Raw genomic sequence first — 961,828 nt, forward strand, 5'->3', positions numbered from 1 at the left:
CATTTCCTCGATCTGCCAGGGCCCCTTTGGATGGCAGAACAACTCTCTGGTGCATCACATACTCCTTCCATTTTTGTATCATTTGGGAGAACTTGTTGAGAGCTCACTCTGTTGCATTGTCAAGGAAGTTAATGAAGAAATCAGGAAGTATCAACCCCTAGGGTAAACCAGGAATAACTGGTCTTGATGTGGAGTTTGTGCTGCTATTCAAGACCCTACATATAACTTATAGCAACTGTTTCAATAATTGATCAGCACTTGAGTTTTGTATTTAAAGTCTTGTGTTTTGGGATGTGATCCCTGTAACATAGAAAATGTTGAATTTGCCTTTCTGTTTTTTTCCAAAAGGAAAAAATTCTGTAGTGTAAACTCAGCTAATTTTAGTAGGAATGACATTTCATAGTTCAGAAAAAGCCTACATATTAGATGCTGTGTATGTATACACAGATATATATATAGCTACATTTTATTTAGAGATAACAGTTAGGATTCAGTGTTGGATTAAAGTATCTTAATCTCCATGTCCACATACAGATATTTATATCCATGCTGTATAACTATTACATACGTGCTCTATGTGTCTAAGCTTTCACTGCAGGCAACGAAAAGACAAGGTAACATTCAACTGCTGAAATAACAGCAACAAGTGCCAGTTAAGATGCTGCAAAAAAAAATACACCCAGGTGTCCAGCTACTGCTCTGAAGGGCTTCAGGGCAGAAGCCCTTTGTCAACACAGTTGACAAATGACAATGAAGCCCAGTAGATTATTCAGCTCATAGACACCTAAGAAAGCAACTCATTTGCCTGAAACAGTCTGGTGCACCTGAGATTTCTTGGAGTATCCAAGACATCCTGATGAGACTGATACGTATGATGCAGGATGTATTGGAAATTCCAGAGGCTTCCTTAAATGGGAGCTATCCAGAGCCACAGCTGTGGGCTAAGTGGGATATCCTTGTGTATCTCAAAAAGATGAAGACATGCAAATGTGGGTCCATGAAGCATAACGCCAAGTGTCCATCAATAATATAGGGAGCTTAGATACCTAGTTGAAGCAGTGAGACACATGAATGCAAATCTGAATCACAACATGAATCGTAGCTGAAGTTGCTATGCTTATAAGATCAGGCAAGCTAGTGTTCCATACTACTAATAATACATTATATATAACTGTTACAATATTTGATTATCCTGCCATGACTAATTCCTATGTCATCTTAACCAAAAAGTATTTAAGAATATCTTGTAGATATTTCTCCTTTAGAGTCCTTTAAAAGAGAAAAAAAATGTTAAGTATTAAATGCCACATTCTGTACCTAGAAGTCTTCCTAGATTGTAAAAAAAAAGTTCATTTTATATGAGACATATAAAGAAACATGTAAATATTTTTATTTCCAAATGCATGCATTAGTCAGCAGTGCATGCAGTACAACATACAGGTAAATAGATATAAAATTTAGAAAACAAGTGAACATCCCTAAGAGCAATTCCATGCCTAGATAAATATCATTAATAGGCATGTGCCCCAGTGTGTACATTTTACTCGACCTCCTTATTCTTTTGTGGGTTTTGTAAACCAATCTTTCAAATTCACTTGTCTCAGCATACACCAAAATGATGACAACTGTAAATTCAGGGAAAAAAAAATCTGATTTCACTCTTTTCCTTTTTCATGCCAGCTGAAACCAATAGTTGATCTAGTCTGGCAACATTATTTTTTAACAATGATCACTATCAGCCACTTCAAGGAAAATGGAATAAAACTTTGAATAAGAGATTCAGAAATGAAGAAAAAAAATCTAACGATACTTATTACATAGAATTTTATTTATATCTTGAAGCACTGGTTTTCCATTCCTCCCATTTGTGTGTCACTCAAGACCTTATTAATAGCAGCAAGTAGACAAAGAGGTAATAGTTTATTCTATAGTGCTTTGGAAACACAAGTCCCATTTTCAAATAATGAAAGTAATTAGGTCCTAAGGCCTTTTCAGGTGTATGGTAAGTACTAGTCTGTTATCTCACAGTTCTATCCTGGCCTGTTCCCCTTATCTCTACATTGCACAGGTGGTGGAATCAATTGCCCAACTGAATCATATCTACACCAAAGGATGTAGTATGGGCAAGAAATAGGAGGAGCTAGAAGCCACTGCACAGCAGGAAAACTATGCCATCAGGGAAACATGATAGGATGACTAACACAACTGGAATGCTGCAATGGATAGCTGAAAGGTCTTCAGAAGGGATAGGCAAGGAAGGAGAGGTAGTGGGGTAGCCCTGTATATTAGGAAAAGGTTTTGATTGTCTAAAACTTAATAATGGTGATGATAGGGTTGAGTTTTTATGAGTAAGAATCTGTGGGAAGTCCAACAGGATAGATATAGAATCATAGAAAGGTTTAGGTTGGAAGGAACCATCTAGTTCCAACCCCCTGCCACGGGTAGGGACAGTTTTCACTATATCAGGTTTCACAGAGCTCTATCCAACCTGTCCTTAAACATTTCTAGGGATGGGGCATCCACAACTTCCCCGGGCAACCTGTCCAGCGTCTCAGTACCCTCACAGTAAAGGACTTCTTCCTAATATCTAGTCTAAATCTACCCTTTTACAGTTTTAAACCTTTCACCCTCATCCTATCCCTACATGCCATTGTAAAAAATCCCTCTGCAGGTTTCTTGTAGGTCGCCTTTGGCTACTGGAAGGCTGCTAGAAAGTCTTCCTCGAACCTTGTCTTTTCCAGGCTGAACAACTCCATCTATCTCAGCCTGTCTTCACAAGAGAGCTGCTCCAGCCCTCTGAGCTTCTTTGTGGCCCTCTTCTGGACTCCTTCTACATGGGCCTCAGAGCTGAACACAGTACTGCAAGTGGAGTCTGAGAGCAGAGCAGTGAGAGTCTTGGTGGGAATCTGTTATAGACCACCCAGCCAGAATGAAGAAGCAGACAATAAGTAGCTGGGAAAAGTCTTGAGATCATAAGCCTTGTTCTCATGGGGGACTTCAACTTACCAAATGTTTGCTGGAAAATACTATACAGCAGAGAAAAAACAGTGTACAAGGCTCCTGGAGCATGTGGAAGGCAACTTCCTAACACAGCTGCTGAGTCAGCCAACTAGAGAAGGGTCCTACTGGACCTGCTGTGTGCAAATGAAATAGATATGGCAGTTAGGGACATGGCTTAGTGGTGGACTTGTCAGTTAACAGTTGGACTTCATGATCTAAAAGATCTTTTCTAACCTAAATTATTTTATGATTCTTTAGTGTTCATTTTTATTTTCTTTAAATGTGCCTGTACAATTAAATGTACCTCCCAAGGAAAAAGTACTGAAGTACTTTTTCTCATAACTAATGTCCTAGGATTTTAAATAAATATTTCAAGGTGCCAGCTTTCCTAAGTGTAGCTGGTGAAAGAGAACAAAAAGCAATTATTTTCTTCAGAAGTAAATATAATTGTTCCTTTCATGACTAATGAAAGATGAAGCATAGCTACGGTACTGTAAAGTGCTTTTTTTCTTTGGATAGACAGACAGACACACACACATTTATTTCTCTATGCCTGCATTTTATACATTTACTAAGATAATATTCTTGTTCATATTATAGCATGTTTTGGTTTAGATTAACCTATCGGAGATTCTTTTAGTTTGAGATTCTTTAAGTTTAACCTTAATATTTCCATAGCATGTTCTCAGGAGCCTGAATTATAAGAAGTGGTTGAAACTCTGCTTAGGGCTTTTTTTGTTAACTTCAGTTCTTATTATACTTGATATACTTGTGTAAACTTTAATCTTATTCAGCAAACTATGCATTTTTCTATGTGCTCAGAGTCACCACTGATTATAATAGGAATTAAAAAATAGTGTTCCTAACTGCATTATACTAAAACCCAGATTTTCCTCCTGCAAATCTCAGCAAGTTATTATTAAAGTTCTAACTGCTGTTGAATGCATGAACAAAATATATGGCTTCACAGATTTTGACAGACAAAATTTGCATGCTTGGCAGCTGGAAACATTATCTTTTTATTTTGGAACCTGTAAATGTGAAATGCTAGACACTATACCTGCTATCCTGTGAACTCTTATCAGGTCACACTGAAGAGGAATAACATGCTAAGCTTCTGTGACTGGAAAGACTCAGTAGATGCATCTCATCACCTGCTGTGCATGACTAATTTAGGTGTCACAACTAAGTCTCTCCAGGTTTCTGAGGAAGTCTAAATTGTTAGTCTCTTGAATTTAAGTCACATGGAGGTTTTTCTCAGTGGCAGTTTCTGATTTTCCTGCTTCTCTGTTTCACTCTTTCTCCCGTTTGTGCTGGTATGAGAATTTACAGGACCATGCTACAAAACTGGCTGAGTTATTTCTGACACAAAGGATCTCCTTGATCCAGTTCACCTTGCATCTCCACAAGTAACAGCACTGATACAACAGACAGGATGGTCATAGTGCCCATGGCAGTTTAGTTACACATTTACAGCAAATGGACACAATGTTATGTACAACAAAACATCTTAATAGCATAAACACATAGTGTCAAAAATTATTTTCAGAGGTGCATGTTGTTCAAGGATTCATAGTTCAGCACCTAAAGCAAGATAAGGGCATTAAAAAAAATAATCATAGTAAAGTCTGATTTTATTCATACACACGCCACACATGAAAGATCTCTTGCCAATGGGCAATAACCTACTGTACATCCGTATATCTTACCCTGAGCCATTTCCCTTTCTTTGTCCCTTACAGCTGTGTCTGTAAGGGACTGGTATTGTATAGTAGGAGAATGTGCTTTCCTGTTTACTCTGGTTTACTTTATTCCAATATATATAGCTAACATCTTTGTGCTGGCTGTTAAAAGTATTTTTCATGTCTGTTCACATCCCTGCTTTTGGCAGACAGAGGTGTTCGTGAAATTCTTGTCTTTTACCTTTGCATTTTTTAAAGATCAGAGGTTTATCAAATAAAACAAAATATAGGACACCAGGCCTTTGGAAAGGTTAAAAGCAATATGATCCTGAAGAATAATTGTTGCTTGTCATGTGTATGTTTACTAAACTATAAAAAATCCTGTATCTGTAGTTCCAGAGCATTGGTAAGACTGGTAACTAATGCATGAGCCATGTTCTTCTTTTAGACATTTTGATACTACTGAATTCTATGGATATAACTGCAAGCATAGCTTGATTTTGTATTCTCTACAAGGAAAACTGAAGTGGTACATTTAATACAGTAAGATTGTTCTCAGAGAAGCACCACAACATTACAGGTAATAGCAACTTGTATTTCTCTGCTCTATACCTGTTACATGCATAACGTGACAAATAAAAAAATAATATATCAAATAAAAAAAATATATTGTGAAGCCTTACCTGTATGATTCCAAGGAAAAAAATCATATATTTTCCTATGAAATATATAACTTGATGATAAAAGTTTCAGCATTTTAGTAACCTAAACAGCAAGGGTAAGAGGAAACTACTTGTGTTCAAATATGTAAGTAGACTTGCACACTAATACCTTATTAAAACAAGTGTTTTGAAATACTGTCTTAATTTCTTTGATTTTAATCTTTTGCCCTGAAAATTCTGTTTCTCTCTAACACTTCAGAAAACCACTAAGACCAAGGACAACAGCTGACAATGGAATTTCCATAAGAAATGTGAAGGTATACTCTTGATACATTTCTAAATTATATCATGTTAGTTATGGTGTTCTATGAATAAAAACCACAAAAGATCAGCTTTATAGAAGACTGTAAGTATCCATACAATTTCAAATCCTAGGAAACACCACAAATGCACTGAACAAATAAACAATATAAAGCAAAACAGCCTTATACCTATTTGTTTCTTCAGGCAGAAGGGAAAAGTAGTCTCAACTTATCCATCTAGAATTTAAACCCTCAGTGACTGCCCTTTTTCTGCAGTCAGGACTAGTCTAGTTGCTGAAACACAGGGGCTAGTTTTACACTTAGAGCCTTTTTTGACAATATCTTAATGAGAGCATGAGAGTAGTAATACAAATAAATTGTAATACATAAGCCACATAGTTGCTATTGCTTTTTCATAGCTTGATGCTCAGCCTTCCCCTGGCTTTAAACTGGTAGCTCCAGAATGCAGAAGAGCAATTATATTAGGTCATCATCATTGGAGGTTCTTCAAAAGGAGGAATATGTTGCTGATGGTTTATTCTTCCTCACCTCAGGTTTCACTTTATGCCATTTTTATGTTTGATAACACTCTTATAACTTTGCTCTTCCTTCATTCATGTGTTGCTTCAGATTACATGTGAATTTACTATATATGGTCCTATTTACATATGATAGCTACTACCTCTTGGTTCTCTTTGTTGCCGTTGAAGCCAGTTTTTTCCCACTCCTGGTCTGAATTTCTTCAATTTACCATGGGTCAGTAGTTTATAGCCATAGAGTCCACAGGCCAGCTTCATGCCTTGTCTTCTAATGTGTACTAGTATACTATGAAGAACAGTAACTTTGTCTTTCAAAGATTTCTGACATTTGCCAAACCTCAGATTATTCATGCTTTCTTGACCATGACCTCCCTAAAGTCCTGCTTAAGTAAAATCTTTTATGTGACTTATTGCTATCTATCAGAGAAATGTTCACTGGGCGACTAGACAGTACAATGAGTTTTCTGTACTCCTGGGTGGGTTTTCAGCCATACTTTAACAAAGAGAGCTATAAACTGAATCTAGACCTGTTTGCTTTGAATCAGTTTCTGTGAGGATTAATAATGCTATAAACAACGTGAGTGCTAAAATAATTTCCCCCTATTTCACTACTAAATTTCATCCCCATCCCAGTCTCCTAAACATCTGTCATGGTTTAAGCCCATCTGGTAACTCAGAACCACACAGCTACTAGCTGCCTCCCCTTCTTCCTCCCCCCAGCTCCCAGAGGGATGGGAAAGAGAATAGAAAGTATGTAAATCTCACTGATTGTCCAGTAAGTAAGGTATAACACAAAATTACTACTGCTACCTCCAGGAATAATAATGATAAGGGAAATAATAAGGGAAGAGAATACAATTGATCACCACCTGCCAACCAATACCCAGCCCGACCTGAGCAGCGATCTAGCCCTTCCAGGTAAATGATCCCAGTTTTTATACTGAGCACAACGTGCTGTGGTATGGAGTACCCCTTTGGCTAGTTCAGATCACATATACTGTCTCTGGTACCTTCTGGCTTCCCATGTTCCTCCTCATTGGCAGAGCATGATACTGAAAAAGTCCTTGATCGGAATAAACATTACTATGCAACAACTAAAACCAACGGTGTTATCAATGTCATTCTCAGACTGAAATCGAAAACACAGCTCTGCACGAGCTACTAAGGAGAAAAATGACTGCTACAGCTGAACCCAGGACAGTAACTTTGACTACTTTTGCATTTCTTTTTCACATCTTTTGCTCATTATACATCATATATGACAGCTTTTGGTGTAAAAATCTTTTGGTGTTCAATAGTCCCATAAATGTTTTCTGATAAGTTTTTCCTAGATGTCTTTTCCTCCTTCCAACGATAGCCACCACACATACAGAGATAAAACACACCTAATTCCAGGGATTTACTGCATTAAGAATGAAGCTTTTTTCAGACCTCGCATGCATGACAGCATGAGGTCAAATGCTAACAACCCTATCAAAAAAGAGCAAGAAAAAGAATTGCAGAGTATTTTGTTCTCTTTCACTACAAATTTTAAAATTATGATGAAAATTTTAAAAGTTTTGAAAATAAACATACTTTTTACTGAGAAAAAATGTGTTCTAGCTCTACAAAATATTTATTTTTTTTGGCAAAATTGAGGGTGAAAACAAGGGTCCTACAATAACAAAGCCATAGAAGGTATTTCTGACAAAGATGTAAATCACACAGAAGTAATCTGCTTCTACATTCTATACTTCTAGAGAATTACTGCAATTTGAGAGTTTAGAATCTCATAAACATACTTGCTAATTTGATTTAGATAGTGTAATAATAAAAAAAACAGACCATGTAAAATTCTGTGGCTTACTAAGGAAATGGAGATGAAATTTGCTTGTATCTGCTGAGATTTTCTTCAAAGTTTTCTGTTAATTTAATACAAAAGCTTGATGCCAAATTCACTGATTGTCACTCAATAAAGTCAAAGCCAAAAAAAAAAAAAAAGAAAAAAAAAGAAATAAAGAAAAAAAGACAATTACATTAGTCCAATAGTTAGAAATCTGTGATGGAAGTCCTGAGAATTTTCATTCTTGCTCCCTAAGTGGTTTATACATTTTAAATGTAATTGTTATCAGACAAAATACTGACACAGTCCAGAGACGATAAGATTTCTGACTGTCTGTGAGTGAATCTCACTGTCTGTGCCCTCTGATGTTGGAACAGCTTTTTGTGATGTTCCTATAAAAGATGTAATTGTCCACCTAGAAGATACCATGTCTGTTCCTGCATTACCACAGCTTACAGCCTAGTAATTTGCAGAAACACATTAGGGTCTAAATTGCTGTGGCACAAGCACATCAATGCTGAAAAGGCAGATATCTCCAGGAGAGAAGAGCCAAAAGCAATAATAGTTTCACTGGTCTTGGTGGAAAATCTTTACTGATGGGAATCAGAATTCCTGAGTGCTGAAACTCTAGCCAGGTACCACTTTGGGCAGAAATTAGAAAAGGAAAATTGTATTCTAACTTTACATTAATATATATAAACACTCATTTACACATTAGGTATCAGGTAAGGATCACCAGCACAATATTTATTTTTCTTTAAGCAGATGTGGTTTCTTTTCCTTTAAGTCATAAGATGCATCTTTCTGTATTAAAAGAAAAAGGCAACACACAATTGACTGAACACCCAAGGAAGAAAGACAACATAAACACTTACTTTCACATTTTCATCTGTAAAGGATAAGCATACTTCTTAGCTATCTATCAGTTGTCCATGTACCAGTCTTCAATGAGAAACTGGTTATTTTTGCACCAAAGCAGCTGTTTTCAAAGGTGATAATTTGACTCTGTGAAGGAACCAAGGTCATCAGCATCCATTGTTCTTATTTTTCCCAGTTAAACTTAAACCACACTTGGCCAAAGTAGAAATTAACATGCAAAACAACGTTACCCTTAAATGTTTTCTAAATCCCTGCATAACTATAAACTCTGCCTAGTTCTCTGGCAATACAGATAAAAGCACAGATGTATGACCACTGACTAGCATGGATATAACTCATCCCCACAAGTGCATAATCACTTGTTGTCTCTCTTACATTATACTCTACTGCTCCTTTTGCATGCTAATTTTATGTAGTATTCTGTGTATTTGTCACTTTTAGTACTGCTTTTCTAATCTGACTGTTGATTTTCAGAGCAGATCTGTTTCTCTGTAGGTTTGTTCATTGCCTACTGAAGGGGAATCCCAATGTTATTCATGTCTGTAGAGTTTACTTACAAAAATTTATGCATAAAATTTATTAATATAAGGAAAAGCAAATCAAGACATCAGATACAGGATATTATTGCTGCTGTGCAAAATTCAGCCTTTGCTTCCAGATACTTCTTTTTCATTTGGCATGTATTGGTAATTTTATCAGACTTTAGACCAGAAATTATAATTATCCTCTAAATTCACTAAACTCTAATTTTCTTCATCAGATTTCCTGATGAGTCAAGTGGGAAAAACAGCAAAACCCTAACCCCAATTTTTGTGCTTTTCAGATAGGCCTAGATATGTCTAGGGAAGTAATTATGTGATTTGTATTGATAGTGGGTAACTGCATTTCATGAATCAACAGGTCTTTCCCAGTCCTGTGTTCACACCTACTTTTTACTCTATAATGCAGCATACAATGACTGTCACAGGATAAGTGCTAAAAAAAAAACCCATCATTTAATAGGTATCAGACTCTCAAGGGCAGATAAAATAAGGTGAGGAATTCCAATAACTTCAGACACTTTTTAGTCTCAGAAGGAAAATAATATTTATGCATCCACTGCTAAGTGCCTAGCTAGGTTACATTCTCCATGTATCCTTCATACATATCTTTGTAGGCAGTAATGTTTGGCATTTCTGTTTATATATGCTATCTTCTTCATCAGTCATCTTTTCCACTTTCACTCTACTTTCATGTTTTAGGGTGATAAGACATATCTTATCAGAGACCCTACATCCAGGACAAATTAAATACTATCGTATGCCAGCCTTTTCCAGGGAATGTAGCCCAGTAATCACAGGAGCTGAATGAGCAAGGGAACTGATGAGGTATTTGTGAGATGTTTCAGTTTTAGACTGGTTCTACAATTTTAGGCAAATAAGCAGCATCACCTCTTGTTTTGATTCTTATCTTTCTCCTGGATTATATCAAACACTACAATTTTAGACGTGTTGCTATTAGTGCATTTGATTGGTGGTTTCAGCAAAGAGGAAGAGGTTTGAACAAGCAGAAGCTGAACTGCACCAACCTCTGTCACAAATTCTTCCAAAATGGAGCTGAAGATGATGCTTTGACAGGGCAATGTCAGAAAGCCTACAGTGCTGCTGCAGGTGTTGTTTGTTCAGCATCTAGATAAAAGATTTTTGCACTGTCACTCTGACGTTTCAGAAACACAAAAATGGCTTGTAAAGAAGACCCATAAAGCTATCAAATGTTAAGACAAATTTAAACCTACATTTAATGAAGGCTTTTAATTACCATTTCTCAAACATTGATAGCTTGCTTAGGTAGAATGTTCTTGAGGGTTTGTGATCTACAGCACATTGAATTGAAATAGCTTTACATCAAACTCTGACACTGACTTTTCACCACAATGTATCTTTGCTATATGATGCATGTGTAGGGAGACTCAAATTGCAAGCTTAAAAACAAAAATCTTGCTTGCAGACCTTGCTTTGCCCTTTATGTCTATATCCTTCAAGCTATATCTTGTTTATTCAAAAACCTTCAAAACAGCGAGTTTTGGAATTAAATTGAATTAAATTGACACATTCAAATATCCAATCTAAATGTTGCCTTGCCCTTTATGACACAGTAAGTACATTGTGAGAGCTTGTATTCTCTTCTTTACAAGAACTGAACAACTCAAAATAGAAAATCCATAGTGTACTGTAAACAATGGCCAGTTTCTTGTGCAGAGAACCTCTAGTAGATTAAAATTCCTAAAAGGCACCATCTTATACCCTCTAAGAGAAGAAACTATCAGGGATTCACTCCTTGATGCTTTACAGACACATACCCAGGTTTAGATGCTGAAAAGACTTATTTAGAGGAAATCACTCCAATCAAGCATCCAGGAGGCTACACAGAATGCTATAGCAGACTTTTATTCCCTGGAAATGGTTGTACCAGCAACTTGCAACTCCTTATATAAGAACCTATTAATTTCAGGAAGTGTGAGGTTACTAAAACGTTGGGATCTGGGATATTGCTTCTATGATTCTTTAGACAGAAGTATGTAATACATGGTGATTCCTCTTGTGGAAAGTTTAAAAATGTATTATTTGTGCCTTTGCAGTAGAGATCATACTTATTCCTTAACGTTGTGTGCATGTAACATGACTAGTACTCAGGGTATTCACCATACCTCCGTATCTGGTTTATGTTTCATGTTTTAATTAAAATTATGAAAGTATGCTAAGGCTTCTTTTTACCATTACACATGAATTTACATTTATGTTAGGACTTTGTGAATGAATACTCATTTTAGAATATCAGAATATTCCCCTACTCCCAGCTACAACTTGAAGTTTTTTAAAAAACAAAAATAATTTTAAAAAACTTTATTCACTGTTTCCTTTAAAAATAACTTGATAAATAACTTACAGGAACAGGATCAATGCAAAAAGTTTCTGACTTCCGGGCATCTTTGCACTAGATAATACCACTCTAAGTCTTCTCAGATATATTATTAAATCCAGACTTTCTTCAATGCATGAGGTAAAGCCAAGCTCACTCTGAACCTTCTGTCTGTTCTATCAGCAGTGTATACAAAATGTCAAAGGCATATAAGTTTCCACTGGCACACCTGAAAAATGAATGAGTGTAAAGATCCATAGTCACAAATAAGAAATGTCAGATTAAATTATAGCTTTTTTCTGTCATCTCTTTCTCAAAGAGTAAGTAATACCTTAGCTAACAGTGAGGGCTGTTAATTTTGAGTTACCTGGAGGGATATCTCATCCTCTAGCATTGAAGAAATGCCTCATTCTATGATAATAAACTAAAAATGTTGGGACAGGGGTAATTAGGTAAGAGGTTTTAATTCTTCTGGCTTTTAGATAGCAAATAACAAGATTCATCCCCACCTCAGGTGTCCAGTAGGAGTGAGAGAAGTAATAATGTCTTAACCAACTCTTTCCTTCAACTAAAGCAATTCTAAATACAGTTACAATTCTGAAAATCTTTATTGGAAGGTTGATTATCTATTATGTAAGAAAATTAAATTGATGCTAAATACACAGATTAAAAAATTTAATGCATTTCCAAGGTCTAGAGACTAAATAAAAAGCATAGGTTTAACTGCACCTGTCGATAAATTTTTTCCAGTATGTTGATTTCAACCAACCAGCACTGCAGTTTTATCAACCCCATAGGACGAATGAACAGATAATAGAACTTTGGACTGGATACATTCATAAAGCTATGATTAGACGAGACAAAGAAAATATTTTTTAGAGAATCTGACCTTTCAGCTAACAATTAGCATTGCTACAAACTCAATTTAACAGGAGCACATATAAATCCAGCTTTCTGCTTCTAGCTGTAAACTTCAAAAACAACAAAGTCATTTCCAAGGGATATTAATGGAGATAGTCTGGACCTAAAATGAAAGTTTGTTGCATTTTATATCTTTGCTAATGAAATTAATGAACAAAGTCATAATGTCTAATGGATTAAATATTACATTAGCATCCATTTCCAAAGGATTGATGAGTCCTTTGCTTGTTTCAGATGGTATTTAAAACTGAAAAGTAAGACTGGCTAGCAGTCTGAAGATCTGAACATCTCCAAAATGCAATATAAAAAACACCAAATCCACCACAACCACCACCACCAAAATAGCAGTAAGAAAAGGTTTTCAAGTTTTGCTTGAAGGCAAGACTAGACTAATGTTCCCTCAGGATATGACTCAGTATCACAGATGCCTCATACAAAGGCTAATGAGCCTCTTGCCAGTACTGAAAACACTATTTGCCAGTGGCAAAATTAACAGTAAGTCTATATTACAACTAATTTGCTGGCTATTTTTCTTCATTCACTTGCTCATAAATTCCAGCAGTGTTGCTTCCAGGGAACTATCAATTGCTATGAAAAAGGCATGTAAATATGTCATAACTCTAAGTGCTTTTGTGACAGGATTATTAATATTTGTAATTCCCATGTATCACTAAAGATATGAAAGTTACACTTTTCTGAAATATCGAGTCAAGGAAATCTGTTTGTATGGATTTAAAAATGAAGAATAAAGAGAACTAAATGGCAATAAAAAAAAATCCAAAGCTGTTGTAATATCTTCAGGTGATTTCTAGTTTACTTGCCTGAGAGGAAGAAAAGCTAATAATTTGCCAACTTTTAAACACAACAGTTTTCCTGAAAATACTGCTATACACATGTCATCTAATAATGCTTAAAAGGTAAATAAAATATTTATTTCTGTGGAACTTATTTTTGTCACTTGTTACTATCTTTATTGATGGAGAAGCCTTCTTAAAAAAGAATATAAAAGTTAATGGCAGAAAGTTTTGACTATATTGAGCAATTGTTGTTTTACTACTACACAGCAGAAGTGAGCAAAGACCTGTATTTGCATTAGCTTGTGTTTTATCTCCAAAAATGTTTGTCTGCAAACAATCAAGATAAGCTTGGATTACAAACATGATGTGACTCAAGGAAGGAAGGAAAGAAGGATATTTGACTTCTATTGAAAAATAAAATCACATACTGTTAATTTTGCATATTGTATTGATAGCATTTATTTTTTAAATCCCAAATAAATAAAGGCTTACTTGTAACAACAAAGATATTGAGCTATAGTTTTTTCACATAAGACGGACATTATGTGACTGCCTAGAGGACAGGTATTTTTTATGGAACAAGTGCACACACTGCATCTGAATATATGACAAATTTAAAGTCTCATAAAAAAAATATTCTTCCAGATGTTGTATGAAAGGGCAGCTATCCTGGAAATCCTGAGTATGGTACCTGTTCAGTTTTTGATGGAAGACTTGGTGTATATACTAACAAACTTTTCTCTTTTTAATTTGCCACTTGCTTTAATCCTCTGGCTTCATATATAAACTTCTGGATTTCATTCAGTAAGAATGCAAACGCTCCTTCTGATTGACACTTGAAAGAGAAAAAAGGAAGAAAAGCAAGCAAACACTACCTACCTTCAATGCTTGCCAATACCACATTTTGTTTTACTTTTTTTTTTCAGGATGTCATAAAGACAGATATGTATCAGCAGAAAAAAAAAATCAGTTCATAACACTGATTATGATGCAGACAATAGAGATTCAGAATATCTTTGCAAAAGGTACACTGACCTCATTGTCAGAACCAGATGTCTGCAAAACCAGAAACTGTATTGTAAAACAAACAAACAAACCAACAACTTAAAGGAGAAGTCTCCTTAGCTGGCTTTATTAACAAGATCTTCAATATACCATATGGTGGCTTAGCTCTTCCAAGAAGCACAAATCTGTGGATGAATGTACTGAAGTACATTCATCCAGCACTGGTGGAAAAATTGATGCCACCCAGGAGAAAGAAGTGCTTTCAGCAATATTTTTCACTAGCATCACTTGTGATGCACGTCCAGGTAGTTCATTTTGCCTCAGTATGCTTTTAATCAAACCAGTGATCCCCATTTAGCCTGCTGTTTAGAGAAATCTCTGGACATCTTGGTTACAAGAAACGAAGAGCATTTATAAGATTCATCATTTATGTAACACAGCTCACTTGTATCAGACTATTTTGTGTGGGAAATCCAAACAAAGGATTTACAAAGGTTTTTAAGTGATTATTCAAGTAAATGGAAAATAACCAAAGCACACATTGTTTAAAGTTCTGGCCAACTCGAGATAAATTTTTATTTTACTTGAAAATAAATGAATATACTTATTTTTGCTCATCATCCAGGGATAAGTGCTTTTATTGCAGCATTTTGTGTTTCCTTTTCATAAGGAACTATAGCAAATTATAGTTACTCTTTAGAGGAGTTTGGAATATGAAATGTAATACACATGCTAAATTCACCCTCAAAAATATTAAGTATAGTTTTAATTTCCCTCTAAAACTGCTAGGCCTTATTCTGTATTATTTAAGTGCCTTTTTATTACATTTTGCTCTCAGCATCATGTTACTTGTCATCTTGCAACATTAGCCAGTCACTGAAGATACAAAATGGAAATACTTAAAAGATACCAGCAGATACTCATTAAAAGCCATATCCTACCTGTGAAGGCATCAGAAAAAAAAACCAAAATGGAGGTTTAACTCCCTTCTATGGCAGAGTGAAAAATGTAAAGTTACTGTTGCCTGAAAAATGTCATTAGCTTTAAATTCAAGGAAATAATTATTTTAATCAAATGCGTTATCAAACAATGGATTTTATTAATAGCACCAAGACAAAATCTTAGCAAAATCTAGAGAGTAGGACATAGATAAGAACAACAATATCCAGAGTTCTGAAAGAGATAGTCAAGAGAAGCATATTTCCTTCCTTCCTTCCTTCCTTCATTCCTTCTTTCCTTCCTTCCTTCCTTCCTTCCTTCCTTCCTTCCTTCCTTCCTTCCTTCCTTCCTTCCTTCCTTCCTTCCTTCCTTCCTTCCTTCCTTCCTTCCTTCCTTCCTTCCTTCCTTCCTTCCTTCCTTCCTTCCTTCCTTCCTTCCTTCCTTCCTTCCTTTTTTTTCCTTTTTATTTACCTATCAGAATACAAGATATATTTCTGTAGATACTTCTCAATTTCTGATACACAAACACAAAAACCTCTTGATATATTTTTGTTCCTCTTTCTCTGTAAGACTTCCTTACTGAAAGATTTCAAGCAGTGTTACAGAGCATTTTTTGTGCTTAACTCTGCAGCCGTACCAGTTGTTAATGGTAACTATCTACCCATCCCACATGTGCTCCCTCATGTAGTTCTGTTATTCTTCAATAAGACATAGCACAAAATATTTTTGTTAAATGTGTTTTTCAAAACATACCTTCTGGCATTTGGGTTGATTGTGGGGTTTTTGTTTCTTTCTGGTTTACTATTTACCTCCTTTGTTCTTTTCCTTTCCCTACTTGTTCAACATGATAAAACATAAAATCATAGAACAGTTTTTTTACTGACTGGCAGTGAGGCTTACCAAGTGCCTTAAGCCTGTGTGGAACAGTGCTATGTCTAGAGTGCCAACCTCCCCACCATGTCTGTAACTGCACACTTCCACTGCCTCCTGCATTTCAGCTAACCATGCAGTGAGACGGGTCAGTCTGTTAATCCCCCTGGAAATTTATACAGCAAAAAATCAACATTGTTTTTTCAGTCTCAGTACAATTTGCCATAGCTGCAACTGCTTGCAGGATCACCACTTCAACAAATGCACAGTATCCCTATTTTAGAAGTGCTTGTAGCTTGAAAATTAGTGTGATGACGATACATTCCAAGACTTTGAAAGATGTGAGATTGAAACTTCTTGGCCTGCAGAGGTAGAGATCCTTCACTGATCAATCATTCTAGCTAGTTCACTGTCATGTAAGAGTGAACAGGTCTGCCATCATCACAAGCTGTTTGTCCAGGTGGTGCCCAATATGCACCTATCATCTGTGGCTCATGAACAAGCAAAAGAGCACACAAACCCATACACCTAGAGCCCTATAGGACACTAGAATTTATGACTTATCTCTACCCTCATCATTCCTGCCAGGCAGTTCCCTGAACATGTGGGATCTGACGTCTTCATGTATATTACATGGGGAAATTAGCTACTGAACAAAATCTGCAGTCATAAATGTCAGGCCTTATGGAGAACTTTTAAATCCTTAATTGAGTATTTTACTCCCAGACTTAATAACTTGGTGCTATCATTGACTTGTTTTTTTATTATTCTTCATGAGTCCCTTACTAGAATGTGATACAATTTTCTTTTGGAATTCCCTCAAAAGCTGAGGGAGGAAAACACATAGCAACTAAAGCTCTCTATGCTGTAGCTATTTTCTGTCTTAAGAATTACATTCTTTTCATCAGCATCTGTTTTTGAGAGCTGGCATACTGTCACTAAAATTATCTTCTTTTTTATCATTCAGAACTTGTTTTCTACCTTTCTTCAGTCTGGCCAATGATTCTCTAATTTACTTTTGCATTTACCCTCTTTAAAGCACTTTATACGTCCACCTTCTCTGCTATCTCTCATTTTGTTTCCAGCAGCAAAGATTCCTGTTCCTGACACAATCTGCCATGCACTTTCTATTAAATAACCCTTTGTGTTGCAAAAGAAGCTGATAATCATGTGCTGTATGACCTTCTTCTCTGTCAAATTGCTCCCTCAACCCCACTTACACTGTGAGAATTGTTCTCTCTGCTAAGGACATTGTTATGGATTTTCCATTGTCCATTACGTGCATTCATTGCAATGAATGTACCTTAATATTCTATACAGCAGTACTATAACGAGCACAGTTTTTGCATTTCTTGGCTTTCTCTATGGTCACTGCAATCAGTACTTTTAAAAAATCTTTTTCTCCAGGGATTTCAGTGCTTCAATGGGATTTGAATTAGGATCCTACACTGAGTTTTCATGAACAGCAACTTTGTCTTATGGATATGACATTTGCACTCAATGTGGTTTTGAGCACTGGGCATATCCCCAGTGTTGTTGGGATAGGTCATCTCAATAGAAGGAAAGGGAATGATTCTCTCCACATTTTGAATGAAACCCTGTTAAGGAAATGGCTGAACTTGCATGAGGTTTATAAAAGTCTTAGAATTTGAAAAAGTGCTGTATGTTAATTTGAATGATTGATGATAAAATTGAATATTGGAGCTACTTTAATAACAGCAGCCACTTTAGAAGAGAACAGTTTTGTTATAAGCATCTTCTTGATATACCAGCCTGGGGTTACACCACTGGGGTACCTGGGGTATACCACCACTGGGTCTTTTCAACTGCTTATTGAAGTGATGTTATTTTAAGTGTAAGTATTGATAATATTACTATAAGTGCTACTGTTTGCAACATTACACCATGAAAAAGAAGTATTCACAAGGGGAAGACTGAAAGGAGCAAAAACAGTATGGGAAAAGAGTAGTTATTTAGTGAAAGTGTTAATAAATGTTCAATAAATAAACAATTACTTAAATAAGTAATCATAATCGTGATTTTAGCAATAATAATTTCTGCTTACCTCACCTAGAATTGTCTGCAAAACACAGAATTGTGCCTGGTATCTATTCCTGGCATGTGCCCATCAATTTTTAATATTTATTAATGCTTTTAAGTGCATTTTTGGGAATGGTATATTTTATATTATGGTTTTGCTTGTTTTCATACACACATTTTGACAAGGCTTGGGCTTGCACCTGGTAAACCTTCCTTCCTTGAAACCTTTCATACTAGAATTAGTGATTTTATTTGATGTTTTGTCAAAATACAAGTTAAAGTAAGCCCCAAAGTAAATAGTATTTACCTTCAGAATAATCTAAAATCAGGTTTAAGCATCAGGTAAATACTGCAAGACAGTTTCTTCCTCATTTACAACAGCAATCTTTTATTTAAAATGAGTGTAAGGTAAGATTTCTTATGCCATGTCTGCCTAGAAGAAATTTCTATTGAATACAATTGTTTATCCTAATCATCGTGTCATCCTTGCCCATTTTATTTTCCATTCTGTTGGAACAGTACAGTGTAATAATTTTCCTAGAGAGAGATCTAGTTAAGATTTTGTGAGACAGGCAACTTTCAGAACTCTTTCTGAGCTTTGCAAAATTGAACATGTGAAAATTAAGTTGTCAGCTGTAAGAGCAGTGGAGCACTTTGATAGTCTGGTTTAGAGGATGAAATCACATGGTGCTGTCCTGGGAAAACTGATTTTAGTCACTGTGAAGTGCATCATTATTAGCCAGTCTGATAGATCAAAGAAAGTATTCACTTAATTTAGGTCAAGTAAATCTACAACCAATATTCTGTACAGTTGGGTTCATGCCACCTATCTAATCTAAACCAGTCTAGTACACTTTTCCATTTTGTTACAAAAAGTAGACTTGTTCCAGCAACTGAGAAGTAGCAAGTGGATGGTAAATAACTCAATGACTGTCAGGCTATATGACCACAAGAGAATGGAATAATACAAAGAAAGACAAAATCTTGCACATTACATGAAAGGAAGGACACATTTCATTTGTTTTTGTTTGAAATAGTGTTGGTGTCAGATAAATTAGATGCAACTACTGCCAACCTGTTCAATCAGCTTTGGAAACAGGTGGAATATTTTCACATTGTCAGACTGACTAGGTGAGAAATAGTTCACTTGGTATGTTTGTAAAGAACTCTCCATTATTTTATTAGACAACTCTCAAGAGACTTAACATGGCATGTGATTTGGTTTTGGATGTGAAGAGGAAATGTCTGAGTTCCTGGAACAGTGAACAGAGAGACAATTGAACTTACAAATGTATTTTTCCAAGATTTTATTCCATATATTCTTTAGATTCATTGGCCAGAAATATATACATATTCTGAGATCTAGAATGCTCCTTTTTTCATGCTTCACAATAAAGTCTAACTTTCATTTGTATTTTCTAAAACAAGGTTAAAATCTGATGACACCAGTGAGAAAACTTCACCTGTGTGACACCTAAAGAAATATTTTCTGAACTCTGTTTAAAACTCTAGTTTAAAACTCAAAGGGCAAAATGTGAATAAAACATTATCACTTGTGATATATTAATTCTGCCTTTAGCTATGTGTAAAAGAGAACACCATTCATGTTAAGGAGTTTGTAATCAATGAGCTAAACCAGATTATGACCAGAGCCAGTTTCTGATGAAAGAGAACACCTCTATGGACCAGTGTGAGATTTGATCCCAGACTTTCACCTATCCATGGCAAGAACGGTATTTTAACCATTTTAATGGATTATGCAACTTTTGCTTTTTAATATCAATAACTGGTACTGCTATACAGTAATAGCAAGCAGGAACACAACAACCCCTTTCAGGTTCATCATGGATATTCCACCTAAATAGACAATGCTGACCCTCAGTCAGTGTTTTTTTTATTTTTGTATTTTGAAACAAAGATTATAACATCCCAACTGACTGACTAATAATGAAACAACCACTGAAATAAATTCTACCAGAAAGTATGTATCCTGTTTCCAAAAGTTAAGGGGCGAACACTGAAAACCAGTGAGAATAAAATAAATTACCAAATGATCACCAGATTTCTGTGGAAGGTTTGTTTCTGTTGGAGTTATTCTGATTATAACACCTGAAAAGAAGTGCCAAGCATGGTAAAATCTTTGTAGGTGCTTATCCACAGTTCTGGCATAAGCACCATTATAAAAATGAGCTTCCTAGCCTAACGCATTAATTTTTATCTGAAAATATGACCAATGAAGAAGGATTGTGGGATAACAATGAACTTTATGCAATTGGAGAAGTCATTAAAAAAGTCTGAGATTACACTTTCTCCCAAACTTCAGTTTTATTCTGTATCATTTGCCATGTCTACCACTGAAGCCTAGCCATGGTGGAGTTAGGAGCTCAGCGTTTCTGATTACAGGATAAAATCCAGATCCAGAAAGCTACTGATTCTCACTGGGTACCTTCATCGTGCCCCCAGGATTGATGGTCACTGAATACAACATAGTTATACCTCAGAAGCAAACATCAGAACTCTATTTGCCATGTATGTTCAAGCCCATAAGCACATTTCTCCAAATAACTTCAAGATCTACTACAGGAATGCAAGGATTTTGAGGATTTTAGTGGGATTTGGGATTGGAATTTAGGCATTAAATTAAATTTCTAAATCTGTGGTGTTTTTCTTGAATATGGAAGACACTATGATCCAGCAGTTAAAGTATATACCTCAATGTAAAGGACCAAATTATGACCCCCAGGGAACTTTAATTCTAACTATTTGTATCTTAACTTCTTGGTTTTCTAACTTCAACATTCTTTTAACACAAACATGTAAAATATTTAAAGTATGTATTTTTGAGTTGTGAATAAAATGACTAGAATAAAGAGAAAAAAGAAAAAAAAAGCAACTCATTGCAAGAACTAAATCCAAGAGGGATTTATTTGATAAACCCATTTTATAAATAAAGGATGGATCTCTCCTATCTGTTCACTACTACCCATTTTCTCGTTAAACAGGAATACATGACAGGGATATTCCAGTTCCTGCTATTGCAGGCTATTTGCTGGTATGGTGGTTCAAAAGAAAACTTCCTAAATAGATTACTTCTTCACAAAGATTAAGGGAAGTGTACTCAATGAAGGCTAGAGGATAGTGAAAAGAAGGAAACTATTTAGGTCTTATAAGAAAGCTTTAAATGAAAATGCCTTGGATATTTCTGATGTTGACTGTACTTACGGGTGAAATTAGTAACATAAATTCACCTATAAGGTTGGGGTGAGTGAACAAATGGTTCCGTGATATTTAGCTGCCTGCCAAGTTAAACCATGACATTGTTATCTTCTTCCAACATTGACCGCTGGTTGTGATCCATACACATTATTAATTTGTTTCATCTAAGGATGTTCTTTAGTATATTTCATCCCCTATAATTTATCTTAAATCAAAACAAAAACAAAACCCAAAGCCAACACAACTCATCTTAATCAAAAACGAAACCAAAACCCAAAGCCATCACAAAAGCATGTGTATAGAACCTATGTAAAGATACCCCAGTAGTTCTGCAAAAGACAACCAAAGAATGACACAACTCATACTATATATTAATGATCTACAGTCTTTCCACATTTAGCATTTCATTTAATCAAGATGAGTACATAATGACTTCTTGGATTATTCTTGGTCTTCTGGCATGACATGACTGTTGTTAGTTATAGAACTTCTAATAAAGGACTTTTTCATCAGTTTTATCATTCTCAACTTGCTGCTGCAACTGCTAACACTACCAGTGAACAGTGAAATTGAGAATGATACAGCTGATAGGTTTTACCCTTTATCAGCCTCATGCTAATTTAATGCAACACAGAATATTATTTGCATTACTTCAAAAGTAAAAAGATACTTCCTGTGGGATTACATCACTATTAGACATTTCTTACTCTATTATGTGTGAGTCAACACAGCACTCAAAGCAGGGATTGTACAAACTTCATTTGTGATAATAAATTCACTGAGCGGCAGTGAGAAATGTCTAAAAAACTGAATTATGATGACATAATATTTGCCAAATAGAGATTTTTATTTTTCTGTGTATTGTTTCATTAAAAACACACTTGCTCTTTTGGCATGCAATTGAAAATGAAAATAAGAATGTGCATTTTAGACATCTGCTATGCTGGGCAATCACTGGAAGGGAAACAATCTCCAAAACAGATGTAAGATGTAAAATTAGACCATTCAAACTTGTTCCCTATAAAATAAGCTGTTTATACTGTTTGTTATGTTTCCTGTTGCTGAATCAGTAAAATTTCCTTGTTTCAGTGTGTATCATTGACAGGGAAAGGGAGGATAAATCAATGTACAAGACCTCTTTCATAGAATCATAGAATAGTTTGGGTTGGAAGGGACCTGCAAAAGTCATTTTGAACCCCCCCCTGCAGGGGGGATTAAGAGGAGCAGGGAATTAAGAGACATAATTTTCATTGCTTGGTTTAGTATTGGCGGGGGGGGCTGAAAAGGAATATATCACCTTTTGCACTAAGGTTATCTGAGACTTCTGTAGGGGTCTGAAGGTTACGACAACAGTGTACAGGAGACTTTTACCCTTCCTAAAGGTCATTTGAGAGCAGATAGATATTCCAGAGAACTATGAAAAGCTGAACTAAATAATAAATGTAAAATTATGCAGATGCAAGGAGGGGGAGATGAGAAGACAACCTATATTAATTCTTCTATAGACTACAAGACTTTCTATAATCTCTATAGAAAACTGCAATGAATGTCAGGAACGTGAGAAAAAATAGGATAGGTATGGACCGTATTTCAGATTTCATGCTGAAACTATTTAAAATTGAAAAATTAAAAATATTTTTGCTTCTATTTTTCATAAATTAAAAAATTTAAAAATCTTTTAATGTATGGTTTTCTTTTTTTTTCCTTACTATGTCTGACAGTCTTTTTTTTCTGTAATTTCAGTTTCTGTTTTGATATTTATCACTACCTTCTCACTGTCTTCATTCTCATATTCCCATTTGTGTCAGTCTCTCTATTCATGTAAGCAGATCATAACTTATTTACTCTGAAGGAAACAGTCAGCATGGTGGGCCTTGAGCATGTCAATAATTCATATTGCACAGCAAAAAAGGACTTGAGAAACATTTGTGATCCCTGTAAATCACCTTGAGAACTGATCGTATCTAGGATGATGGAGATCAAAATGACCTGTGAAACACTGCATTTGGGGACAGAAAGGTGAGAAGACAGTTTTCATAGTATGAAGGACAAATACACATTAATTTATTTATTTTATAGGAGCATAACTTCAATTGGTATAGCCTTTTTTAATCACTCCCCATGACTAATATTCTATTATTTCTAAAATAAAGTACTCTTGTTTGTTTGTTTGGGGTTTTTTTAATGATAAGTAAAAAAAGAAAACAGGCTGAGAAAGCTGGGACTGTTCAGGTTGGAGAACAGAAGGATGCATGGAGACTTTCAGCATAGCAGCCTTCCAGTATCTGAAGGGGGCCTATAAGGTGCTGGGGAGAGACTCTTCATTAGGGATTGTAGTGATAGGACAAGGGGTAACAAGTTCAAATTTAAACAGGGGAAGTTTAGATTGGATATAAGGAAAAGGTTCTTTACTGTAAGGGTGGTGAGGCACTGGAATGGGTTGCCCAAGGAAGCTGTGAAAGCTCTATCCCTGGCGGTGTTCAAGGCCAGGTAGGACAGAGCCTTGGGTGACATGGTTTAGTGTGAGCTGTCCCTGCCCATGGTGAGGGGGTTGGAAGTAGATGATCTTAAGGTCCTTTCAAAACCCTAACTATTCTATGATTCTATGATAATATGAAGAACAATATCAGACTACATTGTTCACCTGGGATTTTGTTGTTAGATAGGTGTATCTTCATTTTTTTCTATTTATGCTAGCTTTGCTCCACAGAACTTTGACAAGACCATATATGAAGAATCAGTGTCTTTTGTTTGATGCCCTATGTTTCTGAAAACTATGTTTACATAATTTGTTAAGTCTTTAAGGCAATTTGCTTTAAAAAAAAAAGATCAATGTATTGTAGAAAGTGCTGAAGATGAAGAATCCTTGAATGGGATACACACAAGGCAGTCTTACTGAAACATCAGAAGACTGTAGTAACAATCACAATTGCAAATTCTGTATGCACAAGCAATGCAAAATAAAGAATGCCTTCAGTTCCGCCCATGCTCAGGCAGGTGTTCAGCCATCGCCAGGACTCCATCACATGCAACAGTTACTTTAGAAGACAAATGCCATCGCTTTGAATGTTCCCCCCTTCTTTCTTTGCCCTGCTTTATATGCTGAGAACAACATCATATTGTGTAGTAGTCCCATACCTGCCATTACAAATTAAAATGAATCTAGCAAAAATCTATCAGCCAACACCAGTAGACCATTGTAGAGTAGTTAATGACAAGCTTTCACACTTTGGTGAGGACCGTTACAAAGCTGCATTAGCAGAATACAATTTTTTGCAACCTACATCATGCTTAGGGACTGTTGCTATAGTCTACAGGAGCTAAGTATTTCAGACTATATATAACTTGATAACTTTTTGATCCATCTTCAAAACTGGTTAGGGAAAATGTTTGCAAGACTATGTTTTGCTGCTCTGCTGCCGTTCACAGAGCTGTTTTGAAAGAGCTATTTTGTGTTTTGATGCTGCATTGTATAGGTGGAAGAAGAAAACAAAAAAAAATAATTATGAATCACTTCAAATTCAGCCTGATCTTTGAAAATGACACGTGAAAGGCTGTGAAGATACAGAAAGTTTAAATCATGTTTGCAAAACAACAAAACAAATAGGTAATTAAAAAAATTCAAAAGGGGAAGTGACAATTTTAACTATTTTAAAACTATTTAAACTATTTGAAAAGATTATGTCAATAACTCCTGACAAAGTGTTTGAAAGAATCTCACTAAAATCATACAAGAAACATCAACAGAAATTTTTCTAATAATCATAATATCAGGCTTGTCTTAAGGAGTGTCTCCCCAGCAAACATATGGCCTTATTTTATCCTAAGTATAAACATCCTTTTCACTGCTGTACAAATGATAATCTAAAGGGTTTTTTTATGTCATTAACATATGTAGAAGTATTTAGATAATCCTGAGATGAATTTTGCAGCCAGAATTAATAAAGCTGACTTTTTCACTCTTAGCTTTTGTTGAAATATTAATAAAAATATATATCCAGCAAGCTTAATACCTTGATTTATTGGCTTTTCCTTTCCAGCACTTCAACCCAGTTTTTGGTTCACATAAGTATATGTAAACTGAGCTACATTGCCTCAGTATAATGCAGTTCTGGGAAGTCATCCAAATCTGGGAATGCTGGTTTATGGTCAGCAGATCAAAACCGGATAGAAAACTCACCTAATAGTCAGCTAAGAAAAGTATACAACCAAGGAGTTTGAAGCTAAGATTTTGTATTTTATGAAGATTATGTAAGACGCTTTTGTGTTTCCTTGTTAAGGGTGACAGAGTTTGTACTCCTTGAAAGATCACTTCCAATTTCAGTTGTTTTATTTACAGGTAATGTAGTTCCAATAGTCTTTTGTACAGCCAAGATTTCTTCTGTGTAAATATTAAAGATTTGTAGACAGAATCACAACATAGACTGGTGCTGTCTATTGTTTAAAATCTGCAAAGCTGCAATTAAACAATAATTCATTACTTGCAAAATCTTTGCAGTCTAACAGTCTAACAGTGTTTCTGCTTCAGTAGTTTACTGGTTTCCTTACCCTGAAATAAGAAGGTTATTTAAAAATAAACAGACAAACAATATGCTTTTTCAGGAGGAGTGGGTTAGGGAAAAAGTTTAGAAAGAATGAGCTCTGGAAGTAGCAGAGCTGAGTGTCTAGAACAATGGTAGAAATTGCTTTCCAGTGCTGTTTGTGTTCTCTAGCTTCAAGAACATGCAGTGTGGGATGTCAGCTAATAAACTCAACAACTACAAGAGGGAGTCATGAAATAACAGCAAAACACCTGGTAAGTACAACAGTATCCAGAAATCCCAGAACTTAAAAATCACAGATCCGTAGCAGCAGAAGAAGGTAGCAGAGTATTAAGTATGCAGCCATGCTTTCTCAGGTCTGTAGCAGGTTACTTGCCATGGGAAATAACCTGCAAGGCAGGTTTTCTTGTTGGGCTTTCAGCCTTTGTGATTTTGGGGCTTGTAGGATGCCCAGAACACAGTATCACATTTTAAGTTACACTACCATTTACAGAGCCTTTACCAATTAATCACCTTAAATGATATACTTAGGTTTAGGTACAATGTACACTAATTGTCAATAGTTCTCTTAAAATCTTTTGTTTAACCTTTATTTGTTGCAACTGAAGGGGACATTTCAAGAGCAAAGAACATTATATCAGGTGGAAGAAAATGCTCATTTCATCTTCAGGTACAATTTATGCTTTGCACATCACCCCAAATACTGTTGAAAGCTGAAATGTACCACACAATTATTACTATTTTTGCTAGACAGAGTATAAAGTCCTCCAAAACTTTAAAGGAGCAAAAGTGACAAGTTATCTATACCAAATGTTTTAGAACAATAGGTTGAGCATAATCAGCACAGGCACAAATAATCAAAAAAAAAAACCACAATAACCTAAAAAGACAAAATCTGAAGCCTTTCTTTGAGAAATTTAATAGAATGGAAAAGATCAAGCCAGTTGGATGAACATGACTCAAAGCATCCTTCACTCCTTGTCATGGAGTTTAAATTAAATTCAAGTCCATTTTTGATTTCATCTGCCCATCATATTCTGTGTAGACATTTCTAACCTGAGGGTAAAACTGACAAAACCAATAATTTGTAGAACAACCATCTTTTTAAGAAGGTTTGTGCATATCAAAACCATAAAAAGCAATAGGTCTAGGAGAGGCAGAGAGGAGAAAAGAAGCAGCAGAGCAAAAAACTCTGGAAAAGGAAAGGAAAAAGAAAAAGGAAAAGGAAAAGGAAAAGGAAAAAGGAAAGGAAAAGAAAAAAGGAAAGGGAAGGGAAGGGAAAGGGGAGCAAAGGGGAAAGAAAGGGGAGCAAAGGGGAAAGAAAGGGGAAGAAAGGGAAAAGAAAGGAAAGGGGAGGAAACAGAAGGAAAGGGGAGGAAACGGAAGGAAAGGGAAGGAAACGGAAGGAAAGAGAAGGGAAAGGAAGGGAATGAGTCTTTTCTAAGTGAAAACATCTATTGCTTTTTATTTTATTTTGGTTGAATTCTGCATATTGCAAGGTACATCTAATAAGGTAATTTCATGTACTGTTTGGGACTACACAAGATACTGACCTCATTAGAGAGGAAAAATCATTAATTAGACATTTGTATGATGAATTGCAAGATTGAAGAAAACTGTGGCAGATTCTATACAGCATAACGGATAGAATATCATTTTAGCAATATCATTAATATTGCACATATAATAGTCAAAACGAAAGATAAGTATGCCAGTTACAATTTGAAAGGGACAGAAAGAAGCTGAACCTGAAAATGCTATTTGCACATTAATTTCAAAGTAGCTATCTATACATAGCAGGGGTATGCATGAATACAGGATTCTGAATCCTGCATTATGAATCATTCCGTGTTCTGATAAGCAAAGTAGAGATGGTGACTAATTATTATTCATATAAATATGTCTTTTTTTTAGTAATGACAGAAACTCAGGAGATCAGGAGAACTTTAAGTAATGAGAAAGTTGGGGCTGTTAAGCCTGGAGAAGAGAAGGCTGTGTGGAGATCTCAAAGCAGCCTTCCAGTATGTGAAGGGGGCATATAAGGATGCTGAAGAGGGACTCTTCAATAGAGACTGTAGTGATAGGACAAGGGGTAACAGGTTAAAACTTAAACAGGAGAAGTTTAGATTGGATATAAGGAAAAAGTTCTTTACTGTAAGGGTGGTGAGGCACTGAAATGGGTTGCCCAAGGAAGCTGTGAATGCTCTGTCACTGGAGGTGTTCAAGGCTGGGTTGGATAGAGCCTTGGGTGACATAGTTTAGTGTGAGGTGTCCCTGCCCATGTCAGGGGGGTTGGAACTAGATGATCTTAAGGTCCTTTCAAAACCCTAACTATTCTATGATTCTATGATTCTAATAATATTAATATATTAGTGAAAACTATAGGTTGTCATGTGGAAGATACATACATTACTAAAAATAAATTATGGAAGCTACAATACAGAAAGAAGATATGACAAGATATGTGTATCTCAGAAATACACTACAAAATGAAATAAACAAGACAGCAAGTCAACTGAATATGTTAAAGAATATAAGTGATTTCCCAGCCGCTCTTTTACGTAAAAAAATCCCTCTTCATTCCCTATCTCTTCCAAACTTCTCTTTATTTGAACACCCATATGTACAGCTTCAAGATGCTAGGATTTTCAAACTTTTCTTCCAGAAAAAAACCTCAGGATGAAGTTATAGTAGTCCAGTCTAATAATGTATGTAAATTAGTCAATGTTCCTGAAAGACAAAGCAATTTTGTTGTGTACTGTGTACTTTGCTGCTCTTCAAAAATGTTGAGTTTATATTAAATTTTGTCTTCCAGAAAAAAATATAATTCAGAATATTAAAATCATGGACAGGTAAGAAAATCTTCCACTTCAATGGGCAAAAGAGATAAAGCCTTTTTCAGCCTTATTTTGGTTTATGATACCTGAGAATCTGAACCAATACAGGATTTTTTTTTCTTTGCTTCTTTTTGTCTGCATTTACTTTGCTATGAAGTAGAAAGTATGACAAACATATGGAAAAAAATTTACAAGTCATTCAGACTGCTGTTTTCTCCAGATGTTGCTCAGGAATGCAGAAGAAATAGAAAAAGGAACAGTTTGTTAGCAGTGAGGAAATAATTTGCAAACAAAAGAGCCAAAAATACCACTCTCGTGTAACCCTGCTGCAGAATTTTGGCCTGGATACAAACTTCTGGGTAATCTGAGATTGAACAGTAACTTCAGGAATACAGAAATAAACACCAAACTATACATGAAGCCACAGTGTTAATCATGCTACCAATCTCTTTTATATTTGTCTGTTGAAAACCCTTAATGGGACTGAAGTTATGTTTTAAGAGACATGTTTTAGAGAGTAGATTCAAAAGCAGCTGAGATTGCTCAAAATCACTACAAAAATATTTTTTTCTTTTTTCTGAAAGAAGTTGTATTCAATTGGCATAACGTTCTCATGTCTTGCAAAGCATTGTAATGACTGGTGCTAGCAGACAGAACAAAATGTGGCTACAGGCAGAAAGGCATCTAAATTACTACTCAGTAGGAGTACTGTGCTAGTTCAGCTTAAGTCAGTTGTAAAAACAAACCCTACGACATTGAAGAAGAACTATCATCTCAAAGTGCTTAAATCAGTCTCTCAACTATGGAACGTATGTTAAATGATCTAATTTGGGTTTTGCACAAAATTACATGAGCTAAATTTGGGTTCCAACCTCAAAATCAAGGCTTAAAAATGTATTTTGCAACTGAATAGCATTTTCCCCTTTTCTGTCTAGTTTGTTTTGTCCTCCACCCCATGTTAGTGATCTACTCAGATAACAGTTCAGAGAGCCCTTATAGCCCTGAAAAGAGAAGGATCTCAGACATATTCATCTTATCAGTATTTCCTATTAATTAGTTTGCATTAGACATTAAGCACTTTGTCTGCTGTAGATTTCAGTGCAGGTCATTGATAAAAATACTCATTTAAAAGCTGTTTCTTTCTGCTTGTAAAAACGGGACACAGTTATGAAAACTTAGTGCAGCTCATTTTATGTTCCTGAGTCGGGTACTGCCTGATTTGAAAAGGAGGTGTTAGTGTGAGCCACGATGATTCTGACAATCTAGTTCTGCTGCCTAAGTCAAGAGGAGGAAAAAATAACTTTGATTGTTAACTGTTTTGTAAGCTTAAGCACCTAGATAAGATTGCTCAAATGGAATTACTCAGGAATCATTGAAATTATTAAAATCACAAATTGAAATAATACATTTTGGTAAAAATGTTTTGCTCACTTTATGATTGGAAAAGATATTTTTTTCATATTACCTAGTAGTTAAAGTATCAGTGAAGGATGTGCTATTCCTTCATCAAGGACTGCATCTTTCTCTTTTCCTGATGCTTCAAGTTTTATATTTTGGGATGTACAGTTACGCTGCTTCAGTGCGTGGCACATAGGGGATACGCTATTGGTTCTGTTGCTCTACAGACTGCTAGTCATTTCACTACCTGAGAAAACGTCCACTGCAGCTGACTTAAACAGTTCTTAAAATGCCCACATCAACAAGAGAATTTTAAGGCAGACTGGGCTATGAAAAAGACAGTCTGTGCTGTTACCTAGCTCTGAACCTTCTATATTTGACCTCAGTGCAGTCAGAATTAATTTGTCTGGATCTCCCCTGCTGGAATTGATCCATTTGATGCTGAAGCAACTGACAATTCAAAATTCTACTAACTGGGAGTTGATCTAAACTTTTTTCAAGATCTCTACTAATTTTACAGGGAATCTGATTTACATTATTTATCTTTTGGGAAACTAGAAGGATGAGCATAAGAGTAGTCAACGTTTCATTTTGGCTTGATACATCTTCAATTCATTGTTTTCCTTACTTAGTGCAACAGGAAAGGAAATGTCTCTGAAGGATTGCCCTTGCACTAAAGATAGAATCACAGACCCATAAAGGTCAGAAAACACCTCCAAAGGTCATCTAGTCCAACATCCTACTCAGAGCACATCCAGCAAGCTTCTGAAGGCCTCTCTTGGGTGGCCTGTTACAGTGCTTGACCACTATATGGCTTCTTTTATTTTCTTATACAGAAGGATTTTATTTAATTTCCTGATGTGTTCCAGCTTGTGTCTGTTACCTCTTGATTTCCAGTCTGCACTTCTAAGAAGCTTGGCTTTGTTTTCTCTACTTTCTCCTATGGGCTGCTTTTAAATAGCAGTAAGATTCCCCCTTGGCCTCTCTTCTACAGGTTAACAAGTCCCATTCTTTCAACATTTCCTCATGGGTAGGACATGCAAATCAGTTCCCTCAATGCTCTTTGAGGAGCTCTTTGCTCCCCCTGCTTATTTCACTCCAAAATGTGTTTCCTTATGCCACTTCTCTGAACAGAACCTGGTATATACCATTGGTCCAACCTATGTATAGAGTTCCCTTTTCTTTATTCAAGTAGAAAAAATATTGTCTTTTCATTTGCATCCTGGATTGTTTACCAGAAAAATATCTGCTCACTACTCCCTCTAAATAGAACAGAGGTCACACACGCTTGACTATTACACAAACAACAAATGTCACAGAACACTCTTGGAAGAATCACCTCACAAAATATTTTGAACAAATTGTGATGAATTAGTAACTTCTCTTAATATTGTATAATTTTAATCCTCCAGTTGCTAGGAATATAGAGCAGAATATATTACTCCCTACATGCATACATATATGGACAAATTTATTTTGCATTTTCTTTTATTTCCAGTGCAAGTAAGCTAGAATAGCTCAGACTCCTTGGAGCCAGAGTTTAATGAAGGGCTGTAGCTTAGTCTACTTTGTTCATTAATTCTAAATTTAGCCTTCTTATTAAACTAAACATTGGAGCAATGGATTTTTTTTACAACATCATATCTTAACTCTTACAAAATAATTTGTATCAGTCTATTCGGAACAGAAAACAACAAAAAAGGATAGTTTTTACAAGTCAGAATTTATTTTAATGACCACATTTCGTTAAATTAAGACTCTTATTTTGTAAGTTTTCTGTTTTCTTAATGCTTTGCATATTGAATGAGTAGAATCATTGGGTTTGAAGAGACCTTACAGATCATCTGGTTCTAACCCCCTTACCATGGGCAGGAACACCTTCCACTTGACCAGATCACACAAAGCCCCATCCAACCTGGCCTAATGTTTCCAGAGACGGGGCGTCCACAGCTTCTCTGGGCAACCTCTTCCAGTGCCTCACCATCCTTACAGAAAAGGATTGATAAATGGTGGAAAGTGGCTTGGTGAGCACTTCTTCCAGCTCCCTCAGAGCTCTGAAGTGTATTCCGTCTAGCCCCACAGACCTGTGTATGTCTAAGTGGTGCAGCAGGTAACTGAATATTTCACCTTGGATTATGGAGACTTCATTCTACTTCCCATCCCTGTTTTCCAGCTCAGAGGGCTGGGTACCCAGAAAAAAACTGGTCTTACAATTGAAGACTGAGGAAATAAATGCATTAAGTAGTTTTCCTCACCCTTTGGCACTATGTTTCCCCACATCCAATGAAGGATGGAAAATCTCCTTAGCCCTGTTTTTGTTGTTAATGTATTTGTAGAAACATTCTTTTGTTGTCTTTAATGGCAGTACCCAGATTAAGTTCTAGTTGGGCTTTGGCTTTTCTCATTTTCTGCCTGCATAAACTCATGACACCCTTGTAGTTCTCCTCAGTCGCCTGCCCCTTCTTCTAAAGGCCATGAACTCTCAATTTTTACCCTGAGTTCCAGTCAAAGTTCTCTGTTCATCCATACCAATCTTCCCCACTGGCTCATCTTTCAGCACATGAAGATGACCTGCTCCTGCACCTGTAAGATTACCTTCTAGAAGCATGCCCAGCCTTCCCAGATTCCTTTGCCCTTTAACACTGCCTCCCAAGGGACTCTGTCCATCAGGCTCTGAAACAGGCTTAAATGTGCCTTCCAGAAAGCCAAGGCAACAGTTATGTTGGCACCCCCTCCTCAGTTGTTTAAGAATTGAAAACTCTACTACTTTGTGAATGATATGCCCAAGGCATCCTCCACAATAGTCACATTACCCGTAAGTCTTATTCTATAATGGGAGGGACATCATTCTGCCAGTTCCTACCTTGAGGTTCAGGGACTTGAGAGATTTGGAAAGAGTGATTAACAGTGAAAACTGAGTTTAAAAAACACAAACAAAAAACTTTGTTGAGATCCTCAGCCTTTTCTATGCTGTTTGTCATAGTTCTGTATTTTTTATGGGGAGGCTGGCTTCATCAAGGGCCCAGCTGAAATGCTTCTGTGCAAATACACGTAATATAGGAAATTGAACAAGAGAAATTAGAGACTTGTGCACAAGATATGTGCAGAGGAACTTTTTAAAAGGGCATGCAGGGATAGGATAAGGGGGAATAGCTTTTAACAGAAAAAGGGTAGATTTAAACTGGATATTAGGAAGAAGTCCTTTGTTATAATGATGGTGAGGCACTGGAAAAGGTTGCCCAGAGAAGCTATGGATACCCCACCTCTAGAAGTGTTGAAGGCCAGGTTGGATAGGGCTTTGAGCAACCTAGTCTAGTGGAAGGTGTCCCTGTCCATGACAGGTGGGGTGAAACTAGGCAATCTTTAAGGTTCCTTCCAATTCAAACTATTCATAACCATTGTTCATCATAGACCATCATAGATCTATTGTTCTCATGACATTTAAAGTGATCCATATACTTACACACACATCCCAAAACTATCAGTCTTGTCATATAGTCCTCCTATAGAATTTGTATAGCTTTCCCGTGAACTGTATCACCATTATCCATTACTCCAGTAAAATGCAGCAGGAAGTTGAGGTTTTTATAAAATATATTTATTGTTTTGTTTTGTTTTTTTTAAACATAGCTAGACTGTGGATCCTCACATTCATAATACTTTATTTACTTCTACTGTACAATTTCTGTTGAACCTTTTATCCACTCTTCATTGTGATCAACGTGTTGCCATCTCTTAAGTGATGTTTTAAATTTGTTCTGAATTTGTAAATCTGTTTATGTCTTGCAAGTCACTCTACATCTGTAATTGTTATCTGTATGAAAGTTAAAAAAAAAAACAACCATTTTTTAAAATCTCTTAGCTTCCTTTCAATATATTAGACAAGGCAAAGAAATATTTTCATAACCACATAAGACTTTTCATTGATGTTCTGTATCCCAGACAATACTCCAGTTTGATTTCCAGTTACAATTTAAACCTCTACTTATTGACTATGAACTAAATATTGTATTGATAATACCAAGTGCACCATCTATCATAACAGAAGATCTTCAAACAGTTCAGACAACCATAGAAAGTCCAAAAGTTTGATTTAGATCTTAATATTAGCCGAGGGTAGGTATGAAGTTTTACTCCACAAAAATAAGGAACTCAAATAATTCATTAGCAAAATGAAATGTTAAAAAAAGTTAACAATGATGAAATGCTGGGAACTTTGTTTACAGACTACAAAAACCATTGTATCTTCCTACTTGATCAAGATTTGAATAATCTGTAATGGCAGCTCTCTTTTTCATATGTTATATTCTTCACTGGACAGAAACTTCAAGCACTGCCAAGTGATACCTTGATCATTTTGTGCAAATGAAATATCTATCCAGTAATTCCAGATGGTTAGGTTGGGATACATCCCATCTAATTTTGGGCAGATTATCAAGGTGCTCTCTCTCTTTAGCTGATGATTCTTTTCATGATTACACATCAAGGAAACACAAATCTGATGATAACAGAAAATGTTAACTACCTTTGGTTCTACCAGTAGTCTGGACAGAAAGGTGGAGCCCAGAACAATGAACCCACAACAGTTTGATCCGTAGAAAAGGCATGCCAGAAAGTGTTCAAGAGAGTTCAATTTCTAGAAAATCAATTTAGAAAAACAATATGAAAACCAAATTAAATGTAGTAGAAGATTAGGAACATAGCATGAGAACTTGATGGTCTTGCATATCAAAGGACATCTTAACTCTTCTTTAAAAAATTCTTTCATGTGTATCGTTCATATAATAAAAACACGCACCTTTAAATGTTCAATCTCCTCTTAATGTCTAAGGGAAAAATCTCTAATTCAGAGGCAAGCCCACTATTTCATGAAACCAAGAAATGAAAGAAGGCATAATAATAAATAATGGAATCATTTGAACACACAGCAGTACCAAAGCAGTAATTCTCAGATGTGAGTCAGAAATCCCTTTGAGAGAAGCAAACTTTTCATTCTTTTTGACACCTTTTCTTCATCTCAGGTTCAGAAAGGACAGATCATTTAAATACAGAAGGAAGACATTGTATTACAGATATTCCATAGAGATTATATTGAAGTTACTCCCACTGGAAAATTATCTAAAGCTAGTTGCACAGCATTAAAACTCAGTATTTAATCTTTGAAGACCTTAGTTAATTGCAGTCAGTGAAGAAGCTGCATGCTTTATGTAGCTAAATATTAGGTTACTGAGTAATGATTGAGACTATATATTTAATCAAATAAATATTGTGCATTATATATTATACCTATTAAAACTATGATAAATGTTGCTATGAAGTTGCTTAAATAATTAATATTCATACTAAAATTGTCCTTTATGTATCTAATGACTGCTAAAGGATGGCCAAAAATAATATAAATTAATAAGACTATTTTGTTAATTAACAAATGTTAATTAAATGTTCCATTTTTTCTGTAACTATGTTTCAGGAATTCCATGGAATTTCAATGTTTTTTGTTTTATTGACAGATGTATTTTGAGGTATAAAAATATAAAATAAACATTTAAGATTACTGGTATTTTACAGAATATTAATTTGAAACTAATGTAATTATGTAAATTTTATTTAATAAAATATGAGATTACTGCCCTGGGTTCAGCAGTAGCAGTCATTTTTTCTCCTTCTTAGTAGCTGGTGCAGTGCTGTGGTTTTGACTTTTAGCCTGGGAACAGCACCAATAACACTGATGCTTTTAGTTGCTGCTCAGTAATGTTTACTCTGACCAAGGACTTTCTGAGGCTCATGCTCTGCCAGGGAGGAGGGGAAGCCAGGAGGAAGCAGAGACAGGATACATAACCCAAACTAGCCAAAGAGGTATTCCATACCACAGCACATCATGTCCAGTTTATAAACTGGGGGCAGTTACCTGGAAGGACTACATCACTACTCAGTCAAGCTGGATATCAGTCAGCAGGTAGTGAGCGGTTGTATTATCTTCCCTTGTTATTTTCCTTATCATTATTACTTTGGGGGTAGCATCAGTGATTTGTGTTATACCTTAGTTACTGGACTGTTCTTATCTCAACCCATGGGAGATACATTCTTTTGATTCTCCTTCCCATCCCTCCAGGAGCGGGGGGGGGGAAGGAAGGAGGGGAGTGAGAGAGAGACTGTGTGGCTGACTGAATTTAAACCACGACAATTACTTTTTTTTATTCAGCAGAAATTTTCATTTTATAATTTTAAGGGAAAGCATAAGAGAGATTACCACTAAAAAGGAAACTTGTGAAAAGAATCTATTTTCTGTCTAATCAAGACAAATGGAGTAGCTGTTTGGATTTTTTTTTTATTTCTATTTCTGTTTCTAGAAATATCTATGCTTTTTAGAGCATTCTATCTCATTATACTACCTGCCTTTCAGTGAAGTAACCACATAGGACTGAAATCCTGTGTATAGATGGTTTATCATCTGACTTATTGCAGATCACAAGTTCCATTGGTTAAAATCAGTTTTTTGGGAGGAACAAGAAGGCATCTTCCTGAAATATCATATAAACACAACATCTTCCCATTTTCAGGATCTGTGAGAGGCTCCCTAAGCAAATAAGTGTTTCATACTGGAATACTGAAAATTTGCAAAATAAATCTTTCTATACTTTATCACAGTGTCAATTGGAAGTTTATGATTTCAGATGAAATTAATTCAAATTACTTTCAAGCTAATTAATGTGAATAGGTATTATTCTGTAGATATTCTTTGAACATGCCTTTTTAAGAATTTGGGCCTTGCTGATTACATTGTGACATAAAAGAGTCATTAAAATAATTTCCTCACCCTCAAATGAACATAAATAATTCATATGCTACTGCTTCCTTTCATCCATTGGAATACCCATACTAATCTGAGTTTTATGATTACATACAACTGCTTGTTGATATTAGGCCCATTGATTGCAACTTGTTCTATTTACATGTGACTTAAGAACAAGTGAATGCATACAGGAGCAATTTTTTTTAATATATAAATTCAGTTACAAGTTAAAAGTTTTTTTCTATAAAATCTTCCTACCTACAGCTGTTTCTAGGAAACATATGTGAAGATGACTGATAGGTAGCTGATAAGGAGACAAGAAATTTTATTAAATGATTAAAAATATAATTCATAAACTCTGTGTTTCTCATGTGGTTTCCCACATGTAAGCATCCAAGAAAACTCATCATTCAACCCAATAATTTAAAACATTATTGTTATAGTTACATTTCTTCTTGCATATTTCTGTCTTCAATTATTGCAGCGTCTGTTTAAATGAGTGATCCGAACTTCTAATCATAACTCAGATTTTTTTTTGGCAAGATATTTGTATTACATTTTTAGTAAGAGATTTACAGTTTTATGCAAGAGCTGTCTAAGACGCATGTATTTTTTAAAAGAGAAAAGCTTTAAAGAACTACGGTATTCAACAGCAGGCAAGCTGTGTTTTTTTAAACAGGTTGCCACACATTTTTATGTTATTAATATTTCTGTATAGGATCAACCAGGTAAAGAGGAGAGGAAATGAGTCAAAGTATGCCAAATAACTCTTATAATTGGCTGAAGTAGTAAGGAAATTTTTATAAAAAAACTCCTTAATACAGTAACTCACAGCAGCTTTAAAATTAAGATATATTTTAGATTGTCCCCTCATTTGCAATTCCTTTTTCTAAAGAAGACATATTTACAACTATACAGTTCCCCAGCTAAAAAGTAAATTTAATATTCATTGCAGAAGCCTTCAGTTAGGAAGCAAAATTGGTACTAACATCTGGGTTAAAAAATACCGGGCTTGAAAAAATTACAAAGTATATTAGCAGATGTCAACAAAACTTACTAAATATCTTTATACAGAATGCTTTATTTACATTTAAGGATTTTTTATTCTCTATTAATCTAATTCATATAATGATAAATATAACTATGTAGAGTATTATATATATAAGTTAAGCATTTTTATATATAAACTTTTAAAACCACCAGTTTTTTAGTTTGTGATTTGATTAATTTTCTTTACTTAGCTCTAAGGTAATGAAATCTGTTTTCCCTTAAGAGACTTTTTTACCTACACAATTTCAGAGGATGCCAGGATGCTGAAGATCCTTTTCCTGATTTTCAATTAGACAAAAAAAAAGCTAGTGCTTCAGCACCATAGGCAGGACAAAAGGTACTGGACTATGATTGGTCCAGGGTCCTGCAGCACCCGGCTATTGACTGTCACCATGGTTGCTGACTGTCCATCCTTCATAAGGCTCCCACACATAGCCATGAGCTGTGGTTCAAAGTTTAGTGTTTTAACCAGTCCTGGCCCTGCCAAACAGAGGTGCATACATGGTTTGCTCTTGGTAAAGCCAGATGGGCTGTTCCTGGTACTTCTTTTCCATGTGCCTGAGAAAGGTTTCCCAGATAATTTAGCCCATAACCTTTCCAGGGATCTCCAGTATTAAAAGGGAGTGTGAGTGATGCCTGCCTTTTTGCAGTCACCAGAGACCTCCCCTAGTTACCAATCACCCTTGAAGAATGGAAAGCCTCCTTGCGATGACAGCCAGGTCCCTCAGCACCCTCAGTTCCATCCCCTCCAGTCAACTGGTTTGCTGTAATATTCCCTAACTGGATCATCTTCAACTGTGGGCAGACATGCTTTACAAAATCTAGTAACACTGTAGCTATAACAAAACCTTGTTTTGTGTGATTTATTCTGTCTTCGCTCTGTGTTAATAAGTATTAAAAGATATGAGCTATCAGATACTCAGAAAGTTTAGGGTTTGCAATTCTACCTAAAGTTTCTGTGACTGGCAGGTAGGAGACCTGTGAATATAAAAGGCAGAATAATGACAACAGATACTTCTGACTGAGCAGACAATCTAGTCATTCAAGCAGCTTATATTGAAAAAAAAAAAAAAACTTAAAACAAGAAGCTTGATCTTTAAGCTTGTATTACTGGTTTAGAAGACCCAGTAATGACAGAGTCGCATTTGAGCTATCTGGGAATGTGTATTGGAAGCCACCAATGCCTTGTATTGATCACTGACCTAATGTAATAAAGTTCTCCTTTATTAAAACCTCCCAAAACTTCAGAAGTCATTTCATATTTTTCAGAAATAAAGTCTTATCAAAAACCGTTTCCAAGCTAAGAAAAAAATAATAAAATAAAAAAGTTTGATTTCTCTCTCTGGATAGTAAAGGTAAAAGGGAAGTCTCTCTTTTGTCTGCCTGATATTACAAAGTCTGTTACAATGTGCTAGTCTTGATTAAAACCCTTTATGCAGAAACATTTAGTGTAAAAGTGTAAAAGAAAACTGTTTTCCTTATCTTTCGAGGTTAAACTTGGGTTTGAACTAGAATTTAAAATTGAGATCATTCTCAGCAATGGACATGATTAAATTTTTTATTTCAGCATTAGACTGAAACTGTGGTTTATAGGTTTCAATCGAACAGGAATACCTGGCACATTTTGTCTGATTTTCAGAGCTACAGCAAAAGCAAATCCAGTATTTCGCAAAGGTCCACTTTGCTCTGTGAGTGAGTCCTTTTTGGTGATTTAGGAACACATGGACAGAACACAACATAATTCCATTCTATCCAAGTATACTGTGGTTAATAAAGAAAAAAAAAAAGGGAAAAAAGTAATAATGTACAAAACCAAAGGAAATATTGATAGGGAAATATATTCTTGTTCTACAAGTCATTTTTCTAATAGAGTTTTCGAATAAAAGCATTAGTAACAATTTGGACACATGAAGATGCATCAGTGTGTGATGATCAGTGTGGGAGATCATCTCACATCATTTCATTGACCTCCTCATCTCCAGAATGATGCTATCTAGGAGAATCTCTATTCTACATTTTTACTTTATTAAGGAACCACACTAAAATGTATGTACTTATGTAATATTTTATTATACTTTATATAGAAGCTGCATAATGTATTAAAGGAAAATGAATGATTTCAAATCACATATAACTCAACAATGCGCTCCTTTACAGACATAATTTTTGAGAATGTGGTATTACATACATGCTCTCTCTTTTAACTACATACTTGATTTTTACAGCATTTATTCATCTAACTGCCAAGAATATTTAGCTTGTTTGTACATCTCAGTGTATTTCAGATATCCAAAAAGTTACCTCTCATAGTAACTTTGCTGGTAGGTTTTTCACTCTGTACATTTGTTAGGTTGGAAAATAAAGTTGATTTACTTCAGACAGCCATAACATCTTGAAGTGGACTTTGAGGGCAAATTCATATATAAAAGTTTCATGGGTCAAATAGCTTTCCACAGGATGTTTCCTGCCTTCAGATTCTTCTTTGTACACAGTCCTCTACATCTGACACACCCTTCTCTGACAGTTCTTAGCATAGTTGCACAACAGCAGCATACTTTTAAGAGAACTATAAGCATTCTCATCAACTTCAGACATAAGCCTACATTTATTCACCCATCTGTCATAGTGGGGTGTTACATCCAGTCATTCTTCCAAAAGGCTTGATTGAGTAAACTCTTGAATAACATGCATGACTGAGAATATTCATCATTTCCAATTGTAGAGCTTGGGTTTTTTTTTTTTTGTTTTCCCAATTATTGTTATTATCTTGAAATGAACTTAAAAAAAATAAATAAAGTGCCACAATCAGTACATCTGGAGTATTTTTGCTAAGCAGAAGTAACCTATATTTACAGATGCCCACTTGCAATAAAACAGTAAAATAAAAGTTGCCTGAAGAGGAGATAATCTAGAACATAGTGTTATTTTTTTTTTTGCTACAGATCAAACCTATATTGCCCAGTCACTATTTTCTTTACTTTATTTCTCCCATTTCATTTATGAGCTATGGTTGCAGTGGAAGAAAATATGGGTAATGAAGACAGGTAGATAAGAAGACAAGTAACAGGGAAGAGAAGCAAAGAAGGAAACAAAAAGGAGTCGACCTTTGTCGTAGTTTAAACCAAATCTGCACAGTTCGCTCACTCACTCCTGCAGTACCACACACTCCTTTGTTTCTCCCCCCCCCCACCTTCCCACTCCCGGAGGGATGGGGAGGAGAGCCGGAGGAATACAACTCCCATGGATTGAGGTAAAATCAGTCCAGCAATTAAGGTATAACACAAATCACTACTGCTACCACTAACAAATCAATGTTAGAGGAAATAAACAAGGAGAGAGAATACGATACCACCCGCTGAAATGAGCCCAGCCCAGAAGAGTATTAACCCCTTCCCTTCCGACCAGCCTCCAGTCCCCTTCCCGAGCAGGACGTGCTGTGGTATGGAATACCTCCCCGACTAGCCCAGACCAGGCACCCTATCTCTCCCTCCTCCTTGGCAGAGCATGAGCTACTGCTGAACCCATGACAACCTTTTGAGTCTTTTCTTTTTCTTAAAGATACTGAGTACAGATGAAAACTGAAAGAAGAGAAAAAAGAAATATAATCATGATGCGAGAAGAAATGGAAAAATCCAAACCAATATTCACTGTTGATCTTATTGACTACTAATGTGAGCAGTTGCATGAGCGTTAACTAGACTTTCTGCAGTAAGCATTTTTCTCAGTGTCTAAGATTAAATCTAGAAAGTTCAATTCCAAAATTTATTTGCAACTTCACCTGATTGACCTGGTCTGAAGCCATGGAAGTGGCATTATGATCTAATTGCCATACTCTGTATGTGCATAACACAATAGCAGGTGAATTGAAAATGCAGTAGAGAGACACAGTGTCAGTCCCAGATTAGACTCTAAAGGAATTGTTATTAATAAAGAATGGGGATTATTTTTACTGCCTGACACAGTAAGGCAGTAACTTCATGAAAATTTTCTGTAAGATTTCTAATTATCTCATTCACAAGGGGTTTGAATTTTGAAAAATATAGAGCATAGATACTTAGTACAACCATAAATTATTTCTGCATTGTTTCACTTTTCCATGTTTTTTTTCTATGACACATCTAATGTTATGATGATTTTTTTTTCAAAGATTTTTTTTATTTCAAAAATTGTGTTTTTTTTAACACAAAAAATTACAAAGTCAGAGAAATTAAAAAAAAAAAGTGAGGGAGCCACTTTCTAGTTCAGAGGTTTATCAACTTTTTGAGATTTTGACATTCTATCTCTCATGTCAGTGAGAGGTGTGGTAACAGCCAGACTGGATCAGAGAAGAAGCCTGAGTTCAGATAGAGGATTTGACATTGAAAATATGATTTATTCACCCAAACACAAATATCTAATTGATTCTAGCAGGTCTTGTATGTTCATACATCCTTATATGGGGTACTTCTGCAAGTAGCATACACATTCAGACTATAAAAACTAAAGAAGAATGTGGTATGAAATAGATCTCTTACTATCTTGGTCATCTTGTGGAAGAATATTATTCACTGAAGAATCTGAAACTAAAGTTACTGCAAGTGAGGGGATTCCTCAGTCATCTGCAGGAGTGCAGTAGGGTAGCTACTACAGTGAATGGTTCCAACTCAACTGTTGAGGCTTGCTGAATTTGGCAGCTGATATACTTGTCTGCAACAGCTATACAGGATGTAAAGCTGAGGAAAGAAGAAGGAAGGGATGGACAGTCAGAGTTATGGCATTTGTCTTCCCAACTAACTGTTAGAGGCTGTCCCAGCTGGTGAAATTGTCTAGAAGTGCCATTTACTTCCACTTGCCCCATTCCTCTCTCTGTAAAATGGGAACAATAATATTACCCTATTTTAAAGCCTGGAACAGGCCATAATATCTGACATATACTCAGAAATCATGCCACTACTGTAACAAATAGAGTAAGCATTTCTAATGGTAAATACTGTTTCCTTATTCAGGGAGTAAAGGTTACTTAGGTCTTGCACAAAAAAATCATTAGAAGTCCCCTGTCTCCTTCTCCACCTGTATATTTGGTTTTCCATCTGAAGAACAGCATGAGGCAGTGCAATTTCTCCATTGTTATTTCAGTATACAGTTGATATATATGACTACAGACAATGTCAAAGGTTTTGGAACTGAGAAGTGCTCCCTACACAAACAACTTGCCATGTGCTCTTCAGGAACTTAAAACTCTCTTGTACATGTAGTAAGTAATCATGGCTTAGGTTTGAGATATTTTTTTGAGAAAGTGACAGCTGTAGTATGGTACAGTTGGACTCCACTATTTACTTTTTTTTCCCCAGCTAGTGGAAGAGAAAGGAAAGAGAAAATCTAGGAGTCAAGGTAATATTTCTCTAAACCACAGATTTGAGACACCAAGGTTTTCAAAGGAGTGATGACAATTCTGATGTGTACTGTGAATACATAGACTTCTCTAAATGACTCACTTTCTGGCATGCTGAAAAAATTATTTCCTGCCAAGGAAGATCAAACAACTTGCTACAGAGAACTACAAAGACATGTATAACAAATTGCCTTGCAAAGTAGCATATCAGGGAGTTCCTATGCCCACAGCAGCAAGAACACCACAGCAGGAAGCCCAGAAGGAAGCACCTGCTTTTAAGACAAACCCAATTTTCTTTGGGTAATTAAATTAATAATAATTATGCTGTTTGAAAAATATTACATTATCGGTGTATATTTCACACGTGCTACACTGAGATTTATGAGAAGCAGTTGATGTCCAAGTTAATACTGCATATGCCAACTCAATGACACAGAAATTCCTTCTTTTAATCTCAGAAAAGTACTATATACTGTGACGTCTGAAAGAAATATCATAAATTGAAATAATCACAAATTTCATGTGGAGTTTTTCAATTGTAGAAGTCATGATTTATTGAAGAAATCTCTTAGTAAAATAGTTTCACTGAATTTCTTACGTAAAAATAAATTTATAACTGTCAAAGCTTTTATAAGCTTTTAAAAATCTATTTTCTGCTCTTCAGAAGAAAAAGGCTTTTAATATTAAAATATAAATACATTTATAAAGTGAAAAATAAAAGCCCAAACTGAGATGAAATGTTTTAGAAATTACTGCAGCAGAATGTTTTGATTAAACTTTACAGGCGTTTTTCTCTCTTGCATTTTCATGGAGATATACTTCTCATATATTCAGTTTTTTTTTTCCAAATTGGAAAGAAGCAATTTACTTGCTTAAAAATGGGTGACTAATGTCATTATAGACACTCTATTGTTTTTTCAGATATTTGCATAGACCTAGCATGGCTCACCAAAGGTCATGACAGATGAGTGGCAGCAGATGGGTACCTCAAACTGCCCTAAGTGTCTGTGTTTAGACAACTGAATCCTGCATTTTGTCACCCTGCAAGCCAAAATTATTTGGTAAACATAGGTAAGCACATCTTCACATTCAACTGTACTGGTTCGTTTTCTTTGTGTGATTCTTGCCAGAAACCAAATGAAAAAAACTTCACTCTCCTTAAGTCTAATGAAAAATAAAAAAGGGAATTTGCAAAATTATTACCTACTTCTACTCCAATCAAGTAAGTTACAAGAATATTTCAGCTTTTTGTTTGCCTTTAATAAGTTTCTTTTGTTGATCCCACATGTTTTGATGGGTTGAACTTGAAAATGGAAACTTTGGCATCTCACAGCGCTGTTCTAAGTGAAGTAAGAATGTAAACAGAAATTAAGGAGAAAAAAAGAAGCTAAACTCTTCTGAAGAGTGTTGCTCTGATTTTACTTTTCATATCTATCTATAATTTTATATTATTAAATACAACATTTGAATTCACAAGGAAATCAGCTATTTGACTTTTCTTTAATTTTTATGTTACTTTTTTTGAAAAAAAAAAAAACAGTGGAAATATTTGCACTAAATTGAGTAAAAAACCCAAAATAGCAGACATTTCTGTGTTTAGTTGTTAGTATTCTGATCCTTGGTTCATAAACCATATTTCCCTTATGAGTATCTGAAACCAAAATTGTACACTTTATGCTTATATTTATGCTTGTTACAAATCAAGATTGCCCGAGACCAATACTCATATTTCAGTCATACAACATGACACAAATACAACACAAACTGTAGAAATTTGCTTTCACCTTATCCTTAAAGCTTCTTTGTTTCTAGTATCATGTTTTTAAGGTTTTATCTGAACCTAATTCTAAACATATTCTTTTCTTCTTCTTGGATATATATGTATTTCAAAATATGAAAACCATGAAGGAAAAGTGAAGAATTTGTTAATTTTTTTTATTCCCAGTACTTAGGAATTATTATGTACTAAAAAAATTATTTCCTCCAGATTTGTTTCATTCAAATTAATGGTTGCTCTCAACCAAAATCCCAAGTCTTAATATACATTTATTATCACTTTACACAGATTTTCAGCTTGACAACATAGTTTCTCATGTCCATCATGGTCCAACCCGCAGTTTTATATCTCAGCTTTTATCAGCTTTGAACAAAGACACAGCACAGCTTTGTAGGTCCAACTCCCTTTGCAATTTTTACAAGAATGATATATTCAAAGATATTCATTGGTTTTGAGCAAACAACAAATAGTGTATTTAAGGGAAAAAAAGAAAAAAAAACAAAAGCAGCAAACAAACAAAAAAAGCCCACCCAGACAACCTGTGCTTTCTTTTCCGTAAATATAGCCCTTTTTCTAGTCAGAAGAAATTAGTTTCAACCTTACTAGCATTTGTGAAAAGCTTCACATATTAATGAAAATAATGCAAAACCTGTGAACTTTGGCTGCAAACAATAAGCAGGGCAAATGCTTGAAAATATGCAGTTAGGTCCATAATGATCAACAAACGGTCCTAAAAATGTGCTGTCACTAAGCTAACTTGTTGAAGGTCGGTTTGAGACAAGGGGCTTGGTAAATAGAAGAAGTCACATCACTCACGGAGCTGCCCTGTCATACAAAGTATTTGCTTCCAGAACTGACTCAATGACACTTCTTTTCCAACACAGTGCATTCTTGATTTGTCAGGAATGAGACACACACACTGTTAAAAGAGGATATTGCTGAATGTCTTCACATGGCAAGTTCTGCTGAGCAGCCTACAGAAGTGTCACATTTTGTTAGAGCTGCGACTCTGTCCTCATGTCTCATTATGCATATAGAACTATACTTGAGGGTATCAGTTAATGATATTAATGTTGAAAATGAAATAAACCCAGGATGACTGCATAACAATGCCATAACACATCTGCCCACTTTAGAATGCTGCAAAATAAAGGTACCACTCTCATTATTTCAACTGGGTCTCTATATTATAATTGGTTTTTATGTACTTGCAAATCACCTTAAATAGCTGTGGGAGGAACATATTACTTCAGCTGTTTAATTTATGCAAACATGTCTGAATTTACTCTTCTCTTTTCCCTCTCACATACATTACTGTTTTTTTTAACCTCCCATTATGGCTTGTTAAACAAAGATTTTTGTCATTGTTTGCCTTCCTTAACTTTTCTATGCTGGCTTAAATAACCTAAGTCTAAGACGCATTGGAACTCACAGGCACTATTCACAATGTGCATAATAGATAACAACAAATAACAACTGAGAAAATAATGCAAAAAACTGTCCATCATACAGTTTGAGTGACACTAATGTTGTTTTACCTGAATATTCTACATGGATGTTCTGGTGTTTTTCATTCTTGAAAGAGGAATCTGTCACTGAGGCATCTGCTATATCATAGTAAGTAATGCCAGAGTGTTACTACAGTTCTTGAACGAAGTGGCATTCATCAGTTCATCAAGAATAGCTACTCTTTGGAGCATTTGTTGCACAGTATGGATTGGTTTATATGGTCTTCCTAAACGGTAATTCCTACTGCTCTTGGAATAAAACACTGTACCAGATTCGTTTGATTTGGGGCAGGATAGGCATTTCTTGTGTTTTTGTGATGAGGCCAAACCCAAATCCCCCCAGATAAATTCCTCTTTTGCCTACCCTGCCTTCCATTTGAAAGGTTATATGGGAAGAGAAAGATAAGCATATAGAAGAGTTTCCTATTGAAAACTCAGCACTCAGCTAGTAGAAGAGATTTACAAGACAAGAGGGATCAGTAATTCTATTTGTGCATAAAATTCTGCTCACCAAATGATGTATAGTTGCTGCAGCAGAAGAGAAATAGAAAGCAGGGCTTTCTTTGTTGTCTCAAATCCACTTTGAAAAGAATCCCCACCTGGAAGAATGGGGTTCCACAATAAATAGGAAGAGAGAGCAGTGGTAGCTCGGGTACTGGAAGAATCTTGCACACTAGCATTGAGTTTTTCATGGGCCAGTGTAGTCATCAAAGAAATAGGGTGAAATAAGCCATGTGTGGACTCTCTGCTTCCAAAGCTAAACTCCCTTTAGTACCTGAGCAAATTACTTAAAGCTAACTTAGGGTCTATGCTGCTGTGCAGCAAGGGTGTGGTTAGTAGGTCAAGAGAGGTTCTCCTCCCCCTCTACTCTGCCTTGGTGAGGTCGCATCTGGAATATTGCATCCAGTTCTGGGCCCCTCAGTTCAAGAAGGACAGGGAATTGCTTGAAAGAGTCCAGCGCAGAGCCACAAAGATGATTAAGGGAATGGAACACCTCCCTTATGAGGAGAGGCTGAGGGAGCTGAGTCTCTTTAGCTTGGAGAAGAGGAGACTGAGGGGTGACCTCATCAGTGTTTACAAATATGTAAAGGGTGGGTGTCAGGATGATGAAGCTAGGCTTTTTTCAGTGATATCCAGTGATAGGACAAGGGGCAATGGGTGTAAACTGGAGCATAGGAGGTTCCATGTTAACATCAGGAAGAACTTCTTTACTGTGAGAGTGACAGAGCACTGGAACAGGTTGTCCAGGGAGGTTGTGGAGTCTCCTACGTTGGAGATATTCAAGACCTGCCTGGACAAGTTCCTGTGTGATGTACTCTAGGTTACCCTGCTCTTGCAGGGGGGTTGGACTAGATGATCTTTCGAGGTCCCTTTCAACCCTTGGGATTCTGTGATGCTGTGATTCTGTGATCTGGACTTCAGAGTCTAATGGTTAAAGCAATTTGTTGGACTGTGGACTTCTCAATTACGCTCCCTGTTATTTGTTTTGCATTGAAGAGTCATTAATTTTAAAACACCTGTATTAGTATGAAGGACTGATTTCCAACCGGGTTTCCTAGCTGCTAGAGATAGTTATCAATGCTTTTAAGCCTTTAGCACTGAAGAGAGACAAATAAATAGTCTGGGACTGTTGTTAAACAACAACATAGATTTTTTAAGTTTTAAACTTGGATCCTATATGGGTCAGTCCTACAGAGATAATAATTAATGATAGTCCTAATCTTTGTTATCATCATGCAATTTTTATTTTCCTCTTAGCTCAGCACTCGTAGTTATAACTTTTATAAAACAATTTCAGTCAATATTCTTCAGGATCTTGATTCACAAGGGCATAAGGGAAATGGGAAGGAGACTGTAACGCATCATATAAAAAAATTAGATATATTTTTCTTGGTATTGTTTAGCTCACTTTCTACTCAGTCAAGATGTGTATTCTGCTGGACTTTTTTTTTTCTCTCTTTGGGTCAGGTAAATGGAAGGAAAGTTATTTCAGAATGTGCAACATTTCCACCTATTGTTTCTCAGGTAATGAATAACGTTGTGCACATTTGACACTTATTTAACTTGCTCATGTGTTAGATAGTGCTTTCTTGAATAATTCATTATGCTGCTTAGATTCACGTAAACAGGATACATTAGGGAATCTGGGAGAGAGACATGAAACTGTCAAGAAATTGCTAGCATCTGACATGAGGTTATAAAACAAATCTGAACCTCTAGTAAACTAGATATGTAAAAATGGTGCAGAAATGCAAGATCTTTCTTATAGAAGTTGTACACTGAGGAGTTCACAGTATAAAACTTTCAGGATGTAATTCTGTTAGCAGAAACATAGTAATAGATTAAGAGATGTCAATATAGAAACGCTACACTATAACTGTTAGACCAGTGCCTGAAAATCACAGCCTTTTAAATCAGAAAGTAATCTACTCTTCTAAAAATACAAAGGTTATATTGTACACTGTTGGAGAATGGTTTTCATCTACATGCTATTAAAAAGAATAAACTAAGCACAGAATGCTCAGTTGTTGTTTTTGTATTTTCCCATTTTAATTGCTTCCTTGCCTGTATGTGTACAGGTGTCATTACATGAACCACTTGTTCAGATCCTACAGATGACTGGTAATCCAGAGATCATGACTTGAGAGACAACATCAGATTTGGCTGCTCCAAGAAATGTTTGATTAGTACTTCTACTCAGATGAAGTGCCATGAGTAACACTGGTTGCTATAAATCTTTAGGAGTTATTCTATTTTTCATAGAAGCTGTTTGATAAACCAAGGAACCAAGATCAATGTTCTGTTACATTATCAATGTATACTGTCCATCTTCATATAAACACATGAATACACAAGGACACATTTTACAACATTTTCTTTTGAGGTGATGGAAGTTGGGTAGTTAAAAAGGTGTTCTCTCTGAAGACATTAATGGTCTCTGAAAAGAGAAAATTTAAAAGTTGCAAAATTTATTTATATCATATGATATCTGATTCTGTGTTTAGAATTGCATTTCAGCAGCCATGAAATATGTGATTTTTCCTGCTGACTTCATTGGAAGCTGAACTGTACCTTTATATCAAAGTAATCAGGTTTAGCAGAAAGACAGACATTCATGTGAATTCATAGATGACTAGAAACTAGTAACTATTTCATTCTGTACTCAATATATTATGAGATGGGGTTTTGTACTGTTTCCTTTCATACTGTACTTAGTATGAAAGCAACAGCAGGAGATGAGGGAAATATTCACTGTTAAAATCCCCATGGAATTCATTATAAGGATAACTCATCATAATACTGAAAAAAGAATGAAAAATTAGATGGAAAACAAAAGTGAATAATGTGGGGTTTGGCCTTATGTTTTAGGGCTTTTTTTAGTATGCTTTTGTTTTGTTGCATTTTTACACTTTTGTTACTTCTTCATCATTGAAAATTTATTTGTGGTGCCAGAGAGGATTTGGAAAACTGCAAAAAGGATGAGAGAAGTGAAACAGAACTCAGAGTTGAACTGATATCTTGAGAGAAAATGGATTTTCTTGTTTCTCTTCAGCAAACCTTTCACTTGTTAATTCTACAAAATTTGATCTTTTTGCAGCCACAATGTCAAAAAAGAGGAAAAGAAAATTAGAAAAAGAAAATAAAGGTCCTACAGAATTTTGTAAGCACAAAATTGTCAGGTGTTAGGGGTGAAGTATTAATAAGCTTTTTTACTGTTCATAACTTTGGTTACAAATTCTTGGGCAACTGGCTCTAGGTGACCCTGGTTGAGCAGAGGGGTTGGACCAGATGACCTCTAGAGGTCCCTTCCAACTTCTGCTATTCTGTGATTCTTTGATTCTGTGGTTAAAAACTTTACTATTGTGTTTCACAAATGTCAATGAACTATAGAATTTTTTATTTTTTTTCTTAATTTCTCTTTAACTGTAAGGATATTTCAGAGGGAAAGCATATTTGTTTCACTGACTTTGTTTCTTCAGAAAGGAGTATATAGGCAGTGTAGCTGAACCTATTTTGGAGATGCCTGTCAAATCCATGCGATGAAGTTTGGATGTTGGGTACGAACATCACATTTTCGCTCCAGTGGAGTAGTGAAGCAAATTGAAATGGTTAATGAGTACCAGAATCATCCTACCTCATTCTTTTGCCTCAATCCCTTATAAAGACTTTAGCTAAAGAGATTCCTGAACTGTAACAGTACAGGAGAGATGAAAACCAATCTTAAAATACATCTATAGGATCTTTGGAAGGCAAACAGAACACTCATCACACAACAATCCCTCTAAACTGGTGTCAGCTTTTGTATGTTCAGCCAGTCTACACATAGTGTTGCTGTTGCTAATGATTTCCCAAGCTAGAGCAATAGTGTTTATGTTATATATATACATGTACATATATATAAGCATTTAACCAACATGTGAAAGAAAGCAAAATACAGCTTTAGTCAAATGCTGTTTTTTTTCTTATGTAGATTACTTTTTCAAATCAGCTATGGGAATATTCTGCTTAGTTTTAAATGATTTATTCATTGCATATAAAATTGTATTTAATTCATTGCATTACAGTTATGAATGACAATTTTAATATGCTTATCCATACCTAAGTAAACTTTTTCCTTGTCATTTCCCATTGACATTAATTCTCTATAATCACTAAGGCAGCCAATGATAAATTAGATCAGCTCATACTAGCATACTAGAATGTATTTTGTTTAATGTAGTAGGGTATTGATTCTTCTTCTAAATTCAGGTATTGCAAGATATTATGTAAGTGTGAAATGCAAACTCTAAGGGTTTTGATCTAGTTGACCGAATATGGAGCTCAAGTGCCATTTGAACTGCTTTGGGGTATACCTCCTGGTCTATAGATTTTTTAGAGGAACATGGGCTATCCATATGTCTCATATCAACTAGTCCTATGTAGATAACTGAAAAGTCCAAGACTTTCCAAAATGGCACTTGGTGCCTGTGTATAGGACCTAAAACCTTACTCCAAAGTCAGTATTCACCTAAGTGCCTACCTTCCCATTACAGTGGAATGAAAGCTGGTATCTTTTCATCAGCTGGATCTTTCTGTACTCTCTATTGGCTAGAAAGCAGTAAGATGATAATGTCTTAATGATAAAACATTAGTGACTGGTGCCATTTGAAATACTATGTGTCCTGGGTTCAGCAGTAGTAGTCATTTTTTCTCCTTAGTAGCTGGTGCAGTGCTGTGGTTTTGACCTTTGGCCTGGGAACAGCACTGATAACACCAATGTTTTTAGTTACTGCTCAGATGTTTAGTCTGACCAAGGACTTTCTGAGCCTCATGCTCTGCCAGGTAGGAGGGGAAGCTGGGAGGAAGCAGAGACAGGACACCTGACCCAAACTAGCCAAAGACGTATTCCATACCACAACACGTCATGCCCAGGATGTAACTGAGTTACCTGAAAGGGCTGGTTGTCTGAAGGATTGGACTAGGTATCGGTCAGTGCTCCATCAGGCTGGGTATTATCAGTCAGCAGGTGGTGAGGTATTGTGTTCTCTTCCTTTATTATTTCCTTTATAATTATTGTTATTGGTGGTAGCTGTAGTGATTTGTGTTACTAAACTGTTTTTATCTCAACCTGTGGGAGTTGCATTCTTTTGATTCTCCTTCCCACCCCTCTGGGAGTGGGGGGAAGAAAAGGTGGATGAGTGAGAGAGTGACTGCATGGCTGATTTATGGCTGACTGGGTTTAAACCACAACGCTATGAATTATTGTATTGGGCCCATACTCTTCCAGAAGGACATGGGGCAACAGTAGATTGAGTGTAAGATTGACAATGTGTGATATCTCAAAAGACAGCAAAATCTCCAAAAGCCTTTAAGCGATGCCTGAATTGAGTCTAAAATATTCTACAAATACAATGGCATATTGGATACTAGGTTATAAGTAGACACCTAAATGTAGGTGTTGAAATTTGCTTTGCAACTTCTCTACATTGGCAATAGTCTTGCATTCACTATAAGGGAAGTCACACCCAGCAGCTGTTCTAAAATTGATAATATAACATTTTATTTCAATACAGGGCACAGTGTTTTGCTACTTTTGTGCAGTCATTGGCCAGCAAGACCCCATGAGCTGAAAACAGAATTTCAACTGATATTGCATGAAATTATCTAAAGGACAAAAATAGTATAGTAATATAAAAGAATATAACCAAAACTGTTAATAAAAGTGGGGGGTTTTATGCGGAAGAAATCTTCCTTCTAATGAAATCTAAATTGAGATGCTGTTGATTACAGATCTAAGATTACAAGAAGCATTAAACATAGATACCTTCTCAATTACTTTGCATTAAACTTCTCAATTACTTTGCCTTCAAGTCCCTATTTGTAGCTCATGGCATTTGTGCTTAAAAATGCCTTGTATCTGTTGGATAAAAAGCAAGAAAAATTGTTTCCTTTTTTAATTTAAAATAATTAAAATATTAAATTAATCAATTAGCTTTCAAAATTTCTTGTGTAATTAAAAGCAGGTGAGAATCTGAATTATTTTATTCATTATGCTAGACAGTCACCACTTTATATGCACCACAAAAGCTTAAGTATAGTGAGTACTTGCAGCTGTTTTGTACCAGATGGCTATAGTCAGAAAACTGATTTTTTTTTTCCTGCTGTCGAGTACACGGCACTTAATTCAACAGCCCAATTAAAAAAACTGAAAACAAAACCAAACACCACTCCCCCCAAAACAAAAAGATACAAAACCACAAAATAAAAAAAACCCAAACAAAACAAAAACAAAACCAAAAAACAAACAAACAAAAAAATTTAGAAGATATAATTTGTCTTTTTTCTGCTTTTGCTTTATAATTACCGTATACCTTTGTCATCCTGTTTCCTCTGCTTGGTTAATATTATTTTGGTTTTGCTATTTTTCAAGACACCTGCTTGATAGGTTTTTGAATTAACATTGTATGTACCACCTGCAGACATCCTCTTCTCTGAAGGAAACTTATGCTGATAGTCTTAAAACTTAATTTAACAGCTTTAAAAAACTTACAATCATTTCAGTCTTGTTTGGAGAAGGGCTGGGAATCAGGAAGGTAATAATCAGGTGAAATTTTACCAAGCAGACTATAAGCCTAAAAATTATCCACTTGGTCTGTAATGACAGAAAACAAGACAAATTATTCCAAGCTACCTTAGTCAACTTCTAGCCCATTCCTCTTGGAAGGGAGGAGGGACCCAAAGATTATGAGGGATAGCTTCTTAAACTATAGCCTGTAGTCCACTGCCAATCAGTAAATGAAATGTAAAACATTGTAAACAATATTGTCCTTGTAGTTGCTTTTTTGCCCCCAGTAAATTTAGATTCACAACTGTCTGTAAAAGTTTATATATGCACACACACATATATAAGTCCTTAAGAATCTATAACTGGACAATAAATAACCCTCCCATTAGACTGCATGTATTAATTTCTAGCTTCATAATGGCTTTGATTTTTTATGCTAGCGCCATAGAGAAATATCTTTTTGCTGAAGTTCCTCTACTGTTTTTTACATAGTTGTAGTAGGCCCTTCATGGAGAAAACTGCTCAGGTCTGGCACTTTGAATTTCTATCAACTTTGCTGAAGGTCATTAAGTTCTACACTGTGTTCAAGAAGGAACTGTTGGAGGCTTTGAGTTCAGGAATGGTATCAAGTACAAGAAGACAGCTTCCCCTAAAATGTTATGCCTTTGTATATTTTAAGACCTTCATAAAAGCAAAGTCACTATATCCAAGGGGACATATGGCTGTCCCCTATATCATACAGTTTCTGTTAATCAGAATTTAGTTAATCAGATGTCCACTTGATTCTAGAGTAATCCATTCTAGGATAAATTGAGCATTATTTAAGAAATGTCTTAGAACTATCTTAAAACCCATTCATAATTTGCAGCATGATTGGCTGATACATTAGGCAGCCATAGGCTTGCTGTTGCCAGCCCTGCAAAAAGTATTTTGCTTTTCTTTACAACTTATTCCAATGCAGTCTAAGCTACTGTAAGCATTATGAGAAAAGACAATAAAGGGAGCAACTCCAAATGAAAAATCTGCAGCTGTTTTATTCTAGCATACAGAAGTAGAGAGGATGATAAGCACAGAATTAAAAGTGGAAGAAAATCATTAAAGAGAGGAAGTCATAAGATCTATAAACCATACTAAATAAAATACCAGGTGAAGTGCTTGCTTTAGTACCAGTTCTCCCATGCAGACTATTAAATAGAATAATATCTTGATAGTTGGAACCCAAGGTATTTTAATTCTATCCCTCTAATTTCAACAGCATCTTTTATAGCAATTTTAAAGTTGCTTGGAGAATTTAGTTTTTCTTCTCCCCATCCAGGCAGCAGATGAACTAACCTAATGTAAGGAGAAATCAAGATCAGGACTCCATTATGAAAGCTGCTGTAACATAACGTGGAAAGAGATACCTTAAAAGACTGTTGCCATACTATCACTTGGGAAAACTTGGACCTGCTTTGAATGGAGTTTTGCAGAAGATGACCCCCAGAGGTCCTTTCCAAGTAAACAATGTGATTCTAAGCCCTGGCTTTTTTCTTTTTCAAGGAGTTTGTAGCTTAATTAAAGGCATATCATAATGGCCTATTTTGGATAAATAGGATTATTAAAGAAAGCAAGGACTGGAGCAAAACAGTACAAAATACCTTACTACTGTATCATGCGGTGATCATCACATGTAAATCAGCACGAATGATTACAAGGAGAGTGAGCTAATATATCCAACTGGAAAATTCTGTCAGTCACTGTCCCCTACTTAACTCAGGGCTTATGCACAGTTGAAAGAAGGGCAGACTTCAGTGCAACATGTTGTGACAGGACTACTGAAAGCTGATTACTTCACTGATAAATCCACCTGAACACAAGACTACTGCTACTAAATATGTAAGCACCTATCACTGTACTGGCTGTCCTTGGTACAGGTTTTAAGTACTTTCTTTACTGTTGTGTGGGTTAGAAACTGAACATGGTAAAGGTAGATTTTCCCTTTTTGTCATACTTTTCTTTTGCCTTATTTAATCAAAGATAGATATTTCAAAAATCCTTCAGATCCAGAAAGGCTTAACCTTAAGTTTGAATTTGCCCTTGGAATTTTAAAACATAACGAATGCAATAGAAATATTTTTTCTCCTTTGAAGTACTTATCATAGTTATGCCATTCTAATGTAAAGGACATAGTTTGCTATCTTGAGCAGCAGCAGTAAACCACATTGATCTGCTTGCATTGTATCGCTCCATCACTGTCTTGTTAAGAGTACACCGAATAATTTCATTCTGTAGGAACAGACTGTTACTTGAACGTGCTTCTCTGAAATTGTTATGGGTGCTTGAGTGATAACTGATTGGATGACCTGCCTACACTCTAATAATGAACAGAATATAGAAAGTAATACAGCGTGTTAAATTGAGAACATAAATCTCTCTCTATTACTACTGTCTTCCACAATGCTAATGGAAACTTCAGCTTTTTATGGCAGCTTAAATAAGAACTGGAGAATGATGAACCAGGCAGGATTAATTGAATGTCCAGAAGACATCGCTGTTGGTCTGCCTTCTCTCTACTAGTCTCCTGCTTTCACCCTACACCTACACATTCAACTACAAATGCACCGCAATTTAAATTTCGTATCTGTTGCAGATTGAGTTTAAGATTTTCTTGCTTTATTTGATGGGATTAATTTTCTGCAAACTACAGGGCCTGTTCTCTTGTTGATGTCACATGTTTGTGCATAACACTAAAAATTTCCGGTTAGGATAACTGCCCTCTCTGTAACTACTGCAGTTCAGTGGAGTCAGACCCAAAGCCTTGTTACTAAAAAGGAAAAGGTTGTGCTAGTTCTGTGTCCAGTACAAAAGTGTGTCTTGATCATTTCCCTGAACCTCAGATGCTTAAACTCTGCTTGAAACTTAATGTTCTTGTTTTTATCTGCATAATATGCCACCTGATGTGCATATAAATTAACTCTGTGAAGATAAACTCAATTTAGGAACTTTAAAAGAAACAACTGTATCTGACATTGACAGTTTACTATTTCATAGAAGTCTTGCAGACCTGGGTTGTCTGTTGGGTTTTGATTTCTTTCTCAGAGCGAATTTGGCTTTGGTAATAAAAAGAGGGTTTTTTTGTTGGCTTATTAAACTCTTTTGCTGAAGTGTATTGACTTTGAGTTCAACACCAACAGCCAAGATAGTAGTTAATTACTATTCAGTACCTTTAATTGCAAGCTACAGTTCAAATACTTCAGGTTAAAAAGTAAAGCAAATAACACTTGTCACCAGTAATTACAGCCAGTTTTCACCACCCTGCCTCGAAGGCATTGAGCTCTCTTAAGAGGTCACAAAAGACACATGAGTGAAAAGATCACACTTCCAAAATAACACTTCACTTAGAGAATTCTTTTTTTATCCTCAAACATTGCTTGTGTTCACCTTTAATATTGTTTAGACCCAGAAAAAAATGCAGTTAATTTCAGTTCTATTGTTGTTAGGCATTCCAGGAAGCCTCTGTATGATTTACTTTTGCTTATGTGTAATACTAACAAGGTCTGAGGTTAGGAATGAACTGGTGGCTGTGCTGCTTTTTTTTAACAAAATCCCAGAAAGACCTGATAGACAAACACCCTTGTAAGTAAAACGTACAAGAGAAAAATGAATAGAAAGCTCTATAAAAATGAAATGGTCAAAGGGAGAATATGATTGTTTCTAAAATTCATGCATACTTCTTTTTCTCTATGCAGCATATATGGAAAACATAAATGAGTAAATGGAGGAAGAAAATTTACATCAAACTGTTTCTTAATTGAGCTCTAATGGATTCCCTTTGAGACCCATCATAACTGAGAAATTCATACATAAACTGATTTATATCTGTGCATTGAGCTGACTCACAGGTGTTTACCTTTGCTATCTAGCAATAACAGCCAGTTTTTAAGACTAGCATGTGATCTAAATCCTCATCTCTTCTAAGCAACACAGCCCAGAGCTTCAAAAATAAGTGTGCTGATATGCTGGTTCTGGCTGGGGTAGAGTTAATTTTCTGCATAGTAGCTGGTATGAGACTGTTTTGGATTTGTGCTGCAGTGCTGATAATTCAGGGATATTTTAGTTACTGCTGAGCAGTGCTTGAGCAGTATTAAAACCTTTTCTACCTCTTACCCAACCATTAAGCAGGCTGGGAGTACACAAGAAGCTGGGAGGGGATGCAGCCGGAAGAGCTGACCCAAGCAGACCAAATGAATATTCTGAACCATATGGTGTCATGCTCAACATATAAAGCTGGGAGAAGGAAGGGACACTTGAAGTGATGGTGTTTGTTTTCCCGGGTAACCATCACATGTCATGAATCCCTGCTCTCCTGGAGATATCTTAACACCTGCCTGCTGATGGGAAGTAGTGAATGAATTCCTTGTTTTGCTTTGGATTGATCTGAAAAATGTTCAATGTTCAGTCTGTTAAGAGATGAAACAATGCAAAGAGATAAGTAGAGCTTTCATTGCTATTGAAGCTACTTTATGCCTAAAGAAAAGACTTTTATCCTATGTCTTTTCTATTTTCCTGACTTTTTGTGTGGAGACAATCATGCATAAATTGTCAAGATCTGGACATATATTGGAATAAAAGAACAAATAAACCTTTGAGAAATAAAGCGATTTAAGATGGCAAAGCTAGTCCAGGGCTATGCCTTACTTCTCTTGTATCAGTTTTTGCACCCTGTAATTTTCTGTGCACCACCTTAGCTGTGTGAAACCCCTCAGTACCCACAGCAGGGTAAAAACTTGAGGTGGTAGTGGCAGTGCATCAAGTATGAGCAGACAACAGACATGAACAAACCTGAGCTGAACCTGTCTTCATCACAAGTTTGGTTACACTAAGTGCTTTGTCAGCAGAGTCACTAGCATATATGCAGAGCATGGCAGCAGAAAATGCTTTTCTGCCATCATAGATTCACTAATCCTCTGAATGACATAAACAAAGTATGACAAAACCTCTCCTCGATCAGCAGAAATGTCTCTGCATACGGTATTTTTCTGACATAACAATGTCAGTAAGGGATGACATTTTTTTTACACCCTCAGCTATGAAAGCCCTATTGATAAAAATTTTGAGTGCAATTTAGATTAAGACTGCAAGACTAAGAAATCAACATTAAAATCCCTAAGAACCCTCCTTCCTTTGCATCTGCAAGAAAAGCTGAGATGGCAGGAGAAGGATTTGTGAGCCACAGAAGGATAACATCAGGATGAGTTTGATGTGGGGCTGTAAAATTAAGTGTTCATGTTACCTTCATTCAAAGATGATGTCAAGGATTTGGGGATAACTAAGTAGTGTTTGGGGACCATAGTGATTTTAATCTGCAATGAGGTTATCAAGATACCACTTTCTGCATAGTGATACACTGGAAAGTTGTTTCTAGGAAATAGTCTACATAATGGAAGCTGTTTTCTTTTGTTTTCAATAGGATGCTGCTGGGCCTGTTGCCATTGCTCTCAGTTCAATGCAAGTGACAGTGCTCTGTAATACAAAATTAAGTTATTTTGAATAATGTCAGAAATTATATTTTATACCTTCTCTTCTCAGGGAACAACCAGAAATGTGCTAGTCTAATGAACACATAAAAATATAGGTAAATAATGTGTGTTATATACCATGCATACAGACACATACATATCTATATATAGTATAAACCACTGTAGTATATAAAGTATATGTAAACATATACATATTAATATCCATACTGTATCTAACTCATGCCTTGAGATGCTAAGTTTTAATTGATTGTTTAGCTTATTTTGTGAAGCATAAAATGCAATTTTACTGGAAGAGCCCTGATATTTCACTCCTTCCTGTAACAGATTCTGATGCCATTTTAGATACTCTAAGGTCTGATCCACAAAATTTGTGCATTTCAGTCAGTTAAGTGTTTGTTTATCATTACTACTTGTCATGGTTTAACCAGTAACATGGTTAGCCAGTAACTAAGTCCCACACAGCCACTAACTCACCATCTCCCTTACCCTCTCAGTTGGGATGGGGAGAAGAATCCAGGTCTTTTGTCATTGCTGCTCATCCCTCTGGCTCAGTATCTCTTGTATCAGTGGGTACGAAGGCAAACACATGTTTTCAAGAGTGGAAAAGGAAATTTCTTTCTCAAAAATATTCTAAAACTAAGGATACAGCCTTAGGAGGTGAAAGAAGAGACAGAGATTCCTCTAGGTAAAGCTGTTATTCAAAAGGTGAGAACTTACAATCTTTGTAGGACACTTACTCTCATGGCTTGATTATCTAGAGCATGAATGGTACTTAACTGACATCTCTGCCTTGGTATACTGAATCTGGGACAAGCCTGCGCTTCATCAGTCCTGTCTCTTTGGTGTGGGAGGTCCTTCCTCAGCTGAAGAGTTCCAGCATTCTCAGAGGGTGGCTCCCTGGTCTCTCCCTGCTCTTAGATGCGAGCCAGAATACTGAAACTCTGAGGTCTGAATCATCAGCTAGTGGGAGGTTCCCTATGCCTGTGTCTGGTTGGATAAATGAATCTCACCTTTAGCTGATAGAACATACTATATAGTATCATATAATGAGACTTAACTGTAGTATTCTTCTAGTTAAATTAATAAATTGTCAAGATATGATTGCTTTTCAGGAAAAAATGTATAGTATTGAATATAAACCTTACAATTCATGGACAATTTTTTTTATTTTATTGTAGCAACTCTTCAATCTGTAACTTTCTTGACACTTTTTTGTGCATCACATTAAGATGAATCTTCAAAATCAAAGGCCATCAGTGCAAGTATGGTTTCCAGACTGTGCAACAAGGATTTGAAAAGCAAATCTCAGCTAATAGCTTCCCTGTGAACTAGAACAGACCTATTTTTAAATCTATTTCAGTAATTTCTTAAGAACATGCAGATTATCTTGTCTTTTTCATGTGCCTGTCATTCTGAGATGTCAATTCGATCAACATCTTTTCTATTTCTTTAATTTCATAGCTTTATTAGACTTGGTTATCTATGTATTCTGGCAAGTTACAATCTCAGTATCGTAAAAGTATTTTGATTTGTTTCTTCTAACTACAGACTTATGGATGGTATCCTTGTTACCATCTCTGCATATGAGACAGTGTGTGTTGTCTTTAACTGAAACAACAAGATTTCATGTAGTTCATTTTCAATGCTCTCTCCAAGGCATAATTTCTTATAACAATTACTTGAACAAATGTAAGATTCAGTTATCTGTTATTCACCATGATGGACTATTGTTATTTTTCCATTCCTATTGGAAAGATACTTCATATCTTTTAGCTCCAGCAGTGGGAAATTTTACACAGAATTTGATGCTGATGATCATGTAATAAATTTTTGCATGTATAATTTCAAACAATAAATACCTTAGCAGCTACTAAAACCTTTATAAAAAATCCCAATTGTTTCTTAGAATGCAATTCAGTACCATTCTTAAAGTAATGTTTTTCAGGAAGTTGAACCTCTTTCAATATGTCTAAACATTGACAACTACTAACATTTGAGTCTAGGTGAAACATTTGCACAGAGCTGGCAGACAGGAAGATTGAAAGGCAGAGGATGTATGGCAGTGCCTGTGCCTTTCTGAAGTGGCAACAGGCTGGACAGCAATCTCCAGGATTATAAACATGGCTCCAGACATCTATCTTAAGCACCTGAAATAGCCCTTAGTTGAAGTTTTGTCATGCATATAATATATCTGAATAACTGTACTTTCAAAACAAGATTTGAAAGTTTAAATCTCTCAGAATCTCATACATTCAAAAGCATTACCATAAAATAAATGTTATGGGCATTTTTTCTGCATTTAACACCTATTTTTACTACAGATTTTATTCAAATATGCAGGGTGAGGTGTAGTAGGGTCTTTTTTAAGTATGTGTTAGACACTTTGTGGAAAAGCATGCACAGACTATTGCTGCAGAAAAAAAAAATCCACATCCAAGAGGACACAGAACAGAGGCCCCATTGAAAATTAGAGATAAAAGTAGTGTATCAAAATTAGTAAGTATTTAGGTTTATGCAATTGCACCTGCACAGGGACAACTGAGAACAAAGTCTTTCCTGCTAATATTATTTGGAAGGTGATGAGATTGCATTATGGATTTAGCAATTACAATAAAATTTTTCCACCAATTAAAAAGAAGCCTCCAGAACAACAACAACAAAAGAAAAGCTGATTTTTTTTTTTCTGGCATAAATATGCAGCTCTTAGCTCCAACAAGAAGAAATTCTTTGTCATGATAACTCCAGTATTAGATCTTGCTGTCCCAGTGCTGCACTGAATTAAACTTATGGTCAGAGTGCTTCTGAAATGAACACTATTTATACCTGCAACAACAGCCTGTAATTAAACTATTTCATGATCTCTATTATGAGTCCTACAGAAAGGTTCAGAAGAGTAATTAATACTCTTCAGTGCAGCAAAAAAGAGTTATCAAGGCTAAAATAAACACATGAAAACAATTGTAAAGTAATGGGTTTGTAAATACATGGGTTTGTAAATACAGAGCTTTGCAGTGTGAAGATCTGTAAAGTTTAGCAGCCATTTGAGAACTTACTGTAAAAACACTGCAGTATTTTTATGTTCCTAACAGCAAAGGTGAACTGTCAATCTTGTCTTAGCTAGATAGATCAACACTTGTGACTTAAATGTTGCAACACGGAGATGAACATCGTTTTGAATTTGCCATCTGATGTGATTGATAACATTATCTCGGCTGTTTTATTTGCTAACAAAGGGGATATTTCTGAAGGCTTCTTACACCTCTCAGTAGTCACATGAGATTTACAATAATTTTGCACCAACCTGTAGGTACAGGTACCTGCAGGTACAAAAAAAGTATCAGACATTTCAACCTCTTACTTGAAATGTCTCATTTCTATTATGTACCTGAGCTATGCTGAGCTATACCTGATCATGCCTGACCTGATCCCAACCTGCTGACTTGACCTCTTGGCTTCACTTCAGACTTGACTGGCCACTACAAAGTTGCCCAGTGATTGCAGGACTCTTGGCTGACTGTGGTGACCATCAGTGGTCCTGCTCTGCATACTTGCATAATGTGGAGCAGTGCCCTTCCCAGGAAGAGCCTGCTGACCTGTCCACCTTGCTGTCACCTTTGGCACCATGTGGAGGGACTGGAGACACTGATGTTCAGAGGAAGCCATTGCTGATGCTAAGCTTCCTCTGGCAGGGCAGCACAGGCCGGATCAGGACTCCTCTCCTGGAGCAAAGGGGCTCCTCAGCTGAAGGCTGGGTACAGGCACAACTGCTACATTGCGCAGGTGAAAACCAAGAGCAAGGGCTTTGATGAAGCTCCTGAGCAAAGAAACGGAAAGTCCCTGACGTGCTACCTAGCAGGTAGCTTATCCCCTGTCCAAAACTGAAGTGCACCTTCTCTCAACCAAATGATTACCACTTTTTTGTTTAACCTTTTATTGAAGATCTGTGCTTTTTTATCAGCTCAGGATGAAAGAGTCAGTTGTTATGGTTGACATGGATTGACATCCACTAGCACTCAAAAATCATTCTGAAACATAAGGGAAGTTTAAACCAACTCTAGTTCTCCTGCCTGCAGTCTTCTCGATTTATGTATTCAAGATTTCCTATTTTATAATTTTGCATTTCTTTGCCTCTTAATTAAAAGCTCACATTCTCAGGTAATGATACAGGGGTTAAGACATGTGAAAAGAAAATATTTGATTCAGTGAAATCTAGTGACTCTGGGAAATTGGATTCATGCACATCATCTAAACCAAGGTCGTTGGTATAGTGAGTTCAGAAAAATCCTTTACCAGCAGTTACACAACACTTCCTCATCTCTATGTCATATTGTTAACATTATGAATGAAAAGCTGAGAAACCTTCCAAATTTGGCTCTCCTATACACTGGCATTCAGCTGACACAGTGCTTGTATTGCAAATGATTCCTTAAGTTTCTGCAACTCAATTTGAAGCCAAATCAGCTGAGTAGACCATATTCATGTAGATCAGCTGATGATATTGGTATAGGGGAACTTATTTTTGCTTTCAGTATCACCCTATCCATAAGGTAGCTGCAGCTCTGCTAGCCAATACAAATGTCTTGGAAATGAGTGTAAAATAGGCAGTTTTTACAACAAAAGTTGCTTTAAAAATGTCCTTCTGTAAGCAAGAAAAGATACAAAAGAAATTAGGTGTTAAATAGCTTTCATTACATTTCTTTGAGCATATAGTATATCAATTTTATCTCCCTGAAGCAGTATGGGAAAAAAACAACAAACAAACCAAAAAAGGCACCAAATATAAAATGGTTTTAAAACTCAAACACTGTAGATATAATTATTGGACTCTGTGAACACTATTACTATTCATTATGAACATGTCATCCTGAAAAAAGCATCCAGCCCTCTTTTTTGTTTGTTACAATAAAGGCACACATACAACACATAGGTTCATGTTTTCCTAATTGTGATTTTATGAGCAAACATAGTTGAACTTTTATTTGAACACGGAGAACCAGGAAAATTAATAGGGAAAACAGCATGTCCCCCACAACATCTAGCACTTTCTCCCTTATCCTAAAATTGTCTGGCAAAAGCAGCAGCAACCTTGCTCACCCATTTTTTATTTTTACTGGTAGCAGTAATCCAGCATCACGGCCTGCTTTGAGAGAGATGAGTTCCAATGTTCAAAGCACACAGAACTTAGTCCACACTGAATATCAAGTCCACACAGAAGGGATTGGATTGAGAGGAGAACAGAGCAGCTTCCCATTATGATCGACCAGTGAAACTATTTTCTGCAGTGCCATTACCACCTGTGGCTGCAGGAACATTCTTCCATTTTCTCACCCATGCATTTAGCTCAAGAATATATATGCTTAGGTACTACTACATACTGAAATCAATGCCATATAGCAAGTCCCATGAACAAGAGTCATTGTGATTAACTGCTCAAAGGACATGAATGAATTCAGAAAGCAAACAAAAAATGTCAAAAACTGGAATCCCAAAAAGTAAAGCTTTATATATTCATTTGCTCGTCTTATGAGGATGAAAACAATGTGCTATGATTTAAAATGTTTAGATTGACATGTATTTCTTAACATGATTTTTTATCATTGTAATCTATCCTAGGCAATACCAAATTTTCACACACTGTTCCAGATTGCTGTATTTCCTGACTGGGGTATTTTGTGTTTGTTTGTTTCTTTTAAATGGGAAATAAGTCTCCTAAATGGCTGCCTATGTACCTTTTCCTTAGGTGCAAAAGGTATTCCAGCAAAAGCTTCCATTTTATTTATTTTTTGTATCATTACTGAGTTATTTGATTAGGGGTTGGGGTTGGTTTTGTTTCTTTTTTGGGGGGGGAGGTTGTTGTTTGGTTGGGTTTTTTTATGTTTTGAATTACCTGAAATAGCAGAATATCAGGCTTACTTGTGAAATGCTGTATTTTGTTTTTTTTTTTTTACAGGAGATTTTTCCATTTTCTACTGGACTGTTTTATGCTTTACTTTAAACTTAATTTATTTTGCTGTAGAAATTGCCTAAAAAATATGATATTAATGTAGAAGTGCAACTGAGAAAGGATTGGACTATTTATTTCATACAATTAATGCTTGAGCTCTTTTTTCCTTAATGTAAGTAAAGCCAGTGTTCAGACTCCTAATGAATGTAAATATGATTTAAACATGAAGCAGAATGTTTCTGACCCTGTGACTTTTATGAAGATAATATGTATGACCATTATGCCCAGTTTTCTTTGATCTCTTAAATTTATTACCAGAAAGATTGCTCTGATACAATAAAAAGTTTACAGATAAATTAATCTCTTACTTTACCTGGAAATCTTTAACAACTTACTTCCTCACAAAGCAGTTGATGACAGTAGATACAAAATAAAATCATTAATCTCTGTATAAGGCATGCTGAGTTTGGACTGTATCCAGGAATTATGTTACCTAAGCATACCCCTCAAGACAAAAATGTTTGAAAATTATTTTGACTGCTGTTTGGATACACTAAAATAAAAAGCATCTGTCCCTTTCTACAAGTTAATGGTTTGTATCTTTCCAAAATCTTCAGGTTGAAATTCAGGTATAAGCTTTATATAATGACAATGTCTTTCTTCTTTGCCTAAAAAAATCTCACTTTTATATAAAAAGGATGTGTAAACAGTTAAAATGAGTAGCAACATGGATCAAAATTTGTACAGCAGGTGCAATAATGCTCACTGTTGTTGTCCTGGGTTCAGCAGTAGCAGTCATTTTTTCTCCTTCTTGGTAGCTGGTGCAGTGCTGTGTTTTAACTTTTGGCCTGAGAGCGGTGCTGATAGCACCTATGTTTGTATTTACTGCTCAAATGATTACTCTGGCCAAGGACTTTCTGAGCCTCATGCTCTAACAGGGAGGAGGGGAGGCCAAAAGGAAGGAGAGACAGGACACCTGACCCAGGCTAGCCAAAGAGGTATTCCATACCATAGCATATCATGCCCAGGATGTAAACCAAAGTTACCTTGAAGGGCTAGGGCTCTGGGGGGTTGGTAGAGGTATCGGTCGGTGCTCAGTCAGGCAGGGTGGGGTGAGTTATGGTTCAGCGGCTGGTGAGGTGTTTTGTTCTCTTCACTTGTTATTTCCTTTATCATTATTATTATTATTGGTAGTAGCAGTAGTGATTTGTGTTATACCTTAGTTATTAAACTGTTCTTATCTCAACCCATGGGAGCTACATTCTTTGGATTCTCCTCCCCAGCTCTCTGGGAGTTGGGGAAGAAAGGCAGGGAGTGAGTGAACGAGCTGTGTAGCTGGGTTTAAACCACAACAGTTGTAAATCAGTTTTTAAATATTTGTCTCCTTTTTTTTTTTCTTTCCAGAACTTCTCTCCGAGCTCTATAGTTCTATGTAAGATAGCTGTTTCCTGATCTGGGATTTCCAGGGTCATGTGACAGAAACAATTAAGTTTCTGACTTTAGACTTTGTATCTGAGTTTTACTTTCCCTTTTCATATGGACATGCTCACATTTCATTGTGCTATGCCCCACATGTTTTATACCATCTTCTTGAAAGCAAATGGAGGAGAACATTATATCAGCTTTGTCAGAGTGCAGTGCTAATGCAGTTGGACTGTTTCTGGTATATGAGGTAGCTCTTTCAAGCTGTATTTTTTCGTGATTCACATGTATTTATAAAGCTAAAGTGGCTTTGGATTTTTGTTCTTATTTCACTTGCATCAGTCTAACTCAGGCTTACTTCAGGAAATTTATACCTGCATTTACATCTTTTATTTCCCAACCAGTATTTTCCTTCTTATTCCCTTGAAATTTGCTCCTGATAATGTTACACTTGATTTTTCACACAGGAAAAGCCACGATGGCTTTCCACGAGGTTTTACCAGGATACTCATAATTCTTTTGAATATGAAGTAGTCCTGGAATTTCTATGAATCAATAGTCATATAAATCAATGCTTAGCTCCTCTGTGCAATATCACCAATTCACTAAATTCATTGAAATCTGGTCACTTCAAGCTAAGAACATGAGTTACAGAGCTCATTTTTTTATATATAATGGATTTAAATTGAATTATTTAAGGTTATTTTCTATTGAATCCTTATAAGGATATCCATGTCAGTATAGACTGAACACCACTTCTTGTTGGTTCATAATGACTTAGCAAAAAAATCTGCCAGCTCTAACAAATCTAAATAGCCAAGGCTATTTAGCATCAATATCATTATTAGTTGTATTGGTTCTCCACTACTGTGTTTAAGAAATTAAATACCTTTGTAATGATATGTTTATAATGATACTATTCCCAATTTACCATCTGTTAATTTTGACTGGTCTTTATACAACAATTACAGAAAAATTAATATTGAAGTCTTCTATGGTGATTCTTGAGACATAAACCACACAGCTGCACAAATGTGTCTTCAGAAAGATAAGAGTGAGAAAAGAGCCTAAAACCTTTACAAATTAAAGAGTACAGCAGAAAATGTGAATTGGGAACTGTTGGTTAAAAAAAAAAAAAAAGAAAGAAAGAAAAACTAAAAGACCCAGTATAAAACAAAACAAATCAAACAAACAACAACAACAACAAAAACCCACCAAACAACAAAAAACCAAGAAAGTGGGTGTGATTGTCCAAAAGCACAGTCGTTAGGAATCAAATTCTTACAACAGCAAGTTGAAAACTTTAGCTTACATATGCTAGAAAGCAAAAGAAAGAAAAGTTTCCTTAACTAACTAGGTGACACTAAGGCATTTCAGGAAGTACTTTGAGGATGATCTGCATTTGTGTTTTCTTTACCTAAGGTTTGTTTCGTAATGATTTCCTTAAAATAATATCTTTTAGTTTAAAATCCCTGTCAAGCATACAGCAAATTTGGAGAGATCTGGTGACAATAACTGTGTAAATGAAGTGGGGGCTGCGTCAGCAATGAACCCATTCTACAGTAGAAAAGTGGCACATTGCTCAAGGGACTTTTCCTAATCCATTTTTTGCATGCTTGTAGGTTTACATGAGAAAGGGCAGCTTCTAGAGACCTGGCATATCTGCACCTACCTGCAAAGGTTCATTTTGGGGTGGGACCTCTCAAATGTCTAAGCTGTGGAGCATTTTTACTGCTGTTGCAACAGACAAAGTGTATAAAAATTACTATGGTATGCATTATTGTCATGCTGGTCATCCTATTCTGATCTGGTTCAAGGGACAAGATAAGACTCCCAGAGCAAACCAGGAAAATCTCCTTCATTATTTTTTTCTCTGTTTTGTCCCCAGAAGATTTTGACATACTGTCAGTGTGCTGGTGTTTCTATGGCAAGAAAGATTCTTACAGATGAGTTTCTTATAAAAAGGAAAGAAATAATTAACAGAAGTATCAGTTGGAATGGGTGATAAAGAAACATCCATATTTTCCAGAGCTGGTGATAAAGAAACATCCATATTTTCCAGAGCTAAATCTTTCAAGATCAAAATTCCTGAAACAAACTAATTTATCTTCAAAAGATGCATAAAACATAAGCCTGTACTATTTTCAGGACTCAACCACTGTGTCAGACATAGATCTCCTAACCTGCTGTGATAAAGCAATTACCTCAGGCTTTGAAGTCAGCTATAAAAGATTCCATAGTTTGGTGGAGTCATCAGGCTAGAAAATAGGAATTAGTGCAAATTTATTGCACTAAGCTAAGATACATTCTGGCCAACAGCCTCAGCAGGGCACTTGACGCTTTCTAAGGTTGAAAACGTATTACAGAAAACAGAACGTCTATAAACACAGTGGATCTTAAGGCCCTAAAATAAACTATCCACTGCTTTTGAATTGTCTAAACTGCCTTATCTTAAGCAACAAAGTCACAGAGATTAACTGTTTAGTAAAGCGTAAATACTATTTTTTCATTCTATCTTTTCTACTTGTTGCATTGGGTCTGGTAGAGGTGGAGTTAATTTTCCATATAGCAGCTCTCTTAGTGCTGTGCTTATTGGTAGCTAGAGAGGTGTTGATAGCACACCAGTGTTTTGGTTACTGCTGACCAATGCCCACAAAACATCAAAGCTGTCTCTCCAACATTCCCTCACCAGCAGGCTGGGTGTGGGCTGGGAGCAGACATAACCAGGACAGCTGATTCAAACTGACCAAAGGGGTATTCCATGCCACCATATGACATCTGCTCTGTAATAAAAGCTAAGGGAATGTAGGAGTGGAGGCTTTTATTATTATAAATTTTGTCTTCTGGAACAATCAGTAAGCATACTGAAGCCCACTTTCCCAAGAAGCTAGTGGACATTGGGAAATAAAGAATGGGAAATAGAGAATAATTTTTTTGTTTTCCTTTGTTTCCACACACATGAACTTTGGTTTTGCTTTATTCAACTGCCTTTGTCTTGAACCATGAGTATTTTTGCATCTTACATTCTCCCCCTTTGTCTAACTGACAACGGGAGTGATAAAGACAGGGGAGGGGTAGTGCCCATCCAGGGTCAACCCACCACAGTCTTTTCTGGCACCCAAAAGACATGAGAAATTTGAGATTAGGCAGAGGTGAGGAGTGGAATGTATTTTGTGGTCAGGGATGGTTGCTACTAGAAGCTATTAGAAGCTTCCCCTGTGTTCAATAGAGCCAATGCCAGCCAGCTCCAGGATGGACCCACTGCTGGCCATGGCTGAGCCCATCAGTGACACTGATAGCACCTCTGGGATAACACAGTTAATAAGGTGAAAAAGAAAAATGTGTGTTTTTCAGATGGAGAGAGGAGTGAAAATACATGAGAAGCAACTCTGCAGACACCAAGGTCAATGAAGAAGGAGGGGGAGGAGATGCTCCAAGTGGTGGAGCCCATGGTGAAGACAATGTAAGTCAGGCTGGCCCCCTGCAGAGGATCCTGCAATGAAGTAGATGGAGGTCCACAATGAAGTAGATATTCACCTGCAACCAGTGGAGGACTCCACGCTGGAGCAGGGGAATGTGCTGGAAGGAGGCTGTAACACTGCAAACAGCCCACACTGTAGTAGGCTCTTGGCAGGACCCTTGGCACTATGGAGAGAGGAGCCCACAATGGAGTAGGTTTGCTGGCAGGACTCTTGACCCCACTGGGGACCCACACTGAAACAGTCTGCTCCTAAAGGGCTGCACCCCATGGAAGAGACCCAAACTGGATCAGTTTGTGAAGAACTGCAGGCCATGGGAAGGACTCATGTTGGAGAAGTTCATGGAGAACTGTTTCAAACAGGAGGGACCCCACGCTGGAGCAGGGGGAGAGCATTAGGAGTACTCTTCGAGGAAGAAGGAGCAGCAGAGGCAAAGCGATGAACTGACCTCAATCCTCACTCCCCAACCCCCTGTGCCACTGTTGGGGAGGAAGAAAAATTGGGAGTGGTTAAGCCCAGGAAGAAGGGAGAGGCTGGGGAGGGGTCTTGTAAGATTTGGTTTTATTTCTCATTACCCTGCTCTGACTTGGTTAATAATAAATTAAACTAATTTCCTCAAGTGAAGTCTGTTTTGCCCATGATCAATTGGTGATTGATCTCTTCCTGTCCTTACCTTAGTTCAGGAGGCTTTTCTTAATATATTCTCTCCCCTGTCCAGTTGAGGAGCAGGGGGTAAGGAAGTGTCTAGCCAGAGTCAAATCACCACACCTTCATATTTAGTTAAAGTGAACAAATTGTATTGATAACAAGGCTGAAAATCCTCATGAAGTTTTCAATGATTTTCAGATTCCATAGGTGGGATACATCATTCTGGATGACCTCTCTTTACAACATTTGTGAAGGTAAGACTTCACGCATAGCTTAAAACAAATTCATGATTTTCAGGGGGTTAAAACTGAATGAGATGGATTGTACCTTTACTGATTGATTTAATATTTCCAATTTTGCCAGCTTTCCTTCTACATTTCCATTAGCAATTTTCAAGAGGCTTAAAACAATATATCTTGATTTCTTTCTTTCAAATAAAATTAGGTCAAATTATGCCATTTAGAACAGGTAATATTACAATTTAACCTGTAAATCTCTTACTTAAAATAATAAATTTCAAATTTTAAAATCTGTAAAATTCAGGGGCACAAGTAAACACAAGTAAACCAAAAATAAAAAGGCCCAAATTATTTTCCTAATTTGCAAATACAGTCAAAGGTTTTCCTGTCTTCATGAACAGAAACATGAACGGTTTTATCTGAGCAAATCCATGGGAAAATTGAGCTTAGTAGGTGCAACCTGCTGTATTTCCCTTTACCTTCAGGTTTTAAATCTTCTTCAATATGTAGCATAATCCTATAGCTATGTCCTTTTAGCTTTCATTTGCCATGTTTTATGTTTTTAACTTGATCCAATTTTTTACTATCATGAATGAATCATTAATTAAATGTTACTACTTTTTGCATTAAATTAGCCAACTTGTTTCCCTTCTAAAGCTTTTACTGACACTCAGTGATTGTAACAGAACTGTACTAGAACCTTAAAAGAGATTGTTTCCTTTGGGTGGTTACCTCTTCAGACGTAGAATACCAAAATCTTTACTTCCTAATTTAGTGATTAATGTTAGGGGTTTAAATAGCTGTTTTCTTAAAAGGTTAATTCAAAGTCCTAGAGTTTGTTCTATTTCCAATGCACAATAAATGATTTAATCACACAGTTCTGACAGCTTTGTTGGAAATTATTTTTTCTTATTTTTATAAGGTATAAAAAAACTATTAATTTAATTAAACATAATAATATTCATAGGATACTTGTTTAAAAACTGTATGTGGTGTAATATGCCTGTTAGGTGATATTGGTATAAGTGTGCTTCTTTCTTTTTGATAATAAATTATTCAATGGACTTTTCCAATGGAACTTTAAATTATCTATTTTTCCTTTGAGCTCCATTTACAGTCTTTGCTGACACAGAAAGCAGATGATGCACAATTAGCTGTTCACTTCAAGCATGGCTGAACTAATCACCTTGCTAAATGAACAAGACTTAAACAATAGAATAATAAAAAAACTGTCAGCTTTTTCATGCTGTTCATAACACTGGTGGAAACAAGAGATGTGCACAGACCAACAACTGTGAAAGAATTCCTCTTTTCAGAAGTAACTGTTTATGTTGTCATTGAATCACGATTTGATGATTTCTAAAAGCCTTATGGACATTTAAAATAAATGTTACTAACTTCTGAATATCTATGCCTAATTATGGAGAGTGTAATGTGCTTCCTTGAAATTAAAACTTTCAGCTCCCCATTCTTTAAATTTTTAACTGTGTATGTGTACTGTGACCTCTGTTACTCCAAGTGACCCAAATGCTACTGCCAGGCTGAAAAAAATACAAATAATCTCATATAATTTGACCTTTTCAAAACCACATTTATTTTTAGATTAAGAAGAGTTAAGTATTTTCATCATTTGTAGAGGCAGCCTGTCATATACTTCTGACCTTTGGTAACAAAATTGTATTCTCCTGTTTACTAGGAAGACCAGAAATAAATAACAATGGCAAGGCACTTTAGAGGCTAGCAAATTGACATTTGCTTTAAACTAAAACTGTAGATATTGACTTGCCAGTAATTTCTAATCAGAAACTGTATCTAAACACCCTGTACTGACACTGTTAACATTTATATTTTCACTTAGTCTGGCATCTGTGTACCTGCTTTGACCGTATGTTGTATATTTGCATTTCCATAAAGCATGGAAACAGCAAAAAGATAAAAATCTTCCCTCAGTTAACTTTTAGATACAACAAAACCTGAAAGCAGATAAAGAAGATGGACAAGGAGATGTAACTAAGACAGTTTAGCAATATAAGCTTGCTCACATAATTAGTTAATCTATTTGCCAACACAAGAGAGAGGGCTGTGAGGGCTAGGATGGTTGACTGAATTTTCCCAGTTTACACTGATGCTTTTTCTTATCTTAGAAATTTTTTTTCTCCTTGATTTTCACAACTTTAAATTATATTCTCCACTGAAAAGTATGTGCCTTTTTCTACTGAAAGGATGAATATGTACAGAGATGATACATGCAACTGTTACTGTCTACATGGAGGTAATATCTCACTGAATAAGAGGTGAAAAGAGAAAAGCTTGAAGTATACATAAATATTGCAATCAGGGGAATGTTTTAGACAAGCTTATTCTGTACTTCAATGTGTGTTCACTTGTGCTAAAAGATAAGTCTTCAGGGAGTATCTCAATAGTGTTAACAAAGTCCAGTCGCAGTATAATTGATTGAGAAAAAGGCAGGATCCTGCTTTGAATCATCCTCTGGAAGAACCTAACTAAATTAACAATTGAACTGAGAAGCCTTTGTCTCTCTCCATTGACTATGAAAGAAGAAATGAAGATCAGTCTCTTTAAGCACAAATTAATCCTTAAGAAGACCTTTCAGTTAATTGAATCATGCCTCTAGATGTTGTCACAGCACAGGATGGTTCTTCAGTGGTTCCTAATGCAGGCAGCCCTGCATGGTAGCTGGCTCTAGGGACAGAACTGCAAAGCCAGGGGGTAAAGGGGCTAGTTAGCAAGTTATATCATGGACAGAAAGCAAAGAACAGGGTATTTCAGAGTGAGAACAGAGTTCTTTGGAACACAGGACTCATATAGAAACAGGAATTTTCTTGCTCCAGATAGTCAAGCCTTTCTGCAATTTTATTCCAGCTGTGTAGAGAGAAGCATGACTGTGAACATACTCTTTTCTAATTAAACTGTTGTATAGGGCTATCACAAATATTTACAAGATAGTTGATAATTTTAAATTTGTGTTCAATAAGATTTTATGAACTTGGAGTTGTGTGGAGGTAGGTTTTGTTCTTCTACATGTTTGGAAAGTTTAAAAAGCCTTGGTTTCGAGGTTGTTTTCTTCTGAAACAGCTGTTGTCAGATGCATTCCTAGTCAGGGATACAGATATTTGGAAATTAACTGAACATGAACATCATTGCATGGAGAGTTGAAACCTGCTTTCAGATGGAAGAAATTTTTCTCCAGTGGCACTTGGTTCTGCATTCATATGAAATACAGGGGTAAATTCTTGATTTCCATAACCAGTCTCCTTAATCATCTGTGTCTCTGAGGCAGATACTAAAATTTTTAACACATATTCTTCTCTGTTAGTATATCCTGTCAAGACACTCACTGCTGACATACTTTCAGAAAATAAGCATATTACTAATCACAATCAATTTTGAAAGTTTCACTTGCTAAACAGATACCCAAACCAGACAGGTTTCTATCTTAAGAAGATTTAAATGACAGAATAATAAGAAACTGTAGTCAGGTCTCTGATCACATCAAGCTATGGCTTCTAGTTAAAGTGAGCCCAGAAGTGAGCTCAGAAGTGAGCCCTTCTAGCCCAGAAGTGAGCTTCTCTTTCTATCTGGGAATGTAGTTGCATTCTGGCATCCTGAAGCTCTCCTATTGCTCTTTTCTGCTCAGCTCTGTTAGCAAGGTAATTTTGTGCCAAGAGAATAAACTCTTGCAATCTAAGTTGCAATCGCAGATATTTAGAACACATTTAAACCTATTTAAACTCTTAATTGTACAGGAGATATATCCACTACAAAATGATGATTTATATAATTTTGATATTAATTCTTTAACAAAAAAACACGTAAATCACTCTTCAGTCTTAAAATATGGAAGTAATTTTTAGACTTTATGTAAGAAAAACAGTGGGCTAAATTCCCATTTCCCTGATACAGAAGGCACTTATTGAAATTTGAGTATGTTTATATAATTATATAAAGGAAAAAAAAGAGACAATAAAATTAGAAATAATGTATTTAGAAAGGAGGAATATAATGTTATATTCAATTCTTGCATATTTTATCAGATACATCTCTAAGCCAAAACAAGAGCTGTTAAAATGATCATATTATAAATATCAGTCCATTCAATTTGTAAATTCCTATGGTAACTTTTGTATTACAATCCCTTTATTTATAAATATCAAATGTTTTACAGTGAACCTTTAAAGAACTTTTAAAAGACTATATATCAAAGCTCTTTCTGGACTATCTTCTCTTTTCACAGCAGCCACAAGCCACTTTTTAAGAATTTATGAGCATGAAAAAAATACAGATAGCAAAACCTAAGCATATCTCAGTGGAGCTGAATAAAAGTTGAGCTAATGCAACAAACATATTGAACTAAGTACAAACTCAAGTTGCTGCGTGCTGGAAACTTAGAAATACATACGAGAAGTACTTCAGTCATATTTCAGTCTCTATTGAACTACCCTTGATAATGGCAAAAACTAAGGGAATACCCTTTGGTATTACTGTAGGGCACCAATTCTCATACAATTAGAGTCAAAGTAATATTGCTGATGTGAAGATAAACCATTTGTAAGCAACCATTCACAGTCACATCAAGCAACTGTGTTTTTTCTTACGAGGGAAGACAACCATAGAATCATAGAATGGTTTAACTTAGAAGGGACTTTAAAGCTCGTATAATTTCAACCCCCCTGCCATGAGCAGGGAAACCTTCTGATAAACCAGGTTGCTGAAAGCCCCATCCAACCTGGCCTTCAGCATTTCTAGCCATGGGCCACCCACAGCTTCTCTGGACAGCCTGTTCCAATGTCTCACCACCCACATAGTGAAGAATTTCTTCCCAATACCTAACCTAAATATCCCCTCTTTCAGTATAAAGCCATTACCCCTTGTCCTCTCACTGCATGCCCTTGTAAGTGGCATGAATCTCTCTGTTCACATCTCTAAGCTATGGTTCAACTCATGCTAATACAAATGTCAAAACCATGTGAATTGAACTCATTCTGAAAGCATCCAGCTTGGATTTAGACATCCAAAATTAGGAGAAATATTTCTCCTACTACGTGATTTTGAAACAAGCTCTGTTTAGGCAGTTCCCCAACAAGGAAGTTTTTTCAGTAGTGAAATGCTTGTTTCCTCATGGGTAGGATACACCCCACTCAATTCTGGACAACTAAAATCGAACTAGTTTACAATGCTCCCCTTAGAGTTAATAGAGATAAATAGGCATCTTGAAATCAGACTCATTGTCTATAAAGACAGTCGGGACAACTAATCAAATGTAGACATCCTAATTCACTTATTTGAATCCTAAAATGCAATGCTAATTGTAGATAAAATGTTTTCAGTGACAGTCAGAGATATCTCTCTTTTTCCTTTTTATTTCCCCTTACAATTCTTACTCCTCATTATATTATGGAGATACTTTGCAGTCCTATTAAGAGTGATTAAAAACTAGTTTAAGTAGATAATCAATGTCTGCTAAGACATATCACCTTATTAAAGAGAAATTTAATTTTAGCTATCTCCAAAAACTGGGACATTGTATAGAACAAAAGTCAAGGCAGTTCATCAAGGTCAGTTTCAGAGAGAAATGTATTCTATCAAGCAAGTGCAGAAATAAGTACATACAAATAGTCCAAGTAAAAGTAAAAATCACAGATGTAGGGGTAATTTGTGTCTCAACATGGGCAGTGTAAGACTATGTTTTATGAATCTCTTGCTTAACCTTAAATGACCTTCTGACTCTGCACTTAAATTATCCATAAAGAAAGAACATTTACTTCATTATTTGAGGAATTTTGGAGTTTTTGGCTAGTTAATGATAAGGCTTGCACTGATAAAAAATCCGTTACTTCAGCTTTCTGTTTAAATTCCATATATTTTCTTCCTTTCTGGTTAAAGGAGGCTCAACTTTTCTTCCTTTTTTATGACTTCATATATCATCTGATCCACTTCTTTAATGATGCCAAATTGAACGAATGTTTTGCCACCTCTGATATACCAATGGCTCCAGAAGAAGACTTTTTAATGACCGCTAATCTGTATTTTAAAAGTACACACTCTCTCGTCAGGATCTTTGAAAATTCAGGCTCTTACAATGAACATATATGGAAAAGACATGCAGTGTGGACTGCTCCAGACACAAAGGAGCAACCATGGATCATGGACCTCTGCTACAGAGCAACCAATTGAGAGCTTATTGTTCAGGATCAGAGAAGAGCCTGAATTGGGTCTGGCTAGGAAGGAGTCAACTTTCCTCATGGTAGCCCTTTTTGGTGCTGTGCTTTGTAATTGTAGCCAGAATAGTGTTGATGACACAGCCAGCAAAGATTTGGCTACTACTGAGCAGTACTGTGCAGCATTGAGCTGTCTGTCCAACAGATCCACACCAAAGGCCAGTAGACTGTGGGTGTCCAAGAGCTTGGGAGGGGACGTAGCCAGGACAGCTGACCCAAATGAGATAGTCCATAATATATGAAATCATGCTCAGTAATTAAAGCTATGAGAAAGTTGGGGGAGGAGGGCAGGGGTCGTTCATTAGGGCATTTGTCTTCTGTAGCAACCACTGTGTGTATGGAGGCCCTGCTTCTCAGGAAGTGGCTGGACAATGCCTGCTGAGGGGAAGTAGAGAATAAATCTTTTTCCTTTCTTTGCTTTACTGCATGGCTTTTACTTTTCCTTATTAAACTGTCTTTTTGTCAACTCGTGACTTTTCCATCTTATTTTCTCTCCCTGTTTCACTACAGTGGGGCAGTGATAAAGTGGCTTGATGGGCACCTGTCGGTCAACCAAGGTTAAATACCACAGAGCCAAAAGGCAAGACATGGTGGTGGGCAACTCATATAGCCTAAGCAAATCAAGATGAAAAGGTAGATAATGTCTTCTTAAACTAGCAGAAAGAAATGGCCCATCACATGCCCCGGTTCTTACAAATGAAGCAGTAATGAAACCAAGTATCTGACTGAAAAACTGGACTTCTGGTGAGCTGAGTGACTTCTTCAGCAGCTGGTAGATAATGGTGGGAATTGGAGGGTATCGTGGTGAAGGACAAAGGAATCCCAGAGAGTTGGTTTGCCTTCAAGGACAGCTTCCCCAAGGCACAGGAGTGGTTCACCCACGTTTGCATCAGAAAGGAAGGCAGAACATAAAGCCAGCTGGCCTGATTGGTGAGTTTCCTGCAGAGCCCAAATCATAGAATCCTAGAGAAGGGATGGGCTTCACAGACAGAGGGTAAAAGCATCATCTCTGCCATTTCCTGGGATTAATGATGACATTTACTCAGAATTCAGTGTGTAAGTGAAGGTAGAGTTAAAAATGCAGTACTTTCCATTTGTTCTTCTTAGTTGCATCTATCTTGTTGAGGTGCATCTACCTTAGTGTTTTAGCTCACAGTAAGTCCCTTTTGATGAAAACACCTTTGTGTCTTTCTTGCTGCATGACCAGAGCACTTGCATGCACCCAAATGTGCAGATGCCATTTCCTTTGTGTATCATACAGTCAGAATGTGTGCATTTCAGTGCCACGTAGCTGAAAGTATTAATGACAGGGACACAAGGTACAGAATTATGGTATGGATGATACCAGTGCTGAGGTCCACCAGCACTGACTGATGGCACATGATTTTGCTGCTCTTACACAGGAATTGAGGTTTCAAAAGGCCAGAAAGGAGATTAGGCTTTTGCCATTTCTTTAGCATTTTGTGTGAGACGAAGTATTATATACATCCATCACAAGCACTTTCTCTGGTTTTATTTTGGAATTCATCATTGCTCTGCATTCAGTACTGCCAGCTTTCATTTCCCAAATTCTCATCTCCTGTGTACCTCAAAGTCCTCCAACTTCTACATCTGCAATTAGACATGGCAGCAAACGAGAAGCAAAAATGGGGAGAGGTATCTCTGTGGTGCCACCCAAACAGCATTTGAGATAGCCAAGCCTGTAAACCTTTCCAAAAAGTGAGTGTTCAGGGGTAGCAAGAGGACAGAACACAGCTCACAAGGCTGGATGCCAAAATGCTAAACTGACAACCATAGACTACCCGGAGACAGATAATGCACAAAATTTAGAAATAAGAAGACTGTTTTTCTGGAGGTATGGGATGGCATACATGACAAAAAATTTTAGTCCACAGTTTTCCCTCATATTTTGGTATAGATGGCCATAGCTTCTGACAGTTTTAAACGAACAAAGGCAAAGTTACAAAGAAGCCACCTTTTTATGTCTGATTTTTGTATAATCAGAAGATTAGTAGAAACTTTAAATGGTGAGAGATGGAAGAGAAATGTTTTTGTGTACCTGGCTGCTGTTCCTATAACTGTTTTCTACAGGGAGATGAGCTACCTCTGTTTCTGCTTGCAGAACACAGATTTCCATGGTAGAGAGATTTGTTAATTGGTGGAATATTTCCTTTCAATGTCACGTATCGCTGGGACAGAAACTTTTATAAGTTTAATGCTTCAAATAAAAATGTCTTATTTGAATCATACCAGAGTCAGAGAATAATGTGGCCACATATACACGAAAATACTGGCAGCTTCTTGGTCTTCCCCATTCTGTCCCCCAAAATCTCCCTAATTTGCAGTTTCATTTCTGTATAATTTAGTTTTGTTGTTAGCAAGAAGCAGACTGTGTCTGCTTTCAGTAGGCAGAGGATGGGAGTGGTGGAAATGACTCAATTTCTACAGCTATCAGGCACAGAGAATGATTTTTCATAAAGTTACCAAAAGGAAATATTGGAACACATTTTAGTATCATTTATGAATTAAAGCATGCTGAGCAATAGACAACTAGTCTGTTGTCCAATAAGTGAATAAAATGTACCGCAGATGGCGGTACATTAGTTCTGACGTGTTTATTCCAAGGCTCCCAGTGCCAGCTGCATTCACTAGAACTTCACAATATTAACTTCATTGCCACATGCCACCTAGTGACTTAACACTGAATCACAGCTTAAAAGCTACTAAAACTGACCAGGAATTGTAGCATATCACGAGGACAACCTTGTTTCTGAATGCTTAGAGACGTAAAACTGGCCATGGAAATAGCTAAACGCACAACACGAAGCATAGCTTTACTTCTGACGGCAATTTCTCTTACAGACCTCCAAGGACAAAGAAGCAAAATTAAAAGATCAGATGTATCTGAATGATTCAAATTTTGTCTTTCATTATTTGTGCCAATGAAACTGAAATACTAAAACAGACATCAGGTCATTCAGACGTGAAAATTAAAAATAAATTTTAAGACAGCATGTTTAAAAGAAAAAAGCAATAAGAAAAAGAAAAACCAATTGCTTTTGAAAGAAAAAGCAGTATATTCAGTAATGTATAAAAATCACCAAACATTTCCTTCTGACTTAGACTTCTTAAACATTTTACCTAATACTCTTATGTATCTCATTATATTTTCAGCTTTTTAAAAGTTATGTTTTTGTTCATATGAATTCTGTGGTTTTGTATTTCTATTTTCTAAGATAATACAGAAAGTGAAAGTCTCTCTGACAATGATGTAATGCCATATTACGGAGATATTTCAATTTTCAAACACAACATCACATTTCTTACACAGAGCAGTGACAGTATGGTCTTTGCCTTAGAAATTAGAGATCTGTAAGACATTATTTTAACTGCTTTACCAGTAGCAGCAGCCCCAGAAACTCACAAATTGATGTAATTATAATAACTTTAAATAAGAACCTTTCTCCTTGAGTGGGCATTTCTAAGAAGAAGAGATGTGGTGATCTCTGAATTATTCCTGCTTAGGAAACAAAACCAAAACAAACAAAATAATACTATGGGGTACTCATGATGCTTATCAAAATATTGTGTCTGCTTTCTCTCAAGTGTATTTTGATTGAACACTGTCTGAGAGGTTCATCATTACACAGGGAGTCCAGACATTAGAGATGCAGCATGACTTTATGTAATGCAGATCAGAAAGCATTTGATAGCAACTTTATATTTGAACTGCAATGAATAATTTACTATGTAGATCCAGAACATCATTCTCTAACTTGCTGTGTTAAGAAAATTAAACTGCAAAGAAGAATCATCTCAAAACAAAACAGTATATCATACCAAATCAAAATGACATTTAGCATACAAGACTGTTAAAAGATCTTTTAAATGAATACTGCAATATATTCTCCTTTGAGGGAGGGTTACTGCGTGACTGGTAACATAATAATTATGCCATGTATAGTATTTATTTTCATCTGGTATCTCTTGACTTGTTCCCCCAGAAGAAACTTTCCCTAGTCTGCATCAAGGAAGCTGAAGTCAAAAGAAATAAAGAATCATAAAATCACAGAATCATTGGTTAAGGGACCTTAAAGACCATCTAGTTCCAACCCCCCTGCCATAGGCAGGGACACCTTCTACTAGACCAGGTTGCTCAAAGCCCCATCCAAACTGGCCTTGAACACTTCCAGGAATGTGGAAATATCTACTCTGGGCAACCTGTTCCAGTGTCTCACCACTGGAATCTGTTAATGGCTTGTGTTATTCAGCTGCAAATGTATACTATTCAACATAGGCTGGTTTTCAACAAGATTTATTAATTCAAATCTGAAATACATTTCCTTCTCTCTGGAGTTTTTTTAAAGGGTCATACATAGCGTGACTCCATAGTTTTAATGGTACAAGCTATTCCCCTGTCCAGCAATTGAATGTTTACAGAGATTTCAGGCTGCATTCAATAAGCTGCAGTGTCAATAACCCTATCCTGTGTCATGATTAGTATAACTGCATTTGAGAATTTGATCACTTGGTCTGTTTTCACTGGATTTGACCAACTAAAATTTCTTTCATTACTGTATTTAAACTCGAGTCTTCCTTACTTATGAAGTCTCAGATTTACAGACATAATTCAGACACAAAATTCTGTGATTTACTGAAAAGATCTGAAATGTATGAATAGAAAGCATGCCTGCAATGCTAATATTACATAAAAACAAACTTGGACTGGTACTTCACCAGTATTTGACAAAAAAACACAACAAGAGAAAAGTGTTTTTGAGCAGGCATTGATAGCAAACATTCAAAATACTCTTTCAATTCAGGGGCTAAATATTCTATGACTGTTGGTTCTCCTTCAGTCTGTTATGGATATCAGCCTTGATAAATAGGAGGATGGGAGTGATTCATCCTTGCTAATGCTGTGCACTACAGCTGACCTCAGGTTCTCCTGAGAGTTCCCAGAGTCTGCTGGATTTATTGGTATCACCTATGGCTCATAACTAAAATTCTGAAATAATTTTTTACTTCAATTAAATATATGTATCTTGGTAAAGTTATACCAGAGAGGGTAGTGAAGACAACATACACAGTGCTGCAAAGAATATCTGCATTTTAAAGGCTCTGTGTTCATTTGGTGTTTAAAAAACATCTGGTTTACAGGTGAAGAAGAGAGTGCAGTGTAATACACCACAGGCTGTCAGTGCTGTATTTACTAGATAAAGACAATGCCACTCAAATTTTAATGATAATCTATTCTGATTGAAACAGTACAGAACAGTTTTCTCCAGCTTCTTTGCAAGTATAACAGTTTAGAGAAAATCTCTCATGGTTTGTCAAAGTAATTCAGTTGTTAATATTGTCATCCAGAAACCTCACAGAGGCAAAGAGAGAGAGAGAGAGAAAAAAAAAAAGGAGAAGAAAAAGGAAAAGATAGGTTTTGTGGTTTAATGACCAGCTCTGACATGACAGTAGGATCCTGACCTCCTTGAAGGATATTTAGCTAAACATTGGAGAGTTTTCAAAATGATAAACAACAGCAACTGTTTTTTGGGATAAGTTTTTTCTTTTTTTCATAGCAGTAGCAATTTGCTGCACTGAATCTGCTGAGCATTCCCTGTCTCACAATTTCATGGGAATGAATGTTAATCATCTCTGTAGTAGTTTGAAAGTGTATTTTAAAGCTATAAATGGATCACCATGTTGGCCTCAAAGTGTTATAGAGCTTTTCACAAGTGGGTAGTAGATTAATAGTATGATTTAGGCCACCTATATTCTTCTGAGTCCTAAAGAACTTCATGTTGTCTACATTGCAAAGCAAAAGAGGCTAAGGAGCAAACGCAAGCATTGGCCTCTGATTATCACACCACAGAATTGTAACTCCTCCACTAGCTCACTATTCAACCATCCTAGCTAGCTTTTTTCAAGACTCAACCTGGAATCATGATTTAGTCAATTCTCAAAAGCATAAGGGCAAGACTATACCAGGATTGCTTTCTTCCACCCTCCTCATCCTCCAACATGATACAAGAACATCTTGCAGTCTCAAATGTACCTGAAAACCCTTATCCCTTCCCCAGAGCATGCAACTAACACCACTGGTTTCACACTAAGACACCATTCTGGTGAGCTTCATCACAGCCCTACATTATTTCAGACTTATTATCTTAATGGAAACAGAAGTGGTGGCAGCGAAGGTTGTAACTGTAGACTGTATGTATAGCGTGTAGGACTGTATCTTATAGAACAGTCCAGTTTTCCCTTTCATAACATTATGCATGTGCAGAGCAACTAAAACGAACATGCCATCATGCTGCACTTTAGGAAAATGGGCTTGCTTGAGCTATGCTGCAGCTCAGAGGTAGAAGTGAAGAAGCCTGAACTGCTCTTCAGTCTCTGGTAGGGTAAAGCTGGCAGGCTCAAAACCTGTTCTCATGATATTTAACAGCCAGGCAGCACAAGAGGAGTAAGTGACTCTATCAGTCACTGAATAAACAGGGTCAGAGCAGTAAGAGGAAGGTACATCCTAAATATCTAAATTTTGATCAGGCAACAAGCCTGGAGGTAAGGAATAGTTCACTCTACTGCTAGTGACCTGCTACATACAGCTTTTACATGGAACATTACCAGGCTCTGCGTTAAAGAAAGAATAAATTGAAAATGTGGGCTGAGTATTAAATTAACTTGTTTTAACCTGACTCATTATAACTGATGTTATATCAGTACAGTGTATCATTCTACACACACATTAGTAATATAATACTAACAAAATAATATAAATCAGTTAAGGACTTCAACTGAAATCAACATAACTCAATAATGAGTGTGTTTCTTTTAAAATGCATACTTTCATGCCAGTCAGCCAGAGGAAATTGGTAAAAGGTAAGCAGAGAACTAGTCTATTAACTATGCATTTACAACCTATGATGCTTACTATACCAAAATACAGCAGATTTCAAAGCACCTTCAAGAGCTTGTACAAATGAACAAGCCATTGCGGTGCAACATCTTCACACACCTCAGCTGATTTGTGGCAGCTGTCTGTATACAAGGTGTTAGCTTGTGGTAAAGTAATCTTAGCTAGCTTAGCCTCCTTTCATTAACTTCTTACCCTGTGGGAACTTTTTCATGTATTTAAACTTGCTGACACCTAACTTTCAGACTAATGCACAACACTGAAATATCACAGCCAGACTGGTACAAAAACCTATCCAGAATTGAAATTGTGCACATCATTTTAACCTACACTGATGTAAAGAAGACTTCAGGGGCTCATATGGTTTTCTTTGTATCTGAGGAACATAATCAAGCCTTATAACAAAGTAAAACTTCCAAAAGAAAGTGAAAAAGATCATGATGCATGTGCTACACATATTTTACCAAACCATGGGCTAGCTTAGTAAAAGCAGAATTCTCTAACAGTTTTCCTTTACCTTATGAAGTTGCCGTCAAGGACATATCAGCTTTTAACAATTTTCTTGCTGACTGATCTATTGAGAACCCTTTCCTTCTGATCCTTTTGTCAAAAATGACTGAAAACAACAGTAATAATAAAAAAGAGAACAAAATAATTACATTAAAATATTAACCTTGGGGATAGAAGTCTATTTTTTTAAAAATACATTTCTTTTTATTAATATTAAATGTGTTGTAGATTTTTTTTTAATATTCCCTCAAAATAAAGTTATTTCCTGCTCAGCTTATCCCATTTTCTCAGATGACTTATCTGGTTTTTAAGTTCTACTCCTTTTATCTGGTTCATGGAAGAACTAGAAGCTGTCTCTCCTTAGTCTCATTAAAGCTCTTCATCCACAGTTCTTCTCTGTGCTTTGTGTTGAAACCAATTTTGGAAGGGTTGAAAGCACACATGTACTAGGTAAGGGGAAAATATCACACTTTGAAGAATGAGAAGGGTGTTCATACAAGCCTTTATGAATGTAGGTAGGAAACTTGGAGGGAGGGATACTATTCTCATCTGAGTACAGACATCCAAAATGTTATTTAAGTCTGCCATCATCAGTTTTTACCAATGGCAGAAAGAAAAAAATATCCAAAATAAAATTTAGTTCACCTTAACATAGATACCTAAGACAGGCCAGACTGACCTACAGGTACTTGTTTCTTTCCATCATCACCAAAAATAATTTGGATGATGTCTTTTGACTTAGAAACCTAACTTTCAGACATATAACTTGTGAAAGAGAGAAATGTTGCCTTTAGAATTATTCAGCCATAGTGAACTGATTTATTTCATGCTGCTGAGAATAATATGCAACCAAGAAGAACCACCTTTTGTAAGCATTCTATAATGTACTCCCAGTACTCTAACAAGCCCATTGTTTTCATAATTTATTTAGGCAAGTCACCCAGTTACCTTTTAGACTGATTTCCATAGCTTCCCTGTCTTGCCCCATAAAATCAGTCACTTTTTTTCTACTGGAGTATTACATCTGAAATAGTTTTTGATCTGTAGCACCTTCCTTTTAGCATCCCTCAATTAATCATAGAAACCTAGAATAGTTAGGGTTGGAAAGGACCTTAAGATCATTTGGTTCCAACCCCCCTGCCATAGGCAGGGACACCTCACACTAAACCATGGAACCCAAGACTCTTTCCAACCTGGCCTTGAACACCACCAGGGATGGAGCATTCACGATTTCCCTGGGCAACCCATTCCAGTACCTCACCACCCTACAGTAAAGAACTTCTTCCTTATATCCAATCTAAACTTTGCCTGTTTAAGTTTTAACTCATTACCCCTTGTCCTGTCACTACAGTCCCTAATGAAAAATCCCTCCCCAGCACTTCTCTGTCCAACCTGTAGCTGTGCCTGGGATTGCTCCTACCCAGGTGTAGGACCTTGCACTTCGCCTGGTTAAACTTCATAAGGTTGGCATCAGCCCACCTCACAAGTGTGTCAAACTTGAAGGATGGTATTCTTTCCCTCCAGCATATCAACCAAAATGAATTAAAATTCAGCCTGTCTTCATATCCCATTTAAAAAAGTCATTCTCTTTACAATAATACTAAACTGGCATCTATCAGCTACCCACAGAAATTTGGAATTTCCTCATCATAGCTTAACTATTAAAAGATGTCAATTAGCACTATATTTTTAATATATATTATTTTAACTACTTCCTGTTATGATATCAAGAACCATTTTTGAAAGAGAACAGTGCCTTAGTGTTACATCTGCAAAATATTTCTGTAGCTATTCCTTTAAGTAAAATGGACATTGACCAAATGAAAATGTTTATGTGTAAGCAGGACCTCACAAAAATACATTATATGTGACTAGGAAAGGAAAAATGAGCAGGGCTCAGAAGAATAACAGCAGCAAGAGATATCACTATCAGAAATAAAATTAAATGTGGGCAGGAACATCAAATAAAAATGCTGTATTATAAATAACTCTGCCCCTAACTGAAAACATAAATCAGACTTACCTTTAATTTCTCTTTTGAACATTGTAGATGTAGTAGCTTCAGCTGCCTAACTGCAGCCCTGACTGGCATTTGATCCCTGGGACAGTCCCGTCAGACTTGAAGCAATACATTCCACCTCACATTAATCCACGTCCTGGACCAGATTTAGGCTTCATAGCTGCTCTAAGTCATATCTCTTCCCAGGCTGTTTTTAAATTACTTCCCTGCATCACCTCAAGGAATATTTTGAGAATATGCATTTAGCACTACTCCTCAGCAATTGTGATGCAGCCAGTGTAATGTGCCCTGGCACAGGCCCATCAAGGCTCCCGTAGTTCCTTCAAGGTCCATCCCTGCCTGCGTATCATCTTCAGGTCCCACTTCAGCCCAAATGCCTCTGCGAGTTCCATGAGCCTCGAAGGTCATCTAGTCAATAAGAAGATCAAAAGTCAATATTTTAAGACACATTTTGTACATTTAAGCCTAAATGTACAAAAAGGCAGTGAAAGAAAGCAATATAATTGTAATACTGGAAATAACTGACACAACTTTTGCAAGAGAAGTGGATATAATGTCAGTTACAGCTAATAAATATATGTCTGCCCTTGTGACTTCCAGATTTCTTACGCATAAGATTTCTAAGTCAAAGCCTTTCCTATCCACCCACAATAGATACCAAGTGAAGAACTTGATTTCATTTCTTTCATCTCTCACTTTGATTAATGATCGCTTTTTTTTTTCCTTGAAAATTGCAGTTTTGGCCAAAAATATCCATTCAAAGTGCTCTTGCAAATAACATTCTCCTTATGCTCTTCTTGATCATGTTGCTTCCTTCTCTGCATCCTATATCTGGCTACCCATTCTTAGCTCAACTATAAGCTATTTGTTTTTAAAGGGTTATATAAGTATACTCAGCTGCATTTTGTGCTTTTTGAATACCTGCACATCAATACATTCAGGCAACCCAAACTAATTTTTTTAACGGATTTCTGTTTGTTTCTTAACATGGTTCGCCCTTCAAACTGCTTACAAGGGTTGATTATTGTTGAAATCAGTTTAAAAATGAGTAACAAAAATAAAGCGAAATTGGGGTGAGAAGAATACAACAGAGTTGAGGAAAAGTCAAATCCAAAGATTTTACCTCTAGTGGTGCACTACTTATTGTAAAAACAAAAAACATTGACATGTTTTTTTACATGAAAAAAAAGGAATGTGCACATCTTTTGGGTATAAAATTATTTGTACTAACAGCACTGTAATTTTCATAGTAACCTACCTATAAAAAAGGCATTGAAATTAGAACAAAATTAATTAAATATGAAAAAACAGTCCTGTTTTAGAATAGTGTACTGCTATAATATCATAGAACAGAAATAGTGATCAAGTTAATAAATAAGAATGAGGTATGTTGGAATTGTAAAAAGACAAGATGAATAAAGGATTAGATATATTACACCTATGCTCATTATTTTTCCATTTAAATTAATAAACATAATGATAAATATATATTTAAACCAGTAATTTTCCCCAGCAAAGGTAAAAATAGTCAGAAAAATCTGGGTGTAAAAAGAATGAACATCTATCCTTTTTCAATGACTCCTCTCCACTGTCCCAGGTAATCTGCAACATTGTTGTGATGAATAAGTCAACAGTAGGCAATATAAAGTCAGAGTATTAGTTTCTGAGGAGTGCTGTAAGCAGAAGTCATACAAAGAGTGTGACATGTTGATGGAAGAATTTGAGAACAGAGTGAAGAAGAGTGTCAGTACTCAGAATCTTCAAAGCTTACAATGTTGAGGGTCAAAGAAAACAGTATGTACAACACCACTTAAAACCTCCTAGTTTTGTCAAGCTGAGTGCTAATGAGAAAAATGCAGACCATGATAGATGTGTACTTCAGCCTCATGTATCAAGAAAGAAATTTGACAGCAGGATCACCCTGTGGTTTAGCATGCGCTGTGACCTTCAGGGATTCCATTTCATTTCATTCCAAAGTCAAGCTAGCCGTTTGCTTTTCTAAATAAAATTGTATCTGTGTTGTGCGCATCTTCCACGCATCAGAAAACAAAGATGCACTTTCCAGGTGTGTTTGATTATTACTAATAACAAACGTTTATTCAGTGATCAGTTTTCTGCAATTGTTATTAAAGCAACGTAGTGAGAGAGACTGTCAGCAATTAACATACTCCTTCATTAGTTGGTTTGACATAAGTAAGTAAACACAAGAATAAGGCTTCCACAACCATAGCTGTTGATTCAGCTGAATGCTCAGGGTTGGATACCATCTGAAAGTAAGTCAGAATAATTAGTTCAGGAAACTAACTGTCCATTAATGAAATTTTGCCAGCATGTATATAGACACTTGCTAGCTATGCAATTAAAATGAATCTTCATTTATTGCACATTCCATGGAGCAGATGACTTTGAGCTGAAAGAGTAAAGATTATGTCAGTCAAAATAAAATGACTGGTCATCTGCAGCTATATTCCTATCTTTTGCTTAAAACACAAGTAGAAAAATACCATCTTTTTCTATTTTTTTTTAAATTTTGCTGTATTAGTGCAAAGACTTGCATTGTTATTTGAAATAACAGACTTAAGAACCCTTGAGCCAAACAAATTGCCATGACAGAGAACTGCAAAAGAATTTAATCCCTTCAAGGAAAAGTGTATGAAAAATTAAAAGAAGATTTACACCAAGTTATTTGAAGAGTGAACAGCAGTTAATTCTTGAACTTGTAACTTGAGCATTGTAGTTGCTGTCTGGGCTTTAACATCCATGACTGCTGAGTGCTCATTCAGTTCATCTCAGAAAATTCAGGACAAAAGAGTAATTCAGTTCTCTTACAAACACTTTTGACAGTAGAACAGGTTTTCTTCTAACATAGGCATTAAAATCTACTTGGAAAATTGAAAAAAAAGAATACTTTTGACTGTCGTACAGACAGTTGTTCTCTGATAGCTCCAGTTCTAATTTGAAAATGTCCTTAGTGCAGACATTCAGTTTCTCTTCCATTTTATTTTGAAGATTAATTACCGAACACATAACAAATGCATTAATCAATATAATAAATCATAAGTTTATTGTAAATATTATAGAACAAAAGGGTAAGAGCATACTTAAATGTCAAAAATTATTCTCAGAGTGTCTCGAGGCAGTTGTAAATGCCTGCATTTTGGTAATGCAATTAATGTGCTACCTTTGAGAAGATATTCACAGAAGAGAAGTGTTGCAATAAATCTAGTTACAAATAATTAGAAGCATTTCAGATTTTGTTCTTGATTTTCATTAAAACAAATGGTAGTTTCTATAAATTTTACCTATAATTCCTGACTAACCATGTCCTTTGAAATTTCCAGAATGCAGATTTTTTTAGTTGTCTGAGAAAACTGGGGCTATTAAAGCTGGAGAAGGCTGCGTGGAGACTTCATAGCAGCTTTCCAGTATCTGAAGGGAACTTACAAGGATGCCAGAGAGTGATCCTTCATCAAAGGCTGTAGCAAAAAGACAAGGGGTAATTAAACAGGGGAAGTTCAGGTTGGATATAAGGAAGAAGTTCTTTATTGTGAGGGTGGTGAGGCACTGGAATGGGTTGCCCAAGGAAGATGTGAATGCTCTATCCCTGGCAGTGTTCAATGCCAGGCTGGACAGAGACTTGAGCGACATGGTCTAGTGTGAGGTATCCCTGCCCATGGCAGGGGGGTTGGAACTAAATGATCTTAAGGTCCTTTTCAACCCTAACCATTCTGTGATTCTATGATTAATATTGTATTATAATCCACAAAATAAATCTTCCCTTTCTGAAATTAAACCCCACATTGTCTGTGTACAAGAATAGAGAATGCTTTTCTTCACATCCAGCATTCACAATTGTACCTTACCATGTTTTTTATGCATTGCTGAAGTGTTTCATTACAGGAACATTACAACTGCAGCCTTCTGGACTCCCTTTTCCTGCTGTTGATCTACCCTTCTTTGCAGGTGAAAGCATTTCAGACAATTCCACACAAGAAGGAACTCTACCAAGCAAAAAAGGGTAGACCCTTTTTTTGGACACTGTGGGACAGTGGTCCTATGTACATATCCTAATAACAATTATAGGTTTTGTTTTTGTTTTTTTTTTTTTTAATTTTATGACATTAATCACTATTGATTAGCTTTTTTTGCATATCGCTACCAAGCCTATCATTCTGCCTTTGTGGAGTCATGCAGAACTTTGCAATGGATTTGGAGAATTGCATCCTATTCGGGTTGAGGATCTTTTTCCAGAGTATTTATCCATTGTATCAGGACAATTTTGAATTTTCATCTTGTCTGATAGTGTGCTTGGAGTACCTAGTAGGTGATATAGATATATACAATCATCAAGTGTTTCAAGGCATTCAAATCTAAACACTTGGGATTGAGAATTTATTTTTCCATGACAGAATGCTCATAGATGATTCTTAGTAACAGAGGTAGAAATAAGCTTAAAAGTATTTTGCTGAACTAATGAATCATTGTGTTGATGTATGACCATTTTCAGTGCTCAATGGAATTTTTCCAAAAAATACTTAATCCAAAAACAAGTGGCATTTTTGAGTAATCAAAATAATTTGCAAATTTAGTGAAGAGTTAAAATAAAAATACATAAAATTTTTATTTTAGGAACCATTTGCTCTGTCTTCAAAATGAAAAATAATTTCTCTGATGTTTTAAAACTTTTTAATTTATTGTTTGGTTTGAATATTTATCTCCATTAAAACCAGAAGGGCTCAATGACTTGAAAATTAAATCAATACTTTCATATGACAAAAAGAGGGTGTTCAATTTACCAGGGGGATTGTGAGGCACAGAGAAATTGGTAAAGGCTTCATCCTTCGCAGTGTTCAAAGGCAGGTAGCACAGAGATGTGGGTGACATGGATTAGTGTGAGGGGTCCCTGTCCATGGCAGGGGATTTAGAACTAGATGACCTTAAAGTCTTTTCCAACCCTATGGTTCTATGATATTAGTTGGATTGGCAGAGGTTTCAAAAAGAAAAGAGACGAGTTGTGATAGTTTGACCCACAATATTGTATTTCTTACAGCTGTTTGGTGAAAATACTTAATATTAAACAAATCTTTTTCCTAACTTATTTATGTTAGATATTCTACTTTCGTTGTCATATTGTAGTTTTGAAATCAAAATATTTTCTTTCACATTATAAAAATACCAATAAGATTAAGCTAAACATAACTAAAATTCATAGAATCATAGAATAGTTAGGGTTGAAAAGGACCTTAAGATCATTTAGTTCCACTCTCCTCTGCTATGGGCAGGGACAGCTCCCACAAAACCATGTCACCCAAGGCTCTGAAAAATAATCCTCAGCTCTCCCAGTAAATATTCTGCTACTGCTACTCAAGGATGAACTTTCCTGTTAATCAAATAAATGTATAAGCAATTATATCAGAATAAATTGAAAAAATATAATTAAATCAGTCCAGTGTGCAAATCCTGCTGCACCTTTTCTGGCAAATCTTATTTCATTATGGACTTGATTCAACTCTGGGCCATGATAAACAACAACCAATTCACCACAACAGTAGTTAATTCCTCCTAATGTGTTTTTTTCATTCCATTTCCTCTGATCTAAGAACTTAACTGCCTGAAAACCCAAGCAGCTACTTCTTCCACTTTTACTGCTAGGACAGTGAGGGTTCTTTCTTTCAGTTGACAAATGACAACTCTGCTTCTCCCTCACCTAAGTAAAGTCATACCAGTGACCCAGCCATGTAGGTTACAATCCTGTCCTAAGAGGAGTCCAGCATCTTCCAGTTGTATGCCTAGGCAAAAGCTGGGCATGTTCATAGTCCCTAGTCCCTGTGGTTGTCAGTGGAGGATCACCTTTTGCAAACACAGGTGCAAAAAAAGAGACTTCATTGTGCTATAGCAGTTCTTTTAGGGAGAGGCCAGGACTGCAAAATGAACTGGGGAGCTACACTATCAAACAGTTCACTAGCAATCACAGGCTTTGGAGTTGGGTCAATTCATTCACTTAGGTATTTTAGTTTTACAATTTCAAGACAGCATTTGAAATTCCAGCCTTTTGTCTACATGTTTGTCTACATGTAATTGTTTCAGATGTTTGCAAGGTGAGTGGAATATTTCTTTCTGGTTGCAGTGTAAGAGAAGGCTGTAGGAGCACCAGCCAATATTATCATTTAGATTTACCACAGTTTGTTTACAAGAGCAGATGCTTACCAAGATTTTAGGGGGACAAGTCCTCACATGTAAGCTTGAGTAAAGGCTTTCACCCAAACAACACAGGCTAAAACTTGACCTGAGACTGCACAGCTACTGTATGATATAGAGTAATATACAGTTATTCCCAAGAGAAGCCATCAGGGAACTTGGAGACACACTGTACCACTGTATGACAATAACTTATTCAGCTGTTGTCTGAGTTGTCCTGTTCTTTTCTGAGTACTGCTGATACTGATTGTTTTGGGTCGTTGTCTGGAAAAAGACAAAAGATCATTTATAGTTAACTACTTATGGAAATGAACATTGTGAAACCATTAGATTAATTGCTGAAGCCATACAATCACTTCCCAGATTTCAACAGCACTCTCTTTTGAAGCTACCATGAGCTATGTAAGAATTTGTAGCTATCATCAACAGATCTTATTCCTACATAAAAAGCAGAACTATTTCCCGTTATGATTTCCTCCTGGAAATACTCCCTGCAGGAAGATAAACATATGGTGTATGTGAAAAAGTTAATTGGCTATATATTGGCTGTAAAAGTTAATTAGCTGCATAGCGTTTCATATATTGGTATTTTAACAATTTACCTTCAGATGTCAAAACTGGTCCTTTCATTTTCCTAGGTCTGTTACCTCAAAATGAGCTTTAAAAAAATTTGGTGCAATAAACATTTTTCTGTCATCTGTCCAGATCTGTCCAGATACCATGGGCACCTTACAGAAGAGTGTTACACTCTTTTGTTAGTCATCACCATGAAAAGAAGTGCAGCCTTGGGATTCTTGCCATATGAATTTGTGAATGGCAAGTCAAAAGCTAACCTGTTGACAAAAAAAAAAAGTTTTAAGTCAAATCAGCTACCTGAATCACTTCATTGTCTGGACACAGAAGCACAAAGTCTCAAGAAAAGGTAGGAAGATAGTGTTAGCCATGATTTGTGTGGCCTTAACCTGCCAAGAAATTATTGTCTAATCCTCCTCAGACTTTGTTGCTGCGACTAGTCTACTTTTTAGCTTCCTGCGCTCAAGCTTGAGTTTGTCTCATACTGAGGCTTTGAGCAAGCTTCAAAACATGGTATGTGTAGGAAAGAGGGGAGTTTGAGCTCCAAAAACAGCTTAGGGCAGCACGTCAAGGACCTAACCAAGATGTACAGACACCTGGTAATGGCTATAGCCACATTGTATTTCTACATTCCTCACACTGCCTGCAGATGTAGCATGTGGCTAATGTCAGGAAGAAAACCAGCCACGCTTCTTCATTAGAGGCACAGTTGTCATGAAACTGAGAAAAATAAAATACTGTCAGTAAATGCCTAACAATGACTAACTGTGTCTTCTCACCACTGCCCTAGTCTGACTTAACTGGCTAGAAATTCCACAATGAATTTTTTTTTTCAGATTTTAATTCCTTCTTTCTATGCAGATTATTCCCAAAGAAACAACAGAATTTTCTAAAGCATTTTAAATCTGTTTATTTCTGCATATTAGAAACAATTCTCCTTGGATTTTATATGCAGTTCCAGTAAGCTTTTAGTTCAGAATCTACATAGCCCAAAAAATCTCCCTTTTTCCTGCTCCATTGGCAAAACTGGAGTAGCGTAAAATGATCTTGTGATGGTCAAACAAAGCATTGACCTCTTTGTTCAACGTGCGTTTGACAAGAATCTGAGGTGTTAAACTAGAAACAGTTCAGCAAAAAGACAAATCTGGACCAATTTAAAGAAAAAACTCATGTGTCTTAAGTCAGTGTAAAGCAAATTTTAAATACCCAGGTGCAAAACTAACAGATGGCCATCTCTACAAACACTTACAGCTGGGTACTTCTTTGTCTACGTCAGACCATTTCACCATCAAATTGCTTTGCAGTGGCAGCATTTTAGATCCCTGCAAGTCTTATAGAGTAGGTGTGCTTTAAACACCTTGGGCCTTACTAAAGGCAAATTATTTTCTTTTGAAAATGCTGAAGATGAATATGCCCACTATCTTATCAAATAGATGTGGGTGATCTCTAGATTCCTGTCCCTTCTCAGACTAAGGAACCATAAATCCACACCTAAAAGCTACTGTTAGAGCAAGAAACTAGTTTTCTTTCTATGCAATGAAGCTGTGGCAGCGTGTTGAAGAATATAAAGTTCCAGAGGCCAGAAAACAAGTTAATCAATGTGTCCACAGGGAGATGGTGCTCCAATTTCATTCTATGTGAGAAGAGAATAGGATCCAGGCTTTTCATTTTGTTGTTGAATGCTTATTAATTTTGTAAACAAGTCCTGAAAAGTGGAAAGCGTGTCATTCTGTTCTCTTGACTTTACATCTGCGCACTTTAGTCTTTCAGTGTATAGTCACATATGTGGCTTCCTGGAGCTGGATCCTAAGTAGTGAAAGTGTCTGTGTTGGGTTTATTTATTTTAATTTTCATTTCCTAAGAAACTAGCAACTCCAAAAGAATCAGGATTTCAGGTGCTGGGTAGCCATTGGGCCTGCCACTGCATTAAATACTGAATTTTAGATTTTTTTCCTCTAATGAGCAGACTTTCTCCTTTGTCTATATTGGGATTCTGCTTCTGATTTTCTCTTTGGCAGAGGGGAGAACTGGCCTTCCTGGGGTTTGGACTCCATCTCCTCTGGGAATGATTAATTCAACACATATTCAGTAGTAATGCAGTACCTGAAGGCATGACTAATAGTCTTTCTGAATAAAAGGGAACTTCCCTTTAGCCTGTCTGCACTGCATTCAGGTGAGTCCCCTGGTCTGGACAAAAGGATCAAAACTGTAACATGCTCATGGAGGGCATCTGCTTCACCTTCCTGACACCGGGTCTGCCAACAAAGAGCCTAGTTAGAACCTTCGCAAAACACCGATTTAAAAAGCAACAGCCCAAAAGCAAGCCCTTATACTCCTAGCATGTATAGAACACTGTATGTAAACACAAAATCCCTTACTTTGAGTATAGGGTAAGTACCCTACATATGGGTTGAGACAACCTGTATGTCAGTGTGAATCACTCCTCACAAATATACCTGGAGGAGTCTCCAGCATGCTAAAAGCTGCCCGCAGGGTTTAGGTGTCCTATATTTGTATGTCTTAGTGTTCTCCTGAAGAACCTGGGGCTGCTTCTATCCTTCCAGTGACTGATATGAAAAGTCTTGCAGGTTTGCAAAGTCAATTTGATCATCTTCAACACAAAGGACCACCCCCCTTCTTCAGCCTGGATGAAGTCCTTGGACATGGTTGTATAGATCTGTGACTTATGCCAGGGACCGGAAAGAATCTTTTTAACACTTCATACATGTTGTTAGATTTTCTCATTCTCTCTGCAGCTGGTATTCATTTACAGAGGGCAGCTGAGCCTCATTACCAAATCAGGCAGGCAAAACAGGTAGCCTCAAGTCTATCTAACAAGACCAGTATCAAAAATGATAAAGGATACTTGGCTGGGCAGTAAGAAAAGAGGATGCAGATTATAAATGTTGCCTGAAAAGACCGGAAACTGTGCTATGAAGGAGTTATCAGTGGATATTTGTATGCTGTTAGTTTTCCTAGAACATCGCTGCAGTTGGACTGGTGCTTGGAGACTTTGATACTGTGAATTTCAGAAAGCTGACAGTGGGCTCTGGGTCTGCTATTTCTTTTCTTGCCAATAAGTCTGAATATAGCGTAACTACTGATCCTTGCTGGTTTTGATTATTATGGATAAATATGATTGCATTATAACTGCAGTATATTTGGCTTTGCTGTCTTTCCAAACTGGAAGCTGATCTTTGCTGTTTAATATTCTTTTGCTGTTAATGCTTCTGTATGCTATGTGGGTTGGATAATACAACCACACAGTACTTCAGTTACGGAAAAGCAGTCAAATAGACTCTTCCCAAGTCATTCAGATGTAAATCATAAAATGACTTATACTGGGAAGCACTTGCATATTATTAAATCTGAAAACTTTAGTTCCTGATGTATCATTACATTCTGCATTGTCTTTTTAACTCCTGTTTTGTTGTTCTATTGGTAGACACTAGTGAAATGGTCAGCAGCATTGAACAGAAGTTCCTAACATAAACCATATCACTCAAAGAAACGTATTTAGATTGAGTTCTCTTCTTAGTTGTCCTTTTGCTTATCATGTCCTTCAAAGCAGCCACATTTTCCAAAGACATGTAAATGTAATGGCAGTCATATTGATTCTCTGTTCCAAATGGTTAAATACCATAATCATTCTAAGAAACATGTTTAACAGGAACAGATCTCTTCCACTCCCTGATTTTGATTTGTAGACAGGTAATCTGGGATTTTTTTTTTCAGTTCAAGATGAAAAAAATAAAAATCTGAAATATTGACAATTCATGGATGTCTAAATAAAACTCTTGTTCTAAAAAAAGAATGTGTATACGCAGACTGCCCAAAAATGCAACAAAAATCATGATTACAATTCTTGTTAGCTTGACAAACCAAAAATAAGTCACTCAAGCTAAAAGTTTTTTATGTATTAGTTAGGAGTAAAAAACAGTGCAGAATTGTAAGTAGCAAAACCTCAGAACTAAGTTCTTTTCCAGAGTTAAAGAAAAAGGAAAACTGAAATAAGAGTAGCTTATCATAGACACACACTTGCATTGATTTTTATTTTTATTTTTTTAGTTTGATTTTTGTGGGGGGTTTTTTGGTTTTGGTTTTTTCTTTTTCTTTTTTTTTTTTACTGTGATACACAAGGTTTCTACTCCATTTTAAACCTGCCAACCTCCAAAGCTCACTGAATTATTACAGCAGACTACCTGTTTTAGGTACATTTTCTGAAGTATTTTTTTGGACAAGGAAGTGGTATCCACTGAAACTAGGGCTGGTTTTGGAAACATAAGACTGTCAGACATAGGAACAACTTCACTGTTGGCAGAGTGGCTTATCCTTCCTTCTATACATAGGTAAAAAAAAACTCTATTTGTTCATCGAAAAATAAAAACAAAATTTCTAGGCCACATACATGAGATTGTACGTCTGAGATGAAGAGAATCAAGCTCCATCTTGTTCTTTTCTTCTTTAGGGTTTTGGCAGTTCTGAGAGTCAAGAAAAACAATTTTTACAAAAATGAAGAACTGATACTGGAACTCAGAGTGAATTTTGCAAGTAGTTTAGGCACATTGCTGATGCAAGTTTGGGTGGCACATTGCTGATGCAAGTTTGGGTAGCACATTGATTGCTCATCTTTTTTCTTACACATCTTTTTTTTTTTTTGTGCTGATTCCTTTTGCAGCTCTTTCAAATTATGATGTGATGTATTTACTCCTATATATTTTTTTTTTCTTTCTTGTAAATAGGGAGTTTATAAAGCTTTTTTGAATGTCAGTCTTGTGGTCATTTCATATTTCAATTATGCATCTTTATTTGAGGTTTTGATCCAAATTTTCAAAGGAATCACAATTTCACACTTTCTGACAGGCAGTCTGCTTTTGGAAAATTTAAGATGCAGCAACCAAAATCTTCACTCAAATATTAATTTTTATGCATGCTAAATTTTGTAAAGATTAAAGTATTATCTCCTAGTTTTTCTTCACTTCCAACTTGCCAAAGGCAATGCATGCATGAGTAAACAAGCCTGACAAACTTCTGCGAATATTTCCTGGTAATACATTTGTTCTGTTAAGCCAGGGAATTAATTCAATATAGCTATTTTTTCATTATTTCCTTCAGGTAGGAAGATATTGCTGCAACCTGAACTCAGAATTCTGATGAGTCTTTACAGTCTGCTCTAAATATTGGGTTTATTTTACCTAAAAAATTAACTTTCTCAGCCCTTCGGAAGAAGGATTTCATTAAAGAACGTGCATTGATTGAATATCAAGTCTAGCTGTGAGGAAATTAGGATTTAAGGTTATATTAATTTTAATTTTCTGTGTATACTTTTCCAGAATATTACAGAAGAAAAATACATTTTTTCCTCTTTTTTTAATATAAAGTCAATGTTTTTAATGATGTTTTCTGCTTTTGCAAGATAGAATTAGGCTAATCATTTGGCTGAAGATTAATTTATAATCTGGTTATGTCCATTTTGCATATTTGGATACTATTTGCATAAACAATGCAGCTACTATTATCAGCTTTTCCCAAAAGATTACAAAAATACTAATTAATCTAATTTACATGACAATAAAGATAGTTACCTGAGCTCATTTTCTGTTATTTTTTCCCCATTTCATGCTCAATAAAATGTCTTTCTTTTAAATATTCAAGCTGCACTCTTATAGAATGGTGTTCCTATAAATATTTTTTTGAAATTTTCAAAGATAGAGCTCAGTTTCCTCAAAATGGATTTCTTTGTGATTACTTTCCGTGGATATTAACTGATATCATGCATGCATTCAGCTGAAAATGAAATCTTGGAGTCCTGAGCACTCTTAGGGGTATAAATAACATCCTCTTTACTCTTACATTCTCACATTCATGATCATAAATGAGGAATTTCTGGAACAGGTTAACCCCATTGCTGTGCTTGCCTTTGAGCCCCAAATTCTTTTTTTTTTTAACTTTGTAATTTCTGGATATCTCTATATGCATGTTTTCTTCTCCAAAAAGGAGATATACAGCTATATTAAAATTTGTGAGTGCAAAAATATTTGCTTAATTGAGTGGCTAGCAAAGTTCAACAGCTTTAGGCTCCTAGATAACTGACATGTACATCCTTCGCATTCAACATCAGTGTAGTCAGTGACTTAAGGGTTTCAGAGAGAGTGAAAACAAAAAGATCATACCCCAAAAGACTGCTTCTTCCACCACCAGCAATAATAACCCTGAGTTTTACCCTTAGGTGACACACATAGGGGAAAAAAAAATAAAAAAAGAGTACATAAATGTTTTACAACTATTAAACATTAAAACAGAAAAATGTGGGGATTTTTTTCAGAGAGTATAGCATGTCAATAAAAAGAGAATAGCAGCGTACTTTCTGTACTGTCCTATTGGCATCCAAACTGAAGGGAGGATTGCGAGGACAGAATTTCCAAAGACTGTCCATGAGTAGTTACTTTAGTAATAAATGTGGGCATAAATTTATATAACTCAATTCTTCTGCTGTCTGTGGTATGACTTTTTTCCATGTGGTACACAAGTCACATTATCTTGTGGGCTTAAGGGATGTCTCACTAGAAGTGGAACAGTTGCACAGCAGCTAGCTGCATTCAGTACAATTTGTCGTGGCATCAGCTACTCATCCCTTGGTGTCAGGTTTTAAGTCTTTGCTTCCCAGGATGAAGTATCACAGTTCCCTTACTTTTGAGTCAGACCTTGTGTACTGTCTCTTGTACTCACAGTTACTGTGATGGCTTGGGTTTGGTACCTGGGAGTCTGCAGGAAGGGTGCTGGAGCAGACTGATGAGGCAATTTTCCTAATGCTAGTAGAAAAAAGGTTTCCTAAAGATGTGAAAAGAAGGAAAAAGCTTACAATATCAAATTGCATGGCTATCTTTCATTAGAAGTTATTTCTTCAGGCACTACTCCTGCTTATCCAGACTAGTTCATGTGGTTTTCTGGGCAATTAAGGGTAAATCTCCTTACATTTGCAGTACAATGACATTTCAGTCCCAGTCCCTCAGATATGCGGCACTCTTCTACATGTTCCCTCTCCCCCAAGCACCAAATCTTGCCAGACCCTTCCCTTTTGCTGGCATTTTTTTGAAAGAAGGTGAGGAAATTGGTTTTCAGCAGGAGCAGGTCCCTGAATAAATAGTCATGCTGCATTATTTTTGATGCACTAATGCACAAAGTGATTGGAGGTGATGGAAGAATGATTAGCTTTTGGCAATTATGTCGCAAATGAACTGAATTTCTAGTTAATAATTTTTCTTGTCTTCTTACTATCAATTTTTTTCATTTAGTTTAATGTTGAATGAAAACAGCTAAAATTACTTTGGTTTAGAATAAATATAGATTGTTGTATTAGAATAAAAGCACACCAAGGATTTGACATGTTTTAATATTCATTTTATTTTTAAGCAATGCTTTTTCATGTAACAGATGTATTTTAACATTCCTGTGCTGTACAAAGACTTATCTCTGAAATGTTATCTCTGCTTGCTTATTGGTCTGCCAATTTTGATTCTTGTTTTAAGTGTCTCTGTGAAGTTTCAGCCTGCACTACATTAAAAAAGTCACAGGATACGAAGCCAAAACTTTCATAAAATATGAAGATGAATAATATATTGTCAAATACCAACAGGGCAGAATAAGATACAGCATCAATAAGATTCATTTTTCCCTGTTCTTTATAGCCATCATTTTAGTCATGCTTTAATTGATAAGAAGTTTTAATTTTTGTGGTTTTTAGTTTATAGCATTATATGCTAACATGAAAGAGCCAAGAGAACAAAACCTACATTTATCACAATTTTAAAATGGTATGATTTAAAAAACAAACAGAAAACCACCATGACGGAGGAACTACAAATGTAGTCAGAGTTCTGGGGCTTTTTTAATGCTAAGTAACAATGCTTCCAGAGATTTGTCTTATTCTAAGACTTAATGTTGCTGCAGGATAGCACAGAGCAGCACAATAACCAAGGTAGGGCAGACCTTCAGTCTGCTCTCTAAAACTCTCCCTGACAATCCTGATGTTGTCAGATATTCCTGGGAACTTGTCATTATCCATGTCAGCTGGGCAGCAAATGCTCTGAAGGATGGATATACATTATGCTAGCAAATAATGCTCTGCTTTTGAATCTGGACGGTACAGTCATGACTGTCCCTGAACAGCAGCTGAAAAGAGTGATTTGAAGGCTTTGAGATGATGAAATTCCCAGGCATGAAACAGGAAAGAAAGCCAGACAAAATGCTTATGGCTCTTGAATGAGAAATATGGTAAAAACTAGTAAAGCAAAACCGACAATGTTAATTTTACATTTTAAACTGCCTTATTTTTCATTTATTTAAAAGCAGAAAAAAGAACAAGTGAGAAAAGCTTGAAAAAATCAGATTCAAATGAATTGCATAAAACTTGAAGGTTGTTTAGACCATGAGAAATAAGCAATGTGTAAGCATTTAAAAAATATGTTAGGTACTCTTTTAAGAGAAAAAGGGAACAGAAACACTGATCACTTTATGAACAGTCTTCTAGACTTAAAAATGAGGAACCCATTAGTGCCTCATTTACTGATTTCAGTACGAATAATTTCATGCATGCAGTGTGTGACTTGAACACATATATTTGCTTGGAAATTAGGCAGAAAAGATGCTGTCAACTGTTGTTGAGAAGTTATTTCATCCAACTTGGTATACGCTGAGGTGGCTGCAAATTCAGCAGCCGGAGTGAACTTTATAGCAAAAGCATTCAGGTGTTTGATTTACAAAGTTTGAGAGGCATTACTTGGCACAATTCAATAATTTAATATTGATTTAATAATGTATGTTTGCAGTTGTAAGCATGAAAAACATGTCTCTCTGTTCCTAGATTTCCTACCTGTTCCAGTGAAAAATCAAGTCCTTGGGTTTAATCGTTACAGACCCTGTGTATTTTTACAGAGTATGTATTGTGCAAATAGGTCACTGATAACCTCAAACTTTGTGGTATTTGAATGTTGTTCTATGAACACCAAATGGAATTTCATTTGAAGGTATGCAATTTGCTAAAGGGGTTTAGAAAAAATTATGAAATTATACTAAACTATTGTGCTGTACTTCATCCTTTCTTATACTCCCTCTCTATTAGTGAAATAAAAGTAAATGGTCAGCATGGCAATTATTTGAATTAGCTATATTAGATTATTTGAATCAGCTAGTATTAAATTTCTGTTAAACTAATTTATAACTTCACCTACTAATTTTTATTAAGGTCAGCTCATATTTTTCAGTGTTGCTTAATAATATTCTATCTCCCCATTTACTAAACCAACTTTGAACTGTTAGGAAAAGGAAGTATTTCAGAGTATTCTGCTTATATCTTTTAAATCCCCCTAGTCTGTTTAACTGAATCCACAATGTATTTTATGTCAATAACTGACAAACTTTACAACCTCACAATACAGTCAAGGAAAACAAGTTGCAAGGATATAAAGTAAATTGATTTGAAATATTGTTCTGTTATGGCAAGAATGAGTTATTGGTGTTTCTGTCAAGGGTCTGCTTGTATATGTTGTCATAGAATCATAGAATGGTTAGGGTTGGAAAGGACCTTAGGTTCATCTAGTTCCAACCCCCCTGCCATGGGCAGGGACACCTCACACTAAACCATGTCACCCAAGACTGTCCAGTCTGGCCTTAAACACTGCCAGGGATGAAGCATTCATGAGTTCTCTGGGCCTCATTCCAGTGCCTCATCACCCTCACTGTAATGAACATCTTGTTATATCTCACCTGAACTTCCCCTGTTTAAGTTTGAACCCCTTGTCCTATCACTACAGTCCCTAATGAAGAGTCCCTTCCCAGCAACCTTATAGATCCCCTTCAGATACTGGAAGGCTGCTATGAGGTCTCCACACAGCCTTCTCTAGACTGAACAGTCCCAGCTTTCTTACCTTGTCTTATGCTACGGGTATATTTTTACACCACAGCCTGTCCAGTGAGTTGTTTTCTGATATTTTTATTATTGACTAAAACATAGCAAGGGCTGAATTAAAATTTTATCATGTCAGTCTGCATCCCGTGAGTCTTTGTTGTTTTTGCTGTACTGACCACATATTTGAACCCAGAATGGTAAGAATAGGATAAAGGAATTCCAGTCTCCAAATGTACCGAATATAGTCTGAGGAAAAGTGTGGACTCAAGAAGCAGAGAACCAGGCTGACTGAATGGTCTGAATCTGTATCTTTTCTGCAGACAAAAGGGAAGTGGTACTGTTAAGGATAATGAGGAGCAGGTATGGAAAAATGTATATAAAGTTTTCTGATTTGGGATTATAGGTCACTCTTAAAGAAACCTTTCCATTTTTAATGTGATTGCACTGTATTAACATTGTGATTATAATACAGTGATTATACTTCTGTTCAGCTACTGAATCTCTTTGTATTATATTTCAGGAACTCTGCGTTATATTCCAGGAACGGATTAATCTGATAAAATCAGAAGACCTCACTTCCAGGTGGTAGATACATCAGGTGAAGAGAATGGGTTCACATTCAATCTGATAAATCACATGTATACCATGAGTTATGTTTTCTGAAGTGCAAATACAACTACTAGGTTCACCAATAGTTTCTTTCCAGCTCTGTTACATGCAAACAAATGCTTAAAAATAGGAGACACATTTTAATATCAAAACCCTGACCCTGTCTTAACCTCATAACTGAATAATATCCTACCTACTAATCCAGTTCATAACTTCCAGCAGGTTTTTAAACATATGCAACTGATTTAAAAATTTACAAGTGAATTGCAAGGAATTGACCACCTCCCACAGTACACTGTGTAAAAGAAAAACCTGTTCCCTCAGCTTTAGATTTGCCCAACTTCATTTCCCTAGCATTGCTTCTTTTAATAACTTTGAGCAATTGATCTGAAATCTTTACCTATATGGCTATAGGTACACTGTAATCCAACACTCTCTTAACTTCTTTTAGGTAAACTGAAAAATCTGAGCATCTCAAATCTCTTATTATGAGAAGTTCTTTTCACATCCCCTCCCAATCCTTTAATGATTCCATAGGTATCCTGATGGGTGAATACCACGACTGCAGATGGTGTTCCAGCCAGAGTAATTTATTTCTGATAACAGCTTCATGGCACAAGTTATGTTTGTAAATGGCTGGATCAAGCATTGTAATAAATTACCCTGCATAGTTAGAAAACACAAAAGTTGTTACCAATGTTTGAAAACTGCAGTCTTGCAGTTCTACTAAAGTCTGTTTTGTGAAAAGGGTCCTTTAAACTTGTGTTATCATACATCGTATATATTTCCATTTCCTTTTTACATAAGGTCTTAGAGTTTGGGTTTTTCTCAATCCAATAAAAGTAAGTAGATACAGGAGAGCAGGCATAGTGTAGCAAGTATGTTCTTTTTCTGTTTAAATGAAAGATAGGAATGATTTTCCTGAAAATAGGAATGTTAATTTATGCTTTTAGAATCATCTTCTTTTCCTGTTCTCTGGGTTTTTTTAGGGATGACTTAGATCTTTGAATAATGGTGAAGCAGGAAGAGTGATGCCACTGTAAAATTTACATACTGTATCTCCTGTATCACAGAGGTGGGGTGTAATTTTTGAGGCTTGTTCCTGCATTGGAATTCTAAATGCTTTGTAAGCTGAAATTCAGAATGTTAAACCGTCTCTGATAAGTAATAAAATGAGATGATTAAATACTATGTATTTTTGTTGGCATCTTTAAATAGGTAAATATTTGTCAGTAAAACTATGTCCTTTCCCAGCATCTGGAAAATTATGCTGTGACTCAAATGGCATTCTACCACCCACAAAATGTTTTTGCTCAGAGTTCACAGAGATTGAGATGATAAAAACATATTCTAGCAATGAATGTGTTAGAGGAACATTTCTATTGCAAGGATGCTAAAAGTTGAATCAAAAGAGCATCTACTTTAAGCACTTTTTTCAAAGAAGATTATATCCGTCCTTGTTTTCTATAAAATTCTAGTAAAGAAAAAGATTTACTCATCCTGTACAGTATTATTGTTGTGGAATAAATATTCTTTTTCCCATTTTCCTCCTGTTATCCAAGGTTTTGATCGCTTGCTGTGAATATCCTTTCTGTATATTTTCAATTGTATTATTAAAATGGATATTGTTATTACTTTGTCAACATTTCACCAGCATTCTCCTTTGTGAGAAATAGCATCTTCAGGAACTTAAACCAGTTAGTCTCACAAGGGTTTTCTTCTTCCTAAAAAGAGCAGCTAGCTTGGTTTTCTTTACGTTGGTAAGGATGAAGTTTGTACTTTATGGTTTGTGGCATTTACATAATATCATATATAGCAAAATCAGAAAAGCAAGAGCACTAATATAATGAGAGGTAGCCCTCAGAAGGAATATTAATTCTGTATATATTACACTCAGTTCTTTCCTTTCCAAAGTAGCAGATGGAATAGCCAATACTGGGGGCTTCAAACTTTGCAGCAGTTTTCAGGTTTATATTTTGTGAGATCTTTTGGCTGACAATGTCTGGCTTCACTCATCAACTACAATCACTAACATTTTGGTTTTGACCTTTTACAGTCTGAAATGTATTTAGTGGCTAAATAGATAAGGAAAAGCGGAAATATATGGGGTCACTGAATAGGTCACTAATGTTTTGTTAACAATCATTTAAGCTGAGGTCACTGTCTCTCTATTTAGAGACTTTGTAAGCATCATCCTCCCCTATTGAGCTTAAATATTCCAGTTTCTCTGGAAAGAATCTTGTAAAATTCTCTGGTGCTTATACTTTGGCCAAGATTCCTTAAGTGCTAAACTAATGCCTCCGTAAATATGTCCCTGGTGCAAGTATGATGGTTAGTTTTCCCTGAGAATATTTTTACAGTGATCACTCTGGGAGAGATAGGGTCTGATTAACACTGGTAACCTTTGCTAGCTGTATCTTTAATCACAAGCTCTGCAATAAACAGAGAAATTAAATCAATAAAATCATTGATACAATGGAGAAATGCAGATGGGACTAAAAGTCTGTTGATAAAATCTGGTGATTATTTGTCATCAAGAATTTAGGCTGTTATCTTCTTTAACTGTAACACAACCTGGCAGAACTGGGTGGCCAATTGTTAATAAACGTTGGCAAGTGAAAAAAAACACTGAAGAAGTTCATGTCAGGTTTTTTTCTTAAAATCTACCTTGATTTTATTGATAATTTTTTGTTGTTGTTGTTCTTTATTATGTGGTTATTTGGTAGAAAAATAAATTATGCATTCTAATTTGAAGGGTGCTTCATTCCTGATTACAATTTTATTGTAACTTAACTTTCCAGGTAACCACATAACTTAAAGCGTTTCTAGAAAGTTTTTCATATTTCTTCATAAGTTTTTCATATTTTTATTTTTAAAAATGGTCACAATTTTGTTTCACCTTCCAATTAATAAAGTTGTTATTACTCTGAATGCTACAGTACCTAACCTTTTTTATAAAACCACAATCTAATTCCCTGATGCTGAATAAAGTTCTTAAGCCTAAATTTTCCTTTTATTTTTTTTTCTTCTATTTTCTAGGAGGAAAAAACCACAAGCCCTAAACAACAGCAAAAAAAATCAAACAAAGCTCCCAAATATTGAATGGGGTAAATGCGATTTTGAGTTACAACTCTCTTGGGTTTTTATGTAGAAGTTGAATGCAACTGTCAAGGATTTTCAGGGAAAGAAAAAGGAAATTTATCTTAAGCTTGACATCTTTATTAGCCATAAATTTAGTAATAAATCTTTCTATGTAACAAATGCTTAAACTCAGGTTATAATACAAAGTATATGTGCATCATATATAGAATACATGTTTGAAGACTCTAAACTTCAAGCATCATTTTAAACAAGTAAGTTTATTGCTTAAATCTCCTTTGAAAGCAAAGAAATAGCACCATTGCTCTTGGTGGTCAAGGAACAGCTCCAATATTTTCTTGATCTTTTCTTTTTTTCTTTCCAAATAAGATAAATGTATGATAAATATGTCTACTATCCCATAAATTTGTGAAAAACTGCCATTCTTTCCCAGAAATATTCATCATTGATAAATTAAGGCTAGCAGCTTGAGCATAAACTTCTTGGGGATGAGCACACCTTCTCTAAAGACACTTAAAGGCCTATTTGCAGTATTCAATACCTTGTCATTATTTATCTTTAAAACAATATCCTATTTTAATGTTGAAAAAAATTACACAATGACTGCAAGTGCAAAGCAGATTTCTTTCTTATGTTATCAGTGCTTACTTTCACTCATGCTTAGAAAAACATGAAATAAGTTGTGGTTTTCAAATTCAGATGATCTGCCACTTTTATAACAGCACATAAACATGTTTCTAGAAGCTTTGGAAAGGTATTTCAGAGCTGAATTACAGATGACAATGGAGTTAGTGAGTTAAATCTTTCTTACCCACCACAGCAGAAAATGTACACTGAACAGTATTCATCCTACTCTCTTTCACTCCAGTAATCACACTGTATTTCAAAATGCCAGTATAACTTTATTACAAACTGACAAAAATGAGAAGATCATGTGGTGCACAGATTGCATATGGGGTATGGAAATGTGCTCTTCAGCTAAATATTTGCATGTGCCTTACACGTCCCCTGAGTTAAGATTTAAATTGTTGAGTCTCCGGTTTAATCCTTGCATCTCTGCAAGATGCGTGTGGTTTAGCATTCAAGTGATGTTCAGACTTGTAGATTACAGATATGATTCTGCAAAGCTCTGCCCCAAACTTCCCTGACAAGATTGTATGAAGTTTTTGGCTTGCATGCAGATTAAGTCCTTGGGTAGAAGCACGGAAAAGAATCACTAGGACACAAACACAACTTCAGGGGCTTCCTGAAGCTCCTGGGCTGTAGCACTGAGTACTTGGAGCATGACTATTCTTCCCTGCCAGAAACAAAGGCTGCCTTTTGGACTTATTTACAAGACTCACCTTTAATAATCAGAAAAACTGCATAGACTTACTACTAAGTGGAATGTGCAAATTCTAACAGAAAGGAACCTTTTGGCATTTTCCTTCACTTCACATATTTTATTCTACGGTCTATTTAGATATCTAAAGTGCATTAGACCATTCTGCATCTGTCAGTTCTAGTTGTTACTATCTATTGTTTGGCAGTAATTTTTGCATGTTATCAGTTACCTGAGTTGATTTTTCTGGCTATTGATCTGGAATTTTTCAGCATCTAGAGTCATGAGACTCCAGTACATCTAACCCGAAGTCCAGACAAAAGGACTCTAGACATGTCTTATTAGACTACATTGTCTAAATGCTGCAATTGTCTAGACTATTCAACATTTAGCATATCCATTTAAACATACACAAGCTACATACATCTAGTAAGTAAGATACAAGAAGAGACAGTATGTGTGAAGAAATCAATTGCTATAGTTCTGCAGAGATCAGAGTAATTTAATACCTTTAAAAAAGAAAACCATGGGTTTTGGAAGAACTTTGCTTAATTTTTGAGTTTTCCATTTAATAGTAAGTGCATGATATAGGAAAAGCATCAAGAGACTGTTTTGTAGCTTTCCCCTGGAAAAAAGGGAAATGAGATTCACAAGATGATCTGCATGGTGTGTGTGCCAAGATACTAGGCTCTCTTAAGCTGACATTAAGATACCTATAGGTCTCTGAAGGCACTCTAAGAATAGAGAGTTTTGTCAGATGTGTATTTTATAAATATTTATTGCCATAGGATTTATACGTGTTTTACCTTGAAAGCAAACAGCAGGAAGCCATTTTAGCTAGATAGAAGAACATGCTTATTAAAGCAACATAGAAAGGTTATGAGCTAATGTTTATTCTTGATAAGTCCAGTTGCTACATGTGCACTGAAAGACAACAGAAGCCAATTAAAACATCCTGGAAGAGTACAGAAGCCTGCATTCAAGGCATAGACATCTCAGAGCTGTTGCCCTTCTCAACCTCAGAGAACATCCCAGTTTCAGTCCTCCCAAGCCAGATTCATTATTCCATTTTGACAAGTAGCAAGAAAGGAGTCATTGCTGTCAATAGTCATGCTTATGACTGCTATAGCTGGGATCTGTCCTATGGAAGAGCAAAGAAAGATGGAGCTTGATGCCAAGTAATTTTCACAAGCTTTTTGTGGGTTTTTTTCTCAGCATATTACATAGAAGTCACAGAGTCATAGAATAATTTGTTAGAAGGGACCTCAGAAAGTCATCTGGTCCCATTGCTACTGAAAATAGCAATACTAAAGTGCAAGTGCAAGGGTTTGGTTTTTTTTCTAGAAATCTTGGATAACAGTACAAATAGGCTTATAAATGACCTTCATATTCAGCAGTATTTATATACAAAACTCCTACTGGAATTGTAGATAACACAGAAAAATGCCTGTCTTCCATTTATTCTAAAGGAATTGATACCTGACTTGATATTTTAACTCTGCAGAGAAACTTATCTTCAAAGATTTGAGGCTGAAAGTGACTCCCCAGCCACTGATTTCCAAGCCCTCTCTTGCCTCAGCACCTTTTCTCTTCTAGGGAAGGCAAAGCAGGAGCCTGCTGTCTTCACAAAGACACCACCCTAAGACTTTGTCAGATAACAGAAATGTTTTAGTGAATTATCTGTGGCTTGTCAGGTTAGCCAAAAGGTCTTTCACAGGCTGCCTGGAGGCAGCTGGCCACCTGCCATGCTGCCTTACATGCCCACGGGATCACACATTCATTAGGAATCACTGGGGAACAAGCCATTTCTGAGGAGTGGGTAGACTGATGGATCCTCTGCGTATACACACACCGTTATCTGCTGGGTTCCCACAGTCTCTCTACTGTGTTTTATCTGCTTTGGAACTGATTTATTTTTAAAGGTCGGGATTTTGAAGTTGCTGCAGTGGAAACTGCAAAGAAGTACTTCCAGTGGGAAAAGAAAGTGTCCTGCTTTTTTATTTTTTTCCTTTTTGCAAATAAACTCCTGCCTTTCCCACTCCTAACACTTTATTGAAATCCTAATATTAAGACTCTGAGCTTTGAAGAAAAAAAAAGAAAAAGAAAGATGGCAATGTGATTATACTAATGATAATTTTGCTGACAAAGGTAAAAAGTATCAAAGGAAGACACACTGAAGCATCTTGATAAAGGGTTCATGTGGGGGTAATGAAAATAATCTCCAAAGAAAGAGGCATTCTCCTGAAACCTGTGAGCCTGGAAATAAAAATAAAGCATCTGAGCTACTTAACAAATACACATTTTATAATTAAAACCAGCCACTGTCTAAAGATTGGAGAGAGGCTGAATATGACCCCTAACTTTCACAGGAGAGTTAAAGGTGATGCTGGGAAGTACAAAGCAGTACTGAAGAAGTGCAGGAAGAGCTAGCTGCCACAGAATTAACTAAGAAAGAACTGAATAAGGACAGATCATTACCCATATCTGATTTTCCTGTATCAAAATTGTAAATCAACAGAACTCTCTGAACATGAGTATTGTTAAAAGAATACAGTCCTTTCTTTTGCAATGTCTGCAAAAAGTGTCCTGAAGGAAGTGGGGTAAACTTCTCATGAAACAAAACCACCTTTTTTTTCTGTAAGCTTGGATTTGTGCCTTGCTGAGAGTGGACATAAGGCTGAAGCAGCGAGGTATTTATCTGAACACAGGTGGGTAAATATAGCAGAGGGGTTCTGTGAGCATTCCGCTCCCTGGAAGGAGCAATCCTTTTATTCAATTATATGTGTGGAATTTAGTATCCTAAGGATAAAAAAAAAAAAACAAACAACCAAAACCCTAAGACTTTTACATTGATATTAATAAAATCTTATCAGTTTTGCCATTTAAAGGTCAGAAGGACATGAGCTGCATTGAATCAAAATATAAACTACTGCTGGGACTGGAAAAAAATTCCCTCCCATGGAATACCACTCAGTAGCAAGTCAGGAGGACTTGTTGGAAGAGAGGGGTGTGAGGGAGGGACTGTGCTTTCCTGTAAAGCAGAACATATTTTAGAAAGAAGATACTGTATTTGTCCAGCCAGTGATCCTGCAGAATGTGGTAATTCCTGCAAACTGCCCTGACTGTGGGAAGTGGAAAAAAAAAACAGGTTTTGACAATCTGTAACACTTGCAGAGGGCAGATGGTAAACTGGAGGTTTATGAGGGATTTACAAGGCATGCAAGTTTATAGGAGGTGAGTGCACTGCTTCCTGCTGGAGGCCTGAATTCATGGAATGCATTTTCTAAAGTAATTTTTTTTTTCCAGACCCAAGGAGATAACCATTTACTTTATATTTTTACCTTCTGTTCTAGGTACATAAGATCAAAACAAGATTAGTAACATAAAATACAAATGGCCATACTGTCTTTGACCAAAGAGTAGACCTAGCAGGCTGTTTCTTCTCCAGCAGTGTCCCAGCGCAAATGCCGATGGGAAGCACAGAAAAGGACAAATTTAGAGAGATAATCTGTCATTTTGAGCAACTGGTTGCTCATGCTGTTTCTGAGCCAGAACGTACTCTTTGTGTACTTAGCAATTCTCAACTAATTTCTTTCCCATTAGCTTACCTAGTCTCTCCATGAACCCATGTAAATCTGCATAAAACATCCATGGGAAAGAGGCCAAATTATCCATTCTTTTACATTCCATAAAATATTCTATTGTGTTTATTAGGCATGTCATGTCCACCCCATGACATCATTCTATTAAAAGAATCAAGAAAAATTAAATCATACAAATGATGATACCTGAATTGTATTTTTCCTTTTATCCTCACAGTAGGTTTCTTGTCTATCGTTACCTAACAACATGGCCTGTCTTTTTTCTTAGCTTTCCAGTACACAGGAATGAATGAACCATTGCAACCTTCTCCCACACCTTGCTCCTTTTGTTTTAGGAAATGGAAACACCCAAGAAAGCTGCCAAGGCAAGCATGCCAAGAAATGAAAAGAAAATTTACTTCCCGATAAAACCTCACCTATTATCATTATGAACATTCCAAGTCAAGTCTAAAATGTCCTGTATTTTTGCTGAATGTATAAGTTTATGTGACTCGTTAGGCATTGTGAAAATAGACCAGTAAATTACAGCTTTTGCAAATGGAATCATTATAGCTGCAATTTACAAAATACATTGAGCCCTTTGATCTTTGTCAGAGAACATATAATATACTTTTAAACACATTGCTCGGAAATTGTAATTTAAAATCTATAAACCTCACATTCACAGCTTTAATGCATATATTACACTGTACCGCAAATTGATAAGATAGGGACGAACATTGTCACCAATGGACACCTGTTGGCTTTTGCATTACTCAAGGCTATGATCTAAATAAAGCCAGATTTTCTAGTGATTTTTCTACTGCATATTGAATATTTTTGACTCTGAAATGTTGCTACAATATACTATGTGGTTTGATGTCATATATGCAAGTTTAAAAGCAAGTAATATTTCTCAAACATACTAATCTACAGTCTAAATGCTGCTGTCTTTGTGTATCAGGTGCTTTTTTGTTTTAATTCTGTCTAAGGATAGTACGATGGTGCAGGAAAACAAAGATAAAAAGATGCTTAGCCATTTTTAGGAATCTTTCAGGTAATCTTCTTGTACAGCTAAGAATCAGAACAGATGTTGCATCTTATCCATGGATTAACTAGAGCAGCAGATTCATAAAAGTATATCTTTGAAAAATCATCCCAGACTTGCATATATTCCTTATGAAAAATATTTTCTTATGAAAAATGGCAATTGCTCTTGAAACATCTAGTAAAATGCCAAAATCCTGCCTGGGCTGGAGACCAGTCACTTTGAAGCACAGCATCATAGTGGTACAAAAGAAGTAGTATGTAATATTTAAAATGTTATTCCTTGATCAGTGTAAGATCCACACAAATATATAAACAGTCATATTTGGGAACTTTGCCAACATTTATTCAAGGTTTAAAAATGCTTGAATAATTCTTAAAGAAATTGAGCATAAGAACAGAATTCGTGTATATAGGTGCACATATATAGGTGCACTCCAGTCTGATGGTTTCACTGTTTATTGTAATGAAAAGCCATGGTCTTAAAAAGAATTTCATTTTTTCACCCTTTTTTTTGGAACTGGGATTATTTAAAGAAATACAAGCTGTATTAATTTTATTTAGTATATTTATTTAGTAGTGAGAATGCTACTGTGGTCCATTGTTCTTATTAAAAAAGGTCAGATTAAACAACACTACCATAAAATATTAGATAGAAAAATATAATTTTAAAAAATATTATTATGAACAACAGCCCTGTATTGTTTGCTGTAATTCTCACCTAAATGAAGCAATGGTTCTGCCCAGCCTTTGCATACTGTTGCTGCAGAGCCCAGGCATTTCAATCTACCCATTCAGTTGCTATGCATAAACTCCTAGCATTTGTTCACAAAAGGTTTCATAAAATGAACATCTAAAATAAAGAGCTGCTATTTGCCCAAAATAGCATAGCCTACAGATTTCAAGAGCAACCACTACTGCTTATAATTAATATGATATCACTGATTACCACTTATAAACCTTTTTTATGGGAGCCTAAGCCTCCAATATTATGCATAACTGAGCATATGGAATCTTAGATAATTTTTTACCTTCTGCCTTTCACAGGAATGAAAGCTAGTTGTATTTAATTATTTTGTGCATTTAGCAGGTCTGTCTTCTTGGCCATGAGTCTGAAAATCTTTTCTAAGAGCACCTATCTAGCAGCTGTGTTGATAATTCTACTTTTGAGTGCAACTTCAAGAGCGAGATGAGTTCACACCTGTGCCTCTAGAGCTCACCTTTTGGAAAGAACTGGACTTTGCATTAATTTTGCAGCAAATACCATACAGCACAAGAAAAAAATAAATTTTCCCTTCTAGCTTAAAGGGATAAGGAAGAGCAGTTTTTCTATGAAGGCTCTGGACATAACATGGAAAAAAGAGTTTGAAGGGACCTTTGATGCTTCAGTGTATGCCTTCATTGGACCGGTCTTTGGAAAGCTCTACTGGGGCAAAATCACAGCTCAGTTTCAGGGTGCTACCTCATCACTATACAATTAAACATTTCTGGACTTCTAAAGAGCCATGTCCAGCTGGAGCAGACAATAAAGACCTTGAATAAAAATGTTTTCTTCATGCAATTTTTTGTACTTATCCACACAGTTTTACAGAAAAAGAGCATGTTCAGATTTCCATTTTGGGGTGTACATCCTGGAGTGTGGGTGACTTGTTCCTTAATATCAAGGATGTGTTCTATACTCAAAAAATGCATTGGAAAACTGTGTGAGGATGGATCTGCCCCCCAGATAAAGGCAGGATCCAAACAGCTCTCCCTCTCCCAGAGCTACAGCTTCTACAGTGCTTGAGGGCCTGGAGGTGCAGACAGGGGTGAATTGCACAGAAGCAGTCCTCCACCTCCAGAAATCACCAACACATCACAGCCACTTCACCAACAATAATTCTATTGGACATCTGAGAATCTCACTGATTATTGCCTCAACCTGTGAAACCTTCTTGCTAGAAATCCATTACATGAAAGCTGCAAATCTACGGAACACATAGATTTAGCGGTGAATCCAGAAGTCAGCTTCTTTTTTTTTTTTCATTAAGTTGAGTTATAGAACATTTTGACATTTGCTAAGGCTTTATTGTCAAGTCAGGTGAAAGATACTTTTGTGTATGCAGTCCTCTTAATACCCATGACATCAATGAGAGTTTTTTGGTAATACCAACAATAAATCACTGTATCTTTCACTGTAACATCATTTATCCTGTTTCTAATGGGAAATAGTTAAAAAAAATTAAAAAAATGAGCAAAACTTCACTGTACAATCTCAGTCTCACGCTTATGTGCTACATGTTATAATGTTTAAAATCCATAATCATATATTTTCCACCATGTTCTTAAATTGCTCAGAGCTCAAGATGATGGCTGCTTGGCAAAGGATGCAGCAATTCAATATTTATTTTTGTCCTTATTGTTTAGAGATTCCATAGCTCCTTTACTGCATAAAACTCTCTCAGCCATGTGGGGCAGAGTGTTTCAGCGGTTGGAGGAAGTAATGCTGCCTGCTGATCCATTTTGTATTGACGTCTTTATTATGATGGGGTGTGAATGATTACTTTTAACCCAATTTTTAATTGAATTATTTGGAAACAAAGGTTAAATATAATTTGTCTTCCACATTTTTGGCAGAACTTTAGGAGAAAGTTTTCAGAACAATCAGTAAAACTGGGTACGAATGAACATCTTCAATTTGGAATAACGGAAAAAAAAAGTCTGCTTGTTGGCTAGTAGGTGCATCGCAAAATCTTCACTCTAAGAAATCATCTATGTTACTACACTGAATCTGGTTGGTGGAAGGGGCTCTCAAAGAGGGTAAATTATTGATTTTCAGTCCAACTGCCAAGCAGCCAAAAATAGTTTTTTCTTTTATCTTTTTTTTGTTATTATTTCTTTCCACAGAAATGCAAAAGAAGCAAAAAATTGGTGATAAAATGCTCCATTTAACTAAAATAAAATGTTTCATTTTGGTGCTTACGCAAATTAACTGAATGTGGGTTTTTTTTTTTCCTCAAATTAATGTAAAAAAAGCCAGCCTTTTACCCAACAGCTTAGAGGTCTAAGCACTCACTAATACACAGCAGCTCAGAACCAAGTCCATCTCTACCAGAGAACACTTTAACCTGGAAGACACTAATCTCCATGTCAAGGAGGAGGAAGGAGGACTTTTATTCACCATCTTATTATAAACATTAAATTATTTCTAATTCAGCAACCAGGGGTCGCTTGTGCCTCCTTCTGAGAGAACAAATTAAAGAGGTATTTTTATGTGCTGTGAAACACACAGTTACATGTTTTTGTATAAAATGCACTTGAAAGGATGAGTATGATGTGACCACCTCAAATAGCTTAAGAGTGTGGGTTCTGAAACAAGTGAGCTTTTAGTTGTTGCCTATGATATGCCTGGCAGAAGGTGTTATGTTTCTAAGGGATTGCTAAAGCCACTGGCTTTGAGTGTGTTCCGACCTGGGCTTTCTTTGGAGCTCTTCCACTTTGTACGAAATTAATTACACATGTACTGAGAACACACAATGATTCTCCCATGTGATGAGCAGGAGGTTTGTTGAAGCGGTTTAAATACCTGTGTTTAAATATGAGCCCTTGGGAGAGTAAGGTGTCCTTTGACACACAGGACTACAAACAGCTGTCTGGGCCATTTTCACCTGAGGCAGAATTCAAGGAAGAATATCAGCCTGATGTTCCCATTGCAGGTTTACCAACTTATGTGAAGGTTATACCACGTTGTCATTGCCTTCTGTAAAAGTGCTGTCATACTGGTATTTGCAAAAAATGCAGGAGTGAGTAAGCTCCATTTTTCTAAGAAAGCTCACAAAAAAATAAAAAAAAAATTCCTTAGGTGCACTCCTGAGTTAATTACAGAATCTCTTCAGCTATTTTATGATGATTTCTGCACTTCAAAACAGTTTGTTGATTTTCTCATTTGCATCTTTGAATTTGTGTCAAATTACTTTCCTGTGGGTTGAAGAAATGTTGAAGATGGTTGGATTGTGGGGCAGTCTGTCATGCATGATAATGCTCTGCTTTGACCACAATGCAGAGGAAAGTTGGTGCAATCCAGAAGAAATGAGATATATGTAACATTTGTAACACCCTGTCTTGGCGTGAAATGTGTGTATCTTACATGCACTGAGATATTACCTACAGACCTGTCAAAACTTTTCCACACACTAAATATAGAGACCTTGACTAACTTTTCATCAATATGGGGTCACTAACACATACTATCAGCTTATTATTTGTAGTGGGCTGGTAAGACATGTTCTCTGTGGGTTGCTAAAGCAGTGACTTCACAGAATGATTGAGGTTGGAAGGGACCACTGGAGGTCATTCAGTACAACCTCTCTACTCAAGGAGGGTAGCCTAGAGCACATTGATCAGGGCTGTGTCCAGCCTTCTAAGCTGTCCTCTGAGAGATGAAGCTGAATGATAGCACTTGACACTATTACAATACCTACTCATCAGCCTCCCAGTTCCCCAAAACTAGTGCTACTGAGCATTGTGGTACATAATTAGGCCCATGAAGCTTGTGGACTAGGAGAAAAGAAGGAAAGATCTCTTCCGCTAAACTCCCTCCCAAAACTTTGTCTCCAACCTGACCTCACTGGGCTCTGGCATCTGTCCCGTCAGACATCTTACCTTAGGAGGAGGTTGGAGGGACAGGTGGTTAACCCCACCTTTCTGACTGGATTGCAAGATTCTAATAAAATCCTCTACTCACCATTCCTTCCTGACCTCCAGCCCTGCACATCAAGGAGCTTTGCTAGGAAGAGGGACAAGAGCTGTACACACTCTGCTGTTTCTCTTTTGTGCACACAAGTAGTGTCAGAGCATCATCACTTGGCTGATCAGGAAAAGGGGTGGGAAGAAGAAGGAATGACAATATGGAAGAGGGAAAACAGTACAGGAGGCAAAGGGAACACACAATATCTAGTGGGACCAGCCTACGTACACTGGTCAGACCCCAAAATAACACTGCAGTTAATGTTACATCACAGCACTACTGACACCTAATAATTTCATTCTAATTTAAATGCATCTTCATGCATTCAAATTATATTGTCCTATGGCTTCTCACTGATAAGAGAGTCTCCAAGTTGATGATGGTCTTTTATGTCTTCTGCTGGCCTTCTCCACTTCATCCTGGGCCTGACATCTCTCTGTATTTTTTTGACAAAATACCACAGCTCTCTATAGGCCTCATAAAAAGCACTGCAATCAAGCCTTTGAAGCTGTAACTTTGCATTTTACTATCAAATACTGAAGAACAGAGTGTTTTTCTCTCTCTCTAAGTGGAGACTGAATTCACCTTGCAGGAATTTTCTCCGGTTCCCCCATTGTTTTTTCGCAGATGCTCATTTGTGCTAGGGAATGTATGGTTTTGTCCCTTGCTCTTCTCTCCTAAGGAGGCACAAGTTAGCTGGGTCAAAGACTTCCCTTCTTGTTTCCTCCTCATTCTTCTCTGTGTGATGCACAGAAACATCCTTCCTTTTCTCTCTTTTAGGCAATGGACTCATCCTCATTCCAGCTTTTCAGTTCGGGTATTTAGGTGTGCAACATAATAACTAATGGGGGGAGAGGGAGGGAAGTGTCTACAAGTGCCACTCCAATCCTGGCATCACAGAGCAATACCGAGGAAGAGTGCCTTTTTTTTTTGACTTCTCGCTAGCAGGCGATCTGTAATTTTTGGGCTAGAAACGGCTGGATTCCTGATGCGGAGGAAGTTTTCGGGGCTGTGGGTGCTTTTCCTTCCTTCATCCAGCAAACAGCGATCCACGCCAGGTTTTGCTTTCTGCTCCCGTATTTCGGCGATGCAATGTGTAGCACGTTTCTGTGTGTGTGTGTGCGTGTATGTGTGTGTCCGTGTGCGGCTCGCGGTGGCTGTCTCCAGGATTTCTTCCTGCCTGGCTCAGGAGGCTGCTCCAGGGCTGCGCGGAGCAGAGGTTTCCCCGGATCCCGTAAATACAGGCACACGCACCCAGTGCAGCACACGCACACGCACACACTCACAGAGGCACGCACAGAGCCGCTGTCCAGTCCATCCCCACGCCGGCTGCTTTCCCCACCACCTCCAGCCTCGCAGAGGCAGCCGGCACAGCTCCGCGGCGGATCGAGGGACTCCGCTCGCAGCAACGCGCCCGCGGGTTCAATCCTCAGCCTACGGCCAGATTTTCACCCCCCTTTTTCTTCTTTTTCCTATTTTTGCGTTTGGAGAAGGACCCGGGGGGGGAACGACACGACGAGGCTGCCGCTCTCCTTCCCCCGCCTTGCGCGCCTGTGTGTGGGTGCGCGCCCATCTGCCCCCCGCCTCTCAAAAGTTTGCCTCGGCTGCCAGGGGACTCCCGGGCCGCCTTCTCCGCAGCCAGGGGGCGCGGCGGTGGCGCGGGACTTGCGCGCTGCGCGGGACTTGCGCGCCGCGCCATGCCGGCGGCGCAGGGGGTTGCGCGGCGCTGCGCCCTGGCGGGGCTGCTGCTGTCGCTGCTGCTGCTGCCGCCGCTGCCGGCCGCGGGCGCGGGTGCCGAGAGCAAGGCGCGGAGCTGCGGCGAGGTGCGGCAGGCGTACAGCGCTAAGGGCTTCAGCCTGGCCAGCGTGCCCTACCAGGAGATCGCAGGTAAGGGTCCGGGCGGAGCGGGGCTGGGGGGAAGCACCCCCTGCGGAAGCGGGGCCGTGAATTGCTGCTTTGTTTGCGCGGCGCGGAGCGGCTTGCCCTAGTGGCACTCGGGGGCTTCCCGGTAGGACGTGTGTCTGTGCAAGTAAATGAGTAACTAAAGTCTAACGGGGGTGAAAAAATGAGATAAACTAAAGGGGGGTCGGCGGCGAGCCGCGGTTCTTTTCGCCGGCAGAAACTTCTTCAGAGTTGCAGCCGGGCTGCGAGAGGCAGCGAGCGGTTCCGCAGCGGCTGCTGCCGCCGTGTGAGGGGAATAACTTTGCCCTCTGCTAGCAGGGACAGGGCGTGAGGGAGGCGGCAGCGGCGGCGGCGGCGGCGGGGTTGGTGGGTGAAGGCAGCGCAGCTTCTCGGACTCACCTCGGCCCGGGGGAGCGGCGTGCCCCTCCGAGGGCCAGCCCGGCCGCGCACCCCCGGGCTCGGCAGCTCGTCCCTTGGGGGCGCAGGCGGGCGCCTCCGCGGCGGCCCGACCGAGCGGAGGCATCGGCTGCTGGGGAAAGGCACCCACGCACACATACACCCCCCCCGCCTTCGCCCGAGACCCCAGGCAGCCTTTTACTTAGCTCTTCCTTCTGCTGAAACATGCCTACAACAGGTTATATCTCAATCTGCCTACGAAGCTGAGGGGGTTGTGGGTTTTTTTTGTTGTAATTTTATTTTCCTGCTTTTCCTCACAACTCTCGCATCTCTGGGACTGAATGACTAAAAAGATGTCCGGGGTAGATAACCCTATAGCAGTCGGAGAGCACGGCAAAAAGAGAGAAATTATATGGGAAGGCATGAGCTTGGGCTGCTTGAATCAGACTGCTTGAGCCCTTGAGAAAGATTTCCGCTTTGCTGCTGGCACTTGCTGTTAGGTTTTGCTGTTTATAAGAGTGAATTAGATGGCCCTTGGTTTGCTTGCTTCCTTTTTAAGGCTGGAAGCAGTAAATTTATCTTCCTTGAGGTGAAATAAAGCCACAGTTACTCACTGTGCAGTGTTTAGCACTTTACATGAGGAGTGATAAATGTGGAAAATCTCTGGACAGCGAGGATGTATTTCACAAAACCATGGGAAAGCTTGTTCCTCGTTGCCAATGCAGAACAGATTAGATCTCTGCGTAGCCACCTTAGGCCCCTCAAACACATGGGTCTGACCTACTGATGAGGTTTAGGGCAAGGCAGGAGAGTAAAGGGCCTATGTGTGTAAGTAACTATTCCACAGACACCTTTGTGCCTATAGCTGACCGATTTTACTGTGGTCTTTTTAAAGATTTCTTTCCAGGTTTCCTGTCAGTTCCATTAAATCATGAAATCTCTCCTGTCAGCCACAGAGCCTTTGAATATGCAATAATGCTTTCCCTTCTCTCACTGTTACTCCGTCGGCTTTGAAATAGGATGGTAGTATATGCTCTGTCCCATTTATATAAAAAAATAAATTATAATTTCCAGTGGATTCCAGACTTCCAGTAACTTCGGGTAAACACTTGTTGCTTTCAGCTTATGGAGAAGTTTTACTGTCTTATTTATTTCTGAATGTACAGTACAAAGTCACCATGAAGTTTTTAAGTAAACACAGCATATGTGAGTTTCTGTTAATGTGTATCAGTACAGGAAGACTTAGGGTACTTAAATATTTAGTAGTAAGTAGTTCAATCCCAAATTACTCCTCAGTTTCCTGCTAAACTTTGTAAGTCATAAATACTTTTATGGTTAAATACGTGATTTATGCAGGTATGAGTTATTTTTTCAGAGCTTCCTATTACAAGTTGTTTTCCTTGTGGTTTATCTGCCTCGTTGCTAGTTGGGGTTATCAACTTCTGAGCTGTTCTGTGTGTTTTGTAGTGCGCTGTTCGTGTACGGTGCTGAGAGCTTGTGCAATAACTGTGCAGCATCTGCTCTTGTTAATGTGAAAGCTCTGTGTTTGAAAGCTGGTGCAATGTTGGAAGTTTAATTAAAGCAATCAGTGTACAGGTTTCAGAATCTGTATATATTTTTTTTTCATTCGTCTTTTTCCTCCATACTGACTTGGTTAAGGAAGCAATTTGTTACTGTTGTGAAAGAAGTGTATTCTGTCAAATACCTCATGTTTTAAGGACTTCAAAGAACTTTAACTACAGTCATATTTCTGAACAAACCCTGTGTTTTCAAAACATTTTGCATCAATGGCTTGATAATATGATGGAGAACAGTAATATGCAGTATGTTTTATGTGTTTTACTTTAACGGTAGTTGTATGTTTTCATTTATTATTTGTTTAAAAGCTGCTTTATAGCTAGGACTGCTGAAAGTTGGTGAACTGCAGAGGTAGTGTGTATATGCTGATGGAAAGTGTTGAAGAATCTGTTTAAAATGGAGAGGCTGTGGACACAGAGATAGCCCTCTGTTGAATGGAGCTGCAAAGGCAGGCTTGTTAGGTAGATAACTTTAGTAGAATTATTTATACTGGCACTCACGTTTGAATGGAGAAGGTAGAAATTACAAAGTCAAAAAGCTGACAGTTTTTGCTCTGTAAGGCAAGGTTTTCCTGCAATATTCTGTTGCGCATGAAATGTGTTGAAGTTGGTAATAATGCGATTGGTTATCTGCTATGCTTTTACAACAGTGCTAAATTGCTCCATGCAATTTGCACAGTACTTATTTGTAATCGACCTGCTGCATCTGATGTCTTGTCTGATCACTAAATTCTGGTGCTGTGAGAGCGTTTCAAGTTGGTTGCCAAAGTAAGTCCTCAATAGAGAAACTTCGGCTGGGAGTAGGGGAGGAAGAAAATTTGAAGTGTACTTAATATGCTGCCATAGGCTTGTTTCTGTGCGTCACCCAGGTGCAGGGTGGGTAGCATCAGCTTGTGGTATGTGCTGCACTATCCTTGTCAAACCTGCCCTCTCATACAGCTGCTGTGGAGGATATGGCATGTGAAGAAGAGTTGAACTGTCAGACTCACGCTGCTGTGACCCAACATTCACGAGCACTGAGTGGAGCTCCTGAGGACTCGCAGGAAATGTTTTCCTGTAGGAAAATCTGTCTCTTGAAAGTCAGTACAAAAGAGGAAAATCACAGCACATACCTATTAGCAATAGGTAAAAGGTTTAATTGCAGCCACAGTTTCAGTAACTTGCAGCATCTTAGGGGAAACCATGAAGGTGAAACATGAAAGTTAAAGGTGGAATGTGTCTTTGCCTCAAAGTTTTGTGAATGAAGGTGAATGTATGATGGTTTAAAAGTAATAGATGTGCCTGATTGGTGCCTTTCCACTTCCAGTTGATCTAGAGATTTTGAAAGGAGAAGTATATTTTGTTCTGTTTCTTTTTGGGGGGCGTATATATATATATATATGTATATATATATATATATATATTTACTAAATGCTGAAAAGTAATGTGTATAAAGAAGGACTAAAAGTGTGCTGGTAAAGCGTCCAGCTGTAAAGATGTTGAATTCCAAATGCTGCTTAAGAAGTTGGTGAGCTTTGTTCTTCTGTGCAGGTGATGAACAAGGTGAGATTCTGGCAACACAGGGACATTGTAGTGAAAGTAGCTGAAATGAAAGCAGAAGCAAACTCTTCATTTTGAAGGTCAAGCAGTCACTTGAAATAGTACTTTGATGAATGGGCTTCATACTGGCATAATACAGAGGTGCTGACTGAAGAAAGCTAGCATGCATAACACAGTTGCTTGTAGCTCTAAAGTGGTAATAATAATAATCAAAATAAACTCAGCAGTCACTTACACAGTTGAGCTATTAGTCCGTGTCAGATGTTCCCAAGATACTCTTTCTGAATGTTTTGCTTTCCTATAAGTAGCTCTAAAATGTAGTGATAGATTGACAGGAGAGCAGCGGAAAAGCCTCCTGACCGAGTTTGTGTGAAAGCGTGTGTTAATTAATGCCTTTTTTTACTGTTTCTCTACTGCTGCCACTGAGAGTTGTGCAAAGAAAGTGCCTGTAGACCAGGAGGCAACTGGGGATTCACAGGCACGTTGTGTGGTTGTCTCATGAGTGTAAAAAAAAACAATAATAGCCTTACTGAAATCAATAATACAATCAACGCAAATTTGTGAAATCTGAATCAGCCCATTAGAGATGAATTCGCTCCTGATGTCAGTGACGACAATGAAGATGGGCATGGAATTTCACATAAACTTTGTACTTGTTTTGTTTTAGCATTATACAGTATATAGCCACATTATGTATGGCTGCTCCCAACTTCTATTTGAGATTTCAGTAACTGCAGCATCAAGAGACTCTCTGGTCACCTCCCCATATGGTGTCCCTTATTTTCCCATTGTGAGTGTGTGGTGTATGATAATAAAACAGTGCGTGCATTTAGCTAGGAGGAAGTACAGCTTTTCGAACACCCCGCTGTGCTATCGCTTTTGTACATATTTATTGGTTTGTTTGTGACTGATGCCATTAAAGGGAATACAACTTACGTATGCACTTCTAAACCTAAAGGTGCTGTTCGTAAGATCAGGGCCTTTGAGAAGAAATAACATGTTTTTAATGCTCATAAATAATTCACCTTTGATTGTGGATTTTAAATCTGAGCGTCTGGAGTTTCCCGATGTGACATTATGGTAGAGTATCTTGGAAAGAGGGACTTTAAGAAAGAAAAGGGGATGCTTTAATAATTAGTGTAGTGATGAATTTTGGTGTATTGTACTCTAATAATCTTTTTTCTTTCTGTCATCAGTGTGATTTATAATCAAAAAGCATACCTAAAGCTATAATATTTTCTGTACTTAAAAGTGCGAATGTGTTAACTGTTCTAATACTGTATTAGTGCTTATTTCATCATATGCTATTGTGAAATACTCCTGAGATTAGGCGGTGTTCAGACACCAGAGAGGTCAAGCACTATGTTAAAAGCTCAGGCCATTCTTTTTATATTACTGCAATAAAGAATATATTAAATTCATTTATATTACCACTTGGCTCTCATAAAAGGTCAGTTTCAGCTGAATGTACAGTTACTTGCAAATGGCAAATCTTATAACAAGTGATCAACAATAAAAGCTTTTCTGGGTAATTTGTCTTTAAAATTACCACCTGCCATTTCTTTTGACTGACTTGAGCATCTTGCTATATCACTCAGAGATCTGTCTTATTCCCCACGATACATGTAAGAAAACTATGCATACTAATCTTCCTTTCTGCTTAGTAAAGTAAAAATGCATAATTACATTAAAGTTTCTAGTTGAAATAACAAGCGTGGTGCTTAAAACTCCATTATGGTATCAAAGTATCAGCACTCCCATTACTAGCAAAATGAAATTACATTTTCAATGAACTATGACTGTATGTGCCCCTTCGTACCTGCTTAATGGGTGCTATCTCCCTGGGAAGGGAACCTTCATTCTGTGGTTTTGACTGTTCGTACTACCAGGCATAATTATTTCAGCAGCTTAAATATGTGTAAAAGAATTAACACTTCTCCACAAATTCCTAAGAACAGCATATAAAGGTGGTGTTTAAAGGCAGAATAGTTATTATGCTAAACAGAGAGAATACATTACAAGATGCAAAAGGAATTTAAAATGTGTTGCAGATGGCAGGAAAACATATGCCTGGTAAAATTCATAGCACTTTATTCCTCTGTATGTAAAACCAGCCTAAACCCCACTGAAACTAAGGTTTACTTTCCTCACTACTTACTGCTCCATAGATCCTTCACACATCCAAAAAACCAAGCTTCCCAAATAAGATTTTTTTTTTCTAGTTCTTGTTAGGGGAGGCTGTCACAGCGACCACCAGCTCTCTCTGATGAGCTGCTTTCGGCTATCGTGACCTTTTCCTTCCAGCCAAGTGAAACAAAGGTACTTTATTCTATTGAGCAGCTACAAACCACAGAAGACACGCAGCACTTGAAGGCAGGCACTCCTGCAGATTGCAAGGGTGACAGCAATTTGGACTCTACTGCTTATGCCCGCTGGAGCAAGTCTCCAGTGTGCAAAGCCAGGAGTTATTAATAGCTCTGGGAGGGTTTGTGTCCCACCAGTCTGCTGTAGAAATCAGGGTGCCCAGGCGGAGGCTCCATTGGGCAGAATCAGCCCAGGGATGGAGGTCCTCCAGCTGCCTGGCCTTGATTTTCAGGACGTGGGACAGGAGCCACTTTTGGTCCATCAAAAAGAAGTAGCAAGGGCTGATACTCCTAATGCAAACAGCAAATTGCTCTCTGGCTCGCCTCGCCTGCGAGGTCTGTCACCCTGCACTTCTAATGGCCTTTTAACTGCATCTCCAGCTGAGCAGCAGATGTAAAGGGTACCGAGCATCCCGAGCTGTGCTTTTTTTTCCTCCTGAAAGAAGCATTTCTGCAGACACTCGACTAACAATGGAGCCTTGGACCTGCTCACTGACCTGTTGAGTTTAAAATAGGGCAAATCTCCCAGAATAAGTGGAAGTCCTGACTGCTTTTAACAGGTGCCTTGTAGGACTGTTAAATTAAATTAGGTACACTTGCAGAATAACATGGTCATATCTGTGCATATGCATGTGTGTGTGTGCAGGGGTAAAATGATGGCTTTCACCTGGAGTGGCCTCAGAGTCACATTTAAGCACTGAAAGAGCCTGAGAAGCTGCATGTTATCAGGATAGGTATTTGCAAGCCAGGTTGAAACTTTTGTTTAATGGGTCCCTTCTGAAAAACACACATAAATGCAAACATACATACAGTAAAAAAAAAACCTGTGCAGGGCTCAGTTCATATATATCAGAAAGATCAAGGGCTAAGTCAGTTATGCTAATCCTACTGTTTGGGGAGTCCTGTTAGTTCAAGCCTGATGCTTGACTAAAGAGTAGGAAATACAACCTAGGTCCTCTGTTGCCAGAAACAAATTCTTTGTCGGTCTCTGTAGCTGTAACTCTTGGATATCTATGATAGAGATGAGTGTGTTGAGTTTCTAACATACTAGAGGCTATGGGGACACCCATCTGGCTTTTTTTGTGAGTTTGGCTTGGAGGGAAGTCAATGCATGGGATGAGTTTTTTGAACTTCTGGGTGTGAGGATATAAGTGGACATTGCTGTCGTTGTGAAACCTGTGGAAGAAAGATGCAGCAAAATGTAGTCTGTGAATGCCTTACTATAGTTCTCATGTCATATGTTTGCACTTTGCTTTAGAGTTACAGTATCCCTTATGACCTTGGAGTTTAACTTTGGGAGTCTATAAGCAAGAAACTAAAAAGGTTTTCTTAAATGGTATTATTTTTTTAGGAAGTGAAGCATAATATTAGGGAAAAGATCTTTATGCCCAGTTATCCTACCAAAAGTCTGATGGTGCCGATTCATGGTCATGGCCAGGGAGGCTCCTGTCAGGTTCTGTGTATTTTTCCTGTAGGCTCTTTTCAGTTCAGGATTCAGTTTCCTGTCTTCAGGAAATGTTTGTGTTTGAGCTGTTCTTGTCTAAATTTCATTTTCCTAGTGATATCAATCAAGTAGTGTAGGTAAATATTTTGGATAAAGTGTTGGTATGTATGGTTTCAGCATTTGAATCTGGAACCATCATTTCTCTTGCTCAGTAGATGCCACACTGATCTCTGTTCTGGTTTTGGGCAGTCTTGTGAAGGTATCAAAATGTGACTTTGGAGTCCGAATACACAGCTCTAAATAGAGGTAGTGAGCCTAGCAAAAGTGTGACTTGGAGAACCAGGGAGAGAATATAGGGCAGGATGAATTGTCGAAGAAGGGACTGTTACTGGAGGGTGCATGAAGCATGAATGGGAGCACTTCTTTATCTCATTGCTTGAGTCACTTTGCATTTATTGTGTTAATTGTTCTCCCAGAGCAGAATTAAAGATCTGGGAGAAGGGAAAAGAAACCAAAGGGGAATTGCATTCATGCTTTCATGCAAGGATTTGTATGAGTAGGATGGAAAGAAGGAGGAAGGGAGCAGAAGTGCTCTGTTTTTTTTCCTAGATGTCTTATAATTATCATGAAACTGCAAGAGGACTGTCTATCTTCTCTCATGTGGCAGTAGTAAAGTACTCTTATGGTATAATAGAGAAGATACTACCAGCAGCTGAACATTCTTGGCTATTACTCCCACTTTTGTATTTGACTTTCTAACTGCATCACCACAATTTGACAAACCATACTAGCAAAAGTCATCTGTCTTCCAGAACTGGAGGAGCTGAACATCTGCCTGAGATGTGGGATCACACTGAGGATGCTTCACTACCTTAGGAAAATTCTCTGCTTGTTACTATGTCAATGTATTGTAGTTAATGTGGTCATATTAGTAAGTGTCTGCTGATTTTATGGCACCTTGAAATTTGGGGGCTTATGAGGCAAATTGATCAGATTATCAGACTGCAGGTTTTTATATTGCTATTTATTGTTTTCATGTTTTAAATCTACACCTGAGGGTCCCCATTCCCAACTATATGTACCTTTGACATATAAAATAAAACTGTGCGTATAATAGTGCTGAAATACAAACTGTTAAAAGCAGTGTCAGGATGCTGCTATTCCTGTCATAAGTATCCAGTCATCAGTCAGCAGAGTCCAGAAGCTGTTGCATGATTTTTAAATGTATGTTAATTTTTGAGTACCCTAATTTTTAAATGTGTGCTAGTCCCTAAGAAACTTAAACAGTTCAGTGTCAGATCAAAGGCAAGGGATGGTGAACACTCAGTGTCCAGTGACTAAACTTGATGTGTTTTGCATCTTTTATACTGATGTAATGTTTCACAGAGGAAGGAGCTGTACGTACAAACAGTGTCTGTGTCTTATTTGTGCAGAACTGATTTACAGCCTAAGCACATAATGCAAATACTATTTATTTGAAACTAGCTTTTGGCTTTACAACTTTTAACATACAAGATAATGGTATGTGTAAACAATTTAGATTCCTTTTATAAAAATAGCTATAATATCATATTGTGTGTCAGCATTATCTGAGAACTATGGAAAATACCTATTGAACAGTTTCTGACTCAGACACGTGCTCTTTAACCAGTTAGAATCATTGCAATTTACGGTATTGATTCTTGTCCAGTCCAAACTTTATGTATCATGCATGTTTCAAAAATGTAAGATGCCAAAGCTGACCCACAGTAAAACCTTCCTTAACAAAATCATCTCTTATATTTTTTGAGGTAGACTATGCTGTGTTAGCAGTCCAGCTGCAAAAGAGAAAAAAAAAAAGCAGGGAAGACAGATCATGCTAATCAAAATGGCAAAATGGGTTTTGTTGGCTCAATGGAGATTTAGGTGTTTCTGAGCAGAAAATAAAAATCTAATTAAAAAACAAAAGGTATTTAAAAGAATGGTGCAGGGGAGGTTTATTATTGAATTTGGTGTAAAGCCAGGAGCAATATTCCTTGACCGCTGCTGTTCCAAGATGGTCTGTCGTGCTGACTATGGGCTAGCAATGAGCAGTGTTAATTGAATACCTGGAACATAACTAAAATGCATTGATTAAATGCAAACACCTGTCTTTGCAATGTAGCATGGCCGATGAAGTGAAAGGACTCACAGAAATGGCTTCCTGAAATTGAACACTGAAACAGTGATTAGCTTGTTCTTAAAGCTGATCTTCAGAAGTCCTGTACCTTTATTTGAATAAGAACTTCAAAGCTGCTTTCTTCTTTAATTACTAAGACAGCATACTAAAAGCCGTCTATGAATTGACTGTAATCAGATTGGTTGTGGGGTAAATGAACATTTCTACTACTAGTCTTCTGAGCTAAAGACCCCCAAACCTGATTTCTGTGTATCTATCTCCATTGGATGCAGCTGATGGCAGAATTTGATTGAGAATTAATTGTGGGTATTCTTACACAAGTAATCAAAGCAGTAAATGATTCAAGTAAATTTAGTAAATTCAAAATTGCAATGTAATTGTGTAAAGCATTGAAGCAGTGCAAAGAAGGGACAGTCCTGTCTGCACAGAGCTTACATTTTATATTTATGCCTGTATTTCTGTTATAGTTATGCACATACCATTTAAATCTCTTTCTATTACATAAACAACAAATGTAGTAGAAATAGATATGTGGCCTAATTTTTAAAATTTTCCATTTAAAAGACACCAGCTTTATATCCTACTGAGATTGCCACAGTAATTGATGAATACTTTGTGGAAGTATCTTTGTACCTTGTTAATTTGTATTTTAAAGTCTTGAGTTTTCTTTTTAAGCAGCTCCAGCTGGACACTGTAAATCATTGTCTAGAGCACAGTCTATACTCCATATAGAAACTGGCCAAACCACAAATTCTTTGCACCTTGTATACCAAAATCTGGTTATTGTCAAAACTTAAACACGTAACTAGAGACCATTGCTCAAGTGATGAATATCTGATGGATAAATTTAAATTGCTCTTCTCTCAAGGTCTGCCCAAGTAACAATGCTTTCTCTTAAACTGTGAAGAATGCACTGAAGTATTGTGTCCACTGTGTAGACATATGTACCCAACAGCTCTTTTTATTCAAAAAGTCTGCTGAAATCATATTATACATCTGACAGTTGGTTTTTTTTTCATTAAAAAAAAACAAAACAACACTGTGGAAAACTTTTGCATTATAAGTGAGGTCCAATTTTCTTTTTAATATTTGCATTGTTTTCCGTTCATTTTTAGTTTTTACTTCTTTGAATATTCTAGAATAATTTCAGTTTTTCTGGTGACAAGATGGTCATTGCTATTACTTCGTGCCTGCTGGATCTCACAAAGTAAACCTGCTTTTGACATAAGAGGAAACTACAGAATTTCTCTGTCATTTTTGCCTGAAAAACCAGCAAAAGTCAAATTAAAGATGAAGAAAATTCTGCAGTTAAGAGGAGATTCATCCAGATATTAGTCTTTAATGTTGAACAAATCTGATGCAACTCCATAAATTTCTTTTGGGCTGAAGAATCACACGTGTAACTTTGCTACTGATTTATGTAGTTTTAGGTTATTTTTTATGGTCTTTTCAACATCATTATTACAGTTATTGTACATCACAGACAATAAACCTTTCTAGAAAGACTAATGGAGTTGGCAAATTAGGATCATCATCATTTTAATGGCTGACACACAAATGCTTATCTTTTTGTTCCATTCTGTGGTTTGCCTGATACTGGGAGCTGATTAAACTGTGGCATGCAGTGACTGTTCAGACGAGTCAGAAGCACTGAAGTATCAGAATAAAGCTTCTCCAAATGGTACCTGGAGCTTCTGTAAGCTTGTATCAAATCAATATAGATATACAGAAGTACAAACTCAATTAGTTTGAGTTGGCAAATATGAGACTAGTTATTTATAATTTTCCACAGTAAGCATTTTGGGAAAATTATAGTAATAGCTAGCAGACATATTTTCTGATCAACAGCTATTTGTATTTTTGACATTCTCATATGAAAGGCAAATTTGTAAATGTTACTGATATTTATTTCACAAATACTTGTCTCATTTTTATTTCACCCTGCTGTGATCTGCAAGTGCTAATCATGTGGACCCCTTTGGAGCAAAAGTACTTACTAACTTGTGTTAGCTATAGCAGGAACTCAATATACAAACAAATTTTTGTTGAAAACATATTTTGATTGTTCTGATTTTACAAGAGAGCTGCATGCTTGCCTTTCAGCAGTGAGGTGCTAATTTACAAAGACAAGTTAAGGAATACATTCTGAATGTCTTCTCAGTTGCTTATGGGGAGGTCCTCTTCTTCTTTTTCATTCTAAATCATTCTTTTCTGTTCTGCCCCAAATATTTCTTGTTTATGCTACATAGACACATACATACCTCTGCATTTCAAAAGAAGAAGAAATAACAGATAATTTTTTAACGTTGCTTGTGTTTGCTGGAATATTTATTGCTTCCATAAAGAGTTAGGGCATCACTGTATTTACTGATACAGCCCCTTATTTTTAGGCAGCTTCCTACCTTGTAGGATAAAGTTTTCATAAAGGTGTTTAAATAAGACTACAGGATATGATGATGCACAAGGAGAGTTAGTCAGAACTGAGTGATCAGCCAGTGAGTCTAACATAGGAGGAAAATCCTGTGAGTGATGCTGATGAGTGAGATAGTTGAGTCCCCACTCCTCACCTTTTGGGAGAGCATCTTCAAGGCCCTTTTTGAAGAGAATCATGCAATCTTTCCTTCTGAAGTGATCTCACCGTGTATAAATAATACCACATTCACTAAGCCAGGGAAGGTGCTTGGTTTCCTGCCTGTTTGTCAGCACATTGGGGGACACTGTTCTGAAAGACCTGCAATATTCTCTCCGGCTGGAGTCCAACAAATGCATATATGTGTAAGGCTGAAAGCAGCATCCCAGATATGCAATTCTTCTGTAAGGTGAGGGCAGGCTCTACTCTGCTAGATAGCTTCTTCATTCTGTTTCTGGCCAAGAAATAATTATTGCACACAAAGCAAAAAATATTGTAATAGAGAAGATTGAGAGCAAGCTGTCAAAATTATTTTTTTTTGCCCTACCTATAGTAAATCTATTTAAACATAAAGTACCTTTGAAGTAGACCGGTATTGCTATTTGATCTTGAAGCTTTTCTTAATAAAAAACTTAATCAATTTGAAAATTGGGCTGCAAAGAAGTTGTTTTTCCCTTATTTTTCTCTCTTGAGGAATATTTGAATAATTTTTTTTCTGTACTGATAACGTTATTTAAATTATTAATAATCAAATACTAGATTGCAAGCAGTCAGCAATAATCGAAAAGATGTTTGGCAAATGCTTTGGTTTATGGCATAATCTGCTAAGGCATTTGATGAGAAACTTACTACCTGAGCCATTGTATCCTGAATTAGACAAAGTGCCATGAATTGCGGTTCCTTTCACCTTGTTACGATTTCTCAGTAATGATAGAAGACCTTTTTTCTTTAAGTACTCTAGGGGGACAAACCACAGTGAAAACCAGCATCTGCACCTTGAAATATGAGGTTCTGTAGGTGTCAGTTGGCTTGTGGATTCCCACAAAAGGCAACCCAACCACTTTTGAGATACCAGTTTTGCTCCCAACCTCAGAAGGTGTGTATTGCCTGCTCCCACTGGCCAGGATCCTCAAAAAGGAATGCCGAGTTGTCATAAGTAATATTTTCTGCACAGAAATATTTCCTGTTTTCTGAAAGAGTGACCCTTTTTTTTTCCTTAAATGTATGCACAAAACGGCATTCTTGGAAGTTGCTTTTATTTTCCTGTTATTGGGAGGGGATGGTGGTGCAGAGCGATTCCTCACAGACCCCTGCTAAAGGGTTAAACACTTTGCATCCTATAAATATGTTTTTTTTTTTTAAAAGAATAATGCTGTAAACAAACAAAAAATACTCCATGGAGACTCAGCAGCAGAAATCTTTGTGTTCTCTGCTGAAGATGAAGCTATTCACCTTCTAAGGTGTTCCACTAAGGTTAAGGTGGAAGAGAGAGGTCTTGAACATCCCATGGGTTCTATCTGTTTTCACTGAAAGTTTTATTTGCTTTCTGAGTCTAGAAACAAACACAGCAGTGGGAATAACAGCAGCTTTCAAATTTTCTCCTGGGGAAATTGCTTGACTTCAGAAACACCTTAGAAGGTTGGAAAGGTATTACTGGCCAACAGGCACAAAGTAATTTGATATAAAACTGAGCTCTAAGTTGCTGTTGGAAACCACCAGGATAATGAGTCACTTTCAGAAAAAAAAAGGTTCATTATTTTTTAATTGGGCTATTTTTCAAGAAATGGTGAGGCTGCTCGTCAAAATGCAGAAGGTTTCCAAAAGCATAAAGTTTAATGAAATTAAGTTCTGATTAATTCTGTATACCTGATATGATGAATCTATTGATTGTATACTGCTGACCTTCACTACTAAGTTTTCCTATCTTCATGTATCTTCTCTTGAGAAAAACAAGCAGTACATAAATATGAAGTACTTACAATGAAACTTTAACAAGACCAAAAACATTTTGCCAAGATTATTTCAGGGAACAGTTAAATAAATGAGAACAGCTTTCCTTTGTGATTAACACCATTATAGTCTCATTCATTCAAGACTTTATATTCAGTCAGGACATTATATTCATTCAGGACATTATGTTCATTCAGAATTTACACAGCAGTTTTCAGAGGAGCTTTGAGACTGGGGTATGTCTACATTCAGCTTGCTGCAGAATTGTGATGCAGGCATATATAAGAACTACAGAAGCATTTCTTGTACAGTTACATAGATACAAACATGACTGAGGAGGTGAATATTTGGTGGAATGCTGATGGGTTGACTTACAGGGTTTTCTGAGATCGGGGTTTTTTCAGCTTTCACTGTAAGTATGAATTCTTTCCTTAGTGCCATCAATCCCCAAAATAAAACTGGGATCAAACCTCCCATACAAGGAATTTTGTAGTCATTTGGTAGGAGCTTAGTTAATGCTCAGCTCGAAAGATGGATATGAGATTTTAATCATGTATCTTTGACTGTGCTCCGGATTGACTAACAACTGCATAAGTCCTGTGTGATGTCTTTCTGAAAGTCCCTCCCCTTAGTTTCTTCCCTTTCTTTTCCTTTGGTCCTTCTCTAAACATCCCGTAAGTTTTCAACCTCTTCACAGCCCCCTTGGCATATATAAAAAAATTTGATATAGTCTCAAAATGCATTTTCTTCTGCACCTAGTCAATAAGGAATCCTTAACCTCTGTAGACAGTTACCCTGGTTCATAAGCACAGCATTCTGGGAAGAGAGTTTCTTTCTTTGACTTATTTTTGGTTTCATATTAGATACAACAGTCTCATCAAGAAATTGTTCTTCTTGGGTAGTCAGGGTAGCTGGCTCAGTGTCATTGGTTTTCAGTGACTAGGTTATTAGAGTTCCTCCACCAGTATTGTTTCCTTGGTCCTTGTCTGAAGTTTAGTATTTAATTTGTGTTTCCTTTATTATAAAGATAGCATGACAGTAAATATCCAGTTGATTCACTCCATGTCACTTTTTCTCCAGTTGCTCCATCTTTTACTAATGGTTTTTGTGTTGTGTCACACACACATACACACACGTGCACACACACACACACCCTTTCAAATTGTCTTAATATTTTGCTTCTGCAACTCCAGACTGTTTTATCTGTCAGTTACTCCAAAAGAGGTATCATTGAGTGTAATCTGCTTACATTCATGATGTAGCCTCTTTTCAGTGCATTTTCTGTCAGCCTTTTTTTGGGAGTAGTTTCTTACCTTGTCAGGCACAAGGTTGGTTTTATCTATATTTCTGAAATCATATGAGGAGGGGGTCTGTCACTGCAGCTGTTCCTGACTGGTGGATACACTACTGATTTTTACCAAAGCCTGTCAAAACGCTGTTGGATTTTAGTAGGGTCAGGATTTATTTCTTTGTGTAGAATTTCCTTTCCTGAACTATTTATTTCAGGAGATTTAAATTTTTTGCTCGACAGTTAAACCAGTATGTAAGAAACTCTTTGTCCTTAGGGATATAGAGAAGAGTCCCATCAGTCTTTGTGAAGGAATGAAGTGTGGAGGAGCCAAAAGCATGAAGCACTCAAGTTTGGTTCTGCAGAGCTATTTGAAAGTAGACAGACACAGTCCAAGTCCAGCAATATGTACTTGGACAGAAGAAGCAATAGCTAAAATAATCTGTCATAATTTTAGTGAGTGTGTTACTATAGCAATTTTGCTTTGATTTTGATAGAATCTTGTTTACAAACTCAGATTTTTATGATCCATCTATAATTAGTCTCTGCATTTTATTCTTAGACTGTGACACTTAAAAGCCAGTGGGTTTCCATCAGTTCTTCAAAAAGGATATGAAAACCCCTAGCCATCCCTCCACATTCCTGGCACAGCTCTGGGAGTTAACCTGTTTAAATCCTGGTATACCCACAACAGCTGCAGAGGCAGCCTTCATAGACCAGCAGAAAGGGCAGCTGTGTGAGGGCTGTGGGTAGGAGATGCCAATGGCTTTCCAGTGGTCCCTTCGCTCTGCTGTGAGGGGAGTGCCAGCTGTAATGAGCTTCTCTGGCACCTCCATCTGCCATGCAGCCCAATTGCAAGTGATGTGGTGTGGCCCAAGCTGGGGTCCCCAAAATTGGAAGGATGTGGAACTGTTAGAGTGAGTGCAGAGGAGGGACACAGAGATGACTGGGGGCTGAAGCGCATCTCCTATGAAGACAGACTGAGAGAGTGGGCCATGTTCAGCCTGGAGAAGTGAGGGCTCCAGGGACACTTTCTATCAGCCTTCCAGTATCCAAAAGTGGCCTAAAAGAATGCTGAAGAGGAACTTTTTACAAGGGCATGTGGGGATAGGACAAGGGAGAATAGCTTTAAACTTAAAGAGAGGAGATTTAGATTAGACATTAGGAAGAAGTTGTGCAGGTGGTGAGGGATTGGAAGAGGTTGCCCTGTCCCTGTGGATTGCTATGGATAGCTCATCTTCGGAAGCATTCAAGGCCAGGTTGGATGGGGCTTTGGGCATGCCGGTCAAGTGGAAGGTGTCCCTGCCCATGGCAGGGGGCTTGGAGCTGGATGAACTTTAAAGTGTCTTCTAGCCCAAACCATGCTATGATTGTATGACGATTCTACATCCCATCTGACTAAGATAAGCCACAGGCTGGCCAGTGTGTAATACGTACATATGTAAGTGTGTTTCTGAACTTCACAGAATGTCAGGAATTTAACCTTAAAAATGCCCTTAGCAGCTCCTGTGCAGAATATATTTACTTACGTGGAGTAACAGCACTTCTCACCTTATGGAGTTATTTGATAGTGTGTGAAGAGTGCTGTGCAGAGTTAGAAGAAGGTGCTAGGATCAGTCTGAATTTGGATAGGACATGACATCAAATGAAGATATTAGGAATGAGAGGTTTATTACACTTGTTACCTTCACATTTGAAGGAGGGAGAAGTATTAATAGCAAACAGCAGTATGGATATATTGTTACTTCTCAGTCATTGACATTTTGCAAAGAATACAAAGGGCAAAACAAGGAAAAAGCACAAGTGGCAAGACAGAAGTGTGTTGAAAAGGCAATGTCTTTGCCATTCTGCTGTAGTCAGAAAAGTCAAAATCCTCTTCAGAATACAGGAATAAAAAAATGACAGTCTGCCAGACTGAAGCCTGACAAAATTGCCATGAAAATAAGCTAGCTCCAAGCAAAACACTGCTCATCTACTGTTTACCATTATGTTGATTTTTAAGATGAAAAGTCTGATTCTCTATTTGGGGAGAGGAAAATTATTCATTAGCATGGCAATTTTTAATGCCATTATTTCATAATTACTCCATGAAGTTTGGAGCAGAGATGTCTAGCATTGCCAATAGCTTTTTCATCCGGTTGAATAACACTGAAATATAATCAGCATAATCAAATCCAAATGTAAAATTAACGTGAAATTGCCAAAGCTGACATGTGGACTTTGAAAAAAGCTTCATTAAAAAATGGAAAAAAAAGTATAAAAAGAAAAAAAGTATAAATTATCTCTTTTTATTAACAAAAGTAGAAAGTGGAGGTTTTGACCCAAAGGAGGCTGTTTTAGAATAATGCATGCAATAAGCTGTTTCTACCTTCAAGTATGGAACGCTGAAGACAGATGCAACTTCTGTTTAAATCAAGGCTGTGCAAGGACATATAGTGTGTGCACCACAGGTTGAACTCATGCACTTAGTGCTCCTTTAATCTCCCCTCCTTGCCTGGACATGTTCAGCAGGTGTGAACTTTTTTGACATTTTTTATGTTAACTGTGATTTTAGTAACAGTGAATAAATCAAAATTTTACGAGGGAAGGAGAGAAAAACCAAACAATTTTTTAACTGTGTAAAAATAAGTACAATTTAATGTGCTAGCATATTGTGATTATATCCTAGAGCCGTATGATGTGAAAAGTACTGCATGAGCAAAATTATTCTTACATTGTATTCTGGGGTTAACATTAAGTAGTGGTGGTGTTCCATCCCACTTGTTTACCTGTGACTAATTTGCCTTTTTAATTGCTATATAAAAACTACATGGTCAAGGTACAGCTATTTTACTAACTTATGTAGTCAGAACAGCCTAAAGTTCTGTCTTCTGGTATCATACCATGTGTCTGTAGAGCAAGGAATGTTTATTTAAAACTGAAAAATCCACTTTCTGATTCCTTGCAAAAAATTGGTACTTGCCACTGATTCACATTCTGGGCACAAACAATGCAGATACACATGCCAAACCAGGTACTGTGATCAGCTGCTTAAAACTGTTTCTTACACTGCAGTTCATGAGCAGATACTGGTAGAAAAAGCTTTACTCTGAACAGAAACTGGGGAAAAAACAGAACTGTGGAAATAAATAAGAGAAGTCTTTGAACTGAGTGAGATGTTGGTTGAATTCGTATTTCTGTGTGGTGCTAGTTGCAAATAACTAAGATCCGAAGACAAGTATACTTGGAAACCTATTTGCAATAGGATCAAAAGGAAAGCAAGTGGTAAATAAAAAGGATGGGGAAAGAAAAGAGGTGCTCTAGCACTTGTGGGGGAGTGGAGGTGAAGGAGGTTGCATGTGGTACTTTCCCTTTGGATGTGAGGCTTTAATTTGTTTTACATGTTTTGCACATTAATTCTGTAGAATTGTATTTGCTTTCAAAATCTCATCAGTTCTTGTTGGAGTATTTCTGACAGTATTGCTAGTCTCTAAACTTCATAGTTGTGATTAGTTCCTTCAACAAATCTTCCATGCAGTTGCTTTGGTTCTCATAATTAATCACTCTCACTCAATCAAGTACATTTTTCAGAGACTGAAATTGTTAAATATAAACATGTTAGGCATCGTTGTTCATGATCCCATACAAAAAAAGGCAATTCTAAAGGTTTTGATTTGTCATACATGTTCCTGCAATGAAGAGAACCTGACAATGGCAGGGGTGTTGGAACTAGATGATCTTGAGGTCCTTTCCAATCCTAACTATTCTATGATTCTATGATTCTATGACTACCTGAAAAAGAACCATGTTCTAAGATACTCCATTTAAGGATGGAATGGGGGACTTTTATAAAAGATATTCTTGATGTATTAAGATGCCGGTCAGTTTTCTAATACTTTAAAAATCTTAGAACTGATTTATTAAATGTTGAATTCTGCCTCATGTTTGTGAGGTGCAAATGTATATATGTCTAGGTCTGTATACGTGGTTAAAGCAAAGCTGTTCATTTGCTGACATTTGTGAAACAATTTTTTTTTTTTTTACTATATGTGTGAGATTAGAGAGACTCAGCATATGAAATGATGTGTGGTACTAGCAAACAGAAAAGCAAGCAAAATGAAATTCAACCTGGAAATGAAGGCTGGATTGGAGGCTGTATTTTATGTGTTTTATTGCGTGCAAATTTATAATCCACTTATTCAGGACCTATGCATATGCAGACCTACTAAACTGGAACTTATAAGGACTGTACACTATATTTGAATACGAACATCTTAGCAGTTCAGGCAGCTACTTCTCAAGAACCATGACCTCTATGAAAACATAAAAAAAGCCCCAAATAATTGCATTGTCTGTTTTGGGGCAGAAAATCCAACTTGCTAGCCATTAGGTTAATGAGATAGAGGAGTGCTATTCTCCTGTGTATGTTTATCAGCCAAAAAGTAGTGTTTGGCACTTGGAATCCCAACTGAATTTAGACATCTCCTTAATCAGGTTTGTGAGCCTTCCATGCATGGTTTTCTGATGTATGGATGCCCTGCAACTTCTCGTGGAAATATATAGATTTCCATGGTCTATATGTTTTCTTCTTATAGTATGTAAAAGGAAAATACAAAATATATATGGGTTTTCCCCCATTTGTAGTTACTTGTAGTCACTGGAGAAGTAAAGACTTCTAATTAAGATATTCTGCATCATTCCCTGGTCGCATTCAGAGAACGTACCTGCATTAGCTATTTTGTATGAATTAGGAATGTGTTTTTGAAGTAAAGCTCCTCACTGTCTCTACATGCTGTGCTTGGATTCGTATCACAGAGTGGTCTTGGAGAACGCAAGATGGACTCTTTTTTTTTTCTGATTAACAAGAAGATGTACTCCAACAATTACCAGATATTCAAATCCAGAGGCCAGAGCAGAATAGGTCCAGAGCCTTTTGTATGCATAGTGCAGATGTCAGCTTCTCATCACCCATATTTTACCCTAAGGATTTGCTCATATTGCATTGCACTGCTTGCTGTTAGAGATACAACTGAAATTTCTTCAAAGCTTTGTCTCTTTTAGCTACAGGGTGAGTCTGGGTCCTTCAGCACAGGCAGTCTGAATCACTCTGCTGCAGTGAGGTGCCTAAATCCGAGGCACTGAAATGTTCACATTAGCTATCTGAAAGCAGGTGATATAAATACAGTTCATAGCATTCATATCGTAACATAGAGCAAAGCAGTGCAGGGAGCAGCTGTGTATTGCTTCTTACTTCAGTCCTGTTCAGTGAGTTATTCTCCCTGGGGGAAAATGCAGTGGGGATTGCACCCTATCTGTGCTAATCCAGCTCTTGACTGCTTGCTGTTTGAGAGAGACATGATGATACTTAAAAAAAAAAAAGGAAAAAAGAACCATTAGAAAATAGGGATCCCCCCATTCCTGCTGCTTTTTTTTTTTTGAGACACACCCTTCTCAGTACTTGGATTCAGCTGTTTGTAATCACTTGGCTGGCACAAAACAGTTTGATTCTTGTACTAGGACTATTAAGTAAACCATCTAAATTGTTACTAGCATTAACTTCTGTTTCCTAGCTTGTTCTGTTGAAAGCTATTTGGCAAATCTTGTTTCACTGTCAATTTCGATATTGTTCCTCCCTCCCAGAAAACACAGACCTCTCAATTCATTCAAGGAATAGTTTAACAGTACACATTTCTCCTGTCAGGGCCATAATAAATCAAGTACAGAATGGTGCAGGCTTTAGTGAGGTACTTTTCTGTAACTTACCGATTCTCATAGCCTTTGTAGCATATATTTCTACTTAAAACACTTAAAAATACTACATTAGCTCATATGCAAGACCAAAAAAAGAGTATTATGCTAGCATATTATTAGAAATTCAGCATTTTGGCATCCAGCATTAAAAATATAGATAATTAAGATTGGTGCAAGAACTTCCATTTAGTTCCCTTGTATATAAGAGTAAAGATAGTTGTAGAAGTATAATAATGCACAAATCCTCATATATGATCAACTGCACTTATATGATTATTTTCCTTGTTTTATACTAGATTTTTCTTCAAATTTTGTTCTGAAGACTATAAATATTCTCATACCCTTTTCTTTTACAACTGCCATATCTGGAAACTGGACTAATTCCCTTTATTCTCACAATACTTTCTGAGATGTTAATTTTTCTGTTATGGGTGAGAAAGAAGCTTATTTGTAAAGTTTCAGATTCTCAGCTTGTGTCCTATGAGTACTTAGTACTTCATATTTTCAGACCTTTACTAACACTGGTTTCAACTTCAGTCTCTCAGGTATATCTTCTGCATGTCAGGCTCCATTGTGTCTGGTTTTGAACATCAGAAAGTGGTTAATGTAAATGGAGAACCATTTGTGAAAATTTGTCTGAGACACAGGAGACTGTAGCAAGAAGAATGGTACAATGCAGTTCTCTCTGGAAATGCTCTTGAGTATGATAATCTCATACTCATGAGATTATCCTTTCCTTAGCTGAAACTCCCATCGCCATTCACTAAACACTTTCCAAGTTCGTCAAAAAAGACTTGCAGACTGAATAATACTCAATCTCAATCATTTTAAAACAAGTTCAGTCCTATGCCATTCACCATTGTGATGTATATGCATGCAGGACAGAAGGTACGATTTTATCGTATGAATGCTTCCTTTTCTAACCTTCATTATGATCTTTCAACAAGACTATTTAGTTGTGTATAAAAGTTACAGTGAAGGTGTCTGAATTTAGACTTTCTTATTACCATGTAATCTTTCTGTACAAAATTCACACCATATCTGTCTTCCTGTGGTCTTTGTTCTGGCCAAATCACATCTTGGTTCATTAAAAGTGCCTTATGGCTCCTTTGTATTGTGATAAATTTCCCTGATATTCATACAGCAGTAGCTTAGTGAGAATTGTATTTAAATAGACAGGGAATATGATGGCAGAAATTGAAAGATGTGAGTTCAGCTGCACACTTAAGTATTCTGTGACTTTGACCAGTCGGTAAGATTGTGAGATCTGCTTCAAATGATACCCAAAACAATACCACATTGTGGCGCTCTTGCTTTGCAAGGTTAGGAGGAACCTTAGAAGGACGTTTAAGGGTGAAAAAAAATGAACTGATGATATACAATTTGATTCTTCTGAGCATCTGAGTGGCATTCAGGTCCATACATGGATGAAGAGGGTGGTCTGAGATTTGACTTACAGGTCCTCTTCATTGTGATGCTTGTTCCTACTACAGGATTGACTGTCGCTGGGGGACCAAGAGACAATTAATGAGAAAACAGATTTTGCAAGTGGAGCAGACTTGTCAGCAGCAAAGTGGGGGGAAGGCACAGTTGAAGAACAAGTGTTTGGTTTATGCCTGAGCTTTTCCAGAAAGGGGAAAAATGCAGTATGTTCAGGTCAAGTGTCAGCTGCTAAAGTACTCCTTTAAGCATGTTGAAGTGCCAGGTTCATATGGGACTTAGACTTACTTTAAACACTCCACAAAAATGAGAACAATTCTTCAAAGCTGAAAGCTAAAGCATTCATTTATTTCAAATGTTTCTCTTAGAATGATTTACTTTTAGGCGACTAGACTCTTCATTTACTATTGAATAGTTTATTATTGTTTCTGTTTCCCTTTGAGAGTTACTTCGGATATTATACTGCAAATTTCAGAACCTCCCTGAAAAGAGAAGCCTGGCTTATCTCCTCCTTTCCTCTGGTTAGTGAGGTTACAGCTATGATTGAATTGCAGGATACGAGCAAGTGGCAAGGTTTAGGAGACATACCATATTGTGGTTCCTGTCATCTAATGCATTTCACTTGGTACAAGCCTCTTTACCACTTTTCCTGTTTCACATATTTGCCTTGAGAAGTTTTTCTCCTGTTATTATTTTAGCCTTGTAAGGGTTTTGTTTTCATAGGTCTCACAAACATTTTTCATTATGCTGAGGTTTGCAGTACGTAATGCAGCTTCTACCTGCAGCTCCATGACCTTGTACCAGCCAGCGGTATGGTGTCAGTAAGACATGTCACTCATTGTCAATGAATGCTCCTCCTTCTCTATTGTTTTACCTGTCTCCACAGCAACTGACAGCTCAGATGGATTTCCCAGAAGCTGATCTTCCCTGCTGAAGGTGTAATTTCAAGGCTTAATTTTAAATTCTAATTCTAAAATGTGTGCCCTGCCCACATCTCATTCCATTTGTGCCTTCTCTGCATGCTGAAAAATTCCATCTTCTCCCTCTCCTGTCTTCTGAAATAATTGTAGCAGCTGGTGCCCCAGTAGATTTCAAGGAGCATAATAGAGGCAACCTCAAAACCAAAGAAACAAGACAGAATGAACCCCCCACCTTAATATGCTTTCCTCCTACTTTCATGCTCGATCTCCACAGTTGCATATAACCGAGTATAGATGGAGTCTGCATCATCATCCTGAAGAGAAACGTCTAAATCAGAACTTGATGGTCTACTCAAAGACACGCATATAACAGACAGTATTAATAAAATAAAATCCAAATCTGTTTTGGTTTTTGTTTTGCTTTGTTTCAGTGTTTAGGATTTTTGTTGTTCTTGTTGTTGTGTGTCGGTGCTTTGTTGCTAGGGGGTTTTTTTGTTTGTTGGAGTTTTTTTTTGTTTGGTTGGTTTTTTTTTTGTTTGTTTTGTTTCTCCTCAAGTCAAAATTTCTTAGTCTGTTTAATCTTTTCAGATATTAAGTACAGAGGCTTTTCCTTATGTTGATTCATTGTGGGCTTCCTTCTCTATACCTTTGCTAAGTATACCATCCTGTTGAAATAGTTGTGCAGATGTTGTGCATTGGAAGGTTATTGAGTAAGTAATTTTATGTTTGGTCTTGTTTCCTGTTAATTAATAATTCGTAAAATTGCATTTTGTTTTTAACTGCTACTGGGCATGAAGAACAACAATCAAAGGATTTAATTTGGCTATTCATACGAATGAAATTTATAGGAGTCCATGAGTGTTGTCTGTAGTTAGGGCTGTCCCTTCTTGCTTTGCATATGCAGTGCTTGCAGATAGCTACTTTGAATTTCATCTGCCTTTTTTTTTTGCCAAGTAATTCAGTATTGTGAGATTCCTCTACAGCTCTTCAAAGGTTAGCATGATACAAAACAGTAAGTGGGATTGCTAACTTATGTTATCAACATACTCAAAGAAAAGCCTCTTTCCTACTAAATTCTTAGGTTTACTTCTTTTATTTCAGACAAGAAAAGTGAAGACCTTGGAACACTATTCTTACAGACCCATGAAGATCAAAAATACTACTGTAAGGAGGTCTGTTTGACTAGAGAAATACAACCAAAATCTTCAGGCAAACATCTTTTCTGAAGCTAAAAGCACTTACAATAAGATATGGAATCACATTATTAATTCAGATGAGTGCTTCTTATAACTCACATTACATTCATTTTCAAAATAAATCCAAATAGCGTCCTTCCTTTCAGGTAAGCATCAGAGCTTTTATAGTGGCACTATCAATCTGAGGCAGAGAAGTCATGACTTGTATTTTGGGATCTATGGGAGTGGATGCATGGCTATCAGTACATAAATATATCATTTATGCTATTGGTCATACAGAGTAGAGTAAGATAGAAATTGCATGTGATATATAAAGTTTGCTTTGAATTTCCTTATTTAGAGTTTGATCTTACTTTCCAAGCAAGACTTATTTTTCCAAGCTCGTAACAGTGAAAAATTGCACATTAGTTGATTTATGGACAAAAAGTGTAATGATGCTTATCTGGAGGTTGCTTTCTTCAGTGACAGAAGTCCTCAGATCAGAATATTCTAGAAATGCTGTGTAGAAATATGGAGATTTATGTCATTACGGTAGATTCTTATGTTCTGCAGAACCAGAAATCTTGCTCCTTTTCTCCTTTTCTCTCTTCCCCCCCCTTAAAGTAATAGAACCAGTCTATTACTTAGGAATGTAACAGTGAACTAACTTGGCTGTGAAAGTTTCCTGATACAGGTTGAAATTTCAGGGAGTGAGATCTGGTATCACTTGTTTGATTTTGCCCTCTTGTTGCAGGGATAAATATGTTCCAGTCTTAACAGACTTGTGATCTTTGTAGGAAAGGGAAATCTCAACAGTTAGCTGTGACTGAAGATCACAAGGGTGGGGATATCTGTTCTTTAACTCGTTTATTGAAAAAAACCCATCAAGTATATGTGAGGTCCATTAAATAGCTCTAGAATATTCTCTTGGGTTTTTTTTAAGTGGCTGAATTGTTGGCATTAGAAGATTAAACTTTAGGTGTATGAAATTTTTAGATCTGCTTTCTCTGTTCCCATTTCTCCTAACCCCATGCCTGCAACTTGTCTGAGTCATTTTATTACAATATCCAATTATGGTATGTTTGCATTGTTGAAGTTTTTATTATATGGCTTGCATATATGTTATTTTTTCCCTGGACTTTCATCTTCCATCCTTATCCCATAACCTGTGTTAAACTATGGGTTTTGTTAGCCAACATTAATGGTAGCCTGCTTTCAGTGTGCTCTTTGTGACCACATTTGAAGTGCCAATAAAAAGTTACGAGTCCCAGAAGCTGAGGACATAAAAGATACAAAATTCAATCCTCTACCTCCCAGTCTTTTAACCACAATATTATTTGAATCAAGGACACTATTATTAGGTGCCATAAAGCCCAGTATTTTTAAAGAGTGTTTCCCAAAGTAGTTTTGACAAATGGGACAGGCAAAATCTTTTCACCTGTTCATCACTTACCAGAGGTTTTAAAATATCTATGTATGTTGTAAGAAAATAGTAAAAAAGGGACTTAACCACTGTGGGTACTAGAACAACTAACATGGTGATCTAGGCTCAAGATGAGCCTTCCTCAGGAGTACTTAAGCACAAATCAGTTGAAAAACTACCCTGCTTACCAGACATTACTGAAAAATGACAGCCATGCCTTGCCTATATCTTCGTAGAACCGTCAGGATGGGTCTTAGGCTACCCAGAAACATTTATTTTGAAGGAGTCTGGTTAAGGCAGTTTAAAATTGTCTTGGAGCAAGATGCTAATGAAGTAGTGTAGAACTGGAGCTTGAGCTCATTACATAGCCCTTTTTTCCTTTTTTTTATTTTATTCTTTTTTTTTGGGGGGGGGTGTTTGGTTTTGTTGTGGGTTTGGTTTTTTTTTTTTGTAACATAAATGTTAAATCCCAGATATTTAGAGAACACTACCAGGTGATTTAGTGGCTGTCATGTCCTGTCCCAAAGTACCAGCCCTGAAAAATGCCCTCCTTGCTCAGCATGGTTATAATGCTTCCCCTGTCCCCCTGTAACAGCTAGATGAGCACTGGTTCCCTGGAGAAGGAGATCAGTCTCCCTGTTTTTTTCACTGTATCAGTATTAACTCTTCCCTTGCTGTCTCTTCTTTCTCAGGCTTCTGTTCTGCTTTCCAGAAAATATAACCTTGATACAGCCAACTTATTTTTCTTACCTTAGACTTCAGAAACTTCTTTAACATCAGTTTATGACAACAGGTTATTGTGCTTTGTTTGTAGTCTAAAATCAGTTGAAAGTCACTATCCAGGCAATATGGAAGAGTTATCCTCATTTCCCCCATATTGTGTGGGTAAAAGGGGTCTTGGGGTGGGGCTAAATGTCCCTAATGGGTGGAAACTTCACATGTATACCCAACTTGTAGAGTTTTGGGACAAAACACTAGAAAGCCCTTCTGTAAACACTTCTCCTGAACCAGAAAATGGCCTAGCCCTTTTCCTAGCCAGAAGGACCACATTACTGTACAGATAAGATGCTCCCAACCAGTCTCTGAGACTTAGACATAGGTATATATGTGTTTGAGTAAGAACAGGTAACTATATAGAGATATATTGTGCTTTCTTGTTGTTTTTCTCTAATTGTGTAGCTATGTACACCTATATATCTGAGAATGTGCATATAGTATGTAGGTGTATATATATGTAGGTATCTATACTTGTATACAGTATATGTCTAGGTATATATCCTTGTCAAAGGATAATGTTTGCAGCTGGGATGCCTGGCCACAGATCAAACAAATTAGGGAGGTTCCCTTCTTCAATGGATGCATGTGCATCGCTGTACTCACCATTACTGAAAGCAAGTTAACTGTAGAGACTGGGTGTTCCTCAGTAATGAAATTACCAGTTTTCAAGTAAATAAAATTCTCTGAGAAAAGAGGTTTTATACTGCAGTGGTTTTGTGAACAGCATGATACGTACATGTGATAGTGACTGTGCGGGCATAAAGAGTATAGCTGATGTGTTGTGCTCTCACTGTAACAGCATTTCATGCAGTGGAGCAGCATGGATGCTACAGCTGGTGACTTCAAAAAAGCGTGAGATTTAAAATGGAGTGACATGTTGAGGTCAAGTAATGGGACTGAGGTCAGATAGGCTAAGTCTAGTTAGATCAGACATTATTATGTTGCTTGCTAGAAGTCTGGACAGGATTTAAAATTCTTGGATGAAAAAAAGCTGTTCACATCTCAGAATTTTATTAGTTTGTTTTGCCTTAATCCTTCTGTCATACACTAGTTTTCCTCTCTGCTGCTGTGGGATGTGCTAGAGAGTTTTTCCTTGCTATTGCCAGGAAACCATTGGAAAATGCTTCTTCCTTTCCTGTTGATTGTTGTGCTGATTCTTAAAATATCCCATTCTGAAGAAATTTATTTGTTAATCCCTGGATGCTCTAGAAATTGTCTGTTGTGGGGCTGGGCACTTTTAAGGGTTTCACTACCTGTATTTGAAGATTTGCCATGTACTTTTTATCAGGAATGTCTGCTGGTTTGTTGGGTCATCCAGACAGTGTTCCCTATTTAGGAACTAAATAGCATGTGTTTAAAATATAAATTTGCAGTAATGGGATCTAAATATGGAATGATACAACAACAGAATTAAGACTGTGCTTAGTAACAGCAATCTTCCGTGGCTGCTCTAGCCTCTCTGAAACGTTTCATCTCTCTTACTTTTCTATCAAGACAGACTCTTCCTCTTTTAATTGAAGGTTATCTGCAGACCCTTTTTAGTTTGCTTACACTGAAGAAAAATGTCTCCAAGTAAAAGCTTGTGCTTTCCTCCTCTGCCATCCCTGGTCTAGAATGCTTCCATCTCTTTACTTGTCATGTAAAATGATAGGCTCTTTTCTTCTTTTTCTTGAGCACTCCTGGTGATAACTGCCCCTAGCACTGAGGAAGGTATTACTTTGCTTCTTCCCCAAGGTTCTCAGGGTCATGCTTCAGTGGCTGCTGACTTCAAAGTGGTGAACAGAGCAGTGCCTGATGGAGGTGTGTGTCCTTAATTCATATGAGAACCACTCCTAAGAAGACTTACTGAGATTTGTCTGGGATCAACGGACTGTATAATATGCCTTTTCATTCACAAAACAAGTGAATTCTGTGCCTTTTTTTTTTCTTTTTGCATAGAAAATATAATGACTCAGGTGTTTTAAGCTTTGGACATAAGTGGTGATCTTTTATTAGGACACTCAGAATATATAGCTTTAGCTTTTATTGCATCTTAAACAACAAAATGTTAAAGCAAGTACAAAATCTCAGACTAGGAAAAGAAAACAAAGTAACAGCATAAAAAAAAGTCAGAAGCACAAAAGGTGTAAATATTTCAGCAATATACATAAATGCAGAAACAATTTTTAATCCCAGTAAGCTATCGGTGATGCAGGTGTTGTAACTGCTGTTTTCCCTATCGTATTTCTGAATATTGATAAATAATTTTAACAACTGGGAGCTCTCACCTTCAGCCACTTTGTTCCTGGATATTGCCTGGGGGAGATTCACTAAATGAGGTTGTACAAATTCATCCATTTTTGTCTGGCAACTCTTCAGAAACAGGAAGTCCACAGTCACAAGAACATGTTAGGGAGTCTCTGATCGTTGCTCTTACGTTAATTAATGTCAGAATAAGCCATTTAGGAAACCCACCTTGCATCCTCTGTGTATTTATTTAGGTTAGGCAGGTACTGATACAGTTCAGCTTATCACTCTAGATTCAGAAGAATTGCATGACTGCTGTAAAGGTTTTAATTTCAGCCAGCCTGTCTCTAAATGAGAATGTCACCAGACAAGCAATACTAAAACAAACTTCGTTCTCCACCAACAAATGTCTAGAAACATAGATTTCTTACAAAATGGGAATGATGATGTAATGGTAATTTTTACAAGACACGGGATAAAGCATACTCTAGAGGTACATTTAGATCCTTTTCAAAAAAACCACTAGAGAATATATGTAATTTCAGTAGTATTTTCTGCTATTGCTTGCTGTAAGTATACTGCACTCTCTCTTCTAAATAGGAACAAACTCTGTCCCTTCAGGTACATGCGTAATTCCCTGAGAAAGTGATAGATCTATATGAAAGTGGTTTCTTGAAAGGCTTTTCAGCTGCTGAGAGGCTTAGAAAGGGATGGTTGATGTAATGTTACAGGTGACCTAACAGCTGTAGTTTCAGAATGGAGTTTTCAAAAGCTTTTCTTGAGGACCTCCATAAAACTCATGGGAACAACCAAAGACACTTCTGTGCTGTTTTGAAAATCTGCCCTGAACAGCTCTCCAGATGCTACATAAGCATGTGAATTGGGCTATAGTGTCCCCAAGAAAACCCCCTGTGACCACTCCTGCTACGCCCTTACTCTGTCATGGGGGCATTTCTGCATTCTGCAGGCAGTGCAGAAATGGAAGTTGCCATAGCATCCAAGGACTGACATAAAATTAAAACCTAGCAATTGAATTTATGTGAAATCAGCTTCATTTTCCTTTATTTAGTTTGGTTGTCTGGTTCTGTCTAACAATAAACCATGTTATTGCTTCATGAGAAAGTATTTCCCCATCTAATTCCTTTAATTAAATGGTGCCAGATAGGTACCAATATAGGATAAAGATGCTGCCAAATCAGGGGCACACAGACATTCGCAAGAACCCTGGGCAAAAGTTGGAATTGTGGTATTTTCTAAATCGGGATTTATTATTGGTGTCATCACACATGTCTCGCTGTGCCTACTTAAAAAATTGCAGACTGTGTTTCCTTCTTCCTCAGCCTCATCTGGGCAGCCCTGGGCTGTATTTATGAGACACTTCTCTTTTATTTTTTTTTCTTCTCTTTTTCTCTGTTTTAAACTTCTCAGTATCCTTTTTCAAACTTGAAGTGTGGTCATTGCTATAGATTCAGTCGAGTATGTAGTAGAATGGTCACTTGTGGTTGGATTTAATAACTGGGAAGGCAATGTGAGGTCCGTTTATAAATTATAACAGCTTGGAATGCATTGTATATAATGGCTTGGGAAATACAGCAGATACATTGCCCAAGTTCAAGAGCAATTGATTAAAATACTGTCAAGAGAGACATACAAGAGTGCAGTAACTGAGTCAGTGCTTAAGTTCTGTTTTCCTGACTGCTGGATCCAGCCGTTGTCTCGTATTTTCTATACACATCATAAAAGCTACATGAATGTGTTGCTGTTTCTCCAGCCTGATGAAGCCTTGTGCCCTAATCAGTGACACTAGGTTTTATCAAGATACAGGCAATAAATGTATTGCACAGTGAAAGGAGCAATTGGTAACTGTTACGTAGATGTTTTTCATGGAGGTGGCATCACATCTCATTTCTAGACTATGTTTCCTGCTCATCTTTTAATTCCTTCTCACACTACCTGATGTCTTTTATCTCCTGCATAATAGATTGGTTTTAAAATACTGTATTAATAAGTATTTAAATGTTTTATAAAAATACGAGCTTTGTAGTTAATATTGTTTCTGCTGTTTCTGCTAGTTGATGTATATTGCTCATTCTTTCTAGATCTGAGGACAGTCTTAACTCTTAGGATTAGACATGTGGGCTCCTGTGCCCAGATGGGGTCCACAAAATGCAGATTTCCCAGAGCTTAGTAAACATGTTGCTTGATCATGGGGAAAGTGTACTGACAGTGGACTCTCCATCAGCACCCATTTCTCACCTATCCTTTTCCAAGTAAGGTAAAATCAGGTGTGTAGTGACTTGAGTAAGGAATCTTAACACCTCAGGGTCTGTGGATTCTTCTTTCAGATGCCATTGTCAATGTACTACTTTTATATCCTTACCACCCCTGCAAGTACATATTTCATTGCAAACCTTCAGTACTTTTCGTGACTGCTAACTTAGTCTCTTTTACAATGTTGTATGTCATCTGTTTCTTTGGATGGCCTTTTTATGGAGTTTAGAAATAAACAATTAAAAAACCCTAATAAAAATAAGATTTTAGTTACTGAATGCTCTGAATAGCCACTGACTAATCTTTAAATGCCAATATTGGAAGTTGCAGTAGGCATGACAGCTTTTTATCTCTTTCATGACAATTGTATAGGCTGAAAGGTTGATAACTTGGTGCAAGAGAGCATAGCTGCTGTGGGGCAAAAAGGGAGTCGAGGGTTTGAAACCTGCCTCAGGAGTGGTCCACAGAAGGACCTGGAACACATGGCTGGTCTGTCCCTGAAGTTACAGAATCATGCTCTTTCTTTTTAATTCTTCTCTTAACTAAGGAAAAGGCTGGAGAGGGTGCTTTGCCAGACAGAATAACATACAACCCACTTGTGAAAACACTTTCCAGGGAAGTTGGATGCTAGGGATAAAGGTTCAGCTCTGCCTGCTCAAAGAAATACCGAATACATTAGGAAAGTATATATAGGGGAAGTGGAAACATCAAATGGATTTTCACCTGTGTGACCTCAAGGAAAAGAGTGATCCCAAGTACATTTTTGAAAGACGGTTTCTTCTTCTTAGGAAAGATTTTTGCCTTGTGTATCTCTGCACTTAAGGTATATATGGGTCTGCTAAGGTATGTATGGGTCTGGTTTGCTAGTTACTGGCTACTTCCAAGCTGGTTTCAGCACTGTTCTCTGAGGTTAATTGGATCCTCCTTCAGCCTGGATTGAGTATCTATGTCTGTACAGTGTAAAGAGCTGTGCAACTGAGTATCTGTGTCTATGCAGTGCAAAGAACTGTACAGAAAAGATAAAGATATGTTAAAGATAAACGGTACAGTGCAAGGACCTGTGCCACCAATACCTCATTCCTTACTCAGATCACAGAGCTTGATGTTTTGCATAACCTCCAGGGTACTGGGAGACAGGGGCTTGAAATGAAGTAGACAAAGAAAGGGACTGATCTGTCATCTCTAGAAAACTTCCTGAGTATATGGTTGACCCAAAGAATCAAGAATTTGAAATCTCTGTTCTGAATTCTATTCTGGCTGTGAGATACGTATCTGTAGCAAATGTGTGTTGTTGATAGGTGTCCTACTGGCAGCACGCACCTGATTCCCAGCATGAGCAGAGGGAATCCAAGGGAAAAGATATCTGACACTATGGACAAAAAAGAAAAAAAAAATAAAGAAAAAGATAAGAGAGCTGTTGACACAAAAATGAGTGAAAGCAAAGCTCATTTCTTTATTTTTTTTCCTTGAGAATTAATAGGTAGGGAGAGATTAAATATCAGTTATATTTCAGGAACTGCTAGCTGAGAAATATTTTCTAGATTTTGACATTTTTTGGCTGAGAGCTTGGAATTTGCATCTTCTGTCTTGAGAAATCTTGGAACAGAACAGTCTTATTTATAGTAAATACTGGCAGAATATTGGACATGTAATGAAGAATTATGCTACTTTGTGTAGCAAATAACTTTTCATACCACTTCCCCATGTCAGTGCATGCATTTCAACAATGAATCAGTGAGTATTTGGTGGTATTTTGGGGAGTATTTTTGGACCAGGCAAGGAGAAATTGTGGCACAGATAATTACGGTAGAGCATCTCAAACTAATCACCAAAGAGCTGTAAAAATGGATTTGGTGGAGGAATCCCTGTTCTTTAAACACTGTGTTGCTGCTTGGATATAGAATATAGGCAACGAAGAAAGAAATCTTTTCTTTGTCACATATGTGTATGAAAAAGTAGGGTCATTTAATATATTTGGTTAGATGCAGCTAAAAAGTGAAGCTCACAGTCTTCTGTATGCATGTTTCTCTGTGTGTCTGTGTTTGTGTGTAAGAGTTCTGAACCTGGTAAAATCGGAAAAGGATTTAAATGTACCACAGCACATAACTTTGAAACTTGTCCATCCTTGTGTAGCTGATAAACTCCTTATTCCACCTCTTCTGCTACAATATGGATTTTGTATTACTTTGTTTTCATTTAAACTGTTCCTCCTTATTATTTTTTCCCGCGTCAACCTTGTATCTTGGCTGTCTAGTTAAAGGAGAGAAGTGCTGAAAGAACCAGAACTAAAGAAGACCAGCTTCTTATGAATTTATGTCTCTTGGTTAATAATTTAATTATAGAGGTCTTCTTTTATCTCTGAATATACATCTATTCTGGTAATGATATGCAGGCTGCCACACTTGACAGGAGAAATGGGCTGATAAGATTGTTAGCACCCTGCATGTTAATGATAGGATCCTGGTCTCTTTTCTCTGCAGCAGCTGCCACTTTCAAAATGTATAAAGAGCATAACTATCTTTGAGATTTCTATCTGCTCTGTCACATTTGGTTGAAATTGGGCTACTTAGTTCAAAAATTCCAGGGAGAGGACACATAGACTGTATTATACTGTTACACAGCCTTGTTTCCATAGGAAACCAGGCTAAAAACAGCCTGATAGAAGTCAGCTTTATCTTCTGCCAGAAAATATCTCCTTGCAATCTGTGTGCCTATAGACCTGTAACTTAGTTGAGGATACTCTGAAGCAATTACTTTTAAGGAAGATTGTATGCCTAAGCACACGTGTCAATGCCAAATACTCAGCTTCTGTTAGAAAGCAGCTTTCCACCTGAGCAGGTATAGAAAGGAGTCAATCAACTATGGAGAGCCTCCTCTGCCCAAACCTTCTCACATTGTTTCCAGTGGATGAGGGTTGACATCTCGTTTTGTGTGTCTGTGAGGAGAAGTAGATGAAGGAAGAGAGGACTATGTAAAGATAAAACATTTCTTCCATACCTGATGTTGAAGATCCAGATAAGTCTTTTCTTCTGCCTGCACTTTGCCTCTCTGTTCAAATCTCTATTTCTCTACAGGTGTGCAGGGTACATTATGAAACTAATTGAAAGTACATTGTGAAAGAAAGTGAAGGTATAACTTTCGAGTTGTATACTGCAGCAGTTGCTTGTAGAATGTAACTGGTGCATGACAAAGCAAAGGAAAGAATATTTGGCTAAATCACAAAAGGGCTATCAAACCCCAGCATCCTGTAGAGATATATGATTCAGTAGCAGGAATTTTTAAGAATAGTTTCACATGAAAAGAATATTATATACAAAACACTATTGAAATTTTTAATAACATGACTTCATACATCTCAGAAAATATTAAATTATCAGGAAAAAAGCCCCACCACTATTTCAATGGTAAGAATGAAACTGTATTAAAAACCAGTCAGAGTCTATTCACCAAGTGCAACTAAATCAGTAAGAATAGCTTAACTTGAAAAGTGCAAAATTTGAAGCATTTTGGCTTGGCAGACGTGTCAGAAATTTGACAAGTGTTTGTGAATTTGTTCTATATGCTAAAATATTTAATACATGTGACAAGGGAAAATATGGTAGCTCTGGATTATCCATTAATTATTGAGCCTTTGAGGGAAGTACTGATCACTCAAGTCTATCAAAAATAACATACATTTTATATCCAGTACATGTAACAAGCAAGGTGTACAAATACCAGCTTACTACCTTCACAGATATGTACCAACTAAAGGCCTGGTCAGTAGAAAGCATCCATATATTTTTAGGAAGCCAAATAATGATTGCTTATATAGTAATATATTCGGAAGTGTAAAATTGTGGAAATTATCAAGTACATGTAACTGAAAACTTGCTTAAATTGCATACAGCCATAGATAACCCATCTCATTTGTATTAGATGCTCAGAATGCAGTAAGTTATTAAAGGGTTAAGCATCAAGCCTTAAGTTCATTACCTCAAATCCTGCTGTGGTCAGTGGAGAGAAAGGGGCATCTCCAGAGTATGGTTCATCCCATCCTAAGTGTATGACTGCCATAAAAGTAGACAAAAAAAAGAAGAAAAGAAATATTCTCATTCTGAAGATAAGGAGTGTTTTAAAAAAAATCGTCACTGATCTCAAAGCATGTCTTTCACCTTCAGAGCAGCACTTCAGACACATGCTGATTTTTGTCAAGACATCTGGAGCATGTGACATACAAGCATATTAAGATGTATTAAGGGTGGCATAGGAGCTCTGCAAGGTGAGGATTTTGTTTTTTTTTTTCCTGCAGCATTTTATAAATGGACTGAGGTTATGACAAGATGCAGATAGAATATCTTTCACTCCAGAGTGCTCAGAGATACTTTGATTGGCTTATTGAGTTCTAAAAATCTCCTATTTTGTCTATTATTATTTAATCAAGCTTAATGCGAGCAACTATATTCAATAGCAGTTTTACCATCTGAGGAGCAGACTCTGATTGCAGATTCCCAGAGTAATGTATCCAAGATATGATGTTACGACAACCACCATTTTTATTTCATTGATTGAGGACGGTAATGAGGTCAAAATCATACATCTATAACTGGTTCATTTAAATCTCTAATGAGCTGTGTGATATGAAAGCTTTTTCATGTCTTATATTATAGACACATACTGTGCAGTTAGAAAAATACAGAAAAGGCAAAACATTTGAAAGAAAAACATAATTTCTAAAGGGTACAGAAATAGCAAGATCATAGTAATGTGGTTTTGGATTTGTTAGTCATTCTAATAACATAAAATAAATTCATGGTTAATTAAGGAGTTGCAGTGTAGTAACTTTAGGCTGCAATGCCATGTTGGCTTGCAACCAGAAATTGTTTGCCATTGTCACTGGAGGAAAGATTATGCACTGAAATACGTGTTTCTGGAGTTGTTGCTGCCCACAGGTTGTGTATGGTCAAGGGTCCACTGTGTGGAGACTTGTGGACGTGCACAGTAGGAAAGCAGTGCTGATTATAGCATAATTTAAGATGCAGTTGAAAGGTTAGGAAATATTCCTGAAAGGACAAGTGAGAGCAGGAGACTTCCAGTACAAGGGGAACAAAGCCATGGAAACTAGCTCTGTTCAAGTCTCATGTGCATGGTTTTATTAATTTATTTACCAGCACTCTTATGCCATTTCTAACTATTTTTCAAAGTTTACTGTAAAATCATAGGCTCTTACTGTTTGTATCCATTAAGAGGCAAGTGTGTTCAAATGCCAAATCTGTGTATATGTGACTTTTCACTTAGATCACTCATATTTTGCAAGACTGTATTCCTTTGGTTTGCAGTGTCTAATGGCCTGCATACTGGAATGCATACACTTCAGACTGCAGTAGTTTGCAGTAGAATCACATGTGTATGTTACTGTCTTAAGAACGTATCTTAAAACAATCCTTCTCATGGTACCATGCTTCAAACCACTGAAACTTATTTTTGCATTTAACAAAATTTCCATTAAGTCAACACCACACTGACTAGACTTAAATCTTCAAAGACCTCTCCTGAAAGACTGTCTACCAGTGTAGACCCAGGCTGTCACTTCTGTTTCTGTTATACTTAACCTCCTGCTGATTTTCATGGGACCACAAATAATAAAGCACTGTAAGATTTCTGTCTTGAGGGAGAATAACAGCCATTATTACAGGATCGTTCTGTTTATTTCAGCCTCTTCCAGTGTTTCCTTCTCTGAGTCGAAGTTATCAGCCTGACTTGGCACAGAGGCCAGGAGATGCTAGATACAGGGCAAGGAAAAAGGAAGCAGCCATTACCATTGCAACAGAAAGCTAAAGCCTTGCCATTTTGGTGTTGGCTCTCTTTTCCCATTGCCCTTTTATAATTTTTGAAAATCTGTCAATATTTTAAATTCATTCTCATCTCCATCCTTAGCTCTCCATGCCTGGAAAAGGAGAGAGAAAGTCAAACCTGTTTTGAGCCAGTTTACCCTCCAGGAGTGAGAAGTTATGATGATGATGGATGTGCTGGGTATGGATGCAGAAGGATGTACTGAAGAAGGGTGAACAGAAGGGCATCAGTTACCTGTTTTCTTCTCCTTATTTACCTGATGCAAGATTCTCCATCACTGCCTAATATGTTTAGTGTTTCTCCTCATTTTCCACTTCTGTTACGCTTCCCTCTCTTTTCCACCTTTTTCGTATCTGTGCTTTCCATTAATGAGCTGTGTTGGCCTCACACACCTTTCTTCCTTCCTGCACCTCTGTCCAGTTTACTAGGACCTACTACCATGACTAGGTCCATGTCAGCTTTCCTGTAGACTTTGTACCCCAATACATATTTTATTCCAAGCAGAGAAAAAGCTGGGATACTTCTTTTTTTTCTTAGTGTCAGGAATTGCTCATGTTTCTGAGAGGCTAAGTGGCAAAAAAGGTGTAACCCAGGGGATCATGGAATCATAGAATGGTTTGGGTTGGAAGGGACCGTTAGAGATCATCTAGTCCAACTCCCCCTGTAATGAGAAGGGACATCTTCAATTAGACCAGGTTGCTCAGGGCACTGTCCAACCTGACTATGATGTTCCCAGGGACAGGGGATCTACCATCTCTCTGGGAAACCTGTTTCAATGTTTCACCACCCTCATCATAACAAATGTCTTCCTTTTATCTAGGCTGATTATACCCTCTTCTAATTTAAAACCATTCCCCTTTGCCCTGTCACTACAAGCTCTACTAATGCCTTGCTTCACCACAGTAGCCTTGAACCAGGGCTTATTCAGGCACTGAAGGATTTCTTGGTGCGTCTATTTGCCAGATTTATTTCCACAGTGTATGTCAGGAGAGCAGTCTTCCAGAAGAGTTTGTGTTTTGTTCAGTCAGTACTTTTCCTCTAGGAACTACAAAAAAGCAGCTTTGTTTACACATTTCAGTTTGCTGCTCCAGAGTGTGAAGTGACAAGTTATCTGATGAGACTGGGGAAAGAATCTGTAAAGCTTTGGCAAAGTAAATCTTTTCCTGCCTTTCCCTGTCTAATTTAAGCCTGGAATTAAATATCTGAACAATTTTTGCATACTTAAACTATGAACCTCAACCAGATAACAGGTGAAAGAGTTTTTGGCAAAATTGGAAATTCCTGGTGGTAGGGAATGTCACAGAAAATCTTGAGCAATACAGGTGCTGAAATTTCCCATCTCCTGTAAATAGCTTCAATGTTTTGCTTTTAGCAGGGTCTCTAGAAATAATGAGAAATAGCGTGGAAGATTAGTGACAGAGCCATTATCATAATACTGATTATAATTGGATACACATTACAATAGCTTCATACTGTGATTAGCTGTTCAGATTGGGATTATTTTAGATTTAGAGTTTTTGAATTTTACAAAGGTTTGCCATGGTAGTTGTCTGCTTTCTGTAACAGAATTTTTTTTTTTTTTTTGTAGTTTTCCCAACTGTCATGGGTTGAGCAGTAGCAGTCATTTTTTCTCCTTCTTGTGGCTGGTGCAGTGCTGTGTTTTGACTTCTGGGCTGGGAACAGTTGCTTGATAGCGAGCATGTTTTGAGGGTGTTTTTGTTCAAGGCCTTTTCTGAGCATGTGCTCTGCCGGGGAGGAGGGGAGACCGGGAGGAAGGAGAGACAGGACACCTGACCCAGGCTAGCCAATGAGGTATTCCATACCATAGCACGTGATGCCCAGGATGCAACTGGGAGAGAGAGCTGGAGGGGGTGGAGCTCTGGAGGGAAATGGAGGAGGGAGCAGGCAGTGCTCGGCCGGGCAGGGTGGAGTGAGTTATGGGTTGGTGGCTGGTGGGGTGTTGTATTCTTTTCGCTTGTTATTGGTTTTATCACTATTATTTGTAGTAGTAATGGCAGTAGTTATTTGTGTTATGCCTTAGCTATTAAACCGTTCTTATCTCAACCCATGGGGGCTACATTCTTTGGATTCTCCTTCCTAACTCTCCGGGAGTTGGGGGAGCAAGGGGGGGGGAGTGAGTGAGAGTACTGTGAGGATTTGGTTTAAACCACGACACCAACATCTAACGGGGAGAAGTGAAACAAAAATTGTTCTCCCTTTATGCAGATTGCTGTTACTTGATATTCTGTTTATATGCTTATAATAGTATCAGGGTAGCAAACCGAGAAAAAAATATTTTCCATCTTACATTTTAAAGACATTTGTAAAATTACTGTATGCCAAATCCTTCTTAATAACACTATGTACAAGGCATAACAAGATTATTACAAGGCTACTGTTAATGAATAGTCCACCTTCCAGCTCCTTTGAACTTGCTTTTAAAGTGTGGATATGCATATAAATTAGTATTAGAAGAATCTTCCCTGTTTTCTAAGAGTTACTGTAGAGAGAGAGAGGGAATGAGAGAGACAGACAAACAGGTGGACAGACAGGTGGCTCTAATATTGCACAGTTTGTGTTTGATAGTCACATACCCTCCAGCATTGATCTGGGGTATAATATTTTAGTGTATTCAGCGTAATACAGAGTAGATGCTGTTTAATACACATAGAAATGCTTTTTATGTCCTTTCCTCAGATGTTTTCATGTGGAATTTTAATTTAGTTATTCATAGCCCCCTGAGTTCTTCAGAAGCCAGTATATATTCAGTTACCATTAATCTCTACCAGTCTGTCTTCAGATTCCTGTGTTTTTCAAGGGAAGTCCAAAAGCACAGCATCAAGTTTATAAGCCTCATTGAAAAACTAGTGCTGTGCCATACAATTAAGTTTTACATAGAGATATCTCCACCAAAGTGATACTTCATATGAAAAAGTATAATAAACTGGTAATTCATTGGTGAGAAGACACCATGTTTCTCATGCAAAAGCTCTTTTAAATGAAAATGCAGTCCTCAGGGTTTTTGTTGTTAACAGTTTGTGGTAGTTTAGAGGATTATAGGGAATGCATATAGGAAGCAAAGAGAATTCTAATAATTTGATAAAAGTACTGTATTACTAGATCATGCCTCCTGAATAATCATGCCGTGTATGTACCACAGTCAGATCATCTTGCAGCCTCCTTTGTGAGTATACATATTTTAAAAATAATGAGCATGTTTTGCTCACTTATGTTTTTTATCCTTCTTACTTACCCCGTTCACCCATGCACTGCTGCATTCTCACTTCATTTTGCATGAGTATGGGGCAGAAGTATTCCAGACAGGGTGCATTGCAAAATAGCACAGGCTCTGTTCTTTTTCTTTTCTAGATTTCCTCTCCATATACTCGTAGGATAGCATTGTACTATATTTTTTTTCTTTTTTGGTTAGGTTTGGTTTCATCATCTTGTTGGTAGTTTTTAATCTTCTGGGCTGGATTTCATAATGACCATGAGGATGATCAGGGGACTGGAGCACCTCCCGTATGAAGACAGGCTGAGAAAGTTGGCGCTGTTCAACCTGGAGAAGAGAAGGCTTTGTGGAGACCTCACAGCAACCTTCCAGTATCTGAAGGGGGCTATAAGGATGCTGGGGAGGGTCTCTTCATTAGGGACTGTAGTGATAGGACAAGGGGTAACAGGTTCAAACTTGAACAGGGGAAGTTCATATGGGATATAAGGAGAAAGTTCTTTATTGTAAGGGTGGTGAGGCACTGGAATGGATTGCCCAGGGAAGTTGTGAATGCTCCATCTGTGGTGGTGTTCAAGGCCAGGTTGGACAGAGCCTTGGGTGACATGGTTTAGTGTGAGGTGTCCTTGCCCTTAGCAGGGGGGTTGGAACTAGATGATCTTAAGGTCCTTTCCAACCCTAACTATTCTATGATTCTATGATTCTATAATGTGTACTCTGAGTCACCTGAAAGGGGAGCATCCAGCCTAAATTAGTTGCTGAAGTGGAGAGAAAAAGACATGGATCATACACACTAGATGCTTACTGAAGATATCAGGTTTAATTTAGTACAAATTCTTGAGCTAAAGATACTCTTCACTAACTGCGGAGAAATCCTCAATGACTGCCTTAGACTAGACATCTTTTAGATGTCTGAACCAGGTAAGTTGAATGTGACTGATAGTCTGTGATCACTGTACACAAAGACTTTTTCTTGTTTGTCATGGTTACAGAGAGTTCCCTTGTGCAAAAAGGGAATAGATATACTTGTGTATACTGACAAGGAAAAGCTATGCAAGAGCCAGAGGATCATTGCCTTTATTCTTGCATCACTCTTCACAAGCCCATGTGACACCAGGTATGCTGGAATTAAGTGTCAGTCCACTGAAAACACAATTACTGTCAGATTTTGAAGTAGCACAGTACTGCTCTAAGTATTCATTCTAAGACAGAAGTATGAATTCTTCTGTCTATATAGTTACCCTCCAAAATTAGTCGTGGGATAAGTGGTGGATTTAACCTAAAATGACAGGCTGGGAGGATCAAATCCTAGTTCCTCATCTGAATTGAGATAGCAGAATTCTTACTATGGCATCTATGAAGAAATGTCAGAAAGAAGTGTATTAATAAAGTTGAAGGCAAAGTTATGCACATATTGGTGTGCATATCTTGAATTACTGAACTTATTATGAAGAATCAACATTCCTGACTCTCCAATGGTTTTTACATTTTTGAAATTTCTCAGTGATACCTCATGTTGCCAAAACATTGATGAAATAAAAGCTTCATTTTCCCTAATGCTTTGTATAGTATTACAGACCTCAAATACAGTCTTTCAAACTTAAGTAAATGTTAGTGTTTAAAATAAAATTTTTAATGTCAAGTAAGTTACTGACTTTTTTTTAATTTTTTTTTTTTACTCTTGGAGAGCTCATTCTTGTCTTCACGAGCTTGGCAGCTTGCTTAAACATTGCCAGATGATTAACTAACTACCCAATTGAAATCAGCATTTGATTGTTCAATGCTGATGCTGCTTTGCTAACCAGTTATAATGTGAAATGACCTTACATTTTTTATATGTAAAACACTTTTGGTGGGTTGTATTAGTATGGATAAAAACTGTAAGTAATGCAAGATATGAATACAGAATATAATTATTTTGAGTGATATGATGTTCAGTTACACATGCAAACAGCTACATCTATCAGCCTTAGAGAAGCTTGTGATAAGGTAACTTTAGAACTCAGTAGAATTGTAATTTTAGCTGGTTTTCTTGTCATTGTATTTGTTACCAGTTTTGCCACTTGCAAGGGTCCTTTATTTCTCTCACAGCAACCAAAAAAAGTCCTATTTCTCTTGTAGCTGCAAGAGATAATTATGTGTTGGTATTTCCCTTTAATCTGGAAAATGCTGTCATTCACTGATTAAAATGGTCTCTTATCTATACTACTTTCAATTTCCACAGGTTTGCAAATACCTAAGACAAGTACACAGTTTAAAGAAACCATCACTGTGTTTCTTGAATCTTTTTTGCTCAGACAACAGCAGGAGATCAAGACACCAAATCTTCATTACTATTGTCTGTCAAAGGAGCTATATGAACTGGTGATGACTCTTTAACCATAGCCATTTGCACTTGTAAAATGCATGAGCTTAAAGCATAACACTCAGCCTTCCTAACTGGGTGGACAATGCTTATTATAGAGCCCTAGTGATTTCTGTCAAGAAGCACCCATTAGATGAATAACATTAATAGAGACTGGGACAAAAGAAGCCTGAAGTGCTGGAGATGTCCTGATGGCCTTAAAAGTGGTAATTTGTCTGATGAGACAAGTGTTTGCTTAAGTCCCCTTGGAGTAGGTGATATCAGTTTTAGCTTTTAAGTTTGATACCTGAATAAATTAATTCCTTCTGATGATACAGAAGTCAGCTGCTGCCAGGATTTTTTACATGGTGTCTTCTGCTGTTCACTAAAATAAACAGTGAAAGGAGTCATGCAAACCTTAGTCTTGCTAGCATAGGTAAAATGTGATGGCATGAGTCTCAGCCTGTGCTGTATGAAGCTGGTGGGATCTCCACCTGCCTGGCTTTCCAGCCACTTTTGATCTCATGGTTGCCATTTCTTCACTGCTACTGCTACAGGGTCACCTGGATTAAAGCTACTGTGAGCACTTCTGTCCCAGCTGTATGAACAGCTGTGCACACTGTGTACAAATGCTGTGTTCCTGGTCATGGGTCATCATCTTATCTTTCATAGTACTGTGATGGGGACAATTATATTAGTATACAGATAGTTGCTATTCATAGGTTATGATCATAAACTGTTCTCCAGTTTGTGCATCAGAAATCATTTATTTAAACTCTATGGAAGTTTAGAATTTTTTTGTTGTAACTGACCTTTGCCATATGCAGTTAAAAAGCTGGTCCTGTATCTGGGGTTGGGTTTTTTAAATTTTTCTTTCAAAGTCCTAATTCCTTTTATGTTTAGAAGAAAGAACCGTTACATTGTATGCATTTTATGTGCTAGTGATCTTTTTTGTTGTTGTTACTTTCATTTTAGACCATATCCTTAACATTTTTTATTCAGTGTTGCTGTTTCATGGGAAGGTGCGCAGACTCGTACTTTGAATGAGCTACTCAGTCATTGCTCGTGTTGCACACAGTAAAAGAACTTGGTTCATTGGCCCTGTTCTTTTTTTTTTTTTCCCTTAATCTGCTTGAGCCCTTAGGTGAAGCCAGAACCTCCATAAAGATATGTTGCATGATTTTCTAGGAAGATTAATATTTAAGTTCTACTTGGACTTTTCTTTTTACAGAGAAAATGTAAATACAACTGTTCAAATAGAACCACAAATTTGTTTACTTAAAAGGCCAAAGGGTTGAGTGCTTTGTGTCATCTTAATTGTCTGCCCAGGTGATGGAGATTATTCAGAGAATACCTGTTTTAGACAGCTTAAAAACTAACAGAGATGAAGATGAATAATTTACCAATACAGAAGCAGACCTACAAAGGACAAATTCTGGATACTGATGTTGGTGAAGTGAACGTAGTACTTGTTTGTACATTGCTGACTGGATGAGCAGGCAGATTACGGGTAAGAGTGATATGAAACTGAAGGACACATGGAGAAATACAAAACGAGGAGATCATTCAGCATGGCTTTTGTGGAAAGGAGTTGTGTTGCTGTCTGCTGAAAGTTTTCTGAAAGGAGTAAAGTAGCATATGGACCAAGGCCTATCTAGTTAGTATAGTCTGCTTAATCTTTCAGCAAAATTCCCTACCAAGTCTTCAATAAGAAGTTAAGCTTCTGTGGAGTAAGAGGAAAGTACCCTGTTTAAAGATAGGAAGGAAAGAATAATAATGATATTAAAAATAATTTCTATAAATATTTATAAAACATTTATATTGCAAACATAAAAAATATTTGCAATAGTAGGGTAGCGGAATTCTACAGCTATACATCCCAATGTAGGGAAGTGATAAAGTTTTCTAGTGATACGGAGCTATGCAGGGGATGGTTTTAAGATTCTGAGTAAATAGATGATAAAACAGATAAAAATCCATAATGATAAATCCAAAGACAGGCATGCTGAGGAAAACCAGTCTTGCCTAGTCATGTAAGGGCTTGTCTCTGAACTGTCTGCAAAAACTGTGAAAATGCATTTTCAAGCTCTGTAGTTTGATAAAATATTGGAGAGGGATGACAGCTTGATCATAGGTATGGATTGGTGTCTGAGCAAGGAGCTCTAACTAGGCTTCAGTAAGAAAAAAAGTAGTGACTAAAGATGAATAGAGTAAATGTGTACGAAATCATGCAGGGGTTGAGTAGATAAATGATTATGCACTTTTTCTCATAAATATCATGTATCATTAAATCAAATTACCAGGTAGCATGTCTAAAACTAGGAAAAGCAAATATTTTTTCATATAGTGCATAATGAATTAGTGGATTTAATTTCCATAGAAGGTTCTGCAGTTCAAAATCACACAGGATCAGAGAATGACTATCTATCTATCTATCTATCTGTCTATCGTGGTATTAATTTTACATTTTCCCTCATAGTGCTGAGCTTTGCACTGGTAGCCAGAAAGGTCTTGATAGCACACCAGTGGTTTGGCTCTTTCTGAGCAGTGCTCGCCCAGCACCAAGACTGTCTCTCCAGCGTTCTCTCCTTACCAGCAGGCTAGGGCTGGGCAAAATCTTGGTAGGGAATATAGCCAGGACAGCTGACCCAAACTGACCGCAGGAATGTTACACACCATATCATATCCACTCAGCAATAAAAGCTTAGGGAAGAAAGCAGGAAGAGGGGGGACATTCATTATTACATTATTACTTGTTTGTCTTCTGGAGGAATCACTATGTGTACTGAAGCCCTGCTTCCCAGGAAGTGACTGGATGTTGCCTGCTGATAGGAAGTAGAGATTAAATCTTTTGTTTCCCTTTGCTTCTGTATAATGCCTTTGCTTCAGCTTTATTCAACTTCCATTATCTTGACCTATGAAGTCTTTCCCATTTTATTTTCTCCCCTGCCCCATCCTGCTGGGGAGTGGTGTGATAAAGAGGCTTGGTAGGCACCTGGCTTCCAGTCAGGGTCAACCCACCACACTAAACTCCTCTCAAACATAATTTTGCTTATCTTTGCCGTTTTTGTCTTTGCTGTGCATTCCCTAGTTGTTGTGTACCTGCAGAGGAACTTCAGACAGATCTTATGATGGGTTAATATTAACCAAGTTTTGCAACACTACTGATGAAGAAAGAGAAGTCTCACCATGTGTCTTGTATCACTTGCAGGCAGGCTCATGGACTTCACTAGGAGCTCTTCCAAAGCAAAGTAACTATGTGGTGTAAATTTAGCAGTGTCAAAATGAAGAAATGTCCTTCACTACTCCGGGTAGACATAAACTGATACATATACAGGACTGTCATACTGAGCTTTGCAACCACAGTAATAGAGAGGAATGCAGAAGTAGTATACAAACAGCTTAACTGTCTTTATGAAAACAAACATTTGGAAATACTTCTTGTTTTAATTTTTTGCAGTTAGTTCTTGTAGTTACGTTTTGCAGTCTAAAATGCATGTACAGATTTGTTGAGATAAGGGTGTGAGGAGTTCTCTTCTGTCTTCATTTGGCAGCTTACTGGTCAGCCATGGTTTCAGATTTAATGAGGTACAAGTATAGTTGTTTGGGTTTTTTTTTTTTTCATCCCATGGACAAAAAGGCAATGCCTTCCAGTGCCGCTGCAGAAGACTTGATGAGGAGGTCTAAGGGCAGAGGTCTTCTACCTTTCTTGTACCTGCGTATGGGTGTCATGGGGAAGGCTAGCCTTCTTCGGTCCATGGCAGAGAAGCTTGTGCCTGTTGAAGTAAATCCTAGAAGACCTAAGACCATAAATTTATTGTTTCTTAATCTTAATGTTATATCCTATGTTAGGTGTTTAAATCATACTTGAGCTGGGATTAATTTAGCCAACCCAAAGGATAATGATGTTCTTATGTTTGAACTACTCATCTGTATTGTTAGCTGTACAAAAAAAGTACATGCAAAAGTAGTATTATTTCCTCATGTTTTTGTGCCTTCAGAACACTATCAGAAAAAAAAAATCTTTTTTACACTGTGCAGCATGCTTTGCATTTCAGATTATCTTCAAATTCATTACAGGATCTGTAAAATCCTTCATTGCAGCATTAATCCTCTCATGCATTTTTTCTGATTTGTTCTTCTTTACAATTTTGTATTTTCTTAGTTTGTATATAGTATATACATAATATATATAGTCAAATACATATAGTCAAAATATATATTTATATATAATAATATATAATAATATATAGGCAAATATTATAAATCAGAATCCTTTAATTATGAAATTATACTAAAACAAACTTTAATGATTGTAATAGGTCTTTTTATACATGATTCTTAAATTTTTTTTTTTTCCTTATTATAAGGGTGGTTCTTTTTTCAGATAAAAGCTGAGTCATGAATAATGATGTTCAAATGGATATCTAAGGAAAATGTTAAATAATCTAAGACTTCTGGTAACACTGTATAAACTTAAACCACTGATGATATTTCATTATCTGTTTAAAAAGATATTTGACATTTGCACTCTCTAATTTTCTGTATTTATGTAAGAGAATAAAAATAATTTATAGCAGTGGAAGGTGAAGGTTTGAAGGTAAAATTGTTCTCTTAATTTTAAGATTTTTTTAATTTAGATATTCATAAAAATTCAGATAAGGTACAGCTGTTCAGTTACCTGAACAGTGAAAAAAGGGCAAGACTTGACTTTGTCTCGTTAGACCATTGGCTCCAGCGTAGGTTTCCTGACTGACCTAAAGTGCTGCTTGGGTATTTTGGCCCTCAAATGCTGAAATGCTTTATCTTTTCATTTTAATTATTTGATGAGGAATGACATTTGTGGTCCATAAAGAATAGGGGAAAACGGTAGCCTTTTTTTTTTTTGTTAAGGAATGGGTTAAAGTTCTGTTGGCATCTAAGGCTAGTTTTCTTAAAGGCTCCTTTGTTTTATATGTGTACTTTTACAGTAATAAATAAATTAATTTTTGATATTATAAAGGGACGAAGCCAAGGTAAGATAGAGTCATAGAACAGTTAGGGTTGGAAAGGACCTTAAGATCATCTAGTTCCAACCCCCCTGCCATGGGCAAGGACACCTCACACTAAACCATGTCACCCAAGGCTCTGGCCAACCTGGCCTTGAACACCATCACAGATGGAGCATTCACAACTTCCTTGGGCAACCCATTCCAGTGCCTCACCACCCTTACAATAAAGAACTTCTTCCTTATATCCAATCTAAACCTCTGCTGTTTAAGTTTCATCCTGTTACTCCTTGTCCTATCACTACAGTCCCTAATGAAGAGTCCATCCCCACCCAGCATCCTTATAGCTGCCTTCAGATACTGGAAGGCTGCTGTGAGGTCTCCACAAAGCCTTCTCTTCTCCAGGTTGAACTGCGCCAACTTTCTCAGCCTGTCTTCATACGGGAGGTGCTCCAGTCCCTTGAAAAGATTTGAAATTATAAATTGGTTAATTTTGTAGAATACCATCATTAATTTAGTTTCATCAAATTACTGCTAGCATTTTTAGATAGGCATAACATACTTGCTAAAAATGTACTTTAATTATATGCTAGTCTAAATGTTAGGGGTTTTTTTTCATAAATAATGCTACTTATAGAAATTATATTACTGTATTACTGGAAAATTTTTTTTTACATTTGCTTTACTGGATTTACTCAAACTGACTAGGTACTTTAAAAATGAAATTAAACATTATTTTTCAGTGTGTGCAATTTAAGCAGAAAGCAGGAGTGATTCCCAATCCTCTTGGATAAATGTGTACAAATACTTTTTAAAGCATAAATTGCAAGTCTGGAAAAATATTTTTTACGAAGTATTCCAAACCTGATATAGGTGATACTGCTTTAAATAATATTATCTGTGAAAGGTGGACAAGTAAAATGCAGGAAATCTAGTGTCAAGACTGATGTCCTATATACATTTTTTTGTGATACTTTCTATTAAATTAGATGAAAGTGAACTTTTCTTGGAGATGGTACTGATTTTCCCGGAATTTAGGCTGCATTCTTTAAGAACCAATTACTCTGAAAGTCTGGTCCATCCCTTTTTGACCCTTCTACTTATATTTTTACCTCAGACTCAATTTAACCTGAACAACACAGAACAGATCTTATAACATGATTAAGAGGAAGTTACATTGGGGCAGTACTATAATACCTGGAGTGGTAGCAAGGTGAAGAAGTACAATTCTGATTTTTTTTTCTCCTATTAATGTTCAGCACTTCATGATCTTTGTTTTAAGGTAAAAAAAAAAAAGTCACAAAACCCCCTTAACAAGAGCAACAACAACAAAAAAAAGCCTATAACTGCTAATTCAATTATTTTCACTGTGTACTACAATAACAGTAGTTATTAGTTATGATTAATGCTCTTATGCAGTAGACTGTGATCTGCCAACATCTCTGTTGCTTTGATGTAAGGCTGAGAACATAACTGTTACTTCAGGTGAATGGAGAGAAATTAAAAAGTTTCTTTTCATAATTTCAATCACTGTGAACTGTATGAAAGGAATTTAAGACCTAAAAAACCCTTGTTTGGATTGGTTTTATATGTATAAATTAAACACTGGTTTTCTTGAATTGCTTTAACTTGTTGCAGCTTTTCCTTTTTCCAGGTGGCAAGGAAAAACACTTGTTGAAATGGACAGTGGGCTTTGTGCACAGGATTTCTAGCCATCACACTTAGCAACATGGTGCATCAAAGTGCAGGGCCAAGATAATGTCTTGATGGGTGGTCTGATAAGGTTGTGATGGCTTTGGCATACAGAAGACATTGTAAGGACACTAGATGGCTCACAAAGTGTTTGAGGACTGGGTTGTCCTATACTGCCTATTCTTTCCTACAGTGGTTCTGGAAATCACTTAGTAGCAACTATGATATAAGTGTAGAAAGTGTAAGTAGAGAGGTCTCACATTATTTTAAGGATTACTGTTGTCTACAAATTCCCAATACCTTACTGTATGTACCAAGACTCTCCAGTACCACCGTACAAATGGTGCCCCCTAAGAGCCAGATTCTGCGTATGCTGGTGCATATGTGAATTTTTATTTGCTGGGGCAGTTCAGTTTCCTACTCTGCACAGGATTAAAAGTTTAGCAAAATCAACACTGAATGCGAGTAGATGTACTTTAGATATTAGGAAAAAATTCTTCACTATAAGGGTGATCAGACATAGGAACATGTTGCCAAGAGAAGTTGAGGATACCCTATCCCTGGCAATACTCTAGACCAGGTTGGCTGGAGCTCTGAATCTCTTCCTGCCCAACCTGTAGCTGTGTCCATGATTGCCGCAGCCTAGCTGTAGGACCTTGCACTTGGCTTGGTTCATGAGGCTGGCATTGACCTACCTCTCAAGCATGTCAAGATCCCTCTGAATGACATCCCTTCATTCGACCATACCAACTGAACAGCATAACTGTGTTGTCAGCAAACTTCCTAGAGTGCAGTCAATCCCACTGTCCATGTAGCTGACAAAGATGTTGAACAGGATCGGTCCCAACACTGACCCCTGAGGGACACTGCTGCAGAATGGACTTAATCAGAAATCAATATGATCAGACAAAAAGCCATTTATTGCAAAGCATTAGCTCCGTATATACTATTGCTTACACACACCTACAGCAATTTGGCATATCATGATTGGATACTTGTCTTGAAGACCCTTAGTGACTGATATAATTGGTTAAGCACAGGGGTGAGAACTTGACCTCGAAAGCTTGCCAACAGTCCACAGTTCTCATCACTCAGTGAATTCCAGCTTCTTCTTATCTTGCTTGCTTAAGCTTCTTCAGGCCTCTCATGGCCTTGCTGTATCCCTTGGAGTTATTCAGAGCTCATGTACCAAATATTCATTCTCCTGTGAGAACACTGTCTCCACAGGACACCACTCATAACTGGTCTCCAATGGGACATTGAGCTGTTGACTACAACTCTTTGCGTGCGGCTATCCATCCAGTTCTTTATCCACCAAGCGGTCCACCTATCAAATTGGTGTCTCTTTAATTTAGAGACAAGGATGTCATGTGGGACAGTGTCAAACTCTTTGCAGAAGTCCACGTAGATGACGTCAGCTGCTCTGCCCACTTCCATCACTTTTGTAGCCTCATCATAGAAGGCCACCAAATTGGTCAGGCAGGATTTCCCCCTAGTAAAGCCACGCTGGCTGTCACCAAGCACCTTGTTGTTTTTCATGTGCCTTAGCATGCCTTCCAGGAGAATCTGCTCCAAGATTGTGCCAGGCACAGAGCTGCTGAGTTCAGTAGCTCCAGAGAGGATGCTTTCAACACCGGATCATGAGCAAAAACGGTGTCCAGGAGCCTCAGTTCTGAGCAGCAAGGGCCACCGAGAGAGCCTAAGAGGAACTCTCAGTGATGTTCCCCTTTCCCCTCCAAGAGACCCCTCAAGAAATAAGCCTATAAGCAGTCATTCTGCATTTTAAGGATTTGAATAAATGTGCTGGGGGGATTTGTTGCCAGTTGCTAAATCTCTGCCAATCTCTATAAAATACCCTTACGTGATACTTAGGTGAGGTTTTTAAAGCTGTTCTAAGCAACTGAGTCAGTTACTTGTTTTTTTTTTCTGAGTATTGTAGGGAAAAGCTACTTGGTCCACATGGTTTAAACTGAATTGGAATCAAAATGCTTTATTGAAGTATCAAGAACATGGAATTAGGTAGAAGTCAGTGCTGTGTTGCATTCAAGTAGTAATACAAGAGGTAAGCCCCCAGACTAGACACATGAATGTTCATGAACACAGGCAAATATCTAAACACCCTGTGTCACAGATGCAGAAGAGATTTCTGAAGTTCTTCTTTCCAAGAAGACCTCACCATAAGCAGTGTAGCAGCAAATGCCTCTTGGTAAGGAGTGGTGAGGAAATCCTGTATGTTCTCTGTTTCTGCAAAATTCATGCAGAGGAGACCAGAACCCCTTTCTTTCACCTCTGGGATCACCACAGTCAAATGACTGCATGTGGTATAAATGCCTTTATTGATGCAGTCTGAACACACAAATTAATTTTCAGGGACAGCCAGCAGCAGTGCCCACTGTGTGGCTGCCATGGGCAGGGACACCCTGGGGGCCTCTTGAGCACAGGCACTGCCTCAGGGCCAGCACCCCAAAAGCCTTTCTCCAAGGGATGCTGGGCGAAGGGGCAGCAGCAGCAGGGCTGCAGTGGGCGGGGCTGCGGAGGCCCCGTCACCCCGTGTCACAGGGCCACCACCCACCAACGCAGCATCACAATGCCCTGGGGCAGTATAAGGCAGCCTCCTCCCCTGTTCCACTGCCAGAGAGCCCGGCGCTGGCACCAGGACAGAGCTGGAGCCTGAAGGCACCCAAAGGGAATTCCTTGAGGCACCCCTGGAATTACTTGGAGGGGCAGAGGAAGGAAGACTGCCCGAAGCTGCTGGAGGTTCTCTGTTGCAATTCCAGCCCCTGGAGGGGTCACACTCACAGTTCATTGGATGGATGGAAATCCTGCTTCAGTCTTTAGGGAGATCGCCGTCCTCATCTTCTGGGGAGATAGTGGCAGAAGACAGAAGAAGCAGGGTCCACAGACGGCCCAGTACCCTCCTGCAGTGCTTTGGAGCTCCCACTGCCGGGCACAGGAAGCATTTTTGCTGCCAGGGTTGATGAGGCCAGGGTCACTTTGCTGTTCTTGGAAGCCCCTGAGATGGCTCCAGGTGGAGGCAGAAAAGGCAGGGCCAGTTTCCCCCAAGAGCCATAACCAGCCCCTGGACCAGGAGCAGGTCTTGCTCAGGTGCTCAGGGAGTAGCCGATCGCCAGCACTGGGGTCAGGAAGGAATTTTCCCCCGGGGCACATTGGCACCGGTCCCCGGGGGTTTTTTGCCTTCCTCTGAGCACTGAGCAGGACCACTTGTCAGGGCTCCTCGGTGCATTCCGGCTTGGTTATCGCCCGGTGCTCATGCTCCACGAAGGTGGCCCTCGTGTCCTGCAGCTGGGAGGGGAAGAGCTTTTTTCCCCCCAGGTGGCCTAGCAAGTGTCCCTGGGGTTTTTTGCCTTCCCCTGCAGCCGAGCACAGCCCCTTCATGGGGCTCCTTTGGGTTAGTGTGGCCCAAGGGCAGCGGCTCGTGCTCCACGCAGCTGGCCCTCGTGCCCCGCATCCGGGGGAGGCAGAGTTCTGGACTCCCAGGGTGGCCCCAGCGTGGCCCCGGGATTGTTGCCTGTCCTCTGTAGCATTGAGCACCACCCCTTGTCAGGTCTTCCCCGGCCCATTCTGGCTGGGTTCTTGCACTGCTCTCACACCACCACAGCACCGCTAGGAAAGATTTAGGGAAAGAAAATATAACCTAAACTAGGCTGGGCTAAAATCAACTAAACTAAGATAAAAATAGGATAAATAACTTTACTTTTATATAAATAAAATACTCATTTCACCTGCAACCTGTCTGATTTGTGTCTTTGAATGGTATTTTTTTGGTGCTGAAAACCACTTGGCATTTCAGGTAAATAATTGTCTCATCATGGAACTCATTCTGAGTGCAGGGAATGGAACGGAACATAGCAGAACAGGACAGAATCGTTCAGAACAGCTATGATGTGTCATGCACACAGTCCTGCATGATAAGCTCTGGCATAGGTCTGAGGGGCTGCCTGTAGTGTGGGATTCCAGAGGAGGCTGGTCTCAGGCCTTGAGGCCTACGAACACCCTCTGGACCCTGACAGAAGCAGACCTGCGCTCCTCATCGACTCTCCTTTAGACATGTACGGGGTGCCACAGCAGAGAGAGTACTGGGCCAGACGGACTCCTGATGGAGCGTTGTTGTTCTCAGGCTCTTGTATTTTGTTCTGTTTCTCCCAAAGAAACAACTCCGGCATTTTTACAAACCAGTATTTGGGGGAGGGGTGGGTTTGGGAGAGGGTGGAAATCACAAGGAAATGAGCAGGTCTTGCCCGCATGAACAAGATTTGCAACCACTCAGTTCAGGAGCACATCCTGCTTCAGGCTGAGGGCTTGATCTTTGAGCCTCACTGACATCAGAGATGTGGTCCTTTGCTATCCCGTGGAAACCCAAATGAACCGGATGAACACAGAAGAGTTTCACAAACCAGTTCACTCGTGTTTTTCACAAATCTGTTCAGACGCTCAAATGATTCAGAGGCCATTGACATCTCTCACCCCTACCAGAAGTCACAGGCCTCCTTCCCACAGAGGGACAGAGCCAATGCCTGCGATAGGATGTGATACTCATGCAATCCCTTCCACTAGTGCTGTCCTGGGAAGTAATAGCATCCAGTATTTCCTCAGTGTGTAGTGTTAGGGAAAGAAGGAAATAGGGAGAAAAAAATTGTAAGAGACCTATAATGATCATCAAGTCCAACTGCTTGACCACTTTCAGGGCTGGCCAAAAGGTAAAGCATGTTATTAGGGTGTTGTCCAAATACCTCTGAAACACTGATGGGTACAGGGCATTGATCTCTTCTCTAGGAAGCCTGTTCAGGTTTTTGTACACTTTCTAGGTAAAGAAATGCTTTCTAATATCCGCTGTAAACCACCCCTGGTGCAGCTCTGAACCATTCCCACAAGTCCTATCAGTGGATCCCAGCAAGATCAGTACCTCCTTCTTCATTTCCCCTCCTTGGGAAGCACTGTAGAGAGCAATGAGGTCACCTTTTAACCTCCTTTTCTCCAAACTAGACAAACCCAGTGTCCTCAGCTGCTTCGCTTGAGGAAGAAAATGATTTCCAGACCCTGAAAAAAGCATTTGGAGGCTCATAGCTCAAGCAAAAGTGAAGGAAGGGTAATCCCCTGTCCTTCATTGTGCAGCTGGTCAGATTAGAGGATCACAGTAATTTTTAAGGCTTTATAATTTTTGATTAATGTATTAATTTTTAATGCTGTGCTTTGGTCCTGTTGTTTCCAACAATGCTCCTATAAGCATGCCTGTGGAGCAGGTGGGGCCAAAGTAAGGGGTTAAAATGAGGCTGATGTTGAAATGCTTTACAGACTGGAGCTCAAGTCCTGATTTCTTGTGTTGTCTTTGTCAGAGTACTTGCAGTTGTGGTCTTCATGCTTTCTACTTAAAAAAGAAAAAAAAAGAATGTTATGGTTATAGTGTTTTTTTTTCCCTAAAGAAATATTTTCATCAATTAAGGAATGCATTAAAATAGGTTTTATTTAGATGGAATAATATAAGCCCCCAGGCCCTTTTCCACAAAGCTGCTTACCAGCCAGGTAGATCCTTGACTGTCCTGTACTCATGGATTGTATTTATCCGGGTGCAAGATCTTGTTGAATGTCATAAGGTTCTTGTTAGCTCCCTCTTCCTGCTTATCCAGGTAATCCTGCAGGGTGGCTTCTCCTTCCAAAGTGTCCAGCTCTCCACTCAGTTTGGTGTCATTGGCAAACTTCATCAAGGTACACTTGATCCCATCTTCTAGGTCACTTATGAACACATTAAACAGCAGTGTGCCCAGTTTTGATCCCTGGGACACCCCATTATTAACAGGTTACCAATTTGAAAAGGAGCTGTTCACCACTACCCTCAGGGTGCAGCAGAGTCAGCCAGTTCCCCACCCACTGCACAGATCACTTGTCAAGACCATAGCATGACAGTTTCTCTAGGAGGAGGTTGTGGGAAACAATGTTAACTTGGAGAAATTCAAGTGGACAGTTTCCACTGCTTGCCCTTTGGTACTGTAGTTTACATCTCTGAATGTTTCTACTATGAGTAACGTTGCAAACGTAATTCGTAGCAATGATACATTTAACATTTTTTTTTTTCCATTTGCAAAGTTTGTAGTGTCAATACAATTGGTATCATTACCCATGTTGCACTGGAAAATTATGATTAATGATCTCTTTTGAAAGAGCTTTAGAGTTTTGAACTTAAAATCTTGAACTTCAGTCTTTTGAATTAAAAAACCCACAACAAAACAAATTTTGAGCTACTTTAAAAAAATGTGATCAAAATTAATGTAACATTTCAGTGATTCTAAGTATTCCACATTACCAAGGAATCTTAAGTTTTCTTTATAATTTACTCATTTCTTCATTGCTTTATGTCTGCAACAACTTTGGATTATCTACAAATTTTTTTGTATTGATTTTTTTTTCTTAACTAGCAAGAATTTGTTCTTACCCAGGAAGTACTGGGATGATTTCAGATATTGCACTGTCATAATTACCTAGGAAAAAAACACAAGTCGAGGAAAACAAAAATATTATAGTGAAGTAGAAATATTTTTTTTCTTTCCCCAAATAAATAGATTTTGTTTACAGTGTGTCATTTAGGTGTGTTTCTTTAAAACTATTCCTATATTAATGCAGTTTGGCAGTAGAAATTATTTATGTAGAAATAAGAGAAAAATAAAACTCATGAGACAAATTTGGATTTTTTTTTATCAGGTGCTCAAAATTTGAAATTTCAGGTACTTGAACATGTGTGCAACACTCAGTAGAATAGTTGCATAGTTAATCATCTTTACCACATTATGTTATCTGAGAGCAACAGTATTTTTATCTGCATGTGGGGTAAGGGATAAAAAACTTAAATTTGAATCTAGAGAAAAAAAACCCAAATATGCTATTACAGCTATTGCATTTCTGATGGTTGTGCCTCAAAATACATATTTTTTATTAAATCTTTCATTAGAGTATTTCAGCATCAATAAGTTAATAATTTATACCAGCTGAGAATATGGTGAGAGGTGATAGCTGATATTTCTTCCATAGAGATAATACAGGGAGCTTCAGTCATTTACTTTTCACACAAGCAGGATTTTCCCATCATAGCTTTACAAGGTTATCTGTTTATAAACCTTCCTCACTTCTTGAACATAATTTTGCTCTTAATGCTAATGTTGAATCATCTTGTAAGTATTGTCTTCATCTTTTGTTACAGGGGGTTTAAGTAGGGTAATAAAATCTAGTGATGTGGTCATTGTTGTATCCTAAAAGCCTATAGTCAGACAACTTCTGCCAGAAGTGAGATTGGAAGCATTATCAATGATGATGTTTTGTAAGATAAGATGGGTTTAATTATGTTTTATAAGCACCGATGAGTAAGCAGTGTACTTGTTAACTACCATTTCATCCCATTTATTCACTGCACTTCCTCCAGTGTACTATATATGTTTCACAAGAAGCATTCCAAAGACAATATTTTGAAATTAATTATTGTTATGGCTTAGTCTTTTTGTTTTTAAAACAAATAGCACTGCAGAAAATCCCTGGACTTCCAAAGGGCACCGTACAGGGAAGTCTTTTGATGCAAGGAGTGCTGCAGGACAATAGGAATGCAGCTTGCACTTTTCCCTGTTTAGAAACACTATGAGAAAAAGAGGATTGGTGAAACTAAGCTTAATCTGCATGTTGGTGCATCTGAATTGTGTCTCATGAAGGAGATTCCTATGCTTCCTTGTCAATGAAAAAGAACTAGTTTGTTGAATTTTGTTTTTGTGAATTGGGGATGCACTTCATAAAAAAAAGGTAAAAAACTTTTTGCCTCTGAAAATGCTGGAACACTAACTGCTGCTTGGTAAATACCTTTGTTATGCTCTTTATGTTCTATGTTGTAAAGCTGGCAAGAAAAGGTCTAAAATCCTCAGATAATATAAAGTTTTTTTTAGCAGGGATGAAAATCCAGTGGGGATTAACAGGAAGTCAAAGCCTTGATTTTTCTTCTTTTACCTTGATAAGTGGGTTGCATTTTAAATTCTGTCTTCACAAAAATATTCCCAATGTGTTAGTTTATATAGTGCTCTTCAGAAGTCCACTGCCTTTGCCAGAAGCTCACTTTGTGTTGGGTAAGGGTTAATGGTGACAGAGTAACAGGGACACGAGAAAGAGCTTTTCTTACCTGACTTTAGGTGTCTGCATCGTAGATGAGCAGGGCAGTAACTGTACATGACGTTTAATAGAAAGAAATAAACACTTTTCAAAAACTGTTAGTCTGGTCAGCATTAAGATGAGATGCCTTCTACTCTCCTGTGACTAGAAAAAGTGCCTAGGATGAGTTCCTTAGAGGTAGATATGTATGGTATAAACACTGGGAAAAACAGATACCCATTCAGAACATGTCATTTTATAGTGATGAAAACACAACACTTCATTAATGCTAACTGATCATTTGCATAAATAGAGGCAAATATACATATATAACCTATATTTTTGGTATCATTTAAGGTTTTTTTTCCCAACTAAAAATTCTATTTAAAGATGTGTACTTCTGAAAAGCAGTTTTCAGCTTGTTTATGGGAAGGTTGATTTGAGTTGAGCAGGTTCTGCATTTAATGACAGAATAATGTAAAGTTGTAATATTTTAATTCAAATGTAAGCCTACTTGGTAAAATGCGTAAGGAAGATATTATTAAATGAAATGGAAATGTTTTAGTGACAGAGAAGCACTAGATACTAAGTGGCTAAGTATATTTAGGGAACTAAATGAAGATTCAGTCTGGTTTTCAGGATGTGTAAAACATTACAGGCTTCTCATTTTCAAACATTTATGTATTGAGGTAAATGCAGTGTAAGTGTAAACAAATCAGCAAGGTTTATATGACTTACATCTTATGAGAACTTAAGGCCATGTGTCAAGTATATGCCAAGAAAATGACATATTTAACTTTGAAAAGACATGTCAGAAGACTGTGATTTTTAAAAGTGACTTTTCTTGTCCAGTAATTTCTTTGGGATAAAGAGGTGTGGGTTTTTTTTTCTGATTTTAAATCAGAATGTTTGAACCAAGTACAACAGTTAAATTCCATTATACTCTGTTACTTTCATAGGGAAGTAATAATAATCTTCAGACATGGCCTATGAACTGAAACATTTTTTAGGAAAGCTATTGTTCCAGCAATTTTCAAAATGTCTTCTGCATAAGTATGAAGTTATGGTAAAGCATCTCATGTATCAATGATCAAATGATCCGTATAGAATATTTATAATCAGTCAAGAATAATCAGAATCTCCATTGCAGGAAAAAAAATGTGTAACTTCTCACATGCCTTCCTGGCTGTCTAGGATAAACAGGGTATGAACCAAAAGCCAATGAGGTTATGAGGATTTCCCTATTGCTCAGCACCTTGAATTTGGATTGCTGCCCCTTGACTCATCAGAGTAATGGCATATGTTAAGATTTGTTCGATGGTGAGAGGCCTTTCTGTCTGATGGAGAAAGTAGCATCATTGCTTCAATAGCAGGGCCTACTTTGCTATCCAAATCATATGATCTATTCATATTTCAAGAGCTATATTCCAAGCCAAGCAAAATGGTTGTAGTGCTGATGAACACGTTGGCTTGTCAGTCTGTGACATGTCTGGTTTTGAATATAAGGGTGTAATAGATGAATGTAGGTTCTTTCTTTTCTGCTTTCTTTGAACCTTCCTTGGTCTTCTGTTTAGCAGCTGACTAGGCTGGTTTGGGGAGGGGTACAGGTATCTAGATCAAACCTGAATGCAGGTATCTAGATCAAACCTGAAATTAATGGTTAATGTTAGATTTTGTCTTTTAGGAATCACAGAATCATAAAACAGCCCAGGTTGGAAGGGACCTCAAAATGCCATCAATTCCAAAAGTAGAATCCCAGATTGCCCTACTTGATCCCTGCAGATGTGCAATACTGATCCTTATAAGAAATACTGCTACTGACCGATATTTCCTTACCACTTGTTGAAAAGACTGAGACTGCATTCTAAGGCAGCTTCAAGGGTCTTTTCAGAGTCACAGAATCTCAGAATGGTGATTTACCACACTGGAATGTAAAAGCACAGCCCTCTGATGTCTGTGGTACCCAAGCTGACCCAACGTGTGCTGGCAGCATCATACAAGATTGTCTAGCAGCACATGGGCATACTACCTTAAATCTAAAGCCCTCATTTGAGTCACTTTTGTGCCCCATCAGGTTAAGTGTTAATTCTTTGTTGTGGGTCTCACACTGTTACAGTTGCAGTGGTGTACAAATAAAACCAAGCTACTTCTGGGTCTTGACCTTGTGCAACTACTGTGGCAGTTGGCTTGCACTGGCCATTGCATTTTCCTTGATGGTGGTGGATTGAGCTCATGTACATCTATAACTCCTAGAGATCGCCTGATCTGAAGTATCCTCAAGCATTCATTCATTCATTCATTCATTCATCTATTTATTTATTTATTTTGCATGTTGCCTTTATTGCTAGTGGCTGTATCATCTTCAAAGCCACAATTGTTTTCATTAACAATTTTATGCTGTAAACTAGTAGCAATTATATAAATTGTAACAAAATAATAAGTTGTGAAATGTGTCCACACATGTTTTAACTTAGTTTAAACAGCCCTAGGGGATAGAAATATTGTCTGATTTTAAATACAGTGAGCGCAAGTATAATTAATGAGAATTAAATGCTTTGTTCAAAGTGGGACAATGCTGCAGGTCTATATCTAGGATCCAGTCAGCCTAGGAAACAGTTATAATGCATCCCAGATAAGTTTTCTGCTCAACTGAAAGACCAGAATAAAACTAACAGAGTTGAAATCCCAAACAATACATATATTTGAAAGTAGATATAAAACCAAATTGCAGCTAACTGTTCCTTTACAACACACAGACTTTGAAATAGCTAGTAATGTAATCACAATCAGAAAGCTGTACAAGAAAAAACTGATTATTAAGCTGAAGTTTACAGTGAAAGTGCAGAATTATGATGCAGCAAGAGAAAGTCTATCAGGTAAATAATAGTCTCTCGTAGTGTGGTTTTATATGATTGATGTGACATTCTGTTGGCTGTAATAACTATATTATGCTCTGTACATTGTTTGGGGGAACATTTGCATAGAATACATAAAATGCAAAACAGTATTGTATGAAAGTAGCTCTCAGAGACTATTCAGGTCCTCTTGCATTCTGTATTTATTTTTGTGTGCTTTTATATATTGAATAAGAATAAATTTACTCACATTTAAGAGTATGGTATATTATTATACTATCCAAATATTTTTGTAAGATGTATTACAGAATAATAACTAAAAACATAAAAACTTTTTTTTTGTGGCTAAACTAGAAAAGATGCACTTACTGCATTGATTAACTTGTAAATAGAATAATTATTTTAGATTATGAAAAATGCGAGGTTTTATCAGTATTGTTTACATAGAAGTAATTGTGAAACACTTATACCTGCCAAACAGAAAGGTCTGTAAATCCTTACTACAAATAAACATATTAAGCCACAAACCTGTATGGGAACTGAAATTAAAAGGCTGGTGCTCTTTGATGGAGGAGAAACTTTAGAATATTAAATATATGTTTAGTTTTAATTTTCTTTGTTAATATGTCATTAATGAAGAGAATACAAATAACATTTTCTTTATGCAGTTTGAGGTAGTGAGTGAAAAATGTACCAACTTAGGGATCATTCCACCCCCTATCCCAAAATCAGTAAAAGACTGAACACTTTTTTATAGAGTTACTGTGGTTTTTCAAACGTGCTTCTTCCTAATAATTGTTTGCACATAGCTATGCATTTTCACACTTGGTTTGAAGGTTCCTAGCATGGAACTTGTTCATACATGGCCTGACAATAAATTGGTTTAAGGAAGGAAAGGGGCATCTTATCTTATTGGTTAAAGCTTGTTGGTTTTGTTAACAGATGAATACTTCAGCTGCTTTGGATGAATGCTGCCTTAATTCTCGGGCCATTTTACTGAAACGAATAGGCTTTCCTCCTGAAAGAATATGACAAATATGTTAGGAGGCAGACCTTAATCGTGCCTGATAAGATGAAAATATGAAAATTTATCATTTGTTTTATACTTATTACTCTAGTTCCCCAAATGTTTTGTGAAATAGCAATAAACCATATATCTTTTAACAGATTTTACTGATGCATATATATGCTTTGCATGTCTATTTGTGCAATTAGCTGCTGGAAGTGGGCAGTAAAATGGCTATTACATACTCTCCTTTCCATATGGGAGTGAATTTCAGAATTAAATGTAGCTTATTGCAGAGGAAATGTGCTCATCCACTGGCAGAAGAGTGTCATTTGTACCAATCTCTGCTCCTTGGGAGAGGCAGGGTAGTGGTAATGCTGGCGCGGGGTATAGCAGCAACACCTAGAAGCACAGAAACACTGGTGGAAGGAAAAGAGTGATCCAGGCAACACAGAAAACAGTGTTTACTCGCTTCAAATGGAGGACAGGGTGCTTGGCATTGGTAGGTTTATTTTTAATTATTATTATTTCTTTTCTGAGATCACATCTGAAGAGTTAAAACATTCTTGACACCAGGGAGAAAGGAGAAGAGAGTCCATTTAGTTGACACCGATCTACAAAGAGCTAGGAAATTGACTTTAAGGACAGGGAGCAGATGTCAGCATGTCTGCATCCAGCCTCTGGTATTATACAGGTCTCTAGTTCAGTGGCACTTATGATAACCCATTCACTTACCTTAATATTGAGCTAGTCTATACTGTGCATTGGCCTTCAAAAGGTTTTATGCCTTTTTCCGAAGCTATTTCACTTTGGTTTGTCAAAAATGGAATACCCCTAATTTATGCCCGTAACTCCTAAAAAAGTTTTCTCCATTAGGAATCCTTAAGCCACTAAGATCAGCCATGGCTCCCACTAAATTCAAGGAGTTGCATTGTTGTAAATCTGCCATCTTTTCTTGTTATTATTATATTTATCTTAAAAGAGTGCATTTGGAATAGGAAAATTTGTGGGTTTGATACTGTTTTAATGTTTAAGCTACTTCCAAAGAAATTCTGTACTAAAACCCCTACGTACCACAGTAATGAACAGATGAGATAAAACACATCAGAAATAATGGGAAGTTCCAATGGTGGGGTAACCATAATTTATTAGCCTTGTGTAATAAACTGTGTAGGGATGTTATTTTTTTAAATTATGAATTGAGCACTTGTGATGACAGTGCTGACAATACATCTAGCCAGACCCAAGGCCTGAATGTTTTACAGAATTAGAAATGGGATAAAGAATGATAAGCTTTGCATTCCTAAATCAGGAATGTCACATTTTTAGTACCTGTTAATTTGTATCATAGAATTTGGTGTTCTCGCTAAGTTGCAGAAGTTGGTTTTTATAAGCAAGTATTCTTATCACAGCTCCTAAGTTTCTCAGACAGCTGAGATCATTAAATCATGGAAATGTAAAGCTTGAATTGACTTGAAGAGATCATCTAAGTCATTACCTATACTGAAATCAGGATCAGGTACATCCATATGTGACAGATGCTGGTGTATATTCTGTTCTTAAAGTGAGAAAGCTTTTCCTGAGATCAGACATAAATCTTCTTTGCTGCAAATTAATGTAATCTCTTCTTATCCTGCATGGCTACAAAGAATTCATCATGTTTTCTATGCCAGCTTCTGCCTACTCTCCTCTTGCCCCTTTCCACTGCTGCTTTCTCTTGGCTGCACCTCATGAACTCCTTTCAGTTTTCCTGCACTGAAATTACATGTTTTGGTAGTTTAGTTTTGTTTGGGCTCTCTAATTTGCCTGGGCTTACTTGCCCCAGAACACTGACAGTTCTCTGGAAAAGGTCCACTAGCACTAAGCAGAAGAAAGTAAATACTTCCAGTGTCTCATATGTTAACAAAGTCAAGCTGGTCCAGGTTTCTTATGCCTAATAAGATCCATTAATAAAAGTTTTAAAAAGACATAACATTATTCCATTAAATTTTAGAAACACAATTAAAAATAAAAACAATTTGGTGTAGCAATTAGAAATACACCTTTTTGTTTGTTTGTTTTTTTTTCCCTCCTCATTTGTAAAGGGAAATCATTGTATCCAAAACATGATGGTATCCTACCTTGAATATTCTTTGACTGCAATGCCAGTATGTGCAGAGATGTCATACATAAGTAAAATAATGGAATCATTGGTATTATATAAATTTCTATTTTTCCAGTTTTAATTTTTCTTCACCTTTACAAAAGATCAAGTGCTTTCAGAAGAGATCCTGTCAAACTACACATAAGTCCTGTGTAAAGACAATCAGCAAAGTTGTTAAGGATAATTTTAGAAATGAAGTTGAGTGGCTCAGTTTTTGCTATGAGAGATGTGTAACTTCAATAAATGAGAACATTTATATGTAGCTTGCAGGAAGATCATTTGGTTTAGTTGAAGCAGTTATTGCTGATCTTGTAGTTTCATTTTTTAACATAAATTTAAACATATCCAGTAATAATATATATGTTGATATTAAATCTTTCACTGAAGACAGTAATCATATTGATATAAATACATTGTACACAGATAGTAATACTTGGAAGTAGCGTATTTTATGTTAATCCAAAATGGATAGCTAGAAATAAGTTGAAAACTCTTCTTTGGTATCATTTTTCAACATTATTTGAAATAACTGGGATTGTTTGAACCTTTTTTATCAGTATGGCTCCAGAATATATGCATTCATTTTAGTTCCCTTTGAAGATGATTGCCACAGGAAATTAGTCTTTATTATTGCATTGGCCTTATGCAGCAGAATAAAGCCTGAAAAAACAAAGTTTGAAAAAGAAGAAAAGTACTTTGCTTGCTATGTTTTGATTTTTTTTTCTCCATTTTTTTTTCAATGGAAATCACTAATTAACTTGTAGTTAAATTGCTTCTTACTTAACAGAGTTTCTAAATTATATTTGGGATTATATGTACTAGCTGTAGATTGAGTAGATACTGCTGAGATCAGAAGTTGGGTTTGGATTCTTTTAGACATTTACACAAACATTTACTTGTTCAAATGGAACTTCTAGCTGCCTGTCAGGCTGTAGTCCTGATCTGAACTCTGTGAGGTGCAGTGGAAAAGTGTGATTTATGACTGATGAAAATGGAGTAATGTTGCTATACCCAGAAATATTTAGCTACTTTTATCTATGGAGATACTGGATTGCATAGTCAGATAGTTGGCTGTTGGTGGGTGAGTAGAGAGCATCTGGGATGTGCTTTGTTATGACAGAGAGTTAATCAGTCTCACAGGCTGTCTTCCAGTTGCTGGGTTGTTATCTGTCTGTCCTCCATCTGTGTCTGAACACCCGCTCCCCCCCCCCCCCCCCCCCCCCATTTACTCTGGCTTGTGTTATTTATTAATTTGTTTCCAGTGTTTGGCAAAATACTTGCAAAATATCTAAGCTGTATATGGGTGAGGAAAATTATAAATTCACATGTTGCTTCCTAAAAAAAATCCACTATTATCATGGCCTTATAGACCCTTTATTCTGGTTCTAGAGCTGAAGTGAATATTCAGGTTTACAAAGAAAGTCAAGCACCTTTTTATAGAAAATGTGATTATGCATTTTAGGTATGGCTACCTCAGCTATACATCTTTCATGTGAGATTATGCCACAGAGATTATGTTTTAACAAAGATGTTTCAGTAGTAAAGTCTTCTATCTAGTGTTTTACTCTTGGTTTAGGTTTCAGATGAAAGTCTGTAAATTAAGTTTCTCTTTGTCATAACAGGAACATTTTTTGTGACGAATCTTTAACATAGTAGTTTCGGGCAGGTAATAGAGATGCCTCAAGGAAATTTTAAAAGCTTTTAAAGTGCAATGTTGCAAGTACATGGCTTGCAATACTCCAGTTTCCCTTTGAAGACTGACTCCAAACCGTGCAATAATCAGTCATTATGCATAAGAATATATGCTACTTTACTTCTAAGGCAAATGAGATTATATAGAATGAGTTAAGCAAAAAAATCAGACAGACAACTAGAAACTTCATGGAAGTGCTTGGACCAGAGAAAAAACTAGAAGAGTAAAGAAAGAGTGATCTCATAATAGAGGCAAACTTGTGTTGTCATCAGTTTTGTCCAGTGAGTTGCAAATAATAGTAACAAAAACTTTCTTAGGTTTACAACTTCAGTACAATTATTATGTGTACATTGGAAATTGGAAATTGATGAATGATTGAATTATCCAAAGTGTATATTTTCAGCTAGTGGCAAACTCCAGCCACCAGCTAGGAGAGGACAACAACAAGATGTGTGGGGGCTTGCAGAAAAACAAGTCAGGCAATATGGAGATGCAGGGCAGGGAAGAGACATGGCAGAATATTCAGTTCATTCCTTGTGCTGGTTTTGCACTGGCAAGGCTTATGTCAGGTCTGTCAGGTAGAGGAGCAAAGTTTTGGAGACAGATACTATCCATCAGAGACTGGGATAAAATTAAGGACTTTCCAGGTGAGCTGGACAGGCACAAATCCTTCATGGGCAGCTAAGGTTGTTGTACTTTTGAAAGGTTGTAGCAACTTGAGGGATGATACAAGGGAGTTACACACCAATCAGTTTCACCTCAGTCCCTGGGGAATCATAGAATCATAGAATGAGTTGGGTTTGAGAGGACCTTACAGATCATTTAGTTACAACTCCCCTGCCAGAGGCAGGGACACCTTCCACTAGACCAGGTTGCTCAAAGCCCCATCCAACCTGGCCTTGAACACTGCCAGGGATGGAGCAACCACACCTTCTCTGGGAAACTTGTTCCCATGTCTCACCACCCACAAAACCCCCAGAAAATATGGAGCAAGCTGTTGTGGAAACCCCTTAGAGCTACATGAAGACAAGAAGATGATTGAGAGAAGCCAGAATAGATTCACCAAGCAAAATTTCCTCCTGTCTGTGTCTGAGGGGTGTTTCTCAGGGCTGAGACTGGAACAGATGTTATTTAATGTCCTCCTCTGCAGCTGTGTGGTGGGATAATGTCTGTGGCTGACACCAAAGAGGAGGGAAGGCATCTGACAGGCTAGAGGACACAGCTGCCATTTGGAGAGGCTGCATCAGGCCATCGGAATGGGCCCACAGGGATCTCATGCCGTTAAACACGGAGTCCTCCAGCTGGATCAGTGTAACCCCATGCAGTGTATGCACAGGACAAACCACCATATTGCAGCTCTACAGAACAAGGACCTGGGGTCCAGAAGGATAACAATCTGCATGTTAATCTGTGTTGAACCTTTGCAATATTGCAAGTTAAGTGCCTACTGGGTTGCAGTAGGAAGTGCAGAGTCTGCTGATGACAGGGACTGATCGATCTCTCTGACACCAGTCAAACTGCATCTGGGAAACTATGTCCAATTTTGGACCCTACAGTAAGGAATTCTGGCAAACTGGACAGTGACCACTGGAAGGCCATCAAGACTGTTGGGAAGCCAGAGGCTGGTGTACAAGTATAAGCACAGAGAAATCATTTTTCCAGCCTGGATAAAAAAATGCTGAGGGCGACCTAACTGCACTTTGCCACTACCTGTAGGACATTATAGAAAAAATCAAGTTAGAGTCTTTCAGAAGTGCATAATGGAAGAACAAGCAACTGTCACAAACTGCAATATGAACTATTTCACTTGAGTATAAGGAATAACAATAATCTAGAGCAAATATGATTTATCATAAGAAAAAGCTGCCCAGAGGGAACCTCAGCCTCTTCCTTGGAGATTTTCAAATGTTCTCTGACTTGAAGCCGAGAGCAATCTGATTAAGGTTTGCAGGCAGCGTTGTGTTGCGCAGAAGCTTGGACTAATCGCCTCCAGAGGTCCTTCCCAACCTCAGTTGCTCTGTGGTTCTTTGAAGGTAGACAGCAGGAAGCCCCTAGAAAAAATGTAGGTGAAAATACAAAAGGGTTTTGCTCTCACTTTCTTTAACCTGCTTAGTGGGGACATAAAATGATTTATTACGTCAAAGAACAGAAAGTACAGATCATAATAAAACCAATAAATTATAAAAGAAACAACTGGTAGGGCTGATGGGTCAGATCTCATTACAAATAAATCTAAGGGAAAAACATTTACGAGCACTGGCAGTTCCCCCTAGAAATTACATTTAAGGGAGACGCACAAACCATCTCAATACTTGTGAAGCATAGAAGTAGCTCCCTTACATTTTTACTTCAGTGGCCTAAGGCCCAGGAAAAAAAAATCCCTCAGAAAGTGAAGACTACATCAGATTACCATATTAGTACCACCAAATGTGATAGGTGACAAAACTGGAAAGATCAAGACAAAGGATTATGCATGCTATAAAAGGAAACTGCAGTCATAAAATCATTGAATACCAGGTTGGAGGGGACCTGAAGGATCATCTGGTCCGTCATTTTATGAACACATTAATAATAACAGCAAGAAAAAAAGGAAGCTGATATGCTATCAAACAGGAAAGAAAAGAAATTGAAAAATAATGTTAAACCTGCAAAAAAGTTCAGTATCTTTTTCAGTTTTCCCTATCTGGAGCTACTGTGCTCAGTTAACACAACTGATAGGTCTAAGAAAGGGCTAAGATGTCAAACTGGAGTGATGAAGGAGCTTCTGAAATAGTACATAGAGAAATCAGATATTTTTAAATGAGCTGGGTTTAATGAAGTTTATTGTATAGTATTTACGTAACTAGATGAAGCATTCTCAAGATCCGTTAGCAGTTCTCTGTTTCAGAGACTGGAGGAAAACTCAAAAAGAGCTGACTCAGTGCCTGCCTTTACAAAGGAGAGGAAGGAAGTGCTGTTTAGATCATGCATCAGCATAATCTAAATTTTCTAAAAAAAATAAAAAAGCACTGGAACAAATAATCATATCAATTGAACTGTAAGCCTGTACGCACCTGCAGAGTAGTGGAAAGATGACTAATAGCCAAAATGAATTTATCAAAGAGAAATTGTGTAATACCAGTCTAATATCCTTTTGTGACAGAATAACAGGTCTTGAGAAGAAGATGAACCAGGAGATGTAATTTGTCTTGACAAATAAATCTTCTGGCATTATCTCACATCACATTTTCATAAGAAAGCATTAAAAGAAAAAAAATAAGGAAATTGCGCTGCCATTATGTGAGTGCGTAATTACTAAGGAAGGTATGCAAAGTGTATTGCTCCCTGTCAAGCAATGATGTGTGTTCTATGGATATCCATCTTCAATCTTGTACTTTTGTACATTTATAGTAATGACATGGACAGTGGAATAAGGACTATTCTAATTAAATTTCCACCAAAATGGGTGAGAGGATCAGCTGAATCAGCAAGCAGGATGAGACCTTAAAAATTGCTAAATCAGAGAAATCTACCAAACAACACAATTCTGTGCTGAGAAAGGCAAGTTCTCATTTTAGGTGGAAAAAAATCCTGATTCACATACAAGGAGAAGCATGTTTTGAATTTAACCTTAAATGACCTGGCTCTGTCCTTTACAGTCAGTTATGTTATTTCCATGATTTTAATAATAATTCTTGTTCTCATTTTTTAAGGAAAGTTTAAAATAATTTCAATGGGATACTTTTACATTTATTTCATTATGAAGGTAAACATGGGCAAATATCATACAGATCTTTCAACATCCTTAATTTTGATTTCTTTACAAAGCTGTTGCTAGTAATAAAGATAGAGCTTACACCTTTGAATTGAAGGAAAAACCCCAAATTTAGAATCCAGGACATTTTGATTGAATCTTTGTAACTTACTGATTTCTAGATTATTTCCCTCTCCCCCCCCCCACATGCTCCTCTGCAACAATTATGTCAGGTTTATAGCCCATGGTCCTGAGTTTAGACTACAGTGTCATAATAATATTTTTGCTAACTAATCAAAAAAAGCATGCATCTTTTATCATGTTTTCAGCCAAGAGTTTTCTAGAATATATTTAAGGTTTTTTTATAAAATCCTCATAGATACTCTAGAAACTCTCTCCAGTAGATGGATGCAAGCACTAATTTTAGGGCATGGGTTTTCACCATTAGTAAAAAACTGGCTTTATTCGAACACTGTTGGTTGATTTGGAGCTCAGCATGAGCCAGCAGTGTGTGCTCGCAGCCCAGAAATCCAACTGTATGTTGTGCTGCATCAGAAGGAGCATAGCTAGAAGGTCAAGGGAGGTGATGCTGCCCCTCTACCCTGCTCTTGTGAGACGCCATGGGCAGTACTGTGTTCAGTTGTAGAACTCCCACACAAGAGGGGTATGGACCTGTTGGAGAGAGTCTATAGAAGGGCCACAAGGATTGTCAGAGGGCTGGAGAACCTCTCATACAAACACAGACTGAGGGAATTGGGCTTGTTCAGCCTGGAGAAGAGAAGGCTCTGGGAGACCTTATAAATGTCTTCCATTACTGAATTAAACTAAAAGAGGGGAGATTTATATTAGATATTAGGTGAAAGTTCTTTACTGTGAGGGTGGTGAGACACTGGGACAGGTTGCCCAGTGAGAAGCTATGGCTGCCCCATCCATGGCAGTGTTCAAGGTCAGGTTAGATGGGGCTTTGAGCAACCTGATCTGGTGTGTGGTGTCCCTGCCCATGGCAGGGTGTTGGAGCTGGATGATCGTAAGGTCCTTTCCAACCCAAACCATTTTGTGATTCTATGATTGTATGAATTACAAACCCATTGGAAAGGAATCAGTATTTAATGTTGTTAAAATGATATTTTTATAGGTGTGGTTATTGTAGACTCTTTACTCTTTACTGTTTCGTTACCATTGCCTCAACTTTTCAATTTTACACAGATAGTTTTTTTTTTTTTTGGGGGGGGGGCAGTTTGCATTTATTTTCATACCATAGCAATCTTCATCATAAGTTAATAAAGAGCATTTCCAGGAGATGTCTTGTGTAGAATACAAAAGGGTGAATAAAAAGTAAATGGTTATGTTCGTCTAGACTGAAAAAATGGTTCATTAAATAAAATTATATCATTTAATGTTGCTCTTAAATTTTACTAATGGTGAGCTAACCTTACTTTCAGTAAACTAAGAAAACGTTAAAGCTAAGATTTCTGTGATCTCTGCTCAAAATATGAAGGACATAATGGTAGATTTAGAAAAGAAGCATTACCTCTGGTTCATATTTGCTAGTTATATACCACTGTGTTTTTTGAGAGGAGAACAATGGCGGTGAATTTCCAAATGCTTTATTTCAGAGAAATCATTTGACTCTAAATGCTCCCGATTCAAATCTGGGGGTGGGGTGAAGCAAGCTGAATCAAAACATTTGACTCTTACCTATTCCAGAACATACGTATGTGTAGGTAGTTTTAACATTTTAAAGCTTTGAGTAGGGTATGCAGAGAACCAGGAAGGGAAACAGTAAGTTCACCACTGTTGTGAAGAAGAACTTTGCAAGATTAGTAACATTCAGGTTAAACTTAGAGGCCTGGCTTTATCTTGCCCAATTTAAGACATCTAGGTATCATACCTCATTCAAGTCAGGCTGGGTCACTGTCACTGAAAATACCTAAAGCATTTAGGCCTGGTGATGGTTTTGCATTCTTATTGCACAAACTGAAAACTGCATGTAGCATCTTTTGTGAAGCATCTTTCGAAGTTGCTGAATCAAGTAGTGTAGACCTGTTAAAGTCAGTGAGTATCTATGCATGAAAAGATGGTAATTTTACTTGGCAGAAATGAAGCATTTGCATCCAAATTAGCTACGTTTTTGGGTAAATTATCAAGCACTGGCTTCTGAGTGTTGCTCTGTTTTAATAACTTTATCTTGAAACTAAGCTACCTAACTTCAGCATAAATTTTTGAACCGTTAAAATTGTGCTTTTGATTTTTTGTACCTTCTTTTGTACTGAGCACCTGTCATTGGGCAGTAGATTCAAGTCATGTGAAAACAAAAGGAGCTGAAGTGGTCATAGCTGCAAGTGGTTATCTTTATGGCTGAAGGCTGTTTTTCTATCTACCTCCTTGGTTTTACTACCATAGGATCACAGAATCATTTAGGTTGGAAAAGACCTGTAAATACCATCAAGTCCAAGTTGAATATTATCCCATTCTTAACATCTTCCTGAAAACACAGTCTTTTGGGTTTGCCCTATTTTAGGTCTTCCTGAAAATACGTTTTCAGTTTCTCTTTTGGAAAAATCTTCAGTGAAGTTTGAGGTCTTCTTGTCAAGTGACACCTTTGAGTCCAAGGGTGTCATTCTGTCTTTTACAATCTGTACTGAATTGGGAAATTTATGCTTTTGTCCAAGTTCAATCTATTTTTAAAACAATAGCTAAAGGTAGATCTACACTATACAGAACAAAGGTTGATAACCTTAGTCTGACTAGCATCTAGCATGTGTCATTGTGCAGTACTGTACAGAGACACTAGCTGGTGTCCCAAAATTCATATTAAGCAAAACAGTTAAAATAGCTATGTTTTCCAACAGAGGCATTGGGAGAGAAATGAGTTTTCCAGAAACGATGATAAAAAGGATAAAAAAAAAAAAAAGAAAAGATTAAAGGTTTCATCCCCAGAATTCATGCCTGGTATAATGAAGGGGATTGCTGGAGGGTGCTAGAGAAGCAAACAGAAGAGGTGATTAACCGTGTTGCCCAGAAGCCAGAATGGTTATGTGTCACCTCTCTCCAGTGTCTAACAGGAGGTCTATAGTTTGTGAGTGAGAACATGGTGTTCTACATTTTGGGGCTGAAGCAACAGAAGATTGCTTTTGTAAGTGAAAAAGCCAGACAACAGACTAAAACCATAATGTGTTATCATTGTTTTGTTTTAAAATCTCTTGGGTTTAATAATATCCTTTGTGATTGACAACTGAGAAGAAACTTGAACAAAATTCAGCACTTTCAATGTTGTAATTAAAAACAAAATTGGAAGCTGAAAATTACACTTGCTCAAGTTTTTCTCTGTTGTCAAAATCCACAGGCAGAGCAGACTGAGTTTTTCATCTTGTCAGCAGAGAGAACAATAAATACAAATCTAGTCCAGAGTGAGTAACTCAAGTTTTGAAATTGGAGACAATTCAGGTAAGATATGGTATTAAAGAAGAAATTTTTTTATGTTATTTCACTAGACTGTGAAATATTATTTAGGAAAGCAGAGAGCATTACTTACAGTTCTGCACACTCCCTAGTTCACTCATTTTGCTAAACTTCTCTACTGTAACATAGGACAGTAAATGTTTCTGGGTAGACTTTATGAAGAAATGAAGCGGTAAATTGCATTATGTTTTGTATTATCTCTGCTGCTAAACAATGCAGCATCAAATTGAGCTCACATGTACAACAGCTTTTACTAGAACAAGCATCTCAGTTCTGATAAACTCATTCTATAAATAGCAAGTTTTCTTCCTCGTGCATCTTAAGTTGTTTTCCTCTGCTCTCTTTGAGTGTGTTGCACAAGATTGTGAGCCCAAATTCATCAGGTTTTGAGGTCTGCAAAGATATTTCATTTAGTCCATTAAACCAGTCACATCAAGCTCCTGGGAGGTGTCTGAGATGGGATGGTAGATGCTGTGGTCCAGCTGAATCGTGCTGGCTGTGGCACAACACTGAATGCCCTTTTGCAAGCAAATTTCTTCAGAACCCACCTGTACTGTGTGCTGTGGGTGGCACAAGCTTACTATAGGCATCAGTGCTAACAGCTCCAGTACTGCAGCCTTGGCCATGTGTCAGGAAAGGGGCTATAAACCATGATCCTTAGCTGCTGCTAAGGAGATATATGTCTCTGAAAGTCAAACCAGCTGAACTTAGAGTAAGAATTTGAAATGTATTAGTTGGGGGATGCTAAGTCACTACATGGATATTTTGGTATTTAAATGGTCTTCACAAGAAACTAGTCTACATCTCTGTGGCCACATCCACACATTTACTTAATGTGTTTTAAAATGACACCCTTGGTCAATTGGTTTCATGCCCCATCTGAAAAAAAAATAAAATATTCATAGTACAAAAGAAATAGTACAGAGTAACAGACTGCTCAGTGATTTCTCTAAGCCCCTGCAAAGGTCAGAGCAGTCATAAAGCAATTCTTTGGAGTTAGTCCTTTATCTGCCTCTGAGCAAGTCAAGTTAAACTGCAGTGGTTATACTGATGGCAGTAAATCCTGAAGAAGATCAGGACATATTCTAGGTAAAGAAATAAATAAAGAGAGTTGGAATTAAATACCTGATAGTGATATACAGTTTAATATACACTCTGTTCATGGCAAGTCACAAATTTGAGCTGACCAATTCTGGTCATCGAAGTTCATTATTCTTCATTTCCACCCATATGAAGATCATTACAGTGCAAGCAAAAAGCACTTTTGAAAACAAAGTGGGAGGAATGAAACTGAAAATTATAAGCACGCAGAGGTTTTTATGTTTTGCTGCTGGTGTCACTTTTTAGTGGCCCTTGTACCACTTTTTGTTCCATTAAACATCACTTCTAAGACTTTGATCTGCCTTTCACCGCTAAAAATGAAGTTGCAGTGCACTGTATCTCTTAGCTTACACATAAGTACCTTGAAAACTTTTTCTTGACAAAATCCTTTCAACCTGTGCGAGAGTATGAGTTGAAAATATTCAATGTCATTGGTCTTTGAAGAATTTGAAGGAAGCCAAACTTTAAGGCTATCTTTTTGCTATGCACTTCATTTCTACAACTTCCTCATGTAGGTTTTAGAAACTCCTCTGCTTTAACTATAAGAATTTTTAAATGGATTTATTTTTTTTAATTATTTGCAGATAGTTCAAAAATTCTGACTAAAGCAGTGTATCAGAGCAAAGAGATTGGCCAGTCATTGTATGGATATTATTAAAAATTACATACAGGATTTTAGAAATAAAAGCCTTCTAGCAAAATCCTGCTCTCGAAGCTGCAGTGCTTGTACGGCAGAACTCTACTGGTATGAAAGAGTTTAACTATGAAACAGCTGTGTGCTCTGATGGCTGAAGAAATTCCCATTTTAGTGTAATGGCTCATATTGTTAAAAAACTCCACTAAAGATGATGAATAAAAAAAGTGCATTAAATATTTTTTGTTATAAAATATGATTAACTTTTCACATGGTTGGGCCATATGAAAGAGATGAAAGAGGAAAAGGTAATTTAAAAAATAATTAAAATTGATATTTGCAAAAGGTTTATTACCTTGATTTTTAATAAGGTTTTCTGCTAGCTGCTCTACTCCCTGCTGCTCCAGATTTTTCTGCTAGAAATCAGTCATAGATTCTAACAGTAATTTGCCTGTCACCAGGAATTTTAATTGTCAGTGTGATCATTTATTAAAACCAGAGGTTGATCTGCCCTCTGCTTTGCAGCAGATTCAAATTAAAGCAATTGTGCAAGCTTGTGTTATACAATAGAAATAACACTGCAGGCAGAAAAGCTGCTGTGTGTAGGCAATTCTCTACTGCTAATAATGCTGAAGGTGTAGATACCACTGAGAGGTTTAATACTATGGGCCACAGTATATGCTAACTTGGAGGAACTTCTTTTATATCACTAGGGATATTTAAAGACTTTTCACCAGAGGTTACTATTTATCGAGACAGAGGGGCTTTAAAAGAAACTGCCCTTCATGTCAGCTCTGCTCCAGGCACCAATGGAGCAGCAGCTGGGTGGGGTCAGCTGCTGCTCTCCTGCAGTAATAGATGCTTGTATTTGGAAACTGAAACCTGTGGCCTGTCTAAGAGGCCACATGGTTAAATACAATGATCCTCACTGATAAAGGCTGGACCTAAGTTATCTTTGCAGCAAGGAAAAAAAAGAAGACCGATAATGAGTAATAAATTGAGGTCTTTCAGGTATTATGGCTTCTAGTCTTGTTCTTTAACCATGGGAAAATAGTGCTTCACCTTTTTGTATATGAATTAATATTTAAAATATAATTTTTGTGCCAAACCTACATGCATAAAGAAACATGAGCTCTTAATTGATGGCAACACAGGCCATTCTCATTCTTTATGTTAGTCACTTGCTTGAGGCACTGGAGCTGGAAGAGTAGCTGGCTACTAGCCCTCTACCATTAGAGGAGAGTGTTAAAAGACTTGATTGCTCTGAGGAAGAGTGCATATATCCTCTTTCATTGGCTCTAGAAGCAACTTCAGGTCATTAAGTTTCAAACTTAGATACATCAGATTTCATAAATGTAGGGGCACTGGCCTCTGTGGCCCTGTGTTGAAACTTAATTTTTTTTTTTACATTCTTCACCTCTTTTCTTTATGTTTTGTTATATGATGACAGGTAAGATTCAAGGAACTAGGAATAAAGAATACAAGAATATACAGGGGAAATCTATATGTATTTAATAACACAGTTATGACTCAATGAAAACTATGCAAGTAGTCATGAATGCAAACTGCGACCTTGCTCCCATATTAATGAAGAATCCAGCATGTATATCCAGCCATATAAAGTCTATGGAATTTGTTAGTGAATGGAGATTTCTTGGTTCCCTTTTGTATTCTCTATAAAACAGACTTAAACTGGTGTGATTCTGTTAAATCAAATTGAATGCACAGCACAACTATGATCCATTACAGTCCTTCAGAATCATGCAAAAGTACTTATTAAAACATATAGCTTTGTATTAAACGTGCAAATAAACAGACATCATTACTTAATTACCAAGAATGGCTTGTTTTTTAGTGTAATTCTCTGCACCTGTAAATGTTGTAGCATTCTCTATAAAGCGCTTCTTTTTCTTGTGGACTTGGTGGAGTCCTTCCTGTGAGTCACAAATCTGGACTGTGATAGAAGGATGTTGTATGTAAAGGGAGACAAGTTTTCAAAAAGTTGTATGCAAGTAGGAAATTATGGGGACAATACAGTGTTAAGTCAGAGATCTCTTTCAGATCTTCTAAGTATGGGAGAGGTCAAAGCTGCAGCCAACCCATCAGCTGGGACAGCTAGCATTTGAGGGCTTTCAACAGTCTGATTATGAAGGAGATCCATCAGGAACTTCTTTCAGAGGTTTTCTTTCAGCAGGAATCTCCCGCCTCTTGCAGAGCGGATTATCTAGGCACTAAAATATACCTGCCATGTGAAATAGAATAAAACTCATTCCCATGTCCTGCATTTACCAGGTTTTGGCTAGTAGGATGTTTAAACTGGGGAGATTAAAGCAACCATCCAACTGAGATTTATGTTACACTGACAACATTGATACCCAAATAAAAAAATACTCCTGTGCAGCATGATGTCTGGAGTCCACAGAATGCAGACTGAGTTCAAAGAGCCGAGGCTGTAATTTTCTCTTCTCCTCTGGACACTAACCAGGTTTACATTTCCCTCTCTGTTGGTAGACACTCTTTGCTGTTGTTCTTTTTTATTCTTTTATGCCTCAATAAGGTTTTCTTGCAATATTTACTGAGGCCAGGTTCCCACATGCTTGGGTGACTGCCAAGAACTCAGAATTTCACTTAGCAACAAAAATTGATCTATTTCTGATCAGGGAAAACACTTTATTCATGGAAGTGATAGTCGGGTAAATTCTAAAAGGTAGCATTTATTAAACCTTCTCCTTTTCAAAGGCTGGATTAAATTGAAGACAAAGGATTTTGTAATCTGTTTTCTTATTGGTATGGAACATCACTTCAGTTAAAATTAAAAGGAAATGCTATTAAGCTAAGCAGCAGTCTCAGTCATTTTATATGACTCCTAGTTCTTAATAAAAACAGTTGTTCATGTAACTCAGTATAATGCTAGTTTGCAATAAAATGTCTTCCTCATTACTGTCAATACCTATGAATAGTAAAGACCTGCAGTGTGCCATGGCCTTTCTCCATAGGCAGCCTCACTTGGTGGTAGGGAAAATTGCTATCGTCTTATATGAAACTATTTTAGCATCACCCTGAGCTTAATAGAGCAGTCTTTCATTGCCTGTTAACAAGCTGAGTTATTGCCAAGAAGTGTTTAAACTGACAAATGTTGTCAATGCTCTTTCCTTGCAAAGATTTTTTCTTTTTCATTTTGGTGCATTTAGTGTGTTAATATTAATTTGAATTCTGTCAAAACATATGTTGATTATTTTATTTAGCAAAGCAATCAGTCCATTAGTTCAGGGTACAGAAAGTCTCTAAATAACAATAACCAGATATCAGCCTACTGGTGGTAAGTCGGAGCCTGTATGCTTGTAGTTAATTTCATCATCATTTCAGGTGCGTTAAAATGTGGATCTGATACAAACATTAAGGGCTGTGTTGTGTAGCCCAGCCTTTTGCTCAGTAGTCAGTGGCCGTTCATATGCAATATACAATACATTGCTGTTATAGTGACAACCCACATTTATCAATGTGGTGGATTGACAGACGTCACGCAAAGGCCAGATGTGCTGACATTCTATAGGCATTTATAGTCGTATATGTACTTAGAGCTGCATATGATGCATACTGACAATAGCATGCATAAAATAGAGCAAAGAAAGGTACACAGTGTTTATAGAGGTTTTGTTTAAGGTGAATGGTTACATAAATCAATTCAAAATTATAATTTCATTCCTCTTTGTTCTCAGAAAGAAAAGATGAAGCCTAAACCTTTTCAAATTTATTAGCAAAAGAAAATGAAAACATGAAGGCTTTTTGGGAACATACATCAATTTTATGATTTCAGCAGTTTGGGTTATAATTGCATTATTTGTGCTGTACCAACTTTAAATTACACAAATGGTCAAGCTGGCTTTGACCATCTGCCCTCCATTTTTGTGAAGCTCTCAAGACAGTTAGAGAGAGGAAGAAGCAAGAGGACACACTGAAAAAGTAGATAGTTGTGCACTCCTCTAGACAGCTTCCTTCCTGCTTTATTGCATTGCAACCTCAGTTCCATAATTTATCACAAGGTAACACCCTTCATGCCTCATGACACAAAGCTGTGCTGTTGTGTTGTACTTACTGGCTGCCTACATTGCTGAGTGCACTTCATGTAGACCTGGTAGATGAGATGTATTATTCTTTGAGTGTCATAGAACTAGTAGTGGTTTTGCTTATAAGCCTTACAGTTAGGATGTTACTTTTCAGTAAGCCTGATAAAAGAAAGTAATAGTTTTTATATTTTACAGGAAATATACTCATTCTATTTTCTGCACCTCCGAAGGAGCCTGTAGCTTCACCGGATTTCCTGGACAGTGGAGTTGGATGTGAAGGGGGAGAAGATCCTATTGCTAGTCTGGGTCCTCTAATTTCAATTGGTTTTCAGGAAATAATTATCAAAATTGATATGGCTCTTTATTTGAGCTTGAACAGTTATTAGGCTCTTTAAATAGAATCTGATATTTTCATGCAGTCCAGAAGTAACACCCCCCCCCATGATAAATTAAAGATCTTTCACTAAGAATTACTTTTTCATTCCCCTTACTAATACAAACTAAGTTGTAGCCTTTCTGTGACATGTGGTTAATGTGTAGGGAAAAGTAACTTTTCAAAGATAATTGTTTTACTTTGTGTTCTAAGGAATGACCAGAATACTGTAGTGATTAAAACTGAGGAAAAGAACTGATTTAATACCTTTCAATTGCCAACTGTGGCTTCAAATCTGTATTTCTTACCACTTTTTTCAAGATTCACAGATCTAGAAATAAGGCTTCAGAGCAAGAAAAAGCTGAAACATAAAGAGATATAGAATCTCACAAAGGGGGTAATTGTCTTCCTTTCATACTTGAAAAATCACATGGAGTGAAAAGGAGGACAGAGCAGTGCTATAGTCCCCTGAGAAACAGTCTTCCTCTATATCCTGGGGAAGGAGGATTGTGCATCAAAATGAGGCTTACGCTACAGCAAGCCTCAATACTAGCACTGTATTAGCTGAGACATGGGGAAAATGAGAGGAGGGAGCAATCAAAACGGAAAGATACAGGAAACTCCCACTTCATTTAAAACACTTCCAAATTGCTGAGTTCCTGAAATATGTTTCAGACAACTCTGAAATTTCATGCATTATAATTACATACAGCAAAGTAAGATGCAGGGTTTTTTTCAAGAAGCTGATCTCCATTTTTCCTTTGCATGTCTGTGAAATGCCAGTGATGGTTGAATGTACAGCCCTCTTGATTAGGGGACCAAGTTAAATTGAGTGCTGTTACTGCATAATAACTATGTTCTTCATAAAATGTTTCTTATATTATGGGCCAAGGGATTAGCACAGTTGTGTTGGTGCTGAGAATATTATGCAAAACCCAGTAATTTCCAGTAGCTATGCTTCTGATATCAGAGATACCAGAAGTTTTAGTTAGTTACATTTTGTGGAGCTTGTGAGAAAAAAATTGGGCATATACAATTTAATTTCTAATTCTTCCTAAGCAGTGTTTCAAAAACTCTTTTGAAGATGCAGAACTGTTTTTTTTAATAAAATACATTTTTGTTTATTTAGAACCTTTTACCTGAGATACCTCAGTTTGAATGTGTAAATGGAAAACGGCCCAAACTAAATGATAAAAAATAATGCCTATGGGTGCATCTGGTAGATAGAATGTAAAAAAGTTAGTATACTGTAATCAGCTTGCATGCCACATGACCAACATTTTTTGTCATCTGGTCCTCATGACTATTAAAAAAGAAACATGCAGAAAACATTTATATACAATGTAATATAAAAGAGTTTGGAAGCAGAAATCTGTTTTTTCATAATCACGTAATTATACTTCTGTTCCAAAATATGTTTATCCATACTGGTAAGCTTTGGTGTCTAGTTTATTATAAGTTCGGAATTGGAATAAGCACTTACACTTACTTTGAGCAGCTTTTAATTATTGGAGAAGATTCTTAGTGCTAAACAGAAGCATTTTCATTGAAGAGTGCATCTGCCTTAAAGGAACAGCCAATGGGTGTTAATATTAGTGAAGACATTGCCATGGGGGCTTTTCTTGTTTTTGAGTTGGTTTTTTTTTTGAAGTTTGCATAAAGTCTCTGGAACATTTCTCACCTCATCTTCCTGCTCCAATACATAAAAGCCTTTCCAGAACAGCAGGGATGCTTTCTCAGAGTTTGCATTGCATTCATAAAACTATCATCATATTCCTTTTGTTCAAGTAGATCTCATGTGATCTTTCTGAATAGGTGCAGAGATAAAATTGAACAGCTTGCTGGCCACGAAAGGAAAGGATTAGCTGGAAATCTGAGGGTGGCCTTAGTATCAGAGAGTAAAAGTCCAGATCAAATAACAATTTCAAAAGTGTGGGGAGCAGGGAGAAAAAATAGGAGCTCTGTCTTCTGAGTCCTGGACTGAAGCTTCTTAGTAATGGCTGCTATGTTAATTGCTTAAGGAATCCTTATTAGATTGCTTTTGGCTGCATACAGGTGAAACTTCGTGATTAAAAAAACACCCCATAAAAACAACAAAAAGCCTATTGCAGTTTCAAGTACTTTGTGGTCAGTCTGTGGTTTATGCTATTTTATGCATTAAAGTCTAAGCAGTGTAGTTGGCTGAAAAGGGGGATATGCAAACAATCCTATGGTTTGGAAGCACATAACTGAAAACTACAACATCCATTTGTTTTCCTCCCACAGTCATTCAGCCTCTTTTGAAGAAATCATTTACCAGTGTGATTGCAAGAAAATGTATGCACAATTTAATGTGCATAGCCAAGGTAATGCTGAGGTCTGCTAGGAAGGAAGAGGATTTATTTTGGAGTCTGTTTATAAAGTATGTCCTAATTAATATCTCAGAATTGTGTCTGGGTTGTGTCAGTTTCCTGTTTTGACTTGAAGTTATACAGAATCTGCTTATGTGAGAACTGAATCTCTCAAAAATGCTGACATTAATTTTCAGGCTTTGAATCCAATTTTGAGCAAAGCTTTTACTCTGGGGAGTTGAATTAGGGCTTATAAACTCTATAGCCTGTAAGGGGCACACCAAAAAGATGCAATAGCTTTTTCTAATAAGGGCTTATGTTTTCAAATGCTTGACACATTTGTTTGAGGCTTCATAAATGCAGTCTCTTTTTTTTTTCAATTTCCTTCTGAATTCTTGCTACCTTGTGCAAACCCTGCCTGGACAAACCAAAAATGTTATGCTCTCTCTTCATCTGGAAGTGCTGAATGGAAACAGAAGCCCATGTTACTCCAGCCAAACTGTCCAGGCTTTCAAACAGGCTGTGGGGAGAAGTTTAAGGGACAGCGTGGCTCTGTCAGTTTGAATTGAGTGTTTTAAGGAGCATGTTGTCTTTTTGCATTGCATCTAGAAATGGGGTTGCACTAACAAGCTGCAAAACCTGCTGCTTGTCTGCTCGTTTTCATGGAAGGATTGTATTCCATTGCTATCTCAGAATCTGTAGCTTTTGGTTCTCAAGCAGATTTATGCTCTTCATACAGTCTGCAGCTTAGCTGTGATAGTAGAAGCATAATTTATTAATACGTGTATGATTTTGAGCAGTGATTGTGCTGGAAATCTTTGGTGGAACTCTGTGACTCCTGAGCTTCGGAATTTCCTGTATAAATCCAGAAATTCACATACAGAATCTTCAAAGTCACACATTTGAAGTAGTTACAGCATTTTGTGTTAATGAAATCTTGCAGTAGTAGTATATAAAAGATGATTATTGACAGTTATTGCTAAATTATTGTCTTGCTTTGCTGCTACTGCTAGAAAACTTTGATTTCTGCAGCCTTCTTATAACACAGGTAAACAATAAATTTTTACACTAACAATTTTCTTATAAAAATTCAGTGTTTGCATAGGGAGATGTTTACAAGCTATTAACTAAGGGTTATTTGTAAAATACCAAAATGCAGTATTTTCTGTTGAAAGATTAATCCTTTTTTCTAGGAATTTGTGGAACTGAATTCACAATAATATCAGGTAGTTCACTAAACATACCAGTAAATGCATAATCTTACTTAAAGCACAAAAATAAGTCATCCTTGTCGTGGAAAACTACATAGTCCAAAGTCTGTTAAACTCAGTGGGAGTGTCTTAACAGAATGGATGTTTTCTTCATGCCTTTTCAGCTTATCTCCCAAAACCTTCTGTTTTCCATACATACCATAGGTGTACTGTGTCTTCCATGATTATGAACAGATTAACATACTATATAATACTATGTCTCTTCTGCCTGTCGTCCACTCTTACTCATGCAGTCTCCCAGAATTGTCTGTTTCTTGGTATTTTACATGTAGGTCATATTTATTCTGACAGGTGTGCCACATCTGTACTAGGAGTTGGTGTTTTGAATGCTTTGTGTGATTCACTACATTTCTTAAATGTAGATGGTGTCAGGAGAATTAGCCAGTCAGAAATACTAGATATGTTCATTAAACCAATGATCATAGAAGTGCAGTGAGCAGATCTTTATCCATCTGTTAAGAAGGAGATCTAAAACTAGCTCGTTGGGAATGCTTTGGATTCCCCAGTGCAAATCTCTGCTTTATAGTCATTGAAAGACACATCATCATCCCTCAGTGTGAGGTGTCCCTGCCCATGGCAGGGGGGCTGGAACTAGATGATCTTGAGGTCCTTTCCAATCCTAACTATTCTATGATTCTATGAACCTTATCATTGCAAGCTCTGAAGCTGATCCAGGTATTTTCTAAGGACAGAATGGTTTGTTGCACTTTGGATATTCTGGAATTTGTGCTGAGGAGATAAAGCACTTGTTAGCTTGTCAAAATACCCACTTATAAATGTGGTAGGCGGTCCTGGATGAAAAATCCTGGCAATTACTCCTACTTCAAAGTTGTTGATGATGATAATAATAATAATAGTCTGTTACCATTCTGTCTATTTTGTATGTTGTAAATTTTTTGAAAAAACTGATGAGTAAGTAAAAGGAAAAAGGGATTTGTTTTCTGACATCATGATTACAACTGAAAGGTGTCTCTATGCATTATATAAAGGACTGTATTTTTGACATGGCATTCAGGTTCATTTTGCGAAAGAGCTGCTTCTTGTCAGAAGTGTAAGCTTTATAACTAACCTCCTTTTTTTGAATGTCAGTAGGACTTTGGATAGATTTACATGTTCTCCTTCAGTTCTTTCTGCCCTATTAATTTCTGCTTGTGTAAGGACTTAGTTTTACTGTTCCTCCAACATTCCCATAAGGGAGCAAACATAACTCTGATGGTCAGGTATCAAATCCTGCATTTGATGGTCACCTCTGAGTAAGTGAGGTGTGGTGTCACACTGCCCCCCTATCTGTTGACCTGCTTAGAAGTGCCTCCATCTGACAAACATCCACTTACATGTTGTATCAGTCTAGATACTGAGAATACATTTGGTGCAGATACGCAAAGGGAGTAATGTATGTAGTCATTATTGTGTTATGACTGTTCCTAGACACAGTGTAGCTAACCACTTTGAGAGGACAAGAAATTTATGTCCTTGTCAATCTCCTCCGTATTTTTTTATATATATACCACTTCTGAATCCCATAAGCTAGTAATGAATTTAAAACCTACAAGGAAGGTTTAAGATTCATAACACAGAAGTGTGGGTCAGCACAACGTGTTGTACTTGCCATACTGCTCATGTGAAAAAACATAATTCGGTTATGGTGAATTAAAGGTGTCACAAATGTTTAGACATGAAATAATGCCATAGTTTCACTTAAGCAGTAAGAGCATGAAATAAGGTCTCAAGAAGACAGACAAGGAGAATAATGCTGAATGACAGCACTACATACAGTAAGATTCAGCTGGAGAGTGAAAGTGATTGTAGCATCTTTTCTTTCTACTGTCCTTTCTTTCCTTTTTTGCCATTTTCTCTGCTAGCCAGCTAAAACCGGAGCATCCAGATAGTGCACTGCAAAGCCCTGTATTTCCCACCCAGTACCCCTTGCCAGTCAGTCCTCTGGCTAGGTAAATTATGCCATCTCTACTTATGATTTCATGATCTGCTGTGTGAGAAATGCTTCATTCCATCCAGTAAGGCATAAAATTCTAGTTAATGACTTTACTGTTTGTGTTTTCAGCAGGATAAAAGTTTTACCAAGGCAAAATGAGATTTTTGTATGCCCTCAAACTCTGAAAATGCAGACTGCTTTTAAGTTTTTGAGAAAATGACCCTTAAATTTATTAGGGATAAAATGCTCTCAATTTTTCCATCTGGTTCCTATCTTTTCAAAAAATTTGTTGGTCAAGAGACTAATTAGTGACCTTACATATGATTCTGAATCTTTGTAATGAGCAGATGGTAACTGATACTTAGGCTTGGTAGTAAGTCAAGAATCTTATATTATGCTATTTGAATATATCAGAATGATTTTTTTTTTTTGTACCAAAGTCTCCTTTAAACTGATTTTCATTGTTTCTCTGTGTGGTGGGTCTGTACTGTGGAATTTTATGATAAAAAGCTTTCTAAAAGTTATGTCTTAACTATGTTGCTGGAATTAATTCTTCTGTAAATGTTGTAAGAGTGTTAGATCCCATATTATTTCCATAGTGGCTTTGCATATTATTATTATTATTAGTATTTTCTCCACATTTCTAATAAGCATGCTGAGGTAGATCTCATTTTCTTTTATTATTGTTCCATGTACAAGACAGTATAAAAATGTACATTGAGGAAGGTAGGTGACTTCAAAGATGTTGAATAACAGATACAGAAATGCTGTATCATGAAAATACGTAAGTGTATGATTTTAGTAATAAAAAGGTTAAGAGTTGAATGACAATAATTAGATAGACTGAAGTTTTGGATTAATCTAAATGCAATTTAACATGGCTCAGTTGGGAAGATAGTTATGGTAATACAGTTCTGTAAAAATACTCTCCCAGCCAACTATGCAGCATCGTTTTCCAGATGCCATAGTAACAGAATTGTATTTCTAAGGGTTTAAATGACCAAAGAATGCCTAAGAATGAAACTCCAATGGCATTGAAAAAGAGATGGTACATCAGCAAGGTGAGTGAAGATGAGGCATCCTCTGTCAACTGGAGAGTGGAAAAGTCTTACAGAAGCACAGGAGCTAGAGGTGTATAGATATTTTAAAGGATATCTATCATATTTGAAAAGTTTAGATTATAAACAAAACTAGTTTCTTTCAAGGAATGCTGTTATGTATCCATTCTGAAGTAGTAGATGTGAATTTAATTTGGAGTTGCTGAGGAATATTTGAGTATTACCTATGGGGACTGCAGTCAAAGATCATGTCTGACTACAGATGTTCTTTGCTATGCTTGTGCTTCAAATTTATACATGAAAAGAGCATGAAGGAATAACATTTCTGGAGATCTGAGGGGGAAAAGTTCACTAAATTCTTAAAGTTAATTTGAATTCTCATGAATGACACCATGTGCCCGAGTACTTAAATGGCTTATTTTGGAAAGCCAGTCAATCGTATTCCAGGAGTGCTTTCAATCTATACTTTTCACTTTATGCTTTAAGTAGGGGAAGGAAGTTGTACTTAAAGGAAGACTATAAACATTCTGATTGCCTGTAATAGGAGTGATAGATTTTATGTTGTACGTCTTTTCAGAGAGTTTTCTCAGGGCCCCTTCCTCACTACAGTATTTTAGGATTTTATGGGTTGATTACTAAAGCTAAAAAAAAACTTTTTTTTTTGCTGCATCTTGCTTTTCTGTCAAGTTGATATATGAACTTCAGTGAAAGAAACTTTTGAGATATGTGAAAAAGAACTATTCATACGCTTCCTCCCCTAGCGTAAAGTGCATGCAATTATTTTAATATCTCTTTGCTTACTACAGAGAAGGGTATTATATTATAGAGAAGTGAATAAGGAGGTGAAACAGCATCTATAAAGGATGCATAAAAGGATTTTGCAACAGTGAAGACACAGGTTCACGATCTGGGAAATGCACAGGTTGCGTATGTAGATATGAAAGTCAGTTTCTCTTTAAAGGTTTGCTGAAAAAGTCTGCAAGATAGACCTATATCCTGAATATAAGGAACTAGAGCTAGCACTTGAGATAAGTCTTAGGATTTGTATCAGAGGAGGAGGATGGAAATATTCACAGACATACAGAAAAGAAAGAGTAAAGAGCTCTCAGGCTGAATAGTCGAGAGTTCTCTTTGAGCCATTATCATCTTAAGCCAGTAGTTAGGAACTTATTGAAATATATTGGAGTTTTACGTTAAAGCAAATTGGAAAAGTAGTATAAAATGCTGAAAGGGGCAATCTCAGAGGTTGAAAGATGACTGTATTTCAAGAAAATTCTTGTTTCAGAAGTGTTTGAAAAAAATAGAAGGGTGAAAATTAAGCTTGATTCTGCTTTTGCCTAAGGAAAACATAGGAAATCTTTCTCAGACAGTTGTGTTCATGAAATACAAGGACAGAAGTTGTGCTGAAGCAGAGGAGCTCTAGACACAAAGTATAATTGAAGAAAAAGTTAAACTCAGAGATAACTGTAAGAATGTTTAAGATATTGGCATTGGGGAAGGCAGGTGGTTGATTATGACTTGTTTCTGTTGTGTTTTTTTATAAAGTGGAAATGAGTGAGGGTTTGGGACAGATTAATATTGCATCTCCCATGTCCAGAGCATTATTAGACACACTAAGCTTAAAGGGCAGAAATTACAAATCTATCTAGCTATATAAACTTATCTACAGTAAACCATGTGAGTGATAGCTCTGGGTTAATCCAAAGAGACAGGTAGTCAAGTAGTATAATACTGTAATATTGTATATCTGAGAGCCACCACTATCAGATGATGAAGGAATAGTGTGAGGCTGAGGAAGATGCAAATGTTGTTCCTGACTACTTGTCCAAACTCTGTGAATTTATAGGTCTTATGTCTTTTTCTTCTAATAGTTCTTAATCTAGTTCTCTTCCATGATTTAGGCAACATTCCATTTAACATTGCAGTACATTTGATGATGGGGCATAGCCTGACATAATCCTTTCAGTCATTTCTGTGTGGAAAAGATAGCTACAGGTAGAAGCTGACATCTACCTCAGTTGTGATCCTACCTAAGCTGTTGTTGCGGCATGTAACTTTCTCTTACAGATGCTTGATGCAGTCTATTTCTCTTTGCATTATCTCCTTGTAGAAAGCAATGTTCTTTTTTTACTTACTGTGATTTTTCCATGATCAAAAAAGGCAGGAGGGATGACAAGGTTTCAAAGGGCGACTCCCTTACTTATGAAAATAAGGGGTAGTTCTTTTTGGAAAAGTTTCTGTCACCACAGAATCTTTTTTATTTTTTAATATCTTTACAGCTTTGAATGTTCGTAACTGTGTGCTTGCCCAGCTAAATGCCTCTCAGATTTCAAGAATTCAGTCTGAGAATCAATATTTTAGTGTTGTACTTTCAAGCCTATTCCTCTAATCTCAGGTCTTAGAATAACCCCCCTCAACAGCTGCATGACATAAGGCACATCATATTGCTCCTGTCTTGGAATGCTGAAAATCTTTTTTTTTTCTTTTAAGGGATTTTAAGTCTGTCATTTTAACTTTCTTTTTTTCTTTTTTGTTAGTTTTATGCTGAAACTGCAGCTGTGACATTTCTCATGAGTGACTTTCTGAGGGTTTTTTTTGAAAGAAAGTTCGTCAACTAACTGGCTTTCCAAGATTAGTAATCAATTACATAATATTCTACTATATAATGCATCTAATGTGTCTTCTGATCACATGGCCATTGAATATCATATAAACAGCAAAAATTCTTCTATCTTATTTTGCTACAGATGATTTTTTTTTTAGTATTATTTTTTAATAGGGAAATGCATTGTTCACTGAAAGTGTTATGTAGTAAATATTGAGAGGGCTGAAGAGCAGTGCATTCTTTTGGAAGTCTGCTATGTCACCTTTGCTTAATCATAACAAATGTATGTGCATTGCCCACAAAGTCAGGATTTACTGACTTATTAGTATCCGAAGGATTGTTTTTGCATTTTGCCAATGATGGCCGCAATACGCTAAATTAAAAAACAAGTAAGTCCATAAAACCACTCAATCGCTTCTGAGCAAGATGTGACAGAAACAGCACTAGTCTATGTCATTGATAGCAGATATGCCTTTAGTTGAGTGAAGTTCAGACATTCATTTTGGTATTGATAAACCTAGCCATGTTGATTATGAAAGTTTTTTGAAGCCATACGCTTCCAGTGTTGACTTTTTACCCACTACTACAAAGAATCAATATGGCTAATGCAGTCTTCATTTTGTTTTGTTCTGTTTTTAATGCCCACAGATACTAATTCAGTCATGGAGTAAGAGGGCTGGCTTAAGCTAAATTATATCCACATATACACTATTTGGCCAAAGTCAGCTGATGCAGAGAAATGCCATGTTGAACAGTAAATCTGTTCGAAAAATGTACCTCTCAACCCACTAAAGCTCAAATTTCCAGCTGTAATGGGGAACAAGAAATAAAAATGAGAGAGGCAAATATTCCTGAGGCAGAAAATCTTATTGAAGTCTTAAAATGCTCTGGGATTCATTTTAATATTTCTTCATTTTGTAAAAAAAAAAAAAGAAAAAAAAATCCAAAATCAAACCCAAAACTATTTTCCTGTAACTTCAGTTTAAGAATCTTTATTTCTGATACAAACAGTTCTTAATAGTAGAGGTAAGGAGAAAGCAAATATAGTAGGACATGCAGTAAGACTTTCTTTAAGTGAGCTGAAAAATGCAGCTTCCAGATTTTTCACTCACTGGAATGCAAAACAGGCTATGTAGCTGAAAAAATACATTGTCAATAGCAGAAGTAAAAATCAGTGCCACAAGCTAATAAAAGAGTCATTGCAAAAATAAGCTGTCACAAACTAAGGACAATTATGAATATGTGTGCAAGTTATTTGAAGTGCCTTTAGTGAACCTTTGTGCTTACAAGAAAAATGGAATTTGGGACCATTTATTTCCCTCTATCTTACATTCATTCTTAGGTGATATTGAGTGATCTTGTAGTTTTACTGTTTTAAGTCTGTTCTAAGGCATTTTTATGTTAGCTGCCAGACAATGCTTTCAATTATTTTATGTAAATTGATCAATATTTGGTTGTATTTTGTTTACAGAATATGTTTGAATTATAAATAGCTTTGTTATGAATATCATAGCATTTATAGCCTGCATTTATTATCTCTTTTGAGTTATATAAACCAATTATTTTACTGTACTATGTACAGAACCTATAAAGCCACTAATTTATAATTTGATGAAACCCTGGAATCATTAGGAACTTCTGAATGAGTCCAGGCATCAGAGAACCTGTAGAAATCAGTGAAAAGTCTTACCACAGATAGAAATTGTTTGCTCAAGGCAGGTAGCTTTCCAGTTCAGTGAAAATGATCTGAAACCACAGTTGTGATTTCATGTTTGCTCATGTTCCTTTTGCATTACTTTATAACCTGTGGAAGCCAAAAGAGTGGACTGTAGGAGGATACAAAGGACCTTGGCTCGCGTTTGCAGACATTTTGCAAGATGACTAAAAGGATCTTTATTTTCTCCTTTGCTGCTATACCGAACACTTGTCTTTACTAATGTGAAGTGCTTTTGGTTAGAAAATGCATGGGACTGGGAACACCAGTTGCACAGGCAGCTTTTCCTTTCTGATGTTCCTCATGTAACTTTCAGCAGAGAGAAGAGCATACAGCTGGGACAGTCACTGCTTCAGTGGTTTCATCATATCCTATATGTAAGCATTCATTGTGCAAGCCTGAATCCTAGTTTTTATCTCCCTAAATGTAAATGAATGATGTGATTTTGAAGAATGCTGAATTCTGAGGCTCAGTCTACTCTAGCAAATGTATGTTAAAGGTCATACTGTGGCACTGAGGCCACTGGGGGAGGAAGACCACATCCAGGGCAGCACAGCCTGTCTCCTTGATCATGCATACTCCTAGGAAGGTGGTTCAAAGAATGCCAGCTGGTATTTTGCAGTGCAAACAATCAAATAATCAATTATTGGATAATTTCAGGACCTGAATTTCAGCTAATAGTTATTAGCAATAATTTCTAAAGTTTAGCTTTGCTCTATATATTGCATGAATATACTAGTAGAGTAGATGTGCACCCTGTCACCTGCTGTGTACTTCAGAGTAATGTATGGGGCACTGAGAGCTGGTTTTGAAAGTTGGCAAGCCTGTATAAGTGAACATCTTCTTGTCTCTCACATCGTTGAAGCAGCAGAAATTATTTTTTGCTGTCTTTTTATTTTCCTTTTTTTTTTCCCCTCCCTCAACCATCTTTAGGGAAAATGTGTTTATTTAAAAATTTATTTGGAGGAACTCCTTAACATTAACAAAAAATCCCCAAGCAAACAAGCCACACCCAAAATACATAGCAATAACTTTTTTCCGCAGTTCTGCCAGTGTTCTGGCAGGTAACAGGTTAAATAGCACTCTGCTTTCAGCTCAGAGTCCCTGGCTCGAGAGTTTTTAAGTGGGATTTTATCTGTTTCAAGTGCTAAAAATTGTCTTTGAGTAGCTCAGAGTGGATACTCTAGTGACCAAGTCTCTCTCTACTTCTAAATAAGTAAGAGCATTGCCTTCTTTCATTCCTTTCTGCCCCTTCCTCCCTCCCTTTCTCTCTTCCACCCTCCTTTCTTTCCTTCTTCCCTTCCCCCTTCCTCCCTTCTTCTCTTCCTTCACCTTCTCCAGTCCATTAATTTCTTCTTAGAGACAGGGAACACTGTTGGTGAGTCTTCCCTTCTCTCATACTTACTGTTTCTCAAAAAATATGGTAATACTTATGTGTATGTATATTTTATATAAACTATATATTTGACTTCTCATATGTTTATATATATATAAACCATAAATATATAAGCATATAAATATAAAGCATTATATTTATAAAGCGATAAATATATATACATGAAGTCCTGACTCTAGGCTTATTTCCCTGCAATTCATCTTCTAAAAATGAAATAGAAAAAAAAATTATACTGTATCATGAGGAATATTGAACATTGGAGCTAATTCCTTTGACTTGCTGCCATGTTTTATCTGTGCACAGGAGCCAGGACAGGTGGGAAAGAGCAGTTAGATGTTAAATAAGAAGACACCCTCATGCACTCATCTCTTCTGCTAGTTGAGGAGCCCTCTCTGGGGACTCCAGGAGTTGGAGCAATTGGACAGACTGAATGAAGACTGTGCTGATTATAAACCAAAGAATATGAAGTAGCTCTGGGTGGAATCTCCTACCACATGTTCGGGCTCCTATAGTAAGAAGATTTAAGATACCAGAAATTCTTCTCCATTTTACGGAATTCTTGGAAAACTTACTCCAAATTCCTTCTCTCCCAAATGAAAGTACTTAGTATAAACTTTTTAGAATTCAAGCCACCATAATCATGGGTTTCATAAGCCATGTTCTGTCCATTCAGTGAGTTAACTAATTTTAGCTTTCGAAGTACGAAATAAGTCTTCTAAAAGTGGTAAGTGTAGTTACTTCTGCAGATTTCCTGAAGGGTACAAATTTGCAGTATTAGAGAGTCACAGAATCGTTGAAGTGTAGGTATTACTTCTATTTCTATATCTCCATCTTAAAACAGAAGATGTGCTTTGAGAAAATTGTCTGCCATATAATTGTTTCTGTTTGAAATTAGAATATGTGGCATAAATATGTGGCCATAACAAGGGTGAAGCATTTAAAGCACTGAAAAATCTTTCATTAGCGACACAGACAAGCCAAATTTGTTTGTCTTGGTGATGTAAAAACTATTGAGTGCTACTAAAACAAATGATCTTAATAAAATAAAAATTATATAGATAGATAGATACACATAAGATATAGATACAGGGCATTGAAATTGTCTTCTGAAGTAGTATACTTCAGTAGTTCTAGAAGTTCTAGTAGAAGTTCTAATTTTCATTACAGAACAGAATGATTATTACATTTCTACATATTCAAAAGTTGGTAAATACGTTAACATACTTTTTCCCAGTGCTATGAAAGATTATCCATTTCAAAAGTATTTTTTGCATAACCTCTTGTATGACTGTTTAGATTCAATTTCTTTTTTCTGGACTAATATTTTTAGTTTAGTAAGAATTTAGAAGGAAAAGTAAAATAGGTTTGCATTGGATTGTATGGTTTAATAACAAGAATAGAAATTTACTCCACTATAGCTATACTGAAATGTGTGTAGTTTTGCAATATCTGCATATATTCAGATTTTCTGAATATTTAAAAAATGTATTTCTTTAAATTGCTAAGGTTTACTTTCATAAAAGGAGATGTGTCAAATTGCAAAGTATTGGTGTAAAAAATTTGCACCAGAAGCAAGGATAAGAAAGTCTTTAACATAGTCTCAAAACATTACAGGGCCGACAATTTATTTTCATGCTTGTGGTGCTGTTAGGATTACATAAGGGACATTGTTAGACGTGTGCTTAAATTTCTTCTAGTAATGCTGCCTTCTAATCTGACATGTACAACAATCTTAAAAATGACTACAATGATACGTGTCTACCTGAGAGTACAGTTAATACTATTGTGCATACGCTGTGAAGCAGATGGTATTTTCAGTAAGTTACTCAGGAAGGATATGCCTTACATCACCACTTGAGAGAATTAAGTATCTTGTTTGCTACTTATATCCCCCTAAAATCTTTTTTCACCCTTTTGTACTTGGTGTATATGTCCAGTGGGATAAAATATATCCCTATAACCATATGTGTCATGGAGCACAGAGATCATAATAATGATTTTTTTACTTTTTACTTTTTAAAACTTTTTTTTTTTGCATATAATTAATGATTTAGTGAGCATATGAGAATTGAAGTCTTACAAATTTATTACTAGTTTTGAAATTACTATCATCCTTTTCATCATCAAAAATATGAGAAATTGTGAGAGATATTTGAAAATGCCTTATTCTCTAGCAGTTGGGTTTTTTTTAAATGCTATAAATTACTTTCAGATCTTCTAAATATATTGTTTAAGTAACTAATATGATTAAGTGATCTTTATTGCTAACCTTGAGCTGGGACAGAAGGAGCAGCAATCTGTCTAATGCAAACAGCTAAACTAATAAAGGCTGCATAATGGAGTGATACGAAAAAGGGATATTGTCTGGACACTAGCTAAATATGATACTTTTATACTTGAAAGAAAGTCTTAGAAGGGATAGGTTAGTGACTTGGCCAACTTGTCCTCTGGTTCTAAAGTCCATTAGGTTGCCTCCTAGCGCATGGATGAACCCAGGGACTGGAGTGGCTTGCTACCTACAGATCTCTGCCACAAGTGGATCTCAACCTTCAGGACCCATACCTAACAGTTGTTATTATTTCCAAGCAGAAATAGCTTGTCCTTTCCAGCTGTTTTATTTGGAATGACAAGTTTCAAGCTCAGTGCTATCCTTCCTAATTAGGAGGCCTTGGAGATCTTAGCCTGGGGGTTGTTCAAGCAAAAGGTGTTCTCCAACACAAACTTGTTTTATCTCCAGTGTGCGGATGCTTTTGGGGTCTAACTGCAGTTAGTTATTTCAGAAACATACACATTTAGCTGGGGGCAAACATGATGAGCAGCATTTGTATTCGAGACAATAGGCACTCATCAGTGTAAATTCCCCTCTGCTATGCAAGGTGTGTCTTTTGATCTTTTAGAAACAGCTGGAAAATTGGATGGTATTTGCAAAAGTCTTTCAGCTGAGAAGTGTCAATAAAATAATTGTGTTGAGGCCAGTACATGGAATTGACTTTTTGGAAGGGCCACAGGGATGGTTACAGATGCAGGAATTAACTGTGTAGCTCTTGATTACTTAAACTGAAGTTCACAGGTGAGAAACTGTGCACAGGCTTGGCAATTCCAGGCTGTAACAGCTTCTCGTTTGACATGGTAGACTGGAGTGGAAATACTGGGATACAGTTTTTCATAGTTTTTTTAATGCAGTGTGTACAGAAATGCCTTGTAAATATATTGCCTTTAGCACGCTAGTAAATACATAAAGGTAATAATGAAGTGTGATTGCACAGTTATGGTGGCTGCCTGTTAACAAATAGGAGTAAATGCATAACATGATTTCTTACTGAAACATTCTTTCACAGCCTAGCTCCCAACAAACACTTTTCCTCTGCGGATTTTTGCAAATTTGTGGTGTTTATTTAGTGTGTCTTTCTGCAGGTCACTGCTTCTTAATGCACACTACTTCAATAAATAAATGGAAATAGTTGCTGGTGTTTTAAAATTATGAGTATTCAACTACTGCATGGGTTTATTGTTAGGCCATTAACTTGAAAACATTACTGTTGTTTTAGTTTTTTTAATATATCTGGGAGAGGCAATCTAATAAGTGTACTTTTTTTTTCCTTCTTAGACATTGCTACTTTGAATGCACCACTTTTCAAAGTTTATTCTTTTAATAGTCCTGTAAAAATGTGAAGATGTTTGTGAAGTACAGATGCAAGCACTCAGTGCAGTATTGCAGGATTGCCAGGTTAAGCTTATGGTTCATTAAAAGGCTGGTTTTAATATTAGAGAGAAGTAATCAAGAAGTGTAAATGAGAATCCAAATGGAAATACAGGGGAAAAAAAAAGCCTAAGGGAACATGCAATATCAGTGCTTCCTTGCTAAAATGGTGGATGTATCATATGTAGGAAGAAAAAGGAGGTAGATTGGTGATTCCAGTAGTAAAACCACAAAATACAGGTGTTCCTGATACCAAATTAAAATCTTCGATTTTACTGGTTGATGCGTGTTTCTTTATTGTTCCTGGAGTAGCCAGCAGCATGGAGGAACTCAACAATGCTTATCTGAGCTGCAGAGGAGCACTTCAAAATAATTTCTCTGTTGTTTACACATTAATATCTTCCTATAATTTCCAGTGAAGTATCTCCTAGAAAAGCTTCATTATTCAGTGGGCACAGAGCAGAGAAGCTGATGATGCTACAGCAGCTGCTGAAGATACACATATCTAATGATAATGTTTAATGCTGGATACTGGTTGTTTTTTTTTTCCATACAGAGGATCTTTTTAGCTATAAGATGTACCAGTTAGCTCATTAAGACTTTCATGTGTGAGCTCTGCAGTAGAAGTATTTCATATTTTTATTTCGGTTTAACTAAGTATTAAGCAAATGTAATGTTAAAGAACAGTAAAAACCAGAAGATAGATTGTGGTTTACTGTCCAACACTTGGAGATTTCAAAGTACTAAACAGTGACATACATATCCAGTGACAGGTTAGGGGGCGACAGCCACAAACTGAAACGCAGGAAGTTCCCTCTGAATATGAGGAAATACTTCTTTATGTTGAGGGTGGCAGAGCCCTGGAACAGGCTGCCAAGGAGGCTCTGGAATCTCCTTCTCTAGAGATACTCAAAGCCCACATGGACACATTCTTGTGTAACCTGCTCTAAGTGAACCTGCTTTAGCAGGTCATGTTAGACAAAATGCTCAGTCAATTCATATCTTGACTAAAATATACTAATTATAGGGTATTGACAGCCTAGGGAAGTCTAAGCTGAAAGCAACACTGCACAGAAATTTTCCCAAGGCTTCCTGAGCCATAACGATAGGTTTGCATTTAATGATTTCCACATGGGCTTTTTTCCATGAATTTGTCCAGTCAGTTTTGGAACCCTTGTAAAATGTCTGCAGAGTTCCTTATGTTCGTGGTGGTGAGACAATTTATGTCCTCTTGCCTTCTTGCCTTCCTTCCTTCCTGGCTTCCTTACTCCCTCCATCCCTCCCTTCCTTCCTAGCTGATGTTATTCACAGAGGGTCCATTACTTAATTAATTTGTGAAGAACTGAATTTTAAAAACTTAATGTTTGAGTTTGTGTGAAAAATGTAAATGGAAATTAACTATGAGACTAGGAGTTAAAAATGAACATTTTAAGGTTTGAGGGTTTTTTTACAAGACATAGTAAAGCAGAATTAGGGAGATTGCATTTGTTGACAGATGTCACACAGGATTTGCCATTTCCCAATTCCTAGCTTTGTGTTGAACCTCATTAAAAAAATACTATTTATCTCTCAGTTTGCAATTCTGAGCTGGATTTTAAATACTTTGTTGCCAGCTCTTTCTATATATAATCTTACAGTTTTATGGATTCTGTGGAAACCCAGACTACGGGAAGGTGAGAAATAGTTAGTCATTCTGCTTTTCCCATCCTGCTGTGATTCCTTACTACCACACTTCCTACTTGGGTGCATGGTATAAGAAATAGCATTAACACCATCCCCTAACTGTTTGGAGAGCTTAGCCACATCCACACCTTCTGTGAATGATGCTTCTTTGATGCTGAGTAATTGTTGCACGCACAATTATGGACAGAGAACTTGGGGTTTTGTGTTTTTGTTTAAAACAAAACAAAAAAAAAACAAAAAGAAAAAAAAAACCCAAACCCAAAACCAAACCCCACCAATCTTAAGACCTGGACACACACTAAAACTTGTGTTAGGAATTCAATCACCCAAACATTTGATTCCTGTCTAGATGGAAAATATAGTCTTTGTTGCAAGGGTCTGGACTATGGTATTATTAGATTGGACAAGACTCCCCTAAAGCACTCTTCAACTAGCTTGTGATACTACTTGACCACTCCAGGTCATGTATGTTTGATTTTCATGAGCTGTCTTAACTGACAGAGAAAACATCTAGCTATCTTAAAACTACATGCAAAAGACATAAACATTTCTGCATCTGCAGCAAGTTTTTACAGCCTATTTTCATGTGTCTTACCTACATGCAATTTGATCAATTCTCCAGTAGGAGCTGACTGGGACACTAGTCAGGACATTAATTGAGACATTTAATGTCCTGATTCAACAAAATTGAGTGAGGCATGGCAGGAGCTGCCTGGGGGAATCTCTACAACTCTCTGAAATTCCCACCTGGAGATCTGCTCAGTCAAATAATTCATCATGACAGAAAGTGGCTTGAAGTTCAGTCAGTCTCTTAGCTTCCAGTCAGTCCCTTGTCTCCAGCTGGTCCATAGCCCATCTGAGCAGAAGACTGTCCTGGGCCGCTCAGGGAATTCATTACACAGGCACAACCGTGGTATCCAGATGCACCACAGCTGCAACTCTGGACAAACTTGAGCTTCATACTTGAGAATTTACCTTTCATAGCTTGTGACACAGAACAGGGGAGGTGCCCTAATTAGAAGGGATGTGGAAGTCAACAGCCATGGGATTTCCTGCTTCCCCAAACTCTCTTACTTTTTGAAAAACTGTTACTTAATAACTGCAACCAAAAATTGCCCCTCCACCCACAAACCCAAAGTATTTTGCCTTCTTCCACTTATTAATGTGACAGTGTTTCTATTCTTAGCATCTGTAAAAAGTCTCAATATCCCACCAAATTCTTGCATTAGGACCCTGTAGCATAAAGAAAAAATCTGGATTCCTGATATAATTTGTGCTGGCATTATTGGAGGTCTATCTTCAGATTTAGGAGATTAATTACGTAATGCGCTGCAGTTCCTTTTGCTAGGTTATGTGAGTTTTGCCAGTGATCAGTAGTAGGACTGTGCCTTGTGAGTACAGAAAACTGAGTATGAGAAACAGCAGTGAAGTCTTTTAGTGCTACTACATTATTAAGAACATGACTCCTGGTTTGTCTTTAAAATAAAATTTGGATTAAAATATCCACACAACATCACTCCAAAACCCTCATAGTATATATCTCTCTTACGGGTGAGAGCTGTGGCACAGTTCTTGGGTCAATCACCAGCCTGTCTGGTTTGCTTGCATAAATTTAAAATACCCCCAAAGAGTACACTGCAGCAAGTTAGACCATGCCCTCTTGTGTTAGTGAGGATGTTTCAATCATCAAATGAAGCTTTGTTTTAATCATATGCCTGGAATGACAGCATGATATTTAAAATGAAACATTGTTCCATCAGAATAAATATTTTAAAATATATTATTCTGTGTGCTAGTGTCATGATTTTAAAATTAAAACATAGGGTCAGCACTGTTTCAAAGATCTCTTTGTTTTTAATTTGACTTTTACTAGGCCAGGTGGGTCAACACTTGCACTGTTGCTATTACACATTAGCAGTAGGTGTTTCTTTTCCACCTCTTAACATTCCTGTACATTAAAAATGGTAAAAAAATACTCAATCTTATTGAAGTGCTGCACAGTATTTTGTTCTTTCCTGCCAGTCTTTCAGTAATGTCAGTGACAGAAAATGTCAATGTCCCTCCTTTAAAGCTCTTGCGGAGACGGTGCACTTTGCAATGCATTCTTCCAGACAGTTGTCTCCCTGCTGGAATTTTATGAAAACCTCCAAATTCATATTTCCTTGAGGATGCTTCTTAACATTTCTTTTAACTGTTAGATTGGTGGCAAGATGCCACAGATGGAATATCTGATATCTTAAAAATATATTTTGCAAACCTTTCACCCCTCTGGGAACATCAGCTTCTGCTCACTATGCTGATCTTCAGAAACAGCTAGTAACATACCACAGTGTCATGGTTTGAGCATGTTTTGAGGGTGTTTTTGTTCAAGGTTTTTTCCAGCCAGGGGGAGTCTGGGAGGAAGGAGAGACAGGACACCTGACCCAGGCTAGCCAATGAGGTATTCCATACCATAGCACGTGATGCCCAGGATGCATACTGGGAAAGAGAAAGCTGGAGGGTAGAGCTCTGGAGAAAAATGGAGGAGGGAGCACATGGTGCTCGGCCGGGCAGGGTGGAGTGAGTTATGGGTTGGTGGCTGGTGGGGTGTTGTATTCTTTTCACTTGCTGTTTGCTGTATCATTATTATTTGTAGTAGTGAATGGCAGTAGGGGGTTTGTGTTATGCCTTAGCAATTAAACCATTCTTATCTCAACCCGTGGGTGCTACATTCTTTGGATTCTCCTTCCTAACTCTCCGGGAGTTGGGGGACTTGGTTTAAACCACGACACACAGCTGAATTACCCTCAGATATGAATACTGGTTAAGTACATGCTCCTGTGTCAACAATTTTAGTTAACACTGTAACTTTTATATTTTTTTAATCAGAGCAAACTTTCAGTTTGACAGCCTGGAAGGTTGACCCCTTCCTAACTGGCAGATACGCCTTGAAAGTGCTGTAGTTTGTTACGTCAGAGAGTATGCAAAGACTGCCAGTGAATATGAATGTAAATTGGTATGAACTGCCACACATATTTGTCTAGATTAAAATATGTATTTGAGATATTTAAACATTTAACTGTATCTCTCAGCTCTTGGCCCAAAGGTCTTTCTAGATTTGACTTTTTTGGTCTGCTTTATGTTGTTTTATCTGACCAGTCTCTATTTTTTTTTTTATCTTAATAAATGATTCCAGTCTTTCTGCTGTCATTGACTGGTTTTCCTGCTGAAGTATGATTCACTACCTCCTATTCCCCACCTCCTCAGTCACGGCAGCCATGTAGGGGAATCTTTCAATGGTCAATCAACAGAAGGAAAAAGAATTTTCTCTAGGCAATTCCTTTTCTGCCACTCTTCCTGCATTTTGTCCATTGGGAAAGGGAGGGCAAAGCCTGCGTTAGTTTTAACTGAGACACATTCTTCCTTACTGAACAAAACTTTCTCTGAGCAAAAATAATTGACAAGACTCACACTACAAATGCAAAAATTAAGATGTAACTGATTAATCTCTACAGTGACTTCTTAAAAGTAATGGAAATATCAGAAATGTGAGCAAAAAATAGGACTATTTTTTGGCTATGCCTATTTTGGTTACACTGTTTTCACTTACTATCATCAAACGAGTAACAATATATGAATGCAAATGCAGTTGTTTTTCATAAAGAAATTGAGGAAGTCTGGTCTGGACTGAACAGCAAGAAGAAGAGGCAGATTAGATTAAAACTATGTAAAGCAGAAATCCGTACAGAGTGATAGGAATTGATCAGACACTTACTGCTAGAAACATAAACATGAAAATGCCTCCCACAAACACATCTGTACTTGCAAATAGACCAAACCAAATATGTCAGCATATAATGCAGAACAAACTTTTTTTTTCTTGTAATTGGTGGAAAGGCAGTTGCCTACAGTACAGATTATCATAAAGTGCAATAAAGACGTTTTTAAGGCTAATCTAATGTTGCATTGACAGCACTGTACACCTACACTGCATAGTGTTAGCCACTGCAGAAACACGAGCTGGCAGCATCTTACACTGACTCTGTCATCACAGAATGTAGCTTACAATTAAGTAATTTTAAAGCAATGCAAAAGCATTTGTATGATGCCATATCCATTCTGTATTCCTGCTGAGAGATATTCTGTCTTAGGTGTAATGTTGCATTTTTGTTAGGACATGTGCATCCTGCTGAGCTGCCTCATGCAGACACAGGAGCCTGGTCAGCATTAGCTTCAGGACGTCAGTAATCTGCAGTGTGGTGGAAGGATGCCCTGTGGAGTCCCTTGCTTACACATAAGAAGAGTGCTTTCTCTGACTCTTTAAAAAAAGATGTGTTTATCGAGTGTGCCACCAAGAAGCAAACAATGCGCAGAATCTTATAACACAGCATACTGGTGTATGAATTGAGTTGTGCAGGGAGCCAGGCGGTGTGCTGGGAGATCAGTTCCTGAAGGACATACCAATTTGTGCATTGTGCTTGTATGTAATTCTGCCATGACTAGACAGATGGGTGGCTATAAATGAAGTACCTTCCTATTCCCTATGAGATGCATGCAGCAATGTCCTTCTTTAAAGATGTTCCGTCATGGCAGTGCGCACAATTAGCTGCAGAATATTAGTTACTCTGCAGGTTGCAAATCAACATCCTTCTGTAAGTGTAGTTAAGGCACAAACCTTTCATATGGTATCAAGATACCAGATTTTCACATATACACAGCTTGTATTAGTGATTTGGTTGCTCACCAGCAGAGTCGGGGAGAGAGACTATAATGAATGGACAGTCTTATGTTTATTTGTAATGGGCCACAATTCAGTGTTTTCATCTCCTTGAATTTAAATGCAAAAGAGCACATTTCACTTTGTAATGAACCACATACACTGATGTACAACTTCAGTGAAATATCAATTGCTTCCAAAGCTTCTCATTGAGATGTAATAGCTTCACAGTGGAAACTGACATTGTGGTTAAACACCAGTAAGGATCTAAGTCAGGAGTAGACTCTTTAATATCTTTTATATAGAAAAGAAAAATACATCTTGCTGTTAAATTCAGTATTTGTTCAACCTGGAAAATTTCCCTGAAATTCTTTGTGATCTTAGCTACACCCGTAAGTGTCTGGTTATCTCTTATGAACTTGCTCAGTAGATTGCTTTAATTGAACAGTAGGTAAACCACCTTAATCTAATATGTGCATACAAAAAAAGATTAATCATCAGTAGGCTGAGGAGTGTCATTTTGTTCTTAGACGTGAAGTCTAACTCATTTCTCTTGCACAGTCCTGCTTTGAATGTAGATGTCCAGTAGGTGCCTTGCACCCTGAGAATCAGACTCTAAACTGAGACTTGAAACCTTAGGACATGACATAATTTTGGAGCAGAAAAGGCCTTTGATAGCTTCTGTAAAATGCCTTCCTTTCTCAGTCACTGTCCAAATGTAGCAATTCTGTACATTCTTGTTTTATTGTGAGCCGTGTTGTGGGAAGATCTAGATCAGTCTTTTTGCATCAATTCTGTCTTCAGCAGTTAAGTCATCTCACATTTCTCAGACAGAATAAAATTAACTCTCTGGAGAAGCTAATTTCTCCTCCTTGATTATATAGGTAGCATAAGGATGACCAGCTTGATGAAGGTGTCTGAAAGCTTGCATGTTATTGTTCAGTGTCCTTACTCTTAAATAAAGCAAAACCTTTTAATGATTACAGTCCGTGTCTTTGTAATATGCTTTCTGCTATCATTACCTCAAAAGAATAATACATTTATCGTAAAGCTTATATATGGCTTTTGGAAGGACTAAGTCACCAGCAATGTTTAGATCGTAGCATAGGTTCATAACTTTATTGGTTTACATACACTTTTTTCACTGCATTAAGGCAGCACCCATACCCATAAACACAGCTTCCTCTCACCTACTCCTAAAGAACAGTTCCGTATGTTCAGATTTGTCTATTTTAAGCTTTCTCTTTATATGTCAAGTACCACAAATTTGCATCCGAATCTTACAATTTATTACATGTTAAGCCTTAGGAGTAGATAGACAATATTGTGTTGTTAACAGTTTGCTGCTTCCTTATTTCCACAAGAAGTTGCTAATGAGCCTTGGTGATACTGTAGAAGTAGGAGAGAGAAAATAAAAGCATAGCATTTAAAATTGCAAGGCCTTTGAGGAAATGAATCTCCAGCATGATATACCAGGGATGATCTTGAGTGTTGGCTCTTCTGAAAACCTAGAAGACTGATCTCCATATCAAAATAAGATAGACACCTTTAACAGCAATGCAAGTCAAATTGTAAGATGCTTCAGGGAGTCTGTTAGAGTTGTGGGGTTTTTCTCTCGTTTGTTTGTTTGTTTCATGCCTACTTTGCAACAAACTTGCATTTGTTTTAGAAGACTTTTCTGTTCCGTGATGGTTGAGACAGGTAGCCGTGTCTTCTGGAGCACAAGTATTCCTTTCAACAATGAATTATTTGTTCTTTTACTTAGGCCAATATTAATGGTGTCCACTGGGGGAACTGTTGAAGGGTTAAGGCTTTAGCATTACACTGTTTGAACTCGAGACTGTTGTATTACCATAACACGAAGAAATTTCAAAACATCTGTTAAGTTCCTTCTCAGATTCATGACTCAAGAGAGTTCTTGAAAGGGAGTAAATCTCACCCCAGCCTCAAGCTTCTTCAACATTGACAACACTGAAAGCAGTTTAATAATAAGCATTGCCATTATCTTCTGTTGGGTTTTCTTCTCAAAAGAAAAGAAAAAAGAAAAGAAAAAAAAAGAAAATAAATATCCTCAAATCAAGTTTTTTTATTGTAAAGAACTGTTGCCTTCTCATGCTCTTTTTTGTTCTTGCGCTGTCTTCTCTTGTACATATGTTCAGTTCTAGAAAGGTCTCAAAAGCAAGAATTCTAAAACAGAAGCACCTGCAAGAATTGTTTTCAAGAATGCATTTTCTCTGCTAGTTAAAAAAAGTGGTTTCTCACACAGTCTGTTTAGAAAGTGATGTAAGTATGGTAAACCCAAATATGCACAAGTAGGATTGTAATTATATAAAGCTCTTCGTTTCTGCAAGGATCCACTGGATCTAATCATTTTGCACCACTTCAGTGTTCATTTTGTAAGCGTAAAGGCAATGTGAATTACTACTTTGAATCATGTTAGGTTAATTTCCATTCAGACTGAAGATGTGTAAATAGACTCGTGCAATTTTTAAATATGTTGTTTCTAGTACAGCTAGCATACATTAGTTATTACTAGGTGTAATAAGGAGGCTAAAAGTAGCAAGTAATGCAGTAACTCTTTGTTTAATTCTCTAAATGCACATAGGCTAGTAATGGGTATACCATGCTGAATATGTCAGTACAGCCTTTGTGTTCATTTCTCTTGCCTGACAGCAGTTTCTTTCTCCTGAATGGCTTTGGCCAGCTCAAATTAACCATTTACTCTGAAGCATGTATTGCAAAGATTGTGCCAGGTCTGCATAATATTGGCAAGTTTTTGGTGAAAGCCTTGTGCCCTAGAGGTCTAAAATGTCTAGACAATTGGGAATGACCCCATTCCTGTTCCCTACAACCATTCATTCTGGCTGTTATTCAAAGAAAGCTCTTCCTTGGGCAAAATAAAAGGAATTTTTTGTTGGAACAGTCTCATGTCTCTTGCTTTGAGTATCAGTATATTATGAATAGATGTCTTATAAATACAAAATCTATTAAAGTGTTATGTCAAGCTCAATTTTGTATCCAGATGACTGACATATACTCTATGTATGAAACATCATTTCTAGCTTTTAAGTTCAAGTTATAGGTCACTTCCATTAGCAAATGCAGAAGAAATGTTTGACTGGCATTGGTTATTTCCCAGAAAACTTAAAATTATGACATGCAGGCTGCTGTTCATCAGTTTTTCTGATTCTTTTCTACTGAAGCCTTTGATAACTGCCAATACAGCAAAGGTTTAGCATTGTCTGTAAAGTCAGCTTCTTGTTTTTTCAGAAATCACCAGATGCTACTTTGATCCCTTTTTGCACCTCTTGTTTTATAGTCTTATTTAAAATTACTGTGTCCATTTTAGAGCTTTTTAAACATGCTTGCATATGCTCTTTTGTGGTTCATAAGAAAAAAACTGTTCACAATTTTATCTTCTTAAAAATAAATTCTGTGTCTCCCACCAGCATTTCTCTTTCTTGATGTGAGAAGTTAGTAATTACAGTCCTGAGGATCCTTTGTGCTAGAAGAGAAAATGACAATGAGGTTGAATCCCTCTTTGTATTTCCTTTGTGAAATAAGTAGGGTTGTGTCAAAGTACTGTTCCTGAAGCACATTATGATAGGAGATGTGCTTTTATTTGCAGATTCAGTTCTTCTGCCTGCTTGCTTTGTTGCCTGCTGCCTCTGCTTCTCTCTTCATTTTTTTAATCACCCTGTCTCAGAGTTACATAGGCCTTTGTACAATGCAGTGGAGCTGTCTGCACACTGTGCCCATCTTTGCTAGGAGCCTGCCTTTGAGTTGGGAAGTGGGCTGAAACTCAACAAGACTTCCTTCCCTGGAGCTGCTATGAGGCTTTCCCAGCCATTTGTGAAACAGTGCTTTGGCAACAGCACCATTTCCAAGTCATGTAACCAAAGCATAACCTATCTGAGAAACTTATGTATGACCCATAGTTGGGGTTGGGCAAGATGACCTGCACAGGTCCCTTCAACCAATCTGCAGTCACAGACTGATTCTGTGACTCTGCACAAACTCTGTGCAGGAATTCCCAGAGAGGAAACACGGTGACCTTCAGCTGTACATGTAGAAAGGTAAACTAGATACACATCTCCAGACAATGACCTACTGAAGATCTAATTGCTGTATGCAAAACACTGCCTTCTCCTTGTTGACAGTAGTGGAAATGCACTAGCTACCTCTCTGTTAACACTTCACTTAGGTTGTATGACTCTCCCTTGATCTCCTGGTAAGTATTGGAGTGAATGGTTTGCATGATTTGAAGGGACATCTGATTTTAAAAGACACGTATTTGAGGGGTTCTAATTATACCACTCTGGAACAAAAGCCATAGAAACTGTCTGTATTAATTCATCTTATTTGATCTGATGACTAAATAAACATGTCTCCATCCCCTCCTTCATAACTGAACTTTCATCTTTTTTGCTAGAGCACTTATTTTCTTTTTTGTTGTGTTGTTCTACACATCTTCTGGCAATAAGAAATTGTCTTAATCAGTTTGACTGTTGGAACAAAAAAGGCAATTACTGAAATCTAAACTGTTGAATAAAATATATGCTCTACCTTTAATGGACAATTTAGAATATAAATTTATATACAGTTAGGATGAACCTTTGTAGCATGAATTTCTTTCTTGCAGTTCCCCTATCTGAATAATTTGGGAATAGGAGGCCTATTGTAAGTCATACAGATCTTTCTGTATTTGCAGGCAATATTTATGTCTTGAAAGCAAAACAAGAAAGGACATTATTTTTTCACTCTTAAGACACTTCTGGTATTTCAGAGTTTCTCCTAGTATTGTACTGGAGTAAACCCATTACCTTTTGGAATGAAAACAAGAGTATAAAGATGAAGTTGTGTCTGAATTACAGAGAACAGCATTGTCAACCTGCCTTTCAAACATCACGTACAAGCTTTGTGATAACTTGTCTATTTGAAGAATGTGTGTATGTGCTCCCTTTCACAGTTGTTTCCATCTTTGGTAAAAACGACACAATGTTACTCTGGAAAGCTTCAGTTCTGCAGCCAAATGAGCAGTGATTTTTGTCTGAAAATTCCAGCTGTCTTCATCTGCAATATTCTCTTTTGAAATACCAGCCTAACTTACAATAGAAAAAATGGAGATCCATACTTTTATCTTTTGCTGCTTTTAAATACACTTTAAATAGCAGTTTCGCATGTTATTACCTTAAGGAAACACAAAACCAAAAGCTTCATCTTAAAATTTCCTTTTGTAACTGCACCTCAGACTTTCACTATGTTTTTAGTCAGTTGTTCTGTTTCCATGGAGCTGTACAAATTAGTAGACATCTGGGTAGGGAAACAATAAAAATAAAAGGCACAAAGCTTGGGTGTGTATCTTATCTGACATTTTCAGAAGAAAAACACCGCAGGTTTTTTCACTATCAGGGGTGTAAAAATGGGCACATTTTGAGTGTTTTGAAAGTTTCAGTTACTCTTCAGGCAGAAGTATCATTACTGGAGTGCTTCAGCAGAGCTCTTTTCTCCCCATTGAATTGTAAGCGTTCAGCATATTGTGGCAGCTGCAACAGGGCTTAGATTTTATCCCTTCTTTTGTTGAGAGCAAAATGATTCTCTTTCAGTGAAAATAGCATCAACAATACTTCTCTGTGTTTGTGGGACTTTTATGTTTTTGTGATTGAGGACACTTTTTGTAACACAAGATTCTCCTTGCTGTTCAGGCACGCTGTGACATGATCACAGTGAAAAAAATCATTAATCAGTCCATCCATCAAAAGGTCAATCAATCTCTATGCCTTTACAGTGACTCATCGGTTAATCACTGCTAATTTAATTGCTGCTTGCCCCTTGCCAGGTTGGTAAAGATACCATTGTGGTCCCCGTAAATTAAAAACAGTATTGTGCTAATGTAATAGCAGTTGTGATTAATTATTCATAAATTCTTATTTATGTGATTATTCTTTTGAATGTGATGTAAATTATATTTAAACCCTAGACTCTATTCTTGGAAACCTTAATGGCAGAGAAAGAACTGCCATTTAATCTGAGGTGAATTGAACCTCTAAAGAATAAAGGGAGAAAATATGAGGAACTGTGATGCACATCCTATTTTTTTCTTCAGGTCGATGGACCATTGCATAATGAAAGGTTAACAATTTTCCTCTAGAATAACAAGCTTCAGATTGTTCTGCTTTAAAAATGCATTTGCTATCTTCTCAAGTGCTTGAAACTACCTAGATGACTTTTATATTCATATATCCTTCAAATAATAGAGATATACACAAAATGCAAAAAGGTGGGAGTTGTACTGATATAAAATAACTCAGAACAGAAATAGCTAACTATAGGTAACAAGACAATCTCTCTGTGGACTTCTGTGCTTTACAATGATTTTCTGCTGATTCTAGTAGCAGTACCTCTTGTAGCAAGGTCTCCTTGAGACCCCTACACTTCCACCTCCAGAGGATGCAGAGACTTTGAGGTATTTCATTTCTCATATAAAGAAGGGACGCACAATCTCTGTGTGTTTCTGGAATTTAGGATAACACCATCTGTCAACGCCAGAAGGGTGAAAACTGGTCAGGATCCTTCATTAGTGTGAATCTTTAGCAGCATCGATGCCCTTTTCAGGACAGGGAAGGTCCCTTGACCCTGAATCCCAAGCTGTAATATTGCTCTGCCTTCCGGTGTCCTTCTGTTTTTTCATTATATTCCTCAAGGAGAAATGCTTGAATTTTTACCTAAAAATTTTGTGTCAACTTCTGGAAATCATACACTGTACTTCTACTCAGTTCTTCGGTCTCTCTAGTTTCTGGAGAACTGTGTAAGTAATACAGTTTGGTAGAAAGCACAAGGTGCTTCAGCAGAAGTGTTGATATGATCAAGTAATACAGAAAGAGAGCCACTAGGTATGGTAGCCCTAGAAGAGCTGAACAAAGGAAGATGGCAGATTTCTGTCTGCTACTGAAAATCAGTTTTGCCAACTCTTTTAAAGTGACTATCCATAGTGTTCTTACTACTTTAAGATCAGTGAAGACTGCATAGTTTGAACCCTAGTATATACTTTTTTCCTAAGTGTTGGCAAATATTCTAATCAGGATAATAAAATAGAATCTCTTCCAGGGGAATCACCAGACCTAGAACAGATTAGTTATTTTTGTGAAGAATCTGCAAAATCCTACATAGATCTGCTGCTTTGGGTCCCTATGATAAATACATGATGATTTTGAAAGAAAATGAGTAATTTCACTATGTTATGGAAAAAAAAACCCAAAACAGGTTTTCTCTTTTTTATTAAAAACAATATCTCACATTTGTCCTTCATTGCCCCAAAGTGCAATTACAGACATTTTGCACATTCTTTTTTGGATTAGAAGCACTACATCTCTTCCCATCAGCAAGAGGAGAACAGTGGGCTTTATGTTTTTCTTCTTAGAACTGTTAAAAAGGAGATAAATTCTTTTCCCTGGCTTCAATTAAAGGGGGAAAAATGAAGGATATACTGTAATTACAAGTACTGGAATCTCGCCAGGATTCTGGACCTGATTTCTCTGAATTCCTCAAAAGAAGTATCACAGGACCCTCTAATTATAAGCAATCAGGACCACAGTTGACCATATTTGACATGAAAGACTCTGCCTCCAGCAACATAGAGCATGAGTCTAGGCATTTGCTCTGTACTGACCCAAAAATGCCATCTAATGACTCAGTAGTCCTATCTTCTGTTGTTTTGTTTTGGTTTGGTTTTTGTTTGTTTTTTTTTTCTTTTAATTTTACCATGTAGAGCTTGTCACAATATCTTCATAACCAACATATGTACATTTTACAACACTGTTTTATACAGGCATTAAACCAGTGCATACAATCCAATCTATACTCCTTAACACTATTCTATAAGAGAAGTGTGTGGAAAGTGCATGGCAATACGTTTACCTTTGTTCATGTGATTTCATATGATAGAAAGTAGGATAGAAATGGTATTTTAATTACAAGGAGTTTAAAAAACATTCATGTGTGGTAAACAATTGCAAATTCAGCAGAAAAGAACAGTAAATTAGAAAGCTATATCCCATCATACTTTCATGACTATAAAATGTGTCAGAGACTGTTTTATAACTTACTGAGAAAAGATACATTCACACTCCAGTCTCAAAGCTAATCAACATGTACAAATGAAAAGTACCTGAATTTCCTCAGAATGCTGGTAAAACAAGCCCTGTTACTCTTGTGTATAAAGGAGTCCCTGGTATTTTAAAGGAGGAGGATGCTTAACTCTAAAAAAACAAATGTAAGTTAAAAAGGAAATTGAATGGGCTCACTCTCATAGAATTATTTTTACAACATACATCAAATAGTTCATGAAGATGCAATAAATGGATCATGTTTGATGTGCCAGTTCAGTTAAATAACTTTGTAAATTCCTGGAGTTGAGGTGTCTAGGTGGAAGGAATCGTGTATGTGTGAAAATCCTCTCATCCCAAACTATGAACAGCCCTAGTTTTTACTGTAAGAAGGGAGAATGGGTAATAGAATACCACTTGTAGGACGCATATAAAGTATCTTTGTTAACATGCTAAATAATAAGGAAAAAACCCACAAGAGTTATTAGGTATAACATATATTTACCCTTTAATTTACCTCATTCCCATTTATATGCAGAGGATGTGGTAAAATCAATGATCTGCATGGGTAAATGAAATCAACATCAACATGTTGACTTCATTAACATGAAAACAAAATCAACATCAGCGCTGCTTAGTAAAATATTTTTGGAAATTACTGTGATGTCTCAGGTTGTTTTCCATTTTAGAAATCATGCTTAGTCTTTCCTAAATTTCCTGTCAAACTGTTAATTGTATAATATAGAAAAAGCCCAGTTGTAGATGCTGGGAGAGGAGATGGGTATTTCCGTTATTTTCATGTGTGAAGGAGGAGTGTGCATAAGGATGTTCCTTTCTTCATATGAGGAACCTGTAACAATTTTGTATCCAGTGACATTAGAGGCTGTGGGGTTGTCTTGAATAAGTTTTGTGGCTTTGTCTTGTCCTCGGTGCAGTGAGAGCCTTTTTGAAGTGCTGTTGAAGTGCAGTGGACATCAGTACCCTTAAAAACTGGTCACATAATCTTTGACTTCAGAATTTAGACAGATGAGGTCCCAAGTTTTGGTACATACAAAGTCCTTTAAAGAAGGCTCTGTGTGTGAAAGTAGGACAGAATAAGACAGGCTTTCATCCAAATTCAATAGTTATTTTTGGTGGAAAATAACCTGTAGCAATGTGATTATCAAGGCAAATTCTTGCCTGTTTGTATCAACTAAATTTAGATTGTATTCCTCTTTGTGGGGGTGTCAAGCTGAAAGCAGGTCAGGACAGATGTATTCACAGATGTAATTCTCAAATTTTCTGGGTATATGTAGGTGGCCTCCTATGAGGGAGACCCAAATTTAAAAAGCTGATAACAGACAAATAGGAAAAGTTGCATTTGACAGAAATGCAATTATGTGCTGTGCAAGAACTTTAATAATCTGGAAAAAGAAACCTGGCAGCATACTGTTACAGAGAGAATAATACCAAGTGCCTTGTATGCTTACTTGAAGTAAGGGTTGTTGTTATTACTACATTACTAACTTTTAAACAAACAAACTACAACCCAGTTCTGGAGCATTACCACAGTGATGATCCACAGAATGATTTAAGCAGAATAAAGATATATTAGTCTTTTAATTGGTAGCAATTTGGTTGTAGTTGTGAAATACTACTTCACTGGATGAGCAAGAGAAAAGGGCAAGTCATGAAAGACATGCTTTTACTGGGAAGGCCCACCTCCTCATTTAGTCAGTCAAGGGTTGTTATTCCTTTATTACCCTATAATTTGAGGGCAAGTTCAGTGAACAATTGTAGAGACCATTAGGAACTGTCACTGAGAATTTATTCGCCTTTGAATGGGAGGTGGAAGCAGTACAGCAGATGCTGTGTTGCTTCAAAGCAGATAATTCTCCTTTTGCAAGCTTTCTAATACTGTTTATTGTTTCCTAGTATGTCTCCCTAGACTGTTCTCTGTTGCCTCTGCTGCTCTTGTCAGGAATAAAATTTATCGAAGTGTGGCCCAGGAGAACCAATCTTATTTTGCATAGTGGCTGTGCTACCAGCCCACAGTGTGTCTTACTGAAAACTTGCAGAAAACAGTAAAATTCACACCTCTGCAGAAGCTAAAGGTCTGGTCACATTTTCTTACTTCACTGCTGTAAAATGCAGGTAGTTGTGGTAAAATAGACTCTTTATTCTGCTGTTTTAACTCCAGAGCATATCTCATTAAAGTTTGCAAAAGCAAATAAATTCAGTTAAGTTGTTGCATCCTAGTTTAACAGTGTAAGCATCAGAGTTGCTATGAAAACAGTTGTTCTTGTTTCCTGATGTGTAATAGGTGTCTTGAATGAAAGAGAAAAATCCAGTCTTTGCTTTAAATAATACATGGAACTGTTAGAACAAGTCCAGAGGAGGGCCGCAAGGATGATCAGGGGACTGGAGCATTTCTCGTATGAAGACAGGCTGAGAAAGTTGGGGCTATTCAGCCTGGAGAAGAGAAGGCTGAGTGGAGACCTCATAGCAGCCTTCCAGTATCTAAAGGGGGGCTATAAGGATGCTGGGGAGGGACTATTCGTTAGGGACTGTAGTGATAGGACAAGGGGTAATGGGTTGAAACTTAAAGAGCAGAGGTTTAGACTGGATATAAGGAAGAAATTCTTTACTGTTAGGGTGGTGAGGCACTGGAATGGGTTGCCCAGGGAGGTTGTGAATGCTCTATCCCTGGCAGTGTTCAAGACCAGGTTGGATGAAGCCTTGGGTGATATGGTTTAGTGTGAGGTGTCCCTGCCCAAGGCAGGGGGGTTGGAACTAGATGATCTTAAGGTCCTTTCCAGCCCTAACTATTCTATAACTCTATGATTATGTGAATGTAAAAGGCATAAGAAGACATGTTAATTTAAAGAAGAGACTGACAGCAAAAAGTTCATCCAGTTGCAAATGTAGGAGAAATTTGCAAGAACCAGTGCTGCTCAAAAAATTGAGACAATGATTTTGCTCTGACTTCGTTTTGAGGGTAGAGATGGGAGAAGTGGAGATCCTTTTCTAACAGACACTGAATATTAGATGTGTAAGATATCTGTAAGTAAAGGTAAAATTTCCAAAGCTCATGTCACCAGTCTTTCTGTAACTCATCCTGTGCATATGCAGTGTTACAGAAATGCCGGAGGAATGTTTTTTATTTATTCTAAGTGAAATGAACCCTTTGGGTTTTGAGCCATTTTATAGGTATGAGATTTCCTTACCAGGTTCCTTCTGCCAGTGTCTCAGAGAAAGACAATTTAAAAAAAACAGTGGATTTGAAGACCTTAAAGTTCATGGCCATCTAGGGCTAAATTTGAGTCCTGTGTATTTCTCTTCCCAGTTAATGCTGCTTTGGTTACCACTCAGTATTCAAAATTTACAGGATATTACTGTGACATTGAGACCATTTATTCAAGTAAATATAAATTGACAGTAGCAGTGCATCTATATGGATTTATACCTTCTAATTTACTCATTGTTCTTAGTACTGAATTCAAATGGGGATTTGTAAATGAATGTCTGGGCATTCACTGTTAGGCTTACTCTCTGAATTTAAACAGTTTAGCTATAGTTTTTAAAGAATTCAGATTCATTCAGTAGTATTTCAACAACACTGCACTTTTCAGGAAACAAAACAATGTCTGCACTGTCATTCATCTGAAAAAATGAAATTGTTTGCAGATACACAAAATTCATAGATATATTTCCTGCCCAGCAATCTCTCTAATTATAGCATGAACTCTTAATAATGTTGATATACCAAATCTTCTAGTCCAGACAGAAGAACACAGTTCCAGGTAGTTTATTAACTGATCAGCTGCATCTAATCAATTGCAAAGATTCTGGCACTAATTGTTTTCTCCTCTTTCTTGCCTTATCAAGAAAAAATAATTAATACGAGCTTTTCAATCTGAAATCGACAGAAGGCGTTGTCTGATTCCTTTTATAAGTATCTAGACATTATTGAAAGCATTTCTTTCAACCACTGGTTTTAAAGGCTTTCTGCTTTTCTTCTTTTATCTGCAGGGTCTTAATTTCTAGGGGCACTAGTAGAGGTTTCTTGTGATGTTATGGATTTTTAACCTAAAGAGCAGTTTATGGAATAACAATAGTTGGTACAGCCTAAGGTAGAAGAAAAGTTGGAACAAAGTTGAAGATGATAAATCTTTTAAAATTGAAATTACATGCGCTTCCAAAGGAGAGGCAGTAATCATTTGCTAACCATCAGTTACTGGTGGAAAGGTTGGGGTTTTTTTAATTCTATCTCTATTTATGTAGCAAATAGTTGTGGAAATGTAGCTACATAGATGCTACTCTCTGTGTTTAGTTCTGATGAACTGCAGTTTCTCACTGAGCAATGTGCTCACCTAGTGAGTGGTAAATAATGAAATCATTAACGGGTGAAGGAAAGAGAAACATCTATACATATGAATAAGCATTATCTGGCATTCCCAAGTCATCATGAGTCTGGGCTTCCCTTTCACATGCTCATTTATTCATCTGTTGTCATTTGTAGGCTACATCTACAAGGCCAACATTGGCCATTGTGCAGGAGTTGGAAGTATGATATATTCCTGTTAGAGTCATAGAGTTATCTTCTTGGTCTTTTTTGTTTTTAGATGAACAGTAGAAAACCATTACTCGTATGTATGCTCATACTTCCCTGTTAGACTGCTACCTTGAAGGGAGCAGTACTTCACATGCACTCACACCCATCTGGATTGATTAAGAGAAACAGGAGATGGCCCTTCAATACTGACAGTGTGAGCAGTGTTTGAGCTGCCATGCAAAACTCATTTTCATCATTACCAGCAACCACATTCTTAACAGTCATGATGCCATTCCCCTGCTTCTGGCCCTGTCCTAGTTGTGAAAGCCTCTATGCTTACCTTGGTGTTTTACAGAGTGCTGGCACACAAGATGTGTACTACACAACTGGTTCCTGCAGCTTCTGTGAAAGGGATTCTTTGGATGCACTGTCAATGTCAAATAAATCAGCTACTTCTTTGTGAGGTAGTAGATACATCACTTAATTCTCAGGCTCTCCGATGAAGCAACCCAAAGTGTTTCACCCCTCCAAGGTGAATGCAGCTGCAGTTCAGGAGATGCTTCATTCTGAGGAGAAATTGTTTCTCACTCAGGACCAAGCCAGGTTTGGTTTTTTCTGTCTTGCATGGTCCTCAACACCACACATATGTTCTGGGGCCATATCCTTCATTGCCTTAGTGGCGTGCTGTGTACACACCACTCTGCACTGACAGATTGGATGACAGCCCTCCTGTTATTTCAGGTATTTTGAACTGAAACTTTAAAAAAATCAAACAGTTATGTCTAATGGCCACAAAGATACTGGATGAGGGAGTGGGACTGAACTGTAGGCTTCTGTACTACCTGTCCAACCAAGAAGGAGGTTATTCACTCTATGGTCTGGGGCCCAGGGATGGTTAGCAGTGTAGTCCTTAACTAGAAGTGCAACAAATCTATGTATTGCAGGATACTTTCACAGTGTAGCTACATTAACAGAATGATGTGAAAAAGTGTACTATGTATCAGAGGTGGAATAATAGGCTTACAATGGCTCATTTTTTTTCACTGTCCACATTCCTGTGTAGGTGGCTACTAACAGAAAGTTCTTAGACCTCTTTACCTCCCTTATATCAGTGTGAAAAAGTAGAACTTGCAATCAGGACCTGAAACAACAGCTGCTTTGAAGGCATGCTCACATGTTACGCCTTTTTGTCTGGTTTTCACAGAACGGGTTGCTCTGGCATGTCTGCAGGGCATACCAGTGTCGCTTTATAGTGCATCATAGCTTCATATTGAACTCAGAAGGAAAACCACTCATTAAAATGATGAATGGTGCTTGCTTTTCAGCACCTATTACTATCAAGACATGTCTGAAATATGCAATGCACATTTGTAATGGGTACTGACAAAGTACTTTTAAGCACATTGATGTTTTAAATGTATATTTAGACTAATGAGCAAGATGTGGCTGAAGATTAACCTTCTGAATCTTATCAGATCAGTGGAGTAGCCTCCCCTGCTCTTGAATCCCACTGTTTTCTTTCTTAATGTTTTATCAGTGTAAGGGAGATAGTGAGGATCTAGCTGTCCTTAAAACATCCCAGATCATAAAGAGAAAAACTGGTAATTCACCAGGATAAAAAAGAACCTGAATAGTAATGACATAAAGGACACACAGTCAAGATTATTGAGAGTATGATTTTGACCTCCATATTTAATGTGTTTCAGAGTTTTCAGCTAAAACTTGCTTAGCTGGAGAGTAAAGCAGTGTTATTCTTACAGACCTGCCATCCGTACTGACCTTGCCTTCATTCTAGTGCCCAGCTGGGCTCTCTTTGGCAGCATGTTAGCAGTAAAGGTGCTTCTGCTAATTGCCACCCACCCATGTGTAGCCTTCACCTAAGGGATTATTTTCTTCAGTTCCTGTGAAAGCCCATGGGAAGGTTCTGACCTTACTCTTGATGGAGGGGCATGAGAACAACAGGTTTTAGTGACACCGTGAGCAGTGCTAGCAGACTTTGGGCATGTGTAGATTGAAGGGCAGGTGATATTGACAGCAACTCATGATGTGAGCAATCTGTCTGGGATTGTTTTCTTTGTACAGGCTAGACTGAGGGCATGACTTGGTCTGTCCTGGCATGTGACATGTGCACCCATTCAGTTAGGAAGGAAAACAGAGCTTTGATTACTTGACAGTAGAAATAGGAAGAGATGGTTGCTATAGCAGTCAGTGTAAGAGCTCAGTATAATTTTACCTAAACCCTAGTTTGGAGGAAGAATATTTTAGCTCCCTAATTTATTTCACCTCCTGTTGAATGCTCAGTTGTTTCTGCTAGTTTCTAGATCCTGCTTTCTACTACAGTTTACACTTTCCTGTAGTGATGTGTCTTTGCAAAGCAGGTCACAAATGGACTTCTATGCAATAGATTCTAAGTCCTTGGATCACTTCTTATGAATGCAGAATCACCCATCAAGGTAAAATTATGGGGGGGACCCCCTAGATCATAGTGTAGTCCAGTTGAGTATACTTAAAGATAAGCCTTGAAAATATATGACTAGGTTTACTTATTTTTTTTTCCTTTACTAGCAATTTCCTTTCTCCTTAGTATCAATTTTCATCACACCTAGCTTTAGGATTCTTGATGTTCCTAAACTAGCAGGTTATTTGCCCTAGGCTGCCTTAATAATAGCTGAGGGAAATAGGTATTTCTAACAGACTGATCTTCATGCTTAAATGTAAACATTAAATCTTATATTTTCTTTATCACTGTAGAGAAAGAATTAAAGTGGTTTTAGAACAGGAATCTATTAAAACGTGTGCCCCAGAGACTCTAATGCTAAGACTCGCTGTGCTATTTCATCTTTGTGCTTGTCTTATCAAAGATACAGAAATATGAGTCTTCTGATTTAGCTAGATCCCTCTGAATATTAGTAAAATAACTCATAATATGTGAATAGCAGCTTTAGCAGTGTGGGTTTTTTACATTCATAGAGAACTATATGTGTGATGCTCTTTCTTTTTTTTTAAGTATGAGAAGAGTAAGGGCTTCAGTAGCATTGTATACACTAGATGTTGGGAACTTGGATCTGCAATACTGGTGTTTATTTCCAGCGTCCCATATCCTTAATGAACAGTTTTCCTTTATGAAAATGTAGTAAGAAGGAAGTGTTTATGCTTGCTGATAATGTGTTTGTAAGCTTTTCAGATTTTAGCTGAATGTTTTGTGTGTGGTAGCTTGATCTCCCAATAAATGGACCATTCAGCCCAGGTTATTTCTTCTACCTGAAACTAATTTTCCTTGTACTGACTTTCTACTAAGTTATTTGTTGCTTCTCCAGATACTTGTAGTTCCTCAAGAGCTTGGGATACAGAAGACTAGAAGTAGTGGCAAAGATCTGCTTTTTGGTAGTTGCAGAATTGATAGCTTCCATATCACTGATGTGTTCTAGGACATTCATTGTTTCAGGTTAACCCAGTAAGAATGTTGGATGAAAACTTCTTAATAGGACTTCAGGAAAAATGTGGTATTTCTAATAAAATGCTGAAGATATAAAGGTTTGATATGAGCCCTGTTCACCTTATCATACCCTGTTCAGATAAACAAGACCCAAAACAAGCTACAGAAAAAATGGCCTCAGTGAGCCTGGAGATTTCATTGCATTAAAATCCTGTTGCAAACAATGTCACTGAAAGGCTTGTTACTTAGTTTAAAATTGGAAGACAAATCAATATGAAATTTGGATCTTTCCAATTATTCTCTATTTTCTTAAAAAAGAAAAAAAAAAGTTGAACTCTGAAGTTCCACTAAGGTTTTGTATAACAAATAATCTTGTTATGTACCAGTACTTCGTAATTCCACAAAATACCCTTTCAGTATAAGTTTACACATATTGTTTACTGATAAGCTTTTTGTAAAGTCTAGATAAATGTCCTATTTCAAAATAGAAGTCTTGGGCATTTTGTTCCTGCTACAAATGATCATTTGCTTTACTAGAAATTGGTGTTTCTCATTCAGTCTCCTAAGTTGTGCAAATCTATGTGAAGTTATTTACAATCTTTCATACTTCATTAACTGAAATGATCACCTGCAGGCTTCAATTATTTAGTCAACTTTCTCTTCCAGTATACTAATGAATAGATTTACTTAGCATATTGATGTTAACTGTCTCTTTGAGAAAACAAGTCTTTTAGATTGTCTTGTGTTAGCATACTACAGGATTTTTGTTTATTTACCTACCTACGTATTTCTCTATTTACTTATTTATTTGCTAAGTGGCCTTCTCACAAGGTTGTGATTTTTAATATTCTTCTGCATGCTAGATCATATTTTGTTTGCATACTTTTATAAAAAGAAGCAGAAACTCTACAATTGACTGTGTATTCTACAGTACTCTGTATACTGACTGCTATGAAAAAAGTTTTTTTTTTTCCTGGAGCTGAATATATAGGCAAAAAAGATTTTCAATGAAATGTGGACATTAAAGCATGGTGTTTGCACAAGTCAAGAAATGTGGTTTTGGCTTGGTTTGTTTTTTTTTCTGCAAGTGCAAGGAGTGCTCTAATCACTGGCTCAATATCCTGTCTCGGGAGCTATGAGCAATTGTCCTTCACAGTGATGTTTCTGTTACATTCCTTCCTTGATTCGTGGCTTCATAGCATAACTGAATCTGTAGTGAACAACCTTTTTACAGAGCTGTCCAAGTATCTGATTTGCAGTCAGTGATTTGTTGCACTTAGGATTCTCCCTAGAGATTTCAATTTCTAAGGATCAGTTCCTGAAAAATGTCTTCAGGAGAGCACAGCAACTCCTCTTTCCCTCTTTAAGACTGTCAATAGAAAAGAAAATTAGCCCCTGTGCTTCTTAACCATCATTTTTAGTTAGTATTTCTCCCTTTGAATTTCATTTACCTGATTTTCCTGCATGTATTTAAAAACCCACAATACTTATTTTGCCATTAGCTTCATTATTTTTTGTCTTATGAAATACAGTGATGCGTGCTGTCCATTTTCTGTTATCTCCATTGCTCCTGCTGAAGCTGTACATTTATACACTTTTGCTTTCTCCTCTCCACTCCAGGACTCATTAAGAATTTCAGTCTGTGAAGTAATTTTAACATGAAGGAGATAGGAAGAGGGACCAGTTGTGTCAGTGCTTAGCAGCAATCTCCTTATTAAGGCAAGAGTGGAGTAAAGCAAAAACAAGTGTAGTAGTTGCTGCTGTCGTACTTCAATCTGTCTTGTAAGGTATCAGTTTGGGAAATAATTTGCTCTTATTAGAACAGTACCTTCTCTTTACAATTGAAGAAACACTGAATTTGTATGTATTTTGTTATTAGTAACTTCCTAGTGTTCACTTGAAACCAGGCATTATCAGAAATATTTGGATGGAAATTACATATTTCATATTGCACATATGTTACAAAACAAATTCACTTATGCTTTATTGTACTCACCACTCCATTTTTTAGTTTGCATTTTCTATTTAATGTGTCCTAGCTGGGATGGAGGAAGGTGGGGAACTATGTGAAAAATCTTGATAATTTTCATGTCTTGAACAGTTACTTCTTTCTCTGCCTCACTCCAGTATATTGATAATCTGATCTGAGACATGGCATTTATATTTATGAAGTTGATGGAAATATTGTAGGTTACACTAACGGTTCTGGGGTTATGAGGCCCACTGAGACAGCAGCCTTAAAACCCTCCTGAGGTTGATTACACAAGGATCTCACTTGGGCATGTAGGGAAGCAGCAGTAGGTTGAACCTTTTCTACCAGCTCTGGCTCAGTCTCTTGGGGCTTGAACTAGTCAATAATGGGGCTTATGTGCTTGCTCTCTCTTCCTATGAGAACTTTTGACAGAGTTGCTGCTGCCAGGGACCTTTGTTCTGCTGTCACAGAGATTGAAATCTGCCTATAAATGTGACAAATGCCTGCCAGATGTAATTCCCCTGGCTTCAATAGAGTTACACAAGGGATGATTTTGGATGTTCTCAGCAGTACTTTGTGATTTTAGTATCTGTATGCATACAGTTTGGAACACGTATTTAATCTGCATAAGCAATTTGATAGCTGTCCCAGAAAGATAAGTCACCTTTTGTCAGAATTATTGCTCTGTATATTCCACAGTTAAGAGACTATTAAATCATTTACTCTAAAAGCTTAACATTCTCCAACTCTGAAACTTTATTCAAGGAAATATAATGTCTAGTCCAGCATAATGTAAATTTTTTCCTGTTGCTTTTTAATAAATCTATGAAGAACTAAATAATTAATAACGCTGCGGTTGGTTTAGGACCTAAGGCAAATACAGTTTATTAGGACAAAGACCAGAAATGTGAAAGTTCCTCTTTTTCTCTTGGAGTGCTGCATTTCCAGGATATTTGATAGACTGTGGCCTGGTATCTACCAGTCTTGTGACTAAAATAATATTCTGTATTGAGTCCTTGATATGTGACCAGAGCCAGGAATGAACTAACAATTAAGCAATTAAATGGGCGATGAGAGATACCATGCTTAAGCTTTTTGCTTGCCCTTTTTTAGTTTGCCGTATGGATGTACTCAATTATTCAATCACAGAAGCTTTTAAGCTAATTGCATCTAGATGTGGCCTGCATTTTTAGGTCTGTGAGGCCAAATTTCAGGTTTGAAAATCCTTTTGGAGGACCTTTCTAACTATCATTGAGTAGCACTGCCTCAGCTCTGAAAAATAATGTCTGATGCTTTTTGGCACTCCTAGGAGTTGCAGACAGGCTTTTGGCAGTCTGGAAAACCAGTCTGATTTATCCATTTAAAGTTGATAGGCCATAAAAGAAGGCTCATCAAAGGCTAATTCACCAGGACTTGTCCTTAAAGCATCAGGCATTTCAAAATATCCCATATCCTGCTGTTGCTGGCCCTTCACGGAGTGTGATATTTGGCATTTGGGCAGAGGTGACTCCTGCCAGCCCTCGTCTTTATAGAGGCCTGTTGGGCAACCAGCAGTGTTTGACGTCCTTCAAGCAGCGAACTTTTACAGAAGATACCCTTATTTGTAACAAGAAGCTTTAAATTTGAGAATGCTCTAAGCAGTCCTGTTCATAATCTTCACATTCTCTTATTGCAGCCATCTATATAGCAGATGCTTTTGTGGTTGGTTAGTTGGTTGGGTTCTTTTCCCCAGGAAGATTTTAGTAGGGGACAGCAGTAGTAGCTTTTAATCTATTCCATAGCCTTTCCATGAGTGAGCAACATGATTTCCAGGGTAGAAAAGGCACTTGAAGTTTTTTCAGGGTTATGCAGTTCTGTAGAGCCACAGTGTCCCAACACATATAAATGCAGACCCGGGAGGTATAATGCATTTGAGAAGATTTCTTCTGTAACAGCTGTTTCCCTCCTTCTCTGTGTTATAACCTCTAAAGCACTGTGAGCTGGTTGAAAAGTGTATGTGCTTTATCTGGATATGAGTTTTTACAAGTTTTAAGAAATTAGTATTTATTTTGCTTTTAGGGAATTTTTCTTTTCAAACTGCAGAGGCATGGTCCTAGAAACATGAGAAAGCACTTAATGCACCAGATGCTTAAATAAAGGCAAAGCTGCCTGAGCCGAAGTAAAGGTTTCATTACCGTTAGCAGCAGCAATGCTAGCTGCTCATTAGGATTCTCCAGCACATTGGTACACTGCATGAGAACAGTTTATTTTGTATTCTGGGTTAGACCTTAGACCTTTCAGTGAACGAAAACTTCCTGCCATTCTGACAGCTTATTTGATAGCAATGATTGTTAACCTTGAAGGCACCTCAAATGACATTTGAATAGTGTTATGGATTTATACCACACATTGTGCTCTTTTGCTCACTCTCCATTAAACCAAACAAGACATCTCCAGAAGGCTGTATTGATTCTTGACCACAGATCCCTGCTCTGCAGGATACCAGTCTATTCTTCAGAAAGGTCGTGCTCTCTCAGAAGTCTTTTTTGAAGAAAATACATATTGCATTGCAGCTAAGAACTGTGCAGATGACCACATAACCTAGTTTGAATGAAGGTTACTGTCCTGTTCCTACTACATCAATAGTGCAATAGCTTTTGCAAAATATGTGCATACATGGTATTGCAAATTCAGCTTTATTAGTCTAACAAGAAACAGACATACTAAACCCATCATTTTGTGTGGGCTTCAGTGAGTTCTACCTGAATTTGAGAGAAAGAAACATCTCATTTGCTTCTAATGTTTTTCCTCTGTTGCCCTTTACCTCTGCGAGGTAACATCTCCTCCTATGTCTTTTCCTGTTTATATTCTATTTCTTTACTCCTGAGAAATCACCACTGGAAGAAGCCACTACTCTACCTTTTTGACTCACCTTACAAAGGAAATAAGCCCTAGCTGTAGCTTTATATCTTCTTTTGTACTTTGCACAGGTTTGAGGATTTTTCTGCTTGAACTGTGCCCTACAGACATTTGCATCTAGCTTTCTTTAGACCTTTCTTACAATTGGAGGGAAGTCCATGTTCAAGTATGTGCTTTGTGGAACACGTTTTACCATTCAACAACCCATAAAAGCAGTGAAGGCAAAAGAAAAGAGACTCAACTACTAAGCAGCAGTGGGCTTCAGGCTGATCTGTTACAATTTGCTGAAAATTGTGGGTGGTCTTTTGCTAAATCAGTATCTTGGAAAAGCTATTCTATGTATGAAGAGCCATGTTTAATGCCGTCTTTTAGAGCCACTGGGGGCATATGCATTTGCTGCTCTCTTCTAATAATCAGTAATGACCTCTGTGACTTTCTAGTTGTGTTTATCAAGCTAGGTTCTGAAGTTTTGGTGTAAAGAAGCTCTCAGAAGTGAAGACAGTGAGCAGAAGTGTGTAGGTGTTGATGCACAGAAAAAACCCAAATGTCTAGTAGGCAAAAATGAAACAGGAAAGCATCTTCTAGAACATGCTCAGCTTAGTTTTCTTGTTTTGATGTTACAGTCAGCAGAAAAACATAAGGAAGAAAAACTGAATACACGAGTTCGTGAAGCTTGATGGAACACAAAGCAAAAGAAACCTTCTAAGCTTATTTCTTCTTTAAAAAGACATTTCAAAGCAAATTACTTTTGGACTGCAGCCTTTATCTTTTGCATCTGCTAACACATATTTAAATATATATTCATTTGCTTTGATGCTAATGACATCATTTCCCTATTTGTAATAGTCTCATGTGATAAGTCTTGTGAATCATGGACATTATTTGCCCAAGCCCTGGAGTCCTTTATATGTAAACTGAAGCAGTTGCAGATATAAACAAAATAATCAAAGCTACTAATCTGAACATCAGGCCTGAATTAAAGTCATTAAGTAAAACAATGACGTTGGAGAGCTGAACTATAATTTACTTTAAATTAAATGAGATTGGAAACATTAGCATTATTATACTGTGAGAAATTAAATACTTCTACCTTCTAGACATGCACGAATACTGGTGAACTTTCCTAATTACATTTTATTGTCATCGGTTTAGGAAAAATGCAGTGCAACATGCATGAATTTTTGGCTCAATGAGAAGAAAGGCTTCAAAAAGCAGGCATTAGAAGTACTTTCTACCAATTAATAGTGATATAAAAAGACATAAAAAGTGGGGAAAATCATAGATTACAAATTGTTTGTATAAAATATTCTTAGAGGAAAATATAACTGTCTTCCTTTTCTACTTAGTGCTGCTAATTACTGCCTAAAGTTAACCAGAGATCATTAGAAAATTCTCTTTTTTGTTTTTTTTTTGATCTTTTTTAACTGAGATTATTGGGAAATTTTGAAATTAGCTATGGAAGAAAATTGGGAAGTGTAAAAAGTAGATTGGTCAATATGTTGTGTTTTGGTAAACTAAAATCTTGTTTTCCACTTTTAAAATATAAAAATATGAACTTCAATAATTGTGAAATATAAGAACATGTACTAGCTTAGCAGGTTGTTTTTTTTTTTTACATCAAGAATCACAAACGTTTTGCAAATGTTTCTCAGAATTTTCAGGATTTTAAAAAAATTTTTAAAATTTCTTAGATATTTATCTCGGGGGTTATAATTGTGGTTACATATCTAATTTAAATTTTATTAACTGACTGTTTGGAAAAGAGCAATATTTCCACACCAAATTCAGAACTGTCTGATTTGCTACCAGTACTTCACAGCTTCTCCCTAGTGATAGTGCCAGGGTAACCAGCCTTTTTCCCCACCACTAAGATGAAGCAGTGCAGCTTCTGTGTCAAGAGGATCGATCCTTCTGCCTCAGAATTTGCTGCAGACAAACTGCTCAAGTGAGCTGGGGAAAAAACATCTGTGGAGATTTTGTTGAGACAAAGGGACTATTCAGCTGCTATCACAGCCTGCTTTTCTTGCCGACATACTTGTTTGTTTGAGGCATCCAGTAGTGTATAAAATTCCTCTGGTCTCTCATTGACTCTTCACAGCTCTTTCCAAGTATGCACGAAGACTCTTTTACACACTGAAGAGATATCTGAGAATTGCAATACAGGATTCACCTCCAAAAATCTGTATTCACAGGAAACCCCCACCTCTGCTCCTGGGGTCTGTGGTAGTGCATAGAAGAGGGGGCTTGCCCATTGCTTGGTTGAATTGCAAGTGGGATTGAAGGCATGCACTGATTTTTTTTCTTCTGTTGCTATCTCTACAGGAGTTTACATAGTGTTTCTTCTCTCAGTGTTAATATCATGGACTAACATCACCATATTGAAAGGTACAGGTAGTATTTATCTGGCAGCACTGCATATGTATTATGAATGCGGTGGTTATATCCTGAGAGCAGATAAAGACAAATTTGCTAACCTGAGACAGTAGCTTACTGTTCGTAAATGCTTTATTGAGTTAAGTAAGCATATTTGCTCCTTTGTATCAGAAAGGCAATTATAATCAGTAAAGGAAGTATCAACTTGTGATACTGAAGCTACCGTGCATTGGATGTAACAAGTAATAGATACAAAAGTTAAAATAGTACACATAAGGAATAAGGAATAAAAGGAATAAAGAATAAGGAATGGAATAATTGATCTTATGAAAATAAGTTGAATTTGGCTTTTGCACTGGTTTCTGACTACAAAATATCACTTGGGTGGAGATGCTCCTGGGATTTTGGTATTACTGTTGAGTTCAGGTTCCTAAAGAAGACTGTCCTTCAGCCTGACTGTCTTATTTTAGTACTCATGTTTATGCATAAGTGAAATTAGTAACTCTGAAATTATGCATGGATTCTACATCACTCATATCCCCTCTGTCGGGAAACTGAAACAAAGGGTTTTTGCTTTTTCACTGAGATCAGAATTATACGTTACAGTCCTTCCTGTCACTGTTGGAAAATCTGCTCAGGCACCACAAAGAAGCAAGCTAGACCTGCTGGTCAGTCATTATAGTTTCCCCCCAGTGCTACAGAAAGTTATCTTAGATAAGCAGCTCACTAACTCAATTTCTTTTAAGTGTCTAGAGAAAGATTGTAGTCATACAGCTGAAAACCTACTTGGAACAAAACCACAATAAACTGAACTGAACTTTGTTCCTATTATGAAAAAACAGCCAATATGACCAGTCAAATATACTTGGATAATTAATCATCACTTGAGGAATAGCATCCTTCTGTTAATTTCTATTTAGCTGAGCAATAACTTGCTCAATAGAAGATTGATGTTTTCAGAAGTACACAACTGAACTATATAATGCTTGTAATTGACTTGTGGCTAAAGTGTAAACTTATTTCTGTAAAAAAAAAATGTACCTCGTATGGCTGTAAATAATGGAGCCAATGAAAGTAGCAAAAAATGCTGCAACAGTTAAAATTGTTACATGGAGTAGTACATTGTGAAAGAAGGTAGTAAAATGTCAGCAGAACTGAAGAGCGCATACTGAAGTATTTACAGAGTAGAGATATTTCAGTCCTCTGGTCATTTCTGACGTGTGATTCAGACAAGACATGCATGGAAAGGCTGTGTAGGGATTGCCATGCAAAGACCTTGGGAGGCTGAGAAGATGAGCGGGAATCATTTTAATGCTGTGGCTACTGTCTTCAGGGATGCCTTCTCATCACTAGGGAAGGATGGGTTATGAAATAAGTAACTACCATCACCATTAAAAACAAATTTTAAACCAGTGTGATGGAAATCTGTGATTAGATGTTGATTATTTGCATAAGTGAATGTCAAGAGAAAAATAAGCTTCAAACCACTGACTGTTATATTTGAAATTATATACCTTGATGAAAATATTCACATAATTTGGGAGAAAAATTTGAAATATTTAATTAAATAGACTATTTGCATTCTCAACTTTTAAATAATTTAGATCTGAATATTCCTTTTTAATGACAATTTTTAAAGGAAATATCCAGAGTCATACAGGTTTACTGGTGTGTGGTAAACTTCTAAGATAGGAGTGCAATACGAACCTTATATAATTTTGTTTTATTAATTAGGACAATTCATGCAATGAATTTACAGAAGACATTCCTGTTTGAACAGTCTTAAAATAATACAGAAATTAGGATACCCATTCTAGCAAATGTTGACAGTTCTTGTTGATACTTTATTATTTATCAGGCACTTATTTTGATTTTTATTTTTTATTTTATTCAAACAAGTAATCTTCCTCATTATATTAGTACTAAGGATATGTCCTTTTTAAGTCAGAGTCATTGTTAATATAAATCTATTCTCATGTGCTTCTGGGTTTTGTTATACCATAAAAATACTGAAATAGTAAAGTTCTAGTTACAATAAGTAGTTATGATATCTCTAGCTAAGACAAATTTCTTGGGATGGTTAAATAATGTTCTTGCAATATGCAATTTTAAGCTCAATGAAAGAACTAATGGATTTGGCGCAAAACTGATGAACAATTTTCCCCAAGACATAAATAAAATCATAAAATTAAAAAAACCCTATTTTTTCTAATGACAGCTTGAATTTCCATATGAAAATATTTTGACATACTATCTAGTTTATTTCGTTAAAAAATCTTTACCCAAAGCTTTTCAGGGAAATCAATTAGAGCAGATGTTGCTTGAAAATAAAATATGCAGGAAAGAATTTTAGCTGTGAATCTAAAGAAAAAGCTATCCCCATGCTGCAATGAAAATTAAACAATGCTTGTTTATTTTTAACTAGTTTTAGCATCACAATACTTAATAACATGGAGCTTTTACCCATAATGTTCAATTAGCAGATCTCAAAGAATCTGGAGAGGATTTAATTGCAATTATATTCTTTCCACAGCAGACCTTTGAAAATGACTAATCAAGTATTAATAATCTGAAAACACAAAAGAAACCAAGGAAATGTCTAGTCAGACATTAGGTCTGCCTCCTGAGGGAAATTTCTGTCTGTGACATATTCCATGCACATTTTTTTTTTCCAGAACTCTTAAGAAGCAAAGAAAAAAAAGTATTTTTTCTTTTTAAAACCTGTTTTATCAGTGTCTTCGGGCAAAGGCACATGCATCAGAAGATCTGTGACCATACATTTCATTTTTAAGGCATGGATAGTAAGTTATATATGTAAAGGTATCTGCTCACATTGCATTGATAAATGTTTTCAGTTCTTCTCTGCTGGAGATACTGTGCTGTTTATTTCCCATACTTATTATTCATCCTATTTACCAATTATGCTTGATGCTTATAAATAAAAACTGGCGTTTAGTTTATCACTAGTACAAACACTGCTTGACTGTATGGTCTGTCAGTGCACTGTGCTGGCAAAGCCAAGAGAAAAAGTTGACACCAAGAGCATAACACATCCAAACTATTGTTGCAGGGTTAAAGAAACTTGTAAATTGTGTTCTACTGTGAAAATAGTTTGGTAAAGGAAACCACATTTCTGCTTGTAAATGTTGTTTCTAGAGGTCTTTCACCTAGGTGTCATATAAGGGACAAAACAGATCATCAGTGCAGTCATATTCTGGACTTTGGTAGTGTGTCAAGACTAAGGCAAATAAAAGTAATATGAAGCATTTGGTTTATGATCAATATTTCTTTCTCTTTTAGGCCATTCAAAGGCTAACGTATTTATTATTAATTTTTTTTCTGACCCACATTCTTTGAGTAATACCCACAGAGCAGTAGTTAGCTATTGAGGATAACTATCTGATGTAATTACACCTCAATTAGCTTATTTGTTGCTTTGTTTCACTACAAATAACAATTGCAAATCAATGTCTAGACAGTGATTCATCATATTTTGGGGATCTTAGTACCAACAGTATTTTTTGAGTAAGTTAGAAACCTCAGATAACCACTTTCAGAAGACCTAACTTGGCAATGCATTTGCTGCTCCTATATAGTAAAATTTAGGGCGGTTTTGGTTTAAGATAAGCTAATTTTAAAAGAACTCATGCGATCACATGCTCTTTGCACATGGGCCTGTTTGGAGCTCACTGGTTAACTTCCACCCAAGCTTAAAGGACAGTAGAAATCTCACAGACAAATTCACAAACATGAGGCAAAATCAGTGGTAAAGAACAGAAGAGGAACAAAAGAAATATTTTCTTGATGAAATATTCAGGAGAATTCAGCTTGGCGATGTATGGCTGTGTAATTCTGTGATCACCGCAGCTCCAGTCTTCATTGCCAGTGGACATAGAGAAGGAGGCGAAGGTTACTCTGGTGAGGGAGAAAAGAAAAGGATAAATATTCTTTAGTTGCTAGTGCGTGTGACCAGCATGTTGCTCTTCTGCTGCTCTTTTACAGATGCATCACAGAGGTGCACCTAACACCTGGCTGTAATATTTGTATGGAGTACATCTATTGGAGTGTTAACTATATGATGGGCATAGAGCAGTCCCATTGAAAAATACAGTTGGATGAAGTTTATTAATTCAGGACTGGACAATTCAGGAAGATCAATAGGTTCCTGACCATGCCATTGATTGTGGGAGTACCAAAACACAGTGCTCAAATGCTATTTTTGTTATCATCTGCCAATTTTAACAGCTTCTCTGGGCAGTTAACTGAAAATCTCTTTAAAAATAATGTACAGGTTACATTCTGCAGGTCTTCCACAGGTGAGCACCAGTTGAAATCAATAATAAGGGCAGAAATACATTTCCTCCAAGGAAAAAAGGCTAATGAAGAAATGAGCAAAAAAATAAATGCCTTTGTTTCACAATATTTTCTGTACAGAAAAGCTGTGTCACAGTTAGGGAGGAAACAACCTTCATAAACAAATATGTCTGCAGTTGTTCTGATAGCTAATTTGTAGAATCATAGAATCAACTGGATTGAGAAAGACCTCTAAGATCAGCAAATACAACCATTACCTCAGGACTGCCAAGAACACCACTACATCATTTCACAAAGCGCCTCATCTACATAGTTTTTTGAACACAATTTTCATGCTATTTAATGTACTGGAGAGGTAAATAAACAATGAAAAAGTGCCTGTACCTCTGTCGATTAGTGAAGATATACCTATTGTGCATTCGTAAGGCAAGCATTATTGGTGAGAATGGTAGTTATATATCAGGGAGCTTATAGCCTGAAGACCTGGTGTAGAACTGTCATTAAAGTGAATACTAAATGAAGTTCATTCAGCTTAGCTCGTACATGATGCTGATGATTGATTTTCACAGTCAGGCTAATAGAACAGTTTTAGTCAGTTCTGCAATTACATTACAGGAGCATTCTTAGGTTTGTTTTTTTTTTTCTCTGGTATTGAGGTTTTAATAGAATTTCTGAGTCTTTTTCATTGCTCATAAACTTATATGTAATTGGATCTTGAAATCTCAATACCGAAAATTTCACCTTTTACTCTTTGGAAGAAGAACTGCTTTCTTGTATTCCCACCTCCTCAACTGACTGACCTCAAAAGGATAATCAATGCTTTCATGGTGAGAGATATTTCAAAAAAATACAATGCCTATGTGGCTTAAACCCAGCCATATAATTTATCAATAGGAATGCTTTATGAAGAAAAAAAAATAGTATAATGTCTCTCTGTTATTTTATGTGAGGTTAGAAGTCTGCAAGTTTAGATCACAGTTTATAATGAGAACATATTTTGTCACGTTATTGAAGTGAACCACAGACGCTGAAAAGCAGTGTTTGTTTTTAACATTTTTCCTGAAAAAGCTTTTATTTTAAATAGCACAGATCAGACTGGTCCCTAACAAAAACATGCAAGAGTCCAAACATGAAATGGTTTCAGACTGATTAGTAAGTTATCAGTGGTGCATGTGATGTTGTTAGCTCTGAAAAATTAGATGTGAATGGGAAGAAAAGAGAGCAAGGCTGTCTCGTCAGTTGTTCCTATCATCAGGTACATGAAGTTGGAGAAGCATATTTGTGTACTGAAAAACTGGCAAAAAAATTCTTTTGTTAAATTACTGTTTCAGATCTTTTATTAAGAGTCAGTCATTGCTGACATCTTTTAATGCAGAGTATTAAAAACAAGAATTCTCGAAGTAATGCATAGTAATTAATTCACTGAAATAATGCTGAAAGTGTATTTTGATTTTTTTTTTGTTTTCTACTTCTACTTGAAGAATACTTCTAAATGAAGTTGGAGTTGTGTGGGTCAGTGCATAGTCATCACGAAGCAAAGCTGGATCTAGAGGCACTGTCTGTCATGTCATCATGATCCAAAGAACAATTGGTACACCCTACATTGTGAAAGAACAGAGTGTCTCTTCTGGAGTCATTTGATCTCTGTGGTTTATAATCTGTGGAAATGCTGAATGAGAGTAGCTGGGGGGAGTATGCATTGATGATAAACTCTTCAAAGTGATTACAGACTGTGGACTTGTTTGTGCAAAAACTGTGAATGATCACCAGAGAAAATATTTTTATGTGATAAAGCAGGTCTTTTGTGCTTCACACGATTGACCATGATACAGATAAGAAGGTAAACAAAAAACAAAAAAACAAAGTGTTTTACATGGTAATTTTCACAGTTCCTGGAAGTAACTCCTATTTTCTCTTCAGTTGGTTGAACAGAAATGCATCCCAGGATGATTCTAAGAAGCAGCCATGTAAGTACACTGGGGAATAGTTTGTATCATATAAGTTATGTGCCTAGTGCAAAAGACTAATGATCAGCAGTACATTTGCCAGAAGCAGCAGCATGACCTTTTCAAAAAGTATTTGGGCCTGCTCCCCAGCTGCTAAATCTTGCAAGACTGTCTTTACATATTTACACATTGTATTTCAAGGTGTTTCAGATTACAAGAAGGTCATTGGTTTAAAAGATAATTAAGGCAAGGGAATTTAACTTTTTATGCAAAAAGTTGCCATCTGCATGATGCAATTTCAGAAGGCTTAATGTGAATAAATATATCAAAAGTAAAAAAGTAAATTTATTTGTTTAGTAATGTGTGTCAGTCAAATCTAGAAATTATTTGGGTTCCTTGTCTGAAAATATATGTGAAATGATGAGAGAGGGCACAGGAGTTCCACATGGTAAGTAAAAGGTAAAGGTCTTATTAGCCTGTTGATATTTTCTGTGAGTTCCGCTGCAGCCATCTCTCCATTTCTGTAGGTGTCTGGCACAGGAAAGATCTTTGTTCTTTAGCCAAGGGATACAGAAAGCCTTTGTGGTTGCACTGAGAGTGACCAGGAGGCTTATCTTACTGCTGCAGGAGCAGGACCTGTGTCCTTAGACATGAGGACTGTCGCAAGTGTTTCTCAAAGTCCCTGAAATAAAGTGAGTGCCAAATTGCAGTTCAGCAAAGTGATATTTTCCTAGGAGGATGGTTGGTGTTGTCTAGTGTACCTTGGGACGTGGCCTGAGAAGGGCAGTAGTTCAAGGTCTGATGATGTATTAGAATCATAGAATAGTTAGGGTTGAAAAGGACCTTAAAATCAATTAGTTCCACCCCCCCCGCCATGGGCAGGGAAACTTCACACTAAACCATGCCACCCAAGGCTTTGTCCAATCTGGCCTTGAACACTGCCAGGGATGGAGCATTCAGAATTACCCTGGGCAACCCATTCCAGTGCCTCATCACCCTTACAGTAAAGAACTTCCTCCTTATATCCCATCTAAACTGCCCCTGTTTAAGTTTGGACCTGTTACCCCTTGTCCTGTCACTACAGTCCCTAATGAAGAGTCCATCCCCAGCACCCCTGTAGGCCCCCTTCAGATACTGGAAGGCTGCTATGAGGTCTCCACTCAGCCTTCTCTTCTCCAGGCTGAACAGCCCCAACTTTCTCAGCCTGTCTTCATACAGGAGGTGCTCCAGTCCCCTGATCATCCTCGTGGCCCTCCTCTGGACTTGTTCCAACAGTTCCATGTACTTTTTATGTTGAGGACACCAGAACTGGACACAATACTCCAGGTGAGGTCTGACGAGAGCAGAGTAGAGGGGCAGGATCCCTTCCTTCGACCTGCTGGTCACGCTCCTTTTGATGCAGCCCAGAATATGGTTGGCTCTCTGGGCTGCAGGCGCACACTGAAGCTGGCTCATGTTCATTTTCCCATCAACCAACACCCCCAAGTCCTTCTCCTCAGGGCTGCTCTAAATTATTTTTTTTTGCCCAACCTGTGCCTGGGATTGCTCCGACCCAGGTGTAGGACTTTGCACTTGTCATGGTTAAATATTGTAAAAGTGTAGTGTAATAAAGCAGGGAAGCTCATCTATACCTACATCACAATCATTCATCCTTCAGGGCTGGGGAAGGGATTTCCTATTGACTTCAGTGGCAATAGGATACTCAGTGGAACTTAAAATAATTAAATCAAATGAAAGAAAAAATCAAATAAAGCATCAACAGGAAAAAAAGAAAGAGATTCTTCTCTGTGGGTTACATTGTAGCCTGCAAAACTGGCGTAGGCCATTGTGGATATCAAAACTGTACAGGACTGCAAGAGGGAATCCTAAAAATTAATGGAATAAATGACATCTAGAGTTCCTACATGCAGAATTGTCATCTCTGAATTGGGAAATCTCTATGCTGCAGAAATGCAAGTACTGACTGTTACTAGTGTCGCCCTATTTGCTTATCTTATTTGTATACTTTTATTTCGGTCATTACTGGAAACAGGCTATAGGGATAAATAGAGTGCTTTATATTGTGCTCAACCGAGCAAGGTTTCCTCCTGTGTCTTTTGGTTCTCTGGGTGGAAGTTCTCTGTGTTATTGGTGTTCATTCTTTTTTCTGCTGGCCTTAAGAATAAATTGTTTACCTGCATCATTAAGAGGAGGGTACCACAGTTATTATTTAGAAACAAGGGCAGACCTGATGGCTGCACTAAAAGGGCTAGAGAATTCTGATACTGTATTTCCTAATTTTCAGTGGGAATGGAGTGCTATCAGTCAAAAGATGTTTGGGGAAATTTAAGTGGGGAACAAAAGCTGTGAAAGCAACAATTGGTCACTAACAATTCTCCTAAGCCTTTGGGGCAACATTAGTGAAAATCTTTTTTCTCCTGAGCTAGAAAGCAAGTGTTAAGGAGAAGAGAGTTAAAGGGACAGGAGTTTAACAAAATGTGGAACAAGTAGCAATCTGATACTTGCTACTGAATTTCAAGAAATGACGTCTATACATCTTTTGTTTTAAATCAGATGTTTCAGTTATGATGTGAGAGGTACAGGACATCTTTTAACTCAAAATATTTGCTAATGGACTTACATATTGTATGAATTCATTGTAGTAGTAGTTGTAAATTGAAATAGTTCTGTAGTTTTATATAATGACTAATATTCTTTAAAATGTAAGGATTAAGTTTACAACAGAGGCAGGCTTTTAACAGCAGACCTTTTGAAGGCATTTTTGACGCCATCCAAAAAGTCAAGCAAAGCGTCTTATAACCATGAATGCTAAAATGTCCTGAGTAATTATTATAATTCTAAGAATATGTTTCATGCAACGAAGATTTCTGATAAAGTTGCTTCAGTAGAAACAAGAAGGTAGAAGCTGATGGATCTGGGAGAGAGTAAAGCGAAGGTATATGTGCAGTTTTCAGAGCATAACAGTAAACATAGAGTATACTGTGAGGGGGAGTATATGTTCTGAAAAACATGAACTGAAAAAGACTGGAAATAACTTATTTTACTGCCTAACAAAACAAGCTGCTGCTTTGCTTTGAATATTAAAGAGGGCGTAGTTATAGCTCACTTTAGGTAATGTAGATGTTCAGAAAAGTTAACATAATTATATTGAAACCTTACCAAAATGATAAATTACCATGCTTTTAAAGTAGCTGTTTATTTGTGTATTTAACAGGAAAACATAGATGTATAAAGGGCAACAGATTATTGTGTAATTTAAATCTAGCAGCACATATTTGTTTATGAGAAAATATTAAAAAAACATTAAACAAAAAACTGACTTCTGTGAAAAACAATCATAAGTATAGGTCAGAAGGGCTCTTTGCAAGCAACGTTATCAATCCTTTTAATCCATTTCAAGCCATCAATTCTTTTCTGGGAGAAGCTGTTTTATTTGATTGTTTGTGGGTTTTTTGTTTGTTTGCTTGCATTTTTAAACTTATTTTTAATATTGCTTTTCCGTAAATATTGAAAATGTGAATTTGAAAATTAGAAGATAGAGTGTGCAAGAAAGATGCTTTGAGGCAGTGGCTCAGAGAACCAAAACTCACTGTACACTATTTCCTATGCTGTCAAGTTTAGCTGGCCATTGGAGCCATTTATCTAAGGTTGTTTTCATGTTTCCATTTTATTTTTTTTTTCAGTAATGCAATTGAAAATCCATTCAGATAGTTTTTCTCTGACATCAGGGGAGGAAGGGGTAGGTAATCATTTCATATAACAGAGGCTGTTGTTATAAATCACCAGCTTTAGTAAGGGCCAGTAAAAACTCTCTTATATTCGGACTGTGGTTCTGTATCTGCCTTCCATCACTGCAATGCAGATGAGCTTGGAAAGTGCTTGCCTGAAAAATACATAGAAGTTAGTGTGTATGAAATGTTTGTTTGTGCTCGTATCATGCTAAACCCTCTGTTGACATCTTGCCGAATTGGGATGTTCAAATGCTGCCTTATAAAAGCTCTGAAGGAGGAAGGTCTCTGTTGGGATGCAGAATATGTTATTGTGCCAATACATTGAAGTGGAAGCTTCACCTTTTCCCTTCCACCTTTTCTTTGGAGCAGTCATCTCTATTCTTAAATTCTGGCAGTTACATATATGAGGTGAAGTTGCTACTTACTCATGTTTTGCAGTAGTTAATGAGGTTTCTTTGCTCATTCAGTAAGTGTTTTTTAAAATGCTTCTTCAAAAATGTTGGTTTATGGAAATTGTTATTTTACAGAAATTCTAAAAACCTTTTTTCCTTCCTGAAAAACTGTTGGGAAGATTGACCTTGTTCTCTAAGGCTATTTAATATAGCAAATTGTTACCTGTATTTTTGTAGTGTTTAATAGCGTAAACTGAGCGTCATGATCCCCTTTTTGTTGGTGTTGTAAAACCACAGATGGGTAAAGAAGGTCCCCAAAATATGCAGAAGACAATTACAAGGTGGGCAAATGTCATTTGCAGAATGCAAGGTATGAATTAACCAATGCAAGTACATATTGCTGGCAGTGATTTCAAGGCATCCTTGTATTAGACAGTTATTTCAGATGAGTTTGTTTCTAATCTAGAAGTGCAGTTGTTTGAATTTTGGTGAATCTGAGTGTTTGGCCAGTGAATCTGGATGAAGTCTTACTATTGAAAGGTTGTTTTAAAATTTCTGCATTCTAAGTTCCTGTGGTGTTTGTAATTGTTTAAGTGGTTCCCTTGCTCAAGTTTTTTTATTCAATTTACCACATGACATGAATTAGTAGTAAAAAGAAGAAAGGTGAGGGTTGACTGAGTAATTCAGAAGGCAAAATGAAGTAGAAAATTAAAGATATTTATCTCTATTATTCTTTTCTAAACTTGTTATTAACAAATCCAAATACAAAGAAAATGATGAATTATTATTCAGATTGTAAGAGCAATATATATTTTAATGGGATGAAAAATAACCTGGTGTTTGCATATTATGCTCCTTTCTTTCTTTTCTGGAATAAATGAGGTTGCAGCTATTCTGCAGACATCCCTGTCTATTCCAAGCAGCTAGATTATAAGAGTGGTGAGGCACTGGAACAGATTGGCCCAAGACGCTGTGGATGACCCATCCCTGGCAGTGTTCAAGGTGAGGCTGGACAGGGCTTTGGGCAGCCTGGTCTAGTGGAAGGTGTCCTTGACATGGCAGGGGGTTAGAACTACATCTTTAAGGTCCCTTTCAGTCCAGACCATTCTATGTCACGTGCTTTTGTGGCAGACTTTACCAGTTGGTGCCAGTGGAGAGGTCAGCAATAACTAAAGCAGATTACCAGTGACAAAAAAAATGCGAGTTGCCTCTCAAGTTCAAACTGTTAATGGCATTAAATTAACCCACTGATTTTTAAATTAATTCGGAGGTATGTTAGAAATTGCATCCCTGAATATACGATATGTTGGATAATGTGCTTTTAGCTTGCATTTAGTGCTTTTGCCTCGTAAGCTTCACTTAGAGAAGAGGTTTTTTATAATTTCATGGCTAGACATTTCTGTGCCTCAGAAGAAAAGTTCTCCTTCTGTACTATTTGTTTCTGTAAGTCAAGTTTGTTGGGTATGCTTTCAAATACATTGTGTGGCAGCCAGCATACCAGGCTGTCTCCATATGTTGATGCCTGTGCTGTGCTGTCTCAGAGCCCTGGCTATACCACCAATCCTGCAGGGATGTCAGAGGAAGTTGGGCCTTATGGAGGAGTGTCCAGGACATCAAACTTCCTACTACTTAAAGAGAGAATCTTGGCCCACTATTGTAAGTAACTGGAAAGCAGTGCCATGTTTTACGAACAACAATAGTACTCCTTTCTCTGAAAAAGAACATTAGTAGTACTTGCACTTAAAATAATCCTGTTTGTTCTCAGTTCACCTAGCGCAGCTGGAATGCTTTTTATCAGTGATTACTGTGCATCAGCTGTCCAGCTGCAAACAATATTTTCTTTTTTTCTTTTTTTTTTTTTTTTTGGTCAAAATAGGAGTAACCCTTAAAAATTGTTTCATCTCACAGTGTACCAGTTAGATTACTGCACATTGTATTTTTAAACATTCCTTGATAAACTCAGTTGTACTGCTCCATGTTAATACTTTAAAAATACTCTAAACAAGTTGTCAGCTGTCCAGGAACATTAGACTTCCAGGTAATCCTGATGGATTAATGTGTTTACTGTAAGTGTAATGAAGTGTGTTTTACCTGGAAAGGTTTTAATTATGAAAGCATCAGAGATTTCTGCAACATCAAACCATTGATCTAAAAATAGAATTATAGCAAAACCAGATGAACACACCTCATCAACTAAAACCAAATTTGCTATAATTATAGAAAATTACATAGCCTGTTTAATACATAAATTGCAAGATAATAAAATTAGGGGTCATCTACTTGAGTAATAGTGATTGGTTTTGGAGGAAAGCACACTGACACATAATGGAGTGGAAAAGGGGTTATGATAAAAGCTTTTCAAACAGTCTCTGCTGATGCTAGTAAGCTGAAGGAGACAAACATGATCTTGAAGTATATTTCTAGAAGGATGGACATTAAATCAGAATAATCATATAATACACTGTTGTGCTCACAATATGTTATATTTTGAGAAGTTTTTGTAATTCTAAGGCAAAGAGGAGTTAAAAATGTATTAAAGATCATGTTCTGCAAATAGTTTTGCATTCTTTTCTAACTTCATTCAGTCATAAAACATGCGATAGAAGGGCAAAAATTTTGCTAACAGGAGTGAGTTGCTGCTAAAGGTAGCTTTATGAGTAGGTGACTAAAATGAGAAGGGTTAAATGTGTTAACAATAACAGTTAAAAGTCTTTCTGTTCTGTAAAGTCAGTATTGTTTACTTATATAATTAAAACCGTGTCTGTGAATATCCAAGTAGATAACAAAATAGTTACCATGTATAACTGAGAGAGTTCAAAAGACTTGAGATAATTTGTAACTTCACATTATCAGGGCTTAACTTTTCATTAACTTTGTCGTGTACTTTCCATCTATCTTGAAATTGTTTCAGAGAAGTTGGGCTATTTTTACCCCTAACATAGATCTTTAAAAAGTAATAACATTCTTTATCACTTTTGCTTAGGTATAGTGACCTAGGTAAGATAAATGATTAAGCTCATGACCTCATACAAGCTTTTGGGACTTAACAATTCAAATGATTCTAATGCAGACCTAGATTCTGAGCCACCATTTCCTTTTTGCCCTAGCCTAATGATCAGTGCTCAAACCCAGATGTTCAACACCTTTATATCTGCCCTGCTATTGTAAGCAGGCCTGTATTTTACTTTGGAGGACAAAAATAAAATGCAGTATTTGTCTCTGTGGACTGATCATTATCAGCATTGCCTAAATTTGGCAGTTTAGCAAAAGGCTTGGCAAAATGCAAAGCGTTGATAGATTTTGACCAGATTCATGCCAAATTCTGACTGCAGCTGTATCAGCACCTGGAATGCAGGTACAAGATAAAAAAGTGCTACATATTTGAGATACATAATATGTATTACTGATTATAAGATCCTTTTTGTAAGTCATAAAGTGATAGTGTAAATAGATATACAGCAAACAAACCTTTGAAAAGATCAAAAATGCCTTGAAAGGCTTAGGTTTCCTTCTGTGTTGCAATAGATGGGTAAATCACCTTCTGAAAGTATACACTACCTGTCAGAAAGAAAAAAAGGAATATGATATCAGACTTCAATCTTTATACATATTTTTCCACTTTTAAAATGTATATGTATTTCTTGTGCATAATATATAATGTATATATTACACATAAATTTCTTATATGCTACATATATATACATGTATATATAGACACATGTGCTTAATCTGAGTTAAGAAGACTCATTAAATGGACGGTGACATGTTTTGTGATCACAATTAACCAATCAGGTAAAATATAAGTATGCAATGCAGAGATACTGGGAAGTGTTCTCACCTGTACTGTCTGGTTTCACAAACATCATGGCAGCTACGAAAACGTAACTGCATTAAAATGCCTTGTCACAAAAACGCCATCTCAGCTATTAATACTACTTTATGAAGAAAACCTCATGCTTTATAGTATTGTTACAAAGACTGCAGTATATTCTTTTTAAAATACCTTCCTATTTTGTATGCTTCAGTGATTCATATGGTAAATAAAATTACATGTAGATGCTGTAACAGTGATTCTAACTATTATTTCATCCCATTGTGGTTCAGTTTTAAACCTGAACAGTAATATTGTTTTTATTTTCTATTAACTACACTATCTGAGAGACAGATGTTTAGCCTCAACATCATGATTCTGGAGGAATTTTTATTCCTGCAGTCACTAATAGAAATATCAAGAAATACTAAGGAGCCCTAAAGGACACTGAAAATTGATTGAGAATATCCAGTTGCTGTTACTTTTTGTCACGGAAATCAGGCACATTTACATAGTGATTAACTTCTCCTGTGTCCCATAAAATGGGCCAGCTAAGGTTATACTGAAAAAAGTTAAGACATATACTGGTAAGGAAAAGAGATAGAAGTAAAATTTGCTTTGTGTGAATTATTGTGTGAATTGAAATTATTTAATTTTCTAAGAATATTTTTTCTTCCTTATAATTAATGTCATAAATATTGTAAGAACACTTAAATGTAGATAGCTGCTTCAGAACTTCATTGTGTGCATGTTTGTCCCCAGCACCTTCGGGCCACAGTGTTAATCAAATGAACTAATGTTTATTGCTCCTTTATTTTTTTCTCATCTCGCTTATGTAAGGAGATATCTACTGCTCACTTATGTAGTTTAGCACCTCTAGGCTACTGACATGTTCAAGTCTCTTTAGGAGTGTAATAAAACATATGGGTCCACAGCAGCTGTGTACTCTGCATAGTATTAGACAAATCAATGTGGTGTTTTGTTTTTTTTTCCCAAATCAGCCAGAGGATATTTATTTCATTATTTTTTTCTTGAAGCTGCATAAACAGAAATTCTCAGCTCTCCAAAATGGTCTGTCCTTTTATTTTCCTTTGTGTTTTTACTTGCACTTTTTTATCCCAGACTGTAATAAAACCAAGTTTATTTAAAAAAAAATAAATCTGCCTAATACCGTGTCTCTTATCTTTAGGTTAAAATTTTATTTTCTATTCTTGTGTATTTCTAAAGTTAAGTTTTCTGTGATAAGCAGGATTTTAGGTTAACATTAAAGAAAGCAATTCATCATTAATTATTCTAAAACTGTTGGGTCATCTTAATCTTGTCTTTAGCAATTAAGAGCTTAGTATAGGTTGCAAAACTTGACTAAGAAGCAGGTAGATGCTTCATAATGCACTGCATAATCTTGTGTCTAGACTACCATGACTAGATTTTAATATAAATCTGAGCTACAACTTGGACTGTAAACCATATGCTTTGGTTTTTTTTAATGCTCCATTCAGTTCCACTGTCAGCTGTATGGAGCTGTGTGCAAATCCTTATCCATTATGAGTTAAAACTTGTCAGAAAACATTAACTCTGTTATTAAAAAAGTTTTGTGTACACTGAGCTATTCCTCAGTTAGTCTTCAATACACCAGTTTCCTCCACTAATAATTTGTTAGGGTTTTACATATGTAAATGCCAGCCTCCAGTAAGGTCTACACTGTGCAAGGGTGAACCAGATAATGCATGCTCAGCTTTTCCTGTCAGTCAAATTTGGGATAATTGAAACCTCCAGATTTATTACTGAGTGCGTCTTGGGCACCAGTATTTGTTCATACTGTTTTTTACCATGAAGTTTGTCTTCAGAACAGTAATTGAAAAAATGTGCCAGGAACAGCAGCTAAAAAGAGCATATAAAAAAGTAGCAACATTTTAGAGTTTTCTCTCAAACCAAAATATCTTAATCTTCTCCAAATGTCCTCCCTACTTCTTCTCTTCATGACAGTTTATGAAAGAGAACCAGGCACAAAAGAGAAAGGAATCACACAAAGCTAGATTCCAGGTCTTCCAATTTAAATTGTGTGTGAATCTGCATAATGAAAACTTCATAGCAAATGTAAAGGGCATAAAATATAGATAATAATTAATATAACTGTTTGCAGATATTACAGAAAGTCAGGAATTTATGATCCATTTGAGGTTATTTTACAGCATACCCTAATTACAGTGTAGTTATCAATAGGAAAAACAGATGAAACAGCACAATTCTTTAAGCAGTGTAAAATTACCCAGTATACATCATAATGTGATACTACTCATCATTCATATTGTATTCATGGACATAGGAAAATAAAAGAATAGAAAAGAAAAGAAGAGAAAGAAAAAAAAAGAAAAGAGAAAAGGAATTTCTATTTCCAAAAAATGATTTTATTTCTTCCTTTTTCAGTGATTAAAATATAAAAGGAATAAAACAAGGGGTAATGGTTTCAGACTTAAAGGGGAGAGATTTACGTTAGATACAAGGAACAGACTATCCAGGGAGACTGTGAATGTTCCATCCCTGACAGTGTTCAAAGCCAGGATGGATGGAGCCTTGAGCAACCTGATCTAATGCAGGGGATTGGAACTGGATGATCCTTTCCAACCCTAACCATTCTATGATTCTATGATTCTAACAGCTCCAGCATTCCTTCTAACATCACATCTGTTCATGTATTTGAAGTCTTCACATAACAAGGAAGTCTTAGCACTTTTGTTTCCGTAGTATATACACAGTATGCTAACACCATTAGAGAAATGTAATGTGAGGAAAACTTTTTACAGAATCATTCTCTATAGTATTTACAGTGAAATAAACTTATTCGTAATGACAGGATGAGGCTGCAAGGTATGAAAACTTCATACAGTTCAGTACACAAAAATGTGAGTGTCCATAAATTTGTTTTTATTTTTTCGCCTGGCATTTTTCATTGAAGAACAGTTCTGAGATGCCTGAGGTGTTGTCAAATGTAACTCAGAATATTTTGGAAGGATCACCACATGCTATTTTATCCTTACTTTATTTCTTGAAGCTTCAGAAAATGTTATGGCTGTTTGTGGGCAGTCTTTTAACCATCCTGGAAGAGTAGAATCATAGAATCATAGTTGCTAATAAGAGTAGACCACATGTAATCATAATGACACTGCTGCCAAAGGAAAATATAAGGGCAAAGGGAGATGCTGGATACATGGACTTGGCATTCTCCTGGATGTCAGCAGTAAAAATGCCTCCCATGATATATTTCAGGCTTTTCAGACTATCCTGAATGTTCCAGGTGAACTGAGAAGACATTTGGATTTCACACTTCAACTGAGAGAAACATTTTTAACATCTTTTGCTAGCATCTTATTGAGGCTGTTTGTCTACTCACCTGAGCCCCAAGAAGTTCTCAAACCTGTCACTCATTAGACTCTACTCTGAAGGCATGATTAGATATCTCCTAGAAATGAAATATGTAAGTAGTGTCATAAATGACTGCTGGCTATCAAGACATCCTCATTTTGCCAGAGGAGTAGAATACTGCAATACTGCAACTGGACAAGTTATCTCAATTGCAGTAACTTGCAAATACAGAGAATAGGTAAACATGCTGTGTCTGGAGGGCACATAAATATGACCTAGTAATAATAAGCAGCAAATCTCATTCACTGCACCTCAGAAATACAGTTTTCCTTTATAAAAAATCACGGTGAGATAACAAGTAATAAAATGCCTGTAGCATGTTTAAGGTTGGTATTTTCTGGTCTTCTATTTGCTGGGTGCACTAGCACAGACCTCTAAATTTACAGATTTGCTGTGTCCTCAGTCAAAAATAGATAGTATATGGTCTGTGAACACTGATAACCTTTCCTTAAATATTTTCCGGGTTTTATTAATTTCTCAAAATTGTCATTTAAGGCATACGTGTACTTTTCCGAAAGAAAAATAATTGCTGGAGATGAAGAATAAGATCCTGTCCGGCACAGAATTGTCAGCGACTGCAACATGCCTATGATTTACATCAAATGAGTGTTGCTTTCTATTGGGACATATAGGCATATTCTGCCACAATTCATAGAGCACTACTAGATATTCTAAAACATTAGTTACTGTTAGTAGCAAAGCTTGAACCCTGTTGAATGCGCCAGAGAGAAAAAGCAACCAAATGTTACATTTACTCGGCTTTATGACCCTAGGTAACTTGAAGTATGGAGTTCTTTTTATCTTAGATGATTTTTTCTTTAATTTCTTTTTTTTTTTTTCATTCTTTTGTCTGAATGTATTCAGCACATCTTCAAGATTTCAACGTTTGCATTCAGGCCAAAGATCATGATTAGTGTGTTTGTTGTATTCTGCACTTAAAACCGAGTGTTTTTAGTGCTGCTTGGCTAGAATGGGAACCAGAGCAAATTAATAATTTTGTAAAAGTATTCCTTGAAAATCTGTGGCATAATAGAAATACTGACACTGGACTCAATATAGCAGACAGATTTTGAAAACCATCAGAAAAGGTTATTTAACAAGGCAGTTTTACAAAAATTTCTTCTGACAAAATATGCATAAGAGCCAACTCAGCCTTAAATAATGCTAATTCAATTCTATAAAAAAGTTTTTTTTAGAAGTGATATTGTACCTTAATGGTTCATTTCAAAAGTTTTATTCGGTTTCTGTAGAAATAGACTTGAAAACATGAACAACAGAATTGCAGCTTTGTTAAGATTTTTATAGTCTTGGCTTCATAATAAGAGTGAAGTGAATATGAGCTTCAGCACTGCACTATCAGGAAAAATTGTATTTTCTAGTTTTCTTTTTAAAGTTGTAGTTGAATTTAACACTTCTGAACTTGATAGATTAATAAATAGCACAGTTATTAAATGGTTCTTACAGATCTCCCTATCAGCTTTACTAGTGTTCCCACTGCAACTGTTCTGAGCTTCTCTGAGCAAAGACTGATTATCGGAGGGGTAATTTGTGGTCTGTGAAACTTGAAGGAGTCAGAGCACCATCAGATACACTTTTCCCTTTTTCCTCAGGGCTTAAGCTTGTCATCCAGAAGCACAAATCTGGTATACTTACTCTGTAGGTCTCAGTTACAACTTCAGGAGTCTGTTTAGTAGTGAAGACTCTACTTTCTAACATCTGGCTCCTCCTATGGAAATTTAGGCATATGTACTGTGCATACAAGTGTCCTCACATGCCACTTAGAGATATCAAAAGGTTCTCAGAGTTATAATGTTGGTTGAGGGGCAGGGAGGGTAAATAATCTCTGTAAATTTCATAGAATTGTGTACAGATGAAGAGATGTCAAATGAGAGAAGTTGATCAATAGAGAAATATTGTTCAGGACACTGTCAGCTCACAAAAATGAGCTAGACTTAGTTATTTACACTCTGAAGTCAAGTTTAAGTTTTTTTTGCCAGTAGCCTACAGCCCATCGCTTGAACTGAATCACTGAACAGTATTTTGGGTTGGCATTTATTCTATCTTTTCTGCTTTTATTATTCTGTTCTGAGAATGGAAGAGAACTGTGGAACAGTAATTTTCCATGAAACTGAACAGCTGATTTTTTTCTCCATTTTCTACTAAATTGTCCTTTTCCTACTATATCATCCGTTATAGTGATATATAAATAAAAATACTCTATCGAGCAAAACTAGAATTTAAGAAAACAGTAAAGGAACTTTGCTGTAATGGATGATGAGATGAATGATGAAAATGCCCTCTTTTGTCTGTAGATTTTAGTGTTAAATCTTTTTTCTCTTCTTTCTATTTTCTTTGACATTTAGCTGTTACAGTCAATAAGTATCATTAGGACAAAGGTACTATTTCCGAAGAAGACTGTGACTCTTACTTTACTTTTAAGATTTAGCACTGGCATTATTTATACTTTTATCCAATAAAGAGAAGCTTTCTAGAAAGTGATTCATGTTCTGTCTGTTTAAAGAATGCAGAAGCATATACACCGTTCAAAGAAAAATTTAGGTCTTTTTTTATGTCGTGTCTATCCTTTATATACCAATTTAATGGTTCCTTCAGTTTTTATGGAATGGAAGCTTTATTGACTAGTCAGCCTAAAATATAGTGGTAAATATTATATGTGAGCTAAATAATTTGATTGTTATTTTGCCAACTAGGTGTCTGAAAAATACGAAAATCCCCACTATTATAATCTAAAAAGAAAGCTCATTTATTCTCTGAAGAAACTATAGAAGTGTTAGTTTTGGGTGTTTGTTTGCATTTATTGCCAGAAATGAACCGAAGAAATACAAAAACTCACACTGGGGAAGAAAAAGCAAAATTTTAGGAAAAATATTTGTTACTTTGATTGAAATAATAGTTCATTCCTTCAAGTTCAAAACTTGTAGCAGATTTTTAGATGACCCTTGCTCCAGTGATCTGCAATAAACTTTGGGTTGCAGAAGAGAAATACATTAATCCTTAGAATATTATCCACATGCTATAGAAAGAATTAATATTGACTTTTTATATGTTGTTTTCCTTCTCCAAAACCACCCTTTTAACTGGCTAGTTATTTGCAAATGTTAAAGAAATAAAAGCAGGCCAACATGCCGGGTTTGTTCTAACTCTTGAACTACTGCATGTGTAGAGTAGTAACAACTGTAGTTGCCTTTAAGACAGCAAAATGAGGAAAAGATTTTCCAACTAAGGAGAGGAAACTCATGCTAAAAGCTAGACTATTGTAAATAAGTTATATGTAGGTGGAAGTTAAGTGTTCTGTATGTGCAGGAGAAAATATTTTGAAGGTCTCACTAGAAGAGTTAACAGCTGCAGTGTTCCAGCGTTGGTGAAACTGAACACTTGGCCTCTGTCTCCAGAATTAGAATACAAGGCAACTAGCAAGACTGTAAAAACATTTCACTGTAAAGAGAAATTCTTCGCACATTGTCAAGTTTTGTATGCAGTGTTGGTTTCTGGTCTTACTTAATTTATCAGTTACCTGGATGAAGGGCTAGAAAGTAACCTCATCAAGTTTGCTGATGATACAAAGGTAGGGTAGTGGCTGATATACCTGAAGGCTGTGGTGACATTCAGTGTGACCTTGATAGGCTAGAGAATTGGGCAGAGAGAAACCTAATGAGGTTCAACAAGGACAACTGTAGGATACTTCCCTTGGGGAGGAAGAACCCCAAGTACCAGTACAGGTTTTGGGCTGACCTATGATTGGTTCAGCAAGAGGACCTAGGAGTACTGGTAGATGATAAGTTGACTTTGAAGCTATTTAAAACTATTTCTTCATTCCTTTTCAAGTGGTACTGAGTTTTGGAATGGGTTATGATTGATACATGGATTGAGATGCAAGATGCAAGACTCATAGTAAGAGAAAGGTTCATAGGTTCAGGTTGAATAATGTCTGCATGTAATGTCTTGGCAACAGGCATATCTATATTAGCATATTATTTACGATGGAAAATATTATATTGAAGCAGGTGTTCTGACCATCCCATCTTTAAATACTTCCATTACTATCATGGAAACAGTGCTAGAGGGCAGAACATGAAGGCTTCTGGGATGAAATTTAACCAGACAATTTTCTGCAAATCTCATGTGCACCATAAAAATGAACTAGAATGAGTCTGTAGTAAAAACTCCCCAAAACTCAGCAGAAAGAGCTTTGCTCTACAGATCACTCTGCTGTGGTGCCCTGTTTGCTAATGTAAAGATGACAATGCACAGCTGCAAGCCTAGGAATTTATTTTCTTTGTCTATCATTGACAGCTAGACCATTTTGAGGTGGAAACCCCCATCTTTTTAAGAGGCAAGTTGACAACATGATGGAGCATTTGTAGTAACAGCTTCTTTGTAGCTGAACCTATATGAAGTGTTTAGATGAAGTTTGCAAGTTCAGCCAACAGAGGAGCTAACTTAACAGCGTCTGGGCAGATGTTTGATTTCCTTCAATGCCGATGTATCTATGGGCATGTGATTTGTTTTCTTTGCAAATGTTGACATTGCTAAACTAATGATGTGGGCAAACTTACTGCAACATATTTATTATATGTATGTGTATGTACACACAGACACAAAAAATATACACATGCATGCCAAAGGGTAGTGTATTGTTTGTAAAGCCCTGTACTCTAATCACCTTCCTTCAAGTTGTGTCTCACAGAAATCTTGCTGAAGGAACTTTTGCTGGTACAAATATGGAAAAACCCCAAACCCTGTGTCCTCAAAGAGCTGTTTCTATGTAAAATACACTAATGCAGTTAATTAGTATTGACCTTTTAGAATATTCATCATGCCATTACTTTATTATCCTGAAAGTTCTCTTTAAAGGGGTATAGCTGGTCCTGCAGAGAGATGCTGAAAGAATTTTCAATTGGATTTTATTTTTATGATAATGTTAGAAAAAAGTAAATGGTTTCCACTGAGTAGCCTCAATTTTCAACGTCATTACACATACCATATTTATTTAATGTTATTGTAAACTTTCTTAGATTATATTATTCATCAGATGATTACTTGTGTAGAATATGAAAGTTTTTTGTACTGAAATTGCTAAACAGTCATGCTTTAGCATATTTTCTTTCAGAAAAAAGTGTCTTTATTCAAATAAGCAAAGTAATAATGATCCCTGAAATACCATCACAAATCCATTGAAATTTAATAATTGGGAGTAGTACTAAAGATCTTTTAATACAGCATATGAAAGATTTCTTGTAAGTCTTCAGTTTGTATAGAGATACATACGATTATTGTTTATTTGAGTTTCCATGCTTTCTGTTAATATTTTTCCGGAGCTCTGTGAAGACTTCATATGCTGTTTTATAAACTCAAGCATGATGAATTAATTGTTAAGCCTACCAAAAAAAGAGGTGGTGCAGGCCATAGACGTACCTGGTCATTTTTGTACTCCCCTATTTAGACTTTCCTCATGAAAACAAAGTATCTCTTTAAGATATAGTTTCTATATCTGCACTATCCAAGTTACAAACAAATCTGCAAAGAAACAGACTTAAAATCTACATGGCTTCTCATACACATGTTCTTTTTGTCAGTTTTCACAGTGGTATCTTCCCACGCCATTGGAGGCTTGCACTTTTGCAACATATGAGTTTGGTTTTCTACAGTTTTAAATCCCTACTGCTATATTGGGGTTATTCTAGTGCTTCTTGCCTAACTAGATTGTTGCACTACTAGTCCTTCAATTTTACAAGTTACTATGGTACCTCCCAAAGATAGGTTATGGGGATAGTCACTCCAAAACACCTGCCACTTCAGCAGGGTTAATGGAAAGGCTCAGTATTTATTTATGAGGTTGTGTAGCAAGCTAACCATATTTATCTCATTTTCATATTAGTATCAAGTATATTTGATAATCTTCAAGTTAACATAAAAAAATCATATATACAAGTGGAGTCACTGAAATTTCTGCTTTGACATTTTTACACAGGCTGGAAAAGGAATTATAAAGTAAAGAGATTGTAGTTGGTCAGGTAGAGGCAGGAAGCAGCACTGCTCTGCTGCATCTCTACAGCAGAAGTACAACAACTTTTCTTTGGATGGGAGGGCTGTCTAAATCATCTCCCCAGTAAGTCAAAGAGGTAAATAAATTTGGGAACTGGGAAGAATTAAATGTGTGTATAACTCCCAGAGAACACCCAGAGAAATAGTCTATAAACCTCAGTATATTTCAGTAGGAACAGATGCTCATTAATGACATGCAACAGGAATGCAGGACAGGAGGATCCCTGAGGGTGTCTCTGGGAGCTGGATATATAGAGAAATCTTTTAGAATTGAAGTTCACACATCTGGTTTAAGTATAGATTGATACAAATATCTGCAACGGCTTTCTATTTTACGTTTGCTTTAAAGGTCTTTTTTATACTACACTAGCTGAGTTAAAGAAAATGTGGAGGGTCATCAGAATGCTTCTTGAACATTTAGGGGAGAAATAATGCTTGTACACTAAAACTGGACCACTGGGGACACTTTTACATTCACCTGGCTTTATTTCTAGTTTTGACACATAGACATAACTTGGCCCAGTCTGAAAGATAGCATCACTAAAGCCAGGAAAGGGACTTTCCTGCTCAGAGATGGATGACATTTAGGAAGGCTCTTTAGAGTAAGAGTAATGGAAAGTTCACAGGAATGGCCCAAGTCCCAAAGGTGCTTACAGTTGTACATATTTGAAAATAGAAAAACAGCCCTTTACTAAGTGTGTTTTCAAAACATGCCACAGAGGGGCCACACATTTTCTGGAGTTCCTGTGTGCTGCTCTTCTGCTGTATAAAACTATTTCTGCTGGGTCACACAAGGGTAAAAATGGACAATTTGGCCGGAGCTAGGCAGATAAATACAAGGCTGTATGGAGATTCCTGTGTTCCTCTGAACAAGTTTGTTCTTCAGAGTCTGATTTAGTTTCCAGGAGCAGGCATCCAATAAGACATAATTAAAACTCCTAATCTGATTTTGCCACTGCTGTTGTTCCTGCTGCTCCTGTTCATATTGTCAAAGGACAATTACTCTCATTAACCAAATGAAAGTACTGTTTAGGGGAATGCAAATCCAACGAATCTTACTCAGCGCTTGGCCTGTCATAAAGGTAAGCAATCTCTGACTGTCTGCTAAAACTTTACACTTCCCATGGGCCGTAAAGCGGTGAATTTTTAACCAGTGTCATGCTTCTTTCTATACCCGATGATTAATGTGCTGGTAAAAACTTTATGCACACTTAATCATTCATAACCAAACATATCTGATTCTGTGCTGCTAAAAGCTTCAGCATTTATAATTAAATGACATCAGCAGAAAGAAGGCAGCTAAATCTGGAACTAGACAGTTTGAAAGCTTAATGATAACGTCTAAATCTTCCTCCATATTGCACTGTGGCATTTAAGGAGTATTCTTGGTGGGTTTTTTTATTAGGAGGGAAGGAATAGATAATAGCAGCTCCTTCACAGTGTTTCTTGGGTACACTGTGTTTTCATAGCTAGAGAGGGGGAAAAAAAAAAGGGACACTGCAAGAACAGGCTAATTATTTTACAGGAATATGTATTACAGAATTTGAAGCCATGGGCATGAATTTTCAGCATGTGTCTGAAGAAAATTCTCAAGAAGACAACTGTTGGCTGTGAAGAGAATGGGAAGGACTGTCTTGGGATTCTACTTTCTCACCCAGGGACTCTGTTTTACTAAATTAGGGTGTTCATCAGGAATAAATTTATTCCCAAATCGCAAGACACTCCCATCTGCTGATCCCTGTCTCACTTTGGAAGAGAAGGAAATTTAACTTTAATCTTCCAGCCTATGTGACAGGGCGCTTGAACCTCTGAAGGACTAGGTGGCAGATGAGGCATTAGCATCTCCTTCTCAAGCTCCATTTTTAATGGCAAACAGGGACTGTACAGCCACAGCATGTTCTTAGGTCACACCTAGCACATAGGCTCAGTTGAGAAATAACACAGTTTATTAATTTTGACTAGATTATATTGAACTGCCATTTCTCATATAGTAAGTTCAAGAATAGAGCCTTATAATTTTTGTATTCTTTTTTCCCACAACTTTTATAGTTTATCATAACTCATCAAATGCAGCATATCTTAGACCAAAACCAATTATAATCTAAAACACATATATGTGAGACAAATTATCTGTGGATGTAAACTGTTTTCTGCGTATGTTTGGAAGCAGGCTTTTGCATTTTCATGTAAGCTACCAAATAAAAAAATAAATAAATACATAGTCACACCCACTTTTAAATCTAGATTTTTAAATAGACTTTTTGCTGTTTTTTTTTTTTTTTTTTTTTTAGTTGAGAAGATGTTAAGCAATAGTAAAGGGGAATAAATTACAAGATGAAATGTTTCCATCCTGATTTTTTTCATTTTTCTGTGGTCCCCCACAGCAGGTGCAATATATGGATCAGTGGTCTAATTTATTAATTCCCTGAAGCTTGAAAGAGATATCTTAGGGGAAAAGAATGTGGAGGCTATCTGAAGCAATGCAGGATTCAATTATTTATTTGCCTCCCTCCTTAAAGACTGCTTCAGTTCTGGATCTTCCCTTTTCTCCTATATAATTAATGGGAAGTATAAAATACAGCTCAGAGAAACTTGCCTGGATTTCAAAGCATGTATGCATGTCATGTCTTTCATTTATCAGAAAGAAAACATAGGCATATGTGTACCAGTTTCTGCTTATGTGTTCAACAAATACTTGATGTATGGCATGTGTTTCACTATGTCCTTAAAGTGAAGACACCTGTTTTGACAGGTTAGTTTTAAGTACATTTTGCAGGAAGATACCTGCATAGAGGTTTAAATAGAATTCAAATTTTAATTGTATATATTTATACTATTCTTTAGGCCAAAACCATTATTTTAACTTAGAAGTAGTGAAATAGACCTCATCTATGTATTGTTTGTTTACCTGGCTAAGGTAAATGTTGAACCAGATCTTCCATTTAAAGGGTAGACTAAGGTGAGAACCACCGCTGTATTCTTCAGCTTCTTTGCTTCTGTTTCTCGAAAAAAAAAAAAAGACATCAACTCATTGCCTCAAATATGATGTGTAAGATCATCGCTATAACACTGAGGAAATTCCAGGTCGTTCATCCCCGTGCTTCATAAATCCCCAAATATGTTCTAGATCCCATACCTCTTTTGCTTCTGTAACAGATGCCTTATTCCTAGACACATTTTTTTTCCCCACCAAGGAATATGCCCAGATGGGAATAGATAGCTGCAAGCTCACACTGCCCGTGCTCTGAACCAACTTGGCATCAAACTTGTGAAAGTAAAGCTTTCTAAAATCAGGGTCTAGACTTTTAGAAGTGTGTATGTGCCAAAGAGTATTTTAAATGTAAGGTTTTGCACAGCTGAGGATCTGAAACTCCACTGTTTCGTGCCTGAGGAACTTTGGCTCCAAAATACACAGAGGCCAGTGAAATACATCAGCTTGTGCATCTATTTGTCACAGTGAATTGTCGATAGCTCTTAAATTATAATAAAAGATAAGCCTGGGTGTCAAGCAAGATTTTCAAAATGTAACAAATGTCGTTGTGTTGTTTGAGGTTGGTTTTTTAAAAAAAAAGGCTGATTTTTGAGACATATAAACATGATCAAGAGTATTTAGAGCATTGTGATCAGATTCCTTACTCCTGGCTGTCACATGTATTATTAACCATAGTGAAAAAAAAATGTGTATTTGTGTATGAAATTTATGGTTGGATTTGTAGACTAAGAATTCTGCAAGAAACATAAAAGCTAGGTTATATGGTTGAACAGAGGATATGCTTTGTATTTGGGTTCCCTGTGTAGTTTCTAGACAAGTAAAATCCAGTAAACACAGCATTTCATTACTGATGAAGTATTCAGCTTCTGGAAAGAACACATTTCCAGTAACAAGACTGGCCAGTCTTGGGGTTGTTTTCAGTAATAAATACTTGAAAACATAGTGCTTTTTGCTTCTATTTCTAAACCTATGATATAAAGAAAAATGCATGTATGGATAAATGCATGCTGTCAACAAATATTTTAAAATGCAGTGGGATTTGCTTCTGTTTCAAAACCTCTCATATAAAAAAAAACATGCCTACGGATAAAATGGTTGCTGTTTCACTGCAGCCCTCTCCCAGGTTTGCTAGACTGATCTGCATAACTCACAAGGTTCTCAGTACTGATCTGAGTCTTTCAGCAGGAGAAAACAGGTGCAAAGATCATATTATTAAGTGTGGTAAATATAGTAATTTATAGAATTCAGCTTTTGCAAGCTTTCTAAACAGAGGTTAACAGTTACTTGTTTCTCTGTCTGGAGGTGATTTAGGAAACCCAAAGTAAATACAGTTTGCCTTTCAACAGCAGTATAGTTTAGGAATGTAAGGCAGTTTCTTCATTTTGAAAACTGTGTGAACTGTGTGGATAACAAGTTTCTTAATTTGCACACATTAAAGAGACCTTTAATGGTTTTTTTAATGTTCAGGTCATGATGTGTGATGCTGAAAACAAGGTGAATGAAAGCACAACCTCTCCCTCTCAGTTGTGACAAAGGAAAGAGTGGGGAGGAAGAGAACAACTGCCATTGCCAAAGATTATTTAAAAGCTGTAAAAGCTTTTATTTGCCTTCAGGAGTTGTGACATATGGTCAGAAATGGTTTGAAGATTTATTGTCATCTTTGTTGGATGAGAATCAAAGTGTTCTTTAGCAAGGATCTTGTCCCTCATCATCCTTGGGAAAAAACCTTCAGAAATTGTAAAGCATACAGAAAGCAGACAGAGCCTCAGATTTTTTTTTTAGATTTTTTTTTTTAGAAAGATGATAAGCAGGGCTTCCAGATGAAATAAGAGAAACTTATTTTCTATTTGCAATTAATTTTTTTTTATGTGGCACCATTTCATCATATACATTAATGACATATTCTTCCTTAGTTAATTTCAGGTATAGACTGTGAGACTGTACACACTACACATCAGAGGATTTTTCAGTCATTGTTTGGAGGCATAAAGCTTCTCCATGCAATAACAGCTATCCATTTTGTCTGGACCTCCCTCCCCATAGCTAGCAGATGTGGATTTCATATTTTGATGACACGATAAGACCTTTCCACCTATAAAAGCCCATTAAATCTTCGGAGGCTAACAAAGTGACAGGAAGGTACCAAATGACAGGCCACCTGATCAAGCGAAGTAAAGACTAATGGCAAAGGGAGGACAATTGCCTGAGCACAGAAATGCTCGGAACCAAAAATAGCTGCTTAAGAAGCATGCATCTTAAAATGGTAACAGACAAATCTTCTCTAATTTCATTTTCTAAGCTGAATGTACATGGAACAATACTCTGCCTGCTTTCACTTCCACTGACTGCACATGAAAAATCATAGGTGCACCTATGGGAATTTAGAATAAAGCCCATCATGATGAATATTGAAAGGCACATTGATCTCAAGGTATATGTGGTACCAGTGAGATATGGCAAAGGGCACCTTTCTTATCCCTCTTAAATTTTGCATAAGTCAGATTGATTTAAGCTTTAGCTGAATAAAATCCTCCAATTTTAGCAGGCTTGACAAGAATTTATTGTGTTCCAGTAAGAAAATAACACAGAAACATAATACTCCAATCATATTTTTAAAGGTAGCTTCACAGTATAAAGTTATGGCGCTTGCACAGTAGAATTATAGTGACTTTCACATTCAGTGTCCTTGGTTGTTTCCAGAATAACAATAATATATCACATAAGTGGGAAATGAATCATCTGCATATGTAAAACTTCTCACTGCCTCCTAAGTGGGCTTAGAGCAAACCTGCTGCAAGCAGGATGGGGACAGGCTACTTCTGTGGCCATGATGTTAGTGCTTCTCTGGCTCATGGTGGGAGGAGGCAAAAGGTACCATGCAAGTCATGCATGCTTTTATGACAACCCTATGAAGATTATAAGGAAGGTGATCCAGTAGTAGTGACAGGCAGAGAAGCCATGTAAATGCATTTTCACCAGGGTTTTTTTGGAGCACAAGGAATCAGGTGAAGACTGGCACAGGTTGCCCAGAGAATTTGTGGCTGCCTCATCCCTGACAGTGTTCAAGGCCAGGTTGGACAGGGCTTTGAGCAACCTGATCTAGTGGAAGCTATCCCTGATCATGGCAGGGGGTTGGAACTAGATGATCTTTAAGGTCCTTTCCAACCCTAACCATTCTATGATTCTATGACTCAGTGAAGAGCAGTAAAAGGAAGACAGACTTGGTGAGACATTTGGCCAGATAGTTTTAGCACACCTTTGATTTTGTTGCTGTTGTCATTGAAATTTTGTGCTCCTTTTGCACGGAAGGAGAGTATCTATATAATTCCTTGGTGTACTCTTTGCCATGTTTGCGGATTGGATGAAATCTCAGCTGGGATTATGTAAAAATAAAACCATTCATTCCAGCATCCATTTACTATCTGAGATAAAAGAAAAAAATTATGTTTGAACAGAAACGACTTCATCAAATCTGCTGGAAGATTCTGGCCACACAAGTGGCAGCAAATTAGACCCGCCCAGAGTTGTCCTCCAGCAGTGGGGCCAGCATTGCCTACTGATACCTGCCTACTGAGCTCTCTTCACCTCCAGGTGTTGCTGTATGCAACATGCCCATGGACACAGTGGCTGCCACATGTCACTCCTAACTTTGTTTTTTAACATACCTGCCACTACAGGAATTGTCGTATGTGAGGGTTCTTTTTCTGAGTATATTTTTTACCTGGTTTAGTCTTTCTTCAAATTTTCCAGACTTTATATGGAGCTTCATACATCCTGGCAGGAGATTCGTTTTCCTGGCAGCAAGACCTTTCTAACCCTCAGGCTGTACTTTTAAATATTGATTTGCATAAATTTGCATAAACCCACCAATATAGGGCCTCCCATCTGCTTGCAGTATTACCGCTGTGTGGTAGGAACAACAAGAATGTTCAAAACAGAGCTGCCAAACCTGCCTGAGAGACTCTCGTCTCTCACATAGGGGCTGCTGAAGTGCAGCAACTTGAAATCAAACTTTAAGGCATGAACACCACCTACTGTGATAAAGAAAGACCCCCTTCCATTCTACCCGAGGATTCAGACTACTAAGTGCTGTTCTAAGAGAAGCACAAGCAGCCGTGGAACATCACTGGTGAGAAGAAGCCAAGCGGTATAGATCCTCATGGGCTAATGTAGAACCCCTGCCTATGGACACACTTTGTCTGACCCTTCAGTTGAGACCTGTCTGGCATGGGAGACCCTATTGGAGGCATATGCCGCCACCAGCATAGCTCCCAGCTTCACAAGGGCACGCAAGCTCTTTCCTCACCACAGAGGATTCTATCAGGCTCTGAAAGCAGTATATGGACCCACATACCAGGTTCAAAACCCATTACTTAGTGCAGATGGCAAAACACTTCTTACAGATAAAATCTGCATCCTGAATCATTGGTCTGAACGTAAAAGAGTCTGGTGCAATAAACACCTGAAGAAAAGTACAAAGATTTGTGTCTATAGAGCCATTGTACAGTCTTCTATATGGGTCTGAATCGTGGGTTCTCTACCGCCATCACCTGTGACTCGAATGCTTCCATCAGCACTGCCTTCGTACAATTCTAACCATCCATTGGACTATGTGTCATAACATTACTGTCCTTGAACAGGCAGGCGTCACCAGTATCAAGGCCATATTGCTGAAATTGCAGCTGCCCTGGGCAGGGCATGTGTCTAGGATGAAGAATCATGGCCTACCTAAGACTGTGTTTTACGGTGAACTTGCCACTGGTTGCCGCAAGAGAAGTACCTCAGAGAAGAGATATAAGGAGTCTCTGAAACAATACCTTAGCCTTGGACATATTGACTATCATCAGTGGTCCACCTTGGCCTCCAGTGAGGAGACTTGGAGACATATTATACATAATGCCGTTGTTTCCTTTGAGAACACACACAGAATTAGTCTCGAGGAGAAAAGACAACATAGAAAGAATAGCACCCTGCCTATGCCACCCAGGGAGACCTTTCGTTGTGCTTTTTGCAACTGGATTTGCCTATTCCATATTGGCCTTTTTAGTCATCAGCGCGCTTGTAGGAAGCATGGGTAAAACCCTTCCCAAATCATCATTCAAGAAGTCAAGCCATGATGATGATGAATGTGGAACCCCTGTTTGTGGCAGTAGGGAATCCCCTGTTGTCAAAGAGGCACAGCTGTGGCAAATACTTGATCAGTAAAGCAGCCACCACTTCTGTGCCCTTCCAGAGGGCTGTCTTCCTAGGCCCATATGAATGTCAGGACTACCAGATGAATATAAGGAAGGAGTACATAAAACCAGAAATGTTCAATGCAGAGTGGAAGGGGAACCAGTCTTGACAAGTAATTAAAAAATCTTTTTCCTCTCCACAACTACACCTTGAATAACCGAGTTATTCAAGATGATAGTAAAACAGTCTTGGCCTTTTCTAAGAGATGAATCAACACAGTCCTGGGCATGTTGCCTCAGAAATTGCTCCATCAGGATATGCTTCCCAGTATTATTCACAGTTTCTGAGATGCAGAACTAGCCCTAACAGTTTTCTGAATCACTTGAGATTTGCTCCATATTAATACTAATTTATATCTTCTTGAGGGAGTTTGTAGCAAATCTGTCACAGACAGAAAGTCTCCCATTTTTATTTTCAGTTTTAAGGAATGATAGATTATACTTGGAAGGAAATATTAGTACTTTTCATTTGTTTGTGGGGTTTTTTTTACTTGGATCAATGAGGTACTGCTCCATGACTTAAATGAGCCTTGTTGACACAGTTATGTAGAAACTCACATTCTCAGGTAGCCTTTAATTTCTAGTCTTTCTTCAAACACCTGTTTTTGAACACAGAGACAAGGCATATATATGACATATAATAGTACATGTATATTAGTAGAAACTTCAAATATTCTGTCCCAAGGATTCTTACTGTCTCATTAAATAACTTGTAAAAAAGAGTTTGAATTATCCACACTATATGATAGCTAGGAAATCTGTATAATGGATTTAGAAGTTTATCCTAATCAAAAGCTGGTTTTGAGATATAATTTCTTGACTGAGCCCTGAGCTAAGAACAGCTCAGTAGGGCGTTATTTATAGTGGTGCTACTAATGTGAAAAATAGTTGCTTTCTCTTAAGGGAAAGTTTCTTTACACTACTAAGTCAAGACAATGAAGCACTCTTTGGCAGTTTCAAAACCAGCAAATTACAGATGCTTATCTTAAAATTTGATGTAGGTGATTTTGATGTAATTTATGAAATTCTTTTAAATACTTGAGCCATTGTTTCCAGAGAGTAATTCCAGTGAGTAGGACAAATAGGGTACTGTACTTTATTTAAAGATATTGCATTAGAAATGTCAGCATGCATGAGTAACAGATCATGTGGGTGAAGAAACCATTGCTTCTAAAAGGAAATCAATATATAATAACCACTAATATCAAGCCTCTATTCACTGTAATGGGGGACAACATTTTCAAAGAGCCTGCATTATGCCTGTGAGGAACATTCACTTGCCACTCCAAGGATAGATTCTGTAACTGATCTTGTCATTCATGCATCACACTGTTTGTCTTTTACATCCCCTACATAGTGACCTGTTACTGTAGCTATAGAGGAAAGGGGAACTTTATTTATAGTTGTGAAAAAACAGACTACTTTTATTGTTGTGCAAACATTGTAAGAATGGAGCAGAATAGCAGAGTTCAGATCTCTGGATCTGGTAATAAGTATGTTGGAGAAACCTGAATTATATAGATTACAGAATATTAGGACAATCAGGCTTTTGGTTTAGGCCTTTACTGCTACGCAGCTATTACCATGTTGCATACCAAGGGCAGGGAAGATTTTATCTTCTTTTTCTGGAGTAAAGATGTATATTCATGTGGTCTCAGAGGAGGAAGAGGCAAGCAGATCTCTGTTTGAATTCTTGTTGTGGTTTAAAACCAAGCCACACAGCTCGTTCACTCACTCCCCGCCTCTCTCCCCCAACTCCCAGAGAGTTGTGGAGGAGAATCTGAAGAATGTAGCTCCCACAGGTTGAGATAAGAACAGTTTAATAACTAAGGTATCACACAAATCACTACTGCTACCACCAATAATAATAATAATGCTAAAGGAAATAACAAGTGAAGAGAATACAGCACCTCACCATCCACTGACTTTTAACTCACCCCGCCTTGCCCGACTGAGCACCGACCGATACCTCCTCCAACCTCCCAGAGAACACTATCCCTTCCGGGTAACTCTCCGTTACATCCTGGGCATGACGTCCTATGGTATGGAATACCTCTTTGGCTAGTTTGGATCGGGTATCCTGTCTCTGCTTCCTCCCAGCCTCCCCTCCTTCCCTGGCAGAGCATGAGACTCACAAACTCCTTGATCAGAGTAAACATTTGAGCAGTAACTCAAAACACAGGTGCTATCAGCACCGTTCCCAGCCCGAAAGTCAAAACACAGCACCAGCTACTAAGAAGGAGAAAACATGACTGCTATTGCTGAACCCAGGACAGTTATTGACTAAGTCTCTGAGGCTGGATTCTGAAACTTTTTGCATGGTTTTTATTGCCACTGTTACCTAGTCTACTTCAGTTTTAATTTAGGGAATAGCTTAATATAGCACTCTCAGTGAAGCGTTTCCCATTAAACACTGCCAATATTTGCAGTACCAAGTGTAAAGTTAATGAAAAAAATACTGGTATGTGGTCTTCTAACATCAGCTGCAGTTCACTCTAGTTCCACAGCTATGGTGTCTAAATGGTGGATGGATGAATATGTATGGTTTATAATGGGATTAGGTCATATGGACCATTCTAACATCTTTTATGTCAAAGCTCCTCACTAATCTCTAAGAAATTTAGGAACTCAGTCAAAGTGGGAAGACAGAATGATCTTCCTAATATGCAAAAAGTGTCAGGGAATTTCTTACTGCTGGTTTGGTTCTGATAGAATCATCCTTATTTTTCTCTCTCTTTTTTTTTTTGTTATATCTTTTGTCACGAGCTATTTCTTACAACAAGTTCTCTGACTTAACCTTTCTAATTGTTATAGATTTAGAGATGTTTTGACTATCATTTGTATAAAGAAGTGATGGAAAATCTGGTCTCTGTTTTATGCACTTCTTTCTTTTCATTTCTTACTGGAGGGTAAAAAGAGGAAAAGGCTGATAAAATATGAGGCTATTCACATATTAGAGTGAAGGCTGCCTTTTAGAATGCAATACATAACCTGAAGTGAATATGAGGAAAAAAAACCCAAAACACCAAAATGGGGAAACCACAGAAATACAGTACACAATATTTGATTATAATCCCATAATTCCTGTTTTACCTCAGGAATATAAAGAATGGTCATTTTTGCAGTTTTATAATCAATAAAACACTTTCAGTTCCTACTAGGGACAAACAAAAACCTCAGAAAAAAAACCCAAACTTTTCTAAGTATGCATACATAAGTGCATATTTTCTACAAAGATGAAAACACAGACAATGAAGTAACTTACATTAGGGATGAAGATAAAATAAAGTGTTGGTCTTCATTTTACTGTTGTTGAAAGTGTTCCTAAGACTTAAGTTAAGCTCTGAATACTGCTTTTCTACAAATTTTAGACCACATGCAGTTCTGAAGAACTGATATGCCTCCTTCATCGCTGCATTTAAATGCCAGTAAGAGCAGTGATGACTTAGCATTTGACAGTCTAGTTTAAAGAAATTTGAAAGTAAGGAGTGTGTGTTTTTTTCTTTGGGCTCAGGCATAACTGTGATGAGCTTTGGATATAGTGAGCTTTGAAGCTAACTTGTTTCCTTTCAAAAGTAAGAAAAACAAACTAATGTGTAGGTCTCTACATTATATGCAAGGTATGAGTAACCATGTCAGATTTACTCTTTCAGCATTCATCAGACTACTTAAGGAAAGATATTAATCCATTTTTAATGTTAGGAAAATATAGTCATTAAAAAGCAGATAACATAAAATGCCAGAAATGCTTTTAACATTACACGAAGTGCACTACTTGCCTAAATAGCATGCTACTTTTGGAGATCTAGATATGCTGAGGTATTAAATATTAAAATAGAGGTTGCTTTTTAAAATGCAGTGTTTCTTATCCGAAAAACATTTTGAACAAGCAGCGCTGTTGTATAATGCATGATGTTGCTAATAAGAGAGTCCTGGAAAATAATTTTTCGTGCTGTAAAAGTGACTAGTGTTTTGAGTAAGATTCTCTGTTCATGTTCTTTTAGCACATGTATAACAGTGCTGTCAAACTTCATGCAATTATAAATTTGTAATACATTCTGAGTAACATGAAGTCCATTCTGTGATTTTATCTTAATTTTTGTATATTTACTCGTCATCAACTCTGTGATCAGGCTATACATAACCTTGACTGGAAAGTCTTTCTCAAAGACTAATCAGTGCTTCAGTGCTGGTTTAGATGAATATGTTGGAAGGGTTCTGCAGGGTCTCTTCTGTATCTGGTGTTACTTAATATTCATGGTATTGATTTGGATGAGACTCTAAAATAATGTTTATTCAATTTTCAATGATACTAGCCTGCTCGTGGTTGAATCTGTAACATTAAAGAAAAAGATTCCAACATGCTGGAGAAACCATGGGGAAGAAAATATGGTGAATTCAAATTTAAAAAAAAAAATGGAAAATTGGGGAGAAATAGCAGTAAAAGTACAGGGTAGGGAATAGTTTATTATTTAACATTTTTAAGAAAAATCCTTTTACGGCCATAAGGCATTACAAACTGAGAAGAAGTCACAAATGGTGTGACATTGCCAAAAACCCCCTAAGTATATAATGGGATGGATAGGCAGAGGCGTTTTCAAAAAGATGCATATACTCCGTGCTGTGTTGCAGATTGTCTGGGTTTGGACACAGCTGCGAAAGAACAATTGCAAATAGTAAAGCCAGAGTAATAATAATTATGAGGCAATATAATGTTACTCTGTGAAAAGATGGATGAAACTGGAATTTTTCAGTTAAGAGAAAGTCTTGAAACATGGAAAAAGTATATATAAAAACCCCAAAACCTAAAAGCTCTCCAGATGTATATTAGGAAAAAAACAAACAAACAAACAAACAAAAACAAAAAAAAAAACACCAAAAGAAAAGAAATAGGCATATGACATCATAAGCTTTCTAACACTTAAGGCCATTGAGGCACTTAAATTCCAATCCAAGAGCAAATTACATAAAAATCTTTCAATGGTATCAGATACATCAAGAAGTGGAAGATGGATGGCAGCTGTGTATTTTGTTTTGAGAGGGATCTCGTCTGGGCTGGATACCATTCTTCATTCTGCAGAAGACAGTAAACCACAGTCTCACTTCAGGGTACACTTGTGATTGAGTAGAGCTTCCAAATCTTTGCCCTTATAAATCAGTGATATTTAAAATTTGCTATGATTTTTTTTTCATGGCAGAAGTTGTGTGAGCTATGTGTTGGTAAGTACTAAGTAGTGTAGTTATGACTTTGGGTGTGACTTTGAATTTGTATTCAAATGGACAGACTTTTAATCTATTTGAGTATTTCTTTTAAGCATATTCCCAAGACATTGGAAAATTTCAGCCCAAATAATTAGGGATGTGAAGCGGATGGGAATAATGCATTTGTTACTGTGTGCTGAAGACTGTATGTTAAAGGCTGGTTTGTTTTGGCTTCTCTTAGTGGTAACATGCAGTGATATGGCTTAAGAGCAAGTACAGTAACATTTTTACTCAACATTAAACCATACATGATCACTGTTATGGGAAAGTGAGAGGCTTCAAATAGGCCATATGATAACATGGAGCTAAATGACTCGGGGAAAAGGGACCTCAGACTGAAGGGACCTGGATTTAGTTTTTGCCTTCGACTTACCACTCTCTTTGAGCGAAGCACTTAAGTCTCTTTCGCTTCCCTTGGCCCCATTTGCCTTATGTAAGCTATTTCTTTGTAAAGGAATACAATGCATGCTTCTCACTGTGTGTTTAACAATTGGCCACCCTTGTTCTGCTAGGTACTTTACAGAGCCATTATTATTTAAGAACAACAATGTAATACATGACATAAAAGGAAAGATTGCAAGTAAGGTTCATATTCATAATACCAATCTAGATGGTTAGACATATAAAGCCTTGCAGTGAGAGATTAGTACTATTCAGGCAGAATCTGCTTTACTGCTTACTGCCTTTAAAAATACTAATATTCTTCACTTACTGTGTTATTCAAAGCAACAACAATAAAAGGAAGTGAGTAAAAAATTTTCGTAATAGTCACTATTGTTGTCTGCATGTATTCCTTGCATAATCCCAATCCTGTTCTCTTTAATCCCTTCTAGTATTATAAAACTCCTTTCCAATAAGTATTTTAATTAAGAAATACACTTAATGCTATAAATATTAAACTTGGACATTATGTGATAGCTTGAAGAAGGCACAGATTATCCCCAGACCATTTGATCTTTACATTTGCATTCATTTTTGTTCTAAATCAGAAGTCTTGATGTGGTAGTTTCATAGCCCACTGGTTTTAAAGTCTACAATCCACAATAAATGTAAACAGTCCAGTAATCCATTCTTTGTAAGCACTGTAAGTGAAATTTTTGGCTGCCTGTGAAAGGGTGATATTAGATCCCTTGAGGCAATTTTTGGGTAACAGAATTCCCTCAGTGTCAGGTAGAATAGCTGTCCTGAATAATTTCAGTAGACTTCCAAACTAATCAGTTTTGCTGTTTCAAGTGGTCCTCTCTGGAGCCTATTGTGAGTCACAGCCAGGATTTTCAGATTTGACAACACTATCACTTATGGGAGTCAAAATCTTCTGGATTCTGGTGCATTCTTCACCAGTAGCTTAACTGGAAAACATTAAAATGAACTATTCAAGAAGAAAATTAAAAGCTTGTAAGACTGTAATAACTTCTTTAGAAAAAAAAGTTCTAGTTGGTTCTGTAGTAGGAAAAAAAAGTAAATAAATTTATTAGATTTTAAAGCAGGTAGCCTTTGGGGAGGGCTGGGCAGAGGGGAGAATGTTCAGTACTTGCTTTTAGATTATTTTATCTGTGTTCGTATGTTTCAGTCCAAAACCTAGAAATACTGATACATGAGATGGTGATAAATGGAAAGCGTGAGAACTGTACTAACACGTGACTGAATATTTACAACTGCTAATATATCAACATCTGAAGATCTAAACTCCTGTCTAGGCCAGTTTCTGTTGCAACCTTTAGTCTGCTCATGATTTCTCCTGAAGAAGATAGAGTCTGACTTACAAGTTTAATTTCAGCCTCAGGATAACTTTCTTGAATTTAATTAAACAAGCAATGACTGAGGAAAGCTAGTTTTGGCCACACTAAAACACTGAGTAGTGTGTTCCCTAAACAGGCCCATTGACACTACATTCAGCAGAACTATGCCAAAGTAATAATGAAGCAATGTGACTTGTAGATCATACTCAGATTAAAGACTTCAGAAACTGTCAGATTTCTTAGGGGGTAATATATTTTGATAAGGTTCTTATAAACAGGCTCACAAAATGTTTACCCATTTATATTTTAAATTGTGCTCAAATATATGTTTTTTTTTTCTTTTGTAGAAAGATTTCTGTTACGTACAAACCCATGGGCTCTCTCCTACTCAATGAATCCCTGCATAAGAAGTGCTGCACTGACTGATCTGAAATCTGCTGACCAGTTGCATATACAGTTTAATAAATAAAATGTCAACAGTGTTGCCAGGGCATTTCTTGTAGCCTGGTCTTGCTTCAAAGCACCCATAAGAGACATTTTCCCTTTTTGCTGTCCTGTGTACAGTCATGTCATATGAAGACAGGCTGAGAAAGTTGGGGCTGTTCAGCCTGGAGAAGAGAAGGCTGCATGGAGACCTCATAGGAGCCTTCCAGTATCTGAAGGGTGCCTATAGGGATGCTGGGGAGGGACTATTCATTAGGGACTGTAGTAATAGGACAAGAGGTAACGGGTTGAAACTTAAACAGCACAGGTTTAGACTGGATATAAGGAAGAAATTCTTTACTGTGAGGGTGGTGAGGTACTGGAATGGGTTGCCCAGGGAGGTTGTGAATGCTCCATCCTTGGCAGTGTTCAAGACCAGGTTGGATGAAGCCTTGGGTGACATGGTTTAGTGTGAGGTGTCCCTGCCCATGGCAGGGGGGTTGGAACTAGATGATCTTGAGGTCCTTTCCAACCCTAACTATTCTATGATTCTATGTAGCTGTCATGTTAACATATAGAACAAAGAGTCATGGAATCATTGAATAGTTTGGGTGGGAAAGGACCTTCAGATCAAGTTCCAACCCCCCTACCATGGTCAGAGGCACCTCCCATTAGACCAGGTTGCTCAAGGCCCTGTCCAGCCTGGACTTGAACACTGCCAGGGATGGAGCATGCAAAACTTCCTTGGCAGTCTATTCCAGAAGTTTTCTATAATAGTAGAAGAGAAAGCGAAGAAACACGTACATTTGTCTTTACTGCAGGGATGAAAATGGCAACTAAAGATGTAAGACTCTTGTTACTCAGACCTGATGGAGGCTTTTGAAGGTTATACAGCAATACAGACATGAAGCATATCTGAAACAATTTTTTTTCATTCTGTAGGAAATAGCACCTTCAATATATTTTGTCATATGTAAGTAGCATTTTGTGGCTAAAAGAGGCAATGTAACATATAATAACATAACAAAAATAATTTGGTAAAGCAAAGAGAAACTATTCCCTCTTAATCCAAAGCAAAAGTGCTGCATAATCACGCAAGGCCCAAAAGCAAAACTGTAAGAAAGTGAAGCCACTGCCTATCCCTTTCAGGGAGTGAAATCTGCCCACAAGAAGCATTTCTTTTCCTGTATGCATGAAAAAGAAATAAATGAGACATTCAAATAATGGAAGAATCTGCATATTCATTACTTAAATGGAAATGAAATTTTCTATGATAAGAGTTGCATTTCAGTAGCATTGATAAGTGAATGTCAAAGCATACATTTTTAGGAGACAATCTGGTTACTTTGGCAACTCAAGCATTATTAGTCACTTCTGATAAGGCATCCTTCTTTCATTACCAACTGTGGCCTTTGTCGCTCTGTTTCCTAGTAACATGGAATTGTTTTGATAAAAAGTAATTAACATACTTGGTTGCAACAAGACTACACACAAACTAGATCTCTCTGTATTGTTTCTTCTCGAGGCAACATAACAACATTTAAAAGTATGCTTTGCTTCCTTTTCTTTTCCTTATTCCTGACCCAGCCTGAGACAATTACACTAAATTACCAAAGCATCCAAATATTCAAGTCCATTAAAATAATACAATTAGTTTTAAAAATGACAGGGATGCTGCTTTAGATCAGGGGATATTTGATTAACATAGGTAAAAAAATCACCTTGAGTTAAAATAGAAAAATATTATTGTGAGAGCTTTGAGAAAATTGAAGCAATTCAGAAATACAGAAAATTGTTAATACCAATTTCAAAATATAGTTGTGTATTACATTGATTTATTTAACCCTATCTTAAAGTCCTGATAGTCCTAAGTCAGGAAAAAATCTCAACTTTAGATAAAGTTCTGTACATGGAGTGTTGTTAGGGGTTTTTTTTCAGATGATTGCTCATATTAACATACAGAAAAAAATACACATTCATGTGTATGTATATGTACTAGGGACTTGATTTTTCCACATGTACGATTCTTTTCTTCTGATGCACTTAAGATAGCAAAAGAGTCAAGGCAGGGAAATTATACTGCTGATGGCAGTAGCAATTCCCTGGATTAAATTACTAATTTCTTCACTACATTACAGATTTAGGGAATGATTGAATTTAGGATTCTCTGAAGACGATCTAGTCCAACCCCTCTGCTCAAAGCAGAGTCAACAAGATCAAGTTGCCTGGGTTGGAATCCAGCTGGGTTTGAACAACTCCAAGGTTGAAGTCTCCAAAAAAAAAGTTTTTTCTTGTGTTCAAATAGAATTTCCTGTGTAACAGTTTGTGTCCATTGCCTCTTGTCCACCACTGAAAAGCGTCTGGATCAGTCCTCCTCACACCCACCAAGTACACACTGAGAAGACCACCCTGAGCCTTCTCTCATAGGACCTCTTCCACCACTCATACTTTCCCTAGTTTTCTATTTGCTATCAGTATACCTATACAGATCCTTCTTGTTGCCTTCCCATTGCCAGGTTCAGTTTCAGGTGAGCATCAATTTCATCGCTCAATTTGAGACCAGATATAACTTTTAGGAGAAAAAAATATGGAAAATATGTTAGTGTATCTGTGGATGTGTATTTTCTTTTGTGAATCAGTGTGTATATACACATGTGCCTCTATATATTGTCAGTAAATTCTATTGACCATTCTAACAGACTGGAAAGGAATGCAATCCTATTCTGTGTATGTCATAAAATCCAGGAGCCTGAAGGAAGAGAAACTAAAAATATGTACAGATAGCAGGAGTGAGCATTTGACCGCCTGCCAGATTGCTAGCGTAGCAAGAAGTAACCACTCCATGTCCTTGAAATGTGACCTCCCTGCTCTTGAAAAATAGGTGTCGTGGAGGCAGTTACTCATGGAAGTAATTTTACATTTGAATAGGTGTAATTCAATTTGTAATGTGGAAACAGGAATTCAACAACTGATTAGTCAACACCGTATACATTGCATACTGTACTCATAAACCACACAAAATAGAAAATTTCTGTCTGTAAATGAATGTGAGTTTGAATATTGGAGTGATGTTGGTATCAATCCCATTGATTACAATCTAACAGCACCAGAAAATAGCAGTTTACAGAGAGCTGAGAAAAATATTTTTCAATGGTTTTAATTGAAGGCAGAGAAATTAGTGATTTTTTTTTAATTGCAATTCATATATATTAAATATTTTCAGCTTGCGGGTTTTTTTTTTTGTGAAAAGTGAGAAAAACTGAATATGCTGTGATGTTGCATAAATCTTTTTGTTAGCTATCTTTCACATCTGTTTTTTTCTATAGGTCTGTTTTGTTGCTAGAAAAGCCTGCACATCATAACAAAGGCATTTTCTGATTGAACCTTCTAGCAGCCTTCCAGTACTTAAAGGAGGCCTGCAAGAAAGCTGGAGAGGCATATTTTACAAGGGCATGTAGGGATAGGACAAAGGGGAATGGCTTGAAAGTGAAAGAGGGGAGATTTAGATCAGCTATTGGGAAGAATTTCTTTACTGTGAGGGTGGTGAAATGGTGGTACAGGTTGCCCAGAGAAGCTGTGTCTGCCCCATCCCTGGCAGTGTTCAAGGCCAGGTAGGACGGGGCTTTGAGCAACCTGGTCTGGTGGAAGGTGTCCCTGCCAATGGCAGAAAGGTTGAAATTGTATGATTTTTAAAGACCCTTGCAACCCAAACGATTCTGTGATTCTATGATTCTGTGACTCTCTTCTATTTATTAACACTTTGTGGTTTAATTTAAGTGTTCAGAAATGCATCAGTAGGTTCCTACTGAGAATCAGCACTTGCAGAATATTGATATGTGCACTGGCATTTTTTGGCATGTAATCTAGTTCTCAAAGACTGCAGAAGATTAGAAATCAATTGGAGACTCCTGTGAATATTCTGTATGAACTTTAGTTCTCTGTACAGTTCTGTGTAAGTCAATAGCATAGGGCAGATTAAGAGTAGTTACAGAATTTGCATTGAGTAATATTCATTAAGTACCATTTATTGTTTCACTTCCGTGATAAAATAGTTTTCAGAAGCCTGATGATGAATTTCTATGAGTTTGTACTGTTTTTTTCTGATAATTTTTGCAAACAAAACTGTCCATATTTTTTGGAAGGAATGGAAGAAAACAGTTCATTTTATGTTGTAATATAGGAATCAGATGATTGCTTGCCATTATCAGCTTTATATCTATTGTTAGTAACTGGGAATGTGTTAGAATTGTATTCATAAGGTTTATTAATTTTTAAAAAACAAACCCATTTTCTCTAACTAGATATGTCTCATATTGGAGCATTGCTGCAACTGAACTGGGAAGAAGCTTAATGTAAATTGTGAATTGTATACACATGTTACATAACATTTCCTGAAACTGAAACCCTGCAATTTTATTTTTTAATTTTCACAAACTATTCACTCATAATATATAATGTAAAATTCTACTCAAAATATGTTCAAACCAGAAATACTGAAATATCAACTGAGTCACGATCTTTTTAGGGTGCAAAGAAAAATGGATTACAAATTTTCTACTGCTCAGTCTTTCCTGTTAACTTTGAGTATGAAGTCTTCATGACCAGAGAAAAGGAAAAAATTCATCAAATAAATTATTCATTAAAAATGATTGCCCATCTATAACAACATCATGGAGAGTAATGGTCTCTTTTTACTATTCAGGCCAAATTTAATCCACAAGTGCATTAATATTTGAATTTGATATTATGAACTAATTGAGTTAGCATTAGGAAGTTTAATGGAAACAACAATTTAAGACTTTGATCTTTCTATTTTGTTCCTAGAAATAGGCTTTTGCACTTGTCATACTAGATCCTTCCCAACTTATTTCACTACAGGAAAGATTAGTGAAAATTAGGAGTAACGCTGAATCTGTGATAAACATGGAAACAATTTACATACAGCAGTTGAATCCCAAATTATTACATAATTTTACATAGTAAAAATCATTGGCGTGATCAGCAGAGGTCCTCACCATTTTTTGCAGTACTGAATTTGTGCCTGGAGCTACTGGGAATGATTCGAACACTCAAGTAGCATATGTTCAGAAAGTTGGGTTTTTTTTTTCTCAGCTTAGGTAGAAGTCAGCACTACAACCACATAATCTAATTTCTAAGTTATTTAAATAAGTTTCATCTAAGTTGTGAGCTAGGATGTGTTTGTAGGTAGGAGAGACAGTCAAGAGCACCTCATCCCTGGCGATATTCAAGGCCATATTGGACAGAGCCTTGGGTGGCATGATTTAGTGGGAGGTGTCCCTGCCCATGAGGGGAGTTGGAACTAGAATCATAGAATCATAGAATAGTTAGGGTTGGAAAGGACCTTAAGATCATCTAGTTCCAACCCCCCTGCCATGGGCAGGGACACCTCACACTAAACCATATCACCCAAGGCTTCGTCCAGTCTTTCCTTTAACACTGCCAGGGATGGAGCATTCACAGCCTCCGTGGACATCCCATTCCAGTACCTCACCACCCTTACAGTAAAGAACTTCCTCCTTATATCCCATCTAAACTGCCCCTGTTTAATTTTGAACCTGTTACTCCTTGTCCTGTCACCACAGTCCCTAATGAATAGTCCCTCCCCACCAGCCCTGTAGGCCCCCTTCAGATACTGGAAGGCTGCTATGAGGTCTCCACGCAGCCTTCTCTTCTCCAGGCTGAACAGCCCCAACTTTCTCAGCCTATCTTCATATGGGAGGTGCTCCAGGCCTGATCATCCTTGTGGCCTTCCTCTGGGCTTGTTCCAACTAGATGATCTTAATGTCCTTTTCAACCCTAACTATTCTACGATTCTGATTCTAAGAATATATGGAAGGCAGCTAAATTATCTTAATTAACTACAGAAAAAGGTAAGTAAAGAAAAGAAAAAGCACATATATGGGCATCTGGTAGCAGAGAAACAAGAAATACACATGTGACTTGGAAGACTGGCAAAATGTCTTTCAGTAATGTCATGATCATTTTACCTGGCGTAGACTTCTCTATGTCACTTTATCCCTCTGACTTTCAAAGTCCCTTATGGTGTAAATGTGGTTATCCCAAATGTAGACACCTACAATGTAGAGAGATATGTGGTCAGAGTAAATAAATTTAACCTTCTTTGCCTCTGAAATTTAATTGCATTTACAAGAAGGGCCACTGATTGTGTTGCGGTAGAGTGAGTCTGAAGCTCAGTACCCAGTTTCTTGACAACCTGGTAGAAGGCACTTGATATGAAATCTCTGTGACCATCAGCAGCTATTTTTTCAGTCTTTGTAAATAGATCCTTTTGCAGCTCTTTCATTTATGAAGAGTGTAGGAAATTAATTTACTTGCTTTGTGATAAAACACTGCAGCTATGTGGAATGAAAAAAGAACAATATACTTATGCATGAATTTGCATGTATTTCTACCAGAAACTTGATCTGAAAATCACACATCCAGAGCCCCAAATCCTAAACACAGATTTTGTATACTATATTGGTACTCCTATATGAGATGTGTTGAAATTAAAGGTCTGTAGGCAAAGTGCAATTTTAGGGATCAGGACTTAAAATTAGAAACAAAAATAAAACAAACTTGTTGATCTCAAGCCAACCAATCTCAGTATTCAAAAGAACCTCCACAGGGAATTCCATCCCTTGATACTGATAGCTGCTTGAAAAATCTTTATCCAGCAAATAGTTTTATGGCGATAAATTCAGGTACATTCTTAATTCAGAAAAATAAGGTACTTGGATAAAATAGTAACCACAGTGCGTTCCTTTCTGAATATTTATAAACTTGAAAAAAGTTTATAAAAAAACTTAAATTTTTTATTATAAAGGGGTTTTTTTATTAAAAACTTTTATTAAAAAGTTTTTTTAATATTCCACTATTTATTTTTGTTCTCTGTAACCTGATTTTGGAGTTATGTCAATGTTAATAATTCCTATGATTATCTATTTGAAAAATATAATTTCTATATGTTTCTACAGAAAGCTGATTAACTTACCTTGTATGTCTGTAAGTTTTATTTCTTTAAAGGAAGTCCACTCGAATGGCACTGTGTGTTGAAGTGGAGATTTGATGTAAACACTACACCAGAATTCAGATTTTCAGCACTAAATGTGTTATCAGAAATACATATGCTTTGAATATGATTTTTTTTTCTGTAACTAGAGTATGTTTCATTTTTGTTTGAAGCTTGTTTACATAAGTGAAAGTATCTGAGAAAATATTTAAAAAAAAATAGCTGGAGGCAGTGATGATATCAGCAAGAAAACAGTTGCAGTGTAGTTAATGAAGCAATATTACCTTGAGATTGGGAAGCTGTATTCAGGACACAGTTGGATATTAGGAAACCTGAGCTGTGACTATAAGCAGTTGTTTAGAAAGAATAAGAACTTACTGTAAGGAAACAGATATTCAGCTTTATTCTTCTGTGTCCCTGGGAGTTGATGTAGTGGAGCAAAGTTCTCTGCTGAAATCAAGGAGAGATGGCATGGCCATCATCAGTAAATGAGATGCAGCTGACTCAAGATATTCCCTTTGCAAATAAATCAAACTTCCAAGTTAAGAATAGGAAAATAATTTTGCTAATAGGATAGCACTGCAAGAACACAATGCTCCTGTCTCCCTCATCTGTGTTTATGGTCAAACTCTTTGATGGACAGTAAATTGGTTTAGCTCTACAGACTTACAAGCACATGGTAACAGGTTCAGAGAGAGGCAATATAGACCAGAAAACCTGGAAAATGCCCAAACGCAATCGGGAAAAGATCATAAGGAATACAGATTTCCATACAACTGTAGGAAGTATTATTAAATTGACTAAGATTCTGCAGTACTGAAAGGAGATGACTGATTGAGGTCAAGGGAGATGCTGGAGATGTCCATAACACACAGAGAAAATGGCCAGGTCATGATGGGTCACCATGTTTTGTTGTACAAGAAAAACTGATTGGCATTTAATTAAATTATCAGGCAGTAAGTTTAATAGAAATGTAAGTAAGCACTTTTCTCACATGACCTACAGTTGTAGAACAAGTGTGGAACTCACAGGATGTTGCTGTGACCAGATGTATAAAAGCACTGAAAGAGTAATTGCATCAGTATCAGCACAAAGTCTGTTAAAACTGTAGCCGAGCTGTTAAATGCAGTTATATATAGGGGATCAGGTTATCCTTGAACCACAGACTAGTGTCAGCTGGAAACATGTCAAAGGAAATGTATCACTATAGTATTCCCCTGTTCTTCTATTTCTTCTCTAGATATCTGCTGTTTACTCTAATTGTTACATCTGCAATGCTGAATAAATGAGAACTGGGGCCTTAGGCTCTGGAGGTTAAGTAGCTCAAGACTGGCTCTTGTCCATTTTTGCATTAGCCCTTCCAGAGCAGGTTGGCTAAATCTGGCTCATAATGCTGAGTCTCTTCTCAGCCCCCTGTGGTGTTCCTATGGTCCTAGCACACAATTCTTTGTGTGTGCTTGCATTCTCATGAATGTTTGTTTTTTTACTAAATCTGCCTGAAACAATATGAAGACTGTTGCAGCCTACCAAACAGGCTCTTCCAGTATACTGTGGAGGGTATAGGTTGCATGGCAGCAGGTAGGAGGAAGTGGTTATTCCCTCTGCTCAGCATCCATGGGGACATATCTGAAATATTGTGTCCCCTGGATACCCAGGATAGAGTAAACATTGTTATATGTTGACATGTCATCTACGAAGAACCTGAAGCCATCTTCAGAGCTATTGCAGTCATATGTTGTTGTTCCATCCCAGAGACAGGACTTGTAACTTGGCTTTGCAGTTTCATGAGGTTTATGATGGCCCATTTCTTCATCTCTCAAAGTCTTTCTGAACAGTAGGCCTGACCTCATGCATATCATATGTTCCTCAGCATGTAATTTGTTAACTTACTGGAGGTCTGTTCTTAAGTATCATTCAAATCACTGACAGAAGTTCAGTGATTCATTCAGTTGATTCATTCAGCCTCAGCATCAACTTGAGAAATAGTACCCCAAATTGGTTGCCCATTAGACTGCACCATTAGCCTTGATTCTGATTTGCACAACCAGTCAACCACCCTGTAATTCACACATCCAGTCCAGCTTTCCCCACTTTGGTTGCGAGGAGACTTTGCCAAAAACTCCACTAAAATCAAAATAAATGTCTTCCAGTGCTTTCTCCCCACCACCTCCACCATCCACAGAGGCTTCATAGAAAGCAAGCAGGTTGGTCAAGTGTGGTTTGCCCTTGGTAGATTTGTGGTGGCTGTTCGCAATTACCTCTTGTCCTTAATGCACTTGAAACAGACTCATGGGGCCTTGCTTCATAAGCTTCACAAGGCTTTCATATTTTCAGGTTACACACAGTGAAATACAAAGTAAGGTATATGTTCTCTTCCAAATACTCTTCTTCAGTCCTGGTAGCACTTATTCAGACTTAATTTCAGTTTGCATTCATCTTTTTTAGTGAATTATGGATTTTGCATAGAGTAGTCTAGATAAGGTTCTTCCTTACAAAATTGGAGTAACACTTCAATTCTGCAAATGCAGAGTGTGACACATGACATATGCATGTTGTAGCCTTCATTGTCCTAGTGTGTTTTAGCCTCTCTTCAACAAGTAAACCTAGTTCTGTCATATTTTCTGCTATTCACTCTTCACTTAGAAATGTTATTTCCTAACTGTGTGGCCTTTTGTCTGTTATTCCTGAAGATCCACATACCCCTATACGGCATCCTAATCCTTCTGTCTTTCATCTTGAATAAAGTTAGTGTACTCCTGCTCTTTATGCCAAAATCAATAATGAAATGGTTCTTAAGGTACTCCATAAATAAATTCCAGTGAAATTCATTGCTTTCTTCCAATGAGCTAGTTTTGTCTCCACCTCAATTATTGTCGTAATAAGTGTTAAACAATTTTATATAAACTAACAACTTTTTAAATCCTATATCTAATATTTTGGGAAGTCTGAACGAATATATCCATGATACATCATATTTTCTGAATAATTTATTTTCTAGATATAAAGTTAGCCTGGCACCTGTATTTAGTGCCTACCTTTTTGCTTATCAACATTCTTTTAAAATATCTTTTTCTTTCAAAAATTACCCTAAATCAGCATTTTAAACATTCATCCTAAAGGAATGTACATTTTTCTAAGTCTTGTTTTCTCTTTCTCATAGGTTTTATGTTTGCTAATGTGTAGTCATATGAAACCCTGTGCAAGATGGTGATGTTTCTTGCTAGACAAGAGCATCACAATTACATAGTATCTTCCTAAAATAAAATAAAAATGTGATTGGACAGGAAGAAATCAGTGAGTCAGCTTGTCCCAGACAGCATCATGAAGAGGAGACAAGTCTGCTCTCAGTCAATAGACATTGAAGATACTTGGCTTGTTTTCACTTGCCTTGAAATGCTGAGAACTATTCTACCCTCTTTGAATCTGTGTGATGGAGGCACCTATTTCCTAGACCCTGGAGCAGATTTAGGGGAAAGAATATGAAGGACACTCTAGCTTTTCCTGTTGATGCCGCCAAATGTAGCATTGCAGTGTGTTGTGTTTGTAGCTACATAGTTGCAGGGTGTAAACTATGACTGTACCCAGCACAAAGATATTACAAGTACACAGTGCAAGCAGAATCACCGGGGGAGAAGAGCTTTGTTACAAATCTGTGGTCTATAGGTATGCCTGGGATATCTTGCTCAGACTCAACTTTGCAACATTACAGAATCTTGTTCCACATTTATCCAAACTAACTCCATTATTTGTCATCCCCTATGTAACATGGTTATAGTAGCAAAAAACACGGTACGGGTGCAGGTATACCAGCAATAGCATTTTATTCTTCATTAAATCAGTGGGAGTTTTACCATTGAGTTCAGCAGCTAAAACGCTGTATGATTTTGTGAAACTCACCTGACATAGAAATGTTAATACTTTAAGTCTCTGGAATTAATCAACAGCCATTAAAATATTATAATAAATAGAAAATGTATGAGAGAATTGCCTTGACTGTCCTCCCTACATGTCTTTATTAATTTTCACTTACAAAGAAAGTCACTTAAAAAGCCAGAAAAAATATCAAAACATTTCCCTGTGGCTAAAAGAGTGTTATCTTGCTTTCCTTTCAGACAAAATAGTAGCTTATAACATTTACATTCAAACAGTGTTCGGATCAGTGAAGTGGAAGTAAAAGTAACAGGGTGGCTGGGTTCTTTTATAATTGTGTGAAAAGAGCAATCACGTCACTTTATGAACAGCAAGTTCTTAGGTCAGGGAGCATTGAGAGACAAGCCATAAAATAAAGAATAATACAGCGAGGATATCAGTAAAATAGTAGAATCAGCACTTCTTACTCTATTTAACTGGAAAGGATGAGGCCTGCCTTGGGAACTAATGCTTCTTAACAGTATTTGGGAAGAGAGCCAAAAGGAAAATGCATTTCAGAAAAAGAAAGATGGGCCAGTAGTTGGGAGGATAGGTAATCACAGCAAGCCACCCTAAAGCAGCTAAATCCAGGTTTTTAAATTGAGCATGAATGAGACTTTCAAGTCCTTGTGGATGAAACTAGAAATCAGTGATGTATTTATTAGATTACTAGTGAAACAGAAGCTTGAAGCTCAGACATTCACTTGCTGTGCAATCCAAAATTGAATTTATGTAGGCAAGTAACCTAACTACCTAACTAGTTACGTGGCCACTTAGGGACATGGTTTAGTGGTGGACTTGGCAGTGCTAGGTTAACGATTGGGCTCAATGATCTTTCCAACCTGAACAGTTCTATGATTCTGTGATTCTGTGATATTCAGTTATCTCTAGATGGGCTTGCAAGATGTAACTGGAAGATGTATTACGTTAAAGATGTGTCCATTTAAGGTAATGTGTGCATTACCTTAAAGATGTGTTCATTTGCACATTTTGAACTGTGAAAAGTTCACAAAATCTAGTTTTTCAGGTTTTTACTGCTTAATTTTATGGCATTGTTTGTTTTTTTGGAATTTATGATAAAATGCAGTCAATGCAAATAGTTAAGTATAAATGCAGATTACTGTTCCTTCATCCTTTTCTTCCTCAAGCTGTTTTCAACTTTAAGCCAAGATTATAAGTGCTTTCATAATAATCAGCAAACACAATTCTTCAGGGATACACCAGGGATTTTTTTATTTTTTTTTTTTTTCTCAGAAGTAACCACATTCTCAAGATCAAACACATGTGAAGAGCTGTTGGAACAGAAATCTGTGTTCATACTGATGAAAATCTTTATATAGTACAACTAAGTGCTCTCATATTATAGCAAAGGTATGACATGAAAACTGCTGATATTAGGACGAGTGATAATTAAAGTGCACATATTAGAATATTTAATTCCTTTTAAGAAATATTTGACATTGCTTTTAAATTGTCACCTAAATAAGGTTAGCTGCTAATCAACTTTGGCATCAAGACCAATTTTGGTTCTAATATGTTAGTCTTTTTAAATAGAATATGTTTTCTGTGTTTTTATGATTATGCATATGTCTACAGACAGCATACAGAAGAAGAAATCTAAGGGTCTCAAGTCTAAATCCATCCTTATATTAAAGGTTAACAACCAGCCAAACATTAACTTTCATACCTTTCTGTAAACTAACAAACCACCCTTAATCTATTACCCATTTCTCTTCAAAAAGATTTTATAGGTATCTGATTTTGCTGGCTGGATCCAGAAGATTTTTTTCCACCATTGTAAAACTATGCATTTTTAAGATACTATTTTTTTAGACTTTCAGTTGGTACTCACCTTAAAACACAGTTTTCTTTTGTAGCAGAGTCCTAACAGTCCTTCAATGTACTACCAATACTTCTGTTGTCAGAGAGATACTCAGGAAAATCTTGCATGCTGCACATCCCCAGAGCACCCTGCTACCTTATTAAAACCCCAAACTGCATTGTATCTAATGCATTACTAGATTACCATGGAGTTTTTCATTTTGAAGAGAGGGAAGAAAACAAAACACAACCAACCAACCAGCACTGAAAATTTCACAGCATTTATATATTTTATTCAGTGTGAAGGTGCAGTTTTCCCTGTCACTGAAAGTGATCATGTAACCGTTGATGTCACAGATAACTAGAAATAAATAGGCACATTTGTCATCAGTTGGTCTTTAGAGTTGAAAGATTCACAATGCTGTGAATTACTAGTGATATTTTTAAATATAATAAGCCTTGAGTTTTGTTTTTAGAACTCGTCCTCTGTTCATTTAGATTGACATCCATAGATACAGCAAAAGCATAAGCAAGCAGACGTTCTGTTTTTGCATAAGTTCTTGTGGGTTCATTTTGTTCTTTTATGATAGTAATTTTTATAGTAATTTATATCATCAATTTTAATCTCTCTGTGACTTAATATCCATCTTACACAAGTCTAAACACCACACAAGCACAGAGGGAAGCTAACACACAGCCATGTCAAATATATGTATTACATAATGTGGAAACTTAAATTTCTTATGGCTCTGTATAAAGACTGGTGGAGGAGTTGCGCTCTTCATTTTCCCACAAGTAACCAAATAAAAAGACTGGGCAAGTACCTGGAAATTTTCAAGTCAGGCACTGGCTGTTCCATGAAGATCTAATGTGAAAGTGGGGAATTAGCACAGGATCTTTGTCTGTCTGCCCTCACAAAAAGAATACTGCATATTTTCTAGAGAAATATTCTGAAGGATTAAAATAATTTTTAAGCATGCTATCCTCATATTTATTTTATTTGTCTCGTGGCTTATAAAGACTAATAAGACTTGAACTCTGCTTCCTTTTGGGAAAAGCATCAAAAAAACTGCTCATCCAGATCTTAAATAAAGGTCTTAAGGGATAAATGTGCTTCACTCTCCTGATTTATATCATAAGTATGCTATACCCTTTCTGCTGAGATCAGCTCTTCCACAGGTTCATCTTTCATTCTCCTCCTAAGTAAACCACTAATGAAGTAACTGATTAGGAGAGATTTCATAAACATAGTTAAATCTTGAACTTTTTACCACCACTTCAGATGAGCTTTGTATATTATGCTGCTAGAGCAATAGTGAAAAAGAACAGGATATAACAACCCTTTCCCCTATTTTATCTAAGAGCAGCACCAAAATTAGTGATGGCCTTAATTGCCAATGTTTCTTTTGCTTTTAAATATTCAAAAAGCATATTTGGTAGGCACACCGATAGCATGAAAAATATAGTTATATGGAAAAGAGAGAAATTAATTTCACAGCAGATTTTATGTAGGAAAAATAAAGCAATACTTTCATCATGAGAGAAACTTAATCAAACAAAAGCTCTATTTTTCTAAATACTCTATAAATATTCTCAGATCGGTAGCCTTTTTGCCATAGGATTGCCTGGGTATTATAAATACACATTTTCTGATGCAGCACAACTGCTTGCATGCTGTTCTTCTAAACAATAGAAGCATGCTGTCTGTATCTGTCTTACATAAGATTTTCTAATATATCTTACATGTCTTACATATGTTAAACTATTCACAGAAAATTTAATAATTTCAGGAGGAGAAATTGAGAGAAAGCCAACCTTTGACATTAAATATCCTGCCTGGAATTCATCTCATGAAACATTAACTGCTAAAGAGGTACTGAGGATTTTCGTCTGAAGCAGGAATTTAGGATGAGGTCAGTAATGGGGGAAAAAAATAGAAATAGCCTTAAGACTCCATCCTGAAATGATCATCAAGAGCAGATTGCTGTTGTAAGTGTTGACACTGGTAACTAATGACATTTATACAGCTAAATATAGGTGAAATGTATCCAGAACAGATAATATAAGTACCAGGAGAATTTGAATCATGTTCGCTGAGGCAGAGGTAGAGAACTGAACTGGAGTAAAGTCTCTAGCCAGTGAAATACACTTTGGTCATTTAAGGAAAGTATATGGAGGAATAGTCAGTTTGTAAGTCCAGCAGTTGTTAAATATGTGCCAAAAACCTGCCTGCCTGCTTCAGTCAGGATGCATGCAGTCTGAGTGTGGTCAGAAACAGAGACTGTGGTGCTGAAGATACACTGAAGTAGTTGGTACCTGAGGAAGTTGTCTACTGTTAGGCAAAAGAGCTATCTGGGTTTTTGAGGAGCTTAATTTTTTATTTAGGCATTTGAAAGTGGCAGCTGAACGCTTGTGTCCCATTTGGGAATTTGGTGTAAATGAAATTAATGTGTTCTAGCTCTTTCCTAAGTCAAGTGGGAATAAAAAGTCTTTGTTTTGCATGTTATTTCTGATCTATTTTGGAGGTGATTCTTGCCTTAACTTACTGTGTTCCCAGAGGATGATCATAAGAAACTATGTGCTTTAGGCCCTAGGAAAAAGAGCTTCTTTTTTTATTATTATTTTTAAGGAAGTATATTCAGAGACTGTGGGCATATTTGTGTCCTTAAACACACAACAGAACTGCTATTTGCTTTAGCCACTAACATGAACAATTGTGTTTTAGTCATTGAGATTGTATTAAAATACTTCATATACTGTGTATTTCGATGTACATTATGCAATTACGTTTATGCTCCAAGATATGTAAGTATCTCTGCATGGTACAGGAAACCCAGGGAGCTAGTTTTGGGTCGTGCATTTCAATTAGTCACCTGAACTCTGGAACACATCAGCTTAACATTGCTAGTGCATCTCTTATTCTGTAGTCTTCAGTGATGGTTTTGGAGAAGGGAGGTTGGGAACAGTCATTTAACATAGATTCTCTGTGTTCACATTTACAGAATGTCATAACAGCCTCATTAATGATCCAGACTTTTTCTTCTCTGCTGAAATGATTTCATACTGAGTATTCAGAAAGATAGCAATTCCCCATCTGATTCTGATCTTTGACATTAATTTTGGTCTCTGTTGCCAAGCCAAGGACTGCTTTCCTTGGCTACATTTTCTTTAGTCCTAGACCCTAGTAGCCAATAATAATAAAAAAGTATTAATGGGAGGGTGAAGGATAAAGAATAAAATAGCATACAGAAAACTAATATCTAGTGGAGCAGTTCAAATGTCAATATTTGGTGCCATTATCTTCCCTCTCAGATCATTAAACAGCTGATGATACTGAAATGGAACAGAGAAATGTTTTGGCAGTATTTTGTGTGTAACTATTATGTTTCCATTCCTGGGCTAACTATTTGTAGAAGCATTGGGTGGAGTTCTTACTTGTTCCAAGGAAAGCTTCTTTTACAATTTCATAAATAGCTGCCGAATTAAATGCCCAATGATTTCCAACCTTTCTGGATATTTATGGGCTGAATCATTCTACTCAAAGCTTTAAAAATGTACAGACATTTGAATAAAATGCAACTAATCCTCTGTTTTATCTATCTTTTCTCCTAGAGAGGTTAAATGGGAAGCAACAAATTCATGCTTGATAAAGCATGTATTGTAACATCAAAGTGGGATATATGAAAACACTAAAGTAAAATGGTACCAAAATAACAAGAAAGATAATATTGTGCCTGATAACTGTGATAGTACAATAACCAGTAGAAACTCAATTTAAGTATGCAGCAAAATTGTAGAATATAAGTATGTGAAATGAAAGGTTGATAGGATTACTGCCATATGAACATGCTGTTGTCATACAGATTCTCAAATTGTCAGAAGGACTGAAATGTTTGCATTCATTTGTGTCCTTCCTATTTTTAGTGAATGAGATTAATTCCATAAAATTTTACTACTCTCTGTCCTGTAAGATATCAGAAAATACCAGCTACTTTGTCTCTAAGAGATCTTAGATCACTAAACATTATTCTAAGGCTGTACTTTTAGCCTTATGTCTGTATCAAGCTGATACTGTAAGCAAGAACAAACATAATAATAAACTAAACTACCAGATAAAATTCAGAGTAGAAAAAAATACATACTTTCAAATTCAAAATAAGGAGCTAACATCATAAAAGTGCAGGTCCTTATTTTACACCTGTTAGGTTGAGGAGATAAAGATCAAAAGCATCAGAAAAAATAGGAAGTCCTAGAAGGAACTTCAAAGATTCATGTTCCCTATTTTCATGGAATCATAGAATAGTTAGAGTTGGAAAGGACCTTAAGATCATCTAGTTCCAATCCCCCTGCCATGGGCAGGGACACCTCACACTAAACCATATCACCCAAGGCTTCGTCCAGTCTTTCCTTTAACACTGCCAGGGATGGACCATTCACAACAGAGTCCTGTACCAACAATACTGCAGATCTGACCCTTTTCTGAGGATGACAGTTTCACAAATTCCACAGACAACCTATTCCTGTATTGAGTTAGCTTTAATCTTGGAGAATGTTCATATTTCTTAACTAAATATTCCTTCCTACGATGCAATGCCATTGTTTCTTTTTCTTATATACTGAGGACATGGAAAGTAGCTTATTTCCTCTTTCCAACTGCTTCTGGATATTAGAGACCATTGTTATATTCCAGCTTCAGTAATTTGTCTTCTGTGAACAATAAATCTGCCAGTTTGTGTAGGTTATGATTATTAGACATCTGCTTGCTCCCCTGTAGGATTTCTCATTGGCCAATTTTTCTTTGAAATTCAAGGCCCAAAACTAGACTCAGTAGACAGAAAAGGTTTTGCCAATCCCAAAGAATTATTCCATGTGGCTTGCAAACACGTGGCTTGCAAACATGTGGCTTGCAAACAATATTTCTCTTTATGCATCTCACTATGATAGCCTTTTTCCACTCACCTGGTACTGGAGCTTACTATCAGCTGTCATTCCTCAGACTTTTCCCTTTACAGCTGCCACTCTGCCTGTTGTTTCCCATCTAGTATTTTTGGTGCTGATTATTCTGCCTCACTGAAGAGCATTGTAGGTTTGGTTTGGTTGTGGTTTTTTGGTGGTTTTTGTTTTGTTTTTTTTTGTTGGGTTTTTTTTTTTCTGTAATGAATCCCATCCTGTTTCTTTAAGATCATTTTGTCAATTTGTTGGTCTTTTTTCTCTGAACTATTTCTTTAATATTGCCGTCTGTGAATTCAGTAGATACATTCTCTATTCTGTCATGCAGGTTGACAATTAAGTATGAAGACTATTGACCTGTTACTAGATCTGTAACTGTTGATCATCATATGTCTTTCCATTCTTACAATGAACTACTGATGACTACTCCCTGAGTGCAGTTCTTAAACCAGTGTTACAGGTGTCTTAGATTATTTTTTGTCTGTAACATTGCTTGTAAAAATGTCTTGTGAGGAGATGTCAAAAATATTTTTAAGCTAGTAAGTCTTCTGCTACTCTGTTTTTCATGAGGCCTTATTCTTAGAAGGAAATTGAAATTACTTCTTTCTTGACAAATGCAAGCTGGCTGCTATTCATCTTCTTGTTATCTTTCAGGTTTCTGAAATACTTAATTTCTTCCAGTATTGTTTCAGGAACTGAATGTAAGATGAGTAGTTTATAATTCCTTGTCTCTTCCTTTTCCCACTTACTAGAGATAAAGGTTATGTTTGACCTTTTTAAATCTTCTGAAATGTCATCGTCCTCTCGAAGGTCTGAAAGATAACCACAAATGCTTCTGACATTGTTGTAGTCAGTATTTCATGTACTCTCAGGCAAATTTCCTGAGATTCAGTTGAATTGACAACATCTGATTAAGCCAGATATTCCCTCCTTGGTTCTTTTTCTGTTCTCACTTGATTTCTTGTCTCTGTTAAAAATGTTAGCTGCCTGATACCTACCTGATAAATGCAGTAACTGCCCCTTGATTTCTCCAGCACTAGTGACGAATTCAGTACAGAATGCTCTTCAGAGTTCTTGTATCTTTTTAAACCAGATTTGAACCTCTACTTACAGATACCTTTTGTGCTCAGATAGAACCAATCTCCTTCCAAGTAGCCATCACAATATTTTCTAAAGGCAGGCTGAAATTTCCATGTGGTCACTGATATGAAGAGTTGCTTTTGTTGCAGGTTTTTTTTTTTTTTAACTGAAGTTTCATCACAGAAACAAAACTTATGTCTCTAAATATTCATTAAAGGCAGGATTAGGACTGTGATTCAGACACCTCATTGTAGGGGCTCAGTACAACTGCCTAAACATAAATACCCATTTTTTTCTGATAACATGCTACAATAGCCAGAACAACATTATAACACAGGACTGGCACAGCATGGTCTTAATATGTCATAGAATCATAGAAACATGGAATAGCTAGGGTTGGAAAGGACCTTAATACCATCTAGTTCCAACCCCCCCACCATGGATAGAGCATCAGTTCAGGTCTCTGGTGCCCTCTGAAATGCCCTACAACATGCTGTTAAATCTTCAGCTGCAGATGCAGAACATCATACACCTCCCATATGTCTTCTATCTTACCTGACAGCAATTTCAGGTATATCAGGTACACCAGAATGTGTCAGATGGAGCTTAACACCTATGTTTAAGGACCTGATTCCCCCCATCATAATATATATATACACCACCTATACCCTGTAAATTAGGAGTCTCACAACTTAAATCCTACCCAGATTTCAGAATAATAGAATTATTACTAGTTGAAAGTAATCCTGCTTCTTATGAAAAGTGCTTGCATGCCCTTTTCTTCAGAAATGGTTCCGTGCTCTTATATGCTTATTTTTTTTACTGTATTGTTTAGTACTAGGGATATTAATTATGAATAACCATCCCCCAGGTTGTTTCTAAGAGTTAATCTTCTTGCTGCCTTTTTGTATACTGAAGTCCTAATCCTCTATTTGTGACACCAAAACTGGTTGCTGTGGAAATAATTGCACTGTTATCAAACCTTATGAAATGTTCAGGTAGAGAAGCAGCTGGAGAAAAAAAATCTTGGAAATAAATATTTTACTTCAACCTTAATATCTTTGGTAAGGAATACAGTATTAAAACAAAATTATTTCTAAACAGAATTGTTTTTTCCTAAGTTCCCCAAGATGTATGACTATTTTTTCAGCCATCATAAAATATTTTTTCCAGATGTAAATATCTTTAATGAGAGAAAAAGAAATAAAAGAAGGAATATATGTAATACAGTGAACAAAAGTATTTCTAATATACATTCTGAATGGCAGGAAAAAAACCCTGAGCTGCAGTTGCTGCTGACATGCATTATTCCTGCTTCTCTTCTGCAGATTAAAACATCCAAAAGTATTTTTATCTCAATCTCTTTTTTCAGGTTAGTGACTTTTTTTTTTTGAGAAAGCATATGGTTTTCATTCATGTATGATCAATCTAAAATTAATACAAAAAGAAAAAAAAGTGAAACAAGGTAAAACTATATCACTTGAATAGAAAAATGCAATAGCGAAAAAGATTTCTTAAACAGCATCCTGAAGCGTTGGCTGATTCAGGGTAAATTGAGTAATGTTGCCCATTTATCATCATATGTAAATAATATTGGCAAGCCTATCTCTTGTATGCTGAGAGCACCACTAAACATTCAGTCACAGAGGTTTACACTAAAACACTTTGACAGCTTGCAGACATTTTAACCCAGAGACAAGTATCTCTGTGTGACCACTAATGATTCTGATGCATGAAAAGCAGCAACTGAGCTGAAACAGTAAGAGGAGACAAAGCTACTAAATTGAATGTAGCTACCAGATACTTGAAAGCATTGCTTATGTCTCTGTAGTAGGTATATGCCCTAATTGTGAAGCCTGAGATCCAGACTCCTAAGTGCATATGATTTATTTGTACTTAAAAAGTAAATCATGTTGGCGTTCTGTGCATTACTTTGGCTAAATGGGTAAGTCAAGTGAGGAGATGAAGTCTGAGGATTTGTTTGATCAGATGTGCTTAGCAAAAAAAAGAATGTTAGAGAGTTAAACCAGGCAGTAACAATCTTCCACACTTAGCTGAACTGCCTCATCGAGTGTAATTAATGTATCTTGGGTCATAGGTGGAATACAGCTTTAAATATACTGCATCCTCTAACTGCAAAGCAATAGTGCATTTCTTATTTGAGAGATAACTATATTCAGCACTCCACTGAACAGCAAAAAGAGCCTGCACCCAATACGGAGGAATTCATATTGCAGTCAGGTTAACTTGTTCCCATTTCTTTGTTCTTCTCACTTGTCAGTATTTTTGCTCCTCTGTACCACTGTTACTACCATCTCCCTCTTCTGTGTCAGTACAGCTCCAGCTGCAGGAGATGTTTTGCAGACATGCACAAAGAATGAGTCCCAGGGATCCAAGAATACAAAGATAAAGCAAAATGTGAAGGCAGGGAAAAGAGATAGAATCTAAAAAGTGTGGAAGAAAGAGGGCTGTTATAAACCATCCATGTTTCATATGTGCAATTTCATATTTTGGACAAGGCATTAAAGACAAACTTTCCAAAAGCATAGCAATGCTTAAGCTGTACTAGACTCCCTCCACTGTTACTGGCCACACCAAAAGCACCAGGCTGTATTTATAGACTCTGCCTTCAATAGTTTGTTTAGCAGTACCTAATCACTATCAGTCTGCACCCTTAAGCACAAACTGGTTTGCAATATCTAAGTTCCAGTATAAATCACAGGAGGTTTTAGATTTGTTTAAGAGGAATGAAGCTCAGCATTCCTACTAGTGCAAACAGGCAATGCACAATTTCTAATACTCATGAAGCAACAGTCACCAATCTCCTTTCCTTAATTTTTTAGTAGCACCATAAAAATGCCTCTAGTGGTGCCATTGACAACCTCAAGGTTTAACAGTTTGTTGTTTGGGTTTTTTTTCATTAAATCTGTGTGTGATTGAGTAAGGAAGTTAAAATGTGGAACAAATTTCAGCTTATTGACTGCATTGTCAGTCAGTTAATATTGTCACACCTTTATTAGGACCATGTTTGGCTGTGGAACACTTACAGAGAAGTAATAAACTCAGTTTGGTCTGAAAAGTGTAAAATCCTAAGTGTGAGGTAGATCTTGATTTCTCACTTCCTGATTCAGCAACATGAAATTATTAGGTCAAAACTTAACACATATTAAATTGAATTAAAATGATTTTGTACAGATTAAATTAACTACTTTCTTTTTTAAGTTCTACTCCAGACTTTATTTCAAGCTTGAGAAGTGTTTTGTCATTGCAGTCAGCTTCTTCACACATACTTTAATTGCTCCCTTGGGATCTTGTAAGGTGTCTTTAATTTGTAATTGCTGGCCCTGGTAGTAAGTAGTGCCTTTTAAATTTGTGACTTCTAGCATTGCTAAGAGAACATGTATCATTAGCTTTCCTCTCACTGCTTCCATTTTGAGCCTTCTATTAGGTTGGGTTTTTTTTTGTTGTTGGTTTGGTTTGTTTTTTTAAATATTTTTTTATCAAACTAAAACAAAACAGTCCACCAGTGGTTAAGAAATAAGGCGTATGGCTATGTTAGCAAATAGTGCAGTCCAGCAAGAGTAGATCTGCAGAGTGAAATAGCTGCTGTTGAGTACCCGATATCTATTTTATGTGTATTTCAGGGTGTTTATTTCATTCTGGCTGTAGTATTTCTGTGGGCTGTATTTGTGTTAGATACTGGAATACTTTAGGTAAAGTCCTGGAGTGCATCTTTTCACTTGCTGCAGTTTAATTGGAAAGCAATGCAGTTTGCGCCTGCTGTCTGAGACGTGACAAGAATCAAAGCACCGCAGGTGCAGGCACTGCAAGGTTCACTTCAAAAATCTCGCTCCCAATCCAAACCAGAATGCTAAAGTAAGCACACCCATGGATTGAATTCATATAGGACCACTGTGAGGCAGAAATACCTGGGGGAAAATATTCTTCTTTTCAGAAGACAAAATATCCCATGATTCTAGATCAAACAGTAGCAAATCCAAAATGCCCAGCCTGTGTTCAAGGCTCTGTTCAGCTGCCTGTAGGGGCGCACAACACTACTGAGATACTTGCTTATCTCAGTATTTGGTGGATGGTGTTTTGCTTTGCCTTGAGCATACAAGTGGATGCTTGTGCCACCAGAAAACCATCCTGCAATGCTGAATCTCCAGGTCTGTTGAAACTGAATCCAAAATTACTTTGTGTTGTGCATGACAAAAAAAGTATGATAATGTGGCAACCATGGAATTACCTGTCCACTGGCTTGATTTTCTGATAATCATCTGTTTTCATATTTTCTGTGCATGATATTTCATCTGTGTCAGTATATTGTATTGATATCTTGTTTGTCTAATAACTCCTGAACCCATTTCGAACTTTACCCTCAAACTGAGTATGTAGCAATGAGTCAAACACCAAATATCTACTTTGTAAAGCCAATACTTGATTTGATGCCTTCAGTGTTTTGCAACAGAGGATATGCTAACCATAGTAAGTTATACAGTGTGATGGAAATGAATACGTAGAATGAAACTGTTCATATTGATGATCTGATGCCCAGCAATAGGCCTTTGAAGGGGTTTTGCTTCAATCTAACTGTAGTACGGTTCCATGAACACCTGTTAGTGGCTGGATCATTTTAGGTGAGTATCTGGAGTGCATCTTCAGTTTATTTTCCCTTCAAAGGAATCTATTTCATGTGCACTGAAGCTGCTCTGTACTGTGAACCTAAGTGGCTGTTTGCTTCAAGTGTTCTCAAAACAAAACACTGATGTGGATTCACATGACTAGTAAGAGTTCCTTACTCTTCTCTCTGCTATTCATCATTTTACAAATCTTTGCATTTCCTCAGTAATCTCTTTTCCTTGCTGAAGAGCTCTAGTTCATCTATTTCCTCTTTGTATGAAAATATTTTATCATCCATGTTGCCTTCTTAAGTTTATTATCTCCTTGGGTACTGAACTGAAGAATTAAAATCCTTCACAGCTAAGAGACCTTCCTGACTGTGCTGTAGCAGGGCTATGCAAGGAAACTGCTCTGCCCCATTTGTGGGAGCACAGTCAGTACCTGGAACTGAAGGCTTGTCATGTTCTTGTTTCTTAGGTTGGCACATGTTCACTGTGGAGAAGCCTCATTCAAGTACAGGGACAAAGTGCAGGAGAAGTGGAAGGAGGCAGTCAGGAAGCTGCCTATTTGGAGGACTAAAGGAATGAAAAAAATGACAACGGGCAATTTGACTAAATTAAAGATGAGGAAAATAGGAAAGACAGAACAGGGAGGTCTAAAGTCACACATTTCCTTCAGAATTTGGAAGCAAAACCAGTAGTCCTCTGCAAATACCTGTCAAACAGACTGGCAAAATAGCATCCTGCTTGCACAACTGGTTCCATTAGGTTGTGTCTACATACATTGTTTGCTTTGAGGCAGAGCTGAAGTTCTTGGCAGAGCCTCCAGGTCATCCCCGCTTGCTTTCACATCAAAGAGCTGGGTCACAGAGCTGTTCACAGTTTTAGAGGAAACCAGTGAAGCCTTCAAAACATACCCCTTCCAAAAAAGATGCACTGCAGGTGCAAGCCTCTGATCCTTCTCAGAGAGCAGCTAAGGGTCCTAACCAAGGACCAGTCCTTGGGTCTGTTGTTGCTACATGCCTAGCAGGAACACTCAGTCCAAGGGACAGTAATAATGTCACCTGTGGTAAAACTCTTGTACCAGATACATCATTGCAGAGGCCTCAATGCCATCTGTTTTGATCTATTGATCATCTTCTATTGCTCCAAATTACTTGCTAATGTATATGGAGCCTGCAAAACTAAGTGATAATTAGATTGAACATCCAGTGCGTCTAACATTCAGTGTAGAGTTCATTATAGTTTCACAAAGCATTTGTGACATTTACTTTCTTTTGTTTATATACAGCAAAAAAAGTGATTTTTAAAAGAGCAATAGACCCCTGTAAACAGGATCTGGAAAGGCTGGAAGGCCATTCACAAATGATAGTAAATGTCAGCGTCAATCAGCAAGTCAAGTCAATTAGAGCAGAATCACATGCATTAAGTGTTAATGCTATTAAAATGGATGATCCGTGCAGCTTTCTCTTTAACAAAGTGCATATTACTGTTAGTTCTCTAGCACTTTTGGAGCAACTCTGCTGACAGGGAGCTGTGCATATATTGCATCAGAAATATACACTTACAACTCTGTGAGTTTTGCCATCTTGGTTACTGGTAATCTATACCAAATTGCAATCAGAGCATTTTTTTAATTGCGGCTGAACTATTGCAGGACTGAGAATAGTCCTAAATATAAATCAAGCTGTACTGGCTGTCCTGCTGTGATTGTGCCTTTCTCCCAGATGGAGTGGTGCACTCATGTTGGGGGTATGTTGCAGCTGGCTCATGGGTTTGCTGTTCTGCAACATCAGACACAGATTCCACTGGCATTTTCCATGCCAAGCCCATTGTTTCTACTTCAGTAAAAACACACCCTTTAGAGGGAATCCCAGACTTTGTCCACTATGTCCATGCTTTAACATATGATCTTCTTTCCAGATTAATTTGTCTAATTTCATATTCTGTTCATATTTCATATTTTACTATGAGGGTGGTGAGGCACTGGAACAGGTTGCCCAGAGAAGCTGTGGCTGCTCCATCCCTGGCAGTGTTCAAGACCAGGTTAGATGGGACTTTGAGTAACCTGGTCTAGTGGAAGGTGTCCCTGCCTATGGCAGGATGATTGATCTTAGGTCATTTGCAACCCAAACCATTCTATAATTCTGTGATTCTATTCTAGATGGAACGAGCTGGTGAGAAGAGAGAAATGGGCATGGATCTGATATTCTCAGATTCTCTCTCATGTTCTGATATGTTTTCCACTGCTAATATTAGCTGAACTGACAGTATCATCATGTCAAATTTTCAATCTGTGTTTACAGGCATAATGTGGAATTCTTAATGTTGCCTAGCAGTGAGATTGAACACAGCTAAGTGAATCAAATGTATTGGCTTGCAATTCTCCTGTTGTCTGTATTCTGCTGTTTACTCTAATGTTCCAATTACTGATTGTGCTGTAGCAGACACAAATTGAAAATATACGTACCCAAATTTAACTAAATGTTTATTTGGCTATAATATTTTTTGGAGGTAGTAAATACAATGTAAATCAGATTATGAAGTGTCTTTTAATGAGAATTTTAAAATGGTACAGAAAGATTATGTGCTTGTTCAGACACACTTCTGAAAAGATGTTTAAATAAATCTCCTTTGTGTAGGTTTTATCTGTTCATGTAGTTTTGGAATAGAAATATACAAATCAAATGATTCTGAATACCTCTGTAAGTCAAGTAAAAGACTTTGAAATACTTTCTGTGTGGAGGAGATCCTTTCCAATATCCAACAAATGTCTGCTATCCTATTTTAATTTGTTTTAGTAAAATGACTCCTTTTTTATTTGTTTCTGGTTTGCATAAAAGTTACTTCTGCTCAAACTGTTCTCATCTCCTAAGGAGGTTTACAAATGGTATGAGCACATTGATTTTTTTGATGAGATAAACTGAATTCCTTTTGTAAAAAAGGTATCTTAAGGATAACATGTGGTAAACCCACTTATGCTAAAATACCAGGTTTCTTTGGAAGATATGACAACTTTAATTGCCCTATGATTGTGAATGACACTATAGCTATAATCACAAAAAAAATCATATTTTGATTTGGGGGTTTCTTCCCATTTTAATCCACTGTGTTAATAAGTTCTGCAATCCATGGTGAAAGGATTAATTAATAGAAAATTAATAGAAAAATACAGGTTACTTGTATTGATATACCAATACATAATCTAAGTGTCAGATTGTGTTGTAACAAGGTGCTACGAGAAGTTGTCTCTAATAAGAAAAACCTGGCATGTCAAGTTTTGAAATATTTCTTTATTTGTTGCAAAGAAAAAAAAGATTAAAAAATCCTATATAACATGAAATTGCCGCTTAAGTGTGCTTTAAAGCACATTCCTTTTTTTCAATACATGCGTCTTTTTTTCACATTCTCCCTCCAGTTTGGCTTTCACATAAACCTCAAGCCATGCCACCCCAGTTTCATCAGTAATGCCAGTCCTAAAGCCCAGCTGCTCTTCTGTCATTTCTGCCATCTCTTTGCATGCCTCTGCAATGCACCGATTATGTTCCAATGAAACACATCAAGCACAGCCATCTGCCTGTGTTAACACTACAAGAAAACCTCTCTTGTCTTCTTGTCACTTGAAGCAAATCACTGCTTGCTTGTTTGTGCAAAAAGTGAGTTGAAAAGGAATAAAATATCTCTAAGTTAATTCCTTCTGTTGTTTTCCAATCTCTCTGTTCTTGATCCATAGGTTTCACGTTCCCAGTGTGCGTAGTCCTCTTGTCACTGGGGACAACATTGCCAGTTGAATAGCAGCTTATTATTACCTTAAGTGGTTCTATAGTATTTGTAATTCTAAATCAACCTTTTAATCTTTATCTCAGTTATATTTGCAAAAATTTACCAACAGGCCATAATATACGTGATGTGTATCATCCAGGCTGTATTTTGGTGTGCATTCCTTTTTCTCATACTCTCCAAATCAGTAACAACCAATAACAATAAAACAAGTCATTTATTATTATACTGTGGTCAGAATTATCTGTATACAATAAAGATTCAGTAGTTCTCTGATAGCTTTAAGTGAAGGACTTTTATTATCTGAGACTGGCAAATCTCCCCAGAATAGAAAGCAGGATGTCAACTTAGGCCAACATAGTCAGCTACAGTGGTACCCCAGAGCTCAGGAGGTAACAGCATTTGTTTTTAGAAAGGTGGCTATGAAGCATCTGAGAAAAAAAAATGTACGTGAGAGGGAGGGAGATAATTTAAATTAGAGAGAGCATTAGGAGTGGAGAGATGTCTTGGAAAAGATCGGCAGAAGCACTAGCTATCCTGCTGCCACAGAGACATACAGAACCTTTTTAGGATATGCATACCTCTCTAGGATGTATAATAACCCACCATTTGGGACAGATCTCTTCCTTAATGGACATATTTATTGTGCAAAAGTGGCACATAGACAAGCATTATTTGCTGTTGTGGTGCATAGTGTCCACATAGCGCTCACTTGGAGTATTGTGTTCAGTTCTGGTGTCCTCAACATAAAAAGGACATGGAACTGTTAGAACAAGTCCAGAGGAGGCCACGAGGATGATCAGGGGACTGGAGCACCTCCCGTATGAAGACAGGCTGAGAAAGTTGGGGCTGTTCAGCCTGGAGAAGAGAAGGCTGCGTGGAGACCTCATAGCAGCCTTCCAGTATCTGAAGGGGGCCTACAGGGATGCTGGGGAGGGACTCTTCATTAGGGACTGTAGTGACAGGACAAGGGGTAACAGGTTGAAACTTAAACAGCAGAGGTTTAGACTGGGTATGAGGAAGAAATTCTTTACTGTGAGGGTGGTGAGGTACTGGAATGGGTTGCCCAGGGAGGTTGTGAATGCTCCATCCCTGGCAGTGTTCAAGACCAGGTTGGATGAAGCCTTGGGTGATATGGTTTAGTGTGGGGTGTCCCTGCCCATGGCAGGGGGGTTGGAACTAGATGATCTTAAGGTCCTTTCCAACCCTAACTACTCTATGATTCTATAATTCTATATGGAGTCTACGCCTTTGTCTTTGAAATCCGTGTCTCAAGGGAGAGACATTAATTGCCCCTCTGTGCAACAGATGCCTTTGATCCTTACTCTTCTACCAGGAAAAGGGTACTTGTAAGTTTATCATCTTAAATGGGTACCTAAAGTAGTTTGAGAGCTAGGGAATGGTTAGTATTTTCATAATTTTAAAAAGTCAAGAATAATTCATCTAAATTATAGGTTTAATTTCCTTAGAGATACAAAATATTTTAAAATCTGGACATGAAACTGTAGAGATGAGTTTAATTTTGATTTCCTGCTGATTCTCTAAGCAGAAAGAAGTCTGACACAGCTTCATTTTTATTTGCCTTTATAATTATTTTAAAAAAATCTTTCAGGAGGCTCAGGTTTGCAGCAAAACTTGCCAGCACTCAAAATCATGAAATAGTTTACTTTTATTACAGCACTTTATTAAGACAAGCTGCACTGAGCTGGAGGATGAAGTGGGGTAATACTGTATCTAGTTATTCACCCCTGCTTTGGAAGTGTAGCAAATGCAGTGCAATTCTCAGAGTAGTTGTTACCAGCTTCAAAGAGCAGTTCCAAACCAGCCTGCTAGCAAATGGGCTTGCTGACTTGATCTTCAGACAAGCCTCAAATCCCTGGGGTCACATCTTCTTGTTTTCTTCCCACCAACTACCATATTTCATACTGTGATCATAGTTGACAAAAATTTACAGCAAGTGATTAGTGTTGATGTATGTTTCTTATTCCTAATAATTTGCTGCACAGCCTTATTACATCTCCATTGGGGTGATTCAAGCAAACTTTTTAATTAAAGATTGGAAGGAAAATTATGATTTGGATCAAAATCTCCATTTTATAATACATACGAGATTTGAAACATGCAGGGTTGTAGCTTTGTTCTAAATGTGGGAACAGAGGGAAGTTGAAAGTTTAATGATAATTGGTATCTCAGAAATCTAAGATTAAACAATAAATAAAAGGATTTGTCAAAATTGTAATCCAAATTGTCAAGAAATATCTGTAATTAGTAATATTCTTAATTAGAATCATAGAATCAGCTAGTTTGGAAAATACCTTTTAAGATCATCAAGCACAAGCATTCCCCCAGCACTGCCAAGTCCACCACTAACCCATGTTAGTAAGGTTTACCTATGATGAAAATCTCAGTTTTTTTTTTTTCTGCTTGCTTTATTGAAAGCAATTTTCAGAAGAGTAGCCTTCAGGTATCATTTTAAAACAGCAATTCTTTAAAAACTTCCAGGAATAGTCTCATTATTTGACTCTTTCAGAGGAACTTAAGTATGTTGTGCAAAGAGATAAATCCCCTCATTAAGAAAATTAAACCAAATCACCATATTCCTACTTCTCCATGTACCAGTACAAAATTCTCATATGGAACCTGTGTTAGGAATTTTATCATTTGCATATATCCAGAAAGAGTTCGTGATCAGTTGTTGATCACTGGAAATGAAAAAAAAATGTTGTTTTTTTTTTTAACTCATGTGAATGAGATACCTAAAAATGATCACAATATTAATGACAGGACATCTGTATTTCCTGTTTTTGTGGTAAAGACTGACAAATAAAAGGTTCACAACTGCCAAAGGGACCACACCAAAACTTCATCTGGACAACAATCTGTCCAGCCCCTAAATGATGATTATGGTTATTGTTGTTGTCAAACATTTACTTCAGTAAAAATAGGTATGTAATTCAGCAAAAGCCATATGGCAGATTTGATCTAATCTGGGAATCATTTAGTCTGTGGAAAAAAATTATCTGAGTGGTAAAAAGAAGGAAGAAAAATTCTTCTTCTTCTCATTTGTCTGCTAAATAAGAAAAATCCAGTGTTCCCCCACTGAAGCATGATCTTTTATATAGCTGATATATAGCTGATATTCTATAGGCACTATACAGAGAAAATACTAATTGTGAATTCTCAGCAACTTTTTTTTATTATTATTTAAATTGAATAAAGACTGGTTGACAACCTGCCTTGCTGTTTTCTGGTGAACATGACTGCTAATGAGAAGGAAAGAGTGGATAGTCCAGCCTTTAAAATTTTGCATAACATGGTTTATTTTTAGGAAAAATACCTATTCCTTTCACTAGTCTCACAGTGTAAGTTCAAAGAACTAGGACGGAGAGGAGTGAAAGGAAATCCTTTAAGTGAAAAAGAAAAAAGCTTTAACAGAGTATTCTGAGTAATTTGCTGAAGCTGTCAGTCAAGATCTGTACAACAAACCAATCATCTTCACTAATTGTTTTTCACTGCTTGAAAAATACGTTCTTCAGAAAAAAAAACATGAACTCATAATAGTGAAAGATACATCCGGCACCTTGGGAAATCATTTCTTCTGTAAAAAAAAGTTGAAAATGAAGAACCTATTTCTTCAATTAGCAAACAGTTTTTATGTGCTGTTTTAGCTGAGTTTCTTTTTAAATTTAAAGTAATTGAATCTTACCAAGGAAACAATCCAAAAGCTTTTATCAATCTTGTGAAAGGTAAGCCCTATTTCAGTAGTGTGATGCTTTGGTTTCACGCAGACTGACAAAGCCCACTGACAGTTACAGCTGGTAAGTTGAATAGTAGACATCATTCAGATTTCACATTCTAAGATGAGGACTGACATACTACCAGTAGAGTTTTCTTATGAGAAGAGAGATTTTCAATAATGAGCTATCAAGTTTTTTTAAATATAAACGTATTTCATTCTGTTTGCCTCTCAGGTACTTTTGAGTCTTCAACACTATTACTTAATCTTTATGATAGCTAAAATTCTGTAACTTAAATTGACTTTTGACAGTATAAGTACAGAAAAATAATTGGTAATGTGCTTGAGTTCTTCATGGAATTGTATTTTATTCTTTCAGTAGCATGTAAGAAACATAAAATAAGCAAGATTTTTTCAGTGTGCTTATTATCGCCTTAATTAGGCCTAGAAATTTCTAATGGTGGAAATGAGAAATTGATGATACAATGAAATTATTACCCTCTGGAAGCAGTGTTTGATGGACAGTTTTGCTTCACTTTTCTTTCTCCTTCTACTAGAAAACCTAATCAGGATGCCTTAAACCCCATAATGATAGAACTCCCAGAAACTTAACATATGAACTCACAGTTAGCTTAAGTCCCTGAAATCTGTATGAGGCACTCAGAACAGAGATTTACTCTGCAGTTTAAAGATGCCTTGAAGTTTGAATATTATTAACTCAATCTCTGACTCCCCCCGACCCCCCCAAAAAAAAAAAAACTTAAGGTCCCCCCTCTGTTTGTAAATATCAGTGTGGCTGGTAATGATATTCCATAGATAAAGGCTGGTCTTTTGTGATGGAGAATAAATGACACAGAAAAGTATTCTTATTAACTGAAATTGTAAAACTTTAAAACAGTATTTAAGCTCTGTTTGAGACCAGGCCACAATATGGGTAGAGCTCAGGTTGAAAACTTAGATGAGAATTTCCTGCCTATAAATCAGAACACTAAATCAAGTTGTTTTTCCGTCAGTGAAGAATATACACAAGTCATGAGCAATCCATATAAAAATGTGTTTGAGCCTGCCTGTGTTTGTGACACCTCCTTGACCTCTCCAACACACAAGTGATGTATGTTTTAAAAACAACATTAACAGCAAACCCAGACACTTTCAGCTTCATGGATTTCTCAGGAGCAGAGATCAGAGTTAAGGGCTTTCAACTAAACTTTAGTTGTCCTGTTCCTGGAGAAAGGCTGTAAGCATAAAGGAAGCATATTGGAGAAGTATTAACTGTTCACAGGTCCAACTAATAAATAGGGAATAACTCTTTTAAAGATGGACACTGATTCTGCAACGCCTTTTTAAGGACATCAGAACAGATGATGGTATTTTTGACAATGCTACTTCTTTGTTTTAACTTCTGGTGGCTGCTTAGCTGCCATTCAAGAAAGGCTGTTTATTTTCCTAATTTGTAACTATTATTGTGTCCTGAAGGATTCAGAAGGTACTACCTTGACTTGATAACTTGTATCCTTCAATATAATGAAAACAAGAAAAGAAGAGTTGAACACACCTGCTATTTGCAGGCTTAGTTTCTCTGGGGTTAGGAATGTTATTAAATATGTATTTTGATAAAAACTGAGTGCTTAGATGAGCTAACCTCAGCTGGTATGGCATTTCTGCTGTTCTGGGGAAGAGTCTGTGTACATCTCACTGTTGTCAGAAAAATACATTTAATGAGTCACAATGAAATAGAAAATAATCTGAAGAATCTCTTTAAGTGTAGATGAGTCTTAGTATGATACTCTTATATATATATTGCACACCCTTATCACAGACCATGAAGGAAAGCATTGCTCAGGTATAGTTCTGAGAAGGTAATTTTTAATTTGTCCTTTTTCTACATGTACTTAGAACTGGGTCAAAAAAAAAAACCACAAATATTTCACAATTTTTTTGTTCTAATGCCCTCATATGAAGCTAACACCAGTGTTTAATGGCGAGTTCTATTTAAAATACACAGGCAAGCAAATGTGAAATAGAAGGTTCAAATCCTGAGCATATAGATCATTCTCTTACCTGAAAAATCAAAGCACAAACCCGATAGATGTAAAAAAGTGTTTTTGGTATGTATACCACAAAAGACACTTATTTTTTCTTAGTTAACTTTTTTAAGACAGTGTAGATGCATGATTAATAAATAGGAAATTTCATATTGCAAACACAGTATTAAATATGCAGGATCCCAGAGGTTTCTGGGATAAGAGAATTTTTTTCATTCCCCAAGCTAATAACCAGTGCCAGTTGATGACATACATAGTAAAAGGTGTAAAATCCCAGTTTATTATATGGTCCAAAGTTTTTTTTTTCCTCACCCACAGGAGTGTTAGGTTTATCTTTATTCAGCACAGACACATTTGGGAGTCTCGTTTTGGGGTGTTTTTTTCTGCTTTTATATCTCAAAATCTGTTTGTTTGGGTTTTTTGGGGGTTTTTTTTTTGTTTGTTTGTTTGGTTTGTTTTTTTTGCATTCCATGGTTTGTAACTGATAATCAATAATCAGGGACAACACTGTTACACAATACCTTTGACTAATACGGTATGGTATTTTATTTCTCAGCACGCAGAGGGGAAGAAGGTTCTAGAAGCTAACAGATGGTCATATAAAAGTAGTTTCAAAATGTGTGCATGGGCTTTGATTTTTAAATATTGTTGCAATAACCTTGATATTTCCCAGACTTTCTGGTGGCAAGTCCTCCAAACATTCAGAAGCCAATTGTGCAGTCAATCAGTCATAAATTTTCTAATCATTTTATCAAAAAAAAAGTTTCTCCAGCATTTGCAGGAAGCAGGGCTATGAAGCTTCATTGTCAACACTCAAATGAACGTCCTCAACCGTAAAACCAGAGCTCTGCTGACTTAGGATAGGAAAAATTTGTAGATAAGAACATTTTCAGTTACTGGGTGCAGACTGCTTCTGTATTGATCTAGCATAAGGAATTCTTGTTATAGATAAGGAAGTACAGTTTTATTGATATATTTAGATAGTATTGTCAGTGATATGTACTAGCAAGCTATCAACAAGTTGTTAGAATTTTAACGTACCATCATGTATACGATTTTAAGCCAGAGCTTACAATAAAAAGGTGAAGTTGTTAAAATTTGAAAAATAAATAAGGATAAAATTCATTAAGATTACAAAATATGAAGCTTTTCAAATTGTTCTTGACAGTTTGTTTAAGTTACAGTGTAAGTCTTGATGTTGGATTCAGTGGCAAAGTACCACTGACTTTAACAGAAGCAGACTTAGCTTTGCATCTGTAAAGGAAATAATGGTTAATTAGAATAAATTAAAATATCCAGAAGAGATCTGCCTGTTGCAATAAGCAGAAAAGCTTTCCCTGAAAAAAAAAAAAAAAATCAAAAATCAAGGCAAATCCGGAGTTGATTGGTTTTGGTTTTTTAATGTAAAATCAGAGAGGTAGCCTAGGAAACAAGAGAATGGCAAAGGATTAGAAAATAAAGGCAACCCAAAGTGAAAATTGTAGCACCTTTAAAACAAAAAGAAAAGTATCATTCATAGTGCTAGTTTAAATAAGTTCCTTTAAAAACATCTGTGGCAGATCATAGTACTGCTGTCATAAAATTACATTTTAAGAAATGTGTCTTAGCATTTTCCCTTTAAATACTATGACTTGTGACAGGTTGGATTAATATTGAAAGCTACAAGAAATATTTTGAACTGTGCATTCTTTATGGGTATTTACACAACACGTGTATGTAAGGATGGTAGCCACTGGCAGTAATAATTTCACAATTTGGCATTATCTGCAGCTTATACTTGTAGTTACTATTACAAATATGTAGTGTAGTAGAATCCAGTTACAAGTGGGAGGGAGTAGTGTGGTACATTAGTGAAATAGTGGTATTGTTGTCTATAATTAAACATATGTAGTTGAACAGTATATGAGGGTCACAAAGCTTTTCCTTCTGGTTTCTAGTAAAGGGTTAAACAGATACAGCTACAGATTTAGGCATACTGTAGAATACATGTAAGAAGTACTGTTTAATGCTGATTTTAACTATCTTAACTAACATATTTACCTAGCTTAACTAACATAACAAATAAAACCATTTAAATTAATTACAGTGAAGCTCATAGATGAGTGAAGGAAAAATATTCTTCTTGATTTTTTTTACGTCTATCTAAATATAGTTTCCTACCAGACCTCAAGAGGATTTGTTTATGTTGCCATTGGATTAGTGCTTAGTAACTGGCATCTGCCTTAAAATTATTTCTTTGGGAGGAATGACGCTTTTTAGCATTTTTTCACATATGTCCTTTTTTCTTTTCAACATTTTCATTTTTACAATTTATCCTATATTGTCAAAACAGTGAATACATCCTTCCGGACCAAAATCTAAACATGTCGATACAGTTCTATTTATTGACACAAATGTATTTTTCTTATGCTCTTGTCTCTTTTTTTATCATCTACTGAATTAAATGAATAAATAGAGCTTTGGCCGTCGCTGTTTCTTCCTATAGTCTTAGATGACAAGCCAGCTATGCACCAGTGTGCCTAGGGAATGTCAACAGTTTCCCACTGATAGAACTTTCTGTTCTTCTTAGAATATCGAGGCTTGCATGTAAACACTTATGAACTGAAAGAAGAGGATATGTAGGTTTCTTCCAATTCTTTGCATTTGCAGTGCAAATTTACTCACATTAATGTTGGACATTCATAATGCTGTATTCTTACAATGACAATATAAATAAATATATAAACAATCAAATAAATGTTCTTATTTCTGTGTAACTAAATGCAAGTCTATTTTTTGGCTAAGCTTTAAATCAAGATTAACACATTTAATTTACAAATGAGTGTGAAAAAAACAAATGAAAAGAAAAATGTTGCCTAACATTAAGATTTGTTACAAAACTGGTTGTCAAAATGAGAACCGAAGCAATTTTTTTTCTCTGTAGTCACTGAGACAAAATTTAGCAGATAGACAGTAACTAGTGATCTAGCAGGATCCCCAAAGCAGTAAGGGAATGTTGAGGATGCTTCGGGAGCTTCCTACACTGCAGGGGGTTCCAGAATGTACTGTAGCAGTTATACTTGGGGAGATGCTTTTCTTCTTCATGTAACTAGCAGAAGTTGCATTTGTTTGACTGCATGTTGAGAGTGTTCACAGAGAAAACATGTAATGGAGCTTGTCCCACATTGCATATGGTCTCAAACCATAGTGAAATGAATTAATATCTTTCTAAAGCGGTATATATTCAAGCTAGGCAGTGTACATTTCTTTTGAATAAAATTGAATGAATAGTTGCCCCTTAGCTTACTGGTTGGATAGCATGTTTTGCATTTTAAAATTGAAATTTCTGTATATTTAGGGGAATTTTTTTCCCCACTATTCCTTCCTTCCTGCTTGCTTTTTAACTCCTACTTCCAGTAAAAGAATTTGCAGTAAATATGCAGTAAATAAAATTTATTATAATGCACTGAAGTGCCTGAAAGGAACTATATTGGAAAATAAGGTTATTTTAAAATAAATAAACAAATAAATGAAGTTTGGGACAGTGTTAGCCTGTACTTTCTTGCATTCCTGTCCTTGACATAAATGCTTTAATAACAAGTCCTTGTGCTTTATTCTGCAGAGATATAAGTCCTCACAGATCTAAGTTTATGGTTTAAGACTCTGATTCCAGTAAAACAGCTAATCTTTTGTCTGCACACATTTGAGGATTATCTGTTTAATAAATTGAAATCATACAGCTGTTCTACTGTGTAGTAAATACAATACTTTGTGTAGACAATATGTGAAAACTTCTTTCCAAGTACTATGTACTCTTTTCCTTTCAAGGACAGTGAGATGATACAAAAACAAGAGAATAATTTGCAACATCAAAACATGTTTCTGAATATTTATAAGAGATGTAACATGGGGAGAGGTGAACCCAGTAGGCTATCACTTTAATAGACAGCTCATTTTAGTCAAATGTTAAAAAGTTGAAAAAGAATTTTAAATGGTCAGATCTTCCTGTTATTTAAATGTAATACTTTGATTGATCCCATGTGAGTATACAAATGCTTGGCTGTTTTCAGAAAGAAAAAGAGAAGAAGAGCCCTAGGAGTCAGAAAGGCAGCTTTTCTGGGACATCATAAGAAGCAAAATGAGTATGGAAAATATTTGTGCAGAAGAGGTTTCATAAAGTTACAGAATTTGAAAACTGGTAAGATTTTCAGTCTGGTGAGTTATGCCAATCATTGTATCTGCAGCCTGTTCTACAGAACTGAACTGAAGAAGATAGAGACCAGAAAACTCTTCTTTCTCTTTACATTGAATATTACTCATTAAAGCATCAATTTACTGAGAAGAAAATATATTTTTATTTTCTCTAATTAATCCTTGCTGAAACTGAAAAGCATCTTAATTTATTTTGTGAGTGAAGAATCCTAGGTAAATTTGTCCCCTGAAGGCATCTACAATAACATAATACACAGCATGTAAATCTTTGCATCTTGATAAGGCACTATCCTTATCGTGGTTTGACAATGAAAACTCTTGTCTGCATTTTAATTTCTTAGAGGTATTAGATTATTATAATGGAAAAAAATATTTCTGGCTTGCAGCAGTATTTAAGTGTATTATTGTAAAATACTGTATGAAGAACTGCAGTATTTTTGTAAAGGCCTAGTTGCCTTAGCTGTAGTGTAACATCTGGGTTGCTTGGGTTTGCATTTGTTGGTTTGTGTTTTTTGTCAAGTTTCTGACTAAAACTGAGCTTTAATTCATGTTTTTAAAATCTCAGGCTGTTCCCCTTAGATAATTTATAATTTTAAAAGACTGCTTGCCTTTGAACCTAACCCCTGTAGTAAATTTCAGTGAGACCAAACGGTCAGTTCTGAGAACTGAAGGTATATATATATATGTATATATGTGTGTATATATATATATATATATGACAATATAAATAAGGAAAACTGTATATATGTAGACCTTATGTGGATCATATACCTAAAGTTGTATATGTTTGGTTTTGTTATTATGGTACACTGACAAAGCAATAGCTGTAAGTGCAAGTCTAAGTCAGAAACATCATTTAGTAAAGTAAAATGATCTGAATGAGATTGTTTAAATTGAGATTGTTTAAACTAATTCAAGAAGTCTGGAATGCTACAAATTACATCTAGCAATATAGCACTGCATTTTCTACTTTTCAGCATTTCAAGAAAAGGCTAGACTTCATATGAAGAGTTATCTTCTAGCTCTTCCTCAATGATTTCACTCTTTCACACTCCATATGCTTGATTTGTCACTCATACCCAGTTATTTGAGCTCCTTGCTGTTACCCTCTTTTGGATGGGTTTTGGCATGAAAAAATATGCTAATCAACATAACCTCCTCAAAGTTACTGTGGAAACAAGGTTTCTGTGAAAATATACCAAGGTATTGCATTTACAGCAAAGCTGTACAACATTGATCAAAATCTTGACAGCAGAACAGAATTACCACCTGCAGCATATGTTTTGCAGAGTGGACCTTCAGGAAGGGTGACTGCTGCTTACTGGAGATGAGCTTTCCCTATAGCCAAACCATCCAGCTTGACACTGGTTCTTGCTTTCTTAAGAACCATATTTTAATTAAGAAGATGTAGAAGACCTGGAGGTGTTTTCTGCTTGCATGCCTGGCTTAACCAGAAAACTGATGACAAAAGGGGCTGATTTTCAGCCCCAAAGCCTGTGGCATAGTCATTCTCATACCCACATTACTGTACATCTTCTGGAGCAGAAGTTGTCTACCTGATTCTATACTTGATATTGTTCAACCTTGACTCTGCTGCGATTCCATAATAGGGTGATGCTGTGGCATTATTGGTACATTTATTCGGGTGATATTTTTGGTGCATTTATTCAATATAGAGTATCTGAAGTAATGTTTTGTCCTGTCTAAAGAATTAGGGTGATTTGCTTTTATATTCTACTTTAGTTGAGAGCTTATGAAAATTAAAAAAGCAATGACATAGTTCTTTCTGCACAAATCTTACATTATTTATACTCCCAATTATTAATATACTTTGTCTCCTTTCATTTCCTTTTCAGTCCCCCTTTCCTTCTCATATTTCATAAGCTTTAGGCCTTTGTTTGACAATTTAATTACACTGTCTGAAATCAAACTGAGACTGTCTAAGGGTTGTGGTCTGATCCTTGGTCACATTTGAACCTCATAGTTATGCAAACTTATGCGTTGAATAAGTAAGTAAGGAAAATATGGCAAGTTTGACTAAATTTTCTTGAGGTTTGTGGCTTCATTCAAATTTGGAAAAGGGCAACTGAGGCAGATCAAAACTGAAGATGATATTAGCTCAACTACATGAAACAAAATTAAATAGGTAAACTTTGTGCAGCTCTGAGCATCAGAATTAAAGTGCAGAAATGATCATGTAGTGCTATGGGAGCATTTAATAAGGTAGGATGGAGTCGGTCAGAGACAATATGATTCCATGTATTTCTTTGATCAGTCTCATTTTCACTAGTATAGACATTGCTCACTGTATTACTTCTACTTTCCATCTAATTAATCTGTTCTGATGCTACACCCTCTTGTAAAGGAAGTTTTGCAACATTCAGAAATTTTATTTTCTCATAAAATGACACAATTTCAGTTTGATCATTTTGTATTTTGAATGTGTCTTGTTAAACAAGTTTTTGGATGGTGTCTTGTCTCTGAATGGTGCATGAAATTAGCATTAAATCACTGCTTGCTGCTTCTCTTTTCAAAGTCTGTCCTGCAGCTTGACATGAAGTATGCAGTATCTGCTTTACAAATGCGGGGAGCTCAATTAATATCTTTACTCTAAAATTAATTCCTGAAGGAGACAGTACAGCTAAAGCTTTGAATCTCTTTTTGTATTACTTATGTCATCTTCATACCTATTGTAAACTACAGATCAATTTAGAATTAATATTGTGGGACCTTAGAAGATTCTGTCACTAGAACATATGCCTGAGTCTTATTATTACACGATTACCAATTTCGCAAGCTTTTTAACAGAATTTTATGTTAATAGTAATAATAGTTTCAGATTAATACAGGAATTTAAAATCTTTATTCCACAATTATTTCCAGTTTCTTGCCTGAAAAGCTTGGCTTAATATCACTTTGAAAGAAGAGGACCGTGCAGGTGCTCAGTTTGATGTTTTCTTAGATATCTTAGATGTCATCAGTGCATTCAGGTTGTCTCAGCTGAATTTATCACCAGATTATGGTTAAGTAGCCATTTAATTGTGACCACACATTTATAAGTTACAATAAGGAAAGGCTGAAGCAAGAACTAATAATGTGATACTTGAATCATACTAGTCAACTGTACACTGAATACAACTCTACCTACAAGCCAGTAGGTTTTATTAATTTTAGATCCCATTTTGCCAAACCTAAGGAGAACAGAGGCTTGGCTTTTTGCATGGAACGCATGATTATCCCCAGAGCTTCCTCTATTCTAGAGAGCTAAAAAAGGGAAATCAATAATTCAATAATCAATAAATGATCAATAATAATTCAATTGTAAATTTAAAGCCTGAAGATTAATAAAAGTTATGTACTCCAGCAGCTTGTATTGCTGAATTTTACCTTCTGGCAATATTTATGCATGACTAACTTCAGGTGTTTAAGTCATCTCACCAGAGCTTAGTGGAGCTTTCAGGTGCAGAAGCTATTATGGAATTATTATCATCATCATCGTAATCATTTTTGAGTTTCTTTTGAATGCTGTGGGTAGCTTTTCATATTTTAGGAAGTAATGTTGTCCTGAGGTAGCTATTTTATGAGTTGTCAGCTGAGTTACTAAATGACACAAGAAATCGCCTAGATGTCTAGTTTATGACTTATTTTTAATAGGGTTTATGTAAAGTTTTAGAACTTTGTTGAGAGACTATGCAGTTAATTTTGGATGGTAACTTCATTAAGATGCAATTTTAGCTTTAGATACTTTGTAACTATATGTGAGAAGGCTAAACCTACTCAGCCATGCTGTATTGATTTTAAAAAGCAGGCTGTCCAAGTGGAAGGGGATTGAGAGTATTCCTAAAGTGATGTTAAAAGAATACAAGTAGTAATCTGATTCTCCCTTTAGGACATTAATCTTTTAACAGTAGTATCAGATAAAATTGCCTTTGATAATTCAGTCACTTGGGAAGTGAATTTGCATTTGGCAGAAAACAGTTGGAAACACCTGCAACAAGTGCTGAAAACTGTTCTTGTACTGAATGGATGTAGAAAATAGCTATAAAGTTTCAGCGAATATTCATTAAACACAGTACTCATTAAGCAATTTGTGAACTCCACCAAATTAGTTACACTGCTTAGAAGTCACCTTGAAATAGAGACTTTTTTCCTGAGAAAACAGTACACAAGGAAAAATGTTAGCAAAATGCTTTTGTATTTTCTATTTAATCAAAATGTACAGGATTTGCTTTTCCTTTTTTTCTATGCATAGCTTTTAGTGAAGTTAATAGCACCTGCACTATATTGTTCCTCATTATAAACATATAAATCTCTTTCAAAGGCGTAAAATGCTGTGAGAGCTATTAACCAGTAGTATATTGTATTTATTAGGATCATGAATCCCTAATTTGTAATTTAGAAAGACGCCAACTCAGTGAAGAGGTTATTTCCTGTCAGGTGTGTATATTTTGTATATGTCTTTTTCATAAACCATTCTGACTTGTTTTGTTGATGACTGAATCTTGGCTTTTATGTAGCATGAATTATTGCCTTGCCTCAGAAACCCACTATAAGCAGACCAATCTTGATATTTTTCATCACAGAGGCAGCCAAACTTCGTTTTTTCTGAGAATGCCTTTCAACAGTTTCACAAGAAGAAAGTATATTTTTTCATGCCATGCTTTTAATTACATGTATATGTATATGCATAAATGTTTGTAATTTATGCATGCTATTTTTAGACTGATTATTTTAATCAACAGCTGAGAGTGAAGCTACATCTCCTGATACAGAATCATAGAATCACAGAACCAAGTAGGTTGGAAAAGAACTTCAAGAGATACTGTCTGGACACGAGGAAAATTTTTCACAATGGGAACTATCAACCGTTGGAATAGTCTCACCAGGGAAGTGGTGGATTCACCAATGTTGAACATTTTTAAGATTAAGCTGGACAGGGTGCTGGGTCATCTTGTCTAGGTCGTGCTTTGCCTTGAAAGCTTAGACTATATGATCTTCAAGGCCTCTTCCAACCTGTTATTCTATGAGTCTGTGATCATCAAGTCAAAGTGTTACCCCAGGGCTGCCAAGTCTACCGCTAAACCATATCAGCCTCATTGACATAGTTTTTGAACACTTCCAGGGACGGTGATTCCACCACTTCCTTGAGAAGCCTGTTCCGATACCTCTCCTTATTGCCCATAAGTTGCACCAAGAAAGACTACATAGGCTCTGTCACGTCCAATAAATGTGCTGCAGTTGTGCAGTAACTTAAAAGTCATAGAAATGCTTACAAGGTTGCTGGAGAGGGACTCTTCATTAGGGACTGTAGTGATAGGACAAGGATAACGGGTTCAGACTTAAAACAGGGAAAGTTTAAGTTAGATATAGGGAAGAAGTTCTTTACAGTGAGGGTGATGAGGCACTGGAACAGGTTGCCAAAGGACATTGTGAATGCTTCATCCCTGGCAGTGTTCAGGTTGGATGGGGTCTTGGGTGACACGGTTTGGTGTAAGGTGCCCTTGCCCATGGCAGGGGAGTTGGAACTAGATGATCTTAAGGTCCTTTCCAACCCTAACTATTTTGTGATTCTATTATTAAATAGAAGGGCTGTTCCTGTAATAGTCAGTAGAGACCTTCCTTCAGATGCTTTACAGTTTACCAGATAACTTTATTTTTTTCTCTGAAATAACAGATGTTGACTTTACTTGTCAAGGAGACAGGTACTCTGAAAAGGCTGAAAAAGACAATTAAATGTTGCTCACACATATAGTTTACTAGACGTATTCCTTAGCTGAAACTTGCCAGTCATCTTTTATAGGCATATTTGTACATGGATGTGCAAGGAAAATAAAATATGACCTCTTTTTGATAGTCAGTAAAGGCAGTGATAAAGAAAAGCATAATGTGAATTTTATTAGGACATTTTCTATTGAATATAATTTTATTGACAGTAAAAGTTAATACTGTTGAACGAATATATCAATATTACTAGAATTTAGCAATTACTAGTAACTCCTGTTTAAAGAAGAACTTCAGGGGTATTGCCTAGTACTGTTTTTTCCTCTTTGCAAGTTTTCTTGCCAAGGTGAAAAAGGAAAAATATTGTATGCAAAATATTTTAGTCATGCATTGGTAAAACACAGCACCAGAATACTGTGAAAGTACAAACCCACAGTTGAATTGTGTAATTAATCCAGAAAAAGGAAAAAAAAAATCCCAAAATATTACTCTCTCCTAAATATACATGATCCATATTAGAATTATGTCCATGTTGACCTAACTCTTATTTTATTCTTGCTGTTTTCCAAATGTCTATAGGTAACCATAGTTGTTCCCTGTTATGGGTGTAAAGGATCACCTCTTAAACTCAGAAATCACTTCTACTTTTGGATGGGGACAGCAGCGCAGTACACAGGCCCCCTTGGTAGTGGGGGCCACACAGCTCCCTCTGAGAACAGCCTTTCAATAGAAGAAGAAATGGAGGGCAGGAAGACAAGGCAAAATTCAACCTGTTCAACCAGAAGCACCTAAGGAAGCTGATAGGCACTTCTGCAGGGAATAAGAAATCCTTAGATTTAGACCTTCAGAGATAACAATACTTGAAAGCTTTATAGCAGCATCTGTAATGCAGACTTGCACATTTTTTTTATGATAAAGTTTCACAGTTATTTTCCTTACAGTATTTGGGGTAAGATGGGCAAAGTCATTTGAGGTTTGTACAGACATGCCCAGAGATTTCTTTAAATTTCCACCTGTCATTACTGTGATATATCTTACTGTGGCTTCATCCACACAGTAGAGGCCAGGGAATGCCTTAGTCTGAGTAGTTTCTGAGAGAAGCAAGCAGGAGAAAAATGAGTTCAATTGGCTCTGAATTTAGACAGATGCCTTATAGTCTTCCTTGTACTAAAGAGAAGCACAAACAACTATGATATAGTCTTTGTCTATTTCTTCCTAGTTCCATCTGCTATAGATTTGGAGAGATTTTCCTCCATGATACAAGTATTCTCTTTGGATAATACCTGTCCATTTTATGTCAGCTGAAGTACACCGAATAAATAGGTATGAAGAGTGCCTTGACTTCTTTATAGGAATAGCCGATTTAGCCATAATGAAGAAGAATTGCATAGCTTCTTCAAGGAAAATAAAGTGCCAGCATATTTTTTTCAGTATATTTTCAGAAATACTTCATATTTCAGACCCAGCCTATGATGTTTCAGTAAATAAATTAAAAAAAAAATAATTGTTTTTTAGGGGTTCTTTTTTCAAAAGCATGGGCCATAAGCTAACCACAGGTTAACCAGAGATCACTGCTGTAAGCAGCCAGTCAAAAACTGTGACTATACTGGACAAATGTGCCAAAAAAGGTGTATTAAGAAGGCAACAGTAATTCTTTAAAGAATTGATAGAACCTGTCTAGCTTATTACTATATCCATCTATACTTAAATGTTTTGATTAAGTCTGTAAAAATGCACAGCAGCCTTTTATTTCTGCAAGCAAAAATGTCCATTCAAAAGTATAGTTACTTAAGAGAAGACTTCAGACATGGATTTCCTTTCAAGCTGATCTTTAATCCTAAAGGTCAAACATTTAGCATAAGAACACTTGAAGGGCAAGAAACTCTGTTACATTCAGTTACTGATTTTGAAGACCCTGACCCTTGACAAGTGTCACGGGCCATAGAGGGCATTACGAAAAGTACAGTAATAAAAAGAGCTAAAAAACTTGTTGGGTCTAAATCCAATGAAAAAAAAGGAAAAAAAAAAAGAAAAAAAAACCAACACACAAACAGAAAACCCCATTATGTAGGGACTAGCAGTAGATTCAGATCTCAAGCACTATTGGGAATAGTGGAAATCTACAATTGCTGCGTCTAAGCTACTATCCTCTTCTCTAAAAAGCTTTCATTTTCCTTTTGGCAGCCATTACTGTGCCTGACTGATATTATGCAAGCATAGTTTCTGTTAATTAGAGTGAGCTACAGGTTTTCAGTGCAAACAGTGTTCCGTTAGAAAATATTGACTTAGAGAAATATGATAGTTTAAGTAGGTCTTTCTGTTAGACTGCAGGAGTGCCTACATTCCAAATCTTGCAACATCAGCAGTGCAGCACACACCTGGCCCCTATCATCCTTCCAGCCAGGAGACCTCATAAAGTCTAGGTCACTGTGATGCCTTCTCTGGCAGGCTCTTGAGTCCAGAGCCCTTTGACCTCTGAAGGACCCTACTCTAATTGATTGTTCAAATCATAGAATCACAGATTCATCTAGATTGGAAAAGACTTTTAAGACCATCAAGACCAACTATTAACCTAACACTGCCAGGTCCACCACTAAACCATGTCCCTAGGTGCCACATATACATATCTTTTAACTATCTCCAGGGGCAGTGATTCCAACCACTTTTCTGGGCAGCCTGTTCCAATGCTTGACAGCCCTTTAGAGGAAGATTTTTTTCCTAATACCCAGTCTGAACCTCCCATGGCACAACTTGAGGCTGTTACCTCTTATCCTATCACTTGTTACTTGGGAGAAGAGACCGACCCCCACCTCACTGTAGCCTCCTTTCAGGTAGTTGCAGAAAGCAATAAGGTCCCCCCTGAGACTCCTTTCCTCTGGCCTAAACGGACCAGTTCCTTCATTAGCTCTTCGCAGATCTAAACCACCTGCAGGCTTCTAGGCACACACACCGGCAGCCTCCCTTTTCACAGGAATGCCCGTGAATCCAGTTTTCCCGAAGGATGGTAGGACTGAACAGCTAGCCCAGGCTATAAGAGATCTAACAGCTGGTTACTGAAACTGAAAATCTATCAGCAGCAATGAACAAAGGATTTCAAGAATGATAGTCTGCATTGATGAACTCTGAGATTCTTAAGGAAATACCATTTAAGAAAAATGTTTCAGAATTTCCTGCTTATTCATCAAAAGTTTGCCTATCCCTGGTATTAATAATAGGATGCCTAGTCTCATGCTATAGTTGATAATATTCACGGAGAAGCTTTACATTCATATTGATAATTAGAAAGCTTGTAATTCAGAATATTTTTATTCATAATTTAATGGATGGGGTTTTTCAGTTCAGTGAAGTTCTAATTTGTCATGTAGGTGAATCAAAACCGTCTAAAACTAGTCAAAATCAATAGAAAAAAAAATCCTGTGGAAGAGAATTTTCCACTGGCACATTTTCAGTGGAATTCTTTTTCCGCCTGTGTCAGCTGGTATGCCCTTTCGCTGAAGGAGAGTCGTTTTAGCAGTGCGAATTCTGCTAGGAGTGGGCAGAGAAAGGTGAGATTTCCTTAACTGCATGAGATTAACTGCGGGAAGTCACAGAACATTCTTTAGTGCACCTTTATGAAAGAACTAAATACATATTTCTCTAGTTCTGAGGCCCTCTCACCTGAAGGAGATGCCACTGGCAATGAGCAGCATGCAGAAAAAAGGCACTTCCTTACTGTGCTCTCTTCTCATGCTTATCCCATCAGTTTTTCCCCTATCCTCTGGTAGTCAACAATGTAACACCAATTAGATCTGTAAAACCCAGCCAAGGGTGTACAAACTTGCAAGCAGAGTAACAAGACATTATGTTTTGCATGCTTTGGACTTTTGTGCATTAAGTGATTCCACTTGTGGCCATATTCTTCGACTGTTTCGGGGGGGGAGGGGGGGGAAGGAAGTTTTTTTTTTCTCCTTATAAAGTCACACAGACTTGGAGAAAGTGCTTTGCTTTCTGCCTTACGATTTATGACACAGTAAGGTTAATACTTAGGAGCTGATGGAGTCAGTTTGCTCTTTACACTGGTTGTTTCCAAATAAAAATGAAAGGACAAATGTCAGCATTTCTGGCCCTGAAACTTCATGAGTAGACCTTGAATCAGTACAATAGCAGAACTCTGAGATCTCTGTAAATTGTAGCCTCCCTTTCTGAACCCTCTTTTCCTTAAGTGACTAGGAAAGAGATTAGGCTGACAAGTATCTCTGTAAAGACCTTATGGCAGAAGTACCAAAATTTTACCACTGCCATACCCATTAGAGCCTTTGACTTAAGAGCGACACAACATACATTCTGGTTGTCTTTGTGAATTGTTTCTATGATTGGCATTGCAGGAAACCATGAAATTTTCAGACAATGGGAAGGTAGATTCATGTTTACTGGTAGCATGTAAAGGTTTCCTTGGACTGACTGAAGCCACATGAATAAAAAAAAGAGCACTTTGATTAAAGACTTTTAAACAGTTGTTGCTTCATTTAGTATGTTAGAAACATGGATTTTGTATATGACAATATAGTGATCAGCAAGGCATCTGCATAGCTTTAAAATATACTTGACAGTGCAATCAAATGGCATGACCATAGCTCATGCAGCCTTAACTTTTGATGCCTGTGTATTAGTAATGGTGTAACTATGTCAAGGACTTGTTTTGGCAGTACAGCATACCCAGTTAGCCTCAGGGAGCTAACTGCAATCTGTCCTGTGATTATATTTCTTTGCATACATGAACAAAGTGGTGTAAATCTGTGTCTGATACATCATGTGCTTTAGATTTCAGTTTTATGCAAAAAATATTGATTAAAATCTGCATGAGTTCATGTGTGCATACAATCTTACCCTGTTATCTTAGTAATAAAATTGTTCTGAGAGCAGCTGAAATACGAAACCTCACTGCACCATGTTTTATCATCATTGTAAAGCAATGTGCTGCTTGTATGCTACTTCACACTATAATGCCATATGAGATATTTCTGCTATTATAGTAGTGGATATAGTAAACAGCCAGAATCAATTGAGGGGGAGGGGAAGTTGGCTGCCGTTCTCAGGAGGAAACATGCTTTGAAATCAGAAAATTCCAGCCATGTAGAGAGCAAGATGTTGGAACTATAAAGTGCTGAATCACAGCCTTACCGTTTGCTGTTCACGAGGCACTGAGCAAAACTCCAGTAATACAACCCCAAGAGGTAACCAAAGATTCTTCTCGCAAACTGTTCTATCAAAAACTAATTGTCTGACTGTGTGCTAGTAAAATAAAGTGAACCTGAGTGTCGGAGTACTGGTACTGCTTCTAGTAGCTTAGTTAGGAAGACCCTAGGGACTTCATCTCTTTCTTTAGCATGTGTGTAATCCTAGTCTTGAAACAGGTTTGCCTTGGCCTCTGCTTCTGTAACTTATTACTGAGGGCTTCTCAAGGACGACTGGGTCAGGACTTCTTGTAAATGAATGTTCCCTGTGGGACCTGTAATGAAGAGACTTAACAAATTACCAGTCTGTTTGGAAGGCATTCATTTTTTAATTGACCTCAAAGTGCTCAAGGAACAAAAGGAATCTGGGCAAAGATGATTTGGGTCCAAGGCAAACAAATGAGTCATTTTCTTTTATGGGGTAGTTGTACAGGTTTTTTTCAAGTCTACTGGACATACAAGTTTTTCAGATTCAATATTCCATTGAATGAATTTAGGAGCATTGTGTCTGACAACATGATCTGCATGATACAAACAGCTTTCCATTCCTTCCTTCAGCTGACATTTTCTGTGCAAATATTGCTCTTGTCATCACTTATCAGGCCAATATTACAATGGAATTAATTTAAAATATAATCTGTTGCCTTTTAGTTTGAGTAGGAAAGATCAATTCTGTGACTTGAATGTCAGGTGCAATTTTACAGAGGATGCTTGCAGGGCTGTTATACCCCACAGAGAAGATAATTACAAAGTCAGAAGGAGCCTTAGGACTTTTTGATTAGGGAACAGGTTTTGTACAACAAAATGATGTTTTAATTTTCACTATTTGAATATTGGCTGAAATGATGTAACTCTTATTTCTAATTTAGTTCTAACTGCTAAGTAAGTTAATACAGAAAACATGATACTGCTTAAAGATGATTGTGAGTCAAATTTTTCTATAGCACTGCTTTCTCTTTACATATGTGAGTGGCAGAATGGTATATGTGTATTGGAGGAGAATAGCTGTTGATAATAGAAAATTGATAATGTCATCAGGAATAGTTCTCCCACACTCCTCTTTTCACCAGTAGACCACTTCAATTCAAAACTTCAAAAAGCAAGTATTCAGAAACATCATTGCCCATGCAGAATAAGATCTAAATCTCAAAACAGTGGGCAAAGCGTAAAGCTGAATGAGTTTTGTTTTTTTTTTTTTAGCTTTCTTCATCATATTTTAAAATAATTTAAAATAATAAAAATAAATACAGAAAATTATGTGGAAAATGTTAATTTAGAAACAAAACTCCATCTGTTCCAGTCCTTTATAATTCTCAAGGGTAGGAAGTTTTGAAGTGTGTGATTGCAGAACCATAGAACAGCCCAGGTCGAAAGTCACTCTGACAGATCATCTGGTCCAAGACATCATGGTAAAGGGAGCATAGATGAGATTTTCTAGCACCTTATCCTGTCACATCTTGAAGACCTCCAGCAGTGGGGACTCCATCACATCCCAGGGGAGGTTGTTCCAGTGATTGGTAGTTCTCACTATAAAAAATTTCTTTCTTATGCCAAGGTGAAACCCCTCCTGGTACAATTTGTACTGTTGCCCCTTGTCTTCTCCATGTTACTCCTTGTGAAGGGAGAACCACAATCTTCTTTGTAGCTGCCCTTTAAGTGCTGAAATAGTGTGATGAGGTTCCCCCCCAGACCTTCTTCAAGGAGAAAGGATCAAAGTCCTTCAGTCTGTCCTCAAAGGACAGGTTTTCCAGCCTATTGGTCATCTTTATGTCCCTTCCTTTGGATCATCTCCAGTCTATCTGCATCTTCCTTTAACTGTGAGGAGTAGAATGGGACACAGTGCTCCAGGTGCAGCCTGATAAACACTGAATAAAATGGGATGATGGTATCTCTGTTGCTTCTTGTAATGCCCCTGCAGATTGAATCAGTATCTAATTTGCCTTTGCTGTTGTCATGAGGCACTGCTCCTGTTCAGCTGCTTGTTCACCAGGAGCCCAGGTCCTTTTCAGCAGGGCTGCTCTCCAGCTGTACAGACTTAGCCTGTACTGGGCTCTTTGGTTATTCTGTCCCAAGTGCAAGACTGTTAAACTTCATATTTAATAAACTTAATAGTTAAGAAACTACACTGCCTTCTCTGCAAATGGTTCAATACGAGTAGGTCTGAAGCAGGCATTTCTAATTTTAAAGAGCATGGTTAATGACAGTGCCCAGTCACATTATTCTGATCTGCAAGATGAAGGATACAGAACTATCTTCTTTTAGGCTCTGTTGATGCATAAGGGGTGATCACGTTTGAAAACACACCTTGAATTTTCCACCTTTAATTTATTAACATTTATTCATTGCTGGATTTATGAAGCAGTGTTAATAACTATGTTTCTATTCTCATCAGTCATCCAGTTAGTCCTACCATTCTGTCAACAGAACAATATAAGGGTTTTTAATTAGTGGTTAGGATAGAAACTATAAAATATTGATTGCCTCAGAAAGAATTGTTTTGGAAATTATTATACTTGCAACTTGACCCCTAAAAAAATTCTGGCTGATGTGAAATATTTTATGTGACCATACTTCCAGTTCTAATAATGTAGCCAGTACTTATATCCAGTGTTCAGGAAATCTGGCAGTGAAATTGTCAAGGGTAATGTTATGTTCCGTGGGGTTTACTGCTCCTTCAGATTGTATCTTCTGCAACTAGTTACCACGCTCAGATCAGTTCCGGCATTTTGATACACAGTAGAAGCATTTATTCAGCTTGAGAGTTTTAAGTTGCAATTTCTTAAAGACTTATGAGGTTTGTAACATGTTATGGGGACACTGAACTGCAATATATCTGAATATAAAACAAGTGCTTCATAAATTGTTTTATCACACTGCAAAGTGACATGCTAACAGGATTGCCAAATTCAACTGCAAAACTTGCCAACTTGGATCATGTGAAGGCAGGTGTGAGATTACAGCTGTAATAAAACTGAAATTGAATACTGGTAGTTGAATTTGTAGTAGGCAATTGATGTGATTTATATAACATGAGCCACATGAGGAGGGATATGTAGGTCAGCATCTTCAGATGGAAAGGCTGGTTAGAGGAGTTGTGGTAAGTTGCTGGGAACTGCTGAGTTAATACTTGTTTAGTCTGGCAAAATGCTGGTGCAGCATAACTGCATTCTATCAAACTTACCTGGGGGAGACACCATCTCCAACAAGGAAAAACTAGTAAGTTATATCCAGTGCCACTTGTGCCATAAAAATCTTTGCTAAAATTAGCATAGGAGCATAAACCATATGGAGTTTCCCAGGGTAGGAATTGGTACATTAGTCGTGAGCACATTTTCAGTTTGCAAAATACTTAAGGTATATAAATACACAAATCAGTATTAAACTCTTTTTAGAGTAATAGAACAATATATTACAAAATGCAAATGACAAATGATCCTGTTCAGGGAAATAGAGGAAGCACAGTCAAATATAGCCTACAGAGTTATTTCTAATCCAAGCAGTCTGTAGTATCACAGATTTGCACGAAAGAAGCAAAAAAAAAAATCCAAAACAAAGCACAATACCCTTAAATTAAAAAAAGAAAAAGAAAGAAAGAAAAAAAAAGATACAAACTAACTGGTAATCGCCACTTAAAAAAAAAAAAGAAATTAGGATTAAACATACAGAAATTGCTATTTTTCTGAGAATTTCCATCTACTGTTCCCAGGCAAGGGTCCGAGATTTTGTCCAAGTTATGCATGTTTGGAGGCTGCAGCCAGTCATGATCAGTACAAATATTCAAGGGCTTATGAGCCACAATTTCTGAAGACTTCATCTTTGCAAAATGTGCTTGAAGCTCAACCCTACAAACACTCCACTGACATGGAACAGTGGAAAAGCTTTTGCTTTATCTATAATCTGATCTGGGCAAGAAAGAGGAGGAGAAAAAGAATTTTAAAGCATATTTACATTATTAGTTCTTGCTAACAAAATTCAGAGAGTATATGGCAGGAAAGGAGAAGAAAACTAGAAATGTTGTTTTAAAAAAAGGTTGATTATAGTTTAGCAAAGTTTCTGTGATGAATGGAGGTGGTTAGTATAGATGATTTAGGAGGATACATTGTTAGGAAAGAAAAGCAATGAGGTAGTATAGGAGGTGTGAGCAATTCTGATAAATGTGAGTTTCATATGTCATCAGTCAAGAGCCTCCCGAATGAATGAATGAAGATTACAGTGAGTGAAAAAGAAGAAATTTAATGGAAATACAAGTATAAGAAATAAGTACAGCAGGAATCTGGATGAGTTTGTAATAGCCAAGGTGGGAAGTTGATTATGTAGCAAAGAGAAAGTAAGACTGCAAATAAATAAGCAAGAATAAATAAAATAAATAATGCTATAAAAATGATTGCACTACTGGTTCAAAATGCTTTATTTTTTTATAATTCTCAGCATAACATAATATCTTAAAAATCTAGACCCATGGCTATTACTAAGCACAGTGCCTTAATTATTAGCATTATTACATTTGATAGTTTGGCCATTGTGAAAAAACACAGAGCCATATAGAAGAGAAAAAAAAAATTGAAATTAACAGAAAACTGAATTTTATGAAAATTATTGACTTCAGCATCACTGCAGGACATTATCATTACAGAAAACATAAACTACCACCAGGGCTGGATCTGGGACAGGAGGTTAACCCAGTGCTTTCCAGTGAGGAAACCCCCCTGGGTTTATTGAGGAAGGGGGTTACAGTTATTACAGATGTTTTTTTGTTTGTTTGTTTGTTTGTTTAACCAAGCACATGGCAGTGCTTCTAATGTCATAGTTTTTCAGCTTTCCTTGTCTTTCTGACAGCTAATAAAAACTCAGAGCACTGCTGTTACTAAAAGAATTCATATTGTGTCTTATTATTATGCCCCCACAGTAAGACATTACCTGTTGAATAGTTTCAGTTTACTGTGACAGCGATGTAGAGAGTAAGACAATCATTATTTTGCCATGATCATTTATGTTTGACAGCAGCTGGCTCACCAGTCCCTGTATGTGTTGTTTATGGCTTAGATGTATGATTTTGAGAATGTAAAGGAAGTAATTTACTGTGTTGAACGGTGTAGTAAACACAGAAAACAATCCTTACAATATTCTGACCATCATCTCTTTTGATGTTTATACAGTGTTTTGTATCATGGTGCTTTTGGACATGATGGGGACATGTATGTAGGCAGTACTGTTGAACAGTAACTGATAATAAGGAAATGCACCTTCCTGAAGATGTATAGCTGTGAGCTTTTAAAAAAGTCTTGAGACTGCTAAAAGAAATCTGATGGTACTATAGTTAATGTATTATGAACCCTTGCAGAAAAAACAGATTAAGATGGGGTGATGTGTCAGGGTTGAGGAATGACTGAATTTCAAATTAAAAGACTTGATTCAAAACTGAAATAGAAATTGAAACAAGGTGAGGACAAACTCAATACAATGTTTATTCTAAGCATCTGGAAACCTCATTTTGATGCTGTCTTCAAAATGATGCAGTAGCTAAATGTATTATACTTCTGGGAAGCATAAATCTTAGGGCCTGATTCTTCTCACTACATGTTAAGAATGGTGAAAAGTAGCCTTAAAGTAGGTATAAATTGCATTTAAATCTTCTCTATGCCTCAGCAGTGATAGAGTCTCAATATAAACGAGAATCAGCTCCCCGGTATTTATTTAACCCTTAGGCTTTGTATATCATTTTATTTTCACCTTTAAGAGATTTGCAAAGGGATTTTTAATCAGGATTTTTAATCAGTATTTGGTGTACAGTAAGCTAAATGTTTTCATTGCCTTACAAGTAACTTTAATCATAGAGGCAGATCATCCTTTTTATTTCTCAAGAGGAAATGGTAGAATTTTCTGCCTTTGTAGAAACTGAGCTAAATATTTCTGACACCCATAGTACAGTGTCAATTGGAAATTCACATTTCATGTAATAACAGACAATTTTAATTTCATGAGCTAAAGGATTGGTTTCCACTTGCAGATTGTACCAAAGAAAGCAATATTGTCAGAAGAACTGGCACCGTGCTTCCAGAGATAAATCTATTGAATTAAATGAGAGGCTTTCATTACCTTTTACATTGCATTTCCGTATAACATAAGCATTAATTAAACTCTTCATTGCTTTCTCCTATTCAGCAGAGCATTTGCTCTGCTTGACAAGAAATGCTGCCTAAGAAAACATGTGGCATCCAAACACAGTCATCAAAATACACTTACTCAAGCAGAAGGGAAAGGGTAAAAGGGGAGAATGCTCAGGTACATTTGGGCAAGTGGGACGTATCTTTTTCAGCTTTTGACATTAAGACAGCTTTGGTGACTTGTAACAGGTCATCTTGCTAGGTATTTGTCCAGGCATTTCAAATACAAACAGAAAGGAAGCAGTTGTCTTTAAATTTTTAGATATATGTCTGTTTATGATGAAGGCTTCTTCAGTGTGAGGAATTGCTTTTGGTGTGAGACAGTTGAACCTTCTAAAGTATCAAAACAAGTCTCCAAAGTATGTCTTCCCTCCTGTGTATGGAATGCTCTACTATAGCAAAAAGTGGTGGATAGAGATTCAAAGTGTTCTCCCAATCAAGTGGTCAAGCCTGAAAGAGCTCTTCAGGTACCCCACCTCCCTTAACTGAAGAGACTTCATGTATATTTGGTACCAACACACTTCTGTCTGTATTCAGATATTTTAAACTTCTTTTTTTCTTGTCATTCCAGGGGAACATTTGAGAATCTGCCCTCAGGAATATACATGTTGCACCTCAGAAATGGAAGACAAGTTAAGCCAACAGAGCAAACTGGAATTTGAGAACTTAGTGGATGAGACAAGTCACTTTGTACGCACCACTTTTGTATCCCGGCACAAGAAGTTTGACGGTAGGCTGGTGGATGTCATTTATATTTTTTCAAGGTTATGGAACTTAAAAAAGTCAGTAATCCATAATAAATTCCAATGTGCTTTTCTTTACAATTAGATATCACATTTGCAGTTGTCAGTTTGCCTAAGATAAGGGTTAACTTACAGCTGGTCTGCTTATCAGCCTTGTGAGTATTGCCTTTAATTACAATGACATCAAGAATCAGGCTGTTAAGCGCTTGCAGGCTTGGCTAATGTTGAAAAAAACAGATTAGATATGCATAGAGGGGTTTATAATTTTTGTCTCCTAGTTTCAAATGCAAAATTTAGGTTTGCAATTATGTTCACTGTTGCAAGATGAACTATGATCTCCCATGATTTTTGTAATTGCAAAGCAGGGCTTTTTGTAGCCTGCCTTTTTGTATCCTGGAGGCAGTAGTTTTTTCCTGCATGATTTTCTTGTGGTGTACAGTCTCTTAGAGGACTTCTGGCTTCCATACACTAAGGCCTCAGTTGCATTTGAGAGGGATAGTAATGCAAACCACTTAAGCAGTATGGAACACATCTTTTATACCTAGAAAGAATTGACAAGGACAGTTTGAGGTTTTTATTTGTTTCTAATCAGTACTCCAATCTCTTCTGGTCCTCATCCTTTGTAAGATCTTTGTAACATCAAGGAATGAGTGTCTCAATTTACTAAATGCTTGTCTTTAATAATGAACACTAAGCAGCTTTTATGGTTGTGCCTGTATTTACAAGTTACACTGTATTGAGCTTTTCTCATAAACCGCAGATTAGCAAAGAGTAAAAGAGCTTCAGAATATTCTGTCATGTTTTTACCTAAATATGAAATCTGTGTTTGTGCAGAAAGTGCCCTGAGCATTTCTGCATATGCGTAAGCTCAAAAGGATCTGACACTAAGAGGTGTAAATGAACATTGCAAAGAGCAAACTCTGTAAACAGGTATGGTAAAGATGGTTAACCCCAGGTAATGGGGCATATGCACACATGTAGGAGAAAGGAGGAAAAGTTATCCCTGAAGCTGGGAGATTACTTCAAAACTCTGAGATTGCCTTCAGAAAAAAAGTGAAGATGTCTCTAACTCCTTAGAGTATTTCTGTATCATTCTATCTATCCAATTAAAGACTTTTTTTTGCTAATATTGTCTCAAGATGACACAGAAGGGAAGATGAATTATAAAAGGAGAGAATGGAAAATGATGAGCTGGATAAAAGTTCCCAGCAGCAGATCAGATGCTAATATAATATAGAAAGTGTCCTAAGTGTCCTTAGTCCTTGGGAGGACTGTGGTGTGGATGACTCCTGTTCTCACCATTGTGATGGCTTCCCTTTTTGATGTGAAAATGGAACTTTTTATGTAGTAGATTTTCAAAATTTTACTTGCCTTTGAAGGGCCTAAAAAAAGAACCCCAAAGTTGTGTGCAGTATTACGAGATGAGTATGCACACAGAGCAGACATTTCAAAACATCTATAGCACATAGAGGTCTTTCCTCTTTTTGCAGAATGAAACCAAGAACAGCTGTGTAGTTTACTGCAAACACTGGGGTCATTGACCACAGAGCTCAGATGGCACTTCACTAAATCTTTGGCAACTTAAGGCCTTTTTATATTGAAATGAACTTAAACATATTATCCCTTTTTGGGTAACCTGAAATTCTGTATCTTAATACTGATGAGAAGGTATATAGCTGAAAGTTACTGATGTGTTGTAAGTACTATATTCTGGGATTCTTAGGGTTCTGCTCTGCAGGAAATTGGATAAAAGGCGTAGTGATTTGTCCTAATTTATCATTGATGTTTTAAAGGTAATTTGCAATTTGAAGCCTTATCAAATGGCGTTGGAATTTTGTGTATCCTATCACTATTTTGTTACTATTCTAAAATGATTCAGTTGTTCACTTACATGGAAAAACTGCTTAGTTTTTCTAGAAGGCAAGTACATTAACGGAAGAATATATTTTCCTAACAGGCTGACTTTCATTAAAAAAAAAAATTAGATATTTTGTAGTTTAAAATAGAGTGACAGTTTCTGGTATAAAGCAAATACTGGATTGCTAGATAGTGTCAGTGTTTCAACTCTTCAAGAATTATCTTTTTTTGTTTTAATTGGTATTTTGATTGCACAAGGGAGTTCTCATAGATGATTCTGCCATTTGATGTTACTATACCACAAATAAGAAAACAAATACAGCCAATTGTGATGATTTTGTGGAAGTTTTTTTTGTGTACAGGACCTGTGTTTATCAAGAATAGTATTATCTAAGCATTAACTCCTGTGAGGAATTAATTTAGACTAGCAGTGTTTCCAGCCTTTTTGTTTGTGCAGACATTTGTATCATTTTTTTTTCGGCTGTACCAGACATGTCTTAGGGCGATGCTTTGTGAGACTTTCTGGGGTATGTAAACTCTTTGTTTAATTATGATCTGACCTTTACATGTCTCGCCTTTTTTATTTGCTTTCTGCCCCAAAACCATTCACTTAAGCATTGATGGAATAATTTTATGATTTCCATTTTGAGAGGTAGTTTGAGGTCTGTTTTCCTTTTCAGGATTTTATGCCAGATTCCTATTCATGATCTAATCTACAAGGAAACTCAATCTGCTGTAACTTAAACATTGTCTCTTTAGCCTCTCTATGTAAGGTACACATTCTTACACAGAATCACAGAATCAGAGCATGGCTGAGTTGTGAAGGCACCAATGGGGATGGTCTATTTAGCCCCCACCTTAGAGCAGGGTCACCTACTGCATGTCTTCCAGGACAGTGTGCAGCCTCAAGCATCATTTTGCATATCTTCGTGGATGGAGACTTCACAGCCTCTTTGGGCAACTTGTGTCAGTTCTCACAGACTGTTGTCACAGTAGAAAAGTGATTTCTTGTGTTTAGATGGAATTTTACTGTTTGGGTTGTTGGTTTTTTTTGGGGGGTGGAGTGGGGCAGGGTATTGGTTTTGGTTTTTTGCTTGGTTTCTTTTTGTTGTGGTTTTGTTGGTTTTGTTTTTAATTTGTGCTCATTGCTCCTTGTCCTGTCACTGGCCTCTATAATGAACATCCTGGCTCCATCTTATTTAGTCTCCCACCGCCTGACATATATACACATTGATGACTCCCCCAACTTAAGCATTCTCTTCTTCAGTCTGAATAGTACCAGCCCTCTCAGCCTTTGCTGGTGTGAGAGATAGTTCAGTCCTTCCATCATCTTTCTGCCCTTTGCTGGACTTCTACTGGTATGTGCGTATCTCTCTTGTACTTGGAAGTGCAGATCTTGACCCACCAATCCAAATGTAGCCTTAACAGTGCTGAGCTGAGAGGAAGGTTCACCTCCCTCAGCCTGCTGGCAATGTTCCTACATGATTTCTGTGTAAGTTTTATATTTAATTTTATGTGAAGTGCAGTACTTTCCAAATCTCTACTATAAGTAGATAACTATAAGTAAGATAAACTAAATAATAAATTCATAACAGATTTTGAAATTATTAGGCATTTTGGAACTAACTATGATCAGAAGACATGATGCCAGTTGTTTAACCAGTAATCAGTTCTTGCATCCTAAACCTTATACAATCTTACTCATTTCTTACATATTTGTCCTCCATATTTCTAAGGGGCTGCAATTGTCTTGAGACTTTTAACTGCCCCATTTTTCTAGATTCATTTTTTCTGAAGTGTTTTATTCCTCAGAGTATGTTACATTCAAAGGTTCCTCAGAGCAAAAGGTCTGACAATAGCATTTTTCATTCCATCCCCATATTCTAGGTGATCAGTGTGAACTAGCATGAGTCACTACACAACACAATACCAGCTGCCAGTTGTTTCTTGGCCAAGCCTTTTGTGATATTTATAGCTGTATTGCCTACACCTGTGTATTTGCCACTGCATTGCCATACTGGATGGTCATTTCAAAAAAATCGGTATCTGGAATGACACTAATGGGTGAATGAGGATCCAGAAAAACTCGTGGGAATCTTGCTAAGAAAGCACGCCTTAAAATGAGGAAAATTCCCTTGAAACAGTGGGTCCTCAATGTTCCTAGCAAATAAATACCTGATTCAGCGACAGGACTCACAAACCCTTCCAAAAACTAGGAACAAAAACCTATCAGATAGGAAACACACAGATGAAGAGTTCCATCAGATACAGTTCCTAGCAATAGACAAGCAATCATGCTCCAATTCTTGGACCTCCAATTCTTGGACCCCCACTGTATACCTCAAAGCAGCTTAAAATATACTCCCAGTGTAGCTGTAATAGCATCATCTTATCACCAGTTCATGCATAGTGACATTGCTGAGCATCTGTTTCACAGACTAGCCAATTTCTTTTAAGTATTGCTCCATCAGCATGTGAAACCAGTCCTTCCAGGAGGTTTTGTCAGGAATGTTAATGAAGAGACAAGCAGCAGTTCAATGACATTTTTTCACTAATCCTTTGAATAACTATAGGACAATTATAGCAAATAATTTTAATTTAAGCTAAATAGATCTGAACCTGATAATAGAGACACTCTCTCCTCATTAAAAAAAGTATGGTAATAGGCTTGGTAATGGTGTCAGAAATTAAAGAATCTCTAAGAATAGCTGTCATGAACTTAAATGGATATGGATAGCCTTCAGCAGAATGTGTGAGGCATGATGCTGTTTAAGGAAAATAACCTGAATAGTGTAAGAACCAATCTGCAGCTGCATTGATCTCTCTTACAGGCTCATCATTCCCTATGCTCCTCTTTTTTACAGTCTAGGAGAACAGTGATCCATACCCATTAGTGCTGGTTATATTTCTTACAGTCATTACCAGCAGTAGCAGTGTAAATTACAGGGCAAGAAAGAAAGTTTCAATGATAATTTCCCAAAACAATGCCTACAAGAATAGATACTATCCCAGACACCCTATATTCCCTTTTCTTTTCTTGCACAATTTATGAAAGAACTTGGGGAAAAACAGTGGGTTTGAATCTTTCCTTGATACTAGAGCTGACAAATATGTGCTTTGTGAAGTTGCTTTCCAACAAAAAAGCAAAGTAAGGAAGAAATTATTTACTGTGAGGGTGTGAGGCACTGGCACAGGCTGCCCAGGGAAGCTGTGGCTGCCCCATCCCTGGCAGTGTTCAAGGCCAGGCTGGATGGGGCTTTGAACAACCTGGTCTAGTGTGAGGTGTCCCTACCCAGGGCACAGGAGTTGGAACTAGATGATTTTAAGATCCCTTCCAACCCAAGTCATTCTATGATTCTATGATTCTATGAACTCTTCAAGGAACTGAAAACTTGTAGACAGCTATAATTATCTCATTAAACATGGGGAAAAAACCCCAGAACAAAACAAAAAAAAACCAAACCACAACAAACCACCAACAAAAAGCCAAAAACATGGAAAGTAAAATAATGGAGATGCTGAAAGTTGGAATTCACTGAGATTCAGTTGCATGGTCAATGCAAATTTTCTGCCCTCTGCTCTCTCTTTGTCCCAGCCTGCCAACCCAGTCTGAACCCCAGTGCGTGCCTCGAGCTGTACTGGCCTCCATGAGCTTCTGCAGAAGAGGGGTAGTGCCCACTTGCACACGGGTGCTGTCACCCGGTGCTGTCATGGTTGGTGGGTGAAGGATACACACAGCGGGATAATTTTTTCAAGCTTTGCTTACTTTGAATGTGAAAGGGTGTGGTTTTCACAAGAAGATTTTGGGTTGTTTCTTTGGTTTTTGGAAGCAGGGAATCAGAAAAGCCTGCCTTTTCCACAGACCTGTTCGGGAGGCAGGAGGATTCTAAGGAGTCTGGAAAGTCAAATAGATATAGCATAATCTTGTCAACTGCTCATGTTATTCTCGTGCTGCTATATGTGCAACAGAACATAGGGTCCACCATATGAAAGCTGGGACACCAGATATATTTTGGTTTTAGTTCTGGAGAAGGCGGTGGGATTCTGTTCTGTTTTCTTTCCTTGTGTTACAGACTTCAGTGTCACTTTGCAATATGTTTCCCATCAAATTCAAAGTCCATTGTAGGACAAGTGGATTTTTTGAAACTCCACAACTGGTCAGCTGTAACAGTGCTAGCAGGGACGCAGTTTCAGTATAGTTCATACTGGTTTAACACACTACGTAACTTCTGCACTTGCCCAAATACAGGCCTTAGAGCACTTAGAAGCCTTAAAAAAAAGGTTACACTTTCTGGCTTATGGTATTTAACTGCTTGTAAGCCTTTGTTGGACATCTGACAAAAGTTTCTAAACTTTACAGAGGTTCTTGATAAAAGATCCCTTACGTTATATTTGACAGGAAACTGTAATTTCAAAATAAAATATTCTACACCTGATCTAAATCCTATCAGAATTGATAATAGCCTAAAAGAAATCTCTACTGTCTACAAACGACTTTGGGGTATAATCCTGTAAGATTTGTGCTGAGATTACTCCAAGTTCTCAGAGTTAATAATAGCCTAAGAGGAGTTTCTATTGCATACTAATGATTTTAGGGTCTAATCCTGTAAGATTTACCCTGAGATCACTGTTTATCAGTTTTGCATATTACGTCAAAATTTGTGAATTGTATTAGATCAAAATAATTTTTTAATTAACCAAAAGAGGAAAGGTAGAAAAATGAGAGGTGGCAAGCCTATGAAACTTGGAAAGGATGGATTGGTCCAGTAGTGAGAACAGTTTCCAGCCAGGGTTGCAAATTCCTGTAACCTGGTCAAGTCCCCTACTGAAAGGCATCATGGTGGGAACTGGTGTCTTCTGCACATTCCCTGCAGCTGTAAATGCCTTTCACGCATTTGAATGGCTTGTTCTCTCTGCTCTTCTACAGCTTCATTTGCTAAGAGCAGCTGGTCAGTGGGGCATGTAATCTTCTAACCAGCTGCATCAGGTTTATGAAGCTGCAAAGGACAAGCTGCTGCCCTGTGCTGGAACAGGCGGACCTGACACAGTCTCAAATGAGTCTCATTAGAAAGCATGTTGTCCAGGTATAGACAAATCCAAACAGGCTTTGAGAGGGTGAAGATCCAGTGTTTTTCCTGTTAAACAGAAAGCAGAATTTGCCTTGCCAATTATTGTATGTCCATGGTGTAGGGTACTTCTGTAGTTGATGGGAATGATAGGTGCAAGTCATGCTGGTGTGAAGTTCACACCTCAGATATAGGTCAGGAAAAATCTCTCGCTCAAGTGATTATTTCTCCATATTGAGTAGAGAGGGTATTTGGTTCAGACATACGTGCCTATACTCTGGACTGACTTAAACATTTGTTTAGCTAAATTCCACCCCAAGGAATGGAATAAAGAAGTGAAACATCTAAAACACTTTAGAGGTTCTCTTTGTGCTTTATTTACCTGTTTTACAGAGGTAATCCTTTTTTTCTGTAGTATTTTGTGGGGGAAAACACATTAAAAATATTGAAGCAAGTAAGATGGTTGAAAAAAAATATGTTAATTTTGAATGACATTTAATCTTTGCTGAAGCTCTGAATAGTGTATGTTTTTAATATTTTATGATGGAAATTGTTTTCGGAACTTAGAATCCAAGACTCAAAAATAGTAACCCATAAGTAAAATTACTGATTTACAAATACAAAAAATCCTGAGATTAAAGGTACTTTATATGCCTATGGACAAGAATAGGATTAATAAAGGACTTAGCCTCAAGTCCATAACACTGATGAAAGACATCAGTCTTCTGACAGTCAGCCGTCAGAGGCTCTGTTACATATATCTGATTCTCACTGTGACGGTAGGTGTTCACCTGACACACAGCAAGGACAAAAACATGCTCTAAGAATCAAAAATAGGGACTGCATATAGAAAACAAGCTACAAAACAAGGGTATTCATACATAGCATCAGCACCCTGGGTAATAGGAACTGTAGCCTTATAATTTCTCATTTGTTACCCTCAACCCTCATTAAATGCAGGAATACTAATTAATATTAATTTTTAAGATTAATATTTTGACTGTAATACACAGGCTTTGTTGTCTTTTTGCTAGCCTTCTTTTCTTAGTTCTTTGGCCTTTGTGTCCAAAAACAACTGGGAAATTAATAGCAAACTTAATATATCTTGAGAAGGATTCTAGAATATTTGAAAATCTCCGTTTCTGTATTTGCAGGGATTCTTTTTACACTTTATTTTAAATTAAAGTTTCTTTTTTTTCCTTTTACCTCTGTTCTGTGGTCTACCAGAAAAATATGGAAATGGCCTTTTTTTCCTGGAGGAATGTTACAGCAATGTCACTTTTAGCAGTAAGATAAATTATTTAGGGAGAGAAGGGAACTATATACCTATGTGCCTTAAGAATACTTTTAGAGATAGGTGTCCACTTGTGCTGTACTTAGTGGTAATTGTGAAAACTGGATATATACATCAGAGCTACCAGATATTCAGGAAGAAAATAGGAAAGATGTGGCACAGAGATACTGCTTCTGAAGTCTTCCCTGCTTTCTATACATAATCACTCATTCTTTTCCGATAGCTGAGAGGTAAAAAAACCCACATATGGTGCCTACACACCCGTAGTGCGACCTAGCTGCTTGCCTGTGTAGGTGCTGTTAGAAAGAAGCAGTAGTAGGTCTCTGTGTTCACAGCCCCACTCAGTGCTGGGGAGGGCTGTGCAGGCAAGCTGGTTAGTGTAACACCATGCTTGCTGTGCAGCTGTTGTGAGAGGTGACAACACCACAACTGGCACTGTTGCCGCTGGCCAGACCACTGCAGACAAAATCAGACTAGATCACTGAGATATAAATCCTACCAGATTATACATACTTAAGGATTTCCTGCTTGTTGGTACTGTGCGTGAGCATTCAGGTGTCATTTCTGAAACACTGGGACTTAAATGCATGGTGTGGTAGATAGAGGAACCTCTATTATCAAAATGTTCCAATTTTCCTAAATGTATTGGAGCACTAAGTTTCACTGATTCTCCATAATGTTTTTTATGGATTCTTTTTCTGAATATTACTGATACAGCTCCCACTTGTTCACTTCTTGGGATATTTACATAAATTGGGATCTTTATTTTAAACTTTCCCATCTTTTCTAAGTTATTCTTAAATGGTTTTGCTTAATGTGTTTGTTGTATATCCATCACATGCTCAGTTTACTCCGGGCATGTATAGTTTAATTCAGAAGCTTTATCAGGAATAAACTCTTCCATTTTCTTCTAGTTCAACCTGCGTGCTTTGTGCATTCAGAATGATTTATCACTGAAACAGCAGCTGAATTTTTCAGCTATATACAGGTCAGTTGCCTACTGTTAACAGCAGTGATATTGTAATGACAATGCACAGAGTTGGAGATTAGCTGGAAAAGGGGAAATGAGAGTTAGAACCAAAAATTCTATGTATGTCATGAGTGATCTACTATGACTGTAACCATGATCAATCTTAGATGGTAACTTAATGCAGCTTTTGTGGAAGGTAGTTTTTATATTAGTGGAGAGACAGATGGTGGACACCATTGCTGCTTGAAGTGTGCTTTGAAGCTATACTAAGAATTTTAATCAAATGAACAACAAACCTTAAGGCTTGAAATAAATCTTCTTTAATGTATGGCAACTTACTAATTAAACATTCTTAGGTGAAATTATTTAGTCTGAATGATACTTTGTTGTGGTATCAAGCCATTTGCTATTTCTGAGTTAGGAAATTAATCATCACACAGCAAAGAGGATATACTTGATTTTGAAGGACTGCACTCAAAGTGAAAACATTAGGCATATGTGAAGCAGGAAGGAGGTGAAAACCGCTCATTTCAGTAATGTAAGACATTTCAGTCAATGAAATCTCAGCAAGATCATGGCCATAAAAGGCAAAGGGAGGTTACTGAGTACTGACTTCAGTGAGTGGGTATGACGTATGTGATTTAATTTTTACTCTGTTGAGAGCAACTTGACTCTGCAGGTACTAAAACTGTACTGAGGAAATCTGTTGTTGTTTGGTTTTTCATTCTTCTGACATTGAAGCATTTTCGTGGGGGTGTGTATCTTAAGGAAGATATCAATTTATACATACTTGTTGAATTGAAGTTTGGTAGCTCCATGGATTTACCACTGGAAGACAAGGTGATTTCTGCCTGATGCAATCTAGTTTTTGGAGGATGTAGGATCTCTAAAAGGGAAACATACAAAAAGCTTACAAAGTATAACAAGAAATAGATACATGTGAAGGAACACAGACTAAGAAATCCAGTGTTTTCTCAGAGCAATAAACTACTAAGACTAAACAAGTGATGACTGGATTTTTTTAAATTTAAAAATCTGGAGGCAGTTACTTGAAGAAAACACCTTTCAGTCACCACACAAAGCAAGAAGCAAGATTTGAAGTTGAAATATGTATTTCATTTTGAAGAATTTCAAATGAATGTTGAAGATTATTTTCAACTAAAAAATACAACATTTGCATTTTAAAATGAGGGAGCAAGTTATCATAAGCTTTTTTCCAATAGTGTATTTTATGGCACAGTGAAGTTTTATGAATTTGTGAAAAGCATCAGCTCTGCATTTTTCTTTTTTTTTTTTTCAAGTTTCTGATGTGAACACTTTGAACACTTTACAAGCAAATCTCAGACACTCTCAGGAGGTTTTTTTCAGTTTCTACTGATGTATACATCTCCATAGCTTTCTTGGCACTCCTGCAAATAAGGAACATGTTAATTTAAGCTCTTATTAAATAACTTACAGGGGAAACCTGTCTCACTTTCTCTTCTGCTAATGAAATTTTAGTACTGGCCATGAACTGAAAACACTTCTAGGCTATGAAGAGTGGATCTCAGGATCATTTTTGCACTCTCCCCAAACCCACCTAGCTGGGATCTGCTGCCTAGTGAAGAGAGCTGCAGCCAGTGGAGAGCTACAGCTGTGAAATCAGTCTGAATTTTTTAGTGTGATGTCCAGAAGCCATCTTTTTCCTATATATAGTCTATATTGGAGATTTTTTCCTATATGTAGTCTATATTTGAGATTCAGCTTCCTATTTTGATACCAAAACATACATGGTCTGATATTTTAAAAGGCCACTGTGCCCTTTTAAGCCTGTTGGTAATCAGCTGCTAAAAGTTATGATTTATTTATTCACTTACTGAATTTTAAATCTAAGTAAGGGTATAGCAGGCTTCGTCATTCTAATCTAATTATATATCACTGTAGGAGGAATTTTGTTTGTTTCTATTAGCTGGAAACTTAAACCAGTGGAAATTCAATGTTTAGTGAGGCTCATTACATTGCCACATCTTGCTTGGTCCAGTTTTGCCACATTAACTTAGAATCTGATCATTTTTGGAGTATTGCTTCTTCAGACTCTTCTAGCAATACAATCAGTGGGTATGATGACATTTCAGACAGAGGCAAGATGCTGCTAAATCAAACAACCTCTTTTACTCCCCAGTTTATCATGCACCCTGTACCACATACAGCATTTTTCTGCATCAGTGTAGGGTTGGATTGCCATGTCTGAAAGGTCACAGCAGCATGAGAACAGTTTGGATACAGGGGAGAAGAAATGGAGCATTGAGTGTTTCTAGTAACAGTTTCAAAAAAGCTGATGGGGAACACCTACTATCACACATTCCTGTCTTTAGGATGGTTGCTGGGGTTTGTTACCAAAATGTCATTAATAAATAGAAGTCTTCCAACACATTCCTCCTTAAACACTTTTCAAATGCTTTGGCATAGATGAAATTTTATCAATACCAACTATTAAGATATTGTAAAGATTCAACTTCATTGTCCTCATTCTGTTGTTTTAAAGGTATTACAAAGCAGATAGGTACACAGTTGTACTATTTAAATGTCAATCTATCCACGTTTATGCCACGCTTTTTACACTGGGCACAGATATAGCTCTAAGTGCCAATAAGGGGGCTGAAATCACAGAATCACTTAAGTTAGGATTCTGTGGAAGCTTGCGTCCAAGCTGAAGTTATTTTAATGTGGGTTTGGTGGTTTTCTTTTTCATCAGTCCTCTGCCACACACCAGCTTCTCAAATAAGTTGTGTGGTGACATAATTAAAGATAGAATAAAATGCCTTGCATGTTAGGCATCCCTCTGTGACAGCTTCTCTGATAAACAAAAATGAGATGTTAAGTACCAAGTGATCATTAAGGAATGACTGGAACTAACAATGCCACAGACTTTCCTTCTATCCCCTGTTGTCGTATGTCGTCATTCCCCTCCCCCCAGTTTTAGAGTCACAGTATCACACTTCTTGAATAACTATGGGCATATCTTTAGTATTTTTAGCAGTGATGTGATCATTGGATTAGGACCCACCTTATTAAATCTGCATACCGTTGTGTAGGTACTTCTTTTTATGCCAAATCTAAATACCATGAAAATAGGAGAGGCTTTGGAAAGTCATAGAATCATAGAATAGTTAGGGTTGGAAAGGACCTTAAGATCATCTAGTTCCAACCCCCCTGCCATGGGCAGGGACACCTCACACTAAACCTTATCACCCAAGGCTTCATCCAGCCTGGCCTTCAACACTGCCAGGGATGGACCATTCACCACCTCCCTGGGCAACCCATTCCAGTACCTCACCACCCTAACAGTAAAGAATTTCTTCCTTATATCCAAACTAAACCTCTGCTGTTTAAGTTTGAACCCGTTACCCCTTGTCCTATCACTACAGTCCCTAATGAATAGTTCCCTCCCCAGCATCCCTGTAGGCCCCCTTCAGATACTGGAAGGCTGCTATGAGGTCTCCACGCAGCCTTCTCTTCTCCAGGCTGAACAGCCCCAACTTTCTCAGCCTGTCTTCATACAGAAGGTGCTCCAGTCCTCTGATCATCCTCGTGGCCTCCTCTGGACTTGTTCCAACAGTTCCATGTCCTTTTTATATTGAGGACACCAGAACTCCACACAATACTCCAAGTGAGGTCTCACAAGAGCAGGAAAAAGAAGCAGGTAAGTTTTCAAATAGCCCTTCAATAATGCTTCTTATAGAAGGAAGATATTGGTGGTCTGAGGAATCTGAGTGTGCCTGAATTATGGTTTTCTCTGATTTTACATAGTTTTTGAACAGAAGAAAAATATAAGTGTTAATTGAAAGTAGTAATTGGTCAGTTCTAGCAACAGAGCCCGGAGACAGTACTACTCTTACCAGAATAATATCATGCTTAACTGTTCACAGGGAAGCCTAAAAGCACAGGGATTTATTTGGATTTTCTGGCATTTTACATTCCTACTTTTTTTACTTAATGTGACTGGGTTTTTTGAACTGCTTTCTTTCATATGTACTGAAACACTTGACAGTACATAAACTAGAAAAATCCCTGTTCGGATCTTAGCTCAAGGATAAGTCTGTGCCGGACTTAAATATGCACAGGCTTAATGCCAGGCCTTTGCATAGGGATCAATTGCGTTTTCAGCTAATGCAAAATGCAGCAGGCCAAAGCAATGTTGAGCCCACCATTTTTTTTAAAAGAAGCAATTTGAAATGAAACTCCTTACCCTCACCTTCACCTGGGCTGTGCACATGATTTATGTAGCTACATTGCTGAGAGATGTGTTTCTGTAGCATGATCTAGTTTTCTACTTACACATTAGTAGACTGCTTGCTAAAACTTTATCACTTTTGTAGCTGTGTGCCTAGGAGGAAATGGTTTTGTTCATGTGTTTCTAATGAGGCATATAAAAGATAAACCATGCTGAAGAGTAAGGGAAGGGTATAGGTGAGAGAAGGACAGATGAGAATTGACTATACTTTTATGGTGGCCTCTGACTCCCATGAAAGGGTGGATAAGCATGGAAATCTGCTGGCCTGAGAAGGCCCCCTTGGCAATTGCCACTGAGCTGTGCTGCCATTGAAGTCAGTGAATTTATTTGGCAAAGGCTGCAGGATCTGGTAAATCATCTAAAGGTATGAACAGAATAAGGCTGCTGTTATCTGAAGATTGCTTGACAGCAGGAAATTTTCATTGTTCTTAAGCATTGTGTAGTAAGCAAATCTGCCCACCTCGTAGCACCTACTTTTCCTCTTCAACTCAAAAGAGACTTCAGAATACAAAGAGTATCTGTAATTAGGCCTTCAGATGCACAGTTTGAAAGAAATCAATCTTAACACAGTATAAAGATAATAGCAGTTTCCTGGTTTTACTAAAATTTCTAAATGTCTCCATCTCTTTAATTTGCTTCTCTAATTCTGTGTTTTGCAAAATCCCTAAATGGAAAAGGTTTTCCTATGCAGACTGAAAATGCCCATAACAATCATATATATTGTATTTATTTATTTTTACTACTTTAAGCAATAATCCATATCTAGTTAGGACTATCAGTGATGTGGGAGGCTTTTTATGTTATCTCTGGAATTAAAACAAATGCAGCATGAGGGGAAAAAAACACAGACCCAGTGACCATTTACTGGTGTGATTTGTGCATCTGCAATGCTGTAGGTGTGCAGGTTTCCCTGGACATTCTATTGGCTGGTCCCAAATCTGAGACTCAGCTGATAATATTACTTGTGAGCTTGTGTGGTGCTGTTCATGCCCATGTGAAATTAAAAAGTAAATACTGTGGCCATGTGTTATTTTTTGTTTATTGCTTGCTCAATATTTTTGCTTGTGGCTTACAGAAACTTAATTCTTTTGCACGATTACTAGACATACTAGTAGCAATATAATTTTCTGATGGCTATAGGATGCACAGATAGCAATACAAAGCATTTTTATAACAGCTATATTTTAAGATCAAAACATTGAAAATCATTTAAAAGACTAAATTTACAATAAAAAGGGGAAAAAAACCCAAACTTCTGCATGCAAAGATTTAAATGATGCTGGCCAAAGTTACTCTTGTTTAATGAGTGACCTTTATTTTCTTTGCATACAACTTGTATGCAGGACGTCAGTGTTCCTGTGTGTGTGTTCTTTATTTTATAGCACCCTTTTCCTACTCAAACCTTACATATCGTTCTCACTTGAAATTTCCTTCATTAATATGATGAACATGTTTAGTCTGGTTATAGTTAAACTCACATTGTTCAAGAATTTTAGATGTGGAAGTGTAGGATCAACCACAAGGTCACCTTACTGTGATGAGCATGCATAGCATCAGCCAACTTTAAACCAGCTAAGCTGGTTAACTTGTTAAATCAGCAAAAATGTGCTGTGGTTTCTTCAGATAAAAGAAAGGGGAGGGAAGTATAGAAAGAGAGAGATGTGAAAATTAAATGTTCTGGCCATGTAGTGTGATAAAAACAAAATACTGTCAAGAGAGTAACAAAATTAGGAGGTGGAAATTTGGAGGAGGAAATTGATAGCTTAATTCTTGGTTATCTGTTTATGTTTGGCCGTGGCATAAAACCATCAAAGTACCAATGCAGATTTCAGACTCCTAGGAAAGGACCAGACCCTGCTCCCACCAATGCCTCACTTAGTCTCTTTAAAAGACTTTATTAGGCTACCCAACAAAACATCACACTATCAAATTCAATAATAGACCATCTACAAACAAGTGCAGCAAGTTCTGCAACAGCTAAAAGATTTCTTCTCAGCTTCTGTTTGCAAAACATGTGTGAGTTAATGGAGTATCACGATTACATAGTCCTGGCGCATTAACGTGAAGTCTCTTCAGGAAATAGATCTAGGTTTTACTTAGCTGTGCTGTGCTTTACAATGAAAGCAACCCACATTTTCTAGCAAGATGATAGTGTTATTTGTTCATTAAATGATAAAGGTAGATGACAACTTTACTATTCCTAAATCTTTACCATCTATACATTACTATGTTGTTCCTTCTTGGAAGGAAGTTATCTTCCAAATAAATCTAACTTATCAGTGTTTGCCAACTTGATTATTGAGTAAACCAGGGCAGCTCAAAGTTTACATTAATGGTCCCAGTTTATATGACTAGGGGAAAGAAAAGAATCTGATTTTGTTTCCAAATATTTCAGTGCCATTTGGGAAGGAATTTGGGGAATAGTTTAGAAATAACTAGAGAGTAGAGTACTCCTAAGGTCACATTCTTTGTGAAAGCATGATTCTGAAATTAGTCTCTGATAATTAATAAACAGAAGGTTTTCTGATGCTGGTGTCAATCTGTCTTAATGGTAGAATTTCTAAGATGCCTATGGCTTGTCAGGCTTTACCGTTCTTAGGTAAGATATGAAAAAAAGCTGAAAACAGATTTAGCAATAACAATTCAGTAGGTAAATTAACATTGTCTGAAAAATATTATCCCCATCCACTACCAAAAAAGACATTTATGAATTGCATGTTCATTCATCTAGTAACAGAACTTGTTTTCAAATCTGCATCTGCTTCAGACATTTCTGAAATTAGACTCAAGACACTTTGCTGAAAAGCAAATCTGTAGTCAGATTTTGTGGAGTTGTCCTGCATTGTCATATTTTAACTAAATACATAATTCTGTCCAGCCACATAGAAAGACTTCACACGTTATTCACAGGGGGGATCAATATACGAAGGATCAGTGTCTCAGAATAACGGAGATGGAAATCATAGGTGTTAAGTGAGTGTGTAAATCACACGTCCCTAAACCTTTGAACCACAAGAATGTTAACTCGTTCTCTCAAGCAGTTTCACCTATCCAGTTCTTGACAGTTCTTCTGTATGTGAAAGTATCCTAGGCATATTTTGTTTTCACCCCATGAATTTTTATTCTACTATTTATATTTTCCTCTTTTTTTTTAAATGATTTAAATCAAGATGGGTTAATTAAAGTTTTGCAAGTTCTCTGTGAGCTAAGAAAGTATTGATATACATGTAAAGATGATGAAGGAACTGAGGCACATGAAGGTAATCTGACTTTCCTGAGGTGGCAGAGTTTGGTAGCAACAAAATGGCAAATGTAACAAGGGCTGCTTTTCATCTACATTGTCTTGGATGTTTATATATAAGCTCACCTTTCTTGAATTTAATGACAAAGTTTTTAGAGAAGGTCACGGGTTTTCCTCATTTTCACAGCTAGAAGGTATTTCTGTAAGGAAGAATACTTTTTATTTTCCCTCATGAGTTTAATTTTCTCTCATAATCACTTTTTATTACCTTTAGTAAATTCCTTTCAGTTCAGTTGTTTGTTGTAGAAGTGCCCAGATCTATACACAATATTCAGTGAGTGTACCATGTTGCCGTAGAAGGGGTTTCTGATTTACAATGTCCTTTGCCTTATGAAATGAAACTGATTTATTTCCTTGCTGCAACAATGTGTTATGCATTCACATTACATTTATTACCATCAGGTTGTTTTTCCCCGTATTCCTGTTTGGGTTTTTTTTTTGTTTGTTTGTTTTCGGTTTATTTTTTACGTGTCTTAAATGCGTTCACTTATGTTTTTCTCATATAGAACCTAATCCACTACTGACTGCCAGTTTTTATTTTCAATAACTAGAGGCTTTTTGTCTTACCCCTATGGAAGTTGTTGCAGCACCTCCCATTTTGGAATTATCTACAAATATAATTAATGTGCTGTTTACTCCTTCTACCAGGTGATTAATAGATGATTCATTTTCAAAAAACGCCTATTCTTTATGTGACACCAGCTCTTTGGAATATAGTACTAAGGTAACTAATTAAAGTGCTGAAATTTTGCCATAACCTCCTCTCATCATTGATCTTTTTGAAACAACAGTGCTCTCATTGTATCATATTTCTGCTGTGCAGCTTCATGCCACAGCTAAAGTGGATTATTGAACCCCAGTTATTTACCAGACAAAGCAAGCTTTTTTCTTCAGACCTGTTACCAAGTTGCAGTAGACTTGTGGCCTTCTTAGATTAGGTGTTCATAAAGACATTCAAGATTGACTTGCAGGAAAATTGTTTCTCTGAGTACTGCAGTGAACATTCCATTTTCTGGTTATTAAGGTGCCTAGTATTTCTGTAAACCAGTAAATAACTAGTCATCCTTATTTCAGTTGCCAGATACTTTATATTTACCATATTTCTATACAGAACTGGAAAATCAATGTTGTCTTCTTGTGATACCGAGCAACAGTGAACAACACTTCAGCTCATCTTCTGCAAAATAATGGATACTCTCTAATAAAATTAACTGTTACAATCACTGTTAACTTGATGTGATATAAGTAGTTGTGACAGCATACCCAAAATGTCAGCATGCCTGTATAAAACAAACAAGCAAATAGACAAAACAAATATATGCAGGTGAAAACAATAGAAAAGGAGAAACTAACCATTACATCTTCACAAGGACCAGGAATGCATAGCATAGTCAGGAAGAAAAACTATAATCAACCAGAAAGCCAGAAAAAGGGGTGCATTCTATGCCATCAACAGGTGAAGATGATAGGAAATTAGTTTGTAAATACTACAAATACACTTAAATGTCCATTCCTTCAACTGACAGCATACAGTGCACATAATTATTTTCCTGGCTGGCCTAGCACCTGCCTATTACAGGACTCAGCTCAGAGCTATCCAACATCTTAAAGCACTATTCTCACAAGACTGATGGGAATCAGGATGTCATCTTGAGCCTTTTCTCTTGAAATATCTGTGCAGAGAACATAAAGCTAAATGTTCTATTCCTTACACAGCTATTGCTTGAAGATAGAATCATAGAATCATAGAATAGTTAGGGTTGAAAAGGACCTTAAGATCATCAAGTTCCCTTGCCATGGGCAGGGAAACTTCACACTAAACCATATCACCCAAGGCTCTGTCCAACTGGCCTTGAATACCACCAGGGATGGAGTGTTCACAATTTCCCTGGGCAACCCATTCCAGTGCCTCACCAACCTTACAGTAAATAAGTTCTTCCTTATATCCAATCTAGGCTTCCCTTGTTTAAGTTTTAACCCATTAACCTTTGTCCTATCACCACAGTCCCTAATGAATAGTCCCTCCCCAGCACCTCTGTAGGCCCCCTTCAGATACTGGAAGGCTGCTATGAGGTCTCCACACAGCCTTCTCTTCTCCAGGCTGAACAGCCCCAGCTTTCTCAGCCTGTCTTCATACAGGAGGTGCTCCAGTAGCCTGATCATCTGACTCATGGCCTTTCTCTGGACTTGTTCTAACAGTTCCATGTCCTTCTGAGTTGAGGACACCAGAACTGGACACAATACTCCAGGTGAGGTCTCACAAGAGCAAAGTAGAGGGGCAGAATCACCTCCTTCGACCTGCTGGTCATGCTCCTTTTGATGCAGCCCAGGATACAGTTGGCTTTCTGGGCTGCAGGCACACACTGAAGCTGGCTCATGTTCATTTTCTCATCGACCAACACCCCCAAGTCCTTCTCCTCAGGGCTGCTCTGAATCTCTTCTCTGCCCAACCTGTAGCTGTGCCTGGGATTGCTCCGACCCAGGTGTAGGACCTTGCACTTGGCATGGTTAAACTTCATGAGGTTGGCATCAGCCCACCTCACAAGTGTGTCAAGGTCCCTCTGGATGGCATTCCTTCCCTCCAGCGTATCAACGGAACCACACAGCTTGGTGTCATCGGCAAACTTGCTGAGGGCACATTCAATTCCACTGTCCCTGTCACCAACAAGATAGCTTATTAGTGAAATGATTGATTTGTGCTTTGACCTTTACTGTTCAGTAACTGATCTGTTTGTCTTTGCCTCTGAGAGACAGAAATGCATGCCTTTAAAGGTATCCCTGCCATGATTTCAGAACATGCTATTTTAAAGGGAAACAATGAAACGTGGTATTTGAAAATGCTGCATTAATAGAGGTGATGGTATTCACAATAATACTAACAGTAATTACTGTGAACAGACCTTTAGTTTACCTGTAAACCTAAGATATACACACATATATCCGTAGACTTGTGTAAACTTTAATAGATGTTATCATTTATTCACAGAAGACTGCATTAAGAATTTCTTTTAATCAGAAGCCTTATAACTAATGTTTATAGCAGCTAAATGACTTAAAACCACTTTTTCTGTTTATTACTCTATAGTTTCAAGTTAATTTAATTTAGGTTTAAGGCTTGATAAGGGAAACAAGGGACACCCCAAAATGAGCTATGGAGGCATTTAGGAATTTTATATTTCTATTATTGCTTGTTAATTTGCAAGTATGATCCTACAGAGACTATTGCCACCCCTAGAAACAGCACTCTGAAAAAAACAAATACGAATCTATGATGTCCTGAATTGCAGCAGGTGCTGGCTATGTCATTTCAACATCAGTTTGGGGTTCAACAGCCTTACAGGACTGAGATTGTCAGTTTGCAGGTGTTAAAATTAAAAGACTGCAGGGCCAGCTGTATTTAGGCACGGCAAGCATTCACGGCAGGCATTTAAGGGTGAATCATGCTTTTACTACCTGATTGCCTCTCTGAGAAAATGACTGGCTCTGCAGATGAAAGTGAGCTATGGAGGTAATATACCTTGACTTTGGTAAGGCTTTTGACACTGTCTCCCACAGTGTTTTCATTTGGTAGCTGAGGAGACCCTGGCTGCCTTATCTGACTGCTATGTGGGTAGAAAATTGTCTGGGCTGTCAGGCTTAAAGGGCAGTGATCAGTGGCTAGATGCCCACCAGGCAGAGGCTGAAGAGAAGATACACAGCATGCTAGGGGGTGAGTGTTTGGGCCCACAGTGTTCAGCATCGTCATCTGTGACCTTGATGGTGACACAGAATGAACCTTTTACAAAAGCACTGCACCTAGGAATAACAAGCCATGTGCAGGCTGGAAAACAGAGGCCTACAGGTCAGTGTGGCAGTCAGGCTGAATATGAACAGTCTGCTTTTTCCCTTACTGTGACGAATGTGTACTTGGATATATGAGGAGGAGCATAGCCACTGAAGAGGACAATGGCCACAAATTGCAGCTTGAAAGCTTCGGATAAAAAAAAAGTTTTCCAGGAGGCAGCAGAGAGGTTGATCAGAGATCCTGTGGCATCTCCATCTGTGGAGGTTTTCCTGGTCAGGCCAGGCAAAGTCCCAGCTGGCTGTACTTTTAGTGGGAGGTTGGGTTAAATGACCTTCAGGGATCCCTTTCAACCAGCATTTCTGGTTTGTCTTGTGGCAATATCTGGATTCTCTGGAATATCTAGAGAATTCAGAACAGCAAGAACTTCAGGTATTTTAAAGATTTAAAATTCTTACATAGGAGCCACAATCAAATAGTGTATATATGAAAAGGAAGTGGGCTATTTTTAACCACATATGTAAAAGAGCTGTATGAGCCCAGAAGAGTTAACCTTGTACAGAAGGCTGGGAAGTCTCCCTTCCTGTTGTGTTCTTGCTTCAGTGCTTTTTGCACATTTATACCTTTTTTCATGCTTTCCTCAGGCTTGGTAATATAGTTATTCAGAGCATTTTCCTCTCTGCCTTTGGCAATTAAATCTATTCATCACCTTGTTCAGTTCTGAATTATGTCCCCGTGTCAATCTGTCTGTACTTTTTCCAATAGCATTTCAAACACTGGCCTCTCACTTTCTATTAATTTAAATATTTGTGTTGGTTGCTGCTCCCAGTTCTTTATGATTGTTCTTTTGTTTACATAGGACTTTAAAGATTAGTTACTTTTCTGATAATAGGCCTTTTCCATTTAGCGTATTTCCTTTTGTTCTGCATCTTTGGTAACTCTCCATCCATCTTTCCCCTCTCTCTCTCACTCCCTCTCTCATTTTTGGATGGGAATGTCAGCCAGTGCATGGATGACTTCATCTGAGCAAATTGTCTCAACTCCCTTGATAGTCAGTGGAAAGAAATAGGAACTCTCAGGGCATAACATATTTCCTACTTCAGAATAGGTTAGATGAATACATCTTATATGTGGCTTCTTTTCTCTACTGACGATACGAGAAATTAAGATTAAGCCTCTCAGATGCATGTCATAGATATCTAAAGTTAGGTAAGGTGATATCACAATAGATCAAAGTGATCACAGCCAGAAGGAACTGTGCTGCCACTATCCCCGGTAACAGGAGATATTCCTTCTTCATGTTTTAAGGATTTGTAATTCCTTCCATGTTCAGATTCCCTGACTAAATTTCTGTGCTGGCTTTTGTGTTTCACCATATATTTAAACTTTTTTTTTTACAGGCACAGTGTATGGAGACATTATTTCCTTCCTTTTTGTACAGCATTTTATGCCTGCATGTGTCAGAAGTTTTCAGGTGCTGAAATCACTTGTCACACTCACAAAAATGATCAAAGTACTGGGTACCTGACTGCTGGATTTGCAGATGCAGATTTCACCCAACAGAAGGAGAATAGTTTAAATACCTTTTTTTTTTAATTTCCTTCCAATCTTTTACATTTCAGTTAACTTACTGGCCTCTCTTATGTTGAATGCCATTAATGTTCCCCAATCTGAGAAATGTTATGACATTATTGGCTGGTACAAAAAGCTTCTGCTGTGCTTTAACTATAGCAATATACAGCCAATGAGATTTTAATGGTTCTTTATCACAGCTGGACTGTAGTAATAAATGTGTCAAGACTTCAGATACTTACATTCTCCTTATATGTGGCTGAGGACATTAAGCGATACAAACTCATGGGAAATATAATTAGAATATTTTGATTTACAATGAAGTAGCCAATGCTGTAGCACTATTTCCAGTCTCCTCAGATTTAAACTTGGCTCACTTCAGATTTTAATGCACCACAAAATCAATATTAGGCTAATTTTATAGACATAGCAGCAAACCTCCAAATTTTTTATTTCCAGATATTCATGAAATCTCTGGTGACTCTTACAAGATGAGCTTTTCCAATCACAAGCGATAATGAAGCCATCTGCTTTAGAGATGTAAGATCATCAAGTATCAGGTTTCCTACACTTCCAGATTTCATTAAAACTATGATTTAAAAGAGAAAAGGTTGACCTAAAAGTTTGTTTATTAATTCATTTACTGACTTTTTGTCCTTTCTTATTACAGGCATGTTTTCATCCCATGTTAATCATTATTGTGGCACAAAACACAGCCCAAGAAATTTTCATGCATATGTGAGCATAAACCTATGTATATTATTAAATAATATTTCACAAATATGAACACCTTTGTCTTTCACTTGCACTGAAAAATATATATTTGAAAAGATAAACTTGGAACAATTCTTGGACTGCAAGTTATTGTGTATTTTAGATCATTGAAATTGAAGTCACTTTCAGTGACAGTGTAAACAAAATTAAATGTGAAGAAGCAACTCTCCTCACACTTAATTTTACAAAAGAGCCTGATAAAAGCATATTTTTCCTACCCTCTATGAATTTCATGTGAGCAGCACCGTCAGATACAATTACAAGTCAAAGAAAAAACAATCTCCCACAATGGAATATTGCTTATCTTTTTTTAGTAAATGGTAATAACTTTACCTCTGAAATGACACCATTCTTGATGTCTCATTCCTGTTTATCTCACTGAGATATTAGGACTAAAGGGTCTGATGTTACTCATCCTGTCACAAAGCTCCTTATTTTGCATTTGGTTATTTGATCAAAAAGTTTGAGTGTGACAGTGTAAAGAATGTGATGTTGTAATGCTGCTCTAGCATAATGCTGGATGAGCCATAATGTAGGTATTTTATTTGTATCTTTCTCAAGAACAAAGATGCAGTTGTATATTTAGGTTAGCCACATATCTTGTTTTTGGATATCATGAAGTATCCACATTCATATTGACTTTGATTTTCACTGCAGAGAAAAATTCCTCTTCACCAAGTCCCTGTGTGCAGCATGCATATGTGAACCTATGTCCATCTCTTTTATGCATGGTAGTGTTGCCTAGATTAATAATTTCTTATTTGTAGGGTTTTTTCATGTACAGCTGGTTCTGTATAATCCACAGAATAAACCTGGTCTACAGTATTTTAACTTTGCAGCACTTGCCACACATTTGACTGGAAGTGGAAAAGTTTAAATGTTTTTGTTGTGGTTTCTCCAGTCCACTCTGTCTAGAAGAGCTTCTTTATTCATTGTAAGGATGTTCTGCATTGTAGGAAGAGCAGGACAATGCTGCACAAGCTTTTTCCTCCAGAACAAACATTAAATATTTCCCACTGTAATAGGAAAAGTGATGTCAAGATTTATAGCGAAGATATTATAACTTGAGTTAACTGAGATGCTGTTTCCTTACTACTTCTTACACAGCTGGGGTACTTCATATGACTTCGTCACCCTATTTTCCCTTTACTTTATGGCTACTACACACTGTTGTAAGTAGTTTTTCTAGAAGATGTTGCTTAAACACAGTCAGGGCTTCATTTGTAGCATGCACAAGTGGGGATTTTAGCATGTTTTTGAAAATGGTACTTTTGTCTCTTTGCCCTTGAAAAGCAGAATGAAAACTTTCTTGACCCTGATTTCTGAGTCCTCACTTTCTTTGTTTTCAATATATAAAAATGTAATTATAAAAAATAACTCCTTTTTCTGTCTACAGACATACTCATTATGGGTAAAGAGTTTGGTGTTTCCAAAAATATGTGCTTGCTTGCATGACAGACGTCTGGTACTAGATAGATTAGATTTTGTTATGAACATATCCCAGTAACATGTTGCTATGGTCAGTGTTAGACTGCTTTACATGGCTCATTATGGCTTCACATGTAATTGTTCTCCTTCGAGAAGAATGGTAGGCTGATGAACAATAAATTACATTTGTAAGTAAGCAAAATTTGCTGAAGGGCAGGGATAATATGTTTACCTATTATTATATTCACCATTTATTGCTTTGCAGTTATGGGGTTAGAGGATTATCTTGGTTACCTCTCTTCTCCAAAATTAATATAACAGGTTTTTGTCATAATAAAATTGAAAACAAGAGTATGCTATTTGAATTCATTTGACCATCAAAATGCTTTATTTCTAAAACTTTTGTATGAATACATTGCAAATTTAAGTTACTTGGCCTTAAACCAAAACTCTTGTCATTTTAAATGAAAATGTGAATTCAGGAACAATACATTGTAAATACATTGTATTCTTAGTTACCTGCTGTCTCTGATTTTCTAAGTGGTTATCAAACTTAATGAGATATATTTAAACCATTTTGTTGAGAAAAATGTGCCTGTGGTTAGCTTTTTTTTTTTTGTTTCAGGTGGTATTTCACCTCCAGATACCACACATCAAATTACAAGGTGGGAGATTCACCTTAAAAATAGACATGTTTGCCATTTAAGATGTTTCAGGTTTCCAAGACACATACAGAGGTTTGGCAAATATAATACATGTGCAGGAGAGCTGGAGGGGCAGCTGGATACCAGAAGGACCCATCTTCCAGTGTTCAAAGTAATACCATATCCTTGTATTTCAGCAACTGATTCACATGCAGAATGCCTGCTTATGAGCAACATGTCCTCCGAAATACACCTAGTGCCCTATGAAAAACCACCAGTTTTCCTGCCTCACCTTCAGCTGTCCCTTTAAAATGGTATGGTTGACCCCGAGGTCCTGCACCAGCCTTGTTAGACCTCTGAGGACATCTTGCACACCTTAAAACATCTCAGATGGCACCAGACCCTTCTGCATAGATAACTGAAGTGAGCCATCACCTTTTTTAAGTGCAGAATAAACCTTAGTCAAGGAGATACTGAAAACCCAGGAACTCCTTGTTTAAGAGAAACGGAAAAGGCAGTGTTTCTGCAGTAGTAGAAAGAGCCTGCCCATGGAGTAGTCCCATGTGTCAGGTTGCTTTATCAGTGCATGGCAGACACAGACCAGTAGAAGCTGACTGGCTGGCGTTTATGTTTTGAATTGGTGAGCATTAAAGGTATGATATTTTCAGCTGATGACTGCACAGTAATTACATGAATGCCAAAAAGTCCTGTGATGAGAATGTTACTGTGAATCAAAGCTGGAGTTGTTTAGGCAATGGTCAAACTCTGGAGCAGCCAGGAACATTTTGCCTCCTGCTATAGTATGAAGGATGGAGACACAAAGTTAGATACCACTTTTAAACACCAACAGAGTATGACCCTAAAGTCACAGGCCTTAGAGGTCAGGAGAATATATGGCTTAGAGCAATAAACAATAGTGATAAAGCAGAGAGAAAGTAGCGAGAAGACAGTTTGGATATTTAGAGACTTTTTTGCCTGTCAGTGAAAGAAATAACAATAAAATAAATCCTAATGGGAAAATGGGGTTGCTCATCAGTAGGAAGCTAATTCATGCTTGATTACAGCTGATGTATTTCTTCCTGAGTTGTTTTTTTTTTAACCACTGTTTATTTTCTTACTTTTCTTTCAAAGAATGCATTTTCACTGAGGTAAAAGCCACAATCTGCATATAAATGTAAATCCTTCAAAACCATCTCAGGAAAATTTCATTTTATTGTCCAAGGATGGTACTATTACATGCAATTAATACTGAAGTATAAAACGGAATATTTTATGTAAATGTAAGTTTCAAAAAATTATTGCAAGGGTATCTCTAATTTAATCCAGCATCAAAATGCTGTTATTAGGTAAAAATGAATAAACACTTAAATAATGTACTTCAGCTTTTCTATATATATCTTTTAATATAATTTTTTTAACAAGTCTGAAAGCAATATTACTCAAGATATCTTCATTTATGAAAATTGATTTGTGAGAGGTAGGACACAAGTCTGTAACTCTTTAGTTTCCTTCTAGTTTTTGTTTGAGAAAAAAAAAAAAAGCAAGAACTTTCAGTGTCCTTCTCAATATTTTATCAAGGAAATAACTGTTGGTGTGGCTGCCAGTATCGTGCAAGGACTCTGCTTGTCTTAATCCCAGTTTCCCTTCAGTTAAGTATTATTACGTGTTTTCCCTGTTAAGACATCTGCTATTGTATAATTGCTGTTGCTGTTTCTTAAAGGAAGAACTGCTCTGGCTTGTTGAATCCAGGAGAGGATTCAAGTAATGATGCGGCAGTAATATGGTAGTTCTTCACTCTCTTATTTACCTTTGCTGTAAATAAAGCTAGTTCAATACTAGTTTCTGATATATTGAAATTAAAATAAGGTACTCTTTTCAGGATTCCCTTCATATGTTAAAAGAAGAACAACAAAGCTGATGAAGGGTCTAGAACATAAAGTTATGAGGAGTGATGGATTGGTTATGGATTTCACCAAAAGGGTTGTCAAGAATCGGAGCAGGCTGCCCAGTGAAGCGATTGAGTCACCATCCATGGAGGTATTAAAAACTTGTGTAAATACAGCACTTAGGGACATTATCTAGTGGTAGACTTCAGTGTCAGGTTAACAGTCTCAAAAGTCTTTAAGGCCTTTTCCAAACTAAATAATTCTATGATTCTATTCTTAGTTATGGTACACATTCAATGTGATGTTCACAGTCATACCTGGCAGTTTGTATTTGCCATTTTTACATTAGGCTGGTATTCAGTAACTTTATTAAGCTCCATACACACCTGGACTGAAAGAGACTGCTAATATTTCAATACTCATTTCCTGGCTTTAGCAATTCAAACCGCACATTTTGGTCACTACTGAGAAACTAATTGCTGAAAAACATGATGTTTTACATCTGTAAACAATTAAACAGCTGCAAATAACTATTTAAACAGACTAGCATTGAATTTAAAAATACAGAAAAGTGTCATTAAAACACAAACTGTAGCAATATACAGTTATAAAATTCAGCACTGTTGTAAAAAGAATAACAAAACACAGCTGCCTTTCAGAGGGATTAGTATTGACGCCATTAGAGATTCCTCACTTTCTCTTTTTTACAGTGACATAGGATGGTATACTCCCTTTAACTCTTCACAGAATCACAGAATCCCAAGGGTTGGAAGGGACCTCAAAAGATCATCTAGTTCAACCCCCCTGCAAGAGCAGGGTAACCTAGAGTACATCACACAGGAACTTGTCCAGGCGGGCCTTGAATATCTCCAACATAGGAGACTCCACAACCCCCCAGGCAACGTGTTCCAGTGCTCTGAACTCTTGATCTGTCTTCTTCAGTACTGGGATATGTTGTATACCAAACCTGGCTAATGCAATTCTTTTCAATGTAAAATCAATAAATCACCAAGTCAACCACTCACTCCTGCAAGTAGAGGCACATTTTATTTAGGACACGGAGCCTTCAATAGATGGCTTTGAGAGACTTAGAGTCTGAGAGTATCCTCCAGTTCTTCTGTGTTCTTCAAGGGTAGGGGGATCAGAATCTGGCTCTGTTAAATACCTGAGAAGGATATCTAATCTTTCTTGCATAAGGACTCTAGGTAGTCTTTATGCAAGAAAGATAAATGTCTCATTTTGCCATTATGGAGGTTTTTTAAAAAAATAAGAGACACAATGATTGGCATGATGAATATTATATTACAAATATTAATCTTCTTCCTAGCAAGCTGCAGTACCAGTGTTTGGATCAAATAATTAATGAATATATTTGAATTGCAGTATTTACGTGACTGCAGTTTTCAAGTATTAGTTAGTCTTGACATAATACATTTTTTAGAAGATTGTTGTAATACAAGCAATGAGCAGAAAGAAGTAAACAGATGTAACAACAGAAATACACAGTGAAAATTCCTATAAATTGACATTAACGGGTCTGTTTGGATTTAAGCAATATTTTTGTTGGGAACTTGAATCCAATCTTTTCACAGTCAACAGGAGCCTTTCTGCACACTGCAGTGAGCTTTGATTTATTTCTTGCTATAGAGATATGAAGAGACAATGTTAACGATAGCTGTGCATAGAAAGAGACCTTTCAGATTCACATGGGTTGTTTTTCAGTTTATTAGGATAACACAAATTAAAATTTTAGCCAATTGTAAGCTGCTAAGAACATCCATATTGTAAAAAGTTCTGCAACTTATTCCTGCAAAACCCTAAGCTTCATAAGCTTTTCTTTGTGAGCTCCTGTTCTCCTGTAACAGATTACCAACTCCAGTATTATTGCAAATCCAAATAAACTCCCTGGTGATTACAGAGTACCGTCACAAATCCAAACGGTACAAAACAATATACTTTTCTTAGCTAAATTAAGTATTTCAGTTATGGGTAACTCAATAGTAAGAACTGAACCACCAGCTGGCTAATATGTACAGTCAAAACATTTAGCAGCAGGTTTTTACATTAGCAACAGCAAGAATCCATTTCACGGAAGACAACAGAGAATAAATGATTCTCATTTTAAGAGTCCTTAAGGGTAAAGTGCTTTATCCTCCTTAAATGTTCTGACTAACTAGCTCCACATGATGTCATCAAGATTAATTTTATGTAGGTAGATTGTACTGCAGAAATACAGCAGAAATGTGTACAAAGCTGTGAGAAGTAGGGGGGGACGGAGCAGAACAATTTATGCAAAATTAAATTGTCCAGATTCACAATCAGCTCTTACAAGTCTTGATTTCTTTAGAGTGTAAAGGAATCTCATTTTACCTATTGCTGATACTGTGTTTGCAAGCTTAATGTTAGAATGTACTAAGCTCTTCCTTACTCTCAGAAGTTTTCTTTTCTGTGAGTCAACATGTAGGCTAGACTTTTTTTAAAGTTTAATTTGCAGCAGAGTGGTTCCAACATTATTCTGGAAAATACGCCAAAAACCAGTACATCTAACAATGTACAGTTTTGCTGTTCAACTCGGCCAGCAAAGATGCGTGGTAGGTTGGGGTTTGGTGGGACTCTTCGGTTTATTACCCCTGAGAACCTTTTATCATGTAGTTTGAAGGAACTATGTTAGTTGTTAAAAACATTCAACACCACCACCAGTAGCGCTTTAGCTATCTGAACTTCCATTGAAATAAAAGGAATCACAAAACAGTTATGTAAGCATCAGGGTCTAGTTTCATTAAAAAAAAACAAACAAACAAAACCAGAATATGCAGAATGTATCTACCAAAGTAGCAGATACAATGCAAGACTTGTTAGAGACGTTGATGGGTCTGCTTTGCTTTATGTTGGTCTTTTTCATGAGTGGTCTAATCCAGGCTTGGATTATCTAAATATCTTATTATCTAAATAATAAATTATTATTATTTAATAATTATTATTAAATCCAACAGGATTTTGTCCATTAATTTCAATAAAAAGATATGACACAGGATATTTTTGAGACCCACATTCTTCTGGTGTGACACTTCAAGGCCAGGAAGATTACAGTAATGCATTTCAAATGACCCTATATGTCTGTGATATAGAAGCTGAACTGAGTGCTTGCAATCTAGCCAAAATCATCATTGGATGCTGGCATTTTTTCACCTATCCAGTAGGATAAACTGAGCAGGTCTCCAGATCCACTGATTCATTTTCCTGAACACAGTTACCTAAATAAACATAGAAATGTTAGTTGTCTAGCTGCCTGTGTCAAATTTTATGCGGAATGTCCTGTACAATCCAAGATACATCTTCAGTTATTTCAGTGGCATTAGTTTTTAGCAACTGATCTTCAGAAGTTGAATTGAGATCAATCAGCTCCCCAGATCTTCAGCCAGTATAACAGGAGGCTTTACCATACCCAGGACTTGATGTAGCTTAAAATTCAACATAGTTGGCAAGAGAAATTGGATCTTCCAAAGGGAATTTCAGAGAAGGAGCTCCTATAAAGCTGTTATTAAAATATTTTTCTTGCCCACTTCTTTAACACTTCGTTGGTGTTTTGGTTTGGGCTTTTTTTTTGCCGCTGGAAGAGGACATTCTTCCTCTGCATGAATTGTGGCATGGAAATGAATAAAAAGTTCATATTTTACTATGATAGAAATGATTTTAATATTGTCGTAAGGATACTGATAATATGATTGTTCATTTTATAAACCTTTTTTAATCCATTGACGTTGATTTTTTGCTGTAGATATCCAGGTAGTTTTTAGAGTTGAGGAAATGAGGATGCTTAAAGATGTAAGACAGAATGAGTCTGTGTTTGTTTCTTACATGTGCACTTTTGTATGTGTGCATATGTGTATCCCACTGATTTCAGTGGGATATAGATATATGAATAAAGTATTCCTTACATGCACTGCTTAAAGATGAAAGACGTAATTCTGGTCCTGTCCTGACTTATTCTATCCTAATTAAGATTATAGTTCTCCTTTTATTTGAATATTGATTAGTCAAATAAGAATAGATAAGATGCATCAGTTAATATACAGTATATTTTCTGTAAAGTTTTAATGAATATGAGAATGGATAGCTTTAGAATAAACATTGCAATTAAAATGAAACATTTTCTGGAGAATTTGAGCATTTAAAAATGTTTCAAATAACATTTCGGAGAACAAAACAAGCACAAAATTATCTCCACTAAAAAAAAAAATCCCACTTTATTTGATCTTTTTTTCTAACCCAGTTACATGCGTGAAATTCACAAAATGTGGTTTTGGTTTAGGTAAACCCTATGTTTTTTACAAAAGCAAGCTGAATCCAGTGCTTATATTTTACCACTTTTAAAATGTGTAATGAGGTAGGCTCATGCTGAACTAGTTTGTTGACTTGATGGGTCAATGTTTCAAATATCTCAGGTATTGAACCCCAAAGTCAGTTTTACAGACATTTGGGCAAGAAGACATTGTGAAGGAAATTCAGAGTTTCACTAGGAAAAAAAAAGAAGTTAAAAATAGTGTTGTCATTGAATGTAAAATACTTCCAAATGTTGAAGTAGAATAGATGAGCTCCAGAACAAGTTGGTGCAGAAAATCATAGTAGAAAGAGGCTTAAAGCAAGAGAATAAGTAGTGTTTTGAAAAACAAACTTTGTGGGAGGATATCCAGTCTACCTCAAACACTATGTGAACAAGATTATTCTTTAGAAGTGAACTAAACCCAGCTTTACCCAGCTCCTGAGACCAGTGCTGATCAGAAATTGACCTTTGGTGATTTATTTGTGGTGCTGGAACCTCTGTTACTGTCTTACGTCAGCACTTCCACAGCCTATGCTGTCATCCTAGACTTGCACTGCCCTACATGACATTTTTATTCTAGAGCCAGAGAATATGTGCCATTCTGTGCCATTTTTGTTATAAAACAATGGCTAATGTACATTCAGTACAGAATTACTGTGTGCTGTTACTATCCTTTAATTACATATGTATACACATACACGTGTGTGTACAAACTGAAATTACCATAACTGTTTCTGTGCCACCACAGAACTGCACAAAGCTAAAGCTAGAATAAGGTAAGTTATAGCAACCTGGTTGTTAGACCACTGACATTAGAGATAAACCGAAACAAGATCCAGAACAGAATAACAATGGCACATCAAATGGAATACAAAGCACAGTCATTTTGCTAAATGAAGAAACTGAATTTGCAACTGTAACCTAATTCCTGGCTTCTAGATAAACAAGTTCACAGACTTCTGTCCAGTTTTGACTCCTGTAACAAAGAATTTGTCTTATTTTTGTACTTTTCATGTCAGTACAGAAGGAAAATATAAGAAAAATCTTCACTAACATCAAATTCACAGATGCTCAAGTTGCAAAAAGTGTTATATAAAAAAATCAGATATACAGAGAAGTCTGTAGATCAAGGTGGTAAAGTCAGAGCATTGAGTGAGATTGTTTTAAGGAAAATCTGAGATAACATGACAATTTTGCCTACCACTTATCTTACATAAATACTGAAGATTTATAGTATGTCTTCTTTCATATAATTTCATGCAAGTGTGTTAACATGGTTGATACGTCTTTGTTTCTTGCTGTCATGCAGCACTATATGACAATAAATTGATGATCACATGGCTTCATACAGAAAATAAAAAAGAAAATTGAAAATTTCAAGGTAAGGAAAACAAAATGGAAATGTAGGGAATGACTTTTTAAAATATCACATGGTCTTGTAGAGAGAAGATTTTTTCTTTAAAATACTGGTTTAAGACAAAATGAAAAAGGCAAACATTCATGCTATTTCAGATATGGGATTTGGTTCTTTTTCCATTTCTTAACTCAATTTTTTCATTATTTAGGTTTATATTTAAACTATCTTATTTTTGGATGAGAGCAGGAGGAAGGCATGGATTTACTATTTGAAGAAAGAAATACCACAAACATAAAAGTTTACAAAGTAAAATCCCTGAAGCTCTTTCAAAAGGCCATAGTACCTTAAACTCCAAGAAGTTTAAGCTTTCTGATAGTTTTGACCTTTTAGTTGTATTTCTTCAGAGTGCTATCCCAACATAATTTGTTTTAAGAAGAATAAAGAAAAACAGGAACCTCATGCAATTCGACAGTGGGAAGTGCAAAGTCCTCAGCCTGGGGAGAAATAACCCCAGGGACCACTACAGGGTAGGGCCAACTGACTGGAAAGCAGCTTGGTGGAAAAGAGCCTGGAGGTATAAGAGACAGACTTACTGAGGAGTCACTAAGAAAATGGGACTCTTTGGTCTGGAGCAGGAAAGTCTGGGGGCAGTGGGTCTGCAGTGGTGTGTTACCAGTGTGAACAATTACCTGAAGGGAGAATGTAAAAAGCCAGAGACAGTGGCACAACCTGAAACACACAAGGATCCCTCTGAATATCAGGAAACACTTTTTGACTGTGAGAGTAACTGAGCACTGGCACAGGTTGCCTAGGGAGGTTGTGGAGTCTCCATCCTTGGATATACTCAAAAGCTGTCTGGACATGGTCCTGGCCAACCTGCTCTGAGAGGCTTTGCTCTAACAGGGAGGTTGGACCAATTGACTTCCAGAGGTCCCTTCAAACCTCAGCCATTCTCTGATATTATAAAAAAAAAAAAAAAAACCACAAAAAAACAAACAAAAAAAACCCAACAAACAAAAAAAAAGCAAAAAAGCAAACAAACAAAAAATCAACATGAGATTGAGTAGAATTCATGGTGCTTTAAAGCTGGTGATTTGTGCAACTGTCTTAAGAATTAAGAACTGAATGTCATAGATAAGTCGGTATTTACTATCAAACAGGCCTTTATGTCAATCTGCAAAGCATCTGTTGATTTTAGCTAGTGCTATCTCTGCTATTGTTTCTTAATATGGGGAGAGTAAAGTTCATAAATTGTATACCAAAACAGTAATGATCCAAAAAATAGCTGCATAAAGGGAAACACCTCCCTCCCACAAGTAACATACTCCCGTAATCTCAGTCAGTATAAAGTAGGTTCTCTTGAAATACCTTGTGAAGTTGTTGTGAGAATAGTATTGCAAATAATGATAATTAAATGTGTGATTTTTTTTCTAATACAATAAATCTAAAGCAGTAAATCTATGTGAAAAACTTCTGTCTGACATTGATGAAGCAGCATTTTATGTCATTTGAGAAAAAGCAGTAAAATAAAAGAGTTTTCAAGAGCCTTTGTAAGAAGTCTTTGCCAACTGTAGACACCGCCTGATTTAGAACAAAATTCCCACATCCCAACAAGAAACTGGAAGGTATCTTATGAACTAACTTTAAATGTAAAATAGTCTTATCTCCACAAGTAAATTTTTTGTCATTTGTTTACACAGATGTTCTGTGATTGTGAAAGAAAATAATTGCTGTAAGAGATCTGGAATTCCAAGTATAGCTCTAAAGATAGGCATGTGTAATCATCTAATGATCTTTCAGTACTTAGAAGATCGAGTTTGAGTTTCATCAGCATTTTTAATTTAGATAAGCAACTTAGGAAAGTGCAGTTGTGTGATAACAATGAAAATTCTTCAGCAGTGTTTTGTAATGCAATTGTAATTTTATAGTGTTATTTTATGTATAGCTGACATTCTTTTCTATTTAATCTGAATGAAATAGCTGTTACTGGGTCAGAACAAGCAAAGTCAGAAATTGAACCAGCTCCTTTCCATCACACTGTGAAACACAAGTATTCTCTTTCATCTTATACTTTAAATTCTTGTGAGAAAAGTTCCAGGGAAGTAAGAAATAGATGTACTTCTGCAGAAGTACAAAACAGGTACATTTAACTTTGAATGGCATGAAGCAAAAATGCTTTTCCGTGTGTCTTTCAATTCATGCCAATTTGCATTAGAAAAGTGTCTAAGTAGTTAACATATTTAAATAAGTGCTTTGAAGAAAGGTTTTATATTCTCCATAAAGGATAGGTATTCAGCAGTGTTTACTGATTTTTTAAAAGCTTTGAGTGTTAAAAGAGAGTGTCTGTCTTTCAAGAAGAAAATCTATTCCTTCACATACATGCATGAAGATTTTTTTTGTGGAGACATAATGCTAAATGCTTTAATTTGAGCTGATAATTTACAGAGACAATCAAACCAGTATAAAAGCAATTTTTTAAAAAGCCCATGTAATTAAGCTTGCAATTAAATGCAGCCTCGCTAGTATTTGGGGTTATATTTGCAGCTGTGTTTATTCATGGAAATTTTGTGGAGAAACCACAAGTATTATAACTTTTAAATTAAATTATTATTGATCTCTTGTTGAATCTCTCTAACACCAACTTGAATTTCAAAAAGATAATTAGCAGCACCCCACCAATGTAGATCAAATATCAGTGTTACAGCAGCCACTTCAAATCTAAATACTGTTTTGAAGAAAAGCTTTAACACTGAGTAGATGATATACACATGTTTGATTGTATCCTGTTGACCCCATTTTGACGGGACATTAACTTCCATTATGCAGTTCACTTGTATTTCACCTGGTATGTCAGACACAGTCCATAGTAAAGACTCAAGGCTTCACAGAGTGTTCAAATAATATAGCTAAGATTTGCAGGGAGATCAAGACCAAGTATTTGCTTTGAAGCACACAGGAGAATGGTTTTAGTGTAAATAAAGTTGTGCAAGGAAGCATGAAATTGAGAAAGTTCTTGAAGCCTCTGGGAATGGAGGGAACTAGTGCTTCTGCCATATTTGACACTCTTGGTTGCGTGGTTTGTCTTCAGAATGGAGTGAAATAAGAAATCAAGAATTGCCCATTATGCAGACCCTTTAACTTTTTAGAAGGTTATAATGTTGTGAGTCAGTAAAATGCATGGCCAAGGGAGAAACTGTTCTATCAGTAAAAGGTTATGGTGATACAAAGTGAGTGTATCAAAAACTTTACAGCAGTTTAATTTTGGTTAATAGGGTTTTTTTTAATAGATCAATTTTTATTAGTAGCAAAATTCTTCACTGTTGTTATCCTGCCTTACTTTAATTCTTTAAAGCAGTTGAAAAGTAGTCCTTATAATAAATTGTTTCACGGAACTTTGAACAGGTTCCTTGCCTACTAGGTGTATCACTGCAGCTTGGATAGAGCATGCAAAAAAATTAATAAACCAGTGTTTTCTGAAAGAAGCAATTTTAGAGTGTCTGAGCAAAATGCATCTCTGTGAAGCAATCCAACGTAGGAAATTGGCAGGGTGATAGTTGGAGAGAGCTCATCCAACTGAAGGTTTAATCTAAGTAGGTGTTTACATTGAGGTCTTTATATTTCATTCAGAATGGATAACCAGTGACTATAGACCAATTAATTTATAATAAATGGATTTTTTTTGAGGCTCTGTTTCATGTATTTTAATTAACAGCTTATATTCTTAAAGTAGTTTTGCTTGAAAGTCTTCTCTATGGATTTTCTTTCTTTGGTTTGGAATATTTGGATTCTCAATGTTTATCCATGCAAGATTTTGGGGAGTCTAAACTAAATTTTCTGTGATCATGCTGAAATGGCCTAATTAAAGTACCTATATATGGTCATCCCATGCCATTTGAAATGCCATGGGATCCTGGTTTTGACCACCAGCTGTCACTTCAGCAAAGTATAAGCCTTGGTATATCCCATGGCATAATGCCTCATGTCTTGAGTATCTTAGAACATCACAAATAAGACTAGACATCTCTGTTTAGGCACCTGAAATCACATCGAACTTTCATTACATTTTTGGAGAAGAATGACATTGCTTAAACAGAAAGGTGCTTAATGCCATTCAAGGTGCATGGTACTGTACATACAAGATAACTAGAAACTTGTGTTTAAGGAAGAGTATTCTTTGGATACTAAAATACTTACATTCAGTTGCATGCTATAGAGGTGCTTACAAGTGAGCCAAGTGACTAAATTCCTGTCATGTCAGTGGAGGTCTGTTAAATACAGACAACCTTGTTATTGTTCTCAATTCAATGTTCATTTGACATCTCAGATGGAAGTAGACACTGCTTAGGTAATTGAACCAAGATTAGGGGTTAGCTTCCAGGGCTCTGACTAAATTGGACAAGGATGCCTTCTGGTTCTTGCACATAGGTGCCTAGTGCTACTTGAGCCACTGCAGGCTTTCTGAGATGATTTTCCAGGGCTCACAGATATGAGACAGCACTTACGTCACTACTGGTGTAGCAGCTGAAGGGCATCAGGATAGCCTAAAGAATCTGAAGTGATGCTAGATACTTACATTCAGGAAAGTTAGTTAAAATTTTCATCCCTGCTGCTGATGGTGGGAGCTGGGGCACATAAATACAGGTATCTTTACATCCCACAGTTGACATCCCACATATCTGTTTTCTTTTCCTCTAATGTAATTATCTGTTCCATTTGAGATGCCTGTAGTATTCTTCCTTTCCTCTAGCTGAAAGCTCAGAAGGGCATGAATCTCTCATAGATCTTGCATCACTTCAACCAGGATCATGACAATATCACAGATAAAATAGGGCGTGTTGAAGGGCCTAAGACTCTTTAGGTTAGGCCACTGTTGGAAATCCTTAGCATTTATGTCAGTGAAGTGATAACACTTCAAGAGCTTCAGAATCTGAAAGTGACCCTGAATTGAAATATAATGGCGAGTAGTTTTTAAGTGTAAATTTCTTGAGACTTCCGATCATTTGGAAACAGGAATAAAACAAAATCAGTCTTACATATCTGTAAATTAAAAATAATAACTACAATTTTTTTAAGTGTTATCCTTCCAATAAATTAGATAAGTCAGGTATCTCCTAAGTAAGATTTACTAAGATTTTCACATCAAAAGTAGGCATACTGTTCAATATATGGGCAATTTTTGTGGTTTAGCCCCAGCTGGCAACTAAGCCCCAAACATCCACTTGCTCACTTCCCCTTTGTGGGATGTGGGAGAGAATAAGGAGAGTAAAAGTGAGAAAACTCATGGGTTGAGATGAAAACAGTTTAATAGGTAAAGCAAAACAAGGGATTACACACCACTTCCCATCAGCAGGAAGGTGTTCAGTCATCTCCAGGAAAGCAGGGCCCCATTACATGTAATGGTGACTTGGGAAAACAAGCACCATCAATGCAAACATCCCCCATTCCTCCTCCTTCTCCCAGTTTTTATTGCTGAGCATGACATCGTGCAGTATGGAATATCCCTTTGGTTAATTGTGGTCAATTGTCACAGATGTTTCCCTTCCCTGCTTCTTGTGCTTGGTAGAGTGGGGTGAGAGGCAGAAAAGTCCCTGTCTCTATGTAAGTGCTGCTCAGCTGTACAGAAGTCATCCCTGAATTATCAACACCGTTTCCAGCACAAATCCAAAACATAGCTCCATACTAGCTACTATGAAGAAAATTAATCTACCCCAGCCAAAACCAGCACAGCAATATCTATAATTGTTGACTGTTTAAATAACCCAAGATTTTATGGGATTTGGGAAAAATCAAATCAAAACACTAAGGACCTGAAAAGAAGGAAACTGCTATTATTACAGAAATGTTACTAAGAGTTGAGTGATATTTTAGAATACTTAAAAAGGGTATTTTTTGCCTCAAAGTGAGGAATAGAAGGAGAGGTAATTGTTTTCCCACTGAGGTGTTGAATGCTGGCAGTTTCATTCTTGGCTGTATTTGGTGTAGCATTCTTCATCAAAGTATTAAGCAGACTCGAATCTCCTCTGGGAACATGTAAGAAATGACCTACGACTTTCTTGAAAATAGAAACTATTGAAAATAAAGAGCATATAAACTAGTAAGAGTAAAGAGAAAATAAAAGAATTTGTGTTTGTACTAAACATTGTCACCTATGCATACTTTTTAGTACACATGCTGATTTTTCATGTGTTTCCTGTGGCCCTTATAGTAGCGTCAGGGGTATGGTATCAACTAATTCAGAATAACTCTTTTTTGCTAGTCAGAGGGGGTTGACAAACTACCACAGAGGTATTTTTTACTTTAAAAATTGAAGTGTAGATAGAACCTTTCTGGGGAAAAAATCAGATGTTGATATAAATAAGAATATAAGAACATTGTTGTCTTGCAGTTTAGAGGTCTACATCTTTCACTTCACAAATACTTCCTGCCATGAAGTACTGCCAAGACACCAAGTCTCTGGTAGCATGACCTCAGATGCTCCTTTCCTTTTTTGCTTTTGTAAAGTACTTGAGCATGGATTATTACCTCCAGTAAGCCAGACAGTCCTTCCTGCTGCTTGAAATAGTCTACAGTTTCATTACATTCCAGTTTAGAGCAACTGGAATGCTTTTATAACCTGTCCATTACATGTAATTTCAAATTGCTGCCTATTTCACTGCGATTAACGTTGCACTAAGTGCCTTAGGTTCTTGACAGGCTCTTGCCTTTGCCATATTTGTTGGCTTTGGTTGATTTGCTAAGTGTTATCTATAATCCCTTGTCACTGCAGTTGGTTTCTTTTTTTTCTCTTTGAGCCTAGTATGTTGTTAACTGATTGATTCTGTAGTAATGATCTGGATGTGTTACTTTTACAGTGTGTCCTAAAGTTTATGGCACTCAGAATTTACCTTACTGCAAAAGTTCCTTAGTGCTTAGTTGCTACCTGCAGCTTCCTCCATTTTATAGACAGGATTCAGTTACATGTAGCTGTTCATCTGAAAGTGACTAGGCTCTGACTGTCATTCATAATCAACCATAAATTGGAAGAGAAAATTGCCTGGTTTAAAAACTGTACTTCCGTCTTTACACAGAAGTATCATTTTTATAATTAGACCACAACTCATTTTCTTTACTAATATCACAGTTTTGTTTCTACAAATGAGGAAAAATAAATGCTTTATACGACTACAGGGAAACTGAATTAAATCCACAGTGTTTGCCTCTGATCTGATAATTTTCTGGGGTTTTTGTTTTATTTTGTTTTCATTCCCCTAAATTGGCATCATTTAATACTGAATTAATGTGCTGTCTCTCCCTTGGTCCTAATTTCTGCATCAGAAATTCTGCCTCTTATGCCACACATTGTTTTTCCAAATGTCTGCTATTCTCAGAGATGTGATTTGATAGCATGTGGATCTAAGTAGATTTTTGTTTATACAAGGCAGAGAGACTATATCCAGTGAGATTCAGGCTTATCCTTATTAATTTATTTTTAGTTAAAGAATTTGCTTGGATACACATTCTTTGAGACCCTTTATTCTTAAGTGGGAATTCAGAAAACCATGCTTAAGCAACTTTATCGTATGTACGTTTTCTGCTTTTTCTTTACCTATTTGCTTAGGAGCAACCTATAGCCCAGATACCTATCATAGTATCATAGAATTCCAGCTTGGAAGGGACCTTCAGGACCATCTGGTCCAACCTTTCTTGGCAAAAGCACAGTCTAGACTAGATGTCCCAGCACCCTGTTCAGCTGAATCTTAAGAAGTGTCCAATGTTGGGGAATTCACCACTTCCCTGGGAGATTATTCCAATGGCTGATTGTTCTCACTGAGAAAAATTTTCCTTTTGTATACAGTTCAAATATCCTCAGGAGTAACTTGTGCCCATTAGCCCTTACCTTTTCCATGTGACTCCTTGTAAAAAGGGAATCTCCATTTCTTTGCAGCTACCCTTTAAATACTGGAACATGGTGACAGGGTCTTTCATGAGCCTTCTTTTCTCAAGACTGAACAAACCCAGTTCTCTTAGCTTTTCCTCATATGACAAGCTTCCCAGCCCTTGGTCATCTTTATGGACCTTCTTTGGACCCTTTACAGACTATCCACATCTTTTTTTGTGTAGCAGCAACTAAAACTGAACTGAACTCAGTATTCCCAGGTATAGCCTGACAACCACAGAGCAGAGTGGGATAATAGCTAACTTATCTCTGTTGGTGATACTATGGCTGTAGTCTCAGTGGAGAATTCTGCTACATTGCTGTTGAAAGACTGATTCCTCTGTCTGCTAGCTTTCTGTTACATGGATTCTCAGGTAGTGCAAGTGTTAATTATACCCACCTTTGTGGTCTATTTCATAGTAGGGAATGACTAAAGGAAAGATTATGTGAGCACCATGATATGTCAAAAACCTGTAACTGCTTCAACTCTGTGGGAACACAACAGAGTTGCTGCTGAAGGGGGTCTGGTGGGCCTCCTCTGCAAGCTCTGTGTTGTTTTCTAACTCACCTACACTTGAACACGCAATCTTACAATTACAAGTGCGTGGGAATATCTATTGTAAGATCTAATGAACTTCAAAATGTCATCTGTAATCATTTGCAATTGTTTTGCTTTGCTTTGAATGGTATTTTTTAAGGTAATGCAGCCTGAATTGCTTGCAAGGTAGAGAGACACAGATGGCTGTCAAATGATCCTGTTAGAGTTTGTTAAAATAAAATGACAGATCTACCATAGAAATTGAATACAGATGCTGAAAAGAGAAAGTTATTACTTTGTATCTGACTTGGTCTGGAAACAGCTGGTGCTGCAAATTTGTTTCCTTTTTGTTTTGTTTTAAATGGGGATTCAGGCATTTTGTTTGTCCTCATCTGATAACACACTTTCAAAACACAGTTAAATGGCTCTGAAGATGACTACCAACTAATAAAGAAGGATTTTATTCTGGTAATTGCCAACTATCCACAAATCCCAGTGACTTCAATTTCAGATCTTTTTCTGTAATTTGTACCTTAGTCCAGGCTAATCAATATAAACATAGTTAGGCATAATGCCTATATATCTGACAAAGGAGATTTTTGTTTTAGTAAAAAATTAAATAGTCCTATAACTCCTGCATGGTACTTCATGTCGTTTTTTCAACTCATTTACTTTTTACCCAGCAAAGAGCTAACTGAAGAGTTACACCTTGTATTATTACATCAGTACAGGAAGTTTCTGTGGTATGTGTCCATATATAAACTCAATTTACAAATCAGAAAAAAAAAATACTGTCTTTTATTAGATTGGTTGACTGAGCTGAGGAGAAACAGGGCACTAAACCACATTGTTCAGATGTGTACCAGAAACAGAAAAATTTTAAAATACCCACCAGTTAGAAACAGTTACATTTAGTTTCATTCTGCTAAAGCAATTTGAGAGAAAAGGGTGGTTGGCAGTTAGTGAAAGAAGGGGCTGTTAAGAAAGCAGAGGTGGGAAGATGATTATTCTGCACAGAGCTGACAGAAGCAGGTGGTGAATGCCTATGAAAGGTTCAGGGTAGTTGGCAGATGTCACTGGGAAAAATGGAATGTGCAATATCTTTATTCAGTCCATAACTTTTACTGTCTGGTATAATAATGGGTTTTGGTTTTCAGGCTCATATGTTGAAGGTATTTTATAGTTCTCACTTGAGGTTTGGGACAGAGAGAACAGTGATATAGAGACTGTTCTGTGAAAAAGGATTTCCTCCAGCAACTGGAGGCTTCTGTCCTCTGCCAGTTGGCTTTTCTTTTTGAGATGTGGTGTAATTTGGTTTCAACTGTATGGCTTCAACAAGGACATTCTGTGCAGTGACTGAAATGTATTGCAACCTGAGATGAATGGCTACAGGGCATGCAGCTTTTGATGACTCAGTTGTCCAACTAATTAACAATGGCAGCTTAGAAGGTAAATTGAAAAGTTTTATTCTGTAATGGTCTCATGTCACTGATATTTGTTAATTTGGGAGGATTCTCCCTCTAAGAGTGTTAAGTGAAGTTAGAAGATGATTTTAGGCTAAGAAGAAAGCACAGTACCAGGAAATTATGTTCTGATATGTATAATTTCTATAAAGATTACAACAGGTTAATTACTTTGATTTTTTTAAATAGATTTTAGATTAGAATGTTATGAAACACTAAAAATGCTCATTTAAGCAAGGTTGGAAGGTGTCTTTCATGGCAGGGTTCAATAGTGTAATAAGGGTATGTAGAATTCACGTATAATTCATGTCTGTTGTAAGATATGATCCTGTTTTGCCATAGCAGCATTGAGTGGAGGTCATCTTTCAGTTATTAGTGTGGCATTATCCTCAAATCTAATGCTCTTATGTTTGAGAATGTAATTGTATGTCACTTTTTCTTTGTTTTGTCTGGGTCATGCCTGGTGCTATACATGCATAATGCTCCAGGAGAGGCTTACAGGCATTCAGTTGGACATTGAATTTACGAAACTTTCAGACATCCTGCTAATGCTGAAAAAAGACCTCATGACACATACTTAACTTGGAGCATCTTAAAATATAGGTATCTAAAATGATCTGTCCGCTTTGAAGCATAATAGTTTGGCCATTATTAATTTACCAAAGTTTCTTTATAAGTGAATATGTCAAAATGCAGTGTGAAATTCTTTTGTGTTCTAGATTTGGTTGAAATCAACTTCACTTACATTAAAAAATGAAATAACCTTGGTGTGAAATACTAATTTTTCTTATATAAGTAGAAAAATATATGCTGGTGGACTGACATATCTCTGATAATGATGCTGGCAGCTCTGGGCAAAACTAACACTTTGTGGATAGTACTGTGAATCACTAGGTAATTTTCATTAACCAGTGGAATAAGCAGAGATTTTTGAAGCACCACTAATGCAATGCATATATTCATATAGCCCAACAGGTATAAAAGCCCCAGAAACAATCTTCGGTTTTCTATCTAGATTTTCTGTAAGTGGTACAGAGAAAGACATATTAGGACAGAAGAGTGCTTATCAGATGCTTATTTTTAAAAAAAAATATTGTGATGCATTGTTAGTATTCAGAGCATGTAATTGTTAGGCATAAATGCATGCCTTTTGAGTTAGTATTTAATATAACTGTATCAAGCTGAGAATAATATTTCCAACCAGATCTATAGACAAAAGTTTGCTTTTAAGCCTGTTACATTAGTCCCTCTGAATATTGTTTATTAGTTCTGGTTTTTTTTTGAAGTAATAGAATAAAATCTGTTTCCTGTAAGGAATATAAGTAAAAAGAGTGCAACTGATTTTTCTGTTTCACTGTACTTAGTATGTGCCTGAATTACACTGTATGAGCAACTGAAGACTTGCTCTGTTTCATACCTGCTGTCATGTTTCCCATTGGCCACAATTTGTTTTAAAGGATTTAAGGGAATCAATGAGTATATTAGCACCAAATTTAAAATTATTAACACCCCCCTCCAAGCATTTGAACCATAAATTGACCAAAATTAATGTTTCAATATGTCAAATCTACTATGGTAAAGCTGCTGGAAATAAAGAGACCCAGAAGTAACCAAACGAATAAGGAGGGACAAGGTGAGTTCTAGGAGGTTATAGTGAGATGCACACTCAGTAACTAGCAACCAGGATATTTCAGGTTACAGGATTTCTGTAAATGCTTAAAGTCATAATAGAGGCCTGATAGAGGCCTTTGAAATGATAATAGTAATAATCCTTTAAATATGAGATAAATAGAGAAAAGGCATTAAAAAGTTCCTTGCATTTTTTAGGGTTTTTCACTGCATTCTTTTATATATATCTGTGGTGGCTGGCTAAAATTTCAGTACTTGAAAATTGGACAAGTATCACACCTTTCTTTCCTCATTATATATTCTAGTACAAGGGCAGTACAAAAATTGCATTCTTGCCTCATGAACTGCATTTAACTGTGGCTTCAGAATTCCCAGGAATGCTAGCTCATATGTCTTGATCCAAAGTCGCCTGAAGTTACTGGAAGCCTGTTGATTTCAGTGTAATTTCAATCTGACTTGTACGAAATTATGAGCCCCTTTGTATCAAAATCAGAATAGTTATCATTTCAGCAAGTATAATGACTGTTGGCATACTCAGCTTCGTTATAAGGGAAGACTGATTTGGTAGAGAGATTTGAGAAAGCCTGAATACTCATGTTTTGGCAAGGAGTAGTCTTTAATGTTATTCTTATAATTGTTTAACTCGGCAAGAATACTTTGTCATCCAGTGCTCTGCCTTTCTAAAACATCATACCATGACCATAATGCCAAAACACTGTTTACATACTGTTCCAGACCATGACTGGAAAAATCTATCTTGTTTCTGTGGGATTTGAAGACTACTTTGGAGGCAAATATGTCTTCACTCACACTTTTCAAAGTGTTTCATTCTTTTTCTTCCTCATTTCTTTTTCTATTTTACCCTTTTCTTCCTCTGTTCTCTAATGCAGAGCCAGAAAAATTTTTTTGGTTCCTTCATATTTCATTAATTGTGACAGAGGGTGCCTTTGGAGACTTTATATCACTCCAGGTAATTTCATCAGTGTCGAAATGGATGTTAGCCAGTGGCCTTGACACTGTAAATTAGTCTTTTAGGAAAGATTTAAACAGACAACAATAAGGTGTAGGTATCTGTAGAATAGACTGTGGGGAACTCAGATGGCAAAAGCATACAGCATTCTCTGTAGGTTTTTTTCAAATTTTTTTGAAGGTTTTACATTTCCAGCAAGACACACACTTTGGAAAATCAAAGCAGTAGTGGTAATTTCCAATAGGTTGTCAAATATACATTTTGGAATCTCTCTTTCTCCTTGTTTGGATGTAATTAAATGCTATAAGGTCTGACAGTCACCCACACATACTAATATATTAAGTCCCTATGAAATAAACCCACAAACTTTAAAGTGCTTACTTTTATCTTCTGCAAGTGCAGTGTACTAATCACACAAATGCAGTATTTTTATTTGTATAGTAAAAAAGATAACTTAGAAACAATTCTGAGTCTTTGAAATATTTAAACTGAAATGTTATTAAATATTTCTCCGTTTATGTCCTTAACACACAGGATAAAAAGACTTCTACAACTGAGAAGCTTGTGATGCGTGTTCTTGGAATTCTTTTTTTTGTGTTTCACATTTTGTGATAAAAATGAATCCATAATGTGGTTTATAGAATCATAGAATCATAGAATAGTTTGGGTTGGAAAGGACCTTAAGATCATCTAGTTCCAACCCCCCTGCCATGGGCTAAACCGTATCGCCCAAGGCTTCATCCAAACATTTCAGTACATACTCAGTAATAATCCGATTTTTTTTGCAGGTACTGAGAATTCATTGGATAAACACAATGTGATCTAAAGTTATATGAGAATGTCAGAGATTTTATTCTACACTTGAGTCATTTTGTTCCGTTTCTAAAGTTGCTTTTCCATCACAATTTCCACGAAGTCCATTAGTGATAAATGATCTGGCTATGTGAATAAGCAGTTATGCAAGTTGATCTAGAAACTGCAATTTTCAGCCCTTAACTAGATCAGCAATTTTTTTTTTTTTTTGAAACTCACTGTAATGGGTTAGTTTGCCTCCTTTTCGGGTTCAGTAAATTAAGGAGGGTGCAGCCCTAGCTGATTAGGGCTGCAGGTGCAGTAAAAATAAGTTCAGATAGGTTCAGGATAAGATTTTGTTTTAGGAACAGATGCAGATTTTGGTTCTGTTTGTACAGCTTAACATTAGATTGAGGACTGTCTAAGATTTAAAATAATAATTATAAGCTAACAAACAATAGAAAACCAATTCAGACAAACAGAATCTATATCATTTACACAATTAGCTTCCAGGGAGACATCAGAAGATGAGACTGGATGGTGGCTGAAGGGCACTTCTTCTGATGTATCACCTGTTGTATCTGATTTCTGCATTTATGTTTTGCCAACTTGATTTACATACTTAAAAGGAATTTTCTTTCTATCAGTTTTGTATATGAGGCTATCTTTAATTTAGGGTCTGTATTTTTGACAAGCTAATAATCCTCCATCTGTTAGAACTATTAATGGTGCATTAGTTAGTTGCCATAGAAAAATTATCTACAATCTGTCCATTTAAAGAGTGGCGTATACCTATTCTTTATCTGAACAGATCCCTCCTTTGTATTCATTTCCCATAGCACTCCATAATACTTCTGGAAGAATGCTGAGATCTTGTATCTAAATCTTGATTTTGGTTGTTTATCCAGTAATTCTGTAGTCATCTGTTATATGTTCATGTACAGTTATGCTATATATTTTTACTATTCTTACCGTAACATAACCTGTCAATAATTATGTCAGTGTAATCTATTGTAAAAAGAAGTTTGGGGGGTTTGGATGGTCACAGAAACAGCAAAGAAGCTTTAAAATAGTAAAAATGGAAACATTTCTTTGTGTTTTTAAACACAAATTTGAGGTAGGGGAACAACAATAACAAAAAACAAACAAACAAAAAAAACCCCCAAAACCAACAAAATTGAAAAAAGATTTATCTGCCCAGCTTTGACAAATGTAAAGCACAGATATGTAAATCTCAGCCAGTTCCCTAGGCTTCTATTAAAGTCAGCAGAGATAAGTGTTCCAGAGTGTAATTCATCTTACTCTTCTTAGATGCATTTCTTAGCATAAGATTAATTTCCCTTCATGTATTGTAAGGGGAGCTAGTATGACTACCTGAGACTTAAATTCCCAATCTGGAGGTGCCTAAACTAGGGCTAACTAATCTGTGCATCATTTGAAGCAGAAGGCGTTGTTAGCCCATTTAGTCTGAATTTCTTTGTATCACATTTCACTCAGTGGCTGAATCCAGCAACTTCAGCTAAAGCTGATGTGAAGCTCAGCCAGTATTAAGGTCAGATTTAAGCTCATCCATTGCAGAGGCTTTTGTCATCACATACCAATCTGAATTCCAAAACCTGTATTGGAACACTCATCTCTGAAAGAAAGTGGATGAGTGAACTCTTAGCCTTTTATTTTTCTCTCTCTCATGCTGAACTGTGATAAAATCCATCTCCTTTGTAAGCCAGGTTTTCTGATAAACGATGAATACAGAGAATTATTCTATCCCAGCTACTAAGACCCTGTTTCATTCTAGTTAATTGTCTTGCCTACCTGTGGCCTGGTTCCAGACATGAAATAACTGTTGCACATTATTGCTCTGCTTCAGACAGCATTTTGTTCATTTCACATGCAGCAACTTTGTTCCCTCTCAGCCAGTAACTTTCAATATCGTCTCAAAACACCATTTCTGCATATTAGGTGTGAAAAAGTCACTCTGGATGCTATGGCTTCTAATCTGTTTTTGAGAATCTGGTGCTTGTTCTATCCTCAGTTTCATTTTTCCACCTTCAAAATATTGCCATATTGAGACTCAGTTAATACCAAATGCAGCAGCTTAAATTCTGATTCCATTCTGTTTCATTATGTTCCACCTGTTAATAAATAAATAAATCACTGTACTAGTTTTCTGTAAAGTTTCTTATAGACTAAAAAGTGGATTTTTTTCCCCCTTTACAAATGCTTTCACAATACTGGCCTGGTATGATGTGGGTTTCTGACCATCTTTTATCACATGACGCTAGTTCTCCATCTAGGCATGTATGCATCACTCTTACTTGAAATGTCCTCATTATCAGCTGTATTTAGCCTTTAGCAGCTGTAGCTCTGACTAGAGTTACCCTATGATCCAAATTCAGCAAACTGACAGCATCCTGTCTTTCAAGTCCACATTTAAGTAACACAGGTATGCTGGAGATTTTTAATGAGTGTTTAATCTGTCAAGCACATGGTGTCTACTGTGAAGAAAGCTTTTGATGTCTGTGATTTTAGTATTGACAACATCTAGGTTTTAATTTATGGTGTAATAAATTTCAGCAGAGGAAATCACACACTATGTTTTGGTTCGGTTCTTAAAATATGTTCTGTTTCAATATATCACTGACTTCATCTGGTTTCCAAGATGCAGGTAATTCAAGAGATTGACTGGTCATCTTGTAACATTGTCTCAAAATATAGGATAACTTAAAATATGAAAGAGTAGCAATACATGGGGAATTATTTTTCAGGTTGGCAGTTGTCAGGCTTTCAATGCCTGAAGATTATTTTTGGTTTAGTTTTTTCCTTATTATTTGTCAAGTTTTCATACTGATCTGACAACAAAGCTTTTTTTCCTATCAAACTAATTTCAGTCAGCTTCTGACTCTCTAAACCAAAGTTTCACCTCCAGAATGCCTAAGGGACACAAGCTATTTGCAGACATTGATGCAAATCTCAAACAATAGACTCTTGCTTTGCATAACTGGGATTTAGGTCCTCTTGTTGAGCCTCCTCCTCTGGCTTGCTCACCTTTCACAGAGCAGCTTAACCTTTCCCAGCCTCATCAACCATCACTGTCAAATGTATACAAAGTAATGCAGTGGTGTTTACAACCCTTTCATCCCTGGATGCTATCCCACTTGATAAATAGCAGCAGCTAAGCACACTTAGAGTCATGGGGTTCATCAGGGCTCAGATTTCTGCCAAACTTGAGCACTACAGATGATATTTATGTGAGTATCACAGGACCCAAGAGGGAAACCTTTAATGAAGAATATCCCCTCCTCTTCAGCCTTTGCCATATCTTAATGTTAGTTGTTTTTTTCCTCTTTCCCTTTTACTCAAGATCTAGTCTATTTATTCTGACATAAAATAAGAATTATATCAGTTGATCAGCAGTCCCATTAGCAACCTGTGCCAAAGTGGGATTTCCCATGGCACCTGGGAGTAGAAGGCTATCAGCTTGGGCAGCAGCATATCCTTCCCACTGACAGTGGCTGGAACACTGGTAGGAAAAGTTCATGTATGGTTCTGGAGAAGAAACAAGGATCTGCATATGACTAAATGAGAAATATAAAACTTTGAATCTACTATGCCTGTACCTTCAGAAGGTCTAAGAAGTTCAAACAGCTATAAATACAACAGAATCACAGGTTTGTAGGGGAAGGCAGTGGTGGGTTTAGAAAATAATATATAAACTCAGGTGAGAGTTAACAGGAGGTTGGCTGTCAGCTGGTCTAGATAGCTCTTATTTAGCAGGAAAACAAGTACCTGGTACAAGTAGGATGTCCCTGTTTCTAGCAATTGGTTTATTTTAACTTTCTTTCTAGCTTCATGATTCTATGTTCTATAATTCTATGATTCATCCATTTGCTATTTATGTACTAATATTAATTAAAAAAATGTGCTTCATATTAACCAATTGGAATTACAATGCTTAAATATCTTTTTAAATATACTTCCAGATGATTCAGTGAGATTTGCTTATGTTCATAGCTCGCTAATATAAAATATGAATCAGAGTCTGGGTATATGTATACTTTGTGACATATGTGTGTTTTTAAATATGCAGTTTAAAAAAAACACTGTAGTAGGGAACATTACGGAATATTTACTTAGCATTGGAACTTTGAATACCTAGCATTAGGGAATGCTAAAAATAAGGTCTGCACACATGACTGGTAATATAGTTTTTGTCTGTATGAGCATGTACATTTTTAACAAGAGCCTTAAGCCAATACCTCGTTCTCTCAGGCTTCATTGAAAGAAAATGCTGTCTGTAGGTTACCTCATCCATTTATTTCTGTTTTGAAGATGTGTAATGCCAGAAGTGGAACTGATGACTGTGAAACAGGATTGATACTGTCATTAATGCAGCCATGTTAAAATCAGTATCTTTATAAGTGGAAAAATAAGAGAAGCTTTTATGAACCTATGCTCTTTTTCTATTCTTGACTTGAAGCAGCAGATTTTAAGATTGAATACCCCTGTTGAGAACAGTTGCTCAGATATCTATCAGTTATGCCACCTGTGGTAAGAAGAGGTAGCCTATGGAGCAGAGAGCCACAAGAGGAGAAAGTGAGGGGTGATAGACTAGTTATCTTTTAGGGGAAAGAGAGAGACAAAGCTGTAAAGCATGACAGAGTCTGGAGGGAAGGAAAAGGAAATTCCTGGAACCTGCATGTGAATTTCAAATATATATCCTCCATATAGTGCATTAAATACTCTTGTAAGTATAAACCGTGAAAAATATTAGGTCAGATTTGCAGAACTCTTGTGTTTCCAATTGTAAATAAAATCAATTAAGACTTCCCTCAGTGAGGACAATGTTATAAATTAGTGTATGAAGAAGTCAGGTCTCAAGTGATCAAAAGTGTGTAAAAAAAACTAGGGGGCATCTTAGTACAACTGTGATTAATTTTGAAACTGAAAATTCGTTGTAATAAATCAAATCTTAGGAACTTTTGTTTATGAAGCATTTATTGACTACAGCAAAGCCACAATGGAAACAGTGATAAAGAAAATAATTTCACTTTCAATACAAGGTTTAAATGGTGTGTGCTAAATATGATATGGGGTCAAACACTAAATAAAGAAAACAACAAAAATGCTACCTTGAATAACAATAAATGCAACTAGAAGCTTTGAGGTAGAAATATAATGAGTCATGTAACTAAAATATTATGAAGAATGTGTCAAAGAGGCTATAAAGTTGCATATGCAAAGGCAATTTTTCTGACAAACTTCAGAGTACTTGAATATGTAACCATGACATTCTGCTCACAAAGGGGTGTGCATACTCCAGATTAATAGAGTTATGCATATTTCTAACTTCTTAGAAAACAATCTGCCATCTGATCAGCTATAACTGTGTTGGTAATGAATTAGGATCATCAGCATTTTTCCAATCAGTGCCACAAACTGCTTCAGCTTCAGGCAGTGGAGTAACAAGTAGCAGTAGTAGACTATGCATCATCTATGTACCAGCTGCTACGGATAATGTGGCATAAGGAACCCAAAGTATAAAAATATTGAGGACCTTTGAAGATCATTACAATTTCTTTAAGGAAATGTACCCTACTGATTGGAGCACTTCTACCCATATAATGTCAGCAAATCTGGTTCTCTATTTCTATATATATGTACGCATATACAACACTTCCTAGGTGTGTCTTTTCTGGCCTCTGGGTACTGCTTCGCTCCCACAGCCTGGGACACCTGAGGGCAAACCTGGCTTGTTGGGTACCTTTACCTTTTCCATGTCTTATATCACTAGTTTTCCTGCTTCACTGAGCTGTGAACCTCTACTTCCCTTAACTGCCAATATACATACAAAAACTCTTTGTTGCCGTTCACCTCCTGAGTTCATTTCCACTTCAGCTGGGCTCTGGCTTTCTTAACAGCATTCTTTCATGCTTGGGCAGTGCCCTTGAATTCTTCTTGGGTAGCCTATCCCCACTTACACCTTCTCTGTACTTTGCTTTTGGTTTTGAACTTGTTCAGGTGTTCCTTGTCTATCCATGGTGGCTTTCTGTCTTGCTTGCTTGACTTTCTGCATACTGGAATGGGCCATTTTTGTGCTCTGAGGAGATTGTCCTCTGAGATGAACCAACTATTTTAAGCCTGTGCCTAGATCACTGAGCAAGATAAATTCTTCTGAAGTTGCGTATTTTAATTATTTTTCTCGGTCACTCCTGTGAGATTTTTAAGCTCCACAATCTCAAGGTTACTGCAATCAAGGCTACCCTTGACTGCCCTATCCCCAAGCATTTCTTGATTGCTTTTGAGTAGCAATTCCAGTAGACCATCTTCCGTAGTTACATTGCCCATCACCTGTGTCAGGAAATGTTTACCAGCACACTTCAAGAGTCTCAAGGGTTTACTCCTACTCTACTCCTGTTCTGTTCTGTTCTGTTCTCTGCTATTTGCCCCTCCAGCAGATATGAGAATTGTTATGTACCATAAGTAATGGGGCTTGTTATCACAAGGCTTCTTCCAGCTTTCTTAAGAAAGCTCCATCTGTTTCCTCTGCTCAGTCAGGTAGTCTGTAGCAAAAACATACCATGGTATCAGCTGTGTCAGTCTGTCCTCTAAACTGGCTCATCACCAGTCCCAAGGCCAAACTCTAGGCATTCAGTTTACTCCTTTGTTCAGAGCTCACCTCTTCTCATTGCTATCCCAGCTGGTCTTTCCTGAACAGCCTATGTCCACGCAATGCAGATTGCATCTGCTTGTGCAAGCTCCCCCACCTCAGCTCCTCGCTGCATGAGGGATCATTTCAATGAAAATTCCAATAAATAGCACAGGCTATTTTACATTGCTTTTGCAACTCTGGCTGTTCTAGTAGCTGCCAGATGTAGTCCTTCCTTTTATGAAATCCTGTAAAGAAAAAGTTACAACACTCTAGGGAGTCAGCAGCAATTGTGGAAAGCCACAGAGTAAAGTGGTCCTCAGCCAGTTTTTCCATTGGTCAACTGTATAGGCTTAAAGATTTGAGCTTTCTTAAAAGTGGGAATGCACTTAATGATGATTGAAAGCCTCTTTCTAAACAAATAAAAAGTCAGTCTTAATATCTAATTCAAAAAATCTCTGATGAATTAGCCATCACTAATGGGGCAGAAAGCTAGCTATAAATACTGGAACTCTGTCGTGTCATGAGCCCTCTCCCCCAACAAGGAAATTACAGATACGATTTAAACTGTCAGATTATTGCTATTCTAAATTATGTGTAGTTGCAGCAACTCTGTATGTAGCTTGAATGTATATATTCATTCATTTTACTTCAAAATAGAGGATCTGACAGTTAAATCAAACACTATAGCATAACATGTTGCGAAGGCTGGTAATACATATAATATGAGAAGCTTGCTATTAAAATTTTCCTAATATCACATAATAATACAAAAAATCTGTGATTAAGGGAAATCAGAGGAGATAAGATCAAGGATAAACTTGTCTCATCTGATAACTTTTGTGTGTGCTGATGAGATACCATATAGATTTGGCATATTTTGTATGAATATTTCATCATTATGAAAAATAGGGATGTAAGTTTGCCAGACACCATACTAGTAGATGAAGGAGTTAGGGGTGGTACAGAAGAAACAAAAGAAAAATTAATTTAGTATCGCTGTGTAATCACACATTATGAGATAAACATAATGACAATGTTAACACTTTCATGACTATTATGATATTTTAGGCTTAGCAGTATCATGGTCGATTAAAGCATGTAAGAAAGTGTGAGGAGAGAAGATAAAATAGGGTGAAAGGTATGTTCCAAAATCCATGTCATCATGGAAGTACCACCCTGTTTTGGTAACAATAATAGTATGTATCTGGGACAGGGTGTGAAACTATTCCTAAGGCTGTAATAGCATGCAACTTTCCAGTCATCATATATGGCAGTATTCTTTTATCACCATCACAATTAAAGTACATTCATCTAAGACAGTCAGTGAGGATAGATACCTTGAATTTGGATCTCTGAAGCACCATACTTTTTTTAATCATAGTTTTATCATTGTTCCAAATGTCATCAGTTCTCAGATGCAGCAGAATATTAACATACAGACTGGCTCATTGCCAATATATGATACATTATACCATATAGAAAAAAAAAAACATTTTGCCTTTACCTTGATATGACACTCTTAAAAAAAAACAGTTGAAAGCTGATGCATTGCTCAGAAATCATTCTTTCTTTTTCATTCTCTCATACTCCCCCTTTTGAAGAAATATTTTGTAAGTACCCAAAGCAGTATTACAAATTCTAAAGTAATTTTAAGACTACTTGTGATCCTGCAGCTTGTGTTGTCCCATGGTATTCCAAACGTGTTGTCAACCAAAATCAGATACTTCATTGTGTTAATCCTGCTCAAATACCTGGTAGACTAGATTCTTACTCTGAAGCCCTGACCTTTGACTCCTGATTATGGGATATATTATAATGTTGCTATTTATTAGTCTTGGAATACTGCGTATTTCATTTTACTTAGCATTTTGTGCCATTCAAATGTTCTGGGAAATATTTTTCTCTTTTTTTAATCATAGAAACTCTCTCCCCTTAAAGCAGGAGACAAATATAGATTCATAAGCATTTTGTTTGCATTATTTTATGGGAGGAAGAAGTTGTACTCCAGTAAGTCTCTTCCCAGTTCCTTTAAATCCAATTTGTGTTTGGTTTATTATATGTAAGCAGGAAGTTTGTTAATGCATTTGTTCTTTTTTTATTCTGTGCTGAGCTATATCCCCTTTAAGTTGAAACTTAAGTCATGATACAATCAGAGAGAATTTAATTCAGAGAATTAATAAACATATCAAATTGCTTAATTTTCAAGTCTTAGTCATATTTGAGTTACTTTTTCTTCAGTGAGAAGCTCTTGATTATAAAGAGGAAAGGTAACCCACAGGACTAGGATACCTGGAAGAAATATTACATCAAAATTTAAAATCAAAACAAAACAGAGTAACTTACAAATGCAGTTTTAAATCAACTGCTATATTTGCATTAACAAGGTGACATATGGACATTATTTAAGTACTGTTTAACTGACCCCTACAATAGATGTTTTCTAGGTCAGCTTAGCAAATTGCCACAAATCCCAGAATTCACTGCAACTGTGAGACAAGAGATTTGTCTCTAGCATGGAGTAGAGATATTCTGCTAACAGCTGGCATGTAAATTTGAGAAATAAGAGAGGTGGTAACTATTACTAGTTACAGCATAATTTATCTACTAAAATATCACAGAGCTTAAGCCCAGACAATACAATAAAATATCCAATATGGTCTTTAGGTCTTTGTCTTGGCAATATCTGAGCCTTGAGAAGATCACACGACCTCAAATTCAATGTGAATATTCATCTATAAAGTTACATGTGAGAATATACCTATGTGAAACATTAGTTAGATAAAACCACTCTAGCCTTCAGGAGACTAGGCAGTGTGCCAGTGGAAGAAAACTGTGCAATCAAAAGTGCCGCAAAGGAAGATTATTCAGATGAGATTTGTGTGTGGCAAATCTTGCCTTCTGGAGCAAACGTGTAAAAAAATAACCCAAAATATTTGCTTGAATGGGGAATAAATTCCTTTCAGAACCCAAATCAGCAAACAGTATGATCTTGATTTATTTAGGGTATTTATACAAAGTGTCAATCATCCTAATTATGATAAACCAGCAATATTGTATTGAAAACTTATTCTTTTAGCAATTGCTGGTAATAGCCACCCAGTATTTCCCAAAGAACCTAAGGCAGCCTCATGATTCCCTCTGTGTATACAGCATGGGGTGTAGGTGGTAGCAAGATGTTCCTGAATGCTATACTGGACTGTAATTTGCAGACATATATTAAGAAAGAAGTTCTTTACTGTGAGGGTGGTGAGACACTGGAACAAATTGCCCAAAGAAACTGCAGCTGTCCCATCCCTGGGAATGTTCAAGGCCAGGTTAGATGGGGCTTTGAGCAACCTGGTCTAGTGGAAGGTGTCCCTACCCACGCAGGGTGGTTGGATTTAAGTGTTCCTTTCCAACCATAACCGTTCTATGATTCTGTTATTCTAAATCTGCATGTCTTTTCCTGCTCTCCTATGCTGCATTTATTTTAGTGTACCATTACGTTCTACTGGATGAAATTAGTCATGTTGTGGAGCATAGTTTCTCTATAAGAGAAGGAATTTTAAAAACTAAGGGATTGCTGCTCCAAATTTGAAAGTTCAGGGAACTTGCATGGTACAGAATTATACACAGGTTACAAATGTGATTGAACGCAGCTATTCAGTACCTTTATGAACCTCTCATGCTTTCATTTAATTTCATTCCAGAACAGTAAAGTTGGGTAAGTCTGATGAGGTTTCAGGAATGTTTCCAAATCTCTGACATTTACTGCTATGGTGTCTGAGTCCAGGTGTAAACGTGCTAGTGTATGTTGGCTCATCTGGACTTTCAGCAATGTCTGGGACTAATTCAGTGCCTCCTCCTATGTGTATTCTGGCAACACCAGGGGGCTGGGCAACCATATGCTTCTATATTAATTTTGGCAAGGCTAGCATTGCTTCACTGCACATTCCACAAGACATTCATAATGTCAAACTTACTGTTGTCCCAGTTGTGCTGCTGGTGACATTACTTTGAAATCCTAGAGGTAAGGCAATAGGGTTTTTTGCTGTTGGAAGAGGGGCTTGATGTTTGTTTTTTTCTTTAGTCTTAAATGTTGCAAGTTAAGTGTTGAAAAGATGTCACTTGTAAAATACTTCATATTTCCATAGGACATGAGAACTCAAAGTCTTCGTTTTGCCTTTGGATGTGAAATATATGATGAGTCAGTGCAGCTGAAATTAGACCTTGACTGTCGGAGCCCATTTAAAATAATATTGGTAAATTTCCTGGGCTTTAAGGTAAATAGGACTTCAAGTTTTAGCATACATTCTTGTTCCTAATAAAGCTAAAATTCCTACTTTGCTTAAACACCTATCAACACAAAATAGGCTTCTGTCCATGTACTTTAACTAACTGAACTGAGTCAGTAGTTGTTCATATAAAATAATACTAATAGAATAGAAAAAATGTAATTTTGATGTTTCAGTTGTTTCACAACTAAAAAGGTGTCTGAACAGGTCAGATAGATTAAGTAATTTTTTTTTAATTTATGAAAAGCAAATGTATCTGATTCAGAAAGATTCCTCATCACAGAATAAACTTGATTATATTGGTAAAATAATGCTAATTTACAAAAGCAAGCAATGCAGCTGAGTGGGGATAAACATAATGGACTTGAAAGTTCTTGTGGATTTCTACTTTTACTGAACAGTCCATCATAAAAACAAATTCAGATCGGCTGTGGGAACTGTGGTTTATGGTGTCTTGGTCTCTAAGTGTTCATAAAAGGTGTTTTTAAAGGGTACTTTATTTTAAAGGCATTTTATTCTTAGCATGTCTCCTTGCAAGGTAGTTTTTATTTAAATGAGAATTGTCCATTTTATTTTATTGTACATGCAGTTAAGAAAAAGGTAGCATTTTAATGCTGTGTAACAAATAATGCTACTGAGAAGCTGAACATATACTTTAAAAAAAAATGTAAAAATCTAGTTACTGAAGCATAATCATTTTAGCTATTGTCTTGGCTTTTACTGGTAAGTGAAGAAACAAGCAATGCATCTTAAAACAGTGTGGCGCAGTAAGGGACATTTTAGAAGTTACTTTTCTCTACAGATTCCTACTCTTTGCCAGTAATAAGGAAACATAAATGTAAACATTTTCATGGCTAACCTACTCACTTCCTTCTTGCTAATTCAAGTTAGAGACTGTGGCAATCAACTTGGTCAGTAGTATGACCACTGTGGTAAAAAGTAGACCAGAGAGAAGAAGAATCGTATTCTTCCTGTTGAAGAAAGATATTCAATTTCATGGTGTAGTACCATAGCAGTGAATACTTAAAGAATCTTTCTGAAGCTGAAAAAAAAAAAAGAAAAGAAAAAAAAACCCTATACTGTACTTTTTCAATATTCTTTCTTTATTTCTTCAATGCAAAACATTTGCTTTTAATTTATGCATAATTCTGTGGAAGGAAATTCCACTCATCAATCCCCTGTTGAAGTTGGTCCAAATGGTTTGATGTGTGGAATGATTTGGAGAGGAAAACCCACCTGATGTTTGTCTCTGCAAACTGATCCAAGTTTTAGTGTAGCCAGGTAAAAGCCAGTTTCCATATATGCCTCATTAAACCAAGAGAAACTGTAGAACCGTATTTTTAAAAGTGTAGTTCATCAGTTTTGTTTTTCAACAAGTAGTAATGACAAGGACTAATAGGAAATTCCTTCAGAGATATGTGGTAGGCTTGGTGAATATTTGCAAGAAAGGCTTTGGAACCACAGCTGAACCAGTGCTTTCATATTATATTTGAATTTTGATTTATATTGTGAAGTAAATCTTGCCACTGAGCATTGAAAATGAGATTGCACAGGAAAATATGTGGTAAGATATATGTCTATTTTCACTGTAGCACTGAGAGCAAAATCAAAGTAAAACTTATCCATGGCTGGGTAGCACTGACCGATCTAAATGGTTTTGCAATTTGCAAAGACAATTGTGGCACTGAGGAATGAGGGTATATAAAACATTTTATCACAAACCAAATGGAGTGCATCAAAGGAGGGACATAGTCCACAGAATTCTGTGACTTTACAGAGTATAAAGGAAATGCTGAAGTGACAGTTACTTGTCTGTAAAGTTATAGATATTTTTCAGCAAGCTAAATCAGAATAGTTCTCTGTAAATTGTACTGAATGTATATCTGGTATTTAACTTGTAAAGAGCAAAATGCCCCACAGTCAGGTTTCTTCTAAATAATTTAAGGTTACTGTTGAATTGCCTAATTTCTAGATGTGAAGCAATTTAAAAGGAAGTATGTTAGGTACAACATTCCATTGACATTTTCTTTCTCCTTGATTCTGTCCTTATAATGCTAGTGTTGACATTCCTTCTTTGACATTTATTTACTCCCTTCAGTAGTTTTGTAATTCTATGAGAAATTAACAGAAAACATAATCCTCCTCATAGTTTCATTCAGTTTTATGTTTTTACTGGCAATACTGCTCCTTATTTGGATGAGAGAAGTTTATCTTGTTTCCTGCCCAGAAATAAGTGCTAGTTAAATGATGGAAACCCATTGGGATAAGCCAGTCTAATTCTCAAATGTTGATATTACTCCAAACAGGTAAATTTGCTTAACTGCAGTGGTGCATCAAAAGCCTTAAGTTAGGAAGAGTTTGGACCTTTTTCTAATTAGAAATGACCTTAAAAGTCTTTGTGTTTAAAAATGGATTAAAGATAATGCACCATTACACTCAGAAATACAGATTCTGTTCATGACAATTTAGGATAAAAATGGGGGTGATATGTAATACATTTTTCTTTAGTCATTTTAATAACATTGAATATAGAGCTTTCACAGCTTAACTGGGAGAGATGGAGTACCACAAGGCCATTTTTATTTTCAGAGGTTTGACTGAACTGGATTACCATTTTTTTTCCTTTAAATTATATATGTGATTATCTATAGACTATCCTGTGAGCTTTTAGTTTTTTTTTTAATATTTTGTTTTCTTTATTTAATATTGCCATGGTTTCATCTTAACACTGATTTTTGGATGTCGTAATTTTGACTTCCAAACTTCAGCAGACAGAATTTTGTTAAACTTGTATTTTGTAGGCATCATAGGTAGTTTGATTTTTCAAAGCTTTTGTTAGGCCTGAGTTTTTTGGCTGTGTGAGGTCAATTAAATACATGTTTTCTTACAGAGATGGATTTTTACAGTTAAGCAGCATCTTAACTCAAAGGCAAAGATGCTGAATATAATTTTGAGGAAGGTATGTTGGTCAGTATCCGTAACCTGCCTACCTCTAAGCATTTTTTTTTTGTTTAAAAGAATAGATATTAGTACTTGGGAAGGGAAGGTGCAGCAGTAGCAGCAGGGTTCTCAGGCTGAAGATTGCATTGGCAAAAGAAAAGCATGGATGGAGAGTACTGTCGAATTACTGCCAAGAAGTAGACAGTTAGAAGGGCTGTACAACTCCTTTTGAAAAGGCAGTTTATTTTAAAAAACAACCACATTGCTTTTTGTTAATAAATTATTGATTAGAAGTTGGATGATTGAGAGGTTACAATAGTGGTGTATTATAAAACAAGCATGTATGACTACATTATTCAATATCTTTTGAAATATTGAAATACTGGAAGAAAGTGAAAGAAAAAATACAAAAACAGGTGGAAAAAATAACCATGGAATGGTTAATTATCTTCAGCCACTTAAACCTGCAGCTTCATTTGAGGAGTACCTGCTGTAGTAAAATTAAATATAAAAAACTGTTTATTGAAATTAACACAACGTTGTACCTGCTCATTATATCCTCAAGTGCAACGAACTGAAAAGGATCTTGAAGTCAGAGTTGGAAAGAGTTACCAGTGCTACAGGGCTACAGATAACAAACTAACTGTAACTACTGGGAGTTATTTCCAGAAGCCAGGACTCCGAAAGAAGTATTACTCAGTAAGCAGCATCAATGATACTGTTACTGAAGTACTGGTGGTGGTGTTTTAAAAGTTGTTGATGGGGACAAATTACTAGAGTATTAAAAGAATGGTTAAATTCAGATTTATCACTCCTTTATGAATTTAAAGTAGTTCTCTAGTTTAACAAGTAGAAAGCAAAGGGTGGCTCATTCAAAGGCTCCAAATTAATAAATTACTTTTGGCAGTAAATAGGTCTGTAATATAGCAGAAGTTAAAATAAACTGTACATGAAAACTGAAACTAGATAAAAGATCAGTCTAGATGAAGGCAGTATATCTTCACAAGTAGTCATGGGGAAAATGTGTCCAGAGATCTGGTAGTTGCTTTCTGACTTTAAATTCAAGCCACCACCATTCTCTCAAACACATATGATAACCCTGAAATCCATGAGGGACTTAATTCGGAATTACTTCATGACTTTCTTATAACCTGTATTATGAAAAGACCAAATGACTGTTAAGAGTTCCTTCTGGCCTTCAAATCTGAATGTCTGCGAAGAGGCCACTGAAAAAAAGAGCTCACTGAAATTGGAGCTGACACTGGAATCTAAACCCCATGAAACAAAGGAAATGAAATACTGGTCCACTGGTGAAAACAAACATTCCCTCCTATTAATGAATTTCATCCCACATGCCTAAGGTGATGTCCAAATACATATGGAAACTGATTTTTGCTGATTGTCAGAGCATAGCAGTATTTCATGTTGCCATCTAAGAATCAGCTTCTAGATCTGCCTTTATTACTTGTGCTCATTACAAATAATATTGGATTCATACTGGTAAGAAAAATAGAATAACCAAAGTTAGCAGATGTTAGATGTGTTTTGTTAAGGTGAACTAGATAATTTTATGTTGAAAACTTCATGGGAAGATGAGCTGGGATATTTGAAGGTTTAATCAGGAAGCTTTGAACCACTCTGGTCAAGCTTGACTTTTCAGATGGCTTTGCTACTGTGCCTAACCATGATTTGTCTAGGAACAATAATTAATTAGATGGTTTGGAATTATGTTGCTTATGATTCATCCAGGCTGAGATTAGATGCTGTGAATTGATAGTACTAGTTCTTATGTAAAAGCAGGTAAATGCTATAGTTTTCATTTTGCTAATTAATATACATGACTAAGTTCCATGAGTCTTCAAGCATTAAGTAAGCCTTATGAAGATGATCTACAATTCCTGCAGTAGCTTCATAAGCACTGATGGAAACTAGGAAAGAGACTCCCATTTTATGTTAATTAAAAATCACTCTGACAACTGAAGAAATCCCTTTGTAGAGTTCTCAGAATTAATTTACATTAAATTAGTCAAAATGTTATTTGAGAAGACTTAAATTCATTTCAAGGAAACATCCAAATGTTATTTCCTGTTTTACAAGTATGCTTGAAGCACTATATGAAATGCAAATTTTTTGATAGTGACGCAGGTTTCCAAAATGTCTTTGTTGGTAGCAAATGAAAAACAGTGGAACATTTTTTGTCAACAATCTTCTTAAAAACTTGTTAATTTAATAGCTATTTTCTCTCTTATGGAAAGCTTCTAGCATATTTAGGGACAGAACCATAGAATCATAGAATAGTTAGGGTTGGAAAGGACCTCAAGATCATCTAGTTCCAACCCCCCTGCCATGGGCAGGGACACCCCACACTAAACCATATCACCCAAGGCTTCATCCAACCTGGCCTTGAACATCTCCATGGATGGAACATTCACAACCTCCCTGGGCAACCCATTCCAGTACCTCACCACCCTAGCAGTAAAGAATTTCTTCCTTATATCCAGTCTAAACCTCTGCTGTTTAAGTTTCAACCTGTTACCCCTTGTCCTATCACCACAGTCCCTAATGAAGAGTCCCTCCCCACCACGCCTGTAGGCCCCCTTCAGATACTGGAAGGCTGCTATGAGGTCTCCATGCAGCCTTCTCTTCTCCAGGCTGAACAGCCCCAAATTTCTCATCCTGTCTTCATATGGGAGGTGCTCCAGTCCCCTGTTCATCCTCGTGGCCCTCCTCTGGACTTGTTCTAACAGTACCATAGGATCATCCTGAAGATTTGGATGACCACACTTTGAAAGAACAATTAAAACTGTTATTTGTTTCCTACAACAGGAATTACATTTTGTGCCACTTGTTCGCTTTCCCCAAGCCCACAAGCCACAAGATTGAAAAATCTATTGAGAGTCACATGTGAGTGAACCCACTAGCCTTTAATGTGCAAGAATAGTCATCAGTCATTCCTCTATCCCTTCTTTGTTCTAGTTTCGCTCACTGACTAGGAATGAGTACTGGATGAGTAGTATTGTAGATAGGATTACCTGTTTCAGTGGCTGTGTCCCTTGAAGTTAATATTGATAAGTGAAAGCTGTGCAATGCAAACTTTTTTTTTTTTTTAGTTTGGCAGCTTGGCATGTTCAAAATAATGCATGTCCATCACAGCTTAATTATTTGTATGATAATCCAAACAATTTTCATAATGCCTAATTCATTTTATGTTTGGATATAGAATTAATCTTTTGCTGTCCTGTAGATGCAGCGTACATACCTCTTTATAAGCAAGGCAGGCTTCACTGTCATAAGCAGTTTGCATGTCTAAGTCATAAAGGTGTAATATGAACAAGTAAGATGAGTCAAGAAAGCAGAACTAAAGCTTGTTGGAGAGAATATAATTTCACGTTCCCTTTAATGTGTCAAAAGCTTCAGTGTGTCAAAACAAAGAGCTACCTAGCAGTGGTCAATTGGATGTTCAGGGAAGGATATAAATAGTCTTAAACTCTTTTAGATCAAGCTTTTGCAATAATACACATCACTTTCCAATAATCCTATGATCCATACTCGGGTACTTCATGAGCCAGGGGTATTGCCTTTGCGTTAAGTTACCTGATGGATTTTCATTTCAGTCGATAGGGACCTTTTTGGTCCTATGCATATGCCAATCGCAGCTTTCAGATAGTAGAAAGGTAAAATGAGGGAAAAGGGTTTCAAAGGAGTTAATGAACATTGATAAGTGCAAATGAAGGAGCACGACATCCCAAGTGTGGAAACCAGTATTCAGGAAAAATATATTAACTGCTCACTATGTGTAGCCCTTTTGTTTCTAAACAACATTAATGAGATTTTAAAATAGACTAAACATATAAATACGAAAACTAAATATAACTGCCTAGCCTACCTTGACTGAAATGTGGCTATTCCAACACTTCTTGTCATCAGTACAAAAGGATTGGCAGGAACACAGCTGGACTAACACATTGAGCTGCAGCGTAGTGTATTTTCAGTTACCAAAGGGTAAATTCTTCTATTTGTCTATGATAAAGAGTTGATGCCTTTAAATTAAAACATGTAGTGTAGTTTTACTAGCCAAGCTTGGCCGGGACTGGGATTGTATTTCACACCTGAAATATTATGTCCCCCATATCCCCATCCTGATGCCACTTCCTGCATCTGACAGGTGTTTTATCAAAACAGGAGCAGCCATACACCAGCTGAGCGTACAGGTCCGTTTAGCCCAGAATTTGTCTCTGACAGTTGCCAGTAATGGATGATTATAAAAGTGGGGCAAACAGTGATCAGTCACTACCTTGTTTAGGTTTTAGGCTACCAAGGAAAATAGCAGTACATGCTGCATTTTGACATATTTTAAAGCTAGTGCTTTCTGAGATTAGAAACCACAAGTATCACTTCAGCTGTTTTCATGAGCAGTAGGAATGCTGACAGCAGCTGTACAATGAAACCTGATATAACTGTTGTGCATTCCCTGTATCTGTTGAATTGCTAGATGCTGGTATTTAGGGACTCCTCATTTCTATTTATTTTTTTATTTGATCTGCTTTTGTAAGTGGGCTAGGAACTACACTGACTAATTTTCTCCCCACAGCTTCTGGTGATAAACACCAGCTGTCAACAGTGAATGCAGTGGCATGAGAAGCATGCAGTGATTTTCAAGACAAGGTCAAATGACAGGTAGTTAAATAATGTAGAAAGGATAATCTTCTGAACAAACAAAAATCTGAGGTTGGCTCAATGTTTTTCACAAAATTTGCAATCATCGTATGACAATCAGAGGTCAACCTCCCAGACAGAATATATCATGTACCTGAATAAGTTTTTTTTTTTTACATGAAAGATACTGTATTGAAACTAATTTTTGCTATTGAGTTACCAACCTGACCTTATAATGTTACTGTTAACACTCTTTAAGTTGTTGTCTTACTTGCATTTTAAGGTAGTGTTTAAAATCATATTGCTACTAAAGTCACATTCATGTTGTTAAATTCTTAAAAATCTAATGATTTTGAAAGCCTGAAGGCTGTTTTTTCTGTGCTGCTGTGTATCCTTAAAAGTGTCTTATGATGAGAACATGATTGAAATTGTATTCTTCAGAATTTAAGCTAAATATAGCTGGTTCTGGGATTTTACCTGGTTGGTGTAGTGCCTTTCCTTGCATATTTTTTTTCACCTAGGTCTGTCTTCCTACGTTTCATAATGACTCTTGAGAGGTACCCCTTTACATTGTCCAAACACCTACATTTTACTGACATAAAATTTGCAATGTGATTTATGCTACCTCCAGAGCTTAATTTTTATTCTCCCTTAACCAAGAGATTCTTTAAATTCCTTAAATTTCTTTAAATTAAGAGCATCACATACACTTGTTATGTAAAAGTTTAATTGAGCTCAGTAAATATCTTCTTCCTACCCTTTTAGAAAAACAAAACAAAAAAAACAGCAAAAAACCCCAAACAAACAGATTAATCTTTTTCTAAAGTGGACCTCTTATGTAGGTTAAAAAAAAATGCAGTAAAGCAATAATCTAAAATCAGTATGTAACCATAGAACCCACAGTGAGATGTCACAGACATAATAATACAACACTAGTGAAAGATTTTTTAATGGAAATGTCAAATACAATTGTATTAATAGGAAGTTAGCGCCCTATGACAATATAAGTACTATTTCATTGTCAGTTGGGAGCTTAAAAGATTCCTGTCCTTTTATATATTATATTTTAATAACGGAAATTAAAATATCAATCAAAATCTATGCTAAAATCATGTTAAAGGTTTTAAGGAACTGAGGAATGTAGGGAAATTTGCAGGTAAGGCTGCTACAATATCCAGAGATTAAAAGCAGTGAAACAACCCCCAGGAATTGCTTGCCTTCCATGAATTGTCAGTTGATGATGAGTTGATAGCAAAGTGAAATATTTCTTTCCTGTGAGCTGAAGGTGTGATATTGACTTTTGAAGGTGCAAAGATAACTTGATTAGATTGAATTTATTCTGAACTTGCTTTCTAGTTTTAAAGAGACAATCTCCCTTTCTGTTAATAGAATACTTGTAAGCACAACCTCATACATTATATTATTTTTAACACTCAGGACATTCTCCAAAAGTAAAAAAGCATTTACGAATTAGTGCAACCACACTGACTTTAAAGATCACAGAATCTTTGACTATCAAGACAGAGAAGACAGTATTGAAGATGGTGTTTACAGCTATACTGCTTACCTTTCTGATCATAATCTTATGACCTTCTTTCTGAAAAGGAAGTTAATATAGAATATGAAGAAGTAGGGGGGATTTTCCTGATAAAGCAATAAAGAAAATATACTGGAGTCACTTCGTGCTAGTCACATTCCTTCACTGAACCAGATAAACTGTAAGATTCATATCCACCAAAATGAAAAAACTGTTATTGACAGCTTGAAGATGATAAAAATTATATATATATATATATGTATGTATATATATATATGAGACAAAAAGGATGTTATATTGAAAAATGTAGGATCTAAGCATGACATGAATGGTATGGAATAAGGGGTGGATACTGTCCTGGGTTCAGCAGTAGCAGTCATTTTTCTCCTTCTTAGTAGCTGGTGCAGTGCTGTGGTTTTGACTTTCAGGCTGGGAACAGAGCTGATAACACTGATGTTTTTAGTTGTTGCTCAGTAATGTTTACCCTGACCAAGGACTTTCTGAATCTCATGCTCTGCCAGGGAGGAGGGGAAGCCAGGAGGAAGCAGGGACAGGACACCTGACCCAGGCTAACCAAAGAGATACTCCATACCACAGCACGTCATGCCCAGTATATGAACCCGGGGCAGTTGCCTGTAAGGGATAGATCACTGCTCAGGTCTGGCTGGGTATTGGTTGGTGGATGGTGATCAGTTGTTTTGTGCATCACTTGTGTTTATTGTTTTCTAACCCCCCCCCCCCCCCCCTTTTTAGTTATATATTCTCTTCATTTGTTATTTCCCTTATCATTATTATTATTGGTGTTAGCAGCAGTGATTTGTGTTATACCTTAGTTACTGGACTGTTCTTATCTCAACCCATGGGAGTTACATTCTTTCAATTCTGCTCCCCATCCATCTAGGAGCAGGGGGAGGAAGAAGAGGGAGAGTGAGTGAGCGGCTGCATGGTTCTGGCTTGCCAGCTGGGCTTAAACCATGACAGGGCTATAAAAGTCAAGTGTTTATGAAACCTGTTGTTAAAAAGGCATTATGTTCCAGTTCTAAAAAAATTTCTTGCAATACCATTGTCAATAGCTGCAATTTGTGCAAATGCAATTAATTATTATTTCCTTTTTCATAACATTCAAATAAGAACAAGATCCATCCCACTGGAATAATAAGGATGAATTACACTGTAATATTATATACACCAAGAGAAGCACAGAGGAGGTCATCAGGTTCTAATATTGCTGTTGCTGGCATTTGAAGATGACCTCCGATGGTTTAACATATATTTTTATGAGCATCTCTAGCTGGAAGCAGAGAAAATTTTTTAATATATGTCTTTCTCTAGCTTAGCTGGGAAGGTTTGGAACTTAGAATGAGTTTTTTGCTTTTTAATCCACACTTCTGTTGTCTTTGAAGTTGTTGCACAGTACTTAGAAGCTGACACTACAAATAACCTAGCAGCAACATCATAATTATTTGGTATAGACATGCTTTTCCATTGCTACCATCAGCTTCTGAAGAATGCAGTTGTTAGCATAGGCTGGGAATTATTGAAAAGATTGAAATTCATAGCCGATGTAGTAAGGTGTCTCTACAAGCAAAAGGTTTCCATGTAAATGTTACTTCTCTTGGCATATTTTACCCTTTATGACACAGAGTTGCTGGCTGACAGAATTTGTGTATCACTGAACTGGTAAAAGGCCTGATAAAAAAAAAGTCGTAAAAAAAACTGAGCTGATAAAAAAGAAGTGAACAAAGGGGTTGAAGCTGTGTGTTCTGTATATTGACTTTCTGAATACAAGGCAGTTTTTAACAACCATATTTCCCCCATTTTTACATGAAATTTATGCAGAACAAATTTAAAGATGTAATAGACGTAAGGAATCATTATATTTTGGGGGTTTGGGGTTTCATTTTTTTTTCTGAGCCCTATGTCTTCATATCTCTTTTCCAGCTGAATTTAGCAATGGTTGCTGAAACAACTGGAGATCAGGAACGCAGTTGTAGCTATATCAGAGGTGAAATTCACATCAAATTTTATTACCTTATAAGTGTTTTCTGCCATTTACACATTTTAGTGAACCTGATGATCCTGAGACCTTAAGTGATAGTCCTAAAGAAGAAGTCTTATATTTAACTGCAAAATAGTTATAACCATAAGCAACAAAACATGTGACAGATAATGATTGGAATTTATTTCTCTTCATTGTGGTACCTGCTAAGAGCAGTGAGAGAAAGCAGTAAGAAGGAATGTTTAACACAACAGCGTATCATTCTTAGTGTGGCTGAGTATAATTAAAGCATGATGCAATGCATGCTTTTAAGAATTGCTAGCTTTTATAAACCTTCCTTGTATAGAAAAGTGTATAGGGAGATACCAGCCGTTTTGCAGACTATGTTGCATATGAGGAATATTTCACCATCAGATTGGCATAGACATATAATAAAGTAAGTCAGTGGGGAAAGATCAAGGAAAGATTTTGATCTGACATGTCAGGGAATTCTTCCAATCCCATAGTCTTAAAAGTAAACACTAAGTATTGTTAAAGCCTTTCAATTGCTCCAAAGCAGATTCTCTAATGCTGCCAACAATGTAAAATGTACAGCAGCTGGGGTGCAGTTACAGGGAACCCTGGTTCTCCTGTCACCCAACTTACCCTTTCTTTCATCTTTCCAGTCTTCCATCTGTTCCACCAGAATTATGTCTTCACCAACAGTCACTTTATATGATTCATGTGATAGGTCTGTAGTATTTTCTGATCACAATTTTTATCCATATACATTACAATTTATATTTTACTGATTTGTCTTCTCCTCAGATGTAATCTAGTGTAAAACTAGTAACTGACTATAAGGGAAGGACTGTGGAGGTGTCAGTCTTTCTTTATGGATTGAAAAACAGAGCCTACACGATCAATTTTGAGTGACTACCACCAGTTAAAGGACAAGTATAATTAGCAAAGTTTAATCCAAACCTGTGGTGTGCAATACTGTGTTTCCCTGAAATGTAAATCTTACATAGAAATGAAGTTTTGAAAGGAGTGAGTCATATCAGTATAAACATATCCATATATGAAATCTTTAGTTATTATTAGAATATTTTACAGCTCTGTTTTTAAGGGCAATTTAATTACAGAGAAGATTTTTCTCCCACCATTTATGATAATGTTCATGTTTGAGTTTCACTGAGGTTTTTGAGGGGTATTTTTTGTGGGATTTTTTTTTTCTTTTATAGATCTACAAATTTACTTTGGCCATAATGATTCACTATCTTGCTGTGTGTTGAAGAAGCAGCTTTCTACTATTGTTTAAGCAACCTGATGTTTTACAGTCCTGCAGGTTTTACATCCTGCAAAAGAAATAGATGAGAGCAAGAAAAATACTGTTCTACTGAATTATGAGCTTAATAGCTATGTAACTTCCTGAATGTTTGAAGAACACAAAACTGTAAGTTCCGTACTGCTATACATAAGATAAATCTATAAAGAGCTAGGTAGTGTCCTATGCTACCAGTTCAGAAATAGAAGATGACAAACAGCTGTGAAATCAAACTGATTAAGAAGGCTAAGAGTAACCAAAGTAAAAATAGTTGTTTCATCTGAAAAATGTTGCATGAATCATGAATAGATAGGCAAAAGTGATGCATTTCTAGATGTGCTTTTTGGAAAAAAATATTTTGCATAACAAAAAGGAAAAATGTTTTTTGTTTCTTTCTTGATATTACCACATAATCAAATGAAACTGAATACCAATTAACTTGAAAACAACTAAAAAGCAACACCTAAACCACATAAAAATGAGCACATCTCAGGATCAGTTTGGAAACAGAATCACTACATTATTCTATAATCCTTTAATGCATCAGTGGTGAACAAATGCTGCAGCACCACACTGAAGTTTCAGGGAATGACAAGTTCAAACTAGAATACAGTAAAACATATGCTGGAGATCATCAGTTAAAAACAAACAAACAAAAAAAAAGAACGAAACAAAACCCACACGCAAACATTTACCCTCAGATAAGTGTTCCTTTCTTTCACCATTTTCAGATTACGGTTCATGCTTGGTTCATGCTGATTTACAGGAACAGCAGTCCTGCCACAGTGATGATTCTGCTGTCAGCAATGCTTGCACCACGTGGTGGGAGGGATGTGGTGAAGGCTGCATAGAAATGTAGTGATTAGAATAACGCCTTCTGTATTTTCCACAGAAGGTGAAACTGTACAGTCAAGCTTCAATTTCCATCTTCATTTTCCTCTATGGCAAAATCCTGAAAAAGATGTGTCTGGTATTTTACTTTTTCTTTCACTGTGGGACTAATGTCTAGAGTGTAGGAGATAGCACAGTAGGAGACGTATATAATTTGTGCTGGATATGATTCTGTATTTCAAGATAGTCTGTAAAGAGACAAAAAAGGATTTGAGGAGGAAGTTTCAACTCATTTCATGCACAAAGCCTGTCTTCATATTTCTTCTTCAGAAGAGTTTTTCCTACTTTATCAGCTGATCTACCTTCAACACCAATTAGTGGTTAAAGGTGCTAATGTTATAGTACATGCATATTGAATGCATACTGCTTAGCAAGCTACATCACATCCTTTGCAGTCACATTTTTTCTGCACTTTTAGGTAGTTTTAGTTGCACATAAAGAACATTTACATACGAAGATCAATTTTCTATATGGATAAAGAACTGTCTGGATGGCTGCACGCAAAGAGTTGTGGTCAATGGCTCAGTGTCCAGCTGGAGACCAGTAACGAGTGGTGTCCCTCAGGGATCAGTGTTTGGACTGGTCTTGTTCAACACCTTTGTTGCTGACATGGGCAGTGGAATTGAGTGTGCTCTCAGCAAGTTTGCCGATGACACCAAGCTGTGTGGTTCGGTTGATATGCTGGAGGGAAGGAATGCCATTCAGAGGGACCTTGACACACTTGTGAGGTGAGCTGATGTCAGTCTTATGAAGTTTAACCATGCCAAGTGCAAGGTCCTACACCTGGGTAGGAGCAATCCTGGGAACAGCAATTAGATGGGCAAAGAGATTCAGAGCAGCCCTACAGAGAAGGATTTGGGGGTGTTGGTTGATGAGAAACTGAACATGAGCTGGCTTCAGTGTGAGCTCGCAGCCCAGAAAGCCAACTGTATCCTGGGCTGCATCAAAAGGAGCGTGACCAGCAGGTCAAAGGAGGTGATCCTGCCCCTCTGCTCTTGTGAGACCTCACTTGGAGTATTGTGTGCAGTTCTGGTGTCCTCAACATCAGAAGGACATGGAACTGTTGGAACAAGTCCAGAGGAGGGCCACGAGGATGATCAGGGGACTGCAGCACCTCCTGTATGAAGATGGGCTGAGAAAGTTGGTGCTGTTCAGCCTGGAGAAGAGAAGGCTGCATGGAAACAGAAGGGGGCCTACAAGGATGCTGGGGATGGACTCTTCATTAGGGACTGTAGTGATAGGAAAAGGGGTAATGGGTTAAAACTTAAACAGGGGAAGTTTAGATTGGATATAAGGAATAAATTCTTTACTGTTAGGGTGGTGAGGCACTGGAATGGGTTACCTAGGGAAGTTGTGAATGCTCCATCCCTGTCAGTGTTCAAGGCCAGGTTGGAGAGAGCCTTGGGTGGCATGGTTTAGTGTGAGGTGTCCCTGCCAGTGGCAGGGTTGGAACTGACGATCTTAAGGTCCTTTCCAACCCTAACTATTCTATGATTCTAAGATATCCTTGTAAAATTAATAATGTTTTCTTCTATTTCTTTATTCCTTTAAAATACACTAAATATAAACGTATAAAAATAGAATTTAAAAAGCACAAGAAGAAGAGAAAGCAAGTTAAAAATGTTTCAGTAGCAAAGAAGATAGAAGTTATAGTTCTTTTTATACATCAATTTTAAACTTGTTTTGGAGAATACTCAGATACCATCATGATTAGCATAAGAATACAAATATAATTGCTTTTAAAATTCATCAGTGTAGGCAGGACTCCATTTCACTTACATAAGGAACTAGGGAATAACTTATTGGGAATTTCTGGGGTGATAAGAAGGTAAGAGAAAAGAGGAGAAAACTGTTTCTGCCAGTCAGGATTGTAGTTTATGGAAGTGGGCAAAAAAGTCTGCCGTTTGCAAATATGTAGTTACGGAGTCTTTATATATTGCAGGTGTTGGTGATATCCAAGTAATTAAACAGTATTAGCATCTGAGAAAATCAGAGTATCCAGAAGCACACTGGTTAAACAGTTGAAAGTAGCTTGTAGTGCACAGATCTAGGACATGATACAGGTAAAATGCACAATGAAAGCATAGAATCATATGCTATGGAACCAAAACAAAATAAGCACTATCACATACGTAAATCATAGCTTTCTTCATGTGATATTCTATATGTTTGTATGGACTGCATGCAGTTAGTGAAAGCCATGTACTTTACATGTTGGTTTGAAGGAGTGCGCTAGTCTGAAACTGAGTCACAGCACCTGGTGCATTTTCACATCACAAAGCAGAATTTACAGGAAAAACTGCAAACTTTAACTAGGCCACTGTCAGGAAGTGATGAATGAGGCCAGTGGTGGTGTAACCCTAATTCTTTCCCATGGGTTCAGTTGGCTCCCTAGAAATGTTTGCTAGCTGATTTCAAAATATGCAAGGCTTTTTACCGAATATCTGAGGAGTAATAGCTTTTACAAAGCTTCTTAAATGCTTTCTTATCACTTAGGAAGGACCAGAGTATGCAGCAGTGTACTGTTTTCAACAGGTTATATACTACGTGTCATTAATAGAGGTAGAAAGAGTTACAGGCTGGACAGGGACTTGAGGAAGCTGGTCTAGTCAAAGGTGTCCCTGCCAATGGCAGGGCGTTGGAATTAGGTGATCTTTAAGGACCCTTCCAACCCAGATCACTCTACGATTCTATAATTCTGTGATGCATGAATATGTACAGATTAACTCATTTATCAACATTAAAAACTAGCATTTGCATTACAGTAAGAAATTTGACTTTTGAATAATTTTTAAGCAGTCTGCTATACTGCCTCTTACGACTTTTTGGAATACCAACTCTATGATGGCATCGACAGAAGCATGGTGAAATTCACAGAAAAACTGATTAAGCAAATTTCCTGTAATGTTACCCAATGTACCTTTTTCTCAGCTGTTGAAAGTACCAATTAACTGTCCTTTTTTTCTGCTTGATTTGTGAGTTCCCTTTTGATACCAAAAGGCTATATTTGTGCAGTAGTTATAAATGGACTACTGACTAATGTGAAATTAAGGTTTAGTTTGCATTTTGCCTATAGTCTGATAGAAGTAATAACTGAAATTTTAGGACCTTAGGACCCTAAGTGTTATGGTCCTTTGTTGTGTTGTCTTCAGTGTAATTCTCTCAGTAAAAGGTGTGTTTATCACCAGAACAGGCAAAAAGAGGTAAAGGAGATATAGGCCAGGTTGGACAGGGCTTCGAGCAACCTGCTCTAGTGGAAGGTGTCTCTGCCCATGGCAGGGGGGTTGGAACTAGATGGTCTTTAAGGACTCTTCCAACCCAAACCATTCTATGATTCTATGACTGTGTTCTCTGACAAGTCCTGTGCTGGATTAATGTATTTAATATTCGTGCAGTTTACTTTCACATAATGTCTTTATGTGTATCACTAGTGTATATAAACAAAAGGAAAATGTGTGATGTAGATCTGTGTTTGTATATAGTAAATGGATCTAAATTCTTGTGAACTCCTGTGATACTCAACTTCATAATTACCAGTGAATACCAATTCTCCCTAACTGTGGTCTAGTGCTAGGAATGTTTTTATCATTGCCAAAACCATGACTTTACAAGAAGAAAACAAATCAGGTGATAAAAAATTAATGCATTCATTATAGTGGCTTTTTTCCCTCTCTACTGAAGAAATCCAGCACCTGTTAATAGTACATAGACAAAGAGGAAGAGGGGAAGAAAATGTCATTTCACTGCACTATCCATTAGTAGCAATTTTTAAATCATCAGCAGAAAGATGATGATATTGTTTGATTTCCTCCATCCCTATGGAGGAAACGTAGGAAGTTTACAGTGAAATCGATATCTCTAATTATGTGGTGATAATCTAGTTTTAAAAAAGATGCTGCCCTTACCTTCTCAATTATAAATAAGTAAAAAAGCAAACAAAAACCTAGCAGTCAACAATATAAACAAAATCTGATCAAACAAAATATGGAAGTCAAAAGTTATAAGAAAAAGGGCTGATTATTAATAGGCTGGAAAAGGGCAAAAGTAAATTGCTTCAACATTATATCAAAAGGCACATGGCATGTTAGTTCCCACCTCCTTATTTTGTATAATTTTTGCATGGTCTAAAGGAATGAAATAAGGAGAGGAAAGAAGGCAGAGATATCTGACTGGAAGCTCAGACTTGGTATTGTGTTTCTGAAGCTCTTCTGGCTTATTCTGCCCATTAATGATGTGCACTCCCTATCCAGATCACGGCTGATCTTCAGCAGTTAACAAAATCTCATAATCTGGTAGTCTCATACTCTGTAATGCATAAGGCTGAGTCTGATCACACTGTTACCACTATCAGCTGATTTAGATGTTAAGTGCAAGAACACTAAAGTCTTATTTTCATTACAGAGTAACATATAGTAGCAGCATTCTTTCATGATGGTTAAAACCACATAGAATCATAGGATCCCAGATTAATTTGTATTGGAAGGGACCTTAAAGACCATCTAGTGCCACCACCCCCTGCCATGGGCAGGGACACCTTCCACTAGACCAGGTTGCTCAAAGCCCCATCCAACCTGGCCTTGAGCATTGCCAGAGATGAGGCAGCCACATGTTCTCTGGGCAGCCTGTGCCAGTGTCTCACCTCCCTCATAGTGAAGAATTTCTTCTTATTATCTAATGTAAATCTTCCCTCTGTCAGCTTGAAGCCATTCCCTCTTGTCCTATCACTACATGCCCTTGTAAAAAGTCTCTCTTCAGATTTCTTGTAGGCCTTTTCAGGTACTGGAAGGCTGCTATAACGTCACTCCAGAGCCTTCTCTTCTCCAGACTGAACCACCCAAACTGTCTCAGCCTGTCTTCATAGGAGAGGTGCTCCAGCCCTCTGAGCATCTTTGTGGCCCTCCTCTGGATTCATTCCAGCGGTGCCACGTCCTTCTTGTGTTTGGGCTCCAGAGCTGAATGCAGCTGTTATGTTTTAAGCCCAGTCGGTAACTCAGAACCATGCAGCCGCTTGTTCACTCCCCCTCTTCTTCCCCTTGGCTCCTGGAGAGATGGGGAAGAGAATTGAAAGAATGTAACTCCCACGGTTTGAGATAAGAACAGCCCAGTAACTAAGGTATAACACAAATCACTGCTGCTACCACCAATAATAATAATAATGATAAGGGAAATAACAACGGAAGAGAATACAGCCGGTCACCACCCGCCAACCAATACCCAGCCTGACCTGAGTGATCTAACCCTTCCGGGTAACTGCCCCCAGCTGATATAGTAGGCATGATGTGCTGTGGTATGGAATACCTCTTTGGCTAGTTTGGGTCAGGTGCTTCCTCCCAGCTTCCCATGACCCTCCTCACTGGCAGAGCATGAGGCTGAGAAAGGCTTTGATCAGAGTAAACACGACTTAGCAACAACTAAAAACATCAGAGTGTTATCAGCACTATTCTCAGACTAAAGTTGAAGACACAGCACTGCACCAGCTACTGAGAAGAAGCTACTAATTGCACTTGGCATTGTTGAACTCAGGTTTGCACAGGCCCACCTCTAGTAAATTCTGCTGTGCTAATAAGGGCATATTCAAAATCATTAACATCTTTTTTCTCCAACTTCCCTTCTGTCAGTCTTATTTTCTTTCATAGAATGTAATGATACTTTCTTTGCAGGAAGGTTTTATGTCTTGGCAATGTCAAGACATTTCTTCCTGTTTCTCCAGAAATGGCATAGGGATTTGCTTCCTCATCCCTTCAAAATTCTGTCACTGGGAAAATTTGAGTTAGTTTCAGCCTCCTCACTTTTTAATAGGACATATATTAACGCTAAATATTGATGGCAACTAGATTCCCTTTAATCCATAAAAATAAGTCGCTTATGTTCTCAATTTATATGTTGTTAATCGTAAGAGTGTCCACACTTTAGTGCTGTTTGCATATGTGTGTGCATATATGCAATGTACAGTCCTTATTAATTCAAATTAGTAATGAAGATTATGAAGGACCAAATGTTCTCATTGATTTGTATTGTAAGAGATCTTAAAATTACATATTCTGACAGCTAGAAAGCTTTCTTTTAGTTCAATTTTTTTATTGCAAATGTGGCTTTTTTCTCCTTTCCTTCTTTCCTTTCCTTTCCTTTCCTTTCCTTTCCTTTCCTTTCCTTTCCTTTCCTTTCCTTTCCTTCCCCTTCCCCTTCCCTTCCTTTCTCTTCACTTCCGTCCTCTTCTCCTCTTCTATTTCCCTTTCTTTTCTTTACTTTCTTTCCTTTCTCTTTTTTTTCTTTCTGTCTGTACTCAGCCCTTTCATACCGCTAGACCCCTGAGTCAGAAAGAACCAGCATGACCTTGAACACAGATCAAAGCAAATGTAGTAAATATGCATAGTATCATGCAGTTTTCATTGAAAATATATCACCTAGTGGAAAATAGGAACATGCATATGCCTAGGCAACATGAAATGCAGGATAGCTTCAACCAGAAGTCTTCGACATGTTAAACTGCTCTTTCTGAGAAATTTCAAACATGTACAATTGTGTATTACATCAGTTCAGTGACTCAGTCACTCAAAAGTGTGGTTGACAGAAGATAACAAAATCGAATGTCTACACTATTTTTTTTTTACACAGGAACAGGCAAGTATTCAGTAGCTGAGTTGTGTGCATGCAAAACTACAGAGTGAAGCACTGACCTTCACTTTGGATAACTACTGTTTTCTCCCTGTGGGCTGACTAGAGCCTATCATTTTGCATGGGAAACTGCTCTTTACACTTCAGGTATTTAAAAGTGGAAAGCTAATATGTTAATGCTATTGGTCAGCAGATGCTGTCAAGATTTCTGAGAGTTGGTACCATTTACAGGTGTCTTCCTTCTATCTTTGCTCTGTTCTTTGCTATTACTTTTTACTATTCCTGAAATACTAGGCAACCAAGCATAGTAAAGAGGTCAGAGTTTGGGCCAATGGAGTTTTATTTGTCTAGTAAGCACATAGAGCACTAGCAGGGTATTCCTACAGGACACAATGAAGATAAAAATTAATGTCCCTCTTGAAATAGAATAGTATAGATATCTTTCTGTTATAGCTCGCTTCAAACACCAAATGCCAAGCTCCTTTGAAACCAAGAAAAGACGCTGTGAAAGTTTAAATGTAATCTCTTAATGGAATACATTAGATGATTACTAATTTTTTCCAGAAACTTTACAATGCTTGTTGTTGAAATTATAGATCAAGCAAATTGTATAATGATGAAAGTAACATGACAAGAGTCTGGGGAATATTAAAGTACATGAACAAACCATCTTGTGATGCATCTTGCGCCATAGTCATATTTGACTATGGTATGGTGTTATGTTGGGCAGTTTCTGAAGAAGATCAACTTGGCGCAGAAATGCAGGGTTTTCTTTTTAAAGCATCCTCTGTAATTTGCTTATGTTTATCATTTGGAAACACAGAGGCTAGTTTATTTGTCTGCCAGCTGTTCTTTCTGTTATGGTCACAGCCTTCTAAGGAGCTGAACTCCTGTGGTAAACTAAGCTGTCATGAAGGCAACATACTTTTATATTTGTCTTTTTTTCTTCCTGTGTGATGCAACTTTCCCTTTAGCATAAGGATTCTCCACACTTAACTAAAGAAATCTGTAAAACAGATTGTGCTGGCCAAAGGGTTGTGGGGGGTTTTGAGTTAAAAGATTGGTCATTTAGACAAAAATTATGATCATCATTAGGAAAGGTGTGAAGACAGACCTGATAGGTTTCTTATTGCACAGAATTATTGTATGAAGAACGCTGAGCTTCATTGCTGCTAGTAACAGAGGAAAGTAGGAGGAAAAGCAATTCCAACAGCTTTATGCATTTATTTCCAACAGTGAATCATCCATTCCCTCACAAACTGTTTGGAAACATAAGTAATCCTGCACTGACATCTTCTTAAACCTGTAAAATGCAAACCAAATGAGAAGTTGGTCAACTTTCAAAGTCACACTGAGACACTTCTTTGTCAGTTTTATGGCCATAATAATGTGTCTCGGAGCCAGAGCATGACTGTTAGTGTGCCAGGGAGAAATAACAGGTATGGGCCAACTTGTAGCACCCTGTCATAGGAAAGAGCTTGGTTGGGGCTTATGGATAGGCCTATACTGGTAAATCAAAGAGGAGTGCTTCTTGTCCCTGAGAGCAAGTGACATGAACTGCCTCATAGCTATACTGCCTACAATTTCACTACTTTCCACATCATTCCTCTCTTGAAAAAAAGATGTTTGGAACAGTTCAAAATGGAATCAGAAAGTAGACTAACAATGACAAGACTATCTGTTGTATAATCATATGACTTGCTTCACCCTTTATTTATGACCTTAAACTTAGCCTCAGAGGGTCATTGATACCTACATCAGTAGCCACAGCTGACTTACCTTCCCAGACATACCCTCCCAGCTAATCTGTTTGTCAGTCACATCACTCCGCAGTGCCCATTCTTACCTCAAGTACTTGGACACCTTTCAGCAGGTGAAGTTTGGTTGTTTCTACCACAATGATTTGATTCCATACCAACTGGTAACTTCAGTTTGTGAGTATCCACAGCATGTATATTTCATCTTGTGTATTTACTATACATACATGTGTTTCTGTGCTTTTATATTTTGTGTGCACATTTTGTTGCTATGATGTTTTAAGGACTAATATTTTATAAAACCTAGAGGAAACTTAATCAGATTACAAAAACTAGCTGGATTTGGGAACATATTAAGCCTTTCCCATCTCTAAGTTGGTAGTTACAGGTCTTGGTAGATAATGCTTGTTTTCAGTAGGCTCATATGTCTTAAAACAATCTGTGGAGCAGACAATATTCATTCTGCTGTTATTGAACAATTTTGAAATACTAGCTGTTCATTTTCCGAAGCTTTAAGACATAATAACTTGGAATAAAAATAAGAAGACCACTCTATGAAAAAATGAACCAGTGAAGCAGATCTGCAAATTTTGTGTAAAAGAAAGAGAAAGCTGATATTTTAGAAGACAAAGTGAAATCTTCACCATTTCCTGCAGCTACAAGTTTATGAGAATGGGGACCTCTGTGGGTACCCTGCTTTGCCTCACAGAAATTTCTTTATCAAGATTGTCAAAAATATTATAATAAAGGGTCAGGGCAGAATCAAGTGTTCCCATCTGAAAAAAAAAACCCCAAACTTGTTATGTAGATCTGTCTGCAAAAGGACCTTCTAAAACTTCAGTAGTAGCACCAGGCTTATTTTATTACCTACAGCTATATGCATGTAAATGAAAAATCCCTCCTCTACTACATCTTTTCCTTTGCTACACAAGATGAGTTGAACTCTTGAGCTTTAAACACTGATGTTCCCCTTATTTTTTTCATGTTGATAACATGTAGTCATCATAGAGGTGAATGTACTGTGCTTGGAACAGCACATACCCTAGAAAATTTTCTTGCAGGTGGCATCTCTTTCTCCTTTGTAACCTGGGACACAAAAATCAGGGTGCAGTTGACTAACCTGCAGGGTTTAGAGCCTCTTACATGCAGTTTTGTAGCCCTGAATGACACCAAGAGCCACTTGATCTGGCCAAAGTAGACCTTTTCAGGGAAAAAGTCTGTGCACTCTTCCTGCTTACGAGGTTATGATGACATGTAGAGCACTTTCTGTGATCAAAGAAAGCCAAGTTTCAGAGTCTTCATCTAAAGAGTCTTCAATTTCATGAGTATTTCTGAGACTTTAGAGTTTAAGGACCACTGTATTTCTTTTATGGGTAGCCAATTTATGTTGGCCAGTAAATCAAGAAACTTTTAACAGTTCTGTCTTATTCCCACCCGTTTTATTTTCCCGCACTGAGCTCATGTACCAGTAAAACCTCTCACCCACCAACTCTGAACACCACCAAAAAATACAGTTGTTTGTTGTTTTTTTTCCTAAGGGAACTCCATGAAAATATGCTGAATGTTTTTAGACATACATAATAATGAGCATACCTAGAAAATAATTAATTACATGATCTTTATGAATAGGATACTAGCAGATTAAAACATAATTATGAAGTCAAATATAATTTTCAGTATATAGATCAAGTTTTAATTGCTAGACTAATTGCAGAAAGACAGGAGACCTTTGAAATAATTTGACTGAACAATTTATCAAATAAAAGGTTTGTATTTTTCCTCTCCTCTCCCTGTTCCTTTGCAAGTAATGCCAGTCTTCACATAGTCATGTAATAAAAGCTTTTTATTTAGTCATTTAGAAGTTTAACTTCTTGGATAAGACCAATGAACCACTGCATTAATATGCTAATTGGTACCTTAAGGGGTCTGGAAATTATTAAAGTCTTAAAATATTTATTGCTGTTTTGCTTTCAGCCAGTGTAGGAAGAGAGCACACAATCTGAAGATTTGTTCGTTAAAGACTCTAAAATTGAGAGAATTTTTAATAGTATTAAGAAATATATATGCAATTTGGGTATTTAATCCTATTGAATATTTTTGACTGAAATAAGACATTCTCCATTGCATATAATTTTATTCTTTTGGGACATTTTTACTAATTAAACCGTCTGAAATATGAGATGGTATTATTCAGTAGCTCAGACTTTTTTTTCTGACAATGAAAAATGATGCCAAAGAATGACAAAATCTATACTAATGACAAACTTTTCCACCAGTCCAGGAATGAGGGTCTGTAGGGGTCTGCTACAGCTCCTGAACATCACAGAGTATCAGCGTGAAACATACAGACAAGGGTTTATAATTAAATTACAGAGAGAAGTGTGAACATAAAATATTTTACAGCTACAGAAAAAAAGGGGCCTTATGAAAATCAGGATTGAGTTCCAAATTTCTTCAAAAAATTAAAATCGGATTTTATTTTCTGATTTTATATTTTCAGTAATCTGTGACTTAATGGTATGTTATCTAAAACCAGAAATAAGCATTTAAAATAGACAATGTAGGATTCATTTTTATTAAAAGGTACAGTATAAGGTCCCCTAATCTGGTTACATAAAACCACACCTACACCCCATACCCCACACCCCTACAGAACTGTGTGGTTTCCAAACCTGTTTAAGATAGTACATGTAATATACAAAGAGCATGCTGCAGCTCTTTGTGAAGGTAGAGGAGTTGTCTTCATTTTGGAGAGAGAAACAGGTGTGGTGATTTTCCTATTACAAAGAGGGAAATACAAGAGACAGATGTTGACTATGATAAGGAGATGATGATGTATATATGCTTAATATATCACTAAGTATGTCCTGGGACAGTTCTGTGTGACCTCTTTAGTCAGATTAAAAGCATGTGCTCTAAATAACAGTAGGCTTTTAATTTAATCAGCATTTACCTTTATACAGCTAGAACTCAAATGGAAATGTTGTAGGCATTTAGGTTGATGAGACCTTGCAGCTACTATATCATTCTTGTTAAGGACAGTAAATGGTTACATATTTGACCCCTCCTGTTATATGCAGATACACTGTAGATTGAAAAATTATAGGAGCTGTAAATGTTGACGTTATGTGCTTTGCCTAATACAGATCAAATAATTTTTTGTCCACATCCGTTTTCTTGTGATTCTTGAATACTGTCAAAGAATCATAGAATACTTAGGGTTGGAAAGGACCTTAAGATCATCAGTTCCAATCCCCCTGCTATGGGCAGGGACACCTCACACTAAACCATGCTACCCAAGGTTCTGTCCAACCTGGCCTTGAACACTGCCAGGGATGGAGCATTCACAACCTCCCTGGGAAAAAAAAAAAAAAAAATCTTTTTTTTTAAAGAAAACAAAAATTCCCCTTTTGTTCACTATAATCAGGCTTGAAATTCTCAAGTTCCTGTTTTAAGGTTGGTGCACTGACCTCCTGTTGCATTATTTTGTCCTGAACTAGATTCACGTTCTCACAACCCTTGGCACTGTTGCGCCTGCCTTTCCGCTTCTTAGGCATAGTATATCCTCTCAGAGCCACTTCCATCATTATTGGCCCCTTTCCCTACATAGTCATTGGTGATATAGCTGGAGTTACTGGTTACCACACTGTTTGGAATAGACATTCCCTCTGGCTTGTCTGAGGATTGGTTTTCTCTAAGTTTGTTTTCATAGGACTTCTCATTCTTGTTGTTCACATGGAATCACAGAATCCCAAGGGTTGGAAGGGACCTCGAAAGATCATCTAGTCCACCCCCCCCTGCAAGAGCAGGGAAACCTAGAGTACATCACACAGGAACTTGTCCAGGTGGGCCTATCTCACCCTGCTTTCTCAAGGCTAAAATTAAACGTATATGAACTACACTGTTTAACACAAATGCTGCACGCTAATTCTGAATAAAGGCATATATTAGAAGTTGGATATCACAATACCAGATTGTTCATAAACCCAGCAGAAATTCCATGCCTTGGAAATTAGCTTGCTTGCCTGTAAATTAAAGCCTTGAGTTTTATTGAGTCTTGAAAGAAATCTAAACTATATGTTTTCCATCAGTCTTCACCTTACCACAAAACATATTGAAGACCATGTTGTACATGACTACATTTTAGAATTTTATTTTTTTTTTCAATTCAAGGATCATTTGTCTTGATAAACAGGAAAAGTCCATTTAGCATTTTATATGTTCTTTGAGTGGTATCATGCGATATTGATACATAATGCAAGAAGGAAAACTACTATTTAGAGGCAGAATGTACTGATAGAGCTCTGGTACTCTAGTGGAAAGCAGCTTTGCATGCACCTCTATGACAAGGCAGCCTGCTTTTAAACAGCTTCTGCAGTCTTGCAACAAATCACTGCTCTGGACTGGATGGGAGTATTTAAAGGTAAATGCAAACATTTGAATTATCTATTTTATGTCAGAGTTCATGAAAATCTGGGATCAATTCATTTACCTAAGCACAAGATCCAGTGCCACATGATCCGTCCTCTGATGCACACTCTCACACCAGATACATCCCCATGGTGTTTTTATGGATCTTGCATCATCTCTACTAGTCCCATGTGACTATTCTATATGGCAGGGCTTCTCATATGGCATTGGAAACTTGTGTGCTGACTTTACAATCTAGAAGGTGACTCACCTCCTTAATAATGGGAGAAATGATCGCTGGAAATATTTCTAAAATCAATGGCAAGATATGGGTAACATACATGACAAAACTATACGTAGGCCTACAATCTGGGCAGATAGAATTTGAAGAGGTGTAGCGTATCCCTTTTGCTTTTTTCTCTTATCTCAAACATTTTCATAACAGTAAACAACATGCCACTGACATAATCATTTGTTTCCCACGTCATGTTATAGAAAACATTATGATTCTTGAACAAATTGAGCTCACATGAAGTGAAACTTGCTTATACTGGATTTTTTTTAATCACTATCAAATTCCTTTGATTAAAAAACTAAGATGCTTATGCAAATCACTTTGTACCTGCTTTCATTTGTAACCATAATACAGATAAATAAATAAATATGTTTGTCATAGTGAATTGTCATGAAATTCCAATAAGAAAAAACTGTCAAGAATTTAAGGAATTTAAAGAATTAGACGACCTACTGTGAGACATTTAGCTACTGAGAATACAAACAGAATGATGGGAAAGAGAAAAGAGGAGAAATCACATTTCTGAGCTAAGAGTTTCCTTTTTTCTAATCTAAGAGTTCTCAGAGATAAAAATAGAGAGGAGGTTTTCACTGGCCTTTCTGCAAATAAAGATACTACTTTATTTGACAAAACATGCCATTTCAGCACTCAACCTGTTTTTCAAAAGTAGAGTTTCTTGGAGGTCTTCTGGTCTTCTTTTTCTTTCGAGATGATGTACAAAGTCACTGTTGGTAAAGGGACTGTCAAGTGACTCTGTATCAGATAAAGTACAGGAAAATAGATTTATTCTTGAAATACATGAATAAGTTTAATAAAGTTTTAAAAAGCTACCAGAAGATATACTAGAAGTAATGGAAGCCTTTAAACAGTCTTCTAATGAAGTTCATGCAGGCTTTAATTATACAATCCTTCTGTGAGTATTTTCAGGCTAAATACCCACTACAGTAGGGCTTTTTTTGACTGCAGTGACATTTGGAAGAATAATCTTTTTTAATAAAATATAAAAGCGTGAGTTTATGAATTTCAGTTCATTTCTACTTGTCAAAATTATTTTATCATAGTTCTTTTGAGAAAATAGTTTTCCTAATTGCTCTGATGTATAGACTTTACAGTAGGTTTTAAGAACACAGACCTCTCTATAAATCTGCTTGTACAGATTGTTCAGTTCAAATTAAATTTGGAACTGTGTAATATAGAGAAAACTTAAGTGTTTTTTGTCAAAATACAATAGAACAGATGTAAGTTATACATAGACGTACTCTAAATCATGAAAATATTCTCTAAAAAGACAAAGAATTCTATATAAGCCTGTATCAGCAGTTTGAACTGAAGCTATTCCTTTTAAAAGCTCTCATTATAGCAACATCTTTCATTTTATTACTGTTTACAAAGTTTAGCACTTCATTTACTGAGGGGCATCTCATCATTTCTCGTGCTTTTAAGTTGAGATAGACATGAGCATGAGCATGTGTCCTGGTGAGAAAAAGGTGATGATCTCCATGAATAAGAGGTATGTCAGGGCTTAGCATGGTAATGGCTGGCTTGTGTGGTGTATCTGTATAGCTACAGAGAGCATACACAGCTTTATGATGATGAAATGGAGAATAAAGATGAATAGCTACTCTCTTACTCAAGCTATGGCATTTACCCCTTCATTGGCACCATCCTATCTGACCCTTTATTCTCCATCTATCCACAGCTAAGCTTTGTAGAGCTGTACTAGAATTATACCACTTCATGACTTCATAATCACAGAGGAATCTTTTTTTCTCCCTTTTGGTCAATTTTCTTCAGACAGATCTTGACTCACAGCTATATGAATTTTCTAGCCAAAGAACTTCCAGCTGAAAACGTGCTCTCTCAATCATTTCCAATATAAAATAAATGTGGAAGAAATAAAAGTCTAGGACTACAATGTGCACGTTTTTAGTTTAAGACCATAGAAAGGTTTGATGAACATGGGCTGTATCATCTGAAATATTAGTCTGTTGCTAGGCTGCAGTGCAGTGGGATGCTTTGCTGTGCTTGTCACTATGCTTTCTTCTGCCATACAATGAAGGAATGGAACAGGGAACTGCAAAGTAGCACTGCTTTAACATATTCCACAACTGGCAGCAATGTAGGTGTGCTGGTATAGAACAGAATCCGAACTCATCAAAACTCCTTCTAGGCAGCAAAGTTAATTAGGACCACACTAATGAATTTAGACTGCTTTTGAGACCTCGGGTGTTTTTTTTGACCTGGTGCCGTACCAACTTCATATGATCTGTCTCTTATTCGGATGTTTTGCATGCTTCCATGCTGTGCTCCATTGAAAACTACAGATATGCTAATGAAGACGGTATGAATTGGGTGCTCACAAATATGTTTGTCATAGATTAGAATATCAATGCATGATGGAATATTACTTTAAGAAAAATAGCAAGTGCTCCCTCTGCTCATTAAATAAGACATGAAATGGTTTTGGCTGATTTATGCAGTTCTTTTGAATAATATCCAGATGTGCAAATGTGCATGTGCACAATTTGTGGATGAATTCATGTAACTGAACACAGATATCTAAAATACAGATGTCTTCATCTGCGTTAATCATACTTACTTCCACTTATAATCAGCGGAGAACAACAAAACTTGAGTATGATTCACTGCATCCTGAAATAGACTTCTAAATCTGACTATAGTATTACACTGCCTGTTTCTCCCCATTGACTGTACAAGGATCTTATCATGACTAGCAGAGATTTAAACTACATTGCAGGCATCTTAAGTCAGAAATGCCATGCTAAATGACCAAAATAAATTCTCTTTTAGCACATATCATAAGGATCTGAGTTTTGCTGGAAATACCATGATAATGAATAATCAGTGTAGGCATTAAAATACCTAATTAACTCTATAATGATATCATCCCTACTGTATATTTGTCACAGAGCTTATGAAAATGCTAATGCGTTCAACATTTTCTTAAAATATACTGTAGGTTTTCTTCAAATTGTATTAAGAAGTTTAAAAGTAAAATGGCTGTACCACATTGTGTCTATGTGGCATTGCTTTCAAACAGTTCCAGTGGGTCCACTCAGGTGAAACTTGAGTGTCTACAACGATAATATTAATAATAATATAAAAAGAAATAATAGATAAGAAAATTAGAAGAATTGTTGTACAGATGTGTAGTACTAGACTGTGCGATTTTTCTAGTTACCTACTAAGTGTCTGGACCAAAGGATGGCTTCTATGTTTTTCTGTTTGTCCTCAAATATATTTCTAATGTAGGAGCACTTGATTCAGGTGCTCTTTATGAATAACTGCACATTTTTATCAGAAGAGGCCAAGGAAGATTCTTCCCAAATTACCTAACAATTTTTATGAATGTACTGATCTGCATATATTTTTTCAGTATGCAGAATTACTTGACTTGAAAGTATTATTCCAAATTTGTGGGAGACTGAGGTTTTGGAAGAAAACCTAAGATCTACAGTCTCAGTGTCAAACATCTGTTTCCTAAATATCATGGGACAGAGTATATATAGTTATAGAAATATATACATATGTACATATATATAAATTCTTCTGTTAAAAAAAAATGTGCTACTTATAAGGATAGTAAATTATAACAGTCCCTAACTGTAACAGATACCTAGAAGTTTGAAGCCAGAACTTGACTGTTAAGTTTTAATGTAGGCACTGTTTGGACTCTTACTTTAGGATAAATTAATTTCCTTTTAGATCAATCCATTTGTCTTCAGAGACAATGAGTATGAGAGTTCAAATTGCTAAGTTCAGTGCTAAGTGGTTAGCTTACATGTCTCCATATGCTGGAAACCATTCCCAGTGGAATTCATGTGCCTTAAAGCCCATTCAGATGAGTCAAATTTTGTCCAGACTAATTTTCAGGTGTATAATTACTTTCTTCCCCAAAACTGAGTTGGGCTGCTGCAAAAATTATGCAAAGAGCAAAGTGATCAGATGCCTACTAGTCAGCTTTATAAACTAGCCAGAATAGGCCATGGCCTCCCCTTGAAGCTGTTAATATTAAGGTTTCTTCTGCTCCTCCATCATAGGATGGAGATCTTATTCTTTCTTTTGCCTGTTCTGTGCCCTCTTCAAGCTTAGAATTATCTACCTGTATCTTAATGTGAGCTGCTTTTCTTTTGCTATGCTGAATGTAGTTACCATAATTTCCTTGGATTCTTTTCTATGAAGAAAAACCACATGACTGTTTAATAGTAGCAATTTACACACTTGTGTAAATTTATTATTAACATTTTACTACATTCAGTAGTGATTTTGTACTTTTGAATTTTAATAACTTGAAATGTTACATCATGGTCTGTCATGAGGATTTTTTGGTAGATATAGCATAAATGGGAGGTTTTAATATTACTCAACCTACTAGTGAAATCATTAACACTGAAAATATAAACAAGCTGTCTTTCTGATTAAAGTAAATCTCAGGAAGTTGAACTAAAAATATGACATGTTAACATAATCATTGCATAACAGGGAAAGATGATAATAATGATGGTAAAAGAAGCCTCTGGAGTAAATGATGCCCAAAATTATTTTAATCTCTAATAGTAATTATTCTCTCAAACCCATTTTTTAACACCTTTTCTTATAAATCCTGTACACTGGATTGGTGCAATGAGGCAAGAGCATTTTTAAAAACTAAAAAAAACCCCTTCTGTTGTAACTGATAATGTAATAAACCATGACAGAGATTGTCTCTTACTTCTGTCCAATCTCAAGATACAACATTTATAATCTCTTAGTTCCCAAGCAGTAGACATGTCAGTTCAGCAGAAATCAATAGCTGCTAATGTATACAGAGGTAAAGATAAAGAGGTTAAATATAAATAAACTGACTACTAGGAATTATGTGGTTGCTGGTTGCTTTTATTGTAGACAGAACTGACACTGATGCTGAAGCTTCCTATTACGATCAGTGTTTTCAGTAGGTTGAGTAGCTTTGAGACATTAACAAATATTTGTTTTCTCCTAAAGGCAGATACTAGTCTTAAAAGTTTTATTCATCTGTATTTATAGCATTTTCTAAGCCTTTCATTCTTGAATTTGAATTATTACACTTGTAAGAAGGTTGGAGTTTTTCTCATTTTATATAGCAGCATAATTCGATAAACAGGAAAATACATTTTTAGAGATTGCTATCAAAATATGTGCAGTGTTTACTATGCACTCTCCTACTGCAATAACTAGAAGACTTGCACACTTGATTTCATAAGAAAAAAAAATGTAATAAAATTATTTTTAAAAAAAATTCATAGTGTCAGAATATTTTGCTGTATCTTTTGGACTCTCATGAAGATTTGTGTAGTACCGTCATTAAGACATTGAACCAAATGTATCATTTTCACTTTTCTTGCTAAAACCACTTACTATGCTTTGCCCCTTTCTTGCACTTTTTCTTTAAATGCTTCTCTTTAGAATGTAGATTCTATAGACTTATTTAGATTTTTCTCTATTTATCAGGCTCTAGCCTTGCAGCTTGAAAGGATGACTTTGCAAGTGCCATGATGCATTGCTTCTACCACTCACAGCTTTGGAAACCTCCTTCTCTAATACAGGGTTTTCATTATTTATTGTAGCTGATATAGCATTATGATGCAGTAATATAAATTCATAAATAGGAAGATCTTTTTGCCTGGGAAGAGATAAAAATATTGAAAGTAAAGCTTGCCTCTTGTGTTGGAATGAAATACCTTACTGCTTCACAAAAGTCCTGTAATTGTCATCTGTGGTAGCATTTGAGGGGTAAGAAGACATTTCATCTGGATATATTCTCAAAGGGACTTTGCTGATATTGTAAGTGAAAATAAAGGGAAAATTATCATGAAATATTAGAAATGCTAAATTTCTACTGAGAAATATAAAATCAGCTTACTCATCTAATGATACTTGTGGTTAACCTTAGAAAGAGAAATAAATTAATATCAAATTGTTCTGTAAACTGAAATGTCCCAGAAATAAATACTTTCTTGTGGATAAATCTTCTTCTTTTAATAGGAAGAGGGAAACAGCTAATTCTGTGGTATTCAGATGCATTTTCTGCCTAAGCGGTGAGAGTATTTTGTTCCTCTATTTAACTCTTACCGCTAATCAGACATACTGCCTTCACAAGAACATCAGGTAAACTATTTTTCAAGTTATATATGTTCATTTGTTTTTGTGATATCCTGCCTGATTTTGATGGTCATAGTAAAGACTGATTTTGTTAGGGAATGAAGGAAAAATCCACCAAACAGATTATCTTCTTGTACCTACCACAGGCAAGTCAGACTAAAATGTGAAGTGGTTTATGAAGCACTAAACTGAAACTGTCTTGGTTAAAATACAGTCAAATGACAGTGCACAGGCATGCTTTATTTTAGTTCATTTCCAGTCTGTCGGGAAAAAATGGGATATCAGTTGTGCCCTCTGTTTGATTATTTGATTATCTAAAGAATGGGGAGTGCCAGAAGCATACATGTTGATTTAATGTTGCACTGATGAAACCATTCGGTTTGTGTGATGTGTCATTTTTCATTGCTTTCTCATCGAGGTGTTTCACCTGCACCTAACCCAGGTCTTGTAATTGCTTCAGTTGCTTGTGGCAAAGTTATGTCAATGTCAATGGCTAAATAACTTTTGACTGCTTCATGTTGGATCTCTTAGAAAAGAAAGAGTGTGGGATGGACTTTTACATACTGATGGTGCGCTACTACAGATTGCAAAAGAAGGATTTCTACCAAAGAACATGGCTACTAGTAAATGTATTAAATGTAAAGTATTAAACATGAAACTCTAATACAGTGTTTAGAGGAGTGGAAAAAAAAAACAAAGACATTTCCATTAAAAAGGTATATAAAGCTATGAGGAGATTAGATGACACATTCACAAAATATCAAGTAGACATCCAAAGGCAAACCTTGTCATACATACAGTTTAAATCTCCTGAATTTCAGCAAGAGATATGTTCCCAGCTGAGACTCAGTGGACATGCAATGCTCAACCAAAGGTAGAGATAATGCCCATTTGGGTGCTGTCCGCAGTCATTCCCACATTTCATTGAAATGAGATGGCAGTGCAATAGGGAAGGGCTATATAGGGAAGTGCATCAGTGGTAATTAGCAGTTACTGGAATATGGAAGCATGTTCCTCCTGCTGAATAGACAGCTGCTGAAGGAGATTCCAGAAGTCACCACTGTCTTTCCTGCTGACCATTACATACAGAAAGTGAGAATTCCAGGTTCTTGTATCAACCCTACATTTTTTTAATATCATATATCAAAAGGAAAATGGAGTGAGCCTGAAGACTAGATGTGCCATGTGTCAGACAAATCAGTGCAATATAGTATGTATTTCTTGAAATAGTCATGTTAACTGTATAGCTTACTAAAGTACAGGTTCATATGTGTACATGTGAAATAGGGAAACAAGCACAATTATCTGTTTTGCTGTGTTACAAGTTTGGAACAGAAAGTTGATGCTCAATTCTCAGATTACATTTTTCAGTGCGTCTGTCAGAAAACCAATGGGAACATATTTCTAAAAATGCTACCACTTTTTTACTGCTCTGAATTTTTCTTATCTATGTCATTTGGATGCTGCTATAGCTCAGGTAAAACCTTGCTGAGCTCAAAGTTATTTATGTTTAGGGGCCAAGAAGCTCTGACATGCCAGGAATTGGGATCTCAGGCTGTTGGAAACACAAGCAGTAGAGGCAGATACAGGAAATATCTGGGGAAGAAAGCCAGAAAAAAAGGAAGGGGTGATGGCAGTCTGGTTTTCAATACCTGCCTTTGCTTTGAAGATATGCTTTGGAAGTACCATGGATGCTTGGGAGTCAGAATAGGATTGAGGACAGAAAGAGAAACGGATTTACGGACATGACCACCACTGGTGTGACCACGTACCACTGATAAGTGGCCTTTGCCTGTAACCATTCACAATTCCTCTACATCCTAGTTTTGGCATGCCTTAGGAATGTAAGTCTTCATTTTGGAGAACCTGAGGCCCATGGAAGATGAATCACTGAATTTCTAGCTAACTGCAAAATAAACATTATAAACAGATATTACTATAGTATTTCTATTGGCTTTGCATCTTTGCTTAAACAGGAGTGAGCCCCTACCTGCTGGAACCTACAGGGCTTCCTGAGTACTACTACTCATCTGTGTTTTCTTCACTTTTACTGGGACACATTACATTTACAAAATAGCTCTTGTGACCTTGTACTTACTGTGAACCTTGGAACTGATTAAAGCAATATGACTCACAAATACATGCAAGTGAGATCACAGCTAAGTTTCAAAGAGAAATAGAAAACAATTTCCATTACACAGACTGGACAGCACAGTCTGGTAGAAGCAACATTTCTTGGCTGTATTGCACTCTCTGAGGCTGAAATCACTTCAGACATTTAGTTTTACAGAATCTGGTATTTAACATGTTTCCTACACAAACACCCACAAAGACGACACTGCAGCAGAGTTTACTTCCTACTGCTTGCCTGTGTTCAGTGGGAGGCAATTAAGAATGTATTCTACCTGCTCAAGCAGGCTTTATAATCCATGTTTTGATGGCAGGTGCAAGAGCTTTCTAGTCAGTACTTCTCTGGGACTAAAAGAATCCTTTCTTTCAGTCACATCCAGAGCAGTAAAGATACAGAAGATAAATTCTTCAAGATATGGTACCTATGTGAAGATGTCAGTGCTCTCAGGGCAACCGAATACTCTGTCAATATGACAGCATTGCCTTCTGTGTGCATCTGACAGCCCAGTTCTGCTGCATAGAGCAGAACAAATGATCTGGTTTCAGTTTCCTGACCCCACCAGACACATATTCTTTATTCCACCAAATCAAGTTAAGCATCTTCCAGAATCCATTAGCTTTTCTATGACCCCACCCACCACAACCCACTGAGCTGTTGTTGCTGTTGTTGTGAATAATTGTATATATACCATACCCTAACGTAAAAATCAGCAGAGTCACTGAAGATAATAACCAAGATTGAGACATTATTCAAGATCCTTGAGTAAGGGTCCATGTTTGTGCTCTTTTAAAACAAAAAGGAACCATTCTAACTTCACACTGGAACAACGTTAGAGATTCAGTTGCTGTACAAAATAGCGATATTTAATACTTAGATTATTTATATTTGTCAAGTTAACATGAAAAGGGCTCAGAATTTCTGTTGACAACTCACCACAAAGTTAATTTAGACTTTAATGACAGGAAGACATTTTAAAATTTTTTTAAATCTTTTTAAATTGCTTCAAATTATGGTTTTGTTATTTCATCCCAGAGATGTGGTTTTAGAAAAGATGTTCTTCCGTGCATTTTAACTGAATGGAAAATGAGTATTTCAGGCAGCCTCCTTTGGCAGGATTTCATTTCTTTTTGTTCATTTAGCATTTCTTCTTAAGTCTTCAAAAGACTCTTATTTCTGACCCATTGAGATAGGTATAGAAACAAAGCAAGCTATGTCTCAGATGGATGGAAGTAATACAGTATTTCTTTCCCAGTTTTCAAATTTTTTATTAAATAATTAGTCCCAGAGTTTCATGATAACACTACTTTTCAGATTTTAGAGCCTTTAACTTTCCCATGTATTGACAATCTATAAATTTCAGTGGCTTACAGACTGGTTTTGTGTGCTCTATTTTCTTATGATTGCTTAATACTTTTATATTCACTTAAATCCTGTTAAGTGCATTGATATTTTTTAGTCAATAATTTTAGAAAAAAACATTCTGGTGAGTTTAAAATGCTGCCTTTACTTTGATGTGCAAAAATTCATGCATGTTCCAAGATGTTTATAAAGCTGTTGGAGACCAAGAGAAAAATGGGCGATGTATCTCTTTCTAATCTGTATCTGTCTCTAAGATCAAGAAGCTGTGAAGACAATTTAATTGAGCTTACCTTTTGTTTCTTAGACACATTTCACTGTGCAAAATCAATAGTTTACACAGGCAGTGAAAACACTTTAACATTTAAAAAATGTTGAAAATACTTTAATTGCCTGTCTTACTTAATATGCACAGCTCACCTGCTTGGAGTGGTTGGTGTGTATTTCTGCAGCAGATGCCTGAATTCCCTTTTCCTTTTCATGGCTATTCCACAGTTCCAGTTTGTCATTAACCTGCTTCTTAAGGAAAGCATTTCGAAAGGCATAAAATGCTGACTGCTGTGGACATTGATGTACCCTGAATAACCATAACTGAAAGAATAAAACTTTGCTAGGAACAAAATACTACCCCTCATTTGTAAGACAGGTAAGTATCAAATACTGTTGTAAATATATTTATAATACCATATAATTAAAAGGGGGGTAGCTAATTTTCAGATACCATGTCTATCACTATAGATTCCTTAGGAGAGGAATCTTCCTGAGGAGAACTTTACACCATTTTCATTCTGATTGGAGTCATGTGTTATAGCCTAACATCTAAAATTGTAAGCTCATTGCAGACATCAGAAAGCCGATGTTTCTTTTTCTTTCAGTTTAAAAGTCATAATAATGTAAATGTGAATTACCTTCAGAGAACTTTTAGATGTTTTGAGAATAAAAGATAGACTAGGGACAACATGGGCTCTCTCTGGAAGCTATCAGGAGAAGTGGCTACCCTGGATTTGGAGAAAACTGAGGTTCTTAATGACTACTTTGCCTAAGTCTTCACCGGCAAATACTCTGACCACACCACCCAAGTCTTGGAAGGCAGACACAGGGACTGTGAGAATTAAGACCTTAGGCCCACAGTAGGAGAGGATCTGGTTTGAGACCATCTTAAAAACCTGAACATACCCAAATCCATGGGACCTGATGAAATCCATCCGCAGGTACTGAAGGAGCTGGCAAATGAAGTTGCAAAGCCACTGTCTGTCATATTTGAAAATTCATGGCAGTCAGGTGAAGTTCTTGACAGCTGGGAAAAGGGAAATATAACCCCCATTTTCAAGAAGGGAAAAATGGATGACCCGGGGAATTACAGACCAGTCAGTCTCACCTCTGAGAGCAGATTCTTGGAGCAGATTCTCCTAGAAGGCATGCTAAGTCACATGAAAAACAAGGTGCTTGGTGACAGCCAGCATGGCTTCACTAAGGGGAAATCCTGCCTGACCAGTTTGGTGGCCTTCTATGATGGGGCTACGGAACTGATGGACAGGGGTAGAGCAGTTGATGTCATCTACCTGGACTTGTGCAAAGTGTTCGACACTGTCCCACACGACATCCTTGTCTCTAAATTGGAGAGACATCAGTTTGATAGGTGGACCACTCGATGGATAAAGAACTGGCTGGATGGCCACACGCAAAGAGTTGTGGTCAATGACTCCATGTGCAGCTGGAGACCAGTTAATAATTTTCATTTGCTTATCAAAGGTAACAGTGAATAGTGTTCATTTGCTTACCAAAGATAACAATGGAAATGACACCAGATTCATTAACTTCATTTATGATGACATACTCATCTCATCTAGGTAAGTTGGACCAGAACCAGCCCTCAGACTTCTAGAGAGAGAATAGTTTCACTGGGAATGAGAACATTGGACTCATCACTGGGAGGTTTTTGGCAAAATATTCAAAATTCCTGTAAAAATGTACACTCTCAACCACGTAAAGCTAACATTAGAGCTCCAGTGAAGCTTAGCAGACTGTTAGTATTGCTCTTTAAAACACAGTGCTAAGCAACAACACTATATATCACTTCTGGATAACATGAAACAGTTTTCACAAGCAGTACTAAATTAAAAACCATTGCATAGAAAAAACATTTTTGAAATGAGGAGGAAAACAATGAGGGGAAGGCTGCATAGACGCTCCTTAAAACATGCCTAGGACATTAGCTGCCTAGCTCTGATTGCTGAGGCAATGTTATTTTCAGGTATCACTCTTTTGCTTTACATCCTTATGTTACTGTATATGTACTTATGCCTAGCTTAGCGACCTGACTAAAATGCCTTATTTATTGACATTCTTTATATTTCATTAGGTAAAACATAAGCTTACAAAGTAAACATCTGCCTGAGCTGACTAACCATAACACAGTATATCCTTTTTCCTATTTTATGTGTATGCAGTTCTTTTGTATGTCAAAAAGGATTTCCTTATAGAATTTGAAATATAGACCATGTATTTATTTTTTTTTCTGGGAACAGATTAGTGAATGCTGATTAAGCACCAGTCAAATAACTGAAATGCTAATGGAAAGTGAAATTATGAACAAGATAAGCATTATACTATGGGGCGCTAGCAGCAGAGAAAAACAAAAGAAAACTTTCATTTCTTGTTTAAAAACCTTTAATAGACTACGTTGGTAGATGAAGAGAAGCTTAATGGCATAATCCATTTTCACTTTGAAAGAGACTCCAATGAAGCCTTTCACAAGTGGCTGTTAGCAGTACGGTGTCAAAGACAAAATTCAGAAGTAAGCTCAGTGACGTCTGACGAATAATTTGGAAGAAAAATATCCATATATGAAGGTGATACAAAATTATACAGGTTATTAAAGAAAAAAGGAAATGGGTAGCACCTCAAAGCTAGGTGGATTAAGAAAATGGGATCATGGTTCCAGATAAGTTCACTGTTGAGAAATGCTAGAAAGAGTATGTGAGGTGTTTAACCAGCTCAGACTTAGTTGCATAGATTCAGGAGAAAGGTGACCAAAAATACTAATTTCTATGAAGAAATCATAATAATGGAATGGGTGAGAGCTGATAAAGCTACCAAAAAAAAAGAAAAAAAAAATAAGGCTTCTCGCTTGAAAGAGATAAATGAAAGATTAAAACTCTGCAAAGAGAAGAGGGAAAATGATAAAGACAAGGTAGAATAGAGAAAGTTGATTGGACACTGTGGACAAGGTACATTGATCTGTCCTATGCTTTAGAAGATGCAAGCAACAAGATAGTAATATTTGGTACAAGAAAAACTAAGTATAGAGTGATTCATGGAATATGGGAGAGTGAACTTCCATTATTGTAATCTCTTGTGTTTGTCTTTAAAACTAGGCTCCATTTATTTTTTTAAAAAAGATATGTCATATCTATGCCTAGGAAATCCTATTTCTTTTTAGTGTTTCCTTTAAATATTCTCAGTGCTTCAGCATTTAACAATCTTTTTAACATTAAAATATTTTCATTTGTACCTTATTTTTCAGGCTTTAAGCATGATACAGACATTGTGAATGGAACTACTAGCCTTGTATCTCATCAACAATTACATTAATAAACAGCTATTTTTCAAGAGTTTACTTGTTAGATAAATATTAATTTACTGGATCCATCTATTGTATGCACAGTACAATGCAATTAGAATTCTTTTTAGATTCATCATACAATTACTTTTCTTTATGCTGTAGACATTAGTGGTTTTGTGAACTATTCCATTAAAATAGAGCAAGTTTAGGAAAAAAGGTTTCTTGTTATTATTAAAATTTATATTCAGAAATGTTAGTCTTATGCTGTTAATATTCTAATAACTAAGGCTGAGGTATTTTTATCTGTGGAAATGTATTCAAAAGCATGCAGTAGTTTGCTGCTAGGCTTAAGGTAAAAGAGTTTCTGAACATTCTGTAATGAGAATGTAATCCAGGAAAATTATTCATTCTTAAGCATAGGCTCTTTAATAAAATTTTGTAACCTTCTGAATATGGCAAATGTACTTGAAAGGATATAAATCATTATTTCTCAGAGATATAAATGTTTCTCTCACTAAGAGTGGGAAAACTTTGAGTAATTAACTGGGGATTAATGGACTAGGCAGGAAAATCATAAACTCTTTTACACACATCCTAACTTGGAGAATAGCTTTTTGGAAAAGACACTTTTTAAGAAGCTAGAAGTTTATAGCAGTAGATGACTATTTAATATATGAGCTTGAAATGTAGTACTTATTAAAAAAACCCTAAAGATTAAGATAAATATTTCCATTGAAGAAAGCATATGCAAATGTGCTTAAATTAAAGCTGACTCTGAAGTTCAGTTAGTAGTAATTTAAGTGGAAACACATCTGTGAATTCTTCTCTGGTTTTGGGAAAAAAACATACATGTCTGCTTTACAGTCAAATATACAATGAAGTTCTTTCCCAAGTAGGATTTGTGAACCATCATGTGTCTAAACAAGGGACTTCTCTCCACACACGCACCATTGTGTATGGCGTTGTACAACCAAATTTATTTTGCTGCTGGTTTTGAGGACTAAATGCATGAAAATGAACCAGCTTTCCAAAAAGTGTAAAGCTCTCAGATATTATTTTCAACAGGGCAGCACTAACCTCAGTTCCAAACCACATTATGCCATCAGAGGCCATATCACAGTTTAAGGAGCATTTCTGTTTTCCTTGATGAAACTTGATCCATTTCCTTTTCCAGTCCTGATGCTTCCCAAATGTTTCATGTTCAATTAGGTAATCCCACAAACAAGGAGTCACTACCCTCTGAAGGTCATTTAATTTCATAAATTTTAATACCTGTAAATATTGCTCCCAACTGAGTACTCCCAAATATGTAGCTCTCCTGACAAACATGAAAAACTTGCTAGAGATGATGGAACAAGCAATCCTAACTAAAGTCAAAGAGATTTTTTTTTCGTAAACCAGCTTTGAAGGTTAATAATAAAGAAATTTTTGAAAAGTGAAAGGTGTATTTATCAGGATGGCATGCTCAGGATGTGGCATTTTGTATAGTTGATATCATGTCCAAAGCTTTTGATTGTGCACCTCAGACAGCTTACCCCTTTGCTGCAGAGTCAATATGAAGTTGCATTTGTAAGGCTTCTAGATCCAGTTCTACTTTGACATTTCAACCTTGATTTGAAGTTTACTGTACATTGTTTTGAAACTAGCAATCAAGACTTCAAGTATGAGGACATAGTAAAAGGTGATTGTTAACATTTAATAGAGAGTGTTCAATGTCTCTGAGGCGTTGCTACAGAATCTTCTAAAAATTGATCTAGAGAGCATAGTATCAGTGCTACAAAACTAATACATAAAAAACAAACAATAAGGTATGATTGGAGCAAGAGGAGCAGATAATTTGTTTAAAGACTTTGGGGATGGATAGGAGACAGACAGGAGAGAATGTGTATACACATATGTGCACATGCAGTCCCATGAATTCAACTAGTGTTTGTGTATCACTGTAGCAATTTTTTGCACAGCTCTCACATCCTCTTTTATGTGTCATGATCTTCTGAAGAAATTAACTGCATGGAGGCTACAAAAGCATCAATATTCTCTTTTTAAAAAAGTTTTTAAGCTGCTCTTGATAATTTGCACTTTATAATTTTTATTAGGATTTACATATAAAGGGGGGCCATAAGCCTGCTGTGTACAGGTCTGTGATGATAAGAGAGAAGGGTACTGCTAAGAAAGCAAGTCAGCAGTATTTAAAGATGAAAATAAAAATAATCCATAATTTCTTATTTCATTGAATATTTTGAATTTTGTCTTGATTCTTCGTGTTTGAAACCATGCAGTTGTGTTCTGCCTGCAGGATTCTCATTACTGTGTGAACCAGAAAAAATCAAAAGAACACAAAACCAAATCAAATTTTCTTTTCTTTCTTTTCTTTTTTTTTTAAAGGTGTTCTATCCACCAGGATTTCCATTTAAACAAAAGGGATAGAAGCCTATAATCTCATACCTGTTTCCAGATTTGTCAGGATGTAGAGCAGGGAAGACATTGATATCAAGCACTTATTCAACTAGCATCTTCAAACAATAAAGACTGAGTATAGTATTATGAATTCCACATGTACGATTCATAGAAGAGATAAATTGACTTAGAGAGTCTCATTAATGAGTTGATTTATTGGCTTTGCATATGTTTTCCTAAATATGTCTGCCTTTTTATTTCACTCTTTTCCTTCATGCATCCCATATCTACTTCCTTCACAGAGAAGTACAAACTTCTTCCTGCATCTGTTTTTTACTGAGCCATCAGATTCAGCCAAGTATCTACTTTTGACCTAGTCACTGGGTATGCTTAGTAAAGCATATCCATAGGGTGGGTCTGAGAACTGGAGTGCTGCTTATCTTTACCACACAGTCCTGGCATGGTTTTGGCCAATGCCGCCTAGTTCTTTCATTGCAAGATGGCGCCCAAGAGTTGTTTGTGAAGGACATCTAAGGGGCCATTCCCAATACAAGGATATAAAGAGGACAGCACCAGGCCTGGCTCTTCATAGGATTACAGAATGGTTAGGGTTGGAAAGGACCTTAAGATCATCTAGCTCCAACCCCCCTGCCATGGGCAGGGACACCTCACACTAAACCATATCACCCAAGGCTTCGTGCAACCTGGCCTACATAGTTCTTGAGCCTACACGGCAATGCCAGTAACATCTGATCTGTCCTGATGCTAGTGGCACCTCTAGCACAGAGGACTCTCTGTGACCTTTATTCACTGTTGCAGATATTGTCTCTTCACAGACAGTGGGGGAAACCAGACATTCCTTAAGTGAAATTAGTCTCATTCTGCTGTAAGCAACTAATTTGGATTAGCCAAATTCTGCTGTAGGAGACGCCTTTAGTGAGGTCAGTCCCACCCCAGGTTCTGTTGCTGTATACTCTTTTGGGGTGGTTTTTTTGGGGTGGCAGGTGGGATTTCTAAGGGCTATTACGCATAGTCTTTTACAATGGCTAGCCGGATTTCCGTGTTGGGAGAGCTGTACCAGTTCAGGAGTGTTCCTTCAGAAACTACATGATATATTGAAAGTCTGCTGATAACTGCTGTATTTCTGTGTTTATGCAACAGAAGAGAGTTTGCCCTTGCTTGAGAAAGGGAAATTCAAAAAACAATTTCAAATTGCACTGTCACAGCTGTTGAATCTTATCTTATTGGAACAAATGTACAGATAAACCCCTACAGTGTTATCTCAGGTTCAATAAACAGCTTAGTTATTAAGGTTAAACAGTGCTCCTGAGAGATATGCTAATGTCCACCTTGTTTTTGACAAACAGTTTGAACTGTTTTACAGTCTGAAGGGATGCTGGGTTGGAATGGCTCACATAGGGATGATTAACGATTGGATCTAGCACTGGAAATTAAAAGCATCTTTGAAGAAATTATTTTTTATAAACGTATATGTAGCAAATGTACTTTAAGCATATTCCTAAAAATCAACTGCATTTTACTTAGCAATTAAAATATCTTACATTTTTTTAGTTCAGATAAATACCAAAAACCATAATGCAGTTAATATTGGTATAAGTTCAATGTATGAATTGAGATAATGGTTAGTGTAGTTTAGAGAATATATTGATTTAAAATTAAAAAGATTCAAATACTGAATCTGTTGCAAAAAGTAAAAGGTTTCTTAATGCTTCTGCTCTGTCAGTGTTGATATATAAACCCAGAGCAAAGCTATTGCAGCAGGTAAAAAGACAAATATTTAAAAGCTTTCAATATAATGTTATGGTGTACCTTATTATAGAAAACATAGCTACTCTCTAGCAAATAACTTCTATTCTTAAATAGTAATCTTCTGAGCAGTAAATATTTCTTTAAAATATTCTTGGCTAAAAAGAATTATATGGCAAATTTTTAATGTATAATGAAGCAAGTCATTCTTCTGGCCTGGAAAAATTACAGTATATGTCACTGAAGAGCAATCAAATCTTTAGTTATGGAAAGACTGGATACAGGTTGGAAGGTTGTTTGCAAAAACAGCATGAGGGGGTTCAGCAATTATCATGTCTTACTGTTTTTCTGGACAAATTGGTCATTTGCATAAGGAAGAGATGGTTTTGTAATTGTCAGAGCTGCAGAATAGCTCCAGAATAGTTCCAGACTCTGGTCATCAAAAGGAACTGTCTTCCTGCCATGCACCTGCTGCCAGAAGGCAGCAGAGCAGTTGCACAAGTTTCAACAGGGATGTATGTCAAAGGCAAGTATTGTTTAGCTGGAAGTTAGGCATCATGTAACTGAAGATGCTCTCTTACCAATTTTGTGCAGAATGAGAAACCTCAATGTCTAGAACGCAAGAGGAAGTTAATTTTAAGGTTCTGTTTAGTATTTGTGTCTAAAGAAATTTGTCTTAAAATCTCAGTGATAAGATCTGGGCAACATAGTGAAACTGTGTGATGTAAATCGAAGTGACAATACCTAAGTCAGAAAAGCGACAATGTGTAAGTCAGTAAAGACAGAAGCATAAACATGAGATTCTGCTGTCTTATTTCAATTCATATTCAGCCTTAATTATTTACTCTTACAAAGTTTATTTTGACCTAAATGATCAGGCTTTTAAGCAGAGATACCAATTAATTTGTTCTGATGATTGTGTCATTACATCAGGGATGCAAGTGAATGAGCTGTAACAGCCCCATTTCCAAACTGTGCTGCTAGCATCACGCTTAGGGGAGCAAGCATCCACAGTAGCTGTGCAAAATTATTATGGTTTGGGTGGCAGCAATGCAACTATAAATACTATAAATCAGAGTTATTTAAGGCTGTAATTCCATATAGAAAGACAAAAACTACTACAAAAAAAAAAAAGGTCCAATAACTTCAGTATCGTGATGTTCTGTCTGTTTACATGTATGTTCTCTTACCAGCTGTATTGGTATTGTATAAGGATGGATATTTCATACACTTCAATGTTATTTCCCTGCCTGTGACAGGGGGGTTGGAATTAGATGATCTCAAGGTCCTTTCCTACCCTAACTCTACTATGATTCTATGATATTTAGGTTAGTTCTATAGGTAATCTCATCACCTCTTTCACTGTGAAAGTGTGACAGCACAGTTGTGGTAATAAGGAAATACTTGCTAATGGTAGAGCTTTACTATTCTGATTGTCAGTGTGAAATTTATAGCACATATTTATTTACAAAGCACTTGAATACTTTATGAATGTAACTAAGTAAATTAAAAGCTATACTGAAACATATTCTCTACAAATAGAGTTTAACACAAGCAACCATCACAAATTAAGTAAAATTAGTACAATGCATAAGTAAAGTTAAAATAATCCCAGTATAGATTTATGCTTTGCCTATCAGAAGTTTCTAAGTAAATCCATCAAGGTAACTTCTTTCTCCTCCCAGTGGAATGAGAGCAGTAGATACATCTTTTCTGTTTATTTGCAAGCAATCATCATCTCAGAGCAGAACTTTTATTCTGTCATTTTGCAACAATCAAAAAAGGACAAAGCTTTGAATGTAAGGAAGTGTATTTATGCATATATGTGTAAGAACAGGGATTGTCTGTGTGGATGTAGCTTTTCTTAACATCAGAGTCACTGTGAATAGGTAGAAAACTTGTTAGATAGAAAATGCATTAGGTAGAATAAGCAATGTTATATAATTTAAAGAAAAAAGAAACTATGAATCATTCCCTTAAATTTTCAAAAAGCCAGGATACATTTGTGATATGGAATCATCATCCAAAAATGCAACAAATGCCAACTTCCTGCATCCAGCTGGAAAATCTTGGATGCTTTCACAATGAAGTTAGCTGTTTTAATTAAGATTTTTTGCAAGAAAATTAGTAAATATTATTCTCTACCAATGCATAAAGTTTTCCAATACATAACCACTAGAAGATACAGGAATCCTCAGTAATGAGAATTCCATTAAGCAGAACACTGAAGAAATCAGGGAAGAGAAGAATTAAAAAAAGCATTTTTGCCAAAATCTCTTTTGGTTTGATTTTTTTTTTTCCTTACACTGTAGATTCTTATTTCACAAATTAAAAATATTCATCACTGTCATCTGATATTTTATTTAATGAGTGAGAATTTATTTTTGTTTAATTAATATATATATACACAAACAACCCTGATGTACCACTGTAAAAGGGGATGAAAATTAAAACAGCTGCATACATGTTGGTTCTGATCACAGCTTGTTTACTGATTGTTTTTGTGAACTCCAAATTTGTCTAATTATTGTTGATAACTATAAGTTATTTTCCCTAGGGGTGTATGTGGTAATCCCTAAATCCTCTGGCATTTTACTTCAGATGGTGACTAATCTTTGAGAAAGCCTTCTTAGCTGCCCATATTATTCTTATACTTGTCTCTGACAGTTCTAGAAGAATCAAAGTTTGACTACAGACTTTGTCTAAGAGTCTGAAGTGATTTAATTACAATGGCCTAAACCATTAGGTGTTCTGTAGGCAGAGACTGAGGACTTAAACTTTATTCCATAGATGAAATAAGGGAGGTATGAGAGATTTCCTTTATTGTTCTTGAGTAAATGACTCTGCTGGAGATGTGACCTACTACCTATTTTACTCTTGATGGATTTTCTTCAGTGACATAGGCTTCCTGTCTAGATAGTTTGTGTTGCTGTACAATGGAGACATAATTTTGGAGCCGTCAGATGATACCAGATCGTCATCTACCAAGAATGGAATAAATTATTCTCATCAATTAAGATGGTATTCTTCATTCATTTATGAAATCTTTTTACCAGTGAGTAGTCTTAAGATTTTTTCTAAACTGCTGACCAGCTGTGGACATGTGCCTTAAAAGATTCTGCAACCAACTTTTTTCCCTGCAACTTTCCTTGGCACATTTCTCACACTATGCATACCATTCTTTCCCTGATAATATTATCTTTTCCTGGGAGCTCCTGCTAATTTAATTCAGATACCTCCTATAAGGAAGGGGGTATTTGGGTTGTGGAGAAAGTCTTCAAAGTAAAAGTACAGTTTCTTCTTCCCTGAAGAAGACTCCTTAATCTCGTAAATTATTTATTTATGGTGCTTAGCTGTGCACAAGAATAACCATCCATTTCATTGAAGCGCCTTTTAAGAATGCTTAAGAACAGCTACAAAATATTTGCAGAAGGAGTACACAAGTTTCAGAACAATGTCTTAGTATTGTATGCCTTGGGATGCAAAAAACAACACGAGAGAGAAGAGCAGTTTAGCTTCTTCATGGTAGCAGCCGTATTTCTCCAGTACTTCTATCAAAGGAGAATACTCATATAGGCAAAACTTAGAAAAAGTACTTGTAGAAGAGATTAATGAAGTAAATCAGTCAATAGCACTAATTGGAATTTAAAAGAATGAACAGATGGGTTTTATGTGAGTAGAAGTATCAGGATAAGAATCAGAACGCGTGTTTGCTAAAAGAGCTCTGCTCCAAGGAAACACACCTGTTTACTTTTCTGATAATAAAAATATTCTTAATACAATTTTTATTTGCAGTCATCTTTGCAGTTAAATTACTCTTCAGTGTTTTAGTCCCTTTTGTAATCACACAGATAATCAACTTTAAACTGCTTAATATTATTCATATAAGTGTTTTTCCCCATGGGTCCAATAACATTAATCATAACATCAGAATAGCAAGGTGATCTTTCCAGTTTCCCTAATCCTATTTACACCATATGGCAAACACAGTCCGACTCAAAATAGAACAAAAGTTGTATCTTCACAACTGGAAAACAGAGCTTATTCCAAGCAATAGCAAAGGAAATTCCAGCTTTCACTGAAATGTGTTGCTTATCTTCCTAATAGCAATGGAATAGAAATGTAGCTACAACAAAGTTTTCCTACACTGCCTAAAAAAAAGGAATGGATGTTATGTATTTTTCTTTAACATAGCTAAGACACAAGTAGTGCTCTAACAAAAGCATTCACACTGTGTCACCTCCTGACTGCCCCTTACGAAAAAGTGTACATCATCAAAGGATTTGCTATGGCAAGACCTTGAGCCAATTCTTGGAAATTGGTGGGGAACATGATCCAATTCCAAGGATTCCCAAGCTCATTTTGAGTTTCAGAAACCCGAGAAATGTGACAGCAACATGGCTTTATTTAGAATTTAAGAAAACAGATTTCTTTGTTCACATGACCTTGCATGCGAATTGAATAAGTCTACTGAAGTGAAAAGAAACTTGACTATGCAACAGATATCTAAGTATTTAAATGCTTTGTTTGGAAGACAGTTCTAAAGAGGAAAATCAAATCACATGAATCTCTGTATATCCTCACCAAACTCACTGAAAATCTTCCTTTGTTGCTTTCACAATTCTAGTAATTCTGAGGGAAATGGCCCCTACAGTTTTCTAAAACTGCATTTTCTTACTGAAATTGTTCAGGATATGAATCTCCTCTGCTATCAAATCATCCCTAAATGTCCCTAAATTGTATTTCTTAATCAGCCTTTGTGTGCTAAGCTTTGTTCATAATATTCAATACATTTTCAAATGTAATAAAAATATAATAGTAATAATAAAAAATAAGTTATACTAAAAGTAATAAATTACTTATATATTTTCATGAGTTGCCTGTACATACTTCATAATATAATGAAGTTCTAGTAGTTGATAATTAGATTAAGACTGTATCTGCTAGCCACAGCATTAACCAGTTAGGCATGAGAGCATTTCGTTTCCCTGCTTTCTTCCATCCCTTTTACCAGTTTTATTGCTCCTGATGTCATGAGAAACACATATTGTGTCTTTAAGTGCAGCACACATAAATTCAGGGGGACTATATCTATTAGTCAAATGGATATACATGATACCATACTTCCTGCGACTGTATTGCTCACTTTGATGGTGGTGAAACAGCATTAATAATTTGTAAGCTCTTTTTTTATGATATGTCAGAATTTTTAAAAAATGCACCTAATTAAGTACAGCACTTTGAAAAGAAAAAAAAAAACTGATGCACAGCTTCAGGTTTTAAATTTGCAATAGAGTGCTGGAAACAAACAACTGCTACAAGTTCTACATTGAGAAAGGTAGTCTGTTTTGGGACCTGTCAAAGACCTAATTCAGACCAAGCATAAAACTTATGTTCTTTGATCCAAAACTCAGTAGGTAGCTCAAGTACTCAGGCTTGTTCTTACATTTTGCATTTAAATGATAGCCTTTGCAGGCATGCAGTCAATGATGTAAGAGAATGACACTGAAAGAAAGTAATACCTGGTGAATCGTAAGTAGCCTGTAAAATGAAAGGTATCATAGGATCATGTAGCTTGAAAAAGACCTTTCAGGTCACTGAATCCAACTGTGAATCTAACACTGCCAAGTTCACCAAATTCTTGTGTAACATTACTAGGCCTGACTTTTACTGGATTACCTTAAAGAATCTCTGTGTCTAAGGTATTTTTATACTTGGCTTATTAATATTGTAGTGAAAATCAGTAATTCAATTGATAAAATTCAGTAAATAGTGATATTAAAATCTTTTTATTCAGACTGGCTTTTACTACAAAGAAGGTGCCCATGCACCTGTCATCATTTTATTATATTTATGACAACATATGAACCATTTGAAAATCAAAGCTAATGATTCTATGCAAAAGTAGTGTAGTAATGGTGTTTAATATATTTTAACTGCATTTTAAGACAGAGTGATGAAAGAACAAAACAATTATCTACGGGATGCCCTGTAGACTAGGGTTTTGAGAATCTACAATCTTTACAATCAGGATGGATTCTTGATCCATGTCTAAGCTCTTACATACATTACACTAAATGCAAGAAATTTAACACCTAATACAGATATTTTCTCTAAGATTGTGTATATTTTTTTTTAAAAAGCCATGAAAACACAGTACTTTTCAGCTGTTAGAAATTCTTCACTGAGAAGGCAGTTGAAATTTGTTTATGATTAGATCAGTAGCAGTTAACACAGTAAAACTTCATGGTTTCTTGAATAGTTGGTCCCACTTCAAATAAACAGTTGGTAAATCAGGTCAGAAGGAAATCAAAGTACACATCATGCCCTCAAGCCGAGAAACATATTCACTATATCATTTACAAAACCTCATTAAGTTATTTACAAGCCACGGGTAGTAAGTTACAGCAAAAAAAAAAAGGGTAGAACAAAAGTTATTAGAAGATTGTTTAGCCCCACACATATATGCCCCAAAGTGCTTAGCAGTTGGATATTGACCCACACTGTGAGTAAATTTTATTTGAGCTTCCTTGTCTTGCTTTGGAAATTAGAGAGTGACAAAAATACACCTTGTTAATAGACATCAGAATACATTTCACCCCACTGAAAATTTTTCTTATCATATACTTAATCATATTATCCATATGGTTGTCATTTAGGCCACAGCTACCCCATTTATCTTTTATTGTTCTTTAATTTTATCCATAAGTAATAGAATTTCAGAGAACTTAATTCTTGTCATCTATCACTATATGTAACGAGCATAAAATAACCTAAAGAAAGCTGTAGCTTTGCACAGATAGCCAAGAGCTGCCTGATAATGGTTCACATGTCTTTCATCACCACCTGGATATATTTTGTTGCTTAAGTAAAGCATACATACATATACCCCTTCTCACTGAAATGCACTCATCTGCATGGCATGAAACCTGGTTCTAATACCTAGATCTGCTTCTTTAAATTTTCTGCCATAGCCCCAGTTCTACAAAGCATTTAAACCAGGGATCGAGTTAAGAATGTGAGCATCATTTGACTCAATGGGATTACATATAGGCTGGATGAAAATATATTCAAATTACAAGTTTTCCTTTGAAAGGGTTTGGATCTTAATGTTAAAAATGCCTTAAGTGTTTTGCTGAATCAGAACTGCTAGAGAGAAATGCAGAAGGTGAAGAAGTGATTACCTCCATCTTCTAAATTTGACACTGTACCACTCTCTTCTACACACTGATCCTTGTGATGGCTTGCAGGAATTCTTGACAGCTGGATAACCCATTCAGTCAATTAAGTAGTTACCACCTCATTGTTCTTTCTTCACTTATAGCTTATTTTAGAAAAGAAAGTTGTATTTTCAGTCCCTTTAAATGCTTTTAGAAGTGTTCGAAAGATGTTCTTTAGCAGTTTCTCATGGGAGTAATTTGTACTTTATGTATTATTTCCATGGTAACTTCAGAGAACAGGAACAGGGCTGTATGCTATGTTACATCCATCTTAATTTAATTTAGGACATGTTGTTTTTTCCCAGGGTCAGTTTTCATTTAACAAAATATTAAATGGCCTGTAAAATGAAGATTGAAAAGGCAAATGTCCTTTTATATAATACTGTGCTGAAGTCCTTTTTCACACTACATTAGCTTTCATCTTCGAATAAAATAACAGGAATCTTATTATTATTATTTTTAGAAAATCAGCAACTAAAATCTCTTTTAAGTTTTCTGTGACAATGATGTGGAATGTATCCTGAATCACTTGGAAACTTGCTCCCTGCCCTTTTCACTGTGCTATTCCTTGTTAATGAAAGTACTAGTCATGGACAGAGGCAACTTTTTTCAAGTGAATCCAAGCAGCAGATTGGTTTGATATATCCTCAGGAGGCACCCTCAGGTGCTTCTGTCTTTGCTCCTTTTTAAATTACAGCTTTGAAGCACTTTACTATGTTCCTACTTGGCTCTCCACCCCACACATTTTGTCAGTATAAGTAACAGTTTTTGAGCTCTGCATCTTATTTAAACCAACCAAACATGCTTTGATTGCCCACAGTGCTTTTATAATCTTTTGGTTCCCAATTCTATAATCAATTACTTACAAATATATGTATCTGTATATATATACATACATATATATCACTAAATCAGACTCCTTATGCAAGCAATGTTTTTACTTAGTATTCTCACAAGGGTAATTTAATTCTCTCCAGGGTGAGACTTTTTATTGATTTTCTTCATATGCCTATGCCTTGGCCAAATACGCGTTCATTTCTAAGTAGATTGCATAAGTATTGAGACAATGAAGGAATAAATAAAGCTATGAGAAATGAAAACAGCAGGTACTACAGTTGGGGATAGTGGCATGCCAGCTAGAGGTGTTTAGGAAAAGATTAGGTTTCATTCTTTGCCTGTATGCTTGTCCTCCTGCATTAACAAACACTATATAAGGTACTGTGGTGAAAGGACAAGGGTAATGGGTTAAAACTTAAACAGGGGAAGTTTAGATTGGATATAAGGAAGAAATTCTTTCCTGTTAGGGTGGTGAGGCACTGGAATGGGTTGCCCAGGGAGGTTGGGAATGCTCCATCCCTGGCAGTGTTCAAGGCCAGGTTGGACGAAGCCTTGGGTGATAGGGTTTGGTGTGAGGTGTCCCTGCCCATGGCAGGGGGGTTGGAACTAGATGATCTTAAGGTCCTTTCCAACCCTAACTATTCTATGCTTCTATGATTCTATACCATACAACTTCATCATGAAGCTGTCAGGGTGCAAAAGCGTGCTTTGCAGACCCTGAAATATACTATATAGAAGGTATTTTTACAAAAATATCAGTAGAAAATGTACTTCAGGGAACAGTTGTGTTCTGTAGAGACAGAATTACGTTATAGTTGTCTCCATTAAGATGTCAGCAGTCACCGACTGATTCCATGAAGTCATTTCGTGTTCGCAGTGGGAGGAATAGCAATCAGCTCTATGATGAAAACAATTGAGTTTAATTATACATAAAGTTAATTTATCAGCAGTTTAATGACCATCACTCTATCTCAAGTACAACTTCAGAATATTTTCATGTTCACTTCACAATGAGGCTGGCTTTTTTTCCACTGGAAAGCCTTGGGGTTTTTTAATATAAAATAACTCTTCATTTTTAAATTCTAAGTGATTATGCTAGAAATTTTCAAGAAGAGTAAAAAGGTGAAAATTGAAACACTATTTCAACAAAACTTTTCAAAACTGAAGGCTTTTATTAGATTCCTGATATTTTTCTCATATTTGTAAGAAGGCTGACTTGAGTTCCCTGACTTGTTAATTTATTTTTTTTCCATCTTTGAAATTTTGAAATGTTCCTATATGTTTCTCACTCACTTCTGGTTTAGATTTGGATTTTGCATTGATTTGGACATATGGTTTCAAGTTCATGAAAGAAATTGTGTGCACTAAGTTTTGGCTGAAGCAGAGAAACATGGAAATAGGATTCTGTAGGAAGCATTTTCGGTAACAAGTGACACTTTCATCTGTAAAGATGCTTCTGACTCTCCTCAGCTCCCTTCTTCTGCTCTTTACAGCCTCTTCTCACTTCTTAGAGTTGTTCCCACTGTTTGCTCAGCTTGGTGCCTAAACAGAGGCAATTGAAAGGCTTGAGCATATTTTGATCATTACATGCCATTTGTTGTGTGTTTTGTTCTCCTACTATATTACAGACTAAAAAAAAAAATAAAAAAAAATAGAAAACCACAGGTGATATCCAGGCTCACTTTTCTACAGAAAAATGATCCCTTTTGAGTAGCTTTGAAAGGGGGCATTGAGGTCATTGCATCTCTATAACTGTGATTTCAAAAAGGAAGAGGAGGGAGTCCAGGTAGTTGGTTGCCAGTGAGGGCACCAAGTTCATATATTGTGCATGTATTTTAAATCCTACAGGATGCACAAGGTTTGGATACTGTGGTAAGACAAAAATATTGATAACAAACACAGTAGCAGAATCTCAAGGGGTTGGGTTGGTTTTTGTTTCTGACCTTGTGATAAATAGTTTTCCTGCCTATCCAGAAATAATGTTTTAACTAATGCAAAGAGAACCTCAACATAACACTGAAATTAACAGAAATACTTTGTCCTTTTGAGTATAAGGTTTGATTTAGCTGCTTCTTTGGAAGTCATGTTTCGTTGTTCAAGTGCAGACAGACTGAGAAGCTAAGGTAACTTTCTCAGTTTTGCAAAACACCAATTTATGTTTGTTTTGATTTTTTTATGAAATCAGTTAGAAAATAATTACTAAATGTTAACCAAGGTGGCATTAAAGGAAAATAAAAGATAACATTTTGCTTGAAGTGTATGCAAGACAGACATCTCCCAAAGACCACCTCATTGAAATTGTTTGACATAATTTTTACCTTTCAAAATAATTGCCTCACTCTTTTCTTTCAAAAAGCTGTTACATCAGAGGAGGCATCTGATCTCTTTTGTTATAGAGATTTAGGTTAAAAAAGATCCTTAAGATCATTGAGTCTATGGGTACCAAAAAGTGACAGACCTGGGTTATTTTGCAGGTTTATTCTGTGGGGATATAACTTCATGTTTCTGTGTTTGGGGTAAATTCTTCATGAAGCTGGGTCTTTGTATTGATAGAAAGGTAAGGTGTGTGGGACCATGAAGTAAGCCTGACTTGGTGGCCCTGTGTGCAGGTACTAGTATTGCCTTTCAGTCTGTGAACCTTCAGCAGAAAGAATTAAGGGATGCCTGCAGTGTGGATCATAACATAGCATGGCATTTCTCCATGCAACCCTTTCATTCCCATAGTTTATCCTTTTTGATGCATATGTTCTGTGTAAAATGCTGTTCTCACACATCTAATGATTATTGTAACATGTGAAGAGACAAACCCTAATCCTAATCTTAACCAGCATATTGCTTCATGTTTGAGAACATTAGACATCTAAAGTCAACCTGACCTACCCAAAGCAACCCTGAAGTTCAGCTTGAGAAAAAGTCCTAAAGAACTCTGCATTGTACCAAGCCATTATAGCCAAGATCTTCTAAAAATTTAGGAGTCAAAATCTAAGTATCTGCTGGAAAAAAAACCCTGCAATTTTGACCTAATGTGGGCAGATCTGTGTTAGGAATGACAGGAATTACTCACTTGCACAGAGGCTGTGCAGATGACATTGTTATGCTTGCACTAGGTTGGAAGTGAGGTCAGTGTCTCAATTTCAACTTTTCTTCTAACTTGTAAAATTTTATATGTTCTTGAAAGTTTTGTGTTCTAAATCAGCTTTTGAGGTCATTCTTTCTGCAGTGAAGTGACTGCCAACTCTCATTAAGGTATATTTACTGTCATTTGCAAAAGTAAAATTAGTCCATTAATCCTCCCTTATAGTGTGACCTAATTGTATATTGAGATGGTGCTACTGCTGTTGCTAGTATCACTGATTTCCTCCTGAAGGTGACAAAATGCCTTGAAGATGCTAATGCAGTAGGAGTCCCAACACCCTTGAAGAAAATTAGGTAACTTTATTCTGCATTATAGATAGAAGAAATTCAGATGCACAGAGGACTGATGATTTTCTCTGAAGGGCATATTTTGAGACAGGCTAATTTATAGGGTCACATTTGGACAAAGGCTTCTGTATAGCACTGTTCATTCCTATCATAAAAAGTTTTTACAGTGGCATATTTTCACTGTGAGAATGTTTGCTTTCTACTTTTCCGATCATCCCCTGCAAATTCAAATTTATTTCAAGATGGAGTTTTCAATTATCAAAAAATTAAAACTACTGCCATTATTCTTCTTGGGTCTAACTTAAACAAAATTAAATAAATCTAGGTAGCAACTTCATCTGTGGGAATTTTCAAAGCCAGTCTGGAAAAAGCCCAGAACCTCATCTGACTGAGTGGCTGACCCCGTTTTCAGCAAGAGCCTGGACTAGCGACCTCCCAGATTTTCCTGTGTATCAATGTTTTGTGTTGTTTAGTGATAGAAAGTGCATTTCCATGACAATTACATGCATGTGTCTTTAGCATATTATTGTGTAGGAACCAAATATCAAAATAAGATTAATGGAGGATACATTCTATTTATTGTAATATAATACCATAACACTAGAACTTTTTATCATTAGAGCATTGGTGGTATCTTGTAAAACTTCTCCCACACTAAATTAGCAAATTAATTACAACCAAAATGCTTTCTGATAATAGAAACAGAGAGTAGTCATGGAAGCTGGAACTAGAAGATGCAAAATGTAAGTGACTCAGAAATTATTCTGAGTACCTGTAGTATATATTTTCAAGTTGATTTAAAAGATACAAAAAATATTAAATCAAAGTATGATCCATCTATTGCTTTTATAATCATGGTAAAATATGCTTTGTCTGTGAATTTACAAGAAGTTATGCATAAAATTTATACAATGAGTTTAAATGAGTTTGCATTGAGTGTAAATTTATCATCTGCTTGCATCATCCAAACACTGGAAGCCAAGAGACTGTAGCCTAGATATCATATCCTTTCTGCAGATTAGTGCATTAATTGACACATAGTGTACATAAGCTTGTTTATTTAATGAACTCATGATGATATCTCTGGGTGACTGCGCACATTAGAATATTACAAAGCATGCCTAACACTTTTTCTTCTTGTAATTCCTGGACATTTTTTGGAGTTAATTCTTGATTATTTTCTACTCTTCAAGCTTAAGGCAGAGGTAATCCATAACTAGGGAAATCTAGGGAACCCCTGAAATCAGGGTGTGCTCTCTGTCACTCAGCCTGTCTTGCTTTGTGTCAGCAGGGAACTATCATGTCCTCTGTGGAGCTTTGGCAGATGAGAATGCTGCCCTTTGTATTTGAAAGATTATTTCACCTCCTGTCTGTGTAGACAAGCTATCTTAAAAGTCAACTTTCTGAGAGAGAATAACCAGATCCAGGCTCTTTAGAAAGGTCTTTTCCCAGATAGGAAGAAAAAGCAAAAGACCCAATGCCCCCATTTGAATGTGCAGTTCACAGTACAAAACTGCAGTTTGTCAATCTAGTGAGAAAATTCTGCCACTGAGGGTTGCTACAGAAATCAGTACGGAGACCACCAGAAAAGTAATTAACTTCAGAAAGTAAGAATAAAGGAAAAGCTAAAGAAACAAAAATGTTTCCCAGGACAAGCATTTGTTGCCAGCTGCTATAGTATGTTACTGTAAAACTTGACCCAAAGGTCAAACCCATTGAGTGGTGACTGCCTATAGATAGTGTCAGGATCTCTTCTTTAGTGAGTGACTGTAAAGCAGAGCATCTAAGGTATTAACAGGGAAAAAATAGTTTGACTCTGATATATCTGAACTTTATAGTCTGACCTCAGTTGTCCAAGTAAGACCAAAGAGCTTAATCTAATTTTGTTTGCACCAAAGAGAATACATTTGGAAGAGGTAAAAGAGAATAACAGAATGCAAACCAATTGCCTCCTTTGATTTTTACTTACATGAAATATTTATAACTTGCATTCACTTTGTATGTTCCACTCAAGTTGAAAGCATACAACTTAATACTTATGTGGAAAGTATGCATCTAAGTATTTGTCATCTTATGAGTGGGCCACAGTAGCAGTCTGAAATCTGACCTTCTATCTGTTGTCTGGCTATTTAAGTGTAGCTGTTATGGGACAACTCTGCATACAGAAAAATGTTTGAAGTACTCTGGTTTTTTGCAAGCAATGTGTATGTTTATCATAACACTGGCAATGTACTTATCCATTATGCAGTGAATAAGCATAGTCCAGATGGTGGTCATACAGCTATGGACAACTGGAAGCTTCTTTCTCCTAAAGGGAGATATTTGGGTGCTGTAGCCCCCCCCCCCCCCCCCCAGTCGGAAAATGTTCTATGACGGAAGGAACGCAGTGCTCAGGAAATATGCTGACTTCCCAGCTTGGGTATCTTATACTCTTCATTACCTATTCTGTGAGTACATCTGAACAATATGGGTAGAACAAAGAACGTGTTCGTTTAACACTTAGCAGACTTTCAGGGTCAGGTCCAATTAAAACCATGTCAGCAGCTAGCAAGAAACCTGTGCTGGGGCATTGACTTCCAGCTCTGATAACATCAGTGGACCAGAACCAGAATCAGCAAGGAAGCCTGATTTTAGAGAAATGGTCCATAACCATGACCTTGAAGAGGCTGGCTACACAGAGAGACTTACCAATTTTTTTAACTTTTCTTCTTAACGAAGAGCAAGATAACAGGAATTGAATTAATCTTCACAAAATTAATCCACAAAATTAATCTGCAGCAAAGATGTTTTTCACATTTCTCCTAACACAACTGCACCAGACCAAAAAACCTTTTCTTTTGCCACCCCTACTCTTCCCCAGCTTCCTTGTACAGCTCTGACCACTGTAGTTTTCTGCCTTCCCCTATGCATGGGGAGCATGCACAGCAAGTCAGATCAGCCTAGACAGCCCTTATTCCTAGGTCAGAAGTGATACCTTTGAAACAAATATTGTGGGTTTTTCCCTCCTCTGAGTGTTGTGTAGCCTGAGCAGCCTCCTGAGTCCTGGTTGCTAGGTCTGCAGACAGCAAACCAGGAGGAATTAATAGGCAGCAGAAAGCTCCAGCCCTCACATTCTTCTTGCAAGGTATTTGGTTACCACCTCAGTCTTTAGGATTAAAGGATTTTGTCGGGATAGCCATGACACAAAAAAAATCCCTTCACAGATCTGATGTGAAGGCTGTGCAAGCCACATGTAGGGATTCTGTGGTGGTGTGTATTTTTCTTGCTTTCTTTCTTTAGCAGCCAGCTCTCTCAATACAGATCAATAAATTTCAATTAGCTACAGAGGCTTAAAATAACCAGGCTTAAAATCTGTAGAGCAGCTTTCAGCACTTCCCTTTGTCATCTTTTATCTTAAAAAAATTAGTGAAAGTGAAGTAGGGAATATTAGTATCATGCAGTTAGATAAAAAAGAAATCGTCATTTGGGTTCTTTCAGTCTTTTTAACTGGTATGCTTTCAATTTAATAAGACACCACTGAGTCTCTGTAGAAAAACAGCATGTAACAAGCAAGCTATTCTTTGCAAGCTGTTTGGCTTTGTGGGTGCTTTTCTGTTCTCTATTGGGATTTAACTTGAGGTCAGACTACATATGGGCTAAGATGATGCTTCATATACAATACTTATGGACTTTTTGCAATATTAAATAAAGCTGATAGGAAAGGTTTAGCAGGAAAATTCTGTATGTGTTTCTGTAAAAAGAGATTTCTGGAGAAAGAGAAACAAGAAACAACAAAACATTTTACTGTGATGATGGGTAACCAACACTCAAAAATCTTATTGGAAGCTTGGATTGATATTTCTTTATATCCTGGTCTACCCCTGACTTTATGGAGGGGGTGAGGTGTTTATTCTTTTCTACACAATGGGAATTCTTTCCCATTATTTATCTTCAATGGGTTCTCCCTTCATTGGTGGATATCCCACTTCAATTAGAAAGGCAGAAGTTTTAATAGCCTGTAGTGGCAATACTAAACTATTTAATATTTCCATTCCTACTTTTTCCTCTTGAATGTATTTCAAAGTTCATAGAAGTCTACCATATGTCTAAGTAAATTTTGGTATAAAGAACAGTGGATCAGATCCTATCCCTTCCAAGTCCTAATTATGATACTATAAATACAAAGGGATTCTTTGTGCTTACTGTTTTTGGAGTACATAAAAACAGAATAATTTGTCATGGAAGGAGTACATTTTAGTGGTGAAACTTCCTGTGTTAGCTGGCATAAGCAACGTCAGCAAGTCACACCCCCATTCTGATCTCAGGTAGGTGGGGGTGGCATGATGTCCTTTCCTATCCCCATCTGAAACACATACATCACATATTTTCAATATCTGTAGCTATTAATATTTAGTGTTGTTGGACAGTTTCCGTAACACTGGTTTCAGTAACATTTGTTTCAATTTATAATAAACCACAGTTAACTGAGTCACCAGTCTGGATTCCAATGCTCTCTTATCTTTGTTAAAGAACATGCACACTGATGTGTTATTTCTGGTATAAACTAATGTATTGATTCTGAGATGCTTTGGTTTGCCATGTTGGGTGAAGTGACGACTGCTTAGAAAACAATCTCTGCCTCATTGCAAAAAACATTCACATAAAGAACTGTCTGCAATGTGTGGCTAGATGGGCAGTGACCCAGCTAGACTATACATCAAATTTATGTGTCAGGAACTTCACTATTAATAATTTTTACTGTCAACTTTTAATATCAAAGAAGAAAGTGTTTTAACACACTCCGGAACACTTTATTAAATAGCATAGTGGTATGCTGTTGTAAACTGAGGTCAGGCAGAAGGATAGGAATACTTAACAGGCTTAGAGCATGATGCTCCAGTATACCACTGGGATAAGAGTCTCTCTCCCAAGACTGCGGCTGACAGTATGTTGTGGTTTAAACCCCAGTCAGCAACTTAGCCCCACACAGTCAAGAGTCTGAAGGGTAAAAGTGAGAAAACTTGTGGGTTGAGATAAAGAGAGTTTAATATGTAAAGCAAATGCCACATGTGCACAAGCAAAGCAAACCAAGGAATCCATTCACCATTTCCCATCATCAGGCAGGTGTTCAGCCATCTCCAGGACAGCAGGACTCCATCACATGTAATGGCCACTTGGGAAGGCAAACACCATCACTCTAAATGTCACCTCTTCCTTATTCTTCCCCCAGCTTTATATGCTGAGTATGATGCCTTGTGGTCTGGGGATATCCCTTCAGTCATTTGGGGTCAGCTGTCCCAGCTGCCTACACTCCCAGCTTCTTGTGCACCCCCAGCCTGCTCACTGGTGGGATGGGGTGAGAAGCAGAAAAGGCCTTGACTCTGTGCGAGCACTGCTCAGCCGTAACTATAACATCCCTGTGTTATCAACACTGTTCTGAGCACAAATTCAGAACATGGAAAATTAATTCTATCCCAGCCAAAACCAGCACACAGTGCTATCAACAACTCTAGCTCATTAAGACAACAATAATGGGCTGGGGGAAAAAAAAAGAGGAAAGAGAAGAAAAAAAATTCACCAAAAGCCAAAACAAACTAACCAAAAAAAAACAAACAAAAAAAAAACCAAACCACCAAAGAAGTAATTAGCAGAGATATAGGCACACAAAAAAAAAAAAAATGGGATTTTAGGATTTTGTTTATCTCAAGCAAAAGGGCAACCAAAAGGGACCCCTGAGACACCTGAGGGAAGAAACTCTAATGCTAATTGACATGATTTAAAAAGATGACTCTGTTATTGCCAACAGTCTAATTTAGTCATTATCTCCCCTATGCTGAGGCAATCAAACCAGTTGTTATAATTTTAGTCAGTGGATAACAAGGTATACCTCAGTGTACAGCGGTATATGCTAGAAGGTAGGTTAAATGAACATGAAACCAGCTTTATAAGAAATACATTTTGTCTATCTTTTTAAGAAACATCATTTCTTAATGTTGTCTGCTGAATGAGCTTCATTATATTTTGTGTAAATTGTGTAGTAGCAACTTGTCATAAGATTTCAGAAAAAACAGCAAAACCAAACAAAATTGCCTGCATCTCCTTAATTTCAGCATATTTCAAATTAAAAGGTTTACATCTTCTACATAAAACCGATTATTTGTTAGAGAGAAATGGTTTTGTTCTTGGTTTGTTGTTTGTTTTTTTTTCTCCCTACACTGTATGCTTCTTTGCAGCAAATGTCTCTGTATTAAAAAACTCTAGTGTTCACCTGGAAGTTGATGTACATAGTAAAAGGGCTGTCCCCATGCTGTCCTCACATCTTTTCCCTGAGCACAGTTTCTGCTCTGAAAGTGTCCTATCAGTACATACATTTTTACCAAATGATGTGACGATGTCCTGCAAAGTGGCACATTTGCTCTAACTAGCCTCTTTGTCAAATCATACCTGGTTCAAATGAAGAGTGAAGGGGGGGGGGAAGGGAATATATAGGTGTCTATCTAGAAAAGTCTCTTCCCAGACCTCCCTGTTGTCCCAAAAAGATCTCTGGGTCTTTCTTAAAAAATAGTTATTCCCTCTTGACTTACTAAATTTGCTATAAACTTTTACATTTTTCAGCAAGTTTGTTGCAACTCAAAATGCCTGTTGTTGTAAGAATAGACTTTGAGAGAGGAGATAGTCTTCAGAAAATCCTTGGAGTGCACTTTGCTGATACAACACCATGATGCTAAAAGTAGCAGTAACTTTATTCCCACTAAATAAGAGTCAGGAGCTTGAAACAGTTTTTCTGTTCTTTGTGAAGGCTGCTCGTGGTCCATGGGGCCCTTCTGCTACATACTTTGCTTGAACAGCACCTGCTGCCTTCCTTTACCCTCTGCTTTTCCAGTGGTTATCCAGTTCATGCAATTTTGTCAGTCCCCAGTACAGCTGATACTCTTGACACCCAAAAAGAGAAGCTTCCACTGTGCTTTGTTTGCTCCTTTGCCAGAAATGTTGATGCTTCAAAATCAATGCTCTATCTCAGTGACAGGATTGTGTCAGTCAAAGAACAAATGTCTAAATGAGTAGTCAAAAGCCCCAAAGATAAGATGTTCTTGTGCCATGTGGAGTTAAGAGGTTCAGTCTTTACTGATTCAAGCAAGGTATTAACAAATATGTGTACTGCTGTCCCTGTTTCCAAATACTTCAAACATAAAATTCTCAAAGGTCTATTTCAAAAGTTCTAAGGTGTCTTTTTAAATTAAAGATAAAAATAATGGTGTAACCCTCAAAAAAGTTGAATTTTTAAATTAAATGTTTAATATTAATAACAAGTTATTATTGCTTACACTATTTTCAGGGAGGCAGAACAGCATACAAATACTAAAAATGAGCTTTAAAAAAAAATCTTGTTTGCTTAGCTGTTATCTGCCAAGATTCTAGCAAATTCTATAGAGTTAATGCCCTTCCGTGACATTATTACACTTTATCCCTGGATGTTATAAAGGGGCCTTAGGAAATGATACTGCCAGGAATGGATTAAGAGAATTAACTTGCATAAGAAGTCAAATCTCTGACCTTTACTTAGATTCACCTCTCATGAGTGCCACAATCCACTGGGAAAAACATGGAAGTGATATCCTTTACTGATGAGCAAAGATGTACAAGAGCAGATGAGTGTTCTTGTACATAGAAGGGCTTTTGAGGCCAATCTGAGACTCAGGCTGCATCTGGGTCAGTCCAGTTACAATTTAATGTGGTATGGGCAATTTGCATAGGGGAGATTTTTATACAGCTTATTGAAACAAGTGTAAGGAAGTTATTGTCACACAGGAGACTGTTCAATGGGAATATTAGCAAGCCAGCAATCTGTCATTTCCTGATAATATTTTAAAGCATAAACTAGTCATAACCTACAGTGTACAGAGTGGGAAAATGTCATACAATCCTTCCTTCCACACAAATACTCCAGCTCTGTTTGGGGAAAGAGTAGCATCTCTGCAAAAAAGAGCCAGTAAGGCAGAAGCCATGCCTAAATAGTTGTTCTCCACTAAAAAATTTGCCAGTGTGCTTTGCTAGTCATTCCAAAAGAAGGAGTAAGGACAGGAGGAGAGTTCTGCAGCTGTGAGTGTGGTCATGAGTCAGTGTTGGATTTCTGTGAGGTTCACAGTTCTGGAAGTGTAAAGACATGCACAGTGTGGAAAGTAACAGTCATTTTAGCATAAGTTAAAAACAACCAGAATTCACACCTGGATGTCAGCAAAATATTTCTACCCTCATCAAATTAATATGTTTTCTGTAGATGTCATATGTGTAACAGAGGGCTGCAAATAATTAAGCATATACTTTCTGACAATTTGAACTGTGTGATGCTGTGCCTACTAAGGGAAACATAGAATGATAGAATCATAGAATAGTTAGTGTTGGAAAGGACCTTAAGATCATCTAGTTCCAATCCCCCTGCCATGGGCAGAGACACCTCACACTAAACCATATCACCCAAGGCTTCATCCAGCCTGGCTTTGAACACTGCCAGGGGTGGAGCATTCACTACCTCCCTGGGCAACCCATTCCTGTACCTCATCACCCTAACAGTAAAGAACTTCTTCCTTATATCCAGTCTAAATCTCTGCTGTTTAAGTTTCAACCCGTTACCCCTTGTCCTATCACTACAGTCCCTAATGAAAAGTCCATCCCCAGCATCCCTGCAGGCCCCCTTCAGATACTGGAAGGCTGCTATGAGGTCTCCACTCAGCCTTCTCTTCTCCAGGCTGAACAGACCCAACTTTCTCAGCCTATCTTCATATGGAAGGTGCTCCAGTCCCCTGATCATCCTCGTGGCCCTCCTCTGGATTTGTTCCAACAGTTCCATGTCCTTTTTATGTTGAGGACACCAGAACTGCACACAGTCCTCCAAGTGAGGTCTCACAGGAGCAGAGTAGAGGGGCAGGATCACCTCCTTTGACCTGCTGGTCACTCTTCTTTTGATGCAGCCCAGAATACAGTTGGGTTTCTGGGCTGTGAGTGCACACTGCTGGCTCATGTTCATTTTCTCATTGACCAACACCCCCAAGTCCTTATCTAGAGGACTGCCATGAATTTCCTTTTTGCCCAATCTGTAGCTGTGCCTGGGATTGCTCCGACCCAGGTGTAGGACCTTGCACTTGGCATGGTTAAACTTCATAAGGTTGGCATCAGCCCACCTCACAAGCGTGTCAAGGTCCCTCTGAATGACATTCCTTCCCTCAACATGGCTGTATCTCATGTAAATGGAGATCTGTAAAGATTTCTCTGTTGGCTCTTGTGTAGGATTGTGATTAATTTTGTTCAGTTTTAAGAAGGAATTGAGCTAGGACTTGGATCTAACAATTCTGATACTTGTAGTTGCATATCATTGCTACAGTTGAATTTTGAGTCCAGGAAATAGTTTCTCAATGTATTGAGAACCCACATCCATTACTCTGAGGGGTGATGTGCATTCCCTGGGCAAGGGAAGATCTTGATGCTGCTGCAGATTACCTGCCAAGTGGGGCTTTGATGGCTTTAGAGCACACCTACCCTGCTATAGTTTTGGTTGTGCAGCTCTGATGTAGTAAAATGCTGTTGCTTTAGTGATTTTGTGTTGAGGTCCAACTGGATAAACCCCAGTGTTGGATATATTTTGCTTGTGATCCCCATAGTGGAATTAAGATCCAAACAAGGTAAAGTACTGCAATTGGTCAAGATAAAAAAAGAAGACAGATTGGAAAAGAGGATAGAAATTAAGCAAGCATTCAGAGTACAGAGAGATAGTCACCACTGTGGATCCAGTGGCATCCCGAGGGTCCACAGTCTTCAGCGATGGGTGGCCACATGGGTAATTACTTTCATCTCTTTTAGTTATGTGTTAGGGGGAAGTACTTCTGTTCTTAGTGTCATTTACTGCACATTCCTGTTTGATCATGTGCATCCAGTTTTGCTGGTCTTGCAACCAGCTCTTCAACTGCTCATGTCTGTCAGCAATCCTTGAGACATTGGGCAGCAATCTTTGAGACAATGGACCTCAGTTCCTCACACAATCCTTGAGACAATAGACAGTGGAGTCTTAGCTCCTCACACCAGTCTTTGAGACAATGGACAGTGGATTCTGATTTCAGTTCAGTCTCTCACAGTTTGTTACTTTATTTCTCTATTCAGAGCAGAGAAATCCTCCTGTGTTAGTGCATGAGGATTTCTCTGCTCTGAGTAGAGAAATAGTCACTGCTCACTTGTCCCATAACTGGTGTTCCCAGTCCTAATGCTCAACTGATGTAATGCACACCTTGCATGATATAAGTAGCATCACACATCTAAATCTGTCAGTTAGCATGTGCTATAAATGACCACAATACAGTAACAGAATAATTCCCACTACCAAAGAAATTTCTAAACTTGTCATTCAAAGCTAAACCATATTTGCACATAAACTCTATCTGCTAGTAGCTTTCTTTCACTTATTTTATATTGAGTCCCATAGATCAAAAAGCTTGGGCTTGATGAGAAAGGAAGGATATGAGACCACATTAACTTGTAACTGTGAACTGTTCATAGCTTTCATGGGTTCTACCCTTTCTCTACCTCATAGAGTATCGCACATCCCAGCAAGGTCCTAGATAAACAACACAGTTCTGCAATGCCTAGCAGCTTAGTTTTTTCACGATTAACTTTGGAATTTAAACATGATGGGCAAACATGAAGAATCACAGAATAGTTAAGGTTGGAAAGGACTTTAAGATCATCTAGTTCCCACCCCCTGCCATGGGCAAGGACACCTCACACTAAACCATGTCACCCAAGGCTCTGTCCAATCTGGCCTTGAACTCTGCCAGGGATGGAGCATTCACTGCCTCCCTGGGCAACCCATTCCAGTACCTCACCACCCTTACAGTAAAGAATTTCTTCACTCATTCACTTTTAAGAAGTGCTGTAATCCAATATAGACACCTTAATAGAATGCCAGGTACACTTTTCCTATTATTGCCACAGAGAGTTAGGTGATTGTATAAACATATGACCTTCTATAAAAAACTGTCTAAATTATCTTCCTTGAGCTTATATAGTAATACTGGTGATGAAATTGGGAAAGAATTAATTGGGAAATAATTAGAGAAATTAAATTAGGTAATTGGGAAACAGTTAGAGCTTATGTTATTTCTTTGTTCAGTAGAGCCTGTAGGAAAATACTAATATGTTAAATCATAATTTTGAAGGTGAAAATTTCCACAAAATAGGACTTAAGAAAGCTGTTTTTCTGGGGCTGTTATTAGACAATAGAAATACATCTTGCCTGGTTTTGATTAGAGCATATATATTAGCCACTACCAAGAAGACATCAGTGTTTGGTGTAATTTAGTCCTCAAAATCTGTGGTAATTTAGATTTTAACATTAACATTTGTGCATTTGTATTATGATTTCAAAATATGTGAATGCCTGTATAGTCATGCAATAATGATTCTGCCTTGGAAAGTTAAAAGTCCATCTGCATGTAAACAAATTAGGGGTAGAACAATGCACTTGAGCACATATATATTTTTATATTTTATTTATATTTTAAAATTACAAAAAATAATACACTTCAAAGATCAGTAATATTCCTCTAAAATGATATTTGTTAGAGTACCTAAGATACTGCAATTTAAGTCATACTTTTAAAAACAGAGGCTCTTCTGAAAGAAATCTAGTTATGATAGTGACCTACCTACCCCTTAAATTACTTTTTCCTCAGCTGCTGGCCTCAAATTGTGTCAAGCGAGGTTTAAACTGAATATTAGGAAAAAGTTATTCACCAAAAGGCATGTCAAACACTGGAACAGGCTGCCCAGGGAAGCAATGGAGTCCATCCTGGAGGTGGATACATGAATGTGGCACTTAGGGACGTGGTTTAGTGGTGGACTTGGCAGTTTTGGGTTTACAATTGGACATGGTGATCTTAAAGGTCTTTTCCTACCTAAATGATTCTATGATTCTACTAATATTTTGATAGTCAGTATTTGTAAAGTGTTTAGAACATGTAGGGGCCCTACTCTGTATGAAAGAATTAACATAATTAATCATGATAATTATGAAAGATGTATGCTTAAGAAAGCACAGTTCAACAGTTGTGCAACAAGGGGACTGTCACTGGTAAATCAGTAAGCAAACAAATGGGGCAACAGTCTTGTTTTAATGTACTACATTACGAGATGCAGAAGATAAGCCTGAGTGGAAGTAGATAAACAATCGAATACTCCAGTGGGATGTTGTGCATCAGAGACAGAATAGAGTGCAGATCCTTTGAGATAAGAGTCGTCTGATCATATTTCTTGACTCTCAGCAGAAAAAGAAGAACAGTACATTTAAGCATGCAGATTGATGTGCTGAATGTAAGAACTGGGTTGAATGTCAGCAAGAAATGAGTAAGGCAGAAATATGAAAGTAGGGAGAACATGACACTCTCATGTTCTCCAACCGACATGCATTAAGGTAGAAGAAAGTCTGACACTATGGCTATATTCATCTGAGAAATCTATATTCATTAAAATAAAGTTCAGTCTTCCAGATATATATGAAAATATGCGCATACTCACAGACCAGCTGCACCATTTTAGTGTGTGGTAGATTAAACCATATCTTTAATAATTAAAATTTACAAACGTTTTATTTAAACAATGGATTTCAATACCATTTATGAAATATACCAGGGAAAAAAAAAACACAAGTTATACCTTGTAGGCCTTTGAATTTTTAGCTGAAATTTATACTAATCCAACTACAGAATCTTTTTATGGTTTGATGAAGTGCAGGGTAAAATGACGAAAGTAATGACATTTCTTCACATTTTCTTTGTCATTTCCTCCATAAGAGGAAATTTGTGACCATTAGCTGTTAAAGTGACCTGCATATCTTTTTAGAACATCATCATATCCATAGGACTTGGTACTTACTGCCAATAAGACACTGAAGATTATTCTCACATAAAAGGTTAATCATGTGAATAACTGTTTGCAGGAAGAAGCTATTTGAATGTGCCCTGTATGCACCCCACTAGTAAGGCAAACCTTGAATAAAAATGAAACAGAAAAATTCCATTCTTTAGTCCTTGCTGATTATCTGGCAATTTTTAGTGTTCAGCTCACACAGCCACAGTCTGGAGGAACATCAAACAAAGGGAGAGAAATCAGCATTGCAATTATTTGGAATATTTCATATCAAAGCTTATAACATAACTAAGAAGCAATCAAAACCAATGTCTCACTGCTAACACATGTGTTGGCTCTTCAAGGTTGAATGTGCTTTTCTCCCAGTGATATCAGGAACAGGATAGTGAATCGCTCGCCTTTTGCCATAGATTTGTAGAACAGTTGCTGTGCATCAGCCAATACACTGTTAACATATTAAAAACATTGTAAAATCTTCAGACACTGTTTTCAACCCACTGCCCATCAGAAGTGGTCATGCGATCCATTCTCACCTGCATCTAGTGGTTCCCTCACCTTAATTTCCCTCCTGAAGTATTTTTAGAATCCCCAAATCCATCAAGCAAAGTACCTTTCATTTTCTATTTTGAAATAAAATGCAGACATTCAAAACCACATGTAGAAGTATGAGCTGCAAAAGCTAGGCACAGATTTAAAATTACTTTAGTTCTAGTACATATGGTAGTATTTTCTGCAATTATAAATATTTGCATTGGTGCTTTTCTTATAATCAGATCATAAGTGAAGTTTGTATCCTACCTCCTACATTTCTGTCCTTGGAGTTCTTATCTAAAGGATGCCACAATAGCAGACCACAATAACATGTCAGGGTAAAATGTCTGATTTCTTAACTGCAGTGAAAGATCTGTCTTTCTTCATGCATTATGCACACAGCATTCCACCCTTCAAGTATTTTTTAAGTATCTCTGTGTCCTAGGTTTATTAGTTTGCTTGGTCTGGTTTGGATTTGAAACTAATCTTATGAAATATTTTTTCCAAATTAAGCTATGACTTTCTCTCTCCACATCCATACTTGATGGAAGAAGTTGATCACATTTGTTGTTCTATATTACAAAATATCTAGGTAACACTGTCCATATCTTTCAAAATGCTTCCTGTGAATCTGCATTTGCCAGACAATGTTGCTTTCCCTTTGGGTGCACTGCCTGATCCACCACAAATATAGGAGCATAACTCAACTGTGGACTACAGGCAGAAACTAATCTTGTAAGGCTGCAGGGTCTTACCATAAAAAGCTAAGCCCAGTGCAGCCAGTGGGGGTTTTCGTAAGGCATTTACAGCCCTCATCATGTTAATATATTGCAGAACACTGAACAGCATTAGAGGCAGCACTTGATGTTACACACAGAGCTGAAGCCCCCAATACAAAAGGATGCCATATACTTTCTGATAGCAGGAATGGGCTCAGTGTCAAACTTTTTATACACAGCTGTGCTCACACAACCGAACAGCTACATGCACTTCAGATTCAAATACCAAGACCCAAGTCTGTAAGATAAGCTGCCACCATGGAAACCACCTTTTCCCTTTTATTAAACATGCAAAAGAAGGAAATAAAAAAATCTCAAGTGGCTGAAAATGCCTGATATCCAATAACTCTTGCAATTCTAATGACCTCAAGAGTTTCTAGAAAAACAATCCTTTCTACTCCACAGTTTTTAGGTGGTAATGCTGATACTATTGGAGAAGGTTAGCTGAGAAGGACTGCAGCTTTCACTGCTCCAGTTCTGTCCTTCTTCCTCTAAGACAAAATAAATAAAACGCATGCAAAAGTGAGAGGAACAGATAAAGCAGAAAATACAGCATCAGTGACAAGGGCTGAATTGCACATCATTGCTTTTGAAAAAAAAAAGGTATTACATACAGTCTTGTTGGCTAGTCTGACACTCAGCAAACTTGTGGCATTGTCAAGCTATTTGAGATATTATCATTAGCTGACTTTCTCATGCTAAGCTTATTTCAATCTAACAAAAATAGAATTTTTTAAGCAGCTAAGGCTAGCAGGCTTGCAATGAAATGGATTAGAAGGCATAATCTGCTAAACACATCTGTTTTGACATTCCCTGTTAACAAAGTGTGACCACTCATCATATAGTTGAAAAAGGTATTTCAACCATTAGCAAGAACCAACTAACATGCTGAGTGTTTCTAGTCCCCAAGTCTATGAAATAGATCCTTACTCTGGGGTAGAGTTCATCACATCTATAAATCACTTAGTTGGTGGATGCACCTGTGCAAATACAGCTGAGGTCATCTCTCTCTGTCTTCTTTTACTTGCACTTAATTTTAGGTCTTTTTTCTATTGCAGTGTTTTTCATGTTGATAGAAAACATGTTCAGGGTTGCTGGTGTGGCTCTGCAACTGGAAAGGTTTGAAGGGAAGAAGCATGAAGTCAACATGAAATGGATACAGGAAAGTAACTGATGTTAGGAACATAAGTGTCACATAAAACTGGAGATCTGCCTTAGCCCAGGGAAAGTGATGATATCCTCTGTATGCCTTTTCGGGTCTTTTGGTCTGATCAGGATTCTAAGGATCAAGATGAAGAAGAGCAGTGTTAGGTTTGGGGGTGAAGGAAAGGGAAAGGAGAAGAAACTCCAGGAGGTGGTAGAGTCTGTGGGTAATTCTCATCCTATTATTGCCAGACTACAGGTCCTGATGACAGGTACACTCCCTCTTCTTTATTTTGCTTCCTAGTTAGGTTCCATGTTTTATATCAATTTAAAGTAAATAACTTATGATCCTCTACTCTGCTCTCATGAGACCTCACTTGGAGGATTGTGTGCAGTTCTGGTGTCCTCAACATAAAAAGGACATGGAACTGTTGGAACAAGTCCAGAGGAGGGCCACGAGGATGATCAGGGGACTGGAGCACCTCCCATATGAAGACAGGCTGAGAAAGTTGGGGCTGTTCAGCCTGGAGAAGAGAAGGCTGCGTGGAGACCTCATAGCAGCCTTCCAGTATCTGAAGGGGGCCTACAGGGATGCAGGGGGGTTGGAACCAGATGATCTTGGGGTCCTTTCCAATCCTAACTATTCTATGATTCTGTGATTCTGTGATTCTATGATCCACCCATATGTTCCACAGTTATTAGGTGATAGATATAGAGAATTCAACTTTGAAATGTTCTGATTTCATATCAGTCCTGGGTTCAGCTGTAGCAGTTATTTTTCTCTTTCCTCGTAGCTGTTGCAGTGATGTGTTTTTGACTTCAGTCTGAGAACAATGCTGATAATGCACTGATGTTTTTAGTTGTTGCTAACTAGTGCTTACTCCAATCAATGACTTTTAGTCTCATGATCTGCCAGTGAGGACGGGCACAAAAAGCTGGGAGGAAGCAGAGACAGGACACCTGATCCAAACTATCCAAAGGGGTATTCTATACCACAGCACGTCATGCCAGTATATAAACTGCCCGTAAGGCCCAGATTGCTGCTCGGGTCAGGCTGGGTATTGGTCAGCAGGTGGTGAGCAGTTGTTTTGTGCATCCCTTGGGTTTATTGTTTTTTTATTATCTTTTCCCCTTTTAGTTTTATATTCTCTCCCCTTGTTATTTCCCTTATCATTATTATTACTATTGGTGGTAGCAGCAGTAGTTTTGTGTTATACCCTAGTTATTGGGCTGTTCTTATCTCAACCCATGGGATTTACATACTTTCAATTCTCCTCCCCATCCCTCCAGGAGCCAGGGGGAAGAAGCAGTGGGAAGTGAGTGAGCAGGTGCGTGGATCTGAGTTACCATCTGGGCTAAACCCATGAAAATATTGTAATTGCTGACTGACTTTATAAACCACTTTATGCAAGTAGATGAGTCAGATTTTTTTGTTACCTTGGACAAATAAAATAATAACTTTATAAAAATGTGGTCTCCATTCTTCACTGTGAATTTTTGTACAATTTCATTAGAATAATGTTAGATTAGACACAATTTCCTCTGTAGTCTCTCTGAAAGTCTGGGAAAGAATCCAACAAAGTCCAAGATACAAATACAGAACAAAAAATAAGCTCAAGTTTAGCATTAATTAGCTTACAGTAAAATTGACATAAACTCAGCATACTGGCAGCACCAAAGTATTGAATTCAAGATGGAGAAGTACACCAACACAAGAATGTTTGGTAAAGCTGAGAGAAGAGGGAGAGGACACCTGAAAGAACATCCTGATTGTCCTCCAAGGCAATTAGCCATCAAGTCCTGCAGGAGGTCTTGTTGCCTTGACAGAAGTCCTGGAAAAATTGTTGCCATTATAATTCTCCTGCTGAAAATAGCAGGGAATTCTCCTCAAAGAAGGTGAGGGAAAACCCAGTGTCAGCTGGAGACAGAGGTAGACTGATGAAAGTCTTTAGTACTTTATATGGTATACCTCATTGGACCCTGGGGTGGTTATTTGCAACCGATTCCAAACAGAGAACTTGCTAAAATGTAGAGAAGAAATAGAGTACTGTTTCCAGAGAAGATCAAAGCTAATGGAAACCTGAAAGAGTTATAAAGAAACTATCAGATAGAGGACTGTAATTGTAGTGTAGAAGAAGCAGGTTATCCCCTCCAGCTAATAGAGACACTGAAATAGAGCATCGGCATGCTTAATTCATTTTTTTTAAATTATGGCATTTTGAATTCTTGTTCCTATTAACTGTAAACATTTCATGAAGTGCGTCTTGGATACATATTATGCTGCTATTAATTGTGTTAGTACATTTAGTATTAAAAAATGAAAAAAAAAAAAAAAGAAATCAATTATTTCCAGACAGGATATTTCATGACCTGTTGAAAAACCTCTTACAACAAAAATCTGCTCTAATTAAATGTGGCTTCTACCTCTTCCTCAGACCCTCGGCCTGTTCTCTTTCAAACCCCAGTTGATCAAATTCCTCTCTAGGCAAGCGTGAGACTTGCTTAGTAATATACTTGATCTTTCTGGTCTCCTTGATATTACGTTTCCAGCTGCAAGATGCATTAAATTCCCTTTGCAAAATCAATAATGATAAAGGAAGCATACAAAGCTGTATAATCCAAGTGTCCTTCTATTTTACGTGCATCACTGCCTGAAATCTCAAGAACTTCAAGTGCCTTGTCATTAAGGCATTTGACTCCTGTTTTCTAAAGACATAACACGATTTGTGAGCAAAGAGGCCAGTTCTAAAAGCAATGATTTCTTCATGGCAAAGTACAAGAAATCTTTCTGCTAACAATGACAAAGAGGGATTGATACCTGGTTTGCTTTGTTCTTGGGTTGTTTTTTTTTTAATAAATTGTTGTAACTTTGAGAGAGAAAATTATCTCTATAAAAAAAAAAACAAACAGACTTTGAGAACAACCCAGGATGAAAATTAAAAGAGGACAAAAACCAGGTCATAGGGAAAAAAGCTTAGCAGTAAAGTAAATAGTAATTCCAGATTTTCTGGTTTCTGAGAAATGAGTGAAATAATTGACTCGCTGGCTCACTACAAGTTTTCTTACCCCAGTAAACAGACAGAAGCAGTTTTGGGGAAAAAAAGTAAAAATCAGTAGCAGCTTATTCCTATTTCTAGAAGAGCCACTGGAAAAGCTGTCAATTCCATGTCCACTAGTGAATGGAATGTATAATTAACTTGTTCTTTTTCCTTGGAAGGCGTCATGCCTTTCTGTGACAGTTTTGATTAGAACAAATCATCAGACCTCTAAACCACTTCCTGCTGTGAATGATTAACACTCAGAATTATAATAAAGGAAAAAAAGTATTATCCAGCATATGTTTCTCATAGCTTTAGCTTAGCATACTAGCGTCAGCTTATGGCTTCTATCATATTAAGGGCTATATTTTACACTTAGGAATGTCTCACAATTTTGACAGATTCGCAGCAACTATAGTACATAATTTACTTTTTGTTGTCAATTTTAAACACCTTACAAAGGGGTCAGAGGCTTATTCTGGATGCTCATTCAGTGTTATATGAAAAATGAACCTCAACATTTAAAATATTTGTTATTTCTTTGAAACAAGTGTGATTGGTGTTAAACAGTGTCTTTTCACACATTCCAATATAAATTCACATTTAGATGCATAGCTGCTTGAATGCATAGCTATGGCTCTGATTTTTTTAATTTTTTTTAGGACCATATCATAGGATCATAGAACCATGGAATGGTTTGAGTTGAGAGCAGTAAAGATCACTTAGTTTCAAACCCCCTTGCTATGGGCAGGGACACCTCCCACTAGGACAGGTTGTTCAAAGCCTTGTCCAGTCTGGCCTTGCACACTGCCAGGGATGGAGCACTCAAAACTTCTTTGGGCAACAGTCTTGGTGTTGACATCATATCATGAATACCACAACATGGTTCCTGAGGGAAGAAGTGTTAAAAAGTCCATACAAGAATATTTTCTCTGTATAACCACTTTTTTTAAAAATCTTTCAAAATATATATATTTAGTAGCATTATATAGTTAATGTAATATGTGTAAGTAATTTATGAACACTTGTGCGTTTGTGAATAAGGCTGCGTGGATACCTCATGGCAGCCTTCCAGTATCTGAAGGGGGCCTATAAGGATGCTGGGGAGTCTTCATTAGGGACTGTAGTGATAGGAAAAGGGGTAATAGGTTAAAACTTAAACAGGGGAAGTTTAGATTGGATATAAGGAGGAAGTTCTTTACTATAAGGGTGGTGAGATACTGGAATGGGTTGCTCAGGGAGGTTATGAATGCTCCATCCCTGGCAGTGTTCAAGGCCAGATTGGACAGAGCCTTGGGTGACATGGTTTTGTGTGAGGTGTCCCTTTCCATGGCAGGGGGATTGGAACTGGATGATTTTAAGATCCTTTCCAACCCTAACTATTCTATGATTCTCAGCTGGGACTTAAAAGTACCAGAACTGTGTTATTCTGCTTTATTTTAGCACCTAGACCAGTATTACCTTCTTTAAAATTTAATTAAATGTTTTGGGGTATTTTGTCACTGAGGTAAACCAAGGCAAATAAATGTGTTTTAGTGGAAAATGACTCCCAATAGAATAAATCCATATTGTTTCATTAATTGAATAATATATTAAGCATTACAAAGTGCGATGGATTTTAACAGCAACATTAAAATAGAGGTATCATGTTGCAAATAGTGACATCTGTACTTTGGACTTCCTTTAATGTGTGTCATCTCTAATGCCCCAAACCATTTAATTCAGCTCAGCTACCCACACATACAAATTCTGTATTGGCTGAATTGCTTGCTGGAGCAAACCATTGTTTGGATTGAATTACGTATCCAAATATTTGTAATTTTGTTGCCAGTTTGTTTTCCCCAGTTCCTACCAAGATATACTGCTGATATGCTTACTTTATTTACAGGCCTTTTGCCATTTTGTCTACTTCATGTAAAGTGTTATTTACGTAAGTTTAAAGTATTTACAATCCTTGAAATTGAATTATACTGTATGGTGTGACTTTTTAGCACCACATGCAGTGAATCAAATCATAATGCTCAAAGTTAAGATGTCAGACATAAGGGTACTCATAGCATCAGGCTTGGTATTTTTTTTTGCAGAGGAATAACAGTAATTCTGTTTCCTAACTTGTGTTTGAGTCACTGCTGTGCCTATCAACAGGGAGCTTGTCTGATTATTCTCTGAATTGACATGAGTCCTTGGTTCCCATTATACGGCTGATAGAAATACACCATGCTAACACTGTAAAACAGAGGCGCTGTTTCTAGTAATTAGCTCTAATCAGATGTTTGTTCCCTAAATCACATATACCTGCTTCTTACAATATAGCGTTCTGGTTGCTGAAAGACAGAATTCTGTTTGCCTTTTGCTTGTTTACCTGGTATCATCATCCTGATTTTTGTAAATATTTGTGAATTAATGGATCCGTTGTTTACAGGCTCTTCTACAGAGCTTAAGTGTAAATCTTCTTATGTGATTCAGATCTGTAAATTATCACACATTAGCATAAGCATAAAGAATTGACTAATGTTCCTTTATACTGTAATCATCATTCTTACATTCTATTAGACATATACTAAAAATCTCACTTGGGCACTCTTTGGGAAAGTCAAGGTTGTAAGGTCACAGAATTCATGTTAATCAAATCCCACATTAGTCACAAAAGAGACGGTCCTATAGCTATGCAAGATCTTGGGGGGTGGGTGGAGGTGAATGTTTGAGGAGACCAACCAGTAACATAGAGTATTTGCATGCTGTAACTTCATTCTAGCAATGGTATTTTAAGGATAATGTGTACTGAGACTGAGTTTTCCTCAGCTAATTGACATTCATTGGGTGGCCTGACTCACACTGCTGAAGAATACTTAGTCAATCCTTCTTTTTTTTTTTCATTCCAAGTCTTGATGTTGTAGGAAAAAGAAAAAAAAAAAAAAAGAAAACCATCAGTTTTTAAAAGGAATTTTAGATGAGTTTTTCTCTTCTCAGGACCCAAAGTAGAAAGATACATTATTCCCAATCGCATCTAGGACTGACAATTACAGGCTAGATACATGGTGGAGTGACACAGTTATTGGTGTAATGTTACAGCATGACTGAACAATGCACCTGTCAAACCTATTAGTGAAGTTTGATAATTAAGGCTCAAATCAATTCGGTAAACTGTAATACATTAACTTGTAACTGGTCTTAATGATGGAGATGGAATCAGTCCAGGAATTGTTTCGTGCAAATTAGAAGTGGCCAAGAACTTCCTGATAATGTTTTGTTTGTTTTATTTTAGCTAGAAAATTCAATTAATTGAAACAGAAGCACTTTATTGGTTTGTGCCAGTATAGGACTGGCTTTTACTGCCAAAGCCTTTTCAGCTTTCTAATGGAGCTCTTGGTCAAAACCAATAGTGAGAGAAACTGGATTTAATGTGTAGGGTTGTGGTCTCCAGCATGAGAAGACAGTTATTCTGGATTAGGCCTTTTCAGGTTTTCCTGCTGGAGCTGTTCCACTTTGTGTGACTAATTGTGTATGAACTGATGAATTAGTATCAGCAATGTCCAAAGTAACTTCCCTGCCTACTGAAGTTATCCTTAATAATTTTATCCAAGGTAGAAGTTCTTCAAAACTGGACAGTCATAATAAGTAAGGTTGAAATCTAGTAACTTCATCAAAAAGAGCATTGTGAACAAGGAAACAAAAATGTACCTACGTCAGCCAGAGCCAACAGGAAACGTTGGTATAATTCAGAGCATGTTGAAGGTTGGATATTGTTTATTCTCCAGCCATCAAAGCAGTGACAGCAGTAGGACTGAACCAGAAGAGTTAACTTGTGTGGAGATATGCTATATGATACCTGAGATAGTAAAGAATTAAATTTGTTGCTTTTCAAAATTAGTCCATTTAGTAAGGATCCCTAGGCACTACTAGCTTTCAGCAGTCACTCCTTAATTGAGGATTCCTGGCACATATTATGCATCCAGATTTATTTCTCCTCCTTTCTTTCTCAACATTTTGGAGTGGTTTTGCTGCCACTCACTGATCAAGGTTTCTACTCTGTTCTCATGCAACCAGATAGAAGAGAACTTGAAGGGAACTACAGCACGAGGTAATCCACTAAGTGGGTTTAGCAGAATGACTGCAGGATCCTGGCTGATCTGCTTCCACCAATTAATGACTACACGTTAGATGTCATAATAACAGCTGTCAATGAGCAGCATGCAGAAGAGTTTTTTTAAGTCACAATTACTTGTCAACCTCTGTTACCCTTGGGTACCAGAAGCACGTTTGATGTGCTGTTACCTCACATCTAGCATTCCCACTGCTCTGGGCCATACATGCTTACTGCTGCTTGCAAGATGAGTCACGCAGCTCAGCAAAGCATATCCTTCAGCTGTGGAAAATGAATAATAGTGACACCAGCATGCAGGCTACATAAGATGTACTTAAACTAGTGCTTTCTCAGTTCAGCATGAAACTGTTTTCCTTTGCATTTGGGATTGGTCTTGACAGGACCTTAGAAGTGACGACTCTGTGATGGCTTTTGTCTGTAATTGGCCTCTGCTGTCAGACATCTCAATGGGAATAACTAATCTTTCACCCACTCAGGATATTGACTGTGTAGTTGGAGCTACGATAGATCAGTTAGAATTGCCCTCAGTGACCAAAAAATTGGCATGGGGAAAAGCAGGATAAGAAAGGATAGAGGTTTTCTACAGTCATGAATGCAAGACCATGCAGGGAAAGAAAATAGTGTCTTTTTTTGCCTTCCTCTCAGAGCAGCTGAAGAAAGTGTTTTCTAAATAACAGTGTAAAAATGTTGGATTGATTAAGATCTACTATATGAAGAAAGTATTACTTGCTCTGTTTGGAAGGCAGATATCTAATAGTGAAAGGTAAAACATTATTTTCTTGCCTTAAAAATGATAAGGTAGTTACCTAAAAATTGGTTCCATGTAAGATGAAAAATGTGCAAACCCTGATATAGCTCCAGTAATGTATTTCCTTGCTGTTGCTTCTTTCTGCATTTAAATTCCATCATTTCAAGTCTCTTAAATGGTATATAAATCAAGAAATCCAGGATTCTGAGAATGCCTGATGTGCATGAGGATACACATTTTGACAGTGCAGAAAGTAATATTGATTCAGCCAATTCTTCACAAAAATACAAGTGCAGGAGGAAAAGTCTAAAGTCTAAGTGTTGTTACTTGTGCTCCCCATGTTTCAGTCCTACATGGGGAAAGCCATTTGTGGGTGTGGCAATTACTGTTGGGCTCCTGTTACAACTCCTCAAATGATGTAAGCAGCCAAAGGTGTCTAAGAAATGGAAAAAATGTGTCTTTTGCACTGCCTGAAAGTCTTAGGGGGAGTTTGGAAATCAGTACCACTCTCCTTTGTCCTGAACAGATCATGACACACTGTACATCTTATGTTAAGATTCTGTTTAATTCCTTATAAGCCAGCTGGACTTCAATACAGATTTAAATGCAAGAGGAAAAATGGAGAAGGCTGAGTCAGGAAGGAGTTACCTGTCCTTTTCTCTTCTAGAATTTGAATACATCTAGGAGATTTCCTTGTGCCTATAGGATTTTGGCCAAAATTTAGTCAAATGTTTTCTAAACCAACCTTCCTGTCTGAGTAAATAGGATTTTCCATACCCAGTTTCAGCACAAGCACAGTCACAAAATAAAATAATAAAATATTTAAATTTAATTAAATTAAATAAATTTTAACTACTTAAAAATTATTTTTAGTGGAATGATCAACTGATTAAACCTGCTGGATTAACTTCTTCAACTAGGTAGGTATGAATCACATACATGGGTACCTATATTCATTCATTTTTTTAGGCGAAAGCCTTGGTCTTCATAAAGTAATAAATAATCGTAAGATAGCAGATAACAGATAACTAAAAAAAGCCATTAAAGTGATAAAGATTAAAGAAAATACACTGGTATACAGAATTTGGCTATTTCAATTTACAGCATCTGCTTTTGTTCTAATTTTCTAAGGTCTGATTAATAGAGCTTCTGGAAAATGTTAGACATTTTAAGACTGTCCTTCAGCTAAGACAAGATGTTTTGTTGATAATTCAGTTTGGCCTGGTTATCCAGGGTTCAGATAAAACTCATGACACTGAAACTTTACCTCAGCTGTTTTTTTTTTTTAAGCTTTAGCAACATCATTTCTTTAGCTTTTTTCTAAACTTCCTTAGAGATCTTGTTAAAGTTTCAAAACTTGCTCCTTTAATCCCTGCTAAGGTTTATTATTTCTCCGTTCATTAAACAATATGGTTTTGAAACTTTGGGGTTTGAGATTTCTCTACGGTATGAATTAAAGAACTCACATTTCTCTCCAAAATCTTCTCCATGGACTTCCAGCAACTTGTTGCTATTGCAGCTTCACATCATCCTTTACATTAAAAAGCAAAAATTTGAGTTTTATAGCTGCAGACTAGTAAGGTAAATAAAAGAATGTGCTGGAAGGTGAAATCTGGGAATGAGCTATGCCCTGTGGCCATGTAAAAATTATTAAATCTCCATCATAAAAAATAATCTTTTGTTATTCTTTTCCCCCTGAAGCAATAGGGTGTGATCTCATTGTGCTTTGTAAGCTAAGAAAGGTCAGGCCAGTCTTCTCAGTTGCTGGATGAATGAAATCCTAAGAACTCAGCTGTGCTTAGGATGATGCTGGTTAAGTTAGTGCATAGACAAACAAGATCTAGCTAGAACAGTTTGAATTTACTTTTCACAGCTGTTTATTGCTGCTTCTCTAGGTAAGCATTACAGCCCCCACAGATGATGCCCAATAACAGCTTGTGGGAGTCCACACTCCCACACAACACAAGTATGTGTTTCAGCACATACCAGCTGAATTAATTTCAGTCACTGTGAAAGATGGCTTAGGTGACTTTCTAGTGCAGCTCAATATGGGGTTGATGAGGAGCAACTGTTAATACTGAGGACTAAAGCTGCTTTTGCTACCTTCAAAGTGAGTGCTTTATGGTTCTCTAAGCTACATTGCATGGAAGGGTGATGGCAGGAGGATGTCCTACAGCATCACAGGTTGTTTTGGAAAATACAGTTCTTACTTCTGAGAGCTTTGGCAATGAAATGCCACAATAGACTTTAGGTGCAATTAACAGTGTTAGGTGCCACAATGGTTCAGATAGTTTCATGTTCTTCTTTTTCTTATAAGAATGGGTCCTCTCTTCCTCTTAACTTCAAAAGAATCAAGTGAGAAAGAAAATATTTTTCAAGTAAAATTTTAATTTCTTAATACTACACTGGATTATTTTTTCTCTCCATGCAAATGGAAAGCAATGCTGTTTAATAAAAAGAATGAGTGAAATACATACCTTTAAAAATAATGTAAGTTTATCTCAAGTATTATTTGTCCATGACTAATGCTAATTTTCTAATTAAATTTGGACTAAAGTACAGTGCATTTGTTTGGGATTTATATCTAACTTTATATAAATGGGAAGTATCATTTAATATTTCTGTTCCACAGTACAGCATGCTGTTGATGTATGCTGTTAGATATACCCTCATGATCAAGTATATCGATGTTGATAAAAGAGACACAGGAAATCAGCCTGAAAATTCAATCCCTGGTCATTTCTACCATTTATTTTTAGGACATTCTTTTGTCTGTCCTAAATTGTGTTTTGGACATCTCTAACTAGCTCACTCTGATAATCCTGAGCATTGTGAACACAGAGACTCGTGAGCAAAAATTTATTTATTTTATTTTCAAACCCTGATATTTTAGGATAAGGTAATTGACAGAAGTTATGCAATCAATGTATGAGACTATTGTTGCCTCTGTTTTCTAAAGTTCAGCTGTGCCCTGTCATTAAATTTTGGGTCATCTTTTTTTCTTGAAGCTTCCTGAAAATCATCTGTTTCCTGTGACACCCCTTGCCTCTGCATATGAGATTATGACTTGCACAGAAGAAAAAGGAGGAGATAAAGCTTTTGCTTAGATCATTTGTGTGGAGTCAGAGAAAGATGTTACCTCTTTTGACTCTCACAGATGAAGAAGTATATGCAGTCTTTGCAATACTATCATTACTTATTATTTATTATCTGAGAGAGAGACCATGCTTCTGGCAAATGAAGGATTGAGTTGCTGTCAGTACTGTCGTTCAGCGGCCATTGCTGAGGGACACATTCATTTCCCTCTGAGCTATTTTTGTCCTATGCAAGGAAATTAGAAAAAGATAACTGGTAATTTTCTCCCATATGATCCAAAAGAACTCTACGAGATGACCCTTGGAGAGATTCTTAATTCCATTTGTAATGACTGAATTGCAATTTATGAATTATTAAATGGTGCTCATACCTACATAACTGTGTGCATAAATAAAAGTTTGTAGTAGGCAGTCTCTTTTCTCCTAAACAATTTATAAAATATCAACACTAGCATGCGATTAAGGACACCATTCAATCAATGCCATAGCTTAGAGATGGGTTTCAACTAAAATTGCATTAATTTATTCTTATTTGTCTCAGATTGGAGAAAAGACCTGCAATGCTCTGTGAATTATTTAGTTACTTTATTGTGGGGCACCAGTGAACAGCAGCTCCATGATCCACCTCTGTGGAAAGGTTCATATTAATTGTGACTCACAAATGTTATTCCTCCCATTCTGCTACTTCAGAGCAACACTCAGTCCAGGTAATTATGGCCCATTGCTTCCACAGGGAGAACACACTATGTAAATCCTTCAGACAAGGTGGGCTTGCCAGACTGAGAATAACGTGCAGGTCCTCAAAAAGGGTTTATATTCAAGATCTATTCAGTAGGTGTGTTCTGCATTTTTTCATTTCTCAGAACTGATGACAAACGAAACTAGTTGGCTATTCCCCACCAATGCTGTTCTAGTGATAGGATGATCGATAATCTGTGATTAATTTAGAGTCACTCATATGTTAGTACTAGGCAGTTTTGACAGCCATATTTTAAGTATTGATTTCTTGTGTAATTTACAAAAGAGGAGCATACCAGATATGACAATGCTTTGCAAGTTGTTTGCATTCTTCTTCTAGACACCTTCCTCCCTATCAGAAAAAGCCCTGTGGTATAAAGTTCGCTTGAATCCAGTAGTACCCTGCTCAGGAACACTTACTTTATTTGCTCCACCTTTCATTGATGATGGATTTAAATTCACCTTAAAAATAAACAAATAAATCTTTCAGCAGTGTATTAACAAGAGTCTGTCCCAACAACGTAATGTGCTAGTCCCTTCTTACTGCATGTATTCTGGTTTTACAGGGCCTCGCAGTCTCAGGGGCTGAGAAATCAAGACATGTTTTGCTTTCTTACTTGTTCCAAGAAAAGCCCTTCTCGATCAGCATAACTAAGGAAGGACATAATGACATTTGACAAAATAAATGCACATTATGGTCATGTTTTAGAAATAGGAATTTTTTTGTTTTCCTGAAAAAACATATGGTATTAAATTCCTTTTTCTTATTTAAGAAGTGCAGTTTCCATTAAAATCAATAATATTATTATGGCTGAAAAAAAGATTTATTAGTACTATGTCAGGGTGTGTGGTTGGAGCACACAGAAGTTCATCTGATAGGAATGAAGGAAAATAAAAACTGTAGTGGAGAATCCAGGATTTTTGCCCAACAAAACATCAATTCTGGATAATACCTTCTATTTGGAAACACCAGACAAACATTTTGGAACATTTAATGAGGCCTAAGGATAACAACCTTCAGTTCATGGAAGAAAATGAATCATTTATAGCAAGAAAATGTTCCTCTCTGTTAATTGTGATAAATGGCTGTTTTAATAGTGGGTTAATCTTCCCTGATATCCCCAAAACTGTGAAGATTTGTTAAGCAAAAATAAAAGATTTGTGGTGAAAAAGAAAATAATTCCCTTCCTTTTCTTACTAGTGGAATCCGCAAACTGTAAGATATGTTAATAATATTGCAAAAAGAATTCCTTCTTAGACAATCTGCTAAAATAAATTTTTCTAATTATTCTTTTTCATTTCAATAATTAAATTATTTAAATGAAGCTAAATCATAAGAGAAACAAAACCCCTTTTAGCATTATATGAAAACAACGGACACCAGTTTAACAAAAGATCCAGCAACTGTGCTGCTAATAATACTAAAAACTATGAGCTCCTTTTCTGGGTTTTTTTTTTTTGGGGGGGTGGTAGATTGGAAAACTGTCCTGTGGAACATTAAAAGAATAAACTAGTTTGGGGGTGGTTTGATTGTTTGTTTGTTTGGGTTTCTGTCATTAGATATCAAGCTGAATGTATTAGTACCTGCATCCTGCTGTTTTGCTAATTCATCTCCAACTAGCTCTATTCCATATAGCAGAATACACAGTATCACACAAACAGCAGGTAAATATGCAGCTGTATATACAAAATTAAATCAGAATGCAATATTCAAAACAGCCATCCAAACCCATTATGAACAGAGAAACTTTTAATGTGATCTGTAGAGCTGATATTTTCAGCAACATAGATAAAGGTTACAGTAAAGATGCAATGTATGCAAAAAAATACCCAACTCATGTTGACTGTATCCTGTAACCGTTTCTGATTACATTTTCTTTTACCCTCTCTTGACTAAACAGAAGGTGTCACCCACTCAGCCCTTGTGAGAAGCTGTTGGATATTGCTACAGAGAAATGAAGCACCCCCAGTCAGGAGCTAGTGGGAGGAGAGTGATAATACAGTTTACAATATAGTTTTGTGATTACACCTGTCTCATGAGTACAGCAGTTTTAATTCTTGGTGAGAATTTGCCCACTGCTTTGACAAACATGCACGTCTCAGGTGATCAAGGCTGGGCCTGGGTGGCATAAAGCAAGCATGTGCTGAAATATTACTCACTTTATTTGAAAACATTGTGACACAAATATCTACGTGATAGTGGTAAGGGTATACTTTATCCACATTTTGTGGCTTGGTATGTAATATCAGCCCTAGCCTCTGATCCCACCATCATTTGCTCACTGGCAATGGTGATAAAGTAAAGCAGCACTGCAAAGTATTGCAAACAGCATAGAAACTTTCAAAGCACTGAACTTAGGCCATATTTATTTTAGAAGGACTTTACTAATAAAAATCCTTATTTTCTTCATTGATGCACTGAGGTCTAGGTTTATTCCATGTAATTTAGGCATTTGACAAAAATATCTAGGTCAGAATACATTTTCCATAGAATCCCACACTGAGGAGAAAGAGGTGCCCTTCCAGAGATTCACATCTTAAATTTCAGCAGAGCACAGAAAACTCCATGTTGTACAAGAAGTCTGCAGAAGTTATGTTCTTTATTTAAACTCCTAAAAGGAAGGTATATGAATCTGGTACCACTGAGCATTAATCTGCTTTGTAGACTTGTATTTTTATCACTTGTCATACCTGAAATAATTTGTAGGAATTAATCAAAGCAATTCTTAATCTCACTGAACATAAGATTTGTGTCAAAATTCTGAAGAAGCAAGCATATTTCTATGAAACACAAATTATCATGCAGTAGGAAGATTAATCTCTCTTAATAATTTACATGTGTGCTCAGTCAAACAAGGTATGGTGGTCTTGAAACTATCACTACTGAGTGAATTGCTATCAGGAAGGTCCAGAAAAAAGTGTATTTCTGATTTTAAGGATCAAGTGGATTAAACTTTCAGTGAAGTTGTACTTTATATTGTAGGGGGGGTCATGGAATTCATGAGGAAACAAGGAACCTGGTTGTTGATTTCTGTCACGGGCCTGCTATTTTTCTAGCTAGTATCTCTTTATGCTAGCAGCTGCATCTGGCTTTCTTCACAGCCTGCTTCTGAGGGCTGGGCACCTGGGTAAGGGATTTGCACAGGTACAGGAAAGGAAACTAAGGGTTATGAGAGCAGTGACCATAATAGCATGAAAATCCCAGGCAGGGAATTTCATTATCATGTTAGATCATATTTAGTGCTGTTCTGAAATGTTTTTATTTTATTTATTCCTGCTCTTTTTTATCCTAAAGCGAAGAAAAACATGAAGTTCTGCATTTTCTTTCCTTGTTTGTTTAGTCTGCAGAAAACAGAGTTAGCGAAAGGGAAATTACATTTAAAAAGGTGATGGGACTGACAGGAAGGTTAAGGAAGCTTTTGTCTTCCGCATAGGTCTAGTAGCCAGGATATTCCTGTGTTAACACATTTACTAGGGTATGCAAGTAGAAGTCCATCTTATGGCCTGGTAATGAAATGACATGCAATATTCTATGATTGCCCTCAATTACCCTATGCAAAGCAAGAATTAATTACTAGCATTGAAAAAGTTCACCTTTGGCCTGCATTTCAGGCTCTCATTTTTACCGAGTGTTTCTCAGGTGATATTAATAGAGGTCTAAGTACTTGATAGCTGGGGGTTTTTTTCCTTCTTTTTCTTTGTAATGGGGATGATCCTTTTACATGATAACTGCAGTCTAATCAATCAATGACTGAAGTAAGCATTAAGGTATATACAGAGCATTTTAAAAGTGCTGAACCCACCCATGTACTGTTTGGCACTTTGTTGTCCAGAGTTGTAGTACACGGGATGGTTAATTTGATCTGTTTGTTTTGCAACACAGACTGCCACCACCAAGTTATTTTAATGTATTGCTATTAATCAACTTGAAGGCTGCAAGAAAAATAAATGATACAAGTAAAAACAACCTAGAGATTCATCATATTCTGTTTGGTTTTCCTTGTTGAATCAAGAGATATGTTTCTAAAAGAAAAACAATGCTAAATGATCATTACCCTTGACTCTCTTAGATTCCCAAGTTGCCAATATAGTATTATATTGGTGGAATGAACTGGCTGCTTGCATATGATTTTGAAATACATTCTGTCTGTACATGTTTAGTGCAAGTCTAGATATTAATGCAGAGCCATGACCAGAAATTTAAAAAGAAATTAATCCCCCATAAAAAAAAAAAAAAGAAAAAGAAAAATTAGGTTATGTTAATAATTTTATTCCTGCATGTCATACTTATCTTACAGTGAGGTTGAAACTTTATTCAGGCCTAATTTGACTGGTAGAAGTGATGCTTTAGTAATAAAAGAGGGTGTAGTGATATAGGAGAATAGACACTAACATCTTTATTTGGTTCTAGACATTTTCTTGGAAGTAAAAAATACCTAGGAGGTGTGTATCTAGACATTTATGGATGATGCTAAGGTGCATTAAGATTCTGTGCATATGCTGGTATAACATTCAGGAGCATATTAAGGCTGAGGCATTTAGCCACTTCATATGAAGTACACAAAGAATAAAGGTAGTGGATGAGAAATCACTTCCAGAGATTCAGTAATTTTGGAATCTCCAGCTCCCAATGTCAGCTGGTGAGAGCTGGTAGCAAACTGCTAGTGAAGTGGAAGCAGATCCTGAAATTGGTTGTTCAAATTAACCTGCTTGACTCTGCTGTGAAACGTACTGTAAATACTCACTCAGGAAAGAGTAGGATGAAGTTTCAAAAGCCCTCTGTTTTTTTTTAGCAAAAATCCATGGAAGGAGGTCTCCAATGTGTGTATGCATCTATAATGTGTTGACAGTATCTGAAGTGGTCATTCAAGCTTCCTTTATAAAAAAAGAATAGTCACATCTGGAGTGCTGTTCCCCCAATTTCTTAGGTAAAGATCTGATACAGACTACTTTAATTGTTCTCTAAAAGTCCCTACTTCTCATTACAACTGAAAAAAGAAGGTCTGGAAAACTAAATCTGTTGTAGGTGTGTACAGAGGACTACAGGTGCATGAGATAAATCCCATCTCCAGTGACTTACAAGTGCTTCAATCCCAACTGGTACTAAGTAAAACCAGTTATTTTGTGTGATAACTGAAGATTTCGGAAGCTGATTCTAACCATTTCCAATAGTTGAAAACAATTTAAAATAAGCTATTCACCTTTGCACTGAAGGGGACTGGAATATATCACACACCAGCTATAATCAAGAAAGGTTTCAGAAAGCATCTCTCATCAAGAAAGTGGTATTTGACTGTAACAGAATAGGGAAGCATCCATGTCAGTTTGGCATATTAACCAGCAGATTGTGAATGAGTTCAGGATAGACAGCCAAGGCACATAATCAGGTAAGTATATTCTTAATTGCTTTCTAAATAAACACTAGCAACAGAGGTGCTCAGGCAACACAGAAACGTTATCAGGTGCTAGTCACAATGCAGACTCACACACTGAAGACTAGTTCCATTTTATACATATACTGCTCTTTGTCTCTTCTTTAGCATTTTTTAGTGTAATGTTAACAAAAGATAACATAAAAGTTTGGGTAGGGGTTCTTTTTCCAATAACTCATTATTTTCTTCCAACTCCATCTGTTCCTGACTTTCTTACATTCCAACTTAAGGGATGTCTTTTTTTTTTTACGATTTTTTCCTTCTGAAAGGGAATATGATTATTTTTTAGAAACGTAAAAGTATATAAAACCAAAGGATTATAGAAGTTAGGCCATAATTCCGAGTTGAGGTTTCATTTTCATGGAAAGGAGGATTAAAATCCTTCTCTTTCACACATTATAAATGGAAGTAAGTTTTTAACCTAAATTATTCACAGAATAATGGTTTCACAGTAAGTTTTTAACCTAAATTATTCACAGAACATGGTTTCTTTTGTGTTTTTTTTTTGTTTCTCCTTGGTTCTTACCTATGTCATTATGTAACTAAATGGAGAAAATATGTATCTGAGACATTTGTTTTAATGAGCTGTGATCTCTGCAGTATCTGCACCAGCTCCCTTCACTGCTAAATACACCAGAAGCTTTCCTGATCTGCAGCATTTTTGATGGAAGCACAAGGTCAGAAAAAAAAACCATTAACAGAAAGAACTTAAATCCTTGCATGTTTTGTGCCTGTGAGTGAATATTAAAAAAAAAAAAATTGTCATTCTATACAGTAAACTCATAGGTCTATGTTTTGTTCCTCACTTTACTTAAGTAGAGAAAAGTTGTAATAGCACAGACTGGGCTTGGTGAGAGAACCAGACTGGCATACTGGCTGATGAGATCATATGTGTAAGAGTAGTGCTAGCTGAGAGACTTCTAACAGAGGAGATACAGCAGGTATTAGCAGAAAGTCAAGTAAGAATGCTGATGCTGAATGAGTCAAAACCACAATGCTTTTTCCTGGGCAGTACATAGTATTAAAAGCTCCTTGGGTGATCCTGAGAGTGGGGTGAGAAAAAGGAGAGCAACTACATATATTTACATGTATTTTATTGGATGTGACATGGTGTGGTATGTCAGGGCAAGCATTTCAGTTTTTCTCACCGTGCTTAGGAATCCAACAATGCTGAGGCCAGCAGAGATTTTCACAGCAAAATCTGATCATCTTAGTGTCTGAATGATTCCTTTTTTTTTAAGACTGTATATGTGGGTGTGATGGTAGGAGGCTTCGTAGGGTCCAAATGGGAAATAAGTGTTTGCAGAATTTGGATTATGGTATCGTAATGGTGCACAGAATAAAGAACAAATTTAAAGTCTGGCCCTGAAACTGTAAGCAATGAATGTTTCTCTGCCCTTCAAGTTGAGGCTAATTTGAAACTTCTAAGGAGAAATTGAATGTGTCATTAGAACCCTGATAAAGTCTGATTATATTTCACCTGAAAATGAGTATGTTTCTACATAAACAACTGGTAAGAATAGAAGTTTCTGAAAGAATAGGTTTGGTTTCCATTGGTTTTCAGAAATCTTTATATGCCATGAAACATCCCTAATGAATGTCCAATCTCAACACAAAACAGTTAAATGAGCAGAAGCTCAGAGCAGTAAATTGTGGGCTACATTGATTTTCTGGCCTGCATACACAGTAAATTTTTCACATTGAGGCTACCCACTAAGTCCTTTGTTTTCCACTTCTCAGATTTCAGTTTGGAATAATTGAGAGGGAGCTTTTAGAATCTCCTTTCAGAGGCATCTTTTGGAGGTGACCTTTGACTTAGAAGGGACAGCTAAAGCATCTGTTCAAATATTGCAAAATTACATTATTTTCAGGGAACTTTTACTGCTTGACCTCATAGCTAAGATGGTGAAAACATAGTATTAAAATCAAAATTGTCCAGAAAATCAGAAATTCCTTTGGATTTAAATTCCTTGGGTGGTGGCTGAGGAAGGAATTAGAAACGTAGCCTTCTCACTGAATGTAAGGATCCTTCCAGCTAATATACTTGCATAGTCTATTTGTGATAGAAACAAGAGTTCTGTACATAAAGATTTTGGTCAGGAGGTAGAGATGATTTAAACAAAGAAAAAATATGCATACCAATGCAGAAAGTAAAATTTTATATGAATGCTTAATTTTTCAAGAGAGAGCAGTTGCATTCCTTCCAAGATAGCAATAGTCTTTTTGTGTTGGCGTTAGTTTGGGGTTTTGAGGGTTGGTGTTTTTTTAGGAAGGGAGGGAATAATGTGAATAGTTTGGTTTTAAAGGGAGTTCATCCTATTAGACCTGACGGGAAGCTTTGTGTTTGGTCTTCATACTTCAAATGACCAATTTAAATCTTGCTGCTCAGATCCAGCTCTTTTCCTGTACCAGCTTAACTTCTGGGAAAACAGCTGGCTTTTTGCATCACTGAGTTAAGATGCGAGTTTTGACAAAATTACATGTTTTCAGTATTTTTCAGTCTTCGCTTTTCCTTGTAGGAAACTAGACTGCAGGAATTTCTGAGGAAGGTGAGAGAATGGAAAAATAAAACTAAGATTGAGTATTGACTGCCTTATCATCATGAGAAAGCACTTTCCTGTTCTGAAAAAAATAACGAGACTTACAGCACATTTTTCATCCATGTATTCTCTGATTTGGTGGGAGAGGACATTTATGGCTAGTCTGGTAATAAGAGTCTTTCTAGCAGGGACTGTAAATATTATTTAGGGCTTTGCTGCCCAAAGGTAGGTTGTTACCATGGGTTAACTATCACATATCAGATGCAAAGTATAATATTGAGCTAAAGACAAGCCAGTGTTATTTTATTTGGAACTAAATCAAATGCGAGCTGTAGATGCCTAAATTAAAAAGAACAGTAGCTCTATTAGATATTCAAATTCAGTTAGTGAGGAATGAGTATGTGAGTAATGCCATGGTAAGGAAAAACAAAAAAGGCACTTCTTTTCTCTAGAAGACAGCACTAGACCATGATGGAAAATATTTTAGTGTTGCTTTATTTCTTTAGTCATCCTGAGCCTACACTGACGTTGATAGCAAATGAATCTCAAGTTTGGTTGATACCTCACAATATTTTCCACTGTGGGAGAAAATTTTCCACTTAATTAAAATGAAAAATACAAAAAATATGAGAAATACAAACATTGCAGTTGGACTAGATGATCATTGTAGGTCCTTTCCAGTTGTAATAATTTAATTCCCTTCTCCTCTCCTCTCCTTTCTTCTCCCCTCTTCTTTCGTTCCATTCTAAAGAATTGATCTTGTTTTCTCATGGCCACATCCTAAGACGAACAAAAGAATCGGGCCTGAAACCTGGAACACATCTCCAGGCCTCAGCAAAGAGCAATTACAGCAGCTCCTAGCAGGATGTCCCCTTCCCTTTACCACTCCCAGTTCTCATGGAAGAGTTTTACAGAGCTTTGCACCTTCATAATGTTTGCTATTAACTGTGGTTAAGTTTCCTGATCAATTTGTGTCCAGTTGATACTCACCTGGTTTTGTGCCAATATTGAATTTAAGCTTAGCTAGTTATTTTCCATACCTCTCTGAGAAGTTACATAGCCATAAAGCTGTAAATATGTTACTTTTTCCATATATATGTGTATATATATTATAGTCACATGTACTGTAAAGCACAAAAAATGAGTAAACCAGTTCAAGATAGCAAGCTATTCTTATGTTTGAGAAACCAGGGACTTAAAACCCATGCAGTATTTGCATTTTGCAGTATGAATCACAGCTAGAAATCAGTCTGTACCTGCCAATGAACTGTTATCTGGTGGAACAGCTTAGCTAAAAGGGAATCTTACCTGTTTTGGCATTCACGGTTAGCACTTAAAAACTAGCTATTGTGCAGAAGCACTGTATTGCTTTAACCCTGATTAACTACTGAAATGTGTATCTTTTCAGGCTCTGCTACGCCTCTGAGCCATTTAGACTAAGTCCAGGTAAAATATTTTCAATTCAGCAAATCAACTTCCTGCTGTGGTACATTGTTATGGAAAAGGCGCTTTCAGATTTGTAAATAACAAGATTGTATAAGGATAATTCTTCTGTTATAGAAAACTTTATGTCGACCAAAGTATTCATTTTAGTCTTTGGAGATAGTGCAAGCACCTGGAAAGCCCTGTTAATAGAGAAAAAATCCTACAGATTATATTGCTATATCTAAAGTCACTAGATTGTATTTTTTCATTAAAAATTGTCTCAGCTCCTGTTGAGATGGTTCAAGATTACAGATGAGCAGATAAAATTTGTTGCTTAAAGCCATTTCAAGAAAGAGCCGAAGATACTGGAGTTTGGCAGATGGCTTTTGAAAGTTGCACTTAATCCCTGCACTGAAACTTCTGCTGACTGTACTACAGGTCAAGAGGTTCTCAAAGGCTTAAGGACCTCCATAAGTTTGATAAAAATTATTATGCTCATGAAGAACAGCTATACCTTCTGAACTCTTTCATAATCCTGATCGGGGCTAGTCCTTTTTAAAACTGATTGTCATGTAACATAAGGAGAGCAAACCAAAGTGACACCAACCCACTGGTGGAAGTGTATTAGACCATGATCTTATGTTTGTTTATAAAAGACATGAATTGTCACAGCTGCCTAATGGGAAGTCTTGAATTTGTTATTTCAAGCTGCTTTTTTTAAAGCAAGATGCAATAAAAGAGCTGAGTAGGATTTGGACAGTATTTAAGCATGTACAGGCAAAACTGCAATTCTGTTTTACGTAAATTTCCTACAATGTAGTTGGAGAAACTGAGCTCCTGTCACATGCATCTTGCTTTCTGACCTTTTTTTTCTGAAATTCTGCACTTCCACATCACTCAGAATGGCATAGATGAAGTCACAATCACAAAACATAGTTACTCCCTGCCAGAAGTTGCAGCTAATGGTTATTCATGGAGCATTCCTAAAGCAACCTGTACGATGGGATTCCCCACAAAATGCAATGGTGATTTCTGTTTCCTTTCATGATATGGGAGGTTTCTGCAGTGACAGTTGCCATAGCAGTGTTCTCGCTGTAGATGTTTGTGGATGAAGGACTCTCCCAGAAAAACCTAACTTCTGCATCTACTTTGGTATACATAGGCACAGCTCTGTATTATGTAGGTCCTAAGGAGATGGTTGACATCATACCTCTTATCATCACCTGCTGCTTGAGCTGTAACAGAGTCTTTACATAAGATAGAAAGAACCTTCCCTAAGCTAGCGCAATTTGAGACAGTCTCAGTAGGTTCTTGTGAGAGTCTGCAATTTCAAAGTCTGCATTTAGGTATCTAGAAATTGGTGTCTATATGTGATGTTGTATCTATGGTCCCTTTTAGTCTGGTGAGATGTGAACCTTGATGCAGTTGCCCTTGCCCATTTGAGGTGCATTAATGTAGCCACAAGATTGGCAGGTGTGACAGAGTAGCTAGAGCTACATATAACACGGTAGCTGTGACTTATAATGCATTCCAGAATTACAGTAGTGAGTAGATAATCTGAGATACTGTGTGGCTCAGCTACAGTCATGCATTCTTAAAATAAGGGCAGATAAATAGTAAAAATGAAATTATTCCTGATAGAAGTCATTGTCTATGGGTGACTGCATCTACAACAGAGCAATAGAAGCAGCACATTTTTGCTTTAAGATTTCTGCAGGAGATGAGATAACAAAACACCTGGAATGAAAATTAGTCAGTGTCAAGAGCTACTTGAAGTGTAGCAGAACTAAAAAAAAAATCTATATTATTACATTTCTTGTAATGTAGTTTGTTATTTTGTAAACATTGTACTCATTGCAGGTTATATTTTTAAGAAAAAAAAATATCATTCTAGCCTTTCATTTTTATCTTGAAGTGGACTTTTAGTGATTTACCACAACTCAGAATTCTGTCTCTGTGAGTTTTCAGATGCTTGGAAACCAGCGCGAACAGTTGCAATCTAAGAAATAGACACTTTTCCTCATAGTGAAAGAAGAGAGAATTTCTCTTCACTGTCACAGGAGCTCATTTCAGGGTAACTTGATTAGATGGTAAGCTATAGTTTTATGTCATTCAACATTTGATATGGGACATGTACAACTGGGGGTCTTTTTGTAGGCCTTAGTGCCTATTTCACTACTTAATCTACTTGCATTTCAGCAATATTTACATTAAAGGAAAAATGTTGAGGTTTTTTTTTTTTCCTTGGTAACTTTACTGGTTTCCCTCATTCAGGAAGTCTTGCATTTGGTGAAAGGAAGAAAACTGGAATTATCAAAAACAACGCATGGTTAGTGGGCTCAGGTACACTAAAGATCTGTGCTGAAAAGATTTGCGTGGTAAAATATGTAGGACTATAGAAAGATACGCAATAATTTACATATAAATTGATTTTTCTAAAGGAAAAGGTTAGCTTTCAGAAACTTGAGGGAAGAGGCATGATACAAATTATATTTTGTTGACTGCTGAACAAGCTCAAAAATTAAATTATAAAAAATTATATTATAAAAAACCCAAAGACATTTTGAAAAATGTGTTTCCATAAAAGACACGGAAATTAGCTGTTAAAACAGTGGGCCTCCAGTTTCAGAACTTTGACAAAGCAGAAGTTCAGAGGCTTTCTTGCCTGTGAGTTTTCAGGAACTGGGAGGAAGATATTTTAATCCTGGTGAAATTTGTGTTCTCTGAAGTTTTAGGATCATCCTTTCTTTTTATCATATATTACAGTGTTTAATGCAAGTGTTCTGGTTATATTGCCAACTCAAAAAACCAAACTCTCAAACTCATTTTTTTGTTGGCATTTTCCAAAACATTTCAATATTTAGGGATGTTGATTGTGTCTTTGCAAAATAACATCTTGTGAAGTACAGAAGATTGCTCAGAGGGTATGGTGCAGAAATAAAGAAGTAATATCCAACTGACCAGCAACCCCTTCTTTCCTTTACTGGAGAATATAAGTTTTCCATATTCTCAATTTAAGAACGTGTGCCAAATCGTTACCTCTTCCTGTACCATGCTGTAGAGCTACTATGTTTAAAAAAGCGAAGGAATTTTATGTAACCAAAATAATTTAAAACCCCAAAAGATCTCTCACTGTACAGCTAACATTTCTCAGGCTTAACCACTAGTAAAAGCCTTTTTTCCCCTCTTCTGTCTCTCCTTAGAACAATCATCTTGTTTCAAAAAGGCAGTGATTAAATGTTTAGTGATGCTGCATCACTTTTTGGCCTGGCAGAATGTTCAGTTCTCAGTGAAGTGTTAAGTGACTTCAAATGGGCAATGAGCAAATTTTACTGCTTGATGACTGCTGAGAGCAAATAATGGGCTCCCTCAAGGATTTTCTCTCCTGCAGGGGAGCACAGCAGAACCCAGCTCAAGCAAGCAAGGAGTGGGAAAGCATCCTCTCTACAGCAGACAGGAAGATTAGCCATTGCAGGTGAAATGCACCAGCAAAGCTGCTTCATCCAGGCCATTTCCTATTCATGTGCAGGGAGTGAGACAGCCCCAGAGTGTACCGTGACAGTCAGGGTGTCAATGCATTTTTTAAAAGGAATATTTTTAATGTTTTGCTGGCTTTTATTTCTAGGTTTTGAAATTACTGTAATTCTTGCTTTTTATCAGCCTCTTTTGCTACACAGCATATCTCCCGATTCTCTTCTGTCTGCTCTCCCACTGTCTCCCTTTCTCCCTCTTTTTTTTGTATCCTACATATGAAGTCTTGATGATGCTGCCTAGGAACTGGAGAACTTGAACAAGCAGCCAAGGTCAGACACTGAAATGGGAAAGGGGTAGTTTTCCCACGTAATATTTGCATGAGAAGCCAGCTCCTGCTGCCTTCTGCCACCACCACCCCGTCCAGGGAGAGGACACACGGTTCTTTGCTGCTGCTAGCCTGGATTTTGTTTCTTTACATCAATTTCTGGCCAGCAAGTCCAGAGAAGCACTTTTCTGAGACTAATCTGATCCTTCACTGGAAGCAATGCAACCATTCTTGCTAAGGATTGATAATAGGGATCCTTCGGTCTGCAGTTACACTCCCTATCTTACCTCTTAAAACTTAATGGTGTCTTTCAAATTCACAATGACATGATAAGTGTTTATTGCTGAAAACCTGTGACAGGACTTTATCCAGTATTTATACCCCTAAATCAGAACAAAGGACAAACATTCTCCATATTTAAGAGCTAAGAGTTAGTGCTGGACTTGTACATAACAGGGAATGTGACTGGGATTAGTTAGCACTTCAACCTTTGAAATGGAAATAGGAATGCCCATTTTATACCAACCATGAGCTACTCACAACATGGTGCTTTTCAGAGGGATTGGAAAATCCTCACAGGACTGTTGTATTAACTTCGAAAAATTGCCTATTTTAAAACGGACTCACTCAGGAAAGCCATACTAAGAGCTGCATAGAAGTGTATTTAACACTGTAAAAAAAAAAAAAAAACAACAACAACAAACAAACAAAAAAACCGCCCCAAAAGCCACCAAACAAACAAACAAAAAAAACCCGAAACCTAAGCAACCAACCAGAGAAAGAGGAAGAGATCTTCAGGTGACTGGATAAAAATCTAGCTCTGTAAGAAAAAATATTTTCTGCCCTTTTTTAGCCCTGTGGTGCTTGCAAATCTCCTGCACTTTTGATAAATAAACAGGAATCTCGGAGCAAGCACTAATCATTATGTAGTTCTTTTGCTAATGCAAACAATTCCCCCTACATTTGAGTACCAGTTAACCCCTTTTTCTAAGAACAGAAGTCCTAAATAGCTGCTTTCAGCTGAGCCCTGAGTATATGTAAAAATTAAGATTCCTGCCAAGACAGGGTTGTTGTTTGCTCACAGTAATTTCAACCAGCATTTCAGAAAATATTAGGCTACGTATTTTATTTTATTCTCCCATTGTTATCTAACCTGAACCTTGAGATCTGTCTTTGTTGTACACCTGTAATTCCAAGCAGGACAGCTTCAGTTCCTAGTTACCTGCTCAATTCTCAGTTTTCAATTGCATAAATAGCATGTAATGTTTCCCAGTGTGCAGCCAGATAAGTATTTCTGTACATGACAGGAATGACTACTCACTGAGACTGCTAATCTCAATGTCTGTGCAGTAGATCTTATTTCCTCTCCCTTCTTCAAATCTATGAAGTTTAGAATCACTATTAAGGATAAGAGGTTTGCGTTTTAAATCCTTTAAAATCAGGTCAAGCAACCAACACCTTGTAAAACCAAGATTAAACAGCAAGTGATAGTGCTTAATCCGATTCTGTTAGATTTTACATCAGAAGAAACATATAAGAAATATAAATCTTGTACTGTGTTTTCCTCCAAAGTCCAAATGTGTTTGCTGTTTCTTCCCCAAGCTATATTAAAAATATTAAACTTTGGCTAAATTAAATGTTTGTATATGCTTAGCATTTAGCTTCCTGAAGTATGCTTTATGACTTCTGTCACTATGATACCTAAGTACTTCGTAGACTGACTGGGTATGTTGTTAAAGCTCTCAAATCCTCTCCAAGGCAGGCAGAGTCTGATTAGTTTCATTTTTCTGAAAAGGGACTAAAGCATAAAGTTATGCTTAGATCTTTGGCAAGCCTCACTCTGCTGGACCTACAAATGGTGTCCTCAGTAGGATCTTACAGTAAAAGTTAATGTCCTTTACTTCAGCATCTGCCAAATCAGAATGCAGACAGACATAGCTTGACTTAGATTACAAGAGGTTCTGTGCACAAGTGCAGAGACAATCAGAGTAGGAGCTAGAATCTCAGCTTTTAGTGCCTACATTTGAGGCTACATGAACGCCTGACAGATTTTTTTCTCTGGTGTTGCTTAAAATGAGATAAAGGTACTTGCTCCCTACTGCACATGCTGTAATTGCAATAGTCATTTAATACTGATATGAAATGCTGAATATAATGGGATCCCTATACCTACATGCATTGGAGGCATGAGTTGTGATTTTTCATGGGCAATACATTCTTTGGAGGCATATAGAAACATCCTTTCCCTATCTGGTTACTGTGATTTCACTCACTCTTGTTATGTATGGTAGCAAGCTGCTGTCTTCGCTAAAGACACTGACCAAGTGGTAGTTGAAGTGAAATGAAATTCCAGCATAAAAGGGCTTTCCATAGTTACAGTTTATTTCTCAGACAAAATCACTACACATCACCATTTCCTTAAATATTAAACCATCATTGCTTCCTTGGGCTGCCTAAGTGCTTCTGGTTTAACCACACAGTCAGAGATAGCTTTTTGGCTTCTCATGATAGTACGTCAGAGACACTTAGCAATGATAAATAGGTACCTGTAACATGCATTACAAAGCTTTAAAATTATTTTAAAAGAGAGAAATTATGTATAGTCGTAGACATTTCTTGTGCTAAGCTTTGACTTTGTGCTATAGAAAAAGAAAAACCTCAAAAAAAGTAGAATTCAGGAACTAATCCATGTCTCTTCATTCTTTTTCATTGCTATTTTGTCTGCTTTTGATTCTTGGTAGCTTTTGTTTTGGGATGTATCTCTTTGGAAGAACCAGATGTTGCATCATAATTGCAGTTGATTTCTCATAGGATGTCACACTGTTGTAAAATCCTCATCCACAGGAAGTTTTTCACACTTCCTGAAGATAAGTGACGATTTTTCCTACTGCAGCTCTGTTGTATCTTTCTTTCTTTCTTGCATAATGTGGTAACTTAGCATCTTCCAGCAAAAATTTACTTGATATATACACATATAGTTGCATAGCTAAAAAAAAACATAAAATACTGTTTTCTTGGCTGATGTCGCAACACCAGCTGAAGCAAGTTTGCTTTGTTCACAGAGAACACCTTCTGGATTGGTTTCATTCAACGGAATCTAGTTGCACAGAGCAGGGCCATCCTGCCATGTGAAAAAAAAAGCATGATTAAGTGCATCTGAAGTATATGCCTGATCCAAACTAAAATCCCTAATGTAGATCCATCCCTTCAGTGTAAAGAATAGTGTCCCCAGTCGGACACAAACTTCCCTCTTGTGGAATCTGCTAACTAATCACAAGTATTAAATCTGACAAGTAGTAATGATTTAGATGGATGGACAAATAGGTCACCTACCAGATAGATATGCACACAATACTCCAAGTGAGGTCTCACGAGAGCAGAGTAGAGGGGCAGGATCACCTCCTTTGACCTGATGCTACCTTATTGGAAAAACTAATTGGTACTTCTACAGAATATTTTATGAAATCGCAAATTTCTTAAAATGTGTTTTGCCTCACTTATCCCTACAAAAATTGTGGTGCTTTTTCTTGTAAATTATTTTATCTGCGAACCAAGTATGTGTAATATGTTTTGTTAAGTAAGGAAAATTACCAGCATATATAAAAACTGTGTTATCATGTGACAAGTTAGAAAGCTAGCTCAATTTTATTCTGTATTTCTATTTCTTGTTCTCATAGACAATTCATTTTTTAATTGTTATAAATATTTACAGAACTAGTAATACTTTAGTGTTATCCATTATAACCTAATGAGTAAAAAATTCTACTGTCTGGCTTAGGCTGCTAAGGAGTGACTGCCTTCTACTAACTCAAGGAATGATAACTAGACAAAATAGTTTTTTTGTGTGTGTAAGCTTCTAATGTTGCCATTATTTTCAAATCCTCACTATCTTAATGGATAAGGATATTTTTATTTTTTTTTTTTACTCATTTGTAATGGAGTATTTTGTATAGATAATAATCATCAGTTTTCATTATAAATCAAAATAGCATAGGTCATTCACTTCTAAAGGCTAAAGCATGAACCTGTCTTCTTAAAAGCCTTCCTCAGCTTTATTGCCCAGTTATTTTTATTGGAAATGTGTTGAAGAAATCACCTTTAATGTTTAATAGAAATTATCTAATTCCTAGACAAGCTGTATTAATGGCCTTTTGTTCTTATGCATATTTTATCTATCATCTTAAATAGCTCTCTTTTCTCCCTGGTGTTTAACACTCTTATGTACTAGAATGTAATCATATCTGGCCCCTACCCAACCATCGTAATGTTAGGTTAAGCATGACACATTCTTTTAGCGTCCCATGGTATGACACATTCGCTGTTCTTTTGATTATCCTAATGGTCACATTAAAATGACCAATTAATCCCTTGTTGATATGTTTAATTTGTTATTATATTTCTTTTCAAAGTGCTGAGAAGACAACCGCAAATAAATGAAGTCCATTTGTTGCACATTCATTCCAATGGTCCTTTCTGTCCTTATTTTAATAGAAAACAGGATTCCCTAAGTAGCAAATAACCCCTAAATATAATTATGACATTCATAAGCTGTGTTTATAATCAAATGAACATCGAGAGGCAGCTATGATTTACCAGCTTGTTTCTGCCCACTGGGACTTCACTCTTTATCAGCCATCAAATCAGCAGCTACTAGAGCAGTTCACATGTAACTCAAATGCCCTGAGTTCCACCTTCTTTTAAGCCAGCCTCAGCACAACATTTGCTTGACAGTTTGTTTCCCAAATTGCTATCACCCACTTTGTTTTTAAGCTACAGATTGACAAGGTCTGTTCCATGGAAAATCCCACATCTAATAGTTACCCTGAAGTTAGAAGTAATGTTTCTGTTCCCTGGAGGAAATGGCTCATGTCATAGAAGTAGACTTGCTGGTCAATCAAACCAATTAGCACATGCCTACTTGCCTTTCTTATCTCCCAGGGTTTGCAATGTGTTCTGTCATCTTTAGACATGTTTACCAAGAATGTGATTGCCAGAATGAAACCCCAATTATAACGGCATAAAAACAACATACGGAACTGCCAGAGCTACCATTTTGGTTTGGGGTTTTTGTGTTGTTTTGTTTTGGGGTTAATTTTTTTTTTCTTTTTTTTTTAAATAGAAATTCCTCAGAAGCTTCTGTGGTTGAAAACAACTTATGAAGTGCTTTAAGATCTTCACATGAAGAACAGTAAATAAATACAAAGTATTAGGTGCTTTTATTTGAGCTAAAATCATGCATATTATGCTTATTTAGGAGGAAGAGTATTGGTGCAATATGCAGACTAAATATCTTATAAATATTGCGAGACTTGTATAGATAATAAGAAATGACAATGTATGGACAGAAGTACAGTTTTATTAGTCTAAAATTTATTTTCTGTTCTCATTTATATAAATGGCATGAAGCTCTAGAAAAATCTTGGAGGGGAAGATTTGGAATCACTTGGTCCCTTAACATCAGCAATCTGGATAGGTCAAGTAATTAAAAAGGCTTAAGAATCTAGCTGTCAGATAATCACAAGCTTAGCTTTTCAAATAGGGAGAGTTTTTAGAGTGTTTTCAAACACTGAATGCAATTCACATGACCAAGTACAATGTAGACATCTTCATCTGCACTGTCACTCTTGGTATTTTTATAGCAAATTAAGAGAAATAAGCACTTCAGGGTGCAGTTTATAGAGAATCATAGAATGGTTTGGGTTGGAAGGGACTTAAAAACCACCTAGTTCCAACCCCCTGCCATGGGTAGGGACACCTTCCACTAGACCAGGTTGCTCAAAGCACCATCCAGCCTGGCCTTGAACACTTCCAGGGCAACTTCTCTGGGCAAATGTTCCAGTGTCTCACCACCCTTTCAGTGAAGAATATGTCCTTAATGTGCACTCCACTGCCTGTATTTCTAAGAAGCATTATCTGTATTTCTAAGAAGCACTAAACCTATTTACTAACTAAAAAGGGACCCTAGTGTGACCAATTTGGATACAGGTATCTGCACTGACATTATCCCAACTTAGATGACATGAATGCACATCCTTAAATAAATAAGTCACAAATCAAACCTTTCCCTAAATTCACTCTTTACCTTGCAATATAAGCATAAACTTGTGAGAGTGAATGCTACCTTACCTGTGCTTCTGTGTCATGAATTGTGACAAAACAGCGTTTTCAGACCAGAGGGCAACCATGTCTTTAATAAACTGTACAGAATTAGCACAAGCTTCATCCACCTTTATATCTTGTCACACCCATGCACTCTTGCACACTTCTCTCTCATGCAGCACAGTTTACACTGGTTTAACATGTCTGACCATGGGTAAATTCTACTATGAGGGGGAAATTAAAAAATAAAAAAAAGGTGGGTTTTTTTTCCCCTAATTTTATCAGTAAAAAAACCCAACACAGTAGTAAAATAATATATAGCTTTTTACTAGTTTTTACCCCTACTATTTTTATGGGTTTTTTTTTTTTTTGTTTACAATCTGGTCAGTGTAACCTGAATGCTTTGTAACTATAATAAAGAGCAGTTTAGGGAAATGCTCTGTCACACTCATTAAGTATTTCTCCAGAGACAATTTAAAGTACTGTATAAGGGAAATAAACATTTAGAACAAAAAAGGGAAAGAGAGTCATAAGAGGTTAAGAATTCTAAATTTAACATTCAGTCACTGACTATAAATATTTAAAGTACTATTGATGATGACGAATAAAGTGAAAGGGTTATCTGGAAATAATGAATCAGTCAGAAATTCTGACTATGTATTTGTAGAAATAAACATTTTCTTGCCAAGTAGGCACTTCTATGGAAAGGAATGAGTTTTTATTTTTTTTTACTTTATCATTAGAAAAGGCCTACAATGCATGTTATTGCAGGCTGGTGAGAGTAAGTCAATATTTTTAGCATTATTTTTATTGTAGCATAAAAAGAATTGCCCTTAAAATTTACAAGTGTGGATCTAAGTAATGGTAGTCTTAAAAAGTGGCAATGAATTGGTAATCATGTCTATTTTTAACAGTTGTAGATTTATTACTTTCTGAGGTTATATGATAAAAATTAAAAATACTCTGATTGATGCACAGCTTTGTCTTTTTTGCACACTTGCTAAAGATGCTGTGGCTATGTACATTAGTGTGCATAAAAATGTGTAATACTGACTTTAAAAGTTCCTTCTTTATGCACATACATAAATATTCACACATGAGAGACAGCAAAACACATTGGATAGTGTTAGAATTGTGTTAGGGTGATCAGTAGCTTATTATCTGAGTGTGATATGTCAGAAGTTGTACTGAGAGGAAAATGAGAAAGAATCAGCTACTTTGATTTCTGTGACTCACTCTGCACCATTTAGGTTGATTCAGGCCTCTTCATCAGCTCCGGGGTTTTGTTTGTTTGTTTGGGATGGGTTTTGGAAAGTTTATCTTTTGTGTGTGGAAAGGGTCAGTCACATGCGTATTAAAAAATTAAGCATAATTTTTCTTACTTGATGGTGATCTTCACTGTTTTGAACAGTGATTGGTGTAACCTTGCCTTCAAGGTTCCAGACCTCCAGCTCCAAAAGGACTGTGTGAATGACCTTCTTGTTATGATTTGGCATAAACATTTGCATTTTATGTTCTTAATGCTTTTCTTTTTCCTTCTGTCTGTGCACATCTTGCACTGGGAACACTTTTAGCAAACTTTGATGAAAGAGAAAACTGTGTACTGTACTCAGAATTAATAGAATCTGATTTTTATATCACATTTGCAGATGATCATGCTAGCAATAAGAAGTTAAGCATGTTTGACAAAAATTGTCTGCCAAAATATGCGTTCTCACCATTCAGCCAGAAACAGACATTGTCTTTAGAGCTTGCTGGAGCAAGGTTATAATAAATAGGAAAAGGGAAGAGAATTATATTATTTCTGTGGTCAACCATGAGTTGCTAACACAGTCCAACTGTTTTAATAGGTTGTCCAAAGTCTGTATATTTCATTAATGGCCAAATGTGAAAAAAAAAATAAAACTGCTAAGAAAATTTGAGGTGGTGGGTAAGTGTTGGTTTTGGTGCTTTTCTTAATCTCCTGTGATACATGACAGTCTTTTTTAACCATAGGCACAATAAATTCATCTCTGGGGACAGTTCATTCACTTTTGTTGACATATGTCCTTAATGGAGATTCTAATTAGATAACAAGAGGGCCAGCCTTCCGTATCAACAGCTACATGCCCAACCCATGTCTGATCAACCATATCTGTGTTATAATACTATATGCAGATGTGAGTTACTGCGCTGGCTGTAGCCCTTAGTCTGGTGGGGAATTGAATCTCTGTCTTGATAGGTATACAGAAAATAAATCTTGGCAGGGGTCGATAACTTTGTGTCCACTTGGCAAAGTGAAGAGACCACTGGGGTTTTGGATTATGTTACTGACCTTGTAGCATGTGTGTTGAAGATAACCAAACTCAGGCCACAGAACTTGATGTGCAAATAAGAAGGAGAATGAGACAGCAAATGAGTAAAAGACCTTACAACTTTGAAAGGTAGGAAACATTTCTGGCACTTCAGAGCACCAGCAGTTTCCTTTTTTTGTTCTCTGATCTTTCAGATTCTCCCTCTCCTCCCCAAGCTAATTCTCAGAGGTGCCTGAGAGACAGTCTCCCACATTGCATCATTAAGACTTGCCTCAGGAATTTAAAAGCATGTCATTAGCAGTTTCCTGAAATAATGGATAAAAAATAAAATTAAAAGCAATTCAACTGCCAAGGTCAATACCTTATTGGACAAGGTAGGAAGAAAGTGGAAATAGCTTTTTGGACTCTTTTTTTGGCTTCTTTCAGAAATGACAGTTTACAGCAGTGAATTCACATACAGTTGATATTCTGAGCTTTTTAAACCTGTGTTTAAAATCCTTATTAATAACAATAACTGCTACAATTACTTGTTATTGTAATGAATTATTGTAATTTTGTAGTTCATTCTAGGACAGGTATATTGTTTGAGGGGCAGCAACTTCTCATAAAATCCATGTTTGTTCATTTATTTATTTTCTTAAATATTGTGTTTATTAGCTAAACAGAGCTGTTGTGGTTTTTTGGGGGGTTTTTTGTTGATGTTATTTGAGCAGCCAAAGTTTTATCAGACATGTCAGCCTAAGGTGATGTGTTCCTTAGAACAGTTTGCCAGCAATGTGCACGTTGGTTCTACAGAACTTTTTCCAGCATTTGCTCAAATGCCTGTGGCCAAACAGAAAATGGGTGTCAGAATATTGTGCTAACAAGAAGCATTGCCAAATGATAAAATATTAATTCTTTTACTTTAGGTGCAGATATAAGAGAAGAAGCAATTACCCCTACTTTAATTGTTTCATAGATGAGTACGATTATTATGTTACTCGTTCTGTCTGCAGACCAAATGTAAAAAATAACATCCACATCATATAGTCAGAGATTTCATTTTAAAGTAAACCTTAGCAGTGTTAGATATATTAAAGCAATAAACCAAGAGATTAAACTTTCATAAACAGTAAGAGCTCATTGTTTTGTAAATGGGCGTATAATAACATCTTTGTAGCTCAAATGAAACCATAAAACTGACTGGGTGCTTTAGTCTTTCTGCAAACTTTTGATTTATCTCTTTAATCACTTGTTAGCTTTTTTGTATAGCAATTAACCATTGAAAATGGGCTCCAGTCTTCTTGCTGCATTATTCTTCTCTTATTGAACTGCTGTCATTTCTTCGTGATGACAAGCAATTTAGAGGTGCAAAAAAAAAAGCACTTAAAGTGAATGTGAATCCCACTGCTACAGGCGCCTGTTACTAATGAATGAAGTGATAGCTCTTGCTGGAACACTAGATTTATCTTTCTTTGTGACTTGTGCCACAAAGAGTGAATGGGGTACCTTTGAAAAGCTGGTGTAAACAGTCCACGATCACAGAAAGACTGTAGCTAGAGCTTAAATCCATAATGCCAGAGATGTTAGGAAAAGGTTAACTAGATTCATTAACTAGATTGCAGTTTTGAAACTTGCTGTAGCTACAAATAAAAAATGTACTACAACAAGCATTATGGTTGATCCATTACAGGGACCTGCTAACATTCCAAACATTTTTTATTAAAACCCCACCTAATATTTAGATATACATCATTAAGAAAATGCAACATAATAAATGATAAATACCATAACTGCTTTAAAAGAATTAAACACTCTATAATACTGCTAGCACATGGACTGTAGCAGCCATTGATAGCAGTAGCTATACCTAAGACTGGGAAGCAGTTTCTGGATATTCCCAATTATTTCAAAGTTCTCCAACTATGCCTTCTGATAACTGTTTCTTTCCTGAGGGGGGAGTTGGAGGGGTTTGGTTGTTGGTTGGTTGGTTGATTTCGGTTTTGGTTTTGGGTGTTTTTGAGAGAAAGACTGTTCATGGCTAACAAGAGTTACTAGGACCCTCTCTGCCCCCCTCTGCCGTATTATTGCTTCAGGGCTAAAAGGACTAAAGAGGCCTAAGAACATATTTTGTCATTGAACAAATCTGTTGACTCAAACTGCCATTTTTTATGTGGCAACTTCTGAGAGTCGAACAGCACCCTAGAGAAAACTGCTCTGTGGAAGAGGAAAAGTAATAACAACAGCAGAATTTCAGTTTTCATTTTACATTGCAGTTCAGCTGCTTGGAAATGTTATCCATCTCTGTACCCAGCCCACAACGAGGAGAGAATCATAACCTGGGAATGCTTCAGTGCTGATAGGATCAAGTCTTTCATACATTTAAATGCTAAATGCCCTCAGTGACTTTCTGTTTTTTCCTTTGCTTTTAATTTCCAGCATCCTGTCTTCATATTTTTTCATAAAGCATTTATTGAATTTCACATTCATATATTTAAAATGCATTATTTTAGTCTATCACATTAATTACTCTCTGCATCCGCTAATGATTTTTTCTGGTAAATATAATCAGTGTGGCTCTGCAAATAAGCTTGACCTAAAAATAAACCAGGGAATTAACATCTAGATGTCATGGAAGAAGGCAGTAAATCCTGAAACAGAATCAGCTTTGAATTGTGTCTTTTTAGATGACTTTCCAGCCACAACTTGCATCAGTCAGTCTGTGTATTACTAAGTTATCTCTATTTTGTGGTATTCTTTAAAATAATTTTAGTTGTGTGGTGTTAAGAGGGAACGGAAAAAGGAGAATTTAAGGGATGAGTCTGTTATTTTTGCTTTCATTTTTTTAAGCTACAGGCATTATTTGCATGTAACTTTTGTGGTATAATTATTTGGGGTTTGTTCTGCTGACATTGTGGTGGGTTAGCAGTGCAGATAATAACAGATGACAGTTCCTTTTGTGGAAGTTAAGAACTAGCTGATTAATTGTTATTATGTTACACTCGAGGAAACCTTGTAATTAAACCACAAAAATCTAACATAATGTTAATGTCTGACTTGATCCCACAAAAGCAGGAAAATTCAAAGTTAATGGTGAAGTGCGTAGTGTTACAGTGTTTTAGGCCAAGTGCTGTTATTTGGAAAAGAGCTTAGTCTGACTATTGTGATTGTTTCTGTGTGTGATTACGGCAGCTGCCTTTAAATCAAATAAGTCCTTTGACTTTTCTTTGCATGTGCTTGCAGATCAGGCTTTATAGAAAAGACTATTGAGCACTTGGTTCAGCAGCTCTGAAGCTAGATCTGATGCTAGATTTCATGCTTCCAAGTACCTAGTACTGGCTTTAAACCAGAGGATGAGGTCCTCAGTAATTTTTTTATTTGCAAGTGTACTTCCTGAAAGCCTGTCACACTAGTTTATGTGGCATGTTTTGAATTTTAGCAAAATTCATTTCTTTACTTATATAATATGGAAGAAGAGACACCTTGGTCATTTAAAGAAGTTATTTTCTAGAAGCTAAAATCTTCTAAGTTTAAATACACACTTTGTTCTGGAGACAATTTTAAATTCTCCCTGCAGTCACACTTCCTGCTTCATGTGTCTTTAGCTCTTTTATCTCACCTGTATATACTGACAAGATTTCAAATGCTGTAGAGAAGTCTGTGGAGACAAACTGTTGGGATGAAACATACCACTAAAATTCATGTAGGTAAACGTTTGAGGTAAGACAGTTACTAGTCTGACAGGCTGATCACAGTGACTGCTTCCCATCTCTCCTTCCTCCATTCCAGCCCTTGAGTCTTGGAGAGCTACAGGATCTGCCCGCAGCCTGGATTGTTAGTTGTCATACCCTTCTCCACAACTGTTTGGGAGCTTTGATATTCCTGAAAGGACTTGATTTTATATAGTCCCCTTTTGCGTGAACAATTCAGGTAACACAGACATTAATTCTCTATTCTCTAGCCTGTATGATCCTGTGGCAATTTAATACCCCATTTCAGATCTATCATAGGTAGAAAATTGCACAAAGGTTGATAAGGTTGGCAGTGAAGTGGCAAAGACAGATGATTATCTGAAATATTCACATCCTCTAAGAGAAAGACTTATGGGCATCCTCCCTCCTTGCATGCCTAAAGGTTAAATTAACACGTATTTACAGAAAATTAATGTCCAGTGCTTGATAACAGGGAAAGAAACACATAAGTTCATGAATTGATCACAGGATTCATGTATAGTGGTTTATTTCTTGCCATTTGTAAAGACATGTACCATAAAATTAATTTCAAGAGCTTGTTACTATAAAGGACACTAATGACAAGTGAACTGTCTATCTTAAAGCTTTATGAAAACAGAAACAGTATTTAAATATTGAGAACTTACTCAATTATGAAATTTAAGCAATGTAAATGGACTCCAGAGATACAATTGCAATTCTAAGATTAGTTTGCAAGCTGTCACAGCTAAAACATTCAAATTGAAAATGCATTTTAATGTAGTTCTAAGGCTCTAAAAACAGTAAAAGGAATCTTTAACTTTCTTTTCAAGTTTCCAGATTTCACGCTTAGTCCAGTACACATTTTAGATGCATAGTCCATCAAATCTGCCCTACTTAGTTTTCATGTAAACTCATCAGCCATTGAATCTTAAATATGATGTAGTTGTCCTTGTTTTGGGAAGCTAAAAGCATACAATATTACCTCCAAAGGGTTTGTTATTCTAACTTGTCACCCCTATAAATATGCAAGAAGCAAGTCTGGTAGAAGAAAGACAGGGTTTAATTTTTGAGCAATTTTTTGTTTGTTTATTGGGTTTTATTTCTAGAGCATACCCCTTTTCTGTGCTGTCCTAGATCAGAGCATACAACATCTCTCTGACTTTCTCTGAGCTTTCCTGACTCTTTTTATGTGCACTTCTAAATTGCATCATCTGCTTTTCATCCCCTCTCTCCCCTGGAGAGGAGTCTGGCTGCTAGCATCCGCACAGACAAGGTAGCCCCCGGCCTCCATCCTCCTGGCTACATCATGGAAATGCCATAGTTTACATACAACTGATACACCTGCATCTTTAGCTTTCTGGTTTATATAGGCTTTTTAATTAATTTTATCATTCTCCTAAATGAAGGCCAGACACTGTACTCACTGGCTTCAATGATATTTGTTCTCTAAGCAGACTAGTTACAATAATTTAATTTTGCTTTATTAAACCACAGAACTAGGTCAGTTGATATTTTTTAATAGATACAAACTAGAACCTTAGAGGTTGCAGGAGATTTTACCTATTTTGTCCACAGAGGATCCTAATTGACGTATGTAACAACAAACACCGAAGCTATCATCTCGAGGAATCTTCCTAGAGCACCTGAAAGAGCCTTATCTTCATGTCTGTAGATACCTGACTGAAACTTGTGGTTGACAAGCATGTTAAAAATGGTCACTCATGAGCTACAGATCTTTTAGTTTACAGCTACTGCATACATTGCACAGCTGGCTGTCATGATGCTAGCAAGATTTTTCTTCCATGATCAACCAGGAGCTTAACATTTGAAGCATTAAAGATGCTTTTCATTATTGTCATTTCTGTGTCTTCCTGAAAATGCTAAGAAAACACTTCTCCATCGTCCAAGCGCCACCCACCTAAGATGTACTGTTAGAGAAGTTGCCAGCACCATGCTGAATGTGAGTACCTTGCTGTTTTTGCTAAAACTAGACCCTTGCCAAACTCTGCCTGTTGGGGCCCCCTTAATTTGAAATAGCTGGCGCACTGTACAGAAGCCAGACACAGGAGGACACAAAACTACATTGGCAAATGATCTGTCAAGTGACCCATGAACAAAATCGAGATTGAGTTGCCCTTTGAAATAAACCTATTTGAATTTTATTATCTCTAGAGCACCTTGTGTCTCTAATCTTGTGAAAGGTTAGTATTCCATCCATCAGAGCAAGATTAGAGCTCTCGTTGATGCCTGTGCTTGATGATAACTGAATGCAGCAGTTTGGGTTGGAGGAAGGCGATTCATTACCATCAGCAGTTCAAAGAAAGATTGGGTAAACAGATGCTCAGGGAAGCAGGTTCACAACATAGACCACGTATATCCCAGGTCGGGATAGCAGAAATCATAGGAGCAAAATGTCAGCAAAGATTTAAAACTTCTAAAAATAATCCAGGCAAAGTAATGTTACCTTATTCCCATCCTTTTATTTTGTGTCACAGATTAGCAGACCCAATGCTCATCATTTCCTCAGTATATCTATCCAGAAAAAAAGACTGAAGGAATAAATGAGAAAATAATAAAAGGAAAAAAAATCCGGGGCTCATGACCAGATTAATGTCCATCGTTAATGCCCACCATTAATATCCACCAGATAGAAGCAAAGAAGGCAGACTCTGTGGTATTAAAACATAATGCTCTTGGTTTATTAATTCAGAAGTTGTCCCTCTCCTACCTCCGGTAAAAATCATTCCTCCAATGTTATGTCTTCTTAAAGCTTACCTGACATTTTGAAAAAAACTTTTGTGAACAGGCATCGTTTTCATCTCCTTGTTTGTCTGAACTTTCTAATTTTGTATTATGCTCTGATTTATACAAATGAATAAGTTAATAACAGTGGTGACCTTCCTTCTTGTTTTAAAAATAGAAATATGATTCAGTTCTTCATTGTTCTGTGGCAATGTCAGCTCCAGCCCTATGCATTCCTTTGGGAATACAGAAGTAATCCAAAGAATTAAAATGTGTATATTTTTCTAATCCTTTAGTTCCTCCTGGTGGGTCTGGATTTGTGCCTCTGGCTTTTCTATCTGTCCAGAGCAGACCATGTATTCATGATCTCACATTTGGCTTTGAAGGATAACAAGAGGCCCTTCGGCCCTGACGCCAACGTATCAGCCAGCAGCAAAATAACATGAGACTGAATTTTTTATTTGCTGTCAAACTTCATAACATCACAAAGCAAAAAGAAATAGAGGTAGTTCTGAGGTATTCCATAGGCAGAGGTATGTTAAAGCAGTAGAAATGGTTGTATGCAAAGTAGGAATCTGTTTAGTTCTTAAGCAGTATCTGCAGTGTAGTCACAAAATTTAAAATCAAAAAACAAAACCCAAGTGAAACCATGCCAAAATAAATCTCAATTTGTAATAAATTATACTGAATTTGTAGTAGCTTATACTGATGCTCACAGTATAAGAAATCATAACTTTCAGCATAATCAGATTAAATCAGAGCCTGTGACAGAATGTACAAACTTTGATGTCTCCTCAGAATAATAAGTAAAAGTGTTTAGAAGAGGCCAATTTTAAAGCAAATAACAACAACAATAAAATCCAGGGTATTTATGGTGTTATGAAATATTTCTGTACAGCTTCATTCCAGAGATAAAATCTGTTGTTTCTGTGTAATCAACAAAAAAGAATTTTCAGAAGCCTCTACAGTTCATTTTCTGCTACTTAACTAATTTCCTGTATTTAAGGGACTAACACTATAAACTATACATGGGTGCATAACTCTAATTAAAGTGCTTAATGACTAAATATGTACTAGGTAGGCTCTATGGGCACCTGTTGCAATTATTGTGACATTAAACAAAAATTTCAATTGAAATGTATTATAAATACACATACTACAGGCAAGTCTGAGTGAACGCATGATCTTTACAAGAGGAATGTGTGACTAATAAAATAATGCTTCTTCAGTGAAAGTGGACTATATTTTTTACATAATGGGTTGAATGAGCAATATAATTTAATGCTGAACCCTAATATGAAAGTCACCTATTGGAAACACATTTCTAATTATATGTTATGTAAATGGGGAAGCACTGAAAGTATAAGGTCATCTAGGCTACATAAAATTATAATGTACTTATGAAGCTTCTCATTATGGAAAGGGAGCAGTGTATTAGTGTCACCTAATACGTAGCATACCTAATGTTTTCATTTCAGAAGTTATTGCTGGTTTATTGTGAGTTTGAAAGTCTTCTCACAATTATTTAGTTCTCCATTCAAGGCAGTATGTTGTCTCAATTAAACACCAAGTGTATTCTCTCTTGTGCCCTTTTCAAAGAAATACGTATTTTTTTCTAGCTGTACTGAGATATGTGCCCCTTACTGTGTTTTATGTCTCAGTGTTTCTCCTAAATAACTAGTATATATACATTTGGAAAAAATAAATAAGTTATTGGATAAAGACATTTACAATCCTTTCTTACAACAGGTATTTGTTTTACTTCCCTATCTTACCAGAGTGCTAAAAACTTTAGTCTTTCAGATGAAGCTGTAGAAGAAGCACTAAAATCACCTTGTCGAGCAATGATACATATACTCATGTGTATTAATGAAAGTAGTAGTACTGATCCATTGGGGTCAGTAATGAGGAGAGGGTCCTGTGGGTGTGAAAAGGAGCTCCCATTTCAGACAGCCAGACTCCTGATCTAAAGCCTTCTTCCCCTCCCCGTGGAGAACATAAAGGCAGAGCTGGAGCAAGGCTTCATGCCGAGGTTCCTCGGTCACATATCTGAAATGAAGTACTATGTAGCCTGGACTACAGATCCTCCTGCATTTGACAAGATACACAGTTTTTGGGATCCTTGTTCTGCTTATGTGGCATTGATGGACTCTATCCAAGGAACCTCTGGAAAACTGAAATTTAGCTATCTTCTTATTGCTTTCTCCCTTTTACACAATTGCCATTTCCTTGTTTTTCTATCTTCTCTACTACTATTTTTGTCCTCTCTGGCTTTTGATCTCCCACGACACCTGTACTGCCTCATTTATGCCTGTTTATACTCCCATATTTTAATGTAATTTAATTTCTGCAGCAGTATAGTGCAGGAAAGCAAACATAAGGCTTGTAGTCAGCATGACTCACCCTGGACACTTCATCGCCTACTGCTCACTAGGACTGATCAGCTTTTCAGCTTGTTCCTCAAACTTCATCTCAGAGGGCTGTCACTCTCAACTGGCATGATTTTTCTAAGAACAGTTAGTGGGAGTTTCAGCTCAAACATGACACAGCATTAATGTTAGAGCACAAAAAAGGCGGAGAAAAACACTATAATATTACACAAGGAAATAATGCCTATCACTAATTCTAGTCACTGAATGGAAACACTTTGCCAACAAAAGTGACATGGAATCTCCACTAGGCTCAGGAGGATGCACTGGACACCAATGAGGAAAATTCGTCCTGTGCCTACACTCCCGCATCAAGCTGTCTGATTAAAAGCCATATAATGTGAGAAATTACATCTGTCTGAGCTATAAGGAGGAAGATTGTACAGTACAGAGGGCACACAATGGGGTCTCGAGATTGCAGAGATGGAAGAAGCAGTAAATGGCAGAAAGTCTGTAAGTCCAGTGGCTGCTCTGCAAAAAAAACCACCTCAACAAACAGACAAACAAAAACTCATTAAAAAGAAATCCAGAAATAGGTTCTATATTGCCTAGTTTCTACTGAGACATACCACTTCATTTCATGATAGGACCATAGGAAGGAGCTGCAGGCATTGTTTATTTGCTTAGCAAGTCATCAACTTGTGGGTTCATTGAAATATTATTGTCCGTATGTTCAACATATTAAGCAACTAATCCACAGACCAGCACAGAAGCACAAAACTTTCTTATCACCACAGGAAATACCCATTTAGATGGAAGCATTATATGCGATACAGCAGCTAATAAATGGGAACAATTCCCCAGATAAACGTGTCCTAGGAATTTTAAGGCCACTCCTCTGTAATTCAATCAAAGAAAAAGTAGATTATACTGTTTGGTATCTAATGGTATCTAATATAAGCCTAAATATATGGAAATCTTGCAAAGATCATTTTTTCAGCTCATGGTACGGTATCTTACATCAAAGTTTCCTTTTGATTGGAAAATTCTCCCAGTAGTTGCACTCATAGGAGAAAATAAGTTTTTTGTTGAGAAGATAGGTCAGATAAAAATTTAGCATGCAGTTTCTTGACCCAGTGAACTGATGTCTGCAGACGAAGATTTCTGTTGACTTTAAAGCTATTCAAATACAAACTTCATTTTTTGATTCCTGATCTTTGAAACATCTGGGTATGAAAGTTTATTGACTTCACAAAACCACGCAGGGGGCCCAAGATCTTCCTACCAGTACATGCAAGCAGATCCAGGTTCTGAAATAGTTTCTTTCAAATTATAGATCTTTTCCTACACTTGTAACTTCTTTGAAGCCAGCTGTATTATCCTTAACCTTTATTCTTAACTGTATGCTTAATCTATGATTTTATGCATTGCCTTAAGTCACTGACTGCCCAAATATGTTCTCCGAGACCATTGTTGCTCCTTAACTTTCCTATCACCTTAGAAAAAAAGTATCATCTCTCAAACAATCCGAGAACATCTAAGTTGACTTTCTGACATTTCACAAAAGAAAAAGTTTTTTACTTCAGTGAAGTTTGACTGTGTAGCTCAATTTACAAGCAAGAAATCCAATCATACCTTTGTATTATTAGTGTAACAAGTAGTACAGCATGCAGTGTACAAACAGTCAAAAAAAACTGTGAAAACAGCCTGGATGTAATACTGCTCGGCCTTAATGGTGCATGGAGCTCCTTTGAGTGTGGATGTGGGGAAATTGGATAAGCTTAAAAATAAGCAAATTATCTTGCAGGTAGTTTTATCCCTTTTTTTAGTGGTGCTAAATCATAACAGAAGTTATTAGCTGCATTCAGGGGTGTCTGGAAAAACCATCAACATGGCTTCATTACCTCTTAAACTGCCGACTTATATACAAAATTGACTTTATAGATATAATAATTTCAATAGGAAGTTAAACTTCAAACTGCTCTTAGAGCAGCCTTCTGCCAGTTAGCTCAAATAGAAGTCTTTACATTTATTGTAGTAACATCTGTCTCTGGTCTCACATCTTAGAGGGTTTTTTTGATGTAATATTCTGATTTCCTTAAAAATGCTAAAATGAGCTTGTTTCAAAGAGAGAGAAAGGTGAAATGAGATGGAAAAGAAAACTGCAATGGATTTACAGAAGTTCCATTAAATAAATATAACTGTGCAAATATGTCTTAGCTCTCCGCACTTGCAAGAGTGATGTGAAAGCAGCTGCAGTTCTCATTTTAAACATATTGTGGTACACCCAGTCTGACCTGTTTGATACCTGTCTTTCCACACTGGGATTCAGGAGCTGCACTTCCTACTCCTTTGCCAAATAGATGTGATCCAGTGGATGCTTCAGAAAACACACCGGTCTTAACGCTAAATAGAGCCCAAGAACAGCTTTTCAAAGTCCTCAATAATAGCTCTTCACAGTAGTCTATTTTCTTTAAAAATCAGAGAAAGAAACAACAACAACAAAAAAGACACTTCTGTTCTAAAAGAGGCAAAGAAGCCCTCCTCAATCTCTTATGTGTGTAAATCCAGTCTGAGATTTCTGCCTCCAAAGCCCAGTTCCAAAGTGCCACTGCTGTCAGTTTGTGGTTAATCACCACATGGTAAATAAAAGTAAATGAAGATTTCAGTGTTTTCCTCTGGCCAGCCAGAGCCTCCTTCCAGATGAATGACTCCTGCCCTTAGTCAATTCAATCTGTCTACTCTGAGAACAGGAGTGAAGGATCACAGTGACTTCAGCACCACATTCCTTCCCAGCACTGCACCTGGCCTCTGAACACCACAGGACTGAGTCTACTGATAGCAAATGCTGCCTGTGGTTTAGGACCTGCTTCTCAAAAAATTGCCTACTTTTTTTCTTTTTTCCTTCTTCAGGGAGAATATATAAATTATTCTGGCCTAAATTGGTTTTATCTGGCTTCTAGCAAGGCTAGAAATGGTTGTTAATTTCCCCTGTGTCTTCTGGTCCACCTTACACTTCCCTATATTAAAAGTCAGCAAACTTTTAATACATTTAAAAGATTGATATAGATTATAGGCATGGTAAAGAATTTTCATACAAAATGTTAGATGGTAAATCTCCTTAACTATAGAACTAGATATTTAATAGCCTCTAGTGGTGTGTAAGGAAAAACAAAACAGTCTTTGTATTTTAAAACAATTGCTGCACTGGGTCCTATAGTTTATATTTTGTTAATATCATTTTTATGAAAGCTTTTAATGTTTCTCAAAAGAAACTGTGGTGACTCATGAATGTTTCATGAGGCATTATGTGTTTTTATGAACATACAATGGAACACCCATCATTCTGAAATTCACAGAGAGCCATGAAATGCTACATGCCTCTTCTTGCTCGTGGATATTCATGACAGTACTACTGCTGTAAGCATTTAAATGCACATTTATAAATATTCTAGAATGTCACCCTTCTGATGCCATGTCACATTTTTCTTACATTTTATGAGTACTTCACTTGTGTATTTTCCACTTGATAGTGAAAGTCAGACCTTCAGGTATAGTTATTGATATATATATATATATATATATATGTATATATAAATTATGTGTAGAACTATGTCATTGCTTTGTTTTTATTCCTAGCATTTTCTTTCTTGCTTATGGCTATGAGTTCAATAAATTCTTTGAGGGGATCTTGGGAATTTCAGGCTTCATATTTATGATCAAGGATACATTATCAGCATAATGTACCAGATGCAACAGATTCTAGATTCTAGAAAGGAGTAAAGACTTCAAAAAAAATGCATTAATATCTAATTTAATTGTTCTCATGTGAAAGTGTTATGTTTTACTAATGGCTCACCTGGAGTATTGTGTGCAGTTCTCGTGTCCTCAACATAAAAAGGACATGGAACTGTTGGAACAAGTCCAGAGGAGGGCCACAAGGATGATCAGGGGACTGGAGCACCTCCCATATGAAGATAGGCTGAGAAAGTTGGGGCTGTTCAGCCTGGAGAAGAGAAGGCTGCGTGGAGACACAAGGGGGCCTACAAGGATGCTGGTGAGGGACTACTCATTAGGGACTGTAGTGATAGGACAAGGGCTAACAGGTTAAAACTTAAAACAGCAGAGGTTTAGATTGGATATTAGGAAGTTCTTTACTATAAGGGTGATGAGGCACTGGAATGGGTTACCCAGGGCAGCTGTGAATGCTCCATCCCTGGTGGTGTTCAAGGCCAGATTGGACAGAGCCTTGGGTGACATGGTTTAGTGTGAGGTGTCCCTGCCAGTGGCAGGGGGGTTAGAACTGCATGATCTTAAGGTCCTTTCCAACCCTAACTATTCTATGATTCTATGTCTGTATAGAATCAACAGCAGAGTCAAGTCTCCCTTTTAGCTACACTCAAGTGTTAGTAAATGACCTTCTGCAGTGAAGAAACAGTAAGTTTAGCATTTAAATGTTACACAGGCATCCCCTGAAGTTGTTCATAACGTTCTCATTGATTTCAGTGTTGCAGAATAAGGTGTTAAAGACTTTTATCAATGCATGTAAATCAGCTTTGAGTAGATGACAGCTCATATAAGTCTGTATTAACTTTCATTTGTACAGTAACTTCTTTGTACATCCATGTTAAATAGTGCCTTAAATTCTTCATTGGATTAGGTTCCCATTGTGATAATGGCATTTGATGTATAAATAGCCTACAGGTTTTTTTCCCATTTGCCCACACTTGATCTAACCTGTCCAACCCAGTCCATGGTAGATGTTCTTGTTTCTTCCCCATCCTCATGTCCCTCATTTTAGCACATGACAATGCAGTTTGCGTTGTCTGCATGCTCCACCGTGGGGAGTGGTTAAGGAGGGAACTTCAGTGGATCCTTCTCCTGGGTGTCCTTGTTTCCTCACAACAGACTGACCCATAAGGGGAAAGAAGTCATGGACTCTGGGCAGGAGGCAGGGAAGAAGATCACAGTGAATTGTCTTCAATTACAAGTCTTGCAGTAATCTGAGAAATTGAGGGATTAAAGAGGAGATAGGGACCCTCATTTTTGCTAACAAACATTGATACTGCACTGGCTTTTAACAAATTTAGTAGGCTCCAAAAGATTTCATAATGTCGTGATATTTACAGGTGTATGACATTTTAGAAAGGTATCCATATCCATAAACAGCTAAATCATTTCACCTGTAGATGATTTTAAAACCCAAGACATATAAGTAAAGGGTATGAATCACCTATTTTGAAATTCACAACTACACAATTATCTGACTTCTGTTTCTTAACTTTAAATGCAATGTGTATACATTCAAAATGAGTTAAAAAAATGAGAATGATTTTCAAGAGACCTCATCACACTGCAGCTTTTGTTGTTCCTAATGGGAGATGAAATTGGTTTCCCCATTGTGACTGTTGAGTGTTTCTAAAGGTCAAAGATATAAGGGAATTTTAAAATTAGTTATTCAGGCTCACTAAAAAGTAATAGCAATGCACTGGTAGCCTTATGCATACAGTTAATTCACTATTGAATATAAATACAAATGTAATGTCAAAAAATAAGGGAAAACATCTGCTCTAAGTATTCTCCTTAGAGCAATGTTTTCTCAATCAGGAAGTTAAATTGAGTTCTTTTTGTTTTGTAAGGTTAGTTACTGTTAGAAGAACGTCTCTGGAAACCTAAAATAAAACACTTGGAAAATATAAAAGTGTAGAAACCAGAGAGATTAATTTCACTTGAATTTCCTTGAGATAAGTCACAGCTTTCACTGATTGATAGCACTGTGAAATACTTCTTTTTGTAAAAGAAAAAAAAAAAAAAAAGAAAAAGAAAATCATGCCTTTGCAAGGATCCTGCAAAAAGATGAAAGTTCACAAAATTTTTTTTTCATGAATGACTTTGTGAACAAAGAAAAGCAGAAATAGGGCAGTGAAAAAAAAAAAACCCACACCAACCCAAAGCCAATAAAATTGCGATTGATGTATGTCATGAATGTAAGTATCTGTACCTAAAGAACCCCCCAATGAACCTGTCTAAAAAGTCAGCTTACCTGAATTCTAATAACCTTCTTAATTCTAATAACCATCAGCCTTATCAGGACTGGGAAGTTTAAAGACGTGACATTAATTTAGGTAACTAAAACCCACATAGGGTGTAGATGCATGCAAATCTTCACAATAAATGGTAGATCAATAGATTTTGTACATCTAAATTCTCAAAGCTCTTTGCAAATCAATGCCCACAAGCAGGAGAGCAAGGATGTAATAGGGAATTGCCTGTATGTTTTGGGTGGTGTTAGTAAATGATGGATTAAATCAGAATACCACCCTGATCAATCTTTTCCAGAAAGCCTGATAAGGCTGATCTAAAATCAGACATATATCCCTGTCCACAACCTCTAAAGTACTCTATGCAGCTGTGCTGTTTTTTTTCAGATAGGAGTGAGACTGCATGTCCGGTATATCAGATGCTCCATAGTATGGCATTCAGATCTCAAGTTCTGCTAAAAAAGAAAGCTGAGCAGACTATATGGTAATTAAAGGAAATTTCCTTTTGGTCTTTTTGGTCTTAAAGCTCATTCATATCTTTTTTGTTTTGGAAATGGTATAACAAACTTTCTAGCTTTGCATCTTGTCTTACAGTCAGATGTTGGTTTTGTTTAAATTACAGATGGAAAAGAAAATGCAGGGGAATTTATCATTCTATAAATGATCATGGAATATCAACTCCAACATAACACAACTTTTTTTTTTCTAATAATTGCTAGTAGATGGTTGTGAGTATATTTTGTTGAAGGTAGGTATTACATCATGCCATACTCCAGTATTAGCCCAATCCTGATGCACTGACTTAAGGTGACTAGTCATCACTTCGGAATTAGGCTAGCTCCTAGGTTAAATTGCATAATGACACTAGATTGCCTATGCTAAAATGGAGTGAGGAAGTCAGCTTTCAGTTAACAAGGTAGTGTGAGAGCTATCAAGACCCTACTTTTAATCTGAGAGAAGTACCTACCATTCAGTAAAAAAATTTGATAATGCATTGTGTCCTTTCACTTTGTAACCGAGTTGTCTTATCACAGACAAAACATTCTAAAGCAATTCAGACTTCATTTGCAGAGTCTGTTATTATCTTTCATCCTTAATTTACAAATAATATTTGAGAATGAAAGCTAGCTCAAGTGTTATCCATTGACTGGAAACCTACCATTTAAGCCTATATAGAGCATGTAATGGTTTGCAATAGCAATCTTCTCTTCATCTTTTCAGTAATTCAGTGTGCTTTAGACCTTATCTTTTCCAGCTACCTCATAAGCAGAATGGAATGGGCTTCCTGAGACTATCTGGGTAATATATGAGAACTCTAGAAAAAAGTGTTTGCAACATAAGATGTAGCCAGGCCATATTCTGTCATATAAATGAATCACCACTTAAAATTAGGAAAAGTTATTTCCAGAGTTAATACTTCTCATGACAGCCTATTTTGGCAGAAAAAAAAAAAAAATCACAAGATGTATATTTTAAAACACTATGAAGCTCTGTCTTATATAGATTCTCCTCTCTCACCCTAGTACTTGAGTGCCTTCCAGAAGCACATTAAGCAAGATGACTAATGTCTGTCTCATCTTCGTTCTTTTACTTTGAGCTGAAATATTACATTATTTTTCAAAAGCTACCTGCAAGTTGATGAAATATCATCTTTGCAATGAACATAAGATCTTTACATTACTGTGAAGACCATGGGAAAATTCAGCCTTTGCAGAAGCTAGTACAGTTTCTCCTGATCTAACTGGACAAGTACCCAGTTATGCCAGGACACAGTTTCTGTACAGAAGATTGCATAAAATAAGATGCAAAACAGATTTCCATCTTGATGCATGGAGGATTAAAAAAGCAAGTAATTCTTCAGAGCAGCATTTGTTTTGCTGGACAGGAGTCGATTGAGAATTTTTCTAATTAGTACAACAGGCGATCTCTTTCTTTCTGGAACTAAGGAGGTGTTCAATTTTGTAGTTGTTGCTGCTTTATTACCCTGACTCTGCATAGTGTTACTGATGCAGATAACTCTCTTAAACTGTCTTTTGTATCAAAGCATGTAGAAGCCTGTCTAACTTTTTAATGGCATAATAACTTACTCTAAGCAATAGCTCTCAAAAGACTACAGACCTATGAGAAGACTAAAATTTGAATAAATGTAAGGCTATTTAGAGGATATTAGCTTTCCTACAGAATGCATATGTATGGTGTCACATTTGGACTAGCATGAAATTTTAAGCTTGTGGACTTACTGATGATGTTTGCATTGCAGTATAAATAAAGATTGCAGCTAGCATGACCATATTATGTTGCATGCTGTAAAGCACAAAATAAATATCTAGCCGTCCCTGAAAAGTTTGATTGGCTTTCAGCAAACTGACTATGAGATTGCTAAATGATATCCCCACACAAAGAAATAGTAGGCTAACAATATCAGACAAGAGCATCTGTCAGCAAACTCAGTTATCCTTTGCTGTGACTGACTTATGCAGTGGCATCATCTTTTAAGATAAATAGTGGGATTCCCAGTATAGCTATAGACTGGGAGGATCCAGCATGTGAATTGCTTACAGCATGCCCCCAGCATACAGGGAATTACAAAAGAGAAGATGAGGGTCCTGGATTTGCCTTTTTTGTGATCTTCTTTCACAGTTGTCATTCAGTTGCACTATTCTGAAAGCCTGACTTAAACTTTAAAATAAGTTTTAATTTAAGCCTCAAGTTCTCTGCCATCTTTTTGCCTTTCAGATTGTGTGACTAGAGAGCTAGATGTATTCAGCAATACAGCAAGTGTACATTATTTCTTAGACCAAGAAACACTGAATATATAAAATAGTAATCAGGATGGCTCAGACATCAAGGATAACACCAGGTCAGGGTTAGCGTGAAAAACAGCTTTGTTTTGCTTTTCTCTTAAATAGCTTTATTAGAACTAATTGATAATTTGTAAAAAGAGCAGAAAACACTGTGTTGTGTATCTCAAGTTATTCTGTTTGGCAACGAAGAATAGCATGGGTTTCTTTTTCATTGTGTTTTCTTGTGGTGATTTTGGGGTGTTCTTGTTTTGGGGGGGGGGAGGGGTTTGCTTCTCCTTATATAAAATATTTGGCAAAAGCATATTCTTTTCCAGCTGGAATTTGTTGCCTATGAAGAACTATGGTTTTAATGACAGTTTAAACATTGATACATTTATTAGAATATATTTTGCCTTTAATAAATGCTTTGATGTAGTGAGTACATTCTCAATGTTCTGTGTATACATTTTCATGATAAGCCCTCTGCAGTTATCTGGGAGATCAAAGACTGAAGCTCTGCACAATTACTGCCAAAAAGATGAGTTTCTTTTCTTACTGAGTCCTTGTAGACTGGTCCATAGTGTCCAGTGGATTTTGCTTTCAGCTGTTCACAGTTGCAAATCCTCAAATTTAGTGTAGATTTTTTCTTACACTGTCTTAATTGCCATCATGCCTTTAGCATTGCAGTGGTTTTTTGGTTTTTTATTTTTATGAGTCACTGCAGCCACAGCAGGGCCCTATTTTTAAAAGAGTATTCACATTATAGCATTAGCCAAGACTGTAAGAAGTCAGCATGTCCCTGCAGTTAGCACACACAGATGTGTCTATGGGCAATGACCACATATTTAGAATCTGGTATCCCAAAGTTGGCTGTGGAGATGATTCCTGCATCAGTGTGAATCATTTAATTGCAGCAAACATATCTGTTTTGCCAAAGGTGTTGCCATCTCTGCCTTGCTGTCTGCAATGTCCCATTTACAGGCCACAGCAGTCAATGAACTTTCTCCCAAAACAGGTTTAAGACGGTTGACAAGGGGAAGATGAGGTCTTCTAAAAACCAGGACAAACTGTGCCTGCGCTTGGCAGATGTGTTTAAAGAACTACTGTACATGCTCAGTGAATTTCTTGGGAAAACCTAAGCACCATATGGCAGTTCAAGGATCTTAACAGAAGAGAGGATAACATATTTCCACTGTATCTCATGGGCTTGGTTTCCAGTGTGAATAAAATCCACAAGCTGAAACTCAGAAATAGGTTATAGTTTTGGCCTCACTAAATAAAAGGCACAGAAACAGTAAAGTCTGATATCCTTTCAAAAAATTTTAAGGTCTGCTGTTCAAAAACCAACAACTAGCACAGACTGGAATTAGAAGGCTGGCTGTGACATGACTAATGGAGGGTTCTAGTACTGCTCTTCAGCAGCATAGCAAATTATTGAAAATACTAACGATTTCTTAGTATTGCCTAGACACATAAGCCTTTTAAGAGGGATCCTGCTCATTTCCACTCAGATGTCTTTCAAATTCTCTTCAAAATTATTTGCAAATAAGTTTTCAGATTTATTTCAGTTCTATATTGTATATTGTTCTATAATGTAAAAACTTCAGCAAAATTGAACTTATCGTTATGTAGCTAGTCTGAAATCTGTAAATTTTCAGTTAAGTCATCATCTTAATGACTTAACTTTTAGCTTAGATGATGTAGTATAGTGGCTATGTAGGATATTGCAAGGGACAGAGGTCACCACATTCAAAAGTCCGGGAAGAAGAAGTAGAACTACCTTCACTGAAGTTCTTTTATATGGGTCTTTCATGTTCACTGTTACAGGTTCTCCATCTTTCTGCTTGGGGAATTCAGATTATAATCTATTTTTCTTTACATCTAAATTAAGCCTTTTCCTACCCAAATAGATGCATTTCACTGGTAAAGTGCTGTGGTAGCAACATGTTTAGACAAACTTTATTAATGACCACAAGATTGCAATAAAAACCCCCTTTGTACCTTACTACTATATCCATTAACACTTGCTTGTTTCCCCTGCAGAATTTTTCCGAGAACTTCTGGAGAATGCAGAAAGATCCTTAAATGACATGTTTGTCCGGACATACGGCATGCTGTACATGCAGAACTCAGAGGTGTTCCAGGACCTTTTCACGGAGCTGAAGCGGTATTACACAGGAGGCAATGTGAACTTGGAGGAAATGCTGAATGATTTCTGGGCTCGGCTGCTGGAGCGTATGTTCCAGCTCATAAACCCCCAGTACCATTTCACTGAGGACTACTTGGAGTGTGTAAGCAAGTACACAGACCAGCTGAAGCCATTTGGAGATGTACCCAGGAAGCTGAAGGTTCAAGTGACTAGAGCATTCATTGCTGCACGGACCTTTGTTCAGGGACTGACAGTAGGAAGAGAGGTTGCGAACAGAGTATCCAAGGTAATCTGAAATTGGGGGGGTGAGGTGTTAAGCTTGAATTTGTCTCAAACTTGCTAGACAATTAAAATGTGACTGTGTAACTTCATTTTTAATATGAGTGGTGGGTGCTTGGTTGGTTTTTATGTCTACTGATACACCTGTCCTAAGTTTATAAATAGGGGCAACAGTTGTTTTTAATTCCTTCTGGAGATATTAAGGCAATACTGACTGGAAAGCATTTCTCTGTGCTTAGGACACAATGAAATACCAATATACATCAATGTTATAGCATGATACTGATTGTCATTAGTAATTCAAAACTGGCTACATATACAAAAGATGATGATTATGATCAGAATTTAGATGCTTCAAGCAAATTTATGCTGCTGTTCATTAGGGCAGTACAGCTCTCCCAGCATTCATTCATCATGCAGCTGAGTGATAGATTTTGTTAGAAATGTCTAGTCGTGTTTTTGATGAGAAAATAGACAAACAGTGACACCTCTGAAGCTTGAGCTTTCCCAAAGGATGGTTTGACTCACATTTATTTTAGTTTTGATTATTCATCTATGCAAATATTTGTGATAATTGTTATCTTTGAGGGCTTCACATAATTAAAGCTATGTAAGAAAAAAACACACAGAGAAATAACCCATCTGGGTGCCAGAAATGTGCCTGAATTACTTTCTCTTATACAGTGGTTCAAATTCAGGTTTATTTTTATGAATTGCTCTTCCAGCTAGATACTTGTTCTGTGATCTGACTATTTCCTAGTCCTTGTAGTATATTTGGACCTTAACTGTATTCTGAGTTCTGAAATGCTGTAGTGAGACCCACTATCAAATGCCCAAAGACATTTGAACAATAAATGCATGAATGATTTTGACATTTGCCCCATGCAGTACTTGCATTTACAAGCCTAAGCCGTTCATCTTCCTCCTGAGGACTGCCTCACTTGCTTCATTTAAATCACAGCCAGAAGGTGAGGTAGAGATAGATTTTCAGTAGACTGAAAACTCAAGCACTCAACAAGATTAGTCTTCTAAACTTTTCTTATCCTGTATGATGTGATATTTCACAATTACAAATTCAGAAGCCATGAAGATAGAGAGGTAGTCATCAAATGAGAGCGTGATTTTTATGTCTAGGTGACTGGATGGGAGGAAAGGGTCATTTTGCACTTGGAAGTCAGTGAATGAAATACGTGATCCTGGTTACTCAGCTAGAAGCAAGGTGTCTTTCTCTCAAGTGCTTCCTGGACTATAGGGTTGTCTTCCCTTTTCTTCTGACACTGTCAATTCTTGAAGTCCTTTCCAAACAGTGGCAGGGCATCAGCATGAAGTCCCAGTCCACAGTCTGATAGATAAGGGGAAGATACAGCTTTTTAGCCTCCAAGTTGCAGAACTCATAGATCTGCAGCTCCAGATTTCCTCTGAAGAGAGATGATGTCCCTGTGGGCCAGGTTTTAAGAGAAAGTGCTGAGCTCTGATGTCACTATTGTCAGTAGGCATGAGGTCTTGCTGCATCAACTGGATCAGACTGTATGGAGTAAGCTATGTAATTTGTGCAACATATGTAATTTGTGAATCCCAAACAGATTAAGGGTTTAAGGTTTGAATTGTCTGCTGAGATGTCATTTTGCTTGTGTCTGTACTTGACTACAGAATGTGCAGGTGTCTCCTCTCTCACATATCCAGGAAATGTTTTCATCTTGCCTGCTGGGGTTTGGGCACATAAGCCCTCTCAAGAATAGGGTTTGTCACAATGATCCTATGATCCAGTAATGAGAAATATTAGCCCTGTAATCATGTAGAGAGCCTTTTTGTTGTGTTACTACAAAAAGTGTAGTCGTAGGCAGACCAGCATAAATGACAAATGTAGAAAATTACATCCTTTTCTTTAAGCATCATTAAAACCCTGCAGCCATTCCTTAGAGTTTATATGTAATTTTAGTAGCAAAAAAGAATCATGTAAATATTTTTAGTTGCTGTTTTGGAAGTCATCTGGATTCAGCATGGATTTCATTTTCATTGTACTCTAATACTGATTCTGTGATAAGAATGCCACATCTAGGAAAGTCAAGATAAAGGAAAAAAAAAAAGGAGAAAATGAAAAGAGCTGTTGCAGTTCTTTTATAGAAATCTTTGTCCATTGTCTGCACTGGCTGGGAACAGGGGGGGATCTCCTAGCTGCAACATCACAAGCTAAAATGATTCTTTGCTTTGTATTTGTGGACCCATTATCTCACTGAACTGTCACTGCCAAGTGCCACTCACATAGAAAAATGTTGAGTCTACGCTTTCAACTCTGAGAAAGAGTTTTATTATTAAGAAGGTTGTAATAACATCTCCTTTGGGCCTTTATTTTCTCAGCCCTTTGTGGCCCATTTCTGTAAAGCAGCTGGTGGGCCACACACTCAGAAGTATTTGTTCCCTATCTAATGCCAGGGACACATACTTTCTAAAGATTTCAGAGAGGGTGAAATGCTGGTACTAACTGAAAATGAGGCAGTCGAATTCCTTCCAAAGGAGCAATACCCCCCTCTCTTTCCAATTAATCATGCACTCAAGCACACGCAAAATAGGCAACACGTATCACAAACATTTTCCACTTGCAATAGTAGTTTGCAATGTACTTATATCAGTGAGATTATAATTTAGATAAGTCCCATTTAGATAAATAGGGAGGGAGGGTAGTTAGGATGTCTTGGGTTTGTAATTTTTTCTAATATATTTCAATTGTAAGTAGTCATAGTTACATTCAATCTATCTGACATTGTGCAGTCTTAGTTGAACAGTGTTTTCATGATCTCGAAGTTCAACTGCATTTTTTAATTTTCAAAGATTATAAAGTCATTTTATTTCTCATACCACTGCATTAAAACTTTGTCAGTCTGTGTTGCTAAGGGCTTGTTAAATCTCCACTCAATGCAGTGTATTTATTTCCACTGTTTTGAGTAGATCTCACCTCATTAAATTCTGTACATGCTTTGTAAAGATGTTTATGCATATGAGCAAAAAGGAATATACAATATTTCTTACAGTGAAAAACTGAAACCTATTAATTCATTAATATATAAGAATCACAGAATCCCAAGGGTTGGAAGGGACCTCAAAAGATCATCTAGTCCAACCCCCCTGCAAGAGCAGGGTAACCTAGAGTACATCACACAGGAACTTGTCCAGGCGGGCCTTGAATATCTCCAACATAGAAGACTCCACAACCCCCCTGGGCAACCTGTTCCAGTGCTCTGCCACTCTTACAGTAAAGAAGTCATAGACTATCTCAGGTTGGAAGGGACTCATAAGGCTCACCAGTCCAGCTCCCTGCTTCTTGCAAGACTATCTAAAACTAAACCATATGACTAAGGAGCATTGTCCAAATGCTCCTTGAACTGTGACAGGCTTGGTGCTGTGACCGCTCCTCTAGGGAATCTGTTCCAGTGACCAACCACCTCCTCAGTGAAAAACCTTTTCCTAATGTCCATTCTGAACTTCCTCTGATGCAATTTCAATATATAATATTCAATATATAACATAAGAACTGTCAATTAGGAACACCAAACATGTATTTAGTTGGGGTTTTTTCCTCAAAGCTCATTAATTTAAAGGTTGGTACAGGAGCAGAGTTCTCACCTAGTATACTTTCTTAACCTATAGATAGTAGCCATTTATAGACTTTCTTAGCCACAGTCTCAGAAATAATAGGTAAAATTTTCTGCTGCCTGTTTTTCTATGAATTTGTCAAATCCTAAAACCATGTAGAATGGGATATTCTGCTTTGTGACCATTTGGTGGCAAAAAAAAAAGTGCTCTCTTTCTCCTGTATGCTATCTTCTAGCATATTCAAATTCAGTATTTTTACATGTATTTTGTTTTTCTCAAAAAAAAACCCAAACCTTCCTGACCGGCTGTGATTTAGTATTTAATGCTAAACTGAGCAAACTACTGAAAATATTTCTGAAGTTGCTGCCAGCTGTGATTGCCAATAATATGATACAAAAGACATGCGCATATTTTTCATTTTCATGTTCATCTGAGCTCTGGATACTTGACAAGAAAATAATGCTAAGTTATTCTTTGTGATTCTAAGCAAACCATTGTCAGTGGTCAGAATACTCTGTCTTTGAACTGAACTGTCATTGAGTGGTGGAAAATGTAGCAGAAAAAAAACATGGAGAGGAAAATTTTAAAAAGGGAGGGTTTATGTCTTTTGCGGAGCTTATTATTCCTGAAATACTTTTCGCAAATACATTCATAACAGAATTAAGACAATTATAAAGCTGCTTGTACTGGAGAATCTTTTTCATTAAATAAGGAAGAGTAGAAGTAAAGAGTTCCAGACCAAACACGAACTGTAGAAAACAGAACTAATTCCAAAAAAAAAAAAAAGGATTAAGACTGAAACTGAGGATAGCATTCCACCTAAGGAAGATTTTTCCTGGAAACATTTTCTTTCCATATACTTTTCATTGCAAGTTATAGAAAACAGGAGGGGGAAAAAAATAATAAAAAAAAATTATAATAATAATAAAAAACACACAAAAAAAACAAACACTTTTTTTTATGTTTCATGAGCATAATTACCCAAGCCTGACTTATGCCAATTTCATGTTTTAACCAGGCTAAACTCACATTAAGAACATAGGAGTTTAGTAGAAAGAAAAAACAAATAGTGACTTACGACTGGTCAATCCTATCCAAAAGCACAGTCATTAGCCATCTGTCATTACCCCACTGCTGTTCAGAGCTCTAATTTAATCCTAGGCAGACAGTTATATCTTCATTGCCTCTTGCAGTGAATCTGGCTCATTAGGAACAGCACGTGAATGCAGAGTACTTTTATTTACATAGATCTAGAGGTTTAGTTATTGTCTGCCAGTTTTGGTTTTCCGTAAGTTTGACTGCTTTGTGATTTGTTGGGTTGGTTTTTTTTTTTTCTAAATTTGACTATTTTGTTCACATTATATACTGGAATAAGGACAAGAAGAATTGTTCTTAGTTTGACTTCACCTTTCACACTTGCAAATTTGTGCTACTGGCAACAAAAGTAGTTTTTATACCAGGAGTAAAGTGAAGCTTAGCTCAGGGGCATCATTAGGAGCAGTTAGTGATTTTGTTAGTGGAATAAACACCAAAGATTTGTGACTCAGCCACTAAGAACTTATTTCATTAATGCATTTAAAAATTAATTATCATTTATGGCAAAATAAAAAAGGCTGTAACAATACTTTTCTCATTGTGTGGCATAGGCCATATGTCTCCCTCTTTTTAAATTAATTAAAACCATTCCTCCCCTGAATATTATCAAATTATTTTAATATCAGACTTCTTATTAGAATATGGTGATAAATAGGCAAAGTAAAACAAGTTCAGTAATACAATTATAAGGTTAAACCTAAGATTAGTAGTGAAAAACAGTCTCTAGTAATTGCCTGGATTACATCTACTCACAGAATGCCAGGGCACTGCTTTTCTAATACACTAAATCAATATTCTTACAAACTCTGCTTTTCATGGTTTATAAGTAAACATTCAACAGTTTGTGAGACACATAAACAAAGGTCAATATTGAATGTCACACTAATTCAGAATGTATTTATTGCATGGAGGGGGGACATGCTGATAATTCAGGTAATTAAAAGCCAAAACAAATAGCACTTCAGTGCTGGAAAATGTGATTTGCAGGGTGTGACAGATAAAGAGTTACATGTCCTGTATATTTTAACTTCATTGGATTAAGAGATTTGGTGTTTTAAAGTCACAGAGGGAAGGAGATCTAAAAAGGACTGTGTTTTTCACTAAACTTTAATCCTTAGTTCAGATTGTTAGTTAGGAACAGCCCAGTTGAGCAAGCATAGTTTTTTATGATTTTTTTTTTCTATTGCATTAGGGTTTTTTCAGTCATTCATTTCTTTGAGTTTTAATTGAATTAATCTATCTTTCTAAGAAGTGGATCACACCAATCCATGAATGGGCCATATTCTTTTTGAACTTTTCTATCCCTTGGTGTTCCTCAGGCAGGGAGTCCAGGGATTAACAAGCCAGGGGAGTTTCAGAGCTCAGAGATGTCTGTGACATAGAAGCAGGACTGCTTGATGCCTACACTGGAGTACTCTGTGGGAAGTATCCTTTGAATTGAGGTTCTCCAACTGTACAGGAAATCTTTCCTACTTTCTTGGGGAAGAAGAAAAAAAAGAGAGACATAAACCAAACCTGTTAATTTGCAGACATTTCATGGAAAAATAGATTATATCCAGATATCTCAAGCTTGCTGCAGGTGCACTAGAACATGTCCCAGAGGAGCTCCTCAGGAGAAAAGGCCTAAAATGAACAGCAACTCCAACAAAAGGAAAACAGAGGTAGGAGGTTTGCAAAAGCTGTGGTCCATGACTTATTAGAATTGTTAGATATAATCCTGCCTGGCTTCGCCATTTCTTATGTCTTTAAATTTCATTCAGCTAGCATTCTAACTAGCTTGAGTTTAGCTGAGTCATACCACTCAGTAAGATACTCAGTCTTGCTCAGTTCCCCTTAAGTAGGTCTACTAACCCAGTTTCCTGCTATGTATCAGTTCACATATCAAAATCTGCAGTAGTCCTGTCTTGTTTGTATCATTCATAAGCAAAGATCTTCTGATTACAGAGCTTTTGCTCAGTTTGTCTTTTTTTAAATGCCTCTGACACAGAAAATACACTTTATGAGCTCTGCATGAAGCTTCTAACTATATATTAAGAGCCAAATGAAAGTATTTTAGTTTAACAATGTCATTAACAACTGTCATGACACATTAGAAAAATAATTACTCAAATCAAGGTTTTCTTTAGGATTCCCAAAAACGACATTTTCCACACAATCTTTGAAAGTTTTCTTACCAGTTGTATTGCTCACCTATAAGAGATGTTGGTATGGCACTTGCAGAAGCAATTTAAAGAGATAATGTGTAACATTTCCAGAGGAATTCCTGGAACAAAGGATGTATCCTAATGCATGTCATGATACACAGCCAAGTCATGATAAAAATAATGTTGAAGAAGAAAAGCTCACCTAGGAGCTTGCTGAGCTTGCTAGATTTAGACTTTCTTTGTAATTAATCTTACAGCAGGATTTACATTTTTTGCTGGTTTAGCACAGGAGCTTAGAATAAAATTCAGAAGAATCAAATGGAAATTGGAAGATGAGAAAGTTTGAAGGTTAAGCAATGTGAGAAGATCTGTATCATATTGCAGCATGCTGACTTTTTAGAATGCCTCTTTTTACAGATTGTGTTCATCCTGTTTCAAAGGCAGCTTATGGAAACACTGTTTTTCAATCACGATTTGTTACAAGCAATTAATTTTATTTCTCATGTGAGCCACAATCACAAAAACTAGTAGGTTCTTCTGCCTTCAGGTTTCTGCAGAAAACATTAGTGAAGGAAATACCTGATTTACCTAAAACTTGTCAGGAATACTGACTGGAATTTAAATGCTTATCTGCTTAAGTGCTATAGTCAACAAATTCATCAGCAACACATTGAAAAGGTCAAATTTTCTTTGAGACTTTAAAATAATTAATTCGGAAATCAACAGCGTGGATCCAAGTTCAATTCTCAGTTATTCCAAGGTCAGTGACAGTTGGCTTCATTGCTGAAGTCTTGCATCTCAAATTATATCTCAAACAAAAGAAAAACAGTATGAAAATAGGAATACAAAATGAAGTGTTTAATTTTGGAAAACAACAGTTCTGGTCATCCATAAAATTTTAAACTTATTCCCATACTCCAGTGTCTGCTTCTTATGGGAATTTTTTATTCCAGAAGCTTGCTGACTTTTTTTCCATATTCTTTTCTGAAGAGAAAATGCCACTTTCATCCATGTGTCAAAGGCTGTCATTGCTTTCTTTTTCTTCTGCCTTTCTCCTTCTCCCTTTTTCAATTTTTTTGAAGTCCTTAGGAAGAATTCTTTTTTTGAGTGAAAACTAAATGTACCAGACAAAATAGTGGAAAAGTAGAGCTTCGAATAAGATTAGGAGGATTCAGCTGACCTCAGCTATACATATCTGTCACCATTATCTGGCCAAGAGCAGAAACTAAGTATATTGAGAGAGATTTTAATATAAGAAATGCCTGCTGGTCCTTCATAGTTGGTTGCCATCCTTTGGCAGCTGACAGACAAGGTTTTGCCATTTCACAGCATCTCATCATAGTTTCAGCCTGTGAACACCTTCCCCATTCTTGAAAATGGTTTTACTTTTAAAACTGCTGGGGATGTTTTCATGTTCAGGTCTGTCCCAGTACTGGTCAAGTTTGACTTCAGGTCTTTGATTTTAAAAGGTTTACCAATTTTGCATGAATGCACCAGTGGAGATATTGCTGGATTTACTCAGGAAGCATGTACAGCCTTCTCACTTCACTCCAGCATACCTGTATCGCCAAGCAACAGAATTGCATCTACACTTCCTTTTCTACTTTTTCTTCCCATGATTCCTTCATTCACATCCATACGTTGGCACTATCCGTGGATCCAAAAGCACGTGTGTGTAAGGCAGTATCCGGCAAGCAGGCAAAGCTAAGGTCTACTGCTCCACAATAGAAGACACTGATGTGATTGTTCTATTTCAGATGGAGGTTTTATGCATCCATTTGGTAGAGAGAAGCCTGAGCACAGATATGAATCTGAATTTCACAAAAGTGTTTAAATACAAGAAAGAGAGAAATTACAAGCTGCATTCTTCAGCAACTTTCTGGCCCAGCAGTACCATCACTCACTGTGATGTTATGGCACACTGTGGCAGCTGTTAAGAACCATTTTTCAGACAGAACAAGTGAATGCATATGGATCTAAGCACTTAGTATTCTCTGGGGAGTGCAGTAATTGACCAGCTGTGGTCTGTGGCATCTAAACTGTATGAAGTCAAACCAGCTCAGGCCCAGGAGCCAGAAAAACATAAGGAAGAGTTTCTCAGCTCAAACATCACCTTCGTATAGCAACCTGATCTACTTGAAGATGGGAAGATGATCATTGCAGGATGGTTGGACTAGATGACCCTTGAAGGTTCTTTCCAACCCAAACTATGATTCTATGACTGTGGTCTTCAGTGTTGATGGAGCAGCGAATTAGGTTGGGGCAAGTCTGACTTAATTCTCACCCATATAGATGTGACCATCAGTACTTAATTCTCATCTTCCCTATGCCAGAAACCAAGCCCATATTAGGTGACAAACTCCGCCTTGTCAATTCCACACCCAAACCCCTTTTGCCATGTTTGCCATTTTTCACTATCAGATTGCTTTTAGATCTGTCACCACCACCTTTTATATTTGTCTGTTTCCCTGTTAAAGGCATTTACACATCCAATTTCTTCAGGCTAGATCTGTTATTTTGTTGCTCTTGGCTTTAACTGGCTATATTAATATGAGAGTGCCAGTCAATTCATTATATATTTGAAACAATTTAATTTTGTGTGCTGTTTTGCAAAGGGCAGCCTGAACAAAAAAGAAAAGTTTTTCTTCCAACCTGTGTATTAGCTTTGAATTTGCACTGACATTTTCTTTGGAACCTATCCCTTGTTATAAGACATAGTTTTGTAGGAAAGATATGCAGGTGTGTATCATTCATCATCACCCGTCTATTTGTAAAAACATTGCACATCTGCTTCTCAAGAAAAACATATAGAAACCAAACTACAGGACAAACTACTGTCAGAAGCTTACACACTGAACTTCAAAACTGAAATTCTTTTGGAAACCCTCAGGAAGTTTTCTGGCTGTAAGTATGAAATTAAAGAAATCTCCTAATGTGTTACATCTGGTTTATTGCTACATAATTCATTGTAGGTACCATTCAACTTTTAAAAGTAAGAGAGAATGCACCAACTGGAAATTAATGCAATTCACATTTTCACTTGAATGAGAGTTAAATTTTTGGGTGAAGAATGTTTGCAGATTAACTTACACTCTGGAGTCTCCAAAGCTAACAGAGGAAGCTGGAATCTTTCCTACTATATATTTACTTTTTCTCCCATTTTATTTTACAGTCTTTTAATGTATGCAATAAAGTTTGTTAAAAATAAAAAGGGGAGGGCAAGGAGCAGGAGAGGTAAAAGTTAAACCCAAAGTACCTTGACTGTCTTATTTTTACCCTGACTCCAGAGGAAGCATCCTAAGGCCATATTTTATTTTCAGTCTGATTACCCAGAACTGCTTCTGCGATAAACGTCTTCCAGTCCTAGCCTTGTACTGAAGCACTGTGAATGTGCATATATCAGTACACTGCATATTTTTATATGTAAAGGTCGATTCTCTATTTAAGATTCAGTCTGTGCCTCCCTCTCCTTCCTCCCACTATCCTTCCTGAATCACTAAAAAGTACCTTTAGCCATTGACTTCAATCTGAACTTGATTAGGGTCTGATTGTTCAGGTATAAAACAAAGTTTATTAAAGCAAAGACCTTTACTAGGAAATTGAAGTACCTACGGAAACTTATTGCTGAGGAAATCTGGGTGGAATAACAGACTTTCAGTCAAGAAATAACCATTTAAAAGCATAAGAACAGCACTTAGGAGTTAACATAGGTAAAATGTTTATAGACTATCAGTATGTGTAGTTAAATTCACATAAAATTATCATCAGTGAAATTTCACCCATGTGATTTCTTTAAACACACAGTGAAAGTTTAAAACATTTCTGAAGCATATAAGCTGGCACCAGAGACGTGTTCCAAACTGGGGAGCACAGTGCTCACAGTCACTAATGTGAATTAGGGTAATTCATGTGTCTTGTAGCAATTAATTACAAATAAAAAAGCAGAAGAGATTACATACATGAAGAAGAACTTGAACAAAATTCACTTCTCCATCTGACTTGGTAAATTCTTGCTCACTCTAGTGAGCCAGGGTTTGTTTGACAGCTGAGGATTGGTCCAGTCACAGCATGTATACAAAGCACTGAAAACAGTGTATCTGTGAAAATTGATTGAGATCCATCATCTACTTTTCATCCACCTTTTTGTTAGAAACTTTTTTCTCTGTGAGTTAAAATTTTCTGTAAGCCATTTTTTTTAACAATAGCTATAGAGTGACAACATAAAACACTGTTCAGAAGAGGTGTTGGAAAAGAAAACTCTGCTAGAGACTGAACTTTTTAAAGTTTTAACTATTTCTTTTTCATCATCCCATCTGCAGATATCTAGTGCTACAAGGACATTCCCTTAAGCAGTATCAATATACAGTGTGGAGATTTAAGAGCCAAGACTGTTTAACAGCTGGCTGAACATGAGTTGGCAGTGTGCCCAGGAAGGCCAATAGTATCCTGGCTTATATTAGAACTAGTGTGACTGTCAGGACTAAGGCAGTGATCATTCCCTATACTTGGCACTGGTGAGTCTGCACCTTCAATACCACGTTCAGTTTTGGGCCCCACAGTACAGGAAAGACATTGAGGTGCTGGAGCATGTCCAAAAAGAGCAACAACGCTGGTGAAGTGTCTAGAGAAAAGTCTTATGAGGAACGGCTGAGGGAGCTGGGGTTGTTTAGCCTGGAGAAAAGGAGGCTGAGGGGAGACATCAATCATTACAACTACCCAAAATGGAGTATGGAGCAAGGTAGGTGTCGGTCTCTTCTCACTAGTAACAAGCAATAGGACAAGAGGAAATGTTTTCAGTTTGCTCCAGGGGAGCTTTAGATTGAGTATTAGGAAAATTGTCTTCACTGAAAGGGTTGTCAAGCATTGGACCAGGCTGCCCAGGGAAGTGGTTGAGTCACCATCCCTGGTGGTATGTAAAAGATGTGCAGATGTGGCACTCAGAGACATGGTTTAGTGTTAGGCTTGTCAATTCTAGAGTAATGATTGGACTTGATGATCTCAAAGGTCTTTTCCAACCTAATGATTCTATGATTCTATACACATCAAAAAGAATTTTAATAGGCCTTGACATATGTTGCAGTTATAGTGCTGATGTAGTGGCGTAGGACCTACACAGTGGCATGTATGAAGCACTAAGGTATTCTTTAATGCTGGCTAAGATATGACATTGAACAGACAGTCATTTGGTGGAAGAAAGAAATGTGTTATATAAATGTATTTAATTGTTTTTTTTTTAAATTATCAAAATTCTTTTCTCAGTGATGTGTACTGCTTCTTAGTCGGAGGACTAAATGCTTATCAATGAATGATTAGATTTCCATAAAGAGACTGATCTTACTGCTTAATGAAGTGATGATCCGTGTCAACACTTTTCTCTTGTCCTGTCTTCACACACACACGTACAGATTCGCAGAGTACCATGTTGGCAATTGAAGGAGTGGGAAAACTCATCCTGTTCTGAGAGGTGAATTGGATTATCTTCCTTTTTAAAAATTAAAAGTTATTGAGGTCCACTCACCTGTTTATGCTCAAATATATTTCAGCATACAAATAGCATGAGAGGAGTAGAGTGTGTATATACATATGGGTACACAATCTAACATCAGGTAATAGCGCACAAATTTTGCTGTTTGAGCTTGTAATGACTGCATGTTGTTACCATCTGATGAATATTTATTGCACTATGTGAAATGTCAATATATATATGTACGTAGATCACAGAAAGCAGTCTTTGGTCCAGTAAATTTGCAGTTGATCTTAATGCAGAGGAAGTCAACAAGTACAGAAAATCACTTTAGATTTTCTGTACCATATAGATTTAACTTTCATAGCTTTAATTTTGTCCTTTGGGGTCAAAGCTGAAGCAATGCTGAGAGTCACATTTTCTTGTTAAATTTTATCAGTGAGTAAGAACTCAAGTCTGCTGTGCTGTCAAGCTAATGTCCTCTAAAAACAGTAAGAATAAACAAATGCATTCTAATGGAGACATTTTTCTCTATTATGCTTTTACCTACATCTATTTGCAGCATGATCCAAAAAGCTTCAGAAGTAAAATGTTTCCTAAATGTCCTGAGATATTCAAATACAATTCTGTGTTTAATGTGAAAGTGGCAAATGGGCAGATGTGAGAAGAATGGACTTTTTTTTGGCAGATGAAAATGCTTAGAATTGTGTTTATAAGCAAGAAAGGTTAAAGGTTTATAGTGCAGAGAATGTTAAATGAGTTGAGAAGGTGCTAAGCAGCAGAATGCTTGATGCAGAAAAAGTAGAAGAAAGGTGTTCTTGGAAGCTAAGATCAAGAGTGATATTTAATAACAAGACATTCATATTGCCTAGTATAGGCACTGATCTAAAGTAACTAAGTTGAAAACAGAGTGACCTGATGCTGTTTCTACAGTCCTTGGAGAAAAATAGGCACCTCCGGGGGAATTCACAATTGTGCAAGTTGAATCATGTTCAAGAGCTGACAGACTCTCAATAAAGGCGAGAGAACAGAGAGAACCACAAGTGGCCATTCAATGCGTGAACCAGCCTATAACTAGTCCACAGTAAAACTGCCTTGATAATGTGGACATTCCACAAACTTAATGAAAACTTCCTCTGCGCCCAACAGTGGGAACTACCTAAGGTGTTCTTGCCAACATTTAATAAAGTTTACATTCTTTTCTGTACTTCTTCCCAACTGCAGAAAACACACGTGTGGAGTTTGTTTGCAATATTTATTTTCTTTGAAATTAGATTCTAGTTTACATTTTCAAATTACTCTTTAAGTTGGTATTTATTAATCATGGTTAGGATTTCAAGAGACAGGTTAAGAATAGTGATGATGCACTCCTTAGGAGCCCAGAAGGTTATTTTTTGCCTCCCACTTAGATCTGTATTACTTATTTCTTAACAAATAAAAATCTGATTAGACTCAGAATTATAATGTCTTCTTGCATAACCTGTATTCATCCCAGTATACAATAACTCAGTTATCAGAAGCTAATTTTGAAGATGATGAATAAAGATTAAAATTTAGACAGAATCAACCTTAATTTCCTTTATATATAAAATGTGGTCTTTCATAATTCATTTTCCTGAAATCGGACTATAAAAAGTGGGACTGCTGTGGAATCGAAATGTCCTCTTTAATCTGTTGCTACAGGTGTATATAGATTATTCATTATTAGAATAAGGAGACCTTGTAAATTAAAGAATGGTTGATACGACAAAAGAGTTCAGCTGTTATGCCTACTTATAACAAAATTGCAATTTGTTTTTTTTAGCAATCATTAGGGGAAAGAACCTTTAAATTACATTACAGCAACATTACAGCATAACTGCAAATGTAGTAGGTACGAATTTACAGCTGTTGGTTAGTATCTTCTGAAACAAGTGATACCTGGCTATAGAAATGTGAGTCCGCCTGTTTAAATTTTTTTTTTAATTGCCAGTATTATATTATTGTCTTACTCTTTTCCCGAGATAGGAATCTATATCCTAATGCACAACTGATTTTGTTCTGATTGCTATCAAACATATTTCCCAATTCTTTGGCGTGGGATAAAAGTGAGGATTTTTAAGCCATTGCCTCAAATTAAATGGTGGTCAGAGAGCAATAATGAAGGAAAAAAGAAAGTTAAAATATCCCATCCCTGTACTGTGCATGAAGTGAGTCAGAAATAGACATTGGCAGGTATCAGCTGTAAAGAACTGCTCCTGTCAATGTTCAAATGGTAGGGTTTGCTGCTGGTAGGATCTGAAAACAGGTGTAATTTCCGGAGAATAAAGCAGAGCTGTTTGTAAAAGAGGTTGGATTTTTTCCCAATTGTCCAATTATTTAAAGCAAATATCCCCACTGTGGAAAAAAGAAAGAGAGAGAGAAAGAAAGAAAAAGTAGAGATAAACGTGTCACTTGACTATCGATAAAGTTCTGCTTTGCTATTTTGAAGTTCCCAAGTAGTTATGTTCCATTTATACAGGTAGATTTGCCTTTGAGTGTTATTGATCTGAAGAAGGGGAGCGGTGGTTTTTACCCCCTGGGACCATAATTTTCTTATTTTCCTTTCTTTTTCTTTTTTTTCCTAAGAGTTGATAGATTCTGGGTTTTCCTTTTGATACAGATTGTGAAATGAAACTGGTAAGGGAGTTACTGCCTCAGTAAATACAAACAGCCATTTTCTGGGATGTGCTTGAGCATTTCAGTGTGTCTCATCTTAAAGCATGTGGTTTAGCTAATGAGAGAATTGACTTCAGATTATTCCATAAATTGTATTCTTGTGTAGTCAGAAAAGTATAAACTGATTCACTGTGAAAGAAATCTCTTCTACCTCAGGAAGCTGTGGAGATGGTAGGTAAGATTCAAGGGGAGCTGTAGTTGGAAGTAACAGCCTACAGTAGCTTGGCCATACTGCGACAGGGAAAGAGCTGTTTGGTCATGTATTCTCTCCTCTGCAGCCTTGTCAGTCACCCTGCTTCACATTGTGTTGGACTTCAGAGTACTTAAAAACAATTTTATCAGTCTGACTGGAGACTGAAACTATATTGTGTCAAAACTTACTTTCTGAGCTAGAGGTTAACTACACGTATTGAAAGATTCCTTACCTCTTTGTTTCCATTACAGGGGGGAAAAATGCATTCCTGTTTCTCCTATACAATTTTTATACTCTGTGCACTAGTTTTAGTGTATATTTCTCATCAGAGGGGAAAAAGAAAACCTCTAAGCTACTAAACTAAGCAGTCAAGAGCTGTAGGTGAAAGCTGACCTTCCCTGACTTAATTTGTTTTCATACCGATTTATTCAGAATCAGGTTTCTCCAAACATGGAAGTCCCTTGGGTTAGCTCAGCTACCCTGTTTATTAAGCAAAAGAGTGTTACTTTCTTCAACAGAATTTCAGATAATCCTGATTTAAGATTAACCAAAGTATGTAGGTTTGGAGTGTATTTATCATAGGCTTCTTCAATAAGCAATGAAAAGAAATAAGCAACTCCAGGAGGCAGTTCCTATCCCCAGCAACATGAGTTGACCTCAGGATGTTGCTGTCTTTCTTTACCAACTGTAGAGGGGAAAATAACTCTTAGAAGTAATATTTTCTTCACTTATATTCTTTGGTTACATGCACAACATTAGGTAGGAAAAAAAATCTTAAATGCAATTGTTACTTTTTCTTTCTTGGAAGCTTTGTAAATTGTAAATTAATTAATCACAGTATTTATCTGAGGAGCCTGCTGTCAGTTTGTCAGTAGCTGAAGAATTTTATTTTCAGTAAAGGATCTAAATACATGGCAAACTAGTCAGGCATGGAATTATCCAATTAAAATACCCAGTCTGTAAATAAATCAATAGTAAACATAATTTCTTAAGTTCTGGTGTGCTAATGCTGTTGCATAATGAAGACATCAAGAGAAACAGAAATTTGTCAGCATTAGAAAAGCACCCTGAATCTCATAACCTGTACAATTTGCAGTGATATCTCATCAGATATACTGATTATGATTATAATATATAATGCCTACGTGGTTCTATAGCCATAAATCTTTACTGGTTTTATCATGGTTTGTATCTCACATTTTCCTTGTTGCTCCCCTACATCCCAGTAACTCTATCATTAATTAATTAATTAGTTAGTTAAGCTGGGTGGTGGTGGTGCTGTGTTGTTGGTTTTGTTTGTTGGTTTGGTTTTTTTGTTTACTAAGAAAGGACTTATTAATTCAAACAAATTTAGATGGCTTATTGGCTAAGAGCTCAGTTACTTCCCATCAGCAGTATGACGTAAATAGCCTCTACCAGTGTTGGTTCAACAGCTGCATGAAAGTCATTAAATGGATCAAGCTCAAGACATGGGCTTATGCAGTACTACTGCAGTACGTACTACTGCAGTACTGCACTTGTTGATCATATTGAAAATGCTTAGATTTTATTCATCTTTTTACATCTGACTTTTGCTGTGCTTGTGGTTAACATTCTGCAATTAGCACAGAGATCTCTGTAGCACTTACATTAAAAGCAAAACATTAGCATGAGTGTTAAATATCCTGGGAATACAATTTGTGTCTGTACAGCTTAAGAATTTATATTGCTGGAAAGGGTTTTAAAACACAACTTTAAAGAGTTACATAAAAAGTTATGTAAGTACATAAAAGCATACATTGGTTGGCAGAAAAAGTCATGACCAACAAAAACTGAGGACATGACTGGAGTGTAAATAATGTACCTATTGAAGTTGCTTCTTTCATATCTAGTCATCAGTCTTTCATCAGTCAAAGCATGTGATTGGACTAACTCAGTTTTCTCAAGACAAATGTAATATGTGAATCCTGGGCTCTAGCTTATTGGTGCTTGAGACAGTTTCCTCACGTAGATGTATGTATATGAGCACTTGAAGACTGCACCTATTGCTGCAGATGCTGGACACCTGTGTTCTTCATGGGCAGCCCAGGGTACCTTCATCCACTCTCTGGCAGAGTCAAGTGCCTGCACCATCACATCATCCTCTCTTCTTTGTTCATGTATCTCATTTTGGCTTGGGTATTTGGCACTGGTATGTTACTCTCTCAAAACACAAAGCTATTTATGCAGATATGGGATGGCCTTGGCAGTGCAATATACTCTCCACACCTCAACCCACAGCTGACTGACAGCTGTGTCCTGAAAAAATGGCATATTACGTTGCAAGGGGCATATTGCCATCCATAGACAATCCAGAACCTCAACAGCAAAATGTTCACAAATGAGTATCAGCTGCTAACTTCCAAGAACTGATTCCAAGTCATTGCACTTGGCTAGAAGCTTGAAGTCTTTATTCACTTTATTGCTAAATGCAGAAGTCTCTATTTACACAGAGCCTGCTGTCTTTCACATAAGAAGGATAATTGCCCATACAATATTTACAGCACAGATACCTGTGCTCTTTCATGAATAGATGGAGATATGCAGCTTTCACAAATATTTTGAATTGAAAAATCAGAAAATATGTTAAACATGTTAGGCCTTGATGTCTTCTCCTGAGAAGCAGTCTGTGGTCAGTAGTGAATTGGATGCTATCAGAGCTAGTAAATGAATGTTTCATACCACTGTCTTTTCAGAACAAAAGACAAGATAAGAAATGAGTGATATGAGCCTTGCCCATTACTCATGGGTGCAGACCACACCTTCTTACTCAGGAAATCAGATAATGCAACAAGATATTGCAGTAAAAAGCACGTATCAGACAAACTTAGCTACCATTTAAAAATATTATTTTGATCAGAAAAATATGTCTGGAGCCATTTTGAATTCAGTTTTCTTCACAGATTTGTTTATTGTATTTAGTCAATTTTAACAGATTGTTAAAAGAAAAAATAAAATAGAATGAATTTTTAATTAGTAAACCTGGATATTAAAATAGGCTCAGTTTGGCTCTTATGAAGATCCACAGAGACAGGGTTCTTACATGGTTCTTAATGTGGCTCTTACATGGTTTCACACCAGGTGGATGGGACATTTGTATTGAGGAGCAGGATGAAATACTGAGCAGTTGTGGAGACATAGAAGCAAGAACAAATTGAGTTCATTCCCCCAAAATTCTGTGCAGTTTATAGTACAAAGAAGAGTAAAAAATACTGGTGTTTGATTTTTCTCACCAGACAAATATAACACTGAATGCATGTAGCTGTCTGGAATGTTAATAACATATTGACATTTTTGCATACTGTATTCTCAGACCAAAAATGAATTTTGATTTATCACACAGTTTTTAGGGCAATTTTATTTGACCTTTTCTAAATTCTGCTTCCATTTATCCCTAGGCAGCTGACAAAGTCATTTTTTGCTGCGATATGGTATTTGTTAAAAAATATGAAAGTCAAGGTTGATTTTAAATTACTGGCTTCCCACATTTAGTTATATTATGAAAAATCTGGTCCAGCCTTCGACTTGTTAAGCAAAGTAATGAACTGCCCCTGCACCCTCCCAGTTTGTTCCAATATTGTTGGAACATTTTGTTTCTCACTCTTTTTAATTGCCTCACTTTTCCCAGGTACTTTTAGCCACTCAGCCCCTACCACATGGGTAAGACAAAAGGGATAAGGGACTGAACCCTGGCTTCAAAGTTGAATGACACAGATTAATTCACATTTACATTCCCCTCCCACTATGTACAGTGAATAGTGCCTTCCACATTCATGCACAAACTATTTTTTTAACAGGGAAGAGTAAGCTTACATCCTAGGGGGGAAGGAATAGTATGTGCTGGTTTTCAGCACCTCTCCCTCCTTTCACAGGAAAATGTGTTATGATCATCATGTGGAGTTTCAGCTCAGCTTTGTGTTGTAATTGCCAGCAGAGCAGCAATATATAATAATCTGGCTGCCAACTGGGCTGAGAAAACTCACAGCAGGGTGGGCAAGTACATGAGAACCCCACGTGGAAGGACACATCCGAAACACGGCTCTCATCCAGCCGCTCTGAGGGTCTCTGGAGTGCAGTCTCTCCAGCTGCAAGTTTCTCACAACCACAGTGCAAACAGTATGAAATCTTTTAGATGTTCCAGCAAGCGACAAATTTACAGAAGGGAAAGAATATGCTGTCAGCACTTTGCTTACAGCCCATTGCAAGGTTATGAGAATTCAGCCTTAAAAACCATAGAACTGGCACTTTTAAAAATAACTGGAATGTCAGTAGGTGGAGGTGTCCAAGTTTATTCCCTTTTGTTTTATAAAGTCAGCCCGTGTTGCTAAACCGACAAGGTGAACTCCCTGTGAGAATTAGTATTCACTGCCAAGTTTCCCAAGCCTTTATTTCACGGAGTGGAGAAGGTGCTAATCGCAGGGAGGGGCTGTGCACCCAAGATGATGTGGGAGTGATATTGTGTGGAGGTACCTATTTCACATACTAATCGGAAGGTTAAACTTTCCCTGCTCCCATTGTGATAAATCTGTCTCTGGACCACTGAGCTGCTCCTGCAACAGAGATGTCATGCCTATGAATAATACCACATTTTAAAGTGACTTAGAGTTTGGCTTTATGGTGTTTTGTACACTATCCTCACACAGAAAGGATTACAGACGTCAATTATTTTATCTTTTAAAGAGTGAAATGAGATTTTCCTTACGTTTCTTGATCCACTGTGTGGATGGGAATGCTGTTACTGTGAGTTTACAAGACCTCTAAGGCTGATTAACTGCACATAAAATAGTAATATGAGAGAGCATCCTGTTAAGAACAAAGAAGCTATAAAATGATCCAGATGCAGCTGCATCTCAGAATTACTTCATATGCTGGCTGTTAAACATCTTGCAAATGGTGTTGACTCCTCTTGAATGCAGTTCTTGTTAACTGTACGTTAATCCTATTTGTATGCAGTGGCTATGTAGATTTCTTTTTATAAGGGCTTTTTTCCCTGGCAAATTGGACGTGCATACAAGAGATTTTGATGATGTTGTAATTCATAGGAGAAACCAATATATTACACAAAGGGAAGCATGACAATCACTGCAAAACAGTATTATGAATCTCATGTGGATGTCTGCAACCCCCTTCTAGCTTAAAAGAAACAGAAAAATATCTTTTTTTTTTTTTTAACTCTGAATATGAAATTCAAAAGCATCTTTTATTCCCCTATCATAGGAGCATTCCATGTTTTCTGTGCTTGCTGTTCTGTTACTGTTTGTAATATATCTCAGTATGTTGATTTTGTACATTAGTTAGTTAGCACCTGACAAAGGACCTTAAAACATATTAATCTTTTTTTAATCTGGTGCACTAATTCAAAACTAAAAACATCACTTCAGTACTTTGCAAAATCAGGGCCATGGGCTGCACAAATAAAATGTAATATATATGTATTGAATTTGTAGAAACACCTTTTTCTTTTTTTAAAGTGAGTAAGTTTTGGTAATGCTTTCACACAGTGGTTTTGAAGTGTTTAGCTATTATTCAGCATAAGACACATAGAAAGAATATGGAGTTTTTTCCACAACCAGTAATTCATGGCTTCTACCACACCAATTCAAGATGACATCCTTATCGGAATTCATATTAAATAATTACTGCCCAGGGAATACTGTCATGCTCATTGCTATGGCAGCATTAGTAGGGATTAAAGATAAAATGTATTTAATTAATTCTTTAAAGGAAAAAGAAAAAGGGATTGCTGAGTCTAAATTTTTCCTATTTTAAATAAAAACAATTATTCTTTTTGAGGCTAATATGCTCAAGAATTAGGACTAATATGATGTTTACAATAAAATTATTTAAAAACTACTTAATTATGTAGACTGATGTTTGTAAAAATCAAGTTATTCATATTTTTGAGAGAAGCCTGAATATCCCTAATGCAAGTTATTACTCTTTCAGTGCAATTACTAAATTAAGATTCATATTACATAGATGCCATTAAAGCTAAGAGTTTTAAAAGCAGGTAGAGATTTGTGCAGTTCAGTCTGAGACACCACAGAAGTGGGATTCCATGAATTCTGAAACTACTGAGCAGTTTCTAAAACTGTGGACTCTGAAATGCTCAGAGTCTGGGCATCTGGATTCTCTAATCACTTTTCATAATCTTGGCTTACTGTTAAATAGAAAGCAGACCCCTTAGAAACTGGTTTAAACTATTAGCTTGAGACAGAGGGGATTTTTTTTCCTAGCATATGTAAATCTTGTATCAGGAAAGGTTGGATGGGGCTTCAAGGCCAGGTTGGAGGGGGCTTTGAGCAGCTTGGTTTAGTGGAAGGTGTCCTCCCATGTCAGGGGGTTTGGAACTAGATGATTTTTAAAGTCCCTTTCAACCCAAACCTCTGTGATTCTCTGACTCTGTGATTCAGTGAAACTCCAGGCTATCTAGAGTACACACAGGCTTAGACTTCTGTTTGTTTCACCAGGTTTTTCGAGCTGACCTTAAAGTTTTGGGAGGATATTAATTTTCTCATTTTGAAAGCATTGGCATGTTTACACGCCACAGTCTTAGATGTGACTCTCTCTGTTTTTTTTTCTTTCCAGAGCAGTTTTGTAGCATGAGCTCCAGAATGTGTTTTAAGAACCATCAGTTTGGTGATTAGCAGGGGAAATATCTTAGAAGGAAGATTGTTTATACTGATTTTTCCTTTCTGGCTTGTTCCTCTTCCTTGTTTTGCTTCTCCTACATCAACCTAAGTAAAAAAACCCTGAATTACAGTTGTGATTTCTGTGCAGAAGAAAGATTATGATACCACAAGTATAGTGCAAGAAACATGGCTTTTTAAACAGGTGTCAGGCAAATGCAGGGGTGAATAAAGAGGGTGCTTAGGGAACTCCTTTGAAATACATGAGAAGTACAGAAATAAGTAATTTATTTCTAAAGAATAGCAGATAGAAACCTCTTGACTCAAAAAGATTGCAGTGGATGAAAAATTGACAAATAAACTTGAATTTATCATAAAATGAAATGATAAAATTGGTCAGATTCAAGTGGGTGTGTTTCATTCGGTCTGAAAAAGATTTCGCCACAGTCTGCTTTGAATTGAAAAGGTGTTCCCACTGTCCATGTGTCAACAGTACAAGAAAGATATCAAAACAGTAATGAAGACTCAGAGGAATGTCATAAAAATATTTAGAAGCAATTAAAATATGCCCTGTAGGAAGAGACTGAAGGTCTCTTTTTTATTTACAATAATAAAAAAAAACAAACAGTATAAAGGTTGATTTAATCATGGCTTTTATACACACATGTGTTGAACAGCAGCTTAATGATTGAAGAGACTTGCTTTTAATTGACTAAGATAGATGAATATCCTCAGGCTGGAAGCTGAAACCACACAAATCCAGGCTCTATTCACTACACACATTTTTATTGTGAGTAATTATCCATAGAAACAGCTATTGAAAGGTTATGATGGCCTCCTTAGCACTTGAAATTCTGAATATTAAATTGGATATTTTTTGAAATAGCTTTTCCAAAACATTCTGCTGTGGTTTTAACCTAGTTATTTGACTTGAAGTAGGAATTCATTCCAAGAGGACTTACTGGCTGTGTTTTGCTAGTCTTTGAAACAGGTTACTGCAATGGCTCTTTCTGGTTTTAAATGCTGTCAATAAAAAGGTTAAGAACTGAACAGAATGACTTTAGTAAGCTTATGTGAAAACTTTTCCTGATCACACTCATTTACTAAATACTATGGCTACACTTTGAGCACTCAGATAAAACAGCAGAGAATAGGTTCAGCAAGGAAGACTTGTCCTGAAGTAATTTTCTTAGTATTTTGATCCTTTGCTCAAGAGAACTGAAGGACCCTTACTGAATAACTTAACATTCTTGTAATTTAGTATGTGACCTATGTGGGCTGCCTGCTATTATTATTAATGCTGATATTAATAATTTGTAATTTCACAATATATATAAACTCTCACTCCTAGACTACCGATTCCATGTGTTGGATGCTATTCAGATACAGATTTTCCACTCACAAACTGTATGAAGGGACAGGTCTCCATCTTGCTTTGTCTGCATAACAATACCACTCTGTAAAGCAAAGCCTATGTCTCATCCTGTTTCTCATTGAGGCTAAGGAGATTTTATTAGCCATGTCCAAGGCCCATAAGAAAGAAAATCCCTTCCTACTGCTTTTAATTTCATACTGTAGAATAGAACTTTAGATCATGGAGGGCATGATCTCCAGGACCTCATCTCCGGGGTAAGCCTGGTGATAAGATGTAGGGTGTTCCTATTTACTGAACAGGAGCTGCAGAGCTGCACCACAGAGTATAACCTAGATTAATGCAGCAGAACATACTGTTTGGGAAGTTTAAAGCATATGCAGGTTTGGATATAGGATTTCAGGAAGTATACCATCCAGAATGTGAAACATGTGAGTTATGCCTCTGTATTCACAGAATGCATTAGAAAAATAAACACTTTTAGAGTCTGATATGAACTTTGCTTGAATGAAAAGGTAGAACACATCCTCCTCTTGAATTTCAGCTAAACATATTCAACAGTTTAGTTAAATGGTAAATGTCTTTGTTCGAATTCCTCCCCCCTTAAGGGGGACTAGTTCATCATATTTCTTTGGAAGGAAATCACCTTGCTGCTTTAAAACCCTGTGTTACCTCCTGACGTACACAGATTTCTCATTCAGGGAGTCAGTTCTTGCAATGTTGACTACACAAACTGCATGTGAGACTTCAAAAGGTAAAATGATTAGGGGGGTACTAAGCTACAGTGATGTCTCCATGAAGTGTAGGTTGGTTTAAAAGATATTTTAAATATCCATTTAGCATTGCTTACTGGTCAAACATGAATATTTGATTCAGAGAGATAATTTGTTATTTATGAATGTCAGATTACATGAATAATTTGAATATCATTTATGACATTAAGGTTTAAACAAGCATCAACCTAAAGGTATGACCGAAACTCCTTGTAAGCATATAAATAAATGCCATCAACCAAGGTACTTAAAAAAAAATCAGGTCAGCTATTACAACACCAATAATGATATAGGAGATTTAAAGGAAGCATTCCCTATAAAAACATTGCATAGGATATTAAAATTACTTAGTAAGTGGCATTTGTCACTACAAAAATTCATAGTATCATAGGATGATTTGTGTTGGAATGGAGTTTAAAGACATTCCAGTTTATTAAAGAAATGTAAACTGTTAAATAAAGTGTGATTTTGTATCATGCTCAGTATCCTTTTGTCATATTCAACATATGCAGCAACATTGCTCCTTCAATAGCTCTCTCATTTGGGCCACCCCTTGTGCTGTGGTCCTCAACCTCAGATCCAAGATGCCTTTTAGATTTGGGTTAGGGTTCAGAAAGCCTGCAAAGCCTACAGCTCCAGGGATGGTAGGGCTGCAAAAGGCTTGCCAAACCTTTTGGCCCTGCTTGAGCATGACCAGAGAAGGGCCACAGTTATGTTCAGGGGGCTGAAGATCCTCTTCTGTGAAGACAGGCTAAGAGAGTTTGGCCTGGTCACCCTGAAGAAGAGTGGCTGCGGAGACACCTTTTTGCAGTCCTCCAGTTCCTAAAGGGATCCTACAGAAATCAGGAGAGGGACCACGGTCATTTAGTGATAGGACAAGGGGGAATGGTTTTAAACTGAAAGAGGGGAGATATAGATTACACATTAGCAAGAAATTCTTTATGTATTGGTGAGACACTGGAACAGGCTGCCTAGAGAGATTATGGATGCCTCATTTCTTGAAGTGTTTGAGGTCAGGTTGCATGGGGCTTTGAGCAACATTGTCCAGTTGAAGGTGTCCCTGCCCATTGCAGGTGTTTTTGAACTAAGGTCCCTTCTGATCTAATCTTTAACGTCTCTTTTAGTACCAACTATTCTATGATTCTATACTTGTTGTGATCTCATTGCATTTTCTTTTGAGTGGGAAGTATGTAAAACTTTCATTCTTTACTTATCCTTTTTAGCACAAAGTGTGTACCGTAATAAATGACCAGTGTACTTACATTGTTTGCTGTAAAGCAGCAGGATTTTTTCCATGTTGAAAGCAAGAGCAAGATGGAGACAAGGCTCTGTGGGAGACTCTAGGCTTTGAATTATCATGTATTTGGAAATACTCAATAAAGACTTGTGTGCAAGCTTCTGTAAAGCTTTTGTGAATGTTCTAGGTGCAGCATAATATAGCATGTTCAGTCCTCTGCTCATTATAACAGGGTATAAAAGGTTGAAATTGTTGAGAAATATGAGGTTGGCTTCCAAACAGTTACTTTTCAATGTATTTAAAAGAGAAATGTATGAAATGTCATTAAGTATTAGCAAAGCAAAAATTCATCTGTTCCTTACAGGGCCGCTGTTAAGTAATCCAAAAAGAAACAATATAAGAAAAAAAAAAAAAAGGCAGATAGGTAACTATATTTGGGTAATCACATCTATAATTTCAGAAACTTTCATAATTGCTAATTATTTATTTATTTCCTTCTCTGTTTGAAAAATATCACTTCTGAAATAAATGCTAATGCAGAATTCATTGCTAAGGGAAGAGATACTGGCTGATCTGAAGTAAATGTCTCTGAGAATCTAGCTCTTTGCAGTGATGCTTACAGTGTTGAGTTGTACTGTTCACAGAGCTGGTGCTATTTGCAAGCTATGTAGGCTTATATTCAACACTAGAACTTTAAAAGGCAGAATTCCAATGTGCTGTCAGCTTGTCCAGTGCAGGAAAAAGAAACAGTATCAGATAACCTTTAACACTTGCAAGAAGTGATTTCACTGTTCCTTACTGAGGTGCAGGCTGAACTTCCCATGTATCCTTGAGACCCTTCATTCCCAAGCTGTCTCTGGACAGGAGAAGTAATTTTGTTTCATTATCCTAATATCTGTCTCTGTTGACATTCTGCCTTTGAGCAAAGGTTCAGCTGTGGGCAGTGGCCCTGCTAGATGGAAATGCATCCAAAGTCAGCAGGGAAGCAGATGGCAGCAGATTCTCCAGGTTGTGACAACCATTAGTAACTGGCACTGTTCAGCTCAGACCTGCATTGTTTTCTGGTTCCAGGTGGCTTCATTTAAGCATTTAGGTTTAGCCCTTCATTGCCAAGGTTGCTGGTTATCTTTCAGGACTGTTGTGGGAACCAAGCCTTTTCATGATGGGCTTCGGTGTCAGTTTTGGTGCTGTAAAATGAGTTCCCAGCTGGGAACCTGATGACACTCATCCTTTTCCTCTGCTTTGTGCGTGGAAGGCCTTTCTGTTTCAGCAATGGTCTCAGACAAGAGAAGAGGCAATTACCAATCATCTCCCATGAATGGAAAGGATGGAAAATGCTCCTGTTGCCGTGTCCTCTTCTCTGCTGAGAAATGACAAATGAGAGATGAGACTTTCAAGCCACCATGTGTATCAGAGCTCGATATGCATGGTAGGTTTGCCTTGATGACTGCAGAGATGTCAAAATAGATGTTTAAGAGCTTAGCAATCAAATGGTGTGCACACATAAAAAATTAGGATTTAAACCCAAGCTGTGATCTGCTGTAAATATGTTATAGTGACAAATACTATAAAACTATACATATATATGAACAGTTATCTAAATTGTAACACTGCATAGTAAGATAAGCTTTAGTTCTCATTCAGGGGTTATTCCTTCTAACATTATTTTATTTCTTGTTACCTCCCCATCCTTTGTATGTTTTCTTCCTCTTATGTGACCTTTATTGCACATTAAATCCTCTAAGTATTCACTTCCCCATACTCATTTCATCAACTACACCTCCAGCCTTATCTCAAGCTCTATTTTTTTTAACAGTTTTGTTCATCTGTTATTTTCTCTGTCACTGTATTGTTTTCTCTTGACCTTGACTTGCAAACCTTCTGTTTTCAACTGAAGAATATTTAGGAAAGTAGCTTTCACACTGTGAATAAGCTGTCTTACAGGAATTGCTTTTCCAACATAATGTCCTTTGACTTTAGAATTATTTTATATTCCTGGAGTGCTTCCTTGCCCACCCCTCTTTTTTATTTCTGCTCTGATACCATCCCTTTTTAATGAAGTTTTTATGCCCTGTATCATGTTTGTTTCTTTCCGTCCTGTAACTGATCATTATTGCATTTATCCAAATAAGTATCAGTGACAAGTGACATCCTGAGGTCAGTCACAGAATCTCTGATTTCCATTCTTCCACTGTCTATACCATTGTCATAGTGTTTCTGCATTCACTTTCCAAACTATGATTGTTCTTTTCCTAATGTCTACATAAGCTTTCATTTTGAGAAGTTTGACTATTTTAATACCTTTCTTGTGAACTTCTCGAGAATTACCTTACTGTTAAGTGCTGGATTCTGCTCTTAATTTCAAACACAAGAAATCACTTTAGAGTTCAAATCACTATCTTTTTTTTATGCTCCAGATGCCCTCTCCTCATGCCGTATACATTGTCAAGGTGTTGGTAAAGAAATGGGAAGCAGTTGCTATATTCCATAGATATACTGTGGACTTCACTTCTTTGAATTCCATCTGGTCAAATGGCAGTAGATTATCTTTCCAGAAAACTTGTCCTATTGTCCTCACTGATCATTTCTTACAAGTGTTTTGAGAGGGGCTATTCTTTGCAGTTGTCCTGTGTTGAAAACCACTCTGCTATTTTCAAGTTCCTGTCCGGTGCTTTTTTTTAAGGTAAACAAAACTGGAACTACCACATTTCAGTCAGAAGATCAGTGAAGATATTTTTTCTTAACTTCAAGATAAAACTATTCTTACAGTATCTTACAGTACTTTGGTCTCAATTCATCATTTTCAGCCTTTCTTCACTGGGAGACAAGGCAAGTGTATAGCATTGCCATCCTGTTATTTCTTCCTCCTACAAAACATCTATTTCTGCTGTATGTGGCAGTTACCATTGTTTGTCCCACTTTATCTCGATTAAAGTAGTGGGAGGAAAACATGTATCCTGGGGAGCTGGTGTCTATATAGCCTTTTTTCCTATTAGGCTAGTGTGTGGGTTGCACCTAAAGTTATAGCATGCTTTCTTTCCGCCACTTGAAGGTCAATGGGACTGCCTGATTGTTAAAGAACATCTGTGTCTGCTACCCTCATGCAGCTCAAAATCACACTTCTCACAGGGGAAGAAGATCAGAAGCAAATTGAGTCTGCTTTTTTTTCTCTCTCTCTCTTTTAGTCTGTCTTTTTGATGAAGAACAGTAAATTATTATAGTAAAATTCTATTACTCTGTCATAGAATCGTAGACTCATAGAAGGGTTTCGGTTGAAAGTGATCTTAAATATCATCTATCTCCACCCCCTCTGCCATGGACAAGGACACCTTCTACTAAACCAGGCTTTTCAAAGGCCCATTCAGTCTGGCCTTGAACACTTCCAGGGATGGGGCATTCACAACTTTTCTGAGCAACCTGTTCCAGTATTTCACCACCCTCATAGTGAAGAATATTTTCCTAGTACCTAATGTAAATCTACCCTCTTTCAGTTGAGAGACACTAATTCCTTATTCTGTCACTACATGCCCTTATAAAAAGTCCCTCTTCAGATTTCTTGTATGCCCCCTTTAGCTACTGGAAGCTGCTTTAAGGTCTCCCTGGAGCCTTCTCTTTTCCAGGCTGAACATGCCCAACTCTCTCAGCCATTCCTCATACGGGAGGTGCTCCACCCCTCAAGCATCTTTGTGGCCTTCCCCTGGACTTGCTCCAACATGTCCATATATTTCTTACGTTGGGCGTCCCAGAGCTGAATGTACTACTCCATTTGGGGTCTTATGAGGGTGGAATAGAGGGGGGGGAACCACCTCCCTTGATCTGCTGGCCACACTTATTTTGATGTGGTCCAGGATATGGTTGTCTTTTTGGGCTGCAAGCCCACACTGACAGCTCATATTCAGTTTTTCATCCACCAATAGCCCGAAGTCCTTCTCTGCAGGCTTGCTCTCAATGGCCAGTATCCATGCTTGGCCCTGACCCAATCACAGGACCTTACATTTGGCCCTGTTGAGCTTCATGTGGTTCACATGGGCTCATTTCTCTAGCCTTTCAGGGTCTGTCTGGATGGCATCCCTTTCCCCTGCGGTATGAACCACACCACACAGCTTGGTGTCACTGGCAAACTTGGTGAGTGTGCACTCATTCCCACTGTTCGTGTTGTCAACAAAGATGTTAAACACTCCCAGTCCCAATACTAACCCTGGGTCTTCCATTTTTCCCATTTTAAAAATGGTGGTTATATTTCCCCTTTTCCAGTCAGAGGGAACTTCACTGGTCTGCCATGACCTCTCAAATATGGTGGATATTTGAGCAACTTAGTCCACCAGTTCTGTTAGGATCTGTGGATGCATCTCATCAGGTCCAATGGACTTGTGCACATTCAGGTTCCTCAAATGGTCTCAAACCTAATCTTCTCCTATAACAGGCAGTTCATTCTCTCAAGTGCCTGCATTTGAGTTCTGTAAATTGGGTAGTGTTGCTAGAGCACTTGATGGGGAAGACTAAGGCAAAAAAACTATTGAGTCCACATTGTTAATGTTCACATGGACATTAAACAGCTCTAGAGATAGTTTCTTGTAACATATGTGTATTGTCACTCTTATTTCTACTTGCTGAATGTCAAACTTCTGCAGTCTGGAGGGGGGGTGTCTTATCAACCTCTAAATATTTTTTTTCCAAATTTTATATGAAATAATGTGTTGTTTGTATCCTGTGTTGTGACATCTGGAGCACTAGCCCCAGCTGTCTTTGGAACCAGTGTTCATGTGGCATCAAAACTAAGCAAAGCAAGCTTACTCATCTACATATTTTGCATATTTATAAAACCACCATTTTCTTGTATCAATAAAAATCTGGGTGAGGAGACAAATCAGCCCAGCTCCATTGATTTTAAAGGACCTGATATGATTGACACCAGCTTGAGATTTTGGCCTGCTATATTTAGCTGTGCTTTACATTGAATCACATAAAGCCAGGAAACATAATGTGGCAAATATGTAGAAGTGTTTTAAATCTTCTCTTGAGAAGCTGCTGCAGAACAACTGATTTCAAATCCATGAAACTTCACAAGCAAAAAAGCTGATATAAAGCAAAAGCAGTACTGGACCCATGAAATAAGGCTGAAAATTATTTCTAGCAGAGAGTATTGGGACATAACTAGTAAAAACTGCCAGACTATTTCAAGTTACTCTGCTGTGGCCACCACATAGGTGGAATGGTACCTCCAAGATACATTTCTGCTGAAATATTATTTCTTGATTTACTTTTCAGCTTCCCCTGCAGCTGGAGACTTTCCCTCAGTTTTAATGAAAATAAAACCACAGCTGGGTAGGAACGTCATCTCCTGGAAAACAATGAATTCTTCACACTTCATGGAATAACATAAATAAAGAAAAACCACAGTAGGGTATCAAAGATTACACAGAGGAGTCAGTGACTGACAGAAATAAAGGAAAGAGCTCCATCTAAAAACACAAACTTGGGGAAACACAGTCTCAGGGGAGGTGTAACAGGGGTGGCTCTGAGCACAGGTTCCTGTGGACAGGATGAGGAGTATAACTGCAGCTGTACCAACATGGAGGCTCATGTTGTTCTGGTCACCTGCAAAAGCCAGGACACACCTGCAGCATTTGAAAAAGGATTCAGGCATAGTAGCTGTTGCTAATCATATAACTAATCCTAATGGACTTTACTGCAGATGTTTCCTCATTCATATGTGCATGTAGGTATATATGAATATGCACAGATGTGTTCATTAATCGTTTATAAGGTTCAACAATCGTTTATAAGGTTACCAAAAGTTTAACAGTGTTAAGTCATTGGAAGCACTGTGTTACTGACAGGACTGCTTGATATGTTACTAGATTTAAATATTGGTTTTATGAGAGGACAAAACCAACTTGAAATCTCACTTGCATCTGAAAGTACTTTTGCTGTTTCAAGGCTTACATAAAATTATGATAGCTATAAGGTAATAGAGGTTGAAATATTTCACCTGTTGTTCTGTTTATTTAGTGTGTTTGACAGGGTTTCACATATAGGGGGTTTCCCCAGCTATTCTGTCACCTTTAGTTGTAAAGATCTTGTTGAAAGCAAAAGGAAAATAGTTCTCAAGGGTGAATATTTTTCTTCATTTCTCTCTTTACTACTTTTCCCTGATCCAGACCTGTTTTTAAGCATAGCTTTGAATGTAAGTAGGTGAAAAAAGCTGAGGAAAATGCTATTGTTTGTATGCTTTAAAAAATAAAATTTCTGTAAAGCTCTCTGCTAGATCAGGCCCACTGCCAGGGTAATTAAAGGGCAGATGTAGTCCTTGAAACTACTTTTAACTCATCTCATAAAACTTATTCAATTTTAATTTTATAATCTCCCTTTGATGGTGCCTATTGTACACTCAGTGCTAGTTAATAGGAACATTCACTTCTTTGCCAGGAAGTAGTTTCATGTAAGGTATTTATGGATATATTTTAGACCTTATGCCAGATATTATGGGTACCTGAGAATTTATTATTACCTTCATACACACAGTAGTCCCTTGAATAATATCTTTGAAATGGAAAAAATGTTGCATTATTTTTCAAATATGTGGAGATATCACAGAAGGAAATAGTATCATTACAGGTTTAACAATGCAGCTTACATCTCTTCCATTTTTACAGCTGAAAATGAGTATTATTCTATGATTATGGTATCTTTTGGTCCTTTATATGTGACAGAATGGCATATCTACATTTTATCCATCATAATAACAAATGCATGCATTTGCTAGAGATGACCTTCAGTTTACACTAGGAAGATACTGAGGCTTTGGTGCTCCAAGGAGGGACTATTCATTAGGGATTGTAGTGATAGGACAAGGGGTAATGGGTTGAAACTTAAACAGCAGAGGTTTAGATTGGATATAAGGAAGAAATTCTTTACTGTTAGGGTGGTGAGGTACTGGAATGGGTTACCCAGGGAGGTTGTGAATCACAGAATCCCAGAATCCCAAGAGTTGGAAGGGACCTCGAAAGGTCATCTAGTCCAACCCCCCTGCAAGAGCATGGAAACCTAGAGTACATCACACAGGAACTTGTCCAGGTGGGCCTTGAATATCTCCAATGTAGGAGACTCCACAACCCCCCTGGACAACCTGTTCCAGTGCTCTGTCACTCTTACAGTAAAGAAGTTCTTCCTAATGTTAACGTGGAACCTCCTATGCTCCAGTTTACACCCATTGTCCCTTGTCCTACCACTGGATATCACTGAAAAAAGCCTAGCTCCATCATCCTGACACCCACCCTTTACATATTGGTAATGCTCCATCCCTAGCAGTGTTCATGGCCAGGTTGGATGAAGCCTTGGGTGATATGGTTTAGTGTGTGGTGTCCCTGCCCATGGCAGAGGGGTTGGAACTAGATGATCTTAAAGTCCTTTCCAACCCTAACTATTCTATGATTCTATAAATGGAGCTGTCTCCTCTGTACAGCTGTGTTTGACACCTGGTTTCAGCCATGGTAATGATTAAAAAATGTAGAGGAAAGGAGGCAAGTGATTCTGGGAAGGAAGTAGACTGAGGTGTATTTTTTCTTTAAACAGTGTGAGATTTGGCTCTGCACTGTACCTTCACAGCAGAACCTTTATTATGCTCTCCAGAATGGCAGTTTTACTGTCAGTTTCCCACATTCAGTTTTTCAGCAACATCTCCTGTTAGTTTCTGTCTTTTTTCTTATTTTTAATTGCCCTTTAAAATAAGACTTCCAACCCTTTCTAACCATACTTAAAATTGTCAGATCAAGGAAAAAATTAAATAATTTATCTTATTTTTCCCAAAACTTTCTCACATTGAATTTTGGTTCAGGTTAGGCAAAGTCTTCACCAAATGGTGGAATATTGTGCCATTACTTGTAAATGGAGCAATTGCAGTTTGTCAGCCAATTAGTTGCAAGCAATTTTTTTCAGTAAGACTGGGGGAGGAATGACCTTGGAGTGAATGAGCTGTGTGGAGAGAGCAGTGGCTGTAATGGGAATGATCTGTGAATTACTTTGTTGTGAACAGAATGGCTCTGTTAATCTGTTCAGAAAAAAAAGAGCAGAGCAGTCTGTTTGCCACTTCCTATATGGTTTATTTCCTCTTCTTTTGAGGCAAAGTTCAGATCTCAGAGACTATTTATCCTCTTGGTTTTAGTTAATGTCTCTGTTTTATTTCCATTATTTAAATAATTGACAAGTCTCCATAGTTCAGGATGGTTAGGAAGGGGCTTGAGTTGCTTCTTGGTTTCAGTTTGGCTTCAAAATAACAATAAAAATCACAGCGTTTCATTAGTTACATAGCAGTTAAAGTGCTGTCGGACAAAATGTGAACTTAGTGTTCCAGGATCAACTTACATAGTGAAAAAGAAGAGAAAACAGGAAAAACAAGTTTCATTAATTTTTTATTCAGATTGCACATCTTAAAAGGGTGTTTGCTTCAGCGGGCCCAAAATATAATTTATAAGTTATATTCACTTTATAGCATTAGGCTGCCTAAAGCAATAACACCCAACAGCTGAAGTAAAATGTGTTGTCAAGCAAACAGTGGAAAAGGGAATTAAAGGGAACACCTGTGTCTTGTTGTTAGAAATCATATCCATGCTGGACTTGTAATAGCCTAAATAATACAAATTTAGCTAGAAGTAACAAAGCAGATGGAAACAGCTGTATATTGTATGCAGTGACAGTTATTGGATGGTAGAGTATCTGCCCCTGGTCTTCCCCTCAGTAAACATTATTTGCATAGTAGTTTTCATTCTTTGCTTATTAACCCTTAAACATCTTTAATTTCTGATGAAGATGGTAGCCTAGTTCATATCAGAAGATTAGTACAGGGAGACAGTCTGGTCCTGATGCCAATATACAGGTACAGATGTAAGTCATGTAAATGTCCAGTACAGAAGTACAATGAGAATACTGATTGTCATAAGTGAAAAATAAAACATTAGAACTTCCTTGAGCATTCAATTTTCTCACTAAGTGAAAAACTCGGAGGAATAGGTGTTGCAATGCCAGGTATGACTGAGATAACAAACAGCACATCGAGTGAAGCCAGATTGCCACATCGTCATAGGTCAAAGCTTAAGTCAGAGGAATTTAGCTCTCCCTAATATCAGGTGTCTACATTGGAGGTACAGAGAGCACAAGCAAGCTGTCCAGTTCTAGTCAGTGAGGTCAAAGTAATGGGGAAACCATTCAGCTGGGCAAGTATCCATATCTATTTTAGTGTGAGCTGAACATCTCTGCAGCTTCCATCAGTATTAACTAGATCCTCCTCTGGCTGTCATGGGAGCTTGGACATTGACCTCACAGACAATTAGGCTGTAAGACATCTTAACCTAAGTGTCTGAAACCCAAAGTTGAATCTCACATTTGTAATTTCCTTACACACAGATTCACCTCCCAACATATTAACTTTTAAGATAAATCTGTTAGATGCCACCTGACGATGGTGCGAAATGATGTTTACCTGCTAGAGTCACACATTTTGTACCTCATGTCTTCTCCAGCCAGAATTTCCTGAGAATGGATAGAAACCACAAAGCAACAGTAACAACAGATCATACATGATGTGTGGATCATACAGGACCTTAAAATTAAAGAGATGACTATTTAGAAGATGAATTTGAGTGAAAATTCCGCAAAGAAGAATTCTTAAAAAGTGTCCCCTCTTTATAAAATACTTGAAGGGGCCCAGTGCAATAAATCTCTTAGACCAGGTAATATTTTTCATCTTTGAAAGGTGTAGCATTAAATAAGATTTTTTTTTTTTCAGCTGGAAGGTGTTCTCTGCTTTGGCAGCACACTGTCATGGTTGCACACTGGGAATGTTGAGCCAGAATAGCGCTATGATGCATCAGTGGCAAATGCTAAACCAAACCTTGAAGCATATAAAGCTAACAATACAGGGAATGATGAAAACATACTTTTCTGGGAGTGATTAATGATATGTATTATCCTTTTTGAGACATGAAAGTGTTGCAGGAGAATACATTCAGAGTATGACTAAGAACTGACTTGTTGCCTATATGGACAAGTGAAGCTTCCAAACTGCTGTTCCATTTCACTCTGGTTTATATCTAATACTTCCAATGAAAATGTTGCCTAATGCACCTATCAAATTGTGGGACTTACTTCTGACAAGAGGATTTCTTCCTCAGACTATCTCTGCAATCGCTGATTACATTCATGTTTCTGAATTAATTTTTGTAACTTTTTGACATAGGTATAATGGCTATAGATGGTACTGCTGTTTGCATAAATTAGAGAATACTTTTAAAATTCTGCCAGTGTAGTCTCAATGACTGATCTACAGCAGTCCCATTTTGCTTGACTTGATGGCTTTGAGTTGCTTTCTGGGGATAGCTATGGCTAAACACACTCAATGTTAAGATATTATTCTGATGCAAGAAGAGTCGTAATTGTAGAAACAGTAATTTATTTTAGTCCAGCTTTCCTTCATACTGCTGATGTTATTAGTAAAAAAGTAATTCATACATTCTTCTTCTTTTCATTCAGCTATTAAGCATGTTATAGAATGAATGGGAAACATGCTACTAATGAAATTACATTTCTTAATGTATTATTCACCAATCTCTAGGGTTTCAATGCTATTTTGTATTGCTAAACACTTACTATATTCATTATTTAACATGCACTGAAAATGCAGATAAACCAGGCCATTTGGGTGGTAGATCAGAAAGCAGAGGATATGAATTAGCCAAGGAATGTCTTTTCATATCAAATCCTATTATGCTCTACCACTGAATTTTCAGAAATACTGCAGAGCAAATCTCCAGTTTAAAAAATGCCTTGCATCTGTTGAATTCTCACCTATTTATCTTCCTCACTTGGAAGGTTGCTATGGCTCTGTCCCATCTTTAGGCTTAGAGACCACCTCCCTGTTTTCTGACCTTCCCTACTCTCCTTTTCCAAGATACTGACCACATTCCTTGATCTCTTAGTCTCTGCTTATATGTTGCCCATATATATCAATGACAGTTGTCATCTTGTTCTGTAGCATCATGCTACAGCAGAATGATAAAGATTCTTCTTATGAACCTTTGTGTACTGTTAAAATCCTTGCTGGCAATCAGCCTACTAAAGCTGATGAAGGCAGGAAAACTATAGAAAACTAGAAAAAGATTAAGAAAAAATAGTAGTGCTTTCTCTAATCCAGTGAAGATTACTGTTGAAAAGTGTCTACACTTTTAATTTTGTCTTTTATGTTTTCTACCACTTGTGTATGGCAAAACCCAGGATTCATACCTCACACACTGCCTTAATGTCTCCAGTAATAACACTGTTCAGTTACCTTTTAAGAGAAACCTGGGGCTTTGTCTAGATCCTGTGCATTGGTTATAGATGGGCTCTGCTTACAATTTTAATAACCAATTTTTGTGTTTCCATTAGGACATAATACTCCTCTAAGGAGGTCAGTCATCTAAGGCTTTGTAATAAGTTGAGATGCCCATGGTAGCTCTTGTCCTAGACACTGAGATGACATTTTTATTCAGTCAAGAACCAAACCTCCAAGGTATTTCTTTATGAAGTCACTATAAACCCTGGAATTCTTTCCATGTTAAAACTCTTTCCTCATGAGGTGGTCTAGTAGAGGCTGTCTAGTAGAGGCTGTTCCTTTGTCTTTAGAACACCTCAGGGCAGAGAGCCATGTAGTTCCTGTATCCATGTTCTTTCTGCCTCAGCTTGTCCCACCATTTTTTGTTGATGTGCTGGTTCCTATAGTTCTCTGAATTATATTTCACTCATCCATGTGTCCTTTCCTGACCTTGGTGTCAGAAGTAAGATGTTTACTTCTTATACAGTAGTGTCCCTTAATGATCTCGAAACCATCTTTTTATGAACATGTATGGAGGCAAAACTTTCTTTCCTGTATCATGCTGAAGAGTTCCTTGGACATTGTCCATTTTGGCTCAAAGTCATAAATTACTTAGTACCCTATTAAACCTGTCAATTTAAAGAGCTTGTTTAATCCTGCAAGTGGGAATAAGAATATGCACAAAATATTCTCTGGACTGAACCTGGAGTTGGACACCATCAAAACCCCAAAACCTCTGTGCCTAGTGGTGTTAAAAAATTACTTTCTGTGTTTTCAAATAAAACCAAAATCTGAAGAGGAACCTGGTCTGCTTTTTTGAGTTTAAACTGAGAGATATTCTGCCTAAGGATCTGTATTATTTCTCTTGATTTTCATGGCAGCTGAATGGAACCAAGAATCTGATCCTCTCCCTGCTTTTTTAAACATATTTTCTTATATATCGTGGCTTATTTATCACTTACTTCATATGCAGAGATAGTGGGTTTTCATAGGGCAGAGGAGGCCTTAGCTTTTAATTTAGTGGTAAAGGCACCAAAATCATAATTTTTTTTTTTAATCTTTGGAATTAAAATTTCAAATTTAATTTGGGGTATGGTAGTTTTGATATTTTTTCCTTTCTTAGAAAATATTTTAGGGAAAGCAAGATGTTTGCATAGGCATCTAGAAGTGTTCTTCTGTCCCCTGAAATATACACAAAAAATTAATAATAAAAAAAAAGTATGGAGCATGTATCTCAGTCGAGTCTCTGTGCCAAGTGCATTAATGCTCTCTAGTCTCAATCCAGAAAACAATCTCTGCAGTATATTAGTAAAATCAGTAAGATAATCTTGGTTTTTACTGTTAGGCTCCTATTAACATTTTATTGGATTGGGGCCATTAAGACTTTCTTTAATATGCATTCTTATGCTCCCCAGTAACAGAAACGTGCCAGTGGCATTGCAAGCACATCATCCACTGAGCAGTGAGTGCCTTTGGTTCATTTGTTTGAGGTATGTTTGAGCATTGACGTAAGGTGTGTTTGAGCATTGATGCGAGATGCATGCACATGGAAATTCAGCACCCTTCACACTGATCAGCTTCAAATTCACTGTACTTTGCAGTTATAACAGGGAAAAAGTTCACCACATACAACCACAGCCTATTGGCCTATTTTGTAGTCTTTACTCCAAAGCAGAAATAAGATGAATCATCCTGGAGTAAAAATGACAGTTGAGGGGGTGAGTTCTCTTTAAAGATGCCAAGAGACAAGGAACACCGTGCACTCTTACACTGCAACAGGCTTTGTGGTTTGTTTTCCTTCCAGCACTTGCATCTGTAGTGTTAGTTTGCCATCCATCCCAGGTGCTACTGAAGAAATGAGCAGTTTGCAAGTGAAGAAAAAAGAAAAGTTATCATCAGGGAGATAGCACAGAAATCCAGAAATATGGAATGAAATAAATGGCAAAATCTTCTCTTTGTTTACATGCCAAATTCTAGGCAAAGAAATGCCCTGCGCTTTCAAAAGGGTCCTGCCAGAATCTCTCTGCATTCAAATTAAAATTCCAAGCTTGTCTTGGAGATCTTGTGATTTTATTGCCACTCATGTGCAACCCAAAAAAGCCACCAACATCTAAACATTTCATACACTGAGTAATTTTTCAGATTCGGAAGATGACATCATAATTCCCATAGCATATTTTATACTGAGACATGTTTTCTGCACCTTATCAGTACTGCATGTTCTGCATACAACTAAGTGCCAATATTAAATGCTTCGGTGAAGTGCTTTTCGCCTTATTTCTATATAATTTCAGAACTATAGGGACAGGTGGGGGTGAGTAAGAGAACGAGCTTCCATTTTCAGTAATTACTATATGAAAAGTGCAGCAATCTCCTGGTTTTCTGCAGACAAACAAATTTCCTTTCACGTTCACTGAATGTTAACTTTGACCAATTTTGACACTGGGATATTATGCAAGGAAAACCAGAAGGCCCCAAATGGTAGGTAGGAGAGGACTGCCTCTCAAAACTCTATGGCAAGTGCTTTCTTGTATAGAGGAGGAGTGGGAACACGTTAACCATCATAGCACTGGTATGTATTCATTCCGCTCACTGATTCTCAAACTTTCATTCAGTTATGGCTTTAAAACCATCTCAGCCTTCATGTGAATGCAATACAATTAAACAACCTTTCAGAGTCTGTTGCATGTATCTTTGGGTTTTTATATTTCTCAAATTACAAAACTGGTTTTAGAAACACAAGGAGAGTTTCATTAACACGTCTGGTTTCATAATTTCTCCAACATGCTTTTCAAAGGATACCATAACTCAGAGTTACTTACGTTAAAATGAAATTATTTAGCTTCAGGGCTGACCCACAAGAATGGTCTTTGTGTTTTATCATGTTGCCAGCAGTTTCACCTTCATCTTCATGATGAAGCAGTTGCAGGACTCTCTCAAACCTTATTTGTCTTTCCTTTAAAAAGTAAAAGTTACAATTTTTTTCAGGCCATAGAAACAAATAAAGAAATTTTTATTACTTCAAATGTGGGAACATCTATTTGCAAGACTACAATAAAACTGTAGGAAGGGATGTAGTCTTCTGTATTTTACAAAAATACTTGAATGGATTCAGTTTCCTAAGGAAAATTGTTTCCCTATATTCTCTAATCAGAAAGCGTGAGGAGCTTTAGTTGCTAATAACACACACAACTGCCTGTAGTGTTCCAGCGTTATTTTGTGGCTTTAAAACAAATGGAACATCCAAATAGGGTGAAGTATTTGGTATGAAATAGCTGGCAGCCATCTTAAAAGCTTTATATTACCTCGAGAAGTTATGGTAGGCTTTGAAACAACTCTGTTCAAAACTTTGCATGTGTAAGTAGAAACTAAAGCCAGAGTGCTTGCAGAAAAATGCACAGTGCAAAACTGAAAAAACAGGTTAATCTTGTTTCCATATGAGAAAGTTAAAAAGTGTTGAAGTTGTGTTGAAGAAAAATGTTCTGTTTGTGCTAACATGTATAATTTCACAAAAAAAAAAAAAAAAACTCGTCTATGGATTGCAGGTTGGTAAATTGTAAATAAAACTATTAATGATGAGAATTATTGTAGTATATGTTACAATGGAGATCACTTGAGAAATGAGGTATAAAATTATAGCTCGCTTCTTTCAGGAATTGAAAAAATTGTTATGAAAACATTTAAAGGAATTTGTTCAATTGCAATATTTAATAGAACAAAGTAATGGAAAACATGTATCTGCTTATTCACAGAATTTCACCAAGAGAGGAGATCTTGATGACAGAACCGTATTTTTGGTGATGGGAAAACTAGGAATCTTCTATTTGTCTAGTTAAAACCAATGGAAGATACTGTTAGTCTGCAGCAGTGGCGTATTCAAAACCAGTGTATAAGGAGAGGTTTGCTAATCCAAATTATGCTTATGGGAAATTGTATCTGGGGTTATTTTCAAAGCTTGTAATATTTGCTGGATATTTATGACTCTTCCATGTACTCTGAAGAATTATTCTAAATGGAAAACACTGGTTTAAAGAGGACAGAAGTATTTGAGCACAAATTTTAAAAGGGTGTTCTAAGTAAATAATTTGTAGGTTTAGCCTGTTCATATTCAGTGGCCATTGTGTCCCCCAGCCTAAGAAGGACATGGAATGGAAGAAGGACTATTAGAACAAGTCCAGAGGAGAGCCATGAGGCACCTCCCAGACAAAAACAGGCTAGGAAAATTGGGGCTGTTCAGCGTGAAGACCTCATAGCAGCCTTCCAGTATCTGAAGGGGGCCTACAAGGATGCCAGAGAGAGACTCTTCATCAGGAATTATAGTGATAGGATAAGGAGCAATGGGTTCAAACTTAAACAAGGGCAACTTCAGTTAGATATAAGGAAGAAGTTCTTTACTGTGAGAGTGGTGAGGCACTGAAATGAGTTGCCCAGGACAGCTGTGAGTGCTCCATCCCTGGAGGTGTTCAAGGCTAGGTTAGACAGGGCTCTGAGCAACCTGGTCTAGTGGAAGGTGTCCCTGCCCGTGGCAGGGGGGTTGGAACTAGGTGATCTTAAGATCCTTTCCAACCCAAACCATTCTATGATTCTATAAAAGGCTACAAGTAGCATAATGTTAAGAAGGCAGCTTATGTTTTAGTTTTCTCTTTAGGCTTGGTAGAGAAATATCTCGGTGTTCACTGGGAGTAGAATATGGGAACCAGTGAGTAGTGTAACAAAGGGAAACACTTCTGAAATTAATACATGCCATCATTAAATGCAAATGTGTGAGAAGGGAATTTGGAGAAAAAAAACCAAAAATAAAAAAGAAGAGTGAGAAGAAGTGTATAAAAAGATGGAATAGTGAAAGTAAAAGAAAGCAAAGGAAAAGGAAAATAAAGTTTTATTGAAAGCTGGTTTAAGTTTTCACTTCTGCAGTGGTCATTTCTAGTCTTCATTTAGCTTTGATGTTTTTTCCAATTATCTTTCTCTTTGCCAGTTCTCTTTCTTGTCTGTTCAAATAATTCAGAGATGCTTCTTTTCACTTTTTCTTATTCTGCTTTCTTCACATTTTTCATCTCTTCTCTAAGAAAAAATATGGCTCCTGAGGGTATTTCTTCACTTGTTTGTCAGAATTCTGCTTCTGAACGGATGGTTTCTTGGAAGCTCTGGTAACCAAACCCAACTGTTGCCATGCATAGTTTTCTACCCTATTTCCAACATACTTTCATTATGGATATTTTCTGGGGCCTGAGTTTCTGTTATTGCCAGTATAGCACCATGCTTTCTGTTCAAGCTAGTTTAAGTGTGTGGTCTTTCCAGTTCTATTGGTCATCTTTTTTTTTTTTTTAACTCATTTTGAACTCATTTTTTGGCTAATTTTGAAGAGGACTTAGGTAAGAGTGCCAACCTTCCTTCTCTGAAAGTCACATAATGAAATAGCTGAAGGCTGTCTCATGGTTCAGACATTGTTCAAGACCATGGCCAAAGCCTGCATGGGGTAGTTAGGCAGGGAGGAGAGCTCCGGAAGCATTTCCAAGCCAGAGAGAACAGTGATTCTCATGTCATCATATTACAGCACTGCAGTGGGGGCTGAGGACTGGGCAGGGGTTATTTGGGTGCCAGGATGACCAACCCGTAACATCATCATAAGAAACCCAAAGTGTCTCATGTCCTCCCACAGCTGTAAATGACTGTACTCAGCAGCACATGGCATAATGAGAGCATAGGAGAATGTTTGTGAGAAATGAAGACCACATGCAAAAATATTTTAGCCAAAGTTTTGTCAATTTAGGATACTTCTTGTCCACTTGGGAGTTCATATGAGTTGAACCGACCTTTAGTCAAACTCAGTCATATATACCTTAGTATTTACTAAAGATGAAGAGACAAGCATGCACACAGAGTGACTCAGCTGAAACAGCACTCTAATTTTCCTTGCTTTAAAAGTAATTTATTTTGCATTAAGTTCCACTTTTCTCTTGTCATAAGTGGAAATATATTCAATTTAAGCCAAAGATACACATTTAGTTACTTCGATTGCTAAATTTATCCCCACAGCTTCTTTATTTATAATCTGAAATTGGGATGGTATTCTTTTGAGAACAAAATGGTAGGCAAGGAGAGAATGAATTTTGAAGCACTTGAGAGAGAAATAACTGAGACTAAATACAGAAAGGGAAGTGCAGCACAGATGAGTATGAGGTACTTTACATTCAAAGTAGAGATGAAAGCATTGTGAATGTAAATTAGTGTAATGACCTACAGAAACTACAGCAAGGTCTTTGGAATTATTCAGCCCTGGCAACCAGGAGGTATTCAGATTTTGGTTTATTTAGAGTTCAAGCTAAGCACAAGCACTGCTAGCAGTCATTTCACCATTCATATGGAGGAAGCAGTTCAGAGAACTTTGTTTTTCTCAGCAGAGCCTGTTGCAGTGCTCCCCACTGTGGTATTGGAAATCAGTGTTGTACAATTTTACCCTCTTCTTTATTTTTTTATTTTCCCTTCTTTCTTATTTTCTCTTTCCTCTTTCCTAGAATCATAGAAACAATCACAGAAGAGCTCAGGTTGAAAGGGACTCCAACAGATCATCTGGTTCAGACTTTTGTGGGAAAGGGAGCGTAGATGAGCTTATCTAGAACACTGTCCAATCACACCTTGAAACTTTCAATGGTGGGGATTCCACCACATCCCTGGGAAGATTGTTCCAGCCATTTATTCTTCCCACTGTAAAAGATTTTTTTTTATGCCAAAATGAAATGTCTCCCATTGCAACTTGTACCTACTGCCCCTTGTCTTCTCCATGTGGCTTCTTATGAAGAGAACCCCTTATAACTACACTTTAAATGCTGGAATACTCTGTTGAGGTCCCAACTGACTCTTCTCTTCATGGCAAAAAGACCTAACCTCTTCAGTCTTTCCTCACTGGGCAGGCTCTCCAGCCTTTTGGTCATCTTTGTGATCTTTGTTTGGATCCACTCCAGTCTGTGCACGTATTTCTTGAACTGTGAAGACCAGTACAGGATGCAGTGCTCCGGGTACACTCCTTTCCTCTTTCCCTTCATTTTATTACTGAAATAAACTGCTTAATTTTGATTCTTAATTTTGATTCTTTAATTTTGGTGTTACGGTGCTTTTCTTAGTCTCTATTTTTTTCTTTATTTCCTTTTTTTCTTTATTTCCTTTTTTTTTTCAAAAAAGAGTCAACATTTGAACTTTTAAAGCATGATGTGAAGGTAGATAACAAGGTCATCCGCTCACTATTTCAGCAGTCAGTTGTAGTATTGTTAAGAATCTTGCTTTATTTCAAGAAAGTTACGGAACTCTGGAGCCTAGTTCATAAAATTTAAATGGATAAGTTTGGCAGTACTGAAAATCAAGCTTTTGAAATATTTCAAAGAGGATGATTCTTCATTTGTTAAGGTCTATAATCTAAAAGGTGGGATTGATTTTTTTTTAATAAAGCAAAATGAATCACACTGCTACAATATAGTGTTTATACTTGCTTTCTCTTAAGCCTAAAAAGTGCAAATACATTTTACATTGAAACCAAAGACAAAGTTCAGCTGGGAAAAAGTTAAGAACTTAAGATTTGCGTCTTTTCCTGAAAAGACTGTAACCCTGGATAATCTACCTGTAATCAGCAGCATTAAGGGGGACGGCACACAAATCAGTGAATAAATGTTACTTGGAAATGACGTCTACACTATTTTACATATGATTAAGCTCTGAATTGGCTGTAATCTCTCAGGGGAAGTTAAAAAAAAAGAAAGCTTTAATTGCCATTGTGGACAGTTCAATGAAGACATCTGTTCAGTGCACACTTGCAGCCAAAGGGAAAATGTTAAGTGCCTTTTATTTCAGTTCAAGACTTGCACAAGGGAGAATGACAGGAGCAGGCTCAGGCTACTGAATGCCTGCTTGAGATGTCTTTGTTCTAGTAAGACAGAGTAAGACTAAGTGACCCATTGTTTTGTCCCAGTGTGACAATTTGTATGCTCCTATAATGAAAGGAACAAAACTTTATGTGCAGGAAAGAACAAAGAGATCTGCAGATAATGACCAATTAGTGGATCAAAGGCTAATTAGGTAAGTTCTAAAATAAAGTTTTGAAGGTGATATGGGCAGCTAAGCAGGGAATTGTCATAGACAAGGATAATGAAGCTCTCTATACAGCTCAGCAAAGGGCAACCAGGGAGCTCAGTGGTGCTTGAAATAGTAAGGAAAAGAAATATGTTGAAATACACATGCCAAAAAGAAATTCCTTAAATGAGTGGTTCTGGAAGTCACTGGTGGAATTTGGACCAGTGAATTATGAGACAGACGTATTCTATTTTAAAATAGAACTCCTGTTCTACTCTTTTATTTCTGGGATTTGAGAATAATCAACAAATAGTAGAACATGACCTGATTTATAAATATAAATAATATCGATATGAATAACAAACATAAACATGAATATAGATAAAATTATACATGTAAATATACATAATATGCATACTGTACATAATACACATAATATAAATATACGTTGATATACACACGCAGATATACACACTTAAATACACACATTGCCTGTGGTCATCCTCAAGTATATTTGAGACCAAAGGCATAAGGCTGAGTTCACTCCTGAATTAATAGTTCAGAGAGATGCTCTTAGATGCTAACATGCATCTTAGATGATCTAACATACATCTTAGATGAAGTATATTGAGATCCAAGGCATAAGGCTGAGTTCACTCCTGAATTAAGAGTTCAGAGAGATGCATCTTAGATGCAAACATACATCAGCTTTCCATCAAACTAATAACCAGAGATACCAAATGAGCTAAATTACATTCAGGTGTGAAAGTTTCCCTCACCGAGTATTATTTTTTTATAAACTTCAGGTGTTCTCAAGCCGGAAGGTAATTTGCAGATTGATTTAGTCAACTTTTACAGAATCTTGCTAGGTTAATGACAGCTAAATAATGGAAGGTATGAATTTTGAAAGAAAGGAAAGGAAGGGGGATGATTATGCTGTGTGCAATTGCAATGGACTAGATGATCTTTCAAACACTCAGGCAAGTACAAAAGTTGCTAGTGGCAAGTAGGATCTAAATCAGTAATAAAGTTACAGAAAAGATTCCTATATGTAAATTGCCTTCCTTCACCTATAAAAGTAAACCCTCTCCCAGCAAACACTGGCATACTTCCTTAGTGAGAACCAGTCCTCACAACACGCTTCAGGCAGTCCTTCTCGCACACCCTCAGACTGGTTGCTTGAAGCCAGCAGTCCCCTGGTTTCATCCTCCTGCACATGTGCTAGCACTTGTGAGGTTGCAGTGCCTGCCAGAGCGCAGAGCAGACCTACTTGAAAATCCAGCTGTGCTGAGCTTTTCTGCAGAATTGCTTTCCAGAGTAGCTCTGTGGTCCTGCAGTCTTGTCAGCTATGATGCCAGCATAAAGGAAACAATGTGAATTGGCCACCAAGACAAGGCTGTTGCTTTCTGGCTAGTGTGACTTGTTGTCAGCAAATCATGAAATGTCACCCTTATGTGTTCTTCCTTCTTTAGTCTCCCAGATTTACAAACTGTCTTCTTTAGCATACTCTGATTCCTTATTCTTATATGCAGACAGTATTTGGGTTTTCATATGATAATCCTTTTATAAGAAGCAAATAATGGAATATATAATATTTATGAGTTATTATAGTCTGGCTCCAAAATTCTCCATGTGAATTAATGTCCTCCCTAGTTCAGTGCTATAGCATAAACTATGAAACATCTTGGATGCTAACATACATCAGCTTTCCATCAGACTAATAACCAGAGATACCAAATGAGCTAAATTACATTCAAGTCTGAAAGTTTCCCTCACTGGGTATTATTTTTTAAAAACTTTGGGTGTTCTAAAACTTTGCAAAGTTGTATTTCTGAATTTTATATCTCTGTTGTGTGTTTTGTGATTCACATCACTACTAAGTTCATTACTCATTAAAGAGCACATTACATTGCAGAATATGTGGGATCACTCTTCTTTCTAGGCAAGGGAAAGACTTTGTAATGCAGTCCTGGTGCCACCAAGGACAGACAGTGCTTTCAAGATGTGGCACCTGCGTCTTGCTTAAAGGTCCCTGTAACTTTCAAAGAGTTATTGAAATATGCTATATAGATGGAGTGTTCCTACATGGTGTTTTTTTCCACATTCAAGCAGAAGGAATAATTCATCATAGGAAAATATACTGAGCTCCATGCTTGGCAAACTTGGTGTGTTCAGAAACATGTCTATCACCTGTACTATATTTATTTTTGTTTAAAATACCCTGCTCTGGAGACATTAAAAACCCACCTGGATGCATTCCTGTGTAACCTGCTCTAGGTGGCCCTGCCTTGGCAGGATGCTTGGACAGGATGATCTCCACCCTTCCAACCCTAATGATTCTGTGATTCTGTGAACTTCTGTAACAAAGGGCAGGCTTCATCTAACTTAACTGTAATAATCTATAAAGGCTTTTAGTAGGGTACACTAGTTGTACCCTGCTCTTGTAGGGGGGTTGGACTAGATGATCTTTCAAGGTCCCTTCCAACCCTTGGGATTCTGTGATTCTGTGATATGCTTGCTTGTCCTGGTGATCAGAATGAGATGGCACCTCCAAAAGCAATTTGGTTAATTCTCCTATAGGTGTTAACAGAGTTGGGAAGAGTTGCTCTCTGGGACCGTGTGTCTCCTAGAGGGCTTAAATTAATTGAGATAAAGCACACTGCTCGCAGTTAACTGTCTTTTCATGCATAATTTTCTACTGTCTATAGGGAATAGTCTTTGGAAAGCAAAGGGAAAAACTAGGCTTTTTGGCAGTGAATGAAGATCTTTAAATAGGAATAACACAATACCAATACTGCTGCATTTCCATTGTTTCTTAAAAATGTTGCCACTTTTTTTCTGCACTTTATTTATATCCTGTATTTGTTGTATATGTATGATGACTATTAAGTTTTGCAGACAACTACACAGTTTTCTTAGAGGGACTTTGTATTCTTTTAAGGGAGACAGATGATGCATATTATCTAATTAACTAACATCTCTGTCATTTTTTTTCTTTTTGTAAAGTATCCCCTGAGCAGGTATATGGAAAGCAAATACATACTGCCAGAAGCTGAAAATGCATGGGGCTTTGCTTTGGTTAAAATTTTTGCCAGTTGTACTTTTTAAGTTGAAAAGCTCTCGTTTGCACTTCATATAGGTCATTTAGACAATTATGATCGTGATTATGCTTCCTTTTCTTTGCCCATTTCATCTTCCACTATATTTCACATGCTGTGTCTGTTTTGGGGTCACTTTCTTAAAACATAGCTCCACAAATGTGCAGTTTCAGAAAAATCTCATGTGCTGAATGTCGTACTGGTGCAAGGATTCCTTTAATAAACTTTTATCCTACAGATCCTCATGAACGTAGTAAGTACATACATTCAGGTGATGTGTTCCTGTGTATATGACCAAAGTTATTCTTGTAAGATAAAGCCTAAAGGTGTTTAATGCTTTGCATTCTAAATATGCTAAGAAACCCTCTGACACCTGTTTTAAGCTTTTTAATGCAGAATGTAACCCCTCCATAATAAGTTCAGGCAGTTCTATCCACTTCCAGTAATACTGCAAATTATTTACTCACCCTTCTCAGAATGACAACAACTGCACTGAATGTATTATCAGTTTTTCAAGGCCCTGGACATTTCATAAACTTTTGAAAGTGAGTCTGTCCACTTTTAAAGGTGACAGAACAGTGTGTACCAAGGATGTATCACAAAGATGTCTTTATACTGCAAAGTTAGATGTATTTTCTTGTCAACAGAAAAAGAGATACGTGGCATTCTGAATGTGTTACTCATTTCTAGTGATTTTATGGAGCATTGCAACTGCTTCAGGGTGGTGCTTTTTCATCCTGAAATATTATTTTCTTCTTTATAAATACACCACAGGTAGCCATTCCAATACCACTGTGTTTTCTGGACCAGACATAATTACACCTCTCTTTTACAGAATGATTAAAACTGTTACTAAGATGATTTCATCTTTAAAAGCTGTTTCTCATTTTCTTACCTAAAGTATCTAAATCTACTAATTATATGTGCTATCTGAGAAAAAATAAGAAAGTGAAAACTCTTATTTTAAAGGCTGAGTTCATAGTTCTGGGTTAAGCAGCTTCACCAAAAAAATAAAATAAAATCCTAGAAACACAAATTCTAAAATCAAACTCAACATTTAAGAAGCTCAGGAAAGAAGGAAAAGTTAAAGAATAAAAGACATTGCTTCTTTTTGATCATTGAGTAGTAACTAAAATTTTAGAGTTATAGTGTCATACTATGCTAAGTTTATGTAGCAAAAACCAGCTTTTAAATTGGTTAAAGGAGTCATTTTTCTTAGTCTTCTACTTTAAAGAAAAAAAAAGATGATTCAGAAATATAATTATTTTCGATATGTTTCTTTTTTGTGTGGTGTTTTGTTTGTTTTTTTTTTTGTTTGGTTTTGGGGGTTTTTTTGTTTGTTTCTTTAATGAGACCAAAAAGCCTGTTGTAAAGCACTGTTGGAAGATTGACAGAGGGGAAAAGGAAAATAGAAAAAAAAGAAGGGAATAAACTATTTTTTAAGACAGACTGTTTAAATGAGAGAGAAAAGAAAAGGGCAATTTTGAATATTCATCTTAAGGAAAAATCAATAGTGTAGTTGAGGTCAGAAGCAAGAAACATATAGCTTAATGATCTGGATGAGAAAGTGGGCAATGAGTCAGATATTTATTAATAACAGCACTTGAATGTTTTTTACTTCGATCAACATGACTGGACAATTAAAAAAAAAAAGCTATACAGATATAGTCACCTCTGTCCCTGAGCAGCATGATGCCTATGAAATTCAAATTCAACCAAGCTGAGTGTAATGTTCATTTAATCACTGGGGTTGGGGTTTTGTTTGGTCTCATCTGAAAGATGAGAAATGGTGAGAGGGGAGGATGGAGAGAATAGCTCATCTAAAGAAGAAGTTTTCTTCTGGGAGTTTTTTGTTTGACATTTTTCGTGCTGTTTGTGAGAGCTTAGCTAAAAAATAACCCTCACAAAAAAAAAAATATTCTCAAATAAGAAAGAAAAAAGCCAGAAAGTGATGAAGTCATAAAGATGACATTGTGAACCAAATAATGTTTATCTCTTGCTTAATTATATCTTATATCTTTGATCCTATGACTTTGAGGCAGACGTTGGTGTGACTGAAATCACTGTCTCACAATGATATTTACAAAATAAACAGCGTCACCCAGGAATGTCCTAGTCTAATGAGCAACTACTATATAGCTAAAGAATTAAAAAAAGAGAAACAAACCCAAACTCAAAGTGAAAAGCCAACCAACCAACCAAAAAAAAACCTCCCAGAATAAAAGCCCTCGGAGCTATGGAAACTGAGGATGAAAAAAGTCTTTTTTATATCATTCAGTGGGAGGTGGGCATGTTACACTACTGAAAGAACAGGAAGCCCTTTGGTAAACTCAGCTAGAAAGAGTAGGGCCCACTAAGGCTACTGATGGCATTTTTCCACAGGCTGTCCTCAGACCTTGCAGTCATTGATCTAAGACATTTTACTTTCTGTGAAATCAAGCATTTATGCATGAGCCACTTCATGACACTTTTTTTCCACGGTGGGAAGGGTCAAGTTGAATAAAGAGCATGTATCTGGTTTTATATATAAGTAATCATGACTTGATATCCATTAGTTCTCTAGTTAAAGAAGCGAAAGCAAAGTCATAATAAAATCTTAATATTTAGGGAGACAATCCATCACCTACAGAGGTCAGGAAGGAATTTTCTTTCCCCTACAAAGAATATTGCCTTGGGTGCACTAGACACATTCTGTCTTGCTAAAGAGCATGAAGTGTTTGATCATTACCAATGACAGGCAGGGCACTGTGATAGGCCAGTTGTCTGATCCAGTCTGACAAACACTGTGTTTCTAGATTTAATTTATTCAGGTTTAAAGTTTGCTTATGACGTTGATAGGGGCATAGCAGCTGGCAACACAATATCATTTAACTTTTTCTGGAGAAATAGTTACGGTTTCAGAACACACAGCCTCTAATTAGGGTAAATAACTCCTGATGGAATAAGCAATCCAAGAAAAGGAAGAAGAAAAAGTGGCTTTAATTTCCAGTGCCACAGGGAAGTCTTGACTGCTCAAAAACTGTCTTTAAATCTTAGCAGCTTTGCTTTGAAGTGATAGCTAATAGCACTGGGCAGGAAATAGGCCTGATTAACATTTTCTTAGTAACTTTGAGCACAAAGATGTTTTTATGATAGCCAAAGCTTATCATCTTCAACTGAACTTGATGTTTGTTTAAGGAAAAAAAGTAATTCGAAGCCATTAAAATGACATGAAATAAATTAGCATATTTATTTTGTACATTGCTTATCACTTTCTCATTTGAAAAAAATTTTTAGATCTCCAAATCTAACTAAGGGGGAAGGGTTAATATTAATTTGTAGCACAACAATCTCTGCACTTTAATGCAGCAAATCACTCATATCTACAATAAAATGACAGGGAGAGATGTATTAGTTTTATTGCAAACAATTCACATCTGTAACCTTGAGGCCTTGTTCCACAGAATTGATTTGAATTCTTTTCAATGTATAAGGCAGTAGTGGGATTTTGGGGTTGTTTCTGGGTTTTTTTCCTACAGAGTAATTTGATGTAAAGCTTGGATGGGCCACATCTTTTTCTCTTTGGATTCTCATGGTACCACTACATCAAGTAATTGTAAATGGATTTGGGAAGGGAAAGAGGTTTTCTTTTTGCTCTTGATTTAGCCTTTGATTTTCGTATCTTTAATGGAAGTATTTCAGAGTAACTGCTCTTTTGCTTGGACTTTTTTTGCTGTAGTTCAGTATCTGTTAGCTCAGTTTTGTTTAGAACATAGAAGACAATAATAAAAAGCTCAGAATAGTGAAGAGAAACAATATTTTTCACCGCATATTGAACAGAATAATCCCTTCAAAACCTATAATCACTACAGCCAGAAGGCAGAGACTTCATGTGATCACACTGCTTAGTTGTAGAGGTGGATTTTCAGACTTTTGGGGTAGGGAGGCAAACTTTAAGAATATATTTTGTAGACAACTCACTTTCTTGTAATGAAGGGAAAAAAAAAAGGAAAAATAATGAGATTGAAAAATAGACGGAAAAGAATGCAAATAAAAACTGTGGAGGTAGATGAATGCTAAAGTATTCATCAATGTGAGCTTTTCTTTCTGGGGGGTTGTTTTTTCCTTACTGCTTTACAATTTCTCTGGTAGTTTTGCTGTCACATGGGGTTTGCTCTCCACTGCTTACAGTAGGTTGAACATGATTAGCTGGATCCCCTCAGTGTCTTCAATTCCCCTGACTGCCTGTGGGCCACTTATTTCTGTCCGGAGGAGGCTTCTGAAGGCTGTGGCAGGAGCAGGAATTCTGTTCCTGCACTCAGTAACAGGCAGCTACGTACTGATAGCAGTAGATATGTATTCCTTTTTAATGTGGATTTCAAAAAAATCTATTTTTCAGCTTTACATATATGTATTAGCATATGAACTTCTGTAATTTCTTTTCAAGACTTGTGGCTCAAGTGTGCAATATGCTGACTCTATTCAAGAAGTCCTTCATACTCCAGAGACAGATTTGTTTAGCCTAATCCTCCCATGTTCAAAAATGTGATAGATGTTCAGATCATTGGCTTGAAACACTTAGAGGACCTTGGAAACCTTCTTTTTCCCAGGTATTAGAATTCTTTATAACCATAATTAGTGCCAGGTGGTTTGTAAAAACACTGACTCTTTCTGTTTCAAGTCATTAATTATTCAGGTTTCATCCATTTAGTTTATATTTCAGTCTAAATGAGTTATGATTCCTCAGTGAGGAAAGGGACCACAGAAAAACTACTGTTGGTATAAACCCAGTAATTCTTAGTGTTCAGTACAGCAACCTGTTCAGAGAAGTGGGTGCAACTGTGCAACCTTCTTCCTCCTAAAAGAATGCTGAAAGCATACAGCAGTTTAACTGCTGAAATTTAATGTTTTGTGATTCAGTGTTTTCAGCTGTAAAGAAGTGATGTTCAGAAAGCACATCTCTGAGAATATAATCAATAGATTGTATGTGTGCAGTATATGTGCCCTGGGGCCAGTGAAAGTTTGGTCTGAGTCCCACAAAAGTGCTTTTAAACAAACTTTCCAAATGGCCACTAGTCTCAGTCAACATGTTTCATTCTTACATTAAAAATTACCAGTGTAAATAAGGAATTGCTCTACTTCCATGTATCCTTATTTAAAAATCAATAGCAGGTTGTAAAGCCAATAAAATTGAATCATTTTAACTTGGTTATACACTGGAAGATTATACCTCCAGACATAGACCAAGGACTTTTCTCAGATGCCCAGTTTTAGATTTAACCTGACATATTGCTGCCTTGCCAAAACCAGCATGTTCATTTACCAATATTTGAAGTTTCACATAATGCTATTTGCAAGGGTGTTTGTATGCAGACTCTAAAAGTTCAAAGGTTATATTAATTTCTTAAGGGGAAACCTTAAATTGTTCTAATGGATATCATTAAATAGTGTGTTGTGTATTGTGAAACAAAAGACTAATCCTGTAGTCTGCCCTTGTCTATCTCAGCTGAAATGAGGTGCTTGAAGGGAATCAAATTTCCCCTTTTGACACTTCTCTTATCTCCAGATTTTGAAAAAAAAAATATTTTTCCTCAGAATATTTTGCCTTTTGCTCACAGTTTATAATAAAAAGAAAGTCAGACCATGACTACAAACAGACAAACCTGACCCAAAACCTTTAAGAGTGCTGGAAGTGTTATATTCCAGAATATCTGTAGCCTAACTTGAGGCTAAAACCTGCCATGGATGAGATGATAGGCACAAGCTGTACCAGGGGAGAAGTGAGGATGCATCCTCTGCAGACTTTGGCCCTTGCATTAACATTGGTTATTTTAAAGAGTCTTTTTCTCTAACGCTACTCCAGAATTATGTATCGCAGATATCAGGGCGGGCTAATTCACAGAATTGCTTCTTGAATCTCTGTACCATAGAGCATGAAAATATATATTAATTGCAGGCAAAACATATATTCTATTTTCTGTTTTCCAAAGATACCTGTTACTCTTGCCCATAAGAGAAGAAACTCCTCAAAAAAGAAAGCATGTAGATGCAAGTTCAGCTTTAAACTGCATCATTTAAACTAATACCTGGTGATACCACTGAATCAGCAATTCTCCCAGTTTTAAATGTTCAAGTCTTTTGTACCAGTCCTAACTTGTAGTTATTCTCTCCAGGTCAGACGTGCCCTAGGATCAGAGTAGGGTGAAGGGAATGTGTTTTTTTCTAGCACTTCAGAAAACTCGGAGTTGGACTTGTTTCTGAGCTTGACCTTTCAGAAAAAGGAATTAGCTGTCCTCATTACTGACTGTAGGATTTTCTTAACAATGGATCAGTTCAGGTCAAAAGGTGAGAGATACCAAGGCATATAGAATATAAACAGGAATCAGATAATCATCATTGGCTGCTTTTCTCTGCTCTGTTGGTTGAACAAAGAAATCAGTCAGCAGAGGGTCTCTGCAGTGCACTGAACTGCCAAACTCTAGGGTTATGCCCTTTTTATTAAACCAAGCATGGGAAATACGAGAAAACAGAAAATCCAGAATCTCTTTAATTGCTGTCTTGTTTTTCCATATCAGATGTGGCAGTGTTACCTCATACATGCCTTAAATAGTTTATCCCATTATATCTGCTTGATAGTCCATCACATTCCCAGATAAGTGAATTGTGATTATTTTTTCCCATGTGTCAGTCATGTATATCTTTTCTCATGTATCTTAAATGCACTCCAGGATTTTGACTGCCCTATAAATTGTCTGGATTGGCTGTTTGGATAAGACAAGAAAGCGTAAAAGCAGGTCTTAAGTCTGTATCACATGTTGAAGTCCGGAGCAGAATCCTGAAAGCTGGACTCATTCGAGTTACCTCCAGAGCCAAGAGCAGCACAGATTTAGCTGCACCCACTCTGAAACAACCCATGGAAAGGAGAACTTGTTTGAGAGGAAACCATAACATCAGTTAGGGTAGCACATATATATACAATTTTCTCTTAATATAGAATATTAAAAGGGTATCTTTTTTTTTTTTAACTTAGGCAGACACTACTTTATTTAGTGCTTATATATGCAGTTCCAGAAGGGCTAGAGCTGATTCCCCATTGTATTCCCTATATCATAGCTCTAATAAAAGGTTTTGGAAAGCTCTTCTATTCTTTTTGCCTGTCTTGTTGTTAGTAAGATCGATGTTTTCCTGGCTCTCATTGCATCTCAGGCATTCTGTGAGCAGCAGTAAAAGCAGGGAGAGAAAAGGACAGTCTTAAAGACATGGATCATTTCCTTCACAGGTACCTATGGACAGGCAAGATTTCTCTTGATGACCTGGAAGGTCTAATTACACTGGAGTACAGTGGAAAAAGGTAGATGATACTAGTGTACTTTGGAAAAAACAGTAAAATATAACAATTTTTATACCTCTCATTTAAAAAAAAAAAAAATTAAAAATCTTGCAATTCAAAGCCAGTAAGAGTCTCCATACTAAAAACTCACTTCAGACCCCAGTCACAAGTTAACAACTGATACACCTTTCAGTGGAAGTGAAGGACTGACAAATCCCATCCATGGAAGTGAGATGCAGATTTCAAAGAAACCCAGCAGGTAGCTTGCTATGACAGCTGCCAGTAAACTGTAACATTACCTTTGTAAGAATGTGTTTATGGAACAATTTATTCTTATAAATGTTCGCACAAGCTTTTGTGATAGTGAAGAAGTGGCATGCATAAATAGCAAGACAATGCAAAGATTAAATAATAAAAACCCTACTGTATGAGTGGAGATTGAGGAGCTTCCTCAAAGGCTGCTGTTATTTGCAAGCTTTCATTTGCAAATCTTAACTCATGGATAACAAGATAAAGTATGCAATACCTAATAGGATTTTCAATTTTTAGTTTAGACATTTACATTTTAATTTTCTGAGCAATATTCCTCTTCTTTTCTGGATTCACGTTTTCCTGTCTTCACCTCTGTCTATGTGCTCCCTAGTCCATCACACATTCGTACTTCCATCTTCATAGTGTTTTCTATAATCTCTGTATTTTATTTTTCTTATTCATCCCAAAAGGAAATATTTGGCATTTAGTTTGTATTATCAATTATTTCTTTCTTCTTGTGGATATGCATCTGCTGAGGGGATGCTACTTTTGCTACTTTTTGCTTTTTTGAGGTATGAAATCTGTATAATTTAGCCTCCCCAGCTGTTACACAAATCTGAGAGAAGTAGAAACACTTTATTTCCTCTTGGTGAAGCACATGAGGTGGATGCCAGAATTCTTTCCAGTATTAGTCCTGCCCTGTCTATGATGGTCATAATGTAAGCATCTAACTGGTCATTTATCCATGTATTGACCCCCTTGGTCGCATCAGTAGTGACTTATATGTGTCCAATAAAGGTCACATATCACCCCACCACCTGACAGGTTGCTCTGGTTGTCAAAAGAAAACCCACACAAAACATAAAACCAAAAAAATAAACCCAAACCTTTCATTTCCTCCCTTTCAGGTCAGCCCTGGTGTCTAGATCAAGGAGATAAAAAGAAAATAGTTACAGTGTGAAGAAAAACCTATGAGTGGGAGAAAACTGCATCTACAAGCAGTATTGGATCTACAAGATTAGTAGACAGCAGAGAATTTCCTCTTATTTTTCAAGTTCTTCTTGTTCACCATTAAAAATTGAAATGTATTTCACTTACCTAGGAGAAAAACCTGATTCTGAAAATGCTCATGGTCATGTGTTCGCTGTATTGAGCATACAAGGCAGAGTAGTTTTCCAGCTGATCACTTTTTAATCCATGAGTGCATAACAGCAAATAAATATTTTATTCACTTTTTTATTTGTCTGTTTCACCCAGCTATGTTTGTTGATATGAGGTAGAAAGAGAGTCTGAGATAATGGTGTTTGCTCAATCTTGAGAAGAGAGGGTTTTGCAGGGATCCTATTGCTGTCTATAAATCTATAAATACCCAATGCATGCTTGCAGAAGGGAGCTACATTTTTCTTAAATGTGCACAGTAGAATGGGAGGCAACAAATCTCAGCTGCAACATTGGAAATTTTAATCAGATGTTAGGATTTGGGTTTTTTTTCTCCATGAGAGAAGGCTGTGGAAGCTCCATCTTTGGAAATATTCAAAATAAAATAGAATTTCAAAAAGTTATCTCAATTGAGTCATAATACCTTTAGTGACATAACAGCTGTATCGTCAGTTCTCAGGGCAGTATTTTATAGCTGTCAGCTATATTTTTGGCACAGTTTGTTCTCCATGAGATAGTAAAAGTAGCTGAATTTCAAAATTATTATATTAGTTGATGTGGATGTGGAACTGAGCTAACCTAGGCTTTATTTAGAGGTGCTCTGGAAATTAATTCACTGATTGCTTCTCAGTGATTGTCTTCAGGCTACTTTAGAGATACGAGCGTTACATTATGATTAAATCATACTTTTTATGCATTCTTTCCTTTAAATTCTAACTTAAGTACTTAGTTTACAGAAAAGGTGAGTGTCTGTATCTTGTCAGCAAAATCAGGAGTCACTGAGCATGCTGAGCACCTTTGCAGATCAGTAAGAGACATCTTTATACAATACAAGGCAGACACTTTAGTGGAATTTCTCCAGAGCCATAATGGCAATTTTAAGGAGTCCTCATAACTTAATACACAAGAGGCAGAGAGTGCAGTGCTGCTTTTCATATGACAGTGAACGGAAGACCTGGCATTATTTTTTTCTGTCTCTATTACCTATTTTTAAAATGTGCCTGAAGTAACCAAGGATGTTTTTTTCTGTAACATTGATAGTACTGTTCTCAAACACTTGGCTGAAGGCTTGGACTTCCCATTGACTATTCCAGATACTGACATCTACACTCAAGAAAATAGGAAATAAACAAATAAATGCTTAATCAACTCTAGAAATAGTAGTCAAATATTACTGTGTCAAGCAGCCTGTTCCACTCCAGAAAGCAAACCAAAAAGGTGTTGGAGGGAGAGAAGAGAGGTAGGGGAGAATGGAATTTAAACTACAGAAGCAAACAGTAAAAAGTTATATGTATCACAAGATTCACAGGCCATAGGCAAGAATAAAAAATAACCTAGAAGAAGGCTCAGGTTAGATTTGTATTTTACAATATAAAGAAATAGCAAGCAGGCTGTAGAGCTGTTCTGTACAAATCTTCATAGCAGTCACATATGTTTTAATCATACCTCAGTTTGGAAAATGTTATATCTTACATCCAGATAAAACCATTTGTTGGTTAGTTTTTTTTATTAGCTACAATGACTTAAATTGAATAAGAACAGAAACAAAACTGCTGAAATTAGTCAATCCAGACAGGCTTTGCCAGTCAGTTGCTGCTGGTGCGCTTCAATCCAAAGGCAGTCTTCAGCCAAGCAGAGTCTGCCCCTACTGACATGGGTTTCCACTGCAGTAAGCCCTGCAACAGTCATCATGTTGCAGGAAGGTATTGCGGAGAAAGGGCGTCAAAAGAATCAGTGCAAGCTGTTGTTATTTTCATAGAAAGCAAAAGTAGCGCTTAGTATTCAGCTGCATGTTTGTTGTGGTTCTGAAAGCTCAGGTTCCTGAGTGCTGGTGCTCTAGACTGAAACAGTGAAATGAAAGGCACTCTATGAGCACTTAGTGCTTAAGTATCCTTTTATTTTGGTGAGACTCCTCTTCTTGAAATGTTCCTTATGCATTATACATCATTTTTGTTTAGGCACATCAAGAATCATCCCACAGCGATTAAAAATCACTATTCCATTAACTTTCATGACTAAAAAAGAATTAATAACTCCATGAATCATAATTACAGCTTCTACTTCTTTTGGCAAGCAGAAAGCCAGACATTCAACAGGCCTTCTTATTATCTATTTTGGCTCCTCTAATGCTTCATTTTTCATCTTGCTTTCATGCTAACTGAGATCTACATGCTTTTCCTTCTTGTTTCTTTACTGTGCTAGGCTGTAAAGTTGTTGAGCACAAGAGCAAAACAGATCAAGGAAAAGTCTGTATGGATAGGCAAGTATTTTTGTAGTCTTGCTGGAAAGTTTAGAATCAGAAGGTGTAGGTTGTTTTGTCTGTGGTTTTATTTTATTTTATTTTATTTTATTTTATTTTATTTTATTTTATTTTATATTTTATTTTATTTTATTTTATTTTATTTTATTTTGATCTGCAAATACAAGGTTGGAAAATGTTCGCTGTATTTTACCAAATGACAAAACTGACGATTTGTCTTACTTTTGTCCTGCTGGTTTTCCCATATTATCAAATGCTGTTGTTAGCAAGGTCATAGAAACATAGGATACTTAGGGTTGGAAAGGACCTTAAGCTCATGCAGTTCCAACTCCCTTGCCATGGGCAGGGGCACCACACTAAATCATGTCACTCAAGCCTCTGTCCAACCTGGCCTTGAACCCAGCTGGGGATGGAGCATTCACAACTTCCTTGGGCAACCCATTCCAGTACCTCACCACCCTCACAGTAAAGAACTTCCTCCTATGTCAAATCTAAACTTCCCCTGTTTAAGTTTTAACCCATTACCCCATGTCCTGGGGTTATGCCTAATGAAAAGATGTGCTACCACTTGGGTATGAGTAAATAGCCAGAAGTCTTCAAGTTTACAGACTTAAAATGTTGCAGGTATTCATATATTCATCCATATTAGTTAGATGACTCACCAACTAAATCAAAGACTTTCTGGTATTTTCAGGCAAATCAGTTATGGCCCAGTGAGGTGACATGTTTCAAAGTTCAGAGGGAAAAACTTGTATATTCTATCAACATATATATATATATATATTTGGTTTTATCATAACAATCCAGGGAAAAACATGATGAGTGTTAACATGTATAATCACTTGATTTGATACAATCAGATATGCTTGAGAAGCAAACAAACTAATGTAATTTACTGGCTTTCTCACAGCTAACCTCTATGATGATCCTTTCCTCTTGAAACCTGGCCCTTCTTTCCTCTTCAGTTACCTCTCTGTTTACCTTCTGCATCTTCCTCCATTTTCTGGTAGTCCTCTGAGCCCAGCCATGTCAGCCTACTATAGGGTAAATTGCAGATGGAAGCCAAGCAGCACCTAACACAATGGATACCCAGAGCTACTGTTGCTTTTAAGTAGTAGTGCTGCACTTCTGAAATAATGGTAGTAACCACAGGGTCTGAAAACAAAAGATCTTTCCTGTGGAGGAGGCATCAGGCTGTTACCTGCTAAAGATCAGCTTGCAGCTGGAATTCTTGTATTCCTTAGTCGCAGTGTAGGGCTTTTTTTTTTTTTTCTTCTTTTTCTTTTTATACCACAGTATTAATTATAATGCACATGTATATATAATTAAAATTATGATTATGTAATATTTAAACAAAGAGATTTGTTATAATAAGACACTGGTGATGCTGGCAGAGATGGGGTTTCTTCCCTGAAGCATTTTTCCTTGTGGATGGAAGGAATCATTAGTTTATCCCAAATACCAACTTCTTACTACATTTTTTGCCCAGCATAGCAGACCAAGCCTTACAATGTTTGAAAGAGGTGATTTTGAAAGTAGCATTCCTTGACTCACTAGTCTGCTCTGCCTCCCTGCTAGCAAATAATGCCCAGTGTCACAGATCTTAGTATCTAAGACATTTTTTGATTCCATCTAGCAACAGAAAATATCCTGTGAAGATACTTTCTTCTGCTGAAGAAGGGATTGCAGGTTAGCAGGACCTGCTTTGTTGCTACAAATCTTATTTCCACATTAATTCTGAAGAAGGAGACTGCTAAAAGAACTGTTTGTTAAAGAGTGTTTCTTTTTCATTGTTCTAGTTGGTGGTGATGCAGGCTTTTTTCCCACACTGCTCTAAGATGTGAACACAAATTATTTGTGTTCTTTTTCCAGTGAATCCACAGTAACAAATTCACTTTGTCTGGTCAGCCAGGAATTTAGAGACCTACCTTTGTAGCACCACACTGAGAACTGTAAGTGTCCCAGGTGATGTTCAAAGATGTCCATAATCCTTAAAACTCTGGTTAAGAGTATTTACATTCAGTACCTCATTCACAAGTTTTAGCTTCTGAGTGACAAAACGTATAAAAGAGTTTGATTCACTTGCCATCTGACAATACTTTTTACTGGCAAGCTACACAAGCATTGCCAAAATGTAGGAGACATCAAACCACTCCAGTGTCTGAGTGGAGATGCAGTCTGGTTACAGTATGGTTTCCCAGTATGTTTGTCTCATGCCCATCTACCATTGGCATGTATTGACATTTTCATGGGAAGCTGCCATGAGGTTTGGCATTTTCATCCCTCTTCCTATTCTTCTCAGACTTATAAAAAAATGTTTATAGTAATGTTCATTAAAAACTAATGTCAAAATATTCTGTAGATTTAACAAGAACAATCTAAATTTAAACAGACATAAACAATAATTTATTATGTCAAGTGTGGAAGTTAGTTGTTAAGCATAGTTGGTTGTTTTTTTTATGATCTAGTGTTGCAACTCAGAGAACTTTTTTCAACAGCAACTTGAGAATGTATATTATAAGCAGCAACTTGCAGTCTCTTTCCCTTGGGGACACAAAAATCTTTTAAAGAACCTACCGTATGTATTCCTATAAGCTGCTATTCAGAAGGGAACAATACACTCTAAATTCTTTGGAAGATATAACAATGCCACAAAATAAAAATGAGTAGTAGGACATTGAAAGATCCCCCACCCCCCGCCTTTTCTCCTTCCCCAATAAAGCAGAACATTTTCTAAGTTTCATCACAGCAGCTTTCAGCAGAGATGATTTCTTGCCCAAAGGCACAGGAAGATTAACCAAGTATCCAACTGCTCAACCAATAACTCATCTGAAAAAGAGTCTAAAGAGCATATTGTAGGCTTCACAAACGCAATCAGTTTATCAAGGTCAGATAAGGACAAGAGCCTGAACAGATGTCATTCAAGATAAAAATTGAACAAATACTGATACTGTATGATTAGGACAAAAATGAGGCTACCTGCTGGATTGCAGGGATGAAATACCACATTCGGCAAAAATTCACTTTCACTAGAGCATGCACAGGCTGAAATCCCTGCTGATGATAAGAAATTAGCTTTGTAGTCAACAAATTTATTGATGCTCTCCTCTCACAAATGTTCAGTGGAATTACTGATGAGATTAGGAGGAAATTTGTAATGCATAAATGAAGAGCTTTTATGAGCATTTTCTATTGTGTCAGTGAAATGACAGTAAGACTCCATCAATGACCTCTGGTATAATTATCATTAGTGACAGGGCAAGATGGCATCTGCTGAAAGGCTGGCACCTGACAGGTGAAATATGGATATCTTTTATGTAATTTAGGGCAACATTTTAATGAGAAAAAATGCTGCATAAATAAAATAAAGGCAGCAAACCAAATTGCTGTAAAACCTTGAATGTGTAAAACGGGGAAACAAGTAGCCTATTTTCCAGATGATGTGAGGGAAGAGGGAAAATCAGGGGGGAGAGGTCCATCCCAGGATAAAACCTGAGAAGAAAGAACGTATAGCAGCAAATGCACAATTCAGCAACGAAAACAACAAATAGGCCAAGGCAAGTTTAAAATATTTTATATCTTTGCAAATCTTATCAGTAGAAATCAACTGCGTAATTTCTGTTGTCACTTTTTAATTTATAACTCACAGGAATAGATGGCCTCGTATTTCCCAAATAAAGGTCCTTGCACTAAGATAAGATTTTTTTCTGCAGAGTTGGTTGTCCCTCAGGATAGCTGCAAATGAGCACTTAGGCTTCCGATTTGCTGTGCTGCTGTGCTCATGTCCTAGCACACAGTCACTAGGACTTCAGGGTTGAAACTGCACATTTCTTACCATCATTAGAAAAAATCAAATATCCCTAGGAATCTTTCCCTGAGACTCTTTTGTCTTCTTGAACATGTGGGTGAATTGTAGAAAGGCATGGGAGAAGGTGACTCAACATTTGAGGCAGCATTGCCTTTCTTCCTGCTGCCTGGGTGCATAACCACCTGTATTCCCCAGAGTTTCATGTTTTAGTAGAAAAACACAGCTGAAGTCACCTGTATGTGGCGGCATAAAGGCCTCTTCTCCAGAGAGAGCACTGAGACTATTGTAAAAGAAACCTATCTTGAGCCCAGCATTCTAGTAAAAGTTTATGGTGTTTTAGATACTTTAGGTGAGGTAACTGCTAGCCAGTGCCTCTTAATGGTTCACATTAGCAGTGCTCTCTCATACATGGACAAAAAAAAATACCACCTTAAGACTTTTTTTAAATAATGTAGCATATTTTTACTACTTAATCTTGCAAGCCAGCAGTCACTTTGGATGCTTATATAAATAGACATTGAATATGATCAAACCCTTTTTTATTGCTTATCTACTAAGTTTCCCTTGTTTTCTGTCAGCACTGGTTGTAACCCTGTAGTTAAGTTTTCTGTTACAAGTTTGATCTTTACATATGATGTTCTCTAAGTCTTTCAAAAAGAAATTTGACACATAAAGCTGTTCTTGAACCGTCTTCAGGCAGAAAAGTTTGTGTGTAGGTACACATTGTACGTATGGTACAGTGAGGCTGAGATTAGCCAGGGATTAGCTTGACAAGAGGTTGTAGAAGTCAGAGGTGTAGAAGGGAAATATTTCCTTTCCACTGCTGTTTGATTCACATTATCATTTTCCTTTCCCTGTCAGTAGAACCCAGGCCATTACAATATTTTGAAAGTATACCAATTTTCATTTACATATCAGCTGCAGAAAAATTGATGGTTCTTCATTCATAATGAAGCATATCAATCTTACAGATGCAACTTAAACCCATGTAAAATATGATTTTATTCTGTCCCTCTTACATGAAAAAATGGTAGCTTGCCAGTGTGTAGATGCCCAGCCTGCTGCAGTTCTTCACACTGGTTCCTCCAGCTACACCCTCCAGAAATAGTTCTGCTGTATCCTTTGTACCGTATTTATACACAAAATTGTCACTCAAAAAAAAAAACCACAAAACAAAACATAGTGCATTTGTTTGTGTGAAACTTCCATTGCCTTTATTCTACTAGTGGATAAAATATTACCTACTGCCACAAATGAAAAGAATACACTGAATGTGAAAAAAGGAGCAAAATTAGGATTTACCTATTTAATTTTACCATTATACTTCTTACCTGTTTAATTTTATGAATAAGTTTCAAATTGCTTTGTGGTTTTAGTATACCTAAACATTTTCACAAGTTTTGCTTTGTTTTAAGAAAGATTACAGGATAACAAATATCCAGCAGTTACTTTACTGTTAAGAAACATATCAAGAACTGGAGCACATAGAAAGTATATTTGTAGAGACAGAAGACAAAATCTAAAACTATATTAAAATGTCCAGAAGTAGAATATCTGAACTCTGAGAAGTTAGAAACAGGGCAAAAATCAAATGTCATGATTTAGAAGTTTTGGGTCTTTTCTCCAGAACTTCTGCATTAGTGCTGCAAATCATTCTTGTAATGCAGAATATGCGAGAAATCTCAAAAATTACCTTAGGATAACAGTCTCTGGACCTTTACCAAAAGATACAGTCATAACAAGAAAGACACTCTTAACTTTAAAGACTGCATAGCTCAGATAGAGGTTTGCACATATATCTCAGCTACATTTTCATAGAATCATAGAATGGTTTGTGTTGGAAGGGAACATACAGATCATTTAGTTCCAACCTCCCTGCCATGGGCAAGGACGTTTTAATAGTCTTCACATTTAAAAGTGCTAGTGTTCTGAAAACTTCCTTAGACAAGGTTGTTTCAAATACTTGATAGCATAGTGTTATCAATGAATAGTTACATCAATGTAACCTACCACTTTTGTGAAGCTTTTCTAGACTGACATGCTTCACATTCTGACTAGACAATTTTTTGAAACATACAAAGGGAAATGGCTCTCATATCCATACGTAAATGGATTTTTGTTTAATGTAGTTTTGAAAATTCTAGGTTGACTAAACCAAGGAAAGAAAGGTTCAGTTGGATATATCTGGTGCTATAAACAAATAATAGAAATGTATTATACCACAGCAAACAACAAATGTTAGAATATAAACAGACTACTTAAAACTTCTAAAAAAGTAGATGCGGAAAAAAAATAAAAGTTGCAAATCTTTGAATGTCTTTTAATTCATATGGACCAACCCTTCAGCAGAACCAACAATGAACCAGCAATAAGAACACTGAAGCTTAGCGCTTTGTTTGCAACAGGGGCAAGAATCATGCCTTCTTTTTCTTTTTGTATAAGTGCATATTGTATATCAGGCAGAGATTAAAGCAGAACAGATATGACAGTTTCAGTTAAGAACAGAAGCTGATGGTTTGTGCAGTGGACTAATGCTGATCTGGTGGTAATCATGTTTCAGGCTTGTGCTGTCTTACTGAAACCATTGTAGTCCCCTAAAAAAGTGGTGTATATTGAAAAAATAACATATGAAAAAGACTCTTAAGTGCATCTAAAATTCATGAGCACTGCGAAAGCTGCTTTTCAGTGTGCCTGTGCACATCAAGGGTGTTTGGGGTTATGGATCAGCAGAATTTGCTGAATTTTATAGCAACAAGTGATCAAATTGGTTTTTAAATGAAAGGTAAGAATAATATTAGCTTAACATAGATGTTGTGAAATACTGTCTTTTTTTTTTTTTAGGATTTAAACTTTTTTCTTGTGCACAACACCCGATTTTTCGTACCCTTATATGAAGAGGACAGGTAGAAAAATATTACGAAAGGTTTGGGGAGAGATGGACCAAAGGTATATATATAAATAATAGATCTATTAAGACCCGTGCTTAAGCTGATGAAAATATGTATTATATATAAATATATATATATATTTCCAATACTGAAAAGGAATTAGAAGTCCTTGATCATCTTCCCATACACAGTGTAGCCAAAGCCAACTCATGGAAGAGCATGAAAGAGAAGAGAACAATGACCTCAAGCCAGATTTACAAAGATCTTTGTGACAGGATTTCTGTCTTAATTTGTGCATATAATTATTCTATATCTGTGTCTTCTTTCAAGTCAGTTGAAGATCCATCTATCTTTCGATAGACCAGATAAATTAGCTAGAAAGAGGCCCTAAGGTAACTCACACTGAGATGTCTAATTTGCGAGCAAGCAAACCTCACTTTATCCTGTCAGTGAAGTAAGATCACAGAGTACATGCTCTACAATCGGCATGCCGAGCTATTTCCCAATTCTTTCCTGTAACCTCTAATCCCACTCTAATGAAACAGCCCTCATGAGAATATTTTTTCAGAGCTAAGTTACACTATAAGAACTTTATTTTTACCTTCTTCTCTTTTCCTCACTTTCAGGACCTCTATCATCTTCTTGAAACCTTTTCAGTCTCTGCTCCCAGGCGTCTGTTCTATTCTGATTCTCTGCTTCTTTATTTCCCTTCCAATATAGTAGTTTTAGCTGAAGGCCGTCTGAGGTCTGTCCTGGTCTATTCCCTCCTTCCACTACACCATACCCGGGGGTAATCTCATCTAACAGCAATCTGATTTACTACTTTTTCTACTGGAAGGTATGTAATTTACTATCAATACCAATCCGGTTTCCTTTGCTCAAGCTAAAACCTTGTTTCTCTGATACCTCCAGGTTACCTGTTCTTAAATTTACCTGCAAGATCTTTCTCTATTACCTTTCTCTGCAGCATTTTGAACAACAGCCATCTTTATACCAGAAGGTCTTGTATGAACTGCAGATATTAGTCTCCACATGATATTTCCTCCAGATTACACCCTAGTATTATAGACTAATTGTACATTCTATCAAATATATCCCTTTTTCCTGCATTAAAATGCATTTAGCCAGGCCCCCAGATCATATGTCGTCCTTGTCTGGCTTTGACCAAGGCAATCTTTCTTTCACTCAGCAATCTTGCTAAAGCTTCCAGAATGCTGTTAAGATTGTTCTTCCAACGGGTTGGTTTGGGTTTTTTGAATTTCCTTTTGCAGTCCTTCACTGGATCCCATTTTTTATTAGATTAAACATAAGCTTTGGGTTACCTTCATAGCTTATCTCCTCCTCTCATCACGTCACCACAAACATGCAACTAGCTCACAAAAAGCCTCCATCATTGGTCTGCTCCTGATTCTTATTGAGGAATATCCTGCGGTAGACCACTTTTAAATCTCCTGAAATCATGTCCACAAAGTAACACCAAAACTGGCATCATCTGTGCTATTCATGTGCTACATGTTTCTACTGCCTATGATGCTTATCAATTTTTGGTTCACTTCTTGTGAACAACAGCTTCTTTCCACTCTTCTGTTACACTCAGTTGATATGCTTTCCTTTGTCCTGTTCTGTTGTTTTTTTCTCACAGTCCTTTTTATTCATAAGGTTTTGATTTATGGCCAGAGTTCATGGTAGTAATGAATTAGAGGAAAGAAAAATAAGGGAAAACTTCAGGATTTATTGTAACGCATTACCTGTTAATAGGGTGGAACTTTTTGCAGGAAGTACTAGAAGCTAATTTGTATTTATTTCATATAACAACTTAGAATGAGGTACTTTCAATAGGCAAGGACTATTTAAATGATATTTCATTACTATAATTGCATTTTTCTCAATGAAAAGAAAATAATTGAAATCTTTTGCTACCAGGAAAAATAAAATAATGCAGAAGTGAATGTATGCATCCACTATCTTGAAAATGAGCATACAAGATTAGAAGTGATCATATGTTCCTCTGAACGTGGCATTTTGGGGAACATCACAGGTTTATCATATTCCTCATAGCTTCCGAAGGTCTAAGTGTCCACTCAGGCTGATTGACAGCAGATTCATTATTTTAGTCTATACAGTTTAGCTGTATTGTGTTACATTATTAGGAACTTTAAGCTTATAAGAGATTTCTCTGTGTATTATTATGTAGTGTAGCAAGAACTCGTTCAGTCAAGAAAAGAGTTATTTCTGAATTATTATTCTCCAGAAGCAGAATTCAGCAACCTTGCTTATTAAATTAAAACTTTAGAAAAGAAAGCATAAAACCAATAGTCCATATAGGTGAGAAAAAGATTTCTTAATACATGCTCAGAGGTGAAAATCAATGCAAGCTATACAATAACTCACACGTTGTGCTTAGAAATGGATTTTCATAACAATATGATTTTAGCAATTGCGTGTTTTATTTCTTCATGGTAACAGTACTGGCTAATTTCTAATCATTTATATAAGGTGACGATACAAATCCAAAAAATGAGGATAAAATAAACCCCGAGAAGCACAAAGAAGGATTGTGTAATTGAAGCCGCTTTATAGCAATGCACTACTCCATCAAATTAGATAGGGGTTTTTTTTTTTCACTCCTCAAAATTTGAGCAGGAAGCTATCAAACGAATTTGAAGTTTTGGTACACAAGCCTGTGGGACTTACATACCCAGATCATAGTTTGATCATTTCTTGCAATAGACAAACTGTTTTTCTCTGTGTCTGATTCGAAAGCCTAATTTAATTTCCAGTTTTCTTTTTTTTAAGTTTAAAACAGGTAGATTCCTGCAGATGGCATATCCTTGCTGTATTAGCTTTTGATTAGAACTCCTTCTTTCCTGCTACTTTTTTTTTTTCACAGGCATTTTTAATACCCATGAAAAGCCACTTTTCATTGGAGTCAAGCTGTCAAACAACAGAATTCGGATGGCATTGAAAGAAGGCAAAACAAGCTAATTAATTTATTTCACAAACTGCCTCTGAACAATAATTCTAGCAGATGCAGACTAAAAAATCTAAGGGCTATGAAGGCAGACAATTCTCCAAGTCTAGGAGAAAAGTAACTGATTTAATCATGCTTTAAATAAAATCTTGCAAACTATTTTAAGCATTTGTTTTAATAAGTCTCTTTATATGCGATTTATGCAATAGGCTTGTTTACATAAAGTCATATCTTACAGTCAGAATATTGCAATGTCTAATTCAAATATATTATAAAAAGAGATGTTGATGAAATAAATCTTGTCATCTCCTTACTGTGCTGTTTGGTAACTAGAGCTAAATTATCTGCTGCAACCATTTTGTTTGCCCATCTTATGTTTTCCTTGCTCTTACCCCTCTCTGGTATCTGAGGATTCTTTAAAAAAACATGTGCAGCTGCAATCTCTATGGGTAAATTATCAATTTAAAGTTAATGTGCTAAAAATTAAAGATCACCATTGTTGGTGTATGTCCAGTGTATGATTCTAGATTACCATTTCCTAACATATCTTTTAATTTCAAGCACTTTATAGCAATTGCAGTTACTCGTGTTCATAATGAGCTAGGAGCAAAACACAAGGCAACAGCATGTATGATAAAGGCTATGCTCTTGCAGACACCCCATTCCGGCATGCCTGTTTCCTTCCTGTCCCCCACAGCTCCGTGTCCTCAGTCTTTGTAGCTGCAGGCTATCCCACAGAATATGTTTCTCCTGAAAAAAAGTCCTTGTCAGGGAGATGGGAAGATAGCTGGAGCCACAGGTCTTGTGGAAGATCAATCTCCAGCCTATCCCCATTTCACAAACCAGAGAGCTTCGGGGGCTACCCTTCTGCTCTCGTAGCAGAGCTGATCAGCTTTGCAGGGACAGGGAACATTTTCAGTAAGCATGTCATGGCATGAGGTAGAAATGGGGAGGGCAGATGAAGTATTGAGAGCTGCAGGGATGCATTTTTGCCCTGTTGGTGCATAAACAATTGAAGAGGCTTCACATACACTCAGTATTTCAATATTGCTGTGGGGCCCGTGAAACACCAGGAAGATGACCTGTCCCCTCACTGACATGTTAGCCCACTGCAAATAATCACGAGCAAATGTGTTGGGAGGAATATTCCAAGCAAATATTAAAATGGACACCTTACTTTGGGGTAGAATGTTTTCTTTAGAGAAGCTTCAGATTTAATTAATTCCAGTACCCTGAAGAAAATCACAAAACATCGACTTTGGTATGTTTTGTGTGTTTAGTCTGCCTGAGGCTTATGCCTGGGGTTTTTAAAGATGCATGGAAATGTTAAACCACAAACAAGCAAAAACAGTGAAAAAGTAATGCTAACGAGTGTATGTGCTCTGTCTTTTTCTTTCCCAATGAGAGGGGTGTTTTAAATTGCACCTTTCATACTTGGGTTCTGCAGTTCTTACCATAACAACTAACCTCTGCTAACAACACTGAATTTGTTCTTTGAGGACCAAGCTGGGTAGTTTTTAGCTCAGATTGTTCATATTTATAGAACAAATGTTGTAGGGAAAAAAATGAAATAATCAAACCGAAAGAACAAAAACTCAGTCTTAATTCAAACTGATTCTTCTTATGAATTGCTTTTAGAGTTATATTTTTTGTTCTTTTTAAGAAAACCTTTTAAATCCAATAAGTTTTGGATTTTTTTCAGTTAATTTAAAATTAGTTTCTAAATAAACAAACAATAAATAATAATAATAATTTAAAAAAAAATCACAACCCTATGCTAAGATGCAGAAAGGGACACCAAAATTCATAATTTTCTATAATCTTTCCACATTGTACATGCATTATTGGCATTATTTCCTAAATTGTGTGCATAGAAATTCTAAGGTAACTGAAAACTATTCACAGACATATCTTCTAATAAAAAAGTAGGTATTTGAATTTTGTACAAAGGTATAAATGAAAGGAGGTTAATGTAATGTTTATACCATCTATCTTGCCCAGGAATCAAGCAGTCATGGGAAGGGAAACCATTTCAAGAGGGAATTATCACAGTTGCTATATGTTCCATAAGAATAAGGACAACTGTCCCTTTCTGACATTACCCTGGTGACAGAATATTGTAAGATCTTTAAATGCTGTTACTATTAAACTTTGCAATCCTATTCTTACAGGTCAATGAAAACCCTTTGAGATCTCTTGTAATATTTCAGCCACAGATAAATGAAGCAGAAAATTACTGTATAAGAGACTTGTCAATTAAAGAAGAAAAAAATCTTTGCCTTTTCTGCCCTTGTTTTGACAGATTTATTTTTGTTTCTCTAATAGAGGGGGTTTGGGGTTTCGGGGTTTTTTTGGAACTTAAAAGACTGAAGAAAATGCTTATATAGGGAAATCTTCCATTTTGAACAAGGAAATAGAATTTCAGCATAGTACGATCATGCAAGATTTGCTTAACTATTTTTTCAGTCCTCTCCATGGTAGTGTTTTACCTCTAAATTCCATTGCCTGATGCATTGAGGAGTAATCTGCTCTCTGCAGTTGCTTTGAATCCTTCACGTACTAGTAAGCATTTAAAAAAAAAGTACTTTGGTCTAGCCACTGATTATATTAGTGGGACATGCACAGTACTAAATTACAGTCCTCTCTTCTTTCAAATTTTATTAATCGCTAATTTATAACACATTATAAGCTACTTCTAGTGAAAAAAAAAAAACAACAAAGCAGATACTGCTAGTGTAATCCATTCCCATGAACTGTGCAAGTATTTCACTATTCATTATTTATGTTCTTTTGTTAATATGGAAAATGCCTAAGCTTTCCAACTTTCCAGCTTTGCAAGTTGGGTACATGGACTTGCAACTTAGGACTTAATGGTTGAGGTGGGGTGCAGCTTCCTTCCCAAATTTGAGCACGAGTTGAATATGGTCTGTGTCCTTACACTACTAAATTCCATGAGATTGACAGGCTTACTGGTTCCCTTTAGAGTGAAGAGGACTTTTGGCTGCAAATTCACTGTTACTTGCAATGTCTAAAGACATTACATACACTTTTCTCTATTTTCTTTCAAAAATCAGAATGGAAGAAAGAAACTTAAGTTTCTTGCAACAAGCAACTATCTGTTTCTCCTCGCTTCAGCCCATTTCTGTCCCATTCAGGTTATATGGGTCCATTATCTGTACATATTCTCTATTAAGATGCTGTTTTGCATGTTCTTCTGTAAAAGAGTGAGGAAATCATTTAATAATATTGCTTAAAGCTTTACATTTAAATTTTCATTGTATTTGTGAAAGCTGCTAGGTGAACAAATGTTGACATTCTGAGGTGAAAATAAACCCAAAGGGCAGGGGAGGGGAGCAGGGCAAAGAACCATAATTTCATAATTTTATCCATTTGTTATGAGCTAAAACTCACTTTTAATGATCGGACTCAATGATGTGATAAAATTCCATCTTCACTTCAGCTTTTTTGCTTTTTAGCCAAGCTTACTGGTTCATACAGAGGTTTTCCCATCTGCAGGTCTGTGGTAGATGGCACAGTGTCTTCTGCCTTTGGTTTTCCCCTGTGCATTGTATGTTGTTTTCCTCCATTCTGGCTGCTCTTGTTGCACAAAAGCAGCTGAGTATGCTCAGGACAAAAGACTTCTGGCACTGGGGGAACAGACTAACAGTAGGTATTCAGGAAGACAGAGAGGGATGCCACAGAAACTAAAGGGATGCCATGAGGGAAAGTTTTCCTATGAATGAAGGGGAGATTCTCTTCAGCCTGAAAGGCAGTTGTAGTGAGGTGGATGTCACAGAATCATAGAGTCAGAGAATTATAGGATGGTTTGGCTTTTAAATATTATCTGGTTCCAACCCCCCCTGCATTGGGCAGGAACACCTTCCACTAGACCAGGTTGCTCAAAGCCCCAGTGGTCTCTTTTCTCAAGTAACAAGTGATAAGACAAGAAGAAATTACTTCAGGTTGCACCAGGAGAAATTTAGATTGGATATTTGGATATTGGATATTCCCCAAAAGGAAGTATTGGCTGTCCAGGGAAGTGGTTGAGTCACCCTCTCTGGACGTATTTAAAAGATGTAGACATGGCACTTAGGGATATGGTTTACTGGTAGACTTGGCAGTGTTAGGTTTATGGTTGGACTGATTGATCTTAAAGGTCTTTTCTAACCCAAATGGTTCTATGATTCTAATGGTCCATTTGGCAATATCCTTCCTCAGTATCTGCTGTTATTAACAGTGAAATAAGTAAAATATTCAGGCTCTAAGTAGAGAAAACTACCAATATTCTATATTACTTTTAAACTAAGAGACCTAGACCATAGTTCCATGAGGGCAACATCAGACAGACCAAACGCTAAAATCAGGGTGACATAACTGTAGTCATTTTTTCACAATGGGCTCTGGATCTGAAGCTGCTCACAGATCAGAAACACTGATCAGAAAAGAGTTATGTAAAACAAGGGCAGGGCAGCCTGTACTCTGCCAGGTCATCTAAGACTTTCATCGGGATGATGTTTATGGTGATCTGCAATGCCCTGCAGCATGATGATACTTTGCCATCTCTAGGTGGAGAGTTCCCCAGAGTTTACCTTTCTGGATGTGCTCCCACGTTAATGCAACTGCTAAAGAGCTGTGTAATTTGACAGCTTTTAGGGGCTATTGGATTTGGTGGACATCAGGATGCAGGGATTTCTCCAACATTGATAGGTTGGAATTAACTTTGGTGATCTCTAAGGCACAGGGGAAAATTGGGACTATTTCAGACTAATGAGGCAAAATGTTTTTGGTTGGTTGGTTGGCTGAATGGTTGATTCATGCTTTGTCCAGACCTATTTTGTACTGCCCTAGTGATTCAGCAATGCTCAGACTTAGTATTAATGTGAGTGGAACCATAACCTTAGTCTCATCAGTACTTCTCCTGACCCTCTTCAGTGGGAAGACCAGCTTTCCTGGAGCTCTAAGAGCTAAAACTGTTTGTCTATAATAGATACTTGTCTTCAGGTTCCTAATAAATACTTCTCACCTTGCTCCACTAACACTTTTGTCATATGAAGAAAATCTTTTGTACTGTGCTGAAGACTAATTCATCATATGTCAAGAGATCAGAACATACTTCCCAAGGGAAAAAAACGTTACAAAATAAAAAGCTTAATGCAATACTTTGTAGTCATACAGTCAATATAGAGAGGGGCTGTGATGCTTCTGTTCTTTCAATGAAGCACTCCACTTCTTCTATAATTTCTACTTCACAATATCCTGTTACTAAAAATTTCATAAACAAGGGCTGTGTGTGGGCTTTCTGCCTGGACTTGTAAGTAACCATTCATCAATGGGGCTGTATGCAGGAGCAAGGACTGTGCACCACTGAGTGTGTTTAATGTTCAGATGAGAGTTAAATCCTAAACCCCATTTTTCTGCAGCCAGTGGAAATCATGCATTCAGCCCTTGCAGTCAGTGCCTGCATTTATAAAATTAGCAAACATTTAGAGATAGCTGCACAGATACCTTTCTTTTATTGAGTAGTGTTTTAATCTTAGCAGGCTATTCTTTTCTCTTTTCAGAACCAGAATTTCAACACGTGGTAAAGACTCACCATCTGACAGGTGCAGATACCTGTGCACTGATTCATACATGCATATGCGTGCTTAAGACATGCTAGGCACACCACATGTGAATTTTTGTCATTCAAATATGAAACAGAAAAGAACATCAACAGGGATGTCACTGAATAAGTAGCTATTATTGAACACAGCACTAGGCTTCTCCATAAGTTTCATCTACTTAGCAAGTGTGTGAGTTTTCCAGCAATTTCCCTCAAAAATGTTTTTGTGCACATCCATTCTTTAAAACAGGGGAAGAAGCAGTATGGGGGTCCATTTAACAGATTCATATTTGAAGAATCAAATATTTGCAAGGTTCAATTTCCATTTCAAATTCAAAGTTGACTTAATTCTTATTAAATAAGTATTGGTTTTCTGCTGAAAAAATCTAATAATACTGCTCCTGACAAAGGAGAGGAAATTGAGTGTAGAATAGAGGGTCTGTGGAAGGATATTTAGTACATTCTCTTTTTATGAAGAGCAATATGTTTTTTGGAGCTTCGAGCTTCATGGCCATGACTCTCTTCAAAGCAAAGTCTATGAAAATAAATACTTGAAGTTTGGATTTCTCTTGCTATCTAGGTGTTCTACTCATGACATACTTCAAACTATAGTGACTGTTATAGCTCTTGGAGTCACAAAAGCTTTTATGAGATTTAAGGCCAGTCCTTAAATCCAATCTCCTTTTTCCAGGAACTTTGCATAAGCCCTGAAAAATACATGGAATTCTTGTTTAATACTGGAAGAAGATGTAGGCAATTCACAAAGGTCAAAGTGAGAAGGGACTACAAAGATTAACAGGGTTTGGTTATGGATTCAAGATGCTGTAGGATTTGCACCTTGTAATGAACAGAGTCCTGATCAGCCTCAATTATCTGCTTAGAGCAGAAAGTTATTTCAGATGACTTTCAGAGAAGAGTGACATTTTTCCTTGTCACTATGATAATCAATTAAAATAAATCTAGAGTAGAGAACCCAGCAGTTTCCAATTCTGCATCCTGGCTCCATATTAAGGTAAATTTCAGACATGCTCCACTCCTTCCTTCATTTCCTACCTTTCCAGATTCCCTTTGTAAAGACCTGGTGAAAACAGCAGTGTGATGCAACAAGTTCCAGCTTGTCAGGAGCACAGAACTAAAATGTTTGTTTAGAGGAACCGGATTTTCTGTTGACTGTTGCCTGAATGTAATATATTTCTTCTTTTCTCTATAAAAAATATGACAAATCACTTCCCAGTGGCCGTGGCTCATAATATTCGTAATCATGGTCAGAAGTAAAGAAGTTAAAAGACCAGAAAAATGCAAACTGTCACCCTGCCTCCCCCCCCCACCAGAGGGCTTTATTGAATGGACTTTTATGAATGTTGTTAGCTTTTCAGCTACAAGACATTTTAAATGATGGATGAACAAAAGCATCATCTGTGCAAACACGGGGATGTTTGAACCCAGAGGAAGGTTCAATAATTAGTCATGCAGAATATTAGTAACACCCTCTGGTCATATTCCAAGTTACTCCTGGATTGCAACACAATGTCACAAATCATCAACTGCTGTGACTGGTATTTTCACAGAGGAAAAGGTTCCTGGTGTAGTACTGAACCTTGGAATAATATTTAACTCTGCTTTTTCCCTAAAAATATTATAGTATACAGTGACCATTTCTTTCAGCAAGCATCTTTTCCTGCTTACATTCTGGAAAATGAACTGTTTTTTTTTTTCCTATTTCCTTTCCAATCCCATCACCCCTACAGAACTGACTGCATTCAGCCGTAGAAAGCAGAATAGTTTTCTATTGTTTATACTGTCAGCATAACTATGAACAGTTAAATATGCAGAGCCTTCTCTATTACAGCTTCAGAAGAGTACTAGAACGCATCTTTCTAGCCCCACTGTGGGCCCTGGGCTACATGGAGGGAGGTAAATGGGGGCAGGATTTGAAGTAAGGCTTTGTCTTTCTCAGTTGTACCTGAAGGAAGCATTTGCCCAGTGGAAAGGTTTTTTGATAATACTGTGCATGGAAGAAACAGCATTGTTTAGTTCCCAGTCTCCAGGAAAGTTTGTAGAACAGATGCATAGATAAAAATGACCTTTCAGTCATTCAGCCTCAAACAGAATTGTACTGTAGGGACAGTATGGAAATAGTGAGTATGTAAAGAACAGTAGAAAAAAATAAAATGCATTTCTCTTCATGGTTAAGGTTCTTCAGCAACTAGCAGATTTCACACTTATTGACAGCAAAGACTGATACGGCGTTAAAGATATCAACACAGTACTGCACATTACTCAAGAAAAAGTCCTAGTCACCTAACATTCTCCTTTTAAATTAGCTCATTGTGCACTTAGTATCACTTCAAGATAAAAAACACATTTTGGGCAGACAGGTTTAAAATGGAACTCAGTCAAGCACACTTTCCTGGATAAATCAGGCTAACTTCAATGCACACGTAGCTGAAACCTCCTGTGATTAAATATATTGGCTCTGTATGGCCAGGCATTCTGGCTGTGACTTCAATTGTCTGTTTTAAAACACAAACCTCCTGCAGAAAAAGATTATTTAGTTAGCTAAATAAAGTGCTTGTTGAGAATCCAAAGAAATCATTTGTGTGATAAATAAGGTTGCTTATTACCAAGCTAGGATGATTATAGCCATTTTATGAAATTTTAATTACATTATGTGGCTGCTCAAATATTGGCTTTGAACATTAATCAAGTTACTTGGGAAGCATTTCACGGAAAGGAAAGTAAAAATGAAATGGCTTATTTACTTATCCCAATGTATTAAAAGCAAAATTCAGTGGGGAAATCATGAAAAAGCCATCAGGGGGAAAGTGCTGCTTAAGAGTGTTCACAGTCAATAGAAGTCTGAAACAAATTTTCACTTGAATGATTCACCAGCACTGACTCGGTAGTATCCCCATGCTCCAGACAACACAAGGCTTAAAAAAACATGTGTATAATTTTGTAGGTAAGCTTATAGCCTGAAGCACTTAGATAGTTTACATGTTTACGAAACCATTAAGGCATTCTCATGTTACTAGATAAACAAGATGTCTAACAATTTTGTTCTTTAAAATACAAAGCTATTTATGGGTTCTGAAAAGTCAGTAAAAATTCTTGGTCAGAAAGTTTGCAGGGGCAAAATGTGAATATAAGTCTGAACTAGACTGATAACGGTTTAACACTGAACTGATGTGACAAGTCCCATGTTTTGCCACTGCATATGTTTCCCATCTCAATGATTTGTTTTCTTGTGGTCAATACATACACTACCCCCAGTCTACATTTAGACTATATTCTTGATTTGGTGATACAAATGTCCAATCTTAAATAACAGTAGAGAAGATCTGAGCTGATCTTTAATGAAAATGAAGCCTTGGACAGCAGTTTGAAAGTGATCTACATAATATTTTGATCTATATAAACAGACAGTTGGCAGTCAGCCTTTGGATGGAGATTAAGTAGTTAGAGTTTTCTGTATTTAATGGTTGTGTAAAGCATGCTTAGAGTGCCTAGGTTCTCCCTTGGTTTTTCAAGCTATCCTATGGATCATTCCAAGAAAAATAGATGGAAAATTTTACCTGATTATCTGAACTCCAGATTGTTCTACTTTTTTTTTCTGTTCTCAGACATTTTGTCTTGTCAGAAGAGAAAAAAAAAAAAACAACTAGAAATCACATTAGATATCAGTACTGAAATTATTATCAACAAATGTAAATAATCTCAATAGGGTATATACAGCATAAAACAAGTAAAATGCTCTTGGGAGGAATCATACAATGGTTTGGGTTGGATGGGATCTTAAATATCATCTAGTTCCAGCCCCCCTGAAGTGAGCAGGTACACAAGACCAGGTTGCTCAAAGCCCCATCCAACCAGGCCTTGAACACTTCAAGGATGGGGCAGCAACAGCTTCTCTGGACAACCTCTTTCCAGTACCTTACCATCCTCACAGAGAAGAATTTCTTCTTAATAGCTAATCTAAATCTCCCCTCTTGTCAGTTTAAAGCCATTCCCACTTGCCCTCTCATTACATGCCCTTGTAAAAAAGTCCCTCTACATATTTCTTGTACCTTAGGTACGGGAGGGCTGCTATACAGTCTCCCAAGTCTTCTACAGGCTGAACAATCACAACTCTCAGCCTGTCTACAGGCACCAGTCCTCTGAGCATCTTTGTGACCCTCCTCTGGACTTGCTTGAGTAGAATCATCGAATCATAGGATAGTTAGGGTTGGAAAGGACCTTAAGATCATCTAGTTCCAACCCCCCTGCCATGGGCAGGGACACCTCACACTAAACCATATCACCCAAGGCTTCATCCAACCTTGCCTTGAACACTGCCAGGGGTGGAGCATTCACAAACTCCCTGGGCAACCCATTCCAGTACCTCACCACCCTAACAGTAAAGAATTTCTTCCTTATATCCAGTCTAAACCTCTGCTGTTTAAGTTTCAACCTGTTACCCCTTGTCCTATCACTACAGTTCCTAATGCATAGTCCCTCCCCAGCATCCCTGTAGGCCCCCTTCAGATACTGGAAGGCTGCTATGAGGTTTCCACACAGCCTTCTCTTCTCCAGGCTGAACAGCCCCAACTTTCTCAGCCTGTCTTCATACAGGAGGTGCTCCAGTCCCCTGATCATCCTCGTGGCCCTCCTCTGGACTTGTTCCAACAGTTCCATGTCCTTTTTATGTTGAGGACATCAGAACTGCACACAGTACTCCAAGTGAGGTCTGATGAGAGCAGATTAGAGGGGCAGGATCACCTCCTTTGACCTTCTGGTCACGCTTCTTTTGATGCAGCCCAGAATATAGTTGGATTGCTGGGCTGCAAACACACACTGAAGCTGGCTCATGTTCATTTTCTCATTGACCAACACCCCCAAGTCCTTCTCTGCAGGGCTGCTCTGAATCTCTTCTCTGCCCAACCTGTAGCTGTGCCTGGGATTGCTCTGACCCAGGTGTAGGACCTTGCACTTGGCATGGTTAAGCTTTATGAGGTTGGCATCAGCCCACCTCACAAGCTTGTCATCAGCCCACCTCACAAGCTTGTCAAGGTCCCTCTGGATGGCATTCCTTACCTTCATATCTTCCTTATGTTATGGACTCCAGGCAAGGTCTCACAAAAGTGGAGCAGAGGAGGAGAACTGACGTGCTGGCCATCCTCCTTTTGTTGTAGCCTGTGGTGTGAAAATAACTGAGTGAAGCAACAGCTTTTGGCATCCTGATGAGTAAATAGCAGGTGTACCGTGGCACCAACTTCAAGATGTTTTGTTCATACAACTGGACAGAGATGCAGAACAGCATCTGCTGTCTTTTTTTTTGTCCTTTCCCTCTCTCTTCTGGGCCAGAGGAGAGTGGTAAGCTGCAGCTCCTGTACTGACTAGGCAGAAGTCTTCTGAGCCTTTTGCAAGAAGCTTCTGAAAGGGAGAAAGGGAACAGAAAAGGCTCCACATTTATGGAGCTAGGTCACATTTAGTGCTCTTTTTTTATCGGGCAGTACAGAAGAGATACTTACATGCGTCTCTTTTTGAAGGGCTCATTTGAATACAGCTGTGAGTTCACGGATGTATATGATGAAGCACCACCAGGAGGCTTTTGCCACTGTCAGTGCTGATCTGCACCTGGTAAAATTGTATGCACAGAAAATGCCCTGGAATTGCTGTTCCAGACAGCAATGTTAATATAAATCTGGAATGTTCCTGAAGGCTAATAAAAACATAAAATGAAGTAACACAGCAGACTTCTGGTGATGTCTTTCTTGCTTTTGTTGGTTTATTTTTAGTCTGAATTGTTTATTTAGGTAAGTTAAGCAAACTTCCCATACTTGCATGAATTATTAGCATCCAAAATTTTGGTCCCGAGACAAGAAAAGATTTTGACCTGTTCTGTCTATGTGTGTTTCAGCTTTTTAGGTACCTATTTAGCCAAAGTGAAAAATCATAAATCTTACATGGTAAAACAAATATGCTGAAGATTGTGGAGGGCATTTCATAACTTCTGGAAACACCAGTAGACATAGTACCTGTTCCATTGCATTTCAGCTGGGTATGTCTTAAATTACCTTTGAATAGTAGGAGACTGAGGGAAAAGAGATACCTTTAAAGAAAATTACATTTCAGTACAAGTACCATTCAAGTCCAAGGACATCCACATTTCTGTCTTTTGCAATTTTTAATGTTCTGTTGAAGAATTGAGTAAGAATATTTTATGTCCATGGAATTATGTAATTATTTTGTTTTATAATATCTTTCATTCTAAAGAACACCATGAAACTTCAGTATCTCTAAAGAACTGGGAGATATTTTGCTGCAGGACACCAGAGTATGGCTGTAGAGCAAATAGCTTTTTGTTGAGTCAACATTTCAGGGTTTAAAAACCTGTGTCCCAGTCTTTTCCCCAGTCTTGTCCTCTCATCAGGTTAGTGACCAGTGAACTCATATAATAAACTTGCAAATTAGGTGGAGTGTTGACAGCCATTAGACAACCTTATTTCAAGAAAATTGTCAAAAAAGGTTTAACAGAAGGCTCTTAATCTTTTAATGTTACCCTAAGCTTCTAAGTACCTTCCAAATGTTCTGTCATGGTGAGTTCTTATGGCTTCAAATTTGGAGGGGCTGCACTTAATTGCCATTTAAATTTCCTTGTGTGACCTAAAGAAAGATGAGGCAGCTACCAGCTCAAAGCATTGTATTTACTGGAGTAGTGGACATTTTTCCAACATCACTACTTTATTACGTCTCTAGTGTGGTAATTATTCTCTTTGTATAAAAGAAAGAGAAAATACTCTGCTCATTCACTAAAATAGGAAGAGAACCTTCTTCATTTAAGTTCTCTAGATAGCATGGGATGGATATGCTCGTTGTAACTTAAAGAAAACTGAAGTGGTGGTTATGTGTATGCTTAATCATGTATATCACGTACCCTCATAGTAGTCAGATTTTAAGTCAGTGTCATTTCCTGATCCTTGTGGGTAGTAACATGAAGGCTTATCCCTTTAAATGTATCTCTTGTATTACATTACTTCATTGAAGAGACGTCTATTTTCTGTATAGGAATGATGCTATTTTTTTTTTTTTTTTTTTTTAGAAATCATAGTTGGTTTTCAGTTGAGGTTTATTTGAGCTCTGTTATTATATGTGCATTTAATTTTGATATACAGTCGATCACTGTATCTCTTGTAAGAGCAGTTTATTTAATTATTTATTTTTGTTTTCGGAAGAAATCATCTGATCACACTAGATAAAGCAAAGTCTTTGAGTTTTCTGCAGCATATCATTGAAGAAAAAGTCCAGGCTATCTATCACTCCTATCAACACTAGTGGATCAAACCACTGTGGGCAAGCATTCAGTCCTTAGAAGAATTACATTTGCAGGTACTGCGTGGAGCTGTTTGTACTACTTTTGCAGGGGAATGCAATCTGATCATGTAGTATAGGGAGGTAGAAGGTCAGGTCTCATGTGGCTACTTCTACCATTTAAATTCTTTCTATTATGATTCAATTTAAATCACATGCCTAATTCCACACTCTGCTATTTCATGTTTTGATTGTGTTCTGTGCTGTAACTTTCAGGTTCTTTTACTGATAGTAAGTACGTATTCCATATTGATTTAATTCAGTATTAGTAAATTATTGACAAAACCAGAATTAGGAGAATCTTGACTTACACAATAACAACTTGCTTATATCTTTTCTAATATGAGATTTACTGTGAAGATATAAGGACAGTATTTTATGACACTAGGATTTCTACAGAAAAGTTACTGTTTCAGCAGATTTTCCACATAGAAAGGGTTTTCTTTGTTTCTCTACCTTCCCATTTTTTTTTTTGTTACAGGCTGTTTAATTTTTCTTCTGTCATAACTTCACTCATTCTTATAGCTCAGCTCAAGGATGCAGTCGGTATTTATAGCTATATTACTTATTGCATGGTAAATTTAAATGTATTTTTCTATAACTTCCCAAACTCTGTACAGCGTTGTTCAGATTATTTACCTTCTTATCTGGACAGTCTTCTTATTTTTTGCAGGGATTATGTTTAGTGGATACTGATGAGATAAAAATATATGAACAGACTTTCAAAGATGCTTAGCAGCCAAAGTTTCTATTGCTTTCAACAAGAGGTTTGTGCAGCATCTTCAAAAACTGTGTCAGTAGAGTCCTAGTTGAAATGTTTAAGTACAAGTTATTTAAAATTTCAAGACTGTACAGATGTAGTATTGGAATGTTAAGATATTCAGGTAACTGACTTTTGTAGTTTGAGACATTTGAGTAATGGGTGAAGCAGTAGATGTCTTCTCCAACTATAGTAACCAGTAGAAATGGAATGATATTTTATTTATGTGAAGTTGGAAGCTGGATGGGATTTTACTGTGTATGTGTAAAATAAGTTAGTGTTATTGATAGATCTATTCTTGACATCTTTTTGTTGTTCATGTTGTTTCTCCCAATTTTGTGGCTGCCCTTGACAACCAAAATTGGTTTTACTTTATCCATCCTTCATATGAGAGAAATGAAATAGCAAGTACTGATATGTCCAAGACAAGTTTATCTATGTGGTATCACTTCTCTTTCATTTTGATCTGTCACTTTGTTTTCATTCCACACTCATCTTCACTCACAATGAAAAGATACACATAATGCAATAGTTCTGCTGACTGAATGCAGAAACCCACATTTTGTCATCAGTTATACCCCATCTAGCTGGAATGATGAAGCACATTTGAAAACATTGTTTGAGTTACATTTTAAAATGTTTTTTCCAAATGTGTTTCATTTCCAGTGTGCCTACTCAAAGACTACCCATTCATGGGGTTTTGGCTTTGATGTTGGTCTATTTATGTCAAGTGAACTGTTAAAGTTGTTGCCTATTGTTGAAGTTATTGTTATATATAAGAAGGAGTTGTTACATATTTCATCGTGCTTATGGCCATTTCTTTTTTTATACTTACAGTCCTTAAGGCTGAATTTTCAGAATGTAACATGCTTGCGTGACTGCATTTTTGTGTGCATGTATGTGGCAGTGAGTAACATATAGAAACCTGACTTACTATAAACTATACTGTGACTAATTATCACTCATCAGTGAAGTTCTTTTATGACACTACCATCGTCACAATCACTGGTATTGTTCATAGGAACCTTCGCAGAAGATTCACCAAGAACAGTTGAGACTGCTACCATTTAGAAACAGGCTTAAATTTTGCCATTTGTTACTGCTGCATGTATTAGCAGAGTCAGATTTGAAGTAATTAGTTTATCATTTTTATCTATTATTGTGGGAACATACAAAATTAAATTGGACATCACAAAATCACCAGGCATACTATCAAAATTTAGATTACATTTAAATGAGTCATTAGTAACTATCTCTGTGTTACTGCAAATCATTATATTAGATGTAAAATGACTAGTTTGCAGCATTATATTTCATTAGTAACAGCATGGCCTAATGTTGATGTATCAGGTAGGGTGTACACCCAGGAAAAAAATAAAATGCTTCATCAGAATTGGCTTAAAGAGAAGTTGACCGAGTTACAGTATTAAGTGTGGAGAATAACATACAGTAGGAAGGTTCCTTTGCAACATATTCGAGTTTTGTTGATTTTTTTTTCAGTGAAGTTGAGCTTTCTGCTATAATCTAGTGTGGGCAAGTATCTTTATATTTCACTTTACATTTAAGTGAAGGCAAGTGCAGTTTTTCCACTCCCGTGCCAAAGATCACTTGAATTCTAGAAGAAAGATAGAAAAGCAGACATATGTTTTGGGAAATTTAAGAAGAAAATAATAGCAGGTTTTTTCATGCTGTACCAGAATATAATCAGGAAAACACAGTAGATGTTTAAGCAAAACTTTGTTATCCTTGGTCTTGCTCATATTTAAGCATTTTGTTTAAATATAAGCACAGGGGTTAAATAAAACACTTGAATATTTTAACATCATTAGACAGCTCCTATTGGGATTTTGCTATTGTATATTGCCTTTTGGTTCTATGGGTGCCTTGCCTAAGTCACTTTAACTACATTTTGCCTTCTAATGGCAGGAAAAAGAACAGATCCAGGAGCTAAATATTAATCAAAGAGAGAAGGTAGCTGTCTGCAGTTTTTAGGAATTACTTCATGACGCCCACTGTGGTAATGAGAACAGACTGAGAATTGTAAGGAACACAGCAACATTTATGTCACCTAATGATCATTATTTTTCTTTATGCTTTGTTTTAAAAGGTCTGGGTGGTATAAATGAAAGAAAAATAAGTATAAGCCTCTGTATGAACACTAGAGCGTATTGCTGTTCATTTATCAATGAAGTTTTAAACAAGAGTGAGCTACATTGGCAGTCAATCAGACCTCCTTTTTTTTGCCTCTTTAAGAATCATAGAATCATAGAATAATTAGGGTTGGAAAGGACCTTAAGATCATCTAGTTCCAACCCCCCTGCCATGGGCAGGGACACCTCACACTAAACCATGTCACCCAAGGCTCTGTCCAGCCTGGCCTTGAACACCACCAGGGACAGAGCATTCACAACTTCCCTGGGCAACATATTCCAGTGCCTTACCACCCTAACAGTAAAGAATTTCTTCCTTATATCCAGTCTAAACCTCTGCTGTTTAAGTTTCAACCCGTTACCCCTTGTCCTATCACTACAGTCCCTAATGAATTGTCCCTATCCAGCATCCCTGTAGGCCCCTTTCAGATACTGGAAGGCTGCTATGAGGTCTCCACGCAGCCTTCTCTTCTCCAGACTGAACAGCCCCAACTTTCTCAGCCTGTCTTCATACAGGAGGTGCTCCAGTCCCCTGATCATCCTCGTGGCCCTCCTCTGGACTTGTTCTAACAGTTCCATGTCCTTTTTATGCTGAGGACACCAGAACTGCACAAAGTGGTCTCACAGGAGCAGAGTAGAGGGGCAGGATCACCTCCTTCAACCTGCTGGTCACACTCCTTTTGATGCAGTCCAGAACACAGCTGGCTTTCTGGGCTGCAAGCGCACACTGAACCCGGCTCATTTTCATGAATTGAAATGCAGATGTTTCCTTAAGCTTAATTTTGCATGTTTGGAACATATTGTTGACTTTTTTCCCCCCAGTTTATGCATTGTCATGTTTACTTTGGAAAGTGCGTCAGAGATTTTTTTTTCTATTACACGAGAAACATACTGATGAAATGTACATTTGTGGACATTTACTATTGCTGCCAGGATTGTCAAGGACAACTAGCTTTTTAAAACAGTTTTCACAGAATCCCAGAATCCCAAGGGTTGGAAGGGACCTCAAAAGATCATCTAGTCCAACCCCCCTGCAAGAGCAGGGTAACCTAGAGTACATCACACCGCAACTTGTCCAGGCGGGCCTTGGAAGTGGAACAAGGATTTCCACATGCATAGTGTTAAAAAAGTTTAAAAAACAGGTAATCTGGAGGAGTCCTATAGTGGTAGTCATCCTGTAGTCTATTTGCTGGAGGAGTTCTTGGAAATGCAGAGCTATGCATTGTGCTTGTATTTGTTAAAAGTACTTTGAAAGAAATGGAAGCACTCTAATCATTAAAGCCTCATTTCTGCAAGCACCAGGTGTGAGAAGCACCATGTGATGGAAAACATATTCCTTATTTCCAAATGTCATGAGCTCCCATGATACGAAGTTCAAGTACTATCGTCTGTGACTTTAGCTGATGATAGAAAGCCATACAGGAAATTTTGTAATTGCTGCTGTCCGGGTGTTCTGATAATATGTCAAGAATTACAGAAATTATGTATATGTATGCAAACTTATACTTGTGTGTGTGTAGTTTTTTGTGCTGATGGATTTTGTGTTTAGAAAGATACATGTCTGCTTTTGGATCATCTCCCTTAAACAGATGGTATCTTTTTGATTGTTTTGACACTTCATTGTTGCTGCCGGCTGATGATTCACCGAAGGAAAATCCCAACACACGCAGTAGGAGAAAATAAGGCTGTTTGGTGTTCTTTGCTACATCTAATTTTCTAACAGAATTTCAACAGATGTGACAATTTTGCGGAAATGTTGTCAAAATAATATCAACAACTTGACAAATCAAATCTGGCTCATGTTCTGTCCCCTGGTATTATACTGGTTCATCTGCAATAACAAAGGAATTGATATCAGTGTCATCTTTGACAACTTGATCATTTTAGATGGAACATTATCAATTTTTTTTTCCTTGCAATGCTTTGGTGTTTTTTTTTCTGTATGCTATTCTCTCTGGTACTTTTTAGAAATAAGTATTACCAAAGGTAAAATAACATTCCTTGATCTCAAGCTGGCAAGAACAAATAAGGAAATCACATACATAGGAACTTAAAATCTGAGGTGAATATGTGAAGGAAACTAAGCTTTAGTAGAGAATTTTCCTATTTTTTGCCAAGCAAAACTGGGACTGGCAAGACCAAAAATACCCAACACCTGCAGCTCTGGAGTACTGCACTTGACAAATGCCAGAGATCTCTGGGAATTCAGACTGGCTACGGCATCTGATTATGTATGGTAAATATGCTTTCTGAGAGAAGTTATTTTGCTTACTTGTCGTGGTTTAAACCAAGTCCACACACAGCTCGTTCACTCACTCCTCCCCTTTGCTCCCCCAACTCCCGGAGAGTTAGGAAGGAGAATCCAAAGAATGTAGCCCCCACGGGTTGAGATAAGAATGGTTTAATAGCTAAGGCATAACACAAATCACTACTGCTACTACTACTACAGATAATAATGATAAAGCCAATAACAAGTGAAGAAAATACAACACCTCACCAGCCACCAACCCATAACTCACTCCACCCTGCCCGACTGAGCACCGACCGATACCTCCTCCATCACCCCAGAGCTACAGCCTTTCCGTGTAACTCACGGTTACCTCCTGGGTATGACGTGCTATGGTATGGAATACCTCTTTGGCTAGCCTGGGTCAGGTGTCCTGTCTCTCCTTCCTCCCGGCCTCCCCTCCTCCCTGGCAGAGCATGAGCTCAGAAAAGGCTTTGGACAAACCAAACATTTGAGCAGTAACTCAAAACATACTTGCTATCAGCAACCGTTCTCAGCCCGAAAGTCAAAACACAGCACTGCACTAGCTACCAAGAAGGAGAAAAAATGACTGCTACAGCTCAAACCAGGACATTACTCCACCAAGCATTCCTATGCAAAGATATTACTACGGGTCTACAAAGAGAATTTTTTAATTAATTTTTTTCCTCTCTTCCCTGAGTAGAACTGATTTTAACAAAGATTTTGCTGAAATGACCTAAGGGAAGAAGAACCAAAACAATGGATGGCTTTAAACAATAAGTACAAAGATCCCTGCTGTGTCTGAGTGTGAACACAAACACCAAAATCTCATTGCCTGTTACCCAATTTGTTATACATTTACTGCTTATACACTCCACTTGTCAGCTTTGTAGCTGTTCTATTTTACATGGGAGATTGAACAGTCATTAGGCAGAAGCAAAAAGAAATCCTTACTTCATAAACCTGGTGGTCATGCAGAAGAGGGATTTGAACTTTAGCCTTTCAGGCTCTGCCTCTGCATCTCAGGGAGCTTATAAGTTATTCACTGTCTCAGGTACTTTGTTTGTGTTGTACAACTGCTGAATTCTCTAGATCATCATCAGTGTGAGTTCAAGAGTCATAAATGCACTGTACGAATGTGCAAGTTCACAACAGATAGCATATTTGAATGACAGTCATGGTTTAAGAATATAAATCAACCAAAATTCCCCACGTAAAGTACTGTTAATTAATCGATGAGGCATTTTGAGCTATGAAACTTGGATCTGTATTTGAAAGAGTTTTTCTTCATTTCTGTTTTCTTTGCAAATGTTGTTTTAAGATTTCAGTGTGAAACTTGTTATTTGTAGGTAAAATAATCCACATACTAGCTGGAAGCCTGATGTGTTGTCTGGATTCTTTGTCTTTTTTTAAGAGAACACTGCATTTATAATATTATTTCACAATTTAGTAAACTCAGTATGTATTTATATGAATTCATTTTGGTAGGCTATAACTGTTCTACTGTCAGTCCAGGTCTCAGTGCATAAACATCATGATCAGAAATGACACTTACTGGACATCATTTGTAACACTCTGTAGAAAGATTAAGGGCTAGTCATTCTTATCTCACAACCATAGCAGTAGCCTGATTTTCAGAGTATTTTGAGTGATTCCCTATTTTGCAGCAGAAATAAATGACTGCAAAATTTTAGAGAAAACAGAAAGTAATGTTGACAAATTTGAATGAGGCAAAAAGTATGCTATGGAGAATGTAATGAATTTTAATGTCGATGATGTTCTGCATTCAGATGATGTAAGACTGGAATGCGAAAACAAAATAGGCAGGTAGAGAAATTGACCATCCACATCAGGAGTGAAAAGGAATGCTATTTAATATGTAAACAAATAAACAAATCAAAAGCCAGTCCTCACAGCTGACAATTTATTCATCTGTAAAATAACTGGTTTGTATATAAAATATTATGGAAGATTTAAAACGGATCTGACACTTGCCTTTCTGCAGCACACTGGGTAACATAAAAATATCATTTACAGTGGTCAGGTGTCCCTAAGTTTCATGACAATGTACCATTTTCTGTACACCATATTCAGACCAGCTGAAGTGAATGTGATGACTGTTATGGAATGACCGTCAACTAGTGGTAGCATACTAACAAAATTGAGGGGAAAAAGACTAAATAAGGAAAAATTAGTCTTCTGAAATAATTGTCCCGATCCAAAATAAGTATTTAAACTTATGTATTCCGCCCCCTTCCTTCCTTATTTAGTATGAATTTGAAAAACATAATTTGAAATGTCAGATATTCTGATTAAAATACTTAGAAATTAAATATTCTTATTTTAGAAAATAAAAATAAGAAGAACAACTTTGGGTTAAAATTAGATTCTGAATTCAAGTCAGATCAGACTTTTAGCACAGTCACAGACAGCACTGTGTGCCACATTAATGCCTTGTCTTCAAATGCTTCCAAAAACTGAAGAGGCCCAGCACTGGAGTCTCATGCTGTTTGTGCTGTCTTTCAGCAGCAGGTTTATGGAGAATCTAGAAATATCCTGGTGCTGGTGAAAAAGCTCAAACACACTCTAGGCCTTAAATAATTTGTTTGTTTGTTCGTTTGTGTTTGTCTTGTTTGCTTATTGCCCTCTTTATCCATGTAGACAGAGAGATCACAAACAAGCAATTAACATCAGCTTAATAGCAATTGCAGTGAGTGTGCACCTTCCCAGGAGTACAGGGACTAGAATCTCAGCCTTTGCAAAGAAACATTTTGTTCATTCCATTCAGCATGGAATACTGCTGCATTAATTCCTCAGTGACTGAAAACACCAAACAAAAAAGAATTACATGTGCATAGCCTATAGATTGTTACAGAGGTATTAAAAAAAAAAAAAAAACAAAACTAAAACAATACTTCATCTTGGAAGCAATGGGGTTTATATTCTTTAGAGGAAAATGAAGATATGTAGAATGAAAGGCACTTCCTCCCAGCAGCTTAGAGCTGCTTTTTTTACTTCTGAATTTGGTAAGGGTTAGAGCTGGATTCCTTGTCCTCTTCCTCTCCTCGTGCAGATTGGCAGTCTTTAGGTAGTGAGACCTGTTTTTTCATTGCAAAGGAGGAGAGGTTTTCTGTAAATGCAGGTTATCTGATTAGAAGTAATTGAAAGTAGTGTGGGTTTTCTTCTGTTATGAACCATCTGAGGAACTAAGTAGGTTTGTGCAATGCAGTACAAGGATTTGTTTTCCTTCTCTTTTTTCAATTGACCTTTTCACAAATAATTTCCAAAATTTGAGAGAGTATCCCTGTATAGTGTAGCAGTCATTTGCACTATATATAGTATTATGGAAAAGAATCTTATGAAAGCAAATAGTCTAGCATTTTATCTGATAGGTGTATCCTGGTTTGGCATAGTTGGTATAAGAATTCATGCATCAGCAGGGTTGAAACCCATAGCATACATTTTGTTGTACCTCCAATGTAGCTGACGTAGTGGTCAAATGCGGTGGTTTCTGGCATTTTGAAAGCTTTAATCATTATTAAAAAGAGAGAGAGACTTGTGTGAGTCATTTTTACTCACAAAACCTGCTGTTGTGGTATCATGAAGCACAGAAGAAAGTCTGTGTTGTTTTTCTTCTAGGAAAAAATAAAAATTTTATTTTTAACAGCATTCTTTACAGATCTGCAGGAAACCATCAGGCTTCATGTATCAGTTTCCCCTTTTTATTTTATCAGAAAAGAACAGCTGCTGTCTATATTAGTTAGGGCTTTACAAATTTCTTTTTTTAACTCCCATCTTGTATCTTACTCATAATCATTTAATTGCAAGGTGATGCAATATGTCAAAAGATACTGTTTAAATAGAGAGCTAAGGCAAACATTGTGAATGGTCTCCTGAATTTCATTTATGTCAGAACAAAAATCTTCATAAGAAAGATATTTGTCTGAGACCACCTGAGGATGCTCTTTCCCTACATGGTAGGGTTGAAAGTAGGAAAGTGGCTGGCTCATGACCTCTTCTCCTCAGGGTACTGACTGTGTGAAATTAGAAGTCTTCCCTTGTTGGCTAATCTTTGAAGCGACTATGGTTGCTCAGAACAAAGTGAAATAGGTCAGAACATTGGTGACATTGAAGGATGAACTTTGACTGATTACTGGTTGACCTTTGGGCTCCATGACTAACCAGGGCTCAAGTCTGACCTTGAGTAGTTTTGTCTTTTACTGTACATCTAAAACCCTAGGTTGCTGTGCGAGGATAACATTTACTTTAATAGACATACCAAAGGAACATATTTGCCAAACCCAGGGGCAAATGCCTGTTTTTACCTGCTTTTTCCCTAGTTTTTTACTAATCTGCATATATGTAGTCAGTGCAAGCAAATCTTCTGAGACAAGCAGACTCATTTGCAGGAAAACCATGCCAGCAGTACTGTGTGATTAGTAACCTTCCATCTCAAACCAGAAAGTTTTAGAGAAATGCAGACTGGCCTATGTTAAAAGCAAATATACAAATTGTACTTTTGCACTGACTGAGAGCTTGAAATAAAGCAGGATTTTAACATGGAATGCTAGTTATTGCAATTACTATTATTTTTACAGTGCCTGTAGTATGCCAGGTATCTTACTGTCCTCAGGATAAACCATGATCCCTGATCCTGTAAAACTTCAAAACAAAGTTCAGCTCTTACTGAGTGAAAAGATGGAAGGAATTATGTAGAGATAGGTAGGCTGCAAGAGAACAGTAAGGAATGTAAACAAATGAAGAATGCATCAGTCTGAATTTTTTCCAAAGCCTTAACTTCATACTAGAAGTCGTAAAAAAAAAACCCAGGACTGATTTAGGAATGGCTGCTTTAGTGATTGGTATTTCTGTGCACAGGCACACTCAGAAAACTGAAGATCTAAAAACAGATGTATCCCAGTTCTACGCTGCTTATGTTGGAAATGTGTGTAAATGAGCTGCAGTGATATCCTTTACCACATTACAATATTGTTCAGAAGGCTGTTTAGCTTAGATTATAATACTATACTACTGCAATTCCAGAGTTTCATTATCTTCCAGCTCAAGAATCTAGTTACTTCAAATGTAAGCCTAAGCAGTCAGCACATGTTAACAAAAGTAGAATTGCAAGTTCAGTGGATTGCAAAATTGTAGGAGAAGGTGCAGCCCTTTTGTGTACACTATTCATATTCCAAGGACTACTAAAATTAAATTGCTTTAAAAACAGCTACTAAATTCTGTTCTCCACAAGAAACCTCACCTTGGATATAACTAGTTATGAGTTTCAGATCCAGCAAAGATCAAGTGAATAGTTCCTGATACATCTCCCTAGACTGATATCTCTAAGCATCATAAACCTTCACAATGGTCTGCATGTTATCCTAAACATGCTGTGAATTTCATAATGTATTACGTTGCCTCTCTCCTTTTCTATTATTTCTTTTATCACCAAAACAGATGTTTACTTTCAGCTCTGTATTAAGGTGGCTTGTGTTTGATCTTCAAAATGTAGTAAACGTTTCTTAATCCTTTTATCTTAAGTACAAAGAAGGAAGCAGTAATTTAAAGGTGTGTGAGAAATTAGTCTAATTCGGAAAAAGGCAGAGCTAACTATGCCAATATTATGACTTGTTTTATTCTACATGTACCTGGAAAGAGCAAGAATGATCATTTTCAGTCAGTAATGGCCTTGTTTGAGTGATCTGTAAGACAAACTGATGGGTTTTTCAGAGCACCATTTCCATCTCTTTGTTTCTTCTTTTTTTTTCCTCTTTTTTTTTGTTTTGTAATTGTCATTTCATAGCAAAAAGTGACTAAAAGCAGCTCACAATAACAAAGAACTGGAAAAAGAATAAACCGCATACTCCAAGATAAAAATTCTGACCTTTCACATCTGGAAGCTCTTTTAAGAGGACAGTCTGCTGTCATACTGAGTTAGGTAAGATAATGGGTAAAAACACTTCGGAAGTTTTTCATCAAAATGCCTCAACCATATACAGGTAATATGCTCTGTTAGACAGTGTCACCTGACCTTGTTATGCCTTATTCATTCCTAATTAGAAATGAGGCATCCAGATGTGAAAGGTCATTACACTAGTTTCTATGACAGCTATCATGGCATATTTGTGTCACCTAGATTTTTATTAGAAATGCACTGAACAAGCCCAGCTCTCTCTGCCATATGTTTATTGCTGTGTTCAAGGACCCGCAGGTAAAAAGAATATTTTGTCTACCCAGATGGTTATTGCCACATTTGGTTTTTAACTTCCACAGCATCTCATAGTGCTAATTGGTTCACACTCTGATGCCACCTTACAGAGATGTTATTTTTGGTAATAACACCGTTGATAGCAATTCTTCTGTAAGGAACATCTCTATAAGGAATGAAAGAAACACTTTAGGGGCTTTCCTAGGCAAAAGCCTTACTTAAGAGTGCAAGTTGTAGGGGTTTCAGTTTTTTTCTTTTTTTTCCTGTTGTAGCTTTTTGAAATGTCATTTCATATACATTTTCTGAAGTGGTCAGAAAAATAAGAAAAAAAAACCCACTAGAATTGATAGTGTCCTTTAAAAAGAACCCATTTGTCTTTGCTCGAGAGCTTTTACATTAAAAAAATATATATTTCAGAGTATATGAAATGATTAGTAGTCTTTACAGTTTTTGGTTTTAGCTGTAGAAGGTGACTTCCGATATCCTGTTTAGTCTAAATAGTTTCTTATTTGGCAGCTAACACCATGAAAATCAATCACACCGCTTGCTAAAAAAGGCACCATTCCACCTGAATCCAGGCTAACAGAATCTGGCTCAGAACTGATACTGTCAAAACTGATTGATTGTACTTTTATCTCAGATTCACTCGAATAGCGAAAAAGTCTGGGGCTTTTCAATGTCCTGAAGAACAAGGGTATAATGGCTTCATCACTCTCCAGTAATGATACATGTAAGGGGTATTGTTTCTTAGTTCGGAAGGAAGAACTGTGATCCAAAACGTATACTGTTGCATGAGGACCATTACACATCAGAAAGTCAGCAGATTACTTATCTAGTGTTAATATATGGGCATTTTATTATCTGCATACTAGAATTAATTTCTTACTTTTCCTTGGAAGCAAAAATAGACTCTAACGTCTTTAAGGATTGCCATGTATCCATCTATTTTTCCCAAAGTAACAGAATGTGATTTGTGACAGAATTTTCAAGTAACTTTCAAATTACATTTTCTTAGGGTTTCAATATGAAATGAAATAACGGTACACATTAATCTTTATTACAGTACAGCAGAGAATTTCAGTTGAGACATCTTTGCTATCTTTTGCTGTAGTAAAGTTTGTGTGCTGCATGTAGCCTTCATATGCATGGCAACAGAAGCCTCAATGGGACTGAACATGTCTAATTGAGGCAGCCTGTTCACAATTTCTACTCCAGGTAGTTTAGCAAGCTCTACAGAGGATAGTACAAATGACAACATTGGCCTGGTTGTAGCTCAGTTAAATCTCAACAGATTTTCACAAGGATAGGCACATACATTTTCCCAATCACTTCCATATTTCATATACTGTGAAATGATACAGTTCTGCTAAAGATTGTTTTGAGGATTTTTAAGTGCCAGAAGTAAGTTTACAATGACAAGGGTTAGGTAACCTCAACAGGAGATCATTTGCTTGCTATTTAAAAGATTAGTCTGAAAACTCAATGTAATTTTCCTATCAGACCATATATGATAATTTTATTTTTTTTCCCACTAAATGGTTAATTACTTGCTTTTCATATTAATTTATTGGCAAGTCTTCTGAGATGATCAACAGATGCAGAACAGACTATGCATATACCAGGAAACAGGTTCACGGACTGTTCTCTAGCCGTTTTTTCAAATCAATGTACAGTGCAATAAATTGAGAGCACTTTTATGTGTCAGTAACTGAATGAACCCATGTAAATTAGAACAAAGGGGAAAAGGTGATATAACTCTTACGGATATGGTTTAAAAACAAAACCATATGTGATGGTAAGGCAGGCTCTCTCCAGCATTGTAAATTACTTCTCTACACAACCTTGGGTTTGATGACTGTTCCATGAAAAATCAATGATTTCATACCCATATAAAGTGAAATTTTAAAATACAAAAAAAATCACTCTTTTATTGTTAGCAATAGGAATTGCTCACCAAATTCTTTTTTCTCTACTATCAGATATCTGATTTATAGGCAAGACCTTGTGGTTGTTCATTATCTGTTGTCTCTAGGCCCACTTTTCAAGAAAAATTGGACACAAATTTAAATTCAGTGCAGCCCAGATGAAGCTTGGCCTTGAGTGAGTGCTTTAAATGAATGCACGTTACATCATTTTCAGTTTTCAGGAATACTGTGTTGTGATGTTAGTCTGTGGAAATTTCATTTTATTACAACTGTGAAAGGTAGATCTCCCTCTGTGGACACACTATTTACATTAGCCTAATTGCAGTGTCTGAGGATTTTTCACATTTCTTAGTGTTTATCTTAAACTACTCATTTATTTTTAACAAAACCTATTTAAGAAATCTCTCAGATGTTTGAAGAACTTCTCTAAAATTTTCAGTTATTGACTACAGCAGCTTCAGGGCTTTTTAATTCATTTTCAAACATCACTTGAGTTTTCTAAGGACATCAAAATGTTGATCATTCTGACTGAAGTCTTTCTTTGCATTTCCTATTCCCCTGGGTTTTGGGGAAAAAAAAAAAAAACAAAACCAAAACAAAACATGACTTGAATTTTTATAATACATAGTGGTGTCAGAAATACCATTACTTGTGGAGACTGCCATAGCACTCCTGGGTATCTAGTGTGTTACAATCACAGGTCAATTTTTTGTGGGTCTGAAGTTTGTTATTTACTTGTAACATTAAAAATTAGAAGGGGATAGGACTTATTTATTGGCTTGGAGATTGTGAGACAAATTATGCAATTTTTAAAAAGCATAAGGTTTTTGCTACCATTAAGCTATATAGCAGGTATTTCCTGTAGTGTGGATCTGTTTAGTCTGAAGCAAATGCTAAGCGTAAATGATCAGAGGGGCAAGACAGAATGAAGTCAGTATTGTTCTGAGATGTATGGCGGAATGTTTTCACTTAAAAAGGAAAATTGCAGTTCCTGTCCTCTTCTAGTTCCATTCATCTTCACTTGAAAGAAAGCTGTGTTAGCATTGAAACTGGGATATAGTCAAAATACTGGATCCAGAAGTAAACACAAATGCTAGATCTCTGTGTTGGCAAATAGGTGACTTGAGCAAGAAAAAATTATTTCTTTTAAAGCAAGCTAACAGACTCTAAATTATTGTATTTTGCACAAATTCACCTTTCCTCCCAGACACAAGCACTCACTTGCTGGTTTTCCCACTATCCACCTCATCAGTAGAGTTACGACAACAATCAGGGAGAGACTAGTCATGTCAAATGGCACAAGCTTTACTGTCTGCTAACTTTGCATTAAGCAAAGTTTGTTATGCTATGTTAAAAAGGTTGTTATACCACATATGGAGACCATGAGGTTTCCAGAAATTGGCGCTATAATTTGTACTCCCTCCTTTTTCAGGCTCCTTGCTCTTAGAAAATAATTGTTTTGCTTGGGTTTTCCATGGATAGAAGAGTGATCAGTCCTCACTGCCCAAGAAAAATGGAAAGCTGTAGAGCACAAGGCAAGATTTTCTTTCTCAGTCTTTCTGTTTCCATGTCTTCTGCTTAGGAATTCTTAAAGTAACTCTTGGAAAGCTCTGTCCAGAACTTGTTCAAAATCCCATTTGGCATATATGTGTTTTTGTTTTTTATTTCCAGAAGCAAGTTCTACAGTGGTGGAAGTGCTGACATTGAAGGTGATTTAAATTCTTTTCGCTTTCCATAGGTGGGACTAGTACTAGAAAATACTTGGTAAGGGTGGACCAGAAGGCACGTAATGTTATGAGATACATCAGTCTCTGTGGGTTTTTTATTATTAATAATTGTTGATTTTTGTCATGAATGGTCAACTTTAAAAGTAAACAGCTTTTACAGCTTCCTCTGTAATTCCTAGTCAAGTAACCAGAAAATGTTGTTTTAGTGCTTCTTAGTCCTTTGCAATCAAATGTATGGCAACTTGAAACAAAACAATAAAAATATTGATCAGAATGCAATATAGGGGATTTAGGTATGTTCAGCTCTTTTTCAGACTAACTTTGAAAACATCCTGGCAGTGTTCAAGGCCAGGTTGGATGAAGCCTTGGGTGATATGGTTTAGTGTGAGGTGTCCTTGCCCATGGCAGGGGGGTTGGAACTAGATGATCTTAAGGTCCTTTCCAACCCTAACCATTCTGTGATTCTATTCTATGATTCTATGACATGGGTCTTAAACAGCAGAGGTTTAGATTGGATATAAGGAAGAAATTATTTACTGTTAGGGTGGTGAGGTACTGGAATGGGTTGCTCAGGGAGGTTGTGAATGCTGCATCCCTGGCAGTGTTCAAGGCCAGGTTGGATGAAGCCTTGGATGACATGGTTTAGTGTGAGGTGTCCCTGCCCATGGCAGGGTGGTTGGAACTAGATGATCTAAGGTCCTTTCAAACCCTAACTATTCTATGATTCAGTGCACCTTCTCTCATTCAAGATTTAGCCAAGTTCCTGCTTATCTACATGAAGTGATACCTGGCATAACTGCAGATAGAGATCATTAGAGTCCTCTTAGCAAACAGATGAGCAAACTGAATATAGAAATTATTAAAGGAGTGTTGACTAGAAGGAACATATGCTGTAAAAACATGGCAAGCATTTTCTCTCATTTTCTTTTCTGATTGCAAGCCATGCAGCAGATACAGCAACTGGTTTTGTTGTCCAAGTTTTAATGTGAAAGATAAGATGGAATGGGAAGGAAGAGGGGGAAGAATGTTTCTCCCATCATTGCACAAATGCTATTTCTTACAGAATATAGAGATGCTGTAAAGTCATTGAATATATAAGATCATTTTAGGATAAATAGGCCACTGGCATCCAGCAAAATTTCTGTTCCATGAGATCTTGATTATCATTACTGACTGTAAGTCAGATGAAGAGCTTGTATTTTGAATGCAGTCACCCACACTGGTTCAGTGTTTTTTCAGAAAGAGTGGGTTACAAAGTTTACCTACTGATCCACAAAGGCTTTACCAGTGTATTTTCATTTTGGTCTGTTCCAAGGATAACCACTTTGTGACCATGTTGGAAGCTGAAGATGCTTGGGGAAGCAAGCAACAGACATTTTTTAAACAGTGGAACAAAGCTTCCTGCTGTCCATCCTCCCAGAATAGAAAAAAACTCCATGTCACTATGGCCAAACATTAGAACAGTATAATATGTTACATAAAGAATTAAATTATAGCTGATGTTTAGCAGTTTTCCAATGGTATAACCTTCCCCTTTTTTGCATTTGAAAGTGTGCATTGGTATCCGTTGCTTGATAAAATTGAGTGCTATCACCAGAATTTGAAACTCTGAGTTTTTGAGATGATATGACACAAACTTAAAGATTTATGGTATTTATTTAGCAGTTTATCTTCTTGACTTCTTGCTTCAAATATTTGGCAAGTATTTCTGTATGATGGTAGATGCTGTGGAATTGGGGCCAAGTTTTTAAGGAACAACAGTCACTGTTATGCTGTATGGATGATTACTTCTAGTTATATTCTCGTCACATGAGTTTTGATTTAGGACCTCATTTAATATTAATCTGAATGAATTTGCTCTTAAGTTTCTACCTAGTTTAAGTAATAAGTGGACCTCATTTTTCTTTATGTGTTTGAATTAGCTGATATACGTTTGTCTATGCAAACAAATTTCATCGCAAATGGATGTTTTGTGAAATCCTATGAGCAAGTATTAGAGCAGCATTAGGATCCCAAAAGTGGCTGTGGCAATCTTAATTAGTTTTATAGGCTGAATCCAATTATTCTTTATTGGAAGCCATGCTGTGTAATTCCAATGCTTGCTCTTGGCAAAGAGTCTATTTCACTATTACAAAAAGAAAAAAAAATTTAAGAGGCTCTTTACAGAACTGAGGAACTGTTTGCATGAACGTGATGCCTGTCATTTTGACAAAATGTCAGGGAACTCCAGGACTGGAAAACATAAACTGCTTCAGTTTGAAAGGAGCCACCAGGACCATAACACTGAGGACTGTCATGCCCTGAATCCCATGCAGACCAAACCACAGCAGTAGCACCCACTCTCCAGTGGGTCATCTTTTGGGCTGCTCAAGAGTTTTTTCTCAGCACTTGAGACCTACTGCTCACCTAATCCTATGCGATCTCCCCCCTCAGGAGACTACCTGATGGCCAGCACTAGAGGCTGAAACACAGATCTTCAAAGCCAGCAGCACAGGTCATTCCTCTTGGGTGTAAACATGCTGAGGGTAGGAAGGTGTGAGAATTAGCATCAACTGTCATCTATTGAGTAGCAGAACCAGTGGTTTACACAACTGTTTGCAATTCAAATGAAGAAGATATGATTGCATGTAATTTAACAGACCTGATCAGCCTTGTTGTCCCTGAGTAGTGAGAATTCAATCTTTTGCTATTCAAACACTAATTAAAAAAAGTCTTCCACTGGTTCTAGTGATAATAATTTCACTATATCTCTTTTCTTTACAGGGCTGAATGTCAGCATTTAATTACTGTTAACAAGACCTTTATGGGCAGAATAAAAAATTTCATGTACTGTTATAGCATTAGCATATTAAATGTAATTGTCAGGTGGCCCTCTTAGGATTACTGCTCTTCATTGAAGCATATTCAGCTTTTTTGTCATTGTCACTTAAACTTCATTAATATAGAAATTCATTCCTTTTACTTTCCATGGCACACTTGTAGTCAAAATTGCGTAAGCAGACAATTTATTTTGTTTGATTGATATAAATTTGATCTGATTGCATTTTGATTTGGAATGGTCTGAAAAGTGAATTAGTCTTTTTGAAATTGAAATAACCATGGAAATAGTTGTGCTATATAGAAGTGAATAAATTAGAAGTTGTTTGTTGTTTGTTTTTTTTTTTCCTTTCAAGGTGTTCATATTTCTAGAAATATGCACTTAAATGGCTGGAGTTTAATACTGCTTCAGATTTCTAATAATTGGCTTCTGTTTTGGAAGGGCAATCCTGATTATTATAAGGAAGCAAATATTTTAAAAGTCATTCTTAAGGTCATAAAGCATGACCAAAGTTAATGTTCTACAGCATCAAGGCTCCTGTTACTAAGTGAACACAGTTCACCCTTCCAGAAGTAGTGTAGTGGTTAATTTTACTGCTTCTCTGCTTAAAATAGAAAAATAGGATGAGAAGTTGTTTTCTTAAAAACAGTGTGTAATATTCCCCACTCTGCAATACTGTCGAAAAACTTCTGACACTTGGAAGAAGAGCATAAAACATCACTATCACCACCCTTTACAACAAGAGGTTACTTCTTAGTTCTTCTGCTAGTAGTTAGCATTAACATCTAAGCATTATTTTGCATTGTTTTAATCAGCAGTTCTACTAAGATTAGGACAAAAAATAGGTGACGTTTCCATACATAGCTAATTTGCTATTATTTTTCCCAGTCTCATTTGCTTTGTCAGACAATAATGTGTAGATTCCCTCAGCTTTGTGATACAAGCATAGCAGCTGACGATTTTAGGTGTCACAACACATTCTAGTTTAGAGCAGTGAAACACTCACATCTTTTTTACATCTGATTTTTTTGCATGGTTGATGATGATCCTAAAGGAAACAGTGAATGCTTTGCTTTCAGGAGATGGCAGGTTTGGAGCACAAGGTCATGTTTGTATCAGGGAAGCATTCATGTGGGGCAGTGATGATGTACCAGCCTGCAAAAGCATTGGATGCACAGACAAAAGGTCTTGGCTTTGGTGTCACAAAAAGAAAGCCGAAGCTGGTAGAACACGTGTTTTAACCTGATAAAAATAAAGCTTCCTTTTATCCCCTAGTCTTAAGGATTTGTTATCTAAGCTTATTTCAGTTAGAGCTTTTTGTAAAAAAAATCCTTTTCTTTCTGCAATTCATTTTTATCATTAGTACCTTTGCACTGAAGAAATGTATTTTAATCCAAATGTATACATACATGATTGTGCACAGGGCACCAGTTCATTATTTTTTTCCTCTCTTTCTTATTTAAACTTTTTCAAGATGTCTCAAGATGTCAAGTTTGAGTAAACATGACAAAAACTTTAATGGATGAAACAAGTTAACAATTATATAGCAAGTGTCTGATTCCAGTACAATGTGGTTGAATAAGAATGAAACAAAGATTGCCATGAAACACTAATCTCTTTCATGTGGAGAAGATGCAGGTTGTTATTATGTAGTTATTTAACATGACATAATATCACAGAGCCATTTCCCTCTCTATGTGCTGGTGCCTGTGGCTCAGCTAAACACCAGATGGACCTTTCCCAACAAGTGAGAGCTGGCACCTCAGCCATGGACACCAAGGTGAATGTGGCATTTCATATTTTCATCTTCACTGGATTTGGGGAAAGTGGACAAGGGAATCGTACATCTGAAACTACAGTTTATATTTACTCTGCCTTTTTTTGCCTAAACTAAGGGTTCTAATCATAAAAGTGATATGATTCACTGCACCATAATCCAAGAGCCTTTGTCTTGGACTTGGGATTCACATTGTCTCTTTTTCCTGCATGCTAAGTGAGTAAAACTCAGCTGCTTTTGTCTACTGACAGAATGCATGCAACTGCCCTTACCATGACAGCAAAGAAATAATGTCCCAAAGTGCCGAAGTCTACTTGGTAAAACAGCCTATTTCATTTCTTTCACAGTAGCTGAAAGGAGGAATTTGCCTAAAGGAATGATTCTGGAAACTTCCTCTTCTCTGAACTCCTAAAATGATGCCACCAAGAAATTTTGTTAGGAAGAAATAGAACTAATTGGTGGTTAAAAATATGAGTGACCTGAAAACAACCAGTGTAATGTAGTGTTCTCCTGAACAAGCACAGGAAAAGGGAGCAGCAAATCCATGTATAATCGGTTATTCAGATCATTACCTTATGTTGTAAATAGGTAGAATGAAGAATGGGCTGGCTCTGTTTAGAACATGGGCTGCAGTTACTGAGCAGCACTGAAAGCACTCGAGCCAAATTCTTGAAGATGACCTCATAGACATTTCATTTGTGATCAGTTTATAGATTGTAGGTGAAGAAGGGATGGACAGCAGACACTGTTATGATAACAAACTCAGTTCTATTACAGAAGTATTTTTCTAAATTATCTCAGAGACAGAGTTAACACTGTGTTAGTGAAACCTGCAGGTGTCATAGCCTGGGACAAAGCCTGAGAAATAATTGGAAGGAATACAAAGAGATTGAAAATATGGGCAAAGAGCTCTCTTCTAAGGGTTCATACAGAAAATGAACAATCACACACTCAAAGGAAACAGAGAAATCAAATTCCCAGGCAGAAAAGTTAAAATTGGAGCTATTTAATGGACAATGGAAAGGTACAAACTAATATTTATTACAGAAAAAAGAACAAGCTAAATGAGCATGAGTTTACTAACTGTATTACACAGAAATATCTAATATGACGACCTGAATTTCAAGCAGAAAGGGGAGATATTGCATAAGGGTATAAAAGCTAGGTAGAAAAATATAATTCAGAAAAGGAAACTGCTTCACACAGTAGCTAAACCTTCATATCTAGCTTTGTACAAGCCTTCCAAACATGATGAGAAAATAAGTTCTTCCTGCAGGAGCGGTATAGAGGGGATTTGCGCTGTGAAGAAAAATCTAGGTTTTCAGGAATATGTACTAGATGTCCAAAGGTGATTTTTTTTCTTTAGCTTTAGTAGTTTTGACATTAAAAAAATATTTTCCATAAAATAGCCTAAAGATATTCAGTAAGTTGTAATTTGGAAATAGAAAACAACCATCTATCAGTAAATTTCTACTTCACAGAGAAGGTTAATCTGTAGTTTCTTTTATTTTATGTTATGGTTATTGTAAAAAAATATCCAGAAACTTCAAAGCATGAAAGATTCATTTCACCATCCCAGAATTCTTCGCTATTTTTTTCCCAACAAATTGAGTTGTAAGTCATTTTCAGGTGGTTTCTCTGATAAGCTTAGGCGAGTGTAATTTCATGCAGTGCAATTCAGACTTACATTCCCACTGTGAAACAGAACTCATCAGTCTGTCTTCTGGACAGAAAGGCAAAACCCCTCAGAATTTCTTAGTGTCAGTTTTTTGTGGTTTGGTTTTTTGGTTTGTTTTTTTTTTTGCAGTGCAGCATAACTTTTTCCTGGGAATGGAATGTACCTTGTGTTTGTTTCTATTTATGGCCAAGAACAACCAATGTAATTCAAACAAAGCTTTTAAAACTATTTAGAGATCTATGTAGTTACTAATAGTGCCATATTAATATTGTGGAGAATTAAATGCTCTTTTAGCTGAAGAATGAAGGCAGCAGTAAAAGTTTTTATCCTTTCTACTGGAGACTGGCATGGATAACAGACTGATTCAGCATCCTCAGCATAGTTCTTCAGTTTGCCTGCAAGATACCACTTAATGCAAAACATGGGTGGAGCTCCCTAACTTGTCTCTTTGTCTCATGCTGGCCACCAAACAGTCATCAGAGGGTATGAACAGAAGCCAGGATCCTGCAGTGATCTCTGCATGGAGAGAATACTTTTCAAGACTGGAGCCATAATACAGCCATTATCAGTTTGCCTTAAGATTGAAGACTTAATCTTCTTATCCAAGGCCAAGATGTAAGGGCTGCTTTCAAGAAGATTATGTTTGCTTCTTCTAAATCATACAAAAATGAGAAAAAAAGAAATTGATTACTTGATTAATCTTTGAAATGGTTGGGGGCATTCTGTCAAGCTGATACTCCTATTTTGCTATTGACTAAGAAGTACCAGTCTTTTGCAGCAATTAAAAGGGTAAAGAGAGTTCATTATGCACTATTTTCACATTCCTACTGATTCCTACTGGAATTCCTTATTTCACTGAATTACCTCATCTTCTATTCCAGAATCTCCATTTTTAGAGAAAGGGCCATACTATTGTAGAACTTTGAGGTAGAAGAAAAAAATAAGAAATGGTGGCAAAAGCTCTTCATTTTATGTTTCAATGTCATTTTGATTATCGCATGACATAGATAAAGTGACAAACATGTATTTGAAGATTAATTGCTTTTCAGCCAATAATACAAGGCCAATAGCCTTGTAAAGACACACACCAGCAAAATCTTGAGCAGAAAAAATTGTTGTCATGGATCAATCATCCTGATTTTATTCTCAAACTATTAATAACATTAGAGTGTGTGTTGAGTGAGTTATCATAGATCCTTCCAGTATTGAATTATGAAATTAAATTTCAGTTTATGGAAACCACATAATATAAGAGAATTACCTGTTAAAAGTTGAATTCTTCAAAGAAAGTTGATTAACTGGTTTATTTGGATGAGACGTTGGCAGGAATGATGAAATCCTACAAAGGGTAGGAACAATCATGTAACAAAAGTGAAGAGACAAAGCAGACACAGAAAATAGATTCTTAGTAGGAGATATTGTGGCATCAGCTGATGGATTCAAAATATGAAGACTGGTGTTTGGAATAATTTTGTTACTTGGGTTTAATTTCTTTGTTCTCAGAAAAATATTTTTATACAGTTGTTTGAGCTGTTTGAAAATAATTCTAAAAATGTTTGTAGTTTAACGCAAGCTCTATATGATTAATTGTTCCCTAGCCCGTTTCCTGGTGCCTGATGGGCCTACTGCTGCCCTAAAACATAATGAGCACTAACTTTCCCATTCTCCACCTCATTACTTAGGTGTAAGATGTGTGAAAGCAAGAAGACTTGTTAAAAGAGCATTCAGAAGTTTAATTTCTTCTACTATACTTAAAAAGAGCTCTTCATGGGAGATCCTCTTCACTTCTGGAGTTGGGATGGCCAAGAAGTTTGGGGTTCTTTAATTTAGGCAAAGATAGATGAAAGAGGCTCTAGAGAAAAACAGAGATTGTGGAAGTCTGCGCACACTGCAGCCAAACTGCAAACCCCTACAACTATGTAGCAGTTTCACTTCTCTGCAAAGATGTTTTTTTACTTCTTGTTGCATCCCTATACTACTGTCAGTGATCACTACCTCCCATATATGAAATAATTTCTTCTACTGCTTTATTTCTCTTCTTTTTCAGGAAATTTTTATGAAATTTGTGGCATCACAAATGGTTATGTCCCCCTCAAAAACACTTCGCCTCTGTGCATTATAGTAGCCTCTATTGTGTTGCAGTTCGTTGCACTGTAATGAAAAGCATAAAAACTTTCAAGGCAGTTGACGGTGATAAGGTTACATTTGCCTATTCCACCAGACATGTGCACTTACAGAATAAAGCAACATATAAGTATTTTAGACTGAAGTGGTCTTCTTCTTTCTCTAACTTTATGTGATGCTTCTATTGAATGTTTTCTCAGTTGTCTAGAGGAGTTTCTGTGTGTCATCCTTTCTGCTGCTGCTGAACCCAGGACAGTTGTGATTTTCTTGCAACTTTAAATAATAGTTCTATTTTGAAATTCTATAAATCATTAATTTTATTTTTTTTCAGTGAATACAAATTACTTTCTGAAAAATGTTAGGGCTTTTTCTTTAATTTTTTTTGCTTGTTTTATTATAGGAGCCTGATGATAAGGTCCTAACCCTATATTTACACTCTTAAGTTTAATCACCTACTTTTTGGAAGTCTGCTCCATGCAAGTTAATAAGATTTGTTAGATGCCTGGTCATTTTGAAATTACTCAAACACCAATTTTGGTAGAGATGCTTAGTTAGAGTTTTTTTGAAAGCTTGGTCCACATACCTAGCTTTACACATAAATCAGAAGCTGTAATTTTATTAATAGCTTGTAATTTATCATCTGTTTCTCTTAACACCCATCTTATGCTCATCATTTACAAACAATAATCAAGAAAACAAAAAAGTTGGCATCAAGTATAAATAAAATCAAAATGAAATTAAATAGCATTAGAAGGAAACTGTTATCATGCCAGGGAATTCAAAGAAATTTGGCCCATTAAATCAGATGAACTAAATATATCCAGTAACCCTCTTCAGACAAAGCCCAAAATTTGCAAATCCTTTTTCTCTCTTTGAAAGAGAGAAGTGTATTTCACTTCACCTTGGATTAAGAAGAAAGTATGCACTAAGTTTTCCAGGGCTAAAAATAGAATAGGACATGACTGTAAGCAATAGGGTCAGAAATCCCCCTGCAACTGGCTACTTTGAATAATTTGGGAAGCAAAAAGAAAACCCATAATGTTCAACATTTTAGAAGAGGTCCGTACTATGATTTGTTCAACTATACACAGATATCAAAATCTAACCTACACTCCCTTAAACATATTCACTTCAACCCAAAACCAGGCATCTAAAATTCCCTCTTATTGCTCTGTCTTTTGGTACTATAATGACTAATTCATGCACAAATATCTCCATGTGTATGTTTGAAGGTAAGCAAGAAGAATCCACCTTTTTTTTTTGCAACTGGAAAGTAGAAGGATGTTACTGGGCAATGGTGTGCAATTGCCTTGTAGAATAATCATAAGAACCAGGTTGAAAGAGGCATTAAGAAAGAATGGTGAGGAAAAAACGCTAGACTAGGCTCTGCATAATCAAGCAAACGTGGTTCTGTGCTCACCAGGAGGAAGAAAAATGTTGCAGAAAAGTAGGTTAAGTATTACCCAGGTACAAGTCAGAAATAGAAGAGGAAGTCCTTGATAATCTGGAAGTCAAACCCCCAGATAAGCAGAAGGGAAAACTGAAAAAGGGTTGAGATGGAAAAAGAGAACTACCACAGCAGGAGATAATGATCAAATTGAGCAGTTAGACATATTGTGCAGTAGTATCAGGATAAGAAAATGATGTGAATTATGGTCAGTTAGTCCTGCTTGCAACAGCTGAGAAGCTTGAAATGCAGACTGCATGCCTGAGAGCAGTCTTATTAACTGCATGTCTGTGATCTCAGTGCAAAACAGAAAAGCATCTAAGAAGAAAACCAATTCTCTCAAATAGAGAGAGAGAGCAGCAAAACTGTTCTGATCACTCACAAGTACCCAGAAGTACTCACTAAGTCTTGTTTGCTGTTCACTGACCTGTGAATTGTTTTACTGACTTAAAAAGGGCATTATGCTGAGAGTGGTGCAGAGGGCTGTCGAATGTCTTAGTTGTGCAACATCAGCAAGAGCACACTAGCTCTGATGAGAAAGAAAGAAGTGCACACATAATATTGGCAGTCCTGGTCAATGATAAGTTATACAATAATTTGAGGTGACAAGTGACAACAGATTGACACAACATGTTTCAGCTCCTTCCTGCACTAACAAACATGAATGGAATCAAAGACACTTTAAAGTTTATAGTAAGGTTATCACTATCTGAATTTCTTGACAATGCCAATCTCCTAGACACAGCAAGTAAGTATATGCAGATTCCTTACAGGTGCCTTCCCACATGACTAATGAATTATCTGGGCTGCATGTTTGCACTGAGTAAAGGGTAGGGACTTGGTGGACTAGCATGAAAAGGAGAGTATTCTACTAGAGAGATTAATAAGATTGTAGGGATAGCAAAGCAGGTGACTCCAAGGTTGATAGCTTTGTCTACTTGAATAACTTCATCATATTCCTACATCGAACATTTTTCAAGTAAGTTCAAAGGGTAAAATCCCACAAGTAGCCCTGGGCTATTTGGAAATAACAAAGCAAAGGAATCTGTAGAAACAAAACATGTTTTTTCAAGTTGCCCGTATTCTTGGTCCTTCCTCATGAAATGCAAAAGGCCAAAAAGAAATTGAAAGCATGCTTTAAAGACTGACTATTTGCTGGGGAATTTCCTGTGCAATAGAAAGCAAGATGTTGGTTATCCAGGACACAACAGAGTATATAATGCTTTGCTTATGCTCCTGTTTCATTTCATGATGCTAATGAATCACAACATGGAGCACGATACACTGGACAGCAAAACAAAGTCTGTGTGGATAATATGCAAGTACAGAGATTGAAAGGGAGCATCTTAAATTGTTTTGCTGATTGCTAAAGTGAAGAAGAATGTCAGATTTTCAAGGTATCCTAGTAAGGGATACATTAAATATTCATTGCTGGTTTCTAATAATCAACCACAGGCTCCTCAATACAATGTACAATGTCTTGTTAATATATACAGACTAGGACAGAAGCAGAACAATACTTTATAAATAGCTCACTATCTATTTATAGGATCAATAAATCCCGACTGCATTATGTGGGCCCAAATCATGTGAGATCACCTTGTAGCTCCATGTTAACATTTCCTCTTTTACAGTCTTTCAAATGCTCATTAGATTTTCACAAAGCTACTTGTAAATATAAATACCATATATAAAATATTTAACAGATGCTGAAGTGCACCTTGTGATGGTGACTATGGTCTGGAATGACCTGTTTATGGGATGTGTGCCCACATTTCTGCTGAGTATTGCACCTACAGCTTTTGGAACTGCATAGTAGAAAGTAAATTTAAATCTTCAACCCACCATTTAAGTATTATTTTATTTTATTTTAAATCTCTTCCTCGTACCTCCTTCTTTATAGCCACAAAATGTGTCGACAGAGGGGTCCTCACTAGTGTCTGTGTGCCCTACCTCCAAGCCATGGTAAGAAAAACAAATGCAGGTATTTAAGTTTATAATAGTTGGGGGAATTACTGTCTCTACAGTAAGAACAGGGATTATTCTCAGTGTCTCTAAGTTAAGTTGTGTGCTAAAGAAAAACGTGGTCGAAAGTACTAACACTAGATGACTACATTATATGAAGTATATAATTTTCCTGAAATTGTTTAATTGGATCATATTAAAACAAACTAGTTCTGTGTAAAAGATCCATCTTTCTTCTTCCTTCACACTCATGTCCACATAAACAAACAATTGCCTAAATATATAGTAAAACTAGATGCATTGTCTTGTTCCCTCACATTTAACAGAAGGGCGAATTACAACAGCAAAATGCCTTTATTACACTTATTATAAAGTTACACCTTAGGTACTATAAATTTTGGCAAGTATTCTAATGGAAAGTGAGGACATTGTAGCACTGGTTTGAAATAAGTGAGTACTTGATGAAAGAATATTTGCTGAGTTCAAACTGGTTATTTGTTCACTCTTGCGTGAAGCGAAACTTCTATAAAATTATATCCAACAATCAGGTTTGCGGTTTCCTTTTATGGAGAGATAGACTAAATATGAATTTACTATTCAGGCTTCATTTAATCTGCTGTGAATTTTAGGTTGATGTACAAAACAGAGGTAGACTCTACAAGCATATCAAAACATTCCTTTTAATATTTTTTCCTTATAAATTCCCAGCAGGTACATGGTAGCTGTTTGGTTTTTTTTTCTTTACCCAAAACTGAGCAAGAAAATGCATTCTGTGTTGAACTGACAAGGACCTAGAAGGCACTGGAGTTATAAATATAGAAGTTAAAAGAAAATGTTAAGCTGGGAAAAAATATAGCGTAAGATTATTTTCTTTTGCTCAGACATTTTGCCATAGTAATGTAAAACCCAGCAATTTCAATTATCACAATAAACTACTGTAATTGTCTTGATTTGCAGTTCTTACTTTCTTGAGTGCAGAAATCACTCATACAAAATAACATTTATGTGTTATAGTTTAGATCTGTCAACAGCCCTTGAAAATTCTTATCCTATATCATCCTCAGTGGGATGGAAGTGCTCTGCAGTACATACTGAAGACCCTGTCCCAGGCGCGCATTTCCCAGCCTTTTGCTGAGATTAAGTGCATCATCTTTTCTTATCATTTTAATATATGATACATTCTCAGCTGAAGATTTTGTATTAAATGAATTTGGAGGGCATGGGAAGGAGTACCTGCTTCCTCCATTCGCTCTATACATCAACCTGTGCTACCAGGAACCATGGCCATTGACTGTGTGTCAAGATGTGATATCTGCACATAAAACCACTCTGTATGGTGTGGGCTGAGTTGGTCCTGAGTACACCTGCAGCCAGCCAGGGCAAGGGATTTTGTATTTCTCCCCCAGCATGCCAAGTTCTCCTCTAACAAAGTGAAAGATGTTGTGCAGTTTGTTAAATAACATGTCAGTCCCTGCTAGATGGCAAAACCCCAATTCATGATGAACCTGAAAGGACCACAGAGATTGGATTGAATAGTAATCTGACTCATGTCTCTAAGTGGCAAATGACTGATTTACTGCTGCCTAAATTAGATAAACCAGTGAAAGTAAAATACAGAACTGTATAATGGCTACCTGACAGTAAATTTGTATTTAAGCCAATTCACTGCCATTTGTCTTTATCTTATTAAGCCACCTGACTTATAAAACATGCTGGAATACAATTTATATACAGCAGTATAATCCACCTCGTGGTCTGGTTTCCAGAACCACAAGGATAAACACGCTCAAAACCATAAAGGCACTCTCAATGCCAGATATCCATTTATAACGCCTGCTGAAAGATGTCTCATCATTACCATCTCCGGTATGGATGAACTGTCAGCTACAGTACCACAACCTCTTTCCAAACCTTTTAAAAGTAAGTGAAGTTTCAGTCATGTCCAGAACACAAAGGTATTTCACAAGCTGGGAGATTTCCTTGTCAGTGCAGTACTTTCATTCACTTTTAGGGAAGAAGACAGAGACATCACTGTGAAGTTAGTACTAATGTAAATATTTGATGGAGAGACCAAGTTTTCAAATGAGTACGAGAAATGCCACAAACTTGGTAGTGTGTTGTGTGTATAAAGGTGGACATTGGAACACATTCTTAACCTGACAACTTTGGTCCAGGTACCACAAACCACCATAAAAAAGTACAATTTCCCCATGCCAGACCATTCAACAAAGAGTACATTGTTTCCGAGAGTATCTCTAAATGTCATAAGTAGAATACTAGTTCTTAAAGATCTATGTCTTACAAGGCTGCTGAAACATTTCTAATGAACAACTAGAAGGTAGAAGACACCTGTTTTTCTTTCTTAAACAGCATCAGAGTGAACAAAATAGATGCTGCACTGACAGCTACCAAGGTTCAAGTTTTTATTTACATGGGCAAATGCTGTGAGGTTCAAAGCTGTGCAAGGTCTCCTGGCCATCACATGTATTGCCTGGATTTGATACATTGCTTCCAGAGCAAAAGAAAGAGTAAAGTTGCTTATGCTTACTTAATTTTCAGAATACCTACATAAGATATTTTAAATGTAACAACCAACAGTAACTGGATTCTATAACATGAGTATCGCTGGCCCAGTAATCAAACTGGGATCACCTGCTGATTCCTCATATCAGTAAAATGCGATTTGATGTGTGGGGTTAATATCACTTACATGTTTAATTCTATATTTAGGCACCAACATCTGATGTAGTTATTTGGAACCTTTTTAGAGATAATAGAGAGAAACAAATACAGGGTTTAGTCAACCGCAGATTTAAGGAGGTATAAGTGTCTCAGATTTTAGTTAGAACAATCAGGAAATTATTATAAAACACACAAATGAGAAAGCTTGGAGTTGTTTTAATGTCAACACTAAATGCTATGTATATTTGCCTTTATTCTCTCTGTGTTATCCGTGGTCAGTGACATTGACTTTCCTCCAACCTCAGAAACACATTTCAACCAGACTTTGTTCCTTTTATTTTTGTGTAGAACATTTGGGCTTTCAAGGAGAACAGAAAATGGAGCTGTGAGGGTGGCTGACTTTTTTCTTAATACAGAAAGGTCAGTCTTTACTAAGTAGATTAGGATATGTCAGGTGACCCAGACCTGGCCTACACTAAGTGCCAAAACACCAGGGTTGATCCGGCTGTTCTACTACATTGTCAACCACTGCAGGCATAAAACCCAAAGACAGCTTTAGCAAATAATACTGGAATAATAAGAGTACAAAAATATAGAAATATTTCCTTGTACAAAATGACTCATGGAAGTGGGCTCCTATAATCAGTCCTTTACAACCCATGTTCCTATTTCCTCCTGGCTGCATGAACAGACTTACAAAATGGTGAGATCAGTGACATTGCTGCTGCTAGAGATCAGACAAAAAGAACTCCTGGGCACCTATTGTGATAAGGAAAAGTTGAAGACGTTAAAAGTGAAAAGACCTTATAAAGAGAATACATTGAGCTGAGCCTGGAATCTTGAAGCATATAAAGTAGTCTCTTAAACCTTAGAATTGTCAAGTGTCTAGGGCAGTGAAAGAAAACCTGAACCAGGATAATTTCCCTATAGCTGGATTTCTTCATTCAGAGGAAAAGCATTAACAAGACGTTTCATATATTATCTCTCCAATTTAGATGTATATGTTCCCTCTGTAGCAGTTGAAAATAGATACGAAAATTTTAACACTATTTCTTATGAACTTTGGTGCACAAGAGAGAAATTTCTTCAAACTTCCATTTTTTTTTTTGACATACTATTCTTGCTATACTATCATTTAATGGAGAGTCACATGATACTGATTTAGCATACAAACCCCTTATGTACTCCATTTTATTTCTTTTTTGAATGTCTGATTAGTAAGTGGCAACTGGAGATCATTATTACAGAAAGTTATTACGTTACTTACTCATCTAATATGCTGGTTTTATCTCTCTCAGGAAAAGTTTTAAAATAAGAATATCATCAGCAGGAGAAAAGTCCACACGTTGGACTAAATAACACTTGGCTATGTCACTGAAAGTACAGTAATACTTGCAGAAGGCTGTGTTAGTTTCATGCATTGCATATATTATCTTTCATATTCTGTGAATGGTATGGTTTGGGTTTGATTTTTTTCTAATAATGTAAAAATTCAGTATACCAGAGAAAAAAGAGTCTTTGGAGATGAAGCTTTCATTAATATGGTAGGATACAGTGAAGATCAGATTAAACTCTGCAGATGGATTTTATAAAAAAAATAAAAATTAGATTTTATTCCCTTTTATTGATTAATTAGACTATAAATCTCTAATTAACTTTTTGTGAAACTGAGTTAATTTTTCCCATAATACAATTATTGTCTAAGATCCTTGCTCTGAGCAAGACTGTTTACATTGTACTGTGTAGAATACAAGACCAGAATTAGATACTTCCATGTTCTAAAATACTAAACATAATCCTGCATTTAAAATGTGATTTCTTCCTATTTTTACATGTTACATGTTACTTTTCATACAGTAACATTATAATGAGAATTGCAGCTTCTTAATTGTTGAGTCTTAAAATCTGTGTAATTTGACAAAATGTATCAAATCATGGTACACAAGAGATTTAAACCTGAATTAATGATAACTTTTTATTAGTCACAAATTTGCCAGATAGATCTGTTTCAGAATTAGGAGAATCGAGGATCTAATAGCAATGCAATTTTGATTGTTCAGTTTATGTTGGTATCATTTTATAAATGCTTAAATTTTATATTTCTATAGCAAACCCCTTGCTGTTGTACCTTAAGTCCCAATTATTTATTAACTTCTTGTGGGTCCCAGTTAAATTACTTGCATTTAGTATGAACAGTAACTTTAGAGTCTATTTCTAGAGATGGTAAAAAAAAATAAAATTTAAACCACTCAAGAAGAGTAGAAAAACCATTTGAACATTGATTTGTTCGAATGAAATGTAGAGAAATTTTGGTCTGAAAACCCTCAGAGAATTCAAGACGTGCTTCCTGTATTCAGAATTATATCACAGAATATTCTGAATGGAAAAGTGAAAACATTTGCTTGCTTGCTTTTTATGGGAAAATGACAGCATGTGAGGTATAATACATGAGAATTTTCTTGAGTGCATATTTGCATTCCCTACTACTTATGAACACAAGAGAAAAGTGAAGATGGAGCTGCAGACATCAAACTTGAGTGCAGTCTGTTTTGGGAACCATTTATAGTCTAAGTAAAAGTGTAGTTAAATAATGACTTCGTTTCAGCAGGATCCCATAGTAAGAAACTATAGTCAGGCCACTGATCTTGCATTAATTTGCCCTTACATTGTCACTAAATCTTGTCACAGTCACACTTCTGTGACACCCTGAATTAACCTTGACTATAACATTCATTTTAAAATAGAAATTTGGGTTATTTTTCTTTTTCTTCCCCTCTCCAAGGCTTCAGTGGCCGCTTTCTGCAATTAATCATATTCAGCAGAATTCACATATACAAGACATGATCTTCAGTTTTAAAAAGTGTAACAGCCGTAATAATCCTCATGCAAAAATGTCTTCCAAAACATAATGAAAATGGTTACATGTTTAACTTACCTGAGCCTTGTCTGAAAACCACTTTACTTCTACTTTAAGCCCTGCATATTCCTTGAAAATAGACACTGCATTTTGAGCTTAGTCATAACTCAAAAAATACATTAGAAAAAAATAACATACAAAGATACAAAGAAAACCAAACAATTATGACTAAAACATTGCAATATTATTTGCAAGTTTTGGGCTTTTTGTTTATGACTTTTTTGGTTTTATTTTCCATCTGAAAGAACCTTCTGATCTTTGCATTCAGCAGTCAGCACCTGCAGTACATTTTCATTTTGCCTGGATTGTATTTGCTGTCAGAGATCTCATGTTCCTGCAAATACAAAAGGCTTCCTGCTCCTTACATCTCTTCAGAGATCTACTAAAAAAATGAATTGCCTCAGAAAATTTTGTGGGTACTATTTTATAGCTTTAAAACTGTATGAATGCAAACATAAAGCAGTTCCCTGTCCAGACTGCTAGATTGGGATTTATGGACAGACTGCATTTTCATGTCAGGGTTTGTTAAGAAATGAGAACTGCAACGAATCCTTACTGTTCTGGAAATACAAAACGTGCTCTTTCAATCCTATCTAAAGATTTCATATTATGTAATTTCTTCTCTGGTGATATTTCATTAAGTTGCACAGAAAACTCATTATCCACCCTCTCTGGAAAAGTCAATACAGTAAATGGATCTTTTTATTAAAAGAATCAGTTTCAGATTCTTTGCTTTCCTAAAGGCTTAGAAGCTGAATGTGACCTCACCTCCTCAGTCTAACATCCATGGAGGGCCCTGTCCTACATGTTATACCCTGCCTTAATCCTATACCAGACCTGGCCAGGTTACTTTCATCAAGACACTGGATTGTTTTCTGCCTCTGACTAGGAAATGGGATAGCCAGGTGTTTGCGAAAAGGTGCCTGAGTGTTCAGAGTCAGTATTGGTCCCTGAAGCTCAGCATTCATACTGTAAAAGACAGTTACTACCAGAGCAGACAGTAACGAAGATCAAAGAGCTTGGTATCGTTTGCTGCTTTACATTCCTGTATCTGTGTGTTGTGAAATACAGAAGCACACAAATGAACTGATGTAATTTTTCACATCACAATATCCATAGCAAAGAATTCAGTTATGAGGAGTGAAAGGAAATTTAGTATCTTTTATATTTAGGCTTTCTTAATGGATTTTTTTCATAGTGGTTTTATCCTGCACTACCTTGTGCTATTGTTTCAGGCAGTTTGGAAATATAAATACCAGTATAAATAAATGCAGGAACAGCACGTACTAAGAGCCTCAAGAACTTGCTGTTACTCAGGTACTAGTAGTCATGACCACTTCAGGGTGCACTGCTGTGTTGACGTCCAACACCCACACTATTGCACACAAACCACTGTCATACTAACCATAAAATTCCAGTGTGATTTATTTTCTGGAGTTTCCCAACACTCATTATTCATTTAATTTTCCAAATTTAAACTTACAAAACTAAGCATGTAGGAATTCAGCTGGCTAGGATCCACTGAATGCTCCAAATGACACAGACTACTAAGGGCATATGAACAAGTTTCTGAAAGGCTATGTTTCATCCAGCATAACTTACTTTTTAAATACAATATTCTAATCAGTAGTTCTATATACCTTGGTGTTCATTTGGTTTGTTTTCCTGTGTTCAAAGAGATTCAGATGGAGGAGGAGGGAATAGCTCAATAAAAAACTGGTACAAAAAACAAAACATTCTTCTTCGAAATGTGTTTTTAGCAAAGCCACTGACATACAGATCTGTACTTATTTCTGCCTTATCTTCATGTGGATTAATGCCTGGTTTTGTGTGACCAAAGAAAAGGTTTATCTTTGTTACTTAACTGGACAATGCTTGTATAAAATTCAGTTTTAGAGCATTAATAAAAGCATGATGGTAAGTAATAAAGCTTAATCCACAGTATTATTTAAAATCCATATAAAAAAACTGGGAAAGCTGCTAGGAGAATTTGAGCTGACAAGTCAGCATTACATGCGCTTTCTCCATTTTCTTATTGCCAAACATCCAAACATAAAAAGACCATTTTCCAGCACTCTCAGTACTTAGCTGACATTAACTTCTTTTATTAGTCCAGAAAGGGCAACTAAACAATGCAAAACCAAATAACATCGGCATAGTTGATAAACTAATGCCTGCCATTTCATCTTCACATCAGTCAGAGTATCAAGTAACACCAAGTAGAATCAAGCTAGAACAAAATAGATTTATTGCCACTAGTGCGTGACCATAAGTGTGTTCCAAAAAGTGTATTTGTAACCCATTTGTAACCCCTTTTCTTTTTGGTTTTGACATTACATGGTAAAGAAAATACAGACAGGGGCCTACTCGTACAAAGGATAAGCTAAGAGTTAAAACATTCCATGTTCCACGGTGGCAAATTAGCTATTTTTTTTTTCTTGGAAGCCAATAAGACAAAGCTGAGATCTGCTTGTCCTTCATCCCATAATATACTTATTACAAAACCATTCAGATTACAGTCACATATTATTAGACAACAGATGGTCTTATCTAAATTGGTTGGTTAATTCAGGTTCAGGATTTCTTATTAATAAATGAATCAAGCCTTCCATGAAGCCAGACATGTCTTGTAGTTAATGACTGCTATTCAGCAAGGAGCAACAAACTCATGGAAAGTCCATTTGTATAAAATGTGTTACTGCAGCTCCTTATGAATCTTCGTTGTTGTCTCCTGTAAGTGCATTTCTTCTAACAGTGATAGGTACCGGAGTCTATTTTCCCACTGTGATGTAATACACTAACTCTGTGAAAAGTAAATTAAGATAATCATAATAGAAAAATCTACGAAACTGACATGACATTCAACTTTAATTTTATAGAAAAGATTTATTCTTCCAAATGAGATTTCATGTCAAACAAGCTTTTCTAAACATATAATAATTCTTCTGCCATAAGCTTAGAGGTAGTAAAATATTTTTTAAAAGAGGAAGAGCAGAAACCTGACTACAGGAACCTTCTGATTATGGAAATATAAATTCTGGTTTTGCTACATACTTTTATTTTCCATCTAAGCATTATGTGGAATTGAGCACTACAGCTTCTGCCTAGAAACTCCACATTAAAATTGACATTGTTATCTCCATTATCGCACATACAAAACTGAAGTGCTCACTGAAGACAATACAGTGTAAGTCTGTCCCTTTTCAGGAAACATAAAGGGAGGGCTTAATTTCCAGTGACTGAAAAGCTCCTTCCTGCAATGTCTTTTGCATTTGGCCTGAAGATCAGGGTAACTAAAATAAATTATTGCTCTCTTCACAGGGCTTACTTACCTTTGGGTGCCCTCATGAGAGCTCTTCTGCACACTAATGTGCAGTTACAATGCCTGGAAGCTACTGATGTTTACCTCTGAAGAAAATGCAGTGGCTGTATTAGCAGGCTAACCCTTGATGACAGCAGATTTCAAAAAGCTGCAAGGCCATGACAGAAAACCTGGGGCAAACTCCATCAGACACTGAAATGCCCTAAGTGCACAGCTGGCTCACTTTGTACATAGCTGCCTGTGTCTGATTTGGTCTAGGTTGATGACATGAATTTGATGGTCACACTCAAATAAGGAGATTAGTCATAAGACTGGACTTTTCACACCTGAAATGAAAAATGGGACCAGTTCTTAGTGCAAGTCCATACTTAATTTGCTCTTAAGGAAATCACTGAGACTGAATCAGTTGTGCTCAGCAATCTGCCTTGATAGAGGTCCCTCTGTGTGGCAGACAGGGAGTCAGACAGTCTGCTTTGGTTGCAAATGACCACTGTTTTGAGTGATCCCATTTTCTAGGATTAACACAAACTATTGCAGAAAGCTTGAGGTTGAGCAGAGACAGAAGTTAATGCCAAGAGTGACAATAAAATAGAAGTCTTTGTTGGGTCTGGAAGCTGAAAGAGATGTGATTGAAATTACTTCTTGAAAATACAGTGATATTTCTTGATTCAGAGATAATTAACCTAGAAACAGCTGTAAAAATAATTGAGAAGTACTGAGAGAAGAATTTAAAAAATACCTAATGTTTTACCAGCCCAGCCCTTTTATGGGTATTAGATTCCCAAGTAACAGTACTTTTCATGCCATGAAACTAACACTATACACACCAGCATTCACATCTCACAGCATACCATGTAGAACAGAAGCATTTTTAACAAAAGAGGACACAGGTTTTGAAAGATAACCACAACCTTGCCGGTTGTATTTGCATGCTAAAGGTGTAGCATAAATTCTTCATACTCACAAAAGATGAAAACCACCAGAAGCAGCAAATAGCTTCTAGGAATCAGATCCCGACCTGTGCGACTTTGATAGGAAGACATCACCTGGCCTCAAGAGCCAGATTGACACCTCCATTTGGAAATTCATGTATGCCGTTATAAAAGAGCTCTGAAGGCAAGTAATTATAGCATTCAAAGCAGAATCGATCTCAGGATCTGTCAGAAGCCATAGACATTTCAACATGAGGCTGGAAGAAATCGGCAGACTCCCTTTTAAGTGAGATGCAGTGGGTTGTTTTCTCCAGGAAGAAAGCAGAGGAAGTACTTTTTATTAAGAGAGTATCTTAAAGTTTATGTGCCAGAAGAGCTGGTGGGATTTGAAAAGCCTCACAATCTATAAGATCCCTTCCTTATTTCTGTGCAACAGAAAATTTCTCATCTCCTGGGAGTGAAAGAAAGAAATTATTTCAAAGATTTTTCACCTTATCTTTGCCCTTGAAATGCTGGGGAAACAACAGGCAAAATCCATACCTCAAATTCTATTTAATGTGGGCTTACTCTAACAAGAGATGTGAAAGGTAAATATTTTTCCAGAAAATTTACAGGACACATTTTTCAGCTCATTAATATCTCACAGCATGTAAATCCCCATATACTGGAGTATTTTGTCAGCTTGCACTATTTTCAGTCTAAGAAATTCTCAGTTTAATCATATTTAGAATCAAGCAGCATGCTTCCACCTAGTTTATTTGAAAATGATTATGCCTCTGACAGGTAAAATTTAAGGGATGTAAGAAGAACATTTTAATGTTGAGGTCTGAGCATTCAACATTTTATTTTGTAAAAACTTAAATAGTGAAAACATAATGCTTTAAAACATCTCACAGAAGTGATTCAAGAGATTAAAAAAACAGCTTTAGAAAAAATATCCCTGTGACTGCAGCTTTCCAAGTGGTTTTCTAAATTTGGATTTTCTGCATTCAGATAATCTGATAAGTAATTTTCCCAGTTTCCTAAAAATAGGAGAAGCTATTCTTCTCCTCTGTAAATAGAGGTTCAGTCTCACCCATTTTGTCCTTGTGTGATTTTGCCCTTGACTTCTGTGGGGAAGTTGTGAAATTCCACAGTTCATTTCTCCAAGAATAATTTATTATTCGATATGCAATCTCCTGATGTAATCACTTAGAGACTTGCAGTCCTTATTTTCCTGTAGCCAGTTTCAGAATTACATGTCATGATAACTGAGGTAAATCACAGATAAAAATGATACTTATGAGCAGTGTTGAAAAATTCTGGTACATAGCTTTTAGGGTTTTATCCATATATATACCTTTAAAAATTGCTTGTGATATTTTAATTTTTTTTCATCTGTTAGATGGAAGAGCAATATTTGTCAGCCTTCCAGAACTACATATATATACAGGAACACAACTATAGACATACTAAGAAGACCAAATAATAAAGTATGAAAAATGGCTCAAATTTTAATAAAGTATTGAAATTAAATCCATTTGCCATAATTCCCATGATTTCAACATTGTTGACAGTGAAAAAGGACATCTCAGTTGGACAAGGACAATGGCTAAAAGTTCGTCTTCTTTTAGAAAAAAATAAGGTGGCTCCTCTCAGTTGCAGTGTAGTAACTGCTTAATGCTGCACAGTTTGTATCAAATAGTAAATGTATAATTTCTCTTTTACAGTATAAAATTTTCTAGGGTTCCATTATATTGCCCCAAATCTTTTTCTAATAGCTTAATTACCATATTGAACTAGAAATTCTTTATTTTCTAAAAAAAATACATATTTTATTGTATGTGAAAATATTACATATAAATTTACCTTGTTTTAACTCACCACATTCTAGAGATATACTATCCCAGAACTAGGGGAATCTTACCTGTGTTTAACTGGCTGTAGTTATTTACTTTTATTTTTGTATTATTCAAGCACAAAGTCAAAGATGCAAATATGAAGCTGTAGTACTCAAACCAGGTCTTCTACCCTTCAGTCATCTGGAATGATATGAATTGCTAAAAAGATAACTATTTATATCTTTAGGTTAGTATTGGACCGGACATTTGGTTGATATAAGCAAGTATTCTCAAATTGATCTACAATATAAATTCCCGACTCAGTATGGCTGATGCAGTATTTCCAGTTTTATATCAGGTTGTGCTATAAAAGCAGTGAATTGAGATCTTAGCATCTAAAAGCCAGACTGAAACAATGAGAAGTATTTCAATAAAGCATTCAAATATCTGATGAATATTTCTATGTAGTTACAGAGATATTTTCAGCTGAAATCTGATGAAAGGAACTTGCTTGATATCTATATTATTAAATAAAATCAGCACTAGCACAGTGCTCATGAAAATAGCTAAAATATGGACAAGGAATAAAACAAATCAGTTAGATCCAACTGTGAGCAAATCTTGTTTGAAGAAAAGAAAGAGCAAAAGGAAGAAAAGCATCATTGCCAGCTAAGCTTTACCTGCTTTTCCTAGTATTAAAACAAATAGGAAGCAGTTGTAACATTTTGAGGAGATAGTTTCAAAGCTATATGACAAAAATAGCAAATGGTTGGGCTAAACTTTAGTCTTTGCACTGAAGTGAATTAAAAATGAAAGAAAAAAGGACTTCTAGCTCTTAGGATGGGTGATCCAAAGGTTTGCTGTAATCCTGTATACCTTATAAAGTTTACTTCATGATACATCTCAATCTGATCTAAGTTACTTCACTGTTGCAATGGGTGATAAGAAACCCTTTTTTTTGTGCTTAGTAAAAGTGTCCTAAGTTCTAGCAGGCTGAATGCAATAACCAGCAATTCTTAATTAAAGGTTTTTCTTCCCTCTCTTCTGAAATTACAGGCATGAACTTCTATTCCTTATGGCCCATTTGATTTTAAATATAATTTTGGATAGAAATACTAGAATTATACTGTGGAGATTTTAGACATAAACACTCTCTCCAGTTGTTCGCCATTTACATGGGATTGCAATAATATAATTCACCTTCTTGTCTAAAGGAAAGTATTTGATAATTCATCTTGAACACCAAATGGGAAGGAAGTAGAAGTTTTTACTTTTTATCCAGCACCTGGTTCTTAGTGCATTCATCAAGTTTGTAAGAAATAAAATTCAGTCTTCTTCTCCTTACCAGACTATGGGTTATTCTAGTGTAGAGCATTTGAAAAAGAGTGTCTACTTCCTGGGTCAGTTGGCTAGTTATGAGCAGGTTCTTACCACCAGTTTCCCTCCCAAGATCTTCATGCTAAGGGGTGACTCTATGGTTCTAAACTTGATCATTTCCTTTGGGAGCATAGGAAATGCAGGAAGAAGTTGTGTCCTCCCAGCTGTTGCCTCTGGGATGGCATTCAGTTTGGATTAGTTTTCCTTGTATTTGATAGATTTCATTATATGCCAAGATTTTATTATATGCCAAGAAATGGTAGTATCTGGATCTAAGTATGGCTTTATGCTGTGAATTTAGGTACCTTCTTTGAAAGAAAGACGCTACTTTAGTACCAGACAACATATACAAGCTCCTTTGGTAGGAAATCTGTAAATTGAAGTGGAGAAACTGCATATCAGTGTGTTTGATCCTTCTAAAGGTGACAGGCTGTTTAATCAGTTTGTCTGATTGTGTGTATCAGAAAGAAGATTTATGTTTATGTGCCTGACAAAGCCAAGGTTTTTGATTATAAAAACCAGGTCAATTACATAACAAAGCAGCATTTGCAAATGCAGTGTTACAGGAGAGTACAGTTTCACGGCTTTTACCAAAGTTCTCTCCTCAATTATTTATATTTGCAAGTTCACCACTGCAAAATCTGTTTTCTAAATGAAATAATACTCCCCCTAGAATTTCTGAAGGGGAAAACAAGTGTTGAGTAATAAAGCTGTTAAGAATCTTGCTTTGGGGTTTTTTTGCATGTATGCAAAAATATGCATTTAGATAAAGCTGAAGTTGTCAGAAAATGTTACAAAATGCAGTGATGTAACATGTCCTGCAGCTACTAGGTTCAATCAAAGCTCAGAAAGGCACTTTTCTAATGGACTGTCTTCCTCATATGCTTATACTAGAATGAAGATGTCCTAGTCAGTCAGGAAGACAGCATGATATAATTAATGACTCCTTTATAGCAGTTTCCCCAGTTATATCATTCAGTGTGATCTGATTGATTTATAATACATGATTTACATGAGGACTAATTTCTAAACTTCGAAGTTCATGGAAGTGTGTCTGCTGTGATTAGCACAGAGCCAATTGCAATGTATTTTAAACACACACACACAAAAAAAAGCTGTATCCATCCGTAAATATCAGTTGCAGAAAAAATATTTAGACTCGGGAGGTGAGGATCAGCTCTCCTCAGCAAATGCAGGTCTTGAATACTTCTGAATGAAATGAATATCTGCCTTTTGACTGGTCTGCAGAAAAGTACTATTAGCCATGAGAGACTCTAACTATTTTTTTCTTTTTTTAAGATAAAAATTGGCTTTGAAAATACATTTCACAGAATTTGCCAATAGCAAGAAGTAGCAAGACAATTGCAGGTGGTTAAAAGTCAATTGTCTGTGATAAACTCCAGATTTCAGGTGTTCATATGAGTATTTTTATTTTTTTTTAAACAAAGATTTCAGCATGTTAGAGCAAAATTTCATTATTTTTTGCATGAAGGATACTTCAGCTGTTGTTGAGGGAGGAAAAAGACCTGACCATATTCTCTGAAAATAAAAGTACACTAAAAACAGCTGAGTCTGAGAACTAAAACATGGCTGCTGAGTGAAGGCTACGTTCACAATGGCACTTAACTGCTGTAACACGGTATTTAACCTTTAGCCTTCAAACTTCCAAGATGTGATAGCTACTTACCTTTCTGACTACCCTTGTGATAAAATAAGGCTCACATAAATATTTATCATATTTGATACATATAGATATAATATAAAGACAGAGGTTGTCTTCTCTCTAGCTATGCTTTTAAAGAATGAAATTGTCAGGAAGATTTTGTGTAAGTTCAAGTTCCTATAGGTATATATGCTGTTAGTACAAGTACAAAGTGGATTTGGGAAGTTGTGTATGAGAGAACATGTGGATTCCAGCTGAACTCAGGGGTAAGCTAGGTGCTGACAACTTTACATTGACAAGACTTTTGGGCCTGGAAAGAAGCATAATTTTAAACATAAAAGGAACTTTGTTGATAAAACTCTCAGTGCCCCCAGGCAGAAATTACTCAGGCTTTAAGCAGCGATCTCAAAGTAATTTTGAAGATTCCATGAGTATATGTATTCTGCTTATATCCTGCTTTTGGTGCTAAACTTTTTGTAAAAATGGGCCTGTTCTAAGTTTGGAGGTAAAAAGTTAAAACAGTTGGGTAAGAGCCTCTAAAAAATAGTTCTGAGCAGTGGAAAATGAAGTCCAGCTTTTCTTTTTGCATTTTCTGTTGTTTAATAAGGTGAAAGTTCCCCCTGGTGCTTTTTTAACCTATGATTCATTCATAACATCATTCCTCCACATGGATTCTTTGATATCTGTGAGGAATTGACCTCATGCTTCAGCCTTTTCCTCAATAAAGGCAGTAATAGAACCTCTCTTTTTCTTCTCCCAGCTATTTTAAAAAAACTTACAGGAACTTCATGTTGTGAAACCTGAAGTCCTCTGTCAAACTTGATTGAAATTGGCTAAAGATTCCAAAGCTATCAGAAAAGGATGTATAAATATACTTTCATACACACCATCAGAATGGTGTGCTAGTAAAGTGCATTTCCCTAGGAAACCAAGGCAAAATTCACTTCTGACCATACTCAAAAGCATCTGCTGTAACTCTTAACAGAGACATTTTCATGTAAAAATGTCCAGTGTGAAGAGTATGTTCTGCATAGTTCTCTAAAAATCAGTGTTGCATTTATTCATAAACTAAGAGAATGAGTGAAAGGAATGCCGTTGGTTCGCGCTTTCCTGACCAGGAATTTTGAAATCACTGAGGAACCTGTAGCCCTTTGTCATTGCTCTAGATTGTCACCTCAGCACAAGAAACTCACGCTCCACTGCACCGTGACAAGTTGTTATTGCAGTAGTACCTAATGTATGCTTTTAACGCAAGATTTCAGGCCTGAAAATGTATATTGTAGTAGTACATAGGATTTTAAGTCTGAGATGAAACAATTAAATATGGAAATGAGAGAATGAGGGAAATCATATTTACTCAAGGAACTTCACATGGTTGTCAGACGTGACTAATTTGTGCATTTTAAATTTAAGTATGGAGGATTCAGTGAATGTTCTCCAGATGATGATTTACTGTACCCTTCCAGAGGCAGAATAAAGAAACAACTCAAAAAGGGCCTATTTCTCACCACTGAACACAGAAGATACATTCCTGAATAGATGACCAGCATTTTGATGACTAAAAAAAGTGAGGTAAAGGGCAAAAATAATGGAGAGGCCTTATGCAAAAACCCTTCTCTAACCTCCATGCTCCCTCTCAAGGAAACCTGTGCCATTCTAGAGCAAACTGTAATGCGTATTACTAAAAAATAATATCTACACACTACTTCTTTCTGTCAGCCATGCCCAGTGTTAATGACTGATTGGAAATCCTAAACTCATTGGGTGTCTTTCCATTGATGCTGGTGGCTGCTTTGAGTTCACCACTTGCAGCCATGTTGTACTATGCTGGTATGGAAATAGAAATGCATTAGACTGCTGTCGATAATGCTTTTTGTCACCCGAGATGTTGAAAGCATACAAAAAACAACCCCTGCCTGACCTCCTTATGAAACTGTCTGAGAAGACAAAGGATGTTTTTTCCTGAAAATAGAATGATATCCCCCTGTCATGGTGCAGTTCTGAATAATTTTATAGAAATCATCACAATTATCTGGATTTATTATGCTTTAGTGAAGCAGAGAATCTGATCCAGTGACAATGTGACTGACAGTTCTAGCTTGAGTAGGAAGCGCATGGGGTCTCCTCAGGATCCTCTGTGTTTAGGATCAGTCAGATACTGTCCAGCTGATTCCCTGGAAGTTTTTCCTTCTCTTTCCAGTAGACTTTGTGTGGGAGAGCTGGACACACAAGTACTGCCATCAGTAGGTGAGTGTTGAGTTTTGCATTCCTGAAAATCACTGCTGGCTGTACTAAATGAAATTAATTGACAGGAATCGATTAGTCTCATAGGAGAATGTTATTAAGGGTTGAGTTCTTTCCACAAATTGCCCCTTCTGCACTTACTGCCTGAAAGGCATAATCTCAGCAATCCCAAAATTCACAGAACAGGAGATTGATTTCCTCCTTTTTCTTTTTCTTTCCCCCCCTTAAATTCTGCAGGTCAGTCCCACCCCAGGGTGCATCCGGGCGTTAATGAAGATGTTGTACTGCCCTTACTGCAGAGGACTTCCCACTGTGAAACCTTGCAACAACTATTGCCTCAATGTAATGAAGGGCTGCCTAGCAAATCAGGCTGATTTGGATACTGAGTGGAATCTGTTCATAGGTAAGAAGAGTTTAAATATTAGTGAAAGGAAATGGTTATAATGGCAAACATCTGCAGACTTTTGTGAGGTTAGAAGACACTGTTGGTTGATATTCGCAATGAAGCAACGGCAGATGTACCTTACTTTCTAATTGACCTTATGGCTTGCAGTAGGAGATTACTCTTTCCCTCCTGAGCCAGTAACATTTTGTATTTCATATTTCAAAAGGAATGGTGTGGTGTTACGGCTTCTAAGCTGAATTATTACATGATATGTGAAATGTTGAGAAAGCTTTAGTCGAGGATTTGAAAACAAGCTTAACGTGGCATAATAGTATGTATTACAACCGAAAACTAGGCTTTTGCACACTAAGAGAGTAACATTATATATCCAGTCAACATAAATCACAACAGCTGCTGTTCTTAATTCTGGCAGTATATAGGCAAAAATCCTCAAAAGTTACATAAATGGCAAATTATTAATTTCTTGTTCTTGACTGAAATATGTTAGTCTCCCTTTCACTGTGTTGAATAGAAAGTATCAAACATGCAATCAAAATGTTAGGATTGAGCACAGAGTATGTATTTAAGGAAGACTGCTATTACAGTTTTATTCACATAATTCTTTACTCAAGTAAACTAAGAAATTTCCTTTAAAAAGCCATTCAGATATCCTGTACCAAGAAACAACAAAAAAAAATCAAACAAAAAAATCACCCAGAAGAGTAATATTTCACAAGAAATAAGAACTCCAAGTTGCTTTTGATGATAGACACAATAGGATGAAGAATTAGATAAGGCTAATGATAATATATAAAGAAAAGAAACAGCTAGTTACACCAGGTGCTAATGAACATCTCACAGTCTAGACTGGATTTCAGGAAAGTAAAAGCAGCTGTAAAACATGAGATGAAACTCTTTTTAGCACAGACAAAGAAAAGGAATGTATTTTCTACTTTTGGAAAGACAAAATACAAGCAAACTCATCTTTCTTAGTTTCAAACCCCACTGACCAATGTGACTTTAAAAATTTGACTCTGACTCATTCATGGATTTTCACTTTACCCAGTGGTGCAAGATGGATAGGGAAAACAGGCTGAAAAACGAATCAGAGCGTGAAGAATGAAAAACATCCTGTGTTCTATAAAAATAGCATATGGAAAAAATGCAAACAACAATAATAAACAAATGTTGTAAATAAATGTGTCTTCTCAGTTCCTCCAACTGGTTAAAGAAGCTGACACAACAAGCAGTGCTGTATGGAAGGATAACTGTGGGATTACTGGTGTGAAAAGAAGTGTCAGTTCATCCTCAGAAAGCTAAGTAGGAGTTGATGGGAAAACAATACCAATCTATTGAAGACATGGAATAAGTTACTTACCCTTTACCATTAAAGAGTAAGCAAGAGCTGGATTGTCACCAATTCTGATCGAAGAAAATAATGTAGGCTTGTAGAAAAACAAAAAAGAAAAGCCCCAAACATTTTAACTGAAATAGCAGAGTTTTTATTATGGCAGACAGCTGTTCAAATTAAAAGCTGGAAGGCAGGATTTCAGGCCTTAAGAGAAAGCACCTTTTCTGGTGCTTTAAATTCTGTAAGAGTGCTGGGCAGGGTGAGGTATGTGTTGGAAAGCATGTAAATGCTTACAGATTGAGTCTTTCAGAGTCTTTGATGCAGAACCCTTGTTTTCATCACTGTCCTTCAGATTTTTAATGTTCTTGCTCTCAGAAAAGAAAAACTGCATTAAAGTTTGTAAATTATGTTAAAACAGAGTGGTAATTCATTAAATGCTGTGCAATACATTATGTTCTTCCTTAAAGGTAAGCAGGCTTAAAGGCAATTATCCCTTCAGGTCAGTGATGACAAGGTAGTATAAAGTACAAACACATCAAGAAATGTTTTCTCTTTCTTCTACCTATACGACTTCTCCTCAACAACTTGATGGGGAAGGGAATACAGGGGGAGAGACAGAGATTTTCCTGTGTCTGGAAAAGGTATTCTGTTTTATCCCATTTTTGAGGCCTCTGACAGTTTTGCTGAGAATGAGGGTCCTTAGACTTTACTTTATAAAAGATTGATATGTGGCAAGTTGTCTCTGTCTCTGACAGCTGTCAGAGGCTTTCTAATAACACACATAATTCCCTTAGTACTAAACACAACAAAACTTCTACTCACTGAATTAAAACAGACGGCAACACTTTAGAGCACCGCTGAGCTATGAAAGATTGGAAATTATGCATGAGCAGTTTTTATCTCTGTTCCAATACTAGGAACCATGCACTAGGAAAAATAAAAATTAAAAAAAAAAAAAAGATAATTTTGTGCACTAGCAGTCCCTGCGTAGGCAGGAATCCCAAATGCTAGAGCATATTCATACACAAGAAGATAGTTTTGCTTCACTCATAATCTGTGTATTGCAAGGATGTTTTGGCAGAAGTTAGTACTAGGAGAAAACTCTCAGATGTGTTGTCAGTAACTAAGCAAATACTACAGTTTGCAATGTCTCTGTTATTGTTCTTTAGTTCCTGCAATTGTCCAGCAACACCCAAGATATACAAGTGAGGAGGAGCAGAGGAAAGTAAATGGGGTCTCTGACAACAGGATGTGTTACTTATTCCACCTAGTTTATAAATATTAAAGTCGGGACTGAAAACACATTTATATAGCACTAATAAATCTTGCATCTACTTTCAAAGCTAGGGAGAGTGGGACAGCTTCCCCTAAACATCTGGTGCTTTCCAAGATTTTATAGACTGTGAAAATTGGGAAGAGGTGAAACAGCTGCAGCAGCATGACACATGGTTTATTATATTTTTCCTGTTTGTGTCACCTTAAGGTCTGTGTCCTTTTTATGTAACATTTCATTACAGGCTTTTTGTATTTTGTTGCCTTCATTACTGCACAATAAAAGCCAAATGAACCACATCTCACTCTAGCAGAAATCTTCTAAAATTCAGAATTTTGCCTGAGAAAGGAAGACAGTCTTTAATAAATATATTATAGCTATAAAACTATAATGAATAAATGCTTCTTCTAGGTATCTATATAAAATCTTTAAGAGGTATGTAAAGTAAACCAGCCACACTGACTTTGGACATGTGTATTTTGGCAAAGCTTGTTTTGATTGTTATGCCTCATAATCTCCTTTGCACCAGCCTCAAACAAAGTTATCAAGTGCAAGATAAAAAGAATGAGTACAGGAACTGCACTGCTGAGGAAGGAGGTTGCCTCAGGAGAGGAGCTGACTGATTCTGTGCAGTGGGGAAAAGGGATTTTCTCTGTCTCATGGCCTAACAGATATAGTCAAAATTATGCTTCTCTGTGAAGCTATACCAATTAACAGCAATAAGGATCAGAGATCCCACTGTTTGTTCTGTCATGGAAGCATAGAAGAGACAGATAAAATTATTCCCATTTACAAAAATTCAAACCCCATCTATCTTAGGGAATTACTTTCAATTTTAGCAATACTGTTAGTAGTCTTTCTGTAGCTACTCTGTATTTCAGTCCCTGTTTCTATCTCCAGATAGTTTGACTTTCCTTAACATTGGCTTTCTCTACAATTGATCGTTTATTTCCCTTTAACGGCTCTTTTTCACAAGCAGGAATATCAGTCAAGGAATGAGCTCCCCTTAGTGGGCACCACACTTTCTCTTGGTGCCCTCCTTCAGCTTCAGAATCAACACCCTCAAAAAGGTGATTTCCATGAAAGTGGTTGCATCTCATCCTGACCACTGCTTTATCCACTAGTTCATATCCACAGCTGTCCTTCTGATCAGGCTGGAGAGCAAGTGGCTTTGCTAGCAGTGTCTTCAATATTTGACAAGCTCTGTAGTATATAGCAAGGCAGATCAGCATGTGGTGTGTTTACACAGTAGTGCTCAAAGCCAGCAAAGCTGGCATCCAGGCTCAGAGATCCAGAGCCAGCTCTTACTGCCACTGCCATGCCAGACTTTAGCCACAGAAGAAAATCATATCTGCAAATTTTCAGCAAAAGCTTCTCCTTCCAGTCTTGAAGTTGTTTCACTCAGTGACATTATAGCAGCTCTGCATTACAAATAAATTTTCTCATTACTGTGCTTTAAGAATCCCGCTTTTTAGTTCTCATCAGTATGACTCAGACACCTTAGGAGACCTCTTGAGGTACAGCATACCATGCAGTCTCATTCGTTTGTTTTCAGCAAAACTCCCCATCAAAACCTTAACTACTTATTCCTAATGGAAGCTTTACAGTGATGAAAATATGCAGTCAGTTTTATTTAATGCTTACAAAAGCCCTCAGGACAAGGATAAACATTGTCTTTTTAGTGCTTCAAAAGACCACCTAAATTTGTCCTTTTTAATGGCTTATTAGAAGAATAACTTCAAGATTCACTTTGGTTCATGGGAAAATCAGTCTGTAATAGTAATCCTTTACAATTTTCTTGTTCCTGTGTGAACAGCTCCTGTAAATAAACACAGCCACAGCTGTTAGGCATCTACATATCAGGTTCATGGAAATAGGAAAGCTCTGAAGTGGATTGAGATGGGGTTTTTCACCTCTTCTTTCTCTGAACTGTGCAATATCTGTCACTTCTATTTACCCTTACCAATATAGACAATGTCTGGCAATCTGTTGTAAGTCTCAATAGGCCCAAGTCTTGCTCCTGCTTGATCATGGTTAAGTAAGAGCTAAAACCAGGCATGCTAGCAATCTTGGTTACCTGGCTCTTGAATTTCTTCCTTTTGCCAGCCTCCTCCTTAATCATTATATGAAAGTATGCTGTATGCTCATAAGGACTCTGGGAGAAAAAATATTATTCTCTTCATGGAGAGGCACTGCAGAAGGTTCCTGCATTCCTGCAGTGCCATTGCTCTAAATTCTGGCAGAAATGAATGAATTTTGGTTTCACGAGAATTGAATGGGTACTTGAATGCAAACACTAAAATTTCACAATGTCCATCTTGTGCTCATATGAAACTGACAGCGTTCATCAAAAAAAATCAGCCTAAAAATCAAAACCTGTAAATATAAAGCTTTATTTTCAGTTAGTGTCAACATTATTAAATGCAAATATTTAATTGTTTAGGCTAAAATCATCCTTTCTTACTTTCTCCTTGAATTAAATGTATCATGACACCTCTAGTGAAACCATATTTGCCTCGCATCAGAATGAGAATAGATAAATCTTAACACAGAAAATAGAACTTGAGACTACATAATATTTTAAATGATCTGTTCTTTCTGATAGATTTCATTTTTTCTACCCATTTCTTAGAGAAACTTCAGTGCCTCCAGAGTTTGGAGAAGAAACATTTTCTGTAAGTCTCTTGTCTGTACAGGCTACAGTAGTTCTTATTATACACCAATGTCTATTCCCTTAGTTGAAGTGGCAGGGTTTGATGGATAGCTCTAAGGGTTGTGAAGCCTTGTCCTGATTGTGTATGAAAAAATGGAATCTGTAGTTTAGAATTATTTTTTTCCCAGTTTAGCTTATGTTTCGCAAAAGCAAGGGAAAATGAGCAGAGTACTCTGTTGTGTGTACAACCACAAATTCAGTTGCTCAGAAGCTGAGAACCAGATTTGTGGATGTAAATCCAATGCTGTTGTGAAAAAACCTTTAGTGTGCTTCAGGCCCACCAGTCTCCAGAATGCATAAGTACCCTACGTGAAGAAGTTTGCAGGGCTACTGAAAAAAAAACCAAACCAGACTTAGCATCATAAAATAATTGTGTCATTTCAGGATAAAAATATGTAGTTGCACAAATGACATGTGAACTCAACTTGATGATACCAAATTAAAAGATTACAGTATTATAATTTTTTAATTCTCTAACAAGAATTAAGCAGTAGCCTCCATGATCCCATATTTTCCCCTTGTTTTCCAGAAATTATAGAATCACTGCCTATAATTTAAGTATGACACCAAGACTTAGAATATATAGGAACACCACTGAAATAAAGGGAATATCACCATTCAGTGAGGTAAATAATGTGTAAAAGAAGGAAACTGTATTAGCTGTTCGCCTACTGTTTTTTTCCCCTCAGAAGTAGAAAGGATACACAACTTGGGCATGTAATTCCTTAGATGGTAATGAATTCATCCTGAGAGAAGCTTTCTGAAGTTGTGGGAGTGACAGCAGCATGCAAATAGCACCAGCACTTGCCTGCTGCTTAAACTCTACTTGTCCTGCTAAATCTCTGTGACTCCTCCTGGGGCAATACAGTTTCTTACAAGCAGCTCACAGCATCCATTGCCCTGTATATTTGCTCTAGCATATGCCCCTTAAGAAGGAGGTTCTCTTCTGTGGGACTATAGGAATCTTCTGCTCCAGTTACTGGCTAGGACTCATCTGGCCTGATCCTGCTGTTCACTGACACCGTTGGCAACTCCTTACTAGGAAGATGCATCCTGAAAGGATGCTAATGGCTTCACTCCAGGTAACTCTTGAAACCTGCAGCTCCTGAAGAGGAATTGTGGATTCTTGGAAATGCAAATACTTAGTGGAATGATAGCATCAAATTTCTTGGGCTCCTGAACTTTGGCATGACTTGTGGAAATGAAGTATGGTAATTAACTATGCCATTTTTGTTAAGGGTAGAAAGATATTTAGCACATGTGAAGCACATCACCCATCATCATGTCATGTGACAGCTAAAAATACAGGACTGAAGTCAGCAGTTCTAGAATTCTGCCTTTGCCACCCATAAACAATACTCCTGAACTGTATGATTTCTGCATTTGTAGGGAAATGCTTCTCAAAACTTGAAGTGATATGAGAGCTGCACACTCAGCGTTTCCACCAGGCATAACAGAGCCCCAGGTTGACTGCAGCATTTAGATTGTACAGCATCTTTTGAAAACAACAAAGCTGATCAGCATTGTCAAAAAAGTTTAAAAGACTTTATAATGAAACCATTGGACTTAAATGATGACTTTTGGTTCCATTTTCATTCCTCATATCCAACTCCTTCACATCATTTTACATCAAAGTGAAATGAATGGCTCATGAGCGCAGCTGAGAAGTTGCATAGAATAGCAAATTTGTCTGTTTACATTCAAGGGACGAGAAGTGCTGGGGGAGCTGTTTTGCTACTGCCCTTCAAAATGCTATGAATGAACACAGGGTTGTTACATGAGACACCTCTAGAAACAGGAGAACATGTTAATTATTTATTGCTCGAATACTGCATGAAACAAGCATTATTATTTTGTACTTCTCCGAGTCTATAGCTAAGCTTCCTCAAGGGAATTCTTGCTTGCAGGAATGCAGTTAACAGTACTGCTTTTTCTGTCCTAGGCTACAGTGTATATTAACATCTCGAAAGAGTTTTCAGTGGAGGAATGTAGCTCTCAATTAATCAGGCTTATGTGGGGCTGAATCCCTGTTTACCTAGAAGGGCACCCCTCAGGCACTTCACTGTGCTGATTTCCCTGTTTCACAGGCCATGGAAGAGACACAAATTATTGTGCTTCTTACCTGGTCTGGTTTCACTTCTGGTTTAAGGGGTTTGGAACACGTCTCCCTGGCATATGAAATAAAGCTGTGAATAGAGCACACACCCAGACTGCAAAATTTGGCCATGCTCTTACAGTTAAGTTACCTGAAAGAGCTGCTTCAATGCAGTTGTTTTTTCAAGGAGTACAAATCCAAGTGAAGGACATGTGACTTTTTATTTTTTCCCAAGCAGAAATAAATTCCACTTTAAGAAAAGCTTGGTTAACCAGTAATGTGTGCTACTTTGAACAATATAAAGCTATTTCTTTCAAATATTGCTAGTAGGAGGGGTGAAATATCAATTTAATTGATTTGAACTTGATACTTTGGCTGTACATAATTGGGGCAATGCTGTATTTCACTAGGAAAGGTAAAAATTATGTGATCTCTATAAACATGTCTTCAGTTACTTGATTATTTGGCTTGGTCAGTATTGATAAACTTCAGATGATCTGAATTTTGTTTTGCAGTCACTCCTATTTTTAAGGGAAAACATAACGATGCAATAATTTGAATTTTGCCCAGAGGAATACTGAAAGTTATGTTTCAACTTTTGCCTCTGTGTCTGTTTTTTCTGTGTTTTATTTCTTCCTGTATTCAGCTGTATTTAAGACCATGTATCTGTATTTTGTTGCACTGTCACACCATTTTATAATTTTAAAATTTTCTCTTGGAATCTGCATCTATTTTAGAAAATGCATAAGGAAAAATCAATTTTCATACACAGAAAATATAACTTGAAACTACATAATATTTTAAATGGTCTTTCTGATAGATTGATTTACCAGCTATTCCAGATTCTGTAAACTTCATACTAGAAACAAATATCAAATTATGTTGTCCATGATCCAGGTAAATGTAATAGAGAGATGCATGTAACTCAGACCAAATTTATTCTACAGCAAGATATCTCCCTATTTTACTACTGTCAAAACACATGGTTATGTCTGTAAATGCTTTGCTGAGGTTATTACACATTATCAATACAAGGTGATAGGTGCAAATCCCTTACCACAATTATGTCAAAGCGAAATAGACATTGATTCACTTTATTGTAATTTTGAGCCATTGCCTGATGAAGGCTAATCTGTTTATGATAAGAATCTCTTAGGTAGTTCATTATGTTTCTTACAATCCTGTCCTGGGACCTTAAAAGGAAACTGCACTTTTTTTTTTTTACTTGAAATATAGCTTTCATTTCCCTTTAGAAATAAATATTAATGCTCTACATAAACAATATGCAAAAAAGGAGATTTGGGGTTGTATCTGCTAAATTCCATTAATGAGATATTTAGGGGGTTCTTAGTATCATTTCCCTATGCTTTTTTTAGTCCTTGAACTTCAGATCAAGTTTCAGTTCAATGTTTCTTGAAGAATAAAAACTCAACCAAAATTCAGTAAAAGAATTCAAATGCACAGATAGTCTCAGTTTAAATAATTACATTTCCTTTAATTTTTAACTGCTTATGTTGGTCTTTTTTGACTGGTACATAAATGACACCATGTTGCCAAAAGCTCCAAACCTTCTTAGCAATATGGCAAAACCTATTCAAGTATATAATTTTGTATGGATTTTCCTGTAAGTATGTTCCTTAATGTAAACAAAATAGCTGGGGTTTTTTTTCTAATGATGCCACATAGATATACAGGGGCATAGATTACACTCAGTGTTCTCATTTCAGGAAGACTTTTTAAGGATAAGCTGAGAGAAAAGAGTGAAAAGTGGTTGACAGAGCTATAAATTTCTTATGGCTTGGCAAAGAGATTATGATAAAGATCCCTACAGAGTACCTCATATCAGTACCAGATTCAAGTAAAAACTTCAATTTTTTGAAGCAAAGACTTGAAACCGTTAGATCAGAATTTTAGTAAAATAAAAGACTGAGTGAATAATCCTTTCTTTCTGGAAAAGGTCCTATGAATTCCCTTCTTGCAGTATGTGAAGTCTCCATTTCATCTTGTAATTTTTTTTTTTCATATGCAGGAATTTTTGGGGAAAACACAGGGTTTTTTCCCTCCTTTCTGTCTACCTTAATATCAGAAAGTCTTATCGTTTCTATAGTCATGAGAACCAGTTTGGTCGACAGTGCTATGACTGAGCTGCTATGGACAAAATTCATTCAGCATTTTGGCAACTGTGAAATCTAAAAGTGTTCTGAAGCATTTGGAAGATTCCAATGTATTTAGAAGGTAATATGAAGGTAATATGAAAAACTCAGCTCTTTATATTTCTTATTTCTCTTGTAACTCTGTCACCTGCCCTGTAATATAACATTCAACATCCCTTAATGTCGCTTATATTGCAAGTTAACCTATGGGAGTTTAAACTCCCATGACACGTATTTTTCATTTAGCCACCAGAAGCACATACTGAACTTTCCATGTCAGTGGGAACTCACCTTCATAATATCGCACTTCCATCTGCTGCAGCAGCAGTAAAGAGCCTTTCTATCTGTCATGTCTTGTTAACTCTTAAAATACAAATAACTATGTAGGGAAAAAATAACAGCTTGAAAAATAAAGAATGCAGTTTTGGGTCCACTGAATATTTGTTGCTGACCTCAAAAGAGAATCCAATATTTCAACCAAGCTTTGCATCTCATTGTGATGTTGTGCAATGAGATGAAGGTTAGTCTTTGCCTTCAGTGTGCAGGTTACAATAGCATCATGCTCAGCTCAGCTGTAGGATGAGATGAAAACTATCACTAAATTAATGTACCAATGTAAATGGACAGTGCCAAAAAGGCAAGAAGTTATCCTGATCATAAAGCAATAAAGCATACTCACAAGTTGTTAGTATGAATTTCATAAATGAAATTGTACAGAATATCTTCTAGTAGATTTCATTCTAATAAAACATGTAGGATCACACCCACCTGCATTTAGTTATTCTTCAGCATTCTTATTTTAATACATTGGTTAAAGGAAGCTGATAAACTAGGAACATAAGAGTGACAATTCTAGCTACAGTTTTTGATTTGTGTTTCAGTTACACACTCAAAAGAAGGGGGTTATGTATTTCTTCTGACAAACTAAAAATAAATACATGAATGTTTTGTTAGTTGAAACTGCTGATATCTGCAGTGCTGGAAACATACTCTAAATAAGATTCTCATCTTTGTACTGCACTTACTCTTTCATTAGCTTTTCATACCAATTAGAAAATTAAATGGTTGTTTCTTTTTTGCTTTATCCCAGAAGATTTTCTGTCAGGAAAACCTTTCTGTGGGAGACATAAGAGATGGTTGCTCCAAGCTATGCTGATGGCTAAGAACACATTTTAGTAATAGGGAAATCTTCGAGATATTAATGACTGACATTCTCATTTTAGCTCGTTGACTGCACTCAAATAAATCATTTCTAAATTATTAGACAGTTCTGAGACCTTTCATAATATTTGGTTTAACTGTCTTATAAGATTAATACATTCTTACGGTATCTTTCAGTCTTCTACTCATGTAAGTGCATATTATATTTGGTTTGTTCAAATGCCGCTGCGAGAAAAATACATACAGAACCTAGTTTTCTGTCTGATGCATGTTTTGAAAAGTGCATATATAAATTAACATTTTTTAAATTACAAAGAAGATAAACTACGGCGATGATATGTTACCTCCTTTTTAAGACACTTATTTCAGTTGCGATCAAGCTTTTTTATAAAAGTTTAATAAAAGTATAATAAAGTACTCAGGTTGAAATCAGGAGGGACAGCGTGGCAGAACTTTAGCTGATGCAAATCATGTACTAATGGAAATATGGCAGTGAACAATACACAAAGATCTAATTCCACTGATATTGAATGTATTTCTAAAAAATAATTCCAAAATTATTTGTTCTTCACAGATGAGGAAAGCAAGGACTTATTTTTCTTTTTGTGAAAGCACCTTCAAGTTCCCCAGTCCCCATTCATTTCAGGAAGATACTTTGTTTCTAAAATTTGGGGAGCTTTTGCTCCTGTTACAAAAAGGAATTTCATAGTTTGAATATCTAGTTATACAGGTCATGAAGTCAAAAGCAGAGCTGCTGCATGACGTCTGATGGGTAGACTAAGGTTAGTCTTGTAAAAAGGTTCAAGTTGTATTCACATTCGCTTGAAATCTGGCAATATTAAATCCAAGTATAAGCCTGGATAGAGTTTACATGGAGATACTTCTGATCCAGTCTGCTTTGTTGCTACTGTTCAAGCAGAACAAGCTACAAGGCGCAACCTCTAGACAGCTACTCCTTACAGGGAAAGAAACCATCAGGTAGACGTGGCTTGCACTCTTTGAAGAATAAACAGTCTCAGATGGAAACAACAGGTTACAAATAGCTTTTCCAAAGTACACAACACTGAATAATAATTCTCATTTCTGACTTTATAGTACATTGTAAGTGACAAGAATGCAGCCCTTTTCAGCTAACTACAGTATATGCAGTGTTGTTGCTGTTTGTAAGGGTTTTCCCAGTTGTGCTTATCTCTAAGCTCTTTTAGTGTTCCATATAAATATGCAAAGCATGTCGCACACAGGAATCATACTACAGTTTAATCAGTGCTGTAGGAGATGTTTCTACTCATCACTTTACTTTTCTAAGAGCATTTTACTTTATTGTAGCTTTCACCTCTGTGGACTTCTGAAACAAATGTTTAAGCTGAAGAATATTGCTTTTGCTGTGGGTGAAAATAATAAGCATTTATGAAGTAGAATAATCTCTCTTTTTAACTTGGTTACAAATTCTTGTGTTATCAGAAGTCTTTTTGTTCAAATTTTTGAATGCTTGCCCATAAACCTTCACAAAGTTTGAGAGATCTGAGAATACTATGCAAAGTAAATAGTTCTGCCTAATGTCAGTCTTCTATATCTCACGATGGTTTAGAATTCTAGCTTGGTTTATTTGCAGGTGTTACCATAACATCGTTTTCTTGGAATATCTGCCTTTCAGTATATGGTACACATACTTGCTAAGCTGTTGTAAAAGAGATGAAAGACACTCAGATCTCTGATTTACTGTGTCTCAGGAGAGGATTTTTTGAGGGGAGTAGATTTTCTGAATTTTTTCCCTCTGCTTCAGAATAGAGTTCAGGATTGATTACAAGACCTTCTTCATGCATAAAAGTATTATTCCAAACACTGGAGATCTCTAATACAGACACGAAAAAAAAATAATTAGCTTTTCCTGTCGACAAAATTACTTTTCAGTACTTGCAAAAATATACTCTTTAAAATAAAAAGTGAAAATGGCATTGAATTAGTAGTCACTGGATGTGCGCTCACTACTTTGCATTACTTTTTACTGAAAATCTATTGAAATTAATAGAATAAATAGCTATTATATTGCCACAGACTCCTTGCAGAAAAGTTAGAATTCAAGGTAAATGAGTTAGTTATGAAATCCCATTATTTTCAGTGGAAACTATGAAGCTATTGAATTTTCTTCATTTCAGTCTGAATTCCGTAGTTATTCATAGCTTTGGTTATCTATCAGATTCCTTTAATTTAAACACATGCAGATAAGATAGAAAAAATCCTTCTGTTTGATTTCTATTTGATTCGTGGACATTTTAATGAAACATATAAAACAAGCTCACCATATCCAAACTATCCAAGGTGACCTCATTTGAGACAAAGTTGGAGAAGTTAGGTAATACATGTAAAACATAAGAGAAAAGATGTAGAGTTGTGCTATTATATGTGGATGCATTTTATTTATTTTTCATATTTAGCAAATGTAAAGATATGGGAGCTGAGTGATTTACCAGGACTATGTCACAAGACTTTTTAATAAACAAAATTTAAGGATATTAAAATGTTCTTACATTTAAAAGCTGTTTTCAATCAGGGGCAGCAGTCTGCTTCTTGAAGTATAGCAGCTGTAGTTTGTTTATTTGGGACAAACGGAACAAATGCCTTCATAGGCTTTAGAGAAGTGCTAAGAATGTGAATGGGCACCATTCCAACCAAAGTGCCTTCTTATAATACTACTATTTGAAAGAAAAAAAGATTCAACATTCTGCAAATATATGTACATCACCTTTCAGTGAGTTCAAGAAGCACAGAGATACAAAAACCAGACCTTTGGGAATCACGGTTTGTTTTTTTTTTGCTTGACCATAGGACATCAGAACAACATGTTTCTTCCTGTTTTCCTTATATGTAAACTAGAAACTTTTCCACAGCATTCATGGAGTCATGTGGATGATCAGCATCACAGATGGAGTACCTGGATTAACACAGAATATTTTCTACTTACTTCAGTAAATTGTGGAGTGAATTGCTGTCATTTGGGGCACCTAGGAGCACCCTGATGACTTACACATCCCTTCCCACTATTTGAAAAATTGAGCTTATCTATCATCATTAAATGAAAGATTGTCTGTCTAATGACAGTGTCACCTTTTCGGCTTGTTTTTATCCACACATGCCTACTCTCACACTAGCTTGCTGGAGTTGGGGAGTTTGTATGGGTTGGAAATTCAGGTCGCACCATAAAAGTGTTACTATTAAATGAGCAGTGAAACAGATATTGGGAAAATGCTGTGTCATATGTTTACACTGCAGGTAAGGTGCAACCTGAGTTTTATTTTGTTTAGGTGCTAATATCTGGTTTAAATACTAATTACAATATAAAATGGCAACACAGAGAGCCTAGGCTTGCTGTCTGTATTTCCCCGAGTTCCCAGCTGAGTCTTCATGTTTACAGTTCCCAACTGTAACATGTATTGAGCATGTAAAACAGCAAACGTCTATTAGCATCTGTGAAACTACTGTGGATATTCCCAAATAGAGTACCATCTTACCTCTTGCTACAGAGATTGAAGGAATGGGTTAATTGCCTTTTTTTTAAGGAAAGAAATGCACAGGCAAGAAGAGATGTTGAATAACAGTTTTAATCTGTTTGATTTCCAATATGTACAATTCCTGCAGGTATAAATCTGAAAAGAGATTAATTATCACAGTTTAGGGCTTATGGACTCATAAACTGCTAGTAAGGCATCTCAAAATTCCCAGAATAATTCGGACTCTGCCTCTACATCACTGAATTTCAATCAGAAAAGGCTTACTCAATTCCCAGTCTTTAAGGTCATAATTTTTAGATTTCAATGTACATTCAGATAAGGTATCATGACTATCCAAAATTTGTCATAAATGTGGACAATTGTGTCTTTAGGAAGCTCTAACCTAAGACAGCTGAAATTATTTCTTTCTCTGCAGAGATTTTCTGTGTAATATATGTAGCAATGATGCATAAGAGCGTAAGAAGAGAACAATATAGTTCTCATGGGCTCTGAGCAGCTGCTGACCAATGCAGATTGCACCCAGGCATGAGAGTAGATGTGCAGTTTACATGCTTTTCATGCAGAATTCTGAATGTCGCCTGAAGGTGTGTCTTCATTATTAGCTGACCTAAATTGATCTAAGACGATGCTGCCTCAGAAAAGAATGATGCCAGGCACACACGCTTGCACTTTCCTGTGTTCCAATCCCAGCTCCAGAGGCCAGAAAGCTGATCTCTATGATAATCAGTTTTGTTTCTTTTTTCCTTTTCTGTGTTTTAAATTGAGTGTGTTTAGCTCAGTTTGTTCTCTGATTTGTCTCTCCCTGTTATCCACTGAGCTCTGGCACCATGGCAAAGGAGGGGATGTGAACAATGAAACAAACAGTGAAACAGCACCTTGAGATGCTCTGTGATCTGATTTACTTGCACTGGGTATCCTAGTTTATAACAAAAAGCTAACCAACCAAACAAACACTAGATTTTTCATTCAATACTTTTCAGTCCTTTTCCCTTACAGTCACAAAGGGTCTAGCCAGACCCTCCTCAGGGATTCACTTTGATTCAGAGAAAACTCCAGGAACAAACTTGCCAACAAAGTTTTCAAGCTGACAAGCAGGTATTCTTTATTGTGGTGCTGGGAGACACGGGGGATAGCTCCTCCTAACGTGTGTCTCTCTATTGCTACACAAGCCATCCTTATATAGTCCCTGGGCATACATACATATTCATGAGGCTACGTATGGATTACATCATTTTCCAGAAAGTTCCCTGCATGCGTACAAAAATGTGGTGGTGGTCTCTGAGGGTTGTTTACTTCTTCCAACAGTCTTCATCACTTCTGGCAGCCTTTATAGCACATGCAGTAGATGCTTATACCAGTTTAATTGGTTCGTTAGCACCAGAGACATAATAATCCTCCTATCCTCCTACTTACCAGTTAGTTTAACTGTAGCCCATCCTGGACACCTGCCATTCCCAGATACTCCTTATCCCTGTGTCCTCTTCTTCTAGACTGTTTTTCTTAAAACTACATCAATTTATCTTGTGCCAGTATGTTCTCTAGCTGTACTCTATTTTTTTCTATGTACCATGTACCTCAGTAATTTTCCATTGCTACTGTTACAAAGACATCGAAATTAACGTTGCTTAAAACTAATTCTAAAGGTTTATATATTCCATTTTGTGATTTCGTGTTCCCCTTCTTTCAACTTAGGATGAGGTGTAGTAATGTAAAGGCCCATTCACCTTTTAATATTCAGGAGTCAACACAATACCCAAAAGCTAACAAGTCATCCCCCTCTTCTTCCTCAGAAGAGACAAGGAGAACCTGAAAACCTCCTCCTGTATGAAGGAGCAAGGATCTGCCACTGCTGTTACTACTGTCTCATGGGAGGAACTGGGGCCAGTCCCACATCTTCTCCTAAGTATATGGTTTGGCACAGAGTGAGAAGGTGTGACAGAAAACATTTCTAGTCCTATGAAGGCAGCATCTGAGCAAGTTACATTTAGAAATCACTGTCTGGCCACTATTTCACATTTTGCATCCACCCTGCTTAAGCCAGTTAAGGCAGTCCCCACAGAGCAGCCAGCTGTGGGTTTGTACCCCTGTATCATCAGTGGTCCCCTGATCTTGTGATCCTCTGCACAGACAAACAGCACTGCCAACACAAAGCAGGGACAGGCAGCATCCTGAGAATGAGCCACTGGGAGAAGAGCAAAAGAGTTCTCTAGGTCAGTGACATCAACAGACATAGCAGTCAGGTTGAGATTTAAGAGTTTAGTTTGATGTTACAGAGAGATGAAACTATGGGCAACTGCCGCAAACAGGTCAGTCACATTTCTGTCCTCACCATGTGTTTCTGCTGTGTCTTTTCCAGCAGCATTGGAGCCCTCAGCCTGTAGAGAGCTGACTGGGGCCAGAACCATCAGAAAGCTAACCCCCGCCACAAAAGATCCTTTCTGCTGCTTCAGCTACCTGAATTAACTCATATACCACAATTTTATGGCGGAAGGAAATAATGCAAGACAAGAAATGGAAAGCTAATTTCATCTTCATCAATAGATCTTTAGATGCATTTAGCATTAACATCCCAAGGTGTTACTGCACAAGGAGACGCATCCTGAGATGGCTGAGCCAGCCTAAGATATGGAAGCTATCAAAAGCAGAAAACCCTTTCCCAGCCATATGCTCCTTCTGTTTCTCCTCTGTTCTTCTTTCCAAGCTTTCTCCAGCCTACTAACCTGGTAGAAGATGAACCATAAGGGGGAAAATAGTTTGAAATTCTCAGCCAGACTGATGAACAGCAGCAACTCAAGGAGTGACTATCTCAAGTAGAAATGCAAATCATAATTTTATATGATGCAGCTGAGGTCACCATTGCAGAAAAGGTATCTTGTCATTTACTTTTTCTTCATCCCTATGACCTCCTATAGCTGCATATTTCAACTGGTCCATTTGCACTCAACTTTGATGCTGATAGGATGTTTTTGTGAACAGGATCATCACCCAAGTGTGAAATAATCCCTTCACCCAATCTTTTGAGTGGGCTGATAAGCAGGGATATGTAGGAAAGCTGACAGAGCAAAAGCTTCATTTAAGAAGGCTCCTGCATGAATAATGGTAACAAAATGAAAAATGACAAAGAAAAAGATAGTATTAGACAGAATGAATGGTGAAATATGAAACACAAAGACTGGGTGGTACCTTGCAGTAAATATGTCAGAGTATTACAAGAGGTCTGGTTTAATCTGGATTCTGAGATTAATTCTATTTTTAATATAGTTGTTTTTCATCATACACATGAGAAAATAAAAAAGCAGTTGTGAATACAGGCCAACAGTGCTGAAAGTTCTGAGAAATACTGCTTCAGTCCACCTCAGAACTGTGTTGACAATCCTTTCCTTGGTTTTTTGAGGTTGTTAGTAAAGAAATTAGAACTGCAAGAGCAGGTTAGGGTAATCAGCACTGATAGTAAAACTGACAGAAGGCATTACTAGAGGAACTGAAGGTGGAAAACTATGATTAAATTCACAAAAAAGTTATCTTTTAGGATGAAGTCCTCTCCATCCTTCTTGTTATGACTGTTTCAGGTAATTAAATGTTATTTCCTCATAGCTATGCTTTAAATAACCAGGTTGCTTTTTATATAGATGTTAGAACTAGAACACAATGAGAATAGTTGTGCACATGAGGAAATACCACTTTTGATTAAACTTGCCCAAGAATGATAAAATACAATTTCTTGTCAAAGTACACAATGCACACTCCCAAGTTGTTATAACTGTCTCTTCAAAGATGGTTTAGCAGAAATGTGGATTTGACAAGTCCTAGGGATGACCTAGATTATATTGGTGATTTTTTTTCCTTTTTCTCTTACTTTTAGTATATTTTCGCTTTACATAATAAAGCCATGGCTTCAGCCTAATTTATTAACAGGAAGTCTTTTAACATTTTAAGGTTTCGTTGAGCTATACATTGGCTTTAAAGCTTTCTGTATGGCTGGTATGGTGCTGCAGCCTTTTAAATCACAGTAATATCACATTATGTTAACTACAGAGAGCTTCCTAAATAGATATTTTAGTTAACATAGCATTCTATGTTATCTCCTAAATAAACATGAGGTTTTCTGTTACCAGAATGTTCAACAGTAGCACAGTTCTGAGATAAGAGTAAGCACATGAGGAGGACTGTAATTACAGCAATTATGGAAAAGTAATTTACTGGTTGTATAAACTGAACAGCTTTGAAAGAGAGTATATCAACCATAAAAAGAAGTTCAATATTGAAAATAAATATTTTGGGATCTGTGAAACGGTTGTTATGTGGATAAGCAAACTGTAAACATTTTGCCTAAAGTGCATGTATTTTCATTTTAGAGGTCCTTATAAATATAAGTTTGTCATTTTATAAAAAGACTTAAAGATGTCAGAGTTATATAGAGATATGCAGATCTGTCATTTCCCATCTGGTATATACCCAGGGCTTACTAACGAAACAAATAAATACAGCTGAATTTACATGTCATTGGAGGAAAAGAACAAAACCTAAGCTTTTATATTTGGAAACAGGTAAAATGTTTGTTTATTTAAAAGGAAATTAATAGGTTAATGCCAAAGCACACAGTAAAGAAAAGCTATCTAGAGAGAAACTGGAGCCAAACATTTCTCCCAAAATATAGATACAGCCTTACACTGCATTCAGATGGCTCAGAAACCAAATCTACATGTGAACAGTTATGTTCTAGCTCAAGAGCATTCAACCTGAAGTTGTTAGTATCTGGTCAAGGGAACAGGGATTTGTCAGCTGTTTCTGAATACTCCACAAAATGGAATTAAGGAAAGAAAGTCCATGTAAACAGGTTTGCACCTTTGCCACATGGAGTAAACAAATTTTAAAGAGTATATAGATAGATGGATGAAAACAATGTTCTAGCTAAGGTTTTTATCAAATAAGGCCCATTTTCGAAGTGGCAAAAGCTAGAGACACATTGCAGGTAGCTGCGATCCACAACACATACCAGCATGCTGCCCTCCTGGACAAAGTGCACTGTACACCACTGTGCCTCCATCCTTCCTTTCAGAAGTTAGGGAGGAGAGCTTTATGTCTCAACTTCATCCCAGATGGAGATGGGACATGACCTGAGTGCACCCCCAGGGCCTGAGGGAAATTCCAGTATCTCATGTTTAAACAAAGCTCAAATGGTTTACTTGCAGTGAGAAAGGCAACATCTAGACCTTGCTTACCCATCAAGCCAGAGCAGCTCAAAACTTAACTGATTGAATGATACTAAATAGTTCTTTGATCTGATGCCTGAAAATGGATGGTCTGATTTACCAGTTGCCTATTACCTGCACATTGTGATTTTGCATTCACATTTTTCTCTGAATAATAGCATCCATTACCACCACTGGCCATATTCCACAGTCAACCTAAACTACATGGCAATTGTATGTTCTATTGCTTTGTAGTAAGTCACAGTATTTAATTGCATTATCACAACACTAAGCTATTACAAGCAAGTCAGAAGCAAATAACAAGGCCTGAATATTTACCACCATTCAAGCTTTAAGGACTGTTGCATAAGAAACTGTCACTTACAATTTGCATGTAGAAAATTAGGATTTCTATCTATGAGTTAAGTGCTATTGAAAATTAAAGGGCTGGGCCAAAACCATTATATAAAATAAATTGCTTTAAAAACAACCCTGCTACTGTAAATGCTTCTTTTTTATGTGAAGCATTTCACTTTAAATGGATTGCAGTTACTCTTGACTGTATGAAAGAGTACCCTGAAACATTTTTGAAAGCTCTTGTATTCTACCTTTAAAGCTTTCGTGTATTAACTTGGCAGAAAATGGCTTGTAAGAAAACCTTACTTACATGAATGACAAAGCTGAAAAGGTCTGTATGCTAAGGAAAGAATATATCACTTTGTCAGTAGGAAAAAACACAGGTACTGGTGCGAGCTCGTAAAATGAAAAAAGAGTATCCAAAGGGATAAAATATCATAACCCTTGATCTTTTATGTTGTAATATGTCCAGAATTTTTCACTCCTGTATGTAACTCTTGGTTTTAAAATAAGTGAAGCTGAGCAAGAGGGGAAAATAAGGATACTTATTTGTACCTTACCAATAATTCTCATTTGATACATCTGATTTCTTAATTACATCTTTCTGAAGCAGTCCTGAAGAATTGAGTAGGTATGGAAGTACCAGGGCTCTGCAGAAATCTTGCAAATATTTGTATACAATACTGCAAGATTCTACTTAATGAGATCTGCACTATAATGTTACCAGCTTTAACTAGATAGCTTTAACTAGAATTAAATTCTATTCTGTGGAGGGAATAATGAGGTTCCAAAATGTATAGGATGGCTCAAAGCCTTTATGATTATTCCAGAATGAAAATTCTTGTAGAGTCTTTAACATATATTTGCCTTCTTTAGGTTATTTACTTTAAAGTAACTTCATTCAAATAAAAACTACTGTTAATTAGAAGACAAAAGTAGTCTTCTAATTAAACAAAATATAACTCAAACAAAAATAGATACCAGGAATATAAGCCCAACTCTATAGCAGAAATTATCTTATACTTTCAAAACAAAAAACCAACCAAACAAACAAACCCATAAACAAGTCTTCTTTCATATCCCAAAATTTTATTATCCCTTTCAAAATACCCTCTCAAGTACTATGAAAAAAACACTGAACTTTTTCCACATGTCTAGGGCTGAACTGGCTAAAGACATCTGTAATAAAATAGAACTTGAATTCTATTTCAGGAACCTTAAAAGCAATCTCATTATCTGCAGCCTCTTCTAATATTGATCATGTTTTTTATTAGTAGATTTCTGTGATGGAAGCAAATGAAAAAGATTTCTATATGTTGCTTTTGAAGACTATGTTCTTGCATAAAAACCTGATATATTTTAAGTCAACTGAAAAATAAGACACAAGTTCTTGCAGAGGAGAATCAGAAAATACATTCTTTCAATTTTATATTTCTTCTCCAAGCAGAAAACTCATTTTATAAAACCTTATTAAAAGAACCATTCAAATAAAGATAATTTTCCTGTTTAATTTATTGTAAAAGCTACAAAGGGTGAGTAATATGCCTTTGTATCATTTTAAATTCAGCTTTATCCAGAACATTTATTTTCTTAACAGTGCAGAGAAGAATGTACAAAAAATTGCTAGATGTTGTAGTTAGTTTGGGGTAAGTAAACAAACATTAGTTTCTAGGATAACTTATGAGTACTAGATTGAGTCTGGATGTTAGGAGGCATATATGAAAGAGGAAAAATTCTGATAGGATTTAGAAAGGTATGAAATTGATGAGACAGCCAAATGGAAAATGATATGGTAAATGCTACCAGGTATAGGTGAGGACACACTCTGAATGCTTGTGTAAAGAGAGAAATACAGTCTGATTTGGACAATGTGAGAAAAACAACAGAAAATGAAAGCAAGTATTTTAGCTTAGTGCTGAATAACCTGTCACCATGCTGAACAATCTTTAAAAGAGTAGCTGTGATTCTCAAGATCACCGTTCGTCTGGGATAAAGAAACTCACTGTTTTGTTTGTAACTAACTCTTATTTCCATCTTTTGTAGGCAGGACAGGTTACTTCTGCTATTTCTTCCAGGAAGAATTTTCTAAGAGCAAAAAGTCTGCTACTTTCTTTTCACATAGCAAAGGCTACCAAATGAGCTTCCCTTGTCTCTCTTTGACACAGACAAGCAATAAGACATCAACCAAAAAGCCTAGTGGGGCGTCATTTTACTTTTGTGTATCTCTGTTGGCTTGGGCAGCAGTATGCGCCTGAGACAGTCAGCTAGGCAAAGTTCATAAAAGATTATAAAAAGTTCATAACAGTTCACAAAGAGCACCTTTGCCTTGAGCTTGTAACACACACACACAAATAGGATCCATGTTTGGTGATAGTGATCATCTTTGCTTTCTTTGTGCATCTTGCGGTGAGCAGTGTCCTTGTTTGGCACATGGGAAAAGAAGAGAAGAGGTGGACTAAATGATTGAGCCTATGTCTCTGCTGTGAGGAGGGTGAATACACCTATGTTCCACAACCACGGCCTCCTGAGCAGCCTGGAAGGCAGGTCAGAGAATTCTGAGTGCAAGGAGGGGACAATGCTGCAAGCCCAGGTTTCGTCCCATCACAGCATTAGTAACTACGTCACACACCTAGAAATAGAAAGCATTTCTAGTCCAACAATGTAGACAACCAACATGAACATATAGGGCAAGATGTGAAAATTTCAAAATGCAGGTGAAATCAAGGTTTATACAGAATGCGTGGATGACCTAAGAAATACACAGTCCATCTGCATCCTGAAAACAGGAGCCAGATAAGTAGCATGGAGGATGACTCTCAGGTTATTCAAAGAGGCAAAGTAGAGGGAAAATAGTCTTTCTAAACTATTTAGCCAATAAACACATTGGGGAAAAAACTGTCTCCTCTAATGGATTTATGAATTGTTTTCCTCATCATTGAGTTATCTGCTTGTGGAATAAAATTGCAACAAAAATTAATAATAAGAATTATCAGCACTGATATGATGAATAAAACATTCCAGTGGTGTATCAGCAACCACCCAAAAGCCTTTCTTTCTAAAGAATCAAGGTAGCAAATTTGAATATAGGTAACTCACAGTGAAAGAAAGTTTCTTATACTTTTCAGAATTGGTCAAGTTCATAAGAGTCATCAGCAGTTTTCTCAAGGGCTTATATCTCCCTAATGGAAGTTTGCCAAAGATTGATTACACTAATAATTAGAAGATCTTTATAAGCAGTTTACCTTTGATAAATAGTATTGTTAGAAACTACCGTACTCTTGTTGTAAGCTAATAAGGTTGAAGTGTCAAGTTCTAGAATGCATTTTAATCTTGGTGTTACATGGTAATTAAAGGCAATTAATAATCCAGCAATAATCACCAACAAAAAAACTCCAATCCCTTTTCCTTGTTTAAGAAATTGTATAGAGAGTATAGATGAGGTATTCACATAACAGAAAAGTTTATAAAAGGGAAAAGATACTTTCCTTCATTTTGAATCAGTGCAGGATGGGGAAAATTGAACAATAGGACCAGAAGCCTTGAGCAAAGGCTCAACACAGAAAACTTTCTGGAGGAAGAGGGTCTGTCTGCAGTGAGATCCAGAAGTAGCAGGGCCATGGGGTGAACTGGCAGACTTGCACAGCTCATGGTTCTGGTGCCGTGAACTGCCTCCACATCTACAAGGTAGCTGAGCTGCTTACTCCGAGCCTGGATGAAACCCCATTCCTGATGTGCAGACTGTGTTATGGATTCAGAGCTTCTTCCTAAGGTGATATATCTGCCTTTCTAGGAAGGACCATGGCCAATCTTTTCTGCCCAGCATTGATCATGGAAGATTACTTCAAAAACAAATAGATAAACTGCCCAGTGCTCTGGGATCACGCACATACTCTGAGTGTGATTTTCAGGGAATATGTGAACTGTTTCGCAAGGACTATCCCAGTTATCCCAAAGGCAGCCCTGAAGACACTCCTACAGCACATAATGTGGAGAGGAGGTGAATTTGGTCTTGGTCCTGGTCTTGGGCTCGCTACTGTACATCTCCATAGGTGCATACAGACAGGCACTACTGCAACTGTTGCAGCTTTACCAGAAATCCAAACGGGCTGGATATGGGGAAAGCAGATAAATTTCGAAACCTGGAACTGGGCTTTTAGGAGCATGCCTGGTCCTTAATCCAGCTTTCAACTCATTGTCTAGTAGTGACAAAGTATTTTCAGAGACACTTCCACTTGACATGCTTAAGTATCGAATGTTTTTGAAAGGGTAGAAGAAACTATTCATCATCCTGAGGCAGTGTGAAATAAAAGCAGTCCCCCTTCTTTTGAAACACCAGGATTCTTGTGAAGTTCATAAAGCTTCTGCAGTAATATGATATGTCTTAAATATTAAGCAAGTGAAAAGATAATTCATCGCAGGGTAATTAAATATGTTAATTCCCCTCACTGTCCCAAAGGGATTGATCATGACTATTAAGTGGGCAAATTTCATTTACTTTATTTAAAAGCAGATGCAGTATAATCAATGTTAAATTTCCTGATTAACTATAAAAGTCCTGTTTGAATAAGTAATCCCTGGCATTTAAATAGGTTTTGATACAACTACAGTGTATAAGCAGGGTTTATTAACGCCGTAGGACTGGAAGCACAGGGTGATATGGGTAGAATTGGTTCCTGTTTTGTATAAATGCTAATATCCTGTGCAGTTGACCTTGCACCTCCTTTCACATATATTTTCGCTCAAGGCAGGTAGTGAAATTTAAAGCCTAACTACATATAACAGTGTGGCAGAAAAAGTAATTCTCATTTGTGAGGAATCCAAATAGAATTTTATCTTATTAAGGAGATGAATAAATAATTACACATTTTAAAAACTAAACTGTGCAACAAAGATAAGGTAGTGAACATTGAAAGAAGTGAACAGCATTATAGTTTCACTAAATACATGCACTAAACATGTTCATCAGGTAACAAAGGCAGAGAGTTCCCTAAATCTTTAGGAATTATTGGCAGCCAAGACAACTCACTTTGCAGGTGGAGGAATAGCATTTTATTTTTATTTTAAAAGCTTGCTGATTTTTTTTCTTTAATGTTGCTGTGATATACTATCTGTGGCATGATTGAAATATAATAGTGAATATTGCTGTAAAAGTTTTGCCACTTGTTTGGGGTGACCTGCATAACTCACAAGTGCCATACTGGCAATAAAACCTTTAGAGCTCTCTACATGATTACTGATTCTAACCATATGTTGATACATACACTTATATATAATAAATTTGATTGCTATTAAGTAAAGAAGTCCACTACTTATAGATCAGGAAGTCCCAGAATCAGACATCGCTTCAGGCTGAAAGAGTATCAGGAAAAATCATAGAATCATAGAATAGTTTGGGTTGGAAAGGACAGCAAGCTCATCTAGTTCCAACCCCCCTGTCATGGGCAGGGACATCTCACACTAAACTATGTCACCCAAGGCTGTCCAATCTGGCCTTGAATATCGGCAGGGATGGAGCATTCACAACTTCTTTGGACAACCCATTCCAGTGCTTCACCACCCTCACAGTAGAGAATTTCTTCCTTATATCCAATCTGAACTTCCCCTGTTTAAGTTCTAACCTGTTACCCCTTGTCCCATCACTATAGTCCCTAGTGAAGAGTTCCTCTCCAGCATCCTTGCAGGTCCCCTTCAGATACTGGGAAGCTGCTATGAGGTCTCTACACAGCCTTCAGCCTTCTCTTCTCCAGGCTGAACAGCCGCAACTTACAGAAAGTGATTATGCTCACTTTCTATCAGAACTGGGCAGAGGCAGTAGCATTTTCTACTACTATATGTAAAAAACATAGGTGCTTTGCCTAAAAGAACACTTTTTTCAGACAGGCACAAAGATTTGCTCATTTGAGATAGGAACCCAGCTGGAGCTGTCTTCTGCAGCCTACACCAGCATCTCCAGTAACAAACTCAGTGACTTTCCCTTTTCCCCTCAACCACCAGACCACTCAAGTAATAAGCCCATGGGAGAGAGACCATCAGCCATTCTGCATTTCAGGGATTTGAACAAATGTGCTGGGGGAATTTGTTGCCAATTGCTAAATCTCTGTTCTCTACGTAGTACCTTTACATGATACTTAGGTGAGTTTAAACACGGAGTTTAAACGCTAAGTTTAAAACTTTCTACATAACTGAGCCAGTTACATATTTTTCCTGAATGTTGCAGGGAAAAGCTGCTCAGTCCACGTGGTTGTGGCGGTTTAAACCAAACTGCACAGCTTGTGCATTCACTCCCCCCTTTGCTCCCCTGACTCCCAGAGAGTTAGGAAGGAGAATCCAAAGAATGTAGCCCCCATGGCTTGAGATAAGAACAGTTTAATAAAACTAAGGTATAACACTAATTTACTACTGCTACTACTACTACAAATAATAATGATAAAGCAAATAACAAGAGAATACAACACCCCACCAGCCACCGACCCATAACTCACCCCACCCTGCCCGACCGAGCACTGACCGATACCTCCTCCATCCCCCCAGAGCTCCAGCCTTTCCGGGTAACTCACAGTTACCTGCTGGGTATGATGTGCTATGGTATGGAATACCTCTTTGGCTAGCCTGGGTCAGGTGTCCTGTCTCTCCTTCCTCCCGGCCTCTCTCCTCCCTGGCAGAGCATGAGGCTCCGAAAAAGGCCTTGGACAAACAAAACATTTGAGCAGTAACTCAAAACATGCTTGCTATCAGCAACCATTCCCAGCCTGAAAGTCAAAACACAGCACTGCACCAGCTACCAAGAAGGAGAAAATGACTGCTACTGCTGAACCCAGGACAGTGGTTTAAACTGAATTAGGATCAAGACACTTTATTAAGTGATCAAGAATATGGAATTAAGCAGCAGTCAGTGAAGTGTTATATTCAAGTAGTAATACAAGAGGTAAACTCCCGAATGAGGCACATGAATGATAATAAACATGGGCAAATATCTAAACACCCTGTGTCACAGATGCAGAAGAGATTTCTGAAATTCTTCTTCTTTCCAAGAGAAGACCTCCCCATAAGCAGTGTAGCAGCAAATGCCTCTTGGTGTAATGATAAGGAATGGTGAGGAAATCCTATATGCTCTCTACGTTTCTGCAAAGTTTATGCAGAGGGGACCAGAATCCTTTTCTTTCACCCCTGCAATCACCACAGTCAAATGACGGTATGTGGTACACACGCTTCATTGATACAGTCTGAACACACAGATTAATTGACAAGGACACCCAGCAGCAGTGCCCACTGTGTGGCTGCCATGGGCAGGGACACCCTGGGGGCCTCTTGAGCACAGGCACTGCCTCAGGGCCAGCACCCCAAAAGCCTTTCTCCAAGGGATGCTGGGCGAAGGGGCAGCAGCAGCAGGGCTGCAGTGGGTGGGGCTGCGGAGGCCCCGTCACCCCGTGTCACAGGGCCACCACCCACCAACGCAGCATCACAATGCCCCGGGGCAGTATAAGGCAGCCTCCTCCCCTGCTCCACTGCCAGAGAGCCTGGTGCTGGCACCAGGACAGAGCTGGAACCTGAAGGCACCCAAAAGGAATTCCTTGAGGCACCCCTGGAATTACTTGGAGGGGCAGAGGACGGAAGACTGCCCGAAGCTGCTGGAGGTTCTCTGATGCAATTCTAGCCCCTAGAGGGGTCACACTCGCAGCTCATCTGATAGATGGAAATCCTGCTTCAGTCTGGGGAGATCCCTGTCCTCATCTTCTGGGGAGATAGCGGCAGAAGACAGAAGAAGCAGGGTCCACAGATGGCCCAGTGCCCTCCTGCAGTGCTTTGGAGCTCCCACTGCCGGGCACAGGAAGCATTTTTGCTGCCAGGGTTGATGAGGCCAGGGTCACTTTGCTGTTCTTGGAAGCCCCTGAGATGGCTCCAGGTGGAGGCAGAAAAGGCAGGGCCAGTTTCCCCCAAGAGCCATAACCAGCCCATGGACCAGGAGCAGGTCTTGCTCAGGTGCTCAGGGAGTAGCCGATCGCCAGCACTGGGGTCAGGAAGGAATTTTCCCCCGGGGCACATTGGCACCGGTCCCGGGGGTTTTTTTCCTTCCTCTGAGCACTGAGCAGGACCACTTGTCAGGGCTCCTCGGTGCATTCCAGCTTGGTTATCGCCCGGTGCTCGTGCTCCACGAAGGTGGCCCTCGTGTCCTGCAGCTGGGAGGGGAAGAGCTTTTTTCCCCCCAGGTGGCCTAGCAAGTGTCCCTGGGGTTTTTTGCCTTCCCCTGCAGCCGAGCACAGCCCCTTCATGGGGCTCCTTTGGGTTAGTGTGGCCCAAGGGCAGCGGCTCGTGCTCCACGCAGCTGGCCCTCGTGCCCCGCATCCGGGGGAGGCAGAGTTCTGGACTCCCAGGGTGGCCCCAGCGTGGCCCCGGGATTGTCGCCTGTCCTCTGTAGCACTGAGCACCAGCCCTTGTCAGGTCTTCCCCGGCCCATTCTGGCTGGGTTCTTGCACTGCTCTTGCACCACCACAGCACCGCTAGGAAAGATTTAGGGAAAGAAAATATAACCTAAACTAGGTTAGGCTAAAATCAACTAAACTAAGCTAGGCTAAAATATTCTAAAATTAGGATAAATATTTTTACTTATAAATAAAGAAAATACTCTTTTCACCTGTAACCTTTCTGATTTGTGTCTTTGAAAGTGTTGGTTTTGGTGCTGAAAACCCATTGGCACTTCAGGTAAATTATGGTCTTATCACAATTCTTTGTGAGTGAGGAGAATGGAATGGAATGGAACGGAACAGAACGGAATAGATTATAACAAAAGACAGTGGAATGGAACAGAATGGAACACAGTATAACAGAATAGCTATGATATGTCATGCATATAGCTCTGCATGACAAGCTGTCATAGGTCTGAGGTGCTACCTTGCAGTGCAGGTCCCAAGGGAGGCCAGTCCCAGGCATTGAGGCCTATGAACACCCTCCGTCCCCTGACAGATGTATTCCTGCGCTCCTCATCCACTCTCCCGCAGACATGTACGGGTGCCACAGCAGACAGAGGATGAGGTGCCGCCGCTGCCACCGCCGGGGCAGCCGGAGCGGAGCTCCCAGACCGCGCTCTGCCCCTGAGCCGAGCGCTCTCCTCTCGCGCGCTGCCCGCTCGCGCTGCCGGCGCCAACCGCCGCGCCACCGCGCTCCCTCCTGGCCCCGCCCCCTGTGAGCCCCTTCCCGGCTCAGCGGAGCTGCGGCTCCCGGGCAAGGCCTGGCGAGGGCTCGGGGCTCCCTCGGGGGCTGTCGCCGCTCGGAGGTCAGGCTCCTGCACGCGGGGCTGCCCCTCGCTCCGGGGATGGAGGCGTCTCTCTGGGGCTGCTGCCCTCGGCAAGGGAAATAGTGAACATATTTCAATACTTACAAATACAGTATTTCTGTCACTGGGGGCTCGTCCTGTCCTCACAGACTTCCCTGTTGGGTCCCAAGGTCAGAGACAGGGTCATAGCATATAGTCTGACCTCATCTGCACATCCTTGTGTTCAACCACCTGAAAGAAATGTTATCATGTCAGAACACATGCCTGGTGATCCTGAATTATAAACCTCCATTTATCACCGAGCCCTTGCGTCGCCTTCAAAAGACTTTCTGTTTCTCCAGCTGTGGAATACATAAAAGTAGTGTTGTATATGAAATGATTGGTTACAAGCTTCCACAGGCTCGTGAGTGATGGATTGAAAAGCTTGTAAGAGACTGTAGTTTCACAAAAATACTAAAACCACTTCCTAACAGAGTATCTTGAGCACTAAACATTGTGCATATTAAATGAATCAGGCACCCTTTGGGAAAAATGTGTGGGCATGGCATTAAAAGTGGTCACATCACATGTACACAGGGGCAGCAGTAGATGTAAAGTTTTACGTATAACCTAAATGATAAAATTTCCTGATTTTCAAGCTCTTGCATCTGCAACAGGGGCTTGTTATTTGGGGCTGCACTGCCTTTCAATGCAGCAGCTTCAGAGGGGTTGAATCCTTCACATACTACCACTTTCTTAGGTCCAGCATAGACCTAAACAGTAAACTTAAGTACCCTTCCAACAGCATCTCACAGTTGACCCTTATGTTTAAAGCTAAGTAAATGGTTTGCTAGACTAGGCTAGTTTATTTTCTTGGAATGGAGCCTCTCTGGCTCATTTGTCTTCATTCATTCGGAAAGCTGTAAACCCCACTTCCGAGTTGTGTTTGTATAGCATACCTCCCTTGAGCTCAAATTTCCAGAATGGTCACTTTCTGGGTTGGTTTGGTTTTTGGTATTCACTTTGCTTGCAGGTGTTCTACGACTGTGTCCATCTGTCCCTGTCCCCATCCCCATCCCGTTCCCCCCCCCCCTTGCTCCCTTCGTATCTGTAAAACAAAATTCATTTTGAATACATTTCTGGAAGGGACAGCTCAGTTATGGAACCACTCTCCTATAATCACTGGCAGAACATAGCTTGTATTTCTTCTCATAGTCACAGAAATTAAGAGCATCATCCAAGCTAAGTTCTTGGACAGTCACGGTATGGAAAAACTGAAGAAAGAAAAACTTTTTTGATGGCAAATTTCTCCTATACTTTGGCTGTAAAACACTCATGGGCTTTCGGTGACAAACATGTAGTAGGTTTCTAATATTTAATTTCTTAAAGACAGTCATTGGGATAGACTCTGTATCTCAACCAAGTCGGTTCTAAACAATACTTCCTTAAGTTGCAAACATCTGTTTAATGGCTTCACAGAATACAGTACATGTTTGTTAATGTGCATTAATCAGCTTCAAACTGGAAAGAAAGAGAGGGGAGAGAGTCTTAACACTTCTAGGTTTTCTAAAAGCAAAGAGTATTTCTTAACATAGGAAAGTGTCCAGTATACCAACCCATACTTTCCTCAAACCAAATCATAGCCATGACTGTGCATGTTATTTTGAAGTGCTACTATATAAGTATTTTTTAATTGGTGGAACAAGCAGGAGTACTGGCAACATCAAAAGTGTATCTTGATGAACTGTTCAAAACAAAATCAAAGTTCTGGTAACATCTGGTGCTTTGTGACCACCCATGAATACTTTCTAGGGGCCGAAGTTAAAACTGGCCCCTGGTAAGTCCAAATTAAATAAAGTGCTGTAGTATTTATTATTTTCCTGTTAGCATAACACAGCTTATAGCACTAGAAACTAATACTTATTTTTCCAGTAGGAATAAACTGACTGTAGCACGGAGAGTTGGACTAAAGGGAATAGAGCTGTTAGGTTACTATAATTGCAACCCACTATAGCTTTGGTAACACTTCTCTTTCTGTTCCTGACTACCTTTCCGTAGTTCTAACACATATTTATCCTTTCACCTGTAAATTGATACTTTTCAAATGCATTCTGTCAGCACTACATGAACTCTTCCCAGTAGAGCTTTTATTTAATGTTGAAATGACCATTTTAATTAAAAAGAAGTGGGTTCACAAGTGCAGTATTGAAAATTGTGAATGGCTTGTCAGAACCTGAACTCTAATTTTCTTTACTGTTCTCAAGATACAGGAGTTTTAACTGTATTTATTTTACTTTTGGAGCCCTAAAATTTATAGGGCATATGTGTTTGGGAAAAAAAAAAAGAAAAAGAGCTATCCCCTAAGAAATTCTGTGATTCCTTTAAAGACCATGATTTTCATTTATGGGATCCCTAGTTTAATATTAATTCATGTTGTGGGTTGGCCCGAGCCAGCAGCTAAGCACCCACACAGCAGTTCATGCCTTAAAAATTCAATTTTTTAAGGTATTTGTTGCTGGTTTGGTGTGGCTGGTGAAAGTAAAAAGAGAATGCAGAAGTACAGTAGGAAAACAGCAAATGCTTGGACTAAGCCCAGCAACATGAAAGCACATGATTTTTTTTTAAACAACGAATAATCCCAACCTGATTTAGTATAAGACTTTGCAGATGAATTGCTGTAAGAAAAGTTCCATCACAAAGGCTTGTTTATATTACTAGTCAGGATCATTTGTCTCTTCTTTTTTTTTTTTTTTACTTCTAAATTTTGGCAATATTCTTAGAAATAGTAAAGAATTTAAGAGAAAAAATGGCACTGAACAGTAGAAAAGTTGAACCAGTTCATATACAATAAGCTACCCTAATTGTTTGCCAGATAAAGCATTTGAATGGGTTTTTCTTCTTTTGCAAAGGCCCTAGAGAACTGGGAAATAAGCTAAGGCAGTCATCCTCTGGGAACTCTTTTAGAAATCATGATGTCTAGCATAATTTGCTTGTTTGAGGGCTAGTGAAATTGCCTAAATCCATCCTTCCTAATGGTTTCAACAGGACTGTGGTGATTGCCACTGGTCCTGCTTTGCAATTAAAGAAAACCTTTGTCACATCCGTTTTCATTAAATCCTAGAGGATCTCTTGAAGGAAATGGGGATATTGCCACTTGGCCCATGAAGTGTGTTTGCTTGGATAAAAGTGATGGACAGATATGTTGACTGAGATCTAGTTACATGGTTCTCCCAGGTTTTACTTGTGTCAGGTTGGCAGATTCCCTTTCTCCTCCACATTCTGAATTATCTATCCATTTTTGCATGAGTCTTAACCCTTCAGAAGTTATGCAGAATGAACAGAGCAAGCATCAGGCACACCTCAGAATTAGAAAGGTGTCTCATCTTAAGTATATTGATAAAATATTGGACACGTCCATATTTTTTTTTCTTGCTGGCAAATGTTTTTGGAGTTTTTAATAAGAAAAAAAGGAAGGAAAGGATAAGGAAAGTTTTCAGTGCACCCAAAAGTACCTCTGAATGACAGGCAATAAGAAAATAAGTCCTTCCCATGCAGAACTCCACAAATATTGTCTGGACTAATGGTGTCTAAAATTGCATTGCATACATTGTAACTTTTAATTCATTTTAAATCGCAGTCACTATAAAAACTTCCTGGACCATAAAAACTATTCTAAAATGAACACTTTTCCTCTAGTATTCTCTCATAGAGATTTTGTCATCAAACAACGTGGAAGTATTAGAAATTCTCCTGCTCTCCCTCAGTTCTCTCTCTCTCCCTCTCAACGGCATTTTAAGATTTATGTACCACAACAGTTTGTTTCACAGGGTGAATATAAAGAGGTGTTTAGAACAGTCCTGGTCTTGTTAAAGTATATAAATAAGTGTCCAGGTTTTCAACACTACTCTGCATGCGATTCTTAACAGCTTCTTTAGGATGTGCTGAATGCTGGACATGTGACTTGAAATAATAGCAATTCTAAAGTTGATGAATTTATGTGGATAGGAGGAATGGGAAATTTTTGGTGCTTGTTTAATTACCAAAACATGCATCCAGTATCTGCAGCAGCAACCTGATTTTCGGGAAATACCAGCATTCATGGCCTCTGTCAGGTCTTTCTGACAGCTTTCAGACAGCTTGCTGCTTCCACACATCACAGCTGTGACACTGGGTTACAGGGGTCCTTCACTTTTTAACATCTGCAAGTAGCATATGTTTATCCATTCAAGCTTTCACTTTTTCTTCCACCCTCCAGATCAAGCAATCATTTTTAACTTGTACTAATAGGGCTGTATCTGGGACAGATTCTGTTTCTCCCACCAGATATCAGAAGTATCCACCTGTTCTTAATATAAACTCCAGTCTGGTGAATGAGTATTAGTGCATTTTTTTCTTCCCATTACAAAGTGAAGTAAAGTCATTGTATAACAGCAGAACAGGAGGAACAAAAAGACATAGCTACTGGAAATAAGTTGCTTTGGAATATGGATTTTTAAAGTGTGGCCTGCTATTGCTATAAAAACACTGGAAACAATTTCTCCTCATTGGATAATTGTAGATGAACCAGAACCTGTACCAATTTAAAAACAAAATCAAAAAGAAATACATTATTTTCATGCTAGCAGCTGCTTCTGTAAAGGGAAATACACCGCATCAGTACATACACACTATTTCTAAACTGCCTTGAAAATTCAAAAAGAGAATCTACATGCAAGCCTAATTGTACAAAAAGCAATGTCAGTGACATGAGTAATCTTGAACAGGATACATAAAATGGAGGTGTTCATCTGGGACTTTGGATGGTATTAATAAGGGTTTCATCAAATCAAGAGATCTTATTAAAGAGACGTGCTGTATATATCTTAATGACAGACTATTTAAGAGCTTATAAGAATCCCAAATGAGTATGGTAATTACCTTAATGGCCTGCTGATTCTTTCCAGACATAGGACACTAGCTATTGAAGTAATGTCTGTCTCCTAATTTTTTGACTTACTGTAATAAAATAAGAAATACAATTCATGTTACTATAAAAACAAAAATAATCACTCCTTCAAAGTTTAATCACTGTAGAGCTCCATTAAAATATCTGACCTAAACTACCATTTACCTTCTTTATGAAGTCTGGGTTGAGTTTAAATAGAATTTATGGATTGGATACACTGCTAAATTGGTAGGGACCAAGGCAATTGCTTCTGTACCTGCTACTTAAATCTTGGTTTTCTTAGAAGGACCTTCTGTTGCACTGAAGAACATTCTAGTGTTATCCTGGAAGTCTACTTTCTTTTTTGCTAATCATATATATTTTATATAGTAAAATTTAGGTTATTTGAAGAGATTGCAACTAAATCTGTACTAGAAAGACACTATAAAGGTACCTGCAGAAATAGATATGGAAAGAAAAACAGGGAATATTACTCTTTCTGTGCAGATATCTTTGTTTAAACATCCTATACTATCTGTCATGCTTCTTGATTCATCAAGTAACAGTTGTCTTGATAAAATTGCTTGTTTCACTGATCATGAGAATTATATAAAAACAGGAATAACAGCAAGCCCTCTCCTTTATTTTCCCCTCTGAATCATGCAAAGATGTATCTGACCTCCACATCCAGAAACTCCCAGAAGAGGAAAGCTGCATGAGTAAACGACTGATACTAGACCTCTCTGGGCTGTAGGTTGTAGGTCTGCTACTTCAAAGAAAAATACTTGCAAAGTGCTCCTAAGAAAGAAACTTTAAAAATTAAGAGAGGTCAAGTTGATCAGCTTTTCCTCATGGTTTTGACTGTGACTGTATTGCTGCTCATTGAGCAAACTCTATTAAAATAGGGGCAGAGTTATCTTGGGCCCTAGTGTCACTGCTGAAGAAGCCAAGCGTGGATTGGCTTGGATTTTCCATGCTCAGTAGTAGCTGTATTCACAGAAGACAGGCCTTGTCTGCAGGACATACTATTAGGCTCTAGACTTCATTTGATGCTCCTCCGTCCTTAGGATTCAAATTTTGTGTGTCTCAGCCTGATATGATTTGAGGACTCTATACAAACCTCGTGATATTTCTATAGCATGAAAAATTCTTGCTTTGCAGGAGCAGTGTTGTATCAGCTGGCACGTAGGGATGTCCGAGGGCATAAAGCTGGCTGGAGGAGTGTTGCGTGGAGGAGATTAAACCTGATGCAGTTCAGTCTCAAAAAGTATTGACTTTCAGAAGGGATAGCAGAATAAAATATCTTTCAAGCAATGTTTTAGAACTGTCTAAGGGACATATTTTTGGAATAATCCAGATCATAGGTAGGTAACTGAACTATGAGTTAAGCAGTATAGGTGATCAAATGATTTAGACATGCTGTTCTTAACGAGACTTATTAAACTCTTAGTAAATTGAGAGCTGCCAGAATACCATGCTGCTGCCATACAGGAGGAGAGGAAGAAAATGATTTTGAAATTCAGCTCACTAGTGCAATACATTGCTCTAATTTGTTATTTGCTGAAGTTGTTAAAGTCTTCTCAACATTCAAGTTTAAAAAGAATCCTTTGCAGTATCATGAATGGGCATGTGGCAAATGAGAAAAATGATACAAATTCTGAGGTGACAAAGTGACTTCTGTAAGACCATGCTTACCCAAATTATCTTCACATTTAACCTTTAATTCAGAAGAAGTACCAAGTTTTTCATTCTGCCTCTTTGTTATTTCCAAAGGCCTAAAAATTAGGGGAATGGGCACTAGTAGATGAGAACTGGCACTGTTAAGCTCTGCTTTCCACTATTTTTTTTTCAGCAGCTGGGGACAGATGAGAAGACCAGAAAGGGTTGGAAATTATGTCTTGTATGGAAGGCTAGTTTCCTTTACATCACTCTATATAACAGGACAGTACCTGAGACTGCCAAAAAGCTTATCTTAAAATGCTTGTGCTAAGGAGATGTAGCTACTAATTCAAGAATGACTAAGGTGAAGATGCAGCAGCATTTTAACTGACCTCAAAACTGAACCCTCATTTAGTTCAAACCAAACATTAGTAGTCAAGCTGTTAATGACTTTTTCCCCCATGTCCATGAAGCTGTTGACCTGTGACATGGTTTTTATTAGAATATCATTTACATTTCATCCTCAAAATTTCATGCAGTCATTACTCATTAAAATATGAAAGCAAAGGTGATTATCAGAGGGAAGAGCTGCCTGTGTGCATATGTTTCTGATCTTGGTATTGACCAGCTGAATTGAACTGAGGTTGTTTCCTCCTAATCCCTGTGCTGACCGCTTCTGGGGGAGTCAGGCATGGGAAAGAGATTCTTTACTGTGAGGGTGGTGAGACACTTCAAGAGTTGCCCAGAGGAGAGCTGTAGATGCTCATCTCTGGCAGTGTTCAAAGGCAGGTTGGATGGGGCTTTGAGCAACTTGGTCTTAGTGGAAGGTGTCCCTGCCTGTGGCAGGGGAGGGTTGCAATTGGATGATTTTCAAGGTCCCTTCCAACCCAAAACGTTTGATAATTTTGTGAGTTGCTGAATCTCTAAGAGGAGAAACAAAACACAGTTCCTTTAAAATGTGTCTTTGGCAGAGAAATGTTCAAAGTTGAGAAGAAAAGTGCCACTTGCTCAGGGTGATATCACCTCTGCACTGTTGTCTTTGTGGGGCATACTTAGGCTTACTTCTCACTGTAAATTCACTCAGCCCCAGGAAGTAAAAAAAGAGACAATGAATATGTGTGTGTTCCCCAGCTCCTTCAGCTTCCTCCTTTACACTGCTGCAGATCTGTTTCCTTCTACCCCATCTGTTTTCCAAGGCGTTTTATGGATCATGTACTTTTTTATCAGCTTCTTAGTTGAATTCTCCAGCTTTACTATTTTTATATGTTTGGTTTTGGTTGTTTTTTTTTTTTTTTCCTGGAGACACTGTGCATTTGTTTTAAACTAATGCAGAAAACAGTTTGGTGTGACTGTTTTCCTTCACTCTCTAGTCGGTTAAGGCATGCACATATGGATAATGATGGAAAAAAATAGCTATTATCTGAGTTGTGGTGTTGGCTGGTTGGTTGGTTCATGTATTTGTTTTTCTGCTGCAACTGGCATATGTGAATTGATGTTTTCACAGCTCTGCTCAAGCCTTGTACAGTCAGTAGTGCAGGTAAGTTACAGGCTGGGTGTTTGCATTCCGATAACCTATTGAGCTAAATTTCTGTTGCTTATCTGCATGCCAACAGTATTTCAGAAGTGCTGACTTGTTTATCCTAAATTCTGTATTGGAAGTTTTGTGCTCCCTTTTTTACTGCACACTCAGTGACTGACAGAATTACTATATACACATACTTAACTGGTTCTGATAATTATCAGTAAAATATCCCCAGCTTCTCTCCATCACCTGACAGTAAGAGTACCAAAGACAGTCATTCTGACACTGAGCAATGATTAATCAAGTCAAAAGAAGAGTTAATCACAAACATGACATTATAAAAATCTATCTGGAATATATTTCTGTTGATGTAAGAGCACTAGGACAAGTCTATGTTCAGTGCTTGATCAAGTGGAATCGCATCGTTTCAGGACTGAATGAGTGTTTCTCCATCTTTCAGGGGTTGGGGTTTTTTGCCTTATTTTCAGCCATAGCCTTATGTGGGTGATATTTTTGTTTGGTAAAGGCCACCTCAATTTCACAGAGGTCATACAACATCAACAGCCTTGTCATTTTTCTTAAAATAGCTACCATTAAAAGATGCTAAAAGACACAAAAAAAACCCTTGATCATAATAACCTGTAAGATGTTTGTTTCTTTATCATTAGTTTGACCCATCATAAGAACTGCTAGAGATTTTGTGAAGTACATCTTTTGCTTATTGGCAGTGGAGGATACAATTACAGAGCAATTTTGTTCTTAGTATAAAGATGTTCTATAAGCAGAAGGCAATGACAGCTGAAGTATTTTATGTAGTTCTGTAATTCACTAATTAAAAAAGATCATTCTAGTAAACAGAACTGCCTCTTGAGATAATGCTTAATGAACATTTCAGTGACTGGATGCCTTTAAACTCTGGTCAAGATTGCTACAGTTCACATTGCATTCAACAAGGCTGTATATTATAGCACACAAATTAGTTTTAGCTTTCATCAAAGAACTTTGAACTGTTTAGCATTTTTATATCTCTGTATTTACATTTGCTGAAATAATTGAATTTGTAACATTTATAATCCTGCACAAATCTCTTTAACTGTGAGTATTGATTGTTACACAACATCAGTTTTATCTCATTAATAATAGAGTCTTTTGACATAGTGCCTCCATACAGACACTGGTTATTCTTTGGAGAATCATCTGCTTTGGGAAATATACCCATGACTCTTTACAGGGTGACATGTACAATGTTGACTGGCTGAATCTAAATAAAACCAGCCTTCTGTGAGCACAGCCACAGCTTTGGGAAGACTCCTTGTGGAAAATGTCTGGTAGGGTTTGATGAGGTTAAAAAAAAACCTTCTCAGGAGCACTCATTATGAGGACTAAACTTTCTTGAAGATCTTCATAGGTTCCATTGTCTTCAGAGGGGAATTAAAAACAATACACTGCCCAAATTAAAAACATAATGATATAAAGCCAGTGGCCATTAAGAAGCCAAAGCAGATGTTCTTCTCGTCATCTGGGATACTGCCTGACACTCAGCAGCTAATTGCTGATATTGCAACACTACCAGAAAGAGCAGGGGGTTTCTGTTTGTTCAGCTTACAGAATCCCTATTTAACATTGAGGAGTTGAAGATTTTAATGCATTGTGAGCTAGTAGTTGCTGCCACAACAAAGCCTCACCACATGTTCAGTCTTAGCAACAGGCTCTATAGGATGGTGCATATAACAAGCCTCTAGTGAAACAACTGTGATGTGTTTTACACTTTGTCAAGGAGGTTGGGAAAAAACAAAACAAGCTTATTAGGTGAAATATATGTAGAAATTTGTCAAGATCAGGAGTGACTGAAGGTAACTTACAGAAATAACATACTACTGTAGCTGTTCTTTCTCCTATTGTCAGGATAATTTAAATACTTTAAAGAAAAAGCAATCTCATGGGTATAGAAGCAGTGCTCCAGCTTTAACACTGTTTTATGCTTTGTCTCTTCTTCTTTTTTGCCTTTTTTTTTTCCTGAGCTCCTTATGTCTGTGCCTAGAAGGGTTGATACTAACTTGATATTCAGGCAGGAAAGTAGAACATTGGATAATTTCCTTTCTAATTGATTTTTAGTCATTTTCATCATCAAGATTGCCATAATCGTGCAGGTTTTTGATAGTGGTTCTTTCCATTCATAGAAGTTGTGTAATAGAGAACCATAGTCACTGTATATTGTGAATCTAACAGTGAGTTCTACCAAAGCATACAGGCACAAATTACTTAGGTTTCTCAGTGGTTTTCACTTGAGTATATGGAATTTAAGATACAGGGAGTATCATTATATCTGATTTGTGGGTGTCAGGTGTCTGGCTCCCAGGGTGCCACTACCTATACAGAATATATAAAAAAAGACAGATGGAAATGTACTCCTCGTCAGCCAGCATGTCTTTAGCTAGACGTCTGAATTGGTTAAGAGAGATTCATCATTAAGCCCAGCATTGCATCAGATTTGAAATTCCTCCTGCCTTTGATTTAAATAGACCATTAATTTCAGTTGGATACAGGCATCTCAGTATCATTTCTGGATTTCGGCCTAAGTGCAAGAATGTTGTTTTCTACAACATGTTTTGCTACTTATAAAGTGATGGCTATATGAAAACTATTTGCCTCTGTGTTTTGGCTATGATGGTATGAAGCTAACTTTTTTTTTGGAGCTCCCATTTCTGGTGGTTTGGTTTTGTTTTCCTGTAATATCACATTAAATGGCACTCTCTTAATTTGTTCTACTTTTATTTTTAATTTATCCACATATTCTTTACCTTAACTTTGAGAGTTTAATATTTACCAAAAAAATGCCAATTTTAAGTTTGAAAAGACAAATTTCAGGTAAAGCTTCACATTTTTTTCAGTTTAACATGTGCTTTTAATTAATAACTGTTTTAACATTAATAATTTCACCAGAGCTGGAGATTAAATAGAAAACATATTAATTAAAATGGCTTTGAGTTTATCTGCATAATGTTCCCTTATAAAAAAAAATGTTTAAATCATATGGAGATATAATGATTGGAAATTATTTTAGTGTCTGCCATATGAAATAATGTCTGTTTTAATAAATTCGCTATGAAAGCAGCAGGAAACCTTGTGAAGCAATGAGCAGCCCTAAGACGTTCTTCCAATATGTTTGCACTGTCAAAGTCCAGTGATGCTTTTTGTTTCTGGCCTTGCAGATCACTTGTTAGCTGGGGCAGAAATTTCTTAATTGGGTGGGTTATTCTGCTTTTCACACAAGGATGAAGTTGACTTATATGAATCTGAAAATGAACTGAAAAGGGCCAGAAACTGCCCTTACGGCTGTGCTTTAGGACCATGTAGAGCCTGATTTTTTTGCCTTCCTTCTCAGGCTGACATTTGACACATGGGCAAAGCAGGTGGCAATCCAACAAGCATCCCTTTAGTCTTTCATGCTTGCTTTATATAGGTGCTCATGTGTAGACATTCAGACCTGTTCTTCATGTGGCAGGATGTGTGGTAAAAGAGCCTGGATGAAGTCAAAGCCTTGCTTGCATTTTGCTGTTTGCGCTTATTCCTGTGTCCCCTGTACTGCCCCATAGCAGCCTTCTCAGAGCTTCCCCAGGCCAGAAGCTTTCCATGGCTGTGGCTAGTAGACAATAAGCAACACATGTGCTCTTTTGCCTGCTGTCTCCTCATGGCACTTTTTATTCCTGCTGGGTCATTTTTAGGTTTCTGTTTTGTCACTTTGTCCTGCTGCCCCAAATGGAAAGTTTGCATTTTTACCTTTTGCTTTCGTTAACTATCCTCCAGAGCACACCTCCTGTGTAGACAGGTAGGGTGGTCATTAAGGTTAATGACTTTTCACTGTGCCTAATCTGGTGAGTGGTACAGAGCTTTTCAGAAAATGACAAAATTCTCCAGCCATAGATTGAAATAAAAAAAAAAAACACAGACTTTTCACAATAATTTTATACAATTGACTACATCTCATAAATTGCACACTGGCAAAAATCGCAAATCATCAACGAAATCTTGGAAGTATTTGTCTGAGATAAAAGGAGGCAAGTGCTTTCTGCACTTCACTTCTCCAGGAGATTCTGGGTCACTGGATGTTTCTAGTGTTTCCTGCTGCTATCTCTAGATGTTGCAACTGTAAAATTCCACAAAACGTATTTTAGATGCTAAACATAAAGTGGTGGTTAAACGAGTGTGGCTAGATTTATCCCCTGTTGTGACAGGGTGCTGAATATAATTATGTACAGTGAACTTGAACTCAACATATATGAAGTGGGAGCCTGAAAATTATCTTTGAGATTGAGTTTAAATTTACAGAGTCTTGTGGGAATATACTGAGAAGCACTTGTCAGTCTCACAACATCTGCAGCCTGAGCTGAGGGGCAAATTACTGTATCTTCTGAGAGTGTGAAAGTATCTAAGAGTAGCCAATAGTGCTAAGAAATGCCTAACAAAACTCCATGTAAATTTGTGTAATCCGTTAATCATCACAATTTGAGTTACTTAGGTCATGATGAGACATCAGTGCACTGAAGAAGAGTTTACTGTCTTTGAGATGAAATTAAGATTATGTGGCAGTGATCCAAGTCAAACAGACAAACAAAGCCATGAGTGAGTAGTGTCTGAAAGTAAGTATTTGGATTCTGCTTAGAATTAGGCAGCTTTGAAAGTTCAGATGCTTTGCTGTTTGGAACAATACAAAAAAGCTGCCATTTTTGCTTAAAAAAAAACTCCAGAGAGATAATTGCAGGCGCTGCAAGACAGTCCAATCAATTGCCTACAACCATCAGAGACACAGTGTGGGGGATCCTTACCACAGGTGCTGATCTCAGAAATAAGCCAGGAGAAGGGATTAGTCTAACACCTCTCACAAAGTGGACTATGATTATGGCATCTCCTCATGGATCTGTGCTGACCCACATGTGGGTCAGCCTCACTCAGCACTCCTGCACTCTGGCACTAGGATGCAGAGTACATGAGACACACGAACATACTGGACGGAGTCCAACAAAGGCCCACTAAGGTGCTTAAGGGACTGGAGAATCTCATACGTGGAAAGGCTGAGACAAATGGGACTGTTGCCTGCAGAAGGGAAAGCTCAGGGGAAAATTCATCAATATGTATCAATACCTGATGTGGGGGGAGTAAAGAAGAGAGACAGAGACTGAGAATATGGAACACAGCAGCAAGACACACCGGTGGTAGAGAAATGCCAGAAAGTAACTGATATATACAATGGACCTCATTAGTTCTACTACTCATGAAACAACTCTTGATAGCTGATATTTTAGTGTAATGTATTGCCCTTGAGTTAAATAGCCACACAAGAAACTCCTTGTTTATTTGGAATTATATACTGAATTAATGAGTTGCAAATTGTAAACCAATCCAGCTTCAATAAATATCAGTATGAGCAGCAGTAGGTTTTCCTACACAAATGTTCAAAACAAAATTATTCTGTGACTACAATAAGATTTAGAGCACAGTTATGCTCCCTATAATGTAAGTACTTAAGGAGAAGCTTACCGTGTGTTTAAAATTATCTGTAGCTGCATTTGTGATCTGTGATAACAGTGCATATATTTTCTGGATTGCAGCACTTCAGAGGTTTTCCATTTTATTTTTATAGTGTTAGTGTACAATTCACCTCTAACAATTTATAGTAAGGCTTTAAAAATTCTAATAAAAGAGTTTCTTTCTATGGCTGTAAGTAGTAATTTAACTTTACATTAAAATGTTCTCTACAAAGAAGCCAAAAATAGCTATTGCTGACAAGTTTAATAAACTATATTTCCACTTCAGTGCAATGCCAAATGCCAGGTAGTGAATCCTTCTCCAGGATTATCATTGATGTTATTTTTAAAAAGGGAATTTATGGTAACATGTTTACTCATGAACAGTAGGGGACTTTATTTTCTTGTCTGAAATCAACAAAGAAATATAAAGCACAGGTAATATGCAGTTTCTAAAAGTGTGTTCTCCTAACCACCTGGGCCTTTGCATAGTCTGGTATGATTTCAAACACGATGTAGACTTTTTTGACTAAGTCCAGGGAGGGCCATGAAGACTTATGAAGATGGGATGAGTGTTGGGGTTGTGCATCCTGGAGAAGAGAAGGCTCTCCAGAGATCTTCTAGTAGCCTTCCAATACATAAAGGTGGCCTATGGGAAAGCTGGAGAGGGACTTTTTGCAAGGGCATGACAGGATAGGACAAGGGGAAGTGGCTTTAAATTGAAAAGGGGAGATTTAGACTAGGTATTAGGAAGAAATTCTTCACTGTGAGGGTGATGAGACACTGGAGCAGGCTGTACAGAGAAGTTGTGGATTCCAAACATTAAATGGTTGTGTCAGTAAGGGCATTCTCTTTCTCTGAGGATTCAGAGAAATCTTGGATCACTGAGATGTAACATTTTCAGATGCCTGCACTGATAATTAAGTATTCCACAGCAGTTTGTATATGTGGATGTTTTGGGAACAAGTCCCAGAGAATGGAGGGAAGCCCTGCAGGCACTGCTAGAGATCTTTAGTACTGACTGATTGTTATAACAGAAAGCAATCACCTTTTATATAAGCTATTAGTCTTGAAGGCAGATCATTATGTTAAAAGTAGCCATTTGTCTTTCCTGTCAATGGAGATAAACAGATAGCTTCAGCAGGTTGTTGAATTCTTGAGATAGAGGTCGGAATAGGTCAGGTGAGTCCCTTTTAGGAAGCATTTATTTCTTTCTGTCATCAATCATGAAAGAAATCCAAGTTACGTAAATTACACCTGATACCCAGTGATTACAGATCTGGAAGGAAGAGCTGAAGCCACCTGAGATCTCTGTTGAAGGCAACAGGAATTTAGTCACAGTCACTAATTAACGTGTCTATCTTGTAGACCTTTAGGTCTACATATAGATTCAATCTAAGGCATCCAAGAGTTTGCCTCAGTGGTACAGACTAGCAATGTAAGGAAAGGTATCTTCAATGCTAGAACTGTTTCAGTAAAAATAGTTATTTTGAGATGGTCCAGAGTAGGACCACAAAACTGATCAGAGAGTGGAACACTTCTATGAGGAAAGGCTGAGATAGTTGGGCTTGTTCAGACCAGAGAAGGCTCCAGAAATAACTCTTTGCAGCCTTTCAGTTCTTAAAAGGGGCCTATAAGAATGATGGGGAGAGACTTTTTATCAGGGCCTATTGCAATAGAGTGAGGGGTGATGGGTTTAAACTAACAGAAGGAGATTCAGGATGGATGTGAGATAAAAAAGCTTTTCAGTGAGGATGGTAAAAGGCTGGCACAGATTGGCCAGAGAGGTGGTGGATGCACCATCACTGGAGATATTCAAGACCGGGCTGGATGTGGTTCTGGGCAATCTGATCTAGTTGAAGATGCCCCTGCTCATTGAAGGGTGGTTGGAATTAGATGGCCTTTGAAGGTCCCTTCCAAACCAAACTATTCTATGATTCTGTGATTTTATAATCTGTTGTGGTTACGAGCCTGGGGTCCATACTGCCTTGTTCATACTTACTTGGTTTGCAACCGTTCAAGAAAGATTCTGGTCATTGAAAAATAGAAACATGCAATATTTGGGAGTTATAAAGCCATTAGATTCTAGATTTTCTATATTTTCACTTACAGAAAAATACTAATTTAATTTCTAGTGATGAGATAGATTTTTAAATAATACATTCTTTTTGCCTTTGATTCCTATGCTGGTAGACTGAAAATGGCACTCTAGCTTTTGACTGGAAAGAGAGAAAATATATTTATGATAAAACATGAAGTCTCTCTAAAATATTTGATTTTTTTCCTTTAAAGTATCTGATAAAGAATATGCAATGAATTGACATTACAAGAAACTTTTATACCTATTTGTTTGAGAAGTTTATAATATGTTCCTGGATTTGCCCTTAGGAACTGTGCATCCATTGATCAGCTCATGATGATTGAATAGATTATGCCTATATTATATGCTATATCATGTCAGTGCAGTTATTGAGCAGAGGTACATGCAGATTAGATACGTATTCATATGCACACCTTAATGTTTGGAGGAAAAGACTTTTGTTTTAGTTCAGACAGCTAGGGGTTCTTTCTCCTGTAATAATTTTGTATGAACTAAGAGTGAATTATTTTGTCATTACTAATGAATAAGGTAAAAGACATCACTGTCCACCCATGGAGCAGTCTGTCTTCTCTGCTTTTTACCATCATTGAAATTCAGTTCATCATCCATCTGGAAACATTCCCCCAGAGTCTGTGATTAGGAAAGACAGTATTCTGCCAAAGTGTTATTTAAATTCTGTTTCAACTTTATTATATATCAGACAATTTCAGAAATCTTGAACACCCAATTTAACACTTCATAATTGTTCTCTGTGAGTTTGAGCATATCTGTAGTTCTCTCCATAGGAATTCCTCAGGCATCCCAAGGGCCAGATTAACACATGTATTGATGGAAGTCTTCACCTGCCATAGTGTTTAATAGTACCCCATCAAAATCAAATGTATAATGGGATATTTAGGAGACTATAAATCTTTATGCACTTTGGATATAACGCTCACTTAGAGTATCTTTGACAATACCTGTTATATCCCATCTTCGTCTCAATTAACTTCTCCTTGTGAGCAATGTTTTTTGCTGGTTTTGTTGGAACCACACAAACTACAGAATCTTACAATCATAGAATCATAGAATAATTAGGGTTGGAAAGGACCTTAAGATCATCTAGTTCCAACCCCCCTGCCATGGGCAGGAACACCTCACACTAAACCATATCACCCAAGGCTCTGGCCAACCTGACCTCGAGCACCACCAGGGATGAAGCCTTCACAAGTTCCCTGGGCAACCCATTCCAGTGTCTCACCACCCTCACATTAAAGAACTTCTTCTTTATATCCAAACTAAACCTCCCCTGTTTAAGTTTTAACCTGTTATGCCTTGTCCTATCACTACAGTCCCTAATGAAGAGTCCATCCCCAGCATCCCTGTAGGCCCCCTTCAGATACTGGAAGGCTGCTATGAGGTCTCCACGCAGCCTTCTCTTCTCCAGACTGAACAGCCCCAACTTTCTCAGCCTGTCTTCATATGGAAGGTGCTCCAGTCCCCTGATCATCCTCATGGTCCTCCTCTTGACTTGTTCCAACAGTTCCATGTCCTTTTTATGTTGAGGACACCAGAACTGCATACAGTGCTCCAAGTGAGGTCTCACGAGAGCAGAGTAGAGGGGCAGGATCACCTCCTTTGACCTGCTGGTCACGCTCCTTTTGATGCAGCCCAGGATACGGTTGGATTGCTGGGCTGCAAGCAGACACTGAAGCCGGCTCATGTTCATTTTCTCATCAACCAACATCCCCAAGTCCTTCTCCTCAGGGCTGCTCTGAATCTCTTCTCTGCCCAACCTGTAGCTGTGCCTGGGATTGCTCCGACACAGGTGCAGGACCTTGCTCTTGGCATGGTTAAACTTCATGAGGTTGGCATTAGCCCACCTCACAAGCGTGTCAAGGTCCCTCTGAATGGCATTCCTTCCCTCCAGCGTATCAACTGAACCACACAGCTTGGTGTCATCGGCAAACTTGCTGAGGGCACACTCGATCCCACTGCCCATGTCACAGACAAAGATGTTGAACAAGATCTGTCCCAACACTGATCCCTGAGGGACACCACTCATTACTGGTCTCCAGCCAGACATTGAGCCATTGACCACAACTCTTTATGTGCGGCCATCCAGCCAGCTCTTTATCCACTGAGTGGTCCATCTATCAAATTGATGTCTCTCCAATTTAGAGACAAGAATGTCGTGTGGGACAGTGTCAGATGCTTTGCACAAGTCCAAGTAGATGACATCAACTGCTCTATCCCAGTCCATCAGTTCTGTAACCCCATCATAAAAGGCCATCAAATAGGTCAGGCAGGATTTCCTCTCAGTGAAGCCATGCTGGCTGTCACCAAGCACCTTGTTGTTTTTCATGTGCCTTAGCATGGCTTCCAGGAGAATCTGCTTCAAGATTGTGCCAGGCACAGAGGTGAGACTGACTAGTCTGTAATTCCCTGGATCATCCATTTTCCCCTTCTTGAAAATGGGGTTATATTTCCCTTTTTCCAGTCATTGGAAACTTCACCTGACCACCATGATTTTTCAAATATAATGGGCAGTGGCTTAGCAACTTCATTCGCCAGCTCCTTCAGGACCTGTGGATGTATTTCATCAGGTCCCATGGACTTGTGCATGTTCAGGTTTTAAAGATGGTCTTGAACCAGATCCTCTCCTACAGTGGCCCTGAGGTCTTCGTTCTCACAATCCCTGCATCTGCCTTCCAAGACTTGAGTGGTGTGGTCAGAGCATTTGCCAGTGAAGACTGAGGCAAATAAGTCATTCAGAACCTCAGCCTTCTCCAAATCCAGGGTAGCCAGTTCTCCTGGCAGCTTCTGGAGAGGGCCCACGTTGTCCCTAGTCCATCTTTTATTCTCAATGTACCTATAGAATCCCTTCCTGTTATCTTTCACATCCCTAGCCAAGTTTAATTCTAACTGGGCCTTAGCTTTCCTAACCTGCTCCCTAGCTTCCCAGACAACATCCCTGTATTCTTCCTAAGACACCTGTACTTACTTCCACCTTTTATAAGCCTCTTTTTTCCCTTGAAGTTTCCTCCACAGCTCCTTATCCATCCAGTGAGGTCTCCTGGCCCTCCTGCTGCACTTCCTTCTAGTTGGGACACAACACTCCTGAGCTTGAAGCAGGTGATCCCTGAATATCAACCAACAGTCTTGGTGCTCCAGATTTACAAAAACTTTTTAGTTGTACTTCACTTCTGACATTTGCATTGGTCTTTATTTTATTTTCCCCTTTATTCTTCATTTAAGAAATTGTCACACATAAGAAATTCTATTGGCACCTAAAAGGCTGGATGACTAATGAAATTAATTTCATTAGAGTGCTTGTGCCTTCCAGACCCTATAATAATCCAAAGTACAGAGGTATGCTAGTTTTCTGATGAACAAATACGATTTTATGTAAATAAAACCAGAGAATGCTGGAAAAATAAAAAATAAAAAAAAAGTAAGCTTCATTCTGAGTTCTTTGTGAGTCGAAGTAGGTACAACTGTATAGCTGTTGTGAAACACTTGTGAAAAGGTCCTGATCCTAAGTAACATTAAATTCCTGACACTTGAGTGGATTATTGTCCCTAAGGCAGATATTCACACGAGCATAGTTCTGTTGGTTTGTGTAACTACATCATGAGCCATGATCCTCAGCTGTCTGACTAAATAGACAGTACTTTCAAAGCCATGTACAAAGTGACTTATTTCTCAAGTGGTAAAATTGGAAAAAGGTCCCAGAAGCCCTACCTTAATACACTCTGAAAACTTGCTGCTATTGTTTCCCACTGTCTAAATAGTACTTTATTTGTTGGTCACCTCTTCCACCCCTCTGTGCTCTTCTTCCCCTGAGAATATGAAAGCACAGATAAACATCCACATTCCTCCCCCACTGCAATTGAGAGAATGGCTGCTGTTAGCTTCAGCAAGACTTGGCCTTTGTTTTGTGGCATACAGATTTTGGTATAGTGTCAGTCTTTGAAACACGACTCTGTTTTTCTGCGCTGATGATGCCTTTTTTCCCCAGTGCTGATTGCAGGCTGTTTAAGTGGCATTTCATTACTGAGTCAAAAGGACATCTCCTCTGAGAGGCTTTTTGTGTCTGTGTATGTTCCAGAGTAGGCAGTATAAAGTTACACTTTAGTGTAGCTTGAACAGGATATTCCTGATAATCACATCCCCCTTGTCTGAACTGACACAAAGTCCTGATTTCAGCTAGAATAGAATTAATTTTCTTCCTCATAGCTGATAAAGTGCTGTGTTTTGGATTTAGAGTGAGAATAATTTTGAAAGCATACTGTTAAAGTTGTTGCTGAGCAGTGCTTGCACAAAGTTTTTTGTGTGTCTCACCCCACCTCACCATCTGGGGGTGCACAAGGTGTTGGGAGGGGATACAGCCAGGACAGCTGATCCCAACCGACCTAAGGGATATCCCATAGCATATGGCACTATGCTTAGCATATATACTAGGGGAAAAGCTGGCTGGGAGGCCTCTGCTTGCGAACTGTCTGGGCATGTCTGCAGGTGGTAAGCAATTGCATTGCATAGCACTTGTATTGTACATTCAAACTCTCATCATTATTATTATTATTAATGTTGTTGTTGTTTTCCCCTCCATCTCTGTCCTATGAAATTGTTTGTATCTCAGCCTGTGAGTTTTACCTGTTTTATTTTTCCAGTTCTCTCCCCATCTCACATCTGTCTCCAGTTAATCTTCCAATGTGCAAGTGGCTATGTGGTGCTCAGGTACCTGCTGGTTTACACCATGACACACAGGAATCTTTTTTCAAGAAAAAGAAAGTTCTTAAAACTTTAGGCTGGCACTGATGATCATTAAAATATATATATATATCCTGGAGGAATATCTGAATGCATTGGCATAAGAACGTATGAAAGGAATGATGCAAACTGGAGACATCCATGTGCTTTCAAAAGCAAGGTAAAGTGCTTGGACAGTCACACCAGGTAAATAGTATGCTGCAGCAACTGATTTTATGGCTCCTACTATAGTTCCTTTGAGAAGTCATTATGTAAAACTCACTTTATTCTCTTCTTCTGTTCCTTTTCTGCTGACATGTGGTGCTAACATCTTTTGTTTATTTTTTTTTTTATTTCTACTAAACCAATCACTTCTGGTTTTCTTGAATTTGTTGTCCCAGGCACAAGGGCACCTAGACAGAATGCAAGGGACAAGATTTAAATGGATCACAACATTACTATTAAATTAATCTGCAGTCCATCAAGCAATAAATTTTCCAGTTCCTTTTCTGACTCTCTTCCAGCTGGTGGAGCTCAGCTGTCAGTGCTCACAGCCTGCTGCCCTGTGTCCTTTCACAGCTAGCCTGTTCTGAAGCCATCTTACCTTATTTCCAATTTTAAGGTTAACAAACTGAGGAAAGAAGATTTTATCAGACAGTGCAAGCTCATCTCCTTTTTTGCCTTCCATAGGGGATGCATTCTCCCAAATCCACTGCTGTCAGCTAGCAAAGCTTCTCATGTTGAAGGCCTATCAGACATGGGTGATGACCTTGACTTCCCCTCATGGCTCATTATCGCTTGTGGCTTCTGCTCTCTCCTATTGTCCAGATTTATAGATTTATAACAGGGTATTCGGAAGGTTGTGAGATTGTGCTTTGGAAAGTAAATGGAGTTGATGTTATATTACAGCATTGTCTTAATCAGGACTGGAGGATGACCGGAAAGGATTCAGTGGCCCGAGAAATGTCTTTCCAGCTGAACACACCTCTATCAGATAACTGCCTATGGATGAGCAATAACACACCCAGGACAACAGGGATCTCCATTTATGTTACCAGTTTAGCTGCTCTTCAGTGCTTGTTATAAAGTGATATAATGGAAAAAATCTCTTCTTTATTATCAAGAAAGCCCGCTGTGACAAAGAAAACATTACTGTGACCAGTAACATCCCTTAGGATAAAAAATAATTCAGTGTACAGAATAATGTGAGACTTGTTAGACTTCTGCCTTACAATCCTGATGCCTGTTTAAGTGTGTTTTCATAGGGAAGGTCCTATCACTCGAGAATAAAAGGTATTTTAAATCAGTCAAATGTCGCTGAAACAGCTCAGAGTTTCTGATCTTCTTCTACAGATAGAATCACAACACAGAATCATACAACCATACCCATACATATATTGGTAGAAATAGTAGTTCAAATAGCAGTACCGTTTCCTAACAGCTTTGGTAGTTATCTTAGATACTCCAATATTGGACCGTTTGACTTAATGATTAGTGAACACCAAATATCATTCCTAGCTTTCCCCTTTGGAAAGCAGAACTCATTCTGTTAGATACAAAACTATAATCTGTTAGAAATCCCCTGGTCGATACATTTTTAGCAAAAGCTGCTTTATTCCAGATGTTACAAAACATGAGTGTAGATGCACAGCACAGCAGAGAAGATTTATACAATATGTCACAAATTACCAGTGAGGACTTAAAATGTCATTACAGGACACCCTTTGACCTTTCTGATTTCATCATTGCATTATTTTAAGGGTCTTTTTTGGAAGGCTTTTGATACATTTTTATTTTATGCATGTACCTCAGTATTTGCCAAAAAGCCCACTTTTTTAGATTTATAAATTCTGCTAGACATTTTAAGACTCATTAGCCTCACAGTATTTAGGCACACTAGAAAATCCATCTCATATACTCCAAAAAGAACATCTGTCTGTACTTTTTAGGCACATTTGAATTCAGTTACATTTCACCATATCATCAACATACCCTAAAATACCATAAATAAATAAAAAACAGCAGTATCATTCAGTAGAACTCCAGACCAGCATGCAAACCAAACTGTTTTCAGTTCCAAATGCCTAGGACACTAGCAATGCTTTGCAACATGATGGAAGGTCAGTCTAATCAGTATTTTATATGATACTAAGCAACAGGTACTCTAGCTAGTGCATATAATCCAGCACTTTGGTCTGTAAAGGTAAGAAAGATTTAGCTGAGCTTTCATTCTATAATTAAAACTAACTGACCTATTTACTGAGATATCTGTACGATTATGAGAAATTGTCTGTAAAATCACCAGCTCAAAATGGGAACTGCATCCATTTCATTAAGAACTTGTATTGTGTTATACTTCCATGTGTATGCATGATCTTCCAAGAAAATGTTATGAGTAACATGAAGCATACGTCCTGATCTAAAGAAGGTTACAGAGCATACTGAGTTACACTCATGGAAGGGAATGTAGTGTAGGCTATTTAAACATGCTGAGGTAATTTAAGTTGTAAGCAATGACAGCAAAAGTTAGAAATAAGCATGAGTTAAATCTATTTTTACTTTTTTTTTTCTGAGAGTTTCTTGTGTTTGGTTTGTTGTTTTTTTTTCCCCTGGCTTTTGTGCATTTATATGTTTCTTTGGGTTTTTTTAAGAAAAAGCTACCTGTATTGTTACAGGCTTCACTCATGCATTAGGGCTCTGTCATGGCAGCACCTAGATAGAGTTAATGGTTTTAGATCTGGTGATCTGGCCCAAAAACTATGGGGATTTTTTTTACTTACAAGCCTGAATATGTAACTGTGCAGTCCTAATGCTTTACTTAGATTCCCATCTCATTTACTGTCTGTGTTACATGGCCCAACTGTGCAGACACCTATAAGCCCTTCCGTCTAGGGAGCAACAGCTAATTAAAGTAGTGACTGAAAATTGCATATTCAAATAAAGCAGTATGTGATTTTCAAAAGGGATTTTTCATTTTGTGCTCTGGTGAGACCTCACTTGGAGTATTGTGTGCAGTTCTGGTGTCCTCAACATAAAAAGGACATGGAACTGTTGGAACAAGTCAAGAGGAGGACCATGAGGATGATCAGGGGACTGGAGCACCTTCCATATGAAGACAGGCTGAGAAAGTTGGGGCTGTTCAGTCTGGAGAAGAGAAGGCTGCGTGGAGACCTCATAGCAGCCTTCCAAGTATCTGAAGGGGGGCCTACAGGGATGCTGGGGATGGACTCTTCATTAGGGACTGTAGTGATAGGACAAGGCATAACAGGTTAAAACTTAAACAGGGGAGGTTTAGTTTGGATATAATGAAGAAATTCTTTACTGTTAGGGTGGTGAGGCACTGGAATGGGTTGCCCAGGGAACTTGTGAATGCTCCATCCCTGGCAGTGTTCAAGGCCAGGTTGGCCAGAGCCTTGGGTGACATGGTTTAGTGTGAGGTGTCCCTGCCCATGGCAAGGGGTTGGAACTGGATGAGCTTAATGTCCTTTCCAACCCTAACTATTCTATGATTCTATACAGAAAACAATCACCCTTTCCCTTCCCTCAAGCATAATAGATGCGTTTCTAATGCAGAGAATTCCAGCTTCCTCCAGCATCTTATTTTTTATCCTTGCCAGTCAAATCCCAGTGACAGCAATTGCCTTGCTCCCAAGTCACTGTAGTAAGTTTAGGTATAGCATCTCCAATTGCTCCTAAGAGTGAGCTGGTTTTAACCATATGGAAACAAATACAGAGATTTCTCAACAACAGAAAAAGAATTCCATTGTTTTTATTTTCTTACTTGTTCTTTCAGCAAACACTATGATCTAAGTATAGGTGTTAATTCTAGAAGGTACAGTATAGGTAAACGGGAACATTTATGGCATTTATTAAAAAAAAAAAAAAACACATTCCTGTTCTATATGTTTATAAAGATTAGAAAAAAGTAAATCCAGACATCTAAGACTGGGTATTTTGTAGTTTTCTCAGTAAGTGAGTTTAATAGTTTGTGAACCTATTCCTTGAATATTAGTAAATTAAATATATACTGCATTTCTGGGTCTGATTTTGATCCCATTTTTATGGGTAAGCAGTGAGTCTACTGAAATCAGTGAAGTATCACAAAAGGAAAGCTAGTACAGATGAAATCAATTAAGATTTGCTCACTAGTTCTCCACATTCACTTTAGAATCAGTTCATGCTAAATTGCATCTTATATCCATGAGATAAAACTTTAAATTTAAGAAAAGGAAGCTTCACATGAATAACAACTGGAAATGTTTAATGACTCCTTTAATCTGAATGAAAAAATAAAGCTTCATATAAAGCATTTTAACTCAGCTGAGTTGACTTGCTGCTTAAGCTCCCTGACTTAAACACGTTATTCTGCAAACATGAACTTGAAAGTGTTTTTCCTAACCATGGCATATATTGTGCACTAGACTGATCACTGTCCAAACATCTTAACATTTACATTTAAGTCTTTTTCCCTTGTAATGGTATAGAAATTACTCTATGTTAATTTTTATGGACCAGACTCTAATTTAGCTCTAACACAGAATTTGACTTAGAGCATCTACCTTTACTGACATATGGAAGAAATTTGCTTAATTTTGGCAGTTAAACTAATCATATTTCAAATATGGTTACCAGCCATTAGCGCAAATTATCTTGGACTGGGTACATTTACATAATACATTTTTTTTGCCAGGAAAATCCATTACAAGAAACATCTTGTTTACTAGGTTATTTAGGGTACAATAAGTGGCAATAAAATGTTACTTTATATAAAAGAAATTAAATTTAGCTAATATAACTATGATGACCATTCTGCAATGACCAATAAAGCACTAGACTAGTACTGTGCAGATGAGTCACAATTTCAGTCTAAACCCAGTTGTTGCAGCAAGTTGAGTGACTACTCTGTAAGTGTAAGATGACTTGAAAATTGCCCCCTGAAGCTGAAGAGATCAATAAGAAAGAATGTGCTCTGAAATTTGATTTGTTACCAGATTGTTCTAGATTTATATCAGCAATGAAACTACATTTAAAGACTGTTATATTAACTAGTATTCGCGTAATGCTAAGTTTCTAGACATCTGTAATAAAACTTTCTAGTAATGACAGAATTTTGGAAAGCAAACCTAATGGAGATTAAAAGGTGTGAATTTTATCAGTGGACTTCCCAAATCATGCCAAACAAAATGCCCTAGTAAGTGACACAAACAGTGGAACTGCTCTAGTATCACTTTGAGCCACTGAGAACATTTTCATTCAATTTAGTGGGTGTTGGATCAAGCTCATATGCAATTTGGGAATGATTTTAGACAGTAGCAATGTTAAATCAGTCAAGGCAGTTAACAAATTCTAACTAAGCCAGTCAGTCCCCTGGGGTCGTAGGAAAAAAATCAACAAATGACCAAGCCATTGAAACATAGGTCTGATTGCTTTTCTCCGTGTGCCTTTATTTTAATGTGAAAACTTTATTTCATTCACATCTTAAAACACTTGTAAATTCACACTTTATTTGGGAAACTAAATGGAAACAAGCTAGTGCCTCTTACATTAATATTTCAGGGTTTCATTTCTGATGCAATGTATAACATGAAATGCTTGACCTGACCCTTTTGCTCTTTTCTTGTCTAGAACATTCTATGTTATATGGCATCAAGTTGTCCTTGTTCTTGCATGATCAAGTAACATAATTTGGGAGATGCCATGACACATTACTGGAAATACAGCTTTATAAATGACCAGCATAACTATTAAAATAGCTTGGTTTTACTCAATTTTTTTGACCAAAACTATAAATCATAACATTCTGGCAGAGCTAGTGTAGCTATACTAATTTAATTAGCAATCACTATATTTCAATTATCCTTGTGAAGAGAGATATGTAACAAAATTATAAGTGTTTCCCTGCCACAAAAGCCAGAACAGTATTAAAGTGTAACAACTTCTTTCTTGTAACTAATCAATTCTATGAAAATTTATAGACCTAGTGTAATAAAAGGCCGAAGGTAAGAAAAAAGATCATAAACTAATGAAACTAATAGTATTAACAAAGTATTAAAGCAACTAATTTTTAGAGAGACATAAAGGTTAGCTGACCATGAAATTAACATATTAATTCAATGTTATTTTATGATGCACTCACAATTTGTTTCTAAATGTACTTGAGTGGTTCAGGAGAAAATCTATTTAGCCTTACTTGTGTTAGGTTAAAAGGATACCCACCTGCAGGTCAGATTTATGGTAATCATATACACTGGTGATTCTGACAGCACCCTGTATTTGTCAGAATAGAAGTAAATCCATAACACTACCTCAAGGTCTGCGCTGCTTCCCTCTCCCTTTTGAAATCCAGGCAGACCAAGCGAATTCTTCTCTTCATCAGGTACCCAGCTTTGTTTGAGGTGGACCCAGGGCCAAGCTCTAAAAGCTTTAAACACCCCCACCTAAGAACTGTCTTCACAGAGAGTTGATCAACTTCCTCTCAGCAGTGAAATGACTGAGATAGATACTTACAAATTTAACAAGAGAGTCCTTAAGCAAAATTATTCTCCTGGCAGAAAACTGAAATTACTTACAAAACTATTCACAGAGGTTAACCTTAATCTGTTTGGAACAAGAATGCCAACATACTTAATTGCCTGATTGTGGGTTGGTTCATGTTCACTTGAGATGCTGTTATATCTCAGCTTTGTGACGACTGATTCAAAGAGAGGTAATGACAATACATACTGAGTTTTGAAAGCAAAAAATATAAAATAGCCTGGCCAAATTAATGTGTTTTTGACAGATACAAACAATTCTGCTGTCTTCTTTTTGGTTTCCCAAGATCACCCAGGCTGGGAAGGACCTCAGTATGTCCTGTCCAGCCTCTTGCTCAGAGCATGGCAAGTTGTGAGATTACACCAGATTGATTATGGCTTTATGGGGCTCCCTTATACATGTGTAATATATCAAATATATTTCTACCTCTCATACACACTTTAGCTGTGAATTCTCTCTTTTAAAATTTAATATGTGATATAAAATATATGTTATTAATTAATGAAGAAAAATAATGTATGCATTTTTATATAATTAACATACATGTAATAGATTTATAGATACAAACATATATGCTAAATCCTGAAGTGGCAATTTGTGATTTTGATTTGTATCAGTAGTCAGCTGCTCTTGTCATGGAGCCTGGTCTTGCACATCAAGTTTTTCCACTGGCAGCAAAGGATGGCTGAGAGTGCTGCCTAAAGGAAAAATGTGTGCAGGGGGAGCACTAGGTACACATTTAATGAACCATAGAATCATGGAATCAACCATGGAAGATGAAAGAATGCAAAAAAGGCAGGAACAGTTTCTAAGTTCAGTGTGAAAGACAATACTGTCACCCCTGCCCCTGAAAATGCTTACCTGCTGCACCTTCTCTCTTATCTTTGGTTCCTTATCTGGGCACTTAAGAAAATTAAGGCATTCTACATCTGTTTTTCCCAAAGATCTATGGTGTTACATTTTTTGACAGCTTGCATCAATCTTTTCTTTCTCAAAAATGAGATAAATACTGCCACAGTTGCTGCTTAGAGAGGGCCCAAGTGTCTAGTGTACCTTTGCCATATAATAAACTAAATGATTGCTTTGGTTTGCCTGTGTTTTTTTAGGTACTTGAGAAATAGAAAAGCAATTGAGTGCTTGTGCCTTGGGGCTAAGTGGAGCAAAAATTCTACCAATTAGTAACAACTCTGGGAGGCCCATATTGCAAGTGAACTTAGTTTTTTAGTATCATCCATTAACAGCAATGCACATAAATTACTGCTGGTTTCATTTGCTATTTCTTTACAAGCAGCGGCATAGAGGTGCACCCTCCCAGTGTCCACGGATCAGGCAGCATAACTGGTTTGATTGGTTTTGTCTCACTCTGAGTCTCACAAAATGGTATATATTTTCCAGCTTATACCAGCTTTTCTGTTTCTACCCTGACTCCTCTCCCTCCACAACAGAGGGAGCTGCTGCCATCTCCCTCAGGAGATGTTCACAGAGCATTTCTCTTTTTTCCTTCTCTCTCTGTTCTTATTAAGAGGAATTGGATCTGGGAACTGTCTCATGTCTTGGCTCATTCACCTCTATGCTTACTCATTTGTGAGCATTTTCTCACTCAGGTCTGACAGTAAGAAACACTGTTCAGCTGAGGAGAGAGGGAGGTACAGCATATCACTGTGGTGTTCCTGCAGTGTGATGGTAGGGCATTTGCCCCAGGGTAAAGTTCCCCCTAACCAGCTCTCTGCTGTGAGAAATCATTTGATTTTTATCCTGTCACAGGATAACTGCACTACTATAACCTATTTGCCACTCCTTCAGTGTCATTTTGTTTCCTAAGGGGATTATCACAGAAGGTGCTCCTGCCTTCACTTTTCTCCCTGCACAGCTCTCATTATTCATTTGGTCCAAAGGATATACCTGAGTTGCCCTTCTTGACCAGGGAAAGGAGGAAAAAAAAAAGAAAAAGAACAAAAGATGTGTTACTTATGTAGAATAAGAATAATCTAGTTTCTGGCAGGAGCTAGCATCTTTACTAGTAGACACTAATGTCTACATAATTCCCTTCTTACTAAGCGTAGAAACCACTAGGTCTTTGAAAGTTTAATAGCACAATTTGCAAGATCTCATATTCAACCAGTTGCTTCCCTGTTGGACATTATTTAGATTTACAGATTTAATGATACCCTTTCCCAATTAAAAATAGCAGGAGATCAGAACTGGATCTTTGCTCTCTAAATCTTTTAGGTTGTCACCTGAAGCAGAACTTGCAGGCTCTCTCCTGCAAGCCCACAGGGAACAGCAGTGAGTGCTTCTCTTCCTTGCAAGCTCTTGTCACCTTAGTTTCTCATGACTGAAGTATGTAAGATATTTTAGTGTCCCAGTAGACCTGCTGGAGCCAGAGGAAAAGTCAATTCACTCAGTATTTTTCATCAGAGGTTGTATTTCCCACACAAAAGCTTCTTGGTCTGGCAGTTTTTCCCTTTATTCTTGTTTCTGCAGCGGAGACAGGTGGATTGCGCAGGCACAGATGTCTGGCATCTGGCTTTAAATGTGCTTATCTATTTACATCCGAGTGAGCAATGCATCCTGATGAATTGGATTCCAAGAAAGCAACTTTAAATGGAAAGATTTAAATCTCTTCCCATTTCATACTGCCACTGCCTACTGCAGAGCTTTATACCTAGCTTATGCCTGACTTATACCTAACTCCAAGAAGGTGGCATAGGCAGGTTCTGGATGGTGGAGTTTGGAGCTACAGCCTCCTAAGCAAGACCCTGGGAGAGGAAAACAGTTTCTTCAAGTTCCCCAGTTCAGCAAAACAGAACAGTAAATTAATGCCAAGAGAATGGGTCCTTTGAAAAGCAGCATCTCTAAGCCACTCTAATATAATCTGGCATATGACCTCTGAAACATTGTCAACTGTCTTCTTTGGTTAGCTGTGCATACTTTTACCAATAGTTTAGAGGGCTGGTCATTTGGGGGGGTTTATGTGCTAAGTAAGGCCTTTTCTTTTGAAGTTGGGGGATTCTATAAATAGCCTGAAATTAAATTTTTCTCAGCAGGTTTTTGACCTGTTCAATCAAAAAGCCCTTGAGCGACAAGTAAAAGCTTGGTCAAAATGAAGGCATTTCTACTGTCATCAAAATGTCTCAGCGGAAATGTCTCTTCTGTTTGTTTACTCCACACAGAACATTTAAACTTTTCCTGTGGGTTTTTTCTTCAAGAGAGTACAGCATAGGCTATTTGTAGAAATTTCAGAAATAAATGTATAAAATTGTCTCCTTAACTTTCAGCTGATGAAAAAGGTATACTTGCTTGAGAATGACTGCAAAAACTGAAGTGAAAGCTGTTTCATGATGGTCAGCAAGTAGTAGTTTACACATAATAGCAGGATTTTTTTAATCAAACAAGTGAGAAAAATGTCTAATGTGGTTCTTCTGCAGCATAGGTTTAATACAAGATGGCAGTTTTCAGGTATCACAAGCAAAGTTGATTAAATTCACAGGTCAGGCACAGTGCGTTTCCCAGATAGCTCATAAGAAAGGACTCAGACTAATTCTGCGAAAAAGCATACTGACACAGACATTGCAGCTGCATAGTGTTTATGAAAGAGAACCTTAGCTTTGAGATGGTACATAACATCTTTTGACAGCAGCTGCATAACTACCCAATTGTCTGACTTAGCTCCAGACCACGAACCAGGACAATAAATACCGCAAAAAGAGAAGCTCTGTGCATTACCCACTGAATAGTAGATTCTAGTTTTCCACCCTTTGCCTCAGACCTACACAAAGGCTAGAACCACCTAGAGATAAGGATTCATCTCCTTAAACTTCTTCAGCCACCTAAAACCTGGATATCTAGTCTACCTGGATATCTAGTCTAAGGTGGCCACCTGTGATGGCTTCGTAGTAAATGGAGATAGATGGATGCGTAAGACTGGTGAGATGAATCATCCTCTGTGCCTGATCTTCTACTTCATTGTTTGCAGAGAGAGACCTTAAAGGATGTTTTTATACTGGACGCAACTTTTGGAAAATTAATCTTACCAGAGACAGTTAAGATGCACAGCACCAAATAGGCAGTTGTTATAACCAGGATTCCTTTTTAGTATTGCAGGATAAGATTACTCTAAAAAAGCATTCCTCAATATCCTTTGCAGTTGGAGCCAAGAGAATTTTATGTGATAGTATCTTCTATATTTTCTCATACTAAGAAGAGTTTTTAATTGCCAATACTCTAATGAAGAAAATGCTAGGAATCCAAAGTGTCTGTAAAGCCATCTATACATGTGTTGCAAGTCTGGTCTATGCTGTATGTGCACAGGCCAGCTCTTGCCTGCAAGTCCCAAACAAGGCCAGTCTTCATGTGGGTTGGTATCATATCTGCACTGAGTTCAAAGTGTCCAGACTGTGTGTGGTTTGTTGCACACAGAGAATGGAGTTACTTTGGGTGCAGACAGTGACTATTTGTCTTATATTCCTGGACAGCCAGCATTGCACAGCCAGAAATCTGGTAGGTTGTTAGGAAGTCATTGCATGGTACATTACTGCTAAATGTAATAAACCCAAAAGTGTATGTGGTAGATAAATTTCTATCATCAAATGAGATAACTGTTTGAGTAAAGAGACTGAAGAGCAACTACTTTGCAATAGCAGGGTACTGGGGAAAAAAGTTCAGTTGTGTATTGAAAGTGTGTACAGACTGGGAAGAGCTGCAAGGAGTGGCATCCACCTGAAATGCATGATGAATAGTTGCCCAAAACCTTGATGGATTTTTATGAATCCAAGTGAAATAAATCTACAACATGAGCCAAGAGGTATAAAAAACTTATAGCGAAATCTGAGAGGAGTTTAGATGCCAACTAGGCACAGAAGGTAAAATCTTCATGTATTCTGTAATTTTACAAAATAGTTACTTCCTCTCAAGCCAGTGCAAGTCCAGCATATCAAATACAAACTAAGGCCACTCCCTAACACTGTATGAAGTGCAGAGTGCCTAAGTTGGTGCATGGTCTCCTTGCTTAAATACACCAATTTTGATAGTTTGCATCAATTTAATACCTAGTAAATGTCAGGAGTGATTCTTGTCCTAAAACAATTACTCTAAACTGCTTGGTGGTCACTGCTGGAATTCACAGCTGTCTGCAGCCATGTAAGGCAATTCATATTACTGAGAAGGGAAAGCATATTGAATGAGGAAAAGAAGAAATATTCAAGCAGTGCAGTTCAGTGTGCTAGCCTGCTATCCACCCACCCAACACATCAAATGAAGCAGGTTAGGAGTGAAAAGCAGATGGAGTGGGCAGCTACAATGCAGTGGACCTCTGCACACAACAGATGGCATCAACAGGATGCAAGAAAATCATCAGTGTCCTTGTGGACTAACAAGAACAACAGGAAGGTTTCCAGAGATAGTGACTGAGGGTCATGCCACCATATTAATAGCCAGCGCATGTCATAGCAATTCAGCACCAGCTCAATAACTTTCAGAAATTAGTTCCGTATATGTTCCTCCTTTATTTCATCTAGACCTTTAAGGACAAACATCCCTGTTCTTTCAGAAAGCTGATCCAGATCCAAATGTACAGCTTAAGATGATCTTCACAAGCTGTTCCCTTGTCTTTCTGCAGCTTACTACATCTCAGTATTCCTAACTGTAGAATAATTTTTTTTCTCCATGCAATTTCTATCCACTTCTTGGCAAGATCTGATTTATTCCTGGTTGTCTACAGTTTTTCTTAACTCTAATTGTAGTAGCTGCTTTTTCACTTATGAAAGCTAATTTTTTACATATCCTGGCAAAAAGAAAAGCAATAGTAGTGTCGCACTCCCAAGCTTACTCCGTGAAGAGTGAGTTTGATATGTTTTCCCTAAGGCTACATTCACATACAGGTATTAATAAGATGTTTTGGATGGTGTGTAGGCCAATGGTTCTTAACTGGTTTCAAGTGAAAGACCAGTTAATCTTTTCTGAAAACATATTCCGAGACAATCTCACTGTGATTTGTGGGAGGGAGTGAGAGATGATAAACAAAATAATGAGAAATTAACTAAATGCAAATTATTTTATAAAAACATGGTGTTCTAATTACAAAAAAAATTTAATTGCAGGTATTAATAATAAGAAAAATAATTAGCAATGGAATTATGCCTGAGGATAGACACAACAGCAGCTAGAAGTTATCTCATGATGCCATCAGTTCACAAGAGAAGACCTGGGAAAAATGTTAGGTGTTCAGTGATTATTATTTTTCCCCCTTTTTGCGTTCCCTGCTTATGAAGTGTTAAAACAACTATATTTGCCCTGAGACCATGTAACATCCACTGATACAATCTGATATGCAGATTGAAAGGATAAAGATACAATCCCTGTCTCAATAAATATAAAATCTAAATTCTAGTCAAAGGGTATGAGGCTTTGTGTGATTACTAAATACCTTGAAATTACCCTTTGGTCACACTATTATCTTCATAACAAATTTCTGAAATGGTTCTTCATAGATACATACTCATAACTCCTCACATCTAAAACTAGTTCAGTAGGATGTATGGGTGTTCTTGGTGTATGAAACATTGTTTTGTAAACACTGCACAGACAGATTTTATTTAGTTTGTGACAGAGGTTTTTTTTTTATCACAATGTGCTCATAAAACACTTAAGAAAGCATCAGCCCGGTCTCACATTGAACCAGTATCTACAACTATAGTATCAGGAATAATTTATTCAGATAGTCAACTATGTATGTTTACTGAAAATTTTCAGGGGTTCATCTACACTTCTAGCTTTGACGTTTGTTTCTCACAATTAGCTGTATTCATGTTCTTCAACATACGCTTGGTTGGACCAGACTTTGGACCAATAACTCTGGAGATACTTGTCTCTCCCCATGTTTAGGGAATTAGGCAGTCTGAAAACTGGAACATTCTTGTAAGATTTATCATAATACATAGGTGGATTAGAACCACTAAGGCTAAAATTATGAAGTTTTCAGAAACACAGCATCTTAAAAAGTACAGCGATTTCATCAGTCTCTAAAATTACCATATAAAACTTTTTCACCAAATTAGGTGACTGATGTATTGGAGTATCAGAGTGCACTTTTGCCAAATATACTGAAGGTCACCTAATAGAGGCTTCTGAGTCGAGACCATAATTGCGTTTGAGTCTCACTAAAGCAAGCCCCACAAGAATAGCTATATGGCTGAGTCTTTTGGGAAGTCTAGGAGTCATGACTCTGCTCTTAAGACTGTGTCTTACTCTCACTCGATGACCAGCTTCAGATGGATAACGTCAGTGTGGGATAAACCTAGGCTTTTAAGAGTAAGAGTAGGTAATAAAAGTTAGAGTAAAAACAAAATCGTCTTTAACAGAGCTTGGGAAAATGTTGACATACAGTACCCTAATCAAAAATCCAAAAGAAGGTTTCATGGTTGGTGCAGACACTAGGAATATGGAGTGTTCTCAGTCCTTCCACATCATTGGAAGGTACCATTCCAGTCACTACAATAACACTTTTAACACAAAGGCATTTGAGACCTGCAAGTTAGTCTGGTAGCAGTGGTCCAGCATTCAAAGGGGAAAGCAGAGCACTCATCTGCTGTTCTTAGTAACCTATGCATGGGTCTTGTTTTTCTCTGCAGCTCATTCTAAAATGCTAGATGCACCATCAGGTTTATGATTTTTACAGCATCTGTCTTGACAAAAATATGACTGAAATGAGGATAATATGATCATGGTGCCAGAACAATGAGAACAGTAATAATGATAGCCTCTCTGTTTATTATGATCATCATTTTATTACACCAAACAGTATAATTTATTGCAGTAATATGACCTGGCTATGAGGGATTATACAAATACATATTTTATATTGTTTGGGGTTTTTTCCATATTCATGCTTTCCTGATGAAAATATATTATGTACCAACAAGAAGGTCTTAGATAAAAAGGAAAGCAAATTTCTTTTACTTGGCAGCTATCCGCTTGAGATCCAAGCAGGGTGTGAGAAATGCATACAAATGTGGCACCTGCCTGTTGATACTAGGATTTCTATGGATCATCTGTTAAGTCAGCGCTGTGTTATCATCTTCTGCATCCTGATCCTGAATTATGTGAATTTACACTTAATAACAGATGAATCTAACTTTAAAATACATCTGTCTGCTAAAGAGAGAAAATAATCCCTTGGGTAATGCATTTCAAACTATCTCTGCTTTCAGAGTAAAAAGAACCTGCGTTCATTTACCATCTAAATAGGCTTTAAAGCGCTGATCCTTCATGGTGTTTTGGGACTTCCTTTCTATAAAGAAATACAGAAATTAAAAAAAAAAAATAAAAATTTACCTGAAATATGTCTTTATATAGCAATCTGCTTGGACTCCATTTCATGAAAGATGGACCTGAACATACAGATAATTCTATTCACATTAAAACTGTCTGCAGTACTCAGTGATTCTTCTCATATAAGTCAGAAGTAAGCTTTTTCACTTGATCAAGCACTTACAAGATCAAAGTATCTGAATTGCAAAATAACTTAAAATAGTATAGATTTTCATTTTGTCTTTTGGAAGAAGTCAACTCAGATGTTGTTTTGTAGACCAGATTTTTAAAAATTCATTTTCCATCTAAGAAAACAAATTTAAGTGGATCTAATAAGCTTTGCAGAGCATTTATAGCAATCTATTGTGTGATCATTTTTTATGAGGAAGGATAAAGGTACATGGTGACCTCAGCCATAATTCATGTTAATGCAGTATATATTCTAAGCTCCTCAAAGACAGAAAATATTAAATTTCTTAGACGAAAAGGGTCTGACACCAAAGGGCAGATTTTCAATATTTTTGAAAGCTATTTATAATCTAGTTATATCTGACACAGTAGTATCTATATTGTAAGAAATGTTTGGAAGAATTCTGTAACACAGTAATAAATTAAACTATAAAGTAAACTACAGATAGTAAACTAAAGATATTAAGCAGTCTTCTATGTAAATACTAAGCTTATACCATAGCTAATACTTTATACATAGGTAACTGATGAATTTTGTTTGATAGATTTTACACTATCACTCTAGCAAACCATGTGTACAGCTTTCCCAAGAGAAAATTACTTGGTTTGGTGGTTTGTTTTTTATTTGGTTTTGCTGGCTGGGGTCTTTTTTATATCCTGAGAATAAAATTACGAACATCTTGCAAATAATACAGCTTTGCTGCAGGCATAATTTTCAGGCACACTCAGTGAGCTTTAATCTGATGGTGCTCTCATTGTTGGCAATTGTAAAGCTTTCACTGCAGCAGCACTGTGCTGGTCCTGAGAACGTTTGAAATGTCACCTGGAAGCTGTTTTCTGCTGAAAAAGAAAAAGATCAATCTCTAAGTAATGAAAGAAAAAGAAACCAGCTCTTCTCATAGTTGGCCTGAAACCTTTCTTGAAGCTCTGGTAATAAAAGAAGAAAGAGATATCACCCATACATTAATTAGTTAATACCTTTCTTCAGCTAAATTGAATTTATACATGCTTCTGGACTGACACGTGGATATCAGTTTGCTAGTGCATGGCTTTTGCAGCCTGTTTTTGTATGAAACTGAAGACATACCTGTTTCATAATGCAGATACACAACACACATTAACTGGCAGAAGTGTGCTCCACAACCCAGCTCTGAGAGGATGAGTGTCCCAGCAGCAGCAACAGTGCCTAAAATCACAACGATGCAAGACCAAGCAGTGCTGCTCCCAGTCTGTTCCTTGCAGAGCATCCTGCCATGGGGCCACACAGCAGGGCTGGGCCATGTGGTTTGGCTTTCCAAAGGTCAAAATCTTTCTTTGCTTTCATAGACAGCAAAGGATGGTTTAACATGTCTTTTATTATATTGTAAAGTTGAACCAGAGTGTTTACAGTAATAGACATGTTTCTAATAATGGTTCTGTGCTGTGTTTTCAGTCACAACTGTGTTTCTTACAGCATCCCTAACAAAACGTTCTTTATTGGTAACCATGTTCCCTGACAAGCTCCTAAACACTGAAGAGGAAATAATGGCGATAACAATTTAGAAAGAAAAGAATGACATGCACATTAAGTAATATCTCTTTGGCTTTGAACACTCAAAGATACTTCCAACTGCAATTTCCATCTGTCTTCCTTTTGAAGCCTGATGGTCTTTTGGTCTTCAACTACCCATAATTTATTGACTTAGTTTAAAATTATAGCAAAAAATGAGATAAAGAATATTATTGGTTGTGTTGTGATTAAAGGAAAATTGGCAAACATGAGAATATGGAAATAAAGGGCATTCCACAATGCTTTCTCATTAAAGATCTAGCAGGGATTTTTTTTTGAGAAGCTATGCATACAGACTACCACATGTTTACCACTAGTCTTAAGTGCTGATATTCACATGAATTGAGCCTTGCTGATTTAGTGTCATGGTTCTTATTTCTATGTTAATTACACAATTGTAAATATCAAAAAATCAAGAAACACAGAAGTAGTGTGTTGCCATAAACCCTTATATGTGTCTAGTACACACTTCAGAAAATGTCTACATTCAAAACTGGATAGGCTGTTTCCACAGAGAAAAGCTACACATCCTTTCCGTTCTTTTTCAGGCCAGCACTGCATTAACAAGTATTCAGTCTACTTACTCTTCTTTAGGAGACAGAAGTTGTGAAAAGAAAAAGGAAATTCTAGCCTCTAGAGAGCTGTAATGTAGTACACCAGTATCTTTTCAGGAATCAGACCTCTCAGAGACTGTTTCTCTTCTGCAAAATGGTGACAATGTTTTTGTCCCAAGCAAAACTCATGGGTAAAGTGAAGAGTTTAAGATACTTACAGTCTCATGTTTTTAACAAGTAAGGGAGGCAAGCAAGTGGCATTAGATACATTGTGGTTTGCCAAGGTTATCATAGCACTTGGACCTTGGAGGATGTACCAGTGTTTACAGAGCTGGCTGTGATTCAGAACCCAAATAAAAGCTCAAGGTACTATCTTTGAACTAGAACAAATTGCTTTTCAATAAACAGAACTTTTTTTTCCACTCTTATTTTAATATTCTCATGGCTTTCTGAAACATTTCCATTTTATCCTTCTTACTAAAGTGCAGACAAAAAAAATTAACAAAGTATGTCAATATCAGACATGTCAGTAACAGATGTGTAAGCAAATTACCTCTGTACCCTTCAGTATCTTTTTCATATACCTGTCTCTTGGGCTGGAGAGTAGATCTGTCTTGCAGACCCCAATTTTTTGGCTTTGGGTCCAGTGTCAGTGATGCCTCCAGTCCTGATCAGGTATAGGATTTTCTAAATGAGGGTTGTGAAACAAAAATTCCATTTAAACCAAGGCTTTTAGGACCTTTTCCCCATTTCTAGCTGTAGGTTTACACCCAAGCTCTGCAGGTCAGAATCAGAAATAATTTTCCCTTTCTGTTGCTTGGCTCTCAGTGAAGGAAAATTCTCTCTGGGTGACAAAACAGGTCCCTTGGCCTTGGGAGGCCAAGACTGTGGGAAGTGCCTGAGTGCATCTTGCCCTGTGGCTCTTCCTTCCTTTTATGACAAGTCCCATATTGCTGCATCTGGAAGTTAACCTCTTTTTATGGCTCACCCTGGCCCTTTCTCACACAACGCCAGTAATAATTTTACTAATTCTTATACATCTTGGACAAATACATGATGCATCCAGGTGCCAAGAACCAGTCCCTGAGGGAGTTCACTGAAAGGATTTGATGATGAACAAGAACAGTCTCAATTTATAATGACATTTTGAGACCTATCAGCCATCTTTAATCATTTTTAAATATCCCTTGCAGAGCTTTAAAATAACTTTAATTTGTTAATTAAAGTGATGTGTAACATCAAGTCAAATGTCTTCCGTAAGCTTAATTCAACACTTTTACCATCTCCATTGATCTTACAACTCATCAAGAAATTCTTTGAATTTGATCTCCATAAGCTTCACTTACTGAACAGCTACAGTACCATCTTTTAGCTCTTTACTTACTAGGTCTGTAGCATCCACACCACTGTTTGTCTGAAATATTTCTCAAACTAACTTTCTTCATATGTTTCTTCTACTTAGAGCCTGCTTAAATTTAAATGGAAGTGTCAATTACTGAACTGCTTCTCTCCTTCTTTCCTTCTTCTTTTATTTTTCTCATATATCTGTATTTATTTTATACTCCCGGTTTAAATGTTTTTAATTTCTTAATAAAATTTTCCTTTAAACTGTCTATAAAATAAGGTAAATATATTATAGCACTATGATTATTAAATGTCAGCTGTGAAGACTACATATGTTTTCTTGTCAGCAGTTGGAAAGCAAACTTTTACAAATTTTCAAATAGGTAGTGATCCTTAAATAGACGTACACAAGCATTTCCTCTTTTTAAAATAAATGCTCTGAAATATCTTTAACCAAGTCTTTATAGATGAGAAATTAATTTATGTGTGCACTGGATAAATTATTGCACAGGAGGAAGATTAATTATATGGACTGTTAATAGTGCAACAAAACTTACTCAGTTTTTGCACAGTTTTGAAAGAAACATCTGGAATTACCTTTGGCATTTTATATTTTAAAAACTTTTATTTTAAAAAAGTTGCAGATCTTCAAATAAATTAAATCCAACTTTGTAGTCTAATTAATGATGTGTTGCCTTTTCCTTCTTAGACAGAGATCATAACTGAACTTTTCTCTTGAATCGCCTTCATTTTAAATCTGGAGATTAATACACTGCCTGAAGAATAAAAAAAAAAGAAAGGGAATATGTACTCCCATCTATGTTAAATATATAGCTATCATTAGCAGTATTAGGAGCTTGATTTTCACACTGAAAGTAGGACAAGCCATGTGCTATGTGCTTTCAGTTCTGACTCGTGCATAAATAGAAAATAACAAATTATCCTAGCATAGTAGATAATGAATATTGTCAAGAAGGGGAAAAAAACCCAACAAAAAAACGAAAACTAAAACAAACTACAACAATTATAACAAACTTTCTCACTTACATCCTATTGAATTTTACACTTAAACCAGTATAGTGTTTATTTTGGTGTTTTAGTGTAACAGACTGTAGACTTAAAACATGTGGTGTACAGCAACATAAACCTTTCAACTTCGGAGCTGCCTGTGGGTATAATGAAATAATAGAAGATACTGTGCAATCCAGGCACCTAAACACTGTCAAGTAAAAGAAAGTTTCATAGCAGGAGTAAGTTACTGCATTTCATAAAACGACTTCTGTATCACTGTCATCCCCAGATGACTTACACTGCACCAACTTTGACATTACATCTTTTGAAAAAACTCGGGTTGGGATTTGTCATAGCACTTCTGAGGAAGGAAAAAAAAAAAGAAATGGCATATGAAATTTCAGGAGATGTCACAATGGAATGCACAAAACAAAATCAATTTATAATAGAAAAGTAGCTCTAGTATTAATTTTAGATGATTGTGATTCTGTAACTAAACAGTGTGAGAAAGTGGGGTTGATTTATTAGAAGGTATTCTAGAAGATAGGAGTACGGACTGGGTACAGAAATGCTCTTTCAAATCAGCTATATAAACTGTAGATAAAATACCATTTGTCAATGTCAGATCAACAAAACTCTTACATATGCTTAGATATTCTAGTAATAATAAGAGGATTTTTTTTTTTCAAGTTGTGCTCTCTTCTACTAAAGAAAAGAAGCAAATTACCTTTAAGGACCTGAAACATACAGAAATAAAGAGTATTAAGACCGGCAGAATTAATCTTGTTGCTAGACTTACCAGTATGTCTCTTAACAGACCAAGGCTATGCAGATCAATTTCTCTCCTTTCACGTAAAATATTATTGTAATTTACTCTACTTAAATATTTAAAGGCATATTAATTAAAAGACATCAGCTTTAATGACTATATTCTGAAACTTGTTTGTCCCACCTACATTTAGACCCCTACGTGGAAAGACTAATGACTCAAGGCATACTGCAGATGCCTCCAAAGGGCAGTCTAGACCTTAGTTTAGCTATACGGTCTTCCAGAGTACCTGTTTCTCTGCGCTGATAACTTCTGTTGCCTCCATTGACTATTCCCCTAAATGAAATCCAGGTCTACACCCTAATCTACTAAAATCAGGGAGCACACAATGGCAGCCTGCTGAGGTGCTCCTACTCACCAGACACCCTGGGGCTGGAGCAGCATGCTGCTCCCTAACGGCAGTCTGACTGACACTTCAGTGTTGGAAAAGGAGTTAAAAAAAAAACCTGTGTGGAGGTGGAAAGAGAGATTACAAGCTGAGGAAAAGGTAGAAATTAGAATATTGATAATTTCACTGCACCATCTTGGTCTCAGTTGCATAGCTATTAACAGTTAGCATGAGCTAATCGCTTTAGCTGGATTTGTGTGGCTTTGCTTGTATACAGCTAATGTAGTTGCATATGGCATAGACATAAGTTTGACGATGCCTGAAGACTTTTGCAAAACAGGGAGCTTTAGAAGCACAGACCTAATAGCACTGAACAAATGAGAGTTCTTTGGCTAATCACTAGATATCCTCTTGTGAACACCTTGCTACCATTGGGTTAATTAGAAAACAGCTGGCACTGGCTGGGGAGAGGAAGGAGATGTAGGGAGATGGAGTTTGACGATTCCCTATCACATTTTATTATCTTTCTCCAACCTTTTAGCCTTAATTGCCATTTTAGGAAGCCTAACACAACTTAATGAGATGCATGTTTCCAGAGCTATACCCCTGAAGTGATAGGAAGCAGGTTTGCTTGGGTGTGTTTAATCCTCTGGGTTTTCCTGCAAACTGCTCAATTTAGTTGGATTACACAAGGGGTCTGACTAGGTGTGACAAGGGCCCTCTTCACAGGCCCTTGATTGCTTCATGTCATGTTCATCCTCTTTTACTTCAGCCTGGTGGGTTGTAAAATGTGACAGACTGTATATCTTAAGAGTTAGTAAAACATAAAGTTTGTAACTAGGACAGGATATGCTGATTTCCAAAGGAAGACACTTAAGGAGAAATGTGGATACATACAATATCTACAACATTAACTAAAGTATCTGACAGCAGTATATTTTTTCAAGTTAATTAACTGAGTTACCTGGTGTTCAGAAAGAGTATTTCATAGCAAGGATATCTGGAAAAGATGAGCACAGCAAGAATAAGATCAAGAGCACCTGGGTTTAGAGCTAGTAAGAAAGGACAGAGTAAGAGAAAAAGAAGATGCTGAGGAAAGAACAGCTTATTAGATGCCAAGCCACATGCAGAAACTTTCAACCACCTGTCAATTTGCTGGTGGAAGAGGAACTCCTTGGGGAGAGAAAACTAAAGAGGTGTAAAGAGTTAAAACCTTCTAGAAACAACCACAAGTCAATATCGCACAAAAAATTAGGTAGATCATGAAGCCATACAAAAAATGTATGTTATGTGGGTGATTTTTAGTCTAATTCATATGCAATTATAAGAGATTTAAATGTTTTAGGACACAGTGGAGAAACAGCTGCACGCAAGCACTAAGAACATGGATGGGGGAGCTGCCAGATGCTATGATGTGGGCAGATGATATATCCCAATCTCGGGAACAGGGTTTCAAGGAGGAAGTCACATATGCATTATATCGCTTTCTTACCTCACCACTTCCCAGTGTTACCCTACCTTCCTATGCAGGAGGTCACTGCACAAGTAGCCATAGCTACACACACATAGATCCCAGTGCTATTGCAGCAGTTATTAAAGGGAAATAAAGACAAGGCTGCTGCTGAAAAGGAAAACAAAATGTTTTTTACACTGCAGGAGTGGATTGGGAAATGAAGAGACTGCAAGTTTTCAAATCATTCTCAGTACTTTCTGAACTTCAGTACAACGTTAAAAAGCAAAATTTGCAATGAAGTTTCAGGTGAACATCATTGCCTGTAAGTTATCCATGGGATGAAGGCAATCTGACCATTTGTCAGGATCTATGAGTCTTGGTGGCTAGAAAGCAATTTGAAGAAAAATGCAATAGGATAATTTTCTAAGAAACAAAATAATTTTCTGAGCATACAGTCATAAATGTAATGGAGATAGGAAATCATAAAATTTTGAGTCTTTTTAGATGCTTTCTGGTCCACAAAACTGTTATAGCTGAAAGAAATGACAACTCAGTAGGTTAAATGTATTCACCAGAAATAGTGGTAGGAAGGAGCTGGACAGCAGGGAGGTGAGTATGCTCATGGAAACCAGCTACTGTAAGCAAGGGAAAGTTACTTGAATGAGGAAGGAGAAACAAATAAGAAGACAAAACAATGTGTTGGGGTTTTTTAACTGTAGCGACACATAAATTCTCATAGAAGCATCAAGTATTTGGACCTAACTACTCCTAGTATACAAGTGACTGCAAATTGAATATTCATTACACTACAGCTGTACAATACCCTAGTACATTCCTGAACAATTTTAATTTTCTGTACATGGCAATTACAATGATGTTGTCACCATGGCAAAGACTGTCAGACACATACAAATAAAAAAGGTGTGTTATACAATTAATTCAAGATCGATCACACGAATGCTGTGAAAGTCTACAAAGGATTGCTACGAAAACTTAAATTAGAAAGTCAAAAGAGGAGTAGAAGAGAAGGAACAAAGAACAAATTTTGAACAGCAATTTAAGACATTTCAAAGAACAAATACTGAAAAGAGCAGAGGAAGAAAAGGAAGACAGGTTGTAAACTTTTTTGTAAGACAGATATAAATACAGTTTATATCTGAAAATGTGACAGTGGAGGTCATTTGTCATATTCTGAAGTAAGGCTAGAGCAAAAGAAAAACAGGAAAAAAAACAAGTTGATAGTCTCCAGTTGAAAAACATAGAGCAATGTACAGGAGTTGTAAATGCCAAATTATAAGAGAAGAGCTGAGGAATCTAAAGCACATGGTTCAAGTTCTGAATTAGTAAATTTAGTCTCATTACGTAAGATAAATAAATCAGGAGATTTATTAGTCCTGTGGTTAAGCACAGCATTATACTATATATCCAGTAGGGAAAAAGGAAGAATTTAGAGAAAAAAATCAATCTTTGGCTAGGACTGTGTGTGGTAAATATAAAGGGATTGCAGAAGTGAATAGGGCTCTTTGCAATTGTGTTCATAACCTAATTAGGGTGGTAATTAGGACACAGGTAAAACCACAAAAGGAAAAAAAAAAAGGATGTTAAATTTCAAAGAGTGAATTTTAGAGGAATGTAAAAGCACAGGATGAAATCGAGTAGAATAAATCAATAGAGATAAAGGACACAGAGGGAAATGGAAAACATTCAAAGATAAATTAATGTATGCCCAAGGGTTATGCATGCAATCTCTCTAAAAATACACCAGAAATAAAGAAGGCTAATGTTGATGAACAAAGAAGCACAAACCTGAAAATATATACTCTAGCTATATCCCAGGGACTGTATAAAATGAATACAGGTGAAAAACAAAAGGTCAGAGATAAAGATAATAGTACATTTAACAAATAGCAAGAATACCTTTTCTGTTAAGAAAACATATAATTTTGTCAAGGCAGAAAAGAAAATATCTCTTGGATTTGGAAGTAATCAGATGATAAAGACCAAAATAATTACAGGGAGCAGGATTTCAATGTAAGATGGTGAAAGAAGTAACAAAAACTGTCAAAGATATTTTGGATTCAGAGCAGAAACTGTTGTGCTTGAGGGCTGCAACTCTGATACTTTTTGCAATACGTTGTTAAGCTACTGCAAGGGATTATATGAAAATCCTAAAATTAGTTCTAAATGCCTCTTGCGAATTCACCCATTTACTCATGCCATTTTATGAGTTCTTTTATAGGTAGCATGTACATTGTTAGGAGATTGACCTCTTGCTATTGACATCTATCCATGCTTTGGACCAAACACCTCCTTAGAAAAATAACTATTGCACTCCAGTAACCTAGATCCTCAGAGATATACTGTATACCTGCTACATGGGTAACTCTGACTAATATCAGAAGCTGTGAAAGCTGAAAGTCTTGCAAAGATTCAAGCTAGCAGATGGAGAAAAACTTTAGAAAAATTTAAACTAAATTTCAAGCAAGTGTGTTAAAGGAGAGCAGCTCCAGATTTGCCAGAACCATACTGGAGGTCAAAACAGTGAATCATAGTTTAGTTACGGTTGGAAAGGACCTTAAGATCATCTAGTTCCAACCCCCCTGCCATGGACAGGGACACCTCACACTAAACCAGATCACCCAAGGCTTCATCCAACCTGGCCTTGAACAGTGCCAGGGATGGAGCATTCACAACCTCCCCGGGCAACCCATTCCAGTGCCTCACCACCCTAACAGTAAAGAATTTCTTTATATCCAATCTAAACCTCTGCTGTTTAAGTTTCAACCCATTACCCCTTGTCCTATCACTACAGTCCCTAATGAAGAGTCCCTCCCCAGCATCCCTGTAGGCCCCCTTCAGATACTGGAAGGCTGCTATGAGGTCTCCACGCAGCCTTCTCTTCTCCAGGCTGAACAGCCCCAACTTTCTCAGCCTGTCTTTATATGGGAGGTGCTCCAGTCCCCTGATATCCTCGTGGCCCTCCTCTGTACTTGTGAATCAGTTACCTGTCTGTGTTAATGGCCATAGCCAAAACCCAGCAAGGCTGATTCAGTTTTCCAGCTGTGGCCACTTAACATCCAGATTTCTCTGACAGCCTTACTTCTTCTACAAAAGGTAAAGGGAGCATCTTTATCAGGAAGACCAAAACCAATCACAATTTACACACATAACTGAGATGCCTAAAGTTGTGGGAGGGTAAATCAGGTCTGAGTATAGTTTATTACCATAATTACAAAAACAATTGCTCTCTATACATAATAATGAAATGAGAAAATTGAACAACTAACTGCCTGAATTAAGTTGACAAATGCACTACAATGTAATAGGTAGAATAGATCCATTGAGATAGTTGTTTGAAAATGAGTAATTGATAATCATTTTACACCAGCAGTTCTTACTTGCTACAGCCCATAAACTGTCTTTCTGTCATTTTCACAAGTATATGACTCTTTTTCTTTTTTCTTTTTTCTTTTTTTTAACCAAGTAAGAAATCGTCTTGGCTTGACAGAAATTCTGTTCATCCTTAAAAAAACATAATTAGAAAGCTAAAATACAGGGCAAGAAAATTTCATGTGCCAGGAAGCAAGCATTCACAAACCTCTTTAGCTAGAGGAAGAAGGAGAGGGAATTAAGTTTATGTTTTAATTTGAATCTGATCTTCATGGTCCTCTGTTACTGTGTCAAAGAATTTAGTGTTCTTTTCAGAGCTGAAAAGAAAACTGGCAGGGGGGTTGGAACTAGATGATCTGAAGGTCCTTTCCAATCCTAACTGTTCTATGATTCTCTGATTCTATGAATTTGGCTTAGAAAATTATAAAATGAAAGTTAGAGAAATAAGGTGGAAATGAAGGGTATTTAGGAAATACTTCTGAAATGGCAAAATAATGCAAAAAGTATTCATATCACCTAACTTTAGGAGTAGCATTCAGCTCCAGACTCAGGCAACTTAAATATCTGTGGTGTAAATGTTTACACATGTATGTCTGAATTTTGAGCTGAATTGCATCTGTATCCTGGAAATGAAGTAACCATCCCTGTATCCCTAAAAGGACAAAAAAGGAATTAGCTTTAATCTGCTCAGAAACAGGTTTATCTTACTATTTTATATATTTACATTTAGGGCAAGATGAACTCTGCCTTACCAGTGCCTGTCTTTTTATGTACATGAAGAAAAAAGTAACAAAATAAATCTGTGTTTTGGCAGAGGTATTTCAACTCTAAATTTTTGCGAGACAACATACCCAAGCCAATTTCTTCTGAACAAGCCAAATGTTCAGACCCAGAGACCAGACAACCAAGTTTCGCCTTGTTATCCATGATAGGCACATAATGCTTTATTGTAAGATTTCTGGTATCCACTCTAACCTTAATATTTTGCACATTTTACATAGTTGAAAATATGAAGCACACAGCTTAAAGAGTTCACTCTTTACTCTCTGCAAAGTATCACTGTTGCTTCAGAGATTTGAGTCCTGACCTCACTGTACAGTTCTTTGAAAAGAGTGAGCAAGTGTGAATGTTCCCTTGAAAATGTATGCCATTGTAATATATAATAACTGTAAATTATTATTTGACTTGTTTTAGTAGTGTGAACACATCTCTGATGACATAAACAGCATTTTCCTTTTGTTTGAGCTGTGCTGGTCAGGGAAGAAATGGTTGGCAATATCCACAAGAACAGGAAGTAGCAATCAGAAACTTAGTGTATCTTAGTGTGATCCATTAGTGCAATGAAAAAGAAAACTAAATCCTGGGATGCATCAGTAGAAATATATTCATTAGAGAAAAACAAAACAAGACAAAACAAAAAACCCCTATGGCATAAAAGCCAGTCTGTAGCCAGGATATAAGGTGCAAAATGGAACTGGTGGAGAATGGTTTAGTATGTTTTGGCTTTGAGAAGGGATAGAAAAATGAAGACTGAAAGAGAGTTAGAAAACATGATTGTTGTCTGTATCAGTGGTGGGTTGACCTTGGTCAACTAAGCACCCACCTCTTCACTTGCTCACTCTCCCCAAGCAGGATGGTGGAGAAAATTGGAAAAAAAGCAGTGGATGGAGATTAAAACAGTTTACTGGGTGAAGCAAAGGCTCATGTGGAACAAAGCAAAATAAGGTATTCATTCACTGCTTTCCATCAGTAGGCAGATTGTTAGCCATTTTCATGAAAGCAGAGCTTCAGCATGTGTAATGCTTACTTGTGCAGGGAAGCACCATAACCATCAGTGTCGCTCTCTTCCATCTCCATTCTTTGAGCTCTTACTGCTGAGCATGACACCACATGGTGTGACTATCCCTTTGGTCAGTTGGGGTCAGCTGTCCCAGCTGTGTCTGTCCCCTTCCAACTTCTTTTGTACTTCCAGTATCACTGGTGGTGTGTTGAGAGAAACAGAGAAAGTCTCAATGGGCAGGCACTATCCAGCAATAGTCAAAACACTGGTGTGTTATCAACGCTATTTTAGTCTCAAATTGAAAATGCAGCACCATTTGGGTTGCTGTGAAGAAAATTAACTCCATCCCAGGCAGACCCAGCCAGTACATTATCTGAGAAAAAAGCAGAAGGAAAGAAAAGATAAATTTAAGTTGAAGGATGATGGCACAATATTTGTTTTTTTCTGGAAGTTAAAAAACAGCTTTGCAAAATTAGAGCAGTGAGATTCTAGAATTCCTTTTCATTCGAGTAGTGAGGACAAAAATGTTTGCTTTTAAGGTGCAGCCAGGTAATTTTATGAAAAGTGTCGTGAGAATCTTGAAATACCAAATCCCAGTGACCCACATCTCTTCCAGTCCTTTGTTTTTCGTTGTTAGAAGTTTTTTAAGAAGAAATATATCAACATCAAGAATTGCTTTTACTCCCTTTTCAAGAATGATAAACGAAGACTAAGTCTGAAGCACAGTGTCTGTAGATAATTTTGAATTGACAATGATGCTTTATATCTGTCATATCGGACACTGGTAGCTGTTTAGCTGAGGTAGTACAGCTCAGAATGCAGGGAGAAGCCATCCATCAAGAAAAGTAAAATATCCTGTCAGTTAGCATGCACTGGACTCGCTTCTGCTGCAGCCTACTGCTGATTTTAAAATGTGTTTAGTTATATCTGCGATGACTGCAGGTCAGGTATCACCCAAAGGTAAAACAGGGAAGGAACTACCTTCCCAGGAAGTGTGTGAATGAAGTCCACTTCGAGGCAGCTAAGGGATAAATAGCATGGAGCAATATGCTCCTGGGGATAGCCCACGCAGTCACGTCTCCTCATTGATTCCCAGCTCAAAGCAGGGATAGAAACCAGGTTCTTTTATCTTCTGAAGTGTACAGTTTGTCTCCAGTGGTTCTAGACAACTTCACTCTGTGCATTCAATCTGTTTACCATAGCTGCAATAGGCACAAGCAATTTAGAGTCTCTTCTGTGGAAATACCTACTCCTCAGACCCAGCTGACCTTAGCAGAGCCATCCAGTTGTCTCTGTACCAGACTCCCACTGTAGCAGTGTGTATCAGCTTGGGCATGGCATCAGACCAGTGCTGACTATGTGTATTCATTCCATTCTATCTCTTAGCAATAATCCCTTAGACTATGAGAGCTGCTGGAAAACAGCACAGAGACATGGAGAAAGAAAGCTCTATGAGCTGTCATGCAACGCCTATCAAACTCTTTACCTCCTCTCCAAGCCAGTCGTGCCAGACTTGGACTAGCTCCATGCAGAGCCATTTGTTTGACTCTGCATGGTGCAAAGAGACCACATGGTATTAGTTTAGGCTCTGTAAAGTGTCTGAACCACTTCTGGGCCAACTTGACTGTGGAAACTATAGACCTGTTTTCCCACAGAACTGTATATTAGCATATAGGCCTTGCCAAACCAGATGTGGCTCTGCAAGGAGCCAGCTTAGTGTCCCTCCATCTGCAGTTCAACTAACCCACAACTTGTAAACCACCCACAAATAACTGAGAGTTGATGGGGTAGAATTCATTTCATCCAGGTAAATTCTCATTAATCTGCAATGTCTAAACAGGAAACTGAGGGGAGGGAGAGGAAAGGACATTTTACTGCAGTAAATCCAAGTGAGTCATTAAGAAAGTCATTACATTAAATTGCAGAAATAATATACGATGCAGGATGGTTTTGGAAATTAAACAAGCCTCTGTTCTCATAGGCTGTGGTATGAATTATATCCGGTCATTTTCTATGTGGCTTCTTTGGCTGGAATAAGTGGAGGAAACTTACTACAAGGACTGGAACAAAGTGGATTCCTTATCACAACTGTCAAACCAAAAATAATCTGGCCAAGTGCTGCACTCCTTTAACAACAGAAGTTCTGAAATTAGTTCTTGAATTTATTATTGAGCAGCCTTCTCTGCTCAACAAAGCTGCTTTACACAATCACTCAGTTATGCCATTTTTGCGTGTATATGAAAATATTCATTCAGTCTTCAGTGGTCTTACTCATTCTTAACAATGTATTGAAGTGTCTTTCAACTTAAGACAGGAAACATACATACTTTTGATAGCACCCACTGGCAAGACCTATGTGGTGTGGCATAACTAGCCAAGTGATTTTTAAGAGGTGGCAACTGTTCTCAAAAACACTCAGTAAATGGCTGTGTAATTCCTGTTTCATGGGGATATGACACCAAAAAGCAAACATTATCTTATATGTGTCAAGCAACAGACCTCCAAGGGAACAGAAGAGGACTTCTGGGATGTTAAGATGTAAAATGGATTGACTGGAAAGGCAAAGCTGCTAATTATAAATAAGGAAAAAATGCTTAGGTTTGCCAGTCCTTCATGAGAAATAGCTCAGTTGCCAAGAATACATCTGACATTTTATAGAGGCTTGTTCTGTTTATTCAGCATAAAAGGGAGCAAATATGCTATTTATACTTTAAAGCATCCAAGTGGCAGTACCTTTGTGCCCTAAAGAAATTCTGGAGAAAGCCAATGAAAACAAATATATTCCTTTTCTCATTTTGCCATGCTAGTTAAAAACTTGTTTCCTGAAAAGAAATGATAAAATTGTCACAAGCATTCAATTGCATTAAACTGTTGAACAATATGCATTCTATGTTATTCTATTTTATCAAGGGGAATAGCAGCTGGGTGTATTCTTCTGCTAGCAAGGTGTTGCCCTGTGAAGGTGCCGATAAAAAGGGAAAAAACAAAAATCTTGAGAAGAGCTTTGCCAGTACTTATGGTATAAGTGCTGAAAAACCACTTCCTTGCTGCTTTGCTGATTGAAAGCTGCTTGAGAAGCAGCCTCCAAAGTTTATTTTAGAGGTATCTGCAGAACATTAGTTCCTTATGTCAAAGTAAATCAAATCCATAAAAGGTCACCTAAAAACAAATTACAAATTCTTTTCTCCAATATATGTATTCCCAGCAAAGTCAATGGTCAGATTTGTTCACTGGCAGCAGGTAATATAAGCATATTTATGGAGAAAAAGTAGGTATTTTGAAATGCCTAAGAAATAGCTACAGAACTAGAGTACATGTCTTGATATCTTCGAAGGGATAAACCTCCTGCTGTGGGTTATTTTTGGGGCACTTATTTTCCTCTCTTTCCCGAAGGAAGTCTGCTGACGTAGGGCTTGAGTGCTAATGAGTTCCTGCAATTCCCATAACTGACATAACAGATGCAAAACCCCATCCAAATCAAGCATTCAGCTACAGGAGAAGCAGGAAGAAGCATCTGGTTTTGCCAAGTGAAGCACTGCTCAGCATTTCAGTACAGGAGGGAAAAAACACAGTGAAACCCTAGCCTAAGGTGCACTTTCATATTCAGTAATAATGTACAAAATATGTAGTTATTTCAAAGCAATAATGAGCAAGCAAAGCCTTGTCTCTTAAGAAATACAACTCAGAGCAACTGTGAAAATCCTGTTCTCACGCATGCTGACACTAAAAGCAAAAAACCCTTGGATTCTGTGTACAAGACAGCAGCATGATGCAGCTTTGTGTTTAGATAATGCTGCTACTTACTGGGAACATTTCTGTGAAAACATACACAGTTAGATGAAGAGATAATTGGAAAAAGCCATTTTGACTCATTGGACATTTTTCAGTTTGAAAATCACAACCATTTTTTAACCTAGAAGTTTCTCTAATAAAGATGCCATGACATTCATGTGAGCTCTGGGAAATGTATCACTTATGTATAGCTCTTAGCACTTTTTCACTGCTGGCCATACTGGTGCTGGTATCCCAGTTATCTGGAAGAATACAACACCATGCAACTCAGCATTACTAAAACATCAGTTCTGATGGGTTGCTTTGCTAACTTATGACAATTTACAACATGATCCTTGCCAGTGTGGAGTTTTATTTGATCAGAAAAAAAGCCAGTGCTTGAAAGGAGGCATATGAAATAAGGCAAATATCTTAAAGAGCTCTTAGACTTGCATTAGGAGAGAAAACTTGAAAAAGAAAGCTGTAGTTGCAGCCTTAATGATTGATTTGAAAGAACTTTTACCTACTTATTCAATAGTTTTCCTAAACCCTTACTCAATTCATTTGCTGTTATTTTTTCAAAATTCCTTTGGGCTCTTGAATTTCTACTTCTTCAAACAGAAACCTGAATTATTCTCAGTTCAGAATGGATATTAATTTTGCCATTTACTATTAATTTCTAAATATGCTGCTTTTAATAGGTCATCCTTTGTAATTTATTTTCTACAAGAAGCTATTTAATTTAATCGTCCATGAATTCTTGATACTGGCTTAACTTGAACAGAAACTATAATAGAAGACAATAGAAATGCAGTGAGTGGGAACAGGGGATGGGGAGCAGGGCACACACAGGGGATGTATTTTCTACCTTGGTTCTAAATCATCCTCTCATTCTCTGTAAATTAGTCGCTGTTTTCAGTTTAATTTTCATCTTTTTTGGTTTAGCTTTTTTTGGGGGGTTGGGTGTTGGTTTTTTTGGTTTTGGGTTCTTTTTTTGTATTTTTCTGTGCCTGAGGACTATTATTCAGGACTATATCTATCAGCTCGTCTTCAGGGATGTCATCCCAGGATCTGCTGATTACTCTGACTCACAACATGACAGAGGCCTACCCTCATATCCCATCCTCACAGGATAGAAAAAGATATGTTTTCTTAAATATGGCCTAAAATAATGTGGAGGTGAAAGGAAAGCTTATAGGGGTCCCACCTTTCTAAACACAGCATAATAAGCTGCCTCCCCACCATTTTGAGAGTTTGCACAATACCCATCTTCAACCTAACAGCTCCACAGCCTTTGTCCTCAGCAACTCAACCCAGAACCACAACTCTTTGCATGCACCCATACAGCCAGTTCTTTATCCACCAAGTAATCCACACACTTCCTTAATTTTCCCTCACCTTTTCCACACCAGGAAACCAAATTTGTTTCTGTTTTCCCTTCTGCTTCCACCTCTGTTTCCTCACTGTACTCCAAACATGATTCCCACACTCCCCAGCACTGAAGTATGCACTTGCAGGCAAGTGAGGCAGGGTCACTCTCCAATACCAGAGCTGCCCACTCCTTGACAGCCACTGTAAGTGCTGTCTGCAGGCTCTGTTAATGACTCAGTTTCCAGTCCCAGAAAACTCCAGGCAGCTCCCTTCACTGCCTGGCCGAGATTTGCTTCAACTCTTGTTCCTCTAGCTATCTCATGTGCAGATAGAAGTGGTGTTTCCTCATGCTGCCTTTAAGTTCATGGAAGAGAAATGCACTTCAGGAGTGTGATGCATCATATGTTAACACTGGTATGTAAAACAGGTGGTTCTGTGCAACCCAGACACCTTTATTTTCAGCATGCACATGCCAGTATAATGGGGGTCACTGACTCTAGCATAGGACTATTCTACTTTTCCTACAGTACTGAGTCACCTTAAAGCTATAACTGTTCAAACTGCTTCTTATGAGCTAAAAGGAGAGGGGAAATGATGCACGTGGACATCTACCACTATTTGGTATCTTCATTTTACTCTTCTGAAAGGAGCAGTTACAAGGTTCAGTTGTCTTAATGAAGGCCAAATCGTTTTGGTTTGATTTGTTTGCTGCTGATATACCTACCCTAGTAAAACCATGCCTAACTGCCCTCATTTTCATTTCAAAATATATAGCAGAAAGCAAGAGCTGCAGTGAACCATTCACCCATACAGAATAAAAATATGACTACATCTATACTCACTAGCTTCACTATAGTTTTGATGATACTGCAAAACTGTTTCCTGCTCCAAAATTACATACATCAGTGTCGCTTTTGTAGCAGTTTTGCAAACCTATTCTGACTATTTGGCATGATTTGGAATTGTCCATAACGTATATAATAAGAAGCACATATTTGTGTATGTAATTCATTTTTTTCCAACTGTGAAGACTTGTGGGTGAGCACAGGCAATGATTCAAGGGCACACAGTATTGCAATGTGGGCGGGAACTGAGAAATGACATTTCATTAGTTAATTAATTCAGTCACTGATTTTATGCTTACAATGTTTGTAATTTCTTTGAGGCTGTTCCAGATATGCAGCTAAGCCATGATTGCTCATTCTTTCCTGTTGTCACTTGCGATGTAGTCATCTTCTATGAAATACATATCAAATATAGCTACTGTAGTCAGAGTGGTTTAAAACTGAGCTGGGGACATCAGAAACAGAGCACATGTCTGTCTATAACCTAAGCTGTTAGCTATCTCAAGCTACTGATTACCATATCTGAGCAAAATTGAAGAATAATTGAGCATCCATAACACATTGCTCAACAGATTATTTAGCAAAATTAACAAAATGGTTCTTTTTTGAATATGATCTGTAACTTAGTGTAATTAATGGTGAGATGTTTATAAAAGAGACTTGAAAATCTCTTGATCTTGTTCGTTAGTGTAGCTCCTTCAGGCATGTAGCTTGTAGTCTTTTGTCCTCCTTAAAGAGAAATAATCAAACAAATATGGATTACTGCATATCTAAGCTGGGAATCTTATGCTTATTAATATTTATATTACAGTGTCATTCAGGTGAAGATGGTTAAAATAAGTCAAATGAATTATGCTTTCAAACTGTTGTCATTTGACAAAAACAGCCAAAAATTGCCTAGATTAACTGGTTAGCTCAGCTCTAAACATCTACATTGCTGATGCCTGAAATTAGGTGAGATGGATTCCATCTAAGATTTTGGGTAATGTTTAGAATCATGTGGCTTGGGAAAATATACATTCTGTGGACATTTCTAAGCCTCTGTTGCTTAGTATTCCATAACTGCAGGGTGATTCATTCTCAGTTCAGGAAGTCTTTGGTCAGAAGTCATAGCAAATCATGTCCAGGAGCACTTTTGCTGAAAAATTCTATTTCCCATTCTCTCCCCTGGGACATAAGGACTGTTGCATGTTTTGAGAAAAAGTCTTGATTTAGAGGTGCCAAAGACCGAGTACACTACTGAAGAATAAAGTTATAGATTATTTTTTTACTATTATTTAAAGGAAAAATATTCTGCACTCTGCATCCCAGGCTTCTGATAAAGCTTTTCAGCAGGAATTGACCCACTTTGTTGCTTATGTCTGCTCTTGGTTGGAAGAGTAAAATATCCAGGTAGGGATTGCCTGGTCATCATGCTCATATTTGTGAGTGCTTAGTGAACCTTCATGTGACAGAGAAAGGTGTAGAAACTGGCTGTCTTTCAAAAATTATACTGTCCCTGTTTTGTGTTTGACTGCACTATCAGATATATCCAGGGGCTTTTCCACTATCAGTCTTAGGTAGTTGTCATTTCTGCAAATATGAAACCAGTCAAACCCCTGAATGCAGAAAAGATGGGAGTACAGCTCAAGGTCTTTCTGTCTTTTGGGAAGGTGGATACATACTTTGTTCATCTGCAGAGAGCTGTTCCTTCATTTTAGCTTTGCTTCTCTTTCAGAAGATATCATTATGTCTCTGTTCTGTTTCTTTGCTTTTTCCATGCTGTCAGGACTGAAGCTGTGCAAATTCTGCACTGTAAAATGAAGAAATAAATTAAATTTTACTTGCTTCATATTTCCTTACATAACCAAAAATCAAATCCAGCTAAATCAAAAGGAATGAAACTCCCTTCTTAGTAAGCATTTTGGTTGAAAATTATGTGGAGAGCAATGGTAGAGGTGTGAAAGAAACCAAACTTGTTCCTTTCACTCAGCTCAGTATTAAGAGTGAAAATTGTGGGATCCCTCTGTTCAGGAATACAGAATGAAACAAAACAACTGTCTAACTTACTGGAAACTGGATTCACTGGGTGTTATTAAACTCTTTCAACTGTTCGCCAATTTATGTTTCTACCAAGAAACTCTTCATTTAGAATTTTCAGTGCTAAATAAATTTGCATCTACTTCACTTCTTAACATTTTCTCTTACTTCAACTTTCTCTTTGTTGTGACAGTAACAGCAGTTACATTAATACATAATTAGATGGGAAGGAATGTGCTTGCAGTCAATAGCTTGTAATAGCTCCTTTGGAGCCATAGTAAAGTATCTCCTACAGCAAATACATGGTTATGGACCTGTTAAAACAGACATTTGTTACCCAGTAGTCCATTATGGCTCCTTATAGTCTACCATTTGAGTAGATATATATTTAGAGTCATATTGATCAGTAATTAAGAGATAGCATGGTGGCAAAATGGAAATATATCATAGAAAAATTTTAAACAATTTATAGAAATGGTAAAAAACATCAGGAACTGGTAAATGTCTTTTGCACTATTTTTGCTTTCATGTGTAAACCAATAAACTCAAGATTAAAACTAGTATTATGAGATTCCCTTGTGTAGGCTGAGAAGCTTACTTCATCTAGAATTAATTTTTAAAACAAAGCCGTTAAAACTAGGAAAGAGTTGTGCAAGTCATCACCATGTGTGTAGTTCTCATCTACTCATTATAAAAATTAAATTTATCAGTAGTGAAAGTAAGCACTGGAAAAAAGATTTCAGCCACTTCTAATCTGAGACATCAAGAGTTTTCCCATTACTCATTAGTCTATAACACCATACATGCTAGTTTATCTACTTTTCTATTTTACAGCTATATTCAATTGATTACAAAAAGTTAAAAGTCTTTATTAGAATATGCCTAGAAAATATGTTCAATCTTCTAGAGTGCTGGAAATGCCACAGTGGTACTAATTCCTTACAGTTTTCTCAAGATACTGGGACATGATTAAATCTAAACCTAGAAGTAACAGCTATTCCGCACTTGGTTTACATTTCCCTCCACAAGGGGACTGTGACATTATTGCTTGTGTTGTGTGTAATGGACTTGTTTAATTCACAGTAGCTCTTGTGAATGTAAAGATTTAGTTATCATGCTTGTACTTATTGAGTAAAAAAGGGATGTTCTGCTGTGAGCCTATTCTTCTAATTGTTCCAGTCTCTGCATTAATGTTAATTAGCAAATTTTTCTTTCAGTCTCTCCCAAATGGGATATGTTTAGTCAGGGTTGGATCATTAGGGAATTTAATTAATTTATCAGCAAATTGGATTTTTCATTAGGTGTCCTTGATTTGTTTTTTTTTCCTCCAAAATTTTTGATGGTTTATATAACTACAGGTTTTTCTCGTCTACAATTCTCTAATGCAGAGGTTGTTAATGGAATGATATTGAACAGAAATACCTCATTTATAAAGGGTTTCAAAAGAGAGGTTCTGTCTCACTGGTCATTTGTAAGCAGGTACTTCTGTTAGTGGAAACTTTTTCCTGTGTTGCCTTGCAGTCTAGTGGGAATATTACTTTACAGTAAAGCTGCCAATAGCTGGGTGTATAAATGCCTGATATTTATGGTATAAGTAAAAAGGGTATCAGTGTGTGAGAATTCAATTCAACAAGGCTAATCTCAAATGCAATTAATGTTCACATTCTTTATGTGCCCCTATGGTAGTTTGTTTTGCCCAAGGAATTTATTGGAAGTGATACATTTAATTAAACTTATTGAAGCACTTGGGCAATGATATCATTTAGGTGCTAAGGCACCACTTTTGGAAAGTTAAGAGGAACAGTCCACCTGTTGTATTCATTCTGTATTTCTTTACATTTACCAAAGTTTATGTATGGTTCCATGGAGGGTGCATGTCAAGTGCTGCTCAGAAGAGGTGTTTTCCTCATGTTCTACCAAGTTGCTAAATAAAAGTCAGAAACGTTTTGATCTTGTGTCAATTTTGATTTAGCTTCTGTAAAGTAGGTGTTATATGTACTGTGCTAACAGAGGTGGATAAGCAAAGAAATTTGTTTTACAGCTCTTCAGAAAAAATTGTGGCTTGCTGTTTTTCATTGGGGACTGCTATGTTGCTAATAGAATTTTTTTTTTCTGCCTATTTAGCATCTATTCTTTCTAACTTGTTAACCATAACAAGTTAAAACCATAACATAATCAGTTCTGGGGAAGGTTTATGGAGACTGTTGTCTGGAGTGTCATCCTGTGGCACATACAGAACAACCAGGTGATCAGGCCCAGTCAGCATGGGTTTATGAAAGACAAGTCCTGCTTGACTGACCTGATCTCCTTTTATGACAGTGTGACCAGGTTACTGGATGAGAGAAAAGCTGTTGATGTTGTCTACCTGGACTTTAGTAAAGCCTTCAACACCATTTCCATAAACATTCTCCTAGATGAAACTGTCTGCTCATGGCTTGGATGGGTGTACTGTTTGCTGGGTAAAAAAACTGGCTGGATGTCCCAGCTTGAATGTAAAAGGGCTCTGCAGGGGGATCTGAACAGGCTGGATCAATGGGGTTCAACAAGGCAAAGTGCTGGGTCATGCTTTTGGCCCACAACAGCCCTACGCAGCACTACAGGCTTGAGGAAGAGTAGCTGGAAAGCTGCTCAGTGGAAAAGGACATGGATGTGTTGATTGATGGCTGAGCATGAGCCAGCTTGAGCACAGGTGGCCAAGAAGGCCAATGGCATCCTGGCCTGTATCAGCAATAGCATAGCCAGCAGGACGATTGAAGTAATTGTCCCCTGTACGCTGCATTGGTGAGGCTGCACCTCTAATCCTGTGTTCAGTTCTGGGTCCCTCACTACAAGAGACATTGAGGTGCTGGAGCAGGTCCAAAGAAGGGCAATAAAGCTGGTGAAGGGTCTGGAGAACAAGTCCCATGGGGAACAGCTGAACTAACTGAAGTTGTTTAGTCTGGAGAAAAGGAGGCTCAGGGGGGACTTACTACTCTCTACAACTACCTGAAAGGAGGTTGTAATGAGGTGGGTATCAATGTCTTTTCCCAAGTAACAGATGATAGGACAAGTTCCACCTGGGAGGTTTAGATTGGATATTAGGAAAAATTTCTTCACTGAAGGGGTTGTCAAGCATTGGAACAGGCTGCCCAGGGAAGTGGTTGAGCCACCATCCCTGGAGGCATTTACAAGATGTGTATTGTGGCACTTAGAAGTAGACCTGGCAGTGTTATGTTTACAGTCAGATTTGGTGATGTTAAGAGGCTTTTCCAACCTGATTCTATGATTCTATATAACTTTAATTAAGGAGAGGTTCCCTTCCTTGCTAACAAGGCATCTTCCATTTGGTGTTAAATGTGTGTTGTTACAGAAATGACAATATGAATTTTCATATTTTTGTATTTTTGGTTAGGCTGTGCTAACCTCGCTCTGCAGATTCTGATCAAGACTGATATTCTAAGATAAATTACACAGTGCATGAAATTATTGTCATTGTTTGTCTTTAATAGCCCTGTTTTCAGAATCATCTTCTGACAGCTCAGCACTACAAATGAAATCAGTGAAGGCTGGGTGGGTAAAATTTTCCTTTGTGTACTGTATGCCTAAGTGGAAATTCAGGATAGTTTAAATCCCCATAGCCGGAGTTTTGACTCCCACAGATTAAAAATTATTCTTTGCTAGAGAAGGTGAAGTTAAAAATACATGTGTAGGTGAGTCTCAGTAGGGTAAAAAAGGCAAGAGTAATTTTAGTTATTTGCTTGCAAGGACCTTATAAATTCTATGTTATTTCAGTAATTTTCTACAATACAAATATATAAGCAGTATCTCATGTGAAGACTAAGAAAATTTTCTCTGAGCCTATAACCCCTAATATAAATTCAGCAGTTATTTCAGGATGATCTTTACATTGAAAGTTCCTCCTGGACTCTCTTAAAAAATAAATAAACACAAATAAACAAACAAACAAAAAAAAGCCCACAAAAAAAATCAGTTATGAGATTCATAAGCACAGTTCCAGTACAAACAGTAAATTCTGCAGTGACACTCGTGTCCCAGACATGTTCTTTCAGAGAACAGAAGCATGAGAATTGTGATGTGTTGGTTCCATTTTTTGTTATAGAGGCATTTAGATTAGACTTTTCAAATACGGATTAAAGACAGTCCCAAAATATTAATCATTAGATGTGCTTCAGTAAGAATGATGAAAAATCTTAAACTCCTGAGTAAATGTAAATGCTTTCCACCATCTTATGTGTGTGTCTTCATGTCTCATTCAAAGAAATATAAAAAACATGAAATATATGTAATGAAAAAATGTGCTGATTTCTTATGTGTGTGTATGTATACATATCAAGAAAAATCAAAGTAAACAAGGTTTTTGCTAAGGTGTTCTAGAGTGAACTTTTATATTAAGTTCACTTATGGCAAAAATGAACTTACTGGCAAATAAGGGCAAAAGGGATAAACAACCAATGCCTAAGTAGTGTTGAACACGCCATGCTTTCATGTCTCGTCAAGTCCCTCCAGGCTTAGTCGGAGGAGCAGGTAGATGCTTCTTGAATAATATGAATGCTTTCTCTTCTGCTTATGTACTGACACTATTTACATTATACAGAATATCATGGAGAGCTGATTTGTGTTTTAGAAATGACATATTTCTCCTGAATTTAAACACAGGTTACTGTAGGGGGCTTATTTTCATCTGTAGGGAAATAAACATAGAGAAAATTTTCATCTTTGAGAAAGCCTCCTAATACTTGATTTAAAAAAAAGATGAGGAAAGGGGATTAAAGAGACAATAACAAATGAGAATGTATGTACTAATAGGATCCCGGCATGAATCCATGAATCTTACCAGGTGTGAGTGTGCCAGTCTTCAGTCAATCCACAGAGCTGCACTGACAGTAAGGTTATGAGGTATCCTTCAGTCTCATTAGTTAGACTGTCTGTTCATCGTGCAGAGATTTTGAGTGCTGAATTTGAATGAAAGATTTCAGACATCCCAGTAGGGATCTGCTGAAATTACTTTGACAGCATCTTAAGGTCTTAAGTATTACTTTAATCTATGCAAAAATCCCCAAAATTTACAGAACATCACATGCAGTCGGTCAGATCTACCATTCCTTCTTTTTCAAGGAGCCAGAGTACATGTTGGACCTGTGCTTGGACCACCCTTGGACCTTCTTAGTTGCGCTTCTAGCTCAATTGCAATTCAGAGCTATTTAAGACTCCTAAATGTTGCTCAAATTCTGGGTGATTTTGGCAGACATAGTACAGAGAAAAGTTCTTTCTCACTGACTTCATGAAGACTTTTCATTTGTAAGGTCTTTGGAGGGACAGGAATAATAACTTTATCTCCTACTATAATACTCTGGAAGAGCTGTTTTAAGCCACTTATTTAACCTGCATGAATGGTAAAAAAAAAGGCTATATTGCACAGAAGAGCCAAGTCTGAAAAGTTCTATTGTTCTTTCTTTTCTTAAAAAAATAAAGTACATCTCACTGCCTCTTAGAAATTCATGAAAAAACAGTATCACTTTCTTATTGCAGGTTGGTAATGAAGCTTAGCATTTGCTTCTGTGGTGAAATGTAGAAGCATAATTACACTGCCACTGTAGGAAGAGCATAACTCACCAAGTGGGAGAAATTCATATATTACTTAGAAATAAGAGTATCCATGCAAAAATTGTATTGGTAGGATTATTTTAGTAAATATCATCAGAATGACAAGTCATCCTGTCATGGAGGCAGAAATCTCAGCTTCCGGAGAGTCATCAGATAATTTGGAGATAAGCTTGAATCAAGTAATCATGAACACAGTTCAGCTCAGACTGGCATCTGAATATTGAACTTCATTATGGCCTCTACTTGGAGGGAGAACATGATATCTAAGAGAAATTACTAGTTCTTAAAACCAAAGTGAGAAACAGCTCTTATAATTTCACAGAAAGTGAAGCTATACTGGTAGATATACTAGAGGAACATGAGTTTATAATCTGACTTTTTTGTAACTGTTAAGAACAAGTAGATGAATGCTCAATTTAAGTAAATAAATATGGTAATGTGAAGCATTTGAATCTGACAGACTTGGGTGGTAAATCAGTCTCAGTTAATCATAATTGTGTCTGATACCACTGAGCATCATTTAATGGTATTTTAAGGCTCATTTTATATGAATAATAAACAGGATAGTAAGAGGCATTTGCATATTGAAATAATTTTACTTTAAAAATTTGATGCCACTTTTTTATTATGTGGCAATTTTAGAGTAGAACCTCTAATCCAGACCTCCACATCTATTTTTTTTAACACATGAATATCAAACCTGTTCATCATTACTATTGCTAGTCTAACACCAGTTACAGAAATGTAAATAAATATGTTACCTATTTCTTCAATCAGTTAGTTCAGAGCCTGTAGCAATGGTTCCCTTCGCTGTGGCAAGCATTCTCCCAGTTCCATCTCCAAGCTGTCCCTCTGTGTGCCTTTAATCATTCCTACACTCCCCAGTGCACTCAGATCAGCTGAAAGAACTAGGGAGGTGTCCTTAGCACCACTACCACTCCCTCGTGCTTAAACTGAGGGTCTTTTAGTCTAAATGGTCTAGCTGTTCTCAGAGCTCTACTAGTCCCAAGGAGACAGAGGGAATACAAGGTGTTGGTGGACATATATGGTGTTGGAACATGTATAAATCAAAATCAGTTCAAACAGAAAGGTCCTGTAACCATCAAGGAAGTGGTGTAATTCACACCTGGTGAATATCACTCCTATAGAATGGAAGATCATTTAAAGTTCCATGGAAGAGGTGAACCTGCATACAGTATTTTTATTAGACCTAGATAATTTGTGTTTTGTTCTTCTCTAGTACAGTGCAGTCTCAAGTTGACGTGTTGCAGGTGAGATGAAACAAGCTCTTTGGACAAAACATAGCTTAAGGTGAAATTCAAAGTAGCAGATAACTTACAAAAGTATCCCTCAGTATCCCACTGGAGAAAACAAGACTGTCGTATGCCACAGGAAGTTGTTTGTACTCTATAATAGTACATCACTGAGGTCTTTTAGAGCATTCAGTCTAACTGTCCCTAAATATAAACATCATGCAGAATCCAATATAGTTGTGTTTTTATCACACCTATTACCCTTTCATGTTCAAGGATCACCCAGAAAAAGAGATTTGTATTTTCCAATGTCACATGACTGATCTTCTGAAAAAATCTGAGTAATGGACAAACGTTTCCTGAACAAGTCTGTCATCTCCCTCTTATGACCCTGGGTAACAACAGAACACCTTTTCAAAGTATAAGCAGCTAGTGTTAAGAGTTCTTCCCACAGGAGAAAATCGTATGGATAATATGTAGTTAAATAAAATATCAACAGTATAAAATATGAAGCCACACTTAAGGTGTGGTATGCTTTATGAAACCTGTAATTCACCACACAGGCATCAAAAAACTTTAGATGCAAACTGCAGTCACATAAATTGGAACTAAGGTCTATAATGCTACCAAAATACAAAAAACAGTCACACTACATGTCTACACACTCTATGCTAAAGCAGATACTTGTTCAGAAGCTCATATGTTGTTGCTCACCTCTACATCTAAACTGTAATATTAGCTGATGTTAAGTACTCTGTAAAGCTTTGCCTTCTCCATCTTGAAAAAGCTTGAGTAAAACCGAATGTGATACAGAACAGAGAAAAGAGGATGAATGAAGAAAGAAAATTTTCCATGCTATGAATGACTGAGGACAAGTACTTTTCAGCTTAGAATAGGGACACCTTCAGGAAGACATTGCAATGGCCTATAAAACACTGAGAAGGAAGGGGAATGCTCACAGAGAATTTATTTCCTTTTCCTCATAGTACAAGAGGTAAGAAATATCTGATTCAATCAACAAATAGCAAATTGCAAATCAGAAGTGCTTTTCCATACGTTGCACAGTTAAGCCTCATATCCTAGTGCAAGATGGTGGTGTGGGTGCCAGAAAAGTATACATGAGTATAGAAAAGGGGTTAAGCAAACACATTAAAGAAAAATTAGGTAGAGGCTTTCAAGTGCAAAGATGCTCCTCTGGCATTTCAGTATGTGCCTGACCTGCTCTTCCATGCTTTTCTGGACATCTGCTACTAGCCACTGTCAGGTATTAGTTAATTATGTAAACCTTAGTCTGACCTGATATAGCCATTTACAGCTTTTAGACATCCACGAAACATAAACCACCTACTTATTTATTTAATGCTGTATAAATCAGTGTAGCAATTGTATACATGTTGTATACAGTGGTAAACAATATTTCTGTATCAGTTTTCACTTGTGTGAAACTTAGCAAGTCTCTTCCATTATATCACATCCTGTTTTCTATTTCTATATTATTTGAACATCTATAACTGCTGCCATTAATAATAGTGGGGGAAAATTATGTAAATCCTTATGTGTATGTACAGAAGAATAGGCCCCCACAGCCTATTATTATGAAGAACAATATGTAATTACCAAACTGTGAACTATACCTGTAAGATATTAATTATGGATTGATTTAGTGTGGCTGGAATTCAGCTCTAATGGTTTCACTTAGTGTTATCTAGTTTTTCAAAATTATGGCAGAAGGAGAGGGTAGGGGAAGTCACAAATGGAACTGTGGAATGTGCTTTAACTCTTCACTCCTAGAAACCTGGGTTCAACTTCCATCCCTTGGAGAAATGACTTAGCAGTGTCAACCTGTATACTGGTGTCCTGGGTTCAGGAGTAGCAGTCATTTTTCTCCTTTAGTAGCTGGTGGTTTTGACTTTCAGCCTGGGAACAGCGCTGATAACACCGATGTTTTTAGTTGTTCCTCAGTAATGTTTGGTCTGACCAAGGACTTTCTGAGGCTCATGCTCTGCCAGGGAGGAGGGGAAGCCATAAGGAAGCAGGGACAGGACACCTGACCCAAACTAGCCAAAGAGGTATTCCATACCACAGTACGTCATGCCCAGTATATAAACTGGGGCAGTTACCTGGAAGGGCTAGGTCACTGCTTGGTTGGGCTGGGTATCAGTCGGTGGGTGGTGAGCAGTTGTATTCTCTTCTCTTGTTATTTCCCTTATCATTATTATTATTGGTGGTAGCAGTAGTGATTTGTGTTATACCTTAGTTACTGGACTGCTCGTATCTCAACGTGGGAGTTACATTCTTTTGATTCTCTTCACCATCCCTCCAGGAGTGCGGGGAGGAAGGAGGCGGTAGTGAGCAAGCAGCTGTGTGATTTCTGGGTTGCTGGCTGGGCTTAAACCACGAAAACTGGTGAATGTTAGCATGGATCATAGAGCTACTACACAAGTGTAGAAGTGAAGAGTGTGAAGGCAGGAGTGCTGTGCATCTAGAAGAGCTTTTAAACTCTCTATCTTTACAGTGGTTCTCAACTGATTCTGAACACTGAGAAATTCTCAAAGTGGCAGAAATGGAGTGAAACATAGCAAGCTTCATCAGCCTCCTGTGTTGGTATACTAGAAAATTGCCAAAGGAAGAAAACAGTATAGAATTTCATATATTTCTGTTTCTTATTTCATGCTGGACTTTGTGCCATGAAATTAACAGCCATGTAGTAGACATAGTAGTTCTATTAGCAATGGTCAAAATAAATTAGGCTCCCAGGTCCTATTTTCTAGGCATTTGATTGAAATACCTTTTTATTCTAAGAACATTCTTGGTCGTTTAAGTGACATATAGACACACTGGGCAGCTGCACAGTGGATCAACCCTTGAACAAATCCAAACATCCCAGTGCAAATAGATGTCTCAGATATTTTGTCATCCAAATTAGGGCCCTGTAAGAATGCGCCATGGCTCTCATTTCACCATGTCTTTGATTTCCTTTCCATGGAAACCAGGGAGCACAGGAGGGCCAAATGCAAGTGTGAGGCAGTCTCAAAATTACAGAAGCAAGGTACAAAACCTGAGAAACATTTTGGTTTCAGTCCAGGCTTACTTTTCAATCATAAAAATTAAAGGTATTTTTTAAAGCCATATGTATGTCTCTGGAAAGGAGCCAGGAGGCACAAGCACACATCTCAGTAAGGGAGCACTACACAACTGTGAGACGCTTTGGCTGAACAGAACCTATGCAACAAGAAGCCATGTACAGGCATGCCTACCCTGATGGGTGCAGACCCATAGGAGTGCTCACCCTTCCAGGAGCTGCATGTACCCTGTCTTCATTTTAGATCTGGCACAGGGCGGTTGGGTCTGCTGCCATCAAACATGTAAGGGTGCCCTACGTCTATCTCCCTCTAAGCAAAATTATGTGACTTTCATTTTCATAGGCACCAGGAGTGAAAGTCTTTTTCTTTTTTCATATTCCTATGTAAGTTATACGGGGTTCTTTTTTTTTTTTTGTTTTTGCATATTTGGCAGTGTCTTTATACACAAGTGAAGACCGTACTGTGATAGTCAGTATATATTTAAATACATTAGACAGGATCTGGACTGAGAAGTGAGGAAAGGTGCTAAATAAAGAGTTATGGATCTTGCATTATGAAATTCGTATGTCATTTTCTTTTGCAGATCTTGTTCTTATTTTAGTTCATCATTTTTACTATATCAAAGCATTTGGTTTTATTTCAAATACTGACAACATTATGGTTTTTGGTTGTTGTGGGGGGTATTTTTGGGGGGTGTTTTTTGGTTGGTTGGTTAGTTTAGGTTTTTTTGGGGGGGTTATACAAAATTAAAATGCTCTAAGAAAACATATCTGATTTACAGCTAAGGGAGAAAGATCAATGTACTTCTGCATTCCCCAACTGAAGAAAATGTATTCTTTTTTAAAACCTTGACATTCCTTACACTAAAGTTAAAGCATTTGCATAGAAGGAAGAATTTTATGAGGAGCTTGTGGGTCCAAATTATCTCAAGTGTTTCTGTAGGAAAGCAAGCTGTGTAACAATGAGGAAAGAATCTAAGAACATTTTTTAAGATGCTCATATTTTGTTTGCCATTTAACATGACATGTGCAAGAAAAAATTGAAAGAGGAAGTACCTGAGGTAGCCAAGCACACTGACATTAGAATGTGAGTTATGATGTCCTCAAATAAAATATACCTTTACCTTACGTGAAGGTTTCATAGAATCATAGAATACCAGGTTGGAAAGGATTCAGGGATCATCTGGTCCAACCTTCTAGTCAAAGCAGGACCTAGACTAGACATCCCAGCACCCTGTCCAGCCAAATCTTCAAATTATCCAACACTGGGGAATCCAGTTCCAAGGGGAGATTATTCCGATGACTGGTTGTTCCATTGTGAAAAATTGTCTTCTTGTGTCCCATCAGAATCTTAGGAGTAGCTTTTACCCCTCAAACCTTGTCTTTTCATGTAACTAATAGTGAAAAGGGAGTCACCATCTTCTTTGTAGCCACCCTTTAAATGCTGGAATATGGTGACAAGGTCTCCCCTGAACCTTCTTTTTTCCAGGCTGAGCAAACCCAGCTCTCGGCCAGGTTTAGTTTAGCCAATCTGTCTATCTATGACATTTATTGGACGTTTAACTTTAAAATACCTAGGTCCTATTTAAATCTATTTTGCTTTCTTGTCTTCTACAATTAGCATCAGTCTCCTCTCAATGTAACAGTTATCTTCCAGTTAAATATGAAGTAGCTAATCATTTGGGCATGTAGCTTCAACATGAATTAAGTGGGCAGACTGAGACTTTTTTAAATGTGTATGTTTTACTTCATAATTTAAGAGACAGGAATAAAAGATTTTTGAAAGCCAGTTTTTAAAAGAAGCAAAATAGAAGATCTCTGCTTCAGTTTTGCCATTAAAAGAGAATATTTTCAAAAAGCTTTTAAGTCCATGACTGGAAGACAATATCTGAAAGTATTATTATTTTAATATATACGGGTCTATAGCATTCATCCTTTTGTCCTAAAAGATTTATTTGGGTTCTTTGTTAAATCACAGGAAAAGGACTGTGGAAGGACATTTTAGGTGTATTAGATGCAGTACCTTTTGCATTTGACTTTTCTATTTGTTTATATTATAAACTTTCTATTAAAAGAAAAAAGGACAGTTTAAAAGGCATTTGGTAATTAAAAAGCTGTACTCTGTCATTATTTCTCTTTGGTTTTTGCTTATCTTACTCTTATAAAATGCATACTGTTATGTAGTATTTGTAGTGAAGGTTTTTATAATGGTTTGTGATAAACTGCAAGATAAACACAATATATATTCTGTGATTTTATTTCACTATTCTAACTAGTAGGTTTTTGTTTCATAAAAGAAACAGAGGCTAGAGGATAAAGAATATTTTTGTTTACTTATTTTTATATATGTATATTTTACAAGTTTCCTCAGATTGTCTGGCATGCAACCCTGGTTCACAAAATAAATAATAATAGTCCAGTGTGGTTAATTGTAATATATGGATAACAGTTGCTTCTTATTACTGCATATACATATTATCCAGAATTAAAGCACCAGCTTTCTTGAAACCAACAGGAGTTTAGCTATTTGTTTCAGCAGAGGTGGATTTCATTCTGGGAGTGTATCTGCAGTTGCAGCTGCTTTTTTGTACATCAGGTTAGAGCGCAGGTTGAAGTGCTCACCCCTGAACACTGTTTTTCTGTTCTCACTTTACTGCTTCTCAACATTTTACTTTGGCAGTCCAAAGTAATTCCCATCATATCTCTCTTCAGAATTGTTTTCAGACCTTTGCAAATCCCATCCCAGCTCTCTTAACTGCTAACTTGCTCCATACCCAATATTCATAAACTCTTTTTATACAATCTTCCCAGAATGGTTACAAGAACTTTCTCCTTTTCCTCTCCAGCCAAGCAGAACAGCCCTTTGCTTCACCTGCTTTATAGCTTGTTCCTGATATTAGTTCAAAACCTTGTGTCTTCTCTTGGTGTTCTCCCACTATGCTGCTTGTCAGTGTGACACTTTATAAGAAATCCTCTATGCTAAACAAAGTGAAGCCATTTATTATTATTAATTCAGCATGACTTTTTCAAGTAAAGTTGGCCTGTCCTTTGCATGAAGTGCTGGTTCCAATAAGAAGCCCTTGGTAGCTCCTTTTCATTAAAAATAACTTTTTAAGTGTTTTTCAAAATGAGTCAGAAACATTTGCATGCAAATATTACAGTAGAAAAACATGATTGCGTGCTACACAAATTACTATTTTTACTCATGAGTGAGTACATAGAGAGGAAGTAGAGCCAAGCGGTTCAAATAAGGGTATGCAGGAGAGCTTTTAACAGCACCATTTTAAAGACAGAAAAATATCTCTACTGCAGGCAGATTCCTTTGGTTGGATAGGCCAGCTTTTTTCAGATTACTTTCTTTTTTATAGAGGAATGACTACTCCATTCATCCTTCAAAGACCTCTTTCACATGACAAAGTTTAGCTTAGACCTCAATTTAAATTATAACAGGAACCAGCAGAATTTCTCACTATTTATTTTCTTGCATTCCAACTAAAATAAAATAAGTTTCCAGCCCCAGTGTTGTACATGCACACACACATCACTAGTTCCCATCACATCATCCAATATATATATCAGCATTTACAATCTCCCTCCCAGAAGTCAGCGTTGTGAGTCTCTGAATATGTTGGCAATGACACTAAGATTAACAGCAGGACTTTTTTCCAGCAGTGTTGTCCTGGGAGAGCTTGTAAAGCATTTTTAAATGACACAAAAATCCATATTTTTCAGAGAAATTGCCCTGATTTTAAAGTTTTATGCACTCCAGCTTGTAACAGTCTGAGGAGCACTAGTCCAATGCATTCAAATAGTTAGTGTGAAATGAATCATAGAATCAAAACATTGCAAGCACTACTTTTTACATTTTTTTTTGCATTTAAAAAGCAAAATTAAAGTCCTTGCAGGTTACTTTTTTATCAAAAGAAAAATTGTTTTAAACATGAAATATCATATGAACATAATAACATATAACCACCTATTTTAAAGGTTGGAATCTCACATTAGAAAACTCCCTCTGGCTAACACTGTGATGCAGATAGATTAAACTGTGGTCTTAGCTCTTTAATATGTGTGTGGTCAGTAGTGCTGTAAATTGTCAGCAGCATGTCTGAATCAAAATATGAATGTGGTACCAGGTATACTTTAAAAATCTGAACTGGGTCTTGATGCATATTGAACAAACAATCAAAGAGTGTGGGCAGTGTGAGCTCTGCCAGCTCAATAGATAGCTCAGAAAACATACATACTTTAGTTCACTAATTTTAGGAGGAGTTACAATAGTAGCATCCCATACTTTTTTCCCTAGTAAAAGAGAAAACCAATTTCAGTGTAAAAAGGCCCACAAAAGTTGAAAAAACTTGTTTCACCCAAAAGTTTAAAAGGGTTAAAAATGATTCTGTTCAGCTTCTAATGTTATACTAAAATACTCAAAATACTCCATTTGAAAAGGCTGTGCTGAAATAAGGGTATGGTGAGAAGCTTTTTTGTTTAAAACAACATTCATCCTTTCCCTGAATTAGCTCATGTTTCTGGTGGGCTTCTGCAGTTAGCTGATGGAAAACTCAATTTTCAGTAATGTTTGGGTTGAATATGGAGTAAATACCAATTTAATTTATTAGAATCGTAGGATCATGAAATCATAGAATCACAGAGTGGTTTGGGTTGGAAGGGACCTTAAAGATCATCCAGTTCCAACCCTCCTGCCATGGGCAGCGACACTTTCCACTAGACCAGGTTGCTTAAAGCCCTGTCCAACCTGGCCTTGAACATTGCCAGGGATGGGGCAGCCACAGCTTCTCTGGGTAACCTGTGCCAGCGCTTCCTAATATCTAATCTAAATCTACCTTCTTTCAGCTTAAGGCCATTCCCTCTTGTTCTGTCACTACATGCCCTTGTAATTGAACGATGATGTAGTTAAAGTGATGAATTCTTGTTATGTGCCCTACTTTTAGAGACACCTCTCTTGCAGTGACTTGTCAAACTTCTCCAGTTCTTCAGAGGAACCACTTGGTATTGCACAGGAAAAAGAAAGACTGAATTACCCTCAGGGTAGCTCCTCAGATTAGAACCAACAAAGAGATACACTTACTGTTTATACAGAAAAGAAACAGGTGTTTGATCATTTATTACTTTAGACCATTTTTTATTGAAATGCCAGGAGCTTAGAAGTTGGCTTGCATCATTCTGTGATAGAAGTAGGGGCAACACAGATATGCACACCCAGGATTCGCCAACTTGAAAGGCCTTTTAATATGCAGAATGAAAGGTCACCATCTCTTGATGAACAGGCTGAGGAAGAGAAAGATAATGTCCCTTTCAATGGATATTCATCCTGTTTAATCATGTATAAACACCATGTGGTTACACACTGTTTTCTGCTTGCAAGGCTTCTCTGGTTAACTACACTTATCATCCTAGAACAATAATTATGTTTTGGGCTCCATGTAGGTAACTCACTTCAATATGCAAAGGTAAGTCCTACAGCTTTGAATACCCACTTTGATGTTAATAGAGTTATTTTATGAGCATAAGTTAGGGAATAATGCAATCCATTTTGTTTCATCTTCTGCCTTTTTAGTGGATAGCAACCTTACGAGACCATCTGTTTTCTATAAAATATTTATATGTACATATAAAAAAGAGAGAGACCTAGAGAGAGAGAAGTAGGACACTACAGAAATAGAAAGAGTGTCTGAGGGCTACTTTAAAAATGCAAGAGATTTAAAACTTTTGGTGTAAAACGTAAGTATGAATTGAAAGTCAGATCTGAAATCCTTTCTAAAGGGTTTTATTTTCTGAGCATTGATACCTGCTAAAGGGAGTTCCTTTAAAGAGGAGAACAACTTTGGTAGTAATATTGGTCTGTTGTACACGTAAAAGAAATGTTAGGGAGCCAATAAACATTAATATTTTTTAAGAAAATTATCAGTCTACATGTCTGCTCAAAATAAGTAATTGGTTAAAGAGAGTTCAAAAGCAGGCCTGCCAGCACCCAGTCAGCAAGGAAGCTGAACTCTACTTCATTACAACTTGCACCCAAACTTTAGGTTTATAAATATTATATTCTTTTATCTAGACAGTGAAGAAGGTGGCTCTGAAAAAGCTCCCAGGAGAAATCTTGCCAGACTGCTTATGGTGCTTGGTTTTAGGCAAACCAGGATCTCCTGGAGGCCTCTGCTGCCACCTCTCCCCATTGAATAAAGAAATTATATGTACATTAGGCAGAAGCTTGAACCAACAGGGGAAGATTTGCAAAGCAAACCAATTGGTGGTGAGGACCCAGTATCTGCAGCATATGCATTTCAGAACTCTCCCTTGGTCCTGAGCACTGATATCCAGTGGGAATGAAATGGATATGAATGTGAAGTACATCTTCCCATGCAGCTTCCACCCCAAGGGATCCAGTTTGTGTACCTCAAGCCCACACTGCAAAGTGAACCAAAGCACACTAAATGAGGACAGGCAAGGAATGTAGGAATGCACTTAAAAAGTGATCTTGATCTGGGCTAAAATACTAGTGCAAATGCACCCACAGTAGATGAATTGTTTCACTGGATAATTAAACTTTCTGTGCAAGCTGCATACCTAATTTAGGATGCTATTTCATTTACATGTTAAAAACTAAAATTGTTGTGATTGAGTTTTCAAATCTTAAAAAGAGCTAAAGAAATTGGACTTCTCTGTATTATTTTCTTTCTTTTTTTTTCCTAGAATATAATCTTCTGTAATTTTTTTTCAGATGCCTTTACTTTATTGTCTAAGGAAAAGAGTATCAAAATTGCATGTAGTGTTTGATCAAACAAAATTACCTTCAGTGAATAATGGAACAATTTCCATGCCTATTTTACAGTAACTAAAATGAATAACAAGGCACAGATGCACATTCTAGAGATTTGTTCTTGGGTACCTTGGATAAAGCCCTGCAGCTTGGGTAGCTGCAACTATCCCTCTATGTTTCAGTGTAGAGTGAATTTAAGACTCTTCAAAGGGCTACTGAGTGGTAGTAATGTTTTGGTTTTGTATAAATTGCCTCCTAAATTTTGCAGTACACCCATTTTGAAAGGAAGCATCCTTGCACTATATTCCATTACATTCCCTCCATTTTTTCTAATCAAAGCCTCTCCTGATACCCTCCTTTAGAAACAATTGTTGTAATACCATTTCCAAGAAAGGCCAATTTTATTCTTTTAAAGATGATTGTATATGATGTTTGTCATCTTGCTGGGGACAACACCAAAAAAAAGCCAGAAGAGACAAAACACAGAATTTCATTTGTGGGGACAGTTCAGCCCTGGGAACAGCAATATCTTGTTTCTGAACATCATGGGACAAGGACAACACTGCTCTTATTCAGAGACCAGGGTGGAAGGAGCAGAAATGCTGATGTGAAAAATGGGAAACACTGGAATGTGGGTTCAGTTTCCTTCTCAAGCACTAGACACCATGGGTCTCATGGACTGGGTGAAGAACAAGTCTCACAAACAAATCAAGAAAGAATTTGACCCAATGCAATGGAACAAAGCAGTTCAATCATTAAGTCAAAACAAACAACTGACAGTGAGTGCACCAGAAGATTGGGATAACAATCCTTCTATGGTTTTATCAATGACCCAGTTGTTAGAAAGCAAACAACTTTTGAACCAAGATCTGTCAATGCTTGTGTCTGTGACACCATTGCTGTCAAAAGCTACCAACACGAAGGGCTCTGGTACGGCCAACACTGACAGCGAAAGAGGCACTACAGCCTCTGCAACACCGAAGCTGATTGTTCCAGCTGGGAGAATCAGCAAGATGTCCACTGCCTTCAGCTGGATACTATTTGTCCTCGGCGTGTTACTGGTGAGCTTTTTGTTGTTGACAAAAATCCTCGGAATACTGAGGGAGCAAGACTCGTGGTGGACTTCTCTCAGTTTTCGTGTGGAAAGAATGCCTTATCCTTTTTCAAAGGGTTTCAGGAGGCAGCTAAATCTACAGCAGTAAAGCAAGGTGGTATGTGACAAATCAGTTTGCGGCACTTTTTCTTTCTTTGTTCTCTACCTCGCCTCTGTCTAATGAATGGATCACAGAAAGAGAGAAAAAGAAAGGAAAAAGTGTTAAACCTGAAATTATGACAAACCCAGAGGCTGCAGCACTTCTATAGAAACAGCTGCACCTTCTGAAAGAAAGAAAGTAAAAAAATTTTTTGAAGGTGAGCAAACCTGATGAAAGAAGGAGAGCACGTTTTATTTTCAAACTGGGGTTTCACTTGACAATTTGCAGAACAGATTAGGCTGTGAGTAAAGATGTGTTTTAACAGGAAACATCAAGAAGGCAGCTGACTTTCTGCTTACCACTGCCTTGCTGAGCAGCCTGTTCTCACAGAGCTCTCACTGTACTCTCTAGCTAACATGGCTCAAACAGACATAGCACTTGGTTTATTTCTACAGCCAGGCATGAGTGCTAAATGATTAGCATTAAAATAAAAGGAAAATAATCCCATGCAGTCATTGGTGCCAGTGATGTTCTAACGCAGATGCTGACTTGGTCTGGCTTCGAGCCCTGTGCCCAAGTTTAAGCAGGATAAACCAAAGCAGAACAGAAAGCCAGAGATGAGAAGCAGGAGGAAGAGGTTTGGACTCAGCAAGGGTTTGGGCTCAGCAAGGGCTTGCAGAGGGGCACCACATACCAGCTGTCAGCATGGGACTTGTTGAGTCTCCCCTAAGCTCTCTGCATTATGGGTGGGTGGTCACCCCGGGGCTGCTGTGAAGCTGCAGCACTGCAGAGCCTTGGGTCAGGGAAGAGCTGCTCTGGTGATGTTTGGCAGTGTGCTGGAGCTGCTGGGCCCCAGGAGGTCACAAACTGAGTGTAAGAAATGCCAAGCAGTTCCTGTGCATCAGCCAGGGAAAGGAATGGGGTCTCGTTATGCCAGTCCTACAGGAGACCAATGGTAGCCAGCCATTCACAGCCCTGGTGCATATTGGAAGGCTGGTGAGGGAGAGAAGGGCATGAAAAAATGCCCAGCGTTAGGCACGTTTCCCACTGGAAGCAGGAATCCACTTGCTTTGAGGTCAATGGGTGCATTAGTCAGAAATAGCTAATCCCCAAGGCTCCTGGCTTTTGGATGCCCCCCTGGATCTGGGCACCTAGGGTGATGCATCAAACAAAACATCATGCAGCAGCTTCTACTAGTCCAAGATACTAATTTTCATTTCATTACTAAACAAATCTATTTAGTATGTGCCTACATCATCATAGCATTGAAATAAAATTCACATTTATTTAATATTAGTGACTTTCAAGTACAAATAGAAAAAATTGTCATTTACCAATGAATCAGTTTGACATTTGTGTTGGTGACACTGATCTGCTTTTGACATCATAGAATCATTTAGGTTGGAAAAGATCCTTAAGATCATTGAGTCAAATGCTTCTTTCCCATTGTACATGAGACACAGTTTCAACTCCAGCTCACATTGTCTTCTGCCTGAAGTTAGAAAAGTGATGCAGAGTGGTCATTTAATTCACTTTTATCAAAGTGGATCTTTGATCAGAGGGGAAGTACTTATCCAGATGCAGTGTTCTGTAATCAGTAGGGATAATACCCAAGCAATCCATCAGTGCTTGAAGCTATTCTGTATGAGTCCTATCAGGGCTCTCAAATTGCTTATTATAGGCAAAACTGATGCATTACACTGTGTCCCCAACTTTTCTAAAATAATATGGCATCATTTCTGGAATTACTCCAATATACCAGGCAGGTAACTAGTTTTGGATCAAGGTCATATTGTATGGTTAGGGTTCTGATATTTTGCCTTCACATAAAACAACCGCTGCTTTCCCACTGCAGCCTTGGTTGGAGACAAATGCACACTCATATATCCAAGGTTTTGCAGGCAGTGGTACGCACCAGAGCTCAGCCGCAAGGGCTGTCATTGCTCAGCTCACCACTTAACATTACAGGGCTTTTTTTCATTGAAAAGCCTCTGAAGGGGGAAAGATGCAGAACTCTACATCCTGAAAACCTCTGTGAACAGAAGTTAGGTGAGGACTTCTTACTTCCTTGCCAGTGTGCCTGCTGATTAACACCCATAAGGACTAAATGAATGGCTTGATTTTAAGCACTTTTGGACATGGCCTTTTTGAGAGTGGTGCACTGGGTAGCAGTGTGTTGATCAGCTCCCAGTTAGACTGCATCACAAAATTGCTGACAAAATGGGCTTCGATGAAAAACACTAGTTTGTCAAAAAAAAAATCCCCCAAAAACATTTAATCAGATGTTTCACATAATTTCATCTCCATTTTTAGGTTTTTCCTGCTTGATTGTAGATGCATATATATTTTATCCTGTGGGGTTCTGCTTTATGTGTGCAGGACTGTGTTCATACATACGTACATATACATGTCCATATAAACATGCACATTTGCCAGCCTGCACATAAATTTCATATGGCTTATTTGACTGAGCCTTGGCATGCAGAATACACACATGTACTCAAGACCAGATACCTCAGGATCTCTGAGCTCTAAAATGGTTGCTGGCAAGACATCACAGCTTCTCCATCATGTTCTGCCAGCCAGCTGGAGATATCTCCCACATCCCAGTCCCATAGTATGTGGAGCCCCCAGGAACTGGAGCAGATAATTGCTCCATTTTACAAATTATGAAGCTGAAACCATTAAATAATTTATCTCATTTTCCATAGTGTTTTCCCCCTTTCTGTGGGCAGTTGCTGTAAATCATAATAATGTACAAGCCAAAATGCATTGCAAAATTATTGAATTTTCCAGGGACAGGAACATCATCTTTTGCTCACCTCTCTGCCCAGTTTCTTTGCTGGACTCTTGTGCAGGTCAGTTTTAAGCAGCATAAAAAATCATGCCCTGCAAATGCACAGAATATCACAGAATCATAGAATAGTTAGGGTTGGAAAGGACCTTAAGATCATCTAGTTCCAACCCCCCTGCTATGGGCAGGGACACCTCACATTAAACCAGATCACCCAAGGCTTCATCCAACCTGGCCTTGAACAGTGCCAGGGATGGAGCATTCACAACTTCCCCGGGCAACCCATTCCAGTGCCTCACCACCCTAACAGTAAAGAATTTCTTCCTTATATCGAATCTAAACTTACCCTGCTTAAGTTTTAACCCATTACCTCTTGTCCTGTCACTACAGTCCCTAATGAAGAGTCCATCCCCAGCACCCCAATAGCCCCCCTTCAGATACTGGAAGGCTGCTATGAGGTCTCCATGCAGCCTTCTCTTCTCCAGGCTGAACAGCCCCAACTTCAGCCTGTCTTCATATGGGAGGTGCTCCAGTCCCCTGATCATCCTCATGGCCCTCCTCTGGACTTGTTCCAACAGTTCCATGTCCTTTTTATGTTGAGGACACCAGAACTGCACACAATGCTCCAAGTGAGGTCCCACGAGAGCAGAGTAGAGGGGTAGGCCCCTCTGAATGGCATTCCTTCCCTCCAGCGTATCAACAGAACCACACAGCTCGGTGTCACGGGCAAACTTGCTGAGGGCGCATTCAATCCCATGGCCCATGTCACAGACAAAGATGTTGAAGAAGACCTGTCCCAACACCAATCCCTGAGGGACACCACTCATTACTGGTCTCCAGCTAGACATTGAGCCATTGACCACAACTCTTTATGTGTGGCCATCCAGTCAGTTCTTTATCCACCAAGTGGTCCATCTATCAAATTGATGTCTCTCCAGTTTAGAGACAAGAATGTTGTGTGGGACAGTGTTGAACACAAGTCCAAGTAGATGACATCAGCTGCTCCACCCCTGTCCATCACTTTTGTAACCCCATCAGAGAAGGCCATCAAATAGGTCAGGCAGGATTTCCCCTTAGTGAAGCCATGCTGGCTGTCACCAAGCACCTTGTTGTTTTTCATGTTGCCTTAGCATGCCTTCCAGGAAAATCTGCTCCAAGATTGTGCCAGGCACAGAGGGTGAGACTGACTGGTCTGTAATTCCCTGGGTCATCCATTTTCCTCTTCCTGAAAAGGCTGTATTTCCCTTTTTCCAGTCTTCATGAACTTCACCTGACTGCCATGATTTTTCAAATATGATATACAGATATGCCAATAATATTTCACATGAATTAAGCTGTTTTGTACTGCCCTTAATCCCTGAAGCCATCCAGTATCTATTATAAATTTAGCAAAAGAATGGAAGAATAAATTTTGCTAGATTTCTTTTGTTGAATAAATCTGAGACAAAAAAAAGAACAAATCAACAAATGGCTTTTAGAGACTGTATTTTTACAGAGCTGGAAGTTTCTGCTAAAATTCATCAATCTGGTGTAGATTTTGAGTCTATTTGCCATAACTTGGTACAAGCAACCAAAAGAAAAATTCTGGTGTTTGCAGCCAGGTATGCATCTGTGTGTCTGTATGTCTATTTACTTGCACTTTCAATTATGAAATTTGTATGCATTCTGGCAGATGCACATGTGTGTGCTCACATACATGATGTTTATAGTCATGCATGTATAAAGCACAGCCCTGCAAAATACATGTGCATATATATCCACATGGGTAAAACTCGAATCTTCTCTATAGAAATAGCATAAATAGACAAATCCTCAGTAATCTAAATGATAAGAATAGGTCTCACCAAAGTCAATATAAAGAAGAAATTCTTTTACCACTGTTCACTATGCATTTTAACATGAAGTAATAGATGAATTGGAGCAGACTTTGCAATTAGAATTCTTTCATCTTCTTCTTTAAAACAAGTAATGGCAGGGGGAGGAAGCACCTCTTGCCATGTGCCATTAATAGCGCAGTAGAGACAGCATGAAACACAAAATGAGAAAAGGATTTGAACAAAGGTGTAAAGTTTTTTACAACTGTTATAAAAAGACAGATGTATCGCTACTTGGGTGAAGCCCTCTTTTATCTGCAGCTCTGTGCTGCAGGATTCATCAACTCCAACTAGAGAGGTACCTTACTTAACAGCTGCAAGACATTTATCCCCATAATGTAGCCCTACTCCATGTTCTCCTTCCCAGTCTGATGCATGCATTCTGCTCCATTTTCCAGTAGTCCTGGCTCCTCTGCTGGCAATAGTAATAGTGGAATGACTCTTTTCAGGGAGATGGACCTTATGCAAGGCACTTTGGGTGGCCCTCCCTCTCTTGGATGTACTTTTCTCCTGGTTTAGCTGCAATAGAAAAAGATTTGTCATCCTCATGCCTCGGAGTGCACTGTAGAAAGGCCTTGTATAGAAAGCTTAAGGGGTGGCAGACACATGTCTTTTATGAGAATTTGGTATCAAAACAAACATATTGACCTAGAAATTCAGTCACTTGGATATGTGGTCTCTTTTACTTCTTCACTATCTGGAATAAAAAAAGTGTCTGTTTATTCTCTTGCTTCAAACTCAGTTAAATTCTTGGTAAATAAAATGTCTTTCTGGTGACTGCATCCAATTTGTGCATGATATTGGATGCACAATATGGATCCAGTATGGGAATATAGGACATCAGGGAAATTACTGTTAATTTTCTGACAAAATTAAATGCATTGTAAACCTTCCAGTGATATCTGGGAATTTTTTCAGTGTGTGACCCATGAGGAAAAAATGCAACTGCCAGCAGAGACTTATTTTCTTGCCCCTAAACTGTGCTTGCACAATCTGCTGCTTACTTCAGGAAAGCAATAGGAGCAGACAAGGTGCTTTTTAGATTGACTGTTATGATCTTATTTCCCATGCCATCAAGCAGTGTTTTGGGTAGGATAGGATTGGAGATATCCACACAAAATACTGTCCTCTTTTAAGAGAAAGGAAAGAAATTCAAAGCTTGCAAAGACCCATGTTTTTTTATTAATGACTCATCTAAGAGTTCAGGGAGAATGTGAGCAAGTGATTTATACATGCTGGCTAGCTAAGTGTGAAATAACTAAGCTGAATGCAAACAAGGGTATTTTATCTGATTGTCAAGAACATGCATAACACAGTGCAATCTCTTTTGTAAACAAATCTCTAAAACTACTAATCAGAGAGGATGCCCTAATGGTAAAGGGATAAATAATTGCATAATGACAGTATTTATCTGAGAAATCACATTATTTCAAACATGAAGCTCTACGGAGCAGCCACACTTCAGAAACCCTTAGATTTATTGTAAATTACAATAATAATAAATATCCATCTTTAACTGAACAAAAATACTGTGACGAAATATGCCTCTAGTGGCCTCTGTCCCCATGGAACATTGTTTTGTTCTTCAGTTTGCAAAGGATTGTGATTCCCTCATTCTTCCCCTGTATTTCAGATTTTCTAATCAGCCAGAAGTACCCATTAATTTGCTGTTACAACCTGCTCACTTTTTTCTCAGGCACACAAAGTTGTGGAGCTGGAATGAACAGAGGGTAGTACAAGACAGTACGCCCTTCCTGATTAGCATTTATTGTTACACCTTCCTGCTTCTCCATAAAATGCAAAGGACTAAAAAACATTTACTTTTTAAAATGAGATTGATTTATGGTCACCTTTTTGTTTAGGAACAATTAATTTTTATATCATGCATTCATTGAAAAGCCTATATGTTTTGGCATATCAAGGTGTCATTTTACTGTTCTCTTTTTTATTTATTCTGTGGAGGCATTCAAAACTTCACAAGTGCTTTTGAAGCACACAGGGGTTACTGTAAAATAACAAAAGTCTAAGAACACAGCAGATGCAGGAAAGGAGCCCAACTGAGAAGCAGAAACTGGGCAGAACTTTGTTCTTGGCACTGTTTTCACAGTGCCCTGGTGCCATTTTCATACTTCGCTGCAGTCACCTCTTCCTGAAAACACCTGGGATGGTGGGTGCCACTTGAAATCCTGAAGCAGATGGCAGCACTGGTTTGAGTACCTGTAAAAGCCATCCTCATGCAAGCTGCTTTTTGCAAGGCAATCTTCTTCTCATTCTCCTCATCTCTCCGGCTGCTCTGCAGTCGGTCACACCTTGCTGAAAATGAACCTGATTGAAAAAGCGATTCTGTTTCCAATCAGGCCCATCCTCCCTGCAGCTGTCTCTGTACTCCCTGAGCACCAGTGCTGGCGTGGAGCCGGATGAAATTTTGTCCTCAGTGGTGTGGGGGACAATAAGTTACTCTTTCAGTTGGCTTAAACAGGTTGTGTGACTGCACACTGAGCTTGGCAGGCACAGCTGGTGAGTCTTCTGCCACTGTTTTGTCCATTGGAAGTTATCTCCGCCAAGCATAACATCCCAGTCCTCTTTTTCACTACTCCATGTAAATTTCCAGTCTGTATCATGCATCCAAGATAGCAGCAGGACAGGAGAAAGTGCCTGAGGAGACACATGAGCACTGTTGTGTCCCTGGTTCCTTCAGGCAGTATCCAGAAGCATGCAATCATGCCATGACTGCAGTCATTTTTACTACATGTCAAAGAACAGCTTACATAAATATAAGTGTATTTTCAGTTCTACTGAACCATTTACACTAAACAAAATCACAAGTAGGAATTTTAGCCAATCTGGCATGTGCATTTTGGAACTGGTCATTCAGATTCTCAGTCCTCGATTAGATATTCTAGCCTTTCTGTAGGAAAGAAGGAAAAGCTTTGTAATGAGAGGTGTAATAGAGGTATGGAAATATTTCATATTCTTTCCTTGCCAGAGTCTCTTTTTAATTTAGTGAGATTCCTTCTTATCAAAGGAAAGAGAAAAATAAGAACTGTGCTTCACGTATTTTTACATTTAAGTGACTGATGTTTTAATGAAACTTCTTTGTGTCATATTTCTGTCAAGAAATTGCAGGCTGGTACATGTGACAAGGCTGAACAAACTCCTCTAAAGCACAGGCACAATAATTTGTTCATGACTAAAAATTCCTCTACAGATTTGTAGTAAACTAACACCAAGCACAGCGATACTTGGAAAAAGAAACAAATAAATGAAGTTAAGCAATACGGTCAGTGCAAGGGGTGGGTTGAATTTAATGGCTGTTATGTTTCCAGAGAAAAAGAGAAAAAAAGTGTTTGAAATAATCAAAATGGGTATTTCCATTGCATGGGTTTAGTGAACATCACCAAGAGAACAGACTTGTTCCAGTTCCATTTGTTCAACTCACCTTTGGAAGAACAGGTTGCCTGACTTGCTTTTAGAAAAGAAAACATAGGTGATTTTTTATATCTATATTTATGTGTTGCTATGCTGGTATAAGTAGTAGCAAAGCCTTTTGGTGTTCTCTGTTGGGAGAGGAACATAATGTTACCAAGTCAGTCATCATTATTTATATTGTTAACTGTTAGCTTTCAGTATAGAGCTTGTGGCAAACAATGAGAACAAAAAAGGTGTCTTAAATTTTCCTTTTACTGAAGTGGAACCAAGTTGACATATCTTTGGAGGCCTCTTTTGCTTACTTCATGCCATCAACGTGAACTAGTCTGTGAACTAGTTTCCCCTCTTAACAGATAGGATCCAGTATCTGGTGCAGCACAACAGTGTTGGATGTTGTCCTATTTAGTGTTAGATTTTTTCCAATTTTTTTCTTTGAAAAAATATATGACAACTGTAACCAGCATTTTAAGAAAGCAGACATTACCATATCCATTTTTAGAATAGTGATTGCCACAGCTTTTCTGCCTCCTCACTTTTCTTTTCTATTGAAAACAGAATTTCCCCCATCAGTGCCATCCTATTCCGTTTGACAAACACTAATTTTTCTCCCCCATGTTTTGAGTGGAGCCAAACTGGAATGGCTTATTTTGTTTAATAGGAATAAAAATAACCAACTTAATTGCCACCTAGTCCTGTCCTGCCAAAACATGTTGATTTCTGTATAGCACTGTCCACTGATATCAGTACAGTACTGAGAATAATAGTTGTTCATTTGCTGCTATACGCTTAGCCAAAGGGAAACAAAGTTGGAACAGCCTCCTCTAAATTACATTGTTGAAAAGATGCTTTGTGACTTTAGCAGTCCTTGGATCATACCTATTTGCTTGGGAGACAGAAGTATTAATAATAATAATAAAGTCTTCATTGGAAGAGATAATGTTTAAAGATTTTTTTAGGTTTTTTTTTCTTTACAGTTTGGCATTCAGAAAATCTGAAATCGATGGTATTTTGATAGCAATAAACCATGGGTACAACAGCATAGGACAGAGACTAATTCTTTTTTCTTTCTATGCTAGTGGCTCCACACACTGTTCTTGCTTAAGCCTGTATGGAAGTGGCAGAGCTGCAATAAAATCAGTGTTAACATCCCAGAGCTATAGCCAGGTTAGTCATAGCAGAATTTCACCAACATTTGTTATTCCAGTAATCAGAGGAGCTGGGTTAAATGGATGTGCATAAAGTCTAGGAATTGCATGAAAACATCTCCTCATTTAGTGTACAGGGAACTGGGGAGAACTCTGAGTTCCACTAACTCAAAGTTACAGAGAATTGATCTCAAAACATCCCCATACGTCCCTAGATTCCCCAGTCTGTTTTTATGACATTCAGCAGTCTTATGGGGAAATATGGTTAATTCATATTCATAAATCTCTCTTAGATGAAACTGGAACTGATTGGATGAATTTCCTTCTGTTGGAAAATGCTCATTTTAGAAAATAAATTTTTTTTGAGGAAGAATTAATGGAATGGTTCCCTGGACACTGGCCTGGAAGCCGATGTGCAGCCAGGCAGCATCTTCAGTGAAAACTGTTCCATTTTAAAATTTTTCACCCTCAACTAGAACATTTTTTTCCTGCTGTGAAAGTTTTAGTGGGAACAGATCTCTCTGCCAACACTGTCTCTGTGTTGCTATTATTATTTATGATGATTACAACATATCAAGCAAGTGGCCTTGTGTGATGAACATTAGCTTTTTATATTACTTTGACCTTCTCTACACTGGACAAACATTTTTACTCTTGATCTCCCAATCGTTTAAAAGATTAGGACACAGATAATTTAGAATAGGAAAGGAGCTCAAGTGTAGGATTTTACAGTGTTGCCCTATCTTATTGATTAGTTCTGTTTTATCCCCTTAATATAGTTAGTGCAGCTGGGCAAACATAGAGAAATTGGTCTTTCCTTTTAAGAGAAATATCAAAACAATAAATAGATCAGACATAGCAGCTGTATTGATTTATGACAACTTCAATGTACGCAGTCATTTGGGATTCAAACATTTATCTTAGGGGAGAAGGGAGAAGCCGCTATTTTTATTTGCTGTATTGAGGCTCACTAGGAGAAAATGCTGTTAGGCATCAAAATTTCCTGCAGAGTGGCAGGGTTTTAAATGCAATGAGATATCTGCAGTACATTTCCATATTAATCAATAAGATGAGAGGCAAAAATCAATTTTGTCTGTTCAACTGTGTATGACACCTCCCTAAGAGCTCTTCCGTTGGGATGGAGTCATGCCAGCAAAGCTGGCCATAGGTTGATTGTTTATTTATGGCAAGGAAAGGCATAAAGTCAGCTTAGTGGCAAAGTAACAGGAAAGATGTTTCTCATAGGATGTCTATTCAGAAATCTGGCAGTGGTACCTGAGAAATACGCATTTCAGATCTTAATAGCAATTGTGGTTACCCACACAGAACAGGGCAAGAGTTTTCTTTGATTCAGAAGAATAAAAGGCTGAATTTACCAAAGGAATTGAGGAGCATCTGGGTGTTTTCTGATAGTTATGGCAACACTAAGACATTTGCCACATACTTTTAGGATTAACAAGGTGTCTTCATTAGAACATTAAGAAATTAATAAAATGTGATCCACTAGTTTCATATTCTACATCACCCTTCCTGTACTGGAGTAGACAATGAACCTTAACATGTCCTCATGTCACCTGCAGTTTGGCTGGCCTCTATTACATCCTCCAATAATTCTTCTAATTCAAGGTTATAGAATGTTAGATTACTGTTTTTATCATATTTGAAAGCTTACATTTACAACTTCTTCTGCAATGCAGTATCCAAGATGTTATTTCACTGTAGATTTGTTCTTGTATATAAATATGTTTTATTAGGTGCTCTGTTCCTTTCCTAGTTATTTCTAATATTCAGTGTGGAATTCTGTGTACACTGTAATGGTAGGCACTTTCAGGACTGCATTCTTCTTTACTACTCCTTTGAAGAGCTCTGTGCTCTAGACAGAGCTACAGAAATGACTGGCTCAGAAGGCTGAGTGTGAAGGGATCCCCCTCAGATTGCCATGAGGTGTTATTAAGCTTTAGAATGCATTGAAGACTGACCTGAAGTTTGTATCGGGTCCAACTTTTGCTTTTCCCATTGCCAGCGTTCTCTCAGAAACAGTTCTGCGACACCAGTCAGGATAGGATTCTGGCCACTGTGGCAGTTCATTAGGGGAAAGCACGCAGATCCCTTTATTCACATGCGCACAAACATCTCGAACCAGCTCCTTTGAACCACAGCATGGACCTCCAGCCTATGTACCCAGAGACAGTCCAGACTCTGCACCCAGACCTAGACCCTTTACCAAGTACCCAGGTTACACCTTGGGTCTTTTCCAGATGCTAGTTTCCTCCTGTTTGCCAGATAGTCCAGCTTTAAGTTTGCTAGCAGGACATCACACATACATACACAGAGAATAGGATGCATACCTCCACTATTATTGCCAACCAGAAAATATTTAGGAATAGATTTTAATAAGAATATAGAGCATACTGCAGTGATCAGGTAGCCAACAAGTTTGGCTGACCACCAGTGGTTGCACATGGATGGCACTTTCATATGCCTTCTTTGCCCCATTTTCACAGCTCATGTTACTCCATCTTTTCTTTTACCCTTGTTTTCACCCATGTAAACAAACCACCCTAGGTGCTTTTTCTTCATTGCTCCATGTTCTGCTAACCATCTGTGACTTTTGTTCAGCTGCCTACTCTGTTACTTGTTACCTCCAAGAAAATCTCATTCCATGTCCAGCAGTGTCTCATGGTTTGCTCACTCACCTAAACCCCAGGCAAGGACTAGTCATTTGCCTACATACCTTAACAGATAAGCTTAAAACTGGATATTCATACTGAATAGTCAGAGAGGAAATCTGTCAATTAAGCCTCATCACAATAGTACCATACAATGTTCTCATATGAATAATGAAGTAAAAAAAGGGGTTTGTGGACCCGAAGTAAAATAGCAGTTTTGGCATCACTGCCATGTCTTATTCTGATTTCCTGAGAAGAGAGTTCCTAGTACCTAATTAAATGTAAGGTGCAGTTCTACTTTCCTCTTCTTGAGTTTTTTTAGTAAATCATAATCTAGCAGTAAAAATTTTGGCAGAGTATTATGGGGATGTATTTCCTCTGTTATTATATTTCTTAAAAGTCGCTATGTACCCATATTTCATTTTTCAATTTTTACTTTTTATTTTGTTTCATTAATTTACCATATAATGCTCTAAAGATTTTATGACCACTATTTATATTTAGTGTCATGATGGAAAACTCACTGAGTTTTGCGTACATGGAGTAGTAAATGCAACCGTTCTGCCTCCCCTCGCTTTTGGTCAGAAGGTTGGGAAGCTACCATATGAGCATGGCTGTGCAGCTCAGCATCCTTTTCCAAAACAGTCATTGCCATTCTCAAGGTCACAGTCAACTACAGTAAGTTGTTCAGTCTGTTTACAGCTAGTTCATCTCCCTTCTTGTGCAATCCACGGACTAGTCCATAGACAAATCCTTTGACACTTCCCAAATAAAAATTTATCCTTATATTCTTTCACAAGCAACTATGTGAACAAGCACTTCACAGTTCTCCATACATAAGTGTAAGAAAACATATATGGGAGTAGAAAAAACAGGAACCTCCTGATAGGAAATTGAAGAACTTCCTCTTTTTTTCCCCAAAACAAAATATACCTTAAGATTTTGTATAGGATATGCAATCTAGTACTTCACTGTTCTTTGCCTCCCTGAAGTAATGACATTTTTAGAGATTTTATCCATAGATGCTTTTACGGATTTCTCTGGGGAAAGCTCAGCCACTGCCTGAATCTCGCTGATAATTTAAAAGTAGAAGAAAAAAACATGCATGAAAAGAAAAACTGATGTAGCCAAGCTAACATAGACCCAAAAAATGCCTTCCCTTATCAGCTCACTGAGTCCTTCCTATCAGACTTTTCACATTTTCTTGATGATAGGTGTCAAGAAAAAGGAGGTGCTAATTGTTTTTACAGGAGCTTTGTATTTCAGTCTAGTTTGGGGGATTTTCCACTTGTCAGATGTCTCATAAATCAGTGTTCTTGTCCCTGATCATTTTGTTTCAGTCTGGGATTTACTAGGAAGTTTTCTGGAAACCTGCCCTGAAGGAAATGCAACATAAACAGGAAGTCATCACTTTTGGTATCAACATAAGTCAAAAAACCAGTGGCTCAATACAGTTCCTAGAAAACAGAGGCAGATTCTTGTCTATTTATATTATTAGTCTATCCATTATTTTGCCCGAAGATGCTCAGGGTTCACAAAACATCATCATGTCTTGAAATTCACACATGGTCTTCTGAATTTTCGAGTTACACAATAAATCATCTAGCATGGTGATCAGTTTTGTCCTGTGCTTATCATTAAAAACTTAAAATAAAAAAAAAATAATCTGTGAAGTAAACCAAACATTTCTGCAGCATCTTTTTAAATATATTGTTTAAAATGAAACTATGTCCTGCTAAGAACCTCTGTCAAATGCCTATGGTATATCTTGGTGTGGACAAGGGAATACCAAAGCAGTTAAACAGAGTTGCTGTGCCAAGCCAACAGAGACATTCTGGGGCCCTTGGGACTATATGTTTGGACTCCAGCAGTCTTGTGGCTTTTGCTTTATCAGGAAAGCCTCCACTCCTGTTTTGAGCAACATGTATCTACCAGAAAGAGGTTAAGAGCAATGGCACTGATGGTGAATCTAGTCTGCCATATGCTCTGCACTTTCTCAGGACTGTTTTGCAAGCCTGTGTGAGTGAGCAATTAGTCATGTTTATTGTTTTCCAGTCACTAACAAACCTGCAACACAAGAATGACTTACCTAAAGTGAGTTCCTGATCCACTGTTTAGATGCCAGCTGTTTGCCAAGTGCTGTAGTACATGGAGAGAGAAGACATGTACTTAGCCTAAACAAAATAGATTTTGAAAAATGCAAAAGAGGTAAAAAAAAGAACATACATAATTGAACAACACAGTCCAAGTGTATTAACAGCATAAAAACCAGGTAGTCAATCAATCAGTTTTCAGACTTTTGTAGCACAAAATAATTTACCTCCCAGTATCTGCTATTTGAGCTGACTGAGAAATTATTAAACCCATACAGAGTCCTACTAAACAGAATTAGGCTTTCTTTGAGTTCAAGTCTGTTCTTGAGAATTAAGATTTCAAAACTGAGGCATATAGATTTTCTTCATTTTGAAATCTTTCCAGCTTCTCCTGTAATAATGTTCTGAACATTTTTAGGAGAAAAAAAAGGTTTGGGACAATAGTGTTATTTTTGTTTCTATATGATTATAGATTTGAAGAGCTACAGTCTGGGAAGGACCATTACATTATTTTGACTGTCATATCATAAATGTCAGATCATTAAATTTCATCTGATTTTCACTATATTCAACTTCACTGCTTTTTCTTTCATTCAGTTGCGTAGGATACCTGGTGTGTGTGGTATTGTGTGTATTAATACAGTATTGGGCAAGTGAATAATAAGGTTTAGCACTGGAGTGAGGGTTAGAGCTGACAACAAGATGAACCTAATGAGCTGAGGAAATATTTTCCAAAGGAAGAATTCACCTTAAGACAACACACTGAGGGTGTGTTAGTTGGTTTGTTTGCTGGTTTTTTTGTAGAGATCAATATTAAGGATTGGAAATTCAGTCTGAATTTTAATCTGAGGGTAAACTCAAAAAATTAGTAGGTAGAAGCTGGTTAACTACAGTAGTGATTATGTTCCCAAGGGGCTTGCACACTTGCAATAACTGCCTTGATCTTCAAGGCTTCTCTCAGTCTAAGGCTGTCAGGTAGCATCTTGATAGCTTTGACTTAGTATTAAGAACAGCTTGATGGTTAGAGAAATGATAAAAGGAAGAGCTCAGTCAGAGGCTAAGAAAATAATTTAGTTTATAGAAGTGGCACTTGGTCATCCTATTTTGTTCAACTGAGCTTATCATGCTCCTACCAGAAGCAGACATGAGTAACCCAGCAGTCAAGTCAATGGTAAATCAGCCGTGTCCCCACACACCTGCTAAAACTGAAGATAAAATGAATCCTCAAACAACATTAGTTTTCCATTTGTGCAAGAGCTCATCCAAACTGTGCAATTACCCAAGACTTCTAGTCCAGTGAGTCCTAAAATGAGCTTCAACTGGAAACACAACTTGTGTCAGCCTCAGAAATAATGTTGCAGCAGGAACCTGTTTCACCTTAGCCCTTCAGGCACCTCTCATCCCAGCATTTAATCCATTTCTTAGACTCTGCCTCTTCAAATATGTCCCTGTATGAGCTTCTAGTTTAACACTGGTCTTGTCCCACATTCTAGCTCCAAAACAAAAATATAGGCTGCTGATATAAAGATGTACCTGTCATCAATAAAGGTGTGGAAATTTCAAATTAAACTTTCCCATAGCACCTTGGTCCCTAGCCATACTCCTATAGTGCTAACTAAATAAAAGATTGCAGGACTCCAGTGTCTAGTGATACTGTTGGCTCACAGCCTCACTGCTTCAGGCTCACTTCTCCACAGATCTGTGTTGTGAGTAGCTGCCTGGAGTGATCCAGTCGTTCCACACTAGAGAAGGAAATAGCAATTAAAGTTTATGGACAACCTGGGATCAACTGCTTGATCTTGCTCTCTATTCTTTTATTATTGTTGTAGTTCTTTTCCTTTTTTACTTTTTTCTTTAGCATAAAGCTATAGCCCATGTGATTGAAACATAAACTTGCCTCTAGCCTTAACTTGAACCCAAGCTCTTGAACCCACCATCAGGCCTATACCATACTATACTAAACAAGGAAGCTCTCCACAGCAAAAAGCTCAGACCTTTGGCAGCTAGAAATTACCCACATCTCAGCCTCTGCCAAGTTCCAGTTCAAAGACTAAAGAAAGAATAAATCTATGGATAGGGTTAGGGTTCAGAAAAAAGAAGCTGATGAACTGAGGGATGTTCTCTCTAAAAATAGAAACTGTAAGTCAGGAACAGATCTTTGCAGCTCCTAGAACTATTAATTTTGAAGTTGAAGACACTTTGCTTGAGGAAAGGCTATTCTTATAATTAAATCTTAATTAATTAATCTTATAATTAAATGATGCACTTCTCTGCCACATAGCTGAGATTCCACTTCAAGTTTTAACTCATAACTAGTGTCCCATGCCATTAGAAGAAAAGGCAAGTAGACTCAAGTCGACACCGATTCTCATGAAAGGTCTCCAGCAATTACCTATTTTACTGAACTCTGCTTCAACACAGACCCTTATCCAAAGCGTGTTCTTGAGCTTAGCACTAGGCTTGTCCAACCTGCTAGTTCCACAGCTAAAGTGTGCTCATACAGAGGCACCTGTCTTTAACTTAAGCTGTGGGCTACTTGTACCAAAAAAAAAACCCAAACAGAAAAAAAACACTATCTCATGACTCTTTTATGCATTAACCCTAATCTTTACCTTAATCCTGAACTAGATCACCAAAATTCAGCCACCAAGACATGTGTCCTACTGTTGGTTGTGGCAGCTAGGATTTAGGCTGATCATGTTGCTCACAAAGTGCTAAGGCATAAATGTTGTATACAAGTCGTTCCAAATGTGTGAGGAAGAAAATATTTTATTCCCTTTGCATGTGGAAAAATAGCTAACTTATTGCAGGGATCTCTAAGTGTATGCCTGTGCATGTGTATATGTGTGTGTTATCTTTGTGTGTATAAAACCTGTTTTGTTTTCTGTATCAGAGCTAGGTATTGTTTTCATCGAGATTCCCACTGGAAAGTGTTTAAGCTAAAAAATGTTTAAATCACATACAGTCAAAATAACACCTCTGTTTGAAATCAGATTCCTATCATCTCGCCATTTCTCACAGTTAGCAACAAGCGCTACACGCCCCACTCCAATTAACTGACATTAGACTCTTTCCGGTCTAAAACTACTCTGAAGTATTAGACCCAAATTTGCAGAAGTGCTTAGGCTTGCATGCCCTGTAATTTCAGTTCCAGTAGGATTTTGGGGCATGCACCGAGTGCATATAACAACCTACTGTAGTGCTCAGGTCAGGCTGGGCATGGGAGTCTGTGTCTCAATTGCTAGGGCGAGACACTGGCCTCTTCTTCCCATACATCCACACACATGTGCTCCTGTGGGGAGGGAGAAGCTCACATAGCTGCCATGGGACTAGTGCTCACAATAGCAAAGCACACATGGGATCTGTTTTGGAAAGAATTCTGTTTAGTACCATTTGGAGTCTAAGCCTGAGGAATAAATAAGAGAGCATGTGAAAGACTTTTGTTTATCATTTCAAAATTGCAAGTGGCATCTGTTTAATTAGATGCTGAAAATACTAAATGCTAACATGTGAGACAAGGATCAAATATGATGTTCAAAGGCATAGTATAAATCACACAGCTATTGTCACAGAAAGTGTGATGAATTTGTGTCTCTGTGTACACAAACATGTGATGTATGGCAAAACCTTTTTTACTGTTATTAATTTCTGTTCAGTTGCTTGGTTTCTGCTTGTTAATGAACACAGAAAGATAAAATTATTTTGCAGAGGGGCTTTAATGTAAATTGGGCAAACAATCATTTTTAAAATCCAAAACATGCAAAGAATATATGATTCTGCATACAACTTTCAAACATGTTTTGAAAATGTAGCAAGGCAAATATGGTTTATACCTATATACTATGGCAGAAATCCAATATTCATCTGCTGTTTATATTGCAAGAAAATGAGATCATTAAGGTCAGAAAGAACAGCTGCTTTAATTATAGCACCCTGATATATCATATCAAAGTTTTCATCATCTCACACAAACTCTGAGAACATACCCCAGGGATTCACTTTTATCTTCCTGCTTTTTTGCAGGAAGGAAACTATATAAATACATGCCAAAGCACTACTGGCTGCTTCAAGTGGAGTGATGCTGTGTAAAATGATTTTACCCCAAGCTCCATAATGTTATGGCAACTATTATGAATCTAATTTTTACAGTATTTCTTCCTCTTTCTATGGTGGCAGCAGTAACAAAAGATACTTTTGATAGCTAGGAAGCTGCCCTGCAGGCTTCATGGTCTCGCTGCCACATGTCCCCATGGGCTCCTGCTCAGGAGCATTCAATACCCACTCCTCCAGCTGCCAGTGCCTGAGTCACCTAAAGGTATTCCTTCTTTAAGGGAATGGCTGCTTTGTGTTTTAACAGATGCTATGCTTCTGGTAGCGGAGAGATTAGAGGGACCATTCAACATTGAATCAGTCATGGATCCTATTGATGTCAAGATTTCTGAAGCCATCATGAACATGCAAGAAAACAGCATGCAGGTGTCGGCAAAGGTACTGAGTCACGCCTTTTCTGTTGCTGCATGGTCACAAGTAGGGGGAAAATCTTCTCCACCACTTTTCTGTCTAGACTTGGAGAAAAATTGTCCAGACCACTAGAAATTGCTTTTGCTTGTTCAGCCATGCGCCAGACTGCCTTTGAATCCTTCACCTAGTTAAACAAGCTCAAAGTTTACAAAAGGGAGTGATAGGGAGAAAGGTACTATTTAGCTAACTCCAAATTATAGCTGTAAGAGATTTACAAAAAGCAGAGAATGTCAAAAATTAGCAATAACCCTGTAAGCAATATCCTGCAGAGTATGCTTGGTAACTTCTGCTCGTGTCTCATCTGTGATTCTTCACATTAACTTCTGAACACATTTTGATCTGTCTAGGTCAAACTGAAGTACAATGTGTTTGAGGTGAATACACAAAATGTTCCGTTTAACCTCCTTTAATAGCCACTCAAGGGAAATATCATTACATTGGACAGTCTGTGATTACCAGACCTGAGTTTGATAGAGTTTTGTCTGGATTCTGACACAATGATAAACAGAGTTAATGATACCAGCTTCCTCCTTTCCATTTTCAGTGTGTGTATGTGTGTACACAGATCATCACCACCTCTGAACCTCATGTTAATAAGATCTGTTGAATTCAGTAGCAGGTGCTGTTGAGCCAATAGCCAACAATTAATGGCTTTCCCTTAATAGTCATCAGTGCACTACAGCTCAAAATCTAAAGTGAACAGTTTGCAGGTTCTCTGCTTTAGGAGTTTCTATGACTAATTGATCTCCCAGTAGTCAGTTAGGTGTTGGCTAGACTGCCATCTGAGATGGTGAATTTCCATTGCTTGGAAGGAAGCTGCATAGCTAGGAAAAATGTGGGGATGAGGTGGAGGCTGAGGTTAATATTCTTCCTGCCAACCCAAAATTAGATGCTTTTTATGGCCCCAATGCTGAAGGTTTTTAAGGATTTCCTTCAAGATGCTTTTTACTTTCAACTTACATGAAGTTACTTGGGTTTTAAAACCTGTCTACATCCTGCACGATGAGACTTTGTCCTGGCAGCCATGATCAAAGCATCTAACAGCCAAATTCTCTCCAATACGTTGGGAATGAAAGGCTACCTTCAGCAAACTCAGCTCATACCTCAGGAAAAGAAACAAGCAATATTTTTACTGAAAGCTCGCCCAAGGCCCAGGTGTATTTCATTTTCCTTTCTACTTGCTCGACTCTCAGTTTTTTCTGTTAGTCAGGAAGCTATATCCCCTGCCAGCATCCAATGACATCCTGGCACAAACTACTTGTTTGCAGCAGAGCAGGCTGTTTCTCCTGCCCCTCAGAAATATTTTATTTGCTGCAAAGATTAATGAATCACAGTAATTCTGTTTGCAATGTAAAGATTTTTTTTTCTAAGAAAAACTTTAGCCAATGTTTTTAAAATCTTGAGATACAGAAACCAAATTATATCAGTAAAATCTATTTTATGATATTTTCATAGATAAAGGAGCTGCCTATCCTTGAGGGGCTTACGTATATTTCTTTGTAAACCATTATTCTCCTAAAATGTGATTTTTTTGTTTTCTTAGGTCATATCCATACTTTTTTTTCAGGTCCTAACACATGGAAATGCTTTATTCTTAAAGAAAAGTGTAAGAAGGCAAGGACTTTGGGTTTGATGCTGCATTCTCCAATGTCCTGTCAGCTCTGTAGATAGGATATATGAGCAGATTTCAAATCAGTCATCTGTCATCTAATTTTTTCCCCCTTATATATACTGACCACTTAGAGCTTCAGTGAGAATGACAGATACCTTGCCGGATGTAATGGGGTGCATGAAATGCAATTGCAGACCTAATGTAGGAGAAAAAACACACTTGTCAATTATTCTGAGACACTGCTCAGAAAGCTTCAGGCAGGGTGTTGAAATCTTCAAACAATCTTGCATTTGACTGTACCCACTGAAAATGTGATGACTAGGAATCAGGGCTATTTTTCCACAAGTCAGTCAGCATGCTTTTACAATAGGAAAATGATGATGCACTAATAATGTTATGCCTGCAACACCCACATACATACATACAGATTATTTTTCATCACTGACATGCAGCTTTTTCTACCTAAAAACCTGTTTGATGTATGGGAAGAGGCTCTATGCTGTATTCAGTAGAATTTTGGGCCATTTTGAATAATGTTGTTTCTCTTTTAAAAGGAACGGAACAAATGAAAACAGTTTCTTCCTCAAACACCTCTCACTAATCTTACTGTCTTTGTAGGCAGAAGACCCAGAATTCATTTAACCCCAAATCCATCCCTCTCCTTTTTCAAGTATTTATGTAAAATTTCCCTGTTTCAAAAGTTAGTCACATTAAATTGCAGTATCAGTTTGTCTTAGTATCACCAAATGATGTTTTATATTATACCAGCTGCAATCATATATCGAATTTTATTTGAGAAAAATAGATGTCTGATATAACACATTGACTGTACATGCAGGCAAAATTAAATGAGCAACAATGTACACTCTCCAAAAGAATAAGTGTATAAAAATAAGTAAAAATGGGTGCTCTTCATGAATGATGAAGTCTTCATTTTAAACATCAGGAGAAAAATATATTGTGAAGTTCCTAAGTCTCCATTTTTATGGTTTGTCCCTCCATTTTTTGTTTGATGTAGTACTGAAGGTTTTGTCCAATATCTTTTTCTTATAAACCTGCATCTCCTATTCAGCACTATTTTTCTGAGAAATAGTCTTCATGGTTACAGTTACACTAATAAATAAAAGGGGGACAAAGACCAGTGCCTGATCTTGAGGCCAAAGTGTCACAGCCTGATTCATTTCTGTGCTGCTGAGAGCTACCTACTCTGGAGCAGTTTCATTCTGCCAAAGCAAGTTGGAACAGTCCAAGAAAAAGCCAGAAAGTTAACAATTAATCAGTGAGCACACTCAGGGCTTATTGCTTGGGTTCATGCCTTGTCTTTCATTTCCTTAGAAGACACAAACCCTCTGTCTTCAACTCTTGATGAGTGCACATCAATATCAAGACAGAGAATTATAGAGGTGCCACAGATACTTATTCTATCTTTGTTCTTCCAGTCAAGGACATACAGACTCAGGCACATCCTAGCACCTGTCACTGCATAAAATGGAGCATCTCTGTTCCTAGGCCATTAACTTTTCTTGATCGTGTGCTGATTGTGGTTGATTCTTTTAGCACAGTTCACATTAACCAGGTACTAATATTATGTTAAGATCCTCAAATTAATCCTAAAGCTGGAATTTTTCTGTGTTTTCATGGTATTTTTCAAGAGCCTATATTCACACTGTATGTCTAGGAAGTCTGGCCCACAAATCACCAGGCTTCATAGGCTGCTCAACCATGTGTAGCTGCCATGTCCGTGAAAGACAGCCACATGAGGCCCTTATTTTGCCTCAGGGAAAGTCCTATTCCTGACAGCTGCAATATCTGGAGATGCTTTTCAAAAAGGAGCAGTGGTTTACAAATTCAGACTCCAGGTCCTTTCTGCTAGAGAAATACATGTGCTCTGAATCAGACCTGAGTTTCCCTTCTCCAAAGAAAGGCAAGAACTGAAGATCATCAAAACCAGTTTCCATAGCTTCATCATCTTAACACTGGCAGCCATTCTGACAGATCATCATCTGCAAAACAAACCACAGAATTCAAAAACAGTCAGTGTGGGCTGTCTGAGATGCCTCCCAAGACATTGGCACTTTCTAAGAGTAGGCTTTTCAATCTGAGTCTGCCAAAACTTCAGTGGTGTTCCCTGAATGTTGCTTCTAGTAGAAGTCAGGTTGCAATAGATTTACCTCTTGATTTCTCCTGATGTCTGACATATTTATCTTCATTATTGAAATTTCTTTGTTATTTTCCAGTGACACTTTGATATTTGAGTGTTATAGTGCCAAAATCAGTGCTCAGCAACAGTTTAATTATCTCTCAGGTAAAAGTTTTGCATTCTACATATTGTTTCCTATGGCTCAGTTCATATGCAAGACTTAGTCATAGCATACACTTAACCTTATTCATATTCTCATTCTCCCTGGGGTAGTTCAAGGAGTCATATTCAGAGAGTCATAATATATAAATTGTTCATTTCAATCTTGGCCACAATAAACATGTTTTGGGGACCTATAAAATCTTCCCATAAGGCTGTCAGTACCATTACCTTTGATTTCTGCTTCAAGTCAAAGAGTAAGCCCTACATCTGTTCTGTTTTAAGAGTATGAATGTTTGCTAGTTGACATCTGCAGAGATTGCTTGCTTACAGGTGGAGGAAAACTCAAAAAACAGCAGAAAAGAAGTTATAACATTCATTTTTTCTTCAAAATGGAGAAATTTCTTAATCTGGTTGCATCGGCATAATTATGCCTCAAAATGCAACTCAAAACACAACAACTGGCCTATCTCCTGCATTTTAAACAACCTGGTTCTATACAGCTATGTTTGGCTGCTTTCTCATTTGGCTGACATGCCAAGATTTTTCCACTTTCATAAAGGCCATCCCATAACTGAGTCTCCTCGTAGTAAGTCTTAAATCTACTTTTATCTGAGCTGATGGATGTGCCATTTTAACCTATAGATATATATTCCTTTTCAGCAATTAGCTTCAGCTAAAAGGATGAATGAGCTCCATGACATAGCAGACTACCTATGCATTATTTATAAGGAGGAAATCTTCATAAAAACTACATCCAAGGTTCTTCTTAAAATAGCCCTGAGTCTAATATTAGCATAACCTCTTCATTTATATGTGTTCTTTCCAGAGCTCTGTGCAGAAAAAATATATAGTGGTATTTCAGGAAAAAAATCAATTCTATGTGAAGATGAAAGAGCCAATGGAGCAGAATCAAACAGAGAAACTCAATAGGAAACACTGAACACGAGCACATGGCTAAATAACAGTATAGCTCAAGACTTCACAGAGAGCAAATTCTATCTACTAGGGCTCAAAACTTCAAGTTCTCCTGGGAAAGGGACTTTTTTACAGTATCAGTGTTCTCATTTTGAAGTATACACCTCCATTTAGTCAACTCGCTAGATGTAATTCTTAACTGGCTCTGTTAACTTGATCTCATAGCTCATTTTGTATCTCTTCCTATAGAGGTCTTGTGACATCCTAGGATATCCCATCCCATTTCAGTTTTAACTGCAGTTCAGTGAAGAATGGTCTTGTGTTAAGACAGTCTTAACAAACGTCTCAGATATTCCAGGACATCACAAACTATTGTAGATGCTGATGTGAGAGCAACTGAAGGGAGTTTTTGATCTCCACTATCTAAAATGGAAGTTTTGATGTCTAGCTTGAATATAGACGCCTACATGTACACACCTAAATTAAGGTTTCTTGATTTAAAATTTAATCCCTTCTCTGAATTAAGCTGAAATTGACTGCACCAATTATATATAAAATGCACTTTTTTGAAGAGAGTGGATTAATGCTGCCAATTCACAGCATGCTTAAAGATACATCTGGATATTTTTCCAGAAATCGCTCAATATCTCTGAGTAGCATTGTGAAGAAAGTATGCCATGTCCTTCTTCTTATGAAGCATTTGTTAATTTCAGGTATCAGCTTTACATTTTCTGCTCTATGAGTTAATAAATACCCGGACGCAAATTAGAAAATGTCTCTTTTGCACACAAAATGTAATTACTGAATGTTGTATCCTTACTGTATCTCTGCCAGGTCATTTTAAAAGTAACTTATTTCTTCTTCTGTCATGTAAAAATTGTCTAATTTCCATTTCTGTTATTGTCTGGCTGTAGGTAAATTTGTTCATATAAAATCACCTGCTACAATGATTTGTATGACGCTAAATGCCACAAAGTCTATGTTGCATTTTATTCAATATGTCATAGGAAAGATGAAATTTAAATGTTGTAGACTCACAGTTACATATGTCACAAAAGTAGCCCAGCAGTCACACACTGAAATTTAAGGAGAAGATTCAGTACTCTCACTTCTCTTCCCCCTAAGAATCAAGCTGAATGTTTTGGATAACTTGCCTCTGTAAGCAAATACCCAGTTGTTTATTTGACTAAATAGAATTTCCTAGATATCTAAATAAATGGTTGTTTTTTCTGCACATGTTTTGTCAGAAGAAATATGAATACACTTTTGTAAGCGTAACTGATGACCCCAACATATATATTTTACCCTTTAAAATGTACAGTAGCATACACAATCATGTAGTAATCCTGAACATTAATCTTAGTTGAATTTTGTTCAAAGACAAAAAATAAAATTCTTTACTGCTGAAAAATGCGAAACTTTACAAGCTAAAATCATCTTTCCAGATTGATTAAATTAACTTGTTGTCTAATAGTCACCATGGCTAAAAAAGCTAGAAACTCCTAAAAAATTCTTGCAGATATTGTCAAACCAGAGCAAGCAGTATTCCACTCATAAATTAAAAATCCCAACGGCTATATAACAGCTGACTTGCTGGACTTTGAGCCAAAAATAGATCTGAGGATTAGACATAAATTTAGTATGAATCAATTTCTTTCATCAAATTTTTAATCATTTGGAGCCTCTAAATTAACATCATGAAACCTAAGAGCAGACTGGAATGTATCCTGAAACCGACAAAACTCACACCATCCGTGGCTACATCAGGACACAACAGCTCAAGGCTCAAAATCTAAAGGTCTAAAAGTGAAACGTGATTCTCTCTGATCACTGCCTAACAACATCAGTCATGAGCTCATCATCTTATTTGCTACGTGAAAAAAGCAATCTGGTCCTACAAACAAAACACAGCACCTGTTAAAGAGTTTTCATCTCCACAAAGCTCAGACAGATAGTTTTATGACATTAGGGATTTGTAAATTACATCTTACAAGAAATTCTGACATTTAATTTCTTTTTTTCTCTGAATGGAGGCAAAATGTTGAAACAGGCAAAATACAGTGGTCACAAAAAAGAACTGAAAGAGTTGGCATGAAGGCAAACATTAGGATCCTGCTTCATGAGAGCACTTGAAAAACTTAGCTCTGAATATTTTAACTCCTTTCAGTTGAGCATCTTCTGTGAGAAACCCTCTGGGATATACTTGACACCCACTAGTCAAAAGTGTTTTCTGTGTCCTTTGGTATCCACCAGTTATATGCTACTGAAACTTTTTCCAAGTGGAAATAAATGAAAAAATTAATAACCCTGAATATTATTTTTTATACCTGGGAAACAAACACACTAGCTGAAAATAATCCTCATTATTGCTCACTCAATATGCCTCACCCCTCTTTTATGGAGGGATTGGTAGGGAATAAGAAAGATATCTAGTTAATAAGACTATTTCATCATTGCCATTTTCTCTGAGACAACAAACAAAATTACAAGGTAGGGAGAGCTGCGGTTAGGGATTATGAAAGGGCTGTGTTTCCGGGTAAATACCACATTTTAGCAAAAGCTAAACCAATTTTCAATTAAGTCCTGCCACAAAGGACTTCTTTTGCTTATTTGGCTTCTTATATAGACAGCAATTAAAATGCTTTCAGATGCTAATTTCTTACAATAATCATCTTCCTAAGTTAAGGAGGTCCCTATATGTTTTTATAACTTAACCAAGTAATTAATAGTGCTTAATTGTTAACCTGAGTTTTAATGCAGGGCAAGTGCTCAATTCACTATTATCAAAATGTCAGTCAAAGCTCATTTCAAATATATGAAAGAGAGAATAAAGAGGCTATAAAATAGCTCCTTTTTTTTTTCTTATGATTCTCATATAACCTGCAACTTTTTTTTTCAGGTTTTCCAAGGATGTGGCCAACCTAAACCAGCACCTGCCCTGCGATCTTCCCGTTCTGTCCCTGAAAACCTCAATACACGGTTTAGAGCATATAACCCAGAGGAGCGACCTACAACTGCTGCTGGCACAAGTTTGGATAGGCTGGTAAGGCAAAAATATATTCCATTTTCAAATTAGTAGAAATGGCTTGGTAATATAGTGGAAGAGTGGTAACCCCCTGATAACTATTTTTGTAATCATTTGCTAATCACTCTATAGAATTTCTATACCAGCATTCAGTAATTTTTTTTTTCTCCACTGAAATGGTAAAAAATTGCATTCTAGGAGAACAGTATGACTCAGTTTTTATGTACTAGAAATGTTAGAAGAGAATAAGCTCTTTCTTGAAGGCCAAAAAAGCAGATGAGCTACAGCAGGTACTTCACTGAATAAATTCTCTTTGAAAAGTGATCTACAGCAATATTTAATTTTTTATTAAAACTAATTTTATGTATTAAAGCAATTTTTAGCAGCTAGTTCTTTAACATATACACCTGCAAAGGCACATTGATTTGTTTAGGTTATTTACTTATTTATAAAGTTACCACTGCTTTTTCCATCCATTCCATCCAAAATTTTACATTTATCAGATAAAACTTCAGTGATCATTAATCTTGCTTTATTTACTCTATCATTTTGAAAACAAGACTTTAACATAACACTATTTTCTTTACTAGCAGTCATTGGATTTACATTTCAGACTTCGATGTTCCTTCTATTTACACATCTATAGATTTATAATGAGCTAATTATGATAGCTGTTAATACTGTCTCAGCAATCATCTAGGGGTAAAGCCAATGAGCAAAATTAAAGAGTTGTAAAGCATCTGAATCAAAACACACTGCATCACACACCCTCCACTTGCCGAGCTTATTGCTGAAAACTTGCACGGCATTGGTCTGTCTGGCCCAAGGGACTTGTGCTCAGGACTGTAGCAAGGATGAGTAGAGACCCTAGCTGGAAACAGCCACCATTATCTGGGATTTGAGGTTTTGTGAGCTGCATTCCCGCTGAATGCCAGGCAGGTGCTGGCTGCACTAGGACACCAAAATGTCTTGCTATGGTTCTGATCACAAGCCTTAAATTGTCTAGAGGTTTCTCTGACATGCAGCTTAAATCACTGGTTAGGAGCCCAAGTATACTAATTCAGATAAGGACCTGGGTACCTTCTCAACACCATCATTCAGCAAATCCCTTTAACAATCACAGTAGTCTTCCACAGTGCAAAGTCTTTCCAATCACCTCTATCTATGCTGTATTCTATTTACTGTATTCTATTTACTGTATTCTCTTAGTCTTCATGCAATTCAAATGGAAAATAATATTGCATTTCTAGTCAAGACATGGGATTAGCCTGCAGCAAAAAAAATCAGTGTTTGTTAGTTCTCTGCTCTTCTGGAAACAGTGTACCCTGGTTATCACAAATGGAGAAACAGAAAAAAAGGGTGCTTACTTCCATGGCAGACTTAGGTCTTTTTACCACAGCAGTTTCATAACCCAGTGAAGGATCTCAGGCTAAAAAACTGCATGGCAATATTAAATCCATGTTTGGCAGGATCTTAATTTTACCCTTTCACTTTGGATTCAGAGAACCAGCCCTGTGTATCATTCAGTGCAGAGGTCTGGATCTTAATCTGGAATTGGCTGAGGTGAAGTTAAAAGTCATCAAAGCCTGTAGGTTTCAATTATGCTCCATCAAAGCTAAAGGTTGCAAACAGAGAAGGTGGGAGGAGAAGCATAAGAAATAAGGTTGCTAGCACAGCTGAACTTGCATTAAACTTATGTTCTAAGAACAGTTCAAGTGTTTTTGCAATGAAAAAGACAGGTTTAAGAAACATTCCGTATTGACATAAGAAGAATACTTCTAAACACTTTAATACCCTTTTTAAACTACAAGCTTTGAAAATACTGAGCAGCATACCCTTTTTAAACTACAAGCTTTGAAAATACTGAGCAGCATCCTCAATAAAGGAGAGATATGTCATATGCTGCTAGCCCTTAAAGGCTATAACTAATGAAAACTGCAAATGCAGAAAATACTTTCTAACTCATAATAACTTGCAGATTTTCAAAGGGTGACTTGTCTCTATGATTTAACTAGGCTTGTTAATGCATTATTTCAGAAAAAAAACAAAGAGCTTAGCATTGCTGCTGTTACTTTAAAAACTGTTCAAGCCAAATACCTATTTGTTTTTCTTGCTAGTGATATTTAAAAGAACAACTACTTGTGCTCTGTTTGTGATGAGTGTTGGTATCAAATCCATCTCCAAATGGCAGCCATGTGCGTGTTACCTCCTTCTGGGCTAAGAACAGTAATCCCTCAAGTCAGAGGTGGTCACTGATCTCAGCTGAAGCGAGGAAAGGCTGTTTATGTGGATTTGAGCAGAAGGCCTTGTTTCAGAGTTGTAATCCCTTAGCAACACTTGGGAAAGGTCACTGCCTGCATCTCACACCAACTTGGGTAATTTTATCCAGAAGGATATAAATGCTGCACTCTTTCCTCACAGGAACACCATTCAACCTGCCTACATTAAATCCTTGGTATTTAATGTGCTGAATCGTTCCCTGAATCACGTATCTCTCTTCATTGACTATAGGCAGAGCCTAGAGGACCAGCTTCGTTTAGATCCTCCTAACCCTTGCGCTGTTAGCAGAATGCGAGGAGAATCCTGGTCACAGCAGTTTTCCAGTCTGCACAATGATAATTTCTTACTGAGTGCTTGATACAAACATACAGCAATATTAGTATTTTGATGGTCCTGTCAAGCAATTAAAACCCCTTTTGATTATTATAGATATAAGAATCAGTTCTTTCCTGAGTCAGGTGACTGTTCAGTGTTACATTACTGCTTTTAGAAGTCTATTCTGGAATTTATATTCATAAAATATTGTCAGTCCCCTTAACTTTAAACTGCCATCGCAAAGTCCAAACATGCAGGGATGTAAACCTCAAAAGAAGTGACAAACTATTCTGCTTTCATCTGTCTTTGACAGCGTGTCCTCAGAAGACATCAACTTTAGAAAGTATTTCCTCTGCATCTCAATCCTATACAGACATGTAGCGTATCTGAACCATTTATTTTTACTCCTACTCATATCTCCATTTATAAGCTTAATTCAGCTGAACATAACTTGTAAGAAGCCTACACTGAAATCACTAGGTACTGAACCCATCTGAGAAAGTGCTCCTTCGTCCTTGCCTGAAGTAGTGTGATTAATTCAGTTATTCCATTCCAAGAGGAGGAAAAGCAGTTTCCTTATGTTGTTGTCATAGCTGTAACAAGCAAAGCCTGATAAATAAGAAATAGATCAAAATAAGTTGTGCAAAATGTGAAAAAAATAAACATCCACCAAAAGCAGTGGTATAACTGGTTTAAAATTATCATATATATTTAGGAAGATACGCATACCTTGAGAGAATTATCTAAGCATGGATTTAAAGCACCATCTGACATTCCAGAGTATCTGAAACATGGGACCAGCAGGACTAGAAGAGACCAATACACTTATGGAGCAGCAGTGGGGAGCTGGTTAGAGTATGCTGCAGCATCTCAAGCAGCTCAGGTTACCTGTGCTCAAGCAATTCAATCACATATTCACAGCACAGGGCCTAAAAGTCAGGCTCTTTTTGAAGTGAATGGAGAGAGACACACATTTTTGGAGAGTGATTCACTCCATTTGTCACAGACACCTCTCATAGACTGGGAAATGAACGGCTCAGCTGAGATATCCACACACATGTATGCAACATTGAGATGCCTCAGAGTATGTAAGACATCTAATTGAGTTCACAGATAGGACAGTAATTTGAGGTGCTCATGCCCTCCTGACTGGCATTTGAAGGCTCCGTAGAACACCGTATAGGATGTGGCATCCACGTGGTAGAAGAGAACTGAGCCCCAGCAGTTCTCTGCAGGCCCCACTGGGTGGAACTCAGCTATAGAAACAGTCACCTAAAGATACTTGAGATGCCTATGGTCTGCAGAATGTCCAGATGTGAAAGCAAAGTTACAGGAGATCTGTCTGGAAGTAAGATGGGACACCTCAGAACTCCTAGATTCACTTACTATGCCTGTATTTAGGTAACTGCATTCCACCCTATTTCTCTACTAACTGCAACAGAAGCAAAAACAAGGACTTTTCTGGCTCAATATAAAGACCCATAGTGTAGATACCTGTAACCAGATATCTAGATCCGAAGACTAAATGACTGTATTTTTTACTGTTAACAGAAATAAAGGTCTTCATTCAGTTGTCTAAACATAAGTTTAGGCAACTGAATAGGCATCCAATATTTCTAAAGCATGATTCATCACTTCCAAAAGTATAGGTTTAAACAGCTCAGAGAAACCATTCCATATACCTCTACTACAAAGTGCCAAAAAGTGACAGCCTTACTCTAGGCATCTAGCAATTATACATGAATTTCAGTAAGATAAATACTGTCAGAAATTAAACAATTTTAACCACTGAGCTCTGTCACTTCTGTAAAGCATGATCTAAAACTTCTCATTTAAAATCAACTGCTTATAAAGATTCATTATCTTCTCTGTGGTTGCCTGTTTGGTATAACCTGTGGTTTATTTTGTTTTGTTTTGTTTTTGTTTTTCTGTCCCTGAATCTGTTTCCCTCTTGCTTCCCAGAGGACTATCTGGAGGACAATGCAACATGGTGTAAGCTTTGGTATTCTTATTCTTCACTTTCATTCCCATTTGTCTTTGTACAATGCTGGGCAAAACACTTCTTTAAGTTTCATCTTCACCATCTTTACTATGTATGTGTCTTATAGGCTAAAATGCTAGCAGTTCTTTCTGTAATTTTGCATTCTGGCTGATTTAATTCTGCCCAGTGCCCAGAGCTGCTGGTTCCTTCCAGTATTATTCTCCCACTTCAAGGATGATGCCTCACCCCCAGAAAGGAGGGTATGTATTCCTTCAGCGAGCTAAAAGGTGGCGTAAGTGTCTTCGTGGTCTCAGGCCCCACATATGCATGTTCAGCAATGCAGACACCACAGTGGCATTCAGCTCTGAGTCCTGTACCTTGAGACAGCAGTGAAGCAATGGAAACAAACTCCCAGGCCTTCCTGAGCTCTCTCCCTAGAATTGCCCCTATCTTGCTGTCTGATTTTGGGCAAACCACTAAGCTTCTCTGTGGGAACTTGATGAAATAGATTCCCTTATGCTTTCCAGCTTTGTGAGTTTCTGCAAATGTTAGAGGTTCCCTGATTTCAGACAGAAGGCCTCCTCAGCAGGGTTCAGCAGAGCCCAAGGGGAAGGCAGACACACAACACCATGCAGATATGCATCATCTAACTTGTGAAGTACCTCAAAGGACTTAGCTTGGACTATTATATCCTGCTTCTTAGCAGGACTAATTAGTCTACCGAGAGCCCCATGCTGATAAAAACATGCTACCTCCTGCTTTTGAGCTGCCCCAAGTACTTCTGTATCCACCACATCACCGTACAGCACGGTGCTGCCTTAATTCATCTGGCATCTCTCCCGAGAATATGCTGCAGCCTGACCTGGCTGGACGTGTATAAAATAATTCCACATTTTCTTTCAGGAGGACATGGAAGCCTTCTTGATTATCCGCTGTGGAGCTGATGCACTATTAACCATATAATACATAATGCATATGCACACTATAGAGATAGGCAAATGAGAAATTGTTTGTGGCATTTTGCAAGTGATTTACATTCAAGTACAGTATAGAGGCTGCATAGATAAGTGGATGGGCATGCACCCAGTATCAAAAAGAAAACCTTTCACACTCTTTACCCTGGGGAGAGGAATATACACTTTGTAGGAAAATGTTATTTTATCTTTCCTCCTACTTTTCTTAAAATAAAGTAAATAAAGTCTCAATTTCTATGAGCAAAAGACCCTGAAATATTTTTGTAGGAATAAAGTGGGATGTATTTTAAGTGTCCATTCAGTCATATTTTTAACTATTTTTTTATTCCATTGTGTAATGATTTTTGTTACAATAAGAAAATGCAGTAGTAACCTAATAAATCTGTTGTGAACAATTCCTTACCAGTGCTCCAAAGATTATATAAAGTAGAAACTATGATTTAAAAAAAAATCTGCTTTGCATTTTAGCTATAAAAAGACTAAAATTAACAGATTGGTATATACTGTGAAGACATTGATCTGAATTGCCCAGGAAATCCTCTGGGGCATTCCTGAAAGTGGAGCTTATGTTTCAGTTTTGTTAGAATCCCTTTTGTCCAGAGTCTAGAAATGGTAAATATATGCAGTGATAGGACAATTTCCTGAGATAGGATGTTTATTCTCAACATTTTATTTCTCTAGAGGTCTTAGAATAAAACCCAGTAGGTATAAATCTTAGATGGTTTAAAATACTGAGATTAATTTTTCAAACACCTGCATAGAGACGCCATTGGGAAAATACAATGAGCCTGTAAAAGACTTCATAGCTCAGGAGGTTTTGGTCACGCTCTTAAGAATGAAGATGACAGGTTCATGCAGGTGTTTTAGAAGCACGCTGACTTCCCACAGGCTACTTCCCCCTGCAGCCTTTAGATGCTGTGCTGTTGGACACACCACTTCACGCTGTCTGATGTTAATCAACAGATAACTCCTTTAAAACACAAGGTGTACAGCTCCTCCAATTTCAGGTTTTGTGTGTTTAAACAGTTCTGTTTCTTATTAGCTGTCTGTATACATTGTGCACAATGAATAAATATGTTTTACAACATTTGTTGTGGTCATTTGGTGTCAGATTCAGGATCTGCTTGATCTCCAAAATGGGTGTTTGCTTAGTGTCAAGTTTTGTTCATTCTCGGTTTCTGTGCCAAAGCAATATCAAAGTTTAAGTCTGTGCAATCACTTCTTCCCTCATGGTTAATACTGGTTTCAGGTGGCAAAGGTGGATGAATGATGGTGGCTGTCAGAACCTTCCTGGGATACCTGCCAAAGTCGCGTTTTTAAAAATGGTGGTACTATTTCATCTCCCAGCTGAATGGTTCTGCATGCTGCTGTATCTATCTGATGCATTGCACTCCTAATGCATGTGAGGCAGTTACTAAAGAGCTTTATTACAGTGGTCACTTCTGTCTTCAGGTGGAATAGGTCTGTGTGTTGCTCAGACCCTATTTAGTATTAACAAGGAAAGACTATTCCAACAGTAACAGGAAAGACAGATTTCTACCTTAATTAGTTGTCAAATAAAATGCACAATCTTGACTGTCATGCAGTGTCTGCCTTGCCTGAAGTGATGTGTTGTCTGTCTTATTGAACACAGTGCCTGCTGGAATATCTTTGGAAAACATACTTGTTAGTATTAGTTGAACTTCTTTACCTGATGGGTGGTGAAGGCCCACTGAGAGTCATCATCTCATTCCCAGGAAAGTTTTAGGGGTATGAATAGTTTTTTACAATATACAGAAAGTTTGTATTATCAGCCTCTGGAAGATGAATTTAAGCAGGAAATACATCAACACTGCTCTTTTAGATGAAAGATAGATCACGTTTCATTTCACGTGTCTGTGCATGAGTCTGTGCAGAAGGAAAAGTGAATTCTTAATGTTCTTGTTAATGCTAAATAAATGTAGTGACTATAGAAACATCCTCTGCACTTTAGCATTCTGACACGATAGTAAAAGAAAATATGTGGTTTAAAAATTGGTAGCAAGGCTTGTGTCCCCACTTGCTGTGCATAAACTGTTCATTTAGATGCTTCCGAGTAACATAACAGTAACAACAGTAACTGACTACCTGCCTGGAAGGTAATGAATTCTTGAACTGTTAATATGAGTACAACCAACAAGTTCTCAGTTTCCATAAAATAATGGATTTATAACACATCACTAGATCATTTACCAGTAGAGAATTAGAGGGTCCTTCTGTGCAAGTGACTCCGGACCATAAAATGCCTTTTCAGCAAAAAGTTATTTGTGCACAAGTGTGGATACCAGTAGAGAAATTAAAGTTTTGGTAATTTCTCAATTAATTTCAAATAATGATTTTTGTTCTCCAAATAATAATATGTGTTACACTTTACTGGCTATTAGTTTTCTCCAGCCTTTTGCAGCTATTTTTATTTTGCTAGACTGTAGCGCACAGATATATTGTGAACTCATAGCAGAAGTGTGCAATGCCAGACTCCACTTATAACAAATTGTAGGTTACAGTGGACTGAAAACTGATTTCCCAAGCCAAACATCTCATACATTTTTCTTTGGTTGTAATAGACAGAAATTGACACTTTATGGACTTTTATGTGTATTACTAGTGGTTAGAAGGCAGGTAAAATACAAGGACTAGAAAGGTTTACGTTCACACAAAGAGTGACCCTTTTGTGAACTTTCTTTAGTCAAAAACAAATATTTCATATTAGGAAAGAATTCCTATATTTTCCTCCAGCTTTTATCTCCCACCCCCCAGTCCTATCAATGTATCAGTCTGGGTTCCTGGGGTAGCAATATACTGCTTCTAGAATGCAGCTGCTTATAAAGAGCAAAGCTTTAGTGGCTAGTTACAGATATCACTGATGGGGAGAGGTAAGACATTTAATAATACCGGGGAAAGGGGAAGGAAAAGAGCCATCATACCTGATTTTATCCATCATCTACTAAAGGCAATTCTAAAGTTGTGCATCTTTTGGCAGATCCAGCAGCACTTCCTGGATCCCAGGTCTGGGTGTAGGCCCTAGCAGCACTATGGCTCCACATTAGGGCAAAATGCATATTGCCACTCCATATTCTTAGACGCCATAAGAAATAGAAGAATACCACAAGATGCTTCAGCAGATCCCACTCTGGACACTGGCATGTACTAAGGCACTCCATAATAGAGAACATCAGTTACAGGTTTGGGACTTAGTAATATGGAGTCCCTTCACAGGTGGATAAGAAAACAGGCATTTTCAGAGCATAATTCCCAGTCTAATGTAGACATCTGCCTGAGTTTGCATGAATAGTTCCCTGGAAGTAACACTGCTTCTCTTTCAACTATGAACAAGTTTAGGCTTGACAAGATACTTAGCTTACAGAGGGCTAGAGCTTAGTTAGATTGGCCCCTGCTGAGCATTCAGTACCTGACTTCTCCACAAATAGCCCTAGTGAAGTGAATGTGACTGAGGCTGTAAAATTCAAAACTTAGGTGTGCTCACTGGGGACTGAGTAGATGCTCACAAGTTTACCATGTTCTGTGGCTTTGCAGTCTGGTGGCAGCAATCATAAATGACTGTTGTGTACATGTCTTTGTTGGCTTTCTTGGGCATTGGTGCTTCTGCACCCAGTATATGTCATGTACATGTCATTTCAGGTACATAAGAAATGGTTTTGCTGTCTTTTATCCAATGTCTATAATATACATGTTCTGTGGAGCTGGGTTTGTTGATCTCACATGGTAGGAACACCGAGTTAGTCAAGATAATCAATAATAGGCAGAATTCACTTGCTTAAACACAAGTGCCTCCTTCTGAGTGAGATGCCCTGAACTATCTAGGTACCTGCAAGGAGCTAACAGATGTGATGAGGGCCTTATAGAAGTTCTTCAGCCTTTTGAATGCTCCAGATGACTCCAAAATGGCATTAGGTTCATTTATGTCTGTATTGAATGAGGGATCTAGAAGCTACTTGTAAGGTCCTGAATAAGCCCAAAATGAGGCAGCTATCTGCCTGAATAACTCCCTACACTCCAGTGACTGAAAGATCTTAGGCTGTCCAGAGACAGGCATCTAGGTCCTCCACATGAGGGTCTCACATATGGTGCAGGACCTACTGGAGACCTGTAGTGGCATGTGAAAGAGAGAGAATGTCTCCAAAGGCAGTAGATACTTGTGTGCAAGCAACTGGATTCTGCTGCAGGTCTCCACTGCCTGTGGTGGGGTTCTTGGACACCAACCTCACATGGCAACACTGAGAGCTTTTAAAGTCAGGCAAGACCACACACTGTCAGAGCTTGATGGACAACTGTCATTCATTTGTGTCAGAGCAAACAACATTGCTGATATGCACCCAGCTCTTAGCAGTCCCTAGGGTGATCATCTTTACTTTAAAGTGCTAGGAATTTTGCTTTCCTTTTATGTATTTGGACAGATAAATACTATATAGCAACCCAAATGAAACCAGACTGGAATGAAAGCTCTTTTTCTCTTTAAACATTTAAGCCCACAAAACTTTGCAGTACCTCATAATTGTGTTACCTAAGTAACTGCTACAGTGACTAAAGTAAAAAGCTAATTGCTTGAAGTGCATTGTCATTTTGGTATAACATACCTACAATGCTCATATATTAAAGTGTGATAGATATGCAGAAATAACAGGAATTTGGGAAACATATTTCTCCTGCTGAAAAAAGCAGCAGTCACTTACAGGAAAAAAAAATCACTGCATAATAAATGAACATGTAAGAAACTTCCTTTTCCATGATCTCATAGTGAATGTCAATGAGCTTAACAATCAGAGAACATTTATAATCTTAGAAATAATACATACATAAAAGTCCTTTTGACTGCTATTAATTCATTCTTTCAGATAAAGCACAGTTGACCAAAAGGAGGTATTTGACCCTAGAACTACGCAAATAATGTATCCTTTACTGCCAATTGAGAGATATAGGCATTTTCAGGGTACAGCTGTTCTGAGCTACTTTGAAAGTCTCTGTTGGATTAAGATACACTTGCACCCTTCAGTTCCTGTTTCTCGCCATTGACTGCAGAAGAGTGCATAGCTTGGACATAGACACTGACATCCTGTGAGATAAATTTCATTCTCAGACTCTGTTTTATGGAGCTCATGGTCTACAAACCTGTATAGACTGTGAAATTACGATCATACACCTTGATGGTATTTCTACTTCATTTGTTTTGGCAACGAGGGGTCACCCTGTGCAGGGCATTGAACATGTATTAAAAATATGTTCTTGTCTTGAACACTTTAATGAGATCTTTCAGGCATCTTTTTCTTCTGAAATAGAAGATGCTGTGTTCCCGGTCATTGCTCATTGTCTCTGTATGATTTTCTAACCATTCATTTGCACTATTGGAATGAAGTGATCCAGAAAAATTAATCAGCTGTTTCTGTAAAGCATGATCTTCATAATATCCAAGTTTACAAGAGAGAGGAGAAAGTTGACATAGTCTTCCCCTTGCCACTTATGCCTGAGCAATTCAGTTCAGATTATACCTCTAAGTGCAGAGTAGTAGAGAAGCAATGCTGTCCCGGGCACAGGGCTTCTGGAGACTGTGAATACCCTACTCCTTGTGAGGAACAGAACACTTTCACAAGTAGTGATGGGACTGGAAAACCATGTCTGTTTTTACCTGAAACCCATCTCTCCCAGTATAATGTCCACATTGCTGGGAAAGAGCTCCTGTCACAATCCCAGCAAGTTCTGTATTCCCAGGCCAGCTAGAGTACACCCAGGTAAAGACCTTTATTGTTAGATGGAAAATAGTGGACTCAGCTCCTCTCTGCCCACAGAGAGAAGCCCAGCTTCATCACACTTTCCATCAAGTCACCCCTTGTTTGATAAAAATCAGCATGGTAAAACTGAGTCACCTAAAAATCTCTTTTATCATGAAGTCAGCTGGATAGAGAGAGACAGGAGATGGATTGATTGAATTAAAAATGCTGCCCTTGAAATGTGCAGTAGCTCACTAAGGAATGTGATCAGCTGCAAAATTACTTGGTAATGTCCTAGGATAAAACCCCTGGAATTCTCAAGCTAGTTGTGGAAGCGCTTTTTTAAAAAAATCCTATTTTCCACAGATTGTAATGCTGATTTATTTCTGTGCTAAGATGTGAAATAACATGGCTGGCAAACACACTTTCGGAAATTGAGAAAATAGTTAATGATACATAGGGACATATTCTTCAGTGTCATTTGTTCCTTAATGTCGCCCATGGCAAAGACACCATAATCACTTCAAGGCCATTCATCCCTGTGCTGAAACACTCTCTTGTCTCTCTCAGCCATTTGCTTTATCAGAAAGAAAACAGAGATTACAATGGCATCATTGTAAGAAAGATGTGACCAAGATATTTTGGTGTCCTGTAATGACCCCAAGATATAACTCTGCCTTCCCGGACCTAATGACCAAGGCTATCCTCTCACTTCGGGATATGAGCCATACCCTGCTGGCACTCAGTAGATGCTAGGGATATGAGCAAGTTGCTGAACTTTCCACCTTGACAGGTGCCCACACACACTCTGGAAGCTTTCCAGAAGATGCAAGTGAACTTACCAGGCTTTCAGAAAGGGCTCAGATGCTCCATGTTGACCACGCACCCACATATTTTTTCCCCACTTGAAGCAGTAGAGTAATGCTTAGAAAATGCAGATTCGCTTTGCACTTGTTCAGGTAGCCATGCCCTAAACCAGCCGGGAATATTTTGTCATTTTTTACTATTAATAGTGACAAATTGCAGGATTAAGAATACTAAGGTTCTCTTTAGTATTTATTTCACTTTTGAATGCAATGTTACATGGTTTTGATACCTTACTCTGCTAGTTGTTGGCTTGTTGAAGTGTTTTATAAAAAAGAAAGCAATACTTACATTATAATCCAGGCTAATTACAAACTTCCAGCAAGGAGTCCAAGGCTCAGCCATCATTTGCACAATTCACCATTTAATTTTAATGGATTAAATTGCATAGTCAGGAGAAATGTGGACTGATAAGAACATACCTGTGAATGCTTCATTCTTGCTGCACTGGCGGAAGTTGCCATAGTAACTTATCAGGATAAGTTAATCAAGCTTTTCCTGTTATCAGAACCCAGACAGAGCAAAGAATCCCAACTATGAATCTTTAGGCAGCTGTTAAAAGTCAGATTAAAGTTCAACTAGAGGTAAATAGGGAAAGGGTTTGTCAGGCAGAAATCATAGGCATAACATGTTGATATAAAGGAATTGCAGAGGCAAATGGAGAGATGAGGCAGAATGTTTTAAAATTTTATTGCTAACACTTGAATGGTTTTCTGGTTTAGAAAGTATGTTTATTTAAATAAGATTCTGATATTCTGTATGGTTAGCTCTATTCTTTATGTGACTACCATATTTGCTTAGTCAAAGCAATTTTTCTTTTCTACTCAGTTTTATAGGGATTAGCCCAGCATAGGAAATAATTCAAATTATCCGAATTCTCTTTCATATGCCATCATTTATAATCTTCAGGGAACTAAACTCACTTAATTTTATAGTATGTGTCTATGACTGAGTGGCAATTTGTGAAAGAGAAAGGCTAGTGGGCTAGTGTGGGGATCCATGCTGGACTAGCAAAATCTCATTACGTGGAGTAGGACAGACACCAAAAAAAGTGATGCAGAGAAAGGTGCTGGATTTTCCACCAAGGGTGCCCTGGATAACAATAAGGAGAGGCCTGAACAGGCTACCTCATGTTGTGAATATGCAGACAGGAGGATTTCAGGGTAGCCAGGAATTTCAGTTCTGGGAATCGGCTGTGTGCTTACATGCTGATTCAGGGAACATCAAAACTCTTGAGTCCTTGTCTCTTTCTTTCTCCAGCAGCCAAAGAAGACAAGCAGTTAAGTCTTTACTTTTTCCTGTATGTACAGTTTTTAATTTACCTGTAGGCTTTGGGTATGAAAAGTCATGAAGATATGACCAGCACAAGAAAGTTCCTAATGCCCTGTGCCTACTGTCATGATAAGGGACAGCAGTATAGTAATCCAGCCTAGTAAATATAACTTGCCACCTTGAGTGCAGAGCATGCCATGCTAGCTGCCCCCATGGGAGTAAGCTGCTACTCTGTGTTGCAAATTCAGGGGAGGAAGCCTTGGGTAGCCCACTTATGAATATAAAAAGAAAGCCAAGAGAGCTTTTCACCAGCACAATCACCAGCTTTAAGCCTTTGGGGTGCATCATATAAGACAGCTTGAGCTAACTTTGCTCTTCATTAGAAGAGGTACTAATCCTGAAAGGATCCAGGAGAATTAAATTAATTTGAATTTCAACAAGCTAATCAGAAAGCCCAAGGTTAGCTTGGCTTGAGAAGGTACTAAGCATCTATCTAGTTTCCATGAAGAGCACACATCTGCACATTTTTCTTTTGATATTTTGCCAGGTTTTCCTAAGTAGGAAAATAAAATGAGATAAAATTGCTAAAAACACCTTGAAAGTAGATGTAAACATCTGAGAGATTTGGCCTGCATAATACATTTCTTAAAGGGCTGAAAGCCATCTGTGGGATAATGTGAGGCAAGTTCATCAGAAAATAGTTGAACCCAAGAAGCATATGCACATAAAAGGAGGATGTTGGTAAGCCCATTCAGATAAAATAAAAAGTGACTCTACATTTTTTCCCATGGCTGAATGAATTTAAACATTTTGTGTTTAAATTAGTGGAACTATTTTCTTGTTTACTTTTACGATTATAATCCTTTTTAGGTTTCCCAACAAAATGCAGGATCTATTAATCTAAGAATTGTACAAACACACAGCTCTTGCACCAAGAACTTGAGTCAGAAATAAATCCAGATCCTGACCACTCCAGCCCTTGGCCATCAAACCATATTTCCTTTGAAAAGCAGGCAGCAGCTATGAGTAAGGCAGATAATTCTTGTATGTTTCTTCCTTATCCTGGTTAGGACTGGAAACAGAGATTGACAAAACAATGAAGTACTGAGCCAGTCTGCTGCCTCAGGTTGAAGATGAATTGAAGCTGCATTTTGCTGATTTTGAAGGTTCAGAAAATTAAGTACTCCAGTTTTAGGGTGGTTCTGAATTGTGTTCTGAAGTGCAGCTTTAAAAATTAATCATAGCTGGGTATCTCCTTGCTTTCCTTGCTTGATGCATAACACTGCAGAAGCTGGAATGCATCTGTAGCTCTGCACAGACCAGGCAGGACTCCTGGACAATGTCACTCCCACTTAGAGACAAACCTGCAGAAGGATTGCTCTGAGAGCAGCCTACTGATTGTTGTGATGCTTTTGCACTTTTCCAGTTCTTTGTTTCTATGGTTTGAATAACAGCTTTCAGTTTGACTGCTTGCATGATTGTAAGCCAAATCTTAAAGTAGTTATAGTCACAATGGTAAGTTCTGGATTTTAATGAAGTAGCATGCAATCTTTTTTTTTCTTTTTGTAACACTTTTTACACAGCTTTGCCTTCCTCTCAAACCTGCAAGTGGAGTACTAACACTTTGCTTTTTCTGTCACAGGCTGTAGTTATCCATACAGCAGCTGAGTTAGTTACAAATTCAGCTTCATGAGCAGTTGTACTGTAGAATAATGGTACACAAGCAAAACATCTATAAGAAACAAAACTTGTTTAGATGTAAGTGCCTTTGATCAGCAAATGCAGCAAGGGCATGGGGAAAATAAATAGGCTTATCTTAAAATAGGACACAGTTTAAAGCAAAGTCATTCCCAGTGTGAAAACATTCTCTTTGCACAGCTGAAACATAAATGATGTAGGATCGATGTTAGATGTTGGCTAGGCTATTCTAAAAAAGAGCCTGTAGAAACTGTGCTAACTGATCACTGCCAGTGAGTTTACTCTCTGTATGCCTCCAGAAACAGAAATTGAAAAAGCATGTAAAACTAGGCACAAGTTGATGAAATTAAATTACAAAAAGACAAGTAGACAGGAAATGTAATGACCAGTATAGGTTGGTTCAGCTGGTTGTTTGAAATAAAATTATTATATATGCAGCCTCAGGAAAGTAAAGCTCCCATTCCCTTCAACACAGTTTATAAAGTTTTGCTCCAGTAATGAAAAATGAAAAAGAGCCTCTCTAATGACTTGTAGCAATTATCTCTCTGCTGGGGCTAGGCAACTCTGAGTCCTGTCACAGTCCCTAAGAAAAGAAGCACTCTGTGCTGTTATTCACCACACACCTCAAGAAATTCAACAGCATTTTCTTGTTATTCTTTCTTTGAAGCATGAGGGTGCTCAGCAGCCTGCCTGTGGCACTCCTGAATTTCACACTGAGTAGCCTTCAACTTCACTGGGCTGTTTGCTCAGGGACCTCTCTGTGTGCAAGCAGCAGGTTGACACAGAATCAGGTTTATTTCCTACGCAGTTACAAGGCAGTAATTTATTCATGGATTATGAATCTGGCTAAAATAAAAGCCAAGTTATTTCTCACTAATGGACTTCAGCTGATTTGCGCAAAAGGAAACTGGTGCAAATCATATTTTAAATGAAAACACTTCCATGCCACCTGTCATGGAACATAAGAAAAGTAATTCTAGTGTTTTCTTGTAAGACTCTATCTAGATTTCCTGGTTGTTGTTATAGAGATGGCATAAGTGATGTGTCAAGGTGAATGGACTAGTACTAAGTTTGAGTCCAACTGTACTCATTCCTGTACAGATAGGAAAGCTGTGAGTGCTTCATTTTACCATGCAGGTACATTTTCTTATACATAAAACATTTACATTCAAACTGGCTGAAATATATTTTCATTCAAAACCTTTATCTAAAAACTGAGAAATTTTCCCATTAAGTTATACTTGAAATGAACAAGAAGTAAACTAGTGCAGGTAAATAGCATTCATTGCAGGGCAAAAAGTCTTTTATCCCTTGGATTCTGCAAAATTAAATTGTTGTTCACCTATATTAATAAAAACTGAAATATGTTGTCTGTGAGATCACTGTTGAGAGATTAATAGAAGCTCTTAATTTCTGATGTACCACAGCTATGCTGGAGCATTATTTTTATGCCAGATGTTATGGTAAACCAAAAGCATTTGAAGCATCTGGGATGTCCTTATCTGAACATTTTCATAAAAGTATAGAGATATTTGTATATTTTTAGCATATAGGTGTCTCTCATATACATATAGCTGAGGTTTTCAGACTTGCAAACTGAAAACTTCACACTCTAAACAGGTGTTTTTAGCATCCAGGAAAGAAAATCTTGAACATTGCCGGTCTGTACCTCCATTTAATAGAGAACAGCCTCTACAATTAACTGCTTAAAATGGGCAGACCCTGTTTTCTCTTTCTCTTTTGACAATGATAAACTCTTTGCATCATGAACAGCCCTAGCCATAAATCTCACTTAAGGCCAAAGCTGTGCATCATCTCATTGTCATTATTCAGCCACACCACCCTGCACTTGTGAGCTCCAAGCTCAAGTCCCAGGATTCATAAAACTGCAGGAGCTTTTGTCTCGACACATCAGGACAACCCTGATTTCTGAAGGCAAAGCAGGCATCATCTTTCGGAGTTCATGTTCCCAAATGGTGACTAGGTGAGCTGCCCTCCAGAACCACGGTGTGCCTCTGGACACCAGCTAATCAAGAGACTTGTAACTGCCAGGGAGCAAAAAGCAATAAGCAGAAGAGTTCTCTGCCTCAGGAGTTTGCAGAGTTCATTGTACTGTAAAACAGAGCTGAAAAGAAAGAATGAGACTGGCTAATTTCCAGCTCATTTCCATGATACTCTATTGAAATGAAAATATGCCTAAAAGCTGCACAGTGTAGAAGAGGGGCAGACCCCTGAGGCTTTCATCTGAGGAAAGCAGATACTTTCTAGGACAAGACTTCACCCTGCAGCCTCTGTTTTATCCCTGTGGGTCTACTTGTTATTAATACCCACAAGTAACCTAGTGGCAAGTTGCCATCTCTTTCAGATCTCTTTTTTTCCACTCTCCTTATGCAAAGTCCTTAATGGTTTCTGATTGTTCTAGGAGATACTGCTGCTCTTTTCCCTCCAGATTTGAACTTTACAATTAAAAATGTGTTGTGGGTCAGCTCTGTACTCTGCAGTAACACAAACTAAAAGCTCTGAGTGAGCTGGTGTTCCTCTGCCACCCAGCACTGGGCCACACCATGGGAAGCTGCCAGCTTGGGTTCTAGAGGCAATAAAGATATTTTAGCACTCTTCTGCACCTCCTGACCTGCCTCTCCACAGGACTAACTTGTTCAATTGACATAGCACTGCCATCCAGCCCCAGGTTTGTAATGAGCTTGGCTCTGGTTCTCTCAAGGCTCTATGACTGCCATGACATAGCTGCACTCCTTCTTCATCCTCTTCCCCATTCATTCCTTTCTAAATAGCACAGGGCTTTCTATGTCAATTCTTCCATGTTTATAGATTTTGTTTCTCCTAAAGGAGCTTATTTCATGCTGTTGAAGTAGTCTGTTAGTGAGCAGTTCTGCACCTATATCTGTATTGTTTAGGGCTTGGTTTTGATGTGTCCAGTTTGATGTGCAAATTACAAATGAAGTGCATAACTTCAGCAGCCTAAAACACAAAGATGAGCCTAAACTGGACATCTAAGCTCTGTGTAAAGACAGCAAAGGCAATCTCACAACCATCCAGACCATGTACTTTCTCAGAATAGGTTGAACCAACATCTAGAAATTACTGCAGTGGGAATCCAGGCTTCCAGCAAGGAGTAATGGGTTCTCCCTCTGTCATTTTCCAGTTATTTTCCATCTTTAGTAGAATTCAGTCACTGGGTCAAAGTCCTTTTGCAGAAGTTTTAAGACTGTGTTCTGTCTGTTTGCAACATCCATGGATTCAGGACTGTTAATAGAGAAGATAAAGAGTTAACTGGGAATATTCTTTCCAGCAGAACAGATAAAACTTGAAATAGATCTTGATAAAAGGTTCATTGATAATATATTAGTACAGAAGATCCAAATGAATGTGTAATGTCTTCTTGGCATAGCATATATCTTAGAAAGCAGTGAAGCAGTGGCTATATTCCATGCTTACTCCATTTTCCAAGTGAATTCAATAGGTCACTCCAGATAGAGTACATGACAGTAATCCAGTCTTCACATGACAAAGGTATGTGGCAAGGTTTTATTGGAGTGAAGAGGTTGTGTTTGCCTTTTCAGGCATAGATGGAAATATTATTTGGGGCTATAATTGCAAACCAGGCCTGCTGGAGATTTCTAAGATCCTATAACACAGCTTAATGTCCACCTATGACCTCCCACAGTGCAGTTGCACTCTTTCCATTTTGATGCTGATATAATATTTGATAGCATTCACACCTGCTCTTCCCAGTTCACCCAAGTTGTCTCAGGTGATCTGTAATATGGCTGCAGACAGCTAATCATCATCCAGCTGTCTCGCTCATGGGGGTACTCAGTCAGTTGGCTCATTGCACCAGCTGGAACCGATGGGACAGATATGTAAAGTTTCAACGACATGCTGTATGCAGGCCTCCCCATACCATCTACTGTCTCCCTCAGTTCCATGTTGAGCTAGCACAGTTGTTTTTTTATTGTGCCTTTAAAGCAATTCATTCAGAGCTGGAAAGAATTCCCAACCTAGAAATAAAACTCCTGTTTCAAGGGAGGGCTGCTAATTAGGTAAAAATCTCACAGCATTTTATTTATATAGAAAGCAAATTTGATTTTGAAACCACTGAGAAGCAATAACCACCGAGAAGCAATAACCGTGGTATTTTATGATGTCACTGTTAAAAGATGTTTTTCAGGCTTTATTTATGATCTAATTTTATACAAACCACCTGCAGTATTGTGGGCATATAGGAATACTAAGTGCAGGGAAATCAGATGTGATCTGAAAAAGTCATTTGCTCTGTGATCACCATGGGCTGGTTTCAGTAGAGGACTCAGGTACCTGCAAGTTATGTCTCACAGCACCAAATTTTCAAGCATCTGGATTCCAATGTTGAGTCCAAAACATTGAGGCAACTAAATTGGCATAGGAAGCCAAAGTTCAGAAATATCATCTAAAATACCTGTGCTGAGCAAGTGGTGAAAGTGCATTGACAGGCAGCAGAAAATGTAAGCACTGGAGTATATCCAAGCTATAGCAACCACACACTAATATAACTAACAATACAATATGATTATATTATACTAATATAGCATAATACATGAGACTAAAAGGGGACTCACAGAGTAAAGATACACAGGTTATAATACATTTAAATATACCAACAATGGTTCAAGCACTGTCTTGCCCACTGTGCTCACATTTCTAGCTGGCTGGGTTTAGGTGGCTCCACCTTCCACAGACAGGATTTTAGGGTATCCCTTGATACACACCTGACTTTGCTGATTTGTGTACTGCAACCTCAGTCTAGCTCTCTCACTCACCTTCTGGGGCCAGGAGTTTGTAATGCTACACTGGAAGCAGCAATGCAGCCACACCAGCTCTCACACAGATGCCTGTAAAAGTTCCTTCTGTGTTGACTATGCCTCTTTTTTTAAGCACATAGAATCATAGAATTATAGAATAGCCAGGGTTGGAAAGGAACTTAAGATCATCTAGTTCCAACCCCCCTGCCATGGGCAGGGACATCTCACACTAAACCATGCCACCCAAGGCTCTGTCTAACCTGGCCTTGAACACTGCCAGGGATGGAGCATTCACAACTTCCCTGGGCAACCCATTCCAGTGTCTCACCACCCTCACAGTAAAGAACTTCTTCCTTATCTCCAGTCTAAACTTCCCCTGTTTAGGTTTTAACACATTACCACTTCTCCTGTCACTGTAGTCCCTAATGAAGAGTCCCTCCCCAGCACCCTTATAGCCCCCACTTCAGATACTCTTGAATTACTTCTGAATAGTGGTACTAAACAATAGAAGAGAAATTAGTATCTTGCTGAAGATTATTCTCCATCACACCCCAACTCCAGCCCCAGGACACACTTTCCATTCATCCATTAGGAGCAGAAGGTCTGTAAGTGCAGGACATATGGCTCTGCAAAACAGTGGTACCGTATCTCACAGCTTATTTTGGCTATCAATAGCCTCCTGTCATGCATACCACATGCAGTCACCTTTCCTCTGTGTAAGATCTAAAAGAGACAACAGACAACCTCCCAGCAATTAGGTAAATTTCTCCCAGGTGCTCCATTTCTCCTAGGCTTTGCATGCTCACAACCGTGCAAAGCCTTCCTTTGATTTTTAAGGGCTCTACTTTTGAAGCTATTTTGGTTATTTGGATCCTGAAAGATAGACATTGTCTCCAGACACTTCTCTTCTGCCAGTGCTTAAAATCCCTTGTCCCAGGAGGGTGAACAAGCCATTCGCCTCATCTCCACTGAGGGCAATGTTCAAAAGTTTTATTTATATATACATCAACTTAAATCTCAGCCTCAAGTGGTATGACCTAGCTGCAAAACCTGCCAAATCCCAGATGTTCTTTGTCTCCTTCTGTATACTTATCTCTCGGAAGACTACCCTGGGTCAGGGGGTGCCAGTGATTGCCCGTATTTCTTTCCTACATTCAAAGCAATCATTTTGAAGCTGCACAGTCTTTCTCAGAAGCCCCTGTCGGGGTCTTGTCTAGGTCATATATTACTACTCAGTGTGAAACTGCAAAGTCTTGCTAGATTGACTATAAAATATCCGCAGGTTGCTGCAGGTTTTTGATTTGTTGCAGAGTACCAGATGAAAATCCTTTCAGCTAAATATGAATGAAGACTCAGGTTTATATAGCAGCCATCCAAGAAGAGAAGGTCATCATAACTCTACTCTCTTGAAAAGAAAATGAGGGCTAAAGGAGTTTAATTAAGATTTTTTTCTGCAAGTAGTAGGACAGCATTTAGTAAGCTCTGTACTTGTATAGCAATGGCAACCACTAACACTTATGCCACATTTGCTGCTGACAGGTACTTGGGCCAGTCCCAGCTGTACTGACCCCTTATAAAGGGTCTGTTTTATACAATACTGCTTTATAAAAATACATTTTTGAAAAGACAAAAAAGATGCATTATTAGTGCTTTAAAAAAAAGGAATGGCTTACAAGCCTCAGTCATTGTAAACCTGAGGGAGACTCTGTGGCCTTCATTTTGAGAACTGAACATCAGAACTAAACATAACACTTCACAACTGTATTGTAAAAAACACCAAGCAACATATGAAGATCCATCACATTGGTAGTACACACAGGTAATGGGGCAAAGCTACCCCTTGATGGTCTGGCTGGCAGCATGTTTCAGAAGAGGCAAGGATCTCCTATCCAGGTGTGGTCCAACCACCCCCATGCAGAGAGAGTGGAGGGTTTCTGGAAGGCTCCTGCCCGAGCTGCTCCTTAGGCACTATAGCATCAAGGCTTCTGTGTGGGCACACAGACTTCTACCAGGGAGACTATTTTTTCAGTTCTCTACCCCCACCTTGTCTCAACACTTTTCTTACACATCCAGACAATCTTGGATGCATCACAGAAGAATAAATATTGCAGATTTGGTCTAGATTTATTTCTTAGAGATGTTCCCACCAGCTGTGTTTGCTGTACAATCTGCTAGCCACAGCCACTGCCCTGCTGAGCTATGTCTACTGAGCAACTCCCCCACAGGGCTTCAGTTCCCTTAGAACAGGATCATTAGCAACAGGATTTTCATAAAAGCTTTGCAAGAAAAGAGGAATTTCTTTTTCCCTTTTTAACAAAAATAAAATAGCTACAAACTCTGATCCCTTCTAACAATGATAGTCTCATCCTACCAATTAATGCAGGATATGACAGATATCAAGGTGCTTTTGTCTTGGTTTGACTGGCAGGATGTTTCTAAATGCATGGGCTGCAGCTCTGCTTCTGCCCCTAAATACCTCAGCTGCCATGAAAGCATTAAACACTTTGTCTAGCCTAGCCAGAAGCCTACAGACCCACTAACAGTTCTCAGAGCTCTCTGCCATCCCTGCAAGAAGTGCTGCCACCCAGGCATTTCACTCCTCCAAGGCTTCCAAATAATATCTTACATAGAGAACAGAAAACTGCAACTTTTCATGTTCCTAAAGCACCTGGGTGGTATGATTCTCCAGTAGGCATTGCCCAGCATGTGAAATTAGATTCATTCATGTATCTAGTTAAAAAATAAAGAACAAGTTAGGGCTATTTTTTTATTTTCAGATTTAATTTCTAGAATGACAAAAGACAAGATTGTTATTATAGTATTGTTCCCACTTCAAAGAAATCTAGGACATGGTATAATTCCATGCAAGTACATAAAGCCCATACACATTTCTTCTATATCAAATTTTTTATCCTCACAGTAGCTACACAGAAATATAGGAAGTACCACTCAAACATGATAATCTTCTAGAAAGAAATCAAGTCATTGGATGCTTCAGAAACAAATATGACAAATATGTTAGTGCATTGTCGAGTTTCTGTTTCAAATTGCCAATTGCTCATGGCCAAAGGTAAATTAATTATGACAAATTATGAGTTCAGTGAGAAACTTTAGGAGATTAGTGAACAAAAATCATCACAATCACATAGAAATCTGTGAAATCATTGTGCCAAACAGCTTTGAATGGCTTCAACGCTAATTTGTCTTTTACATAGACTAGATACCAGTGACGGTATCTTCCTGGCTGCAGTCCTCAGACATCATCAGAAGTGTAGGTGACAGGGAGGAGATGTCCTTGCCAACAGCAAATGTTTTCAGAAGGAGGTCAGACAGGTCTTACTGCATGTTAAAAACCATGTGTCATTTTTAGGAGGATTCTCTGTCTGGGAGAAAAATTAAGTCAGGTAGCATATGATCATACTCTGATTTCCCTTTTAGTCTTATGTATTAATATGAATATGTCAGGAAATGCAAGCAATAGGTGATCTTTAATGTTATCCTTTTGGCATTTCAAACTTGGGTATTGGGCCTCTTTTTTGTCAGAATCCCCCCAAATTTTGTCAGAAAAAAAAATAACAAAAAAATTCTGAGATACAGTTTCCATTATCAGCATTTTCGCTCCAGAGCACGTATGCTTGCACCAAATTTTAACAAAGCAATATCAGGTAATATCGCTTCCTTTAATTTCTTTATTCTCTTTTTAGGTTTCTCACATGGTTGTCTTTTATGTATAAGGATATAACTGAACTATATCCTTCTGATCTGTCTACATTACCCATCCTGTCCAATTTCCTTCTCCCCAGGAAGAAAGAAGAGTGGAGGCCATTTTACATTTCAGACACTAAGTACTTTGATTCCTGGTTTGAGATTCAGATTGGGTACTAAGTAATTCTACTACTAGCTCAGGGAATTTGATTTGAAGATCTTGTCCTCAAAGGTGCACATTTTCAGGTAGATATTAGAATATAGAAATGCTTTTGGTATTATTTGTCTAGACATCTGCATTTGTATCTTCTGATGCTTGTAACCCACCTATATTTTATGAGACTTGTAATGTTTAGCATTTCAAACGACTCTTTCACACTTTCCCCCATGGTAAATGAAATGCATGTAAAACTCTAAAGGGCATCGGAGCAAAACTTAATCCTTGGACACTGTGCATATATTAACCTCTACAAAGACTTTGATCAAATCCTCAAATATCACCAGATTCCCTTCTGGTTCTTCTTGGTCATATAACATTCCATGCAACATGAGAATTGACCTTTATTTTTGCTGGCATGCCTGAGGATATTTACATCATCCAGACACAGCCCAGAGATGCCATTCTCTGCTCCTTAAAAGATCTCAGTAACTCACTGGATACAAAGCAGAATAACTGAGATTAGAAGGAAGTTATGAAGGTCATCTAGTTCACTTTCCATCTCCCTTTCCTATCCCTATTCTCTTCAAAACAGGGATAAGTTCAAAGATGGATCTATCTTCAAGTTAGATCAGATTGCTTGGCCTTGACTCTGTCAAGTTTTGAGTATCAGCAAAGATGGAGATACCATGAACTGACTCAACAGTTTGTTCTGATATTCAGCCACCTTCATTGTGCAAAAATTTTCTTAACATCTAAGTGGATTTTCAAATATGCTGCTCATGTCCACTGTCTCTCACTTTTAGGCTGGGGGCCTTCAAGAAGAATCTGCCTCCGTCTTCTTTGTAACCTCCCATTAGCTAGCTGAAGGCAGCAATACAGTCCCACCAGACTTTCTATCTGTATTTGTTAAAACGAAATACATTACTTAAAATTCATGTTAAAACGAAAGGCATTACTGTGACAACTTTGTGTGTGTTGTAAAGGAAGACCCAGACAAAGAGATACACTGAGGAACTGCTTAATTTTAAATAAAACCAGCCTCAAATTGTATTCTCTAACTTTTCATAAAACTAGGCATCTAACTACACTGGATACCACTGGTCTGAGAAACAGCACTTTTTTACTAACAATAAAGGAAGAAAACCTATGCCAATCACAGTCTTGCTGGCAACTGTGTCATAGACCCCAAACATTAAAAAGACTTAATACATATATTTAAGTACCTGGGTCTAAGACTTTTAGAGCAAAATCTATATGGAGCCCACACAGTAAAAATCAGTGTAATCATTCATATGTAAACACATCTTTTTTAATGTAGACTGTCTTTTGAAAGTCTTAAAAACAGTATTTGATTTTCAGACATGTACACGCCCCACCTGAAACCCAACACTCAGATTAGAGACAGATGAAGATGTGATGGTCAAAAAGACAGCTAACAGTTTTCTGAATATTTTGTACCTGATGTTTGTCTCCTTTTGTGAAGAAGCAAGAGATTGAGAAAATAGCTCCTCTGCCACCTTTCATGTCAGTATGAAAAGTGAAGTGCTATCACTGAAGTGATAACTAATGGTCAGAATCTTTTAAATGGCTTTGTCAGGCATGCTTGAGCTATCTGACTGATTTTGCTTTTGCATCCAGGAGGAATGTGATGCTCAATTAGGACTCAATCATGTGGTGTGCTAAGAGGAAAGTTACTTACCTACTCAGTAATTGGAGGTCTTTGACGTGCATTACTTCTGTATGCATTTTAGCTCTGCGAGTGGGGGTGTGCATAAACTTACTCACTGGAGACTCTTTCCTGGCCAGGAATCCCAGCAGTAGTGATGTACAAATGGCATTAAGTGAAATGGATTTCACGTTCCTTTTAAACAGTAAACAACTTTAAGGGGTTGGCTCCGCTGCATATCCATTCAGAAGCAGAGATGGCATATTCTGGAGCCCCACAGGACCCTCTGAATGATCTGGTGTTCTGTGGATGAGATGGTTTTGAGTTCCATACTGGAGAAACTGGTTGCTCTGTCCCATTTGTATTTCCCCAGAGCCCTCAGCAGTGTGGAAACTGCTGGGAATGTAGACATTAATTGACCTGTCAGTGCATTAGAAAAGCATTCTGGATCTGATGCCTCTTGAGCAAAATTTGTCACATCTTGCTTGTGCTGCCTACTGAGAGGTTCACAGCTAGACACACACACTTCTGAAAAATTAACAGGATAATCAACCTTTAGTTCTTCTGTTCCTGACCTGTGGAAAAAACACTCATGAAGATTTCCAGCTGCTATTCTCAGTGGGCAGCATGTGGACCACTGATAGAGAGCTCTTACAGTACATACACTGATATCAAAACATTGGCTTTGCTGTAAAACTAAAGAGACTGGTTTTTTGGTTTTGTTTATGAATATGCTATTTTCATGCTGTACAGTGTTAAGGTAAGGGCTGATTCTGATGGATAAGGACGGATGAAGTGCTGATTCTGCTGTGTACTGAAATACTGCTATGGAACAATGACTGTTGGGGAATTCGCACTCTTTCACATGTCCAACCAAACAGGTTTAAAATCAGAACAGATTTCTGGGCTGTGTCTGGATGTTGTAAATATCCTCAGGCATGCCTGCAAACAATAAAGGTCAATTCTCATGTTGCATGTGATATTATATGACCCAGAAGAACCAGAAGAGAGGCTGGTGACATGTGAGGATTTGATCAGTCTTTGTAGAGGTTAATACATGCACAGTGTCCAAGGATTAAGCTTTGCTCTAATGCCTTTTAGAGATTTTAAAAACAAATATCTTATTTGACTCTTCGCTGAAACTCCTCCTTTAGTGAGACTATCAATTTATATTCCTTCTTTTCCTCTCAAACAATGATGCATTGAAATCTTCTGTTATGAAAAGTCAATGTTTATCCTTATTGTAATTTAGCTCATCATAGTGTTCAATGGAAACATCAGTGATACAAATTTAATGACAGTTTTGAGCTATGTGTATCTATGTCTTCATTAGGACATTGCCCAGTGTTAACAGTAATTATCCCACTGTTGTCAATTAATTTTGAACCAGGTCTTTTAGGATTAGATGCAAAAAAAAAAAAAATCGACTCATTGCACGAGCCCAGAGCTGAATCTAAATATTTGGATTTGAGTCAGGCATTAGAGCTACTTGTATCATTTCTAGGGAAAGTTTTGTGCTCCTTGTGAGATGCAAAACAAATTCCAGAACTTAAACCAACAGTCTGCAGGCTTGGTATTCAAGACATATAAAGCTGTGCTATTGGTAGTGTTTTCAGCAAAGTGTTTCTAAGGAAACAAAGTTACCCAGGGGAAAGTTTAGAAGTTTGCAGTGATTCCTTGTCCAAAAGTGTTTAGTAGCCACTAGCCTACAGGTAGCCAGTCACTGCTCAAAACAGCCTAACATTTTAGATCTTGACTTTCTTGACATGTTCAGTACTTTACTCATCAGTACCAGGAAGCACCTCCACATATAGCCTGGATCATATATCTATGTGTTCAGCACAGCTATCACCTTGAATCACTAAGCAGAGCTCACCTTCCAAAATGGACACCAAGCGTGACAGAGCTCATAATCACAGCATTCACCAGGACACGGAAAGTCTGGGTTTAATTTCTTTTGCTGGATGAAGGGACTCCAACCTCCTATGTACCTAGAAAGGGCCTTGTTCGTCACCTGTTGTCCATTCTGGCACAAGAACATCCTCCAGCTGAATTCAGTAGTGCAGGAAAGACATCAAAATGTCTTAGGACAAAGTGTGGGTGCATGACTGAGCCTGGCTGTGAATTGCAGTGACTAGAAATCTCACAACCCTCCCAGTTAGCTAGTGTGCTGCTGAGGTGACTTCCCCTCATTTCAGTTTACCACTGTACATTCATTGCTGGTCTCTGTGCCAACCAGTTCCGGTTGCACTTGATGTAAGAACTGATGGCTTCAGCACACAGGCAATCCTTAGGAGCAGATTACACATACTTTACTACCACCCTTTTTAAATGCAGTGTGGAAAAGTACATCACAGCAAGAGATAAAACTGAATTCTGAGTTTTGCTGAAGATTTTCAGGGGCAACATGGAGCCTGAAACAGATTTTTCCTCCCCTGGAACCAGTGCCTCTTTCCTAGTGAGTCTTATCTGGGGGTATTTGGGCAGCTGTTCTTCTCCTGTACTGAAGGTTTACTTCTGTTGTTTTCTTCCACACCCCTGGGTAGAGAATGTTTCAATCTCACATGGCAAGTCCTCATTTGACTGAACACAGCAGTCTTTTTATCAGTGAAGCACCAATTGTTTCAGTGCTGTAATTAAAGGATATCAAACATTACCTATAAAGTTTATTTGTTTGGGTTTGGAGGGAACCTGAAATATGTTACCAAATTATGAACGCGTCATAAGTGTCATCTATTCTATTAGAACTAATGATAGGTAGAAGAGAGACAGAGGTGTAGCATAAAGATTGTATCATCCATTTTTGACAAATTGTAGTTTTATGGTAGGTGTCGTTTTGGAATGCCTTCAGTTTTGAGGAACACTAAGATGGGGTCATTTAGACTATTATTGATTCTGCCATTATGGCACCACTCATAAATATTTAAAGCATTTAACCCTCCAAGAGGAGCTTTGAACTATAAATGGCTTTCTCTAATAAGGACAGCCTGCTGTTTTATGACAGTGACACCAGATGTGTGGTCTTTTTCATGGCTGCCTCTAATGATACAGTAATTTCTCTGATTCTCATGTTGCTTGGAATGGTATTTTCATTGAATACAATGAAACTACACTCATGTTAAGATATGGCAATATCATTTTTGTCTATATGCTTAAAATCTTTTCAGCTACATTGGACTGTCTTTTCCGAAATGATGTTATCTGAGCTTGGAATCATGGTGAGCAAACTAACAGACTCTTGTCACAGGTAAACAGGAGGCACAGAATATATATTAATACAAGACACCATGTTCCTTTACTAGAGCCCACAGTTAGGCTAATAACATTATACTGAGCTTTTTCAGCAAGCGGTCTTGATTTTACAGGAAGCATCTGCTCATTCCTCCAAAGAGCATTAACTGTGAACATAACAGCTAACTCAGATACCATCCTGGAACAAACCCGGGTATAACATTTCCAAATCAAACTGTGTATAGAAAAGAAAATCTAGAGCCTAATACCAAATCCAGCAAAGTCGATGGGAAGATTTCTGTGCATTTTGCTAGGTTTTCATTGAGTTACAAGGCAGATTCAGCAGAGTTTCAAAGACAAAGTAACAGCTTTAAGCTAATTCTGGCCTAAGCGTGAACCCCCAAAGCATGAACAAAAATAATAAATGTATTCAGTTCACAGATATATTTTTTCCTACCACTAGCCCTTTCAATTTCAGATATACCAGCAATTTCATTTTTTATCCAATTTTGCTGAAGAAAGCATGATTTTTGCACCATTTCTAATTTTCAGCTCCCTGTGGACTCCATGGCTGCCCACAGATACAGCTCTCCTAAGTGTGCCCATCTGTGGTCTGTACCCGTTCTGTAGACCACCTCTTCCAAGTTGATGGAAGCGAAGCACATCCCAGGTGCTGTTAGTTACTGTCAGATAAGCATGAGTATATGTAGGTTCAATTCTACTCTGAACTACAAAGAGATGATCGAGAATTTAGTATGCACCCGATATTTTAACTGTCAGAGCTGAATGCATATGCTTAGATATGGTACCTACTGCCCTTTGAAATGGTGTAGATTATGTGAGGCATGTGCATGGGGCTATCACACGTGATACAACATACATACCACAGCAGCACTTCAGTAGCATAGCAGCCACACACCTTTTTGAAATGACAGTGAAAAGCCATGCAGCATTCTCCAGGGCATCTCCAACATCAATGGCAGCCTACATTTGGGCGATTGGACCCTATCCAGGCAAAAGAGTTTCCACATGTATTGGAAATGCCAACCTCGCCTATAAGGGTACATCAATACCACTAAATAGGGTGAGGGCTAGGATGTGATCCTGGCATCTTGAGTCTATACAAAGTAAACTCTGCCTTGTTCACATTTCTGTGGATTAGTTTCCACAGAAGCAAACTGCTTGCATCCACAGACCACACCACTTGGTCTGTTTGTGTATCTGCTTCCAGTAGAAACAATCTGAAATAATGTTGGATCTGTGCTGCAGTCCATTAGTGTAGTAGCATGAAACTCAGCATATATGTCATGCACCCTTGAACATATTCAGGCAGGTGTATGATTGTGCAAGAGATGGCAAAGCCTGCCAGGGTGGCCTTAGAGAGCTGCACAGAAGTTATCACAAACATGCCATCCCATGTGCATTGCCTGCTGGGAGCAATCCCTGGACTGAACTCTTCTCCAAACTATGCCAGGACATTGTGACGGGAAAAGCGCTTGGAGTAGTTCAGTATGGTTCCAAGGAACAAGTTAACAATTTAGCACCATGAATCATTTGAGGTCCCATGCTTGTGCATTCTTCCACTTTTATTTAGCAATCTAGGTCTACTGCCAGTATCTAGTGGTTAGCATTATTGATGATAGGTTTAAAAATGAATGCCTTTGCATATATACTTAAACTTATAATTTTTCAAATACAGGATTCGTACAAATTAAAGTGTACTTGAAACTTTGATATTAGTATTTTGACCTAGGATGACTGTGTCCAGCTTGGACAAAAAAATTTGGATGGGCAAGTGTACTTGTTCTTCCTGGAACTTCACATGCCAGCTCCCTTAGCACACCATGCAAAGAACCGCATTCAATAGCATTCCTACTTAAGACATATGAGATCATTATATTCATTGATGTAACCAACATCCTACAGAGAGTAGATGATCTGTGGATAATGTGCATACCCCCAAAATGACAGTCAATGAGAATTAAGCACTTAATGCTGGCTAAAATCAGCTCCTGGCTACAATGCTAAACTAAATCAGTACTGTGATGCACTGTTATTTTAAGTTTCAGTGACTTTCCTGTTGTGGGGAATAAGGAGGTCTGGGGAAGCAAATGATCAAGACATTGATTCAGTATCAGCTCCAATTTAAGTTTCTTGCAGCGAAGTGCGTTATGCTGACTCTCAGCCTGTGTATGCTATTGTTTGTATTCTAGATCCACAGTGGTTCATTAGAAAGACACTAGCACTTTTGGGTTGACTTCTCAGGGCAGGAGGGCAGGGGAATATGCCTTACCATTGCATTTTTTTAAATTTTAAGCATTGGAAATCACAGGCAATTTATGTGTCATGTATTTTCATATCAGCTCAAAATATTCATTAATTTCGCTGCTGGTAAAGGAGCCATGCTTTCATACGGCTTTGCTGTTCATAAACAAGTTTTCTTTTTACAAGTGGATACACGGATCATTTTGTAATTACTGTACTGCAAGCTCCCATCAGCAAACCACAGTACTTGTGGCTTTCACAGTATCATTACTTCTGCATGTGAGGCATCTCATCCACAATGGTCTGCACTGTAAGCATTTTGCACAGGTTATGAGAAACTATCTCCTGGATTTTCTAGGATGCTTTAGGCCCCAAGATTGGATTTTTGTTTTATTCAGTAGTACTTTTTCTTTGCTGAGGTAAGAAACCTAGAAACCATCCCTCTGCTGAGTGAAAATAGGTTAGCTTGTTGTCTTTAAGGATGGCAACCAGAGGTATCTACTCCTGGTGCTGTATTGGCAAAATTCTGTTTTGATGAAAATAAGAGCTGTAATGCAGGCCACCACTGCTGTGTTTGAGTAACCACCTCTTGATGCTTGGAGTCAAATTAATGTGAGAAGGAGACGTTTTAAGATGCTGCGAGCTTAGTCTGCATAAAATAATTTTGTTACTGATTGTATAGGACTACATGTACCCATTGTACAGCCACCAAAAGGAAATTTTACTTCTATCCCTAGAGTTACCAAGCATGTCTTTCTTTCTGTAACTGAATTTTTCAGTTTGCCTATTGCACTCACTTGGCTTGTTGCTGTGTGTTGTTTTCCCCTTCCCGTCTGATATAACCTCTCTTTTCTATTTCTGGTAAGAATACTCCATAGATTTTCCCTGAATCTGTGCCATCCTTAGGGAACTTTGTTTATTTTGTTTTTCTGGGCTTTCTTCTGGTGCTTTCTACCTACTGAATTCCTCTTGAATTGCAGATGAAAATAAAATCCTGTTGTCTGATTTTGAAAGAAAAACAAAATCATCTACAAACTGTCCCTAGAATCTGATTCCAGCCTAGGTAGCTTTGCTGAATCTAACTTGTCAGGTCTTAAAAGTAAATAAGGAGAGAGGTTTCATTTGGCTTTGTTGTGCAATGAAGATGTTTTTCAGAAAGTTATTCCAAAGCATCGACTGTGACAACCACAGTGTTTTGGAAAAGCAGTTAAAAGAAATGCCCTCAAAATTACATTGCTCTGGAATTCTTGTTCCACTGCTTTTTTTGTGAATACCACATGATCATCCAATAGACTGATATGAAAAGAGGCACTATAAAAATGTATTTTGTGCACAAAGGTTTGTGTTGCTCCTGGAATAGTTTAAAAGTAGGATTTTCAGTGCCAGTATCTTCAAGCCGTATTCAAGGGCACCTTGATTCAAGCTGTAACCAGTGCCCCAGTGTATAGTCACAGGGTTATTTCTGTTCTTTGGGGAGAAAATCAGGCTGCCAATGCACATGTCCTTCATGGCAGAATGTCTGTCTAGAGAGAGGAAAGCAGATGTATGTATAAGGCTAAAAATCCCAAATATAGCCTCTAATAGGTGTGATAATTATTTTCAGGAAAATGTGATAAGATGCAGTTTAAATCCATGGGGCACATTGTTCCAATGAATGTGTAATGTGTTTGTTAGGATACTCATAGGACTTAGAGCTGCACCAAAGAAGTGCATCTGCTCTGTGGCTACAGGCAACATTATTTTCAAGGGAAAATTTCTTGCAACTTGTTTTAAAGTGCTTTAACCTCTTGCATGCTGACTTGATTTATCTACAAGTGAGTTGCTCTGCTTAGTCTTCACTGACAAAGGCAAGATGACAGCTCCCAGCTGCTCTGGGTGCTCAGGCTAGAGTAATTCCTCTGGCTCGAGTCCCAGCTCCAGACTGGCAAGACTCAAGTACACACCACCCAGAGCCTGTTTAATTCCTGGTTTCTGGGAAAGGAAAACCAGGTATAAAGACCGGATAGGAATCATAGGTCTCCAGTAGTACCTGATTTAGATCACCAGGGATTGCAGGACACACCATGGCATGAAGCAGCAGCAAAGCGTAGGGGGTATGTTTATGTACCTATTTAGAATGACCTGCTGGTTATGTTAAAAGTATATGTTAAAGGAATAGCCCAACAAAACCCCATGTCTACATTTCATGCTTGATTTAGCCCTGTATGCAATCAGTGTTTTGACCCATATAGCTGTGCTCATGCGGGCAGTCTCATAGCTTTGAGGTGCCAAGGAAGAGTCTCTTAAACCACCTCCTATCTCCACATGCCTCCATGAGTTCACCGTCACAGAGCACAGTCTATCCTGTCTCACCCAGCAGAGCAAGCTCCCCTGCAGGTGTTTACAGAATAAAGATGGAGCTGCCATTATCCTGGAGGATGGTTAGAAAGCTGGACCACAACTTCAGCATATCCCAGTTGTGCCGAACAGAAAGAACCAGCTCTGAGACAGCTGAAGAGGAAAATTCTGTTCTGTACAAAGGAAGAATAGGGGAGAAAGATAAAATATAAAAAGGAAAAGGAAAATAATCCAACAAAATGAGAATTAATTTTTCATTGTATTTCATGGCAAGTTATTACTGCTGTGACAAAAAAGTTGAACCTCAGCACCCCTCCCTATAGCTGCTGAATTCATATGACCAATGCTGCATGACTGTTCCTCCTCCTGTGTGCCCATTTGGGACTTAAAATGTGAAACAGAATGTAACCACTTGCTTGATATTCAGGGCAGAGTAGCCAACAACTGTTAGTTCTACTGGCAAATGACCAGTAGATCAGGCCATTTCTCAGAAATATCACAGGACAAGGTTGCCATTCAGAGTGCTGACTAAGGGAGAGAAGGAATGACAAATGCATGGGCAATCATAGTGTTCTGCTTAGGATGGAAATGTCAATTAGGATTCTATACTTCTGGGGTTTTTTTCTTCCTTGTAGCGGTCTTTTTACACAATAGCAAGGTGTTAACAGTGCTGAATAAAAGGCATGGTAATAAGTATAATTTTCCTTGAACATCATATTTACTTCATGTTCTTTCTTCCACTGCACATAGGAATTGAGTAAAGATTGGGCTGTTTCTTTCCACAAGGCTTTTAATTTTGTTCAAGCCACCCCTCTCTGATCACTTGTAGAGCAATTGTGCATTTGCACCCTTTCCTCCACAAACACCAGGTCCCCTCTAGATACCTTGCTGTTCTTGTACGCAAAGATGTAAGAGCAGTGGGTAGCAGCAGAACAGTGTCCCAAACCCATTATGACCCTTATTTTTTTTTATCCCAAGCATTATCTCACTCATTATAAAAGAATTATCTTCCTCTATTATGTTTTTTAACCCTTTTTTATTTTTTCTAAATTCCATGTGTCTACTGTTATTGGCTTTGATGGTCACATGACGTGTGATAGCCTGAGACACATTTGACAGAATATGACTTTAACCTGAATAAATTACTGTCAGGGAATTTTCAAGGAAATACTGAAGTAAATGTGTTATAAATTATCGCATAATCACTGCTGCTGAACAATTTGGTAGGTAAAACAATGAACCAACTTTATATTTTAAGTAAATTCTCATAATTTCTCCTTATACTTTATCTTCTTACACTGCACTGAGCCCTTTGGGGGAAAAGATTTTACAAGGGGCATTTTGCAGCTCTCTTGCCAAAAATCATATTACTTTTCTGCCAACACTGTGTCCTTCCTCTCACAGGTAATCCAGAGAAGGCAGGTTTTGGTCTTTCCTCACATATTCATATCAACTTACACAGGGGATAGATAACACGCTTCTACCCTGTGCCAGTATCTGCCTGGTCTTTTCTACTCCATGCCACCAAATCCCAGGCTTTTCAAATGATATTCTTGAAATATTCCAATTAAGAGAATAAGAAATTAGAGTTTGTGAAGCTCAGGACCCTTATGGGATGCTCCTGAAGATATACTTCAGGCAGTGGCCTATATTTTATGCATTAGTATCAGTAGTAGCTTTGACTCAATGAGGGTAATCTCTTCTGTCTGGTCAAGTGCTCCTGACTGGAAAATATCAGTGGCTTTATAGAGAGAAAATGTGAGTGTTTCTATTGTTATCTTTAGCTGATTTGTGACACCGCCCTTTGTGAGGCTGTACATATTTTTTTATTTTTGATTTTTTTTTTCTACACTGCAAAGAAGTCTGGGTTTAGTTTTTGTAGACGAAATTGCAATTTTTCTAGATTTTTCAACCTATGTCTTGTGAAACTGTTTTTCTTAAAATCAGCCGTCTTCTCTATCATGGTAAAGCAAATCCAGTTTTCCAGCCTTTGTGACTATTACTAAATCCTCCAAAACATGAATTCTAAAGCTTCTAGATTTTGAAGGCAAATAAACTACAGCACTCGATACTTTTATAATGTCATTTTTTTTATGATAGACTCATGACCATGGGGATGCAGCCTGTGAACGCCAAACACCTGGCGTGGCCTTGCAATGAATCATCACTGAAATGCAGCTGCTGGCTAAGGTGGGGAAGACGCTTTGCAAAAGAGACAAATAAACCAGTGTGCAACTGCCTCAGTCCTGAGGGTGCTGGCACGGAGGCTAGGCTGCTTTTAAGCTGCCTGTGTGCAAGGACCAAACATTGATTTTCTGTCTAGCTGCTCACTTCCATCAAGAGGGGTAACCAGCAGGATGCTACCTGCAGCTATAGGCAGCTCTGCAGCAGGTAACACTCAGTTATACCTGTTTGTGCTCACAGAGGAGCTGTGAAGACCAGGCAGAGGATTGCTTCAGCTCCTCCAGCTCTTCCCCGCTCTGTCTGCTTGCCTTCCCATTCCCAGGTTGATGATTGCCCTTCATTCTAGGGAGACAAAATCAACTTTATATATGCAGATGCCTGACTGAGGCTTCTTCACTTGGCAGCATCCAGAAAATCATAGAATCATAGAATAGTTAGTGTGTCCCCCTCAGCAATGTTGTGACACACAGTGCCCAGATGCCAGCAGCACACTTGTGGTGGCAGGGAGATGGATGGCAACCTACAAGACCTCAAGAGCCACAATAAATACTCATGCAGTGACACCAAGCCTAGTTCCATGCTCTGTTCACCTGCTTGATTTAAATATAACTTGAACTGTGCTATGTTGTCACAACTATTAGGTAGACATATGCTTGGCGGAATGAGGAGTTTTATTACCTGATGCAATACCCAAGCAGGGAAAGTAGACTTTTCATTATGAAGAAGGTGATAGAGATGTGGGAGTAATGCCTTGCTTATCCAGTGACTCCCTGTTTGATTTCAGATAATTTTCTTTGCATATAATATTTTACATATATATACTTTCATATGTAAAAGGGTTATTCCTTTCTGATCTTCCTTTTTCTGCTTAGAGTGAAAACTATTTGGGATGCACACCTTCTCATTCAGATTCACACAGTATGCCTCAAGTGCTTGCTACTGTGCCCTTTCTTATCCATACAAAATTTCTCCATCAGTGTTTGCTCTTTATATTCTCCAGATTAGATTCCACAGATGGTCTTGCAGAGTGTACTGAATTTATGGCAGAGGTGAGCAGTGCACCTTGATTTTCATACTGCTCACCAAATCACAATGCTCAGACTCCATATATATAGGCATGCACTAGCACTTTTAGCTTCAAAGTGAACCAAAAACTAGAAGGGGTGAGTTTCCTGATGCAAGATTAGATTGCACACCAATCTTGCAAGAATATCTAAATTCATTACTTTCCACCAGGCCACGGCAGAAAAGAGGAAATCGATTAGTCTCATTAGATTTCTGCTGCTTTAGGATAAAATCTTATGAGAACACCTCATTACTTTGCTGTACTTCATACTGGACTTAAATTTTCTCCCTCTTTTAGAGTGATCCTTAGTGGTCCTGTAAGCACTAGTGGTAGCTGGACCCTTACCCATCCTCTGTTTCCTGCCTGAGTCCCCAGCAGCCCTGAGAAAGCTGTGTGCAGTTGTTCTGTTAGAATCCAAGAACTGAAGTACTTAACCCTATCATGAAAGGACAAGGGAGTGCAACTCCACATCAGCAGAGGATATACCACCTCTCCTTAGTAGGGAGGCAATGAAAGTCATTAGGATATTGACATAGTAGATTTACAGTACAAGGCTCTCTCTGACTCAGATTGTTTTCCTGATAAGCACTTTTCCTGCTGAGCATACTGGTCTTGACATAAATGTCCTCTGATAAACCTTTCTGTCTCTGACATTGTTTTTTCTGTCTCTGTCATTGTTTTCATTCTAAATCTTTTGTGATTTTCATTTTGGACATAGAAGTTTTAACAAATTATATTTGCATGTGATACAACACCAATTTGTTGAATCTCATCTCTGAATCAACTCTGAAAATGAAATTGTGCATCTTCCTTGGAGGGTCTGGAAAGAAACTTTAACAAAAATAACTGCAGAACTCCACATCACCACAATCAGCACATGCAGCACCACAAAGCTTCTACACTGATTTTTAATTCTTTTCCAACTCTATATATTCACCACTTGTAATAATGCATATTTGTATATTTGGATTAAAATAATCCAGAATGCAAATATCCAGGCCACTGAAATCAAGCTTTGATTTCAGTTAAACTGAGTGACTGGCAACCAGAAGCACTAGGGTAGGGAAACCTACCAAGCTTTAACACTGGATGAAATTAAAACCTAATACTGGAGGAAGCAGGAGTTTGCATGCTGTGGCTGAAAGTCTGGGGGGGGGTCCACTAAAATATTATTTACAGGTTATGATGCTGAAAAATCCATTTTGCCAGCTCTAATTTCTTACGCTTTGCAAGCTCCCTCCCTTGGGCTGGGCCTGTGGGGCCTGACATTCCCTGTGGGACGAGAGGGCTGGGATGTGATGGGAAAGTGTCCAGGCCCAGGGGTGGCAGGGATGTGCACCTCTGGTTACACCAGGCATGCAGGAGATTTGTACATGATCATCTCCTTCGAGCACAAACAGGAAAAGAGGCAAACGTATTTCCACTAACCTTAAAGCAGGGGTTTAATGGACTGAAAAAAGGTGCAATAGTCTGATTAACTAATTAATTAATTAATCACTTTGTAGCATAAGAATGCCAGTGGTGGAAGAGCAGGTGCTTTTACACCTGCACTCCCTCAGGAAAGATGTAGCTGGGCTCTGAACAATTGACACTGACAAAAGATGCCTGAAGTCCATAGGGAAAACTACTGTTTTTTACATTGTATGGAAGACATCACAGGTATCTTATGACAGTGTACATTAATTTCAAGATTTTAAGGTGTATCCTTTATCAAAGCTCTCACTTGCACACTCTGGCTTTATATATTTCTTTGTTTTCTGTATTTTCGGCCACCTTAGCACTACCTTTTCTCCATGGCTCTACCTACTCTGGATAAAAGGCTGGATATGCCACTCGTGGCTGAGGGAAAGGAAGGTCAGAAGCCCAGAAGCTTCTGCCTTAGGTAGCCATCATCTCGTTGCTGAATCTTGAGTTATTTGAAGGCATTAAGAGTCCCTGAGAGCTTCTTTAGTTTGGAAGATAGTGGAGTTATGTCAAGAAGTAGCCACTAGAAGAAACGAAGTTAAATGAAAGGCTACTTCAAGTATGAAGTACTATTATCCTTCTTGCTCTGTTTCAGAGGGACGTATCCCAATTCTTGCTGCCCTCAGAAATCATGCGTTTCTCACAGCTGTTGTGAGGATTGAACTACTCATCTGTTGCAGCACATGCAGTTCCTGTAAACACTTGAGATTTAAGACAAGAAACAACCGCTTCACTACTGGCAGCAGATGCACATTTCCAAGAGTAATGAAAGTCTATATAAGCTTGAAATACTCAATTAATAATTGTTTACATTAGCTATTAAGGTTTTTGTTTGGTGAGATGAAGGACTGTTCACAAAGAATCAGTGCTTAACGGCTAAGCCTTGCCACAGTAAAGCCTCTGGCACTTTATCTTCAAGATTCCAGTATATTTCTGTTGCTACTTTTATACTTATCTGCAATAAAAAGCTGATTCCTCCAAGTGCTTTGGATTTGCTTGACGCAGATTTATAGACCAGCTTTTTAGCACTACTCTCAGGTATTACAGGAAAGGGGAAAGCTGCTTCAATTTCCTGCAGAGCTCCATTTCAGGGCAGTGAAGTTTCCAGTAGCTTCCACTTCCCAAAAGCAATGTTTTTATTTACTGAGGAGCCAAGTGCAGTGAAGTTGGCCTGACATACTTACTTAAGGAGGCTTAAGATTGTGCAAATCAAGCCAAGAGCAAAGGTGGGGGTAAATGGAGTAGAAGTTTAGCCCAGGTTGCTCCACCATTTCACAAACCCCCTCCTTCCTCTCTCCCCAGCCAAAATGAATGCTGAATGTGGGATGAGTTTGGTGTCAGGCTCTACCTGCCTGTAAGCAATAATGTCCGTGGTTTTATTAAAAAAAAAAAAATCCATGTTTTTGTGGTGATGTGAGGCAGTGTTAAGCTCTCTGCAGAGCCATGGAGACTGCTGGAGGCAGGGTCTCCAGGTTAAGACACAAAAAGGTAGCAGTGCCATAAGGCAGCTGATCACTTTGCTTACATTATGTCTGAGCTCAGGCTGTCAGCTCTGAGCAGTGACAGTCTAGCCCCTTATACAGGCAATGGCACCTGTCCCTGGAGCCAACTAGCACACTGTGTGGTACAAAGCATTGCCAGGCCACAGATGGCAGGGAGAATTCTGCAAGCATTCATGCAGACCTGTAAACTAAAAACATGCAATAGGCAAAATGTATTGCTTTAAAATGCCTGCTTCAGATCAAAGCTGAATGAAACAAAATGCAACTAGGTCATACATGACAGCACACAGGGCAATCACATAAAACTCACAGCTTCAAGGAGAATTGCCCAGATCACCGCAGGCATCTCAAATGGCACTAGAAACTTAACTGAGTCAGCGCCAGGTTGCTGTCGACTATATTGTGAATGTAGATACGTAATATAGTACTACAAGTATGGGAACTGAACTCACCCTAACTCTCCAAAGTTACGCATCAGTCAGTCTGATAATTCAGTAGGGATAATAGTCATTCTTTAGAATCACAGAATCGTTGAATCATAGAATCACAGAATAGGTTGGGTTGGAGGGGACCTTCAAAGGCCATCTAGTCTGAGCCCCTGCAATGTGCAGGGACATCTTCAACTAGATCAGGTTGCTCAGAACCACATCCAGGCTGGCCTTGAACGTCTCCAAGGATGGCACATCCACCACCTCTCTGGGCAACCTGTGGCAGTGTTTCACTACCCTCACTGTAAAGCATTTTTTCCTCATGTCCAGCCTGAATTTCCTCTCTTTTAACAGGAGCTTTAACTTTTTCTTGCCAAAGATGTGGATAGCACTTAGAGACAGTGACAGCAAAAAATCCTTTCATTTCACTTTAAAATACTCCAGTGAGAAAAGTCTTGCTTTGGACAGTCGCCTAGCTGATTTGTTTTATTTCACAAATCACTCAAGTACCCATTTGTGCTTTAGAACTAGGATTCGGCATTAGTTCTTGATTAGAAGAGCTGTCATCTGCCTTTCTGTGCAGAAATGTGAATCATGAGCTGGCAGTTATCAGTAGAGCTCTGGACCATTTAAAGTCACAAAGTCAAATTAAAAGTAAATAAATAAAAAAGGAGGAAAACCAAGAAGCACCTGTGGTGCAAGAAGGTCCAGGTGAAATTCTCAGAACTTCTCTGACCTGAGAAAATATCAATAACCTTAAAATTTCACAGCCCCAGTTTTAGAACCACAGCCTTAACGTTTTGTAGGGAAAATAAAGCTTTGGTTAACCTTGGCACTGGCAGACCTCATTAAAATAACAGCCTGTCACTTTTGAGTTTAAAATAACAGGGTTGTCAGTTTTATATTCAGCAGAACAATCTACGGTCTTATTCTCTGGTAAACCCTGTCGATGTGCACTGGGGAGGGCTGGCAGCAGCACAAAGGCTGAGCAACACTGCCATCTTGAGGACCCCCCCCACATCCAGGCTGCTCCCCGGCAGCTGGGGTTATGCGATGCTCAAATCCTGGCGAATCTCTGCCCATACGCACTTCATTTTTTGAAAGGCAGAAAAATAATCCGTGGTCTAGCGTGTGGTGGCTCGGCAGCTGCTTGGCATTACATTTATCTTGTGAGAGAGTGGGGAAATGTGTCATGTATGAAGACATAATCTCCATATAGAGCACATAAAGTTCTGCTTTCAATCACTGTGAATAGAAGCAGGTAGCCCTCGCTGAGGTAGCTAATGTGCATCGAAATTTTGGGCATCTGTTCTAGACAAAAATATCTAAACAAAAAGCATATTAAACTCCCTGTATCTAATCAGTGGTGAAATGCAGGTGCCTTTCAAAAAGCTTGAAGAGAGAGGTCCTCCTTATCTAAATTCAAATACCTGAGTGATACAGATGAAGCCCAGTTCAGTTGTTTATACATAAGTGCCTAGTGCCTCTGAGCCATCTGTATGAAGATGGCAGATGTAAAACAGGACATACAGGAGATGCATCTTTCTCAAGGGGCAGCCTCTAAAACTTATAGGTCCAAGTAATTGTTTTTCATTAAGCTCAGTTTACAAGGAAAACTGTTTGGCAATTAAAATGCCCAGCTGTCCTATACTAACCTGCTTGGGACATATGATTCTTGCCCTATGACACCCACATGTAGCAGAGACATAAACATAATGACCAGTTAGAAACAGTATATAAAATGTGCTTGCTGACTTAGTCCTTTTAAACAAATTGTTGGCCATTAGCCTTAGAATGCCTTTAGATTAAATCCCTAATGGATAAAAATACTGACTGATGTATGAAAGTCCAGCACGTTTTTCTGCTAGTACAGCATAACAAAAATCTTCCTCCCTAGCGATGCCCTAGCATGCTCCCACTGGTAGCTCAAGTGATGAAGCACCGCATCAATAAATGTGCTCTCCAGATGCCCGTCATTATGCAAGGTCTACCTCACTTTAATAAAGACTGCAAGGGTGTTGGATGTGTGGCTGGGTATGTTAGACATGTCTAGAGGAAAGCAAGCAGCAGGCAGTAGAAAACTGCCTGTTTTTTCACCTGGAAATAAAGTAGCATGAAGAAGTGGCATTAGTTAAATGCTGCCTGTGAATTAAAGGGCGAAAGAATATGTGACACTGAAGTTTAGTTTCCAATGGAAACACACTTCTGCAGCAGTAAGATAATGTGTGCTCAGAAACAATGGGGGCAAAAAAGCAAACTTTAAAGGTGGCTGCCCACTTCACAAGCAAGTGTCTTTCTGGAATCTTCCATGCCTTATAAAATGCAGTCATCTCACTTTCAGTTTCGCATGGTATTTTCAATGCTTTTTTAAACTATCATGGTGAGTCTCTCCATTTATCCAGATGTCCTGAATATAAAACAAGGAATGCTAAGGTCTGACTCCTGCTAAAATGATGGGCTTGCTTTTTAGCTTGCTTCATTACTTTGGAGTGCAAGGTGAGTAAATAACACAGAAATGTTGGTCATCTTTATTTACCTGCTTATAACTGTGCCCATTCTGTTAGGACTAGGACTGAGTTCATGGGTGCTGTGCCAAGTTCTGCTGAAGAATTGCATGACATACATGAGTGACTTGGTCTCATAAGAAGTCAGTGTCTGGAATAAGAAATTAACTGCATTTCTCTATGTATGACATGTAACTATACCATTTCCATAACTCTGACTATGAATTTCTCTTTGGAAATGATGCAAATATTTAACTTTTCTCACCTACAGAATAACGGCTTTCCTCTGTTAGCAATTCTAGATGAAGGCCAGGGTATTCTAATATCCATTTCTATATATTCCCCCCATTAAATTAAGAATTTAACTCTTTGCATGGCTCTTGCTATATCCTTCTTCTCATTAGAAAGTATTGCAATTCAAAACAAATTTAGTACTTTCAAAGTAGCTGAAAAAAGAGTTCAGTATAATATCAGGGCTATGTCAGGAAGATAACTAAGGAAAGTCAGGCTAAGTACAGCCCAAGAAATCCAGCTGTCTTAATCTGAATAAACCTCTGCTAGAGAAAGTGGAAAGGAAATATGTAAAATATCAAAATTGCATATGTCTCATGTTTAAATGCCTCCACAGAAGTCTAACCAAGCTTGAAAGTTAATCTTTAATTCAAAGAATAGGAAATACCAAGGAATCATTTACAAGGCCACAGGTCACTAGGGGAGTACAGTAGCCTGACATCATAAATCACAAGCAAGCAATGTTAACCGAATCCTTTAGTGGCTTTTATCTCATTTTCAAGGGACTGTACATCTGTTACATATTTTTTAAGTGCTGGTGGTGAGCAAAATGATATGTGAAGGAACATGTATAACCATGGGGACTAATAAGAGACTCTGCGGTCATGCTTGAGGACATCCCAAACTGAAGTTTTACATGTGATGGCAGGCATTACATTGCCTAATTCTATTCTGGATTTAAAGTTGCATTAGAAGTACTCTAAAGTCATTGCCTGCCCATATATTCATCATGCAGAAGTGAACATGGCCATCAGGCTACATCCTGAAAGAGGAGGTGAAGCAATCAGTGTACATAATTCCTCTTTCAAGGCCATCAGAAACCACACTGCACCTCCAGAACACCAGTTTCAAGATGAAGTTCAAGGAACTGTGTTGGTAGATGTATAAACTCCACTACCAAAAGCTGAGAGGGTTAACAGAGATCCAGTCACACAGTGGGAAAGAGCAAGACTTCACAGGATGAGTCCAAAAGTCCTTTAAAGCTCAATGGGGAAATAATGCAGTGGGGAGGGGGGAATAGCTACAAAGGGAAACATTTGAGGGGAAAAAAAAGTGTTAGAATGCACCAGAATTGACAGGATCTGTAGAGGGCTGCAAATGGTAACCTTTCCCTAAACTGCATTCTCCTTTGCTATTGCTGCATTTTGTGACTCATGTAAATGTCTCCCTTTTCCCCAGGCTCTAAAATGGAAATGACACCTCAGGGGGATGTCTGTGGAATTTAATTAGCTGTCATTTGCCAACAATCCTGGATAAAGTAAGACCTTTACCAGGTGTACTTCTGTAATACAGCAACAAACAAAAAAAAATGCCAAAAAAAAATCACCCATAGTTATTGTTAGGAAATTTAATGAATTGTTGACGGTATGCAGTACACATGCAGAGTATGTAAACATCATTTAATAACTTCAGAAGTGACGGGGGAATGGGAGTCCTCATTCTGATTTTCAGGGAGTGTCTGGAGACCATGTGCAGCATGTGAGCTGTGAGAACCTCCATTCTTTTGCTGACCTCTGTGAAAATACAAGGTTTGTATTCCATATTGCAGCCCTTACAAGGGCCAGGGGTGGGAAATCACTTTCCAATGTATGTTAACTCACTGTGGTTCAAAACAGAAGTCTGCAGGTCCTAATGCACCAACTCTTGATTTGATTACGGTAGAAATCTGAATATAACTACAAACATCTGAGTTTTGAATAGCTTAAATTAACTGCCAGCTAACAACAAAGTTACTGCTCTGAAAACTAATTGCTCAATGCTGATCAGTCAGATTGCTTGTATAAACAGCCAGGCAAAAGTAATAAATGAGAAGATCAGTCCCTTTGACTCTTGTGTTCCCCAGACTTATATGAATAGACCTTCCTCCCTGTAAACTCTCCTTCCTACATCTCACACACAGTTTCTCTGATTTTCTGCACTGTGGCATAACAGGAGTTTACACACCTCTCCATGAACACCACACAGTTTGAGCTTCTTGTGCTGGTTGGTTGTACCAGTAGGGACCTAGGGTTTTTAGCCTTAGTGTGGGCAGAAAGGGAAGAAGAGGGGCTGCTATCTGCCCAAAGTCCCTAGTTCTGTGGACCAAAGACATCAGAAAGAGCAGGCATCCTGAGACCATCCCCACTTGTGCTGAAGGCTTCTCCATGGTCTGTCAACTGGAATTTATTTTTTGCCTTGACAGGGCTCCCCTACTGAGACTTTAAAGGCTTGCAAATGCTGCTAGTATCTCGTATGAAAACAAAGCAACAAAGGCTTGGCAAGGGGCACAGAGATTTATAAGGTGTCGGTCATGACAAGAAACACTGTCAACAACCCATGCAGCCAAATATTGTCCTACTTATTTCTTACAGATGAAAACGCAGACAGTGCTTCTGGAATAATATCTCTGTCTGTTTCTATCTCCTAGCTTATAAAGTGACTGTTCCACAGAGTTTAAACATGGCAAAGCAGCGTGGGCCATTTGCTCGGAGGGCTATCATGTCTTCAGAACAAAAGATAAAAGAGATAAACAGCCAAGTACAATATTGTACTTCAACAACCTAAAAGCCAGTCTCAGAACTGAATGGAAGAATGGAGAGCTTTTATTTCTTGGATTTTTTAAGAATAAAGCTCAGCGATTTCCTTTAAAAGCTATTCAACAAGCTCCCCTAAATCCTATTACAACTTAGTGTGAAATGCATCTGTTTCCATAAGAACAACAGTGGCACCATTCATCCTTTGTAGTCTGTCCTTTCTTGTGTTTTCTCTCTATTCCTGTAGGGTTTTGCACTCTGGTATACCAAATGCAAAGGAAGAACTGATAATATTTTAGCCAGAGCATTTATTTATTAAGTTGATGCTCAAAAATCAGTTTACTTCTGCTTGCTGCCTGAATCATGACAAATTAATTTATTGTTCAAGGAATTTATAACATAAAAAAACTGCTTTGATACCGTCCCAATGTTTCTTGGATTCATGGATTCCGTATCCAGCTACAGATACCTGCCTACTCCTAACCTCAAAGATGGATATAGTCTCTGCATGCATGTATATACACAAACTTCCTGCTGTTACTGAGATCCAAATGTACTGCAATGTATTCAGCCTGTGTCTTAAATCAGTTCAACATCAGCTCAGCACTGCACCATTTTTTTAGAACGTGTGCATGGAGCTCTAAATATAATATTTATCTAAGACATGACCAAGTTGGGGGGTGAAACGTTTTATCTGATGTACATTGTTTAACTGAATTTACATTCAGCAGACTGCAAGGCGTATTAGTTCTTAGAAAAATGTATATTTAGAAAACCCTAGACAAATGGAGACTGGAAAGAGCAAGATGGAACACACTTTTATTAATGTCTTGACTGTGGAAAAAGGTGACTTTGATTATTTGTACTCTCTGAACCAAATGCTGAGTGCCTTGCTTGTAAATACAGGAATCTAAGTTTTAGCACCTTCAGCTCTTTAATCTTTAACATCATCACCATTATTGAATTAAACAACCTACTATTGAACATGATAATTAGCATGGCTAATGTTTTTAACCTGTTTTCCCTCTCGTTGTCTCTTAATCAGGTAACAGATATTAAAGAAAAGCTAAAGCTCTCTAAAAAGTTCTGGTCAACATTGCCCTACACAATCTGCAAGGATGAGCATGTGACAGCCGGTCCATCAATCGAGGAGGACTGCTGGAACGGCCACACCAAGGCAAGGTGAGGTGGACTCCTCTCCACCACACTCAGTCCAATTCCCCATTTGGCCTGAAGCAAGCATGAAACTAAGGGTATTTCACAAAACTGTTTGTAAGAGTGGAAAAGGAATGGGGAGAACAATTGTCCACTTGCAGCTTGTAGCTGAGATTACATATTGTCAAAGTGCCATTAAAGCCAGGGTATATGTGCACAGTGTGAGTCAGGGTAAATGTGCACAGTGTGTGAGCGTGTGAACACAGAAAATGTGCATTGGTTCAGCTCCAGAAGGGTAATTTATACTGAGATTTCAAAGAGCTCTTTAGCTCCATTTAGCATCCCTGTGTTGGGACTGACAGCTTGTGAAGCAATTGCACTCTCAGGATATCATACTGGGATGAAACAGAAATTGGAATTTTGGCTCTGTTTGTGATTGGCTGGCAAAGCTTAGGGCTGTTTGCTGGGGGAAAAAAAAGTAAGAAAAACCTGAAAAATACCCAGCAGAGAATAAAAATGTAACGCTCCTACTTTTGTAGAAAGTTTGACCTTATGTTACTTGATCAGAGATTCTGTGGTCATCCACCCTTGTTTGTGATAAGTTTTCTATGAAGTTTTCTTGGCTCTGGCTGTGGCAGGGCTGGAGCTGGCAGATGAGCAGGTGTCTCCAAAGGTCCCAGTGTGGATTCCTCAAGTGACAAACGAGAGGATCTGATTATCTCTTCTGAGAGGGGAAGGAGTTGATTCTGGGACCATTCCAGGGGCAGTCAGGCTTCAGGTCTGCAGTAGTAGCCTGTTTCTGGGGAGACAAGATTTGTGGAGAGGTTTGAGTGAACACTGAATCAAGAGAGCAGTGATACTTCTTGGCACTCAGGGACCGGAAGCTTTATTTTCCTTTTACCTGATGATACATACAAATCCAGAATAAAAAATGCATCAAAACTAAAAAAATAATAATAAAAAATAGGTAGGTGAGCGGAGGAGAGTGAGACAAGCACATGGAATATAAAAACTCAATAAAAACAAGGCAACACTTTGCATGAACGAGTGAATGGACAGATACATAGACAGAGTGCACCCACCCCATAATCTAATCATTTTTATAAGGAGCACACTTTACAGGGGGGAGGTTTTGCACTGAATGCACACCCTTTTTCCTAGCCTTACTACATAATGCTCAAAAGAATTCATTTTACAGACAAGAATAGAGGGATGTTTGGGATGCTGCTAGCCCGTTTAAACCCACTTTCACATGCACATGAACAAATCTCTCCAAAGGCACAAGTCACTGCTCAGTTCACAAGTCTCAGATCCAGGGAAAGCCTCTGGGGACTCTGAGAAAGACAGCTAGGAGGAGTGTCTGGCTGATACAGGACTCATCACAAAGGAACAATGTGAAGATAGAAATAAAAAACTGGTTTTATCTTCCTCTATTATATCTCTTTTTGTCGGCAAGCTTTGTAAGCTATGACCCCAGGCCAGTGTGCTGCAGCAGTTATACAGAATTTCCAGGCTTCCTAGCTGGATGCCATGACTCACATCAGGATGCACATATTAATAAGAGATATATGCTTTCTACAAAAGAGCAGTCTAACCTACAGATACCCCTGATGGTTTCTATGACCAGCGCTAGTGTCTGTACCACGTCTGGCTGATCCTTTCAGCTCTCTGCTTCCCCAGCACTGAAGGGTCTGGCACAGCTTTCACATTTGTTAGGAGTTATGGAGGTGCATGTAGTTTTTCACCCTTCTTTTGCAGTATTTATCTTATGAGAAGCCTGGCTATTTTCATTATGTCTTCTCAGATTAATGTTCTGTAGCCACTAAAGAAACGTATCCTCTGCTGAGAATCTCCTTGATTAACATAGACATTTCACTGGATGTGAAAACGCAGCTTCAAAGCATCACTTGAAAACACGTTTTCAGCCAGCCCAGCCACTCCACCTCTGTCCAGTTTCTATTTCCTATCCATTCACAGAATCAATGTATATTCATAGTCTTAATAACAGAATTCAATTAATTCTTCAAGTAGAGAGAACAGTAATAAATCAGAAGATAACATAGAATGCCATGGCATATATATGAAACACTACTGAAAATATTATTGAAAATATTATTGAAAGTAACTTGCTTTAGGTGTAAAATCACCTCTTGGCTGGTTAACAAGGACATTTACTGTAGCATAAAGAAAAAACATTGATATCCCTTTCATTATAATGATTAGTATCTGGTACCAAACACTAGTTCACAAGAACAAGGGTGGCAAATATCTGGCCATTATGCATATATCTAATCATGTCCACTGTGTCATCTCTCATAAGCACCCCTGTGCTATATGAGGAGCTGCATGTTGAATTTCAGAGAATATGACAACAACCCGTCATAGAAAATATGAAATTTAGCCATCTCCTGTTTTCTTAGACATTAATACCACAAGAAGACAACCACGTATTGGCTACTGTTGGGAAAGGAGATTGTTGCTGGGTTTTGATCAGATCCTGTGTTGTTATAAGGAATTAGAAACAGAGTTGCCACATAGGCATTATGCTTCATGTTTCATTTTATACATCACCTTTTGATGCTGCTTTTAACAGGGGAAAAGAGTTACAAACCTGAGGTCACAGAAAATGAAAGCTAGCCTTTCTCCTGAGAGAGTCATTACACCAAGGTCACCTGTGGTTATTACACTCCCCAGATACCACTTTGCTGCCATGATTAATTTACAGTGACAACAGGTTGCCAAATGAAGGTCACCAATTTGGAAGCAATCATGGGGTAACAGAGCCATCCATTCTCTGGAAGGTGTTCTGGAAGCACTTGGCTCATTGCTGATCCTGTGTGAAGGCTGGTTTTAATCAGGTCACATCAGGTAGAAGTGCTGTGGAAATGGGAGAACATTTATTAGCTGGATGAATCTGTTTTTTTTTTTAAATCCACATAAAAAAGTAACAGCTACTTAAGACAAAATGTTTTTTAGAGAAACACCCAACAGAACTTGCCGTCATATCTGTATTCACAAAAGCACATAATTTTATGTTTAAAGAATTAATGTCTTTTGCCAGATGTACAAAGACAGATTTTTTTTACAGATATTTAGAATCTAAAAAACATCATTAATGTCAAACCTAAAAAGTTTAGCTCCTTCTGTATACATGGATAAATTCTTAACAGCAGCTGATAACCTCTTCACTAATAGACATTCATCAAGAATTAAGGAATTTTCCCAAGAATTATGGAAACCAGGCTTTAGGACTTGAATCAAATACAAGGTATTAGCCTTTGAATGTGTGACTACTACTAAAGTGAGAACAGTAATCAAATCTGCAACCACTCTGCTCAGGAGAATCTCAGATTGTTCCAGCTAACTCAGCCAACTCTTTTCAATCAATCCATCTGAGAGATTGTGCTCATGCACTATTAACCTGGTGCTCATGCTCACCGGGACTACAGATTCATTAATGTGTTTTAGCTCTGGAAGTCTGTAATCTAAGGAAGAGATGAGACCTGCATTCTGTTCTGTGAGGAACCTATTACTCCTCCAAATACAAAGAAGAAGAAATGGAATTATATATGAGACAGACAGCAATCATAAACAAATTAAAAAAACAGAGACAGATGAGGAATACAAGGAAAATTTAACACTGTAATTTTCAAAATCTAGCTCAAAACTACAAGGTTTTTCAGCAAAATCAACACCGAATAGAGTCTCAGGTGGCCTGAAATTTTCTTCTTCACTCTACCCCATGTATGGGAGTGCCTGCTTCCTTGGCAGAGAACCCTTAAATCCTGGTGAAGTTCACATAGGAAGAAATGCCCAACAGATCAGTGGCTGCTCTGGGAAAGTTGCTTGCTACTGATCAACAAGGCTTGCAGTAAGAATCAGTTGGATGTCCTTTACCAGGAAGTAGGCAAAGATAACCGTTTAGCACCGCTAGTAAAAGTGTGAATAAACCACTTCTTGGTAAGTGCGAAAACTGTCAGTTCTTAATTGATGGCTCTAGCTTATTTTTACATCTTCTTCCTTCCAACAAACTGGCAGATGAACCATTTTCTCCCTTCTGTTTCCTCAAGCTTTTCTCCAAGATGGAGGGGAAAAAAAAAACCCTGAAAATATCCTATGGGGACTACCTCCTTAGCAAACAGAATCGGATCAGGTGGTCTAGTTAGCCAAACAAGCCTATTTTCCACTGCACTTATCTTTCTGGACCAGATGTGGCTGCCTACCCCCCTCCCAGACCAAGTAAGCCTGTGCTGTATGTTGAACTCTATTGCCTACAGTTCCGTGCCCATGGAAAAACTCCAGTGCTGCCTAGATGGAATGCTGCAGTTGAACTGTAAGCAGCTGTTGTGGCAGAACAGCATGAAGAATGCTGCCCTCTGAGGTAGACGTCTTTTAAAAACCAAAAGATTTATTCTCTGGTTTGGAGTTGGGTTTTTTTGTGGGGGGAGAGGGTTAGCTACAGCCTTTATATAAGTGACCTGATTCATCAGTTGTTTTTAGACTTGAAAAAGAAGCACACACCCTGGAACATTAGCTGGATATTAAAAAAGAAAAAGGTTTTAAATAGGCTTTGTGGTACTTGGCTATGACGTACCAAAAGAACATCTTTGTTGTGTCTGCTGAGACAAGCAAGAACTATGGAAAGGCTAAGAGAAACAGAAAGCATTAATATTTTAGAAAACAATGTAAATTACACTAAAATCTGACAACCGAGCAAGGGGCAAGCAGCAGAAAACACTGATGTTCAGCTTCTCTATACTCAGAGGGCTAAGAAAGCAAGCTAGGGGGTTTGGGGGTTTTTTGCTAGGATGATGCAAATAACAGACACTGATTCAGACTGGCACTTCCTTTATGATGGGCATACAGTTCTTGTAATGGCCAGGTCTACAAAGAGATCATTAACAAGAGCAGAAGTAAGCAGCAAAGTTTAAAATTCACAGGGGTGTCTCCTCTTACAGAACAGCAGCAAAAGCAGATGTGTCCAACAACTTTTCCCAGCCAGCAACAAATCTTCTGTCAAAAGCTGGTCCCAAGACATGGCTTCCAATCAGTGTGACTTAACCCTACCCCAACACACATTAAATGCTTTTGTCAGAACATGTGCTGGCTGGGTCTCAGAGGCTGTCGCTCACAGAACACCTTGGGCTGCATGTTCCCATATCTCTACCAGTCCGTTAAAGAAAGGAAAACAACTCAAAATATTTACATCCAATACTGGCTTTTCTGCCTTTTTTCCCCACTGAGGGAGCAGGTGAACTAGTTCAGTGATGAGGAGAGAATCCAGCTTCACATTCCGACATGTAAATTCATGCACTTAAATACTTAAATAACATGTCATTTGTGTTGCTCAAGTAAGAATAGTCTAATTTGAAACTCTCCAGCATGTCTGAGGTGAATATGACACAGGACACTACCTCCCATCTGGACCAGAGGCTAGGCTAGAACTGCTTGAGTATTTTAATAATTGCTAATGTCAGTGTGCCTGAAGAAAGCCCAAATATCCTGTCAGTGTCATCAACGAGGCAGTTTTCCACTGCCTAAACACATTTATCTACTGCTATGTGAGATGGTCTAAATAGTCAAGACACCTTAATGGAACTGGAAAATAAGACACTGGACCTACGGGATGTTTAAACCCTACTGGAATGGCAGCAGGACACCAAGCAGCATACACCCTGGTAGCTAAAGTGGCACTCAAGACTCCATTCAGCTGCCTAAAGAAAGATACCTAATACAATTTTAGATGCGCCAAATGTCCGAGACCTTCCCCTCAAGCCTAGAGATATGATGTGGAACATTGCAACTCTCAGGGCTAGTAATGAGAAGAGGTGAAATAACTGAAAGCATTCAAATGGCACCAGATGTCTATGTTTGTGCAACTAAATCCCAGCAGGTGAAATCTAATGAGCAGTCATCTGGCCAAAGGCACGTGGGACTCCAACAGCTGTCCCCACTCCACTGACAAATAAACTCCTGACTAGGTTTGACTAGATCTTGTGTTGACTCGATCTGATGAGAGCGGGACTCTGCTCACATGCAGACATACAGGTTTTGGTATCTGTATAAACCTAAAAAAGGATCTTCAGCCTCTCAAATTCTTTTGCTTTTATACGCTAAATGCCAAGAGGCTCATTCACCTGGGAATTTAAGTATCCACCTAACCTTTAGGCAATCATAAGGTAATGGATTTCTTTTGACTCAAATCCAGTACTGTTCCCTTGAACATTTATGTGAGTCATTGGACCAGTCTCCTTCCATGCCAGGAATGCTTCGGGGATCACCAGATCCTGAGGCAGATACTGCAGGAGGCATGACAGTCTGAATGGATCACTTCCTACAACTGAGGGGGTAGTCCAATTAAAATTAGATGGTCTTCAGAAGGACACTGTGATACACACTGATGGCAGTGCAGAATATGACCCTCAGTAAAAAGCACACACTACAGCACTCTCTAATTGTTTTAAATCTCCAAACTAACTCATATTGTCTCCATATGAAAAGCTCACTAAGAAATCAGTACATTTTTTTTATTATTGATGATAAGACAGGATGAAATCAAACATAAATCAGTCAAAGAAAGCCTCTGAACTGCTGTTCAGAGCTAGTCATAGCTTTTCATGTATGGATTGCAGTAAAGAGCAGCTAACCCTTCATAAACAAGGAAAGCAATCCACATGAACACTCAGTGATTTCTAATCACTTCTGGCTGATAACAGCTAAGGCCACTGTCATGCACAAGATACTGGGCAAGACGGACATCCTCTCTGAGCCAGTAGGGCAATTCTTACATTTTTACCTTTTTTAATCAACTGCACCTTGATACCATTGATTTATTTCTAGGCTGAGTAATTTATCTGCAGCAGCCATTTCATTTGTAGAGACGTGTGACAGATGGAGGTACTGTTCCTTTGCAGCCCAGAGCTTCCCTGCATGTCAAGGTCTTCATCCTACTGCCTCCAGGCAGCTCTGCAGAATTATTTCCAATTTCTATCTTTGGTGATTCATAACACTCTGGTCTGCAATCCTCAGTACTAGGGGAGGTGGATCTGTATTCTCACCATAGTTAAACCTGTACCACAGGACTCTGGATGAGATGCCTACAGCATTGTTAGTTCTCGTTATGGTACTAATGAAACAATGTGACACACAGTTTGAGGCTGGCTATTTTTGGCAGTCATGTTTTGTTCTTATATGTTCACACTCCCCCAGGATTATTTTCATGTAAGCTTCCAAAGGCCACTGATGACAAATGAGTCTCATCTTGCAAAGCCAGGACCTATTATGTCAAGACTAAAGACTTCCCTGGTGCAGCAAAGCAGTCATCACTTTGTGAACCTCCAGAAACAATACAAAACTTATTTTCCCTTAACCATAACTTCAGCAGAGAAAGCCCTTTACTCTCCCTTACTTTCACAGCTATTTTCAAGGGATATATTTATTTTCCAGACAAATATGAGAATAACACTAGCACTAATGCCAAATTTGAATACTGACAGAAGTGGGCTGGCACAAGTGAGAGTGAAGTGAAATATTCTTAAACTGTATTTGGTACCACACATCGTGATAGTTTGCTATTAGTAGGCTAAACTGTGCTATCACTACCGCCTGAGCACATACCCACACAAGGAGTCCCACAAACATCAGTGGAATAGCCTGATATGCAAACTAATTACAAAATAGATCATATCCTAATAAAGAACATGAAGGAAGGGTAGATCTGCCCCAGATCCCTTGCAGTCTTAATATAGGACAAAGATAGTAGGTATTTAATGACGGATGAGAGACAGCACAGAAGCATTGATACTGTCTTTTCCCAGGACACCATGCCAGCACAGAGAAATAATGTCATCCCTTTATCAGCCTAGCAGCTGTAAAATGCACAGATAAATTTTAACAGAGATTCAAAGCAGGAAAAAGGGTAGCTTTGCAGATGCTTAAAAGGAGAGTTTCCTGAGGACAAAGAGCAGCAGGAGACAAATTGTATGTATTTAACAAAAGATGATAAAGACTTTCACCATAGGATTATTGGAGGCATGGGCTGATTTTTGCAGGGAAGAGATACCTGTAAATGCACACTTGATGCCTGTGAACAGCCTAAGACTGCATTTGCCAAGGTCAGAGAAGGGAATGATGCAGTAATCAAGAAATGATAAGCTAAAAGCCTGAATAAAAAAATCAAATGTGTATATAAATAGGAAATGCCATACTTTTAATATGTTACGTACAAAGCACATGCACGGTGCAAGTCTAACCTATTTGCAAGGAATAAGGACCAAATCAGAGAGAATACTGGAGTCTGGTAAACTCACAACACAAACTGGAGATGTTGTTCACAATGGTCAAAAAAGGGAGACCTGAACAAGACAAATAATCACTTTCTTTAAACAAGGAGAGTCCTAATGCCTCAAGATAACCTTCTAAACTACCTCAGAACAACAAAAATACTAAATATAACAAATGAGTTCATATTTTTTAAGCAGAAAGAAATAAAACCAGAAGAATGCATTGTTAGATGCTTAATTTAGTGTGCAACCATTCGTATCAGTAGAGGAAATGAACATGAAGTGACTTACTGCTGGCTGGTGAACTTCTTCCATTGCTCATTGTCGTGGTTTAAACCCAACCACACAGTCTGTCTCTCAGCCCCCTCCCATCCCTGCCCCCAGAGGGATGGGGAGGAGAATCAAAAGAATGTAAGTCCCACAGGTTGAGATAAGAACAGTCCAGTAACTAAGGTATAACACAAATCACTGCTGCTGCCACCAGTAATAACAATGATAAGGAAAGAGAGTGAGCCCTTCGAGGTCACTCCCAGTTATCTCCCCAGGCATGATGTGCTGTGATATGGAATACCTCTTTGGCTGGCTTGGGTCAAGTGTCTCTGCTTCCTCCCGGCTTCCCCTCCTCCATGGCAGAGCATGAGACTCATAAAGTCCTTGGTCAGAGTAAACATTACTTAGCAAAAACAAAAACATTGATGTTATCAGCGCTGTTCCCAGTCCGAAAGTCAAAACACAGCACTGCATCAGCTACTAAGAAGGAGAAAAATTAACTGCTACTGCTAAACCCAGGACACTCACAGAGCCAATACCTTTGCTGTGGACTATGTGCAGGGTTAGGAGGTTAGAAAGCTGAAATTCTTTCTGCTCTCAATGCAGCTGAGGTACTAAAAAGATCCTTTAGAGTCTGTGAAATTAAAAAACGTGTTTTGAAGTGGTTGCACTGGATCTGTTTAAGAACTATATAATCACTATCAAAGTGCTCAGCAGAGTATTTACTGTGCAGTGCTGTTTTTCTGAAACTTAATGCATTTTCAACTATCATTCATCCTGCTATATAGATACTTACCTGAGATTATGAATGATGGCTTGACCAACCAGATCAACAATCCAGAAGTAGATGTGGACATCACAAGGCCAGACACTTTCATTCGACAACAAATCATGGCCTTACGTGTAATGACTAACAAACTGAAGAATGCATATAATGGAAATGATGTCAACTTCCAGGATACAAGTAAGAAACCATTAATTGTCATTAAATAATCATATTTTTTGAACACATTTATACATTGGTACTGTTGCAATGGCTTTCTTTGGTCTTTGTGCTCTGTGCCGTTGAGAACATTAAAAACATTATTATTCTGTCCCGTGAAATTACAAATATATATTTGTTTCTTTTGTTTCTCTTGCTTATCTGCATGTCAAATGCAGTCCACTCCTTTTTCGTAAGAGCTCTTAAGTACCTAATTGAGTCACGGTGGCTTTCATTTGGATGCTTTACTGAATGAAAGTTAGCACTACCAAAACTCTCCCGTTTCCAAGGTGTTCATCCCTACAGGATGGAATGGGAACAGAGAAAAGGAATGAACCCTATTACCCATGTCCCTCATGTTGTTTCCCTCATTCCTTTGTGCCAGGTGATGAAACGAGCGGCTCAGGCAGCGGAAGTGGCTGTACAGATGACATATGTCCCACCGAGTTCGATTTCATCACCACTGAAGCACCACCGGTTGACTCCAACAGGAGGGAGGTGGAGGCTTCAGCCACACAGCCTGGCTGGTCACTGCAGACATTGCTTGTCATCTTCATCAGTCTTGTACTACAGAGACAGTGGAGATAATCCTGGATCTGGTCACAGAAACTGTGTTTTAGCTACAGAAACAGCCAACTTTATTCTTTTCTTATACTCTTGGACAATGGACCGTGCCACAAACACTTGCAGTTTTCTACAAGAAGAGAGCAGTACTGCAACCTGCTTCCCTTTTTTGTTTTCCCAAAGAGTACCAGGTGCCAGACTGAACTGCTTCCTGCTTTTTGCAGATATCTCTGAAGACTCTATCCACTCTTGAGAGAATTCTTTCTCAACCCTTTATTACAGACTTTCTGAGCTTCATTTCCTTTTATGCTGCAAAAGTAAAAAAGGATCTTACAGTGTGTGTTTTTCCCTAATGAGAAAAAAGAGGGGGGAAGAAACCAAGAAAACAGTTTTCTTTCTGAATCAGGCCTGACTCAAGGCTGCTGCATTTCAACAGTATATCAACAAAACAAAAAAAAAAGAAACAAAAAGAAAGCAACCGTTCTTCACTGACAGCCAGGTTTCCTTTAAGAACTTCTGTAGGATGATTCAGGTCATCAGAATGATCATTGCTCTAAGGAGGAAGTCTGGATTTTTTTTCCAACACAACAGTATGTCTCAGCGGTGAATGGCTTGCACTCCATCTGCCAACCATGTCAGATGGGTATGAAGGTAGAGAAGCTGAAAAATAAGTTTATCTTTTAGTATGATAGTAACTCCACTAGCTTCAGAATATCATGTTACAGTTGTTTAGGATTTAAATCTTAATGCCCAGTAAAAAATTGAGTAGTAGCATGATTTCACCTAGCTTCTTTTAGGATTTATCCATGTTATACAATTGGCAGTTTTCCACTTAGCTCACCATAAGCCATGGTGGTAATGCTAAACAATGCTCCTGACAAACCTCCCCTCAAGGGTTTGGACAGAAAATAATCTCTTGTGATATAATCTCTTTCCTTTGTCACTGTTCTGACATTGATTAGGACTTTCCACTACTATGTTCATTATCCTACCAAGACAGAAATACTCTAATGGACTAACAGCGACGGGATCAATAGTGTGTTTCACACCTAACTACATCTTTCATATCAGTTAATTTCAATGTCACAAGGATTTCTTCTACAAAATTTCAGAACAAATATATAGTACTGACATGGAGATTTCTTTCACTTTTTTAGTCTTAGTACGATCATCTATTTTTATATATATAAATATATATAAATCACAGATTTTAACTTCTTAATTACAAGCTCAGGGTTGACACCTCTTTGTAAGAAAAAAAAATGTTTGGTCAACCAGCTCTTCTTTTATTGTGCTGCTCTGAAAAGTAATCCTTTAATGACTGGTGAGCATGAAAAACAAAGAAGAGAATTTTTTACATATCCAGTTGTCCATTTATTAACAGGCTTGCAGGGTGAGAGAGAAAAACTCTCTCATAATGTGTGTATATGGGGAGGATATGTGAGTTTGTGTGATAGGCCTAGAGAAGGACATGGTTGTTATTTGGATGGCAATTGTACTCTCAGATTCTTCAAGGATACATTGCTTTAATAATCATTGAGTAAATAACTATGGTCCTGGACAGAATTTCCATAATTTGCTTCTGGTCGTAAGATCCAGGATGGAAGCTGGACAACTGAGTGTCAAGAATTAGACATCAAAACCTTCCATCAGCTACAAACAAAGGGCTTCTGGGGAAATCCTGCATGGTGTTGAAATGATTTGCTAGAAATTTATTTCCTGATTGTTATGGTGACTCTGGAAATGGCATAGACAAATTGTGGTAACACTATACAGCCAGCCAACCACATTACAATGTAACAGCAGAGCAGGTAGATCATACCCATTGCAATCTTGTTTTCTTGTCAGAATATAATTAGCTATTGATTTAGGCATGAAATTAAAATAGAAAACACACAGCACATTAGGATAAAGTATATTGAAGCACTTTTGCCACAAAGTATTTACTGACTGTCTGTATACTGTGTCTAATAACCAAAAAACATAGGTTTTGAGACACTTGTATCCATTCCTTTTTTTCCCATTTGTTTGCTTACTTTAAAGTATAATGATCTATTCTTCTGGGCACAGCCTAGTGTGCAGGAGTTGCTGGCTGTGTGTTCAGTTCACACATCTTACACATGCCATAGCAGTCCTCCCCCTTCTCTAATGGTTCCCCCCAGAACAGATCTTGTGATTCAGTATTTAATGTCTTCAGGAGGATAAACAGCAGTGTTTAAAGCAATTTTCACTAGCTTTTTTGTTGGCACTGGTACAGCAGGTACCAAGCAGAGGATCTTTTAATTTCTTTTCCTGAACTTGCACATGCAGATTTCTTCAAGGAGAGTCCTTTCAAACTCTTCTCCTGGTCCACCTCTTTCTATCCATATACACATCCTTTCTACACTTCTCCTCAGCATCCTTGTTTCAGGTGAAGTTGAGTGTCATTTTGATTTATTACCTTGTGTGTGTACTCCATGGCAACAAATACAATTTCTTTCTGATTATTCTGGGCCTGAAAGCTTAGTGACAGGTAACAAAGTCCAACCCCTCTGAGGCAAGTCCTCTGTTGTACCTGCTCCACACTGCTGGTTAAGGAGCTCTTGGGTGGACTCCTAGGGTCTCTGTTAGCTTCAGTCAACATTTAGGCAATCCAATGACAGTTTTCAGCTGGTGCAGCCAAACCGGTGTCCACAGTGCTCTCAGCTGCTTGTGGACCTTCAGGGACTTGTGGGCAAGGAGTAAGAGGGATAACTAAAAACTAGGGGGGTTGATGAAGGCTGTTTTCACTCCGGGAGCTTGCAGGAGGGGCCCTGCTCTGCTTGGATTGGATGTTACAAACTGCTGGTGAAACAATAAACAAGACCAGTCTTTGCTGGAATGTGATTGTCTAGCGGGTGATCTGCCAGAAATTTATGTCTTCCATATTATTTCCCCTCTTAGTTTCCTACTATGCATGGTAATATCTTGTCAGGAGATGGAGATGCCTTTGCATGAGGTATTAGGCATACATTTCATTAATAGTCCCTAAAGGCTGAATACTGTCTTCATACATTGCATTTTTCTGAGATTAAGAGAGCTATTAAATCTACAGAGCAAATGAATTTGGGAATGAAGGAAAGAAAAGGAAAAGCATTCATGTTCATAAATGTGAGAACCTGCATAATTTCCAATGTTTCTATTTGCACATCCTTTGCATCCAGTAACTCTTCTAAGGTAATTTGTTGGTGTTCCACAATTTAAATATTTCTCTTCTGTTAGCAGCTGGTAAAGGAATAAATGATAGAGAAGACAATTATGTGTTCAAGAAAGAGTACCTAAGTCCTAAGAAAAAAATCTTTTGATTGTGTAAACCTTTCGTGCTGTGCAATCCAGAAGTTCTTGACATTATATATTCTTTTTAAGTGGACGCTATTAAAAAATAGATGCAATTAATAAAATAACCAGTGCTGTAGACCCCTGTGAGGTTTTCCATTTTAATATTAATTGAATTGTGTTTGCATCATCCCCAAATTTTTAGGGTTCAGTGAACTGCAAATTTTCCTTCTGATGACTCAGTACACACCTCTGTAATTGCAGTGCAGACTGCCTGAACTCTGGCTAAACTTTGGCATTTCAAGAAAGATAATCAAGAAACAAAATTAAAAAAAAGAAGAGGGTAGATATTCCTGCTAAAGAGGAAGAGCGGAGGAACATGTGTCTCAGGGTTCTGGGTAAGGGCTGATCTATTGCAGTTCCCTAAGAGGCATCGCAGAGCTCTGCCCATGGAAAACTCCCAAAATCTGAGCCTCAGACATACAAATCATCTCAGTTCTATGGGATTTTTAGGAAGAATGATTCCCACAGATGGGTGAACTAGTTTGCTTCCATGCAAAATGTCTGTGAGCTAGAGCTATTCTTGGGAGGTGGACTGCATGTGCAGCGTTTCAGCAGGCAGCAGTTGCCTTCAGTTTACTAATCAACTCTGAATCATTATCAAATGTAACTATACTTATTAACCTAGACTTTTATTACTTTAACATGAAAAATAAAGTAGAGCACTCATGCAAGTTGTGGTTTTTGTTTTTAATTTACTTCCAGAGATAATCCATTAAAACTGAATACAGAAAATTATAGAGTGATTCTGCTGGGAAAACCAGGGTTCTACAGATTGCATTATGGAAACAAATATCTGAACAGGCTTCAGATGTTAAGAAGAAATCCACATTTCAAAGACCACAAAGCTATATTTACTATATTAACTCATAAATGTTCAAACTTGCTAGACAAGAATGAATAAACAACAGCCAAATATTACATAGAACTGCAAAAACTGTAATTTCAATGTGAAATTAAACAGGCAAAGGCTAAGTCTTAGCTGTGGGGCTGAGATCATAGAATCATAGAATAGTCAGGGTTGGAAAGGACCTTAAGATCATCTAGTTCCAACCCCCTTGCCATGGGCAGGGACACCTCACACTAAACCATATCATCCAAGGCTTCATCCAACCTGGATGAGATAATGTTGTCAAAATATAATAGACATAGCAATGAGTACTTCCAAGAAAATTAGGGCAGGTGATGCACTGAACAGGGCAATATTTCCATTACAGCTACTCCCATGGGCTGCAAGAATCATATTAACTTGTGTAATTATGACCCTTTTTGATAAAAAAAAAAAAAAATTACAAAGACCTGAGTATCATAGTGATAGGGCACATAGAAAGATAAACAACATGATAGTAACCATTTTCTCATCTGTTAAACAACATAGGAAATGTAATGGAGAAGGTCTTCAGAACAGATTTATAAAGTCAAATTCTAGCATCACTCAAGAGAGATGATCCCAAATTAATTCAATCAGAACATTTTCCAACAGGCTATCCTATTCACATCTGCTGACCAATATAACCAAGCGCCTGAAGGTAATTTGCCAACGTAACATGAAGTGTTCACTTACACTACTTACTACCTTTTTATTAAACTGGCTACATAGTTTACAATTCTGACAATGCATCATATGTGACTATGTAACAAACTTGTGCATTACACCTGTGTGAAGTCCTGTCTCTGTGACAAAGCAAATGAGAGCTTTGTCATTAACAAGGATTTTGACTATAATTAGGGAGAAAAAAGTAAATCCTTTTTTTCCGGAATCTCTTTGTATTTGATTTCCTTCTGACGGTAACTTTGTCCATAGAAGAGGTGACATTAGTATCCTCACTTGCAAATTTCCAAACTTTGCTCCAAAGCAGTTACAATCTTTCTGCACAGCTTTCCCACATCTAAGGTCTCTGGTCTGTCCAGAAGCTGAAGAAAGTCAAGTAGTTTTCTCCATAGCTTAAGTCTACACAGTTAAATCAAACCAATTCAAGAAAATGGGTATTTCAGTCAACTCTCGTTTCATCTTTATTTTTAATTATGGAGCATTGATAGTTAACAGTATAACATGCATGAAAACCTTTTGTCTCAGGGTACAATTTCTTCTTCCTTTTCCTCCTTTATCCTGGCACCTCTGTGAGGCTTAATACTTCAAGCAGTAGGCAGCATCCAGGGGCGTAATTTGTTTATTAAACTCAGAACAGCTGTGTTACCAAAAGAAGTTGTCTTTTTTCTTAAGAGGGAGTAGGGAAAGAGAGTATCCATTCATCATTAGCAAAAAAGAGGTACAGAATGGCAACCATTTATCTTAGATATATGGTGTACCATCTGTCAGTATCTCTGAAGACCTTTTAATGGCAAAATTTCCAAGGAAGACAAATCTACTTCCTCTAAAGCAGAAATCAGTATGATTTTCTTCCTTGAAAAAACTCGGAAGGATACATCTTTCTGTTCCAAGTGTTGGGGAAGTTGGAAAGAAATTGGCCTTCTTTAAAGTGGGAGGCTATCCATTTAGATAGCTCTGCTGCAGTCAACTGCTGGAGTTCCCACACAGACCACCTGAAGGAAGGAGCCTTCTGGACATGCAAGCTGTCCCTTGTCAACAGTGGAGTTTGTTCTTCCAGGATGGTTAGAGAGACCACTGAGGAACAAGTGAGGGGAGTAGTGACTCCACAGTGAGACCCAGCAGATATGTGATCATGGGGCATTACTAATAAAATCACACAAGGTATAGGTGGTGCTCCTCACAAGGGTCCAGCTCTTCCTTTCAACCTACTGTCAGTCAGCTTTCTGTGTAACCTAATTATAACCATCCACTTGTGAACATAGCAAGGGCCCTAACATTGCTTCACAACTATGTGGTGTTTCTATAATTTGCTGCAAGGTTTCTCCTTCTTTTCTTGGTTTTCAGGTATGCTGGCTAATTCTATATCTTTCAGTGTGCAAAGAACTTACTATCTAAAACAGATTCCTGTGTGTCAGTAGTTTTTTCTTAAAATATACATTATTTAGGCACAAAAGTCCTTCACATCTCTCACAGAAATTACTCAATTCCATTATGCATCTAGTGAGTTTTCTTCTCAAGCCTGAAGACATATCTCAAGGGGCTTTGGAGAATGCCCTTCAATCATTCAGCCAAGATTTCTTAGAGGTCTCCCATATTCTACTAAATACCCCAAGCAAAAGGTTACAGGTGTGCTATGTTCTTTCTCCTCCCTCCTCTCATCACTCCTCACCTCAAAGTATTATCCTAAGCTTGAAAAACCTTTCAAAATGAATGTTTAAAAGTCCTTTTTGGCAAACTCATATTTCCTGATGATAAACATTTCTAACTAAAGCTTCCTGTCTCGCTCTCCTCCTGTGTGCCACACGTCCCATCCATCTTGCAGTCATCATTGCACTTATGACCATTTTCTTGTCCAGGCTAAACTGTCTTTTCAGTCATTTTTAACTCACTGGATTTTCTGTCCCCCTTCCCCAGATCTCTCTGGCATTGGTAGCACTTAATGCTTCTGTTTTCATACAGAGGAAATAGTGATATAGCAACAAAGAGATTAGTTCTGCTTGTTTTGTGGAGGGTTTTCAGGCTTTATCAGACCCCACCCTTACCTTTTATTTTCTATTCTAAACATGTTCTGCTGCGGGTATGTTCTGGATCATCTGACATAAATTCTTTCTCTTCCTCTTAACTACAGCATAGTTTCTGTTTTGTTATTGCTTGCCATGCTGTTGAGCCAGCAAGGCCAATGGCAAAGAATTTATGGATTTTCTATAGCAAGATTAAGTGAACAGGTAACAATATCAGGAAACTTTTTGAATCAGTGCTGGAACTGATTGTTTTGAGGTTTGGTGTTGGATTTTCCTTTTTCCTCTTATTTAATTTTAACATGCAAAGCTCCATCTGATTTACTTTCACATTGGCTATATGTATAAGTTACATGGATACAATGTAACTACAGATTAACTCTTTCAAACTTGAGATATCACAGGCTAATTTGAAGTAGTCGCTCAATCTTAATTTGCTTGTAAAAGCTACAAAGGGATGGCAAATCTTAAAAATCTGTCCAAAGAGAAATCAGAGAAGTACAGGTTTCAGCTTTGTGCTATTAGTTGAGTTTGAAGCTGCTAGAATATTTTGTAAACAATTTGTGAATATGTACATGTACTTGAGGGGGGAGAAAGGAGCATTTGCATCTCCAAAATATTCTGTAGCTTCTTTTCAACTTTTACATAATCTGGACACAAATTTACAGATGAAGAATTTGCATTCAGATGTTCAGGGAGATCAAACTATACCTGTCAATGGACATTTATATACCAACTCCTCGCAGGTTACTTTGCTTTGCTGGTGAGCAATATGATTTAGTTTCCACTAGCAATTTTGTTACATTTATCAAATTCAAAGAAAGGTTGTTGTTTAAGTAGGTCAAATGTCTTGATTTGGGTATCAATTGATATTTATACTTGCTTGTTAAAATTTTACAACTCCAGGCATATGCAGATTGCTTGAAAACATGCAAATTGTTAGCTCTGGTTTTGACACTGCTTTTCTAGATTAGTATTTAACATAGTAAATGTGAATTGATAGGGGGATATTTGAATGCAAGTCAAGTTTAGAATAAAATCAGTTTTAGACAGAAATTGGGTTGGGTTGAAAAAAAATATCATTAAACATTAAACTTGCTTTGCTACTGATTCAATTTTAGCATTTCAGCCTAATCTGACAAGAAGAAAAACAACCTACAGGTCCTGTTTATAGAACATACCTGAAACTAAATGGTACAGTTTCGGTTTTGGAAGACTTCCAGTCAAAATGAAAGCTAAAGAAAAATCCCAAGATCTCCCATCTCTAAGCACTGCTTACAAAGATAGAGTATTTAGCAGCATATGGCAGTGTGTGTATATATATATAGCAGTGTAGCAAGGCAGAGTTTTGACTTCTAAGGAAATTCTTTATGGCTTTGTAACTTCAGAGAACTTATGTACCATGGACAGAAATAGAAAAATATTTACAATCATTTTGATACATTTGTGAAATAGGATTCTTAGAGCCCAATATTTTTTGTGTAAAATGCCTTAAATCATTTTCTGTAGGGCTAATCAATTTAATTTGTTTCTGTATATAGCCTTTTATAATAATTACTTCGGATGCAACGCTAGACTTTTATTTCCACTACAATCATATACAGCCTTATGATTGTTAATTACAGTAGACAAACCATAAGAGCTCTGCTTTCTTAGCTATAAATGCACTTTCAGTCCACTTGTAGACTCACAGCTTGGAAGTGAGAAGAGGTGAGAGTGCCCAAGAGCACCAAGACCTTCCTGCTGGGCAATCCCTCTGTTCTTTCAGACTTGAAATCTTTTCCCACCAATTCCTTTTCTTCTCACCCCATCTGTCTTCATGAAAACCAGCTGTGTCTTAGGGCCTCATGTCATCCCACTCAGTACTAGGCACTTCAAGGAGCACGTTGCTCAGCAGGGTCGTCTTTTTAGATTTCTGGTTAGTCAAAAGAGATGGGCACCTCCATAGCTGAGAAACAGCTTACCTCTCTTCCCTGTACAGGCAGCCTGGGATGATGAGGCCTGATATTAGGCACCTTGCTTAAGTGCCTGGAGGTAGATGCCATGGGTGAGACAGGGCAACCACACTTTGCCCAGACTCTCTCCTGTCCTCCTTGTTAGCACAGAGGTGCCTCTTCTTCATGCCAGTGCTTGAGTGAGGAGCCTAGAGAGGAGATCCCATCTGGGCAAGTTATAGTGTAAGGATTTTGTTTCTGGGCCAAACCACCCCTGATGTAACTGAACATAAAACCAACCTGAATTCATTGTTCTGAATACTACCCAATGCTGTTATGTTTATATTCTTCCTTGTAAGACATTTGAAACTGTCAACCACCCTAGCTACAAATACGCAATGCAATTGCCTCCAATGTGCATATGCACAAGGGATGGAGCTCAAACAGATCTCTCCCAAAATCCTGGATGCCTTTCCAAGGCTGGTGAAAGCAGTGTACAGGGCTCAAGCCAGCTCAGAGAGTTAGCGTGGAGTAAGGTGCACACCACTAAAGGGCAGAAAGCAGATTGATACAGTGCCTCAAGAGTGAGAACTGTGATAAAGATACCCTTTGTGTTTAATCATTAATGCACTTGTTTTTCAGTCTCAGCCCCAATGACAGGAAAATCCACAACTTCTAAGAGACCGGGAGAGAAAGCAAGGTTAAAATACACAGGTTGATGCTGACAAACTGTTAATGTACCTCTTGCAAAATAGCTGATTGTTATGCTAGAAAATAAGATTTTACAAAATTAAATTAATTAAGTGCAGCTTCCTTTGTATCCTCTGGAATGTTTTTGGACTCCATAATGAGACTCTTTTTCCTTCCCCAACCTGCCTTTTAGGGGTTGGTACTTGAAATGTGACAGAAACCAAAAGCCCTAGCTGTAAGGCACAAGTGTCCAGTTTCATAGTTCTCCTGCTTTTCCACTTTGTTTTCCTTTTTGCATTTCTGAGAATGGCACACATATAGTATATGCCAGTGTGCATCTCTCTCTCTGTATACACAAGTACTTACACATATACACACATATGTATCTCTGTAAATACAGACACAAGCCATTAGATTTCAAGTGCACATGCTATGAAAGAATATTGGAAGTACTCCATTTACCACAATACTTGACACAGACATAACGAGGTGAGTCCCAGGCAGGGACTTGTGCTTTAGGATGATTATAGCTTGTGTGTCGATAAGTGCTGTTGCAATTTTCTGAAATAACCGTGGAAAAGGGTGAGTCTGCAGAAGTTATTTGGCAACATCTGCTGGTACTGGTAAGGAAAATGTAAAAACAAACAAAAAAATTTATCCAGATAAAAAAGCAGGTATCTCATTCACAATATTTGGGGGGGTTACTAATAAAAATTTTATTATTTCTTGTCTTCTATTTGAACACAAAAAACTTGTAAAAGCTTGACAAGCTTTTCAGAACCCCTACCTCATTCTTTTCAGTCTACAATAACTATTAAATTAAAACTTTTCTGTATTTATGAAAATATGTTCTTCAAAAATTACTTGGGTAAAATACTGATGATCAAAACCATCATCCTATTTGGTGGTTTAGGTTTTTTAGATTAAATTCATAACACATAGAAAGAGGCTTTTACTTCTGATGGTATAATCTCATCCCCCCTTAATTGAATTACAGATTTATAATTGTACTACCACTGTCCATCACCCAAAACTGGTATGAAACAACAATACCCAATGGATTACCCCAACAGCCACTGGGTCTTTTTCATTTCTTTCCTTTCCATACACTTTCCTCCAGAAAGTTTTGATTAGTGGAAATACATTCAGATTTCCCTGTGGATAAAAAGAAGGGAAGTGTTTGACATTTTCAAGACAATCTCAGATGATACTGTTCGGCCCACTGCTTTTCCATTTCCCCTTGAGTCTTTATTAAGTCCAGTACACAACAGTTAATATGGTTTTCACAAAGCAGTGATCAGTAATGTAAATACCATTTCTTCCCTCAAGACTTATAATGAATTCTGTGTTTCTTAAGCTTCTTTCTTTCACAATTTGTCATGTCAAGGATGTTAAAGATGATATTTGGAAATCACAGAACAGTTAAACCATAAACTGCTGTGTTCCTGTCCATTAGTAAGAAAAGTTTGACTGCAGGGATGTTTTGTTCAAAGGGTTGTATTAACAGTCATTTACATTTATATATATATATATTTGTAATACTGCACCTGCTTCTTTTATGTACCTTAAAATTACTACCAGGTAATGAATGACCTCCTATTAAGCTCATTTTTTGCAATGCATCTTCCTGAAATATAGGCATTAGAAGACCTTGCTCCTCAGCAAAGGCAATTTTGCCTAGTGCAATATTACGCTACTAGACAAAGGCATTTGAAAAAGGCCATACATTTTATTTTCTAAATCAATAGTTTCTTTGCTGCCTATTGAAAAATCCTTTTTTAGTGCTTACGACACATTTGAGAGTTAGGATAGGATTGTAATATTCAGTAACAGACTGAGACAATAACTAGCATTCTTAAAGATTAATTTTATTTGCCTTGCCTTTTGCCTGCAAATGTTATCCACAAAATGCTTTTCAGACAGATTGTACCTTGTTAGTTTCCCTGCTTCATAGTATACATATATTAATGAGTATGTATTTTCATTGACGACAGTGTAAGGCAAGTTATTTCTCTCATAGTGTTATTCTACTGTTTATTCATATGCATATTTTATATTTGCAATGGCTTGTTGGAAAGTTTAATTGATTGTCACTGATTACTAGCCAAAGTTTTGCTTCTGTTAAGACACCATTATATAAAATGCTGATCATTACATGAAAGTTTAATTCTAGTTATTAGATCTGAAGGATGTTGTTTTCAAAATCACAGCAAACTCTTTATCTGTGAATCTCCACAAAAACACTGTGTTAAAAATGTTAGAAAACACAGCTTCTCCAGTTGTCTGTATAATGAGAAATAAAAAGACTTTTCTCAGTTAAACAAGAAGATATATTGACCTTTATATTAATCTTGCCATAATTGAGCTGGTAAAGCATTAGAACATAAACTCCACAATTAGCCATCTCTCCATGCAAAGAGAGCAATAGCTCAGCTAAAACAGGATCAGATTTCATGTCAGAAAAGTCTTACTGATTCAATACACAAAGTCATGCAGACCATCTACTATAATTATCCAGTTGCAGCAACTACTGTGGCATGCAATGTCAAGAAAGCAATGAGGAGGTCAGACTATGTGCCACCCACTACCATGAGATCTCAGCTCTCTACCCTATCAACAGACAGAAAGAGGGAAACACATTCTCTCCACCTACTGTAGGTGCATATATTATATGTTGCTCCTGCTTCTCTAGTATAGAGGGTGCTTGATTCAGCATCATGGTGTAATAAGCCACATGAAGGATCCATGACCATCTTCAGCTTAGAAACCATTATAGACATGCACAATGCCATAGTAGGTGGTTTGCACACAGCCCATTAACCCAAGTATTAAAGATAGGTGATCAGAAGTAGTCATTTTTTGTGAGGTAACTATTCCCAATGTGTATGGATAAGGACTCCCCAAAGTAACCTTTTTCAATCCAAAGTTTCAAAGTGTTACAGCAACCTGGACAATGTAATTTATGCTGTGTGAGGACTATGCAATGGAGGATCAGAAAAGCCTTCCCCAGCCTTTCCTGTCCTCCTTCCACTGAAGCTAGTGAGAGTTTGCAATCAGCTCCAGTATCAGGAGAGGCATATCTAAGAAGTTTGAAGATCACCATTTAAATCTGTGCTTATATCCTCAGTGTCTATCTCAAAACAACACTGATGACACTGACTTTATTAGTTCATAATTACAACAGTAATAAAGTGTGAGGTGATCCTTTACACTGTTGCTTAATATTCAGTACTGTATGTATATATATATACTTGACACCTCAGTGAAGACTTTGACATGCCTTATTCATTCTAGTTATTTTTATGGTACTGGTTTTGTTAGATTGCTTTACCATATAAAGAATAAAACTATAACTGCTCTGACTTAAAATTGTCCAATTCATTTTTATCTGAGATGTGTTAAACAAACCTATATCATGTTCATCAGTTCTTCTCATTCTCATCACCCTTCACTCACAACATGAAGGCAATGTATATTGGTGGTTTGAAAACAGGGATTTGATATTCTCTGATGGACTACAATAAATATCTGAAGTTAAGTATCTGTCTTGTGTCTTGTGGTTTCTTGGCTGCAAAGCGAAAAGTGGTCTCTGCAGACCAGCAATGTTAACCCTGTGATTGTCAGCTCCTGGAGTATCATGAGGTAAAATGAATTTTTAAAATAATTTATGAGTTCATTCTACAGCATTCTTTTTGCAGCTGTATTTTTGTACTAGGTTTATTCCCCTAAATCTGTCAGGGAGGGAAAAACATTGTGGAAGTATCAGAAATCATGACATCTAAAGATGGAATTTCAGGCAGAAATTATTTATTTATTCTTTTGCAAAAGGTGAGATTTTTCCATGACTATGCATAAGATAGTTTAAAACATTATACCCAATTCTTATTTTGGTTTTCTTACTAGTTCTAAGTAAGTCAATCAGATTGTGAATTAAATTAATTATAATATTTTATTGCAAGTGTTGAACACTATATTTTTATATGCCCATGATACTCAAGTCTTAAAATATAAACCAGTCTTGTTCTCTAAGAAATGGGGGCTCTGGCAAATCAGAGGGGATTGTTTCTCCATTTTGATTTGACTAATTCTGATTTCGGCAGTGAAGTATAAGATTTCATACTAGGTTTTCAGACTTTCAGAACAGCCGCCTTTAAATTCTTCTCTTGAATTGGTTCTAAGTTTTAGGGTTTTGTTCAACTGCTTAAATGTTGCTGTCTGGTGTCACTTGACACAGCTTAGGTTAGCCAAGCCACCTGCCCAGAGCCAGCAGACATGACACAGGACCTGCAGAAGCCCTAGATTGGCAGCTGGATGTCTGGGTTGGGTGGCGTCGAGAACCTTAAATGAAACTACAATCCTAAATTTAGGCAAAAGAATCACCTCAATTTGAGTAAGCTGAACTGCACCTTAAGCTGGCACAAACCCAGATTTGGGAGAACTGAATCTCACCCTGCTGAGGGATTTTGTTTTCTAAGTAGAGGCACTGTTGCTGTGCATGCTACATAAGGAGCAAAACAATTGAGGAGGAAAAAACAATAGCTTATCACAGAAGAGCTTAGAGGAAGCATCAGTTTGAACTTCTGCTACTTGCCTGAAGAGACGTTACCTGCAATGGTGTATGGAGTCTTCTGTGAATCATGGAAAATCTGGCAATTAGTAACTCCTTTTAATTATTATTCTTTCCTCAGGCACCTACCACAAGGTCCTATTAATTAATGATGCCTTGCTTTAAATACTGCTGGAACAGAATGAAAATGGGAATTGCTAGATTGGATTCAGTTGTGTCCAAAATCTGCCTATTCAAACATCACTGACTCCCTTCAGCCTAGATCTACTATGACGACCATTTTCTCCACCAGATTTCTGATATTTCATTACTGTATGAAGCACTGAAAGTCTACTATGATTTTTTTGTCTCATCAGAATGCCATTAAAATTCAAGGAGAATGAAATGTGAGAAAGTATTAAAAAGAGTGAAAACTGAGCTAGCTAACTGTTTGAAAACAACAGATTTTTTATTTGAATGGCAAGTAAAGGTTCTGGTCCATTCTTTTACATTTTAGAGATGACATTTGAAAACCAGCCTTAGCACTGAAATGGTGTCGATATATTAAACTCTGAGGCTTTGTTAAATTTATTAGCACATTCTTGTTTTAATATGCTATTGAATGTAATGTCATATTTGCATCTGTGAAATGCATATCCATTCACTTGAGTGCTTGGGTAGTATAGATGGCAAACATTAATAAATCCAGTCGAATGTTGTTCCTAATCCAGGAAAAACTGTGGCCTAAGGAAAAATTTTCTAATGCCTTGCTAAGCTCAGACATACTAGAGAGCCATCAAACACAGATGCCAAGCTAATATAAAGAATGTGATGTAAATGCAAGAAAACCTCCCCTGGAATCTGGATCTGCAAGGGGAATGATATTGTCTTATAAGAAGAGAGATGATGGCTCATCTTGTCCATGTAATGGATGGTGTTCACTTTTGAGATCAGCTTTATCTGACCAAGCCTGATCCACAGGAGGGAGTGCAGGGCTGGATAGCCTGCCCACCCAGGGGCTCTGGGGCTGAGGCAATGAGACAGCATTAAAAAGGTGAGGGGCTTGGAGAAGGGACCAGCCTACTGCAACAAGTCAGCTTTGATTCTTGCGTTTACTGCATATAAATTATTTGATGAGATGGTGAGTATGGAAGAGAGAGGAGAATGGGAGAAGTCCAGGAGCCACAGAATAATAGAATTGAGAGGAAAAAAATTGAACTGAGTGTCAGTAAAAATATCCTTAAAATGAAACAGATAAAGATGCAAAGTATGGCTCCTGAATTTATTTCTTGGGATGAAGTTTCTCTTCTTTGGGATTTTTGTTTGTTTGTTTGTTTTCTGGTTAATTTATTTTCCATTTTGTCACAGACAATTATCAATAAAACAATAATTAACAAAATCATCAATAAAATTAATATAAATATGGAAATTCCTCACAAACTCGCAATTAGATTTCAAATGCTTCTATCTTTTAACTGTAATCCTGACTATATTTAAACTGGTATACAATACATAAAAGAGTATGTAAAATACAGATGGTTAGTACCAGGACAACTATTTGTGCCACACATTTCATAATGCTTTTTAAAAATACAGCTAGTTTAAGCTTTGTTCTACCTTCCCCCACTGTTATAAATATTAATAGATAAGTCAGAGGAGGCTGAAATAGGTGTCTTTGTAAAGCAAAGCAGAAAGAGCCAAAAGGACAAGGCAAGCAACATGGAGAAGGAACCAGAGGAGCCAGCAGAGGTGAAATCTAGGCACTTCCCAGCAGAAAACAGAGCTGGGAAAATCCTGCACCACAGCACAAATGCACTAGAAATTGTGTGTTTGGGGATTTTTTCCTAACTGCTGTGAAGGAATTCTCACTGTATGTGCAGTTACAGTGCCCAGAAATGATTAAACTGGGGGGGACTCCTCCCTAGCACAGTTTCAAAGATCCTCACCGATGCTCCAGCCACACCTGAAAACTAAGGGATTCCTATTGTAGAGCAAGCTGCTCTGCTTGCTACACACTCTACAAAATGTGGAAGACAAAATCTGATATTCTCTGGCTGCAAAATGAATTTACTGGAACTTGTCAGGCAAAGGCAATATTCCAAGCAGTCATTTTGTTGTTCAATAAATTCCCATTCCCATTCACTTTGCTCTGTAAAACCTGCCCTTACCTTGCTTCCAAGTGAAATAAATCATGGAATATTGGAGAAAAGTTGAGGGAGCAATTTTGTGAAATGCTACTAGAGATGTGCTTTCCAGCTAAAAACCCTACTGATATTGAATGACTGACAGCAACTAAGGCAAAAATGAGCATGAGACAAGCTGTTGAGATGAGCTGACACAAATTCCTCTGTCTAAATAACACAATTAAGTGTACATCAGAAAAACATGACTAGCAACTCCCAGGCCAAGCTAAAAAATCTAGATACGGGCAAGATTGAAAAAATGACACTTTTTCCCTCTTTTCAGCTTTAAGTAGAAATATACCTTTTATCTCTCTGTTTCTCTGTCCTAGCACAGCCACTAGGGTATACTTCTTTCTCACCAACAGAAAGATATAGTGTAAATGAACACTGAGCTCTGTCCTCTCTCTGTATATATGCCATGTCTCTGATCAAATATTTTTAGTTGTGAGGTTGCATTTAAAAACAACAATTTCTACATTTAAAACAAATGCCTTAATTTTTTTTGCAAAATCATGGGTCTTATCCTGAGACTACACATGGAAAGTGTTGGAGGAAAAAGAAAAGGAGGTAGGAAAGAGTGTACATGGTCTGAATAAAAGGATACTTTTTCCTTCTGCTAAAAAGTCCAGCTTTTTCTTTTCCCAGGAAGGATCGTGCTTTGCCTTCACAAGTGCTATTTTTCAAAGCTCTGAGATGAATCCTAAACCCATAGGATTTGGCAGACCAAGTGGGTGTACACATCGGCAGGAGAAGCAGGCTTTCTACATCTCACTGAAGCTCCCATCTCCAGGCTTGGTGAGGAGATGCAGCCGCCTTGGGATGTGACATGAATCTGAACAGTCTTAGAGCTGCTCTAAATGAAGCCATTTGTTCACATCTTTGCTGGACAGCTAAGCCAAGGGGACCAGTGGGAGCACAGCATGCCAAGCATGAGCACACCTGCTAACCACAAAGCCAGTTGTTAACATGGGTCCTTAGGACTGTAAGTAAATTTGATGTGCAACTGCAAGGGCTGAGCACACCAGCTCTCCTCATTATTCTCTCACCATGCACAGACAACCAGAGCAACAGAGAAAGAAGCAGCTCTATGGCAAGGTCTCCCAGCCCTGAGCAGCTGCTGACCGTGGGATGGCAGGGCATGGCAGCAATAAAGGTAGTGGAAGAACATGTTGATAAAAGACTTTCTGGAGGCTGAAAATTCCCAGTAAAAATGAAAAATAAGTCTAACAAAGAAGGTTTCATAAGCATTTCAGGCTCTATCTGAGACTGGTGGCAAACAGCCCAAAAGAAGTCAGTCAGCCAGTCATCAAGCCCTATTCCTGACAGTAACAGCTTCAGAGCATTTAATGTATTTAGTAGCTTTTCAGTTAATTCAAAAAGAGGAGCCAACTTTGGAACTGTTACAGATATTTGAGCCATAATGTCTCCACATAAAAATTAAGCTGCTGAAAGATGTTTTCAAGCAAAAGGCACCAAAAAACCCCAAAGCCAGTGAAATCTCAGGAGAGATTTCTTCTCTCTTCTAAGTCAGAAATGACAAAATCTGCTGAGAGGTGGGATGAACCAAACCCTCAGAGATGGATGGCACAAAACAGGCCAGGAAGCAGCCTGGAATGCAGCAACAGAATCACCAAGTGAAGGAAGTGACAAGAGGGGACTCTGTGGCCACACCACTGAACACTTAAGCACCTGTTTCCCAGGCATCAACCCACATAATACAATTCACCATATCCAAACCAGACCACTGAGCTCTTTCCTACGTGACTGCAGAAAATTAGGAACCACAGGAGGAGACCCACTACAGGCAGAACCACAAAAGGAGCTCTTTTGTGAGTGACGGATAGAAACAGTTAATGAAATGGATCTAGGCGTTATCGCCATGGTCCAGTTTAAGCCTTGGGAAAGGTAAAGAAAATGCAAGGTGCTGTTGCCCTGGATGGGCTCAAGCCTTGGGAACCATGAGGAAAACACCAGGTGATAATGCCCTGCTCAGGACTAAGCCTTGGGAACTGTAAAGAGAGCTATGAAGGGTAAATATCCATTAGCAAAAAAAGCAGGCAGTTTGCAAGATAAAGCAGGATGTGCATCTCAAAGACAGACCACACAGTGTGAATATTTGTAACCCTTAGTAGTTTTGCCAAATCAGGATGATAAGGGAGTAAAAGGGTGGAAAGTTACTGCTTAGCACTTAGTAGACTATAAAAGGGATGCAAGATGTGAAATAAAGGATTTCAGATTTCACCGGAACTGGAGTCCATGCTTGATACGCCACAAATGGTGCCCAAATAGGAGGAACTCAGTCTAATCCATTGGAGTTGGCGGCCGGTGACGTAGCTCGGCTGAACTCAGAGGAGTGCAGTGAGGGAGCACCAAAGTCGCCCAGACATGAACCTATCACCTGGGGGAGGCGAGGAGGCTGGTGGGGGAGCACTGAAGAGGTCCGGACATACAATCACCTGGAAAAGGTGAGCAGCTGGGAATGGGACTATGGGGGAGGAATATTACTAAGGAAGAAACCTCTGTGTTATGGATGTTTTCAGTCCTTCTTAAGGTGAAGGGAGCAACCTTTAAGGAAACGGACTTAAATTTAATGTTGAAATGGTCGAAGACACGTTATCCAGAGCTTGATGAGTCTACCATATTTGAGGTGTCTTTGTGGAATGGGTCAGGAGTTAAACTGAGGGATGCAGCCACAAAAGGCAATGACACTTTGAAAAATTTGTTAGTCATTTGGAGAACTATTTTAGAGATGTTGAAGTCAGAAAATGAGATCGTGGAGCCCCGTGTCCTCCCTCCGTCCCCCCCCCCAAACCTCCACCAGTTGCCACCACAGCTGCAAACTCAGGTCAGAGATGAATATGATCCTTTTGACCCAGGCCCTACTGATCCCAAGAAGGAGCCTGTGCATGTCCATCAGTCTGTTGTTGCTGCTCCTGAGGTTCTGACGCCCAATAATTCTGATCTGACTTGGATGGTCCTTTTGATCTGGAGCCTATTCATCCAGGAAAGAAGCCTGATTTATATCCCCCAGATCCTCATGATAAATGGACAGCTGTAAAAGGAGAAGCGAGACAGGTGGGGGATGCAGATGTATTGTGTGCTTTCCTGGTTGTGTATGTGCTGGATCAAGACCCTTAATGGGAAGGTCTCTCGTATGCTCTTATTGGGGATACTGGGCTGCCTGTGGTGGACCATGGACTTGGGACCCCATATACAACTCCTTTGATACAGTCTCTCTGTGATACTCATGTACTAGAAGTTGGTAAATATAAGTATGTCCATGTTTCTATCAACCCTTGGAGACCTTTATAGATATGGCTGACCACTTCTTCCGACGTAGGCTGGCCACCTGTGTCGGAATGAGTGTGCATTTTGGTCAGTATAAAAGCCCAAGCCTCATGCGATGTGAGGGAAGGCAGAGCCTCTGCGGGGACACCTGCTAAGGTTGAGCCTGCCACCTGGCACTGTGATGATGCTTCTTGGAGCTCATTTCCTGATAGTCTTCACAAAGTCCTTGTGCCACATTCTGTATGTGGGATCATGTAGTGGGAGCAATGATTGCATTTTGTGTTTCAAATATTGTAGTTGTGTGGAGTGTGCTTGTGGGATCCCGCATGTGTGTGTGTGTGGTGAGGGCAGACAGTGTTCTGTGTATTTTTTGTTGTCGTGTTTGCATTAAAGTTTTTAACGGGTAGCAGTTTAACATTTCGGGCAAGAAAGGGCTAATGCAAAAGTGCTGTTGCCGGCAGGTATTTGTTGCTGCTGCTGAAGCAGGCAGGCAGCTGTAACTGCTGCTGAGCAGGGAGGCATTTACAGCGGCTGCTGAGCAGGCCAGTGTTTGTAGCCACACAAAGCAAGGTGAGCAGCTTTGGAGGAAAAAAAATAAAAAGTTATTTGATAAGAGCTCGGTACCCATGTGCAGAAGAAGCTGCCCTCTGATTCAGCTCCCTGTGCTGCACCAGTGGAACGGCCAGGATGGACACCGGAGCCATGGAGTGAAGAAGAAAAAAAAAAACCCAAACAAAACAAACAAACAAAACAAAAAAAACCCCAGACAAACAAACAAACAAAAAAAAACACCTCTCAATCTATCGAAGTATTGGGGCAGTTTGTAGAGACACCACAACAAAGCCTAAAGAACATCTGCAACATACTGAGCACGTTTAGTGTGTTTAAAGTAACCTGGGAGTGAATCCAAGACTTGGAGGAATAGATCCATTGAAACAAGAATGGCTGACTGAAAAAGTGAGAAGAGTAGTGCAACCAGAAGCTTTATCAGCCATCACCTAAGCAGCATCAGGGTGGCAGAGAAAGAAAAAAAAAGGGGGGGGGGATAATGACCCAGCAAACTCCTTGACTGTTAACACTGTGCAGTTTACTTCTGCAGCTGCTTCACATTCCTTTTGCATCAGAATGCTTCTGCTTTAAGGAATCACTTTAACCTGTCTATTTCTCAAGAACGGATAACCTGGAGGAAGGGGGTATATTTGTGTTCTCCTACCTACAGGTCCATGGTGGCTGCCTGCAAAGTTTGTCAAGCCTTACCATGAGCTGGACAGACTGGTGGAAGAACTCGATGCCTCAGCTACAGGAGCTGACTGTGAATACCCCAAGCAGAATAAGATAAGAGGAAGAGAAAAACAAATGATTGCAAAACATCAGTTGGGGGCAACTGAAAAGTAGCAACTTGAATATGTGTGCTTGTAAATTATTAGAGGCTGTGAGTTGGTGTACAAAACCACCGGTATTTACTAGCCAGTTGCTAATAAGAAACTATACCTTGTATTATATGGATTTGTCACTTGCAAAAGAGATGTTAGAGCATGCAAATTTGCAGCAACTGCTAGAAAATGCTAAGGCAAAAGCTAGAAAGATTCTAATATGATGGTAGTGTTATAAAGCAGGTAATGGAACAATTTAAGAGGGTGGGAGAACTCCACTGGTAGGAAGTTTCTTTGGTTAGTCACCCGCTGCCATCAGCATCTTCAACATGCTGATGCACTCTGTGATAGTTACTCTGCTAATGTAAACCTGTGTGTGCTTTGCCATAGTAGTGACTTGTTACTGGGTTAAGCAGGTGAAACTGCATTGACAACAAGGTGCAAGGACTGAGATTGACCAAATGCCTGCTACCACAGTCAAGGGCAAGACTGGGTTGGCCTCTGTATTTGCCACCAAGAAGAACCTTTAGCTCCACTGTTGGCTGCAACCCAGCAGGTGTAGAGCGGTGGGGACACATGCCATGCCAGACCTTGATGTGAGGGATGGCATCCCCTGTTATCAGAGAGCCATCCAGGAGAAAAAGGGCAGGCCCAGCAGCCTGTGTTTGGCATATATAGGAGATATGATCTAGTCCAAATTCCCTGCTTGAGTAGGGTCATCTAAAAGATAGATAAAACAAAAAATGCGGAATGCAAGGATTTTCTCCACATGATGAACGATTCCTTGCCCAAACCACTGGTTCTATATAAAGACCTACATGATAACAAGTGGAAAGGACGAGTCCCATTGCTGACATGGGGTCAAGGATACGGCTGTGTGCAGCTATTGACAGGACCATACTGACTGCCAGCAAAATGTATAAAGTCAAAGAACTCAACAACATAAAGAAAGGACAATAACAGAAATCTTTGTAATATCTGTCCTATTATGTGTGACCATGGATAATGGACAAGTATACTGGGCACATTTGTTAAATCCCTATTATTCCAATCTGTTACATGGTGTGTAGGATTCACTGGTATGCCACATGTTATAAAGGTTCAAGTGACTTCAAATCAGACCAGTCTTACTGAAATAATGCTGCCTGGAGTAGTGAGTGGTTATGTTAATTACGCAGGTCAAGCAGTGAGAGAGCTGACACACCAAACTGTAAAAACCATGCTAGTAAACAAAAAGGGGGAATGACAGGGGAGACCCCAAATGCACAAATCAATAAAGCAATGTTTGTCTTAAATTTTCTAACATTATCCAGTTCTGATTTACACACTGGCATGAATGTCCCCCCAGTGATTAGGCATTTTTCTGCACCAACCCATGTAGGCCCAGATCTGATACAAGGGAAAGAACCCTTTATGGTAATGGTAGAGTCTTTGGAAAATCATAACTGGGAAGGTCCTTTTAGGTTACTGATGCCGATTCATCACTGGTTTGAAGTTAACTCGTGGCAACTGTACAAAGTCAACCAGTCTCTTTTTGGAGAACCAGTCAACGGAGAGCGTATCCGTGCGGGAAGCATGTCGCAACTGGACTTTCTAGCCACTAGTGATAAACTGGGAACATTTAAGCCTGGAAATGGTACCACTGGACAACAGGGTTGCTTTTAGACATTGATTCTGTGATGCACACCTCACTACAGAACAGAGCAGCTGTTGATTTTATTGTTAGCTCAAGACCATGGGTGTGAAGATTTTGATGGTACGTGCTGCACGAATTTATCAGATCATCCATAAAAGCGTTCTGGACTTAACAAGGACAGCACACCTTCAGGAAGATGAGGGACTGAATTAATTGAACAAAGTGTTTTCTGACTTGAGCATTACAGGATGGCTTTACTTTATCTTAATCACTTTGTTAGTGTTTTTAGGTATCCTAATCTGTGTGCCTTGTTTGGATTAATCATTTTGTTAAATCTTTTTAGATATTCTAAATTGTGTGCCTTGTTTGCTACAATAGTTAATGGAGAATATAGAAACTTTGGCAAAAGTAGATCATAAATCTATAAAATATGTCTTTTAGTAAAACAGAAAGGGGGAGATTTGGTTGATAGATAGAAATAGTTAATTAAATTGATCCAGGCATTATTACCGTGGTCCAGTTTAAGCCTTGGGAACGGGAAAGAAAATACAAGGTGCTGTTGCCCTGGATGGGCTCAAGCCTTGGGAACCATGAGGAAAACACCAGGTGATAATGTCCTGCTCAGGACTAAGCCTTGGGAACTGTAAAGAGAACTATGAAGGGTAAATATCCATTAGCAGAAAAAGCAGGCAGTTTGCAAGATAAAGCAGGATGTGCATCTCAATGACAGACCAAACAGTGTGAATATTTGTAACCCTTAGTAGTTTTGCTAAATCGGGATGATAAGGGAGTAAAAGGGTGGAAAGTTACTGCTTAGCACTTAGTAAAGTGCTATAAAAGGGATGCAAGCCATGAAATAAAGGATTTCAGATTTCACCAGAACTGGGTCTGTGTTTGATAAACCACACTCTTTAGTCTAAGAAAGCCTGAGGACAGAGATAATCCCTGAAAAGACTTCATCTGAGCTGCAGATCAAGTGACTGCCTCCTTTATTCAGGCACTTGGAAGTGCTGGCAAGGGTAATGGCTAGAGTCAGCCCATTCTTTCTTTCCATCCTGCCTCTTGAAGTTGCTCCAGGGTTCATGAGTTTGTCAACAGGCAAAGGAGAGTAAGGCAGTGAAGAGAGGAGAGGCAGACAGGGAGGGATCATTTTGCTGTGGAAGAGACCTGGCTGCTTATTTCCTTCTTACTGAACAATTTGGTATGTCATGTTTCTTATTCTCATCATTACATTTACTAGCTTAGTTGCTATCTACAAATCCTATCTCTCCTGGCACAACGGTGGCCTCAAGACCTTTTGAAGGGGGAGCACATGGGGATGGTAACATCACCATGAGTGCAAACAGGATCAGTGAAGAAGATCAGCACAGGCAAAATGAACCAGACATGCAGATTCTGCAGTTAGGTAGATATCTGAAACTTTCTTCACGTATTTCATCCTTGGAGGGTGACCTGCTAGTATCAGAGCATGATTTTGGATCTACATAATACTATTGTTTATACATTGGCTTAATTTGAAACCCAGTGTAGAGGTAACTTTTGAAGCCCATGGTCTTTCAGGTGTTAGGAGGGGAGGAGATGAGATCTCTCTTCCTGGATCTCACAGGAAGAGAGATCTGGTGTATAAAAACATGGACAGCACTGGTACCATTTCTTCTGGCAACCCAGGTCTCAGAAAGCCTAGATTTAGCAAAGAGCTTTAGGTAATGAATACCTGCTGTGTCTCAGCTGTAGGAGTACTTGAAGCAGAGCAGGATCATAGAGGCAGACTTGTTCATAACCTGACTTTCTCCAAGCAGCTCTGTGCAGAGCACTGAACTAGGCCCATACACTGCATAAAGGGCCAAAGCAGGTACTTTAGGGAACTAGGTTTCCTTCCTGGTTGTCATCAGCCTACATGCCTGCTTCTGTAAGTGTGTACCTTCACTACTAAATTCAGCCGACAGTCTTTAAATCTTGCTTCTATTCTTTCTCTTTTCTCCCATCACAAGCACAAGTGCACATCTCCCCAAAAAGGAAGCCATTGAGTGAGTATTTCACATCCCCTACCATGCACCAGCATCTGGGAAAACTGAACGGTACAATGGGCTGTTAAAAACTACATTGAGAGCAATGGGTGATGGGACTTTCAAACACAGGGATACACATTTACCAAAAGCCACCTGGTTGGTCAACACCAGAGGATCTGACAACAGGGTTGGCCCAGCCCAGTCAGAACTTTTACAGGTTGTAGAGGGGAAGAAGGTTCCTGTGGTGCACATGAAGAATTTGCTGGAGAAGACAGTCTGGGTTATTCCTGGTTCAGGTAAAGGCAAACCCACTTGTAAGATTGCTTTTGCTCAGGGACCTTGATATACTTGGTGGGTAATGCAGGAAGATGGGGAATTCCAATGTATACCTCAAGGGGATTTGATTTTAGGGGAAAACAGCCAATTAACTCAATTGTATGCTATTGCTGCTATGTAGCACTTTTGTAGCCCACCAACCAGATGTCTTCAGGTCACCAGTGACTGGCCCTGACTTTCTTCCGACCATCATCCCAACAGAGAGTGAACTTTGATGAAACCAGATGAGTTCAGTGGGTAAAACACACTCTGTATGTGTGCCAATATGGTGATTCCCATCACAGTCAGCAGGCAGGTCTCAAGGGCACCCAAAGGCCATTCAAAACCTCCAGAACTCTCAAATGATGCTGTAAACAGTCTGGTGGGGGAGCTGGGAAGATAAGGGAATGTCTCCTTCACAGGCTGACCACCAGAGGAGGGGAAAAAAGATGTGTAATTTCTAAACAATTCTATTATATACCTCCCAAAGTATAGAGGTGGTGACCACACTGCTAACACAAGCCAGATCAGTTTCATGATCAATGAGTCTACTGAATTACAAGTCATTACCATAAAGTACAATGAAACAAGAACCTTAGCCCAGGGCCCCCAGCCGATAAACACTAACACAGCAAATACTGGCTGTAAGTAAGGTACGACATGCTAAAACTGTGAGATCAAGAGCAACAACTTTGACAGCCAATAAATCAGCATTGTGACAAGTGACTATTAATCCGAAACAATGAATGCTAATCACAAATACGATGAGACACACTCTGGTCAGATCTGTCGTTATCTCAACCCTTCATGCTCCATGTTGGGCTCCAAAAAGAAATTTGTGGTTCAAGTCCAGCTGTCAACCCAGAACCACGCAGCCACAGAAGCCACCACTTCTCCCCCCACCCTTCCTCCCACTGCTCCTAGAGGGATGGCGAGGAGAATCAAAAGAATGTAAATCCCACGGGTTGAGATAAGAACAGTCCAGTAACTAAGGTATAACACAAATCATTACTGCTGCCACCAATAATAATGATGATAAGGGAAATAACAAGGGAAGAGAATACAATTGCTCACTACCTGCCAACCGATGCCCAGCCCAACCCGAGCAGTGACCTAGCCCTTCTGGGTAACTGCCACCGGTCCTACATCCTAGGCATGACATGCTGTGGTATGGAATACCCCTTTGGCTAGTTTGGGTCAGGTGTCCTGTCTCTGCTTCCTCCCAGCTTCCACTCCTCCCTGGCAGAGCATGAGTCTCAGAAAGTCCTTGGTCAGAGTAAACATGACTTAGTAACAACTGAAAAACACCAGGATTATCAGTGCTGTTCCCAGACTGAAAGTCAAAACCACAGCACTGCACCAGCTACTACGAAGGAGAAAAAATGATTACTACTGCTAACCCAGAACAGGAAGTCAGTACTGGTTTTGCTATTTCCAATTTTACAATAATAGCCATAAGATGTGGTTGCTTTACACTGCTACTTTCCTAAACCAGGGGCAGAATGGTAACAGATTCCTTTTCAAGCAATTATCTAAACAGCCAGCAATGAGATTTAATTCAGTTTTGAAACCAGGTTCTCACTAGTTCCTTCAAAATATTGTCATGATAATCATTTGCACAAAGTCTCAGGCCATGACTGACAGAGATGATGTGGCTGCCACCAGCTTACTACAGAACCAAAAAATTAGGCACCTGACCCACTGGGAGACTCAGAAAGAGGCATTAGCTGCCCACAGCTCCAGTACAGCCAATTGAGAGAGCAATTAACTAGTGACTAGAGAGAATTAAACTCCTTAGAAAGATAATCCACACAAAAGCCCTACATGCAGAGCTGGAAGCTGCATGGGTCTAGCTAACAAAAAGGCTGACAAAAAGATGGTTTGGGGCACTTCTACCTCTCCAGAGCTTAAGCATCTTATTTGCAGCTGTGTTACACGTTCCTTTGTGATTCAGAGCTTTTTGTCAGAAGAAAACAGGGATTCAGCAAGAATTATTTTAAGGGTGGGAGTGCAGTGGGGTAGTGATGAACCCACCCATCTCAGCTTGCATTCCTTCAGGAGAGCATTTCCCATCGGACAGCAAAGTGTCTAGAGTAAAAAGCGACCACAAAGATGGATGTGTTGGTCCCTCACCCTTTCTCCCTGCGCCAGGCTGAATGACTGCTCAGTTATGAATTTGAGAGGAAAAAGTGATGGGCAGAGAAGGTCCATGGGCACCAGCTGAGGTCAGGCTTTGCACTAATTTGTAGGAGCAAAAACCCTGAGAGTGCTGGGCTCCGTGGAGATGTGGTATGATGTGTTTTCAGCAGTTTTCCTCATCTCAGGAGTCTATGGAAGCCTTTGAGAGTTCCTCTTCATCCCACTTCCTCACATCCCAGCAGCAGCTTCAGTACAATTTATGCAACATGAAATGGCAGGTATTAACTAACACCTGCATAAACCAGCAACAAAAAGAAAAGTCCCTTTTCTGTGGGTTTGGATGAAAGGAATATTCACATGTTCTACATGTAAAACCAACCTTTACTTGCTGCAGGATTTCCTCCATCCGTTTTTTAATGTGCGTGTGCTCCACTTCCTTTCTTTTTAAGCATTTCATGTAGAGATTACCTAGCTTCCCCGTTTTACCAAGGACACGACTGTCCTCGGTTGCTAGACCCAGACTGTCCTTAAAACGTGAGAAAAACAGCTCTCTGGTGTCACCAGGTAATTTTCCACTAAGCCACGAGAGGGCAGGCTGTGCTCTCTATACAGCTTGCTTCTGCCAGGTCTTCACAAGCAACTCCTAAACTCAGTCACATTTTTAAAGCCCTAATTATTAAAGTAAGGGCCAGCGAGTGGAAAGAGTAATGCATGGATCTCTGACCCCGATATCTTTTATGTGCATATTATCAGTCTAGTGTCCCCAGTGTTTAGGGTTTTTTTTTTCTGGAAATGAAAATAGCTTTCCACTTAATTTACAAGCAAGAGCAGAGCAACTCTCCTTTGTTAGGCAAAATCTGTTCTAATAAGTTATCTGCTATTCTACACTTCTTTTAATTCCTTTCTCTACCCCACTGCCACTGTCACTTGCCCATATCCAGGGCAGCTTACTAATCAAACATTTTTGACTCCAAGGTGGTGCAGCTAGTCTGAGACCCTGTGACCCCAGGGGAGACTCTCACTCACCCCTTGGAAACAGCAGCCTATCCTGTCTCCTAAACTTTGGTGTTCATACCACTTGAAGGCCAAAAAGGTGTCAATGTGTGTCCAACGGCATCTCTCTAAATCAGTATTTAGCATTAACTGGTGCATGTTTTGACTTGTTCTGACTGGAGAAAGGTGTCTTTTGTGGCTTTTCCATGCTCAAAGAGGGCTTATAAGAAAGATGGGGACAAACTTTTTATCAGGGCCTGTTGCGATAGGACAAGGGGTAATGGTTGTAAACTGAAAGAGAGGAGATTCATGCTAGATACAGGCAAGATTTTTTTCCACAATGTGGGTGGTGAAACACTGGCACAAGTTGGCCAAAGAGGTGGTGGATGCCCCATCCCTGGAAACATTCAAGGTCAGACTGGATGGGGCTCTGAGCAACCTGATCTAGTGGAAAGTGTCCCTGCTCATTGCAGGGCAGTTGGACTATATGACCTTCAAAGGTCCTTTCCAATCCAAACCATCCTATGATTCTCCATAGTCTTTTAGTGCTGGAAGGTGGCTGACATCTCCTTGAGAAAGGCATGTGGAGAACCTCAGACCTAGCTACAAACTGAAATTGATCATGGTCTAACCAATATGACACATGCCCAAGCCAGGTCCCTGGAGACCTCATCTGATGTCCTTAGCACCATGTAACACCGGTCCCTACATGGCAAAACCACCCAAATGGCAGCCTGGATTGAGAGCTAGGGTACTGGGCTGACCAGCTATACAGAAAGTGTCCTAACCATTGACATCTTGGGTATGAGCCACAAACAAGTTCGCTGCGACCCCCAGAGGGCACCACAAAAATAGCAGAAATGGCAGCAGATCATTGTCCACCTGATGGAGCAAGGGCGATCTGAGCACGTGGTGAGCAAATCATAACTTTTCTTTGCCCCAAAAAGTCTGCATTTTAGAGGTAAGTTTTGTGAGTTACACATGTCCAAAGCTAAATGAAGACCTACTGAGATCTTCTTTCTAGTCCACACCACTAGTATTGAACTAGCCTAGAAAAAAATATCACAAAATTATGACTAATTGGAATTTTTTATTGAAGGCTACAGAAACAGAGTTTTTATAAGACTCAGGACCTAACAAAATGCAAGATCTGAGACTGCTTTAATGTAACATATGAAGCACCAAAGCTGACACAATCTCTTCAGGACTTCATTTGCTGTGTAAAAACCCTGTCTCAAGATAACACAGGAAAGCTACCTAAATGTGGTCCTAATCTATGGCTAAATAAAGGAATATACAGGGAATGTATAAAAGAATGTTTATGATGGGGTCTAGAGAGTGCCATAGCCAAGCCTGATTCCTCACCTGCAGACTGGGTAATGTGAGCTATCTCAGTCTTTTTACCTTGAGTTCTGGGTTCTGGAGTTGGGAAATTTAAGTCTAGATTAATGAATAGTGCAGCAGAGCCAAAATAGAGAAGGATGAGCAACATTTTCAACTCTGTCAGAGGTCCATAACATTAGGGGTAAAACACAAGTGTATACCTAGCTGACAGAGAACTTCTGCTCTAAAATTTTAGGAATATTGGAGGTTTGTCTATGTCTAACCTCAACCTGATCGGGGATAACACACAGAATTGATCATGTTTCTGAAATGAACTGTGGCCGGGGGTTCCTATTGTATTTTGTCAAACAGCATGAAACATTCTGAACCTTAAAAAAAGACTATATTATTCAGAATATTTATTGATAACTGTAAAATAATATGTTATTCAAATATATATGTAGAATTAATATTTTTAAGCACATCTTAGAGCTGTTGAATGAAATCAAAACACATTGAGGTGAAAAACTATCTTGGTTATTCAAGTTGGTTTTCTTCTATTTGTATTCTTATCTGTCTTGATCTAAATCTATAGAGGATGACTTACAAGTGTCACACACTCCAGATAACATGGTAATGAGAAAAGTCTGTCCTGTCTTGTGCCTTTCACCCAGACACTTCATATATTACAGTTCACAAGATAACAGGAAAACCTGAATGAGAACAATGTAGTCAGCTGCCAAAGGAGTATGTGATAAACTCTCAATGAGGCAATCAAGGTCAGTTTCTACAAGAATAAGCAGAGAAACCAAGCAAGGGCTCTAGGCCTCTTCCATGTACTTTCTGGGGCTGAAGCTCACATTCATCAGTGGTTCAAAACCTCTTCTCTGCCTTCGGTGCTGGAAAAGTACAAGCAGCACAACAAGCATAGCCAGAGCTATAAGTGCTCCTCCAATTGTGGATCCAGCCATGACAGCCCACACTTTAGTTTCTTCAAGAGAACCTGGAAATATGAAAAGTCTGAAGTGAGGACAGCCCATAATTTCATTTTTCAAATCACATGGAAGAAAAACCATGTCCCACAGCCTGGTAATTATGGTTGCTTGTGTGGCTTAGTGACCCACTGACCACAGGGGAAGCTGATAATGCACCATGTAACTAACACACATAACAGAGCCAGAGATGTTTCCTGCCAGAGAAGTCTACAGGTGAATTTAAATTTCAGCCTCTCACAATAATTAAAGTCTTGAGAAGGGGAAAGATTAACAGTGACAAGACCAAAAGACCATTCTTTTATCTAATTTGTCCAAAGCTATGAATGATTTAAGCAATTTTTTCTATAATGACATTTCAGCTAGCTGTTTCCAAACTATTTTAGTCAACAGAAAACCCTCAAATTTCCTAAGACCACAAAGCAGCCTACTGTCAAACTTTTAACTGAAAGCACTACTTAGCAACATTCTGCAGACCAACTCCAGATTTTATTGTCTGATTTGAACCACTTCTGAGGAACCACTGTCTTCTAAGATAATATTGTCCATTCCTAAAATAACACTGCTCCACGTGGCTGAATTTTGAGTTTTCTTTTATGCTTTCAGAAGCAAAAATTGCCTGCTCTCCTGTTCTGAAAAATGATACATATCATGAAATGGCAGTAATTACATTTGCCTAAATAGTCACAAAAAGACTCCCAAAAGGACTTGGGGTATTCGGAAGTTAGTAAGACATGCAGGTCTAAGGAGACAAGGCTCAGGGAGATGTCACACTGATGTGTAAAAGCTAAAAGTTGTGTACCCCAATCTGCAGTCTCTGTCAACAAGAGCCAAGGCAATCATGCCCGGTTCAATAAGGTCCCAAAATCAATTGTTTACCACTTTACCATCTTTCAAGTGAAAGCCAGCAGTGTATATTGATTTCTAATGTGGTTACATGAAGTAGAATTAGCAACCCATATATCTAGATAAAAGGGAAAAGCTTGGATGTGAAAACTGCCTGAACACAGACCATGCAGACAGGGATAGATGTGCACCTTCACAGAGAGCTAACTGTTTAGGTGGGAGTAGAAAAGCAGAATCACACATGTATTTGTTCCCTTCTGCATACCTCATGCCCAAGAGGGAGTAGCATTTCCAAAGCAGGAGGTGGGACAGTATTCCAAAGGGAAGAAAACTTAAATTTCATAAAATGGGAAGTTTAAATTTTTAGGGAAAATTCTGGGAATTTTCTGAGAAAAGCACTGCAGAAGAAGCTAGCAAACCTCCCTAAGTCAGGGCTCCCCTGCATGAATGCAGCCTGAGGACAAGGTTTTCAATCTTTCGCAGTCTATAGACCTTTAAACAGTCTCCCCAGATTAAAACCACAGATATATGGTAGGCATTTAGAAGAAATTCCTGGCCACATAGGTTAGATAAGCACCTACTGCCTCCCAAAGGAATACAGAGGTGAAGAAAGTAACTATTCTGATTTAATCTTTGGCAAAGCAGCTGAAGCATAATTTTCATGCATCTGTTACGCTTGTGCCTGATTAGGCACAAGTAACCACAATTTGTGTTGCAAAATTTGGATTTTATACATAAATACTTTGCTTTCTTGTTTTTTGTATTTAGCTGATTTGTGTCAAAGGTAATTTCAAACGAACAGACAAACCCTAAGGCACATCACACTTACGGACATGGAAAAGCTTTAAGATTAGGGGTTTATAACATAAAACACCCAGGTACATCTCCCCAGGGTATCCAAAGATTAACAGAGTTCATCTCTAATAAGACTTTCAGCACATTATTATTCAGGGCCCTGTTCAAAACACATATTTTCTAAAATGACTGGCTTTAGCCAGACAAGGTCCCTGGCAGAGTGCCTGACCTCTGACAGGTTAAAGGACCCTGTAACAGGTATAAACAGTGCTGGCAATGGGAGCCAAAATCAAAGGCTCCTTCAGCTCCAAAGAGGCATTATTGTCAGGAGTGGAGCAGCTCAAGTTGATGCATTTTGCAGCAGAGTAAACTAAGTACATGCAGATTTGTAATTTCCACAGCTTACACAGTGAATTGTAGCTACCTGTGTATGCTTGCAAGCAACCATGTGAACAGACCCATGAATTTTCTGAAAGGTGCCTTATTTTCCATATGCCTGTGTCATTGAAAACATGAGCTATCTCATCACTTGGAACAGCCTGCACACCTCTGCAACACATACCTGGCAGGTCAATGGCATAGGTGTAGCCAAGCTGCTCCGCGGTTTGGAAGAGCTCATTGTTGGTCACAGGAGGGAAAAAAGGGACCATGTTGTAGAGTCTGTTGTGACCGATGGGGGCCAGCTGCTCAGGCCAGGTGCTGCCAGGGGGTTTAAACCGTTTCATCCACTCATCAAAGATGGCATCAGTAAAGGAGTGAAGAACCTGCAAAGCCAGTAGTGGGCAAGCACATTCATTAAGCTCTTTCAGAACATGGCAGCATTTAAAACACTCTCACCTAATGTGGTAGCAGCTTTTGAAAGAGAGAGAAGAGGGCAATCTAATTTAGGTGGGTTTTACAGAACGAGAAACCAGGAAAGCTCATGAGAATCGAGTAAATTGCTCTACATTGGACATTTGGCTGTATACATCCTATTGCTGCTTTTTCATGATAAGCTCTTCTTCCAGATGGCTTAATATCACCTGGCTACTGCATAAGCAGGCCATCCTCTCTGGTGAGGGCCCTCTGACCTCATTCAGGTGAATATATCTCTCAGACATATTTTAATTTCTTTTGTCTCTGAGCAGATATGGAAAATTGCATGAAATCTGATTCCTTCATGTTCATTTTAAAGCGTGCCACCAGCTCCACAGCTCCAGGTACCCGTGAATTAGATCAGGTCTTTCTAGTGAGTTTATAAGTCTATAAAGCACTAAAATACAGGGAAGTTGTTTCTGACAACTGTAACAGATGTCTGGGGCAATTAAAATTAATTTATGAGGCACTCATGGTTTTTTTATTACAACCCTGGAAAAAAACTTAGAAAACATCCTATAAAAAATAAGTTTTCACATAATATTAGAGCATTGTGAAATGAAGATTTTATTGTGTAAGAAAGAAATTAATGTAGGAATTCAAGAATTATTAAGGAAATAAGCTGAAGAACAATATATAAGTATTTGGACTAATTTCTCCAATAAAAGATTGAAAACTTAAAATAAAGGTAAGAAAAAGTTCATTGCATTAGAATATATCTATGTAATCACTGTGATTTAATCTAACAAAGAGGAAAATCAGCTGGCGTAAATTTATTAGAAGACAAAGATGTGCAAGCAGAGTCAACTGTTGGCAATTTATTCACACAGTGGTATTTGTGCTGTTCATTGCAGTACAGCACTGTACCAGAGCACCAGTGAAACCACATTATTTCTATTTCCCAAGAGACCCTGAAATCATATGTGCTTCTTTTTAGCCTGTGAAATTTGAAACAAAGGAACAAACTGCTCAGTCTACTGCTCTAAACTAACTAGCCCCACTTTCAGTTTACCTTGTTGTTGTAAAATTGTCTGGTATAAGCCATTAAATTTAGATATCACCTGATAAAAGGATTGAGGACAACATGACTTGGAATAGCAGCTTTTCTCCCTAGAAACTTATTTTATATTTTGCAAATCATCCTGAGATTTCTTCCCTCCTTGTTTGACCATTGTGCAGGGGTAGCAGTGTTCAAGAAAACATACAAGATTTTTCATTTTCTACTTAAAAGACTTATGTTTTGGCATTCCCTTTACTTCTGCTCTGCAAATCTCTGGTGAGATAGGTGCCTTCCAGCCACAGCCACTGCCACTCACACTGGGGAAAAAAGACATACCACAAAGATGGGATCGTTGGCAGCTGCATGAGGGAGAACACTGGTCCCATTCAGGAAAGAGTGAACCAAATTATGAAGGCTCAGCACTGGTGAGTTAAGGGCTCCACTTGGTTTATCGAAGCCCTCTAGCGCATTCCTGTGGATGGGTAAAAGCAGCATCCAGTAACCATATTTTGCCGAGAGATGCTCACATAAAGAAAACCTGTGACCCACCCAGCTCTGGAAAAGCCAAAGAACAAACCTGAAACTGAAACTGGAATTGCGGAAAAAGGGGGGGCTGTCAAACTCCTGCAGGGAAAGGCACCTCCTGACATCCTCTGCAGTGGGTAGCTGCTTGCTGGAGCTCCCAGGGGGACTTCGCCGCAGCTGCCCTTCGTCACTCCCATTGCACAGCGTGACCAGGCGGTTGTAGTCATCCAAGCTGAGTGTGAAACAGAAACACAAGTCAGAATAAGGTGAGGACTTGTTGGCTTTTAGACCTCTAATATGAACAAGGCTTTGGCTATACATGTGAGAGAGCAGCGGTCAGGGACTGACACCTCCTGGGACACCTCAGTTTACCCTCCTGTGTCCTGGGAGATAAATTAATTGCCAAACTGTCACTCTGCCATAGTTTTCTGTGGCTCTGCATCCTCTGTGGATCATCAGTCATTTGGACAAGAGTTACCAGGTTCATTGTCCAAGAGAGAGGATGCTTCAGAAAAGCAAGCACAACTCCCTTCACACCTTCTCTCCCAAGGGCTTTGGAAGAACAGTTTTTGCCAGACAACATAAAATATTCTTTTGAATTCTGAACTGACAAACTTTCAGTCCCCAGTAAAGACTAGTTTTTTAACTCAAAAAAAGAGGGAAGTCCTACTGCAGGGTGGGCTGGGAAAATGCAAAGAATAACAGAAAACGGGATTTCATTTTCTATCCCTCATCTCCTCTAGAAGAAAAGCAACTGCAATACTTTCCATCCTTTTTTTCAGGGTCTGAAGGACATCCTGCTTTTGCAAGGGTTGCCCAGTAGCTAATGGTAAGCAAGTCCTTTATATCAGGGAGAGAAAGAGGAAAGAAGGAGGAGAACTGGTGAAAAAAAGCCTGTGCTATTCAGGATGAGATGAAACCGCATTTTCTGAAACTCCCGAAGTAAACAAAACCTCTTCTCTGTTTGACCTTGGCAAGGCAAAAGTTTACTCACTTCAGTTTTCACAAAAAACAAAGCCCTATTTATCTTAGAGAAAAAGTAGGGGTGAGATTTAAAGCCAAGTATTGCCTAAAGCTAGAATTTCAAGTAGCTCTTTAGGTACCCAGAGAAAGAGACTCTTTTGAAAAGCCCTGAGCTCCTGGTAGCTCCATCTGACTGACTGCATGCTACTCCTGCTCTGAAAGGAGAATGCTTTATGGGTATTGTAACAGGCAGCATCGTATGTCATAAGCACCACAGTCCTGCATGTGAATAACCTGTCCAAGCCCTACTCCCACCCAGATCAGTGTATGTCTAGAGAGAGCTGGCAGCAAGCTCCTGGTTGTCTCTGTGTTGTTTTACATTTGAAATCTCAGGCACTTTGAAGTCAGTCCCCAAATCACACTAAGTATTTCAGAGTTAAGGTCTCACCCAATACAACGGAACAGATTTTTCAGACTATGTCTAGCTTCCTACATGCCAAAACAGTTTTCTGTTTCTGCTGCCAGAGTCAGTTGGGTTAGAGAGGACCAACATGCAGGCATTTCTTCTTTAGAAAGATTACTTGCCAATGTGCAAACTCTGCAGACTTTTGGCATCCTCAAATTGGCTGAACCGACCAAAATCCTGTATCAAAAGAGTCATCTTTAAAAAATATACTTCCATAATACCAGGGAGAGAATTTACACAGCATCATTTACACACACAGTGACCCTGATTCCCAGTTTTTAAAAAGATGACTTGGCTTTTTTCCTGCCTCTCACCCACTGAGAGGGGAGACCATGCTGTCAGTACTAAATTAAAGCAACATCTGGTGAGTATGCAAGCTTGCCTTGGATATTCTCATACCTGTTACAAACTATTTGCCACTGGGAGAACCTGGAGTTCAGGCTGATCAGCCCCAGGTCATCTGGCCGCGGTGCTCCAAAGAGCTGATCCGTGCAGATGTCACACTCGTTTCTACCCGTGGCAAAGTTCCAGTAGGGCAGTGCAAAGGATTCGTTGCCTATCAGTCGCTGCAACGGACAGAAACATGTTAGAGAGAATCACCTTCAAAGGAAAGAGGAAGAAAGGGACTCCTGCAAGATTTTTTTGTTGGTATTCATTGCATATTTCACTGGATATTCTGCTTTTTGTTCTGCATTTCAGCTACATGCATTTCACAGTGTTTCTTCAACTCCTTTCAAGAGAGTGAGGCATTAAGTCAGTCATAGCAAATACATTGTCACTAGTTTGTCTGCTATTGGACTGCACTTCTTTTGGCCATGTTAGGCTTTCTGCCAACTCAGAGACCACGCAGGAGAGCAGGAACAGCCTGAACTGAGCCGCAAGCAACTAAGAGTCTTTCTGAGTGATGTAAGTGGGTAATGGGTGAGATTGTGCCTGTGGTTTGCTTTCACTCCTCCTGTGGTTTGCTTTCACTCCAGAAAGCCTAGCCCTAGGGAAGAATCTGAATTTGTATTAATAGAGGAAAACAGTGCATTTGCTTGTGCTTGCTTGTTAGCTACAGTTTCACACAAGCAAGATCATGAAGATATTTTGATATCAGCCATTTTCATTAGAGAACTGCAAGGCTGAAATACAGTAACATTGCCAATGTAGAAGTAATGCAAATGGAAACGAGTCAGCGCTTTGGCAACTGACTGTCAACCATATTAACATATATTTCTTTTAAAAATGTATTGTTAAATATATATATGCATTAAATGTATACATTGGCACATTTAAAGAGGTTGATATTTAGATTTTCTAGATATTTAGATTTGTATAATATTTAGAGTTGCTTTCATTAGGTTGGTATCTTCAGCATCACCAGACAATACCTGTTACCATGGTTTACGTGTATGTGTTGCTTTGATTTTGTTAAAAAATAATGTTAATTCACAGTTTCTGTCCTCTGTTGTGGAGATGAAAAAAAAATCTCCATGATAACCTCCACATCATTGTTCACAGTGAGAAACTGATCAGCACCTGGAAAGCACTAATTTCACTTTAAACAAAAAAGGATCAGTGAGCAAACACTCCTGGGAGTATTTGTGTAAGAAGCTATCCTAGGAAATAGGTTACCCTTGACTGGCTCAACAAAGACACATAGTAAAAGATAGAATCTGCATGAGAAACAGGAATACTGTTCAGCTAACCTGCAGGTCTCTCTCCAGCAACAGCAAATGGTACCTATGCCAAGTAACAAACGCAGGTCCTTGGTGGGAGAAATCGATACCTGTGAATGGGTGTCCAGGTCCTACAAAGGGAAGATAAAACAAGCACTTAGACACCAAATGAGTCTTGAGAGAAAGACAGCACATTCTCCTATTGCCTGGAGTGGAGTTAAACAGAAACTGCAGCTCTGCACCTTTGGACAGAGGGTGCACATCACAAGTTACAACACATACCTGGGACAAGGGAAACAAACTCCTCTGTGGTTATTCACTTCAGTGCTTCTCAAAACTTCACATTCCCCTTAAAGTTGGACATTGTGAAGATTTGTTATCACTTTAGTGGATTTTGTTTTTAAGAAACATTTTTATTGTCTGAAATCTTAGCTCCTTGCTAATATGTACTGCATTATCTCATTCTCTTGATCAGCTGCAGGACCTACACAACGTATCAATCGAGAACCTCAGCATTTTCCATAACCTGCCAACAGTAATTCAATGTTCTTTGCCAGTTTTCTTTAAATTGTGCTTGTTATTTCTTTATATTGTGTTCTTGTTATTACACATGAGAATTAAGACACTCAAAGGCCAGAGGCTTCAAACCACTTATGGATTTATTTATCATTGCAGCAGCACTAGAAGTTTCCTCTTTCCCTTCCCATATTTCTGTACTGTCCCTGAAGCACCTTTGCTCTTGCTAGGCTAGAGACTGCTTCTTTCAACCCGGCAAAATAGAACAGTGTCAGAAGGACACACTGAAGAAAACTCACTGCAGAGTAGCAGATACCCTCTAGCAAGGAGGTAGATACGGGCTGTTTAGCTTGCACATAGGACTGGCAGGTAGAAAAGTCATACTGGTGCTGTCTCCAGTGAGAGCTGGTCTTTGCAAAATGGGCTTAGCATAGGTACTTCTGTCTAGAAGAGCTATGAGGATTGGAATTCAGATCTGGGAGAAATCATAGTGTTAAATACCCAGACCTTTGACCTGGTTTGGTTTTAAAAGTTGGCTGTGGTTAGTCAGGTAAATTCCATCCTTAGACACTCACTGATGGCTACAGAAAGCAGTAGTACTCTGGTTCCAAACATGTCTGCATGTTCTCTGCCTTCACTGCAGAGCCCTTTCCTGCTGCTCCTGCATTTACCTTGTCCTGTGGAGTAGGAATGCCTTTTTGAAGTCAGTCACTGTCTGACCACACTTCAGTTCACCCAGCAATGGAGCCTGTGAACCACTTCTCTGTCAGATAGAAGATGCACCAGGAGTGCGGCTGGTGTACTCCAGCAGCCATGGGGTGGGGAGACCAGAACACAGCAGGTCTGAAGCGCACCTCCCTGAACTGTGGATGACCACCAGCTTCTCATCATCAACTGTTTCACTCCTCAGATCTGCCCCTCCTGGGACTCACTGTTCAATGAAGTAGTACAGCTGTGGTAACCATACTTACCTTTGTTCAGCAATGATACTTTTCACCCTTCCCTTTACCTGCAGAGCCCATTGGATAAGAAAAGCACTAACCTAATAGTGTGTCTCTGACTGAGTAGTAATGAAGCCAAACAAAGTAGTTATAAATACTACAGTTGGCAATTTGTGGTTCCTCTCCCGTGGGACCAAGCAGACTTCTCCAGTGCTGAGTTGCAATTACATAGTCTGGGTGAATGGTTCTCTTTGCACGGTCTAGAGCATTAAAGAACTGATCTCTCTCCTCTGGCGTCAGAGAGTGGACATCCTTCCTGACAACTGCTGGCTTCTTCATGTTGCATTCGGGGCCGGTCCAGCCAAACTTGCAGTCACCACAGTTATAGCCAGCAAAGTTTTCTAAATCAGGAGGGAGAGAGAAGTCATGACATTGTGAATCAGGGAAAACTAACAGTGAATGCAGAAAAATTATGAATTAGCACTCTTTTCTGCCAGAGATGCCAGTTCCTGGAAGGAACAGCAGCTGAGCACACTGGCAGCTTTGCCAGTTGCCTAACCAGAAGGATGGCTTGTTTCCCAGAGACACAGCAGAGCCAAAAATCACACTGAGCCAGTCGGGGAGGTGAAGCACTGGGTAATGGGCTTGATGCTCCAAGATGCTCAGAGCTCCATGAAGCCCTCAGGCATGAGAGGAGTCTCAGTGAACAGAGAGCTGAGCACTTCAGGTTAAGTAGTGCTTTGCTTGACTAGCTCTCAAGTACTCCCAGGCTTCCAGGATCAAAGCCAAAAAAGGGTCAGTTCACAGGGATCCTTAGCTCAGAAAAAAAAAAAAATCCCCAAACAAAACAGCTCTCTTAAAAACAAAACTTTGGAAAAACTAATGCCTGCTAAGAGTGTATCTGAGACCTGATACGATCCAGGATGAGCACCAGGGGTGCTGCAGGTCATGCTTTAAGCATTATTAAATGGTGTTGCAGTAAAAGCCTGAGAAACACTGCAGTAACATCATTCCCCACCGGCATCATTCCTAAGGCAAGTAATTGGGTCCACTCTAGGCTATTAGCTCAGACCCTGGAAGAGCTCAGGAAAGCAGAGCTTTCTTCAAGCATGGCCTCTCACCCACAAAAGCAGACTGCCAGCACCAGCAGAAAGGCCCTTCTGCCGCTGCCTTTGCCTTTGCCTGTCAGGGGAGATGGGGAACAACCAACCAACTGCTCCTGCAGCAGACATCTGCCTCCTGCTGCACACGGGCAGGCTGCTGGCATAGCACTGGTGTAGGACAGTGGGCATTGCTGGCAGAAGAAGGAGGGAGCAGAAGGGCAGCCAAGGTTCCCCTGAGACCTCCACCCAATTCTCCAAAATCTACACTGAGATCCCCTAATCCCAGCCTCCCTCCAACCCCATGTACATACTCACTCCACAACAACCATGACAATCATCTTCCAAAACACTACAAAATCTAACTGCTCCCCCATGCATATTGACAGTGATAGACCAGGACAGGCTTTGGGCTAACACAGAGATGAGGAAGTGGCCTACAAAGTGTTCCTCAATAGGCAGATGTCCCTGAGCTGTAGGGTTGAGTCTATGAGCAGAGCAACACTTAACACTAAAGTAAGATTTCAGATTGTCATAGCCTGCAGGGCTTGTTACCAGATTCAAAGACCCCCAGGCTACAAGGGCTGTTACCAAGAAGGCTGTGTAGCTTATGGCTAGTTCTATGATAAGGGCTTCTGAGTTCTGAACATTTGTGACACGTTCTTGTGAGACCTACCAAGAGGATATGGGCCCTTTTCACTGTAGGTTCAGAGACCTTATGCTTACTTCAGAAGCTATGAGAACTATAGGTTTACATGCTATCATGAAGCTTAGGACCAGAGCTAAGGTTAGAGATCACAGAGGTGAAGACTTCAACTAGGTTTTGTACTGTGCATAGCCCAGTGACATTCCAGGGGGACAGCTTCCAGGTGTGTGGCTTATATTTTGTCCTGTTATGGGTAGGAGCAGCTGGGCTTAGGTGCCATATTTCAGTTAGAACAGAAGGCACACAAAGCCAGGGGCCTGCATTTGTTTGGGGGGATGAAGACATGCCAGAAAAAGCAAGCACCTCATAGTTTTGCGAAAGAAATAAGATAGCGTACGTTACTCTGATGAGGGCAGAGATTAAGGTAGGGAACATGGAAAGTTGATTTTATCACAGTATTCTGAGAATCCCAACAGAAGAGCACAATTGCTGCTGTGAATTTGGTGTATTCCACTATCTGCATACTTGCTCATTCTTGACAACTCAGCCTAGCCATTAGGGCCCATCACATACTCCAGCCTGGACTGACCAGATGACAAATGTCAGGAATATCTTGAAACACTGCTTCAATTATGATATGTGTATTGTGCAAGTTTCAGTACATGGACCATGGACTTCTGGAAAGCAGCTGTTTTCCCCTCATGACAGAAGGTACAATTCAATCCTTTTTAAGAGAAGGGGGTAAAGCAGAAATTAACTATGAAAAGATCTGTCAGCACCTTTTTTAAGACTGGTGGTGACACTTCTATTAGTTCAAATGACCCATTTACTCACAGTGTTGGATAAGCATCACACTGAAACATAGCACTAACAGAACCAAAGTTAGGGCAGGACCACATTTCTCCTGTCTGGTCTTGGTAACAGAACAAGACATCACCATTCACTTGCTGAGGCTCTGATGGTGCCTATTCCTTTCTCAAGGAGAGCCCTGTAAATTCATCCGGCTCTTGATACCCATGCTCATTTTATCAGACAATACCCATATTTTAGGTATATTTTATGCACCTCACTGAGGCTATGAATAGGAATTTGCAAAAGCCTGAAGTTATGAGTTATCTTCATGGGGAAAAAGCTTATCTCCACTTGTATGGGATCTGAAGCCAGGTGGACCAATGAGTCCTCACCTGTTTCCCTTGGGCAGGTGCTAATTAAATCCAATTGATGCAGAATTAACCAGTTTAACCACCTAATCTATGAAGTAAGATAAGTGGTCCTTCACCCAGTTCCCCCACTGACACTTTTCAATGGGAGATCAGCTTTTACTGAGTAAGAAGGAGGACTGCAGTGAAGAAGACACTGGCAAACAGGAGGAGACAATTTCCAGGAGAATTTCTGCTGATTGTGTGGAACATTTTTGTATCATCTGCAGATCTATTCAGCAACACTCTCTCATCAGAAATGCACACAACAGCAACACTTCATGAAACATAAAGTTGCTTTTTGTCATTTTCTTTCAGCAGACTCCATGCATGACTGGACTGTCATTATAAAATGGTGAGAAGCTGATGGAGGTCCGGGATTTCCCACACTGCGAATAGGAATGACTGCAATACCCAGACCCAGGTGTTTTATGTCTCACCCAAACCACTTTTTCAGCATTTGTTTCTCAAGCATTCTACTAGGCCACTGGTCTGGAAATGATGCATTGCTGCTTTCAGAAAGTCTATTTACTGCCTTGTGGACTTCCCAGATGATAGCACTGTGAATTGTTATGTCCCGATCCTTACAAATTAACTTAAATTTCTGCTACAATGGTGATGGTGGACTCCAACTATACAGCTCTAGGAAAGCAGGAAAAGCAATCTCATATTATCAGGATATAACACACAGTAGACATTTTCAGGAAGACAATGAGACCCTTTCAAGATCTTTTTTTTCAATATAATGATCTTAGGAACATGCAAGGATTCATGCCTTAGCACTTATTTTTTTCATTGACTAACAAGAGGCAATTCAGTGTACTACCTTTTCTGGGGCTATGCCAGGAACAGCAGAGATAATTCTCACCTCTGGTGGTTTCTATAGAATATGGTGTGAGAGATCATTCTGGCACAGAGACAGGAAACCATATCACAGATGGGATCCTGATGCTCCCTGCTTTTTCCACTGCTTTCAGGAATTACCATCGTGCTGCCCCTGGATAATAAAAGTAATCTGGGGTGGCTTTCCCACTAACCCTTTTGTCTGGGGATGGGATAACATGCCTTGGGAACTTTCTTCTGTGTCTAATCTCATCAGTATCAATAGTGCTCTTCCCCAGTCAAGTTGGGTGAATCTGGATGTTTCTGTAGGCACTATGGCCACGCAGCTTTCCCTAGTGGGTCAGTACATGGGCATGACATTGTGAAAAAGACATTTCTTATGACACAATACTTGGTATGTGTTAATATATATCACTGGTCTGTGCTAACACTGGCTATCACAGACCACTGTAGCTGCTCCTCCATTCCAATGATTGCCTGGCCTCAGAGGGGTTTGTCTGCCTCTGAGCAGTCATAGCATGTGATTGGCCTTCAGACACTGAGTGTAACACAAATAAATAACTCCACCAGTTTGGTGTCTTTTCTTCAGTAAAAAGGAACCCATTCAACACTCATCATCTTCTGCCTTGTTTTTTTGTACCAAGATGAAATTGGAACAGCTGCCATGCCTCTTCAATTCACAAAGACCAGCTTAATACACACCATTTATCAGATGGGGAGAAAGGACCATTTTCAGACTTCTTTAGCCATTCCGTTAAAACAGGAGTTACACTAGATTTGAAAGACCAGAATACTGCAGTATCCCAAACATGGAATCAGGATTGCTACCATGCAGGACAAATAGCTCTTCTCTTCTAGCTCTTCATCTGGACATACTGTTAGGCTATAGAATGTGGAAGATCTGTACCTAGCAGGGTCATCAAGGTATGGTTATAATTTACTATTATCCTGCAACCACATTGCCGTACAAGAAGTAAATGAAGTGTATTTTGTAACTACTTTGAAAACTCATTTTACCTAATGGGAGAGCCATCATATCAGCTACATGGCTTACCTGGCAATTTGCTTACAGGTAATCATTAGAATTTAAACTTTCTGTCCTCAGCTTGATTATAAATTGCACAGGAATGTGAAAAGATTTAAATATTTTTTTAATCAAAAAACTTCTATGGAAAAAAAAATAGGGTCATGTTCATCACATGTCCACATGTCAATCTTAAATCGTGGCTAGGAAAAAAACTATTTATGTTTAACTCCTCAGTGAATTCAAACTACATCACTGTCACAATCTGTACTAGCAAACACATGACTGATTGCAGTGACTTTTTCACAATAACCTTTTGTACTGAGTTTTTAAAATGCTATGGCAGATCTGTATCACATTAGTACAATTTTTTCCTTTAGAACTCAGAATAGCACTTAGTTCCTAAATCTAAAACAGTATTCTTCTAAACTGAATTTAACTATCCCACCAAAATACTGATTTGTTGTGTAGCTACCTACAAGTGTCAGTGTTCAGGGTTAGACCACTGCATCCAACATTTGGTCTATTTCAACACACCTTATTGAAAAACAAATTGCCCTTCACACAGTATTGCACACTGTAAGGAACTGTCATCAGGTCATTGCACTTCAAGAATTTATATAAATTGAATTAATACTGTGTACACCCAAATCAATAGTAGAACACATACAATGGATTCAAAATTGAAACTAGGAACTATCTCCTGGCTACATTCATGCCATAACCACATCCTTTCTTCTAGAGATTATATTTTTGCTGCCACTAACACAGAATGAAACATTCAATAAGCAGCATCCTGACCACAGACTTACAATTATCATTTTGATTACAGTGCTTTGTACAAAAAGTGGGAATTAAAGCTGAATCTTTGTGTTGTTCTAATCTTTTGCTGTTATGTTTGTCCCCAGCTAAAAGAAAGACTCATGCATATTATCTGCTAAAGCCTATAAATGAAATTTTTTTTTATTTTCCTTAGAAAATCTACATTAATTTGAGAGCAAATGTAAAAATAATCTGATCCCACAAAAATTACTCAATATCTATTTGTGTTTGGGATATTCTTTTTTATTCTTCCCCCCACACACAACATATTCAGCACCCAGATCTGGATGGATGTGATATTAAGACACTTTTCCTCAGTGAACAGCAACAAATAGCCAGATTTTCAAGGTTCCTTTTATCCTTAGCTAGTAAGTTTTCAGCAGATTAGTTTATTGCAAGAACTCCACAATCCCCCTTTTGGAAAATCCTGGCCCCTGATCTTCACAACTCCTCCAGGTTTCCCACCACACCACCATCAGCTATATGACACATTTAAATGGCACTGTCTAAGCAAATACAATTAGCTACATGGCAGCTGGAGTTCCCACTGCTTATCGTTTACACCATGTCTAAACTATAAATTAAACAGTGCCAAGATGGCACTGGAACACAATCATTTATACTGTTAAAATGCCAGAAGGAGCCTTGGCATGGGTTGGAGTTTGCACAAGCCAGGAACTATTTCAAATAGGCAGTTTGCACATAACATTCATTTGGAAAGTAAGATACCTTAATAGTAGACATGTGCACTGTTCCATGTCCCTTTGAATATGGATATTTAATTTATGTTACCGACCACAGGCATCATAGCCCTAGATGCCTAATAAAGGCCACATGTCACACGATTTAAAACTCTGATGTGCAAGCAGCTAACCCGTGTATAAAACAGAGTGAAAAGAGAGCAACAAAATACTAACAGACACAGACACACAATCACCACCATTGTAAAAGCATCAAATCTATTTCAAACCCCATGCAGTTGTGAACTTCTTAGTGTTCACCCAGGAATACCTTTGCTTGCAGCATCAAGAAGGGTAGAGCCCAGGAAACCTTTCTGCAAATCATCCTTAAGGATGCTGTCCACATTATCTCTGGCATATTTAGATAAATACTGAAGTATACAAACAAAATAAAAACACAGTGGCAGAAGCTAGACTTAAAGAGCCAAGGAGAGCAGACAGCTCAGCAGAAGTAAGGCTGAATGATAGGACAATATATTCTGGTCACATAACTTGGGACTCAACCATGCAAATATCAAACACCAGTGTTAACCTTTACCTGGACAAGCAAATTAATGTCTGCCTATGCAGACCATGTCTGTCTACATGGCTTACTCCTAGGTTTTGAAGCCCTAATCACTTGGACTGGTGTATGACCATGTGTTTCAGTGCTCTTCTGACTCATGGCCTATGCCTGCATGCGATACCTGTCTTTAGTTTTGGAGTTATGTAAGTCTTTAAAATGAAAAAATCCTACATCCAATTTTTGTAAGTCATCTGGAAAAGTACTTCTGCACAAGCATTTGAAATTTAGTCAAAGGACAACATAAAAACCAATTATACACTGAAGTCTGTTATGATTTTGAAGAGCTTCAGTAACACCATGTATTGATGCAAGTCACCTGCCCCTACCTCTCTGCTTTCACTTGATAATAGTGCTGCTGCAAAACTTAACCTCATCGGCAGAAATTTTCTGCAGTGCTTCCTTCTCAGATTGATCTGGGCTTTTGCGACAGTGGCAGCCAAGATGAAGTTTAGACAAATCAGTTCAGCTAGTCCTAAGAATCAGGTTAAAGGAAAGCAAAGTATTCTTCCCATGTTAGAAAATTCATACAGTTTCATGTTCCTAACAAGAAATCCTAAGCTGCATTTGACATCTCTCTGGCAAGTGACTTCAGTGTTTGAGATGTACTTTTTCCTGACCCCTGGTACCATCTCCTTCCAGCCCTGCAAAGCAGTCTGGGCTGAGATTGCAGTTCCTGCTCATTTTAACCCTTCTTCAACGAGGGATGCTGCTGAGGAAGGGTCCTGTCATCTTATTCTGCCCTGGTGTTACCTTCTTATTCCCCCTCTCCTGCTAGTGAACTGGTCTTATTACAAGCTGGTCGTTTTGGCCAGGTTAGTCTTCAACTAGAACTCATACGTGATTGTTCCACCTCCAGCATATGAAGACAGAAGCCCAAGCAAAGTCATAGGTGGGAAGGAGCAGCTGGAGATGGAGAGGAAAAGGATGGATGGCCTCTTTGCTGATTGTACAAACCGAGTGAGCTGCAGACATAATTAACAACCCTGAGAAAAACCATGGCCAGCCATCTATACATTTTCAGTGCACAGGGATATATCATGCTGCCAAGTTCTATGCCAAAAGGAATATATCTGTGATCAATGATGATCAGATATGATTAGATCAGAAGTGATCCACCACACTATGATTAGTAGTGACAGAGGTTTGCAGGCAGCACTGAAACATCCAAAATCCTGTGAAGAAAGCTGATGGATGGCTACAGGGACAACTCCAGAGGCAAAGAGGAAAACACAAAAGTTTGCATAAAAGAAAACACTTTTTAGACCCCGTTGCTCTGAAAAAGAGCTGATAGTATCATGAACATAACAGTATTTTTAGGAAACAGATAATATTTGAAGTCTTCTTGTTGCCTTACACCACCAGGGATGTTTCTGGCCTTTGGAGCATCCAAAGCTCCAAAGTGGAGCTTTAGAGGACCCATCCCTCCCAGTCCCTTCACCCCAGCATCCTTCTCACCTGTGCACCGACAGCTCTGGTTGAAGAACTTGAGGGGCCACCGTTCCCGATCATCCACGTTTCGAAGGGTGTAGGGGCCACTCCAGGGCTGAGTGTCTGTCTGCACACCCTGACACCAGCCTCGGCCCTGCAGGGACCCACAGATGTTACTTGGGTCTGTCCCCAAGGCTGGGCAGCAGCGCTTTGAGCGAAGGGCATCCACTGTCATGCAGGCACGGGGGAACTGTGCCTGCACCCTGGGGAGACAGCAGCAACCCAGGTAGCCCAGCCCAGCCCAGAAGAGCCACTTCAGGGTACCCATTACAAATGGATGCGGGCTCTGCCTCTCTGCTGCACCTGAGTGAGTGGAGCAGGGAAATCGTCACCGTGGGACAATTTGTCCTTGATGTGGCTACATGCCCCAGCCAACTGGGATAATCCCTCTCACTGCTGAGGATGCTGGTGTTGGGTGTTTGTTTAATCCTGGTCTCAAATTGTCTTGAATGAAAAAAAAAAAGATGGATGCTTTGGCTCTGTGATGCCAGCCCAGCAGCCACTGCTTTGAGCAGGGTTTATATAGAGGTTGGGAGAAGCTCTCATTAGAGGGATTAGCACAGTACAAATCCTCGTGTTTTGCACATGACATAAAGAACAGAAAAAAAGCCAGCGTGAGAGCAATTTCTGCTCTGGCAGCCTGTCAGGAGAGTGAATGCCTCAGATTCATTTCGCCAAGTCTTTCACAAGCTTTGAGAAATTTATGGTCTTTTTTTAACTGATGTGGCTGGGGAAAGAGGTTTAAACTTTTAATCAAAACCCTGTAAACAGATGATAAATAGAAGAGGAAACCGCTTCTCCTTTCACTGCAAGGTAACACTTCCCACTAAGTGGTAACAGTAGAAAAGTAGAAAATGTACTGGAAGCACAGTGGATATAGGTGCAACATTAATGAAAATTAACAAACCTGTTAGTAAGAGTTTGGGGTAGGAACTCCATCTGCTGACTGCAGAACTCCAGTGCTTGTACTGTAAACAGTGGCAAGTGGAAGGCTCCTTTCTTAATGGCCTTTTTGCATGCAAAATTAATTATTTAAGTGTTTTTAAAGGGTAAATGGTCCTTGTTTGATCTCTGATCCTTTCCCTATCATTACAACAGAGGTTGTTCTGTGACTGGTCTGGCGGCTAGACTTTCAGAACTGTCACAGCTGAGTATTTATTACCCACTTGGCAGGAGACAGTCTGTAAGATCAATACACACACCAGACACACAGACAAGTGGTTTTGTTCAGGGCATCGACAAAAATTGCTTTAAAAGGCTCCTCATGCCCAGTAGTACTTGCCCACAGTGCAGCTCCTATGTGCTAAAGGAATAAAATTAATCAATCAAAATAAAGTAAGGATAAGTCATGATAGAAGTATGAAACAACAGCTATTAGTTCAGCTCCGCCATACTGAATACAAACTGGCAATTCCCTCTGCTTCACTAAAAGCTTTCACTACCTCCTCCCTCCACACCTCTGTTGTTTAGCCATTTTTGGCTATGCATAATGAAAGCAACTGTGGTTGTGTCTGTTCTATTCAATAGTTCCACGGGTGCTCAACCGCACCATTCTGGCACAAGAAGTCTATTACCTATGCAGCAAACATACTGCCATCATGGCAGCTAAAGAGCTCATCCACATTGCAGATGCTGTCATCAGCACTTTCAGGTTCTCAAATCTTTATATAAAAAATCTATTATTTGCCAGACAAACTAAAATGGGATTCTACTTCATATGTGGAAGCACAGAGCCAATCAGCAATACCCTGTAGTCTGAAATGGGTTTCAACTCTTAGGATTCAATTTACCTGGAACTGGTTTTGCTTGCTCTTTTCAATGCAACATGTGAAAAAGACAAAGAATAACTAGTTGCTGGAAAAACATGTTGAAGAAGCTCAGGAGTTATAAATGGAGGCACTGACCCAAGGACACTCTGAACAACACACCTCCCTGTACTACTGAGCACCCAAATATACCTTTCTGGTGTGGAAAAGATGAGTCTTTGAGTCTAGATTAGACAATGTCTTGAACCAAAGTTACCAACATACCCTGTGAAAGCAATTGAAGTGAGCACACATTTATCGGCATCACAAAGAAAAAGAAATGATAGGAATCGATTAGCTGATTAAATCCCTGAACTGAATTGTCTGTACATAAAATGCATCCAAGTAGGCACTATAATCAAAGCTGGCTCAGTTTAGACACCCATAGGAAAATTCCTACTGCCATTTGAGATCCTATGTAAGACAGAAAGAGTAAGCACAGAGAAAGGCAAGGTAAGGCAAGGAAAAGTGCCTCTGATGTAGTACAGGAAAAGAAGAAATCTGTCATATTCAGAGAAGTCAGTGTGGAGAAAAGGATCAGCAGGTAGATGGTAACATAGAGATTATTTAGTGAGCAGGGGAAAGAAAACTGTGAGTAGAATAGCACATATGCAACTTTTATGATGATTACTTCCCTCCATCACAACCATGTAATTTTACAAAACTGGGAGCATGCTTGAGCATGCAGAACTCATATAGATGTAGTGCTGGCCTCTAGTCCTCCGTAATGCACCAATATTTTGGGAATGCCAGGAAGGGAACACCTAGAGAGACAGAAAAAGGATGGACAGATCCTACATCCTGGGGTCACGGTGTTGCTGCCCTTTGCAGGCCTACCAGCATTGAAGCTGCACGCTGCTGCATGACAAACCATGAAGCAAAATTATAAAAAGGCAATTGTCTTTCTATTAGCCATTGGGAAAACAGGAGGCACTGTCTGTTTCTTAGCACCTTCGTCTTGAGAAGTTCCTGCAGCTTCCCTGTGGCTATTGTGCTTAAATAAAGAAGCAATTGTCAGTCATTGCTGAGAGTAACAGCATTATACCGGTTTACAAAATAGCATGCTGAATGGCTTTGTGTTTACTACAGAGATTTACTGTCTCCTGAGAAATGAGTAGTACAGTGTGTCGGCAGTGCTGCCCAGAACTGCTTTGCAACAACGATCAGACTTCTCAGGCAGTGAATCTGAGCACATGAGCAGTGGCCAATGTTCCAGTCATCCAAATGTTGACTGTGCTGCCTTGTCCACACTTCTAAATTACCAAGTCAGACTACCACACCTCAAACTGTGTTAAATTTCTTAGTTAAGATACATAGGCTTTACACTCAAAGTATAAGAAAACAGCATATCAGCTACCTCGTATTCTGGATTCATGTCTGTGTTCACCCCCAATAGCAAACTTCTCCCCCTATTGTCAAAGGGTGGTGAGGAAATACATCACGGATGCCAAAGCATTTTAGGGGTTAATACACTCATGTATTTTATTTTTCCAGGCTAGGAATATAGAAAATGAATACTCAAAGCTACAGGCAAAGAAATCACTGAACACAACTCTCCCAAGCAATACAGAATTCCTGAGCAGTAAGTAGGCAGTGGGCTCACATTTTTTTCTCAATTACAGTATAGTTTCTCAGCTCTTTCTACTGTACTCAAGCACAGATTAGCATCAAGCCAGAGAAATATTTAGCCTTTGGAATTTTGGAAAAAAAAAAAAACAATAAAGGAAAGGAAAGGAAAGGAAAGGAAAGGAAAGGGAAAGAGAAAGGGAAAGGGAAAGGTGAAGGAAAAGGAAAGGGAAAGGGAAAGAGGAAGGGAAACGGAAGGGGGAAGGGGAAAGGGAAAAGGAAGGGGGAAAGGGAAAGGCAAGGGGAAAGGGAAAGGTAAGGGGAAAGGGAAAGGGAAAAGGAAAGGGAAAGGGAAAAGAAAAGGGAAAAAGGAAAGGGAAAGCAGAAGAGACAGGGAAGGGGAAGGGAAAGGGGAAGGGAAGGGAAAAAGGGAAGGGAAAGCAGAAGAGAAAGGGAAGAGGAAGGGAAAGGGAAAGGGAAAGGGAAAGGAAAGGAAAGGAAAGGAAAGGAAAGGAAAGGAAAGGAAAGGAAAGGAAAGGAAAGGAAAGGAAAGGAGAGAACATCATATGATAAGAAGGAAAGGGGAAAATGGATGACACAGGGAATTACAGACCAGTCAGTCTCACCTCCATGCATGGCAAAATCTTGGAGCAGATTCTCCTGGAAGGCATGCTAAGGCACATGAAAAACAACAAGGTGCTTGGTGACAGCCAGCATGGCTTCACTAAGGGGAAATCCTGCCTGACCAATTTGGTGGCCTTCTATGACAGGGCTACAAAAGTGATGGACAGGGGTGGAGCAGTTGACATCATTTACCTGGACTTGTGCAAAGCATTCAACACTGTCCCACATGACATCCTTGTCTCTAAATTGGAGTGTCATCAGTTTGATAGGTGGACCACTCGGTGGATAAAGAACTGGTTGGATGGCCGCATGCAAAGAGTTGTGGTCAGTGGCTCAGTGTCTGGCTGGAGACCAGTAACGAGTGGTGTCCCTCAGGGATCGGTGTTGGGACAGGTATTGTTCAAAATCTTTGTCGGTGACATGGACAGTGGGAGTGAGTGTGCCCTCAGCAAGTTTGCCGATGACACCAAGCTGTGTGGTTCAGTTGATATGCTGGAGGGAAGGAATGCCATCCAGAGGGACCTTGACACTCTTGAGAGGTGGGCTGATACCAACCTGATGAAGTTTAACCATGCCAAGTGCAAGGTCATACACCTGGGTGGGAGCAATCCCAGGCACAGCTACAGGTTGGGCAGAGAAGAGATTCAGAGCAGCCCTGCAGAGAAAGACTTGGGGGTGTTGGTCAATGAGAAAATGAACATGACCTGGCTTCATTGTGCACGTACAGCCCAGAAAGCCAACTGTATCCTGGGCTGCATCAAAAGGAGAGTGACCAGTAGGTCAAAGGAGGTGATCCTGCCCCTTTACTCTGCTCTTGTGAGACCTCACTTGGAGTATTGTATGCAGTTCTGATGTCCTCAACATAAAAAGGACATGGAACTGTTGGAACAAGTCCAGAGGAGGGCCACGAGGATGATCAGGGGACTGGAGCACCTCCCATATGAAGACAGGCTGAGAAAGTTGGGGCTGTTCATCCTGGAGAAGAGAAGGCTGCATGGAGACCTCATAGCAGCCTTCCAGTATCTGAAGGGGGGCTATAAGGATGCTGGGGAGGGACTCTTCATTAGGGACTGTAATGATTGGACAAGGGGTAACGGGTTCAAACTTAAACAGGGGAGGTTCAGATTGGATATAAGGAGGAAGTTCTTTAATGTGAGGGTGGTGAGGTACTGGAATGGGTTGCCCAGGGAAGCTGTGAATGCTCCATCCCTGGCGGTGTTCAAGGCCAGGTTGGCCAGAGCCTTGGGTGGCATGGTTTAGTGTGAGGTGTCCCTGCCCATAGAGGAGGGATTGGAACCATATGATGTTAAGGTCCTTTCCAACCCTAACTGTTCTATGATTCTATGATTCTATGAATTGCTGGACTATTGGCCATTATGAACAGTCATTTAATAGTTATCATATTAAAGAATAAGTAACCTGTTATTGTCCTTAATTCAGTTTTGTCTTTTTAATACCAGCTATTAAGATGAACCAACAGGCTCGGCCTTGAGAATATTATTTTTTACTGTGGTATTTTTCTTTCAAGTTATTTGTGTTAATCATATAAACTCACATCTCTTACATCTGAAGACATGTAAAAACCAAGCACTTTGCTGTTTTTCAGATTGGAATAGCTGCACTTCCTATTGACAATATTTAGGCACTTTCCTTAGAAGACCTACATCCATGTTAACAATCTTTCAACGCAGAGCAGGGTTCCAAATATTGGCTTTCTTTGATCTAGCTGAATAACTAGAGGCATTACCTATCATAATATTTTTTGCTGCTAATATATGGGCTATAACTAGCTTTAGCTTCCTTAAGGCATTCATATCGCAGTGAGGCCCCTGATAACATGAAAAATAAACTCCTTTGCTTGAGAATCCTATTCTTGGCTTTGGGATTTACACTAAAGTGCATCTTAGACAGTATGTCAAAACCCAGGTGACTTGCATATGCTTACTGGAATGTACCTAAGTCTCTGTGGTTAGGGTAAATGGGGTGAGATTTATTTCACCTAAATTTAATAAAGTCAATACAGATATCTACATGTGAGCTATGCAACCAAATCTCTGCCATAATTAGTGGAGATCACCAATGCAGTCAATGTAGTCTAGTCTCATGAGAAAGCAGACGACTCTAGACACCATTTGGATTCCCAGTCTCTTAAGTAGATACATTGTAGATATTGTAGGCAGGACTTAGTTCTCTAAAACCTAATTCCTATTGCATTTTCTCTGCCTTATTTAATCCTGTCCAGTCTTCAGCTGCCACCAAGAAAGCCACAGGTCTTTCCTAAATTCTGTGGTTTATCTTTCAAGCACCTGCAGATGTGTCAGAAACTATTAGGGCATCAATAATGATGCTAAACATACATGCTCAGGCAGGTGAATTCTTCATGAGGCTGTCTGGGTATGAACTCTACGATTCTGGCTGAAAATCTCATTCCCATGCTCATAGTGGTTTAAAAAACATATTAGAGCATGAGGAGTTTGGTCATACTCTTTCAGCAAAAAGGCTGACAACATCTATGTTCTGATGACAGATAGCCTTGAAGGCTTGTAGAAAACTGCAGGAGAAAACTGCGATGGGGAGGATACTGAAGTACCGGGAAAGCCAATCTCAGTCTTCTTTACAAGACGTTTTTAAGGGACAGATGAGTCAAACGTCTCTGAATGTGACTGTACAGATTTAGAATTAATGGCTGGGCTTGGATTAGACCATTTCTCAAAGTGCATTCCTGTCTTTCAGATGTATGTTATTCAAATGGTAGTTGAGTGCACAGCAGAAATTAAGATTACAGATTTGTCTTTATTTAGGTTTCTTAAGTTTTCTTTAGATGAAAATGGAAAAGACTTCATCAGATAGAATATTTGATGCTCCTGAAAAACAACAAATATCCAATGCTCTGAACTTTTATAAAAATTTATATAAAATTTTACTATGATTCATTTACAAAATCATGAGATCTACTACAAATCCTTACAATTTTTGAGAATCAATGGAAACTAACCTCAATTTAAAAAAAAAAAAAAAAAAAACAACACAAAAACCAAGGCAAAACCTCAGCAACAGAATAATGGTTTTTTTATGCTCACCCCTCCTGGAAAATGACAAGATATCTACTGAATGCTGATAGGTGATATTTTGTTTCCTTGTTTTAGACAGATACTTAGGGCTCATTTTGCCCCTGCAAAATAATTTAAGAAGACTCTAGACAAGCCCTTCTTTTCTCAAATGTATTTTTAATTTAGGCTGGTATCAAGACTTCACAAAAAAACGTAAAATTTACTCGGCCTTTTAGAGACTGTATCAGCTAAATAAATTGCTTTCTTGTCCTTGCCTTAGGGTGCTCAGTCTAATTCTGAGCAGTATTGCAATATGCAAACACCAGCTACAAATCACAATGTTCTATTTTTAAATATGTATAAGATCATCTTTTTGTTTGTTTCTGGTCCAGCCAGTAGAACAAAATTACTCTTTTCATCTGGAAAACTGTTTATAGCTAAATGTGGAAAATGCTTATAAAAGACAACCAACTTTATAATTTGAACATGGTTTCACCATACAAATAGAAAAGGATGAATTTTCATTGTAAAAAGTGCTCACATCAATCAACTAGCTAATGTTGAGCATCATTTTAGACACAGACCAATCTGAACTCCTGATCCAACAATTGTGTCTGGGTTTTTAAAATCCCAGTTTTAAGCTCTTCAGTGACCACAATATAGCTACCCTCATCACAGATGTATAGCTGGAAAGGAGCCAACAGAGTTTCTTTCTCTCAGGGACTTTCTTTCCTTTTTGTGAAGACAAATAGCAAAGTGCTTCAGTTTATCCTTGACAAAAATAAATAAATATAAAAAAATGTTTCTATATTGTCCCTTAATTTTTACTCAGAAACTGCATGAACACAATCCTGCCTTCACCACTGTGAACTGGGGAAAGGGGTGTCATGTTCTTTAATCACTTCCAGCTCAAGTTGCTGGACAGAGATCTGTTTTATCTTTACATTCAGGCAGTATCGGCTACTCTAACAGAACTTACGCATCTGCAGTATCCTTTCTTCAGTGCCTTCTCTCCAATATGAAGCTCTATCAGTTAAAAGTGTAATACCCAATAACACAGATAGCACCAAAACCCAGAGAGCTGAATATACTGATAATGAATTCAAGTTCCAACAGATCCATTGCCTTCATTTTGGCGTTGGTTTTGCAAGAGGTATGTACCTAGCCTAAAAGTGAGAAAATCAAATTTTTAAATAATTACAGAAATGCACAGTTTGTCTCCTTTTATGAACCTATAAGCAGGTGTCATGTGTCTTGTGTCTCAATAAACAGAAATAAACTAATTTACAGAATTAGAAAACAAAGTGTTAACTTCAGGAATTAGGGTTTTTTTTAATACCTAGATGAGACAGTAGCCTTGACTGATGCTATATATACACAAAGTTGTAAGGTTTCATATTTAGGTCTAGCTGGTGAATCAGATCTTCTCAGAAGAATTCACTGCCTGGATGTGAGAATTTAACATATTTGACTTCTGATTATCACTGAAAGCTTATCTCCTTGCTGCTCCTTTGTAAATTCCCCCAGCTTCCATCTCCTGATGGATGCTCCCTTCCATGACTAGTCCCTTCAATGGTCCCCCTTGAATGGGTGGGGCTACAATAGGCACCCTTTTGGGCCACCTTCAGACACTACAAGACTGTTAATTGGGTGGAGGAAGAGGTTGTTAGAAAGTCCATAGAAAGGTAAGAAAGGCAAAATCTCAGACAGAAACAGGACAGAGATAGGAATCATTTCTATCTCGAGTATTCAAGAAGAAAAAGGGTCCTTTCCAACCCTAACTATCCCATGATTCTATGAAAAACAACATGGAAAGAGACATAATTGTAATCATCTCAGGAGACCTTGCCATAGACACTGTGCCCCCCAGCAGAGGTCTCGTGGAGAAAGCAGCATGTGCGCCCCATGACAGGATTTCAGGAAAAGAAACTGAAATAAAATTGTGTCAATGGAAGTGAAGCAGGCGCAGCAGAAGAGCAGCTTGGAACTCCTCCTGGGACTGGGGCAGGAACAGAAATTGGGTGCTCTCTAGAAGCAAGGTCATGATTCTCAGGAAGACTACTGAGCTGGGGATCACACACGGAGGGAGGCACTACGGAAGGCCAAAGCTCAAGTAGAGATGAAACTGGTCAGTGTTCCCTCAGACCACAACCAAAGGCTTTTTGAAGTATGCTAATAACAACCAGAGGCCTAAGGAAAGTACTGGACTGATACTTTATGAAGATGGCCACTGAAAAGTGGGGATGAAGAACAGACAGAGGCATTTAATGCTTTAGCATTGCCTCAGTCTTCAGTGTGCATGGTAGACCTGGGGCTCCCAGGTCCTGTGAGTCAGAAGACCATGGCTGCAGGAGCCATGACTTTCCATTGGTGGACACTGCATTTGTAAGGGAGCAGTCTTTGGGTCCGGAGCTGCACATGGGCACCCTGGGGAGAGCCCCACAGGGCTCCGCCCCATCTGAGCCCCCAGGTGCTAGAACCAAGGTCACCATGGTGTTCCCTACTAACACGGTGCTGGCCCGGCAACAGCTCCAGTGCCTGCAGGTACGGTGCTGCGAGCAGCAGCACCAGCGGCACTGGGGGTGCCAACCTCTTGTTTTTGAGGAGGAGCGCTCCCGTCTCCCTGCTGTTCTAGCAGTTTATTACACGCGTCTTCTCTCATCCTGCTCAGGATGGGGCAGTGGCTCTGCTGCTGCGGGTCCAGGTGAGTACCCCAACAGCTCGGGGACACGCCGGCACAGCAAGACCTTGCAGCAGCCGTCTTGCTCATGCCCAATGCTGTCTGCCCTGCAGGGATCACCCTGGCCCTGAGCAGCACTGTGAGCCCGAGCCGGCATTGCCGGAGCCGCTGCTCTGGGCACGAGTGCGGGTGACCCAGGGCAGTGGCCAGAGGAAGAAGAGGGACCTCCTCCTCTTCAGAGACACCCTGGTCGTCGCCAAGACCAAGTAAGACAGCCAGAGCCCAGCTGCCTTTCCTCCCAAGCTCTGGCCCTGGCACCAGGGCACCAGAGCAGGGACAGCCAAGGAGCAGCCCCAGGCCCCAGGGCACTGGATGCACCCGTGGTCTTGCCCATGGCTGGCGGGCACTAAAGGGGAGCCAGTGGGCTCTGCCACCTCCAGCTCACTCCCTGCCTCTCCTCTCTGCAGACGTGGCAGCACCCCGAGCCCGCTGCTCTCCCTGGCCCTGGGCCTGCTCCAGGTGCTGAGTGGTGGCAAGGGCTCAGGCGGTGATGCTGCTGAGGAGGAGGAGGAAGGGGAGGCCTCCACCTCCCTTGTTTTCCTCTGGCCCTGCGGCTCCTGCGTCATCACCTTCTGGTGAGTCTCGGTGCAACGTCCCACCAGAGGGGTGGGCAGCTCCTCTTTCTGTCCCACTGGGCACCATCTGCTGGCGCACAGCAGGTGCTCAGGCTGTTTCTCCTCTCTTTTGGCAGCTCCCGGGCAGTGAAGGACCTCTGGGTCAGCGCCCTCCTTGGGTAAGCCCTTGCCTGGCACTGCAGCATGGACAGTCTGGGCAGCCAGAGCATCCATCATGGGGGGATGCTCCATGTGTGGCATGGGTGGTGAAACACCTTGATTGAGCTGGCCAGAGGTGTCCTCACAACTGCAGGCAGAGGTGTCACCCCTGCTGAGCAGGCACAGCCGGCAGAGCTGCTTCATCCAGCTGTGTCCAGCCAACACATGTCCAGCCCCATTCTTGCCACTGCCCCTGCTCCTGCTCCACTGGCAGGTGGTCCCGGCTGTTCCTGGCAGTGTGGAAGTGCTCCCCAGGCTGGCAGCAGAGGGAAGAGCTGGCTTGGGTCTCACACAGCTCTTTCTCTGCCCCTTCCTCATGCACAGACCACCGGAAGGAGTTCAGGGAGCCAGGGTGACCCAGCTGCCTTCTATAAGGCTGGTGCTGAAGGAGCTGAGTGGCCGCCATGCTGTGAGTGTCCCTCCTGCCTCTGCTCTGCCCCCAGGGGCTGCCCCAGCCCAGCATCAGCTGCATCACTCCTCACCTTCTGCCCTTTTCCATTTGCTCAGGGGACGACTCTGGATGCTGGCAGCCTGGAGAAGCTGCTGCAGCGCCAGGCTCAGGTCAGGGTCCCTTGCAGTGCAATCTCACCCATCCCCACCTCTCACACAGCCAAGGGGCCGATGCAGCTCTGCAGGGGCCCTTTCTGCTGTGGGCCTCCTTGGTGAGTGCAGCCCATTTCTTGCAGGCTGGTGCCAGGCAGCTGCCAGTTCCTGGCCCCTGCAGCCCTGAAGGCGGACGTGGCCACGTGGATGGTGAGTGTGGAGAAGACAGGGGCAGGATGGCCCTTCTCTCCTGCTCTTGCAGCAGGCACACATGCTGCAATGGGGCTGCCACTGCCCTTCCTGCAGGGCACGTCCATCCCCATCACTCTGCAGCAGGAGAGAGCTGAGCCCTGGGGCCCCTCGCTCCCAAAGGATGCTGCCTCTCTCCTGCCCTCGGTGGCAGGGGGACAGCACTGAGGAAGTCTGGGAGCGCTCTCCTGGTGCTTCTCCTCCAAAGCTCTTTGCTCTGTTTCCCTTGGCAGCAGGTGGGACCCGCAGGAGCAGGTGGAGGCTGCCCTGGCCATTGGCACGGCCAGGGACCTCGGCTGCTGTAGGGGCACCAGGGCCATCGGGCTCTGTGGCTGCAGGAGCTCTGTTTGGCCGGCCCCTGGCAGATCTCTGCAGCCAGGACGGATTGCTGCCTCAGCCCATCCAGGTAAGCCAGCCTGGCTGCGGGGTCCCCATCCCATCCCATCCTGCCAGCTCCTCCACAGACAGGCTGTCCCCAGCACCTACCTCAGGGCCTGTCTCCAGCCCAGCATCTCTCCTCCTCTGTGCCCTCAGGACCTGCTGGCTCTGCTCCATGAACATGGCCCATCCACCGAGGGGATCTTCCGGCTGGCAGCCAGCCAGCGCGCCTGCCGGGAGCTCAGGGAGGCCCTGGACAGCGGGCTTCCAGTTCAGCTGGAAACCCAGCCCGTGCTGCTGCTGGCTGTCCTCCTGAAGGTGAGCCCTGCTGACCCAGAGCCCTGCAGCTCTGGGCTCTCTTGCTGCTGATGGGCACCTGCGGGAGCACAAGCACAAACCCAGCTGCCTGCTCACGAGCCAGAGGGCTGGGGATGCTGCGGCTGCTCCTGGGGGCAGTGCCCAAAGCCTCACGCGGAGCCCTTGGCACTGCAGGACCTCCTCCGGAAGATCCCCTCCAAGCTCCTCGACGTTGAGTTGTTCGAGGAGTGGATGAGAGCCATGGAGAAGACCAGCAGGCAGGAGAGGCTGGCAGCTCTGAGAGAGTAAGTGTGGCAGCAGCCAGCAGGAACTGGCACAGGCTGGGACTCCAATGCAAAGCACTGGCCTGCCTGAAATAGCCATGGCTCCTGCAAGCCACATTCTGCTGCTGTGCGGTTTAGATCTGGGGGATATAAAGAGGCACCAAAAAGCTTTTGTCTCTGGGGATCACTTCCACAGGTGTTGGGGCTTGCTCCAACAAGGGCCCTTTTCAGAAGGACAGGGAGGCAGGGAGGTGGTCCTATCTCAGCCAAGGCAGTCCCTCTGCTGTAGAGCAGGCAGTGGCCTTGGGTGAGATCAGCCTGGGAGACCTGTGTTGTCAACACCGACTTCATTAACGCTGTGCTCCTGTTCCCTCAGGGTGGCCAGCAGGCTACCAGTGGCCAACCTGCTCCTGCTGCGGCAGCTGCTGGTGCTGCTCAGCAGCATCAGCGACAACGTGGCCAGCACAAAGATGACGGCTGGGAACCTGGCCATCTGCCTGGCCCCAAACCTCCTGAGCCCACCCCAGGAGGTGCCCCTGGATGTCCTGGCTCAGGAGACAGGGAAGGTACGCTGTGTTCACCACCTGCCTACAGCGTCCCCAGCCCAGCCCAGCTTTGCTGCTCACAGGGTCCTGGCTGCCTCCTCCCATCAGCAGCCGGGAAGAGCAGCCCCACGGCTGCATCTTCCTGCACAGAAATGTGGGTCAGGCTGGGAAAGGCTGTTTGAGCCCTCATCACCCCCTTGCTGAAACCAGTCATTTGCTGTGTGCAGGTGACCCAGCTCGTCGAGTTCCTCATTGAGCACCACGAGGAACTCCTCAGGGAGCAGGTGGCTGGGCTGGCCAGTGAGGGGGCTGAGGAGGCACCAGCACCACAGCCACAGCTGGAAACAGCAGAGGTAAGTGAAGTGCATGAGCAGTGTGACAACAAAAGGCTCCCCTCTCAGAAGGTGGGGCTGCTGCCACCACAGGGACAAGCACGCTCATCCACCAGCCTGCAGCTCTGCAAAGTGCAGAGCGAGGCTGATGCAGGTTGGCCATCCTGCTTTGTGAGGTGATCCCACCACAGCTGGCTCAGCTGAGCTGAGCAAACCCATCCAAGGGATGTGCCTTTTAGAGACAGGGTAGCAATTGTGCAGGGAGGTCCTTGCCCCCTGCTAACCTACACATTTGCATTGCAGCTGCCTCCCATCGCTCCCAGGAGTGAACAGCAGAGGAGCTTTTCCGGGGAGAGAAGGTAAAACTGCCTGGCTTTGCTTGGTTCAAGGTAATCATGGCTTCACCTGTCTAACAATACTGTTGAATGGAAAGGTTCCCAGGCTCTTCTTGGAACACCAGGAAGAGAAGAGCGAGCTGGGAAGAGGGCAGCGACGGGCCACTGTGCAGGAAGAAGAGCAAAACTGAGCTCTCAGTGATGGGCAACTGAAGAAATTCAGGCAGCGGAAGAACAAAGCACCCAGGTATGTAGCAGAGCCTGTGCTCCATCTTTTTGCCAAGCTGTGGGTATAGGAAACGTTCCTGAGGTGCACAGGATGGTCCTGCCTCGGGGGAACATGTATGTCAGGAGAAACATACTACCCTAGCATTGCCTGCCAACCTGTGATTTTAGTATGGCAGAGCAAGAGATGCTGCTGCTTGGGTTTTGGAAAGGACCATATCCCAGCTTCCAAGGGCTCCCTGCCGAGCCCTGCTGCCTGGCAAGGGGGCACTGCGCATCTCTGTCAACTTCCCATGATCTTGGGCTATTACATGTACTGAGAAGGGACCAAGGCAACACTGTAGTTGCCAGTAAGGAACCAGCAAGGAGCCTCTCTCCTGTGCTAGCAATGACCCTTTTTACAGCATAGCTCTGAACAACCCAGGAGCCACGTCCCACCTGCTCCTACCCTCATGGCTTCATCAGCACTTTCTGACTCTGCCTTTGTAGGTGCCCATCTACTGCTTCGGGTCCCGCACGCATTCTGCTGCCTGGGCTTTGAGTTCCACCTTGCGGCCCCATCACCACCTCGGCAGCGCCAAGGACAGAACCACCATGTCCTTCTGCTCTGGATAGAAGGTTCCATCACATCACCCCGGAGCCAGAGCAGCGCCCTCAGACCCATCCCAGCCCTTGCAGGAGGCCTTGCTGGCTCACTCTTCAGCTCTGCCCACCAATGCACGACCATTGGAGCATCTCCACAAGTGGGGAGCTAGCCTCTGGGCTTCAGATGTTCACTACCATGTTTGTTACTATCTTTGTTACTACACTGGTTACTATCTTTATTAATACACTTGTTACTGTGTTTATAACTGTTTACTAGTCTATTTCTATGTCTTTTAGAAACAAATCTTAGGATATACTTAGGATAGATATAGGATATAGTTTAGGAAACAGATTATAGGATATACTTAGGATATAGGATATACTTAGGATATAGTTTAGGAAGCACGTTATAGGGTAGTAGTTAATTCACATTGAGTACTCACTTTGTAGGATCATAGAATAGTTAGGATTAGAATAGGATAGTTAGGGTTGGAAAGGACTTCCAGTAATTGCATGTTATGTCACAAGACTACTCTTGGAGTGGCTTTTCGTATGTATTAGTAAAAGGCAGAAAGAATTAGAAAAGTTGTATCTCTCTGCCTTGCCATCTGCATCCTGCAGAATGGAAAACAGAAAAGAAAGTCTACTGAGAGAGTCTTTGGATTAGGAACGAAATGACAGAAAGGTATTTATGCATGCAGAAGAACTACTGCTACACCTTGAAAAAGATTCAGATAAGCTCCAGAAGAGTACTGCCTGCTGTTGGAATACAGCTGCATATCCTAGACACCTGTTAAGGTCCAGAAGTAAAGAGAAACTTGCTTCTAAAAGAAAATGCAGGCAGGCAGCAGAAAGGAACACTGAATGGCACCACTGTGTTTTCATTGACAACTGATGGTGGTGGGGAGAGAGATGATGAAACAGAAACAAAAGAAACAACAAGGAAACAAAATTGGGGGGAAAAAAAACAAAACACAACACAAAACCAAACAGCACCCTCCATCCTCCACCCCACCCACACACAGAAAAAAAAAAAAAAAGAAAAAAAACAGACCGAATTTTGAAAAAAAAAAAAAAGAGAGAAAATACCTCAGATCCCTCTGCGGTTCAAGCATTGTGTGCAGTTCTGGCGTCCTCAACATAAAAAGGACATGGAACTGTTGGAACAAGTCCAGAGGAGGGCCACGAGGATGATCAGGGGACTGGAGCACCTCCCGTATGAAGACAGGCTGAGAAAGTTGGGTCTGTTCAGCCTGGAGAAGAGAAGGCTTCATGGAGACCTCATAGCAGCCTTCCAGTATCTGAAGGGGGGCTATAGGGATGCTGGAGAGGGACTCTGCATTAGGGACTGTAGTGATAGGACAAGGGGTAACGGGTTGAAACTTAAACAGGGGAAGTTTAGATTGGATATAAGGAAGAAGTTCTTTACTGTTAGGGTGGTGAGGCACTGGAATGGGTTGCCCAGGGAAGTTGTGAATGCTCCATCCCTGGCAGTGTTCAAGGCCAGGTTGGACAGAACCTTGGGTAGCATGATTTAATGCAAGGTGTTCCTGCCCATGGCAGGGGGTTGGAACCAGAGATACTAAGTTCCTTTGCAACCCTAACGATTCTATGATTCTATGAAACTGCATATCCAGAAGTGATGAGCATTTCTAGAAATTTTAGCCACTGTGAAGCTTTTTATTTTGTTTTCTCTGAAGAAAATATTACACCTCTGCTTATTCATTCTGCCAAACCACCTTTACATTCATTTAACCTGTCATACATGTCATTAACCTCACCTGACAAAGAACCTGAGAAAGTTTCTATCATTATATACTCCAAAGATCATGTAACCTATCTATAACTTACAGATGACACAAAACTGGCCATAATCTGAGTGTTTTGAAAGGAAATTAAATCATGCTAATTCTCACTCAAAGTTGGCATCAAATTAATCTCTTTTTTTTTGTAATTTAAGTGGCAGGTGAGTATTTTGGCTGCTGATTTTAACTACTGTGAATTTATGTACTCCAGAGCTCACAAAGTAAGAAGCATGATCTAATGCATGGTTTTCCAGCAGTGCCACCAGAAATGTATTACTTGAATACTCATGAAGGTTTCTCACTGAAAAATGTGTGAAGCAAAGCCATCATACAAGATGAAAGACAATTCAAGACTAAGGGACCTTTATTATGTATCTAATATGTATGCATTTACCTAGAAGCTACACGTCTTTAAGTTCCCATTACAGACTATAGACTTCTTAATCATTATAGCCGATGGACCCTAAAAAGTAATTCACCCAGAAAAGAGAGATCTCAAAGACATAAATTTCCTATGAGATTCAGGAAACCCGGCAACTAGAAGAGAGAGCTGCTAAGTGCCCCACTGTAGGTAAATACTTGTCCTGGCTTCGGCAGTAGCAGTCACTTCAGTGAGATTATGCATCACCAGACACTAGGGACTCCACAGCTAAGTGAACCATTTTAAGTGCCCTGACAAGAGAAAAAGCTTGCACCTGAAAAGAAAAGCTGCTCCTAATACTAAAATGTGACACCAAGCAGAAATAAGTGGGAAGAAATGCTTCTCTGCATCTCCTAATCTTGGTCTTATTTGACTCTCTGAGTTATCCAAGTGCAATCAGATTCTACACAAAACCTAGGAAGCCATTTCACCCGGAAAAAAAATGACTCAACACTTGCAGAAATAACTTTTGTTCTCTTAGGCTTACATCTCAAAGGAGTACATCTCAGAAAAAAATAGCTTTTCTAATATTTCAACATTTTCAAATCATTCAAAACTGCGATAATGGATGACCTAAGAAAAAAGTAGCTCCCATTCCCCTCTATGTTGAACCACTACCCATGTAGTTTTCTATATATCTGCAAGATTGTCATTCATTAGTAAGTCTGATGATGCTTCTTCAAACTTTTATATTGTTGTACTTATGCCTTTGATTCCTATCTCTGTACTGGAAATGTTTCTCCTTTTCATTTTGCAACTTAACTGCTCATCTCTGTTCTTTTCCATCTTCCTGAAGAGTAGATGATCTTGAATCTTTTCTCACAAATTTTCTTTCTCCTTCCCTTCATTCTACTTTTTCTTTCTTACACAGACTTTTATTCATTCATGTCTTCACTCTTTCTTTCACCATCTTACGCTTTGTCTCCCTGTCCTGTAGCCAGGTGTCATGGTTTAAACCCAACCTGTAACCCAGAACCATGCAGCCACTCTCTCACTCCCCCCCCTTCCTCCCCCTGCTCCCAGAGGAATGGGGAGGAGAATCAAAAGAATGTAACTCCCACGGGCTGAGATAAAAACAGTTCAGTAACTAATGTATAACACAAACCACTACTATACCACCAATAATAATAATGATAAGGGAAATAACAAGGGAAGCGAATACAATCGCTCACCACCCACTGATCGATACCCAGCCTAACCCCAGCAGTGATCCAGCCCTTCCTGGTAACTGCCCCCAGTTGATATAGTGGGCATGATGTGCTGTGGTATGGAATACCTCTTTGGTCAGTTTGGGTCACGTGTCCTGTCTCTGCTTCCTCGTGACTTCTCCTCCTCCCTGGCACAGCATGAGATTCAGAAAGTCTTTGGTCAGTGTAAACATTACTGAACAGCAACTAAAAACACCAGTGTTATCAGCATTGTTCCCAGGCTGAAAGTCAAAACCACAGCACTGCACCAGCTACTAGGAAGGAGAAAAACAACTGCTACTGCTGAACCAAGGACACCAGGAGAATGAACCCAGAATTTGCACATATAAAGCAGCTCTGGAGATCTCATGATCCTGCCCTTGCAAAAAAATCAGTGCAGTATGAAGGAACATGGATAAAACCTTAACCTATTTATAGTTCAGACAAATATAAAGCTGACTGGCAGATGAAACCATACTGAGTAAGCAACACCACTTATCTCAGCATCTTCAGCTGGTGAGAGATATGTAAATATTGTCAAAGATATCTGCCTCTCAAGACCCTCTTTGTATCTGCTTCTGCACCACCAGCCCAAAGGCTGTCCAAAACCAACTTCATCTCTAGTGTTATTTCATCAGCTTTTAGCTTGGGTTAACTATAAAGGTAGTCACAGAATGTAAAGTATGATTCTCCTAAGGAACCCAGGCATCTAGAATGTAAGAGAGCTAAATCTCAGTTAGCCTGTGGTTCCCCAATAGCCTGTGAAGGAAAAGTAGAACCTCCACGGAACAGCTTATCCCATTCTCAGACAGGCACCTCAGCAAGGTCATATGACCTCTCTCTGTTCTCATTTCTCTGCCTAGACCTTAAAAGGAGGTGAGCGTGACTAGGCTGAACTTAGACACTGAACTATTAAATGTCTAAAGTGAAGTGAGATGAATATCACTCTAAATGGCTGTGGCAGGAGAGGACCTGATTTTCATAGAGTAAAATTATGATTGTTGACGAAGAAGACAAGTAAAATGTAATCTGCTTTAATATCCTATTTTCAGCACATGTGGAGCTCTGCAGATGTTGCCCAAAAGCTGTAGTGAGCCTGCAGCCCACCTAGCATACAGACTGCCTTTGAGGCTCATCATTCAGGACATGGTCAGGAAGGCATGAGCCTAAGACCTTATGTTCAGCATGGAAGAGTAGGACAGAGGGTCACATCCCTACAGTTCAGCAATGCAACAAATTGTCCCAGTCACAGGGAAAGAAATATGAACAAAATGTAGATCTGGCTCTGTACCACATTAAAAAAAAATCTGACTGTACAATATTTAAAATAATATTATAAATTCCCTAAAGCCTTGACCTTAGATTAATCTTTCAAGGGCCAATTCCAGAAGATACTTTTCTCTCACAATTTTTATTCAAAAAAACTAACTCTTCTACTTATCCCAGAGGAAAATATAAAATGGAACCAAAGATATTCTTCCCTCATGTCATGTGGGCTAAATCCAAGAACATTGTCGGGCAAAGTAATGAGCGCTCCCTTGCTTTAAGCAAGTAGATGTATGTACATCCAAAAACTATAATGTTTCCCCTGAGGTTCACTGAGGATAAAGATAGCATTGATAGCCATAGCAGGATTGGAAGTAAAGATTTCACTTAACTGCCCCAAATCTGTCTTATTCTACTGTGGAATATGAGTTCTAGGCTCCTACAAAAGCCAAGCCATGAACCCTGGAATATATTGCTGGGGGAGAAAGGGAGAGGAGGAAAGCCCCCAAACTCCCAAGGAACTGGATCAGAAAAAAAGCCTCCTTACATGGGGTTCCTGAGCTGAACTCAAACGAAATAAAGCTCTCCTAACTTGGTCAATCACAGGGAACAAAATAAAAAGACTTGAACATAGCGTGCCAGATTCTGTAACTGCATTATCAGCTGAAAATTTTGTTTTGCTTTTTAAACACATTCTTTCTGAGAAAGTTAAAAACCACAGTTCTAGCTCTTCTACAGAAACTGGATAGAAACAACTAAGACTTGCTATTAAAAATACACAAAAATAGTAAAAACTAAATGAGAGTCCTGACTCATGTTTTCTAAATCCCTTGCATCAATCACACTGTTTGACTAAATGAGATTTATCAGATGTCTGTTAACAGTACAGGAGACAAAGTCAGAGATCTTTTAGTTGAGAGACACAAAACAAATCTTTTCTATCAGACAACCCCAATTTTCATCCAGAGAGAAGGAAATTTTACTATATGTAAAAGTAACATTTATTCACTGCTGAGGGGCAGACAAGAGAGTAACAAATATCAGGTGCAGAAATTGCCTGCAGGGACAAGGAGGGGAATTTTTAAATCAGGTAGATGTGCAAATCTGGGGACATAGAAGTGGAGGAGGAGCATCTCATCTGAGGAACACCTCAACATGAACCTTCAGAAAGCCTATGGAAAATGCCAGGCACTACAAGTTAGTCCCACCACTGTCAGAAATACCAAATAGAGGTATTTCAAAGTAAAGCTTTAAGCTTCTTCCTTACTTGTCATGTTCTGTGGGTGCAAGTAGTTGTAGCTTGAAGCAGAGCTAAGATGTGGGGTACACTTCTTGCTGAGCTGCTCCTTCTGCCCCAGGTTTCATTCACTTAAAATGGTAACCAAGGATGGTCATGGAAGAAAAAACATGCGAACAACTTCCACCAGACTCTGAATATTTGAGGGAGGCTGAAACAACATTTTTAAATATGATTTTTCCCTGAGTTCCTGTGAGGTATCAACTTCAGTATGTGATGGTCATTTAAAAAAACATATGCAACCATATCTGTAGCACAAGAAGCTGGAAAGAAGCAGAGACAGGACACGTGACCCAAACTGACCAAAGAGGTATTCCATACCACAGCACATCATGCCCACTATATCAACTGGGGGCAGTTACCAGGAGGGGCTGGATCACTGCTGGGGTCAGGCTGGGTATCAGTCGGTGGGTGGTGTGTGGTTGCATTCTCTTTCCTTGTTATTACCATTATCATTATTATTATTGGTGGTAACAGCAGTGATTTGTGTTATACCTTAGTTACTGGACTGTTCTTATCTCTGCCCGTGGGAGTTACATTCTTTCAGTTCTCCTCCCCATCCCTCCGGGAGTGGGGCAGGAACCGGGAAGAGAAGTGAGTGAGCAACTGTATGGTTCTGGGTTGCAGACTGGGCTTAACCCATGACAAATAGAAGAATAAATGCAAATAGAAATTACTTCTTGCAAGAAGAAACCTAGAAAGCAGCAAAAAGATGGTGTAAAGAAGACACAGCTGAATGAAATACACCTGAATATTCTGTGACATAAAAGCAATAAAGCAACAACACTTCGGGTTATTTTCCCAGAACCTGACAAATCACATTAGAAACCTGCATCAAACCTGCAAAATCAAACAAACAGAAGGTATTATATATCAGAATTAAGGTTATCTCTTAATTTTATCTTGTTCTTCCACATAAGACCTGAAGCCTTATTCAGTACATGCTATCCAAATACCATACCAAGCAAAAATGAGATTTTCTTCTCAATGTCCCCATAGCTATCACCCTCAGTATTTCAGTGCTCCACAAAATTTCTGTTTAACATCACAAAACCTCTGGGAGTGGAATTGCTATTACAGGTAGTATAGCTTAAAAATAGACATTTCAGACACTGCTGCACCAGTCATACATCCAGGTGTCTGGGTATTCCCGCTGAAAATCAGCCCCTTCAAAGGCCACTGTTTCTGGCCCTCAGGGAACTCAGTAGCAAAGGGGATCCAACCTCTGGTGCAGCACTGATGGGGTATGCCCAAACAACCTGGGATCACACCCTGTCCCCCCAGGTGAGCTGCACTGCACTATGTGGGGCAGGTCCCTTCATACCAAAAGTACCTTGGAAAGGCACCAGGGTGGTGCTGCAAAAGCCAAGCAGAGAGAGGTGTAACGTTCAAGCTTGCTCTTTTATTCAGCAGTATGGAAAGGGTCAAAAAATAAACGGTCGTTCTCTTTTGCCTCTTTGATTACACATCTGCAAGAAATCAATACCTTCCTAATTCATTCCCAAAGTTAAAGTCTTTGATGAATAATTAACACTTTTTGCAGGAAATGTATTTATTTCTAATATCACATGCACAAGAGCATAGATGAGGAATCACAGGTAACCTTCATTTTAACATTCCCATCTGTCATTGAGTACTCAACTGTGAAGTCTCAATATTGTCTCAAAGGCTTAAGGAATTTTTAGGAAAAGTAGTGATATAAGCAGTTGTACTATCCCTTATCTGTCTTACTAGTAGGAGTCTCAGTAACACTTCTGTTTGTGCTAATAGGATATTCATCAGCAGTGGGAGCTCCTTGTATCAGACAACCAATTCAACAGCAGTGTTTGATGGGATGCTGTGATTAAAAAGGACCAGCGATACCTTATCATTAATAGATGAAAGATGCTAAATAAGGGTAAGGAGCTGATTTACTGCTGTGTTTTGCAGTGGTGATGCCAATAGTGAAAGACCCTTTTCTGTCTATTGCTCTGGCGTCAGTATATTACAAAGATTACGAAACTTCACCTGAAAGCGGGAGAAAGTGTTTTAAAATGAGGAACTCAAAGCGTTGCGAAAAAGGCACCGTTTCCCTCAGTCTCACCACTGGGGATGCCTCCATTGCTTTTTATTGGTTTAAAATGAGCCACCTGAGGAAGGCAACAGCAAATCCCAGGCCATGGTGGAGGACCCCGTTGGGGTCCATTGAGTCCAATGCTGCCACCAGCTCCAGGGAATGTCACAAGCTGCACCCCCGCTAACACCTCCCCCAAGCGGCCCCGCAGCCTGGCGCCAAGACAGCGGCCGTGCCGGGCAGGAAGCGTCCGGGCCGTGGGGATCGGTCAGAGCCCGAGGGGGGGCGGCAGCCGGCCGCTGCCTTCCTCGCAGCCGCAGGAAAAGGAAGAAAACGTTACTGCCGAAACCCGGGATCGAACCAGGGACCTTTAGATCTTCAGTCTAACGCTCTCCCAACTGAGCTATTTCGGCTCTGCCGGCAGGCTCGTCAAAGTGATATCACTAATCTATTCTTCTCCACCCACTTCTGGGTACACATCTGTGCACGGTGGGTTAAACGCGACAGCTGTCACTCGTCCCACATTGCCGATCCATGAATACTGCAAACTAACTGATGACGAGTCTTTGTAAATAAAACGTCTTAAGGCAAAGACAAACATAACAACAGCACTAAACTACATGAATACATCTATGCACAGTACACAACCTACATGCATTTGGTATCAGGTTTATAAAGGTTTTTCAGCTGTGGCTCCTTGGATTATTTGGGGAGCAACAGGAACTAGAATATTCTGGAATTCAGGAGTGTTAAATCGGCAGTGGTTTTGCTTCAACTTTCAGGGATTTTATTTTGAAGCCTGACAAACTGCAGGGAGATGATGTACCACAAACAAGACACAAACAGCAAGGGCATCTCTATCCTCATTTTAACATGGTCTTGCTCAGAGATGTGCAGAAGATCTGTGTGTCTGCACAACTCACAAATCCTGACTAAGCATAGTTGTAAGGAAAAACAGTTCATCCTCACACTGCCAGATCGGCATGTGTTGCAACGGGCAACTGTTATCGCACTCCTACAGTGTGATATGTATGGCTACCAGCCAAATACAAAGGATGCATCCAAGTGTGCACACTGACAAATGTGGTGCTGGTGCTTGACACTCACATCTCAAGTTTGTGCATATTTGCCCATCCCATGGGTCTAGATGAAGCTCCCTGTGAGAACATTCCCTATCCATGCTCCCTGCATGCTGTGTGTGGAGAAACCCTGCTTTGCAAGCTTGTCCACTGCTGCTCCCTCGTGTCAGTCAAAAAAAAAGGCAAACAAACCTCTGCCTCTTTCACAGCAATAGAGGAGTTTAACAAACCCCTCCCTCCTTTTCAAGTGTGGAAACAGCCTTCTCCCAAACTAGGACCCGTGAGTATCTGAAGACACACACACACATATTTCCTTCTGCTTTCAGAGTGTATTCTTCCTCAAATTACACCATTTTTGGAAAGTCTGTTGTGAACAGCCACTGTTCTTCATGAGCTGACATTTTCAGAAGTCAAAATGCTGAGGCCTAGGCCAGCAGTTCAGTGTCTGGGACCAAAACCTCTATAACAAAAAAAATCCAGTTAGGAAGAGGTTAAAAAAGCAAACGCAAACCCCACCCCATTGTGTGTGCTAACAACATACAGATACAAAATCTCATACTCTCATGATTTTCCATTGCCACTGGCAGTGATTGTTTCACTCAGAAATGATGAATGTAATCACTTAATGAGCATGTCTCCTACTGATACAGTTAACATAATCTTGTGATCTCTGGTGCAGATAAACTCCAGATGTGTGATGACAGGCGTAGAAGTAAAAAAAAAAACACTATTCACTTCAGCATCTTCATACATTACCACAAAAATCTGAGCTAAAAACTAAAGGTAATGCAAAACAAAACAAAAAAGAAGAAGGAATTCAGCCTCAGATATAACATATTTAATAAAACACTTTCCCAAACAAAAGCTGGGGGTTTGCATGAAAGTTCCTCTTACTGAAAAGTAGCAACATAGCAGCATTTCATGGCCATTTGAAGAGCACAAGAGCAGAGTTTTAGCAAAATGGAGAATCCCAAGTGCAGACAAAGCTATTCAGAACTTTCTCCTAATGGGAAACCAGATTTGTACTATTTTGTACCCTTCCAGAATAGACACTGGAGTAAGGAAAAAAATAAAAACCAAAAAACTACCAATACCACCACTTTTTTCACCCACAACCTCTCTCCTATATCTGGTAAGGGGCAGGCTAAACAAAAAAAAAAGCTGTTTTCTAGTCCATCCCGTTATGACAACATACAGCAGCCTCAACCGCAGCTGGGACCCCTTCATGCCAAGCAGCGTACAATTATAAGCAAGGAACTGGCAAGGTCAGACCAGAGAAAGCCTTGGAGACAGCAAGGGTTATGCCCATCATGAAAACAGGAACAGATACAGACGTACAGGCCGCACAGGCCGTGAACTGCAGGACAGGCAGTCTCCAGGCAGCCCTGCATCAGCTGTAGGCTTCACCATCTTCTCAACCCCTTCACTTGCTGCTTCAAGGGATGTACTGATCAGCAGGAGTAGTATGCCAAGATAACAGGGTAGCAATGCTGGTTTTTCCCAATGCAGAAGGGATTTCAGGAGTTGCTTCCTGAAGCTCTGATCCAAACAACAACAGTAACTCAAAAAAAAGAGGTGCAGACCTGACAGCCATCCCCAGATAATTTCCCGTATGTGAGCCACTTGTGCATGACAGAACTTGGACAGAAACCCTCCAGCAAAGACCACCCCTTCTCCATTATAAAGTTTTAGCAAGGGAAGTGACATACATATTTACTCCATTTATTTTTGTTATTGGTGTAGCCTCACATTGTTCTGCAAGACAAACCTTGAAAAAAGTGGACTGAAAGATTCCTATGTTCACAATGTTGTCATAATCACTACCTTCACTTTCTTGCAGAACTACTTCTTCCTACCTTCCAAGTGAAAACAGTGAGAAATACAAACTAAAAGCATTAAGGTCCTCCACATGAACAGTTCGCTATTTGATCCTTTTTCTTCTTATAAAAGCCAGAACTTTAACAGCAAAAAAATCTACTTTCTTTAACAGTAAAAACACTTTTCCCTGTGAAATGAATGCTCCTAGCAGAGCACTCACCTGCTAATGTAATCTGATCTACAGTACACTACTGAGCATAGCAGCCCAAAGCAAAAGCCTCCTACATTATTTTTTATATATTCTTTTAATGTATATGTATGTATTCATATAAATTTAAGTTTGAACACTACGCAAAAAATCTCAAACACTTTGAAGGATTAAATCTTCAGAAATACTTAAATATGCTAGAACAGCCTCTGCTAAAATTTAAACGATCCTTTTTGAATCCTTTTGATCCTTTTAGTGATCTTAGTAATATTACTTGTTTGGATAGCCCCACAAATGTCAAGCATCACAAATGTCTTCAGCATCTAAACATTCAAAACTTTCAAAAGATCTATTTAGTAAACCAAACATACACTATTGCTTTCTTCTATGTAGTTCTAATCTAATAACACTATCAGAAGTTAACTGATTTTTAATGTTCCAAAGACACTGTAACTATTTTTAAGGTTTAAACAATTTAATAATCTAGACTTTAAAATTAAAGGCAAATCACACAACCAGTATCATAAGCAGATGTAAAATAAACATACTTTCATGCAGTCCACCTGGAGCAGCTGCCACAGCTAAAGCAGATCTTTGCAGGACTTCAGCTATTTCTGGTATTGACTTTTGCAAAATACAAAACAGTAAGATGGGTAAGTAACTTTCTGCATTTTGCAAGGAAGGTAGATAAGAAGATAGGCTGAGAAAGTTGCAGCTGTTCAGCCTGGGGAAAAGAAGGCTGCATGAAGACCTCATAGCAGCCTTCCAGTATCTGAAGGGGGGCTATAAGGATGCTGGGGAGTGACTATTCATTAGGGACTGTAGTGACAGAACAAGGGGTAATGGGTTGAAACTTAAACAGAGGAGGTTTAGGTTAAATATAAGGAGGAAGTTCTTCACTGTGAGGGTGATGAGGCACCTGAACAGGCTGCCCGAAGAAGTGATAAATGCTCCATCCCTGGCAGTGTTCACAGCCAGGTTGGACAGAGCCTTGGGTGACACATTCTAGAGTGAGGTGCCCCTGCAAATCAGCAGGGTGGTTGGAACTAGATGAGCTTACGGTCCTTTCCAACCCTAACTATTCTATCATGCTATGAGCTCAAGGGAATATGAAAATTAAGAAAATATTTTAATACTAGCAGCAATGCATGACTGACAATGAAATGTAAGTGACTCAGCTTAAACTTAACTGTCTGGTAAACTGAGTATACTAATAATCTCAGACATACCAAGTTCTGTAACTTTCATCCTTCCCAAATGGAGGTTTCAGCTACCACACCAAGTATCAGAAACCCCCCAAAAATACAAGTGCAATGTAATTCTAGTACAGTATTATTATCCTACTTTGTCCTAGAAAACTCACCTTCAGTAACACATTCCTGGACTTCAGAATACATAACTGGTGTAAAGGTAAGGCTGCAAGCTTTACTGTTCAGCCTTAAGATGATTCTTGACAAGCAAGAGGCAAGATTAAATCAACAGCACCATACAATACATAGAATCATAGAACATTTAGGGTTGGAAAGGACCCGAAGATCGCTTGGTTCCAATCCCCAACACATAAGGTGTTACGAAGCTGGGAGCAGTATGGGTCCAAAGGCAGCACTACTTGTAGACTACTTGGATCAGTACTATTAAGTTCTATGTTCAGTTACTACTGAAACTCTAGCAGGCATTTGTAAAGGCAAATGCCTCAAGTTCTGCCCTTCCCTCCACTCTGGGTGATGAGGGAAGAACTGCACATACTTCTGTTTTGAGAGATAACTCTCAATTTCTGAGAGTCTTCAAAAGTTTCAGCAATTTCCAAGTACACCACAGCATCTTAGTCCTATGCTTCTGCAGCTCTACCCAGGAGTAAAAGAAGGGTCTGGAACTGTGCCAAGTACAGAAGCTAAAGTGTTTAAGAGCAGGAAGAGAGGTCCCTTCTGTACCTTCGACATAAAAGCCAAAAAAAAAGTGAAGACTGCTCTTCCTGTATGCTGAAAAAAGTAAGAAATACTAAAAAAAAAGAAAACAAAACACAAAACCCACCATCTGCTTTTTCAACATTTACTTCATTATGAGAAAAGTTACACTGTAACTTTTATTATTCAAATCAACCTTGAAAAATATTCATCAACATATTCCTAGAATTGAATTTTCCTCCCAAACTTTACATTAAAACTCAGATCTTTAAAATGTTTGTCACCAGAAAAAAAAAATCTGAAACATGACATTTAAGGTCTTCCAACCCACAAGGAAGTGTTGAAAATTTTTCTCCATAAATATCCTTCATATCACAGGAACTATCACTGGAATGTTAACTGTGTTACAGTATTTCAAGTTGGTTAACAATTACTTAAGAAAGGGAAACTAACATGTAAAAGACAGCAATACAGGTAAAAAAAACAAACAAAACCAACATCTAAAACAGAGCAGTTTAAGAAAAGGCTTCTGGAAATATCAGTGAGAACACCTGCTATGTCCTGATACTTTTTTTCCCTGTGTCTCTTAAAAAAGGGCATTTAAAGTTATGGAGTAGGTAACAGTTTAATCAGTCAGAAGGGAGTACCACAACAACAGAAGAAATAACTGAACCATATGGGTGCTATATCTAGCTTTTGTTGACTGATTTATACTCTCCAGAAAAATATAGCATTCTTCCCCCGATTGAAATCAAAATGCAACTCTTTAAAGTGACAAAAATAATATATTACAGTGTAAAAACAGATTAGTACAGATCAGTGATTCCAGAACTAGAAGAATTTTCACTGAATGTACCAAAAGCTGTAACCACAAATTATTATTAAGGTTGACTGGACTTCAGTTACACTAATTTACAGCATTATAAATATTCCTCACCCTGCAAAAGTCTTTAAAATCAATACCTATTGATTTTAAACAATCAACACCTATTGCACCAGAAGTTGAAATTAACAGATTCAATTTATAAAGTGCTGCAACTCTTCCAAATTTGTGCCATACTGTAGTTCTGTATTCATCTTGGTTCCTGTATCTTGAATACATTAAGAGTTCAGTGAGGCCACTTGATTGCAGGTTTTGAAGGAAAGGCTGAATGAGGTAGAATAAACTCCTTCAGGTTCTCTGCTACCCTAGGGACCACTGAGCTGTGCAAATTGCTCTGCCACAGGAAAGGGCTCCAAAGCTTTCTCTGAGTTCTTCCAGTTGTGAAAGTTTTCTTTGTACCATTCAACTAGTATGAAGAAAATGATAATGAGTCAAGTTGAGCAGCAATAACAGGGAAATTAAAATATTCCACACATATCATAGGAGTACCAACATGCTAATAGTTCATTATGCAAACATTTAACCTACAATAAAGAAATCTAGTGTAGGTTTTGTGAAGTCTTCATGCAAGACTTAATCTATCATTAAAAAGTAATTCTAGTAGCTCATACTTTATTGTGATTAACCTTTTTTATTTTTAACCAGGTAAATTCCCTACTTAAAGAACAGCCCATTTATGGAAAATTAAAATGCTAAATCCATTCTCTTTAGCTTCTCATTAACAAACATATAAGCCCATTTTCCACCCTCTCCCTCCTCCCATCAATTCTAAATCAGTTAGTGTAAAAGCCATCAGTCCTACTTGTTTTCTTTATTCCTTCTTTCCAAGGCACTTTAGGTCTCCAACCTAAGCTGTGCATTTTTTCTGAATTCATGGGGTACCTCAGGTCGTTGGTAGGTCTGACAAAGTATAAAATGCAGATGGAAAACAATTTGATTCGATTACTTCATTAATTAGAGATGCAGTACCTCACACTGTCTTCAACATTACGTATGCTTCAATTCTGAAAGTTCCCATCAACATGAACAGATTATATTGCCTTCAAAAACTATGTGGCACTGAGTACAGCTTCTACACCACAATTCAGTTCATACAATTAATTTCTTGGAATTGAGTACTACAAATATGAATTATTATCGCATTGGTAGAGAAATAAATGCAAAACTTAAATTACTGCCAATGCAATTGTGAAAATCAGTGCCTTTGCAATGCTTTAGACAGTCACTACCCAAGCCAGTATTTTCTATTATCTGCATTCACATTTTTCATCCTGAAAGCTCAAAATTTTTCACATACCACAGATTTGAAATACATAGACTTCCAAAGCACTGCCATTACAGTGTTTTGGTAGCTATGCAAACTTAGTAATACTTAATATGTAGAATCCCAGGCTGCAAGATTCAACACAGAAAGAGATTTCATACATTTAAGCATGACACAAATTTTCCCTTTCAGATTCTGGCAGTTAGGCAGTCTCATCTAGTAGTCCTGCACTAGCACACTGAATCTCCATGTGCAGAGAAACCAGATACCTCTTAAAACATGCTGATCTCAAGCAGAAGCAGAAGTAATTTTTCCATGGCAAATAACCCCCATGACCCTTAAATTGCTCATTCTAGAATTAAATAATTGCTAATTAGGTATCTTAAGAATTTTTTGTGTGACCTCAACATTCTTTGAAAGATGTATACCTATGGGGTTAGTTTTCTCAATCCCATTTATGTTTAAGTATCAGTGGACAGGACCTAGTACACATGAAGAAACACCTTAATCTGAATTATGTTGAGATCTACTGAACACCCAAATCATGTAAGCCACAGACAATTTGTTCAAAGTCCTGCAATACACTCAGATAGGATTCTGAAAAACACTTCCTTTTAAAAACAAAAATTAGTATATTTAAAGACACTTCAGTTTGATAACAACTGACACACCTTTGGGTAACAATCCAAATGTAAACAGAAAGTGAGAATTCTAAAGGACATAACACTTAACTGCTATCAGCAGGTGTGTAATTTCTAATCACTAGTGAGAGTGCAATATCTAAGGTAAGCAGAGACTTACTGTTGCAGGAAAAAAATGGAGATAAAAGAACAGAGCCAAACCAAGCCTGAAATTCAGGACAAAAACACAGAGCAAAAGCATACTTCTAAAAGCTATCAATTTCTGACACCACCCTAAGTTTGGTACCTCAGAATTTTACATCTACTTTTGAGACAGCAGTTTCAGCTTGGGCTGGGAAGCTAAAACTAACTACACTCCATAGGTGCATACTTCTGCCTGTAGAGAGTAGGTCTTAGCTATAAAGCACATTTAAGTCTGAACTGGTTACCTTGTTACTAGTTCTAGTAACTACTAGTTACTGGTTATTATTGTCAAAATACTAATGTTACATGAGAGATGATGGAATTCACAACACTCAAGTGACGTTGAAGATAAAGTACTGAATAAATTATCTAAACTATTCTTAATATTTAGCTACTGTGTAAAACCAACCCTTTTCCTGAAGCACACTTCAGTAGTGAGAAGTCCGAGTAAAGTTAAGATGGATTAGCAATACACGCTCTCCTATATATGTCTCCAGATATCTACTCTGACCTAAATATCTAAATAATAAATGGAAATACTGTTTTTCTATACTATATAGTTTTTCTATACTTTTTCTAAACTGCTCTCACTCCACAAAATAACTATTTAGCAAGAGTCCCAGAATTCCTCAGGATAGAGCTGTTCTGCATGTCCTTCACAATTCCCTTACCTGTCTTTGACATAATCCATCCAGTGCTCCATTTCAGATTCTGAACTGGTCTTCTTTATCTGTCAAGAAGAGAAACAAAAGTCACCCCCATACATTCTGTACTACCTTAACAGAAATTTTAAAATAGATTTTTAGCAAGATTTAAGTCTGTTTAAAAAGAATTCACACATACAAGACGGAAATGGCCTTTGTCTAAACAGTTTTTAAACTACTGAATTATTAAAACCATCCAGAACAATTTCAGTGCTGCTTCTTCATCTGAGCACTGCCCAACCATTCATCAAATCATTAGATTTTAACAGTGCCACATTCTCTAATCAAAACTAAAGCAGCTAGCATGAAAAACCCCTAACAATTGGTATTTAACCATTAATGTCCCAGATGAGATAACTGATGCAGTAGTGCAACACATGATAGCTTGCACTGACAACTTACATAGTACAGCTGCCACAGAAAGGGCAGCACATTGTTCTGTGACAATTACCTTCTAAGACCCACCACAAACCTAATTTCTCTCAGAGCTACAAAAGATTTATAGTAGAATTGTTTATATGTGCAATGACTGGTAAAGGAAAGCATCATAACTGCTTACTCACTAAATGGATTAACTCCTTAGCAAGCTGGGCAATGGACATCTCAAAGTTCGTTCCAATGTTATAAATTTCACCTGGCTTCCCCTCCTTCAGGACAGTGAGGAACGCTTCTACCACATCAGCTGCATAAAGGAAATTCCTTCTTTGAAGTCCAGAACCATGAATGCAGCTTAAAACCAAGAAGAGACAAAAAAATTTTGTTAAACCTTAAAGAGAAGTATTCAATTTATTAGTGTGCATTTTAAGCAGTTCTGTCCTTAGCTGTTACCTGAAGGTATTTTAAGTAGCTGACATGCAAGGAACCCTTTAGTTTAAGGAAATGGTATTATCAAAATAAGCAATTCATAATTTAGTTCTGAAATATAAGTATGTGGTATAGTTGGTAAGGACAAATGCCACAAACAAAAAAGCAAATTACATACCATTTTCTGTTCTGCTGCAACAGAGATATAAACTTTGGAATAACCTAAGGAATTGAACAGGAGAAGATTGAAAAAAAAAAATCACTACGTTAGAAGCTGTTACTCTACAAAGAACATTGTGCTTCACTGGTAAGTATCATGAAGTATCTTAACAAGACCTTTTAAATACATTTAAGTTTGCTTAAGTCTAAACAAAAAGTGCATGAAGCCTAGGAACTGTAATAATTTTTTTGGGGGGGGGGGAGGTGTTAACAGTATGTGCCTGTTGTAAAGCATATCTTTCCGGTCAACCATGACAGATCAGTTGTTACAAACTTAACATTTTTATGAATTACTTTTCACACACAGAACTGCACTAGAGTTTCATTAGGGGTAACTATTGGGAACTTTAGAACATGACTTAAACATTCAGTGAATTGCACTAAATCTATAGTCAGTTAGTCATTCAAATAGTTAAATTTGGAAGCGAATTTCAAGATAAGTAAACAGAGATCAAGCAATACCCACTAGGTGAGCATAAAAATTCACAGTATTATGTTCAGCTACAAGTTAAGATCCATTCAGAACAGTTGATCCTGCTATTAAGTTGTTAAACTGAAGCCATGAGAAAGCTATTCCAATTATTTTGTTAACTTACTTCCCTAAACACAGGAGCTGACATACTCAATAAAACTAAAGATCCATCCAGCCTAGAAACTTCTTAGCAGTAACTAGAAGTGGATATTTGAGGAAGAAATTATATAGGCCAGAAGCAATGATGCATCCCCTGAATGTACTTCCAACATCATGCAACCTGTAAACAAACATTGCCCAAGCCACACATCAGTGAAAAACATTCTTAAAACCATTGCTTACCTACCTGCAATAAGTAACAGAGGGGAAAATAAATACGCAAACACAAAAAAAAAGGCAAACACCCAACCCAACACACAAAAAGGATTCCAAAACTTAAGAAATACCTCACTAGAACTGCAAAATACAGCTACATTTCACACAAGCTCTGAACTCCTAAGAGTATGCAGGATTATCATTTTGTCAGTGTATTTCCATTCACTAGCATAGCAGTATTGCTTACAAAGGCAACTCCCTCTCCCTAATAACCATTTTAAATAGTTACACTGCAAGGTACATGCAAAGAACAAGTCACTTTGCAAAGCTGCTCACCTCACAGCTGATTGCCATAGCTTTATCTTACCAATTTTCTCAATAGGCTGGAACATCCCTATGTCAGGCATACTGCTCTCAATTTGTTCTGAAGCAATTACACAGGAGTTAATTGTAATTTGTAGGGGAACCCTGACAGACATAGGGCAGTTAAATATCCTTTGAAAAATAAAAGTTACAAAACAAAGTCACTGTAGTAAAACTCACGTCAATAACTAGAATCTCTGATGCTTTACTGACAAGCAAAGCAACGTGTATTCATTATGTTGATAGTTAAGACACATCAGAAATTAACTATCAGAAATACATAATCACAGCTAAGTGTGGACATACCTACTTGCAAGACAATGTTTTTTCCAAAAATCAATCCATTCTCATAAGAAAAAAGTAGCAACACTGTAACCCTGAATTACAGAATACTGAAGCTCAGAGAAAAGCATAGATGTAACTTACTTTTTCTGGGTACTGATGTGGTCCGTAGACATTACTGCTCCGTGTGATAACAACTGGGAACTGAAAAGCATGAAACACGCATATGATTACATAAGAAAATATACACTACTAAAAACCTGTAGCCTTCTGGCTGATCAGTAATAAACTGATACATCCACAGTGCTTCTGCAATGCCTTACAAACACTAATGAATTAAGCTATCCACCAAATAGGCAAGGGCCTCCAGCCTTCTCAGTTAGTTAGAACCATTGCAGGTGAAAAATATTTGCAATCTCAGTCCTGCTACAGATATACATAGTCCACTGGAGACTGGCTTACTGCTACTCATTCCAATAAAATGTTTCAGTCATTAACATCTTATTCAAGTAAACTATGTCAAAAAGCTTTGCAGAAAGGCATATCAAGAACAGAAGACTAAAGTATTAAAAATGTTAAATATTTTTGCTTAAATGAATTTGAATAATAGGGGTGTTTTGTTCCTTTCTCTCCCCCCCCTTTTCTTTTTGCTTTCACTATGAGACCAATCTTAAAACAACTTGAATATTACATATTCTACTTTTCTCTAAATTTTTCTTCAATCTTAACACTGTTTCTTCAATTGCTAATGTTCTCTTAGTTTACAATTTTATCCAGAAAAATTCTGAGACATTAGAGTTCAGATTTGCAAAAAATATAAAAATATTTTACCTCTCCCCACCGTCTCGCAATGTATCTCCACCAGTAAGTGGTAGCCATCCCCTCACACACCCAAACAAGAATAATAACCAAACAGGAAGAATAACAATCAGGAAAGACATGGCAATTAAGGACAGGTTTCAAAGTTTTTTAAGGTTACATCAACTTACTTGGTACCTTTCCCAGTAAGACTGAACAAAACATTCTGCAGCTGCTTTAGAGGAGGCATAGGGATTTGTTGGACGTTTTGGTGAGGATTCATCAAATTCCTAAAACGAGAAAGGAAAATTAGCATTACATAATTTCTTTCACCCAGATAAAACGTTGCAAAAGCTACAGCTGCAATGGAAATAAAAAACCCAAATTAACCAAGAACACCAGTCTGAGAAAGTCACCCTTCCACCTACAGCAGAGGACCAATTACAAAAGATAGTCTACTTATCAAATACAGGAGGTGGCCAGCATACTAGCAGTAATGTTCTTATAGCAGAGTACCTCATAGTAGCAGGTCCTCCAATCTTTATCTTGTAAAATAATCACTGTTGACACAGGTAGGTTGAATCCTTTTCAGGCTCATATTGATTTAGAGTGCAGTTGTACGAGCACTACCTAACAGACCTTTCAGTCCTAAATAAGAGAGGCCCATTCTCCCTTTTCTATAAACTTCATTTCTATAAGAAAAACAGAACTGCAATCCAAAGCCCTCCAAAGCAAGGTATTAACAATTCGGACCTATTCCAGCACAGGTAGCTTCACAGCTATCCTGCCACTTCTATCTACTTCTCATTCGGGTTAGGGGTGAAAGGAGGGAGAGGGACAAAGAAACAAACTAAACCCAGATACAATTATGAACCAAAGGAAGGATGGATGCTACACTGTCCAAAGCTCAATTCATAACAATTGCCTTAACATTAAGCCTCATTTGGGAGGCAAAGGTCAGACAAGAACAGTGAACTGACCCTGATATATTTGACCTCCCTCACCCCCTAAAAAAAACTCTTCAAGAACTTCTACAATGAACTACAAAGAGAACAAAACCCAGAATAAATGGAAGCATTTTTTTCAAGGCCCAGGGGTACAAAAAAGTTCACCTGAAGTACTCCGCCAAACCACTGGTTTGCATGCAGGAAAACAACAGCCATGGGTATCCTAAGTGTCTATAGACTGAAGCTGTGTTGTAGGAATTGATAAAGACATTTCAACAGTAAGGAAGTGCACAGAGCTTTTCTGAAATACATTAATATTTTCACAGACTACAGCACAAGACTCCTTGGCTGTTACTTATGCCTTTAGAAAGACAACTACGCATAATTGTCTTTACTGAGCTAAACTGTATTTGCTGAATTAACATCAGGCATGACTGTCAAGTACCAAAAAGATGTTGCTCTATGGACAAGAAATATCTGCATATCTCTTCCAGTAATCCAGGAACCATTTCCTGTTCAAATTGTCAGCACCTACAGTTCTGTTAGCATTTTGGCTAGCACACAAAACCAGTTCCCTACCTGATCAGTTCACAGTCAAGGCAGAGCAGGAAAAAAATAAATTTAAAAGAAAAACCAAAACCAAAATATACTGTGCACATTGCTTGAAGTCTCATGACTTCAAGGCAAAATTTGAGCAATACATAGTATTGCATAGCATCTCTGAGGAGTATTCACATGTCATTAATGACCCCAAACTCACTGCTTTAGGTAATACACATTCAATATAGAACATGCTACAAAAGAATTAAGGACAGCTTTGATACTTGGCTTTCTAGAAACAACCAATGCTTGTTTACAAGTTCCAGTGTTACCAGGAATAGCTCAGAAGACATGCATTGACAGAGGCCAAGGAAAGTTAAGACAACTTTGTTTTCACTACTGAAAGCAAGTAAAGCTACAAAAACCCTCACACACTTCCAAACTCACCTCATCAGTGCTACCTCCATATACTTCATCTGTACTAACATAGACAAACTTCTCCACATTTGCTTCATGTGCAGCAGCAATCAGAACATTAGTGCCATACACATTCACATAGGCGAATTCCAGGGCATGCCAAAACGAAAGATCTACATTAAAAATATCAGACAATTCTGATTAAATTTAAGCAAGATATGGCTTCCTACTGATATCAGAGGTTACAATGTAGACTGGGATTTTACCACTAGTGCTTTCTTTGATTGTCAAATAGTAAGGTCATTATTAAAGATAATCTCTACACTTAAAGACAAAATCCTTGCTCAACAAGAGGCTGGAACTGGGAGCAATAGCTTGTTGACTGTGGACAGTTCCATTTGAAATAGCATTATCTAACTTCTAGTGGCAAAATAACTACTTCCCCTCAGCACTAGGAAGGGCCGAGCTCAAAAAGAAAAGTATCATTCAAAGACTTCAGCAAGATGCAGTAATAGGTATATATACCAGTATATATATATAATTTATATATAATATATAATAATTTATTTTATATATATATACACACACAATAAGTATATATACCTATTACTGGTAATTACCTAACAACTGTTTTAATTCTTAGAATTATCCCACTGACCTAATGACTTTGTGCATATCAATCTGACAATTTCCAGATGCATTTTCCTGGAGAATTTTTCAAGTATTCCTGCTTGTGGTGAAAGGTATTTTAAGTGCAATTCATGCTCTCCTTTTTAAAATCCAGGCAGGACTCGGAAGGGAGCTATGCCTAATCCTTCATCTTCTGCTATGTTTTTTCCTGCAAGGTTGGAGCCAATCAAGTAAAAACTCAAGAATGCATACAAACTCTTTTCCGATTATCTTTATGGTTACATTGTCAGTTACGTGTATGTTTAGATGGAATTTAAAAATGTAATGCAAAAAAAAGTATACCACCATTTATGCACAGTGAAATTAGACAACAGTCAGATGAAGCACTTTTAAATCAAGGCTGTAAGTCCCTTTAAGTTAAAAAGGCCACCAGACACTGAATCATGTAGTTTGTCTCTACAAACTGAATCCTTGTTTTCTGTAAGGGAAAAGACACCAGTATGCATTTCAAACAAACATACTCATGCAAAATAATACCAAAAAATGCAACAATGCTCACCTACATGTGTTTGGGCTGCAAAATGAAGGACTATATCTATTTTCTCAGTTTTGAAGAGCTGTTTTATAAAATCAGGTTCACAAATATCTCCCTAAACAGGAAAAAAAAAGAAAAAGTTACTTTTGATAGAAAATAGTAAGCTCTCATTTTTATGAAGCATCACATAACAAACCATTACAAAGAAAGCACAGCTCACTACCAACTGAGTTTTGGGCAAATTGTCTCATGTCTTGGATAAATGCCACATATTTTGAGCAACAGCCTCAATTAAACTTATTTCAGGACTTTTATTACTATTAAATATTAGAAACAGCATTGCCTCCAAAACATACACAACGGAAGTACAGTGTTTAGTTTGAATGCTGAGATGGGAATAACAAGCTCCCTCACCAAGCAGGAGTCTGGTTAACGGACAGTGACATCTAGTGGCATTATGAAAGGTGAACTGGATTTCCACTTTAGTCAAAATACATGGCTGGATGCCTTGAAAAGGATTTTGCGTTTTGGTTTTTGTTCTGGTAATTAATTTTTTTTTTAACAGATATAGCTAGAAAAGAGGCATCAATACACAAGCCATTCTTTAGTTTGACACAGAAAAAACAGCAGCTCTTAAAAGGTAAACACAAGCTAGGAAAGTTTTTTGCATTTATCTGTTGACTCAACTTGTTTAAACAAGAGAGTACCTGAAAACAGATATCTTGGGGACAAAGACTTGTATTTTCAATAACAAGGCAATTAAGAGTTCAAATGCAGATGTTTTAAGAAGCCCTCCAGCAACAAATCTGAACAACAGCCTCAGATGTCAGACATGGGAGGAAGATGAACTGATTTTCCCATTTCTCATCCCTGAATAGATCTGAAACATTGCAATAAATACATTTCAGGCTCATATATTGACTTTTTTTTTAAATGAAATTCAAACTCCATACATCTGTGCTAAGCAACCACAGAAACTGTGATAAAACTGAATCTTACATACAGTCCCTTAAGCAAGTTTTGTAAGCTTTTACATCTCTATCTTCCAAAACAGGCCTCTATTCTACAGCACCACTACAGTATTTATCCTTCCTGCTCTCTTCTAAAGCCAGCAGCAGTGTTACAGTTCTAACTGTAGGGCTTGCCCATCAGAGATTATTTTTCCAGAACATTTTTTCCTATCAGTGTTAACTCTTTGGCTGCATGGCTGCATCACAGCTGCATATTAAGATCTGACCAACCTTTGTTAAAAAAGAAGACAGTTTACACACTATTATAATTATACTGATGTAATTTTTGTGATAATATATTCCTACCCAAGTTCAGAAGGAGTATAGCTACATCATTCCTTGTTGCTATTCCTCATTTCACAAAGGGATCTATTTATAGGGTGCCTTCTAGAAGTCCAGGCTATCCCCAGAAATTAAATGTTAGTATATGACCAGGTAAAACAGGGCCTTCCTAAAGCATTCATACATTTGATATCACATACTGGAAACCACCAAAAAAGTTAGGAAAAAATAATCAGAAAGCCAGTTTGGGCATGCTGAAACTACATCTGCTTAGCAGACATCCCCTTTCTTCTCATGAAACTTTTATCACAACAGCTTAGAGATAAATAAAGAGGTGCTTTACAAACATGGAAACAGCCATGGGCATCACCAAATAGGTGAGGACAAATTCAACTCCACCCCCTGCCTGAATCCAAGAGCTATCTTTAACTTACATTTACTACCTCCAACAAAGTTGCCACAAAGTTGCTATTTCAGAAAATTAAATTACATACATTTTTCCCATATTCTGCAACCGCAGGCAGCCCAGCTAGGTAGAGAGATCAGCACTAGCACTGACTTTCATAGAAGGGAAGAACTTCAGCATACAAACCCACCCAGCAGAACACTTGTCTGAACAATAAATCAAATCATACCCCATGTCTGAAGATAAAACTGTGGATTTTAATTTCATTTAATTGACAAAACTTTTAAAAGAGAAAGCATACCTTGAATGGTTTCATGAGACCCTTTTCCAAACCAACTATGAACTACACAGCATCTACAGCAGCAAAAGTAATTAACCTGACATCTAATACTAGCAGAACAAGGAAAAGTGCATTGCACATGATAGAATATGACAAGTAGCAGTGCCCAAAGGTGCAAAATCTAAGAGCATCAGAGAGGCATGGAAGAGATTAATACGAGTCCATCTTGTCCATATCACCTATCAAAAGTAAAACAATCATCCCTAGAACCACTCATATTCATCACCATGCTTTAACAAATTCTGTACCTTTATTTCACAATAAAATATATAAATTTCCAAAAGACTATTTCATGTAAGAGACAGAATTAGTAGAAGTAATTTCAACTTGACCATAAATAGAAACAGTGGCTTTTAGTCTGGGGAGACCTGGAGACATTACCTTGATACAAAAGCATGAAAACCAGTATAAAGTTAAATTTCCTGGAAAGGAAACCTTTATTACCTGGATAAACTTGTAGTTCTCCTTCCCAGAGATAGTTTCAAGGTTCTTCAAGCTTGCACAGTAGTTGAGCTAAAGAGAAACACACACACAATCTCACAAAGCAAGCTTCATGAAAATAAGCTAACACAAATCCCACCTAACCACTAGTAAGTTTGAGAACAAAATTTACAATAGAAAAGGCTATTTTGCAAACAGACATGACAAAGTTTTAAAAACACAAAATGCTGAAATATATCTTAACTGAAAAAAAAATTAAACTGAAGTCTAGAAATCAAAAAAAGCCTCTTGTTTTTTTAACTAGTTCTTTGTGATGGGCACATGAACAGTAGCTGATTTTTTTAATAGGAACAAATAGACAGCCAAACAAAAATAATAAAGAATTATAACCCTCATAAATTTCAACATGCTATAGATTGCATTAAAAGTAATTTAGAACACTTTTCGATATCAAGACAGAAAACAAGCTATTACCTTATCTAGATTTATAATCAGATAGTTTGGATAGTTTTTCACAAGAGAGACGACTACATGCGAAGCACTGTGGAATAGAAGAAAAACATTTTACAATTACATAGACAGCATTAAGGGAAGACACATGATGAACTGTAAGTTTAACAACACCAAAGAGCTTTGGGTTTAGAGTGGGCTGTACTCAACACAAGCAACAGAAATTCACAAACATATTTCAAGATATGTCAACATTTTATTGAGAATGCCCATAACCGCATGCTGTTGAACTAAAAAAAAAAAGCTTAAAGTCCATGCCATAACAAAACAGCAATGCTCACAGCACCCACTCCCCCACCCTCACACATAAAAATCCTACCAAAACCAATTCCAACCAGGCTGTTCCATGCTACATTCAATTGCCAGACTAAAATACATTTACACCATTAATTTTATAAATTAGAGAGAACAGCCAAGTCTCCTAACCCACAATATTGACTCTCAACACTCAACCCTCTGTCACAACTTCTAAGTGTAGGAAGCAACGATTTCCTGGCTGCAAGGTGGCATTTTTCTTTCGTACAGTCGTGTACATAAGAAGCTCATCCTGCGCGTTCAGGTTTAGCAAGGCTTATCCACATCATCTCCAGCTTCTCAAGCTGGGGGTGTACACAGAGATCTAGTCCTCTCACAGTATCGGACTCTGAGCACGATGATGGGCTCAAGCTTAATACAGATTTTAATTTTCTTTTCCTCCAGCAGAATCCACAGCACTAGAGAGTGGAGGCTGAACACAGGAGCTGACTGAAAGTCCTGCCACCCGCTACCCCACCACGGCTGGGACCGAGCATAGACTCCCACCGCCAGCGGGCGTAGAACATCCCCAAACAACTGATGCACGACACAGCCGAGACAGCCTCTAAGGCAAAGCCAGCAGCGCAGAAACCGATGCGCTCCCCACAGTCCGAGCCTGAGCGAACGCGGCCCGAGCCAGCGACGCCGCGGAACCGGCCTGGGACAGGCCATGGGGAGGCAGCATCACGGAACCCCTCCCACCCCGGCCTGGTCCCATGCAAACCACGAGAAGGAGAGCCAGCAATCTCCACCCGAGGGGAAACTCAGGGCACCGCGGCTGCCACTCACATGAAACCCGCGCCACCCGTCACCAGCAACCGCTTCTCGAAGACAGACGGCTCCGACATGGTCCGAGCTTTACGGCAACAGTCCTCATCCCCCCACACACACCGCCTTGCGTCACGGTCTTTCGACTGCGCGTGCGCTAAGAGGACCGAAGCAGCCGCTGCCCCGCAGGTCTCACAGGTAGTGCTGCAGCTGTAGCAAGAGCCTCCATGTAAAAACGCCTTCCTCTCTTTCCGCGCCTCAAGCAGAAGAACTCGCCGTCTCTGAACCGAGCGGCAGGGGCACGAAAAGCCCAAGGCTTTACTTCCGCTTTTAATAGCATTTTACGACGCTGGGTCTTAACTTACGGCCGAAGCCAGCAACGGACACGTGGTAGTCGGGGAGGAGCCTAGGGTGGGCGGCTCCCCACTAACGGGTCCCTCGCGCACGGCTCCCATTGGCTCTCGTTCGGCTGTCCCGCGGGAGGGGGGGCTGTCACGTGACGCGGGTTGGGGACGTTCAGCGGTGGCGGGTCCTGAGGATGCGGTGGCGGCTGCTGTGGCTCCTCTGCGCTGCCGCCCGCTGGTGGGGCGCCGGCGGCAAGACGCTGCGGGGCGGGTTCGCCAGCGCCGCCGCACGGCGGGACCCGTGGCGGCCGGTGGCGGGGTTCCAGTTCCACGGTGGGTGCGCCAGGGAAGAGCCGGGGGGGAGCTGTTGGTGGGAGCCGTTAGAGTGGGGTGCCTCAGGCGGGGTGTGCAACAGGTCTGATATGCGCCGCGGGCCGGCAGCGGCAGGGCAGCTGAGTCAAGAGCGGGATCCCGCGGTTCGAAGCAGCGGAAGAAGAGCTGGTAGGAACCCAGCAGCGCCGCTATTCACCAGGGAAGGGAAAAGTGCCCCTGTGGGCGCTGGGCGGCGCGCCGCCCTTCTTGTGCCGCGGCCTGACGTGGCGGGAGCAGCTGGAAGCGCTCGGGCGTTCCGACTTTGACATGCGTCTCTGATTCTTTCCCCCTGGAACTCCACCAGGCGAGAGCTGTGCTGGGCCCTGCACGTGGCTGTTTCACGTCACGGGGTGTTTCTAGTGTCACCGTACACCGGGACGTAAATTCTCGCCTGATCCCTTCCAGCTGGGTTTTCTTCCCTGTGTTATTAACTCCTCGTTGATAATAATTCTTGACTGTTAGTTCGGAGAGGCCTAGCAGTGGGCTAGAATCCTGTGAAAATAGCCTGATCACAAATACAGGTTGGAATTGACACTGTGCTGCACAGAAGTTTTACGTTGCAGAATAGATGCGAGTTTAGGGAGTGCCGTACATCAACGAGGCTGTACTGATCAGCATGCCTTTCCTACAGGGCGAAGTATTTCAGTAGCGTAGACTATTAGTTAGCTTCATGGCAAAGGAAGCTGATGAAGGGTCTGGAAAATAAGTCCTGTGAGGAACAGCTGAAGGAACTGGTGGTGTTTAGTCTGGAGAAGGCTCAGTGGGGACCTTACTGCTCTCTACAGCAACCTGAAAGGAGGTAATAGTGAGGTGGGGCTTGGTCTCCTTTCCTAAGTAATAAATAACAGAACAAGAGGTAACGGCCTCAACCTGTGGCAGGGGAGGTTTAGACTGGATATTAGGAACAGTTTCTTTGGAGAGAGGGTGGTCAGGTATTGGAACAGGCTGCCTGGGGCAGTGGTGGAATCACCATCCCTGAAAATGTTTTCAAAAACATGTAGATGAGGCCCTCAGTGACATGGTTTAGTGGTGGTCTTGGCAGTCCTGGGGTAATGGTTGGACTTGATCTTAAAGGTCTTTTCTAACCTAATTGATTCTGTGATTCTACAAAAAGTCTGTGGAATGCTTCAAAAGATAACCATGAAGATCATACTCAGGCTTTCTCCCAGGCTGGAGGAGTGCTATGAGAGGAAAACAAAAATGCTTGCAAGAAACAAAATCTAGTGGGATGAAGGAAAACGTGACATAAGCCCTAACAGTTGGAATGTGACCTTCCAGCACTGAATGAGAGATGATAGATAAGGTGGGAATAGCTTGGGTAGTGGTTTGAAAACAGTTAATTATCACTGTCCTAGAAGATAATTGTAGAAGTGCTCTAAATAGGTCTGAAGAAAAGAGCATTGCTTAAATCTGAGACAAGGATGTTAAGGTTCAAGATGAGTGGTTTAGGTGTTCAAATATAATTTATTCTACAGCTATATGTATTTAGGGTCTTAGTGAAGCCACATGGTCTTTTTTTAAGAGCCTTATGATAAGTTTTCAAAATCTTTTATTAGCAGCTTAGATAAACTGTAGTCCATGTAACATTTTACAGATCCCAGAAGATTACCTTTTTGAGATTTTATTTCAGGACTGCTATCTTGCAGCTGGTTCTGAACAAGCAGATATTCCTGGAAAAGCCTTATTTGAAGCTGGTAGTAGTCCATTGACTCACATCCTGCTGGTGCCTAAGTTAGGTGGGAGAGAAGATTGTTCTGATGGTATAAAAAACATACAAAGCTTGCTTAAATTTGAATAAGTTTGTGCTCTTGCAGTACTAATTATTTTTTTCTTCATTAAATCTTCTAATTTAGTATACTGTTACATTCATTAAAGAATTATATGGCAATATATAATGAAAGAATATATCAAAGTAAGTTTGAGGATCGTGGACAAGATACTTGTGTCAAATAAGCTAATTCTAAAATGGTTTAAGTAGTTCTCTAGGCCAATATGCAGCCTCTAGGTAGACTGACACATTAGAGAGCACTTTTGAAGTTTGATTTTCTTTGTATTGATTTGATGTCTGTCATCTACAATTAAGTATTTTAGCTCTAATCACTCCATTATATGAAAGCCAATTTACATAACTTCTTCTGGTATTAGATTCAAGAGCTATTTTATGATGCTCATAATTGTGCTACTAAGGTCATAAAACACTAGACTTTGAACCAGTTATTGAAACTGGTTGAGGGACTGTCTTTACTTAAACTTGGGAAAGTAAAATTTGCTGTGGAAGTAAATAAAATGTCTGAAATTCTGTATTAAAAAAGAGGGGGTAGGGAAGGCTGTAGTAGAGAAGACTAATGACATTTGAGTTAGGGCAAAGGTTTGTTTAAGTATCATCACAGGGAACTGTGTATGCAGTATTGTGTTAGAGATATACAGAAATTGTTTTCTGAAAGAGTTTGAAGAATTTTATGGGAAGTAGTGGTAAAAGTTTAGGAAATAAAGTGAAGCTATAGTGCTGCTACTGATAAAAAAACCTCTTTGCCACACTAGCTTTTTGTCTGTAACTGACATCAAAGCAGATTAGTTGATTTTATTTTTCAAAAATCAAGGTGACCATGCTGTTCTGTGTGTCAGAATCAAGAACGTAGCAGTAGCTGTGGCAAAAGCAGCTAGACTTCACCTGTTTCAAGCACAGGAATGGCAGAAGCTGCAGAATGGCATCGAAGATCAGAGCTGTACAGAGAAGTTCTCCAAAGCTCAGCTGACAAGTGAGTTGCTACTTTTTTCCCCTTACTAATTAAATTTTCTGTGTGTTTAGAACTCTGTGAAGTTACCCATGCATATTTACTTCAGTGAATTTGGACTTTGCATCAACTGAAGTAAAAGCATGACTTTGTCCTTCTGTAATTAAGAATTATTACAAGGAAGTAAAATTGCTTTGTTTGCATCACTCCAGAAGACTTCGTTTGCAAGTTATGATTTTACTGCTGCAAAATGAACAATCCTTGATTAGTAATGGTTTCAGTTCAAACAGCCAAACTTTATGAGCAGTTCTAGCCTCGTGCTCTCACTTGTATACAGCTCAGAAAGGGTACATGTTTGGCTGAAGTTTCATTCCTCATTCAGTACAGAGATTTTCTTTAACTATGCTTGGAATAAAAGTCTTTTTTTTTTTTTACCTCAAACTTTACCATAAAAAAGGTAATGTTGAGTATTGGAAAGAATTTTCAGAGAATACTATTGTAATATGAAACTGAAGAACTTGAGAATCTAAATGGTTGGGTCAGTCAAATGTACACTTTAAGCTGCAGCTACAAATGCACAGTTTGAGTTTTATTTCAGTGGAATGAAAAGAATTAGAGGCAGCCTGCTGCAGTTACCTCTAAACTGAAGTGAATGCTTGTAAGGTGGGAGTATGTAGCCCAAGTACATGGTAAAAAGGTGTAATTTTGTACCTGCAGAGATTTTCTTTTACAACCTTACAATCGTTACTTTTCCAGAAGTTCTTTTTTTTTTCTGTCTGCAATTTTATCTGCAAAAATTAATCTGGGTTTTGCTGCATTACTTTATATCTTGCCTATGTTATCATTTAATGTTCTTTCATCCTTTAATTTTATAATTTGGTATTCATCACTGAATCTCACATTCATATATTTTTAATATTTGAGGTGGGAATTATACCAGTGCAGAATAGGTAGGTTATCTTGTTACTCTGTTTATGAAGGAACATTTCTCATTTGTCAGGCGGGTCTTGTTCCCCAGTTCCATGGAAGTGGCATTTTTCAAAGATGAGAAAGCAAATATTAAATTGTATTTTCATGAAGGCACAAACCTGTCATACTTTGATGTACAAAACATGTTAGAAATTTTTTAATACAGTAGCAAAGATGAGCTAATCAGATAAAGCTTAACTTGAGTATCCATCTAAATGTAAAAGAACAGTAAAAAACTGAAGCATCCAATTATGTAACTGGAAGACAAACATACTGAAATATATTTTTTACCACTTACTGATCATAATGTTATGAAACCCACTTAAAGCATAAATTTTCCTCTAAGAAATTAAATTAACATTGGAAACTTCATTCAAATGTATCTTAAATGAATACAGCTTCTTTTAAAAATGTGTTTCCTCTGTTAGGCCAGAATCCCTAGAGTAACAAATTCACCTCCTGGAACACTGTCACAGTGAAATCTTACACAGATGTCACTTCTAATGATGTAGCTCCCTTACTATTGATCTGAGCTGAACCTGAAGTGCTGCTGAAATGAGTAGCAGTTGGTCCATCACTCCTGTCTGTCCCAGTGATGTATCACTGTTTTCTACTGTGTTTAAGAATGATGTGACCACAGGGTGAGTTGGATCTGTTTGTGGATCTTGGGCAAAATCAGTTGCGTTTTTATTTTATCTTCATTTCCTGTGCACTTGCTTGCAGATTTAATGGAGAACTGATAAAATACACTCTGTGTAGTCTTTAGGCTTGATGCAAATAACAGTGTGTCAGAACTCAGCTCAGAGTTGAGGTGGAGAGTAAAGCTAACCCTGTCAGCTACAGTTTGCCTTTCATTTGGATTAAGCATCATATGAAATCTAAAATGTGTTCTTAAAAACACTGGTTGTTTTGAAGGGAGCTGGTTCACCTTGCATAAACTGATTGATAAGATATGTAGCTCCAGAATGGAATGCACTCTTATCGTTACCTGAACAAGACAAATCACCTGTATTAGAACCCTCTTTTATGATTCCTGTGTCTGAATTTGTACTTCATGACAATTGCAACAAAGAAATGTATAACATACGTTTCTTACTGGATCATAATGTTGATGAGTTCGTGCCTGTAGATAACAGAATATAATGAAGTTGAAACAAGTTTATTTAAATTAAATAAATATTTTTGAAGATAGGCTTCAAGTTAGGAATTAGTTCTAAATTTTGCATACAAAACGCTTAGGGATAATGAGTTTGCTAAGGCTTGTTTTTTGAATATGTTTTTATTTGGAAAGGCCTTTGTGTAAAAAGCAGAAATAGCTTGTTTCGTAAATTTTAAATGAAAATTTTTCCTCAGCTTTGGCCGTTGTCATCTTCAAACTATTAAGCTTAAATAATTACAGTCCTATCATTATATTGTTGTTTCTTCTACAGAGATGGCTTTCATTTATGGTTGAACCGATCAGCACTCAAGTTCAGTAATCAGTGTAATAGTATTTGCAGTTCTTGCAGTTTCACCATGACATACATAGCTCCAGATTTCATTTGCAGCAAACATTTATTTTGGAGAGACTGTGCTTGCTTAATGGTTGCTTTTAGGAGAAACAGTGGTAAGATTGGTGAGCAGATGAAACTTCAGATTCTTACATAGTTGATTTTACATATAATCTGATTTGAAATAAGCAGTTTTATTAGACACTGGTCTCAGCCCTTAGCTGTCAATTGAAATTCAGTCTGTTATGATCTTGGGAAGATGCTGTAAAATATGCTAATTTGCATCTTTAATGCGTGCATGCTGTTCTTTACTGAGCTCACACATGGCTGTTCCTGTTTGATGCTCTAAATATCTTTGAAAACAGAACAGAATGAATTTCACAAAGGTATTTTTCATACTGCAGAAGTATCTGCAGAATAGCTAGTCCTGTTGGTACTGTACTAGGGGACGGGAATGTGCTAATGCATAGGAGACACAGTTTGCAGTTACTGGCTTGTGGCAGAAGGGAGCCCTGCCAGTGCACCTAGAAGCTGAGAGATGGAATGAAGCACATAACCTCACCAACTCTTGTCTCCACCCATTTGAAAGGAAAGATGAAGTTGGAAATCTGATCTCTGGTGTTATGGCTGGCTTTGAAAGCAAAGACTCTTTGGTACTGTTTGTTGTTTATAACCTGTATATCGTGATGTGCATTTAAATTTTATCTTTGTTCAAAGATGACTTTTCTAAACAAACAAACTAATCAAATATTTAATCCTACTTTTGTTTTTCTTCCAAAGTGACTGTGAACCACACAGAGCAAAATCTGACAGTGTCCCAGATTCCTTATCCGGAAACATGGTATGTGTTTTATGTAGACAAGTTTACCTGCGAGGAGAATTATTCTGAATCCGAGGATATTCAGTTTGAAATGGTCTTACTAAACCCAGATGCAGAAGGCAATCCATTAGATCACTTTAGCGCAGGGGAATCTGGTAAGATTTTTTTTCTTAAAATTAGATTTGTAAGTTAAGGATTTGATCACCCAAGCAAATCAGTACTTAACCGTGCTTGCAGAAGTACGGGGAATGGATGGTAAAATCTCTTATAATCTGCTTTCTCACGGAGAGTGAGCTTTGTTTTGTGGCATTACAAAAAACTCTTTAGACTGGCTTTCCAAAACTTGCCTAACTGGAAGTACAGATGCACAAGGAAAGTTAGTGTAAGCTATCTTTGTTGATAGGTATTTTCCCATGTTGAAATTGTAAATTTCCACTTGAATGTGAATTTAATCCTTAATTTTATTGGACTCATTAAATGCCTCAGCTGTGTAAAGTTTTATGCCGTACAACATGAATACATGCACAATAAAAATTTTGCCAGTTCAGTGTTTAGATCTTTTAAGTATCTTTGTCACAGGCTGCAGATTAAATATTTGTCAGTCCTGGTTTTATTTTATTTAAGAAATTCAATTATAAATCTTTATGCATGCAAGGAAAAACTTCTTAGAAGTGGCTCAAGACAGCAGTGAGAGAACTGCCTATGAAATTGTATGTTTCGGACAATCTGAAACAACCTAATGTCTGCTTCGCTACAGTGCGTAGTTGCACTGCTCTGGGAGGCCTCATCAACCTGTCACTACCCTAGGTCTGTTGTAAGGGAAGAGTCCCATAAGTTTAGTCTGCCTTCATATGCAGATTTAGCCTACATACCAAAAATGAGCATAATTGTTATGCTCAAAATCATCTGCCCTCTTATTCTTGGTCAAAGGCAGCTCCCTTTCTGGAGGGAAGAAAATATTCCCTGAAACATGTAGCAGAATCTGTAAGAAATTAGCACTGTTAATAATTCATTTTTCAAGCCTTATAAATTGGCTTACCTGTCTCTGTAATTTCTTAACTGTGCTTCTTAATCTACAGACTTAGTTGGCAGGTTTTATTTGGTGAATCCATATCAAGAAAACAAAAAACAGTGGTAGCATTCTTTTGCTAAATCAAAAGGCAGAGCAGCTATAAGACTTTATGTGACTACTAAAAGTGGTTTACAGACCTCCTAAAGAGGTATCTTAGCTCTGTATTAATTTTGTAGGGAGATTTTGAGCTCTTTGTAGCACAACTCTGAACAGTTTGCATGCTGAGAAAATGCATTAGATGCACATATTTAGATATAACAAGTAGGAAATGGGATGAGCTATACATGACATTTCTTCCACAGTTGCAGAGAAACACCTCTGTTTATTCAGAATTAAAACTGGCATCAGGGCCATAAATCCCGAGGTTATGTGCATATGTCTACTGCCAAAGAACTGGAGAGAATTTCATGTCTCCTTTGCTCTCTCTTTTCCTGTTTGTTTTGTTTGGGTTGTTGGGGTTTTTTTTGTTGGTTTTGGGGGTTTTGTGTGTGTGGTTTTGTTGTTGTTGTTGCTTTTGGGGTTTAGTTTGGTTTTGTTTTTCTTTAACGCATTTCTAGGACGTAATATTTGTCATTTTCCCAGAGAGGTGTGCCACTTAGAACATTAGGGTATCAGAGAGAAGATCCATCTTCATTTCCTGGTTATCTCATACAGGCAACTAAAAATGCATAGTTACAGATGGTTCTAGTTAAGTCATGTTTCACTGAAGATGTGTTGCTTGACACAGGAGATCTCAAAATTAAATGGACTATAAGGAAAGTATAGGAAAGTATTTGAGACTCTAACATAGTGAGGTGTTTGCCTTGAGAGAGAGGAAGGCTGGCAAGTAATCTTTTATCATGTAATCTTTTATCATTTTACATAGTAGCAGGTTTTTACATAAGACATGGTACCAGTGGAAGCTAGGGTTTCTAAGGGAAGTTGACAAGGTAGACAGATTAAGGTACATAAGTTTTATTTTCTCTGTGAACTCTAGGTTACTTGAAAGTCAGGAAACTTAAAGACAGGTTGAAAATTACCTTTCTGTGTTTTTCATAGTTGTATTTCAGTGCAGCTTTCTCTAAAATCCTTTTGGTCTCAAGCCAGTCATCCACAATCTGTCCTTTGTTGGAAGGAGCTTTCTATCGTAAATGTTTATTAAAAGCTGGTTCATTTTCCTAAAGAGTTTTCCATGTGTACCCATTCATCATAGTGAGAAATAACTTATCTACAGAATCCCTGCCAACTTCAGTGCGTGTTTTTTGAAGCAGAAAGATAAAAAGTAAAAGAAATAACAGATTTGATCTGAAATGCATATTTTTGTCATTCATAAATCATGCTTTTGGGTACGTATGCAAGAGAAGCAGAGTATTTTTTTTTTTTAGGAATTGTTATTACCTTATGCTTTTTCTTTCATTTCAATATAAGCATGTCAAAAATAATTCAGTTTAGCCATAGAAGTTATAGTACTAGCAACTGTTCAGGACTCATCTAGTTCTAATGTTTTTCAACTTAGATATTGAAACGTTTCTAATTGTTTGTGAAGCTGGTTGGAAGTTATTTGCAGTTATTTTCTTGCTGAAGGAAAAACACTGCTCAGAATCTGATTTTTGTGGGCACTGCTTGGTTTCAAGGAAGGTTGGAGAAGGAAAACAAATTTTCTGTGAGAAACATCTGTTTACCCATATTTGCCTGTAGCTCACTTGTTTTGACCCTTTGAGAGCTCATATTATGGGTTCCAAAGCTTCCAGACAATAAAAAATGTTGCCAGGATGCAGGTCTTCAGAGAAGCATTTTACCAGACTACTTCTAGACTAAACTTTAGAGGATTTCTGATTTATAAAGAATATCAAAAACTTGGGGCATTTTTTCAAATTGGAAAAAAAAAATCCATTCTGTGAACTTATTCTGTGTGCTATTTTTCTTCCCGTTTTTCTTTATGTAAAAATTTTCCGTCTTGGTCAACAGTGCTACTTGGACCTTACTATTTTCTGTGGAGGAAGAGTGACACCCAGTGGTTACATTCAACGGAAGTCTTTTCTGGGTTTCTCATCTCAGATTATGCTTTTAGAAATTGAAGGGGGGCAGGGGAAAGAACTGAAGATGAGTCCTTTTAATAAATATGTTTCTGACTTATCAAATGAGCTACAATTATTTTCTGTTTATCAAGAAGCTGTATGCCACTTCATACTATTTCAGTAATTGCTGTAAACATCTTCCTATTTGAGCAGAATCTCTCCTACACTCAAAGTTTTTGTGGAATAAAAAATACTTTATCAGATCAAATAATAGCTCTTTGAAAAAATCATTTACTTTCTTGGATAAAATAGGCTACGGTTTACTTATTCTATCTGTAGTATCACTTTTAGGTGACAGTTGCTGTGTATTTCCCAGTGATTTTCTAAAAATACCTGACATAGTTTTAGTTATTTATTGCTAGCAGCAATGTTTCTTTACAAAAACTAACCCATATTTATTCTTTTCCTTTTTTTTTTCCCTTTCCCCACAGGGTTGCATGAATTCTTTTTCCTGCTTGTCCTAGCATACTTCGTTACTGCTTGCATATATGCACAGTCCCTATGGCAAACACTTAAGAAGCGTGGACCTATGCATACTGTACTAAGGGTGTTAACAGTTGCATTACTGTTGCAGGCTGGTTCAGCGCTTGCCAACTACCTGCATTTCTCAAGGTATCTTTGTTTATTTTTGCTTTCAGGTCTTGCAACTTCAATAACTTTGTGTTGTAAAGATCAGTACATGATCTCTTCTGTGTCAGTTGTGACAAAACATAGGACTGACTTTTTAGAACTGCATTGTTGCCTAAATGTACTTTTAAGAGAGAACATGCATGTAAGACTCACCTAAAAATATAATCTTTTTATTCTTTTCTCAGTTATTCTAAAGATGGAATAGGAGTACCTTTTATGGGAAGTTTGTCAGAATGTGAGTATGGTTGCCTACTGATTTTTACATACTTCTACACATTAATCTGTATAATATATTAGCAAATGCCATTTTTGGACTGTACAGTAGCACTGGATTTTTTAATTAAATTTTTTAAATATTTTATTTTTAAGTACTAGAAGTTGCTCTCCCGAAAAACAGATTTCATTCTGCTTACAGTAACTGCATTTAAAGTTACACAATTCTGATATTGTTTAGGATTTTTTAAAGTATTTTCTTGTCTGAAGATTCCTTCCTACAAACATTGAAATAGGTGCCTATCACATGAGTAAATGTTTTGATACCTTAAAGGGTTTTGTGGTGTTTGCATGATCTAGAATAGTGAAGTTTTTTAGGAAACCTAATCGCATTTTATGGGGTGTGTCATTTCACTAGCAAATTTAACATTGGTTATAACAAAAAACATCAGCGTTTTGCAACAGGAGTGATATGACTACTATGATGCAAAAAAATGCTTATGTAAAGAATTGATGTTAACAAAATATTTTTTTCTACTCTATATAAATATTCTGAGTTCTCACTGGAACTTAATTCCTGTAACATCCCTTCCCAAAATGCACTAATTTACTCCTGCTGTGTTCTTCAGGGTTAAATACTGTTCAGGTGGGGGTTGTTTGGGGTTGGTTTTTTTTCTGTAGTTCACCTTTGAAGAACTGGGGGGGGTCTTTCTAAGCCTTTTGATTGGCTTGAAAAACCTCAAGAAAATAGTACTGAAAATGTGATAGCATTGGAGAGTTAACAGCCTAAACAGCAAAATATTTCCCTTAGAGTTCATTTAGAAACTTGCAGTTGGAATTAACAGCCTCTTGATGGCACTTGGCACCACTGTAATTGCCTCTTTCTTGTTTTAACAGTTTGAGTTAGCAGCTCCTTGCAGCCTCTCCAGCAACTGTATTATTAACCTTTCCTTCTTTTCTCCTGAAATGAAATTAAATCAAGAATACGGAGGTAGTCATAACTCTTTCACAGTGAGAAAAGCAATATTAACTACCCAGCCAGAACTTCAGAAAAACTAGCTGCATGTTAGATTTTCTCTGTGAGTTTTGCAGTGAAGAGCCAACTTTTATTTGCTCAAGGCAAAGTTTATTAAGAATAAAATATTTTTTTTAATTAATAAGCTGAAATTCAGATATTCTTACTGTTTTTAAGGTTTGTGGTTCCCACACAAGTAGAAGAGGTGAAGTAATAGATATGTGGAAAGCTTCAGTGTCAATTACAATTCTGGGTATGTCTGTTAGGAAGAAGTGTAGTTTAAAAGTGGAAGGTGCTACCGTTTTTCCTATATCAGAACAGAAATCCAAGTTAAAAATAAATGGTAGAATTTCTGTTCGCTGCAGTGGTGCCAGAATTGCTTTCTAGAAACATGTTCAGATACTGTCCTAAACAATTACTCTTTTCATACCATCACTTAGTCTTTACCATATATAAAGACCTGATCCTCAGTCTAATTTATCACTAAAGTTAATTGTGCAAATTACACAAGTAATGCTGACACTCAAAAGCATCACAAATAGTGCTCTATTATTATTTTGTATGATTGAAATGTGAAAGTCAAAGAATATTATACCTGTTGAATAGGCAAAAAAGACAAATTGTGATGAAATCAGACAACTATGGTGTCAGTTCAGTAGCATGTGACTTTACATTGACCCTGGATATTGTAGGATTATTGTAACTTTAGGAATTTCTTTCAATCTTCTTACTTTCTGACAAGGTGTATGAGATGTCAAAGATTAAAGCTGGTGCTGAATTTTTGTCTTATACCATTTTGTCTGGGAATCCACTTGAATTGTTGCCACACTGAAGCTGAGCAGTATCTGTATCCAAGATGTGATTGAGAGATGATGTGTGGCTATATCTTATAGAGCAAGTTATCTTAAGGAGTGACAGAAAATAAAATGCTCTCTAGAACATCCTGATTTGCTCAGTCATTTCTCTAGCTTGGATTTGTGACACTGGTTTGGCATGCCTTTGGTTCTTGTAATAGTTTTTTCTAGTGAGTACTATGTCTCCATAGCTATCATCATAAAATACTTTCAAGATCAGTTTGGCTAAAATCAGTGCCACTTCATTTTACTAAAGAATGAACAAGCCTGTATTTACTAGAAGCTCTTGACATTTCTTAAACAGCAAAGATGTTGGAATACATTAAGAAGTATTTAAGCATACAGACTGAGAATACCAGATATATCCCAGGAATAACATATTGAGTTCTGTTTATATCCATATTTTGCTAGTGTTTGCTGTCAGGGAAGTACTGTAGCTGATCTTCATACAACATGAAGAACATTGTGTGCATATTAATCTCTGTACAGGGACAATATTTTCTGTTCCAGTATTTTTAGTAAATGTCAAAGTACATTAATCTTTAATAATACAGCCCAGCTGATCAGGTCTAAAGCTAACAACCACCTAGAAAGAATCTTCAGTTCTTTCTACCATTAGTAGTACTTCAGCAAGACTAACAAGTAAAGGCTTTTAATATATTCTAGCTTGAAGTTTTCTGTATTCAGATAGAGCTTCAAACACAGGTTTGAGACGCTGATTAAGAATGTAACTTTATGGTGTATGTGTTAATTGTTCCCAAACAAAGGGAAAAAATGGACATAGCAAAATGAGGCAAAGGTAGTTTGCATTTAATAAAATGAAATACAGGCAAGATGTCACTCCAAATGAAGTTTGTGTTAGGGCTATTCATTATATTTTCCCCTTTAAGTATCTCAGAATGGAATTTGTCCTGAATATTTGTGCTTTCTATTGCAAGCTACTGCATCCTTAAGATACAGTGCAATTACTTTAAAGTACAGTACAACTATCTGACTTTTGAACAAAAGGTTTTCAGAGCAAAAAAAGGAGTTAATTTCATCATTTATATTTGCAGTGTGATTAGCATACATATGATTTTAGTTCTTTAGCATTTATAAGTATATTTATGCAGATGGACTCCTGAGCCCAGACGCCTTTGACCCAAGAGTGGGACTTGGAAAGATGTGTTTGTGTTGTTGCAGAACTGCAGCATAACTAGAGGAGAGCTGATAGAGTTCTGTTTTGTCACTGGAAACTACTCAAAATATCCACATTTTGTGTTGAAACAATCTCATCTAGTCAAACTACTGTAAAAATTATGACTAAAGGTGATAGAGAGGCATAAATGTCCATCCTTCATTTGTGGGTGTATAGAACATTCTTTTTGCTTTAGAAAATAACTTTATTTTTGTTGTGACTCTCTATTTTTCTTTTCTTTTCAATAGTGTGTGACATAGTCTCACAGATACAAATGCTATATTTATTGTTGAGTCTGTGTATGGGTTGGACAATAGGCAGAATGAAGAAATCTCATGGCAGACCTCTTCAGTGGGATTCCACTCCAACATCTACTGGCATTGCTGTAGTAGTTGTCGTTACACAGGTTTGTGTTTTATATTCATTCTTATATTGAAATATACAGCTGCTATTAAGTATGACAGAATCATGAACCAACTAATTTCAATATATTATGAGGGAGAGAGTATCAAGACTGGAAAAAAACCCACAGGATAATGTGCACCCAGTATGTCTAATAGGTAACAACACCTTCTCTTTACTTGAACGATTTACAGTGTAGCTCCATAGTATGTTTTTGTTCAGTAGTAAAACCACTTAAGAAGTTCCCACAGTTTTTCAAGTTCCTAGTTGTGCAAATTGTTTTTAGCATTGTGCTGTAAACCAGATCAGTGGAATGATTTGCACACACACAAAAAAGAGTGAGAGAGAGAGAATGATTTCAGCACAGTCATTTTGCTGATCTGATTTATAATGTGGTTCTATAAATAGTTGTAACCAGTGCAACTGAGGGATTGTGAACCTACATTGTGTGGGGTGCCAACAAGAAGCACGAGAGGAAAGATGAAAAAAGCTGCTGTCAGAAATTCTGTCACAAAAAAATTTGAAATCCTCAGCGCCCATCTCTTAGAACCACTCAAATATGGTGTTTAATGGTCTTTGCAGTCAATATGAGGGAATTCTTGAAAGGCTCATGTGCATGATTGGTCTTGCAAATATACAAATGGTCTGACACAGAATTTCATTCAAATATTTTCCATTAGTATGAATTAGAAAGTCAAGTAAACCAGTAACTTAAAAGTAAATTGTAATGGAAATCTTGCAACCCTCATAGTGCCTTTTGTAAACAAATTTTTTTAAATCACACCATAAAGGCAAGAGAATTTGAAAGCCATTGAGAAAGAGAAGAGCAGGGAGAAGCTGGAGACAGTAATGAGGAAGAGATTATACTGAAGATTTTATGCTGTTTGAGTAGTATCTGTAATTAGTGCTGCTTCCAAACTAAATAAGTGGACTGCTAAAACATTAAGAGTAGCTGGGAGCTGATGTTTCTTGCTAATTAAGAATATAAACCAAAGGCTATTAAGGTCAATGGGACTGTTGAATTTTAAAGGTAGGTTCATTCCGCCTTACTTTGACACCCATCTAGCACCAGAAATTTTAAATGCTGGTAGTAAAGAAGACTTCTAAAGTGTATAATTTTTTTCATGTCTCTCCACTTGTACATACATGGGTGTGTTAGCAGTTTGTCGCTTGAGACTGTAAAGGTTTTTTGTTGTTGTTTCCTTTTTACTATACATGGAAAGGACACAGTATCATCAGCTTGATCTTTTTTTAGTTGTTACTTCTGGCAAAAATTGGGGAAGGTATCATATGTCTGTGCTGCTTCCCCCATTGTTGACCCATTACACATTTGTGTTGGCTTTTTGAGCACTGCAGGAGCATTGGCTATTTTACTTTTCTCCACAAAGCCACAGTTCTACCCCATCTCCGGTACTGGTGGGAATGTCAGGCTTGGAAGGAGTCTTGTAGGAGCAGAATATTGATATTGGAGTATGTCATTGCCTGGGTGGTTTTGCACACCCAGCTCAGTGTCTGCTGTCTGCAGCAAAAGTTCACTGGCACCAAGAGTATACTTGCACTTTCTGGAGAAGGGGCCCTTCATCCTTGCCCCTTCATCTCATGGTTTAGTACAAAATACATCTTCTGCTGCATTTCCTTAATACGGGATGCAGCTGTTGAGCACAGGGGTGCAGGTTCCAGACTGCATTGCCCCTATCAATGATTGTGAGTTCATGACTTCATTCTCTGGATTATTCTGTTGTTCACTACTCTAAGTTGATGTGGGTGTTGGATCTGCTATAACACTTCGAATGACTAAAACCTAGAACGGTCTCCTTTCTATCCTGCTCTCTTCCCAGAAATTCTTACGGGAAGAGCCAGTTTGCTCCCTTGGCAGAGCTTGGACAGACTTATGTGGATGATCAGAGATGTTCTGAGGACTTGTTGTGGAGGGTGCTGGAAACCACATACATTACCCTAATGCAGCAGATGAAGATTGAACAATGTTAGTTTTATTGACATTCACTGCCTGTCCTCATCTCAAACAAGTGGACAGTCTGGGAAAATATGTTATTCTTCAGTTTTACTGCATTTTGACTGGCAAACTATCTGACCCTGTTTGCTGGCTACTAGATTCAAATACTCAGTGAATTTTCAAGTGTTTTTCATCCTCTTTGTACCAATGCTGTGGATTCTTTCTTTTTGTTCTTTTAGAAACAACAGCAATTTCCCAAGCTGTGTTTACGGGTTACCGTCATTTTAGGGTGGACACAGCCTACACTGTGGAGGTGTGGAGGATTCCATTTCTACAGGTGGTGTCAGCAGATCTCTTGTGGTCTTTGCAGCTGCAAAAGAGGACAAGTCTGCCATTCAGCATCTCCCTTTGCCTTAACTTGTTCTTTATTTCAGCCTCAAAACAAAAGGTTCCCAGGCTGCTCTGTGTTCATTAAAGATTCCACCCTCTGCTGCTGAAACACAAACCTTGTTCAAAACTTTCCTGATGGCAGTCCTTTCCCATCACGTAGACCTGATGGGGTGTGTGATGAGCAGTTTCAGCTTTCAGGGCCGATTGGAGTGGAGGCAGTGATTCTGGAAAGACAGCTGATCACTTTGTACGTGACCAAAATGACATAGATTCTTGCTGCATTAGACATCACGCTTCACAGGGGTTCTTAGGTACACACCAAAGGTGTGCTCAGAATGAGTTCTTCCTCTGACCTTACATCTCAACCAATTTACTGGTATTGCATGACATCAGATACCCAAGGACTAGATATGGTTAGAAGCAGGTAGTTAACCCACTTTGCCTTGCTGCTACTTTTGATTTCCCTTTTGCTTCCCCCTTTCCCTTGTGTCTCAAAACTGATCTGTCCCATGAGAAACTGCCTTAACTGGAGATTGATATGTTATCTTGGTTTGCCATAAAGTCAGTGTTGGCATAGCAAAGGCAAGGAGTTCTACCATAATTGTTTACTCATGAAAAAAAGGAAGTGTGTCTGGTTCTTCATTGTATGAATGTGGAGGTTCAACTTGTATATCTGGAACATCATGATGATGTCCATGGCAAACATTCTTCTAGCATTTGAAGAGGAAGACCAATGCTGGCCAGTGGTTGGTGTCCGCTGGGAACCAGCATAGGTCAGAAGTATGTGCAGGTGAAGTCAGACATTTTGAACAGTGTGTTATGTAAAATAAGGAGATGGTCATTCTTCTTTACAAAGAAGCAGTTGTAACTTTAATGTTGGACATAGCTAGTATGAGTCAGCTCTTCAGCTACCTAGGGCATCCAGTTCTTTTGTCTACAGCCTAAGCAGAATTGTTCTTCGGGATAACAATTAGAATTCCCCCCTTGATTTCTTCTCAGAGCTCAGATGTAGTTCTGCTCACTGCCAGCAAAATGAAATGTCCCTGATATCCACTTCAACAGGTTGGTGTGTGGGTGTTTTTTTAGCTTGTTCCTGATATTGCATTTAAGTGAGGTGATACGTGCCTTTCTGTGATCAAGGAACTTCAGGACTTACTGACCTTAGTTTCTCAGGCATAGCAAATTAAAGAGGTCATGCTTGGCTATGAAAGTTCTTCCTTCATTGAGAACAGATTGCTTAATTCATTGTAACTTAGGAGCACTTCATAGCAGAGAATTCTCATTTATAGGATCCCCCTTTTCCATCCCAGCTCATAAGAGCAGTGACACATGTTCACTTTGTCTGAGTTTCTAGTGTCTTGCATGGATGGTTCTGTCTCTGCCTCTAATGTCTCTGCCTTCTGCTTATTTTGGAATAATCTAATGAAACTGAAGGAAGCTGGATTTCTCTGATCTTACATTGCTGTTACTATACACAGTCTTTGATCAACTGATTCCTGTGTTGTTTACACAGCTTACACTCTTTAAACAGCTAGTCCAGAGCATACCCTGCTGTCAGACACTATTTTCCCATGAGGATTTGGACTTTGTTCTCATGATTCCTTTACTCCAGCTCTTTGTCATCTTCTCATGAAAGTGGCTTCCTTCATTGTTGTTACTATTGGTGTAGGTTAAGGAAAATTCAGGCCTTCATGAGCTCTGTTCTTTATTTTCTCAGACTATGTGTCCAGTCCAGGGAAGTGTAAACATCAAAAGGGAAAATGCTCTGTACAAGACTGCGGTGTAACACAGCTTACAAAGTTCTTTTGTGTAACTGGTAGAACTCTTTGTTTGTTGCCTAAGCATATTCTACCCATACTGAAATAAATTCGGTGACAGGAATGCATCAATTTTGTGCCAAAACTAGTGCTGCAGACACAGTTTTACCAAACGCTGCACTGTATTTCAGGGTTTTAGGAGCCATTTAGTCTTACTTCAGTTTTACCCCCTGACAGATTGCTCAGTCAAGCAATGTGATCATTTGAAGATGTTTGCTTGAAGTTCCTCAGAAATAGAGAGCTATGGTGGGGACATTTGAATCCTGTTGGTCACATTGTTTACTAGTGATCAGCGATGTTCAAGACATGCATGCTTCATGTCTGTCCTTCTGCTATCCTTTCATTTTCCATCCAGGTGGTTGAGGAATGACTGAAATGACAGCAGTCATGCTTGCCCATGTCATGGCCTACGTAAGGGAAGGGAAAAGTGTGAGAGTACTCTCTGAGGATATTTTAAGCAAAAATGATCCTGTTTTGACTGATGAGACTCAAGGCCACACAACTTTGGAAGGCACAAGTGGATTTTTTTTAATTTTTTTTTTTTAGTTAATATCAGTAACCTCTTTGTCTTTATGTAGTTAATATAGTGAGAGCACCTTTGATTGTGCTCAGAAAGGAATTTGACTAATTTAGATTTCTAAATTGAGGCACACAGTGTCTGCTTCTGAAGGCCTTCAGAGCTACCTCACTCATAAATCAAATTTGCCTACCTTTCTTCAGAAAGCCTGCTTCATTAGGCACCTGAAACCTAAGTGCAGGTTATATGTGTGTAGTAGGTAGACTGGATTCCAGTGTATATTCAAGTCGTAAAATGCCATTCAGCTGCTACATGATGCTGGGAGAGTCCAAACTTTATGGGTATTCTAATTTATAACGTTAACATTCCCAAAGTCTTAAAAAGGTATTCCTCTACAAGACCCATTTTTTATGCAACAAGTAGGTGCCTGCCTCCTACCAAGATTCATAAGCTTAGGCACTTCTTAGTCTGGTTTTCATTAGAAGATCTATCAATATTCTTTCTCACAGTGCTCCTACAAAATTGGGTTCTGCAGCAGATGGATACAGTGCTGAAAGTTAAGAAGGATTACTTTCTTTTGTGTAGTTATCTGTTGGCTAGAGCATTTGTCCAGGTGTTGGAACAGTATTTGGAACCTGTGCTGCTCCCTGTCCTGGACCCTCAGAGGTTTTTGAGCTGCTGGCTTGCAGAGTCAGGCTCACTCACCTTTCTGACCTAGCTGATGTTGAATTCTTTTCTCCACAATGGCACAGCTTCAATAGAAGGGGTGGAGAGTGGCCCACCCAAGAACAGCCTATAGCCTGGCAGTTGCAGCACTCTCCAAGGAGGTGGGAGATGTGAGCTGGATATCCTTTAGGCAAAGAAGGGAATTGTGGGAGATCCAAGTTCAACCTGGGTGAATGCTTGAGCCTTTAGGCTATTGTATAAAAGGGGCATCAGCACCACCCTCTTACTTCCCCATCTTTGAAAAGAAAAGTGAATCCTGTTAGGATTTTGAAAGAAAAGGCGTAGTCGCCTGCCTTTGAAACAAGCTTTACAGGTTGTGGATCTGAAGTGGAAGGAGACACCTCCCTGTAGCCCTGTGGAGTCATTTCAGTGGGCTTCCTGCTGAGCAGGCCTACTCCTTAACTAGATTATTTTTAACTCGGTTATGTTTAACTAGATTATTTGGCATCTTATGCTAAGGTGCCACATTCCTTCTGCCCAAATTAAAGGAAACTTTATCTTGTCAAACTTTTAGAAAGTTACAAAGTTCAGGAAGTGAGACTGTTCCTGACAGTTGCACTTGGAGAATAGATAAGTGACAAACTAAAGGCAGTTCAGGCCAGTTGTGCGAATAACTTAATCTGTGATGGGAAGATTAATTGAGCTTTAGTGTAACATTGTTTACTCTAAATGTGCTTTGCTGCTGTTCTTTTCCAGAGCTTTTTACTAATCTGGGAGCAGTTTGAAGATACGAATCACCACAGCTACCGTCCACACCACGGCTTAGCAAGCGGTCTGCTTATTGGCCTCAGAGTTTGCCTAGCTTTATCACTGGCTGCTGGTCTTTACCAGATCATCACAGTGGAGAGAAGCACGCTGAAAAGGGAGTTCTATATCACCTTTGCCAAAGTATGGGTTGCATCAGGGAAACTGATCCTTTCTGCTGTAAATACAATTGTGGCATGCAGTTGACTGAAGCACTAAACTCTCTTTTTCCATAAGAAAGTTAATGTTTAAGTGTCTGATTTGATTAAATTGCACTCTGTCATCAAACTCTGAGTAGTCATTTTAATTTGACAAGGAGTATAGAGCTTTTTTAAACAGAAATCCCACCTTTCTTTGTGTGGTTTTCATTCTGTTGATTGAAAATTAAACAATGGGTTCATAAAATAGACAGAAATGTAAATGCAGTTCCTCTAACTGTCATTTCTTTCTTCTAAGCTGGCAGGTAGTCATTTTATAACTTAAACTCATCTTCTCTTTCAGGCCTGCATTCTCTGGTTTTTGTGCCACCCATGTCTTGCAACCATTGCTATAATATTCAGAGAATATCAAAGAGAAAAGGTATGTACAGGCAAGATAAAAGAGATGGAATTTGAATAGTAGTTGTTCTTCATGTTTGGTGTTTGTTAGCAAACTCATGCTCTTAGGCGGTTAATCTTATGACCCCAAAGCAACTTGAAAAGTCTTAGTCACACAGCTCTCATTGATGCTAATGTGAATCATATTTTACAAAGGCATACAGGGTTTGAATCATCTAAGAGTAGTAATTTCTAGGTTAAGGGAGGGGGGGGGGAGATTGTTAAGTCAAAGGAAAATGTGGAGGGGTGTTTTGTTTTATTGTTTGCTTGTTTATTTTTAATTAAAAACACCTTGGGGTTTCTTTTAACAAAGCTAGTAGAAAGATAAATCAGTGGATTTTTTTCTGTTGTTTGCTTTTTAGTCTTCATCCTTTAAAAGCTTTATGTGGCTAAATAGGTCAGGGAACCTGTAGCTGAACTGTATTCTTTAGATTAAGAAATCTCTCCAACTGTGTAGTTTGGTTTTTAAGTGCTAAACAGTTAAAAACAAAGGTGGACTCACTGGGTTTCTTGGTTGCTTAAACATATTGGGAGCTAGAGAGCTAGTGTATGAAGCCTGCCACATTCAGATAAAAAGCACTACTATTCTCAGGTGATTGACTGCCTCATTCCAGGGTAGAGTTAGCTTCTTTTCTTTATGGTTATAACCGTCTGTGCATTTGTATGCAAATATGTTCAGAAATTGAGCTTTTATTTGTATAGAGAATATGTAAGGGAAAGAAAAAGGTTCCACTAAAATATAGTAAATTAAATACTTTGTTTGATCAAAAAAATACATTGAAGGAGAAAAAGGCTCCTCTAAAGCTACTAATAAGCCTTTTACTTGTTGTTTGATTAAATTACCATCAGGGCAACAGAACATGAGAGATCAGTAAAGGAAAGTTTTGCAAGTTTTGAGATTTTAAGCTTGCTGAAGAGAGAGTGCAGTTGTTCTGCTCTTTCACTTGAGCAAGTTTAACCATTGTGTGCAACTGTAGTTCCTACATGAACTATGATAATTTAGCCATATTTTCTTCTTTAAATGCGCTTAAATACAATAAAGAAATGCACAATCAGTAAATATCGTGTTTCCGTAAGGAAAACATGTATTTTAAAAGACTCTGTATACATAAACTTAGACTTTTGCTTTCTCAGAAACAGTAGTTACCTTTATGTGTTTGATAAATACCACCTTAGATATCTTTTACACCTGAAGAGACTTGCACTGAGAAGAGGTCTGGCTAAGTGAGACTTACAAATCACTATCCTCACAGCTCCATGACTGTGTTAGTGCAAAGTGTTTCCAGGCTTTTCCTCCCTCCCCCCCCGCCCCCCCAACTCTGTTTGTTGTAAGAATAGAATATCTAAACATCACCTCTGCTTGTGAAACTGCATGGGTGGTGAATTGCAAGTCTGAAATTCCCCAGAACAGAGACTGCCAGAAGGGTTATGTGACTTGCCAAAGGCTACCTACCAAGTTAAAAACACCCAGGTGTGAGAGTCTGAATCCTGGACTTGAGATTCATGTTCAAATCTTTTGTAACTGCAGCAGTATTAACAGGTTTAAAGTTAGACCTCAAGCACTTAAACAGTATGCTGTAGAAATTTATTGTGGGTTATTTGGTGGAGGTTGGGTTGGGGTTTGGTTTTGGGTTTTTTTTCACTTTTTTTTTTTTTTTCTCTAGATTATTACCATGGGTGTTATCCTCTGTCAGTGCATCTCCATGGTTATCCTCTACAGACTTTTTCTATCTCATAGTCTATATTGGGAAGTATCTTCACTGTCATCAGTGACGTTGCCACTAACAGTATCCTCTGGACATAAAAATCGACATCACTTCTGAGATGTTTAGGAAGAGTACCTTCTGTAATAAATGTGCAATAATGACTTAAATATACATGTATTTTTGTCACAGGTGTGTCATACATTGGTTTCACTGGAAAAGAGTAATAATGTAAGAACACTTCACAGGCCTTTGGTCTGACAAGGTCACTAGATTGATCTGTTAAAAGTACTGTGGAGTAGAAAAATCTATAATTTGAATAATTTCATAAATATTATATGCAGCATGTGGTGTTGAGCTGTATCACGGAGAACTACAATGAATCTTTTCTCTCGCGTTCACAGACACAAAAAAAATGTCCTTGTTTTGTATCGATACAAGGTTTGAAGATCTTACAAAATGCAGTTCTTAAAACACGTACAGGCCCAAACAAGTCTGAAATTGGCCAGTTGTGAAACTGGTGTCATGTGTAACGATGAGTAAAAGTTCCTTTATTTTCATGCTTTAGAGAAAATGTATTTTATATGTAAGTATAAAAAAGGCAAACAAAAGGAGTCCTCTAGAAAAACATGTAAAATGTTCCCAACTGCCTGCGAGAAACTTTGCTTTATTACCAGTGTAAAAGAAAAGACTATTTTGCAACTAGTGTTCATACTGGTTAAAATTTTAAGGAAAATAGGGTTTATCTGCCTTTTTTTTTTTCCTTTTAATAAATGTAACTACAAATTTAATCCAGTAATGAAGGTCTAAACAGTATTTGAGGCTTAGAAGACATAGCAACATGAAGGTAGTTAAAACAGCAGGCTTGCATCTTTTAAATAAAAAAAAAGGCAAAGAAAATGGAATGGGTGATGTGGCACTAGAATTTTAATCCTGATATAATTCATTTCTGTTACATTGAGGATTCAATCATAATTAAGCCATATACACAGATTAAATTAACAGAAGCATTTCAAATAAATGTTGGTTTCAGTCATCAACTACCCATGAATTCCTGCCCAAGGATACTTAATCAGGATTAAATTTTCTATGAATAATTGAAAAACAAAATACTCACTGGATTTGTTATAATCCATGTTGGCACTGGGTTCTAAGTAGTTGCCATCTTCCATCCATTGTAATAAAGCCATACTACTTCGTGATGCCCTAGCATTCAGAAAGCCAATGTAAATGTATACTTTATTGAAGTGCCTATTTATTATGATTAAATCATGCTGACATTTTATTTCCTTCATAATGAGAACATACCTGTTACCAGTGTGAGTGAAATCTTTCTTTATGGGATTACTTTAGTATTTGTCAAATGTTAGACTTCTTTTCATACATGTGTGTTTCTTCACAAAATGGGTTTTATTTTCTAGTAAATTAATGTTTGTTTCTTCTTAACAGTGTGTATTTAGTTATGTCTCTATGAAAACATGAAGACACCGGGGTTCTAGCTTTAAAATAGCCCTAACTTTTCTGTTCATGTTTGCCTCAGTTGTAAGCATAGTTCAAGTCTATTCCATTTTAGTTTAGAGGCAAAACTAGACATTTGCCTTTGACTAAGGCAAAATGGCAACATGACAAAGTTGCTCATTAAATCATCTCCTTTCTTATTGTTTGTAATTCAGATCAAGAATGGCAGGTTGAGGCTGGAAAAGATGAGATATTATGATTTCACACAATCTTCAGAATGATTAAAGATTAATTATTACATTCCTCTGATAACCACACAAAAATATTATTGGTTAAACTTCAGTCTTTATTTCCCTGCTTATCTCTGTACTTTTCATCTTTGCAAGAAAAAAGCATCCTGTTTTTTGATAAGTCTCCAATAATACAGTAGAAGAGTTCTATCTGTCCTCATGTATAAGACATGAAATTCACACATAAAATAGAATTTTCTGATAGACACGAGAGCTGCTTTACAGTTTACGATCCGTTATGATAAAAGTTTTAACCTATGCAGAAAAAAAATGTATGTGACTTTCAGAAGAGACACTTTGTTTTATTGTCCAGAAGTATTTTTTTTTACTTCATGTAGTCCCTCTGACTTCAGTCAATCAGTATTAAGGTAAATGATACCTTCATTTCACCTTATAAATACACCCTACAACAACTCATAAAATGAATTCATAGTTAATCTGATTGTAAGTACAAAGCATAAGATGTTGTCTCTTAATATTTTCCAGATTGCCCCATAAGTCATCTGGTGACATTATCCTCTTAGTTATGACTCTGAAAATAAAATTTTAATTTTGCTATTAATGTAACTCTAGCAATTAAATATGGCTTCCTCATGGTAAGCAGTACAAAGGACATGCATTTCTACCCAGGGTCTGTTAGTGTTCTTTCAATACCAGCACTCCCCAGTTTATGTTACTATGTGTAGCAGTAGGTCAGTATGACTGCAATAATATTCAAGATGTTAGTTGATTCAGTACAGGATATCTTGGGGGGAGGCTTCAAGTATGACTAATTTACAAAGCTTCATCCTCACCTGGTCTCTAGCTTGAAGCTTAACTGCCTCTGGATCATGCCTGAAGAGTGGGTTTGAGTATGTGAAAGCCTATCTCTTCTTCCCAACTTACATCTTCTGTGAAACCAGCTGATAAGACTTTGCTTTTTTCATGCTTATTCACAGTTACCCATTTATCAATTTGGTTTCATAACCTCATCTTGAAAGAATAGCTTCCAGCCTTTTTTCAGTTGTCTTCAATCAGTGCATCCTGCCTGGAAAACTTTCTCTTTTTCTAAAATGTGCTTTCTGTCCTGAAGAAAAAAGTATGTTTCCTGTCACGAACTGGGGCTTTTGCATACATCTGAGGAACTCGTGACACACCCTATGTCAACTGTGTGTTAGGTGACAGCAGCGGTCAAAAACACTCCTGCAGTATGCCCGTAGCCCCAGTGCATAAGTGGTGTGGATCTGTGCCTGCTGAAAGGTGCCATGTATTCAGGCAGTTCTCACAGACAGCTAGGGCAGCTCTCGGCTCCTGCCACCTCACCACTGCAAGGGGCTGAAGTGTGTTCTCCCCTAAGGCTGCGCTGAACAGCACTGTTCAGTTGAGGTCAGATGACAACACCTCACTTTAGAGTTTCTGTGCATTCTACAGTTCTAGTTTGAAGCTGCAGTTATATTAATTCTATTGCATGCATAGTTCAGTGCTCAGAGATGTGTAGACTGAAGTTGGTTGTGCTCCGAAGAAACCCACTTCTGTGTGTGAGAGGGCATCTTCTTACCAGCCATCACCTTTCCACTGGTATAGATGCCAGTTTGCATCAACTGTGATTGATTGGTTTGGGGGAGAAGTATCCCAGTTCAGGAGAAATGAGAGTGAGATCATCAACTTGGTCTATGAGACCCCCCACAGGCTGGCAGGAGGGATCATCTTGCATTGCTCTGGACCAGCTGTGTGGAGGATGGAGCAGTTCTAGGGCTCATCACAAGTCTCCTAAGCTATTCACTCATCTTCTGTGTAGAATGTGGTTATTGTACATTTATTTAAAGTGCTTCAGGTAGGAAAATTAATACTTACAATTAAATATATGTAGATGGAAGTGGGAATGCTTGATTGGAAAAATATCAGGTTTCTAATACATATTGCTATACTAAGACCTCCCACACAAGATAAACATTTATAGTCAGGTCTAATGAATATTCCTTTCTGGTTCCTGTGCCAATGGAGAGCCATGGAAGTACCAAAATCTTTTTGTTTGCATCTTGATCTTCTACAGAACTGGAAGAATATTTTATTTGATTTGGCTCTAGTTTATTCTGTGCGATGTTATGCCTCTAGTTAATCCAATAAATGTTTATGGGGCTGGCCAAAGGTGATGCTGTACCTTTTAATTCTTCTTGTGTGACTATGCAATGTACAAAGAGCAGGTGATCCTTGCAAATGTCAAACATTAAAAGAGAAAGTATTGAGCTGGTTTTCAAAGGATGGTTCTTTTCTAAGCGCGCTAATACAACTAGGCTGTGGATTTCCAGTGAACAGTAAATCCTAATTCCAGTTTTTCTTAAACCATTATTTTCTTCAAATCTTTTTCCTGTTGTGTGAATTCCATCTCTCCCACCGCTCTCTGTTTCTGCCCTCCCCTCTCTCATACATATGACTTTGAGTGTAATAGGTGTCGTTTCTCTATCTCTCCATCTGTTCCCACGATCAACACTCACAGTCCAGCCCCTACTTTGCATCTAGTATGCGTACTCTCTTTATCCTTGGTCTGTTTTGATTTCGCGCTTTTCCTGCCTCTCCTTCACCCTCTCTATCACGTCTTTAGTCTCCCTAGCCATCAGAGACCTGAGGGCGTGGGTTGACATCTCAGCTAATTTGGGCTGCTAGCTGCCTAAAAAAAGAGTGTCCCTGTTTCCCTGGCCACACAGTGCCCTGGCTTCCCTTGAACTGACATTGACTGTCACCTAGCAGTTTAAGGGAGATAGAGCTGAGGAGTTAAATGGGTAGAAAACAGCCATTAGCAGCAGCAGAAGAAAAACAAAATGTTCTTGGTGGGTTTAGCTCACCTAACCAAGTCATCAGGATTTGATGAGTACCAGTACTGCTGCTTGGGGACAGGGTAGGAAGGGCATATTAAAGAGGGGCAAGATCCCCTTGAGGAGAGCAGCTGCAAGGTCGGTCAGTCTCTCGTGAACTATCAGCCTTGAAAAGCCTCCATCTCACTCTCCTGTATGTCTTCTGCTGCATTTTGAATGCTAAGGATTGGCCTGTCCCTCCCCTGAACAGCTCTTTACAGCAGCATCAGGAGGTGGGGTTTCCAGCAAGAGGAAAACTGGCTGCTTTAAAGTATTTCAGATTTAACAGGGTCAGTTGTGCCTTTGCAGCCTTACAAAAGGGGCAGGGAGGTGTAAGAAGCAGTGCCTTATTTGAGGAAGAGTTTTGAGGGGAGAAAAGCCAACCACCATAAAAAGCTCCATGACTGGAGTGAGTGCCAGTTTTTTTGACAGACATCAGCACAATGGTGGAAGGCAACCAGTAATGCCACACGGCTCCTCACAGGGGTCTGCTTGCGGCTGGTGAGGGACTTAATCTGAACAACCACAACACAAAGAGCAAAGGTTTCCAGCAGCAAGTGCTCTGTAAGGCTGATACCTACCAGTTGGTTGATGGGCTGAGACATCTGACTTAGTGAGGTTGTGGTAGGATGGTAAGGATCCTTCTCGCCTTGTGGTCAAGGCCTGATGAGTTTGCCCAGGCTGGCAACTGTTTGGTTGCTGCACACTAATCCCAAAAGAAACTTTATTCATGGAGACTGCAAATGAACAATCTCAGGAATCTTCCCTTTTGTGGTCCCATACTTAGAGCTGAGAGACCCGTACATGTGCCTTGTTAGATGGAAACTTTTTTTTATCCTCATTTCTGACCTTTTGAGCCTCTTTTAAAACAATGGCATTGTTTTCAAATCAAATTTTACGAAGTGAACATCAGAGTTGTGAAGAAGAGATTACAATTTACATAAGACTTCTATTTAACCTATTACCTATGAAAATGCACTTCAGGCTGAAACTTGTTTTCCAAAGTTTAGAGCATACAAAACAAATGGTTTTTAAAATTTCCTTACTTATGAGCCCCTTAAACTGTGCTTTCTAAAAGGGAAAGAAAAAAAAATGCTGGAACCTTACCAGTTTAATTTGCATTTTGGCTCTGATGTAACTCAAAATAGATTAGATTAAAAAAGGAAATTTGGCAAGTGATTACTCAATTACATGATTTTACTGCTTTGGTATTTTGAAAATAAAAATGAACAGATCTGTTTTACTTTGAAAAGTGCCTGGTGCACGTGTGCTGTAACCACTTTTCAGAAACCGTATGGAAGTTTCCCTACACTGCGGATAGCAATGCTGCCCAGGGCTCAGATCTGTATTCCTGCGATGGACTGCGCAGGATCCAGTCGGGTCAGGGATTTTAATGTATATCTTCAGGTAATCCTGTATTGAAGCGATTCATGGTAATGAGTTTGGTATGTAAAGCACAGGAAGTTCAGAGTGACAGGGCTGCATTGCTCCTTTTTCATAGAAAGGAACTAATATTCATTGGAACTACTGCCAGGTCAAAAATTTAGCAGGGATTTGGGGAACGGATACAATTTATATGGGATTTATGTTGTGCAAGATATAAAGGTGGGCGGCATCAACTGGTATTTCAACATCTAGAACCATGGATATTTGATCTCTGTGCCTTCTTCATTACCCTTGATTCCCATGTAGGCATACCTCTACTTTGCCCTCGTGAGACCCCACCTGGAGTATTGTGTTCAGCTCTGGGCCCCCCATTATAGGAAGGAAGTGGACCTGCTTGAGAGAGTCCAGAGGAAGCCATGAAGATGCTCAGAGGGCTGGAGCACCTCTCCTATGAAGACAGGCTGAGAGAGTTGGGTTTGCTCAGCCTTGAGAAGGCTCCAGGGAGACCTCCTAGCAGCCTTCCGCTACCTAAGAGTGCCTACAAGAAATCTGGAGAATGACTTTTTACTGTGTGATAGGACAAGAGATAATGAGAGATAATAACAGAGAAGCTGTTGATGCCCATCCCTGGCAGTGTTCAAGGCCAGGTTGAATGGCGCTTTTGGCAACCTGGTCTAGTGGAAGGTGTCCTTGCCTGTGGCAGGGGGGTTGGAACTGGATGATCTTTAATGTCCCTTCCCATCTAAAACATTCTATGATAAAAAGTAAGCATACTAATTCTTCTTGAGGAGAAGCAGTAATGATTCTCATGTGCTTGTGCCATCAGTGGCAATGGCATGTCAGTGGACATGGACATTTCTGAAGGCTATCACTTTGCATTTGAAGAGGAGAAAAGTGAAGACATGAAAGAAATTAAGATGGTCTTGAGGGGAGCTTTATTTTGGACAGCAAAGGTTCATCTCACAGACTTCTCAGAACCAGGTCTGCCAAGTATCAGGTGTGTAGTAGCCAAAACCAGATACTTGTAAGAGGCAACAGGATGAAACCAAGAGGTGCCAATACAGCCAAGTCTGCTGTGCCACACAACTCTTAAGACAGTTTGAAGAGTAGGATCTCCCTGTTGCGATAGCAGAACACTCACCTCTCCTCAGAAAGCACTGTGTGAGGAACATCTTGGCAGTGACCCCTCTTTAGGCAGGAACGGTTTGCTGAAGCTCCACAGGCTCAATAGTCAGGTGAAATCCCACCCATCATCTCCATTCCATATCACTGTTTCAAAAGGCATTTATTATTTTCTAACAACTCCTGGGCATCTTCCTCCCTTCATCGCCTTCATTCTCTTCCTTTCCTTCCTTATGTTATTCCCTTCCTTCCTTCTTTCCTACCTTTGTGGGGATAGGGGACAAGCTTAGACCCTAGTCTTCATCCCTGCAAGCAGAAACCTGTGCTGACACTCTGTCAACAGCCTGAGTCACTCTAGGATTGACAAATGGACAAAGGGCAAAGCCTTTCAATGCCAGGAGAGGAGCTGACAGCTGCCATCAGCCTGATGTATTTCTGCAAGGGGGCAAATTGCCATGCACTTAGCAGAATCGTTGACCACCTTCAAAGGGAAGGGGGGAAACAGGAGAGTTTTCTATCACTGAGTCTGTGATGTTCAGACTGTGAGTTTCAATTTCTTATCTCTGAGGTCTGTTGCCAGAGACCGGAACGCGCGGCAGTGTGTGTATAGGGATGGTGCCATTGTGACTTTGTCATGTTATGCGACAACACGTTTCTTTGTCAGGAGAAGCAACAAATCCAGGGCTTCTGTTCTGGAGATGAAAATTGGATGATAGGACCGGAGTGGGGAGAAATCACTTCCCAGCTACTGTATCCCGGTGGAATCGTTGCAATTCATGTATTATTCAAGTCTAGATTTTGCGGCTAAGTCTTAAATTAACCTTGAAGTTATCTGAAGAGTCTCGGCTATCATGTATGTGGTTGTCCCAAGCCAGAGCCCTTACCACTTGCACATCTCACCCCATGGTCATGTCTGTTACACGTGATAGAGAAAGCAAACACAAGCGTCTTAAGAGGTGGTTTAGGCGTTCATTCGAGTTAATTCCATGAAGTAGGACTGTGACAGTGCGGGGCTCCCGAGGAGCTGCACCTCTCTCAGCCCTTGGGTGGTATCTGTGCGCACAGATATGTGCCGGGCCCCGGCGCCCAGGCCCGTGCGGGCCCTTCCAGCGGCAGCGCTTTCTTTCCGTGGGCCGGAAGTTTCTCCGCCGGGGAAGGCGGCTCATGGAGCGGGGGCTCCCGGTCCCTACGGCGGGGAGCCCGGGCCGCCGGGGGCTGCCAAGCGCGGGCGTGGCGGGGCGGCGCCGCCAGGGGGTGCCCTTGGGCCGCTCCAGGCCGCCCTGGGCTGGCGGCTGCAGGGGGCCGCGCTCCTGCGAGCCGAGCCCGAGGGTGGAAGCCGCAGCCCGGCCCGGCCCGGCCCTCGCTGCCCCGGCTCGGCGCGCAGCGAAGCCGCCGCAGAGGCAGCTCTCTGCCCTGTGCCCGCCTGCCCAAGGGGGGCTGCCGGAGCGGGCAGGCAGGCCCAGAGGGGAGTGCGCCCCGCCCCCGGCGGGCAGAGCCCGTGTCCCGCCGCCTCCCGGCCTGCCTACCCACCGGTGGGGAGCCGGGCGCTGGGGGTCCATTTTCCCTCTCACTGCTCGGTGTGCCGACAAGGAGAGGGTCCGCAGGGGCCACAGCAGCCGCTGCAGCTCCTCCGGCAGCGGCAGTCGGCCGGGGATGAGCCCGCAAAGGAAAGGCAGAGCCCTCCCTGCACGGCTCCCCGGGCCGGACCGGTTGGGCAGGGAGCCGGGCACGGCCGGGCTGGGCGCAAGGCCGCCTCTCCGGGCTCTTGCTCCTTGATGAATGGGACCAGTTTGGGGTTCGGGGGTCTTTCCCCCTCCCTTATCCACACACACACCCCACACCCCCCAGCTATAGTTATTGTAACACACCTGACCCGCTATTTCACACTCGGTCAAACCCGTGGCGCGGCTGATACCGAGTCCCAGCAGCGGATGAGAGGAGGGAGGAGGAAGAAGAAGCCGGCGAAGTTTAGGAGGAAAAGTGTGAAATAAAAAAATAAATAAATTGGTAAATAAACAGGAGTCTTTAGAAAAACCCTGAATGTCTGAAAGCGCGCACGTGTGTTTCCCTTCCTGCCAACGCAGGATGTCAAATACTGTCCTTTTCCCCCTCTTCTTTAAAAGCAGCCTAAAAGGAAAAATTCTTCACAGAACCTTAAAGAACTTTTTGACACAACAGCTGCAAAATCTATTTTCTAAACAAAGATTTATACATATTTATACGCGCTTAATCCAGATTTTTTCTTTTTTTTTTTTTTAATAAATCATTCTCAGAACTGCAGAGGTAAACTATATGTAAATACCTCAAGTAATAGGCTTGTAGTGCAAATCACATCATTTTATCTTCAATTTTGCATTCGTTTTTCTGGCTTAAAGGTGCATCAGAGATATGCATTTTAGCATATTCAGAACACGGGGCGTGAAATTAAATGTTTGACAGAGTGAGAAAAATATACAGACTTTGGAGATGCCTTAAAAATAGTAATTTATGCAGATCTAGAGGAGTGAAATCATTTGCAATGGAGTGACCCTCTCTCCAGGAATTTTTTGCTCAGTGTTCTTCTCTAATCTCCTGCTGTATCTTCATTTTTCATTGAACTAGCCAGTTTTCTGCGAAGCAGTCTTGTAGATAAGGGAAGTGCTAAAAGAAGAAGAAAGAAGAAGCTCAGTGGGTCCGTTTCCATTGCACTTTTACCCAAGGCAATGGGCAGAATTTAACGGATTCCTTCCAACATATGTTTTTGCCAGATAAGTAAACAGTGTGTGTCGGAAATGAAAAAGCATTTGCAATTTAATGACATTACAGCTCTCAGCTTAGGCTGGCGTGCTGCGAGGCGAAAAGCAGAAAGAGAGAGGAGAGTAGAAAGAGAAAAAGAACAAAGTTCATCTTCCTTTTTGTGCATTTTTATCAAGGAAAATATTACTTCTTTCCCCCTCTTGTTCTCTTTTCTTTTTCTCTTTGCTTTTTTGTCTCACTCATCTACATTTTTTTCTTTTCTCTCCTTTTGTCTCCTCTGTTCACTTTTACCTTTTGCTTCCACTGCCACCGACTCGTTTCCTTTCACCACCCCCCCTCCCATTGTGTCGCCGTATTCATCTATTTGCCCCATTCAGTTTTTACCTATAAGGAGCTGTTTATCCAACAATGTATCTTTTTTTCCCCCCTTTTTTTATTCCCCATTCCTCCCCCCACCCACCCACCCCCCACCCCGTGTTGTACTCCGGGCGCTGGAGCTCACAGTCAACAGGATTGTTGGAGGGATTATAACGTTTCATTTCAAAGCGCGACAAATCTGCTCGCCTTCCTTCCCTCCTTCCGTCCCCGCTCTCCCCAGTCCCTCGCACATCCCCGGCACCCTCGGAGCCGGGATCACACCCAACTGGCCCCCTCTAAGTGCCCCCGAACCCCCTGGCCCGCCCTTCCGGGGCCGCGGGGGAGACCCAGGGGAAGGGCTGGTGGGGGGCAGCGAGACCCTCCGCTCCCGCCGCCGCCGTCGGACTCGCCTTCTCTTCATGTCCGCCCCCCCCCCACTCCGGTATCCCCGAGTCGTTCGGTGAGGGGGAAAACGGGAAGGTCCCGGTCTCCCCCCACCTCCCCACACACACCCCCCCCCCCCCCCCCCCCCCGGGGTTCCCAGGGGCTGGGTGTGATTGGGAAATACCTCCAGCCAGTGGCGAGTCCCATCTAGAAAGGTGTTTAAAGCAAAAACGTACTTGTCTAAAGACCCGTGAGTGGGTTATTTTGGGTTGGGGCTCTTTTAGTTTGTTTGTTTGTTTGTTGTTTGGTTTATTTGTATTTTAACCATGAAATTACATCTTCCACATCTCCCAGCCCCGGTACTTGGTAAGTAAAAAGGGAAATCTGTTTGGACATAAGGAGGTAAAGTAGCTGGAGGTGGTAATTTAATCAACCGAGGATATATTTCAATGTTGGTTGTTTCTTTCTTTTTTTTTTCCCTGGTCTTCTAGGCATTAGCACTTTAAATTCATTATGTCTGTTTGACAGATATATGCAGCCTTAAGGATCTAAAAATGAAATCCAAGAAGTATAGCCTGCTAGAGGACATATATTGAAGTTAAGAGATTAAAACGCTCTAACCATTGCAAACAGAATGGAACATCTCGCATTTCTCATCCCTTATAAGCATGACTATTTTGCAGATGTTAAATGCGGTCTGCTCTAATTATCAACGAGGGGAGGGGGGGACCCGCTCAATAGCCGAAGCTTGCTAACTTCTACAACGGTGAAGTGGATATTAGGAAGACAATATGTGCCGTCTCGGGAAGTTTTACAGGGCGGGGGGATTTTCTCTATCAATAATTTAATAAGGAGGGTGCAGCAGCAGCCGCCTCTCTCCTACGTGCTTTAAAGACTCCAGAATCCTGCGTAAGGTTCCTATAAGGCAAATAACAAAAAAGCCAAATGAGAAGAGCGGGTCTTTTTTCTTTTTTTCCCGTCTAACTGGGACACTGAGGACTCTGTGTCATTACAGTAATTTAGCCATGTTAATGATCTGTAATATTAATACATCATACTTGAAAACGGGGAAGAGTTGTCATAATTAAACGCATTAAGCCACAATTAAAAAGTCATCTAAGCAGTTGTAAAGATACCAGCGACGATAAGGCTGTTCATTACGCTGCAAACCTCTCTCCCTGCCCGTGGAAGTCAGTCGCTCCCCGGCAGCGGCTACTGCAGCATCTCCGGCCCGACACACCCGCGCAGCACCCGCGCAAGCACCCGCGCAGGGCCTTATCAGCCCAACGCCAGCTGCTCTGCGGCGCTTCCTACGCAGGGCATGGGGGGAGGGAGGTGGAAAGAGGTAGTGTATCAGGAAGCCTTTTCGCATATCCGCTTTAGTTCTTCGGGGCGGGGGAAGAGAGGGGAAACAGGCACAATCTCAAATCAAGTCTCCATCCGCACCAAGATGCGCTGTGCGGTATCCTGCCCCAGCGCGGAGACAGTGCGATGTTTAAGCACAAACCTAGCGGCTGAGAGCCCCCGCCGTCCCCTGCTTGCCTGCCATGGACACGCAGGGCCGGGCTGGACCCGCGGCCGTCCGCGGTGGCTCCTAGGCGGGTCCCCAGGGTGTCTGGTACATGTCTCCTCCATCCCAGCATCTTCCGGGAACTGAATCTCTGAGCCATGGGCAGTAGGGCTGAGCCCTCCACCAGTGGGGCTGAGTCCCTGGCACCGTCTCTGCCCATGCTCTACCAGGCACATCCTGCTTCCTGGGAAGCCAGTGTGCTCCTGGTAACACTTCTGTGAAACCAGGAGATCCAGGTCTGCGGTGTGAGCAGACACAGCGCAGGCTGCAAGGCCTTGCTCTCACATTGTCCTGATGCTACCAGCCATCCCACAGGGGCAACAGCCCCATGTGCTTCCTCCTGAAATTCATGAAAACCTCATCGCCAGCCTAGTTCTGGCAAAATGTCCTGAAACAATTCAGTACAAAGGAATGACATAGTCAACCAGATCACTGCTTGATAGCCAGAACACTGCTTCCTCCATCCCTGGCAGATTTTTCATCCCATGGACTCTCACAGTGATTTCCAGGCTGTTTTCCTAACTGGGAAAAGGTTGCACTACCAGGCAGTGTGTTTATAGAGGGCTTTTTGGTGGTCCCCTCCTGAAAACTGCTTGTCTCTTTGGCCAAATTCAGTCAAATCCGGCTGAAGGAATATGGTCTTGCAGCCTTTTATTATGGAAATGAGCGACTGGGTATAGGAGGAAACTCCAGTCTGGTGATTCCAGAGCGACAGACTCCAACACAAGCTCAGACTGGTGAATCAGACATAGAAGTGATGAGTGTCCCAACCCAAGGAAAGGTTTCAGGTAGATCTGGAATATAATTCAAAAAATTGGGACTATTTTCCAGCCCTAATCCACAACTCCATGCAAATGTAGGCTTGCTTTACCTGGAACTTCCTGGAGAGCTACAGCACATGGACACTGTCACTTGCACAGGGTCTCAAGAGGAGCACTGTGCATTTCAACTGGTTATACCTTTACAGCTTGTGTTAATAGAATCATATAATAGAATGATAGACTGGTTTAGGTTGGAAAGAACCTTAAGCTCATCTAATTCCGACCCCCTTGCTATAGGAAGGGATGCCTTCCCCAAGACCAGGTTGCTCAAAGCCCTGTCCAACCTGGCCTTGAACACTGCCAGGGATGGGGCAGCAACAACTTCTCTGGGCAACCCACACCAGGGCCTCACCACCCTTATGGTACAGAACTTCTTTATATCTAACCTGAGTCTCCCTGTATGCCAATTATGATTGTGATTGCTAAAAATAATACCAGTATGAATAAGGGGGACACAAGTAATTACAAGTAAATGAATACAAGTAAAGAATACAAAGTAAAAATAGCACTTTTTGCTCAGTCCTCAAACACAATATTTAGGTGATGTCAATGCCGTTGTATTTTGTTTTGTATCACTGGTATATTCAAACATCACCTAGAAATATCCATGAGATTGCTGTCCGAGTTGGATACTGTTATTTACACCAACATATTAATTAAAACAATTTGCATATGTCACTATTTACATATTTATGTCCAAGTTTCATATATGGTGCATGTATTTCCTTAGAGGTCTCTGCCTTTCACTAAAATGTGTCTCTTTTGTGTAGCAGCATGACAATGAGAGCTCACTACTGTCACCATTACCGTTGAGAAAGTCTTCATTTGGATTTATTAAAAATCTACAGGTAGAAAATGGGTATATTCTGCAGAACCACCAAGTGTAAGTCATGATAAATCTGGAGGAGCAAGTAAAACGGCAGTGTCAAAGCAATGGAATGGTTGCATATATCAGTGTGGATTTCTGAAACGGTTGAAGGGAGCTTTATCTTCCCTTGCCCTCCAGCATCCATTGACACTGTACATATTCCCAAACTATGTGATAGGATCACAGTTCTGTGATTACATGGCCTCTCATTCAGATCAGAGTTGGATCTATTTCTCTCTTGTATTGGCCCATCAGAAGAATCTCACTGATTCCGTCTCACTGCTTGAGTTTGTCTAACACCCATGCTTGATCCCAGCTTTTATATCCAAACAGTTGGATGCAGAATAATTTTGGACTTGATCTGGCACTTAGGTCCATGGTCAGAATTTCTTGAAACCACTCAAAATAATCTGAAGTTGGGAAGGAGCTGTCACCTTTTACCCTTGGAAATGGGAATGGACATTTAATGGTCTGTGGACACACTGCATCTCAGAACCTCATTTGTGGTGCACTTGTCTAAATACAATACAAGTATGTTTCAAACTGTATCTTCATACAAAATAGGAACATTTGTCCCACAGATGTGGCACAGAGCTAATGTGATGTCCTGGAAAAGACTTGCCCTCAGTGTGGAATCATGGAAGACGTTTCTGGTGGACTTTCCCTGTAATTAAGCTCTGAAAATATTGCCCTGAACCCAGCCTTCCTAAAAATGGTCTTTATGAGCTTCCCCACTGCCTGCTGCAAGGCTGGGATTCAGATCCCAAGCTGGTGATGTCTTAAGGTAATGTCATAATCCTGGGCCAGCCTGGGTGCTGGAAATGCCTTACATGTTCAGGGAGCTTCCGCAATTGCCTAGTGACAATAAAGAACAGGGGTTACTTCAGCAACTCCAACAAACATGAATGTGTTTTATTTGGAAATGTTACATTTTGGTGTTCTAAGAGGATTTTCTTTCTCTAAAAGTGTCCAGGCTGTGGAAAAACATTTCTTACTGAAATGAAAGTTATATATAAAAAAATAGTGTTCATGTGTGAGAGCATGTTTAAGTCCTGACAGATTAAAACTGTGCTTTTCAGCCAGCTCTGCTGTGCATGTAGCCTGAGATACCTTTCTGTGACTGGAGAGAGAACAAGCCTAGTATATGATAGGAGACAACTGATAATGCAACATGCAAACAGGATGAGGAAAAGCCAGAATCACCACTCATAGCAGAATAAGCAGCCATCCAGCCCACCCAACTGCCTTGATTTTGTTGGGCGTTTCACTGGTGCAATTGCAGAGGTCAGCTTTAAGGTAAGAGGAGGAGTATACTACACACCTAACCCCATAGAAAGCTCCTTACATGCAGAACTGGGCAAAGCTGGAGATGCTTGGGAGGGAAGCTGAATCAATGGGCCATGAGGATGGTATCAAAAGCACAAGAAAGGCAGAAGCACATACAGCAACACCATAGTTCAGGAATAAGATGGGGTAAGACACACAGTTGTCAATGCTAGGTTAACAGTTGTGTTGAAACAATTGAAAGCTGCATTGAGAAAAGAGGTGCAGAGGAGGAAAGCACAGCAAGAGATACATGCACTTCTATAGAAGAGCAAAGGGAAGATGGACAAATTGTGTTTCTCAAAGGAATTTGCATTAATCTAACTTATGTAAGACTTGACTGGTTGGAAAAAGAGTAAGAGAAAGTCAAGGCTCAGAGATGTTTGTAGGGATATTAAACGAGAGGAGAGTGGAAGGAACACTCAAGGCCTGAGAAAGTAGGGATTTGCTCTGAGCTATGCTGAATTGATGGTGATATGTTAAAAACCATAAAGGTAAGACATTTTGAGAGCAACGGAAATTGAAAAAAGAGGGATACTCTGTGCTGTCACAGTGAATGTGATAGATGAAGCCATCTTCTTAAAATCACCAGGGAAGGGAGAGGTAAGGGAAACAAAGGATGAGAGAGGCAAGTCTTTGGGACTTAGCTAAAAGTGAGCAGTATGAGGGAGTTGTCACATCCCTGACCTAGACAATACAGATGGCCTCAAAAAAAAAAGTCCCAAAGAAATGAAGGCTGAAGAGCATGGCTGCAGGTGTCAAGGGTGCCTGGGAATTTGCAGATGAGAACCAAACACAGGCCAAAACTTGAAAAAGCTGGATGGGAAACCATGAGACAGCACAGGTGGCATGTCCAAGGGAGGAGATTGGATGGAATATCAACAGGAGGTGTTTAGCGAGGTGGGATATGGGTACACCTTGCAGCTGCAACTCATTAGTTTGCTGCTAGATGTTTAGCTCTATTGGAGCTTTGTGGTGTGCTCCTAGGTTACAGGTGTATTTTTCAGAAGTATTGTAATAATAGGCTAATGCAGACTTGCTCTGAGGTTATTATTACTTCTGCACAAGTATTTTAGTAGGTTACTTAGCTCCCCCCTTCCCCCAATTCATAGAAAGGTAGCACAAGAGAGAATTGATGTTTTAAGTGTGGGTTTTGGCTGACAGAAACTTCATCAGTCATATGGAAGCAGTACCTAGAAAACCAGTGCCTCATAACCAGTACACTCTCCCTAAACCCTCACAGTCATAGAATCAAAGAATGGGTTGGGTTGGAAGGGACCTTAAAGATCATCCAATTCCAACCCCCTGACATGGACAGGGACACCTTCCATTAGACCAGGTTGCTCAAAACCCCATCCAACCTGGCCTTGAACACTGTCAGGAATGGGGCAGCCACAGCTTCTCTGGGCAGCCTGTGTCAATGCCTCACCACCCTCACAGTGAAGAACTCCTTCCTCTCATCTAATCTAAATCTACTCCCTTTCAGTTAAAAAACATTTTCCCTTGTCCTATACACCTTATACCAGAATCCTTCGAAAGTGAGAGATCTTTTTCTTCCTTACAAGGTAAAACATGCTACTTGTTTAGAGGGAACTTGCCTTGCATACCTCTAATTTGATGTAATAAAAATTGCTATTGATGATTACAGAGCAAATAAATCAGGAAAAAAAAACCCAACCAAGCAAACAAAACAAAAAAAAAAAAACAAACCCCAAACTGTGAATTGTCTTCAGCAATTATTTTGATTAGTAATCTTCCAATAATGCATCCTAGCTGGTCATCTAGGAGCTAAGTTAGTCATTAGCTAATGCCAGAAACCGAGCTCAGGAATACTTACGAGATATAAATGGAAGACTACATTTTCATGTAACTCTCCATCCTCTTCAACTTTTCACTTTATTAAGCACAGAGAAACTTTTGCATTCATTTAAAAAAAATGTTCATATAAATGATCCAGGTGCAACTTCAAGAGGGAGCATGTTTTCATCAGGATTTATGACCCTCTGAAGAGTTTGGAGCCCAGAAGCTAATTAATATATTGCAAAGCATCAACGAGGTGAAAAAAAAACTCCAACATTTGGGTAAAAACCTGGTCCTGGTGTAGCAAAATACATGGTAGACATGTCATTCTCCTCAGTGTGGTCTGGATTTTCCCCAGTGTCTTTCATCTGTGACCAACATAAAACTGATGCAGCTGCTTTCTGACTACTTTTACATTTGGGAGATTTTCTATTGAAACTGTTGAGATTACATTCTGAATACAGTAAAATACTAGTATTGATTTTACCTATTTTAAATTAAATAACCTGGATGTGACAATACAATTTGGTTCGTGTGGATATGTATGAATGGACTGCTTATACAACATGTTTTGGTAAATAGTGGCCAGCAATACTGGTTCCTGGACTATTTGAATGCTGGCTTGCTAATTGTTAAATTTAGCTGATGAGATGCAAGAGCAACTAGTATTTATTCTGTATGCAGAATATTCAGGCCATAAAAACAAATTTCAAACATACCTTTATTCTTCGGTAATTACAGTAACAAGGTCAAGAAAGGCTGGTGAAGAAAGGACCATAGCCCAGCCACCAGCACGACTTGGGTAATTAAAGGAGGGTTGTAATGAAGTCTCATTGTCCAGTGACACCCGAGACCAGCCATTCAAGAAATTGAATCCCCAAAACCACATGTGCCTAATGTCCATCTCCTGTAGTTGTCCCTGGGTTGTAGCTAGACATCTTTTTGAAGTTGGGCGTCAGAGCCTGAAATCACTTGTTTCATCCAGATCTGAGGCTCCCACTGGAGTTCTACATGCTGAAAAACGCCTGCATTTTACTCCACAAGTGTTTAATATGAAATCTGGTAAGCAAAGCACCCACAGAAGCAGAATGAACAGAACCTCAGGACACCCCTCCTTAGGAATGCCTTAAATCCCTTAGCCTTTAAGCTTTTCCATCTTGGCTCTCTAGCTATCCCACCCTCCAGCCCAGAAAGTGCCCCGGTGAGAGCAGATCCCTCACCTCCACATCCCCATGGCCAGGTAGGTCGGAGAGGAAGCAGGAGCTGGAAATCCCCCATTGGAGAGGCACAACCAGGAGTTGGAGACCCATGTCCTGGGCGAGGGCTCCCTGCCAGGCAGGAAGCACACGGGCTATGGGGTGAGCCTCGGGGTTGCCTGATTTGGGGTCCCAGGTGCCTGTAAGAAAGCGAGAGGCTGGCGGTTCAGAACTCAGGTCTGCGGGGACCCCCAGCAGGTCGGAGGAGCAGCGGCCAAGCTGCCGTAAAGGGGTTTTCCTGACCCACTCCCCCAGTTTTAGGCTGCCGCGATGACTTCAGCTACCAAAACCGTCAGCGGGTCCTCAGGGGAAGCGAGCCCACAGGTGTGTGTCCTCCTTTCCAGAGCTGGGGTTTGATTTGGGTTTTGTTGTTCGGTTGTGTTTTTTTTTTTCCTGAGAAAATAAATCAAACCGCTCCTGGCTGCAGCCCCCGAAGGAGAGGGGGTTTATCGGCTGCAACGCTGTACCCCGGGGTGTGCAAGGGGTCAGCACCCCGGCACGGCACAGCACTGCGAAGGCGGGACCCCGCGATGCTGAACGCACCCCTGAGACACTCCCATCCGTCCCTTCTGGCGACGGGTAAAACGGGGCAAAGACCCACAGAGCTCTGTCCTCCGCTTTCCCCGACGTCCCCCTCAATTCCCGTGTCCGCACGGTCTGTCCCCGGAGTGGCTTTCGAGGTGCCGGGTATGGCACCGGGGAAGCCGGGGCCACAGGGAGTTGCACCGGGACGCTGGTACAGCATCGCGCCCCGTCGGGGGGTGCTGCACGGCCGGCCGCGCTACCGGCTGCTGCTCCGGCGGGGGCGTCGTGTGAGGGGGAACAGCGGCGTGGAAGAACACACACGCACTCGTGCAGCCGCAGCCCGGGAAGCCTCTCTTCCAGAACCAAGGAATGCTGGGGGGGGGGGGGGGTGGTTCCGACTGCCAGGCCCGTTCAGGGAGGACCCCGGCCTGGAGGCTCTCAGCCGGACTGCCCGGGGAAGGGCAGAGGAGGACGCGCTTGATCCCTCTTTCACCTGCTCCCGAGCAAACGGTGCCGGGGGCTACGGCAAGGAGCGACGGGCAAGTCCCCGAGCCCAAGCCCAGACCCAGCGGGGCGGGCAGGCGGCAGCCGCGGGTGGGCAAGCCCTCCTGGGGCACGGGTGGGATGCAGAGCGGGGTATACACCAGCCCAGCTCCGCTACTCGCGCCAGCCTGTGGGATTTCCTCAGCAGGTGTGACACGGGCGGCCAAGAAGCGGTAACCCCTCACGTTAAGCCATCTGACGGGTGTCTGCGCCTCGTCATGCTGAGGCGTTTGAACGTAGGAAGAAGTAGGATCGGCGCTAACGATTAACTCCCGAAGTATGTTGAAAATGCCGTGTCACTTGTCTTAAGAAGGGCTTGGTTTTGTCTGCGGTGCTAATTGATTTTTGTTCAGCCTGATCCCTCTTAAAACATGAACAGATTTAATGGTTCTTACTCCCGAGTTCTACGCTTTAGAGATAATTTTGGTTATTAAGACGCATTAATAAACAGTTAATAGACACCTTTTTTTTCCCCCCCGGAGAGAGTTTGCTCTTCTTCAGCCCGAAATTAAATGAGCAGCCTCTGCTGAAGCTCTCCTGCATTCGGGATCAGCACTTACTGCTCACAAGTCTCAGAAACACCCTACAACTGCGGAAGTGGAAGAGGCTTGTCCCATTCAACCCAGGGAAGTCCTTCTCCGGCGTCGCAAGGGAGATAGACGGACTGTGGCATCTAAACAAGGGAGCGGTGACTAATTTGGTCTCTGACTCCGCCGGTGAGAAAATAGCTCCCAACAAGCGCAGTGAGCCCGGCTTCAGCCCCTGAGCAAAAGAAGGCGAGTCAAATTCCTCGAGTCAAAGTCTGGGATGTGCTAGAAAGCCGCCTGGCTGTTCAGGCCAGGAGGATGAATTCATAGTGCAAAGAACCTGAATGAGAGCTGGGTTAGATAACTTGTCATTTCCCTGGCTCCAGCCTCCGCTCCCGGCTCCTTCCCATTTACCCCTCCAAAGAAAAGAATAATAATAATAATATTTATTTTTTTTTTTTTTAGAAAAAGCTTATAAGAATTCCCCCTGGCCTTCTTTTACTTTCTATCTGGTACGTCTCATATTTCATTCCTGGCAGCCAAAGAAATCTTAATAAAAAGAACGTGTAGAAGCATTTCCAGGGGAATAATTTGATCAGGAATCATTGCTGGTTTTGGAATTAGTCCTAAAAGTTATTATTATGAGTGGAACAATCCCAGCACATATTCTTCTCTTCCAGGGTTCCTTTCTCTGCCCTA

General features: G+C 37.9%; 4 protein-coding genes, 1 non-coding gene and 1 pseudogene across 8 annotated transcripts; 3 read left to right on the forward strand and 3 right to left on the reverse strand.

Annotated features, from left to right (window-relative positions):
* Positions 1-119,443: 119,443 nt before the first annotated feature.
* GPC6 (glypican 6) lies at positions 119,444-830,002 on the forward strand. The gene is made up of 10 exons (XM_031045196.2): positions 119,444-119,773; positions 338,037-338,195; positions 518,536-518,927; positions 644,259-644,424; positions 765,468-765,598; positions 773,360-773,503; positions 778,043-778,072; positions 819,771-819,907; positions 829,221-829,396; positions 829,800-830,002. Exons 1-10 carry the CDS (start codon positions 119,584-119,586, stop codon positions 830,000-830,002), a joined length of 1,728 nt encoding a protein of 575 aa, XP_030901056.2. The 5' UTR covers positions 119,444-119,583.
* Positions 628,180-628,302, forward strand: LOC115945783 (uncharacterized; annotated as a pseudogene).
* A 29,814-nt stretch (positions 830,003-859,816) lies between the features above and the next one.
* Positions 859,817-877,794, reverse strand: DCT (dopachrome tautomerase). The gene is made up of 8 exons (XM_031045195.2): positions 877,286-877,794; positions 868,993-869,292; positions 867,465-867,565; positions 866,173-866,339; positions 864,397-864,576; positions 864,156-864,291; positions 862,527-862,728; positions 859,817-860,334 (listed from the first exon to the last, which is right to left on the reverse strand). The coding sequence occupies exons 1-8, from the start codon at positions 877,584-877,586 to the stop codon at positions 860,153-860,155; spliced, it is 1,569 nt and encodes a 522-aa protein (XP_030901055.2). The 5' UTR covers positions 877,587-877,794; the 3' UTR covers positions 859,817-860,152.
* Positions 877,795-900,018: 22,224 nt separating this feature from the next.
* Positions 900,019-900,091, reverse strand: TRNAF-GAA (transfer RNA phenylalanine (anticodon GAA)). The gene has a single exon. It is a non-coding gene; the product is annotated as a tRNA-Phe (tRNA).
* Positions 900,092-904,820: 4,729 nt separating this feature from the next.
* On the reverse strand, positions 904,821-919,056 carry TGDS (TDP-glucose 4,6-dehydratase). Its single transcript, XM_005144758.3, has 12 exons — positions 918,757-919,056; positions 917,638-917,704; positions 917,167-917,235; positions 914,709-914,799; positions 913,550-913,692; positions 911,807-911,905; positions 910,962-911,021; positions 909,345-909,388; positions 908,926-909,091; positions 908,330-908,388; positions 906,373-906,470; positions 904,821-905,976 (listed from the first exon to the last, which is right to left on the reverse strand). The coding sequence occupies exons 1-12, from the start codon at positions 918,813-918,815 to the stop codon at positions 905,876-905,878; spliced, it is 1,056 nt and encodes a 351-aa protein (XP_005144815.1). The 5' UTR covers positions 918,816-919,056; the 3' UTR covers positions 904,821-905,875.
* GPR180 (G protein-coupled receptor 180) lies at positions 918,904-942,778 on the forward strand. Of its 4 annotated transcripts, none has more exons than XM_031045191.2 (9): positions 918,904-918,933; positions 922,052-922,210; positions 925,426-925,620; positions 929,026-929,206; positions 929,410-929,459; positions 932,732-932,889; positions 938,986-939,177; positions 939,535-939,612; positions 941,294-942,778. In XM_031045191.2, coding segments are annotated over exons 2-9 (1,014 nt in total). In that variant the 5' UTR covers positions 918,904-918,933; positions 922,052-922,209; the 3' UTR covers positions 941,453-942,778. The 4 variants fall into 4 exon arrangements, with proteins under 4 accessions (XP_030901051.2, XP_030901052.2, XP_005144814.2 ...); XM_031045192.2 differs by having other exon boundaries at positions 918,906-918,933; positions 922,077-922,210; XM_005144757.3 differs by lacking the exon at positions 918,904-918,933 and adding an exon at positions 919,262-919,412.
* Positions 942,779-961,828: the final 19,050 nt, after the last annotated feature.

Source organism: Melopsittacus undulatus, chromosome 2 (assembly GCF_012275295.1).
Source record: "Melopsittacus undulatus isolate bMelUnd1 chromosome 2, bMelUnd1.mat.Z, whole genome shotgun sequence".
NCBI classification, from domain to species: domain Eukaryota; kingdom Metazoa; phylum Chordata; class Aves; order Psittaciformes; family Psittaculidae; genus Melopsittacus; species Melopsittacus undulatus.

Bases quoted from the DNA above. Each gene is read 5' to 3' on its own strand.
- GPR180 (XM_005144757.3), top strand. From the start codon at position 919,274: ATGCGGTGGCGGCTGCTGTGGCTCCTCTGCGCTGCCGCCCGCTGGTGG. The intron at 922,211-925,425 runs GTGAGTTGCTAC...TTTCTTCCAAAG, and splicing joins CTCCAAAGCTCAGCTGACAA to TGACTGTGAACCACACAGAG. The intron at 925,621-929,025 runs GTAAGATTTTTT...CTTTCCCCACAG, and splicing joins CTTTAGCGCAGGGGAATCTG to GGTTGCATGAATTCTTTTTC.
- GPC6 (XM_031045196.2), top strand. From the start codon at position 119,584: ATGCCGGCGGCGCAGGGGGTTGCGCGGCGCTGCGCCCTGGCGGGGCTG. The intron at 644,425-765,467 runs GTAAGAAGAGTT...GTGTTTTAACAG, and splicing joins TGAGTGGAATCTGTTCATAG to ATGCTATGCTTCTGGTAGCG. The intron at 765,599-773,359 runs GTACTGAGTCAC...TTTTTTTTTCAG, and splicing joins GCATGCAGGTGTCGGCAAAG to GTTTTCCAAGGATGTGGCCA.
- TGDS (XM_005144758.3), bottom strand. From the start codon at position 918,815: ATGTCGGAGCCGTCTGTCTTCGAGAAGCGGTTGCTGGTGACGGGTGGC. The intron at 917,705-918,756 runs GTGAGTGGCAGC...TCTATTCCACAG, and splicing joins ACGGGTGGCGCGGGTTTCAT to TGCTTCGCATGTAGTCGTCT. The intron at 905,977-906,372 runs GTAGGACTGATG...TCTTCATACTAG, and splicing joins AGAAGGAATAAAGAAAACAA to TTGAATGGTACAAAGAAAAC.
- DCT (XM_031045195.2), bottom strand. From the start codon at position 877,586: ATGGGTACCCTGAAGTGGCTCTTCTGGGCTGGGCTGGGCTACCTGGGT. The intron at 867,566-868,992 runs GTTAGTGCTTTT...TTCCCTTTGTAG, and splicing joins AGTCAGAGACACACTATTAG to GACCTGGACACCCATTCACA. The intron at 866,340-867,464 runs GTTAGCTGAACA...TGTCCGTTGCAG, and splicing joins TGCTGGAGAGAGACCTGCAG to CGACTGATAGGCAACGAATC.